The sequence below is a fragment of the Amphiura filiformis genome, chromosome 18 (assembly GCF_039555335.1).
Source record: "Amphiura filiformis chromosome 18, Afil_fr2py, whole genome shotgun sequence".
Lineage (NCBI taxonomy): Eukaryota > Metazoa > Echinodermata > Ophiuroidea > Amphilepidida > Amphiuridae > Amphiura > Amphiura filiformis.
Window position 1 is genome coordinate 39,374,207 of NC_092645.1, and position 1,153,433 is coordinate 40,527,639.

The 1,153,433-nt window shown below is 36.4% G+C and overlaps 9 protein-coding genes, 5 long non-coding RNA genes and 1 pseudogene across 21 annotated transcripts; 8 read left to right on the forward strand and 7 right to left on the reverse strand.

Moving 5' to 3' along the window:
- Nucleotides 1-28,169: 28,169 nt before the first annotated feature.
- LOC140140028 (uncharacterized) lies at nucleotides 28,170-38,788 on the forward strand. The gene is made up of 3 exons (XR_011857200.1): nucleotides 28,170-28,209; nucleotides 38,444-38,490; nucleotides 38,660-38,788. It is a non-coding gene; the product is annotated as an uncharacterized lncRNA (long non-coding RNA).
- A 742-nt stretch (nucleotides 38,789-39,530) lies between these two features.
- LOC140139147 (alcohol dehydrogenase [acceptor]-like) lies at nucleotides 39,531-53,185 on the forward strand. Its single transcript, XM_072160928.1, has 9 exons — nucleotides 39,531-39,539; nucleotides 40,218-40,334; nucleotides 40,540-40,632; nucleotides 46,136-46,195; nucleotides 47,600-47,700; nucleotides 49,024-49,216; nucleotides 51,663-51,715; nucleotides 52,416-52,583; nucleotides 53,050-53,185. Exons 1-9 carry the CDS (start codon nucleotides 39,531-39,533, stop codon nucleotides 53,183-53,185), a joined length of 930 nt encoding a protein of 309 aa, XP_072017029.1.
- Nucleotides 53,186-53,793: 608 nt separating this feature from the next.
- On the reverse strand, nucleotides 53,794-53,912 carry LOC140140176 (small nucleolar RNA U3; annotated as a pseudogene).
- A 3,061-nt stretch (nucleotides 53,913-56,973) lies between these two features.
- On the reverse strand, nucleotides 56,974-57,872 carry LOC140139148 (uncharacterized). Its single transcript, XM_072160929.1, has 2 exons — nucleotides 57,745-57,872; nucleotides 56,974-57,610 (listed from the first exon to the last, which is right to left on the reverse strand). Exons 1-2 carry the CDS (start codon nucleotides 57,870-57,872, stop codon nucleotides 56,974-56,976), a joined length of 765 nt encoding a protein of 254 aa, XP_072017030.1.
- A 9,221-nt stretch (nucleotides 57,873-67,093) lies between these two features.
- Nucleotides 67,094-544,562, forward strand: LOC140138675 (potassium channel subfamily T member 2-like). 8 transcript variants are annotated; one of them, XM_072160421.1, is made up of 33 exons: nucleotides 67,094-67,338; nucleotides 73,983-74,200; nucleotides 383,265-383,344; nucleotides 385,745-385,844; nucleotides 450,870-450,983; nucleotides 453,533-453,568; nucleotides 455,205-455,313; nucleotides 456,668-456,742; nucleotides 458,694-458,777; nucleotides 459,906-460,000; nucleotides 470,686-470,875; nucleotides 472,604-472,768; nucleotides 478,671-478,807; nucleotides 480,498-480,561; nucleotides 495,890-495,998; nucleotides 497,153-497,261; nucleotides 498,067-498,216; nucleotides 498,652-498,920; nucleotides 500,359-500,490; nucleotides 506,548-506,607; nucleotides 511,529-511,835; nucleotides 513,991-514,023; nucleotides 527,499-527,604; nucleotides 528,288-528,460; nucleotides 529,162-529,233; nucleotides 529,980-530,114; nucleotides 531,640-531,751; nucleotides 532,379-532,480; nucleotides 533,079-533,162; nucleotides 534,233-534,361; nucleotides 542,378-542,498; nucleotides 543,068-543,155; nucleotides 543,832-544,562. In XM_072160421.1, exons 2-33 carry the CDS (start codon nucleotides 74,103-74,105, stop codon nucleotides 543,989-543,991), a joined length of 3,798 nt encoding a protein of 1,265 aa, XP_072016522.1. In that variant the 5' UTR covers nucleotides 67,094-67,338; nucleotides 73,983-74,102; the 3' UTR covers nucleotides 543,992-544,562. The 8 variants fall into 8 exon arrangements, with proteins under 8 accessions (XP_072016522.1, XP_072016518.1, XP_072016516.1 ...); XM_072160417.1 differs by lacking the exons at nucleotides 67,094-67,338; nucleotides 73,983-74,200; nucleotides 383,265-383,344; ... (2 more) ...; nucleotides 453,533-453,568; nucleotides 455,205-455,313 and adding an exon at nucleotides 487,447-487,488 and having other exon boundaries at nucleotides 456,672-456,742; XM_072160415.1 differs by lacking the exons at nucleotides 67,094-67,338; nucleotides 73,983-74,200; nucleotides 383,265-383,344; ... (3 more) ...; nucleotides 455,205-455,313; nucleotides 506,548-506,607 and adding exons at nucleotides 487,447-487,488; nucleotides 503,923-503,955 and having other exon boundaries at nucleotides 456,672-456,742; nucleotides 534,233-534,397; nucleotides 543,832-544,561.
- On the reverse strand, nucleotides 122,973-127,360 carry LOC140138674 (E3 ubiquitin-protein ligase TRIM45-like). Its single transcript, XM_072160413.1, has 3 exons — nucleotides 127,257-127,360; nucleotides 126,449-126,731; nucleotides 122,973-125,581 (listed from the first exon to the last, which is right to left on the reverse strand). Exons 2-3 carry the CDS (start codon nucleotides 126,704-126,706, stop codon nucleotides 124,016-124,018), a joined length of 1,824 nt encoding a protein of 607 aa, XP_072016514.1. The 5' UTR covers nucleotides 126,707-126,731; nucleotides 127,257-127,360; the 3' UTR covers nucleotides 122,973-124,015.
- Nucleotides 544,563-629,071: 84,509 nt separating the features above from the next.
- LOC140139468 (uncharacterized) lies at nucleotides 629,072-641,687 on the forward strand. Its single transcript, XR_011857133.1, has 3 exons — nucleotides 629,072-629,119; nucleotides 639,940-640,037; nucleotides 641,117-641,687. It is a non-coding gene; the product is annotated as an uncharacterized lncRNA (long non-coding RNA).
- Nucleotides 641,688-663,640: 21,953 nt separating this feature from the next.
- Nucleotides 663,641-664,672, forward strand: LOC140139469 (uncharacterized). Its single transcript, XR_011857134.1, has 3 exons — nucleotides 663,641-663,765; nucleotides 664,115-664,237; nucleotides 664,589-664,672. It is a non-coding gene; the product is annotated as an uncharacterized lncRNA (long non-coding RNA).
- Nucleotides 664,673-665,870: 1,198 nt separating this feature from the next.
- Nucleotides 665,871-676,202, forward strand: LOC140139610 (uncharacterized). Its single transcript, XM_072161314.1, has 9 exons — nucleotides 665,871-665,883; nucleotides 666,182-666,304; nucleotides 666,650-666,772; nucleotides 667,101-667,223; nucleotides 667,786-667,908; nucleotides 668,552-668,674; nucleotides 671,234-671,404; nucleotides 674,714-674,862; nucleotides 674,986-676,202. Exons 1-9 carry the CDS (start codon nucleotides 665,871-665,873, stop codon nucleotides 675,133-675,135), a joined length of 1,098 nt encoding a protein of 365 aa, XP_072017415.1. The 3' UTR covers nucleotides 675,136-676,202.
- A 37,189-nt stretch (nucleotides 676,203-713,391) lies between these two features.
- LOC140139149 (uncharacterized) lies at nucleotides 713,392-762,861 on the reverse strand. The gene is made up of 11 exons (XM_072160930.1): nucleotides 762,774-762,861; nucleotides 758,844-758,900; nucleotides 755,449-755,817; nucleotides 753,780-753,896; nucleotides 736,027-736,158; nucleotides 733,894-734,014; nucleotides 732,419-732,490; nucleotides 724,684-724,755; nucleotides 724,258-724,329; nucleotides 722,664-722,747; nucleotides 713,392-713,482 (listed from the first exon to the last, which is right to left on the reverse strand). Exons 1-11 carry the CDS (start codon nucleotides 762,859-762,861, stop codon nucleotides 713,392-713,394), a joined length of 1,275 nt encoding a protein of 424 aa, XP_072017031.1.
- A 35,240-nt stretch (nucleotides 762,862-798,101) lies between these two features.
- On the reverse strand, nucleotides 798,102-803,325 carry LOC140139150 (tolloid-like protein 2). Its single transcript, XM_072160931.1, has 4 exons — nucleotides 803,229-803,325; nucleotides 799,403-799,750; nucleotides 799,019-799,075; nucleotides 798,102-798,466 (listed from the first exon to the last, which is right to left on the reverse strand). The coding sequence occupies exons 1-4, from the start codon at nucleotides 803,323-803,325 to the stop codon at nucleotides 798,102-798,104; spliced, it is 867 nt and encodes a 288-aa protein (XP_072017032.1).
- Nucleotides 803,326-841,301: 37,976 nt separating this feature from the next.
- LOC140140004 (uncharacterized) lies at nucleotides 841,302-842,648 on the reverse strand. The gene is made up of 3 exons (XR_011857194.1): nucleotides 842,577-842,648; nucleotides 841,793-841,864; nucleotides 841,302-841,363 (listed from the first exon to the last, which is right to left on the reverse strand). It is a non-coding gene; the product is annotated as an uncharacterized lncRNA (long non-coding RNA).
- Nucleotides 842,649-847,398: 4,750 nt separating this feature from the next.
- LOC140139754 (uncharacterized) lies at nucleotides 847,399-850,726 on the reverse strand. Its single transcript, XR_011857177.1, has 3 exons — nucleotides 850,659-850,726; nucleotides 848,673-848,744; nucleotides 847,399-847,470 (listed from the first exon to the last, which is right to left on the reverse strand). It is a non-coding gene; the product is annotated as an uncharacterized lncRNA (long non-coding RNA).
- Nucleotides 850,727-1,076,098: 225,372 nt separating this feature from the next.
- Nucleotides 1,076,099-1,111,868, forward strand: LOC140139151 (sodium-coupled monocarboxylate transporter 1-like). The gene is made up of 12 exons (XM_072160932.1): nucleotides 1,076,099-1,076,178; nucleotides 1,090,940-1,091,077; nucleotides 1,092,442-1,092,661; nucleotides 1,093,698-1,093,815; nucleotides 1,100,294-1,100,361; nucleotides 1,102,077-1,102,231; nucleotides 1,103,183-1,103,323; nucleotides 1,104,679-1,104,764; nucleotides 1,106,348-1,106,395; nucleotides 1,107,818-1,107,876; nucleotides 1,109,361-1,109,449; nucleotides 1,111,661-1,111,868. Exons 2-12 carry the CDS (start codon nucleotides 1,090,950-1,090,952, stop codon nucleotides 1,111,866-1,111,868), a joined length of 1,320 nt encoding a protein of 439 aa, XP_072017033.1. The 5' UTR covers nucleotides 1,076,099-1,076,178; nucleotides 1,090,940-1,090,949.
- A 3,985-nt stretch (nucleotides 1,111,869-1,115,853) lies between these two features.
- On the forward strand, nucleotides 1,115,854-1,123,032 carry LOC140139471 (sodium-coupled monocarboxylate transporter 1-like). Its single transcript, XM_072161213.1, has 4 exons — nucleotides 1,115,854-1,115,983; nucleotides 1,117,623-1,117,728; nucleotides 1,118,219-1,118,358; nucleotides 1,122,140-1,123,032. Exons 1-4 carry the CDS (start codon nucleotides 1,115,880-1,115,882, stop codon nucleotides 1,122,327-1,122,329), a joined length of 540 nt encoding a protein of 179 aa, XP_072017314.1. The 5' UTR covers nucleotides 1,115,854-1,115,879; the 3' UTR covers nucleotides 1,122,330-1,123,032.
- The last annotated feature ends 30,401 nt before the right edge of the window (nucleotides 1,123,033-1,153,433 follow it).

Below are 1,153,433 nucleotides of genomic sequence, written 5' to 3' on the forward strand. Positions count from 1 at the left end.
GAAAGTGAAAGTACAGTATGGCAGAGTTCAAAGCAGAAGAGTTTCTTGAAACTATAAATTGGGAGAAGTTTGATGAGTTGAAGAAGCCTGATTTATTGGCATTGCCAAACATTATGACTTGAAAGTAAAGCAAGCTACAAGAAAGCAATTAATCAAAAATGCCTTGATTGATGTTTTGGTCGGGGAGGACATTTTTGATGAATCCTATTTGGAAGAGAAACTTGCAGTAGAAACTGAAATTGGTGGGGACTCAGCATTTAAATTGAAAGAGTTGGAAATTCAATCAGAAATGAAGAAAATGGAAATGGAAATGGACCAAAAGAAATTGGAAATAGAAATGGACCAAAAAGAAAAACTGGAAATGATCAAGTTAGAGAATGAAAATAAAGAAAAACAAGAAAGGCTAGACATTGAAAAACAAAAACTAGCAATGGAAGAAAAAGCACGACAAGAAAAGATGGCGCTTGAGCACCACAAATTAGAAACAGAAGAAAAGGAAAAGGTAGCAAAATTGGAACTTGAAAAACAAAAATTGGATATGGAAGAAAAGGAAAAACTAGCTAAGATTCAAATGGAAGCACATTTGAAAGAAAAAGAAATTGAGTTTGAACAAGAGAAGTTAGCAAAACTAGGTGACAAATACTCATCAAGTTTCTCCTCAAAGTCAAAGTCAGGGTTTGATGTTACAAAGTATGTAAAGCTTGTGCCTAAATTCAAAGAGAAAGAAGTTGACGAGTACTTTCAACATTTTGAAAAGGTAGCTACAAATTTGAAATGGCCTCCAGAGCATTGGACCCTACTTTTACAAAGTAGTTTTGTGGGGAAGGCCAGGAGACTTACTCAGCTCTACCAATAGAGAAGTGTAATAATTATGAAGAAGTCAAACAGGCAGTCCTTAAGGCCTATGAACTGGTGCCTGAAGCATACAGACGAAAGTTCAGAGATTCAAGAAAGCAAGCAGATCAAACCCATGTAGAATTTGCTAGAGTAAAAGAACAAATGTTTGACAGGTGGCTTGGTTCAAAAGAAGTCAAAGATGATTTCGGCCAACTTAAGCAATTGGTTCTTATAGAAGAGTTCAAGAAATGTGTCCACGTTGACATTAAAACCCATTTGGATGAAAGCGCTAGCAAAATTAAGACGCTAAACGAAGCGGCGACAATGGCGGACGACTATGGCTTAACTCACAAATTGAATGGGAGTAGATTTGGTCATAACAGAAGTTATTCAAACAGGTTCAGCCATAATCAACCTAGAACAAATCAGGGTGGTACACAAGAAGTGGTAGAGGGACCCCAGGGAGTTCAGGTAACAGAGCAAAATTTGGGACTGAATTTAAAGCCAAAGTAACTTGTACTCATTGTAAGAGACCAGGGCATACGATTGTAAGAGCCCAGTACGTAACAAAATCCCAGTACAATTGTAAGAGCCCAGTGTTATTTCTTAAAAGGCAGACAAGATGCACAAAAACAGCAGCAAACTGCTAGTAATACTGTGGGATGTGCAGTGTCGCTTGAGTCAAAGGAAAAAGTCAGTCAAATCAAGAAACAAGAATTCCCACAAAAGGGAGGTGAGACAGACAAGGTGTGTGAAGAATTTGAACCATTTGTGTTGGAGGGAGTAGTATCACTTGGTGAGAATGGTAGTCCAAAGCCCATCAAGATTGTGCGAGATACGTGTTGTGCACGGTCTATGATTCTGGAAGGAACTTTGCCCTTTAATGAGGATAGTTCAGCAGGTAATGCTTTGATCCAGGGTATTGGGATGGAAATAATTAGTGTACCTCTCCACAAAATTAACTTGAAATCTGACTTAGTTTCTGGTCCTGTAACCATAGGAGTTAGACATGAATTGCCAGTCAAAGGAGTGTCCATGTTGCTAGGAAATAACTTGGCAGGGGGGAAGGTTTTTCCTGACCCAATAGTCACAGATAAGCCCTGTATACAGGATGATAATAGTGAGGAAGAGGAGATATTTCCTGCATGTGCAGTGACACGGGCAATGAGTAAGAGAGCCTCATTAGAAACAATTGAGGACAACCAAATTGATGACTTAGGCTACAATTTGGAAGACACATTTGTGTCACAGTTGAATGAGAAAGAAGATAAACTTCCTTCTCCTGGGGATAAAAATACCCCTCAAAATGACACAGCCTCTGAGCATGAACAAATTGGGGAAACCATGAAAGACCCATTAAGTCATGACAAGCTGATTCTGGAGCAACAAAATGACCCAGAACTCAAAGAGATCAATCAAAGGGCATTGACCCTAGAAGAAGCAGAACAAAATACTGTCTGTTTTTACAAACAAGATGGTGTGCTAATGAGAAAATGGCGCCCCTTGATGTACCTGCCGATGAAGAGTGGAAGGTAGTGCACCAAATTGTGGTACCAAAAGTATACCACACTGAAGTAATTAACATAGCACATGATAGTCCCATGGCAGGGCATTTGGGTGTTAAGAAAACTCATGAAAGAATTCTGAGACATTTCTGGTGGCCCACTCTCAGAAAAGATGTTTCTGAATATTGCAAAACATGTCACATATGCCAAGTAGTAGGGAAGCCAAATCAGAAAATACCTCCTGCTCCATTAAAGCCAATTCCAGCCTTTGATGAACCATTTAGTAGGGTTATTATTGATTGTGTAGGCCCCTACCAAAGACTAAGTCAGGTAATCAATACCTTCTGACAATTATGTGCGCGTCAACACGCTTTCCTGAAGCCATACCCTTGAGAAATATTAAAGCAGTGACAATAGTGAAAGCTTTAACCAAGTTCTTCACATTTGTGGGGCTCCCCAAGTCCATACAGTCAGACCAAGGATCAAACTTTACTTCTGGAGTATTTCAGCAGGTCATGTATCAATTAGGTATAGAACAGTATACCTCAAGTGCTTACCATCCAGAATCACAAGGTGCACTAGAAAGGTTCCACCAAACATTGAAAAACATGATCAGGACATACTGTTTGGAATTTCAGAGGGACTGGGATGAGGGAGTACACTTGTTGTTGTTTGCTGCTAGGGAAGCTGTTCAGGAAACTTTAGGATTTAGTCCTTTTGAGTTAGTGTTTGGACACACAGTGCGCGGGCCCTTAAAGTTGTTGAAAGAAAAGTGGCTCAATGAGAAATCAGATATCAATTTATTGGATTATGTCTCCAATTTTAAGCATAGGCTTAACAGAGTAACTGATATTGCCAAAGAAAACTTGAAACAGGGTCAGGCCAAAATGAAACAATGGGTTGTTAAACATGCCAAAGAGAGAGTGTTCAAACCAGGTGACAAAGTTCTAGTGCTGTTTCCAATTCCAGGACACCCATTACAAGCCAGACATCATGGCCCATGTGAAGTAGAGTCAAAAGTGGGTGAAGTAGATTATATTATCACGACTCCTGGTAGACGCAAGAGCAGGCAGTTATGCCACATAAATATGCTCAAAGAGTATGTTGAAAGAAGTGACAGTGGCATTCCAAAACCTGTGTGTACAGTAAAACATGCTGATAATGTAGACAAACATGCCGATGTAGACAAAATCGCCAATGTAGACAAGAGTAAAGATGACAATTCTGATGTCACATTTGACCAGGATAAAGAGCTGGAGCACAAAGAGTATAATGTAAAATTGAACAATTCTGATGTGCTCACTAATTTGGACTCAAAGTTAGGTCATCTTTCTCAAGATCAACAAAGTCAAATTGCAAATTTGATTCACAAATTTGACAATATATTTCCTGATACGCCAAGTAGAACAAATGCTGCATTTCATGATGTAGATGTTGGTGATACAAAACCAATCAAACAGCATCCTTACAGAGTCAATCCATTGAAAATGGAACATCTCAAAAATGAGATCAATTATATGCTAGACAATGATATCATAGAACCAAGTAGTAGTGAATGGAGTTCACCGTGTATACTTGTTCCCAAGCCTGATGGTTCATACCGATTGGTCGCAGACATGAGAGCTGCAAATGTTCATTCAAAGACAGACTCGTACCCAATTCCAAGAATTGATGATTGCATAGACAAAATTGGGAATGCAAAATTTGTTAGCAAATTTGATCTTTTGAAAGGGTACTGGCAGGTTCCACTCACAGACCGTGCCAAAGAGATTTCTGCTTTTTGTACACCATTTGGTCTTTACCAATACAAAGTTATGCCATTCAGTTTGAAAAACGCCCCAGCAACATTTCAGAGAATGGTGAACCAAATTGTGGCAGACATAGAGGGATGTGAAGCGTATGTAGATGATTTGATTGTTTACAGTCAAACTTGGGAACAACACATGGAACAACTCCATCAATTGTTTGAGAAGCTGTCAGAAGTACAATTGACAGTCAACCTGGTAAAAAGTGAGTTTTGCCATGCCACAGTCACATACTTGGGATATGTTGTAGGTCAAGGTCAGGTGAAACCTATCAAAGCCAAAGTTGAAGCAATTGAGCAATACCCCACACCTGTAAACAAGAAGGCACTCATGAGATTTCTAGGAATGGTTGGCTATTATAGAAAGTTCTGTCCAAACTTTTCAGAGATAGCAAGTCCTTTGACTGATTTGTTGAAGAAAGATGCAAAATTCATTTGGTCAGAACAGTGTGAAAATGCTTTTCACAAAGTCAAATCGATACTCATGAGTTCACCAGTGCTTACTGCGCCTGATTTTCAGAAGCAGTTCAAGTTGACTGTTGATGCCAGTGACATAGGCTGTGGAGGTGTTGTGATGCAAGAGGGTGAAGATCAAATAGATCACCCCATTTGTTACTTTTCAAGGAAATTCAACAAGCACCAGAGAAATTACTCCACAATTGAGAAGGAGTGTCTAGCATTGCTATTAGCATTGCTACATTTTGATGTGTATTTGGGTACCACAGTATACCCTGTGCTTGTTTTCACAGATCACAATCCCCTCACCTTCATCAACAGGATGAAGAACAAAAACCAAAGACTGGTGAGGTGGAGTTTGACCTTGCAAGAGTACAATCTGGACATCAAACATATTAAGGGAAAAGACAATGTAATTGCTGATGCCCTGTCCAGAATTGCATAAAACCTGACAAACAAAAATTTCCTTTAAAAGGGAAGTTGTGTGTGACAAGTAGTCACTGTGTATGATGAGTTAAATACTCAAAGTTGATAATATGTTGAAGTTGATGGAAAAGAAGAAAACATTTAAGAAAGTTTTCATTACATTCGAACTTTCTTCTTTTAAGGGGAGGGTGTGATGTGCCCTGAGTAATTTGATTTAATTTAATTATTTAACTTTGTTTACAAGCTGAAAGTATTTCATGAGATGGGAAACCCCCTTGTATTTTGGAATTCCCCCAAATTATTGTAAACAAAGTCAGATCTATGTTTGGAACTTGGAAATCCCCAGTTCAGTATATTGCACCATAGTCAGAAAAACCCACCAGGAAGTGATGTAATGTGAAAGGTGAATGTATAATTAATCTTGGGAAATCCCAAGATTGCAGCAATGTTGTGAAAATGTGATTGAAGTAATGGTTTATTAATAGATGATGGGTTTTTTGCATGAGGACTGATATAAAAAAAGCTGGAGGCTTTTGTTGGGACTTTACAGAATGCCATGGGAGATTGAGATATTCCACATGTGTGTGATGGTCTTCGTGCTTCAAAAAAGAAGTACATTTTAACCAGTTTATATAGCCAATAATTGAGCTAATTTTAATACAGCAACGAAGAAGACAGCGAGCACACAAAAGTGCTCTTTCTCATCAAAGGATTAAAAGTTCTTCTGTCAAATTGCTGGAGTTTGCTGGGTTTGTGAAGGCCATGCATCTGTCAAAAACAGCGGAGCTGTGTTAAAGAAACCTGTTCCCTGGAAAAAGAGTGATTGGTGAAAGAAACACCATTTTTGGAGAACGCAGCGCAAGGAGATATATTTGAGGAGAAAGCAGCGCAAGGAGATATATTTGTGGAGATAGCAGCGCAAAGGAGATTGGAGGAAGCATCATCATTTTCGTATGAGGATTTTATACGCAAGGATTTATAAATGCAAGTGTACGATGGACTTTGCTGATTTTCGCAGGACAAGTGAATAAGGATATATTACATCAGTCGTCCAGAACATTGCAAGAACTCTAGAATCACCAACAAGAAGACCGCTGGTTAAGTACCCATAGAATAAAACTGATTGTGTGATTTTATTGTAATTGTTGTTAAATATGTACCAAGCATACTGTGTTTTCAATTAAAGACTTAGATTATGTTAGCTTAATCAAACAGTGTATTTGTGTTGTGCATTCGTGTGAGTTCGGGTAAAAGGTGATTTTGGCCTTGAGTCAAGTGGGACTCGTAACAAAGGGTAGATACTCGACTCAAGATGGAAACATGTCAGCGAAATACGACCCTGGTGTATTGTGCCATATCCGGGGCCATATCATTAGTAGCTACTCTAAAGGGTGCAGAATTTTGAACCATTACAGGAATGCAAGGCATCGCTCATCAGGCAAAAAGCTGCAGCAGTCAAGGTGGTTATAAATTTAATACTGATGCTGAATCTTTCGGCAGAAATGGAGTATATGGAAGTGTAAATGAAAACCCGGTCGAGCATCCATGCAGCAGCAAGTCTGATGGCAAAATCTGCGTGTTGGGAAAAGAGTATTGCAAATTGGGAAGGCCAGCCGAGTAAACACCGGCGGAACAACTGATTACGTACGTGGATACTTACTAGGACATGGACAACAATACAGGGTGAGCAAGTTTTAAGTAAGCTTACAATAAAATATAAACATCAACTAGAATTTTGAAACTTCACTACTTGCGGGAATAAATAGGTTCTACGATTGATCAAATTTCAATTTCATGAATGATTAATTAGTTGCAATCATGTGATCTTAACATCTCCTTTTACCATGTTTAACGTTTGCAGGGGATATAAATTTATCACGAATGAAAAAAAATAAATAAACATTAATTAATTAGTATCATGAATAATTCAGATGGTTAGATAGGGAGAATTGGTCGGGTAATTAAACAATTTGGCTAGGGCGGGGCTTTGGAGAAATGGGCGTAGCAAATTGGGAAAGATGGTGTTACTGCCGCTGTGATATTTGTGTATCACAATTTGTGAATATTTATTTAGTCGCAATCATGTGATCATGACATTGTTGTTTTTTGAAAAAAAATAAAATATTGGGCAAATTGTTATGATATATATAATTCATAATGTCAGGTAGGGATATTTTGTCAGGCAGTCAAGTATCGGACATGGTATGTGCATGAGGTCACTCAGACCATATTTTAAGATTTTATTTTGTTTTGTAATTTTAGCGGGGTTAGCAGCTTCAGTTAATGGGGTGCCTTGGAGCCTGGGTTTTACAGAACTGGGCAAGGCAAAATTTAAAGGGGTGCCACCGCCATGGTGACAGGTGTTTACCACAAATTTGTGAATTTGTATGTAACGTAATTAGATGCATTCATGTGATCTACGGGATGCATGTGATCATTTTTTAATTTTTTTTTTTTTTTTTTTATTCATTTTGCTTTTAGATTAAACAGGACAAAAGACAAATAACTTGAGAAAAAATAAACAAAAGATAGAAAGAATAAAAACAACACACACAAATACAAAAACATCTCTTATATCACTAGTACAATACAATATTTTGCATATTTTTAAATTCGTTTAAATACTTTGTTTGTCCGTGGGCACATGAGAAAGACAATAATAATTAATATGTTATATTTATATATAATTACTTTGTTGTTACATTATTTTCTTACACAAAACCTTCCCATTTCATACGAAAGATATTCAATTTATTTATTCTCTGAAATTTGTGAATTTGTATGTAACGTAATTAGATGCATTCATGTGATCTACGGGATGCATGTGATCATGTTAACATCGTTTTCAAGGGGAGAAATTATATATTTTTTACGAATCAATTCAAAATAAGCAAACATCAAAACAAGACAAAAAGAGGGCAAGGTCAATGTGGGGTCATTTGGGGTCAAACGCCATAGTGTCATTGGTTCATGAATTTTGAGGGTGGTGACCACAGGAACGGGACAAAAAATGTCAAAGTCAATTTTTGGTCATCCGGGTTCAAACCCGCATAGATTGTCGCAGGTTCATCAAATTAGGTTCAGGCGACCATCCTAAAGAGGAAACAAATTTTTCAAGGTCAATTTGGGTCATTCAGGGGTCAAACCAGCATGGATTATGGGTAGCGTTTCCAAAAGTGGGATTCGTAATTAAGAAGTTATTGGTATCGGTCATCTAACTCTGGATGTCAAAAAAGTTTGGAAACGGTGCGAGACTGGTAATTATAATTTGCTATGTTTTTCAATGGTAACTTTTTAGCTTGGGTTTTGCATCACTCCTCGTTATGTTTTTACGTTCGGTCAGGGTGAGGCGTAGTTTTTGCCACTTTCTCTTTTTCAATATTTATGGTTAATTTAGATAGATGATAGATATGTATGCAAGATGGGTCCGAATGACAACCAAAGCAAAGCCGGGAGGTGCCATAGTGGTGTTGTAATTATCGAGTTAGGCACCGCAGGTAGCCTAACTTGCTATGTTTCTTGCCGTTTCTTTCTTTTATTATATGACTATTATGCATGAATGCTCTACACAACGGTCACAGGGTTATGAGGATATGAGTTAATTTACTTTTACCAAAGTTGCTTTAAATCCTAGGCTATAGGCAGTATTATATTTGTCCAGCTAAATTATAGTCAGTCTGCTCACTTCAGAATTTTATAATTAGTGGATAAAAATATATCCATTTGGAGCGCCTTCTGCGAATTGGCTGTAAAGGTAATTTGCTTGTTACATTATTAGAAATGAGTTGTGTGGGGCTCTGATACATGGTCAAAGTGACAGTGGTCAATTCAGGTCGGTTTGCACTTCAGAGCAGACTAACTAATGCCGAGAACCAATTTAAACAGTTCAAATAAAAACATCAACTTGAGGAAAAGCTTTTGTGTCAGCTTTCAAGTTGCCTTCTATAAGGGTGTCGGCGGTCCAGGGCAGGGAACTGGGTGTCGTTTCCTAGTAGGAAGAATTCAATCACCAGGGTGCCATGGGGTAGTAAGCCAGGGGTCATCCTACGTTCTCAATTTTTCTCCTAAAAATAAATAATGATAAAATAGAGGAGTTTTCGTAGCCCGCTGCTACCAGGATTGTTTTCTTTAGGCTCAAAGCCTTAACAATGTGCACAATTTGGTATACAAGAGTAAGTCTGAAATGCACATAAGTATAGTACGGGGAAGGGGGTCAGACACGTTCATGGTCAAATATAAATGATAAAACATTGGGGCTTAAGGTTGAGATATTTGAGAAATAGTGCATGAGAAGTTGAACGAAATTATGTCAAATATGAATGTTCCCGGCTTCAGGAAAGTAGGATAAATGTTATGCACTTTTCTAAGGTATTTATATTAAAGGATTGACTCAATAAATGTATGTAAATTTCTCTTGAGAAGTTTTCTCTTGAGAAGTTAGGCCACGTTTGATGGGGATAACTATTTGGCTAGTTAGCATTTGGCTAGTTAAATTCAAAATCAATAGAGGGCGTCCTATTTTGGCTAGTTAAATGTTGGTCACCCAGGCTAGTTAAAATTTTGTCCTTTAGGCTAGTTAAATATTTGTCCCTCAGGCTAGTTAAAATTTTGTCCCTGAGGCTAGTTAAAATTTTGTCGCTCAGGCTAGTTAAATTTTTGTCTCTCAATCTAGTTAAATTTTGGTCTCTCAAGCTAGTTAAATTTTGGTCTCTCAAGCTAGTTAAATTTTGGCCCCCAGGCTAGTTAATTTTGTGTCCATCAATGCCAAAGATTCTCAGGCTAAAATGAGTAAATTATGTAGAGCTCCCAAGATTGAGGAGTTGCACTGCATTTTTATGCCTATACTTCCAATGTCATGGTGTAGACTTGTTTTCTTTGATAAGCGCTAGACTTGTTTCAAGTCTTTGGAAGCAAACCAGCCTCAATTTTAATGGCATAGTCCAATAGCCTCATACAACAGTAATTGCTTAAAATGCAAACTCAAGTTGTGGAGTATGAGTTTCTGTATACCAAAGGACGCTCAGTGCTCAAAGTCTCGAACACTAAAAATAAACCCAAAATGGTCTTAAGTGCATAGTTTGGTAACCTGCATGTAACAAGCATAACTCACAATTTGACCTCAAGTTTTGAGGTAATGAGTTTTACGCCTAAACACATTAAAAGGTCACTAAAAGAACTTACAAACATTATGAATAGAGACATGTGTTCTATAGATGAGCATGTTTGAAATTTTGCAAGCTCTTATCACCCTCGCTAGAAGTAGTACCTCACAGGATTTGTGTTGTTTCAAATTGTTTTTTGTGGATTATTAAAAGTTGAAATCATGGACACAGAAAAGCTAATCCATATTTCAATTTCTTTTGTTTTAGTGGACATAAAGAAAACATAATCTTACTCGTGTTTTTTCTTCATCATCTCCCTCCTCCACCTCTTAGATACTTTTATTAGGCCTAAAGTGATATTGTTTATATTGGCCTACCAAAGTATATAATGCAAATTTGATGAAATTATGCATTTCAGTTTATTACTATAGTATTCGGAGGAGGGTCTCTGAAAGTTCCTACTCCATTTTTTTTTTTTTGAAAACTCAGACAAGAAAAATGTTTTTATTTTTCTTAGCCCAAGTGTGTCTGTACTGTCAGTGTTTTCATAAGCCGTTTAGAGCATTTTTATTTAAAAGGTGTCCCATGAAAGTGTGCTTGTTTCCTCTCTACTCCTTCGGCTTGCCAAAAACTGCTTCCCCCATTATTTTTATTATTAACGGCATTTATAAAGCGCCTTTACTAAAGGACGAAACGCTGTACAAAACAAATCAACCTTAAGAAATACTTAAACAATCAAAACCTTTAATACACACATAGCATTATTTAGCATAAATAAAGAAATAGTTAAAAACATTATACATGTACAAAGCAATGATTTCCATCCTAAAATAAACGGAAAAATAAATACCAAAATGAAAACAGAAATAGTGTACAGAAGTAAAACACTATTATGAAACATAACTGATAATGATATACGCTAAAACCATTAAAAAAATAGAAAAAAAAACAAAAAACACTTAAAAAACCAGGAAAATCAGTTAATTATTGCACAGCCCCTAACATTTTGTGTAAAAGAAATATCATTTAAACTTCTGCAATTTCATGTCTAATTAGTCTATGGTCTAATTGATGTCGGTAATTGACTAACTCCAAAATTTTCTGTTCACCATTACCATGGTTACAGATCCACCATTCAACACAATACCCCTCCACTATCAGAAATTCCTGTCTTGAGACATAATATGACAAGCTGAAATGATAAATATAAACACAGACATCCTTGGGACAAGGGTTTAGCAGCCAGGGCTGTTAAAACAATTAATACCACAAATATATAACACAAATCACATTCATATGAGCTAAGTCAAACATGCTCTGTTCTTTAACCCCAATATACTTGTACAGCAATACAATGACCTTTGAGTCTGTTGGGTACAAAATCCCATACTCTTCAACTTGAGGTCAACTTTGAGCTATATTTAATGAATGGGGGTTAATGAATTTGCCACAGGAGATGAGATCATTTTGACAGACACTGTAACTCCTAGTAATGAATAACTCCCCAAGTCCTCCCTCCTTTTTAGTCCACAAATCCCATCATCATGGTGACAAGACCATGCTGGCCTAGCGCCTCACTGCTCACCTCAGCTTTTGTGTTATCATACTCAATTCTATATGGATGGTACAAAGCAATTTTATAAATGTTCATCTGATTTAATTAGCCTGAGAGACTAAAATTTAACTAGCCCAAGGGACAAAATTTTAACTAGCCTGAGGGACTAAATTTTAACTAGCCTAAGGGAAAAAATTTAACTAGCCTAAGCGAAAAATTTTAACTAGCCTTGGGGACAAAATTTTAACTAGCCTAAGGGAAAATTTTTAACTAGCCTAGGGGACAAAATTTTAACTAGCCTAAGGGAAAAATTTTAACTAGCCTAGGGGACAAAAATTTAACTAGCCTAAGGGACAAAATTTTAACTAGCCTGGGCGACCAACATTTAACTAGCCAAAATAGGACGCCCTCTGTTGATTTTGAATTTAACTAGCCAAATGCTAACTAGCCAAATAACAAATCCCACGTTTGATGGGGGATAACTATTTGGCTAGATAGCATTTGGCTAGTTAAATTCAAAATCAATAGAGGGCGTCCTATTTTGGCTAGTTAAATGTTGGTCGCCCAGGCTAGTTAAAATTTTGCCCTTAGGCTAGTTAAAATTTTGTCCCTTAGGCTAAATGTTGTCGCTTAGGCTAGTTAAAATTTTGTCCCTTAGGCTAGTTAAAAATTTTCCCTTAGGCTAGTTAAATGTTGGTCGGCAAGGCTAGTTAAAATTTTGTCCATCCGGGTAGTTAAATGTTGGTCGGCCAGGCTAGTTAAAATTTTGTCCCTTAGGCTAGTTAAATGTTGGTCGGCCAGGCTAGTTAAAATTTTGTCCCTTAGGCTAGTTAAATGTTGGTCGGCCAGGCTAGTTAAAATTTTGTCCCAGGCTAGTTAAATGTTGGTCGGCAAGGCTAGTTAAAATTTTGTCCCTTAGGCTAGTTAAATGTTGGTCGGCAAGGCTAGTTAAAATGTTGTCCCTTAGGCTAGTTAAATGTTGGTCAGCTAAGCTAGTTAAATTTTGGTCTCTCAAGCTAGTTAAATGTTGGCTCCTTGGGCTAGTTAATTGGTGGCCCTCATTTTTTCTTTCTGGTTCCCTTACTTTCCTAAGGGGATAACTATTTGGCTAGTTAGCATTTGGCTAGTTAAATTCAAAATCAATAGAGGGCGTCCTATTTTGGCTAGTTAAATGTTGGTCACCCAGGCTAGTTAAAATTTTGTCCCTTAGGCTAGTTAAATATTTGTCCCTCAGGCTAGTTAAAAGTTTGTCCCTCAGGCTAGTTAAATTTTTGTCCCATAGGCTAGTTAAAATTTTGTCGCTCAGGCTAGTTAAATTTTTGTCCCTCAAGCTAGTTAAATTTTGGTCTCTCAAGCTAGTTAAATTTTGGTCTCTCAAGCTAGTTAAATTTTGGCCCCCAGGCTAGTTAATTTAGTGTCCATCAATGCCAAAGATTCTCAGGCTAAAATGAGTAAATTATGTAGAGCTCCCAAGATTGAGGAGTTGCACTGCATTTTTATGCCTATACTTCCAATGTCATGGTGTAGACTTGTTTTCTTTGATAAGCGCTAGACTTGTTTCAAGTCTTTGGAAGCAAACCAGCCTCATTTTTAATGGCATAGTTCAATAGCCTCATACAACAGTAATTGCTTAAAATGCAAACTCAAGTTGTGGAGTATGAGTTTCTGTATACCAAAGGACGCTCAGTGCTCAAAGTCTCTAACACTAAAAATAAACCCAAAATGGTCTTAAGTGCATAGTTTGATAACCAGCATGTAACAAGCATAACTCACAATGTGACCTCAAGTTTTGAGGTAATGAGTTTTTACACCTAAACACATTAAAAGGTCACTAAAAGAACTTACAAACATTATGAATAGAGACATGTGTTCTATAGATGAGCATGTTTGAAATTTTGCAAGGTCTTATCACCCCCACTAGAAGTAGGCCTAGTACCTCACAGGATTTGTGTTGTTTCAAATTGTTTTTTTGTGGATTATTGGCAGTGGAAAGTTGAAATCATGCACACAGAAAAGCTAATCCATATTTCAATTTCTTTTGTTTTAGTGGACATATAAAGAAAACATATAATCTTAGGGACCGCTCATTATTTACAGGGGAGGGGGGGGCCGGGAAAAATGTAGGGGGGCTATGTGATTTTCACTTTAACAAACAGGGGGGGTTATGTGATTTTATTTTTCCTGATAGGGGGGGTCAGGTGAAATTTAATATTAAATTATTCACTATGATTATGATATTTACCTCATATTTGGCCATTTTAGCCACAAAAATGTCAATTTTTGCGCACTTTGCGCGAATCTATTCCTGCACCATATTTTGAGTTTAGCTTCAATATGGCAACATTTTTGTGCGCTTCACACGCATTGGTGTCATAAACTTATTCTCTAACCAAAAAACAGCTGCTGGATTCACATAATACTTCAAAATACTTCAAATACTACAACCACCTCATGTCATAAAGAAATATACGCCACTGTTCATCAGCACATTAGCCATATGGCAGGGTGGGAAGTCAGTCCCCTCCCATGATCAGTCGACAGATGTATTGTGACAAAACTTATGATTTGCGTCTTCCTTTTGGTCTATTTTAGACCCTAAATTAACCCCATTTAATATCAAAATGCCAAATTGCAGCGCGCTTCGCGCGCATTTATCTCACAAAAACCATTCTGTGAGTAGATCTGCGAGACGGGCCCTTGTAAATTCTGGTGGGTTTTTTTTCATCTTGAACTTGAACACGAATCTCAAAAATGTTACAATGTATAATTCCATCCATTCTATAATTCATAAATATGAGTGCTAGGGCAGCTCCTCTGATGCTTGGAAACAGCATAAAACTTGTATACTGGCCTTACTGGGACTAAATTAACCAAAAGTTGTGAAAGCCCTATATGCATCATCCTTTAGAATGATTTTAGGCCACATATTGTCCTCAATTTTGTTCATTTTAGCTGGGTTTTTTCACGCGCTTCAAGCGCATTTGTCCAGGTAATGTTCTTTTAGTAGCAGATCAGTGGGACGATTTGGAAATTTTGCCCCCCTCCCCCGGCTCGGTGACTCTGATACATCTCTTTGAATTTTAGCATTGAAATAGCATATTTTCTGGGGACAGAAAAAAACTTGGATTACAATTGTGGGGAGAGGGGTGTCTTCTATACGAAGAGCCAGATATGCAGAGGTGGCATGGCAATCATGTTGCCATGCCCAGGGGCCATCAAAAGGTGAATCCAGCCATGGTATAGGCCTACCAGCAAAATGTATTTCTCGATATGGGGGGGGTTACGTATTTTTTTGGCGGCAATAGGGGGGGGGGGTTATGTAATTTTAGATGCTGCTAATAGGGGGGGGGGGTTGTGTAACTTTATGAACTCAATTTTGAAATCCTCCCGGCCCCCCTCCCCTATAAATAATGAACGGTCCCTTACTCTGTTTCTTCTTCATCATCTCCCTCCTCCACCTCTTAGATACTTTTATTAGGCCTATTAAGTGATATTGTTATTGGCCTACCAAATTATAAAATGCAAATTTGATGAAATTATGCATTTCAGTTTATTACTATAGTATTCGGAGGAGGGGGTCTCTGAAAAAGTTCCTACTCCATTTTTTTTTGAAAACTCAGACAAGAAAAATGTTTTTATTTTTCAAGTAGCCCAAGCGTGTCTGTACTGTTTTCATAAGCTGTTTAGAGTATTTTTATTTAAAAGGTGTCCCATGAAAGTGTGCTAACATTGTTTCCTCTCTACTCCTTCGGCTTGCCAAAAATTGCTTCCCCCATTATTATTATTATTAACGGCATTTATAAAGCACCTTTACTAAAGGACGAAGCGCTGTACAAAACAAATCAACCTTAAGAAATACAAAAACAATCAAAACCTTTAAAATACACACATAGCATTATTTAGCATAAATAAAGAAATAGTTAAAAACATTATACATGTACAAAGCAATGATTTCCATCCTAAAATAAACGGGAAAATAAATACCAAAATGAAAACAGAAATAATGTACAGAAGTAAAACACTATTATGAAACATAACTGATAATGATATAAACTAAAAACCATTTCAAAAATTAGGCAAATACACAAAAACACTTAAAAAACCAGGAAAATCAGTTTGCCACCCCCCCCTTTAAACTCTCCGGGGCTTTAATTATTGCACAGCCCCTAACATTTTGTGTAAAAGAAATATATATATCGTTAAATAATTTATACATCTGCAATTTCATGTCTAATTGACGTCCGTAATTGACTAACTCCAAAATTTTCTGTTCATCGTTACCATGGTTACAGATCCAACATTCAACACAATACCCCTCCACTATCAGAAATCTCCTGTCTTGAGACATAATATGACAAGCTGAAATGATAAATATAAACACAGACATCCTTGGGACAAGGGTTTAGCAGCCAGGGCTGTTAAAACAATTAATACCACAAATATATAGCACAAGTCACATTCATATGAGTACTTCCATGGTCAGGGATGCATGCTCTGTTCTTTAACTTAACCCCAATATACTTGTACAGCATACAATGACCTTTGAGTCTGTTGGGTAAAAAATCCCATACTCTTCAACTTGAGGTCAACTTTGAGCTATATTTAATGAATGGGGATTAATGAATTTGCCACAGGAGATGAGATCATTTTGACAGACACTGTAACTCCTAGTAATGAATAACTCCCCAAGTCCTCCCTCCTTTTTAGTCCGCAAATCCCATCATCATGGTGACAAGACCATGCTGGCTTCACCATGCTCACCTCAGCTTTTGTGTTATCATACTCAATTCTATATGGATGGTACAAAGCAATTTTATAAATGTTCATCTGATTTAACTAGCCTGAGAGACTAAAATTTAACTAGCCCAAGGGACAAAATTTTAACTAGCCTGAGGGACTAAATTTTAACTAGCCTAAGGGAAAAAATTTAACTAGCCTAAGCGAAAAATTTTAACTAGCCTAGGGGACAAAATTTTAACTAGCCTAAGGGAAAATTTTTAACTAGCCTAGGGCACACAATTTTAACTAGCTTAAGGGAAAAATTGTAACTAGCCTAGGGGACAAAATTTTAACTAGCCTAAGGGACAAAATTTTAACTAGCCTGGGCGACCAACATTTAACTAGCCAAAATAGGACGCCCTCTATTGATTTTGAATTTAACTAGCCAAATGCTAACTAGCCAAATAACAAATCCCCTTTCCTAATATCAATGAAACAATAAAACAAATGCAACAGTAATACAAACATACACCTTTGACATGATTTGAGCATTATAAATGTCAAGAAGATTAGAACTTATAGTTTATATTATGTCTTTGTTTTAATTAATGTACCAAATACTGTGAATATTTATATGACATGTTTTGCATTTATATATTATAGAGTTTAGGAGAAGTGACCTTCCTCTGTCTGAGTGGTTTACCTCACAGGGTCAAGGGGCGTCTGGGCCTCCTTGTTTTGGTGGCTGACCACATGATTGATGGGGAATACCCCTTGATTTGAGATGATGGAGACAAAATTTTAACTAGCCTAAGGGGAAATTTTAACTAGCCTAAGGGAAAAATTTTAACTAGCCTATAGGCTATAGGGGACAAAATTTTTACTAGCCTAAGGGGAAAATTTTAACTAGCCTAGGGGACAAAATTTTTACTAGCCTTAGGGGAAAATTTTTAACTAGCCTAGGGGACAAAATTTTAACTAGCCTAAGGGAAAAAATTTAACAAGCCTAAGCAAAAAAATGTAACTAGCCTAAGGGAAAAATTTTAACTAGCCTAAGGGACACAATTTTAACTAGCCTAAGGGACAACATTTTAACTAGCCTGGGCGACCAAAATTTAACTAGCCAAAATAGGACGCCCTCTATTGATTTTGAATTTAACTAGCCAAATGCTAACTAGCCAAATAACAAATCCCCGTTTGATGTATTGGAACGGTACCCTTTTGGTCCGTATTTTATTGGATAAGCTGAAGATAAATCCAATTCTGGATTACAAATAAATGGAGATACTCCTGACAGATATGCCTAGCAAAACTTTTGAGTAAAATGTGCCTTATTTCATCTGGGGGTAATAAAGTTTATTGTATCTACCCAGCAAACACAAAAACGTTTTAAAAACGTTTTAAATAAGTTATATTTTGGCTTTTGGTTTAGGTAAAAACGTTTTAATAACATTAAAATGTCGGGTTATATAAAGGTCATGATAACGTTTTTAAAACGTTTTGTATGAAAACACACTACAGCAATATTTTTTAATGTTTTCAAAAAATGTTATTGAAAACTATTTTTGCAAACATTTTTGCCAAATATTGTGTCAATACTTAAATAACATTATGTTAAAATATTTGAACAGCAAACACAGAAATGTTCTTAAAATGTTTTTTTCAAAACATTTTAATAACATTTAAATTTCGGGTTATATAAAGGTCATGAAAACGTTATTGAAAATATTTTGGCCAAACATTTTTCGCAAAATATTTTTTCAACCCCAAAATAACATTCTGTTTAGAATGTTTTGCATCAAGTTTTCAAGAATGTTTTTGGAATGTTATTAAAACGTTTTATACCCTTTATATAACCCGACATTTAAACGTTTTCTGTAAAACATTTTTGTTTGCTGAGCAGTAGATTATCAAAAAATGTTTTTTAAGGTTATGAAAACGTTTTATACTCTTAATATACCCTTTATATAACCAGACATTTAAACGTTTTCTGACAACCTTTTATAACCTTTTGCGAATGATGTCGAAAAAGTTTTGTGTTTGCTGGGTATACAATAAACATATTTACCCCTGGTGATATAGACTAGTCCAAAGCCAGTGCCTGGACAAATCCAATTGATTGATTTATTGATTGATTGGTTGCCTAGTACTGGCTTTTATGCAATGGCCAGTGATGTGTAGGCTCTATTGTTCGCGGTGACCAATGGGAAGTGGTCAATGACATCCTGGCCCCGCCTAGTTTCTCCAGGATAGGCCATAAGGATATCTGTATTGAAAGGAGTAAGATGTTTCTGAAATTTGGTAATGGAAAAATTTTCCCACCCACCACACCCAATTTGGTTTTTTCATACTCCAGTATTCAATTTTATCGGGGAGCTGATATTGTACGGGATATTGAGGATCACATACCAAAAGTGTATTGAAATATGCGTTTTTAATGGTAGCAAACTGCCAGGAAGAGAGGGCGTTAATTGACCAAGGTAGTGGATTCAATAAGTTCACAAGTCATGAACTTCTTTTGGAGAGGGAGTCCTCATTTGGGTACACAGATCTAGGGGTTCAGGAAATCCCTGAAAAAGGGCTTGGTAGCTTGCCGGTAATACATTTCTGTTAACTTCCTTTTAAGAAGTTGGGCCACACTTTGAGCATGTTTGACATTTCCTGTTCTGTTAGTTACAATAAATTAATTCGGGCTAACTTCTCTGTGAGAAAAGAGGTAGGACCACACTTGCGTGCGTGCAATAGGGCTGGGGAAATTCCCTGGAGGGCCCCGTAGCTTACGAGGAATTAATTTGGGTTAACTTCTCTGCAAAAGAGAAGTTGGGCCACACTTGTGTGTGTGCAGAAGGGTCGAGCACATTTCCTGTGGGGCCCCGTAGCTTACGAGGAATTAATTTGGGTTAACTTCTCTCTGCGAGAAGTTGGGCTACAAGTGTGTGTGCAAAAGGGCTGGCTTAAATTCGTGGTGTGCCCGATATTCATTCATTCATTTATTCATTCATGTAGTCATTTCTTTCATTCATTTATGTATCTTTCAAGGATTTAATTCGGGTTAACTTCTCTCTGTGGGGGCAAAAGGGGTTTGCGGGAAATTTCCTGGAGGGGCACCATGGTCATTCATGTTTCATTCATTTATTCATGCAATCATTCATTTCTTCATTTAATTCATTTATGTACCTTACAAGGAATTAATTTGGGTTAACTTCTCTTTGACAGGGAAATTTAGGCCACACTTGTGTGTGTGCAAATTAAGGGCTCGGGGAAATTCCAAGGAGGGCCCCGTATCTCACAAGGAATTAATTTGGGTTAACTTCTCTGTGAGAAGTTGGGCCACACCTTGTTCTTTAGAGGCCCGTACCTTACGTGTAAGTAATTTAAGCATGGGCTCGGGAAATTCCCGAGAGGGTCCCGTATCTTACGGCCACAAAAATTGAATCTTAAAGCCAATTATATGAAAATAATTTGATCACCATAGGTAATTGCATAAGTGTTTACAAATAGTAGTAATGTGTTACTAATATATTTGAGAAATAGTGCATGAGAAGTTGAACGAAATTATGTCAAATATCCAGATTACTTTCCTGAATGTTCCCGGCTTCAGGAAAGTAGGATAAATGTTATGCACTTTTCTAAGGTATTTATATTAAAGGATTCATTGACTCAATAAATGTATGTAAATTTCTCTTGAGAAGTTTTCTCTTGAGAAGTTAGGCCACGTTTGATGTATTGGAACGGTACCCTTTTTTATGGTCCGTATTTTATTGGATAAGCTGAAGTTAAATCCAATTCTGGATTACAAATAAATGGAGATACTCCTGACAGATATGCCTAGCAAAACTTTTGAGTTAAATGTGCCTTATTTCATCTGGGGGTAAAATGTTATTTAACGGAAACAAAAGAAATATTCTGCAAATTTTGCTGCCAGAAAATTCCGCAAATGTACGGAAATATTTATAACAGTGTACAGCGCAGAGAGGCAAATAATAACACTATATTGTTGTTTTTATTAATTTTGTTTAATTACATTTTTCTTCAGTGCGAACACCAAGCCAATGCATACAAAGCTTTAGATTGTTTCTGGCCACGTGGCAAGGTACGTATTTTTATTATCACTCCATGCTATTATTAATAAATTATTATTATTTTATACCAAGACACAGCCTTTATTATTTTACTAAAACTGACGGGTGGTGGGTTATACCTTATTACACAAAATATCAGTGCTATTTTTCCGGATGAAAATATATATTATCCTGTTTTACTTAAGAAAACATTGCTCACCCACAAATCCTTTACTTGGCCAAACTGGTTATTATAAGGGGTATGTCAATTTTGTTAAAGTCTGTATAATTTATGTATTTTGGAAACATTCAGGGTTTTTTCTGCATGGAATCTGGAGTATAAAGTTCTTTTTTAAGGGAGTGCCATGTACATCCCATTATCATTTCTGTCAAATATCACATATTTTCAAGTCGTACTTTTATTTCTTTTGTCTCACATGTTATAAAAATTAAACAGCAATAATAATTGCTAATCAGAGAAATGTTAAGGTGGTACTACACCCCCTGATAAATTGTTTTACTATTTTTGCATTTTTCTCAAAAAATAAATACACACTGACTGGTAACAAAAGTTATGTGTATTATAGGAGCAAGGAATCCAATTACTTCACTGAAATTTCAGTGATTCAAGACAAGTGGTTCATTATATATGTTAAGAAATGAGCGTACCGCTTGCCTCGAGTCACTGAAATTCCAGTGTAGTAACTGGATTCCTTGCTCCTATAATATACATAACTTGTGTTACCAGTGTGTTATTATTTTTTGAGAAAAATACAAAAATATTCACAAATTTATCAAGGGGTGTAGTACCACCTTAAGTACATGTCATTTCCAAACCATAATGCTGTTCTTTGTTTAGAGTAAACATAGTGCAACCATATGGAGATTTCACTTTTCACGCGCGCCCTTCCCTTTAGGCTAAAACCAAGTTTGTTTTCAGTATTGCCTAAAAACCAAATGTAGGTGCATTATTTTTTGGCTCACATAGACCATGGTCAATCATGCTTTAAACATGGTTAACCATGGTCACAAACCATGGTCACAAACCATGGTTAACCATGAACCATCACGGTACTTTCGCCAGGGCTTGACATCAAAACGCTACACTCTAAACTAAGGGATTGTGATTAGGGAATTAAATCTTACAGATTTAAAATTGAATCTTACAGAAGTTATCGCTGTGATGAATACGGTCACTGATCGTCTCATCAAAATATAATATGTGACCAGCTCCAACAAAACCCGGAACAAGTCGCCAGGCATGTTTTTGAGTTATAGGCCATTAAAAATGACATTCCCATTAAAAAAATCAAATTTTTGGAATTTTTAATTTCATGGTATTTGACCTTGGGACTGAATGGACTTTCAAATCCTTGAAAGTACTTATTAAAAAGAGGTTTATTTAATCGATAACTGAGAGTTTAACTACAGGGTTCAAAAGAAATAACCCCCCCCCCTAAAATTACAAAACATTTCTGTGCATAACTTGACATACATTTAATTGATTTGAAAAAATTTAAAAACCTGTGAATAGAGGAATCTTTTTTGCTACCCTCCCAATTTTCTTCCTTTTGAAAATCATTTTTTGTTGGTCAAAATTATCACATTTTCCAAAAATGATGCTCTCAGAAAAAGTTGCACTTTTCAACATCCTATACATGTAATGTACAAAAATGTTCTCGATATCAACGTGATCAATGTTTTGATTGACCCCTAATTGTTAGTTAATTTTCTTAAATTTTATGTATCCGATTACTCAGTCACCCATGCAATCACATTTCAGTATAAAACAATGATTCATTAACATGAATTTTGACATGAATGGGGTTTTTAGTCGGTGTTTCAAAAATGGTAAAATCACTATAGGAGTAGAAATAATGTTTGTACAGGGTGTATCAAAATGATTGGTACCGAAGACTTCTCATTTTTTGCCGATTTTTTGTGCTATTTTTTGTGCCAGTTTGGGGTTAATTGTTTACATATTTGTAATTATAAAAGTTTTATCTTCTCTAAGAATTTTAGATCATAAAGATAGCATATTCTTAAAAGGGGTTACATGATTCTAAAGGAAAGTAGGTGTTTTACACTTTTCATCATAACGCCGGATCAGTAGCGCACTATTTTCAAAGCTCTATTTTACTGCAAATACCTTGTGAGGATGATATGTTGAAAATCATGGAAATGTTTAATATTTTCCTTGCCTTTTTCTTCATTCATAATATACATAAATGTTATAATCAATATTTATTGCTTGAGAGTAATATTATTGACTTGAATAATTTAGGTGGGGTGAAAGAAGTTTGGGTATCAACACCATCCAGGGCGGTAATTTAAATTGTAATATTGAGATTAATAAGTAGATGGTGTGGCAGAATGGCTATAGACTGTAGACAGTGTAGGTTAGTTTAGACCTGGTAAAAGTTATTGGAATGGCTCCACAGTATTCCATACTTCAGTGTGCATTCATAGTAAAGAATCACTGGTCGACACGAATTTATGGAGAAGTGCAGACAGTTTTTAAGAGCAAGGCGTATAACTTGCAATGCTTCAAAATTTGATATGGGCAGTTACAGAATGGACACATCCCAGGTGTTAAGTTTTGTCAAGATAGGGCTTCACCTCACACTCCCAGAGTCGTAAGGCAGGGACTTCAGGAACTGTCTTTCTAAAAGCATGTGTAAAGCAATTTTATGTTATGTATACTGAGGAGTATGTATGCAATAAATGGTTCAAGCAGTGAACCTATTCATCTTGTGTTGTGAAAATAAAACCATGCTTACGTCGATCTTCGTTTAAATGACAATAGCTCCCAGATGCGTCAACCTATCAACTTCAGATTAATAGATCAATAAGTTAACATATGCCCCTTTCTATTTATAGTACAAAAACTATATTAATTAGCAATTTTATATTTTTGATATATTTTTAAAAATGTCACATAGCCCGGTACCAATCATTTTGATACACCCTGTAGTGTGATGCTTATTTCTTTCGTTGGCTAGAATAGATACAAAATTTACTTGCAAATGGTAGACTGAAACAGTTGCAAAGATCTATAGCAACGGCTCTCTTGAATAAAGGCGTACATGACAAAGAAGAAATGGCCAACAAAGATTGGAGGTTGGAAGTCAGCATCCAACTGCATGCAGCCAACCTCTAGTGGCCACATCATGAGTGTTAAATTTTTATCCAAGAAAGCCATCATTTTAAATCAAAATGCAAGATGCTTCAACTGACCCAATACAGGTAAATGTTCACCCTTTTGGTCAAATTTATGCGTGGGGTGCTCATTTCTCCACCCTGTGATTTTATCATTTTGAAGCAACTGCTGATTAAAAACATCAAAGAAAATTTTACGCCAAAATTAAGTTCAACAAATCTTTGTTTTGCACTGAATGATGGTTGCATGGATGCCTGAAGGATCAGAGACAGAAAGGTGATGAAAAAAACAAGAATTAAATCAACCTTAACATTAATATCGAGAACGTTTTGCACATAATGTGGTAAAGGGCAACTTTTTCTGAAAGCATCATTTTTGGGAAATGTGAAATTTTTGACCAACAAAAAATGATTTTCAAAAAGAAGAAAATTGGGAGGGTGGCAAAAAGATTCCTCTATTCACAGGGGGGTATTTCTTTTGAACCCTGTATGATAATCCCTATTCAATCTTGTGTAAAGCAGGAGACTATTTAACCCATTAATAGCAGACGGCAAAAAGTATCATTTACAAAATTATCCATATCTTGAACAGTATTGATGCTATGTATATAATTTTGGTATCATTTTGAAGCTTCTTGTCCCGTGCTTAGATTTTTATTCAAATCATGAAATGTCAAAACTGCGACTTGTTCCTGGTTTTGTCAGAACGGGTCACATTATACGTAATTTGCCGCTGGCCTTTTAAAATAACTCGGGTAAAAAGAGAGCAAGCTACACCAACTTGACGCGGGAAAACAAGTAAAATACAGACTAGACGGACAAAAAACAACAAATGGCCCATTCTCCGATAAAGCGTCCAAGTTTGGTCTCCGGAATGACAAAATGCCAACCACAAAGAATTCATAACATTCATTCAGAATCGTAAACTATAATAGTTTAAGAACGCAAAACAATGCATGGGTGATTTTTCAGCAATACTTCTTTTTTGAGCAATATTACTTGTACGTATTGGGGTAACGTATCAGTGGTAACGTATCTGTGAAACCCTTTCCCATCTTTATCTTAATCGTGCAAGTGTAATAACTGACCGACTTAATACCCATACTTGATCAGTCATCACCCAATATACTAAAGTCTGGTATGGTATTTGGCTTCATTTATCACAGCGTTTTTTCCGAGGGGAGTAGAATTTAGGTAACGTATCTGTGACGGCATGAACGTAACGTCAGGACTTTTTGCCATTAATAGACCTAATTTTTTTTACTTTGAAACCATTGTGTTATGTTCCATATATATAATATAACTATGAAGCCTGCTTGATCCATCACATATGAGAACAATCATCTAGTTAATTATTTTCACAGATTGTTATCCATTAGAAATATGGTAACGTATCTGTGAACAATATTGGCGACATAGTCTGAAAGACCTGTTGGAAAAATTTAATAATCTGTGTTGTGATGATTTATACTTTATAACTAGGGCATGATACCAGCTAATGAAAAGTACCTATTATCTATTATATGCGCGCATGTTTAGAGAGCAGGGACACATTATACGGACACACACCTTGGCTGGCGACATGGAGGAAAACAATGGACATGCATAATCAGCTTTATTGTTTTATACTTTCTAGGCATGTTGCAACCTCTAGCCTCACACATTTTAAAAAGCAACTCCTAAGTATAAGTTATATTAATAAAAGTCATTTCTTTCTGACGAAAGAAGTCTGAATACGACTTGAAACTATGGGCGACACATATTTGGCATTTTGAACACTTTATCGGAGAATGTGCCAAATATAGGCATAGCAGTAAGTTAAGTTCGATAGCTAAAAATTGCCAATTCAAAGGCCCGCAGAAGTGTTAAACCTGCAAAAACAACAGGGACCAATGGTAAAACAAAAGTGCACAAAAACAAATGATGAAAATCACTGTGCACATAAGGAGACACAATAAACCAAACAACCAATGTAGGCACAAAAACAGGCAAAGTTCGATGGCCAAAAATGGCCAATTCCAGAGCTACAGAAGTGTCATGAAATTAAACAGTACATCACTCTGCAGATAAACCGACAAACAAAGCCAACCAGACAAAAAACAACCGACATTTCGAGCAGATAAACTGCCCTTCTTCAGGGGCAGACAACAAAATATATAATCAGCAAAACATCGGCAACAGCAAAAACTACATGCTGTGAAAACAAATTCAAGTCACAAACTGAAGGCAAGTTCAAATAGAACTCAGTAGCAAACAAGACAACAAGCTCATGAGGAAATAAACTGTGTCTTTACTCAATGAAAGCAATACCGTCTATATTTGTTTGTTTGTTTGTTTAACCCTAACCCGCCTGAGTACTACAAAATACTACTTGATAAATGCGCTGTTCGTGCGTGCATCTCACGAGGTGTGATGACGCACTCGCCCTAAGTGATATATAGGCACGGTTTCGCTGGCCAGCGAAGCCCAAGACCCGTGGCAAAGTGTCGCCGATCCCGTGCTTGGCATGCGAGGGGTCTCGGGTTCGAATCCCACCCAGGGCAAACAACTTCTTTCTTTCTTTTCTCTCTTTATTCCTTCCTTCTTTCCCTTCCCGTCGCCAAAAAGCCCATGGCGCACAGCGTCATGCATCATCCCTATATCTTCGTGTCAAATATTGCCGTGATAGTACGGCGAATCCTCTCGTTTTTCAAAAGCTACGCATGGCGATTTTGTTCGAGATAGGCCGAGCGACTCAGGCTAAGCATACCATTTACACGATATGAGATACCACAGAGCCTGCCGCAGAGTTTCTATTCTACGATTTGCGCATGACCAGTACCACATTATGGTGTTGCCATTATAGAAAATTCGATTTGTTGTCAGGTAAAACGCAGGTTTTGTTTCCAATACACTAACTCGAAATGCAATACACTAATTAGCGGGGCCTTGCTGTTGGCTGTGGATATATTTTACTGCATTTTATAAGTAAAGATTTTGAAATCAAAAGTCAAAATTGTGATATATTCAACTGTTTGAGAAATGAATTATATAAAGGAACCCGTGTAAGATCCAGGTGGTGTATCTATAATACAATGTACATTATCGACACACTATACCACTTTCTTTATCTGCGTCAATAATAGAATATTGCTTTCAATCGAATTGAATACATGTCTCCCTTTTGAGTTTGTACTTTACCACTGAGCGATCTAGCGATCGATTTCTAGCCAATCAGATAGGCCTCCTTTTCTTGCGTCCGGTGAAATACCAATCGCCCGTCGCTCACCAACGGAGTATTAAGTTTATATTTATAATACAGGGTGTCGACACTGTGTGGCTGGTTAGGGTTAAACGGTCGCTCCATGTGGAGACACGCTTGGGTCCTGATGTGGTGTACCTTGCTCTCTTGTATCATTTATTGATCCTTGATGTGTTTTGTGTTCGCGCCCGTTGGATTTACTATTACCCACTTGACGTTTTGCATCCAGAGCCCTTCTTTTCTTGCATGCAGGTATTAGGTGGCTGCAGCTCCAATAATTTCATGTGTTTTACAAGATGTTCATCTGTTGATTATGATTCTTGGGCTCAGGCTGGTTGTACTGGGTGGAGCTGGAAGGAACTGCTGCCATACTTTCTAAAAACAGAAAACTGCAAATGGTACGTGTTTGTATTCTAAGGTGGTTTAACCATGCAATGTATAAATTTACTCAGAACGCTAGTCACTCGAAGGCTATTGTATAAGGCTCGCACAGTGTCAACACCCTATATTATAAATATATTTTTCATACAGCTCCATACTCCGTTGGTGAAATCAATATTCTATTATTGACATAGATAAAGAAAGTTTACATATGCATTGTGATATACACGTGTGATCAAATATTATAAAACAAGCACCTGAGTCTTAGGTGAATGGGCTAAATGTGTTCCTTTATATAATTGTAATTCTCAAAATTAAATATATCACAATTTTAACTTACGATTTAAAAATCGTTACGCCAAAAATGCAGTAAAAAATGTATCCAGAGCAAACAGCAATGGCCGCTAATTAGTGTATTTAATTTCAAGTTAGTGTATTAAAAACAAAACCTGGGTTTTACCTGAAAACAAATCGAATTTCCTTGTAATAGCAACACCATATGGGATACTAGAGCATGCGCAAATCGTAATAATGTGTAGAATAGAACTTGGTGGTATCTCATATGATAGTCGTACTATGCTTAGCCTGAGTCGCTCGGCCTATCTCGAACAAAATCGCCATTCGTAGCTATTGAAAAACGAGAGGATTCGCCGTACTATCACGGCAATTTTTGACACGAAGATATAGGGATGATGACGCTGTGGCCCGCTCAGTCATTTCTGATTTAATTAGACATAGCAGGTTTTTGACAATTGTGTGTGGGTATTAAAATATAACCAGCTAACAGAGTTGCTCAATAACAAAAAAGAAATGTTTTATTCTTATTTTAATTTATCTTTTTCTTAACATGTGAATGCTCTGTCAATAGTCCAAAACTCGTCGGTTCAAAGTTCCACAACACTGGCGGTCCACTGACGATAAAGCATCGAGGAACTCCACTAAGTGACGCTTTTGTTGATGCAGGTACACTCTACACCAATCCGACTAGGCCACTACTGCGGTGTCCCCGACGTAAAACTGCGGTGTCCCAAGGTCGGGGGTTCCACCAATTACTTGTTAGTGTGCTATTCAGAATTGTACACAACCCTGATTTTCAATACACGATCATGAATTGATTGAACAAATTTTAATTCAAAATCTCCCGCACTGGTACATCTGTGGTTCCGTCAATAAAGGGCCAGATACAGTAAACGCTTCTCGGATTGGTGTATATTATAAGTTATAAGTTATAATACCAGTCATAATATTATTGGGTAGACCATGGTTATTTACATGATATATCAAACACGTCAAACCGATTTATAAGAGAGCTATACTGTTATTTTGCATTCTTAAGGGCTGGGGTATGAGCGACCTTGAAGTTCCGGTATCTGGAGAGGGGAAGCAATGAGTTACCCCAAATCACAGCGGCAGGTAGTGACTGGGCCGCCGAGTGCTAATATATATTTATTTTAAATGACGTGAAAAAATATATTTATTTTGGAAGGTTCGTGTTTGTTTTAAATTTTGGGGCGTTTTTCCAAAATTTGATATTTTTGGTCATATTTCAAAAAGCGACATGCCAAAGACAACTCTTTGGGCACATAGTTTGTTATTGTTATTGCAGTTCTTTTCCACATACCTACGTTAACATTCGATTGGGTGATTTACTAATATTATATATTTTATGACTGCAATTTGGCGTTTTCAATGCGTTTTACACGTATCATGAAATTAACGCAAATATCTAGTCACGCTGCTTTTAGAATTTTTACCTGATCGTCGGCTTTTGCAGGCAACAGAATGCAGATTGGCTCACGATAGATGTCGTATTCCTCTATGTGGTTCACTCATTGATAAAATGAGTTTGCGTTCCTTGTAACAACACACACATTGCCGTCTGGAAACCGGGTCTGGTACTGATTTTGGGACAGCCAATAGACTTCAGCGCCGTATCAAATCTCATAAACACCACACGACTGACGACTATGTGTTTATGTTTCCCGCACGAAAGCTTGTGTCTACATCTATTACTATACTTCTTTGGAAACGTTGACCTTTGACCATTCTTTGTATAACGCCCTGATATGACCTTGATATGTTCGCTTGATTGGGTACGTTATAGCATCCATTTCATTCATTGTTAGGACTTTGTCAGTAGATAATACCAAGGGGGTGACACTAACTTCACGGTTGTTCTATTATCAACGCAAACCTATGACAAATCCCGCTGGTTTGCTAGTTAGAAAATGAGGCCAGTTATCGATCGGTTATGAATAAATAATTTCGATCCCTTTTAGGGTTGGCAAATAACGACGCCGTTAGTTTTGCGAACTCTGCCTGTTCAATGCGAGTAGCAAGCTTGAAAGTGCGCCAGCTAGCAGAGCAGGGAGCAATCCGGTGATGGCGCACTAGTATTTCCCATCAGGCACCAGTGATTTGTTTTTACAGAAAGTCTACTAATTTGATAATGGAATAACCTTTCGCAATAGTAATGTCGAAATTAGGAATTGGTGTCAATAATACGACGGTAGTGTATCACTTGAATTTGATACGATATTCAGCCAGCGATTTAGCGATAAAAAAACCTGACCTGAAGCACGTGAGGCGCCATATTCGTTTGTTTTTATTTCCTCGTGTGATAATAAATATCATTCAAACTATAGTTGTCGACCGTGAACGTAGTTTATTACTAGCTTAAGAAGTTTGTTTTTAAAAACAAGTAAATAATCATCACTCACCGTTCTATTTGATCTTGTGGGTTTCCCAACACGTAATAAATTGAAACGCCACTACCGGATTGCTCTCAGGTAGTAAAGCGGGCGCACTTTCAACCTTCGAAGCTTGCCAGATGATGGTGGATGCGATATCGCTATTTTTGACGTCGCCATTGGATTAACACATAATCATGAAATCTTCACAAACAATTCTAAATTTGTTATGTGGTGTCAAAGCAAAATTATCTTACTCTAAAACCGTTGGGGTTCTGCAAAGTACCCCACTGCAAGTATGTTAATTGTCCATTTATAATCGCTAACCGTGTATTGTGAATGGGGCTGTCAGCCCTGTATCTTCGCCAGCCTCGTACGTCCGTGTTGCGTGTCCTATGCCGCCTGAAGCTTGCTATTCACTACCGGTAGTAATATTAATTAAGTGATGTCACTGACGTGCAGCGTTTCTGGAATAGCACTTGCATCGTGCATGTATAATTTGAATGTAGCTTGCTGTATTTAATATGTGCATGCATATTACAGGAGTTTAGGCCCATCGAAAAAACAATTGAATAATTTAGCAGATTATCAGGGGCTGTGAGTAAAATTGGGGTGAGAGGGGTGCGATTTTGGCCTTAAAACGCTTTAAAAGGCTTAGGATAACCAGGGGGGCGGGTACTTGGATTATTTTTCGATGGAGATGTGCGGCCCGAGCTTCCGAACCCATAACCATTTCTAAGGGTCACGATTTTACCGAAAATAGGTAGGCCCCCTTCCCATATCTAAGGATTGTCAGGAAAGTAAGGACCCATATCTAAGGATTTGAGCTTGAAAATAGTAAAAGCAACATGTTTTCTGGCATGTTTTTCACACATAGCACGGAAAATCTAAAAGGGAGACCCATGTCTAAGGATTTTTCGTGGAAAACCTTGTACGTGAGTACCCCGGGTGAGGGGGAGGATAATAGTAAAGGTCCGGAAACGCTTATGATATGGAAATTTTGTTTTGAACAAAAATTCTTTAATCACAATTGACGGTTTCGCCTACCATGGTCAATAATGAGTAAAATATCGGTTTAGTTTAAAAAAAAAGTTTTTTTACTGTAGGCCTACATCTACAAATCTGATGTATTTAATCATTATTTGGGATCCCAATTTGAATGTCCAACAGGGGGTGGTCACAATATTTTTGGCAGGCTGAGAGGGGGAAAGCGATTTATTTATTTATTTATCTATTTATTTATTTATTTATGAATGATAATTATTAAGGCTTGTTCAAGTAACTCACCTCTAACATTTCACGCACTCACTTGCACCGGCTCAACAAATCAATCAATCAGTTAATTTTAATTCACAAACAATGAATATGAATAAAGGCTGGTTCAAAGTGAATATTCGAAGGCGAATATTCGGCTTCGAATACTTTTTGTGACGTCAAAATATATACGGCAACGAATAAAATATGATGACACGCCGAGTTGAACCGGATTAAATATCGCGCAACTGAGGGTCGGTTCATAGTGAATATTCGAAGGCGAATATTCGGCTTCGAATACGTTTTGGGCGTCAAAATATATGCGGCTTCGAATATAAAACTATGAACCGGAGAAAGATATATTTCTACAATTCACAGCGTTGCCATACTGTTAACAAGTATTGCCCGTTGACCAAGGTAAGCAAAATTTAGAGAATTTCCTTAACGAAGTAAATAAAATCATAATAGGTAAACTCCATTGAACTATTGTCATGATTTAATGTCTATATAAATGGGTCTAAATAGGAGCAGTGGCGTAACCAGTGGGGGCCGGGGGGATGCAAGCTGCCCCCCGGAAAAAAACCCTGGAAGAGTCAAAAATTGGGAAGGGAAAAGGGGAAAGAGAGAAAAGAGGAAGGGAAGAAAGGGAAAGAAGAGAAAAAGGGGAAGGGAAAAAAGAAAAAAGAGAAAGAAAGAGGGAAGAGAAAGGGGAAAGAAGAAAAGAAAAAAGAGGGAAGAAAAGAGGGAAGAAAAGGGGGAAGAGAAAAGGGAAAGAAAGAGAGAAGAAGATCTATAGGCCTACTACTTTCATTGTGAAATTTGTACTCTGAAACACTGATATTTTCTAATATGCCAAAAACCAGGAGCTTCATGGCGTTCAGCCCCCTTGACCCCCGCCTGGGCTTTGCCCCCGTTAGACCGACTCCACCCGTTTAACGCTTTTCGGGGCATTTACGACCTGCCTGTAACAGGCGCGGAGGTTGACCCATACCTTCTTGTATGTTTCAACTGCAAAGCAAATCAAGAAATTAATGAGTCAATAGATATAAATAAATAAAAAATAAATAAATAAGTCAATAAATACATAAATAATTAAATGAATATATAAATAAATAAATAAATAAATAAATAAATAAATAAATAAATAAATAAATAAATAAATAAATAAATATAAATAAATAAATAAATATATCAATATCATAAGATATGATTGAAGCGACGACAAATATGACAGCCCTCACAAGTGTTATATATGAGACCACCCACGGTGACCAACCAAATATATATCTGTCGAGTTCAACAAAATTCAACTCCTACAAATATATTTCAGGTGAATACTTTTTCATTGGCTGATATCCACTTGAGATCGGTATCATCAAAGTAGTATTGCTCTCATTTCATGATTCATTGAGCAATCAATTTTGGCATTTGACCGAAATACGCGTCAAAAGATAAAAGGTCTCGTTCCGAACTTGTGTAGGCCTACATTGCTAGGGCCTAAATGTGTTTTAATGCCTGATTCACAAATTATAGAAATAAACAAGAATTTATTTTAAAAGAACACGCAATGATATGGTACCAACGCTCGTGGTTTTGGTTGTTCTGCATAGTTTATGAAGATATTCATTGCAAAGCGCTATATATCCATTCCTACATATTACTTTTGCCCTCTTAATTATTAATTATAATTATGAATTTGACTGATAACAACGCATTACATCTTTATTCCGCCCAAAATAACATCGTTTATAGGTGCCAAAAACGTCAAGAATTCCGCTAGTGCGGAAAAGATGACAAAAATGGGTGAACCTCCATGGCAAATGCATTTTACATCAATAACCAATGATTTACCACCCCCCAGACCCTCACACATCCTCTGCCAGGGACAGATGCATATGGGGACCTAGAACTGGGGCCAAACATTATTTATGTAAAACCGGGGTGGAGGCATAAATCTGAATTTGGAGTTAGACTTTTTTCTGCATCAGTCGATTTAAATGGAGCTACGTTAGTATGGAAACATTCACTTGTACATTTAGGTTATGTTTGTAAGCCTAAATATCATATTATTTGCATAAAACATTACTTACCATCACTACAGCATTGGAATGCTATTGCCTGCCAGGCATTTTCCTTTATTTTCATATCATATAAAAATGGGTATGCTTGTACTGCACTAATAAGGGGCACACCACTAAATCAATGCGCCATTTGTGTAACCCTAATGAGTTCCGGTAAAATACAGAAACTATTTGAGGCTTTAGACTTATTAATCAGAAAGAGTGGCGAATTATAGCTTAAATAAAAGTGGAAAGCCTATACATAAATTTGAGTCACCAAAAAAGTCGCATTTTTATCATTATTGAGAAAATAGGTCCGCGAATTAAAAAATGGCAGAATCGGGTTTGCAGTCTTGAGAGCATGTCAAAACACCAAAAAAAATTACGTCTTTTGGGAAAAAAAAAAATCCATATCTTCAATATGAAAGGGCAAAATGTTCAATTGATCGTCGGCTTTTCCTCCCAGCTACATACACTTTAAGAAAATATCATTAGATTTATAATATTTACTTCGAGGACTGTTATATAATCAATATGTGAAAAATATGTGAAATAATTTGTCATGAAATTTGTATTATATCGTGAATTTCAAAAAATGAAAATTATTTGATATCAGAAAGACATTCTTCGTATTCATAATGTAATTCGATATGTCTGATGTGCTCTCATGTCCCACAAAAATACTGTCGAAACGCTCAAAACGCTCATTCCAGATGCCTTAATTTTCATTGGGTTTTTTTGAAATCATCGTTCGTTGAACGATATTCAGGTGACCTCGAGCCTTTCATATAAATCAATAGTATCTCACTATCAGTTGCGCGATATTTAATCCGGTTCAACTCGGCGTGTCATCATATTTTATTCGTTGCCGTATATATTTTGACGTCACAAAAAGTATTCGGCAACGAATAAAATATGTTGACACGCCGAGTTGAATCGGATTAAATATCGCGCAACTGATAGCGAGATACTATTGATTTATATGAAAGGCTCGAGGTCACCTGAATATCGTTCAACGAACGATGATTTCAAAAATCCCCAATGAAAATAAAGGCATCTGGAATGAGCGTTTTGAGCGTTTCGACAGTATTTTTGTGGGACATGAGAGCACATCAGACATATCGAATTACATTATGAATACGAAGAATGTCTTTCTGATATCAAATAATTTTCATTTTTTGAAATTCACGATATAATACAAATTTCATGACAAATTATTAAAATTTGATATTTTTCACATAATATTGATATATAACAGTCCTCGAAGTAAATATTATAAATCTAATGATATTTTCTTAAAGTGTATGTAGCTGGGAGGAAAAGCCGACGATCAATTGAAAATTTTGCTGTAGTGATGGTAAGTAATGTTTTATGCAAATAATATGATATTTAGGCTTACAAACATAACCTAAATGTACAAGTGAATGTTTCCATACTAACGTAGCTCCATTTAAATCGACTGATGCAGAAAAAAAGTCTAACTCCAAATTCAGATTTATGCCTCCACCCCGGTTTTACATAAATAATGTTTGGCCCCAGTTCTAGGTCCCCATATGCATCTGTCCCTGGCAGAGGATGTGTGAGGGTCTGGGGTGGTAAATCATTGGTTATTGATATAAAATGCATTTGCCATGGAGGTTCACCCATTTTTGTCATCTTTTCCGCACTAGCGGAATTCTTGACGTTTTTGGCACCTATAAACGATGTTATTTTGGGCGGAATAAAGATGTAATGCGTTGTTATCAGTCAAATTCATAATTATAATTAATAATTAAGAGGGCAAAATAAGTAATATGTAGGAATGGATATATAGCGCTTTGCAATGAATATCTTCATAAACTATGCAGAACAACCAAAACCACGAGCGTTGGTACCATATCATTGCGTGTTCTTTTAAAATAAATTCTTGTTTATTTCTATAATTTGTGAATCAGGCATTAAAACACATTTAGGCCCTAGCAATGTAGGCCTACACAAGTTCGGAACGAGACCTTTTATCTTTTGACGCGTATTTCGGTCAAATGCCAAAATGGATTGCTCAATGAATCATGAAATGAGAGCAATACTACTTTGATGATACCGATCTCAAGTGGATATCAGCCAATGAAAAAGTATTCACCTGAAATATATTTGCAGGAGTTGAATTTTGTTGAACTCGACAGATATATATTTGGTTGGTCACCGTGGGTGGTCTCATATATAACACTTGTGAAGGCTGTCATATTTGTCGTCGCTTCAATCATATCTTATGATATTGATATATTTATTTATTTATTTATATTTATTTATTTATTTATTTATTTATTTATTTATTTATTTATTTATTTATTTATTTATTTATTTAATTATTTATTTAATTATTTATTTATTGACTTATTTATTTATTTTTTATTTATTTATATCTATTGACTCATTAATTTCTTGATTTGCTTTGCAGTTGAAACATACAAGAAGGTATGGGTCAACCTCCGCGCCTGTTACAGGCAGGTCGTAAATGCCCCTGAAAAGCGTTAAACGGGTGGAGTCGGTGGGGTCTACTACGGGGGTCCAGGGCAAAGCCCAGGCGGGGGTCAAGGGGCTGAGCGCCATGAAGCTCCTGGTTTTTGGCATATTAGAAAATATCAGTGTTTCAGAGTACAAATTTCACAATGAAAGTAGTAGGCCTATAGATCTTCTTCTCTCTTTCTTTCCTTTTCTCTTCTCCCTTGAGTCCCTTCCCTTTCTCTTCTCCTTCCCCTTTTCTTCCCTCTTTTTCTTTTCTTCTTTTCCCTTTCTTCCCTCTTTCTTTCCCATTTTTCTTTCTCCTTCCCTTTTTCTCTTCTTTCCCTTTCTCTTCCCTTCCCTTTTTTCTCTTTCCCCTTTTCCCTTCCCAATTTTTGACTCTTCCAGGTTTTTTTTTCCGGGGGGCAGCTTGCATCCCCCGGCCCCCACTGGTTACGCCACTGCTCCTATTTAGACCCATTTATATAGACATTAAATCATGACAATAGTTCAATGGAGTTTACCTATTATGATTTTATTTACTTCGTTAATGAAATTCTCTAAATTTTGCTTACCTTGGTCAACGGGCAATACTTGTTAACAGTAGGGCAACGCTGTGAATTGTAGAAATATATCTTTCTCCGGTTCATAGTTTTATATTCGAAGCCGCATATATTTTGACGCCCAAAACGTATTCGAAGCCGAATATTCGCCTTCGAATATTCACTATGAACCGACCTAAATTATATGATATTCAATTTCGATCAATAGACATATCATATCAAACCATCAAACAATGAATAAATGAACTGATCGACCAAGAGCCCCTTTTTCTAAAGAGTGTGAGTGAGTGATTAAACAAAATAAATACATGCATAATTATTTACATAAATAAACAAATAAATAAATAAATAAATAAATAAATAAATAAATAAGAAAAATTTGAACAAATGGTATCGTAGCATTGCATTCACAAAAACAAACATCGCAGACAGGAGGACTCGAACCAACAATCATTGCATCACCAGTCTGTTGCTCTACCACTGTGCTACGACGTCGTCTAGTGGTGATGATCTAGTTTTTAGCCTATACAGTGTTCGTCTGTGACAATGCCGCCTCGTGAAATGAATTTAAAGTTATTTTGATATCAATCTTTTTTTTTTTTCAATAGAGCCGTAACATTTTGTTTAAAGCTCTCAATTTTTATTTTCTTTAGAGCAGAGACAAATATTTCCTTTTTCTACAATTTGAGCCCAAAATAAGAATCTACTTCTTTTATTACTGATTTAATGTTACACGTCTCACAACAGATATTTAGCTGGCATAGTGGTCTTGCACTGTGCTTTTTAACCAGGAGGTACCGAGATCGATTCCCACCTCTGCCTGTAATTTTTTCAAGCCTGGGAAATAATAAGTTTATTTGGCTTCACAACGCTAAATTATTCATGACTTGCCCAACCTGGTGGTGTAAAGTGCTCCCCATAACATATGAATATTAAGCAATAACACAATGGCTAATTTAAATAAGAAAGCGTCACATGCAAATGAGGTATTGCTCTCTCCAGGAATTGCTTCATGATAATACTTGCAGGGATACAATAGTTTAACATGGTGTGTGAGCATGGTGAAAGACTCATTATTGATTAGGCGCGGACATATTAAAGGCACAGGTCCTTTGCGTGTATAGCAGAAAATTATAATAGAATGTGTGAATAGAATGTTTGGAATTTTGCAACTAAAATACTAACTGCATTCTGCATTATGTATTTATTTATTTATTTAGGCCAATGCCTATTTATTTATTTACTGACTTATTTATTTATTTTATTTATTTGGTATATTAGTTAGTAGGCCTAGTTAGTAATATTCCATGATAGGCCTACGTCGGTTTATTATTGATTGTTGATAACTTGACAACTTGATTGATTGATCGATTGATAGTCATTTCACATTATATTCCTAGTTTATAGGCCAATTTGAATAACATCGTACATTATATAAATAGACCTATCAGTATTGATTTATTCTATTCAGCAATATCAAGGATTACTATCAAACTTCTCATAGCTGATTGTCAGTTGGCTCAGTGGTAACGTAGTAGGTTTTACAACACCGAGGTCCCGGGTTCGATTCCCACCTCTGCCTATTTTTTGCAAGGCTGAGAAAAAATGAAATTTCTGGACTGCAAACTTATTTGGCGCGCGATCTGAGCTGGTCCTTTTCTGGTGGCTGTGTCTGTTACAGGCACACTCCCTCTGCATCCAAACCAGGTTCACGCTCATTACACCTCCCTTAAACACTTGAGAACGTTCCTGCAAACTCATTGGTTCTTACCCGTGTGATATGACACGATATCACACGGGTCGGCGCGTGTGCATCAACGCGATAAGCGTGCTCGCTATTGGAACCAATCGGAGGCGCATAGCGACAACGGGACTGATCGATTTTAAGCCCTAGGTAGTTCCTTGTAAAATGTAGGATTTAATTTGATTAAAATTACTTATGATATTTCTATTTGAATTGAAGTGTTTAAGAATGAGAATAAAAGTATTGTTTTTAGCCGCTGTCGTGCATCTATCGTCTCATATAACACGGGCGACATCATTATTTTTGGCGTAATTTACTGAAAATAATGATGTCGCCCGTGTTATATGAGACGACAGATGCACTCCAGTGGCTAAAACCAATACCTTTATTCTCTAAACATAATAGGTGTTGAACTTGGATTTAAGCGAGTGGACGTGAACAGTGGGGACATTGTGAGTATATAACAAAGACATTAATATTTTTCTTTTTACATTAAAAAAACTTTGAATGTAGGCCTACTTAATGAATGTTCAATTCCAAAATCTTAAGCGCAAACACCCTCATACATTACCATAAACCATTGTTATCCGGGATTGTTATGTTGTTGATACTTTCTTTTAGATTGGGTTCGGGGATTTCCCAACGACTATAGATGAGGATGGTAAACGAACAAGCGTAGCACGCACTTACGTCCATCCTGCTATGGGGAGGAGTAACCTCACGGTATTATGTAATGCGATGGTCACTAAGGTAGGAAGAAATTGCAGAGATTGGTTATTTGCTAAATGTAGCTATATAGTCCAGCTGCCAGTGGGTATGACGTTGTTTTGGTGTCAATAGTTTTGTTTTTGATGGATATTGCTTCTCAAGACCACCAACCTCAACAATAAGTTTACTGGACTCTGTCAGCAATGAGCATTTTGAGATATAGCGGGTCAAAGTTCACACAGAGGTCAAAATTCAAACTACTCAAATGCTGTTGAGAAGTTCTCCAAATTATTCTTCTGTCATGACGATCCAGAAAAAGTATAGGCTACTTTTACCTACCTGAGACATTCCCTACTGGAGTTATCAGCAGAAAGGTCAAAGGTCATCATTTGACCTCCACAGAGGTCAAAACCTGAAAAATGCCCCGATTTGTATGAAAATAGTCTCAAATTTTTCATCTTCTATAAACAATTAAAAAACAGAATAGTGTGCCATAGCTAGGATGATTCGTTACTATGGTAACGTGGTGACAAAGGTCAATGTCGATTGTATCATACTATGTTACCATGGTTACCCATATAAGGAAACATAATACACAATACAAACTATTATTTTTCTGCATGGATTTTCTATGATGAACAATTTGAGACTATTTGGGTGACAATCGGAGCATTTTTTAGGTTTTGACCCCTGTGGAGATCAGATCGTGACCTTTGACCTTTTTGCTTATACCTCCAGAAGGGTTTGTCACAGGTAAGTAAAAGTATACTTTTTCTGGATCGGCATGAAAAGAGTATTTAATTTGAGGAACTTTTCAACAGCATTTGAGCAGTTTGAAATTTGACCTCTGTGTGAGCTTTGACCCGCCATATCTCAAAATGCTCAATGCTGACCGAGGTCCAGTAAACTTATTTTTGAAGCTGGTGGTCTTGAGAAGCAATATCCATCAAAAGCAAAACTATGGACACCAAAACAAGCTTCTGTGGCAAAATTGAGTTTGGGAGCCGGACTACTAGATTTGCTTACGTATTGAATTGTGCCTTAGGCGAATCCGCGGCTCCGGGATATTATAGGCCTTCTCTATTTTCCTCTGTATTCAGTTCATCGCTTTAGCTCCACAAACGATCGTCTGTCCTTTAGTTCATCAAACATTCCCATTTTCTTCTTCCTCTTTGTCTCTTCTCTTCCATCCTTTCTTCTATTACGTATCTCATATGGGAGTATGAACTTCAGATGGAATAAGCACATTAGGCCATTCCATTTGAATTTCATTCACCCTCTAAGAAAAATTGGTATATTGATGGGTCCCCTTTCAAATTCTCAGCTTCACGCCCCTACCCAAACCAAACTTGCGTATCCCTTGTGAACTCACGTTGTTCCAAAAATAATTCTTCTGTATGTCTGTATTCCAAGCTTCCTTGACACAGAAGGAAAATAGTAAATTGACACATAATATTTGATTTTTAACCAGGTTAACATTGAAGACAAGAAAGTCGTTGGTGTTTCTTTTCGTACCAAAGATGGCGACAAGTTTGTTAAAGTGAATAAAGAGGCAATCGTCTCAGGGGGCGCTGTCAATTCACCACAGGTAAGTATACTATCTTACCGTAATTTGATGCGTATAAGACGCGGTTTACCCGAGTTTCGAGGCCCACAAAACTAATGACAACGCCACTAAATATCTACCAAAATTATCTAGAATTTCCTTTGGAATGTATGGTGAACAGAAAGTGAGAATCATGAACGCAACGGTCACTGTCATCTAGTTCTTTTTTACATAATTTTGTTGATAGATTCTGATGTTGTCTGGAATTGGTCCTAAGGATCACCTGAGAGAAATTGGGATTGACTGCATCGCTGATCTACCTGTTGGAAAGAACTTACAGGTGACTATTATATACACAGATAAGAGTGAAAATAGAAATATTACAAATGAGCAATCAGTTTGAATAACTACTACCACCTGAAAGGGTAAGATTATAATTACTAGAGTAAGATTTAAGGTTACAGTAACTGTTTACTAGGATTAGCACCCTAATCTTACCAGATCTAGCGTCTTCTTTACGGCACATAAACCCGGACATAAACCAATGTAATCTTGCCACACCTTTTTTGTCGCACATAACCAATGAAATTTTTTCACACCCCATATCTCTTTTATTGCACATAAAGCGATGTAAAACCTGTGTCTCCTTTGCTGCACACAAAGCAATGTAATCTTACTGTCGTACTGTACCATGGGTCTCCTTTGTTGCACACAAAGCAATGTAATCTTACCAAACCCTGGATCTCCTTTGCCACATATAAAGCAATTTAATCTTATCATACCATAGCTGCGTCTTATTTGTTGCACTCAAAGCAATTTAATCTTTTGCTGCACGCAAAGCAATGTAATCTTACCACACCATGGATCTCCTTTGCTGCACACAAAGCAATGTAATCTTACCACACCCTGGGTCTCCTTTGTTGCACACAAAGCATGTAATCGTACCACACCCTGGATCTCCTTTGCTGCAATGTAATCTTACCAAACCCTGGGTCTCCTTTGCTGCACACAAAGCAATGTAATCTTACCACACCCTGGGTCTCCTTTGCTGCACACAAAGCAATGTAATCTTACCACACCATGGATCTCCTTTGCTGCACACAAAGCAATGTAATCTTACCACACCCTGGGTCTCCTTTGTTGCACACAAAGCAATGTAATCTTACCACACCCTGGGTCTCCTTTGCTGCACACAAAGCAATGTAATCTTACCACACCATGGATCTCCTTTGCTGCACACAAAGCAATGTAATCTTACCACACCCTGGGTCTCCTTTGCTGCACACAAAGCAATGTAATCTTACCACACCCTGGGTCTCCTTTGTTGCACACAAAGCAATGTAATCTTACCACACCCTGGATCTCCTTTGTTGCACGTAAAGCAATGTAATCTTACCACACCCTGGGTCTCCTTTGCTGCACATAAAGCAATGTAATCTTACCCCACCCTGGGTCTTCTTTGTTGCACACAAAGCAATGTAATCTTACCACACCCTGGGTCTCCTTTGTTGCACACAATGCAATGTAATCTTACCACACCCTGGTTCTCCTTTGCTGCACACAAAGCAATGTAATCTTACTACACCCTGTGTCTCCTTTGCTGCACACAAAGCAATGTAATCTTACCACACCCTGGATCTCCTTTGTTGCACGTAAAGCAATGTAATCTTACCACACCCTGGGTCTCCTTTGCTGCACACAAAGCAATGTAATCTTACCACACCCTGTGTCTCCTTTGCTGCACACAAAGCAATGTAATCTTACCACACCCTGGATCTCCTTTGCTGCACACAAAGCAATGTAATCTTACCACACCCTGGATCTCCTTTGCTGCACACAAAGCAATGTAATCTTACCACACCCTGGGTCTCCTTTGTTGCACACAAAGCAATGTAATCTTACCCCACCCTGGATCTCCTTTGCTGCATACAAAGCAATGTAATCTTACTACACCCTGGATCTCCTTTGTTGCACACAAAGCAATGTAATCTTACCACACCCTGGGTCTCCTTTGTTGCATACAAAGCAATGTAATCTTACCACACCCTGGGTCTCCTTTGTTGCACACAAAGCAATGTAATCTTACCACACCCTGGGTCTCCTTTGCTGCACATAAAGCAATGTAATCTTACCACACCCTGGGTCTCCTTTGTTGCACGTAAATCAATGTTAGGGGAGTGGGGTAAGTTGAGCCACTTTTTACATTTACTTTCACTACGCTCAAATAAATAAAGCAGGACCCAAATGCAGTGTTACAAATGAAACATATGTATGTTTACTTGGTTATGATACCACAAAATTGTAATCAATATTTTGCACTTTCACACAGTGAGACGCCAAAAATCATTTGCAAATTGGCTCAACTTACCCCAACGGTGGGGTAAGTTGAGCCAGTCGCGGGGGCAAGTTGAGCCACCATAGAAATGCACAGTATATGCCATAGCTGTGAAATTCAATTTTGCCTTTTTTTAATTGCTGTTTTCAGGTATTTATTTCGAAAAATAGTTTGATATAGAAGTAGTTTGATCTAAATATTGCATACGAGTAATTTCTGACAAGATTTTACTTTGAATAAAAAAACTGGGGAAATTTCTGCAGGTTTTTCCTATGCTCAACTTGCCCCATGGCCTGTGGCCCAACTTACCCCATGTGACCCTTTTAGTCAACAACCAAGCCTCCCACCTGACTAAAACTTGTTACAGTTGTAAATAGTTTTCTACAATAGTATTCATATATCACATCCTCAATACCCAGAATGCTATCATTTTAGCCTTTTTCTTTTTGGGTGAAACATGAAAAAAATTGGTTTTTGCCAAAGGTTCAACAAAAGTGCGAAAAATGAACTTTCTAATTCAGCTTTCTTACCCTATGTGCAAGTTATTCCATATTACACTTGAGAAGCCTCTGTTATGTCATATACAAATAAGTGGAACTGCAAAGTAAGATAAGTTTTTACTTTTCTTTCTAGAGGGGGTGGCTCAACTTACCCCCTGGCTCAACTTACCCCACTCTTCCCTACATAATCTTACCATAGTCTGTGTCTCATTTGCTGCATATAAAGCAACGTAATAATATTACCACACCCTAATAAAGCAATGAAATCTTACCACACCCTAATAAAGCAATGAAATCTTACCACACCCTAATAAAGCAATGAAATCTTGCCACACCCTAATAAAGCAATGAAATCTTACCACACCTTGCGTCGCCTATGCTGCGTGTAAAGCAAAGTAATTATTTTGGTACATTTTTAGTCTCTTTTCGTATGTAGTTTAATACCACACGCTGTATATATCTGTTTTGTAATAGTCGTAATGCAACTTTAACATATTCGGGGATTCTCCACCTCAATCTCTATTGCTGCAATGTCTTTCTTTTTTCTATGGTCAAATATAGGATCATTTGAATATAAAAGTCACGGTATCGGTCAAGGAAGGAACTGAAGTTAACACAGATGAATATGTGAGTATATAACAAACGTACCCTTCCAACTCCCCTATATATATTACACAAACGCGAGATATTTTTTTTATCTTTCGACAGCCATGGTGTGTTACTGTCTATGATTTATTAACAAATAATACAATACAAAAGATGGCTGATTTTATGAAATAAAACACCAAAAAGGACAAAACCAAACGAACGCAAGCAACACAAAACAACAATGACACAGACAAAAGGACAAGATTCCCATGTTATTTTCATCAGGTGCAGAATGAGAAAAAAAAAGTTTTTAAAAAAAGAGGAAATGCAAATAAAAACAGATTGGAAGGCAAAGTGACCTCAATCCTCATTAAGGTCAAACGTAAATTTCTTGAAATGTTTGCCCAATTTACCTTTACCTTCGGCAATCCTATATTCTGTACAATATTTTTAATTTCATTCTCACAAAGTTCATAAAAGCTTTTGAAATTACATCTAAGAATATAAAACTTCAAACATAACACAAGAAAGTTGATTACAATTCTGTGCTCAGAGTCATAGACACTCATCCCAAACATTTCTAGTGTTAGAAATTACAATATTATCACCAGTTTTTCTTTCAATAAATTGGGTCAGACTGTTCCACAAGCATTTGATTTTATCACAATCACAAAATAAATGCAACAAGGATTCCTCAGAATTATTACAAAAACCACAAAATGAGGAATCAATGCTACCAATTTTATGGAGGAACTTGTTTGTGCAAATTGCTATGTGAAACACTTTTAAAGTAAAAAGTTGAGTTTCAATACTGCAAGAAAGATTATTATTGTGAACTTCATTCCAATCCGTATCCTGAACCATATTTAAAGCATCAATCCAAAAGCCAGATATTGATATTGAGTAGGCCTAGGTAAGGTGTCAAATTTAGTGCACGCACCTTGCAATGTGCTATTCCAGTTAAAATCCACACTACCCCTGTGGAAGATTTAGGAAGTATCTACCACAGAAGGTATGAATTTCATGGAATAAACACATTAGGCAACTCCATTAGAAACCAATCCTCCCTCTGTGGAAGATACAACTCTCAGAGGGTGTAAGAGCTTAAATAGAGATGCCTAATGTGATCATTTCATTTGAAATTCATACACCCCATGTGGAAGATATTTCCAAAATCTTCCACAGGGGTGGTGTGGATTTTAAATGGAATAGCGCAGTTTTGCTCTTCGCATAATTCTTATTTTGGGGCTTCATTTTGTGACGAACATATAGAATCAGCAATCATCAAAACCTCTCTGATTCCCCATTACCACTTGAGCACTATCCTGGGACACAAGCTCAGCTCTTGTACTGAAGACACAATACACAACTTTTAAAACATTTATAGGCCAGTAGCAGCCATAGAATACTGTTCTGCTGTCTGCCCGGGGGGGGCCACTTACATTACGTGATGGACACCATGCTCATGTATGGACTCTCGAAACGCACCCTAAACGAGTATTACTCAGCGCATGCAAAACATACCCTAAACAAGTATTTTGCCATTTTTTTAACACTAAGAAAGTAAAAATTCAGGTTCAAGTTCTTGTTTAATATAAGTAGTTTGATGTTTCTTAATGTTTTACCCTACGATTTGTTCTGATAGAAGCCAAACATAGCCTATTTCACCCTTTTTTATTTTGCCATTAAACTTTGGTACCCTAAAAAGGCCTAAGCAAGTATTTTGCTTGGAAAAGTATACCCTTTTTCCCGATTTTGGGCGTTTTTGACACCCTAAACAGGTACAGCGCTGTACTTGCCCAATGCTGAAAAACAACCCTTTTTACTTGTTTTTTTTACACGAGCATGGTGTCCACCTTGAAATACAAGTGGCCCCCCGGGGCTGTCTGGGATCCCTGTATAGCCTACCCAAGTTCAATTCAAAATTATGCAACTCTGTTATTAAAGTGTCTTTTCCAATCTGATCCAACTCAGTTGGTCTTCTGGCGATATCAAATAGTCAACATGTGTAACAAAATATGTACTATGACGTGTATGCAAGGAGCCCGAGTTCTCCGGTGCCATTCAAAAAGACTCAAACTCAGGAATTTCAGAGGGATGCTCTGGCCGGACAAAGGGGGCCCGATGCGAGCCAAAATGGATTCTGCGCCGTATTACGCTCCGCTCTATTGGTCACTTGCATTTTCGAGTCCCCCTCCATTCGTAATTTTTGGGAGGCCTCCCCCCCCCCCCCATGCATTTCACACTGTTATGTTTGTTTTTTAACTCAAACGACAAAAGCTTGAAAATTTCAACTTGAAAGGGAAATCTGCTGTCATTTTAAATGGTCATAGGCCTAAATTTGGTTCATTTTCTTGATCAAACATGATGATTTTAGCCAATAAAACATTAATACAATTATCATGCTTTTATTGTTTTAGTTCGCCACAGGGACAAATGCTACAGAAGGTGTAGCGTTAATTAAAACAGGGTTGGAGGAGGTGAGTCCTGTATATTAAAGTATGAGAGCATAAACTGACCTCACACTATACTGTGGCCGCCCCACTCTGGCCCAGCTCAAAGCTAGTAGGTTCTTAGCCGTGTGATATGACACGATAGAACATATTTCAGTGTGTGCGAGTCGACACGATACTCGTAAGCGATATTTGAACCAATCTGAGGTGCATAGCAACAACGGGACTGATCGATTCTTGGCCCCAGGTAATTCCTTGTAAAATGTAGGATTTAATTTGATTACAATTTGGTATAGGCCTACGTATGATTAATGTTTTATTTGAAAATGTTTAAGAATGAGTCGCCTCGTTGTTTTACTTATAGGCCTAACAATGCTGTCGCCCGTGTTATATGAGACGCGTCGACGATAGATGCACGACAGCGGCTAGAAACAATACCTTTATTCTCCAAATGAATGGTGGCTATTTGCCAAACAAATTATACAGTACCGTTACTTACTATTGGTAATGCGTTCCAACACAAACTGGTTCCACTCAGGCCGCAGCAGTTCCCAGTGCGCACTGTTAAAAGAGCGTGGTCAAATTGACCCTGTAAGTAATCAACTATAATTATAATCTTACACCCAAAATTGTGGTCAAATACTGACCCTTTGTGGTTATAATTTACCACAATTTAGGGGTGAGCTGCATGATTATATAGTTGACTATATACTTACAGGACTTCAGCCTGGGTGTACTAGTATGTTGACTACTGCAGCTTGAGTAGGGTCATTGATGTTGGGGCCCATGTATCCATTTCGCTTTGAGTAAATTCTGTTTAGTTTGTTTTGTAAATATTTATACCAGATTTGAGTGGGACCAGAGGTGGCGGCTTCATTAAATTGAGGCCGGTTATTTGATTGAAATTTGATGAATTTTAAATATAGTCAAAGCCCATTGAATCTTGACTTAATAAAATATGATAATTCCTTGTTTAAAATGTTGTTAAAGTGGAACAATTTGATTTGAGAACACTTTGATCAACATTAGAGCATTTTTGAATTTTTTGTACCCCTGTGGACAATGGTGGAGACCAAAATTTGAAATTGGACCTTAATGCCTATAACTCAAGAACTGTAAGATCGGTCAAACTATACTTTTTGTGATGATATGATGCAAATTAGCATTTTTCCCCTATTTCTTTTTTTCTCCCTTTTTGATTATGTTATTGGGGATGTCTTTTAGAGATAGCCTACTTACAACAAAAAAACAATGATGTTCCAATTTTGTCTAGCATAAATATAAATTGACTAGTCTAATTGTCTATTATCGCGGATACTCCTACAGCGTACGAAGGCCTGCGTGATGAGGTTATGAAAAAAAATGTTTTCCTACAATGAAATGATGAGATGATAATTATGATATCACAATTTTTTTATTATTGGTCAACAGTCGGAGGCCCCGGACATCCAAATAGTGCATTTCCTCGGTGAGTTCTACCCATCGGGACCTGTCACATCCGCTCAGTCCGCTCACGTGTACAATGATCCAAAGTAAGTTGTATATACGTCAGTCAGTAACATAACATTTCGTAAATCGAATTTTAAAATTGTTTAAAGTCATAATGTACGATCGTTTTTCAGAATTTACCTTTATTTTTTTCAAAACCGATTTTTTGGCATATTTGTAATACTTACACATGTTCTAACTTAAATCTATGAGCAAACTGTCAAATTCGTCCTATATTTGTAGTAAAACGGGACGATTTTCTGTTGGTCCGACATAAAGTCATAATTTTTTAGATTATGACTTTATGTCGGCCACGATCGCAAACCGTAGTCTCGTACAAAACTAGCTTGGTTACGCTCCCTCCACATGTGGAGGGAGCGTAACCAAACTGGCCGCGTAGGAGACTAACTCTGAGGCCGCACTCGCTGTCCTAATCCAAATCATGTGAGATGTTTCGTGTGATAGAGGTGAAGTTTATGATGTTGTTTCTTTGCAAATTCCCAATGTTTTTCGCGTCCAAATGTATTGGGAACTTTCATAATGATTGCATATTATCATTTTAGAAGAAAAAAAGAAAAATCTAAAAAATTTTACTACCATAACTCGTTTGCTTGCTTGTTTGTTTGTTTGTTTGTTTGTTTGTTTGTTTGTTTGGGACCGTGGAAATAATACAAATGGTAGACACCCATCGATGTCAAGATTAGAGACCTTTATTTATCCGCCCATTGACACGAACGCATCCTTACTTTTGATTGCTTCAAGAGGTGATTATTGTGTCGAACAAAGCAAGCCGAACAAATGGAGGAATGCGTAAACAGCTACCTTCGACTATATTTATAAATACGCATTTATAAATACGCACGTACGCACGTGACCCGTGGTCACGACATACCAAGACCAACAAGCGTGACCAAATCATCATGCCATTGAAAAGGATAGAAACTCTTTTTATTTGATGATAGTTATTACACATGGGGATTCCGAATTTGTAATATGTTATCAAAAACAACATTTTGAAAGTATTTGCCGACGGAAAAATATTTATCGACGGAAACGTTTACAATATAATCACAAAGTTGAACAAAATAGATAATTTTGCTACACAGTCTGGCGTTGTTTAGCCTACCGCCTTTACATTCAAATGTACAGGAAGACCACCGCTATGTAGAAGGTCACTTCGAGACTTACTGTCTACAAGCTGTTATGGCAGCGCGGAGGTGGTCACGTGCGTATTTATAAATACGTATTTATAATATAGTCGAAGCACACTGGTAAAGAAGAAAAACTACTTTCCATTTTCATCTTCTTTCTTGTTCTTTTCCCATTCTGTTTTCTTTAATATGACACTTTCAAAATATTTTGCACAGATTCTTCCCGCTCAAGAACTACGACAATACCAGTGAAGAACGCATGCGCAAAGTAGGATTTTCATTATTTGTATGTTTACTGCATCCAAAGAGTATTGGAGAAGTGAAACTGAGAAGTAAAGATCCTCTGGATCCACCAATCATAAACCCTAACTACTTGGACGACCCGTATGATGTCAAGGCACTCATAGAGGTAAATGAAGAGCTTATTTCCAAAACGTGTTTAAGTCCACAAACCCATGTTGCTGATTTACCAGTGCGATATTGCTTTATATTGTGATGCTGTATGAATTATAATTTCAGTTGGATGCACCATTACAGAGCAAGCAGTGGATGAACGCACATTAGCAATACTGTCTGAGGTCTTTGATTCCCAAATGAGAACAATAGTCTGCATATTATTAACCAACATTGTTGTGGAAAATAATGGCTTGTTGATGGTACACCGCTTTGTTGCTAATGTCAAACTTGTCAAAGTATTATTGTGATTGTAAATGAGAAACTTGTGGTTGTGGACTTAACACGGTTTGGAAATGAGCTCTTCAAATAAAGACCTACTGCTAAATCATCACATACCCCCCCAACCAATTTACTATCATTAGGCCAATATATAGGGCCTGCATTCTGAGCTATTCTGCATGTTTTAATTGGTTAAAGCCATATTATAACATTTTCAAACAAAATAGATTAGATAGATAGATGGATAGATAGAAATCTTTCTTTATTGAGGGTAAAACAGCTTCAGTGACAAGCACTGCTTTCCAAGCAGGCCCTCATACAAAGTACATTATAATATATACAAACATCATAATTAAAATTTACACAAGATGTACAATTAAAAAAACCAAAAAGGTATCAAGTTACTAGAAATACAACAAAAAAGTTATGTGATAATAATGAAATTTAATGAAAATTACAATGTACTCAAGGATAAACTTTTCAAACAGGAGCTTGGTAAACTTTTGATTTGAATTGGCCTATTGAAATATTCTCCAACTCTGCTCTAACTACCGGAGATAAATTATTCCATGCATAGGCTGTTCTCACATGAAATGTACGTAGCCCTGAATTTGATTTAAATTTTGGCACAATCAATGTATTTGTACTATGATTTCTAGTTTGGTGGTTATGGATATCATGTACAAAGTTAAATTGAGAAGATAAGTATGATGGACTTAAGTTCCTTAAGCATTTAAAAATGAGCAATAATAATTGATTATGCCATCTATTATCTAGTTTAAGCCACTGAAGTGTTTCCATCAATTCATTTATTGGTGCTCTAATATCTGCAGAAAGTATTGTTCTGGCCAAATTATTATGAAGAACCTGTAATTTGTTATGAAATTCAATTGAAAAATTTGACCAAACTGTGCTTCCATTTAAAATCCATAGTCAAGGTGAGGAAGAACAAGGGCATTTGATAACATTACAGTGGTATGGAATGGAAGAAAGTGTTTTACACGCCGTATAATACCAGACTTTCTTTTTGAAACATTCTTACACATATAATCAACATGAGCTGACCAGGACAAGTTACAGTCAAATTTAGCATTTCTTTGCCATAAAATGTTAGGAATTTACTACCAGCGCACATGTCGCCAATACGTACCACTCCTTCGGTCATATTGTAGTACGACCCTTTGTTGTGTATATCACCGTCCCGCACGCTGTGTACGTACTGTGTGTTATGAACATCGTGTATGCGTTCGACTAATAATTCCATCGTAATAATAAAGCGCGGATTCCGGCGTTTTATTCAAAATCACGGATTTTGACAAAACTACAGCACCTAGAGTCTTGATTTTTACAGGGTATATTGTTTTAATAAAGTACAATTTAATCGTGTAAAAAAATGAATTTTAAAAAATCAGTGAAGGCGTCTTCCTCAGCAAATGTTATAATATGGCTTTAAGTAGTAGTTTTCTTGTGTGGGTATAAACCGTATCGTATGGGTATAGAGAGGGGTTGTGTTTGACTGGTAGGTTGGTACTACATGGGGGGGGGGGGGTGTGAAGAGGTGTATGCGTAGTGTATAGGGGTGTGATGTTGGATATCCGGGGTGGGGGTGCGTGTGTATTAAAAATGAAAATACAAAACGCTTGCAGTTGCTTAAGGGTATACGATGTATTGTTGGTCGAAGCAGCAGAAAAAATGTAGTTCATAGCATAGTTGCGAATGGTAGTGAGCTTTAGCATTGCTCAATTCATAGAATTCAAATATCACAGATAATACTTTTGTAGGTCCTGTGGTTCTTGAGTTATATGATGTAAAGAGGGCTGAAACAACAACACTTTTGTAAAACGTACATAACTCATTAACAACAATAAATTAAGCAAGTTTTCAAAGTATATGAATTGTAGAATGAACTTTTGCAAAACATCAAAGTGGTTTTTTTCAATAATATATTGATTCAGATAATGAAAATCGATTTTGTTTTGGCTGCTTCGACCAACAATACCTCGTATACCCTTAAGAACATGAAGAAGAAGACTTGCTCAATCTGGTTCAACTAAAATTTCTTTTTGTGCTTGCTGTCTGTCTGTCTGTCTGTGTGGGTGTCTGTCTGTCTCTACCCAACCGTTTTCATTGAAAGAACAGTACATCACACTGGTTATTCTTTGTAACATTGTTTGAAACAGGGAATCCGCTTTGCTAAAAGAGTCACTGAAACTAAGGCCATGGCATCATTTGAGTAAGTACTTATACCTTTGCCTGTTGAACATGTATATATAACAGTTTAAAAATGAAAGATTGGTATCCATCAGTTTCAAAATGATAATTTATGGTCAAGACTGTCACCTCAAAATACAACACAAGGCCCCTCCTAATTAGATTAAAACTTTGTAGGGGTGGTCGCTTATCCTCTTCACCCATTATCAGTGCTCCCTTCATTTTCTCATTTTGTTTATTGTAAAAAACTTGGCAAATGAAGATCACGATTCGTCACTATTTCCGCAAAACTACGAATACCAGATAAATATAAACCGTCCCTATAATTATCAAGTAAGTACAATACGTACATTACGCGATTCGCCGATCTAACGAGGGTACATTCTAGTGACCCTCAAAGGTCAATTTACTACGGGCTCGTAGAATCAACCCGAATTCAGTCGTTCAACATACGCATGGTCATAAGTAGTCTCAGTTAGCAGCTCTCATCGACTTGGTGAGCCCGAAAGTAGTAATATCTTGGTTCAAGTGCTGAACATGAGGGAGGAAAACATGAGAGCTTTGAACAAGGCTACTAATTCGCACTGTATCGCCCTCTATAGTCGATACAAAATGCAACAAAGGGGTGCGTGTGTACGCGGACGGTCTATTTGTCTGTTTGTGATATTTGTCAGCATGCGGTGCCTATTGTGCTCATATCACGTTTCTCTGCATTTTAATAGATGTCAGTTCCATTGCATGAAGATGCCAGATAGTACACATGATGAGTGGTCTGATGAGCATCTGGAGCAGGTTGTCCGACATTATGCCCAAACGGTATACCATCCCACGAGCACATGTAAGATGGGAGCGACCGAAGACAAGACGGCGGTGGTGGACCCTCAGCTTAGGTATATTAACAACTGACTGCGAGTAACACATATTTACTGTGCAGTACATTAAAGCTCCCAGTGTATACATGGATGGGATCGAAGACGTATTATCGCAACATCTTACGTCTTCAGCATTTTGTTCCCTTTCTTACTAAATCTATTATAGCTCTCCGATATGGGATCAAAGACGTATTATCTTCGAGTCTTCAGTATTTTATTCCATTACAAAAGAATCTCTTGTTGATTCAAAAATGTTGATTTGTGTCAAATGTTCTGTAGGACACTTCTTATATAAACCAAATTGATCTTGTATCCCAGCAACGTGTTAGTAGCAAAAGCTGCTGTTGTTAACGGATGGACTTTGTTTTTCTTTTTTTTTTTAGCATAAGACCTAAAACACTTTTATAATGTTGAGAATGATGAGTTTTTTCGATTATTTGTCGTGTCTTGTTTATATATTTTTGTTTTGTTGGTTGTTCAATAGGGTTCTTGGGATCCAAGGTCTTCGAGTTATAGACGCTTCCATCATGCCCAACGTGACATCTGGGAACACCAATGCGCCTGCTATAATGATTGGCGAAAAGGGTGCAGATCTGATCAAGATTGGGCGCCAGGAATAGTGGAATTATTTGGATCGATTGGCATCAAAGACATGACCAGTTTTAAATGATATTTGTCTATTTTTCATAACTTAAATTGTTTCATTGTAAACATTACGGGTCATGATATTCCAAATAGTCCTGTGAAGTTTACTAAAGGGCACTATGATGAAAGACAGAGATAAAACGACTAAATCGCATCTGACGTCAGGGCAAAGGCGCGCAATGATTGGTTGCCGACCTGCCCAGTACGACATTTTCTGTCTAGTTGTCAGAATTTTAGACACGAACCCAGATAACATGGCGATATTGGTCTAATGGTGGCCCAATGTATGTTCCATAATGGCCCAACATTGGTTGCTGATATCGCACCAATATTATTTGCTCATGGGCCCAAGATTGGTCCAAAATTGGGCTTGGGCCAATGTTGGTCCCAGCTTGGCCCAAAACTTGTTACAGACATCACCAACCACCATTGGGCCTATACCTATTTCTTATTGGCAACCAATTGGCTGCCAATGTTTTAACAATATGTAATTTAAGTATTGGGCCAATATTGATGCAATGGCTTACTGCAATTATTGGACGTTATTGGTCCGGGAAAAGACGATTATATGTATCATCTCTTGCCCGCTTCGCGGTAAGAGATGAACACTACGACTCATCACCGTGGTGTTGAATAGCCATCAAGTGTATTTGATAGCATGGTGACACTTACTTTAAAAATTATTTTTAAAAGTATGGTCTTAGAAGAGAAAGTGCCGAAAATTCTTGTGTATTTCCTTAAAAATATATAACCGTGGTGTTAAATAGCGTTTGCCATGCGTTTTATCATCCGTGGTTTTGTTTCCTATTATTTCAACTTAGTATAATATTTAGGATTTAGAGAAGGTCCTCCAAACACTAGTACTCATCACAATAATTTTTTGTTACCAAATTGTTACTCAATTTGTTACCGAAATTGGTGTGATAACCTTTATTGGCTGCCAACATGATGCCAATGTAAAAATTGCCAATTGAAAGCCACGATTGGCCCAATATGGGTCAGCAAAATAATGCCAAGACTGGTCTTATTAATCATGACGAATGTGGCCCGATATTGGGCCAACCCATTGGCAGTTGTTCACAACCAATATATTGTGCTTATATTGGACCAATTTAGGCTGCCACAGTGATGCCAATATGAAGATTACCAATAGAAAGCCAAGATTGGCCCAATATGACCAGCAAAATAATGCCGATGCCAAGATTGGCGTTCGAAAACCAACATTGGGCCAATATTATGCATGTTATCTGGGAAATTGTCTTTTTATCTCTGTCTTGCACGGATTTGCCCTCTTGCTACCAAAACGAGCTTCTCCCTGCAAACGCATGTGCAAAATGTGCATTTTCTTCTCGCGCTTTTCTGTATAGCAACATGCCAGAAGCATTTTGCAACACCTATGCGGTAATTAAGGGCGCACACCACTAAATAATCGCCCCATTGAAATACGTGTAAAAACACATGTTTTCTTTGCTCATTTTGAGGCCTTTTGGGCTCGTTTTAAAATATTTTATGATAACCAGTCGATTGCAAATCGACGAAAGTTTAACATATGTTTCAATGTACATGATGTATGGGGTACCTTCCACCTCGTTTTCCCGCTACGATGCCGATGCCCTCACTGTTTTTGACATGCTCTCAAGACAGCAAACGCGTTTCTGCCATTTTTTAATTCGCGGACCTATTTTCTCCATAATTATAAAATGCGACTTTTTTGGCTACTCAAATTTATGCATAGGCTTCACACTTTTATTTAAGCTATAATTCGCCACTCTTTCTGATTAATTAGTCTAAAGACCAGCCCAAAATACCTCAAAAAGTTTCTGTATTTTACCGGAACTCATTAGGGTTACACAAATGGCGCATTGATTTAGTGGTGTGCTCCCTTAAAGCATGCGTTTGTCAGGCGCACGCACATACAGCACGCACTTAGCGGGTAGAACCTCTTTTTGAGGTGACCGTGCGATCGGCGAATAGTCCGACGTTTTTGTGGGCGTTTTCAATTGCGGCAGCCGTTGCGTGTTCGGCTCTCCGCAGTTTTTTTCGGTTGTCCGCTACATATGGCCTGTTTTCTCATGGTTGGCTTTGTTTGACCAATGCTCTGTTCATTTCACCGACGTGTCGGTGAAATGAGCCATCTCCTGCAACTGAAGACCTAGTGGTAATTTTTATAGCCTCTGCTGCAGAAGACTAACGGAAAATTAGCTGTTGCAATGTAAAAACGCCCACAAGGTGTTAAAATATCATTTTTATGTTGGACATACATGTAAGAATATTACGTTAGACATACATGTACATGTCGGAATAGGCCTATATATATATGACTATCAACATTTGCACTAGTCTTTCTAAAGGCCGTGCAGACGGCGCAGTTTGTGTTTACGGGTAATATTCCGTTACGACAGACGGGTTGACGTGTATTTGGTGGGGGTTTGTGTGTCGTGTCTTTTTTTTACTTGTGTGTCTAGACACACAAGCAAGGTCGTTCAGGGGGTATAGAGGTCATTTTAAAGGTATTGAAAAGGGCACGCAAGCAACCACAAAAAAAAGACACACACGATGAAAAATAAAGACACAAGATGTCTGTCAGGCGTCCGTCACGTGTCCGTGACAGGAAAAGTCACACAAGTCTCACTGACACACAAGTATTTGGGTTTGTATGTCTGTATCGACCAATGGTGTCCGTTTGTCGGCAATGCGTGTGTGTCACGCCGCTCAGCGGCAAGAGGCATGACAGTATGAAATCAGCATTCGGACTTTTCCGCTCAAATCATAGCTTCGTGCTGGCGGAAGACGCCGAGGCCAATTTAAGCCTCTGCACGCTGCGGAAGACGCTGGCTATATATAGCCTAAGCCTGGCCTTAATAAGTTCAAACTAAGTAATAAAAGATGTGGCAGTTATTCTAATGCCAATACCTTTTTTCTAGTTTTTTCTTTAAAGATTGTGTTATTTAGAGCTATTAATTGGCTTGATATAATGTAGGTATATTCATGAGCCTGTCTTTTACAAACTAAAGGCTGCAATATCGTTCCGAAGAACAGAAATTCGCTGCAGACTGAAGTTCCGAAATTCCCCCCTTTCCCCCTCCCCCTATTGTTATGAATTTTTAATTGGGGAATTAGTCATGGGAAGGAAGAGCGAGGTACCAGATTTGGAGTCCCATGGGATGAGGGAATGAACGGGAACGGGAATGACAATCTCGAAATGACCAAGATGAAACAGAAATTAAGTATAAGAATTTATAAGAGTTTACATTATCAGAATAAACTGATCAAAATAATATAATGTACGGTATGTATTAATATAAAATCTTACCAGAGTTACATCACAATAAGTATAATTGAATATGATTCACGTGCAAGACATGATGACATTATAATCGTCATCATGTTACCATTTTTAACTATTCATCGTGAACCCAAGTTCAGTAGGTCTGCATCAGTCGCAGGGCTAGCAAGGAGTCAAGACTTTATTAACGGAGAAAGAAATCCTTGCTTCCCTCAGTGCAATTGATGCACAGAATCTGATATAAAAACGTTCACTTGATGAATGGTTATCATGGCTAATTCTGCACTATGATCAATAATCAATTATTGACTGAATTATCTTCACAACACTATTTACGCCACTAAGTGCAAAAACAGTATGCCTCGCGGTGGAGGCATAAAAACAAAACAATACCTAAGCAACGCTCAATTGCATTATAATAACAAAATATATAGGTTTAATCTCTCACATTCCAAATAAGTTTCATGGGCGTTTCTTTCAACATATCAGACGCTTTTCATACATCTTTTCATAGTATGGCATACAGAAATCAATACATTGTAGGTCATCTTCAGTCAGATCTTCTCTAGATGGTCTTTTGGTAGGTTTCAGGAATTCAGAACTAGTAATGGCCTTGTCTATAAAAGTGAAGTCGGCTAACTGCTGAAGTTTTAAAAGAATACTTCGTGTCTTCCACGTCATGATGACGTCACCACTCGGATCCCAATGTAGCAAGTCATCAGTGTATGGTATATCCATTGAATTACAATAAGCTTTCAAGACTCCGCCAGGATTCATCAGTAAATCATCTGCATCCAAGATGATTGGGTTGGACTCATAGTTTTCTTTGATATACTGATAGAGATCATACATTTCTTTAAAGAAATACCCTGGTGGAAGTTGCGATTCTGTGCTCAACTTGAATGTCTCCAGTGCTGTGTCTGGTTTCATTATTTTATAAACCGCCTTTCTCCAAGATAGGAGAACTTTCAACGGATTTCGAATCAAAAAGGAGTGCTTGTATCCGCGTGGTATCGCATCATACCTCGTTGATAAAGCGTCAGCTTTTGCTTGAACGAAGACAACACTTTTATCACGATACTCTGCTTCCAATTGTTCTTTGCACCACTTATAGCTGCATTTGTCAGCGTCATACCCAACCCCATCTGGTATATTGATTTGCTTTGCTTGTATGAACATATCTCGACTACATTCTACCTGCGAAAATGGAGCTCCAGGCGCGTCAGTGCCATAAATCAGTGCACTTACGTATTATATGGTTCAAACCATATCACAGATTTGAGAACAAAGCTAAGACATTTTGTCAGAACAGTTGATAAAGATCTCGGCGTGGACCAGAGAATGACTTTTGATGATTTCCTTTCGGCACTCGACATGCTTACCGTGGCTGGATATTGATATAGTAATGGTGGATACACTGTAAGAATAGAAAATGTATAGATAAACTATGAAAAATATTAGTTATAATAGATATTATTGGAACAGGTTCATCAGATTTGGTAATTATACAAACTAAGAGTTTTTGATTTGTCAAAACCAATTGAATTGAAGAAAACTTACTTCCTTGCTAACAGTACTTTTTCGAAGCTTGTTGTTGTTACGATGATCCAACAGCTGATCCACGTTCACGTGGTACCTATGCATTGGCTGATCACTCGCACCTGTAAGATTAGTATCTTTGAAATGAACGGTATTGTATTCAATCTATTTTGTTGACATAAACAGGTGATTAGTGCAATCTGCTTGTAGTGCAAGGCGATCTACTCAAAAATTGTATTCGATATGCTATGGTAGTTACTCCGATAATTACGTCACGTCTACAGCGAATTGGGAATAGCTAACTCCGAGAAATTAAGCTTTCAAGTTGGATAAAGTTCTTTTTGGACCACCCTGTTCAATACGATTCATATTACATGATGATAGAATCTGGATTTGATTACTTCAACTCCGTTTAACATGGCACTCTTTACACTAGTTACAACCTTATAAGAAGTACAAAATTGACGTCAAAATATCTTGCCTATTCGCAAAATTATTGATTTTCTAACAGGCTGCAGCACTGTATTTCTATGTTTACAGCTACATTCGAAAGGTCGCATTAGACCCAATGATTCAACAGAGGGGCTGTAACATTTTCACTACAAGCGGATTTTCATGTAGGAGCCATAAAGGAGCTATATTACCCCCAGTGACCCTAATTTGAGTTTAATTCTTGTATAATATTGTATAGTGATTTCATTGAATGATAGTCATACTGCACTAATTAATAAATAATCATAAATTGTGATTATAAATATACAGTGTGTTTGCGTGTTTAGTGTTGAACGAATTCGGTAGCAGTTGATTTTGGCCTGGGTCGTTTTAGTGACCATAACACTTGTAGTATAGACCACTTGACATCTCTGTTTATCAACAAAGGCGAGGGACTCGTCTATCGATATGCTCGAACGAGCCGCTACACTGTTCAATGGCTTTCCTGTACTATATGAAATGTGGCGGGCGATTTAAAATGCACGTGCCCTTAGTAGACTACGATGCGTACGCACACTGCAGGGCAAACAACAATGGAAATTGCCATAATGCGCGCGCATACTGCCGGGCAATGACGTCACATGCCAAGTGGTCTATACTATAGCACATTCACACCAGTTAAACTTAACATGTACACGTACATGTAGGTCTAGGCCTATATCCACATAAAAAGTAATCATAAACACATCATGTATAATTAAAAAAATAACATGATATTATAATATATCAATACATTTTAGATGCGTGTTTTATTAACTTAATTCTTGAAAAGATCACTAGTCCGATACCGTAAAACCTCGTCTACAAGCATATAGAGTGCTTCTGATGAAAGCTAAATTAATCCCGGTGCCATTATGGAGTTTGAGCAAATAAATGACAGATCCAAGTATATACGAACAAGTATTATTGTAAGACCAATATTTTGTATTGGCATATTTACGCTAGTTTTGTATGAACTTAGCTTTCATCAAAAACACTATAGGTCTATATGCTTGTAGACGAGGTTTTACGGTATTTCGTGTACTTTACCTTGCACGATAAATTATTGTCAATAGTGATTTAATATTAAGAGTATTCCTGTCCTGTCCTCAGTGGTCCTGACTGCAGCGATACGTTGTTTTAAAATATACCGTATAGGCTACACAATAATGAATGACTTTGCAGTGTACATTGTTACGAGTCATACTGACTCAAGGTCAGAATCACCTTTTACCCAAATTCACACGAATGCACAACACAAATACACTGTTTGATTTTGAGCTAACAAAATCGAAGTCTTTAATTGAAAGTAAAATATGATTGGTACATATTGATGACAACAAATGCACATACAAAATAATCACACAATCACAATTTTAACTAATAAGTATAGGCCTACTTAACCAACAGTCTTCTTCTTGGTGATTATCTTGTTCATTTACAATGTTCTTGACGGCTGATATACCGGTATACAGGGTGTCCCAGAAAAAATTACCGAGTAAATAAAATTGAACGTAAGTCGAGAAGTAGACATCGGAATCAAAAAAATTAGAATGTAGCGTGTAGCCTATTTTATTGTGCATCACGTACGAAACTTTTATTTGATTCGGTTGATTGGTTGCGAAGAAATTAACGAATACATAATGCGCGCAATAATGCAGTTCATTCCAAGTTTGATCAACAGGCGCTTTTTTCATACTCGCTCACCGCTTCCTAAAGTTTGTGTATCTCATTAAATTTAGTCCACATTATCTATTTAATAATCCGACGGTGTTATGTTATTCATGCTCTCACTGAAGATGAATAACATTTTGTCCGAGAAAACTTTGATTTCTGCAATTGGAAGCTTTCCAACTTTAATTCTTTAGGTTGTGCAAATATGTTATATTTTTAATTTGATAAGAACATTTGAGCCAAGAATGACAATGATCAAGTGCTTACAGTTTACGTGTAATTTTTGATACCATGCAATTCACATTTATTTGCCCGGTAATTTTTTATGGGACACCCTGTATACCTAAGGTGACTTCATCAATGGGTGCTATCTACCTAAGCATTCTAAGTTGACTTCATCAATGAGTGCTATCTACCATGTCTACCTAAGATACCTTCATCTATGCGTGCTATCTACTTAAGATACCTTCATCCATTGGCGTAGCCAGCTGTCTTGGTCGGAGAGGTAGCAAAAAATAAAATATTCGGGAGTAATAAATATAATCCTGGTTGCATCATTTTGATATAAAAATAGTTGATACCAGGGTTTTTTAGAGAGATTGCCGTGTATTTCATCCATGCATGCTATCTACCTGAGCGTTATCTACCTAAGATGACTTCATCAATGAGTGCTACCCAGCAAACACAAAAACGTTTTAAAAACGTTTTAAGTAAGTTATATTTTGGCTTTTGGTTTAGGTAAAAACGTTTTAATAACATTAAAATGTCGGGTTATATAAATGTCATGATAACGTTTTAAAACGTTTTGTATGAAAACACACTACAAAAATATTTTTAAATGTTTTCAAAAAATGTTATTGTAAACTATTTTTGCAAACATTTTTGCCAATATTGTGTCAATTCTTAAATAACATTATGTTAAAATATTTGAACCCAGCAAACACAGGAATGTTCTTAAAATGTTTTTTTCAAAACCTTTTAATAACATTTAAATGTCGGGTTATATAAAGGTCACGAAAACGTTTTTAAAACGTTATTGAAAATATTTTGGGCAAACATTTTTCGCAAAATATTTTTTCAAGCCCAAAATAACATTCTGTTTAGAAAGTTTTGTATCAAGTTTTCAAGAATGTTTTTGGAATGTTATTAAAACGTTTTTATACCCTTTATATAACCCGACATTTAAACGTTTTCTGTAAAATATTTTTGTTTGTTGAGCAGTAGATTATCAAAAATGTTTTTAAGGTTATGAAAACGTTTTATACTCTTAATATACCCTTTATATAACCCGACATTTAAACGTTTTCTGACAACCTTTTATAACCTTTTGCGAATGATGTCGAAAACGTTTTGTGTTTGCTGGGTATCTACCTAAGATGACTTCATCAATAAGTGTTCTTTATCTCAGATGACTTCATCCATTGGCGTAGCCAGCTGTCTTGGTCGGAGAGGGGACAAAAAATAAAATATTCGGGAGTAAAACGAAAAAAAATCCTGGTTGCATCATTTTGATATAAAAATAGTTGATACCAGGGTTTTTTAGAGAGATTGCCGTGTACTTCATCCATGCATGCTATCTACCTGAGCGCTATCTACCTAAGATGACTTCATCAATGAGTGCTATCTACCTAAGATGACTTCATCAATAAGTGTTCTTTATCTCAGATGACTTCATCCATTGGCGTAGCCAGCTGTCTTGGTCGGAGAGGGGACACAAAATAAAATATTCGGGAGTAAAACGAAAAAAAAATCCTGGTTGCATCATTTTGATATAAAAATAGTTGATACCAGGTTTTTTTAGAGAGATTGCCGTGTACTTCATCCATGCATGCTATCTACCTGAGCGCTATCTACCTAAGATGACTTTATCAATGAGTGCTATCTACCTAAGATGACTTCATCAATAAGTGTTCTTTATCTCAGATGACTTCATCCATTGGCGTAGCCAGCTGTCTTGGTCGGAGAGGGGACACAAAATAAAATATTCGGGAGTAAAACGAAAAAACAATCCTGGTTGCATCATTTTGATATAAAAATAGTTGATACCAGGTTTTTTAGAGAGATTGCCGTGTACTTCATCCATGCATGCTATCTACCTGAGCGCTATCTACCTAAGATGACTTTATCAATGAGTGCTATCTACCTAAGATGACTTCATCAATAAGAGTTCTTGATCTCAGATGACTTCATCCATTGGCGTAGCCAGCTGTCTTGGTCGGAGAGGGGACAAAAAATAAAATATTCGGGAGTAAAACGAAAAAATGAAAAAAAATCCTGGTTGCATCATTTTGATATAAAAATAGTTGATACCAGGGTTTTTTAGAGAGATTGCCGTGTACTTCATCCATGCATGCTATCTACCTGAGCGCTATCTACCTAAGATGACTTCATCAATGAGTGCTATCTACCTAAGATGACTTCATCAATAAGTGTTCTTTATCTCAGATGACTTCATCCATTGGCGTAGCCAGCTGTCTTGGTCGGAGAGGGGACAAAAAATAAAATATTCGGGAGTAAAACGAAAAAAAATCCTGGTTGCATCATTTTGATATAAAAATAGTTGATACCAGGGTTTTTTAGAGAGATTTCCGTGTACTTCATCCATGCATGCTATCTACCTGAGCGCTATCTACCTAAGATGACTTCATCAATGAGTGCTATCTACCTAAGATGACTTCATCAATAAGTGTTCTTTATCTCAGATGACTTCATCCATTGGCGTAGCCAGCTGTCTTGGTCGGAGAGGGGACACAAAATAAAATATTCGGGAGTAAAACGAAAAAAAAATCCTGGTTGCATCATTTTGATATAAAAATAGTTGATACCAGGTTTTTTTAGAGAGATTGCCGTGTACTTCATCCATGCATGCTATCTACCTGAGCGCTATATATACCTGAGATGACTTCATCAATGAGTGCTATCTACCTAAGATGATTTCATCAATAAGTGTTCTTTATCTCAGATGACTTCATCCATTGGCGCAGCCAGCTGTCTTGGTCGGCGAGGGGGCAAAAATAAAATATTCGAGATTAAAACGAAAAACAAATCCTAGATTGCATCATTTTGACTCGGTATTATTGGTGGGATATAAACGTAATTTATACCAGGGTTTTTAGAGAGATTGTCGTGTATACAGTCTTTGAGCTTCCAAAAACAGGCTTAATTGTGACAATGTGCGCGCATAGCGAGCAAAATATTTGTATTTTACACTATTTTGGCCCATGATCGGGGGTGCATTTTACGATGGAAAACGGGCACCTTGCCCCTTTTCTTTTCCTTTGCCTTTCCGATTTTATTTCATTTTTTGTCAGAGGGGCACTTTTCTCTTTTAGCCCCCTGCTGGCCACGCTACTGATTTCATTAATGAGCGCTGTCTACCTAAGATGACTTCATCAATGAGTGCTTTCTACCTAAGATGACTTCATCAATGAGGGATATCTACCTAAGATAACTTCATCAATGAGTACGAGTGATATCTACCTAAGATGACTTCATCAATTGGTGCTATCTATACCTAAGATGACTTCATCCAAGGCGTAGCCAGCTGTCTTGGTCAAGGGTAATTAGCAAAAATAAAAAAAACGTTGGGGGAAAAACGATAAAAAAATTCCTGGTTGCATCATTTTGACTCGGTATTATCGGTGGGATATATACAGACTTGACATTTAGTATGGATTTTTCCCCGCAAAATTCAACCATTGGTCTGGAAGGGGTCCTCATAAACTGCACGGGCTAAATATTAATTGGAGTGTGTCGGGAGATGGTGTAAAATAACTGTTTGATAGAAAATGTGCTTTTCATGTGTTTACATTATGGTGCTCATGATGTAGTGAATTTACCTAAAATGGCGAATTTAGGGAGGCTGAATTTGAGCTTTGTGGGGGACACAATTTCGGACTTTGTTGCTTGATTGAGGTTTGAGGTGATATTTCCTAAACTTCGTCAGCAATTGGCATTCGTCATAGCTGAAATACACTTTCAATATACCAATTTTTGGAAAATGGGAGGAGCTTAATAATATGGCTCTTAAAAGTGATACGTAATCGGAAAGTTTGAATGGCCCCCTGGGGTCAAATGTTATAAACTTACGGTACAAAAACAACTGCGCGGATTCCTGGTTGTCCAATGAACTCACGCTCTTTCTTTGTGTACAGTAAGTTTATAATATTTGGCCCCAGGCTTTCCAAACTGGTAGATTACAAGTGTATGAAGTTTCAGTAAATATCACCTCAAACCTCAATAAATTTGATGATGATATCACAATATCTTGCTAAAATTCAGATATTTTACCCCCTCAAAGCTCAAATTTAGTCTCCTTAAATCCGCCATTTTAGGCTAATTCACTACATTATCAGCGCCATAATGTAAACTCATGGTCATGGAAAGCACCTTTTCTATCAAGGAATTATATTACACCATCTCCCGACACATTCCAATAATTATTATGCAGACCCCTTACAGACCAGTCTTGGAATTTTGCGAAAAAATATTCCATACTAAATGTCAAGTCTTTCCATAGGCCTATACCTGTTGTTATTTTTTGGAGTCTGTCATGCATGTCTTTGAGCTTCTAAAACACAATTTATTGTGACAATGTTTGAGCATAGCGCACAAAAAGTTTGTATTTTACACGATTTTTGCCCATGATCGGGTTGAAAAGGGCTTTATTTGAATAATGTGCGCGCGTAGCGAACAACATTTTTGTATTTCACACTTTTTTGACCCATGATCTGGCCACGCGACTGATTCATTAATGAGTGATATCTAGGATGACTTCATTAATGAGTGCTAACTCAAAGATGACTTCATCAATGAGTGCTATCTACCTAAGATGACTTCATCAATGAGTGCTATCTACCTAAGATGACTTCATCAATGAGTGCTATCTACCTAAGATGAATTCATCAATGGGTGCCATCTACCTAACATGACTTCATCAATGGGTGATATCTACCTAAGATGACTTCATAAATTGGTGCTATCTGCCTACGATTGCTTCATCAATGAGTGCTATCTACCCAAGATGACTTCATCAATGAATGCTATCTACCGAAGATGAATTCACCAATGGGTGCTATCTACCTAAGATGACTTCATCAATGGGTGCTATCTGCCTAAGGTGACTTAATGCATGCTATCTACCAAAGATGCCTTCATCAATGTGTGCTATCTACCAAAGATGACGTCAGCATTGGGTGCTATCTACCTAAGATGACTTCGTCAATGAGTGCTATCTAGTACCTAAGATGACCTAAAATAATGGTGTGTCTTTAGTTTTATCAAAGGCAGACCAGGGACCTACTTTTGATTTAATGCCCAAAACTAGACTATATTATAATTCTGCATGTTCTCTGATGATTTAATTAGACACTGTTCTTTCCTACAATTTAATTGAGTTTGTGGTATCATTTATACACAACGGTTTGAAAGACAAAGGTTCATACTTTATGAAAATCATCCATGTAGGGTCAAAGGTCAACTTTCATTACACATTTGACCGTCCCTACATACCTACTTCAGATGACTTCATCAATGAGTGGTATAATACCTAAGATGATTTCATATATTCGTGCTATCTACCTAAGATGACTTCATCTATAAGCCGGTTATCTACCTAAAACGACTGCACAAAATGGGTTTTAATTATATCTAAGATGACTCCATACAGGGGTGTCGTTATATACCTAAGATTACTATCTACCGAAGATGGTGCCAACAATGAGTGCTATCTGCCTAAGATGATTACATCAATGAGTGCTATCTACTTAAGATGATTTCATAAATTAGTGCTAGGTGACTTTATCAATAGGAAGATGCTATCTACCTAAGATGACTTCATCTGTATCATCTTCGCAAAATGATTTGATCGATGGTTGCTATCTACATTATACAGGGTAAGTAACACAAGTGCAATAGAGAAAAGAATCCATTTTTATTTTAGAACCGGGTTAACATTTTAGGTTTTAAAAGATTATATAAATAATATTCATTAGTGACCTTGGGTGGAATTTTTTTTTATAGCGATACCGAATCTTAATGTTTGTCCGAGAGACATCTAAAATTTGGTGTACGCCCTCTATGTAAAGTAGATTTGGAACAAATGCTATGATTTTCTTAACCTCATTGGCCTCATTAAGATGCCTTAATCAATGGGTGTTATCTACCTAAGATGACTTTATCAATGGGTAATAATTATATACCTATCTAAGATGACTTCATCTGTGAGTGTTATCTACCTAAGATGACTTCATCAGTGGATGCTAAGATGACTTCAATGGGTGCTATCTTCCTAAAATGCCTTAATCAATGGGTGCTACCTATACCTACGATAGCTTCATCAGTGTATGCTATCTGAAGATGACTTTGCTATCTACCGAAGATAGTAAAATCCGGGAACAAAGTAATCAAATTAATCGTGTGCCAATTATTTGCCATCCAAACACACTGTGGTAATCTACTGCGGTAGATCTTGTTATCTACCGCGAACAAAGTAACCAAATTATGTAGGCCCTATGTGTCAAAGGCGCTGCCTGATTTTAACGGCGGAGTCGAGTGTAATCATTAATGGATTAAATTGAGCTATATCCTATATTCTGAATAATTCACCCGACCTTGTCCACAACCAACTATTAGAAAATTCAGATCGAAGTGCATAGGAAGATTCTGACTAGTCAAAACTGTTTGCCCTCCTAAAAAACCACTCAAAAACAGTAAAACACCCTACCCTTTAAAGACCAGAGTTTCAGCTAGCCACCTAGCATACTACTTTGCTAGTGCACCTCCTATCAGAATCAAATAATACCATGGTTGGCATTTACTCCTAGATTCAAGTGATTTCCAAGACTAACTTTAAGGTACTTTTTAAATGCCCAGCAAGCAGTGTTGCCGTTTCATTAATCAAAACAAGGTTGACAGTCACCAGCATGCACGCTGTTGCTCCATTGCTCTCACACACAGCACGAGATAATTGAGCGAAGTCATCAATGCGTACAATCTTATGGAGATAGCATAATAATAATTGCACTGGGATTCAGGTATTCATTCCTACAGGATATTTACAGTGGATAATAATCATTGCAATGGACTTGCCATTTGGACTGTGGATTTTATAATAAATTCAAGAAGCGATTTGTAATCGTTTGTGTCTGAAACTCACAGGTATAGTATTTGTGAATGGATTCAGTTGAGTATAACATTCTTCAAGGTCCATGCCCGCATGCCCGAGGCTGAGAATAAGACATACCAACCGGTATATCAGTGTTTTGTGTTATCATTCATGCAACGACACTCATATACAATGGGATAAGCTTATGTGTATAGTATGACTTTTAGCGATTTAAATGGGGGACCGGTTTAAATTCATCTATTCATCATGATTACATGGTAAATGTCCACAGATATTGGGACACATCTATGCGGTGTCTAAGGGGGCTATCATTTTCTTAGGAGGGGGTGGGTCCCAAATAGGCCTATACTGGGGGTCATAAATTTTTGGAAAGAAAAATAGAGGGGTACGTTATAAAATGTTTGATGACCAAACTGTAGGGAGTCACAAGATGACCACAGATCTACAGATAGTGTGTTTATTTTATTCAAAAAGACTGATTCAATACAATTTTAGCCTCTTTAGGGGGTGTGGTGGGTAAGGGGGTTCAAAAATTTTTGTTGCTGAAATAGTGGGGGTCGCAATTTTATTGACGCCAACTTTTTGTAAATTTGGGACCACCCTTTTGAAGAAAATTATAGCCCCCCCCCCCCATTGGCCGCTGCATGGAACCAGACATATCTGTAACATATTTTGTTGGGTGGGGGGGGGGGCAGGAGAAACAGATTTGAAGATATAGATCAAGAATATTATAGAATGCTACTCTCAACAAATCAAATAAACATATTTACTGTCATCCTTTGGGTAAAGAGAAAACATTATATTGGGACTGGTGATACCCAATTAGAATGAACAAAAGCGCATAAGCATTGGTAAAAGGCCGCTGATAATGAAACCTTGAATATAACGAATAATGAATAATGAAATAGTTGCCTCATTATGAGCTAAAAAAATGGGACACTAAACTCAGTATTGAGTTTCAATGGCCTTCTGTCAGACAATAGACCCTGGAAGACAAACACTTTGTCTTTCATCAAAACAATGTAATTCTACCACGTTTCCCTATTAAACATGCATATAAATTTTGTTTAGCTTCAGACCGGTTGTCAAGGAGATGTGTGGCAAATTAATTTGATGGTGTGCACTTTCAATTTTCTCGCTGTCGCACATGATGAAGTGTGCCAGTGTTGTGTCTGAATTAAGATTCATTATTCAAAGGGCTTATTCTAAATAAATTTCTGGGAAGCAATAAAATCAATTTTCAGTTTGGGGGTAGGCTGTCATTTCTTCAGAAAGGCAGGGGGGTCTAAGGATCAGTTAACAAACAAATTAGGCTAGAAACCAGCTAAGTACCTCAGTTTTGTTTTTGAGTCTTTGAGTTTCAAAAAAGGGCTTTACTGGGACGACGGATGGGCAGGTGTACATAGGCGTAGATCCCGGGGGGATGGTCCATACAATCATCCCCCCTAATGTTGACGCCTGATAATGGGTTTCTGACCAAATTAACCTCATATTTGCCCATTTTAGCCCCAAAAGTGCTTTGCGCGCATTTAATCTACTTTTACACCATATTGCATCAGTTTAGCTTCAAAATAGCAAAAATTTTCGCGCGCTTCGCGCACATTTATATCATAAACTAATTCTGTCGCCAAAGGGTGCTGGATTGACTATACTTCAAGATTTTTTTCCAACTTCGTCCCCCCCCCAATGTCAAAAAGAAATCTACGCCACTGCATGTGTAGCATGCAAAAATGTTGTATTTTACACTATATTCGCCCATGATTGGTATGAAAAGGGCTTTACTGTGATAATGTGTGTGTGTAGCATGCAAAAAATTTGTATTTTACAATATTTTGGCCCATGATTGGGGTGAATTTTGATGGAAAGGGGCCTTCCCGATTTTCTCTTTATTTTTTGTCAGAAGGGCGCTTTTTTGTTTAATTTTTGTCAGGGGGGCACTGTGCCCCCTTCCCCTGCTGGCTATGCTACTGGGGGTCAGTTAACAAACAAATTAGGAAACAGCTAAGTACATGTATATCCCCGATATAGCATATGCTCTGTGGTGCCGGCACATTACCATATACTTGCTTACTTGCTTGCTTATGTCGACTTGTCTAGTCGGACTCCGCTGATGGCTCTCCACACAACTCTGTTCTGCATGCAGTTCCTAATGTCTTGTTTCTCTAGTCCCGTATCCTCGATTAGTTGCTTGATGTAGTCCTTCCGTGGTTGTCCTCTTGATCACAGATATTATGTATAATGATGCCTTGTGATAATTTAAGGATAATGATAGGTGGTTGTGAGTTTCCTGGTGCATGCATGCATCACCATTTTTATGCTGCATCAGCATGGGTATACCGGGGCCACAGAGCCAGTGGGAAAAGTTCCAAATTGTACCGCTGACCTACTACTAAAATGACTTACCGGGACATATGCGCAAAAAAAGTTGCAAATTAATTGCTATAATGCTCCAAAATTGTGGCCTAAAATTTTGGCACAGATATAAGTTACAACATTTGGTTAATTTTGTTCAGTATGTCGAGCTGGGAGAAAAGTTGCTCTCCCCTCCGGTTGAAAATGTGGTCTTTTCTCTACTTTTTAATAGTGTTCTGTGTTACAAGTATGCCTACCTTCTACAAACAGTGGATACAGGTTATAATTTTCTTGCCTTTGATGTTGTGATGGTTACCATAAAAATATTGTGTTAAATGATTTAGGCCTATGTTAAAAAAGAATGCATAATGAAAGAGTTTCCTCATCACTTGGCAAAAATATGTGATGGGAAAGTCAACATCCACTTTCATTAGCCTTAAATGCATGATCATCTTCACACAAAGTCAGGAAAAATGCAACACTAATTAATATTTTGTTTTGCTAGGTGAAAGACAGCTTAATACTAATCTTTCAGATATAATATAAAAACTATATGTATGAGGATTATGATCAATCCATTTTTCATCTGGCAAAACAGAATAATATATTTTTAATTTAAAAATATTCTGACATTAGTTCGGCAGTTGGTTCAAGTATAATCCTCCAAACACTGATTTATTATATAACAAAACTGAAGTAGTTTTTGGAGCTGTGCATTAATTATGGACTATTGGAGGGTAAAATGGAGCAAGAATTTGTTGGCAATGAATTTGTTGGCAACAAAATGGAAAAGAATTTGTTGGCAAACCAGGGAGGGGGCAATTAGAACAAGTCAAAGAGGAGAGGCAATTTTGGCACATATTTATGTGGCACCTCCAAAATAAATGCTCTAAAAAGGCTTTTGGAAAACATTAAAATACATGCAAAATTCCTGCTCAATATGCTTGCATTATACAAATTTATAAGGTTAGCAATTTGGTTTTCCAAAAACTTGGCATGTGCAAAAGGAAGGGCAAGGGTGTTTTGGTAGGCATAGGGGGGGGAGGGGCAAGGAATTGTTGGCAAGCCGAGAGGGGAGGGGGAACATTTTTTGGCTCGGTTGGAAATTTTACCATCCCTGGGAGCTCATCAAATTTATTGCAATGCCCTTATACAGGTTTACAGCTGGTGCATTGCATGGAAATTAAAATGATAGAATTTGAGATTTTTTTTTACCATTTGATAAAACATTATTATTACTTTTTATAAAAGCTCTGATTGAAATTGACAGGTCTTATAGGTATTACTACACCTGCCCAATTTTTGCCTATTTTTGCATTTTCTCAGAAATTATAAAGCATTGGTGACAATTAAGAGATTTATATTATAGGGCAAGGACTACAACTACTGCACTGGAAATTTTATTTCAGCACAGACAACAGTTGTGGAGTTACAGTCAAAATGAGGAAAACCAATATTTGATCAATAAATCAATAACTACTTGCCTTGAGTTGCTGAATTTTCAGTGCAGTAATTGTAGTCCTTGCCCCTATAATATACATATCTTACTTATCACCAATGCGCTATAATTGTTAAGAAAAATGCAAAAATAGTCACAAAATTGGCCAGGGGTGTAGTACCCCCTTAAATATATTCATAGCACGATGATAACAAAGAAATTGAGTTGATTGTATCAAGATAAGTATCCAGGTCAGGGCTTGTAGAAGATATCCTGCATTCCCATAATGCATTTCTCCCATTATAATTTTCCGCACTGATTTGCTGTCTAGTGCAACATGGGTTAATGATAGTGACGAAAAGAACTCAATGAATAGAGCACATCCAGATCTTACAAAATATGTTTATTGCTTGACCATAAACCCATTTAGCCAGTCTTTGTTATGATGAAAACAAAGGGATCCTGTACAACGTAATATGAGTGTCATTTGATGTAATGAGGTGATGCTTCATGTTGCAAAGGATTCTGGGAAGGGTCATAAATCTTCTCTAGTCAGGGCTTGTACATCTGAATTATTTTCCACCTGTATAAATGGAAATGGATAAATGAAATTCATCCTCTGCTACACTCAGAATGGCCTATTCCAGTTAAAAGCCATACACCCCATGGAACACCTTCATCTTCCACAGAGGGAGTGTGAATTTCAAATGGGGTTACCTAATTGGGTGACTTCATTTAAAATGTACATCACTTGGGTGGGAGATTAAGGTCATGTCTTCCATAGGGGGTGTATGGATTTCAAAAAGCATAGCCCAATTAATCACCAGCCTAGCTTCCATTGAATTCTGTAAATGCAAATTTACGGATCGTGCCTGTTCAGTCAAAACAATTTTTCTCCAAAATTATAAAATGCGAGTGAAACTGACATATTGCATGCAAAGTTAATATATTTTGCATGAAAACTGGCGTGCCAAATAAAATTATATGTCATATTTTATGATGCATTTAAAAAGATGAATTTTCTCATGTGCATGTTTGCTCATCCTTTACTGTTTGCCATTGTTGCCAGTGCTGCTGTAAACTGAGCAAGTTTGGGTGGCTTTGAAGTCTCTCCGGGCTTTCTACTATATTTAGCAAAGAGCGAGATCTTTTTATCCCATATGCATAGAAACCAATGGTAAAGTCAGTGGTATAGCTAGGGGTTGTGGCACCCAGGGCAAGGATACAAAATGGGGGCTCCCCAAACGAAAATGATTAATTGTTGACCCCAAAAGTTTTTGGCCCAGAGCACTCAAGATTCACAAAATGTGGGGGTGGGGGTAGAAGGTAGAGACCAAATAGTTTCTACAATTTTTAAAATGCATTTGAAACAGATAGCAATATATTGCCAACATAAGACAGTGTAAGCAATACACTCACGGTGCACCCCAATATTGGCCATTTTATTTTAACCCAGCGTCAATTTGGTGCCCCCCATATGTGGCCCTCCTTGCAACGCCACTTGGTAAAGTGGATATTTTGGTGCCTGGCCCGTAACAGGATTTATTTTTTGGCGGGGCTGATAATTTTGAAAAAGTGGACCTTTTTTCAAAATGTGGACCTTTGGACTTGGGGTAGGATTTTGAAAAAGTGGACTTTTTTCCAAAATTTTGACCTTTTTGACCAAAAAGGAAATTTTTTTACTCGTTTAAGCTTGCACATGGGACTTTTGGGTAAAACAAAGGGGACTTTGGGGGCATTTTGGGATGGGGGGTCTGCCACCCTGGTTATGGGCCTGTTTGGTGCTATAATTCATAATACAATGTGAACACCTTAGAGAACTATTGTCTTATTTGCTAATGGTAAAAATAGGTGCCTTCTTCACATAATCATGATGATTAGAAATATGGCAACACTGCTGTCTGCCAACCATCTGTTCATATTTAATGATGATGTGAAATCAAAATGAATTAATTCATGCTATGGACATAGACCCTAGAAAGAAGGGTGTATGCTATGGATGTGGTGCAAATTGCTCTGAACAAATGTTGGCAGATTGGTAAGCTAAATGTCTAAACCAGTTGATAGGCTGGATTTTAATTATGTTGTTTTTCCTTTACCTTGCATCAAGCAAATATAGCTTACAGGTCCGCAACCCGATCGACAGCCTCATCACCCCCCCCATTTTTCTCATTGTTGATTAGTTTTTTGGTATCATATAATAGATCATATTTTTCTCATTACCATCCTGAAATTTGACGTTCCAACTCGATGTATTTCCGAAGAAAAAATAGTCAATTTGTGGTTACCACGTAATCAAAATTTCACACGCCCGGGTGCGCCCCTGGGAATTGTAGGTAGGCTGGAATTTCATTTTGATGAAACCAAGACACTAGCTTGATGAACGTTCCATAAACTTCTACTCAGCAGCTACTGGATGCTGGACACCCCTGATATTTAAGATTTTTAGGCCTTTTTGGTACTTTTTAGCTTATTTTGACCATTTTTGTAAAGTGTTGTCCCCCCCTTGCCACCCGCTTTCCACCTTTTGCCCCACTCTGACAAAATTCCTGACTATGCAACTGACAATATACTGTTAAGTTGAATAAAAGTTGAGCATGGTGGCTTAACAGTTAGAGTGTTTGACTCAAGATTGCAAGGTTGTATATAGGTTCCAGCAGTCCGGCTATTCACCCTTATTTTGGATACATGTGTTTTAAAAATAAAACACCAAAGTTCCAGCAGGTAATTCAATAAAATAGTTGTATCAATTCCGGATGTGTTGTCCATAGAACTTTTACCGATGATGGGTGAATTACAACTTTCTTTTTTACCCCTAATTGCAGCAGTATGTATCTAGAATAGACCATTTATTGATTTTATTTTTATTCTCTCATCTTATTTCAGGAACTAATTCTTTGTGGGACAACGAAAAAAAGAATCGGGAATAGTTTGTGTGGATTGCCAAGGATCTTGCTTGGATTTAATATTTTGGACTAAATCTGTGTTGATAAAGGCGTGGCTGCCATGATGGCGGACGGATACGATATAGTGCCTCCGCTGCCTCCTCGTTATCGATTCAGGGATTTGGTGATGGGAGAATCTGCACCTGAACATGAAGACAGGTAAGACAACACATGCAAAATGAGACCAGGGTTCAATTCACTAAACTTCATGAAGCTTCGTAAGTCTCAAAATCGTTCGTAAACTTTACGAAGCTTTGTAAATCTCGAAATCGTTCGTAACTAACGACGAGTCGTAAGTTCCACTTCTCTAAACGTACTTACGAAGGATACCTTTTGTAAGTAATAGGGATTTAAGTACTACGGGACCCTTCGTAAAGTGACGTCTAGTATTGGGTATTTGTAACTTTACGAACGGGTACTTGAGTTACGAAGGGTTAAAGGTTTAGTGAAATGGATCCCTGATCAGGACCAAAGGTTTTAATTTCACTTTCAAGTCTGTTTGTTGACAGTTTGAAGCTCTATGGCAGAACTGTGCAAGGGGCATATTTTGCATGTGTAGGGGTGGGTGTGTTGCATTAAAAAATGATAGCAAAATGTGTCAAACTAGTGTTTGCAAGAAAAGGTGCCATGACTACCCCTGACAGCTCATTTACCAGAACCCAAGATTTTCCAGGCGTGCTTTATCCCTGGACATCAAAGGGGCTCTTCCCTCTGGACCTCGCTATTGGTGAAGCCTGTTGTAACCGCAGTTGTTGGGCTAGGAATGTATCTGCTTCAGCAGACCTCATTGTACTGCAGGTGTGTTGAATGGCATCACAGAATAGTTTATGATTGACTTGTTCGACTGACTGTAGTGATTTCATGCTTGGCATATGCTAGCGTAACAGCTTATCAATATATTGGCTACATTTAGTCACTTTTCTGGTATACCCAAAATAACTCAAAATATATATATATTATATTGCATTTGGCAGTCAAAGCAAATGTCAGACCTACATTGTGTGTTTTATTTATAGTGCAATTTGCACGCTTCACACTCTGCTGCTACTGGGCAATATTTGTGTAATTGACAGTGTCTTTATGCACTGGTTAACCCTAACCGTACCGTATACTACAAAATACTACTTGATATATGCGCTGTTCGTGCATGCATCCCACGTGGTGTGATGACGCAATCGCCCTAAGTGATATATAGGCCCGGTGGGGTCACTCAACTTGCAATACTGACCACACGATCGTTACCAAAATCGCGGAAAAAGGGGTAATTTTTAGGGCTTGTCCGCGGACAAAATTGTCTGTGAAATTGGAAAAATAGGGATGTTTTATCGCACAAATGTCCACGAAATTGAAAAAAGGGGTTCTTATTATTTTCTCCCAATCCCGTGGATAGCTGGCCAGATAAATAAGGATTAAATTTGGTTTCCTACTTCGTACTCATCCCATGATCAATATTGTTCTCGGTTCGTGCGTAGCCTTATATAGATTCACAGAAATTTTGCAATAGCCAATTTATATGCAAGGGGTACTACATGTACTTGAATTCAGTGATGCCCTGTTAATTACTGAAAAAAACATTCATAAAAGCCTTGTCCTTGAAATGTTGAAATAGGGTCAAAATAGGAAATGTGTCCTCGGAATCTAAAAAATAGGGGTGTTTCAGAGTACCATTTTGTCCTTGTTTTGGAGTAAAAAAGGGGTAAAATGTCATGATTTGTCCTTGAAATCGACTGCGAAAGGGGTAATTTGTACTTGTGGTAGCGGTCCCTCGTGTCCCCCTGCCAGGGAGTGACCCCACCGGGTATATAGGCACGGTTTCGCTGGCCAGCGAAGCCCCAGACCCGTGGCAAGGTGTCGCCGACCGTGTGCTTGGCATGCGAGGGTCTCGGGTTGAATCCCACCCAGAGCAAACAACTTCGTTCCTTCTTTTCTCTCTTTATTCCTCCTTCTTTCCCTTCCTGTCGCCAGAAAGCCCTTAGGCGGTTAGGGTTAGGTTACCACTATCGAAACTCAATATATGCTTCCTTAACCCTAACCGTACCGTATACTACAAAATACTACTTGATATATGCGCTGTTCGTGCATGCATCCCACGTGGTGTGATGACGCAATCGCCCTAAGTGATATATAGGCACGGTCTCGCTGGCCAGCGAAGCCCAAGACCGTGGCAAAGTGTCGCCGACCGAGTGCTTGGCATGCGAGGGGTCTCGGGTTCGAATCCCACCCAGAGCAAACAACTTCTTTCCTTCTTTTCTCTCTTTATTCCTTCCTTCTTTCCCTTCCCGTCGCCAAAAAGCCCCTAGGCGGTTAGGGTTAGGAAGAAGTGGATAATTGATTTTTCAACCACCTGATAATTTCCCTTGTTTTTATTCTTTATTATAAGCTATTATAGCCTTAAAGACCCATTCAGTGATCCCAGCGCAAGTGTAAAAAAATTAAAATTGTTTACAACTTGCTTAAAAGTGAAGGATCATTCAAATTGTCATTTGGTATTTTTGAAATGACAAATTTGGCAAAAAAACAAAGAAAACAGCAGTACTGACGAAGTTGAAGCCCTATTCAAATACATGTAGCTAATTTAGATACATCTAAATTACAGATTCGTGTAAAATGTCTTATTTTGTCTTAAATACACAGCTTTCGGCTGAACCACTCGCAGGCTATGTTAGCACATCTATGACAATGACAAAGGTACCAAAATCTGAACTTTGATGATTTTTACGATCATCCGGATGAGCAAATCACTGAATGGGCCTTTAAACAAAGCTTGAAATGGGCCTTTTAAAAAAAAAAGACATATTGCCACTGCCCATTTCATATGCTGACCCCAGGTTTACCATCTTTTACCATGCAGTGTTGTACATTATATTATAGCCTTGATCAACGGTGACATATTGTCGTTGTAAAGACAATGGGAAATTGATTAAAACCTCTATGAAAACAGTTCTGCATACATGTACTATAAACTGTGAGCAGGGGATGGCGCCAGGTTTTTTTTTCCTGGGGGGGCATTGAGGGGCAAAGTGAATTTCAGGGAGGGGGGACAAAATCAACAAATTTTGCACAAAATTGCTGCCAAAAGGTGAAATTTTCATAATTTTTTGGTTTTCACTGAGGGGGGGGGGGAACGAGAGCAAATGCCCCCCCTGTGGCCCCACCGCTGACTGTGAGATGAAAATTTCTGTTCCCTGCTTACATGGAGGAAAGCCTGGGAGGAAAGCTAACACCAGAAAGATAATAATGATAGATAGAAAGACCAACAAGGGAAAAAATATACCGCTTCCATAAGCTTCTGCATAGATTGGCCTTTATCCACCATAAATCGCCTTAGTGTTTGTGACTCCTTCGTTACCATGGTAACACAAGACTGGACACAAGGCATGAAATGACATATTATAGGATTATGGATGTCCACATCTTCATTCAACCAGCAGTATATAATTGAACCTTGCACAGTGAGGTACCATAGAAACAGAAGATTTCCAGGCCACCATATGTGTTCACCATATTCAGTCCCTTTCATGCTAGCACGTACTGACACACAAGAAAATAAACACAGCCAAATTAAAAAGTCGCCACTAGTTCCATCTTCATTTAATCAGAGTCTGATGAGTTTATGGCAAAATAATTTATATAATAATTTTCTATACACTTTCCTCTGAAGGTTGATACCAAATTTGATATCAAAAGTTTAATCATCGTGAGCATAGGAACTGTTGTTTGGAAATTTGTGCAATTTTAAAAATGACAAATTACGAAATCCAATGCATGGTATCAGCTTATTATGTGGCCCGAAGCAACCCATACAGGAATCATTGTACACTTGCCTGCGCACAATTAAAAGAGCGGAGTATTTGATTTGCATTTTGACATGCATGTGTAAACCTTTAATGACAATGAAATTAGACCTCAGTCTCAGATGCTAGTAGATGTGTAGATGTTGATTAACCTGCCGGCGTATTCAGGCGACGTAATTCTTGACACTCACGCTAGCTCCGCCACATGATACAACTCCCTATGTCATTTTTAAAATTGCACAAATTTCCAAACAATGGTTCCTATGCTCACGATGATTAAACTTTTGATATCAAATTTGGTATCAACCTCCGAAGGAAAGTGTGTAGAAAATTATTATATAAATTATTTTGCCATAAACTCATCAGACTCTGATTAAATGGGGATGGAACTAGTGGCAACTTTTTTATTTGGCTGTGTTTAGAATCTTAGGTTTAACAATTCAGAAGTCAATTATAATCTAAAAGGCATCAGTTAATTGCCATAAAAATGGGTCAATTTGATCCTAAAAGCTCATTTTTCAGACAAATATCAGGAATAACTATTTCAGATAATGGAACCTATCCCCTGGGTGTTGATTTCAATATAGGTGTTAAAGAACGTACACAGATTATAGGAGCTATGTGCTTTTATGATTTTATTCTACTATAAGAAGAGTTAAGGCAGTGGCTGCGGCAGGAATTTTTTTTGGGAGGGCATTGAGGGGGCAAAATGAATTTCAGGTGGGGCAAAATCAACAAATCTTGAGCAAAATTGCTGCAAAAAGTGGACATTTTAAGTAATGTTGTGTTTTTACTGGGGGACAACAGGGGGCAAGAGTTCTGACTGGGGTATTTTTCCCCATGCCCCCATGCCCAATTTTACTTATTCGCAGCTCCAAAAAAAAAAAAACCTTTTACCCGTACGCCGTCAGCTCCCAAAAACCCACCACCTCAAAATTCTGGTGGAACATACCCACCAAAATTTTTAATGTGCCCCCTCGGGACTTCTATACCATTTGGATTGTTTTTTGTCTTTTGCATGGTGTGGTGATATTCTTTATGTAAATTGCACTGCTTAAAGAAGCCGATTAAATATTTACATTGGCTGTCCAGGAGACACGATATATTGTTTTGTTTGTCAGCCAATAATATGGGTAATTAATCAATACTTGATGAGGAGTCATTATGAATTAATTAGCTCACTGCATTATGAAATGTGCATAATTAGTCTCAGAATAGTACATTGATCACAGAGCATGTACTCTGTGACATCTTTTGGTCATTAGTTATTAGCACTATAGTAGTCTAGTTCACTGCTGTTGTTCCCCAAACACCCAGATGCTTTTTTTTTCTAAGGCCACCTTAATTAAATCCTGTGTCTCAAAACTGCCGCACGCGTTAGTAAAATCGTGCTCGTAGTCTTCTTTCAAAATCAAGAAATTCATTTTTTTTTTTATCTTTTTTTTTTTTTTAAACAAAAAGGCGAAAATAAAACTCAAAGTTCGTATTTGATATCAAGTTTTTGATTTTTCGCAAACTTTGGTCACAAAATTAATAAAAGAGAAGAATAATAGTTTGTAGCAGTGACTTTTGTGTCTGCTATTCCAACATTTGCAACATTGGATATTTTTTGCACAAAATGCTTGTCCAAAATCCTGTACTGACACATAAAAAAAAATTAAAATAAAAACAAAATACAGTAAAAAAACACTGCATTCCACATTAGGTTTTCAATTTCTCACAAGCTTTGAGACACAGGGTTTAACACAAATTTTGTTGACCTTTCCCCCACCCCATGGGACAATATTTTAAGGATTACGAAGAAGTAGGTTAGGAAAAAACCCCATCTGGGTGTATGGGGAATAATAGCGGTGAAATAGATTAGGCCCATGAAAGTCAATTCCGAGTTTATCGTCACTTTTTTTTTCCAGGTTGGTGAGATGACTTTTTCATTTTTCATTATTTCAGCAGATTTCATTATTGACCTAAAATATGTGTTGATTTAAAGCAAAATGGAAATAAATGCGACGAAAAAAATTTCACGAAAGGTAGGGACTAGGAAAGTTAGAAAAGAGTCTGGTTTTGCTTCCAAGTTATTAATTTATATGTTTTACAAACAAAAATATATGTTTCCAATTGCTAAAACTGGTGAAAACACTGATAGTTTGAAAATAATGAATTATTTTGTCATTTTTGAAAATTTGACATGGGTATTTTTGGTTTCCAAAAAGTGATGCGGGCGGGGGACGGTAAACTCGGAAATGACTTTCACACGCCTTATAGAAGAGTTTACTATCATCTTGGATATTGGGGGGCATTGACCAACCATGATTGGGGGCACCAGGTCTGATTGGGGCTTGTGCAACGGATTGGCTATGACGCTACGCCACTGTTAGATATAAATCTTGTTTATAAATCCAAAATTGTTATTTTTATTTTTTTTATGTTTTGATATCAGGAAATGAACATCTGTTGACAAATCAGAATCTGTTTAATTTAGTCAATTAAATTTATTCATTTAGTCAATTAAATGGACTCAGTTTTGACAATATAATGCTCCACCATGTGAGGAACCAGTCATTGTCTGTTGCTATGGTTGCTGAACATACATGTCATTATGTGAAAATATTTTTCTTTCCACACGTTTTATTAACAATGTAAGCTAGTTTTTTACCATAATAAACTTTTTAAAGTAAATGACATAAACAGTTTATAAACAATTACATTTTTTCAGTAGATATTTGTATCTCTGTATATCTTTTTTCAGATAAGTATCTGTGAAACTATCTTCAGTAGATAGTAAATTAAAGATAGCATATACTGGCCATGGGGATCTAAGGTCATGTCTTCTATAGGGGTGTGTGGGTTTTTACTGGAATAGCCCATAATGTCTACCGAGGCCGGTCGACTGCATATCCGTCAGTACATGCTTTTCAATACGGAATAAATGCTAACCTCATCGTGACATCATCCAAGCAGCAAAGTTCATTTCCCATTGAAAAAGCGTGTATTGACGGATATGCAGTTTACCGTTCTGTACCATACCAGACACACTTTATTAACCCACATCAACCAACCCCAATCTAATTGACAAAAAGGACAAATAACCTCAGATCAATCACCCTAGTATTATATAAAGCGTTCACAATGTATTATACTAGCCTCGTTAATCTAACTCCAATGCTCATTATTATTACTGATATAATGACATAATTAGCTTCATTATGCAGTAAACTCAATATGAAACATGATCTGATGAAGCCATGGCAAAGCACATATTAACGACATAATAGCTTTATATTACTCCTTATACATAGTGTGGCATATATGTGATCAATCATCAAGCAAAGTCAGTCTGAATTCGGACATATTCAATTTTCAGTTTCTTATAGGATTGTAAACAGCATTTGCAAAGCTACATTTGCAGAAAACCCCATTGAATTTGGACAACCAGTTCAAAAAATATTAGCAGTTAAAAGAGTTTCCAAAACAATAGGAAACAAAAGGAAATACTTCCTTTGTTTGGCTATATTTCAAAATAAATATATCCAACTTTCGACTGATGTTGCTTGATCACATCACATGTAAATCCAACCAACTAAAGGAGACAATTTTGAAAATTGAGTAATTATTTTCTGTATCAAGTTGCCTGGTAACTGAGCATGTATTAATAATTGAAATACTTATTTCCATACCCAGCAAATACAAAACATTTTCGACATTATTGGCAAAAGGTTAGAAAAGGTTGCCAAAAAAATGTCTAAATGTCGGGTTATATAAAGGGTATAAAACATTTTCATAACATTAAAAAAAGCATACTGCAAAATTTTCTAACATAATGCTATTTAAGTTGCCAAAATATACGGAAAAAAAATGTTAGCAAAAATATTTTACAATAACATTTTGACATTTTAAAAAGGTTTTCTTTTTTTCTTCTTTTTTTTACTCCCTGTACTTTGAACTGGTGGAGGGAGAAAAGACATACGGTGCATAATGACCACCAGTTCACAACGATCATGAACAATTACATAACAATCAAAACTTTATTAAGAATGTTGTTATAGTGTGTTTTATTTTTATGACCTTTCTATAACCCAACAATTAATGTTATTAAAGCGTTTTTACCAAACCCAAAAACTCTAAAATGTTATAAAAATGTTTTGTGTTTGCTGGGAACCTACATGTACTTACTTACTAAGTTATATGAGTTTGTAATTTTATAATAAATGCTAATTTTCTTGTGTATTTTGCTGCATTTTGCACCTCATTTTTGCCGGTATCTAAATGTCACATAATGCTGGCTTTATTGGGTCAGTTTGTGTCAAATATATGTAACATAATCAAGGGGTATGAGTCACATGTTGGCAATGTTCAATTAGAAGTTTTTTACATCATTTTCTGACAGTTTATGAATCCTACATTTTGATGTAATCCCCATCAAAATCGGACATCTGGTTACCGAGTTATGAGCAATTTAGCAATGGCTAGAAATAACATAAAACAACAGAATTTGAACACTTTTTTGCCAATATCTCAAAAACAATATGTGACGTATCATGTCAAAAGGAGACACTTTTGGGCAGGTTATCAATTTTGAGGTTTTTACATATCTTAAATATAGAGATATTTTGCTCCACAAGGCCATTTCCCCAATGAAATCGGACATTCCTATAAGCGAAGATATTGAGTTCGTAAGTTATGATATTATAAGATTGGAAATTGAGATATCAGCCTTTAAAAATATTATTGACCCCGTTGAGAGTGAAAAATGTTTCAAAAAATACAAGATGACAGTTATATTCCGGTCTGAAACTATCAGATAATATTTTAAACATTAATAACATCACAAATTCGCAACAAACCCAAATTGTCAAAAATTCACCCACGGGCAGATTTTTGGCTATTTCTCTATTTGCAATCCTGCCCAAAAGTGTCTCCTTTTGACATGATACGTCACATATTAGCAACATCCGACTCATTCCTCGGATCATGTCACATATTCATAATGGTATTTCCTTTGCCGGAGGAGGTTGGTTCGTTTATCTTTCATAACCTTGACTTTTGCTGATATTTTGATAACAGAAATTGTCAGTTTCATTGTAAAGGGTTTCAATATTTTCTTGCTTGGATACTGTAAGTAAAGAGCTGCAAGATGATGACCTGGGGTGGGAGCACGTCATAATTTAAAAAAACCAAGAAAAATGGGAAAGAGTTTGAAACTGAGACAACTATATTGTTCAATGAGCTTTCAACATGACATGTGTCTTTTTCAAATTGATTATATTGATGGCAGTGATGTGGTTTTTGTGACTCTGTGTGACAAAATGATAAATAATACCAAAATAAAAAAAAGATTATATATCATAATATATGATATATTATATCTGAATATCGTATCATATATTCATTGCGGCAAGCCAGCCTAGTATTCATATATATACTTGAGTGGACCATGCCAGGATCCAGCATTAGCATAACAGCTTAAGGCAGCTGTGTACTCTAGACATTGTTTCTTTCGCAAAATTGAGTTTTTTCGATATGTTTGTACTTTATATGTTTTTATAAATACAAGGAATGAAAATCCAGATTTGTAAACTCCAACTGCAATATTTTAAGGATTTTATTTCACTATTCCACTCGTGTTTGAAATTGAAAAGGAAAGAAAATCTTTGTTGTACCAGCGTATCGCGCAATTTGTTAACACACAAATACACTACGCATACGCGACGCTTATCTGCATGCGCGGCGCATCTTATGGAAGCGCCACGGAAGCACTGATTTCACAAAAACCTAGTGGTCAAATGGCTCCGTTTTGGCTGATAAAAATGTGAATTTTTTCAAGTTCTTTCTCCCGATTTAAACATCAAGATATGAATAGATTTCGCCCAAACTTTTCAAGGGGCTGTGGATTTACCCGATGTTTACGTAATGTAAGGTACAAAAACAAAAACTGCCGCATTCTCCTGTGAGATTCGATGAAAGTGCAAAATGTGACCACTTTAAACTTCAACGGCCATTATTTCAATGTTCATTTTCTCTGTAAAATGACGATTTAGGTACACGATAACTCAATAAATACAGCATCTATAGGTAAGCAATAATGCTCATCATAAAAAGCATGATCTACTCAAGAAACGGTTTTCTCATTTTTTTATATTTTGGTCTATTTCCGATTTTAGGCATCATTTTGTGCAAATAGGCGTTTGTGAATTTTAAAAAGTGCGATTTAATGCCTTATATGGTCAATATCTCAAAATATAAGGCCAATATCAAAAAAATTTAAAAAAACGTTTTTGGAATAGAGCCTCAAGATTGAGCTAAAAACAAAATAAAATATTTTGGAAAGAGTGTTTTTTTGTTATGATGTACCTAACAAATATTGCCCAAAACTCACTTTTTTGTGATTTTCTTCATAATTGTTGTTTTTACCCCAAATCTGTATTTATATTAAGATTTATTGATGTCTTGCCTTCATAAAATGTATACTTTTATATGTCTTCTTGTGAATAATCACAAAGTTATTGCACTTTTACTACATGCATGTCTGAGAGTACACAGCCTCCTTAAACAGTAAAGGACACTCAAGTTGTTAATTTAAACAGACATGCCAAGATTTTCTGAATAAAATATTTCCCAGGAGAGGGGGATTGCTTGGATTTTTATCCACTTCTTAATACCTACATGAAGATCATTATAATGGTGCTTTCAGTAAAGGTATTACGAAGTCATAATTTTCCTTACGATGTGAATGATATACTGATGATAGCAGTGGTGTGCGCAGTACATTGAAAGTGGGGGGGGGAGGGCAGGTTGTTCAGTTCCCCCGAATGGAGTCTGATTAGGAGCAAATTTTGATGTTTTTAACGTTTTTCTCCCGAATGACCAACAAAAGTGGGGGCCATGGCCCCCCTGCCCCTCCCCCTTTGCGCACACCACTGGATGATAGAATTGAATTGTTTTATGTGAAAAATTCTGAAAATAATGTATTTACTATTGACATGATTGACTCTTTTTTTTTTGTCATCCAGGCTGGTGGCTTGATGGCATGTGATCTGGTCCGAATACAGGTCATTATGTCAAAAGGGTCATTTAATAGTCCAAACATTTCCTAGCATTACCCCATAGAGGCCCTGCATGCTTTTATCGATTGGCTCTATAAAAAGGATTTGAACCGGTGTCCTTCAACGTAATCATTGTGCAATGCAGTCCATTCAATAAAATGTTGTCATCAACCTATTTGACCAGAATTTGTTATGTGTGTGAGACGAACTGTCGAGGTAGATTGCAATCATAGTTTTGTTGAATGCATTTGAGGAAGTCCGCCATATTTACGGGATGATACATCATATGCACAACCTCTATACCCTAACCTATAAGCCCTAATCATGTGGTATATAGCATGAGTCATCCTATGAGGGGGCACCAGGCCTGATGGGGAAGGGATCGAGGTGTCATAAGCCATTTTTCAGTAATTTTCCTATGAGATTTTCTAAATGTTCAAATATTAAGGGGGTACTACACCCCTCAATAAATTTGTGTCTATTTTTGCATTTTTGTCAAAAATTAATAACACAGTGGTAACAAAAGTTATGTATATTATAGGGGCAAGGAATCCAATTACTACACTGGAATTTCAGTGACCCAAGACAAGCGGTTTGTTATTTATGATAAGAAATAAGGTACCGATACGATGTACCTCGTTTCCTATCATATATACTGAACCGCTTGTCTTGAAACACCAAAATTTCAGTGTAGTAATTGGATTCCTTAATGCCCCAATAATATACATAACTTTTATTACCAGTGTGTTATTATTTTTTGAGAAAAATGCAAAAATAGTCACAAATTTACCACAAGGGTGTAGTAACCCCTTAAGGATATAAGAACATGGACAAAATCCTAGGAAGATCAAGTTTTCAAAATTCCCATTTCTTTTTTCATGTAAAAGTCATAGAAGGTTAACCCACTAATATTTGTACTTTACAAATGATTGACTCAATATATTGATTAAAAAACAAGTTTCAATAACACCATGTCCACTCATTATGAAAGTAATTGTTCCGCATTTTAATTAATTGATTTGTTAAAGGTCATAATTCTGCACAGTGGTGTTCACTGTTTTCATTGCAATGTTAAGCTGTATAATGTTTTGTTTTCATCCTTCAAGTGGGTCCATTTTTTTTCTCGATTTTCAAGTATAAACCTTTGATGATAAATTTAATTATACAAAATAATGACATGAAGCTAGTTTCTAACCCTCAGAACCTAAAAATATTTTTAAAGAATACTTCAAAAAGGATTACAAGTGTTAGCGATGTAATTCACTAGAACCAAAATTATAATTTTATGCAGACTTATGATTAGTACTGTTGAATCAGCAGAAAAAAATGGGGCAGTGGTGTATTCTGCATTGCATTGTAAAATCTTCACAAGCTTTGTGACAGACTTTTTTCCCCTTAGATAATGATCGTTTTCAAGTTGTTGAACACAAGAAAATATACCTTTTGACCATAATTCAAAATCTATTTCACCAACAAAAATTAATTTTACCAGATCACAAGGCATTGCATTATTTAATGAATATTCATTTATTCATAAAAAATCATTACAAACACCCTACAAAGACAACAAAAACAATGTAATACACCAAAAATAGGAAGAATAAGAAAATACAAGACAACTTGGGTGATTTCAAACACAGTGATATTGGCATGTATTTATATTATTTGCTTTTTCTAGAATGAATACTGTGTAGACAATTATTATTCATAAATAATACACTGTTGACGAAGTAAATAACCATCGTTTGTTGTTGTTATTTCTATACCATGGAATACTAGTGTGTATGTTTAGGCAGCTAATAATAATACACTGCTTGTCGTGCGCCAGCTGTTCTCTAGAAAGAAAATTAAAAAGAGAAAAGCTATGAAATAATTTGGCAATTATTTGTATTGATTGTGCTTCATTTTTAATGGGCAATGCTATCTTCAGTAGACAGCATAAAGCTTCTGTAGAGGGTATTGTATATGGTCCAATCAGCATGCGCATATTTTGGGGGGCTTTGGGGGTGCCAGCCCCTTGGGGTAAAAGTAGAGGGCGGCCAAAATGAAGGGGGTGGAAGAAGGGGCGGCAAACAAAGGGGCGGTGGATGAAGAAGGGCTGGCAAAAAGAATTAGTAAAGAAAAAAGGGTGGAAAAATGTTGATAAGTATCAAAAATTGGGAAAAATTGTACTATACATCCAAATGTACATTTCAAACCCCCTAAAACCAACAACCAAAAGAAAATTTCAGAAAAAGAAGATAGCAAGAACTAATTTAATTCACAGACGTATGTTTTTATTTTTGAATTTTACAATAAGCCCATAATATATAATGTTGCACCCTGAGTGCTACAAAATGCTACAGCTTTTGGTCACATATAACACTAATAACCTCTATGTAATACATGTGCAGTTAGATAATGCATATGTATGATTCATAATAGATATATATATAGGCCCTAGTACTTAGTATGCTTTGTTGGAAATTAGCACACATCGTCATCATCCCTATATCTTTGTGTTAAAAATTGCTGTGATAGTACAGGGAATCCTCTCATTTTTTAACAGCTACGCATCACGATTTTGTTCGAGGCTAAGCATACCATGACTATCATATGAGATACCACAGCGTTTCTATATTCTACACATTATTACGATTTGTGCATGCTCTAGTACCCCATATGATGTTTCTATTACAAGAAAAAAATTGTTTTCAGGTAAAACCAGGGTTTTGTTTCCAGTACACTCACTCGAAAAGCAGTACACTAATTAGCGGGGCCTTGCAGCTTGCTGTGGATATCTTTTACTGCATTTTTAACGTTAAAAATTGAAATCCAATGTAAAAATTGAGATATATTTAATTTTGAGAATGACAATTATACTTTATAGGTATAAAGGAACGCGTTTAGCCCATTTAGTTAAGTTCCAGGTGCACGTCCTATAACACAATGCATATGTAACCTTTCTTTATCTGTGTCAATAATAGAATATTGATTTCAACGGAGTATTGAGCTGTATGGAAAAAAATATTTATAATACAGGGTGTTGACACTGTGTAGCATACCTGTTTTTAAAAGTGGATGTGACCATAAATTATACATCGTTCATGAATAATATCTGTTGAGAATTCAAACAAGATGGTATTTTCAGATAAAAAGTAGCATATGATTCAAGGTTTTACACATGTTATCAAAATACCGATTTTCATATTATCAGTCCGGTCCGACTGCCTGATCAGGAAGTACTGCCGAATCAGGCAGCATGTTGCCGAGTTAGGCAACACAGGCTTTGGTAACCCTTCCGAATTCGACAGACTAAGGACTAAATTGTTCATGGTGATTTTATAAAAGATCGGGGGAAATTTTACTTTGACACACATGAGCTACATGTAAGTTGACAATTTTTCACCGGGCGAAAAACAATTCCACCGGGAGAAAAATAATTTAAATAACAAAACAACTTCTAACGGTTTTTTTAAAAATTTGATTTAAATATGCAAATTAACTTTATTTTAGCTAAAATTGATGAAAAATTACTACTAATTGTACATTCATTGATAATTTTATATATTTTACCTACTTCTTTACTCTAAATAAACAAAGAAATAACGGTATATTAAAAGATGCTCTATTTGAAATAGAGCATTGCATTGTGGGATACCATACTGCCTGACTCGGCAACATACTGCCTGATTCGGCAGTACTTCCAGATCAGGCAGTCGTACCGGACTGATTATGTACATATATAAGTAAGATGCAGCAACAATAAATCTTTCTTCACTGCTGGTTTGAGTCCAGTTGATCAGATGTTGACAGTGATCTTGCTATCTTCAGTAGATAGCTAGCAGTCTAATTTTTCTGACATTGGGCTATTCCATTTAAATTCCACACTACCCCTGTGGAAGATTTAGCTAAAGTCTTCCACAGAGGGAGTATGAGTTTCGAAGAGAATAGACAATTAGGTAACTTCCATTTGAAATACTCACTCCAGTTATGAAAGATATAGGTAAAGCCATAATACAAAGGGAGTATGGGTTTCAAATTGATAAACCCTGACCAATTACATTTGAAAAAACATACTCTTCCTGTGGAAGATATTTCCTAAATCTTCCACAGGGGTAGTGTGGATTTCAATTGGAATGGCCCATTAGTATTGTAGATATAATATCCTGCGTGCTAGCCATAGGCTTCAACATAAAAAAGTTTTGAGATATTTTCTCTAAATATCAAGAGCTATCTTAAGAACCACTGAACCAATACTGGGCTTGTTTGTATTCCTTTTATTGTATTTTTCATACTGATTCCAAATATGGTCATGAAAATTTAAAATTCTGAAATTTTTGAATTGGAAAAAAAATAAAACTTGTTGTCTGCAGTCAACACATCGTGTGGAAAGAGTTAATGTTGGTATAACAATAGATAAGACATTATGTATTATGATTTATGAACTCATGTTGATTTATTCACAATGAAGTAATGCCTCTTTCAACAGGTAACAGGTAAACAGTGTTATCAAAATAGCCACACGATGCATGCAGTTTTGATCATGAAATACAAATGAACCAGATTTCAATAAAAAATTTGTCATGTTTTGGAAAAAAGTACTCAAGATTTCTTGATGTACCAAAATCTGAAAGGAAAAATTGGTGATGAGGCTGCTAATGAGAAAATTCTCCTATAGCAATATTTATGCTATCTTCAGAAGACAGCAATTATCTTGCCTACTGAATTTCCAGTTATAGTGATAGTAGATAGTGATATGCATGTAGACAATAGCTTATATGACATACATGTAAGCACAATATTCAGTCAATAATAATTAGCAATGATGAGTATAATAGATACAAATTATTGTTATGTTGTTTTTAGTGATTATACATGTAACAGACTAAGATAACTCATGTTAAAAGCTTACACAGGGGAGCAATTATTATTCAGCTCAAGTATTCTTACTTCCCTAGAGAGGATGTAGTTGTGTTCGGAATATACAATGAGCACCGGTAATAGACCCTAAGTAGCAGACATGTTTAAGCTTCCTGTATCAGTTCTAAGATTTATTCAATAAGGAGGCTGTTCAAATTAAAGGAGTATTTTGTGATCCTAGCATCCTCATTTTTGACATTTTTCACGAAAAAAGTTTATTCCTAAAATTTCAGTTGATTAGGTTTGAGGGGGTGCATTGCACCCCACACACCCCCTGTTTATGGCTCTGCATGTAAATGGATCATCTCTATGTCAACCGGATTACCCTTTAAGTCCTGAACTATGATCAAAATGATCACTACACAAAGTCATTTACTATAATTTTTACTCCAAAAATTGTAACATCTTGTGTTTTTATTGTGATTTTTTTATGAAATATGTTTGATGATTTTCTGTAAAAAACTAATTCAATTTTTGCAGTTGGATAATTTGTCAAAACTCATGTCTAAGGATCTTCTTGGAAAAATCTACCTCCTTGTCAAGGGATTTGTACAAGTCAATAAGTGTGTTTATAGTTTGGTGTATAAAAATTATGTGCGGTCACAAATTGTCTGCAAACTCCTCACTATAAAAATAAACACCAGCCGTGTTGAGACTGCACCGTACATATTCTCGGTCCCAACCGGCTTGTGCTCCTTCGTCATTATATGTTTTGCAAAGAAGGAAGTCAAGCCAGCTGGGACCAAGAGTAGTATAATACATGTGTATATGTGACACGATATGGTCCATGGGGGCCAAAGGTGCGGCGGCAAATTTGAAACTGAGATAAAGGCAAATAGGATGGAGTAAAAAACAAGAAAATACATAAGAAAATACACATCACAAAACCTCATAACTTTAGAACCAAGTATGCTAGACCTTTGATGTTTTCAGTATGATAGTCTGATGTTACTACAAGGCAATAATTATAGTAACTCAATTTTCAAAAATGCCTCCTCTGGCCCCCATGGAGCAGATCGTGTCATATAGAACTTGGCCTGTATGGATTGTTTACTATAAACATGCTAATTGAAAATGCTGTCATGGTTAGCGAGGAAAGAGAGTGTTCTTGTTTACCAAATCAGTGAGTGCTCCTTTAATGCCTGCCAAGACACGCCAACTCTCATATTACAAAATCCCCCAGTTCTTTCATGTGTTACATGCTCAAAGACTGCTTCACAGCCCTGTACACTTTACAAACACCCCCCAGTAAGTTCTTTGGCAAAATCTTCCAGTTCTTTCATGTGTTACATGCTCAAAGGCTGCTTCACAGCCCTGTGCGCTTTGCAAGCACCACTCCAGCTCAAAGAACAGGCACCAGTTCTATTTGCTAGTAAAGTTCTTTGGGGAGGTTTCCATTGGCACCATTGTCTTAAGGGACAAAGCCCACTCACAGAAAATTGTGGTTATGGTTTAGCAAATCAGTGAGTGTCCCTTTAAAGTGCAACACCTACCATTGTGCTGATCCAATATCTAATTTCACACTCTTGCCAGATTGACTGAAAACAAAGATGTAGATGTTAACATGTTTATCTTTGATGTGAACACTGAAATGTTGTATGCTCAAATGGAACTTGCCATTAAAGTTTTGTGGAAAAGCTGCCACCACTGTCTGAGGGAACAAAATTCCAATCACTTTAGAATTTTCCTGGTGACATTAGGAAAATGGTGAGTGCAACTCCTTCCATTGTGTTGCTCCAATATCTAATTTCACACTATTGCCAGACTGACTGAAAGCAAAGATGTAGCTGTAACATGGTTAACTTTGATCTCAACCCTGAAATGTTATATGCCAGTAAAGTTGTGTGTAAAAGTTGCCGCCATGCACTGTCTGATGCTGAGGGAACAAATTCCAATCACTAAGAATTTATTCCTGGTGAAATAAGGAACACGGTGCTCTTGTTTAGCAAATCAGTGAATCCCTTTAAAGTGTAACACCTTCCATTGTGTTGCTTCAATATCCAATTTCACACTTTTGCCAGACTGACTGAAAGCAAAGATGTATAGATGTAACATGGTTATGTTTAATATCAACCCTGGAATGTTATGCTCGAATGGAACCTGCCAGTAAAGTTCTTCAAAGAGGTTGCCGCCACTGTCTTTAAGGGGACAAATCCCAATCACTGAGAACTTTGTCAAGGTTTAGAGCATAGATATTTACCTATGGTTAGAGGGCACCTTGTTTACCAAACCAGTGAATGTCCCCGTAAAGTTCTTTGAGGAGGTTGCCGCCACTGTCTTTAAGGGGACAAATCCCAATCACTGCGAATTTTGTCCAGGTTAGAGAGAGAACAAGGTGCTCTTGTTTAGCAAATCAATTAGAATCCCTTTAATGTACAACACCTGCAATTGTGTTGCCCCAATATATAATTTCACACTCTTGCTAGACTGACTAAAAACAAAGATGTAGATGTTAACATGGTTAACTCTGATCTCAACCCTGAAATGTTATATGCTCAAATGCAACTTGCCAGTAAAGTTGTTTGGGAAAGTTGCCGCTACTGTCTGAGGGAACAATAGGGAACATGGTGTTCTTGTTTACCAAATCAGTGAGTGTCCTTCAAAGTACAACACCTGCGATTGTGTTGCTCCAATACCTAATTTCTTTGATCTCAACCCTGAAATGTTATGTTCAAATGGAACCTGCCAGTAAAGTTATTTGGAAAAGCTGCTGCCACTGTGTTGAGAATTTATTCCTGATGAAATTAGGAAAATGGTGCTCCTTTTTAACAAATCGGTTAGTGTCCCTTTATTATACAACACCTTCCATTGTGTTGCTTCATTATCCAATTTCACACTTTTGCCAGACAGCAAAGATGTAGATGTTAACATGGTTAACTCTGATCTCAACCCTGAAATGTTATGCTCGAATGGAACCTGCCAGTAAAGTTCTTCAAAGAGGTTGCCGCCACTGTCTTTAAGGGGACAAATCCCAATCACTGAGAATTTTGTCAAGGTTAGAGAGAGAACAAGGTGCTCTTGTTTAGCAAATCAGTTAGAATCCCTTTAAAGTACAACACCTGGCATTGTGTTGCCCCAATATCTAATTTCACACTCTAGTCAGACTGCCTAAAAACAAAGAAGTTGTAGACGTGTTAACATGTTTATCTTTGATCTGAACCCAGAAATGTTATATGCTCAAATGGAACTTGCCAGTAAAGTTGTTTGGGAAAGTTACAGCCACTGTCTGGGGGAACAAATTCCAATCACTAAGAATTTATTCCTGGTGAAATAAGGAACATGGCGCTCTTGTTTAGCAAATCGGTTAGAGTCCCTTTAAAGTGCAGCACCTTCCATTGTGTTGCCTCAATATCTAATTTCACACTTTAGCCAGACTGACTAAAAACAAAGATGTAGATGTTAACATGGTTAACTTTGATCTGAACACTGAAGAAGTAGAGAAAAGATTGCTTAAATGGAACTTGCAAAGTTCATTGGAAATGTTGCATTTAAGTGGCGTAGTGTGTGGGTGCATTGCTATCTACCCCTGATAGCACAATATACATGGTACAGTGTGTGTTGCTATATCTACCCCAGATAGCACAGTGTGAGTATGTGTTGCTATCTACCCCTGATAGCACATTATGTATGGTACAGTGAGTGTTGCTATCTACCCCTGATACCACAGTATGTATGGTACTGTGTGTGTTGCTATCTACCCCTGATAGCACAGTATTTATGATACAGTGTGTGTTGCTATATCTACCCCAGATAGCACAGTGTGAGTATGTGTTGCTATCTACCCCTGATAGCACAGTATGCATGGTACAGAGAGTGTTGCTATCTACCCCTGATAGCACAGTATGTATGGTACAATGTGTGTTGCTATCTACCCCTGATACTACAGTATGTATGGTACTATGTGTGTTGCTATCTACCCCTGATAGCACAGTATTTATGATACAGTGTGTGTTGCTATCTACCCCTGATAGTACAATATACATGGTACAGTGTGTATGTGTTGCCATGTATCCCAGATAGAACAGTGTGAGTGTGTGTTGCTATCTACCACAAATAGCATAGTGTGAGTGTGTGTTGCTATCTACCACAAATAGCATAGTGTGAGTGTGTGTTGCTATCTACCCCTGATAGCACAATATGCATGATACAGTGTCTGTTGATATCTACCCCTGATAGCAAAATATGCATGATACAGTGTCTGTTGATATCTACCCCTGATATCACAATATATACATGTTACAGTGTGTGTTGCTATCTAACCCAGATAGCACAGTGTGAGTGTATGTTGCTATCTACCCCTCATAGCATGCATAATATGCATGGGCCATTCATTCATTCATTCATTCTATCTTTATTCTGGTAAGCTCTTTCAATACATAAGATACGATGTGTTGCTACCCCGGTATTGATTCAGTGGTTCTTGAGACAGCTCTTGATATTTTGAGAAAATATCTCAAAACAGAAGCATTTAGAAGGGCATATCTGTGTTGCATATACAGCACTAAAATGTCATCTTTCAGTGTTTCATATATTGTATACTCTTTATTGTCCCAATTTTAGCACTTTGGACAATCAATGCAGAATGACACATAATATTCACTTATCCAGATCTGTCACTTATCCAGCCAATGCGTGGGCCCATAATGGCCAGAAAAAATCTTTGTCCAAAAATGTTGCACGGAACCCTATGTAGCCGGAAAGTGGCCTCTCTACTATTGGTCCCATCATGGCTGGATAAAGAGGTTGGACTGTAAACAATTATTAATACAGAAAATTGTAAATATAGATATTTGTCACAGGAACATCAGTTGCAGTTATTGTATGAGCTAGCAAGCCATGCCATTACAACTGTGTTGATTGATTAAAATACACATTTCAATATCACATGATGTGAGATAGTGTAGCGACTGCTCAGTGCCAGAAGTGGTTAAGTGCAATAGCTGCCATGTGGTGCTGCCAAGTGTAGATGTGTACAATATACTGTGTATAAATTGCCTTTTCACATGGCAGCTATTGTACTTAACCACTTCTAGCACTGAGCAAGCGATAGGATGATATAAACAAGACAATTTGTGGATTGATAAATTGGGTTCTGTAAAAGATGGTATGATGAAATTACTTGTTAAAGGGGCACTGTGTGATTTGTTATCTGGTGTCTGCAACTTTGTATCTGTCAATGTGCCTGGGACTAGAAGTTTGCTTTGAATGATTAAAATGATGCCTCTTGGAGATTCAAATTATAGTAAAGTTGCCACAAAACATAATGTTATTTAGAGATCAAAAAATATGTTTGAAACAACAGCCAAAGCAAAAATATGTACATATAACATTTTGACAATATTTAGAACACATTTTGTTTTGAATAGAACATTTTCCTGATCTTTTAATAACTTGTTATTTAAAATTATTAACTTTTTACAACTTGTTTTGAAAATTATTAAAACAGTTATAAAAAGATATTTTTGTTTGATATGTTGTTGGGTCTTTGGTTTAAAACACATTTATCTACAGTAGAAAGCAATTATTAAGCTATCTGCAGCAGATAGCAACATAATTCATTCTTGATTTCTTCAAAAAAACATATACAATGAGTTGATTTATAAAAGTTTTACTATTTTACAATGTCTTTATTTGAATGGTTGAACTTGATAACAAGTTTTATGTTTACCATTTTCCCAGATAATTTTAAATGGGGTTTTGGAGTCAATATCAAGATGGTAGTTTATCACGATTTTAGTTGCTTGCTCTGCTGTAGATGTGGAACAACGTTAATTATCATTGATTATTTACATTGGGCTGTTACAGTTAAATTCCCTACACCCTCTGTAGAAGACATGACCTTAATCTTCCACACAGGGAATTGGAATTTCAAATGGGGTTACCTGAATGGGTGACTACATATTTGAAATCTACATCCCCTCTGTGGGAGATTAAGTCATGTTGTCCATAGGGGGCGTATGGATTTCAACTGGAATAGCCAAACAAAATATCATCTTTTGTAATAATATAATGTAAAGAAATATTGTTATACCATTCAATCCCAGAGAAGATATCTTACTCTTCCCATAATGCATTTCTCTCATTTCAATTTTCTGTACTGATTTGCTATCTTGTGCAACATGGGTCAATAGTGACGAAATGTGTCTCAATGAACAGAGGACATCCAGATCTGGCAAAAATGTTAATTTCTTGACTATCGATCCATGATTAGCCAGTCTATTCTCAACATGAAAACAACTGGAACATAAGTAGTAGGAGTGTCATTTGATGAAACGAGGTGATGTATCATGTTCCAAAGGATTCTGGGAAGGGTAAGATAGCTTCTCTGATTCAATCCATAGCAGAATGGCAGCAGCATCTGCAAAAATGTGTCTTTAAAACCTAGCAAATATTTACATATCCATATGCCTTTAAACTGTGCTATAACAGAAGAACTTGGAATATTGGAGATACCAAATAATTGCTCCAGTTTTGATTGTAAATTGGTGTTGTGAATTTGATAATGGCTTAAAAGCTTGGAATATTTGCAACATATTTGTTTTATATGTTCCCCAGGCAAATATTAGTATTTGTAATGAAATCATTTTGTAAGAGATGCACCACCACGTCTAGTCATGGTACAGAATATAACTTTAAGGGGAATGGGATGGCAAGAGCCACATTTATCCAGTTTTAGCCATATAACTAAAAAACTACAGTGCACAGTGTCATCGCCCTGATATCTTCATGGCAGAAATCGCCATGGTAGGTTGAATCCACAGCCACGCATGGCCATTTTGTTCCGACCTTTGAGACGCATAATGAGCGGAGGGACATCGGACTAAGGCTACTGACAATAGCCTGGTAATTGAGCTCTCTGTGTGTGAGTGAGCATGTATAAGCCATTGATGAGGTCAAAGGTCATATGCTTTTAGACTGCTTGCATGAGTGAGTGCAGCTAGCCTACGTTGCGCTATAGTTCGGCACATATACAATCAGAATATTTTTGTCAGTTTTTGAGTTCAAGACGCACGCTTCTTTCTCAAGACGCTAGCTATACGACTATCATATCCGTTGAATATATATTCAAGTGCAATTAAGGAACCAAATCTGGCTTCTTTAGACTAAATCAATTACGGGAGATATTCATCATTTTCTACCCTGGTATCCAAAGATTTATTGCCTGAATATCAAATTGTGCATAGCACATTCACGTGTATCGATCCCCGGTATTCATTTCAGTGTCTCTGCTGTACCAAGTAATTATTAGCCAGGCGATGTCGGTGTGCAGTGTACTTCTTAATATTAATGTATTGATCTTTATAGGTAATGAGTCAAGGAAGGCAATAATTGCATTTGGTCTTGTGGTTCTTGAATTGAAGCTAATGTAACGTATTAAAACAAAAGTTTTAGGAGTTTTTTCCTTTCCTGAGAAAAGTCATGCACATGGGGCGAAAATGACATCCCAAACCTTGATATCTCCTTTATAGAACCCATACTATTCCTCTTGTGTGTCAGTTTTAATTGTCTTTTAAGACAATTGAAATAAGATATTTATCGCAAAAACCTATAAGCATGATAAGTCTGTGTGCCTTCTTCGAGGCAGTAATTTAAATATTGTTTTTTATTTTTTCTCTTAATGTATAATGATGATTAGTATATAAAAGCATATATTTTTAAAAAGGAAATGATGCAGGGAATCCAACTAGCATAACAGATTCATGCAAAAATGAGCAGTTTTTGAGAAAATCACAAAATTTTACTGTACTGCCTTGAGGAAGACATACAGACTATCGGTCGCATAATTTCCCCTCCGACCCGCCTGATAGATGAGGATGCGCTTGTTTGAAGTGGTCTATTTGCTGATCTCAATGAGGTTGATGAAGTCACAAAGCAAATGGCAGGATCGTGACCTGATATTGGAGCAGAGTCACTGACTTCATACAGAGGTAAATACATTATACATCCATCACAGAGAAGACACTTCCCATAATGCATTGCTTTCCTTTCAATTTTCTGTACTGATTTGCTATCTATACTTTGTCTCATCTCAAGCGAAGAGTAATGCCATGTTGGATTTTGCAGTTGCAGATTTGAATCCTACACGCTAACCTTATTCTGCCGGGGGTATATACACGCGTAGAAGAGCGATTTGTCCATACGCTGGTGAACTGATACAACCACGCACATCGTCATCATCCCTATATCTTTGTGTCAAAAATTGCCGTGATAGTACAGCGACTCCTCTCGTTTTTCAACAGCTACGCATCGCAATTTGTTCGAGATAGGCCGAGCGACTCAGGCTAAGCATACCATCACTATCATATGAGATACACACAGAGTTTCTATATTCTACACATTACGATTTGTGCATGCTCTAGTACCCCATATGATGTTTCTATTACAAGAAAATCGATTTGTTTTCAGGTAAAACCAGGGTTTTGTTTCCAGTACACTCACTCGAAAAGCAGTACACTAATTAGCGGGGACTTGCAGCTTGCTGTGGATATCTTTTACTGCATTTTAGAAGTAAAGATTTTGAAATCCAATGTTAAAATTGTGATATATTTAATTTTGCGAATTACAATTCTACTTTATAGGTATAAAGGAACACGTTTAGCCCATTCAGTTAAGTTCCAGGTGCAAGCCCTATAACACAATGCATATGTAAACTTTCTTTATCTGTGTCAATAATAGAATATTGATTTCAACGGAGTATTGAGCTGTATGGAAAAAATATTTATAATACAGGGTGTTGACACTGTGCCACGTAAACTTGCAAATTTGAATCTGCTACTGCAAAATCCAACATAGCATGTTACTCTCAACTTGAGACAAGATAGTGATAAATGGTATACCTCAATGAACAGAGCACATATAGAACATGCAAATCTGTCTATTTCAAGACTATCGATCTCTGTACATGGTTTGCCAGTCTATCCTCAATGTCAAGACAATTGGAACATCTAAGTAATAAGAGTGCCATGTCATGAAGTGAGGTGATGTATCATGTTACAAAGGATTATGGGAAGGGGGAGACATCTTCTCTGCATCCACCACATGCTCATGGATCAAAAATATGACACATTAGTATTTACAACTTGAGGCTCCAAGCTGTAAGCTAGCTCATGGGGTCTATGAAGGTTGATCCCATGCAAGATTTGAAAAAATAAAGGGTCCGCTATGCGTGCCACAATATTATTGCATCAAAAGACCCAAAACGTGGTAGAAATGGAATCTCGATACAACACTTGAAAATAACTGTGCAGTTGAAAACAAGCTTTTCCACTTCCACTATGGACTTTATATCTGTCTGAGTAATTAAAATATAGGAGTATACAATCATCAGAAATTGTCACACAAGAAATTTCTTAGGTCATGTGCAAAGGCCATCAATACAATACAATCACTCAATTTTACACTTGATTTAGTTAGAGAATAAACGATAGGAATTTTTATTTTGCCTATCCTCTACCGTGTGATAGACGACAGGCAGGTCCAATATCTTGAGTAGTGGATGCCGGCGCAGCCGGTATCCACTACGATAAAAATATTGGACCTGCCTGTCATGTCGTCTATCATAGGTAGAGGATAGGCAAAATAACAATTCCTATCGTTTATTCTCATTCTTAGTCAGTTAAATATTATTTTAATAACTGTAAACAATTTTTTAAAGCAAAAACTAAGTTACCGTCATAAAAACTCCCCTCATTATAAAATGAACGAAACTTGTTTACAACTTCACATATTCTTTTGCGGCGTATTGCTAGCGGCGTCGCGTATTCCGCACTAGTCACGCATTACAGCGCCAATACATACGCGCACCTACAAGCGTGTAAGGCATTATCAAGACGCATGATGACGTGGGGTGCGTCTACGGCCTGATAAACGGCACCGAAATCTTGCGATTGTCCAATCAAAAAAGTGTCTACGAACTAGACCACTCCCACTGACTAAGAATCTTATACACTAGCCAAACTAACAGGAGTCATTATCTGACTTTGGAAAATATTGATGGTTAAGCAAAATTGCAATATGTCATGAGTCCCAAATGAATGGTATACCATTTTTGATCACCATGATGTAGGCTAGCTCGAGATACTCTAGCTAAAATACAGGTTTACATTTACTATCTTACATTATCTTGCTGTATTTCAGCTAGAGCTCCAAACGACAAGCTTCCTGTTTTTTTGGAGAACAATACTGTTACGTAAGATGAAGAAGAAACCCATTACTCATTATTTCATTGTACTTGCAATTTGCCTCCACACATTACGTAATCAACACAAAGCTTTTGTGAGAATTAGTGAGTGGATAAGAAATTGACAGCGGAGGATACGAAGGACACACCGATTGCTAGTTGTCAATCATGAATTGCTGCAACGTTTTAATATTTTACTGCATGGCATTCCGCAAGCACCAAGACAAATTATGCCGTATTTTTCCAAAGATCATCTCATATGAAGTAAGCTGAATGCGATCTGTACTTTTGTAACATTCCAATCGCTTTTGATCACCTATTATCGGCGAATTTGCTTGAAAACATGTGAGTTCATGTTGTGTAAACATAATAAGCATAGACACAAATGAAATTACGATGCAATACAATGCAATTTGAATGCGCAGCAGATCTATAGAAACAAGGCTGCCCGGTTTTATGCAGAATTAGACCCCGTCTGATGTAGGCTATATGATTGTACCAGAAATCCAAACCATGATTTAGGAAAATGTATTGTGTACATGTAGGCCTATGTCAGTTTTGTGACATCTCTGGTAAATAAACACATGGTTATTCCAATTGAGATTCATACCCTCTATGGAAGACATGAAGTTAATCTCCCATGCAGAGAGTGTGAATCACAAACATTTGAAATCTACACCCAATGGCAGATTAAGGTCATGTCTTCCATAGGGTGTATGGATTTCAACAGGAATAGCACGATGTGATGTAATCATATTGCTCTTTGACCATGCTGAGAAAATATTGCTACAACTGTTTGATATGCTTAGTGTACAAGTAATTATATTGATCATTATATCTAGAAACAACATAATTAATTGATTGTATAATGAGGTCATTTATTAGTTTTAAAGTCTGACCTTGTTTTTATTTGCAAAAAACAGAAAAAAAGAAAGAAAAAAAAACAGAAAATAACTTGTATGCACAATGTGACAAATAAAGTATATTTTGTCCAGAAAATACTCCTGATATTTTGGGCTATTCTGATTGAAATCCATACACCCCCTATGGAAGACATGACCTTAATCTCCCACAAAGGAGTTTATTAGATTTCAAATGGAGTCACCTATTCACGTAACTCCCATTTGAAATTCACATTCCCTGGTTGGGAGGTTAACGTCATATCTTCCATAGGGGGTGTATGGATTTCAACTGGAATAGCCCAAACCGTAACCAACTCCAAGTGATAAAATTATAATGTACAATTATCCAAGTTCATGATACATATAGTGTTCCAGTTATATTAAATAATCATAACCATTTCAGAAATTATACATGTCATTTAGTATATTAAAAAAAAAGTCGGTCAAATAGAAACTCTTTACGTAATTATCAGTGGCGGCACCAGGCATTTTGGGGTGGGGGGGGCATTGGGGGCAAAGTGAATTTCAGGAGGTGTAAAATCAACAAAATTTACGCAAAATTGCCGCAAAAAGTGGACATTTACGTAATTTGGAGGGCTTTGCCTCAAAACTGGGGGGCAAGAAAAATATTTGCCCCCCTAGCGCCACCACTGGTAGTTACTCACTATTTTAACCAAAATAGTTTCATTTGTGGTAGCATGCAAGATACTGTATCGGCTATTATTTTTGGCAAGAGTTTAGTTTTTGCAAATTTTACAAGTAGATGTGCATGACTTGTGCAAATATATTATAACAACACTTTTTGCGAAATTACAGGGAAAATACTCAGACAATTTCCAAAATTATCCCAAAATCACGAAAAATGATATACATGGAAATAACAGTGTATTATATACATGTAGGGGCCCTATATACAGTAACTTTCAACCCTTGAATAAAACGTTTTTGAATTCTGCATATCAAATGGGAAATAGATGGTTGTCAAGGAATGTGCTATCAGTTGCCATGGCACCCAGATTGGCTTGCCATAAGTGGCACTGGCATAAATATTGGGCTGTTCCAGTTAAAATCCATCCACCGTCTATGGAAGTCATGACCTTAATCATCCACACAGGGAGTGTGAATTTCAAATAGGGTTACCTGAATGGGTAACTCCATTTGAAATCTACACCCCCTGTGTGGGAGATTAAGATCATGTCTTCAATAGGGGGAGCGTGGATTTCAACTGGAATTGCCCATTATGAACACTATTCATTGTAAGCAAACAATAATGTAAGCATAGATTAATTGGTTCATTTGTTTATTGATGGATTAATAACTTGATTGGCTGGGTGATTGGATGTGATCAAAAAAGATCATTGTCTTCGAACTAACTATTCCGTTCGAACAAAACATCAGAAATTCTCACGACCGCAAGGTAAACAAATACTCAAGTTTGATCATGGATCTTCAGGGACAGAGTTATGACGCCAGGTTATTTTGTATTGAAATTGGCAGCAGAGGCCTCATTACTGGCGACAATAAGTGCAATATTCAAAACATTTTCACCTCTGTTTCATTGGGTAATAAACCCCACAAAATACTGTGCAAGAAATTTCAAGCCAACCTCAGTAAACGTGCAATACTGGCTTCATATGCAATCTTTTACTCCAAATATGACCAGGACTGGTCAATCTCCTAGGTGCTTTTGTAATCTGTACATATCTTGAAATGTTTATTGTTTTTAATATATTTTGTTTACTGTCTTTCATCCATTTTACTCCTGCAGAGATATGGCAACTGAATTCTTTCTGATGCCATACTCTTGTCTGGATTTGTATGTCTACTTTTCGATCTGTTTTGATGTAATTGTATATAATAAAGATTGAAATGAATAAATTAAATAATTGATTGGTCAAATGGGTCAATATCATTTTCAGTTTACTAATAGATCCGTGGTGGTTAAAACTAGTTTTTATTACCGGTATTTATTTTATTTTGTTTATCAATATTTGTTTACATTTTGCAACCATTACAACTAGATATTATTGCCTCACTACTCCCTATTCCAGAAAAATACTATGAGGTTTCAACTATGTCAATATTGCTTTTTTTTTTGCAAAATCGTACCTGTCAAAAATACCTCATTCAAATTTTAGCTATGATCACTGAATAAGCCTTTAATTGAAAAAAAAGATATGCAATACACAAGCTACACAGGATTTCTTTTTTTTATTGCATTTTCAGCCCTTTTTTTTGACAACTAAAAAAAAAAAAAGGGCAGATCGCGTAGGGCTGTGCAGCGAAGCCAATTTCACATACTATATGCATGTGGATTACAAACCTTTTTGTTTTTTGCCTTCTCTGTCAATATCAGAAAGGAACATACTTTTGCTGGGGACCAGACTGAAGGCTATTATTAAGAATGACTTTGAGCATGGCCGTTTGAAGCTATAATTGAAATCAGTCTCTAAAAGACAATTAATTTTGACATTATAATGTACAGCTGATGACCCATTTGTCTTGCATTGCATTTATATGGACTAGTAGCAATCATCATAATATCACTATGATATTAATGTGAGGCCGGAGCATTGACAAACACTTGTTGGGGCTGATGACATAATGAATTTGACTTTGTGCATGATCATTTAAAGCCGTAATTAAGATCAGTCTCAAAAAGACAATTAATTTTGGCATATAATGTGCAGCCGATGACCCATTTGTGTAGCATTTATATGGATTAGTAGCAATCATCATAATATCACTTATTGAGTTCACTTACTATGATATTAATGTGAGGCTGGAGCATTGACAAACACTTGTAGGGGCTGATGACATAATAAATTTGACTTTGTGCATGATTGTTTAAAGCCGTAATTAAAATCAGTCTCAAAAAGACAATTAATTTTGGCATATAATGTGCAGCCGATGACCCATTTGTCTAACATTTATATGGACTAGTGGCAATCATCATAATATCACTTATTGAGCTCACTTACTGGGATATTAATGTGAGGCTGGAGCATTGACAAACACTTGTAGGGGCTGATGACATAATAAATTTGACTACGGTGCATGATTGTTTAAAGCCGTAATTAAAATCAGTCTCAAAAAGACAATTAATTTTGGCATATAGTGTGCAGCCGATGACCCATTTGTCTAACATTTATGGACTGGTGGCAATCATCATAATATCACTTATTGAGTTCACTTACTATGATATTAATGTGAGGCCGGAGCATTGACAAACACTTGTAGGGGCTGATGACATAATAAATTTGACTTTGTGCATGATTGTTTAAAGCCGTAATTAAAATCAGTCTCAAAAAGACTTAATTTTGGCATATAGTGTGCAGCCGATGACCCATTTGTCTAACATTTATATGGACTGGTGGCAATCATCATAATATCACTTATTGAGTTCACTTACTATGATATATGTGAGGCCGGAGCATTGACAAACACTTGTAGGGGCTGATGGCATAATAAATTTGACTCTGTGCATGATTGTTTAAAGCCGTAATTAAAATCAGTCTCAAAAAGACAATTAATTTTGGCATATAATGTGCAGCCAATGACCCATTTGTCTAACATTTATATGGACTGGTGGCAATCATCATAATATCACTTATTGAGTTCACTTACTATTGTATTAATGTGAGGCTGGAGCATTGACATAATGAGTGATGTCATAATGAATTTGACTTTGTGCATGATCGTTTAAAGCCATAATTTAGATCAGTCTCTAAAAGACAATTAATTTTGGTGTATAATGTGCAGCCGATGACCCATTTGTCTAGCATTTATATGGACTGTACTAGTGGCAATCATCATAATATCCACTTGCACTTGCTTCAATGATATTAATGTGAGGCTGGAGCATTCACAAACACTTGTGGGGCTGATGACATAATAAGTTGGACTTTGAGCAATCGTAATTGAGATCAGTCTCCATAAGACAATTACCGTATTCGTCCGAGTATAGTCCCACCCGTTTTTTAGGTGAAAATTTTTCAAAATTGGAGGGTGGGATTATACTCGAATTTCAAATTTTTTTTAAAGTTAAGTTACTTATTTTTCGGTTTTGGAGTGTCCCCGGACCTATGCTTGGATCAATCATTCATGGTTGACTTTGCATGATTGTTTGTGTTTTTAATATGAAAATTGATTTGTATTCATGCCATAAACTATTAATGATTTCAAAATGCAATAACAAGATCCTAGCATTAGAGCAGTCCATCCATCCTGTAAAAAAAAAGAAGTTTTTTTTACAATTTCTGGAATTTTTCTAAAAATGGGGAGTGGGACTATACTCGAACGTGGGACTATACTCGGACAAATACGGTTATTATGGCATAAAATGTACAGCGGATGACCCGTTTGTCTAGCATTTATAGAATATCACTGCACTTATTTAGTGCCCCCCAATTTTACTCTCCCCAGGGCTCATAATTATTGCACAGCCCTTACCAATTTGTGACCGTACAGCACGAATGAGCCGTAAATGTCCTCAATTGTATTCTGAGTTACAGTGTAAAATGGGCATGAAGGTCGTATTCATAGGTACCTCAATTTGGTGCTACGTGTACCTCATTTAATGAGATACACGTAGCACCAAATTGAAATACCTATGGATATGACCTTCATGCCCATTTTACACTGTAACTCAGAATACAATTGAGGACATTTACGGCTCATTCGTGCTGTACGGTCACATTTAGGTCATTAACTACTAATACTACTATGATATTAATATATCCTGGGCTAAACCTGAATATCATAATATGAGTGACAGTCTTACTAATAATATTACAAAGTGCATCTACACTCTGCAATAAAAACAGATATATAAATTGAGCTGCAAAATGGCATATATATAGACCACTTGGCATGTGACGTCATTGCCCGGCAGTATGCGCGCGCATTATGGCAATTTCCATTGTTCTTTGCCCTGCAGTGTGCGTACGCATCGTAGTTTGCTAAGGGCATGTGCATTTTAAATCACCCGCCACATTTCATACAAGAAAAGCCATTGAACAGTGTAGCGTCTCGTTCGAGCATATCGATATATGAGTCCCTCGCCTTTGTTGATAAACAGTGATGTCAAGTGGTCTATAAGTATAATATTATATAAATCAATGTGTCTTTTTTTAAAAACAAGAATCACTGTGGTTTAATAAACTCTGTCAGGTGCCAAGGACTGTATAAACATGTAAATTATGACTACTTGCATGGAGATTTAATTGCCGGTATAATTGCTGGAAATTTCTCTTAGTGCAGATTGTTTGTATTTTACCAGTAGGTACAGCGTTTCATGCTCTTTCTTTTTTTTCCCCGATTTTGTTAGGGGTGTGTCGCTGAGAATTTGAAAGTGGACCCATAAATATACCAAATTTTCAAGAAATTTGGACCCATTGATATACCAAAATTCAAAATTTTTGGCCAAATTGAACCCATATTGTCTTAGTTTTTACAAATTTTCCCAAATTTTTTATGGACAACTTTGAAATTTTGGCTAGATTGAGGCAAAATTGGGCTATTTTTCGAGAAATTTGAAAATTTTTTGAAAACAGGACCAATTCATATACCAAAATTGGCTTAGAAAAAGGGGTCATTGATGTAACAAAAGGCTGAAAATGCTACCCATATATATTATATTATATTATTATAAATGGTTTATTAAAACAATGTACTCGCAGCAAATAGCTGAATTACAACATCATTTACACATCAAAATATTAACACAAAAATATCACAACAATGGCAAGAAAAAATATATACAACAATTAAATGAGACTACAATATGAGCAACAATGACAAATCAAACTGAAGCGAAACTAAAACCAACCTCAGTACAAACAGCAGAGAGAACTGCAGAAACAACGCAGCACAGAGAATGCAAAATGGCCAAAATTATTTCAACTGTTCATTCCACTTTTTGACCATGTACGGGATAGCACTGTTGGCGTATCTCTGCGTGCGCACTTTCGGCAGCGTCATCATGTTGCTATTGCGGAGAGGAACCTTGACTACTTCGGATCTCAACTTAGGTAGCCAGCTGCGAAATTGTTGAGAGTCATATAGTTTGATAGCAAAATCTAAGCAGATCTTGTCACGTCTGCTTCTGAGATCAGACATTTTACATGTGACGAGGGCGTCTTGGTAAGAAATATAGTTACCACCCAAGACGATTCTGCACGCCCTCTTCTGAATACGCTCCAAAGCCAGGTGTTGTTTCTCAGTAAGCCCGGATGCCAAACGGGCACCGCGTATTCAAGAAGGGGCGCACAAAACCAACGTAGATGGTAACCAAATCCTCAACACTCAGACCAAATCTTTTGAGCCTGGTCAGCATAAACAGCCGGCCACTAGCACGCCCTAGAACGTCTCCAATATGAATGTCCCAACTGAGGTCTTTGGCGACCTTAATGCCCAAAATTTTGATCACATCGGCACTTTTAAGATTTTGATTACATAACCGCAGAGGGGGTAATACCTCGGGATCTTTCATGAAGGAGACGTCCATGTACATGCATTTGGACGGGTTTAACTTCATGTTGTTGTACAGAGCCCAATCGTCAAAATTGTCTAAATCAGTTTGAATAGTACTACCATTTCTGGTATTGATATGCAGCACATCTCTGTATGGTCATTTGTACAAGTACCCCCTGGTTTTTTTTTCTTCTTTGATTGTCGATCCTTTCTTTCCTTTTCTCTGCCCTTCTCTCTTTCATTATCTTTCTTTCTTTTTTCTTTTTCTCTTACTCTCTCCTTTTCTTCATTTTTGTTTCTTTCAGCTACTTTTTCCTCATGCATTTTAATATTCTTATGTTTATAATTCTACACACTCTCTTTACTAAAATTTATCATCATAGGGCACATACAGACTTACCGACATGAGCAATGCTACTGCAGCGATCGCGTAATAACCAATGAGCATGCACCACTGACATATTATTTCGCTTTTTAATTTTTTTTAGTGGCATGTGTAAATCAGGCGAAATAAAATTGTGACCCTTAAAACACAGCTATTTTTTCCAATTTGTCAAAAAACGAGTCAAATGTGCACCAAAATTTGAGCTATTTTGTGTGTGTTTATGGTGCACTGACAAAATACTCATATTGCAATACTAAACATGCAGTTATATAATACCGCGTATGTCATATGTAACTAAATTGAAATTTAATTTAAATTTGAATTAGATAGAAGTGCAGGTATTGTCATAAAAATGTGTGTAAAGCTGTATACAGGGTGTAACAAAATGATTGGTACCCATCAATTTTGATGTTTATTGTTGGCGAGCCAAAAGGCGGGCAAGCAATTTTTGCAAGCTGAGAGAGGGGGCAAGCAATTTTGGCACACATTCATGGGGCGCCTTTTAAATAAAACGCTCTAAAAGGCTTAGGAAAACAGTACAGAAACGCTTAAATATGCAAATTTTCCTGTTCGCTGCGCTCGCAACATGTATCTACAGCATTTAATGTTTGTAAATTGGGATCCCAAAAATTTGGCATGAGCAAGGGGGGGCAAAGAATTTTTGACACAGCCCCTAAATGCTTTTTACTATCCTAGAAACTGAAAATTTAATATTCCCGAGTTCAGACTGATTTTGCTTGATCGCATCACATATTTCATCTATCTGTTTAAATATTAATTGCAATGATAGAATTATATTCAACTGTAACTGAAATGATAGCTTCTTAAATGTCATATGGTGTGATAGGATATTGGTCAATTCCAGGTGAAATCCATACACCCCCTGTTGAAAACATGACATTAATCTTCCACACAGGGGGTGTAAATTTCAAATGGGGTCACCCATTCAAGTAATCCCACTTCACACTCCCTGTGTGGGAGATAAGGTCATGTCTTCCATAGGGGTGTATGTATTTCAACCGGAATAGCTCGGAATCATCATATGAATGAAGACTTGTATTCAATTTCACGCTTTATATTACCAAGTTATAGAGTTTACGCCCAGGGATTCTTTATCTCATTTCCCAGGTATTCTTTATTTATACATTATTCCAACAGTTGCGTCTTAATAATAAAAATAGATTTTGTATCTGCTAAAAGTGACAATTTTATGTCATGTTTAAAATTAGTATACACTTCTGGCTGTTTGAAATTACATTTTTGTAAGTAGTATTGCAGCCTTTATAATACCAGTAGTGTAGCCAGCTGGGGGCCCGGGAGGGGTGTAAGTGTCTGGGGGCATGGGGAAGAGTGCTCCCAGGCAACCTGACAAGAATGAAAGAGAATAGTGCCCCCTGACAAAAAATGAAAGAGAAAAGTGCTCCTCTGACAAATAATGAAAGAGAAAATCAGGAAGGCAAAGGAAAAGAAAAGGGGAAAGGAGCCTGTTTCCCACAAAAATTCACCCTGATCATTAGCAACATGCTTTATCGTCTCAATAAAGCCGTTTTGGAAGCTCAAAGACTGTACATGTACAGACGTTTTTCTAAACAAAATGTGCATTGTACATATCATATCCTGCAGAAAATACCAGGTCAAAATGACGCAACTGGGAAATTTATTTTCATCTTTGCCCTGAAATATTTATGCCCCCCCCCCCGCTCCACACCAAGAAAGCTCCCCTGGAATATACTTTAAAAGGGTTGACTATTAGAATTACAGGTAATTACATATCGATATATGAGTCCCTCGCCTTTGTTGATAAACAGTGATGTCAAGTGGTCTATAAGTATAATATTATATAAATCAATGTGTCTTTTTTTAAAAACAAGAATCACTGTGGTTTAATAAACTCTGTCAGGTGCCAAGGACTGTATAAACATGTAAATTATGACTACTTGCATGGAGATTTAATTGCCGGTATAATTGCTGGAAATTTCTCTTAGTGCAGATTGTTTGTATTTTACCAGTAGGTACAGCGTTTCATGCTCTTTCTTTTTTCCCCGATTTTGTTAGGGGTGTGTCGCTGAGAATTTGAAAGTGGACCCATAAATATACCAAATTTTCAAGAAATTTGGACCCATTGATATACCAAAATTCAAAATTTTTGGCCAAATTGAACCCATATTGTCTTAGTTTTTACAAATTTTCCCAAATTTTTATGGACAACTTTGAAATTTTGGCTAGATTGAGGCAAAATTGGGCTATTTTTCGAGAAATTTGAAAATTTTTTTTATCTTTTCCAATTCATATACCAAAATTGGCTTAGAAAAAGGGGTCATTGATGTAACAAAAGGCTGAAAATGCTACCCATATATATTATATTATATTATTATAAATGGTTTATTAAAACAATGTACTCGCAGCAAATAGCTGAATTACAACATCATTTACACATCAAAATATTAACACAAAAATATCACAAACAATGAAAAAAAAAATATATACAACAATTAAATGAGACTACAATATGAGCAACAATGACAAATCAAACTGAAGCCGAAACTAAAACCAACCTCAGTACAAACAGCAGAGAGAACTGCAGAAACAACGCAGCACAGAGAATGCAAAATGGCCAAAATTATTTCAACTGTTCATTCCACTTTTTGACCATGTGCGGGATAGCACTGTTGGCGTATCTCTGCGCGCACTTTCGGCAGCGTCATCATGTTGCTATTGCGGAGAGGAACCTTGACTACTTCGGATCTCAACTTAGGTAGCCAGCTGCGAAATTGTTGAGAGTCATATAGTTTGATAGCAAAATCTAAGCAGATCTTGTCACGCCTGCTTCTGAGATCAGACATTTTACATGTGACGAGGCGTCTTGGTAAGAAATATAGTTACCACCCAAGACGATTCTGCACGCCCTCTTCTGAATACGCTCCAAAGCCAGGTGTTGTTTCTCAGTAAGCCCCGGATGCCAAACGGGCACCGCAGTATTCAAGAAGGGGCGCACAAAACCAACGTAGATGGTAACCAAATCCTCAACACTCAGACCAAATCTTTTGAGCCTGGTCAGCATAAACAGCCGCCACCACTAGCACGCCCTAGAACGTCTCCAATATGAATGTCCCAACTGAGGTCTTTGGCGACCTTAATGCCCAAAATTTTGATCACATCGGCACTTTTAAGATTTTGATTACATAACCGCAGAGAGGGGTAATACCTGGGATCTTTCATGAAGGAGACGTCCATGTACATGCATTTGGACGGGTTTAACTTCATGTTGTTGTACAGAGCCCAATCGTCAAAATTGTCTAAATCAGTTTGAATAGTACTACCATTTCTGGTATTAATTTGCAGCACATCTCTGTATGGTCATTTGTACAAGTACCCCCCTGGTTTTTTTTTCTTCTTTGATTGTCGATCCTTTCTTTCCTTTTCTCTACCCTTCTCTCTTTCATTATCTTTCTTTCTTTTTTCTTTTTCTCTTACTCTCTCCTTTTCTTCATTTTTGTTTCTTTCAGCTACTTTTTCCTCATGCATTTTAATATTCTTATGTTTATAATTCTACACACTCTCTTTACTAAAATTTATCATCATAGGGCACATACAGACTTACCGACATGAGCAATGCTACTGCAGCGATCGCGTAATAACCAATGAGCATGCACCACTGACATATTATTTCGCTTTTTAATTTTTTTAGTGGCATGTGTAAATCAGGCGAAATAAAATTGTGACCCTTAAAACACAGCTATTTTTTCCAATTTGTCAAAAAACGAGTCAAATGTGCACCAAAATTTGAGCTATTTTGTGTGTGTTTATGGTGCACTGACAAAATACTCATATTGCAATACTAAACATGCAGTTATATAATACCGCGTAAGTCATATGTAACTAAATTGAAATTTAATTTAAATTTGAATTAGATAGAAGTGCAGGTATTGTCATAAAAATGTGTGTAAAGCTGTATACAGGGTGTAACAAAATGATTGGTACCCATCAATTTTGATGTTTATTGTTGGCGAGCCAAAAGGCGGGCAAGCAATTTTTGCAAGCTGAGAGAGGGGGCAAGCAATTTTTGGCACACATTCATGGGGCGCCTTTTAAATAAAACGCTCTAAAAGGCTTAGGAAAACAGTACAGAAACGCTTAAATATGCAAATTTTCCTGTTCGCTGCGCTCGCAACATGTATCTACAGCATTTAATGTTTGTAAATTGGGATCCCAAAAATTTGGCATGAGCAAGGGGGGGGGGGGGCAAAGAATTTTTGACACAGCCCCTAAATGCTTTTTACTATCCTAGAAACTGAAAATTTAATATTCGAGTTCAGACTGATTTTGCTTGATCGCATCACATATTTCTTCATCTATCTGTTTAAATATTAATTGCAATGATAGAATTATATTCAACTGTAACTGAAATGATAGCTTCTTAAATGTCATATGGTGTGATAGGATATTGGTCAATTCAGGTGAAATCCATACACCCCTGTTGAAAACATGACATTAATCTTCCACACAGGGGTGTAAATTTCAAATGGGGTCACCCATTCAAGTAATCCCACTTCACACTCCCTGTGTGGGAGATAAGGTCATGTCTTCCATAGGGGTGTATGTATTTCAACCGGAATAGCTCGGAATCATCATATGAATGAAGACTTGTATTCAATTTCACGCTTTATATTACCAAGTTATAGAGTTTACGCCCAGGATTCTTTATCTCATTCCCAGGTATTCTTTATTTATACATTATTCCAACAGTTGCGTCTTAATAATAAAAATAGATTTTGTATCTGCTAAAAGTGACAATTTTATGTCATGTTTAAAATTAGTATACACTTCTGGCTGTTTGAAATTACAGTTTTGTAAGTAGTATTGCAGCCTTTATAATACCAGTAGTGTAGCCAGCTGGGGGCCCGGGAGGGGGTGTAAGTGTCTGGGGGCATGGGGAAGAGTGCTCCCAGGCAACCTGACAAGAATGAAAGAGAATAGTGCCCCTGACAAAAAATGAAAGAGAAAAGTGCTCCTCTGACAAATAATGAAAGAGAAAATCAGGAAGGCAAAGGAAAAGAAAAGGGGAAAGGAGCCTGTTTCCCACAAAAATTCACCCTGATCATTAGCAACATGCGCACATCGTCTCAATAAAGCCGTTTTTTGGAAGCTCAAAGACTGTACATGTACAGACGTTTTTCTAAACAAAAATGTGCATTGTACATATCATATCCTGCAGAAAATACCAGGTCAAAATGACGCAACTGGGAAATTTATTTTCATCTTTGCCCCTGAAATATTTATGCCCCCCCGCTCCACACCAAGAAAGCTCCCTGGAATATACTTTAAAAGGGTTGACTATTAGAATTACAGGTAATATTTCCATCCCTGATAAAGAGGTGGGTTAAAGGTTTCATACTTTCATACTGTGTTTTCTATCTTATAAGCCTGCCATTAAAACGCTTACGTTTCCAAATTCTGCAGAAAACTTTATGACAAACAAACAAACAAACAAACAAAGCATTCTGATTCAATCAGAGCATTCTGATTCAATCAGACCAATGGTAACAAACAAATAAATACATAAACAAACAAACATAAACAAGAATTTAATGGCAGTAAGGAAGCACATAAAAAAACCAGTGGTGGCACATGGCCGGAAGTCCTTCATCAGAACTCTTTGCCTCCTCCCCATGCCCCCTCTCAGTAAAAACCCCAAATTACAAAATTGTCCACTTTTTACAAGAATTTTGTGCAAAATTTGTTGATTTTCCCCCCAATAAAATTTACTTTGCCCTAAAAAAATTCTGGTGTCACCACTGCAAAGAACCAGAGGCCCCTTCCAGTAAAAACCCAATATTACGAAAATGTCACAATTTTGCACACAATTGCTGATTTTGCCACCCCACCCCGCTGATTCACCCCGCCTGCAGAAAAAATTCTGGTGTCACCACTGCAAAGAATCAAATAAAATCAATGTTGAATCGAGCAAAGGGTTCTTTACACCAAACCTGGCTCCCATTTATAAATAATTCCTAACCAATGCTGTCAAGAACAATATGAACCAACCATGAAATTGAATCAGCAAAGTGGCTATTGCTCTCACCGACAATACGCATGGATTACTGTTAAGAACATGATGACTGAATATTAATGTATTAGGTTCATGCGATCTTTTTAGTACATGCATAAAGGGCCCAGTTCAGTAAATGTTTGACTGCAGCACTTATTCTTAATTATTTTTCACAGTTTGTTCTGTTTATAGTAAGGATGTAAATGTTTCAGCTGTCTTCAGTAGATAGCAATGTGAGCTATATCTTCAGTAGATATGAAAACAAGAACTGTCTTTAAAAAATACAACGCCACAGATGAAGATCATGTTTCATAATAATTTTGCATATTAACCGATACTATCAAGAACTATGAAATTGAATCGGCAAACTGGCCATTGAGTCTCACCGACAACATGCATGGATTACTGTTTAACAACATGATGGCTGAATATTAATGTAATAAGTTCATGCGATCTTTTTAGTGCATGCATCGCTTGACTGTTGCTGTGCATGGTTTAAAGGTCCCGGTTCTGTAAATGTTTGACTGCAGCACTAATTGTTCATTTTATGTTCACTGTTTGTTCTGTTGATACATGTAGTTAAATGTTGTAATAATAAATCTTTTAGCTATATTCAGTCTAAGCGAGCTACCGGTATATCTTTAGTAGCTATGAAAACAAGAACTGTCTGTAAAAAAATACAACGCCACAGAAAAAGATCATGTTTCATAATAATTGTGCATAACCTTCGATACTATCAAGAACTATGAAGAAGGCATGAAATTTTTGTTCACTGTTTGTTCTGTTGATAGTAAATGTTAAATATGTAAGCTGCCTTCAGAAGATAGCAATGCAAGCTAAATTCTTCAAAACAAGAACTGTCTTTAAAAAATACAACACTACAGATGAAGATCATGTTTCATAATAATTTTGCATATTAACCGATACTATCAAGAACTATGAAGATGGCATGAAATTGAATCAGCAAAGTGGCCATTGAGTCTCACCGACAACACGCATGGATTACTGTTAAGAACATGATGACTGAATATTAATGTAATACGTTCATGCGATCTTTTTAGTACATGCATTGCTTGACTGTTGCTGTGCATGGTTTAAAGGTCCCGGTTTTGTAAATGTTTGACTGCAGCACTAATTGTTAATTATTTTTCACAGTTTGTTCTGTTGTTAGTAAGGATATAAATGTGTCAGCTGTCTTCAGTAGATAGCAATGCAAGTTGTATCTTCAGTAGATATGAAAACAAGAACTGTCTTTAAAAAATACAACACCACAGGCGAAGATCATGTTTCATAATAATTTTGCATATTAACCGATACTATCAAGAAGTATGAAATTGAATCGGCAAACTGGCCATTGAGTCTCACCGACAGCACACATGGATTACTGTTTAACAACATGATGGCTGAATATTAATGTAATAAGTTCATGCGATCTTTTTTAGTGCATGCATCACTTGACTGTTGCTGTGCATGGTTTTAAAGGGTCCGGTTCAGTTTATGTTTGACTGCAGCACTAATTGTTCATTTTGTGTTTACCGTATGTTCTGTTGATAGTAAATGCTGTATATATTTCAGCTGTCTTCAGTAGATAGCAATGCAAGCTATATCTTCAGTAGATATGAAAACAAGAACTGTCTTTAAAAAGCACAATACCACAGATGACGATCATGTTTCATAATAATTTTGCATATTAACCGATACTATCAAGAACTATGAAATTGAATCGGCAAAGTGGCTTTTGTGTCTCACCGACAACACACATGGATTACTGTTAAGAACATGATGACTGAATATTAATGTATTAAGTTCATGCGATCTTTTTTAGTACATGCATTGCTTGACTGTTGCTGTGCATGGTTTTAAAGGGCCCGGTTCTGTAAATGTTTGACTGCAGCACTAGTTGTTCATTTTTGTCCACAGTTTGTTCTGTTGATAGTAATGTTGTAGATATTTTAGCTGTCTTCAGTAGATAGCAAATTGTGAGCTATATCTTCAGTAGATATGAAAACAAGAACTGTCTTTAAAAAATACAATGCCACAGATGAAGATCATGTTTCATAATAATTTTGCATATTAACCGATACTATCAAGAACTATGAAATTGAATCAGCAAAGTGGCTATTGCGTCTCACCGACAACACGCATGGCTTACTGTTAACAACATGATGGCTGAATATTAATGCTTGACTGTTGCTATCAATGGTTTAAAGAGAAAAGTTCAGTAAATGTATTAATGTTCTGTGTGCTAATAATGGGCTAGTATTTCAAAACAAACAATTCTTAGGCAGGAATCATTTGTTGTTTGACTTGTGTTTGGAATAGATCAAAAGTTTGAACTTTAATCAAATACAAATTAATGTAATGGTATAGAAAAACTTACAAACTTTATCCAGATTGTCTGCATGTATCTCAGATATCAAGAAGTGGATGACAATCAATAAACTCAAGTTGAATGATCAAAAAACTGAATTCTTTGGTGCTGCATCCCCTCGTGCCATTAACTCCATTTCCAATGTTACGCTTCATTTGAGCAGCTCAGTCATCATCGAGCCCTCCAATTCCATCCGGAATCTGGGAATCATATTTGATCCCACCATGTCTATGCGTGACCACATTACCACCCTCACAAAGTCTGTCAATTTCCATCTTCGTAATCTTTACCGCATCCGTAAATTCATTGACCAGGATACCTGTCACCATGCTGTTCGCTCTCTCATACTGTCCCGACTTGATTATGGCAATGCAATCCTCTATGGTATCACTCAAGGTGAAAGAAATAGACTGCAGAAGCTGCAAAATCGTGCTGTCAGCGCGTTTGATTTTCTCTGTCCCTCGCTCAACTGGTACCTCCGACCTTCTCTTTCAATTGCATTGGCTTCCAATGCAGGACCGAATTCTTTTTAAACTTCTGCTTTATGTTTTCAAGTGCTCTCAGGGCGTGCCCCAATTATCTTTGTGAGCTTCTTTCAGCCTATGCTCCCGGAAGAGAATTGAGATCTTCTTCCGATAAGACCCTGCTTAGTCAGCCTAGGGCACATAGAGGATCTGGTTTAAATACCTTCTCTGTCTCTGGCCCGAGGGAATGGAACAAACTCCCTAAAGCCATCAGGGAGTCTCCATCAATTCCAGTTTTCAGGAAGAAACTGAAAACTCACCTTTTCAGTTAGCTTCTTTCTTGTTCCACTGTGTTTCTTTTTTCCCCATCCTTTCTCTCCTTGTTCAGTGCCTTGATAAATTTTAAAGGCGCTATATAAATACCTTTATGTATGTATGTATGTATGTATGTAAAATCAATTAATTCTTCCTGTTCAATTTCATGTTGTTTGTAATTTATTCATGTAATGATTTATAATGCCGCTTTGGTGGCCCAAATGTATTTGTTCATTATTGAATACAAAATTCGTATATGTACAAAGAACCAAATTAAATCAATGTTGAACTGAACCCTGATTGCTAAATGACACCAAATTAAGTCCATTTGTCAGAATATTTGGCAGCAAGTTTTTAAAAATGCCTTGAAATGATATTAAAACATTTTGTGCAATTTATATACACCATTCATATGTACATAATCCAACATTTAAACATATTCTGGCAACCTTTTCTAACCTTTTGCAAATGTTTTTGAAAATATTTTGCATTTGCTGATGGGATGAAATTGAATCATCTTTGTAGCTATTGCATTTCAATAACAACACTCATAGATTAATAACAACAAGCTGTTATGTCTGAATATTAATGTATTATCATCATAATGATCTTACATTAATACTCACATCGCTTGGCCAATGCTGGGTATGGTTTGAAGCCATAATGAACGATCTTTTTGAAATATAATTGGCTATTTTTTCAAGCCTTTTTTTTTGTTGCCAAAGTGTAATTTGTACATGTCCTAACGTACACCCTAAATCTAAACCTGCAGCCAAATTTGTTGTGTTTGTACGACAATAGATTAATGTCGTATTACAACATTAAGTTCCATTAAACTCCACATCAAAGGTGGCCAAAATAGCCAGTGGGGTTTCTTTCACTTTTATATTGTTATTTCTGCTTAAAGGAGGATTTCGTGATAGCATCCTCTTTTTATAACATAGATATCCACAAAAAAAGCTTACTCCCAAAATTCCAGTTGATTCCGATTTTGCGTTTGGAGTTATGCATGATTATGTGTATTACACTGCTCCATAGGCCGCTGTTAAGTTGTAAGTTTGTTCTGAACAATATTCAAAATTTGACGATATTTTTGCTAAACAAATTAATCTGCAAGAAATTTTTGGTACATAACCCAACAGAATCTGGTCCCAAGTCCAGAGACCTCAGAGATTCCTGATTCGTGGACACTTCATCTGAGGATGTCCTTTTGAGCTCGCCGCACTTGAGCTGGTGTGTACGCAGGTGCTCGGGATCATTTCGGCTGATGGAGTTCATGTCAGCACTGGAATATGCTCTGAGGGAAGCAGGACGGTTGGGGTCCCTTAAAACTGGTTTACCAGAGTCTGGTCCTAAGTCCAGAGACCTCAGAGAATTGATTGATGCCTACCCAAGACATGGAGATATGCAGTTCAAGAAATACTTCCCAAGACACCTTCAAAGAGGCATTATAATGGAGTGCGCATCTGTATAAGGGTGAAATAAGGCTCCGAAGGTGACTGCGCTGGTGCTCTACCAATGAATTACTTCTCTAATATGTAGCCAGAGGTTTCCAGTGGTATAAATATCTCAACTTTTTTTTTTTTGAGAAAAGTGGGGGGATGAGGCTGTGGATCACGAAATGCCTTTTAAATTGGACAGAAAGTCTTCCTGCCAGTTATTACTAAAATTATTTGAGCATTTTGGTTGATTTAAATGTAAAAAAAGAGTTTATGTATGCATTTGTGGGGGCAGCAAAGTAAAACCAAATTTTGTGATGTTTTATGATGTTTTCAAAAACTACTCAGGTTTACAAGACTCCGATATGCTAGTTGGATTCTTTGCATAATTTCTTTTCTAAAAATGTATACTTTTATATACTTATCATCATTACGATCAGAGATATAAAAAACAATATCAAAATTACCGCCTCAAGGAAGGCAAACGGACTATATAATCTATAACTTGTGCCATCTGCCAAGTTTTTTAATTTGGCTACAGTGCATCTGCCATTTCATACTGCTAGAAATTCCCAATCAGAATGACTTCATAAGAGCTCAGCATAACCTCAGAATATGATTACTTACTTAATTTATAAATAGCATTAATGGTCAATGTCGTAATAAAGCAATAAATGTATCCTCTTTAGGAATTGCCATGGCAACATATGTCACTGACTTTGACAAGAATATATTGTAGCTTGTTGAGTAGATTATTTTTGTTAATTCAAACAAATCTAAGTGTGGGATAGAATTGAATTCATGTCATGATTAATTCATGTTATACAAATTGAGATTTTATCTTTATTGTCATCAAAGGTGTCGTGTATTTTATCTTTAACTCGTGATGTGCCAAATTTTGCCAAATGATCTAGGCCTACTCTCTTTAATTATCTGATTGAATATTCAATCAAAAAGATTGATTTTGAAATTGTTTGCCGATTGCAGTTTTGAGACAAATAATTTTCAACTCAACATTCAGTTGAACTGAATTTTCAATCTTTTTTTAATCATTTAAATGGAGTGATTCTTAACCTTTTTTGCGATTGAAGCTAAAAGCAAATCTTTTCTGATTAAATAGTCAGTCAAAACTTTAGGGACAAATACTTTAAAAATTGAAAAAAAAGATTGAAAATATTCCATCAAAGAAAGTTTGAAATCTCATTCCAACCATATGCAATGTATGCCATTTGGCAGTACATCAGAAGTAACACTTGCAGTGGTCAGGCACCAGGAATTTTTTCAGAGGGGGGCATGGGAGGCAAAGTGATTTTTTTTGGGGGGGGAGCAAAATCAATTTAGCACAAAATTGCCGCAAAAAGTGGAAATTTGTGTTATTTGGGTTTTTTTGCCTTAAAAGTAAGAAGGACACTGGGGGAAAGGAATTTTGGGGCAAATATTGCCCCCTTTCCCCCCTAAACCCTAACACTTTCCCTAATCCTAAACTTCATCCTAACCTAACCCTAAACACAACTAACCCCATAACCCAAACCCTAACCCTAAACTCTAACGTTTACCCTAATCTTATCTCTAAACCTAATCCTATCATGCATAAAATGCTGTAAGCCTAACTTTAACCCTCTTTGGACTAAAATGACCCTTTGGACTAAAGGTCTCCAGAGCAGTGGTAGCTCCCAGTCGGAACTCTTTCCCCCTAGATACCTGCGAGTAAAAACTCCAAATTTTCACTTGTTTTTGCCCCCCCCCCCCCATAATATTCACTTTGCCCTCCATAATCACCCACCCACCCTCAACCAAAGGTTTCTGGTGCCACCACTATCAGTGGCGTACCGTGGCCGCCCCAACCCCGGGGGGCTGAAGAAGAAACAATTTTGCCGCCCCTTCCTTAACAGCCCTAAAAGGTTGACCCTACTTTTTTACCCGAGGGGCTGGCGCCCCAAAGCCCCCCCCAAAAAAAAAAATACTGCAGCATGACTATTTCCAGAATGACAAGCAAACATTGTTTGCCTGTTAATGCATACATGTTTTTTGCCACGGTCTCATATCTGATTGCAGACATTTGATTAGAATCTATTCTTACATCTATTGACCAAAGGAAGAATGTAGTTTGCTTGGCCACAATACCAATTATTGATAACAACTTAATTATTTGCTCGTTATTAGTACTTCTGGAAAAGATAACTTAAATTGAAGTTCAATAAGAGAAAAAAAAAGTTGATTAATTCTTCAGATAGAAAAAGAAATTCCAAACTCCTTTGAGTGGTCATTTGGGCTATTTCAGTTGAAATCCATCCACCCCTGTGGAAGACATGACCTTAATCTTCCACACAGGGAGTGTGGATTTCAAATGAGGATTCCTAAATGGGTGACACCATTTGAAATCCACACTCCCTGTGTTGGAGATCAAGGTCATGTCTTCCATATTAGGGGTGTATGGATTTTAACTGGAATAGCCTAATTCGTCAGCTGAGTGAGATAGCAGGAACCGTATTTGTCCAGTTAAAATAAATGCAGCGTATGTCTTAATATTAATATATTGATCTTATAGACAATTAGTCAAGGAAGGCACTGATTACATTTATATTTCTGTAAGTTTTGTGATTCTTGAGTTACAGCAATAATGTGTGATTTGCATAAAGAATAGATTCTTTTCTTCACTGATCACATTATCCCCTTTTAATTTTGAGCCAAACAAATGAGGTATAACGAAGAAAATTGTTATTCATTCCAACGCCTACAATGCGTGTACTACGCTCGCCAATCGTATTACATGTAACTGCACGGAGCATCGCGCTCGACGTGTGTACATACAAGCTGACATCCACGGTACATGTTAGCAAGTACTCGATCGTTGAACTCTGAATAAAAGCGGGTTGACCCGGTTTTAATACAAAAAGTTAAATTTTACTGTTATTAAAGCACTTCAGGCTTAGTCATTTACGTGGTATTTTAATATACCACTGGGCATTATAATTATGCAAAAAGTAAAAATCCGAGTAACATTGAGGGCGTCGCTGTGAAGCAATTCATTATGGCTTTAAGGCCACTATTATATAAAATGAGTTTTGGTCATTTTCCACACTCCTAAGTAAATCACACAGAAATGACACTCCTTAAACCGGATCTCTTTAATAGAACCCATACCATTCTTCTTGTATGTCAGCTTTATTTGTCACAATATTTGAGGCAAACACTGCTAGATCATGCTCCAATCCGGCCCACCTTAACCCTAACATCCGCAGGGCTTTTGGAAAGAAGGAAGGAATAAAGAGAGAAAACAGACAAATTTGTTTGTTCTGGTTGGGATTCTAATCCAAGACCCCTCGTGTGCGGGTGACCAGTAGCCACAGGTCATTTCACTGGCCTGGCCGGGGCGTATGCATGCGCAGTGCACATATCATGTAGTATTTTGTAGTACCTGGGAGTGTTAGGGTAATGGAGTTTTGATAATAATTAATTAAGAAAATGTGTTTTTAAAAGAATTAAAAAAATATGGTCACAGATAGAGTGTTCAGTGCAGTGCAATTTTACATGGTTGAAAATGCTCTTTGGAGGAACACAATGTTTCTCTCCTTATATGACATGCTTGCAACAGTGGTAGAGTGTGCCTTGCCCTGTTAATTTCATTTGTAATAATGTAGAAAGATTGAACCCCACCCATTTTTATTTTTGCCTTTGTTTACATCAACACACCCTATTATACAATCACTTCCCACCCTCATGATTAAGTTAGCATTGTGCCTTGAATGTTGATTTGATTATTATTCATTGTACACACATAAAGATATGATCATTTTGTCATGTTTATAGTCTAGGTGTAGTGTTATAATGTGAGTGATTTCGATTTTGCTAGCCATAAAAAGTCCATGTTTTTGAGATATTTTCTCAAAATATCTAGATCATTGAACTAATAAAATACTTGTTTGTATTCATTTAAGGGGTACTACACCTGGCCAATTTTGTGCCTATTTTTGCATTTTCTCAAAATTATAGTGCATTGGTGACAAGTAAGATATGTATATTATAGGGGCAAGGACTATAACTACATGTACTGCACTGAAAATTCAGCAACTCAAGGCAAATAGTTATTGATTTATTGATCAAATATTGGTTTTCCCTCATTTTTGACTGTAACTCCACAACTGTTGTCTGTGCTGAAATAAAATTTCCAGTGCAGTAGTTGTAGTCCTTGCCCCTATAATATACATATATTACTTGTCACCAATGCGCTATAATTTTTGAGAAAAATACAAAAATAGGCACAAAATTTGCCAGGGGTGTAGTACTCCCTTAAATGAACTTTTTGTGCTGATTCCAAATATTGTCATATTTCAATTTTTTTAACAAAATTTGAAACTTGTCGTCTGCAGTAAACACCCACGTGTGGAGAGTGAAGCTATAATTTGGTTACTTATAATTAAACTTGACATAGATTTTATTGTAAAAACAATAATATGGGTAGGGAAATGCCAGGAGTGGGGGTATTCAGCACAAATTAATGACTATATGGTGATGTGCCTTAAAGGCATTTTTGACCATTTGGTATATCAATGACCCTTTTTTCTAGGCCAATTTTGGTATATGGATGTGTCATTTATTTTCAAAAATTTCCCAAGTTTTTCCAAAAAAATAGCCTAAATATACTTTTGGATAAAATTGTAAAAACTTTGCCAATTTGCATTCACCTTGGCCAAGCATTTTGACTTTTTGTATGGTGATTTGTATTTCTTTTAAAATTGGTACATGGATAGGTCAACTTTCAAATTTTCAACAAGCACATCCCTACCAAACCAAACTTGAGTACCCCACCCCAGAATATCTAAGGTGTGACAGCATGTTCCATAAACAGTTCTTTCATATACAAACTGCAAGTATAGTTGATTTTGTACTCCTATGAAGCTAATATTTTTTTTATTGAAACTAATATTTCTTCCCTTCTTTCTTTTGTTTTTCATGTTGTTTCTCGTCAATGGTCGTCATTGTGCTACACTGAACAGGTAAGCAAGTTCATTTAAATTGTGCTAAATATATATAAGAAACAATTTGTACAAATACTGGCTGTTTTTCGTATAGTTTTTTGATATCATGTGAAGAGTAACATACTTTAGCAGATTCAACCCATCGTGGGACGATTTTTCAACAAATCCAGGCTGCTGGTCAATCATTTGTACCTTGTCTTTAGCGTGATACACATGATAGCCCAGTAGCCAGGATTTGTTTGAAAGACATCCCACAATGGGTTGAATCTGCTATAGTTTGACCAATCTTGAATTGGATATACGATATATTGTTTATACGATATATTGAATTATACGATATATTGATATATTGTTTATACGATATATTGTTTATACATATATTGGATATACGATATATTGAATTGGATATACGATATATTGTTCAACCTTAGCTGCTTCAAATACCATACCATTACGATATATTGTTCAACCTTAGCTGCTTCAAATATATCAATTCTGATATGATACAATGATTGAGGGGGGATCTCCATTTTAGGTCTGTATTCCCAGTTTGAGTTTTGAAAATCATATCGACTAAATGCATGGAAGGAAATGCAAGGGAAATAAGATCTAATTATAAGATCAATCTCTGCTCTGTTTGTGCCGATTTGATTTACCGAAACGCTATTCTAATTATAAGATCATTCTCTGTGGAAGATATTGACTTTGCAATCATCTCTTTCTACAACAAACAACTCCATGCCATCTTGTGACAAAGCAATTCCTCTAGGATTCTTGACCTCAGTGGTAATACATCCTAGGTAATGTCCTTTACTTGTATACCTGAATATACCTGCTGGGTCACCTGCTGGATTGACTACAAAGATCTCCCCTTGTCTACAACACACATAAAAAGTGTTCCATTTCTTGACTTCTGGGGGAGGCTGTACAACCTTGACATTAGAACCAGAATAATCCATTAATTCTAGACTTCCTTTGCCATAGAAAGAACAAACTAGTGTACCTTCAGATGTAGCTGCAAGACATGTTGGTGTGCTTTTTGTTACAAATTTGGAGATGAGAGACCCATCCGCATAATGGATAGATATTGTGTTATTGGTTAACCCTACTATGATTCGATCTTTGGCATCAATAGCAATTGATTGTATACATGACTTCCGATTGAATGTGTCAGTGACAGTTGCAGATGATAAATGGTTGCCCTCACTGGGGTAGAACTGTATCCCTTTAGAGTTTGCTCCACTATCTACAACGTACCTGTTGTCATTAGAAACTGCCACACTCAATATTTTAGTGCAATCATCCATGAAGGAACATTTGACTTGGCCATCTCTTGAAAATACCTTTACACCTTTTTCAAAACTTGTAACAGCAATATCTCCATCTTGATTCAGGGCAATTCCAGAGGGTTTCTTCATACCGCTTAAAGGGAACTGATCAATGAGTCTCCATCTCTCTCTTTGCAACAAATACCCAGTAGGTGGGACAGCCATGGGAAGACTCTCAAATGCCAGATAGCCTAGGGACTCATTTGCTTCTACTGGTTCTGCCAAGAACATCTCATTCAGTTTTGTGGACACTGAGGAATACTTGTAGGTGATCAGGAGGTCTGAATTAGAAGCAGTGAGATCTGATGCCTGCTTTTCAGCTTCTTCCAATTTATCTATTTCTGACTTTAGTACTTTCTTTTTGTTTTCTATATCCTTAACCCTATCTTCATGTATCTTGTCAATGTTGAGTACTACCTTATCGAATACTTGGTTTACCTGGTCTATGTACTGTTGTCTACAATTTTCAACTTCAGTTTTTGTCTGTTTCTTGGAATCATTAAGAGTACCTAATACTACATTAGTGTTCTTGATAGCATCTTGAAACTTCTTCATGATGTCAGCACACTTCTTCATCAACCCATCGATCAAATCCGCTTGCTTCTTGGCTGCTTCTTTTATGGTCACTCTCTTATGTCCAGTTTGGCAAGTGTTCAAACTGACACAGTCCACGCAGACTTGTTTGTCTTCCGTCTCACAGTAGTACCTTACCTGCTCACCATGTACCTCACAGACTCTACCTTCAGTGGTGATTTGACCTGACTGAAGCTCTTTGATGGTGACAATGTGGTGATCTTTGATAAACTCATTGTGGTTGGTAATGCACTGTTGACAAAGTGGTTTCTTACAGTCTATGCAGTGAGCCTCTGCTGTCTTTCCACAGACTTGACATGATGTTTCTTTCCTAGCTTCTGCAGGCTGAAAGGAGAGTGGAATAATGGAAATGTGCTAAGAAATACAAATAGTTTTTTAGGTCATACATAAGCATATTGAAAACTTTTATAAGTTACATTTTCAGAGTCTGAGTCGAGCAAAGATGTAGATTGCGATGCCATCACAGCGTCTTCATTCAGGGTAGGGATTACACTCCTCCGGTCACCTGACCACCTGGTGGGCGGTCAAGTGACAGCAGATTGTCATAGATGGTGGGCAGGTCATCCAGCATCCCTGTTGAGTGCATGTGGGTCTTTGGGTCTTGATCTCTAAGGCTTCTCTGATTTGCCGGTTCCAAAAGTTATCCTCCCTGCCGATCACATCTACATTGTCCAAACTGATGCATGTTATGTTTGTATTTGGATGTATGTTCACTGGCTGTCAGCAAGGCAGAGGCTCTAGTATTTTTCCTTGAACATACATCTTGGCGATCGTGTGCTCTTGATGTCTCACCAACATAAGTGATAGTGCATACCGGGCAACTGATTGTATATAATACAACACCACATTTATTTGAGTCCGGGGTTCTTTCCATAGGATGTACTAGGAACGCCCTTATTGTATTGACCGGCTTATGGATATGCGTTGACCCCGTGGTCACGGAATATGTTGGTTAGCTTTTCCGATAGACCCTTGACATATGGAAGGGGGATATTGATCTTTCTCATTTGGCCTGTAGTGTCTTTAAGATCTTTCTTTTTCTTTGGCTTAGGTGTTTTTAGCATCCAATTCTCATAACCAATCGCCTTCAGCACAGATTTGTTATGGCTTCTTTCTTTCCAATATTAGTCTACATGCTGCTATATGAAAAGTGTTTTCCAATTATGACCTTTCTTCTTTAAAGTTGCTTACCTTCTTGTCCATGGTTTCTTGTAGATTGCGATGTCCTGGAAATCCTCTGATTCCTTCTTTAGGTACAGGTGCTGACTTCTTACAAGCAGGGCAGATCACTTGAGTCTTGTCTTGGCTGTCTTGATGCCATGTCTCCAGACATTCAAAACAGAATCCATGCAGGCATGGTAGGCCTATTGGATCTTTCAACTCTGCCGAGCAGATGTAGCAGGGTAGAATGTCCTTCTTGATCTTCTGAAGAACAGCTGCTTCGGCCATCTAATCTACTGGGCTATCATCTTTGCTGAATATGTAAGAAAGCATACATATTAGGGATATAATTATGACTTCACAATCAGGCCTGTAATCAGGATTTATTTTGGGGGCTGATTTTGAAAAAGTGGACCTTTTTTTCCCCAAAATTTGTACCTTTTTGACCAAAAGGCATAAAAAACCCCAATTTTTGCTCACTACTCTCAAAAATGGAACTTTAGGCATTTTGGGATTTGAAAGGGGGTTAACCCCCCTGGTTACGGGCCTGTTCTCAATCAACTGTTTTAATGTTTTGACCATATCATGATTTTGTCATTAATGACCATGCAGACAACAAAAAAGTCGTGAAACTACATTAGTAAACATTAGTAGGCCTAAAATGTTTGAGTCCAGTGTGTTGTGTTTGCTGGCATAAAGCCTATATATAACACATGTACTGAGGGTCTATACCCATGGGTCTATGGTAAAATCAAGGAAAACGTTTATCAATTCTTTAGTCATACAGGTTTCAATGTTTTCACATCTAAATTGTTTAATATACATTAGATCTACTTACCTCTTATGATCAACAAGTTGCTTGTTTAATCGGTATAAAGAAACTGCAGTAATTGCTTCAATCATGCAATACAATTGTCCCGTTTCGTGTAGCGCTGTAATACACTGCCCTATTCTATAAATAACTTCCTGGATTTTCCAAAAGGTTATGACCCCAGTGGCGCTGCAATACTGATTGTACAACACATATTTTCATGCTTCATTTTTTTTTTTTTTACATGTTCCCATTTGTATATTGTCAAGTTTGCTTCAAAGAAAGTTTAATTTAAAGCCAAGAATTTTCTGCTTTACAAATGCTAAATTCCGCTTTTCTCCGCTTTGTAATTTTATCACATTTCTGACATAATAAAATTTCACAAGAATTGGGTATCATGGCTGCAATGGGAGGTAGGACAGGCGTTGTACGGTAAATCTATGACGGATTTTACTTTATTTTGATGAATTTTGAAGACCCATTTCATTTAGTATTTTATTTATTTCTTTTCAATTGTATTTTTTTCTTTTTCTATGTCATTTTTACTAATTTTTTTTATTTTTTCTCAGAAATCGTTTTCGCTTTACCTCCAATTCATGATTTTTATGGAATTTTTCCTGTATGGAGAATTCTTGGCTTTAGTTTAATTGCATGCAGTCAACAAAAATGCACAAATATATGTTAATATTTTTGAAATCAGTGGAGTTTGTGAAAATATGATCATGCAAATTAAGAATCATAATTTGCTTGCTACAGTACAAATCAGTCCATATGTAAACATTTCAATTAGGCCCAAAAAAATAATGGTTTGTCTCAAAGCTCACAAGTTGTTTGAAAACAAATGCGAAATGCGATTTTGGGGTTTTTTTATTCCCGACTTTTGTCATGGTATTTGGAGAGAAAAATCTGATTTTCACCGAATTTTTCTGGAAAAAGTAAAAAAAAACATTTTTTTGAAATAAAAAAAAATTCCGCATTTGTTTTTTTCCAAATCTCATGATTTTACAAATGCGCGCGCGAGCTTTGAGACAAACCTTTTTTTTTGGCCTTAAATCATTATTTATTGGCTTAGGAAGATTTTCAACATGGGGGACTGAAACTTGACAAAATTTTTGTGGGCCACCCTGGAGTCAGAAAATTTTGCAAAATATAGGTCACACCCATTTCCCCTCTATTTTATCATAATTTTTTGACTTCACCTAGGATTATGGGGGGGGGGTGCTGAAAGGTATTCCAGCCCCCACACCAAAATTATTGAGGGACAGAGCCCCTCCAAGCCCCCCCCCCCCAGTTCCTAAGCCTATGTTATTGTAAGTGAATTAATCAATTTAACTGTTCTCTACTTTAGTTGATAATAGAAATAGAATTGTTTGTAAATAATTGTTAAACAAGCATCAGTTCAGCGTCATTTATGCTGACAAATGTTAATATTCAATTGTTATAACTTTGTGAGGTAAAAAAAATATGTTGCACATTTTTTGAGGTAAATCCTTATCTTTCCTAGACTAGTAGATGGTCTCGAAGGCAGGTCCCGGTTTGAACCTAGTCTAAAGTCTAAGTGATTACAAGTTACACATTACATGCACGCAATTGCCATAAAAAGGACGTCAAATAATTTACTACACTAGACTTGGAGAGTAAATAGTGCATTTCAGACACCAGGACTTGCAGCTACTTGTATAGAATATAAATGTGTCCCTTAATTTCCATATCTACATTCCAGGGGGGTATCCACGGGGGTGCCAAGAGTGCGAGCGCATTCATACCTGGGTTTCTAAAAAACTCGGGGGCACTCAGAATTATACTTGTAAGCATCCATGTGAAAGAAAATGCAGATTTAGGGTGGTTTTGAAAAGCAAAACGAGGATTCGCGCGGATCCGTGATTAGGGTATCAAAACACTCATTTTACTGGAAGAAGGGGTGTTTTTTTAAAGAATGATCCTTGCTTAAAATTACCCAATTAACAGCCATTAGTGGTGACATATTTATCAAGTTATTCGGCACAAAAGAGTGGTTTCCGAGCGATTTTACACACCAGATTAAAAAAAATGGGAGCCAACTTCAAAAGCGCCTTGAATAGCCGATCATCACTGAATGACACCCATACTGACACATGCTACATGTATGTCTATCCTTGTTTAGGGGAAATTTCAAGCCAATTCCTCGCTTAGGGTGTTTTTATTTGAGTAAAATCCTCGTTTCGGGTTAGTTTGCAAAAATTTTGACATCCTCGCTTAGGGTCATTTTTGAAAGTCAATTCACACGGATACAACTTTTATACATGATGGCCTCCTGGTAAATCATCCAAAATTAGTCTATTAGTCTTTTTACTGGTGATATTATCACTGTCCTGGCAAAACCTTGTAACTCAAATAGCTGCTAGGTGTTAAATATGTACAATGTGATATATTGTATTGTACATATTTAACACACAGCAGCTATATTCTCATAAATGTTATTGCTGTATTTGAACTCTTGTGCAGAGATAAACTTACACTAATCACAGGAATAGTGCATGACTGAATACAAATTGAATATGTGACACTGATCTGCTCCATGGGGCCAAACACTGGCGTGTCTAGGATATTTTCTTATGGGGGGCTAAGCTCCTCCACATATTTATTTATGCGGGGAGGGGGCTTAATGGCTTAAATCTCCAAAAACGGCTGATTTTACATGATTTTTAATAAAGTGCAGGGGGCTTCAGCACCCAAAGCCCCCCCCCCCCCGACAGGCCATTGCCAAAGGAGGCATTTTGACAATTGAGTTACAATACAATAATTATTAGTCCCACCTACCTTATACAAATATTAGGCTATACTGAAAACACCAACGGTCTAGCCTACTTTGTTGTAATGTTCTGAAGTTTTATGATTTGTATTTTTGTTACTCCATATTTTTGCCTTTATCTCAATTTTAAATTTGTGGCCTTTGGCCCCATGGACCAGATTGTGTCACATGTGGAAATATGCTGCTAGATCCCAATAAAGATAAATAGCATTTGACATCTTGTTGTTTCAAGAAAAGGACATATACAATGTATTACCATTTACTCTTAAACATATATATAGGGGAGATGGGTCCCCTTAGAGGTTTTCCATCCATCATCTGTATCAATGCATAAATACACTGAAAACGAAAGTTGGGGTGACTAACTAAGGAAAAGTTAGTTAAAACAATGTCAAGTACGACTAACCTGTAACTAATACGGCTGGACTGGACTAAACTATATGTTAGTAGGTCAGGATACACTAGGGACTCAACTATCAAAATACTAGTTCAACCTTGACCTACTAATATAAGAAATTAGTTCAACTAGACCTACTAGAGCTTACTAGGGACTCTACTAATATATTGGGGTGTTCTACTAATGGGCTCTACTATCAAAAACGATGTCAAGTACGACTATTTTTTTTAATAGGGCATTCTGTACTAATATCCGACTAGTTCAGCTGACTGAACTAGGTCTGTGGAACTAGCCCAATTCTAGCCCGGTAGAAGTGGTCAAAGATATGGAAAGATATGTTTTATTGACCTTTTTCCCAACCTTGTATTTTTTAATACCTTACAAACCGTTTTATCATGGTTAGAATTTGAAAAACAGACTTGGCCCCGTTTTTCGAGCCCTGTTTTCTACTACACACGGCATGATGAAGGTTCCACGAATTCGGCAGCCATGGCAGCCTCAACCATGCATGCACAAACCCACGGTCCATGATCATGACATTTGTGTTCCGATTTACAATCTCATTTCAAATTCTAATGGTTTGTAAGTTATTCAAAAACAAGCTTGGGAAAAATGTCAATAAAACATACCTTTCCATTTCTTCGACCATTTCTAACGGGCTAGAATCGGGGCTAAAATGTCCATCTCAAGACGCTAGATGTGCTATGTCTACAGCTGCATGTGTGAAATGTCGTCCGAAGTTAGTAGAGACTAGCTCTACTAGCTTTATTTGTAATAAGAGTCATGTCATGTGATCAAAAGGGCGGTAAATTCAACTTTAGTACAACCCTTGGTACGGTCCACATCCATGATTCGTTCTACCAATTCGTAAAGCCAGAAAAGTTAGTTTGCAGACTTTTGCGGTGCAACTAATTTTCACTTATTAGTAAAGTACCATTTGGCATAGTTCGGCATGTCCGTACTAACAATTTCCCTCGCTGCATGCTGTACTAGCCAAGCATACTAGATGGACGTTTAGTCCGACATTAAAAACTAGTTTACCAGGGGAAACTAGTGGTCCTACTAAACAAAAGCTTAGTTCAGCTTACATAATACGAGTTTTTGTTTTCAGTGTATTCAAGTAAACTTACCAAGTGACCCAAGCTAATTATGGGGCCATCTTGATGAAAACTGATTCATCAACCTGGCCAAGTATAAGGTCAACCATCAAGGCTTAAGGATTAAGGAGATAGTAAGATTGGCCATTTTGCACATTTTTATGACCATATATGGAATCAGCATGAAAAATGCATTAAAATGAGTACAAACAAGCCTAGTATTGGTTCAGTGGTTCTTTAAAAAAAAGGCTTGATATTTTGAGAAAATATCTCAAAACTTGGGACTTTTTATGTTGAAACCTATGGCTAGCATACAGAGTAAAAATTACTCCTTATAACCCATATATTATACACATAGGAGAGATGGGTTGCCCCTTGAGAGGTTCTTCATCCACCGTATGTAACTATGCGTAAATATTCAAATAAACTAGTAAATGACCCAAGCTAATTGTGTGGACTATCTAGATGAAACAGATCCATCATTCTAACCACAGCAGCCACCTAGGCTTGATAATGTGCTGCATCTAAGATTGACCATTTTGCTCCTGTGAAAGCTAAGATGGTCATTAGTCCCGGGCATTTTAAGTCATATCCATGTTTTGCCATAGCACAGTGGACCAATCTGTGTGTAGATTAACTCCATATTTCATTTAACATCCACACTATCCCTGGGAAAAATTTTGGAAATGTCTTCCAAGGGGGGAGTATGAATTTCAAATGGAATGAACACATTAAGCACTCCATTTTAATTTCATACACCCTCTGAGAAAGATTCAAACTGAATCTTCCACTGAATGAAGGTGAATTTCAAATGGAGCTAGCTGCTAAATGTGTTCATTCCATTTGAAATGCATACTCCCTCTGTGGAAGATATTTCCAAAATCTTCCACAGGGGTAGTGTGGATTTTAAATAGAATAGCCCATTTTATCTCTCATGGGCTATGATTACATGAAGATTGAAAATAAAATATGAGCTTATGATATTAGTGCATACAGGGATATAGAGAAAAACATTTATAGATCTCAATAGAAACAATAGCATTTGACATACATTACTCCTTAACCCGCTGTTATACATGTATGAGAGATGGGGCCCCCTTGAGAGGTTCTCTATGCATCCATCATGTGTGACTATGCGTAAATATTCAAATAAACTAGCAAACAACCCAAGCTAATTGTGGGGACCATCTTTATGAAAGCTGATCCTTCAACCTGGCCAAATATACATAAGGTCAGCCATCAAGGCTTGAGGATTAAGGAGCTGGTGAGGTTGACCTTTTTGCTCCTCTGAAAAATACTCTTTGTAGTGGCCATATAGCACAATGGACCAATCATTATTATATATAGTATTAAAGCATTATTTTTGCATTGAATATATACAACCTTATTAGTCCATTAAATAATGCTATTTCCTATGTTTTATTATCTCACAAAAGTAGCCAACCCTAGCCTGTAACTGATTGCTATCTACTGAAGATTGCTCAAATTTTACTATCATCTGAAAAAAAAGACAAATTCAAAATGTGTCATCTGTACTTGTTTTTCATGATGAAGCGATGGTGCTTTGTGATACAAATGTGTATTCTAAATTCAAAATAATACAAGTACTACTATAATTTATGATCCAAAATTCCTGATATTGGCCTCAGCTCAGCGGGCAAGGTTGTCATTTATATACAAAGAGTAGGAAAATGAAATATCTACATGTACTGCATTGTAAAAAACACATCAATTCATGACTAAATGGGTCCTTTTTGTGGACACTGCTTATTGCTATCTACTGAAGATAGCACATTTTGGTATTATCAGAAAATATATGAAGTCAAATCACCTGTTGCTCCTTATGCAATGATGCTCAATACTAATAATATACAGGAGAGCTGGCATTGTTTGTAGTCAAACCCAGTGCCTCCCTATGTCAACCCAATTGAGGCATTCAAGTATATGACAGTGTACTCAATTCCGTAAAACAGGATATTTTTACATGGTTTTTAATTTCACAGTTTTAACAATTTCAAACTGTAAATTTAAGAGCCAGTGAAAATATTTTTGGTGAAAATAGTTTGAATGTATCAAGTCTTTGGAATGGAATAAAAGAAACTTAAACACTACTAAGAATTGCAAAATTTACAAAAATGAATACCACCTTAACATCCCATTTTACTCAGTCAGAGAATACCAATGTAGATGCAGTAAGTTAAGTGGAAATTAGTACCTGCATTGGTTGCTGTTTTTTTTATATAATAAAAGTAAATGTTTTTAAGAGTTACATTGAGCAGAAAATGTAAGCAATGGCAAGATGCCAACAGATGCCACAGGTTGCTGGGTTTTTATATCACAAAAATGAGTGTCTAGAAGAGCTGTTGGGTAGAAATGATTAGGGATGTTATCTGTATGGTTAAAGGACACTGGATTTTGTAACAGGTTAATTTTTAAATATTTAACAGGGCATCTTGAAAGGGTTTAATCTTGAAGAGAGAAAATTATTATCTCCTGTATGTCACTGACATCTCATTTATTCATTATTAGCTATTATTTAGTAAGATCACTGCATCGCCGCTCCGATAAGGTAACATCCCATTTTTTCTCTTTGAATAAGTTCATCAGGGCTGATATAATTAAATAAAATCAGATCATGTTATACAAGTCCAGAATTTCACTCACGCTTTAGACGTTTCATCTTCCGTGCGGAAAATTTCATCAGTAATTTAGCACCGATATAGCTGCTGCACCATCTCTGGTCTTCCTACTCTCATCCCCAGGGTGTGTAGTTTGCAATAACTGATCGTATACATGACTCAAATAATAAGTGCACATATACTGATGACATCTTCCACATGTAAGATGAAATGTTTAAAATGTGAGTAAAATTGTACAACATAATCTTAACCAAAAGCATGGGTATAGCTTGGGGCAAAGGGTGTAGTACGGTGAGGATAGAGGTTACTTACTAGCAGACTCAGCCCTACAAAAAATGAGGCAAAATTGGAGCTAAAGCAGCAGGTTTAGTGACAGTGTAGGTTATCCTATCTTCCTGTGGGATGATTGGGTGGGGGAGAGTGGTGGCAAGGAGCTGGGGGGGGGGGGGCACTCACTATTTACACAAGTTGGCACTGCTATATGCACAATTTGCCTACTTGGGATGCTGTCCATAGCCCAAAGATACTAAAGCAAACTTCTGTTACAGATACGATCCACTGTGTATACAAATACAGGTCTATCTAATAAAAGCTGGTATAAGTTGACATCTATATTAAGTGGGAATAGCCAAGTGGCATTATGTTATTGGGTTTAATGTCTTGAGGTGACGTGCTGAGCATGAAAGTTGGCATGAGTTAGTGAATAGGTAGATTAATGGGATACCTACCTCTCTTTTATGGATTTTTGAGAGTAATTAGATTATATTCATAACTTCATTAATAAATGCGATCCAATTACATTTAGTTATTTGTGACTCCTCGTCACAACTGAGCCCGGAAGTCGCCAATCATCATTTTTGAGATATTCAACCAAAATATTCTGCTTTAAATTAGCTTTAAAATGATGTATATCATGTCTATAGTACTTGACATTTAAGTAGTGAAAAATCAATAAAACAGTCAATAAATCCTTTGTTTCCTATTGTTTATTGTTAAGTTCGATGGAGCATATCTCAATAGTGGCACTGGCGACATCCGGGCTCAGTTGTGGCGAGGAGTCACATTTGTGAAAACGTGAACGCAAATCAAGGTCATTAATATCTCATAATTGACCGCAAAATGCGTAATTGTTGGAAAGTAAATATTAGTAACCTCCGTGAACGCCATAATGTGCGTCGAACAAACTGCGCGTGTGCTGGCTGCCGTATTTGGATTGCGCGCTACCATATTTTCACAGATTGTGATACGCACTTTTGTTATTGGTCGATTTTTGGAAAGGGAAGATGTAAAAATCATCTATTTTTACAAACTATTGAGCAAAATTTGCACACTATAAACTAATATTTCTAAAAATTCTATAATTCTAATATTAAGCTATATGCTTAACAGGATCTACAAAAATACAGAATAAAGCATGTAAATAACTAAAAGGTCTTTCTCCATAGGACTAATTTCCTTAGAGTAACCAGGTCTAAAGTTAGATTTCGTCTAACTTGTTTTGTGCTTACAGACCTAATTATCAAGTCAAAAACTAAATATTTACTTCTAAGAGGCTACTTCCTTGATTGTTTGTGAGTTTTATGTATAGAATAAAGGTATTGTTTTAGCCAGTGTTGTGCATCTTATCGTCTCATATGACACAGGTGACATTATTTTAAGCAGGACAACAACGGGAAGCCAAGTTATTTTATGCCAAAAATAATGGTGTTGCATGTTACATGATACGATAGATGCACAGCGGTGGCTAAAAACAATACCTTTATTCTCATTCTTAAACACTTCAATTCAATTGAAAACGTTATATCTTAAGAATACAGGATTTTAATCAAATTAAATCCTACATTTTACAGGGAATTACTTAGGGCTTAGAATCGATCAGGCCCATTGTATGCATATGCATATTGCGTCGCCGCACACACACTGAACTGTGTTATATTATGTCATATATCCAGTGGCGTAGCCAAGGGGTGCACAGTTTCCCCCCTGTGAGAAGTCTTGCCCTTCCCCTCCCCCCTGGGGGTAATATTTAGCCAATTTTTGACCATCTTCATTAAAGTTTGGTCCCCCTGGAAATTTGTCTCCTCCCCCCACCCCCACCTCTGAAAAAGTCCTGGCTACGCCACTGCATATAACAGGGCTAAGAACCAATAAGATTGCAGGAACTTTCTCAAGTGTTAAGAATTAAGTTCCATGTGTTAGGATGCTACAATTTAAATAGTAGCCTATATCATATGATATTATATGAATTTCTAATGGGGTGACTTCATTTGAAATCTACACCCCCTGTGTAATAGATTAAGGTAATGTCTTCCACAGGGGGTATATGGACTCTAGTCCGACGAGTAGGACCTTTTATTTCTAAGTTACCAGACTATACACTTTTCACACTATGATCACTATCTCACATGGCGCAAGAAAGACGAATCGCGAAAGTCCAGTGACCGCGCCCCAAAATAAAAGGTCCTACAATATTCGGGAGGATAGTGGACTTTTGTGGTTAATCTTTCTTGAGCGATCAGAGTTAGAGTATAGTTGGTAAACTAAGAAAAAAACAGGTCCTACTCGTCGGACTAATGGACTCTCACTTACTTTACATGCGGCATGGCTGCACTGTTAGCAAGGAAGAAACTATAGCCACTTTTCATTAAAATTACTAAACTAAATTCCTTCAGCAAAGTTTACGAACAAGTTGAAAGATAATAGATAAAATTGTTACCCCCTGTTTGTTCTCTCGAAATACAGGAAAATATCTATGGTCTGGTGCTGTATGCTGAGTGTTTCAATAATTATACTATAGCTTACAATGTTAATTCTCTTCACGCGGGTGTCGACTGCAGACGACATGTTTCATAATTTTTTTAAAGTTCAAATATGTCAGAAATGTAAATTTTCATGACCATATTTGGAATCAGTATGAAAGATGCATTAAAATGAGTACAAACAAGCCTAGTATTGGTTCAGTAGTTCTTAAGATCGCTCTTGATATTTTGAGAAAATATTTCAAAACTTGAACTTTTTCCGTTGAAGCGCATGGCTAGCACGCAGAGCATTAAAACAAAGATTTGTTCCTGGTAATGCCTGTTACTTGAATGAGAGATGCACTGCAGAGATACATAACAAACTATATACATGTATGTATGGAACACTACTCTCATATGCTACAGAGACTTACTTTTCCTTGCCTAAATTTAAACTTGTCAACATCAAATTTCACTCCACATGGGATGGAGTGAGCTTGGTGCAAGCCTGTGGGGTATTATCCAGAAGGATAGGAAGAAACTGTTGCTCTGTATGCAGGATCCATAACAGGATCATCTCCAGTGCCATAGTTCAACAGCCCCTACATAACTATCATTGCTCACAAATACAGAGTATGAGTTTTTGTTCCCAAGTCATCCAAAAGTCATATTTTGAATGTACAAAGTTAAAGGGGCATTGTCAGATGTCGCACAAATTGCACCCTCAATTTTGATAAATGTCCAGTTTGTAACATGAATTGTTTGTCAATATAAATCAGAATCTGAAAAAGTTAATGCTTAATTCAGTGTATTTTGTGTAAAAATTATACGAAATCTTTTGTAATAATGTTCTGGATTCGGTCGGTCGGCATGACGTCACTCATGATAGATCGCTTCATCGCCTTGGTTGTTTTTGCTGGGATTTGGCTGTGCATCTTGTGCCGGCTCTCTCTGAAGTGAAGGGGAAGCTTATTGCACTCAATGGGGAAAATCACAGAACATTCCATAAAATAAATACCTCTTGGTGAAACAATTCCAAAAGTTTGATCAGGGGAATTAACTCCCACTAATTGTTTAAGAAAATGCAAATTGATATTTTCTATGTAGGCCTATAGAAAAATGACTGCAACTGAAAGGTCCTGTATAAACAGTCAAGATTTGGTGAGGGTGTCCCCCTGATAGATATGAGATTTGGGCAAGTGCAATAGACGGAACAATCCCGACCAATCGAATCCGGAACTTTATTCCACAACGCATTTAAGCAGATAATGTGGCACTTACAATATGTCTCTTACTTTCAATATTACAGATTTGTGTTTCTTAATTACTGCCCGGTAGGCTCTTTGAGTATTCAATATATCAAAATAAGGCTATATTTTCTCTTTTTTTTTAATAATCTTTCAGAGCCCCTTTAACACTCTCCACGCAGAAGTTGACTGCAGACGACAAGTTTCAAATTTTCTTTAAAAAAATGAAAAGTTTTAGAATTGTTTATTTTCATAACCATATTTGGAATCAGCATGAAAAATGGATTAAAATGAGTACAAACAAACCTAGTATTGGTTCAGTGGTTCTTAATATAGTTCCTGATATTTTGAAAAAAAAATATCACAAAACTGGTATTTTTTATGTTGAAGCCTATGGCTAGCACACAGAGCCCCTTTAAAGAACTGTCAGATGGGGATGTTTGAGTTCCCAATGATGAATGTATGTTTACCAGCCATGGAACACTCACAAGACTAAACATTACAACATGTAAAAGTAACATGAGTGTGGTCTACATGGAACTGCAGACTGGCTAAAATCACATACTTACACTGGAAATGAGATGGGAAAGAAGAGATGTGATGTCATTAGTAAATCACAGCTGGGAAATCAAATTCTCGATCTCTCTCCCTTTCTCTTTCTCCACTCTTTCCATCTCCTTTGCATTAGTTCGCCTCATGTTCGGCAGTGAAGTAGGTGCCTATTTTGATGGTCGCAGTATCAAATCGTACGCGTAAAGTTAATCACACACAGCGGTTTGTCAGTACACTTGCAGAGTAACCTCAAAAAAGCATTGATGTCACTACAAAATTTAATTTAGGTGTAATTTGTTTTGGGTCCAATTATTCTCTATCATGGAAAGTTTTCTATATCTTATAAATATAATGACTGTTTGTACTAGATTTGTGTTTTTTTCATCTCATATTTTCTTTTTGGATAAAAAACTCTTTATTTGCTCCAGTTCTAATTTATAATGCACAGAGACTTCAGATACAAATTGACTTGTCAGACAAAGATGCTGAACTTGCTCCTCTCCCCAGTTCCCCAGTGGCGGCATCAGAATTTTTTCCAGGGGGGGGGGGTCTCTGACTGGGAAAAAATTTCCCCACACCCTCGTGTTGCTGCCACTGCTTCTCTCTTCCCCCTTCTTACAGCACTCTGTTGCTCTTTCTCTTCATGTATCTTATATAAAATCCCCATCCTGTTGTCTGTCTGAGGTAACTTGCCAGGGTAACTTGCAAGCATGAGGGCGAGATGGCAGAGTGGTTAAGCGTTGCGCTGCTGGCTGGGAGATACGATCGACGAGGGTTCGAGCCTTGGGCTTGCCTTAGGTGAAAATTCTCTTCCCTCCCAAAAAGTTCCTATATGGTCGGGAATCCTTCAATTAAGTTCAGTTACATCACAGAATTTAATTGTAGAATTCTTCTCACCTCCATGCACTGCTTAGCATGTGCAGATATAGGTAGTGTATGTGCGACGTCCGTGATTCGGAAGTCATGTAAAGCCGTTGGTCCTGTGTACAAAAAGAGTCAAACCCTGTGCACATTAAGTGTCAGAGCTATTCGAAAAGAGAAGGGGGACCATCCCCGGTTCTGATATCTGCAATCAATCCTAGGTTCCAGGATCGTGCAAAGCATGCGCGTATTGGGGGCTTTGGGGTGCCAGCCCCGGGGTAAAAAGCAGGGGCAGCCAAAATGAAGGGGGCGGAAGAAGAAGGGCAGCAAAACAGGGCGGCAAAAACGAAGGGCGGCAACTATACTATACTATACATCAAAATTTGTTGCTTTTAGGGCGCTTGCATTTAAATTCCTTTTTCTTTTTTTTTTTTTGCTCTTCACTTTTCAAACGACCGAGAAAAAAATTGGGTCAACCTTTTCGGGCTGTTGAGGAAGGGGCAAAATTGAATTTTCTTCAGCCCCCCGGGGTTGGGGCGGCCACGGTACGCCACTGCATAGGTAAAACTGTGCACGTTAAGCCTGTGCGACAATACTCAAATTGAGGTATGCACGTATATAGGAAGAAGAAGAAGAAGAAGAAGAAGCCAACAATCGCTCTGGTTCTATTTTGTAACTCACATCAGATGAAGATTGACTCTCTCTCATTCTCCTCCTCCCACTCTCTTTCTCAATATCTCCCTTTGTCTCTCTATGTGCAAAGCTCTGCATCCTGTTGCCATTCTCATAAGGTTTGACACTATTTTAAAGTGTTGCGATTTGGTAGTTCACTATGGCACGCCACACCGGACAAAAAACAGCGAAACTTAAAAAATGACGTCCAGTTTCAAAAATGACGCCGAGAATGAAAAAAATGACGTCGAGAATGAAATGATAACGTCGAGTTTTAAAATCGACGCTGAGTTCAAAACGATGACGTTGAGATTGCAAAACCAACGCCCAGATTTTTTTTTTTCGGCGTCCAGATTTTTTCGCGTCGAGAAGCGCCCTCTATGGTTTCTGATTGGCCATGTTGACATGGTCCAAATAGCTAGTCATTTTCAATATTTGCAATGGCGGAAATAAAAGCATGTATGGTGAGTGTGGCAAATCTTATGAGTGAGATAGACAGACATGGATTCGAGGTTAATTCCGTGGAAAGACTAGAAAGAATGGTAGAATAGCATTTGTGTAATTAAGTTACGACCTTTCTAGCTGTATAATTGCCGTAGTCAGTTCAATGGAATGGCTCTTATGTCGTGTGAAATTTAAATTGCAGCATAACATGATATACAGGGTGTCCCAGAAATACCCTGGTGAATGAATTTGGACATAAGTCAAGAAATAGGCATCGGAAAAAATGTAAAAAGCGGCACGTTGCTCATTGTATTGTGCATCATATTATTATAATGTACGCAAATTATATTTGATTCGGTTGACTGCTTGCGAAGAAATGAGCGATTACATAATCATATAATGCCAGCATCAATGCAATTCCCGGGGGAAGTGACGCATATGTAGGGCATGCCGTTAAGATCCCCTTTTTCAGCACCGCTGTCACCCAAAGACCTGATTTTTTTATTATCACATGCTCTGTCACCCAAATACTCCTTATTTTTTCTTTCGATCTGTCACCCAAAGACTCTTATACATGTATATCCATTTGAACTGAACGAGTCATCTATCACTGATTTTGTTACTTATTTTGAAATAACAAAGCCATTTGAAGCCATTTAGAACTAGAAATTCAATTTTCGAGGGTCACGTCTGAAGAACCTATTTTAAAAAAGGTCATTCTTACCCAATGCCCCCGACTAATTTAGATTCAAACGGTCCGTCTGTCACCCAATGACTCCATATTTTGTACATTTTGCTCTCACCGAATGCCAAAATGTTTGCTCTCACCCAATGACCCCATATTTTTTATATTTTGCTCTCACCAAATGCCCCTTACTGTGATAGTGTCAGCCCTACACCTATATCCATTTCATATTGAAGCCCCCCCCCCACTTTTTCATACTGCTCACCCCTTCCTTATAAAGATGTGTATCTCATTAAATTGAGTCCTCTCATAATCCAACGGTGTTATGTTAATCTTGCTTTAAGCAGTGGCGGTGGAAGCATTAACATCGGGGCTGGTTGGGGGACGAAAGCATTCCAGTTTTGCTGATGGGACTTTTTGTGCGCGCGAAAATATTTCAATTTCGGACTATTTTAGCCCTAGATGAAGGTGCGTTTTGCTATTTGATGGGTCATCGCGCACGAAGCGCGTACAATTGTGTAATTTTACCCTATTTGGGCCCAAAAGGTGCTAAAAAGGAAGATGCACATGGGAATTATTACTTTGTTTCTTCTATTATGAATTTTAGGGATCGCCTCTTGCAAACATTTAGGGAGGATGCCCCCCGCCGCTTATGATTATAAGAAACTTAACATGAATTCATGAAATTGGATAGCTATAACATTTGACAGCTTCAATTCTTTATCATTATGTTAAACTTTTCAAAGACGAAGAACGACATGAATAAGTGATGAGATTGTAGCGTCTACACTGTAAAATTCATGGAACACTTGACACTACTGTTCTGTCTCTGTTTCTAAGATTAGTTATGAAAAGATGTCTACATAATACTAAAATTTACCTTAAATAGTATCTCCTTTAAGTTGAACACGTGCCATGTGTTAAAAAACCGTTACATTAATGAACGCGTTCAATGTGTTCTGGCCAAATTTATTTGAAGTAACATTTTGTCCGAGAAAACTTTGATTTATGCAACAAACTTATTAAGCAGATTGAACATATTAACATAGTATTTAAAGAACGAAAAGGATTTTACCAAATAAAATAAAAAAACAAAACAAAAAGCAAAAGCCCATTGGCATGTTAACCATTATTATGAAATGTGCTTTAAAATATTGAATTGACATGTACTTTGTTTAAATTTGTATATGATGAAACATTATTTTGATATTGGCAACCTTAATGATAATGATAAGTTTATATTCATTATGAGCGATAATGAGAATGATGCCATCACTGATCTTGCTAATTTCATTCATTCTGCTTAAAAAAACGTTCTTAAACATGTTAAATAATGATAGTTAATCTCTTATGTTCATAATATGTTGTATTCTCTATGTTCGATCCTGTATTTTCATTTAATGTCTAGTTTGACTTATACCTGCTTTGTTTAGGTGATTGTCTATAAAATGCTGATTCTGATTCTGATTCTGAATGAACTTTCTTTCAAACTTGAAATGAAGTGATTGATTCATGCGTTATGTAATCGCTAATTTATTCGCAATCATTCAACCGATTCAAGTAAAATCATCGTATATGGGTTATACGCTGTTTTTTTAAATATTTGGATTCTGATGCATATTTCATGCAACTTAGGTCCAGTTTTTCATTTTTCTGGGACACCCTGTACACTCCCAAGAACCAATTGGTCAAACATGAATTATCACTCAAATTATTGTGTCTTTGTTAACCCATTTTGACCCTACCTGCTACCCATACCTAACATTACATCACTGACCTTGCCCATTTCCTATCCTATCCTTGCAATTTGACCTGATAACCATGGTAACCCACCCCATATACTGCGTACTTTTTCATGTGCTAGGCAGTTCTGCACTGACCTCCACCAAGTCAAGATCATGCTGGATTCAACCATAGATAGTGAAGGAGACACTATCACTTCACTATCTATGATGCAACCACGGACTTATACAAACACGCATAGCAATTACCTGCAATGAAACATGAACAATATACTGCCAATAATCACAGCTGCTATCTTTATCATTGTTGTTTCTTTCAAATATGAATAACAGTAGTAAATAATCAATATATTGCATGGTTTATAATAATTATTGAGATCTAATATAATACAGAAAGATTACAAAACTATAGAGGGCGCTTCTCGGCGCGAATAAATCTGGACGCGAAAAAAAATCTGGACGCGAAAAAAACTCGGCCCGTTACAAACTCGACGTTGGTTTTACAATCTCAACGTCATCGTTTTGAACTCAACGTTGTATTTTAAAACTCGACGTTATTATTTCATTCTCGACGTTATCATTTCATTCTCGACGTTAATTTTTTATTCTCGAAGTTAATTTTTTATTCTCAACGTTAATTTTTTATTCTCGGCGTCATTTTTTAAACTGGACGTCATTTTTTTAAGTCTCGCCGTTTTTTGTCTTGTCTCGCGTGCCATAGTTCACAGCAACCTTGGGAGTCAGCTTTAGCAAAAATTGCATTGCTCAAGTCATAGCGAGCATGTAGAAGAATTCAAATATCACAGATATACTTTTGTAGGTCCTGTGGTTCTTGAGTTATGTTGTAGGAGGGCTGAAACACCTGCAACACTTACATAAACGTATATAACTCATTAACAACGATAAATCAAGCAAGGTTTGAAAGTATATGGTTTGTAGAATGAACTTTTGCAAAACATCAAAGTGTTATTTTTCAATAATATATTGATTTGCATAATGAAAATTGATATTTTTTGGCTGCTTCGACCAACAGTACCTTGTCTACCCTTAAGACACAGATTGGTCCAATTCTAATTTGTAACTCGCAAGGACTTCAGAACACGATAACTTGTCAGCCGGGCTTGTGAGATAACAGACAGATTTGGTAATAATGAACAATGTTCTACTCGGCTTGCCTAGATCTGATTCAATCTTGACAAAGGAAGCAATTTGTTTTAATATTTCTCACCCTGTATCACGTACCCTCTTCTTTACTAGGGTACACAACTATGTTGTGAATAGTCATACACCCCGTTTACACAGAGAGAAGTTGACTTCAATTGCAACATCAAATTCAGATTGCGACTATAAGGATTAGGATTATTTCTTGACGGGGTGTTTACATGGTAGTCAGATTCAAAACAAATTGTGAATTTAACTTGTATGCCATAACTTGCTCATGCTTCGAATAGCCATATGAAGTCGACTTTTAATGACGTGTTCGTTTCCCCTGCAAAAGTTGAGTTCAAAACGTGCAACCCTTGTTTGTAAACACACAAATTAAATCAAGTTCAAAGTCGACTTCAGGCTCTGTGTAAACGAGGTCTTAGCCTTAAATAGTATTAGTAGGGGAGGGGGAGGTAAAACACCTTCATATGGCCATGTGGAAGTCAAAATGATTAAAAAGTGCTCCCCAAAGCAAAATATAGGTCTCCTACAGGAAACAAAGTTGTTAACTTAACCTCTCTCTTTTCCTGTTTCCCCCGTCTCTCTCTCAGTGGCGTGTGCAGCACATTGAAAGTGGGGGGGCCAGCTTGTTCAGTTCCCCCGAATGGAGTCTGATTAGGAGTGTAAACAAGTGGAATGACTGATTTCCCCTGATTCCCCCCGAAAGACCAAAAGTGGGGGGCCGTCCCCCCCCGCCCCCCCCCCCCCCTTTGTGCACGCCACTGCTCTCTCTCCCTCTCTCCCATCTTTCCCGCTTCTCTCTTTTGCTCTCTCTCTCCCCCTCTCTCGCTCTCAGTCGATCTCACATCCGGGCTCACATCACTCCCTGTCTCCTAATGTACCTATAAAACCTACATCCTGTTGTATTGGGTGTGGATAATGTGCGAGTTGCGAGTTGCGAGTGCGAGTTGCGAGTTGTGAGTTGCGAGTGCGAGTTGCGAGATGCGAGTTGCGAGTTCGAGTTGCGAGTTGCGAGATGCGAGTTGAAATTTTGCGAGTTGTGAGTTGAAATTTTGCGAGTTGCTAAGAAGAGTTTCGAGATGATTTGCAAGTGTTGTTCACAATGGGCATTTAATTAAAGACTACATGCAATTGAGTGTATTGACAGTTGCTTTGAAAATATTTCTCCTTATGATACATGTATGATAGGCTGATATCTTTTAAAGTTAAAGTTGCAGGTGAATTTGTGGTGATGTTTTACAAGTACACATGACATCCATTCATAAAAGATAATTTGAAGTGATAACTGTTACTGTAACCCATCTCCGATATTTTGTATAGAGTCGGGTCACTTATCAACATGATCAAAATGAATCTTTAGTTCACATTTTTCTGAGTGTGTTGATATTGTTTCTCCTCTGTTTAAAAAGCTGGACTGCTCTCTTTTATAACAAAACTGGTGAACATTTATATTTTGTCTAATTTTGAGAAGAAAAACTGTTTGGAATTGACATCACCTTAGTCAGTTCAATTAAAGCAATGTTTACAGTAGCACATGCTTGAACTTTTCTATCCTTTTGTCTGGAAAAGTTGATACCCCACTGCATCTCATTATATAATTGAAAATAATCAAACACTATAATGTGGTTGAGCTTGAGGTATGCTTTGAGCAGGGAATCATAGATGATGGTCATATTTTTAACTCTCAACGTAATGTCCAACGTTGTGCATGCAACTAGAGCACATGCAATGAAGGTCTAGTTCCAATAGGGGGTAAAACAATTTCTGTAAAAATTTGACAAATTAGCAACTCGGAAGACCTCGCAAATGTAAACTCACAACTCGCAAATTTCTACTCGCATCTCGCAAATTTCAACTCGCAAATGGCAACTCGCAACTCGCAAATCAACTCGCAACTACCCTTGGCAACTCGCAAATACCAACTCGAACTCGCAAATCAACTCAAGAACTGCCCTTGGCAACTTCGCAAATTTCAACTCGCAACTCGCAGATTTTCAACTCGCATCTCGCAACTCGCAACTCGTACTCGCAACTCGCAACTCGCAAAATACCTTTACCCGTTGTATTCCTGATTTATGGCACCAATTTATAAGGGACTTGGGATGCTGATTGACCTGTCACACAGTTGATAACAATGATTAATGAAAAGACATTTGACTGTAGAGTGGGCGGCAGTCTAGGACCCTGTTTACACAGAGAGAAGACGGCTTTAATTGCAACATCAAATTCAAATTGCAGCTATACTATGAATGGAGCCAAATTTTATACCCCAAAATATATTAGATAAAAGTTGTCATGGACTGAAATTGTGTTTTGAATTATGACCGCAGATTATATGAGCATCAATTAATTCGTTTAGTCGTGTTTACACTGAATTAATTGAAATATTCAATTTTGAATTCGCATACAGGAAAGTCGATTTTCTTTGTTGCCACAAGTAAGTCTAGGACTTACAAATGTATTATGATCCTCCGTCCAAAAAATGGGCACCTTGGCTTGTTTTGTGGCGTTTTCAGAAGCCATCATCAAATATAATAAAGAGATATGTGAACACATGTTATGGTTAACCAAAAAAAAACCCTGAAATTAAATGTAAAAAAACAGAATAGTTTTCCAGAGATAGAAAGGTACGTAAGCTTAGCTTATACCATATACGTCAATCCCGGGGCACACAGGGACACATCTTTTGGCAAAATGACCCATTTTTTGTTCCTTTCAGCCACTTTTTGACAATTCAGTCCGATTGCCCCCCCCCCACGTTTCAAGCTGGATTGGCGCTAATCAGGCCCGTACGCAGGGGGGGGTGCGGGGGGTGCGGAGCACCCCCCCAAATCTGGCAAAGTGTACAAAAGTCCCAAAATTTCAGAATTTGCGGCGTAGCGTAGCAAAAAAATGGGGTTTTTACGCTTTTTGGACAAAAAGGTCCAAATTTGGTCCACTTTTCACAAAATCGCCCCCCCCCCCTTGGAAAAAGGTCCACTTTTTCAAAATCAGCACCCCCCCAAATGAAATCCTGCGTACGGGCCTGGCGCTAATGGCTTACACACTGAGTCACATCAAATAAAACAATCAATGAATGTAAACAAACAGCAACCCTCCCAAACAATCTGGTTGCCATGGGTCAGTTGTTACAAAAAGTATATGCACGGATTCAATAACATATTCATTTACATTAGCGAAAAGTTATAATTAACAATGACTTATTCAAATTCACTTCAAATGATACAAATCATCATTGGAATCACGACTTTTTGAATTAAAAAACTTGACCGGTTTACACTTAACAATATGAAATAAGTTGATCACAACTTTAAAGAAATTGGTTATGACTTTTGCCAAATGTAAACGGGATATGTGACATGATCAAGGGGAATGAGTCACATGTCGACCCTGGTCGAAAATGAGTTTTACACACATTTAGAGCTTTTAGAAACTGAAAACCTCATGTTGATATGACCTTTCTTTGTGAAGTTACGTCAATATTAGCGACATCCGACTCATTTCCCTTGATCGTGTCACATATTAGTTTGACCTTACGATCAAATTGAGTAATGACCCACTAGTAATAAACTAAACCAGGACTAAATGTGCAAAAATTGCAATTTTAAATGGGTAAATTGGCAAAAAAACAGAAAAAAAGGAAAATGCAAATCACAAATTTTGGTTAATATTTCACACTATTTTCACCGGCGTGTTCAGGATCTTTTCCTGCCGGGGGGCTCAGCCCTGTTTCAGATTTATGCGGCCGGCTTAACGGCTAAAATCACCAAAAAACGGCCGATTTTACATGGGGGGGCTTCAGCACCCAAAGCCCTCCCTGGACACGCCACTGATTTTGAGTCCCCTGCCCTGTCCATACATCACAGATTTTGTGGCTGCCACAAACTTTTGTGAATTTAAGTGAGCGTATGAATTCAAGACTTCATTATAAGCAAAAACAGATTTTGCCCAGAGTACTAGTAGTATGTAACTGTTACATACTCAGCTTTAACCATTCTATCAAGAGGCCTGGGCAAAAAGAAGATGTAGCTATGAGGCTTTTAACAAGGCTGAATCAGCTATAATTAGGACCACGATAAAAGTACATCCAGTCACAGATATTGGAGTGTCTGTGATATAAGTCAACAATATAAGCATGCTATGGGCTGCACATTTCAAGGTTTCATGTACATGTCACTCCTAATTATGGCTGTGTCTTCCATATGGGAGGGCGAGTTAGCGCAGCGCTAGTTCCCTCGCTTTGCACCACCGAGGTCCCGGGTTCAAAGCCCGGCGCGGCCCAATGACTCATGTGCACTTGGTTTATCCCGATTCCATGCTCGCTCTCGCAGGTTTTCTCCTGGATCTCCGGTTTCCTCCTGCTTTTGTTTGGCTATCAAAAACTTCCTTCACCCAATGGAATTTGGGGAGCTGCACAGATAATTGGTGGATGTTACAATCTAAGTGCGGATAGGTCTGTGCCTGAGGTTCGGCTGCAACTGGCCTAGATGATGCGATCTGATTGTGATGATTCACCATGGCAGCGAAATTACAGCGCTTTGAATCCTTCAAGATCTAGCTGGAAAAAGGCACTATATAAATCCGAAATTTATTTATTTATTTTATTTATATGGAGGGTGTATAATTGATCTGAAACAGCGCATTATGAAAGTGAACATTGTTACTGAATTTGTAGCAATCAGTGGCCGCGTAAGGGGGGCATTAATATTTTTCTCCCCCCCCCCACCCCACTTTTGAGGCAAAACCCCCCCAAAATTACGTAAATTCCCGTAAATTTTGAAATTCACTTTGCCCCCCATGCCCCCCCCCCGAAAAAATAGCAATATGTTATGTGATGAAATAAAGTGAGTCAGAAGTTCTAAATTCTAGTTTACAGATATGGGTAGAGAGACAGAGAAACCATAAAGCTCCAAAAAGTCCCCTTTCTTGACCCAAAAAGTCCCATTTGCGAGCGTAACGAGCTTTTTTGCTTAACCGCATTCTAACATGAAATCTGGTTCAAGTTGATGCACTTAGTAACGAGTAACATTATGCAGTGGGCTATTCTGGTTGACATGCATACCCCGAAGTTGTGACAATAATATCCCACACAGGGGGTGTAGACTTTAAATGGAGTCACCCATTCAGGTAAGTCCATTTGAAATTCACACTTCCTGTGTGGAAGAAGGGGGTGTATGGATTTTAACTGGAATAGCCCAGTCCTTTGTCAGTCTGCATCCTTTCCATTTACTCAAGGATAAATGTATAAAAGCAATCCCTTGGCAATCTGCTTCTTTTCAAGTTACAAATAGATATTATGATAAAACGGACAGAAAGTGCAATCCACGATGTCATCTAATTTATTTTCTCCTTGGCAACTGGCATTCACAAGTGGCACGATAAACAACAAGTGACATTAAAATCTAACGGTTGAGATCAGAGATGATTTAATTTGGCCAGTGGTCTAGGACTAGGAGGTGTGGGTAGTCTATGGGTCCACTCTCTTACATAATATGTGACGTGTCATGTCAAAAGGAGACACTTTTGGGCAGGATCGTAAATGGAGAAATAGCCAAAAATATGCCTGGAAGCGATTTTTTCACAATTTGGGTTTGTTGCAAATTTGTGATGTTATTAATGTTAAAAATATTGTCTGATAGTTTCAGACCAGAATATACCCGGCATCTTGTATTTTTGAGACATTTTTCAAGGTAATTCCTACTCTCACCATTGTCAATAATATTTTTAAAGGCCGATATCTCAATTTTCAATTTTATAATACCATAACTTACGAACTCAATATCTCCGCTTAGGAATATCCGATTTCATTGGGGAAAACGGCGTTGTGGAGCAAAATATCTCCATATTTAAGATATGTAAAAACCTCAAAATTGGTAACCTGCCCAAAAGTGTCTCCTTTTGACATGACACGTCACATATGTTTACCCAAAGACCAAGAAAGGAGAGACGGGAAAAATATCACATTTTGCCACACATCAGCCCTCCGCTAGGATCAGGCATTTATTTGCCAATTGCAAAAATCCTTTACATGTAAATAATATTAAAGACAACAACAATTCATCGTATATATAAAAAGCAAAATGGCTAAGGCTTCAGCAAGCGTTAAGCATACAAAAGATGCAAAATTGGGAAAATAGAAATATATGGAATACCGGTAAATAAAAGCAACGGAACTGTGTGATGCTACGCAGGCCAATAGCCTTCCAGATGAGGTACCTAAAAGGGGCACATAATATGATTTGAATAGGGTGAATTACGCTATATATTGTAAGGGAAGCTGCTTACAAGCAAAAAATGTTGAGCAAAAGCTGATAGGGTGAGTTACGCTACATATTGTAAGGAAACTGCTTACAAGCAAGGACCTTTAAAAGCAAAACGCTGAAGCCTTAGAAGCATATTTAAATTCAAGATTTGTTCTTTTCCTTTGCTGGAGCCCGCGAGATGTTCCCGAGCATCCTTGTAGCTTTGTAGGAAAATAACCTATATATAGATATAGATATAAAGATAATCATTATTGATTAATTACTATACTTAACAAGCAAGGGCGCCTTATAAGGCTATAATTTGAGTAATTTTTTATATGGAATGTTGAAAATGATCCGCCAACACCCTCTAACACAATAGTATGCATATCATATATATCAAACATTGTATATGCTCATTCCTTTTCTGCCTTTCCTTGGTTGGAACTTGCGAGATATTCAAAAGCGTTCTTGTAGGAGAGATGCCTACGACTTATGCATTTCTAAATAATATTTGTAATTACTCAATTGATTGGCAACATTTGTATCGAAAACAATTGATTTTTATGAAAGCATGAATGTTTTCTTCATGCTGCAATATTTCTTTTACTCCATAAACACAATATATCATTTAAAGACAAAATTTTTATTGATATTTTTGGCTTTACAACCAATTCATATTTTTCCTCAACCGCTTATGGGAGTGGCGGGTGGGAAAATTAAATTTCGATCCTAGTCGGATGAGAGCTGAATGCGTTGTGATATTTGAAAAGAAGACAAAGCCAATCTCTCCAAAAAGGCTTCCTCTCATTGGCTAACGAAAAAACTAGGAGGAATCTGCCATGCGCATGGGCCGCCCACCCATTGTCAAACACGCCGATCGATGACCGCATGACAATGACCGATTGACCTCCTAGTTCATGACCTTAAAAGTCATTTTAATGGCGCGACCATTCTTGGCATGGGTAAACTGGTTTCTTCAAGACGAGCATTCAGAAACATTATTACCCAAAGACCAAGAAAGGAAAGAAGGGAAAAATATCACATTTTGCCACACATCAGCCCTCCGCTAGGATCAGGCATTTATTTGCCAATTGCAAAAATCCTTTACATGTAAATAATATTAAAGACAACAACAATTCATCGTATATATAAAAAGCAAAATGGCTAAGGCTTCAGCAAGCGTTAAACATACAAAAGATGCAAAATTGGGAAAATAGAAATATATGGAATACCGGTAAATAAAAGCAACGGAACTGTGTGATGCTACGCATGGCCAATAGCCTTCCAGATGAGGTACCTAAAAGGGGCACATAATATGATTTGAATAGGGTGAATTACGCTATATATTGTAAGGGAAGCTGCTTACAAGCAAAAAATGTTGAGCAAAAGCTGATAGGGTGAGTTACGCTACATATTGTAAGGGAAACTGCTTACAAGCAAGGACCTTTAAAAGCAAAACGCTGAAGCCTTAGAAGCATATTTAAATTCAAGATTTGTTCTTTTCCTTTGCTGGAGCCTACGAGATGTTCCCGAGCATCCTTGTAGCTTTGTAGGAAAATAACCTATATATAGATATAGATATAAAGATAATCATTATTGATTACTTACTATACTTAACAAGCAAGGGCGCTTTATAAGGCAATAATTTGAGTAATTTTTTATATGGAATGTTGAAAATGATCCGCCATCACCCTCCAAACGAGTTTCTAGTCTGAAACGCTAGAAACTCGCTAACCACCACCCCGCTTTTTTATAATTTAGCACAAATCCCTTGTTTTTAAATATCTGAATTCTCTGACCCTGGAGGATACGCGAAGATGTGCGGATCATTGTTAAAGACTACCAAGGCATTGGCAATTTGTTGCCTCATAACCAAAAGGCCCCTTGGTGTCGGATGGGTGCAATCGTAATCGTAAATTGGCCCATCATCATCAGCATTGTTGAGATCAGGGTGCAACACATCGTTATATCTAACGATGTGTGCGTTCCCTTCCAGCATTTCTCTACATACTTTATGAGCATGCTGGTTCAGATTCTTGGTGCTTGAACCCCTGCCCCCTGTGTTTCTCTAGAGAATAAGCCAGCGAAACAATATATCAGACCAAACGATTCTCGTGAATGGAAGTAGCTGTCTGATTGTCATTAACATTTCTGTAATACTACTCCTTAATTGCCCTAAATTTGCTTTGAATATGTCATTCGTCCCGATATGTAAGATAATTGTGGTTGGGAATTGGTATTGGCCTAGTAGCCATCTTAATCTACTTATGATAAATGAAATTTGCCCCCCAGGTTTGCCATCCCAATAGCATTCCCCACCACCATGCAATTGGGTGTTCTTATTTCCGGCACGTCTAATGATGCTGTCCCCTAGTATCCAAGTGCGCATGGATCGTTCTGTTATGCATGGAAGAGAAAGAGAGAATGAGTGAAACTGAAAATTTATGAGGCTTAAAGCCTCAACCTTACGTTACATATATGTAGAGAGAAGTTCCCACAATTCATGGCGAGTTACCTGTAATAAAATGAAAATAGAATCTTAAAGTTAATCCACATGTTCTATTGTATGTATACTATCCATTGAAAGAAGTTCTCGTCACATCGTCCAGGTGAAGTACGTAGACAAAATTTTTGCTTAATAATTAATATATCGCCAACTGGTATTATTTTAATCCATCCTTTCATCTGGTTAACCTGTGTTGAGAGTTTCATCACTTTTTCCAGGTGAAGTACCTAAAATGAATTGATAATTATTAATACATTTTTTCAGCATGCATTGATTGGGCCTACTTATCATTTTCTGATACCCATTAAATAGTCTTTCCGATCAAATAAAAACCTGTGCGGAATCTATCAACAATTATGCCTAATATAGGATTGATAAGTGGATGACTTCCATCTGCCCATTTCTTTGATTTCCTCTTCTGAAGCCCCACCTAATGCAGCAGAAGTGGCTGCCCCAATTCTAAAGCTATGTGAGCTGAAGTGGCTAGGGGATAATCCTACAAGCTTAATGCCTTTTTTCAACATGCACCAGAATTGATATGATGTTAACGGATCACCCGAAAAAATGAATGAAAAGAGGGCCTTGTCGGATAGGCCTTGCCCTGAGGAATGCCTCTACAGCTTTTACTGGACATAACTGGCAACTTGATGAACTTTCAATTTTCAAACTAACCGATAACCCTCTTTGGTCAGTTTTTGAAAATCTAATTCTAACCTCTAGAACTTTTCGTGCTGTTTGTGAAATGGAAATATCCTCTACTGCTAAAATTCTTGACATGTCGCCTGATTTTTTAAGACTTGTGAATTCCCTACTCTTAAAAACCCAAAAATGCTAAAAGAAAAGCTGCTTTAAATAACAAGACTTCAGATTGTGAATTACAAACAGATGGTAATTTCTCCAACAAATTGCTTAATATCGCTGGTGTTATAGGCAGCCTTGTATCACATTGAGGATTTTGTCGCTTAAACCCTTCCTTCATCTTTTTTATTACAAAACTATCTGTTGGGTCTAGCCACCCATTGACTTTGTGAACAAAAGCTAATGCCGACATTCTTGAATTTATAGTTGCTGGTGACTTTCTTTCTACTACAAGATATGCAATGAATGCCATTAAGTGACTCTGGGGCACTGGCCAACCTTGACCCAATTGAAATTGATCTCTAAATTTTAAAAATGAGTTGACACTTGCTCTGTATGAATCCCATGTTGAAGTTGTCATTGATGCCCTCAGCAATTGCTGGCTTACACGCTCTAAATCTTCCAAAGAAATGTTGGCACCTGAATACCTTCTGCCTCTGCCTCTGGCGCCATCCTCCGAAACGCTCCATCTGAAAGCGTGAGAGCGCATCCGCAATGTCATTTCGTTTGCCTGGAATATGTTTTGCTAAAAGGCAACATTTGACTTTAAACATTGTAATGTAAAAAACGAACCAAAGTCATTATTTTTGGGCACTTTGACGTTTGTTTGTTAATAATCGCCACTACTGATTGATTGTCTGATCTCACCATTATTCGTTTTCCTACTAGCAGATCCCCCCACAAAACTATCGCCACTACTACTGGAAACAATTCCAACCACGCAATCGAATGCTTTTCAACCTGATCTGGCCATTTACTTTGAAACCATTTGCCTCTGAAATAGCCTCCACACCCAATACTTGCGCTGGCATCTGTAAAAAGTTGCAAATCTTCCTCCCCTGACCATATTTGGTCAGGGATTATGGTCATGCCATTGAATCGCTCCAGAAATAAGACCCACATTTTCAAATCCTCTTTTGCCCCTTGATTTAATTCTATTCTACGCCTCGATTTCTGTTCCCCGCATGTCAAATCTATTAATCTCCGAGAAACGCCTTCCAGGGACACTGCCTTACAAACAAATGAAAGGGATCCTATTACGGATTGTAAATCCTTCAACGAGATTTTCGTTGATTTTAAGGCGCTACTGATTTTCACCTGAATGCTTTTTAACTTGTCTTGAGGAATCGCAATGATCTGCTTTATTGAGTCAATCTCCAGTCCTAAATATGTAATTTTTGTTGCTGGGCCTACTGATTTATCTGGCGCCAACGGAACTCCTAAATTTTCGCAAACGTTTTCAAAACATTTTACGAGCTGACCGCATGACTTATATCGCACTCCGTCATGCGGCCCAGTAAGAAAGAAGTCATCCATATAGTGTGTAACTCTATCAGTACCCGCTGCTTTTTTCACCGCCCATTCAATGAAAGTTGAGAATTTTTCAAATAGTGCCGGTGAACATGACGCCCCATTGGCAGAGCTTTATCAACGTAATACTGATCTAAAACCTTCATGCCCAATAATTGAAAATCATCCGGGTGGATTGGTAAAAGCCTAAATGCTGATTGAATATCTGCTTTGGCCATTAATGCCCCCTTTCCTACTCCTGCTACTAATTTAACTGCAACATCAAAACTTGCGTATTTTACCTTACAGATTTTTTGATCAATTCCATCATTTATGGACCCCCCCTCCGAAACGAAAGATGTTGAATAAGTCTGAATTTTCCTGGTTCTGATTTCGGTACTAAACCAATTGGTGAAACTATTAAATTTTCCATCGGGCAAACAGTGAATGGACCTGCAATTCGCTTTGCTTGTATTTCTTTGTTAAGTTTTTCAATTGCCCTATCAGGAAATTGCCTCACTGATGGTAAATTCTGAGCCTCCCTTGCTACCCTCTCCCCTAAAAAATGCAATTTAAATCCATCTGAAAATCCTTCTTTAAGTATTTTTGCTGATGACACATCAGGATATTGGTTTAATAAAGGAACAAGAGATTTTAATTTAATTGGGGATGGATACTTGCAACATGTGCAATTGGTATCTGGACCTGTGATAGCATTGCTGTAATTATTATTACACAATTTACTTGCTCCATTTTTTGCATCGTGTTGCTGAATGATTTTGGTCCCGCAAGCGTGTGCATTTGTGGATATATATGCAGTTTCTTCTGATACATCCTTGCTTGGTGAAATCAAAGCACACGTTGCCCCCTTTTTGTGTGGGTGCGGTTGGACTTGCGGCTGCAAAGTTTCTTCCAACGTATTGCTGGCTTAAACCCGCCTTGACTTGTCCCCTGGCACGAAAATTCGAAAATTACCGCCCGATAATTTGTATATGAATTCACTGCTGAAGAATTAACAGTCTGGTTAGAAAACCTACTACCCGTATCACGGATTGAATGTGGGTACCCCGGCACGGCAACATACACAGCCCATAATTCTGCATCTAAAACTGCCCAAGAACTTATGCGGGTGACTTTGCTGCCTCATTCTATACTGTTGATCATAGCTACGCCACCCCACCCACCAAATCTGGAAGCCGCAGTTCTAATTGTCTGCATATACTTCAATAACTCCTGAGCACGATGAGGGTGTGCTTCTAAAAATACAGAAGTAAAAATGAGGAATGCGTTTGTCCACGCATAAATTGAAGTAATATATTTCTTTGGCTTTGCATTTTTCCATACAATCCTCCCCCTTCACTGATTGATAACGATAGGTCATGATCTTCCTCCACTCGCTTATTTGGGTTACTTTTTTCCAAAAGTATTGCCAGATCTACGTACTCCCCATTAATTATTTTTGTTTTCATTGTCTGTGGAATCCCCGTACCCAATGGACTACATACTGATGTTAAAGGATTGACCCCATATCGAAGCTGGTCACTCAATGATACATTCATATCGACATTTATAGCATTACCATCACACACCGTCGTCATCCCTATATCTTCGTGTTAAAAATTGCCGTGGTAGTAATACGATAAATCCTCACGTTTTTTCAAAAACTACGCATGGTGATTTTGTTCGAGATAGGCCGTCGCGACTCAGGCTATGCATACAATTTGAGATTTTGAGAGCCGCCACACTGTTTCTATTCTATGTTTTACGATTTTCGCATGATCAGTATATGGCTGGTCGTAATCGCCATTAACGCGGAGCTGCTACGGCAGTAGCTTACTTTTCGCTTCATGGAGCTAAATTGACCAATCATGTTAGATCTTTTCATTACGCTGGAGCCAGTTGATGCATCATCGTTCCAGAGAGAGAAAACTCTTGCCAAAATTAATGTTTACTATGTGGATTTTAAATGAATCGAATGTAAATAAACCACCAACAGTTGTACAGGATCAATACCATTGTTTGATTAGTGTATAGTCAATGTTACCTTGCATGCATGTGCCATGTGTGTGGCGTGTTTGTTTGTTTGTCTACTGTGTCAGGCCAGGATCACTGACACCCACGGTACTGATACTGTCATACTATCACGGTGATCATATTGTTGAATGTTGTTGACTTTAAAATAATCATGATGCAGTCATGTCTACAGTAGAATTCACCACGACCTTTGAAGGACTTAAACCCCATTAAAAGCTATTAAACCAAGATAACACTCAATGAAAACAGCTCAACTATGTTACATCAGATCTTCTCTGGTTAAATACACACTGCACTTGTGTCTGTTTTACCTGTGCAATGAACAATGAGCTGGTATTATAGTTTCAGTTGGGTGAATGATTATAAATCGAACGCAAGGTAACAATACTGTCTGGGCTTTTGTTTACGAAATGAGACAATAGTCTGCTTATTGTTAACCAGCGTTCTTGAAAATGAGAAGCGTAATGGTTTGCAGACTTAACACGGTTTAGAAATAATTTGTTCATATTTTTTTGTGTTATCTGTCGTTTACATATCCTTCCTAAAACACAAAAGTACCAATATTTCCAAACCCCTAAATCAGCTAAAAATCTAGGAAATGTTACAAAACTATATTTTCTAGAATTTCAGAGAATACTTTAAATATTGACTGGTTATTTTTTACACAGTGACGTCATATAGGCAATGGCATAATACTTCTAACATACACTAGGTCACGCGTCAATGGTGAGCGCACTGAGTATTGTATATAGGAAAACGGGCAGTACCGTAACTACAGTATGTATGGCCTACTACTAGTATATAAAGTAAATCCGAACTGGTTTGCTGAAGGTCGAATTCGCAGGCCACGCCCAAGCATAAGATGTACAAATCAGCTCCCGGCGATACACTGCAGATCGCAGAATTGTGTGCATGGTTTACCACCACTCTGCCTAGCTATATAGTTGTGTACAATACTGTATGAGTTTCTTGTGAGTGCATGTCCATCTTAATAATAAGTCGGTTCGTACTTTTCATAAATTACTTTTTGAATCATAACTATCGTGACCGAGGATATCTTGCAACCACGTGAAGCTCGTCTGGCAAATTCTTAATGACTAAATTCGCTTCACGTAATGAGTAAGTCGACTTGATTGGTCAGTTTTACCTCCGAGTAATGAAAAACTCTAACATGATTGGTCAATTTGGCTCCACGGAACAAAAAGTCAGCTACGCAGTAGCAGCTCCACGTTGTGGCGGTTGCGGCCTACCATATCAGTATCCCATATGATATTTCTATTGTAAGAAAATTTTATTTGTTGTCACGTAAATCACAGGTTTCGTTTAAATGTACTAACTGGAAATTAAATGTACTAATTAGTGAGGACCGGTATTTTGCTGTGGATATGTTTAACTGCAATTTGCGGGTAAAAATTTGAAATCCTGGGTAAAAATTGTGATCATATTCAACTCTTTGAGAAATAATAATATAAAGGAATGCATGTAGAATCCAGCTGCAATACAATGTACATTATTGACACACTATCACGCTCTTTATCTTCGTCAATAATAGAATAATCGATTTCAATCGAATTGAATGCATGAGTTTGTAGTTGACTACTGAGCGACCTAAGCAATCGATTGCTAGCCAATCAGATAGAACTCCTTTTCTTGCGTTCAGTGAAATACCACTCGCCTGTCGCTCACTACCACTCGCCCGTCGCTCACCAACGGAGTATTAAATTTATATTTATCGTATAGGACGTCGACGGTGTGCATCATTGACTATTGTATTAGTAGCAACATTAGCATTATGAGACATGGCATGTGAATTGATATTTGTACTTGACATTGGTACCGGCATTGGTATAAACGCAGATGGTACTGTTGGAGCATTATTAGCGTTAACCTGCTGCCCCACCTGGCTATTTAAAGCACCATACGCATTACCAGCAATGATTGCATTAGGCCTACTACTACTAGCGTGATTAGCATTATTTATGACATTTGGATTGGCACTCGCGCTTGATAAAGCTACTGCTGAAGTAGCAATACTAGAATTAGCCATAACATTTTGCATTGGTTGATTAATTGTACCATAAGCACTACCATTATTGGGTAAAGTGGCGTTATTGATTGGCCCCTCTTGAACATTCTGCCTTGCTTGATTGATTGTACCAAAAGCATTGCTACTATTGACATTATTGATTGGCCCGTCGATATTTTGCCTATTATTAATCAATGGCCTATTGTCCGTATTCATGGTATTGACATGGCCTATTACTGGCAATGACTGATCAAAATTACCTGCTAATAATTGGTCCGCCATTAGTCTTGGCTGTTCTACAACGGGTATTGGCATGGGTCGTTGTACCGGTACTTGCTGCGCATCTACAGGCACCATCGCTGGTCGTTCTTGTAATGGAATTGGTTCTGGTTGTTGTCCGGCGCCCTGCTGTATTTCTACCACATTTTCCTGTCCATTATCCTGAACCAATTGATTGATTGCTCTCGCCTGGGCCCTAGTTTGCCTTTCTCCTGTCGGAGCTTGCACTCTTCCTGTCTGTACTTCTCTATTAGCTCCCCACCACCACCTCTAGATCCTCTACCTCTCTGATTTCTAGATCCCTACCTCTCTGATTTCTCTTTCCCATGGCGACGCTGACCACGATGTGTGCTAACTTTCAATGTAAACAATTCAGTTCCCACGTACTCACAGCCGGTCGTGCAATGCGAAAGTTCGATGAACCCAATGTTTATCAGACACTCGCTGATACCATAAATCTCACGCCACACAATCACTGACGATAATTTGATGAAAAGTTGGATTTCAATTGACGATAATTTTTTGACGTCAATATTTGTAAAAATTCTCAGTCTATAAATATAAATCCTCACGACACAGTCTTGACGATGATTTATTGAAAAGTTAAAATTCGATTGACGATGATTTTTATGCCTTCAATCATGCAATATTTGGGAAAATCTCATCAATTGTCCGTCCTTGCTGCTAACAAATCTGGTTGAAAATCACGCTGAATTATTATTTTAATTCAGTGTAGCTTGTTGAATAGCCTTGATGAAGCTTACAAGGCTCTGGATACAAATAGATTTTTGCGATAGCAAAATTAAATTTCCGATCCTAGTCGGATGAGAGCTGAATGCGTTGTGATATTTGAAAAGAAGACAAAGCCAATCTCTCCAAAAAAGGCTTCCTCTCATTGGCTAACGAAAAAACTAGGAGGAATCTGCCATGCGAATGGGCCGCCACCCGTTGCCAAACACGCCGATCGATGACCGCATGACAATGACCCGATTGACCTCCTAGTTCATGACCTTAAAAGTCATTTTAATGGGCGCGACCATTCTTGGCATGGGTAAACTGGTTTCTTCAAGACGAGCATTCAGAAACATTATTATGCTGAACTTTTGCAATTTTAACACTAAATTGGGTAAAAATTGGGACAATTCTCGCTATTCGCAATAAGGGCGCCGCCAGCAGTTTGCGATGTAATCGTGATGTATCATGGGAAAAGGTCGACATCCAAGTCCGCGCAATACGAATATTACCATGCTATTACATAGGAACATGTGACAATATTTTTTAGTTTGTCAAAATAAAGGTGTTACACACGAATCGATACTCAATAATACTTAATAATGTGATTTGAAATGTGCACAATTAATTTTTTCTCTATCGATTTGCGTGTAATACCTTTATTTTGACAAACTAAAAATATTGTCACATGGTAATATTCGTATTGCGCGGACTTGGATGTCAACCTTTTCCCATGATACATCACGATTTTCCCATGATACATCACGATTACATCGCAAACCGCTGGCGGCGCCTTATTGCGTAATAGCTAGAATTGTGGCACATTACAACTATTGGTGAATTTTGTCTTGGTGTTTTGAGCTGCGAAGCTGGATTTTTAAGTGGGCCACTTTAACCTGTAATTCGTTAGAGAGGAAGTCCTGCCTGAGCAGTTCTTTTGGGGTGAACCAAACCTGCCTGGTTATCAAATTAATCAGTGACAAGGTTATCTCTGAATTTGACAGGTGCTAATTGATGTTTTAATGTAATTGCATCAATTACATACATTTTGTCAAATTCAGAGAAAACCTTGTCACTGATCAATTTGATAACCAGGCAGGTTTGGTTCACCCCTGAAGAAATGCTCTGGCAGAGCTTCCTCTTTAAGTACTAGTTTCATGTTGAAGTTGTTGTGTTGTGCTCTCTACTATCTATAGAGCAGTATCATAAATCATAGTCACCATGTACCATAGAGCGAGTGCCGGCACGAACCTTGTCATCTGATCCTGAATATACAACTATACCATAAACCTTTAAGCCATTAATTGAGGCCTGCTTCACATGCATCATTAAAAATCATAGTTGCTGTGATACGATCCTCATTTATTATCTAGTGAACATGGTGAACAGCAACAATCCTTGTCATCTGATAGGCAAAATAAAACTTATGACATATATCCCTGTCAAACAGACATGCCTAACAGACTTGAATGGGCTGTTCCATTTAATATCCACACTACCCCTGTGGAAGATTTAGCTGATTTCTTCCACAGAGGGAGTATGAGTTTCGATTAGATTAGACAAATTGGGTAACTTCCATTTGAAATACTCACTCCAGTTGTAGAAGATATAGGTAGCCATAATACAAGGGAGGGGGGCAGTGGTGGATCCAGGAATTTTGAAAAGGGGGGGCACAAACTTAGAACCATCGGCGCGGCAGCGGCGAACGTCGCGCTTGCGCGACGCAGGGGGGTGTCTGAGGGGGTATGTGCCCCCCTCAGAAATGAGAAACTTTTGCAAAATGAAGATCTAATTGAAGCTATTTGGTGGCCCATTTTGGCACTATTATTGTGTAAAATTTTAATTTGAAAAAGCCGAAAATTTGCAAAATGACGGTCCAATTGAAGTCATTTGTCGACAAGCTTTCTCTATTATTGTGTAAATTATTGTTTTAAACATAAAGGGTCAGGTGTCCAAAACAGAAGCGAAATGTTAACTTCATTATGCATACGCAGGGGGTGCCTGAGGGGGTGTGCCCCCCTCATAAGTGAGAGACTTTTACAAAATGAAGACATAATTGAAGCCATTTGGTGGACCATTTTGGCACTATTATTGCCTAAAATTTTAATTTGAAAAAGCCGAAAATTTGCAAAATGACGGTCCAATTGAAGTCATTTGTCCACAAGTTATTGCATTAAACATAAAGGGTCGGGTGTCCAAAACAGAAGCGAAAAAAGGTTAATAACTTCTTTATGCATACATGAGGGTATACCTGAGGGGATGTGCCCCCTCATAAGTGAGAGACTTTTACAAAATGAAGACATAATTGAAGCCATTTGGTGGACCATTTTGGCACTATTATTGCCTAAAATTTTAATTTGAAAAAGCCGAAAATTTGCAAAATGACGGTCCAATTGAAGTCATTTGTCCACAAGTTTTAAATTATTGCATTAAACATAAAGGGTCGGGAACGGGTGTCCAAAACAGAAGCGAAAAAGGTTAACAACTTATTTATGCATACACAGGGGGTGTCTGAGGGATGTGCCCACCTCAAAAGCGAGAAACGTTTGCAAAATGAAGACCTAATTGAAGCCATTTGGTGGACCATTTTGGCACTATTATTGTGTAAAGTTTTAATTTGAAAAAGCCGAAAATTTGTGAAATGACAGCCCAATTGAAGTCATTCGTCGACAATTTTCCACTATTAATGTGTAAATTATTGCTTTAAACATAAAGGGTCTGGTGTCCAAAGCAGAAGTGAAAATGACAACTTCATTATGCATACGTAGAGCGGCTCCTGAGAAGTCGGAAAATTTTGCTAAATGAAGGCCCAGTTGAAACCATTTGATGGAAAATTTTAAGTCATTCGTCAACAAATTTACACTATCGTGTCAATTATTGCTAAAGTGAACTTCAACTTCTTTATGCATACGCAGTCCGGGGTGTCTGAGGAGGACCCCCGAGAAGTTAGAAAATATGTGAAAATGAAGGCACAATTGAAGCCACTCAGTAAATTACTGTAGGCCTAATTATATTGCTTAAACAACATGTTTCAGATCAAAACATATAGTGAACGGATGTTCAAAACAGAAGTGAAAACGGTCACCTGTTTATCTCTCCTCAGACCTCAGAAGTTGGAAAATTTTGCAAAATGAAGGTCCCATTTAAGTCATTTGGTGCATCATTTTTTCCCTTCTTCTCACCTGGTCTTCTCCATTTACTCCTCTTTTCTTTCTCTCATTTTCGAGCTTTCTCTTCTCTCATTTTTTAGCCGTCCAAAAAAGAAGCCTGGTCCAAAAAAGAAGCCTATATATTGACCTCTTTATCCATACGCGGAGGGAGAGTGTCTGAGGGAGGATGCTCCCCCTTAGTATTTGGAAAAAATTAAAAATAAAGGCCAAATTGAAGCCAATTCATGGACCATGAAAGGGGTACGGTCCGGGTGTGCCCCTGCGTGGATCCGCCACTGGCATGGGAGGCCGCTGATGTAAAAATGAAAAGTAAAAGTGAGGGGTTTTATTTGTGTGTTTTTTTCCAACAAAATTGTAAAAAAAAAAAAAAAAAAAATTAGGACCCTCGAAAAGGGGGGGCACGGGCCCGGTGTGCCCATGCCTGGATCCGTGCCTGGAGGGGGGTATGGGTTTCAAAATGATTAACCCTGACCAATTACATTTGAAAAACATACTCCCCCTGTGTGGATTAACTGGAATAGCCCAATGAATATCATATCACGCCTTTTAGAATGTGACTCGATTTTCACTTCACCGGTCACAAGACTAATTTTGTAAGCCATTGGACTATTCCTGTTGAAATCCATACACCCCCTATGGAAGACATGATCTTCATATTTCATGCAGGGAGTGTGAATTTCAAATGGGGTTACCTGAATGGGTGACTCCATTTGAAATTCACCTTCCCTGTGTGGATGAATAAAGGCCCTTTCAGTGATCCCAGCGCAAGTGTAAAAAAATTAAAATTGTTTATAAATTGCTTAAAAATGAAGGATAAGTTATTCAAATGTCATTTGGTATTTTTGAAATGAAAAATTTGGCAAAAAATGAAGAAATCAGCAGTATTGCCAAAGTTGAAGCTCTATTCAGATTCATGTAAATGCCTTATTTTGTCTTAAATACATGGCTTTCAGCTGAACCACCAGTAGGCTATGTTAGCGCATCTATGATAATGACAAAGGTACAAATAAATGTACCCAAATCTGAATTTTGATGATTTTTACGATCGTTTGGATGAGCTTAATCACTGAATGGGTCTTTTAACATGATGATGTTCATATCTTCCATAGAGGTGTATGGATTTTAATGGAATAGTCCGTTGGAGCCATTACCATTATTACCTGTTGCAACATAATTTTCCTTTTGATAAAAAATGCATTGTAAAAACATTAGAAAAGTAGAGATTTTGGCAATGCATTGCCTCCCAATAAGCAATGCAAGTGGAATTGAAGTGCTTGCAGTAAATAGTGAAAATAACCTTCTGCAAAGTATAGGCCTATAATAAGTAGCATGAAACATTTAAACCTCCATTTGAGTTTAATGTAGTCTGTAATGTCAGGAATGTTTTGTATCCTTCTTTGCCTGATACCAGTAAAGCTCAGTAAGTGAATTTGAATTGGTAGGGGGCTTATAGAGATAGCAATGGGTGTGAAATGAAATGTCTCACATAATTTGTCAACAGTAAAGTATGCAAGTCTCACCTAAGATGCTGATTTTAAAGGTGAATAGAGGTTATACTGTGTAACAGCCCCAGTATAGAAACATATCGAGTGAAGACATGTGGCATGCTGACTAGCAGTATTAGCCCCAGCACAAACAAAATGCTTGGACCAAATTGACCATAATTTGCAAAATGTACCTCTTTTATGGCTATTTCAGACCACAATTATCTTGGTTTTGGCCCATTTTAGTATTTATTGCAATTTTCATGTAGTTAGTCCCTCATATGGAGAGGGTCAGTGAGAAGACTGTGCAATTTCGCTCTTTGGAAATTTTGCTGTGTAATACAAATCGTCGTCCGTATTCCATAGTGGCGTATAGTGGGGCGCCGCGAATAAACAACTTTTCGAGAAAATCGGCTTTGAAGAAATGCCAATTTAAAATCGAGTTGTGTAAATCAGACATTCATTATATTTTGTAAATGATGTGAAATTTCTGTAGTAAACTAAATAGATTTTATTGTTATATATTTTTCAAAAGAAATAAATACATACTATTGCTGGCAAACTGACAATAAAACTATCGTCACTATGGAAAAGCGAACAAAACGCAATACCCTAACCTTTATATCGTTAACCGTGACGCCACCTCGGTCGCCGTGTAATCCCTATGGCGTTACTTTTGTCGTTCGTATTCCATAGTGGCGTATAGGTCCGATACGTGTCACGCCACTATGACATACGATGTTTTTCATTTTTGCCGATATTTCATAATTATAAAATGTGTATAAAAAGTGGCGTATGGTCGATACGCCACTATGGAATACAAAAATGTCACTTTGTAGCTATATCGCATACATTTATTTAATTAATTACTAATGAATTAGCTAATTATGACTGATGAGACTTAGAAAAAATGAAAGAGAACATTTTAAAAAACATATGTGCCAATTTAAAAAAAAAATGACCAAAAATCACTATACGCCACTATGGAATACAGCCGATTTAAATAATATACTATTTTAAAGCTTATGGTATATATTTTCTAAACACGAAATAAAACAAAATTGACCGGGGCCGAGTTTACGGCTGATTCGTAGTGTCCAGTCACATATTGTCACAAAAAACTAGACAAAATAGACAATATTGAGAGCTCTTTGTGTTCAATTGCAAGTCAGCATTTTCAATTGCAAACATTAGGCTTCCGTTATGTGGTTTGCAACAGTGTTATTGTCAATGCCTACAAACATTGTTCAATATTGACGTTCCGAATCAAGAAATCATAAATATCCGAGATACTCACAAGACGACAAAAAAGTTGTTTATTTGAGCGAAAAATGGAGCAAAGTTTATCGATTCATGTATTTGTCATGTAATTTATCGACACATGACAGTCTTTCATTGTAACGCAACAGATTGCACCAGACGCCCTCTTTCATTTCTTCTCTCAAACACATGACAGTCTGTTCTTGTAACGCATTAGTTGGCATGCTGTATGCTATCGTAACAGTTTTATTTATTCCGTAACCACTATACCTATCACAGGTATAGAATACAAGATTGCACGCAAAGTCTATAATATGCTTTGCAAGATATTTTCCCTATAAATCGTAATGCATGCCCTATAAGAAAGGTGAAAAATAGCAATTTATATACAAAACGTTATACTCTTCTTTAATGACTCTGTTATCATGTAGAAGATGGGATAAGGCCCGATATATACTTTTTATTCAACATATAATATTTGATGCAGCATTTCTTCAATATATAATCTATTCCCATTATATTTACAGTAATATTTAACATGTAATGAATGTTTGATGATGTAAACTCGATAATATATTCCCACCAGACATTCTGCATCAAATATAATTGATTTTCCATTAACAAAAATTTGTAAGAAAATAAAAATAAACTGAAATAGATAAAAAAAAAACGAATACTTATTTAATTTATATTCTACATCAAAATATTTGGAGTATATACGGCCCTTCAAGCTCTACAACATAATATGTTGTAGCGCTTGAAGGGCCATATACACACATTTATTCTGTTTTTGTTATGGCTGAGAAGTGAAAATCACGTATATAATGCACTTGCCATGTAAAATGCTTTTAATGCCAAGGACACATAATATCATGTTTAAGTCTCGAGCTGTTTCTAAAAGGAGCACTTCAAAAGACACTGCAAAAACCATATTTTTAGTTTCCTCAACAAATTCATGCAATCATTTTTATAAATATCTTTAAGATATTAAAAAAGATGTGCTAAACATGTTTATAGGTGTGTAGTGTGCCCGGGGGTACTCAGTACAAATGGCCATACGGGGACGTGCCGCAAATATGCATGGGTAGCATTTTCAGCCTTTTGGTATATCAATGACCCCTTTTTCAAAGCCTATTTTGGTATATGAATGGGTCCTTTTTTTTTTTTTTTCTTAATTTTTTAGGAAAATAGGCCAATTTTCCCCTAATCTAGCCAAAATTTTCCCAAAATTTTGGAAAAATTTGTAAAAACTAAGACAATTTGGGTTAAATTCGGCCGAAAATTTTGACCTTTGGTATATCAATGGGTCCAAATTTCTTGAAAAATTGGTATATTTATGGGTCCACTTTCAAATTCTCAGCGGCACATCCCTACCAAAACCAAACTTGAGTGCTGGTGAATAGGCTGTATATTTTTTTCGTCTATTGCTAAACATAATTTTTAGAGTGTATTTTATGTGATAATGTCAATACTCCTCTCTTGTCCATGAATGTAAAGCTTTCATTTTGAAGTGATTTTACCTGGGGTTTCTAATAATCCTCTCTACATGGGTATCGACTGCAGACGACAAATTCCAAATTTTCTATAAAAATTCAAAAATGTCAGAATTGTACACTTTCATGACCATATTTGAAATTAACTTGAAAAATGCAATAAAATGAGTACAAACAAGCCCAGTATTGGTTCAGTGGTTCTTGAGATAGCTCTTGATATTTTGAGAAAATATCACAAAAACTTTAATGTTGAAGCCTATGTCTAGCATGCAGACCATAAAAGATGATTGTTGAGCTGTTCCTACTAAAGCTAGTCCATACAGGACCAACGCAATATTTAGTACTATATAATCAACGCCGTCAGGCGTTGGTCCTTATAGATCCGACATATCCTCCCTTGGAAAGTCAAGGGAAATGTCAAACTGACTAACCACGCCTACTGACAGCTACTGACGATATTTAGCCAATCAGATTAGACTTGCCTTCCACCTGCCAACTACTAGCTTCCAGCTTTGGATCTAACACCGCTATTGCGTAATAATATCGATAATCCTGTCCATTCATTCATTCATTCATTCAATTTATCTATGTCCTTTTCAATCGCGATCAATGTTCATCATCCACGTGAATGAGCATTGATCTGATTTTACCTCTTCACAGGGTTACTAAACCGGCGAGGTGGTAGGCAATTGGGCAACTATTGAAGATTTTCCCGGGACTTTTGATAATAGAGGTTATCCACTTCACTCATGTGTGACTTCTAACAAAAGGCACTGGTTCCGTAGTATTCCTCATTCAAACTAATTCAATGCACGACCTCGGAGTTACCTGCATGCCTTTGGCGGGCTATTTTGAAACAGTCATGGTTGCACATGCAGGTACTTCTTTAGAATGTCCTAAACAATGTATAGCAGTCGTTGATAGGACATGCAGCTTATAGAACATGGATAACCTCTATTCCTGTCCCATATAAATCAATGGTTAAGAAGATACTTGGCGATTATTTGACCCGTGATTCGGGCTGAAATGTTCTTTTTTCAAGTTCTTCACTTTGTAGGTTGCGCACATTGTACAGGTGTGTTTTTTGGGAGGGAGGGGTGCCATCGTTTCATTTTATCATTAGGCCTCAGTTATTATTATTTGTTTTACAATAATATAAAAATGGATGACGCCGCTATTTTGCATGCTTCGAATAAACTAGGAATTCAAGAAGTTACCCGCCAACAGACGAATGGAGTTACAAGTTTTTTACATGGACATGGTTTTCCGACAGGATATGGGAAGAGCTTTATTTTCCAGTCAGCGCCAATTTGTGTTAATTTTCTTTAAAATGTCGACATCGCCATAGTCATTTACTTGATTTGTAGTTTAGTCCAATTCCTATTAAAGTGAAGTAGGCCTATTCACTTTCTTTACTAACACAATATTTCAAGAGTTTGTTTCAAAAGGCATTAGTTCAATAGCTGCCTTGTGTAACATTTTGCTGGAATATTTTTACATTCTAAAGTTTAAGTGACATTTAACGATTGGAATGGATATGTTTGCACATATGGCTTATTCTCTTTCAATAATAGATTTGTCCCCCAAAATTGTCAAATCCAATGATTTGAAATTGCTGCCATTGCACTTGATGCCTTTTTCTTCTTCTTCATGCGTGGGAAGTTAAAGAGATTTGCAATTATTTGCCAAAATTGTTATAACTATATATTCTACTACGCCAATGTTATTAGAGTGGCAAGGTTACTGCTACTCAATATTTTCAAATAAAACATCCCACAAAACAGTCTTTGGACTTAATGTCCTTTGGAACTAAACTCTTCATTTAATGATGTTCAAATTGTCTCCATTATTTTAGGACCCTGGAATAAAGCAAAAAAGACCATCGCTTAATTCAATACATTTAATTTATGGGTATAAAAATGGCATTTTTTTGGTGATTTTTGTTCAGTTTTGACCAAAAGAACAAATTTTTATATGGGAAATTTTTTGAAAATTGACATATACATCTTGCAAAGTGTATCAGTTTACTAAGATGGATGTTTGGATCAAAAACGTCAATCATAACATTTTTCTGCGACCTATAATTTTTGACCTATGACCCCTTGGAATTCATAAGTAGGTCTAAAACGGGTGTTTTTAGTGATTTTGGTGTGGGGGTACAAAATATTTTGGTGTATACAAAAAAGGATCCAAAAAGTTTTGAGTCTATAAAAAAAAGTGGATCTAAAAGTTTATGTAGGGGGGGTCAAAAAGTTTTTTGACATACCGAAATCAAAATTTTCCAGCCCCAAGTATTTATGAGCGTTCCTTAGCTCTTTAAGTACTGTATCTCTACCAAATATGGCAAATTAGGCCTATAAACATTTAGATCTCACACCACCAAATCAGAGTCCCATAGAGATATGTGCTAAATTTGCCTTAAGAAAACGTCATTTTTTCTTCACAGGAGCGACTCAGTTTTAAGCGACAGCTATGATGGTTGAAATCAGCCCTTGCCTGATCCCTCTGGCTGGAAACAAATATAGGTTGACCGTCATTATTTTTTACGACTGGCCCTCGAAGTCTACGATGTCTGGAAATTGCCTATTTTACAGGCAAAACCATGCCAGTGTTTCTGTAAAGAAAAGGCTGCTTAAAATCATTAAAAGTTATTTGATCTCGCCCATCTGTGGTACACTTGCAGGAAATAATATTACTAATCATGACCAATCCAAATTTGGCTAAAATTATGCAAATTTCTGCTCATTTTAATGCTTAAATTGAGAATACATGGGTTTTTCTAAGAAGTGAAATTAAGGGCGCACAACGATATAATTCTATTTGGTGGTGTGAAATCTGAATGATCCAACATGTTTCTGATTGTCCTTAATTTCAGACTATTTTAATCTAATTTACTTATTTTTAGCATAATTTGAGCAAGAAGCTGGTTAACAAAAATTTCAAGCAGAATCATTGTGTCTCTGACATGTGCTATCTACTGAAGATAGCATTGTGATTACCAAGTTAAAAGTTCACCAAGACTTAGGCTTTCAGCAATTTACAGTCAAGAGGGACAAGAAGCCAGGCAGACACACAGAAACAAAGAAGAACATGTCCACAATGCCTGAATTATAAGTGTTGAATTATATGGCCTATTAGTGAAATCTTAAGTCTACCCCCCATAAGCTTACCTGATCCATGGGCACATTTTATGAGCTCCAACCCGTGCCCTAGCCCACGAGCCACCATATACTGAAGTCTTCTCCATCTGGTACTGACGATTCACTGCATACCATCATGATTGTAAACATTACATGGGTTACCAGTAGTGGAATCATAAGTTTAGCCTACCCCCCCATCAGACACACACAAACCGTAAGCTTACCTGATCCAGGCGCCTATTTCATGAGTTCCGACCAGTACCCTAGCACCATACTGATGTCTTCTCTATCTGCCACTGAGTCATTGCATGCCATTGCCATTGATGATGTAAGCTTACAAAATATTATGATTGTAAACATTGCATGGGCCTAAGTCACTCTACGAAATGGAATCTTTCACTCAAACACACATTTCGGGTCATAACTCACCTTAGCACTGGTATATTTGTAGCAAATGTTGCAGTTCTCTTCAATTTTAGCCTTTAATTACATAAATTCAGTCAGTGCACTTCTTCGGTGATCCAAACGCGAATTAGGAACAGGGCTAACTTGCTCAATCAAAAGTTGAGACTCACACACACAGCTCCATTCAGATCTCACACCACCAAATCAGAGTCCCATAGAGATATGTGCTAAATTTGCCTTAAGAAAACGTCATTTTTTCTTCACAGGAGCGACTCAGTTTTAAGCGACAGCTATGATGGTTGAAATCAGCCCTTGCCTGATCCCTCTGGCTGGAAAAAATATAGGTTGACCGTCATTATTTTTTACGACTGGCCCTCGAAGTCTACGATGTCTGGAAATTGCCTATTTTACAGGCAAAACCATGCCAGTGTTTCTGTAAAGAAAAGGTTGCTTAAAATCATTAAAAGTTATTTGATCTCGCCCATCTGTGGTACACTTGCAGGAAATAATATTACTAATCATGACCAATCCAAATTTGGCTAAAATTATGCAAATTTCTGCTCATTTTAATGCTTAAATTGAGAATACATGGGTTTTTCTAAGAAGTGAAATTAAGGGCGCACAACGATATAATTCTATTTGGTGGTGTGAAATCTTTAGATTTTGCAGTGTTCCTCTTTTGGACCTCGCCTCCATACAAACAGGCGGCTGCCAAAAATTGAAAACGATGAAAGCAGTGCACTTTTTAAAATTTTGTCTTGCCCATGCCCCTCGGTTAAAAGCGAGAAGACCATGTTGTTTTTTAAAGATTTGATATTGAAATAGTTTAAATCAAAACCCTAAATTCAAATAGTAATCACAGGCCCTTTCATGCCTTTGGGATTAAAGAAATATACTGTGACCGTTCCTTTTTTTTCACATGCATTTGAAATATCAACACATTCAACAGTAGGCCTACTTGCGAGTTGTATCGCCTTTTATTTTATTTTACTCACTCTGTTCCAGTTAGGTGTTAAAGGCTTAATGTACGATTTCTTCAAATTTTTAATTTGTCATTATATATTCAAAATGCTGAAATAATACCAGTAATAGGCCCTAATTATCGAGAATGGCTTCTGTCCATTTTGAACTGAAATAACGAGGTAAACATAGGAGGACATAAAGTCATAAATCTTGAATTATGACTTTATGTAACTTTGCTCTGTTTACCTACAAACACAGCAAATTTGGCTGATTCCATTTAGATGCAAGTTGTGACATGTGTATACATTACAAATATGCCATAAAATCAGGTTTGAAAAAAATTAACCAAATTCATATTATAAGATCGTACATTATGACTTTAATAAATCAAAGTTCAGTTCCAAATAAACGGTGTGTAGAATTGATGTTCTTTTAGCTTTTTTAATGGTATCACGGTTTAGGCCTATCGACAAATGTGACATTAAATAAAAAAAGAAAACAAACCTAGAATCATACAAATGACTTTTTGTTAACACTGATTAGGCCTGCATTATCTCTGCACTGATATAGCAACAAAAAACTTTCATTTAATTCATACCAGCCCGATTTACACTGGTCATGGAAATAGTAGATATCTACTATTTTCATGCACTGGTAAGCGACCTCAAAAGTTTGTATTGCTTTGATTGCATTATCAAAATCAATCGATTGGGATACCAAGTACTTGAGATGACTTGAGAGTCCCAGTTATGTAATAGATGCGGTTGAATGATGGCCCGAATGATGGGCGGGGCTATTTTCCATATTTGGATTCATGACATAACTTATCGACTGGTTTGGTTTTGGTCACTGTTTATTATAATGAGGTATTATAATGAGGTGCACTGCTGGGGGTAGCGATTTGATTTAGAGGACCAACGCCTGGCGGCGTTGATTATGGTGCTAAATATTGCGTTGGTCCTGTATGGACTAACTAAAGCTGAAACATTTTGACTCCCTTCAAATGAAAATTATTATTTTTGGTAATGCATGTATTTTTGCAACTTTTTTTGCTTAAGTTATGCTTATGTTATTTTTTTGCCTTTTGGTATTTTGCACAACGTTAGACAGTATAATAATGGTAGGGACAGTATATTTATTACATACTTATCAAATAAACATAATATTCCTTTAAAAATATACATTCTTTCTCATTTTGTAAGTTGTAAGGTGTAGGTGTAAGTTGGGACATGTGTATATGACAAATATCCCAAAAATTGGGTTTGAAAACAAAAATTAACAAATTTTCATATTATAAGATCATACACTATGTGGCTTTAACTGTGAAAATAACAATCTTGTAAACATTCCCCGTAACACTGTTCAAGCACAAATTTTGCCACTCACACAAGTAGGGAAGTGGTATCACGTACAACTACCCTTGCACTCAAATCACAGCTTTTAGGGTATAACATTGAGCATGCAAATTATTTGGTTACATGCCTGATAGTCAAATTGATTTCCATGATGTTCATCATCAAAGGTACTACAGATATTTCCATAAAAAAGCCCAGACATGAACAAATGTATAGGAGAGGAAATTATTTATGGAGGTTAAACATGGAGCTGAGCGTGATGCAAATTATTTGGTTATAGTAAATTGATTTCCGCAGTATTTCTCTCTAAAGAAAAGAATATATTCGACATTGTGTATCGACTGCTCACAGTGCTCAGTGCCATAAGTGGGTAAGTGCAATAGCTGCCATGTGTAGATGAGTACAATATACTGTGTGTAAATTGCCAAATGTTCACAGGGCAGCTATTAGTAGAAGGTAGGCCCCTACAACATTATAACAAGGTTATCAAAAAATGCATTCAAATACTTCATACTTCTGTGCCTTATATATTGTATTCTATTACCCCCACGACCCATTATTCAAAATCGCGCACTGTGATTTGTTGGAGCAAATCACGTGACAGACCATTAATTAGCGATAAAGTGTCAAGGGCAACGAACTTTATGTTCTTATATCATCACAGCGCACAGCAAAGCGCACAGCACACCTGCTTATGTAGGGGAGAATGGAATGCCAGGGGTGTGTTATTGTATGTGCATACCTGCTTATAGGGGAGAATGGAATGTTAGGTTGTGTTATTGGAATGTGCATACGCTTTGGCTACGTGTAGGCGCTACATGTACACCTTGAGGTAAACAACTTGAAATATTTGGGCAAAAAATGTGATATTTTCTCTTTAAATCGCACTTTTGTGGTAATAGAATAGAAATAAAGGGTGCAGCATTATCCTTTACACGCAAATAATGTGTTCTCGGCAGTCAAAACGTTTACATAATGGGTTCGGCTGCGCCTCACCCATTATTTACGCTTTTACTGCCTCGACACATTATTTTCGTAAATGTAAAGGATCATGCATTACCCTTTATTTCTTAAATTGATTCCCACAATGTGTAGCTCCAAATAATATCTGTGTTCAAAACCAAACATAATGCTTACATGGATTCACACAAAAACCCAGACCTCAATGAATATGTAAGAGAGACAATTGGGAGGGTTGAGAACCAGAAATGAAACCTTTGTGAGTTAACCCTAATATTCATGTAAAAATATACTTACACAAATAAGGTCTTATCTTTTGAACAGTTTTGATAATTTATCACTTCACTATCAACAAAAAACCTTTTTGCCATTTACACAAGTATGAAAGCTAACAAATAACTTTCCTTGCACTCAAAGCACAGCTTTGATTTGAAGGTAGGGTTGGGATTTTCGGGTAATTTTGTGCCCGGGTACCCGTTTATTTTTTGGTAGGTACCTGGGTACCAAATTAAAAAAAAAAAAAAAAAAAAAAAAGGTGTTTTTTCGGTTTTGTAGTGTCCCTGGACCTAGACCTAAATGCTAGGATCATTCATGGTTGACCAAAAAAAAGATGTTTTGTATTTTAATATGAAAATTGATAATTTGTATTCATGTCATAGTCTATTAATGATTTCAAAATGCATTGAATTTGAATGCATTTTGAAATCATTAATAGAGTATGACATGAATAGGCCCAACAAAGTATCAATTTTCATATTAAAAATACAAAACATCTTGAAATTTTTTTTTTTTTTTTTAATTTCGGTATCCGAGCATGGAATTCCTGCCCGGTACTCGGCTACCAGGCGGGACTTGAATTCGGGACTCAGTCCCTACCTTATTTGAAGGTATAACATTGAGCATGTAAATTATTTGGTTAGATAGTCATATAGATTTCCAGAGTGTTCATCTTCAAAGGTACTACACGGATTCACAAAAAAAGTAGTTTCTCAGCCATTATCTCTCTTCAACATATAAAATTTCACTACGGTATGTCGAGTTCAGAAGTAAAACCCTCATAGTATCATGGAATAAATTAGGTTATTGAGGTAGTAACATTTTAAGCATTCAAATTTATACAGTACCTCTTAGTCAAATTGATTTCCACTATATGTTCATCTCTAAATTGGCTACAAAGCAACATACCACAGGGCTGTATGTTTTAGAGAATATACCATTATAACAAGGTTATCCAATTGCATAGACATGAAACATTCATTAACTCTCTCCCATGCTGGTGTTGACTGCAGAAGACAAGTTTAAAACAAAAATTCAAAAATTCAAAAATTTAAAAATTGTAAATTGTAAATTGGCATGACCATATTTGGAATTACCATGAAAAATGCATTAAAATGAGTACAAACAAGCCTAGTATTGGTTCAGTGGTTCTTACGATAGCTCTTGATATTTTGAGAAAATATCTAAAAACTTGGGACTTTTTATGTTGAAGGCTATTGCTTGTAGGCTTACGCAGATCATTAATGATCTAGTTACGTCCCTTGTAGTCAAATAGATTTCATCTCCAAATTTGCCCAATAGAATGTCTATTCAACAGGTTGTCCCTAAAAGCAGACCATAGGGGAGATTGAATGATCAGCAGAGCTGCTCTTTAAAAACAGAACCTACTACAGGGTGTACCAAGACAAGTAGCACGTATCACAATAATTCTTAAGAAACACATTGTTTGAGGCCATTTTCGACACCCTGTAAAGTGCCTCACTTATACCAACTTGCCCTTAAGGTGGCTGTGTACTCTCAGACATGCATGTAGTAAAAGTGCAACAACTTTGTAATTATTCGCGCAAGACATATAAAAGTATACATTTTTATATAGGCAAGACATCAATAAATCTTAATATAAATACAGTTTTGGGGTAAAAACAACAATTATGAAGAAAATCACAAAAAAGTGCGTTTTTGGCAATATTTGTTAGGTACATCATAACAAAAAAACACTCTTTCCAAAATATTTTATTTTGTTTTTAGCTCAATCTTGAGGCTCCATTCCAAAAACGGTTTTTTTATTTTTTTTGATATTGGCCTTAGTTTTTGAGATATTGACCATATAAGGCTTCAAATTGAACTTTTTAGTATTAACAAGCGCCTATTTGCACAAAATGATGCCTAAAATCGGAAATAGACCAAAATATAAAAAAATGAGAAAACCGTTTCTTGAGTCGATCATGCTTTTTACGATGATCATATTTGCTTACCTATAGATGCTGTATTTATTGAGTTATCGTGTACCTAAATCGTCATTTTACCGAGAAAATGAACATTGAAATAATGGCGTTAAAGTTTAAAGTGGTCACATTTTGTCCTTTCATCGAATCTCACAGGAGAATGCGGCAGTTTTCGTTTTTCTACCTTATATTATGTGAACATCGGGTAAATCCACAGCCCGTTGAGAAGTTTGAGCGAAATCCATTCATAACTTGATATTCAAATCGAGGAAAAGAACTTGAAAAAACCCACATTTTATCAGCTAAAAGCGGAGCCATTTGACCACTTGAAATTAGTGTTTCCAAAGGATGCGCCACGCATGCAGATAAGCGTCAGCGTATGCGTAAGCGTATCTGTGCGTTAACAAATTGCGCGACACGTAGCGCGATGCGTTGTTGCGCCGCGTGTCACCCCCCGCTGATACAACAAAGATTTTCTCTCTTTTAAAATTGCAAACACGAATGAACTAGTGAAATAAAATCCATAAACTAGCGCAGTCGGAGTTTATACATCTGGATTTTCTTTCCTTGTATTTATAAAAAACATAACAAAGTAACAAATACCAAAAAAGCTCAATTTTTCGAAAGAAACAACGTCTTGAGTACACAGCCGCGTTAAGTGGAAACCTGCATTTCTTAAATTAAGTGTAATAACTTTTAGTCAAGCCTTATAATGGGTTTGAACTCAAACGTGGGCCTAAACATGGGTTGGGGAGGATTGCCAAACTCTCCAACATTGAAAGAGTACAGTTTTAATACATTTTGATTAGCAAACATTTAATATTTAATGCATGATTGAGAAATTTCTTGAAATATTTTGAGGCTGTACCCTGCAACCTTGATAACTTTAAAGACACATATTTTACTGAACAGGAATCTGGATGATTTGTTCTTTATAGAAAATATTTAGTTTCAATATTTGGAAATGACTTGCTATACACATTTCACTAATGTAATAAACTTGGAAATTAAGTTCCAGAGTTAGATTCTTCCTAAATTATTCTAAGCTAAGCTTGACCTCTATTTAGAGAAAGCTATAGACCTTTATACTCTGTGAAAAACATTGTGCTATTCCAGTTGAAACCCACACACCCTCTATGGAAAACTTGACCTTAATCTCCTTGATGGTGTGTAGATTTCAAATGAAGTCACCCATTCAGGTAACCCCATTTGAAATTCACACTCCCTGTGTGGAATATTACGGTCATGTCTTCCACAGGGGGTGTATGGATTTCAAACGGAATTGCCAATTTTCCCTATAAGACTGCAGGTAAAATGTGTGAGTCGTTTAATGCACAGTTGTCTCCAAGTCGCTGAAATATTGTTTAATTTTAGCACGTGTGAAAACAATTCTGTGCCATGCTGTTTAGCCTGCCTTGAGCAGCATTGTCAATAGTTGGGCATAGATAGGGTTTTCTCGATGTCTCAATTGAATAGGTACCAAGAGATTTTCTGTTAAATATAACGATAATAAATATCGCCTTTCCGGAAAACATGCAACATTTTCATTAAATTTTGTGTACATATTGCAACAATGCCTCTAGTAACACAATGTTCTTTAAATGTTTACATATTTTTTCCAAAATGTTTTGAAGTGATATTGTGTAATGACATTTTGCCAACACTGTGAAACATGAAAATGTTCAAACCTTTTTTGATACCCTTTAAGAATTCAGTGATTTGTTCATCTAGCAGATGGTAAAAGCCATAAAAAAAATCAGATTTTGCACCTTTGTTAGTGGTAACATAGCCTGCCAGTGGTTAAGCTGAAAGCTGTGTATTAAAGACAAAATTAGACATTTTACATGTCTAATTGAGTCTGTAGTTTCTCTAATTTTTTGTTTCAGAAATACTTCACTTTTAGACAATTTATAAACAATTTAAATTTTGTTACAATTTCGCTATGAGAACATAATATAATATATTAATAATAACTGTGGGGGAGGCTTTCTATCCAATTTAAGTCAAAATAATGAGGTGAAACAAAAGAAAAGCCACTTGGAACCTATTTATTATCTTGTTGAACTGTGGAGCTCTACGGTAGATTTATTATCACAATGATAATAATACAAAATTGTTGTTTTCCTACAAACAAACAAAAATATTGCATTACAAATAATACAAATAACAAATATGCCAACAAATCAGGTTTGAAAAAAAATTATATTGCTTCTCTAAAGGGCCCCTCAATTGATGATAACATCTGAACGAAAACACAGGTTACCCAAACTCCCTGTAAAACAAATGCTAAGTAGCCTCACATGTGCCTGGTTCAGAGAAGATATCTTACCCTTCCCAGAATCCTTTGCAACATGATACATCTCCTCATTTAATCAAACAACCCTGCAAACAACACTTATTTGTACAGGTTCTATTTGTGTTCATGTTGAGAATAGACTGGCTAAACATGGGTCGATAACTAAACACAGTGTGCAAGTTCTGGATGTGCTCTGTTCATCAAGCTATTTCCATGAAAGTCACAGAATAAGTAGGAGACATGTGTGGCATTGTATTGCATTTATTAAGATTAGATGCACTGTTGACTATATATTTTTGATATTTTGTTCAAACACGGTATAAATCATTCTGGGACACCTTGTAGTATGTCATTGGTGGTAACAACATTTCCCACCCGTTTAGTTGTGCATGTGCTATACACAAAAATATTACTAGCATTCCAAGTACTTGTCAATGTAAAATTATCCGGGAAAATTATGACACATGAATTTCATCCATGGCGTTGTCTTTTTGTTCTTGTTGTCACTATTGACCCATGTTGTATTGGATAGCAAATCCACACAGGAAATTGAAATGGAAGCATTGCATTGTGGGAAGTGTACAATATCTTCCCTGTGCCTGGTTATCATTGATACTGGTTGATAGATTCGCTGTTGACCATTCCAGAATTCAGCTCACGTACAAGATCAGGGAATCAGTCAATAATTGAATCAAAATTGTGCTTGGTTGAACTTCTCTGTCAGGCTTGATAACCAGTATGGATTTCAGAGCAGCTAGCAGTGCATGGATGGTGTTGCTACGATAATGCTTAACCCACCTTATTGGGCTGATTTCATTTGCCAAACTTAACTTGTCAGCAGGCCCGTAACCAGGGGGGTTGTGGCAGATGCCCCCACCCCAAAATGCCCCAAAAGTCCCCTTGTTTTTACCTAAAAAGTCCCATTTGCGAGTGTAGCAAGCAACAAAATTGGGGCTTTTTATGCCTTTTTGGTCAAAAATGGTCAAAATTTTGGAAAAAAAGTCCACTTTTTCAAAATCAGCTCCCCAGTCCAAAAATATCAAAATTTTGAAAAAAGTCCACTTTTTCAAAATCAGCCCCCCCAAATAAATTCTGGTTACGGGTCTACTTGTTATGAATTTTGCTACGTAAAGGGCCAATGCGCGCGAAGCGTGCAAAATTGTGCAATTTCACCCTATTTTGGCCCAAAACAAGATGTTTTTGGGCTAAAAAGGAATATGCATACCATTTTGGGGGACCCCAAAAATTTTGGGCCCGTGCCCATCTGGCCCAATGGTAAATCCGGCCCTGCATGTTGTTTTTGCAAAAGTGGATTGATTGTGAATGAAGCAAATGAATTTTTTTATGGTGGTAGTGATTTGTTAAAGTCATTCAACCAACAACCGATCCTACTTGGAAAAAGTCCCTCCATGCAAGCTAACAAAATGCATGACTGACTGACTTTAATTGAAAGGTCTGTCCATCCTTAGAACAAGGTTATTGTTTTTTGGGTCACCTTATGGCCACTTAATTGATTGCCCACTTAGTAGAGGAAGTGCTTTCAATAAAGAGGTCATCTGCTTCATTGAGTGATTTTTTCCTAGACTATGTAAAAAGCATACCAACCATTAGGATTTGGGGTGACTTTCAGTCCAACAATTTGGGTTGCTTAGGGACATGTCTCTGACAATCTGAAAATAGACTCATATTCAAAGGCCCATTCGGTGATTTGCACATTGAGAGGATCATAAAAAACATCAAAATTCAGGTTTTGGCACATTTGTTACTGTCATAGATGTGCTAAGATAACCTGCTAGTGGTTCAGCTGAAAGCCGCCTATTAAAGACAATAGAAGACATTTTACATGAATCTGTAATTTCTCTACTTTAGTAGAGAAATTAGCTACATGTATTTGCATGGGGCTTCAACTTTGTCAATACTGCTATTTTCTTTGTTTTTTCCAAATTGTTCATTTCAAAAATACTAATTTGAATGACTTATCCTTCACTTTGATAAACAATGCTGGGATCACTGAATTGCCCTTTTAACAAATTTTTCTAGCAAAATTTAACATGAGGCCCAGAATTTTGGCAAATTTAACACAATTAAAATTAGTTTGGTGATGTTGTGTCAAAATAACCCAATTTTATACCAAAATTGATTTAAAAGAGGGCCATGAAACAGAGGCCTTAAATAACAATATTTGCATTATGCAGGCTCTACCAATAGTGTACATTTGCTGGTATCTGGCTCATTTGGCGCATTGCCACACATATTTCATACCATTAATGGGCTATTCCAGTTGAAATTCATATGCCCCTATGAAAGACATTACCTTAAATCTCGCACACAGGGAGTGTGGGTTTCAGATTGGATTACCTGAATGGGAGATTCCATATGAAATCTATACCCCCTATGTGGGAGATTAAGGCCATGTCTTAGGGGGTGTATGGATTTCAAATTGAATAGCTGAACATGCCAGACTTATGGCAACTGACCAACTTTAGCTTTGAGCTTGTGCAGCAAAGTTATTAATAAAGGTTCTCTAAATAAAAATTTATAAAATTTGATGTAAAATTATTTACTTAGGACACTCTCTTGATCAGACATTTAGAAGAAAAAGACTTTTGAAAAAGGTTTGTTGGCGACAACTTCCTTTAATGGTATTCTTATAATACTACTTCACCAAAAGTTTAGTACTTGACTGAAGGCTGTCTTACCCAAAATCTCGGGACATTGCAAAATTCGACGAAAAAAACACACCCACTTTTATGGGCTTGACTGACCCAGATTGTCCTTTTCGGAATTTTGTTTTAATTTGCCATATACTTAATTAATACGTGCTATCTACCTAAGATGACTTCATCAATGGGTGCTAGGTACCTAAGATGACTTCATCAGTGGGTGCTATCTACCTACGATAACTTCATCAATGAGTGCTATCTACCTAAGGTGACTTCATCAATGGGTGATATATACCTAAGATGACTTCATCAATGAATGCTATCTAAAGATGACTTCATCAATGGGTGCTATCTACCTAAGATGACTTCATCAATTGGTGATATCTACCTAAGATGACTTAATGCATGCTATTACCTAAGATGACTTCATCAATGGGTCTATCTACCTAAGATGACTTCATCAGTGAATGCTATCAACCTAAGATGACTTCATCAGTGAATACTATCTAAGATGACTTCATCAATGGGTGCAATCTACCTAAGATGACTTCATCAATGGGTGCTAATATCTACCTAAAATGAGTTAATCAATGGATGCTACCTACCTAAGATGACTTTATCAGTGAATGCTATCTACCTAAGATGACTTTTTTTCAATTGGTGCTATCTACCTAAAGGCAGTATGCTATCATGCAGAATGTACAGGGAGAGCGTTAAACCCCAATTAAGCCATATTGAGAATCTAAATGCTTTTATATGTAGATAACCAGGATAAGGCACAGAAATGTTACCCAATTACCTAATTGAGGTAGTTACAGTAGATCTCCATGAACAACCCAGCATTCACCGCTTGGATTTACAGTGTAATAAGCTAAAAGCTCTAACGGACTTAAAACAAATCTGTCATTATCACTGACTTGCAATCTGGTTAGCATACTACATCATATCAAGAGGACACTAATTGTCCAATCTGGTAATGGTCAGAAGTAGGACACTTAACCCCCTGAGCACTACCTGCTGAATTAACATTCTCTCTGATTAGGCAATTACATGATATCTTCATTTTAATCACCAATCAGAATGGAGCTTTGCAATAATTCACCCCAATTTTGTGTGTGGTGAAATTATTCTAACAATGTTGCTGATTGGTCCAATTGATAATGAAAAATTCTTTTTGGCCAATAGGCAGGTAGATCTTATGGGGTTAATGCATGGATGTGTGTCTCAAGATGTTAAGTGGTCACTTGCAGATAAATTACTTGCGGGTCTGTACCTGTAGATAGCTCTCCATAAGGCCAGGGAATGGTTTGATGTCCGGCATTTTTAATTGTCCATAATTTTGAATAAAACTGTTGAGGAATCGTTGAGGAACCGCTGTTTTATTATTACGATGGAAATATTAGTCGAACATGTATGCAATGTTCATAACATGCATAACACAGTATGTACACAGCATGCGGAACACACATACACACACATCAGAGGGTCGTACGTTATAACAATCGCTGGAGTCACATGCATGGGCGCTAGTAGTAAATTCAATTTTCTTTGCTTTACCTCACTTGTTCGGCTCAAAATTAAGCGGGGACATATCTGACAGTAAAAGCTAACATTTTATGGAAAATAAATGGGACCCATCACATCGAAACAGACCACCTTGCGGCAGAAATAAAAATGGAAATTTAAATACTAGGATAAACTGCTGCTTTTTAGCTTGAAAATGACACCTTACCTGTTGAAATCAGACAGTAAAAATGTTTTATGAGGCAAAACAAGCTCAGAATTCTTTTTATTTTTTAAATATTTTTGCATCTTATTTCATTGTTATCTGCCAATGAAGCTAGCCGCGAAGTGGTCTGTTTCGATGTGATGGGTCACAAATACTAATCTATTTTTACAGAAATGTTATAATATGGCTTTAATCAAAATTGAAAGTAACGGGAGATTCCTATTTAAAGGTATGCACCGTGTCACACAGTGTTGCTTCCTGTCCAAGATGGCTGATCTAGCTACAGGTACATGCTTGTGGCACTGACCCAAAATAGATAATGGCTGACAAACTGAACTATATATCCTTATTTTGTTGTTACACTTTGGTGTAAGGCCAGTCATCGATATCCCTTCAGGACATTCTATAGCGTTAACAGAACTAAATCCTGAAATTGGAGCTTGAAGGGATTGAATATCTTGTCAAATTTCCAAGATGTTCTGTAAAAGTGGTATTTTTGCATGCATAAATGTTCACATGTTGTCGATTCTGAACTAATTTGCCTGTTTGTTTCTAAGTTTATGATTTTTAGTTTTTTTACAGAGTAATCATATTAGCACATTTTTTTAAATTAGGCCTATTATGGTATCTGCATTGCCTGTGAAAAGAGCTTTTACAGTATGTGCAAAGCAGTTATAAAATTATTGCCCAGAGAATATATCCTATCCTTCCCAGAATCCTTTGCAACATGACGCATCACCTCATTACAGCAAATGACACCCCTATTACTTTGTACATGTTCCCTTTGTCTCATATTGAGAATAGACTGGCTAAACATGGATCGATAGTTTAATAAACATATTTTGCAAGATCTGGATCTGCTGTTCACTGAGGTACTTTTTATGCCTCCACCGGAGGTATTATGTTTCCTGGTTGTCCGTCTGTCCATCCGTCCGTCTGTCCATCTGTCCGTCCGTCCATCCATCCGTCCGTGGTGGAGGGGTGGCAATTGGCGGTCTCCAAATTTCGGCTGGTTTTTGTCGCAAAATATGGTAATTAAGTACCTAATTTGCATAATACCCCAGACTCAATGTTGGCGACACGTATACTCATTTTGGGGTCATCCAAGGTCATCCGAGGTCAAATCGCCATAGATTGTCGCAGGATCATGAAATTTTGTGGGGACGACCACTGAAACAAGACAAAAATGTCAAGGTCAATTTGGGGTCATCTGGGGTCAAATTGCCATAGACTGCTACAGGTTCATGAAATTTGGTGGGAACAGCCACCTTAGTGAAGCAAATAATGTGAATGTCATTTTAAGGTCAAGTCAAATTGTACCGGTTAAAATGATGGGCGTCAAGGTGGAGGCATTGCGGCCGACGCTTTGCGTCGAGAACCGCACAGGTCGAGAACCGCGAAATTCTAGTTGTCACTAAAATCTACCTATGTTGTGCTAAATAGCAAATCAGTACAGAATATTGAAATGGAAGAAATGCATTGTGGGAAAGGTAATATATCTTCTAAAAATTATTGCTGCTGTCAGAAATGGCTGTAAGGCTATAGGTATAAAGATGAGCATGACCATGACAACCACATAGATACGGCAATAAATTAGTTTGTAGGATGCCGCAAAATCTGTGTAACAGATGTAGCAATTAATCAGCGCATTTGTGATGCTATCAAGCCAAATGAGTAATGTGTCGCCAACATTGAGTCTGGGATGTGGGGAAAATTGTTATTCAATTTATTTTTGTATTATATTACACTGTAAAATGTCCGCTAGCACTTTTTAACACTTGAAAATGTTTATTTATGTCTTTAACACATAAAAGTATTGGAGGCGTTGCTTGTGATTAACACTACAACATGTTTACAAGGGTATTTTTTATAACAATTATTAACACTACAATATGCTTATATCAGCAATAGTTGATGCAGTAAGTGAATGTAGTTACCATTCATTTGTGAATTGTATCATTTCCATCATGATTGTAATGTATTTTATTTTCATCACGATTGTAATGTACACTAACATACCCTGCAAAGTCAAGGCTTTATTTAGGTGCTGTATTATGACAAAATCCGATATTTTAATAAAACGACATGTCTCATCGTTTTAGTCATAGGATCTAAATATGTGACACGATCAAAGGGAATGAGTCGGATGTCGGTAATATTGATTTTGAGATATTGGCAAAGAAAGTGTTAAAATTCTTTTGTTTTCTATTGTTTTCAGCAATTGATAAAGTGACATAACTTTGCAAAAAAAAGTTGTATCAACTTGGGGTTTTCAGTTTCTGAAAACTCTAAATGTCCTCTTTAGAAACATATGTAAAACTCATTTTTGACTAGGGTCGACATGTGACTCATTCCCCTTGATCATGTCACATATTAATTGAATGCATACGTGATATTGATAACACTGTACATACATACATTGGGGTTTTTTTCGATGGCATAACACATCAACAGGCCAATCTCAGTGGAATGACACGCATTGGTGCTGGAATTAAATTGCCATTTTCTTCGCCTTACCTTAGGCCTAAAAAAAAATTATTTGATTGGCGTAACCCGACCGACCCTCAAAATAGGCCCGACCCTAGACTTTTTTTCTTATTTTTTTGCAAAAAATGAATAAAAAAATCAAAAAAAGATTAAAATTAAAAAAGAAAAAATTTGTGATTTTCAGCTTAAAATGCGTGTAAAAAAAAAATTAAAAAAAAAAAAATTTCATGTTACGCCAATCAAACTATTTTTTTTAGGCCTTAGTTATGTGGCTGAAAATTAAAAGGGGACATATCTGACTGCAAAAACTAACATTTTGTGGAAAAACAATACAAATCTATTTTTATTGAAATGTTACAATATTGCCCACAAGCATATATGCCTCTAAAGGAGGTTATTGAAAGGCAGGCACCCTCCACTAAAACATTAGATTGATTGGTCTTACCATAATACATGTTTGTACAGCTGCCTGTATTAGTAATATAGTTGCTCAAACTCCAAAAAATGTTTTTGTGAAGGGTGTCTGCCTTTCATCTCTTTCATTAAAACAACCTCATTTAGAGGCATATATGTTACACGATCTGGTCAATGGAGGCCAAAGGAGGCATTTTTGAAAATTGAGTATAATTATTACCTTAAATACAAACATTTGGCTATCATATACTAAAGTGGTCTAGCATACTTGGTTCTAAAGTTATTAAGTTTTGTGATGTCTATTTTCTTATGTATTTTATTGTTTTTAACTCCATAAAGCAGTATTCAGACTTTTTATTGTACGTAAAATATTGTATGTAACATATCTACGTTATTTAATCTATTGCCATTCTATTTCCAGTAATGTTTAAGTTCTAACGAATGTTTGATGACGTAAAATCGATAATATATTTCTGCTAGATATTATATGTAACATATTATCGATTTTTCGTCATGAAACATTCGTTAGAACTTGAACATTACTGGAAATAGAATGTCAATAGATTAAATAACGTAGATATGTTACATACAATATTTTACGTACAATACTCGGAGTCCGTATACGACTTAATGCTTGTAGACAGAATTCAATGGTACCGGTATGGCTTTAATCACTTAGGGGTGGCTCATTATGCTTTTACAACTACCACCCCACTCCCCACCTCATGGACATTATTTGAAAGAGACTTTGAATTTCAATCCTACATGCATTTAACAGTTTTAAACTATTGAATTTTCATTATCTAAATTTGGCTACTACCATTGCTCTTCAAACCCTTTCCACAAGAATGTCGAATGCAGATGACAAGTTCTATATTTTCTTTAAAAATTAAAAATGTCAGAATTGTACATTTACATATTTGGAATCAGCATGAAAAATGCATAAAAATGAGTACAAACAAGCCTAGTATTGGTTCAGTGGGGCTTGAGATAGTTCTTGATATTTTGAGAAAATATCTCAAAACTTTTTTATGTTGAAGCCTATTTTCAGCATGCAGATCATTAAGACCCGGAGGCAGTGATTATAAGCTATGACTTCCTCATTCCAAACACATGCCGAAATGTTAGGTATAGCCATGATTGAGTATCAATGATCTATTCAGGAAGCTGTATGAACTTGCACTAGATGTGGCTGACTTGAAAAGGTTAATGAAAGGGAATTGTGCTAGTGAAATATACCCCAGGAAATATACTTGAAAGTTATAGATTTATGGGTGCTGATAAGGAGAATGTATAGAAGAATTAAACAAGTTAGTGCCCTATAGTAGGAGAGACCTGGGAGTGTTCGCCCTATTTTTCTCTGACTAGACTAGCGATGTCAATTTTAAGGTTAGAAGGGACTTTTTGGGTGGCGATTAAGGAGAATGTAGAAGAATAAAACAAGTTACTAGTAAGGCTCTCTTAGACTCTGTTTACACACAGAGATGTCGACTTCAATTGCGACATCGAATTCAGATTATGACTAAGGATTAGTATAAATTATTCGTTGATGGGGTTTTGTTGATTTGTGGCCGATTTTGCCCGAAAAATGCACTTTTTGGGTGACAAAAATTTTCACATGCCAACTTTGTATACTCATAGAGTCTATAATATACATAAATATGGCCCTTTAAAATGTTAACATATCAGCTGAGGGTACTATTTGATGGATTCAGGTATTTGTTTTGTGATTGACTTAATAATTTGCGCGCCAGAATCATTCAAATATGACATGCCTCGTGACAATTGACATGCCAAAATAAGCCGTTTTCGGCAAAAAAATTGATTTGAAAAATCATAACTCTTGATAGGAAGGTGCTACAGTGATGGTTGACCTACCAGTCTATGCAGTATTTAATTGGCTTTCATTTGATACCTAACTTTGTTCATTTTAACTAAGGGAAAGACTTGCAAAATGTAAAAATGTTTCCCCTACCCCTTAAAATTTGGATGTGTGTAAAAATTCCCGCCATTTATAAAAATCATGATTACAAGAAAACTACAAGAGCTATAGGCTTGAAAAACTAATCAGTTATGCACAGTATAAGTTCCTACTTGGGTATAACATTAATATCTTTCCATTCCTTCTCAATTTTCTTTTCTAATTTTTTTAACAATTTGTGAAATCTGTAAATTACGTAAAATTTGGCATTTGAAAAATCGCAACAAAAAAAATATGAGGCGACATGTTTAAAAACTAATCAGTTATTCCCATGATACAGTACTACAGGGATATAGTACCAAACTTGTGCTAAAATGCATATTTTTTAGTTCTAATTTTTTAACAAATTGATTTCGCCACCCCATTTTTTGAGCAATAAGCAGGAACAATTAGTACCTGTAATATTGCGCAATCATGTGACCTATATTCAATGTGTGTGCACCAATCAGATGTCAGACTTGCACTACAACATGATGTGAGCCTTGCAGAGCCTTTATAAGTGTGCCAGTAGAGTTCAAATATGTTGTGATGATGTTGTCACTTATGGATCTCATATTTTTATTTCCGTCAAAAGCATATGCCTCTATTGTAATGCTCATATCAGGAAAACAATGACAGATTTTGCATTTCTGACTTCAGAAAAACCAATCAGTTATTACCATGATACAGTACTACAGGGATATAGTATCAAACTTGTGCTAAAATGCATATTTTTTGAGTTCTAATTTTTTTTATCAAATTGACTCGCCACCCCATTTTTGAGCAAAATCGGGAACAATTAGTACCTGTAATATTGCGCAATCATGTGACCTATATTCAATGTGTGTGCACCAATCAGATGTCAGACTTGCACTACAACATGATGTGAGCCTTGCAGAGCCTTTATAAGTGTGCCAATAGAGTACAAATATGTTGTGATGATGTTGTCACTTATGGATCTCATGTTTTTATTTCTGTCAAAAGCATATGCCTCTACTGTAATGCTCATATCAGGAAAACAATGACAGATTGTGCATTTCTGACTTCAGAAATGAATTCTGCACAAAATTTCAGTCTAGAAAACATATTTAAAACAATATTTTTTGAAACTTTATATTTTGCCATTTTTGGCAGTCAAACCTGCTTCAAATCTGAAACCGTGTCATATATAGCCATTTTAGTGTCGCTCAAAACAATAAAATACAAAGGAAGTTGAATACTATTATTGATTATATCTCAAAATCAATATTCCCGACATCCGACTCATTTTGCTTAATAGCATCACATTTATGAATGACTGAAAACAATATAAAATAAAAGAATTTTTAAACACTGTTTTTGTCAATATCTCAAATACAAAATTAGCGACATCCGACTCATTCCCCTTGATCATGGCACATATTAATCCTGGGAGCCTACACCAAATTAGTCTATTGTCAAGACTTTATTGAGGGATTACACAGCTTCATTCCGTAAGCTGTATAATCCCTGTCTTGATACTAGGCTAACTCTGAGTAGGCTTAAAGGTAGTACTAAGATTTGAAGATGATGATCATGATGATGAAACGGAAGAGGAGGAGGATATGGTATTTTTTTCTTTACAAAGACAATTTATGAGCACAATGTTTTATGAGCACATTTTGTTCAACTCATTCTCAAGATTTTGCATCACAGATTCATTATTCAGAAATAATAATCCTATAATGTAATTCTGAAAGCTCATAAATCCCAGCAAAATTGTGGAATTATACACTTTTGAATACAAACATTAGTGGATTTCAGAATTATGAAACCTTGAAAATAGGGAAATTTAGGGAAACCGTTGGAAAATAATGATTACTTAAAGGCTCATTTAGTGATCTCAGCAAAAATGTTAAAAAACATTTTGTGTATAAATTGCTTAAAATGAAGGATAAGTCATTAAATTATCATTAGGTATTTTTCAAATGAAAAGTTAAGACAAAAAAGAGAGAGAGAGAGAGAGAGAGAGAGAGAGAGAGAGAGAAAAAGAGGATACAGCAGTACATGTATTGACAAAGTTGAAGCCCCATTCATATCCATATATCGCTAATTTCTCTAACTCTAAAAATTCAAAAAATTTCTGAATTGTAAATTTTCATGCCCATATTTGGAATCAGCTTGCAAAATGCATTAAAATGAGTACAAACATGCCTAGTATTGGTTCAGTGGTTCTTAGGAGAGCTCTTGATATTTTGAGAAAAAATCTCAAAACTTGGACTTTTTTTATGTTGAAGCCTATGGCTATCATGCAGAGCATTAAGTAGAAACATTAAAAATTCATGTAAGATGTCCAATTTTGTCCTTAATACACAGCTTTTGGCTTCACCAGAGCAGGCTATGTTAGCACATCTATGCTGCTAATAAGGGTGCAAATTTTTGATGATTTTTACAATTTTTTAAATGAGCAAATCACTGATATTGGCCTTTAAGGGTACTACACCCCTGGCCAATTTTGTGCCTATTTTGCATTTTTCTCAAAATTTATAGTGCATTGGTGACAAGTAAGATATGTATGTTATAGGGGCAAGGACTACAACTACTGCACTGGAAATTTTATTTCAGCACAGACAACAGCTGTGGAGTTATAACAGTCAAAAATGAGGGAAAACCAATATTTGATTAATAAATCAATAACTATTTGCCTTGAGTTGCTGAATTTTCAGTGTAGTAGTTGTAGTCCTTGCCCCTATAATATACATATCTTATATATATATATATATATATATCAATGCGCTATAATTTTTGAGAAAAATGCAAAAATAGGCCCAAAATTGGCCAGGGGTGTAGTACCCCCTTAAGGTTAGCAACTATTTTAAACTGTTGCGATTTGGTAGTTCACAGCATCTTGCGAATGGTAGCGAGCTTTGCTAAAAATGGCATTGATCAAATTCATAATGAGCGTGTAGAAGAATTCAAATATCACAGATATACTGTACCTCATGTGGTTCTTGAGTTATGTTGTAAAGAGGGCTGAAACAGCAACACCTTTGTAAAACATACATAACTCATTAACAACAATAAATCAAGCAAGTTTTCAAAGTATATGATTTGTAGAATGAACTTTTGCAAAATATAAAAGAGTTGTTTTTTTCAATAATATATTGATTTAGACAATGAAAATCGATTTTTGTTGTTGCTTTGACCAACAAAAGATTGTGTTGCCTTAACAAGCAGTGAAAGAGCTATGCAATTAACTAAAATACTACTATTCTTATAAGTATAGCTCTTATCAGCAAATCTGCATGCGTAATGGCATTGCTTATTTTTGTTTATAGACCAAAATAAACTAAATGTACATACAGTTGCCATAGTATATTGTAACAATAAATGTAGCTTTTAAGAGAAAACGGTATACAGCATGATTGATGTAGCCTTAGAAACGGAGTAGAAAAAACCCCAATACTTTGGTGCTAAGACAATGTATAGGATGTGTCCAAATACTGTATAAGTGGTCATTTTTGCGAGGGTTTATTTTTGCAGATTTTGCGATTGGAGTGTGATCCAAAATTAACACCATGCTAATATGTATAAAGTATTGCAAGTATAGGGCAAGACTAGGTAACTCTTTTTGTAGACTGATTTTGCTATCCAATCATGTGTTACTCCTAATGTACTGCCAAATGGCATGCATTGCATTTGTTCGGAATGCGATTTCAATTTTCAATCTTTTTTTTCAACTGGTAAGGATTTTCCCTAATTCAGGATGGCAAAAGATTGAAAAACAATGAAAATCAATCCTTTCTATTGAAAAATCAATCAAAAAAGATTTGCCCCTAACTTTAATTACTAAAAGTTTGAGAATCACTCCTTTTGATTGAAAAAATGTTGAAAATTCGAATCATCCGACAGAATATACACTCGAAAACAATTTGTCCCTAATTGGGGACAGCAAAAGATTGAAAATTCAATCTTTTTGATTGAATATTCAATTGGGCAATTTAAAGGAGTATTCATGATCCTAGCATCCTCTTTTTATTACATTTTTCAGTAGATACCCACGAAAAAAGCTTATTCCCAAAATTTCAATTGATTCCGATTTTGCGTTTGCGAGTTATGCATGATTATTGTGTATTACATTGCTCCATAGACAATGTGTTGTAATTTCGTTCTGGTATACCAGAACAAAATTCAAATTTCACTGTATCTTTGCTAAACGAATTAACCTGCAAGAAATATTTTGTACATAAACATTATGTAGCTAGAGGTTTCCAGTGATATAAAAATCTCAACTTTTTTGAGAAAAGTGGGGGATGAGGCTGTGGATATGCCCTTTTAAGAGAGTACACTTTCTTTTCTTTCTTTTGTAACATATTATTTCAGTGTTTTTAACATAAACATCTGTATACAATAAAACTATACTTTGTAAATTTTCAATTGGGTTATCTAGACAAATTTAACCATCTATACCCATAGATTGCTATAGCAACCTTTATATCTTTGTCACTATAGGACTATTCCAGTTGAAAACCATAACCCCCTATGGAAGACCTTAATCTTCCACACAGGTGGTGTATGGTTCAAATGGAGTCCCCTATTCAGGTAACTCCATTTAAAATGCACACTCCCTCTGTGGAAGATTAACCCCCTATCTTCCATGGGGTGGGGGTGATTTTAACTGGAATAGCCTATTTGCTCTGCCTGTAGTAAATTAATCAAATTATTGGACAAAATTGTTTATTCAGTGTTCAATAGTTTTATAGCCATAACAAAATGATACATGTTTGTATAGCTTCAGTTTAATTGCATTTCAGCCCATCTGGCATTCAGTCCCAGTGTTATTGCTAGTTTTGCCAAAAATGAAGCCCAAATTGTGTGTCAAATTGGTTTTTTTTAAACTATTGGTTTGTTTGAGAAAGGAAACTGCCAAAAATTCAGGGGCCAGTGTTGAATATATATACCCATTTTTTCATCAATCAATAGGTGATATTTACCTAAGATGACTTCATCAATGGGACTTATCTACTTAAGATGACTTCAGCAATGGGTGTTATCTAACTAAGATGACTTCATCAATAGGTGCTATCTACCTAAGATGACTTTATCAATGGTGCTATCTACATAAGATAACTTCAAAAATGATTGCTATCTACCTAAGATGACTTAATCAATGAGTGCTATCTATACCTAAGATAAATTAATCAATGTATGCTATCCACATAAGATGACTTCATCGATAAGTGATGTCTATGATGACTTCATCAATGGGTGCTATCTACCTAAAGTGACTTGATCAATATATGCTATCTATCTTAGATGATTTCATCAATGTATGCAATCTATATACAGTGACTTCAACAATGAGTGATATCTAGCTAGGATGACTTCACCAATGAATGCTTTCTACTTAAAATAACTTCATCAATAGGTGCTATCTACCTAAGATGACTTCATCAATGGGTGCTATCTACCTAAGATGACTTCCACAATGAGTGTTATCTACCTAAGATGACTTCATCAATGAGTGCTATCTACCTAAGATGACTTCATCAATGGCAGCTATCTACCTAAGATGATTTCATCAATGGCAGCTATCTACCTAAGATGACTTCATCAATGGTGCTATCTACATAAGATAACTTCAAAAATGATTGCTATCTACCTAAGATGACTTAATCAATGAGTGCTATCTATACCTAAGATAACTTAATCAACGTATGCTATCCACATAAGATGACTTCATCGATAAGTGATATCTATGATGACTTCATCAATGGGTGCTATCTACCTAAAGTGACTTGATCAATACATGCTATCTATCTTAGATGATTTCATCAATGTATGCTATCTATATACAGTGACTTCAACAATGAGTGCTATCTAGCTAGGATGACTTCATTAATAAATGCTTTCTACTTAAAATAACTTATAACAATAGGTGCTATCTACCTAAGATGACTTCCACAATGAGTGTTATCTATATACATAAGATGACTTCATCAATGAGTGTTATCTATACATGAATTCTTCATTGGGTGATATCAACCCAAGATAATTTCTGCTATCTATCAATTACTGCTATCTACCTAGACAATTTCATCAATAGGTGCTACCTGTTTACAACCCAACAGTACCAGTCAACCATGCTTAAAATTCATTGAATAAGAAAAACAAGAAAGGGTGATGAAACTCAATTGAAATCAATCAGGAACCATGGAGTTAATTGAATTTGCGGTAATGAGTTAATTCAATAAGTATTTATATCTTGTAATTGAATGGCATTGAACTTGAGCATGCAAAATGCTTTGTGGTTGTGTGAATTTGTGTAAAGGACTATGCAATCAGCATCCTATGGAAGCTGCTGTTCTGAATTTAGCAAAGAAGCCCCATCCAATGTAATATAACGGTCAGTATTATGTGACGTGCGATGTTAAAAGGAGACACTTTTGGGCAGGATTGTAAATGGAGAAATAGCCAAAATTCTGCGCGGGGTGATTTTTTCACAATTTGGGTTTGTTGCGAATTTGTGATGTTATCAATGTTTAAAATACTGCCTGATAGTTTCAGACCGGAATATAACTGGCATCTTGTATTTTTGAGACATTTTCAAGGTAATTCCTACTCTCAACATTGTCAATAATATCTTTAAAGGCCAATATCTCCATGATCTCAATTTTCAATTTTATAATACAATAACTAACAAACTTAATATCTTCACTTAGGAATGTCTCATTTTATTGGGGAAAATGGGGCTGTGGAGCAAAATATCTTTATATTTAAGATATGTAAAAACCTCAAAATTGATAACCTGCCCAAAAGTGTCTCCTTTTGACATGTATTTTTCAATACTAACTGATGCTGTGTTGTTGGTTCTCTGCTGCAATTTATTTGTTTTTCAGAAAATGCTGTAACAAAATCCAAAGTTACTGCTGTTTTTGTCACAGTGTAAAAACACAATGCAAAACATTGAACCATATCTTGGCCTTCATACTTTTCAATTTACCAATTTACTATTTGGTAGTTAACTGTGTCAGCATGGCTACATCAGTTGAACAAAAATTCCAATTTGAGTGCACCACTGCAAATCAGGTCCTCGAAATCTTGTAAGGGCATTTGATATATGTGACACGATCAAGGGAAATGAGTCGGATGTCGCTAATACTGATTTTGAGATATTGGCAAAGAAAGTGTTAAACTTTTGTTTTATATTGTTTTCGGCCATTGATAAAAACACTTAGAGCTTCCTATCTTTCTGTTCCTCCTGGCTATATTTTATCCTACTTTCTCAGGGCGTGATCATATCGGGCCCTTTTGATGTAGGGTAGACTGTCCCACAGTCTCGGTTCGGTCCGGCCTGGATAATGGAACGATAGGCATACATAATAACATAATAGCCTATCAAAATATGCCATAGTCCTTCACCCCCGATTCTAAATACACAGCGCCCAAAACCAATTCCTCTTTCTACACAAATTGATGCCACTACACTAATCACACCTCCTATATTGAACGCTAAATTTCAGTGACCGCTCCCCACGCCGAGACTGTTCCGAAGTGTTAGAGATTTCACTTTCAAAAAATCGTTCAACTAAGCCCGTGATTCTGGTGTCAATTATATGATAGCCCCGCGCCAGTTTCAATTCAAATGATGTGATGCGCTGCGCTGGAGATCGAGTTTGGGACACTTGTAAACAACTGAGCGGTATTGAGCTCATCGATCTGGCACGCGTCACGCGTGTCTGGGGACATGGTATGCGCAAGGCAACAATATGAAGTTCACTGTTCACTGCATAAATAAATCCTATTCATGATGATTTTATTTAGCAAGTTGAAAATATGATGTTTAAGGATGTATTTAAAAAAGACTATGCAAAGAAAGTGTTAACATGAAGGTCTTGTTTGCACGTTTTCTTTTCATAGTTCTACAGTTTCTCAGGGCTATTAACGTGTTTTATCTGTCATGAAAAGGCCGTAAGCTAGTGTTAAAAAATGCGAGAAAATTACTCTAAGTTTAATGAACATTATGCATAAATTTATACACTAAGTATGGTAAAAGATAAAGTTTTTAGGCCTATCTATGTGTCGATCAGCATTTCTTATTTCTTATTTTAGCCAATATATCAGGATACTCAAAGTACTAAAACGATTTATGCAGCCGTATTATGGCCTTTTTTTGGACAATCTCCCTCACTTCAGGGGCTGTGCAATAATTATGAGCTGGGCTATGGGGATTTCCAAATAGCTATATTGCGAGTGCAGCAAGCGGGGATTTCCGTGCTGTTTTCCTAAGGCTTATAGCATTTTGTTTCAAAGACGCCCAGTGCCGCAGACAAGGGGGGGCGGGCGTTACCCGGGTCCGTAAAAAGTGAAGAAAACATACTTTACTATGTGGCAGTAAAAGAAAGATAAGGGACCTCAGGGGCCCGTGAATGGTAAAGAAAAGATACCTTGTAATTAAGGCATATTTTCTTTGCTTTACTATATCTGGGCCACCAAAGGTCTCTTTTCTTGTCCATTAGGCCCAAGGTATCTCTTCTTTGCTTTTTACGTGCCCTCTGAGGTCTCTTGTTTTCTTTTTATGGGTCCCTTAAGGGCTGGGGTATGAACGTTTGGACAGTATTTATTTTGGGACATTAGAGCACATCAGACATATCGAATTGCATTCTGAATCTGAAAAATGTCATTCTGATATCAAATAATTTTGATTTTTGAAATTCGCAATTTAATACACATTTTATGGCAAATCATTAAAAATTGATATTTTTGATATTTAACAGTACTTGAAGTAAACTTTATAAATCTGATGATTTATACTTAAAGTGTATAGGTGGGATGAAAATTTTGACCTTTCGTATTGAAGATATGGTTTTTTTTTCCCAAAACACCAAACAAAAATAAGGTCTTTTTGGGAAAAAATCCATATCTTCAATATGAAAGGTCAAAATTTTCAATTGACCGTCGGCTTTTCCTCCCTGCTACATACACTTTAAGAATAAATCATTAGATTTATATAATTTACTTCGAGGACTGTTATATATCAAAAATTTGAAAAATATCAAATTTTTATAATTTGTCATAAAATTTGTATGGGACAGCAGGTAATATGGGACACCTGTTTTCATTTTAACAAAAAGTAGCTTAGAGAAGGTAAACACTTTAAGTTGATTTGTTAAGTGTGTAGAGACATCAATTGTGCTTCTAGAATGCCGTTTTGGAGTCTGTGTATCAAACTCTTGGAAATCAATGCCAAAAAGAGGGAAATTGCCCAATAAATTATGTCGTTTTTTTGGCCTGATATAAAATCAATGACGTCACATTTTATGATTGTGTATCCAAAAACTCTGGTACTGAGGGGCATTTGTCATTTTTATGATCTTTAGGTGATGGGTTAAGCTTATCAGCAGGTAAAATTCCACTGACAAGTGGCACTTTCCTTTATAAATGATTATTTTCTCTGATTTTCAACTGAATGGGTGCAGGTAATATGGGACACATAGGAAATTGTGTGCATTGTCAATGCGAAAAGCAAAACTATTTAGAAAATTGAATTTTCTTGTAGAAATTTGCATTTAACATTCAAAATCATGTAACAAAAATGTTTTTAGAACATAAGAGTGATTTTCTGAACTTTTGATTTTCACCATAGAGATAACACAGTGTCCCATATTACCTGCACATGCAGGTAATATGGGACACTTGACGATGACGTCATAGCGTCCAAACAAACATAAAAACAAGGTAACATTGCCTGTTTTATTAATCTTAAAGGACAGGTTGTTCATCATAACAATCTCTTGTGGGCATATCTTCTTTAGTTTTTATGCAAATAAGCTAAACGTCCTTAATGGTCCCATATTACCTGCAGGTACCCTATTGTGATTTTCAAAAATGAAAATTATTTGATATCAGAAAGACATGCTTCAGTATTCAGAATGCAATTCGATAGGTCTGAGGTGCTCTCATGTCCCACAGAAAATACTGTCGAAAACGCATAATAAAGCGTTCATTTTAGATCCCTTAACTCTCTTCACGCTGGGTGTCGACTACAGGCGACAAGTTTCAATTATTTTTTTAATTCAAAAATTTCAGAAATGTAAATTTTCATGACCATACTTGGAATCAGCATGAAAAATGCATTAAAATGAGTACAAACACGCCTAGTATTGATCCAGTAGTTCTTAAGATAGCTCTTGATATTTTGAGAAAATATTTCAAAACTTAACTTTTTCCATTGAAGCGCATGGCTAGCACGAAGAGCACTATAAGGTATCTTTCCTTTGCTTACATACTCACTGAGGTCTCTTTTCTTTCCTTTACGGGCCTATGGTATCTTTTCTTTTCTTTTTACGGGCCCACTACGGTCTCTTTTCTTTGCACGGGTCCATTATAAGGTCTGTTTTCTTTGCTCTTCTTACGCGTACGGCTCATAAAAATCAAACAAATTGCGGGCCCGAATATACTTTCTTTCAATGTTTTTGATATTGTTTGTCAAATGTAATTCCAATCCCACTTCCTTCAAATCCTTCGGGAACTGATCCCATATTACATTCAGCACAAAATTCTCAGCAGTAAAAAAACATACCTAAAACCCAGCCTAAAATAAAATATCTTGCATTTCAATTACTCAGGGAAAATTACTCAATTCTTAAAAGTTTCAAATCACTAATAAATGGTAAAGACACTTTATCACTGTCAAACTCGATCAACATTACGCGTTATGTAAATAAACCACTCGACTTGATTTAGTCCTATTGTCCATATGCGTACATGTGCGCGTGCGGTTTGCAAATGTTTGCTCATTATTTATCAAGGGAAGCTTCTTCCAATATTGCCGCGCCGTAAGCTGCATTGATTGGTCGGTAATCGTAGTCGCTTACACCACTGCTTACACAAACGGTGAGGCAGTGAGAACACGGACGTGGTATATAGAAAGATTGCGTGACTCCAAATCCGTAAAAGTGAACTTCCAGCAGTTTGTGGGAGCTGGAAGTCAAATTGCCTACAGACTGGGAGGGTCTGTGTATTGGGTTGATTTTTAATGCTATGTAATCTACATTACCAGTCGTTCTCCACGGACCCGAGGGAGGGTCTAGATGTAGGGATGTGGGGTCGACCCTATATCGAAACCACTTCCCCGTGTAGTGTGAACACAAAGTAAGTGGATTAACAATGTGGGTCGAAACTACCTGGTTGAGGTAGTTTCGACCCTACGAGGTGGGTTAAATTTTGTAATGTGAATGCGATAATGTGGAAAGATCGACTCCACATACCGGAAGTGGCTGTGGTCGTATTCATTGGGAATTTACTTCATGACATTTACATGCTACAATGTCACCGCTACTTGCTTCTCTATGGTGATGGCTTGATGAAATTTGGTATCTATATGCTCCGTGGTAACAGCACTTTACTTGCGGGTCGTTCTAACATCCGGGTATGTGGATGTGCTCCACTTGCGTCATAACCCACTTTCTATGTAGATAGCTTGGTAGTTTGAACGCGAAATCAATGTGGATTCGATGTAGCTAGGTACCAACCCACATTGTGTAATGTGAACACGACCTAAGATTCACTTGGACTTTACCCAATCATATCCATATGCATCTGAGTAGCTAACAATATCTTATAATATTTTGTCTTAGCATTACTTTTAAATCTTTTGTCTTCCGAAAATGTCTTCTAAAAAATGAACCCTTTGCAGTTGCTAGCTGTGCCTTGATGCAAAGCAAATCGTCCCATTGAGACTTAATGATGAGATATTTTGAAAAACAACTTCTTACAAATTGGAGAATTATTCAATTGGCTATTTCAGTTGACATCCATACACCCATGTGGAAGACATGACCTTAATCTAACACACAGGAGGTGTAGATTTAAAATGTAGTCATCCATTTAGGTAACCCCATTTGAAATTCACACTCCCTGTGTGGAAGATTAAGGTCATGTCTTCCATAGTGGGTGTATGGATTTCAACTGGAATAGCCCAATAGAGTAGGATAATTTGTTTTGTTAAGCACCCATTAGGGAATTGGCTGATGATAATTGTATCTACAGTAGCATTGGGAAATAATTGCATTTAGATCGCAAGTATATAGTTGCTGATATCAAGAACAGATTCGATCATGCGTGATTTTATTGGTGATGAAGTCAATTTTTTTGTAGCAAATGATAATAATATTGATAATTTAGTGAAACAATGACAGGAGTTTGTCAAGGCAAACGTATTGCACCTGAGTCTTATATGGATATAAGATGACTTAAATAGTGGGTGCTATCTATCTAAGATGACTTCACCAATGAGTGCTATCTACCTAAGATGACTTCATCAATAGGTGCTATCTACCTAAGATGACTTCATCAGCGGGTGCTATCTACCTAAGATGACTTCATCAGTGGGTGTTATCTACCTAAGATGGTTCCATCAATGAGTACTATCTACCTAAGATGGCTTCACCAATGGGTGCGATCTACCTAAGATGACTTCATCAATGAGTGATGTATACCTAAGATGACTTCATCAATGGGTGCTATCTACTTATCTACTATCTACCTAAGATGACTTGATCAATGGGTGCTATCTACCTAAGATGACTTCATCAATGGGTGCTATCTACCTAAGATGACTTTGTCAATGAGTGTTATCTATCTAAGATTGCTTCATCAATGGATGACTTCATCCATGAATGTTAACTACCCTGGTTAAGATGACTTCATCAATGGGTGCTATCTACCTAAGATCTACCTACCTAAAGGTGCATTAAAAATACTGTTGATTTCCATGTACAAGCACATAAGCCTCTAAATGAGTGTTTTGGTTGCTTTTTGATGAAAGAGACGAAAGGCATGCCACCCTCCACAAAAATATTTTTTGGAGTTTGAGCAACTATATTACTGGTAAAGGTAGCCCTACAAACATGTACTATTGTAAAACCAATCTATTGTAATGTTTTTTGCAGAGGGTGTCTGCCTTTCGTAAAAAACCCACATATTTAGCGGTATGCTTGTAGATGGAATTCTTCGGTGTGCTGTTACTTGTTAGAAAGCTTACAAAAATGACTATAATAATCATAAAACTAAGTTGTCTAATAACATCTATGGAATTGCCATCAATTTTTTTAAAGTGTTTTTTGAATGTTTGTGTATTTTGTGGAACTCTTTGTAAGATGATGCTTCTAAAAAAAACGTGAGTTGAGTAAAACATACAGCAATACTAAATGAAATTTCCATCACTGCCAATAAAAGCTCTAAACTTTACAAAACCATTATGGAAATTGATAAATTTGCTTAGGAGAGGACCATCAATGTTTGGCAGTACAAAAATACTGCTAACATACACAAAACAATAATGTCATTGTTAGATGTACTGGTTTTAACAATAGTAAAGCATAAAATATTGCCATGCACATGTTTGCCTCGGCCCCCATCTGAGTAGCAAGTTGAGTAGCAAGTGATGCACTACACTATATGGACCACAATGGCCTCATTCCAAAGGCATAGTTCAATAACCTCAATTAAACACTTAGAGTGCAAAATTTGACCTTAAGTTGCAAAGTATGAGTTTTTGTACCCAAATTTTAAAGGTCATTCAATGAATGTACAAATGTATTGGGATTAAAGAACTGTGCCCTTATAGATGAGCATGTTGTGGATCCTAGTACTAGTAACACAGGAATATGAATAATTTATATACCATCCATAGATAGATGGATATCAGATGGGGAGATTTTATTATCTATTCAATGCGATTCACATCTGTTTATATTGTATTACTATCACGTTACCAACAGTATTATTGAAGGCTTACTGAATATTAATATTTTTTTATAGCATTCGGGTATCAGCTTACTATATCACATGTAGCTTGTCACTTGCTGATAAAAAATATTCCATATTTTGTAACAATTTTTAACACAATAGTCTCAAAGTATTCGTGACAGAGAAGAAAACAATGGATTGGTCTATTCAAGTTGAAATCATACACCCCCTATGAAAGACATGACCTTAATCTCTCACAGGGGGTGCAGATTTCAAAAATAGAGTCAGCCATTCAGGTAACTCCATTTGAAATTACTCCCTGTGTGGATGATTAAGATAATATTTTCGCCAGCCCATTCGGGGCTGGTATATATTCTGGGATGGGGTCAGTTTGCTCAAGAGATTAACTTTTATTGGTATTGGAATGACTTTTTTTTATATTTCTTGTGGTGGAATTTTTTTTAAATTATCGTAATTCGATTTGTAAGGAAAAGTAAGTATGTTTTGCCGTTTCAGCGAATTAAAACGAGTGAGTATTACCAAAGTTATGTTTGAAGTAATTATGACTTTAAAAGTTCTAGGTATAGGCCTAAATGTAACAATAATAGTTAATATACAGCATCATATGGTCAGCAGAAGAAAATTACATCACCAATTATGTCATTTCAGTGTCCTTGACCTGGGGTCCTTGACCACTGAACAGTGTGATATCATGTTGATAACAGATCTAAGAATCTTCATCATATGGACCATATTGATGTCAAAGTAATTATCTATCCTATCCTGTGTCGTTTTATGGATAAAAATGACTCAAAATGTTATTGATGAAATAGTTATTATTATAAACATCAGTTTTGTCTTTTCAACGGGAAAAATCCAATGCAAAATAAAGTTTTTAGGGCCTAGCTATAATATGGGCATAATTTATGCATGTAGGCCTATAGTATTGAACAATGTACCCATTTGACATGCACTTACAGATAAATAAATTGTCTTGCTTTATTAATTTAATAATTTCTTTATTATAAATCAAATGACTTATGCATGTAGGCCTATAGTATTGAACAATGTACCCCATTTGACATGCACTGATAGATAAATAAATTGTCTTATTTTATTAATTTAATAACTTCTTTATTATAAATAAAATGACACATAACGTAAAAGTGAAGCTACTTTCTCTCTTTTTTATTTGATTCATAAATTTACATTCAACAAAATTATTGAAGAGAAAACACACAAGAGTGAAGATTGCAATGAGTAATCAGTCCTTTATAAATGTGCTTGCCACCATCTATCATATAGTAAACTATACATTGCAAATTAAATGATCAAATTATTTTAAAGTAAAATGTACATGTAAGGTGAGTTTATATCATGTTATATGGTGAATTAACTAAAACCTGCAGTCAGTGCAGTGTAGGCCATAACGTGGTATATCGAAAGCAGACACTTTTGGGCAGGATCGTAAATGGAGAAATAGCCAAAAAATCTGCACGGGGGTGACTTTTTCACGATTTGGGTTTATGATGTTATTAATGTTTTAAAAATATTGTCTGATCGTTTCAGACCGGAATATTAACTGCATGGCATCTTGTATTGTTGAGACATTTTCAAGGTAATTCCTACTCTCAACATTGTCAATAATATTTTTAAAGGCAGCTTATCTATTATTAATATTAAAGGCCCATTCAGTGATTTGCTCATCCGGACGATCGTAAAAATCATCAAAATTTTGGTACCTTTGTTATTACATAGATGTGCAAACATAGCCTGCGAATGGTTCAGCCGAAAGCCGTGTAGGCCTTTTTAAGACAAAATAAGACATTTTACACGAATCTGTATTTTTAGATACTGACAGTATCTAAATTACGAATCTGTATTTTTAGATACTGACAGTATCTAAATTAGCTACATGTATTTGAATGGCGGGGCTTCAACTTCGTCAGTACTGCTGTTTTCTTCGTTTTTTGCCAAAGTTGGCATTTCAAAAATACCAAATGACAATTTGAATGACTCTTTTAAGCAATTTATAAACAATTTTAATTTTTTTACTCTTGCGCTGGAATCACTGAATGGGTCTTTAAGAAATGTGGCGTATCATGTCAAAAACAGACATGTTTTGGGCAGCTTATAAACTTTGAGGCTTTTACATAAAAAGCTATTTTGCTCCACAACGCAGTTTTCCCCAATAAAAATCGGACATTCCTGAGCGAAGATATTGAGTTAAGTAAGTTATGGTATTAAAAATTGGAAATTGAGATATCGTGGGTAAAAAGCTGAAAAGACAAAAAAAAACCAAAAATACCCACCAGAACAGAACAGAACAATTTGGAGAACAATAATGAATTAACAATAATGAACAATAATGAATTAAAGAGTTGACAGGAGATTAGGAGTTAATGTTTGCTGCTGTTTCAGTGTACATGTTCTCATCGTTGATGGTTTGGTGGACTGTCATGTAACATGGATGCAAGCCTAAAAAAGATCCTAAAAATGCCTTTCACATTGACCAAAACTAATTACAAGACCTCTTCTACATTGAGGCTGGCTTTCCCTTTTAAAGGGAATTTTTATTAACTGGAATTTAGAATTGTACATTTCCATGACCATTTGGAATCAAATGACAAATGCGTTAAAATGAGTACAAACAAGCCTAGTATTTATTCAGTGGTTCTTGAGATAGGTCTTGATAATTTGAGAAAATATCTCAAAATGTACACTTTTTATGTTGAGCATATGGTCAGCACAGAAAGCTGGCAAAATGTGGCTTCTGCTATTGTTTTTGCAAACAGATTTCTGCATGTCATATATTTGTATTTGAGAAACATTTTTTATTGAGTTGCTTTTGCTTTGATAAAATCAAAAATGTTATTTGAAATCAATTTTTCTACAAGTGCTAATTTCAACTGCTCAGTGCCAGAAGTGGGTAAGTGCAATAGCTGCCCTGTGAACATTTGGCAATTTACACACAGTATATTGTACTCATCTTCACATGGCAGCTATTGCACTTACCCACTTCTGGCACTGAGCAGTGGATTTTCATATCTCTACTTTGAATCTGATTTGATCTTGGTTTTGGTACAGCTACCGGAAACACACTTTTTTGTTCATCTAACCTACTAAGATTTTGATCTGATCTTGGTTTTTTTGTACATCAAAGAAATACACATGCTTTTTTTTCATGTCTTGTCAATGCCAGTGGCACAAAGACTGGTAATTCCAGAGATACCAACTGCACACATTTTATGGGCTATTGCTGTTGAAAGCCATACACCCTCTATGGAAGACATGATATAATCTTAATTGCCCACACAGAGAGTGTAGATTTCAAATAGAATCACCCATTTCTGGGTAAATTCCTAGCATTATGTTTTGTCTCCTTTCAGACAAACTTAGAAGGGTAAAGAAATCTGCATATTTTCTATACCAAGTGCACATCTCTGCATTTTCTCAAGCTGTTCTTGTTTGGCTTTCAATAATTCACTAATTGGTCTCTGTTCTAAACCACATATACTGGAAGTTCCAATATATACAATCAGTAATGAAGGCCTGGGGTGCTTCCTTGTTGAATTGTGTAGGGACATGCCGTTCAAATGGGCTGTTCCAGTTGAAATCCACCCCTTTGGAAGACATGACCTTAATCTTCCACACAGGGAGTGTGAATTTCAAATGGGATTATCTGAATGGGTGGCTCCATTTGAAATTCATACTCCTTGTGTGGGATATTAAGGTCATGTCTTCCACAGGAGGTATATATGGATTTAAATCTCTAGATTGGAAGTTTTTTGAGACAATCCTTAGATACAGGTCCAATTATTTGAAAAATCTTAAAACTGCGTAAGTTGGTTTTTTTTACAAAAAGTCTTAAGAAATGGGTCGTTTCAAAAATAATCACCTTAAGAAAGCAACAATTTGCTGTTTTTTTTGTTTTGTTTTATTTTTAGTAAAAATTACCCCTAGAAATTAGAGTTTTGAAATCTGGGTGACACATCAAGTTAAGAAATAAGTAATGGGAAAATATGCCAACCATGATAATAATCAGCCCAGTTGTAGAGGAAATTATCTAATTCTGCTCGGATGCAAACAGCATTGGTTCTACAGTGCATGCAGGAGACACTTTATACAATTACTTGTAGAAAGACGCTACAGAAATGGCGATATAATGTCCGTGCTTACGTGCAAAATATGACAATTTCAGAATAGTGATCCGTCACTAAAATTTGTGATATTCAATTTGAAATAAGACATATCTATTTTTGTAATAAACAATTTTAGTGTTATTTTATTGTCTCGCTTAAAAGTCAAGTGCTTGAGTAGAAAAAAAAATTACAAATGTATCATGTTGTGTTTCTGGTTGATATTTTAGAGCAATTTTTGACATTTTTAAGTAAAATAATTGAACAAACCACAAACCACATTTTCTTGGGAATACGATTGTTTGAACTATAAGAAAGGATATTTTGTCAGAAATAGGTTGTTTACTTCAGGCCATAAGGCACAGGGAAAAAAACCCTGTTCTACGGGTGGACCGGGGGGGGGGGTACTCAGCACAAAGGACCATACGGGGACGTGCCGCAAATATGGGTATCATTTTCAACCTTCTGGTATATCAATGACCCCTTTTTCAAAGCCTATTTTGGTATATGAATGGGTCCTTTTTTCAAAATTTTCTCAATTTTTTCGGAAAATAGCCCAATTTTTCCTTAATCTAGCTAAAATTTTCTCAATTTTCCCAAAATTTTGGGAAAATTTGTAAAAACTAAGACAATTTGGGTTAAATTCGGCCGAAAATTTGGACTTTTGGTATATCAATGGGTCCAAATTTCTTGAAAAATTGGTATATTTATGGGTCCACTTTCAAATTCTCAGCGGCACGTCCCTACCAAAACCAAACTTGAGTACCCCGGGGTGGACAGACCTTTCAAGTAGGCTCTTCTGGTGGCTAAAATTACACCAAAATCTGTTTTTTTGCAAGCATATTTTCTAAAAATGTTTAGTGAAATTAATAATTTTGTCCCCAAAATGGCTTAATTTTAAAACTACTGCACCTAAAGTCTTGATAGTTGTGTAGGGTATGTTAGTTTAATAAAGTACATTACAGTCATGGAAAAAAACCAGAATTTTGAACAATATTGAAGGCGTCTTCCAGCAAATGTTACAATTATATGTATATTTTATTTTATATACCACTGAGGGTAGCCACATTGACTGAGAGCACCCGGAGGGGGTTCTCCCTGGCTGAAAGTATACAGGATGTGCCACGGTACTGGGGTACCTTTTCAGCAATTTTGGTATATGGATGGGTCGGTTTCCAGTGAAGACCAATTGGGTGCATTTTGGGCAAAAGTGCCCGATTAGGGCAAATTTGGGTGCTTTATGGGTGCTTTTTGTAAAAAATTGGTATACTGATGGGTGGCAAAAACAGTAAAAAGTAGGTATAGAGAAAGTCAGCATCCGAAAGTCTGTGTGGCACATCCCCCTTAATGTTTTTCGAAGACCCCCCTCCCGGGAGAGAGCCTTGAATGGAGTGTGAATTTCAAATGGGATTACCTGAATGGGTGACTCCATTTGAAAACTACACCCCCTGTTTGGGAGATTTAAGGTTATGTTTTAAACCTGATGCATTGCGAGTTGTATAACCTAGACTCAAGCATACGCCTCTGCAAAATCATGGCATAATATGATAAGACAAATTGCAATAATCGTAATGTTCTTCGACTCATTCATAATAATTATAGTACGCATTGTCACTTCCATTATAAATGATGAAAGACAAAGGTGGAGTTCTGTTAGATGAATCTGAAATTTAATTTAAATCCTATGACATGTGTTCTGCTACAATGACTATGCAGTATTCATTGCTTTTTGTACATTTGCTTCGTTCTCAATTAATGCTCTGCATGCTAGCCATATACTTCAACATAAAAATTTTTGAGATATTGATTCAAAATATCTCAAAAACCACTGAACCAAAACTAGGCTTGTTTGTACTCATTTTTATGCATTTTTCATGCTGATTTCAAATATGGTCATGAAAATTTAGAATTCTGAAATTTTTGAATGTTTAAAATTTTTTTCAACTTGTTGTCTGCAGTCGACACCCGCGTCGAAAGAGTTTATGGATAAAACTGATTCGCCTTTATATATGTATTGCATATAATGTCATAGAAATTTCACTTCCTGTTTCACTGAACTACCCTTTACTCAAAACTTTTAATTTGTTAAAAATAGATGTAAATGCAACACAAAAAGAAACTTCTTCTTCCGCAGCCCTTTCTTTTTTGCCACCCCAGCTTTTTACCCCAGGGGGCTTGCGCCCCCAAAATATACGCATGATATATATTATGCCCGCTGAATTTTGATCTTTGAAAGCACCACCCTTTTGTATCTAAATCCTGTTTTCAGTAAAGTGATTTTGACCTTCAACAATATCGCTGTTTGTGCAGAAGTTTTGAACAGTGAACAATTACTTATTTTTTATAAATTTCATTCTTGTTAATTTAACATAGGTAACCTTTCAATGCACTTGTACTGTTTTCCTAAGTTGCCCAGGAAAATCATTACAAAATGTACAAATATTAGTAAAAAGACCCCTTTCTTCAACAGAAATATGGATATTGTTGTACAATATAAAGACATTAATTGCATACCAGTGGCTAGGACTTCTACACAGCAGGCTTATTGTTGTTTATCAGTTTTTATTGCTCTGGAAGAAATTTGTAGGTCCGAGGGCGGATATACAATTTTGGTCAAAATTGACTAGGATATTAACAAACAAGTCAATTTTTCGCTATTTTGTTGATTTCCAATGATTTTTAATGATTTTAGCTGAAAATCAATTCCATTGGCAAATACATATTATATTACTTGATCACATCTTGGCATTGGCCATTCACACAAAGATAATTGATCCAGTTCAATCTGGACTAAATATATAGTCCAGATAGACCTTGCCCCTGTATCCCTACATTTTGAAAACCGTATGTCCGATTTACTTCAAACAAAAGGCATATTGGTCAGTGTACTTTGATCTACTCTATTAAGCTGTTTAAAACATGCTCAGACCATTTTCTATTTTCCAGAAAATGCCTCCAATACCACATATCTGCATTAGTCCAGATTCTACCCATTATGCGATTAGTTCCTATTTGATTCCGCTATGATTGACTCCATTTCGCATTCAGGATACCGTGTAATGATGCACATTGATGAGTTACTAGCTGTAATAGAACGGGGTCAGATCCGCTGGACTATACTCGGTTGTCATGGCAACGGTTGTATATTGAAAATAACAAGGTGTTTATCTCCAATCAAGGAGAATACTATAGTGAATTATTAATAAATGAGGAAGAGATATTTTTGATAAGAATTTAAAAATAATGGTGAGGTAAGTATGTAAAGGTCAGGCACTATGCAAATGTTGATTATTATGCTTGATACAATTTGTTACATCACCAGGGTATGATAAAAAGAGTCATTGGCAGGCCCGTATGCAGGATTTCATTTGGGGTGCTGATTTTGAAAAAGTGGATTTTTTCTTCCAAGGGGGGGCGGCGATTTTGTGAAAAGTGGACTTTCTTCCCAAAATTTGGACCTTTTTTGTCCAAAAAAGCATAAAAAATATGATTCTGACATTTTGGGACTTTTTGTGTATTTTTCCAAATTTGGGGGCGGGGTGCAACAGGCCTGATCGTCGGTACCTATTAGGCTCTGTAGTGATATACTTGTAGAAAGACGCTAGAGAAATGGCGATATAATGCCTGTGCTTACGTGCAAAATATGACAATTTCAGAATAGTAATCTGTCACTAAAAGACGGATCATATGACTCATTTGTGATATTCAATTTGAAATAAGACATCTATTTTTGTAATAAACAATAATTTTAGTGTTATTTTATTGTCTCGCTTAAAAGTCAAGTGCTTGAGTAGAAAAACAAAATTGCAAATGTATCATGTTGTGTTTCTGGTTGATATTTTAGAGCATTTTTGACATTTTCGAGTAAAATAATTGAACAAACCACAAACCACATTTTCTTGGGAATACGATTGTTTGAACTATAAGAAAGGATATTTTGTCAGAACTAGGTTGTTTACTTCAGGCCATAAGGCAAGGGGAAAAAACCCTATTTAATTCAAATCTTTTAACTGCTTTATATAGTTGCTATAAATCTCATTTATAACTTTCTGACTTCATCATGATTTTGAATATTCGAATGCGGGTATACATAGCGTACATAACCTATGAATAAACAAGTGCACGTAATTCTAACTTGATCAATCAATATTTGCATGATGTTGGGCGTTCAACATGTTTAACATTATGTAGTCCATAGTAGGTGGAATATATACAAAACTTTATAGCATTCTATAAGTTTTAAAGCCCGATGGAGGCAATAGCTAAATTATATATACAAAAGTAATACTATCTCACAATATTATGTACTGCCATGTTCGAGAATAACCTTTGTTGTTAAATTTGGACTTTTGGTATATCAATGGGTCCAAATTTCTTGAAAAATTGGTATATTTATGGGTCCACTTTCAAATTCTCAGCGGCACGTCCCTACCAAAACCAAACTTGAGTACCCCCCCCCCCCCCCCCGGGGTGGACAGACCTTTCAAGTAGGCTCTTCTGGTGGCTGAAATTGCACAAAAATCTGTTTTTTTGCAAACATATTTTCTAAAAATGTTTAGCCAAATTAATAAATTTTATGGCCCCAAAACGGCTTGATTTTAAAACTACTGCACCTAAAGTCTTGATAGTTTTGTAGGGTATGTTAGTTTAATAAAGTACATTACAGTCATGGAAAAAAAACCAGAATTTTGAACAATATTGAAGGCGTCTTCCAGCAAATGTTACAATTATATGTATATTTTATTTTATATACCACTGAGGGTAGCCACATTGACTGAGAGCACCCGGAGGGGGTTCTCCCTGGCTGAAAGTATACAGGATGTGCCACGGTACTGGGGTACCTTTTCAGCAATTTTGGTATATGGATGGGTTGGTTTCCAGTGAAGACCAATTGGGTGCATTTTGGGCAAAAGTGCCCGATTAGGGCAAATTTGGGTGCTTTATGGGTGCTTTTTGTAAAAAATTGGTATACTGATGGGTGGCAAAAACAGTAAAAAGTAGGTATAGAGAAAGTCAGCATCCGAAAGTCTGTGTGGCACATCCCCCTTAATGTTTTTCGAAGACCCCCCTCCCGGGTGAAAGCCTTGAATGGAGTGTGAATTTCAAATGGGATTACCTGAATGGGTGACTCCCTTTGAGATCTACACCCCCTGTTTGGGAAATTCATGGTTATGTTTTAAACCTGATGCATTGCGAGTTGTATAACCTAGACTCAAGCACACGCCTCTGCATAATCATGACATAATACAAGAAGACAAATTGCAATAATCGTAATGTTCTTCGGATCATTCATAATAATTATAGTACGCATTGTCACTTCCATTATAAATGATGAAAGACAAAGGTGGAGTTCTGTTAGATGAATCTGAAATTTAATTTAAATCCTATGACATGTGTTCTGCTACAATGACTATGCAGTATTCATTGCTTTTTGTACATTTGCTTCGTTCTCAATTAATGCTCTGCATGCTAGCCATATACTTCAACATAAAAATTTTTGAGATATTGATTCAAAATATCTCAAAAACCACTGAACCAAAACTAGGCTTGTTTGTACTCATTTTTATGCATTTTTCATGCTGATTTCAAATATGGTCATGAAAATTTAGAATTCTGAAATTTTGAATGTTTAAAATTTTTTTCAACTTGTTGTCTGCAGTCGACACCCGCGTCGAAAGAGTTTATGGATAAAACTGATTCGCCTTTATATATGTATTGCATATAATGTCATAGAAATTTCACTTCCTGTTTCACTGAACTACCCTTTACTCAAAACTTTTAATATGTAAAAATAGATGTAAATGCAACACAAAAAGAAACTTCTTCTTCCGCAGCCCTTTCTTTTTTGCCACCCCAGCTTTTTACCCCGGGGGGCTTGCACCCCCAAAATATGCGCATGATATATATTATGCCCGCTGAATTTTGATCTTTGAAAGCACCACCCTTTTTGTATCTAAATCCTGTTTTCAGTAAAGTGATTTTGACCTTCAACAATATCGCTGTTTGTGCAGAAGTTTTGAACAGTGAACAATTACTTATTTTTTATAAATTTCATTCTTGTTAATTTAACATAGGTAACCTTTCAATGCACTTGTACTGTTTTCCTAAGTTGCCCAGGAAAATCATTACAAAATGTACAAATATTAGTAAAAAGACCCCTTTCTTCAACAGAAATATGGATATTGTTGTACAATATAAAGACATTAATTGCATACCAGTGGCTAGGACTTCTACACAGCAGGCTTATTGTTGTTTATCAGTTTTTATTGCTCTGGAAGAAATTTGTAGGTCCGAGGGCGGATATACAATTTTGGTCAAAATTGACTAGGATATTAACAAACAAGTCAATTTTTCGCTATTTTGTTGATTTCCAATGATTTTTAATGATTTTAGCTGAAAATCAATTCCATTGGCAAATACATATTATATTACTTGATCACATCTTGGCATTGGCCATTCACACAAAGATAATTGATCCAGTTCAATCTGGACTAAATATATAGTCCAGATAGACCTTGCCCCTGTATCCCTACATTTTGAAAACCGTATGTCCGATTTACTTCAAACAAAAGGCATATTGGTCAGTGTACTTTGATCTACTCTATTAAGCTGTTTAAAACATGCTCAGACCATTTTCTATTTTCCAGAAAATGCCTCCAATACCACATATCTGCATTAGTCCAGATTCTACCCATTATGCGATTAGTTCCTATTTGATTCGCTATGATTGACTCCATTTCGCATTCAGGATACCGTGTAATGATGCACATTGATGAGTTACTAGCTGTAATAGAACGGGTCAGATCCGCTGGACTATACTCGGTTGTCATGGCAACGGTTGTATATTGAAAATAACAAGGTGTTTATCTCCAATCAAGGAGAATACTATAGTGAATTATTAATAAATGAGGAAGAGATATTTTTGATAAGAATTTAAAAATAATGGTGAGGTAAGAAGTATGTAAAGGTCAGGCACTATGCAAATGTTGATTATTATGCTTGATACAATTTGTTACATCACCAGGGTATGATAAAAAGAGTCATTGGCAGGCCCGTATGCAGGATTTCATTTGGGGGTGCTGATTTTGAAAAAGTGGATTTTTCTTCCAAGGGGGGGGGCGATTTTGTGAAAAGTGGACTTTCTTCCCAAAAGTTGGACCTTTTTTGTCCAAAAAAGCATAAAAAATAGGATTCTGACATTTTGGGACTTTTTGTGTATTTTTCCAAATTTGGGGGGGGGTGCAACGGGCCTGATCGTCGGTACCTATTAGGCTCTGTAGTGATATAGGACAAAATGTAATAGACATGATGCCATAGGTGGTTTTCGGTTGTATTTTTGCAGGGTATGTTAGCACACCCATTTGCTTTTCAAAATACACAAATACACTGATAGTCTTGGTCAATATGTCCAGGTGATCTTCCCAGCCTCTCTTTAATATCCCAAGACTACCGTATTTCGTCAAATAGTCACCCCCCTCAAATAAATCATGCCCCACCACTTTTTTCAACCAAGATGTTTAAAAAATGCTGATATTTCCATGCTATCTTGTGTAGTAAGCTTACTAAGTTGACCACATGGTCGTATATTAGAGTCACTTTTTGGCAAAAATCTGGATTGGAAACCCAGAAGTGAACCAGAAGTCAGTGTTTCTAGTTCATAGTTTGTCATTTTAGCATGAGTTTACCTAATGCTTTTAACGGGAATTATCGTTCTAAAATTGACCTGAATAAACGCCCCCCCTTGGGAAAATATAACGCCCCCAGGGGCATTTATTTTATGATATACGGTACTCATAATCCAGGGTGGGGGAGAGTGGTGAAGCCACAAGTTGCAATCGAGGAGTGGAATAATCGAGGAGTGCCAAAAAGTGTGAAGAGATCCCCAGCATTTTTTTTATGTGCGACAGCCAGTTAATCTTCCCGGCCAGCAGTGCATACTGCATTTGCACGGTCCGTTTTATAAACTGCGAAGCCGACCTTAAGCTTGATCATGCCCATCGCTAGAGAATATCTCCATCGTTGCCTGACACACACTACCAATAAGTTATACACAAATTGACTTGCTGTACATAGGCGTAGATCCCGGGGGATGGGGGGGGGGGATCCCCGGGGATTTATCCCCCAATATTTTGCCAGGGGGATTGTCCATACAATCATCCCCCCCAATGTTGACGCCTGATAATGGGTTTCTGACCAAATTAACCTCATATTTGCCCATTTTAGCCCCAAAAGTGCAATTTATTTCACTATTACACCATATTTCATCAGTTCAGCTTCAAAATAGCAAAAATTTTCGCGCACTTCGTGCGCATTTGTACAATAAGCTTATTCGTTCACCAAAAGGTGCTGCATTGACTATACTTTAAGAATTTTTTCCAGCTCCATCCCCCCAATGTCAAAAAGAAATCTACGCCACTGTTGCTGTAGCGCAGTGTCGTATCATCATCACTTGCAAAATGAAGACAATCCCATAGGAAAAATGGCCTGTGCCCCACCATCAGACCCAGTGCCCCCCAATCATGGGCGGTGCCCTCCCCCCCCATAATGATTACCCATGCTACACCACTGATGTAGCAAATGTCCTTAAATTTATAGTTGTGGAAAAGTAATATCTTAAATTTGGACTTTTGCTTGTCCCATCTAGTCTTAATTTCCTCTAATGAAAAGAGACTTATAAATAAGGTTAGCAATGACATTTATTAAGAGATATCTAGTGGCAGATGTGATCAATTATTGGAAGAGAGATGAAACACTTGACTTAAATTAAGTCGGCTGCCAAGATTTGTTTGCTCTGCTGGTTTAAGACTGGAGACTCTAGAGAAGGTAGCTTACACTTCCCACAATGCATTTCTTCCCTGTACTGATTTACCATTCAGTGCAACATAGGTTGATGGTAACTTAAAATACATCATTTAAGGTTAGCAACTATTTTAAACTGTTGCAATTTGGTAGTTGAGCGTCTTGCGAATGGTAGTGAGCTTTGGCAAAAATTGTTTTGATAATTTCATAGCGAGTGTGAATTCAAATATCACAGATATACTTTTATAGGTCCTGTGGTTCTTGAGTTATGTTGTAAAGAGTACTGAAATTACAGCACTTTTGTAAAATGTACATAACTCATTAACAACAATAAATCAAGCAAGATTTCAAAGTATATGATTTGTATAATGGTCTTTTGCAAAACATCAAAGTGTTGTTTTTCAATAATATATTGATTTAGATAATGAAAATCAATTTTTTGGCTGCTTCAACCAACAATACTTCATATAAACAGAGCTCATCCAGATCTTGCAATTGAGGTATTTCTTGTCACTATCAACCTATGTTGCACTGAATAGCAAATCACTACAGGGAAGAAATGCATTGTGGGAAGTGTGAGATGTCTTCTCTGGGATGATCCATTTAAAGTTAAGACATTTACGATGGGCGTTTGAAATACAGCGATGGGTTGAGTTTAAATATACTAGGATGGGTAAAGCCTGCAGTGTAAATAATAATTTGCCAACAGTGCTTTGCAAAATTGTCTTCTTTTCAGGATTTGGCATTACACTGTAGTAGTAGTACACAGTGGGTGTAATTTACTGCCAAACTTGGCTTCAGTTTATAGCTCTACTTGCCAAGTGATATCATTTATACCCCGTTTACATTGGGCAAAAGTCGTAATCGAATTAACTAAAGTCATAATTGACTTATTTCGTATCGTGTAAACAGGTACAGTCGTAATTAATCGTAATTCAAAAGTCGTAATTCCAATGATGACTTTTCGAATAAGTCGTCATTAATTACGACTTTTGGCTTATGTAAACAAACACGTTGTTGAATTTGTATTTACCTGCCGTAACAAACAAATTAAATTTTCCTGAATTTGGAATTGAATTCAGCCGATGTAGTGGAACATCCACCAAATAGATTAATCTGCAGCCGTAATTCAAAATGCAGCTTAAGTCGATTATGACTTTTGCCCAATTGGAGTACTAAGGACCAGCGATGTCAGGATTTAAAAAATATATATAAATTGGCCGCTCAATATCGATAAAAATTGATAAATCGACTTTCCTCCCAATTTTCTGATAATTTTCTACATTCATCCATACATGATAACCATCTGCTATTAATCCTCAGGTTTTTTTTTCATTTGTTGCTGTCTTGGAAAGGCTTTCTTCTTGGAACCCCAGTAGTACAATATCATGACATGACCTAGGACAGTTGATCAATTTGAGTCCTTTTTTCCAGATTTTTGATACTTTTTTTTCCATTATCGGCAACTTGCTTATATCAATTTTATTATTGGAGAGTCAATTTATCAGTATTATCGATATATTGACGGTCCTTATATTAGGGATGACCAATGAACCATCAACTTGATTAGAACACTCCCATAGACATGCAGGGAGCTCAACTGTGCACTGCTTGCACATACATTTCTAAATTGATCTCATTCTTTTATTTTTCAATATTTTTCTGTAAAATTTGGGGAAGTTAACTGCCAATTATATTTTGTAACTATCTTGCAAATTACAGCAACATAACTTTTTTTGTTTTTCTGTAAGTGCGAGTCAAAATTGGTCCATCGCCACAGTGCGCTTAATTGCCAGTGGCTGAGTTTAGCACTGCTCAAGAATGGCACAAAATATTCAAATCAGTAAGATCAGGTGAAAAACGTGGCCTACTGAGCTGTAATTTGGCAGAGTTGCCAGTAATACCTCTATCATACCCTCTGTAAAAAGGTTAAAAAATTGAACAAGTAGATCTCGAGTTACAAATTAAATCACCAGCTTCCCTTTGGAATTTTTATATTCCTTTCAAATCATGTTAAGAAGACACCTTTCTGAACATAAATGTGAAGTTTCGTGCTCATTCGATGTATTGTTCACCTGATCTTAACCCTAAACGTTTTCTTATATTTAGGCCTAAAAAGTATAACATCTACAACTTGCTGCTGGCTATACCTTGTTTAGGACTTTCAAAAGAAGTACCTGAATGTGCAACCATAACTGTTTCAAAATAGCCCGCGATAGTCATGCAGGTAAATCCGAGGTCAAACATTGAATTGGTTTGAACAAAGATACTCATAATGTATTGAGTGCTACCATGGAAGAAAGAGATAAGAAGGAACCACAACGAACGCATTCACTTTGTCCACTCCCTTTACCGACATTTAGTTGACATTGTTATTCATGAGGATTTACTTTGATCAATACCCTGCGTTAAATAGGTGATTGGTATTGTATTCCATGTATTTGCATGTCTTCTGGAGCGTGTGTGAAGGATGATTTGAACTAATGACCTTCCGTGCAAGCACCCTATAGGATTTTCTTTGGTGACGTGATCATCGGTCATTGATGGCCTACATCTTTTCTTCCATTTTGCCCAATTTTTCCGAACTTTGATGACTTTTTTCTCAGAGTTGGCAGTCTTTGGCACTGAAACGAGTTAGCTAGTTACAATTATACACATATAAACTATTAAATTAAACAGGTTTTATGTACCGGACTCAACAGGAACATTGTGCATTATTTAAGAACATTTTACATCTATTTTTCATCGAAAAAGTCACCAAAATCTTACCTTATTTGCTAAAGATGAAACTCAGCAAAAAACGGCCGATTTTGATTACCTTTTCGATGTTTTATAGGACATTTTCTACACAACACGATCAAGAAAACAGTTTGACTGTAGATCCCAAAACAAAGCTACTATACATGTTCAGAGCATCAGTGAAATTCCATAATCTTACTTCTGGGTAGCGTTTGTTTGTTCGTGGATGGGTTTGTTATACATTTTTCCAGTAATGATTTTGCCAAGCATCGATCGCGGTAAATGGATCATACATGAAAGTAAGTACCATTGATAGCTTTTCTTTTCATGCGTCAATAGATAAGCGGATTAAAACTTGGCCAATCGAAGTCGTTGTGGTTCCTTCTCATCTCTTTCTTCCATGGTGCTACTTTGGTTTGAATGAGGAATACACATGTATTGAGTGCTACTTTGGTTTGAATGAGAAATACTAAGTATGTGCAATGCCAAGGACAGAAAAGCAAGCAAGCCAAACTATCTGACTCTTATCCAAGAACTGGGTGAACAGTTTGATAATGTGCAATATGTGACCATTGAAGTTGGATCTCTTGGTCATACAATCCAAAGTGACTTCCATGCTAGTCTGAAGTATCTGTGTAATGCCAATGTCTCCAAGCAGTCTCTGAGAGTCATCATGCAAGATGTTTGCAAAACCGCCATCACCTGCTCGCAGTCAATGTTCAGTAGGCGCAAGTTGTCTGTCTGGTCTTCTCCACCTCTCTCCTTCTATTCCCATGGCAAGTTTACCTCTCGGGTTTACAACCCTCCATAATCATGTGTGCCTGATGGCTCCCAGAGACTAGTTGCTTCATCCAACTGACTTGATTCAAATGTGACTTTTCCAATGTTGTATACTTGTATTTATTTATGATGTGCAATACGACCATGATTTTATGCATTTGCTTTGTTATGCAGTTATAGGAGTGTGTGCATGTAAGTGTGTAGATTTGTGTTGTGAATGAGTGTAGTCAGGAGCAGGAGTGTGTAAGTGTTTAGTTGAGGTGTATGTGCAAGGGAGTAGATGAAGCATTAGTGGGTTGAGTATGTAAGTGTGGGTATAGGTGTGTTTGGGTAGATGCTGAAGAATGAGTTTTCACCATTGGTTTTGGGAATTTATTAACCTTTTGCTTTCTTAAATTTTATAGTTACCTTGCCTTGCCCCCTGCTGGACAGGGTAAGCAAGTTGTCCTAGGTTTAATATCTCTGTTGTGTAATTAATATTTTTATTCTTGTGTATTTCATGTATTTTTTGATGTTTCGCAAATGTTAATAAATGCGGTTTGATATATAATGGAATACACATGAGCATGATGAGGATAATCTCTATTGTTGTGAATGAGTCAATGACCTTCAAAACTAAAGATTTTGTTTACATACACCTACAAATTGGTCATATTAAACCCAATAACATTGAAATTCTTGGTTGTGAAAAAAAGTTCACCTACTTAGTGCAATTTTGATTTTGTGCCATATCGGCTATCTTGGATGATTTTTGGCAAATGTCCTCTAAATGCATGATTTCAATGCCTTGGTTTGAAAAAATAAGTTATGCCAGTGACTAGTTAAGTGCCATTTCATAAGAAACCCTTTGATACTTTCACAATATGCTTGTTTCATGTTTGCAAATATGTTAAAATAAAGAAATATATAAAGGTAAATATATGCTTATGCCAATTTTGCTCCCAACTGCTATTTTTGGACCTTGTCATTTTATTTCGTTCCAATGACCGGTCAGAATGGGAAACTTTGATAATTCATAATTCGAAAAGTTTTTGACCGATTTTGACCATTTAACCACCAAAATACTTCTGTTGATTAGTTCTACTCAGAAAACAATCTTTTGTAGCAATAGGGTCAACATGAAATTTTGATGGTTATCCCTACTTATATAGAGCACACTAATTGAAAATCCTTTTAGAAACAGTAACTGATGTGTAATTGCTCCAGCAGGTAATACAAATTGTCAATATATAGTTAAATTAATCCTTGATTTATTAGTTCCACAACATAACCACCTGCCTGACACCTGTTCTTATAATTCGTCGGCTGTATTCCATAGTGGCGTATAGTGATTTGTGGTCATTTTTTTTGAAAATTGGCACATATGTTTTTAATGATGTTCTCTTTCATTTTTCTAAGTCTCATCAGTCATAATTAGCTAATTAATTAGTAATTAATTAATTAAATGTGGCGTATAGTTACAAAGTGACATTTTTGTATTCCATAGTGGCGTATCGACCATACGCCACTTTTTATACACATTTTATAATTATGAAATATCGGCAAAATGAAAAACATCGTATGTCATAGTGGCGACAGCGATCGGACCTATACGCCACTATGGAATACTGAACGACGAAAAGTAACGCCATAGGGATTACACGGCGACCGAGGTGGCGTCACGGTTAACGTAAGGTTAGGGTATTGCGTTTTGTTCGCTTTTCCATAGTGACGTATAGTTTTATTGTCAGTTTGCCAGCAATAGTATGTATTTATTTCTTTTGAAAATATATAACAATAAAATCTATTTAGTTTACTACAGAAATTTCACATCATTTACAAAATATAATGAATGTCTGATTTACACAACTCGATTTTAAATTGGCATTTCTTCAAACCCGATTTTCTCGAAAAGTTGTTTATTCGCGGCGCCCACTATACGCCACTATGGAATACGGACGACGATATATCCCATAATTAACTAAATGCCTAGAGCAATGTCACAAGTATTAATATATATTTGCGTTCAGCCCCCTCCATCAGTGCCATCGGTTCATCTTAGGCCGTCGGTAGACGACGGGCCTTGGCTAAAAAAAAATTGGGGGTCAATTGTGTTTATATAGTGAAGAAACAAAGAACTTGTTGCTCAAATACTTCAAATCTTGGATATGACTCTTCCTTTATGGCTGTATACATTAGCGCATAGAAGGTTATTGATATATAAACTTAAAAAATGCCGTGAAAATTTTGTGGAAAATTTTGCCCCACTTTTTAGATTTTCGAGGACCGCACTGGCCAAAAAAAATTGGGGTCAACAATTCACAACGTCCCTCGGCAAAAATATTTTTTGTTGGTACATTTACAAGTTGTGCCCCCGGTTCCAAAATCCTGGCTACGCCACTGTTTGCATTCACATCATAGGGCGTATGCCTGGTAGAACTTGGTCGATGCAAGTTGCTAGGAGTAGAGGTAGGCACAGCCAGAAGTAGTGGCAGTGTGAAAGATGGTCAGCACAATCTCTGCGCACGGTTCCAAATATTTATCAAAGGAATTCATCTTGTGTTATCAGAATTACAATTTGATAGCATTTCAAAAATATCTTGTGACCTTTCGATTCATTTTATTTATGGTTGAAGTCCCTAGATAATTGCATTAACTTCACACTTTGCTTCACACATTGGTAATGTAATAGTGAATGTTAACACTTGAATCTTTATTCTTTTGTTTCTTTCATATCCTTGATGACGTGCTGTCTGTAATGTTGTATGTTGGTGACATGCTGTCTTTTGAATAATTCAGGTAAGCGATTATTATATCTTGTTAAGTCAAGTGTGAATATAAGAGTGTGAAGATAATTTTCTGTCTGAATAATTTAGCAGACCATAATGTCAGTAATACTTGGGTGATGAAGCGTATACAGGCTGTATCAAAAAGATGGTTAACTTGAGGTAATGTCAGTAATACTTGGGTGATGAAGCGTATACAGGGTATATCAAAAAGATGGTTAACTTGAGGTAATGTCAGTGATACCTGGGTGATGAAGCATACATGCTGAATCAAAAAGATGGTTAACTTGAGGTAATGTCATCAAGGTAGATTGGCGCATGTGGTTGTCTTTTATAGTGCCTTGGTGCCTTTATAAATTCTTGACCTGTATCACTTCTCATAGGCTATTGTTTGCTTTAGCAATTTTATTTTTAAAAAAAGAAAAGAAAAAGATGGTACCTAATGATGAAGTCATCTAAGGTATAGATAGCCATTATTGATGAAGTCATCTTAGGTAGATAGCACTCATTGATGAAGTCATTCTATTGGTGAAGTCATTTTAGGTACATATCAATCATTGACAAAGTCATATTAAGTCATCTTAGGTAGATAGAACTCATTGATGAAGTCATCTTATATCACCTGCACTCATTGACAAAGTCATCTTTGGTAGATACCACTCATTGATGAAGTCATCTTAGGTAGTTAGCACTCACTGATGAAGTCATCTTAGGTAGATAGCACTCATTGATGAAGTCATCTTAGGTAGTCATCTTAGGTAGAGAACAGCTATTAGTGAAGTCATCTTAGGTAGATAGCAATCATTGATGAAGTCATCTTATAAGTAGATAGCACCAACTAATCAAGTTGTCTTAAGCAGATATCACTCATTGATGAATTCATCTTATGGTAAATAGCACTAATTGAGCCTGAAGGATAATAGGCGCTACTAACATAAAAACACATACTTTTTATGTGCAATTGTCAATTTTTCATCATTTTTGTTACAATTCTCCTAATTTTTCTGTCCCCCTGGATGGAAAATAGTATATTGTTAACCCAATTTTTTTTTTTCAACAACGCCTTCCGCCTACCGACGGCCTTACATGAACCGACGCCCATGACGAGCGGGCTACGCCACTGCCAACTGATGAAGTTATCTTAGGTAGATAGCACCTACTGATGAAGTCATAGCATTCATTAACAAATATGTAGCAAAACAACTATATACCAAATAGTTTAAAATGCTTTTATACTATTGGCATTTATTTTACTTTTAGGAGCATGGTTCACATTATGAATGCCACACACACAGTCATATTGAATTTTGAACATAATACTGTAATGCACACTACAACATGCATAATGCAGAAATGCCAGTGAAACCCTAGACATACCTGCCTGCCTTGTGTGGGGATTCAAAACCCCTGATGCAAATTGCAAGTTGTGGTAAATTTTGACCTGGTATAATTGCCCCAGCAACATGATTATACTCAATGGCCCAAACAAATCTCAAATGTATCCCTGATAAATTTTGCACCTGGGTGGAGGGGGTACTCAAGTAAAATGTTGGTAGGAAGTGCTGCCAAGATTTCAAAAATGCAGGCTCTGAACGGGAGTTTGAGGACAAAAAAATGGGTCTCCGGAACTAAGACGGGGCTTTGTTCGATGTCCTTTGGCAAAAATTTCCAAAATTTTCTCAGAAATAAGTGCTTGGAGCTCAAATTGGGCTATTCCATTTAAAATCCACACTACCCTGTGGAAGATTTTTGAAATATCTTCCACGGAGGGATAATGTTTTTCAAATGTAACTGGTCAATGTTAATCATTTTGAAACCCATACTCCCTCTGTACTATGGCTTTACCTATATCTTCCACAACTGGTATGAGTATTCCAAATGGAAGTTACCCAATTGTCTATTATATTCAAAACTCATACTCCCTCTGTGGTAGACTTTAGCTAGCTAAATCTTCCACAGGGGGAGGGGATTTTAAATGGAATAGCCCAATTTTGTGTATTTGGATGAAAATTTAGCCAAAAGGCTTTGAGAACTTCAAATGGGGGTTTCTGTAACAGCATAAAAAATTAATGTGCTTGATAAAAGGGGTCTTAAGGGTGGCACTTACCCGTAGTGCAACTTATACAGCGTACCCGCAAGGTTTTTACACATATCAATTCAGATCAGGTGCTTGATTCCTGAACTTGCTCTACTATAATAGCGGTGTATTCATTTTTACTATTAATTTTCATGGTTTTAACTTTACTGAACAGTTTGTGGTATCTTTATGAGTGGTTTAAAACAGTTACACATTAAAACTTGGCGATCAAAAATAATTTTGCAGGTTTTAAAATTTGCAGATTTTAAATTAAAAGCAAAAAGTGCAAAAATAAAAACCTTTAAAAAATGTCCCACTATGCAGTATAATGCCAATTGACTTCCGCACCTCAAAGAATGATCTGATTACTGATATAGCCTCATTCTTATTCTACATAGTGTGCTTCTTTTCCCTCATGGTTCTTGTAGTGTAGCCTCTTCTCTCTGGAGTACTTGATGACCTCTGGGTATGAATTTGAATGAGGCCTTCAAAGGCATAAAAGACAGTTATACTACATATCATGGTCAGCCGAAGAGAATCGTTTATTTTATAAAAACAAGAATAACCTAAAAACAATCATCATAAGGACACTTCAGTCATTAATAATTTCATCATCTTATTTTAAAGCTACATTTGTTATGATAGCACCCACTGATTAAATCATCTAGGTACCAGTGATAGAGTCATCTTAGGTAGATAGCACACATTGATGAAGTCATCTTAGGTAGATAGCACTCATTGATGAAGTCATCTTAGGTAGAGAGCACTCACCGATGAAGTCATCTTAAATAGATAGCACTCATTGATGAAGTCATCTTAGGTAGATAGCATTCATTGATGAAGTCATCTTAGGTAGAGAGCACTCACCGATGAAGTAATCGTAGGTAGATAGCACTCATTGATGAAGTCATTTTAGGTAGATAGCACTCACCGATGAAGTAATCTTAGGTATATAGCACTCATTGATAAGTCATCTTAGGTAGATAGCACTCACCGATGAAGTCATCTTAGGTAGATAGCACTCACTGATGAAGTCATCTTAGGTAGATAGCACCCATGATGAAATCATCTAGGTAAGACCCATGATAGAGTCATCTCGGGTAGATTGCAGCCATTGATGAAGAAATTTGGCAAGTTTGAAAATGACGTATGCAGCCCTTTGCATTTAAACTCTTCAAATTATCTTTGCTTGCTTGTCATCTTTTTTTCCTTCTTTTCCTCCATTCATTCTTACTCTTTCCCTTTGGTGTCTAACTTATAGTTTGTTTGCTCTTGCTTCTCATTATGCACTAGCTACTCTTATCACTTTTTCTGTATCATATTGTATCGTCTCGCTCTATTACTTTTTGCTTTTTCACATCTTTGGTATACACTCTAATTTCACACTATTCATTTTTCTAGATAGCATCCCTACTCATTTATTTTTGACCTGAAACTGTTTGTTTTGATGAGATATACTGTTTATTTTGATTTGGTATATTATCACAGTCTTATCAAAATGAATAGTTTCTGTTTTATTCTACACAAGTAACTATTCAAATTGACAAGATCTCCAACTCATTATTTGCCCATTTTATTTAAAGATTCTGTTAAGGTAGAAACATCGGCTACGGTGTCATGCACAGATTTGGTTTAAAATGATACAGGATGTGTAGTTGGGTGAGAAAAACTTGCCTGCCAAGTTTTAATTTTTGCCAACAAAGCGTTTTTGAGTTATGCCATTTTTTATCATTCGAAAACCCCATTGACTTTGTACATAAAGTGGTTTTGACACTAAGCCTCGTTCACTAAAATTGGTAAAAGTTTGAAAATGGATACTATGTTTAAATATTATTTTTTTTTTTTCTATCACATTTATAGAACTGCTTTTTGGATCTTTTTATTACAAAAATGTTACCAAATAATATTAGTGACTTTTTTCCAATATATTGGTCAGTAAAGGGGATATTTGAAGGTAATGTTAGTACTTGCTCAAATTTTCTTGATTTGATCTAGAAACACTGAATGACCCAATTTCATAATTATTGTCTGAGCTAACCATAGAGCCAATTTTAACAAACAAGGTGTCATATGAAAGGTTATTAAATTTAGAAACTTTTCTCGCCAGCTTTTTTAAATAAAGTGTTTCTATTTTAAGTTATGGGTGTTTTTAGATTTCCCTAATTTAAAAATAGAAAAAATGATTTTTCTCAAAAAATAAACACTTTATCAAAAAAATCTGGCGAGAGAATTTAGATATTAAGCTTATTAACCACCCCACAAACTATGGAAACCATATCACATTCCCTCTAGGCTAGCAATAATTATTTGTAGAAAAAAATTTCAAAAAATAAAGAAAAAACATAAGAATTGTTTAAATTTTCATGAAACATTAAAAATCAGTGGAGTAAAGACTTATCTTCAATTGGTTATATATTTGAAATGGATACATAATTCTGATTTGAAATAGTGGCTATTTTCCTGCATGGGCCTATTATCTCTCTGACATGACATAAACTGCTCCAAAAAAGAAACTTACCAGGTAAGAAATTTGTCTGTCAAATTCAAACGACAAATTGTGTTACACTAAATGGGATATGAGTGGAAGCAGTGTTAATTTACGCTAATTTTGACACCTCATTTGTTGCAAACGGATGAGTATTTTTGAAGTTATGCTTATTTAACCGAACCTATCCACTGGAATGAAAGTTGCACTCATACCACTTGAGATGGTTGGCAGTATACAGGTGTAATCAGTGCTCTCCTCTTCTTCTTTGCATGACTAACTTTCCTATTGCTTCTTGTGAGGATGAAGAATGATCAAAGTTCAATGAGAACTTTCAAATTTGATAGTAGGCTTGTTCAAATGAGCATAACTTCAAAAGTTTTGATCTGTTTTGCGACAAATGAGGTGTCAAACTCCGCGTAAATGTACACCGCTTCCACTCATATGCTATTCAGTATAATACGATTTGTCGTTTGAACTTGACAGACGAATTTCTTACCTGGTAAGTTACTTTTTGGGACCAGTTTACTATTCAAATTTTATTTTTTAAACGAGAACCTATTCATTTTTAAAATGGCAAGGCAATCTTATATATTTTGATGAGTTTCTTGTCATTTTGATGAGAATATCCGATTCATGTTGAAGATAAATCTGGTTTTTTTAAAGAAAAATATATGTTAGACACCCTATATTCCCATCTGAACAATTTCTCTTGTTAAATTTGTCAAGTTTCTATTCAAAAGTGAGTAGATCGTTTTAAGAGTGCAATATTTGATTTTCTGCAAAGGTGTCATAACCTAATTAAACCGCTTCACTAGTTTCTTCCTGACTCCTAATAGTCATCTTTGTTTCATTGTGGTTTGTTTGTTTGTTTGTTTGTTATAATTTTTTTGTTGGATAAAATTGTAAAAAAAGTGTCACGAGAAGTGACTCGTTTTGCCGGATTGCATCTTGTATCTTGGGGGATTGTCAGAGAAGAAACCTTACCCTTCCCAGAATCCTTTGCAACATGATGTATCACCTCATTACAGCAGGTGGCACTTCCATTAATTTGTACAGGTTCCTTTGTTTTCATGTTCAGAAATAACTGGCTAAACATGGATCGATATAAATAAACATATTTTGCAAGATCTGGATGTGCTCTGTTCATTGATGTACTTTTTGTCACTATCGGCCCATGTTGCACCAGATAGCAAATCAGTACAGGAAATTGAAATGGAGAAATGCATCATGGGAAGTGTAAGATGTCTTCTCTAGGGGATAGTGCTAACAAATTAAGTTGCTCTCTGACATTTCAACAAATTTTACAAATTTATGATAAAAATATAGACTACATGAGCCCAAATACTCTCATTTTCTCTGGCTTAGTCCAGTAACCTCCATCAAGCAGTCATAACTCAACAGGTGACCTCACATTGTGGGTATGAGTTTTTGTACCCAATACATTCAAAGGTCAATCTATAAGTGTGGAAACATATTGGGTTTAAAGAAATGTGCACTTAGAGATTGGCATGTTTGAAATTAGTGATAACTTTATCCCTCGATATTTTACGTAATCTATTACATTTGTGGTAGACTTGCAGGATTAAACGCTGCCAATCATGACCAATCCAAATTTCAGTCAAAGACATGCACATTTCTCCTCTTAATGCTTGCATGCTAGCCTTAGCTATTGACATAAAAAGTTTTTAGGTATTTTCTCAAAATATCAAGAGTTTACCTAGTACATCAAGAGCCTCTGAACCAAAACTAGGCTTGTTTGTACTCATTTTAATGCATTTTTCATGCTGATTCCAAATATGATCATGCAAATGTAAAATTCTAAAAATTTTGAATTTTGAAAAAAAAAGAAACTTGTCATGTGCAGTCGATGCCTGCGTGAAGAGACTGAATCTAGGTTTTCTATTTGGTGGTGTGGAATCTACATACAGAGTACACTTGCAAGGCAATACCTTAATTGCTCCCCTATGTTAGTAATACTGGCACTGCCTTTGCTCAGGGATAACCCCATTGATGTAGCTGTATGAACAGGCAATTAAGTGACATAAAATCTTTCAATTGATTGCCCGATTAAGAGACTATATTGCTTGAATGCATAGCAGATGTTTTGTTTGACGTGGATGTGATGTAAAAAGTAAGTCAAGAAAAAGGTTATTCCCTGTTTTCTATCCTTAGGAGGTTATTCTAGAATAGTTGGATGGCACGACACATTTTATTACTTTCTTCCACGTCTTACATGTTTTAAGGCATGAAAGTGGAAGCGGCATGCAAGTAAGAACCAGACCCGGATCCCAATAGCATACTAGGTGAAAGCGGGGATAAAATGGGGACATCACAAAGTCATCATGCTGACCCACTCTATAATTAGGAAAGTGTTTTACTTGTGTAGATGCTGAGAATGATACAAAATTTTGATACCCTCGTCCAGGTACGGCTGGACAGTGGAAAACATATGCAGGAAATGGTATTTTACAACATTTCTTTTATAGCTTCAGTTTTTCAGAAATTTCATGACATTTTCAGGAAAATTGGAACAAAAAGTTTACGGTCGGGGCTGCTGAGACGGTAGGTCAGACAAGGACAAGCAAACAACTTCTTTTTTTATGGAATTGCAGATTTTTTTTTTGCCTCATGGCAACTCAAACAAGCGCCGACTTTCTGTTCATGAAGTGTTTAATGCCGCCTGTCCCAGTAACACAAATATGTTGGCAATAGATTTTAATCTTCTCCCCATCACTCCTACTGACATTTGTCGGACATTAATCGGACATCAGTCTGCTATATGTGTCCTGTGTGTGTCATTCTGTAGAGTCAAAATTAAAAACAATGTTTGCCTATAGTGCTCATGTCCAAGTGGTTTGTGGTCAGGGTTTTCTTTAAGCTTTTTCCTGAAGGGGTAAAAAAAAACCCATGTCTAAATTTTTTTTACCCTTTCATGATGTTTGACATACATGGAAAGAGCATTTGAGGGGGTAAAGTGGGTAGACGAAGGGGTAAAAACCCCACTGTTAAGCATAAAGAAAACCCTGTTTGTGGTCTCTAAGAAGAGGCTAATACTTTAACATAACCGGGAAAGCTTCTTTGCTTGTTAGAAAAATCGCAACCACTCTTTTGTTTGTTCCGAGAATCAAAACAAGCTCGACATTTTATTGTGATGCAATCCTCAAATTTGATTGAGCAAGAATGGACTACAACCGGTCAGTTAGACTGACCTGTTGGAGCAGCATGGCACACTGGTTTAAGGTCTTTGCATGGCTCGAAAAAGTGGGAAATTTGGGAAGCTCATTCCCAGGAAATGTTGGTGTTTGGAGGGAAATTCTGGTATTTGGAGGGAAATTGTGTATAAAAACATGCTATAAATTGAGGGAAATTTAGCTAGCTTCCCGGGAAATTAACATTTTTTCGAGCCCTGGGTCTTTGCCTTTGGTGCAAGAGGTCCTGGGTTCGATTCCCCACATGACCAACAAAACAATCTTATCCACTCTCCCCATAGCTCATCTGGTAAAGGCGGGGCAGATGGCCCATGATAAAAGACATCATTACAGTCGGTTACAAATCAGGGTAACAAGCCTGACTGTTTGGCTACAATTGACTATCCTATCAAAATTACCCAGACGAGCTAACTATGGCGACCGCTTCGTTCACCAAGTCACTTGTGCCTGGCCAAAGATTCAGCAGTGTTATCTCCTAGATTTCAGCTGTTAATGCCTAGATATGCTCGACATAAAAAAAAGTAGGAGGGGTCCGGGAGGGGGAAGGCTCTCAATTGAGTTATGCATCTAAAAAGTCACTTAAACCATGATGTGTTACGTTAAATCTGCTGGTGATTTTTGACACAACATAGTTTGTTATATGAATTTTATTCACTGTTGTTTAAAAATTCCACAGCTTGGTTCATATTTGAACTAAATTTTAAACATTTATTTAGAGGTTAATGACTGCGCATCAGTTGTTTTGAGGTTATTGTGAAATATCTGCGCCCCTCGGGATATTCCGAGGTCCAAAGCACAATGTTTAGATATTTCACAATACCCAAATATAACTGATGCAAAGTCATTAACCTCATTCATAACCGCTCACTTTTCACTTTTTAAATTCAATTTACGTCACATTTTCCTCTTTTAATTTGAAAACAGAACACAATTTTAACTTTATCTATCGTTTTCCCTGTAAAAAATCTAATAGCCCATTAAGGAAATACCTCTAGCGACCAAATACGGCGGCCAGCGTCCGCGTAAATTGTTCGAACGCAACTCGGTCATTGTACTCGGTCATTGTAGAGCGTACTTTTAGCTACGTCACGAGACACGGTCATTATACTTTTTCAATGACCTGCATTTGCGTCCGCATATTTAAAAGTTATTATCTGTGATTGGATCGCACTTGCTGCGTATATTAATGAGGTTATGAATGTGTGTCAAGGATACACATCAAGCTCATAGTAAAGAGTGTTGTGTACAAAGTTTTAAACAGCATTTTCACAGTGTATGATAAGGTGGTTAGATTTTGTTCATATTTGTGTCAGTGCTTGTTTGGGGTTTGCTTCGGGTATTTTATGCAATTTTGACTTCTTTAACGTTGTCTTTTCCCACGAATGTTACTTATAGTTTTAGTGATATTTGAGTGTGTTATAACTGGAGCAAAGCTAAATGGATTAAATGAATCAAAAAGAGTATTTGTTTACATTGATTGCTGCTTAATATACCATAATGTGTTCTCTGATGCATGTTTTATCAAATTAGGTTGTTAATGTTGTTATTCTTAATGAGGAGGCTTCAAACATAAATGTTGTCTCAATACACTTTTAAAACAGGCAAATATAGCAGTTTGCTTTATGCTTGATTGGAATTTTTTCAAGAATTCAGCATTCATATTTTGTTGTTTGTGAGGCTTCTAACAGGTATAAGTGATAACATGTTGAAGTTAAATAATATTTATTTTATGTTTGCATTTCAAATTCTGGGTGGGCTTATAGAATGTCAGGTATTGGTATCACGTTTTGTTTTCTGCATATCGAAGTGTCAAAATATGTTAAAATTATTCTGTTGAATAATTTTCTGATGATCAAAAACCTTATTAGGATTGACAAACACCTTATAAGGATTGAATGCATATACCTATACTCCTAACATACACTGTTCCCAACTGGAAATAATAGAATTACGTGACTGCATGGTGCCTGGCAGATATACCAATACATTATTTTCTATAATACAATTGGGCTAATCCATACCCATGACCTTAATCAAAGATCTTATACTATGAGATAAGACACTCCGTACAATTAACGTGCAAACGGCCTATACCGATGTGAGGACAGCAAATGTGACTCTCGTGCTAGTCTCCCACACAACCAGCTAATTATGTGGTCCTGACACTCGTCGGTCATAACCGCCAGGACCACATAATTAACAAATTGTGCAAGAGGCCAGCACGAGAGTCACATTTTCTGTCCTCCGGAGTGTCGCGTGCTTGCCTTAATCTCCCACACAGGGAGTGTGAATATCAAATGGGGTTACCTTAATGGGTGACTCCATTTGAAATCTATACCCCCTGTGTGGGAGATTATGGTAATGTCTTCCATAGGGGGTGTATGGATTTCAGATGGAAGAGCGCATTCATTGCAGGCAGTATGTCATCAGATCAGATTGTATCAATTCATTGAAGAATTGTGACCCATTTTCACAAAACCTGGAATATGTCAAAAATTTTACTTAGTGAGATTTTTATGTAACTGTAAGATTAGAAAATAAGCTTCATTTTAAATTAACTCTATTCTTGGTTCCATTTCATTTCATTTTATTCGCCAGCAAACATTTAAAAAATGCCACTTGATGATGACACCTTTGGAATTCAACCAGAAGCTGACCGTGACCTCTCTAGTGGTGCCACAGAATTCATCCACGCATAATAGATATAATTAAACCAAGGTCATAGGTTAAGCTCATTTCTTGAGAATTGCTAAATGGTTTGTTCACCTGGCAGTATCATTCGAGGCTCACTTGAGGATCACTCCGATATCATAATCTCCTAAATTTCTTGGGGATAAATTAGTGACAAACTTAGGAATTGGAACCCTGAAGACAGTTCACACGATGGATTTACCCAAGTTTTTGCTCGATAATCACATGTTCATTTATACAGGTACAAAATGGCCTTTATAGTCCCCCATCATTGATTGTTAGTTAGAACATGCAGAATGAGCAGGAAAGTAGAGTAGTCTAGGTTCTGTCCTTCCGATAGTCACAAACCTCTTCAAGTGTAGGAATGTTTATAAAAGTTATTGACAGGGGTGTCATAGCAGTATATATCATGGCATGTTGATATAGGGACCTGCAAAATTGATTAAATTTTTGTCTGGTAATGCATTACAGTCTTTGGTTATATACAGCATCAAAAGGTAATGAACAACTAAACTGAGTAACTTTATTTTGAGCTGCTTGAAGCTTTGTATTCATGGATTATTGAAAACCCCATACCAGGAGGCAATAGAGTAGTCAAAGAGAAAAAATACCAGAGCTGCATCAGGAGGGCGTAACCAGACCTGACCTTCCGGGGGCAAGATTGAAAAATTTCCCAATTCTTGACCAAAAGTCATGAGCGGCTTGCCTTGGCTGCTAAACGGGTGGGGTCCAGGGGCCCACCTTAGGGGCCCTGGTGGGGTCCAGGGGCAAACCCCCGGCGAGGGTCAAGGGGACGGAGCCCACTGAAGCTCCTGGTTTTTGGCATAAAAAAAAAAAAAAAATCAGTGTTTCAGAGTACAAATTTCAAATTCCCTTTTCTCTTCTTTCCCTTTTCTCTTCTCCCTTCCCCTTTTTCCCCTCTTTTTTCTTTTCTTTCCCCTTTCTCTTCTTCCCTCTTTTTTCCCCTTTTTTCTCTTCTCCTTCCCCTTTTTTCTTCCCTCTTTTTCTCTCCTTCCCCCCTTTTCCCCTTCCCAATTTTTTGGTCTTCTTCCCAGTTTTTTGTGTTCGGGGGGGCAGCTTGCCCCCCCGGCCACCCCACTGGTTACGCCACTGTCAGACAGGACTGTCTTTGTTTTTTGATCAAAGTAATGCGCCTGTCTGTCTCAAAATCGAGTTTACCTTTTTGATGGCATCTATTGCCATATACTTTACTCAAGAAGTCTAGCTTTGAATTTGCTCACCAATAGCTTCACATTCAAGGCTATAATTCCAAAGTTATCAAAATTGAGTAGAAATCGATGAAGCATGATGCAGTGTAAAAGCAGTGGCAGCGCCAGAATTTTTTTCCGGGGGGCATGAGGGGGCAAAGAGAATTTCAGTGGGGGGGGCAAAATTAACAAATTTTGTGCAAAAAGGTGAAATTTTCGTAACTTTGGCTGGGGGGGGCATTTGCCCCTCATGCCCCCTTGTGGTGCCGCCACTGTGTAAAAGCACTAAGTTTGGAAATAAACACATGTGTAAACATTACGAATAGGTTAAAAATCTTTTTACCAACTTCATCTAGAAAGGTGATACATTATAACTTAAACTGGTAGGCATATATTATAAAGTACACATTTTGTCATTTACAGCATCTTTAGGAATCATACTAAAGTTGTTTTCTTTAAACTTCCGTGGTCGTGCCTGTGCGTATCGTGTACACGAGCGTAAACACAAAAGCAATAAACAATCACGCTGATTGGCTGATCAATGCACTTGACAACAAGCCGGCTGACCCATTGGTCTTCGGCGCGGCGCGTAGTAGGCGACCTTGTCACTTCTACGCGATCGCAATTCACCAGCGCATACCCGGACCACGGAAGTTTAAAGAAAACAACTTTACTGTACTTTTCAAAGAATATCTGGCAAAATGAAATTGGAATATTCCAGGTGAAATCCATACACCCCCTGTGGAACACCTAACCTTAATATCCTACACAGGGGATGCAGATTTCAATTGGAGTCACCCTATCAGGTAGCCCCATTTGAATTTCACACTCCCTGTGTGGAAGATTAAGGTCATGTCTTCCATAGGGGGTGTATGGATTTCAACTGCATGCAACAGCCCATTGGAAAGCTGGGTCACATACAAACGTTCCATCTTACAGCTTAATACAACTAAAAAAAGTATTATGTGTGCGCTCAAAGGAAGAGTAGAAGAGCAAGAAAACACACACAGGCAGCACGGTTGTTTGATGTATATAGAATTGGCTTCATTATTAATTAAATGCAAACTATAGATGGCGCTATTGATCCTAAACCATGTTTCTTTATTTGCAAGGGGTAGGTGATTAATACTGCCATTAAAACAGCTGGAATAGGTGAAACAATCAACAAGGAAATTTTATAAACATATTTCATGAAACAATAAAAGGAATTATCTGTATTAAAAGCTTGAAATAGTAATTTCCAGTAACTAAATAGCGCCACCAATTTTGTCATTAATAGATACATTTTATATCCAAAAAAGCTATACAAATGCTATAAAAGTGAATAATTTTGTAAAAGAGGGGAAATCAAAGCTGGGAATGACTTAAAAGCATCTGCGTACATTAGCATGATATCAGATTTTTTTAAAATCTAAAATTTGGTTATACATGATGTTTTGTTTGAAAAACTAATAAATGATCCCATCAAACAATCGTGGCAGGTAGATATTCCATTTCTATATGAATTAAAAATGGGCATGTTTTCTCTGACAACACTTTGTATACTGTAAGAACCTTTTCAGTTTTGTAAAAACAATATTTATAGAATTGTTAGCAGCAGCAACTTCAATTTTGAATTCTGTGGTGTGAATACAAGGTGTTTTCATAAATGTGACACGATCAAGGGGAATGAGTCGAATGTCGCTAACATTGATTTTGAGATATTGGCAAAGAAAGTGTTAAAATGCTTTTGTTTTCTATTGTTTTCAGTGATTGATAAAGTGACATAACTTCACAAAGAAAAGTCGTATTAACTTGGGGTTTTCAGTTTCTGAAAGCTCTCAATATCCTCTTTTGAAACATATGTAAAACTCATTTTCGACCAGTGTCGACATGTGACTCATTCCCTTTGATCATGTCACAAATTAAGTTTTCTCTGCTGCAGTTCTATAAAAGCCATCAGCATCTAATAATATGGATAAATATATATATATGTACTGATTTCCAGAACTTTAATAAAATTTTTAATATAAGCAGGTTTCTGGTATGATCTGGAAATGAATATTAGATATTACACTTGCAAAGACATCGCACAAATATATAGGTCACAGATACATCACACGATACTACACAGATTGTTCAGTGAATGAGGATTCTATCAATAGTCATCTTAGGCTATTTAAATAAAGGCACTTAATTTAATTCCCACATGACCAGATGGGCGCTGACATTATAGCCTGTAGACAGGAAGTCTAGAAACATGACCTCTGGCACAGCAGGTTGTTTCCCTGTGTTTTTCAATTGGAAACACATATTAACTTGTTTTTTTCAGTTGATAAAACTTCCAAAATTTAGTTCTTAAATACAGAACCCCCAAATGTGTAATCAATAAGCCTATTACATTTGTAGTCATTTTGATGATATTTGTCTGAAAAGTTCTTATCTGTTAGCATTGTAGCATCTACTGATCACTTGGTGGTCTTGTTATGGTGGTGCCCATGGGTCATGTGGGCATTAAATTAATTGCCTTTTATTAAATAGTCCGACTAGGATGACTGATCAATTGGTAGAAAGTGTTTTTTATCCTTCATTTTACGATTCTAACAAATCATTTCACTTAAGGGATCTAAAATGAGCGTTTATTGCGTTTCGACAGTATTTTTGTGGGACATGAGAGCACCTCAGACCTATCGAATTGCATTCTGAATACGAAGCATGTCTTTCTGATATCAAATAATTTTCATTTTTTGAAAATCACAATATAATACAAATTTTATGTCAAATTATAAAATTTGATATTTTTCAATTTTTGATATATAACAGTCCTCGAAGTAAATTATATAAATCTAATGTTATATTCTTAAAGTGTATGTAGGAGGAAAAGTTAGCGGTCAATTGAAAATTTTGACCTTTCATATTGAAGATATGGATTTTTTCCCAAAAAGACCTAATTTTTTTGGGTGTTTTGGGAAAAAAATTCCATATCTTCAATACGAAAGGTCAAAATTTTCAATTGATCGTCGGCTTTTCATCCCACCTACATACACTTTAAGTATAAATCATCAGATTTCTAAAGTTTACTTCAAGTACTGTTAAATATCAAAAATATCAATTTTTAATGATTTGCCATAAAATGTGTATTAAATTGCGAATTTCAAAAAATCAAAATTAATTGATATCAGAATGACATTCTTCGTATTCAGAATGCAATTCGATATGTCTGATGTGCTCTGATGTCCCAAAATAAATACTGTCCAAACGTTCATACCCCAGCCCTTAATTTGCTTACTCATTTTCAGTCAAAATCAATCAAATTTTGCTCAAAAAAACAGCTGATTTTAATGCATTTTTACAGATTACAGAAGCGCAAAATCTGGGTCACTTCAGTCTTGCCTGCAGAACAGGAGCTTTTTTCCGTCGCCTTATGAACATCAGCTGCTAATTGGTGATCAACATTACAAGTCTGAACAAACACGTTATTATCATATTGAATTACAACCCATGTTATACATGTACAAACAAGTTATAGTTTAGATTGAAATGAAATCTGATATTTTTACCTCGTATCATATCAAAATTATATGAAATTAACGCACTTTTTGAGACATACGATCCAGCAGTTGATCATAAAATGGGCTGTTTAGTTTGAAAACTAACCCCCCTGTGGAAGGAGTGTTATTTGATGCAATGAGGTGATGCCACATGTTGCAAAGGATTCTGGGAAGGGTAAATTATCTTCTTTGAGAGTGGACGTTGCTACAAATTTGACATTTATCTGACATTTTAGTTTCCATTTGGTCATCCTTTCAACATCAGACAAACAAGCTGGCTAGTTATATTGGGCTATTCCATTTAAAATCCACACTACCCCTGTGGAAGATTTAGCTAGTCTTCTTCAGAGGGAGTATAAGTTTTGAATAGAATAGAGAATTTTTTGAAATACTCATTCATTTGTTGACGATATAGACGAATCCCATTTCATGCATTCCTACACCTCAATGGCAGCCATAGCTGGGTCCCCGTAGTGTATATCCCACCTAAAACATGAAATGATGCGTCCTTGGCGGGGATTTTAAACTGCATTTCATCACCCGTGTTACACATAGACAATAGAATGATGAAAGTTTACAACACAATACAGCATGACATCGATTTTTAAGCGACTTTAATCCACCCAATTGGGCAGTCACAACACTTGGCTCGTGGGATTTGTCATATTAAGCCATATTACGGGGAATATGGGTTTCAAAATGATTAACCATGACCAATTACACAGGGGTAGTGTGGATTTTAAATGGAATGGCCCATTGTTCCTATTCTATTCCTCTTAATGTGCTATTCCAGTTGAAATCCATACACTCCTTATGGAAGACATGACCTTATTCTTCCACATAGGGAGTGTGAATTTCTAACGGAGTTTATAACAGAATGGGTGACTCCATTTGAAACCTACACCCCCTGTGTGGGAGATTAAGGTCATGACTTCCATAGGGGTGTATGAATTTTAACTGGAATAGCCCAACATGTAAATTCAATTGCTTTTCTAGACCATGTAATTTTATATCCATTGAAACGAAATAATTGTGTTTCTATTACAATATATTAATATCTGTTTGTATGAGAAAAAATGCTTTCTACTGATGATAGCAGTTGCAGTCTTACTGTGTTATTTTGATGTAGACCTACATATAAATATGACATGCATATCAAGTTAACTTCAGGCCTTGCCATTTTAAAGGCGAGTGGTTAATCACTCGCTAGTATGATGCTAGGCGAGTGGTCGAATTTTCACAAATATCACTCACTTGGGTATAATCAAGTAAAAGTTTTGGTCTTGAAATGGTATCTATGTATTTATGTTGAAATGTGCTCAAAGCGCACTAAAATTTTTGACTTTCTCCGCTTGGAGGGGGCACAAAATCGATTAAATGCTGAATTGGTTGATTCGATGGTAGATTTTGTGAGATTCACGGCGAGTGATATTAATTGTCTATGGCGAGTAGAAAATCGCTCGCTAGAAATTGAGTTTGAGCGAGCGGTGGCGAGCGAGAGCGATCGCTCGCCTCAAACGGCAAGGCCTGTAACTTGGAACTAAATCCAGGCCAGTGGCGTGCGCAAAGGGGGGGGGGGGCAGGGAGCCATGGCACCCCACTTTTGTTGGTCATTCGGGGGATTCAGGGAAAAAACATCAAAATTTGCTCCTACACTCCATTTGGGGGAACTGAACAACCTGGCCCCCCACTTTCAATGTGCTGCGCACGCCACTGATTCAGGCTGCAGATATTAACCAATAAACTGCTATAATTGGAGACTGAATAAAATGGCAACAACAAAAGTTGGCAAAGTCACCAAGACCAGAAATTGTTGCCCTTTCAAAAAACATCTAGAAACACCAGATCAATCAAGATTTCCTTGTAGGAAGGAATTGAAATATTTCTGAGCGGGTACATGTATAAGCTTTAAGGATTAGAAACAAAACCTTTTCTAATTGAATTGAATTTGACTTAGTTGCTTCCAAACTGCATTCATTTGCTAGTATAAACAGTCAGATGAATTAATTTCTGTTTTTCATGTGTTTCCAGCGTCCGCTGAATAAACATTGAAGTTGATTTCAAATTTGGCTATTATATTTGAAATCCTTATAGCCCCTTATGGAAGACATGACCTTAATCTCCCACACAGGGAGTGTAAATTTAAAATGGAGTTACCTGCAGGCATGTAGCCAGGATTTATTGGGGGGGTGCTGATTTTGAAAAATTTGGACTGGGGTAGATTTGGACATTTTTGGACCAAAAAGGCAAAAAGGCTACGCTCGCAAATGGGACTTTGGGTAAAAAAAGGGGGGTGGATGCATTGCACCCCCGTACCCCCTGGCTATGGGCCTGGTTACCTGAATGACTGGTTCCATTTGAAATTCACACTCCCTGTGTGGAAGATTAAGGACATGTCTTCCATAGGGGGGTATGGATTTCAACTGGTAAAACTGGTCAAATAGGTAATTTCTCTGAAGATCACACCAGTTTCTTTCAGTAACTGACTCAAAACAATTATGTTTCATCCTCATTGGCAATTGAATCTGAGGTTAAAAGGTCTTAGAATAACAAAAATATATAATGCAAGATGGTGTTGAAAACAAATTTAAAATGCATGAATTGGGAGTGTTAAATAACCCTAGGACTTGATTACCAACATCTAAGTCCACCTTTGCCTGTTATTTTACTTGTGTGGGGTCACATTTTAGTTGTAATCACACCTATATATCACACTGGTTATTCAACTTGGAGAGGTGGTGAAATTTGATAGAAAAAAGACAACCTGCTAGAGCAAGAGAATGGAGGTTGAAGCAGAATGAGTCATGTGTCGTTCACGGTTGTTTGATGTGATCATTTATTAAATTTTCTAACAAAACATATAATGTTCAATTCTAGACCCGGACAATACCAACAAATTTTACACTAATATGTACAGGTATTTCCAGCTCTTTTTAACATAGATTTTTGTTTCTTTTCCAACTTCATTCATCTTTATCTGCTTTTTTGAGTTATTTTGTTATTTTCTAAACTGTATATTTGGGCGCAAATTGAGGGGGCTATTTACATATATTTTAAATTTAATTTAGCCAAATAATTCCTAACATTTCATGATAAAAAGTCTTTTGAAACTTTCGTTGTTATTTGTTACTCTTTTTCTGATGTTTGAATCCCATAAGGCCAAAAAAAAAAATTGTTGTGTTGCCCTCAACCGTCCGGTCCTAAATCCTGAAAAATCAGGGTTGCAATTTTTTTTTTTTTTTTTTTTTTTTTGAATGATGATTTTTACAGATTTGTTCAAAAAATCAATGTTTTTCACTTAAAATTAATATTATATTGAAAGACTAGTCTTTAATTGATGTCTAGCAGGTATCCAGAAGTCAAAATTGACAAATGTCCCCTAATTGAAGAAGCATTATTTAATATTTGAGGGGATTTTTTAAAATCTGAAGGTTAAGAAATCCGACCGCCCGACCCAACTTTCCCATTTTTCCACTTAAGGGCAACACAACAATTTTTTTTTTTGCCTTATACCAGTGTCTACAACTTGTAAAGACGAAAACACGATTTCAGATAAATAGCGCCATCAGTGTTCAATTTTTCTTTTAAATGACGTAGTTTTACATGCTATCAAACAACCATGCGTTAACTTGGTTTCAAGTTCAAACCTGAAGAATATGTTTAATTCTTTTTAGTTGCTTGAAGTGATCATTTATTGAGGTTTCTAACAAAATTATATAATGTTCAATTCGAGACCTGGACAATACCAACAGCAGCTATCACACTTAATTATTCATCTTTTCCTGCTTTTTTGTGATAATTTTTATTCTATAAACTGTACATTTATGTTCAAATTGAGGGTGCTATTTATGTTTCAATTTAAATTAGCCAAATAAAATGAGTTATTTCTTACATTTCATGATAAAAAGTTTTTTTGAAAATTTCCTTGCCATTTGTTAGTCTTTTTTATGTTCTGACCTAAATTGATAACAAGACCTAATCACAATCATTAAACAATATCTTCTATCATTCCAAGATATGCTATTACTTTAGATAGACTTAATGTCTCTAACCTAATTCGCTAAAGAGATTCAAGAGACAAGGCCAAGAATAAATAAGAATTAAGGGATCTGGAATGAGCGTTTGAGCGTTTCGACAGTATTTTTGTGGGACATGAGAGCACATCAGACATATCGAATTGCATTCTGAATACGAAGAATGTCTTTCTGATATCAAATAATTTTCATTTTTGATATAATACAAATTTTATGACAAATTATTAAAATTTGATATTTTTCATATTTTTGATATATAACAGTCCTCAAGTAAATTTTATAAATCTAATGATATATTCTTAAAGTGTATGTAGCTGGGAGGAAAAGCCGACGATCAATTGAAAATTTTGACCTTTCATATTGAAGATATGGATTTTCCCCAAAAAGACCTAATATTTTTTGGTGTTTGGGGAAAAAAAATCCATATGTTCAATACGAAAGGTCAAAATTTTCAATTGATCGTCGGCTTTTCATCCCATCTACATACACTTCAAGTATAAATCATCAGATTTATAAAGTTTACTTCGAGTACTGTTAAATATCAAAAATATCAATTTTTAATGATTTGCCATAAAATGTGTATTACATTGCGAATTAAAAAAAATCAAAATTAATTGATATCAGAAGGACATTCTTCGTATTCCGAATGCAATTCGATATGTCTGATGTGCTCTAGACTAATGTCCCACAATAAATACTGTCCAAACGTTCATACCCCATCACTCTAACCTAATTCGCTAAATAGATTCAAGAGACAAGGCCAAGAATAAATAAGAATTAAGGGTTGCCTCAGGACGTCAATTAAAATCAAAACAACATGAAAATCAACTTTTTCTGTAAAACTGGCTACCAGTGAGGTAAAATTGGAACTATTTGGCGGAAACAAAAATTACCCCGTGCCAAAATTGGCTAGAAAAAGGGGTTCATTTAATTGCCTAAATGCATGAAATGTGTGTGGCACATCCTTGTATGGTCAATTGTACTAATTACCCTAGACAAATTCCAATCAGCCGTCTACATTTCGCATACTGTGTATGCTTCGTAGTGACGACTGATTATCTTACAGCCAATATCATGACGGACTTCTGAAAACTATTCAATGTGACTTTGGTTGTGCGCCGTGCGCGACTGACTAGCGGCGCCGTGTACCGCGTCGCTGTGACAAGATCGTGCTCTGAACTTCTAAAAACAACAAACTCGGTCAAAAGGTCAATTTGGACACACTGCGCATGCTCTATGCCACAGGAATCCTGTTGCAAAATCCGTCACTTTTTTTCCACGTAGTTTTCTCAGTCGTCAATCCAGACGGTTGACGACTGAGGGCAGCAGTCTACTAATTACCCCCCCCCCCCACACACATACTCCCCTGTTTGTAAATACCTCCAAACGAGGACCTCGACTTAACAAGGATCAAACCGAGGACTCACACACCCGGTTGTAATCGACACACCGTGGACCTCACACAGACACACCAGACAACTTACTATGACCCGTCCTATACCCCCTATGGGGGACCTATCTTATATGCTATCTTAAATGCATATTTGCATCATTTACGTCATCCTGGTCATAGTAACAAACCGAGGACGTCCTCGTTTGGAGGTGTGTCCTCGTTGTATGGTGTGTATCCATATGTAGGTCCTCATTTGGAGGCACTTAGAAATACACACACCCACCCCTGTGTGATCACTGGATCTTTGGGAGGGCGGGTTAGTGTAGTGGTCTTCTCACTCGCTTCTCACCACTGTGGCCGGGGTTCAATTCCCTGTGGCGCCACATGTGAGTTTGTTTGCCAATCCATGCTCGTCCTCGCAGGTTTTTCTCTGGGTGCCCCGGTTTTCCTCCTGCATCTAAAATCGGACCTTTTCCCATATCCCTGTCCCATCATATCCGGATGGTGTCCCTTAAATTTAGTAGCCTCTGAGCACTGTTGTGATTAGCCTGGCTTCGGCCGAATGTTATAAATAAAAAATAAAAAATCTGTTTCTTGTATAAATTGACCTGTCTTACTTCTTATGCTGTATAATAAGCTGCAAAGATAAACTGATGTTAACTGGGATAAAAGGACTTAAAGGCACAAAGATTCAAATCAAAGAAAGAAGCGTTCAATTTTGTACACTGACCCAAGGGCTGTATTATATGTAATTGATGGATTTGCTTTTCGTTGCAGGGGATTGACTTGTGTCATGTTATACTATAAGCTATACAAAGAAAAAGAGGGAAAATGGAAATGTCACGGTTTAAGTGATTTCTCTTTTTTTTTGCCTTAATCAATATGAATGATATTCTTGTTGATAAATATAGGCCAGAGGATGATTTAAGGAAGCCCCATCATGCAATGCGAAAGTGTTATCACTAGAGTTTCAACTGTCACTTTACTTTTCAAATCCCATTGAACTCTGTGCAAAAGATGTTGTTTTAGAATTGTGCGTGTGTCATTATTACTTGGTCGATTTCAGAACAAAAGTGATGTGTGTTTAAAGCATAATTCACACCTTCTGTATAGATAACATAAAATGTGAAATCGATCAGCATCTTCACAGCGTTTATTATGTAAATATGCCCGGGTAAATATGACTGTACAAATTCAAATTTAACCATGTACTTCTATGCAGCATAGCAAAGCAACTGTGTCATGTTACTCACACTGCTCGCCTGCTGCACAGTAAAGCCAGTGGGGTGGTGGGTAGTGCTTAAATCATCCTCTGAATATAAGCCATCCAACAAAAGCATGTGACCTATCACAAAATGAGTGTAAAGTCGCAAGTTGGTAGTTTCGAGTCATGCTGGCTACTGAGTTGATGTTCTATGTTGAGTTCAGTGGCGGCAGCAGGAATTTTTTCGGGGCATGGGGGGGGGGGCAAAGTGAATTTCGGGGGCAAAATAAACAAATTTTATGCAAAATTGCAGCAAAAAGTGGAAATGTACATAATTTTGGGTTTTTGCCTCAAAAGTGAGGGGGGGGCAAACAGGGGGGGCAAGAAATATATTGGGGGAATGCCTCCTTGCCCCCTCAGTAGTGCCGCCACTGGTTGATTGCGAATCTGTACAAGCCAGTAGTGTGTAGACATACCGTAAACGTTCGCCTAATGGCGCTATGGAGTGCATGGAAATGAGAGAGCGCCATCCCTGTAAAAGCCGACTATTATCACTGATCATTAAGGGTAATGTAGTTAAAGGGTGAAACCTATCGACACATACAATTATGAACAAGATCGAACAAACTTGTTCATGATAATGCAGTAATCATTCACCTGATACGTTGTGGCCCAGTGAGCAGAGCATTAGACTATAGTGCGAGGATAAAGAGAACTTGTGGAGAAGATTGATGGTTCGAATCTCATGCAGTAATTTCTGACAGATTATGATGTCTGTCAATGTTTTTTTTATGATTTGAGGAAATTTTATTCTCTATTTTATCTTTAGCATTGTTTATTTAATTTTATTATTTTATCTTGTATGTGTCTTTTTTCATGCTTTGTTTTTATCGTTTCATTTTAATCAAATGTTGTAATGAACCTATTTGATTGTATAAGCATTTGTTATGTGTGTGAGATTTAACTGTCGTGGTGCGACAAGTCTTTCAATTCACGCGAGTGTCCTTGCCTATGCATCAGTGGTCATAAGAGGTGTATCATTTTATTCGAAAGGGGGGGGTCCCAAATATACGGGGGTCATAAAGTCTTGGAAAGAATAATAGAAGGGGGTCATAAAATGTTTTATGACCAAAATGTAGGGAGTCACACGATGACCACAGAAAGTGTGTTATTTTATTCAAAAAGACCGATTTCAATACAATTTTGGGGTTTGGGATCATAAAATTTTTGTTGCCGAAATAGGGGTTGCGCAATTTTATTGACGCATACATTTTGTAAATTTGGGACCCCCCTTCCGAAAAAAATGATACTCCTCTAAGATGATTCAAAAGATAACCTCTGCCCCAATAATCCCTTTGCTATATTTGTTTGAAACTGTTCCACGGAGGATGTATCATAATAGGCTCAGTCTTTAAATGATATAAATACAATTTGAATGAGTGAACGAACAAAATCATACAACGTCCAACTGAATAGAAGCATGGTTGCATCTACCGCGACAGTTTGTCTCACACACATAACAAAATGCACTACGATCAAATAGGTTGATGACAACATTTGATTGAATGGACTGCACTGCGCCATGATTACGGGAAGAAACCGGTTCAAATCCTTTGTTTGGAGCCAATCGATAAACGCAAGGCCTCTATAGCTATCATTGAATACTGGCTAGGATTCCACAACACAATGAGAACATGTTATAAGGCGCTCTGAAAGGCACACAATACCCCAATGGCTTTCCATATTATGTGCACTCAACAACTATTCAGTATCGAAGCCCGTATCGAAGTTACGTAATGTTACTATGTCAACGGGATCACGCTGGCTTAAGTAATGAACCACGATCGAAACAATCAGTACACAAAAAAGGCATACCAAAATAGCGTGATCGTAATGATCGCCATACAAACAGTGCTTGGTTCCGATACCATCATGGAGTTACGTAACTACTTCGTGGTCTGATAGTTATATGATCAATGGTCTGATCTACTTGGGTTCGATCCTTTTAATAAAAGAAAAATAGCTGATCATTTATAATGCATAAATGAATAAAGTAATGTAGTTAAACAATTTGAAACATTGAGGCCGTTCTATTTTTCAAAGGTCATTTAAAGCCATATTACAACATTTTCAAACAAAATAGATTAGCATTTCTTTGCCATAAAATGTTAGCTTTTACTGTCAGATATATCCCCGAACAACTACGGCAAAACAAAGACAATTGGAATTTATTACCAGCGCACATGTCGCCAATACGTACCACTCCTTCGGTCATGGTGTGGTACGACCCTTTGTTGTGTATATCACCGTCCCATACGCCGTGTACGTACTGTGTGTTATGAAAATCGTGTATGCGTTCGACTAATAATCCCATCGTAATAATAAAGCGCCGGTTCCGTCGTTTTATTCAAAATATCGGATTATGACAAAACTACAGCACCTAGAGTCTTGATTTTTGCAGGGTATATTGGTTTAATAAAGTACAATTTAATCGTGTAAAAAAGTAATTTTAAAAATTCAGTGAGGGCGTCTTCCTCAGCAAATGTTATAATATGGCTTTAACTGTTAAATATAGTGGAATATATCACGCATTGATAGGTAGCAGGTCGAGCAAATTTTGTCAGCGGTTTTTGTTGCCGTTTGTTCGCAGTACCTATTTATCTAAAAAAAATAAGAAAATTAAAATGAAATTAAAAAAAATTCACAATATTCATTCGTAAAATGGGGACAAAATCCAAAAAAATTTCTTGACCCTTCTTCACATAAAAGTGGGAGCAGACATCAAGATTCGAACAAGTACCATTCACCATTCAAGGCGCACCCTCTACCGACTGAGCTAACGGGTCAGACAATAGCAGGGTGTAATTTTCAACTGAAGAATATTAAAAAAATATGAAGAAATTACAATGTTATAAAAAGATTTACCAAAATGAGTTGGGTATAACGTATGAATCGATTTACAAATTAAGTCAAATGGCACTTTGAGAAAGAATACCTGAAGAAAACCCAAAACATCTGCTGCTCTAGCAACTAACCTAGTGACCTAAAGTATTGGGTCATGTCACGATATTTTTTCTGAGGCATTATGTCCAGGTTGCTCAATTTAACATACACGTATCCTTAATGCTGTTGAGATTTTACAAGGATGGCGCTCTCACATTTCTAAGAATCCAAAAGCGCCATTAGGCGAACGTTTACGGTACTATTGGCTTGAACAGGTGCATGTGAAACAAAGAACATCAACGCAGCAGCCAGGACGCCTCGAAACTACCAACTTGCGATTTTACGTTAATTTCGTGTCACATATATGAATCGCAGAAGTCAGAGCTATATACTTCTGCCTAAAGCTTCACAACTTTCTAATATAAGAACAAAGCCCATGAAACTGCCTTTTAAAGTGTTACCCAAGGGCTATTGTATGCCTTAACCACTCTGATCCTTGGATTTGTTTTCCAGTATATAAGATTGACCTCTTTCTTACATTGCCAGAATCTGCAACATTAGACTAAAATTAACTGGGTAAAATGGACATGCTATGGTCGATGACTTCTCTTTTCATGCTTAAATCAATATGAATAAGTTTGTTATTGATAAAAAACTAGCCAACAAACAACATCAGCTGTAGGATCATCGCAACAACAGCAAACTTTGAAAAAGTCACTGGTTCACTGACAAGACTGAGCAAAAAAACCATCTTTAACAAACAACAAGCTTTGAATATGAGAAGTCAGAGCTATACGCTGACAAAGTTATGTAATAAACAGAATAACTACAAAGCAATAGGTGAAAACAATTTTTGAACGTAACAGCACACTGCACTCTTACGTTCGATACCTCTGCATTGAACCATATCATGCTGATCACTCGCACCTGTAAGATATCTTTAAAAAGAGCAGTATTGTATTCAATCTATGATTGCAGACATACACAGGTGATGACTGCCACCTTCTTGTAGTGCAGCATGATATATGTTCAAAATTGTTTTCACCAACATGTATTTCTATGGTTTTATTATGTCACTTCGCCAGCGTATACTTCTGGCTTAAGCTTGTCAAAGAGCAAAGTCTGCCTTTGAATTCCGATTTATACTATAGAAAGTCCTTGTGTATAACTGTAAAAAATTCAACACTTTTATCTTTGACTTTCCAACTAGCAAAAAAACAGCATCAGCTGTAGGATCATCACAACAACAGCAAACTTAGACAAAGTCAGTGGTTCACTGACAAAACTAGTGAGTAAGAAAATAGTCAATTTCTTCAATTGGTTTTGGTAAATCAGAACTCTTTATCAAACAACAAGCTTTGAATATGAGAAGTCAGAGTTATACTTCTGGCTAAAGCTTGTGAAAGAGCAAAGCCTGCCTTTGAATTCAAATTTATACTATAGAAATTGAAAGTAAAAGATAAAAGTGTTGAATTTTTTACACTTATACCCAAGGGCTATGATATTGTATGCCTTAAACTGATCCTTGGATTTGTATAGGATTGACCTGTGTCTTACATTTTGGCCAGAATCTGCAACATTAAGGGGTGGGGTATGAACGTTTGGACAGTATTTATTGTGGGACATTAGAGCACATCAGACATATCGAATTGCATTCTGAATACTGAAGAATGTCCTTCTGATATCAAATAATTTTGATTTTTGAAATTCGCAATGTAATACACATTGTATGGCAAATGATTAAAAATTGACATTTTTGATATTTAACAGTACTCGAAGTAAACTTTATAAATCTGATGATTTATATTTAAAGTGTATGTAGGTGGGATGAAAAGCCGACGATCAATTGAAAATTTTGACCTTTCGTATTGAAGATATGGATTTTTTTCCCAAAACACCAAAAAAAGATGCATATCTTCAATATGAAAGGTCAAAATTTTCAATTGATCGTCAGCTTTTCCTCCCAGCTACATACACTTTAGAGAATATATATATATTAGATTTATAAAATTTACTTCGAGGACTGTTATATATCAAAAATGTGAAAAATATCAAATTTTAATAATTTGTCATAAAATTTGTATTATATCGTGAATTTCAAAAATTGAAAATTATTTGATATCAGAAAGACATTCTTCAGATTCAGAATGCAATTCGATATGTCTGATGTGCTCTCATGTCCCACAAAAAAATACTATCGAAATGCTCAAACGCGTATTCCAGATCCCTTAACTGGGTGAAAGAAGAAAACTGACCTGCCCGATCTAAGTGACTCTTCATTTCATGCTTAAATCAATATGAATGAGATTCTTGTTGATAAAAACCTAGCCAACATATTAACAACAAGCTTTGAATATGAGAGTCAGAACTATTACTTCTGGCTAAAGGTTCCGCCAGTAGAACAGGGTTTCTTTTTTTCGTCAGCCTCACTGTAAAATATACCATTTTGAAACACAGAATACATGCAACATAACATCAAAATGGTTGCATAGTGCAGTGTTACCACAGGTGCTGATTTGATTTTTGATTGATCTTTGTATTTTTGTCCTGTTATAATAGAGTGTAAGATCAATTACACAAATATGATCACAAGGGTACAATTTTGGAAAATTTGCTTTAGTTTGTGTATTGGATATTACCTATTCATTACATTTCTTGACACAACTATTGTGATATTTACATCGCACGTGATATTTACATCGCACGTTATACTCAGGCGATACACTCTTTTCATGTGCATTCACCTCCGGGAGGGGGTGTCACTCAACAGTTTCGAACTTGAGGTCTAAGGAACTGATCGGCCGGCCAAAAGCGGGGTCTAGGGAACTGTTCGGCTGGTCAAAAAGGGGGGTTTTGGGAGTGCTGCAATCACTGTTTGTAAACAACCAACCAGTGTTGCCACTATTAAAAGGAGCCCAAAATTCACCTTATTCCTAATACTATGGGGGAAGAAATTGATGGAAAATTCCCTTTGAAGCTTTTGGGCTCGCAAAAGTAGCTTTTGGGCTTGAAATAGTAGGACAGAAAACACGCAGATCAAGATGCTTAATGAGAGTGGAGAGCGGTGATCTGAGAATCTATGGAATGGCTAGAAAAATTTCGGGGCTTATAGAGCGGCAATCAATGAATTCAGAGGGTCTAAGGAATGGCTAGCGGCTCTTAAAAAGGGGGTCGTCACCGCGGCACATACCCGTATAGCTGGGAAATGTGAGTGCCCTCCCCGGGATTCACCTGTATAGGAAGGACCTTGTGCACAGAAAATAGGATGTCTTCAAGAGACCTTGGGATTCACTTAGCATCAGTTTTCAAGTCATTTGTCAACATTTCTGACTTTGGCTTGAGTGGATCAGATCAGGTCATATATACAGGGTGTCCCAATAAAAACAGAAACCTCATTGCGCCCTCCTTTTCTGCTATTTCTGAAAAGTTGATCAAATGCATTTTGGTATGTAAAGAAACCTTAAATCGTTAGCTTTAATAAACCAAGACAATTAATTCAATCAGCTCTTGAAGTAGCCAAACCTCCTCTGTGGACAGAGTGAAAAACTGGTTCCTTTTATTTAAAAGAGCATATCTTCAAAAGTTGTGAGCCGATTGAATTATTTCTTTCAGTTTATTAGCGCTAACGAATCAAGGTTTCTTTACATACCAAAATATATTTGATTAGCTTTTCAGAAATGGGAGAAAAAGAGGATGCAGTGAGGGTTCTGTTTTTATTTGGACTCCCTGTATGATGTTAAAGTAGAACAAATGCATGTGAAGAATAAAAAATTGTGTAATTTTCAAGCTAAGATGGTCGAATATGATGTTAACTTGCTAAAAAAACGTGCTCATTCATGTTCATGTTTGTTTGACACCATTAATGCTGATAAAAAGCCTTTGTTGAACCCATATACAATGCAAAGAAAACCATTCAGATATATATTTGCCAGATCATTTGGTAATTCTGTACACTAAAAGGTCTAATATAGTAGATGTAGATGCGAGCAGTAAGTGTCAAATCATGAAACTTTGATGAGGTAATTTGGAATTGATAACATTGCCGGGTAACTTGAGGAGGACTATTGGATATGACTACAGGGCATGTAGATCTCAACACTTTATGTATTAGACATGCAAGATATTGTACTATTATCGGGACTATTATGTTCCAATGGGTTTAATATTGAATTGATTTTATTGAGATAACTGTTCTTTCTGTTCCTTTTTCATTCATTTGTTTCTTTCTTATTTCTTATTCCCCAACCCACTCGTCCTTATTCTTCTTAGTTCTTCCTCCTGTTGCGTTTCCTGCTGCTCCTCCTTATTCTTAATTCTTTCTCCTTCTTTATTAATACACTCCCTGAATTTCATATAAGGTTGTGTGTCTTAAACTCGACACTCAAAAAAGGTGGCGATGTTATACATTTTGCCAAAGTCGACTCAAATTAAATGATGATATCTCTGTCAAGTAAGAAGTTATTGTCATGCCTGTGGTCTCATTTTATTGTTAAATAAAATGCAATTTCAACAATGTAAAAAAGAAATACTTTGGCTTTTTTAATACTGACACTGTGCTTCATAGAATTCAGAATGGGCAGGGTGGCGGAGGTGGGGGATGTGACTGGAGGTGGGGGATGTGGTACACACAAACTCTATGGGATCGATATATTTAGTGCATAATCTGCTTCTGTAAAGGCTGTAAATTGGATTTGGACTCTATTTAGCATCTAAAAGACTCATGACCTTACAAATAAACAATTCTACTAATTGTTTTTAATCATTTATGATTGGTTTAGTCTAGAAAATACAAACTTTTCCATACAAAACTACCCGTTGTCATATTAAACACTGTAGTAAGTAATGCAGATGTCTTCAAAATCTAAAAGTTACTGTAAAATTTTAATTACTTATCCTATCATAGTCAAAGTATAGATTTTCTGAAGGGAAATTTGATGAGGAATCTAAATATGGACTTATTTTTTCTGTATGGATTAGGGGCAAAATGTTTCAGTTCAAAATATGTTGAATTGTAAAAAATCTAGCATACTTTGGGACACCCTATATTCCGAGATTACCAAACAGCTGTGATTTTGGTTTCTTCCAAAGTCAGTTGGCTCTCCATATCGTCTAACCAAATGAATGTTGTTTACTTCCAGTTATTCCACCCTATATAACTTGTAGGTCACCCTGTATAATGAGTTGAATAGTGTATATTTGAATTGCTTATGCCTTCAGCTTTCCAAAAATGTATACTTTTGCTAGTTTAGGGTTGATGATTGATGATTGTCGAGATAATCTAATTAGAAACTCGATTGGTGGAAAAATTCATAATATTTGTCATGTAACGCTACGGGTGGCGAGTTCAGGACACACGACCATAATCTATATATCATTAAACCATTGCCGTGACGTCACTCTATTCAATTTACTGTTGATTATTATCTACGAATCAACACTTTTCTGAACGAATCAATCGGTTAAGTGTGGATTCGTAAAAGTACGAATCCACCGAATCTACCGGGATTGAACCCGGTCGCACGCTGCGTGAGAGGTGTCAATGCTGACCACTACACTATTGCTACCTTGTCGATGATTCACGTAACAATGCTTAGTTAAGTCTGCCATTGACGTATCGTAGTAAAATCATGGAATACTAGTATTTTGTTTTTTGAACACAAATCATGAAAGGTTTGTCTTTACCATGTTTATTACACTGAATTTGGCAGTGAATGCTTTATTGAATTCACCAATTAATTTAATTTACAAAAAAACCAAAAAAAAAACCCACGGAATCGAACCCGCAACATGATAAAAGAATACATTTACATAGGTCTAACACAGAAAATCTAAACATCCAGCGCCTTAGCCCGTTAGACCACGGAGGAATTCGATGAATCAACAAGTGGTTTTAAAGGTGTTAAAATAACAAGTGAGGTAATATAAATCGATTTAATGCCGCATTAGTGCATGTTCTTAATATATACAAATATAATGCTGGAAGTGAATGAAATATTTTAAATGAAGACTAAATATTATTAGAAGTGCTTTTAAAAAGTAAATTACAAACATATACAATGAATACAATATATATATATACAATGAATATGCCTAAATTTAAAAAATGCATAAAAGAAATAATAATAATTTTCAATAGATAAATAATAGATCAATAAATAAATATATGAATAAAAGCTTATTATGAAAAGATGAATAAATAAATAGTTAAATAAATATATAGATAAATGAATAAAAAAGAATGAAAGAAAGAAAGAGAGAAGGAAAGAAAGAAAGAAAGAAAGAAAGAAGGAAAGAAAGAAGGAAAGAAAGTGAAAAAGAAAGAAACAAAGAAAAAAAGAAAGAAAGAAAGAAAGAAAGAAAGAAAGAAAGAAAGAAAAAATAAGTAATAAAAAATGTTTCCACTCTCTGCGTAGTCATGCAATAAACATTCATGCAATAAATGAAATAATGATAATAATTTCAAATAATTAAATAATAGATCAATAAATAAAAAATAAATAAAAAAATATATGAAAAGATGAATAAATAAATAATTAAATTAATGAGAAAAATGAATATATAAAGAAAGAAAGAAAGAGAGAATAAATTTTAAAAAGAGAAAGAAAGAAAGAAAGAAAGAAAGAAAGAAAGAAAGAAAGAAAGAAAGAAAGAAAGAAAGAAAGAAAGAGAGAGAGAGAGAGAGAGAGAGAGAGAGAGAGAGAGAGAGAGAGAGAGAGAGAGAGAGAGAGAGAGAGAGAGAGAGAGAGAGAGAGAGAGAGAGAGAGAGAGAAAGAAAGAAAGAAAAAAGAAAGAAAGAAAGAAAGAAAGAAAGAAAGAAAGAAAGAAAGAAAGAAAGAAAGAAAGAAAGAAAGAAAGAAAGAAAGAAAGAAAGAAAGAAAGAAAGAAAGAAAGAAAGAAAGAAAGAAAGAAAGAAAGAAAGAAAAAGAAAGAAAGAAAAAAGAGAAAGAAAAAAAAGAATGTATCCACTCTCTGGGCCTAGTCATGCAATAAATATTCATGCAATAAATGAAATAATAATAATAATTTCAAATAAATAAATAATAGATCAATAAATAAAAAAAATATATGAAAAGATGAATAATTAAATAAATGAGAAAAATTAATATATAAAGAAAGAAAGAGAGAATAAATAAATTTAAAAAAAGAAAGAAAGTAAGAAAGAAAGAAATAAAAAATAAATAATGTATCCACTCTCTGGACCTAGTGATGCAATAAATATTCATACAGTAAATGAAATAATAATAATAATTTCAAATAAATAAAATAATAATAGATCAATAAAAAAATAAGTGAATAAAAAATAATGAAAAGTTGAATAAATAAATACTTAAATAAATGAAGAAAGAGAGAAAGAAAGAAAGAAAGAGAGAAAGAAAGAAAGAAAGAAAGAAAGAAAAAAAAAAGAAAGAAAGAAAGAAATTGAAATAAATAAATAAATAATTAAAAAAATGTATCCACTCTCTGGGCCTATTTATATTTGGGGCAATGGTTTAAGTCAGAGAATACACTCGAAAGTATTGATTCGTAGATCCCAATCCACTCGATATCGCTCGTGGATTCGGATCTACGAATCAATACTTTCTCGTGTATTCTCCTTAACATAATCTATATACCTACACTAAAACATTAATTAAGTGTTAATCATGAAACTTTGATGAGGTTGTTGGCAATTGTTAAGATTGCCGCGTAACATGAGGAGGACAATTAAATGTGACTCCAGGACATGCAGATATGAACACTTAACCCTAACCGCCTATGGGCTTTTTGGCGACGGGAAGGGAAAGAAGGAAGGAATAAAGAGAGAAAACAAAGAAAGAAGTTGTTTGCTCTGGGTGGGATTCAAACCCGAGACCCCTCGCATGCCAAGCACTGGGTTGGCGACACTTTACCACGGGTCTTGGGCTTCGCTGGCCAGCAAAAACGTGCCTATATATCACTTAGGGCGATTGCGTCATCACACCATGTGGGATGCATGCACGAACAGCGCATATATCAAATAGTATTTTGTGGTACACAGTCCTGTTAGGGTTAAGGGAAGGGGTATGAACGTTTGGACAGTATTTATTGTGGGACATTAGAGCACATCAGATATATCGAATTGCATTCTGAATACAAAGAATGTGCTTCTGATATCAAATAATTTTGATTTTTTTGAAATTGACATTGACATTTTATGGCGAATCATTAAAATTGATATTTTGATATTTAACAGTACTAAAGTAAACTTTATAAATCTGATGATTTATACTTAAAGTGTATGTAGGTGGGATGAAAAGCCGACGATCAATTGGACATTTTGACCTTTTGTATTGAAGATATGGATTTTTTTTCCCAAAACACCAAAAAAAATTAGGTCTTTGATGAGGTTGTTGGCAATTGTTAAGATCATAAAATCTGTCAAAAAATCCATATCTTCAATATGAAAGGTCAAAATTTTCAATTGATCGTCGGCTTTTCCTCCCAGCTACATACACTTTAAGAATATATCATTAGATTTATAAAATCTACTTCGAGTACTGTTAAATATCAAAAATTTGAAAAATATCAAATTTTTATAATTTGTCATAAAATTTGTATTATATCGTGAATTTCAAAAAATTAAAATTATTTTATATCAGAAAGACATGCCTCGCATTCAGAACGTCTGAGGTGCTCTCATGTCCCATAAAAAATACTGTCGAAACGCTCAAAACGCTCATTCCAGATCCCTTAAGCTACTTTAGACATGTAAGAAACTGTACAGTTATGTTCTAATGGGTTCATCTTGAATTGATTTTATTAAGATTGACATTCTCTTCTCTCCTCTCCTCTCCTCTCCTCTCCTCTCCTCTCCTCCTCCTCCTCTCCTCTCCTCTCCCTCCCTCCCCTCCCTCCCTCCCTCCCTCCCCTCCCTCCCCTCCCTTCCTTCCTTCCTTTCTTCTTTCTTATTCCTATTCTAGTCTCCAACTCCCTTTCCCCATCCTCCTCCTTCTTTATTCTTCTTACTTCTTTAATATCTTCTCCTCCTTCTTTTTAATTTCAAATATTAACACTGCAATAAATCTCATAGCCAATATACCTGCACTCAAATGCCTAATAGCAGATGGAGTGAGGAGCATAAAGTGTCAAATTGTGAAACTTTGATGAGGTATTTGAGAATTGATATGGTTGCCAGGTAACATGAGGAGGACTTTTGGATGTGACTACAGGGCATGTAGATCTGCTACACCACTAGCAAACACACACATGTATTATGCATTCAGTGTTTCTACTATAGACAGTAGCGTATCAGATAGTAAAATTATCAGCTTTTACTGGGGGTGGGTACCGACGGCTTAAAGTGCCCTCCGAAGCACTAAGCTGAAGTGCCTTGCTCAAAAGGACACTAAGAGCCAGCCGAGCTCAGGCGGACCTCGGATTGAACCCTCGACCCTTGGATTCACAGTCCAATGCCTTAACCGCTAGGCCACGCTCCCCTCTACTAAATTTGCCGGCTGTTCATTGGTGATGTTCAGATTGCACTCTGTACGTACAACTCTCTACAGATATTAAGACATGTGTAAGAACTGTACTATATGTTCCAATTCTTATTACAAACTATTTACTTTAAGATTAATGTTTTCCAAATACAAGTTCATACATGCTAGGGACAAACAGTTTCCACAAGTTTAAACTGACTTTCAGCACAATCAATTTAATTTTAAACCTTGGATTTTCGATATGGGACACACATCTTCATCAGAAGAAGTCCTGTCGTGATAGACTATTGCTCTTTTGTTGACCATTAGTGACTTCTGAATTATTTGAATTCAGTTCATATGAATGATGTCAGAAGTCATCTTTAAAATGTCAATGTTTTGAATTATGACACATTATGGCTGACTACATCTCTGCTCATCTTAATCAGCAAACTATGGGCGTAGGTTTATATGTTCAGGTAAATAAGTTTCTGTAAGAGTCTTATTGAATTAAAGTGATAGATAGTTGCTATTTTTGGAGACAAATTATGGGTGTGTTCTTTTTAATCAGTTGCCATGGTAACATGGTATTTGTGACTCTAAAGTCAAGTACACTGATTTTATCAACGCTCCTTGAATGATGTACCACATTGGGCTGTTACTGTTAAAATACATACACCCTATGGAAGTCATGACAGTGAGAGTGTGCGAATTTCAACTGAGATGACCTGAATGTGTATTCATAAATGCAAGTCTACGATACACACACAGTCTACTTCTCAATTATCTCTTCAAGTATATAGATTTCACATCACCAAATAATGTCTCTTGGGGGCTCTCGTCCTGATCTGTGATGTTTTTACATTTCGGTAAAAGTTACCCACCTATAAATCAATCAAAAACAAAAAACATTATGCTGAATTTGGGAAAAATTTGTGCCAGATAATAAATGTAGGCTTGAATCTAAGCATCTGCCAAGATTGGGAAAGATTGTGGGCTTTTATTCACATTTTTCATGTATTTCTCAAACCGGCTGCTTCTAGGTAAAATCACAAGTGCTTCTATTTTGAAAATTAGGTGAAAAAATTGTATTGTATATGTGGCCCAGTAGCTCAAAAATTCAAATTGGTCACCAATATATCTCATTCAGTTTGTTTACTTGTTTGTTTGTCTGTCAGGAAAACATCACTTTGAAAAATTGAGTCGCTTCGTAAGGTAGGTAGGCATTTGAATAGAGGTCATTTTGTACACAAATTATAGGGAAATTTATTACTATTGTGCACCCTATAAATCCACCAGCATGACCAGTGTCAACCCAGTCTTATGGTCAGCGTGTGTTTACTAGTTCTGCTGCAGCTGAACTCTGATGATTATGATGATTATGATGATGATGATGATGATGATGATGATGATGATGATGATGATACATAGGGGTGTATGGATTTCAACTGGAATACTCCATTATGGGTGGCCGTTATTCTTAGAGATAATCATAGGTGTGTTCTTCTTACTGAATGATGGGTTTGTCATTAGTTACCATGGTAACAGGCAACTTGTGACTCTGGGTGGATGGGTAAGTTTGACGCAAGATGATGATTCATGGTCACGTCCCACACTGAAATTCAATTCATAGTTGAGTCGTTAGCTAGCATTGGCTAATTAGTTGTTGACCAATCATATTAATTGTTACTTATTGTACTGATGATAGGGCTTAGACTATTGGTTGTAAAGGCAATCGCACATTGATAGCAAAATGAAATTAGAGTGTGAAGATTTTAATAATACAGGATTCATAATTTTTGAAAATGTGAAACTTAAAAAAGAATGAAGGTGCTGTTGATCTGTTAATTTTATAGAGATACTTATGTGGGAGATGGGTTGCCAAGAATTTTGCTCTTAATTAAAAAAAAAGACAACCTGAGGTCCCAGGTTCAAGCCCCGTCGCGGCCCAAGGTCTCATGTGCACTTGGTTATCCCGCTTCCATGCTCGCTCTCGCAGGTTTTCTCTGGGATCTCCGGTTTCCTCCTGCTTCAAAAAAATCGGTGATTAGTTGTTTGGTTAACAAAAACTTCCTTCACCCAATGGAATTTGGGGAGCTGCACATATAAAATGGTGGATGTTACAATCTAAGTGCGGATAGGTTTGCACTATTCCAACTGCACAATGCCTAGTTGATGCGATCTGATTGTGATGATTCACCATGGCAGCGAAAATGATCTGTGGTAAGGCGCAATATAAATACCGAAATATTTTTTTTTTATTTTTTTCCGAAGTTTTGGCGAAGAATAAAATAAGTAAAATTTGACAGAAATTGTACATCATATAACTTTAAAGTAATAAGATAAAGGAAACGAGTGGGTACCAATCATTTTGGTATATCCTGCAGTTGAGATGTTTGTGTAAGCTCAGTAATGAAATAAAGTTTGATGAATCACCAGGAATTGTTATTAAAAACTGAGTAATCATTTATGTTGACATTTAAATGTAATGCCTTAAGTGGTTTATGAGATATTCGTTTTTATGTATTGATCTGTGTATAATCTTGAGCATTTTTAGGTCGCCAAAGGAAAAAGACCTTATGGCATCACACCAAGTGTATCGGGGTGTTTGTCAGTCAGTGTGTGTGTCTGTCAACAATTTTTATGTCAGGATTTTGGTTAAAATTTGGTCTCATGTGAACAGTTCAAATCCTATTGCAACCATTATTATGTTATCTCATAGTCTTTCTTCCTATGCTTTGTACAGCATGCACATATTTGAGGGGGGCTTTGGGGGCGTGAGCCCCCCGGGGTAAAAGCAGGGGCCGCCAGCCAAACGAAGGCAAAAAGAACTTCACTTTTTCAAACCACCGAAAAAAAATTGGGTCAACCTTTTCGAGCTGCTGAGGAAGGGGCGGCAAAATGGAATTTTTTTCAGCCCCCCGGGGTAGGAGCGGCCACGGTACACCACTGTACAGTGTTATAATCAATACTTGGACTCAACACTTGGACTGTGTTGGATTAGCTCACTCTTTTGACAATGTTGACCAAAAACAAAATCAAGCTATATTCCCGGCCCCCAACTCAACACAAAAGTTGACAACCATGAGAGTTACCAAATTTGTGTGGAAAAGGGGTTATTTTTTACCAGTAGCAAGGACAGCGAAATTGGCAAAATATGGGGTATTTTATTTGCACTGTCCATGAAACTTGACAGTGAAATCAGCAAAATAGGGGTATTTAATTTGCACTGTCTGCGAAATTTAGATAAAAGGGGTACTTGAGAAAATCCAGAAATTTTATGTCAATATTTTATAGTGTCATTGATAATTGGTGTTTGAAATTCTAATCATTGAAAAGGGGTGTTTGAAAACCCCCCAAAAGGGGTTGTTTTGGGCCAAATTTTGTCCTTGATTTTGCATGAAAAGGGGGGTAAATTTGATAAAAAAAATCATTGCAAAGGAAGCCTTCGAAAGATTTGATAACTCTCATGATTGTCAACTTTCGTGTTGAGTTGAGGGGCCGGGGCTATATTTTAAAAGAATAAAACATGTAATGTAGTGTTCACGACACCATAACACAAAGTAATGTTCATTTTTATCTGTTTCTTTTTTTCTCTTTCATATTGTTGCTGGTATCTTTGCTGCTGCTCTTACTGACTCAGGTACGTACATTTGAATTGACATGATGAGCCCAAAAGCCAGAACTTTTTCAGAGGGGGCAAAGGGGGTGAGGGGGAAAGACAACTTTCAAGGGGGGGAAGGTTGATGAAAATTGTCAAAAATGGGCTATAAAATTATAAATAAATTATCAGGGGTGGCTAGCATTCCACAGGGGAGGGCAAGAGGGGAGGCAAAACTTCTCACAGGGGGAAGCTGCCCCCCTTTGCCTCCTTTCCCCTTGGCTACGCCACTGTCTGAGGTTACTCAAGTATGATCGTGTACACGTACGTGGTCAAATTAGTTCTCAACAACACCCCATAAACAGGTTTCACCATATAGCAAATATACCCCCTAACTCATATAATGTAAACAAAATGTTGCTCCTAAGCAAGTTTATGGCTAAAATATGTCCCCTTTTGGACTCAATTTACATTTGACTAAATCCATGTCAAATTGGAGTGAATCCATGTCAAATTTGATTAAATCCATGTCAAATCATCATCTGACTAAATCCATGTTAGATCTGACTAAATCCATGTCAAATTTGACTAAATCCACATCAAATTTGACTAAACCCATGTTAAATTTGACAAAAACCATGTCAAATTTGACTAAATCTATGTCCAATTTGAATAAATCAATGTCAAATTTGACTAAATCCATGTCAAATTTGACTAAATCTATGTCAAATTTGACTAAATCCATGTCAAATTTGACTAAATCCATGTCAAATTTGACTAAATCCATGTCAAATTTGACTAAATCCATGTCAAATTTGACTGAATCCATGTCAAATTTGACACTATTTGCACTGTATTGTAGTATGTGACTTCCGGTGTCACCCACTAAATCGTCACCTGAACTGTGTCTACTGCGAACGTCATTGTGTATTCAACACTATTAATTAACCACCTCAAAAGGTGGTTGACGGTTGACAGTGTGGTTCACTCGCATCACCCCGCATCACACTTCACCAGATCTGTTTCCACTGGGGCCGTTTCTACATATTCCTCGCATCACCCCAAATTACCTCTCATTCACCGTCAACCATTTGCTCAGTAAAAACACGCTGAATGATAAAAAAAGCCTAAACTCATTTACAAAACTCTAAAATAGAGAGTGGAACAATCAAGACATGTAAAGTGGAGTGGAAAGCGCATTTATATTAATCACAGTGGCGATTAAATTTATTAGGCTTTTCTAGATGAAATACATCCCCCTATGGAAGACATGACCTTAATCCTCCACACACAGGGTGTAGATTTCAAATGGAGTCGCCCATTTAAAGCCTTAATGTACGATTATCGTCAAATTTTGATTTTGTTATTCTTTATTCAAAATGTTGAAATAATATTAGTAATAACTGACGAGAAGGGTTGCTGTCCATTTTAGGTTGAAATAACAAGGTAAAGTGAAAGAAACCCCATGTTATTTTGGCCATTTAACACATAGTTCTATGGGAGGACATATTATCATAATTTTAGAAATTATGATAATATGTCGAACTTTGCTCTGTTGACCTACAAAGACAACAAATTTGGCCGATTCCATTTAGGTGCAAGTTGGGACATGTGTAAACATTACAAATATGAAAAAAAATCAGGTTGGAAAAAAAATACCAATTTCATATTATAAGATCGTACATTAAGGCTTTAAGGTTGTAGACACGGGGCACTACTGTTAACTCTGGTTAATAGAACATGGGATACGGTGATGAGTAGTATTATTGGTTTATGAACCACCTCTAACTCAATTACCTCCTTTTTGTTTTACGCTCACCTAAAAGACCCCTTTATTAAGAAATGTGATCAATTCCTGATTCCTGAAGCTTTTGACGAATGACCTCGTTTTTTCTTGAAAATTCATAAAATCTCATCTTGGTTTTTTTTTTTTCAAATGTTTCAACAAATTTCAAATGTTATGGATTTTTCTGAAAATTTGAATCAAATATCTTTACACCTTTATATTGGGATACAACAATTCCCCCGTTTCACGGGCAGACTCATTTTTTTAAAACACATTTAGCAAGGACTCACAGAAAGACCCGCCTTTTGTGGCTTTCTCACCAACATATTAAAAATCAGGTTTGAAAAAAATTAACCAATTTCATATTATAAGATCGTACATTATGGCTTTAAGTAACCATATTTGAAATTCACATTCCCTGTGTGTTTGATTAAGGACATGTCTTCCATGGGGTGTATGGATTTCAACTGGAATAGTCCAATGCCTGACACCTGTTAGAGGAAGAGCGGTAATGATGTTGCTCATCTCCTCCAGGAAGATGGCTAATGGCTTTTTGACTTGATTTAATGTTTGGATTAGGAACAAGCACCTGGTCCTGATCTAGGTTCTGAATTGGCATCTAAATGACCAAAATGCGGTCTGCGGAAGTGTTCTCTTTGTGAAGAATTTAGATGCTAAAGCCAATCAGGGATATCCCTAAGCCAATAAATGCCACTCTGAGTTAAGCCCACTGACATAATGCATTTAATGCTAAAGAGGTTAATAACTGCGCATCAGTTATTTGGAGGGCATTGTGAAAAATCTAAACATTTTGCCTTTGGAATTGAGGAATATACAGAGGAATATTCCGAGGTCCAAAGGAAATGTTTTCACCATCCCCGATATATTACCGATGCAAAGTTATTAACGTCATTGATCATAACCTTGACTTTCATTTTCCTCAAAAGTTTGTAAAAAATTTTTTTTTTCATTTTCCCTTTCCAAAAATGGAACAGGCTAAAACAGGATGACCAATAACAAAAGTGTGTATAACAGTCTGTGCAAATACGGCAACTGAGTGCTCGCGCAGTTTGTTTGATGCACAGCTCGCGCAGGGTATTTATGATGGAACAATTGCGGTCAATTGTGAGATATTAATGACCTTGAGTTAATTGCATCCACATTTTTACAAATAATAAAATATGATTGGATCACATGCATCATGTATATTCATAATGTTATGAATTAGCTATGGACACCCTACTTCAAAAATTACAGGTACAATTTTGAAATATGACCAGCAGTACATATTTCTGTACTATTTCCTTTATTTTGACCAGTTATATTTGCCTATGATATTCCCAACCTATTAGGCTATTCCAGTTGAAATCCACACTCCCCCTGTGGAAGATTTTGGAAATACCATCCACAGTGGGAGTAAGTTTTTCAATTATAATTGGTCAGAGTTAATCATTTTGAAACCTATACTCCCCCTGTATTATGGCTTTACCTAAATCTTCCACAACTGGAGTGAGTATTTCAAATGGATGTTACCCAATTGTCGATTCTATTAGAAACTCATACTCCCTCTGTGGCATACTTTAGCTAAATCTTCCACGGGGGTAGTGTGGATTTTAAATGGAATAGCCCATTAGGCCAAACTCTTGACTAGCTGGCCTTCTGATTAAGTGGGTGTTCCTTCCCACCCCAACCCTACCTGCAATGCACAAAGCCCTGCCTATACACACACCCATACACCACCTTTTAGATTGCACCTTTGTCTCACATCTGTATTATTATGTTTATTTTCTGTACATCCACATGTATATAGACGACGGTCTACTCATCAGGAGTGAGTATAATTATGAGATTTATCAATTATGGAATGCTAAAAAGTATGGGTGCCTTGGTCTATTTTGGTAGGGTTAAAATCAGAATGCATTTTGATACTTTAGGGATTGACTTATATACCGTACATATAGATTCCAAATAACCCAATACCAAGTTTCTGTGATCAGTTCCATTTTATATTTCAATTTCAATTCAATTCAATTCAAGAAACATTTATTTCACAATATTCAAGTTTTTTTTTAGATTTTGAAGCTTTTGGTTAAAGTTTCCTCCAAATAACCGCAAAATTAGCTCCAAATTTCTGAGCACATATTTCTGATAAAGTTTTGGAAATTGTTGCCAAAAAGGGGACTGAACAAAGTCCCATTTTCGTTCCAGAGACCCCATTTTAATTTTTATGGCCTCAAAATCTGGTCCAGAACCTGATTTTTTGAAATTGTGGTGTCACTTATACCAAGCTAGTTTTAGCCATTAATTAATAAACCTTTTAAAAGTGCCATCTTTCTTCTAATCCCATGCTTTTTACGAGTTATGAATTTTCAAAATGTAGTTAACTGGTGTTTTCCCCATTATTTCAATTTCAAAATGTCCATCTTAGACATGAGTGGATCAGATCATTTGTACCTGCTACCACGAAACAAGTAAGTTGGTTGTTTCAAAATGCCCTGCCTACTAATGGACCATTCACAAAAGACATACTACTGGCTTGTACACAGTGGCGTAGCATGGGTCATCACATTGGGGGAGTACCGACCATGATTGGGGGGCACCAGATCTGATTTGGGGGCACAAGCCATTTTTCGGCAATTTTCCTATGGGATTTTTAAAATTTCAGATCAATTGGGGGGCACATGCCCCCTGTGCCCCTATGACACTACGCCACTGCTTGTACAGGTGCACAGCAAACAAAGAACATCAACTCAGTAGCCAGGATGTCGCGAAACTACCAACTTTATACTCATTTCGTTGTAGCAGGTCACATATATAAACTGAGCTCAAAAAGAAACTTATAATTTTTACAACTTGTGAATCACAAGGTCATATCTTAAAATACTGTCAATCAAAATGAACCAAAATTACACACAGGATTACCTTAATACTCTACTCAAAACATATGTCAGTAACCAAGCAGTTGTCCAACTGACACAACAGCAAAATGCACTGTCATGGGACAGCTTCCTGGACTTCCTTCACTTTCACAGCCCAACATTTGGTACCCATGACAAAAAATCTGTGAGAATGCACACAAGATCCTTGCACAGATGATAAAACTGTGCTGCTTTCTGCTTTTCATACACTTTTTTCATGAAACAGGGCTGGGCTGTGAATGTGGTCCAGGAAGCTGTCCCATGTCAGTGTATTTTGCTGTTGTGTCAGTTGGATAACTGCTTGGTTACTGACATGTGTTAAGAGTAGAGTATTGAAGTAAATCTGTGTGTAATTTTGGTTCAATTTGATGGACAGGATTTCAAGATATGACCTTGTGAAAAATTATAAGTTTCTTTTTGAGCTCAGTTTATATATGATGTGTTAAGATCCAAGAATCTATATGTCAGGTGTACAATGAGCTGAAATGGGAATTTGAAGGATTATAAAAGAAAAGCATGTATTTTGCATGTATGTCTGTCACTTACAAATGGGAAAGAATCTGGGGAAGAACATAGGTATTATGAGCATGGAGAGTTGAATCTTGGTATTGTCTAGTACCCCATTAGACTAATAGGGAAATGCTGTAACAAGTAAATTCCTATGGAAACTTTTTTTTTCTTCTTGGACATGTGGATGGTAATAGTGTTGTGGAAACTGTTTGTGTTCTAAAGGCTATTATTTAAGGTTTGTTATTCATCTGATAAGTAAATTGTATTTAGGCCCTGCCTAGACTTTCTGAAAAAAATACTTATGTAATATTATTCTACAAAATAATAAGATGTTTCTTGTGCATGCATTATATTTCTCTTTCCACAATAAAAGGGTTTTCATGGTGTGTTTACTGATTGCCTTTGGTTAGAGCATTTTGACTGCTCAGTGCCAGAAGTGGGCAAGTGCAATAGCTGCCCTGTGAACATTTTGCAATTTACACACAGTGTATTGTATACTCAACTATACATGGCAGCTACACACGGCAGATATTGCACTTACTCACTTTTGGCACTGAGCAGTCGATTAATTGATGGCATAATTTTGTCTGTATATTTTGTTTAATTCTTTTGTTTTGACAATTTGTGTAACATACACAATCTGGTACATTTTCAGCAGATACTTACGTAAAATACCAGCCCAGATTGTATTAAAGTGTATTCCTTGTGCAAAGCACTCACATGTCAAGTGTGTGCCCCGGAACTTGCGCAAAATAATATGCGCAGAGTAATGCGCTGGACGGTTAGTAGTACGCTTAATTTGTTGTTTTACTTTATATTGTAAATATTGGGTTTGTGGAAGAAGGCCCTAGCTGTCTTCAATAGCTGCCTATAGGCTACATTTAACAATTTCTGCATTGTACACATCTGACATCTGACAGCTGGCAGCTATTGCATTTATTTTAAAGATTGTGCACATCATATTAATGCTCTGTGTGCTAGCCGTAGGCTTCAACATAAAAAGTCCAAGTTTTGAGATATTTTCTCAAAATATCAAGAGCTATCTTAAGAACCACTGAACCAATACTAGGCTTGTTTGTACTCATTTTAATGCATTTTTCATGTTGATTTCACATATGTTCATGAACATTTACAATTCTGACATTTTGAATTGAAAAAAAAAATCAAAACTTATCGCTTTGCAGTCGACACCGCGCCCACTTCAATGATTAATGATGCAATTTATTTCACAGATTTGTGTTTTGATTTAATTTTGAAAATTACAGAGGAAATTATTCTATATATTTACCCTGCTCCTCCATAAAATTGTCACTTCTAACAACGTAAGTATCATGTGTATGGAGACAATCAGTATAATAGAATTGGTTTTGGAAAGAGAATCTGTTCAACCTTTGGTGTAAATGACAAAGGCAAATTATATGACAGATATTTGATACCTCAATTTACAGATGAAAAGTAGTTCACAGTTTACCTTTGATTATCTACACAGTATGTGTGAAATGGAAAAATGTACTGCACAGTAGCGGCACCAGAATTTTTTTTCGGGGCATTTGGGGCAAGTGAATTTCAAATTGACCAATTTTGTGCAAAATTGCTGCAAAAAGTTGGAAATTTACATAATTTGGGGTTTGGGGCTCAAAGGGGGGTGGCATTTGTCCTCCCCCCTCCTGTAGCACCACCACTGATACTGCATAAGGGTGATACAATAGACCTTTTGAGATCAACATCGGTAATGTGTATGGTTTTCATCTGGAGTAGCCCATAACTTGATCCAGATCTCATCATATGAAACCATCTTGTAAGGTTTGATCAGCTCGTAATAGGCGGGAAATGTTAGGCTTTTACTACTATGCCGAAAAGTAGACCCACGTTAAGAGTGCTATTAGTTGACCTGTCGGAGATCAGCATCGGTAAAGTGTATGGTTTTCAACTGGAATAGCCCATAACTTGATCCAGATCTCATCATATGAAACCACCTTGTAAGGTTTGATCAGCTCGTAATAGGCGGGAATTGTTTGGCTTTTACCACTATGCCGAAAAGTAGACCCACGTTAAGAGTGCTATTAGTTGGCCCAGAGGATGATTTAAGCACTTCCCACCACGCCACTGTGTTGACTTGCGGTTAGCACAGCTGTGTGAGTGAACATGACAACACTGCTCGCACATTGCATTGACGGCCATGGTTAAATTTGAATTTGGACTGATATATTTACAATAAAAACGCATTCACAATGCTGGTCGATTTCACATTTTATGTTACCTACAGAAGGTGTGAATTATCCTTCATGCATACATCACTTTAGATCTGAAATCGACTAAGTAATAATGACACACTCTGAAATAATGAAACTCTGGTGATAACACGTTTGCAGTGCATGATGGGGCTTCCTTAAATCATCCTCTGTAGTTGGCCTGTCTGGTCTTTATTTTGTGTGTTGAACAAAGTAGACAAAGTATAGGACTTGTATTAATAATTTCTGATGCTTCTGGCGTGATGTCACAAGAAAATTCTCAAAATTGAATATTTTGATATTAATCTGTGATGTTATAAGGCCCGCCGATTACGAGCTGATCAAAGTATAAAGCCTGGTATATTATATTATATATACCTCATGTATTGGTGATCTCCACTGTGATTTATAAACACATCATTATATTATGTTATCGGTGACATTTATTATGTATGCAATATGATATTGTGATTTAATGTGTCAAAGAGGACTTGTAACGAGCAGGGACTGTGAAAAGTTCTCTGTATAATATAGGGTGGATGTGTGGGATGGATACAGGGTGGTCCATAAACATGTGGCTAACAGAAAGTTATATGGATACAATATTTTGAAGTTTCTTCTACAGGTAGGTAGCATGTTTTTCAATATAGACTAAAACATACATAAACTTCATGAAATGCTGCCAATCATTTAACCATAAACATGATAAAGCAATATGCTATCTTCAATGGATACAGGTACCAAGGAACGTAGTTTTGGCATATCTTATTATCTGTAACATAATGTGGTATTGAATTTTATCATGGTAGTGTGATGTATATTCTTCCTCACAAAAACATTTTTGTTGGTTTTGAAAGTGTTTTACCGAGGAGGGGCTGTATGTTGACAAGTTGTTTGTGCTATCTTCAGTAGATAGCAAGTGAGCTATCTTCAATATAAAATTAATTCGCTATCTTCAGTAGATAGCAAGTGAGCTATCTTAAATATAAAATAAATGTGCTATCTTCAGTAGATAGTAAGTGAGCTATCTTAAATATAAATTAAATATGCTATCTTTAGTAGATAGTAAGTGAGCTATCTTCAATATAAAATAAATGTGCTATCTTCAGAAGATAGCAAGTGAGCTATCTTAAATATAAAATAAATGTGCTATCTTCAGTAGATAGTAAGTGAGCTATCTTCAATATAAAATAAACATGCTATCTTCAGTAGATAGTAAGTGAGCTGCCTTCAATATAAAATAAATTTACTATCTTCAGTAGATAGCAAGTGAGCTATCTTCAATATAAAATAAACACACTATCTTCAGTAGATAGCAAGTGAGCTATCTTAAATATAAATTAAATGTGCTATCTTTAGTAAATAGCAAGTGAGCTATCTTCAATATAAAATTAATGCGCTATCTTCAGTAGATAGTAATTGAGCTATCTTAAATATAAATTAAATGTGCTATCTTTAGTAGATAGCAAGTGAGCTATCTTCAATATAAAATAAATGCACTATCTTCAGTATATAGCAACTTGAGCTATCTTCAATATAAATATCCTTAGTAGATAGCAAGTGAGCTATCTTCAACAGAAAGTAAAGGAGCTATCTTGAGTAGATAGCAAGTATAGTAAAATCTGAGAACAAACATGGAGGATACAATAACCTGAGTTTGGAGTAAATTAATTTAAAAAAATGGATTTTGCACACAGAGTAATAGTAGATTTTATTATGAACTCTCATTTTTTATACTTTTTCATTTTTCAAAGGAAAATCATATTATTTTGCTCTATCTGTTCTTATTTGCACCAACAATGATAAACTACTTTTCAAACTATATACGTGATCCATTACATATAGAATAACAGTAATAATCCCTTGTTAATGTTTTTCTGAGAAATCAAAACACACCATAAATTTGAGCTCTCTGCAATCCTCTTATGACAACATGCATTACATACAAACCACATTACAAATAGCTACTTTACTTTTATTTCTCAGCTGAGAATTGTGAGTTATAAATTGATATGTATTGTACACTTATACAAAATTACATTTTCTATCAATGCCCAATGTTATTTTTACATATCTGTTAATGGATTAGACTACATATAAGTGGTAACGGGCTATTCCAGTTGAAATCCGTACACCCCCTATGGAAGACATGACCTTAATCTCCCACAGGGAGTCTGAATATCAAATTTGTTTACCTGAATGGGTACATTTGAAATCTACACCCCCTGTGGAGGAGATTCAGGTCATGTCTTCCATAAGGGGTGTATGGATTTCTACTGCAATAACCTTATGTTTGCATGGTTAATTCTTCATGCTCACTGGGGGGGGTAGCAAGACAACTTTCAATGGAGGCAAATTGACCAAATTTTTGCAGTATTGTTAATAAAGTTAACAGTCTGGCTGCTCCTACATCTTGTTTTCTTGTAAAATATTGTGAAATTGATTTCCATCTTAGAAGTGTGACTAAAGTTAATCTTCTCATTAAATGAGGTACACGTAGCACCAAATTGAAATACCTATGAATATGACCTTCATGCCCATTTTACACTGTAACTCAGAATACAATTGAGGACATTTACGGCTCATTCGTGGTGTACGGTCACATATGATTCTTGCAATTTGCCGACAAACACACATGTTTGAATACATTTGCCGACAGTCAAATTGTTTTCAAGACAACAGTCAATCTTTGCCGACAAAATTGTGTATTGGGGGTGTCACCCCCCCATACCCCCTCCACTCTAGCGGTGGCCCTGCTCTTGATCAAAAGTTTGGTAAAAAAAAAAGACAATCTGTCACCGTCGTTGTCTGACACACATTACCAATAGCTTAAAGCTGAAAGGAGTTTTTTTTACAATTTCCCCCCAAAAGTTAGGAAAATTAATGTGCTATCTTCAGAAGATAGATAGTGAGCTATCTTTAATATAAAAATTAATGTGCTACCGTAAAACCCGTCTACAAGCATATATAGTGTTTTTATGAAAGCTAAATTAATTGAAGCAAGCGTAAATATACCAATACAATAGATTGGTCTTAAAATAATACTTGTTTGTATATGCTTGGATCCGTAATTTATTTGCTCAAACTCCATAATGGCGCCTGGATAAATGTAGCTTTCATCAGAAGTACTCTATATGCTTGTAGACGGGGTTTTACGGTATCTTCAGTAGATAGCAAGTGAGATATATATCCTCAATTCTCGCTATTCGCAATAAGGCGCCGCCAGCAGATTTGCGATGTAATCGTGATGTATCATGGGAAAATCGTGATGTATCATGTCGACATCAAGTGATGAATATTACCATGCTATTACATAGGAACACGTGACAATATTTTTTAGTTTGTCAATATAACGGTATTACACGCAGATCGATAGAGAAAAAATTAATTGTGCACATTTCAAATCACATTATTAAGTATTATTGAGTATCGATTCGCGTGTAACACCTTTATTTTGACAAACTAAAAAATATTGTCACGTGTTCCTATGTAATAGCATGGTAATATTCAGATTATGCGGACTTGGATGTCGACCTTTTCCCATGATACATCACGATTACATCGCAAACCGCTGGCGGCGCCTTATTGCGTAATAGCGAGAATTAGGATTCAATCATGTTTCACCGTTGTTAGCTTAAATTTGAAAGGAATTACAATTTCCCCCAAAAAAGCAGGAACTTTTCGTCAAAAAACTGAAGATATAAAAGAAATGTTGTAAACTAGTCGTGTCGTGATATGGACAAGCAATTGAATATATGAATACAAAAGCCACCTAAGTCCATACTTTGGCCAAATTGAGTTAAGCATGGGAAATTGTTGCTATACATAGGCCTGTTATATGCATGAAAGAACAACTCAAATTCATCCTCTGTGTCTATTGGGCATGTGAAAAATAGCATGTATGAAAGAATCACCCAATTCCATGATTTGAGTCTTGTAACACATTGATTGAAATCCAGTATGTATAAAAGTCCACTTGTAACACATTCATTGCTGGAGAATGACTTTTGAACAAAAAATGGGTTTAATAAAGGAAAGTGTGTGGTTTATATTACATGGCAGAATGCTTATCAACATTATACATACCTGTGTGCTTTATTTTGTATTATCTTACTAGTGGTAATCTCATTCTAACATTGTTGTCTTTGTATATGATTCAAAAAACCACCTAAGTCCAAAATTTAAAATGAACCCCACGAAGTCCCTGAAATGCTAATCGTCATACCTAATACAGGTTAATCCACTCATTTGCACGTAAAACTTATCATATTGACCAGGTAAATCTAACTGAAGGAATTAAAATGATACACAGGTTTTTCTTTCAAAATAACTTCGCATGGACTTAGGTGGCTTTTGTATTCATGTATTCAATTAACAAGTCATTTTTTGCCTTAACCCCATGAGAACTACCTGCCGATTGGCTGAAAAGAAGTTTCATTATCAACTGGACCAATCATCAACATTGTTAGAATAATTTCACCATGCAAAAAAAATGGGGTTAATTATTTGCAAAGCTCCATTCTGTCTGATTGGTGATTAAAGTGAAGATATCATGTAATTGACCAATCAGAGGCAATGTTAGATCGGCAGGTAGTGCTCAGGGGGTTAACATATATAGATACGGGCTTGAATCAAGGCTATTTTTTTGGTTGTGTAAAAAATTGAATACCTGAGTGGAAGAAGGGCCCAACTCCATCAAAACTGTTTTTGAGATATTAAGAAAATAATATTTGGAAAAGTTTTATAGACAGAATGTTTTCATCTTCAGGGGACCTTTAATACATGAACATACAATATTACATACATTCAAAATTATGTATAATGTTTCCATGGCAACGGTACAGGTCTTAATACGAGATGGAGTTGGGGCCCTTTTTCCACTAATATACTGCAAGTGCCAGTTCCGTAAGCAGATGTGTTATAAATAGCTACAGAAATTTGGTAATTATCCATTAATTGCGCAAGTAGAAGCATGTAATATGTTAGGAAAAAATTATTGTAGTGAAAAGCAGATTTCATGGATGGACAAAATTCCTCTTTAACCCAATATTTGTGGAAGAAGGGCCCAACTCCATGGAGTTGGGCCTTGAAAACTCATGATTAAGTGTACGTGGAAGACTATTTAGAGAGTGGATTTTGGCTCAACTTTCACACACAAGGAAGAACAGTCTGCTGGCAATAAATGCTGGGTCTAACTCATTTTTGTAAAAAAATTGGAGTTGGGCCCTTCTTCCACTCAGGTATTCAATTGTGAAATACATTTCCATCAATAAATTGACCCTTGATTGATCAGCAAAAGTAATCTTTTAGAAGTATTGAAGGTTAAAATTCATTTTCTGATCTCGTTTGCTTGTTTACGTCAAATATGATTTCATGGAATATGATTTGCAAGGATAATAAATTGACATTAAAAGGTTGGATTTGATTGTACCTGACTGAAATAGATGAAGAAACAGAAATTTTGTGCAGTCAATTTTTTTATAGCAAAAACAAAATCTTTACAAAGTGTTCGTAATTGATAAGATGTATTTTCTGCTTATAACTTGGTTTCTTGTTTATGTCAAATATCATGAATATTGTGATTATGAAATACAATTTGCATCACTGATGAGTTGTGACATTTGAAATGTTGGATATGATTGTACCAGGCACTGAAAAGATGAAAAAAAATTCTGCAACCAAGCAAAACAGGTCATATATGTGTATTTCACTGCCATTTTTACTCAGTGAACAAAAAAAGAGAAGGAAAAAGAATCATATATTAGGTAAAAAATTGCATGTCATTTTTTCCACATCATAAAATTGACATTTCTGAAGTCTATTTTCTTTGAAACTTGAATGGAATAGAAATTGAGGATCCATGAGATCAGACAATGTTTTTAAAAGCTTTTGAAAGTAATAATTTTATTTTAATGAAATATTTATTATATTATTGTAAGTCATCTTTAAAAATGCAAAATTGAAGAGCGATGATCTTGCTTAAATATATTACCTTTGACATTTAAAGTAATTGTGTTATTTATTAAAGGAGTATTTCATGATCATATATGTGACATGATCAAGGGAATGAGTCACATGTTGACCCTAGTCTAAAATTAGTTTTACACAAGTTTCTAAAGAAGACATTTAGAGCTTTCAGAAAATGAAAACCCCATATTGATACGACTTTTCTTTGCGAAGTTACATCAATTTATCCAGCGTTAAAAACAATATAAAACAAAAGAATTTGAACACTTTCTTTGCCAATATCTCAAAATCAATATTAGCGACATCCGACTCATTTCCCTTGATCGTGTCACATATAGCATCCTCTTTTTATGACATTTTCAGTAGATATCCACGAAAAAAGCTTATTCCCAAAATTTCAGTTGATTCCGATTTTGCATTTGCGATTTATCATGGTTATGCATGATTATGTGTATAACACTGCTCCATAGACAATTTCGTTCTGGTATACCAGAACAAAATTCAAATTTCACGATATTTTTGCTAAACGAATTAATCTGCAAGAAATTTTTTGTACATAAACATTATGTAGCTAGAGGTTTCCAGTGATATAAAAATCTCAACTTTTTTTGAGAAAAGTGGGGGGGGATGATGCTGTGGATCACGAAATGCCCTTTTAAGACATTGTTTTATATATTTTGATTAGGTTTTGTCACTTTCCACTTGAGAATTTAAAGATATAAATTGGTGTCCGCAGTAGTAATGCTGGTTTCATACCATGAATGCCACTTTGCCGCTCTGATGACGATTTTGATGTCAGTATGCAATCAAGCCAGCAACACCAGCAACAAACCGATATGTGACCATCCAGCACAACTGAGCCCTGAAGTCGCCAGTCATCATTTTTGAGATATTCAACCAAAATATTCTGCTTGAAATTAGCTTTAAAATGATGTATATCATGTCTATAGTACTTGACATTTAAGTAGTGAAAATCAATAAAACAGTCAATAAATCCTTTGTTTCCTATTGTTTATTGTTAAGTTCAATGGAGCATATCTCAATAGTGGCACTGGCGACATCCGGGCTCAGTTGTGGAGGATGGACACATATATCGATCACTCCACCAGTTTGCCCAAAAGCAGTAAATTGCTTGGATTTGAATTCAAGTCAACTGAGGAGTGTTGCCGCTCGTGACGTATGACACAGGCAGTCCCGTACGCAGGAATTTTGTTTTTGGGGTGCTGATTTTGAAAAAGTGGACCTTTTTTCCGGGCAATTTTGTGAAAAGTGGATTTTTCCTCAAAAATTTGGACCTTTTTTGACCAAAAAGGTGTAAAAAACCCAATTGTCATATTTTGGGACTTTTTGTATACTTTTGCACATTTGGGGGGTGCGTCTGGGCCTGGACACAAAATATGATTTTTGGCCAATAAGCACTGAGCGGCATCCCCCTTGATGATACTCCTAAGACAGCACCTGGGGGAACATGCCCCCCTTTCCCCCTGTTCTGCTACATGGGTTTTACACCGACCTCTATCCATCCCCCAATGTCATAAAAGATATTTCACACTACCTTTTCTTTTCTTTTTCTTCATTGCAGCAACTGTAGCACAATCAAGGGGAATGAGTCGGATGTCGCTAACATTGATTTTGAGATATTGGCAAAGAAAGTGTTAAAATTCTTTTGTTTTCTATTGTTTTCAGGGATTGATAAAGTGATGTAACTTCGCAAAGAAAAGTTGTATCGACTTGGGGGTTTCAGTTTCTGAAAGCTCTAAATGTCCGCTTTAGAAATATATGTAAAACTCATATTCGACCAAGGTCGACATGTGACTCATTCCCCTTGATCATGTCACATTTTTGCTACTGCATTTATCACAAGGCACACCTCACACTAAAGTCAATCTATATACCTGCCATAAGGAGTGAATATTGTTATCAGACAGCTATCACTCTATAATATAGTTTCAGTCGATAGAATCATGTATTTATACAAGCACCTGTGATTTGACAACATTTCCTCTATTACCAATCATTGCTTCCGGCTAAACAGCACTTGTATCTGTCTGGTATTAGTTACACATTCTACATTTCCTTATTTCTCCATTGTTGCTTCCGGCTAGACATCATTTGAACAAGGAAAGTATATGTGGTGTGATCAAGCAAAATCAGTCTGAAGTCAGGCATATTCAATTTTCAGTTTTCTATATGATTGCATCAACCATTTGTAAAGCTACATTTTACAGAAAACCCCATTGAAATTGAACATTTATTCCAAAGATATGAACAGTTGAAGTGCTTTCAAAACAAAAGGCAACAAAACAATGTATTTCCTTTGTTTGGCTATATCTGAAAATTAATATTTCCAACTTCCTACTGATTTTGCTTGATCACATCACATATGTACACCTGCCACAAAAAGTAATCACTGAGTTTTATCACTGAGCTGCCATTGTTCATAAGTTATGCAAAAAAAAAAACTAAACATTTTGTTACAGAAAATGTCTTTTCTGTTCATGCAAAATTTTTACCTTAGCCAAATGGCATTTGAATTTTCAAACTTTTTTTTCAATCAAAAGGAGTGATTTCCAATCTTTTGGCGATTAAAGTTAGGGGCAAATCTTTTTTGCTTGAATTTTTAGTAGAAAGGATTGATTTTCATTGTTTTCAATCTTTTACCATCCCGAATTAGGGACAAATCCTTTCCAGTTGAAAAAAAGATTGAAAATATTCACAGTTTAATCTCATTCCAAACATATGCAACACATGCCATTTGGCAGTACATTAGGAGTAACACATGATTGGATATTGAAATCAGTCTACATAAAGAGTTAGAGTTAAACCAAAAAACCATTTCAATCTATTTTTCAATCTATTTAGATTGATTCCTATCATCAATTGTTAAAAGATTGAAATATTTCAATCAGCCAATTTAAATGAGAATCATCCACCATTCCCATGGGATTTACTGGCCGTTACAGGGATGACAAGTTAGAATACCGTGTGCTCACTGCTCATCCAGAGGATGATTTAAGCACTACCCAACATTCTACGGTGTTAAGTTGCGGTTAGCTGTGTGAGTGAACATGATACCACTACTTGCCCACTGCATAGACGTGCTGCATGTGCATGGTTAAATTTGAATTTGGACAGATATATTTACAATAAAAACACATTTAAAATGTTGGTCGATTTCACATTTTTGTCTCGCCTGAAAAGGCAGGAGACTATATAATCACTTTTCCGTATGTATGTGTGTAGGGGTGTAGGGGTGGGGGTGTGTATGTGACAAATTTAGTTAAAGTTTTGGTTAAAGTTTGCTTTCCGCCTATTTTCTCGGAGACTATGAGTCGCACGTTCCTCAAACTTGGTAGGTGGGTGCATCTTGACCCGAGACAGAACCGGTTCATATTGTTTAGTGGGTCAAGGTCACTGAGGTCATCTAGGGGTCATCTGAGGTCAAATTAGTAAAAACTGTCGTATGGCCATGAAACTTGGTGGGTCCAGTCAACATTTTAAGCCAAATTTTTGGAAGGTCATTTCAAGGTCACCAGAGGTCATCTGAGGTCAAATTAGTAAAACTGTCGTATGGGCATGAAACTTGGTGGGTACAGTCAACATTTAAAGCCAAATTTTTGGAAGGTCATTTCGAGGTCACCAGGGGTCATCTGAGGTCAAATTAGTAAAAAGTGTCGGATAGGCATGAAACTTGGTGGGTACAGTCAACATTTGAAGCCAAATTTTTGGAAGGTCATTTCGAGGTCACAGGGGTCATCTGAGCTCAAATTAGTAAATACTGTTGGATGGGCATGAAACTTGGTGGGTCTAGTCAACATTTGAAGCCAAATTTGTGGAAGGTCATTTCGATGTCACCAGGGGTCATTTGAGGTCAAATTAGTAAAAACAGTCGTATGGGCATGAAACTTGGTGGGTACCGTCAACATTTAAAGCCAAATTTTTGGAAGGTCATTTCAAGGTCATCTGAGGTCAAATTAGTAAAAACTGTCGGATGGGCATGAAACTTGGTGGGTGCAGTCAACATTTGAAGCCACATTTTTGGAAGGTCATTTTGGGGTCACCAGAGGTCATCTGAGGTCAAATTAGTAAAAACTGTCGTATGGGCATGAAACTTGGTGGGTACAGTCAACATATGAAGCCAAATTTTTGGAAGGTCATTTCAGTGTCACCAGGGGTCATCTGAGGTCAAATTAGTAAAAACTGTCGGATAGGCATGAAACTTGGTGGGTCCAGTCAACATTTAGAGCCACATTTTTGGAAGGTCATTTCAGGATCACCAGGGGTCATCTGAGGTCAAATTAGTAAAAACTTGCATGGGCATGACACTTGGTGGGTACAGTCACCATCAGCCAGATAATCGTGCCCAGCCGATAACCGCCAAATTCATTTACCGCTACCAAAAGTAATTGAAAAAGCAGGCGGTCGCAAAAGCAGGCGAGACTCGTGGTTCGAGAACCGCCTTGTATGTTATCTACAGGTGTGAATTATCCTTTATGCATACATCACTTTTGTTCTGAAACCGACCAAGTAATAATGACACACACACAATTTTAGAACAACATCTTTTGCACAGAATTCAATGGGATTTGAGTAAAGTGGCAGTTGAAACTCGAGTGATAACACTTTTGCAGTGCATGATGGGGCTTCCTTAAATCATCCTCTGCTGTTCATCCAGCATGAATTTGATTACTAGAAGTTTGATTCCATTCTACTCTATTATTTTTCAGGGATTCAATATAACGCTAATCTTCTAAATTAATTAAGCATAAATAAATAGCCATATAAACATAAAGTAAGCCCTTATGTCTTATAAGCTCTATAAATAAAAAATAGGCTAAATAAAAAAATAAAAAAGATTTGTCTCACGAGACCACATGATTTTTATGCAGACTTTTGTATCTTGTCACATGTCACATCTTGAGGTAAACTTTTTTCATTAATAACAAAAATGGCATTGATTATGACATTTAATTTGCCTTAAAATTTCGAAAAAAAATTCACGATGTTTCAAATATCAGTTGTAATGATTAATAAGCATAGGCGTAGATCCAGGGGGGATGGGGGATAACTCCCCCCAATATTGCCAGGGGGATACTCCATACAATCATTCCCCCAATGTTGATGCCTGAATATGGGTTTCTGACCAAATTAACCTCATAGTTGCCCATTTTAGCCCCAAAAGTGCATATTTGCATGTGTATTTATTCCACTTTTGCGCCATATTTCATCAGTTTAGCTTCAAAATATTTCGCGCACTTTGGGCGCATTTGCACCATAAACTAATCCTGTTGTCAAAAGGTGCTGAATTCACTATACTTCCAAGATTTTGTCCAACACACTCCCCACAATGTCAAATAGAACACCACTGTTAATAAGCAGAAAGCAGCCATAAATTCATAACATATTTTGAAGCTTAAAACATGCATATCGCTGCAGGTGCAATTTGCATAAGATATTGACTCATGTGTGAATAGTTGTCCTGACACATTTAAATGTGTCAAATCTGTCACTGTGATATATATATCTTGTAACATTTTGAATTGCCGGTATATTTGATGTGATCAAACAAAATGAGTCAGATGTCGGGAATATTGCTGTTGAGATATAGCCAATAATGAAATGCAACTTCCTTTTTATTTTACTGTTCTGAGTAACTATAAAATGGCCATATCTGTGGAATAGTAAGTCTAATTATGATGGGTTTTTTAGCAAAATAATGCTCTGAGAATGGCTATGTATTGAAAACTGAATTTTGATTTTGATTGACATCAGACTCATTTAGCTTGATAGCATCACATACCTGACTCTGTGATAGTGTCTGTAGGTCTTGAAACAAATTCATCAGGTTTGGTAATGAACGAATAAATAGAGTTTTTCTTTTGTCAAAACCAATTTGAAGAAAACTTACTAGTTTTTCTTGTTGACAGTTTCGTCAGTTAGCAACTGACTTTATCAAAGCTTGGTGTTGTTGTGATGATCCAACAGCTGACGACTGGCGGGAAGTTATGTCACTTCCGGTGTTAGTCTTGCTGGCAGTCTTCAGAAGTGGATCATACACGTGTATGAGAGCCATTTTAAGAACTCGGCATAAGCGATCACGTAGCCAGGGCTAATCATATTATCAACTGGGGGGAGTCCAAAATCTTAGAGAGAGAGAGTGATAGGAAAGCCAGATGGATTAAAGAATCAATACAGATCAGAAAGAGGGGCGAGGAGTAATGAACAGAGACGAGGGGTCTACCATCTTAGTCAATGTATGATCCACTTCTGAAGACTGCCAGCAAGACTAACACCGAAGTGACATAACTTCCCGCCAGTCGTCAGCTGTTGGATCATCACAACAACACCAAGCTTTGATAAAGTCAGTTGCTAACTGACGAAACTGTCAGCAAGAAAAACTAGTAAGTTTTCTTCAAATTGGTTTTGACAAAAGAAAAACTCTATTTATTAGTGCCTGTAGGTGTTATGTGCAGATTATCGTTATTATCAATTTCTGAATGTCATGATTGGTATAGTTTATAATTGTGACCCAACGCTGATGCATGAGGCACATGTTGGGTGAAATGTGACAACCAGACTTAAAAATAGGCAAGATTAAAAAATAAGCTCATCAAACATTTTTTTCTGGGGGAAGGTCAGTTGGTTAACTTACAAGGAAAATAATAATATATTTTCACAAATTGCATAATTAACTTTCAGAAGTCAAAGTTTGAAGAATCTGACCCTTGGGTATATTGAGGTCATTTTGCAAATTATTTTGTTTCACTTAAGATTTTCCATTTTTTTACAAACCACAAAAGCCTCTTAAAATGGTATTCAGGTGTACAGAAGTTTTTTCAAGCCCTAGATTTGTATGCACATAAGAGTTATACCGGGTCTAAAGTTAGACCTGGTCTAAGTGGAATTTATGTTCCATCAGGAATGGTCTTATTTCCTTCCTAGAGAGTAGCTAGCAAATTCTAAAGATTTAAATGCAAAGTTCAAAAATAATACAAAACAACCTCAGCAAAAGTTAAGGAAAATGTCCTTTCTCCTGGGACTAAATTCCACTTAGACTGTGCATACGAACCCTAGGGTCCAGCATCCGAGAGCTGCGCTTCTCGTGGGGGACACATTTAACACACTGCATAATCTACTTATTTACCCATGTAAGACTAGATACAGTAAAAGTCAAGTAAGCAAGTTTGGGTGCAGTGCTGTTTAGAAAGGAAATGATGAAGTGTAACAGAATCCCTCCAAGCAAGATGAATTTGCAATTTTACACCCCTGCTTTGAAAGTTATATAAATATTAAAAGTATTTCCTTCAGGTATCATAACAATATTTTAATGCTTATCTTGCAGAAACCCACATGTTATTGATCTTGCAGAAACCCACATGTTATTGATGTATCATTTATCCTACATATGTTAACAACGAATCAATGAACATGAACATTGTGATACCCAATTGTGGGTCAATTTGTTTCTTCTAAAGGAAATTAACAATTCTGCCTCCAGAAGATAGCTATGTCAAATATGACATGATGGAAATTTGAAAAAAAAATATTGCATTTAGTGAATATGTTTATATTACTTCACAAAACATTCTTGAGGTATCTGGCAAGGCACATGTTTGGAAAATGGTGATTAGCTTCATACTGTGCTATCAACTGATGATAGTAATGCATTTGGATATGTTTATAAAATATGTAAATACATGTAAAGTAATATGGTATCTACCCAAGATAGCAGTATAGTCGGTGTGTTAGCATGTAAAATACTGTGCTATCTACTGAAGATAGCAAATATTGTGTTATCGAATATTATATGACTCACACAAAGATTCTTGTCATTTGATTGGTCAATTACTATTGATTATTTTAGCTATGTTAAGAAAAAGACTATTGCACTCCGTGCCCCTGCAATAGTCAATTTTCCATTGCACTAATGCAAAGCTACCATGGCAACTCGTGACCACCTTGACTCGCCAATTATAGGTGTGGGTGCTGCTTCGAAAATAAATATAAAGCTTATTATATTTTTTTAATTTGTTTTCCTGGTGATTTATAAAATTAAATGGAAGTTAAGGAATATAAATGAGTTATATAAAACAAATATTGAATGCTTTTATTTGTTCAATGGATGAATTTGGTGAAATATGAACTGTTCCATTCAATGAGGAAAAGCCTCGTTGAATGCAACAGTCCATATTTCAACTCATAAAAATAATATTCTTACCATTGAACTCATAAACATTCAATATTTGTATACTATTTAAGATAGTAATATAGTTGGATTTGTTAACACATAGGTCTAAATACAATGCTTTCTACTGAAGATAGCAATATATATATATGCATGGTTGGGCTTGTTAAGACGTAAAAATACTGTGCTATCTACTGAAGATAGCAATACAGTAGGCTTGTTACCATACAAATACTGTGCTATCTACTGAAGGTAGCAATATAGTTTGGCTTGTTAACATGTAAAAATACTGTGCTATCTACTGAAGATAGCAATTTGTTGGGCATGTTAACATGTAAGTACTGTGCTATCTACTGAAGATAGCAATACCATGAATACAGTTAGGTTTTATCAGTGGAATATGTTTCTTTTAGAATCTACCGTTTTAATTTTTCCATGACTAGCTTGCAGACACCCACTTTATAATATTAATGTGCCATTTATCAAATAGGTTTCCTTGTTGTCTAATATGAAAGTAATAGTAGACATTGGGGTTATCGTCATAGTAACAGTACACCAGTAATTATGACAAAAATCAATTTCATTAATGTTGAATGTTATCGCTAATGACTTCAAAAGGAATGACCCAGAAATTATGGTTATAAGATTGTGGCTTTAAAGTGGCATTTTTATGATAATTTTTTCAGTATTGATTTCTTTTCTTCTATTCATTTTTATTTGCTGTTAGACTTCAAAAAACCCACAAAAAATCTTTGATCTACAGGTGAACAGATCTTAAATCACCAAAATATGTGACCTGCTCTGACGAAACCCTCCATAAGTCGCACTCGGCCATTTCAAGATACGGCGAGTCAAAGTTGGAAAAGGGGTAAAAAACCTTGCAGATTTTGTTTTTCAATTTTATTATTTTTTGATTCCTTAATATGTTTACTTTAACCTACCATTGAAAACAAAATATTCTTTTTACGCCTAAAGCACCCAACTGTAGCATTTTCTGAGCCAAACCAAGTCCTTAAACATGTCATTTTACAACTTTAAAGCCATTTTTCTTGCATTTATGCTTTCTTAATGTGTCGCTTCCCCTTCGCCCGAAACCGACCGTTATATAAAGGGTCTCGCTCTACGCTGAACTTTATTCAGAATGAGGACCACATGTCTCAGAAACATTATTTTGGTATCAAATGAAAGCTGATGACCTATACTAAATGAGGACGTCAAAAATTATATTTTCAAACTTTGTGGCTTATCTCTGGTTTTGTGGGAGCGGGTCACATATGTGTAAGTATTTCTACCACTTTTGGCCAAAAGGGCTGATTTTACATGCATACAGCAAATTAGAAAAAAAAAACAATATTGAAAATCTGGTTTGGTCGGGTCAAAATATTTCATTGCCTTACGATACACAATACAGAAAAAACATCAAAGAACACCCATATTGTGTAGGCCCCTAAGTCACACTGTGATTAATCCTATCAGACGTGCTATATGGTTAGTCTTTCAGTATCAGACTGGTGCACTACGGCAGTCCAGGAAATATGGCTTGTTGGGACAGGCCCCAAAGAGTGACCGGCTGATCATCCTACACTGTGTGGATACCAAATTGGCTCAAATCCACTCATTTAAATTACTTGTTTTTCTCTCCAAATTGGGCTCTTTTCCTTCAGTGTTATTCCCGATTAAATTTTTAATCCTTTTAGCATGTATCCAAACCCTTGAGAGCCACAACGGCCCATGGGGAAATCTTTTGATGCTCCTATGGCCAATCAGCTATTCCAGTTGAAATACATAACCCCTGTGGAAGACATGATCTTAATTTCTACACAGTACACAGGGAGTGTGAATTTCAAATGGGGTTACTTAAATGAGTAACTCCAATTGAAATCAACACCCTCTGTGTGGAAGATTAAGGTCATGTCTACCATAGGGGGTGTATGGATTTCAACTGGAATAGTCCATTTCGATTACTGTAAAAGTGGTAATTTTCATGAGGGTTTTATTTTCGCGAATTTTCGATTAGAGCTCCAACCATGAAAATAACACCTCGCGAATATATCCAATAATGTATTACAAGTATAGGAAAGGACTGGGCAACCGCAAAAATAACATTCGCGGAAATGTGTCTCTCACTCCTAATCGCGAAAATAACTGTACGTGAAAATTACCACTTATACAGTATGCTCTCTGTTCCTAGGGCAGAAATTACAATGCAACAACCTTCATTTTCTCTTACAAATTAACGTGTGTAATTAAGGTTACCAATACAAAATGTAGGTCAGAATTGGATGCTTCTCTGTAAGTGTTTTGTTTGTTTTATATCATATCTCCACTCAGCACCTGTATCACTATCATTTTGTAATTCAACCATCAACTTGTTCACTATCTAGTACATTGGGCTTTTCATATTGAAATCCATGGAAGACATGACCTTAAAAGCCATGATGTGTGATTTGCTCCACAGCGACCCCCTCAATTTCTTTTGCATGATTGTAAATCTGAATGGTGTACTTAAAAAACCATATGAGTCTGAAGTGCTTTAATGTACGATCTTATAATATGAAATTGGTTAATTTTTTTCAAACGTGATTTTTTTGCATATTTGTAATGTTTACACATGTCCCAACTTGCACCTAAATGGAATCGGCCAAATTTGTTGTCTTTGTAGGTCAACAGAGCAAAGTTCGACATATTATCATAATTCAAAAAATTATGATAATATGTCCTCCCATAGAACTGTGTGTTAAATGGCCAAAATAACCAGTGGGGTTTCTTTCACCATACCTTGTTATTTCAACTTAAAATGGACAGCAACCCTTCCCGGCAGTTATTATTAATATTATTTTAACATTTTGAATAAAGAATAACAAAATTAAAATTTGATGGAAATCGTACATTAAGGCTTTAAGTCTGAAGTACAGGTACTTTAATTACAGTAAAATTTATGTTTTCATACTAAATCCGGAGATCTCTGGTCGATCGAGTGGCTAACACTTCATGTGCATATGTGACCCCTCGGCACAACCGAGCCCGGATGTTGCCAGTGCCACTATTGAGATATGCTCCATCGAACTTAACAATAAACAATAGGAAACAAAGGATTTATTGACTGTTTTATTGATTTTTCACTACTTAAATGTCAAGTACTATAGACATGATATACATCATTTTAAAGCTAATTTCAAGCAGAATATTTTGGTTGAATATCTCAAAAATGATGATTGGCGACTTCAGGGCTCAGTTGTGCTGAGGGGTCACATATGAGGCTATCGATTAGGTCACCCATCTTTAAATTGAGCTACCTGAATGGGTGACTCCATTTGAAATTCACCCCCCCTTTATGTGTGAGTTAAGGTCATGTCTTCCATCTTCCATATGGATTCCAACTGGAATATCCTATTGGCAGTAGAAACATACTGTTTGACTAAATTTAGCAGATCACGTTGTAATGTGCAAAATGTACAGTGCACCTTTAAATGAACGACCCAGAAAAACCAATAAAAGTGTTCTTAATATAGCTAGATGTATAAAGTAATGATTAGTGTACCCTTTAATTTCCTTCTTTATTGATCTATACCACACAGCATAACATTATTAGTTTTGTTATTTTGAAGTTGAATCAAATACTGGAATAAAAAAATGCAACTCACTCTGCTACAACCAGGCTTCCGGACTTTCATCAAATATCTATCTTTTTGTGCAGCAGAGTTCATGTTCTGCATGTTAGCCACAGGATTCAACATAAAAAGTCCAGGTTTTGAGATATTTTTTCACAAAAAATCCAGAACTATCTCAAGAATTACTGAATCAATACTAGGCTTGTTTGTACTCATTTTAATGCATTTTTCATGCTGCTTCCAAATATGGTCATGAAAATGTAATATTTTGAAATTTTTGAATTTTTTTTTTAACTTGTCGTCTGCAGTCGACACCCACGTGGAGAGTGTTAATTACATCAACCACAGATCAAATAATTTAGATACAATAGAGTAAACTCATTTGCATATTCTGCAAATATTTGCAATATTTTGTCAACGTTTTCGTCCCCCATTTGTAATTTTTTTAGTGCTGTAATCGATTGTCGTAAGTATCGATAGTCGGAAAATATATAGACTTCCGACATGTCGAAACACTCAATGTCAGTATCGATACACAAACGACATGGCACACATGCTTAGATTATCTCAAATCAGGTCTCAAATTACCGTCAACTACTCAAATGACCGGCTCCCATGCATGATCCATGTAGTTTTAGCTGTTAGGCTTCAATACACTTGTTGTTAACTTGTTTCTGGAACTTACTGATAATAAAATTGGTAAACTCAAATCCGTGTTTCAAACTGCGTGAGTATCGATAATAGTATCGACATGTCGGATGTTTGCCTCCCGACATATCGATACCCAGAAAGCTTATCGATTACAGCACTAAATTTTTTGTCCCATTGTGGTGGGGACAGTCAAGGGAATCAAGACCCCCACACTTTTAAATACTGCTGATGCCATTTGTTGGAAAGGACCGAAAACTACTAACAATGCCAATCTTAAATTGAAAAAAAAATACCCTCCATAATCAATTCAATTCATGAAAATCCTCCGGATAAGAACCAAAACATTAATTTTATGCAGCCTTATATTATTAAGAATTTGACTCCCCAATTAATGAACTGTTAAGCGGCGCTTCAGACTCGAGTATTGTACGTACAATATTGTATGTACAATATATCGTTATTTAATCTATTGTTATTCTATTTCAGTAATGTTTAAGTTCTAACGAATGTTTGATGACGAAAAAATCGATAATATGTTACATGTAATATCTAGTAGAAATATATTATCGATTTTACGTCATCAAACATTCGTTAGAACTTAAACATTACTGGAAATAGAATGGCAATAGATTAAACAACGTAGATATGTTGCATACAATATTGTACGTACAATAAAAAGTCTGAATACTGCTTTACATATACAGTAAGCCAAAAAATTAAGGTACCAGTTGTGTTCACCCCTGTATATCCTAAATAAAGACAAATGTGTCAAAATTAAAACAAGCAGCTAATACCTGTCCTCATTAGCTCTGATTTAAGACCTCATTTGTTGAAATTGGTTGAGAATTAAAGAAACGGTGATCTAAAACCTAATGAGGAAACGAAATCAAAAGTTGCACTTTTGTGTTCTAATCAATGAAAGCAGGACGCTAGTTTTAACGTGCTAATCAATGGAAGCGCGGCGCTAGTTTTCTTGTTCACGAACACTTTGTGTACAAATCAATAGGGCATGCAATGAAGGAAACTGCAACTTTTACATTGGTATCTTCCTTGGGTTTTGGGATCGCCGTGTCTTTATTTCTTGAACAATTTCAACGAATGAGGTCTTAAATTCGAGCTAAAAGATGCAGCTATTAGCTACTGGTTACAATTATGCCATATCTGTCTTTGTGTAGGATATACAAGGGATGAACATAACTGGTACCTTAATTTTTTGGCTTACTGTATATTACACATGTCTTTTCCTCAAGATCTGAAATGAAAAATATCGATTTCAAATTGTCAATTTGCTGCAGCAGCCGCTCAACTCGATAAAATAATCATATCAACACTTGCTTTGAAAAAAAAGAAAATGTAAAGTTCACACAAATTTTACTCTATTTCTGGAAATTTCCGCAAGTCGGAAACCTCTTTGGTATGATGTTGCAGATGACTTGTAGTTCCCATGGCGATATGGGTGGCAATTGTTGCAGTATAGACAAATATTGTACTGTAACTTCCTGTGTGTAATGTGAGCCTTCTATCAGACACTCTTCTGATGGGATTGGGCTGTTCCAGTTAAAATCCATACACCCCCTATGGAAGATATGACCTTAATCTTCCACATAGGGAGTGTGAATTTCAAATGGGGTTACCTGAATGGGTGACTTCATTTGAAATCTACATCCCCTGTTTGGGAGATTAAGGTAATATTTTCCATGGGGGTTATGGATTTCAACTGGAATAGCCCATTTTTTTTCAACTTTTCATCTATTGCAGGGATGAAAAATTGAGATGATTCTCTTGATATTTGTAAAGCAATAAATCTTTTTTATGTTATTACTATTTCTGCCAAGTCTTCATCCTGCTCCAATCAATCATGAATGCATGGTGTGTCAATTGTGAATGTATGGTGTGTATACAGCATGCATGCACAAACACACACAAGATTAAGACATTTCTGACATGATCAAATTAACAATGACTTGCTTGTCATGTAAATTCAATTTGCATTTTCAATTTTATCTGTATATTTTTTGACAATTTCTCCCACACCCTCTGAACGTCACCTCCCCCTTGACCCAGGGCTTCCCTCTGGAAAACATCCTGGCTATGCCACTGAGTAACATATTGTAGCATAGACATGAGCAGGGGTGTAGCAAAGAGCCTCGGGCCCATGGACAAGGAGCAGTTTTATTTTTATGTTTTTTGACAATTTTTGTCCAATTTCTGCCCCACCCTCTGAAAGTCACCTCCCCCTTGACCCCCTTTGGCTCCCTTCTGAAAAAAAATCCTGGCAATATGCTAGGCTGAGTAATGTATTGTAGCATGGGCATGAGCAGGGGTGTAGCAAGAGCGTGGGGGAGGGGGGGGGGGGGGCATGGACAAGGAGCAGTGCAGGGCTCTTTTAATATCTCCATCAGCCCTAGCTTTTGCATGGGGCAACTGAACCCTTGGCTCGACTTTGTCTACCCTGTCCACCTGATTTATTAGATACAAATGAAAATTTGAACAAATATTTAAAAAAAACAGTGCATCTAACCGGATTTGAATCGGCGACCTTCATAATAAATGACAGACTAACCAACTGAGCTGCAGAGGCACGCTGAAGAAGAGCGAAATATTTAAATCAGTTGGTTTTAGGTTGAATGATGTTTGTGATGATCACATTCCTAGCAAAAGGTATCAGAACTGCATATTTATAACAAATATGCAGAGTCAAATAGGGATAAATATGCAGTTTTGATGCCTACCACAAGCTCAGTGGCATAGCGTCATAGGGGCACGGGGGCACGTCCCCCCAATCGATCTCAAATTTGAAGAAATCTCATGGGAAAATTGCCGAAAAACGGCTTGTCAGACCCGGTGCCCCCCAATCATGGTCGGTGCCCCCAATGTGATGACCCACGCTACGCCACTGCAGGAGGTGATGAACATCATTCGAACCTATAGATTGAAATCTTCCGTTCTTCTGCATCATGCCTATATTGCTCCATTGTTTAGAACATCGTGCTATAGTATTATGAAGGTTGATGGTTCAAATCCGGCCAGATGCACTGTTTTTGGGTGTTTGTTTTTCTTAACATATATGTGTACTGGCTGCTTTGGGTAAAGATTAAAATGTGTTCATCCTATCAACCCAGAGAAGTAAGCATTATAATTTCATCAAAAATTGAACTTGTTCAACGAATTACTCATGTTTGATTAATGACATATGATGCTTTGTTAACATTTGATCCTCAAAGCACTCAGAACTACCCAAATATATTTGTTTAGATAGAGGAAACAGAAATAATAGTAATAACTATCTATTTACATATAAGAAGTTAAAACCACAAAGAATATTTATACAAGTGTGGGAGGGGTTGGCAATCCTTTTTTCTGTATCCATACATCAGCCCACTCACCACAATTTCTCCAGGGATGCTTACTAGTATCTTACTAGAATTAGAGAAATGTTATTTATTTATTTATTTATTACTCCATTTTGCAACTGATGAGTGTGAATGGGTTAGATCAGTCTGAAAATGTTTTTTTGTTTGCTGGGCTGCGCACAAGAAAGAATTGTTATGTTTTATTTAGGCCAGGGGGTTCTTGATTCAGGCCATCCAACCCTCTAAGTACCTCCTCATGCAAATGTTTTTGTCTGTTGTTGTTGAATTTTAAATTGAATGAGATGAATGAATGAAGAATATAGGAAGTGATATCTTCAGTTGAATGCACATAATTGAGCTGTCTTCAGTAGATAGCAAGTGAGATATCTTCAGTAGATAGCAATTGAGCTATCTTCAGTAGATAGCAATTGAGCTATCTTCAGTAGATAGCAATTGAGCTATCTTCAGTAGATAGCAAGTGAGTTATCTTCAGTAGATAGCAATTGAGCTATCTTCAGTAGATAGCAAGTGAGTTATCTTCAGTAGATAGCAATTGAGCTATCTTCAGTAGATAGCAAGTGAGCTATCTTCAGTAGATAGCAATTGAGCTATCTTCAGTAGATAGCAATTGAGCTATCTTCAGTAGATAGCAATTGAGCTATCTTCAGTAGATAGCAGTAGAGTAGATATCAAGTGAGCTATCTTCAGTAGATAGCAAGTGAGCTATCTTCAGTAGATAGCAAGTGAGTTATCTTCAGTAGATAGCAAGTGAGCTATTTTCAGTAGATAGCAATTGAGCTATCTTCAGTAGATAGCAAGTGAGTTATCTTCAGTAGATAGCAAGTGAGCTATCTTCAGTAGATAGCAATTGAGCTATCTTCAGTAGATAGCAATTGAGCTATCTTCAGTAGATAGCAAGTGAGCTATCTTCAGTAGATAGCAATTGAGCTATCTTCAGTGGATAGCAATTGAGCTATCTTCAGTAGATAGCAAGTGAGCTATCTTCAGTAGATAGCAAGTGAGTTATCTTCAGTAGATAGCAAGTGAGCTATTTTCAGTAGATAGCAATTGAGCTATCTTCAGTAGATAGCAAGTGAGTTATCTTCAGTAGATAGCAAGTGAGCTATCTTCAGTAGATAGCAATTGAGCTATCTTCAGTAGATAGCAATTGAGCTATCTTCAGTAGATAGCAAGTGAGCTATCTTCAGTAGATAGCAAGTGAGCTATCTTCAGTAGATAGCAAGTGAGCTATCTTCAGTAGAAAGTAAATCACCTATCTTCACTAGATAGCAAGTGAGCTATCTTCAGTATAATTCTCTTCATCTACTTCATCTACTTCCTCCCTTCCTCCCCCTCCACCCAAAAAAGCCTTGATGGAGTTAGGGTTAAGCAATTTCATGCACAATTGCACAAAAAATTGCAGTTATGAAAATAGAATTGATTCAACTCATGAATAATTGATATTGTAATCATTCAATCATGGCATTTTTAGAAGCTAATTGGAGAAGTGGAAGATAAATTACACAATTATCGTTAATTTGACATCTGCCCATTAGTATTTATGGATTTCTGTTGCAATTAGACATTAAAGGGGCATTTCGTGATCCACAGCCTCATCCCCCACTTTTCTCCAAAAAAAGTTGAGATTTTTATATCACTGGATACCTATGGCTACATAATGTTTATGTACAAAATATTTCTTGCAGATTAATTCTTTTGCAAAGATATCGTGAAATTTGAATTTCGTTCTGGTGCACCAGAACGAAATTACAACGCATTGTCTATGAAGCAGTGGAATACACATAATTATGCATAACTCGCAAACGCAAAATCGGAATCAACTGAAATTTTGGGAATAGGCTTTTTTCGTGGATATGTACTGAAAAATGTCATAAAAAGAGGATGCTAGGATCACGTAAACACTCCTTTAAGCGTAATGAACATGAGGGGGGCCGGCCAAGATTGACTGAATTTTGACGTCGTCATTGGTTTTATAATAATAATTTATAATTAACAATTATAATAATAATTAATAATTATAATAATTCCAAGAGTGTATGCATGTTATCAAGTACTATTTTATCAGTCTAAATCTGTTGAGGTTCGACAGTGAACCTCATTGTAAGTACTGTTTTTTGAATTTTTTGTATGAATAATTCACGATATGTTATGATATATACTAAAATTCCACCCCCCACGTGTACCAAGGAATGCGTGGTGCAGCGATGGCGTCTTCGCCTGCCATGCATAGGGTCCCGAGATTGATTCCCACTCCCGGCTATAATAATAATTTTTTTCTTCACATTCATTTTGAATCCAAAATTATTTATTTTCATGTGAATATGTATACACGGTAAATCCTGTAAGTTTCTTCCACTCTGTAGACTTAGAAACGGTTGTTTGATTCCGTTGACTATTTGCGATCGAAATTTACACAACACCAATGACAGAAATCATCAATAAAAATCGAATCAAGGACTTGTTTTCACTCGACCGTGAGTCGCATCATCAACCGGAAGTGACGTGACACGGACCGACAGAATATAGCAATAACATACAGTTTGGGTATACCATGGCCGCTCCTACACGGGGGGGGCTGTAGAAAAGGTACATTTTGCTGCCCTCTTCATCAACAGCCTGAAAAAGATGACCCATTTTTTCCCAGGGCGCTCAATAATCTATAAAAAAAAAGGGGGGGGAGTTGGGTTGGGTTGAGGATCAAAATTGTTTTAAACAGTTGTTTTTTTTATTAGCAACTATTATGACATTCACAATATTATATAACTATAAAAAAAACCTCCCCTTCTAGCTGCGGCCTTACTGGTGAAAAATCAAAATTTTGAGTCAAGTATCATTTATTTCATTATTTTTTAACCATTTATGTAGCTGGGATGAAAAGCTGTCTATCATGTGGAAATTTTGACCTTTTGTATTGTAAGGTATAGATGAGGTGACCTCAATGTTTATCAACATAGGAAAGGGACTGGTATATAGATATGCTTGAGTGAACCCCATGTAACCACTAAACTGTTCAATAGCCTTATTGTGATGTGGCACGAGTTTTAGAAACACGAGCCCTGAACAAAATATGATGCACGCCGCATGCATACTGCCAGGCAAAAACAATGGAAATTGCGATGATGCGTGCGCATACTGCCAGGCATTGACGTCAGAAGTCAACCCATCTATAGAGTTTTTTCCCAAAACACCAAAAAATGTAGGTCTTTTTGGGAAAAAATGTATATCTTCAACATGAAAGGTCAACATTTTCAATTGATCATTGGCTTTTCATCCCTGCCTCATACACTTTAAGTACGTATCATTAAATTTATAAAGTTTACTTTGAGGACTGTTAAATATCAAAAATATCAAATTTTAATAATTTCCCATACAATTTGTATTAGGCCTATATTGCAAATTTCAAAAAAATCTAATTTATTTGATATCATCATGCAGGGCATTCCTTGTATTCAGAATGCAATTTGATATGTCTGATGTGCTCTCAGGTCCCACAAAAAATACTGCAAACGTTGCTATCCGATTCCTTAACCTCTAAACAAATACTTCACTACAATATGAAATCAGTGCTTGTATAATGTAAACACTCACTTGCTAAAATGCAAGGGAATTTCCCTTTCTGATGGGTATGTTATAAAGTTTCACCATTGGGCTATTCCAGTTGCAATCCATACACCCCCATATGGAATACATGACCTTCATCTTCCACACAGGGGGTGTAGAATTTCAAACAGGTGACTTTATTATTTGAGATCTATACCCCTGTGAGATATTAAGGCAATTTCTTCCATAGGGGGTGTATGGATTTTTACTGGAAGAGCATGAATTGTAATACTCATGTGCGATGTAAAAGTGGCTTGGGAAAGGTTGCTTGAACTGTTTATCTTCTCTGTGTCCTTGAATTCTTGAATGAACTCTCACGTTTTAAAATACAAGGGATTTTCCCTTTCTGCTTGGTAATATAATAAAGTGCCATCATCATGTCACCAACCCTGCAATTATCACATTCATCTATGATTAAGACCTGAATGTAGTAGCATGATTGTGTGGAGAAAATGTCATAGCATTAGGCCAGAGAAGATGTCTTGCACTTCCCACAATGCATTTCAATTTGCTGTACAGTTGATTAGCTATCTAGTGGAACATGTGTCGATAGTGTCAAGATGTACCTCAATGAACAGAGCCCCTCCAGATCTTGCAAAGTATGTTTATTACTTTACTATCAACCCATGTTTAGCCAGTCTACTTTCAACATGAAACAATAAAGGGAATCTGTATACAGTAATGACCCGGAGTAATGAGGATAGACAAATCCAATTTCACACATTCCTACACCTCAATGGCAGCCATAGCCATAAAATGAAGAAACACGATTCGCGAAACACACAAAAAAAGGGTGTTTTTTCAAACCATGTGTTCGTAAAATTGAAAAAAAAAGGGTATTTTCATCGAGCAGCCTACGCATTTCTGCCAGAAAAGGGTATATTAGAAATATCGTTCACGTTTTAGCGATAATAGGGGTATTGTCGAAGGGCAAATAATTCATGAAATCGCTAAAAAAAGGGTGTTTTTCCCTAAAAACTTCGCGAAATGAGATGCAAAAGGGGGTGTTTTTAAAGTTCACCGACAAGCATGAATACCTGCGGATGCACGGAGTGCGGGGGCCGGGTTACCAACACAATACAATTCAACATCGATTTTTAAGCTGATTTAATCCACCCAATACAAGGATTTAGGGTTTCTCTACCGGAAGTCAATTTCCGGTATAGAGAAACCCTAAATCTGTGTATTGGGCAGTAACAACACCAATTATGTGCAGACGGGACCCAGTCATGAATTCTGACCATCACTTGGCTCGTTGGATTCATCTATAATAATGAGTGATGTATGATGTTGGAGAGAATTCTTGGAAGGGTATATGTATATCTTCTCTGATCCATATAGTATATAGTGTTTAGACTTTTTACTGAAGATTACTTCAGATCTCAACTCGGCATTGAAAAACATCCTCACTGCTCTATACGTCATCCAGCCAAAGTGTTGACTTGGATTTTGCTGACGATTTTGCTCTGCTGCATGGATTCCACTCTAAATTATTTTTTTAAAGCGCAGTGATTTATAGTGCGCTACGCACAGGCACAATGCCTAGACGTTGATCCACAAGCCTCAGCACACTTTACAGATTGTCGCTGACCACTACGGCCCACATCATTCCATAAACCATTTAACAACAATTCAGGGACTTTGCTGCTTCAAGAGCGCACACCCTAGACATTCCACAAATAACCTTCGCAACCAGGATCAGCTCCCCGAGTTTCGTACGAGTTACAACGAGACAATTAGCTGAGTAAGTTCCTTGCCCAGTGGAATTTCAAGTTGACTCAATTTTTCCACAAGAGCGTAATAGGCACTGCCAGTGTTCGAACCCGCAACCTCTCGCACCATAGTCGAACGCCTTATCGATTCAGCTTACTTGACTGCCTATCCCCCAGGCACAGACCCAGCTGACCAGTACACAGCAGCAGCATCACAAGATCTTGAGAGGGGCAATGCGATCAAGGTTGTCACAAAATTTCAGCCCCATGCAATCGCGGGTCAAATAATCAAAAAGTTGCCTGATTTTGCTCTTATATATAGTCATTGGTTTCTATGGGACAGGAAACTAGCGGAACCCGAGGGAACCAATGTTGAAAAGTGAAAAATCGCCCAATTTGTTTTTCTTAACCATTGGTTTCTATGGGAAAGGAAATTGTCAAGTCGAGGGGGATATCTTCAAAAGTTGCCTAATTGGGCTACCTAATTGTGGCTTTGGCAACTCTGAACATGCCAGGGTGGGGTTGTGGCACTTGACATGGATGGAAATAGTGGTTGAAATGAAAGGAGGAAGGTTTTTGTGCTTGGGACTCAAAAAATATTTAAAAAATAATTTTCTTGTTTTTTCCTTGGAGTTTTTGACCACCAGAACAATGACTATCTACACTTTGCACAAAAATTGAATTATATAAGAAGTGCTCAATCAATCATGATTATCTGCACAATATTGTATGCAAGGGACTTTCCCAGTCTTTTCCCTATCTGATTAATATGCGCATATGTAATCAAGTGCTATCATGGTCATTAGCGCCAATCCAGCTTGAAATGTGTGGGGGGGGAACACCCGGTCAAAATGTTTAAAAAGTGACTGAAAAGAACAAAAAATGGGTCATTTTGTCGAAAGGTGTGGGGGACACATAGTACACGTCCCCCTGTCCCCCCGGGATTGACGCCCATGATCATGGTAGTTGTACAACATATAGATTTCATCGGGGGGAAGGATATTTTTGACCGGGGGAAGGAGGTTTTGGAATGGGCGACTGGGAAAAACGTATGTGCACACACGTCCAGTCTGTGAATTTCTAAATGCGATCTCCGTGTACAATGTGTATACTTTATAAGCTTTTATACAACATCAGTGTACATCTGGTGCAAAAATTCAAAATTCAAATGCTTCGTTCTTGAAATGGGCTATTCCATTTCAAATCCACACTACCCCTGTGGAAGATTTAACTAAAGTCTGCGGCAGAGGGAGTATCAATTTTGAATAGAATAGACAATTGGGTAACTTTCATTTGTAATACTCACTCAAGTTGTGGAAGATACAGGTAAAGCTATAATACAGGGGGAGTATGGGTTTCAAAATGATTACCTCAGAGCAATTACATTTGAAAAACATACTCCCCCTGTGGAAGATATTTCCAAAATCTTCCACATGGGGTAGTGTGGATTTCAACTGGAATAGCCCAATGTCTTAAAAGGGCATTTTCTGATCCACAGCCTCATCCCCCCTCCCTTTTCTCAAAAAAAGTTGAGATTTTTATACCACTGGAAACCTCTGGCTACATAATGTTTATGTACAAAAAAAATTCTTGCAGATTACTTCATTTAGCAAAAATATCGTCAAATTTGAATTACGTTCTGGTACATCAGAACAAAATTACAACACTAGCCTATGGAGTAGTGTAATACACATCAACTGAAATTTTGGCAATATGCTTTTTTCGTTGATATCTACTGAAAAATGTCATAAAAAGAGGATTGATCACAAAATACTCATTAAATCATCAACATTATCATCATAATTATCATCATCATGATCATCATGTTATCATTGTCATTGTTTTCATCTCCATTGTTTTAAATTCAACTGATACTAATATAATCATCCTCAGTTAATCATCATCGTCATTAATATTCATGATCATCATGCATATTCATGATCATCATTCATATTCACAATCATCATGTATATTCATGATCAACATCATTCATATTCATAATCATTATCATAATCATCATCATCATCATCATCATCATCATCATCATCATCATCATCATCACATCATCATCATCATCATCACTTCATCTTCATCATCACTTCATCTTCATCATCATTATGTTATCATTGTCATTGTTATCATCACCAATATTTTAAGATTGACTATAATACTAATACAGTCATCCTCAAATTCATCATCATCAGCATTATCATCATCATTATATTCATCATCATCATTCATAATCATCATTCCAGACCTGGAAAATGCAATTGAGTAATTAACAATTAGAGCTGGTTCCAATTCACGGCCGGCTGCGAAGCGACCATCATTCATGACCGGCTGTGAAGCGGCCATCAAGCCACACAGTATGTCACAGGCTTTACTTTCATCAGAAAACTACCACATCATCTAAACTCAGGGGACACAAAGAAGCTTATTGGACAATTTGTGGAGACAGCCGAGATAATCTTGTCTGATGTATATATCAAACATTACCATTGGAGATCTGATGACTATATCAGTATGGTCATCCGTGATTTCACTGGAATGGTTCACATGTATACTCAAGGAAGAACAGGTGATTAATTGTGTTTTCAACTGATTGAGTGTCCCAAGTTAAAGAAGAAATAAAACAAACAAAACTCATTGAATCTATATTAATTCAGATTAGGTGGATGCCAAAATTTGACAATTTGTGGAGACAGCCAAGATAATTTTGTCTGATGCATATATCAAACATTCCCATTGGAGATCTGATGACTTACTACAGTATGGCCATCCGGGATTTCACTGGAATGGTTCACATCTATACTCCTTGAATCTACATTGATTCAGATTAGGTGGATGCCAGAATTTGACGGTTTGTGGAGACAGCCGTGATAATCTTTTCTGATGCATATATCAAACATTACCATTGAAGGTCTGATGACTTACATCAGTATGGTCATCCGGGATTTCACTGGAATGGTTCACATGTATACTCATTGAATCTACATTGATTCAGATTAGGTGAATGCCAAAATTTGACGGTTTGTGGAGACAGCCGTGATAATCTTTTCTGATGCATATATCAAACATTAGGCCTACCATTGAAGGTCTGATGACTTACATCAGCATGGCCATACGGGATTTCACTGGAATGGTTCACTTGTCCTCATTGAATCTACATTGATTCAGATTAGGTGGATATATTTGCTGTTAGGGCTGTGCAATAATTATGAGCCACCAGGGGGTAAAGTTTCCAAACGGAGTGCCAAAAAATGCTTGCCCCCCTCTTGGCCTGCCAAAATTGCTCCCCCATTCTCGGCCTGTCCAAAAATCTTGGCTCAATCCCCTCCCCTTTGCACATGCCAAATTTTTTGGATCCCAAATTGCAAAGCTTAAATCGGTCTAGATATTATATTACAAGCACTGCATTGGGCAGGAACATTTGCATAATTATATTGTGTTGCCCCCTATCAAAATACCCTGGCGCCACCCCTGTTGATATTGGGCATGAAATGTAAAGTTATATTCAATTACAAGTTGATGTAGTTTTGGTTCACTCGGGTACAGACAGAACCATCCATCACTGACTAAAATGTTAAATGTTATCCATATTAGGGGGCTGTTGGTCTTATCACTTTCAGACCATGTTAGTATCTAGAATATTCCTAGAAAATCTCTATTCTGTAATGATTTTTAAAGGATTTGCAGGTTATGTAGAAGATTGATAGAGCTTTTATGTTTTCAAAATGATAAGCAACTTAACAGGCTCATTCAGTGATCTCAGCAAAAGTGTAAAAAAAACCAATAAACAATTGGGTATAAATGCTTAAAAGTGAAGGATAAGTCAATGACTTATCCTTCACTTTTAAGCATTTATACCCAATTTTTTATTGCCAATAGATATTTTTGCAATGAACAATTTGCCAAAAAACAAGAAATTAAATACATGAATGGCTTTCAGCTTAACCACAACTTAAGGTTTTACCGTCGTCAGCCGATTCGACTTGACTATTGCGCCTGTTTTCAACGCGTGCGTACTCAGCGTCGTGCTCGGCGTTATGCTATGGACATCGCAGAGAACGATGCGTGTTGTGCGTGTCAATGCTATTTTTGCGCACATGCGATAACTAGGGCCACAAAATAAAGAAAACAATGTTTACTGAGCGAAAAAAAGTGGTCGCTTCTAATATTACGGAAAAATTAAATACAACATAATATAAACCAAATCTCATTGCCAGCGTGCTTCCACTGATAACGGACCTGGACCCCTCCCCCAAAGTAGGCCTACTACAGTAGGGTCCAATATATGGTATGAAGTTATAGGCCTACCCAACAAACACAGAATCATGTTTTTTTTTAAACATTAGGCTTAAACGAAAGTGTTGATTAAATTGGTTAATTCTTTTAAATAATATTTTGGCCTAAATTAACCACTATATTATATGCCGTTAAAGGTTATATGTTTGTAGAACGTTTCATAATGAAACGCACTACAACAACATTAAAAATATGTTGTGAAAATGTTATTGTAGACATATATTATTTTGGCAACATTGTTCCAACTTAGAATATGTTTTTGATTGTTCATTTGATTGTTATTTTGAATTTTTTTAAAGTTTATAATCCAACATTTAAATGTTTAAAGCAGTTTTTTTTAAAGTTTATAATCCAACATTTAAATGTTTAAAGCATTTTGTGTTATTGGGTGAAGACCTAGGCTACTACATGCACTGAATTGCATGCATGGGATACAGACAACACCATCAAAACTATTTAGTTTAAAAAATGTGTCATACATTTACAAAAAAAATGATATCATAATTGGCCAAACGTTTTTCTACAGCTAGGAAACCCAATGTTTAACTTTGCTTTAATTGAACTGCAACAATTGATGATATGAATCCACCTTGAGATAATTAGGCCTACGTTTAGTTTTTGTGACCAAAAACGTTTTCCTCTCGATAAACGGCACTAAGCATGCTAAGTAGAACTGCTTATAATAATCGTAGGTCTATAGTCAAACACTTTCGCCAATGGTGTCAAACGCTTCGTTTTAACCATGCTTTAACATGTTTCATAAATCCTCTTTTAGGTCATTCGAGTCAGGTGAACATGGTGAAAGCTGAAAATTCCTCACTTTATGTAACTTGATAACTCTTTGGTCCAATTTCTTTGCAGAATGGGAGTCTTTCTTACACCCGTTTATGACCAAAATACACCAAATTAGAATTAGGCTAAGTATTGTAAGGCTTCATTAAGTCTTTCATAGTCGACATCATTATAATTGTTTCTATTATGGACACTTCTTAGGAAACTTTTTTTGCAGTGAAAACTTTCCTGCGTAAACAGATAATTCCTTTGTTGTGGCCATATGCGCATACCTAACGCTGATCCGGCATTAGATCGCGCTTGTATGCCAGCGCCTTTGGTACGCACTCAAAATATCCATGTACGCAATTGACTACGCATGATGTCGCAGAAAAAATGCATTTTTGACCAATTTTGGTCAATTTCGCGAAAATGAGGTCCGTACCCCAATTTTTTTTGTGCGATTTTACAGAGCTTTTTCTTTTTCATAACATATATAAAATTAAAAAATTTCGTCTCGACAATTTTTTATACAACTAAAAGGTGGTATATTTTAGGCAAATTGCTGATTTTGCCATTGAAGTGTACAGAGATTTTTGGAAATGTACACCTCTTTTAAAACGGCTGTAGCTCAAAAGTGAGGTCCGCACCCCTGTTTTTTTTTTCCTGATTTATTATCTACACATATTAACGTACAAAATATGTCAATTTAAAAAAATTTGGTCGATAGGTTTAGTAACGACGGTAAAACCTTAAACACTAGCAGGCTATGTTAGTGACTTTCCCGTTAGCAGGCTATGTTAGCATGCTACTAAGAAAGGTGCAAAAAAAAACCCCACCAGAATTTTCATGATTTTTATAATTTTCCGAATGAGCAAATTGCTGGATAGGCCTTTAACAAGCAAATCAATGATCAACATCCTTGTACTAATAACTGCTGTCATTATCTTCAGACAATCATATAGATATCCTGTATATAATGATGGGGTAAATGACGACCATCTGGAAAATGACAAGATAGATTCATTATTAACCTGAATAGCTAGGCAGCCTTGACTCTAGAGAAGATATTGCACACTTCCCATAATGCATTGCTTCCATTTTAATATTCTGTACTGATTTGCTATCTAGTGCAACAAGGGTTGATAGTGACAAAAATATACCTCAATGAACAGCGCACATCCAGAGCTTTGAAATTATGTTTATTTCATGAAAATCATCCCATGTTTAGCCAGTCTATTCTGAACTTGATAACAAATGGAACCCGTGCAAAGTAGTAGAAATGTGTCATTGGATGACATGAGGTGATGCATCATGTTGCAAAGGATTCTGGGAATGGTAAGATATGTTCTCTGTCTTGACTCATCCTCAGTAGTGCAACATAATGGCAATGTGTGTGTTATTGATTGTTTATGTTACAACAATTTCAGACTTTTTCTTGTATTTAGTTATGCTAATATAAAATTTTCTACACATTACACAAACTCCATGCAAAATAAAACTCTCTTTGAATATTTTTTTGTTTTGCAAGCTTATAAGAACATGAAAATTGTAAAAATATATGTTGTGTGAAAATTGTCACTTATGTAATACTGTAATGCATACAGTGACCCCAACCTCATTCCTGCCTGTCTTGTGGATTAAAGTCTACCAGTATCTTTTTATCTTTTTAATGATTTCAACATGTTCACTTTTCTCACATTTCATGTTGTTTCAATTTGCTTCATAGGTGATTTGCAGGTTGAATTGAATTCATATTTATGTATTTATTTGCTTTTGTGTTATCCCGGACTTGTTAGCATAAAAGGGTGCCACGATTACTTGATGTGATCATTTATTAACGTTTCTAACAAAACATTACATAATTTTCAATTCTAGACCTTTACAATACCAACAGTAATCACACCAATATACACATATATTTTAACTAATACACATGTCACTTGTATGACCCACCCCATGACCCCCGGGGGTGGTGAGTCACTTTACAAAGGTGCGTCAGATTTAACTATACCATGACCCACATGTGCGTCTAAACAATGACGGACATTTGCCGACAATGACTGAGCCTCTGGTCAAAATTGTGACGCACATGTTAAGGCTTATGACTGTCCTCATGACGCAAATTTGACTCACCATTTAGGTATTTTGACTGACACTGATGCACCTAACCATTGACGCACCTAGGTAAACTGACTGACACTGACGCACCCCTCGGGGTATGTTGTAACGCACATATTGAGTAAATGACCGTACCCTGCGTCACTAATTGGTTGGTAAATGACCCAACCATGACGCACATCCCCCGGGGGTCCTAGGGTGGGTCATACAAGTGACATGTGTATAAGATTTTTTCCCTTATCAATTTTTTGTATTTTTCTGCCCTTTTGTGGTATTTTTTTATCTTGTAACCTGTATATTTTGTGTGCAAATTGAGGGCGCTATTCAGATGTTCATTGTCAGTTTTCAAATTTGCTTAAAATGAATGCATTTCTACATGCCATCAAACAACTGGTGCATAGAAATGTGTGAAAATATCTATACTGTGTAATATTGTGTTATTACAGTTCATGTTTCAATCAGACTGCAAAAAGAAATTTACAGTCTATGCTTCAATGCAGTGTTAATTGTAGATACAGCCATATCAGCACAGACTTCTCTGATGAATAATTACAGTGATTCAATGTGGCAACAGGAAGTTGACTGGAGTAGAGCACACCGCTTACAGGGAAACCAGTGACATCTTCCTATTGTAAGCTGACCAGAGGATGATTTAAGGAAGCCCCATCATGCACTGCAAACGTGTTATCACCAGAGTTTCAACTGCCACTTTACTTTTCAAATCCCATTGAACTCTGTGCAAAAGATGTTGTTTAAGAATTGTGCGTGTGTCATTATTAGTTGGTCGATTTCAGATCTAAAGTGATGTATGCATGAAGGATAATTCACACCTTCTGTAGGTAACATAAAATGTGAAATCGACCAGCATTGTGAATGCGTTTTTATTGTAAATATATCAGTCCAAATCCAAATTTAACCATGGCCGTCAATGCTATGTGCGAGCAGTCGTGTCATGTTCACTCACACAGCTGTGCTAACCGCAAGTCAACACAGTGGCGTGGTGGGAAGTGCTTAAATCATCCTCTGTAAGCTGACTGAGCCACATTCAATAGACTGCATACATGTGTCACTGGTGTGGTTTTGTAAAGGGGGTGTAGTTTTGTTTATGATGTACATTTTGGCATATTTAAGTTTGTATATTCATATGGATATTGTAGGAAACTTTTAGACACATCTCAAAAAACTTCAACTGATCCAGGGATCTTGTTGCTTTGTCAAAATTTTTGTTAACATGAGCAACATTAAAAAAAGCCCTGCTCTATGGACCCAACCAACCCAGATTTTGTGTTTTGGGGATTTTTCTTTTTTAGTTGTATGGAATTAAAATGATTGATTGTGACAGAAATTTGTGGACATTTTTATCAAAATATGTTTGCAAAGCTTTGTTAATTTTTTTTTCAGATTTCAACCTTTTGGTGTTTTTAGGGTCATTTTGCCTCTTCCAGTAAATAAAAATCCTAACCCACTGACCTTACTTGTCAAGTCTGTCTGCCTGTAAAATAATTTGTTTATCTCTTATTTGTCTCTTATGGTCTTTTTAGTACACTTTGACATTGTTTTGTGATTGTGAAAGACTGAATGTTATGTTAATACTTGTAATAATCATGCTGGAAAGCTCTAGAAACACTGCATGCTTTACTACATGCATTAATTCACTGGTTGTTTCATCAGTGGTGTGAGAGTAGATGAGAGACGATGCATTTAATCACAAGAGGGCAGCATTACTTGTCGTAATGTAAAGCTGGGGGTGTAGGAATCCTATTCCATTTAATGGCATACCCTCATATGAAAAATATCACTTGATTTATCTCTCTGTACCTTCATATTGAAATACTGATATTGTAAATTAATGTTTGTTGTTATTTGTGGTTAGAGATGTAGAACTTGTTCAATTTGGAGTGGTGACTCAGGTCCACTCAGTAATTTGCCTGACTAAAATGTATTTTTTGGCATATAAACAGGATAAATGGTTAATCTGATGGCAACATACTTCACACTTCATCATCTAGTTTTTGCTGAAAGGTCACAATGTAATGAAATATTTACTGCTGATAGCACACTACTTCATTAACTATCTACCACTGATAGCACACTACTTAATTCATCAACTATCTACTTCTGATAGTACACTACTTCATCAACTATCTACTATTGATAGCACACTACTTCATCAACTATCTATAGGGTGCACAACTTATAAGTTCCCCCCTATATATTTTTTTAAATAAATCGAAAACTATTTGACAAAATGCAAACCTGTAAAATGAGATGGGTAGCCTTATTTGTTTTACACATGTGGACCAAATTTTAGCATCACACGTCATTGCGATCAGTCACAATGGTTCATTATGTTAAAAAAGGAGACCGTTTTAAACAGTGTTAAAAGTTGCATCTGAGTCCATAGGACTTAATTCTCAAACAATACAGTAGGCCAGGGATATTCATGTGTTTGTAAAAGAAAACTGAATCTTTGGTATTCTTCTTCTTCTTCTTGAAAAGCAAAGCAGGTGTTTTATTCTTTTCTTTTTAATGATAAATGTCTGAGATGGAAGGGATATGTACTGCAGTGAGAATAGACCACATCGCCAGTAGTTCATCACATGTGAAAAGTCACATTTTAATAATGCCGCGTTTGTCCGAATTTCTTCGCGGTAAAGCAATAGGTTTGCTGGATGAAAATGTACCGGTGAAAGAAATTGCTCGTCGTATGGGAGTTGCGCCTAATGCAATTCGAAAAGTGAGAACAAAATTTCAGTTGGGACCATGTTCAAAATGAAAAGACAACACTGCAAGAGCTAACCCGAGCAATCCAACATGTATGGAACAACATGGACCAGCAACGGGTCCNGANTTTAATAAACAGCATGCGGCGACGTTGCAATGCACTTGTCAACAGTGCAGGAGGACACATCCCCTGCTAAACATTACAAACACATGAACAGGCCTAACATACTGTATTGTTTGACAATTGACTCCTATGGACTCAGGTGCAACTTTTAAAACTCCCTCGTCTTGTACATAATGAACCATTGTGGCCAAACGCAATGATGTGTGACACTACTAAATTGGCCCAGATTTGTAAAACAAATGAGGTTACTCATAACTTTTTACAATTTTACATTTCGTTAAATAATTTTCGATTTATTTTAAAAAGCATTAGGGGGAACTTATAAGTTGTGCACTGTATACTACTGATAGCACACTACTTCATCAATTATCTACTTCTGATAACACACTATTTCATCAACTATCTACTACTGATAGCACACTACTTCATCAACTATCTACTACTGATAGCACACTACTTCATCAACTATCTACTTCTGATAGCACACTATTTCATCAACTATCTACTTCTGATAGTACACTACTTCATCAACTATCTACTACTGATAGCACACTACTTTATCAACTATCTAGCCTACTACTGATAGCACACTACTTCATCAACTATCTACTACTGATAGCACACTACTTCATCAACTATCTACTTCTGATAGCACACTATTTCATCAACTATCTAGGCCTACTTCTGATAGTACACTACTTCTTCAACTATCTACTACTGATAGCACACTACTTCATCAACTATCTACTACTGATAGCACACTACTTCATCAACTATCTACTACTGATAGCACACTACTTCATCAACTATCTACTTCTGATAGCACACTATTTCATCAACTATCTACTTCTGATAGTACACTACTTCATCAACTATCTACTACTGATAGCACACTACTTTATCAACTATCTAGCCTACTATACTGATAGCACACTATTTCATCAACTATCTACTTCTGATAGCACACTACTTCATCAACTATCTACTACTGATAGCACACTACTTCATCAACTATCTACTTCTGATAGTACACTATTTCATCAACTATCTACTACTGATAGCACACTACTTCATCAACTATCTACTTCTGATAGCACACTATTTCATCAACTATCTAGGCCTACTTCTGATAGTACACTACTTCTTCAACTATATACTACTGATAGCACACTACTTCATCAACTATCTACTACTGATAGCACACTACTTCATCAGCTATCTACTACTGATAGCACACTACTTCATCAACTATCTACTTCTGATAGCACACTATTTCATCAACTATCTACTTCTGATAGTACACTACTTCATCAACTATCTACTACTGATAGCACACTACTTTATCAACTATCTAACCTACTACTGATAGCACACTATTTCATCAACTATCTACTTCTGATAGCACACTACTTCATCAACTATCTACTACTGATAGCACACTACTTCATCAACTATCTACTTCTGATAGTACACTATTTCATCAACTATCTACTAGTGATAGCACACTACTTCATCAACTATCTACTACTGATAGCACACTACTTCATCAACTATCTACTACTGATAACACACTACTTCATCAACTATCTACTTCTGATAGCACACTATTTCATCAACTATCTACTTCTGATAGTACACTACTTCATCAACTATCTACTACTGATAGCACACTACTTTATCAACTATCTAACCTACTACTGATAGCACACTATTTCATCAACTATCTACTTCTGATAGCACACTACTTCATCAACTATCTACTACTGATAGCACACTACTTCATCAACTATCTACTTCTGATAGTACACTATTTCATCAACTATCTACTAGTGATAGCACACTACTTCATCAACTATCTACTACTGATAGCACACTACTTCATCAACTATCTACTTCTGATAGCTCACTACTTCATCAACTATCTACTACCGTAAAATGGGGTAACTTCGGTCAGCGGGGTAACTTTGGCCGGTCAAATATATTTTTCTAAATGGTCATATTTTCGTACAGCAATATTGTTTTTAGTTATATTTGGTGTCAAATTGTTAAGAAATATATTTTGAAGAAATAATAGTCGCTCATGTCCAATTTCCTCGAAATTTATAAAAAAATCAGGATTTTTGACCAAAAATGAGATTTTTTAAACATTTTTTACAGAAAAAATAAAAATCGATGTTTGTGAGCAAGGGTGTGTGCTTGATTAATTTTGCAATGGGTCAAATGCCACAAAAACAAAAACTTGCCCATTTACGGCGAAGATCAATTTTTTCTATTTTTTTTTCTTCATACTCTGACCAAAGTTGCCCCAAATGCGGGGTAACTTTGGTCAGGCTATTTTTATCCCCAGGGCACCCTTACAAAATTATTAAAACATCTTTTTCAACTTCAAGGTGTAGAAGGGAACCCTAATGTCATAAAAAAGAGATAATTAGAAATATAATTGGCTTTGTTTGGAAGCAGTGGTTTAAAAACTCTGAAAAGTGCCCAAAGTTACCCCATTTTACGGTACTGATAGCACACTACTTCATCAACTATCTACTACTGATAGCACACTACTTTATCAACTATCTACTTCTGATAGTACACTACTTCATCAACTATCTACTACTGATAGCACACTACTTCATCAACTATCTACTACTGATAGCTTACTACTTCATCAACTATCTAGCCTACTACTGATAGCACACTATTTCATCAACTATCTACTTCTGATAGCACACTACTTCATCAACTATCTACTATTGATAGCACACTACTTCATCAACTATCTACTACTGATAGCACACTACTTCATCAACTATCTACTACTGATAACACACTACTTCATCAACTATCTACTTCTGATAGCACACTATTTCATCAACTATCTACTACTGATAGCACACTACTTCATCAGCTATCTACTACTGATACTACTTCAACTACTACTTCAACTGTCTAATGCTGATTGCTCATTACTTAGTCAACTATTTACTACTGATAGCACACTACTTCAACTATCTACTGCTGATAGTGCGCTACTTCATCAGATATCTACTACTGATAAAACACTACTTCAACTATATACTGTTGATAGCATGCTACTTCATCAGCTATCTACTACTGATAGCTATTTCATCGACTGCTGGTACTACTGCAACTATCTAATACTAATACTGATAGTGCACTACTTCATCAACTATCTACTACTGATAGCTCAATAAAGTATTTACTGCTGATCACATTACTACTTCACTTTTAATGGTTTTATGATGTTTGACAAATGTTGTATTCTGATCGTTTAGAAGTGCCATTTAAAATCCATAAAATTTTGAAGTGCAGAGCATAATTTAATGTAATAAATGGTGTTTTTACTATGGCAACAGATTGCCTGTGGCAGTAGAGATGTTGAGGGCAGTATTGTACTTGGCCATTAGAGCAGTTTATCCATGTCTGTGCTCACTACCGTAGTTATGATTTATAACATCATTGTGTTTATAGCATTGACTGGTGCATGTATAATGATCGTGCTGATCATTCAACAGTGTGGAAAAGTTCTGAAAATTTCCTTATTTTATGGTTGGTTTCATTTAACATGTTAATTTCTCTGCAGTGCAGTGCAGTATACAATAAAAATTGAACTAACCTCCTAGATATATACCTTGATCATGGGAAGGGTAGGCTTGTATTTCAAGGTGTATATCACCTGCTTACCAATAAATGGGTTAAAAGAGTATTTTTTTCTCGGTCGGGCACGTTACACGATATAGAACCAAATTTGTTCAAGATTTTGATCAACCATCAGTGTGTGGTCATTCCTTACTATTTATGAAGACAATTGACTATTGTTAATATTGTGATAACATAATTATGATGAATCTTTGCATGTAATAATATTGACCAATAAAAATTCTGATTAATTAGTTAAAAGGGCATTTCGTGATCCACAGCATCATCCCTCACTTTTCTCAAAAAAGTTGAGATTTTTATACCACTGGAAACCTATGGCTACATAATGTTTATGTACAAAACATTTCTTGCAGATTAATTCATTTAACAAAAATGTTGTGAAATTTGATTTACGTTCTGGTACACCAGAACAAAATTAGAACACATTGTCTATGAAGCAGTGTAGGCCTAATACACATAATCATGCATAACACGCAAACGCACAATTTGAATGAACTGAAATTTTAAGCTTTTTTCATAGATATCTATTGAAAAATGTCATAACAAGAGGATACTAGGATCATGAAATACTTGTACTCCTTTAATACTTTATTAATTACTAGCATCAAAGCACCATCGACAGTTGATCCAAATATTAAAATTTGTTTGAGGGTTTTTGAAATAATACAACTCTAAATTTGGATGCTTAAGGGATCTAGAATGAGCGTTTTGAGCGTTTCGACAGTATTTTTTGTGGGACATTAGAGCACATCAGACATATCGAATTGCATTCTGAATACGAAGAATGTCTTTCTGATATCAAATAATTTTCTTTTTTGAAATTCACGATATAAGACAAATTTTATGACAAATTATTAACATTTGATATTTTTAACATTTTTGATATAATAAGTCCTCGAAGTAAGTTTTATAAATCTAATGATATATTCTTAAAGTGCATGTAGCTGGGAGGAAAAGCCGACGACCAATTGAAAATTTTGACCTTTCATATTGAAGATATGGATTTTTTTCCCAAAGACCTAATTTTTTTTTGGTTTTTGGGGGATAAAATACATATCTTCAATACGAAAAGTCAAAATTTTCAATTGATCTTCGGCTTTTCATCCCATCTACATACACTTTAAGTATAAATCATCAGATTTATAAAATTTACGAGTACTGTTAAATATCAAAAATATCAATTTTTAATTATTTGCCATAAAATGTGTATTACATTGCAAATTTAAAAAAATCAAAATTATTTGATATCAGAAGGACATTCTTCGTATTCAGAATGCAATTCGATATGTCTGATGTGCTCTAATGTCCCACAATAAATACTGTCCAAACATTCATACCCCTTCCCTTAACATGCTAAAGAATAAACACCTGTTATACCCTAGCTTTTAAACACCTTCTTGAGACCTGTCATACGGAACACCTTTACACAACTTTACCATTCAAGAACACAGTAAAACAATTACTCAAATACATTTTGTGTTCAATTTCAAGTTTTAAAGTAACAGCGGTGTACTGAATCAAATAAAAGCACTCATTTGTGTCAATAAGAGTAGTGGAAAGCGGTGGAATTTCTATTATTAAAATTTACTAGTGTTACACGTTGTGGCACTACTCTAAAAGCAATATACATGACAACATCACTGCATACAGCTCTTCAAATACAGGCCAAAGTGAAATCTTTATCCAAATCTCAGGGTGTCACAAATATGAATGATTTATGTGACAGTTTTACACTTTTACAAGTTTTTCATCATCATCAGGATAACTTTACCTGTCCTTTGGTATAGACGAATCCAACAAGCCAAGTCATGGTCAGGATTTGGTCGGCCATTATTGGGACCCAACAGCACCAAACTGGTGTTGTGACTGCCCATTTGGGTGGATTAAAGCCGCTTAAAATTTGATGTTAGATTCTTTTGTGTTGTAAACTGTCATCATTCTTTTGTCTATGTGTAACACGGGGGATAGAATGCAGTTTAAAATACCCTTCAAGGCCACATCATTTCACATTTTAGGTGAGATAGCTGGGTCCCCGTCGCTGCTATGGCTGCCATTGAGGTGTAGGAATGCGTGAAATTGGATTTGTCTATATCTCTGCCCACTCGCCCATTCAGGTAACCTCATTTGAAATTCACACTCCCTGTATGAGAGATAAAGTCATGTCTTCCATAGGGAGTGTGTGGAGTTCAACTGGAATAGCCCAATGCTGTATTTTGTTTAAGAGATTGCCTTCTTCCCAAACAAACAGACTAAAATCTCAATATGTACTGGATTATATTTCCAAATTGGACTGGATTATATTTCCAAATCTTATTGGCTTGATATTTTCATAGCAAGTGCCTAAGATGTCACAAAACAGAAAAAAACCTTAGTTTACCTACTCCAGTTGAAGACATAAATAAAATCAATGTAGATTATGGCGTCAATGTGCCTGTCTCAGTCAGTTAACTTTCTCATCAGATGAAATTGCATTTGAAGACATATCCATTTGATGTGGTTCACTGACATTTTCCCTCTGATTAGAAGAATTATTCCTTTCTTATAACCTTTTTTTCACTGTAGAAAAGTATACAAGATTCATTAATTGTCCTTTTAAAGCATTATTGTGCTTTTCCTCTTTTTTTCTCTGTCTCTTTTTGAATTGAACATCTGTCTCATGACAATTAGTGGGTTTTTAGTGGGTTCGCCACCGGACAAGTTTAGAACTGTCAAGCTTTCGTCAGGAGTAGTTCTGACTTCTTCAGGACAAAGTACCTAAGAATAGGTATGTCACAGTGGCTGCACAATAATTCTGCTACACTGTGCATGCAAGCATAACAGTGAATTGAAAAGGGCGCGCTTCAAATTTGGCCAATTTTAGAAAACATCCATGTCGATAAATGAATTTCTTCATATGCTTCATTTATCCAAATTGTTTAAATTTTTAATATATGATGTGTGAAGCCTTTCCGAGGCTAACATCGGTTCCTCCAAATTAAAAATTGTTTTGTTCAAGAGATACTGCCTGTTTTTATGGATTTTTGAAGACCGCTCATAAATCAGTAAATATAGGGCTATTGAAGTAAAGGAACTACCACCATTTAGCTGAAATACTAATCTTTCTTAGCATGTAAATTAATTCCGTCGACAACAAATGAAACACTTCCCTAAAACCAGTTGAAGCAAAACATTAATCAATGTTTTTTTTAGGGAGTAATTTTCCAAACCACAATAGCTGTGTCCAAGGCCATAGTATTTTTGTATACGCGGTACAGTAAAATTGCTGTTCACTTTACCGATTGTCCTCCCACGTTAATCCAGATGACAAAATGTTAATTTAAAGTCTCATTGCAACTGAATTTTAATTTTTACTTTTCGGACTTGGCTTTGAGTAATGGTGACACATACCATGTTTACAGTAAAATGAAAATTATATTCTAGACACCGTCAAAATGTCAAACTTTTATTTTTTTTTTGTATTGTTTTTAAATAATTAACTGCAGTTCATTTATTCAACCTCATAACAGGATCATACTTAAAAACATTATGATGAATGAACAGACGTTCATTAAATATTGAAAAAACCTAAAATTACTCATGCCTAATTTGCATAATAATAGCATAAATACATAATTAGCTGTAATCGCCTAATTTGCATAATTAATTACTTTTTGTGTATTTTTTGTTATCAATTGAAAGAACGTTGTATACATATGTGTGCAAAAAAAACCGCACCTTTATATCATGTACGGTTTTCTATTGGCATCAATTTTGCATATTAATTTGCTGAACTTAGTCATTTTTTGAGATATAATTTGTCTGCAGATTGGCGAAATTGCTAAAATAGTATATTTGGTTAATTTATTATGATTATTCAATGATAGATTTTTTAATTTTGTTTTCTGTAACGAAGTCAGGAAAGATAGGCATTTAACATGTGATATTTAAATTAACGCTGCTTTTTCAAGCAAGCGTCCAAATATACCTTCAAAATCTCGAAATGTGCCAATTTTGTCATTACAGCCATTTGTGGCAGGATTTCATTCCATCTACGAGCATCTTTAAATTGACACTACATCACAATGCATTGACCGATTTCAATTCTGTTTTTTGATTTTTGATGCTTTAATAAAGCTCAATAATGTAGGAACATTAAATAACGTGTTTCTGCTGCGATTATTTTTGAGGTGATATGCCTACTAAGAATGAGACATGTAGGCCGCCCCTTGCCTACTGATGGCTCTGAAAAGAGCCTTTCACTGAAGACTGCCCCTTGTCAACAAGCAGATCTCGCCTATCTGCTAATTTTAAAGGTGTTGGTGGCTCTGAAAAGAGCTGTCCACTGGAGACTGCCCATTGTCTACAGAAATCTGCTCATTTTCTGTCTCATGTCTGACTGAAAGTATGTCACTGCCCATCAAGATTTGAGCCTCCTTAGGCCAGCAGCTACCTCAAATCAATTTGTTTTCAGACTTTTAACATCTAAAAAAGTTGTTATAGACACCAAAACTTCAGTTTTTTCTATGTGTAATTCTCCTCACCATTAGAAAGCGGCGCTGGATTGACCTTTTTGGGGCCCTGGGCTACGTCAAATTTTGGAGACCTCAAACTCAGTGTGAGTAAGTGACCCAAGTTTTGGTAGATCCTTCCTTTAATTATTCTGTGTAAGTTAATCCTAACCCTAACCCTAATCCTAACCCTAACCCTAAGCCTAATCATAACCCAAATCCTAACCCTAACCCTAATCCTAACCCTAATACCCAAGTTTTGGTGTATGTTTAGTTTTGGCACTTCCCTGACAAGACCAACAATGGCAGCTAATGGCGGCAGAAGCATTCAAATTTAGAGGGAGACAACCATATTTTGTTCAAATTTTACTGGGACATTTGCTTGCAAAGTGTGAGAAAAATCTTAGCCCATAATAGGTTGCATGAAGTTGCATTCTGCTATAGGCCTATAAAGAGCCAGTGCATGTGAAGCATGCAAAATGTTGCAATTTTACCCTATTTGGGCCAAAAATATGGTGTTTTCAGTCTAAAAAGGAATGGAGCAAACTGTAACTTTTAAACCCAATTTTTGGGGCCCTGGGTCCGGAACCTTCTGGCCCAATGGTAAACCCGGCTCTGTTAGAATGCAGAATTCATAGAATGTTGGTGTGCCAAATTAAGTATATTATTTTGTTGCAAAAGTGGCTCAATTGTGGCAAAAATAGTCTATCATTTACATAATCTTTCACTGAACCGGAATCACAACATATGGCCTCAGCATGAAAACTGTTCTGCAAAACAAATAAATTTCTAGTTGCTTGTTTCTTCTGCGTAAATCATTGGGCCCATGCAACCGATAAGTGCGATGTTTGCAGAGATGTTAGCTCAGTCTTATCACCTGCCCTACATCCTAGTGTGTTGTTTGGATTGAATAGTGGACTGAAACTGGCCTCCCTAATCAAAATTGACATTGATGTCCAGCAGTGGTCAGTCAACCTACATTTACTGGCTTGGGTTGTATGGATCAAACAATTGACAGGATTATTTTTGCATAATGGACGTGACTGAATCAAAATGTAGTGAGCTATTGCAGCATTATGGTGCTTCTGGCAGGCAAATACTTTACTAACTCTCTCCGCCCAGGTGTAGACTGTAGAAGAAGTTCCAAAATTTCTTTGAAAATTCCAAAATTTCAAAATTCTACATTTTCATGACCATATTTGGAATCGGCATGAAAAATGCATTAAAATGAGTACAAACGAGCCTAGTATTGGTTCAGTGGTTCTTACGATAGCTCTTGGTATTTAGAGAAAATGAAACTGATAATAAGTGAAATGTTTGCAGAGACGTTAGCTCAGTCAATCACCCGCCCTATATCATATTTCTAGTGTGTTATTTGGACTGAATAATGGACTGAAATTGGCCTCTATAATCAAAATTGTCATTAATGTCCGGCAGTGGTCAGTCAACCTACATTTACTGGCTTGGGTTGTATGGATCAAACAATTGACAGGATTATTTTTGCATACACCGGGACATGGTACATGAATGCCTGAAATCATTATAACTTCCATTTTATGTGATTTGTTCCAAATGTAGTGAACTTTTCCAGCATTATGGTATTATTTTAAAATAAAATAATTTTATAAAGCAAGGAACCCTGTCTATGTCTAATGCGTGGGTAAGGCTCATCTTTGCCAATTTTACAATAAGACTGATCAGTTCTTTTTAAATCTTTGATTTGTTGTTGATATATAGTCCATGTTTATTTTATGGACATGTCTATTTCCAAACCCTTAAAATCACAAATTTAAAAACAAGCCAGGTATTTCAAAATTGGCAAAACGCAAAAAATTACACTGCAAGAATTACTACTTTTAATAGTAAACATATCAAACTAGGCCCTCTATCAATTTCAATTTCCATTTCCAGTTCAGAGATAGAGGGTGTGAAGTCAACACATATCATGAAACCAGTCAAGATCACTATTGTTTTAAAATCAGACTGATTGATTGATTGCAACCTATTAGGCTACTCAACATGCTGAAGTGAACTCAAGTGTTTCTTAGTGCTATTGAATGTATGCAATAACCACTCACTCATATAGCATTAAGGTTGGTCTGAACCCTGGAATTATGAAAACTTTCGGGCCTCATAACTGCTAAATTATTAGTCTAAAGAATATAAAAGTATACATTTTTAGAATGGAAATGACTTGATGAATTCATCTGTGAGGTCCAATTTGGGCCAAAATGCTCATTTTGGAGAAAATCCCAAAAAGCGGGTTTTTGGCCCAAATTTTAGTTCGTGCAAGCGTAACAAAAAAATTGTTTGGACAAAAAAAATTGTTAGTAATTTTTAAAAACTAGATAAAAATATCTAGGGACTGTTTTTCATTTTTTTGAATTTTGACCAACTTCACCAAAAATATTTGAAATTTGGGTGAAAATCAGGCTTTTTTATGATTTTTTTTAAAATTTTGCATTTTTGACCATTTTTTGTTCACATTTCTCAAAGTTGGTCAAAATTCAAAAAAAAAAAAAAAAAAAAATAGATATTTTTATCTACTTTTTGAAAATTAATAAAAAAAAATTTTTGGCCAAACAATTTTTTTGTTACGTTAGTACTAAAAAATTTAAAAAAACCCGCTTTGGGGGATTTTCTCCAAAATGAGCATTTTGGCCCAAATTTGACCTCACAGATGAATTCATCAAGTCATTTCCATTCTAAAATGTATACTTTTATATTCTTTAGACTAATAATTTAGCAGTTATGAGGCCCGAAAGTTTTCATAATTCCAGGGTTCAGACCAACCTTAAGTATGGTAAATCTTCCTCCTAGCAATTGGGTGTCCAGGGAGGAATTTCCTATGACAAAATGGCAACAAGGATTATTAAAGCTTGGGTGTGGCAATTGCTTTTGTTTGTTTGTTTGTTTTATTTAACTTCTTTACCCTGGGACCATAGAAGCTCATAGACCCTTTATAGGATGCCGGGACACTGAATCAGTTGATTTCTTCATTGAGGCCCCTTTGCTCATTGACCCATTTCCAGAGGGTGTGGCCTTCCTAGAGGGCGTTTTTCACTCTCTTCAGCAGGAATGATGACACATTGATGTGGTGGAAGGGGTGTAGCCCAAATGTACATTATGAAATATGATTTATAACTGGAAACCAGGTGCATTTCAAGTATATTTGCATGATAAATAATAAAAGAATAATATGTATGTGTGCAGAAAGCAAACCACATAATCAGCTATACAGGTGAATGAACTCAGTGCATTACGTTAATAAATCATGATAGGAACGTCTCTTTGCATGCAAAACCTGATAGATATTTGGACAATATCAAACTCAAAGTTCATTGCCATTGGCTGATTTTATTGGACTATATTATTTCAAATCTATAGACAGGTATACAGCTGCTTCGTTTAAGATTAAGATTTAAGGTGGTGAAAAATGACCGTTCTCACAAAATGAGCAGGAAGTTACCAGGAAAGAAATGGAGATATGGTTTATTGAGCATGCTATAGAAAACAATATAAAACAAAAGAATTCTTCATTGAAACATTGGCATTTGAACACCAATTTAGGGAGCAATGCTGCTATATACTTCACCATAGAAGATCTCACTTGTATTTAATTAATTTGAGAATTGATTACTCTATCAAGATTGATGATGACAGCCGGCAATTTATACAGGATATCGTACAGAGTTGATGCAAGGTATATTTACTCACAATTGGGTATATGTTTATTAGCCCCTGGTAGGGGTAAAAACATTTTCCACCCTGATGTGGCAGTGACATCAGTGCACATTTCATTGGGTGCAGCTACAAATCGCTAGTGTTGTCTCAAACACTGGCATAAACACGCACACAAATAAAGACACCACATAGATGCGCACACTAAACAGCTGCCTCAACGCTTTGACGTCACTGCCACATCAGGGTGGAAAATGCTTTAGTCACCATGGTGGTTTATATGTCAATGTGTATACAGTGGCAAAGCCACAGTCATAAAGGAGCAAGGGGCAGAATCCATCAGTGCATCTCTTTGGTATCAGGGTAGCACTGGTTATGTGCTCAAAGTATGACAATCCAACTCATAGACCACCGCTCAAACCACCGCTCATCACGCTGCGCGCTCGCCGTTGGGGCATCACGGTCAGAGTGAACGGAGCCAGTTCTAGTATCAGGGTTTTATTTAAAATGGTGCATCACAAGTATTTTAGGCAGCACAGTGGCCTATCATTTAGGGGATTCGACTCATGATCGCAAGGTTGTGGGTTCGAGTCCTGTCAGGGCCAGTGTTGTCCCACTCCACTCAGGTGTGCAATGGGGAGCTGTTAGAGGTAGTCATACCGGTGCTGTTGTTGTTGGTAGTCACATATGGTGTGATATATCATAGTGGCAGCAGGATAAATGTAAAGCGCTTGGAATATATTGAAAAGGCGCTCTATAAATGCCAACATTTTAATGATTTATTTTCAAGCCCTAAAACAATCCTGAGCCTCAAATCCATTATGACTTAACCCGATAATTTAGAGCTACGGGGAGGGTTTTGACTTGCCATGCTTGTAAAATGCATTCGAGATCATATAATGGTTAATATCATTCATTAATAGCATTGTTTACAATGGTATAATTTATTGATGAAATATCTTTTTTATCATGCCAAAATCTACTTAAATTGTTCAATTATGTTTAGCTGTGATCTCCTACAAATTTCAATTTCTTGCACAACTGTAAAAGTAGAGATTTTCACTCTATGTTTATTTTCGCGTTCCAAGTTGCTACGGCAAAAATAGCAGCTCACAAATATATTCCTTTTGTGTATAGGTCAATGTAAGAAAGCTTAGAATTAGAAATTTAAAAACAATTCAAAATTTGCAAAGTGCACAAAATTAATCATGCAAAAATGTCTGCTTTCACAGTATCTCTAATATCGTATTGACCGACATCATTAACCTCATGAGAACTACCTGCCGATTGGCCAAAATGAATATTGTGACTAGTTTTGAACCAATCAAGGAGGGTATTAATAAGATCATCTGCAAATGCAAGTTTGACCATAAATAGTTTAACGCCTGATCATAATTGGCTATTGAAATGAGCATTTCAAGTTATCAACCAATCAGAAATGCTGTTAGATGACCAGTAGTGTCCAGGGGATTAAAGAACCCATTACTAGACTCTAAATGCCCAAGGACCACTTTTCTGTACAGTCTTATTACATCAACGACTGACCCAAATACAGGTGTGTATTCTATTGAACCTAACAGCTGCTTTGCCTTTTGCCTCTAGAGCCTTTGCTATTAAATCATCACGAAAAGTTGAGATACAACGCAATACCGTAAAATTCCGTCTACAAGCATATATATGCCTCTAAACGAGGTTTTTTTGACACAAGAGACAAGAGGCAGACACTCTCAACAAAAACGTTATTTGGAGTTTGAACAACTATATTACTGATAAAGGCGGCTGTACAAACATGTATATTTGTAAGACCAATCTATTGCAATGTTTTTGAGAAGGGTATTGGCCTTTCATATCTTTCGTTAAAAAAACCTCGTTTAGAGGCATATATCATGCTTCTAGACGGAATTCTACGGTATAACCAAAGCCTGCTTTGTACATTTATTTTATATTCCTAATTGTGTCAACATCAAGCCTGTTTGCATATCATTATATAAGTCTGTTTGAAATCTACACTCCTTGTGTGGGACATTAAGGTCATATGTGACCGTACAACGAATAGAGCCGTAAATGTCCTCAATTGTATTCAGTTACAGTGTAAAATGGGCATGAAGGTCATATTCATAGGTATTTCAATTTGGTGCTACGTGTATCTCATTAAATGAGGTACACGTAGCACCAAATTGAGGTACCTATGAATACGACTCTCATGCCCATTTTACACTGTAACTCGGAATACAATTGAGGACATTTACGGCTCATTCGTGCTGTACGGTCACATATCATCCATGGGTCATATCATCCATGGGTCATATCATCCATGGGTCATATCATCCATGGGGGGGCATGTGGATTTCAAATTTAAAAAAGCCCAATTATATTTTCATGTCAAACTCAAATTATTTTTAAAAAAATAGATGTGAACTTGTTGCCAAATGTTATTTTCCTCAGCATCTAATCACAGCAGCTGAAAGGAGTATCCCATCATGCATTGCAGTATATCTGCATGCTCCATAGGAAATGTATACAAAATAGAAACAAGAGCCGCTTAGATATTGAGAGCTATGGATAGTTTCACAATACTTCAGGGGCCATAATTTTTCAAACAAAAGTCTAAGCTCCAGTGATTTAAAGGGGCATTTCGTGATCCACAGCCTCATCCCCCCACTTTTCCCAAAAAAAGTTGAGATTTTTACACCACTGGATACCTCTGGCTACATAATGTTTATGTACCAAATATTTCTTGCAGATTAATTCGTTTAGCAAAAAATATCGCTAAATTTGAATTTCGTTCTGGTGCACCAGAACGAAATTACAACTACATTGTCTATGGAGCAGTGTAATCATGCATAACTCGCAAACGCAAAATCGGAATCAACTGAAATTTTGGAAATAGGCTTTTTTCATGGATATCTACTGAAAAATGTCATAAAAAGAGGATGCTAGGATCACGAAATCCTCTTTTAAGCGAGTAATTGTAAGTAAGTTGAAGTGAGAGATTTTGTGTACATTTTCTATGACACATTTAGTTCTGTTATGATACCGCAAAGCATGACGGAATACTCCCTTTAGCTGCTGTGGCATCTAATCATGCTAATGTTGTATGTTGACCAACATCCTTCAAGAACCCATTGCCTGACTCTTAGCTGCCCGAGGACCATATTTATTCCTCAATACATCCCTGCTCAATATTACTTTATTCCCATCATGTGTATTCTGTGAAAGCTAACAGCTGCATTGCCCCTAGAATATTTGCAGTTAAATTGTCTTGAAAAGTTCAGATGTAAACTTGATAAATAAAAAAGGCTGCCTTGTGTAATTTTGTATATTCCCTGATATGATTTTATGCATAAAAATACCTTTGCAATGCAATATAGAATAAGTTACTAAGGCACCAGAAACAAATTGGTTCGATCTTTGGATCGACTGTCGATGCTGCTTTGATGCTTGACATTAATGAACTATCAACTAATTAATCAGAATTGATAGTAATTTTTTATTGGTCAATATTATTACATGTACATATTCATATTTAATCACAATTAATAGTAGTCTATTAATTGATTTTATAAATAATAAAGATCGACCAAGCATTGATGGTCGATTGAAAGATCAAACTAATTTGGTACTATTGCCTAAACAGTGAATGCAGTATTGAAAGTTGATTTCCATTTAAAAACCAATTACACTAATATAAACTAAAACTATAGTAATATCGCTATTGATCACAAAATACATGATAAGGCAGCTGCTGGCATGTATCACCTGCACGCGTCACCTTATGCCACAATTTTTACGTGCTCGTAATTATCACATTCCTAAATGTACATGCATTTCATATTTAAAATCAAACTGATGTTGAGAATCAGCAACTATTTAACGAGGAATATGACATCAATATAAGCTTATTGAAAAACTAATCCAGTCCAGTAAGAATACAAATTAATATAATGATTGAATTCTAACATCATTACTTAGTGAGATAGATTGCCAGCTAGTGGTTTTATTGATTTGTTCCATCCAGGGCAATGAGAAATAAACTATGGATTACCCTTGCAGGTCAGGAAAAGGAAACAACGTTGCTACATTGAATGTAAAATTACTAGATTTAGAGAATGCTTGCATGCTCTCTGACTTTGTTGTGTCAAAATGGTTGGGAAGCATATGTTTAAAACCGTATATCTGCCGCTGGTATTAGTGTTGATGAAGTAGCTATATACTATACTGACAGGGGTATTTACAAAGTATTTACTGCTAATAGGGGATTTGACAAAGCAGCTATGTACTGCTGATGATGGTTGATAGTTATATACTGCTGATGGGGGTATTAATGAAGTAGTTATCTACTGCTGATAACGGAGTGGATGAAGTATGTATCTACTGCTGATAAGGGGATTAATGAAGTAACTAGTGCTGATATGGGAGTGGAGGAAGTAGTTATGTACTGCTGATGAGGGTAATAATGAAGTAGCTATCTACTACTGATAAGGGAGTGGATGAAGTAGGTATCTACTGCTGATAAGGGTATTATGAAGTAGCTATCTACTGCTGATAAGAGTGTGGGTGAAGTAGCTATCAACTGTTGATGGGGCTATTAATGAAGCAGCTATATACTGCTGATACGGGAGTGGATGATGTAGTTATCTACTACTGATAAGGGTATATTAATGAAGTAGCTATCTACTGATAAGGGGGTGGGTGAAGTAGTTATCTACTGCTGATAAGTGTAATAATGAAGTAACTATCTAGTGCTGATAAGGGTGGGTGTGGATGAAGTAGCTATCTACTGCTGATAAGGTTTTAATGAAATAGCTATACTGCTGATGAGGGTATTAATGAAGTAGACATCTACTGCTGATGAGGGTGTGAGTGAAGTAGCCATCTTCTGCTGATAGAGGTGTTGATGAAGTACTTATATATTGCTGATGGATGTTGATGAAGTTGCTGTCTACTGCTGATACGGATTTTGATGAAGTAGTTGGTATGAACTGCTAATAGGGATGTTGATGAAGTTTATATGCTGCTGTTAGGGGTGTTGATGAAATAGCTGTATACTGCTGATAAGGATGTTTATAATATAGCTATATGTATAAGTGATGATAGGGGTGCTAGTGAAGTTTAATATGTACTGCTGATAAAGGTGTAGTTGATAAAGTAGCTATAGTGCTGTTGATAGAGTTGTTCTGCTGATAGAGTTGTGGATGAAGTAGCTATCTGCTACTGATAAGAGTGTTGATGAACTACCAATCTGCTGCAAAACAAACAAACAACATGAATAAACAAAACAAAAACATAAAATAATTATGTTGCTCTTATTCACTGTCAGTCGAAAGCTAACCATGCTTAAATAATTAACCATAATAAATTAAATTGATATATTACTTATAGCCATCCATGTTTTCAAAGAAAGCCAATAAACTAATCAACTTTAACCCCCAACTAGAGGTCAGATGTTTATTAAGTTTGCAGAAGCAACTCTATTGTATAATTCAGTATAATTCAGTTAACCTGCAATTAACTTCTGCATGAGGGATTTTGATTGTGCCAATCTAAGTCCACTCTTCCCTGCCATAAGTAATACAGCATCCCATACATCTAGTGTTGCCAGTTCCATACTGCAATGAGCGGTACCATTTAATATCTCATTGCGGATTCAGCAGTCAGACGTGTGCAATACTCAATGGCACAAACATCTCTCTACTAGAGTCGTCATATACAGCGGAAAGATGCTACACGATTTGGACAGAACAAAATGCACATTTGCAAGTGGCTAAAATCAGCATGATGCATTGACTTTGAAGTAGATGTGTAATATCTAATATGAACTTGGAATGAGAGGTACGACTTGTGTAAGGATGACTGCATGAATTTCACGCTTCATAGAGACATACAGCAACACTTATATAATAATAACAAAACTGCTAAGTTATTTGAATTGATCGAAGCACCTGCTTGACTTAAACTGCATTATACAACATTGGGAGATGTGCTGTGTGTGACACAGGCTGAGAATATGCCTATGGGATGTTTTCATCAGGAACCATCCATGGACAATTTAAATGTTCATCAGAAACACTGACAGAGTAGTTACTGTTGTTACTGAAGTTACTGAATAATCAACATACAGGAATACAGCGAAGGTGCAGCTGACATGCCTTCAATTGACAATAAAGTAATCTAATGAATTAATAGGAGACTTGATGAATGAAATGAGACGTGTTGCTATTGAATAAAGAATTAGCAACAACTAGCAACAAAGACTGTGGTATCCAGTTACCTTGCAAGGATAAATATGATTTAAACGTGGATAAACAGGTTTCAATAAAACCTTGAGTTTATTATTTGAAAGTGATGAATTATGTGAGACTCGCAGGTAAATAGACACAGGCTGTTGTATCAAGTTGGCAATAAATGTGGTCCATCATATTGATATTAGACGTGGCCTAGACCTACTTTCCAAGACTATAGGATTTGTATAATTTCAGACTATGGTATTGGTAATACACAAAGAGTGAAGTTACATATAAGACTAAATGATGTTCATTGTACAATATTGAGTGAAGTGTCAATGTAAAACAAAACCTAACAACGAAGGACATCTATCTATAAGACCAAGTGAGGTTCACCGTACACTATTGCAAAAGACTGGGTCATTAATTAAAAGCACACAACAAAACGATGTTGCAGCGCTGCATGTGGTGAACGTGGAAACCATCAAGATTGATTACTATCAAGATTGCTCCTGAACATTAGCAGTTGAATAACAGAACATTGTCATCATAATATAGGGATGAAAGAGGATAATGTATAAGGGGTTATTAATGGCAAGCTGCATGTGATGGATCATACAGACATTGCAATTTGAAGTCGGGTTTCAAATTTGTGATACTTGTAACGTAAGGATTGCTTCAAAGACATTTGATAAGAAATTGTCTAGTCCAAGGATATCTGATAAGGACTTGTCTACTTAGGTGACACTGCTCTTATTATCTTAGTAGATAGCAGTGGTATCGCCCTAATCAGTGTGTGAATATTTTTGTTACTTTGTTCTTCATCATCTACTGTCTTATAAGGAGGCTGAGAGCTTATTGATTTTATAGATCAATAGTCCAGATGCAAACATTTTTGAATGAGTTGAACAATTTGAAATACAATTATCATTAAAGGTAGAAGATAAACCTGAGTGGCTTTAACATACTGGCATCAACAGCTTTATTCTTCACAGTAGGCTGATTATTTGCTATCTTCAGTAGATAGCTGTTGAGACACTAATACTAACTACCCTTTATTTGCTTTCTTTGGTAGATAGCTATTAAGGAGACACTACATAATACTCACTACCCTCTATTTGCTTTCTTCGGTAGATAGCTATTGGCAATAATCCAAAAGACTTATAATCTGATGATTGGTTATCTTCAGTAGATAACAATTGGTGAAATTTCAAAGTAATCATCAACTCTTACACTTGGCCATTGTCAGTTAACAGACATTGAAGATAACACTTCATCCAATAACTTGCTTCTTCAGAAGATAAGAGCTCTTCTGCATAACATTACCCTGATTCGTTTCACATGCATCTGTGTTAACTAATCCTACTACTTGAGATAAATTATCATCAAGCATCAACCAGCCTCCATTTAATGTTCACCCATTTCAATATTATTCAACGCTATACTGTGACATTCACCACATATCTGACTTCTTATGAGCCATAAAATTTCAAGATACTTGAGTATAACTACCTACTTCTACAATTTAGCACACATTATTGCCAATGCCATTGGGATTGATGGGTATGTAAACGAGTTCACAGTATCTGTTAAGCGAGCCAGTAATTACATCAACACCAGCCGTAGTTGCTCAAATTAATTCTGCATGTGTTGATTTCACTTAGCGTTAATACTACAGCATATCTTATTGAGGTGGTTCTCTGGTAATGCTACATTGGAGAACATGTGATTTCCCCCCATAGTGCTCAACTTAGAACCACACAAATATTGTAACTTCTACTGTGAACACACATTATAACTAGAACAAAGTTCTATGCACACAGAGCAACAATAACTATTCAATATAGATGCTTTAAATGCACCATATCTCTACCATCTTCTTCATGTAGTTAACTTTCACATTAAGTTAAAAAGAAATACTCTACCCGACACATATTTGTGCAGAATTTGAGGTTACCTCGTGAACTGTATTTTAAGAGACCTCTGATTTTCATATATAACTCTGAACTACAAAGTGCAATGTACATTTCACGCTAAAATGCTTGTGCAAGCAACAGCGGAATTATAGATTGTATCAAGATTTCTCTTATATAAAGAAGTAGAACACCAACCTTAAGAAATGCAGTGATGGAAATGGGTTAATGTCCTAGTCTTTCAATAGAACTACAAAGAAGAAAAAGGTCTTTCTACATTTCTTTCAGCGTCTTTGAAGAGATCTGTTTTTATCATCAGATTAATCATGACAAAGTTTCTTTCATCGCAATAGATACTTGTGACTTGAGTTTGATATATTGAGACGACGATGTCTGAAAGGATATATAGTGCCTAAATTGATATGCTTTCGAGTTGGCTATATAAATATGATACCATGAAGACTGTGATCTGTATTGGTTTTGCATTTTGCCAACTTATATGATGATAATTATGACTTAAAAGTACATGTACATGTAAACCATCTTTCATTCACTAATGGACAGTCTTGATGATGCATACAACTATTAACATCTAATGGCAGCCTTGACTTGGTGTACTTGAAGACTTAACTTGCATCAGTGCCAGATCATTTATATTTAGCTTTATAGCGATATAAATCACCAAGCTCTTGTCTTAAAATTGACACTTAATTTCTTGTCATTACAACAAGGATTTAGCATGTATTAACAGTGCACAGTTTTGAATCGGCATCAAATTGTGTGAAATTGATCTGTATCGCATATGATAATAACTAAGCTATGGTAAGCTTTATATCTAACTATGAAAAGTGTTTTTTTTTTCAATAACCCAACGGACAGTATCACAGTGATCTATCGCATCATGTTGACAGCTCGGCAAGATTGATTAATCACTATTTAATGATCTGCGTGACAACAATCTATTCCTATAAGCCAAAGCAAAATATCTTCATTTTTATATGAAAAAGAAAGGAAATCTTCCGAATTCACCAGGTACGCGTAATCGCTGAGAATCTCCCAGGGTGTTTCCATGGTGACCTGGCTTAACTGTACCCACAAGCAGGTGATAGATTGTAAGAGGCGATCCATTATTGGTATTATTTTACTTGCAAAGATGATAAATGACTTATAGTCAACGCAACAGAGCTGTGCTTTATCTATTTGATTTAACTCGCTGTACGCTGTCCTTCATAAGTTATTGATTGACGCATGGGAGACAAAAATAAATACAAGGATAGATTTACGGATACTTCAAGTGTTGTGTGAGTTATTATTGGAAGCATGTTATGTATAGACAAAAACTGATGCAGCAGACTTAATGCAAGGACTGAATCCAAGCATAACATAATTTGTGTTCAGTGCAAAGAATTAAAGCGGAAACGGACTTATATGTATTGGCTAAAGATAGATGAATATTGTTCTTTTGGCTGACAGGCCTTTGAGACTAAGGGTCATGTGATATTTACATCAAAGTGCTACAGATCACATCGGTTGATATTCACATCAAAGCTACAGATCACACAATGATGGATGTGTATACTTAAACCAAATTTTACGAGAGATGGATAAATGTTATCTTGCAGTGACATTAACAGTCTAAAAGATGAGATATTTGTGTGTGTGTTGAGTAACATGATGCAGTAGAGAATTATTCATCTATATTTCTCGTAAAAAGCTGTCAGATACTATTGACTCGGATATGATTCCTAGCCAGATTGTCTTATGATATCGCCATATGTATATAAGATATAACAAAATTATGAACCTTTGAAATATCTCGCTAGGCTATAATTTATGTGACATGCTGTAACCTATACAGCTAGTGAGGCCATTTCTCATCGGTTTGTATTTTATCATGAGTAAGAACATACTCTGTATTCTATCTGCACAACATAGTGGATGAACTCAGGGGACTCTTTATGACAAGATCTTCCCAATTTTCCGTGCGGTGTATAAATTATTCTTCACGCTATAAGACACAGCTTGATGAAAACATGATTAAGTTGAAGTTTGCACGCAAGGAATGATTTATGTGTGAAAAGAATGGTGCAGAATTTCACAAGTAAGAGCTCTGTTGATTCTGAAATCAAGTATTCCTCAAGTCATGGAAATTGGATCATAAGGTGTAATTACAATGTGTATAATAAGCTTCAGTTACTAAATCAGCTAAGCTTGATTTTGAATTAAATGTCAATGACTTGTGTTGACAGTGGATTACATGTGACTTAAAAACACCATTTTTAGGATTGACTTTCCTAGTTTGAGCTGTGAGCTGTAGGTTTTAACTAGTGCTTGATAACCTGTCAGTGTTAAGCCAGAAACACTTCAACGTGTGTCAGTATACGCAGGTGTATGTTATCTATTACTTAGCATAACCATTCACTATGTATGCACTGAATCCATCAATGCCTGCAGGTATTTAGCTACGGACCAAATAAACGTGGACGACAAGCAGACGCATGCAGAGTAAATCTGTGAAAACAAGTAGCGAGACCAATAAACCGTAGCCTAACTCAATTAGTAGGCAAAGTTCATTTGCTTGCCCTGAGGCATAAGCTATTACTTATACACATACTATATAGGAGCTTGAATCAGTACTGTGTAAGGCATACACTGTACCTTAGATGTGGATGAAATTGACTTGGAGTCAAGTTTGTGTCAGCCTCAAGGTTATATTATATAACTCATTTGTATCAGCGCATTTGATATTTTGATGATACATACATTGTTCTGATCTTCATATCAGGAGATTTAAAATTGTCTTAGGGCAATGTAATGTACCTTGATTGCTGTACAGTCAGGTTTTACTCTCTAACATCACAGTGAGCATATTTGACATTTGTGCAAAAAGTAAATTGTCACTGCGTTAACTGCATCGTAAACTTTGGAATTTAACTTAATTACTTCAAGCAGATTCTGTACTGTTGTCAAATACAGTGTGTACAATTGAAGGATATATAATCTTTTTAAATCATTCTGAAGTGTTTGTGCTGAATGTTTGGTGTTCCTCAAGGATCAATTTTGGGTCCAACTGAATAGCAGATGCCTGGAAATTTAGTTCACTCTGATTTCCTCAGTGTGACACAAACTTACTGCAAAAGGACAATTTGATACTACTTAAGTAGAATTTATTATTGGTAGCAGCTACGAGTGCTTTCATAATGCCGTCCAAAAGTCGTTCTTCAACCCCTACTCCATCTATGGGTGGTGGGGATGCTAGGTACACTCTTATGTCTCCTTCTCCTAGGGCTACTACACCTGTGCCACCATTGTCACCAGTCAATGCAGGCGATTTGTATAGACTGAAAAGGAAGTCCACAGCAGCCGAGTAAGTATGGAAACCTATTTACTGGTGAACTTGTAATTTTGTAAAAAAAATTGGAATTACTTTTTAATGTTAGTGAATTGGTATACAACATGAATAAGTGTGTGCATAACATGAGGAGTATTCTGAAGTTAACCCAATTGTTGCAATATGAGACTAAAATGTAAAAGAAATATACTAAAAGATATTTTCCAGATCTATTTTTTAAGTATGAAGAATTTTTTATATTTTGTTGGTATAGTTTATATAAGTGAGAAAGAGAGATGGAAAGAGAGAGGGAGAGATCCAAACAAACAAGCAATTGGATTTAGAAAATGAGTTTAAAGTTACACAAAATATTCATTTAGGGAAGAAGCAATTAAGGTTTTACCGTCGTCAGCCGATTCGACTTGACTATTGCGCCTGTTTTCAAAGCGTCGTGACGCAGCGTCGTGTTCGGCGTTACGTTGCAGACATCGCAGAGAACGATGCGTGTTGTGCGTGTCAATGCTATTTTTGCGCACCGGAGATAACTAAGGACAAAAAATAAAGAAAACAATGTTTAAAAAAAAAAAAAAAAGTGGTCGCTTCTAATATATTAAATACAACATGTACAAACCAAATCTTGCCAGCGTGCTTCCAGTAATAACGGACCTGGACCCCCTCCCCAAAGTAGGCCTCGACAGTAGGTCATAGTATGAAGTTATAGGCCTACCAAACAAACACAGAATCAGTTTTTTTTAACATTAGGCCTAAACGAGTGTTGGTTAAATTGGTTAATTCGTTAAATAATAATATTTTGGCCTAAATGTTGGGTAAGCACTATGGTATATTTAGGCCTATTAAAGGTTGTACGTTTGTAGAACGTTTCATAATGAAACACGCTACAACAAAATTAAAAACATGTGAAAATGTTATTGTAGACATATATTATTTTGGCAACAGTGTTCCAACTCAGAATAATTATGTTTTGCAGCAAGTCTTCAATGTTTTTGATTGTTATTTTTAAAATGTTTTAAAAGTTTATAATCCACCAATTAAATGTTTAAAGCATTTTGTGTTATTGGGTAAAGACCAACTACGTGCACTGAATTCATAATGCATGCGATATAGACAACACCATCAAAACTATTCAGTTTCAAAAAAAATGTGTCATACATTTACAAAAATGATATTATAATTGGCCAAACGTTTTTCTACAGCTATAGGCAACCCAGTGTTTAACTTTGCTTCAATTGAACTGCAACAATTGATGATATGAATCCACCTCGAGATAATTCCGTAGGCCTATAGTCTTTGTGACCAAAAAGATTTCCTCTCGGTAAACGGCACTAAGCATGCTAAGTAGGCCAATGCCTATAATAATTGTAGGCCTATTATAGTCAAACACTTCCGCCCATGGTGTCAAACGCTTCGCTTTAACATGTTTAATAAATCCTCTTTTTGGTCATTCGAGTCAGGTGAACATAAAGCTGAAAATAACTCACTTTGTGTAACTTGATAACTCTTTTTGGCCCAATATCCTTGCAGAATGGGAGTCTTTCTTACACCCGTTTGTGACCAAAATACACCAAATTAGAATTAGGCTAAGAATTTTTTAATATTCTTAGCCTTAATAATCGACATCATTATAATTGTTCCTAATTATGGACACTTCTTTAGCCTTCTTAGGTAACTGTTTTTTACAGTGAAAAATTTCCTGCGTAAACAGACAGTTCCTTTTTTATGGCCATATCGTAAATGAGCGCTGATCCGGCATCAGATCGCGCTTCATACCAGCGTTAGGGACGCACCAAAATATCCACGTCACGCAATTAACTACGCATGGTGTCGCAGAAAAAATGCATTTTGACCTATTTTGGTCAATTTACGCTGAAAACTAGGTCCGGTACCCCCAATTTTTTTTGCGCGATTTTACAGAGCTTTTTCTTTTCATAACATATATAAAATTAAAAAATTTTGTCTCGACAATTTTTTTATACAAGCATAAAAGGTGATATATTTTGGGCAAATTGCTGATTTTGCCATTGAAGTGTACAGAGATTTTTGGAAATGTACACCTCTTTTAAAACGACTGTAGCTTAAAAGTGAGGTCCGGCACCCCCTGTTTTTTTTCCTGATTTATTATCTACACATATTAATGTACAAAATATGTCAATTTAAAAAAATTTCGTCGATAGGTTTAGTAACGACGGTAAAACCTTAATTGTCAGAGAGCTGAAAGAACAGCGTGGGACTTCAAGCTAATAAGTGCCTTCTTTAAAAATATTTTATGGTGTGCATAAAATATCAGATTTTTTCCTGATCTTTCAAGTTTTCTGTGATATTTTAGGGTCATTTAGCCTCTTTCAGTCAAAAAGCCAGACTGATTGATCCTACTTGGAAAGTCTGTCTGCATGTAGCCAGACTTTATTTTTATTGCCTAATGGCTAATTATATTCAACATTGCCTTCCTCATTATTATTGATATTGTCATCATCATCATTATTGTCAGCATTGTTTTCATCTTGTTATTCACCAAGTGGGGTGTACAATATTTTGAATGAGTTATTATTAGAATATCTTGTTTTTATCTTGGTCTGAATCTGTGAGCTCTTTGAAGTATTTCATAGTTCATTTCAGACTTTTATAAAGCTGTAGACCACCTTTTTGTTGTTTTTTAAATTGAAAAGTGATTTAAAAAATAGAGAAAAATAATGACAAACCATCATTTTTTCCTGATACACATTTAATATAAAATACTTGAAAATTCTGATGGAGTTATATTGATCTTCCTGGCTATAAGATTTTTTTTGTTCAACTGCACACAGTGAAGCAGAAATTCTGAGAAAGACATATTGACAGGGAAAATTGTACTATGCTACTGCTGTCGGATAATTCTTTCAAAGTGCTAAAAACCTTTAATATTTATGGGATATTTGTTTATTTGTGAGCCATTAACAACTCAAGATAATTTTTTGCACAATGTTACCAAATTTCAAAGGTTAATTTCTTCAAGTTAAAATGCCTGTTTTATATTGATTAAATAGTTTTCGCTCACCTGGAACATTTTTGCTAGGCCGACTGGTGTCTTCAGCAGATTGTTGTTGTATATTCAATAAGAACATTTTGCTAAGAGTAGTTGGTTAAAAAATGACGACTGAAAAAGAATTGAAAATAAAAATGTGGAGTTTTGGTTTTTAGTAAACAAATTTGCAGTCCTAATGCCAATGTCCATCCATAATAAGGTTAACTTAAGTCTGAAACAGTGCTAGTACTGGAAGATGTTTATGTCTGTACCCTAAATTCTGGTCAATTTTGTCTTGTATCCTGGGTCACATTTTACCCCAGTAGGTGCGTATCCATCTAAACCTGTACTCTGATTAACACCAATAAGAAGCCTACTATTAGCCAAACCATAACAGTTTATCCTTAAAAGTAAAGAGTCACACCGTGTGAGTGTGTTTCTTAATACAAGCAGGGCTGGATTTACCATAGGGCCAGATGGGCCAGGGCCCCAAAATTTTTGGGGCCCCCAAATTGCCCTGTACAGTTTGAATCTCCCATTTCAGCCTGAAAAACACCATGTTTTTGGCCAAAATAGCCTACAAAAGTTTCAAATTTATAGCAAAATCAGCTTCAATTCGGGCTAAAATAGTCTAAAATTGAATTTTTTTTTGCCCACTCCGTGCGCAAATGTCCTAGTAAATTCTAAAAACTTGGACACTTGAGTGCGCATGCCTTCCTCACGGTGCTTTGGAGCCTCCAAATTTTGGCCTGGCCCAGGGCCCCCAAGAAGGTAAATCCGGCCCTGAATACAAGCACGTAGTATGTGTCTCACATGTACTCATCATATACCTGTTTACTTCATCAGCACTGTGGTGCTCAGCTGTGCTTGTATAAGCTACTCTTTATAAAATTGCAATGTTAAGATACCCTTATAATTTAATTGGGACAGACTTAAAGTACTAAGGGTGAAAGAATAGAAGTAGATTAAAACAATTATGTCTAGGTTTTTGTTTATTGACTATTGTTGCAAACCTGTGGTTATGCCTTGCTTAACCAGCATTTAAAATTTGGAGGAAGCAAGGGGAAACCAGCATGTCATAGGGGCAAAATCAGAGTATTTGCGATGGAGAGATGAGATGGCTATCTACTGCTGATATTGGTGATGATGAAGTAGCTATCTACTGCTGATAGGGGTGTTGATGAAATAGTTATCTACTGTTGATAGAGGTGTTGATGAAGTAGCTATCTGCTGCCAATAGGGGTGTTGATGAAGTAGTTATCTACTGTGGATAGGAGTGTTGATGAAGTAGCTATCTACTTCTGATAGGGGGGTTTATGAAGTGGATATGAAGTGGATATGTTCTGCTGATGTTCTGCTGATAGTAGTGTTGATGGAGTAGCATGTAGTACTGTTGATAGGGTGTTGATGAAATAGCTATATAATGTTGATAAGGTGTTCTGCTGATAACGGTGTGGAAGACATAGTTCTCTTGCAGATAATGATATTAAAGGAAGCCAGTAAACTGATAAGCTTTGACCTCCATTATTTGTTTAGATGTTTATTAATTTTGCAGAGGTGAATCTATCATATAATTCAGTTAACCTGCAATTAACTTCTGCATGAGGGATTTTGTTTGTGCCAATCTAAGGACACTCTTCCCTGCCATAAGCAATACAGCATCCCATACATCTAGTGTTGCCAGTTCGATACTGCAATGAGCGGTACCATTTAATATCTCATTGCGGATTCAGCAGTCAGACGTGTGCAATACTCAATGGCACAAACATCTCTCTACTAGATTCTCCATATACAGCTGAAAGATGCTACACGATTTGGACAGAACAAAATGCACATTTCCAAGTGGCTAAAATCAGCATGATGGATTGAATTTGAAGTAGAACGGGTAATCTAATATGAATTTGGAATAAGGCTGTGAGAAGTACGACTTGTGTAAGAATGGCTGCATGAATTTCCTGCTTCATAGAGATATTAAGCACTTATATAATAATAACAAAACTGCTGTGAGTTATTCGAATGTATCTAAGCACCTGCTTGTCTTAAACTGCATTATACAATATTGAGAGGTGTGTTGTGTCTGACACAGGCTGAGAATATGCCTATGGGATGTTTTTATCAGGAACCGTCCATGGACACTTTAAATGTTCATCAGAAACACTGACAGAGTAGTTACTGTTGTGAATAATCAACATACGGGAATACTGCAAAGGTGCAACTGACATGCCTCCAATTGAAGATAAAGTAATCTAATGAATTAATGGGAGACTTGATGAATGAAATGAGACGGGTTACTATTGAATAAAGAATATGCAACAACTAGCAACAAGGACTGTGGTATCCAGTTACCTTGCATGGATAAATGTGATTTAAACGTGGATAAACAGGTTTCAATAAAACCTTGGGTTTATTAATTGAAAGTGATGAATTATGTGAGACTCGCAGGTAAATAGACACAGGCTGTTGTATCAAATTGACAATAAATGTGGTCCATCATATTGATATTAGACGTGGCCTAGACCTACTTTCCAAGACTATAGGATTTGTATAATTTCAGACTGTGGTATTGGTAATATACAAAGAGTGGAGTTACATAAAAGACTAAATTATGTTCATTGTACAATATTGACTGAACTGTCAATTAAAAACAAAACCTAACAACCAAGGACATCTATAAGACCAATTGAAGTTCACCGAACAATATTGCAAAGACTGGAGCATTAATTAAGAATGCACAACAAAACGATGTTGTATATTGCTGTATGTGGTAAACTTGGAAACCATCAAGATTGATTACTATCAAGATTACTACTGAACATTAGCAGTGGTATAAAAGAACATTGTCATCATAATATAATGTATAAGGGGTTAATAATGGCAAACTGCATGTGATGGATTATACAGACATTGCAATTTGAAGTCGGGTTTCAAATTTGTGATATTTGTAATGTAAGGATTGCTTCAAAGACATTTGATAAGGAATTGTCTAGTCCAGGGACATGTGATAAGGACTTGTTTACTTTGGTAACAGTGCTCTTACTTTCATCATTAGATATCAGTGGTATCGCCCTAATCAGTGTGTGAATATTTTTGTTACTTTGTTCTTCATCATCTACTGTCTTATAAGGAGGCTGAGAATTGATTGATTTTATAGATCAACAGTCCAGATGCAAGCATTTTTGAAAGAGATGAACAATTTGAAATACAATTATCATTAAAGGTAAAAGATTAAACTGAGTGGCTTTAACATACTGGCATCAACAGCTTTATTCTGCACAGTAGGCTGATTATTTGCTATCTTCAGTAGACAGCTGTCGAAGAGACACTAAATACTCACTACCCTCTACTTGCTTTCTTCAGTAGATAGCTATTGGCAATAATCCAGAAGACTTATACTCTGATGATTGGTTATCTTCAGTAGATAGCAATTGAGGATATTTCAAAGTAATCATCAACTCATATATTGGTTATTGTTAGTTGACAGTCATTGAAGATACATTTCATCTAATATCTTGCTATTTGCAGAAGATATATCTCTTCAGAAATAACAAAGAACTTGCATAACATTAACCTAATTCATTTCGTATGCATCTGTGGTAATAATTCTACTACTTCAGATAAATTATTATCAAGCATCAACCAGCCTCCATATAATGTTCACCCATTTCAATATTATTCAACGCTATACTGTGACATTCACCACATAACTGACTTCTTATGAGCCATAACATTTCAAGATACTGAGTATAATTACCTACTTCGTGTTATTATGAAGTCAATTTAGCACACATTATTCACTTAGTGTTAATACTACAACATATCTTATTGAGGTGGTTCTCTGGCAATGCTACAAATTGGAAGAAAATGTGATTTTACCCTCAATGTGCCCAACTTTGAATTGAACCACAGAAGTATTATAACTTCTACTGTGAACACACATCATAACTAGAACAAAGTTCTAAGCACATAGAGCAAAAATAACGATTTTGAAGATGCTTTAAGTGCACCCTATCACCACCATCTGCTTCATGAAATTAACTTTTACATTTAGTTAAAAAGAAACACTCTACCCGACATAGATTTGAGCAGAATTTGAGGTTACCTTGTGAACTATATTTGAAGAGACCTCTGATATTCATATATAACTCTGAACTACAAAGTGCAATGTACGTTTCATGCTAGGATGCTTGTGCAAGCAACAGCAGATTTATAGATTATATCAAGATTTCTCTTATATAAAGAAGTAGAACACCAACCTTAAGAAATGAAGTGACGGAAATAGGTTAATGTCCTAGTCTTTCAATAGAACTACAAAGAAGAAAAGGTCTTTATACATTTCTTTACGCATCTTTGAAGATACCTGTTTTTATCATCAGATTAATCACGACAAACTTTCTTTCGTCGCAATAGATACTTGTGACTTGAATTTGATATATTGAGACAACAATGTCTGAAACGATATATAGTGCCTAAATTAACATGCTTTCAAGTCTGCTATATAAATATGATACCATGAAGACTGTGAACTGTATTGGTTTTGCATTTTGCCAACTTATATGATGATAATGATGACTTAAAAGTACACATACAAACCATCTTTCATTCACTAATGGACAATCTTGATGATGCATACAGCTATTAACATCTAATGGCGGTATTGACTTGGTGTACTTGAAGACTTAACTTGCATCAGTGTGAACTAATTTATAACCAGCTTTATAGCTATATAAATTACCAAGCTATCGTCTTAAGATTGACACTTAATTTCTTGTCATTACAACGAAGATTTAGCATGTATTAACTATGCACAATTTTGAATCGGCATCAAACTGTGTGGAATTAATCTGTATCACACGTATGATAATAACTAAGCTATAGTAAGCTTACCTAACTATAAAAAGTGTGTTTTTTGTCAATAACCCAAGGGACGGTATCACAGTGATCTATCGCATTACATTGACAGCTCGGCAAGATTGATTAATCACTTTTTAATGATCTGCCTGACAACTATCTATTCCTATAAGCCCAAGCAAATATCTTCATTTTTATTTGAAAAAGAAAGGAAATCTTCCGAATTCACCAGGTACGTGTAATCGCTGAGGATCTCCCAGGGTGTTTCCATGGTGACCTGGCTTAACTCTACCCACAAGCAGGTGATAGATTATAAGAGGCGATCTATTATTGCAATTTACTTGCAAAGATGATAAATTACTTATAGTCAACGCAACAGAGCTGTGCTTTATCTATTTGATTTAACTCGCTGTACGCTGTCCTTCATAAGTTATTGATTGGCGCATGGGAGACAACAATAAATACAAGGATAGACCTACGGATACTTCAAGTGTTGTGTGAGTTATTATTGGAAGTAGGTTATGTATATACAACAACTGATGCACCAGACTTAATGCAAGGACTGAATCCAAGCATAACGTAATTTGTGTTTGGAGGCAAAGAATTACTGCGGAAACGGACTTATATGTATTGGGTAAAGATAGATGAATATTGTTCTTTTGGCTGACAGGCCTTTGAGACTAAGGGTCATGTGATATTCACATCAAAGTGCTATGGATTACGTTGGTTGATATTCACATCAAAGCTACGGATCATACTATGATGGATGTGTATACTTAAACCAAATTTTACGAGAGGTGGATAAATGTTATCTTGCAGTGACATTAACTATCTAAAAGATGAGATATTTGCATGTGTGTTAAGTAACCTGATGCAGTAGAGAATTATTCATCTATATTTCTCGTAAAAAGCTGTCAGATACTATTGACTCGGACATGATTCATAGCCAGATTGTCTTATGATATCGCCATCTGTATATGAGATATAACAAAATTATGAACCTCTGAAATACCTCGCTAGGCAGAGGCTTTAATTCATGTGAAATGCTGTAACCTATATACAGCTAGTGAGACCATTGCTTGTCGGTTTGTATTTTATCATGAGTAAAGTACTTTGTATTCTATCTGCGCAACATAGTGGATGAACTCGGGGGACTCTTTATGACAAGATCTTCCCAGTTTTCCGTGCGGTGTATAAATTATATTCTTCACGCTATTAGACAAAGCTTGATGAAAACATGATTTAAGTTGAAGTTTGCACGCAAGGAATGATTTATGCGTGAAAAGAATGGTGCAGAATTTCACAAGTAAGAGCACTGTTGATTTTGAACTCAAGTATTCCTCAAGTCTTGACAATTGGATCATAAGGTGTAATTACAATGTTTATAATAAGCTTCAGTTACTAAATCAGCTAAGCTTGATTTTGAATTAAATGTCAATGACTTGTGTTGACAGTGGATTACATGTGACTTAAAAACACCGTTTTTAGGATTGACTTTCCTAGTTTGAGCTGTGAGCTATACTGCCTCGTATCCTGTCAGTGTTAAGCCAGAAACACTTCAACTGCAACCTGTGTCAGTATACACAGGTGTATGTTATCTATTACTTAGCATAACCATTCACTATGTATGCACTGGATCCATCAATGCCTGCAGGTATTTAGCTACGGACCAAATAAATGTGGACAACTAGCAGACACATAGAGAGAGTGAATCTGTGAAAATAAGTAGCGAGAGCAGTAAGCCATAGCCTAACTCAATTATAAGGCAAAGTTCAGTTGCTTGCCCTAGGGCACACAAAAAGCTATTACTTATACACATACTATACGAGCTTCATATACTGTACCTTAGATGTGGATGAAATTGACTTGGAGTCAAATTCGTGTTAGCCTCGAGGTTATATTATATAACTCATTTGTATCAGCGCATTTGATGTTTTGATGATACATACATTGTTCTGATCTTCATATCAGGAGATTTATAATTGTCTTAAGGCATGGTAATGTACCTTGATTACTGTAGAGTCATACCTGGATTACTGTAGAGTCAACTTTTACTCTGTAACAGTATTGACATCACAGTGAGCATATTTGATATTTGTGGAAAAAGTAAATTGTCACTGCGCTAACTGCATCGTAAACTTTGGAATTCAACTTAATTGCTTTGTCTTCAAGCAGACTCTGTACTGTTGTCAAATACAGTGTGTATAATTGAAGGATATATAATCTTTAATCATTCTGAAGTTGTGTTTGTGCTTAATGTTTGGTGTTCCTCAAGGATCAATTTTGGGTCCAACTGAATAGCAGTTGCATGGAAATTTATTTCACTCTGATTTTCTCAGTGTGACACAAACTTACTGCAAAAGGACAAATTTGATACTACTTAAGTAGAATTTATTATTGGTAGCAGCTAAGAGTGCTTTCATAATGCCGTCCAAAAGTCGTTCTTCAACCCCTACTCCATCTATGGGTGGTGGGGATGCTAGGTATACTCTTATGTCACCATCTCCTAGGGCTACTACACCTGTGCCACCATTGTCACCAGTCAATGCAGGGGATTTGTATAGACTGAAAAGGAAGTCCACAGCAGCTGAGTAAGTATGGAAACCTATTTACTGGTGAACTTGTAATTTTGTAAAAAAATTTGGAATTACTTTTTAATGTTAGTGAATTGGTATACAACATGAATAAGTGTGTGCATAACATGAGGAGTATTCTGAAGTTAACCCAATTGTTGCAATATGAGACTAAAATGTAAAAGAAATATACTAAAAGATATTTTCCAGATCTATTTTTTAAGTATGAAGAATTTTTTATATTTTGTTGGTATAGTTTATATAAAGAGTGAGAAAGAGAGATGGAAAGAGAGAGGGAGAGATCCAAACAAACAAGCAATTGGATTTAGAAAATGAGTTTAAAGTTACACAAAATATGCATTTAGGGAAGAAGCAATTAATTGTCAGAGAGCTGAAAAAAACAGCGTGGGACTTCAAGCTAATAAGTGCCTTCTTTAAAAAACATTTTATGGTGTGCATAAAATATCAGATTTTTTCCTGATCTTTCAAGTTTTCTGTGATATTTTAGGGTCATTTAGCCTCTTTCAGTCAAAAAGCCAGACTGATTGATCCTACTTGGAAAGTCTGTCTGCATGTAGCCAGACTTTATTTTTATTGCCTAATGGCTAATTATATTCAACATTGCCTTCCTCATTATTATTGATATTGTCATCATCATCATTATTGTCAGCATTGTTTTCATCTTGTTATTCACCAAGTGGGGTGTACAATATTTTGAATGAGTTATTATTAGAATATCTTGTTTTTATCTTGGTCTGAATCTGTGAGCTCTTTGAAGTATTTCATAGTTCATTTCAGACTTTTATAAAGCTGTAGACCACCTTTTTGTTGTTTTTTAAATTGAAAAGTGATTTAAAAATAGAGAAAAATAATGACAAACCATCATTTTTTCCTGATACACATTTAATATAAAATACTTGAAAATTCTGATGGAGTTATATTGATCTTCCTGGCTATAAGATTTGTTTTGTTCAACTGCACACAGTGAAGCAGAAATTATGAGAAAGACATATTGACAGGGAAAATTGTACTATGCTACTGCTGTCGGATAATTCTTTCAAAGTGCTAAAAACCTTTAATATTTATGGGATATTTGTTTATTTGTGAGCCATTAACAACTCAAGATAATTTTTTGCACAATGTTACCAAATTTCAAAGGTTAATTTCTTCAAGTTAAAATGCCTGTTTTATATTGATTAAATAGTTTTCGCTCACCTGGAACATTTTTGCTAGGCCGACTGGTGTCTTCAGCAGATTGTTGTTGTATATTCAATAAGAACATTTTGCTAAGAGTAGTTGGTTAAAAAATGACGACTGAAAAAGAATTGAAAATAAAAAATGTAGAGGTTTTGATGAGGTAGCTATCTACTGCTGATGTGGGTGTTGATGAAGTAGCTATCTACTGCTGATAGGGGTGTTGATGAAGTAGTTATCTACTATTGATAGTGGTGTTGATGAAGTTACTATCTACTGCTGACATGGGTGTTGATGAAGTAGCTATCTACTTCTGATAGGGGTGTTGGTGAAGTATCTGTCTATTGCATATACTTCTGCTGATAGGGGATGTTGATGAAGTAGTTATATACTGCTGAAAGGGTTGTTGATGAAGTAATTGTTTACTGCTGATCGGGGTTGATGAAGTAGCTATACGTATTGTACTGCCAATAGAGCTATCTACTGGTAATAAGCTGTTGATGAAGTAACTCTGTATTGTTGAAAAGGTTGTTAATGAAGAAGTGTAATATGTATTGCTGATAGGGCTGTTGGTGAAGTAGCTAGCTATTGCTAATTGACAAAGTAGATTAATATGTAGGCATACTTCTGATCACTGATAGGGATTGTGATGAAGTAGCTATATGATGCTAATAAGGTGTTCTGCTGATAAGGGTATGGATGAAGTAGCTATTTTCAGCAGATACAGGGATTTATGAAGTTATTAACTGTTAGTAGAGGTGTCGTGAAGTAGTTAGTTTAGTTTAGTTTAGTTTAGTTTAATACCTTTATTGCACAAAATATCAAAAAGCGGTGTGTGGTGCAAAAGGACATCCCTGAACAGGCACGCAGGCCCACTGGATGGGGTCCCTTATACACACACCAAAATAAAAGAAATACAATTACGCAGTACATAATTATAAACACATTTTTTTAAAACACTATAAAATACATTAAAAATACAATATAATACTAAAATTGAGTTGCCAAGTATAGTGTAAAGATATCGCATAATTCAATAAACATTAGTGAAATTGCAAAAAGTAGGTAAGCTGATAAGTTCACAATTTGCAAATGTTCCCCCCGTACAAATCCAAGAACACCTTGGCACAAAGATCCCCTACACACCCCAATGATGCTCCGCACCACACCGTAGCCCCATATCAAATTGACTGATCAACTCTCACACTCCTCATCCGATTCCTGCTGGAACTTGAGTTATCTACTGCTGATATGGGTATGGATGAAGTACCAATCTACTGCAACACAAACAAATAAACAAAACAGAACAGAAACATCAAACAATTATATGTTATTATGGTCAGTCTGGATTATGGAGTTAACCATGCTTATTACAAATTAAATTGATATATTACTTACCTAAATGTGTATTCAAAGAAAGCCAATAAACTGATCAACTTTGACCCCCAACTAGAGGTCAGATGTTTATTAAGTTTGCAGAAGCAAATCTATTGTATAATTCAGTTAACCTGCAATTAACTTCTGCATGAGGGATTTTGATTGTGCCAATCTAAGGTCACTTTTCCCTGCCATAAGCAATACAGCATCCCATACATCTAGTGTTGCCAGTTCCATACTGCAATGAGCGGTACCATTTAATATCTCATTGCGGATTCAGCAGTCAGACGTGTGCAATACTCAATGGCACAAACATCTCTCTACTAGACTCTTCATATACAGCGGAAAGATGCTACACGATTTGGACAGAACAAAATGCACATTTGCAAGTGGCTAAAACCGGCATGATGCATTGAATTTCAAGTAGATGTGTAACTTAATATGAAATTGGAATGAGGCTGTAAGAGGGACGGGTAACTGTAAGGATGACTGCATGAATTTCACGCTTCATAGAAACATCCAGCAACACTTATATAATAATAACAAAACTGCTCCGAGTTATTCGAATATATCTACAGCACCTGCTTGATTTAAACTGCATTATACAACATTGGGAGATATATTGTGTCTGACACAGGCTGAGAATATGCCTGTGGGATATTTTCACCAGGAACCGTCCATGGACACTTTAAATGTTCATCAGAAACGCTGACAGAGTAGTTACTGTTGTGAATAATCAACATACGGGAATACTGCAAAGGTGCAACTGACATGCCTTCAATTGACAATAAAGTGATTTAATGAATGAATAGGAGACTTGATGAATGAAGGGAGACGTGCTGTTGATAAATAATAAATTGGTGACAACTAGCAACAAAGATTGTGGTATTCAGTTGCCTTGCAAGGATAAATATGATTTAAATGTGGATAAATAGGTTTCAATAAAACCTTGAGTTCATTAATTGAAAGTGATGAATTATGTGAGACTCGCAGGTAAATAGACACAAGCTGCTGTATCAAGTTGACTATAAATGTGGTCCATCATATTGACATTAGACGTGGCCTAGCCCTACTTTCCAAGACTCTAGGATTTGTATTATTTCAGACTGTGGTATTGGTATTGGCAATATACAAAGAGTGAAGTTACATAAGACTAAATGATGTTCATTGTACAATATTGAGTGAAGTGACAATTATAAACCAAACCTAACAACCAAGGATATCTATAAGACCAAGTGAGGTTCACCATACAATATTGCAAAAGACTGGAACATTAATTAAAAACCCACAACAAAACGATGCTGTATCGCTGCATGCGGTGAACTTGGAAACCATCAAGATTGATTGCTGTCAAGATTACTACTGAACATTGTCATCATAATATAGGGATGAAAGAGGATAATGTATAAGGGGTTATTAATGGCAAGCTGTATGTGATGGATCATACAGACATCGCAATTTGAAGTCGGGTTTCAAATTTGTGATATTTGTAACGTAAGGATTGCTTCAAAGACATTTGATAAGAGATTGTCTAGTCCAAGGAAATCTGATAAGGACCTGTCTACTTAGGTGATACTGCTCTTGCTATCTTCAGTAGATAGCAGTGGTATCGCCCTCAGTGCGTGAATATTTTTGTTACTTTGTTCTTCATCATCTATACTGTCTTATAAGATAGATAAATAGATATTTTATTTTCCATGCCAATACATACATAATATTACACACATTTCATTGGTTAACATGTCACTAATTAGGCATGGCGGAGCTGTCCAAAAGGCCAAAGGAGGCCAGAGGTGGACAACACCTTCCATCTTACATTACATTACATTACACCTATGTTAAACCAAAGTACGAGAGAACACAAGGACAGAACACATAAAATTATGCCGACAAACAATTGAAGTTACCATCAGGCTGAGAATTGATTGATTTATAGATCAACAGTCCAAATGCAAGCATTTTTGAAAGAGACAAACAATTTGAAATACAATTATCATTAAAGGTAGAAGAAGAAACTGAGCAGCTTTAAAGTACTAATATCTGATACTGACATCAACAGCTTTACTCTGCACAGTAGGCTGATTATTTGCTATCTTCAGTAGATAGCTGTCGAAGAGACACTAAATACTCACTACCCTCTATTTGCTCTCTTCAGCAGATAGCTTTTGGCAATAATCAAAGAGACGTACAATCTGGTGATTTGCTATCTTCAGTAGATAACAATTGGTGAAATTTCATCAACTCATATATTTGGCTATTGTCAGTTGACAGACATTGAAGATAACACTTCATCTAATAACTTGCTATCTTCAGAAGATATAGAACTCTTCTGCATAACATTACCCTGATTCATTTCATGCATCTGTGTTAACTAATGCTACTACTTGAGATAAATTATCATCAAGCATCAACCAGCCTCCATGTAATGTTCATCCATTTCAATATTATTCAACGCTATACTGTGACATTCACCGCATAACTGACTTCTTATGAGCCATAAAATTTCAAGATAGTTGAGTATAACTACCTACTTCGTATTATTATGAAGGCAATTTAGCACACATTATTGCCAATGCCACTGGGATTGATGGGTATGTAAACAAGATAACGGTATCTGTTAAACGAGCCAGTAATTACATCAACACCAGCCGTGGTTGCTCAAATTAATTCTGCATGTGTTGACTTCACTTAGCGGTAATACTACAGCATATCTTATTCAGGTGGTTCTCTGGTAATGCTACATTGGAGAACATGTGATTTTACTCCAAATGTACCCAACTTTGAATTGAACCAGAGAAGAATTGTAACTTCCACTGTGAACACACATTATAACTAGAACAAAGTTCTAGGCACACATAACAAAAATAAAGATTCTGAAGATGCTTTAAGTGCACCATATCTCCACCAACATCTTCATGAAGTTAACTTTAACATTTAGTTAAAAAGAAACATACCCGACATAGATTTGTGCAGAATTTGAGGTTATCTCGTGAACTATATTTTAAAGAGACCTCTGTTTTTCACATATAACTACAAAGTGCAATGTACATTTCATGCTAGGATGCTTGTGCAAGCAACAGCAGAATTATAGATTTTATCAAGATTTCTCTTATATAAAGAAGTAGAACACCAACCTTAAGAAATGCAGTGATGGAAATGGGTTAATGTCCTAGTCTTTCAATAGAACTCCAAAGAAGAAAAGGTCTTTCTACATTTCTTTAAGCATCTTTGAAGAGACCTGTTTTTATCATCAGATTAATCACAACAAAGTTTCATTCATTACAATAGATACTTGTGACTTGAGTTTGATATATTGAGATGACGAAGTCTGAAAGGATATATAGTGCCTAGATATGCTTTCGAGTTGGCTATATAAATATGATACCATGAAGACTGTGATCTGTATTGGTTTTGCATTTTGCCAACTGATATGATGATAATGATGACTTAAAAGTACATGTACTTACAAACCATCTTTCATTCACTAATGGACCATCTTAATGATGCATACAACTATTAACATCTAATTGACTTGGTGTACTTGAAGACTAAAACTTGTATCAGTGTCAGATAATTGATATCCAGCTTTCTAGCTTATTTAAATCACCCAAGTTGTCATATATATTAACCTTGCCATCTTAAAATTTACACTAATGTCTTGTCAATTACAATGAGGATTTAGCATGTATTAACAGTGCACAGTTTTGAATCGGCATCAAATTGTGTGGAATTGATCTGTAAAGCGCATTATGATGACCACTAAGAGCCTACTAAGCTATAGTAAGCTTACCTAACTATATTGTACTATAGGAAAGTGCATTTTATCACTATCGCATCACATTTACAACTCGGCAAAAGTGATTAACCACTTTTTAATGATCTGCCTGACAACTATCTATTCTTACAAGCCCAAGCAAAATATCTTCATTTTTATATGAAAAAGAAAGGAAATCTTCCGAATTCACCAGGTACGTGTAATCGCTGAGGATCTCCCAGGGTGTTTCCATGGTGACTTGGCTTAACTCTACCCACAAGCAGGTGATAGATTGTAAGAGGCGATCTATTATTGGTATTTACTTGCAAAGATGATAAATTACTTATAGTCAACGCAACAGTTGTGCATTATCTATTTGATTTAACTAGCTGTATACACTGTCCTTCATAAGTTATTGATTTACGCATGAGAGACAACGATAAATTCAAGGATAAACTTACGGATACTTCAAATGTTGTGCGCGTTATTATTAGAAGCATGTTATGTATAGACAAAAACTGATGCAGCAGACTTAATGCAAGGACTGAATCCAAGCATAACGTAATTTGTGATTGGTGCAAAGAATATTGCGGAAACGGACTTATATATAGATTACTGTAGAGTCAGGTTTTACTCTGTAACAGTGTATACATCATCACAGTCATGACAATAAGCATATTTTAGATTAGTTGAAAAAGTAAATTGTCACTGCATTAACTCGTCTTCAACTTTGGAATCAACTTCAACTTAATTGCATTGTCTTAAAGCAGACTACGTACTGTTGTCAAATACAGTTTGTATAATTGAAGGATATATAATCTTCAACCGACATTCTGAAGTTGTGTTTGTGTTGGATGCTTGGTGTTCCTCAAGGATCAATTTTGGGTCCAGTCAAATAGTAAATGCCTGGGAAATAAGTTCACTCTGATTTTCTCAGTGTGGCACAAACTTACTGCAAAAGGACAAATTTGATACTACTTAAGTAGAATTTATAATTGGTAGCAGCTACAGTGCTTTCATAATGCCGTCCAAAAGTCGTTCTTCAACCCCTACTCCATCTATGGGTGGTGGGGATGCTAGGTATACTCTTATGTCTCCATCTCCTAGGGCTACTACACCTGTGCCACCATTGTCACCAGTCAATGCAGGGGATTTATATAGAATGAAAAGGAAGTCTACAGCAGCAGAGTAAGTTATTGGAAACATATCTTATCATTTCAGGTTATTAAAAGAAGTTTATTTCTAGTTCTTATTATGTTGTAAGAAATTTTTGAGTAAGCTTCAAATTTTAATGAATTGGTTTACAATATAAATAAGTGCATAACATGCATAGTATGTTGCAACATGAGATATAGGAGAAATACACTGAAATAAAAGTTAGTTTTTTCCAGATCTATTCTTAAATTGAAGAATTAAATTGCTCTTTTGATATAGCTTGTTAGAGAGAGGAAAGAGAGATGGGGAGAGACATACAGACAGAGATTCAAACAAACGAGCATCAAAATGAGTTCAAAGTTACACAGGTATTCATTTTAATATTGAAGAAGCAATTATTCATCAGAGAGCTAAATGAAAAACAAGGGACTCAAAGCTAATGATAACCTTGACTCCTACAACCTCAATGTACAGTTTTTAGTCTCTGGTATTATTTTATTTTGTGCACACAAATGATTTATTATTGTGGATGTTCAATACCAGATGAGTAAGGCGGCGACAAAAAAACCCTGATATATTAAATGAGCCTGATTTACCCAGATTTTGGTTTTGGGGTTGTTTTTAGCTGCATACAAGTAATAACAGCCTGTTTTTGATCAAAGTGGATTAATTTTGACTGAATTTTCGTCAAAGGTTTTAAAGTTTTCTGTGATTTTGTAGGATTATTTTTGTAGGATGTGTTTAAAAACACTTCCAGAAAAAAACAATGCACACTTATTGTTCCTACTTAGAAAGTCTATTTGCCTGTAGGGATCACACCACTAAATCAAGTTCCTATTCTTTTATGTGTTAAAAGGTACCCAAGAAATCGTCATTTTCTCATGGTTATAACGTCATCGTTCATTCAAAACACCATTTTTCTAAAAGTTTATGATATATTCTACCCTAGAACCAGCATTTTTTTGGTAGTTGAGCGGCTCGATTTTTCGCAGTGGTGCATTGAACATGATGTAAACCATACCAAAGCCTACATCTCAGCGCCCCTATGCTGTGACGTCATTTGGTGCATGGAATCAAAAAACCTTCCTAAAATGTCAGAATTGTAATATTTTTTATTATTTTATGCTTGGATGATAAGAAAAACATCCACAGAGTACAACTATCACCAAAAAATGGGCACATCAGCCTTCATTTCAAACTTTTTTTTCCATTAAAATACACCTGGTGTGGTTAGCGAATTAAACACTGGTTCTTATTTCTTCAGTCAGACAGGGTTGGACCCGATTTAGTGGTGTGATCTCTGTAGATCAAGGTTTTTTATTTCCATCACTTAATGCCTAATTATATTCATATTCAGAGTGGTTAGATAGGCAAAATAATAAGCATGCAAAATGAAGCAGACAATATAGTCGGCGTCTATGTTGCCTTCATCCTCATTATTGATATTGTCATTATCGTTTTCACCAAACTGTCAAATGAGACTCTTTGCTTCTTTGTAAGATTATATTAGGCTGGCATGTAAGCATCATTATTGGATCTTGTAAACTGGTGTGCTATCAGGGATCTAGAGGAAGGGATAAGCATCCTAGTCTGCTGCCCTCATTCGAAATATGTATCCTAGGTCTAGACAATAGGCGGATTAGCGGCCATTTTGTCTTCGACATGATTTTATTCACGTGTCCTTATACTTTAGTACACAAATATATAAGTTAACAGGTTTACAATATTAAAATTATATTTTGAATATGCAATATATTTTGTAGTAAATCGATCAAATGACGGTGATTGTTCAGGTATTATATGCTTGATAAACTGTCTGACCAGCTAGTATTCTCCTCCGCCGTCAGTGTGATTCCAGACACTCCACGTACCATGTTGCGAAGGTGGAGGAGACTAAAGCTGTATTGACGAACAAGCATGCGTTAAAAAATATGTAGCCTAGGTCGAACAATAGCGTGACGTAGTTTCCGGCATTGTTCCTATGCACTTTCACCCTCCTGGTGCTATGTTTTGTTTGTGCTTTTCCCTGACTGCTCATATCCATAAGTACCAGACTTGAGTCCTGTTTATCAGGGACAGTCTGTGTAGCTCAGTAGTTAGAGCACTCACCCTGCAAGCAAGAGGTCTGGGTATAAGTCCCCGCACAGGCAGGTATGTACGGAGCTTTTACTCTGGTTTATCTGCCTATGCAGGTTATGTTTCCACTTGTAGTTTCATGTTTAATTGTACTAGTGTGTGATGTGTGATTCTTCTTGCCAAATGAGCTCTATAATATTTGGAATAGGCCATTATCAGAATGTCTTGTATCTTTATCTGAGTGAGTAATTTTTGAAAGAATTTTTTTTTAAATTTGAGACATCAAAATGCTATGAACCATCCTTGTTGTTTGTAAAATTTGAATGGTGGTTAAAATCCAATGGGAAAAAAAACCCCATCATTTTGTTTTCTTGATACACAGCATGCATATAAAACGTTTCAACTTTCACTTGGAATTAATTGATCTTCCTGGCTATAATATTCATTTTGCTCAACTGCACACAGTGAAGCAGAAATTATGAGAAAACATATTGACAAGGAGAACTCCAAGTGCTCTGCCTCTGCTGTGTCATATTTCCTTCAAAGTGAGAAATGCCTTGAATATTTATGGGGTATTTGTTTCTTGTGAGCCATTTACACTCAAGATAATTTTGTGCAATCACGCATAATACAATATGGTTCAAAAACAATGTTACCCAATTTCAAAGGGTAATTTCTGAATGTTCAAAAGTCTGTTTTAGGTTGTTGTTGCATAGTCTTAAAGAACACTGTTCTTCTAAGAGTAAGTTGTACAAAAATAACTGAAAAAGAATTGAAATTAAAAATGTGGAGTGAGTTTTAGGTAAACAAAATTTGCAGTTCTGCTCAAATGTCCAAAGTAAGACTAACTTTAGTCTGAAAAAGTGCTAGTGCAGGAAAATGATGATGTCCGTACCAAAAGTTCTGATCATCGTTGTCTGGTTATTTCCTGACAGGGTGTGTGTGTGGGCCACAATTTTGTCTAGTTGGTGTGTATCCATCTTAATTGTACTCTGATTAGTACCAATGAGAAGCCTACTATTAGTCAAGCCTGGGGGGGGGGGCACTTCAATATGAAATGGATATAGGTGTAGGGCTGGCACTTTTTCGCAGTAAGGGGCATTCGGTGAGAGCAAAATGTAAAAAATATGGGGTCATTGGGTGAGAGCATGATTTTTGGCATTCGGTGAGAGCAAAATGTAAAACATATGGGGTCATTGGGAGAACATGACCTTTGGAACCTTTGGGTGAGAGCTGAAATAGCGTCAAAAAACCTCGAAAATCGAATTTTTAGTTCAAAAAGGCTTCAAATTTCTTTGTTTTTTCAAAAATAGGTAACAAAATCAGTGATAAATGAAAGTTGCTGTTCAAATGGAAAAATAAGGGTCTTTGGGTGACAGATCAAATGGAAAAAATAAGGGGTCTTTGGGTGACAGAACATGTGTTCGTAAAAAATATGGGGTCTTTGGGTGAGAGCGACGCTGAAAAGGGGGGTCTTAACAGCCCTACATACGCGTCACCTCCAAAGTGGGAGTGCCCCCCGGGTCAAACCATAACAGTTCATCTCTACATGAAAGAGTTGCACTTTGTGAGTGTATTACTTAACACAAGCACGTAGTATGTGTCTCACATGTACTCATCATATGCCGGTATATTTCATCATTACTGTGGTGCTCAGCTGTGCTTGTATAAACTACTCTATATAAATGTGCTATGTTATGATAACCATATAATTTAATTGGGACAGACTTAAAGTACACTGGGTAAAAGAATAGAAGTAGGTTAAAATAAATGTTTCTGGGTTTTTTACTTTTTCTTTTTTTCTTCCATACTTTTTTATTATTATAGATTGATGTTAACCCGGGGTTATGCCGCTTTGTATACTCTGTAAAATCCTGTTTAAAAAAAGAAGCAAGGTTCCCACATGAAAATACCACCTTGCATTAAACAGCTATCGTTTAACCCCATGAATACTTGCATATTGAGCCAATCAGCAACATGGTAAGAATGTTGGTAGGACTGAAGGAGATTGAGTAAAAGTATTTGGAAGCTGTATTTTAATTGGTCACTTAGAAGGACATGTCACATAATTAACCAATCAGAGATGCTGTAAGAAAGGTAATAGCTCTCATGGGTTTAATTGTTTAATAATTCGTCGCTCCCAAGACATAGTAGCGTATCATCCATTTTTGACAAAATGAGATACGATCAGTTTCATAATCTATGTATAAAGCTCTACATTCTGACAAACTTTCAAGACATGCATGTCATTAATTAATAAAGTATTATCACTAATTAGGTTTGGCGTATCTCACTCAATGGAATTATTGTGTACAACATTCCCCTTGTTTTGGACAACATAGTGGCGTATCAATGACATACGCCACTATGTCGCAAATATGTGACATACACCACTATTTTGGTATATCGCGGCTGTGTGGCCAATATGGATATGAATTCAACTATTATTCGACATACTGGCGTATCACGTGTCGTATGTCAATTTTGAATGGCGAATAATTTTTCAAAAAATTTGACATACTGGCGTATAAGTTTAATGACTAATTACAATTAATTGGTGAATGACAACAATGTATTTTATACATTAAGTGTAACTTAAATATTTACATTTTCATATCCAATTTAGAAAAGGGGACATTTTAATCGAGACAATGTATGACAAACGGTTAAAAGTTGCAGAAACTTCAGATGCAATTATCTCAAAATGGCCATTTTCGTGATACGCCACTATGTCTTGGGGGCGACGATTTATGTGTTAACAGGATTTTAAAGACTTGTTCATTAACCAATTTTAGTGCAACATTTACACACATTTGTCTCTTTGTTAGGTGATTAAGGTTATTAATTATTTGAAACTGTTGTGATTTGGTAGTTCACAGCATCTTACGAATGGTAGTGAGCTTTGGCAAAAATTGCATTGCTCAATTCATAGCGAACGTGTAGAAGAATTAAAATATCACAGATATACTTTTATAGGTGTTGTGGTTCTTGAGTTACGTTGTAAAGAGGGCTGAAACAACAACACTTTTGTAAAACGTACATAACTAATTAACAACAATAAATTAAGCAAGTTTGCAAAGTATACGATTTGTAGATTGAACTTTTGCAAAACATCAAGGTGTTAATTTTCAATAATATATTGATCTACAATCAAGTGCAAATTTGCTGGGACACTTTCATAGTACAATGACCCTCCCCGCACCCCTTATTCAATGTTGTATACCAAACGCCTCATTTTTAAATGGCCTATATTTTTCCTCCAACATTGGTTGGTGGGGGAGGGAGGGGATTCGAAATAGGTTGGAAACTTTAGAAATATAATATCACATGGTGAACTTCACATGACCGGTTTTATTGAACAGAGGGCGCGAAATATGAACAAGTGTCCCAGGGAAATTTGCACTTGATTGTATTGAAGAAGACAAAAAATAATCTATTACTTTCAGTAAAATTACCATAACTAGCAAACGCGTTGCTCGATTGACATGATTTTTTCACTAATTTAAAACAAATAACATTGTGCATTTTTGGTTACTTTAATTGTAATTTGTTGTCAAACTAAATATTTTTAGGTATCAAAACGCTGTAATATATGCATTATTTAAGGCATATCTCACACATGATTGCTATTATAAGCGCATTGTCTCAAAATTCACTTTTAAAACAATTTAAAACTAATCAAAATTAAATCATATTGGAAATATAGAGTACAATCGGTTAAAAATACCTACTGAAATAACAAAAAAATCATAAAACAAAACAATTGTTTCCCTTTAGTTCATTGGTAAATGTAAATGTAAATTGGCAACATAAAGGAAAAAAGAAAGAAAGAAAGAAAGAAAGAAAGAAAGAAAGACAAAAGAAAGAAAGAAAGAAAGACAAAAGAAAGAAAGAAAGAAAGAAAGAATAAAAAGAAAGAAAAAAAAAGGATTACATGGATTCGAACTCGAGATCTCGGGGTAGAAGCAAAGTCAGTAACTATATGCCACCGGAGACTGATGAAAATTGTACTCGATTTCAGTGTATTTAATCCTATCATTGCAATGCTACTGTATTGTGTTATTGAGCTTCGATCTAATGAATTCATTCATTAAAACTCATGTTTTGGTCGTATTCAGCATTTATCTAACGTATATTTTGAATATACACGGTCACATTATACATACCTTCCTAACTTTGATATGTTTATTGGTAATTATTCCCCCATTTAAGCCAAATGAGCACGGTCTACCATAATGTTAAATAAATATATATTACTTTTTAAGTTATATTCTTCTGGTAGACCGTTATTGCGTCATTAATTCTTGTTATCCTTGGTATAAATAAATTCGTATGAATAACAACAGCTCAACCATGGTATAGTGGTTTGCTTACTGCCTTGTGATCATGCGGGCTACGGTTCGAAGCTAATTGTCGCCGATATGTTTCCTTTTAAATCCTGCTCTTTATCTCTTTTTTTATTTTGAATACCAATAATAAGCATATTTAAAATGTGTAATTGTATATAATTGTATAATACACTTTTTGGCATGGCATTGTTAAGTTGAATTAGCGTGTCTGTGATGGGTAGTTGAAGGCCTATATTAAAGAGTTTAACGTGCATTCCGATAATAGCATTTGCAATAGGGTAATGAGTTTGAAAGATCAATGGTGAGACAAACATCATGATTCTGTTCTATTTATTTCAATATTTTCTTCAATTTCTAATTTGGTTTGCTTTTATTATGTTTGTAAATTCTTCCAAAGGAGAATTTATATGTCCACTCTAATATAAGCAATCAATGTGTCAAATATTCCTTGAAAAATGCATGCATTGCAGGGTTTGATATTCAAAAAAATGTTTATTTTAATAATTTTTAAAAAAATTGGCTAATCATGTAATGCATAATGAAATTATCTTGACATCACTGAAAAAATTATGAAAATCGAGCAACGCGTTCGAGAGTTATGGCGATTTTATTGATATTAATAGATTATTTTTCGCATCCCCTATACAATCAAGTGCAAATTTGCTGGGACACTTTCATAGTACAATGACCCTCCCCGCACCTTATTCAATGTTGTATACCAAACGCCTCATTTTTAAATGGCCTATATTTTTCCTCCAACATTGGTTGGTGGGGGAGGGAGGGGATTCGAAATAGGTTGGAAACTTTAGAAATATAATATCACATGGTGAACTTCACATGACCGGTTTTATTGAACAGAGGGCGCGAAATATGAACAAGTGTCCCAGGGAAATTTGCACTTGATTGTATTGAAGAAGACAAAAATAATCTATTACTTTCAGTAAAATTACCATAACTAGTAAAACGCGTTGCTTTCGATTGACATGATTTTTTCACTAATTTAAAACAAATAACATTGTGCATTTTTGGTTACTTTAATTGTAATTTGTTGTCAAACTAAATATTTTAGGTATCAAAACGCTGTAATATATGCATTATTTAAGGCATATCTCACACATGATTGCTATTATAAGCGCATTGTCTCAAAATTCACTTTTAAAACAATTTAAAACTAATCAAAATTAAATCATATTGGAAATATAGAGTACAATCGGTTAAAAATACCTACTGAAATAACAAAAAAAAATCATAAAACAAAACAATTGTTTCCCTTTAGTTCATTGGTAAATGTAAATGTAAATTGGCAACATAAAGGGAAAAAGAAAGAAAGAAAGAAAGAAAGAAAGAAAGAAAGAAAGAAAGAAAGAAAGAAAGAAAGAAAGAAAGAAAGAAAGAAAGAAAGAAAGAAAGAAAGACAAAAGAAAGACAAAAGAAAGAAAGAAAGAAAGAATAAAAAAGAAAGAAAAAAAAAAGGATTACATGGATTCGAACTCGAGATCTCGGGGGCGAGAAGCAAAGTCAGTAACTATATGCCACCGGGAGACTGATGAAAATTGTACTCGATTTCAGTGTATTTAATCCTATCATTGCAATGCTACTGTATTGTGTTATTGAGCTTCGATCTAATGAATTCATTCATTAAAACTCATGTTTTGGTCTTATTTAGCATTTATCTAACGTATATTTTGAATATACACGGTCACATTATACATACCTTCCTAACTTTGATATGTTTCTTGGTAATTATTCCCCCATTTAAGCCAAATGAGCACGGTCTACCATAATGTTAAATAAATATATATTACTTTTTAAGTTATATTCTTCTGGTAGACCGTTATTGCGTCATTAATTCTTGTTATCCTTGGTATAAATAAATTCGTATGCATAACAACAGCTCAACCATGGTATAGTGGTTTGCTTACTGCCTTGTGATCATGCGGGCTACGGTTCGAAGCTAATTGTCGCCGATATGTTTCCTTTTAAATCCTGCTCTTTATCTCTTTTTTATTTTTGAATACCAATAATAAGCATATTTAAAATGTGTAATTGTATATAATTGTATAATACACTTTTTGGCATGGCATTGTTAAGTTGAATTAGCGTGTCTGTGATGGGTAGTTGAAGGCCTATATTAAAGAGTTTAACGTGCATTCCGATAATAGCATTTGCAATAGGGTAATGAGTTTGAAAGATCAATGGTGAGACAAACATCATGATTCTGTTCTATTTATTTCTATATTTTCTCAATTTCTAATTTGGTTTGCTTTTATTATGTTTGTAAATTCTTCCAAAGGAGAATTTATATGTCCACTCTAATATAAGCAATCAATGTGTCAAATATTCCTTGAAAAATGCATGCATTGCAGGGTTTGATATTCAAAAAAATGTTTATTTTAATAATTTTAAAAAAAATTGGCTAATCATGTAATGCATAATGAAATTATCTTGACATCACTGAAAAAATTATGAAAATCGAGCAACGCGTTCGAGAGTTATGGCGATTTTATTGATATTAATAGATTATTTTTTCGCATCCCCTATACAATCAAGTGCAAATTTGCTGGGACACTTTCATAGTACAATGACCCTCCCCGCACCCCTTATTCAATGTTGTATACCAAACGCCTCATTTTTAAATGGCCTATATTTTTCCTCCAACATTGGTTGGTGGGGGAGGGAGGGGATTCGAAATAGGTTGGAAACTTTAGAAATATAATATCACATGGTGAACTTCACATGACCGGTTTTATTGAACAGAGGGCGCGAAATATGAACAAGTGTCCCAGGGAAATTTGCACTTGATTGTATTGAAGAAGACAAAAATAATCTATTACTTTCAGTAAAATTACCATAACTAGCAAACGCGTTGCTTTCGATTGACATGATTTTTTCACTAATTTAAAACAAATAACATTGTGCATTTTTGGTTACTTTAATTGTAATTTGTTGTCAAACTAAATATTTTAGGTATCAAAACGCTGTAATATATGCATTATTTAAGGCATATCTCACACATGATTGCTATTATAAGCGCATTGTCTCAAAATTCACTTTTAAAACAATTTAAAACTAATCAAAATTAAATCATATTGGAAATATAGAGTACAATCGGTTAAAAATACCTACTGAAATAACAAAAAAAATCATAAAACAAAACAATTGTTTCCCTTTAGTTCATTGGTAAATGTAAATGTAAATTGGCAACATAAAGGAAAAAAAAAGAAAGAAAGAAAGAAAGAAAGAAAGAAAGAAAGAAAGAAAGAAAGAAAGAAAGAAAGAAAAGAAAGAAAGAAAGAAAGAAAGAAAGAAAGAAAGACAAAAGAAAGACAAAAGAAAGAAAGAAAGAAAGAAAGAATAAAAAAGAAAGAAAAAAAAAGGATTACATGGATTCGAACTCGAGATCTCGGGGGCGAGAAGCAAAGTCAGTAACTATATGCCACCGGGAGACTGATGAAAATTGTACTCGATTTCAGTGTATTTAATCCTATCATTGCAATGCTACTGTATTGTGTTATTGAGCTTCGATCTAATGAATTCATTCATTAAAACTCATGTTTTGGTCGTATTCAGCATTTATCTAACGTATATTTTGAATATACACGGTCACATTATACATACCTTCCTAACTTTGATATGTTTATTGGTAATTATTCCCCCATTTAAGCCAAATGAGCACGGTCTACCATAATGTTAAATAAATATATATTACTTTTTAAGTTATATTCTTCTGGTAGACCGTTATAAGCGTCATTAATTCTTGTTATCCTTGGTATAAATAAATTCAGTATGAATAACAACAGCTCAACCATGGTATAGTGGTTTGCTTACTGCCTTGTGATCATGCGGCTACGGTTCGAAGCTAATTGTCGCCGATATGTTTCCTTTTAAATCCTGCTCTTTATCTCTTTTTTATTTTTGAATACCAATAATAAGCATATTTAAAATGTGTAATTGTATATAATTGTATAATACACTTTTTGGCATGGCATTGTTAAGTTGAATTAGCGTGTCTGTGATGGGTAGTTGAAGGCCTATATTAAAGAGTTTAACGTGCATTCCGATAATAGCATTTGCAATAGGGTAATGAGTTTGAAAGATCAATGGTGAGACAAACATCATGATTCTGTTCTATTTATTTCTATATTTTCTCAATTTCTAATTTGGTTTGCTTTTATTATGTTTGTAAATTCTTCCAAAGGAGAATTTATATGTCCACTCTAATATAAGCAATCAATGTGTCAAATATTCCTTGAAAAATGCATGCATTGCAGGGTTTGATATTCAAAAAAATGTTTATTTTAATAATTTTTAAAAAATTGGCTAATCATGTAATGCATAATGAAATTATCTTGACATCACTGAAAAAATTATGAAAATCGAGCAACGCGTTCGAGAGTTATGGCGATTTTATTGATATTAATAGATTATTTTTTCGCATCCCCTGTACAATCAAGTGCAAATTTGCTGGGTCACTTTCATAGTACAATGACCCTCCCCGCACACCTTATTCAATGTTGTATACCAAACGCCTCATTTTTAAATGGCCTATATTTTTCCTCCAACATTGGTTGGTGGGGAGGAGGGATTCAAATAGGTTGGAAACTTTAGAAATATAATATCACATGGTGAACTTCACATGACCGGTTTTATTGAACAGAGGGCGCGAAATATGAACAAGTGTCCCAGGGAAATTTGCACTTGATTGTATTGAAGAAGACAAAAATAATCTATTACTTTCAGTAAAATTACCATAACTAGCAAACGCGTTGCTCGATTGACATGATTTTTTCACTAATTTAAAACAAATAACATTGTGCATTTTTGGTTACTTTAATTGTAATTTGTTGTCAAACTAAAATATTTTTAGGTATCAAAACGCTGTAATATATGCATTATTTAAGGCATATCTCACACATGATTGCTATTATAAGCGCATTGTCTCAAAATTCACTTTTAAAACAATTTAAAACTAATCAAAATTAAATCATATTGGAAATATAGAGTACAATCGGTTAAAAATACCTACTGAAATAACAAAAAAAATCATAAAACAAAACAATTGTTTCCCTTTAGTTCATTGGTAAATGTAAATGTAAATTGGCAACATAAAGGAAAAAAGAAAGAAAGAAAGAAAGAAAGAAAGAAAGAAAGAAAGAAAGAAAGAAAGAAAGAAAGAAAGAAAGAAAGAAAGAAAGAAAGAAAGAAAGAAAGAAAGACAAAAGAAAGAAAAAAGAAAGAAAGAAAGAAAGAAAGAATAAAAAAGAAAGAAAAAAAAGGATTACATGGATTCGAACTCGAGATCTCGGGGCGAGAAGCAAAGTCAGTAACTATATGCCACCGGAGACTGATGAAATTGTACTCGATTTCAGTGTATTTAATCCTATCATTGCAATGCTACTGTATTGTGTTATTGAGCTTCGATCTAATGAATTCATTCATTAAAACTCATGTTTTGGCAGTATTCTGCATTTATCTACCGTATATTTTGCATATACACGGTCACATTATACATACCTTCCTAACTTTGCTATGTTTATTGGTAATTATTCCCCCATTTAAGCCAAATGAGCACGGTCTACCATAATGTTAAATAAATATATATTACTTTTTAAGTTATATTCTTCTGGTAGACCGTTATTGCGTCATTAATTCTTGTTATCCTTGGTATAAATAAATTCGCATGAATAATAACAGCTCAACCATGGTATAGTGGTTTGCTTACTGCCCTGTGATCATGAGGGCTATGGTTCGAAGCTCATTGTCGCCGATATGTTTCCTTTTAAATCCTGCTCTTTATCTCTTTTTTATTTTTGAATACCAATAATAAGCATATTTAAAATGTGTAATTGTATATAATTGTATAATACACTTTTTGGCATGGCATTGTTAAGTTGAATTAGCGTGTCTGTGATGGGTAGTTGAAGGCCTATATTAAAGAGTTTAACGTGCATTCCGATAATAGCATTTGCAATAGGGTAATGAGTTTGAAAGATCAATGGTGAGACAAACATCATGATTCTGTTCTATTTATTTCTATATTTTCTCAATTTCTAATTTGGTTTGCTTTTATTATGTTTGTAAATTCTTCCAAAGGAGAATTTATATGTCCACTCTAATATAAGCAATCAATGTGTCAAATATTCCTTGAAAAATGCATGCATTGCAGGGTTTGATATTCAAAAAAATGTTTATTTTAATAATTTTAAAAAAAATTGGCTAATCATGTAATGCATAATGAAATTATCTTGACATCACTGAAAAAATTATGAAAATCGAGCAACGCGTTCGAGAGTTATGGCGATTTTATTGATATTAATAGATTATTTTTTCGCATCCCCTATACAATCAAGTGCAAATTTGCTGGGACACTTTCATAGTACAATGACCCCCCGCACCCTTATTCAATGTTGTATACCAAACGCCTCATTTTTAAATGGCCTATATTTTTCCTCCAACATTGATTGGTGGGGAGGGTGGGGATTCGAAATAGGTTGGAAACTTTAGAAATATAATATCACATGGTGAACTTCACATGACCGGTTTTATTGAACAGAGGGCGCGAAATATGAACAAGTGTCCCAGGGAAATTTGCACTTGATTGTATTGAAGAAGACAAAAATAATCTATTACTTTCAGTAAAATTACCATAACTAGCAAACGCGTTGCTCGATTGACATGATTTTTTCACTAATTTAAAACAAATAACATTGTGCATTTTTTGGTTACTTTAATTGTAATTTGTTGTCAAACTAAATATTTTTAGGTATCAAAACGCTGTAATATATGCATTATTTAAGGCATATCTCACACATGATTGCTATTATAAGCGCATTGTCTCAAAATTCACTTTTAAAACAATTTAAAACTAATCAAAATTAAATCATATTGGAAATATAGAGTACAATCGGTTAAAAATACCTACTGAAATAACAAAAAAATCATAAAACAAAACAATTGTTTCCCTTTAGTTCATTGGTAAATGTAAATGTAAATTGGCAACATAAAGGAAAAAGAAAGAAAGAAAGAAAGAAAGAAAGAAAGAAAGAAAGAAAGAAAGAAAGAAAGAAAGAAAGAAAGAAAGAAAGAAAGAAAGAAAGAAAGAAAGAAAGAAAGAAAGACAAAAGAAAGAAAGAAAGAAAGAAAGAATAAAAAGAAAGAAAAAAAAAAAGGATTACATGGATTCGAACTCTAGATCTCGGGGGCGAGAAGCAAAGTCAGTAACTATATGCCACCGGGAGACTGATGAAAATTGTACTCGATTTCAGTGTATTTAATCCTATCATTGCAATGCTACTGTATTGTGTTATTGAGCTTCGATCTAATGAATTCATTCATTAAAACTCATGTTTTGGTCAGTATTCAGCATTTATCTAACGTATATTTTGAATATACACGGTCACATTATACATACCTTCCTAACTTTGATATGTTTATTGGTAATTATTCCCCCATTTAAGCCAAATGAGCACGGTCTACCATAATGTTAAATAAATATATATTACTTTTTAAGTTATATTCTTCTGGTAGACCGTTATTGCGTCATTAATTCTTGTTATCCTTGGTATAAATAAATTCGTATGAATAACAACAGCTCAACCATGGTATAGTGGTTTGCTTCTGCCTTGTGATCATGCGGGCTACGGTTCGAAGCTAATTGTCGCCGATATGTTTCCTTTTAAATCCTGCTCTTTATCTCTTTTTTATTTTTGAATACCAATAATAAGCATATTTAAAATGTGTAATTGTATATAATTGTATAATACACTTTTTGGCATGGCATTGTTAAGTTGAATTAGCGTGTCTGTGATGGGTAGTTGAAGGCCTATATTAAAGAGTTTAACGTGCATTCCGATAATAGCATTTGCAATAGGGTAATGAGTTTGAAAGATCAATGGTGAGACAAACATCATGATTCTGTTCTATTTATTTCTATATTTTCTCAATTTCTAATTTGGTTTGCTTTTATTATGTTTGTAAATTCTTCCAAAGGAGAATTTATATGTCCACTCTAATATAAGCAATCAATGTGTCAAATATTCCTTGAAAAATGCATGCATTGCAGGGTTTGATATTCAAAAAAATGTTTATTTTAATAATTTTTAAAAAATTGGCTAATCATGTAATGCATAATGAAATTATCTTGACATCACTGAAAAATTATGAAAATCGAGCAAGCGTTCGAGAGTTATGGCGATTTTATTGATATTAATAGATTATTTTTTCGCATCCCCTATACAATCAAGTGCAAATTTGCTGGGACACTTTCATAGTACAATGACCCTCCCCGCACCCCTTATTCAATGTTGTATACCAAACGCCTCATTTTTAAATGGCCTATATTTTTCCTCCAACATTGGTTGGTGGGGGAGGGAGGGGATTCGAAATAGGTTGGAAACTTTAGAAATATAATATCACATGGTGAACTTCACATGACCGGTTTTATTGAACAGAGGGCGCGAAATATGAACAAGTGTCCCAGGGAAATTTGCACTTGATTGTAGATAATGAAAATCGATTTTTAGGTTGCTTCGACCAACAATACCTCGTCTACCCTTAAAATGCATGTGACTTGAATTCCCATAGGTCAGCAACACTTGGTCCGAATTGTTGATGCTTGAATAAAGTTGCGCAAAGGCAATGTTTTTATAATAATAATAATAATAATAAAGAAACATTTATGAAGCGCTTAAAACAAAAGTCGCTAAGCGCTTTACAAAGCATGCCCATGATTACAAAATTATACAACAAATTACAAGTACAACAAATATGATATACCGGTAGCGATTTACAAAGCATATATAGGCCCTTAATACAAAATTACATATCAAAATAACATAAACTATAGAAAGCATCAAACATGATATAGTGATTTACAAAGCATACAAAATTACATATCAAATAACATCAAAACTACAGCAAGCATGATAAGCACACCAAAACTATATAAAGAAGGTAATATTGAAACAAAATTATAGCAATATTAAAAACGGGCAATCACTATCATCATAAAATCAATGTACATGAATAAGCTTTGGTATTCACGGTTGTTTGATGTGATCATTTATCAATGTTTCTAACAAAATATTACATACTGGTAATTTTCAATTCTAGACCTTTACAATACCAACAGCTACCCCCCTAAACTATTTTTAACTTAAATTTCCATTTTCTTATCAATCTTTTTCTGCCTTTTGTGGTAATTTTTATTCTATAAACTGTATATTTGTGTGTATATACATATATTTTAAATTGAGGGCACTATTTACTTATGTTATTGGGCTAAATTAAATAAAAAATATAAGTAAGTTATTCCTTGTAAAAATGCAAACAAGATTTAAGATATTAAAATAGTGCCATCAGTGTTCAACTTTTCTTAAAAATGAATACAGTCCTACATCCCATCAAACAACCATGTATTTTGTTCATTTTGGTTTTACCAAAACATATGTGATGCGATCAATCAAAATGAGTCTGATGTCAATCAAATTAAAAATTCAGCTTTCAATTTAATTACATGAGCCATTCTGAGATCTTCATTTTGTTGAAAACCCCATCATAATTATACTTTTAAGTCTAATTATGACGTTAAAACGTTAACGTTCAAACGTTCCTGAGATATGGCCATTTTAGAGTTGCTCAGAACAATAAAATACAAAGGAAGTTGAATTCTAATATTGGATATATATCTCAAAATCAATATTCCCGACGTCCGACTCATTTTGCTTGATCACATCACATATAGATCACTTTGTATGCAACATAATTTGTATGCTGCATAATTATAACTGTTCCTATATCATACAGCATGTTTATAGTGAATATACCGCATTTTGAGTATACCGTATGTATACGACAATCCTTGTATATATAGAAATTATACCGCAATGTACCACACATCTGCTCCCACTATAAGCACGCTCATAGACATAACCCAGATAATCAACTATTATAATTGCCTGGAGCAGATAAAATTGATCTTTAACACCAAACTGAGTGATGTTTGAGTACATTATATTATTGCGAGGTTCAAGGTCAAAGCTTATGATTATAATGACAAATTAATTATTAATGTATTTATTACCTACTAGTAGTAAACAAAATATTGCTGTGAATTTGATTAATTTTGATACCATTTGTCATTCTTTCAACAACACATGCATGCCTGTAACCAGGGGAGCTGAGCCAAAGGCCTAAAAAGTCTATATCTAAAATAGCATGGCCGGGCCGCCTAATTTCTTTCTGCAATCATAATGGGCCGCGGCCGCAATATATCACTAACCGCATAGGCCGAGGCACGGGCTCATTATTGTCAGGGTTAGGGTCTAATAGGGTTAGGGTCTTATGGTTAGGGTTAGGGGTTAAGGTTATGGTTATGGTTATGGTTATGGTTAGGGTTTAGGGTTTTGGGTTAGGTTAGTGTTAGGGTAAGGGTTAGGGATTAGGGTTAGGTTTATATTCGTATTTATTGGTACTAATTATACTAGTATTAGTATATTGTAGATGCACTTTATTCCGTAATCAATAAGTATCATAAACAAACACCTTTCTGGCACAACGAATCATAGCACAGTCGTGTAAGCATTAGACTACGGGTACATAGATTGTGGGTTCGAACCCCAGCCAGGTAAACCATTCTATGTATTTCTTTTTGATTTTATCAAGTAAGAGGAAATAATAATAGTAATAAACTCGTGTTATATCTAGCCTCATAGGCCTATAATTACATGTATGTACTATGTGTTATCGCATTGCAGCCCATTATGGTTGCAGAAAGAAATTACGCGACCGGGCCCGGGAAACACACACTAGCGCATAATATCATGATCATGTTTTATAATACTGAACAAATTGTAAAATCCCAATGTCGTGTGTTTTAATATAAGTAGATTTTAAAGTTCAAATTATAGAGCTATAAGTCCAGTTGATATTGATAGTTTTTTCTCTCATCTCAATTCACCGTACTAGTCGGACATCTAAATCGATCGTTTCGAGGTGAACTGGTTCAGTGTTCTCTGTGCTCGAAACCACGATAATAAATGATCACAACATAAAGTCAATTGGTTACAAACCATGCGTGAATAAGTTACTAAAGTATGACGTATGGCGCAATCGATACCATTGATAGCTAACTTATACACGGATTGATTTTCTCTACCAGTTAAATGCTACCTAGCTGGTCAACGACCTAACGGTGTTTTTAAAATGTAAGATATTTTCCCTAATATTAAAACTAATATAATGAATGCAGCAATTAATATTGCCTATTGTTTTAATACACTCAAAGTGTATGACGGATAATGTATCGTGCAAATGCATTCGTCAAGATAATTGCACTTGCCATGGAGTTATTGCATTTAGCTCTCGAGCCTATCGGCTCTCGAGCTAAATGCAATAACTCCACGGCGCGTGCGATTATCTTGACGAATGCATTGCACTCAGTTCATTATCCTTATCAGAATTGCTATCCACTGCTGATAGCATTATTATACTATAAAATCTTTCTACTACTGATAGTATTATTGCACCATAAATGCTTTGTACCACTGATAGCATTATTAATAAATTTGACCAAAACTAATATCTGATTGCATAAATTGGCCTAAAACTTCTATCTACTTCTGAGAGTATTATTTTACCGCAAAGTTTGATCTTTATAGCAGTATTTTGCCAAACATAATTCTATCTACATCATAAATATTATCTACTGCTGACAGTATTATGTTACCAGATGTTCTAGATTAAAAAATAAATAAATACCTATTCCCCTTGTCGCATTTATGCACAAGAAATTCTGTGTGTGTATTTGCACTACATTTAAGAAAAGAGTAGAAGCTTAAAAGTTGCCAGAAATAGTGTTAAGAAGAATCTCATGTATGCATAATTGTCCTAGTTTGCTTGCCACATCCTGTCTTTGGTGCTGATGTAAGGGACATTTATCCTTACTTATATACAATGAAAACACTGATGTAAATCAGATAATACTTGCTTAGTTGCTGTCACTCTCTCTGTGCAGGTGTCAAATGCAGACGACAAGTTTCATTTTTTTTATTTCAAAAATTTCAAAATTGTACATTGTCATGCCCATATTTGGAATCAGCATGTAAAAATGTGACTCCTCGCCACAACTGAGCCCGGATGTCGCCAATCATCATTTTTGAGATATTCAACCAAAATATTCTGCTTGAAATTAGCTTTAAAATGATGTATATCATGTCTATAGTACTTGACATTTAAGTAGTGAAAAATCAATAAAACAGTCAATAAATCCTTTCTTTCCTATTGTTTATTGTTAAGTTCGATGGAGCATATCTCAATAGTGGCACTGGTGACATCCGGGCTCAGTTGTGGCGAGGAGTCACATATGTGTCAAAAAATACAAGATGCCAGTTATATTGCGGTCTAAAACTATCTGACAATATTTTTAACATTAATAACATCACAGGCAGATTTTTGGCTATTTCTCCATTTATGATCCTGCCCAAAAGTGTCTCCTTTTGACATGACACATCACATATTAGGCTGGCACATGTAAGCATCATTATTTGATCTTGTAAACTGGTGTGCTATGTTTTGTTTGTGCTTTTCCCTGACTGCTCATATTCATAAGTACTAGACTTGAGTCCTGTTTATCAGTCTGTGTAGCTCAGTAGTTAGAGCACTCACCCCGCAAGCAAGAGGTCTGGGTATAAGTCCCTACACAGGCAGGTATGTACAGAGCTTTTACTCTGGTTTATCTGCCTATGCAAGTTATGTTTCCACTTGTAGTTTCATGATTAATTGTGCTAGTGTGTGATGTGTGATTCTTCTTGCCAAATGAGCTCTATAATATTTGGAATAGGCCATTATCAGAATGTCTTGTATCTTTATCTGAGTGAGTAATTTTGGAAAGAATTTTTTTTTTAATTTGAGACATCAAAATGCTATGAAACATCCTTGTTGTTTGTCAAATTTGAATGGTGGTTAAAATCAACAACAAAAAAGAAGAGAAAACCATCATTTTGTTTTCTTGATACACATCATGCATATAAAACGTTTCAAATTTCACTTGGAATTATATTGATCTTCCTGGCTATAATATTCATTTTGCTCAACTGCACACAGTGAAGCAGAAATTATGAGAAAACATATTGACAAGGAGAACTCCAAGTGCTCTGCCTCTGCTGTGTCATATTTCCTTCAAAGTGAGAAATGCCTTGAATATTTATGGGGTATTTGTTTCTTGTGATAATTTTGTGCAATCATGCAAAATACAATATGGTTCAAAAACAATGTTACCCAATTTCAAAGGGTAATTTCTGAATGTTCAAAAGTCTGTTTTAGGTTGTTGTTGCATAGTCTTAAAGAACACTGTTCTTCTAAGAGTAAGTTGTACAAAAATAACTGAAAAAGAATTGAAATTAAAATGTGGAGTGAGTTTTAGGTAAACAAAATTTGCATTTCTGCTCAAATGTCCAAAGTAAGACTAACTTTAGTCTGAAAAAGTGCTAGTGCAGGAAAATGTTGATGTCCGTACCAAAAGTTCTGATCAGCTTTGTCTGGTTATTTCCTGACGGGGTGTGTGTGGGCCACAATTTTGTCTAGTTGGTGTGTATCCATCTTAATTGTACTCTGATTAGTACCAATAAGAGGCCTACTATTATTCAAACCCCGGGGGCACTTCAATATGAAATGGATATAGGTGTAGGGCTGGCACTTTCGCAGTAAGGGGCATTCGGTGAGACCAAAATGTAAAAAATATGGGGTCATTGGGTGAGAGCATGATTTTTGGCATTCGGTGAGAGCAAAATGTAAAACATATGGGGTCATTGGGAGAACATGACCTTTGGAACCTTTGGGTGAGAGCTGAAACAGCGTCAAAAAACCTCGAAAATCGAATTTTTAGTTCAAAAAGGCTTCAAATTGTTTTTTCAAAAATAGGTAACAAAATCAGTGATAAATGAAAGTTGCTGTTCAAATGGAAAAATAAGGGTCTTTGGGTGACAGATCAAATGGAAAAAAACCCCAGATCAAATGGAAAAAATAAGGGGTCTTTGGGTGACAGAACATGTGTTCGTAAAAAATATGGGGTCTTTGGGTGAGAGCGACGCTGAAAAAGGGGGTCTTAACAGCCCTACATACGCGTCACCTCCAAAGTGGGAGTGCCCCCGGGGTCAAACCATAACAGTTCATCTCTACATGAAAGAGTTGCACTTTGTGAGTGTATTACTTAATACAAGCACGTAGTATGTGTCTCACATGTACTCATAATATGCCAGTATTTTTCATCAGTACTGTGGTGCTCAGCTGTGCTTGTATAAACTACTCTATATAAATGTGCTATGTTATGATAACCATTTAATTTAATTGGGACATGACTTAAAGTACACTGGGTGAAAGAATAGAAGTAGGTTTTTTACTTTTCTGTTTTTCTTCCATACTTTTTTATTATTATAAATGGATGTTAACCTGGGGTTATGCCGCTTTGTATACTCTGTAAAATCCTGTTTAAAAAAAGAAGCAAGGTTCCCACATGAAAATACGACCTTGCATTAAACAGCTATAGTTTAACCCCATGAATACTTGCATATTGAGCCAATCAGCAACATGGTACGAATGTTGGTAGGACTGAAGAGGATTGAGTAAAAGTATTTGGAAGCTGTATTTTAATTGGTCACTCAGAAGGACATGTCACATGATTAACCAATCAGAGATGCTGTAAGAAAGATAATAGTTCTCATGGGTTTAATTGTTTAATAATTCGTCGCTCCCAAGACATAGTGGCGTATCATCCATTTTTGACAAAATGAGATACGATCAGTTTCATAATCTATGTATAAAGCTCTACATTCTGACAAACTTTCAAGACATGCATGTCATTAATTAATAAAGTATTATCACTAATTAGGTTTGGCGTATCTCACTCAATGGAATTATTGTGTACAACATTCCCCTTGTTTTGGACAACATAGTGGCGTATCAGTGACATACGCCACTATGTCGCAAATATACACCACTATTTTGGTATATCGCGGCTGTGTGGCCAATATGGATATGAATTCAACTATTATTCGACATACTGGCGTATCACGTGTCGTATGTCAATTTTTATACATTAAGTGTAACTTAAATATTTACATTTTCATATCCAATTAAGAAAAGGGGACATTTTAATCGAGGCAATGTATGACAAACGGTTAAAAGTTGCCGAAACTTCAGATGCAATTATCTCAAAATGGCCATTTTCGTGATACGCCACTATGTCTTGGGGGCGACGATTTATGTGTTAACAGGAATTTAAAGACTTGTTCATTAACCAATTTTAGTGCAACATTTACACACATTTGTCTCTTTGTTAGGTGATTAAGGTTATTAATTATTTCAAACTGTTGTGATTTGGTAGTTCACAGCATCTTATGAATGGTAGTGAGCTTTGGCAAAAACTGCATTGCTCAATTCATAGCGAGCGTGTAGAAGAATTAAAATATCACAGATATCGCTCATTCTACAAAATCCGGTGCCAATCCACTAAAAAAATAGAAAAAATAAAAGTTGTTCAAAAAAACCTGCTTTTTGTGTTTTTTAAAAGTAAATGTATCACTACTTTCAGATGTAAAAAATTGCCAACACCACTTGCATATTTTTCTTTCAGGATGTCATGATGTTTTTTAACATTAAAACTCAATTTAATGTTAGCTACGTTACCGACTATAAAATGGGCTGTTTTTACTCAATCCAAGGTCATAAAAAGCAAATTAAAGATCACTTGAGTGAAATGTAAAACAGATTTCACCATTTCATAGAAGTTTTGAAGATGCATAAATGAGTGTGTAACGTAGCTCACAGTAACGTAGTTAGTGGTTTTTAATGTTTTTAATGTGATTTGCGTAACGTTAGAACGTTATGTCGGTTAATTCTAATATAAATGGGGTTCGACCACTGGTAGCTTTCACATATTATTAGGAAGTACATGTAATACAAGTGCATACTATAGAATTCTGGTAACGTAGTTCACCAATCTTAACATGGTCGGTCGAAATTTCAATGTTTACAACATTTCTATGCCAAAAATGCTACAGCATCACGATTTTTACTGTGATTTTTAAAAACCTATGAGTGTTTCCTTTCAAAAACCGCAAATTACATTGATACCTCTGTTTTACTTCTTTCCAATAACGTGTGTTAAAAAGGGTAACGTAGCTCACAGCGTTTTGGTGGAAAGTGCAATTTATTTTAGAATTACACAAAGACATTTTAATCACCAAAAAATAATGTTGATAAACAATATGATGGTGCGTTATCTAATTAAAAACAACAAATATGTAAAGAAATCGCATTTATTCAAAGAAAATATTTAGGGTTAGATGTGACACTTGAGCTGTGGAAACGCATTTTTAGCGATTTTTGAGCCTTTGCAAGGGTTAATCAGGCTGAAGAAAGCATTTAAAGTATGGAAAACTATATATGTCCGTGTAGATCTCGTTGAGTTCTACCAGAAAAACAACATATTTGATGCCCTAAATGCTCGACAAAGTTTTTGTGGACCAAAGAATGGAAAAAAGGCTATTGGCACCGGATTTTGTAGAATGAGCGATATACTTTTATAGGTGTTGTGGTTCTTGAGTTACGTTGTAAAGAGGGCTGAAACAACAACTGTTGTGATTTGGTAGTTCACAGCATCTTACGAATGGTAGTGAGCTTTGGCAAAAACTGCATTGCTCAATTCATAGCGAGCGTGTAGAAGAATTAAAATATCACAGATATACTTTTATAGGTACTGCGGTTCTTGAGTTGCGTTGTAAAGAGGGCTGAAACAACAACACTTTTGTAAAACGTACATAACTAATTAACAACAATAAATTAAGCAAGTTTGCAAAGTATACGATTTGTAGATTGAACTTTTGCAAAACATCAAGGTGTTAATTTTCATTCATAACCTCATTAATAAACGCGATGCGTGCGATCCAATCATATCTTATTATTTGTAAAACGCTTAACGCAAATCGAGGTCATTAATATCTCACAATTGACCGCAAAATGCGTAATTGTTCCAATGTCGCACACAATTGACTTCTCGTGCGCGCCGTACAAAGCGTCCAACAAACTGCGCGAGCGCTGGCTGCCGATTTGGATTGCGCTACCATATTTGCACAGATTCTGATACGCATGTTTTGTTATTGGTCGTCTTGTTTTAGCCTGATCGATTTTGGGAAAGGGAAGATGTAAAAATAGTTTATTTTTACAAACTTTTGAGGAACATTTTGTGTTATTTTGTAAAGTTAAGAGATCAAAGTGACGAAGTTATGAATGAGGTTAATAACTTTGCATCGGTAATATATCGGGCATTGTGAAAAATCTAAACATTTTGCTTTGGACCTCGGAATATCCCTCGGGGCTACGCCCCTCGGGATATTCCTCGGTTCCAAAGGCAAAATGTTTAGATTTTTCACAATGCCCTCCAAATAACCGATGCGCAGTTATTAACCTCTAAATAATATATTGATCTAGATAATGAAAATCGATTTTTAGGTTGCTTCGACCAACAATACCTTGTCTACCATTAAAATGCATGTGACTTGAATTCCCATAGGAATTGTAGGTGCTTGAATAAAGTTGCACAAAGGCAATGTTTTTGAATAAGCATTGGTATTCACGGTTGTTTGATGTGATCATTTATCAATGTTTCTAACAAAATATTACATACCAGTAATTTTCAATTCTAGACCTTTACAATACCAACAGCTACCCCCCTAAACTATTTTTAACTTAAATTTCCATTTTCTTATCAATCTTTTTCTGCCTTTTGTGGTAATTTTTATTCTATAAACTGTATATTTGTGTGTATATACATATATTTTAAATTGAGGGCACTATTTACTTATGTTATTGGGCTAAATTAAATAAAAAATATAAGTAAGTTATTCTTTTCATTTCAGTAGTTTGAAAATTTCTTTGCTATATGTTACTCATTTTTATGACGTACGTTTTAATGCCATTATACAAGTATCTTCCCCATGTAAAAATGCAAACAAGATTTAAGATAAATAGCGCCGTCAGTGTTCAACTTTTCTTAAAAATGAATACAGTCCTACATGCCATCAAACTACTTAAATATATTTTGTTCATTTTGGTTTTACCAAAGTATATAGATCATAATAATAATAATATTAATAATAGCAACAAGGCACATATCCACTCAATTAAGAGCGCTCAAGGCACTAAAACAACAACAAAAACTGAACAATAGACAAAGAAAACTGGAAGTAAATTAAGGAAAATAACTTTAAGAATTACAGAATGTCTCTGACATAAGATGAGTTTTTAAGAACTTTTTAAACACAGTAACATTTTTAGCAGTTCTTATATAAATAGGCAGTTCATTCCATAGATGTGGAGCTGCGATTGCAAATGTTCTGTCACCCATGTGCGGTTGGATTTTGTTTCTTGAAGAAGTTGCATGTTTCCAGATCGAAGCATACGGGTGGGAACATAATGCAGCATAATTATAATTGTTCCTATATCATAGACATAACCCAGATAATCAACTATTATAATTGCCTGGAGCAGATAATATTGATCTTTTAACACCAAACTGTCTGATGTTTGAGTACATTATATTATCGCAAGGTTCAAGGTCAAAGCTTATGATTATAATGAAAAAATTAATAATTAATGTATTTATTACCTACTAGTAGTAAACAAAATATTGCTGTGAATTTGAATGATTCATTTTGATACCATTTGTCATTCTTTCAACAACACATGCATGCCTGTAACCAGGGGAGCTGAGCCAAAGGCCTAAAAAGTCCCATTTGCGAGCATAGCGAGAGTGAAAAAAATAGGCTTTTTATGCCTTTTTGGTCAAAAAAGGTCCAAATTTTGAACAAAAAGTCCACTTTTTCAAAATCCACCTCACCTAGTCCAAAAAGGTCTAAATTTTGAAAAAGAAGTCCACTTTTTCAAAATCAGCCCCACACATTGCTTCTGAATTATTGTTAAATTATCTTGAACTGCATGGAAGTAGTATATATCAAAGCTGGTCTTTATCACAAGTTATTCCATTGTATTATGCTTATAAATGTATTTAGGCCTATACATTATGCTGTTTGAGGTACAAGACCAATGGACAACAAATATATTAACTGCTTGATATATATAGAGGCCTATGGGGCATCAGTATAAATGAATAGGGTCCATGCTGGAAATATATGGGTTTCATCTTTGGGCCTCTGGTTTAACAATGGCCCCCCTTTTCTAGGTCAATTTTGATATAAATTTATCAATGGGTGATTTTTGTTGTCAACTATCATGCATTCAGCATTAGTCTCACATATTTTCATGCATTGAGCCACTTTCATACACCAAGATAGTAAAATCTTATGCATCATCAAAATATAGGTTGAGAAAAATTGTTTGTCCCTACCCCCCACACATACACTTTTTAGATTATTGAGTGCCATGGCGAAACAAATCAGGGGTGAACTATTAACAATTTTAGTAAGCAATCAATATTTCCACCACAGTACGCCCAGTATGACAATATCTCATGCAATCAGTGGCTTAGCCAAGGGGGTGCAAGGGTGAGGCAGCTGCATGCCCCCCCCTGTGAAAAGTCTTGCCCCCCCCTGTGGGATGGTGACCGCCCGACATTTAAGACTTTTTGTGTTTCTGACCAAATTTAATATGGCAAAATTTGTTGTGCGCTTCGCAGCGCATTTGTAACATTAACTGATTTTGTCGCCAAAAGGTGCCCCCCTTAAAATTTGTCTTGCCCCCCCTCTAAAAAAGTGCTGGCTACGCCACTGCATGTAATTCCAAAAAGTTGACAATCCTGCCCATAGATATATGAAATGGCAAGTCGAAGCTGCACATGTTTAAACTACATTTATACTGCCACAAGAAAACATAATGAATATAATTTGTTTTCTCTAATAAGTACTGCTTTGTTCTTGCAGGCCTATCTCATTAATATCACCATGAGGGTGAAAGTGTAATGTTAAGCTGCAGCATTAAATGACATGATTGATAAAACATAGTACAAGTAATACAATACCAACTTTTAATGTGAGTGAGGTTGATAACCGACTGGTTTTTGGCAGGCTGGGAGGCTGGGTTATAAAAACTACTCCAGGTTTGCTTTGACAAATTGCTTGGAATTGACTAAACTTTATATTGTGAAGTGTTGAGTAGTTTTACTTGATAAGCAGCTCTCCTGATTTATTTATCATCTTGTTGTGATCTTTGAAAATGCAAGCTATTTCTTATAGTATTATTAAACCTGACAAGTTGTCTACTGCTGACAGCATTAGTGAATCAAAATGTCACTTGCCAGGAGAAGCATTATATTATCTGATATCAATAAAAAAATAAATAAATAAATACTATATAGGCCTATATGATAGCATTATCACATTAGAAATACTATCTTGCTGATATAGCATTATCACATTAGAAATTCTGTCTACTGTTGATAGCATGATTGCATCAGAAATGCTATCTACTGCTGATAGCATTATTACATTGGAAATGCTATCTACCGTTGATAGCATTATTACACTAGAAATGATATCTACTGCTGATAGCAATATTAGGCCGTATAAAATTAATGTTTTGGTTCTCGTCCCCTCCTCCTCAATTTCTGGGATTTGTCAGATTTTTTTGATTTTTAGATTTTTCAATTATTTTAGACTTTGGAATGATTTATGAATTTTTCATACATATAAATAAGTTTATTAGAGAACAAGGACCACTTCCAAGTCTTTTTGTGGTACTCTAGGGGGTTTATACCACAGAATCTCACATTTGAAAAAAAAAAAAAAAGTGCCTCATCGTTTCCTCGAGCACTGTTGGAAAAGACCGAAAACTACAGACAATGCTGATTTTACACGGAAAAAAACAAACAAAAAAACACCTCCTCCCTCATCAATTCATGAAAATCCTCTGACGAGAACCAAAATATTAATTTTATACGGCCTTACAGCCTGTCTCAAAAAAAGTTGTGCAAGTGAAAAGCGCCCTCTTTGGGAATTAGAAAATACCGTTGTGACATGATGCTTAGGTCAACGTCATGGGCGTAGTCTTAGCTCTCAAACACCGTTTATTCTGTTCAATTTGCTTGTTTTAATCTCGAGATATGCTTAGTTAACGACGAAAGGGTAAAATCACAATTGTGCCACTTTTAATAGGGAAGAGAGCTTTGCATGTAAATCAGCGATAGCATCAAGTTTATCAACAGTTCCTTCGTAAAATCAAAAGAATGCACCAATCACACAATACAATTATTTTTACTATTTTATCATGATGCAGGAATAATGATTCTCTTTTTCCACAGAAAGGATAAATAAATATTTCACATTCTGCTGTAAAATTAAATACATGTGCACGTCAATGATTTTATCATGGTAAATACTGTTCTCTTAGTCACTCAAGACATGTTAAAATACAAACAAATATTGCACACTGAGGTCCGTATGCATAAAAGAGTTAGATAGGGTCTAAATGTATAGGTCTAACTGGAATTAAGTTCCACCAGGAATGGTCCTTTACTCTTCCTTCCTTCCTTCCTAGAGTAGCTAGCAAATTCTAAGGTTTTAATGCAACGTTCAAAAATAATACAAAATAACTTAAGCAAATGTAAAGGAAAATGTCCTTTCTCATGGTACTAAATTCCACTTAGATCGGGTCTAACTTTAGACCCGGTCTAACTCTTTCGTGCATTCGGACCTTATACGTTTATATTACTTGTTGGGAGAGAAATTAGACAAAATAATGCAAGGGCGCTGATGTTGATGCGAATAATGCGTCTAATGCACGAGCCCCAAAGGGAGAGTGCATTAGAGCTATATCATTGATTTTACATGTACAGCTCTCTTCCCTATTAAAAGTGGCACAATTGTGATTTTACCTTTTCGTTGTTAAATAAATATATCTCGAGATTGCAACAAGTAAATTGAACAGAACAAACGGCATTTCAGAGCTAAGACTGTGTCCTTGACGTTGATATAAGCATAATGTCACAAAAGTATTTTCTAATTGCCACAGAGGGCGCTTTTTACTTGCACAATTTTTTTGAGACAGGCTGTACATTGGAAATGTTATCTACTGTTGATAGCATTATTACATCAGAAATGCTATCTACCGTTGATAGCATTATTACACTAGAAATGCTATCTACTGCTGATAGCATTATTACACCAAAGATGTTATCTACTACTGATGACATTATTTTGTCACAAATGCTATCTACTGATGATAGCAATAATGCACCAAAATGTTTTCTACTGCTGAAAGCATTATTTCGCCAGAAATGCTATCTTTTCCTGATAGCATTATTACATTAAGAGAGATGGTATCTACTATTCTTAGTCAGTGGGACTGGTCTAGTGTGTAGACACATACTCTGATTGAACAATCGCATGATTTCGGATGCCGGCATCCACTACTCAAAATATTGGACTTGCCTGTCGTCTATCACACAGTAGATGACAGTAAAAACAAAAATTCCTATTGTTTATTCCCTAACTGATGGCAATATTCTATCACAAATGCTATCTACTGCTGATAGCAATATTACTCCAGAAATGTTATTTACTGCTGAAAGCATTATTGGACTATTAATGCTTTGTACTACTGATAGCATTATTAATAGATTTAACCAAAACTGATATCTACTGCTCATTGCATAAATTGACCTAAAACTTCTATCTACTGCTAAGAGTATTATTTTACCGCAAAGTTTGATCTTTATAGCAGTATTTTACCAAACAAAATTCTATCTTTAATCACACCATAAATATTATCTACTGCTGAAAGTATTATGTTACCAGATGTTCTAGATTAAAAATAAATAAATACCTATTCCCCTTGTCGGATTTATTATGATTTATTTGGTTTCCTGTGTATTTGCACTACATTTAAGAAAAGAGTAGAAGCTTAAAAGTTGCCAGAAATAGTGTTAAGAAGAATCTCATGTATGCATAATTGTCCTAGTTTGCTTGCCACATCCTGTCTTTGATGCTGATGTTAGGGACATTTATCCTTACTTATATACAATGAAAACACTGATGTAAATCAGGTAATACTTGCTTAGTTGCTGTCACTCTCTCCGTGCAGGTGTCAAATGCAGACGACAAGTTTCATTTTTTTTATTTCAAAAATTTCAAAATTGTACATTGTCATGCCCATATTTGGAATCAGCATGAAAAATGCATTAAAATGAGTACAAACTAGCAAAGTATTGGTTCAGTGGTTCTTGGGATAGCTATTGATTTTTTGAGAAAATATCTCAAAACTTTTTTATGTTAATTCCTATAGTATGAAGAGCATTATCCACTTCCTGCCCTGTGTTGTACTGATATCTTCATTATGTTGATCTAGCAAACAGGTCTTGTTATTGCAAAAAGCTAGGTTTTTTCCAAGTTTTCTGTTCTTGATGACATTCTCATCCAATAAAAGCATAAACATTATGGCTTGTATGCTACTAAAAGGTACTCCACACTTCCTTGCCATTCTGATAATTGTAAATTTAAACTTATGATCTCAACACGAAATTAAGACGTACCTCAAATTTTCGGTCACAACTTTGACCTTCATCTGGAGACTGGCAACCCAAGTTTGGGATCAGTGACATTTTGGACACTTGACCCCAAAACCGTCGTACCTCTGGGTAACTTAGTGCCCCGTCGCGGTTGAGAGATGGTTGGTTGACTCTGATGTAAATTGACTCCTTCACACCCTGACGCTAGATAATTTGAAAGGGGTGTGAATTTACATCAGAGTCAACCAACCATCTCTCAACCGCGACGGGGGCCAATACAAGTTACCCAGAGTGTACGACCGGGTTTTGGGGTCAAGTGTCCAAAATGTCACTGATCCCAAACTTGGGTTGCTAGTCTCCAGATGAAGGTCAAAGTTGTGACCGAAAATTTGAGGTACGCCTTAATTTTGTGTTGAGATCATAAGTTTAAATTTACAATTGTGAAGTCTACCAACACAGATGAACTTTCATGCTAACATATTCTGATGTTGATAACCTTTAGATTTGGATTTTCTGGTGCAGATAAGATAAAATATTGGCAAATTTCCATGGCGGTTATATTGTTCAGTTGTTCCAGTCAACCTGTTTCCTGACAGACCTGCAAAGAAAAACTCCGAAAAAGAAAATACCTCATTCAGCACGCACAATGCGAGTTTATTCACTCAATTTATACCCATTTAACAAAATCGCCTTGCACTTTGTGTGCGCAGTATAATCAGGTTCTGTAAGTGCATAGCCCCTTCAGGTTGATATTTCTGGCTACACTTAAATCACACAGACTGTGATGCGTGATGTTTGCTTGATTGTGATAGGCTTTTAATCTCTACAGACTATCATGACTAGTCACGTCTTGTAGAAGTAAAAGTGAGAGTCGTGACTAATTACAACATTTGCAATCAGAAAGTAAGGTGCTCACATGGGCATTTTCAGTTGATCTTCCACGTAGGGAGTGTCAATTTTAAATGGGGTTACCCAGGGCAGGATTGACCTTTTTGGGGGCCCTGGTCCAGGCCAAAATTTGGAGGCCCCCAAACGCACCGTGAAGAAGGCATGTGCACTGAGAGGCCAAGGTTTGCTTTAGGTATAAGATCAACAGTGTCGGTGGAAGCATTACAATTTAGAGGGAGACGAGGGTAGAATTTACTATGACATTTACGCACGAAGTAGGCCAAAAAATTCAGTTCTAGACTATTTTAGCCCAAATTGAAGCTGACTTTTACTATATTTTTTAACCTATTTTGGCCCAAAACATGGTGTTTTTTTCGGCTAAAATGCAGCACAGGGCACTTTTGGGGGCCCCCTAAATTTTTGGCGGGCCGTTCAGAAATTTACCCCCCCCCCGGCTCATAGCCCAAAATCTAGCTTTTATTTTGCCTGCTAGACAGTAGACCAGACAGTGTTGTAGAGAGTTGGGATAACGTAAATGAGAAATGGCAGAGTGCTGCTATTCTAAGCATAAAATAACAGACAGCGAAAACAGTGATAGTCTCTTAACCAGATAGGTCAACACGGCATACATGTATGAGAGAGGAAATGGGCTATTCCAGTTGAAATACACACTACCCCTGTGGAAGATTTTGGAAATATGTTCCACAGGGGGAGTACGTTTTTCAAATGTAAGTGGTCAGGGTTAATCATTTAGAAATGCATACTCCCCCTGTATGATGGCTTTACCTGTACATTTCACAACTGGAGTGAGTATATTTCAAATGGAAGCTATCCAATTGTCGGTTCTATTCAACGCTTATACACCCTCCGTGGAAGACTTTAGCTAAATCTTCCACAAGGGTAGTGTGGATTTTAAATGGAATAGCCCAATACTTGCCAATAGGCTATTCCAGTTAAAATATGCACCACCTATGGAAGACATGACATTAATCTCCTACACAGGGAGTGTTAATTTCAAATAAGCACAAATCCTGGAAAAGGTTACCTATAGGTGACTCCATTTGAAATATACACCCCCTGTGTGGCAGATGAAGGTTATGTCTTCTATAAGGCTGAGTTCACATAGAAGTATACGGTATTCGCTATACGAAATACGCTCATTCTATCAGGCTGAGTCATATAGGAGTACATGTATACTATGTGAACTCAGCCTGATCGAATGAGCGTATTTCGTATAGCGAATAGTGAGTATGTCAGTTTACCCATTTTCTTCGTTTTATCAAATGCTTGTAACTTTACTTCTTGAGGTCACATTGCATTCAATGAGGTGTCATAATGTGCAGATAGTTCTATTAAAAAATAATTTACCCACATATGGTTTAGGTTTTTAAAATTAGGACGGTATACGCAGCACTAAAATCGAACACGCACGATTCCCACTATACTATACTATACGTAGGTATACGGCCTTTTCTTATGTGACCCGGTGCTATGAAATTACCTTGCTCGATTTAAGCTATACGCTGCACCTGCAAAAGCGTGCAACGATACCGAATAGTATACTTCTATGCGATCGTAGCCTTATGTGACCCGGTACTATGAAATTGCCTTGTTTCGATTTAAGCTATACTGGCGTGCACCTGCAAAAGCGTGCACCGTATACCGAATAGTATACTTCTATGTGATCGCAGCCTAAGGGGTGTATGGATTTAAACGGGAATAGTCCATCAGAGGATGTACTTAGCAATCTGCATTGACGAAAGTGTTTCATGAGCAATGTGCAGTATTGATTTAAAGGTTCTCAGTTGTCCAGAATTGCTTTTAGCAGGGATGAGATTCTTCCTCAGATTAGAGGAATTCCTCCTTTTTGATTTTTTCTTCTCTGTACAAAAGTATAGGAGAGACTACACTTTCCTCCTCTTTTTGGTGCTTTTCGTCTTTTTTGATTGAACCTCCGTCTCATGCCGGTTTTAGTGGAAAAACATTAAACATGTGAGACAGTTGATAATGACAAGTTGAAGATTCTTTTCTAAATTTAATTTCAATGAAAACACCCACTCATACAATTGGGTCAACTTGGTATACATATCAAAACTCATTATATACCGTCCAATTTTCAAAATGAAAAAAAACCAACATGTTAATGCACATGTTATCCATAAACTAGGCCTACATCTAATTACATTCCTACCTTGTCTATTATAAACACACAACCTGATATTTGAAATGATAAGTATGTTGAAAGCAAAATTATACTTGATGTATATGAATATACATCATGATATGAATGTATGTCATTATTTAAATGTGCGCGTAATGGTTTGTGATCCATATTATGAAAAGATTATATTGAAAAGTGAGTGCTTTTGTCGATAAGAGTCTCAGTTTAAAGGTACTGAAAAATTTGAAAGATTAATACATTGAATTGCTCAAATTAAATCAAAATTAAATACCTTAACCAATCACAAAATACATTAGAATTTATAAATTTACATGAATTTTGGTCTTTTGGTCTGAATAAGTATAAAAAAAGATGCACTGTCATTTTTATTTTCTTCAAGTTTGTGCAGGTTGTATTTTTAGTTAGAAAAAAATTGCCCCTCCAGCCCCAGGGAAGCTAGTGTTCACTCAAGAGCCCATTTATTCATTAGATGCTATAGGATCCACAACTGATAAGTACCTCCCTAACACTTTTTGAAATAAATCAAAAAAATATTTTACCAAAAGCATTTGGGGGGAATTTATAAGTTGTAGATCCTAAAGCAGTCTATAATAACGAATTGATTAATTCGAATTAAACAATTCATCGAGTGGCCATGGGCAGCGCCATTAGACATGTTACAAGACTACCAAGTGACAGGTGATGGACCGTACCCACACAATTGAATAGGCACTTTTTTGATAATTTTCATCAAGGTTACTCAAAACTTACCTAGCTAATTTATTATACATCAGGGGTCTCTGGCTTTTTAATATGTTATGAAAAACTTAATTTTAAAAATATCTACCGACGGAAATAAAAATCCATCGACGGATAGTCTTGTTATGCTCTCACAAACTTAGAAAAAAATCTGAAAAATCCAAAATTTTGGTCTAAAACATGCCCAAGGTTACTGCTGTCCCATTCAAAAGTACAGGAAGACCACCTACAGCGTTGAGGTCAGCTTTCTAGATTTCCTGTCTTCTGGCTGTAATGGCTACTACCCAGTGCTAACATCAATGAATTGTTTAATTCGAATTAATCAATTCGATATTATAGACTGTAAAGTATAGCGATATTGTCATATTCAGTTCAATTTCAAACTATAAAGATGTGACAGCAAACATTTATTCATAACTAGGCTTAAATCTAATTCCATTCCAATGTGAGTGAAAGGACATTCTTATCTTGTCTATCGTAACAAACACATTACCGGATATTGGAAATGACAAGCATGTTTGTGTTTATATGTGTGCGTGATGGTTTGCTGATCCACATCGTGATAACCAATATGACGATGATGCGACTCTGAGTGTCTTTGTCAATAAGAGTCTCGGTTTAAAGGCACAGTAAAAAATTGAGTTCCATATTTTGATACCTTATCGAGTGTTACAAATCAAGACACATAACACGCTCAATCTGAGGCTATTGATGGATGTGTTGATGCTACGCTTTATTCCATACTGTACGCATATTGTTATAGAGGGCCATACAGCGGGCTGTATGCATATTGTAATGTACAAATAGTAGCCTGGGTTCAGAACAGTAACCTTAGATCATGCAATGTCTATCAAGACAGACTCAATGCTGACTTCAACATTAATTCTCAGGGCCGTAGCAAGGTTGAAAAATGTGGGACGGCCATCAAAATGTGGGGTGGCCAAAATACAAATATACAGCGAAATTAGAATAAAGCTATCAAGAAAAACATAATAAATTTGTCAAAAAGTGATGCAGCCATGGCCTACCAATTTGGCGCAAAATTGCCGCAAAAGGTTGAAATGTTCTTATTTTGGGTTTTTTCTAAGGAGCAACAGGGGGTGGCTAGTGTGTGGGCTTGGGGCATATGCCCCCCCCCCCATGGTGCCACCACTGCCTGTTAGGTAATAGGTCTACATGTTATTGTGATTCTGATGTCTTAAAGTGTCACAAAAAGTGGACCAGTCTGACAAGTGTAACATTAAAATGTTCCAAATCATTAAACATGTATAATGTGAATAGAAAGCAAAATTAAACTTCTATGCTACTCATATCGATACACTCACTGGAGCACTTTCACCTGCTCAATGGCATCTTCAGTGTATGATATTGCTCTGGAGATTTGTTGTTGCTAATGATGTGTATTATGCGGCTGCATGGCTATGGATAGTTTGCCACAAGAGTCTCAGTTTAAAGGTACTGAAAAAAAAAGATTCAACAGATGAGATATACTCTATTTTGCTATACCTCCAGTCAGCGGCGCTTGCTTTGAAGTTTAGTGTGTGTTAACTCGACCAAGGTTTTAGCTAGCCCAAGTTAAGTGCAGGCTAATTTTTACTATCCAATCGGAGTGCTGGCTTGGAGCACAATCTTTTTATAGAACGCGAGGTATAAGGGAATAGGCTTTAGGGGTATCACCCCTAGAAGTTTTTTGCAGTGGCAGTGCCAGGAATTTATTTCGGGGCAAAGTGAATTTCAGGGGGCAAAATCAGCAAATTTTTGCAAAATTTCCTCAAAAGTGGAAATTTTCGTAAATAAAATAAAAAAAATAAAATTTTTGGTCTTTTTAAAATAAAAAAAACCCATAATTATGCTAAATGCTGGTCACACCCAACCGGCGCCGACTGGCATAGCTACAACCCTGAACTCAACATTTAAATGTTTTCTGTCAAACATTTAAGGGATCTGGATGGAATGAGCGTTTCGACAGTATTTTTTGTAGGACATGAGAGCGCATAAGACATATCGAATTGCATTCTGAATACGAATAATGTCTTTCTGATATCAAATAATTTTCATTTTTTGAAATTCACGATATAATACAAATTTTATGACAAATTATTAAAATGTGTTATTTTTCACATTTTTGATATATAACAGTCCTCAAAGTAAATTTTATAAATCTAATGATATATTAGCTGGGAGAAAAAGCCGATGGGGTGCTCTCATCTCCCACAAAAAATACTGTCCAAACGTTTATACCCCATCCCTTAAAGGCACTGAATAAAAAAAAGATTTGAGAGATAAGGTGTGTGACGATATATTGTAAATTAAGTTTGGTAGTTTTTAAATCTATAAAGGGCATTGAGGAATCTGAGATTCACAATGCGCTATATAAATACTGTTTTTTTTAAATTATTATTATTATACAGACATATACATAATGATGAACTACTTTTGTACAAGAAACGATTACGTTGACTGAATTTGTTAAACCTTACTGGGCATCACCCCTAAAAAACAAGTTTTGTTGGGTCTTCTTTAAATGAAAAAAATCATATGCTAAAAAAATATTTAAAAAAAAATTGTGTTCTGGTCTGCTAGCATCAATCTTGGTTACAACCAACTGGCGCCGACTGGCATAGCTACAACCCTGAACTCAACATTTAAATGTTTCTGTCAAACATTTAACATTTTGTATTTGCTGAGTAGTCATTAAATTTACTCGTGCAAAATTGGGACATTGCGGAAACCGTGATTACTGTGTGTGACGTATTCAAGAGCGACCGGTAGTCTAGCTCAGCTGTGTATACATACTCATACATAATGATGAATTAGTTTCGCACAAGAAACGATTACGTTGACTGAATTTGCTAAGCCTTGCAGAGTAAAGGAGCCTCTCTAGTTTGGAATTTAAAGCATCAATCACGGTAGTGGATGTATGAAATTCACACAATTCTGATATTCACATGATTTTATTGTACTTTGATGTAATAATAAAGAGAGATTTAATATAGCGCCCAACGCAAATAGCCTCTGGGCGCTTTACAAAACATAAAACCTAGGGAACAAAAATTTTAAAAACAATATTTAGCCTAACTTAAGGGATCTGGAATGAGCGTTTTTGAGCATTTCGACAGTATTTTTTGTGGGACATGAGACCACATCAGACATATTGAATTGCATTCTGAATACGAAGAATATCTTTCTGATATCAAATAATTTTCATTTTTTGAAATTCACGATATAATACCAATTTTATGACAAATTATTAAAATTTGATATTTGTCACATTTTTTGATACCGTATATAACAATCCTCGAAGTAAATTTTATAAATCTAATGACATATTCTTAAAGTGTATAAAGCTGGGAGGAAAAATGACGATCAATTGAAAATTTTGACCTTTCATATTGAAGATATGGATTTTTTTCCCAAAAGACCTAATTTTTTTTGGTGTTTTGGGAAAAAAATCCATATCTTCAATACGAAAGGTCAAAATTTTCAATTGATCGTCGGCTTTTCATCCCACCTACATACACTTTAAGTATAAATCATCAGATTTATAAAGTTTACTTGAAAGTACTGTTAAATATCAAAATATCAATTTGTAATCATTTGCCATAAAATGTGTATTACATTGCGAATTTCAAAAAATCAAAATTATTTGATATCAGAAGGACATTCTTCAGATTCAGAATGCAATTTGATATGTCTGATGTGCTCTAATGTCCCACAATAAATACTGTCCAAACGCTCATACCCCACCCCTTAAACATTACACATACACAAATATATGTACACTAATATAATGGGCTATTCTATTTAAAATCCAAGCTACCCCTGTGAAATATTTTGGAAATCTCTTCCACAGAAAGAGTATGAATTTCAAATGGAACGAGCACATTAGGCAGCTCCATTTAAAACTCACTCTACCTCTGTGGAAGATTCAAGTTGAATCTTACTCAGAGGGTGTATGAAAATCAAATGGAGCTGCCTAATGTGTTAATTCCACTTGGAATTCATACTCCCTCTGTAGAGGATATTTCCAGAATCTTCCACAGGGGTAGTGTGGATTTCAAATGGAACAGCCCAATGTGAAAGGAAAACAAGCCAGTAGTAACCAAACTCTTGGTTCTGTAATTTTAGATAAATAAAACAAAATCAATAAATTTAGTCGGTCCAAATCGGAGATGTTTAATTTACCAGAATCCTGGAATTGGGCTATTCCGTCTAAAATCCACACTACCCCTGTGGACAATTTTAGAAATATCTTACACAGGGGTTGTATGTTTTTCAAATGTAATTAGTCAAGATTTTGTGGTTATTTTAAGCCAAAATAATGAGATAAAATGAAAGAAAACCCATTTACTATCTTGGCAACTTAGCTACGGTGTTCTGGTGAATCTAATGTCTTAATCTAATGTCTTATTTTAATCATAAAACATTGATCAAGTTTGAATTAATGTCTTAAAATGACATTAATTCAAACTTAATCAATTGTCCTTAGGCATAATGAATTTGGCTGAATCCAATTAGGTGTAAGTTGGGAGGTGTAAACATTTCGCCCACAAATCGTGTTTGAAAAAAACAAAAAAAAACAAAATCAATTGAAAAGATTATGGCTGCAACTCTTATATCTTTGTTACGAGACTAACCTTAGTGTTCTCATCTGCCCCCTGCAGTTTATATATCTTACTGCATTAAGTTATTAACCATATTTTGTGTTTTATATTTTTTCAGAGTGCGTGTGGAATTCTTTGTCAATGAGCAGTCCTTCAAGCAGAGATTACAACTCTATTTTATAAAGAATCAAAGATCAAGTAAGTTTCTTCAAATAAATGCCCCCGGGGGCGTTACATTTTCCCAAAGGGGGGCGTTTATTCAAGGTCAATTTTAGAACGATAATTCCCGTTAAAATCATTAGGTAAACTTAAACCTCACGCTAAAATGACGAACTATGAACTAGAAACACTGACTTCTGGTTCACTTCCGGGTTTCCAATCCAGATTTTCGCCAATTATTGATGCTATTATCGACCATGTGGACAACTTGGTAAGCTTACTACAAAAGATAGCATGGAAATATCGGCATTTTTGTAACATCATGGTTGAAAAAAGTGGTGGGGGCGTTTATTTGAGGGGGGGCGACTATTTGACGAAATATGGTATGTGTTTTCATTTTTGTGTACAACGAGAATCTGCAGTATTGAAAAAGTATATTATCCAAAAAATTTTTAGCATTTGTTCAGAAAAGTCCTGAAATGAAGAGTGAATTTTCTGCTCTTAAATGTTCAATTTATGTATAATTATCAAGGCTTTAAGGGGTACTACACCCCTGTGGTAAATTTGTGACTATTTTTGCATTTTTCTCAAAAATTAATAACACACTGGTAACAAAAGTTATGTATATTATTGGGGCAAGGAATCCAATTACTACACTGAAATTTCAGTGAATCAAGACAAGCGGTTCAGTAAATATGATAGGAAATGAGGTACCTCATTTTCTATCCCAAGTATCGAACCGCTTGTCTTGGGTCACTGAAATTTCAGTGTAGTAATTGGATTCCTTGCCCCTATAAGGCCCTTCGCAATTGATTATTAGTTTCCTGTTACAGATTTTGAAAAAGGGACGAGGTGACTTTTAAATATTAATTATCTTTTATTTTCTTTATTTAGTTTGAACTATTACAAGCAACTATTGACTCGTTTTGACTAGAGCAGGCATTTAATTATTTCACAACAATATTTGATTTAGGCCTAAGTGAAGGTGGAGTTGTACTCTTTGTTCATTCATCATTATTGTCAGAAAATGGCAAGTAGAAGTAGTTGAATGTTATTTTAAAGGAGAAAATTAGAAATAAAAATAAAATAATTAATTATTTTGAGATTTTCAATTTTGGACGCGGGCGGTAAACAGGAAACTAATAATCAAGTGCGAAGGGCCTAATATACATAACTTTTGTTACCAGGGTGTTATTAGTTTTTGAGAATAATGCAAAAATAGTCACAAATTTATTGAGGGTGTAGTACCCCCTTAACAGCAATATCATGGTTAACAAATATATTTGCTGGATTTCTAAAAAATTAAATGAGGTAAAGTGTTTCTAGTACAGAAAACATAATTGTGTGGGTTATAAATAATTTGTTTATGCCAAACAAAACAAAAATGTGCGTCATATTCCATATCTTTTCATCTCCTCTCTTTCTGCCACTCATCACCTGTCTTTTTCACTCCTTGTCTTCATGTTCTTCCTTTTCCTATAGTTGTAAATGTGATACTTTCAAAAGAAAAAAAAACAGGCTAATGGCACCCTTGCCTTTATTGAAAACATTAAATCGATGCAAAGGCATATATGCTCATACAGCACAGGTGAAAAACCAGTATGACACAAGTGAATGGAAATCAACTGTGGATAAGAAAGAATCACACCAGCAAGACAAGCCCTGATGTATTATTCACGACAGAATTCCCTCTCAGTTCCGCACCAGATGATGCGGAGGTCAAGTGGCGATACAATCCTCATCCCAGCGGGCCCATCCTTCGAGACTACTAGTGTTTGCACTGTAGTATTATCTTACATTGTGTAATCAATGGCCGCACATTTTTGCTTTTCTGGTTACCTGTATGGATATTCCTGCCATGGTGGAATGGGCTATTCCATTTAAAATCCACACTAGCCCTGTGGAGGATTTTGGAAATATCTCCCACAGAGGGAGTATGTTTTTCAAATGTAACTGGCCAAGATTAACTTTTTGAAACCCATATTTGCCACATATTATGGCTCTACCCATATCTTTCACAACTGGAGTGAGTATTTCAAATGGAAGTTACCCAATTGTCAATATTCTATTTAAAACTCATACTCCCTCTGTGGAAGACTGCCGCTAAATCTTCCGCAGGGGTAGTGTGGATTTTAAATGGAATAGCCCTATGGAATTGGTTTGGAAGGTTAGGGGTGGATTTTGGTAGGGTATTTGACATTGATACAAGAAAGAAGAAAAATATGGGACAGATCTGGTCCAATCAGGCTAAAATGAGCAATAATGAACTGAGATAAAGGCACAAAAAGTGAGGAGGAAAAAAAAGAATATAAGAAAATGGACATATAAAAGGTTCATACCTTGGCAATCAAGTAAACCTGTCACTACCAGTATTTTCAAGCCCTCCTGAAGAAAATGGCATCCCCCTTATATCATGTATGTTTTTTGTTTCTTCCATAGGTTTACGAATCCGTCTTTTCAACTTTATCATCAAGCTTACGTCATGTTTTTTCTATATAATCAGAGTACTCACAGATGATAGTCCAAATATAGACTCCAGGTAAGCCAATAAGATATCATAAATGAAATCAAATATTCTGTCTGTCCGTGCCATGTCACTTCCGGTTGAATTTGAAGTGATCAACATTGATATTTAGCCTCCTTCACAGCCGGTTTCTGTTGTTCATAACAAAGTATGAGCCACATGAAGCTTGGGCATAAGACTAGAAGTATAGCCCGGATGTTGGACCGACAGAATAGTTCATCTTATGAACACTCAGTGGCATGTGGGGACTTCTCACAAGGGGAAGCTGCCCCATCCTCCCTTTAGCTATACCACTGAATACTTCAAACTTTGCTTCAAACCTTGGGAGGTTCTTTTCAAATAAAGAAAACATACCGTAACCCTAACCGTACCGTGTACTACAAAATACTACTTGATATGTGCGCTGTTCGTGCATGCATCCCACGTGGTGTGATGACGCAATCGCCCTAAGTGATATATAGGCACGGTTTTGCTGGCCAGCGAAGCCCAAGACCTGTGGCATGGTGTTGCCGACCGTGTGCTTGGCATGCGAGGGGTCTCGGGTTCGAATCCCACCCAGAGCAAACAACTTCTTTCTTTCTTTTCTCTCTTTATTCCTTCCTTCTTTCCCTACCCGTCGCCAAAAAGCCCTTAGGCTGTTAGGGTTAATGGGCCCATAAAAGCAAAGAAAAGAAACCTCAGGGGCCGTAAAAAGGGGAGCACTGACGTTCATTTTACCCCAGGGCCCGTAATGACTCTTGGCGGCACTAATTTTAAGCCAAACTAAAGTCTAATGAAGTAAAATGAAAGAACATTCACTTACTATCTTAGCTGCATGATTGTGGTGTTCAATGAGGGATAATATGACTATAATTCCAACTTGCTCTGTTGTCCTGAAAACACATTGAATATGGCTGAATCCATTAAGATGTAAGCTAGGACACATGTATTTGCATTACAAATATGCAAAACAAATCAAGTTTGAACAAAATTAACCAATTTCATTTTAAAAGATTTAATGGTTTCTTAATGATAAAAAGATACAGCTCATTATCTGTGAGTATGATCATTAAGGTTCTTGATAGTATTATCATGTCTCTTTCTAGACTAGACAACATGAAACTAGGCCTATAGGTTAATTGGTACATAGACCAATAACTTACTGGATGGCATGCATGTTTGTCTACAACTGATGAGACAGACTAGCCAGACATTACTTGCAACTTGATCAGGAAATCACACCAACTGTTCCATTAACCTCATGAGAACTGCCTGCCGATTGGCCAAGATGAATATTGTGTCTAATTTTGAATCAATCAAGGAGGGTATTAATAAGATCATCTGCAAATGCAAGTTTAAAGCCTAGTCATAATTGGCAATTGAAATAAGCATTTGAAGTTATCAACCAATCAGAAATGCTGTTAGATGACCAGTAGTGTCCAAGGGGTTAAAAGAGATTTACGTCATGTAGCCGATACGCAATTACTGAAAGTAGCCACACAGTTACTGAAAGTGATTTTAGATGGTTTTTTGTGGCGCCCTCTATGGAGGCGCGCCACAATATAGGCATGAATTTGTGAAAAGCTTCTAATTTCACTCTTGCTAGATTGACTTCACAATTGTTTTGCTAAAATCATGCCCAGCTCAGAAATAAAACCACAATTTGCTTGGATTTTATTTTATTATTGTTTTCTGATATGCACGGGATAAAATGGTGAGCGTATATTCTTTGTTTAAAATACAAAATTAGGATTTATAAAACACCAAATAAATCCTGACCTTTGTATGCGTTCAACCAGTTTACCGTGTGCCTTAGAACCCGATAGACGGGGATATTTGACCATACACTAGGATCCACAACATGCTCATCTATCATGGGAACAGTTCTTAAACCCTAATACATTTGTACATTCATCCTTTGAAAATTTGGATACACAAACTCATACTCGGCAACTTGAGGTCAAATTTTGCACTATGATTATGTAATTGAGGTTATTGGGCTGTGCCATTGGGATGAGACTCTTGTGGTCCATAGTGATAAGATCAATTAACGAGGCCTCTGAAACTGATGGCTTTTGTTTGCTAATTATACCATAGAATCTATATAGCGGTTATTGCCAAAGTTGCAATATGGTGGCACAATTGGGCGGCAAACTGTATGCAATCAACACGTCATATTAATTATACATGTTCTACATTGTTGTATTTTAAAACACTGAAGACCAAAATTGACTAGCTACTACCTCCATGATTGGATTAAGTAAATAACTAAATCCTGTTATCTACCCAGCAATGTTTGCTTATCTTAATAATTGTAACAAACTGTAGTGTACTAAATGGTATAAGACAGAAAAGGCAAACAGACAGAAATTTAGAGTTTTAAATTAGAGAGTTGGCAGGAAGTTGTAAGAGTTAAATTGTTATGCATTTGGATATGATTGGTGTAAGCGCGAAAATGTTGAATGTCAGATCAAAGTCATCCGAGGTGAATTAAGTAATGTCAATCACAAATTACAGGTCATTTGAGGTGGACTAAGTTTATATTTGGATTGTCAGAAGACCTTCCCCAATCAAACACATTTCTCTTGCATTTGATCATCTTCTACTCTTCCCTAGAAAAATCATTATAATACCAAATCTACACACCATGGAATTCACCATATCACGTCCAAGTTCACATTTGGCGCCACATTCCTTTTTTAAAGGAATTTTTATTTTGTATTAACAACATGGAAAACTATTGTCTGGAACTTAAAAGACAAGGTAAATGCTGCGTCGGCACATTAAGTAAAAGTTATAAATGGGGTTCCACGTAAAGTATTGATATGTGCAGTATGATCATTAGGCCTATATGGCCTAACGCTGTGGATGTAAGTCCTTGAACATGACAAAGTCAACAAAAACATCTCTTCATCAGTGATGGAGCTCTTGTCTGAATCAAAATAAACAATTAACCAAACAATAAAAAAAAGTAACAAGTAAATAAAGCAAAACAACATATAAATCATGATTGTTGACTATAAACTTTTTTGATGGGAAGCATCTTGGTCAGGGCAGGCCATTAGCTGCTGCAGTAGGGTACACTGCAAAAACGTTGGTGTTAAAAGTAACACAGAGGGTGTTGATTTTAACACTGGGGTGGTGTTCTGAGAGGTCCACACTTTTTGGTGTTAATGAAACACTGCCAAGTGTTATTTTGACACTACGAAGTGTTATTTTGGTACTGTATCCTGGTGTTAATTTTATCCTTTTTCCGGTGTTAATTTCCTATTCAACACCGCTGGGTGTTGATTTGATCCTTTTGCCTGAATTTTCTATATTCAACACCACTGTGGTGTAAATTTAACACCACCGGGTGTTGATGGAACATATTTAACACTGCAACGGTGTTCTGAGAGGTCCACACTCTTTGGTGTAGAAGTGACACTGGTACGGGTGTTGAAATTATCATCTTCAATCATTGTTAACATCTTAATCAATGAGCGTGAATTGTTTCTTTTGCTTCTGGTGGTTTACACCCAAATAATAGATCACTTAGATCTACAAGAAAGTCCATGTATGGCAAGCCACATCATTCATAAATGCGAGTTTTGCCCGCTATACTGGTCGAGGAGCCCGCTATACTGGTCGAGGAGCACGCTATACTGGTCGAGGAGCACGCTATACTGGTCGAGGAGCACGCTATACTGGTCGAGGAGCACGCTATACTGGTCGAGCAAGCACGCTATACTGGTCGAGCAGCACGCTATACTGGTCGAGCAGCACGCTATACTGGTCGAAGTTTCACCACGCCGAACGGCGAAGTTTCACTACGCTTGAACGGCGAAGTTTCACCACGCTTGAACGGCGAAGTTTTCCACGCTTGAACGGCGAAGTTTTTCTGACGTCGATCTAAAATATTCACGTAGTATAATAATAATAGCCTACACGTATTATAATAATGTTTAAAAATATTTTGCAATATGAAGGCAATATCGTGTTTTACAACCCACTGTTTTTGGCTCCAAAGTTGGACTCACTAGCTTACTGAAAATTGGTCGCTCTATGAAAAATGACAGGCCCTACATTTATATATCAGGTTTTGCCCTTTGAAAATGTGACTGAAGTTCTGTTTAATGTGTAAAAATGGAAAATAAATTGGAAATATCACAAATGAAATTAAAAGAAAATTGTGCTGTGTTTTAATTTAAAGGTTCTTCTTTTCTTTTTCGTATTATGCCTATAAATTAACATAAAAATGTTGCCGCTCTTTTCTAGTTACCGGTATTCCTCTTATCATTCTTGACCAGATAGCTCGTGATTTTTATTTATGTGGCCCTTTAAGTATTTCTTTATTTTGGTTTCATGTGTAGGCCTATATAACATCATATAATATCATCATATACATTTCACTTTTTTATGATTTTTCATTATTTTATTTTTAATTCTTAATTGTGGGCATCCTCTCTGATGTGGTCTAAATGTTTATTACACAATAAAAAGTGCTTGTCAGGAATGTGCTTTGAATTATTGAAGGAAAACACATTTTTGGGAAAACTGGATTTTTCTTTTTTGAAAAGAAAAATAGACTCTTTTAATTTTTGGATTAAAAGAAATAGGCGTAATAGGCATACATAAAAAAAAAGGTAAAGGTAAAGGAGTCGATCCTGTATAAACAGCGATCGGAGTGCCCATCTCTCTTTCATTGGCGATTGGGCCAGACTCCTCCATGTAATCTTGCTATAGGGGATCGCTACACCTCCTCTACAGCGAGTCTGTTATACTTTTCCAGCATTTAAGAATGCCGGTACCCATATAAACACCTGGGTGGAGAGGAGTAATCGAGATAAAGTGCCTTACTCAAGGGCACAACACGATGGCGTCGACGGGGCTCGAACCCGCAACCTTGCGATTATGAGTCAGTGCCCGTTCCGCTAGGCCACCGTGCTCTCTACATATAGGCCTATTATGGGTAGGCCCTGCACATTAGGATCGGTCGGTGGAGTAGGCCCTACAAGTAGCCTACAACCAAACATTGTTTGTGGTCTTTGAATGCGGCTTTCCTTGTAATGCTGCAGTACTATCCGGGGAAACAAAGTAGGAAAATATATGAGACTAAAACCCATTGAGACTAAAACCATGGGCGGCACATCCCCGCATACATGTGAGTACCCGAGGGGGGGGGGGTGTTTCAAGGGCAAAAGAGTGCGCACGAAAAATGAACAAATTTCAGAGCATACCGGTTGACACTTAACCCGATCTTCAATAAATAACATTAATAAATAACCTGACTGATTGAATTTGCAACTAACATTGATTTAGGGGTTCATTCATAGGATTTGGGCATGATCGCTTAAACACTCGTATAAATCACGATCATGCCCGAAATCCTATGAATGAACCCTGTTCATACAACATTCTGAACATTGTTCAAGTAGCAATACAAATAATACGTGTGCCCGGCGCCACCCTTAGGGCCTATCATTTTTCCGTTTACGTACGGTATAGAGCGACCAATTTTCAGTAAACTAGGGAGTCCAACTTTGGCGCCAAAAACAGTGGGTTGTTACAATATTGCAGACAAGTTTTCCAAAATTGTTATTAAACATTATTATAATCCTACATGTAGTATTTTTGTGAACTATAAGTATTTTAGATCGACGTCAGAAAACTTCGCCGCTGCTCGGGCGTTGGAAACTTCGCCGTTCAGGCGTAGGAAACTTCGCCGTTCAAGCGTAGGAAACTTCGCCGTTCAAGGCGTAGGAAACTTCGCCGTTCGGGCGTGGTGAAAACTCGACCAGTATAGCGTGCTGCTCGACCAGTATAGCGTGCTGCTCGACCAGTATAGCGTGCTCCTCGACCAGTATAGCGGGCTCCTCGACCAGTATAGCGGGCTCCTCGACCAGTATAGCGGGCAAAACTCGCATTTATGAATGATGTGGCTTGCCATATCCATGTATTGCACATTTAAGATTTTGTATTGACACCACATGGTGTTAATCTAACAATCTAACACCGTAAATTAACACCAGAAGCTTCAGCACCAGCTCGGTGTTGCATATTCAACACCGGAGGTTTTGCAGTGTAATTGTCCCAATTGGCTATTCCATTCAAAATCCACACTCCCTTTGTGAACGATTTTGGAAATATCTTCCACAGAGGGAGTATGAATTTCAAATGGAAATAACACATTAGCAAGCATCTCCATTTGAAACTCACTTTCCCTCTGTAGAAGACCGGGGTAGAAGATTCAGGTTGAATCTTTCTCAGAGGGTGTATGAAATTCAAATGAAGCTGCCTAATGTGCTCATTCCATTTGAAATTCATACTCCTCCTGTGGCAGATATTTCCAAAATGTTCCACAGGGATAATGTGGATTTTAAATGGAACAGCCCAATACAAGCAAATATGCAGTGTTTTGTATAAAAAAAGAGGTGCAAGCAGGAAAGACGACTTCATATTATTAAAGTCAACTGTGTTTCATAAATAAAGCCACATGCAAAGCTATCTGTGATAAAAATTAATTTTCCATGCATATGTTCTGTAAACATTAAACTGATATTAGAGCACAATGCATAAAATTGTCATGATATGAAAACTAACTTGATGGTGTTGAAGCACTTGTCATTGAGAATCTGTAAAATATTAAAACACTGGAGTGGGTTTGCATTAGCTAGATTAGTATGAGTTACCTATGTCCCAGTTATCTATAAGTGGTGTGTCTTTGCTTGTAGTTTTTGTAATATATCCGCCACACCAAGGAGCACTTTAAATTAATACCAGAGATAGCAATTTCAAAGGACTGAAAAAAGAAACTAAATCAATGGCAAATAGACTAAAAGGTATGGAAGTCGAACATTAACTCTCCCCACATGGGTGTCGACTGCAGACAGCAAGTTTCAAATTTTCAAAAATTTTGAATTGGACATTTTCATGACCATATTTGGAATCGGCATGAAAAATGCATTAAAATGAGTACAAACAAGCCTAGTATTGGTTTAGTGGTTTTGGAGATAGCTCTTGATATTTTGAGAAAATATCTTAAAACTTGTGGACTTTATATGTTGAATTATGGCTAGCATGCAGAGCATTAAGGAAATAAGATAGACACTTGTGTTCCATTTAAAGATTTCCTTGAATCATGTAACATTTACTTAAAGGCAGAATCAGCGATTTAACTAAGTCCGAAATTTAAAAAAATTATCATAATGCATTTGTGTAAAGAGAATGGGTGCCTGTGGTGTAGCATTATAGGTGCATCATAGGTGCATGGGGGCACATCCCCCATCAATGTGTCCAGCAATGTGGAATAACATAAAATGATATGAAGAAGTTGCACATCAAGATGACGAATTATATTTTTGTGTTCCATTTAAAGTTCTGTGTCGCATCATGTACCATTTACACCACCATATCAAGTGATACGTAGCATTATTGATTAGAGTAAACTACACTACAAGATTCCTATTTGGGGCTGCCTGATGCAGGTACACCATCGCCAGGGGAGTACCAGTGTAGTACCAGCGCAGTACCACTGCTGGCAGGTTCTGTGCAGTATCCAGTATCAGCATTCATACTGTGTAGGTACTCTATAATAGTCCGGTAATGGCGATGGTGTACAGGCCTTGCCGTCTAGATTTTAAAGGCGAGTGGTTAATCACTCGCTATTATGATTTTAGGCGAGTGGCTGAATTTTCACAAATATCACTTACTTGGGTATAATCAAGTAGAGCTTCGGTCTTAAAATGGTATTTATGTTGAAATGCACACGAAGCGCGCTAAGATCTTTGACTTTCTACGCTTGGAGGGGGACACAGAATCGATTAAATGCTGAAATGGCTGATTCTATGGTTGATTTTGGGAGATTTGCAGTGAGTAATATTTAGTGTAGGCATACATGGCGAGTGGAAAATCGCTCACTAGAAATCGAGTTTGGGCGAGCGGTGGCGAGCGAGAGCGATCGCTCGCCTCAAACGGCAAGGCCTGGTGTACCTATAGTGTACCTGTGCAGGCAGCCACAATAGGAATCTTGTTGTGTACTTTGAATTAGAGCTTGATCAGTCAGTTATATAGGTTTAGGTAAAAAGATACTCACAGGAAACAAAAAGTCACACATTTAGGTGAAGAAATAGGCACATCACATATCCTGTTCTAAAAGGAGTTATTTATTGGATCATATGTCGTTCTCTGAGGTGTGGCTCTCCAATATCTCTGCTAGCTAGGTGATAACAGCATTGAATTTTGAATGAGTGTTGGGAATTCAGTGCATCTGCACTAAGTTTTCAAACATGCTTATCTGTCAAGACTGATCAGTTATTTAATGTATATTTGTACATTCATAGCACAACCTTTGAAAAACTCATCCCCACAATTTGAAGTTATATTTGGAGCTGTGAGTGTTAAGGGGGTACTACACCCCTGCCCAATTTTGTGCCTATTTTTGCATTTTTCTCAAAGAGTATATAGCGCATTGGTGACAAGTAAGATATGTATATTATAGGGGCAAGGACTACAACTACTGCACTGGAAATTTTATTTCAGCACAGACAACAGTTGTGGAGTTACAGTAAAAATGAGGAAAACCAATATTTGATCAATAAATCAATAACTACTTAACTTGAGTTGCTGAATAATATACATATCTTACTTGTCACCAATGCGCTATAATTTTTGAGAAAAATGCAAAAATATGCACAAAATTGGCCAGGGGTGTAGTACCCCCTTAAATGGAGGTCAATAGTTGGGTTTAGTTTTATACAGGAGTGAATGTCATGTGATTGAGATTGTGAGGGGAATGGCAATGAATTTAGTTTTAAAGCCACATTCAGAGCCTGGGTTTCAGAGATCTGTGTCTTCTATCATAGTACAGAGTACACTTCCCACAATGCATTTCTCCCATTTCAATTTTCTATACGTATTTGCTATCTAGTGCAACATGGGTCGATAGTGACATAAAGTACCTCAGTGAACAGGGCACATCCAGATCTTGCAAAATATGTTTTATTTCTTGACTATCGAGCTACGTTTAGCCAGTCTATTCTGAAAATGAAAACAAAGTAAACCTGTACAAAGTAATGGGAGTGTCATTTGCTGAAATGATGTTATATGTGTCATGTTGCAAAGGATTCTGGGAAGGATGAGATGTCATCTCTGATTTTAGTGTATTTAAATGTTTACTACCGGTACTGTAGTAACCAACCTTCCAAAATGAATAGATCACAAACTGCATTTTCATGTCAACAGAGCCAAATAATAAAATTTGCAAGTTCCCTGTCCCGGGGACAGGAAACTCTGCACGAGCAAGGAAGTTCTACTCAGAAACCATGCTTAACGTTAGTGTACTAGAAAACAGCGCTAATGATAGGCCATGATGGAATAAACCTACTTGACCTATTTTGCAAAAACCACAAGTTGCTATCATCAAATTGACTTGCACTCATTGATTCTTTCGTAAAGCAGTTAGGTCTATCTTTTTTCAGAAGTTCCAATTCTTCATTACTATACCTACTTGTAACTGTGTTGCTATTGTTTATTATACCCCGGGGTGGGGGTATTCAGTACAAATGACCATACGGGGACGTGCACGCAAATATGGGTAGCATTTTCAGCCTTTTGGTATATCAATGACCCCTCTTTCAAAGCCTATTTTGGTATATGAATGGGTCTTTTTTTCAAAATTTTCTCAATTTTTTTGGAAAATAGCCCAATTTTTCCTTAATCTAGCCAAAATTGTCAATTGGGAAAATTTGTAAAAACTAAGACAATTTGGGTAATTCGGCCGAAATTTTTGACTTTTGGTATATCAATGGTTCCAAATTTCTTGAAAAATTGGTATATTTATAGGTCCACTTTCAAATTCTCAGTGGCACGTCCCTACCAAAACCAAACTTGAATACCCCCAGGATTATACCCCACTCTAGCAACCCCTGTCCATAATTGGTGGCCCCCTACATTTTAACCAGACTGGATGCATTTCCCCTATCCACTGACTGACTGACAAAAGTGGGCATCATGTACACAGGGACTGCCTTTTGAAAATTAGATAAAATTCCCTTTAAAAGGGAAAGCCAGCCTCAATGTAGAAGAGGTCTTGTAATTAGTTTTGGTCAATGTGAAAGGCATTTTTAGGATCACGCTTACATCTACATGACAGTCCACCAAACCATCAACGATGAGAACATGCACACTGAAACAGCAGAAAACATTAATTCCTAATCTCATGTCAACTCTTTTAATTCATTACATGTACTCCAAATTGTTCTGGTCTGTTTGTTTTGTTGTTGTTGTTGTTGTTGTTGTCGTTGGTTTTTTTTTTTTGTCTTTTCAGAATTTTACCCACGATATCTCAATTTCCAATTTTGTAATACCAGAACTTACGAACTCAATATCTTCGCTTAGGAATGTCCGATTTCACTGCTTTCGATATATACACTGCGGTTTGAGTTAACTTACATGTACATTTTATTTTAAAATAACTTAATTAATTCGCAATGTATAGTTTAAGCCTACTATATTATAATAGATAGTGGCCAGCACATTTATAAAGGACTGGTTACTCACTACAATCTTCACTCTTAAACTGTGTTTTTCTGAATGTGCTGATCATGTTGATTTGCTAGTCGGAAACTCCTGCGAAGCTATGGACATGGCATCTTACATACTCCATTCTATAACAGTCTGCCTAGTGCCTTGTGTGTTTTCTCTTCAATCATTTTGTTGAATGTAATTTTATGAATCAAATAGTTATGTGTCATTTTATTTATAATAAAGAAGTTATTAAATTAATAAAGTAAGACAATTTATTTATCTATAAGTGCATGTCAAATGGGGTACATTGTTCAATACTATATGCATAAATTATGCCCATATTATAGCTAGGCCCTAAAAACTTTATTTTGCATCGGATTTTTCCCGTTGAAAAGACAAAACTGATGTTTATGATAGCAACCATTTCATCAATAACATTTTGAGTCATTTTTATCCATAAAACGACACAGGATATGATAGATAACTACTTTCACATCAATATGGTCCATATGATCACAGATTGTTGAGAATCTGTGATATGATCCGAGGATATGATGAAGATTTTGATTCTATAGATCTGTTATCAACATGATATCACGCTGTTCAGTGGTCAAGGAGTAAGGACCCCGGTCAAGGACACTGATATGACATCATAGGTGATGTCAGATTTTCTTCTGCTGACCATATGATGCTATATATATTAACTATTATTGTTACATTTAGGCCTTTAAACTTTTAAAGTCATAATTAATTAGTTCAAACATAACTTTGGTAATGCTCACTCGTTTTCATTCGTTAAAACGGCAAAACATACTTACTTTTCCTAACAAATCGAATTAAAATATTTTTAAAAAATTTAACCACAAAAAGTAAAAAAAAAAAATCATTCCAATACCACTAAAATATAATCTCTTGAGTAAACTGACCCCAAACCTGAAACAGGTACCAGCCCCGAATGGGCTGGCGAAAAGAGCTGTAGAATGCTCTTCTGGTCTCTTCTAGAAGAGCTGTAGAATGCTCTTCTGGTCTCTTCAAGAAGAGCTTTAGAAGAGCTGTTTGCACCTGTGGCCATTAAAGCATAAAGAACTTAACGAGTCATCTAGAGGAGCTATAAACTGCTCTTGCAAATGCAACTTAAGAAGAGCTGTAGAGGAGTGATTGCTCTCACTCCTCTCAAACGGCAGTCCCTGTGTACATTTCCCCCAACTAATTGCATTATTTCCTTTGATGTTGTGCATTTTCCTGCAACTGAACAAGTGGGGTCAATATATTTCTCTCCCCCCACATAAAAACCCAAAACTTTTGTCCACTTTTTGTGACAATTTTACAAAAAATTGGTTGATTTTCCCCCCTAAAATTCACTTTTACCTCCAAATGCCCTCCCCCGTAAAAAAAAATCCACAGCAACTGAATGCCACAAGTGGGAGGGGGGGGGCTGGTTTGTGCCCCTTTTCATACGCTAATATTGCTTCCATCATATGAAGTTACAATCGCCTATCAAGTTTTGTTTTTGAAAAAAATGTAAGACTTGAGATTATTAAAATGATATACTAAAGTTGACTAAACCTATTTCAATCAAATTAAAAAGGTCAGGTTCAGACTCAAATTACACATAACCTTTCTGTTATTAGAGAGAAAAATGCTTTTTAACTGCGCAGTTCTTAATAATTGAAAAAAGTATGTAAGTAGAGATGTAAACCGAGAGCTGCAAATAATTTGATTTGTGGGTTAAATTTCAGAAATTATGTACTAAATTAAAAGCGATATTGATGAATAAATCATACCAAAATAACATACTCTGTGGCAAAAAAGTACTGCAATAACTACCAATGAGCATACTCAATGCTATTGCAGCTGCAGAACCACTATGGCAAAACATATAATTGTCAAGTAATACGCAAGACAAAGTCCACTTCAACTAATCCTAATTTCAGTGGCTGTACCAAAATGAAATGTTTTTGTTGTTTGTTGTTGTTGTTGTTGTTGTTGTTGTTGTTGTTGTTGTTGTTGTTGTTGTTGTTGTTGTTGTTGTTGTTGTTGTTGTTGTTGTTGTTGTTGTTGTTGTTGTTGTTGTTGTTGTTGTTGTTGTTGTTGTTGTTGTTGTTGTTGTTGTTGTTGTTGTTGTTGTTGTTGTTGTTGTTGTTGTTGTTGTTGTTGTTGTTGTTGTTGTTGTTGTTGTTGTTGTTGTTGTTGTTGTTGTTGTTGTTGTTGTTGTTGTTGTTGCTGCTGCTGCTGCAACTCATCTTTTGGAGCACATGCAACCCCAGTGTTCAGTTCTTCACTTGCAGAGTCAGCACTACATTAAAGGAAGGAAGTAAGGGGGGAGGGGAAGCAAATGTCAGGGGATAGGGACAAAACCTGAAAATTACTGTAAAGCTAATATTTTTGTCCCCAAAATGGTAGAATAATTCAGTGAGTTTTTGGTTTGATGGGATGGGGTGGTGGTGAATAAAGTCCCGGGAAAAAAGTACCTCATTTTCAACAGAACTCCATTTGAATGAACATGAGTGGAGTAGGATGGTGTTGTGATTATTTTGGTTTGATGGGATGGGGTGGTGGTGAATAAAGTCCCGGGATTATTTTGGTTTGATGGGATGGGGTGGTGGTGAATAAAGTCCCGGGAAAAAAGTACCTCATTTTCAACAGAACTCCATTTGAATGAACATGAGTGGAGTAGGATGGTGTTGTGATTATTTTGCAAGGAGTATGTTACATAACTAGATCACAGTATATTGACTTGTCTTGTGTAAACTGTGCTTCAAAGCTTTCTTGTGAAGAAAAACAAAATGAAGTGAATTCAAAATGCCTGTAGAAATAGGTCAAAATTGAAATAATTAATAAAATATAATGTTGTTGTGATAGTCTCCTCTCTGCATAGGGACATGATAGTATCAATCAATAGATGGCTTGGGGATAGTGTGCTTTCACTTTTAGACTATGAGTGGCAATCAAGAAATAAAAACAGTGCGAATGTGCGATGTTTGTTGTTTTGCCTTCACCGCGAGGCACACTGCATGCAATGTCCGTCCGTCTGTCCATCCTCATAGGCGGATTTACTTCCGATTTTCATTATAGGTAGGCCATTAGTCAGAAAGTTTGGCTACTTTTTTGGGTCTAATTTGCATATTTGTTATTATGATAATGAGCTATTTTGCATATTTTGCACTGACATTAGCCCTCAGTCTGTACGGATGCTGTATCTCTTAAATGGTGGATAGGTGGATTGACTTCAGATATTCCAGGATATTTAGGCCACAATTAGAAACTTTGCATACAGTTTTAGTCAAATTTGCATATTTTTGTATGATAATGAGCTAATTTGCATATTTTATTTTGTTTGAAAAAAAAAATCAAACATTTTTTCTTTATGTTATTTATCAAAAATTGTTTATTATGAATATTTTACAACAACGTGCATCATCGTGGAGGCATTGTCGCAACACTTTGCATAGAGAACCACGCTTTTAGCCTCTTTAATATGAAGCCATCTCTAAACATCTTCTATATCTGTGTTGTTCCCAGTGGTAAAGTACGATGTCACATTATCCTCACTGACATCTTTATTTTTTTGTTTTCCTATCATTGCTTTATACATTGTAAGTGCTATTTAATACTTCTTGAACATTATCTAAAGATGTTGGCATTTCAACATTCACCAAAATACTCTCCTATTCAAAACAACAAGTCGGTCTTTGGGCTGTTCCAATTGAAATCCATACACCCCCTATGGAAGACATGCCCTTAATCTCCCACACAGGGAGTGTGAATTTCAAATGGAGTTACCTGAATGAGTGACTCCATTTGAAATCTACACCCCCTGTGTGGGAGATTAAGGTCTTCCATAAGGGGAGTATGGATTTTAAATGGAATAGCCCATTGCCAGGATGGTTGCATTTTTTTCTAAGCACCAATACTATGCTCATCTATCAGGACACAGTTCGTTAACCCCAATATGCTTATGCATGTATAGAATGACCTGTGAATGGGTTGGGGACAAAAACTCATACTCCACAACTTGAGGTCAATTTGTGAGCTTTGATATTTGAATGGAGGTTGTTGAATTATGCCATTGGGATGAGGCTATTGTTACTGATAATGGATTGTCTAGACAGGTAACATATATATTCCACTGATAGATTACTAACCCAACTGGTGGGTGAGTAACTATTTTAAACTGTTGCGATTTGGTAGTTCACAGCATCTTGTGAATGTTAGTGAGCATTGGCAAAATTGCATTGATCATTTCAAGTGTGTAGAAGAATTCAAATATCACAGTTATACTTTTGTGGGTCCTGTGGTTCTTGAGTTATGTTGTAAAGAAGGCTGAAACAATGACACTTTTGTAAAATGTACATAACTCATTAACAACAATAAATCAAGCACGTTTTCAAAGTGTATGATTTGTAGAATGAACTTTTGCAAAACACCAAAGTGTTATTTTTTCAATAATATATTGATTTAGGTAATGAAAATTGATTTTTTTGACTGCTTCAACCAACAATACATTATCTACCCTTAAAGAGAGAATTATATAATATGACCATTTTGCAGGGAAGCAATACGTTTCTTCACAAAGGAAAAATATAGGAGCGAGATTGCAATAGTGTGTACGGGATGAAATCAAAACTCGACCGGCAGTTGACCGCTAGTTCCGCCCAGTTCCGTCTGTTACTATTGTTCTAAACAATGGCAGGAACCATCGGTCAACTGCCGGTCGAGTTTTGATTTCATCCCTAAGCCTGTTTCTAGTTGTTTCTAGTTATTTTAAGAGTTTGAAAATTCTAAACCTAACCCTAAACCCTAACTCTAACAATATACCCTAACCCTAACCCTAAGCCCTATAACCCTTAACCCTAATTAAAAAGTGTGTAAAAATGAACTGAGGTTCTTCCCTGCATATGACAACTATAATACCTCATAGAGAAAGTGATGTACACAGATTTTTCTGTAAAGAAGAAGAAATGCCTCATTATTCATGTGCAAATTGAGCAGTCTAGTTAGCTCAATCGATAATACTTTAGACTTTGGTGCGACAGATTGCAAATGGCTATACATATGCAGAAACAAAGCTTATTGCTTTTTTCAAAAAGCTTTTAAAGCCAGCCTGATTCAAAGCGCTGATTTTTTCACCCAATACTGGATTGGACTATTCCAGTTGAAACTCCAGATTTCCCACATTTGAATTTCAAATGGTCAGGGTTACCTAAATGGATGATTCCATTTGAAATCTACATCCTCTGTGTGGGAGATAAGGCCAAATTTTCTATTGGTGTTTATGGATCACAACTGGAATAGCCTATTTGTGAGGTACTAGTTGGGCAAATCTTTGACAATACCCGTAAGCGCTGTCAATGCATCAAGTTGGGTAATTTGTGTACTAAATACACACTAAAAACTATGGGGTTATATTTTCCGTGGTCATTTTGAATTGACCACGATTGGGGTTGTTTTGACCCTTCAAGGGGGTTGTACTGTTTTAATTTGACCACATTCACGAGGTCATTTTAGCCACGACGAACGTGGTCAAAAACTTAGTGGTCATTTTGCCGATACCGTCGCGCATTGATATCAGTTTCAATCTTCCGCTTTGAAAATCTCAATTCATAAATGAGTTTAAACATGAGCTGCAATTAATGTTTGTTGATTAAAAATAAAACTAATTTTTTGACCGGGTTACCCAATTTGTCAACTTTATAATGACTTGCATTTCGAACTATTTGCACACACGGTGTGCATCGGCTCAATGGTCACATCAGCGCCATATTTGTTCTGATTGTGCAGCTCAGCGGATTGTCGTGTGTGCTTGTCTGCATGATGGAATATGAAAAGTTAGTTGAAAAGTGAGACTGCAAGGATGCATAGACCCTTGTCTATGCACACAGATTCATTCCAATATCATGCTGTCGTGGCTGGTGTCTTGGCTGCAGTTGTTATAAGCTTATATCATGTAAGCTTATAATACGTGAACTGTCATAGGCGATGACTGACTGTGTGTGAGTGTGATACACAGATGCATTTTGCAGTTTGCTGTTTATGTAATGCTTTCTCTGTGCAGAAACACACTTATGTCCTGGTGGGACCAGCATGACCATAGGCCTACTAAAAAAATCCAAACAACCCCTAAATGTGGTTATTGAGTAACCTATAAAACAACCCTTTCAAATGGGTCATTTCATTTGACCCCGAAATGAGGTCATTAAGTAACCCAATAAGGCAACCCTTTTGAAGGGGTCATTTCATTTGACCCCGAAATGTGGTAATATTTTGACCCCAATGGGGTTACTATTTGACCCAAATACGTAGTCATTGCATTGACCCGACCAATGGGGTCAAAATGACCCCGTTAGTGGTATGGTGTTTAGTTGATAACTATGCTGGGGTCAAAAATGACCCCGTTTGGGTCATTTTTTGACCCCGTAGTTTTAAGTGTGTAGGTTTGATGTCTGCCTGTAACTAATGTTACTGTGTGTCTAGACTAGACTCTCAAATGCAATTATAGTGGGTCCTCAGTAGCGGGTTATAAAGGGACTGAATTAGAGCCTTAAAGCCATATTGTAACATTTCCATAAAAAATAGATTAGTATTTCTTTTCCATAAAATGTTAGCTTTTACTGTCAGATATGACCCCTTTTAAATTTGAGCTGAACAACTGAGGTAAAGCAAAGAAAATTGGAATTTACTACCAGTCCCAATATTGCCAATGCATGTCACTCTGTCGGGAATGCTACGGCACGATCCTTTGATGTGTGTATACCGCACAACATGTACGTACTGTGACTCTGTGTTATGAATATTGTGTACGCGTTAGACTAATGTGTCCATCGTAATAATTAAACAATGGTTCCTGCGTTTTATTCAAAATCTCAGATTTTGACAAAACTACAGCACCTAAAGTCTTGATTATTGGAGGGTATGTAAGTTTAATAATGTACATTACAATCGTAAAAAACAGAATTTAGAAAATATTATTGGGCATCCTCCTCAGGAAATGTTACATTTGCAAATGTTACATGATGGACAACAGAATCAACTATGAATAAGACATTTATTGCCATAATTTTTGGTGAAGATTGTGCAAGATTCTGGTTTAACAAATTCATCAGGATCGGTATAGAGTAAACTCAGTAAACAAGGTTTTTTGTATCTAAACGAGAAAATGCACCTCATTGTGTATAATATATGTGTTAGCAAACACTGCCTGGAGATATATGTAGTGTCAATTGCCAGTAGCAATCACACATCAAGTGTTGACAAAGGCAACAGTATTTGATGAAACGTACACAATTAAGTGCATTTTCTGGATCAGATACAACAAACCTTGTTTACAGTGCAAGATTCTAATTTATCCCTGCCTTATATCCTTGCAAGATGTCGTTTTGGTTTTTATTTTAGCTCAAAGGCTTATATATAAGTATTGCTCTGCGTGCTAGCCATAGGCTTCAACATAAAAAGTCCAAGTTTTGAGATATTTTCTTTAAATATCCAGACCTTTGTCAAGAACCACTGAACCAATGCTAGGCTTGTTTGTACTCATTTTAATGCATTTATCATGCTGATTCCAAATATGCTCATGAAAATATACAATTCTGAAATTTTTGAATTTTTGAAGAAAGTTTTTAACTTGTCTTCTGCAGTCAACACCCGCTTGGAGAGGAATAAATATGATACATTTCAAGGGGTAGTGCAAGAGGACCCATATGCAATAGCTGCCAGGTACCAAATGTGTAGATGTGTGCAATATAGAATACAGAAATTAAGAAATAGCCATAGGGCAGCTATTACCCATCCATTTATCTCATTCTGGACATTATGGTCAAGTCATCTTGATGAGGAGTAAGCCATCAACTATATGAAGAAGAGCTCTGTTTCAAAAGCCCTTACATCCACTTGCGTTTGCATTTTGCGTGAATGACGCATGCTTTTGTGAATTTACGCGTGCGTAAGTTGGAACTTTATTGACTCGCGCAGCAACAAAAACCGAATAATTCCCGCCTATTAAGAGCTGATCATAGTATAGTAGCATGGAACATTCTTTACCTATTAAAATCAAAGGGAACTGTTTTTGGGTCACTATTTTTGAAAAAATCATTTTAATTAACAAAAGGTGTAGCTTCGGAAATGCTCAAAAAATTCATAATTAGAAAAGTAAATGAGATATTTCAATTTTTCTTTTTGATTTTGAAAGCATTAGTCAAGTTACATAAAGTAGTGCAAACAAATGGGCTCAAATTTGATTGCAAAGGTGGTTTCTAGAAAAGGAGTAAATTTATTTTGTTGCAAAAGCTCTTACATCCACAGAAGGCGCAATATAAAAGATATAATAAAATAATTGAGAAGGCTTGAAAATTGTACCAAACCTATTCTTTTAGTTTCTATTCATAAACATTTTATCCAAACACAAATTGAATCAAATCGAACCAGTAATACTTGCACAATTAAAAAAAGCTGTTTTTCTCAAAAAGTCCTCAAAAATGGATGTAAGGGTTTTTGCAACAAAGCTCTTCATATAATGAAAACTATGGTCTTTGGATCTATTTGAAAGCCTCTTTGGTCTACTGAGAATTCTTATTTTCCTCTTTTACTTAAGGGATGGGGTATGAACCTTTGGACAGTATTTATTGTAGGACATTAGAGCACATCAGACATATCGAATTGCATTCTGAATACGAAGAATGTCCTTCTGATATCAAATAATTGTGATTTTTTGAAATTCGCAATGTAATACACATTTTATGGCAAATCATTAAAAATTGATATGTTTGATATTTAACAGTACTTGAAGTAAACTTTATAAATCTGATAATATGTACTTAAAGTGTATGTAGGTGGGATGAAAAAGCCGACGATCAATTGAAAATTTTGACCTTTTCATTATTAAAGATATGGATTTTTTTCCCAAAACACAAAAAAAAATAGGTCTTTTTGGGAAAAAAATCCATATCTTCAATATAAAAGGTCCAAATTTTCAATTGATCGTCGGCTTTCCTCCCAGCTGCATACACTTTAAGAATATATCATTAGATTTATAAAATTTACTTCGAGGACTGTTATATATCAAAATGTGAAAAATATTAAATTTTAATAATTTGTCATAAAATTTGTATTATATCGTGAATTTAAAAAAATGAAAATTATTTGATATCAGAAGGACATTCTTCGTATTCAGAATGCAATTCGATAGGTCTGATGCGCTCTCATGTCCCACAAAAAATACTGTCCAAACGCTCATTCCAGATCCCTTAACACACTACTTGCTTGCTTTTATTGCCTTTAGTGCTTCACAATATTTTTAAAAATCTTAAGTATGTCTGGCTTAGACTTTAAAGGAATTATATGGCTGGTTTTTATGCTATACTTCTTAGGCAAAGCATTATAAGGCTGCTGTATTATGTAGTTCTTAGGCTCGCTAATGCAGAGCTGTTAACCTTTTGGAATTGCTTGGCGTAAAACACTGTCGAACAATGGCGTAACAGGACGGAATTATTGTTTGCCGACTACAATTGTTCATTTTAACCCATTGGCTGGGGCATTAGAGAATCTAAAAAGTAGTGGGTGGGGTGTAGGGACAACAATTTATTTTGACGATGTGTGAGATTTTGTCAGATTTTACAACCTTGGTGTGACATTTACTACCTTGGCGTGACATTTTACTACCTTGGCGTGAGAGCATGAGAAAGTGGTGAAAAAAACATAATTATTTACTAGGTTTTACTACCACATATTGAATGCACCATTACTTTCCCACATGCAGACTTTGCTCCCTCACACTAAGATCCTGGGTATGCTACTGCAGAGGTTCTTCTTCTTCCTTATTAGTGCCTCCCTCATATGTATGAGTATTATCGCACTGCGCAGCCTGTGACGTTCTAACGTGCACACTGCATTAATGTCAGAAATACATGTATACGGGACCGATGGCTTAGAGTGTCCTCAGAAGCACTAAGCAAGTAGAGTGAAGTACCTTGCTCAAGGGCACAAAGAGCCAGCTGAGCTCAAGTGGACCTCAGATTTCAAACCCTAGTTGTATGACAGGTGTGATATCTGTGTTGTGACATATACGCTATTTTTTTTTTTCTGACTGTAGCAGGTTAATTTCTGATCCCCTTGTGTGAATGAACATAAATACTCCGATATATTCGCCAAGAACCTTCCCTGTGTAGACAAAAACAAGACCTGAAATATGAGAGTTTTATTTGCTTCTTTCCTGTTTCTATTTAAGGCAATGAAACTCTTCGTGAGTGTCTGAATCTCAGGGAAGATACCTTACAATTCCTACAGTGCACTGCTTCCATTTCAATTAATGCTCGGTACTAATTTGCTATCCATTTCAACTCGGGTCGATAAAAGGTACCTCAACAGTAGCATGGTGGAGCAGTATAGTAGTATGGGCTCAGCCATTCGAGTTTGAGCCCCAGTGGTGCCATCGTGTTGTGCACTAGGGCAAGGTGCTTTACTTTACTTGCCTCTCTACCCAGGGGTGAAATGGGAAGCTGTTATGAATATTGTCCATTGAGCACTGCCCAAAGGTATGAGCATGCATTGTATGGCAGCTGACATATTCTTATGACAGCAGAGTAAATGTAAAGCGCTTTGATACATGTGAAAGGCACTGTATAAATACCAATTAACATTTGTTTTTATTTATTCAATGAACAGAGTACATCCATATCTTGTGAAATAAATTTTATTTCATGACTATCAGCCCATCAGCCAGTCTATTCTCAAAATGAAAACAAATGGAATCTGTACAAGGTAATGGGAGTCAGTAGCGTAGCCAGCGGGGGGGGGCAAAGGAAAGAAAAGGGCAAGGAGCCCTTTTCTAGCAAAATTCAGGGCCAAAATAGTGTAAAATACAAAATGTTTCTGCGCTCACAAGCGCACATTTATAACAATAAAGCCCTTTTTAAGCAGATAATGGTGAAAATAGTGTAAAATACCATTTTTTTGGCGCTACGCACGCACATCATCCCAATAAGGCCCTTTTCGGGAAGCTCGAAGACATACAGTGTCTATGTATTGTATGATGCAACTGCAATTTTTTTCGTCTGTGCCCCAAAAATTTTATTTTGCCCCCCCTGAAAAAGAAAGCTGGCTACGCCCCTGATGGGAGTGCTATTTGATGAAATGAGGTGATATATCATGTTGCAAAGGATTCTGGGAAGGGTTAGATATCTTCTGTCTGAATCTGATACTTAATGTATAAATCCACAAATAGTCTCGTTGGACTTTCTGTTCAAAGACGAAATAGATGATATGATTTTTTGACATAAAAAACATCATCATGAAATTAGGTCAGCAAATAGGATTTGATGTATCAAATTAAATGTGTTGTGGACAAGTTAGGAAAAAGTGTATTATTTGCACAAATGTAATGCCCAATTTCCCATTATATTTCTTTACCAGGATAATGTGATACGTGTTTTGTCTTGTGCATATGGGGGCTATTCCAGTTGAAATCCATACACCCCCTATGAAAGACGCAACCTTAATCTTTCACATAATGAGTAGAAATTTCAAATGTGGATCCCTGAATGGGTAACTCCTTTTGAATTCTACACCCCCTGTGTATGAGATTAAGATCATGTCTTCCATAGGGGGGCTATGGATTTCAACTGGAATAGCCCATCATAGCTATTGTGTTTACAATGAAAATGCATTGTCAATGTAAATGCTATGTTTTGCTATAAGCACGGTAAGCTGCACTGAAATTGAATGATTAGTTTCCGAGATGAGAGATGTTATAGGATCTCAAAATCAATTTTCAGGACATCCGATTCATTCTCCTCCAAATAAGAGGTGTACTAAATTTCTGCAAAATGTAGGTCAGGCATGTTGGAAAGCAACTTCCCTAATTTTTCTGATGATCACATAATTTGTTATTTATTCTTTCTTTACGTGTAATACAAAACAAATAAACTTAAAAGAAGAAATTCTGTGGAAAGTGGGGCAAATTGAATCAGGAGTAATCAAGGACGTTTGCCAAGATTTATTTAGGGTTGCCTGATTTTTAAAAAAATTACCTTTTTAGGACCTTTCCCCAAAATTTGTGGATTTTTTGAGTCCAAGAAAGTATAAAGAAGCAAATTTTGATATTTTTTGACTGAAAAAGCATAAAAAATGGCCTTTTCCCCCATCTGGCAAAGTGGACATTTTGTGGCCTTTGTTTTTTCCAGAATGTTTCTGTCTTTTCAAGTTTTTTCAGAACATTTATGTTTTTTACAGAACATTTCTGGGGTTTTTACAGACTTTTATGGTTTTAAAATGGTGAAACATTTTTTAAACCAGATTTAAATGGCCATCTGTAAGAAACCCAGGAAATTGCTTGATGTTTTTTTGTTTTGTTTTTTGTTTTATGGAATGTTTCTGTTCCAGCATCTCATTTCAACTTCACTGATGTATGTAGAGCATGACCTTCACCACATAAAACTTGGAAGGCTATTAGTATAACAAAAGGTAGTTCCCAGACCTGTAGAGTATGGAAGTTGATTATCTGAATAATAAACATGACGAAGAGCATGCTACATCCTTTCCTTGTTGTAAAAAAAATGGCAAATTGACTTTCCAATGAACAAACAGAAACTGTAAAAAAAGATAGCAATGTAAACAATGTAAGCCCATTGTTATCTACTAAAGAAAGCACTGTAAGTTCACTGCTATCTACAAAAGGTAGCATTGTAAGTTAACTGCTAGCTACTGAAGATGGCAAAGTAAGCTTATTACTATCTACTGAAGATAGCAGTGTATAAGCACATTGCTATCTACTGAAGATAGCAATGTAAGCTCATTGCTATCTACTGAAGATAGCAATGTAAGCTTGTTGCTATCTACTAAAGATAGAATGTAAGCTCATTGCTATCTACTGAAGATAGCAATGTAAGCTTATTGGTATTTACCAAAGATAACACTGTAAGTTAACTGTTATATACTAAAGATAGCAATGTAAAAATAATCTGGCATTTTAAAGTCTAGGTTAAATTTCATACTATGTATGTAATATACAGTGGATTTGCAACCATGTTATGAGCAAAATCTCTGTATATTTCACTGAGTGAAAATTGCACCCTGTGTAAGGCCCAAAGCCACCTGCAGGATGTCAAATTATATAAGACCTGTAATCTTCTCAGATTTGTAATCAAATTAATTAAGAACCCAACTCTGCATTAGCTATTAGTGTATACACAGGCGGCGAATGACATGATCGAGCCGGCAAACGCCCGGCCGTATGGCATTTTCCATATACTTGGTTAGTTTTGTGGGGTTATTATTTATTAACATAGGCCTATTTGTTTGTGATATTTCAAACGTTTTAAAATTTCAAAATAATCCCATTCAATTACACGGTTGACGATGAAAATGTACTGAATTTAGAGAATGCATGGCGACCACCACCTGTGTATACATGACAATTTTTATGGGCTATTCCAATTGAAATCCATACACCCCCTATGGGTGACATCCCCTTAAATTCTCTCCATGCGAGTATCGACTACGGACAACAAGTTTCACATTTTCTTTAAAAGTGCAAAAAATTCAGAATTATACATTTTCATGTTGAATCAGCATGACAAATGGATTAGGCAAAAAAAAAGGTTTGTCTCAAAGCTCGCGCGCGCATTTGTAAAATCACACGATTTGACAAAAAAGAAATGCAGAATTTTTTTTATTTCAAAAAAAATTTTTATAGTTTTTCCAGAAAAATTGGCGAAAATCAGACTTTTTTCTCAAAATACCATGAAAAAAAAGTCGGGAATAAAAAAAAAAAAAAAAAAAAATCGCATTTCGCATTTGTTTTTCAAATTTCTTGTTAGCTTTGAGTCAAACCGTTTTTTTTTTTTTTGCCTTACACATGTACATACAAACCTTAGTATGAGTTAAGTGGTTCTTGAGATAGCTCTTGATATTTTGAGAAAATAACTTGGATCTTTTATGTTAAAGCCTATGGATAGCAGGCAGAGCATTAATCTTCTACAAAGGGGTGTGGATTTCAAGTGGGGCTACCTGAATAGGTGACTCCATTATAAATCTACACCTCGTGCATGTGAGATTTAGGTTATGTCATCCACAGGTGGTGTATGGATTTCAACTAGAATAGCCCAGTCACTAACCCATAGTCGGTTTCTTAACCTTTCTAGATCAGTATAAGCAATGCTTCTGTCAAATCAATTTAAAATTCACTCATCCTTATATTGTATATCACAAATGTTATTAAACTAGTATATCAAACTAGTTTATTGCTCCAGATATGTGTATTAGCATCATCAGATCCATCTGGTTGCTAATATAGCGTGGTATTTACTCAGGGCATAAGAGGCCCAGCTCCCTTTGATCATGATGATCCGCAACAAATTGTGCATACATACACCTGAGTGTTGCATAAATTTCTGATCAGTATTAATTGACTTCTATACTGGACCGCTGGAGTTTTTGCCATAGCTCTTAACTAGAGCTGTGTATCATAGTATTATTTCCCATGACATTCTTGGCTTAATGCTTTACATGCCACCATAGGCTTTAACATGAAAAGGCTCAAGTTTTGAGATTTTTCTCAAAATATATCAAGAGCTATCTCAAGAACCACCGAACCAGGGCTTGTTTGTACTCATTTAAAGGCATTTTTCATGCTGATTCCAAATATGGTCATTCAAATGTATGATTCAGAATTTTTTAAATTTTTTAAAGAAAATTTGGAACTTGTCTGCAATGGACACCCACATGGAAAGGGATAAATACTAGAACGTTGTTTGATTTATAGCAGTAAACTGATTAGCCTATATATGAAACCATTTTTTTCATCAAATTGCACAATCTTATCTGTACTAACATATTGCTTTTCAAAAACATTGAAATAAAACAGGTGCAATGCTAAATTCTATTCTAAAAAAGCGGGATTGTGCGCTTTGAGTGAATAGTTTACAAAACATTTGTGCCATTGTTTTATTGGGAACACCTGTTGTATGTGGTATATCATATTAAAATGAAAAGCATCTCTTCATTACAATAGTGAAGCATATGCTGACCATGATTCAATGATATTAAAATAATAGTGAGTATGAATAGGATGCATAACTGGTAATGCACTGCTTTCAGCAGTAGATAGCAGGGCTGTTGCAAGTGCCATAATGCTATCAGCAGCAGATATATAATATCTTTGATGAAATAATGCTATCAGCAGTAAATGCCATTTTTGGTGAAATAATGCTATCAGCAGTAGATAGCATTTTTGTCAAAATAATTTTATCAGCAGCATATAGCATTTCTGGTGTAATAATGCTATTAGACATATACTATATTTCAATTGCTATCAGCGAGGGACAACATAATGGTGCAATAATGCTGGCACATTACATAAATAGTATACACAAATGTACCAGCAATTCTGTGTCGTTTTTTGACAAACACAGATTTTGTTCCTTTGACATTTTACCTTTTTTAATTAATTCTATATTATTCACTGCTGAAAGTATAATAACTCATAACTAATAAACCATACACATTTATATAGCCTAATCATGTCCCAATCATGATCTAAAAGCCATCTGGATACTTATGTTCTGCCACATAGCTGTAAATGTACCTTAAGGGCTGGGGTATGAACGTTTGGACAGTATTTATTGTGGGACATTAGAGCACATCAGACATATCGAATAGCATTCTGAATACGAAGAATGTCATTCTGATATCAAATAATTTTGATTTTTTGAAATTCGCAATTTAATACACATTTTATGGCAAATCATTAAAAATTGATATTTTGATATTTAACAGTACTTGAAGTAAACTTTATAAATCTGATGATTTATACTTAAAGTGTATGTAGGTGGGATGAAAAGCCGACGATCAATTGAAAATTTTGACCTTTAAGTATTGAAGATATGGATTTTTTCCCCAAAACACCAAAAAAATTAGGTCTTTTGGGAAAAAAATCCATATCTTCAATATGAAAGGTCAAAATTTGCAATTGACCGTCGCCTTTTCCTCCCTGCTACATACACTTTCAGAATATGTCATTAGATTTATATAATTTAGAGGACTGTTATATATCAAAAATTTGAAAAATATCAAATTTTTATAATTTGTCATAAAATTTGTATTATATTGTGATTTTCAAAAATGAAAATTATTTGATATCAGAAAGACATGCTTCAGTATTCAGAATGCAATTGATAGGTCTGAGGTGCTCTCATGTCCCACAAAAATACTGTCGAAACATAATAAACGCTCATTTTAGATCCCTTAAAGGGACAGACACAGCTTTTCTGTAAACATGTTTTGCCTCATGACCCCATATGTAGATCAATAATAGCCGTATATGACGATAAAAACTCAATAGTTTTCAGTAAAGCAGCCCCTGAAACTCTCTCGCTGTAAATACAGCTGTTTTACCCCCATATATTAAGCATAGTTTCCAGAATTTTAATTGCTGCAATTATTATTTTTCCCACAAGTAAAAAAATTCCAATTCAAGCAAACAATGTTTTTAAGAATGTTTTTAAATCATTTTTCAAAATTTGTCAAGCAGAACATTTATGTTTAGTCATGATATAAAAAAAGAAGTAATTAAAAAACCCATTTATTTGCAACATTTGGTACAGATTTTTATTTGTGAACAACACAATATCATAACTTGCAAAGTTTTGCAGCAATGTGAGTTTGTTTTTAAATGTTTTTTTTAAAAATATTGTATATATATAATCCAACAATGTTTTCTGACAACCTTTATGCACTCTATTGAAAAAGGTTACAAAAATGTTGTGTTGACTGGGTAGTTCAAATAAAGTTTTCTTCCGTTGTAAATATGAGAAATGTGGAAATTGCGGAAAGTAAATGTTTGCACGAAGTATAACAAATGTTGCATTGTCCTTTAACACATGTAATCTATCAGCATGTTATCCATCAGAGCCGCTTAGATGCCTACTAATCAGGGAAAATGGATACGTTGGGAATAGAGACGAGACGAGAAGGATGGGCAGGTATTGTGAGCTTTGATTAAGAAAATAATAGATTACATGGGAAACTTACTAGACACAATACTTATAGGCTGTGATATACCATGAAGCTATTCCAGCTTAACTTGCTCTATGCGGGTGTTGACTGCAGATGACAAGTTTCAATATTATTTTAACAAATTTCAGAATTGCAAATTTTCATGACCGTATTTGGATTCAGTATGAACAATATATGCATTAAAATGAGCACAAACAAGCCTAGTTTTAGTTCAGTGGTTCTTAAGATAGCTCTTGATATTTTGAGAAAATATCTCAAAACTTGGACTTTTTATGTTGAAGCCTATGGTTAGCAGACAGAGCATTGACACACCTAATATACCAAACTGTTAGCCATCTGAGCTGGTTAGATGTCTGTTAATCAGGAAATGGATACAGTGGGAATAGAGGCGAGACTTGAAGGTTGGCCATTTAGGTATTTCCAGCTTTGATTTGGCAAGCATTAGATTACATGGGAAACTTACTAGACACAAAACTTAAACAGGCTGTGATATCATGAAGCTATTCTATTCTCTGTCAAAGCGGTGTCGACTGCAGGCGATAAGTTTCATTTTTTTTTTTAATTCAAAAATTCAGAATAAATTGTAAATCTTTGTGACCATATTTGGAATCAGCATGACAAATGCATTAAAATGAGTACAAACAAGCCTTGGTTCAGTGGTTCTTGAGAAAGCTCTTGATATTTTGAGAACATAGGTTAATTATCTCAAAACTTGGACTTTCATTTTGAAGCCTACTCTCTAAATGTAAAAGAGTGAAAAACTCACTCCCGAAAAGAGTGATTCACTTATAAGACCACTCAAAAAGGAGTGAAATGTGTTTTTTAACGTTAAAACCACTCAAAAAAGAGTGAAAACCACTCTTTAAGAGTGAATTTTAACTCTTTCAAGGAGTTAAATGAAGGACAACTCTATGGCTAGCATGCAGAGTATGTAAGAGTACAGTCATTAAAATCGTTTCTGATGCAATCCATATGGCAAAAGTATATACTTTTCCTGGTATTGGATTATGTAATCTTTCCTTGTATAAACAATGTGTTCCATGGAAGTAATGGGACTTGTCTGATCTAAATGGTCAATGTTCTCAAGGGAAGGGGTATGAACGTTTGGACAGTATTTATTGTGGGACATTAGAGCACATCAGACATATCGAATTGCATTCTGAATACGAAGAATGTCCTTCTGATATCAAATAATTTTGATTTTTGAAATTCGCAATGTAATACACATTTTATGGCAAATCATTAAAAATTGATATTTTTGATATTTAACAGTACTTGAAGTAAACTTTATAAATCTGATGATTTATACTTAAAGTGTATGTAGGTGGGATGAAAAGCCGACGATCAATTGAAAATTTTGACCTTTCGTTTTAAAGATATGGATTTTTTTTCCAAAACACAAAAAAAAAATCCATATCTTTAATATGAAATATGAAATATATCACATATGAATAGAATTTGTGCATGATATAACTCGGTTCACCCAAGAATACAACATGCACCATATTGGGTCATCATGCATGGTGTCCTATCCAATATTACCATATAATGACACCATTTTTCTCAGCGTTTCACAACATCAAGTGATGCTTGACATCTTGAAATACAAGTACATCTATTTTCACTCCTCCCTACGCCATACATAAATTATCCTGGCCAAATTTCCCTAATATGAAATTAAAAAAATAAGTAAATCAAATGGGCAAGATGGATTTTATACATAAGATGCTTCAGTTTTTACACACAAAAATATTTCCTTGAAAACCCCTCACTCGGCTATTTCAAAAAGGTAACCTGAGGCTTCCCTAGAATTGGCATTTAAATTTTCTTATATTATCAGCATTCTAGAAAGACTTGCAGTTTGATGGCGAAAAGAAGAGTGATCTATTTTAGAACCGTTCATGATATTGCACAATAACAGCAAAGTGGAACATATTTTTTATGGTTGATTGCAGTCAATTGCTCGGCAATGCATAACAAAAAATGCCGCAGGAGGTTCACTCATACTCTTACCTTAATGGAGTCTATCATATAAATTTCTTATCATTTTTGCACAGTCGGTGTTCTCTGAATTAAATTTTTTTAATGGGAATCTAAAATGTTCAAGTCTCATGTTGGTTGTTTTGATTTGAAATAACCATGCTATTCGGAGGAATTTGATGAGTTATTATATGAAGCTTTTAGTTACATGTATGAAAATCATCTTGTGCAGCAGTTTAATAAAATGTTGGTAAAAACTTAAATTTAAAATTAGTTTTTTAGTGAAAAGTGAAATAAGGGACATTTTTTAGAGAATTCAGGTAATAATAGAATAAATATAGATTCTGACAGATTTGTGGTGTTTTTTGCATGTTTGTTTGTTTTTTGCCTTTCTCAAATAATCAAGTGTTACCGTGTGAGGAAGAAGAAATTTGATGAAGTCCCACACAGAAACCATGTCACTATTGCTTCATTTGATTCATTAATTATATTCTATGATGCATTGCAGATGAGATGCCGCCATACGAAGGATTAATGTATTATGTACGTCAGAAAATATAACAAGAGATAACGAAGATGTATGACATTAATATTATTTGCTTACATTGCACTAGAATGCGAAGGTCAATTAAGTTATATATAATAGAAAGTGCAGACATAGCTCCACCCAGGAAGATGATATTCATGAAAGGCCTACAGAGTTACGGTGCATTGCTCTTTATTGCTGACCCAAAGTTTTTTGTGAATTTTTTACTGTAAAAATAGGATTAGGCCCAGTGGCGGTGCCAGGAATTTTTTTTTTCAGGGGGGGGGGGGCATTGAGGGGGCAAAGTGAATTTCAGGGGGGAACAATCAAAAAATTTTGTGCAAAATTGCCGTAAAATGTATACATTTTCGCAATTTTGGATTTTTACTGGGTGGGGCAACAGGGGGAAAGAGTTCTGACTGGGGGCATTTTTCCCCATGCCCCCCTTGTGGCGCTGCCACTGATTAGGCCCAAAAATGTTTTAGTGCACTTCTGACCAACCTAAAAATTGGAAACTCAATATTTGAATTTTCATCTGTGATACATCATTTGCAAAATGTTTGTAATCGGTACTGCATAATAAAGTTTGATATAATTATTCCAAGCCAAATAAAGCTTACCAGTCTGTAACACAGGGGTGTAGCCAGCTTTCTTTGTCAGTGGGGACAAAATAACAAAATTGGGGGCACTGACGAAATTTTTTTATTTTGACCCGGTATTATCAGTGAGAGCTAATTTCAACTTATGTTTGATATTTTTCTCTTTTGAGCACTTAAAAGAAATTTAACCTATGGTTTATAAATTTCTTTGAGCCTCGTCCTTGTCTTGTTCCGTAGCTGTACTATTTGGCTTTGTTTTTGTTTTTTAAATATTTTTTGTTTGATTTTGTTTCTACCCCTATAGGGAAGGCATTTTACAGGCCTATTTGGCCTTCCAGCCTTCTCCTCCATAACATGTCTGTTAATTGTTGTAATTAAGTTATTTTTCTGATTTTGATGTATTTTGATATTTTAATAATGTCTGATTTTGATGTATGTAATTATGTATTTATTTGATATGGAAATAAATGATGAATGAATGAATAATACAAATACATTTTTTTAGAGAAACTGTAGGCCTACATGTAAAGTCTTTGAGCTTCCAAGATATGCTTTATTGGAACAATGTACATGCGTAGCGTGCACACATTTTGCATTTTACATAATTTATGCCCATGATCGGGGTGAAAGGGCTTTATTTTGACAATGTGCGCTTAGCGTGCCAAAATTTGGTATTTTACACTGTTTTGGCCTATGATCAGGGTGAATTTTGGTGGAAAATGGGGGCTTACCCTTTTTCTTTTCCATTGCCTTCCCCATTTCTCTTTCAATTTTGTCGGGGGGGGGGGGGGGGTACTCTGGATATGCTACAGCTGTAACACATTTTTAGAGGAGATGCTTTTTTAACACATGTATAAAGTATAAGAATAAATGTGTTATTAAAAATGTATTTTAATACATTTTAAGTGTTAAAACACTTTAAGGGATTTGGAATGAAGCGTTTTGACAGTATTTTTGTGGGACATGAGAGCACATCAGACATATCGAATTGCATTCTAAATCTGAAGAATGTCTTTCTGATATCAAATAATTTTCATTTTTGAAATTCACGATATAATACAAATTTTATGACAAATTATTAAAATTTGATATTTTTCACATTTTGATATATAACAGTCCTCGAAGTAAATTTTATAAATCTAATGATATATTCTTAAAGTGTATGTAGCTGGGAGGAAAAGCTGGCGATCACTTGAAAATTTTAACCTTTCATATTGAAGATATAGATTTTTTCCCAAAAAGACCTTATTTTATTTGGTGTTTTGGGAAAAAAATCCATATCTTCAATACGAAAGGTCAAAATTTTCAATTGATCGTCGGCTTTTCATCCCACCTACATACACTTTAAGTATAAATCATCAAATTTATAAAATTTACTTCGTAGTACTGTTAAAATCAAAAATATCAATTTTTAATCATTTGCCATAAAATGTGTATTAAATTGCGCATTTCAAAAAATCAAAATTATTTGATATCAGAAGGACATTCATCGTATTCAGAATGCAATTCGATATGTCTGATGTGCTCTAATGTCCCACAATAAATACTGTCCAAACGTTCATACCCCATCCCTTAAGGGGTACTACACCCTGTGGTAAATTTGTGACTATTTTTGCATTTTCTCAAAAATAATAACACACTGGTAACAAAAGTTATGTATATTATTGGGGCAAGGAATCCAATTACTACACTGAAATTTCAGTGACTCAAGACAAGCGGTTCAGTATATATGATAGGAAATGAGGTACATCCTAGCGGTACCTCATTTCTTATCATAAACAATGAACCGCTTGTCTTGGATCACTGAAATTCCATTGTAGTAACTGGAATCCTTGCCCCTATAATATACTTAACTTTTGTTACCAGTGTGTTATTAGTTTTTGAGAAAAATGCAAAAATAGACACAAATTTATCGAGGGGTGTAGTACCCCCTTACGGGCGGCATCATTTTCATCATCAACATCATATACATGATCATTCAATTAATCGTGTTGTATCTCCATTCAATGTATTAATCATCAGACATGCCAAATTGCACGAGTTCACCTATCCTTTTCATGAAACCCATTCATCCTTTATATTACCTCACTCGTTATTGCTTTCCAGTTTATATTTAGTATACTTTGATTATAATGACTTGGCTTTGAGAGATAAGAGTCTACCGTTACCATGGAAACCTGACAGGTGTGCTTTATTGTGAGATTGTCATCAATAACTTAGAAGAGATTTTAAAAGAGCAGCTAAAGCTTTAAAGAACAGCGTATTTTTCATCATCATCATCGTTGTTGTTGTCATCATCATCATCTTCATTGTCATCATCATAAAATCATCATCATCAACATCATCTTTGTCAACATCATCATCATCATCCAATTAGTTGTGTTGTAACAATGTATTTAATCATATCTGACATGCACAATTGTGGCACGCTCTGACAAAACCAGGAACAAGTTGCCTTTTTGACATTTCATGATTTGAATAAAAATGTAAGCAATTAACAATAAGCTTTAAAATGATACCAAAATTATATAAATATCATCAATACTTTTCAAGATATAGATAATTTTGTAAATGATACCTTGATATTTTTGCCAAATTGCTATTCTGAGTAATGGGCCTATCAGTTTCCTGCTTTACACAGGATTGAATAGGGATATCATAGTTCAACTGTTATTTATTGATTAAATTAACCTCTTTTTTTTAATAAGTACTTTCAAGGATTTGAAAGTGCACTTAGTCCCACAGTTAAATACCATGAAATTAAGAATTCCAAAATATGATCTTTGTATTATGGGACTGTCATCTTTAATGCTCTGCGTGCTAGCCATGCGCTTCAACGGAAAAAGTTGAAGTTTTGAAATATTTTCTCAAAATATCAAGAGCTATCTTAAAAACTACTGAACCAATACTAGGCTTGTTTGTACTCATTTTAATGCATTTTTCATGCTGATTCCAAATATGGTCATGAAAATATACATTTCTGAAATTTTTGAATTTGGAAAAAAAAATTGAAACATGTTGTCTGCAACTTGTTCCAGGTTTTGTTGGAGCTGGTCACAATTGCACATTAGTTTACCTATTTTTTCTTAAAACTCATTCATCTCCCATCATAATTCACTCTTTATTGCTTTCCAATATATTTAGTATAATTATTTTGATTAATAACTGCTTGGCTTTGAGAGATAAGAGTCTATCGTTCCCATGGAAACCTGACAGGTGTGCTTTATTGTGAGATTGTTATCAATAACTGGAAAGAGATTAAGGAAGCAGCAAGCTAAAGCTTTTAAACAAATTGTCTAATTTTGATCACAGGTTTCCTAGGATACAGGTTTTTAAAGAAAGAGTGTTTTGTACTTTATTTGTTAGAATCACTTTGACTAATGGATTTTGTAAATAACATGTTAAGATAAAAAAAATCCATTACCCACTACAAAGGCAAATGGAATAAATAAGTTTATGGTAAGGTAGTTAGAATTAATCTTTGATCAACATTTCAGTCACAAATATTTACAAAGAACATCTATAAATGCTGGTATTGACAGTGGCATAGCTTGGGTCATCACATTTGGGGGAGCGACCATGATTGGGGGGGGCATCGGGTCTGATGGGGGAACAAGCCATTTTTCGGCAATTTTCCTTTGGGATTTTTTTAATTTTGGATTGATTGGGGGGGCATGTGCCCCCTTGCCCTATGATGCTACGCCACTTTTCAAAATTGCGTCACATGAGAGTGGTTTTGAATAGATATATACGGGCGTTCCTACGGGCGTATGATATGTATGTTTAGAAATCACATCCTCTCTATTATGTAAATTATCCTGTTCGGGGTGGGCGTAAAATTATGAATTGTAAAGATGGGAAACTACACGCAAATAACAGGACCAAGCACTTCAAAATACTCTTCAGAACATCATTTTCTATAACTTACAAAGCACATGCAAATAGATTCAAATAGCTTGTTCTTCAGTTCTTACTGATTTTAGTTCCATCAACATCTTTTGTTTGTAATTCAGTTTTAGTGTCTTAAGGGATCTGGAATGAGCGTTTTTAGCGTTTCGACAGTATTTTTGTGGGACATGAGAGCACCTCAGGCGTATCGAATTGCATTCTGAATCTGAAGCATGTCTTTCTGATATCAAATAATTTTCATTTTTGAAATTCACGATATAATACAAATTTTATGACAAATTATTAAAATTTGATATTTTTCAAATTTTTGATATATAACAGTCCTCGAAGTAAATTTTATAAATCTAATGATATATTCTTAAAGTGTATGTAGCTGGGAGGAAAAGCCTACGATCAATTCAAAATTTTGACCATTCATATTGAAGATATGGATTTTTTTCCCAAAAAGACCTAATTTTTTTTTGGTGTTTTGGTAATAAAATCCATATCTTCAATATGAAAGGTCAAAATTTTCAATTGATAGTCGGCTTTTCATCCCACCTACATACACTTAAAGTATAAATCATCAGATTTATAAAGTTTACTTCAAGTACTGTTAAATATCAAAAATATCAATTTTTAATGATTTGCCATAAAATGTGTATTACATTGCTAATTTCAAAAATCAAAATTATTTGATATCAGAAGGACATTCTTCGTATTCAGAATGCAATTCGATATGTCTGATATGCTCTAATGTAAAGCCAAGAAAATCGCGGAATTCGGAGGTAAAGCGGAAAACACATTTCTGAGAAAAAAATAAAAAAAATAATCAAAAATGACCTAGAAAAAGGAAAAAAATACAATTGAAAAGAAATAAATAAAATACTAAATGAAATGGGTCTTCAAAATTCATCAAAATAAAGTAAAATCTGTCATAAATTAACCGTACAACGCCCCATTGCAGCCATGATACCCAATTCCCAACTTTGCAAATCGCAATGATCGTCACAAGATTCTTGTGAAATTTTATTATGTCAGAAATGTGCTAAAATTACAAAGCGGAGAAAAGCGGAATTTAGCATTTGTAAAGCAGAAAATTCTTGGCTTTACTCTAATGTCCCACAATAAAATACTGCCCAAACGTTCATACCCCTTCCCTTAAAGAAATCACTTTTGTTTGAAGTGTAAGGTGACCTTTTGTGCCCAGTATAGACTAGACCAAAAACAATAACATTGCTTTCCACTGTGGTTGAACTGCAGAAAGGATATTCAAAGTGTGTATTTTTAAGATGAATCCCCTCTAGCATGTCTGGCATCAGAAAAAATAATAATAGAATATTGCTCTCTTTTGCTATAGTACACACTTCAAAAAGAATATTTTTGAAAAATTTAGTGTTTTGAGATGTGACCTTTTCAGTGTATTGAAAATGTATCCCTTGTTGCATTGAAATGTCAGTAACTAAAAATCCATACATTGCTCAAAGTCTAGAAAGAAACAACAAAGTATTTCAATGGTGTTCTAGTTTGTAAAAAAAAACCTGGGGTAGAATCTCTAGTTTAGTGTAAAACTAGAGACTTGAGCATTAAAGATTGCGCTATTCTATTTAAAATCCACACTACCCCTGTGGACGATTTAGCTAATAAGGTTAAAGGTATTCCACAGAGGGAGTGTGAGTTGTGAACACAATAGACAGTTGGGTACTGTAAAAGCTTGTGGTTTATGCATGAGTATGGGGCAATTCTGTATAAAAATAAAAGTTTGGGGGATTTTACACCTCCCAAGAAAAATAATGCATTAAAGGATGGATATAACACCCCTTTATATCAAGCTTTAGGATCTCCTTTATAGAACCCCATACATTCCTCTTGTGTGGCAGCTTTGTTTGTTTCCATGAGTGCAAACACCACTGGGTCATGCTAGGGGCGTCGCTAGACCAATATGATTTGGGGGGTGTAGAGCATGTTTTGCCGACGGAAATCAATTTTGCAGCCCCTTCCTCAACAGCCCGAAAAGGTTGACCCAATTTTTTTTTCTCGGTGGTTTGAAAAAGTGAAGAGCAAAAAAAAAAAAAAGGATTATAAGCGCTAGCGCCCTAAAAGCCCTAAAACGTAGCAGCCAAAAAAAAAAAAAATTTCGACGATTTTCTATTAACGAGTAACTACTATCACATTAACAATAGCTATATTAGGTATCTTACGTAACAACAGCACAATTTTGTAACACATTAATATTTTAGATGACTCTTGCAATTTGCCGACAATCACACATATAGCTTTTACTACATTTGCCAACAATCACATGGTTTTGACGACAACTGTCAATTTTTGGAGACAAAATTGTGTATTGGGGTGTCACTCCCCATACCCCCCCCCTCTAGCGACGGCCCTGGGTCATGCTCCCCACTGACCCATCCCCCGCTGATAACCTCAACTGATGAAGCCAGAAAGAAAAAAACACCATTTGAAGGAAAAAGTTTTAATAGTGAACTTTTTTGTAACTTAATTACAAGATAACATAACCGGTCGTCAAAAGCTCAGAAAGTGAGTACAAAACATTGGCTTTGTCTAACAACAAATCCCCAATCATTTGTAAATTTGTTTGCATATTTTGATTAAAATATTGAAAGAACAAGAGATACAGACCGATAATGATAAAATATAAATATTCTAATGCTCAGATAATAGATCAGTTTGGACAAGCAGCATTTAAAAGGTAGAAGTCTCATTTAAGACAGACCATCACAATATGCTAATTAGGGTCAGGGGTTACAGGGTTAGGGTTAGAGTTAGGGTTTTTAACCCCTGACCCTAATTAGCATATTGCGATACTTTGTCTCAAATGAGACATTTACCATTTAAAAATGACTTCAGACTGTACTATCTTACATAAGTTGTAATATCTTGGCTATCAATTATTAGAAGTCAAAACAATTTTGTGCTATGGTATATCAAATACCATGCCACACCCTTTTATATTACTTGAATACTATAAATAACTCTCATAGATTGTTATCACTTGTACATTTGCTAATAGAAGAAGTACCGTATTGGTCCGAGTATAGTCCCACCCGTTTTTTATGTGAAATTTTTTCACAATTGGGGGGTGGGATTATACTCGAATTTCAACAAAAAAAAAAAAAAAAAATTTTTTAAGTTTTTTTTTGGTTTTGAGTAATCCCTGGACCTGAGACCTAGATGCTAGGATCATTCATGGTTGACCTAAAAAAAAAAAAAAAAAATTCAATGCATTTTGAAATCATTAATAGAGTATGACTTGAATACAAATTATCAATTTTCATATTAAAAATACAAAATATCTTGAATTTTTTTTTTTAGGTCAACCATGAATGATCCTAGCATCTAGGTCTAGGTCCAGGACACTCCAAAAAAAAAAACTTAAAAAAAAAAAAAATTTTTTTTTTTTTTGCAATTCTGAAATTTTTGAAAAAATGGGGGTGGGATTATACTCGAGCATGGGACTATACTCGGACGAATACGGTAATAAAAATTTCAATGTGAAAATATAAAATGATGAGAGCAATGATGGATCGGTGTATATTAGCAAAACCAATTTTCATGTGGATATTGAGTTTTGCAAATGCATTTGATGACATATTGCTATTAGAAAGATGTGTGGAACATCCAAGATAATAGGGCCCGTAATAGGGGTAGGCCCTACACAAAGTTTCGACTCTGACTCAGACAAGTTGCAGACTCGGATTTTGTAAGATTATGAAATGAATATACTCTAGATACAATAGTAATACCCAAAATAGTAATAAAAATAATGAAAAAATTACCACGAACATTTCCAAAGTGTTATACCTGATGGACATGTCACATACATTGTTAAAATTTTGCATCAATAGTAGCTTTGGATTTTGTTCCATTTGTGAAAAAAAAATCTTTCTTGTTGTTTCTTCAATTTTAAACATTGTCTTTTAATGTAGTGTCAAGAAAGAGCGCTTGTTGCACGATTTGGCTCACAGCACTCCTATTGCGATAACACACATATAGAATTTATTCAAGAGTATTTCCTGTGTGCTATGTCAATTTGTATAGGAAGCCAAAACATGCCGATGCATGAAAACGGAGAATCCCTTTTAGCATCTGGATGGGAAAATGCAATAAAAATAAAAGAGGAGGAAAAATGTATTCCGCTTTGGAATATAAAATCTTCACAAACTTTGAGACGTATTATTTTTTTATTCCATCAGGATACGCAATACGATCTAGTAAGGTAAGCTGACAATATTATTTATAAAGCCTACCCAGTCGCACTGCAGTTTTTAGCGGGATCCCGCAAATGGGGCGTACCTCATCCCATTTTTTCACACTTCTGTAAGTAGCAATTAGCACCTCTTGAGATTTCCGATAAAATCGATGGTCACTAATAGTAGTGGCACCAGTCGCGGTACACCGCAGTACGACGGACTTCTGCACTAGTGCACATTGAATAAACAATGTGCATTGTTTACGCTGGTTTAAATCATGGGTCAATATAACTATAAACATCTAGGGAGTGTGTGTGAATGTGTGATAATGGATGAATATAACTGTTTACTGTTACAGTATTAACCAGCTATTGTTGATGGTATCGGTAGCTAGTGATTTTTTGCTTTACGGGCGAGGCGGCACTAGTAGGCCCTATTTTAGTAGGCCCTAACTGGCGGCACTAAACGAAAATCGAAGTGGCAAATGCAATGCAGATTATTATAATATTATTGACTTGTGGCTGCCAAATCCGATGTGTGAACTGCCAAATCCCATGTAATTGATTTAATCTGGCAATTAGGATAGAGTTGTAAACACGGCTGCCAAATCCGATGTGTGAACTGCCAAATCCCATGCAATTGATTTAATCTCGCAATTAGGATAGAGTTGTAAACACGGTCCCGTCCCGGTCAATCGAGAACAATTCACACACTTTAGTGGTAAGCAGAATTAACAGATTATCTCATTATTCTATTGAATGCTCAAACAATGTTAATTGGGCGGCGATTCAATCAGGAGGTGTATCGGCAAACAGATCATGACAACCTACGAAATGGAAAATTTGAATTTGAAATACTGTACATTGTCACAAACGTCAGGACTATACTTATTTTTATTAATGAAGCTTGGTTGATCATATACATGAAATTGATACGACTCGATTAAAAAAGTAAGACTTTGAAGCATGGTTTAGATCGCCCAATGTTTTCATTTATCATGTAAAGGGCGAAACCCCGACTCTGTGCGAAGCGTTTTTCAAATATACTATTAAAATTTTTAATAAGTACATTTTAGGAGTTTAAGCTCATATAAAAATTATATAAAAAGCAGCTTTTTTCTTACTTGGGAAGATTTATTATAATGGACTATGCCTTTCAGCATAACTTCTGATTCTGATATCGTAGAAAAAAAAATATGCAGGGAATGCTTGCACCTCCTTTCTAGAAATAACGTGAAACTGGGAAAGATGGCCAATTCGCTTGACGTGCAGTGGGGTGTATGAAAACACGAGGCGATAGTGCAGATATTTTAATGCGGAAAAGTGGATTGCCGTCATGCCGTGTATTGCATGCGACGAGCGACTGATGTTTTCAGGACAGTTATCTAAAGTTTTCGCGGTATAGAAACAGTTCTATAACCCATGTAACATTACCATGAGGAATGTTATAATTATGTTACTATTAGGCTCATTTATTGGTGTGTTGAAATCGAAAACCTTTCTAGGTTATACCCAGGGTCTATGGTTAAACCATTTTACCAATTTACCAGCGATTTTAAAATGAGTCCTATTTCCAGAATGGCTCCCAATCGGCTTTGAAAAAGCTATAATCCAAAAGCTTCAACCACGCCAGGCCATTTCCCCTACCAGTTATATGTTAATTAACAATATAAACATGCTTTAAGATAAGAGTCTCAAATCAGTGACTTTAGGTAGGCCTATGTAAATAGATCGGTGCTGGAAGCTTACCGCGGTAGGCTTCGTATTGAGTTGATGCGGTGGTGTTTATTGATCAGTCTCACACTTTTCGGTGATAAAACAGATTAGCTGATAACAACTAATTGTGTCGGCGGCCTGCGGTATAAAAAACAATAGATGCGGCGCGTCCGTTCTCCTGCAGGAAACCTTATAAATAATATTGTCAGCTTACCTAAGTCAAATGTATTTTGTGAGAATCGATTTTGTGGTGATAAAAAAGCTACAGGTTCTTTTCTTATCTATTGTGTCACTGATACTACATGTTGTATAACACATGCAGAATTTATACAGAATTTATTCAAGAGGATTCCTGTATACTGTAGAGGAAGCCGAAACATGTCGTGAAAAAAAGACTTCCTTTCTTGCATTATGCAAGAAAGGAAGTCTTTAATAGCTGTTTATGTGTAATAGGCACTCTCTTGGTTTTGTCAAGCAAAAAGGAAATATGTGACATTAAGAGACACTTTTGGGCAGGTTATCAGTTTTGAGTGTTTTACATATCTTAAATATAGAGATATTTTACTCTACAACGCCGTTGTCCTCGATGAAATGGGACATTCCTAAGCGAAGATAATGAGTTCATAAATTATATGGTATTATGAAATTGGAAATCTAGATATCGGCCTTTAAAAATATTATTGACAATGTTGTGAGTAGGAATGACCTATAAAAATGTCTGAAAAAATTCAAGATGCCAGTTATATTCCAGTCTGAAACTATCAGACAATATTGTAAACATTTATTAACATCACAACTTTGCAACAAACCCAAATTGTAAAAAATCACTCCTGGACAGATTTTTTGTTATTTCTCCATTTATGATCCTGCCTAAAAGCGTCTCCTTTCAATATACCACATCACATATGAGGTGAAAATCAATTTTGAGTTCAGTAAAAAAAAATGTTTTTGTTTTCAGCAGACAGATACTTCAGCTTTTGAAATGTGAGGAACAAATAATTCAATACTGATATGGATATTGAACAATTTTGTTATGCAGTGTACTTTTTTCAATTTCACGGGATCACATCACATCTTTATTACTTCCGCTGCTAATATTATGAAAATGCCTATGGAGGATTGAAAGTTCCAATAATTTTTTTCTTCAGAAATAAAAGAAATGTGTATTATGCATCAGCTACATGCATGGTTGAAACCTATTTTGAAAAGTTGATCCCAGCTTGTTGTGAAGAATTCATAACTTGCCACAAGTAGCGGCAGCATGATGTAATGTTGGTGGGGCGGGTATTTTTACGACAACTATTTGGCTATTTACCCATTCCCGTCCCCCAGGTCCCCTTTCCTCATCAAACCAAAAATCATTGAAAATTTTACTATTTTGAGTAAATATTGCCAGTTTCACTCAAATTGTCATACCCATGCACCAGGGCTCGAAATTCAGGGAGGCCACCGAGGCATTGCCTGCCCTTTTTCAGTTAGGGCCTTGGTGCCCCAGATCTTTGTCAACTTCAAGGCATTCTTCGTCACTTGCTGGCCATGCATGGTGCCCTTTGTCTTTGCCCAGTGGCCTGCCAATCAAAGCCTGCCATTCACGACTTATAATTTCTGGTTTTGCCACTGAGCACAAAGCCTTTTTTCAACACTAACCAACAAGTCTTTGACAAGAAGCTAGATTACCATATAAATTGAGGCCATGATCACAGTGTGATATGCTACAGAATGTCATAAATAAATAATATCCAAAGATTATTTGTTGTCAGTTTTGTCACTCTTTTGAGTTCTGTTCCAATTCAAATAAATCTTCACTTCATCAAATATTGAAATATTTATTGGTAGCTATTGGCTATTTGGTTATAGTGTTGATAATAGGTGTAGCTCATATAATGGGCCCATATGGGTCTCAAATAATTCTAATTATAGGACTTTAATTTATTGATTGTTTCTCAATTGTGCCAATATACTTATTTATTACTTTCTCAACCTCTTTTTCTCTCTGTTTTATGTACTTCTGGTATAGATGAGTTGACTTCTGACATCAATGCCTGGCAGTATGCGCACGCATCATCACAATTTCCATTGTTTTTTGCCTGGCAGTATGCTCGCGCATCATATTTTGTTCAGGGCTCATGTTTTTAAAACTCCCACCACATCACAACAAGGCTATTGAACAGTGTAGTGGTTGCATGGGGTTTACTGAAGCATATCGATATACCAGTCCCTTGCCTTTGTTGATAAACATTGAGGTCAACTCATCTATATTATATCTGGATGTTAAGGGGTAAGGAGCTCTCAAGTGGTGTAACCAGAGGGGAGGCAGGGAAGGGAAGGGGGTCCTATGCAGGGTTTACTTTAATGCACAAAACATGTGTATTTACGCGTTCACACACTTTACGTACCCCTTCAAATGTAAAGTGAAATGTCCACAGCGTACAAAATCTCCAAAACGTACGCATTCATATATTTAATGATTTGATACAGAAAAACACCATATTTTCATCTGGTCATGATAGACAACGAAATTATACCCTTTTTATAATATTACAAGAATGAACTATGGGATTATGGCTGTGGCTAGTGGCGGTACGAGTCGGTAGTAATAAATTGTATTTAGTAGCGAAAATGTTTGGTCCGCATTTGTGGCATATAAACAGCTATAGAAATCAGCCATTAGTCTGAATATTCTGTGCTTGCGAAGAATATTTTAAAGCAAGTATAAATAAACAATTTGAATAAAGTAAATATAGTGCTGGGAATAAGAATTTCAAATATTTTAATGGATGTTTTCTTGTTTATTCTGCACTAATTTTGTTTACAAGATGAATCTTACTGATATTTTGGACTTATAAACAGCACTCACTTTTTGAAGGGTCATAATTCTTAACATGATTGATTTAGAACAATGACATTAATATGAACTTCAGTAGCGTATTTAGCCCTTTTTGAACGGGCGCGCGCCCCCCGGTACAAAAAAAAAAAAAAAAAAGGAGAGAGAGAGGGAAGGAGGGAGGGGAGAGAGAGAAAGAGGAGAGATCGAACTAGGGGAATGGGACATTAATTTGCAGGCTTCAAAATAGAAGTCAATTTGGGCCTTATGCGACTAGATAGCCCTATGCTAGCCTATATTTTGTGATAGGGGGCCTTACTTTCCGAGCACGCTGGCAAAGTTGAGACTGAGCACATTCATAGGCCTATGGCATAAATTGTTTGGGCCGGGGGGGGGGGCGGGCAAGTATAATATTTTGAGCATTTTTGAGCAGTTAATAGTTGTATACCGTTCAAGCGCGGATTCAGGGGGGCCGAGAGGAAAGGAGAAAAATTGAGGAAAGGAGAAAAATTGCACGCATAAGTAGGCCCATGCCAAAACCGCAATCGGGTCAATCTATATATAATATAGGCTTATATAGGTCTGTGATTATTTTAGGCATTGCTTGAAGGCGGTCCTCTGCCCAAAAGCATGTGAAAAGTACGCCGATAGGGCCCGTCACATTTTGTCACCAAAGTCAATAGGCCTAAGACGGACTCCACGCTGACTTCAAGTCAAATCGATCCATGCATGCTTTAATTGCGAATCTCAAGTCTTAGGCCTAAAATGTAACATTTAAAATTTTACAATTTGAGTTCGGGCCCTTTTTTGTTTTTGATAAAAGTGTAAAAATGATGGACCAAATGGTTTCAATTGGACCTTCATTTTCCAAATTTCAAAACTTCTCAGGGGAACATCCCTCAAGACACCCCTCTCGTATATAAACAACTGCCCGTTTTTCGCTTCTGTATTTAATACCCAGCACTTGATGTTTAAACCAAATAGCCTACAATAACAGTGAAAAAAAAGTGGTTTCAATTAGCCTGTCATTTCGCAAATTTGATATTTTCGGCTTTTTCAAACTAAAAATTTTACACAATAATATTGCCAAAATGGTCCATCAAATGGCATCAATTAGGTCTTCATTTTGCAAAAGTTTCTCACTTAAATAGTCCACCAAATGGCTTCAATTGGGTATTTATTTTCCAAAAGTTTCTTTCTCAAACTTTTTAACCCCGGAATTTTACACAATAGGCCTATAAATAGTGCAAAAATAGTCCACCGAATGGCTTCAATTAGGTCTTCATTTTGCCAAATTTTCTCACTTCTGAGGGGGCACATCCCCCTCAGACACCCCCTGCATGTGCAACTTTATGGGCACATAATTATAAACCAACAATTCATACAATTTGTATAAGTCTAATCTTGTCCACAAATGGCTTCAATTGGGCCGTCTTTTCGCAAATTTTAGACTTTTTGAAACTCAAATTTTACACAATAATGACAAAATGGTCCACCAAATGGCTTCAATTAGGTCTTCATTTTGTAAAGTTTCTCACTTCTGAGGGGGGCACATCCCCTCAGACACCCCCCTGCTTCATGCCATATGAGAGTTTAAAAGATCTATTTTGCTCGGCCCCGGTCTAATTCCTGGATACTGGCGCCTGAACTTGCTAAGTATTCTGTTAGCTTCAGTGTGATAGGCATACATGGTGTAAAATTAATTCAAAATCATCAAATTTTGCAATTTGAAAAGTTGCAAATTCAATGCGACTTCACTTTGCTTGCCTGAAGTGCATGAGTGGCCATCCAGGGCCATCAGAGCCGGTGCGGTGCTCGCCGCACCACTTTTCAGAAAAATACCTTTTTTTTTTTTCAAAACTCTCTTTGACAAATGTTTGTGCCTGTAAGTAGAATGGCTCCTAAAGCGTATAGAATCACAAAAGTGTGACAGTCCCTTCAAACCCTGCTGGGGTCAACCCCCCAGGCCCGCATCAGCTGCCTCAACACTAAGTTTTACCTTCCAGGGGGCCTGTGACTGTCAAGTGTGTGTCATTGATCAGCAAGAACCTGCACAGACCACTGTCTTTTCAATCCAGAGAGCATTATGCAAAACGGATCATTCTACACAGTAAGTCACATTACCAAATTTGCAAACTTTTTACAATATCGTTAAAATCTGGACAATTTGGAATTGTTTGTACACATAAACTGCAGCTAAAGTTTGTTCAGCTAATAATTGGCAATTTTTTTACTGCGCATGTCAATAAAGTCCCAAGTTACGCTTATGTAAATTCACATACACGCACACCAGTCACACATTACACTGTCAATGTTCTTAATCAACCAAGTTAAGAATTATGCATGCTCAAAAAGTATAGACTTCCTTCCTGTGCGGTATTATGAAAAGGTTTGGTGATGAGCGTGAAGCGTGTATGAAGGATATTATGAGTTTTCAACTTCATTTAATAATCAATATTTCTTCCTAGGGCTGATGCTAAAGCGGCTTTCGGTAGTGGCAGTTTGCAAACCAGTCAACAACCTGTCAAATGCATGGGTTTTTGTCTCTCTTGCCCTTTCTCTTACTTTTTAAAGGAACAAGGGAAGGACATTTATTAATATATCCTTCTCTCATTCTTCATGCACTTTCTCTTCTTTCTCTGTCTGTGTTTGTATATTTTTCACTTCGCTCTTTCTCATTTGTACTCTTTACTCATGCTCTCTCTTGATCTCTCCTCTGCCACTTTCCCTTCCTCCCTCCCTTTCTCACCCCTCCCCTCCCTCATCATTCTCTCTTTCTCACATATGTACACAGTGGCATAGCAAGGAGTTTTCCAGATTTTCAGAGGGGGTAAAGGGAGGAAAGAGGGGCAAGCAACTTTCAAGGGGTGGTTATTATATGAAAATTGTCAAAATGGGCTAAAAACCACAAAATAGGCATTGCAATTTAAAGATTTTTAGAAATCTTTTAAGATGCTGGCCGTCCTGATATTTAAAAATATCAGGATGGCCAGAGGGGGAGGGGAAAGACTTCTCAAATGGGGGGGGGGGGGCTGTCCTGTTCGACCCACCTTGCCTATGCGAAAAAGGCATGGTTGAACTATGGTTAACCATGGTCAACCATGGTTCAACCATGGGTTTTGACCATGGTCAAACCATGGTCAACCATGCTTTGAAAAATGGCACCACGGCCAGAGACCATGGTCAACCATGGTTAACCTTTTGACCATGGTCTATCTAAAGTGACCATGGTCAACCATGGTTAAAACTTAGCATGTTTGACCATGGTTGAACCATTGTCAACCATAGTTCAACAACCAGGGTTTTGACCATGGTCAACCATGTTTTTGACCATGGTCAACCATGTTTTTGACCATGGTCAACCATGTTTTTGACCATGGTCAACCATGTTTTTGACCATGGTCAACCATGTTTTTGAAAAATGGCACCACGGCCAGAGACCGTGGTCAACCATGGTCTATCTAAAGTGACCATGGTCAACCATGGTCAAAAATTTGCATGTTTGACCATGGTTAAGAAACAATAGCAATCAAGGAAGAAAGGAAAATTATGGGGTAAATATTTAACAGAATAAACTGCATAATCATATTATTTAGATTTATTCTGTTAAAAATCTTATTTTAACTTATCAAATTACTAGTTTTTATATTCTATGGTGTCAAATATTTATTCACAACGTTGTAAATACGCATTAAATACGATTAATAACAACAGAGGGTGCTTTTCTCATTCACTACCCAGAGTCAACCATGGTCAGGTGAGGTGATGACCATGGCTGACAATGCTCAGCCATGCTAAAGCATGGTCGACCATGGTATACTTAAAAGTGACCATGGTCAACCATGGTCAGGTGAGGTGATGACCATGGCTGACCATGCTCAGCCATGCTAAAGCATGGTTGACCATGGTATACTTGAAGTAACCATGGTCAACCATGGTCAGGTGAGGTGATGACCATGGCTGACCATGCTCACACATGCTAAAGCATGGTTGACCATGGTATACTTGAAGTGACCATGGTCAGGTGAGGTGATGACCATGGCTGACCATGCTCACCCATGCTAAAGCATGATTGACCATGGTATACTTGAAGTGACCATGGTCAACCATGGTCAAGTGAGGTGATGAACATGGCTGACCATGCTCACCCATGATAAAGCATGGTTGACCATGGTATACTTAAAAGTGACCATGGTCAACCATGGTCAAGTGAGGTGAAGACCATTGCTGACCATGCTCGGCCATGCTAAAGCATGGTCGACCATGGTATACCATGGTGACCATGGCAACCATGGTTGACCATGGTCAAGCCACCATGGCTGATCATCGCTGACCATAGTTAACCATGGTCAACCATGTTTTGACCATGGTTGACCATGGTTGACCATGCTAGCACGGTTGACATTTCGCCTAGGTGGCTATGCCACTGCACAAATATATAAACACTGATAAATGCTGATAGAAATGCAAACCATGAGTTTTGCAGACATGTCGTTGCTGGCAACACATCTTTGAATGCATCATAAGCTTCAACACAAGTATATACCGCTTCAAGACATGAACATACCCTAAACCGCTACTGTAGATGTCTAAGATGCAAAGGGTCGACAGCTGGTGATCCTGTGGATGTACACTTCTTTTCTGAAAAATAGAAGTGTATTATTTTATACACTGGATACTCAAGTTTAACATAAAAACAACATAAGTGATTAAAGTGTGTCATGCAAATCCACAGGGATATTCTGCAGGCAAGAAAAACTAAGTACAAAATGTTTATAAGCATAAATATAAGTTCAGAAAAACATACTAGTGCCTTTTTCTTTACAGAAAAAAGGTAACTTTTAATAGGTGAACATGGAAAATTTCTGTCAACGTTTTGTCAACTGTTCTGACAAAAGTTGACAGAAATATTGCAAATTCATAGGGGTATAATTACCACATCTACTTACCTGAAAATACTACCCTACGTGTTTAATGGAGCATTTAAAAAATGTTCTCATCATAACATGAGCTTATTGAAGAGAATCCCAGCATCATATGGTGAAGATATCATTTCAACCAGATTGGTTTTATTTTGAGCCATATTTCTGGTTAATTTAACTGCATCAGATGTACATCTTGTATGCGTAAAGGGCAATGAGGTATAAGACCATAAGATTTGTAAAGGTTTTCATGCATACGATATTACACAAGAGTAGTGTTATTTCAATGCATTGGAATAGGAATTTAATTGAATTTGATTTTGGACATTTTTCAATTCAATTCAGTGAATTGAATCGAAATGTTTGTTTTTTTCATTTCAATTCAATGCATTGAATCAAAATTATTTCATTCTTTCATTTCAATTCAATGCATTGAACCGAAATGTGTTTTTTGTTCATTTCAATTCAATTATTCATTGAATCGAAAATGCATGCAACATGTATTTTGATTCTGCCATTTCACCTGTATTGTCAGCTTATCAGTTAGAATAAACTTTCTCCCTGAAATGCTTTTAGCCAAATGCCCGTTAAAATGTATCAGTGTTGGTAATAAGAATTGAATTTGAATTTGAATTGAATTCAAATGTTGTGAATTGGAATTGAAATTGGTTAGCAGTTAATTTCAATGCAATTGAATTGAAATTAAATCAAAATGATTTAAACCAGAGAAGAATTGAATTGAAATTGCATCAAAATGATTTTAGAAAATAAGAATTGAATCAGAATTCATTTTCTGAATCGAAATAACACTACACAAGAGAGAGGACTGCTAAAATAAACATGCAGTTGTCCTCCTCCTTTGGGCTATTCCAGGTGAAATCCGTACACCCCATATGGCTAAAGTTAGAATTTTTTTGATTGACTTAAAAGGCAAAGCAAGCAGCAAAGAACAAAGGGTTCAGATAGCAACGTTTGCACATTATTTTTGTGGGACATGAGCATACATTAGGCACACCAAATTGTATTTTGAATAAGAGAAATGTCTTTCTGATGTCAAATAATTTTGATTTGTTTGAAATTCATAAAATACATAAGAAAGTATACATTTTTGATAATTTGCATTATGAAATGAAACATATTTAAATTGTGCTATCTACTGAAGATTGCATAGTGTGCGATATTTGAATAGTGCTATCTACTACTGAAGATAGCATTGTGTACCACATTTGAATAGTGCTATCTACTGAAGATAGCATTGTGTACCACATTTGAATTGTGATATCTTCTGAAGATAGCATTGTGTACCATATTTGAATAGTGCTATCTACTGAAGATAGCATTGTGTACCACATTTGAATTGTGATATCTTCTGAAGATAGCATTGGGTACCATATTTGAATTGTGCTATCTACTGAAGATAGCATTGTGCACCATATTTGAATTGTGCTATCTACTGAAGATAGCTTCTTCTACTGATGATATTAGTATACACCATATTTAAATGTATGTTCTACCTAAGATAGAATTTTGCACCATAATTAAACTGCAATATTGAGGATAGCATTATGCACTTTATTTAAATTATGCTATCTACTGAAGATAGAATTATATGCACCATATTGAGATTGTGATATCTACTGAAGATAGGATTATGTATTGCACTGCATTTGAATCATGGTAGCTATTGAAGAAAATTATGTACCATATTTAAATGCACTATACTAGCATTGTGTACCATATTTAAATTGTGCTTTCTACTGAAGATAGCATTCTGTACCACATTTTAATTGTGCTATCTACATCAGTATATAGTATACATAATATTTAATATTGTGCTGTTTATTTAAGATATCATAATACTATCTACTGAAGATATTAGTATGCACCATATTTAAATGCACTATCTAGTAGATAGTATCTACTGAAGATAGAATTATATACCATAATTAACTGCTATACTGAGGATAGCATTATGCACCACATTTAAATGCTACTATCTACTGAAGAAAGCATTATTTGCCAAATTCAAATCTTCTGAATATAGGATTATGCACCATAATTAAAATTGTAAAATCTACTGAAGCCCTGTTTACTGAATATAGGATTATGCACCATTAACATTGTGCTATCTTCTGAAGCCCTCTTAGTATGTTTCTCCCATATATAAATGAAATTCAAGATCTACCCATTAACATATAATATGAGCTCAGGGTCTTGCTGTAAGTAAGAAATGCAAGACACAGGTTATGTATACAGTAATTTAACACTAATGGAAGTGAATAGTAATGGTGTCAGGTTGAATTTAATGGTGATGAAATGGTTGATGGGAATTGGTGATAGATAGTACTTTTGTATTAAAGTTATTTGCAGTCATAAGTGTTTCTGCACACAAAGTATTCATAATAATGGGCAATGACAGAATTAGATATTCATTTTATCTGTCTTTTTAATATGATTTCAATACAGGAAAAGTATAAAGAGCCTTTCAGTTGGTTTTCACAGGGCCGTGTGGTAAACTTGAGATTTGTCATGTCCACCACCACATTTCTTATGTTAGAAATTTTGAAAGTATTTGAGGGATAATCGTTGTTAGTTAGTTGTGAAAAATACCAAAAATGTAGCAGTAATGTATTGCAACATAATCATGGTAATGGTTTGTATGCATGGTGTTTTCTTATTTTTATTGCATTTTTGACATATTTTACGTATATGACCAGTGCATGGTTACAGTAAATCTATAGTACATCCTTTACAATAGTACTTGTATGTACAAGTTACCGCACAAATCTTGTACCAACGGCCAACTAACATTACCGTACATCTGAAATGTCTCTGAGGTTACACTTGCAAAGCCTGTCCAACAGTGTGATCATAGTGAACCTACTTGTTGCTTCTGCTTTGATAACTCTTGGGACTGAGAAGAGTTCTGAATGTCCTGTGCATATCCAATGACAGATGAAGAGGCTGCTACTTCTGGTAACACAACACACAATTTATCCTTGTGTGTTTATAGTGCAAATATCTTGCGCCAATATCCTTCTGTTGAGAAGGATATCGTTGCACAGTACATACCCATTACGGCGCTTGTTTATAGCGAGCAAGTTTTCGGACAATTTCTGACTGGACAGAATTTATATGTCAAAGTCCCATACATCTGCTCACACTATAAACATGCGAAGTGTCACAGGCATTACACTGATTAGAATAGGGTATAAATTATTAATTTGAACCCATATCAATTCCTTAGAGATTCTTAATCCTCTCATAAATATTTAAGATTTTTGAATTTTTAAATTTTGTTGACCATCTATTCTTCCTAATCCATATTCAGTTCTGACTTCTAATTAGCTAAATTGCAAAATAGTAAGTGGTGGCCATTTGTGAAAGGCATCGCAGAGCACTTAGACTGTAATCTTAGAGTAAAAAGTTCTAGAAACAGTCCTAGAATTTCACCAAAGGATCAGAGACAATGAACTCTGGCAATGAACAATATTGGCTTTCAAGACTGCAAGGCTTAACAACAACAGCAACAAACTGTTTCCTGTATACTCCCTATTCCAGAAAAATACAGCAGTTATTCCAGAAAAATACAGCAGTTATTCCAGAAAAATACAGCAGTTAGTTCTGTTTTTTTCTGGAATAGGGAGTACATCTTGCATCTTGGTCTTTGGAACACCTACAGGAAACAAACAAGTTATTTATTCAGCTCATTGGTGCATTTTCATTCCTGTTCAGGATTTTATGGTAAAATAAATCGCAACAAATATTCCCGTTCCCATATCTAATTATTATGTTATACAACATACCTTCAAAACTATGTTCTTTATTCCACATATAATATGTGACCCCTCAGCACAACTGAGCCCTTAAGTCGCCAATCATCATTTTAGAGATATTCAACCAAAATGCTTGAAATTAGCTTTAAAATGATGTATATCATGTCTATAGTACTTGACATTTAAGTAGTCAATAAATCCTTTGTTTCCTATTGTTTTTTCGATGGAGCATATCTCAATAGTGGCACTGGCGACATCCGGGCTCAGTTGTGGAGGATGGTCACATATGAGAAAGGGATGCATTTTAATTTCTTTGCAGGATTTTATTCCCACATCTCTTTAGGTACATATGTCAAAGCACTTTGGTTGCTAATTATTCTATCCTCAGGTATACAGCAAACTATCTATATCACACATATAATTGGGAAGATGCTTGCACATGTTTATAAACATGGGATGTTGCAGAAAATGCAATAAATATTTCATGTTCAATCACATACATCTACCGTTGTATCTTATTTTGAGTTCTTCATTCTAGTTGAGCCAGTATATTCTCCAGAGCATTACTCTGAAGTTGCCGGCCTGTCTTCTGATCAGTTAATGTGCTGCATGTATTGTTAGCCATCTTCAATATAAAACATCCAAGTTTTGAGATATTTTCTCAAAATATCAATAGAACCACTGAACCAATACTAGGCTTGTTTGTACTCATTTTAATGCATTTTTCATGCTGATTCCAAATATGGTCATGAAAATTAACAATTATGAAATTTTTGAATAATTTAAAAAAAACTTGTCATCTGCAGTCATCCTGCGTGGAGAGTTAGGTTTTCTTACATGGAAGAAAACCAATTTCCTTTCGTATTTGAATTAATCGTCACACTATTCCACAGAGGTTGTATCAACTCAATTTATTGCACGACTGAGATAGCACTGGCATTCTTGCTGGGACTCTAACATGAATTTAATAATGTCACACATGTCGGCGAAATCTTTTGAGACCAAAATTAAGTGAGTATTATTATGCCCTACAGGGAGGTTTGTCTTCATGTTCCCTAAACTAAATTTAAGTGCCATGTTTAATAAAAAGTATTGCAAGATTGAAACATAAATGGAACAGTAATTATTGGGAAAATGTATGAATGAATGAATGAATGAATCAATCAATCAATGAATCGATCGGTCGATCGATCGATCGATCGATCAATCGATCAATCAATCAATCAATCAATTGATCAATCAATCAATAATTATTCAATCAATCAATTAGTTTACAGCAATCAATTAGTTATTAATTGATTTGGTTGAATAACGAATGCACATAAGAACTGAAAAACAAGCAAACAAACGAATAAATCCCTGCCACTGATGATAATAACTAAATTCCAAAGGTTACACAAATCATTTGTATTTGTAAATATTTAAAGTTATTTCTGGAGCAACCTGCCGTCAGCGAAGGTTATAAGATTTATTTATCATATTAGCTTGCATCAGGATGTTGATTCTGACTCAATTAATTTATATTCTGCATGACCTTTTGCAAGGGATTGCACTTTGCATCTATCAGATAATGCAATGCATTTCTTTCTCTATCTCTTGTTTTTGCTTTCTCCCTGGTACTCTAGACTCTCCCTCAGTGGTGTAGCCAGGGAGCCAGCTGCCCCTTTCTGAGATCTTGCCACCCTCTTGCCCCCCTGTTTGATGCTGGCCATCCTGGTACTTTAATATTTTTAGTCCATTTTTGTAGCAAATTTTTGACAATTTTCGTTAAACTTTCCCGCTCTTCAAAAAAGAGCCCTGGCTACGCCACTACTTTCCCTCAGTTTCTCTTAATCTCTCTTAATCATCTCTTTCTGTCATCAATCTCTCTCTCTCTTTTCCTCTCTTTTCTGTCTGCTGTTGGCCTCTTGTTCTTTCAAAGTGGCATAGCAAATTGATTGCAAAATGTAGAAAATCCCATAGGAAAATTGCCAAAAAATAGCTTGTGTCCCCCTCCACACACTAAAAACTACGGGGTTATATTTTCCGTGGTCATTTTGAATTGACCACGTTTGGGGTTGTTTTGACCCTTCAAGGGGGTTGTACTGTTTTAATTTGACCACATTCACGAGGTCATTTCAGCCACGACGGGCGTGGTCAAAAACTTAGTGGTCATTTTGCCGATACCGTCGCGCATTGATATCAGTTTCAATCTTCCGCTTTGAAAATCTCAATTCATAAATGAGTTTAAACATGAGCTGCAATTAATGTTTGTTGATTAATAAATAAAACTAATTTTTTGACCGAAGTTACCCAATTTGTCAACTTTATAATGACTTGCATTTGAACTATTTGCACACACGGTGTGCATCGGCTCAATGGTCACATCAGCGCCATATTTGTTCTGATTGTGCAGCTCAGCGGATTGTCGTGTGTGCTTGTCTGCATGATGGAATATGAAAAGTTAGTTGAAAAGTGAGACTGCAAGGATGCATAGACCCTTGTCTATGCACGCAGATTCATTCCAATTTCATGTTGTCGTGGCTGGTGTCTTGGCTGCAGTTGTTATAAGCTTATATCATGTAAGCTTATAATATAGGCCTACGTGAACTGCCATAGGCGATGACTGACTGTGTGTGAGTGTGATACACAGATGCATTTTGCAGTTTATGTAATGCTTTCTCTGTGCAGAAACACACTTATGTCCTGGTGGGACCAGCATGACCATATAGGCCTACTAAAAAAATCCAAACAACCCCTAAATGTGGTTATTGAGTAACCCTATAAAACAACCCTTTCAAATGGGTCATTTCATTTGACCCCGAAATGAGGTCATTAAGTAACCCAATAAGGCAACCCTTTTGAAGGGTCATTTCATTTGACCCGAAATGTGGTAATATTTTGACCCCAATGGGGTTACTATTTGACCCAAATACGTAGTCATTGCAATGACCCCGACCAATGGGGTCAAAATGACCCCGTTAGTGGTATGGTGTTTAGTTGATAACTATGCTGGGGTCAAAAATGACCCCGTTTGGGTCATTTTTTGACCTCGTAGTTTTAAGTGTGCATCAGACCTGGTTCCCCCATCATGGTCGGTGCCCCCCCCCAATATGATGACCCATGCTATGCCACTGCTTTCCCCCTTTCTCATTTAAAACATCTCCCATGTTACAACACGTAGTATCTTATTTAACAAAAAAACGCAATGTGTTTTGAAAATTGAATCCCTCAATATTTGCATCATTATTTGTATTATTTGATAACAATCAATATCATTATTTGATTTTGAAGCAAGCAAATATTTAGTGTAGAGTGATATTGCAATGAGGTAGCCATAATAGGAAGAGTTTATTACAGGCTCTGTGCTGCCTTGTGATATTAATTATTGTTATTGATAATTCTTGTGATATTTTAAGAATTCTTAAGGGGGTACTACACCCTTCGATAAATTTGTGACTATTTTTGCAATTTTCTCAAAAACTAATAACACACTGGTAACAAAAGTTATGTGTATTATAGGGGCAAGGAATCCAGTTACTACACTGGAATTTCAGTCAGTAACCCAAGACAAGTGGTTCGTTATTTATGATAAGAAATGAGGTACCGCTAGGATGTACCTCATTTCCTATCATATATACTGAACAGCTTGTCTTGAGTCACTGAAATTTCAGTGTAGTAATTGGATTCCTTGCCCCAATATTATACATAACTTTTGTTACCAGTGTGTTTTTAGTTTTTGAGAAAAATATAAAAATAGTCACAAATCTACCACAGGGGTGTAGTACCCCCTTAACGCCATTTTCAGATTTTTGAGTTAAGGCCATCACCATCTATCTGCCTTATAGCTTTTATTACACCCTGCTTTAAACATTTCAATTTAATTTGACCAATTCTGCATAGATTTTGTGCCCCATTCAAAGTAATGAAGTCAAAATTTCTGTGCGCATTGCGCGCTTTTCAGCATTAATACTCATTTAAAAGATCAATTTAAGACCAAAATTCACTGAACTTAACATGTTTATAACCAAAATTACTTAGTGGTATTTATGCAAATTTAGCACGCTCTGTGTGTAATTGTTTCAAGAATGGGGGAGGGCATTATTTATCCTTTGGCCCGGGTGCCACAACCCCTAGCTACGCCACTGTTAATTTATTTTTGAAACTATACAAAAGTAGCACATATTTTCTTTATATTTAATGACTCATTATTTGTCTATGTCTCTAAATCAAGAAAAATGCATATAAATTGCTTTTTGCATCTGAACGCTTTGTCGGCAAGCTTTTTAATCCACTTTTTGTGCCATATTCACTGTGTTAAGTGACCTTCACTAATAAGCCTTTTTTGAAGGTATTACTTTACAAAATATCTCACTTTTAGACATACACAGAAGCAGGGTCTTAGCTAGAAATTGAGGTTTGCCTGTCATTTGAGTAAATATGCCTGTCCTAATTTGACCTTTAAAACATTTTCCAGGCCTCTACAACCCATCGGGGGTTCAAAAAGTTCAAATATGTCGTGCTATGGCCTTGTTTTGCAAAGCTGGTCTACTAAAAAGGTCAACAGGCTTTGTCAATACCTACAATTATAATGCAGCATTTGTCAAAGGCATTAATTTTGCCCGTACCAGGAGCAAACTTGGCTATACAATCAACGAAAAAAGTCCTTGGAATGCTTGGCACACTCTGTCGAAATTCCGTGCAGAATTTCTTATGTTCATGGATATGACCTATATTGTGTTTGGGAAGAAACATGACATCTACAACAATGATTTACCCTTCCCCTCGCCCCATCAAGCAATGTTGGAACACATTGGGGAACCGCTGAAGACATTGGCATTTCTCAACATTGCACGGGGGAGAGGGGGTGACAGTTTTCCGTTATTTAGACGCAAGCGTTCCAAGACTTTTTTCGTTGATTGTAGCTAAGACACTGCACAGAAGGCAGCCATTTTATATTGTGATTTGCATCTCAGATCTTCATTTTGTCAAAGTAAGACAGTCTGGTCCCAATTTATTCTCATTTCAAGCTCTACATTATCATAATGCATGGAATTGGTACTCTGTGACACTGTGAACCAGTGCACTGTGGTATATATTAGCTTCATTTAGTTAAGGCTGTATAGTGAGTAGATGGGAAATTTAAGTCTTCAGAGTTAGTTTAGTATTTCATATACCAATATTGACTGTGGTAAAATAGATTGGGTTAAATTTCTTTATACTGTAAGGAGTGATGCAGAAACTGCTTTATATATCTTTTTGTATTGATATCATATCATATACCACCAATTCAGAAATGCACTCAATCCTTGTTTAAATTCTGAATATTTTATTATTTAAGTGCTTTATTAATTTCTGAATTAATTTTGTTTACTATATTGCTTGTTACTATTGGAAACTAATATTTGTTCTCAATTTAAGTGGTTTGATTGAATTATTAAAAGAAGGGAGGAAGAAAGGAAGGAAGGGAGGAGAAAGAGAGGAAGGGAGGAAAGAAGTGGAAGAAATGAAGAAAGAAGAATGTTAAGAAGAAAGATATATGTTTTGATAAAAGTGTACTAAGCTATTTAAAGCAATTAAAAATGTGCTTATCTTCATTTGATTTTATGTAGAATACTGGTAACTATTTCGGTTATCAGAGCTTGGCTCTTAGCTCAAAAACTATTAAGACTCATCATCATTTAATATCCATCAAAGGCATTTAACGACTTGGGGTAAAAAGTATAATCTTTTCAGAAAATAGAGGTTATCCATGTTCTATAAGCTGCATATCCTATCAGTGACTGCTATACCTTGTTTAGGACTTCCAGAAGTCTTGCATTGAATTGGTTGGAATGAGGAATACTACGGGAACCAGCACCTTTTGTTAGAAGTCACACTTGAATAAAGTGGATAAGAAATAATGTTCAGGTCTTTCTTATTGTACAAAAAGTAAGGTTCAATTTCACTCCTTTTATGATTCACTCAATAGATTTTTTTTATTTGTAATTAGATATTTCCAGTACAATACTCCATGATATTTCAGCACAAAGATGGATTATTTTTATATAGCAGGTGCTTTTCTTCAGTATTTATAATTTCAATAATAATTACAGGTCAGATCAGAGCATTACTAAATTGAGATATATCGTCAACACATGCTCCTAATGCACAGAAACCCTTCCTAAAATTATTACTAGTATTATTTCAGCATTTTGAGTATAGAATAACAAATTTAATAGATCATCCCACACTGCTAATTGTTTTATTTTAACCCTATATAAAAGAAGCATCAGATCAATGCTATAATGCTCCATAGTTTATATACAGGCTAAATGTTAAATTATGTCTAACAATAAAGATGTTCTCAAAAAGAATTCATAATTACATCCACTTCCCCTACATGTAGAAGGAAACATGTCCTAACATTGACAACACATCGAACCAAAGCACATCTACCTCTTTGCAAGTCTTCATGCACTTTCACAAACCATCTATATTATATTATTGATGGCTTCTCAAATTGAAAACGCCCTGGGAGAAATGTGTAAAAATACTGCTCTCTGAATAAGAAAATGAGAAACGTATGAGTATGGTTTGTCAGTTTTGGCAAAGGATGTTTGAAAATATGAATATTAATATTTTGGGTTGAAAGAGGTTTGGGGGTAGGTGAGAAATGCAGATGAATGGGCCCAATGACAATAATGAGGCGGAGGAGAATGAGGGTGCAGGGAAGAAGAGGATGAGGAAGAAGGAGATGGTTATGATGATAATAAATAAATGACTGATGCAGTGAGGAGGAGGAGGAAGAGGAGGAGGAAAAGGAAGAAGATGGTTGTGATAATGAGAGATTGATTGGTCATCCCAGGTTAAGTAAGAATTAAAGACCCATTCAGTGATCCCTGCGGAAGGGTAAAAAAATAAAATTGTTCATAAATTGCTTAAAAGTGAAGGATAAGTCATTCAAATTATCATTTGGTATTTTTGAAATGAAAAATTTGGCGGAAGGGTAAAAAAAAAAAATTGTTCATAAATTGCCTAAAAGTGAAGGATAATTCATTCAAGTTATCATTTGGTATTTTTGAAATTCAAAATTTTGCAAAAAACAAAAAAACAGCAGTATTGACGAAGTTGAAGCCCCATTCAAATACATTTAGCGAATTTATATACGGTTGGTATATAAATTACAGATGCATATGTAAATGCCTTATTTGGTCTTAAATACACAGCTTTCGGCTGAACCACTAGCAGGCTATGTTAACACATTTATGATAATGACAACGGTACCAAAATCTAAATTTTGATGATTTTTACGATCGTCCGGAAAAGAAAGAAAGAAAGAAAGAAAGAAAGAAAGAAAGAAAGAAAGAAAGAAAGAAAGAAAGAAAGAAAGAAAGAAAGAAAGAAAGAAAGAAAGAAAGAAAGAAAGAAAGAAAGAAAGAAAGAAAGACAGACAGACAGACAGACAGACAGACAGACAGACAGACAGACAGACAGAAAGAAAGAAAGAAAGAAGAAAGAAATGATGATGAGGATGATAATTATGGGTATGATTATTATTATGAAGATGACTCAAATTAAAACCTGTTGCCATAGAAACACTTCAAGCATTGATTAGTATTCATTCAAACAATATAACCTATTTCTGCACCGCTTTTTTATTGAGAAGTTATTTTCAAATTGTAAAATTAAATATCATTATGCACTCAGAAGTGACATAGTAATACAGTGATTCAAATCTAAAATCTGGGTCAAATTTTAAATGCATCAATCAATTTACAAAGTCATTTGAAAATTAGGTGCAATTAAATTGAAGTGAGTGTCACACAAGTGTGTGTTATTTTGTTGATGAAGCAATTTATGATTTTCAAATTAATTAAAACCGAAGACAAATCTAATAAATAAGGTACAAAAAGAAAGCTGCTACATGTATATAGCTTTCAATTTTTGTGCAGTAACTATTTAGAAAATCTTTTTGAAATACAAAATAGCAATTGTGTTTATTTGTGGAAACTTGTGTTTAAATGATAGTTGTTTTAACCATGAAACATATTATCAACAAGCAAGCAAAGAAACAAATAAGCCTTCAAAACCTAAAGCATATCCTCCACAACTTCTCCTGTAGAAGATTTAGCTAAAGTCATCCACAGAGGGAGTATGAATTTTGAATAGAATGGGTAACTTGTATTTGAAATACTCACTCCAGTTGTGGAAGATATAGGGAAAGCTGTAATACAGAGGGGGTATGGATTTTAAAATGATTTATTCTGACCAATTACATTTGAAAAACATACTCCCCCTTATGGGAGATATTTCCAAAATCTTCCACGTGGGTAGTGTGGATTTTAAATGGAATAGCCCATTTCCAGTACAATACTCCATGATATTTCAGCACAAAGAGATGGATTATTTTTTTAGAGCAGGTGCTTTAAAAAAAATTATAACTAGACTTAGCTGTGGTCTAAGACCACGAACACAGCCGTGTTTTGACGCCTTAATGACCTTTGACCTCAAAATAAATAAAACGCCCATAGGCATTAGCTAATGTCAATGTATGGGTGCAAGTGGCACCACTTTGCTATGTTATTTGTGGCAGAAAGGGGCATTTTGAAGGTTTTTCGTCTCAGACCGGAAGTGACCCCTTAATGACCTTTGACCCCAAATGAAAAAATACCACATGTACAATAGGTAAACACAATTCACATGTGAATATACTATCACCCTCTAATGTTTTTCTTAGCAAATAAAAAAAATTGAAGGTTTTTTGTTTTATACCGGAAGTGGCCCCTTAATGACCTTTGATTCCAAATTTGTGAGGACCCCATAGACACTGGGTAATAACAATGCATGTGTGCAAGTGGCGTCACTGTCACACGTAATTTGTGGGAGAAGAAGCATTTTAAATGAATTTCGTTTTATACCGGAAGTAGCCCCTTAATGACCTTTAACCCTAAATAAAAAAATACCACATATGCACAGAGTAACTACAAATTATTTGTAAACATACCGTTACTGTCCTATGTTTTTCTTAGCAAATAAAAATGTTTGAAGGTTTTTCGTTTTATACCGGAAGTGACCCCTTAATGACCTTTGATCCCAAATCTGTGAGGACCCCATAGACACTGGATAATAACAATGCATGTGTGCTAGTGGTGTCACTCTCCAACGTAATCTGTGAGAGAAGAAGCATTTTGAGTTGAAATCACGTTTTTGCCCCCTATGACCCCTGCTTGACCTTTGACCCCACAAGTTTCATATGACATGTAGGGGCATGGTCAATGATGGTTGTGACCAAGTTAGGTCAAAATCGGTACAAGCATGTAAGTGCTAGAGCAAATGTAGTGGTCGGCAGAAGAAAGAAGAAAGAAAGAAAGAAAGAAGAAAGAACCTGTAAGAAAAAAAGACACAGCCGTGACTAACGTCACGGCTGTGTAATACAGGTCAGACTTATTAGACATATCATGTTGTTTTATTAGCCATATAGGTGGAAGTTAAAAGGCAAGTAATGGTCCAAACTTTGCTTTGAATGTTTTTTTTGTTGGAACAACTATCTTTATAAAAAAGGAAAATGAAAGAGCATTAAGATACTGTAAAAGTGGTAACTGCGAGTGTAATTGTTTACGCTTTGCTGATTTCAAACTACTTTGCTTGCTTTTAAGTTAATGATGTTGAGGTTTCGTAAATAGACTTATACGTAAAGGAACATGTTCATGCATTTTTTATTTTCATGGTAACTGTTAATGCAAAGGGCACGAAAATGAATGTTACAGTATGACTTATTTAGCCTTGTAGGAGGAATTTGACTTGGAAATTTATTTGAAAAAAGGAAAATAACAGTGTATTCTGCATTGTATTTTGAATCATCCACAACTTTGAAACATCATATTTTTTTAGCCCTTACAGGAGAAAGAGAAAACTGAAACAGAAAAAGCAGAAAGAGGAATCTGAATAAAATGCAAGCAATACTACAGTGGTTAAGGTTTTTGACACGCAGAAGTGAATCTAATTTAGTTTGTAATATAAGATGGTGCCTGCGAGCAATACAAATAAGCAATGCTACATTTGCATAGGTAGCTGTCTTAATTTATGATAAATTACTGATTCCTGCCTTAAGTCCGATTCAGACTCCGCATCGCAGTGCGATGCGATGCTCTGATGATATAAAATTGAAATCTGAGCCAGGTTTTTACGAGCTTGGCGGTGAAAATTCTCATCGCGCGGTGGAAATTTTGGTCTGTGATGTAGTTGGATTTTGTTCCCCTTTTTTGCATCGTGCTGCGATATCGCAGTCATGGACACTTGTGATTGGCTGCTAGAAAGTTTAAGGTTGGCAGAATGACCATAAAAGAAGATGCAGACCCCGCCTGCTTTTCAAAAATGTACATTTTAATTTCATCGCGCCTAGCTGCGGTGTTTTAAAAGCATCGAGTCTGAATCAGGCTTTATGCAGGTACTACTCCCAATTGGGGAAAAATCAAAAATGAGCACTTTATCACTTTTTTGGGGGAATTAGAAAAGATATAAAAAGATTATAGTACTTCTGGAGAATCAAATTGACAATCGTATTCCCAGCGCCAATTGGAGATATAAATTTTAATGAGAATTGATTTGAAATTTAACTTGGTACTCTAGGTCCATAAACATGAGTAGGATGTTAATCTTTCCCTGGAGTCCTTTTTAGAGGGCTGTGTTTTCAGAATTCTAGGAAGTCCCAGCAGTAATTGGAGATATAAAATTTTAATGGGAATTATTCATGATGCTCAGTTTCGGGCAAATGGAGAAATTATGAAGAATATCTCTAAAGGCTTTGTTGTGTATGTTTTGTATTGAAATTGTTAGTTTATATAATGAGATGCCTTTGTAATGGCTTATTGGGCTATTCCATTTAAAATCCACATTCCCCTATGGAAGATTTAGGTAAATACTCTGACAGAGGGAGTATAAGTTTTGAATAGACAATTGGGTAGCTTTCATTTGAAAAACTTACTCAAATTGTGAAAGATATAGGTAAAGCCATAATACAGGGGGAGTATGGGTTTCAAAATGAATAACTTTGACCAATTACATTTGAATAACATACTCCCTCTGTTTACGGTATTTCCAAAATCTTCCACAGGGGTAGTGTGGATTGTAATTGAATAGCACATTACACTGTGAAAATGCTGTGTAAAAGTTTAAACAACATTGTTTAAGGTTAGCAACTATTTTAAACTGTTCCGATTTGGTAGTTCACAGCATTTTGTAAATGGTAGTGAGCTTTGGCAAAACCACTTGCATTGATCTTTTCATAGCGTGTGTGTAGAAGAATTCAAATATCGCAGATATATTTTTGTAGGTCCTGTGGTTATTGAGATATGTTGTTAAGAAGGCTGAAACAACAACACTTTTGTATAATGTACATAACTCGTTAACAACAATAAATCAAGCAAGTTTTCAAAGTATATGATTTGTAGAATGAAATTTTGCAAAACATCCAAGTGTTATTTTTCAATAATATAATTATTGATGCAGATAATGAAAATCGCTTAACAGGTCTGAAATGCCACAAAGGTATGACTCCCTGAGTGGTGTCAAATGAAAGTGAAAAAGTAATAAAAATAATGACCTCACCGGGGGGTTCACTCCTCATAAGACTCGATCAATATTCCTATTTTGGGTCTATATCTCAAAATCCCAAGAAAGTATGACACCCCAGGTGACAATGGTATACCACAATATACTGCTGAGCCCTATGATTCAGCTATGGTGTGGTAACCACTAGCCTATAGTTTACCTTGGTCATTTCAAATGCACCTGGAGATTGCTGCAGGCATTTGGCACAAAGGAGTAATCTAATGTCCATTTGTAATTTCAGATAATGCCCTCAGCAGTACAAATTGCAATTGTGCCATTCCATTTAAAATCCACAATCCCCTGTGGAAGATTCTAAATTCTTCCACAGAGGGAGTATGAGTCTCAAATAGAATAGACAATTGGGTAACTTCCATTTGAAATACTCACTCCACTTGTGGAAGATATAGGTAATACAGAGGGAGTATGACTTTCAAAATGAATAACCCTGACCAATTACATACGAAAAACATACTCCCCCTGTGGAAGATATTTCCAAAATCTTCCACAGGGGGTTGTGGATGTTAAATGGAACAGCCAATTACTACATTTGCCTTAGTACACAATCCTTTGAGGATTAGTGTTAGGGAATTCTAATCATCCAAGAAAATGTCATCCTAGGAAATTTCATCCAAGGCTCTAAGAAAAATATAATTATGTTTTGCCCTGCTTGGCTGTTTTCCATGAAATCTCACCGAAAATCCCCCTACAGACAGTGCTTGAAAAGTTTTTGCTTTGGGAAGAAAGATATTTTGGTTAGTTACTATAATAATATAAGGAGACTTCTTGGTGTAGATTTTTCATCCAGTATAGTTACGTACTTACGTTATCAGGTGCAGCATAGCGAAAGTTGCTATAAAGTACAAAAAAGGCCTAAAAATGTTACGGGCAGAGGAGGCTTAAAGGCATTCCTACAATGCACTATGATTGGGAAATTTGATCAATATAACCTAATTTTAAAGGCAAAGTCCCCATTGCCACACACACAAAATGGTAATTTTAAAACTGCAGCCAACAAGCTAATAGTTGAGACTTAGGACTGATATTTGATTTTCTTACAGGAAACATTCATATTGTCCCACTGCATTAATTTTATTCCTAAGTCTCGATGTTATGAATGTTAAATAATAGGATGAAAACACCAGATATTTGCACACAATTCCAATGCAAGGCATGATCAACTGTACCACATGTGTACAAAAGCCAGACATACAAGGTCAGAAACCCCATTGGGTTGTGGGAATGTCTTTAAACATCCTCTGGTTACGGGGGTGGGGGACTTTTCATAGGAGGCAGCTTCCCCTTGCTCCCCTTGGCTATACCAGTGGTGAGCCCCCCTTTTTTTGAACTTGGATACTGTTTGTGCATAATTATAACATTCCCAACACATCTAGCTAGTGCTTTCTTCACCAGGTACAAAACATCACCAGCTTCAGCTTTAGCACTAGATTATTAGTTGTATACATGCAAGAATAGAAGCTCTCAGACATAACTATAATGTTAGCATTTTTTGTCTTTGCATTTTGTATTTTTCAGCAGATTTTGTAATTTTTCGTCCAGTATCCCTCCACATCATGACCTCAACAGTCCAGATGAATCACAAGACATAATCAACTTTACCACAGAAGCAACACTAACAACAGAATTAAGGTAAGCAGACCCCATAGAAGATATCTTCCCAGAATCCTTTGCAACATGATACATCACCTCATTTCATCAAATGACACTCCCATTATACTTTGTACAGATTTACTTTGCTTTCATTTTGATAATAGACTGGCTAAATATGGGTTGATAGGCATATTTTGCAAGATATGGATGTGCCCTGTTGATTGCGGAACATTGTGTTACTATCGACCCATGTTGCACTAGATAGCAAATTAGTGCAGAAAATTTAAATGGGGAAATGCATTATGGGAAGTGTAGGATATCTTCTTGAGCAGACCCCTATAGCAAGGATTGTGGGAAACAGCCCAGTAGTCTGAAGGATCATTAGTCCAAAAAAGGGTTTGATTAGGGTTAGGGCATTTTAGTTAGGGTTTAGGGCATTTTAGGTAGGGTTTAGGGCATTTAGTTAAGGTTTAGGGCATTTTAGTTGGGGTTTAGGGCATTTTAGTTAGGGTTTAGGGCATTTTAGTTAAGGTTTAGGGCATTTAGTTAGGGTTTAGGGCATTTTAGTTGGGGTTTAGGGCATTTTAGTTGGGGTTTAGGGCATTTTAGTTAGGGTTTAGGGCATTTTAGTTAGTGTTTAGAGATTTTAGTTAGGGTTTAGGGCATTTTAGTTGGGGTTTAGGGCGTTTTAGTTAGGGTTTAGGGCATTTTAGTTAAGGTTTAGGGCATTTAGTTAGGGTTTAGGGCATTTTAGTTGGGGTTTAGGGCATTTTAGTTGGGGTTTAGGGCATTTTAGTTAGGGTTTAGGGCATTTTAGTTAGGGTTTGGGGCATTTAGTTAGGGTTTAGGGCATTTTAGTTGGGGTTTAGGGCATTTTAGTTAGGGTTTAGGGCATTTTAGTTAAGGTTTAGGGCATTTTAGTTAGGGTTTAGGGCATGTTAGTTAGGGTTTAGGGCATTTTAGTTAGGGTTTAGGGTATTTTAGGTTAGGGTTAGGGATAAGCTTAGGGTTGGGGTTAGCATTAGGGTTATTGTTAGGGATAGGGTTAGGGTTAGGCTAAGGTTAGGGTCAGGATTAGAGTCTTGGAGTTATGTTCAGAGTTATGGTTAGGTTAATGGTTAGGATAAGGGTTTCGGATATCGGTTGGGGTGAAGTTTATGGTTAGGTAAGGATTATTGGGGTTTGGGACTAAAATAATGAAAGGAAAATGGGGTTCATGATGAAAATCATCAACTTTTCTAATAATACAGTGTTTTCAAATATTATGCTGGTAGTTGATTCTATTCATGAACATATAAATTACTATTAACCTTTAAAAATTTGCATAAACCACTTCTTTACTTTTCAAACATTTGGTCACAATCAGTTTCTTAAAGGCATTTTTATAGGGTGCTTTTGATCTCAACACCTGCTTGCATGTAAAGTACAGTAAGCCAAAGAATTAAGATACCAGTTGTGTTCACCCTTGTATATCCTAAATAAAGACAAATAATGTCAAAATTAAAACAAGCAGCCAAAACCTGTACTCTTTAGCTCTGATTTAAGACCTTATTTGTTAAAATTGGTTGAGAATTAAAGAAACGGTAAAACCGAATGAAGAAACAAAATCAAAAGTTGCACTTTTGTGTTCTAACTTCTAATCAATGAAAGCACAAGATTTTCCTTTCGCTTTGCCCGTAAAACATTATTTTAATGTGCTAATCAATGGAAGCATAACGCTAGTTCTCTTGTTTGCAAACACTTTGTGTACAAATCAATAAGCCATGCGATGGAGCAATTAAACTGCAACTATTAAATTGGCATCTTCCTTGGGTTTTTAGATCATCGTGTTTTTATTTCTTGAACAATTTCAACAAATGAGGTCTTAAATTCGAGCTAACAGATGGAGCTATTGGCTGCTGGTTTCAATTATGATATATCTGTCTTTGTCTAGGATATACAGGGGGTGAACATAACTGGTACCTTAATTGATTTTCTGATTTGGTGAATTGCTGATAGTGTCTTTATTGTTGAATAATTATGTTCACTGCGCAAATAACTTCATCAGGATTGTCAATGATATATTAAGTTCAAAATTGTTAGAACAAATTAATACAATTTTGATCTTACATAGCCTACCTCAATCAATGATAGTTTCATGCTAACACTTAACACCTTTTCAAATTGAATGACCAATCCCTGCACCTCGATGGCTGCTACCTGCTGGAGCTGACGTTTGTGGCGCTGTTTGTTTTAGGACTCGGTCATATATGTGCGGAAGAAAGTAGTTCCCTTTGTCTCTGTTGAGTGTTGGATAAGGAAGAGGTGGGATTAGTCATTCAATTCGAGAAAGTGCTAAAATTAGGCATATTTCCACCACTTGGATATTTAGGGACTTTTAGTATGTCATTCTAGGGACATTATAGAAATGCATTGTGGTAAAAAAAATTCTGTTGCAATTTGTTTGAGGTCAACCATTACTTTGCCTGGACTATAAGTGTTAGCACGAAACTGTCATTGATCGAGGTATGTAACATCAAAATTGGATTTTGTACTGAGAATTTTAAACTTAAAATTATGTTCACTGTTTTTTTTCTCTTCTCTCGCAGCAAAGTAACACCAGATGAAGAACTTGACATAAGATGGTAAGTAATAACTAAATGAAACAAAAATTAATTTTGAATAGACCAGAAGAGTTAAATAAATTGTAGGCATTTATACAGAGCTTTTCACATGTATCAAGGCCCTTTACATTTACTCCGCTGTCATTAAAATATGTCGCCTGCCATATAATGCCCATGGCATGCTCATAGTATGAACATGCCATGGGTATGAGTCATACCTTTGGGCAGCACTCAATGGACAATATTTATAACAGCTTCCCATTTCACCCTTGGATAGAGAGAGGCAAGTGAGGTAAAGTGCATTGCCCAAGTACACAACACGATGGCACCGTCGGGCTCAAAATCGCAATCCTCCAATTGCAATGCAAAGCCTGTGCTTTTCCACCACCGTGCCCCCATTAGAGTTAAGATGCAGTAATATATAAGAGCTGTCATAATAGGCTATTATATTTGATCGAAGTAGGGCTAAGAAATTGTTTGATTGGCATAACCATAACATACAAAGCAAATTAGGTCAGGTTTTATTTTAATTAATTTGTTTTGGTAAAAGATAACCAAATCTGATCTGTTTTTGAATACTAAAAGACTGTGATACACACAGGATAGCATGAACATAGAAATTCAAAACATAGTAAAGGGAGGGGCAATGGCGTATCAGAGTCAGTTGTGTGTGGGTGACAAATTGAACCAGTATAAAAGGGCAGTTCTGGTTGATTTTTGCCTGGTAGATGATGCTGGGCAGCCAGTTCGGAGGGGGGAGGAGACCCCCCCCAATATACTACTTTGTAGAGGTACCTAGAGAATATAAAAGTACAGACAGAAAGCAGAGGGGCATCGAGTAAGTGGAAAAAATGGGAGGACGGGTTAGTGCAGTGGTCTTCTCACTCACTTCTAACCACTGCAGCCCGGGATCTATTCCCCACATTGCCTTGTGTAAGTTTGGTTGCCGATCCATGCTCGTCCTCGCAGCTTTTGCGTACTCCTGCATCTAAAATCACGGCTGTTTGATGTATATAGAATTGGCTTCATTATTAACTAAATGCAAACTATAGATGGCGCTATTTATCCTAAATCATATTTCTTTATTTGCGAGGGTTAGGTGATTAATACCGCCATTAAAACAGATGGAATAGGTGAAACAAGCAACAAGGAAATTTTATAAACATATTTTATTAAACAATAAAAGGAATTATTTGTATTAAAAGCTTGAAAGGGTAATTTCCAGTAACTAAATAGCGCCACCAATTTTGGCATTAATAAATACATTTTATGTCCGAAAAAGCTTTAAAAAATACTATAAAAGTGAATAATTTTGTAAAAGAGGGGAAATTAAAGTTGAGAACGACTCAAAAGCATCTGTATACATTAGCACGATATCACCTTTCGCTGTTTAAGCCTAAAATTTGGTTGTACATGATGTTTTGTTTGAAAATCTAATAAATGATCCCATCAAACAACCATGAAATCGGACCTCTTCCCATATCCCTGTCCTGTCATATTCGGTTGGCATCCCTTGAATTTAGCTGAGCACTATGGGCTTTGCCTGGCTTCAGCCGAATGTTATAAATAAATGTTGAAAACAAGATAACAGAAAATAACAAGTTATGAATACTAATGAATACTAGTAATTGGTTGGTATTTCTACGACTGTTTACAGGTGTCGATTATGGTGGGTACAGAGACCAGACTGGCTGTGGGCCATACAACTCACACTTGCACTTCTCAGCCTGTCACAAAAATTTTTGTTATTATATTTACAATACAAGGTATGTCTTGATAATAATAATAATTAAACTAACCAGGCTCATAGCCAAGAATTTTTTTGTGGGTGGGGTGGGGTGGGGTGGTTGAGGAATTTCCAAAATGTAGACCTTTTTCTCAAAAAGAAATTTGCTCATATGCCTAATTTTTTCTAATTTGATCCTTCTAGTGTACCGTACATTTTCACATTTCCCCCTGAAAAGTGGACCACACCTTGGCTACAAGCCAGATGTACCGGGTGTCCCAAAAGTCCCTTAACATTGTGAATTTGCCATAACTTGCGTTGGGTTAATAGTGTTGTTACAAAAATTGCACAGTATGTAGATAATTCTTTTAGAAATGTTATGATACCAAACATGCCTATGTGGTCATGACCCTTTGGCATGAAATTAATGGATATCTACCGTACCGTAAAACCCACTTTTGTAAACGCAAAATAAGTCTCGTCATTTGAGACGTGAACACGATATAACGTGTTATCATTTTAAAATCTGTTTTGTTTAATTTGGTATCAGAATAATTCTAAAAGATCTATCTATATGAATATGTTCTCCATTTTGGTATGAAGTAGGAAATATTTGAGATATGGCCAATTCACAATGTTAAGTTACTTTTGGGACACGCTGTACAAGCACAAGTCTACTTCTGATTGCAGAAATGTACAGCAGAATTTTCTTGGGTTAAATGTTTCAATCTTCTTCGCTAAATGAAACTCGATATAGTTCAAGCTTAATATTTATTTAGATCTAACTGAATTCACAAAGTAAGACACAAACTATCGGCTTTTACCTTCAGATATTCTCCCTTTTCTTTTCTTTTTGAGCCAAACAAATGGGGTTACAACGATTGAACGAATACTGAATTACCTTAATAGGAGTGTAGATTTCAAATGGAGTCACCCATTTAGGAAACCCCATTTGAAAGTCACTACTTTTGTGGATGATTAAGGACATGTCTTCAATAAGGAGTGTATATCCCATTGCAGAATCCAGTCTGCCCTCAACATCATGTTAGGGTTGGGATTAGAGGGCACACTATATTTAGCAATTACACTTTATATGTGACACGATCTGGTCCATGGGGGCCAAAGGAGGCATTTTTGAAAATTGAGTTACTGTAATTAGTACATTATACATACAATAGGCTATCATTTACTGAAAACACCAAAGGTCTAGCATACTTGGTTCTAAAGTTAATATGAAGTTTTTTGATGCCTATTTTCTTATTGTTTTTTTTCTCCACATTTTTTTACCTTTATATCAGTTTCAAATTTCCCGCCTTTGGCCCCCATGGACCAGATTGTGTCACATATTTAATAAGGTTTCACATTAATATTCATATTTTTCATTTTTCCAACAGGGCAACATTTATCAACAGATTGTCAACAAACATTTCTTCATGGAGATGCTCACTTCCTTCCCATTTTTATTGACCGTAAGTTGAAAGTGAAATTTCACACAATAATGTTTTTTATAATGTGCAATTCATAAGCTTCCAGATACCGTATTTGTCAAATAAACGCCCGGGCGTTACATTTTCCCAAGGGGGGGGAGGTTTATTCAAGGTCAATTTTAGAATGATAATTCCTGTTAAAATCATTAGGTAAACTTCTCACGCTAAAATGACGAACTATGAACTAGAAACACTGAATTCTGGTTCACTTCCAGGTTTCCAATCCAGATTTTCGCCAAAAACTGACGCTATTATCGCCCATATGGGCAACTTGGTAAGGTTACTACACAAGATAGCATGGAAATATCGGCATTTTTGAAACATCTTGGTTGAAAAATTGGTGGGGGAGGCGTTTATTTGAGGGGGCGACTATTTGACGAAATACGGTATATCAACTTATATGCAATAGGAACATATTTGTGTAGTGTTATTTTCACTCAAGCTGTTTTACTAAAATTAAAAATTGAAAGCTTTAACCCGACTCAGACCCTAAACCTAACTCTGACTTTTTAAAAAAGGGTAAAAAAGAGCAAGAAAAACGTTAAGAGTCCCACGTTACATCGCATGGTAAAAAGTGGAAAGAAACTGAACAAAAAGGTGTTGTTCAACGATGTTTTAATATAAAATAATAATTCACTGCGTTTCAGTAAAAGTACTTTATCAAAGTTACTGCATAATACATTCAGTTCAGTTCAGTTTTATTTTCATCAAATTCCAACCATACATATAATTACAATATAAAAAGGCTTTTACAAATATCGGATAATATAATGGTGAAAATGATGAGGATGCCACTGAAACACAGGATGTGTTGTTTTGGTACCTTTTACAAAATTCAGTATTAAATAATAAAGAGATAAATATAGAAGGATAATAAATACATTTATGAAGATATGTGCATTGTGGTTAGGTATAAACTTACTAGCACAAGAGCTATATTTCAATGGTAAATAACATTGTATTATTTGGTGTAGTCAAATACTAGATTCCTAGTATAATTAATAATACTTTACCTGTTTTAAAGTCAAATTTGACCACAAATTACGTCATGTGACTCAAATTGACATCATTCAGAGGGGTAAAAGTTGTACCCTGGCTCGAAATACCGGGCATTCATCCCAGTAAAATCCAGGGACTGCCTTGAGGAGAGTGAGGGCAATTGTTCTCTACTGCTCTCCTTAAATCTGATATAGGAGGGTGATTTTTAGCTCTTCTTAGTTGACCATTCTCTCTTTACATAATGCTCTAAACAGTTCTCCTTGAAGGCTCCGGAAGAGCAAATTGCAAAAGAGAGTCCATGAAAATCAGTTTAGTAGCGAGCCGATTTGGAAATGTTGCCCCCTGGCCCTGGTACTCCCCTGGAGATGAGTGTCTTTTTACTGCTGCAAAAACATTTTACATGTCGAGTCAGAGTATTTGAATTGCTGAACCATTCAATAATTTCATGCAGCAGAAAATGTTTTGAAAGCACTTAAGAGAGCGGTATCGCAGAATAAAAGTGTAAAAATAGAAGTACTAAGTGCAAACTATTTTGGGCACCCTTTTAATAATTATATATTTGAGGAACAACAAGATTTTTCTTGATAAAGATGTAACTTTTTCTAAATATGGATACTCATAACAATATATTCTTTAAGTGATGCATATTACATTGTTACATTTCGTGCTGTAAGTTAGTGCTAATGCACATTCAATTTACTTGTTAAATTTTGTGCTAAAAGGTTTTTTAAAGAAGAATATATGTACAGATTGTTCACTGTAGTTTCACACTTTGTTGCAATTAATTTGCAGATATATTATGTGTTACATTGTGAATGTTTCCTCTGCTGAGAATAAGCTAGAAAGCCGGTTTTATGATTTTTATTTATTTATAAATTCTCTCTAGCTTCAAATACATAATCAATAATTAGATTTGGTGGTTTTTGTTTTTCAGATTTTCTGGAGACCTCTTCGTCAATTCTTCATCCCTGTTTTCCTAAACTGTTGGCTGGCCAAGCAGTTACTTGAAAACTTATTTGTAAGTAGAAACACCAAAATTGGGCTATTCCATTTAAAATCCACACCACCCCTGTGGAAGATTTTGGAAATATCCACTACAGGGGGAGTATGAATTTCAAATGGAATGAACATATTAGCAGCTCCATTTGAAACACACCCTCCCTCAGTGGAAGATTCAGGTTGAATCTTTTACAGAGGGTGTATGAAATTCAAATGGAGCTGCCTAATCGATTCATTTCATTTGAAATTATACATCCCCCATGAAACATATTTCCAAAATCTTCCACAGGGGGAGTGTGGCTTTTAAATGGAATAGCCCAATACCAAAAACTGGGACCCAAAAAAATTAGGTCCCAGCAAATACGATTTTTTTTAATGCTATAAATGTGCTATAAACATGTGTGAGGGTTCATGTTATAGAATGTGTTTTTGAAAGATTGTTACTGGAACCAGTTTTGGCTTCTTTGCTAACTTCCAAGGATAAAAATATCCAAGTTGAAAATCAGAAACACAATGTATATGGGGTTTAACCAATAGTATCCTTTTTAAATCATCAAATTTACTTATGTTGTTTTGGAAATACCACAATTTCCAAAAAATTCATGATACTAATTTTTGTACACGGATGATTAACTGTTCATGCCCACACACACATGCACCCCCACACACGACTAACTCAAATAACAAGAAATCACTGAAACAGGACTGATATAACTTCTGCAATCTTCTTTTAATGTTTAAAACAAACCTGCTTTCAGATGCATACAAATGTACTGGAGAACTTATTAAAAATTTATCAATGATATGCTGTATTCATTCCACAAAGCTTCCTTGCCCTAATAAGCGCCCATCCACGATTTTGAACTTGCACAGTGTGATACTATTAACCTTCCATCCTAAATGTGTGGTTAAGCTTATAACACACTCCATGTTGGGAGTACATCCCTTACTACAAATGTATGAGCACCAGAAAATCCCTCTTTTCCACTGAAGTCACCAATATAAGAACACATTAAAATAATGAATGATTAGTTTTAGGAAATATTTACATACTAAATTATGAGAATAATGCAAAATTGCTTACTAAAGCACTCTGGGCGCTATATACGGTATAGCCTATATGATATATGTTTTTTTCTTCTTACAGAATGACTTGCATCGAGTGATGCAGAAACCCCACTCAGCCTTACAACAACGCCTCATGATTTTAGTGGCAACAATATTGTGTCTTATTTTTACATGGTAAGTAAACCACACCCACTCATAACAGAAGAGCTTTCATTGATGGATCAACAACTTCCAGAGGAGCTGTGGTGGCGCTGGGGGGCATTGGGGGACATTCAACCAATCTTGGACTTTTCCCTAAGTAAACCACACCCATTCATAACAAAATAGCTTCTTTGGTGGAGCCACAACATTTAAAGGAGCTGGTGGTAGTGGTGGTGGGGGATTGGAGGACAATTTGACTACATTTTTAACTTCATTTCAATGATTTTATCGGTATCTGGGTGCCAGGTTGAGCTTGCCATTTTTATTAACATCTTTTCGATTAAGGTACCATTTTTGAAACCATAAATGAGAGATATACTCTCATATCGCGCCTGGCATTGTTACTTGTTTTTTGTACCCGGTGATAAACAACTTGAAATATATTAAAGTGCCCCCAATCTATACTGTTGGATAGAAATAGTAACATTTGTTTGTTATCTGTGCATGCATGTATGTAATTTTGCTGTTGCTGTGTCTGTGAATGCATGCTTTAGTGTCGATGTTGTAATAAGTTTTTGCTAAGTCATGATTTATAGGACATGAAGAGGCTGGGTCAGCTGCATTTCTATATTTCTCCTGCATGACCAACATGCAGACAGGTCTAGGTCTTAAACAACCTCATCTGTCAGGAGGCTCAGGACACAGTTCTTTAACCCCTATAGGCTTGTGTTCATGTACATTACATATTCTTCTTGCTGCAGCCCCCACAGGTACACTGTCGCCCGGTGGGGTCACTCCCATTGTGGCCTGTACACCATCCGCGATAATGAAAACGCGCGTAAAAAGGGTAGCCAGGTGGGTAAGCGCCAGAACGCTAGCGTTTAGGGTGTCAAAAACATGAAATATTGGAAAAAAGGGTAGCAAAATTGCAATTGTTAATACGCTGAAATGAAATTTAGGGTATGAAATTTGATGCAAGGAATAAAATCCCTGTTTAGGGTGTGAAAACACCTGTTTAGGGTATTGTTTTAGCCAAGGGTTAAATCCTTGTTTAGGGTGCTTTTCAAAATTTGATTATCGCGGATGGTGTACAGGCCACAATGGGAGTGACCACCCTGGGACTGTCGCCCAGCTACTTCCTTGGTACTCTAGAGTACCTGTGTATGTACTCTACAGTACACACATCAGAATCACATGCATGTACAGTATGCACACTGGTACTGGACTGGTGCTACACTGGTACTCTGGAGTAACCACAGAGTAGCTGGGCAGCATTTTGTACCTCTGGAGTTGGCAGCAATAGGAATCTGGTAGTGATACTAAGAAAATTACATTTTAAGTACACAAACTCATACACCACAACTTGAGGTTATTGTATGGAGGCCATTGAACTGTACACTTTGAAATGAGAGTATTTAAAGTATGTCAGAGTCCACCATCTCTGGTCTACTTCTATTGCTTCAACTCAAGTACTTCAAAAGGAACTACATCTGACATGATGAGCAGATGTTGTGTTGTCATGGGAACCATCGTAAGTTAACACTTCTGACCGAATTTCATGATCTAAATTGTTTTTTAAGTACACTAAGTAAAGAGGCAGATTAGGGAGTGAACGTTATTTACGACAGGGAGGGTAATGGGCATTTTGAGGGGGGAATCCGAAATTTTTTTGGGGTCTTGAGGGGGGAACGCGAATTTTTTTGTTGAACCAGGAGGGGGGAATGTTAAGTTTTAAATGGAGAAATTCGGGAAAACAAGGGGGGAATCCGGAAATTTTGAGCGGACGCAAGGGAGGAACACGAAATTTTTGTCGATATTTTTCCAAAACGCCCATTACCCCCTGCCGTAAATAACGATCGGTCCCTTATTACTTGAAACTTCTAACCTAATTTTACAAACATCTTATATATATATATATATATATATATATATATATATACAGAAAAAAGTGATCTTATAACATCTTATAAAATACAGAAAAAACATGAGTAATGCTTGCCATGGACTGATGTTTATCATCTTCCTTAAGCTTCAGTGGCTTAAATTGTGGCCTACATTTTCCTATGTCTTATGGGATATTTGAATTCAATTACATTTTGAAGAGAAGTGACTGCTTTCCTGGACAGATTTTGCAGATGCAATAATATAGACCATATTATATTTATAGTCGAAAGCCTTAAAATCACCTGTCTCTTTAGTTACTTCAATGAAAATTGAAATTTACAATCTAGGGTATGTTACAAATCCCAAATAATAGTTTGCACAACTTCAGCTTGTATATAGTAGTCAAGTATGATGGCTATACTATGTTTGGCTTATAATTGGCAAAAACTGTTTAGTTTTTTGTTACTGCCCACGTCAATATTCATTAGTCCCAATTTACACTCGCGTAAATTTTAATCCGCACGCACCAGTAACGGATTATGCAAAGCGCATCTAGCGTAGTTGCGCCCAAATGCGTGCATGGCATTCTAAGGCCTCGTATCCATAGGCTGTTCCCTTGTGGCGTGTGCCCTTGTTCCGTGTTTACTTTTTCCCATGTGACCTGCCACACAGACAACGAACCGTAGCAGCCACTAAGCAAAACAAAGGTTCGTTGTCTGTGTGGCAGGTCACATGGGAAAAAGTAAACACGGAACAAGGGCACACGCCACAAGGGAACAGCCTATGCAGGCGCGTATCCAGGGGAAGGGCGAAGGGGGCGCGCGCCCCCCGGGTAAAAAAAAAAGGAGAGGGAGAGAAAGGAAAGGGGAAAGAGGGGAAGAGAGAAGGAGAAAGAGAGAGAGAGGGGAGAGAGAGAGGGAGAGAAAGAGAGAAGTGGGAAACATCGTGAAGGCTATGATTACTTTTCAGCATAGGGCCTAAATAGTAGACCACTGCGTGTGATTTTATAGAAGATTGTATCAAAACACTAGGGCCGAGTAGGCTTATTATTATGCGTAATAATGCAGGCCCAGAATGATTGGGGGCGGAAAAAAAAAAAAAAGAGAGGAGAGGAAAGGAAAGGAAGGAGAAGAGAAGAGAAGAGAAGAGAAAGAAATGAGAAAGAGAAGGAAAGAAGAGAAAAGGTTAAATTGCACGTGAGTAGGCACATGCCTAAAAAAAGCAAAGTCGGGTCGATCGGAAGTATATAGGCCTAATAGGCCTATAATAGGCCTGTAATTATTTAGGCATTGCTTGAAGGCGAGTTCTCGGCTCAAAAGCATGTGAAAATTAGTAGGCCTACTACGGGCCCACCGATATGCAGGGCCCGTCTTATAGGCCTAAAGTGTCAGTGGACCAGTGTAACATTTAAAATTTTGCACATTGAGTTCGGGCCCTTTTTTGTTGTTGAAAGCAATAATATAAATAGTGTAAAAATGATGCACCAAAATGGCTTAAATTCGACCTTCATTTTGCAAAATTTCCCAACTCCTGAGGGGGACCCCCCCCCCCCGCGTATGGCGCTCAGTGGCCGTTTTCGCTACTGTATTAGACGCGTGTATGTTTTAGGTAATAACTCAATTAGGCCTACAGTAAAAGTAAATAATGTAACTTTCTCTAACTCAAATTGTACACAATAATATTGTCAAAAATCGCCCACCAAATGGCTTCAATTGGGCCTTTATTTTGCAAAATTTCGGGCAAAATTTATAAAGCAATAATCATTTTATACAATAACAGTGAAAACTTGACCATGAATTGGGCCCTCATTTCACAAATTTTCGACTTTTTCAAACTAAAATTTTACTTAAGAATAGTGCCATGGTCCACCAAATGGCTTCAATTAGGGCTTCATTTTGTAAAAGTTTCTCACTTCTGAGGGGGGCACATCCCCCCTCAGACACCCCCCTGCGTCGCGCACGCGCTCCGGGATGTCCGCTTCGGCCATACATTGTATTTTTCAAATATCTACTTTGCGCCCCCCGGTCTACTAATTCCTGGATACGCGCCTGCTATGGATACGAGGCCTAATGATTCTATATCAATCCATGATGTTATAAGCCAAACAAAGTTTACTGGATGATTTGAATGAACTGATTTTAATATCCACCAAAACAGAAGGGATGTGATCTTGATGAAATGCTCTTAAATTTGTAGTCGTTCTTAACCTAAGTGCAACAATGAAAAATCTCTCAAATATTTTCCACTATTCAGAAATTACCTTAGTTGTATTTATGAGCAAAATTATATTTACAACAGTATACAAGTGTTATTGAAAGACCAAATTATTGGCCAATTGACCTAGATATTTAAACAGCGATTTACATGCACAGGTCCTTTGATCTCCAGTCTTAACCTCTGCCAGAACAATCTCTGCCCTGGTCTATCTTGTGGCCATTTGAGGTACTCCTTCCTGCACAGAAGTTGTCTGAGCCTCATTGTCAATCTGACCTCTGGGATGTCTTCCAATAACACTAAAACTAAGACATCCATATCATCATCAAGTAGCCTCATCTGGGCCATCTGCATCTCTGTGTCACACCAGTTACTTTCGACAAAGCTTGGGGATAAAACCAGAATGGTTTTACGACTCTGTTGAATGCTATCACAGATATTGTCTATTATGGCATGTCCTGGCATAAAGTCTCTACTCTTGATACACAGTTGTATTGGTTCAGGGTCATTTTCTAAGTTGGGTTGCAGGTCATTCATGACCCAGGCTTCATCAGCTGCAGATTGTTCATTGTAGGCAACATAAGCATGGTAGTCTAATTGCAGCTCCTCAAGATCATCATTGTGGTCAGGTTGTGGGTGACAATGTCTGTAGATTAGGAAGAGTTTGTATTTGATGTGCCAACGATAATGAACCAGGAGAAAAGTTATCATACAAAGAAGCAAAAAGGATGATATACCAACACCAATGTACAAAGCTGTGTCTGGTATGCAGTCTAAGTCGATGGAAGTAATACTGGTTCCTTCCAAGGATTCTGGAGTTGCACAACTATATTGCCCCAATGGATATAACATAACAGTCGTATCAGATAGAATCCATTTTCTGAATGGTTCTATGTCACAACTGCACTGGAATGGGTTATTACCTAAATGCAGCGTAGTTAAATGGGAACTATGTGTTTTAGAAAGTAACCACTGTGGGATGATAGTAATTTGATTATTATCTGCTGCAATTTCCTCTAGGAAGCATAAATATTGAAGTGCTGAGAGAGATGTAAGCTCATTTTCAGCTAAACTCAGATACTTAAGCTGTGGATATGCTTTAACAAATTCATCCTCTATGGTTGAGATCTTGTTGAGGCTCAAATCCAAAATTTCAAGTGTGGTCGCATTGAGAAAGAGAATAAGTTTCACAGATGTAATTTCGTTGTTTCCTAGGTTCATTGTGTGTAGAATAGGGATGTTAATGCGAACATTATATTCATGCTCTAGACTCATATATTGCAAACATCCTGATATGTCAAGCTCTAGTAGCTTTGTGCAATTTTGAAGACCTAGAGCTGCAGGAAAGGCAATTATGTTAGCTGTTTCTAATCTTACTTTTTGCAAATTTGGATATAAAGTACAGAGCGGTGTAGCAAAGTAAAGTTGCCCATAACTGACATGTATTAGAAATGTCTGAAGTGATGGTAGTGGATGTTCAGGTTTAAATGTGATATCCACATGAGTAAACCCACTCCTTGTAAGACTTAATTCTTTGAGATGTTGAAGAGAGTCTAACCATTTTGTAGAATTTCTGTCATATATTTTTCTGTTTTGTAACTTTAAATAAGTTAATGAAGCTGCTACAGCATCAAATGCGTCCATTGGAATGTCACCGGAGATACTGTTCTCACTTAGGTCAAGATACTGAAGAGTTGCAGGCTTCCTGAATACCTCCAAAGCGTTTGAAGGTACCTTAGTTAGAGTATTGAACTGTAAATGGAGTTTCTGCAAAGAGTTCAGATTGTGAAATGCATTCTCAGCAATGAAGTTGATGCTATTTCTTTCAAGATTTAATATCAGTAGATTGGGTAGCCACTTGAACGCATAATCTTCCAGTCTTTGTAAACTTAATACATGCAGTTCAAAATATGAGAGGGATGTGTTCCACTTTTGAAGAATCTGAAAGGAGGACTCATCTACACTCGGTAGATAAAACTTTCCTGAATATATCTCTGAAAATGTAAGTTCAATGAGTGGACACTGCAGGTATTCCAGTTCAGGAAAGGCTCCAAATTCAATTACTAGAGACTCAAGATTGATAAGTGGAGCAAAAACTGCCTTTTCAAAAGTGAAAAAATAATTGTATTCTGGCCATAAAAAAATACAAATTAATCTTTTTAAAGGTAGCTTAGCTAGCGGATGTAAAGTGTTATTCTTTATGGTAGTTACAAGTGGAAGTGTTATTAAGTGTAGAGTTGTCAAATTTGTCAGATTCTGGAAACCATTTAAGTCAATACCTCTCAGATATACATCCATGTGCATAAGAACAAGATCTGTAAGTGAGTTAAGTACTGCTAATGCTTTGCTTGGTATAACTGAAAACCTATTGAAACTCAAATCCAGGTACAGCAGGCTTGATAAGTCTATGAAAATTCTCTCCGGTAAGGTAACCAGCTCATTGTCGTTCAAGTGCAATCGCTTAAGAGAAAAAAGTCCTCTGAATACTGTAGACGATATGTGAGATATCTTACAATAGTGAAGCGAGAGTATTCTCAGCTCTGTCAACTTTATAAAGGGTTCACCTGTTATATTCTGCAAGAAGTTGTAGTTTAAATTCAATAGCTTGGTGAGATTCCGATCCAATACTGGGATATCAGTGAGACTTCTGTTGCTGCAATCTAAGTTGACTAATCCAAATGTTTTGCAGGCTAAACTTCCATCTGGGTATTTTGGAGGTTCAGTTTGTGATGCAAATGTGACAATGCTGTATAACAATAGAATGATGGATGCATACGAGATGATATGTGTATACGTTGCCATCTTGAAAGTGAATGTGAAGAAACAAGTATGGGCATCAGTTTTAAACCATGGTTATTTGCTAAAAGGGTGTAAAATATTTTCTTTGGATGACAAGAACAATCAATGCCAATAGGAAACAGGAACTTCTTACTTCAAGACAATTGAATGTGATAGGTGCTATATTTGGTTTACGTTATGATGTTCAGTGGTGTTTAATCTTCAAAGTTTCAAATCAGTGTTTTCACATGACAAGTGCAAATACCACCATTGTAATTATGATTTTCTCAGTTTCATTTTGAATGCAAAGTACCAAATTTGTTAGTTTCAAACAGTGATGATAGTTTAAAGTTTCAAGCCGACAAAATGCACTTCCAGGGTGTATGCCAGTGATACATCCAATGATTTGTTAAGATTTTATCTGCGCATCTGTGAATTATTTAAATAATTGCCTTTAGTATACAATCCATAGTGTTACTTTGCAAAAAAAAATGTATTGTATTAGCTTTTATGGGTTTTTTTAACATCTTTAAATAATATACTCTTTATAAAGAGAATACAATTTTCTTTCAAATTAGTTTCAATCCTTTTGTTTATGATGGATGCTTATTTGGTTAGATAAGCTGTTTAATATCTCATATTAGCTTTTACTTTTCAGGTCTTTTATGTCAAACAATTTGTATGTCAAATTGTAGAACAGTTTCAGTAAATGTTTGATTTATTACTTTCAAATCTTTTGTTGTAGTTCAGATGTTTACTTGAGCCCGGTTTTGACGTAGGGAGAAAAGAAGTACAAATGGTTTAGTTTATTCTGCCATTTCTGGATCATTGTTTGATGCATCAAAGGATTTGCTTATAGGGAGTTCTTACTTTTGTTTCCTTCATTTTTATATCAAATGTTACAGTTACAATTCCAATATGGTGTGGCTCACTGGCATTCAACATAAATTCTCATGTTTTAGAGAATGTAGCTAAGGCTGAATTGGTTTAAAATGTCTTTTACATTGCTTTCATCTTAACTGGATAGAAAGTGTACCTAATATTAGAATGTCCCCGCATGTCACATGTTATCAGTTTGCTTCCTTTGCTCAATGGGTTATTTCACAAAGGCATACTTTTCAAAGCATAATAATGTGTAGTACAATTTCAATTTCAGATGTGTGATATTTTTTGTTATATTGAATCAACATTGTGAAATTGAAATACAGGCAAAGTACTGCACAGTAATATACATAAGAAAATCATTGTATATAAAAGTTTGTAACTTTGCAACCAAGTTATGATATTTATTCAAGGCTTTTGGCAATAGCATACAGTTTAGTTAATCATTGTGAATGTTGATGATAATTACTAAATTTTCAAATTGGGCTCATTCTAGTTTTATACATACACCCCCTATGAAAGACATACCTTTATCTCCCACACAGGGGGTGTAGATTTCAAATGGAGTCACTCATTCAGGTAACCCCATTTGAAATTCACACTCCCTGTGTTGGAAGATTAAAGTCATATCTTCCATAGGGGGTGTATGGATCTTAATTGGAATAGCTCATTGCCTCCTTTGACCTACTTAATTTTTAAGTACTGTTGTTGTATATGTATGGTTGATTAACCAGTTTATATATTTACCTGTTTTTCTTTCCAGTATTATAATTGGTTTCTATGGTGGAATGCATGCTGATTGTACTAGCAACATTGGTGTACTGTATTGTCTGCTAATTGGTGTCTATATGGTGAATGATATGGTGTTGCACTTGCACTTTAACCATGCAATCATGCACACTACTGCCTTTCTGGCAAGGGGCCGTGTAACAGGTGAAATTGCCCAACGTTGTAAAACATTACCAAAATAGTATAAAGTTACTCAAAGTTTCACAAACTTGCTTAAAATGTTCTTAAAATTGCTTAAATTTATTAAGTTTCATGAAGTTGCTTTTAAACATTTTCTCAAAATTTCATCAAGTTACTAAAAGTTTCACAAAGTTGTTTAACATGTTGTTTAAAATTGCCTGAAGTTGCTGAATACATGCTCAAAGGTTTTCAAAATTACTCAAAATTGCTCCACTCTGTGCACAACTGCACAAAGCCAGCATGGATGCACCCGGGGGATGCACTGATGTGGCCAGGCAATGTAAGGTAGCTTTTGGTTATTTTACGTAACATTATGAAATGTTGTGAAATGTCAGACATTTTTGGACAATTTCCCTCTTACAGAACTCCTGATTGGTCAATTACATCATATAATCATCTGATTGGCTCAATGCATGATGTAGCCCTCTTTGTAATCAATCATAGTAGTTCTTAGATGCAGATGATTTGGTGGGTAGTGCTCATGTACTTTAACTTGCATAGCATTATTTTAGTGTGTCCTAGATTAGTTCTTGTAGCTTCCTTTAGACAGTGAATCAATTATTTGATCATAAAAGACACATGCCATTTCACCTAATTACTGCCTATACATTCTGCTAACAAGTGCCCCTCCCTCAGACCGCCCTGCATGGATTTTTAGTCCCTTGTCAAGAATTGGAGAAGGGGGCAATAGAAATGCTAGGCATTTGTTTGTCAGAATGTCCCTTTCTTGTCAGCAAGATTTCTCTTGATCCCTGCAAACCCGCTCCAAAAGATTGATTTATTAGGAAAAATGTGTTTAATGAGTATCAAAATCCGGGGTGGGGGGGGGGGGTGTTACTTGAATTATTTTTCAACGGGGGTGTGTAGCTCGAGCTTCTGAACCCTTACCCATTTCCAAGGATAATTTTACCGAAAATAGAGACCCATATCTAAGGATTTTCAGGAAATAAGGACCCATTATCTAAGGATAAGGAGCTTGAAAATAGTAAAAGCAACATATTTTTCACACATAGCACAGAAAATGTAAAAAGGAGACCCATGTGTAAGGATTTTTTTTTCTTTAAAACGTAGACCCATGTCTAAGAATTTTTCGTGGAAAACCTACCCATTGGAGCGACAGTCCCGTATGCCTTTACTATGTGAGTACCCCTCCTGGTATCAAAATATAAATTACACACTACTTAAATTCACAAGCAAGTTGAAGAACATGCACACTGTCTGTGGCACTCTGCCCCCTGTCCATGTCCCTGCCCATGGCCCTGCCCATTGCCCTGCCTCCTGCCCCTGCTCCTCTCCCAATATTCACTACTCTATTAGTTTATTTGAAGCTGTGAGTTTGCAATGTTGATTTGTTTTGCTTTAATTTGCTCATTTGCTGTGCATTTGCTATGTTGTTTATTGTTTTAATTTGTAGTATTTTTGCCCATTTACTGTAAGTTTGCTGTGTTGATTTTTTTGTTGGAGTTTGTAGCATTGTTCCCATTTTCTCTTTGAATTAATTAAAATCATTATGTATCATATCATGCTGGACATAGCCACTTTGGGTGGTGAAAATTATGTGAAAATGAACATAGACAATTCTGGCTCTAAACCCTCATTATGCCAGATTGCCCGATTGTATTGACCATAAAAAACAATAGTTAGGGAGCGATCATTATTTACGACGAGGGGGGGAATGGGCATTTTGAGGGGGGAACCCAAAATTTTGTTGGGTCTTGAGGGGGAATGCAAAATATTTTGTTGAACCTGGAGAGGGGATTGTTAAGTTTTAAATGGAGAAATTTGGGAAAACAAGGGGGGAATCGAAATTTTTGAGTGGACGCGAGGGAGGAACGCAAATTTTTTTGTTGATATCTTTTCTAAAATGCCCATTCTCCCCTGCCTGCCATAAATAACGATCGGTCCCTTACACTTTAGTCCATATTTCATGTATTTTCTCAGATTTTTGATAATAAATTTTACGTGGTATGTTTTTTTCCTATCCATTACAGTATGTGTGGTGTAGAGCATCTGGAGAGGGCTGACTCTAAAGAAGACCATTTTGATCTATTTGAAGCCATGTATTTTACTGTTGTGACATTCTCAACCGTGGGCTATGGTGATCTCAAAGTAGAGATCTGGCCATCGAGACTATTCATTATGATTATGATAGGCGTGGCACTCAAACAAGTCCCTTTACAGGTAAGGATACTTTGATCTCTTTGAAGCCATGTACATATGTTTTTTTATATAAAATGCTAGAGTGAACAATGGCCCATGGCCCAAGGAGTGACACAATTAGAGAACTTATATAGGCACCTAGGCACTATAAAAGACAACCACATGTGCCAATCAGTGGTTCACAGCAGCTTAGAAACAACAAGAGTGATTGGGGTACAGTAACTAAGGCAATAGAAACAAATTAGTTCGATCTTTCGATCGACCATCGATGCTTGGTCGATCCTTATTATTTATGAAATCAATTAATTGACTATTGTTAATTGTGATAACATATGAATCTTACTAAGTTTTGGTATTGTGCAATATAAATTTAGCATTAATTCTCATTAATTAGTTGTTAGTTCTTTAATAACAAGCATCGAAGCAGCATCGACGGTCGATCCAAAGATCGAACTAATTTGTTTCTGGTGCCTAAGCATCAGACACATGAAATGAGATGCTTATGCACTCTGCTCTTGAAGGATGGTGCGCCGTTGTCAATTACGTCTCCAACTACTCCATCTGGTAGGCTATTCCAAATGTGAACTGCAGTGTGGATGAAGGTCCTGCCAGTAGATATGGTTCTAGAAGCTGGTACTGTGAGAGCATGGCAAGGCATGGACAAGCTGGAGCAGGTAGCTTTTCTGACTACAAATGGCTTTAGTAGCAGTGCCTTCAGATCTGGTGGGCACAAGCTGGTGTGCATTTTGTAGAGGACTGTTGCTGCAGCAACTTGATGTTTTTGATGGAGAGATGTGATGTTCAGCTCTGTAATCGCTTCCTCTTTGCTCACACCTATGATTCGAAGGGCCTTCGTCTGGATAGATTCTAATAATCCTAGAGTGGTGGCGCTGGCACTCATCCAAGACAGTGACATTCTCAACTGTGGGTTATGGTGACCTCAAAGTAGAGATCAGGCCATCTAGTAGACTTTTGCGTAAACATGACAGCATGCAACCTCATCCATGATTTGTTAGACAATGGATGAATTATATAGGCAAGAATTGTCATTCCATATTGAGCACAGTGACTTGCTCGTTTGTGAGGTACAAGGAGCACAAGGAGGTATTGATCATTGCATGTAGGTCTATCAAAATACAGATTTTGTCCCTGACTTCCATTGTAGCACTAGTTTCTAGTGATATTTTAACTAAAGCTTTAGTGGTGAGATTCATCTAATTGTGGCTAGCAAATAGTAGAATAGCCAGGGGGGCAGGGGGGAGTTGCACCACTGTAAGAACTTTTGTACTTTTTAGCCCATTTTTGACCATTTTTGTCACAATTTGCTCCCTTGAAAGTTGACTTGCCTCCCCCTGAAAAAGTCCTGCTGGCTAAGCTACTATTGGGCAAGGCATGACTGACGTACAGCTACCCTACATGTATTTTGCTGACAATTTTAGAACAGTATCTTTAAACTTAGATTGTCCCCATCGACTGCAGACAAGCATTTTCAAATTTTCTTTAAAACATTTCAGAATTGTAAATTTTTATGACCATATTTGGAATAAGCATGGAAAATGCATTAAAACTAGTACAAACAAGCTTAGTATTGGTTCAGTAGTTCTTAAGATAGGTCTTGATATTTTGGGACTTTTTATGTCACGTATGTTGAAACCTATGGCTAGCATGCAGAGCATTAAATGCCCAGCTCCCACTTGACGTTTGTCTCATCCACCAATATTCTATATTTTTCCCCCTTTATCCATCTAGTTGGAAGGTCTGGCTTATATTACCATCATGAGGAAGAAACAAGGTGGCACTTATAGCCGACACAGGGCACAGACAGAGAAGCATGTAGTTGTATGCACTACCACCATGCAGTATGATCTCTTCACTGATTTCCTGAATGAGTTTTATGCGCATCAACATTTACAGGTAAGGAAATAAAATTCCTTTAAAAAGGAATGGGGCGCCAATGGGAGCTTTGATGTGATGTGCTGGCGCCCCCAAAACAAAATCCACACTCAATATCTTCTGCAGGGGGAGTATGAATTTCAAAAAGAATTTACGCATTGGCAGCTCCATTTGAAACTCACTCTCCCTCAGAGGAAGATTCAGCTTGAATCTTTCTCAGAGGATGTACACCAGGCACAAAAGAAACTCGTCAGTTATATTCATCCTTGCTGTTCAATAACTTGATAATTTTGGATTATTCTGAAATATACATTTTGTTAATTGGACTTTGCTTTCTCATTTGACACCCTGTTCGTAAAAAGAACGAACAAGAATTGACCAAGATATGCGCCTCCAAAGCCTCAAACCCCAAAATCAAAAGTTGCATTTTCAACGATTTTCAATGGGAACGCATCGTTGTATTGCACACAAGCACCACGGGCCAATCAATAAAGCACACAGTGTAACAGGCACAATTGAATCGTTAAAATTGCAACTTTTCATTTTGGGGCTTGAGAGTTTGGAGTCACATATCTTGGTCAATTCTTGCTCAATGTTCACGAACAGGGTGTCAAATGAGAAAGAAAAGTCCAATTAACAAAATGTATATTTCAGAATAATCCAAAATTATCAAGTTATTGAACAGCAAGGATGAATATAACTGACAGTTTCTTTTTGTGCCTGGTGTATATGAAATTCAAATGGATCTGCCTAATGTGTTCATTCCATTTGTAATTCATGCTCCCCCTGTGGAAGATATTTCCAAAATCTTCCACAGGGGTAGTGTGGATTTTAAATGGAACAGCCCATTGTCCTTATCAGATCAACCTTAATCTGAAAACTTTGTAAAAAAAAAAGTGTTTTTTTTTTGGTTTTACTGTAAAAAGAATACCACCCCTAATTTTGGAATTCCAGAAAAAGTTTTTTTTTTCAAACTTTTTGACATCCTAAAAAGTTTTTAAATCAGTTTCTTCACAATTACAAACTGTTTTAACCCTAACAGTAATAGCACATTGTCCTTATCAGATCAACCCTAATCTGAAAACTTTGTAAAAAAAAAGTGGTTTTTTTTGGTTTTACTGTAAAAAAGAATACCACCCCTAATTTTGGAATTCCAGAAAAAGGTTTTTTTTTCAAACTTTTTACAAACTGTTTTAACCCTAAGAGTAATAGATACCACAAAATACCACGATGAAAACCACTGCGCATGCGTGAATCCCAGGTTCTGCGATTATGCAATCACCCTAAGTGTTATATTGCTCACGGAATCACTGCCCGGGGCAGCATAAGTACTTTCCTGAAAAAAAGAGGAAAATCCTGGCCAATGATAAGCCCTGGATAACAGATCATGTAAAACAGTTAATTGTTGAGCGTCAAAAGGCATTTCAATCAGGTAATGTTAGTGAATGGCGTAAGCTTAGAAATCTAGTTAAAAGAGAGGTTGAAAAAGCCAAAATCTCATATCATGCCAACAGAGCTAGACACTTACAGAAAGCAGAACCACGTAAATGGTATCAAGAACTGAAAAAAATTACCAACTCTACGAAAAAGGATCTCAAATTAAACATCCCCGGTATTGATGACAAGGATGGCGTGAGGCAAGGCTAATTCCATCAATGATATGTTTGCCAATGTGTCTGCTCATGTCCCTCCTCTTGATTTCAACGAGCTGCCTGCCTATCTGCCTTCCAAAGAGCCTCCTCCTCATCTTTACCCATGGGTAGTGTACAATGAACTCAAGAAAATAAATCCCAACAAATCTAGTGGTGGAGGCCCGACAAAATTAAACAAAGAATTTGCTTACGAGATCAGTGTCCCTTTTACGGACATCCTTAATTGCTCATTCAAAGAAGGCACAGTTCCAAGCCAATGTAATAAAGCCATCGTCGTTCCTGTTCCTAAACAGAGTCCTGCTAGTCTTGATAAACTGCGTCCGGTCTCGTTGACATCTATCTTTGCTAAGATTGCTGAAGGCTTCATTTCAGGCTGGGTACTTGATGATATCAGTGATATTATTGACAAAAAACAATTTGGTAATGTTCCTGGTGTGTCTACTAGTCATTACATTCTTAATTTACTCCACTATCTTCATGTAGGTGCTGAAAAGAGTCACAATGTTGGGACGGTAGTATTGACTGATTTTTCAAAGGCATTTGACCTTGTGAACCACACTGTGCTCATAAATAAGATCATTCAAATGGGTGTGCGCAGAAATATTATTCCCTGGATTTGTGACTTTCTTCATCACCGCCAGCAGTGTGTGAGGTATAACAGTGATCTTTCCAATTATGTCTTCCTAATGGTGGTGTGCCTCAAGGCACAAAATTTGGTCCCATTGGCTTCCAAATCATCATCAATAATGCTGCCATGGGTGCCCAGTCGCAAGACTGGAAGTAGGTGGATGACCTCACTTTTGCTGAAAACAGGAAGATTGGGGAGAAGGGGGATTACAGGGTGACTTGAATGATTTTTCAGAATGGGCTAGAATCAATCAACTCAAGTTAAATCCATCCAAGTGCCAGGCACTGGAAATATGTTTCAATAAGTCTGCCCCACTGCATGCTGACTTAATGATTGGTTCTAAGAAGCTGTCCTATGTCAACAAAGCTAAAGTTCTTGGTGTCTACCTACAAAATGATCTTAAGTGGGAGTCACAAATTGAAAACATGACTAAGAAAGCCAACCAAAGGCTTTTTATGTTGAGATCTCTTAAAAATTTGGCTTTGACCGTGAAGAGCTTTTGACAGTCTTCAAAAGTTATGTTAGACCAGTTGTTGAATATGGGGATGCAGTGTGGCATTCTGGTTTATCTATAAAGCAAACAAATGAGCTGGAAAGAATACAAAAGAGAGCTTGTAAGACCATAGTGGGCTTCAATAATTACAAATCATATTGTGATGCATTAAATACATGTGGGCTTAATTCTTTGCAAGAAAGAAGGGAGGATCACTGCCTTAAATTTGCCAAAAGCCTTGGTGACAATGAAAGAACAAATCATTTATTGCCGCCCACCAGATTTGCCATCCATGGTAGAAACTTGAGAAATAGCAAAAATATTTCTCAATTGGCTTCAAAAACAAACCGTTTTCAGCAAAGCCCTGTGCCTTATTTTGTGAATCTTTTGAATGCTAACTAAAAGGTGCTTTTTTCTGGCCGCTTTCACTTAAATTGCTCCTGTTTCCTTGGCTTTTGAGTAATAATTTTGGTTTTATTTAAAATTTTTCCTTTTAAGTTTGTTTTCAGGATATATATTTTTTTCCTTGTATTTAATGTGTATTTCTAAGTGTTTAGCAGTTTTAAAGTGCAATATATATTCATGTTCCAGAGAGGCTGATGGGAAGTGAGTGTAATGTTTCTGTGCATGTGAGTATGTTGGGGTGTGTGTATTTTAGGAGTGCCCATGTATTGTTGCTTCAATGATTGTGAGAGTAATTTTGTATGTTGCTCTTTGCCTGTAAGTAGTAAGTGCTTGAGTTATATAAATGAGTGAGTGAGGATTTCTAATTTGGGTTTTTTTGCATGAATAATTTTAAATAAGTTTGGTGTGTTGTGGCAATATCAGTGCTTGATTCTTGTGCAATATTTTTTTAAATATTTACTTTATTATTAAATGTTTTTTCTATTCCTGTTGTATTTTGATTTTAAAAGCATGTATTGATTTTGTACCTTTTATACCATGTAAAAAAATACGTAATTTGGCCTTAGGGCCACGAGGTTATTTTTTTTAAATAAAAATTGAAAATTGAATTGAAGCGTAACATGTGTAGCTACCAGTACGTGATTGTGTGCTTGGCATGCGGGGGATCTAAGGTTCGAATCCTGGGGGTGCCAAGTGACTTCTTTCTTCATCTTCTCTCCTTTTTCGTTTCTTCTTTAACTCCTGATAGCAAAAAGCAGGGTTGGGTGTTAGGGTTAGAAAACATAAGCAAAGTGGTATACAGTAGGGAAATCTCCCAATTCATAGCTTTTTGGGCTATTTGTTAGGCTAATTAGGCTCTATGACCTTCAAAAATAATTTTACAAAAATCAAACAATATTTTTTTTCAGGCCTATGTGATGTAATCAAACAAATAGGCTCTTCCAGTTGAAATCTATACACCCCCTATGGAAGACATTGCCTTAATCTCACACACAGGGAGTGTGAATTTCAAATGGGGTTACATGAATGGGTAACTCCATTAGAAATCTACACCCCTTTTCAGGTCATGACTTCCATAGGGGGTGTATGGATTTCAACTGGAATAGCCAGTGTCAGCCACATTTGACTTTGACTTTTTAGCTATTGAAATGCAAATTTGGATGGAATTTTTATCAGCTCAGTTGGCAGGTAAATGATTAATCTATAGACACATGATAGTCTTTGATTCAAGTTCAGAATTGCGGTTAATTTGGTTAAGTATACCAGGAGGAGTATAAAAGGTTAATTTTCAACAACAGAAGAGATGTAGAAAAGAAACAGAAAAGTGGACAATTATTAACAAAAACAAGGACTTAAAGGAGGATTTCGTGATCCTAGCATCCTCTTTTTATGACATTTTTCAGTAGATATCCATGAAAAAAGCTTATTTCCAAAATTTCAGTTTATTCCGATTTTATGCTTATGCGAGTTATGCATGATTATGTGTATTACACTGCTCCATAGACAATGTGTTGTAATTTCGCTCTGGTGCACCAGAACGAAATTCAAATTTGGCGATATTTTTGCTAAACGAATTATCTGCAAGAAATATTTGGTACATAAACATTATGTAGCCAGATGTTTCCAGTGGTGTAAAAATCTCAACTTTTTTTGGGAAAAGTGGGAGGATGAGGCTGTGGATCACGAAATGCCCCTTTAACATCCAAAGGGGAAATGTTGTTACTACAAAAATGTACTTATTTTTGTGACTTTTGTTGAAAAATTGGTTGTTAAAGAAATCCTTTTTTCAGAAATGTTTCCCTTAGCATGTGCAAGCAATAATTAGACAAGTAATGGGACGTGGGGACAAGCAACTAAATATCCTTGCTTTATACTGTTAGAAAAAAGGATAGAACCTAAAAAGGTTCTTGAGCTCTCCTGTATGTAGAACTTTAACTGATTCTATGATGAACCAAAATGGTTCTGGAGAGGGTAGGAAGAACCATTTGGGTTCTTTTAATTTTCAAGAACCCATTTCTGTTGTGTCTTCTACATACAGAACAGCCAAGAACCCTTTTTGTGTAACTGATATAGAAGCTAGTATGATTAGATAGGCGACAGGCAGGTCCAATATTTTTATCGTAGTGGATACCGCCGCGCCGGCATCCACTACTCAAAATATTGGACCTGCCTGTCAAATCTATCACACGGTAGAGGATAGGCAAAATAAAAATTCCTATCGTTTATTCTCTAACTAATAGGCCTGGGCGATACATTGAAATACGATGAGTAACTATTTGTTTTCATGGCATTCGAAAAGACTGCATTAAAATCGCTGAAATTGATCAAGTTATATAGCCAAAAAATGGTACATTTTCTCTCATTATATGACATTTTTGATGTAATAGTACCAAAATTCATACGCACGGCTTCGGTTTTTAGTAAATAGTCGCCCTATCATATTGTAACTTTCAGCTTCGAGGGGGCACTGTCATTTTAAGGTGTTTACGGTTCAGTGTGTTAAAACAAGAAAAGTCTCCGGTCAACCTATGTTGAATTTTTGATCATTTGGCATCTAAATCATATAGTTTCACCTGATATTGGTGGCATTGAACTGTGAGAGTTCTGAATATGAGAAAATTCCACCCGAAATTAGGCATTTTCCCATTGAAACCTGTGTAATACATAATTAGTGGTATTTAACCTACACAAGCAAAACTTGTTCCTTTCAAATGACTCATTTGTTTGTATGTTTGTTCGTTTCAGGATTATTTTGTAGTGTTACTATCACCATGCGAATTGGATAACAACATGACGGCATTAATGCAAGTGCCTATGTGGGCTCAGAGAGTTATCTATATACAAGGGTCTGCTCTTAAAGACCAGGATCTCATTAGGTGCAGGTATAGTGTCTAAACAGATGTTATTAACAGAGGGTATAGTAGTGTAGATGGGACTTTTTCAGAAGGCAAGAGGGGGGCAAATTTTAATAAAAAATATCAAAAATGTAATAACGAATACATAAAAGGCCCAACATTTTTTGGGTGGTGAGTATCTCACAAGGGGCAAGACATCTAACAGGGGGAGCTGCCCCCTGGCCATGTCACTGGGAGGGTGATTTGCAGGATAAAAGTTCCAAAGGGGCGAGATTGTAAAATATTTTTAAAAGGTTGCAAAATAGTGCTGATCCACTACCAAAAATTACTTTACCGGGACAAACCCACACAAATTGGACAAATTTGAGTTTAAATGGGCTATAAGGAAGAGGTACATTCAAAAAATTGGTCAATTTTGTTCCGATATTTCGTGAAGTGAAATTTGAAGGAGAAAATCTGTGCCCAAAGTTATAGTGGGATTTTCAGTGACTTTTCAGTGTTCTAACTGAGGTGGAACTGGTGAAAATTCCAAATTTAGGGAGAGGTAAATGCCTTCATGCCCCCAACCCTGTGGCACTGTCTCTATGAATAATGTTTTGAGCATTGATATTGACAATAACAATGCTCAAAACATTATTTGTGATCGTGGATGATAAATTGATGCTGTGTGTCTTCGATTGGATAAGTGCATTTTGATTGCAAATGTCCTTCAAAAGCAATATGATTAATTTCAATTTTTATCTTTAAAGTGATAAACAACAATTACATTTCAAAAATATTTAAATTATTGCAATGAAATCGTTTTAGTCCATGAAATGAAATTAATTTCATTGATATTATGTATTAGAACTAGTGGTCAAGTGATCTTGTATATTTGGTTGTCCTTTCATTGTAATTTTGATTTGATTTTATGATTTTAATGATTAATAATGAATACCAAAACTCTGAACTAAATCAAAAAAGGCAATTGCTCCTGTAGATTATGAAGATTAACATTCAACCTTGACAAAATGGGCTATTCCAGTTGAAATCCATCCACCCCCTATGAAAGACATGACCTTAATCTTCCACACAGCATGTGTGAATTTGAAATAAGGTTACCTGAATGGGTGACTCCATTTGAAATCGTACACCCCCTGTGTGGGATATTAAAGTCATGTCTTCCATAGGCGGTGTATGGGTTCTACTGGAACAGCCCAATTTTGTTAATTATTTTTTCATGTTCGTTCCGTTGTTGTTCTATGGGGAGCCCGTAGGACTAGTTTACTATTTGGATACCCATCTGCTGTATTCTTTTGTCTTTGTATGTTGTTATTTGTAATGGTAGAGAACTGAAATAGATAAATAAACAAATGTTTTAATGATACTCAATTCACTATCCATCAACAGGCAAGTATTTATAAGGCTATTTAACAGTGTAGTGGTTGTATGCAGTTCGCTCAAGCATATCGATATACCAGTCCCTTACCTTCGTTGATAAACATTGAGGTCAACTCATCTATACAAGCAATACAAAGAAAGAAAGAAACAAATCTTTCATATTAATAACTATTATTTGAAGAATTATTGACTTTCATGTACATTCAAAGCAAATGCAGCCTACACCTAATTCTGGTAAAACGGGACAAATAGTTTGTTGATAAACTACCCAAACCAGTAATGTATACAATACTTCTTAAAATGGTGTGTTTTCATTGGTTTTATTTTTGCTGTTCAGAATGGATGATGCAGAAGCATGCTTTATTTTATCACCAAGGAATGTCATGGATAGATCAGAAGCCGTGAGTAATTTTCCGAAAATTTCTTCGTAAAGTGTCCTCTTTTTGTCTGTTTTTGTGATAGGTATATGGTAATCACTAAGTTGACATTATACTTTAGTCACTAATCTGACCAATCAGATGGATTGTTATATGCTAGTTTGTAAATAACGATCCATTTGATTGGTAAGAAATCAATGGCTTGTTTGTGACAACTGTTTTATATGTTCAGCGTCACACATTTTTGTGAACCTTGTGCTACATTGGAATGCTTGTGTAATGAATTGCAGGTGTATATGTTTTTTGTTTTGTTGTCTAAATCAGTTGAACTTATTTTTTTTATTAAGGTTTAAAATACTTATTTGATCTTTTAAAACTGTTATCAACTAGTTCCGTTAAAATTTAATTTTGTTATCGTTTACTCAAAATACTGAAATAATAATAGTAATAACTGTCAGGAAAATTTCTGTCCATCCCGAAATAACAAGGTAAAGTGAAAGAAGCCAAACTGGCTATTTTGGCCATTTAACATTATTTCTATGGAGGACTCTAAATATGACATTTTATCAAAATTACTCTGTTGACCCAACAAACACAACAAATTAAACTGATTCCATTTAGGTGTAAGTTAGGACATACATGTGTAAACATTACAAATATGTCAAAAAATCAGGTTTGAAAAACAAATTAGCCAATTTCATATCATAACAATCATACGAAATGGCTGGTGTTTCGATTTTGTCAATTGCCATCGGACTATTCCAGTTGAAATCCATACACCCTATGGGATGGAATGTCCTTAACTCTCTCCACGCGGGTGTCGACTGCAGACGACAAGCTTCAAATTTTCTTTTAAGAATTCAAATATTTCAGAAATGTACATTTTCATGACCATATTTGAAATCAGTATGAAAAATGCATTAAAATGAGTACAAACAAGCCTAGTATTGGTTCAGTGGTTCTTAAGATATCTCTTGATATGTTGAAGAAAAAAATCTCTCAAAACTTGGGCTTTTTGTGTTGAAGGCTATACATGCACCCATATAGGTAACTGCATGGTAATCCCATTTCAAGTTGTTGCTTATAGGGTTGTGGCCTATACTCGCCCTCAAAATGATACGAGGCAGCCTTTAGATATTTTGCATCTGCAATTCTTCTTCACGTTCAAGCTGTCATTAATCTCCACAACCAAGTCACAGTTCAATCCCTTCCATGCACACATGTTGTAAAATCAATTAGTGGTTATGATGTGTGCATAGCAATGTCAAAGGTCATACAAATTAGAAAGGCCCTGAGCTTTTTTTGCCAGGCTGTTTGTAGGACAGATTCAGCAGCTGCAAGGTTATTTTTTCCCCAGTTATTTAAAAAAATAAATGTGCAATTTTGTATAAAAAAAAAGAGAAATATATCAGGTTTATGTTTTTTCTTGTTTATTTTTTATCGTCAAATCCCATTTTTAAAGCATGTCTATAATAATAAACTTGTTTCTTTAATTAATAACCTTTGAGCAAGTTCTTTTCCATAGATGAAAAAATATAGAGACCATTCACCAACAGGCAAAGTCCCCAGGGCAAAGTCCCTGTGTGCTGTATGCTGAGAATTCTTGCATATTCATGAGGGCTGATCATTCTATAATGTGTGTCTAACACATCAACACACACCGTTTGTGGTTATCATGGATCTATATTAGGCTTTACAGTGTGCAAAATAATTAAGGTACCAGTTATGTTCACCCCTGTATATCCTAAACAAAGACAGATGTGTCATAATTGGAACCAGCAGCCAATAGCTGCATCTTTTAGCTCGGATTTAAGACCTCATCCATGTAATTGTTAAGAAGACCTCTTCCGTTGAAAGACACAATGATCCAAAAACACAGGAAGATGCAAATTCAAAAGTTGTATGCTCTCACAAAGCACACAAAGCATTCTCAAACAAGAGAACTAGCACTGTGCTTTCCAGTGATTAGCACATTAAAACTAGCATAGTGCTTTCATTGATTAGAACATAAAAGTGCAACTTTTGACTTTGTTCCTTCCTTACATTTAAGATCACCGTTTCTTTAATACTCGGCAAATTTCAACAAATGAGGCCTTAAATCGGGTCTAAAGCGTACCAGTATTGGCTGCTTGTTTTATTTTGACATATTTGTATTTATTGAGGATATACAGGACTGAAGATAACTGGTACCTTAATTCTTTTGCACACTGTATTGTCAGCTCTATGGTACCTATGTACATTGATGTGATAGATGTCAAAACTGTGCTTTGACAAAATATGCAATTGCAGGCACAGGATGGGTGTACTGTTTTTGTGCACATGCTTCATGGAATGATTGGCACAAACAGATGATGCTGGACTTTGCCTGTTTGTGAATGGTCTATATATTTATTTGTCTATGTTCTTTACACTGAGTGAATGGACATATTATTTGCACCTTCTGATACTGACCAAGTACAGCAGGAGACTAAATAACTTACCCATAATACACCTGTAATTGGTCTTGTTTTATGAGCACTTATTGATCTTGATCCAAATTTGGCATGGCACAGTGAGCACTCTTCATATTGCACAAAATGTCCATGTTTTCTATCCTTCCAGGGAGTTCAATTAGAAGTGTTTCTGATTTTTAAAAACCTGACTTTTGTTATTTAATAGGAAAACAATATTAATACAAAATTCAATATTTTGGTTTATCCTTGATAAATGAATTTAAGAATACATAGAAATATATTTATGAAAGGACATTATACACAAGTAATATTTTAAGGCACAAAGTCCTAAGAAAAAATGTGAATTGGTTGTATAGTTGGCCAATTTAAATTAAACTATTTATAGCTAATTCATGTAAATTGGGAATGATCCAAAAGTGGATTGGAGGCATTATTATTATCATTATTATGCACTTGCTGATTTCATCAAATGTACCAAAACATATTCCAGTTCTTGGTTTGAAATAAAACCCACAATCTCAATAAGTAATATCCAAATATCTTGATTTCAAACAAAGTGAGGTTATAAGAATATAGTTTTATTTGTTCTTAGCATAGATTACTTTAAAAAGTATCGACTATAAAAACAATTGATTTTTATGCGGGTGCGCCATCAGATATCACATTACCGGTGCAGCCGGTCAGTAATGTGAAAACTCATACCCGGTGCAGCCAGTCACTGTGTGAAATTGGTCAAGCTTTCCTCAGATGTGGCTCTGATGAAGTCAGATGAAGTCAGAGCCACATCTGACGAAAGCTTGACCAATTTCACACACTGACTGGCTGCACCAGTACTGTAGTTTTTTCACATTGACCGCTGCAACCGTAATGTGATATCCGACGGCGCACCCGAATAAAAATCAATTGTAATGGAATCCCGTTGTGAAAGCCTATCTACTTACTTTTGAAACAAACAACAAAGCTTAAAACTGTGCAGTTAAAACACTCTATTATTTATTTTATTTATTGATTTCCCTGTTGTTTTCCATAAAGTGTAGAGACAATAAACTTTTGGGAGTAATTAGCACATGTAATTAGAGCATACAAGTGCAGTATATGTGAATCCTTTAGGAGTTGAGTGTGACTGTATAAGATGATGAAGCTTGTGTATATGCTATCCAGAGATTGTCATATCCCAGAGCAGATATATTACACTTCCCACAATGCATTTCTTCAATTTCAATATACTGATTTGCTATCTAGTGCAACATGGGTCTATAGTGACAAAAAATACCTTATAAACAGAGCACATCAAGATCTTGCAATATATGTTTTTTTCTTGACTATCGACCCATGTTTAGCCAACCTATTCTCAACATGAGAACAAATGGAACCTGTACAGAGTGTTATTTGATGTAATGAGGTGATGCATTGTGTCACAAAGGATTCTAGGAAGGGTACGATATCGGTGGAAGCTCTATAGTCCGACGGTTCTTTATTCCGACGGTTCTTTAGTCCGAAGGTTCTTTAATCCGACGGATCTTTATTACGAAGGTTCTTTATTCCGACGGTTTTTATTTCAAGGTTCTATAGTCCGAATTTAAAAGAGGTTCCTAATCCGAATATTAAAAGAGGATCTTTAATCCGAATTTTAAAAAACGGTTCTCTAGTCCGAATATGAAAATAGGCTCTATAGTCCGAATTTAAAAAAGGTTCTATAGTCCGAATACAGAAATAGGTCCTCTAATCCGAATTTGAAAAAGGTTCTCTATTCAAATTGCAAACGGTTCTATAGTCCAAACGGATACCGTGTTCTTTAGTCCGAATTGGTAAACGGGTTCTATAATCCGAATTTTATTTTTATCATTTGTTTCAGTGTCAAATCATCAATTGTTAAATACAAATCCGCTGCTGTTCAACATGGTTGGTTTCTCTGGATTTTTTCCGTAGCGTTCACCTTTATCCTGGTGATATTTTCTTAATTTTTATCCTTTTTCATTCCATTATAATATTATATACTAGTAATACTCTACGATGTATTCGGGCATTGCCGAGTTCAAATTTTCATAGCGCCATCCAGCCATGTAAATGCTGCGGCTTTTTCATTTAAACAAATTTTAGTCATTTAAACAAATTAGTTTACAGAATAGTTTTATCTTGCGATTTGGGGGGAGGGGAGGTGCCCGGGGTGTGAAATGTTTCAATGTACGGGTAGTCTTAAATCATCATCATTTTCGACCCGTTCTCTACCCTGAAAACACGTTTCTGGCTATTTTTCAATACGAGGGCCTACTTTATTCAAAAATTGTGTTATGCAACTTTTTGGGCGATCCAAGTTCATGTGTAGGTCTCAAATATTTATTTAAGCTATAACATGCCTCTCTTTTTTTTCACAGAAAGGCCAAAATATCTTTTGTTTTTACTGGAATCCATCTACATTACATCGTGATTTGGTGGTGTACGCCCTTTTGGCAGTAGAGTCATCTCGTTTACCATATAAACTCTGCTTTAGTCTTATTTAGCAAGAGGTTATGTTAATGTTTTAAAAATTCGGACTATAGAACCTTTTTACTGATTCGGGCTAAAGAACACGGTATCCGCTTTCGGACTATAGAACCGCTTTTGCAATTTCGGACTAGAGAACCCTTTTTTGAATTCGGATTATAGAGCATATTTCTATCTTCGGACTATTGCACCCTTTTTAGCATTCGGACTATAGAGCCTATTTCTATATTCGGACTATAGAACCCTTTTTTAAAATTCGGACTATAGAGACTATTTTCATATTCGGACTAGAGAACCGTTTTTAAAATTCGGACTATAGAACGTTCGAAATGAAGAACCGTCGGAATAAAGAACCTCTTTTCAATTTTTTTTCGGACTAAAGAACCTCTTTTAAAATTCGGACTAGCGAATGCAATGAACACATGTTCGGACTAGCGAACCTTCGGACTAAAGGACTTTCGGATTATAGAACCTTCGGATTATAGAGCAGTCCCCACGATATCTTCTATGGTCATACTCGACTTCAAAGTGCATCACTCTACAGCACTTCTATCATGATTGTGTTGTCCATAAGAATACATTTTGGCTTATTATGATGATGTGCATTTAAAGGAATATGCAGTATGTGTACTAAAATACATGTGTGGATAAAGATCCAACAAAGGGTTTTTCCTCACATGGATGTTTAAGGCTACAAATTCTGACAAATGCATTTGGGTCATTTAAAACTGAGATTTAATAAAAGTATAAACGTGGGTTGGTATTCCTTGAAGACTAACTTTAAGCCTAGACTAAGGCCAAAATGTTTGTCTATTAAACAATTGCAAAATAGTTATAGCTCTTTTTTCTGGTAACTAAAAAACAGGCCAGTGCATATGGCTGTGCACTAGAATCACTTTCACATAATTATGCATGCAAGTTGAAGAGACAAAGCTTTTTTTTTTGCCAAAAACAAAGCGTAGTGCAATTTGTATTTTATGTGACTGACATGTGCTTTTGTATACACAAGCGTAAGTTAGGACTTTATTAATGTGCATAGTAACAAAACCGAACTATTTTTACCTACAAAGAATTGAACAGAGTATATAGTAGTATATTGTGTATATATGATCATTCACCACAATGGGCTGTAATGTCGGCAGAGCTTGTTTTGAAATATGGCCCATTAAATACAATAGAAAACAAAGGATTTCACAACTCTTTTACTGAGTTTTTCTACCTTGCAAACAAGCAACGGGGACATGTAATATATCCCTGTTTATAAGCTTATTTTGAGGAGAATTTGCCTGTCCAATATTTCAAAAAGTGGTGGATGGTCACATTATGGTCTTGGACACCCTCTCACCCAACAAGAATCCAATACTCGGTTGTGGGACTGGGAATAAAGCATTACACCTCATGATAATAGTCTTATAGTAGTACTGGCTTAAAGAGGAAGCCCCACCAGAGTAGTTCTTCTGGGGTGAACCAAACCTGCCTGGTTATTAAATCAATCAGTGACAAGGGTATTTCTGAATTTGACAGGTGCTAATTGAGGTTTTAATGTAATTGAGGTATTTAATGCATCGATGAGCACCTGTTAAATTTAAAGATAACCTTGTCACTGATTAATTTGATAACCAGGCAGGTTTGGTTCACCCGAGAAGAACTGCAATAACAGGGCTTCATTAGTCCTTCACATGAATACCTCTTATTGGGCTATTCAGTTGAACCACACACCTATGGAAGACATGACTCAATCTCCCACACAGGGGGTGCAGATTTCAATTGTAGTCACACACTCAGGTAACTCCATTTGCAATTCACACTCCCTATGTGGATGGTTAAAGTCATGTCTTCCAAAAAGGGTGTAAGGATTTCATCTGGAATAGCCTATTATGTATAATTGTATAGAATTAGTTTGTACTCTTGTGAAAATTTGCATCTTTTCTGTTTTTATTTTTTTTTCTCCCGGTGCTGTCGTAATAATCAGGCATACACTAGTAACGTTGGGCAAAGAATCAGGAACAAAATTGTAAGCCCATCCATATACCCAAGTCCCTCCACGGTTCCCTTGACCTCCATATTCTCATGCACTATCAAGCTGACTCTGGGAATGAGGCTGCGTTCCCCATTGAGAGATGAGTTAGTTTGTTAGGGTATTGATATTATGGTTTAGGGAACCGTGCGCTTGGGACATGAGATTGTGGAGGTTTTATTTGGCACTATAATCACGTTGCATGCGCATTTTGTGCACTGTCGTAATCTTTCTGCGGATCTGCATTTTTGAGATTTAAAAAAAATGTTTAAGTGTAACCGTCACCTTAATGACAATGGTGATCTATCAACTATAGCATAGTTATGATTTTGGTATATAAATGGCTTTTGTTTTGGGGACAGTTTGTCCATTATTTGGTTTGGTTTAATTTTGTTTGGCATGAGGATAAATAACCCTTTTAAAATATGATTGAACTAAATTTTGTTGATTAATGAGCCCAGGATTCTCCCTGTGGATCTGGAGAGGGGTTCTGAGGGGCACAGGCCCCACCTCCACCCCTAAAACTTTTACATTGCATTTTTATTATACATTGGGCTACTAACAATCAGTTCCCAACTCTGATCCGAGCATTTTACAATCTCACTGTAATTTCAGTCGTTTGGTGATTTCAAGCAAATGTGGAAACAAACTATCTATGGTTGACACCATGTTTTGTGTGCACTCACTCTCAGAAAAAAAAGTTCTAAAACCTGTCCTCTGTATGAAACCTTTAATGGTTCTATAATAAACCAAAAGGTTCTATAAAGGCCCCAAATGGTTCTGCAACAGATTGAGTAACCCTGTTTAAGAACCTAAAAGGGTTCATTTAGTTTCAAGAACTTTTTTCTTGCGGTTCCATCTAGAGGATAAAAAGAGTTCTTTAAGGACCTTTTAGAACCTTTTTGAGAGTGATGTATATAGACTTTTATAAAGAGCATCAAGGGCATATTACCCATCAACCAAATCCCAAAAATAGAACATAACATTTGAAGATCTAAGATACTGCAATGGTAAAATTTGAACAAATTATTCTTGTCAAGCGTAAAACACATGATTTCAGGTATGGAAACTTAAAATATTTCAGTTTCCTGAAGGCTAGAGTATAATAGGTGCCCAACACAAAAGCCAAAATGAAATAATTGCAGAAATTTATATCAACAGAAGCCAAAATTGCAGATCCCTTTATCATTCAGTGTACCCTTTGATCTTTTTCATGTGACCCTGCTAGAAATATGCACAGAATGCACAGCTTAGGCTCTTTTTTACTGTGACAAAAGTAAAGAATGTGTAAAAGAATATGAGAAGTGTTGATATTGGGGTCAAACTGTTTTGTGGAAATAAAGACTTTATGAATCTCAGGCAAAATGATATTTGAAAAGTAACACCTTGAAAACACACAACATACTTTGAGATATCTCAACAACTGTAGACTGATGCAATTTTTTTTCCATAATTTACTGCAAACATTGTTATAAGAATGACCCCAGACTCAACACAATTTAAAATACTATTTATTTTGAATTTTGTATCTTGTAGACTACTGATTTCTCATAGTAGCATTAGTGTATTCAAGGTATTCAACAGGTTTCTTTTTAATGGATTTTCATATTTTAATCTACATTGGCAACATCAGGGCTGGTAGTAAATTCCAATTTTCTTTACTTTTTCTCAGTTGTTCGGCTCAAAATGAAGAGGGACATGTCTGACAGTAAAAGCTAACATTTTATGGAAAAGAAATCCCAATCTATTTTTTATGAAAATGTTACAATATGGCTTTAAAGATAGAATAAGGTTTTTTTTAATTATCCCCAGACACTGAAATAACGCAAAGAACCTCAATATGATTAGAATATTATTCAAATTTGGGGAACTGTCAATATGTTTTCATTTCTCCTTTATATTTCAAGACTCAAATTTTATGACATAGTGTCAAATTATTTTAATCAGATATCAAACATGACATATAGGGAGTGGTGGGTGGGATAAAAATTTCTCCGCCCGTTCTTGCTGATAAACTGACAGAGAATGACCCTAGCCAACAAAATGGCCGCCGATGGCCCAGAGCAAGGACGCCTGTGATTGGCCTTCGTGACACCAAACGAGCCACCCAATTGGCTCCCCCATGAAAACATTTTGTGACATCACGAGGGCGAACCTATTTCAGCCGTATGGATCATTTTGTGTTTCATTTGACGAGCAAATTAAACTGCATTACCCTATATGTTTAATGCTATAGCAAATTGGACTGTTACACATGCATGGAGACAAAAGAGTATCATGCATTTTATCATTTGGCAAAGGCTAGAATTATATAATTGCCCAGATTTACAGACAAATTACAAAATTAAAGGAAATATTTAATGTTTACTTGTTGTAATCAGGATTTTGGGACTTTTCCAGTGTGTGCAAATTGTGAGTGTTGACTGATGTTTTGCGAACAAGACACACATGTATAATATGCAGATTTACAGACTATAAAGTGCATGAAAAGATTTACAGAAGTAGTTGCAATGAAAAACCCTATCCCCACATTATTTTTGTACTTTTCTATACAATTTTGCATTGTTTTGCATTGACTGATTAAACCCTTTCCTATAATAAAAACCAGTAATAAAGTATTTAGCATCTGATGATCCTGTCAATCAAATTCTTCATGACCTGTGATTGGTTAGTATTATGAAACTAACAAAGGTACCACCCTAGTTACAGGATGCTAACCAATCACAATCACAGCCTGTGTTGGAGTTTGATTGGCAGTATTAACAAAATGTAATTTTGAAAATTTGCTTAATTCTAGAAACACTTCAATGTTTGACACACCTTCCTTGCCTGAAAAATATTAACCCCTCTGAATTTATGCATTTTTGATTCAATATTGATGAAGAAACGTAATTTGTTTGTAATTTATTGATTCTTTCCACCAAGTATTAGATATAATTTAGATTTTAGAGTTACATAACATATAAATAAAAACATTTTGTAGGTAGAATTCAGAAAAGGTGCATATTTCTACAAGATCTATCTGTGTTTAAGATGTATTTGTTGCAGGAGCGTAACCAGCGGTGTGGTGTGGGGCAGAGTGCCCTGCGGGAAAAATATTTTCAGGTGAAACCAGGACAGAAATAATGACCAGTCAAAATGAATAGGTAAATTTTCACGGGAAAATTTTCTGGACACGTGACGCCCATGGGCGCAGACATATTAGCATTATGGAATGTGACCCCGAGTACAGTGGGTGTTCTATCAATGTATTTGAATAGGAAGAATTCCTCCTTTGATGCAAATAAGCAACTTATCGCAATAATATTATGGTAAGATTTTCCGTAGATAAATATTTTTTTCCGTTGGTAGATATTTTTGAAATTACGTTTTGATGATATTGTGAAGAAGTTAAGATTGCATGATATTCAATAAATTTGCAATGTACAAATTTCTATCAAAACTGCAGCCAAGAATACTATTCCAATTCAAAATTACTAAGACTTGAATAGCGAGGTCACCGGGGTCAGAGATCAGACTCGAGGTTACACTCACATTGATATGCATTGGTCACGTGTCCAGAAAATTTTCCCGTGAAAATATACCCATTAATGTTGACTGATGACATTTTATGTAAAATCAGCCCCTTTTTTACCCTGTTTCTCTTCCAACCAAGATAAACTTCTCAATTGGGCATTGAAATCGAGACTACCCCTGTTGATGTTGGAACTATTTTCCACAGGGGGAGTATGAATTGCAAGTGGAATTAGTACATTAAGTAAATCTATTTGAAAATCTGCACCATCGCTCTGTAGAAGATTCAGGTTGAATCTTTCTCAGAGGGTGTATGAAATTCAAATGGAGTTGCCTAATATGTTCATTCCATTTGAAATCCGTATTTCCCCTGTGCACACGGTTGTTTGATGTATATAGAATTGGCTTCATTATTAACTAAATGCAAACTATAGATGGCGCTATTTATCCTAAATCATGTTTACGTTTCTTTATTTGCAAGATTAATACTGCCATTAAAACAGCTTAATATGTAAAACAAGTAACGCGGAAATTTTAAAAACATATTTTATCAAACAATAAAAGGAATCATTTGCATTAAAAGCTTGAAAGAGTAATTTCCAGTAACTAAATAGCGCCACCAATTTTGTCATTAATAGATACATTTTATATCCGAAAAAGCTATAAAAATGCTATAAAAGTGAATAATTTTGTAAAAGAGGGGAAATTAAAGTTGAGAATGACTCAAAAGCATCTGTATACATTAGTATGATATCACATTTAAATCTGGTTGTACATGATGTTTTGTTTGAAAAACTTATAAATGGTCCCTTCAAACAACTGTGTGCAAGATATTTCCAAAATCTTCCACAGGGGTATGTGGATTTTAAATGGAATCACCCATTACCGTCGGAAATACCAAGCTGGTTATGTTCCTGCAATATGTAGTGTATAAACCATTCAACCCAACATAATAAATTATGCTGTTCCAGTAAAAATAAATCCCTACACGCCCTATGGAAGGCATAACCTTAATCTTCCACACAGGTAGCATGAATTTCAAATGCGTTTTCTTGAATGGGTGACTCCATTTGAAATCTGCACCCCCTGTGTGAGAGATTAAGGGTATGTCTTCCATGGGGGTGTATGGATTTCAATGGGATAGCCCATTATGGCGGGTGTTACAACATACCGTGTTGTTTTGTGGTTATCTTGCGTCTCAGACCTGTGCTCAAGTGGGAAATGGTGTTCACTCTATATTTGATATTGATTTGAGCTAGTATGGGTCTGGTGAACATGTTAGTAAATGCCAATTAAAATATAAACATGCCCAAAGAGGTCCACTAGGGGTCACAGGTGGGTATACCATAACCCCCTTCTGAGCCCCAGTGGTTCGTTTGGGCACATTTATATTTTAATTGGAATTTACTCACATGTTTACCCATAGACAGTAGACCCATAGAAGCTTAAATCAATATCGAATATAAAGTGAACACCATGTCTCATTTGAGCACAGGTCAGAGACGGACTAAACATTTCTTCATGTGTTGGTTACAACATCTGTACACAGAAATGTTGTATACTAAGTTGTCATTGTGGTTTCTACAGTCAGACAAAAACTATTTGTTGATTTTGTTTATTTGTGAAACTATTTACTATACATTTCAACATATTGAGTTCAGGTGCAAAAGCACCTTATACTTCTTGAATTAAGACACCAACATCTGGTGATCATTCTATCTCTTCTGTCTAAAATTCACACATGGAAATATATGCCTTTGCCTATGTGTGCATAGCATTTTCATTTCTCATATCAAGGCCTGAGGCCCCAAGTGCCTTGTTGTGACTGGAAGGGAATGAAGGAAAGAGAGAAAATGAAAAAAATAAAGAAGTTGTTTGTTTTGGTCAGAATTCAAACCCGGGACCCCTCACATACCAAGCACTAGGTTGGTGACTGGTAGGCATGGGTGTTCTGCTGGCCCGGCCGATGAAACTGTGAATCACTTCAGTGGGATTTATGCATGTGGAGTGCATATATCATGTAGTATTTTGTAGTACAAGGGAGTGTTACAGTTACGGAATATTTGGCCATCATTAACAGATGATGCTGGACTTTGCCAATTGGTACACTGTCTGTTTATTAGTAGTCTATGGGTACAACATAACAACTCCAAGCCAAATCATTTTTAACAAAGTTATCACATTTCTTAGCGGCATACTTTTTAGTACCTCTTCTACATGTTCTTCATTATTCACACATATCACACACAAGTAATATACTCCTATGTTGTTTTGTAATTGTCTGTGTTATAAATGTAGTACGCCAATCCTAAGTAGGGGCCTAAGCAAAGTGCTATTTCAGTATCTGCTTTCATATACCATTACATTTCTGAAGCACAGTTTTGCAAACCTATTTTGTAACTCCATAATTTTCATCACAGAATTCCAAATTTATTTATGTAATATGTTGACATAATATAATTGGTTTTGGTGTTTTTGGCTTTGGCTTACTCACTTCATAATATATTAGTGTGTTTGTGTAGGGTGGCTTTGTTTGTGTGAGCATGTTTTGTTACTATTTTGTTATCCAAAAAAGGCAACACTATGATATAAACTGCTCTATTTAAGTTACTTTTGATTCCGCAATAGCAATGTGAGCAACTCCATCTACAGCAACAGCAATAACAACAGCAGTATCCACATCAACAGCAGCTGTATACAACAGCATCAGTAACTGCAACAATAACTATAGCAATAGTAATAACAACAGCCTGTATAATCACAGTGCAGCTGCAGCAACAACCATAGCAATAGCAACAACATTGACAAGGATATAGAAAAGTATCCACTCAGCAACAGAAATGATAACCACAACCAATCCTGTATTCCTTATTTTATAAATAGCAATTTATGAATTCACCATGGGGTACAAGGGCACAGCCATTACACAATTGTATCAGCAAAAAGTACATAGATAAGCATTCACTCCATACAAATGAATAGGAAAACCAGATGTCGGTATTCATGAATTTTCACAAAAATGACTACTGCAAAAAATCTGAAGATTGGGGGATCCTGTAACTTTTATGTTATGACAAACTAATTTGAGAGAAAAGTTTTCAAAAGCGTTATAAGTTATCGAGCGCCATTCGTTTTTAATGGTTTTTATTCGGTAAAACACACCCAATTTTGAGTCAAATGCCTTACCATTGAAAAGTACAGGAAGACCACCCACTGACTCCAGACATACTGGTGCCCAGCAATAATGGCAACCTCCAGTTCTCTCTATCAAGAATTTATAAATTGCTATTTATAAATAAGGTATAGTGGACTGACAACAGCAGCAACAATAGCAAAAGCATAATGCAGTAATAACAGCAACAGTAATGTCATTAAGGATGTTGATATAATGCAGTTTTATTCTCTCAATTGTGGTATCAACCAATAGCAGCCATTTTGAATGTTGTCCAATAGTTCAGAATGTACTGTAGCTGAAATTGAAGTTTGTCAATTTTGCTCTAAATTATTTTTATCTCCATTATTTATTATTTGGTGGTATTAATTCCTGCTGAATTTGTTATTCATGTAGTGACAAAATGTTTCAATTTTGCATGATGCATATTATCTTCTAGAAAGAAAGCTTTGAAAAATGCAAGTAAATCGATGTTGTTTTTGATCCAATTTGCAATGTACTATTATATCTCTATTATTTTGCATAACATTTGTGATTGAAAATTGCAATTTTGCATGCATTTTACATTGCATTTTATATCATTATGCATTTTTCATTTACTATTCATGTGTTAAGATTTTGTATTCATAGTTATTTTGATTTCTGTAGAAATTAGTTAACAAATATTCCTTGCAATGATAAATTTATTTATTTTGAAGCCAGGAATAAAACAAATAATATAATTTGATGTAATATAATTTGATAGATTACTAAAATCAGTGCATAAACTCAAATTGGTATACACTTTTTATTTTGCAGTAAATTTGACAAAGAATTACCGTTAAATTTTTCAAAAATTATTTGCAGTATTTCTGTTTTGCACCTTGTTTTAACATTATTTCTTTAATGCAGCAATTTAAATATTTATAGTACTTTTTATATTTTAATCAATTTATTTTTTCTTAATTTAGCAAACACTTTTATCACAGTATCTGCAGTAGATTCTCAACACTTAGGGATGGCTTAAAACTCACCCGCCGGTTGCCCGCCAGTTCTGTCCGGTTGGAGCCACTTGAAAGCACTTCAACTGCACTCTAAATTGATTTAAAATAAATCCTTAAGGATTGCAATTAGGGACCAATCAATTTTAGATTTAGAATTAATCTTATAGATTTGAATTTGAATTTTTTTAAATTTAATTTTAAATTCTAAAGATTTAATTTTAAATCTATAAGATTTAATTTTAAATCTAATACTTGATTGGTCCCTAATCACAATCCTTTAGGATTTATTTTAAATCCTTGAAATTTAGAGTGTGCCATCAACTGCCGGTTAACTTGTGGTTGACCTTTGAAGCCGCCCTTATAACTTGGGTGCAGTCTGATGTTCTTAAAGTCTGTAGTCTGATGTTTTTCCATGCAGATCCAAAGTGACACCACTGCAGGGCAAATTAATTGCTGATGCTTACTTGTGTTGCAACCACAAAATACATGAAACACATCAGACCATATTTGGCTTTTGCTGTTACAAATAGGGATGTTTCCTTCAGGCATATATACTTGACGCTCTGGTGAGATCTGATATTCCGGATATATCAAATCTTATTGACTTCTCAGAATAACACACCTTCAACCTTAAGAAAGCAGACTGCCTCCAATCGCTGTCCCAAAACATGGCAATCATGTAGATTTACACATAATATTATGTTTCTTTCTTGTCCAATCTCTAATACAGGACCAACAAACAATACTTAGAACATGGGCTGTAAAGGACTTTGCTCCTAGGGTACCACTCTATGTCCAGATCCTGAAGCCAGAAAATAGGTTCCATGTTGCTTTTGCAGGTAATGGTTTTTGCATGTGGTGTATGATTGTATGTGTTGTGTACTGTCCTATATGGACCAGCAACTTTTAAGTGAGTGCCAGTTGTAGGTACTCTGTGTTGCCACCCACTCTTGCTCTGCTATGGTTGATGCACCATTGCGTACAATTTTGTGCCATTTATGGATTTAGGGGTAGATTACCATTTGAAAATATGTGGTGTTACATTGGTCCATATTCAGGTGACACTTTTGAACTAAAGTTGCATTATAGCCACATAGCAACAGCATGTTCAAGATCACTTTGTAACTAACTATATTACCTTTGATATTATAGAGCTGTTTGGCTGCTTTCTGTTTTAAGTAACCTGTTGGCCCTATTATGCCAACTCCCATCATGCTATTTTTTCCTGATACATTTACTCATGATCAAAATAATAGTTCATTTAACATAATAGCATATGATGTCATTTCGGTCCATTTTATGCGACACTTTTCTGTCTAATGTTGCATTTGGAACCACAATAAGTGAAAACTCACTTTAGAACTAAATACAGGGTAATCTACATGGGACTAAATCTGCAACAGTGTGGTACTTCCAAAATCCAAATTAGTATAGACTCTAGTATGCTTTGACTTTGACAATAGTGCAGATTGTAGTCGGTGTGTAACTAACTGTGTGAGTGTTGCAACATAATGTAAGATCAGCTGTTTTGCATGATGTATATCATGCAATGCCTAATGGAAGTGCATCTTATGCATTGCATTGCAACACAGTGCAAATTTCAGTTGGACTAAATTTGTGAGTGTTGCAACATATATGAGATCAGTACATCATGCAATAACTAATGGATGTGCACCTTATGCGTTGCGTTGCAAGATGCAGTATAAATCAAGTTTGGATCATGGAGAGCATACTGTAGGCTAGATATTGGCTGTTCCAGTTGAAATCCATACACCCCTATGGTAAACATGACCTTAATTTAACATCCCACACTTCCATTAGTGGTGTATGGATTTCAACTGGAATAGCCCATTGATGCAGAGTAATGAGGATCTTATCTCCTGTATGGCACTTTCCATAATTCTCCCTATAAGATGTAATAACTGTAATTGAGTCCTTTCTTGTTTTTATTTTGGCTAACCACCATTGTACCTTCTTTTTCTTTTGTCTACAGATCATGTTGTTTGTGAAGATGAGTTTAAATATGCCTTACTTGCCAATAACTGCCTATGCCCAGCCACGTCCACATTTGTAACACTCTTAATCCATACGTCAAGGGGACAGTAAGTATTAAAGAATTAATTATTGTAATAAAGTGTCATGTCTTCCATAGAGAGTGTATTGAGTTCAATAGCCCACATGTAAATACCAGAGGGAATGGGGAGTGTCTTCACAATTGAATATATGAATACAAAAGCCACCTAAGTCCATACTTTGGCCAAATTGAGTTAAGCATGGGAAATTGTTGCTATACATAGGCCTGTCATATGCATGAAAGAACAACTCAAATTCATTCTCTGTGTCTATTGGGCATGTGAAAAATAGCATGTATGAAAGAATCACCCAATTCCATGATTTGAGTCTTGTAACACATTGATTGAAATCCAGTATGTATAAAAGTCCACTTGTAACACATACATTGCTAGAGAATGACTTTTGAACAAAAAATGGGTTTAATAAAGGAAAGTGTGTGGTTTATATTACATGGCAGAATGCTTATCAACATTATACATACCTGTGTGCTTTATTTTGTATTATCTTACTAGTGGTAATCTCATTCTAACATTGTTGTCTTTGTATATGATTCAAAAACCACCTAAGTCCAAAATTTAAAATGAACCCCACGAAGTCCCTGAAATGCTAATCGTCATACCTAATACAGGTTAATCCACTCATTTGCACGTAAAACTTACCATATTGACCAGGTAAATCTAACTGAAGGAATTAAAATGATACACAGGTTTTTCTCTCAAAATAACTTCGCATGGACTTAGGTGGCTTTTGTATTCATGTATTCAATTGCATGTCTCTCAACCGTCTTCATAGCATAAATAGTGACTGTTCCCTTTTTTCATTGCATTTGACCAGGGAAGGAGCAGATTCACATTCTCTGTGGCAGAGGCTGTATGGCAAGTGTTCAGGGAATGAGGTCTATCATATCATCCTAAGAGATAGCAGATTCTTTGGGGAATTTGAAGGAAAAAGCTTCACTTATGCTTCATTCCACGCCCATAAAAAGTAAGTTGTTTGCTATGGGAATACTAAAGTGTAATTTTGATGTCAATTACATCTTAATGTTATTGTACCAAGATGCAATCAACATACTGTGTCATGTCTGTTATCTGATACAACAATGTATTCACCACAGGAGGTACAAGGTGAACGTTTCATAATCGAAAGTGGTACATTTAACAAACTACACAATATCTGACAATACCAGATATGGTGTTTCATTATGCAGTATTCGAAAGGTAGAGGAAGGTGCACACCTACAGCTCAACCCCGGGCCTCGGCAGTCAGATACTAATCTTTAGTTCTTTTTTTTCTTATACCAGAAATGGTGGTTTATTATGTGGTATTCAAAAGGTAGATGAAGGTGCCTAGGCCTTATCAACATTGGCCCCTGATACACCAAATAAAAGAGTCAATACTAATCTTGTTTTCTTATACCAGATATGGTGTTTCATTATGCGGTATTCGAAAGGTAGAGGAAGGCGCCCACATACAGCTCAACCCTGGCCCCCGACACATCATGAGAGAGTCGGATACGTGCTTCTATATGAACATCACAAAAGAAGAGAATTCCGTCATCCTGAAACACAGCAACGAGGAAAGAGAAAGAGAGAAAACTGCGGTAGAAATAGCCAAAACAGTCATTAATTACACTCCGGAGGACGAGAAAGTTGAGCAATCAAAATTGGAAACTGCCATTGCTGGTGTCGGTGAGTATTGCTGGTATTATGTTTTAATGTGACTGACCCTGATTGGTGTATCTTAATAATGTGTATCTATCTTTTCTGTTTTGTATTTCCTGTTGTTGCTGTGCTATACAAAACAGCATTTATTAATGGTAGGTATACAAAACATACTGTTATTATCAGTTTGAATGTCAATCAAGTCTTATTTCCGGGAGTTTATTTTGACCTAATTTTATCAGTCTTTGTGTCAGTCCATGCATTTTGGTTATAAATTTGTAGAAAAAATAAGTGTTGGGTTTGCTGGTCTACACTTTTATGATTTGGTAGCACTATATTTTTCATTTCACATGTATCAAAGGGCTTTACATTTTATTCTGCTGTCATTAGAATATGTCAGCTGCCATACAATGCCCAAGGCATGCTCATCTTTTTGGGCAGAGCTCAATGGACAATATTCATAACAGCTCCCCATTTCACCTCTAGGTAGAGAAAGACAAGTGAGGTACCTTCCCTCACTGACCAGGGCTCAAACTCACAACCCTTTGATTGCGGGGTAGAGCCCGTACCGCTGCGCCACAGTGCCCCCAAAGAATTTCTCTTTTCACTAAGCACCTTATCTAACAGTGCTTGATTGTTCAAGTAGACAAGATAAGGGCAAAAGAATAGGAGCAATATCTATCAATTTTTCACTAAAACAACTGATACCCACACTCATTGTACAAGATCTAGCTCAACACAATTTCCATGTCTTTAGAGTCAGTGGTCTTGCTTCCAACTTCTTCTTTTACTGGAATTCTTTACCTATTCACATCAGGTTCATTACCAAGAATAATTCCTTCAAATCTCATGTAAAAACTCATTTATCCACAACTTCAATGAACCAGGATATGGCTGATTATATTTAACTTATCTTATTTTAATCCCCTTTTTTGTGGCTCTGTTTTCATCACCTTTATGGGAGCATGGTGGCCGGGCAGAACAGGCTCTTACTCATAATCGTAAGGTTGCGGGTTCGAGCCCCCAGGGACACCATCGTGTTGTGCCCTCGAGTAAGGCACTTTATCTCAATTACTCCTCTCCACCCAGGTGTATAAATGGGTACCGGCATTCTTAAATGCTGGGAAGGTAATAGACTTGCTGTGGTGGAGGTGTAGCGATCCCCCAATAGCAACCTTACATGGAGGAGTCTGGCCCAATTGCCCATGAAAGAGACATGGGCACTCCAATTACTGTTTATATGCAGGATCGCCTCCTTATCTTGTTTGTTGCTTGTGGGATGATGCTTTATTGCTTATTTGATCTCGCTTATTCTTAAGTACTGCTGCCGAATAAAAAATAAATAAATAAAATGATACTTGTGTCTTGTTAGGGCTGTGAATGAATGTGGGTTGCATGGTGATAACACACTTTCTTTTTTCCTTCCTCACCAATTCTCCTATGGTGTATATACATGTCTATTCAGGCACGGTAGCACTGGAACTGCATCATTTTGCAGGTGGTGGAAAGACTCCCACAGCATCTGCGGCAGGCACCCCCGTACCATCCCCTGAATGCAGACAAAAATATATGCCTCCATTAGGCCGAGAGGCTGCAGGTAATATACATAGAGAAAATAGTTGGTCAAATTTGATTTTTTTTTTGTAGATGTAAATGGTTATTTCAGATTAGTCCATTGTTAATTGAGTATTTTTTTGAAAATTGTCTTTTGAAATATTAAGTAGTCAGAAATATCCTTAATAATTATGTAAGCATTTGAGGACTTCTTTGAGACACGATGGGCTATTCAGCATCGAAGTGGTTACGTAATTCTCTTGGTTACCGGATCACGCTACTTTGGTATGCCTTCGAGTGCCATATACTTTATGTGGTGATCATTTCGATCGTGGTTCATTACTCTAGCGCGTGATCCCGTTGACATAGTAACATTACGTAACTTCGATACTGAATACTGCTTAAAATCCATATATACTCCATATGTAAGACACTACCTTAATCTCCCACAGGGAGTGTAGATTTCAAATGGAGTTAACTATTCTGGTAACTCCATTTGAATTTCACACTCCCTGTGTGATAGATTAAGGTTAGGTCTTGATCTTCCACAGAGGGTGTATGGATTTCAGCTGGAATAGCCCAGTATAAATGACAACTAGTGAAAAAAAAATTTAGTGACCATACAGGATTTGACCCTGGACTAATTAGACTGATAAAACTGAATTCAGCCGAAGACTAACCCCATGTGCATTACTGCCTTTCCTGTGGGGCTCTTCTATATGTGACCGTACATGACGAATGAGCCATAAATTCCTCTCCGGTCAATTTTGTTTTATTTCGTATTTAGAAAATATATATATATCATAAGCTTTAAAATGGTATATCATTTGACTTCAAACGATATCCAGAAGCGGGGTTATGGATTGTTGAACTTTGCTCCTTCAACAAAATTGTTACGCCAACTTCAGGTACCGATGAATATAACCTTCATGCACATTTTATATTTAGGACATTTACGGCTCATTCGTGCTGTACGGTCACATATTGGAACTCCATTAGTTGCGAATCTTTACTTTGAAAGTCAGGGGTGCTCAGCTCTGCTTGGCTTTTGTCCCTTATGTTGGGGTGGAAACAGGCTGTAACTAGGCATGACTGAGTTTATTCAACACATTATATACCACCATACATGGCTCATAGGTGGCATACCTGATTGTACAACATAGAAAACATGCTTAAGAGCTCATCAAATAAAAGATTACAAATTCAAGATGGTCATTTTTCCATCACTGACTGTCATTTATATGTGTAGCAAAGAAGTTTAAGATATCATCTGTGTGTAAAGTTATGTGATATTTTGTTGAGATATGTTGTTGCTTTTAATCCCAGAGAAGATATCTTACACTTCCCACAATGCATTTCTCCCATTTCAATTTTCTGTACTGATTTGCTATCTAGTGCAACATGGGTTGATAATGACAGAAAGTACCTCAATGAACAGAGCACATCCAGATCTTGCAAAATATGTTTATTTCTTGACCCAGTGGTTTAGCCAGTCTATTCTCAGCATGAAAACAAAGGAAACCTGTACAAAGTAATAATAGAGTGTCATTTGATGTAATGAGGTAATGCATCACGTTGCAAATGATTCTGGGAAGGGTTAGATATCTTCTCTGTTTTAAACCAGTCCCTGCAAAAATAAAACTTGTTTCATGTTTTTGGTGATAATTTGATATTGCTATTGAAATTTATCATGTTTATTAACATTTGTATTGTATGGCACAGCATATTCACATTAGACAATTTGCAAAAACAACAAAATGCACAGCAAGCCAAATTCAGCATTGAAAAATTATAGTAGATTTTACTTAGTTAAAGATTTTGAATCAGATTTGCACACACAGTTCAATTAAATCTACTTTTTTCTTGCACAAGCTTGTTTAAAATATAAATATGGTTTTATTGGACTACATCTCATTGAAAAAGAAGAAAAACTTAGCTGTTTTTCGTTAAGCTATTAGAGCCAGCTCACAGACTGTGACACATATATTATGTTGTGTACAAGTTTAGCTTTTGATTGTGACTTCATTTAGTAAAACGGGGATAAAGTTGTCCTTATTTTTCTTGATGGAGTCACAATTATATTTAGCACTGTTACCAAATATGATGTATGGGGTGTCCCAAAAGTAAGTGGACCCATGTTTTTGGTTATAACTCTAGTAAAAATCAGCAGAGCAGCTTGTAATATAGTTTTTTAAAACTGAAATTAGGAAATGATGGTAAATCTGATTCTTTTAATATGCATGGCAAAATTGTATACCCTTCTAGCTAACACAATACCATTAGTCCAAATTTTGTAAAAAAATGCATGTTGCAAAGTTCAAGCTTAGCAAGCCCGCTATAATTTGATTGCATTATGTCAAGTTCTTAGAAACTCAGTGTTGACTTATTGGTCTTGTCTATCTGAAAAATTGTCAAGCTTATATTATTGCTCTGCATGCTAGCCATGCGTTTCAACGGAAAAAGTTCAAGTTTTGAAATATTTTCTCAAAATATCAAGAGCTATCTTAAGAACTACTGAACCAATAATAGGCTTGTTTGTACTCATTTTAATGCATTTTTCATGCTGATTCCAAATATGGTCATGAAAATTTACATTTCTGAAATTTTTGAATTAAAAAAAAATGTTTGAAACATGTCGTCTGCAGTCGACACCCGCGTGAAGAGAGTTAATAATGCTTATTGCATTCACTCATTGAAAAGCAATAAAACTTGTTTGAGCTCCTAAATAAAGCACTTACTCTGAAACACCTGATCTGTTTACTTGTTTACAAACAAAAATGTTTGTAACCATCATCAGGTACTATAGGCATGAACTTATTTATTTGAAATGTCTGTAGCTAATTAACTCTCTTCACGCGGGTGTCGACTGCAGACGGCAATTTTTTTTTAAAATTCAAAATTCAAAAATTTCAGAAATGTAAATTTTTATGACCATATTTGGAATCAGCATGAAAAATGCATTAAAATGAGTACAAACAAGCCTAGTATTGGTTCAGTAGTTCGTAAGATAGCTCTTGATATTTTGAGAAAATATTTCAAAACTTGACCTTTTTCCGTGGAAGTGCATGGCTAGCACGCAGAGCATTAAGGAACACTTACTGCTCACTTTGGCTACCATTTTTTGAGGTATAGCCATCCACATGAACAATTTATACAGCAATGAGTATTTTATAATACCATTATTTATGAAATGTGATCATTTTATTCAAATAATAACCTGTATAATGCAAGTGTTTTTGATTCTAAAAACAAAAAACCAAGTCTGCTTCAATTAAAATTTAATTAAAGTAAATAATCATTACGTTATTTCCACATAAATAGTACACTTGCTTGTGCTTTACATACCTGCATTAAATATTGAGATCCATGATTACTTACTGGAGTTATTGCCAAAAATATGTGTCCACTTACATTTGAGCCTCCCTGTAGCATTACTAAATAGGCATCCCATTGTTTTTGTCTGCACACTTTTAAGAGAAACGAGTCCTACATGTACGCCTGAGTGAATGTAAGCTCACACATCAACTAAATAATTTCTATTCAAAATAAAATGGCTGACCACACGGGAGACTAGATTCGCAATAATGCATATCTATATGTGTACTTATGTGATCCACATTAAGTATTCTGTCGGTTGGCATGACATCTCTCATGATAGATCGGTGCATCCCATTGGTCGTTTTGCCGAGATTTAGCTGTTCCATCTTGCTCCGTCAGACACAAAGGGGACACTTAACACTGGCGTGTCCACGATCTTTTCCTGCGGGAGGCTCAGCCCCTCTTTCAGAGTTATGTGGGGGGCTTAATGGCTAAAATGATAAAATCGCCCAAAAAAACAGCTGATTTTACATGATTTTTAACAAAGTGCGGGCGGCTTCAGCACCCAAAGCCCCCCGGACACGCCACTGCTTACCGGTGCACTCATATGCCATAAAAAAATACCTTGTGATGAAAATTCCAAAAGTTCGATTTCTTATCAGGGGAATAAACTCCCAATAAATACTAAAAGAAAAGCAAATTGGTGTTTTCTATGCGGAGAAAATTAACTGGAACTGAAAGACCCTGTACAAACCAATAGGGATTTCGCGAGGGTGTCCCCTTTGACAGTTGTGAGAAATAGGTAAGTGCACTGGATGGAACAACCCCGACCGAGAGAATACCAACTGAAGGGCACTGTGATCCGCATCTGAGAAATGATCACTCATGGGCACACTTCTTGGAAGTGCATTACAGTGTGCAATGGGTGTGTAGGGTTCTCATGTCGCAATATCATCTGCGCATAGAAGAGAAGTCCACTTTGATCCGTATCTCAGAAACCGCATTAATGCAGATCTGGCCTTCCCGTGTGGAGCCCTTATATTATTACTCAACCATGGAATGCAGCATCTGTTCCACTTCTATATAATTTTACAATTTGTTTTTATAATCTGCAATTTTCAAAGACAAAACTATATATATAACCCATGCAGATGCAAAGATTATATGACTCCTCATCTCTGTGCATTATGATTTGTTTATATAATTATTACATATATATTTATAGAATGAGTGAATTAAAGACAGGATTACCACTATTTCAAGTCATATGTGAAGTTCAAAATGAGCAGTTTTCAAGGCACAAAGAATCCAAAGATCATTGTAAATGGGTTTAACTGAATGGATGACACCATTTGAAATCTACACTCTCTGTGCGGGAGATTAAGGTCATGTCTTCCAGGGGGTGTATGGATGCTGCATGATGTAATGACCTTTTTTCCAAGGTAGCCCAAAGATCTAGAACAGTTTCACAATCAAGAGTAGCCTTCTTGTCATGTGGCACCGGGCAGTGCTGATCTTTCCCCCAATAAAAACAAAAAATGTGTCAATTTTACGGAAATTTCATAATCTTTGACCATGAAATTCACTTTGCGCCTCATGCCCAAAAACATTTGGTGCCACAACTGGCACCAGGGTGTGGAAGGTAATCCTGTCTTTAATATGCAAGGGATGAATATATTATTCTGATTCCAATTTGTGTGCCCATCGTTACCATGGTTACCCATTGTTTGAATTTGATTGGCTTGTTTGTGTGCGACTTTTTTTTGTTACAGAATTTGGAACGCATGACAATGGTAATTTTTATTTTTTCAGAATGGCTACCATTTAGATACATATTTAGCAGTTAATACATTGGTGTATATTTTACTAACATTTTGTGTTTCTAGAACATTTAGAACATGTAGTTTTCATTATCATGTTATACATCGTCATTGGGCAGGAAAAACCTTCTATGTGCTTTTGGCCCCTCAACATGTTTAAAACAAAACTGCCAACAACAGGAGGTTTTACTTTAAACATGTTCAGGGGCCAATGACACATAGGAGGCTTTTCCTGCCCAATGACAACATTGTATATTTTTATTATCCATTATATGATACAAGTAGTTTTCTGCAATGTGGAACGTTGAAATAGCGTGTGCATTTTACATGTTTTAGAAAATGTTAGTTGATAATTGCCAAAAGAAAACAGTGCCTAATTTCTAGCAGTTTCATGTTTTAGAGAATATTATTTTGCTTTAGACAAGGAATCATAACGGGCTATTCCAGTTAAAATCCCTACACCCCCTGTGGAAGACATGACCTTAATCTGCCACAGAGGGGGTGTGGATTTTAACTGGAATTGCCCAATTTTGCCCTTTCACAATCATGATGTGCAAGTGAATTATTCAAGTTTAATTTGAAATATACATAGTTTTTTTGTCTGTATTTTACTAACAATACTTTAACTCACATTTAAATGGTGTAGATGAGTACAGGGTTTGCACTACATAATATTTTGCACTTGTTTAAAAAAAAATGCTTATGTTCACTTTAAAATCAAATAAGGGGTTTAAGGGTTTGCACAGCTAAAATTTCCACCCTTACTGCTCATGTTGGGGTCAATGTATCGTTTTAAATCAATTATCATTTTTGCACGATTATGATATTTTTTGCTTCTATCCATACACCTATCCATCATATCGTTGAATCCATCTCCTCCTGTCATGGTGATCCATATGTTGCTGTTTGTGCGTATATTGCACCGCTATATGCTGCTTGCGCATCACACCGCCCTCGTGCAGACGACGATGAGTACAACGCAAACTATGTGCCTCTCATAGAGCACGAAAGTGATGATCAAGGTATAGTAACCTGGGTTAGCCTCTTGCACTAACCAGGGTTAGCTCTAGTGACTAATACACTAATAAACTAGGGTTAAGCAGAGTATCATGCATGCATCAATCAGGAGGCAGGGGTGAGGTTTTCAAGTTGCCCCCAGCATCAAAATACTGGACAAAATTTACAAAAATATAAATGAACTGTGGTAAGCATCATCTTTGTGTCAAGTTGTTTAGGCGAACATTACAAGCAAATCTCACATTTTGAATGTACTTTATATATCTTTGTCCTGCCAAAGTTATTTTGTGTGTTGCTCAGTAGTGCAACTTAGCCATTCCCCCTGCCCCAACTCCAGAATTTGTGCTCGATATTGTCATGTGTGATACACTGCATTGGTTCCCTGCTTCTTTGAATTTACCCGAAGACTGACATTGGGTAATTCCAAGTGAAATCTATACACCTCTTATTGAAGGCATGATCTTAATCTCCCATACAGGGGGTGTAGATTTCAGATGGAGTCATCCATTCAGGTAACCCCATTCATTAGAATTTCCCTCTGCATGTGTGGAATAAGGTCAGGTCTTCCATAAGGGGTGTATGGATTTCTCCTCCATGGCTTCCTGGTGCTACAACTGCTACAAGTGCCTATGGTCAGTAGGAGGTTGAGAAAGACAAAAGTTGCAGGGGACCAGCCTTTATGAGGGGATATGAGGGGATGTACTTTAACTCCAGTCCAACAGCCAGTAGCCAGGGAAGATGTCTTACACTTTCCACAATGCATTTCTTCCATTTGGATAATCTGCACTGATCTGCTCCTGGGGATATGCTATTCAGTGCAACATGGAATAATATTGACAAAAGGTACCTCATTGAACAGAGCACATCAAGAGCTTGCAAAATGTGTTTTTTTCATGCCGATCAACCTATGTTTTGCCAGTCTATTCACAACATAAAAACAGGCAGAACATGTGTACAAAGAAATAGGAGTGTTATTTGCATGATAAAATGAGATGTTGTATCATGTTGCAAAGGGTTCTGGGAAGTGTAAACTATCTTCTCTGGCTTGTAACTTTGCTGTCAGGCTGGGGAAATTACATGCCAGACAGGCTGGTAGAAATTTGCTTGATTTGCTTGATAAGACTCTGGTATGTTAGCACAGATCCTGGATTTTAAGGATCTGTGATGTAAATTAATAGGTTCAAACTCCGGTCAGGCTGATAACTTTTATTGATTACCGGCCCTACTGGCTTGGGCAAAGACAGTTTTGGTACACCCCTGCATGGGGACTGGAAGGCATGGACCAATTTGGTAATTTTCTTTGCAAGTAAAAAATAAAAACTATGTCATCAACATAGTCATGCATTTTCAATGCCACAGCATATTCTTGAATCTGCCTCTTGCAATGTGGGTACAACACCACTACACATACTTTGGAATATGCAAAGTTGCATTAAGAATGCGGGCTGGTGTTGATGACATAGGCCTACACTTTTGCCCTGAGAGGTACACTGCTGCCCAACTACTATGTGGCTATACTCTAGATACAATGCAGCAATAGTAGTGTATGTACTGTATGTGTGATTACAATGTGTGTACTTTTAGAGTGCCTACATAGGTACTCTAAGGTACCAACCAAGGAAGTAACTGTGTGGCAGTGTACTTCAGGAGACAGCAATAAGAATCCGGTCTTGTAGGTTTGGCTTCATATGCAAAAGGTATGAGAATAAACCAAAATGGTCGATTATGAAGCTTCATGACTAAAGATTTTATGTCCAGTGGTGTTCTTGTAATTATATTAACTTTTCATCAATCACAGATTTAATCAATGTATTGATGTTTAATTCATTTCATAATACAACATTTTGAGGGGCTAGTGTAAGAATGCTCTGTTTGCAAATAGCTGCCAGGTAGCATATGTGTACAATATAGAATAGAGAAATTGTCAAATGTCTATAGGGCAGCTATTGCAGTAAGTGCTTTCTTAGGGCTTGCCCCTTGATAATTATACATCAGTCAATTGATTTCAGTTTGTTTCATATCATCATGGGCCTTTCCCTTTAAAGTTTATATATCCCCTATGGAGGACATGACATTAATCCCCCACACAGGGAGTGTGAATTTCAAATGGGATTACCTGAATGGGTGACTTCGTTTGAAATCTACACCTGTGTGGGAGATTCCCCTATGTCCTCTATAGGGGTGATATGCCCAATGCCAACATTTGCTATTGTGTTAAAACACCTTGAGTCATGTGTTGCACTTATGATTATTAGAACCACCCAAAATATGTATGAATAGTATACTAGCACCCTGTATGTTCCAACATGATTCAATGGTTTTTTTTTTCATTATTATTATTTTTCAAGTTCTTTTATTAAGATCTGCATTTGTTTGATATTTAGTTCCACATTTAAATCAAAAAGTAACAATATTTAGCTTGCTGTGTTTTTGCCATAATATGCTAAATCTTACTTATTCATAAAATCATCGATGTGAACATATGATGTTATTTCAATTGAAATTAATATATCTAATTAAGTAAACAAATGTGGTACATTTTATTAGTGATCAAGAAATCTTTAGGCCTATTAAGTTTTGATTTTCAAACAGTAATTGAAAAACCTCTTATTGTATTAAATAAGTTAATTTTAGCATCATGGCAGCTTCTGCAGTGCAAAAACATTCTAGGATCAAAGTTACCAAAGTAAAGGGAGGGGGGGGGGGTGTTAGCAAATAAGATTAAAGAATTCCTCTAACTTTTTGCAGTAACAAATTGCTTGTGCAACAGCAAAAAGACATATCGCTCATTCTACAAAATCGGGTGCCAATCCACTGTAAAAATTGAAAAAATAAAAGTTATTCAAAAAGACCTGCTTTTTGTGTTTTTTAAGAGTAAATGTATCACTACTTTCAGATGTAAAAGATTGCCAACACCACTTGTATATTTTTCTTTCAGGAAGTCATGATGTTTTTTAACACTAGAACTCAATGTAATGTGAGCTACGTTACCGGCTACAAAATGGGCTGGTTTTACTTAATCCAAGGTCATAAAAAGCAAACGAAAGATCACTTGAGTGAAATGTAACACCAATTTCACCATTTCATAGAAGTTTTAAAGATGCGTAAATGAGTGCGTAACATAGCTCACAGTAACGTAGTTCACGGGTTTTTAATGTTTTTGATGTGATTGGCAAACGTTAGAACGTTATGCCGGTTAATTCTAATATAAATGGGGTTCGATCACTGGTACCTATCACATATTATTAGGAAGTACTTGTTATACAAGTGCATACTATGGAATTCTGGTAACGTAGCTCACCAGTCTTAACATGGTCGGTCAAAATTTCAATGTTTACAAAATTTCTATGCCAAAAATGCTACAGCATCACGATTTTTACTGTGATTTTTAAAAACCTATGAGTGTTTCCTTTCAAAAGCCGCAAACTACGTTGATCTGTTTTACGTCTTTCCAATAACGTGTGTTTAAAAGGGGTAACATAGCTCGCAGCGTTTTTGGTGGAAAGTGCAATTTATTTTAGAATTACACAAAGACGTTTTAATCACTAAAAAATAATGTTGATAAACAATATGTTGGCACGTTATCTAATTAAAAAACAACAAATATGTAAAGATTTTGCATTTATTCAAAGAAAATATTAAGGGTCAGATTTGACACTTGAGCAGTGGAAACGCATTTTTAGCGATTTTTGAGCCTTTGCCAGGGTTAATCAGGCTGAAGAAAGCATTTAAAGTATGGAAAACTATATATGTTCGTGTAGATCTCGTTGAGTTCTACCAGAAAAACAACATATTTGATGCCCTAAATGCTCGACAAAGTGTTTGTGGACCAAAGAATGGAAAAAGGGCTATTGGCACCCGATTTTGTAGAATGAGCGATATATGTGCTCATTTCTTTAAGTTTTTTCCATTTGCCTTTTCACAGGCCCCTTTTCTGTTAATTTTGACCCCCCCCCCCAGAACACGGGGTAACACACTCCCTTGCGCCTGTTGTGGGCAGCCCTGGTGATATACATTCATTTTATATGCTCATAACTCCACTATCTGAAATAGTGGAGTTATGAGCATAAAATTATGTCCATAAAAGACAGATCTTTGCCTCATGAATGCATCTTATTTGATCACTAAATTTGGGACACAAATGAGACAATGAAGTGAAGATGACAACACATACACTTGTGACCATTCCAATGAAATATGACAAGTATCAATGTATTCCAAAAAGAGTCATAATTACTTCAAAAGAGTAAAATTTCACTCCAAAAGAGTGAAATGTCTACTCTTTAAAGTATGACAACTCTTTTGGAGTGGTCCTTTATTGAAGAAAAAAGTTTACTCTTTTGGAGAGAAATTGATTCTTTTGGCATGTGTCAACTCTTTTGAATGACTTTCACTCTTTTTGGAGTGCATAAATACTCTTTTTACGTCAAGAGAGTATATGACTATGAACCTGTTGAAAAACCAGTCAGCTTAGGGCTATTATATAAAAGGCAATATACCCATGTGACATAAATGGGTGTTGACATTACTGCTTCTAAACAGGAAGTCTGGAAAGGTGACTTTGGACACAGTGGGTGGCCTTCCTGTACATTTCAATGTAAAGGGCACACTTGACCATATTTTGTGACAAAAGTTGTTGTTTTTTGCAACATTGTAGTGTTACTGAAAATTTTTCATTGATATATTTCTTCTTGATATATATTCTATTTGTTTGAAAATTTCCTGTTTGTTTGTGTATTAATATACATCACCTGATAAATTGGTGGTCTTGATATAGCAATGATGGCAGCCCCTGTACGTCACATGGGGATTTTATATATTCCCTTTTATAAAATAGCCCAAGCTGACTGTAGAATACCATCAATATGCAAATGTGATTGATTGTTCCTATTTGAAATGTCATCATTTTCATTTTCTTCCTCTTAGCTGGTCTCACATTGGACACAGCAGCAGCGTCTAGTGCATCAGGTGTCGACAGAAACCACCTCATGCCGCCAGCCGGAGATGACGGTCTCCAAGGACAACGGGATGGTGGGGACGGACAAGGAGCAGATGATGCCCCGCCTATGCCTCGAGGGCGTGAGGGAAGGAGAGCGTCCATCATGCCTGTTCTCGAGATGATGTCATCAGATCCTGAAGATGAGCAGCTGAAGGATGAGAAATTGTTACATGCACAGAAACAGGTTGATATCGAAGGGGAAGAAGATGTCTTATTATGGGACGAGGAAGACCCGTAAGTACGGGGGTTAAAGGTCGAGGGTCACAGGTCGTAGTCATGTCATGATATTATGTTTTTTTCAATAATGTTGACATATTTGCATGGATGTATTCGCTTCCATTTGGACCATTGTTTTATGTAATTTTGTGATCTATCATGTGACCTATCATGTGATCACCATTTTGTTCATTTTCTGACAATTTTGTAATTCTTTCTGCAAAATATACTTGCTTCAATTTCCTGATCTGTTGAGTAGAGTAGCAGTTGTTTCTCTTTATCAACATTATTCATAGTTCAAGGGTTTAGGGCCAGAAAGCCTAGCTGTAATAGCTGCCGTATATAAATTTTGACAATCATCTGCAGTCTATATTGTATACCTGTTAAAATGTGACACCTGGCAGCTATTGCAGAGAGGGCCTTCTGGCTCTAAACCCTCAAGTTTGTTCTTGAGTGTTGTAATATTGCAGATTTCAGGTATAAACCCTACGAATTCCATGCTTTTCGAGATTAATCCAACATACCTTCCCTTAACAAAACAGACTTCTCTTTTTAAGTAAAAGAGAACTTGAGCCACTTGCACGAACCCTGTCCCTTAAAATGTGCAGTGCTATTTATTCTACAATTAAACTTCAGTTAAAAACTGCATTACTTGTTAAGAAAGGGAGTAGTCCCAGTAATGCAAGTGTTTTTATTGGACTGTTTCATTTGAATTCCATACACCCTCTATGGAAGACATGACTTTTACTTTCCACACAGGGAGTGCAAGTTTCAAATGGGGTTACCTGAATGGTTGACTCTATTTGAAATCTACACTCCCTTCCCTATGTGGGAGATTATGGTCATGTTTTCCCTAGTGAGTGTATGGATTTCAGCTGGAATAGTAATTCCACACTGAGATGTTGATACAAGTGTATTGAAAAAGCATCAACATAGCAAATGCATTGATTTTGTGTAATTTCTGGTGCAACAATTAATATGCAGGTTTTTGTCTACCTAATTACTACACAAAAAAGGAAACAATCTATTTTTCTGTCAAATTATTACTAAAATATTGGACAATAATTATGTGCAACATAAATGCATCCACCGTCAAGGAAACTGAATCAGTTCTAATACAACTTGTATAACCTAACGTTTATCAATTATTCCAAACTGGTGACATTTTTCACTGACATTATTTTCCTTAATAATTTGTGAGATTGATCATTAATAAGAGACTTCTTATTTAAAATTTGATAATTTTATTATATACATTTTCTAAGTTGAAGTTGTGCTTTACTTCTGAGGGCTATTCCAGTTAAAATTCATAACCCACTATGGTAGATACAACTTTAATCTTCCACACAGGGAGTGGAGTCAATGGAGTCAGGTAACCCCATTTGAAATTCACACTCCCTGTGTGGAGGATTAAGGGCATGTCTTCCATAGGGGTGTATGGATTTCAACTGGAATAGCCTATTATCACTACTCTTTCCTCATCTAATTTGATTATGTTTACCGTCACTGTCCAAATCCTTTGACATAATGATACTATCATTTTTAATTGCACAACAGTACGATTCCGATTGAACCTGAATTTTATTGAATACTTATAAAAGCAATTTCATGTTTGACCAAAAATGTGATAAAAATGAGATTATATAGACATATTGGTACCTTGTAGTCCATCTTAATTTAATTAAATTTAATAATTTGTCTCAAAGCCCTATTCCTGCTGGATTGAGTAAAATTATTTCTTTTTTGTTTTTCTTAAACAAAATCCATCATACTCACTTCTGACATTGTCAGATGTAAAAATATACCAAGTTGTAAATCTCAATAAAACTATGCATCTTGAACACAGTGAAACCATGCATAGGCAGGTGTATTCCCCGAAGTATTCTTTTTAAAAGAGCTTGTCCCATAGTTTGATAAAAAAATTCAAGTAAAAAAACCCCTGAAAACACATCATTCTGCATTAGGTTTTCAACTTGGGAAGGGCTTTGAGACAAACTATTTTAAATTAAGATAGCCTAATAAGGGTTTGGACAGTCAGTTCAGTAGTGTTGTGCATAAACCTATAATTATTTAATCTTTTATCTATCTTTCCCTTACTCTACCTTCATGCCACTCATGTGCATGTTTGATGTTTGATGTTATCTCTTAATTATTGCTGTGTGATGTAATACAGGGCAACCTTGCTCATATGGGACGAGGAAGACCAGTAAGTATATGAAAGCTCCTACAAATTGTATCAAAATTATTGGAACTGGCTACTTGGCATTTTTGCAGAATATTTTCACTATGTCGTCTACCAGTTTAGGCTCATTTTGATATATGAAAATATATTATTAGTTGTATCTCCTCTTGGAATTTTACGCCATGGTTTTAAAGGAAGCAAGATTTTGATTGGGAGCACCATTGCAATAAATATTTTGAGCAGTGAAGCTATAATTCAACTTGAGTTCATTACGTTTTGTTACCTGGAGAGATTTGATCATGTCCCACCTCCTTTTTCAACCAAATTGACGGTAATAAGTCTTGTAGTGAGGGATCAACATTTAACCACAACTTGCCTCAGGCAAAACTCACTTCCTGGGAACCAAATACCACACAAGGTCATTTTTATGTAACTCATTTGTGTTATATACTGCCTCTAGCTATTATGACATCCTTGTGATCTGGTCAAGTCATTGACAGATACGAACCTCAGGAGGGAATTCAATTTTTGATCAATTCTCGCCAGGAAGTGAAACGTAATATGTGTGAGTAAAACTAGGAATACGTCAAACTCCATTTGAATGACAATAGCTCCCAGATGCAATAACCTATTGGATTCAGATTATCAGATCACTAAGTTCGCATATGCCACTTTCTATAGCACAAAAAATACAATTTTTAGCGATTATATAAATTGTTTTTTAACATTTTTTAAAAATGTCACATATTCCGGTTCCAATCATTTTGATACAGTTTGCATACCCTTGGTACCTGGGACTAAAATATCAGAGGGACAGAAAACTAGAGTGTAGAAAAAAGTGTGAAAAGGATAACTGAGAATTCCCACTCTTGGTTCAGAATTTGTATGAAAAGATGATATTTGTACCATCATTTCGAGTTTGCTAAAATAGTGTCAAATATTTTTTCAGATGGACAAAGATGGAAAGACGGCTTTCAAACTGGGGGCAAAATTTGATAAAAAAATTTCAAAATTTGCACAAAAAGGTTTTAAAATCTAAAATAACAAGGCAGCCAGCATCACAAATGGGAATAATCCTTAGCTATCTAAAAAGTGTAAATAAAGATAACTCTTAGTTTTCTATGCCTCTAGGTATCCCCGCTACAAACCAGTGCAATTACCTCACTTGCACAGAGTCCATGGTCTGATATTTCATATCGTAGAATAACTATTTATTAGTTAAGACTAATAATGAGCTATTCCAGTTGAAATCACACACCCCCTGTGGAAGACATGACCATAATTTTACACACAGGGAGTGTGAATTTCAAACGGGGTTACCTAAATGGGTGACTCCATTTGAAATATATGCACCCCCTGTGTAGGAGATTAAGGTCATGTCTTCCACAGGGGGTGTGTGGATTTCAACTAGAACAGTCCGCAATGATGAATATAACTAATTCACAATTTGCACAATTCACTTAAAAATGACTTCTAAAGTAAATATTAACAAGAAGTTTGTGAGTTTGCCAACTTGTATTAATAAATTTAATTGTATTATTTTTTTTGCAAAAAAAAGGTAATATGAGTTTGCAAATCTAGATTTATATATATAACACATAAATTAATCCATTGAGTGAAAATTATATTTTGTCTAAATATTATAATCAAAGCCAGAGATAAAGACACTATGTACTTGTCATGATGATTGAAATTTCTGAACACAGCAATTTAACAGTGTGCACTATTGTTGTTTTTCACTTTCAAGCATAAAAACCATCTCAAAAGTTGGGTACTAGTTATAGAAAACTTTCTTTGCTGTTGGCACCATGTCAATAATGCCTAGAAAAGTTGCTTTTTGCCTTGTAAAAGTACCGACATTATCAGCCATTTTCAGTGATTCCTTTTTTCCATAAGGCACCAGATGAATCCTAAGCCCCTTTTACATGCTACTCACCAATCACGGGCTGTGGTTGTAGTTGATCGTCAGATGCAAACTAGTTTCTTTGTCTCTGACTTTTATTATTGAAGTTTATGTTTTTACAGCATTTTAGCACCCCTAATTTTGTAACGTAAATTTTTTGATAAGAAACTACAATTTATTACACAGACACAGCATGGACCAATTGCCACTGTTGTAGAACAGGTGTTTATAGTGTAGGCGATAAAAAACCCCGTTTTACGGCCGATTTTGCGTTTTTTTTGAGATTTTTTTTAGTTTTGCTAAAATCATGTCAAATCAGATAAAATATTTGCCAGATTTTTCAAGTTTGCCAAGATTTTTAAGGTTATTTTAGCCGCCAGAAAAAACGAAAAAACTAAACAAAAATCCCGACCGACTGACCGGCCTACTTAAGAAGTACGGCTCGTAGAACATGTTTTTTGTTTTTTCGTTACTTTACACCTATACTCACACTGGGCACATATTGTATATGCATGTACTGACTTCAATTAAGCATAAACACAATAATATCAAATATGAAAAAAAAAAAAACTGACAAAACTTGTTAATGTAGTAGTCTCATTGTGATGTGACAAATTTCTTCACAAAATAATACAGGTGCGTGAGTAAGGAAGTTTTAACTCCAGAGCACAAAGTAAAATCTGCTGAGAGGTAACACACATTACAAACACTTTGATTCCATCTTTAATTCACATCTTCTTCACAGTGTGTTTCTGCCAGAAGGAGGGGGTACTCAAGTTTGGGTAGTTTGGGTAGGAATATGCTGCAGAGAATTTAAACCCCTGGACACTACTGGTCATCTAACAGCATTTCTGATTGGTTGATAACTTGAAATGCTCATTTCAATTGCCAATTATGCATGACTATGGTTTAAACTATTTATGGTGAAACTTGCATTTGCAGATAATCTTATTAATACCCTCCTTGATTGGTCCAAAATTAGACATAATATTATTTTGGCCAATTGGCAGTTCTCATAGGGTTAAAAATGGACTGATATACAAATTTTCCAAGAAATTTGGACCTATAGCTATACCAAAAGTCAAAATTGTTAGCCAAAGTTTTTACAACTTTTCCCAAAATTTGTTGCAAATTTTGAACATTTTGGCAAGAGTTAGACAAATAAAGTTTAACACAGTGCAACAAGTTAAACTCAATTTACCCTTGCTGAGAAATGGACCAATCCATGTTATTGTTTACCGGGTCAGATGTCAATCATTGTCATGCAGATAAATTTGTATTGTTTGGCTCGACCGGGAACCAATGGGATTTACGCCTTCAGCGGGTTTCGGGCGTGATTAGGTGGTTATTTATTCACTGTTGGTTTTGTATTGGACACGACAACAACAAAAATCTTTGGCTACCGATTCTTAGAAATCAACAGCAAACTCATAAGGCATAAACAACTGACTGATTGATGATAAAAAATCAAGCTTTGGGAAGCTGAAAATGTGCACGTTACTGCATCAATAACAAGGACACGCTGATTTTTCTACCTTGTTTCTGCTTACTGCACAACAATATAATCAGGATTCAGGTGCCGAATTTAATGCTGCGCTATGTATAATTGGTGGCGAGTTCGGCGCTGGCATGCAGTGCTAAAACTTGGATGTAAAAAATATTGATACATGTAGTAATCTTAACATTTTGTGCACGTTTTGTGAGCTAGGCGAAGTCCGTATTCTATACAATCGTCGTGGAAAAGTACGGTAGACGAATCCCACTGAACAGCACAACATGCACGCAAAGCAGTCATCTTCAAGACTTCATGAAATTTGTGGTTGAGTAATTTCTGATTAGACGGAGAAATATCCGGGTGAGAATAAATTTATTTAATTTATGTATAATGCGGGAGTCGAAATTGTATTTAAATGCATCTAAATAATATTTAATGGTGTTTTCTTGTACACGAAAAGTGCTCCAAAACTTTGCAATTCCTGTGGCTTTACGCATTTAATATTAATGTTTGTTTACCAAGTGTGGTTCTATGAATAATTCATGAGGTGTAATTGTTATGTAGGGGCAGGGTTTTACAATGCACATGTAGCCATTATCCAAATAAGGCAAGGCGTAATAAAAGACACGCTCATTATGACGTCAGGGTCCTTGAGAATTTGACATGGGCGTATCAATCGATATCCCGATTGGCAAACAATGACTTCCCATTGCAAATCAATGGCGAATTTTTCCGGTGTCATCGTATACATTTGAGCCATAGTTTTTACCCGGCGAATTTGGACAAATTTTACCAAAGTTACAGCAATTGTCGAATCAGTTTGGCAGCTCGAAATTCGGGATGGCAAAATTTAAGCAAATTAAACTATCGCTTTTGATTGCGCCGGTTCATTTAAGTAGGTTTTTTTTTTTTCAGCATCGGATATGTTTTTAGGGTAAAGTTGACAGTCGTATTTTAATTTGGTGCCGAATTCAGTTCAAGCAGTGCCAAGAAATATTGTCAGTTTTCTTGAAATTAATGTGGTTTTCATTCAAGGGATCCTTTATAGTTAAAACTCAAAAAATGTTGGGATCATTTGGCTTACGAATTTACGTATTAAAAGCTGGAAAATCATAAGTAGAGAATTTACAGATGGTCAATTTTATGTTCCTACTTGTAAATAACAAGATCAATAAAAATAGAATAACAAAAGGGAAGATGTAAGACGATGATAATGTCGGTCAACGATTACGTGTTTGGGTTGGGAAATCCCTAATAATGATAATAGTTTTAAGTAGCAAAATATACGGTGTACAGATGATAATATTTAACGCCACTTGTAGCAAAATAGTTCACAAAGGCAATTTATTTAGCCATAAAAATCTGGAAAAATCCTTGTGCAATTTCCTCTCCCTCGTTCGTCAAAATGGGGTAAAGACAGCCCGTCACCCCCTGGCGAATTTAAGACATAGGCGTTTGTGGTAAAATTTTAGACAATTTCTAGGTGTGATTTCACCTTTTTATGTTAATGCAAGCATATTTTAGGTGATAATTGTTAGTATAACATTAGCAGGCCAGGTTTTGTGGCTTATTGAAAGGAAGGGTATCATGAGTATATTTACCCTTGGATATTTACCTTCATAATGGACGATTATGTCTAAGCTTACTCTGCATAAAACGTATATAATTTACATGACAGAGTCGGTAATGCATTAGTTTTGTTTGTTTGGTTGAATTTGGTTTGACTGTGGCATAATGCCTTACTTAAAAAGTAACCTAGTTTCATCCATAAAGTGGTCATATAGTGTAGGTCTAATTTTAGTCACGGGTTGTAGACAAAATGTATCGAAAAACAAGGATAGCCCCGGGGATAGCCCGATATGTCCCTAGGCGAGAATTGTTATTGAATACTTGGATTTTGGATTTGGATTGGAAATTTGATTGGACTGGAATTGTAATGTTCTTTTCTTTGGATTTGGATTGAAGTTGGATTTAAAATTGATTGGGAATTAAAAATTGAAAAAAAAAATAAATAAATAAATAAATAAAAAATAAATAAATAAATAAATAAAAAAAAAAATAAATAAAAAAAAAAAAAAAAAAAATATATGCAATGCTCTTAGGATTGAATTTGGATTGAAAATTGGTTTTTGGATTTGGATTGGAAATTTGATTGGACTGGAATTGTAATGTTCTTTTCTTTGGCTTTGGATTGAAGTTGGATTTAAAATTGGATGTGGATTGAAAATTGGAATAAATAAATAAATAAATAACATTGCAACGCTCTTTTCTTTGCATTGAATTTGGATTGAATTTTGGATTGGAAATTGGATTGGACTGGAATTGTAATATTCTTTTCTTTGGATTTGGATTGAATTTGGATTTAAAATTGGATTAAAAAATAAATAAATAAATAAATAATTGCAATGCTCTTTTCTTTGGATTGAATTTGGATTTGGATTGAAAATTGGATGTGGATTGAAAATGGAAAAAAAAAAATAAATAAATAAATAAATAATTGCAATGCTCTTTCCTTTGGATTGGATTTGGATTGAAAATTGGATTTGGATTGAAAAAAAAAAAAAAAATAATAATAATAATAATAATGAAAGACCAGGGTTTATCATGTGTGTTATGGTCTGTGTGAGGATTTTGATCATAGTTGCATACCTTTTTAACCTTGCATCCCTTGTTAGGCTTTGATCACAGGCTCAACGGGAATGTGGACGAGCTCTTGAGTCTTTATAGAACTTGATGGTATTAGTAATGTGAAGTTCAGAAGTTCAACGGTAGATTTTAGATCATAAAACTTGGTGAAGAAGGATCTTGGATAGTTTAATAATCTTGTGGTAAATCTCAGGTCAAATATTTGGATGGTGATTTAAGGAGGGGTAGTTATGAGTGCCGCAAATACATTGGTCATCGCCCTGTTGGCCACAAGGGGGTCAATTTAAAGTAAAGTAAAATAAATTGGATGGTCATGAAACCAATATAAAGATATCTAATTAGGAAAAATCGTTAAGCAGGGTCAAAGAACTAATTAATGTAGAGAAGGATTTCATGAAAAACGGGGGAAAAAATTCTTGAGGTCAAGTAAGTAAAAGCCGGATTGTGTGAAAATTGGGAAAATGTGTTCCTCATCCCTTGCATTTGTGATACAATGACAAGGATATATGTGTGTCAAAGCATTTTTATTGTGGATTAAGGGTAATTAAGGCAAAGATTGCTTCAGTTTCTGGAATTAGTAATTAGTAAATGTCATATTCTGAAAGGGTTAAATTTGTATGAGAGTACGTAGATCGCACAAATAATTTGTCATGCTTATCCACATAACACGATGGTTCATAAAAATGGTCAGGAAAGAAATTAATACAAATTAAATATTCATCTGCTGTCTCCTGATAACTTGTGTTGGATCACAAACAAAATCGAGGAGGTTTATTCAAGTTACACAGGGTAATTAGTATAGATGTGCTGGCAGGTTGGTTCCCATTTCTTTCTTTTTCTTTCTTTTATTTACATTGCAGGCGATACCAATGACACTTTGATGCTGGTGGTAAGAAACAAGCCTGGCCTGTATGTACATGTACACCTGGACACCCATATAATTGCTAGTGACTACTAGACTTTGTGTGAGGCGACAGTAGACTTTGACATGCACAGCGAAGCATATTGAAAATTTTGTGTCATCTGCGATACTGAACTTACGCACGAGCAATACAAGGGAGAGCATGCATCTTTTACACAAATTGTACTGTCAGAAGTCTATTGAACCAAATAAGTTCTGAAGTTCGAGTCCAGCTAACGAAAAAGTTAATACTTTAGGGCTTCTCTTGGTGTATATAATAGCATCGTTTGATCAACCACAGTTGAACTTTGCATGGGAAATTTTAATTTGAGCATTCCTTCGATGTCGAGTAGTGGAAATTTGGAAGATGGGTTGTGCATGATTTAGCAATGACCGGCGCTTTGGTAAGGCAACTCAGGAACAAAGGGTTGCATGTACATCGAGAGTGCTGAAATAGAATAAAATAAAGCAAGACATCAGGCAGAATGCTGTTAGCCACATTGGTCCAATATTTCTGACGCAAAATGGAATTAAACAACCCAATCACTGGGTTCTGTATGTGCGGTTGTGCGTAAGTGTACTGGCCAGTGCAAGGTGCCCTACTCGGATCACAAGGTCTATTTTCACTACACAACAGAATAACTCGATTCTGCCCGAGATAGACGAAAAGATTTTTCAATTGGTAACTAAAAGTATGAAAGAAAGTTAACCATTGTGATGTTGATGATCAAAAAGATCAAATCAACATCTTCATATATTTGAAGAAAGAAGAATTAACTTAAAGAGTCGTAAGTTCATCCAACTTCGCATTGGTAGTGGACAACATATACAAAAATTTTGTACAATTTAGCAGAGTTGACCGAAAACTTTAGGGGACAACATGGGAAATTTCCATTGGACAAATGAATCTCATGGGACTTGGAATATCACTAATATCTGGATGTTAAAAAAATTGATTACATTGTAAGTAAAATTGTACAAGAAACAATTTATACAGTGGTGAGCCCTCTGATATTATATTGATGTGCTTTGCGTTACGTAATAGTATGACTATACGAGGGTAGAAGTGGTTGAGTACATCACGTCAGGTGCGGTTTATATCTCAACAACACATATATTCTGTTGCACATTTGAAATTAATAACATTTAGTCAATCGTGCTTGTATTTGTTTGATTAAGTCTGTGTTAAAGGGAAGTAGGAATCAACTCCAGGTTGGCATGGGGTAGCTAGACTCTGGGGCCAAGTACTATGCCCTCATTTTTTCTAGTTTTTTGTGAGGTTGCTGAGCCGGCTAGTTATCGCGTTGATTTCTTTCAATATCCTATTGTGACGATACAATGTATCTTGCAGCATATAGAGCCAGCATAATTTAGTAGTGTTATTGTGGAGAATTATATGGATTACAGTCAATATCCAGCAAAGAAATTATAGTGCTGTTTTATGCTAATCAGCAATTAGTGGCACAGAGCCAAACTGTGATTTATATTTCAATGTGCCAACAATAAAATCCTTCATTGAGGTTCCATTTAGTTATCAGTAGCATTGTCAAACATAGGCAGATATATCACCATGTAGTTTCTGGTTTTCAAACAGACGCTCTCAAATGCGCTAGTCAACTTTTAAATATGTGCCTCATTCCATTGTGTATCATCCAGGAGCGATAGAGGAGGTTTAGGTAATGATATCCGTGCAGCAAAGTGAACAAACAAGTTTAAGGGGGAAGGGGAATTAACCAAGTTCCTTATAAAATAAGTCCCTTGTGTGGGGTTTTGAATTATCTTTTCTGTATTTATTTATTATGATATATGTATATGTCATAGAATGCTAACATTAAGACTTGATCCTTGTAACTTCAGGTAGACCACCTGTTGAAGAGTCTCAGGAATTCCACTTGGGAGCGTGGGATATGTATGCACCAGTACCATAATTTATTGTTGAGTTTCCAGCCATGATATTTGATGAATAATCCACGGGTTCGGGGTCAACGCTCAGAATTTAGCCTCGGTGGCGGCCACCAGAGTGCAAGTTTGGATCACATTTGGTTTTGCTAAAGCGAGATTTTCTGCGCCTTTGGTCGTTGTTTCGCTAGAGTCTTGGGTTGGGTAATTAGCTCGATTAGATAATCTCCTATTATATATTTGGCAATTATATGGCTGAGAATTTGTTTGTTTGTTTGTTTGTTTATTTGTTGTAGGTACTGAAAGTGCGGGTCTTAAACAAAAGTCAATAAATGGTTGTCGTGTCTGATTGCCAACATGCATGCAAATTTTGCGTCCGAGTGTTTTCAATTTCTCTGTCTTGGGGTAATAAAGTTTAACACAGTGCAACAAGTTAAACTCAATTTACCCTTGCTGAGAAATGGACCAATCCATGTTATTGTTTACCGGGTCAGATGTCAATCATTGTCATGCAGATAAATTTGTATTGTTTGGCTCGACCGGGAACCAATGGGATTTGCCGCCTTCAGCGGGTTTCGAGGCGTGATTAGGTGGTTATTTATTCACTGTTGGTTTTGTATTGGACACGACAACAACAAAAATCTTCCCACCCACCGCGCCCTGTGTGGACATGTGAGAAGGAAGTAAAATATAATTATGTGTGACAGTAATGAGATAATGACCTGTATAAATACAGATATATTTTATCTACTACATGGTAGTGTGTTAAATAATAGCTAATTAAAGCATTTAACTGTCTGTAAGTTTAAAAGAAAAATCAAGAATTATGGTCCCTGTAGATAAGGAGGGAGGAATAAAGAGTTGACGCCTTGATCATTAAAATTACATGTGACTTGCAATTAATTTCCCTTTCTCAGATCTTCATATTTACAATGTACACTGTTTAATTAGATCATGTGTTCAATATGTTGCTACATAAAATTTATATAATTGTTCTGTATCAAACTTTTTAGAATGATAGTTCAAGAGGGAAAGTAAATCGTCAAAACTATATATATGTACAGGAATTGACAATCGTATTGTTACATGCAGGCACAGGTCGGTGTCATCAAAAACAGTAAAGTAGTCTTTTATAAGGTCAAAGACTTCACACAGTAAACAAAAGAAAATAATGCTGGGTTTTGAATTATCTTTTCTGTATTTAATTATTATGATATATGTATATGTCATAGAATGCTAACATTAAGACTTGATCCTTGTAACTTCAGGTAGACCACCTGTTGAAGAGTCTCAGGAATTCCACTTGGGAGCGTGGGATATGTATGCACCAGTACCATAATTTATTGTTGAGTTTCCAGCCATGATATTTGATGAATAATCCACGGGTTCGGGGTCAAACGCTCAGAATTTAGCCTCGGGGTGGCGGCCACCAGAGTGCAAGTTTGGATCACATTTGGTTTTGCTAAACGAGATTTTCTGCGCCTTTGGTCGTTGTTTCGCTAGAGTCTTGGGTTGGGTAATTCGCTCGATTAGAGAATCTCCTATTATATATTTGGCAATTATACTGCTGAGAATTTGTTTGTTTGTTTGTTTGTTTATTTGTTGTAGGTACTGGTGCGGGTCTTAAACAAAAGTCAATAAATGGTTGTCGTGTCTGATTGCCAACATGCATGCAAATTTTGCGTCCGAGTGTTTTCAATTTCTCTGTCTTGGGGTAAATTGGGAAAATTACCCATCTAAAGACCCAAATTAGCCAAAAAAAAGGGGTCAATAATTAATTAACATATCAAATGGTCAAAAATGCTACCCATGATTGCGGCACATTCCCATATGGTGATTTGTAGTGAGTACCCCCCAGGTATGAGACCACGGTTGTTTGATGTGATCATTTATTAATGTTTCTAACAAAACAATACATAATTCTCAATTCTAGACCTTTACAATAGCAATAGCTATCGAACTAATATACACATTATATTCTTAGCTATTTTTAACTTTGATTTTCCTTTCTTTATCAAATTTGTCATCTTTTTCTGCCTTTTTGTGGTAGTATTTGTTCCATAAAATGTATATTTGTGCATAAATTGAGGGCGCTATTTACACATATTTTAAATTTAATAAATTTAATAAATTTAAAAATAATATGAGTTGTTCCTTTCATTTCATGATATAAAGAAGTTAAAAAAATTCCTTTGCTATAAAAGTATGTTACTTATTTTTATCTTTTAATTGCATTATACAACTGTCTATACCTTGTAAAGATGCAAATAAGATTTAAGATAAACAGCACCATCAGTGTTCAACTTTGCTTAAAAATTGATACAGTTTTACATGCCATCAAACAACCGTGAGACAGTGTCTTGGCCAACCTTTATATTAATGATTTTACCACATTACATAATTTAATTTACAACTCTCATAATTGCCACAAACACTTACATCATCATTTAGTGCAAAGACATGGGTAATTATTTAGGTGGTATTTCCAATCTCATCATGCATGTGCAGGCCTCACAGAATTTTAAAATGTTCACTTCCCCGTAGGGCAAGTCCACTTAAAAATCCACTTGCGTGACTTGATATGTTACTTGCCCTGCTCTTTGCACATATTTTTGCACCTTATGCAGTTACAATACAATAGTCACCAGACAATGCGTAGCATGCAGTGCATTTCTTGTTGAGGGGTGCCTTATAGGTCATATATGTACATCCATATCAAAACGATGCACTTGTCGGCTGCTCTATGTGTCTCAGTTCACATAATAGCTAAAAATATAAACCAGACTCATATCAAGTGGAGATCACTTTAAATAATCCCCAAGTCACATGGTTAAGGAATGTTCTTTGTATTCCTAAACCATGTGACTTGGAGATGATTTGAAGTGCCTCCACTCGAGATGATTCTGATATTTATTCCTAGCTATATCATGTGAAATGAGACACATGTAGCAGCCGACAAGTGCATCATTTTGATATGGATATAGGCATCAGTTTGCATAAGTTTAATCATATCTGTCATTTTAATTCTAGTTGCCCGCCAAGCTGACAAGTCACTGTTTTTGGTTGCCCAATATCAAATTTTGGTTGTCCCTCACAGTGCAATTACAGTGAGGCCTGTACATGTGCAGCTATTGTTTTTAACCCCCTTGGACACTACTGATCATCTAACAACATTAATAATTGGTTGCTAATTGAAATGCTCATTTCAATTGGCAATTATGACTAGGCTTTAACCTTCTTATGGTCAAACTTGCATTTGCAGATGATCTTATTAATACCCTCATTGATTGGTTCAAAATTGGACACAATCTTCATTTTGGCCAATCGGCAGGTAGTTCTCATGGGTTAAGTTTTGGTGAAGTGTTGATCTCCTGGTGACTTGTACCTTTGGTGTAACATTGGGCTATTCTAGTTAAAATACACACACCCCCTATGGAAGATGTGATCTTAATCTCCTGGAGTTTGAATTTCAAATGGGCTTGACCTAAATGGGTCGACTCCATTTGAAATCTATACACCCCATGTGTGGGAGATTATTAATGTATTCCATAGGGGGTGTATGGATTTCAACTGGAATAGCCCATTGGCAGATGACTCTCCACATGTTCAAAGAAGATAATAATATATATTAGGAAACATTTTAATGCCCGTCATCTCTGTTCATCTATTTTGTATCATTACATTATATACTAATATAACATGGATTTGCATGTCCTGCATGATGCATGGAATGATGATAATCGGGAAATGAAATGACATATGCGGTGGACATATATAATTAATATTGACATAATAAACCACCTTGTTTTATATTTTTGTAATCTTAAAAGAAAACTGCGGAACTTAGAAAGATATAGTACAACATTAAATTGTTATCCAAGTGTTGCATCTCACTGATGGATTTAGTGTGGTCTTTGTAAAAATTCTTTTTGGGGGCCCAGGGTTTTAAGTATTTTATATGTTCAGTCGCGTATCAGAGTCACTTGTTCGAGAGGACTTTTTCGCATAAAGTGCGAAAAGTTTTCACTTACATTGTATATACTATTTTAGCCCAAAACTAAGGCACAGTTTTGTGTTTGACAGGCCAATTTTCAATTTTGCACTATTTTGCTCAAAATTAAGGTGAAATTTTGTGCTTAACAGGCCAATTTTTAATTTTACACTATTTGATTATGTTGGAATTCTAGGCATGGCCAAGGTCGCTTGTCTGCGATGAACCCCTGTCGCTTATACCAAGTGTCCCGATTATCTAACTGTTAATTTTAAATACAGGGATCATTACAATTATTTACTGCTGTATACGGGGGAATAATGCAATCGATATTGCCTAGTGGCCATTTCGGGCTATGTCATATGTCACACTCTGCAACTCACCTCTACAGCTTTGTGTGTTCCTTTTCTAAGTTGAAATTTTTGAATGCACCATCAATTTTTGTGTCAATTTTAGAGCCTTTGGTAAATGTGGTATCAAATTAGAGCTAACAAGATCGATGCACAGGATTGTGTCAATCAAATCATCGAAATATAAGCAGCGTCAGATTTACGACCGGTAACATAAGTGAGGACTTTCTTTTGGCGTTGTGTTTAGTTTGACATGATTGATGTTATCAGTTGTTCTTACAAAATAATATTATTTTTCTTCTTCATTTTTCCAGATGGATCAAGGGCAATCCACCCATAATTCCTTACATTGGCTACATGCCGGCGCCGTGCCACCTCTTGTCCAAACCTAAAGATATATGTTGCCTTGAATTAGATAAGGTGAGTAACAGAGGGAGGGAGAGGGCTTGATAGCACAGCACCATGCCACAACTTGTCCAAACCTAAAGATATATGTTGCCTTGAATTAGATAAGGTGAGTAACAGAGGGAGGGAAAGGGCTTGATAGCACAGCACCATGCCACAACTTGTCCAAACCTAAATATATATGTTGCCTTGAATTAGATAAGGTGAGTAACAGAGGGAGGGAAAGGGCTTGATAGCACAGCACCAGGCCACAACTTGTCCAAACCTAAATATATTATGTTGCCTTGAATTAGATAAGGTGAGTAACAGAGAGAGGTAGAGTGCTTGATAGCACAGCACCATGCCACCTCTTGTCCAAAAATACAGATATATGTTGCCTTGAATTTAAGTGAGTTACAGAGGGAGGAAGAGGACTTGATAGCACAGCACCAACTAAAGATATATTGCCTTGAACTTAAAAGTGAGTTACAGAGGGAGGGAAAAGGCTTGATAGCACAGCACCATGCCACCTCATGCCCACACCTAACCCAAATTGAGCATGGCTCTTTTGTTTTGGAAAATAATACTGACAACATGACAAAACCCAAGTGAAAAAACCCAAGCAGTTGTTTTTGGGAGGGATGGGACAATGTGGATTCACTCATTTAATTCATTGGTAGCTATAAGACCCAAATTGTTTGTACTTTTTTATCACCCAGAAATGTGACCATTGTAAATGGACACATGCTGCAGAGTACAACTGGCCAAATAACAACATCATTGTTGCGGCCGAGTCAGCTGCGCTTGGGATGGTGAATTTTATCGTACCACTCAGACAGCACTGGAGACCCAAGCATACATTAAAACCTATCATTATTCTTCTTGAGGAAAAGTAAGTACATAATTTGTATAGATAGTGCACTCGAGTGAATAACTTTCTGAAACTTTGTTATCAAATATCTGTCCAAAAACTTATAGATGTCCATTTTAATTAATAATCATATATTGGTTAACTAATTAATGATTATGTTATAACTTAACTGATTTAATAAAGTATAAAAACTTACTGAACCCACAGGGGGCCACTTAAGTATGATAGTGTACACATGTGTGGCCAATTTTTTTTAAACACCCCCTAAACGAGTTTTACCCTACCAGCAAATTTAGCCCCTTGAAAAGTTAAATTAAAATAGAATTTACCCCCAAATGAGTTTTTGGCTAGTAAAAATGATAAAATGTACCCTTTTGGACTCATAATACTAAAAATTTGAAAAGGTACCATAAACAAGTTGTTCAGTTTCAGAAAACTACCCTTATCTTGAAAATCTGTGTTTTTTAGACCCTAAATACATCACAAGTGTAACTTGCCTTGCCTAAAAAACACCCCTTTTTACTTGTTTTTTTTTTGGTCCCCAGGACTGAACCTGATAAATAATAACACATATTTTTAAAGTTATCTTATTATCGCAATAAACACATTTTTCACATTTGCATGAAAAAAATTACCTAAACTTGCATTAATTTTTGTATTTTGTGCCTTGTAAAGATACTTTATATATGATATGATATGATATGATACTTTTCTTGTTTCAGACCTGGTACAGCATTTTTAGAGTGTATCAGACCTTTTCCTATGGTATACTACATGATGGGCACAGTAGAGAAGTAAGTTAGGAACTGAAATGTGCTATTCCTTTTAGATTCTACACTATCCCTGTGTAAGATTCTGGAAATATATTATACATCGGGAGTATGAATTTCAAATGAAATGAACCCATTAGGCAGCTCTATTTGAAACTCACCCTCCCTCTGTGGAATATTCAGGTTGAATCTTTCTCAGAGGGTGTATGAAATTCAAAGGGAGCTGCCTAATTCCATTTGAAATTCATACTGCCCCTGTAAAAGATATTTCCAAAATCTTACACAGGGGTAGTTTGGATTTTAAATTGAATATTCTAATCTTGAAAGCTTTGAACAAGTTCATTTGAAATTTTAGATTCAACTGTGAAAAAACAGTAGTTCTTTTTGCACAATTCTAAGAAAAATGAAGACTTTAGACTCACATTTTGGTGACTTTTTTTGTGTTACACAAGTGGTTTCATCAGACTCTCAACCCACAACATTAGACTGCTTCCTTTTATAGACTACATCTTCCTGGATATTTATAACTGGTTTTTGGAATTTAATAAAAGACATTTTTTGTTATGTTGCCCAAAAGAGATTGGGTCAAAAATTTTGTTTTTTTGGCATTTTCTCCAAAACTAAGCATTTTTACCAAAATTGTACGCAACATAGCAAAGTGAGTTGCAAATTTTTAGTTCTAGTATTAGATTTAATTTACAAAATGTTTTGAACTACTGAATGAATAATCTACACCAAGTTACTCATCTTATTTTGTTGCTCTGTTTCAGCCTGGATGACTTACTGCGGGCAGGAATCCTTCAGGCAGATACTGTGGTCATTGTAGATAAAGAAAGCTCCAAATTAGCAGAGGAAGATTATATGGCTGATGCCAACCAAATAGTAGCAGTACAAACTTTATTTAAGTAAGTTGAACTAAGGATGAAGTTGAACTTAAGGTCACTCTTAAGTGGGATATTTTAGACATTGTTTTGTACTGTATCTAAAAGTAATGATGATACATAGATGTATACATTTTTAGAAAGGAAATGATGCAATGAATTAATCAGATATCTCTCAACATGAGCAACAGAGTGCCAAATTTGATTTTCCATGCCAATTTTTTCGTCTCATTAAACAACAAAAATTGACAGGTACTTGTGTATTCTTAAATTTCTAAATCAATGAAAACTGCATATTTATGTTCTACTCGCTGTAGAAGTGATGATGTAACAGTATTAAGGTGGTATTGGATGCATTTTCTAGAAATAAGGAAATGCTTTGAGCATGTTTTATACAGATTAATTGAGTAGGGTAAAGTACACTGATCAATATGCCTTTTGTTTGAAGCAAATCGGACATACGGTTTCTATACTACATCAAATTATATTTTCTTTGTATCTTATTGTTTTTATCAATAATCAATATAGTTAATGAGCTAAAAAAGACTGTAAAGGCTCATTAATATGTAATTTTGCCAATATTTTGCTAAAAATCAATGCATAAATGTTCATGGTACTTTTATTTTGCATACTTTTGCCCTGAAACTTGGTCAAAGTGTTTCTAATATGTTCTAATGTATTATATAGTGAAGCCGCCCCTCATTTGCATATTTGCATAATTAATGAGCTAATTTGCATAAATGCTAATTAATTATGCAAATTAGGGCGGCTAGCTCATTAATTATGCATAAATTATCTGGAAGTCATTAGGAACACTTTGACCAAGTTTGAAACCAATATTCTGTTAAATAAAAATGTTATGAACATTTATGCATTCGATTTTAGCAAAATATTGGCAAAAATTACATATTAATGAGCACTTTCAAGTCATATTAGCTCATTAACTGTATTGATTATTGATAAAAAACAATACAATACAAAGACATTTAAAATGTATGTATTATGAAAACCGTATGTCCGATTAGCTTCAAACAAAAGGCATATGGATCAGTGTTCTCTGCCCTACTCAATTAATATGTTTAAACCATAAATAGAGCACTTCCAAAATGGGTCCAGAACCACCTCTACCATAACAATAGATTTTGGAATATATCGCACTGCACTAGTACTTTCACCTGATACCTCTGCATTGAACCATAGATTTTATAGTATGGATAAAGATCTGGATCATAATTCTATAGAATATTCATATGATGCTAATCACTTGCACCTTTAAGATGAGTATCTTTGAAAAGAGCTGTATTGTATTCAATCTATGATTGCAGACATACATAGGTAATGAGAGCAACCTGCTTGTAGTGCAGGGCGATATATTCAAAAAGTAGGCCTATGAATTGTTTTTTGAAAAATATGATCAAAAGCCACACAATTTTCTTATTAACTTTATATTTAATCTGATATATTTGGCTATATCTTAAATTAAAAAAAAATGATGGGTAATCTTGTATTCATAGTATAATTTCAATTTTTTTTAAAATTTCAATTGCAGATTATTTCCCCATGTGAATATCATCACAGAATTAACACATCCATCCAACATGAGATTCATGCAGTTTAGAGCCAAAGATTCATATGCACAAAAAATGGCAGAGAAACAGAAGGTAAGTACAATAGGTAGCTATAGGCCCTGGACCTAACCATAGCCATAGCATATATACATCCATTGAGCATGAGACGCCATGAGATTTATACAGCGAAGAACCAAAGATTCATATGCACAAAAAATGGCAGAGAAACAGAAGGTAGGTGTAGATAGACCCTGACCTTAAAGCCTTATTGTAACATTTGCTGAAGAAGATGCCGTCAATGTTTTTCAAAATTCTGATTTTTACACGATTGCAATGTACTTCATTAAAGTAACATAACCTGCAAAAATTAAGGCCTTAATCTGAGATTTTGAGATTTTGAATAAAACAATGGAGTACATTGAATGGAATACATTGAATAAAACAGCGGAGTACATTGTTTAATTATTATTATCACAATATTAGTCAAACATAGGAATGTTGATATATAATTGGATCGGTTGAGCCCATATTTATTGGTCGAGCTATGAGTTTTAAAATATTTGACGCGACGTAGTCGAGTCCAATATTTTACAACTCATAGCGAGACCAATAAATATTGGGTGTAAAGCATCCAATTTTATCATTATTATGTGTTGGATCCAATATTTTCACACACTTGGATCCATCAAAACATAATAATACATTATTCAACTCTTTCAGATCGAGACGTCCAAAGGGTCCAATATTGCCTATATGTTCCGGTTGCCTTTCTCAGCAGGAAATGTCTTCAGTGCCAGCATGCTGGATACACTATTATACCAGGTAAGATCTATATCTTTGCCTATTAGTGGCCTGGGAGCTTGCCCCCATGTGAGAAGTTTGGCCCTGAAAGACCCCCCCCCCTGCCCCCGATGCTGGCGACCATGATATTTAAGATTTTTCTACCTTTTTTTAAATTCTTTTTAGCCCATTTTTGATAATTTGTGTCAAATTTTTGCCCCACTTGAAAGTTGCCATGCTCCCCCTCTGGCCCCCTTATATTAGTACCAAAAAAAAAGATTGTCAGACTGTAGAATTTGGTCATTTTGGGGTTGTTTACTACATTTTTTTGGGGGGGGGGCAAATCACGATATTTCCACTCTGCCACGAAAATTGTAATTTTTGTTTATATCGTGGTCATTTTGAGGGGAGGGGGATGGGCAAATCATGACATTTCCACTCTGCCACAAAAATTGTAATTTTTGATTTTCTGATATTTTACCCTGATTATATTTGGTCTTATCATTTGCAATGTATGTTAACTAGCCCATCCATGCTCTACACAAAAATCTGATTTTTGATGAATTTCTTGATTTATCAGATCACTAATATCACCTTTAAGTATTTTAATGTTTGTATATTTTTTGTATTTTTTTTCCAGTCCTTTGTGAAAGACTACATGATCGGTGCCATGCGATTATTATTAGGCATTGACCAAGCTCCAGGTTCAGGATATTTATGTGAGGTAAGTCACAATGATTTCATATGGGAAATGAAATAATAATATGTTGCCTGTGTCTCAGCATAAAAACATTTACTGCTGTAATATTGGCAGTCAAATTAGCTCAATCGATAAGGCGTTCGACTATGGTGCAAGAGGTTGTGGTTTCAAACTCCGATGGTGGTTAGTACGCTCTCGTGTAACAAATTGAGTTAGCTTGAATTTCCCTTGGACAAGGAACTTCCTGCTAATTGTCTCATTGTAACCAGTACAAAACTCGGGGAGCTGATCCTGGCTGCAAAGGTCTATTGTGGAATGTCTAGGGTGCGCGCTTCTTAGCTGCAAATTCCTGTGTTGTTGTTTAATGGTTTATGGAATGATGTGGGGCCGTAGTGGTCAGTGACAACCTGTAAAGTGTGCTGAGGCTTGTGGATCAACTTCTAGGCATTGCCCCTGTGTAAAACACACTTTAAATTACTGCCCATAGTTCCCAGAAATTTTTTTTAAGAGGCACAGAATAAAAATCAAGACCTGACAATTTTTTCTAAGATCTTACCATTTTTTCTGTGGCTCTGAAAATTTTCTGGGAACACCATCACTCTTAAATGTAAGTCTGTCAAAAATACACAAATCCCGGACACAAATACATAAGCTAAATATGCAATGGTGCCAAGGCAAAGTCAGCATGCTAATTTTTGCCCATGAAAGAGCATCACTGAGTCAAACCCAGGAGCTTCCAACTTGCTTCCAAGGGCACTGTCCCCTGGGTTTAATTGCTAGTGCTTTGAATCATCCCCAGGTAAAGGTGCTCTATGATCGAAGTGTTGGTTAATGTAATGTCTGACCTGCTATCACATGTTCAAGCCAGAAGTATGTTTGCAAGTCCTTTGTGAATGGGAGCGCAATGGGCCATTCACAAAGGATAAACTACTGACTTATACAGTTGCAGGGCAAACAAAGAACCCCCGGCAAAGAACATCAACTCAGTAGCCAGGATGTCTTGAAAACTACCAACTCATTTCGTGGTAGCAGGTCACATATAATCACTATAAATGTGTTACTAACCATAATCTTCACACATTTTCCTACCGCAGTTAAGAATAACAGCGGAAGACATGTGGATTCGCACCTACGGACGTCTCTACCAGAAGCTGTGTTCAACAACACACGAGATTCCAATCGGTGTATTCCGAACACAGAGTCAGCCCGATAACAAATCAGAGGTGGGGATGTCACGAAATGATTCTTCCTACTGCATGGTGTGTGCTTCGACTGCTTTTCTTTTCTCTCATTGCACTCTTTATTTTTTTTCCAAACTGATAATAGACCACTTGACAAGTGACGTCATTGCCAGGCAATATGCGCGCAAATTACGGCAATTTCAATTGTTCTATGCCCTGCAGTGTGTACGCATCATAGTTTGCTCAGGGCACATGCATTTTAAATTGCCCACCACATTTGTTATAGTACAAGAAAGCCATTGAACAGTGTAGCGGTTCATTCAAGCATATCGATATACCAGTCCCTTGCCTTTGTTGATAAACAATGATGTCAAGTGGTCTATAGAATCAGTGGCAGTACAAGTGTTTTTTTTTCCACAGGGGAGGGGGATTGAGGGATGGAGGCAAGCAAAACATTTGCCTACAATTTTGAAATTTTGAATAGGGGCTTTATGATAGTACCAGCACGAGTGTTGTTTTTTTTTATGGGAGAGGTGGGAGGGAGGGGATGGAGGCAATCAAATCATTTGCCTACAATTTTGAATTTTTTCACATTTTCCTAATTTATATTTTGCCTGGGTTTTTTTTTTATATGAGGGGGTATTCCAGAAGCACCTCCCTACCAATAACAACTGTGAGATGCCACCTGGGCATTTCACCTCAGTTAGTAGGCACATAATGATCATACTTTAACAAGCTAATCCAGTTGAAATCCATCACCCCTAGATGGTAGACATAACCTTAATTTTCCACACATAGAGTGTAAATTTCAAATGGGGTTACCTGAATGGGTGAATCCATTTGAACACTACACTCCCCTGTGTGGGATATTAAGGATATGTCCTCCATAGGGGGTGTATGGATTTCAACTAGAATAACCCATCACACATTTAACCTGTACCCTGAACTTTGACTTTCTGCGGCTCTCGTGATCTCTTTTAGCTATTTGTCCATACATAGCAGAAAATAACATCGGCACAAGTTGTAAAACAGATAAATGTTGCACTGTTTCACCTAAAAGCACTTATTAAAATAAATTGATTGATCATGGTATAAGCAAAACTAATCCATAACCATACATTGTAGATAGTTCAAACTATACTTTTTCGGAATCCTTATGGCTGAAGGAACACATAAGTATGGTTTTTATCCAAGTCTGAGCAATTTTGAAATTGACTCCTATGTAAAAGTTCAATTACTTTTTCCCACCAAAGAAGAGCACAGTTGAAATGTCTCCATATCTTATAATGATCAGTGCCATAAGTACTATATCTCTGCCAAATACAGCCAAACACAGCTAATTTAACATGATTTGCACAATGGTTATGGTTTTCTATTGGACTATTGCAGTCAAAATCCATACACCCTCTATGGAAGACAAGATCTAAATTTTCCCCACAAGGAGTGTGAATTTCGAATGGATTACCTGAATGAATGGCTCTATTTGAAATAGACACTCCCTGTGTGGGAGATTAAGGTCATGTCTTCCATAGGGGGTGTATGGGTTTTAACTGGAATAGTGCATTAATGACTCTTTTCAGAGCCACCATCTCTTTAGTAGATAAGGGAAGGGACTAGTTTATTAATTATTCACATTATTGGGCAGTTAAGTTAGCTCATTCAATAAGGCATTCGACTATGGTGCAAGAAGTTTTGGGTTTGAACCTTGGTGGTGGTTTAGTACGCTCTTGTGGAAAAATTAAGTTAGCTTGAAATTCTGCATGACAAGGAACTTTTGGGTTTTTACATGGGCCAAGAGTTCTGACTGGGGCCCTTTGCCTCCCCCACCCATGCCCCTGTGGCACTGCCACTTCACATACTAGAGTTTAAACTTAGGGACAGCCCTATTAAGTATAATTTAATTTAAGTTGATATAATTTTATATGTACATCATATTTTTTATAGATATTTGTTATGTGAATAACATATTTTATAGACATTTTTTTGTACAATAATTATTTGTAAGTACAGATTTGTCTTAAAGTCATGCTGTTGTAAGTTTTAAAGTCATATTGTAACATTTCCATAAAAAATAGATTAGTATTTCTTTTCCATAAAATGTTAGCTTTTACCGTCAGATATGTCCCCTTTTAGTTTTGAGCCGAACAAGTGAGGGTAAGCAAAGAATATTGGAATTTACTACCAGCGCCGATATCGCCAGTGCATGTTACTCTGTCAGTCGTGCTATGGCACGATCCTTAGATGTGTGTATGACCGTCCCGTACAACATGTACGTACTGTGTTATGAACATCGTGTACACGTTCGACTAATACTTCTATCGTAATAATTAAACGATGGTTCTTGCGCTTTATTTGAAATCTCGGATTTTGACAAAACTACAGCACCCAAATAAAATATTGTGGGGTCCTCCTCAGCAAAGCAAATGTTACAATATGGCTTTTAATTGGTAGTGTTTATTTTGATCTATTGTGAATTGAGCACATTTCTTGCTGTAAATATTGTTGTCAGTCATTTTCAGTGGATCAAATTGTGTTTTTATACAGTCATTTCATCTCTTTTGGTTATTTTGTTGTCTGCATCACATACTCACGGTTGTTTGATGGGATCATTTATTAGATTTTCAAACAAAACATCATGTATAACCAAATTTTAGGCTTAAACAGCTAAAAGTGATATCGTGCTAATGTATACAGATGCTTTTGAGTCGTTCTCAACTTTAATTTCCCCTCTTTTACAAAATTGTTCACTTTAATTGTATTTTTAAAGCTTTTTTGGATATCAAATGTATCTATTAATGGCAAAATTGGTGGCGCTATTTAGTTACTGGAAATTACCCTTTCAAGCTTTTAATACAAATATTTCCTTTTATTGTTTGATAAAATATGTTTATAAAATTTCCTTGTTGCCTGTTTCACCTATTCCAGCTGTTTTAATGGCAGTATCAATCACCTAACCCTTGCAAATAAAGAAATATGATTTAGGATAAATAGCGACATCTATAGTTTGCATTTAGTTAATAATGAAGCCAATTCTATATACATCAAACAGCCGTGTACTGTTGTATCTCAAAAGCTGCTTTGTGTGATTTATATTATCATCGTTGTATTTCATCACAGCAGCTGAAGAGAGTATCCCATTATGCTTTGCGGTACCATAATAGAACTGAATGTGCCATAGAAAATGTACACAAAATCCCTCACTTCAACTTTAAATAACACGTTTAAATCAGGGAAGCTTAGACTTTTGTTTGCAAAAATATGACCTACAAAGTATTGTGAAACTATCCATAGCTCTCAATATCTAAGCGGCTCTTGTTTATATTTTGTATACATTTGCTATGGGGCATGCAGATATACTGCAATGCATGATGGGATACTCCTTTCAGCTGCTGTGGTATTTCATATTGTTATTTACATTTCAGCATGCTTTAATCTTTCTCTCATGAATGGACATGAGGTTGTAACATTGTGATAATACCTCAAAATTAATTTAAAAAAGTTTATTTTATACTGTATGTCATCGCAGTTCAACAATGATAAAACAAACCAAAAAAGGCAGCCTTTTGAGATACGACAGTATGTTAAGCAGGCAACAATTTATTATTCATTGAAAGCAATATTGTAAGATTTCTAAAAACATTAAATTTTTCCTGTATGTTAAATGTTAGTTTTCACTAGTATCAGATATGTGACCTGCTCTGTCGAAACCCGCCATAAGTCGCACTCAGTCATTTCGAGATACAGTGAGTCAAAGTTGGGAAAGGGGTGAAAAACCTTGCAAATTTTGTTTTTCAGTTTTTATTATTTTTTTGATTCCTTAATATGTTTATTTTAACCTACCATTGAAAATAAAATATTCTTTTATGTCTAAAGCACCCAAATCTAGCATTTTCTGAGCCAAACCAAGTCCTTTAACATGTCATTTTACAACTTTAAAGCCATTTTTCTTGCATTTGCCTTTTCTTTTTTGTGTTGCTTCCCCCCCCCCCTTCACTTTTAAAGACCGTAGAATGAGGACCACATGTCCCAGAAACATAATTTTGGTATTAAATGAAAGCTGAAGACCTATACTAAATAATGACATCAAAAACTCAATTTTCAAAATTAGTGACTTATGTCTGGTTTTGTGGGAGCAGGTCACATATTAGACTATGCCATAGTCGAATTTTATTAAAAATATGTTATTATTAGTCATGATGAACCCATTTCGTTGAACTCAAAATTATACTGATGTTTATTAAAATTAAAGTATTCAATAGTAAAATGGTCATAAAGAGTTAAAAATATCAGACGATTAGTGACAATAAAAGTAATTGAATGCAACATTATCTTGCATAATTATAACGGCTCACTTTAATACTGAACAATTCTGATTTTGGAATCTACCAGTTTATTGATAGCAAACCCCGAAATTTCGACTTTGAACTTTGAATTGTAAGCAGAACTTTACCCCCTGGACTTTGCTCTCTAAAAACACACTGTCAAGCATACTTGTTTATCAGTCCATTAACCACAAGTACTAAGCATGGACGCGCTAGATGTTTGATGAGAGATTAACTTTCGAGTCAACACAAAAGCGCCGCAAATACCACAGACAGTTGTTTACGGTGTAGTTAATGGTAATGGCGCGGGCCCAGACGATTTAAACCATAGTGAGGTATGGGCGACCAATCACAAGGCAGATCCATTTAAAGATGCATTACATCATGGACAATTTTAGTTAGGCCAGAAATTGGCCTAACTCTCCATAGAGTCCCGTGTTAAAAATCTTAACCGCAAGGCAATGTCAGTAGTCCACTTGGGAAGCTAACAAACAGAGGGAGTAGGATGACTGATCAGATGTGAAAATCTATCAATTGTGCACACATTAATTAAATCAGAGTTTTAAGCTTTAAAATACAATATCCAGAGTATGCACAATGGGCAAGTGGACTACGGGGTAGTCTAGTCACATATGTGCGATATAAATTTTGAGCCATACTAATGACAAATATCAACGAAAAATCTCTTTCATCCAGTACCCAGCAAACGTGAAATGAATTTTAAATGTTTTAAACATGTTATGAATGCATTTCGGTTGCAGTCAAATCATTTTAATATCATTTAAATCTCAGGTTATAAAGGTTATATTATAAGTTATGTGCAAACTTGTAGCATGTACTCAACATTTTGAATGGTTAGACTTATGCCAAGTCTATGAATTTTGTGACTTCAATTGTAAGAAAACATGCATTAGGCCTATTGCATGTTTCAGCCATATGCAAGTTTTACTTATATTTCAATCATTACAATCTCTGATTTTGTCACAAATGCAGAACCTAAAACCTTGATTTTTCACAGGGTATTAAAGTTCAAAATTAAAGTACAATATAATGGTGTACAAATTTGAATTTTGAACAAAATTGAGGGCATACAGGGTGTCTCAATAATTATTGTTACCCATTGGTTTTGGTGTTTATTGAAAAGTCGCTTCTACCAAATACAACATAGGAGTCTCTTGGAATGGCAAGAATTTATAAACATCTCCAAAAAAGTAACTAACCCCTCTTAAATAATAACCATTATTCAAAAACGGATGATTGTATTACAAATCTGTAAAATGCGTTGTTATTGGAAGCAGAATTTATTTCTGCACATTTTGACACCTCATTTGTAGCAATTGACTAAATATTGATGTCACAGCGTACATTTAAATCAATGTAGCCCAAGATTTGAAAGTTGCAGTAAATTCTATTGATTTTGCATTCAGTGTAATGGAAGGAAATCTGTGTAATGAATGATATCTGAGTGTTTTTGTATTGTAAAAATTTGTATGTAAGTGCATCTTTCAAATCTGGACCTCACTACATTAAATATTGACCGGTGTTTTATTGTTTTTTGGGTTATCTATCAAATGAGGTGTCAAAATGCGCAGAAATAAATTCTGCTTCCAACACATTTTACAGATTTGTAATACAATAGCCCCTTTTTGAATAATGGCCATTGTTTAAGGGGGGTTAGTTACTGTTTTTGAGATGTTTAGTTTATAACCTTTATCACATTATAATCTAAGAAAAATTGGTGGATCTTATGTTGCATTTTGATGAGGTAGTCTTGTCTATAATCACTGAAAGCTGATGGGTACCAATCATTTTGATTCAGCCTGTGCTCCTGAGCATGTGTTGCATTATTGGTAAAAGTAAAAAAAAAAAGATTTGATAAAATTTATACTCAAATTTGTGATGTGGGCATGCAAGCAAGATGAGTTATTTATGGTAAAATGAGGATGGTTTAGTACAGGAAGGTCCTATAGCTGCCCTATAGACTTTTGCATTTCATATTGTATACATTTAAGAAACCTTTTCACCTGGCAGCTATTGCAGATGAGGGCCCTCTTGTCCTAGCCTATCAATGTGTGTATGATTGTGATTTTGATCATGTTACACATCTACACTACATACCTGTGTCCCCTCTGGCACTGGAATATAAACTTGAAAATTCCCTATATTTTGGTATGGAAAAAATAAGGACTTTTGGAATTGATAGAAGAAAAAAGCCCTTTTACCCATTGAAAAACATGCCAAGTTATCACAAACATCTCTGGAAAATAAAGGTATGGAAAAAATGAAAATAAGCACTTCTGTAAAATTTATACTCCTGTACCTGGTACTGACAGCCCGCCGGTACATCGCGACCCATTGGTACATTTCATCACATGCCAGTACAAGAATCCTCTGATTAATGGTATGTTAAAAACTGATTGACTTCAATTTGGCTCACTTTAGCATTTTACATGCATTGTGTGCAATCTTCTGGAAGTGGGTCAGTTAGTCGGCTTGGGAATTTTGGACAACAGCCTTTCTAAAAGTGTTGAATTCTTTAGGCCGTTGCCGGTTACATTTAAAATTTGGCTATTCCGATTGAAATTCATACATATCCCCTATACGCTGGCGAAGTTACGTAATAATCGGATTAACTACCATAACAATAGGTCAAAACAATTTTTGAATATACCGCGCTGCACTGATACGTTCACGCGGTACCTCTGCATTGAACCATATCATGCTGATCACATGCACCTGTAAGATTAGTATATTTGAAAAGACCAGTATTGTATTCAATCTATGATTGCAGACATACACAGGTGATGAGTGTAACCTGCTTGTAGTGCAGCGCGATATGTTCAAAATTGTTTTGACCTATTGCTATGGTAGTTAATCTGATTAATTGCGTAACTTCGCCAGCATATAGAAGACATGACCTTAATCTTCCATACAGGGAGTGTAGATTTCAAATGGAGTCGCCCATTCAAGTAACCCTATTTGAAATTCACACTACCTGTGTTATGTCTTCCATTAGGGGTGTATGGATTTCAACTGGAATAGTCCATTTTGTGCCATCCTGATAGAGCAATCTGCACTAACCCCGGCTTTTTCCCATAAATAACTTGTTGATCACATCGTTCTGAACGAAATCGTTTCACCTACAGAGCTATAAGTTTAAAATCACTCCAGTGTTAGATTTGGCTACAAACCTTACTTCTTATTCAATGAATTTTCCTCAACAGTAATTTTATGAAGAAGACACTTAAAAATTGTAAGTTTGGTGAAATTTACATATCAATCTTTTGAATAACATTGATTAACATGGTATTTAACTTACAGCTCTGTATGTGAAGCAATTTTGTTTTGAAAATGGTTGTAAACTTACAGCTCTGTATGTGATGTGTCCAATGAATTCATCTTGACGTTCTTATGAGGATATAAAACCTTTGGCATGAAACCTGAACTTCTGGGGATCAGGTGTCAATTTGAACCATTTTATGTGACAGATTTGAACACTTCATACATAATTTACCCAAATTCACTCTGTGTCTACAACGCAACATGGTGGCCCTCTTGGATGCTCAGGGAAGGTGAATTTCAAAACTGCTCCTGAAGGGTAATCATTTCAAATGTTTATGAAGATAGTAATTGTAGGCTGGCATTATGGGTAGATGTGGCAGAAAAAGCGTGCCAGGTCAAAATAGAATTATTCCTAAAAACTTTTTTGTGATATTTTTAAAATGTTTAATTTCAGTTGTCAGTAACTATAGAAGAAGACGACAGCTCATCGTTAGGGGCAACGGAGGAAAGGAAGGAGATAGCAGGCATTGTACGGCAAAAGATGAAGAGATTAGACTTGCCAGAGGAAGAATATGGTAAGATGATGAAATTCACCATAGGCGTAGATTCCAAGGGATGGGGGGTTTGATATGTGCAATATTTGAGAATACAAGCAATGTTATGCAACTGTGAATGTTTTTGGCCAAAGTAACCTCATATTTTAAAATAATTTTAAGCCTTAAGAATTGGAAAATTTTTGCACTTGCTTCATGCACAATTGTCCCAGTTTAACATCGAATTTGACAATTTGAGCTCAAATGGCAAATGTTCATGTGCATCACACGTATTTGTTCCAGGAGAGTAACGATTCTGTGAGCTCCAGATGCTCCATTCACTCGTACTCTGTTTCACAAATTTTACACCAAGCTCCATCCTCCCATGTCAAACAGAAATCAAAACTACTGAAAACAACCCTAAACGTATCCCTAACTTTGGGACTAACGGTCCCTTTTATTTTTTGACCAGCAAACCTTAGAACTGTAGAAAAATCCCTGTCATATCGGTAAAAAAGTGCGACTGAGAGATCTCTTAGCATAAATGTTATTTCCTAGTAGTGTGACAAATACTATATTTCAATATTTTGTCATTGTTTGTACCATTACAGATAGTGAAGTAAGCGACAAACGGAACAAGATATCCTATGTTTTGATAAACCCAGCGTTTGATATGAAACTAGAAATGGATGATGTCATGTAAGTATTAATCCCATGGGCCTTAATGTCTCTCTTGCAATTCCCCCGGCAATGCCTCTGATTGGTTGTCTTACAATGCCTATGATTGGTTGATTATGTGATGTAATAATCTGATTAACCAATCAAAATAGAGCTTCTAGATCTCTTCACAATTTAAAGCTTAGTGCCCTTCAGTGCTATTAAACACTTAAGAAAGGTCCTACAATCCTATTGGTTCTTAGCCATATGATATGACATGATATCACACACTTTAGCATGTGCATGTCGACGTGATACTCATACGTGCTATTTGAACCAATCAGAGATGCATAGCAACAACAGGACTGATCGATTCTAAGCTGTAGGTAATTCCTTGTAAAATGTAGTATTTAATTTCATTAATATTTGGAATACTTACGATTAATATATTTGTTTGAATTGAAGTGTTTAAGAATGAGAATAAAGGTATTGTTTTTAGCCGCTGTCGTGCAACTATTGTCTCAGATAACAAGCGACATCATTATTTTGGGCGTAAAGCAACTTGTTTTACTTGAAATAATGATGTCGCCCGGCCCGTGTTATATGAGAAGATAGATGCACAACAATGGCTAAAAACAGTACCTTTATTCTCTAATTCTTACCATATCTCTGATTGTATGGATTTCAACTAGAATTGAACTGTTCCTTTCTGATACAGCTTCATCATCAGACCAGCCGGAGGGCCAAAGACTCCATCCCCCATGCCACCAAGGCGTAAGTTTAGCAGCAGACGAAGACGTCCCAGTGCTGATCCACCTAGGGGTGAACCACGCGCTGAACCGCAAGGTAGCAATGCAACTGCAGATGCCAGGTTATAGCACTGGCTCTTACATCAGCAGGTGACAATTTCCCAGTGCCGATCCACCTGGGGGTGAACCACATGCTGAACAGTAAGGCAGCAATATAACCGCCGATGCAAGGTTATAGCAGGCTTTTACCGCATCAGTCGAAGGCATCTCAGTGCCAGTCCACCCAGGGGTGAACCACACGCTGAACAGTAAGGCACCAATATAACCGCAGATGCAAGGTTATAGCACTGACTTTTACCGCAGCAGTCGAAGACGTCCCAGTGCCAGTCCACCCAGGGGTGAACCATGTGTTGAACAGTAAGGCAGCAATCCAACCGCAGATGCAAGGTTATAGCACTGGCTCTTACAGCAGTAGGCGACAATGTTCCAGTGCCGATCCACCCAGGGCAATGCAACCGCATATGCAAGGTTATGAAATTGTCAAACACTTTTTTATTAATAGTTGACAGAGACATTCTACCATCAGATTACAAAGATTGATATTGGAGATTGGAGATGCATTGTGGGATCATTTTGGTACAGCTGAACTTTGACCTATCGGGAAAATTGCTTTAATTATTCATATCATTGATTATTGGAATAATGTTGTCATTCAAAATATTTAAAATGATTAATTTGTGAGATTGCAATATTTTTGTTTTGTTTAAATTTGAATAAAGCAATATTTTGTAATCACAAATAAAGCAATTTTCCTGAAAAGTCAGAATTCAGATTGTCCAAAATAATGTATTAGAAAATTAATGTTGATATCACTTATTCAATTTGTTTGGCCAGGTTGGAAAAAAAAAGAGAATTGTGGAAGACATTACATTATCGCTGCCTTAAACAAACTCTGCATTTTCACATCACAATTTGAGTGCCCTGGAGGTTTTATAATGTCACTGAGGTCACCACAGAAACAGGTTGACATATAGCCAGAGGCAGTATGGATTGGTCAATGAGTTATGTAAATTAACCTTGTGCAGTCATTTATGGCTCATAGAAAGTGACATTCACCTGATGACTTTGGTCATCAAATGTTGACAGTCTCAACATGGAGTATGCTTGACTAGATCAGTATATTGTCAATTTGGCTGAAAAAGGCAGACACCCACTATACAATCCATGAACTTCGGGTTGTGATCATTTTGATTATGGTTCTGAACACAGCATGAACCAGTTGACTTGGCAACGATTGATTTTAATATAACAATAAGGTGAGGCTTTTACATGTTATATGATATTGATCCATAATTAAAGAGTTAAAGTTCAACACTACATTATTTTTCGCTCACCTTGAATGTTTTTGCTAGATCGACTAGCATCTTCAGCAGGTGGTAATGCGTGATGTCTTGTTTACAATGAGGATAGTCCTCTTTGATGATGTCATATAATGTTATGTTGTTTCGTCCCCTTCCAGGTGAACGATAAATAGCATAGTATTGAAGTTAAACTCTTTCATTCGAGGGTTAAGAGCCAGAAAAACTCACAAGATTCCTTTGTGAGTTACGGCTTTCTGGTTATCAACCCTCAAATGTGATGAGATCAAGCAAAATGAGTCTGATGTCGATCAAAATCAAAATTCAGTTTTCAATTGCATTATATGAGTCATTCTCAGAGCTTTATTTTGCTGAAAACCCCATCATAATTAGACTTATGGTTCCAGAGATATGGCCATTTTAGTGTTGCTCAGAACAATAAAAAAGAAAGGAAGTTGATCTCAAAATCAATATTCCCGACATCCGACACAATTTGCTTGATAGCATCACAAATTATTTTATCTACTACTACGTATGAATATCCATTTAAAGATATTGATCCAGTGTACCAAATCTGAATATTGTACATGTATCTATATTAATCACACGTTTTCTGGTTCTCGAATGTAAGTTCATATGTGCTGATGACAAATAATAATATTCCAACAGTTTCAGCACACAAATTCACTAACCTTATTGAATTATATTTTTAAATTTAGGAAATACATCATAATATATAATCAGACCTATGAGAGGAGGAGGTGTAGGTCTCATAGTACCCAGGATGGAGGTTCCTGGGTTTTGATTGGGTTACCATGTTTAAGAGACGGGTGACAAAAATTGGCCTAAACAAAAAAAAGCTGAAAATGACGGGCACTATTTTTGTGCAATTTGAAAGGAACCATCATTTTTGTGACATGTAATTTTCGCAAAATTGATATATTTTTTTAGATGCATATATGAAAAGAAATTACTTGCAAGCATGAAAAAATCGTGAATCTGTCTCGAATTTGCAAAATTTCGATGCTGCGAATATTTTATCCTTTATAGTAAATTGTAGAATGCAATTTGTATGCCAACACACTTTCTATGATGACCGTGATTTGATATGCTAAAAAGGATTTTGTTATAAGCAGCATAATGGTACATGCATGGGCCTTGAGTCTAAAATTGTGACTTTCATACCCATCTTGAATCCTACACTGCAAAAAGTGTGTCTAGCATGGAGACATGTCTTCAGAAGACATGTCTTAATTTAGCGTCTTTGTGTAAGTCACATATCATAACCACATATCTTGTGGTTAGTCATGACTTTATGCAAATGAGTCATGTCTAGTTTAGAGACATAGGAAATTGCGATAAGACATGACTCGAAGCATTAGTGACTTGTTAGAAGTCACTTATTCAATAATGTGTCTTTAATTAGGACATGAAGTAAGACATGTCCCATTCTGATCCTATAATTAAGACATGACTTAAGGCTAGCTACATACATGTACTTTGTTGATGTCTTGTAGCTAGTCATGTCTTGGATAAGGACATAGCTCAAAGTCCTGTCTTTCCACAAGCCATGTCTCCATGCAAGACATGACTTGCATAAGGACATGGCTAAAAAGTGGCTTCAAAGTCGCATCTTAAAATAGTGTTCTCAGGTAAGACACAATTTTTGCAGTGTATTTAAAGTTTTTGGCTGTTCCTACCTTAATCGCTTACACATGGGAACCGAACCAAAACCCAAGAGGATCCCCATCCCCATCTTCATTGGATAGACTTACTCATTGTGAATTGTACTATTTGTCCCACTTATGGTCAACACTATATTTTATTTTCATATTTTATAAGTCACAAACCAGGCAATGGATGTGCATGGCTTGCACCCACTGCTTGGAACTTGTTCAGGTGAAGGATTTGATGTATATAAGCCAAAATCACAAACAATTTTTTAATTTTTAAAAAGATTTTAAACAATTTTTAAAAGTGGTCGACAATTCCTATTTGGTGCTATAATATTAAGTTACAAGCTATGTTGGGAAGATGTATCACAAGTTTAGAGATTATGGATACACTTGGATCATGCATAATTTTTTAATCCTGCATATATATATATATGCTTGTGCATTAGGATTATCTTTAAATGCATTTGGTACAAGAATTCAGTAGTGTATGTCGGGATGTATAAGGTCGGGAAATAATTTGTTATCATACTCAGTGGGCCAAACATTTGGGCCTCGGTTATAGAAATGGGTTCCATTTTTGACAAAAATTTGTATTAATATGGATCCCATTTTTGGTGAAAATTGATATAAATAATTATAGGCTCAAACACAGTGTTTTTCATGCAAAAAGGAACGCATAGGACTTTCTTTTTTCTTCTATTATGATTTTTAGGGAGATGTCCTGCTTCCCCACCTATGCTGAAGTATGTAATTTAGTTTCATGGTAATTTCTGAATAAATCAACATGCTCATCTGCCAGTACACAGTTCTTTAACCCCAATATGTTTGTATATTCACATAATGACCTTTGACTGTATTGAAGACAAAAACGATGACTTGAGGTCAACATTTTTATGATAGTTAATGGAGTGGTTAGGAACAGTGCCCTTTCATAGGAGGTCTAAGGAACTTTGCCATTAGAGATGAGGCTATTATGGCTCAGTGTATGTGATGTTTTGCTATTTATAATGTACACTGACCTTTGTTGATATTTTACTGCACAAAGTTAGTTTGTCTTTACATTTTTGCTTTTGTATCTTGCTATTTTGTGTATATAATTGAAAGAAACCAAACTATAAATAAATTTAAATGATTTTATATGCAGATTTATGAATAATATTGATTGATTTATGATGTACTACAGTGCAATTATTAACAAATGTCAGGTTTGTATGTAAAACTTGTATCATTGTGAATTGGTGAAGAAACTATCATAAATCAATTTCACAGTTATATAGGGTTATTCCAGTTGAAATCCATACACCCCATACAGTGTTCGAAATATGCCTCAAAAAGTTACAGTCCAGCCGGGCTTGACCTTAAAAGTTACCGGCCAGCCGGGGCGGCAACTAGATGCCAGTCAGAAAAGTTACCGCCAGGCCAAAAAGTTACAGGCCAATGGCCGGCTGACCGGCCCTATTTCGAACGCTGACCCCATATGGAAGACATGACCTTCCACTCAGGGGGTGTAGATGTCAAATGGAATCACCCATTCAGGTAAACACCATTTGAAATTCACACTCCCTGTGTGGAAGATTAAAGTCATTTTGTCCGTAATGTGTGCATGGATTTCAACTGGAATTGCCCAATTTGTATTGTTTCCTGTCCACCTAATCATGATTGTCGCAAAAAAGTATGTGGCAAAAAGTGCCTGCGAAATGCATGCTATTTATTGTGTGGATATTTTGTGGACAAAGCTAGAGGAAGGTTCAGACAATGCGTTCCTCTCAAGACATTGTCAAATCTAAAAAATAACAACAGATATGGTGCCCTCTTGCCCTAAAGCAGGGGCCTTAACCAGTGAATTAGCTAGCCACCTGTCCGCCTGTCATTTTGGACCGACAGTTTGTCCTGACAGTCTGTCCTGAGACAGGTAAAATTAATGCTGGTGACATGTGCTAAATGCTAAAAGTCATGTTCTAATAAGTTCAAAACAAGACCAGACAAATAAATCAAGGCTATATCTTGAACTTACTGAACCCCCAGAAGGGTTAGAGGTCTGGTTTATGTTTTAAGTATCAAAATTTGGACAGGCAGCTTTCGTGAAAATGACAGGCACTTGTTAAATCCTATCCTGGTCCATAACTAAATTCCTTAAAGTGGCACTTTAACTGTTTAAAATGTAGAGAATTCTAAAGTACTACTGTATCCATGAGAGTGAAGGGGGTTGACTAATGGGTGGACTAATACTCTAAACCCTCAATATTAATGAATACAATTAAATCTTGCCAAACATTTGTCATTCAAATCATGAAGTATGTTATAGTGAACTTGTTATTCCTCCGCATATTGATTATTCATCAAAAATGTCATGATCTTATACTTGGGTACATGGAATTTAATAAGAGGGTTGTGGAGTGCAAAATTGTATGAAAATGCTTTTCAACTACGAAATAAAGGGTAATGCAGTGTCATAACACCCAAATTAAGTGTCAGAGGCAGTAAAACATAAATATTATGTGAGGCGCAACGGAACCTATTATTTAAACTTTTTTTACTGCCGAAGACACATTATTTGGGTTTATAAAGGATAATACTGCACCCTTTATTTCTATTCTATCACCACAGAATAGTGTGATTTCAATAGAAGATACCACTTTTTTGCCCAAATATTTTAAATTGTTTACTTGAATGGAGAACGCGTACATGTCAGTGACACCAAGTATCGCGGAAATATTGAATGTGTCTCCAAGCGTAATGCTATGCGTAGAATGCGTTATGATGCTTGACCCATTGTTGTAAAGTGTGCTGAGGCTTGTGGATCAACGTCTAGGTGTTGGGCCTGTGCGTAGCGCACTATAAATCACTGCGGTTTTTTTCTTCTTCTTTTTTTTGCAGAGGTGTTTCAATAAATCATAGTGCATGATTTTGAATAATGGGTTGTGAGGGTAATAGAATTCAGAATAAAGTGTGGCATTGATGCTATATCATCTGCACATCACAATTAATTGTCACACAATATTGCAGTCCTCTCTATAGTAATGAGTGCAATTTAGTTTAAAATGTGTACTTTTTCTTCCGAGTTCATCCAATATTTTTTGTCACCAGAATATGGACCATCTTAACGAGTACACAAGCTTGGAAGACGATCATTGTTTTACAATATCAGAATACTTGTTTTCCTATCCAAACAAACATGCCCCACATAATGTTTTTCAATTTTTACAAATGTTGTACATAATTTTGGCAGTTGCATGATTATGGGATATTTAAGCCAATGTCAAGCTTACATGATTTCAAAGATATTTTTGCACCTTGTTTTGTACTGATCTATTCAGCGCTTTCTGCACCACGTATATATATATTTATAATTATACATACCATATGCTGTAAAATATGATTATTTGTATCATGTTTATAGTTTGTGTTCATTTTGTGCTAAATATTGTGGTTTGGGTTTAATTAATGTTTTTTGGATGCCAAAATTTGTTGGAAATTGTCATCATCATAAAGTTTTTGTGTGTTGTCATTTTAAACAAAATTAATATTCATTTTAAAGATACAAACACACGATGGACTATTCCGGTTGAAATCTGTACACCTCCAATGGAAGACATGACCCTAATCGCCCACACAGGGAGTGTAGATCTCAAATGGAGTTGCCCATTCAGTAACCCCATTTGAAATTTACACTTCCTCTGTGGGAGATTAAGGTTATGTCTTCAATAGGGGGTGTATGGATTTCAATTGGATTAGCCACATATGATTTACTTGTCACATTTTGTAATTTTTAACCAAATATTTTTATTCAAACTGTGTACATTTCAATCGAATTTAATGTAAATGCCAATTGGTATTTATATATCTTTTATTATTTCAAAATTAGGTATACCAACACGTTCTTGGGAGGAACGGGCCACAAATGTGGTGCGATCAAGCAAAATCAGTCGAAAGTCAGGCATATTCAATTTTCATTTTTTAACATGATTGTATACAGCATTTGTAAAGCAACATTTTGCAGAAAATTGCATTGAAATTGAACATTGAGTTCCAACGATATGAACAGTAAAGTGTTTCAAAAATATTATGCAACAAAATAAATTATTGTGTTTGTTTGGCTATATCTGAAAATCAATATATTCAACTGATTTTGCTTGATCACATCACAAATGATTAAAATTATTTATACTGTATTGACTATTGAACCTTTTGCACAGTTGTTTCCCAATGAAGCCAATTTTGGCTCATTAATATGAGTTACGTCATCGCATTTTCCAATACACGATTCCTCACAACATATGAGTCTCTGATCTGCGTCTGAATCGGTACGATGCAAAGCTTCCGAATTCTGCTCTACGGAGGCACATCGAATGTTTATTTCTTGACGGCATGTGGTCCGTTATTCCTAAAACGATGCTTGTAAATCTTCATTTTCGGACCCACTTACTGTCACCATGGTTATCAGCTCCTAATAGTGATAAATCTGAGTAATAATTCAGACGCAGATCAGAGACTCAAGTGTTGTGAGGAATCGTGTATTGGCAAATGCGATGACGTAACTCATACATATTAATGAGATGTTAATATCTACAACAGTTGCAGGGAGAACCTCATTTTGGGAGCAAGATGGTAGATCTGTGCAAAGAGTCAATACAGGGTATTTTAGCTGAATTCATTTTTTTTGTTGTGATTTTAACTGTTTGTGCATTCAAGATGAAATCCATACACCCACTATGATAGACTTGACCTTAATCTCCCACACAGGGGGTGTAAATTTTAAATGGAGTTACCCATTCGGGTAGCCCATTAAAACTCACACTCCCTGTATGGAAGATTATAGCCTAGTCATCTGTTCCATAAGGGGTGTATGCATTTCAGCTGGAATTAATCATTTTGTGTGATTTGTGGTTTCAAATAATAGCATATGTGTCAAAAATGTTTTTGCCAGCTCCTTAATTCCAACTTCTGAAATTAACCGCAAAATTAACTTTAAAATAAGCATGTGGCGAAAATTTCTTGCTAAACAGTACACAGTGCTCATTACTGGGATAACACAAGGTAGAGTAAAGCTGGAACTATTTTAAACTTTTTTTAATATACTACAATGTATTCTATTGTCTTGATCAAGCTATTGTTATGTTACAAAGATAAATGTGAGATGAATTTTTGACAATAAATTGTGAGTCTGCTGGCCACACTAACTGAAAATAATTAGAACATAGTCAGTCTCATCTCTATAGTGGGCATACAAGCTTAACAATATTTTTCTCGTCCTGATTTTTTTCTGGGAACGCCGGTACCACGATACCGTGGATTCCGTAGCCCTGGTTTCTATGTTGATTTTGCATGTGGAATATCATAAAAACTGGCTAAATATGTGACCTCGCTTCGATATAGGAGAGTGGTTTTGAATAGATCTACGTCCGTCCGATACCTACGTTTGGAAATCATAATCTCTCTAATATGTTTGTGGAGTTCGGTGTGTAAAATTGTGAAATATTAGGAGTGTGATATGCAGGAAAGAGGCCTAATCGAAATCATCACATACCGACTTGTTTCCTAATCAATATTGCCACGATGAAATATTGGTGTATGCCATTTAATTATAATAAATGACATTGTGATAAGTCAATTCATAGTTTCCTGTTACACAATTTTTCATGACTGTGTAGGTGACCATTTCATTTTTCATTATTCATTATTTTATACCATTTCATTATTGCATCTGTTACAGGTGTAAACCACTAACTACCCGTGTCTGCCCATGTATACATGTGATAAACCACAGTTTGTAGTTTACAGATGTAGTTTACAACCACATGAAGGTGATTGTATAACTATTATCAAAAGTTTCACAATATTTTTACGGGATGAGATCAGAGCAGATCAAAAGTGTGGGACAAAGAATTGAGTAGGTATTCATTATTAATTCATTATTAACCACATACCATTCTCCTACTGCAAAGAAAATCCCTGAAGATCAACAGAAAGAGATTTATGATATATTTAAAACCACAATTATGTATTGGTATGTTAAAGTTGGTTAAAATAAACATTTTATTCAAAATAATGAAATATTTGTCAGCAATTGGTTTTGAGCGGAGTAGGGTAACGGGAAACAAGGAATCGACTGTCATTGGCCTAAGTGCAAACACTTAAGGTGGCAATTTTCAAAAGCAATCACTTTAGGAGGCAATTTTCCTGGAATTAATTAGTCATTATCGTTCCATTATAGCCGATACTGCCATATCTAAATCGATTTATGTTCTTTCCGAGGGCAATAATGAATTTTTTATTAATAAATAAAATAAATAAACTGCGTGATCAAAACAGAAACCGGGCAGGTAGCAATGGTTCAAGCAGGTGGTGAATGACGTGCATTCTCTAAATTCAGTAAATTTCCATCGTCAACCGTGTAATTGAATGGGATTATTTTGAATTTTTAAAACGCTTGAAATATCACAAACAAATAGGCCTATGTTAATAAATAATATACACAGAAACTAAAACCGTTGGGGTTCGATAATGAACCCCACAAAACTAACCGAGTATATGGAAAATGCCATACGGCCGGGCGGTTTCACAAGTTGCCGGCTCTATCATGCCACTCGCCGCCTGGGTTCAAGTTGTTGTCATGTGTGTGTCTGGATTACAGATGAATATACCACTTGCATTTGACCATCATATTACTCGTGTCTCCGTGTCCGAATGACCTATGAATATTCCGATTTACATGCAATCGTAGTTTGATCAATCCACACAGTTATTTAATACTAAAGATTTATATCAAAATCTGCAGATTTTTCTGTAAATGGATAAACGCGATATTATTGGAATGGAATTGGACGTTTCTTTCTTTTTGGCCATCATCGTTGCAGGTAAGTTTACATATTTTACTCACTTTTTCATTCTCAGACAATGTAGAAATCAAAATGTTTTAGCTGATAACGGATCAAAAAATGCTGTTTAATAGCATCCAAGCAAATACAAAATGCTGTTTAATAGCATCCAAGCAAATACAAAATGCTGTTTAATAGCATCCAAGCAAATACAAAATGCTGTTTAATAGCATCCAAGCAAATACAAAATGCTGTTTAATAGCATCCAAGCAAAATCAATATAATTAATCTTTTCCGTGAGCACGTCCCCGTCCCCGTCCCTTGTCTTGTCTTTTGCTTATGTTTGGTAAAGTTGCCTTTTATTTTTTGTGCTAATTTCCTTTGATTTTAGGGAAAGGCTAACTTTCAGGCCTTTTTGGTCTTCCAGCCTTTTCCTCCATATGTATCGTGTTTGTATATTTTTCGATGTAATGTAATGTAATGATTTTATGGAAATAAAATATGAATGAATGAATGAATGAATAAAAAATGCTGTTTAATAGCATCCAAGCAAATACAAAATGCTGTTTAATAGCATCCAAGCAAATACAAAATGCTGTTTAATAGCATCCAAGCAAATACAAAATGCTGTTTAATGGCATCCAAGCAAATACAAAATGCTGTAATAGCATCCAAGCAAATACAAAATGCTGTAATAGCATCCAAGTAAATACAAAATGCTGTTTAATAGCATCCAAGCAAATACAAAATGCTGTTTAATAGCATCCAGGCAAATACAAAATGCTGTTTAATAGCATCCAGGCAAATACAAAATGCTGTTTAATAGCATCCAAGTAAATACAAAATGCTGTTTAATAGCATCCAGGCAAATACAAAATGCTGTTTAATAGCATCCAGGCAAATACAAAATGCTGTTTAATAGCATCCAAGCAAAAACAAAATGTTTTACAGAAAACGTTTAAATGTTGAGAAAGGCATAAAACTTTTTCATAACATTTAAAACACTTGCTAAAAAACCGGGCTACAAAATATTTGAACGTAATGTTATTTTAGTGTTGACAAAATATGTTACAAACATAATTGGCCCAAAAGCATTTTACAATAACATTTTGATAACAATGTAAAAACATTTTACCAAAACCATAACATGTTTTTAACACTTTTATAACGTTTTTAAAACATGTTTGTGGTTGCTGGAATGTTTTGTATGAGTTTGCATGCTGCAAATATTAAAGGCAAGATTTGATTATGCAAGATTTGTCACTAGCAAAACAAACAAGTCATGACAAAACAAAAAGCAACAGATTCCCAATGCATCGATCCCAAATGAGGAAGGCATGTGCACTCAAGTGGCTAAGTTTTTGTTTACAAAATAATGGGTCTACTACATAAAATCGACAAGTGGAGGCAGAAGCATACAATTTAGAGGTAGACGAGCATATTTTGTACCGATTTTACTAGGACATTTGTGTGCGAAAACATTTCAGACAATTTTAGCCCAAAATAAAGGTGAATTTTGCCATATAAAGGGCCAGTGCGCAAAGCGCGCAACATTTTGAAATTGTACTATATTTTTGTCAGCGGCTATTTTAACCTGCCTCCTGGCACGTTTGTGCAGTGAGATTGAAATTCCGTGCAGTGAGAATTAAATTAAATATGTCTATGCAGTTCGACAAACTCAATAGGGGTGCTTTAAATTAAGCATCTATACCGTATGGTCAATTTCAGGTAACAATAAGATAATTTTTCGGGCTGCGCGCACTTAACATGTTATCGCCCCCTTTCCTCGTGTTTCTCGAAAACTTAAATTTTCAAAGGGCCTCATGCAAGTTTGCGAACCACTAGTATCGTCAGCTGCCACCCTTTGCTCACGACAGTGTTAACAAACTAAACAAGGTCTTGTAGCTTTTATTTGCCAATGTGCGTGCTATGTGGTGGGTTGCAGCAACTAATACGGTCCGAAATGAGTCACAAAAACATGAAAAATGTGTGAATTTTAAAAATATCCCAAACTCTAGAATGGTTGGGTCCCCCTTAGGTATATCCGACCTAAAATGTGAAATGATGTGGCCTTGGCGGGGAGATTAAACTGCATTTCATCACCCGCGTAGACATGTAGACAAAAGAATGATAAAAGTTTACAATACAATTCTACATCGATTTTTAAGCGGATTTAATCCACCCAATTGGGCAGTAAAACACCAGTTCAATTCACTCTACGAAATGCTCTTCAGAAAAAGCTGTCAGCTATAAAAACCAAACAAGTATTATAAATGACTTTGTATACATCTTAAAAGAAACATTTCTAAATTGGACTAATTTTAACAAAGGGTAAAAAGCCACTCAGGAAAGAATTTTTAAACTTTGGCGCCTTTTTACTCTCAGAGATTTTAATTTACAGCCTTTAGCGCAGCGGGTAAATTAAAAGAACCAATGGATGAAATGAAGTATGAAATGCCATAAATAAATAAATAAATAAATAAATAAATAAATAAATAAATAAATAAATAAATAAATAAATAAATAAATAAATAAATAAATAAATAAATAAATAAATAAATAAATAAATAAATAAATAAATAAATAAATAAATAAATAAATAAATAAATATGCAAGGATATATAAATGCAGGTGCACAATGGACTTCGCATATTTTCGCAGGACAAGTGAATAAGGATATACATAAGCTGTCCAGAACATTGCAAGAACTGTATGATCACCAAAAAGAAGACTGCTGGTTAACTACTGATTACTTAAAACTGTGATTGTGTGATTCTTTTGTATGTGCATTTGTTGTAATTGTACCCGGGGGGGGGGGGGTCACTCCCATTGAGGCCTGTACACCATCCGCGATAATCAACTCTTGAAAAGCACCCTAAACAAGGATTTAACCCTTGGCTAAAATGACAACCTAAACAGGGATTTGATTCCTAACATCAAATTTCATACCCTAAATTGCATTTCCGCGTATTTAGCAATTGCAATTTTGCTACCCTTTTTTCCAATTTTTCATGTTTTTGACACCCTAAACGCGATACGCGCGTATCGTGCCTACCAATGAAAAACTACCCTTTTTACACGTTTTCATTATCGCGGATGGTGTACAGGCCACAATGGGAGTGACCCCCCGGGAATTGTACCAATCATATTTTACTTTCAATTAAAGACTTTGTTAGCTTAATCAAACAGTGTATTTGTGTTGTGTATTCGTGTGAATTAGGGTAAAAGGTGAATTTGGCCTTGAGTCAGTACGACTCGTTACATAGATTTTATTAAATTAAATCGCACCGTATCGTGTCTTAAAACCATAGCAACCGCCAAAATTATAAAAATTGCTCGTCATTAAGGGAAGGTAATGCATTTCTAGCTTAATAATACAAGTACTGCAACATCATACTTAAAATAAAGGATAATATAGGGAGCCGTATTCCGCAGACGTAGGTGTATTTCTAGAGTAAGCTGCTCGGGTAGCGGTTAAAGCCACTTCATGTTGTTACGTGCCGCTTAATGACTCAAGGCCAAAAACACCTTTTCACAAATTCACTTCAGAATGCACAACAAAACACACTGATTAATTATGTTAACAATATCTAAGTCTTGAATTGAAAATAAAATATGATTGGTACAATACATGACAACTAATGCACATACAAAATAATCACACACTCACAATTTTAACTACTCAGTACTTAACCAGCAGTCTTTTTTAGGTGATCATAGAGTTCTTGCAATGTTCTGGAAGACTGATGTATATATCCTGATTCAGTGTCCTGCGAAAATCACTGCTCAGCGAAGTCCACTGTACACTTGCATTTATAATCCCATGCGTATAAAATCCTCGCTCAGAAATGGTGCTGCTTTCGCCACACTTAACTCCTTGCGCAGTTCTCCAAGAACTACACGCCCGTTCTCTATCGCCAAAATGGTGCTGTTTTCACCTTTCCACACAATTTCTTCTGGAAGCAGGACTGCGTTGCAGTTGTCTCCCTGATTCCACTTATATTAACAGATGTGTTGTTTCATAAATCAGACTTCAGCAAGTCGACAGAAGAATACAATTTCCTTTCTTGGAAGAGGTACGCACTTTAAACTAGATCTTCTCCAACAACACTGGCAGGTAGTAGTACATTGACTATTTCAGAAACATAAAATATTTCTGGTTCGCAATTTCCTTTCTTTGAAGGAATTGGATTGTAAGCGCATTATCTAGCTCAGAACAACATTCAACTGTACTGAATTGTGTTTACATTTGCTTATATGCCAAGCACGGATGACGACGAGGAAGTCCCTCGAAGGCGCTCCCGGGAAGCGAAATAAAGTAGTGTTGAAGTTTAATTTAATTCCTTTCATTTTTATGTTTGCTGAGATATTTTGTAAAATGAGTTTTATAATATTAAATATTAGGAGCAAAATTGAGTACGCAAGCTTTGTCATTAGCAACACAAACAGTTAAGATCAGACAAAGCAACATATTCCCAACACAATTTCCATTAGGGATTAGGCTTAAAACGGGTCAAAAGAAATCCCCTCAAAGGCATCTTATTGGGGGTGGTGTAACAATTGCGGATTCTTACAATTTACGAATTTTTGGTGGTTTGCATTACTCAAGTCAAATTGGAAACGTACAACTCTGTAAATTAGGATTATTTTATCAGAAAAGCTGTACATAGCAATTTAGGTTCAAGAAAGCGAATTTTTGTGCGTGTTGATTTACATAGCTTTGTATCAACGCCATTTCCATTTGATTTAATCTCATTGACATTTAAAAAGTTTAAAGTGAGCACGAAATTATGATTTCGTTAAAAAACTGCCTCTAACAAATCACCATAATTGATTTAGTTTTAATAGAAATCTTACGGCGAAAAGAGACAAATAAGTAATACAATTATTGAAATTGAATTTCAAACAAATTTATGAGATATGTAAGAAAATTGCAACCTAGCCCTGACTTTGAAATGTTGATAAAACAAACACCAATACAACCACAAAATGTTGAAACTACATTCTGTTCAAGCACGTTCTTTTGGTGGTAGGAAATAGCCACGCCTAAGTTTATGAGATAGTTATGCAGATATTGAGAAATACAACTCAATGTAAAACAAATAAAGTCTGCACAAAAAGTAACTCAGCTGTTATAAATGGGTCCCTAGCTTCAGAACTAATAATTGTTGTCACATTATTTTAACATACACAGAAGGATGATTTTTTTACGCGCATTTTGATACCCCATTCGTCAAATGTCGTTCAATATTAACAACACAGTAGTGCTTTTACAGAAAAATACCCGAATTTAAAAGTTGCAGTTTACAGCGATCAATGGTTATAATGCCAGCACTGTAAACACATAATGCCTGCCATTAGAGACCTTGCGGAATGAAGTTACTTTAACTTTAACTTTAACGTCTAGAGGATTATAGAGGATTATGTATTCAAAACCACTCTGCCATTAAAGCCGCTTGAAGTTAAAGTTAACGCGAGAATCTATAGTGTGCCGTAAATTATGATGAAATACGTCATACTTTAGAACAATAGTTTGCCTATTTCCTCATAGACTACATAATTACCACTTATGTATTATCTAGTTAATAGACCAATTATTGGAAATCTAATTTGGTTTGGGTAAAAAACATGCTACATGTTGCTGAAAATTACTGATTGAATTAAATCAAAATAAATTTTGTTCCAAACGTCACACTTGATATATAATTTTGTGTGTGCTCATGACGTACACCAAATCAGCTTGCGGAACCAAGTTTTGGCTTGACTTCAACGCCAAGGGGATTAAGTTCCCGTAAAATGGTCTGGTTTTACTTGAGCCAGCAGTGTACGATACTTCTGGAAGAGTAAAGCAGGTGCATAACATTTTTATATATAACATGTCATAGGTGGTGCCTGGTAAGAGAGAGAGAGAGAGAGAGAGAGAGAGAGGGGGTAGGGAGGAGGAGAGGGAGGGCATTGGAAGTGGACAGGGACGTGCTTTGCTGGTAGCCAAGGGGCGGGGGGCTCCCCCGTGGGACATCTTCTCTTCCTTCTTGACCCTTCCCTTTTGGATGCTGGCCGCCGTGATATTTTACGCTTTTAGGCCTTTTTTCTGCCATTTTAAGCCCATTTTGTAAAAACGTTTCCCTTTGAGAATCGGCCCACGCCCTCCTAACAGAAAAACCCTGACAAAATCACTGGGGAGGGGGAAACAGGAGTGCGAGTGGGTAATTATAGGAGGGTCAAGTTTGAGAGAGCGAGTACAGATAGAGGGGAGAATGAAGGGGAAATATGGAGAAGGAGGGGAAGGGGAGAGAGATTCAGAAGGAGGGAAAGAAATAAAGAATATGTATTTCATTAGGCTTTGCGAAGTAAATTGGAATATGGAATTGACAAAGCTGACGAGCCTTTATTAAATAATATATATATATAGGCCTATAACTATCGTAAGAATATTAATTGAAACGTATAGTATAGGGCCTAGCTAGTTTCAAAATAATATGATAAGGAGATTAACGCTGGGTCCCGACATAATCCATGTTGAGTGGTATCGCGAGTTCATTCATGTTTACTCAAACGAAGCTCTTAAGGTAGAGTCTTTTGTCTTGAAGTGGGACTAATAACCATTTGACTAAACAAAAGAGAGACATTTGGATGTAGTTGGTAACAAGCTCTTACACATGCCCTTCTTTTGAACGCACATTGATACACATGTCCCGAGTTTAAGCAACAAGACGCTGTTGGTACAGAAACCAATCTGACGTTCGCGTTGAAGTGAATTTGAGCAAGAAATCCAATCAATATGTTTGAAGTTGCCGTTAAAGTTCCAGTAACTTCATTCCGCAAACTCTCTAATCTTCGCGCTTACTTCAAATCAATACAAATAACTGCAACTTTTAAATTCGGGTATATTTCTTTCAAAACACTGCTGTATTGTTAATATTGAACAGAATTAGACCAATTTGGTATCAAAATGCGCGTAAATAAATCATCCTTCTGTGTATGTTAAAATAATGTGAAAACAATTATTAGTTCTGAATCTATAGGCGTATTTATAACAGCTGAGTTACTTTTTGTGCAGACTTTAGATTAGTAAATTTCAACTCAATGTAAAACAAATAGATTAGTCAATTTTGCGGTGCATAAAATGTGTCTTCGTCAGATCGGGTCTCGGGCTCTGGTGGTTGTTAGAAAAAACACACCCTTTTTTACATATTTACAAAATGACCTCAAGTGACCCCTAGATGAACTTGGACCTCACACTTGTTGCATGACATATTTCAATGTATCCAAGTGTCATTGTTTTTGTCAATGTCATTGTGTCATGTGTACTTCGATCTGCATGTTCCCTACAAATTTAAGTGCTTTACATTTGCTGATGAAACTGCTAAACCATGATTTCGCAATATTATGTGATGTATTTAATATAATATGCATTTTATTGGGTTCTAATTAATATTTTCTTCATTTACAGCTCATCTGGCTGTGGTGCAGAGCCAACTTTGTGTTCTGGAAAAAAGACCAGATCCATCAAGAGGCGGTGCCTTGAGATGGTCTCTACCATTTGCAGAACTATGTCTTTGTCAAGGCGTGCTTTCACCGATACGTAGCAAAACATGTCGGAGAAAGGATGTCAAATTTGAAGAAGGTGATCTGTGGTTTTTCGATGATCCACATCCACTCACCATGCGTCATAACTGGGAAAAAGATATACTTGATGACCTCTTGGATCGCACTACATATTGTAGTAAGAAACTTCGTATACTCGACAATTTCAAAATAAATTCTCAATAAAGCTGCAAAAATAATAGATAAAAATAAGACTATGAAAGTGTTAACATTGTTCGCTTTATGCAAATTCAAGAAAAATGAAGATGTTAAACTCACATTTTTAGTGACGTTTCACCACTACACTAATGGTTTCTTCAGACTGGCAACTCATCACATCTGACCGCGTCCTTTTATAGGTAACAAGAACCGCTATAGAGGGCGCGATGAGTTGGTCAAAGATGTTGTTGAGTGAGTAGGCCCCCTCGTCCTTGTTTAGAGTGTCTTTTTCTTTTCGGCGTATCCAGGTGGCGACTTTCAGCCACCCAGTGGTCTTTTCTTTTCTGTACCCCACCTCGGAAAATGTACCTCGGATTTATGGTAGTCCCCCCTCCCCCCCAAAAGGACGGTACCCCGCTTCGCCCTATAGTGGACTTTACAGGTTCCATAGGTTATAATGTGGCCAAATCTCTTGCTGATATTTTGAGCACTATTGTTGGCCAATCTTAGCACCACGTTCTAAACTCTAAAAGTCTTGCGGAAGATCTGAAAGATGTTACCTTTGAGGAAGATGAGATTCTTTTAAGACTCGCACGATGTGGTGGCGCTTTTTACCAGTACTCCCATTAATCGCACTCTTCATATACTCAGAGAAAGACTTATCGAGGACAAAGATCTCAAAAACAGAACCCTCCTCACTACTGATGACATTATAGAACTTACTCAATTTTGTCTCGCTACGGTTGCGTACTTCAGCTACTCCGGTCAGATTTATCGCCAATGTTTCGGCATGGCCATAGGTAGCCCCCTCAGCCCCTTGCTTGTAATATCTTTATGGAGTGGCTCGAGCAGAAAGCTAGATAATAACACTGCACTTAGCCACTCATCAGGAAGACAGTCCATTTCTTGAATGGCCTTGTGCACAATAAACCTTACGTTTGTCAAGTAATTTCTATCAGCATAATGTCCATAACATTTATTTGCTTTTAAGCAAATATTAAAATATTTGGAACACCGGCTTGCTTGTCGTAGCACGAACCGCAGTTGCCCGCTGGAAAAAGTCATTTCAGACTTCAGTATTATTATAATGCGCATTACTGACAATATTATACTGACAATATTACCAAAACCGTATCACTATTACTAGTATAATTTGTTCAATACTGACAATATTATACTGACAATATTACCAAAACCGTATCACTATTACTACTATAATTTGTTCAAGAGCGTAGTGCGTCACTTTACACCAAAATGTGATAATTCTGTCCAAACATTGACTTTTAAAGGGCAGATCTTTTGCAAAAACAAGTTCATATCATTGGCAAGCTAATATTATGAAGACAATGAAAATGACTCCTTTTTTGAGAAAATAACAGTTTAAAATTGATATTCCGCAAAAACCAACTTAAGCGGTGATTTCTTTCGAACGAGACAGATTTGACCTAGAAAAAAGTTGACGTCATGAAATGATATGTGCCTGCTTTGAGAAAAGGGATTGTAAACGCTCTCAATGCACAGAACGTATACTGTTGTTGTCCTCAGAAAAAAGTCTAATCAAGTGTTACAAATTTAATGGTTTTTAAACATATGGATAAAATCAGCCGCTTCTTTTTTTTTATATATTAGTAAATTGTGATAATACTATTCCTATGTATATCAAGTTTTTGAGAAATATTTGGACTAAACAATAAAAAATATTTTAGACCAATTTCACCATTGCAATTTTAGAATTTGTATTTATTATGCAAATAAACAATTTCAATGCCCTTTTGTTCGAACCTTCCCGATTTCTCGTGGAACAAGGTCGCATATTATACACATGACTGAATGTCAAAAGAGCTCATACCCAGAGCTCATGTGTATATAACGATTAAGCTTCATTTACTGTGACGTCACCAGTCTCTTGCCATGGAAATCAATTTTGCTTTGAGCCGGGAAGGACCTTAACATGGTATACGAGGCAGAATTTACAAATGCAATTTCTCTTTTTTCAGGAGAAATACGAATAAAAAATTGCAACGAGTGTCAACTTGTAATGTAATAAATTGTATTATTCTCTTCGAATGGAGATTGTTTTTGCAATAGATCTGCCCTTTAATGGTCCATTTCGAAAATGTTTCTTATTACATACAGAGTGTACTTTGGGTATTGATAACTGTGACGCAAATGCGGTTTGCACCAACATCCCCGTTGGTTCCTTCACATGCGCATGTAATGCCGGTTACAATGGCGATGGAGTAACATGCGCAGGTTAGTCTATTTTGAGCCATATCATAACACTATTTATTTCAAATCATTGTCACCTATACGCGAGTCAAAATAATTTTTGGCGCAATTTAAACGAATTTGTCTCAGTACCAATATATTTGTGATGTGATCAAACAAAAATGATACATTATGTTGCGAAGCAAAGGCAATATATTCAAGCATTTAAGTTTTAATTGTGTCATATTTCAAATTACAAGAAACAGTTTAACTTTTCTTTGGATCATAACTCAAAATATGTGTTTTAACTAATACACTATGACTTAATTCATACTTTTTGTACAGATAGTAATGAATGTACTTTGAGTACTGATAACTGTGACGCAAATGCTGCCTGCACGAATACCATTGGTTCCTTTACATGCGCATGTAATACCGGTTATAGTGGCAATGGAGTAACATGCACAGGTTAGTCTATGTTTTACGATATCGTCATTTCATATAAAGTCTGCACAAAAAGTAACGCAGCTGTTATAAATACGCCTGTGGCTTCAGAACTAACAATTGTTTTCACAATATTTCAACATAGACAGAAGGATGCATTTTGATACCCAATTTGTCCAATGTTGTACAATATTGACAACACAGTAGTGCTTTTAAAGAAAGATACCAGAATTCAAAAGTTGCGATTTACAGCGATCAATGGTTATTACGCAAGCATTGTGTCACGTAAAACACACCATTATCTTCCGCGCTGACTTCAAATCAATGCAAATAGCTGCAACTTTTCAATTCGGATATGTTTCTTTCAAAACACTGCTGTGATGTTAATATTGAATGAAATTGGACGAATGGGGTATAAAAATGCACGGCAATAAATTGCCCTTCTGTCTATACTAAAATATTGTGAAAACAATTAATAGTTCTGAAGCTATAGGCCTATTTATAACAGACTAGCGGGAAACCCGCGCTTCGCGCGGGTCCCCGCTAGATGAGACGGTAAATGTGAGCTTTCACTATAACAGGAAGAAATACTGAACAGGTATATTTTATTTATATAAATCTGTCTCTTTATTACATTTCCCTTTTACCTTCTTTTTTTATTTGCTGCTTTTTTATTTAATTCTGTTCTCATTATTTTAGCTTCTTTTTTTTTCTTACATTTCCTGATTAGTTTCTTTGTTTCGTTCCCGTTTCATTTATAGTTACTTTAACCCGTTGGCCTATTACTCGTACCTCTTTTGTCATTTAAATTTCATTTTTCTTCATAGTACCGCTTCATGTTGTTTATACAACACACATCTTTTTCCCGTATTTATTACATCCTCTCATAGCGTGTATGCGGAAGTGTTCATCCGTTATCATAATCCCGTGACCCGTCCATGTACCTTTTTGTCCTTAATTTTTTATTTATTTTTTCTTCTTTCTGTATTATCATGTCCACTGGTCTCTGGCTCGCAAGTCGCGTGGCTCTGCGCCGTTTACGCGCGCATTGGCGTAGTGCGCATTACGCACGCGGCGCTGACGCGCTGCCTGCCAGCTGCAGTTTTTCATAACAAAAACCCCGTTTTTACCCATATTTTCACTGTTTTTGCAGCCAATTCTTGACCGATTTCAACCAAATTAATAACAGGACATTCCCGTATATTCCCCGATCTCCCGTACGAATTTGGCAACATTTGGATCGAAACTGACGGAGCCTTTTCACTTTCATACATGCATAGTCACAACATTCCCCTATTTATAGTAAGATGCGTTACTTTTTGTGCAGTCTTTATTTATTTTGAATATTTGTCACCTTTACGCGAGTCAAAATACTTTTTGGAATTAGTTTTTAAAACAAATGATGTGATCAATCAAACTGATACATTATGTTATCATACAAAGCCAATTTATTCAAGCGTTATTGCCTTTTAATGGTTCTTGTAGTACTACCGTAGGCTCCTTCACATTTGCATGTAATGTCGGTAACAATGGAGATGGAGTTACATGCACAGGTTAGCTTATTTTGTGCCACCATTGTATTTATTTCAAATAATTGTCAACTATTCGCGAGTCACCTTTTGGAAACGGTGCAATCCTGTCGAAATTTTCTAGTATGATTGATTAAAGATGACTTCAAAGCAAATTCATTTTAGTACCAATAGTTGTGATTTGATCAATCATAAAATCAACATTATGTTGCCAAGGAAAATCAATTTAAACGTTTTCAAGCGTTATTGAGTTTTGTTTATATCATGTTTCAGAGTACATGAAATATTTTAACTTTTCTTTTGATTTTACCTCAAAATCAGTGTTTAACCTAACCTAAAACATAAATTATTTCATTTATTTTTGTATTTGTTAAAGACATTAATGAATGTACTTCGAGTACTGATAACTGTGACTCAAATGCTGCCTGCACCAATACCGTTGATTCCTTCACATGTACATGTAATGCCGGTTACAGTGGAGATGGAGTAACATGCACAGGTTAGTCTATTTTATGTTCCATGTATAAACTATTCAATTTATTTTTTACTAATTTTCCCCTATGCGCGAGTCAAACTACTCTTTTTGGAAATGGTGCATTTCTGTCAAAATTGTCTAGTATGATTGTTTAATTTGACTTTCAAAACAAATTCGTTTTAGTACCAATAGTTGCGATTTGATCAATCAAAAATTATACATTTTATTGCCAAGGAAAGCCAATTTAAATGTATTTAAGCGTTATTGAGTATTAATTACATCATGTTTCAGTGAACGTAAAATATTTTAACTTTTCTTTTGATCATCTTTCAAAATCTGCGTTTAACCTAAAACATAAATTATTTCATTATTTTTGCATTTTGTTACAGACATTAATGAATGTACTTCGAGTAATGATAACTGTGACGCAAATGCTGCCTGCACCAATACCGTTGGTTCCTTCACCTGTACATGTAATGGCGGTTACAGTGGAGATGGAGTAACATGCACAGGTTAGTCTATTTTATGTTCCATGTATAAACTATTCAATTTATTTCTTAATAATTTCCCCCCTATGCGCGAGTCGAACTAATCTTTTTGGAAATGGTGCATTCCTGTCAAAATTGTCTAGTATGATTGTTTTATTTGACTTTCAAAACAAATTCGTTTTAGTACCAATATATAGTTGATCCATCAAAAAGTATACATTATATTGCCAAGGAAAGCCAATTTAAATGTATTTAAACGTTATTGAGTATTAATTATATCATGTTTCAGTTGAACGTAAAATATTTTAACTTTTCTTTTGATCATCCTTCAAAATCTGTGTTTAACCTAAAACATAAATTATTTCATTATTATTTTTTGTATTTTGTTACAGACATTAATGAATGTACTTCGAGTACTGATAACTGTGACGCAAATGCTGCCTGCACCAATACCGTTGATTCCTTCACATGTACATGTAATGCCGGTTACAGTGGAGATGGAGTAACATGCACAGGTTAGTCTATTTTATGTTCCATGTATAAACTATTCAATTTATTTTTTACTAATTTTCCCCTATGCGCGAGTCAACCTACTCTTTTTGGAAATGGTGCATTTCTGTCAAAATTGTCTAGTATGATTGTTTAATTTGACTTTCAAAACAAATTCGTTTTAGTACCAATAGTTGCGATTTGATCAATCAAAAATTATACATTTTATTGCCAAGGAAAGCCAATTTAAATGTATTTAAGCGTTATTGAGTATTAAGTACATCATGTTTCAGTGAACGTAAAATATTTTAACTTTTCTTTTCATCATCTTTCAAAATCTGCGTTTAACCTAAAACATAAATTATTTCATTATTTTTGCATTTTGTTACAGACATTAATGAATGTACTTCGAGTACTGATAACTGTGACGCAAATGCTGCCTGCACCAATACCGTTGGTTCCCTCACATGTACATGTAATGCCGGTTACAGTGGAGATGGAGTAACATGCACAGGTTAGTCTATTTTATGTTCCATGTAACTATTCAATTTATTTTTTAATAATTTTCCCCTATGCGCGAGTCAAACTACTCATTTTGGATATGGTGCATTCCTATCAAAATTGTCTAATATGATTGTTTTAAATTGACTTTCAAAGCAAATTCGTTTTTAGTACCAATATAATAGTTGTGATTTGATCAATCAAAAATTATACATTAAGTTACCAAGAAAAGCCAATTTAAAAGTATTTAAGCGTTATTGAGTTTTAATTACACCATGCTTCAGAGAACATAAAATATTTTAACTTTTTTTTCTTTTGATCATCCCTCAAAATTTGTGTTTAACCTAATACATATGACTTATTTCATTATTTTTGTATTAATTTGTTACAGACATTAATGAGTGTAATTCGAGTACTGATAACTGTGACGCAAATGCTGCCTGCACCAATACCGTTGGTTCCTTCTCATGTACATGTAATGCCGGTTACAGTGGAGATGGAGTAACATGCACAGGTTAGTCCATTTTATGTTCCATGTATGAACTATTCAATTTGTTTTTTACTAATTTTCCCCTATGGGCGAGTCAATCTACTCTTTTTGGAAATGGTACATACCTGTCAAAATTGTCTAGTATGATTGTTTAATTTGACTTTCAAAACAAATTCGTTTTAGTACCAATATATAGTTGTGATTTGAGCCATCAAAAATTATACATTATATTGCCAAGGAAAGCCAATTTAAATGCACTTAAACGTTATTCAGTATTAATTATATCATGTTTCAGAGAACGTAAAATATTTTAACTTTTCTTTTGATCATCCTTCAAAATCTGTGTTTAACCTAAAACATAAATTATTTCATTATTATTTTTTGTATTTTGTTACAGACATTAATGAATGTACTTCGAGTACTGATAACTGTGACGCAAATGCTGCCTGCACCAATACCGTTGGTTCCTTCACATGTACATGTAATGCCGGTTACAGTGGAGATGGAGTAACATGCACAGGTTAGTCTATTTTTATGTTCCATGTATAAACTATTCAATTTATTTTTTTACTAATTTTCCCCTATGCGCGAGTCAAACTACTCTTTTTGGAAATGGTGCATTTCTGTCAAAATTGTCTAGTATGATTGTTTAATTTGACTTTCAAAACAAATTCGTTTTAGTACCAATAGTTGCGATTTGATCAATCAAAAATTATACATTTTATTGCCAAGGAAAGCCAATTTAAATGTATTTAAGCGTTATTGAGTATTAATTACATCATGTTTCAGAGAACGTAAAATATTTTAACTTTTCTTTTGATCATCTTTCAAAATCTGCGTTTAACCTAAAACATAAATTATTTCATTATTTTTGCATTTTGTTACAGACATTAATGAATGTACTTCGAGTACTGATAACTGTGACGCAACTGCTGCCTGCACCAATACCGTTGGTTCCTTCACATGTGCATGTAATGCCGGTTACAGTGGAGATGGAGTAACATGCACAGGTTAGTCTATTTTATGTTCCATGTATAAACTATTCAATTTATTTCTTAATAATTTCCCCCCTATGCGCGAGTCAAACTAATCTTTTTGGAAATGGTGCATTCCTGTCAAAATTGTCTAGTATGATTGTTTTAATTTGACTTTCAAAACAAATTCGTTTTAGTACCAATAGTTGCGATTTGATCAATCAAAAATTATACATTATATTGCCAAGGAAAGCCCATTTAAAAGTATTTAAGCTTTATTGAGTTTTACTTACGCCATGCTTCAGAGAACATAAAATATTTTAACTTTATTTTCTTTTGATCATCCCTCAAAATTTGTGTTTAACCTAATACATATGACTTATTTCATTTATTTTTGTATTTGTTACAGACATTAATGAGTGTACTTTGAGTACTGATAATTGTGACGCAAATGCTGCCTGCACCAATACCGTTGGTTCCTTCACATGCGCATGTAATGCCGGCTACTTTGGAGATGGAGTAACATGTGCAGGTTTGTCTATGTTTTGCGATATCGTCCTTTTATATATTTATTTCGAATAATTGTCACCTATACGCGAGTTAGTTATTGAGTTCAAATTGTTTCATGTTTTATATTAATACTATGCACAGGTTAGTCTATTTTGTGCCATATCACCATTCCATACGCGAGTCAAACTTTTTGGAAATGGTGCATTCCTAAATAAATTTTCGACTATGATTGCCTTTAAAATTTTTAAACAAATTCGTTTCAGTACAAATATTTGTGATGTGATCAATCAAGCAAGATGAATTATGTTGCCAAGGAAATCCAATTTAAGTCTATTCAAATGTTAGCGAGTTCTAATATATATATTTTTTTATAGTACAATAACCATTAGCTTTTCTTTTGGTCATACCTCAAAATCCTCAAAATACAGATACTGATGAATGTTTTTTGAATATTGATAACTGTGACGCAAATGCTGGTTGCACCAATACCGATGGTTCATTCACATGTGCATGTAACGCCGGTTACAATGGAGATGGCGTAACATGCACAGGTTAGTATATTAGATCAATAAAAAATGATACATACATAATGTCGGCAACCAGAACCAATTTATTCAAGCGTTATTGAGTTCTAATTGTGTCATGTTTTATATTAATAATATGCAGAGTTTAGTCTATGTTGTGCCATATCACCATTTTATTTTAGTAATTGTCACCTCTACGTGAGTCATACTACTTTTTGAAAATTGTGCATTCCTATACAAATTTTGTACTATGATTGCTTTTAAGATTTCTAAACAAATTCGTTTCAATGCCAATATTTGCGATGTGATCAATCAAGCAAGATGAATTATGTTGCCAAGGAAATCCAATTTAAGTCTATTCAAATGTTATTGAGTTCTAATTGTATCATTTTTTATATTACAAGAACCGTTTTGACTTTTCTTTTGATCATACCTCAAAATCCTCAAAATACAGTTACTGATGAATGTTCTTTGAATACTGATAACTGTGACGCAAATTCTGGTTGCACCAATACCGTTGGTTCCTTCACATGTGCATGTAATATTGAATATATGAATACAAAACCCACCCAAGTTCATACATTGGCCAAATTGAGTTAAGCATGGGAAATTTTTGCTATACATAGGCCTGTCATATGTATGAAAGAACAACTCAAATTCATCCTCTGTGTCTATTGAGCATGTGAAAAATAGCACGTATGAAAGAAGCAACCAAGTCCAGAATTTGAGTCTTGTAACACATGGATTGAAATCCAGTATGTATAAAAGTCCACTTGTAACACATTCATTGCTGGAGAGTGACTTTTGAAAACAAAAATGGGTTTAATCAAGGACAGTGTGTGGTTTATATTACATGACAGTATACTTATCAACATTATACATACCTGTGTGCTTTATTTTGTATTATCTTACTAGTGGAAATCTCATTCCAACATTGTTGTCTTTGTATATGATTCAAAAAACCACCCAAGTCCAGCATTTAAAATGAAATGCTAATCGTCATACCTAATAAAGTTTAACCCACTGATTTGCACGTAAAACCTACCTACTAGGTAAATCTAATTGAAGGAATGAAAATGATACACAGGTTTTATTCTCAAAATCACTTCCCATGGACTTGGGTGGGTTTTGAATTTACGTATTCAATTCTATATTTATTGCGAATAACTGTCACCTATACACGAGTCACACTACTTTTTGGAAATGGTACATTATTGAACGTTTCTACTATGATTGGCCCAAGTCAAATCAAAGTATGTGATCAATCAAAATGGTTTATTATGTTATCATAAAAAGACAATTTATTCAAGCGTTATTTTGTTGGGTAATATAGCAACCATTCTATTTATTTTCAATATATGTCAAACTAATTTTTTGGAAATAATGTGCATTCCTATCAAAAGTTTCTACTTCGATTGCTTTAAGTTTTCGAAACAAATTCGCTTCGATGATACATTATGTTTAGGAGGCTGAGCGTATTTATTCAATCGTTATTGAGTTTTAATTATGACATGTTTCAGAGTACAAGAAATATTTTAACTTTATTTTTGATCATACCTCAAAATCTGTATTTTATAAATGTGATGACTTATTTTATACAATTTTGTACAGATGTTGATGAATGTACTTCGGGTACTGATAATTGTGACGCAATTACTACCTGCTTCAATACCATTGGTTCCTTCTTATGTGTATGCAATGCATCCAACAGTGGATATGGAATAACGTGCACAGGTATTTCGTAACATATCGCCATTCTATTTTTGTTTACAAATAATTATTGTCCTCTATATGCAAGTCAACTTTTTGGAAATGGCGCATTCTTATCGAAATTTTCTATTATAATGCTTTATAGTTGACTTTCAAAGTAAATTCGTTTGAGTAGCAATAGTTGTAATGTGATCAATGATTAGGCAATTTATTCAAGCTTTATTGCGCTTTAATCGTATCATTTTCTAGAATACAGTGACCATTGTAATGTTATTGTCAAAAAACAATTCTCTTTTACGTGTTGCATTGCATTCTGTCGGTCCGTGTCACGTCACTTCCGGTTGATGATGCGACTCACGGTCGAGTGAAAACAAGTCCTTGATTCGATTTTTGTTGATGATTTCTGTCATTGGTGTTGTGTAAATTTCGATCGCAAATAGTCAATGGAATCAAACAACCGTTTCTAAGTCTACAGAGTGGAAGATACCGTGTATACTGACAAACTTAAAATTAAATTCCATGGTCGAGTGCTTTTTTTCCGGAATTGAATGTCACTCCAACAACATCGCTATGTAGCCTCCTTCACAGCCGGTTTCTATCGTTCATAACAAACCGTGAGTCACATGCAGTTTGGGCCCGGATGTTGGACCGACAAAATACCGTTGGTTAATACACGCTGTGATGCTTAGCACCTTTAACAGTTTGAAATAGAAAAGAAAGGGGATATACTCATAATGTAACATTTGTATCTATAGTGAACGTGAACAAGATATCTATCTCAAATTTGCCGCTTCTATCTTTTGGAAATCTATCAAGCACTACACAGTGTCATCGCCCGCGGAGGTCCACTGTTGTTTATTAGTGACCGCGTTCAGCGTTTGCGTTTTGCCAAATAAATATAAATGATTGGATCGCATGTATCGCGTATATTAATGAGGTTATGAATTGAATTTAGTTTATTATTGTAACCAATGTTTCTATTTTAATTCCAGTTTGCATCGATTATCTTGGAATGGAAAATGATGACATACCAGATGTGAATATTTTGGCTTCATCAGAGTATGGCTCCAACCTAGCCAGAAAGGGAAGGCTGAATGATCCCGGTTTATGGAATTCGGATCCGAATCAGGAAGAACCAATTTGGATACAAGCTGATATAGGTAACCACACAGCACAATGTAGAATTGGCGGCATTTTATAACCAAATTTATTTTAAGCATCAGTTGCATAGACTCCCGATAAAATAAATGAAAAACAAAAATGTGAAAATGTATAAATGGTTCAAATCATCAGGGGTACTAATCATCAAACAACTGTCTTAAACATGAAACGATAATTTATTTAGGAGAGATGGCCCTTCACCTTTGCACCCCAAGTAAACATCTCAGAAAAAGTAACTGACCCCGTTAATTAATTACCATTATTCAAAAACGGGTGATTTTACAAATCTGTAAAATGCGTTGGAAGCAGAAGTCATTTCTGCACATTTTGACACCTCATTTGTAGCAATTGACTAAATATTGACGTCACAGCGTACATTTAAATCAATGTAGCCCAAGATTTGAAAGTTGCAGTAAATTCTATTGATTTTGCATTCAGTGTAATGGAAGGAAATCTGTGTAATGATATCTGAGTGCTTTTGTATTGTACAAATTTGTATGTAAGTGCAACTTTCAAATCTGGACCTCACTACATTAAATTGACCGGTGTTTTATTGTTTTCTGGGCTATCGTATCAAATGAGATGTCAAAATGCGCAGAAATAAATTCTGCTTCCACAGCATTTTACAGATTTGCAATATAATAGTCCCTTTTTGAATAATGGCCATTATTTAAGGGGGGTTAGTTACTTTTTTTTAGATGTTTACTTAATAACCAAATCAACCTTGCTCAAAACGCAAGATGCTCACCGTGATCCCCAGAATAAAATACACATTTGCCGTATTGGATTCACTCAAATGTTACCAAAATGTTTTAAAAAGTGCTCAAAGGCACATCTCTTGTCGTTAGGATTAAAGAAAATATAGTTTAACCTAGCTGCGATGTACTATTCTTGAGAGATATATAGCTTATAAAATTTCTTTTATAATTAGGTTACCAGACCTATGTATTAGGTGTTATAACGCAGGGTGGTGGTCCGAATAATAATAACTGGGTGACATCATTCAAAGTGTCAACATTCGTGCAAGCTGGTGCCAACGTGGTGTTTGTTGAAGATCAAAATGGAGACCCGGCTGTAAGTAGATAGTAAACATCGTCTAATAAACCCCTCAACCATCATGCAGTTATTGTTAACTACATGTATGCACACAACACAGGGGCACTCACAATAGGCAATTGACCCGTACTGGTAGCGCTGTGTTGTAGATAAAGGAGATGCACTTGTTAGCGTCATATATCAAAAAGTATAAAAGCTATGATTTTAGTACTTGCTCTATGTTTCAATTACTTATTCTTTTCAAAATATCTGAATTTTTAACCTGGTACAAGCTTTAAAAACGGAGACCATACATGTGTATGAGAAAGGAAACCTTTATCTTATCCAAACTCCCGTGTTAATCCAATGCACATTTTGCTTCACCGGGCCGCCCTGACTTGGTCGCATTTGGAAGATGGGTGCCACAAAACCGTAATAGGTACAAATTAAGCACTTTCTGTCAATCAATATGGTTTATTCTCTACATGTCAATCTTTAAATTATTAGAATAGTCCTTATAACAACGGGGACCGCCTTGATAAGTAAATGGTAGCAAACCAGTAAAAATACCCCAAAACTAAGTGGAGCTCGGAATGTCAATAGCATCATTATCGATTGGATTAGTCGACCGTAGCGGACAATTCGATCGCTCATTGGATTAATATTATCACGTGGTAAGAAATTTGCATTGGACAATAGATTACTATAATGGTTTAGCTAGTACTGCATATTTCGGTTTAATCTTCACTAAGCGGGTTTATGGCTGAAAAGGTAACGGTGAATTTGCCGTGGACAAAAGTGCACTATGCAAAAGTTTGGAAATATTTTTCAAGCATCAAAATCCTAGATTATTTGTGACATGTTCATGACGTGTTGCATATCAATAGATCTATTTTATCTACTTTAGCTAGTTTTTTAGCTTTTTAGCTACTTTATTCACCTTTACAATGACACCACATTTGAAACAACCACCTTTCCCACGCCAAATACACGTCTGTGAATGAGAGGGGTCTCATACCGAATGTACCAAAGTTACCATTATTCTGTGCAGCAAGCTGCAATCCCATATTTTCACAATCTGGGACTTAATGCAATTCTCAAAGATGACAACGCTCGCCCCCAACAGAGCCAGGTAGTTAACGACTACTTACACCAGAATATAGGAGTGGAGAGAATAAAATGGCCTGCCATCAGCCCATCAGACCTCAACCCGATTGAACACTCGTGAGACCAGCTTGGTCGTACTGTACGTGCCAGAGTAGCCGATGCAATCACATTAAATGACAAATTCTGGTTAAAGAATGGAATGCCATTCACAGCAACGTGTGACCAGGTTGGTGAGCAGCATGCATGGGAGGAGGTGCCTGGCTGCGCTTGCTGTGTATGGTTTTCCACCCGCTATTGAGGTTAGTGACTAGTGTTGTTTGAGCACAGAATAATGGTCAATTTGGCACATTCTGTTTGAGACCCCATCGCGAAAAAGGTGTTTGGTTTAAATGTGATGTCATTGTAAAGTGATAAAATGTAGCTATCCATTGATATGAAACATGATATGAACATGTCATAAATAATCTGAGATATAGATGCTTGAAAACAGACAACCATATCTCTGTGAAGTAGTTTTGTTACTGACTCATAACATTATCTCTCGATCCTACAGATATTTCAGGGCAACGTGGACAAGAACACCGAGGTGACCACAACATTTTCTGAACCAGTGTATGTCCGGATTGTACGCATCACCTGTCTGACTAAAGGTGGTTACTATTACATGCTGAGATTCGAAATATTAGGATGTAAAATTCAATAGATATATAACTCAACGCGAAAGAATGAGGCGGATGCTGTCGGTAAATGTAAATTAATGAAAATGCGGTAGACATGGTAGATGACAACATTATATATTCGTGGTGGGTGTGAGATCAATGTTCTGTTTTGGTTAGAACACAAATCTAGAAATCTCCTATTTCATGGTGTGATCGCAAGTTCCTGATTTTATTAGGTAGATTTATTGCTGCCTCAACTATGATTAAATCTAGACACCAGTTTATTTTGAAGTTGAACGGGTACCCGTGATATGGAAAATTAGTTTTACTAAGATTAAGCCAAATCGGACGAAGTTTAATTGAATGACCTCTCTTATATTTTTACGTGTTCCCCTTAAATACGTATATAAAATATTCCACCCACAACATTGAATTCTTTCATATTGGACATTATTTTATCCACTTTTATTTTCAAACTTCAAATAATTTTACTTTGTGTAGCAAATATAATTTTGAATTTCCAAATCATTATCCAAATAAATACAATGTTTTAGGACAGACTTGTTGCAGTCTAAAAAGTGTTTTTATTGTTATTATCAGTATTGTAACATGGTAAACTTGGAACAAATCTTTACGGGTGTATCACACCAAATCAAATTAATTTTTATTCTAAAAAAAACCCATGCATTCTAAAAGTAAGCATTAAAATGAGCAGAAATTTGCATAATTTTGGCTAAATTTGGATTGGTCATGATTAGTAATATTAAATCCTACAAGTGTACCACAGATGGCAGATATCAAGAAACTTTTAATGATTTTAAGCAGCATTTCTATAAAGACTTTTCAATGATGTGCGCCCTTATGTTTGCTCATGCATGATTGTCGAATTCAGCACCGTACGTGGAAGAGCTGGCGTTTGAACTTGAAAATCAGCGTACTATGAAAGCCGGTTAGATTTCATGATGGAATTTGAATGTCTGTGATTCTGTGATACTAGTAATGTGAGTAATTATGATTGGGGGGGTGCATAAGGCCTGTATGTTCAGTAGTTTTAAGCTTATATAGATTTCATGTGCATAGGCCTGTATCACGGTTCAGTAGTTAAGCTTATAGATTTCATGCACGTGAAAATGGTACCCGGGAATATCCGGGCAGTTTATATCAGACGGGCATTGACAGAAATCTTGTCCCTGTAGGGCCGGCCATGTTTCGTACCTGTTCCAGGAGTTGACCAAGTCCAAAGAGCTGGGAGGGTGAGGATTTGAGCCAAGGTCGGGAGCCAAGGCAAAAGCCGTGAGTTTACAGCACTGAATTGCCTGGTTAGCTGTGGTTGGGACTATTAGCCGGAGTTTTACTGACAAATATTGCCCCGTCGGTCGGGGACTTGGCCAAGAGTTAGCCGGGGAGTTTAACATTTTTGAAATTTAGCCCCGGCATAAGCCCCCCCCCTCACCCTGGGGCGGGGGGGGGCGGCTTATGCCGGGGAATTGACAGGTGAATAATAGCCACATTATAGCTGCATAATGAGTTAATCTGCTAAATACGCACAATTTCACGGCTTTACATGACACGTAATGGTCCGCGTCAATTGAACTTCTGTACGTAGGAAGCTGCCATCATTAAAAAAACAGTGATTTAACTCAAAATCATGGCTGTAATTTTGCAATGGAAACTCAACCCACAAAAACAATTTCAAGTTTGGGCTCCTTTTTCCTATTAATTTTTTCTCTATAAAAGTATCGGCCACAGTCAGTGTACGTGTACTGGAACTTGTGACTGATGATTGATTCCTGCTAAAAAAAACCTATTTCACTTCTCTATTAAGACTGCATACTGTACATACTGTACATGTATGAAGGGAAAATCAAAACACATTCATAATAATAATGGTGAATTTGTCTAGCTTAACATTTCAATAGAGTCTGAACTAATCAGTTCATTGATATGCATAAGCTTGTACTACAATAAACTGCATTCTTCACATGAATAACCCTCTTGGCCATATATGTACAAATACACACCCATCTCACACATAGTAATGACAAATATTATATTGCAAAACATATTTATTATGCATTTTTGCTTTCATTTCATTTTTTTTTAAATGGATAATGATTCCTGAATTCAAAATCATATTTGCGACACACTCTGTATTTTTATAAAAGTTTTATAGAAAGGTGGACTTAATTTGATCCAAAATGAAAGTACTCTCTGTTTCACCAAGTTTGATATAAAATTGGATCGATTGAGCCCATATTTATTGGTCGAGCTATGAGTTTTAAAATATTGGACGAGACGTAGTCGAGTCCAATATTTTAAAACTCATGGCGAGACCAATAAATATTGGGCGTAAAGCATCCAATTTTATTATCATATGTTTTGGATCAAATATTTTCACACACTTGGACTCATCAAAACATAATAATAAGCATAATCGGACAAAGTTTGAAAATTGAACCCTCCGTCCGTAATGACATTTGACCTCGGTTGACCTTCATTTTATTTCGCACATATATTTCCCTGGTATCAAGGATTGCTTGCACCAAGTTTTAATAAGCCCAATCGAAAGTTTAAATTTAACCCCTAAATGACCTTGTATTTCGCACATATATTCCCCTCCCATCGACGATTCAACCCACTAAGTTTGAGTCAAATCGGATGAAGTTTAAAATATTGACCTTTGACCTCGGATGACCTTTAAAAATGCCTAGTCAACATGCCTTTCCCGTTACCAAATCCATATCCGAAATATAAGATCGATGCGTCAAAGCGTGGCGAAACGCATAGCCGGACAGACAGACACACAGGCACACATACTTCGCTCATTACTAGTATTTTAAAAGTACTAGGGCTCCTGTAGATGTGAGGGCAATATAGCTGTACGTGAGAGCACCACCGGGATGATAGCGATGCTGTTTGACCCCAATGACCCCATATGACTTCTGACCCTAGATGACCTTGGCTTGATGACATTTGACCTTTGATGACCTCAGTTTTATTTGATACATCCGTTTGAAATTTAGAAATCATTTTCAGCTATGAATGCTGGGAAGACATTGCGGTGCTCACAGGAGTTGTGAAATCGTCCCGTTCCCGGCTTATTGAGAATTCTTTATACCATGTTTAAGCCCAATTGGGCGTACTTTAACGTTTAATGTTCCCCTCATACGAATGATTTCTTCCATCAAGATTAAGTCCGATCGGGGAAGTTTTAATTTAGCCCCTAGATGACCTATCACCTCAGGTTACCTCAAGTTCATTCTTTCATCCACCTATCAAGTTTAAGCCCAATCAGACAAAGTTTGAAATTCAGAAATAATTTGCAGCAATGAATTCTGGGTAAACATTACAGTGCATTTCAAATGGGCCAGTAGATCTTGATAAAAACATGTTTTTATAAGCTGTCCAGAGTTGCCCAGTACACATCATTTTATCAGCTAGCTGGTTTATTTCAGTCTTATCTTCTTGGGTATTTTACCCCTAGATGACCTTTGACCTCGGTTGACCTCAATTTTTTTCTCTCATATATTCCCCTCGTAACAAGGATTCAACCCACCACGTTTGGACCCGATCGAGCAAAGTTTGACATTTTGACCTTTGACCTCGGATGACCTTTCAAACCTCCAGATCAACATGTTTTCCTGATGCCGATCTATATCCGAAATGTGGGAGCACAGGCAGCATGATAGCAATAATGTTTGAGCCCTGATGACCTCTTTCTGACTTTTTGCCATGTTCTCGTCATATCGAGGGTTCTTTTTACCACATTTGAGCCCAATCGAACATACTTTAACCTTTGACCCCTATGACCTCGGGTGACCTCGGTTTGATTTTGTTTATGCTCCCGTGATATGGACATTTACTTTCACCAAGTTTAAGCCCAATCGGGCAAAGTTTAAATTTAGCCCCTATATGACCGTTGACCTAGATTATATTTCGCACACGTGTTCCCCTCGTATTAAGGATCCATCCCACCAAATTTGAAATTTTGACCTTTGACCTCCGATGATGTTTAAACCCACCTGGTCAACATGCATTTCCCGGTACCAATCAATATCAGAAATATCGCATCGATGCGGCGAAGCGCGGCGGAACACATAGCCGGACACAAATACAGAGACCGCTCATTATTTTAGTAGTATAGATAGATAAATTATGGACATTTTTGATTACTGAGATATTATTATGACTAATTTTGATATTATTATGCCTAATTATGATAGTTTGGATATCATTAAGGATATTGTGGATATTTAAAATAATTGGGATAATTATTATCATGACTAACTAGGATATCATTGTGGCGAATTAGGATCATTTTAATGTTTAGATAATTTGGATTTTATTAAGGCTAATTTGGATATTTTAAATAATTTGGATATCATTAGGGCTAATTAGGATATTTCAGATAATTTGGATATTTTAGATCATTTTGATATAATTGCGGCTAATAAGGATAATTTGGATATTTCAGATAATTTTGTCATTATTAAGGATATTTTAGAGAATTAGGATATTATAGCTAATTTTCATATTATTGTGGCTAATTAGGATACTTTTGATACCTTAGATTATTTAAGGCATATTATTGAAGTGTATAAGATAATATTTGGAACAAAATGTTTAAATTTATTCATCAGTTTCTTGAAATAGTTTTAGATACACAATCTATGTGGCATATCCAGGTGAGACATTCGTTTATTTAGGGACCATTCACAAACACTTGTAAGGGGGGTGGGGGCTGATGCAAAAAAAAAAATCATCGCGAACATTTTCAGCCCCCCCCCCCTTTACAGACCTTAAAAATTTCAGGGCCCCCTTTTTGACATGAAAATTTTGGGTCAACCCCATAGAAAAGCATTATAAACTATTTTTCCAGGAAAAGTTGTGGTCATTTGGAGGGTCAAAAATTTTCAGGGCCCCCCTTTTTGCATCAGCCCCCTAACAAGTGTTTGTGAACGGTCCCTTAGTACACCAAGGAGTTTAGTTTGATACGCTCTTTCTAAAGTCGTATGATCTAGTAAGGTCTTGATTCATCGATGTCATTTTGAGTGTGTCATTTAATGTGGATATTATTAAGAATATTATGGATTTTTTAGATAATTAGGATATTGTTATGGCTAATTTGGATATTATTGTGCCTAATTAGACTAATTTTGATATTTTAGATCATTCGGATAACTGGGATATTATTATGCCTAATTTTGATATTATTGTGTCTAATTAGGTTAATTTTGATATTTTAGATCATTTGGATAACTGGGATATTATTATGGCTAATTTGGATATTATTGTGTCTAATTAGGCTAATTTTGACATTTTAGATCATTTGGATAACTGGGATATTATTATGCCTAATTTTGATATTATTGTGTCTAATTAGGTTAATTTTGATATTTTAGATCATTTGGATAACTGGGATATTATTATGCCTAATTTGGATATTATTGTGTCTAATTAGACTAATTTTGATATTTTAGATCATTTGGATAACTGGGATATTATTATGGCTAATTTGGATATTATTGTGTCTAATTAGGCTAATTTTGATATTTTAGATCATTTGGATAACTGGGATATTATTATGGCTAATTTGGATATTATTGTGTCTAATTAGGTTAATTTTGATATTTTAGATCATTTGGATAACTGGGATATTATTATGGCTAATTTGGATATTATTGTGTCTAATTAGACTAATTTTGATATTTTAGATCATTTGGATAACTGGGATATTATTGTGCCTAATTTGGATATTATTTTGCCTAATTAGAATAATTTTGATATTTTACATAATTTGGATAGTCTAGCTAATTTGGATATTTCAAATATAATAATTTGCATATTATTTGTATATTATTATGAATGTTTTAGATAATTTGGAAATTATTATCATGTCTAATTTGGTATGTTATTGTTATTTAATTGTTTTTTTTTCTGTAATTGATTCATCACAATATCAATTATATCACAATTATATGTATTTTACTCTCACAACTGTTACAAATTTAAGATATACTCCGGAGCCAACTCCCATATTTTGGAAGCAAGTGACGTGTTGAGTTGGCCTATATAGATATCTCCCATGTATTATGGGTAATAGGCGATAGGCCTAATTTCCGGGTGGTCAACTAAATCAATCCTTTGCATTAATTGTCTGTAAAAATGTATTGCCTGTAAAGGTGAAAGGTCATACAGTACAGTTCCATTTACAAATTTATTTGAAGAAGCACTTCCATTGACGACTGTAGTATGCATTATTAATTATGGCCTATACAGGGATACGGTAGTCTATAAAGTGTATTGTACAGATAAGCTTACATCGTTTCCATTTTTTCGGGACCTCAATGTGGCAATCATGTTTATGGGAGAAAGATTTATATGATCATAATGATGGCTTTGATACATGTATGTCTTTAAATGACCTGTATTTTATGTATATGTAAAGGTGAAAGGTCATCCAGTACATTCTCCTATGCTTTATACGCTGGCGAAGTTACGTAATAATCGGATTAACTGCCATAGCAATAGGTGAAAACAATTTTTGAATAAACCGCGCTGCACTGATACGTTCACGTGGTACCTCTGCATTGAACCATATCATGCTGATCACTTGCACCTGTAAGATTAGTATCTTTGAAAAGACCAGTATTGTATTCAATCTATGATTGCAGACATACACAGGTGATGAGTGTAACCTGTTTGTAGTGCAGTGCAATATGTTCAAAATTGTTTTCACCTATTGTTATGGTAATTAATCCGATTAATTACGTAACTTCGCCAGCGTATATTAAGCAGAAAACAATATAGACAATGTGTTGTATTATATATATGCACTTTTGGACTTTCCGCACACGGGCAGGGATCTATAGGGAGGGAAAAGCATCCTAGTCTGCTGCCCTCATTCGAAATATGTATCCTAGGTCTAGACAATAGGAGGATTAGCGGCCATTTGGTCTTCGACATGATTTTATTCACGTGTCCTTATACTTTAGTACACAAATATATAAGTTAACAGGTTTACAATATTAAAATTATATTTTGAATATGCAATATATTCTGTAGTAAATCGATCAAATGACGGTGATTGTTCAGGTATTATATGCTTGATAAAATTAAACTGTCTGACCAGCTAGTATTCTCCTCATGTGATTCCAGACACTTCAAGTACCGTGTTGCGAAGGTGGAGGAGACTAAAGCTGTATTGACGAACACGCATGCGTTAAAAAATATGTAGCCTAGGTCGAACAATAGCGTGACGTAGTTTCCGGCATTGTTCCTATGCACTTTCACCCTCCTGACACGGGTACCTGTCATCGATTTTTTGTAGTTATTTTTTTTTAATCCTCGCATTATCTGCTTTAACATGACATGACTCACGTGACGGTTAGTCTTACGGACACGGAGTTATCATAGGGAATCGAAGAACTAATTTCCTTATGTTTTATGCAGTAATTTCAAACAAAACTATATGCCAAAATAAGTGTCGCAGACTGTTGATATTTAACCCAGAAGCTTCTTGGCCTTCGCCCCTGAACCCCACCAGGGCCCCGGCAGTAAACACGTGCTTCGTGTCAAGACGCTCGCCGTGCGGTACTTTCTTTTATTTTGAGGGAACGTCTCCAAATTCTCACGTTAATTTTAACGTGTACGCAACGGGCCACGTTGAAGTTAATGGATTTCCCTTTACCTTACCATTAAACATGGCTAACTTCAAACCACACGTCACTACCCGTTTTCCTATTTGGTTTGCCGAGAGGAGTAATTTATGACACATTTCGAACAGTGGCGTAACCAGTGGGGGGGGGGGAGACAAGCTGCCCCCCAGCTTGCCCCCCCGACACAAAAAAACTGGGAAGAAGAGCAAAAAATTGGGAAGGGGAAAAGGGGGAAGGAGAGAAAAAGAGGGAAGAAAGAAGGGGAAGGAGAAGAGAAAAAGGGGAAAAAGAGGAAGAAGAGAAAGGGAAAGAAGAAAAGAAAAAGAGGGAAGAAAAAAGGGGAAGGGAGAAGAGAAAAGGGGAAGGGAGAAGAGAAAAGGGAAAGAAAGAGGGAAGAAGATCTATACTACTTTCATTGTGAAATTTTGTACTCTGAACACTGGATTTTTAGCTTCTAATATGCCAAAAACCATTCAAAGTATAGACCTCTGGAAAAGGCAACCGTTACTACTAGTTTCACAGGATACCCTCACTTACGATCATCGAGTATACCGATCATCAGAAGGATAATTTGTCATGGTTTCAACTTAACACAAATGCATATACATGTATATACATTCTGTGGTGTCAAAATCGTGACAAACCTAGCCATTCCAGCACAGCCTCTACTCCCTACTCCAAAAGTAGTCGAAAGATATATACGCCCCCACTATTTATAGTGGTTGAGCACTTTCGACCACTTTTGGAGTAGAGGCTGTGCTGGAATGGCTAGGTTTGTCATGATTTTGACACCACAGAATGTATATACATTTTTTTTTTTTTTTATCGTGCCATAAAAACCCAAAATCTGAGGAATGAGCAAGCAATTTAAGGTTCTTTTAGAGCTGAAATGATCAAAATCAAGGGGTTTCAGCGCTTTGTTTTCATAAATTCATGGGTCTCTGGGAGCTGTGCTGTCCAAAAATAGGACTCTTTCTGGGGAGGCATCATTGGCGGAACTAGGGTTGGTAGCGCTCGGGGCAAGAAACAAAATTGGCGCCACTACCCCCACCCATGAATATCTTAGACGCCAGGGGTTGTGGCGTCCGGGGTTAAGGATACATAATCCCCCCATTCTTGAAACCGCGCGCAAAATTTAGGACAAATAAAGCTTACCACTAATTAATTTTGGTTACTAGAAGTTGAATATCGGTCTTAAAATGTTCTTTCAATTGATTTTGTGTTGAAATGGGCGCGAAGCACGCGAAAATTTTGAGTTTCATCGCTTGGAGGGGCGCAGAATCGATGCTGTGGCCCCCGTAGTTACGCCACTGGGAGGCATACCCGGCCGTATGGTCATTTCTGTTATACCCCCCCCATTTTGATACTTGTTTTTATTGAATGTGACACATATCTTTGATGATTCACACATGAAATGATATTAACACCATAATTTGAGTGTTTTTTATTTGTACTTTTTAAAAGCAATATACCGACAAGAAAGGTTTGACTAGTCCACGCTTTAGAACCACTCAATGTTTACTACTGCTTCCGGAGCATTCAAGAAGCTCAACGAGTATGTCAAGTGCCCCGTAGTGTAAGGTGTCTGTTCTTATGCAAACTTTCAACTCAAGCAGCTTCCATTACGATAAGGCAAGAGAAACAAAATGCGTTTGTCGGATTGTCCGCCACTTTTTCTGGGGTATGGTGGGTCATTTCAGTTGAAAAACCTTTAAGGGGGTACTACACCCCTGCCCAATTGTGTGCCTATTTTTGCATTTTTCTCAAAAATTATAGAGCATTGATGACAAGTAAGATATGTATATTATAGGGGCAAGGACTACAACTACTGCACTGAAAATTTTATTTCAGCACAGACAACAGTTGTGGAATTACAGTCAAAAATGAGGGAAAACCAATATTTGAAAAATAAATCAATAACTACTTGCCTTGAGTTCCTGAATTTTCAGTGCAGTGGTTGTAGTCCTTGCCCCTATAATATACATATCTTACTTGTCACCAATGCACTATAATTTTTGAGAAAAATGCAAAAATAGGCACAAATTGGCCAGGGGTGTAGTACCCCCTTAATACAAATCATTGCCCAAAGTTACACATTTTAACTATATTGGCATTAAGTACAATTGCCATATGATGTGTGTTGTACTGTACTCTTGTCTCGCTTCAGTCATTGTCTGTGTTATAATTCAAAATGTCAACAACAAAAATGAGAGACAAAAAAAACCCCAAAAAACAAAACAAAAAACAACAACAACTAGTGGGAAATGGTGGTCATAGACCACAAACCTAGCTGGGGCATGTTGGTGTTTTGGAGGCATCTGACCCTTGCAAGATGTTCCAAAAATGTTCCCCTGGTCATGAGGTTTGTTATCACCGAGTTCGAGCCCCATACGAGTTACAGATGTACAGATAATACGATTCTAAGATTTGACCCTAGATGACCTTTGACCTGACCCATGCATGATGTTCCTTAATGTACCCCTGGTCTTGATGTTTGTTGTCACCAAGTTTGAGCCCTGTAGGCCTACTTCTTACAGATGTCCAGAAAATGAAATTCTAAGATTTGTTTGACCCCAGATAACCTTTGACCTGACCCCTGCATAGTGTTCCAAAATGTTTTCTTGATCATTAAGTTTGTTGTCACTGAGTTTGAGCCCCGTACCCCATGCAGATGTCCAGAAAATGCATTTTGAAAATTTGACCTCTGCATGACCTTTGACCTGACTCCTACAAAATGTTCCCCTGGTCATAAAATTCGTTGTCACCGAGTTTGAGCTCCATACCCCTTACAGATATCCATATAATGCAATTGTAAGGTTTTACCCCCTTAATGACCTTTGACCCCAATTATGTTAACAATTTATAGACACTGGGTTAAGCCGATGCACATGTGCAAGTGACGTCATTGTGCTATGTAATATGTGGCAGAAGAAGCATTTTGAAGGTGCTTGGTTATATACCAGAAATGCCCCTTTAATGACCTTTAACCCCAATTCTGTTTACAAGCTATGGGCACTGGGTATAGCCAGGGGCGGCGCCACAGGGGGGGCAGGGGGGCAATTGCCCCCCCTATGATTTCCAAAAAAAGAGGTAAAAGGAAGGAAAAAGAGAAAGAAAAGAGGAGAGAGAAAAGGGAGGGGAGAGAAAGGGAGGAGGGAGAAGAAGAAAAGGAGCCATTCCCCTTCCTGGCCATAAACTCCCCCTTCGGACATCTTGCCCCTTGTGGAATGCTGACCTACGCGGTTTTAAAGTTGTTGGTATTTATATTTTGGGCCCATTTTCGGCAAATTTCCCCCCATAAAAGTTACATGGTCTCTCTTGCCTTTTCTCCCAAATATTTTGGAAAAATCCTGGCTACATCACTGTCCTGACGCGACAACACACGCAAGTCGTGTGTCACCAGTGCCAGCAATTAGGCCTAATCATTATAAATAAGTTTACTTTCAGTCCGATATCACACATTTTAACAGGCTTTCATCACATTGTATGTCCAAAACCTATACCGTACTAGCACGCCTCTCTCAGATTGTGTATTATGAACCAATATAAATAAGCAATTGGCTTCATTACGGCCAGGAGAGTAGCCAGGATTCATTGGGGGCTGATTTTGAAAAGGTGGACCTGTTTTGGACTTTTTCCTAAAGAACCCAATTTTTTGCCCTTTTCTGACTGAAAAAGCATAAAAAACCTGCTTTTATCTTTTCGCTCGGTACGCTCTCAAGTTGGACTTTTTCGCGCGACTTTATTTAACTTTTCCACCATATTTCACCAGTTTTATCTTCAATGCAAATTTTCGCGCACTTCGTGCACATTTGTAACCGTTTCTGTTGCCAATGTTGCATCAAATGGCTTCATTTGTGCTTTCATTTTGAAAATGTTCCAAATTCTGACCACCCTCAGACACCCCCCTGCGTCGCGCAAGCGCGACGGGCAGCGGTGTCGCGCCGCATAACAAATTTCATAAAACTTTTGCCCCCCCTATCAAAATACCCTGGCGCCGCCCTGGGTACCGCCGATGCATATGTGTAAGTGACATCATTGTGCTTTGTAATATGTGGCAGAAGAAGCATTTTGAAGGTATTTGGTTATATACCAGAAATGTCCCTTTAATGACCTTTGACCCCAATTTTGTTTACACCCTATGAGCACTGGATATAGCCGATATATATGTCCAAGTTACGTAACTGCAGGGTGTAACGTGTAGGAGTAGAAGCATTTTGAAATGTGTTGCCAGAAAGAAAGAAGAATCGGATAGCATTACAATACCTAGCTGAGGGGTGGAAACCCCTCCAGCTAGGTAAAAACAGAGACCTAGCATGGGGGGGTCAGCTGGGTAAGAATCGGATAGAAAAACAGTACCTAGCTCTTGATGTAGAATGGTACATTATAATGGGTGGGGGTCAAAATAGTTATAGTTTTGTACCTAATATGAGTGAGGGGGTCTCAAAAGTTTTGCGTTCACGAAGAGGGTATTTCTGAACACTCCCTTATGAGTGATACGATACCAAGATGACTGGACATGCTGGATGTGGATTGAACCAGGAGCTCATTAGCTCCTGTCCAGGCATACTTTTAAATAATGCCTGCAGGTGAACAACTTCAAAGGGAAAGAGGAAGGTGACGGGTAAATCGGGATAAAGCTGTCCCGACTCCGCTCCTGACAGGCACAAACTTGCCCTTTATCACGAGCTTTCCACGACTCGGCATGTTACTTGAGGTAAAACCTACAGGGCCTACCCCTTTACTCTAGCTAAATACCCAGCATCTGAACACACCCCAGTGTGAACATCCCTTCACGCCACATTCCTTCTGTCATACCAAGAAAAGTAAATCACTTGATTTACACAGATTCATAACCTTACCATTTTAGAAACAATTGTAACAGCTGCTCTGTCAGGTATTACTTGCAACTATAAAGAATACATGACTTGTACTGAAAACAAAATCCACTCCAGCTTTAAAGCAGCTATGTCAATAAAAATCTCTGTAAAATCATACTAGGTTCAAGGTAACCAAATTTGCCCTCATACTTATTGTCATAAAAAACACACACCTATAAACAATTTCTAAAACTGACTTCCAGTACAAAAATTCAACTAATATTGGAATTTTCGATGTGTTCAAGACCATCGGCTGAGGTTTAAACCCGGGGGGGTCACTTCCATTGTGGCCTGTACACCATCCGCGATAATAAAAACGCGTAAAAAGGGTAGTTTTTCGTGGGTAGGCACGATACGCGCGTATCGTGTTTAGGGTGTCAAAAACATGAAAAATTGGGAAAAAGGTGGCAAAATTGCAATTGCTAATAGTAAATACGCGGAAATGAAATTTAGGGTATGAAATTTGATGCAAGGAATAAAATCCCTGTTTAGGGTGTGAAAACAGGTGTGTTTACCTGTTTAGGGTATCGTTTTAGCCAAGGGTGCTTTTCAAAAGTTGATTATCGCGGATGGTGTACAGGCCACAATGGGAGTGACCCCCACGTGTTTAAATCTATTATAGCGAGGCGTTCGGCCTTTAGTTATTCGGCCTCGCTTGGCTTTGCCGAGCCTTCCCAGCCAAGGTCCTTCTTGAAGGACCAGGGGCTGTGCAATAATTATGAGCGGGACTGGAGGTAAAATTTCCAAATGGCTTGCCAAACATCGCTTGCTCCCCTGTCAACCCGCCAAAAATCGCTTGCCCCCCTCTAGGCCTGCCAAAAAATCTTGTCCCCCCTGCCGCGCATGCCAAATTTTTGAGATCCCAATTTACAAAGCTTAATGGTCTAGATACATGTTGCGAGCGCAGCAAGCAGGAAAATTTGCACATTAATAAGCGTTTCCATACTGTTTTCCTAAGCCTTTTAGAGCGTTTTTTTTTAAAGGGGCCTCATGAATGTGTGCCAAAACTCGCTTGCCTCCCTTTCGCGGCTTGCCAAAAATTGCTTGCTCCCCCTTTTGGCTCGTCAAAAATTTCTTGCCCCCACCCCCCAATTTTACCCTCCCCAGGGCTCACAATTATTCCACAGCCCCCTATGTATCACATATCTTCATCAGATGATGATGAAGATGTCTGTGTCACACATTGCATTTTTGTGCTGAAAGTCAGTTTAATCTTTAGAAATCACCAGCATATTCGATCATAAAACACTATGAAATACCACTACAAACAAAAGGCACATCGTCGTTGGCCTGGTCAACTGGCAGGTTTATGCAGGAACTAAATACCAACAATTACTAAATGTTTATACTAGGATTTGGGCAAGTAACCTTGTCCTTACATATCACTTCTAGATGGTCAGGACCTTGGCGAGTTTGACAATTTTATTATCATGGATTATGTTATGCTATAAAATGCTAAAGCTTGTGTAACATTTTATGAATAAATCCAGATGTGCTGGTACCTCTTTAATACTATTACTACTTTACTAGCAACATTTTTTTCTCTACTGAGTAGGCCTATATATTTACTCAAACCAAACTCCTACCAGACTCAGATTCAATTTGACCTATTATTATATTCCTCTATACTCATGACCAAAAGTTTTGTATACCACTTGATCTTTGTCTCCCTTGGGGACCAGTGGTTTGGTGTAGTAAATATACATGTACCCATTATGATAAAAACTGTTGTTAGTACTTTAGTATTGAATTGTTGATTAGGTGAAGAATTGTGCGTTTGATTTGTATAGTTGTGAGTTTCTAGGAAGTGGTGTTTTTGTGGTCATGAGTATAGTGTGACCTCCAGTTACAAAGTGCAAGTTTTTTGAACCCAAATTGTCAGTGTCACTAGGTTATTCAATGAATATACAAATATATTGGGGTTCAGGAACTGTGCCCTGATAGATGAGCAACAACCTTTCAATTCCCACTGAGCTTAGCCCTTCCAAAATCATATTAGCCATCAATCCTCTCATACACACATTCCCTGGGCTTGGAGGAAGAACAGATGATTAATTGCGTTTTTAACTGATTAAGTGCCCTAGGTTAAATAAGAAATTAAACGAACAAACTAACAAACACATTCATTCCTTAGGAAAAACAATGCTTCCACAAGGCCAAACCATATCTACACTAGTCAAATAATTCTTGCATAGCATCAAGTCAGGGTTTCATACTCAAAGGGTAACAAAAAGAACATGTGCAATTTCACTTTGTTGCCAGCGGAAGAAACCGGAAGATTACAATGATTTGTTTTCAACGGAAGAACAAACCGAACGATTACAATACCTAGCTGGGGTGTAAACCCCCAGCTAAAAAAAAAATCGTCTTTTTTTATTAAAATTTTAAAATAAGGATCTGTCGGTCAAAGACAACCAGTTTTTTCTTGGCCTTATCTGTATAAGGGTAACCATGTGTGATGTGCAACAGGTTTCCATTGAGTAGTCTTAAGCAAAAAAAAATCATGGGCATTCCCAAAATTCGCTACTGGTTGCTATGCAAATCATGCCATAAACATGGCATGTTGATGCCATGAACATGGCAAGACATTCTGATTCTTTTGTTTTGTATATGGCATGAAAAATTAATGGGCATGGAAGTAGAGAAAATTTGACATTGACCATGATTCATGCCATGAGTTACCCATGAATAAGGAATTTATGGGCATGAAAGTAGAGAGAATTTGACATTGACCGCGATTCATGCCCATGAGTTACCCATGAACATGCCCTGAACATGCCAAGGCTCTGACTACACGCATGACAAAAAAAAGCATGCAAGGGCATGAATATTCATGGGTGAGCATGAACAACCCATCAAAATTTCCCAAATTCATGAAAATTCATGCCCGTTGCTAGGGAAAATAGGGCATGTTCTTGGCATGTTCATGGCAAGATCTTGGCATGTTCATGGGCATGACTCATGCCTAAATGTTTGCCTGGAGGCAAAACTGTGATAACTACGATTGTGATAATTATAATAACTATTTCAATACCAAATTGATTAATTCGCATTAAACAATTGAATACATGAATACAAAAGCCACCCAAGTCCATGGGAAGTTATTTTGAGAGAAAAACCTGTGTATCATTTTAATTCCTTCAGTTAGATTTACCTGGTCAATATGGTAAGTTTTACGTGCAAATGAGTGGATTAACCTGTATTAGGTATGACGATTAGCATTTCAGGGACTTCGTGGGGTTCATTTTAACTTTTGGACTTGGGTGGTTTTTTGAATCATATACAAAGACAACAATTTTAGAATGAGATTACCACTAGTAAGATAATACAAAATAAAGCGCACATGTATGTATAATGTTGATAAGCATTATGCCATGTAATAAAAACCACACACTTTCCTTTATTAAACCCATTTTTGTTTCAAAAGTCACTCTCTAGCAATGAATGTGTTACAAGTGGACTTTTATACATACTGGATTTTAATCAATGTGTTACAAGACTCAAATCATGGAATTGGGTGATTCTTTCATACATGCTATTTTTCACATGCTCAATAGACACAGAGGATGAATTTGAGTTGTTCTTTCATACATATGACAGGTCTATGTATAGCAACACTTTCCCATGCTTAACTCAATTTGGCTTAAGTATGGACTTGGGTGGCTTTTGTATTCATATATTCAATTTATTAATACCGGCACTAGTTAACAGGAAATCGGGAGAGGTGACCTGTACGATGTGGACTGTTTTGCTTTACTTTTGAATGGGAACGCAGTAAGCTTGACCATTATTATTAGACCAAAATGTGTGATTTTCGACGAAGTTTATGAGTGTATAAGAAGACTTCCGTCGATGGAGACCCTCATTACAAAATAAATAAGCAAGATAGGTTTTGTATAACGTTCATAAAAATTCTGAAAACAAGGCTATTCTAAAAATCGTGTGTATGTGAGGTATCACTTGTCACTTGGTGGTATTGTAACATGTATAATGGCAGCGCTATGGGCACTTCCAGTCACGAATTGTTTAATTCAAATTTATTAATTCGATATTACTAACTGATTATTATAATAACTCGTATATAACTCATAAATGAGTTTGTCTCAAATTGATTAGTACCAACATCATTGCTCTTTAATAGTTCCCCAAAAAATCTTACATAACCATTAACAACATTAGCATGATAAGAAGAACAATATATGGCTCCTAACTTAAAGGAGTATTTTGTGATCCTAGCATCCTCTTTTATGACATTTTTCAGTATATATCCAGGAAAGAAGCTTACTCCCAAAATTTCAGTTGATTCGGATTTTGCATTTGCGAGTTTAATAGGCATGATCATGTGTATGACCCTGCTCCGTAGGCTACTTTTGTAATTTCGTTCTGGTGTACCAGAACGTAATTCAACGATTTGCTAAACGAATTAATCTGCAAGAAATATTTTGTACATTATATAGACAGAGGTTGCCAGTGGAATAAAAAAAATATTTTTTTAAAAAGAAAAGTGGGGGGGGAGGGGGTGAGGCTGTGGATCACGAAATGCCCTTTTAACAAGATCTATGTTGATTGTTATAAGCTTTAGAAAGCATTTGGCATAGAACTTATGCTAATATTAGACTGTCATTAAAATATTATGGCATGTTCAGATATTAATTAATTTGAGACAGATCTTATCAGTACATAATGAGTAATGGTGCAATATTATATTGAGTGCAATATTATATTGAGTGCAATATGAGATTTTGATTAAAAAATTTATGTTATAATTATTGTTATTAATATGTTTCCTGAATTATCCATTTGTTCGTAATCTACATCTCATTTATGATCATTTTTCGTTTACAATATGGGCAGATTATGCGTATTTACCACCTGTAAATATGCAAATTAGACTTAAACATAGCGCCCTCAATGTTCTAATTTAGTTAAGAACGGCACACAATTGTATATGACCAAACAGCGGAAAGTATAAACCTCTTAAAGTTAGAAAGGTATACAAAACAAAGGAAGTCTCTTTGATGCAAATTGTCAATAATCTTATGATTTCAGTATTCTTGTAGGAAGCTTGTACGTAACCATTAAAACTTCTTGCTACTGTTTAAATGATATGCTGATAATTATAGACATCTCTTGCAAAAGAAAATAATATGTGATTGTACATGAAATAACCCAATATCATATTCATCTATAGTTACTGGATCATAATTACTGGATCATAATTTATTATTGGATTATCAACATTAATGTCTGAAAGTATAAGAATCTTTGCAAGACTTATGAATGTCTACTCTGCATCATCTAGACTTTCTTGTATATTGTATATTTGTATATTGTATATTTTATTAGAAATCACTTAGCAGCCAACGGCTGAATTGCATGACATTTACATTAAAAATAGCATTATGAAAAATACATACATTTATAATTAAAACACTCAAACATTAAAAAACATACAAATAAATAAGAACACATTCCCAGCAAACACAAAAAACGTTTTAAAAACGTTTTAAATAAGTTATATTTGGGCTTTTGGTTTAGGTAAAAACGTTTTAATAACATTAAAATGTCGGGTTATATAAAGGTCATGATAACATTTTAAAACGTTTTGTATGAAAACACACTACTACAATATTTTTAATGTTTTCAAAAATGTTATTGTAAACTATTTTTGCAAACATTTTTGCCAAATATTGTGTCAATACTTAAATAACATTATGTTAAAATATTTGAACCCAGCAAACACAGAAATGTTCTTAAAATGTTTTTTTCCAATCCTTTTAATAACATTTAAATGTCGGGTTATATAAAGGTCATGAAAACGTTTTTAAAACGTTATTGAAAATATTTTGGGCAAACATTTTTCGCAAATATTTTTTTTTTTTAAAATAACATTCTGTTTAGAATGATTTGTACCAAGTTTTCAAAAATGTTTTTGGAATGTTATTAAAACGTTTTTATACCCTTTATATAACCCGACATTTAAACGTTTTCTGTAAAACATTTGTGTTTGCTGAGCAGTAGATTATCAAAAAATGTTTTTAAGGTTATGAAAACGTTTTATACTCTTAATATACCCTTTATATAACCCGACATTTAAACGTTTTCTGACAACCTTTTATAACCTTTTGCGAATGATGTCGAAAACGTTTTGTGTTTGCTGGGTTATAATTGCACTTGACTGGATTTGTTTCCTTCTAAAGCGTTCATTAGAAATTGAAATTTTACAGACAATAATAAATATTGATTAGGGTAATACTAATAATTATAACATTCTAAGCCACTGTCAGAAATCTTCACCATACCTACAGCTTTTGGAAACGACGTAAACAAATCTGATGGATTTGGTGATAATAAAACGTGCCTATCAAATATCAAAATAGAATTTACGCTTTTGTTTTACGGATACACTGATGCATGTTATAATGCTTTAAAAGCAGATTTAAAAAAAACAAAACATGCGCAAATCAAATAACTTGAACCTTATTACTGTAAATTCATTGTCGATAAATTTGCAAGAATCTTAAATTCTAAAGTATTATTATATATTTTGTAAACAGAAGCAAAAACTTTTGTCACAAAATGATAGAATACATATTTATTAATCACAAGACAATGTAATAAAGAGTAAAAATATTCCCCGAAAATTACAAAAAGTCATTTCTTTGCATAACTTGACATACATTTTGTTGATTTGAAAAAAATCTGTGAATAGAATCTTCTTTCTCTACAATATAATAAAGGCTTAAATAAAAACCTTCCTAAGGGGACTATCATTTTCTTCGGAAGGGGGTCCAAAATATACTAGGGAGTCATAAATGTTTGGAATGAAAAATAGGAGGTTCATAAAATGTTTGATGACCAAAATGTAGGATACAGATAGTGTGTTTATTGTATTCAAAAAGACTGATTTCAATACAATTTTAGCCAGTTTAGGGGGAAAGGTGTAGCGGTGGTGGTGGGGGGAGGGGTCATACATTTTTTGTTGCCGCAATTTTATTGACGCCGACTTTTTGTAAATTTGGGACCCCCCTTCCGAAGAAAATGTCCTAAGTTGTCCTATTTCCAAAAACAATTTTGTTGGTCAAAATAAGTCACATTTTCCAAAAATGATGCTTTCAGAAAAAGATGCACTTTCCCTCAGTCCCCCGTGCAATCTTCATTCTGTACAAAATAAAGATTCGTTGAAATGAATTTTGACATAATTGAGCTTTTCTTTGAAGTTTTTAATCAGCAGTTGCTTCACAATGATAAAATGACTAGGGAGTTTAAAACGTTTTGTATGAAAACACACTACAACAATATTTTTAAATGTTTTCAAAAATGTTATTGTAAACTATTTTTGCAAACATTTTTGCCAAATATTGTGTCAATACTTAAATAACATTATGTTAAAATATTTGAACCCAGCAAACACAGAAATGTTCTTAAAATGTGTTTTTCAAAACCTTTTAATAACATTTAAATGTCGGGTTATATAAAGGTCATGAAAACGTTTTTAAAACGTTATTGAAAATATTTTGGGCAAACATTTTTCGCAAAATATTTTTCAACCCCAAAATAACATTCTGTTTAGAATGTTTTGTATCAAGTTTTCAATAATGTTTTTGGAATGTTATTAAAACGTTTTTATACCCTTTATATAACCCGACATTTAAACGTTTTTTGTAAAACATTTTTGTTTGCTGAGCAGTAGATTATCAAAAAACGATTTTTAAGGTTATGAAAACGTTTTATACTCTTGATATACCCTTTATATAACCCGACATTTAAACGTTTTCTGACAACCTTTTATAACCTTTTGCGAATGATGTCGAAAACGTTTTGTGTTTGCTGGGTAAACGGTGGTTAAAACTGGGTCTAATGTGAGCAGTCGTGGTATACAATACACACAAACAAATATTACCCAAGTACAAAAGTACAGGAGATCATAACTGGTGCTTAATCGTTTCCCCAGCATAATACAAGTAAAGTAGGTAAATAAAGGGGTTGCGCATCTTGCACAAGAACAAATAAACATAATGGGGGGAGGATTGCTCGCTACAAGATGAAACTGAATATAATTAATAAGAAAGAAAGCACAGTTTACCAACCCAAAAACCCAAAGTGTTACAATTAAACAAGACAACAAATAAACACAAATCCCAACCGGCACACAACCCAACTTGAAAAAAGGCAAGGGAATATGTTGGCATGGGATTCGAACCCACGCCCTTCCGATTACCAGATTGACGCTCTATCCATTAAGCTACCAGCTCCCACTGATAAACGGTGTTTAAAACTGGGTCTAATGTGAGCACTCGACAAGCACAGGATGCTTAATCGTTTCCCCCAGCATAATACAAGTAAACTAGGTAATGTAATGGGGCTACGCATCCTGCACAAGAACAAATACTCGCATTGGGGAACGATTGCTCGATACAAGAGGAAACTGAATATAACTGGTAAGAATGAAAGAACAGTTTACCAACCCAAAGTGTTACAATTAAACAAGACATCAAAATAATAAAAGCCCGGCTTCAGATTGAGCATGGAAATAGTAGATGAGAAGGAATCACAACGAAATAGATCGCCTGTGACTAATCCCGCTTATCTATTCTTCATTACAAAGGACGAGGACTCAACAAATTCCCTTTTGAGGACACTCATATTGCCGCCATCAGCGTGATTTGGTAGCATAACTGGAAATTCATAGCGATAAATCTTTGCGCACAAACAAATTTTGAACCGGTTGTTGTGACCTTAGTTGATGAAGCGCACTTTAAACGTTCATTTAGACTGGATTTTTTAAACATTTGCAACGGATTTCTGCATTTTCAGATGCAGAGAAGTCAAAACAATACAAATATTGAGAAATTTAATCAAAATACGTTGTATTTTCGACTAAAGACACTTTAAAAAAAGTTTTACATGTTGTAAGGATATTCGTATTTTCGCTGACCCCAAATTTAATTAAAATGTAACGGTATAAAACAAGTTGTTCCGATTGTTTCCGAAAAATGGGAACAGATTCTATCATAAGACAAACGGAAAATCAATTCTATCAAATTGCCTTCACATGTGCCCCAGACCGCCCACATAGGTAAATTTGCCCTAAATGTTTCAAATATATGACTTTCTACTTCCGATTTTGGTAATACATCCTTCCCACAAGGCATTATTTTTGGCTATGTTATCCCATCTGTCCCATAATGCATTCATATTTCCCGCCCTTTCCTGCTCACAAGGCCGCATTTAGTCCATAAGCATTGGTCGCCTGACTGCAGCTTTAGAATTGAAAATGTCATGTCATAGAAATGTTACGTCACCGATGACCATCGTGTTGGGATATAATCCGAGGATTATGATATAACTATAGCGGTTGACGTGTATAGAAACGTCAATGTACATGTCGGCAATGTGTTTGGAACTTTGATGATGGTTAGTTGTGATTCCTTCTCATCTACTATTTCCATGGATTGAGCTAGGTGCCACATGGAAAGGACATTAACGACACAATGTTTTTCTTAAGTCCTTATTATGTGTATGAACAGAAAAGTTAAGGTAAACGCGTATCTTAGGGTGGGTTGGGAGAATATAGGGGTGATCATTCAAAATGGTCGCCAAAATCGCATATTTTCATTAAAACAGCTTAAAGCAAGTTGTAAAACACTTAATAATTAAGATATGGCTTCTGGAGCTCTAAACAATACATTTGACTTAAAATTAGGTTGTATGCATGTTTCAAATTCAAAATGGCCGCCAAATAGTATATTTTCATGAAAATCGATCCGAACAGCCCTTTTTAACGCCTAATTAGCCAAATCGGCATTGGAAGTTTGCAATGCATTGTGGCACAGTTTTTGCAGTTTTGGGACACTTTGTCCTTTGACCTATTGGGAAAATTTTGAAATATTGGTTTTTGTACGTACAAAATATCATCCAAAATGTTTTGCAATAATTGAAACAAATGTAAAAAATGTTATTACTTTATAAATTAATTATTTATGTATTTTTAATGATAACGTTATGACAATAATAAGTAAATTAATAATAATTACGTCAATTTCCCCGATATGTCAGAGGTCAAAGTGTCCCAAAACTGCTCTCAAAAACCGGAAGTTAGAATGGCGATTGGGCTTATATCATAAATAATCTATAGAAAGAAACATTTAGGGTTACCACATGATCACTTGTCCTCAAATTATGTCATTCACATATTGCAAATTTAAAATGGCGCCAAATGAGGCCCAAAATGGCCGCCATGTGTTTTTTCGCACAAAAACGGGTTACAGCGACATAAAAGGGCATTAAAAACATTAAACATTCTAAATAATCAATGGAAAATGGCTTTGAGGGTTACAAACATTTATCCCCAAATTATGCTGTTAACATGTTTCAATGATTATGAGGTCCAAAATAGCCGCCGACCAACAAAAAGTCGCGTCGCTATAAGCAAATACGAAATACAAAATAAGCACTGAAATTTGTTTCCATCTTACTGATTATAATTATTTTAAAAATGTGAGCATCAAGCGGCAAGTTCGCGTAAATGCTGACAAACCAATTTTGATTAATTCGGGGTATACTGAATTCAGTAACCCCCCACCCCCCAAAAAAACCCCAACCTACATGGTCATACAAGGGCCAAAAACAACCTCCAAATTCACTGAAAAGCATGTCAAATTATTTGTCTGGACCTAAATGTAACATATTTGTGTGATGGACATATAGTTGCCAAATTATGAGGCTCAACAGGTCCAAGGTCAATTTGTATGTTGTACAGGGGTGAACAATTTAAGTTGCTCCGATTTTCGTAAAAATGAGTGCAAACTGTTCCTCAAGTTAAAGGTATTCAGCGAAAGAATAGTTTTTACTATCTACGATATGAAGTTCAGAAGATAGATGCCAATTGCCATTGAATTCTTTGGAATCCTACATATCTTTTAACTCTTTGCTGTATAACATGCTAACTAGATCGCAGATGTCTAGTTCTTTTTCTGAAACCTCTAAGCTAGACGAAGAATTTGCCTCTTACTTTTGATTTGCCATTGAATCGACCTTAGACTTTTTGAGCCCCATAACCTCTTAGCTATAACAGGTCGTACACGTACAAACATTACATTTCTGGGATACGTGGGGCCAGACGAAGAATTTGGCATATTTGAAAGTGTTATTGGAATCAAATTAATTTTTGCTCCCTATACGTGGCGTCGCTAGAGGGGGGGGGGATATGGGAAACACCCCACAATACACAATTTTTGTCGGCAAAAATTGACTGTTGTCGTCAAAACCATGTGATTGTCGGCAAATGTAGTGAAAGGTGTGTGATTGTCGGCAAACTGCAAGAGTCATATGAAAGATTAATGTGCTACGAAATTGTGCTGTTGTTGTTAGGTAATAAGCTTATTGTTAATGTTATAGTAGTTACTAATTTTAAAAAAATTGTCGAAAAAATGTTGACCGTTACAATTCACAAAATATTTCCGTCGGCAAAACATGCTGCACACCCTCCGAATCATATTGGTCTAGCGACGCCCCTGGGTCGGGTCTTCTAGAGGATCACGGTCTCAAAAAACTGCCTGGCAGACAACAGATTCGAGTTCAACATACCAAATTAACAATCGGGTCTAACAGTTCACAAAGAGCTTTACAAGGAACAGTGTCAGACTTACACCACGTTGTTGAAAGATGCAAAGACGTCGTACCACCGAAAGGAAATTGAGAACGCGGATCAAAAGGATCTCTTCCGTGTCATTGACAAGTTATCTGTTCCGAAAAATGAGATTATGTTTCCTTCGCATAAGTCTCCTGGTGAACTTGCAAATCGTTTCTCGGACTTCTTCCATCAGAAAATTGAAAGTCTTCGCCAGCGCCTTGATAGTTCTCCTGCAACATACTTCGTGGATGATCTCGCTGTTCCTTACTCAACTTCTTTTAAGTCGTTCAGTGAAGTATCTGAAGATGACTTGTTAAAAGTTATCCGTTCGTCAACTGTTACATCGTGCAAACTAGATCCACTCCCCGCGTGCATCTTCAAAGATTGTGTTGATACTTTATTACCTGTGCTGACACAGATTGTGAATAAGTCCATAACATCTGGTGACTTTCCGTCTGCTCTCAAGCATGCTAATGTGATCCCTCTTCTGAAGAAAGCGAAACTTGACCCTGAAACTCTTGCAAATTATCGCCCGATTTCCAACTTGCCATATCTCGGTAAACTCATTGAGCGTGTGGTCATTAACCAAGTGCAGTCTTATCTGACCACCAACGGACTTCATACCAGAGCTCAGAGTGCGTATCGTCCCCACCACAGTACAGAAACCGCGTTGCTTTCTGTCATAAACGAAGTGTTATGTGCGTTAGACGAACGCAAAGAAGCTCTTCTGGTGTTGCTGGATTTTTCTAGTGCATTTGACACTATTGACCATGCTATTTTACATCGTCGTTTGTCGTCTAGATATGGAATTACGGGCAAAGCCTTAGAGTGGTTTAAGTCGTACTTAACGGAACGCACTCAGTCTGTCGTCATCGGCGATTCTCCTTCAAATAGAGCCAATCTCAAGTGGGGAGTCCCACAGGGCTCTGTAGCCGGACCCATGTTGTTCTCACTCTACAGTGCCCCACTTCAGGATGTCATCACTAGTCATGGAGTTGGCACAATTGTGTATGCTGACGACACCCAGCTGTTCCTTACTTTTGATAATAAAAATAGGGATGAAGCCTTACATCGTATTGAGAAATGCATCGAGGATGTTAAACGCTGGGCAGTGGAAAATAAACTTGTTCTTAATGACGCTAAAACAGAGCTTGTCCACTTTACCTCGCGATTCTCTACGTATTCCCTTCCACCTCCGCGTATCACCATTGGTGACTCAGAGATTGTCGCTTCTTCATCCGCTAGGAATCTCGGTGTCAAAGTTGATCACAATATGTCCATGAGTGACCACATCTCCAGCGTATGCCAGAGTGCTCATGCTGCTCTCCGCCGAATTGGACAAATTCGTCCTTTCTTGAACTCTGCAACTTGTGCTAGGCTTGTGCACGCCCTCGTAACGTCTCGCCTTGATTCTTGCAACTCCATTCTGTTTGGCTTACCATTGCACGAGATCAACAGGCTCCAGCGAGTGCAAAACACTGCCGCTAGACTTGTTGCCAGGATATCGCGTCATGAACACATCACTCCTGTTCTCAAAACACTCCATTGGCTCCCTATACATGAAAGGACAATATACAAACTGCTTCTCCTCACCTATAAGGCTGTTCACGGCATGTCGCCTGTTTACATCGCTGAAAACATCTTGCTTTACAAGCCTAGTTACAATACCCGGTCGTCATCCAAACTGCTTCTAGATTATACTGGCAAGTCATCCACCAAATACTATGGTGATAGAGCCTTCGCTACTGCTGCTCCCACCCTTTGGAACAATCTGCCTTTCACTGTTCGCTCTTCACCAACTGTGACAGTCTTCAAGACGCGGCTAAAAACTCATTTATTTTCTGTGAAATACCTGCAAGTTTAATTCATGTGTTTTTTGGGTGAAATTTAGTCGATGCTGGCCATCTTGACTCTGACTTTTTATCTGTTTTTAGCTTGTTTTTAAAAAAATTTTTTTTTTATTATGTTCTTACTTGCATGACTTATGTATATATTGGTCTTAGTTGAATCATTTTCTTACGATCCGTGACCATTCATAGCATACCTTTGTTTCTCTGTGGATTTGACTAGATGGACATATTCTAAGAAAAAATAGCTCCTATGTCCCTCCCAAAAATGGCGGGAAAATCTATTTATAGCTCATTTTTCAAAATGGCCGCCGGTGACATTTTGAAAAACATGAATATCTATATACCATGTTCTGGATAGGCTATAATGACAAATAATATGCCGTTTTCCACTATCTTTGGCATGCCCAACCTTTTAAGATAAAATTCAAAGTGTTGAGAGGTTATCTTGACCCCTAAATCCAAGATGGCCGCCAGTTCCATATTGAAAAACATGAAAATCGATATATCATGATGTGGATAGGCTATAATAACAAACAATGTGTCGTTGTCAACAATATTTGGCATGCAAAACCGTTTAAGATCATATTCAAAGAGTTTGGGGTCACATTGACCCCTAAATCCAAGATGGCCGCCAGCGCCATATTGACAAAAACATGAAAATCTATATACCATGAAGTGGATAGGCTATACTGACAAACAATGTGTCGTTTTCCACTATTTTTGGCATGCCAAATCTTTTTTTGTAATATTCAAAGTGTTTGGGGGTCATTGAACCCTAAGTCCAAGATGGCCGCCAGCGCCATATTGAAAAACATAAAATCGATATATCATGAAGTGGATTGACTATAATAACCAACAATATGTCGTTTTCAACTATTTTTGGCATGCAAAACCATTTAAGATCATATTCAAAGAGTTTGGCATGTTTGGGGTTACCTTGACCTCTAAATCCAAGATGGCCGCCAGCACCATATTGACAAAAACATGAAGTGGATAGGCTATATACTGACAAATGTTCCACTATTTTTGGCATGCCAAACCTTTTCATGTCGTATTCAAAGTGTTTGGTGGGGGGGGGGGGCATCTTGACCCCTAAATTCAAGATGACTGTCTAAGCCATGCCGACAAACATAAACATAGATATTTAAGATGTGACACACATGAGGCCAATACTTATTTTTACTCAATTACTTATACTATAGATTTTGAAAGTGTTACTTTTGAAAGTGAGACTGATAAACTCGTATGCATGCTGAAAGATCATTGCCCTGTAAAAGACAGTTTAGAAAAAGTACAGAAATGGGAGAACAATAAGGACAAATTTTTACAATGGAAGGGCCTTGATAAATTTCAACATGTCAATACAACAGTGGAATGGGATAAAGGACCTAAGGGTTATCATATGCATGCTACTTGTTGTACCACGATGTCTAAAACACACGCTCACTGCCAAGCCACAAAACGCAAGCACAAATCTGAGAAATAAAAAAAAGGCTGAGATGTCCGGTCAGCAATCATCTTTCTCAGGACCTCCTCCCAAGAAACTTCGTTCAAGTATAGGTGCTCTGCATGATAAAGCATTGTGCGTCCATAAAAGTCTGGTAGCCGGGACAAAAGTCTGGTAACCGGGACAAAAACACTTTTGTTACTTTTGACACAAGATGCATGCAAAAGGTTCAAGGCATACACTATCTACATTGCAGATGAGGATACAAGAGAGCGGTTAGATATGTTAATACCGTCAATCCCAGACGGACACACAGCATTTGGCTTGGAAATCAGATACCACCGTCATTGCTGGCGTCAATATGTCAGCAATCAAGCGAGAGATAATCTCAGTGAAAATGCTTAATTCTTTCAACATACCCAACAAGTCGTATTTAAAGATCGTGAAATACGCACCCTTGAAGGACTGCTCCAAGATTACATTCGCATTACTTCAAACTACGGGCACTTTTCCCAAGTAAGGTCCAGCTACCTCAAGGAACTTCTGATCAAAGAATTTGGAAAAGACATAGGATTTCACGTACGTATTCAGAAGAAACTTAGTGAGCTTGTGTATGATACAAGAGCTGCCGGTACATACATCGAGGCCGCGCTGTTATCACTGGGAGTAACGGATGACCAGTTGGTCAACAATGTCGCAACACGACTCAGAGAACAGGCACGTTTCCTTGGCCCCCGTATATACATGAGGTGGAGCAAGCTGAAAACTTAAGAGCTCCTACTAAAGTTCATTACTGAGGCTGGTTGAAAAAACACAGGTCTAACTGATATGACAACCCAAAGGTCCGATCAAGTGCGTCAATCTTAGGGAAAGATCGTTATTTACGACAGGGGGAATGGGGGAACCCGAATTTTTTATTTGATCTTGAGGTGGAAACGCAAAATTGCTTGTTGAACCAGGAGGGGTATTGTTAAGTTTAAAAGGGGAAATCTGACAATTTTGAGTGGACGCGAGGGGGAAAAGCAAATTTTCAAATTCCGCCCTTGTTTTCACGAATTTCTCTATTTAAAACTTAACAATCCCCCTCCTGGTTCAACAAAAATTCCGACCCCCACCCACGATTAAAAAAAAATCGGGCTCCCCCTTCAAAATGCCAACACCTGTCGTAAATAACGATCAATTGATCAGACCTTTGGGTTGTCATCAGCTGAACCTGTGTTAGGTTTTTTCAACCAGGTAATGAGCTTTAGTAGGAGCTCACTAAAGTTTTCATCTTGCTCCGACTAATGCATGTACGGGGGCCAAGGAATAGTGGTTCTTTTGATGACCTGTTCTCTGAGTCGTGTTGCGACATTGTTGACCAACTGGTCATCCGTTACTCCCAGTGATAACAGCGCGGCCTCGATGTATGTACCGGCAGCTCTTGTATACACACGCTCACTAACATTCTTCTGAATACGTTCGTGAAATCCTATGACTTTTCCAAATTCTTTGATCAGAAGTTCCTTGAGGTAGCTGGACCTTACTTGGGAAAAGTGCCCGTAGTTTGAAGTAATGCGAATGTAATACGACTTGTTGGATATGTTGAAAGAACAAAGCTTGAGCCTCCCGAAGGTTAACATGCTGTAGATGCTCTGCATTTTCACTAAGATTATCCATCGCTTGATTGTTGACATATTGACGCCAGCAATGACGGTGGTATCTGATTTCCAAGCCAAATGCTGTTTGCCTGTCTGGGATTGACGGTATTAACATATCTAACCCTTCTCTTGTATCCTCATCTGCAATGTAGATAGTGTGTGCCTTGAACTTTTTCCATGCATCTTGTGTCAAAAGTAACAAAAGTGTTTTTGTCCCGGTTACCATACTTTTGTGGACGCACAATGCCTTATCATGCAGAACACCTATACTTGAACGAAGTTTCTTGGGAGGAGGTCCTGAGAAAGATGATTGCTGACCGGACATCCCAGCCTTTTTTTTTTTTTTTTTTTTTTTTTTTTTTGATTTCTCAGATTTGTACTTGCGTTTTGTGGCTTGGCAGTGAGCGTGTGTGTTAGACATCGTGGTACAACAAGTAGCATGCATATGATAACCCTTAGGTCCTCTTGGTTGCTCTGTAGCTCTTCAGTGTCTGTTCTGTTCTCCATCACATGCTCTTAACGTGCAACTTTCCTGAAAGAACAAAGGTAACACTTTCAAAATCTATAGTATAAGTAATTGAGTAAAAATAAGTATTGGCCTCATGTGTGTCACATCTTAAATATCGATGTTCATGTTTTCCGACATGGCTTAGACAGTCATCTTGGATTTAGGGGTCAAGATGCCCCCCCCCCCAAACACTTTGAATACGACATGAAAAGGCTTGGCATGCCAAAAATAGTTGAATATTTGTCAGTATAGCCTATCCACTTCATGTTTTTGTCAATATGGTGCTGGCGGCCATCTTGGATTTAGGAGTTAAGGTGACCCCAAACTCTTTGAATATGATCTTAAATAGTTTTGCATGCCAAAAATAGTTAAAACGACACATTGTTGGTTATTATAGTCAATCCACTTCATGATATATCGATTTTCATGTTTTTCAATATGGCGCTGGCGGCCATCTTGGATTTAGGGTTCAAGATGACCCCAAACACTTTGAATATGACAAAAAAAGATTTGGCATGCCAAAAATAGTGGAAAACGACACATTGTTTGTCAGTATAGCCTATCCACTTCATGGTATATAGATTTTCATGTTTTTGTCAATATGGCGCTGGCGGCCATCTTGGATTTAGGGTCAATGTGACCCCAAACTCTTTGAATATAATCTTAAACGGTTTTGCATGCCAAATATAGTTGAAAACGACACTGTTTGCTATTATAGCCTATCCACTTCATGATATATCGATTTTCATGTTTTTAAATATGGAACTGGCGGCCATCTTGGATTTAGGGGTCAAGATAACCTCTCAACACTTTGAATTTTATCTTAAAAGGTTGGGCACGCCAAAGATAGTGGAAAACGGCATATTATTTGTCATTATAGCCTATCCAGAACATGTTATATAGATATTCATGTTTTTCAAAATGTCACCGGCGGCCATTTTGAAAAATGAGCTATAAATAGATTTTCCGCCATTTTTGGGAGGGACATAGGAGCTATTTTTTCTTAGAATATGTCCATCTAGTCAAATCCACAGAGAAACAAAGGTATGCTATGAATGGTCACAGATCGTAAGAAAATGATTCAACTATCTTGCGTATTTTATCACTTTTGTCTTGGATAAATTTCTGTAGTGTAAGATTTTAAAAATGCTCTCTGTGTATTTTATATATCTATTTTGCTGTTGTAGAGTAAGAGTTAACTGTAAAGCGCACTGAGACCTTGTTACTTGCGCTCTATAAATGCCTTTTTATTATTATTATTAACAAAAAATAAGCTGGTTGCCAATTTTTACACAAACTTACCGGTTGTAACGCGATTTTTCCAAAATAGAACCAGTCCACAAATCACTCGGAAATAAACACAGGGTTGGCAATTGGTTTAACGCTTCATCATCCACTTGCCGCTGCGGCAAGAAGCATGACGTATCAGCCAATGACAAGCCTAGATTCTGGTGTGGTGTCTTTAATGCGCGTGCGTCACGCCGCTCAGCGGCAAGCGGCATGACAGTATGAAACCAGCAGGCTTTTTATTTTACTGCTTTCTTTAGAGAAAAGCAATTATCTGAAATTCCAGTCCAGAGCACATCTGCCTAAAATAAGATTTGTATTTTACTATTGTTAAACAAGAGATAAAAGCTTAGTTAGGGTATTTCTTTATAGTGGAAAGCAAATGCAAGTTTGCCTTATATTTTTCGAAATTAAGTCTAGTTCAAAGCCAATTGCAGGTAACTTTTAATTAAATATCGATTTTAATTAAATATCGATTTTGCCATTAAGTGCTGGAACGCAATATTGTTTTTCGTTTTGTCACCAGAATTGTTCGGCTCAAAATTACAAGGGCATATATCTGATGGTGAAAACCAAAATTTTGTGTAAAACAAATAAAAATCATTTTTAAATGGAAATCTAACATTATTGTTTGAAGGCGAGTAGCAGTCTTAGTCATTTAACTAAAGCACTGAAGTGTACTTCTTGATACATTGGTCTTGCCAGATACTACTGGTCAAGGAAGCCATTCCCTGTATTTAATCTTCCTTAGGTGTTGAGGTTCTTGAGTTAAGGCCAAAATATATATAAAAAAAAAACCTATTTTTCGGCGCTTTCTCCCTCCCCATAAATCATAGTACAGTAGTACAGGGGGCGGAAAGGATACAACATTATATCAAGTCTTGGTGTATTTTTTATATAACCCACACCAATCCTCCTGTGTGTCAGCTTTATATGTTTCATAATTTCAGTGTAAGCACCGCCATGTCATCCTCTCAGGTGATTCACCTGTAGATCGCCATTGCGTGAAACATGGTGTAGTGAAATGAAATAAAATATGTGTTTATATTTATTTACTTTTAAAAAGTTTGTTATTACGCTCCTGTTTTGCATGTATAATAGTTGAGAACTTTCTGACTATCTCCGATAGACAGACTGACTCTGAGATAGACTTGGGCTGTTTTGACACTGTGGAAGGTATATTCGTTCACATTCTCAACAGATGGTAGTCCCTCCAAATCATTTCATCGTGTCGTCTGACGATTTCCTTTTAGGCATGACACTCAGAGTAACGACTAACTATACTGGAGGGTATGTTCTTTGAATTTTTTTATACATTGATATATATTTTTGAAATTTTACTTTTTTAACCAAAATACATGTTGGGTTGACAACTGATACCCTTTTGAACAGAAGAGAAGAGAAGATTTTCAAAAGGGTTGCCAATCGTCAACCAAACGAGTTTTCGAGATCAGTGGCGTAGCGACGGGGGGAGGGGGCACGTGCCCTGGGTGCCACACTTAAGGTGCTGCGCCGATTGACCAATTCAGCATCGATTTTACGCCCCTCCTAGCGATGAAAGTCAAAATTTTCGCATTTGAGCACAAAATCATTTCAAAGATCAATTTATGACCGATATTCAACTTCATTATAACCAAAATTAATGAGTGATAAGCCCTATTTGTGCAAATTTTTCCTTAGCCCTGGGCGCCACAACCCCTTGTTACACCACTGTTCTAGAAAAGGCGTATCCACGGATTTCGAGAGCCTGGGAGTGTTTCAAAATCTTCAGTGAATTTATAATAAACGATTTTGTTTTTGACCAATCAATACGATCGTATTTATCAACGTAGGAAGTAAAAATATATATCTTAATTTTTTGTCAGTGCGTGATATAACGACGGAGACAAGCATTTCAGTCTCTAACCGTGTCAATGTAAGGATCAGTAGAATTATTTTTATTGTCTGTTATCTGTAAACACATGTCTGATTTTATGACAACGACTTGGTAGTCGGTAAGTAGCAAATATGTCTAATAAAATATCATTTTACGATCAGGTTTTGGTTTTATGATTGCACATTTGAAGTGATTTATATGTTTAGTTTTTATTCGTCTAGGATAGAAGCCCATGGATTGTAGAAAAATGCGGAGGCAGCAATAATTTTGATATCAGGAACTCTAAAATTATACATGTTACTTCTCGTACTCTACCTATACACCTCCAAATCCTTTCAAGTGTTCTTGCAGATAGGATGCACTGGAGTAATTAAAAATTTTGTGAGCACGACAAAATGGACGGAAATTTAACTCTTTCCTCAACTCTCCAAAAAAATTAGGAAGATTCTCGTTAACTACAGACTTGACATTTAATATGGAATATTTTTTCGCAAAATTCCAAGACTGGTCTGGAAGGGGTCTGCATAAACCGCACGGGTTAAATATATGAATATATGAATACAAAAGCCACCTAAGTCCATACTTTGGCCAAATTGAGTTAAGCATGGGAAATTGTTGCTATACATAGGCCTGTCATATGTATGAAAGAACAACTCAAATTCATTCTCTGTGTCTATTAAGCATGTGAAAAATAGCATGTATGAAAGAATCACCCAATTCCATGATTTGAGTCTTGTAACACATTGATTGAAATCCATTATGTATAAAAGTCCACTTGTAACACATTCATTGCTAGAGAGTGACTTTTGAACAAAAAATGGGTTTAATAAAGGAAAGTGTGTGGTTTATATTACATGGCAGAATGCTTATCAATATTATACATACCTGTGTGCTTTATTTTGTATTATCTTACTAGTGGTAATCTCATTCTAACATTGTTGTCTTTGTATATGATTCAAAAAACCACCTAAGTCCAAAATTTAAAATGAACCCCCACGAAGTCCCTGAAATGCTAATCGTCATACCTAATACAGGTTAATCCACTCATTTGCACGTAAAACTTACCATATTAGAGAGATTGCGATTTTCCAAACGTAGACGTAGGACGTACGTTTTTACGTACGTTAACACGTACGTTTTTACGTAGCTATGTATTGCAGTGAGGCCACATACTTTACCAACGCTCGTGTTGTGACGCTATGTCCTATAGTCAGTCATCTGGTGATTTGTTTTGCATGAAATCAGCCCGGGGTAGTCGGTGGGGTCAGGGATCAATAAAGGGATCTTAATCCTCTCTACGTCATACATAAATTCGCCCAGTCTCATTTCTGCTACATACAGAATACAGAAGTCCAGCGCACTAATCCACTGGACCACATGACAGTTCGGTAGCCATATTGAATTTTAAACATATAGGCTATAGGCAACTCCAACATTGATCGGGTATAGACCACTTGACATGTGACGTCATTGCCCGGCAGTATGCGCGCGAATTATGACAATTTCCATTGTTCTTTGCCCTGCAGTGTGCGTGCGCATTGTAGTTTGCTCAGAGCACGTGCATTTCAAATCGCCCACCATATTTCATATAGTACAAGAAAGCCATTGAACAGTGTAGCGGTTTGTTTGAGCATATCGACAGACGAGTCCCTCGCCTTTGTTGATAAACAGTGATTTCATATTAGCATAATGACAGTACTCATCAGTTAATAGCCACTTGGTGAATAGATGGGCATTATCAGCTGTCAAAGAGATGTCTTATGCAGCTGCCAATCACGATAGAGGCTTGAAAACATTTTTGTTATAAACCCAAAACACAGCCCAAAAGTGATATAAGGACAAAACTGTGCATGTTGGTACTTGATTGTTTGGATTCTTATTATGTTGAAAATCCCTTGTAGTAGTATTTTTTATGTGTAGTGTATATTGTTTATAAATTATACAGCTTTTCAATGTTGGGCATTAATGCTCTGTTGCACTGTTTTCATCAACCTATTTTATCGTAGTGCATTTCTTATGTGTGTGAGCCGAAATGTCGTGGTAGCTGGCAATCATGCTTTTGTTGAACTGTACTCCGCCATAACTACGGTGAAGGACACCGATTCAAATCCTTTGTTTAGAGCCAATCAATAAAAGAATGCAGGGCCTCTATAAGTTAACAAGTGACGTAATAATCGCAATAGATGAATACAATGTTTGAATAGATCGCCCAACCATGCCAACACAAGCAGATTGCACTAATCACCTGTGTATGTCTGCAAACATAGATTGAATACAATACAGCTCTTTTCAAAAATACTAATCTTATAGGTGCGAGTGAACTGTTGCCTTGCCAGAGGTCTATACTTTGAATTTGTGTGTAAATAAATAAATAAATAAATAAAAATAAATAAATAAATAAATAAATAAATAAATAAATAAATAAATAAATAAATAAATAAATAAATAAATAAATAAATAAATAAACGATCAGGAATTGTGCATATTTGAACGTGTTCCTAATGTTCCTAAAATATCTGAGCCAAACTTTCCTGGCCCTCCCCACCCAACTTTCGACCTGCAAAAAATGCTTGCCCCCCCTTTGACCTGCCAACCAATCTTTGGACCCCACGCCCCCTATAATACGTCACCACCTCGGGGATACACAAAGTTATTGCACCACCCTCAGCTGTACAAAAAACACATGATATTTTGACTATAACATTCGTAGAGAAACACTCGTTCTCTACGTTTCCTTTACCTAGACTCGAGGTAAAATCAGCCTATTTCCACGTGGAACCATGGTGGAACGTACGTTTTAATGCTACGTTGAGTCCAAAATGTCAAATCGCAAGGTAATTTTTTATACGCAAAGTATCACACACATTTCAATAGACAATCTCTGCGTATGAATATTGCGTTTAAATTTAGTCCATTTTAACACATCGCTGTACCTTTATTATAATGATTTGTTACAAACAAAAAGGATCATAATAATAATTAGACTTTCCTTCGTATGTTCATTATCCTTGACTGTCTTTAACATTTTGTGAAATGGACAAATTTTGTGCATTTTCAACGATGTATCTACGTCGATTTCGCACGTGGAATATCTTCAAAAATAGCTAAATACGTGACCTCGCTTCGATACAGGAGAGTGGTTTTGAATAGATCAACGTACGTCCGATGTCTACGTTTGGAAATCGCAACCTCTCTATTGACCAGGTAAATCTAACTGAAGGAATTAAAATGATACACAGGTTTTTCTCTCAAAATCACTTCCTATGGACTTAGGTGGCTTTTGTATTCATGTATTCATATATTAATTGGGGTGTGTCGGGAGATGGTGTAAAATAATTGTTTGACAGAAAATGTGCTTTCTATTAGTTTATATTATGGCGCTCATAATGTAGTGAATTAGCCTAAAAATGGCGGATTTAATGGATCTGGAATGAGCGTTTTGAGCGTTTCGACAGTATTTTTTGTGGGACATGAGAGCACATCAGACATATCGAATTGCATTCTGAATACAAAGAATGTCTTTCTGATATCAAATAATTTTCATTTTCTGAAATTCACGATATAATACAAATTTTATGACAAATTATTAAAATTCGATATTTTTCACATTTTTGATACAGTCATGGACAAAAGTGCAGATTTCTTACCATCAATAACCCATATGCCATGCAAAATGGATCACGGGTGTCTGCCAAGGTCTTAGGTACAATTCCATATCACACAATACCTAATGTAGGACAATGGCTCCTTATGCCTGACCAATGAACCATCGGGCATCCTTTTTGCAGTTAATTTTGCGATATGATTCATAAGGTTACACTGGCTGTTGCATTACGGTGTGAAGAAACCAGCTTTATTTTGTTGAACCTGTCTGTTGTATACGATATTTCTGATCATGGTGTACGAGTTGAGCGCAGATTTATACGCCGGCGTCATCGACTTACGTAATTTCAGCTACAAACAGAAGGATATAGGTGCCGCTTTAGGAATTATATAAGGTGCAGTCTCTAAAATTTTGAAGAGACATTGGGAGACCGGAACTACTACACCTAGACCAAGGTCAGGTCGGCCCCGAAAGACAACCGCCAGGGAAGACCGATCTCTCCTGAGACTTTGAAGCAATGGCCGCACGAAGTCTGCATCTCGGCTACGAACAGAATGGCTGAGGTCCATAAAAGCGCCTGATACCAGGAAACTTGTGAACAATAGTCTGGTTAGTGCAGGTTTTCGCCCAAGACGACCAATAAGAAAGCCGATACTTCTGCTTGATCAAACAAATAATATGAACAAAAGTACTCAAACGCAGTAAAATGGTTTTACACGAACTTATTGCACAAATTGGAATGATGCATATCATATTGAATGGAAAAATAAATCATAATCATGAATTCATGTACATAACGGGGTGCCAAATTTAGTGCAAAGGAGGACAAAATGCAAAAATTTGCAAAGACCAATTGAAACAAGGGCATTCACACTGAAATTAGGAATCCCGTTCTGCTACACATAAGCAATACCTTGCACAAAATATGATTCAAACTAAACTTCAAACACATTTGATTTAACCATGGGTTAAAGATATCATAATTGATTAGATTAACTATGATTGATCAAACAAATAAAATGAACGCAGTGGTACACAATATCATTGCACAAATATATGATTCAAATAAATCATAAGCAATAATTTATGTACCATCGGCATGCGCGCTTGCTTTGGTCACAGAGACATAGGGATTTGACAGTAGGCCACTGACGTAATGTGATCTTCAGTGAAGAGCGATTCAAGGTCCGAAGACAGGTTGGTCAAGCCCTGCTTGAGGATTGTATCCTTCCTAGAGTCCAAGAAGATGGTGGTGGAATCACAATATGGGGAGCATTTCACAGTAGGTCGAAATCACAACTCTACATGCTAGAAGGACACATGAACCAGGACCACTACCTGTATGTTCTTGATACAGTTATGCTTTCGGGAACAATTTCGTGATCCAAGATGACAACACCACGGCGCACAGAACCATACGCACGATGGAATTCCTTGAAAATGAGAATGTAGAACACCTGGACTGGTCGGCTTTGAGCCCGGATATGAACCCTATAGAGAGCTTATGGGCAGAAGTATCCCGCAGGATAGGTAACATGGACAACCAACCAATCAACCTGCAGGAACTTAGACACGCCCTCATTGCTTGCTAGCGAGATATTCCACAAGGGTCCTTGGCAAACCTGGACGAGGGAATATCACGTCGCCTAAATGACCTTGAGCTGGCAAGGGCGGACACACCAAATATTGAGATGTGTTTTCTCAAGCAAGAGACTTATCTGTACAAATCTCAGTTAAATTTTAACTTTTTGTTTCAGCAATAAAATTTGCTAGTGTCTTTAATCTCATTTTGTGATACAAATAGATCGCCAAAAAGTGTTGCGATTGTGTGATCCTTCCATTGTAATGCGCTTCTTTAGGTTATTCTTTGTTTAATTGACAAACTGTGTGATATAAACATCAAAGTACGTTCATATCTTTCAATTAAATTCAACTGAGCACTACTCCAGAACAATAAATCTGTTCCTAATAATGATTGAAAACTGCATTTGATACAAAAATAAAAATATTCCAAACTTTTGTCTATGACTGTAACAGTCCTGGAAGTAAATTTTTATAAATCTAATGACATATTCTTAAACTGTATGTAGCTGGGAGGAAAAGCCGACGATCAATTGAAAATTTTGACCTTTCATATTGAAGATATGGGTTTTTTCCCAAAAAGACCTAATTTTTTTGGTGTTTTGGGAAAAAATCCATATCTTCAATACGAAAGGTCAAAATTTCAATTGATCGTTCGCTTTTCATCCCACTTACATACACTTTAAGTATAAATCATCAGATTTATAAAGTTTACTTCGAGTACTGTTAAATATCAATTTTTAATCATTTGCCATAAAATGTGTATTACATTGCGAATTTCAAAATATCAAAATTATTTGATATCAGAAGGACATTCTTCGTATTCAGAATGCAATTCGATATGTCTGATATGCTCTAATGTCCCACAATAAATACTGTCCAAACGTTCATACCCCACTCCTTAAGGAGACTAAATTTGATTTTTGTGGGGGTAAAATTTCTGAATTTGAGCAACATCATTCTGATATTATCAAATTTGTTGAGCTTTGAGGCGATTTTACTGAACTTAAATACCAATAAGTCTTCGTCAGAACTGAAATGCACTTGTAATCTACCAGTTTTGAAAGTGGGAGGAGCTTTAAAAAAATATGGTTCTTAAAAGTGGTACACACTCAGAAAGTTTGAATGGTCCCCTGGGACCAAATGTAATAAACTTACATAAACAACGTAATAAACAACGTGAGTTCTTCGGACAACCAGGAATCCGAGCAGTTGTTTTGTACCGTAAGTTTATAACATTTATATCCAGGGGGGCCATTCAAACTTTCTGAGTACGTACCAATTTTAAGAGCCATATGTTTAAGCTCCTCCCATGTTCAAAAAATTGGTACATTACAAGTGTATTTCAGCTATGAATGCCAACTGCTGACGAAGTTTAAGAAATATCACCTCAAACCCCTATAAAATTGATAATAACAGCACCATAAAGAGCACCATAATGTAAACTTATGGAAAGCACATTTTCTAACAAACAACTATTTTACATCATCTCCTGACACACCCAAATTAATATTTAACCCGTGCGGTTTATGCAGACCAGTCTTTAAATTTTCCGAAAAGATTTTTTCAACGAAACGAGTGTTTTATACGGAACAATGATCGCGTACAACGTTTTATCTGTATTTTTTTGTCAGGATTTTGCTTACTACTTTTAAAGCTGTAAATTGCGTTAGATAAAGGCCTTTGAACTTTTTTTTTCTTTTTTTTTTTAAATCAAATTAATTAATTAATTTCTTTTTTTTTTTGCAAACAGATTAAAAACTCTAGGGTCTGCCTAATTTTAGGGTCGGTCGGGTTACGCAAATCAAACAATTTTCTTTTTGTGGCCTTAGTCTATATAATACCTCACCATCGTCTATCTAGTCAAAATCACCCTCTTGTGACGGAGCGCCAGTATTGTAGATTCTGCCCGTGCGAAATTAACATGTGAGCAACGTAGAAAATGCACAAAATTTGTCCGCTTTACAATATAAGAGACATTTAAGGATATTGAACATACGAAGGATCCATTTTGTTACCTAGTCACTACAATAAAGCAACAGTGAGGTGTGAAAATTTGAATTCATTTATACACCGAAGATGCAAGTTTTCAGGCTTTTGACTGAATTCAGGCTTTTTTGAAGTCCAGATTTACGTAATTTCTTTTATTTTCAGTCCCTTTTAGGCTTATTCAGGCTTTATGCCAAAGGTGTAATTGCATCCCTGCTACGCTCGGCTCATACTGTCGGTCGTATCACTGACGTATTTGCAAAATACGCATTTCGAGCAAATCGAAATTGAAAATTTAGCGATTTTCATTTGCTGAATAATCTTGATTAAAACATTATTGTCATTTAAAACATGGTTAAAAGTAATGCAAGTGAACTAATATGTGACGTTTCATGTCAAAAGGAGACACTTTTGGGCAGGTTATGAATTTTGAGATTTTTACATATCTTAAATATAGAGATATTTTGCTCCACAACGCTGTTTTCCCCAATGAAATCGGACATTCCTAAGCGAAGAAATTGTGTTCATAAATTATGGTATTATAAAATTGGAAATTGATATGTCGGCCTTTAAAAATATTATTGACAATGTTGAGAGTAGGAATTAACTTGAAAAATGTCTCAAAAAATATAAGATGCTAGTTATATTCCGGTCTGAAACTATCAGACAAAATTTTTAACTTTAATAACATCACAAATTCGCAACAAACCTAAATTGGGGAAAAATCGCCCACCGGCAGATTTTTGGCTATTTCTCCATTTACGATCCTGCCCAAAAGTGTCTCCTTCTGACATGACACGTCACATATTTTCAATGTCACGCGGTTCATGCATTGTGACTAATTATTCCAACGAAAAAGTATAATTTTGAAAATAAAGTCATGGTATATGCATGTAGTGGTCCTTAACCCAGGAACTATATACGAAAGGGGGTTGTACCACCCTCCTAAGATTTTTTATCCATCCTAAAAAACCGCACGCATTTAAGCTCAACCGACCTAAGCTAATCTTTTACGCGTTGTATGTAATAAAATAATAATAAAATTTGCATACAAATTAAAAAGGTGTTTCTAGATGTTTTTATGATATTTTTCATTCTTGCATTTTTGCGCCTTCAAAATAGGAAGGCCATTTTACGACGGGTTTGAATGAAATTAGATTAATTTTTTATTTTTTATTATTTTTATTTTTGACGCACCGCCACTTTTTAGGTCAAAATATCCCATTTTTGGTGTTATCAGGTTTTTTCCCCAAAAATGAAGCATTTTATTTAAAAAAATCTGCTCTCATACTTTTTTTTTTTTTTGCTGCTTTTTAACTTTCATTAAAAAAATTACATCTCTAGCATCTACGGCTCTATTTTGAAACCCGACACCTAAAATCCAAGATGGCTGCCAATTAAATATGCAAATAAGAATTCTTTTTTGCATTTTTCTGATTTTTTTGGTCTCAAGTGTCTTTGCACGAAGTATGAAGTTCCTAGAATGTTTAGTTTAAAAAAATGATTTTTGGTGCACTTCCTCCTACCTTAAACCAAAACTTGTGAGTATAGATGAGGTGACCTATGATGTCACATATTTACATTCAGACCGCCCTCTGTTGTTTCAAAGCAGGCAAAATAACACAGGAGTGTCTATGACAGACCACATACATCTCTTTAAAACTCAACTTTTAAAAACCTTTGAAGTTTTGTGTGATATTATGTATATAGCTTGATGCATTTATAAACAAGATTGATACCATTTTTTGTATTATTTGCTTTGAAACCAAAGTTAATGAATAAAAATCAACTTCTTCCATGTAAACTATAGTGTTTTTTGCCTGACAGTTTTGATCACAGACCAACAGAGGGCGTATCAAATGTAAACACATGTCACCTCATCTATATTCTAAGATCCTTGAGTGTGAGAATCATTAAAATTCAAATTCAAGCGGGGGAAAAAAAAAAAAAGGTACATTAATATATTTCCGGTGAATGCTGCTGCTGTCACTCATTTCAAGGGTTAAATGAAAAACTATTCTGTCGGTCGGACATCCGGGCTATCTCTAGTCTCGGGCCCAAACTGCATGTGGCTCACGGTTTGTTATGAACAACAGAAACCGGCTGTGAAGGAGGCTACATAGCGATGTTGTTGGAGTGACTTTCAATTTCGGAAAAACAACACTCGACCATGGAATTTAATTTTAAGTTTGTCAGTATATAAACGGTAAATCAAGTAAGTTTCTTCCACTCTGAAGATTTAGAAACGGTTGTTTGATTCCGTTTCCACTGACTATTTGCGATCGAAATTTACATAACACCAATGACAGAAATCATCAACAAAAATCGAATCAGGGCCGGGACTTGTTTTCACTCGAACATCATCAACCGGAAGTGACGTGACACGGACCGACAGAATAAACCATCATGTGTGGGGTCATAATAAGTGAGTTTTTATTTGCAAGTCTTTACTACGGAAGTCGGCCACCTTAGCCCTACCATGCTTGCAGCCTTAATGTTTTTAAGCTCCATTTAAAAAAAAAAAAACCTTGCAAAACCACTAAGGCACTATTGTTCTCACTTTTAGCAGTTTAAAATACCGTTTGTATAGTTCTTAATATTAGCACTATAGTAGAGAGGCTGAGTTAGCATAGACCTTTAAGCATAATCATTTGAAACGACACATTATTAGAACCATGAACAAGAATGAGACAACACACTAAAAACTGTATAAATTCGCTCTATAACGTTGTTTGGTAATCGTTTGCAGATATCGGATCACTCAAATATACATTGGATATGGCGTAATAACATCACTGACGTTAACATCAAATCGCCTACAAATCTAAGGAAAACAATGGATTGCACAGTTGTTCGTATTTTAAGCTGTTTAGCTTTACTTATATTCCTACCACTGCCAGCCACTGACGCGTGTGCTTCAAGTTCTCAAAGTAGTGAGTTTGTTGGGTCTTCTTTTTGGGGCAAGAGCTTATTTGATTCATACGGTATAGGGCATGACTTGAGTCCGACAGAAAACTCTTGTTCAAAACAACATATTTTGGTAAGTGATAAAAACAGATTTCTCGTTGTTGGAGCTGAATCTGAATGTACTCTAACGATAAAAACTGGATATCGTTCTTGGTTTATTATCGATATACAAAACATAGAAGCAAGTTACAATTATTCCATGTTTTTTGTGGAACAATTTGACCAGGAAGATACAACTTCTTTAACAAATATAATATCTTTCCCCTTCCATTCCTGTAGAGCCACGCTAGTAGGAACATCCCTAGTGTTTCATTTCACAATGATGTATATCGAATTTAGCATTATTTCTCATAGTGCCAGTGATACAATTGGTACTCAACAAGGCAATTGCAGTCTTAGTGAGCTTCAGAGAGTCGAACGGCTTCATCCGAGGAATTCCTTCATCCAAGAGTTAACCTTCAAGTTTATAGATACAACTATTCGAATGTTAATGTACAAGTATGAAATCAGATGCCCGAGTAATTGCACTTGTTCTTTGGATCACAAGATCTGGTTAACAGAATGCACAGGGGAAAGATACAGTGCTTTGCTTATGTGTGATCCAAACATAGCCGGTTTATCTTTATTATAATCATGAAATAAATACCATCAAGCCAGAATCATTTTGGTGTTTTAAATCCTTACAGAAGTTGGAAATGAACAACAATGAAATTGAAGTTTTGCCTCAACATATTTTTCATGGTCTAAAGAAGTTGAGGTTCCTAAATTTAGCACACAATAAGCTTACCACGTTGCATAAAAATATCTTTGTAGATCAGGTAAAATTAAATTATTTATTAACATATGGTAATAAACTAATATCACTACCAGATATATCAACTGGAAATCTAAGATTATTAAATCTGGGTGATAACAATCTTCTTACCTTACCATCAGGTGTATTTGATGACTTAACAAACCTAACAGATCTTATTCTTGGATCTAACGAACTTGTTACTTTACCAAGTAATATTTTTAATAATCTTGTTCGATTAGAGTTTCTTGACTTGTCTTACAACTATTTGACTCAATTGCCGAAATTGAACATTTTAACGCTGCAGCTGTTATGGGTAGACGGAATAGACTGACCTCACTGACAGCCGGAACGTTCAGTCATGGTGTCGACATTTACGTCCTCACATTCACGTATAACAACCTTATTGATATATCAGAGGGATTTTTCAATACAACTATTGATCTTGTATTTCTATATTTGGAACAAAATAATCTTACTGTATTACCATTGCTTTTATTTTGGAATCTTGGGCGACTAAGGAATCTCACTTTAAACTCTAATCAGATAGCACATTTACCAGATCATATTTTTGACGACCTTGATAATTTACTTTTCTTGAACCTGTCTGATAATAAACTAACATCGTTGCCAATATTAAATTTAGTAAATTTGAAAGAGTTTCATGTAACTGACAACAACATATTATCAATCTCCAGTGATACTTTCAACATGACTATTAATCTTGAAGTTTTACATTTGAAACACAATGATATCACTGTGTTATCCGTGACGGCATTTAGGAACCTCGGACGATTAAGAGTTCTTACTATAAATTCTAATAAGATAGCGGATTTGTTAGATAATACATTTGACGAACTTGACAATTTATATTTCCTGAACTTGTCCGACAATAAATTAACAGAGTTACCAATACTGACAACAGTAGAACTGGGATCATTTTCTGCATATAGTAACAACATATTGTCGATCCCTAGCGGTCTATTTAACGAGACATCAAAACTTATTTCCGTGAATCTTGGAATCAATAATCTGGATAATTTACCATCAGATATGTTTAGTCAGCTGACGCAGCTACAGCAAATACATTTACATAACAATCAAATTACATCTTTACCTGTAGTCATTTTCCAAAATCTGGTGAATCTACTCGGTCTCAACTTGCGTGAAAATTTCTTAGTAGAACTACCCAGTTTAATTTTTTCTTCAAACGAACACTTATTATATCTACAAATTGACGAAAACGATATGACAAGTTTTCCGAATACCTCAGCTTTGACAAACATCCAATATGTGTCTGCTCACAGAAATAGAATTTCTTTTTTGGAAACCGATGATTTTGCTTCATTGAAATTGAGAGTGCTGGATATCTCAAACAATATGTTATCTCTGATACCCGCTAATATCTTTCATCATAGATACGAGATGAGGATTCTTGACATGAAATATAATACTATTACTATTCTAGATAACGAAACATTTCGTGATCTTACCGCGTTACAGCGACTAGATATTCAGGACAATGAGTTAAGTGATTTACCGCTGGGGATATTTGATTCACTACAAAGTCTAATTGAACTTAATCTCGGTTGGAACCAGTTAATAGAATTACCCAATGCAATTTTTCAAGCTATGGTAGTCTTAGACGTTTTATTTCTAAATAATAATCACATAGAAATATTACAAACAGATATATTCTTATCAACAACGGCTCTAACAATCCTCTCACTTTCACACAATAAACTATCCGTACTCCTTGGTGGTATTTTTGACACACTTGTCAAATTAGAATCTATCGAACTGAACCGGAATTTTTTAAAAGAATATAATATTGGTATTTTTGACTCACTCCAAAATATAGAACTTGTCTCATTATCAGGTAATAATATTGAAAACCTGTCTGAGTACATGTTTCATGAAACAAATGAGCTTCGTATTCTATTTCTGTGTTGCAATAAACTAAGTATTCTACCAATGGATATCTTTACACCTTTAGTTTCTCTAGAATCCTTGTCCTTGGAGAACAACGTTTTAATCATGTTGCCTCCTTTGTGTCAATGCATCAACTTGATACAATTGAGACTTCAAAATAACGTCCTATTAGAATCAAGTTTTGACAGTTTGCAAAGTTTCGAAAACTTAAAAATGCTGCAATTACAATATAATAGTATTAGACTGCTTCCTACTGGAGCATTTCAAGGTTTTTATGGTCTTAATATTCTTTACCTGAATTCAAACAATATTTCTAAGATTGAGAAAGGTGTTTTCAAACACTTAAGCAGGCTGTTATTCCTCGAAATGTCCGATAATAATATTTCCGAACTTGATAATGATACTTTTATTGGATTGAAACTTCTCGATGTATTGGATCTTCAAAATAACAAACTAACCCAGTTTGAAGTCAATATGATTTTACAGAATGCAGGATATTTCAGTTTTCTAAATGTATCAAATAATCGTATTCAAAATGTATTCAATCATATTGGCTCGCAGACTTGGCATCATAACGTCACTTTTGACTTAAGCGGTAATCCACTTAAGTCATTAACAATAAAGTCATTTTCTGGTTTGAATAACATGACGATTTTTGTTGACGAATACGCCCCGTGTTGTTTTATGAATAAAAATCTTTCGTGCCTTTCAAGAAATGCCCGGCCTCCGTACTTGACATGCAAACGCATGCTTCCAAATATAATGTTACAAGTGACGATGTGGATTGTTGGATTAGTTGCGGTTGGATTTAATATGTGCGTCATTAAACAAAGATTTGTTACAGAAGATGATGAAAACACTCAAAATACACTGATATTAAATCTTTCCTTTTCGGATCTTATAATGGGAATTGATATGGTTATCTTAACCTCCGTAGATTTGTATTACGCTGATTACTTTCCGAGTTTTTCAGCAATATGGACTAACGGTTCTCTCTGCAAGGCAGCTGCGGTTTTGTCCACACTTTCAAGTGAGGGGTCTGTATTTTTGGTTTTACTAATAGGTATCGATAGATATCTTGGAGTCAGATATCCGATGGGTATCAATCATGGAATAGGTTATACCAATATGAAGATTTGTTTATCTATTTGTTGGTTGGTCGCATTATTGCTTTCTTTTGGATCGATTTTATTAGAAATATATGTTCCAAGAGGTTATGATATTTCAGAAGTTTGTGTCGGTCTACCGATAGTTAAACGGGTAGCTGTCGTACAAAAAACAGACTCTGTTTCATTTACAAGGCACGTGTACTCATTGCAGTACAGAAGGTATGAAAAAAAGTATGTGAACGACATGTATGAAGGTGTATACTGGGAATGGGGTCTCAACAGCCATGCATTTACTGAAACCATTATTTACAAAGTTTCTGAAATTTCAGGACATGTATTGGCCAGTTATTTATCAATTATCATGTTTATTGGACTCAACCTGATATGCTTTTTGGCAATAGTTATATTCTATATTTTAATATTTCAAAGAGCACGTAGGTCTAGCTCTATTATCCAAAGCACTGCAAAGAATAAAGAATTGAGGATGGTTTATAAAATGTCTGTAGTGGTTTTGACGGATTTCTTCTGCTGGGTACCACTTGCCTTTGTTTGCTTGCTTGTACAGTGTGGTGCGTTTACTGTTGGGCCAGAAATGTATGCTTGGGCGGTTGGTTTGATACTTCCAATCAATTCAGCTATAAATCCGTTTCTTTATACATTGGCAGTGACATTAGCCGACTGACTCGAAGAGTAAAATAGGTCGAAGATATTATTAATGCACACTGTTTGGATAAAACGACGTATGATGATGACAAGCAAATATACACAATTTTCAAGAAATCTGATACATCAAAAGTGCTTTCAAGACTTAAACGGTGCAACAAACTGAAACTCTATGATTAAAAAACAGAACTTCTCTCAAAGTAACGTAATGAATACATTTAATATTTGCATTTGCACTAGAGACTTGTGTCATATCACAAGGTAACGTAATGAATACATTTAATATTTGGCTTTGCACTACAGACTTGTGTCATATCACAAGGTAACGTAATGAATACATTTAATATTTGCCTTTGCACTAGAGACTTGTGTCATATCACAAGGTAACGTAATGAATACATTTAATATTTGGCTTTGCGCTAGAGACTTGTGTCATATCACAAGGTAACGTAATGAATACATTTTTTATTTGGCTTTGCACTAGAGACTTGTGTGAAATCACAAGGTAACGTAATGAATACATTTAATATTTGGCTTTGCACTAGAGACTTGTGTCATATCACAAGGTAACGTAATGAATACATTTAATATTTGGATTTGCACTAGAGACTTGTGTCATATCACAAGGTAACGTAATGAATACATTTAATATTTGGCTTTGCACTAGAGACTTGTGTCATATCACAAGGTAACGTAATGAATACATTTAATATTTGGCTTTGCACTAGAGACTTGTGTCATATCACAAGGTAACGTAATGAATACATTTAATATTTGGCTTTGCGCTAGAGACTTGTGTCATATCACAAGGTAACGTAATGAATACATTTAATATTTGGCTTTGCACTAGAGACTTGTGTCATATCACAAGGTAACGTAATGAATACATTTAATATTTGGCTTTGCACTAGAGACTTGTGTCATATCACAAGGTAACGTAATGAATACATTTAATATTTGGCTTTGCACTAGAGACTTGTGTGAAATCACAAGGTAACGTAATGAATACATTTAATATTTGGCTTTGCACTAGAGACTTGTGTCATATCACAAGGTAACGTAATGAATACATTTAATATTTGGCTTTGCACTAGAGACTTGTGATAAATCACAGGGTAACGTAATGAATACATTTAATATTTGGCTTTGCACTAGAGACTTGTGTCATATCACAACTTAGGTAACGTAATGAATACATTTAATATTTGGCTTTGCACTAGAGACTTGTGTCATATCACAAGGTAACGTATTGAATACATTTAATATTTGGCTTTGCACTAGAGACTTGTGTCAAATCACAAGGTAACGTAATGAATACATTTAATATTTGGATTTGCACTAGAGACTTGTGTCAAATCACAAGGTAACGTAATGAATACATTTAATATTTGGCTTTGCACTAGAGACTTGTGTCATATCACAAGGTAACGTAATGAATACATTTAATATTTGGCTTTGCACTAGAGACTTGTGTCATATCACAAGGTAACGTAATGAATACATTTAATATTTGGATTTGCGCTAGAGACTTGTGTGAAATCACAGGGTAACGTAATAATAACATTTAATATTTGGCTTTGCGCTAGAGACTTGTGTCATATCACAACTTAGGTAACGTAATGAATACATTTAATATTTGGATTTGCACTAGAGACTTGTGTCAAATCACAAGGTAACGTAATGAATACATTTAATATTTGGCTTTGCACTAGAGACTTGTGTCAAATCACAAGGTAACGTAATGAATACATTTAATATTTGGCTTTGCACTAGAGACTTGTGTCATATCACAAGGTAACGTAATGAATACATTTAATATTTGGCTTTGCACTAGAGACTTGTGTGAAATCACAAGGTAACGTAATGAATACATTTAATATTTGGCTTTGCACTAGAGACTTGTGACAAATCATAAGGTAACGTAATGAATACCTCTAATATTTGGCTTTGCACTAGAGATCTGTGACAAATCACAAGGTAACGTAATGAATACATTTAATATTTGGCTTTGCACTAGAGATTTGTGACAAATCACAAGGTAACGTAATGAATACATTTGATATTTGGCTTTGCCCTAGAGACTTGTGTGAAATCACAAGGTAACGTAATGAATACATTTAATATTTGGATTTGCACTAGAGACTTGTGTCATATCATAAGGTAACGTAATGAATACCTCTAATATTTGGATTTGCACTAGAGACTTGTGACAAATCATAAGGTAACGTAATGAATACCTCTAATATTTGGCTTTGCACTAGAGATCTGTGACAAATCACAAGGTAACGTAATGAATACATTTAATATTTGGCTTTGCACTAGAGACTTGTGTCATATCACAAGGTAACGTAATGAATACATTTAATATTTGGCTTTGCACTAGAGACTTGTGACAAATCATAAGGTAACGTAATGAATACATTTAATATTTGGATTTGCACTAGAGACTTGTGTCATATCACAAGGTAACGTAATGAATACATTTAATATTTGGCTTTGCACTAGAGACTTGTGACAAATCATAAGGTAACGTAATGAATACCTCTAATATTTGGCTTTGCACTAGAGATCTGTGACAAATCACAAGGTAACGTAATGAATACATTTAATATTTGGCTTTGCACTAGAGATTTGTGACAAATCACAAGGTAACGTAATGAATACATTTGATATTTGGCTTTGCCCTAGAGACTTGTGTGAAATCACAAGGTAACGTAATGAATACATTTAATATTTGGCTTTGCGCTAGAGACTTGTGTCATATCACAAGGTAACGTAATGAATACATTTAATATTTGGCTTTGCACTAGAGTCGTGTGATAAATCACAGGGTAACGTAATGAATACATTTAATATTTGGCTTTGCACTAGAGACTTGTGTCAAATCACAAGGTAACGTAATGAATACATTTAATATTTGGCTTTGCACTAGAGACTTGTGTCATATCACAAGGTAACGTAATGAATACATTTAATATTTGGCTTTGCACTAGAGACTTGTGTCAAATCACAAGGTAACGTAATGAATACATTTAATATTTGGCTTTGCACTAGAGACTTGTGTCATATCACAAGGTAACGTAATGAATACATTTAATATTTGGCTTTGCACTAGAGACTTGTGTCAAATCACAAGGTAACGTAATGAATACATTTAATATTTGGCTTTGCACTAGAGACTTGTGTCATATCACAAGGTAACGTAATGAATACATTTAATATTTGGCTTTGCACTAGAGACTTGTGTCAAATCACAAGGTAACGTAATGAATACATTTAATATTTGGCTTTGCACTAGAGACTTGTGTCATATCACAAGGTAACGTAATGAATACATTTAATATTTGGCTTTGCACTAGAGACTTGTGTCATATCACAAGGTAACGTAATGAATACATTTAATATTTGGCTTTGCACTAGAGACTTGTGTCAAATCACAAGGTAACGTAATGAATACATTTAATATTTGGCTTTGCACTAGAGACTTGTGTGAAATCACAAGGTAACGTAATGAATACATTTAATATTTGGCTTTGCACTAGAGACTTGTGTCATATCACAAGGTAACGTAATGAATACATTTAATATTTGGCTTTGCACTAGAGACTTGTGTCATATCACAAGGTAACGTAATGAATACATTTAATATTTGGCTTTGCACTAGAGACTTGTGTCAAATCACAAGGTAACGTAATGAATACATTTAATATTTGGCTTTGCACTAGAGACTTGTGTGAAATCACAAGGTAACGTAATGAATACATTTAATATTTGGCTTTGCACTAGAGACTTGTGTGAAATCACAAGGTAACGTAATGAATACATTTGATATTTGGATTTGCACTAGAGACTTGTGTGAAATCACAAGGTAACGTAATGAATACATTTAATATTTGGCTTTGCACTAGAGACTTGTGTCAAATCACAAGGTAACGAAATGAATACATTTAATATTTGGCTTTGCACTAGAGACTTGTGACAAATCACAAGGTAACGTAATAAACACATTTAATATTTGGCTTTGCACTAGAGACTTGTGTCAAATCATAAGGTAACGTAATGAATACATTTAATATTTGGCTTTGCACTAGAGTCGTGTGATAAATCACAAGGTAACGTAATGAATACATTTAATATTTGGCTTTGCACTAGAGATTTGTGACAAATCACAAGGTAACGTAATGAATACATTTAGTATTTGGCTTTGACTTGTGACAATAAATTTTGTGGTATTTTCAAATAAGTTTTCAAGCTTTTAGTGATTTCTTAAGGGCTGGGGTATGAACGTGTGGACAGTATTTATTTTGGGATATTAGAGCACATCAGACATATCGAATTGCATTCTGAATACAAAGAATGTCATTCTGATATCAAATAATTTTGATTTTTTGAAATTCGCAATTTAATACACATTTTATGGCAAATCATTAAAAATCGATATTTTTGATATTTAACAGTACTTGAAGTAAACTTTATAAATCTGATGATTTATACTTAAAGTGTATGTAGGTGGGATGAAAAGCCGACGATCAATTGAAAATTTTGACCTTTCGTATTGAAGATATGGATTTTTCCCCAAAACACCCAAAAAAATAGGTCTTTTGGGAAAAAATCCATATCTTCAATATGAAAGGTCAACATTTTCAATTGACCGTCGGCTTTTCCTCCCTGCTACATACACTTTAAGAATATATCATTAGATTTATATAATTTACTTTGAGGACTGTTATATACCAAAAATTTGAAAAATATCAATTTTTATAATTTGTCATAAAATTTGTATTATATTGTGATTTTCAAAAATGAAAATTATTTGATATCAGAAAGACATGCTTCGTATTCAGAATGCAATTCGATAGGTCCGAGGTGCTCTCATGTCCCACAAAAATACTGTCGAAACGCAATAAACGCTCATTTTAGATCCCTTAACATCATTTAGTTTTGATGTTTTTGAAAAACAAAATATCCTGACCGAACCTACTGTTCTGCCACCCCCCCCCAAAAAAAACCCCAATAGATCAATGTTTTGCTGTGGTATTTTCAAATATGTTTTCTAGCTGTTGGTGATTTCTTAGCATAATAATCCTTTTAAGAACAAAATATCCTGACGAACCTACTGTTCTGTTTTTTCATCGCATAATTCCTTAATGAGCTTGCTTTAGAGCTTTTGAGTTGGATCTTTTTTAACTCTTCGTAGACTTTCTGATCTTGAAGTAAAACCGAGGCTTTTTCTTCGTAATCTGAACTGTCAATTACCATAGTTGCTCTACCTTTATCCGCAGGATCACATATTCTAATTTTCATTCAAATTGGACAAACTTTTGAATTTTACCCCTTTTAGCCCCACAACAGACCCCTCCCACATGTTTAAACCAAATCTGATTATAACCCTATATGCATGTAATGCTAGAGCCCTTTTGGCATTATTCTGATGATCACATCACTTAGTATATAGCAAATAGTAAATTTTAAGGTGATTTTCAGTAATCAACCCTATTTGACAACTGCATGACCTTGAACTCAAAATAGACACCAGCTAATTTCAATGCATATTGTGTCAGTCGTTTCTCTGTACCATGTTATATCCATTGCCAGAGAATGCAGCTTTAATTTCATGAGAGGAATATGAATCAAATACTGGACTCACCAACGATTTTTTCAGTAACGTTGCGACCCGTTCACCGGTGTCGTGTGACAGACCCCTCTCATGATGAAATCGTAGTACTGTATATGAATATTAATGAACTCTACGTCATACCATGGTCATACATTCGACTCGTACAGATCATGAATGATGGTATTAGATCTAGCTCGTCACCACAGTAAAATTAATAACACACACGGCGGTTGAATTTTATACCACAGTATTATAGAAAAGTGTACTTTTGTTCCAGTTTCTAACCAGTCATTTCGGAATTCAAGCATTTTAAACAACAGTAAGTGTACATTTCGTCCAGTTTCTTACCAGTTATTTCATGAGGTCAATGAATTATGGTAGTGTAAGCTTACCAATATTAATACCAAAAGCTGTGATAGTTTCTGCACTGTACATACTGTACAACTCTGTACAGTGTGAGTATGTGCGCGAGTATAACAACTTGAGCAAGTCACAATATTTTCTCAAGTTGATTTATCCTTTCTATAAATAGCGATGTATACAGAAAAAATATACACAACCACGTTCTCCGAGTACTGTACATGTATACTACATCTATAATTTAACTCTAGTCCGGGACTCTAGCGGGGTACACCCATCGTATGTGTACATGGACCTAATCCATGGGTTCCTACAAGGCCGATGACTGGACCGATGACACACATTCGATGGGTGTATCGTATAATATGTTCGCTTTTGACAATTGGCTCCCTAGTCCTAGCCCGATGTACTCACACGTCCGTCACTACGATTTCCACCAGGGGTAACGGGGGTGAATGACCCCCTAAATTTAAAAAATATTAATTTTTCACCCTCTATATTGGGAATATGTGCAAGCTCGGGGGTGAAAACTGACCCTCTAGCTACTTTTGGACCTTACTCCTACCCCTGACTACACTGCAAAATATTTTTCACCCCCAAGATTTAATTTACACCCCATGTATTTGGATTTTCTGCAAGCTCTGGAGTGAAAAACACAGGAAAACAACCCCCGACTTTTGGGCCTTAATGCTGTACCCCTGATTTCCACTGTCCTTCTCCGCACGAAGGTCTGAGACTCCTGAGCATATCTGGTCCAGGGTACACATAAAATACCACGTTTTCTCATAAATACCACTTCCTACCATTCCTCACGTGAAGATGAGACTTAAACAAAACATATTTGGTGCATGTTCGTAAATTTTGAGCACATTTGAGGATGGAAAATGTTTTGAATTCTTTCTATAAATAGATGCCGTCAGTGTGACATCATCACCGCGACGTGAGTTCACGGTGCCCCGTTTTTACGTACGTAGGGCATTCATGGCCCTAGTGAGGAAGGAATAGGGCCATGATGTTTCGGGCTACCCTAGTCCATACATTCGATAATAGCGGGGACTCTAGTCGTCTCTACAAATATGTCAATGACAGCAAGAACATGATGAAGTCTAACTTGGAATTTGCACATCATCTTGATCTTGATACTGCACAACAGTCCTAGAGGAGTAAAGCGGTTAGGTTGATATGTGCATGTATATGGCAAGTATATTGCACAATAGAACAGAAAAACCTGGTTTTTCATAGATAAACCTGGTTTTTCGATCGAAAAACCTGGTTTTTCGGTGAAAAACCTGGGTCTTCGGCCGAGAAACCTGGTTTTTCGCCGATAAACTTGGTTTTCACTGATAAACCTGGTTTTCAAACGAAAAACCAGGTTTTTGAATCGATTGTCATAGTTTTTTGAAAAACCTGGTTTCTCGGTCGATAAACCTGGTTTATCAAAAACTATGACAATCGAATTTGAAAAACCTGGTTTTTCGATTGAAAAACCAGGTTTATCAAAAAAAATATGACAATCGATTTGAAAAACCAAGTTTATCGGCGAAAAACCAGGTTTATCGGTCGATAAACCTGGTTTATCAAAAACTATGACAATCAAATTTGAAAAACCTGGTTTTTCGATTGAAAAACCAGGTTTATCAATAAAAACTATGACAATCGAATTGAAAAACCAAGTTTATCAGTGAAAAACCAGGTTTCTCGGCCGATAAACCTGCTCTCTCACAAACTATGACAATCAAATTGAAAAACCTGGTTTTCGATTGAAAACCAGGTTTATCAAATCGAAAAACCAAGTTTATCGATTGGATTGTCATAGTTTTTGATAAACCTGGTTTATCAGGCGAAAAACCAAGTTTATCAAAAACTCTGACAATCGAATTGATAAACCTGGTTTTTCGATTTGAAAAACCTTGTTTTTCGATCGAAAAACCAGGTTTTTCGATTGAAAAACCAGGTTTATCAACGAAAAACCAGGTTTTTCTGTTCTATTGTGCAATATACTTGCCATACATGTATGCAAATTTTAGTCTATAGATTTCTTGTAGATGTTGGGTTATGTTGGTTTTAAATTGTGTGGGATCTATTATGTTTAAGGGGTACTACACCCTAGCCAATTTTTGCTTATTTTTGTGTTTTTCTCAAAAATCATAGTGCATTGGTGACAAGTAAGATATAGGGCCTAGATATGTATATTATAGAGACAAGGACTATAACTACTGCACTGAAAATTCAGCAACTCAAGGCAAGTAGTTATTGATTTATTGATCAAATATTGGTTTTCCCTAATTTTTGACTGTAACTCCACAACTGCTGTCTGTGCTGAAATAAAATTTCCAGTGTAGCAGTTGTAGTCCTTGCCCCTATAATATACATCTTACTTGTCACCAATGCTCTATAATTTTTGAGAAAAATGTAAAAATAGGCACAAAATTGGGCAGGGGTGTAGTACCCCCTTATCCAAATGATTTGATCGAGTAATTTATCAACTACATGTATCCACGACAACACAATACTATATAGGGACTGTGCAATAATTATGTCTACACCCAGGGTGATGTCTACACCCTGGGCCCTTAATTACTTAGTAACTCGGGGTCTGAAACAGTAACTTGGACCCCGAGATAGTAACTTCGACTTTAAGTAACTTCGGGCCCCGACTTAGTAACTCTGGGTCTGAGATAGTAACTTGGGGCCTCGACTTAGTAACTCGGGGTCCGAGATAGTAACTCAGGGCCTCGTCTTATTAACTTCGGGGTCAAAGATTGTAACTTCGGGCCTCGACTTAGTAACTTCGGGTCTGAGATAGTAACACGGACCCCGAGATAGTAACCCGGGGTCCGAGATAGTAACTCGGGCCTCGCTTATTACTTCGGGTCTGAGATAGTAACTTGGGGCCTCAACTTAGTAACTTGGTATCTGAGATAGTAACACGGACCCCAAGATAGTAACTCGGGGTCTGAGATAGTAATCCGGGCCCCCGACTTTATAACTCAGGGTCCGGGATAGTAACTCAGGGTCCGATATAGTAAGTCGGGCCCCGACTTAGTAACTCGGAGTCCGAGATAGTAATTCGGGGCCCCAAGATACTAATTGGGGATCCGAGATAGTAGCTCAGGGTCCCGAGATACTAATTCAGGGTCTGATATAGTAACTCGGGCCCGACTTAAGAACACGGGGCCCTTAGATAGTAACTCAGGGTTCCGACTTAATATCTTGGGGTCAGAGATATAATAACTCGGGGTCCGAGATAGTAACACGGACAACGAGATAGTAACTCGGGGTCCCCAACTTAGTAACTTGGGGCCCCAACTTAGTAACTCGGGTACTGAGATAGTAACTCGGGGCTTCAACTTAGTAACTCGGGGTCTGAGATAGTAACACGGACAACGAGATAGTAACTTCGGGTCGAGTTACTAACTTGAGGCCCTAACTTAGTAACTTAGGGCCCAACTTAGTAACTCAGGGTCCGAAATAGTAACTCGGGCCCCGACTTAGTAACTCGGGGTCCGAGATAGTAACCGGGGCCTCAACTTAGTAACTCGGGGTCTGAGATAGTAACACGGACAACGAGATAGTAACTCGGGGTCTGAGTTAGTAACTTGGGGGCCCCAACTTAGTAACTTGGGGCCCCAACTTAGTAACTCTTAGTAACTCGGGTACCGAGATAGTAACTCGGGGCTTCAACTTAGTAACTCGGGGTCTGAGATAGTAACACGGACAACGAGATAGTAACTCGGTCCGAGTTACTAACTTGGGGCCCTAACTTAGTAACTTAGGGCCCTAACTTAGTAACTCGGGGTCGAAATAGTAACTCGGGCCCCGACTTAGTAAGTCGGGGTTTGAGAGAGTAAACCGGGGCCTCGACTTAGTAACTTCGGGGTCCGAGATAGTAACTTCGGGGCCTCGACTTATTAACTTCGGGTCTGAGATAGTAACACGCACCCCGAGATTGTAACTCGGGGCAACGAATTTGTAATTGGGGGTTAGAGATAGTAACTCGGGGCCTCAACTTAGTAACTTGGGGTCTGAGATAGTAACACGGCCCCCGACATAGTAACCTGGGGTCCGAGATAGTAACTCAGGCGTCGACTTAGTAACTCGGGTCTGAGATAATAACACGGACCCGGAGATTGTAACTTCGGGGTCCAAGATAGTAACTCGGGGCCCCGGCGTAGTAACTGGCGGTCCGAGATAGTAACTCGGGGCCTCGACTTAGTAACTCGGGGTCCGAGATAGTAACAGGGCCTCAACTTAGTAACTTGGTATCTGAGATAGTAACACAGACCGAGATAGTAACTCGGGGTCCGAGATATAATTCGGGCCCCGACTTTATAACTCAGGGTCCGGGATAGTACAGTAACTCAGGGTCAGAGATAGTAAGTCGGGGCCCGACTTAGTAACTCGGAGTCGAGATAATAACTTGGGACCCCGAGATACTAATTGGGGGTCCGAGATAGTAGCTCAGGGTCCCGAGATACTAATTCAGGGTCTGATATAGTAACTCGGGCCCCAACTTAGTAACACGGGCCCTTAGATAGTAACTCGGGGTTCCGACTTAATAACTTGGGGTCAGAGATATAATAACACGGGGTCCGAGATACTAACTCGGGGCCTCAACTTAGTAACTCGGGGTCTGAGATAGTAACACGGACCACGAGATAGTAACGCAGGGTCCGAGTTAGTAACTTGGGGCCCCAACTTAGTAACTCGGGTACCGAGACAGTAACTCGGGGCCTCGACTTAGTAACTCGGAGTCTGAGATAGTAACACTGACCCCGAGATAGTAACTCTGGGTCCGAGATAGTAGCTTGGGGCTTCGACTTAGTAACTCGGGTCTGAGATAGTAACACTGACCCCGAGATAGTAACTCGGGGTCTGAGATAGTAACTTCGGGCCCTGACTTATTAACTTCGGGGTCCGAGATAGTAACTCGGGGCCCGACTTATTAACTCGGGGTCCGAGATAGTAATTCAGGCCCCCGACTTTATAACTCAGGGTCCGGGATAGTACGGTAACTCAGGGTCAGAGATTGTAAGTCGGGGCCCGACTTAGTAACTCGGAGTCCGAGATAATAACTTGGGACCCGAGATACTAATTGGGGTCCGAGATAGTAGCTCAGGGTCCCGAGATACTAATTCAGGGTCTGATATAGTAACTCGGGCCCCAACTTAGTAACACGGGCCCTTAGATAGTAACTCGGGTTACGACTTAATAACTTGGGGTCAGAGATATAATAACACGGGGTCCGAGATACTAACTCGGGGCCTCAACTTAATAACTTCGGGGTCTGAGATAGTAACACTGACCCGAGATAGTAACTTCGGGTCGAGATAGTAACTTCGGGGCTTCGACTTAGTAACATGGGCCTGAGATAGTATCACGCTCCCCGAGATAGTAACTCGGGGTCTGAGATAGTAACTCGGGCCCTGACTTATTAACTTGGGGTCCGAGATAGTAACTCGGGCCCGACTTATTAACTTCGGGTCGAGATATAACTTGGGGCCTCGACTTAATAACTTAGGGTCTGAAACAGTAACACGGACCCGAGATAGTAACTCGGGGTCTGAGATAGTAATTCAGGACCCCAATTAGTATCTCGGGGCCCCAAGTTACTATCTCGGACTCCGAGTTACTAAGTCGGGGCCGAGGTACTATCTCGGACCCCGAGTTCCTATCTTGGGTCTGTGTTACTATCTCAGATACCAAGTTACTAAGTTGAGGCCCCGAGTTACTATCTCTAACCCCTAATTACAGTTACTACGTCGGGGCCCCGAGTTACTATCTTGGACCCCAAGTTACAATCTCAGGGTCCGTGTTATTATTTCAGACCCGAGTTACTAAGTCGAGGCCTGAGTTACTATCTCGGACCCTAGGTTACTACCTTGGGGTCCGTGTTACTATCTCAGACCCCAAGTTACTAAGTTGAGGCCCCGAGTTACTATCTCTAACCCCTAATTACTAAGTCGGGGCCCCGAGTTACTATCTCAGACCCCGAGTTACAATCTCTGGGTGCGTGTTACTATCTCAGACCCGAGTTAATAAGTCGAGGCCCCGAAGTTACTATCACGGACCCCGAAGTTACTAAGTCGAGGCCCCAGTTACTATCTCAGACCCGAGTTACTAAGTCGGGGTCGAAGTTACTATCTCAGACCCCAAGTTACTAAGTCGAGGCCCCCAATTACTATCTCGGACCCCGAAGTTACTACTCGCACCCGAGTTACTAAGTCGGGGCCCTGAATTACTATCTCAGACCCGAGTTACTATCTCGGGGTCCGTGTTACTGTTTCAGACCCGAGTTATTAAGTCGAGGCCCCAAGTTACTATCTCGGACCCCGAGTTACTATCTCGGGGAGAGTGTTACTATCTCAGACCCAAGTTACTAAGTCGAAGCCCTGAGTTACAGTCGGGCCCTGAGTTACTATCTCGGACACACAAGTTTTAAGGTGTATTTTGGACGAAAAGAATTCCCCGTTTCATCTCTACATAATCATATGACCTATTTTTTCGCGATTGCACGAACAAGTATACGTAATTCGTGGCAACACTGATTAGTGTATATTTCTATGCTGGGTTTTTTTTTTGAGCCACTCTCGCCTAGGCGGAAGTACCTATACACCCCACGCAAGTCAATTGAAGCCGTACAATTTATCGCTAATTTACGACCATAAAATTTAGACACTTCTCTTGTCTGTATTAGCATCAACTCTCTCATGTCACGTTTTCATGTCAGAAATTAACATAACTCCCGAAACCGAAAACAGAAATTATCTTCGTTCAACTTTTCAGTAGGCAACAAAAGACTAGAATAAACACTCTAGTGTATGCCACAACTTTATCATGCTCACAAGTGAAACAGGACATTGAAGTTCATGATTCCCATTGTGCTACATGTGTATACCACACTCTCATGTGTACAACAATATTATCACTATAGATGATTTCCATTGTGCTATACAACATTCCCATGTATACTACAACTTTTATCACAGGTGGAACAGAGTACTATAGATGATTTCCACTGTGCTATACAACACTCCCATGTATACTACAACTTTGTCACAGGTGGAACGGAGCATTATAGATGATTTCCATTGTGCTATACAACACTCCCATGTATACTACAACTTTATCACAGGTGGAACTGAACACTATAGATGATTTCCATTGTGTTAGACAACACTCCCATGTATACTACAACTTTATCACAGGTGGAACAGAGTACTATTGATGATTTCCACTGTGCTATACAACATTCCCATGTATACTAGGCTACAACTTTATCACAGGTGGAACAGAGTACTATAGATGATTTCCATTGTGCTATACAACACTCCCATGTATACTACAACTATATCACAGGTGGAACTGAACACTATAGATCATTTCCATTGAGCTATACAACACTCCCATGTATACTACAACTTTATCACAGGTGGAACAGAGTACTATTGATGATTTCCACTGTGCTATACAACATTCCCATGTATACTACAACTTTATCACAGGTGGAACAGAGCACAAAGATGATTTCCATTGAGCTATACAACACTCCCATGTATACTACAACTTTATCACAGGTGGAACAGAGGACTATAGATGATTTCCAATGTGCTATACAACACTCCCATGTATACTACAACTATATCACAGGTGGAACTGAACACTATAGATCATTTCCATTGTGCTATACAACACTCCCATGTATACTACAACTTTATCACAGGTGGAACAGAGTACTATTGATGATTTCCAATGTGCTATACAACACTCCCATGTATACTACAACTTTATCATGGGTGGAACAGAGCACAAAGATGATTTCCATTGAGCTATACAACACACCCATGTATACTACAACTTTATCATGGGTGGAACAGAGTACAAAGATGATTTCCATTGAGCTATACAACACACCCATGTATACTACAACTTTATCATGGGTGGAACAGAGCACATAGATGATTTCCATTGAGCTATACAACACTCCCATGTATACTACAACTTTATCATGGGTGGAACAGTGGACTATAGATGATTTCCAATGTGCTATACAACACTCCCATGTATACTACAACTTTATCATGGGTGGAACAGAGCACAAAGATGATTTCCATTGAGCTATACAACACACCCATGTATACTACAACTTTATCATGGGTGGAACAGAGTACAAAGATGATTTCCATTGAGCTATACAACACACCCATGTATACTACAACTTTATCATGGGTGGAACAGAGCACATAGATGATTTCCATTGAGCTATACAACACTCCCATGTATACTACAACTTTATCATGGGTGGAACAGTGTACTATAGATGATTTCCATTCAGCTATACAACACTCCCATGTATACTACAACTTTATCATGGGTGGAACAGAGGACTATAGATGATTTCCAATGTGCTATACAACACTCCCATGTATACTACAACTTTATCATGGGTGGAACAGAGCACAAAGATGATTTCCATTGAGCTATACAACACACCCATGTATACTACAACTTTATCATGGGTGGAACAGAGTACAAAGATGATTTCCATTGAGCTATACAACACACCCATGTATACTACAACTTTATCATGGGTGGAACAGAGCACATAGATGATTTCCATTGAGCTATACAACACTCCCATGTATACTACAACTTTATCATGGGTGGAACAGAGTACTATAGATGATTTCCATTCAGCTATACAACACTCCCATGTATACTACAACTTTATCATGGGTGGAACAGAGTACAAAGATGATTTCCATTGAGCTATACAACACTCCCATGTATACTACTACTTTATCATGGGTGGAACAGAGCACAAAGATGATTTCCATTGAGCTATACAACACTCCCATGTATACTACAACTTTATCATGGGTGGAACAGAGTACTGTAGATGATTTCCATTGAGCTATACAACACTCCCATGTATAATACAACTTTATCATGGGTGGAACAGAGCACAAAGATGATTTCCATTGAGCTATACAACACTCCCATGTATACTACAACTTTATCATGGGTGGAACAGAGTACAAAGATGATTTCCATTGAGCTATACAACACTCCCATGTATACTACTACTTTATCATGGGTGGAACAGAGCACAAAGATGATTTCCATTGAGCTATACAACACTCCCATGTATAATACAACTTTATCATGGGTGGAACAGAGCACAAAGATGATTTCCATTGAGCTATACAACACTCCCATGTATGCTACAACTTTATCATGGGTGGAACAGAGTACTATAGATGATTTCCATTGAGCTATACAACACACCCATGTATACTACAACTTTATCATGGGTGGAACAGAGCACAAAGATGATTTCCATTGAGCTATACAACACTCCCATGTATGCTACAACTTTATCACAGGTGGAACTGAGTACTATAGATGATTTCCATTGTGCTATACAACACTCCCATGTATACTACAACTATATCACAGGTGGAACTGAACACTATAGATCATTTCCATTGTGTTAGACAACACTCCCATGTATACTACAACTTTATCACAGGTGGAACAGAGCACAAAGATGATTTCCATTGAGCTATACAACACTCCCATGTATAATACAACTTTATCATGGGTGGAACAGAGCACAAAGATGATTTCCATTGAGCTATACAACACTCCCATGTATGCTACAACTTTATCATGGGTGGAACAGAGTACTATAGATGATTTCCATTGAGCTATACAACACACCCATGTATACTACAACTTTATCATGGGTGGAACAGAGCACAAAGATGATTTCCATTGAGCTATACAACACTCCCATGTATGCTACAACTTTATCACAGGTGGAACTGAGTACTATAGATGATTTCCATTGTGCTATACAACACTCCCATGTATACTACAACTTTATCACAGGTGGAACTGAACACTATAGATGATTTCCATTGTGTTAGACAACACTCCCATGTATACTACAACTTTATCACAGGTGGAACAGAGTACTATTGATGATTTCCACTGTGCTATACAACATTCCCATGTATACTACAACTTTATCACACGTGGAACAGAGGACTATAGATGATTTCCAATGTGCTATACAACACACCCATGTATACTACAACCTTATCATGGGTGGAACAGAGCACAAAGATGATTTCCATTGAGCTATACAACACTCCCATGTATACTACAACTTTATCATGGGTGGAACAGAGTACAAAGATGATTTCCATTGAGCTATACAACACTCCCATGTATACTACAACTTTATCATGGGTGGAACAGAGCAAAAAGATGATTTCCATTGAGCTATACAACACTCCCATGTATACTACAACTTTATCATGGGTGGAACAGAGTACTGTAGATGATTTCCATTGAGCTATACAACACTCCCATGTATAATACAACTTTATCATGGGTGGAACAGAGCACAAAGATGATTTCCAATGAGCTATACAACACTCCCATGTATACTACAACTTTATCATGGGTGGAACAGGACACTATCTATTGTGCTATAATGTAAATTATTTGTAGTGTCCTGTCCCTCCTGTGACAAAGTTGTGGTATACAAGGGAATGTTGTATAGCACAATTAAAATTATGTCCCTTCCCACCCGTGACAAAGTTGTGGTATACAAGGGAATGTTGTATTGTTTAAATCAAATCATCTTTACTATCCTATCCCACCTGTGACAAAGTTGCGGTATTCATGGGTATCTTGTAAAGCACAATTTTAATCTTCTATATTTTACCCACATGTAACATTTATGTTTTTGTGTTTTATATTTTAAAGAATGGTGCAAACTTCATGAAGTAAATGAACATGTGAAGCCATTGGCTGCGAGTTTGGGTGTCAGGGCATCTGATGTTTTGCAATTGATCTTCCTAGAGGTGAGTTAAGGTTTACACTATATGTTTTGGGCAGAATTTTCGGCCGAATGTTAAATAAGTTTAGCTTAGATTTGCAAGTTTCATAAAATGAAAATTTGCAATTATTTCTTGATATTTCTTGATTTGTTTTTTAATATATCTAAGCAATAGTTTTGCCATTTTAACCCTCCCAAAAAAAACATCATGCAAATGGGGTGGAAATATCAATCATTGGGATTTCCTTAATAAAACCAATACCATTCCTCATGTGTGTCAGCTTTACTTGTCTCAATATTCGAATGCAAATGCTGCTAGTTCATGCTACCTTCTAACTCGCCTTATGAAAGACGTATATAGAACATATTGACCATTTTAGGTGGCATTTTGTCTTTATTTGTATTTTCAGATAGCTAACTCAAATACTACACCTTACAGATACAATAGCTAGCTATGTCAAATCCATTATGTTCATTTAACTTAAATCAGCAAAGAAAAGTGTTTAAATGGGATTTTGTGAATTTGCATAAGTCAAAAAGCTGTATTGAAAAATCACATCCTGTACGATAATTTTAAAGCAATTCTGTGCACAACACCATAGTTAAGTTTGCCACCTTAAATATCTACCGTATATAATTTTTAAAAATTCTGTGACTTATTTATAATTATATTACTCTTACGACCCATTATTCAAAATCGCGCACTGTGATTTGTTAAAACACGTCACATGAGAGCCCATTATTCTGCAATAATGGGTCAAGCGCGTAACACACTCTACGCACAGCATTACGCTGTGCAATATTTCGATATACGCTCCACCTTGAAGTAAACAACTGAAAATATTTGTGCCAAAAAATGATATTTTCTCTTTAAATTGCACTATTTTCTGGTAATAGAATAGAAATAAAGGGTGCAGCATTATCCTTTACACGCAAATAATGTGTCCTTGGCAGTAAAAACGTTTAAATAATGGGTGAGGACACATTATTTTGGTGTAAAGGATAATGCATTACCCTTTATTTCTTAAATAAAAGGAAGGTCTGAAAATGTTGTGTTAATTATTATTAATATTCATGTTATTCTCATTAATAACTTTTCTGCAGGCACTAGCACTGTCTAAGGAGTAAGGATTCCTTCAATAGTTTGCAGATTGAAGCAGCCTTTTAACAGGCAACAACACAAAGAACAAGAGAGTATAGAGAATCAAGAATGCAGCAAATAAGAACTGCCCTGAAGTCTTTGGATGTCATTATTGGAACTTAATAACAATCCATTGCCATAGTCCATTTGGGACAAGATCAAGGCACAAACCACCAGATAGTAGATGCCATGGTCCTTGAAACCAATTGATATTTGATGTAGTTGCTAATTTATAATAGATTACAGGGATACAATGTATATGATATGTGCAGCCACTGTCATCTGTGTATCAAATATAACACAGAGGTTGCATACTGGATTGCAGAGCTGGATTGATGGAATCATCGCCAACTGTTAGCATAGCAGGAGATAAGCTATGTGTATGATAATTTGATGCGCCAATAGAAAACTCTATCTCCTCATCATTTAGCTTCCAGAGATTTTATGGTCATCCAGTGTTTTATTCAGTGATGCTAGATGAGGCTGTTTTCATGGAGTTTGGATAAGATACATTAAAATATCTGTATAACTGAATGTCATCACCGTAACATATAGAGAGGTTTCTTGATTGACAAATGTATAATATTATGGTGAATGACATACATGTAACAGGGCCAATCATGGATCCTTGTGACAGGCTTTGTCGTCTAGATTTTAAAGGGGAGTGGGTACTCACTCTCTAGTATGATGCTAGGCGAGTGGTCAAATCATTCTCTAGCATGATTGCTAGGAGAGCTGTTAACATTGTATTTGAACACAGATATTGGAACATCTGTGATTTGAAGTGATGATTTTTATGTGAGCTGGCTATCTGGTGAATATAACTGGTATTACCATATAGTCACATAACAGTAAAAAAATTAATTCTTAAGGTTGGTCTTAACCCTCAGGGAATTATGGGCCTCATAACTGCTAAATTTTTGGTCTTTTAAAATGACAAAGACTTGATGAATTCATATGCGAGGTCAAATTTGGGCAAAAATGCTCAGTTATGGAGAAAATTAAAAACAATTTTACCCAAATTTTCATGGGCATTGTACCAAAAAATTCTTTACAAAATTAATTTTTTTAAAACTATTTTTTATTCATTTTTTAAAATTTTGACCAACTTTGAGAAATTTTTACCAAAACTGGTTGAAAAATGCTCAATTTTGCGGAAAAAAAAACATGAAAAAAAGCCTGATTTTTCGCTCAATTTTCATTTTTTTTTGGTGAAGTTGATCAAAATTTTAAAAAGTAAATGGTCCTAGATATCTATACGCTGGCGAAGTTACGTAATAATCGGATTAACTACCATAGCAATATGTACAAACAATTTGTGATTATATCGCGCTGCACTACTACGTTCATGCGGTACCTCTGCATTGAACCATAGATGTCAAAGAAATGCTAATCACTTGCACCTGTAAGATTAGTCTCTTTGAAAAGAGCGGTATTGTATTCAATCTACTATATGATTGACGACAGGTGATGAGTGCAACCTGCTTGTAGTGCAGCGGTATATTCAAAATTGTTTGCACCTATTGCTATGGTAGTTAATCCGATTAATTACGTAATTTCGCCAGCGATATCTAGTTTTTTAAAATAAAAATTTTTACTGAAGAATGTTTTTTGTTGTTGCCAAAAATAATTTGGGTAAAAAATTGGTTTGAATGTAAAGGTTTCTTGATCAATTTTCATGAACACAGCAATGAAATTCAGACATGGAACTTTCATAACTTTCAGCTAACTCCAATTAGGCTGGAATTAGCAAAGTCAAACACTGAAAGGGATGCAAATTATTATAATTATATTCTCACAGTACAGGGTGTCCCAGAAAACATCTCCAGAAATAGACAATATCATCAAAATATTTTAAAAGCAGTGGGTAGCTCATTGTGCACATTATACACAAATTTTATTTTAATTCGGTTGGCTGGATGCAAAGAAATGAGTGATTGATCACACAATGCACACATCAACAACTCATTCCAAGTTTGATTAACAGGCACTTTTGTCACACTTGCTCACCCCTTCGTAAAGTTTGTGTATCTCATTCAATTCAGTCCTCTGATCTATTTTATACGATGGTATTATGTTAATCATGCTTGCACTGAAGGTGAAAAACGTGAGTGAATATAACATTTGATCTGCCTTTACTTTGATACACAGTGCCTGAATTGTAAGAAACTTAACATGGATTGCAGAAATTGGATAGCTATACAATTAACAGATTTAATTCTTTACATAATATGTTAAACTTTCAAAAACCCAAGAAATACATGATTAAGCTTAGAGCTTCTAATTTTTATACTGTGCTATATTATGTTTAATGTTTTAATTTTTTAAGTTAAAACTTTGCATTCATGGCAATATTTGAAGCAACATTTTGTCCAAGAAAAATTAGATTTTTGCAAGCTTTCCAGCTTTAATTCTTTGTGTTGTGCAATATGTTATATTGCAACTTTCCAAAGAACATGTGAGCCAAGAATGACAATGATCAAGTGCTTGTACATCTTTACGTGTAATTTTTTTTATTATGCAACATTATGTTCAAATTTTAAAAGATTTACATTTTACATAGCCATTTCTTGGAAAATTCCAAAACATTAATTATTGTGTGAGAAAACTTTTTTGTCAGCTGGAATTCTTTATACAATAATTCTTTATGCAATAATTATATTAATATTAACGAAAAAATATATTTACAAGTACCAAGCACCATTTTAGATTCAAGCTTTAATATCACACAGTATTTTCACATTTTAACAAAAGTTTATTACATGTTTAGCAAAACACAGATTGTGTAAGAAGAATAAAAAAGAATTTCACCAAACAAAACACAAAGTCAATTGATAAGCATTAGTGTGCATTGTGTTGAATGATCTTTCTTTCAAACTTAATGAAATGAATTGAGATGTATTTTATGTAATCGCTCATATCTTTGCAATCAGTCAACCGATTCAAGTGTGTAAGATGCAGAATAAGAGGGGCTACATGCTGTTTTTTATGTTTTGGATTTGGATGCTTATTTGTCAGCTTATGTCAAAATTCATTCACCTTGTAATCTTTTTCTGGAACACCCTGTATATTAATTTAATTTGCTAGGTAACAGTAAGGAACTTCTTTAAAAGTTAAAAGCAAATTTCAATCTGCATAATTAATTAGAGCTGATTTTGACTTGTCCAAAAAATTAGTCATAATTGAAAATTATGCAGATTGAAATTAGCAAAAAGTTAAATGTAATGTGTTTCTGGATAGCCCTTACAGCTACCCACATTGCAACATTATAACATTTCCATTAGAGATAGAATTTAACTTCTTTTCCACAAAATGTTAGTTTTCACTGTCAGATATGTCCTCTTTTAAATTTGGCCTGAGCAAATGATGCAATAAAAAGAAAATCACTGTATAATAGCAGCACATAAGCCGCCAATGTGAGCCACTCCTTCAAATGTGACTGGTGTCAGTCCCGCACGCCTTGTATGGAGAGTATTGTGAACATTGTGTGTTAAGTTTTGAATTTAAACATGAGGTTGTTCTCCTCAGCAAATGTTACAATATGACCTGATTTAAAAAAAAAAATTGTCAAATCAGCAGTTTTAGGTAAAAAATCCCTTAAGATGGGTAGGGGTTTCAGATTGCCATCAGCACACCCCTGTTAAAATTTAATTTGAGCCCCCTCCCCCAACATTTTTTGTTTCAAATGAATGAGCATCAAGTCAGAGTGAGAATCTTGGATAAATCTGCCATATATGATTAAAAGTAAGTTTTATTCAAAGTGTCATATTAAGGGGAGTGTGTATTCTCAGAAATGCATTAATTAAAAGTGCTGTAACTTTAAATTAAACAAAATTTAATGCAAGTATATATTTTTGTTATGCAAAAGTATTTTTTTGAAGAAACTTCAAAAAGCACATTGTTTTGCCTTAAATTATTTGGAACACACTGTACCCAAATTTGGATTTCATGAGTTTTTTTTTGTAATTAGACACTCCATTCATGGAACGGTTTTTCATGATTTGGATATTAGTCTTATTTTTGAATTTTTGAATTTTCGTCTTATTTGGTCAATAATTCAAAATAAGGCCTAAGCGAGTCTAGGTTACAAAAAACCACAAAATCCAAATTTTGGATTTTTCCTTCCTATCTCTAAAAAAAAAAAAAGTGTGTTCCAAACAATTTTAGGCAAAATCATGAGGTTTTTTCTTATTTTCTTCAAAATTGTTCTTTTCACCCCAAATTTGTATTTATATTTAGATAATTTCCTTTCCAAAAATGTATACTTTTATCTTGGATTAGTAACTTTTGGGCCATTCCATTTAAAATCCACACCACCCCTGTGGAAGATTTAGCTAAAGTCTTTCAAAGAGGGAGTATGAGTTTTGAATAGAATAAACCATTGGGTAACTTCATTTGAAATACTCACTCCAGCTGTGGAAGATATAGGTAAAGCCATAATACAGAGGGGAGTATGGGTTTCAAAATGATAAACCCTGACCAGTTACATTTGAAAAACATACTTCCCTGTGGATTTCAACTGGAATACTAGCCCATTATGCATTTCTGAGAATGCACAGTCCCTTTAAATATAATAAATTAAATGAAAATATAAATCATAGTCAATTGAAAACATACCAGTTACATTAAATATCATTTATAGAAAAATAAAGTTATCTATTACTTGACTGAGTTTGTGTACCAAACCAAATTTGATTGATGGGAACAAAGAAAAATATTGTTAGTAAATTGCATGTGTATGTATATTGTGACATGCATAAAAACAGATGGTTGAGTGGTTCTAATAATTGAATACATGAATACAAAAGCCACCTAAGTCCATGCGAAGTTATTTTGAGAGAAAAACCCGTGTATCATTTTAATTCCTTCAGTTAGATTTACCTGGTCAATATGGTAAGTTTTACGTGCAAATGAGTGGATTAACCTGTATTAGGTATGACGATTAGCATTTCAGGGACTTCGTGGGGTTCATTTTAAATTTTGGACTTAGGTGGTTTTTGAATCATATACAAAGACAACAATGTTAGAATGAGATTACCACTAGTAAGATAATACAAAATAAAGCACACAGGTATGTATAATGTTGATAAGCATTCTGCCATGTAATATAAACCACACACTTTCCTTTATTAAACCCATTTTTTTGTTCAAAAGTCATTCTCTAGCAATGAATGTGTTACAAGTGGACATTTATACATACTGGATTTCAATCAATGTGTTACAAGACTCAAATCATGGAATTGGGTGATTCTTTCATACATGCTATTTTTCACATGCCCAATAGACACAGAGAATGAATTTGAGTTGTTCTTTCATGCATATGACAGGCCTATGTATAGCAACAATTTCCCATGCTTAACTCAATTTGGCCAAAGTATGGACTTAGGTGGTTTTTGTATTCATATATTCAATTGCACAAGTACATGATTGCTATTATTGTATGTAAACGAGAAATTACGTAACTTTTAGTATTTCAATTTTAAGTGTTCTATTATGATGCTATAATAATAAACAGTTCAAGAGAGAAATTAAACATTAGCCAGTGTAATTATTGAATGTTTTACTGTCTCCTACCAGGTATCATGACTATCATCAGGGTTATAAATATATTCACCAGTGTTGCAATATGTCGGCAAAATTCATGACATATTTTTTTTTTTTGAAAAAGGCACAAAAATCATGGAAAAGTTCAGGGAGGAGACTGGATGTGATATGTCTATTTTTGACATCACTATTGGGTCACTATCATGAAATCTTCACAAATAATTAATTCTAAATCATAAAATGTGTTATGTGTTTGCTAAATCAAAATGTGACATGATCTGGTCCATGGGGGCCAAAGTCGGCAAATTTGAAATTGAGATAAAAGCAAAAATACGGAGTAAAAAGCAATAAAATACATAAGAAAATACACATCACAAAACCTCATAACTTTAGAACCAAGTATGCTAGACCTTTGGTGTTTTCAGTATATGAGAGCCAAATGATACTACAATGTAATAATTAGAGTAACTCAATTTTCAAAAATGCCTCCTTTGGCCCCCATGGAGCAGATCGTGTCAAAAATTATGTTATTCCAAAACCACTTTCAGCATTGTAGTTTCGTAAGGCTTGTACTTTCATAATGCATGTCCTGTACTGCCTTGAAAAGTCATGAATTTTGGTTTAAATTACAAACATTTCATAAATAAATGTGGAATGTATTGTTAATTGAAATTCAAAGAGAAAGTGACCATCCAAACTTGTTAAAGACAGGCATTCAAGAAGGAAGCAATATATCAGATCAATAATGGGTGTTTGGAGGCCAATGGAAGTACTATGACTGCCACAAACAAAATTGATGGATACAAATGAAAACCCAGCCCATCCCCAACATGCCATTAAACCTAGAATCCGTACCCTAAAAACCCAACCTGAATTACCTTAAACCCCAAACAGTACCCTTAAACCCAACAAACACGTACCCTTAAAGCCTAACTACTTGTACCCTTAAACCCTAACACGTACCCTTAACCTCCAAAACGCAGTACTAACCTTAAACCCCAACACTTACCTTTAAACCCAAACATGTAGGCCTACCTTTAAAATTCCCAACAAGTTAGCCCTAACCTTTAAACCCAAACCCAACCTACCTGTACCCTTCCTTAACCCCCAACATGTAGGCCCTGGTCCCCAAACTATATGTACCTATATGTCCAACAAGTCAGACCTACCCTTTAAACCCAAACCCAACCTGTAGGCCTACCCTTAAACCCCAACACGTAGGTACCATTATTCCCCAAACTTCACCTTTAAACCCCAACACGTAGGCCAAGGCCTATCCTTAAACCCAACCTGAACTGCCTTGAACCCCAACCAGTCCCTGAAACCCAACATACAAACATGTACCCTTAAAGCCCAACCGCATGTACCCTTAAACCCCGACACGTACCCTTAACCCCCAAACGTAGGCATACCCTTAAAGCCCAACATTTACCCTTAAACCCCAACATGTACGTGTACCTTAAAAACTCCCACAAGTCAGACCTGCCCTTTAAACCCAAACCCAACCTGTAGGCCTACCCTTCCCTAAACCCCAACATGTAGGCCCTTGTCCCCAAACTGTAGACCTATACGTGCCCTAAATCCCCAACCTGTACCTGTAGCTGTAAACCACAACATCAACACATGCCCTTAAACCCCATGACATCTACGAAACTCCAACATGTACCCTTTAAACTCCAAACCAACCCCCTGAAACCCATGTAGGGCCGCGTACCTTTAAAATGTCCCCATCCATTACCTGACACACAATGACAGGCCAGATCATTTTGGAATTTGGAAACCGCATAGGCTTAATTCTGTGGCATAGTTTAAAAAACACTGAAATATTGTCTAAAACGTGACAACAGCGAGCAGGAAATTGTGCATACTATTTGCCACCGTTTTCCTATTGTTTTTCTGTGCCTTTTATGAAGTATAATATTGCAAGATGCCCAAAACACACGTGCCTCCTATTTTTCTGTAGGCCAATGCTCTTTAGCCTGGCTTCAACATTTTGTTTGAGCTTGGTCATATCAAGACCCAAGCGTGTCTCGCACAGAACGACCATTTAAACAAACAAACGAAAGTAGGCCTAAATATTATACCACCTATGGCTAGAATTTTCTTTGGATGTAGGGGATCCAAATTTACAAAAAGTGAGCGTCAATGAAATTGCGACCCCCCCCTCACCGATACACCTACTTACCCCTACGCTAAAATTTTATTGAAATCAGTCTTTTGAATAAATTAAACACACTATCTGTGGTCATTTGTGACTCTCTATATTTTGGTCATCAATTTGTTTTTCTTTAAAACCTCCCCGCCCCCTCCGTATAATTGGGACCCACCCCTTTCCGAAGAAAATGAGAGCCCCTAAGCCCTAAACACAGATCCCATGCAAGTATCAATCCGGAGCAGACGCCAGTACCAATCTGTTAAATACAGCCTTGGATACCTTCATCAAATGAACGGGTTATTTTCTCCTAACATTATGCAAATACGAAAATACCAACATGCAAATTAACCTCAATGCACACCGAGTGTATATAAGTACTATCACCATGATATCATAGTATACTACGACTCTGTCACGGTCAAAACGTGATGAACCACTGGTTTTTCATGGCAACGGGATCATCGCGCAGCACCGGGTCTTCATCAGACTGCGCAGAGACTTGACTGATGGTTTGGTCACGTGATGGTAATCGGCGAGGAAGTAGTTTCACGGTGGGGTCCCAGGCGTGTGATAGCAGGAAACGGAGGCCCCCCTTCTTGTTGAGTGCTGGCTGCTCAGCTCTTTCCCGGATGGATTCTTTCACTCCCCTCTCAAACCACCTCTCCTCCTTGTCGAAGATACCGTGAAACCCCACCGTGAAACTACTTCCTCGCCGATTACCATCACGTGACCAAACCATCAGTCAAGTCTCTGCGCAGTCTGATGAAGACCCGGTGAACGGGTAGCAACGTTACTGAAAAAATCGTTGGTGAGTCCAGTATTTGATTCATATATTTGTCTATTTTATACTACTGGATGACTCAAAACATTCATAATCTTCATGAGAGGAACATAGTGTTCAATCATATTATATATCTCTGGTATTTTGTTACCATTTCAGTCAGAAATCTGTCAAGTTAACGTAAAGAGAATCGCGCGTTATCGAGAATTGGGTAGGCCCCATAGTTTCTATTTCTTGATATTAAAGCCATATTATAACATTTGCTGAGAAGAACGCCCTGTTTTTTACACGTTTGTAATGTGCTTTAGTCAACAAAGATGCTCTGCAAAATCAAGACTTTAGGTGCTGTAGTTTTGTCAAAATCCGAGATTTTGAATAAAACGATGGAACCGTCGTTTTATTATTACGATGGAAATATTTGTCGAACACGCATGCGATATTCATAACATGCATACCACAGTACGTACACGGCGTGCAGCGCACACATACACACACATCAGAGGGTCGTACCGTATTACAACCGCTGGAGTAACATGCATTGGCGCTAGTAGTAAATTCCAATTTTCTTTGCTTTACTTCACTTGTTCGGCTCAAAATTAATAGAGGACACAACTGACAGTAAAAGCTAACATTTTATGGAAAATAAATACTAATCTATTTTTGCAGAAATGTTATTATATGGCTTTAAGTCGTATTTTGCTTACAGGGAAATGAATAATCAATAGTATTACCATATAGACGAATCTAATTTCACGCATTCCTACACCTCAATGGCAGCCATAGCCACGACGGGGACCCAGCTATCTCACCTAAAATGTGAAATGATGCGGCCTTAAAGGGTATTTTAAACTGCATTCTATCACCCGTGTTACACGTAGACAAAAGAATGATGTCAGTTTACAACACAAAAGAATCTAACATCGAATTTTAAGCGGCTTTAATCCACCCAATTGGGCAGTCACAACACCAGTTGGGTGCTGCGAGGACTCAAAAATGGCCTACCAAATCCTGACCATGACTTGGCTCGTGGGATTCGTCTATAATCTTCATGGTTGAATTATTTGACTGTAAGCAATTATAATACAAGTAAAGCACGGACCATATGCTGTACCACTTGCACTGATTTCCAATTAGCCAATTCGATCATATGCAATTTTCCAATTCGGTCATATGCAATTAACCTTACTCTGGTACGTGCACACTACCACGGAGAATATGACTGCAGACTGTTTCACCATATATGGTCGTGTTTAAGACCCGTTTTAAAAGAAGAGGAACTCGAAAAAACCACATCGAAATGTACAGCGTCAGCTATCGGAAATTTGAACACCACCGACCTTGTAAATATAGAACTTTGAACTGGTAATATTATAGTTCCAAGTTATGAAATTGCAATGTACGTGCGTTTTCACTACCGCTCAGGTTTGTTTAAAGGTTGACAAGCAATCATAATTAAAGGGCAAGTTTGTCTCAGCGTCCTGCATTTCAAAGCATTCTTTTTCATTTTCTTCTCCGCCTTCCTGTCGTTATTTTCGTCTCCATTCTCCTTATGCTTGCGCTACGTGAACAATGCGGTATAGGTGAATACCCAACCCTGGGGATGTTTCAAACCGGGGGTGCTCAAATTTGAGTAGGGATGTATGGCTGGGGCTCCGAAAATTAACCAAAATGGCCGAAAATGCCCCCCGAGTCTAAATTAAATCGCTGAAAATGCACCCCGAATCTGCCGTACATCCCCAACCCACATTTCCACAATGACCCCCCCCCCTGTTCCCACTCATTAGTGCCGTTGGCCTACCGACTGGTGATGGGCTTTGATACCGTACCGTTACCCTATAAGGGCGTGGATCTTGCGATACACCTATTTTAAGCCAAAATACTTCTTGTCCATCCAACTAAATCCATGATTTAAAATGTTTCTTGTAAATGTCGCCGATTCATTCTTAGGAATGGCACAATGCGATGAAATTGTAGTCGCCCCTGCCCCTTAGCAGGCCCGCCGATGAGGGTCGGGATCATTGGTAGCTATTGGTGACTTTCCCTATTGAATTCGAGCACATGTACGTATGGGAGCTTTAGGACCCGAGAGCTCAGAGAGCTATACTGCCCCACAATGACAAAATGAGTTAACTGACATTTTGGCGAAAATAATTTTTTATGTTTTTGAATTCTGGGCAACGTGTTACATAATTGTGACACGATCAAGGCAAATGAGTCGGATGTCGCTAATATTGATTTTGAGATATTGGCAAATTCTTTTGTTTTTATTGTTTTCAGCGATTGATAAATTGACGTAACTTCACAAAGAAAAGTCTCATCAACATGGGGTTTTCAGTTTCTGAAAGCTCTAAATGTCTTCCTTAGAAACATGTGTAAAACTCATTTTAGACCAGGGCCGACATGTGACTCATTCCCTTGATCATGTCACAATTATGTTGAGCTAAAACATTTGTTTGTAAAATATCTCAAGAGCTAGATATCAGCATGTCAAAATATGTTAATTACATTGATAATTGAACAATGCTTGAGCAATTCACACTTTGGTCTCTAACTCAAAACAGCGAAATTGCAGTTAATGTGTTTTGTCGTGGTCGGACAGTATACTCATTTGACGTGTATTCAATATATCTAATAGAGTATGAATATCCGATATATCCGGTTGTTATTGTGTCATAATTATGCAGCACCGGGGAGTTGTGCGGTGGTTCCTCCGTTTTGGCTACCTTTGTAGCGTTTGCATCCATATATGGTTATGAGAATGAATTTAGGTGGAAACTAATCACACCGCCGTACCCTTTAGGGCTGTGCAATAATTATCCGTGGGAGGGGGGGATGCTTGCCCATTCTCGTCCCGCTAAAACAACATTGCCCCAATAGGTCTGCCAGAAATCGCTTGCCTCTTCTCGGCCTGCCAAAGAATCAGTGCCCCCATCTGCACATGCCAAATTGTTGGGAACCCAATTGGCGATCCTTAAATCGTCTAGTTTCCCTACTGTTTTCCTGAATGAGTGCCAACAATCTCTTGCCCCTTTTTTTTGACGTGCCAAAATCTCTTGCCCCTCCTTTCGTCCTGCAATTTTCACACTCTTTCTTTCACTGACATATAAATATTGCACAGCCCCTAATACAGTTTCCCTGCATGAATGTGGTATGCCTATAGTGACTTGAGCAAGCGCTAATATATTATTCATCACGCATGCGTATGGGAGGTCGTAGGCAAAAACATCGACTGTAGGTGAATATAATTTGGTATTAATCACAATCAATAAACGGACCCTGGGATTTTGAAGGCATAAATATTGGGTGCGATTATGATTTTTAACAGTTTGTGGAATTTCAGGAGAACTATCTAGAGTGGAGGTTGCTGATTGGTATTAGTAGATGAGCATTATAGCAGGTGGGTACATACGAACAACCACTTATACTTTTTCTTTAGATATTATTTGTTAACTAAAATCACGCATGACTTTGTTAAACTATATTATATGTTATTTAATGCACTTTTTCATATATGTGACGTGTCATGTCAAAAGGAGACACTTTTGGGCAGGATCGTAAATGGAGAAATAATAAAAAATATGCCCGAGGGTAAATTTTTCACAAATTGGCGTTTGTTGCGAATTTGTGATGTTATTAATGTTTGAAATATTGTCTGATAGTTTCAGACCGGAATATAACTGGCATTTTGTATTTTTAGAGACATTTTTCAAGGTAATTCCTACTCCCAACATTGTCAATAATATTTTTAATGGCCGATATCTCAATTTCCAAGTTTATAATACCATAACTTACGAATTCAATATCTTCGCTTAGGAATGTCCGATTTCATTGGGGAAAACGGTGTTGTGGAGCAAAACATCTCTTTATTTAAGATATGTAAAACCTCAAAATTGATAACCTGCCCAAAAGTGTCTCCTTTTGACATGAAACGTCACATATTAGTTCACTTGCATTACTTTTAACCATGTTTTAAATGACAATAATGTTTTAATCAAGATTATTCAGCAAATGAAAATCGCTAAATTTTCAAATTCGATTTGCTCGAAATGCGTATTTTGCAAATACGTCAGTGATACGACCGACAGTATGAGCCGAGCGTAGCAGGGATGCAATTGCACCTTTGGCATAAAGCCTGAAAAATAGCCCAGAATGGCCCTAAAAGGGACTGAAAATAAAAGAAATTACGTAAATCTGGACTTCAAAAAAGCCTGAATTCAGTCAAAAGCCTGAAAACTTGCCGTAATCAGTTCGGGAAAGTTTGAGAAACGTCGTGAAGTTTGCATGTTTTCAGCAGCAAATTGTTATACATAATTATGGGTGAACGATTTACATTAGGTTCATTACTTTTTATTTTATTGTAATGTTTTAAGCATCTACAATCCGCGAAAAAATGGTGGCACACTTGCTCAAAAATTTTAAATGTGTGCTATACCAATACTATGAAGGCGAGTGAAATACATACATTAAATATCCAGTATGATCAAGGCGCCACCACCTCCCTCTTTCAATGTTGGAGGGTCTCATGTACATGTTGACAACATGTCTTTGTCAACATTGAGTTGGGCTCAGTGGAGGCAGAGATCGAGTTTCACTAAAAGACAGCCAAAGTGAGCTAACATTTTTTTCCATGATCAGTGAGCCATATTCTGCATCTGGTTTCTGTTTTGCGTCCGGGTTTGCGCTACAACTCTAGCATGCAATATCTTATTAACTTCATGTTTCATACAAAATTATGGAAGGCCTAGTGGGCTTTATGATCATTTGTCGCTTTATCATGGTTATAGTGGTTGCTTGATTGATTAAAGAATTTTGGTTTGGTAAAAGCAGTTTCCCGCCGATTGCTTCTAACTGAAAGTGATCGAATAAAAGATTTCAACTACATTTTATGATAAATGAAGTTAATCGTATCTGACACTGGCACATACCAATACCTAGGCCAACTTTGCGTATATACCAATATAAAACGCATCAACAGAGAAAAAAGACGAATAGCTAAAGAATGGGGTGTGGGAGAATTAGGAATATGAGAGGAAAAATTGTAGGACTACGCAGGGTCACGTGACTCTAACCCGTGTGTGAAAAATGTTCAGTTACACCTGATCCACCACATGTATAGATTTTCTAACCACTCGACCACACAGAAATGCACTGTGGTTGAACAAAACATTGATGGTGGTAGGGATGGTAATGAGGATGACGATGAGAACGTAGATTGGTCATCTCGAAAAGGGAAGACATAATAGCGGGATTTAAAATGTACTTTTCTACTTGAATACTTGATTACGTAATGACATTAGCATAAAGCACAATAGCACAAGGACACTGTCTGTTTTATGGTGAAAGTAGTGGAGAAAGGAACTAGGCAAATTGAGGTATTGTTATATAATTCCAAATATCTAAAGAATAAAAGAGTGTAATCTGGCGCGGTTTTGTGATTTTGTAGACCGATAAAACACGGTTGACGCTATTCTCTTTCTAGACCTATACCATTTTTTATTAAAGATAAAGGATCGTGTTGAATATTTCTAATTTTGAGTAGGCTTATTCACCCATTGTCCTTTGCATAACAAGAGATGCTACTGGTTCGATTAGGTAACTACTGTTTTCAAAAAGTCCTGTTTATGTACTCGGAGTAGCACCCCATTCTTCATTCAGGGGTTCTTGATTGAATAAGATATTTAAATTTAGCTTTGTTTTGATGAAAGTTTCTCAGGCTGTAAGAAGACTGCAAGGACATCCTTTAAATATTTCTGTCGTACAAGTTTATGCACCAACATCAGATGCATCAGAGAGCGAGATGACAGACCTCTATGAGATGGTACAAGGAGTTATGGATAGCATACCTAGAAGAGACTTACTCATCGTACTGGGGGATTGGAATGCTACGATTGGCAAAATGAAGGAGAAAACTAGGTGTATAGGCCAATATGGACTTGGGATCAGAAATGAACGCGGAGACGAGACTGGAGGAATTTTGTGAAGCTAATAACCTAGACATTGGGAACACATTATTTCAGCAGCATCCACGGAGACTATAGACTTGGATGAGCCCAGGAAATAGAACAAGAAAGCAGATCGATTACATCATGGTCAGGAAGAGGTGGAGAACATCACTCCAAAATGTCAGGACACGACCAGGCGCTGACTGTTGTAGTGACCATCTTGTAGCCAAAGTGAAACTAAAACCGAAAGCTAAGAGAGACAATGCTCCACCTACCAGGTATGATGTTGACAACATTCCCACTCAATATTCAGTACATGTGAAGAACGAATACGAGTTACTGAAAGTTAATGAAGAGGAACAGACCCCAAATGAATTGTGGGAAGACATGAAAGAAGCAGTCCTGAGCACAGCAAAGAAGTACATCCCAGAAAGAAGAAACGGAAACAGCCGTGGATCTCTCAGCAGACCTTAAACCTAGCTGATGAACGAAAGAGAGCAAAGGCAGATGAAGGAAAGGAATAATGGTCACGCTTAAACAAAGAGGTCTCCAAAAGTGTTAAAGAGGACAAAAGAAACTACATCGAAAGGAAGTGTGTGGAAATGGAAAGATGTAAGGGTGACTCAAAAATAGCTTTTGGTATTGCCAAAGAACTTACTAAGAAGTGGACCCACAGGATGGATGTTATAAATGATGAGAAAGGTAACACTCTTACCGAAAGTGAAGACATCAAGAGGCTGTTTGAGGCACAAGATGATGGGGGGGGTAAAGGTGGAATGAAGTTTGGCGGTACAAGAATTACTAACCTGAGGTACGCCGAGGATACCACTCTTATTTGTAGAGCTGATTGATCTTTTGAAGCGCATCAAAGAGGCAAGCGAAGAAAAACACCTTCTCCTGAACACAACGAAGACAAAAATAATGGTTGTAGACAGAGAGCGGAAAAGTGATGAGTTTGTGATAGATGGACAGCAGATTGAGGAGGTGAAGCAATTTGAATATCTGGGTTCAATGATTAACAACAGTGGGGACAGCACAACTGAAATTAAGTGAAGACTGGCTATTGCAAGGACAACTGTGCAGAGCATGTCAAGCATATGGAAAAGCAGAAGCATATCCATTGACCTCAAGGTACGGCTACTTCGTGCAACTGTGTTTTCCATTGCCACTTACGGATGCGAGTCTTGGGCTATGACCACGAATGATAGGAAAAGATTAGTAGATGCTTTTGAGATGTGGTGTTACAGGAGGCTTCTACAAGTGATATGGAAAGACAGGAGAACAAATTCCTGGATCCTCGAAAAGATTGGTACAAGTGTAACCATCAGAAACGGCATAATGGAGAGAAAGCTGAAGAACTTTGCCCATATTGTCAGGAAACATGGAGGTGTAGAAAAACAAATTTCGCAAGAGGCTATGGAAGGCCGATGAAGAAGAGGACGTCCACCAACATCTTGGACTAATGACGTGAAGCTGGTTTCTAGCCAAGGAATGCAAGGTGCAACGCACTTGGCATCAGATCGAGTCAGACGGCGTACTCTTGTGAAGACCACAGCAGCGCTACACAGCGCCACCTGACAGAGAGAGATTTTGTGCACTTTAAATCAAGCATACCATCGACGCATCCGCACATTTCTATTTTCATTGTCAAAATTTCTATTGTACTGTCTCTCATACCATATTAATCATCATATTTGTTTTTGTTTCATTTTGGAGATTATTTTAATTCATGTTTCTACGCGGTGTGCTTGTCTCTCACGATTTTCGTACCATTTTTGTTTGGTCTGTTCTTGATGAAATTCAAAGAAATTTCCTTACTGCATATGTTGATGTATACATTTCTTCATTTACAATTATCATGTATATAGTTGTTATTATTGTAAATAAATGCTACATGAGTCACGCCTGAATGGAGCTACATAATAGTTGAGTGAAATTATTGACCGCCCCTCGTATATATAAGTAGCCTAAGTCGACTAAATTGGAACGAAATCGAGAAGAAATTTTACACGCGCAATGGTAATTATGGAATGCGACAGCGTATGTGTATATGTAATAATAAACATGCGATTACAATTAATTCTAATAAAACGACTGAAAAACAAGTTTTGCTTGAAGCCGTGGCGTAATCTCTTGCTAATTATAATGAGTTCTAAACAGTAAATTTTAAAAAAACATTAATGGTGTCACCGTTTTTCTAAAATTATTTGCCATCCAGGTGTTCAGATATTTTTGGGACACACTGTATGAAATATACACTGTTTGCAGTTCCAGTAGGGGGTCTTGGTAGGCACTAAATAACCATATGTGTCATGTAACATTCTAAAATGATTTTCCCGCAAATTTGACTTCGAAATGTGTATCTAGGATCTATTTAAAACAACTTTGTGCAAATGTCCCTTTAAACGATTGGAATTGTGTGAATGAAAATGGAAAGGTTTAGGTGTCATGGTTAAGTGTTTGTGACTGGATCACATCCTCCAATTATGACATAGTATAACCTAGTACAGGAAACAATTTATGGTAATGGTTAGGGTTTATAAAACTTTTATTTGGTTTTAGCACTAATGACCCTTCGGACTATTCTCATATAACCGCCGAGGGATTCATGCGAGTTTGCCACCCTGATTTATAGTGGTAAAGCAAGTAATATCTCTGTTGCAACAATCCAGGTCTTTAGAAAGTATAAGAAACTTCTGGTGATCACGTTAACGGGTTTTCTTTTCAGTTTTCCTCGCACAAATTAGTTTTATTTCCTGAAGGCCCTATCTGTTAGACGGGCCTTAAAAATCTTATTGAAATTACAGTGCTGAATAGAACGGTAAAGATTATTTTCTTCAGTTTAAATTATGATATCGCTCAGAAGGTGTGGTCTGGAGTGTAAGGGGGGTGTTGTGATGTGATGTGTGTGTGGGATGGGGTGCATTTGTGCGATAAGGTTTATTAAGCACCATTATTATGGATGCAGTTATATTTCAATTTTATGAAGTGGTTTATATGATATTGTAAAATGCCTCTGATTATTCGTGCAACCCCAATGCCACTCACCCTGCTTATTATTTGCTCATACTTCCCTGGTTTGACACGGCAATTAGATAATTCCCAGGCGGCATAGGAAGCGCAACACGTGACGTACGAGGCTGGCGAAGATACAGGGCTGACAGCCCCATTCAAAATACACGGTTAGCAATTACAAATGGAAAATTAACATACTTGCAGTGTGGTACACGGTCGTACCCCGACGGTTTTAGAGTAAGATAATTTTCCTTTGACACCACATAACAAATTTAGAATTGTTTATGAAGATTTCATGATCATGTGTTAATCCAATGGCAACCTCAAAATTGGCGATATCGCTTCCACCACCGCCTGATAATCCCATTTGAAATCTGTCATACCTCTGTAGAAGATATAAGGAAAGTCTTCCACAATGGAAGTATGTTATCCAAAATGGAATTTGCTAGGGTTGATTATTTTAAAACCCACACTCCCCCTGTATGTATGGCTTTACTTATATATATTTCAAATGGAAGTTACACAATTGTCTATTCTATTTGAAATATGTACTGTGGAAGACTTCAGCTAAATCTTTTCCATGGGGAGTGTGTATTTTGAATGGAATACCGGTAGTCCATTTCTTGATATCAGCCCCTGAAGTGAGTTCTAAATAATAGCATCTTGCTTCTAGTCAAAGATCTTATACAATGAGATAAGACACTCCGTACAATTAATGTGCAAACGACCTATACCGATGTGAGGACAGAAAATGTGACTCTCGTGCTAGTCTCCCACACAACCAGCTAATTATGTGGTCCTAACACTCGTTGTTCATAACCGCCAGGGCCACATTATTGAAGGGGTGGGTGTAATAAAGTCCTAACCCACCTAAAACACATGTTATTTGTTTCGCGATAAGTTATTTTTTTGACCAAGTACATGAGAATTTCCATAAGTAAAGTATACAAGCATAAAGTATAGGCTTTCATCAACAGACTAACTGTTTTGTTGAAATCATTCGTACAATTTTTACACACAAAACGGTCACTTGTAAATTAGTGGGTTAGGACCTTTTTGCCCTAAGAATTCCACACTACTACTTATGAGATGGATATTTCTTTGAAAAAGATATCGAATCTAGTCGTTGTTGATGTAAGAAACACATTCTCAATGATTCCAGATCAAAATTGTTGTTCATAGGAAATCTAGGACCCCAGGTTTAAAGTCGGTAGCAATACAGTGCTAACCCACATTTCTTTTTTGAAGAAAAACAGGGAACATTACATAGCTGTAATCATGCCAATAAGTTCATATTGGTGCAAAAATTACACATTATTTTGATAATACAATATAATTATTACTTTTTTTTAAATAAAAATTGATAAAGTAGTTGTCCAATCTATGTTTTAACTGCAACTGATTTGAAACCAGTAACAAGTGCACCGAAAAAAAGGGGGGAGGGTTAGGACTATATTACACCCACCCCTTCAATTAACCGGTTGTGCAGGAGACCAGCACGAGAGTCACATTTTCTGTCCTTCGGAGTGTCGCGTGCTTGTTCTAGTCTTGCTGAATGCATTACATTGTAAGAACACGTGGTAAAATCGTAACCAGCCCGAATTATCAGGTGAACCACAAAATAATTGTTGGTTAAAATTTTTTATGTCCAAATTAACCTTTGATAACGTGTGTTTAAAAATTTAAACTTTTTGGTTAAAGTTTTGTGGTTCACCTGATAATCCGTATTGGCTAATCAATTTAACATGTTTTCTAAGAGTGTAATAAACAATTTTATTTTGTGTATTTGAAGTTCAACCAAAATTAGTTTATGTATATGTCTTTACTCAAGTTTTTGCTCTGCAGATTTTATTCCAAAATGGCCTGCGATGATAAGACTATATTTATGACTGAAATGGAGATAATGGAGCATGATTTAAGCAGAGAAGGAGGAGGTTAGTTATACTTAAGATAAAATTCACAGATAAGAATGATTCCCAATGTTTATGTTGATGCCATAAGTAGTAATTAGAGTCAATATAGAGATTCCGAGACTTTATTTTCTCTCGTCATCTACATGTATAATGGTGTTAAATAATGTTTTCGAGTTCGGTGTAAAAATATTTGTTCGTGTTTATCGGTCGGTGGATGGAGGATATAAATAAGGTTAAAAAGTCTCAACATGTTCACCTTTTTCGAGACTTTGTTAGGATGAACATGTCAGTAAATATGGGTAGGAACGATAAATCTGTCTACGGTGGAGATGTAACTTGTAACGACAAGTGGAAAAAAGCCACAACTTCGGTGAATAGAACGACGTCTAAATCGTTCAAGACATAATTAACAGCGACGTTACGATTATAAATGAACTCTTCCGTCCGGTGTGGTCGATCCGAACGTATCAATTAATTGAGCTACTGCACATCATCACGTACAGTATGTGATGAACGTAGATTGAACGATTACGGCAAACGTTTCTAAAGAGACGTACGCTTCCAATTAGCATGATCGTTCCGAATGTATCAATTATTGAGCGACTGTACGTTTACAATATGTGGAGAGCGTAGATTGTCGTTACGACTAAAATTGAGCGATCACGTCGAACGTTTCATACGAGCACATTATAAAATAGTCAGTCTCAGTGGGAAATGGTGGCCACTTTATATTTGATATTGATTTCAGCTTGTATGGGTCAGGTGAACATGTTAGCGAACGCCCATTAAAATATAAATAAAGGGGGTAATGGTGTAAGAATTCAATTTCTTACTCTCGATGCAAAGGTAAAACGGAGAAATTGTGTGCATTTTCTTCGTTGTCCGCACATTTTTTTTGTAGGTGCAGAATATTAAATACTAGTTAAATAAGCGATATCGCTCCGTCATAGGAGAATGATTTGAGTAATTAGACGGGCGTACGTTCACGGCGTATGGAAATCGCAACCTCTCTTGATCATACCTCAGTATTCGATTTTCACAGCTTTCAACGAGTTACTTAATTTAGCGCCTATTTAACGCTTGTAATAAATGTGATGCGATCAAGCAAAATCAGTCGGAACTTGGAAATATTAAATTTTCAGTTTCTTATAGGATAGTAAAAACCTTTACAAAGCTGCAATTTGCAGACAATTCCATTGAAATTGAACAACCAGTTCCAAAGATATGAACAACTAATGAGTTGAAATAACAGGAGACAAAAGGAAATATTAAGTTTGTTTGGCTATATCTCAAAATCAATATTTCCGAGTTCCGACTGATTTTGCTTGATCGCATCACAAATGTGTAAAGAAAAAAACCCATGTTATTTCAATTTTATGGTTCCAAAACACTGGCTACCATGCAACTGCTGCATTTTTCAATATCAACAGTATTTTACTGCTTTTGTGCATATTACAGTATCAGATGCTCATACAACTAATTCGAATGGCATCATTTGCACGTGCAAGAAACTGCGTTGGAGCATGATTATTGTTCTCATGATAATTGTTATAAGCAATATTCTGACTGGCATTGGATTGTACGTTAACATGCGGCACCAACGACAATGTCCACAACAAAAAGGTAATTATAATGCAATAAAGGAAACAAATAATCCAACAAAAGAAACTTACGAGTTAATGGGTCAGGTTATACTCTAACGTGTAGCGGGTGATGTTCCGATGCGACCGACGCAGCGGCTACATGTAATGGTATGCAAGCGTCTTTCGTAGCGGCTACAATTTGCCTCCGCGTCTTCCGCTACAGAAAACGGGAAGAAGAACAAAGCACTGAACAACGCTAACCACTTGAGCGGGAAATCAGAAAGCGTCGAAATGGTGAACAAAGCTAATCAAGGCCAAACACGCTGTGGAGAACTAATAACGTGAAATAGCCCGCAAAGATGTTGAACTGTAACTTCATTTCAGAACCAATCTGTGTGATGTGATCAATTAAACATGATGCCAAGAAAAGCCAATAATTTATGTATTCAAGCGTTATTGAGTTCTAATTGTATAATATGTTTCAGAGTACAAGAATCATTTTCTTTTGATCATACCTTAAAATCTGTGTCGAAATTTTATAGTATGACTTTCAAAGCAAATTCGTTTTAGTACCAATAGTTATGATTTGATCAATCAAAAATGATACATTATGTTGCCATGAAAGCCAATTTAAATTTATTCAAGCGCTATTGAATTTTAATTGCTAGCATATCATGTTTCAGAGTACTTGAAATATTTAAACTCTTCTTTTAATCATACTTCACAATATGTGTTTTACCTAATCCATATGACTTATTTCATACATTTTTGCACAGACATCAATGAATGTAATTCGAGTACTACCAACTGTGACGCAAATGCTGCTTGCACTAATACAGTTGGTTCCTTCACATGCTCATGTAATGCCGGTTACAGTGGAGATGGACTTACATGCACAGGTTAGTCTATTTTGTGCCATATCACAATTCTATATATTTCAAGTAAATGTCACCTTTTGGAAATGGTGCAATCCTGTCTAGCATGATTGATTCAAATTTACTTTCAAAGCAAATTCGTTTAAGTACCAATAGTTTTGATTTGATTGCTCAAAAATGATACATTATATTGTTAATGAAAGCTAATTTTAATTAAGGTTTTAATTATCATGTTTCATTGTACATGTTGATAACTGCGACGCAAATGTTAAGGATTGTTCCTTAACATGTGCATGTAATGTCGGTTACAGTGGAGATGGAGTAACATGCACAGGTTAGCTTATTTTGTGCCATATCACCATTCTATTCGCATAATTGTTACTTATACGCCAGTCAAACTACTTTTAGGAAATGGTGCATTTCTGTCGAAATTTTCTAGTATTATTGATTTAATTTGACTTTCAAAGCAAATTCGTTTTAATACCAATAGTAGGGATTTGATAAATCAAAAATGATATATTATCTTGCCAAGGAAAGCCAATTTAAATTCATTCAAGCGTTATTGAGTTTTAATTATCATGTTTAAGAGTACATGAAAATTAATGTTTAAACTTTTTTAGTATACCACAAAACAGGTATTTTACCTAATACATATGACTTATTTCATATATTTATGTACAGATATAAATGAATGTACATTGAGTACTGATAACTGTGACGCAAATGCTGCTTGCACCAATACCGATGGTTCCTTCTCATGTGCATGTACTGCCGGTTACAGTGGAGATGGAATAACATGCACAGGTTAGTCTATTTGTGCCATATCACCATTCTATTTATTCCAAATAAATGTCACCTGTACGCAAGTCAAACTACTTTTTAGAATTGGTGCATTCCTGTCGAAATTTTCTAGTATGATCGATTTAATTTGACTTTAAAAGCAAATTCGTTTTAGTATCAATAGTTGTGATTTGTTCAATCAAAAATGATACATTATGTTGCCAGAGAAAGCCAATTTATTTATTCAAGTGTTGTAATGTTTTAACTATATCATGTTTCAGAGAACATGAAATATTTAAACTTTTCTTTTGATCATACCTCAAAGTATGTGTTTAATTAATACATATGACTTATTTTATACCTTTTTGTATAGATATTAATGAATGTTGTTTGAGTACTGATTACTGTGATGCAAATGCTTCTTGCACCAATACCGATGGTTCCTTCACATGTGTATGTAATGCCGGTTACAGTGGAGATGGAATAACATGCTCAGGTTAGTCTATTTGTCCCATATCACCATTCTATTTATTCCAAATAAATGTCACCTGTACGCAAGTCAAATTACTTTTAGTAATGGTGCATTTCTGTCGAAATTTATAGTTTGATTGATTTAATTTGACTTTTAAAGAAAATCAGTTTTAATACTAATAGTAGTGATTTGATATTAAATTAAAAATGATACATTATCTTGCCAAGGGAAGCCAATTTAAATTCATTCAAGCGTTATTGAGTTTTAAATATCATGTTTCAGAGAACATGAAATATTTTTAGTTTTCTTTATTATACCTCAAAATCTGTGTTTTACCTATCATACATATGACTTATTTTAAATATTTATGTACAGATATTAATGAATGTACTTTGAGTACTGATAACTGTGACGCAACTGCTGCTTGCACCAATACCGTTGGTTCCTTCACATGTGTATGTAATGATGGTTACAATGGAGATGGAATAACATGCGCAGGTTAGTCGATTTTGTACCATATCACCAGTCTATTTATTTCGCCTAATTGTCACCTATACGCGAGTCAAACTACTATTTGGAAATGGTGCATTCTTGTCGAAGTTTTGAAATATTATTGATTTTAAATGACTTTCAAAGCAAGTTCATTTTAGTACCAATAGTTGTAATTTGATATATCAAAATAGATACAGTATGTTGCCAAGGAAAGCCAATTTAAATTCATTCAAGCATTATTGAGTTTTAATTATCATGTTTTAGGGTACGTGAAATATGTTTTTTGGTTATAGCTCAAAATCTGTATTTTACCAAATACATATGACTTATTTCATATGTACAGATATAAATTTCAAAGCAAATTCGTTTAAGTACCAATAGTTGAAATTTGATATATCAAAAATGATACAGTATGTTGCCGGGAAGGCCAATTTAAATTCATTGAAGCGTTATTGAGTTTTAATTATTAAGTTTTAGGGTACAATAAATAACTTAACTTTTTTTTAATTATATATAAAAATCTGTGAATTACCAAATACATATGACTTATTTCATATATTTATGTACAGATATAAATGAATGTACTTCGGGCACTGATAACTGTGACGCAACCGCTGCTTGCACCAATACCGTTGGTTCCTTCACATGTGTATGTAATGCCGGTTACAGTGGAGATGGAATAACATGCACAGGTTTGTCTATTTTTGCCATATCACCATTCTATTTATTTCGCATAATTGTCACCTATACGGCAGACAACCTACTTTTTGGAAATGGTGCATTTCTTTCGAAATTTTCTAGTATGATTGATTTAATTTGACTTTCAAAGCAAATTAATTTAAGTACCAATAGTATTGATTTGGGAAGTCAATTTAAATTCATTCAAGCGTCATGAGTTTTAATTACTATATTTTAGAGTACATGAAATATTTAAACTTTTTTTTGTTCCTCAAAATCGGTGTTTTACCCAATACATAATATAACTTATTTCATATATTTATGTTCAGATATTAATGAATGTACTTCGAGTACTGATAACTGTGACGCAACTGCTGCGTGCACCAATACGGTTGGTTCCTTCACATGTGCATGTAATGCCGGTTACAGTGGGGATGGAATAACATGCACAGGTTAGTCTATCACCATTCTATTTTATTCCAAAAAGATGTCACCTATACGCGAGTCAAACTACTTTATGATGCATTCCTGTCGACATATTCTAGTATGATTGATTTAATTTGACTTTCAAAGCAAATTTGTTTTAGTAGGCCTATCATTAGTTGTGATTTGATCAATCAAACATGATACATTATGTTGCCAGGGAAAGCCAATTTAAATTTATTCAAGTGTTATTATGTTTTAGTTATATCATGTTTCAGAGAACATGAAATACTTAAACTCTTCTTTTGATCATACCTCAAAGTATGTGTTTAATTAATACATATGACTTAATTTATACCGTACCTTTTTATACAGATATTAATGAATGTAGTTCGAGTCCCGATAACTGTGACGCAAATGCTGCTTGCGACAATACGGTTGGTTCCTTTACATGTGGATGTAATGCCGGTTACAATGGAGATGGAATAACATGCACAGGTTAGTATATTTTGTGCCATATCACCATTCTTTAATTATATTGCAAGTAAATGTCACCCATACGCGAGTCAAACTACTATTTGGAAATGGTGCATTTCTGTGGAAATTTTGTAGTATGATTGATTTTAAATGACTTTCAAAGCAAATTCGTTTTAGTACCAATAGTTGTAATTTGATATATCAAAAATGATACCTTATGTTGTCAAGGAAAGCCAATTTAAATTCATTCAAAGCATCATTGAGTTATCATATTTCAGAGTATACGAATATTTTAACTTTTTTATTATACCTCAAAATCTGTGTTGTACCAAATACATATGACTTATTTCATATATTTATGTACAGATATTAATGAATGTACTTCGAGTACAGATAACTGTGACGCAACTGCTGCTTGCACCAATACGGTTGGGTCCTTCACATGTGCATGTAATGCTGGTTACAATGGAGATGGAATAACATGCACAGGTTAGTCTATTTTGTGCCATATAACCATTCGATTTATGGCAAATTTCACCTATCTGCAAGTCAAACTACTCTTTGGAAATGATTGTAGTATGAATGATTTAAGATGACTTTCAAAGCAAATTCGTTTTAGTACCAATAGTTGAAATTTGATATATCAAAAATTATACAGTATGTTGCCAAGGAAAGCCAGTTTAAATTCAATCAAGTGTTATTGAGTTTTAATTATTATGTTTTAGGGTACATGAAATAACTTCACTTTTTTTTAATTATATCTCAAAATCTGTGTTTTACCAAATACATATGACTTATTTCATATGTTTATGTACAGATATAAATGAATGTATTTCGAGTCCTGATAACTGCGACGCAAATGCTGCTTGCACTAATACGGTTGGTTCCTTCACATGTGTATGTAATGCCGGTTACAGTGGAGATGGAGTAACATGCACAGGTTAGTCTATTTTGTGCCATATCACCATTATTGCAAGTAAATGTCACCCATACGCGAGTCAAACTACTATTTGGAAATGGTGCATTTCTGTGGAAATTTTGTAGTATGATTGATTTTAAATGATTTTCAAAGCAAATTCGTTTTAGTACCAATAGTTGTAATTTGATATGTCAAAAATGATACCGTTTGTTGTCAAGGAAAGCCAATTTAAATTCATTCGAGCGTTATTGAGCTATAATTATCATGTTTCAGAGTATACGAATATTTTAACTTTTTTTATACCTCAAAATCTGTGTTTTACCAAATACATATGACTTATAAATTTTATTTACAGATATTAATGAATGAAATTCGAGTACAGATAACTGTGACGCAACTACTGCTTGCACCAATACCGTTGGTTCCTTCTCATGTGTATGTAATGCCGGTTACAGTGGAGATGGAGTACTGATTTTTATTAAGTTTTCAGAGTACATACAATATTTTAACTTTTCTTTTGATCATACCTCAAAATCTTCGTTTTACCTAATACATATGACTTATTTGATACATATTTGTACAGATATTAATGAATGTACTTCGAGTACTGACAACTGCGACGCAAATGCTGCCTGCACAAATACCGTTGGTTCCTTTACATGTGCATGTAATGCCGGCTACAGTGGAGATGGAGCAACATGCACAGGTTAGTCTATGTTTTCAGATATTGTCATTTATATTGATTTCGAATAGTCACCTATACGCGAGTCAAACTACTTTTTGGAAATGGTACATTCCTATTGAAAGTTTCTACTTTGATAGTTTTCAAAACAAACGACGTGATCAATCAAAAACGATACATTATGTTATCATAGCCAATTTATCAAGCGTAATTATTGAGTTTATATTGTGTCATGTTTCAGAGTACATGAAATATTTTAAGTTTTCCTTTTTTAGTTTCTACAGTAAAATCCATGATTTTTCATTTCCCTCTTGTAATATTATTACAAGCTACTTTTTACTTGTTGGTTATGTTGAAATAGTTATTTCCTTTTATATTTAGAAGAAAATTCGAGGAAAATCACATGTTCGTAGAATTTTTAGCCGAAGATCAATTTGTACATTATGGTTTCCAAAGAAAGCCAATTTAAATTTATGCAGATATTTTCTATTTTGATTTATTTAAGTTGACATTCAAAGCAAATTCGTTTTAGTACCAATAGTTGTGGTTTGATTAATCAAAAATGATACAGAGTACATGAATTATCTTAACTTTCCTTTTGATGAATACCTTCAAAATCTATGTTTTACCTAATGCATATGAGTTATTTCATACAATGTTTTTATAGATATAAATGAATGTACTTCGAGTACCGACAACTGTGACACAAATACTACTTGCACCAATACCGTTGGTTCCTTCATATGTGCATGTAATTCCAGTTACAGTGCATATGGAGTAACATGCACAGGTTATCTACTTTGTATCATATCACCATTCTATTTATTTCAAATAATTGTCACCTATACGCTAGTCAGCCTACCTTTTGGAAATTATGCATTTGAATATCCAAATGAGAACATGTTTTTATTCATTAATCAATTTATATTTATTTATTTCTTCTTTAACCCGAGACAAGCAATCGGTGATTCGGTGGGGCCAGGATTTGTTTCAATATCAATAATATTTTAGTTCAATAATATTTAAATGATAAGTTGCATAGTGGATGCACTGATGGGTAATACAGTACACATCGTCAACACCGGGTCAATAATAACTTAACTTAACTTAACTTAACTAACATAATTTATAATGCGCCTTTTCCTGTGGCTACAAAGCGCAACAAGCATATTAAAAAGAACAGCAAACATGATCAAATACAGAAAACAACATTATGGAAAAAGATATGTCTTGAGCATAGTTTTGAATGATTCAAGAGTAGCAGCATTTCTGATATGAACCGGTAAGGTGTTCCACAAACGTGGAGCTGCCACTGAAAAAGCTCTATCCCCAGCACCCTTCTTAGAACGAGGCACAAGGAAGGAAATACTATCTGCCGAGCGGGTCTTCATTGCGCTCTGGGATGATCTTTTCACAGTGAGGCAGTTAGTTAAGTACTGGGGAGAGAGCTCATTCAGAGATTTAAACACATAAAGCAGCGTCTTGTATACAATCCTCTCACTGACAGGGAGCCAATGAAGTTGGTTCAAGAGAGGGGTAACATGCTCAAATTTTGGTTTGAGACATATTAAACGTGCACACTTATTTTGCAACTTCTGCAAACGATTTAGATCTTTCTTTGATATACCATTAAGTAACACATTAAACAATAAACCAATAGAAATACGCCCTGCAGCGAATCACGTGGAAATGCAAACGCACCATCAAGCGCTAGTCAATCTAGCTCAAACTATAAGGCGTTCGAATATAGTGCAAGAAAGTTGCGGGTTCGAACCCTGGCGGTGGCTAGTATGCTCTCGTGGAAAAATTGAGTTAGCTTGAAATTCCCCTGGACAAGGAACCTACTGCTAATTGTCTCATTGTAACTCGTACAAAACTCGGGAAGCTGATCCAGGTTGTGATGGTCATTTATGGAAAGTCCCAGTGTTGATTTTGTTTATGGAATGACATGGGCCGTAGTGGTCAGCGACAACCTGTAAAGTGTGCTGAGGCTTGTGGATTAACGTCACGTCTAGGTATTGTACCTGTGTGTAGCGCACTATAAATCGCGGCGCTTTTTTGTTTATAACATCAAGCGCCCGTTTACAAATGTATTGTTATAAATGCCTTTCACTTGGCACAACAGGTAATATTGGTGTAAACGGTGCGTTGTATTATAGCTTATGCTTTGGCTGTATGATATTATAGCAGTTGAAGTTGTTGTGGGTCCTGAAGGTACTTCCATATACCAGCATGGGCCATGTACTTGTCAATAGACCATTTTTAGATTAGCCTCTATACCCATTTATTGTATCCTATCACCCAATGAACTCCCTATTTATTTCCTGCTACCCAATAAATCATTCATATTTCGTCTTTAAATCAGCTATACCTAATGACGCCCAGTTTCATGTAGCTCCTATAATGTCTACTTCAACTTCGAATTTACAATTAACATAATTTCAACTTTACCAAGTGACAATTGCAGTCTGCTACCCAATGATTCCACATTTCGCCTCCTTATTACCCCACCCTCATTTTTGCAATCCATTGTTTTATTTGAAACTTTAAAAACTAATTTGATTTCTCTATTATGAAATGTTCATGCATTTTCAATTAACTTGGCCAATTGGGGGCAAGACCTGTAGAGAAGTTTGATACATAGCCTTTGTTTCAATATAGGGCACCTAAATTCGTGTTATTTGATAGTTTCCATTGTACCATGGTTCTAGTTTATCGTTTTCGCGTGTTTTTTGTGTGCCTATTTATTTCCCTAGGTGCCAAATTCCGTCCCTTTGTCCGGAAAGAGGAAAAGTAGAAAATAGCTTCCGGTAGCTAGATAGGTGGAGTCATGTCGAAGTGCGTTAGAGCTATCATTAGACCGCTGCCCTCAGTCTTCAACCGTCTGGATTGACGACTGAGAAAACTACGTGGAACAGGATTCCTGTGGCATAGAGCATGCGCAGTTGTGTCCAAATTGAGCTTTTGACCGAGTTTGTTGTTTTTAGAAGTTCAGAGCGCGATCTTGTCACAGCGGCGCGGTACTGCGACGCGGTACATGGGTCGCATTGAATAGTTTTCAGAAGTCGGTCATGATATGGCCTGTAAGATAATCAGTCGTCACTACGAAGCATACACAGTACATGCGAAGTGTATACGGCTGATTGGAATTAGTCTAGAGCTATCATCCTGTAAGAATTATTGAACACTAATATCAAACCTGAATATTTCCATGTCAAATTTACATTGCAAATGAATTATAATTTGAATATAATGGAATTACATAGTATTGTATTTAACTCGAGGTCTATTAGAATATTCATCCAAGCTTATTTATTCTTGTAAAAATGTTTCTGTTTCATTATTCCAGTTTGCATCGATTATCTGGGATTAGAAAATGGTGAAATACCAGATGAAAATATTCAGGCATCATCAGAGCATAGCTCTAGCCACGCAGCCACAAGGGGAAGGCTGAATAATCGTGGTTCATGGCATGCGGATTACTCCCAGACAGGACCAGTTTGGATACAAGCTGATATAGGTAATCATATTGCTCTGTGTAGAAATGGTAACATTTTATAACCAAATATTTGAAGCTTCATTTGCATAGACTCCCGCTAAATAAATGAATAACCAAAATGAGAGCATACATAAATGGTTCAAATTATCAGGGCTACTAATAATGAAACAACTGTCTCAAACGTGAAACGTCACGTTTGCACCCAATGTACTACTGTGTACTCTCAGACATGCATGTGGTAAAAATGCCATAACTTCTTAATTAATTATTCATGCAAGATATATGAGAGTACACAGTTTTTTAAAGGCAAGACGTCAATGATTCTAAAAATAAATATACATTTTAGTAAAAACAACAATTTTGGCAACTCTTTTTTGGTACATCATAACAAAAAAATACTTTCCAATTTATTTTTTGAGATTGACCTTATGATGCACAAAATGAACTTTTAATGCATATACGTCAATATGCACAAACTGATGCATAAAATCGAAAATAGACCAAAAAGGAAGAAAGAAAAAAATGTAAATAAATGAGACATCTGTTTCTAGAGCCGATTTTGCTTTTTACAATAAGGATAATTGCTTACCTGTAGATGCTGTATATTTTATTGAGTTGTCATGTACCTAAATCGTCATTGTACGGAGAAAATTAACATTGAAATAATGGTCACATTTCGCACTTTGCACTTTGATCGAAGCTCACAGGATAATACAGGATAATACTCTCGTTTTTTTCTCCCTCACATTGCATAAACCCTGGGTATAGTAAGTATACAGCCCCTTGAGAAGTTTGACCGCAATTCATTCAATCCAATCCATAATTTGTGAGATTCTTGTGAGATCAGTGCTTCAATAGGTTGCGCCGCCATGCAGATAAGCGTCGCGTATGCATAGCGTTTCTGCGCGTTAACAAGTCTCGCAACTTGTTGTTATGCGTGTGTGCCCCGCTGTTTCAACAAATTTTCCTTTTAATTGAGAACACGAGTGAATTAGTGAAATGAAGCCATCAAAAATACAGTTGGGGTTTACAAATCTGGATTTTTTTAATTGATAAAAACAAACATTTCAAAGTACATATACATATCGAAAAAAAACCCCGCAATTCCTCGAAAGAAACAACGTCTAGAGTGCACAGCCGCGTTAACCAAACCAACCTCAAAATACATCATTCATGGTGTTCACCATGTGTTTCCAAAATAAAATACAAATTTGCCACAGGAGTCTCTCTAAGGTTACACATAGTCTCAAAAATGCTCAGAGGTACAGCTCTTATCATAGGAATAAGGGTATTATTGTTTGACATAGCTGTGATCTTGAGCTGCAAGCGAAAAGGAAAAAGAAAGGTCAATAACTTAAAGGGTATATATATTGCTCGGACAACATCATATAGGGTACACAACTTATAAGTTCCCCCTAATGCTTTTTGAAACAAATCGAAAACTATTTAACGAAATGTAAAACTGTAAAAAGTTTTGAGTAACCTTATTTGTTTTACTAATCTGGACTAATTTGTAGTGTCACACATCATTGCGTTCGGTCACAATGGTTCTTTATGTAAAAAAAGAGGCAGTTTGAAAAGTTGCACCTTAGTCCATAGGAGTCAATATTCAAACAATACAGTATGTCAGGTCTGTTCATGTTTTTGTAATGGAAATAAAACTGAAAGTCTAGATGTTCAGTAGGGAATGTGTCCTCCTACACTGTTAACAAGTACATTCAAACGTCGGCGCATGCTGTTTATTAAAGTCTGGATCCGTTGCTGGTTTCAGCCAAATTCACTATTGACATGTCCTGACGAACAGACGTGACACGTCCACGAGGTGCTGTCGGGGCTGTCGGCTGATTTTTCACTTCTCCTGTCACCTGAAATTTTGTTATCGCATTGGGCGCAACTCCCATACGACGAGCAATTTCTTTCACTGGTACATTTTCATCCAGCAAACCTATTGGTCGACCGCGAAGGAAATCGGGCAAACGTGTCATTTTTAAAATTACTTTTCACATGTGATGATCTACTGGCGATGTATGGTCTATTCTCACCACAGTACATATCCCGCCCAACTCAGCCATTTATCGTTAAAGAGAAAAGAATTAAACACCTGCTTTGCTTTTAAAAAAGAAGAAAAACAAAGATTAAGTTTTCTTTAACAAACACATGATTATTCCTGGCCTACTGTCTTGTTTTAGAGTTGCCTCCTATGGACTCAGATGCAACTTTTAACACTGTTAAAAACGGTCTCTTTTGTTTACATAATGACCCATTCTGACCAAACGCAATGACGTGTGACGCTATAATTTGGACCAAATGTGTAAAACAAATATTGCTATTCATACCATTTTCCACATTTGCATTTCGTTAAATATTTTTTCGAGTTATTTAAAAAAGTATTTAGGGGGAACTTATAAGTTGTGGACCCTATATCATTGGCAAGCTAATATTATGAGGACAATGAAAATGACTCCTTTTTTGAGAAAATAAGTCGTTTAAAATTGATATTCCACAAAAAACAACTGTAAGCGGTGAGTTCCTTCGAACGAGACATATTTGACATAGAAATTACAGTAATGTCATGAAATGAATATTGCCAGCTTTGAGAGAATGGACTGTCAACACTCTAAATGCACAGAACGTATGCTGTTTTGGTTATCAGAAAAAAACTCTGAATCAAGTATTACAATTTTAATGGTTTTTACACATATGGATCAAATCAGGCCGCTTCTTTATTATATATTAGTAAATTGTGATATTACAATTCATATGTATATCAAATTGATGAGAAATATTTGGATTAAAAAATAAAAAAAATATTTCAGATCAATGTTACCGTACGAGCTTAGAATTTGAGCGTGACATATCAATATTGTATTTATTATGCAAATAAACAATTTCAGTGACCCGGGAGCTAGCCTTTTGTTGTCCATTCCCAATTTCTCGTGATGAAGGTCGCGCATTATATACATGAATGAACATCAAAAGAGCTCTCTGAGGGCTCATGTGTTATGTACTGCTCGTGCACATATAGTGTCCTACACAGCCAATTTGGTTACGCGTAACCAAACCGGCTCGGAGGAGACTACTCTTCATGTAATGTACGTCATCAATCTGCTGCATTGGAAATCAATATCGCCTCGAACGCTGAAAAGGGCCGTACGAGCCAGCATTTTACCAACAAGTTTTGTCTTTTTTCAGGAGAAATACAAATAAACAAAATTACAACGAGTGTCAACTTGTAATATAATATTTTCTCTATTCGAATGGAGTTAAACTTGTTTTTGCAATAGATATGCCCTTTAACGATACTTTCTCAATTATTTCTTGTATCAATAGGTAGCCAGACCTATGTATCTGGTGTTATAACACAGTTGGATGGAGGAGAGTCTAGAGGCGCTGACTGGATGACATCGTTCAAAGTGTCAACATTCTTGGCTACAGGTGCTGACGAAGTATTTGTTGAAGATCAAAATGGAAACGCAATTGTAAGTACTGACTAGCTTTAGTTAGTAAACATTGTCTAGTATTATGCACGTGGACATGCAGCCCATCCAATTGTTATGATGTACTTTTTCTTGCTCACTGAAATTACATTCTCTCTCCTACAGATATTTCCGGGCAACGTTGACTCCACCACCGAGGTGACCACAACTTTTCCTGAACCAGTATATGCCAGTATTGTGCGCATCAATTGTCTGACCATATTTAGACACTTTTGCGCACTGAGATTTGAAATATTAGGGTGTAAAAAAGACTAGATAATTATGTAACTCAACGCGACAGAATGAAGCGGATGTCGGCAAATGTAAATAAAAATGCGATAGACGACAACATTATATTCGTGGCGGGTGTGATATCATGGAACTATTGCATCTGTACATATCTTTCATAACTTATATTTTTATTTTGTAAAAATTGACCGAAAATTGTGCTTTAGTTAATCTTGAAGTGTATTACTTCCAAACATATTCCAGTATCAACAAAATGCATAATTGTACCTCTTTCTGTTGAGAGTTAGGTGTATTGCCTTACAGCGGCCTTTGTTCGTGTTAATTTTAATTATTTAGTCTGCTAAGGACCCGGTGCTCAATTTCGCCGATTACCCCATCGGCGTGCTCGGAACCCAAGCCGCAGATCCAATATGCTGAGAAATAAATACTGCCCGATAAAAATCCATGTTCAGTCACCCGTTCATCGGCTTCATCGGACCAACTCCTGCATTTCTCGCAACGGGCTTATAACACTTGACAGCAATACCCTGAATGAATGACGGGAATGTTTACGTGATAACATTAACCCGATCTCTGCTACCAATCCCATATTGTACACATATCAAAATTTAGTGCATACTTTACTCGTATTGTAGGTTGATCAAAATGTCTGTAGTTCGAAAAAAAAATGCAATTTGTTCAACAAAACTAATCATTAGCCGGCACAGATTGTTTCCTTTCATTTTAGACTGTATAAATATGAGAATAATACAATATAGTTGTTAAATTGATCAATTTATTTTTATTTCATATTTATCCATAGCAGCCCGATCATATACCCAACATAATATTCAAAAAGCATACAGATATAATAAGTATACAAAAGCAAATAAAGCATAAACATAATATAAGCACAATTAAATAGAGATGAAGTAATTTAACGATTAAAATGTTAAGAACAAACCATTAGAAAAGAAGCAACAATGTTGGAAACTCAAAATTTAATTAATGTCACAAAATTATGAGCAAATATATTATGCCTAGCACAAATACACATCTATGTCAAAAGCAAACTTTCACATCTCACATCCGCAAGTACAAAACATAACACCCCAACAAACTATAATACTCAAAAATCGGGCAGTAAGAAAAACATCGCCTGATGAAAGAAATTACTCCTATAAGAGGAATGATAATACTTGTAATATAAATAATTTGAAGCAAAAACTTTCCAATGTGATTTGGCATGCTGAACTGGATAATGAAGATGTAAATGATAGTTACAATAAGTTTGTACATATTTTCAATAATTTATGATGAATGTGTGACAAAATGCAAGAGTAATAATAAAAAAGAACCAAAATTTCCATGGATAAGTAGAGGTCTCCTCAAAAGTATAAATACTAAGAATAATATGTTATAAGAGGTACATGTATATACAAAAGCCATGTGATGAAACGCTTGAGTCATTCAAAACATATAAAAATTGGTTAAACACGTTAATACGAAAATAAAAAAAGAGAGTATTATACAGCGTGATACTGGTAATCTAACGGTGTTTTTATTAGTGATAATCATCATGATCATATCAGAAATTGATATCAAATGAGAGATCATATTTTTCTCAATAACATTGAAATTAGGAGTTCCAAATCGGTGTATTTCCGAAGATATCATCAAAAAATCAAATTAGTCTCAAACATGGTATACCACAGTTAAGACTAATTCGACAGTTTTTTGATGATTTCTTCGGAGATATACCGATTTGGAACGCCTAATTGCAATATGTAAATGAGACAAATATGAGCTTTTACCTGATACCAAAATCTGAATTTTGATTGGGTAAAGTGGGGGATGAGGCTGTCAATCAGGTTATCCACCATTTATGTTGGCTGTACAGTTTATTAGTGTGATAGGTGTTGGTAATATTCAAGTTCAGAATTGAACATTATATCGAGGGCTTAGAGCAAGAACTAGCTATGTCCATTTGTTTTCTCAATTGAATACCTGAGTTGAAGAAAGGCCCAACTCCAATTTTTTACAAAAATGAGTTAGACCCAGCATTTTATTGCCAGCAGACTGTTCTTCCTTCTGTGTGAAAGATGAGCCAAAATTTACTCTCTAAATAGTCTTCCACGTACACTTAATCATGGTTTTCATAAAAGAAAGGCCCAACTCCATGGACTTGGGCCCTTCTTCCACTAATATTGGATTAAAGAGGAATTTTGTACATCCATGAAATCTGCTTTTCACTACAATAAACTTTCTTGCTAACATATTTACATGCTTCTACTTGTGCAAATAATGGATAATTACCTAATTTCTGTAGCTATTTATAACACGTCTGCTTACGGAACTGGCACTTGCAGTATATTAGTGGAAGAAGGGCCCAACTCCAGCTCGTATTAAGACCTGTACCGTTGCCATGGAAACATCATAATAAATTTCGAATGTATGTAATACTGTATGTTCATGTATTAAATGTCCCTGAATATGAAAACATTCTGTCTATAAAACTTGTCCAAATATTAAGTGTTTTCTTAATATCTCAAAAACAGTTTTGATGGAGTTTAGCCCTTCTTCCACTCAGGTATTCAATTACATGTTACTCATTTCGGTAACAAATGGACGATTAATTCTAGCCTCCATAAGAAAATGTTGATCGAGTCCCTGAATGAGCAATAAGATTGCAAAAGATACGAGTATGTTACAGGTTACAGCAGGTTGTGATGGTCTAGTGGTTGACGCCGTGGTTTGAAGTGCGAGAGGTTGAAGGTTCGAATCCTACAGCATTTCGATTTTTTTTCTCTCTTGTTCTGTTAGGCCTATGGTGTATCATCACAGAAAAGCATACGACCGGCGTTGGCTCATAGTTGCATAACCATTTTGGTGATCGTGACATGCATTTTTTCTAATTTTTTAGGCTACTTCGCGCACAATAAACATTCATTTTCTCCACAATAATTGGACTTTTACACGTTACTGTTTGCCTTATATTCATGTTTCATATCTTATCAATGGGCTCAATATGGAAATGAAGGGAGAAACGACTCGTGTATTCCATTTTTTTGATGTTTTCTGAAAAACTGTATTTGCCACCTGATTTTCAACATTACGTTACGTAACAGCAGAGGTCACGCCGGTAAAAATTACCGGAAGTGAGCTAAGTTGCTGTCGTACTGTATTTGAAGTGGTTTCCATTGATAGTCTATTGATCATAACCAACGCGCGAGCAAAATGACAATAGAACTGTATATTTGAATTGACAATGCCTCATTTCAAATGTTTAGTTTTAGTTTTGGTTTTGGTCACGTGGTTTCCTATTGTCCTGCCTAACCACTTGAATCATAAGATATCGAACTCATTGTTTCTACCTTTTGTTTAAAACCGAACATTTGTGTCAGTCAGTTTTGGTTTTGGTTTCAGTTTCTTATAAGTGGTGTGAATCGTAAAATTATTTGATTTGAAGTTACCTACTCTAAGTATACTAGAGTAGGTATACTAGACAAGCCAATGATTTCCACGTTAAAATGTCGAATACCAAATTGGCTGATAATATAATTAGTATTCAAGGAGCCCTTTATTGGAACTCACTTCCCCAGTCTATCAAATCTTGTAGTTCAGTACCATCTTTCAAATCCAACTCTAAAAAAATCCTCATCAGCACATATGTACAACACTGATTAGCCTACACCTGCAGTTGTTGTTTTTTGGTGTTTTTTTTCCTCTTCTCATTTGTCAGGATCAATTTTTATAAAATTAATTCAGTATATATTTTCCACATCAAATCGGACCCGTTTGTCTGTCTGTTTGTATTGTTCCAGTCTTTAGTTATTATTATTATTGTTATTTTGTTATATTAAAAATATGCTATTTGATAAATTTTGTCAGCTCGCTTGGCCTTGTATGCAGACTATCACTTTTGCATTTAATTGTTTTTTGCTCTGCAGAACTATACACCATTTACCATGTTAATTTATCATTGCATTAAATATCTTGGTGTAGATTTAATTCACAAAATATTACATTAAATAGTTACCTGCTATGTAAGTTATAACTTAGCTTATTATTTAGACTCGTTGCAAGTGCACGTGCAATCATGTGCTTATGCTTTCACCCGGGCTAAATACACTTTTGTTATTATTGTACCGTAATACTTATGCCATGCCTGAACTGTTTTATATTATATTGGGATTTTACAACCCCTTTACACCTACTGTGTAGGTTTGGTTGTTATTTTCACCATCATTACTCATTGATTTATAATTGAAAGCTTAGCTCTTGTGATAATAAGTTTAATATACCTAACCCACAAGGCATATGTCTTGCTATTGTATTTATTATTATTCTAAAATTTTGTTTATCATAATTATCTAATACACTAACTTTTGTAAAGGGTGCCACAACAACACGCTCTGCGTTCAGTGGCATCCTCATCATTTTCACCATATTATACGATGTTTGTAAAAGCTTTTTATATTGTAATTATTAAATGGATGGAATTTGATGAAATAAAACTGAACTGAACTGAACTGAACTATACAAAAGAAATGTTTAAATTTCGCAGTGCAATATTCACGAGGAGAGAAATCGAGCATGGTAATCTACATTGAAAGAAGTGGTTTACAAAACCGAATAAGCCTAGGCTAATTCACCTGTGAAAAAATATAGACCATCGAAATATTTGCATTCGACATTACAAAAGGGGCCACTATTGTAATAGTATAGAGGTACTATAAACAAAATCGATTCATGTCCTTAATCCCATGTACCAGAATCGACGGAAGGCCATTATATGACCTCTAATAACCTAATGACTTTTACTGAAGCAATTTTTACTGCAAAAGTAGAAGATAGAGGGGAGAAGAGATTGAGTGGTGTGTGTGTGTGTGTGTGTGTGGGGGGGGGGGGGGGTTGGCGGGCAAGGGGGATATGGGCCGGGAGAGGGAGAAACAGATGAGAGAGAACATTGGAAGTGAAAGAGAAGGGGGAGGAGAGCTCGAGATGAAGATATCGAATGTAGGGGAGGAGGAGGGGGAAAGGGATAATTTAGGGAAGAGGTGGTTATATAGGGAGGGGAGCCCCTCTTAAAGAGGTATGGGTTGTGCTTCCCGGGGATAATAAACTAATTCATTATCAAATCATATCCATGCATCGTTTATGTTTCATACAAACAAACAAATCCCCCACCCCGCCCCATCCTTCAGTATACGCGCATGTATATGATTTCTAGGCCTAGAACTCGTGAGTGTAATATGCCACCTACCTTCGACAGAGAGCATCAACTGTCGTCCGCGGGATAGATTTCCGATATCAATCATGATAATAATTATGTTAGCACAATAGGCTATTGTATACTTCTGGTTATATACCCTATACTGTATCCTCCCAGCATAATAGTGTTATGATTGCAGACCAGATCAGCTCTACTTTTTAATCCCTTGATTTTTGGTTTCTGAACAAAAGAGAAACCAAAACTAAAGATTTGAAATGAGAGAATCCCTCATTTCAAATATCAACTCCATCCCCCCAATGTCAAAAAGAAATCTACGCCACTGAGCAGAGTAATTTACTGCGTGATGTCATGGCTGCAGCTGCAAATATTAATATAAATAAACGCAATAGAGGGGTCAATTGGAATGACAAGGGAACATTGGCTATCCTCAAAATTTGGAGAGACACGGAAAGTATTTCTGGGATAAAAAACTAAAACTATATATTTGAAATGAGGCAATGCCTCATTTCAAATATATAGTTTTAGTTTTGGTTTTGGTTTTGGTCACGTGGTTTCCTATTGTCCTGCCTAACCACTTGAATCATAAGATATCGAACTCATTGTTTCTACCTTTTGTTTAAAACCGAACATTTGTGTCAGTCAGTTTTGGTTTTGGTTTCAGTTTCTTATAAGTGGTGTGGATCGTAAAATTATTTGATTTGAAGTTACCTACTCTTAGTATACAAAAGAAATGTTTAAATTTCGCAGTGCAATATTCACGAGCAGAGAAGTCGAACAAAGCAGTCTACATTTGAAAGCATTGATTTAGTTTGAAAGCATTGACTTGAGACTACGAATTAGCCTAAGCTGATTTCACTGTGAAAATATATAGACCATCGAAATATTTCCACAGACATTACAATAGGCACTTGACAGATTATGACTTCAGTGTTATAAACACTATTATACACAACTCTATTTATGTGCATGTCGCATGACGGAAGATCAATATCATAGAAAGCTGGTTTAAACCATGGAGGTATATAAATAAATGGAGAATGATCGCCAGAATTCTAATCTCTTAAGTGGAGATTATCCCGTTACCTCTATTCAATGAGTCACCAAACTTGAATTGACCAGCCACTTCAGCCAAGCTATTGATCTCCACGATGGTTATGAGCCTCTACCATGGTTCATTGATTGTCACTCCCAAAATTTCCTCATAGGAATTGACCCTACATTGACCCGTACCGGAAGCCTTGTAAAAGAGACTGTATAATGACGTCAGCTAGTCAATCAGATGTTCAAAGTCACCAGTTTTGATAGCTTATAGTTTCAATGTATGATTGTGCGAAAACCCGAAGAAATTTGGATGTTCTGTTCTCAAGTTATGAAACTGTTTTCTACACTAGTTGTGCCGTAACTTGACAAATATACTTAGTTTTCATGTTCATTATTAAGCTTTTAAGGGGGTCTGAGGGAGTTCAAATATAGTGCAAATGAAAGCGAAACGTTTTTACCTTCCGATTGTGAAAAGATTATGTTGGGCCAATTTGGGCCATTTGAGTTACGAGCGAGCAAAATTTACCGGAAGTACTTCGGAATTCAAGCAAAAGTGATGATCAGACAATCTTTTCTAGAGAGAATTTATAGGCCCTATACGGAATGTATAGGCCCTACATACTTTGTTTAAACAGTTTCTCATAGTTTAGTGTATGATAACCGTGATTTGGGTTGAAGCTTCGGGTCAAATTGATTGAGTGCCATGACGGATATGTCATATTATTGCTTTTTAAACTTTTAAATCTGTATTGTCATGAAATCGTATAGGCCGCCTAAATCATCATCATTAAACTTTTTTATAATAAATAATTATCAGTATTTAGGCCTAAATGATTATATTAATATTATTAGGGGCTATCATTTTCTTTGGAGGAGGGTTCCAAATATACGGGGGGGTCATAACTTTTGGGAAAAAAAGTCATAATTCAATTTTTCATGACCAAAATGTAGGAAGTCACAAGATGACAACAGACAAGGTGTTTCTTTTATCAAAAAGACTGATTTCTTGATGCAATTTAACTGAGACTAGTATACCTAAACCTAGGTATAGGCCTACTAGTCTCAGAATTTAAGCACTCAATTTTTGGCGAAAATGAGATTTTGATATCAAAATTTTATGAAACATGAGCACTTTCCAATAAGTATAAACTTCATTTTACCCCATTGAAATCAATGGCCAGTGAAACAGACTTCACAATGTAATCAGCTTAGCATAATCAATATAAACCTGAAAATGCCCATTCAACAATAATTGGTCATAACCAACGTAGTACAAAAAGAGGCTTGGCTGGATCATTCTCCATTTATTTATATACCTCCATGTTTAAACTAACTTTTATTCAATTTATTTATTGGAGAATAGAGAGAGAGAGAGATAGAAGAGATCGCCAGGGAAAGAGGGTATGTGTGTGTGAGGGGGAGGGGGTAAGGGTAAGGGAGAAAGAGAAACAGAGGGGAGATAGCATTGGAAGTGGGAAGGGAAGGAGGGGAGAGGGGGCTCAAGAGTGGAGTGGAATAATAGGGAAGAGTCGATATCGAGTGTGGGGAGGGGGAGGAAGGAGGTTATATATAGGTGGCGGAGGGAACATAGGTAAGAGGTATGGGTTGTGCTTTCCGGGGAATAATCTAATTCATAATCAAATCATCTACAACATCATGCATCGTTTATATTTCAGACAAATAAACAAAACAAAACAAAACACCCCCACCCCCACCCCTCAATATATGCACATGATGTCTATGCATAACTTATCAAACTCGGGTGTAATTTTATGGTGTCATGGAAGTGTGCCACATACGGCAGAGAGCATCAAAAGTCGTCCGCGTTGATAGATATCGATAATGAAAATGTTAGCACAATAGGCTATTATATACGTATGGTTATAGGCCATTATACTTTTGATTATATATACCCTCTTGTGTCCTCCCAGCACAATAGTGTTATGATTGCATACCAGTTCATCTCCACATTTTAATCCCTTGATTTTTGGTTTTTGGTTTCTGAACAATAGAGAAACCAAAACTATATATTTGAAATGAGGGACTAAATGTTTAGTTTTAGTTTTGGTTTTGGTTTTGGTCACGTGGTTTCCTATTGTCCTGCCTAACCACTTGAATCATAAGATATCGAACTCATTGTTCCTACCTTTTGTTTAAAACCGAACATTTGTGTCAGTCAGTTTCGGTTTTGGTTTCAGTTTCTTATAAGGGGTGTGAATCGTAAAATTATTTGATTTGAAGTTACCTACTCTAAGTATACAAAAGAAATGTTTAAATTTCGCAGTGCAATATTCACGAGGAGAGAAATCGAGCATGGTAATCTACATTGAAAGACGTGGTTTACAAAACCGAATAAGCCTAGGCTAATTCACCTGTGAAAAAATAATAGACATCGAAATATTTGCATTCGACATTACAAAAGGGGCCACTATTGTAATTGTATAGGTGCTATAAACAAAATCGATTCATGTCCTTAATCCCATGTACCAGAATCGATGGAAGGCCATTATATGACCTCTAATAACCTAATGACTTTTACTGCAAAAGTAGAAGATAGAGGGTAGAAGAGATTGTGTGTGTGTGTGTGTGGGGGGGAGGTTGGAGGGCAGGGGATATGGGCCGGGAGAGAGAGAAACAGATGGGAGAGAGCATTGGAAGGGAAAGAGAAGGGGAGGAGAGCTCGAGATGAAGGTATCGAATGTAGGGGAGGAGGAGGGGGAAAGGGGTAATTTAGGGAAGAGGTGGTTATATAGGGAGGGAGCCCCTCTTAAAGAGGTATGGGTTGTGCTTCCGGGGATAATAAACTAATTCATAATCAAATCATCTCCATGCATCGTTTATGTTTCATACAAACAAACAAATCCCCCACCCCGCCCCATCCTTCAATATACGCGCATGTATATGATTTCTAGGCCTAGAACTCGTGAGTGTAATATGCCACCTACCTTCGACAGAGAGCATCAACTGTCGTCCGCGGGATAGATTTCCGATATCAATCATGATAATAATTATGTTAGCACAATAGGCTATTGTATACTTCTGGTTATATACCCTATACTGTGGGTCTTTTTATCTTTTCAGTTTCCGTAAGTCTTTTGTTCAGATACGAAAACGCAAGGGATTCAGTAAGTTACTGTAATCTAACTTCATTGTTAACTCTGAATAGAGAAGATGTAGTACCAATCAGCTTATTTCAATACAGGTGATTACTTATGTCAATAAAACCGCGAGAAAAGATTATGTTAACACCAGTGTTTTTAATGGCCTAGCGCCCTCTCTCTTTAACATTGGTAAATTGATCTACATTAATTTCACAAAATGCATGCCAATCCGAATAACAAAATCCACTTTTTTCTGTAAAAACGTTGCAAATAAGCCCTAAAATCACAAAAGGTCCGCTTATGAGCCTGTCGAACCCCAAAGCACTTGTGCATGGCCACAGTGTTGCCCTTCCATCAATGTCTATCTCCCTATTTTGTTCCTCCTGCCCCTCCCCCCATGATCAGTCTCCCCACTCCTCCCCAGTCCCTACTCACTCCTCTCGAGTTCTTCTCTTTCTAGTCTTTCAGTCTCTCCTCTCCTCTCTTTCTTCCGCACCCTCCCACTCTCACTTGTTCAGTCTCAAGTATTTCCTCCTCCTCCTCCCTCCTCCCTCCCTCCTCCTCCCTCCCTCCCTCCCTCCTCCCTCCCTCCCTCCCTCCCTCCCTCCCTCCCTCCCTCCCTCCCTCTCTCCCTCTCCATCCCTTGCGAAATTTATCAGTATGATCCATGACTGAAAATAAGCTCTGCAAAAATATAAACATTTAAAATAAACCCGAGCCTTGCATATAGACCCAACCAATTATCAGATTAGCTTACCATTGGTACGAATGAATAGAATACATTATCCTTGCTCCAATGCAATTCCTTTGTATTGCATTTCAATATAAAACATGATTACCAACTCACCACTTGTACGCGCCTCATTGGGAGATATTTGACTATTTTAGACGCTCGTTTCATCGTCAATATGAAAAACTTTTGCTTATAACTTGGCAATATGGTTAGTATATATTTCAATGCAAGACAATTTTGACGAGGCACTTACGTCTAGGCGTAAGTGCATATACACTCAGGCACAAAAAGAAACTCGTCAGTTATATTCATCCTTGCTGTTCAATAACTTGATAATTTTGGATTATTCTGAAATATACATTTTGTTAATTGACTTTGCTTTCTCATTTGACACCCTGTTCGTGAAAACGAACAGGAATTGATAATATATGCGCCTCCAAAGCCTCAAACCCCAAAATCAAAAGTTGCATTTTCAACGATTTTCAATGGGAACGCATCGTTGTATTGCACACAAGCACCACGGGCCAATCAATAAAGCACACAGTGTAACAGGCACAATTGAATCGTTAAAAATGCAACTTTTCATTTTGGGGTTTGAGAGTTTGGAGGCGCATATCTTGGTCAATACTTGCTCAATGTTCACGAACAGGGTGTCAAATGAGAAAGAAAAGTCCAATTAACAAAATGTATATTTCAGAATAATCCAAAATTATCAAGTTATTGAACAGCAAGGATGAATATAACTGACGAGTTTCTTTTTTGTGCCTGGTGTACACCAAACACAAGTCAATTGAAGCCGTACAATTTCCCGCGAATTTAGGACCGTAAAATTTAGACTCTTCTTTTGTCTAGATTAGCACCCAACCGCACATCTCGAGGTTTTATGTAAAAAATCAATATAACTTACCAAAACGAAAACTGAAATTCACGAGCTTCAAATTTTCAGTAACTAACAAAAGTCTAGAATAAAAGATTGGTCATACCTGGGAGACTACCACTTCAGAATAACAATGACTTACAAAAACTATTACGGATTCGGAAACAGAAACTGAAAAGATAAAACGACGGTGTGACCTCCCAGCATAATAGTGTTATGATTGCAGACCAGATCAGCTCTACTTTTTAATCCCTTGATTTTTGGTTTCTGAACAAAAGAGAAACCAAAACTAAAGATTTGAAATGAGGGAATGGAGCGGGGCTATCATAATTGATGCCACAGTCACGTTACATAGGGTCATATTTTTTATGTTGGGCACCAAATGCGTTGCATGTGTATTTTTCAAGCGAATCACATGCTTTTACAGGTTTGGTACTATAACTTCAAAAGTTTACATTAGAACCCAATTAAAGTATATATTCTGAGAGCATATACTCGGATGATTTCAGAAACGAAACAATGGGAGACATTATACAGGGTGGCCCATAAAATATACAGGGTGTAACAAGCAAAATAAGGATGAAAATATTAATTCAGTTAGGGGTGTCACCCCCCGACGTACATCGATAATGTAAAAATTTGACAAATGTTTAAAATAGCTAACTTAATTGCCCACCCAGTGATATGGAACTTATGGCGGTCAAGTAATTCAAAATGTAGATACAGGGTTGTCAAAAATCTATCTATATTTATATAAATTTCTTCAAAACGCACCTTATTGGGCACTGGAAATGCATATTTTCATGATTGAGGTATGTAACTAGATGTAAAATAAGCTCAACAATCCAGTTTTGAAAGTTAAAAGAGAATCCGACAAAGCGTTTTTGTAAAAATTGACTTTTTGGACCAAAATTGAGTGTGAGGGCGCTCTTTCAGATTTGTCGCAAACCTTCTATGTTTGACTAGTTTTTAGTTTACTTAAGTAAAGAGGATCACAACCAAGGTCTGCTTACGAAATTTGAGCCTTTTATCATGTTTTGTTTGCCCGTAGCACCCTTTTGAATGTTCCCTACATTAAATCCCTATTCAAATGCATAGAGGTCAATGAACTTTATTAGTGTAGCAACAAGTAATTAGTAAATTTTAATTGTCTAATTAACAAATACTGAGGCAATGAATGCTAAACATGATATCATTTAGCCGAGATCAAGTACAGACACAAGTAGAAAATAGAAATCCATCAATAATGTTTATTGAAGATCATGTGGCGGAGGATCACCATTGTACAGCATTGTGATCCTCCACCACATGATCCTCCACCACATGAGCCACCCCTGACTAATTAGACTTAACGAGTTACAGTAATTAGTACAAATGAAAATCATACATTTTTGTTTCAGAAATTGAAAGGCCAATGTCTAAGGAACAAAATAGTACTAGACAAGCTCATAATAAACATCAAATAAATAAACGACATGTATGTAAACATGTCTTGATGAGTAAGAATGCAACAGAGCCACCCTTTTTAGGGGCCCAGTATAAAAAACATGACCTTAGCCCATTAATTATTTTTCTTGTTTCTTTTTATGGCTAATTTACTCTGCGTACTAAGCAAGGTTTTTTTTACGCGTGGCCTCCACGCTCAAACAGGCAGCATCATTTTTATGTGTTAAACAGTAGCCTCTTGTCTTGGACAGTAGAATCGTCGGATGACGTAGTTGGACGTTTGGATCTACAATGCTGGTTTAAAGTCTTGAAACAATTTCAACATTGTACGGTAAAATTGCTGTTTTGTCCTTTTCACATAGTGACGTATTTGCGCAGCTGTTTCACATAGTGACCTATGATTTTTTTGGCAGAATAAGTTAATATGTTCTGCTAGTGATAAGTGAGTTTCATTGAAAATACGGTATTTGCATTACTTTTAATCAGGTTTTACTCGACAAGTTTTAATCAAGATTATGTAGCAAATGAAAATCGCTAAAATTTCAAATTCGATTTTCTCGAAATGCGTGTTTTGCAAATACGTCAGTATGTGATACGGCCGACGAATTATATCGATATAATGCATATTACTGGGCTCAGTGCCTACATCAAGTTAGGGAAGTTACCCAGTTGATTAGTCCATAGGTAGGGGGCAACTCATATTATCATGCTTTATTATAGTGATTGTAATACAGACATTTAGTGATTCACACGTGAAATGAGACAATTAATGCTAAACATTTTTCACACCATAATTTGAGTGTATTTTATTTTGACTAGTAATTTTGGCCAAGCATTAGAACAACTCAATGTTTAGTGCTTCTAGAGCTTTCAAGAAGCTCAACGAGTGTGTCAAATGCCCCATAACCTAGTAAGGCATCTGCTATTTGCACCCTGCGCCCCGGAGGACCTGCCGGTATATCAATGACCCCTTTTCCTAGGCCAATTTCGGTATATGGAATGGTCCTTTTTCAAAAATTTTGGAAAATAGCACAAGTGTCTAGCCAAAATGTTTGAAAGTTTTCCAAAATTTGGGGGAAAATTGTAAAAACTAAGACAATTAAGGTCAAAATGGGCCGAAAATAGGTCTCAAATTGGTATATTGATTATCAAATTCTCAGCGGCACACCCCTACCAAAACCAAACTTAAGTACTCCCCCGGACCCTGCGCCTATAATGTGTCTGTAACTCTCAACCCATCAGCTTCCATTAAGATAGGGCTAGACAAAATTGTGTTTGTCCATCTCTTTTTCTGGGGTAGGGTGGGCCCTGTAAGTCCGGAAACCTTTAACCCTAACCCGCCTGAATACTACAAAATACTACTTGGTATATGCGCTGTTCGTGCATGCATCCCACGTGGTGTGATGACGCAATCGCCCTAAGTGATATATAGGCACGGTTTCGCTGGCCAGCGAAGCCCAAGACCCGTGGCAAAGTGTCGCCGACCGAGTGCTTGGCATGCGAGGGGTCTCGGGTTCGAATCCCACCCAGAGCAAACAACTTCTTTCCTTCTTTTCTCTCTTTATTCTTTCCTTCTTTCCCTACCAAACGCCAAAAAGCCCTCCGGGGGTTAGGGTTAATAAAAGTCATGGCTAAAACTTACAGAGTCTAACGTGGGATACTGTACTCATGTATCGCTTTAGTCATTGTCATAATTCAGGATGTCAAAAAAGGAGACTAAACAACTTTTGTAAAATAAAGGTCTGTCGGTCAAAACAACCATTTTTTTCCTGGCCTTATCTGAATGAGCACCCATGGGTGCTATTCGACAGGTTTCCATTGAGTAGTCTTAAGCCTGGCAAAGGCAAAATTGTGGTAACTACGAATATAATATTTATAATAACTATTATCAGTCAGTAATACCAAGTTGATTAATTCGTATTAAACAATTCATTGACACAAACACTGTATGGTGGCGACCATTGCGTCTTGTAGAAAAGAAATTGGGCAAGGTGACCTATGTAATGTGGATGATCTTCCTGCACTTTTAAAAGGGAACGCAGTAACCTTGACCGTTATTATTAGACCAACATTTGTGATTTTCGCCCACGTTTATGAGACTCAGTCGGTTACAAGAATTCCGTCGATGGAGTCCCTTATTGCATTAGCTAGACTTGTGTGTGGGGGGGGTGTGTGTGTGTGTGTGGGGGGGGTGTATATGTGGGTGCAGGGTGTGTATAGGGTTCAGGGTTGGGGTGATTTACATGTCTTAATATGTCACTCGGCTGAACTATATAAGTTCTATTAACAACATTTGTTTGGTAAGTTGCCATTCATGTAATATTTTGAATATTTATATGTGTGGGGTGAGATCAATCGCTGTTTGTCAGGAAAATAGACTGAAAATGTCGAAAATAGTTACTTTTCCACATGTAGCAGCTTGTGTAACAATATTAAGGGGTAGGGGAAATATAAACCATCATAACTCAACTTTAACTCATGATAATGAATTCATTTTGGAATTAATATGTAGCTAATTGATTGTTCAAACGTGTTAGTATTATTTTAAAGCAAAGCAAACATTAATTGTCAGGTAGATAGCCATAAAATGTGAGAAAAGGTTACTTTTCTATGTATAACCATGTCAAATATGGCATTATTAAGGGTAGGGGAAATAAAAACCACCATAACTCAACCTTTACTCATAATTATGAATTCATTTTGGTATCAACATGATTGTAGCTAATTGATTGCTCTAACTTTCCAGTATTATTTTTAAAAGATGATAAAAATGTTAATTTTCCAATGTGTAACAGCGTAAAATTTGACAATATTAAAGGTTAGGGGACGTACAAACCAACGTAACTCGACATTTATTCATTATAATTCATTCATTTTGGCATTAATATATAGCTATTTGGTTGTTGTAATCTTTTAAAGCAAAATAACCATTAATTGTTAGCGGGAAAGACATAAAATGTTAACAAATGTCAATTGTTCATGTGTAGTACCGTAAAATATGACAATATTAAGGTGTAGGGGACATTCAAATCACCAAAACTCAAGTTTTACTGATGAACATGAATTCATTTTGGTATCAATATGTAGCTATTTGATAGTTCTAACTTTCTAGTATTGTTTTAAAAGCAATTAAGCCATTAGTTGCCCGGTAGATAGACATAAAATGTATGAAAATGTTAATATTCAATGTCTAACAGCGTAAAATATGACAATATTAAGGGTAAGGGACATACAAATCACCAAAACACAGGTTTCACTGACGAAAATGAATTCCATTTTGGTATCAATATGTAGCTATTTGATTGTTCTCATTTTCTGGCATTATTTTAAAAGCAATTAAACCATTAGTTGTCAGGTAGTTAAACATACAATATGAGAAAAATGTTGTTATTCCATGTCTAACAGCGTAAAAGTTGAGTTATGGCAGTTACAAATTTCCCCTACCCCTTAATATTGTCATTTTACGCTGTTAGACATAGAAAATTTACCTTTTCCTCACAGTTTCTGTATATCTGCCTGACAAATAATGGTCGCTTTGCTTTAAAATAATACTAGAAAGCTAGACCAATAACTTGGATATATTTTGATACCAAGATGAATTCAATTTCATGAGTAAAAGTTGAGTTATGAGAGTTTAGATTTCCCCTACCCCGTAATATTGTCATCTTCACGCTGTTAAGACATAGAAAAGTTACCTTTTCCTCACAGTTTCTGTATATCTGTCTGACAACTAATGGTTGCTTTGCTTTAAGATGATACTAGAAAGTTAGAACAATCACTTAGATACATTTTGATACCAAGATGAATTCATTTTCATGAGTAAAAGTTGAGTTATGGCAGTTTATATTTCCCCTACCCCTTAATATTGTCATATTTACGCCTTACACATAAATATTCAAAATATTACATCAATGGAAACTTAACGGATTTTGTAAATGGAAGTTGGTGCAGTGTAGTGACATATTCATGTACACATACATTCATCCCCTCACCCCCCACACATACCCTATATACACCCAGCACCCCACACACACCTCGTCCGACAGACACCCCAACGAACTCATACATATTATAATGATTGGAACTGTTACAATAATCTTTCCCTTGATATGCTTAACATTAAAAACAAAATAAAACATTAAAATTTAAATTAAAAAATTAAAAATGGAAACTGAATCAATTTTGAAAATATAAAGTGGTATAGTTGTGAGATTTGAGGCCAATGTCAAACTTTACACATATGGTTTAAAAAAATCAGATTACCACTCATTTATGGACTATATACTTCCAAATATGCTCAAATGAAAGCTGTTTTTGTTTAAAAATAATACTAGAAAGTTGGGAAATTCATTTAGCTACATATTGATACCAAAATGAATTCGAAATCACGAGTAAAAGTTGAGTTCTTGGAGTTTATATCTCCCCTACCCCTTAATTTTGTCCTATTTTTTGTGATTTTATGCGATTATACGTCCATACATAAATTGACCTGTTAAAAAACTTTGCCTGTTCAATGAGAGTATAGCGCGCCCCAATACATCTGGGCACAAACCGGGCGAAAACGGTGGAAGCTCTATAGTCCGACGGTTCTTTATTCCGACGGTTCTTTAGTCCGAAGGTTCTTTAATCCGACGGTTCTTTATTACGAAGGTTCTTTATTCCGACGGTTCTTTATTTCGAAGGTTCTATAGTTCGAATTTAAAAAAGGTTCCCTAATCCGAATATCAAAAGAGGTTCTTTAATCCGAATTTTAAAAACGGTTCTCTAGTCCGAATATGAAAATAGGCTCTATAGTCCGAATTTAAAAAAAGGTTCTCTAGTCCGAATATAGAAATAGGTTCTCTAATCCGAATTTGAAAAAAAGGTTCTCTAGTTCGAAATTGCAAAACGGTTCTATAGTCCGAAACGGATACCGTGCTCTTTAGTCCGAATTGGTAAACGGGTTCTATAGTCCGAATTTTATTTTTATCATTTGTTTCAGTGTCAAATCATCAATTGTTAAATACAAATCCGCTGCTGTTCAACATGGTTGGTTTCATTGGATATTTTCCGTAGCGTACATTGACATTCACCTTTATTCTGGTGATATTTCCTTCATGTTTATCCGTTTTTTATTCCATTATAATATACTAGTAAAACTCTACGATGTATTCGGGCATTGTCGAGTCCCGGTGTCGAGTTCAAATTTTCATAGCGCCATCCCGCCATGTAAATGCTGCGGCTTTTTCATTTAAACAAATTTTAGTCATTTAAACAAATTAGTTTACATAATAGTTAAAGTATAGTTTTATCTTGCGATGGGGGAGGGGGCCGTCCCCGGGGTGTAAAATGTTTCAATGTACGGGTAGTCTTGTGATTAAATCATCATCATTTTTGACCCGTTCTCTACCCTGAAAACCCGTTTCTGGCCATATTTCAATCCGAGGGCCTACTTTATTCAAAAATTGTGTTATGCAACTTTTTGGGCGATCCAAGTTCATGTGTAGGACTCAAGTATTTAAAAGATTTTTATTTTTACATCGTGATTTGGTGGTGTACGCCCTTTTAGCAGTAGAGTCATCTCGTTTACCATAAACTCTGCTTTAGTCTTATCTAGCTAGAGGTTATGTTAATGTTTTAAAAATTCGGACTATAGAACCTTTTTACTGATTCGGACTAAAGAACACGGTATCCGTTTCGGACTATAGAACCGTTTTGCAATTTCGGACTATAGAACCCTTTTTTGAATTCGGATTATAGAGCCTATTTCTATATTCGGACTATAGAACCCTTTTTAAAATTCGGACTATAGAGCCTATTTCTATATTGGGACTATAGAACCCTTTTTTAAATTCGGACTATAGAGACTATTTTCATATTCGGACTAGAGAACCGTTTTTAAAATTCGGACTATAGAACCTTTGAAATAAAGAACCGTCGGAATAAAGAACCCCTTTTCAAGTTTTTTTCGGACTAGAGAACCTCTTTTAAAATTCGGACTAGCGAATGCTATGAACACGTGTTCGGACTAGCGAACCTTCGGACTAAAGGACTTTCGGATTATAGAACCTTCGGATTATAGAGCAGTCCCCGCGAAAACGACCCAGTTTAATGAAATGGTGGACGGGTATTCCCATCAGGCACCAGTGATTTGTTTTTTCAAAGAAAGTCTACTAATTTGATATGAAATGACATTTTGCAATAGCAAAGTCAAAATTAGGACTTCAGGTCAATAATATGAAGGAAATACGTGACAGAGGCAAGGTGTGAAACACAAGTAGTATTTGAAGTTAAAATAACCTTTGATACCCGACCTGACCTTCCATAGCTTTCCATCATGGCGCCTTATTCGTCTTTATGTATTTCTATTATGCTCTCAAGTAAAATAAAATACCAATTTGCACTAAGCAGACAGAATGTTACTTGGCTCCCAGCATGATTTATTGATTTTATACGGAGGTAAAGAAATACACAGTTGCCTGCAAGCCGTGCACTATACTCCAAATACTTACGGTAAATCTGAATAATGGTCACATGTTGACATATCATGTGTTCGGGAAATCACGTGGCAACATTTTAAGATTTCAGACTTGTTTACTAGTTAAATTGTCATTTGTATTATTGATTATTTATCTTTGTTAATTAATATATCTGTTAAATGCTGATAAATCGTGGTTGGCTGCCCATATTATATGTTAAATTCAATGTTTTATGAATATAATTCTACCACGCAGAGGGGCTCACATAGCATAATTTCACACTACACGATTTAGCTAGATTTGGAGCTCTGCACTTCAAATTCACGTCAATTTCAAAGTTTATACACTTAATATATGTAATATAATTCTTATTTTTTGTCATAACAAACTGGAACACGAAATATACTAGCTTATTACCTATACAGAAAGGGGATTTATACACATTCACTCAGCAATTTGACATGCCTGGCGCATCAAGACATTCTCTGTCTGGATAACATGACTGTCGCCCTCAATACGTCTGGGCACAAATTTAAATAACAATACGCTATTTACATATGAATGCGGCCTCATGCTAATTTCTAGTGACGCTTCCAGGTATTGTTCTATGCTATTACCATTATACAGTACTATAGACATGCAGACATGGCAGTCTTGATGTATAATCATTCAGCAAGCGCATTCAATTTATTTGAATGAAGCACCTAAATTCAGTAGGGTGACAACGAACTGTACATCAACGGCTAATGTGTGCCTTTTGTGCTTACGGCTACTCAATCACACCCTTGAGTGGTATGACAACAAAAGGTACTTTTCGTTATAGTAGGCGCTTTCACGCGACTTTCGTTTGATCACTTATCGACAGTAGTCAGCTAGGTAAAGCGTTAATACACTGTCGGGTCAGCTTACCGATTTAATGGCGGAAGCCCTTTGTCCCAAACAAAGGTACTTTTCGATGAATAGCTTGTCAGATTTCAAATCGGTGTTTGGAGGATGATTTGAACTTATAATCTTCCGTGCAAGCACCCTATATGTGGCCTATACATATCTAAATGCTCAAGTAGCTATATAGGGTAGGGGGAAAGTCGCATGATAATACAATAAAACAGGTGATAGGTATGAATATTGCACTCTTCAATAAAAATCGGCTCTTACCTTCAAGAATGGGGGTAATTTCCGCTAAACCCCAGCTAGATAACATATCATAACACAAGTCTGCCATGTTTTCAACTCGGCTGGAGGCGGGTCGACAACGCAACGTTGCATACGATAGAAATCAACGCGGAGTAACCCCTCATCTGTCACTGTGTGCAACGTGGCAGTTAACACAGCGTTGAGCTAGATTTCCACTCTGCTTTACTCAACATGATTTTTACGGCTTTGCTCGGGCGAGGGGTTATACGGAAATTCGTGATTTGCACTTTGTTGACTAAATCTTTGCTCAACTTACTACTCAAAACGCTTTACTCCCAGCACTGAGTAAAATAATTTTAGAGTGTAGATGCAGAGTGATTTAAAGGTGACAAAACTTGAGTGTTTCATTATGTTTTAACACTCAAGAATAGCACTACGCTACGTTTACCAACTTCAGCATGCCAAACATGAGAAGTTCATTGCATCACACAATGACACAATAATTGCACTCTTCAATAAAAATCAGCTCTTACCTTCAAGAATGGGGGAACAGGCGCACCGCTAAGTTACCGCTAAATGGATAACGCTATCTTACCGTTATCTTACCGTTTAACCTGCTGTTTCCACAGACAGGTTTTTGCCGTTGTCGTGTTCATACCGTTTAATCTGAATGACAAACATGTTTTAAAAGTGTATTTTGTCTTACTTTTTACGGTAGTATGGCCAAAATCTTGCATCGTAGGCCTATAATTAATGCTAGAATGAATTGTTTAATGGTTGATTATTGCTAAATAATCATTTATCTTTTTTTTATATTTTGCAAATCAACAGAAAAATTTTACATTTTACACAGTTGTTCACTATTTTGTAGCATTTACAAATTTCCGGGAGCAAACCCCGAATTCCGTGAGTTTTTCTGTTTTTCCGTATCACAGAGAAATTGTGGCTTTACATAATAGTTTGGACTTGTTATGTTGCCCAGGCTGTTATTAACGTTTTTGTCATGTTGATTAACAGCCATTTTGTTTGATTTTGCTCAATAATCGGCAAGTTACCGCTAAGGTCTGTTTCCACAGAAAATCTACCCGCTTCGTCAACGGCAAAAAACGAGGTTTCCGTTGGCGATGAAAAGGCGTTGCAAAAGGCGTTGGAGGCTGTTTCCACAGGAGTGATTAACGGTTCCATACCGTTTCCAAAACGGTATTTGGCTCTGTAGAAATACGCTCACTGTGTACAACGTGGCAGTTAACGCAGCGTTGAGCTAGATTTCCAATCTGCTTTACTCAACATGATTTTTACGGCTTTGCTCGGGCGAGGGGTTATACGGAAATTCGTGATTTGCACTTTGTTGACTAAATCTTTGCTCAACTTACTACTCAAAACGCTTTACTCCCAGCACTGAGTAAAATAATTTTAGAGTGTGGATGCAGAGTGCATGGTTTAAAGGTGACAAATCTTGAGTGTTTCATTATGTTTTAACACTCAAGAATAGGAGGCTACATTGGTAGCGTGGTGTGCACTAGCTCTTATGCAGGGAAATATCTATTGATTGAACATAATTTAACTTCTGTTTACACTGAGCGAACAGGTATACACAAATTTGAACCCATGTATGTCCTCTCTGCGTGAAGATGACAAAGAACTTTTGCTCAAATTCTAAATTAATTGTATCTTCAGTGATTTTTCCAGATGAACCAACATGCAGAAAACAATATTAGACCACGTTTAACTATTAGACCTGGTGGTGGTTAGCCTATCACTTTTACTAAATTTATGTTGGCAGTTTCTGTAATTTACTGGTACTTTTGGAAAGTATAGATTTTGTACGGATTTAAGTGGTAGTACGTCCTGGATTCAACTTGCTTCACAAACATGACAAATACATAAATGGCTGTGTGCGTCCAGGAAAGCATTATATCGCTAAAAGTTGTTTTTAATTTGGTAGCAGATCTGAAAAATTATGTGGCACGAGTCTACAGGAGCGTCAGGGGCGTAACAAGAGCATCGGAGGCCTATGGACAAGGAGCAGTGTGAGGCCTTTTTAACATCTCCTTTATCAGCTCTATCCCTAACCACTTCATTTCCGCTTTTACTTTGCCCGGCACAGTGTCATCGCCCCGATATCTTCATGGCAGAAATCGCCATGGTAGATTTAATCCACCGCCACGCATAGCCATTTTATATCGACCTGTTTAATAGTTTTGTGTTGCATCATGGGCCGAAGGACTTCTGACTAAGGCTACTGACAATAGCCCCGATTAGCCCGGTTACTGTCCTCGCTGTGTGTTAGTCGAGCATAGTACACCATAGGTCATATGGTTTTAGACTACCTTCACGATTGGCCTATACACTGCGCTATAATATAATTCGGCATATATAAATCAAAATTATTGTCAGTTTTTGACTCAAGACGCAAGCTAGTATCTCAAAGCGCAAACTAACGACTATCATATCTGTTGAAAATATATATTCAAGTGCAAGGAACCACATCTGGTTTCTTTATACGAAATCATTTACGGGAGATATTCATCATTTTCAAACCCGGTATCCAAAGATTTATCGTCTGAATATCAATCGTGCATAGCACATCCACGTGTATAGATCCCGTGTATTCATTTCAGTGTCTCTTGCTGTATAGTGTAATTATTAACCGGGCGATGTCGGTGTGCCCGGGCTCATGGACTTTGTCCACCCTATCCACCTGCTTGCTACGCCCCTGGTCCACATCAGCGTATGTACATTAGTTAAGATCACAAATATACATTCTCCATTTCTATTATTTCACGAAGGAACAAATACACGGCTATCAAACCTTTCTATATCCCGATTCAAATCATACCATGCAAGCAGCAATAAGATTTTTAAATTGTGAAACGGTATATGGACATAATGTTATGAACAGTAATGAAATTAGTACCTTAAAATTGGTTCTACTGCTGACAAACTCCATCCCATCAGCAGACACTGCACCTCCGCCTACGCCAAGATGACATGAAATTTTAATAAGTCGTCGAATTAAACTTACTCCACGTGTTGAATTTACTACGTGATTTGAAAATACAACGTGGCGATTAAAATATTTTACTTCTTTACATTGACCATTTTTTTACTCTGGCAAGGAGTTGTGTCAAATATCGTTTAGTCTTTTACTCGTTGAGTAAATGATTGGATCAGAATACCCAGATCAAAATCGGACATATTTGTCAAAGATACGGCGAATATTCTGTTGCCCCGTCATTTTGATAGTAGAAAAGGTTGTATTTTCTATTTTTTTTTTTCATTTAGTTGCGAAGAAGAGCGCAAATAGAAATTTGCGAAATATGAACATTTAGTCCAATATTGACAATAGTTAAAATGCTTGCCTTCTTTGTCCCTATTGGTGGAAAATGTAGACAAAAAATACAGCTTGATTTTTACTATGTTGTAGTGTTCATGTATTGCCCAAAACTGTATTTAAATGATTTATATCACAGTCAATTGGTCCTTCAAAAACAAAGGGTCACATGCTAATTTCAGTGTCACGTTTTGGGTTTGATATTTCTTGCGCGATGATTCGTCCGCTTCGGAATCCCGGCAATCGATCGGCCGTAAGACAATTACTTTATACCTACTAAGTATCTCGATATTCATTGCTAATAGCTGTAATACAGGTAGTACAAAAGACGTCTTACAGCGCTTTCTCCATCTATTTAAAACTACGTGGCTGAATTAGTGTCATGTACCTCATGTAGTACTATTAGTCCATTCCCTGAAGCTGATCCCGCGTGCATGAAAGGTCCCTAAGGTACTCTTTAAATTTGTTGAGTATATCATGGGACCTTACCAAAAAGTGAGGTTAGACTTTACGCAATCCGGCTATAACACTGCTAGAGGTCATGGACTTTATACAGGGGTCAAACAAGAAACTTACCTTTATCATGTTTAAAAGTGTACCAATCTATTCTTCTAGTCATAAGAATTCAGAAAATGTATAGTTTATCCTATCTACGAGATAAGATGCACCGTTCTTGAGTTATTAAATAAAGTCAAAGGCCAAATGTTGACCTCCACAGGGGTCAACAACGTAAAAATACTCCGATTTTGACAAGAGATGTCAAAATGTTCGTTTTAATAGAACAATTATAAGAAATCGTTACCTAGGAAAACGTGGCAAAACAGGTCAACATATTTCCGTAAGTTAACAGTACAAAATATGTTGGCCTATTTTGCCGCGTTACCTAGGGAAAGAAATATTCTAGATATGGCAAACTATTTTTTATTTTATTTTTTCTATCAAAACAAATTGTTCGACACCTCTATCCGTTAAAACCAGAGTATTATTACGTTGTTGACTCATGTGGAGATTAACATTGACCTTTGACCTTTTTGTAATAAATCAAGAACGGCGTAAGTTGACCCCTTTACAAAGTTCAATGACTTCTAGCAGTGTTATTGCCGGGTTACGCAAAGTCTAACCTCATTTTTGGGAAGGTCTTACAGACTTGACATTTAATATGGAATACTTTTTCGCAAAATTCCAAGACTGGTCCGGTAGAGGTCTGCATAAACGGCACGGGCTAAATATTAATTGGGGTGTGTCGGGAGATGTTGTAAACTAATTGTTTGACAGGAAATGTGCTTTCCATTTAGTTTATAATGGCGCTCATAATGTAGTAAATTTGCCTAAAATGGCGGATTTAAGGAGACTGAATTTGAATTTTGTGGGGGTAAATTTTCTGAATTTGAATAACATTATTCTGATATTATCAAATTTATTGAGGTTTGAGGCAATTTTATTGAACCTAAATATCAATAAGTGTTCGTCTGAACTGAAATGCACCGGTGACCTACCAGTTTTGAAAGTGGGAGGAGCTTTGAAAAATATGGCTCTATAAAGTGGTATGCACTCAGAAAATTTTAATGGTCCCCTGAGGTCAAATGTTATAAACTTACTGTACACAAAGAAACAGTGTGAGTTCATTAGACAACCAGGAATCCGCACAGTTGTTTTTGTACCGTAAGTTTATAACATTTGACCTCAGGGAGCCATTCAAACTTTCTGAGTACGTACAGCTTTTAAGAGCCCTATTTTTAAGCTCCTCCCCTGCTCAAAAACTTGGTACATTGTAAGTGTATTTTAGCTGTGATGAATGCCAGTTGCTGACGAAGTTTAAGAAATATCACCTCAAACCGCTATAAATTTGATAATAACAGAACCATATTGCATAAAGTTCGAAATTGTGTCCCCCACAAAGCTCAAATTTAGCCTTCCTTAAACCGCCATTTTAGGCAAATTCGTTACATTATGAGCACCATAATGTAAACATGTCGAAAGCACATTTTCTATCAAACAATTATTTGACACCATCTCCCGACACACCCCAATTAATATTTAGCCCTTACGGTCTGATGCAGACTCCGTCCAGACCAGTCTTGGAACTTTGCGAAAAATATTCCATATTAAATGTCAAGTCTGTATAAGAACAAGTTAGAGCTTCTTTCATGCACACGGGATCATCCTCAGGGAATGGACAATTATATCGGTATTTAATGCATAATTATTGCTGGGCTCATCAAGTTAGGGAGGAAGTTACCCAGTTGATTAGTACCATCGGTGAGGGTCTACTCATATTATCATGCTTTACCGTAAAAATCGATAGTTAGTATAATGTGCTTACTATCAGCAAGCGCTTTTAAAACATAAAGTGCCCATCCAAAAAGATGTAAAGGGTTTTGCGCAAAGCATCGATACGCATAGTTACAAACAAGTAAACCTGCAAATGTGTGTCTCAACCCCATTAGCTTAGTTTGTAAAGGACCAGACTTCGGTACAATTTCATATTTTGAAAAGCGCTCGATAGTAAGCACATATGCTAACTATCGAGTGTTTACGGTATTATAATGATTGTGATACAGATCTTCAGTGATTCACACATGAAATGAGACAATAAGTACTAAACATTTTTGACACCATAATGTGACTGTATTTTATTTTGACTAGTAATTTTGGCCAAGCTTTAGAACAACTCAATTATTGTTTAGTGCTTTTAGAGCATTCTAGAAGCTCAACGAGTATGTCAAATGTCCCATGGCCTAGTTAGACATCTGCTATTACACATTCATAATATCTCAAATTTGCACCCTGCACCATGGAGGACTTGCCGCAAACATGGGTAGCATTTTCAGTCATTTGGTATATTTGACCCCTTTTTTCGGTATATGGATGGGTGCTTTTTCAGAAAATAGCACAATTTTCCACCAATCTAGTCAAATGTATGATATTTTGCCAAAATGTTTTTGGGAAATTGTAAGAACTAAGACAATTTAGGTTAAATTGGGCCGAACATTTTGACTTTTGGTATATCGAAAGGTCTCAAATTGGTATTGATGGGTTCACTTTCAAATTCTCAGCAGCACACCCCTACCAATACCAAATTTGAGTACTCTCCGGGCCCTACACCTATAATGTGTCTATAACTGTCAACCCATCAGCTTCTATTATGATAGGGCAAGAACAATTGTGTTTGACCACCACTTTTTCAGTTGCAGGGTGGGTCAAAACTATGGCCAAAACTTGCAGAGTCTAACTAACTTGCCATAGAGTGTGTGAATTGGGATACTGTACTCATGTATCTCTTTAGTCATTGTCCTAATTCAGGATGTAAAAAAGGAGAAAAAAGAACTTTTGTAATTTTCAAATAAAGGACTGTCGGTCAAAACAACCATTTTTGCTTGGCCTTATCCGAAAGGGTAGCCATGGGTGGTATTCGACAGGTTTCCATTGAGCAGTCTAAAGCTAGGCAGAGGCAAAATTGTGGTAACTACGATTATGATAATTGTAATAACTATTATCAGTCAGTAATACCAAATTGATTAATTCGTATTTACAATTCATTGATATCAGTTCTGGATGGTGGCGGCCATTACTTCTTAGACAGCAAGTCGCAAATTTAGACCTTTACGACGTGACGGTCTTTCTGTAGTTTGCGAATATAAACGCAGTAAGCATCGCCGTTTTATTAGACCAAAAATGATTTTCGCCCAAGCTTATGGATGTCTAACCAGACTTCCGTCGACGGAGTCCCTTATTGCATAACAATAAGCTATTTAAGATTTGAGTAACTTTCATGAAAATTTCAACAAAAAACGACTATTCTTAAAATTGTGTGTGTGTAGGCGTTCATGTCACATGTTTAATTGCGGCGCCCATTACCACTTCCCGAATTGTTTAATTCGAATTAATTAATTCGATATTACTTTATTGATGATTATGATAATAATCATACTTAGGGTTGCCTCAAATTGATTAGTACTAATATTATTACTCTTAGTTCCCAAATAAATATCTTACTTAACCATTAACAAAATTAACATGATTGGAAGAACAAAAACGAAACAAGATATGTTTGATATAACCTTTAGAAAACAAAATTTTGACATTTAAGTTATGCTAATGTTAAATTATCTGCAAAATATTAAGGCCGGTTCAGATATTAATTAATTTCAGACAGATATTATTACCATCTGTAAATAATAAGTTTGGTGTAATATTATATTGAGTGCAATATAATATATAATTATTTTCGAGTAAATATTACTTAAAATAAATATTAAAAAACAGAATATACTCTACTTTATTTAATAGGAATATTTGAAAGTGTTTATTTACTTTAGTCTTTTATGAATGTGCCATTTTACATAGAATGTATACATATCTGAGTACACCGCTGAATATATGCCATTTTACATAGAATTTATACTTATCTGAGTAACACCGCTGTTTGGTTGTAACAATAATTTGAAAGGAAAACAATATTTAAATTTAGTTTTAGTATTGGGCAATGATAATATTTATCAACTTTATGTTACCTGATATTTTCGCGTTATTTATGATGCTATATTTTCTCCATTTATATTTACTTATCTATTAATCACATATTATTTATTTACTTAATTCAGATTAAGGAGGCTGCGGTATTGATGTTGATGAAGACATTTATGTTGTTATTGTTATTCACTTGTTTCGTGATTTACCAACTTCGTCCGTGTTATTCCTCTTATTTATATTTCCTTTACTATAATTATAGGCAGTTTATAAGTCTTTACATGTAATATCCGTAAATATGCAAATTAGGCTTTAAATAAACATAAATAAGTATAAACCTCTTGCAGTCGTGTGAATTTCAAGATAAAGTTATAAAGATATCCAAAGCAAAGGAAGTCTCTTTGATGCAAATTGTCAATAATCTTATGATCCAGAGGGTTCTATTTCAGCATTCTTGCAGGATGTATGTACGTAACCATTCAACTTTTTGCTACTGTTTAAATGATTTGCTGATACAGACATCTCTTGCAAAAAGTAAAAAATAAAAAAATAAAAAAAGAGTGTACATGAAATAACCCAATAGACATTTTCATACCGAAGTTTTCCGAACTGATGACCCAGTTTTTTAAAAACGGGTCATCCTACGCAGTTCTTGGGCGCGCACTTAAGCCAGTTGTACGTTGCGTCAATGTCTATTTACGTGTTTATGTGTATTTACGCGGGCGTGTAAAGACGCTCGCGTCCATGTGATTATTTTGCGAACATTTCCGATGCCGATTCACACGATATGAAAAGGTCTATATCGTATGCTTCTAGTTACTGGATCATAATTACTGGATCATAATTTATTATTGGATTCTCAAAATTAACGCCTGAAAGTATATAAATCGTTGTAAGGCTTTCTGTTATGAATGTAAACTGTACATAATCTAGACTTTCTTTGTTTCCTTTAGAATTTTTTTGCATACAATATGTAGCCGTACACCACGAACGAGCCTTTAAGTCGGCAAATTGTATTCTGAGTTACAGTGTAAATTGTTTCAATCCGCCGCCGGGGCAGGGGCGTTTATTCTTCCGTTAATCGCCCCCAAAGTGGAGGGAATAATTTTACTCCTTTGGGGAAGAATTTTGCATTTTAAAAAAGAATAAAAAGAGAGGGGAAAACAGAAGAAAGTCAACAGGATTCAAGGAAAATAAAATTAACTAATTTGGGGGGGGGGGGAAATGTATAACTGGAACATGTATTATTATGTTTTATGGTATTTTTGGAATGAAATTGATGGTCACTGGCTGGCAGTGACTGCTCTACAGGGTGGGTGAATTCATCAAGTGTCATTTAGGGAAGAATTATAATGGGTACATATAACATTAGCATGTTTATGTAGTGGTCCCTTGGCTTTTACCTATTCCCATCCCAAAAATAATTATTTGAGGGAAACCATGGACTTAATCATAAAACAGGGAAAAGTTGGGTCAGTAATTCTTCCCTGCCTGGGCAATAGTGACTAGTCATACTATAGGTATAATAATGCACAGTTTGCACACTAAGATTAAGGGAGCTCTGCTTTTGCATATTTCATACAAAATTTGGACATCTGCATATCTAGGGAATCATTAGGGATTCTAAGGGAAGAACCATCAGTTAGTTAACAGCTCTATTGTCCAAGTTTATCTTCCCTTTTAAACCTCAGCTTCAGATCCAAATTCTTGATTATTCTTCCCTAGATGCAATAGTTCAGTGGCATTCTTCAAACACTGCAACAGAAGAATTTTAATTCTAAGGCTTTATAAATCGGGGGCTTGCGAGTCACCACATATAAAATAGCTGAAGACGCAAAAACCAGATAGCAAAAAGCTCAAAACACCTAGCAAAAAGCTGCAATTTGGGAAGATCCTATACTTTTATACAGAGCAAGTGTACTGGTACAAAAAAAAGCTGAAAATCAAAACAAAAAAAGCTAAACTATCACACCCCTGTAAATAATAAATCACAGCTAGCTCTGAAAATAATAAAGAGCCTAGAGGTGTTTACCAGCCTGTGTTGATATTTTTAGGGAAGACAGAATAGAACAACTCACAACACACCTATGTTCAGTCAGGGAAGGGAGGGAACAAAAAAATAAGGGAAAGTACATGTAGATAGCACCCGGGGGGGGGGGAGGCACTCGAATATGAAAGTGACATACCTGTGCCCACCAGCGTATGAAACTAGGGGTCTATCCGTGTGGAAATTATCAGAAAAAAGGGGGTCATTCGGTGTTGGCAATGTAAAAAATGGAGTAATTTTGTATGGGAGCGCCTAAAATTTCACATCATTGACAATCTAAAATAGCCTTTTACCCAATTTTACAGTACAGCATAGACAAAACTCATTTATTTTGCTCAAAATGTGTGTGAAGTGCGCCGAAATTTCAATTTTGAGGACTAATTGTTCAAGAAAGGGGGTCATTGGGTGTAAGATTTGCCAAAAATAACGGGGTCTTCTCATGTGCTCATGACGTATGTCATTATATGGGAGTGCCCCCCCCCCCGGAGATAGCAACCAACCTAACATTTTCCCTTTTTGGTCCATTTTTTGGGTTTTCAGTTGGGGAAGAATCTGGGGACGGATGTGACACCGCGCGGTAGGGTGAGGGAATAATTTCAATTTTCTGGAAGAATAGACACCCCCGCACGAAGGTCATATTCATAGGTACCTCGATTTGGTGCGACATGTATCTCATTTTGATAGCGCCAGTCAAACACCTTTTAAACCAATCAATAATTCTATTACTGAAGAGGATAATAAGCTTATACCTATGTCCATAGAATTCTTAAATCATGTAAATAGCTCTAGTCTTTGTTTGCTTTGGCTAAATCCTGTTCAAGTGGTGTGTTACAAAGCATTGTATTTTGTCTAGGTATGTACAACCAGAAATTAACAATGAGAGGACATTCCTGAACCTCGTTGACTTGGGGATAATTTGAAATGACCGCCAATTATGACTGTTTGATATTTATTACCAGCAATGTGGAAAAAGAGACACATGTAGAACCGAAAAAAGGTATGATTTTGTTGAAGGAGCCGAGTTAAACAAACCATAACTGAATATGTTTGAAGTCAAATGATATACCATTTTTAAAACCTTATGATATATATTTTCTAAACAAGAAATAAAACAAAATTGACCGGGCCGACTTTACGGCTCATTTGTGGTGTACGGTCACATATTATACAAATTTACTACTAACATAACATTCTAAGCCACTGTCAGAAATCTCCACCAAACCTGTCAGAATGTTAAGGATATTTCACGATACATGTGCCATCATGTATGTAAAAATATTTGCCACAATATAAATAACCCGACATTTAAATCTTATTAAAACGTTTTGACCACCAAAACATGTTTATATCCCATTTATAACGTTTTAAAAACGTTTTGTGTGTTTGCTGGGTTATTTCCATTTCCACGCATACACTACATCGGCAAAGTTGTTCTTGAAGAATTATGACAGTGGCTGCAGTTTAAATGATTGTTTATAAAAGATATACAATGCCATATTTACATATTATACAAGCTGTTGCAAAATGATTGGTACATATCAGTTTTGTTGTCTAATGAAAAACCTTCATATTCACAATTCAACATTAGATCCTCCTTAAATGACTACAATTTATAATTTTATGACCAATTAGGTGGATGCTATGCTGCATTTTGATGCGGTAGTATTGCCCCTGCTCACTAAATATTTATCTTGATGTGGCAGTATTTGCCATGCTCACTGAAAATTGATGGGTACCAATTATTTTGATACACCCTGTGTATAAAAGAACAAAGCTTATTTAAATGATTAACTCTGAGTACATAATTATCAATGATTATATAGATGTAAATGAGTATAGTATCTTGCAGTTCCTTGAACAAATTCATCAGGACTGTTCATAGTATAATTGTTAGCTGTAAGTTCATACGACTAGTCCACTAAATTTCCCCTGACGTTTCGAAAACTGTCAGTTTTCTTTTTCAATGCTATAATTGCTTTGCAACCGAGTTGCCAGTTGATTTTCTTTCAGTTAATAGATCGTCAAATACGTGACTTAAGTTGTATTGCCCCTCGTCTCTGTTGGTGTTGCCCCACTTCAACATAGTGATTGCTTTCTGTATACATCTTTTGCTCTCTTTGCTCACGATTTGAACTGACGGTTTTCGAAACGTCAGTTGAAATTTATTAGACTAGTCGTAAAAACTTACAGCTAACACGTATCTTACAGTTATTTCAATTCATTAGATATCTCATTACTTACTTACTCATCCACTTCATCCCTTGCGGGACATAAGGTCACAATGATATCTCATTGGAAATGCAAAAAAACTCAGTCACGATGAACAAACAAGCCTAGTAATTTCATTTGAATTTTTTAAACATCATAAACATTTCGTATTTCTATTGGCCGCATTTATTGCCAAGTTCTTTGCATTGAAAACGAAAACAAAAGACCACTTTAGTCTGAAATTATTAAAATCTTTGAAAGAATTTATCTGTCATAAATGCAAACTTCTCTGCATCAGCTAGATTTTTCATTATAAAGTGTTTGGTCTCTAATGTAGACCTACTATGCAAATATTGAATATGACACACTAATACATATAATGAAAGACAAAGATAAAAAGACTAGTTTGCGTCTGACGTCACTGTCAATCAAATTCTCTACGATCCTTGATTGGCTAATAGCGTGTATAAGGAAGGTCGATTCATCTGGCTGGTGCCGATCGGAGAAAAGGAATAGCATTGAATGGCTAAAATTACGTACTCTTACAAGGCAAAAAGCAACTTTTCATTGTGAACATGGTGCCTTCGGTTATTAAAGTTTCCTACTATTAAGACCTAACTTTTGAGATGGTTTGTATGTTTGATGGTGCAAAATTAACAATAAGGCACCCGGTTTTACTGCCGTGTTCAGTAACTCATATCATCACGACACTTGTAAACAAACCGTGCTCGGAGTTTGATTGACATATGACGTCAGACGCAAACTAGTCTTTTTATCTTTGTCTTTCATTATAGCATTGTCAGAAATCTTCAGCATGCCTGTTGCATGTGCTATCAATGTATGTAAACAGAGAAAGGTCCGGTTAGGGTTAAGTGATTGAGCAATCGCAGAAATGTGCCAACAAATGACCTTTATATTTGAAATTGATCAGAATATGAATATCTGCGAGCATGCAGGGAATCATATTTGAGTGGCACTGGGTGTAAATATTTGGAATTGTGGACCTTCTTTCCATTTCCATATAAAAACTACACAAGCAATGTTGTTCTGAAGAATTGTGACATGGCTGTAGTTTTAATATGATTGTTCTTTTTTTCTATAAAGTATATACAATACCATATTATGAATACAAGCTGTATTAAAATGATAGATACCCTTCAGCTTTGTCGTCTAATAAAACGCCTGCTTCCTCCAAATTCAATATTAAATCCTCTTAAAATGCCTACAATTATTCATAGTTGTATGACCTTTTATTACATGAATCTACAAATTAGGTGGATGTTATGCATTTTGATAGGGTAGAATGCTCACTGGATATTGATGGGTACCAATCATTTTGATACACCCTGTACATAAAATAACAACGCTTATTTAAATGATTAATTCTGAGTACATAATTGTAAATGATTATATAGATCTATCCTGTCAGAATGTTCAGCATATTTCCCGATGCATGTGCCATCATGTATGTAAAAACATGAAGACCCGGGAGCACTTTGCGAAATTATGAAATTTATCACAATCTTATTTGGATGGCCCCTGGGTGTAAATATTTGGAATTGGGACCTTCCTAGCAAACACAACACATTTTACAGAAACCGTTTAAATGTCCGGTTATATAAAGGGTATATATAAAATATATAAAAACGTTTTAATAACATTCAAAAACATTTGTGAAAACTTGTTACAAAGTACCATTTTTTTATAAACATTTTAAAGATTTTATTGTGGTTTGTTTTTCATATAAAGTTTTTAAAAACGTTTCATGACCTTTATATAACCCGATTTTTAAATCTTATTAAAACGTTTTGACCAAAGCCGAACATGTTTATATCCTGTTTATAACGTTTTAAAAACGTTTTTGTATTCGCTGGGTTATTTCCGTTTCCACACATTTGTTCTTGAAGAATTACCACAATGGCTGTAGCTTATATGATTGTTTATAAAAGATATACAATGCCATAATCACACATTATACAAGCTGTAACAAAATTACTGGTACCCATCAGTTTTGTTTTCTAATGAAAAACCTTCATAATCACAATTCAACATTATATGCCTAAAATTACTACAATTTATAATTTCATGACAAATTCGGTGGATGCTACGCAGCCGTTTTGGTGGCAGAAATTGCCACACTCACTGGATATTGATAGGTACCGATCATTTTGATACACCCTGTACATAAAATAACAAAGTTTATTTAAATGATTAATTCTGAGTACATAATTATAAATGATTATATAAAGTCTGCACAAAAAGAAACTCAGCTGTTATAAACACGACTATAGCTTCAGAACTAATAATTGTTTTCAAAATATTTTAACATAGAGGGAAGGATGAATTATTTACACGCATTTTGATACCACATTTGTCAAATGATGTTCAATATTAACAACACAGCAGTGTTTTTAAAGAAAAATACCCGATTTTAAAAGTTGCAGTTTACAGCGATCAATGGTTATTATGCCAGCACGGTAGCACGTAAAGACCGCCATTATCTTCACGCTCACTTCAAAATCAATACAAATAGCTGCAACTTTTATATTCGGCTATTTTTCTTCCAAAACACCGCTGCATTGTTAATATTGAACAAAATTGGACAAATTAGGTATCAAAGTGCGCGTAAATAAACCATCCTTCTTTTTATGTTGAAATAATGTGAAAACATTCTTAGTTCCGAAGCTATAGGCGTGTTTACAACAGCTGAGTTTCTTTTTGTGCAGAAGGAATTTATATGTTATAACATGGAAAAGTTTAATAAATGAATATAGTATCTTACAGTTCCTGAACAAATTCATCAGGATTGTTCATAGTAGAATTTTAGATTGTAAGTTCATACGACGTTTCAAAAACTGTCAGTTTTCTTTTTCAATGCTATGATCGCTTTGCAACCGATTTGCCAGTTGAGTTTCTCTCAGTTAATAGATAGTCAAAAACGACTTTTAAAACTTAAAAGTTGTATTGCCCCTCGTATCTGTTTATGGTGTTGCCCCACATCAACATGGTAATTGCTTCCTTTATCAAGCTTTTGCTCTCATTGCCCACGATTTGAACTGACAGTTTTCGAAACGTCAGTTGAAATTTATTGGACTAGTCGTATGAATATACAACTACTGTCTGTTCAATTAGCTTAGATTCTTGTATTTTTAAGATATTTGAAAAAATATCAAATTGTGGTCAAAGTCATCAAAGAAAAGTGTTAGCACAGCCTTAGCCAACGTGATTTACACTTTTCAAAATCCAAAGTTCAATTTAAATCCCCATTTCTTTTCAATTTTGCCTCATTTTAGGCAGTTACTTGGGTCCACCAAAAGGGTTCGCGACCTTTTCGCAAATCGGGTGGGACGGTCCATTCTCAACTTAGGGCATAGACACTATCGAATTTAGCAAAAAAATCTGTCCTGCCATTTCAATTGTTGTATACCGTTGAATTCCGGTTATTGGATAGGGTCTATAGGTGATATGATGGTCTACCGATTTTTGTTGTACGAAATTAGGAGAGGTGAGGTGTCCGCGATTACGTTTTATGCATAACATTATTCCGAGCTTTATTTTTTCCTAAACAATGACATTAAAATTATGGATTTCGTTCTTATTTCAACTGATTTTATGGATACAATGTAAATTGAGTTTTTTTATTAACACCATTCTTTCCCAAGAATATAAGCATTTGCTTGACATTTTCAGATAGGCCTACACTTTACAAGAATTGTTTTCTGTAACCTAAGTCATTGTTTTGAATAATATTTTCGTGCATGTACAAAGGTTCTTTTGTTTCCAATTCTTCTTCTCATAGTTTGTATTCAACAAACAAAACGAAATAACAGATTGAAAATAAATGTGTAGGGCTCACACCTTCTCAGACCCATCCACACAATAAATAAAAATTAAAAAAATAAAAATAAATAAATAAATAAATAAATAAATAAATAAATAAATAAATAAATAAATAAATAAATAAATAAATAAATAAATAAGCAAGGAATGTATTTATATAAGCTGGGCCTATTCTGAAAATCACATTATTATAATAACGTAGGGGCCTAATGTTTCAACAGTGGGGCTTAGGCCTATAGCTATTTTGCTGGACAATACTTCCTGATGCGGATGATCGAATAAATACTATCTCAGCGCATCTAATTATTATGACAACCGTCCCTATTGCACTAAATGGATTGATTCAAAAAAGTTTATGGTACCCGACGTTATACGGCTTGTTATAAAAATGTCGCGGGAAAAGACCAAATTTGAAAAGAAATGGGATTTCAAATTGAACTTTGGATTTTGAAAAGTATAAATCACGTTGGGTCTAAGGCTGCGCTAACACTCTTCTTTGATGACTTTGACCACAAGTTTTTATTTTTTCAAATATCTTAAAAATACAAGAATCTAAGCTAATTGAACAGACAGTAACAAGTATCTTACAGTTATTTTAATTCATTTGATATATCATTACTAACTTACTCATCCTTTCATGCCATGCAGGACATAAGGCCACAATGATATCTCATTGGAAAAAAAAATGCCTAGTAATCTTATTTTTTAACATCATAAACATTCGTATTCATTTATTGCAAAGTTCTTTGTATTAACAACAAAACAAAATTTTGACCTGATAGTATTAAAACCTTTGAAAGAAATTATCTGTAATTGAAATGTTTCGTCAATAATGTATTATGCAAAGTTGAAAAGGATACACTAACACATACCATTCTAAATCACTGTCAGAAATCTTCAGCATTCCTGAAGCATGTGTTATTTATGTAAACAGAGAAAGGCACAGGTAGGGTGGTGTGGTTGAGAACTCTCAGAAATGTGCGCACTAATGACCTTACAATTTATTTAAAATTTATCAGAATGTAAACATTTTCAAGCATGTAAACTATCAAATTTGAGTGGCCCTGGGTGTATATTTGGACCTTATTTCCATTTCCACACTACACAAGCAAGTCTGTTCTGAAGAATTGTGACAATGGCTGAATGTTTTTTTGAGATTGTTTATAAATTAAGCATCTCAAAAGAAGTAACTAACCCCCCTTATATAATGGCATTCAAAAAGGGGATATTGTATTACAAATCTGTAAAATGCGTTGGAAGCAGAATTTGTTTCTGCGCATTTTGACACCACATTTGATACGGTAGCCCAGAAAATAATAAAACACCGGCCAATTTAAGGGATGGGGTATGAACGTTTGGACAGTATATATTGTGGAAGAGCACATCAGACATATCGAATTGCATTCTGAATATGAAGACTGCCCTTCTGATATCAAATAATTTTGATTTTTTGAAATTCTCAATGTAATACCCATTTTATGGCAAATGATTAAAAATTACTATTTTGATATTTAACAGGTTACTCGAAGAAAACTTTATAAATTTGATCATTTATACTTAAAGTGTATGTAGGTGGGGTGAAATGCCGACGATCAATTGAAAAATGTTGACCTTTCGTATTGAAGATATGGATTTTTTCCCAAAACACCAAAAAAATTAGGTTTTTGGGAAAAATATCCATATCTTCAATATGAAAGGTCAAAATTTTCAATTGATCGTCGGCTTTTCCTCCCAGCTACACACACTTTAAGAATATGTCATTAGATATATAAAATTAACTTCGAGGACTTTTATATATCAAAAATATGAAAAATATCAAATTTTAATAATTTGTCATAAAATTTGTATTATATCATGAATTTCAAAAAATGAAAATTATTTGATATCAGAAAGACATGCTTCGTATTCAGAATGCACTTCGATATGCCTGATGTGCTCTTATGTCCCACAAAAAATACTGTCGAATCGCTCAAAACGCTCATTCCAGACCCCTTAAATGCAGTAGTGAGGTCCAGCTTTGAAGGTTGCACTTACATACAAATTTTTACAATACAAAAACACTCAGATATCATTACACAGATTTCTTTCCATTACACTGAATAAAAAATCAATACAATTTACTGCAACTTTCAAATCTTGGGTTACATTGATTTAAATGTACGCTGTGACGTCAATATTTTATAGTTGCTGCAAATGAGGTGTCAAAATGTGCAAAAATAAATTCTGCTTCCAACGCATTTTACAGATTTGTAATACAATGATTACACACATTATACAAGCTGTATTGAAATGATTGGTACCCATCAGCTTCCATATTCAACATTAGATCCTTTTTAAATGACTACAATTTATAGTTGTATGACTTTTTGTTACATAAATCTACATTAGGATGCTGTTATGCTGCGTTTGGATGTGGTAGTCGTAGCCACGCTTACTGGATATTGTTGGGTACCAATCAGTTTGATACACCCTGTACATAAAATAACAAAGCTAATCAAAATAGTTAATTCTGAGTACATAATTATCAGTGATTATATAGAAGCAATATTTTAAAGTAATTTATAATTATGTTATAACATGAAAGTTTAATAATTGAATCATTTCAGTTCATGTGATATCTCAATGAAAATGCAAACATCTCAATCGTAATGAACAAGCATGTCAAGTATTAAACATCATAAATATTCACATTCCTATCACCCACATTTATTGCAAAGTTCTATGTATTGAAAATGGAAACAAAAGACAACTTTGACTTGAAATTATTAGATTAAATTGATTAAATTTATCTATCATGAATGCAAAGTTGTGTGCATCAGCTAGTTTGTTATTATACAGTGTGATAAGAAGTTGAAATATTTTGACAATAATGTATTATGCAAAATATTGAATAGGATAATCAATAAATGTTGGTGATTTAACGCGTGCTATCCCTAGCACCATTATACTATATAAACATTATTCCGCTGCCATTAGGATCATTTCCTCTTCACCAAATCCACAACTCAGTGATACCCAGGTATTTTTAGCCGACTTAGATTGTGATTACCCCAACAGCTCCCAATTTTACACCTGGGTGGAGTGCAGCAATTGGGTATTAAGCCGTCTTGCCCAAGGACGCAACACACTGTCCGTGGTGGGATAGAACCCGCAACCTTTCGATTATGAAGCTCGCGCTCTAACCATTAGGTCCCGTGCTTCCCATAAACTACAAGCTCTACATTGCTTGAAATTAAAATATATGATTTAATTATTCAAAGTGAAAGGTTATAAATGTTCGGATGCTTTATGTGGTCAGTAAAGTATTTTATATAAATGTAAAAATCTCAATTATGATGAGCAAACACGTCTTGTAATCTTAGTTATCTTTTGTTAAACATCGGTAACATTCATTTTCCTTTTATTGCAAAATATATTGAAAACGAAAAGAAATGACAACTATGCATTACTATTGTTGTATAGATAGTAATTTGCAAAGTGCCTTATATCTTATAAAGCTCATTCATCCTTATAAAAATCGGGTACTGTTCGTTATTCCGAAGGTTCGTTTTTCTGAAGGGTCAATGCTCCGAAGGCTCGTTACTCCAAAGGGCTATTACTTTGCAATAAGGCTCGTTATTCCGAAGTATCATTACTTATAATTTACGGTAATTAGGATCATTATTCTGAAGGACCGTTATTCCGAAATTCGGAGTAATGCCCCGTCCGAGTAACGAGCCTTTGAATTAATGAACCTTCGGAATTACGAGCTTTATTTTACATTCGGAGTAATGATCCTCATGAATAATGAAGCTTCGGAATAACGACCCTCCGAACAACGGTTCTTCGGAATACCGACACGCCCCGTAAAAACCACCCTCACAATCAGACTTAAAATGAATATCAACATCATCGTATAAGCCGCATGGATTACGATTTAGTCATATTAGAAAATACCCTATTCTCAAATACACACTTTGCTTTAGAATGCAATGGTAAAACATGCAATCTATTGCATTAGAATCTAAAGTCTGCACAAAAAGTAACCCAGCTGTTATAAATACGCCTATAGCTTCAGAACTAATAATGGTTTTCACAATATTTCAACATAGAAATAAGGGTAATTTATTTATGCGTATTTTGATACCTCATTTGTCAAATGTTGTTCAATATTAACAACACATTAGTGCTTTTAAAGAAATATACCCGAATTTAAAAGTTGCAGTTTATACCGATCAATGGTTACTAAGCCACATTGTGGCACGTAAACCCTCCATTATCTACGCACTGACTTCAAATCAATACAAATAGCTGCAACCTTTAAATTCGGGCATTTTTCTTTCAAAACACTGCTGTGATGTTAATATTGAACAACATTTGACAAATGAGGTATCAAATGCGCATAAATAAATTACCCTTCTTTCTATGTTAAAATATTGTGAAAACAATTATTAGTTCTGAAGCTATAGGCGTATTTATAACAGCTGTGTTACTTTTTTTTCAGACTTTATATTATTGTTGTTTATAAAATGATATGCAATTACCATGTTACAAACATACATTAGTTTACTTAATCTTTAGTCTTTTATTTAATCAACCAAAATAACAAAGGCTGTCAAATGATTAATTCTAAGCAGGCTATATATGATTATATGAAAATATAAAAAATATAAAAAATACATTTCTCAACCAATTTTTGTCATCAAAGTATAACTTTGTGGCACTAATATACAAGGATAACACCGCCAAATTCGGGAAAATTGGTCAAAAACCATGGGAGAAGTACCAAATCAACCAGAAAAATTTAAAACTCAGAATAATTTTGTTTTGAAAACGAGGAAATTAAATGATGGTCAATCACTGTTTATGTATAAATAAACATTTCGTTTTGTTGCACCCGATATTTACATGACCAAAATAAGTGGGAATTCTAAAAATCCAGAATTATTTTGCTGGGACTTGTAGCTTCTATTACGAATCAGTTATTATTATTTTTGAATGGCATTTATAAGGACAAAGCGCTATACAAATACACGTATCCTTAAGGGATCGGATAGCAACGTTTACACAGTATATTGTGTGGGACATGAGACCACATCAGACACATCAAACTGCAATCTGAATACGAGGAATGTCCTTCATATATAAAATAATTAACAACAAAAATAACAACAACAACAACAACAACAACAACAAAAGCACATATCTTAAGTCTTTTTGGGAAAAAAATGTATATCTTCAATACAGTACGAAGTGTCACAAATGTCAAATGATGGACGGCCTTTCCTCCCGGCTACATACACTCTTTAAGTACATATCATTAGATTTAGAAATTTTACTTCGAGGACTGATACATATACAAAATATAAAAAATATCAATTTTTAATGATATGCCATAAAATTTGTATTATATCGCGAATTAAAAAAAATCGTTTCTCCTATTCAGAATGCAATTTGATGTGTCTGATGTGCTCTCATGTCCCACAAAAATACTGTGCAAGCGTTGCTATCCGATCCCTTAAAAGCGTACGTAACTTAAGAAACAAAACACGAAATCAAAATTTACGACGCTGACATGATTCGATGGTTTGAGCTCACCTAATGTTCATTTACGCGCCAACTAACGTCGCTATTAGATTATTGCTTATGTGCGTCCGAACAAAGACTCTGTTGTTTAAACAATTTCAAGTCAGGAAAGACCACCTGGTCATAATAGAGAGATTGCGATGTTCCAAACGCAGCACGTGGTACGTACGTTTTCACGTACGTTTTAACGTACGTTAATACGGTGTTAAATATTGCTAGTCTCGGTTCCAAACTGGATTGTGCTCATTTGTCACGAAGGAGAACAAGTCGGCTGGAATAAAGACTATAATACCGTAGAATTCCGTCTAGAAGCATATATGCCTCTAAACGATGGTTTTTTTAACGAAAGATATGAAAGGCTAATACCCTTCTCAAAAACATTGCAATATATTTGTCTTACAAATATACATGTTTGTACAGCCGCCTTTATCAGTAATATAGTTGTTCAAACTCCAAATAACGTTTTTGCTTAGAGTGTCTGCCTCTTGTCTCTTATGTCAAAAAAACCTCGTTTAGAGGCATATATATGCTTGTAGACGGAATTTTACGGTATTTGATCTAATCTAATCTAGGTCGATAGAACTGCAGGCTACAAGGTCTGTGCCTAATTCAATCAGGCCGCTTTTGATTTTGACTACAATTTTGACTTAACATGCTGATTAAACTTCTTTTTTTGTGCTCCCCAAATATTATAGTTGCCCAAAAACATATATTTTGGTAGATTAAAGATCACTACATCCATATATCATGACTTTACTTTCAAAATGAGACTTTTTCGTCCTGAAAATTGGGCGCGTTGCATGAAATTCGACATGAGGTAAAATGAGCATATTTCAACGTAGCATCTGTGTTTTATACTACGTTGGAATCCAAAATGGGAATCGTAATGTCATTTTTTGTACGCAAAGTATCACACACATTTCAATGGGTAATCTCTGCTTATGCATATTGCGTTTAAATTAGTCAATTTTTAACACATCGGTGTATCTTTATTATAATGTCAGTACTCTATATTCAGAATATTGCAGATTACGCAACAAGGTTCAGAGAGCCGTAAAAAAAGCTAAGGCTAACCACTTTCAGGATAAAATTGACGAGAATAAATCTAGCCCCAAAAAACTTTGGAAACAGTTTAAGACCTTGGGCTATAGCTCCAAAAGTAAAGACCAGTCCAAAGTAGTTCTGAATATTGATGGTAATCTCTGCTTTAACTCTAGTACAGTTGCAAACTATATCAATTCATTTTACACAACCGTGGCAAGTGCTTTAGTCAAAAAATTACCACCTTCCCTTGGCAAGTTTGATTGAAATCAAAGACTGTTCAATCTTATTATGAGAAAATGGGAGTTGCAAACAAAGGGTTTAAGCTTTGTCCAGTCTCCTCTGATTTTATCCTCAAAGAACTCCATTCTTTAAAGCCAAATAAAAGTACTGGCCTTGATGAGATCCCAGCCAGATTTTTGAAGGATGGTGCAACAGGTTTAAAAGATATTGTGAACTTATCAATAACAACTAATACAGTTCCTGAAGAATTGAAATCCGCCCGTATTCGGCCACTTTTCAAGAAAAATAGTAGGTCTGAAGTGGGTAATTATAGACCCGTCAGTATTCTTTGTATAACATCGAAAATTCTTGAAAAAGCTGTTTTTGTTCAAATTGATTCCTACTTACGGGAAAATAATATTCTTTATGGACATCAATCTGGTTTCAGGAACTCATTGTCAACAGATACATGGCAACTACACTGGACTAGTCTTATTGGATCTCCAGAAGGCATTCGACACTGTCGACCATGACATTCTATGTGGAAAACTTGGGGCCATGGGTATTGACTCGGTGGAATGGTTTAGATCATATTTGAGCGGTCGAAAGCAGATTGTCCACGTGAACAAGGTGGATTCTGACCCCTTCCAATCTCTTGTGGAGTTCCACAGGGCAGTATCCTAGGGCCACTCCTTTTATTGTGCTATATAAATGACATGGCCGTCAGTGTCGAGTGCAAACTCCTGCTTTATCCAGATGACAGTGCTCGGCTAGTTTCAGACAAAGATCCAAAGTGTATTGCTGATAAATTAAGTAAAGAGTTAGAGACTTGTCGTCAATGGCTTGTTGATAACAAACTTTCCTTACATCTTGGAAAGACTGAGAGTATAATTTTTGGTTCAAAAAGAAAGGTGAAACAAGTTGAAGATTTTTCAGTTACATGCAATAGTAAACAAATTAAGCCTACTAATTCAGCTAAGTATTTAGGGGTAACCCTTGACGATTCGTTATCTGGGGAAGAAATTGCCCGAGATATTCTTAAAAAATCTGGCGCTAGACTGGCTTTCTTGTATAGGCATGCTCATTTTTTGAATGAAAAGTACCGTAAAACTCTGAGCACTGCGCTGATTTTATGTCACTATGACTATGCATGTTCTTCATGAGTTTTCAGCTTTGTCTGTACATTACAAGAAAAGGTTACAGACAATGCAAAACAGAGTGGTAAGATTTATTTTAAACTTAGGTCCTCGCTCTCATATTGGACAGAGAGAGCGGCATAGAGTTGGATTTCTCTCAGTGAAAGATAGGGTGATTCAAATGAAAATGTTTAAAAATTTTTTCAGGGTACCGCCCCAGATTATCTTAATTCCAATTTTACCCGTATTTCGTCCATTCACAAATATAGTACCAGGGGTAGCTCAGTCAATTTCATTGTCTCCAAAGTCAAAGGCCAAGCATACAATACTTTTTATTTCACTGCTATTCACCATTGGAATTTGTTACCCAAATCAATCAAAGAAATTGGGAATTTGCCGCAATTCAAACGTACTGTCAAGAAGCACCTTTCCGAACAGGCTTGGCTAGCTGAGCGTGATATTATGCATCACGAAAATTATTAGGCCCTTTTTTGCTCGTTTGTTTTTCGTCTTTGTTATGTTTTGCTCGTCCTCCTGCCTTAATCATTGCTGCTGCTGCTTTATTGTTTTTTGCCTTACAAGGACCCCAATGGAATTAAGCTCTCTTCGGAAGGCTTTTTGGGCTATCCTTGGTACTCATTGGTATTTATTCCATTGTCACCTCGTGAAATAGTTTATTCTGATACCCTGAATTACATACATGTACAGTAGATTTTAAAGTATTTTATCCATAATGTGTAATCTATTGTATTTTCTTTTTTGTTTGCAATTTTGATGTATATTGAGTGCTAAATAAAATGAAATGAAAAGAAATGAAAGATTTGTTACAAACAAAAAGAATCATAATATTAATTGGACTTTCCTTCGTATGTTCATTATCTTTGACTGTTTTTAACATATTGTGTGCATTTTGCGTATCTACGTCGATTTCACACGTGGAATATCTTCAAGAATAGCTAAATACGTGATCTCGCTTCGATACAGGAGAGTGGTTTTGAATAGATCAAAGTACGTCCGATGCCTACTTTTGGAAATCGCAATGTCTCTAATAGTCCAGTATATACGGGGGTTTAACGTGCATCCCCAGGACTCTACCAATCCAACGTTGTTAGCTTCTCTTTATGGTCCAAAATATGTCAAACTATACTTTATCTGTATCCTTGAACATGTTGAAAAGAGAGGATTTAATTTCTTATTGTCTTTAGACAAACTTTGAAATTTGACCTCTGAATTGTCTTTAGATCTTGAATATGGCCTGAGCGCCGTAAATAACTTTTGGTAACATCTTGAATGTGTTATAGGCCCATAAAAAGAAGCTTAAAAGGTTGGTTTGGTATAGTCTTGGGGGATACACATTAAACCACCGTACAAATAACTCTTAAATGTCCGTGTAGTCTAACGCTGCTACAAACCATGGTTTCAACATGAAGAAAGAACACAATATAGTATTCGGAGCAAAAAGACGAGGCAATGAAACTAGATTTTTGGTTAGATTTCACAAGTGATTAGGAAAACAATACCGTAAAAACTCGATAGTTAGCATATGTGCTTAGGCCCTACTATCGAGCGCTTTTAAAATATGCAAACATGAAGAGCCCCATCCACAAAAGTGTTAAGGGTTTTGAGCAAATCATCGATACACATAGTTATATACGACCAAGTAAACCTGCAAATGTGTGTCTCCAACCTATTAGCTCAGTTGGGAAAGTGCCGGACTGTGGTAAAATTTCATGTTTTCAAAAGCGCTCGATAGTAAGCACATATGCTAATTATCGAGTTTTTACGGTATGTGGCCTAATGCTGCTTGTTATATCTACCAAATATATGCTCAGCTCCGAAGTGCTGAAACATAAAAGTTGAGGAGGACGATAGCTTTTCATGATAAAAATTAATACTTTGTTACCCAGATATTGATATCTGGCTATTTTTGTGTAAATTCACACTTCTTCGGACAGATAGCTATACAAAATAAGCAATCAATATACTTCTAGTTTTTGAAAATTAACAATATTATATTGAACAAGTATTTTGTTTATGCTGTCCAGAAATGGGCCAGAATCATGCCGCTTGTTTAAGATGTTCTCAAAACTTTGCAAAATGTAATAAATCCTGACGTCATACAGTTGGATTCGTCACAGTGTTTCATTCTAAATATGTGTACTTTTATATACGCAGTCCTTAAAACAACAATAATAATTCGTAGCTTATAAAATAGTTTCTGATGTGTTAGGGATATTTTGACGACCTGATTGCGGGGTCGGTGGGGCCTGAGGTGAGGTGAGATGCGGGTTCGGTGGGACCTGGGGTGCCTTTTTGTTCATTGATTTTCGTAAATTACCAATTAACGGCGCGATAGTGTACAAATACGGATTAAGAGATGAATTTATAGGGAGAATAAATACCACTGACCACGTATACGCCTCTTGTGGAATCACGGCGGCCCCCGTCTGAGAGAGGATGCCCATAATTATCACCGGCATCCAACATAGAAAATCCGTACCAACTATCGCTGCCATTCTGATAGCAATTTTGATATCATCCTGTTGTGACTGATTTTTCATAACTTTTTTACTTTGAACTTTCACTTTGATAAACATGGCAACATAACATACAAATATTACTAAGAAACAGAATAGGTTGATGCCTAAGAAAATTGCGATTGAATAATACCAAGCAGGTATAAATTGGTCTGGAACGGAAAGATCAAAGGTTCGCCCAGAATCAGGATCACCAACGTCGCTTGATTGGATGCTATAACTTGACGGTCGGGTAATCAACGGAAGGCCGATACAGACATCTGATAGATCATAAAAATCAGACTCGGGTCCCGCTTGCAAAGTAGGAGCTAAACCTAATACGAAGGCTATTACCCATATTACTACTACGGCTACTTTAGTTGACATGCCACTGAACTTGAATTTACCAAAGGGAAATACAATGCAAATAAATCTGTCAATTGATATAAATGCTATGAAGAAAACAGAAGCTTCACTCGAGAGAAGGGATAAAAAACTGGCGAGTTTACATACATTGGACGAGCGCCATTGGGTTGAATTTTCGAAATATTTGTCTCCATAATACAAATCAACAGACGCCAAAATAAGCATGTAAATTCCCATTTGGCAATCTGAAACTGCCAAATTGCCAATTAAGAAAGATTGTTTAGCTTGGAGGGCAGACCTTGTCTTTTCCCTAACTCTCATGGCAACGACGAATACGTTACCAATAATGGCACTAATTCCGAGAACCCAAATGAAGACACGGAGGACATTGTTCTGCATGAGACTTCCGCACGGCTTGAAAAGTGGAGGTTGCTGTTCCAGGATGACACATTCTTCCAAGCTGTCAAAGTGACAGCAAAGGGACCGATCATCAACGTACCTGTTAAGAATCGAAAAGACGAAATTCGAAATAATTTCCAAAACCCTTAGTTTAGCTGTGACAATTTATAGACCCTATTTTAAGTTCGTGTTCCTATTTAATCAAATGAAAGACTTTGAAAGCTTTTTTAAAAGCTTAAAAGCTTTCAAAAATATGATCAAACTTTGATTTATCACATTTTTATAAAATACATTTAAACCGTCAAATAATTAGTAAGCAAAGTGCAACAAAGCAATGTATATAGTAACCATTTTATGCGCTCTAACTCACCCACTAAAGCAATTATTGGGAAAGAAAGCAACTTACAGGTTCTTCAAACTGCTCAGACCGCTGAATCCTCCCTTGTCAACCTTTACTGGGGTATCCGTTCGGCTTCCTCGTGTCAAGACTCTAAAATATCATACCAGTTGAGAATATACACGTTTAGTTGGTATTGAACAGAGTAACTATCATTTCACCGTATTAAACACAACAAAAAAAGAGAGAATAATGCACTAACTTTAAAATACTGATATCAATCGTTGTCAATGTTCAATTTTTCAGTAAATTGTCATAACATGAAAAGGTATAAATTTACGACGGAATACTTAAAGTGAGGACTTTCTGTGTATTTAGGTCGCAAAATAAGGTTTCGTATATAATTGTGCAGGGTCCTTAATCATATTCAATTAAGTAAAATGTTGTTTGTTGTCGATCTCCATTCTAATATTAATGAACATGTTATTGTTATTATGACTATTACTGCTTTGATATAATAAGCAAAGCGATCTAGCATTTTTTTATGTTGAGCATATCTAGGCATTAACAGCTGAAATCTTGGAGATAGCGCTGACGAAACTTCGGCCAGACACAAGTGACCTGGTGAACGAAGGGGGTCGCCGTAGATAGCTGGTCGGGGAATTTTTACAGGACAGTTTGAAATATTTACACTTACAATATTTCAAGTTTAGTAGTCTCAAGAAAGGCATTGGTTTGGATCGTAGAAATTGGCACATCCGACAAGTATCTGAAATCAGTTTTTGGTGAATGTTAGTTTTACTCTCTATTGTTTGCTGTATGGAATATAGGCCTAGTTATATATTAGAAATATTTGCAACACAAACTAAGGTTTATACAGGGTTATATACAATAATACAATCAATTGTGGACAAGGTATTTAATAATATGAAAGAGGGGCGCTCACACGGGGGGGAGGGGTTACTCGAATTACATTTCTCAAATCAGGACCCATGTTTGATTTTGTTTACCAAAAAAATTGCCGATTTGACAGTTTTCATAGTTGGCGTGGACATGTCATATAGTTATGAGGCACGAAAGCTGAATGCACAGTAGTAATGCGTGCCTAAAAGGTATGCGTATGTGTTAGTGCAGCTTGCAGTCGAATATGGCGAGTATTTTGGTGAAGTTGACTGTAATTATACGCAATCTATAACCGTTTTTATCGGACAGTATTTTCAAAAGACAGCATTTTTGTAAAGTTTATTATATTCTGTACCGTATTTTAAAAATGTTTTATGTTTGCTGGGATATGTCATAGTTATGATGCACGAAAGCTGGTTGCGTAGTGCTTCAACGGTATGCGTATGCCTTAGTGCAGCTTGCAGTCGAATATGGCGAGTATTTTAGTGTTACTTAGTTTCAATGATTTTAGTGGGTTTTTCTAATTAATCTGAACTGGAATGATTTTACTTTGACGACTTGATATAGGATATTGGCTCTTAATGATAGCGCTCCAAATTTGAACTTCCCTGAATTAAGTAGGCATGTTTCGTTGGATTTGAAACAGAATGGCAGACAATGGACAACGATATTTTAAAACTTAAAGTTCCCATCATCTTCTTCAAACTGTGGTAAAGATTTACATTGTTATTAATATGCTGATAAAAAGACCATGACTTACAATACAATCAACTGAGGTAAACCTCGAAAAGTATGACTTGCTAGCCTTGAAATGTTGTTGAATGAAAGATCTCTGTAAAAATAACAAACGTTAGATCACTGGTTGAACATCACGTTACCTTAGTTAAGTATGTACTCAATGTATACTAATTCATGCACTCGAGTTTAATAAGTATTTTAATTATTGTAATCATTCAAGAATCATTTAAATAGGACAATGTCGTGAGAGCTGCTTTTGAGTTATAAGCCGCTATATATATAAATTCATTAGTCCTACGTTCTTTTTTAAATTAAATTACAAGTGCGTTCAAAACTTGGCATTCGCATCAATCAAAAAACACTTTATCATGATGCAAATCTACAAAAAAAAATCGACGTAATTGTCCCTGTTTTGCAAGAGCGGGTCATAAAATATCTTGTCACTTACAACCACGTCAGATTGGTAAGACCGTCAAATGCATCTTGTTCGAGATGATCAATACTGTTCCTTTCTAAGGACCTGTCAACAAGAAAATTCCGTTCAATAGTTTTAATACATCGAAACGATCTTGTTGGGAAAAGGTAGAGAGCGTTGCGTCGGAGGGTTGGCGCAGTGTTGAATGAAAATATATTATACCACCTTTACAAAAGTACTGAACTTACTCACTTCAATTATGAGCTCCGAACAGGGGCGTAGCCCAGGGTGGAGACAGGGGGGGGCGGAAAATGTCAGGGATACAATAGGACGGCCAAGAGTAAAGTGCCCTTAAAATGACTAAAAATGGGACAAAAAATGACAAATGGGGACTGCTCCCTCACACTACAATCCTGACTACGCTACTGGCTCCGAACCAGAGATTCTCTGCTATTTTATGTGAGCGTCGACTCGCTGTTGATGAGCTTTTCTGGCTTGGAGAGTGGGCGCCGGGCATCCTGCTGGACGTCGTCCCTTCAACGCAGTGACGCAAGGCCCGTTCCTCTGGGTTTATTTAACTCACGGTGGTATATTTGCTGAGGTAGTCTGCTTTGGGCATTCTGGGGTCATGGCCAAACCATTCAAGCCAGCGCGATGTTTGGACACAGCATTCTATAATAATCCTTGTCATGTTGAGCTGGTTTTGTAAACTGGCCTCAAAAAGAAACTTATTATTTTTCACAAGGCCATATCTTAAAATCCTGTCCATAAAAATGAACCAAAATTGCACACAGGATTACTGCAATACTCTATTCTAAACATTGGTCAGTAACCAAACAGTTGTTCAGTTGACACAACAGCAAAATGCACTGATATGGAACAGCTTCCTGGACCACATTCACAGCCCAATAATTGGCACCCAACACAAGAAGTCTGTGAGTAAGCGGAATAGTGTGGAACAAGACTTGTTTCTTGAAGAAGGTGTGTGAAAAGCAGAAGCAGCCTCATTCCACACTATTTCACTTACTCTTTGGAAATAATCACCTGTGTAAGGATCGTGTACGCATTCTCACAGATTTATTTTGCTGGGTGCCAATTAATCGCCTGTGAATGTGGTCCAGGAAGCTGTTCCGTGTCAGTGCATTTTGCTGTTGTGTCAGTTGGCCAACTGCTTGGTTACTGACATGTGTTTAGAGTAGAGTATTGAAGTAATCCTGTGTGTAATTTTTGTTCATTTTTATGGACAGGATTTTAAGATATGACCTTGTGAAAAATTATGCTTTTTCAGGGCATTATAAACACCTCAAAAGAAATAAGTCCCCCTCTGAACATGTCGTCATAACATCGTAAGGTTTCGTACGGTACCAACAAAACTAACTTTGAAATAATTATATGACTGTTTACTAAGTGCTGTGTGAAAATGAGAGATTTCCATGACTTCAGGGCTGAATGAGCCTAAATTGAAGACAAAAACTGCCCTTTTCAAAAGTCACAAAGTAGGCCTATGCTTGTCACAAAAGTTGATTCATGGCTTGTTACTAATGGAAAACCCAATGTGTTTGAGTGCAGTTTAAAATCCTCACCAAGTGAACATTTACTGTAATGTGTATCGATTCTTGATCATTCAGCCATGCAAATCCCCTTGGTGCAGAGTTCAGCACAGTGAGTTGTAAGATGGCCAGTTCCATTCCTTGTCCCAATACGCCTTGCAGTTAACAAGCATAGGCCTACTTTGTGACTTTTGAAAAGGGCAGTTTTTGCCTTCAATTTAGGCTCATTCAGCCCTGAAGTCATGGAAATCTCTCATTTTCACACAGCACTTAGTAAACAGTCATATGATTATTTCAAAGTTAGTTTTGTTGGTACAAAACGAAACCTTACGATGTTATGACGACATGTTCAGAGGGGGACTTATTTCTTTTGAGGTGTTTATATATCTCATCATTTTTCATCTTATCCATCAGTGATGTTTTTTGAATGTCATTAAAACGTTTTTATAACCTTTATATAACCCGACATTTAAACGTTTTCTGTCAAACGTTTTGTGTTTACCGGGAAAGGGCAATGGGTAAAGCCTGTTTCGCCTTTGATATCTTCCTCCACGGAAGGGACTTTGCTTCATAGGAACGAAAGCTGCTGGATTTTGTCAATTGGGACATCGTTGAGGATGACATCCTGTTGGTAATTTTGCATTCGTGCATGCTCTGTCAAACTTATCTGTGGCGATCTAAAGATTGTCAAATGCAACATCAAGAAGGGTGGTGTCTTCGTCATACGGAATGTTTTGACCTGGAAGCGAGCATTGAGAATCATGTTGCGTCAGCAATACATATCTTATCATGATGCACTCCAAGTATGCTCCCTAGACTCGTTGGTTACCAGAAGGCAACAAATATGTCTTGACTTCGCTAAAAGATTACTTGAAGACCCAACCTTCCGCGACTGGTTACCCACAGATAGGCATTCTGCCCAAACTTGCGCGGAGCTCACAAACTTACAACCCAAACTTGGAAAACCAAAAGATACAGGGTGTCCAAAAAAAAAAGAGGCCCCTCGTTGCGCCCTCTTTTTCTCCTATTTCTGAAAAGTTGATTAAATATATTTTGGTATGTAAAGAAACCTTTAATCGTTAGCTTTAATAAACCAAAACAATTATTTCAATCGGCTCACAACTTTTGAAGATATGCTCTTTTGAATAAAAGTACCCGTTTTTCACTCTGTCCACGGATAGCAAACAGAGTGATTGGGATGGCTCATGCTGTGGAGTGGCCTGCACGATCACCAGACCTCAAACCACTTTTTTTTTCCTTTGTGGCAAAATCTAAGATCTTTGCAAACGTATTACTGAATGCATTCGCAAGTATCCGGCGCAAAAGGATGGTACGCAACGCAATTGATGCAATGAGGACCAGGGCTGAAACCTGTATTCGCCAAGGAGGCAACCAGGTAGAGGGCAGAGCAGCACAGTAAACTCAGTTCAGAAGAAGCAAAGAAAAAACCAAACAGCCTTTTAGGGCTACCTTATATCCTAAAAAGAGAAATGACTTATGTTGTAAATAAAAAAGAAATCAAGAAACAACAAAAAAGTAAGAAAGTAAGAAACATAATAAAACAAAAAGGCATAAATAACCAAGCAAAAATAAGTAATTGCAAGTAAAGCAAAAGAAGTCCCATTCGGCATTCATTTTACCCACAAATTAATGACACTATTAACAAAATCCATTGCCCATAAACCCACTGGTGAAGCCCATTCCATAAATAAAGTTATTTTATAAAGTTATCATTGAGGAATGTTTGATATTCATGCATGGTATGTGTACTCCTTTTCAATCTTTGAAGTAGCCAAACCTTCTCCGTGGACAGAGTGAAAAACGGGTACATTTCTTTAAAATAGCATATCTTCAAAAGTTGTGAACCGATTGATAAAATTGTTTTGGTTTATTAAAGCTAACGACTCAAGGCTTTTTTACATACCAAAATATATTTGATAGGAGAAAAAGAGTGCGCAATGAGGGGCCTTTTTTTTTTGGGACACCCTGTACTATAATAGTGCAATACCTTACTTACCGTCGTTTTATCTTTTCAGTTTCTGTTTCCGTATCCGTAATAGTTTTTGTAAGTTATTGTTATTCTGAAGTGGTAGTCTCCCAGGTATGACCAATCTTTTATTCTAGCCTTTTGTTAGTTACTGAAAATTTGAAGCTCGTGAATTTCAGTTTTCGTTTTGGTAAGTTATATTGATTTTTACATAAAACCTTGAGATGTGCGGTTGGGTGCCAATCTAGACAAAAGAAGAGTCTAAATTTTACGGTCCTAAATTCGCGGTAAATTGTACGGCTTCAATTGACTTGTGTTTGGTGTATATGTACTTACGCCTAGACGTAAGTGGATCGTAAAAAGTCTTGCATTGAAATATATACTGACCATGTTGCCAAGTTATAAGCAATGAGTCTTTCATATTGGCGATGAAAGGAGCGTCTAAAATAGTCAAATATCTCCCAATGTGGCGCGTACAAGTGGTGATTTGGTAATCATGTTTTATATTGAAATGCAATACAAAAGAATATGCATTGGAGCAAAGATAATGTATTCTATTCATGGCAAGCTAATCTGATAATTGGTTGGGCCTATATGCAAGACTCCGGTTTATTTTAAATGTTTATTTTTGCAGAGCTTATTTTCAGTCATGGATCATACTGATAAATTTCGCGAGGGGAGGGAGGGAGGAGGAGATACTAAGTTGAGACTGAACAAGCGAGAGTGGAAGGGGGTGAGGAAGAGAGAAGAGGGAGAGACGGAAAGGCTAGAAAGAGAAAGCTCGAGAGGAGAGAGTAGGGACCGGGGAGGGAGTGGGGAGCCTGATCATGGGGGGGCAGGAGGAAGCAAAATAGGGAGATAGACATTGATACGAGGGAAGGGCGACACTCTGGCCCTGCACAAGTGCAATGGGGCGCGACAGGCTCATAAGCGGATCTTTTGTGATTGAAGGGCTTATTTTCAACGTTTTTACAGAAAAAAGTGGACCTTTTCATTCGGATTTGCATTTTGTCATAATAATGTGAATCAATTTATCACTGTCAAACACGAGAGGGCGCTAGACCATTAAAACAGCGGTCGTACACCGGTGTTCATTTATCTCCAGCCTTTATGGGCTTTATTGACACAGGCAATTACCTCTATTGAAATAAGCTGATTGGTACTTCAGAGTTAACAATGAAGTCAGATTACAGTAAACTTACTGAATCCCTTGCGTTTTCGTATCTGAACAATAGAGTTACGGAAACTGAAAAGATAAAAAGACCCTTAATAAGACTGCTGAACTCTTCTTAACTGCAATATTTACCATGTTTAGTGCCAATGTTTTCATACTTGATGTGCATTTTTAGCAATTTAACCATGTGTCGCTTTTGTTTTCAATGCCTGTTTTGCCTCTTTTATATATTTTCAACGTGCAATAGTATTTGAACTTCTGATCTTATAGTATGCTTTGATAAGTTTTATTGGTCTTGTTGCTCTGGAGCGAGTGAACATTAGGTTAGGGATTTGGTGCTTTTTCCATCTCCTCTTCTCTCACCCCTTTCGGCTCATCTTGACTCGGCTCACTCAACTCGAATCCATCTTGTTACTGTTATTTATTTTGAATAATGTATTTCTTAATGTGCAATATTGAACATATATGTTTCGGATTGTTCTATCCATTTGTTTATCATATTTATTGGTTATTAGTCTGAATAATTTAATCCTTGGGGTAAGACCACCCCCTTTCCACCTTTTTTTCCCAGGTATTGTTGTCCGCACTTTCAGCTGCGGACTTTGCTTACCGTGGGTTCTAGTTGCGGGAGGAGGTCTCGCCCCTTGGTTTGATTATATTATGTGCTTTATGTGATAATTTTGACATTTTAGTATATGTTATGCATTTTTTTACCGATTGTAAATTTCACTTCAATTCAGCTTTTAGCTTCTACCGTGTCTTTTAATAAACCATGAATGAATGAATGAATGACATTGCCCACCCTTTTTTTACAGAGAAATAATGGTTTCTACGGGTACGTGTATACGGCATACGGAATGTTGTTTATTTGGACATTGCCCACCCTGACCACTGCATCTAACTGTCGTAGGTCTTTCATCACCAACTCCTACAGGTTGAAAAAGGTAGGTGATAGAAGATATCCTTGTCTGACCCTTACTCTGACTTTGTGTTTGACAATCATAGCACAAGTTATCTGTTACTACATCGTTTCAATGAGGTTGACTATTTGCAATAATACTCCTAGTCATCCCAGACATTTCCATGAAGCCTCACGCCAGATGGTATCAACGGCTGCTTTTTGTTGACAAACAAAATTCCATTGGATGGGGACACGTCTTTCTCTGTATTTGAAGTTCTTCTGGCGGGAAGGACAAATGATGTCCTGTATTCTATATAGGATCAACCTGCATGCAGAACATTTTGTCTGGGATAGCGAACAATGTGACGACTCTGTAGTTGGCTCGATCTAGCTTGTCATTCTTCTGGAACACAGTGCGAAAAGACCGCACTCCAATCGCCTAATATTCCCCCTGTTTACAAGCAGTATTTATGATCTTTAACAACATCTGCTAAGTTGGAATAGGGTTGAGTATTTTAGCTGCTATTTTATCCAAATCGCATAATTTGGGCCCAAAGAGGATAAAGGTAGGTAGGGCAAGGTAAGGACCTCCCAGCCGGCATAAACGAGGAGGCATAGGGATTGAGCCGGAAGCAGAGAAGCAATTATTAGTTATTTAGAGGTCAAATAAAAATTAGGGTGAAAAAGAAAGAGGGAAGACATGCAAGGGACATGCATGAGTGCACACCACTCCACGCCATACATGAATTCTCCCAGTCACATTTCCCCAATATGAAATTAAAAAAAAGTAAAATTTTAATTTCACTTTTTTGACAGAAGTTTAACAGAGGCGGGGTTCGAACTCACGGCGTACCGATTTGGATATTCTACGAGCCTAGCGCCTTGGACCGCTCGGCCACTTGTCTCGTTGTTATCCATCTGAAACTTATTTGAAGATATAATCGCAACTTCAACATAGGCCTACCACGTGGCAAGCAAAGGCAGAAAATGTACCATATTTTGGAATTTTATTTGCCTAAAAACATTAATGTGTATTATAATAGAGCTACAATTATTTATATTGTTGAATTCTTAAGCGCATACAGACAAAATACGAGGGTACTATGATACACATAAATCGATTTTGATTTCGGCCACGTGCTCTGCAGTACATCGCGTCGGTTGCGAGGCATGGCCAGTCAGTCTACCATTTTTCTTGTATACACGTTCGATGTTTTTATCAATTATTTAAAAAATCCATATTAGACCTCAATTTTTTTTCAGGAAATAAAAGATTAGATTACCATAAAAAGAAACAGTAACCTTTGGTGGGGTCTAATGTAATTTTTACATAGAATTTTCAACGTTTTTTTCTGTCCTTATTCTTGCTCAATTAAAAAAATATTTTGGCCTATATAAAATTGAAATAAAATTCTCTGCCTCTTAAACGACATCAAATGTGCCACAATTTGGTATCACGAATCGTTATATATGATGTGCAGTAAATATTCATATATTCTTTTATACATAGGATGCTTCAATTAAAACACAAAAATATTTCATTGAAAACCCTCTCACTCGGCTATTTAAATAAGGTAACCACGCTTCCCTAGAATGTGCAATAAATTAGCATTAAAAGTTTTCTTATTTTAGCAGCATTCTAGAAACTCTTGCCGTTTGACGAATAGAGGAGTAGCATGAGTGCAATATACAGAGGTTAACAGGAAGCTACACTATAAACCACTTGACATGTGGCGTCATTGCCAGGCAGTATGCGTGCGAATTATGGTAATTTCCATTGTTCTTTGCCCCGCAGTGTGCGTACGCATCGTAGTTTGCTCAGGGCACGTGAATTTCAAATCACCCACCTCTCATTTTAGGCGAGAAAAGGCGAGGTGGGGCGAGACAAGGTGATGTAGTCTATTAGCAAAGTCCAGAAAAGTCGAAAGGCGAGGTATCGTGAGATTTAGCTCACCCAGATTGGGTACAGACTCTGGGTCTGCAAGATACGTAGCATCCACTTTAAAATAGCCCTATTGTTATATTGTTGAATATGTTGGTCATGAACTTTGTAGCAGGTTACTCTAATCCACGTGAAATCAATTGTAATGCTATATTTATATATTTAGTAATGAAATTAAATACTAAGCCCGATCTTTTTATGGCTTTATACTCACAGTGTATGTAATTCAAATAGCCCTTTGAATAAACCTGGTTCAACAGCACTGATGTTGCCACCTGTAAGTGTCCTGTAAAAACGCGATGTATGCTTTATTATATCATATACTCATTAAGTCCTAGATAAAATAACTCAAATTTGCGGTTTTTGTGTGAAGAATCCATTCATGGATATTACAGTCATGGGAACAGTTTGGAATCCTTCCTTTTGGGGGGCACTCTGCTTTTTAAAAAAGACACTACGATATTTTGACAGTGACCTTTTTCAAGTGTCTTGAGTACTGGTACACGGTGATAATTAAGGTTATATTGACAAATAAGGGGTCTTAAAGTGACAGGGCAAAAAAAAAAAAAAAAAAAAGGGGGGGGGGATCCTGCATCGATATATGCTAAAAGAGGTCCCTTTTTGTGACACGTCTTTATCAGACAAAGTAGTTACGAGGATGACCTGAACAAAGACGAGGTCTTAAATGACATATTTTGAACAAATATGCCATATTTTATGAAAAAGTACAAACATGTTTTGCAGCAGATTGTTTAAAAACATCCAGGGTACTTCCTTGTATAACTCATCGCCACAAACCATAGCATGCGAATACCCATTATTTCTCAAGTAGGCGGCGGTTGAGTTCAGAGTTGGGTCATTGTCATTGGTTAGTGGTCGAATATTGAAGCCTCAGGATGAAATTACTATTAACCTTGTCAACGCGATTATGTCGCTCTAAGCTAGTATGGATGTCCATCCTCGCAGCATAGACGTATCTTAAGTAGGCGGTGGTTGAGTGCGGATTAGGGTCATTGGTCAATGGTCAATGGTCAAATGTTGAAGCCTCAAATAGGATGAAATTGCTATTAACCTTGTCAACGCGATATATGTCGCTCTAAGCTAGTATGGGTATCCATCTTCGCAGCATAGATGTATCTAAAGTAGGCGGTGGTTGAGTTGTGTCATGCGTCATTGGTCAAATATTGAAGCATCAAATAGGATGAAATTTCTATTAATTAGAACCCTCAACGTAATATGTTATTTGTAGTGGTTGAAGCCAAATGTGATGCAGAGGTCAACAGGGTTTGTTGTGGTCAAAGATCAAGCAGAGGTCACCGGTTCAAATGACCTTCCTTGGTTACTATAATGGGTCAGAAAAACCACCTAATTTAGAGCAATACATTGTTCCTAATGGTTGAGCGGCACCAGGAATTTTTTTTTTGGGGGGGGGAAGTGAATTTCAGGGCGAAAAATCAAACAATTTTGAGCAAAATTGCCGCAAAAAGTGGTAATTTTCGTAATTTTGGGTTTTACTGGGCCAAGAAAATATTGGGGGCGGGGGGGGGGGCAAATGACAAATGCCCCCTTGCCCTCTGTAGTGCCGCCACTGGTCAAAGGTCATGCAAATAATTCAGATCATCGAATGCACGTGAAATTCGTGGCTCTTGAGAAACATCAGCTCCAGTTGATATCTAAATCTATACTCACAGCGTGTTGGTCGTTTTAGCCATATTATTGATAGTGTCCATACTCCAGCCTTCACTGCAATCTATCTTCAGATTACGTCCTTGATAGGCACACTTACATTCCTCAGGACATCTTTTAATATCTGCGCAAAGAGTCAAAATGGTTGTAATGTAGAAGTATCGATATATCGTGAGTATGAGTATATTAAATCCGTTCTGTCTCTGGGTGATTAGTAGAAGTGTATTTTTTGTAATAATGCTTGTGAATATTCTAAGATAAAGATATATGCAGAAATATATGGCGATAAGCCATAACCTAAATATATTAGGAATCATTTTAACAGTATTGGGCTTAATTCTTTATAATCGCGATTTTTGAAGTGTCTAACTGTGGTTAAAAATATTCTCAAACGTTCATGCATCGAGTAGCTTTGTGTAAGATAGTTTTTAATTATCTCAATGGATAACATTCATAGAGTGATAGTGATCTAGATTTACAAAAATATAAATATTATAACAGGTTTGAAACAGGCAAACAATAAAAGAAGTACAAGATCTAACCCAATGCAAGTACGGATATCATATATCATTTAATGAAGTAATCTACCCTTTCCCCCCACCCTTTCTGTATAGACGGTTAATGCAAACAATTTCTCTTATCAATCACGTCTGTACTTATGAAGACAAATCAGTCTATTGACCTCCGATTGCAGTTGGAAGTGTTTGTATTGACCGTCTATGCAGAAAGGGTGGGATAATATATTACTTCATATCTGTACTTTTGAAAGTAGAATTTGGTTAGGTCTTATATATCCCTTATATTGTTTTTGACAATGTGGTTATTATCTGACCTTTTTCTGAATTGGTGGAGGCCTTAATATAAATAGTCTGAAGTGAACTGACGTGAGTGTAAGTAAAACAGAAAACACTGCCCGGACGTTGAACGTAATATTTACACCCAATGCAGTACCATATTACAGAAACAAAGCGCATAAACTACATTTATGTGCAATATTTACTTACATAATGAACATTAAACCAAATTGGGTTAAAAATGGATAATAAAAGAAATAACCACTCTACCAGGATTCAAACCTGCGAATCCCGTGTGACAGCCACAAAACATTCCACTCCAATTCCAATCTTTTACGTATATATCATAAAATATTGTAGCCGTGCGAGAAAAAGAGTGAAAACCAGACTTTTTACTGGGGTGCGCTATCATACCCTTTTGTCATTATTTGGCATAGTTTCGTGTGTGCTAGAATACTTGTTTCATACAGCTATTTTGATTATATTTCCGTTGCACCCGGTGATTTCATTCGCAGTGAAATCTATGACCCAACTCGCTGTGTATTTTGATATGTCAATCAGACGGTAATTACAGTCACACCCCAACCGAGCCCCTGTTGTGTTTGGCATATTCAAACAAAGAAATGTTTTGAATACGTTGGATACGTGGGTGTGGCCTGCTTTGTATTTTCCCTTATTTTCTATACTTATTTCATATACAGCTTTCACGTCTCAATAACGGCGAAATTCTGTGTAGAGAAAATCTGCTTGACTGATACTATAATGAAAGACAAAGATAAAAAGACTAGTTTGCGTCTGACGTCATCTGTCAATCAAACTCCGAGCACGGTTTGTTTACAAGTGTCATGATAATATGAGTTGCTGAACACGGCGGTAAAACCGGGCGCCTTATTGTTAATTTCGCACCATCAAACATACAAACCATCTCAAAAGTTAGGTCTTAATAGTAGGAAACTTTTTTAACCGAAGACACCATGTCCACAATGCCTAGAAAAGTTGCTTTTTGCCCCGCTTTTTGCCTTGCAAGAGTACGTAATTTTAGCCATTCACTGCTATTCCTTTTCTCCGATCAGCACCAGCCAGATGAATAGACCTTCCTTATACGCGCTATTAGCCAATCAAGGATCGTAGAGAATTTGATTGACAGTGACGTCAGACGCAAACTAGTCTTTTTATTTTTGTCTTTAATTATATCGGTTGGTGCCTGATATATTGAATGGCCCAACACGTCAAAAGTAATAACAAACGTCCATATCGCTACAAAGACATCTCCCAATGATTGACTTGTTCCATGTTTTCCCTAGGGATCGTTAAACACCCCACATATAACGTATGTACATACCGCACCGTGTTTCATCATCTCCTCCATCACATCCTAATCGTCCATCACATACTTCCTCCATCGTCACACACTTTAAGATGTCCTCACCAGATACTTTGGCACACAGATAGGACCCAGGGCAGTCGGTATAAGCTGGAATTAATTATTTACATGACCAGGATGGTGAAACTTCATAAGGACAATGTCGGGACGATGAGTCACAACAAAATGGAGACAATGGGTAGACGAAAAGAACCCACACTGTGTCCATACGTCCATATATACGTCCAGACCATACGTCTCTTATCTGGGGTTAAGGCGCCTTATCTTGGGTTTAGATGTCTTATCTGAGGTTTACGACCCTTATCTGGGGTTAACGACCCGTATCTAGAGTTTGGGCACCTTATGTGGGGTTTAGATGCCTTATCTTAGGTTTATGTTCCTCATTTAGGGTTAAAGCGCCTTATTTGGGGGTTGGACTGCTTTATCGGCGGTCTACGTCCCTTATCTGGGGTTACGGCGCATTATCTGGGGTTTAGATGCCTTATCTGGGTTTAGACTGCGATATGCTAAGGTTAAGGCATCTTAGCCACAGGTAAGGAACGTAAACCCAGGATAAGGCCGTCTAAACCACAGGTAAGGCGCCTTATCCCTAGATATGGGATGTAAACCCAAGATAAGGCAGTTTAAACCCCATATAAGGGACATGAACCCCAGATAAGGCGGAAATGACACATTTATGCTTCTGCTTTCATTCAAAAATCACATTTACGCTCTACCAAATGGGGGCCATCTTGGATTTCTGGGCAAAAATTATTCTGTAACGTCAAATTAATGTCAGATTCGGATTTCTTGGGGTCGACTTACCGAAAAAAGTGTCTTTGTACACGATTTTAGGTAATCTGGTTCCAAACTTATTTTTTTCAAGATGGCGCCGGCGGCCACCATCTTGGATTTCTGGGTAAATATGAGTTCGTAATGTCAAAGTAATGTCAAATTTGAAATCCTTGTGGTCGACTGAGCCAAAAAAAGTGTCTTTGTACACGATTTAATGTCCTCTTGTTCAAAACTAAATTTTTCAAGATGGTGCCGCCCACCATCTTGGATTTTTGGGTGAGAATGATGCCGTAATGTTAAACTAATGTCAGAATCGGAATCCTTGTACTCGACATATCCGAAAAAGTGTCTTTGTGCATGATTATAGGTGCTCTGGCTCAAAACTTAAATTTTCAAAATGGTGGTGGCGGCCATTTTGGATTTTGGCCTCTGGCGAAAAATGCCGGGAGTCGTGTCAATCGTCAAACCTTACTAGCCAGAGAGTGGTCACCAAAGTGAACTTTTTCGCCTTACTATGATGGTTTATAAGAGAATCGTTTTTGTTAGAAACCTTTCCCTATAGTCGTGTTCACACAGTCGGACTTAAATCACTTATTACCGGTCTTAAATTACGTCGGTAATAGTATCGGATATAAGTGGCAGTGTGAATTAGCGTCGGATATAACTATATCCGACGTAATGTGCTTTAAATCCGACAATTTGTTCGCACAGTCGGACTTCAATTACGTCGGTAATAGTATCGGATATAAGTGGCAGTGTGAATGAGCGTCGGATATAAAAACAATTACTATATCCGACGCCGGGATCCGACGTAATGTGCTTTAAATCCGAAAATTTAAGGCTGAAGATGACCAGGGTTAAGAGCTGTTAAGACCGATCGAAACGTTACGTCCGGTAATAGTAATTACATGTGGACATGCAGCACTATTGGCCTGTTGGATATAACTGTGAGTATATCACTCGCGCAAAATTCATAGGGTCATAGGCGTACATCTCGGTGGGATGGGGGGATAAATCCCCAATATTTTGCCAGGGGGGATGGTCCATACAATCATCCCCCCAAATGTTGACGCCTGATAAAGGGGTTTCTGACCAAATTAACCTCATATTTGCCAATTTTTCCCCCAAAAGTGCAAATTTTCGCGAGCTTTGCGCGCATTCATTCTACTTTTACACCATTATTTCATCAGTTTAGCTTCAAAATAGCAAAATTTTTGCGCGCTTCGCGCACAATTGAACCCAAAGCTTATTCTGTCGCCAAAAGGTGCTGGATTGACTATACTTGAATTTTTTCCAACTCCACCCCCCCAATGTCAAAAAGAAATCTACCCACTGAGCAGAATAATTTACTGCGTGATGTCATCATGGCTGCAGCAGCAAATATTAATATAAATAAACGCAATAGAGGGGTCAATTGGAATGACAAGGGAACATTGGCTATCCTCAAAATTTGGAGAGACACGGAAAGTATTTCTGGGATAAAAAAAGCTTTGGGAGGAGATAGCCACGCTATTACATGACAAGGGGGGATTCCCCATACGGTCGGGGGAGCAGATACATGCTAAGATAAAGGCACTGAAAAACTCTCCATCGCACCCTCCATGTTCGGGTAAAAAGTTCAGGCGCAGGAGCAATTGAACATCCTTATTGGGACATTTATTAAGCCATAAGCATGATAACAGAAAGGCATGTACCGGTAATTGGATTTTATAAGATGATTAGGGGGGTCCCAAATATACGGAAAGAAAAATAGTGGGTGTCATACAATATTTTTGATGACCAAAATGTAGGGAGTCACAACACAACATGACTACAGATAGTGTGTTTATTTTATTCCAAAAGACTGATGCCTGTTGGGGGGGGTGCAAACGGTGGGGGGGGTCATAAAATCTTTGCTGACGAAATAGGGGAGGTCGCAATTTTATTGAAGCCGACTTTTTTGTAAATTTGGGACCCCCCCCAAGAAAAAAATAGCATGATGATGGGATTCATTGTTATTTTTTTATTTTTTTCATTTTTTCAAAGATGTCCATCATGTAGGGCCTACATGTATAAAATGCGATATAGAGATAAGTCTACTGTAAAATGCGACTACTTTGTCAAACTAAAATAACAATAATAATAATAACAATAACAATAACAATAATAATAACAATAACAATAATAATAATAATAATAATGATAATAATAGAACCTACATAAATACAAAATTGGTCTGAATTTTGGAACTTTTGAATTTGCATTTTTCTTACATGACATACCTACCGCGTTGTCTGTAATTTTTTCTTAAGAGGGCGTTTATTGAAAGTGAATTTTCAGTGAAAAATTTAAAATCGGGTTAAATTTTCTGATGATGCCCATGCAGAAAGGAGGGATTTATGACCGGTAATAGGCTTATCGGACATAACACGTCGGACATACGCTGGCGAAGTTACGCAATTTCTTCTTCTTCTTCCTCATAAGTGCCTCCCTCATATGTATGAGTATTGTCGCACTGCGTACAGACAAGCTGTACTTATTTTTTACTCTGGAACCTAGAGTAGATGAGTGTATTTTGAAGTACAGTCAACATGACCGGGATGATCCCCTGCTCTTTTCGAATAGCCTGTGACGTTCTTTAACGTGCACACTACATTAATGTGAGAAAATATGCATGTACACGGGACCGACAGCTTAAAGTGCCCTCCGAAGCACTAAGCAAGTAGAGTGAAGTGTCTTGCTCAAGGACACAAAGAGCCGGACCTGGGATTCGAACCCTTGACCCTTGGGTTCACAGTCCTATGCCTTAACCGCTAGGCCACGCTCTCCTATTTATCGGATTAATTACCATAGCAATAGGTGAAAACAATTTTGAACATATAGATTGAATACAATAGTGGTCTTTTCAAAGATACTAATTTACAGGTGCAGGTAATCATCATGATTCACCTATTGCTATGGTAGTTAATCCGATTATTACGTAACTTCGACAGCGTATCGCGCTATTGCCGACAAATGTGGACGCGCTGAGGGATTAGCGGAAATATTTAATTCGATCGGACATAGGCCTAGATAAAATATTACCGGTAATAAGTGCATGTGTGAACACAGCTTATGCCATCATTTTAGACTTTTCCAAGGCCCTTGACTGAGTCCCAACGAGTTGTCGTGGACGGTGAAGCGTCGGAATGCCAGATGTTCTATCTGGAGTACCCATTTCACACCTTCATTGATGATATATCATATTCACCTCATCATCCATTCGCCTATTCGCTACAGAACCTGAAACACTGCCACCCAAAGTTAAAAAATGGTTTACGTCTCACTTGTCAGGCCCCATCTGGAATATTGCTCCCATCATCAAACTACCATCAAGCAGGTTGAAGCCATCCAGAAGAGTGCTGTCTGCCAGATATGCGCGGAATATGTGTACCAGCATACTGAGAGTGTAAAAGCATTCCTCCAGAACCTGCAATGGGCCTGACTTCAATTCAGAATGGAAATCAGCCATCAATATCATGTTGTACAAGATAAGTAACAACATCATCGTCATTGACCTGTACCTAAACCAGATGGTAAACACTAGACTTAAATCTTACCATCCAGCCAGATGCAAACTTCTCACCACTCGCTCCACCAAATAAATCTACAAATTCTCAATCATCATCATGCTCTCCCTCCAGACGTCATCATAGCGCCATCATTGGACGTCTTCAGGGCTCAGGCATCTGCTTGCTAACACCTTAGCTTCACGTCCAGAAGTGGACTTTCCTGAGTATCAGTGTAGATGTAAATGTAGATGTAGATGTGTAGCACACTAAGTATTAAATATACTGAGTTTTGAGCATATCGTTTACGACAGTATGTGTACCGCAACTGGTGCCGTTTATAGTGAATCCGCACAATTTACCGCACATAATATTCTCCCAAGTGTTGAATGATCTACGTTGAAATATGCTGATTTTACCTCATGTCTAGGTAAAGGAAACATCGTAGAGAATGAGTGTTTCCCTACGAATGTTATAATCAAAATATCATGTGTTTTTTGCACAGGTGGGTGGTGGGGCAATAATTTTGTGCATCATTGGGTGGTGAATTATTATAGGTGGAACAGATTTGCTGGCAGGTCAAAAAGGGAGGAGGGTAAGTATTCTTTGGCAGTGCCCCCCAAATATTTTTCTTTCCCCTTTTGCCCCCCACTTTTGAAGCAAAAAACAACAACAAAAAACGTAAATTTCCACCTTTTGCGGCAACTTTGCGCACCATATTCCAGGAAAAAAATTCTGGTGTTCCCACTATTTTACATAGAACCCCGATAAAGATTACGGTGCTGTTTTGTTTTTATGGTAATCTAATCTTCCATTTTCTTAAATTATCTTGGGTTCTATGCGAAAATCTTGAATAAAAGGGGGAAACCCAACGTCTCTATACCCCGGGGACTATTAGGCCTACAATGATGGCAATATAGATGAGTTGATCTCAATGTTTATCACAAAGGCAAGGGATCGGTATACTTTTATGCTTGAGTGAACCCCATACAACCACTAACACTGTTCAATAGTCTTATTGTGATGTGGCGGGAGTTTTAAAAACACGAGCCCTGAACATATATGATGCGCGCGCATACTGCCAGGCAAAAAACAATGGAAATTGTGATGATGCGTACGCATACTGCCAGGCATTGACGTCAGAAGTCAACTCATCGATTCATCATTCCGTACGTATCGTAAGCCATAGCTATCAGATTCGAGTGGGCTCAGTCGACCGGGAAATTTCTCGGTCGTCCGGTTAAAATGCGAGTGACTGGCTGTTTTAACCAATCAGCGCAAATAACTCACTCGTTCTTATTTTATTCCACTCGAACGACATACTCACTAAATCGGACCGCCCATTTTCAGCCTATGTTTCATTCGACCGGGATAAGAGACGTGGCCTGACCACGTGATTAGCCCGGTCGTAGAGTACAGAATGTACTGGTTCCCGATACGACCGGGCTGCTAGTTCTGTTTACCATTTACCAGACAAAGAAATATACACATTCCTCATATGAATGCATAGACCATGTGCGTATACTAAGTGACCATTGAGCACTGCTTGCAGTAAAGCGTTCATACAAGGCATGATTAAATTTTAATATCAAAAAATAACACAGAGGATGTCCGACAATTAGGCAAAAGCAGTATTTTGAATGTTATGCATTACAACATTATTTTACTTGGATTACCAATATCGAATTCATGTCATAAACTGCGTATTTGAGTTCAAATTGCATTGCATAATACATGTAGTAGTCTGTTACTATGTTATTTTACCAAACACATTCTAGGTATCGTGGTTGTTATTATATGAACGACTAAAATGTAAAAGTATGGAGTAGATAGGAAACTTTTGTTGCTACTAAACTCCTCAACAAAAGTTTGGAAAGTTTTTTCAAGCATCTGTATCTCAAATTATTTGTGACATATCCATATCCTGTTGCATATCAATGGATAGCTACAATACTCCCCTTTACAATGACATCCCCATTTGAAACAATAACATTTTTCACGGCTGAGTACACGCCTTGTGAATGTAGTGGGGTTTCAAAAAGAATTTGCCAAATTTACCACTATTCTGTGCAGCAAGCTGCAATCCCATAACTAAACAATCTGGGACCTAATGCAATCCTCCAATATGACACCGCTCGCCCCACATAGCCACGGTAGTCAACGACTACCTACAGAATACGGGAGTAATCAAAATGGCCTGCCATCAGGCCAGACCCGGGGGCCAGACCTCAACCCGATTGAACACTAATGTGGGACCAGCTTGATCGTGCTGTGCGTGCCAGAGAAGCCCAAATGCAACCATATTGAATGACCTGCGACGAATCCTTGTTGAAGAATGGAATTCCATCCCACAGTAACGTGTAACCAGGTCGGTGAGCAGCATGAGGAGAAGGTGCCTGACTATTGTGGCTGCCTGTGGTTTTTCCACCCGCTATTGAGGTTAGTGGCAAGCTTTGTTCGAGCACAGAATAATGGTCAATTTGGCAAATTCTGTTTGAGACCCCACTACATTCACAAAGCGTGTACTCAGCCGTGAAAAATGATATTGTTTCAAATGGGGTGTCATTGAAAAGGGGAGTATTGTAGCTATCCAGTGATATGCAACACGATATGAATATGTCACAAATAATTGGAGATACATATGCTTGAAAAAACTTTCCAAACTTTTGTTGAGGAGTTTATATTAAATACACTGCTCCCGCTTCAGTATAGCGGTCTATGGGCATACCGGACACCACCTTTTGACCTGGCAGAAGTAGCCGAGATAATTGGACAATAAATCTTCACTCATGCCTTGAACTTTGAGAATCTCATGTCCACACCTCAGTAATACTACACTGAGCACAGGTGGTTGAAATTGGAATACCATCAGGGGATTTTCCTGCTAGCTGAGCTGAGATGTATTCCAAATGCCGTTATTTTATGTATTTTCGTTTAACAACTTTATTCAAGTTTTACTTTAACATAATTATTTCAGTGTAGTAGGTAAGCACTTTCTATGAATAAAATTCTCTTGTTCTATGTATTATAAACGTTTGAGTCAAATCATGTTTTGATTAGTAATTTTGATAATAATTATATTGTCATGAACTTGTGAATAGATTAAACCAATTCAGGAAAAGTATGATAAATCAGGGCCTTCAATTAGGCTGCCCACTCGAAATGGAATGTTCAGTAAATCAACCGGCTTACATTTCACTCGACCGGGTTTTACACAAGACGAATCTCTATGTCGGCGCTTGCTGGCATGTATTTGGTACGAGTAGTCTAATCAGCCAATCAGATCCGGTCGCGAAGTTTGCGAATTCATGATTGACACACATGTGGTCACCTGAATCCCGCTCGTTAGCTAAAGTTTACAGCACCACTTAGAATGTACATGCGACGTCGACCGGGATATAAAATCTGATTGGCTACATAAACCCACTCGTACCGAATTCACGTATTGCTTGCAGTGCAAACACATGGGCCAGTTCTTGAAGCTTGTCTAGGGTGAAGCCTCTCAGACTTCAAACGGGCTACCTGGGGGTACCTCAATGAATATTATATCTTATGGATTCCCCCCCCCTTAATTTATATATAATAATTATGACTAACACTAAATTTGTGAAATTAAATATATGCCTTTCTTAAATTAAATATATGCCTTTCTTAAATTAAATATATGCCTTTCTTTTCAAAGTTAAAAAAAATAATAAAAAGAAAAATTAAAGTGACTAAACTGATTGGCACATAATTTATCTTACGCCCAATGGGCTGAGTAGCCTATAACCAAAATCATGAAACTGGCCCTTTCTCGTATTTTATAGGTAAGCATACCAGTTTTGAAGGCCACGCCTAGTATCACGGAAAATTACACGCATTATATTAAGATGACATGATGGCAAATGAAGCGCTGCATTGCCGTACCTGTACATGCTCTACTACCTTTCAGTCGTGCTAGTATTTTTGAGCTGTGTATACATGGAAAAGGCTATACACTTGGAATATTAATATTCTTATAATGCTGTTCAAATTATATAAATAGGCCCTCTCAGCCTGCAGCACCCTGTAATTTCATCCATCTATGTGTTGCATTCGACGTGTCTTATATAATTTTAAAATAACAATCTCACATTAATAAAGCAACAGTGTTTAGACAATTATCCCTGATATGCCTTTTAAAAATAACACAAATAACATACAATGGGCAATCCCGCAAATATATTCACGTACACATTTTAATTCTGAGCTAGCCCGTTTATTGCTGTAGAGTTGTAAACATTTCCCAGAACATTACTAGCGTGGCTACTAACGGTTATACCAGATAGCCAACAACATTATCATACTCTTTCCACGTGGCTCTTTCACAACCTCCACGCTCTGTGGGCGATTCAAAAGTCCGGTCGCATGGAAAGTCACCGACTCGATAATCTTGACCGAATGGAAAACATTACGACCGAGTGGGATCATTTCGTGATTGGTTAAGACGCTCGGTGGTGCGGATTTAGCCCGGTCGACCAAGAAAAATCCCACTCGACCGGGCCCACTCGAATACTGATAGGCATGGCCAACGATACGTACGGACCGTACCGTGCATGCACAGATCACAGACAGTGACGCAATCAACCAATCAGCAGTTGGCAAATCGTTAACCCAATGACGTCATCACTGCATTTTCATTGATGAAATTCAGAATCGTTCAAAAACACGAGTTTTTAATTGCAAATATTTATTTTTTGTAACTGTAAATGTCACTGCCTATCTCAAATTAACATTGTGTATTATCGTAGCGTTGAATGCACTGAAGCTTGTGAGGCGGATCCCTTGCAAATTTGGCGGATCTTTTGTTTTTTGTGACATTAAAAATCCATCTTTCGCATGGCCGCTGTGTGGGGGCGCGTGTGTGGGAACGGGGTTCAGCTATGCACGCGCTGCATGCATAAACACTAGTACTGCTGACTGCGTGTACCAATCGTAGCAGGGTGTAAAATATACAACAAAGTCAGTGTTTAATCTCAAATACGTTATTGGGTAAATATAAGCATTTGAATAATTTAACAATAATTTGAATCGGAAAAATAAATGAACATAAAAGTTAATGAGTGATTTTACAACATATTTGACTGTTGGATAAATATGGGTGCTGCAGCTTTCGAGCTAAGGCAATATGGCGCATTACTTTGAAGTTGGTAATGGGTAAATTACACTGTGCATTGCTCGGACCAATGTACCATACACGATGCAGACAAAAGCGATATGTATTGTGCGCAGCGCAGTACACGTATTGTTGTATTTCTACTCTATACCATGAAGCAATTCCTGGAGAGGGCAATCCCTCATTTGCATGTGACGCTTTCTTATTTAAATTAGCCATTGTGTTATTGCTTAATATTCATATGTTATGGGGAGCACTTTACACCACCAGGTTGGGCAAGTCATGAATAATTTAGCGTTGTGAAGCCAAATAAACTTATTATTTCCCAGGCTTGAAAAAAAATTACAGGCAGAGGTGGGAATCGATCTCGGTACCTCCCGGTTAAAAACCACAGTGCAAAACCACTAAGCCAGCTAAATATCTGTTGTGATACGTGTAACATTAAATCAGTAATAAAAGAAGTAGATTGTTATTTTGGGCTCAAATTGTAGAAAAGGGGAAATATTTGTCTCTGCTCTAAAGAAAATAAAAATTGAGGTCTTTAAACAAAATGTTACGGCTCTATTGAAAAAAAAAGAATGATATCAAAATAACTTTAAATTCATTTCACGAGGCGGCATTGTCACAGACGAACACTGTATAGGCTAAAAACTAGATCCTCACCACCAGACGACGTCGTAGCACAGTGGTAGAGCATCAGACTGGTGATGCAAAGATTGTTGGTTCGAGTCCTCCTGTCAGCAATGTTTGTTTTTGTGAATGCTACGATACCATTTGTTCAAATTTTTCTTATTTATTTCTTTCTTTCTTTCTTTCTTTCTTTCTTTCTTTATTTATTTGTTTATTTGTTTATTTATGTAAATAATTATGCATGTATTTATTTTGTTTAATCACTCACTCACACTCTTTAGAAAAAAGGGCTCTTGGTCGATCAGTTCATTTATTCATTGTTTGATGGTTTGATATGATATGTCTATTGATCGAAATTGAATATCATATAATTTATTCATATTCATCGTTTGTGAATTGATTGATTAATTAACTGATTGATTGATATGTAGAGCCGGTGCAAGTGAGTGCGTGAAATGTTAGAGGTGAGTTACTTGAACAAGCCTTAATAATTATAATAAATAAATAAATAAATAAATAAATAAATAAATAAATAAATAAATCGCTTTCCCCTCTCAGCCTGCCAAAAATATTGTGACCACCCCCTGTTGGACATTCAAATTATTGGGATCCCAAATAATGATTAAATACATCAGATTTGTAGATGTAGGCCTACAGTTAAAAAACTTTTTTTAAAACTAAACCGATATTTTACTCATTATTGACCATGGTAGGCGAAACCGTCAATAGTGATTAAAGAATTTTTGTTCAAAATAAAATTTCCATATCATCAGCGTTTCCGGACCTTTACTATTATCCTCTCCCTCCCCAGGAAGGGGTACTCACGTACAAGGTTTTCCACGAAAAATCCTTAGACATGGGTCTCCTTTTAGATTTTCCGTGCTATGTCTTTTACTATTTTCAAGCTCAAATCCTTAGATATGGGTGCTTACTTTCCTGACAATCCTTAGATATGGGTAGGGGGCCTACCTATTTTCGGTAAAATCGTGACCCTTAGAAATGGTTATGGGTTCGGAAGCTCGGGCCGCACATCTCCGTCGAAAAATAATCCAAGTACCCGCCCCCCTGGTTATCCTAAGCCTTTTAAAGCGTTTTAAGGTCCAAATCGCACCCCTCTCACCCCAATTTTACCCGCCTCAGGACTCATAATTATTCACAGCCCCTGATAATCTCCTAAATTATTCAATTGTTTTTTTTTGGTCGCCTAAACTCCTGTAATATGCATGCACATATTAAATACAGCACCCCGGGATACAGCAAGCTACATTCAAATTATACATGCACGATGCAAGTGCTATTCCAGAAACGCTGCACATCAGTGACATCACTTAATTAATATTACTACCGGTAGTGAGTAGCAAGCTTCGAAGGTTGAAAGTGCGCCCGCTTTACTACCTGAGAGCAATCCGGTAGTGGCGCTTCACTTTATTACGTGTTGGGAAATCCACAAGATTAAATAAAACGGTGAGTGATGATTATTTACTTGTTTTTAAAAACAAACTTCTTAGGCCAGTAATACACTACGTTCACGGCCGACAACTATAGTTTGAATGATATTTATTATCACACGAGGAAATAAAACAAACGAATATGGCGCCTCACGTGCTTCAGGTCAGGTCAGTGGTCAAAGGTTTTTTTATCGCTAAATCGCCGGCTGAATATCGTATCAAATTCAAGTGATACACTACCGTCGTATTATTGACACCAATTCCTAATTTCGACATTACTATTGCGAAAGGTTATTCCATTATCAAATTATTAGACTTTCTGTAAAAAACAAATCACTGGTGCCTGATGGGAAATACTAGTGCGCCATCACCGGATTGCTCCCTGCTCTGCTAGCTGGCGCACTTTCAAGCTTGCTACTCGCATTGAACAGGCAGAGTTCGCAAAACTAACGGCGTCGTTATTTGCCAACCCTAAAAGGGATCGAAATTAATTATTCATAACCGATCGATAAGTGGCCTCATTTTCTAACTAGCAAACCAGCGGGATTTGTCATAGGTTTGCGTTGATAATAGAACAACCGTGAAGTTAGTGTCACCCCCTTGTCTATACCCGACTAATGTTACAAGTGCAAGTGATTTCTTTGACATCTATGGTTCAATGCATTGGTACCGCATGAACGTTGTAGTGCGGGCGATATTGTCAAAATTGTATTCATCTATTGCTATGGTATTTAATCCGATTAACTACGTCACTTCGCCAGCGTATGCCGATAAATGTTGGAGTTGCTTATAGCCTATATGTTTAAAATTCAATTTGCTACTAATAACTAAATAAGTCATGTGGTCCAATGGATTTAGCGCGCTGGACTTGAGTATTCTGTATGTAGCCGTGGGTTCGAGACCCACCTGTGCCGAACTGAAATGGGACTGGGCGAATTAATGTATGACGTAGGGAGGAGTGACCCCGGGCTGATTGTATGCAAAACTATGGAGCTATTAAGAATGGAGAGGCAATAGATTATGTAACGCAACTTGTGCCGATTTGAAATCTGACAAGCTATTCATCGAAAGGTACCTTTTGTTTGGGACAAAGGGCGTCCACCATTAAATCGGTAAGCTGACCCGACAGTGTATTAACGCTTTACCTAGCAGACTACTGTCAATAAGTGATCAAACGAAAGTCGTGTGAAATCGCTTACTATAACGAAAAGTACCTTTTGTTGTCATACCACTCAAGGGTGTAATTGAGTAGCCGTAAGCTCAAAAGGCACACATTAGCCGCCGATGCAGTTCGTTGTGACCCCACTGACTGTAGGTGCTTCATTTAAATAAATTGAATGCGCTTGCTGAATGATTCAGATCAAGGCTGCCATGTCTGCATGTCTATTACTGTATAATGGTAATTCGCTACTTGCACGGTTCCGCCATTATGCACTATGTGCAGGGAGAGCCTCGAACTGGCAGCATACATGAAAGGAAGAATTATGTAACCTTACACAGAACGTTATGACTAGTTCAATTCCCATTCATGTATGCTGCCAGTTCGAGGCTCTCCCGCACATAGTGCATAATGGCGGAACCGTGCAAGTAGCGAATCGCTACGTATACATGTAACATATAATAAGTATACCAGTATAGGCCTATATAAAAGTTGTTTCACAAATTGACATTTTATTTTATTTTAAGAAGGAGAATGCCATAAACAGTGGCGTACTGAAGGGGGGCAGCTCTTTTGTGAGAGGTCTTGGGAGGGGATGAGGGAGGAAGAGGTGGAGGAGGGGACATGAAGAATGAGAGGGGGGGCTAGAAGAAGAGAGAAAGAGGGACACAAAGTATGAGGGGATGGAGAAGGGAAGGGAGATAAGAAGAGGGAGTGATACTTTAGCAAGGAAAGAATAAGTACAGAGAAAGGAAAAGAAAGGAATGATAAATAAATGTAGGCTTTATAATAATTATTATAGAAACTAAACACAGCCCCCCCCACACACACATAGGCCTAACACTAACAGCACTACATACTGCAGTTACTGTCCGTTTTCCTATACACAATACACAGTGCTCTCACCATTGACGCGTGACCCCTACAAATGATCTACGTTGGAAGAATGGGCACTTGGCTAGTTAACATCACTGTGTGAAAAATAACCAGCCAATATGTTAGGTATTCTCCAAACTTCTAGCAAATATATTTCTCTAACATGACCTAAAATTACAGCTAGGTTAGATGTTCAGAAATAGTCGCACTTTTGTAAAATATGAGTGAGGGCAAGGCATAGCTAGCCAACTCCCCGTGTTAATTGAATGGAGATTTGACCGAAAATATTGGTATCGGACCGCTCACTTCTGAAGGATGCCACAAAAAACGGTACAAGCTACATTTTAACTATTCTCTGGCAATCATCATGATGATTTTCTTATATAGTATGCCGAAATTGGGTACTGTAGGTGATTGACAAATGGTCGCACTTTTCTGATAAATAAGTGACAGTGAACATGAAATATCAGCGCCCATAAACCCAAGTTAGTAGCTAGTTAGTGGAGGCCGTCACGGGACTGATTATTGATTATTGAAGTGCCTTATTAATAGATACGCACGATTTAGGGCAAGAAAAACAAACCGGGATACTTTTGGAGACATCATCATCATCATCATCATCATCATCATCATCATCATCATCATCATCCAACCCATTCTCAATCTTATTTTGTACATATGATACAAATGGTCAAAGCAGTTAAAATGTATATATGATACAAATTAGACCATGCGCAAGAATGGATGCGCAGTAGTCAAGGATCATCATCATCATCATCATCATCATCAAATTATACGGCAGTAAATAGCGCCCTCTGTTGATCAAAATTCACTTTAGTAAGTACTTTTTAAGAGAGTTAATTAATATTTGAGTTAATAAGTAACACTATAAAATGTAAAAAGCAGAATTTTGTTAATTTAAAAACTGAAATGAGGTATGGGGCTGGCTGGGGGTGGCTACGGGGCGTTAGCTCAAGGACAATATTGTTCAAGGTTGCGCCGCAGGCCTATAAAGAAACAATGTTGCTCCCAATACAATAGCAAACAAGCTTAAACTGTAAATTAGCCACCGATAGAGGGCAGGGCCTGAAGAATGAGGGAAATTACGGGTAAAAATGTAAAATAAGTAGAAAGTGTGAAATGGGTGACGGACTGTCTCTAAGTATGGATATGGGTGACGGGCTGTCGATAACAGAATCTCATTTTCGCTATCGACAGCCCGTCACCTAGTAGAGACAGCTCGTCACCCTTAAGGTTATCCTAATCCCTAATCCTAACCCTAACCCTAACCCTGACCCACTAACCCTAACCCTAACCCTAACCTAACCCTAACCCTAACCCTAACCCTAACCCTAACCCTAACCCTAACCCTAACCCTAACCCTAACCCTAACCCTAACCCTAACCCTAACCCCTAACCCTAACCCTAACCCTAACCCACTCCCCCCCTAACCCTAACCCTAACCCTAACCCTAACCCTAACCCTAACCCTAACCCTAACCCTAACCCTAACACTAACACTAACCCCTAACCCTAACCCTAACCCCCTAACCCTAACCCTAACCCTAACCCACTAATCCTAACCCTAATCCACTATCCCTAACCCTAACCTTAATGTAACATTGACCAACAGTAACCTTAATGTATAAAATTGGCCAACAGCACCATTAATGTAACACAGAGGGCGCTAATTACTGCCGTGCTAAATATACAAAATAAGCATCATCATCACTTCAGTGAAATGCGCAGAAGTCGGATTTTTCTTAAAATGTAATATATTTACATTTTAATCTTTCTATTGCGCATACCTTAAAATGTATCATATAAACAAAATTAGGTGTTCACGATTTGTAACATATATACAATTTAGCTAGAGAATGTCTTGCATCATCATCATCATCATCATCATCATCGACATCATCATCATCATCACTTTCTACATTTTTCTAAACAACATAGGGCCTACCGTTTTAATAAGATTTTTTTCTTGAAATGCATGTAACTATAATTATTGATTTGAGCGTGATGAAATAAAACATCACGATTTTCATCACAAAACAAAGTAATAGGCCTACAAAAGAAATAAATTTTTCAAGAGTGATTGAATAAAACATCACGATTTTCATCACGGAACAAAGTAATACATAAGACATTGTTTGTTTGATTGCAATCAACCGCGACAGTTCGTCTCACACACATAACAATGCACTGCGATCAAATAGGTTGATGACAACATTTGATTGAATGGATTGCACTGCGCCATGATTACGTGCACCGGTTCAAATCCTTTGTTTGGAGCCAATCAATAATTTCACGTACACCCTCTATGCAAATTAGGGTTTACACACGCTGCAGCTGGGGTAATCGACCGAAGCTTGTTGCCGTTAGTGATCGAATGCATGAGCTTATTTGCTTTACTGAATCGATTTACTGGATTAATTTCCTGTTAACTGGGTTTAATGCCACAAAGGTCGAATCGCCTTTGCCATGGACCATGACTGCATCATGATAGGAAGCCATTCGATGATGTCAATGCCTTTATGCGTTACGTATTTAAAACGCCCAGTCAGATGTATTTTACACTTGAAATAGGAAGTAGGTACGCATGAATTTTGACATTAGGGGGATGGGGTTGTAAAAAATTCTTAAATCCAGAACCTTTTGGCGACAAAATAAATTTATGGTACAAATGCGCGCGAAGTGGGGCCATGGCCAAAATTTGGAGGGCTCCAGACTCACTGTCAGGAAGGCATATACCAAGTGGCTTAGTTTAATTTGATTTACGTGGCGAAAGCATAACAATTTAGAGGGAGCCGAACGTATTTTGTTTTCGATTTTACTATGACATTTGCGGGTGAAGCACGGAACAAAATTCAGTCTGTTTTAGCCCAAAATGAAGGTGAATTTGCTATATACTGAGCCAGAGCGTGCTTCGCGCGGGGAAAATTTTACCCTATTTTGGCCCAAAACATGGTGTTTAGGTCTAAAAAGGAAGATGTACAAGGCAATATTGGGGCCCCACATTTTTGGGGCCTATAATATTTGACCTTTGGAGCTCATGTACCCATGAATAGCTATTGAGAAACGAATGGCCCTTTGTATTAATATTTGGGCCCCCGGGAACTCTTGATCTTGGATATCTGGGCCAAAATTGGCAAAATTCATATCTAAGGAGAAAGAATTTTAGGCCTAAGTGTATCACGGTCCACATACGGGGTCCTTTGTAGTTTTAGAGCCAGCTTTGATGATACCCTTATATCTAACATTGGGGGCCCTGGGCCCATACTAGATTACCTATTTGAGTATTTGAGTATTTTGAGAATGTATAATGCTCTAGGTACCAATTCGTAGTCCTGATTCTATAAAAATTGTATTCCCAAGTATTAAATTTAGGCCCCTGGGGCCCTTGACCTTTGACCTCTTGCTGGGGCCAAAACGGGCAAAATGAAACTTTTCAAAACTCATCAATGCTGGCATAAATAGAATGTACAGCACGGGCATATAATTATATAACCTTTTCAGTACTATTCTATAGCTACCCACCGCACATTTGAACCTTGCAGAAAACAATTAAAGCAATAAAAAAAAATGAAAAAAAAAAAGCAAGGGGCCCTTTGGCCAAAATAACAGGGGGTCCTTGTCAGCAACTGCTGACTTGCTGACAGCTTAAATCCGCCACTGCGTATTAACGTACGTAAAAACGTACGGTCTACGTCTACGTTTGGAAAATCCCAATCTCTCTAATGTTTTAACATTACATTAATGTTTTTACGGCCACACAGGGGTTAAATATTAAAATATTTGACCCCTGTGTGGCCGTAAAAACAGCTTTGACCTTTTTGAATATAAATCAAGAACGGTATGTCGCAGCTAGGTCAAACGTTTTGAATCCTTGCAATGAGCGGAATAATTAGGTATGCTTTGACCAGAACTTTGAAATTTGACCTCTGTGTTGACCTTTGATCTTGACTATATCCGGAGTGCCGGTGAATTAATTTTGGTAACATACTAACATGTTGAATGTGTTATAGGACCAAAAAAGGAAGCTAAAAAGTTTGTTTGGTAGAGTCCTGAGGGATGTACATTAAATCCCCGTATATACTGTACTAAACAGGGTTTCAGCCTCTCTCTGGGGGAAATGTGCAAACTTGTTCAACAAACCACATCGCTTTTCATCTGCCTGGTTCACATAGCAATCTACAAAGCGGTCACATTCTGCTTCAAGCGTCACACAAAATCCAGATCCACAATTGTATTCGTATTCATCTTTACACACATCTGTAAAAGAAACAACAGGTTTACTTTACTCAATCCGTGACGCGAATGCTTATGTCACGTTGGCAGAAACCTGACAACGACAACATATCTATGATATCGGTACGCACATTATAATAAAAAATAATATAAAAATAACCTCAAGCTGTGTCAACTTATTTTACGTCAACAAATCAAGCAATCAAACTTTATCGCACCGAGTGTATGCGTTTCACGAGTATTTGGGAAAGCGAGTAAAAAAAATCCCAACAACTTTTAAGTTGTTGGGGTTAAAAACCATAATGCCTGCATACTGTTTTTTTTTAAATTCCTGGTGTGACACTTAGGGATACAAAAAAGTATTCTGGTGTAAGACTGTCGATTTTAACAGGCCTGAACTTGGCCCGTGAGCATGTTTGAGGTTAACTTTACAAACTAATATAGCTCGCCAATGAAAGATTTTTCCCAACTGTACATTTATATGATATTTTGGAGTTTAAGCTACACATCTACTCCAAGTAGAAAACATCCATCAAATAATATTAAAATGCTTAGGAAATTCATTTTCGGGCCAAATATCGGCCAAAATCCACATACTTCCAATTATTAAAATGCTGATAAATGTAGTATCTCACTAGGATAGTTGAAATTTATTTTAAATTGATTTCCGACTCCCTTGCAAAGTTTGATGAAGCTTTGAGATTTAACTAGTAAGTCGTTATTAGGCTATGCTACCCCAAATGGCTAAAAGTTACTCAAACTTTAGAAAATTCTAATAGAATCATATTCTCTGCAATTTTTGTCGTTTATGAGTTAAAAGTGACATTAAAATGCATCTGAACCATCGCGTTTTTACACTAAATATCCTCAATTTAGACATTACTCCACCCAGTCTTCATTTAAAATGACCCACTAATACGAAGAAGGCACTTGATAGATATTGTAAATTAAGGACAAAAAGAACTACAGGGTGTCCCAGAATGATCTATACCGTGTTTGAAAAAAATATTAAAAATATATATAGCCAACATCTAATTGTGATCGGTGCAATACAATGGCACACCTGTCATCTACTTTGTGATTTTCATGGAAATAGATAGATTAAGTGAAATATTTTAATATGACTTCAGATATTTAGGTTAAAAACATACTTTTCATATGACTTTTACCACAATTTTTACCCAAAAATGTCATTATTACAGAGAATATAATAAGGTGACACGACATATCACTAGTGTTGCGTGACAAATAATTAAAAAAATTTTGGAGGGGGGGGGGGTCTTGTCTCCGATATTTGTCCCTAAAACAAATTTCTTACGCGTTTCAATATTTTTGATGACTGATATCTATTTGGAGTAAATATTTCAGTACTTCAATGCAAATCAATTACTATTTTCTCAATTTTGGGTCGTTTTCAGGAATTTTGGGTCATATGTTAAATTGGTCAATGAAGTGTCACCAGCAAACAATTACAATGCACTATATACTTTGGTCCATCTAATGATCTTTGGCCGCAATGCATGTTTACATGCATTGCAGCCTACTCATATATCAATAGGTGCATTAAACTACTTACCATCAGCATCAGAAACTGGTATCTGTTCCAATTCAAGTCGATATCCCAACTGATTACCCGTGTTATCAGTCTTCAACGCAAACCACATGCTGGACATTGATGAAGTGATCGTCCGTACTTTCAGCACACCAGTCAGTTCTACTATTTCGTTCTCTCCTGCCACGTCACCATTACCAACAGTCAAGAAATCAAATCCTTTTTCCAATTCAAATTGTTTCACTCGAGCGATGATTAACGTTTCGTAACTTTTCTTGTCGGCAAATATTATCCAAGTACAATCGAGACGGGGTGGGTATGGATTTGGGTACCCGGGAGATGTCAAGTTGTGTGAGTTGTCGAGGAGAATAAATTGTTCCTCACAAGTAGGGTCTACATGAAGAATGTAAATAAGAATTGCAAGACAGTTTAAGAAAACATTGCGATAGTTTGAAAAGTTCCATTTGCAGATATACCAATGAAAATTTTCTATCAGTGTAGCGTCATGTCATTTAGAAACACTATGATAAGATTACGTAGCAAGTTAAAAGTGGATAAAAACCACATCACTGATTTTTTCCCTTGTAATATTGGTCTTAGGCAAGGTTGTATGCTAAGTCCATCTTTCTTTTCGATTTTTATATCGATATTTCATGAAATGCTTGAAAATAGAGGTGGAAAAGGTATCAATATTGGAAATGGTGTGAACGAAATCAAATCCTTATTTTTTGCCGATGATATTGTACTTATTGCTGATACGGTTTATGACCTACAACGGCATATAAATATTCTCGCCCGTTTTTGTGATGAATGGGGTTTGGATGTAAATATCGCAAAAACCAAAGTGCTTATTTTTAGACGGGGTGGCAGAATTGCGCAGCGTGAAAGATGGTTTTTAAGGGAAATCGCATTGAAATAACAAATACTTATAAATATCTTGGTTTAGATTTAACACCAGGAAATACATGGGGAAAAGCAACACGCACTTTGTCGGACCAAGCTAGTAAAGCTATGGCGCAGTTGCGTTTAATTTCAAAAAAGGTGGGTGCTTTGCACATGCGGCACTTTTTTAAAGTTTTTGATTCAACTGTCGCTCCCATTCTCATGTATGGTTCTGAAATTTGGGGCTTTGGAGAATATCATCTTATTGAAAGAGTCCAAACAAAAGCGTGTAAGTTTTTCCTTGGTGTAAATTCATCAACTCCAAATTGTGCAGCTCTGGGTGAGTGTGGTAGATCATCTTTATACACTCGTCAAATAATCAGATTTATAAAATATTGGCTGAGGATTTTGCGACTTCCCGATCATAGATATCCAAGAATTGCATATAAGATGCTACTTAGACTTGATGAAAATGGTAAAACAACTTGGGCAAGCACTGTTAAAGATATTCTATTCTCGTATGGCTTTGGCTATGCATGGCTTGCACAAAATATAGGTAATGAAATCGAATTCTTAAACTCGTTTAGCCAAAGAGTTTCTGACATCTCTCATCAAGACTGGGTGGCAGAGGTTTCATCAAACGGTCGTCTTATTCTATATCGGGAATTTAAGAACATGCGCATTTCTGAACACTATCTTGATGTATTTAATGATAATCGTTTCATAACTGCCGTGGCAAGATTACGATGTTCTAGTCATTGCCTTCGAGTCGAGACAGGACGGAGAGAAAATTTGCCTTATGATGAACGTGTTTGTTTTTTATGCGACGAAGAAGAAGTTGAAGATGAATTGCACTTTCTCCTAAAATGTAGCTTCTTCGATGATCTTAGAGCAAAATATTTCCCCTCCTGTTTGGACTCGAGGCCAACAAAGGCAAATTTCATTCGTTTTATGACTTCATCAAATGAACACACTTTAAAAGAACTTGCTTCATACTGCCATTATGCACTGCTTACCAGATATAGTATTGAAAAAAAATGACTGACTTTGTTTGTATGTGTTTCTAAAATTGGTAAATATTGTAATCATTGATTTTATAGATGTGAAAAGGGCCGGTGGCCTATATTTACAATGAAATAAAACTCTCCATTTGGGGAGGCTGAACTGAACTGAAATTACGTAGCAAGACGCAGAATGTGGAACCATTTTCGATAGAAAATGTCAGCCTGCTTATTCAATAACAATATATAAATAGCCGGCATACTTATTCAATGGCAATGAACTGATCTCTAACAATCCATTTAATAATCTTAAATTGTATAATGCTCTTATGATGAAGGGAACCATTCGAATGATCATATTATAATGTCACTGATGTAGTTGGTGTTTATTGTCACGTCACATAAAGCTCATAATAATAACATCTAGAATGCTGATCTTAATGGTAAGGCTAATAAAGGTTCAAACCTGGGCTTTAACACAGGTAATGATAATAAGTACAAAGTGCGCTAGTCTGATGGTCCGAATTTACAATAAGGTGCACTGGTTCGAATGTCATAATGGTCGCCATTTTTTTTACTAAGGTTATATATATATATGCTATTTTTAATTAAAGTTTGAAGGGATATTCTGGTGGGGAAACCCCAACAATTTAGTTGCATCAAATGTCAGAGGCACACTGACTGTAGCTACATTTCGGGTTCGGACAGTCCTGGTAGTAAGCAGGCGTGGCAGGAGGGTGGGGTGGGAGAGGAAGGGGGGAGGGCTCCTCAGCAATCTGGTGTCCTCATGCCTTAAGGAACATATTAAAACAGTGGTATGAGAATCACATAAATAACAATGTACAGTTGGGAGGGTGAGGATTAAAATTTTAAAACTGGAATTAAGGCCAGCTCAGAATAACACAATGAATGAAAAAACTTAACCCCCAAACAAAAATTTCAAACCCTAAACCTCTTAACCGCCCTAGTGAAAAATTAATCTTAATTTTGGGCCAAAATAGTGAGATAGAGATTCCATAGTTCTAGTCCAATAAAAACAGCACTTGGTGTGGACGTGTCGAAATCTGTCAGCACTGATGTTGTTGTGACGAACTTCTGTATACAACTCGTTGTTGCTTAGCAACGCGGTTGTCAGTTCGATTCTTCTTCAGGAGATTGTCAAACCCCGGGTGCTGGGGTACAAATTTTATCACCAAAATGAGCGCAAAGGATGTATCTATGATTAGTATAGATTTTTGGGCGTAAACGCGTGCGTTTTTTATGATGACGGATAAAAAATCCCCCACTTCGTAGTTCTTGGGTTTATTATCTTCTCTAGGTCATTCAATCTTTACAAAATATGTTATTTTTAGATATACAAAGTAATAAACACAACATTTATGATGCACTGCTGGATAGCTCATGGTAGAACGCTGGTCTCACAAACCAGAGAATACCTGATCGAATCCCGCTTCAACCCAATTTTCTTTGCTCCCGTCTTCATTTACTATTATTATCTGGTCAGTTTCTCTGATGTGAATAAAGCCTTTTACTCACCGTAGCAGTTGAATGATTCCTGGATGATCTCGAGACCATTTTCGCAAACAGCATAATCTAGTCAAAGATACAGATACCGATTCATAAGAAATTTTCAATAACCGAAAAAAACAACTAGAAAACATTCTATATACATTAATTTGATACATACCGCTTTAGAGGCCGGTTTACTTTAATGTGCCGTTTAAAAGTGGTTAGCATGTATTAAATCTTAGTGTGTAACGAAATTTTTAGGTAGCCGCTACTACGGCTGACTTGAAATCTAACTTTCTTTCTTCTTAGTTTTCACCACTTCACTGCACCATCAATGCTGAGGCCGAGTTTGATATAAAATTAGATGGATTGAGCATGATACACAAAGATATTGGTCAAGATGTGAGCTTTAAGAGATATCTTTTAAACTCACAGCCAGACCAATATTTCTGTGTATCCTACGACAGGATTCATTTGATTTTGTCATTATTATGCTTTGAGAATCTTCCATCCCATACCTTATACACATTTTTGAATGAATGAATGAATGAATGAATCTTTATTTCCATAATAAAAAACAACAAAATACAAAGAAATTCAACATCGAAAAAATAAAATAAAACAAGACAATTGTGGAAGAGATGATCGAAAGGCCAATAAGGCCAGCATTGACCATCCCCTTACAGAACTAAATTAATACAACAACAAACAAACATAGTATATTAAGCCTATCACACAAGAACAAAAACGGGCTCCAAGAACTAGTTATAAAATGAGATTAGCTGTGTTTTATATTTGTTTCGAAAATGTTTTATTGAGTTTGCTACTTTAAGTTTATCGTTCAGGGAATTCCATAACAGTGGACCGGTAGTCCTGATTAAATATTCAGTGAACACTTTCTTGTTTCTTGTTTGATTATACTTATTACTGTTTCTTGTGTGATAGCTATGAATATCGGATCGTTTTAAAAAGAAACTGTCAAATGATCATGGTAGTTGTTTAATAGAATATTTATACATGTATACACCTAGTTCTAGTTTGAATATATCAAAAACATTGAGCATATTGAATTTATGAAATAGTGGTCCAGAATGGCTTCGATAATGGCTATTCGAAACGGTTCTCATGGCCCATTTTTGGAGCAAATGTATTTGATCAAGATATGTTTTACATGCATTCCCCCATGTAAGTATACAATAATTGATATAAGGCAAGACAAGCGTACAATAAAGCGTGTGCAACACACGCCCAGGTATAAAAAATTTCAACTTGTTTCGTGAAATTGTTTTTGAGATTCCGTTGATATGGTTTTTCAATGTAAGATTTTCATCGATAATAACACCTAAACATTTGGTTTCAGTTACCCTTTGCAAGTTTGTACCATCCAAAGTAATATCTCAGTTTTCTTGTGAATTATTTATCGAAGTCATTCTAGGGGTACCCATAATCATGGAATTAGTTTTACTAGCATTTACAGAAAGTTTGTTTGCTTTAAACCATTTACTCACTTCGGATAACTCTTTATTTATCAATGACATTTGATTAGCAATGTCATTACTTGAGTATAGAATTGTCGTATCATCAACAAACAATACAAAGTCTAATATAGTCGAGGTATTCGCTATATCATTTATGTACAAAATAAATAGTAAAGGACCTAATATTGGGCCTTGAGGGACTCCGCAAATTACACTTTTATGTTTAGAATTTTTATTATTGAAATTCACATATTGTTTTCTATCACTTAAATAGCTCTTGAACCAGTCGTACACAATTCCTCTGAATCCAAAATGTTCTAATTTATGAAGTAGAATGCTATGGTCAATAGTGTCGAAAGCTTTTCTGTTTCCGGAGCCAATATCTCTCAGAAATGTTGTCCAACATACCTGAAGTTGATGGTGGGGCAAAATGTCTGACATTGGTTTTCAGGGGGGTCAAAATGTACAAAAAATGTACAATGGAGTTTTGCATGGGTAATATCTCAGCTAAATATATTCTAATAGGCTCAATATTGGATAAGAGTAATGTTACCAAAGGAGCTCTGACTGGCCAAAATATGGACTATAAAATTATTTTGACTTTTGGAGTTCTGACCCCCCGAAGTTGGTCCTGGATGGACAAAGTTTAATTTTGAGGGCCCTATTTCTATTGAAGTAAAGGAGTTACAAGTTTTCTGACGCCAGATGTGAATTCTACACAAAAAAGTACTCCAGGATACATATTTTTCAAAGTTGGACCTCCAAACATCGTCTTTCGTGTTGCGACACATTTTTTACGCTGAACACCCTATATTTCAAATTGAAAACGAAATAGAGTATGAAGCTCAAATTTTCAGGATTTTACTTTCTCATCAATATCAAACACAACACAGAAAAAAACAATTATCATTTTCATCAATGGGTGACTTCGTATCACCAAATCCTTGACGTTTCAATTCAGCTTTAGTTGCAACAAATGTGAGGTTAGACTCGGCAAACGCAGATTCAGTACGTAGATCTATTGCTTTACCTTTTTTTTTAAGTGCCTATATAGGCAATTCCTCTTGATTTTTCAAAGATCCTGTCTTTTATGCTGTCCCGTCTTCACGTTGGATCTCGGCCATCGGCGTAGAATTTTGTCAGTACGCTAGCAAGTTTTGTTTGCTGAACTCTTCGAAGTTAGTATTCTCTCCTTTTGACTTTTACTCTCGAAAAATCGCGACGGCCGACTCAGTACTTCTCCGCGTTGCAGTACTGTCTTTACTGTTAATGCATTCTTGAAGCTGTTCCACATTAATGGTTTTAAATTGTGATTTCCAGTGTTCGAAGCCATCATGACATTTGACCCACGCTAATACGATTACATTTTGTAACCGTTAGTGGAGTTGCTAAACGGTGTTACGATATATCTACACGCTACGGTGATCGTGGATTGTAAGCTGATGCAGAGATCACCGATATCGGGTGAAGTTGGTGGCTAATTTGAGTTTGACATGTTTCACGGCGTTTAAGACTCCAGCGGTTTCCAGATATCCAGAATAATTGTTTTTTTGATGTGTATAAAGTATAGGATGGAAGATTCACAAAGCACAATAATGGCCAAACTTGGTCAAAAGCATCACTCTCCAAGATGACACATAATTTGTGACCGGTTCCAGATCATAGGGTTATAGGAATCAAAAACGTGGTTTCCTCTAAAAATGCTACTCCTTCACAAATTTCATAAGACAGATCTGGGCCTTGCACACATGAACTTCGCTGGTGCACAAAAGCTTAACTCCGATTTAGGATCAAAGGTCATTTAAAGGTCACTTCCGGTTATTTAAGCTTCAAAATGCTACTTCTCACACAAATGTAGTACAGAATTGGAACGAGCACATTGACCTTAGCTTGTGCCCCAAAGTCAAAATCCGATTTGGGATTCATTCACAAAATACCACTTCTCGCACAAAGCAAGAAGTAGAGCTGAGACTTGCACACATGCATTGACCTCAGCTGGTGCACAAAAGGTTAACCCCAGTTAGGGGTCAAAGGTCATTTAAGGGTAATTGCCAGTCATTTACCAAATACCTTTAAGGATTCATACCACTAAATCCGCCTGTGAAGCGGTTATCGGCAAACGTTTATCACGTCAATTGGGCGCTTTTAATTTTAGGAGCATGAGCTATAAATCAAATGTTTAAAACAAGGGCTCCCGCATATTTGTCACCAACTTTTGGATTTGGCGCTCAATTGGGCGCTTTTCTATTTTAAGTACTATGAGCATGAGATGTATATCAAATGAAAGCTTATAGCAAGGGCTTCCACATGGTGGTCACCAAGTTTTCGTTTGTGGCCGCGGAAGGGCGTCACGGGCATAAATATTCGTGTTTGGTAAAACACAGCTGTGCCATCTAGTTCTTATTATATTTATTAATGCTTAATACCAAAAATACTGGCTTTTTATTGTTCCTTACCTCCATCTACATCATTAACTAACAATGAGAATCCTCTCGCTGTGATACTACCGTCTGTTGTGAATTCAAATAGTAAACCTTCATTAATGGGTGATATGATACGTAGATCATTTCCACGAGAACCAGTATAAGTGAGACCCCTTGGATTGCTGATAGTTCCAACATACAAAAAGTCATATCTATCCTCAAGTCGGAAGGTCTTGAATTCCACATGAACCCTCCGCATCGCTGAAGGTGTTACTGTCCACTGACATTCGATATTGTTCTGATAATAACTACCACGGCTATATCCATAAAAGCCAGGAGATTGCATTGTAACAGAGTCGGTCACTGATAACTGAGTTTCCTCGTCGGGACAATCTGTGTGCCAAATTATAAATGAACACATGTTATGGTTACTTTATTACAAATTTAAATATGGAGAAGGAAACCTTAATATTATCCAAGGCATTTGCACAGTGATTGTCATAAACACTTTATAAGGTAGTGAATAATTATGTTAAATTAATAATGGGTCAGGTCAGTTAATTGTGGGTCAGGAGATCCCATCATCTGCTACTTGTAACCTGTAACCAGTGCTACCTGTTCAGGGTCGAGCCGTCGCGACGGCGACTAAACCGTCACACTCACAAGTTTTCCTGGAGGAAATCAATGATGTGGAGGGTGGCTGGACACCCTAGTGAAATTAAAAATAAGATTCACCTACAAAGGGCGTATGAGCTCACAGGGGAGCCATCGGCCATCCAGCACCTCCTTTGACTGACCAGCAAGGTCGAAGAAGTGGTCACTGACATTTTCTGCATTCTGGCAGGCAGAGGATCCTGTTTTTTAGGACAACGGCCGGCAGAACCTTGGCATGTATATGATATTGCTGGAAAGTAAGTAAGTAACGTAAGTCTCACCAACATACATCTGTAGCAAGCATGGTGAGTATGCCACAACCTCCAAGTAATTATGACGGCACAAATAAGGACAAGGCCCTCAGTCCCCAGCAGCTTTCAAGCCTCCAACCACGGGAGCGGTAGGAAAAGTGAGAGAGCAGAGGGTGCTAAGAATATCTGGGTTAGGACATGCTCCCTTCTGAGTAATGATCGATTGTGCGAACTAGAGAATGAACTAGACAACATAAAATGGAATATCATAGGACTCGGCGAGGTAAGGCAATCTTCAACGCGGGTATCATTATACTACAGGGGTACAGAGAAGGGTGGCGCTAGTAAAGAAGGATTCATCATAAGGAAACACCTCACAGCTAATGTCTTAAGCTATAAGAGCACATCTGATAGAATGGCACAGATGATCATCAAGTTATCAAACCAACAGAAACTGAGAATCGTTCATATATATATGCCAACCACAAGCCATAAAGATGACGCAGTTGATGAACTATAAATCAATGGCCTTCTCAACCAAGATAAAGCAAGCCATACTGGGAGATTGTAATGCCAAGATGGGAATCCAGAGAGCTGGAGAGTAGGTAGTTAGCAAATTGGCATTGGCGTAAGGAATGACCGAGGAGATAAACTCTTAGACTTTGCTGTCAACAAAGGATTTAGAATCATGAACACATTCTTTAAGAAGAAAGCCTCTCGGAAGTCCAAATGGCCCAACCAAGAACGAAATTGACTTCATCCTCTCAGACAAGCAATATATTGTTACAGATGTATCTGTTCTCAACAAATTCAACACAGGCAGTGACCACAGATTAGTAAGAACTAAGATTCGCATTAACATGAAACAGCAAAGACACAAACAAGAAGACAGCAAATTTAAACCAAGACAACCTACATCAACATTCACCAGAGAGTTCCAGTTAGCCCTACAGAACAAGTTTGATGCACTGGAAGATACAATGAAGGAATGTGATCTTACAGAAAAATCCAAAGCCATACCAGAAACAATCAATAGCTGTGTCAGGGAAGTAGCTGGAAAGGAAGTGAAAAAAGAAGGAAGACAAACTCTCAGAAACCACTCTAAAGCTTCTGAAGAAGAGGAGGGAAATGAAACAGCAAACCAACATTCAGAAAATAGAGTTTTGAAGGCAGAACTAAGAGAACACAATGTCAAAAAGATACAGCAAACCTTGGAAGCAGGCAGAAGCTACAAAAGACAAAACAAGCATTACACTTGGGAGATCACAGATGGTTGCCCTGCAAGATGAGGATGGGGAAGTAATAACAGACCGGGATGGAATTGTATCCAGAGTTGAACATTTTTACCAGGACCTCTAAAGCAGCAAGATCCCAGTAGAAGGCCCACATTTAGTCTCAACCAGCGATCCCAATATACCACCCATCAACGCAGATGAAGTAAGATCTGCCCTTAAGGATATGAAGAAAGAAAAAGCACCAGGAGAGGATGACATACTGACTGATGTGTTCAGGGCCGTTCCGACCATTAGGCCAGGTAAGGCGGTCGCCTAGGGCGGCAAACGCAGAGGGGCGCAAAAAACGACTAAAAAAGGCGAAAAAGAAAAAGCGGGAATGGAGAAAAAAAGAGGAGAAAAAATGAGGGCGGATAAAAAGAAAAAATGGAAGAAAATAAAAAGGGGTCGGAAAAAGAAACAGAAAACAGGGCGGAAAAGGAAAAGGGGACTTGAGAAAAAGAAAAGAAACGGGCAGAGAAAAGGAAAGAAGACACGGGGCGGAGAAAAAGAAAGAAGAAACGGGCGGAGAAAAAGAAAGAGGAAACGGGCGGAGAAAAAGAAGATGAAAATGGGCGGTGAAAAACAGAAAGAAAAACAAGAAAAAATAGAAGAGAGGAGAAAAGAAACAGAAAACACCAAGTGTCGAAGAAGAATAAAAAAGTGGGTGATGAAAATACAGAAAAGAGGGAAAACAATAGGCATAGATCCCGGGGTAAATTCCAAGAACCAAGAACCATGGGGTGGTCCATACAATCATCCCCCTCCCCCAATGTTGACGACTGTATGTGGCTTTCTGACAAATCAACCTCATTTGGCCATTTTTGTCCAAAAAGTGTAATTTTTTTCGCGCTTCGCGCGAATTTATTCCATTTGTGCACCACATTTCAATAGTTTAGCTTCAAAAGGGCAAAATTTTTCGCGTGCTTCGCGCGCATTTGTACCACTAACTTAGTATGTCACCAAAGCCGCTGATTTCAATGTACTTTAAAAAAAAATAAATTCCCAACCCCATCCCTCCAAAAAAATCACAAAAGGAATTTTAAGCCGCTGAGGAAAACGATCGTGGGCAGTTCAGTTCAGCTCAGTTTTATTTCATCAAATTCCATCCATTAAATAATTGCAATATAAAAAAGCTTTTACAAACATCGTATAATATGTTGAAAATGATGAGGATGCCACTGAACGCAGAGCGTGCTGTTGTGGCACCCTTTACAAAAGTTAGTATTAAATAATTATGATAAACAAAATTTTAGAAGAATAATAAATACAATAGCAAAATATATGCCTTGTGGGTTAGGTATATTAAACTTATTATCACAAGAGCTAAGCTTTCAATTATAAATCAATGAGTAATGATGGTGAAAATGTGAGCAACAAAATTAACATTCAACGGGGGTTCGACAGGGAGATACCATGTCACCAAAACTTTTCAACGCAGCTCTGAAAGCCATCATACAAAAGCTTGACTGGGAAAAGAAAGGGATCAACATCAATGGGGAGAGGATAAGCCACCTGAGATTTGCAGATGATATTATAAGCTTTGCAGAAAACTCTGATGATCTGGAGTCTATGCTGCAAGCCCTCAACAATGGAAGTAACCAAGTGGGGCTGAAAATCAACATGAGCAAGACCAAAAGTATGTTCAACAGATTTGTCATCAAGAAGCAAATCTACATTCACCAAACAGCACTATAAGAAGTAGAAAAATATGTGTACTTGAGTCCAGTTGTCAAAATGAGCTACAACCACTTTGACGAAGCTAGAAGAAGCAGGATGGGGTGCTTTTTGAAACTTGAATGAAGTGATGTAGAGTAATATGCCACTATGTCTTAAACCAGTGTGTCTTCCCAGCCAAGATATGTGGCTCAGAAACTTGGGCCATGGCTCAGAGAATGGAGACCCAAACATTAACCAAGTGATTTGCACTGCGATTGTCATTAAAACTTTCATAGGTACTAGGTAGTGTGTAATTATGTTAAATTAACGTGGGCACGACGTTGCGTCTTTCTAGGAATTGAGTTTTTTGGTATATGTACACTTTGCATTTTTTAAAAATAAATACAAGCAAAGAAAATCCTGATTTGTACACCCCAACTACATTTTTGATAGACTTTATATTAGACAAATTCACTCAACTTTTACAAGTTCTTTCGTCCGATTTTTAAAGTATTCTGCTATGAATGACGCAGGCCTATCACATGTAAATTATGTATATACGTGGCTAGTGAAATTAAACAGGTTATAATGGAATGTGTATAAAGCCTTGCACTCACCTTGGCAGTTGATTAATTCCTGGATAATCTCGAGACCATTTTGGCAAAGGGCATAATCTAGTCAAAGAATGTCATAAATATTTGATCATAAAATTCCGAAATAGAAGTCATTCTATTAATTTAACAATATGCCGTTTAAACAAGTAAGCATTTATTAGATCTATGTATTCTGTGTTTGTAACGAAATCTTTCGTAATTGTATTTATTAGTGCTTAATACCAAAAATCCTGGTTCTGAGGCACTGATGTTTATTCTGATTGCAATTAGTAGAATTAAATTAAAGGTATAAACATTTTCTTAACTAAGTTAAGCTCTAAAAGTAACTCAGATTTCTAATCGCTCTATTTTGTTTCTTACCTCTATCTTCTACATCAGCTACTAATAATTGGAATCGTATCTCTGTGATACTGAGGTCTGTTGTGAATTCAAATAGTAACCCTTCATTAATGGGGGATATGATACGTGGAGACTCAAAATAGTAATAGCCGGTATAACTAAGAGCCCTTGGATTGTTGACAGTTCCAACATACAAAAAGTCATATCCAGGCTCAGCTCTGAAGTTATATAACTGTACACGAACCCTCCGCATCGCTGATGGTTTTACTGTCCACTGACATCCACTATTATGATAATTATTAAGATAGCTAGGAGATTGTATGGTAACAAAGTCGTTCACAGATAAATGAGTTTCCTCGTCGGGACAATCTGTGTCAAAATTTAAATTAACAAATGTTATTGTGATATTATATTATTACAAATTTAAATAACGAGACGGAGACCCACACTTAGGCACCAGAAACAAATTGGTTCGATCTTTGGATCGACCGTCGATTCTGCTTCGATGCTTGTTATTAATGAATTATCATCTAATTAATTTGAATTAACGCTAAATTTATATTGGTCAATATCATTACAGGCACAAATTACTATTTAATCACAATTAAAAATAGTAAACTGATTGATTTCATGAATAATAAGGATCGACCAAGCATCGATGGTCGATCGAAAGATCGAACTAATTTGTTCCTATCACCTTAATCAAGTAATTTACACAGTGATTGTCATTAACACTTTAGTAGGTAGTGTATAGTTATGTTAAATTAACGTTACTGTATACTCAAGACGTTGGGTCTTTCTGGGAATTGGGATTTTTGATATCTGTATTTGTATTTGTATTTTTTTGTATAAATACAAGCAAAGAAAATCTTGATTTGTAAACCCCAACTGCATTTTTGATGGATTTTATTTTACACGATTTCACTCAACTTGTGCAAGTTCTTTCGTCCGATGTAAACACTGTACATACGTGGCCAGTGAAATTAAACAGGTTATTTCTCTTGGCAGAATAGTGGAGTTTGTTAGGCCTTGTATTCATATGCTGTTCCCTTGTGGCGTGTGCCCTTGTTCCGATTGTCATATTTTTGTTAAATTAACGTGGCTGTATACTCAGACGACATTGTTTCTTTTTAATAATTGAGCTTTTGGATATGTACGTTGTAATGTTTTGTTTTATAAATACAACCAAAGAAAATCTTGATTTGTAAACCCCAACTGTATTTTATTTTACCTTATTTTACGCGCCTTTAACAAGTTCATTCGTCCGATTCTTTAAGTTTTAAATGACGCAGGCCTATTACATGTTAACTATTTACATACGCGTCCAGTGAAATTAAACAGGTTACTTCTCTTAACAGCATAGTGAAGTTTGTTAAGATACTCAATATAGGCTACATGAACCCTAACAGTACCAGGTAACTAAATACTACTTGATATATGCACTGCGCGTGCGTGCATCCCAGGTGACGTGATGACTCAAGCACCCTTAGTGATATATATGCAGGCTTCCGCTGGCCAGGCCAGCGGAGACGTGTGGCTAAGTGCAGCCAGCCTAGTGCCTGGCATACGAGGGGTCTCGGGTTCGATTCACACCTTCTTTCTTTGTTTTCTCTCTCTATACCTATATCTATATTCAAAAAGCCCTTACTTGGCAATAATGGAAAGGGTATAAAGCATTTCACTCACCGTTGCAGTTGATTGATTCTTGAATGATCTCGAGACCATTTTGGCAAAGGGCATAATCTAGTCAAAGACAGAGATACATATTTTATAAGAAATTTCAAAGTCAGGAAAAACGATATCAGATTAATTAACAACTAACTGCACAAGAGGTTGAACTTTATGTGTCGTTTAAAGAACTGCGTAAGCATTTATTAGATCTATCTACTCCGTGTTTGTAACGAAATCCTTCTTATTATATTTATTAGTGCTCAATACCAAAACTTTTGTTCTAGTGATACTGATGTTTATTGTGATTGAACTTTCTTCATCAAGGTAAGCTCTGTAAATAACACTGATTTCTAATCTTACCTCCATCTTCTACATCAGTTACTAATAATGAGAATCCTTGATCTCTACCGTCTGTTGTGAAATTAAATAGTAAACCGTCATTAATGGGGGATATGATACGTGGGGTATTACCAATATAGCCAGTATAACTTAGAACTCCTGGAGTGCTGATAGTTCCAACATACAGAAAGTCACGTCCAGCTTGAAGTTGGAAGTCCAGGAATTGCACAACAACCCGTCGCATCGCTGATGGTGTTACTGTCCACTCACATCCGATATTGTTCTGATAATAATTAGGATAGCCAGGAGATCGTATTATTTCGGAGTCGTTCACAGATAACTGAATTTCCTCGTCGGGACAACCTGTGTCAAATGATAAATTAACACATATTATGGTTACTTAATTACAAATTTAAATATCGAGAAGGAAACCCAAACATTAACCAATGCATTTGCACTGTGATTGTCAGTACTTTATTTGGTAGTGTATAATTATGGTAAATTAATAAGGCGTTTAATGACCGCAAGACCATTTATTTCTGCTCTGTTGACTGTATGTGTTTTATAGGCATTGCTGAAATTGAAACAAATAAATACAATTAGTAACTATTATGCTGCTATCAAAACAGACCACAAAGTCAAGCTGTAACCATGAAATGACTTCTGATGACCTTGAAATTACCATGACAAAATTGTCTATTCGTGAAGCATTCATGCACAAAGTTTCATAACAATCCATAACACTAACAAAATAACCTTTGATTGACCTCTGGTGACCTTGACATGACCTCGATCATATATTGAATCAAATCAACACCACATATATTCCAACTGAACAAATTTTCGAGTTTTAGCACTCTTGACTCCACAATAGACCCTCCCTCCATTTAAAGACAGACACTCAGTCGTTTCAAATTATGAGTATTAGGATTGGTTTTGGTTTTTGCTATGTGGTTTCCTATTATCCTGCCTTAGCTCTTGACTGACGTAATTACCGATATCTTTGTCTGTACTCTTTATTAGAAACATAAAACTTGTATATAGAAAGTAGTTTAGCTGTTCATTTCAGTTTGTTATTTAATCGGATGACCGCAAAATCAATTGCTCAAAGTATACAAAAGAAGTGTTTAAATTACGCAGTGCAATGTTCACGAGCATAGAAATCGAACAAGTCAATCTACATTTGAAAGCGTCGTGAAGATGTTCGAATATATCCTTGGATTATGTTCCTGTGAAGAATATAAACCATCGAAATATTTCCTCCCGAGATAAAAAAAGAAGAAGAAAAGAATCTAATTCATATGCATATCGCATACGGGATATTCGATTGAAGCTCTATGACTTCCGATAATTTTTATAATTAGTTGACTTTTATTCACGTTATTTATTGCACGAAAAAAATGAGAAAAGGGGAGGGAGAGGGAATGTGTGGGTGGGTGGGGGATGGGGGTTAGGGAGAGACAAAGAGAAACAGAGGGGAGAGAGTGGATTAGAAGAGTAAGGAAGGAGACGGGAGAGCTTGAGAGGGGAGTGGAGTAGGGTGTAGGGGAGGGAAGAGTACAGTGTAGGGGAGAGGTGAGGCAGAGAAGAAGGAGACATTGGGGAGAGTAGGAGAGGGAATGGGAAGACGAGGTAATATAGGTGAGGGGATAGGGGAGCCTAGGTGAGATGTATGTGACAAGAAACTAATTTATAAATTTTTATGTTGGTTATGAATGCAGCCGTCACCGTGAACGCGTGTGATTGATATCCGATCCATACATTTTTTTTCCAAAATAACAAAATACCTATATTCTTTATTCCTGCCTTCTTCATTCTTCCCTTCCAGTCGCCAAAAAGCCCTTACTTGGCAATAACGGAAAGGGTATAAAGCATTTCACTCACCGTTGCAGTTGATTGATTCTTGAATGATCTCGAGACCATTTTGGCAAAGGGCATAATCTAGTCAAAGACAGAGATACATATTTTATAAGAAATTTCAAAGTCAGGAAAAACGATATCAGATTAATTAACAACTAACTGCACAAGAGGTTGAACTTTATGTGTCGTTTAAAGGAGTATTTCGTGATCCTAGCATCCTCTTTTTATGACATTTTTCAGTACATATCCACGAAAAAAGCATATTCCCAAAATTTCAGTTGATTCCGATTTTGCGTTTGCGAGTTATGCATGATTATGAGTATTACACTGCTCCATAGACAATCATTGTAATTTCGTTCTGGTGCACCAGAACGAAATTCAAATTTCGCGATATCTTTGCTAAACGAATTAACCTGCAAGAAATATTTTGTACATAAACTTTATGTAGCCAGAGTATTCCAGTGATATAAAAATCTCAACTTTTTTTGAGAAAAGTGGGGGGATGAGGCTGTGGATCACGAAATGCCCTTTTAAAGAACTGCGTAAGCATTTATTAGATCTATCTACTCCGTGTTTGTAACGAAATCCTTCTTATTATATTTATTAGTGCTCAATACCAAAACTTCTGTTCTAGTGATACTGATGTTTATTGTGATTGAACTTTCTTCATCAAGGTAAGCTCTGTAAATAACACTGATTTCTAATCTTACCTCCATCTTCTACATCAGTTACTAATAATGAGAATCCTTGATCTGTACCGTCTGTTGTGAAAATAAATAGTAAACCGTCATTAATGGGGGATATGATACGTGAGGTATTACCAATATAGCCAGTATAACTTAGAACTCCTGGAGTGCTGATAGTTCCAACATACAGAAAGTCACGTCCAGCTCGAAGTTGGAAGTCCAGGAATTGCACAACAACCCGTCGCATCGCTGATGGTGTTACTGTCCACTCACATCCGATATTGTTCTGATAATAATTAGGATAGCCAGGAGATTGTATGGTTACGGAGTCGTTCACAGATAACTGAGTTTCCTCGTCGGGACAATCTGTGTCAAATTAGAAATTAACACATATTATGGTTACTTTATTACAAATTTAAATATCGAGAAGGAAACCCAAACATTAACCGATGCATTTGCACTGTGATTGTCAGTACTTTATTAGGTAGTGTATAATTATGGTAAATTAATAAGGCGTTTAATGAACGCAAGACCATTTATTTTTGCTGTGTTAACTGTATGTGTTTTATAGGTATTGCTGAAATTAAAACAAATAAATACAATTAGTAACTATTATGCTGCTATCAAAACAGACCACAAAGTCAAGCTGTAACCATGAAATGACTTCTCATGACCTTGAAATTACCATGACAAAATTGTCTATTCGTGAAGCATTCATGCACAAAGTTTCATAACAATCCATAACACTAACAAAATAACCTTTGATTGACCTCTGGTGACCTTGACATGACCTCGATCATATATTGAATCAAATCAACACCACATATATTCCAACTGAACAAATTTTCGAGTTTTAGCACTCTTGACTCCACAATAGACTCTCCTTCCATTTAAAGACAGACACTCGGTGGTTTCAAATTATGAGCATTAGGATTGGTTTTGGTTTTTGCTATGCGGTTTCCTATTATCCTGCCTAAGCTCTTGACTGATGTTACAGATATCTTTGTCTGTTGTTATGTGCACCCCAAAATATTCCATAATATTCATTAAAAGTTATATGTTTTGTCATCAAACATTAATTTTCACTTGTTTTGATATTTATCTCCATTTGTTTGTGCATGGAATATTCTAGAAGGTCAATGATTAAAGTGATCAAGAAATTCATATATCTAATAATGTGGAAAAAGTTCTAGCAACAATTAGATCATACTCTAATGGTCATGATTACTTGATTATGACAGTAGTAAAGTGCTGGCACTGTGCCAAAAATCAGTGTACAGTGTCTGATTGGTTTTTGTTGAGGTAATGTGCTATTTTTAGAACTATGTGTACAGAGTAATTTATCTGATTGGCTTGTGGTGATTTCATGCACTATTTTGGGAATTGAGGTAATGTAATATGCCATGCTGTAATTTATGCAGATTATTCTAGAATCACTAGAAATAGTATAAAAGCCTGGCGGTTGAATGATTGGGAGGCAGCAGTCTTGAGGTGTAAGAGGAAACTCTGTGAAACTTATGTTAGCCAGTATTACTTCGGTTCGCGGTTCTTGTGTGCGTGTGTTGGAGAGAATTCTTTACGCCAAAGGCGGTAGTGAAAGCCAATAGTGCTTTATTGTTTGTCGACTCAAAGAAGTGACAGACTGAAGTATCTCCATCACCGAACTGTGATATTTTGCTGGACTAGCATAGAGTGTTATCTGTCTGTCAAGTGGAGCAGAAAGCTTGCTCAAGAGATCTCCGAGAGAGGAGCTTAACGTCAGCATAGTAGACCATTTGGAGAACACTAGCAGAGTAGCTAGGATAGTGGAAGTATAGTCATCAGAACTTTGGACTGAGATTGTGGTAGATAGGATCGCGGACATTGCCGGATCTTGGATCAAGAACTGATACCATCAACGGAATCTCATCAGAAAGCCAGCCAATCAAGATCTCCAGGCTTAGCTAAGTAACCATAGCATAAAGAAAGAGTTATTGTAAATTAAGTAATTGTTGTAGCATTGTATAAGGATTGATTGATAGCCATACTGCACTAATTAATAAATAATCATAAGTGATTTAAGTAATAGACAGTGTGTTTGAGTGTTTGGTGTTGCGTGAACCCGAAGCAGGTGATTTTGGCCTGGGTCATTTTGGTGACCATAACAAATTGGGGGCTCGTCCGGGAATTGAAAATTGGGAAACACACTGTAACGGAGACAGTTCATATTGATTTACTAAGTCGCAAAGAGAAAGTACAGTATGGCATTCAATGCAGAGGAGTTTCTTGAAAGTATAACTTGGGAGAAGTTTAAGGATTTGAGGAAGCCTGATTTGGTGGAACTTGCCAAATATTACAAGTTGAAAGTAAAGCAGGGTACTAAGAAGCAGGAAATCAAAAATGCATTAATTGATGTTTTGGTACAGGAGGAGATTTTTGATGAATCCAAATTGCAAGAGAAAGGGGAAGTTGAAATTGAAATCAGTGGGGCTGTTAAATTGAAAGAGCTAGAAATTCAGTTAGAACTAAAGAAAATGGAAATGGAACAAAAGAAAATAGAAATGGATCAAAAAGAAAAACTGGAAATGATCAAGTTAGAGAATGAAAAACAAGAAAAGATAGCTCTTGAACATCTAAAACTAGCGCTCGAACAACAAAAATCGGCTTTGGAAGAAAAGGAAAAAATGACAAAATTGGAAATGGAAGAAAAAGTGCGCCTGGAAAATATGGCAAATGAACAGGCACTTGAGCAACAAAAATTGGCTATGGAAGAAAAAGAGAAACAAATGAAGCTGCAAATAGAAGCAAATTTAAAAGAACAAGAAATCAAGGAAAAATACAAGTTTGAACAAGAGAAATTAGAAAAACTTGGGGAAAAATATTCATCAAATTTCTCCTCTAAGTCAGGCTTTGATGTCACAAAATATGTCAAGCTTGTGCCAAAGTTTGAAGAAATTGATGTAGACAAGTACTTTGAGCACTTTGAAAAGATTGCCACAAATTTGAATTGGCCTAAAGAGCATTGGACATCGCCTTTACAAAGTAGTTTTGTGGGGAAGGCCAGGGAGATTTACTCATCTCTGTCACTAGAAAAGTGCAGTGACTATAAAGAAGTCAAACAGGCAGTCCTAAAGGCCTACGAGCTGGTGCCTGAAGCCTATAGACAGAAATTTAGAGGGGCAAGAAAGCAAGCAGATCAAACTCATGTTGAATTTGCTAGAGATAAAGAGCAAATGTTTGATATGTGGCTTGGCTCAAAAGAGATCAAAGATGATTTTGGCCAACTTAGGGAGTTAGTCCTCACAGAAGAATTCAAGAGATGTGTCTATGCTGACTTTAAAACTCATTTGGATGAGAGTGCAAGCAAAATAAAAACTCTTCATGAGGCAGCAACAATCGCAGATGACTATGGGTTAACACATAAGTTGAATTCAGGCAAATTCAGTCATAACAGAAGTTTTGGAAACATGCCTAACCAACCCAAAACAAATCAAGGTGGTACCCAGGCTACTTCACAGCAAAGTGCAAGTAGTAAAGGGACCTCAGGGGGTTCAAATAGTAAACCAAAAGGTAGGCCTGACTGGAAACCCAAAGTAACTTCGATGACCCAGTGTTATTCGTTAAAAAACAGAGAATCACAAAGGCAGCAGCCATCTACTAATAATACTCTAGGTTGTGCAGTGTCACTTGGGTCACAAAAGCCAGTTGTCAGTCAGATCAAGAAACAAGAATTCCCACAAAAGGGAAGTAATGAAGACAAAGTTTCTGAAGAATTTGAACCTTTTGTGTCAGAGGGATTGGTATCACTTGATGATAAGAGTAGGCCACAGCCCATAAAGATCGTGCGAGATACGTGCTGTGCGCGGTCTGTGATCTTGCAAGGAACTTTACCCTTTAATGAGGATAGTTCAGTCGGAAATGCGTTAATCCAGGGTATTGGAATGGAAATATTCAATGTACCACTCCACAAAATGAACTTGTTCTGTGACTTGGTTTCTGGTCCTGTGACCATAGGAGTTAGGGAGGAATTGCCAGTGAAAGGAGTTTCCATGTTGTTGGGAAATGATTTAGCAGGGGGAAAGGTTTTTCCTGACCCAATTGTCACAGATAAGCCCTCTTTGCAGGAAGGTGATACTCAGGAAGATGAGATATTTCCTGCATGTGCAGTTACACGGGCAATGAGTAAAAAGGCTGCCTTAGAAGCAGATGAGGACTTAGGCTACAATTTGGAAGACACATTTGTGTCAAAGTTGAGTGAGGAAGAAGACAAACCTCTTTCTCAGGGGCATAAAGAGACCCTAAGGATAATGATACAGCTTCTGATGAGCAATTTGGGGAAACTATTAAAGACCCATTAAGTCATGACAAGCTGGTTCTGGAGCAGCAAAATGATTCAGAACTCAAGGATATTAATCAGAGGGCATTGACCCTAGAAGAAGCAGAAAAAGATTCAGTATGTTTTTACAAACAGGGTGGTGTACTTATGAGAAAGTGGCGCTCACCTGATGCGCCTGCCGATGAAGAATGGAAGGTGGTGCATCAAATTGTGGTATCAAAAATCTACCACAATGAAGTTATCAACATAGCTCATGATAGTCCTATGGCAGGGCATTTAGGAGTTAAGAAAAAGAATTTGAGACATTTCTGGTGGCCTACACTTAGGAAAGATGTGTCGGAAGACTGCAGGTCATGCCACACATGTCAGATGGTGGGCAAACCAAATCAGACAATTCCTGCAGCACCACTAAAACCGATTCCGGCCTTTGATGAACCATTTAGTAGGGTCATTATAGACTGTGTTGGGCCCCTACCAAAAACCAAATCAGGTAATCAGTACCTGTTGACAATCATGTGTGCATCAACGCGCTTTCCTGAAGCCATACCCTTAACCATAGTAAAGGCTCTAACAAAGTTATTCACACTTGTAGGACTCCCCAAGTCCAATTTCACTTCTGGTTTATTCCAAGAAATCATGTATCAGTTGGGCATAGAGCAATACACATCAAGTGCATACCATCCGGAGACGCAAGGTGCTCTAGAGAGATTTCATCAGACACTCAAAAACATGATTAGGACTTATTGTTTGGAATTTCAGAAGGACTGGGATGAGGGTGTCCATCTGTTATTGTTTGCTGCCAGGGAGGGTGTTCAGGAAACCCTAGGATTTAGTCCATTTGAGCTGCTTTTTGGACATACAGTGCGTGGCCCTATTTGAAGTTACTGAAAGAGAAGTGGCTTGATGAGAAATCAGACATAAATCTCTTGGATTATGTGTCAAACTTTAAGCATAGGCTTAAACGAGCAACTGAAATTGCTAAAGAAAATCTAAAGCAGGGCCAAGCTAAAATGAAGCAATGGTATGACAAAAAGGCCAAAACTAGAGAATTCAAACCAGGAGAAAAAGTTCTTGTACTTTTTCCAATTCCAGGGCACCCATTACAGGCTAGATATTCAGGCCCATATGTAGTAGAGTCAAAGGTGGGTGAAGTGGATTATATCATTAAGACTCCTGGTAGACGCAAGAGTAGACAGTTGTGCCATATAAATATGCTGAAAGAGTATATTGAAAGAAATGTCACTGATGGTTCCAAACCAGTCTGTTCAGTTACAAATGCTGAAGTAAACATGAGTAAAGATGTCAACTCGGACATCAGGAGTGATCAGAGTGATGATGTAACACACAAAGAGTACAATGTAAAGTTAGAAAACTCTGATGTGCTTGGAAAATTAGATGAAAAGTTAGGGCATCTTTTGGAGGATCAACAAGAGCAAATTGGAAAGTTGATCAAAGATTTTGAAAGTATCTTTCCTGATACTCCAAGCAGAACGAATGCTGCATTCCATGATATAGATATTGGAGACACGAAACCAATTAAACAGCATCCATATAGAGTGAATCCATTGAAAATGGAGTATCTGAAGAAAGAGATTCAATATATGTTAGACAATGATATCATTGCACCAAGTGACAGTGAATGGAGTTCACCATGTTTCCTAGTTCCCAAACCAGATGGTTCATACAGGCTCCTTGGATAAATGCCACATGCCACAGGTTCCTTGGATAAATGCCACCATGAAAAGAAATATCAGGAAAAAACGCAAGCTTTATGACAAGGCTAGAAAAACTGGTGATTTTGAACTCTGGGACAGATTTAAACAATCAAGACGCAAAATTGACAGACAAATGAGGACACTGCATCGGGAACATGTCCATAGTATTGGTGAATGTCTTGAAACTGATAACACCAAACCCTTCTGGAATTATATAAAATCCCTCCGTAGGGATGTTTTTGGCGTTTCCCCCCTAAATTTGACGGGTCGTATAGCATCTAGTGCCAAAGAGAAGGCAGAGACCCTAAACAAGCAATTTTGCTCGGTCTTCACTAGAAGACCTTTCTTCTATTCCAAATCTTGGAGTTAGTGCTGTACCAGATATGCCAAAAATCACGATCACTACATTTGGAGTTGAAAAACTGCTCAAGAACCTGAAAATCAATAAAGCGTCAGGTCCTGACAACATTCCAGCTAGGATATTAAAGGAATGTGCTTCAAGTGTGGCACCCATTCTTCAGAAAATTTACCAAAATCCATCTCTTCAGGGGTTTTACCCCAGGACTGGCTGAATGCTACCGTCTCGCCAATTTTCAAAAAAGGCGATAGGTCACTCCCAAGTAATTATCGTCCGGTATCCCTGACATGTATTGCCTGTAAACAATTAGAACACATAATCCATAGCAATATCATGAACCATCTGGAAAAGTACTCTCTGCTGTGCGATAGACAACATGGGTTTCGAAGTGGTAGATCCTGCGAAACTCAGCTTGCTGGGTTGGTAAACGATGTTGCTGAGATCCTTGATAACCGTGGCCGTGCTGATCTATGCATAATGGATTTCAGTAAAGCGTTTGATATGGTTCCGCATCAACGACTCCTCACAAAATTAGACCACCTTGGAATAAGAGGAGATACCAAATCTTGGATTGAGGGCTTCCTGACAAAACGCCAGCAAAGTGTCGTCATTGATGGACAGGCATCCCCAAGTTCACCTGTAATTTCCGGAGTACCCCAGGGGACTGTCCTTGGTCCCCTGTTGTTCCTAGCCTATATTAATGATATCCCGGAGGGAGTAACATCTGAAGTGAGACTCTTCGCAGATGATCTGATTTTGTACAGAGCTATCAATTCTCCTGAGGACTGTGATATTTTACAAAAAGACATCAACTCTCTTTGTACCTGGGAAGAAACTTGGCAGATGAAGTTCAATATATCCAAATGTTTCATCATGCACGTGACACATCAAAGAAGTTTCATTCCACACCAGTATCGCATGGGAACTTCTACTCTCCAAACTGTAGATCACCATCCCTACTTGGGGTCGAGATATCCAGCAACTTATCTTGGGCTAAACACATAAATCAGACTGTTAACAAAGCAAACAGCATTCTGGGCTTACTGAAAAGAAACCTTTGGAACTGTTCCCCTCGCACTAAAGAGATTGCTTATAAAACCCTGGTGAGACCGAGACTAGAATATTGCAGCCCAATCTGGGATCCGTACCAGAAAATTCATCAGGAAAATTTAGAAAAAGTCCAGAGGAGGGCAGTTAGATTTGTAAAGAGCGACTACAGACGCACCAGCAGTGTCACGGACATGCTTCATGATCTGAAATGGGACACTCTTCAAGACAGAAGGAAAAGGCTCGCCTCATAACTATATACAAAGAAACTCACAAGTTCACACCATCTAACATCAGTCATCACCTGACCAAGAACACTACAGCCAGACGCACTACTCGTCAAACTCATGAACTTAACTATAACGTCATACGCCCCAACAAAGACTGCTATAAATTCTCACTTTATCCCACGGTTGTTTGATGTATATAGAATTGGCTTCATTATTAACTAAATGCAAACTATAGATGGCGCTATTTATCCTAAATCATATTTCTTTATTTGCAAGGGGTAGGTGATTAATACTGCCATTAAAACAGCTGGAATAGGTGAAACAAGCAACAAGGAAATATAATAAACATATTTTATCAAACAATAAAAAGAATTATTTGAATTAAAAGCTTGAAAGAGCAATTTCCAGTAAGTAAATAGCGCCACCAATTTTGTCATTAATAGATACATTTTATACCCGAAAAAGCTATAAAAATGCTATAAAAGTGAATAATTTTGTAAAAGAGGGGAAAATAAAGTAGAGAATGACTCAATAGCATCTGTATACATTAGCATGATATCACATTTAGCTGTTTAAGCGTAAAATTTGGTTGTACATGATGTTTTGTTTGAAAAACTAATAAATGATCCCATCAAACAACCGTGATCCACGGACAATACCAAAATGGAACTCACTGCCACCTACCACCAAAATAGCTCCTGATGTGGCCTCTTTCAAGAACTTGATCGGCGGTAAGGAAATTGAAATTGAGAAGAAAATTTAATAAGTTATCAGCGAATCGATGCATGATCTGTACGCTGATAGCCACACCAGGCGTTTTGTGCAGTAGCAGACAAGACAAGACAAGGCTCGTGGCAGACATGAGATCTGCAAATTTGCATTCAAAGACGGATTCGTACCCTATTCCAAGAATTGATGATTGCATTAACAAAATCGGTAATGCAAAATTTGTGAGTAAGTTTGATCTTTTAAAAGGGTACTGGCAGGTCCCACTCACAGACCGTGTCAAAGAGATTTCTGCATTCTGTACACCATTTGGTCTTTTCGGCTTGAAAAATGCGCCAGCAACTTTTCAAAGAATAGTAAATCAAGTCGTAGCTGACATAGATGGTTGTGAGGCGTATGTTGATGACTTGATTGTTTACAGTCAAACATGGGAACAACACATGGGGCAACTCCGTCATTTGTTTCAGAAATTGTCTGAAACAAATTTGACAGTAAATTTGGTGAAAAGTGAGTTTTGTCATGCCACAGTCACATACCTGGGACATGTGGTAGGTCAAGGTCAGGTCAAACCCATCCAAGCCACGGTTGAGGCAATTGAGCAATACCCCACGCCTAAAACCAAAAGAGAACTCATGAGATTTTTGGGTATGGTTGGATATTACAGAAAGTCCTGTCCAAACTTTTCGGACATAGCATCACCTCTGACTGATTTGTTGAAAAAGAATGCCAAATTCATATGGACAGAGCAATGTGAGAATGCATTTCACAAGATCAAGTCAATTCTAATGAGTTCACCTGTGCTGTCAGCATCTGATTTTCAGAAGCAGTTTGAACTGGCAGTTGATGCTAGTGATGTAGGCTGTGGTGGTGTTCTCATGCAAGAGGGTGAAGAGCAAATTGATCACCCTATATGCTATTACTCAAAGAAGTTTAACAAGCACCAAAGAAATTACTCCACAATTGAAAAGGAGTGTCTTGCATTGCTTTTGGCATTGCAACATTTTGATGTATATTTGTGCATCACAGTATGCCCTGTGCTTGTCTTCACAGATCATAATCCACTCACATTCATCCACAGGATGAAGAACAAAAATCAAAGATTGGTGAGATGGAATTTGACACTACAAGAATCCAACCTGGACATCAAACATATCAAAGGAAAAGAGAATGTTATGGCAGATGCCTTGTCCAGAGTTGAATAAGGGTCACTCCATATCAAATCAAGGAGGCGCCCCACCTGACCCCCTCAGATTTGCTTTATATTTTAGTAATATGTTGTACCTGTAAAAATATTAAAAACCTGCAAATTTGAGGTCTGTAGCTCTTACGGATTTTCTGTGGCAGCCATTTAAAGTTGGAGTAGGGGGGTCTAAATTTGGACCCAAAAGTTGCCCTTTAAATAAATTTCATCTTTGGGCGTTTGTGCCTTCTTAATAAAAAGAAAGAGAGGTCTGAAACTTTGCATACACACTAACTGCATGCCCAATTTGTCAAAAAATAAAAAATAAAAAAATTCTGTAATTGCGCGTTGTGTCACGGGCTCATTAAATATGCAAGAAAAAATGTAATGTTTTGTAAACTGGCAAGTTTAGCCCCCTAAATTCACATTTTTGTCAGATTAATTATTTTTGTTGTCACCGATGCTATATATAGGATAAATACAATGCATAACCAAAAAATTGGGGTCACAACTCATTTACATTTCGAACAGCGCCCTCACGAAGATGGAATTTATTGCACATTCAACATTTTCAGGGGGCCCAAAGTCGATGTGGTCCACCTTCAAAGTTTATAAAACATCACTTTTATATAACTACAAGTCTTAAATTACAACTTTGCTAAGTCCCAGTAATTGTATAGGTTGACTTCATATAAAATGACAAGCCCAAAGTTAACCATTTTCTTATGATTGCATATAGTGCAAAAAGGGTGCAAATGTGCCGAATTCGGAAGGTTGAAAGTCAAATTGACCCCAATATTGAAAATAAAATGGAAATAAAAGTAAATAGGGCCAATAACTATGCATCTAGTCATTTATTTTCAATATTGTGGCCATTTTGACTTTTAAACCTTCCGAATTCGGCACATTTGCAGTACATGCAATCATAAGAAAACGGTCAACTTTAGGCTTGTCGTTTTATATGAAGTCAATCTATAAAAATAATGGGATTGAGCAAAGTTGCAATTTAAGACTAGTAGTCATATAAAAGTGATGTTTTATAAATTTTGAAGGTTGACCACATCGACTTTGGGCCCCATGAAAATGTTGAATTTGCAATAAATTTCATCTTCGTGAGGGCGCTGTTCGAAATGTAAATGAGTTGTGACCCCAATTTTTGGGTATGCATTGTATTTATCCTATATATAGCATCGGTGACAACAAAAAATAATTAATCTGACAAAAAATGTGAATTTAGGGGGGCTAAACTTACCAGTTTACAAAACATCTTCGTGAGGGCGCTGCACTCCTACTTTAAATGGCTACCATAGAAAATCTGTATATATTGAAAACGAAATGGAAATACAAGTAAATAGGGCCAATAACTACTCATCTAATCATTTATTTTTAATATTGTGGCCAATTTGACTTTCAAGCCTTCGAATTCGGCACATTTGCACTACATGCAATCATAAGAAAATGGTCAACTTTGGGCTTGTCATTTTATATGAAGTCAACCTATACAATTACTGGGACTTAGCAAAGTTGTAATTTAAGACTAGTAGTTATATAAAAGTGATGTTTTATAAATTTTGAAGGTGGACCACATCGACTTTGGGCCCCTGAAAATGTTGAATTTGCAATAAATTTCATCTTCGTGAGGGCGCTGTTCGAAATGTAAATGAGTTGTGACCCCAATTTTTTTTTTATTCTTTGTATTTATCCTATATATAGCATCGGTGAAAACAAAAAATAATTAATCTGACAAAAATGTGAATTTAGGGGGCTAAACTTGCCAGTTTACAAAACATTACATTTTTCTTGCATATTTAATGACCCCGTGACACAACGCGCAATTACAGAATTTTTTATTTTTATTTTTGACAAATTGGGCATGCAGTTAGTGTGTATGCAAAGTTTTAGACCTCTCTTTCTTTTTATAAAGAAGGCACAGACTCCCAAAGATGAAATTTATTTAAGGGGTAACTTTTGGGTCCAAATTTAGACCTCCCTACTCCAACTTTAAATGCCTGCCACAGAAAATCCGTAAGAGCTACAGACCTCAAATTTGCAGGTTTTAATATTTTTACAGGTACAACATATGACTAAAATATAAAGCAAATCTGAGGGGGTCAGGTGGGGCGCCTCCTTGATTTGATATGGAGTGACCCATAAGACAAACAAAATTTACTTTAAAAAGGCACATGAGTGACAAGTAGTCACTGTATATGTACATAGAGTGAAAAGTAAACATGTAAGTTTATGAAGATTATGTCTTACGTGAATGAAAGTAAAGAAAGTTTTCTTTGCATTCAAACTTTCTTCTTTTAAGGGGGAGGGTGTTATGTGCACCCCAAAATATTCCATAATATTCATTAAAAGTTATATGTTTTGTCATCAAACATTAATTTTCACTTGTTTTGATATTTATCTCCATTTGTTTGTGCATGGAATATTCTAGAAGGTTAATGATTAAAGTGATCAAGAAATTCATATATCTAATAATGTGGAGAAAGTTCTAGCAACAATTAGATCATACTCTAATGGTCATGATTACTTGATTATGACAGTAGTAAAGTGCTGGCACCGTGCCAAAAATCAGTGTACAGTGTCTGATTGGTTTGTGTTGAGGTAATGTGCTATTTTTAGAGCTATGTGTACAGAGTAATTTATCTGATTGGCTTGTGGTGATTTCATGCACTATTTTGGGAATTGAGGTAATGTAATATGCCATGCTGTAATTTATGCAGATTATTCTAGAATCACAAGAAATAGTATAAAAGCCTGGCGGTTGAATGATTGGGAGGCAGCAGTCTTGAGGTGTAAGAGGAAACTCTGTGAAACTTATGTTAGCCAGTATTGGTACAAAGTTACCATTGAAGTCTTCAAACTTCGGTTCGCGGTTCGCGGTTCTTGTGTGCGTGTGTTGGAGAGACAGACTGAAGTATCTCCATCACCGAACTGTGATATTTTGCTGGACTAGCATAGAGTGTTATCTGTCTGTCAAGTGGAGCAGAAAGCTTGCTCAAGAGATCTCCGAAAGAGGAGCTTAACGTCAACATAGAAGACCATTTGGAGAACACTAGCAGAGTAGCTAGGGTAGTGGAAGTATAGTCATCAGAACTTTGGACTGAGATTGTGGTAGATAGGATCGCGGACATTTGGATCAAGAACTGAGACCATCAACGGAATCTCATCAGAAAGCCAGCCAATCAAGATCTCCAGGCTTAGCTAAGTAACCATAGCATAAAGAAAGAGTTATTGTAAATTAAGTAATTGTTGTAACATTGTATAAGGATTGATTGATAGCCATACTAATTAATAAATAATCATAAGTGATTTAAGTAATAAACAGTGTGTTTGAGTGTTTGGTGTTGCGTGAACCCGAAGCAGGTGATTTTGGCCTGGGTCATTTTGGTGACCATAACACTGTACTCTTTATTAGAAACATAAAACTTGTATATAGAAAGTAGTTTAGCTGTTCATTTCAGTTTGTTATAATTATAATCGGATGACCGCAAAATCAATCGCTCAAAGTATACAAAAGAAGTGTTTAAATTACGCAATGTTCACGAGCATAGAAATCGAACAAGTCAATCTACATTATTGAAGGCGTCGTGGAGATGTTCGAATATATCCTTGGATTATGTTCCTGTGAAGAATATAGACCATCAAAATATTTCCTCCCGAGATAAAAAAAAAAGAAGAAAAGAATCTAATTCATATGAATATCGCATACGGGATAATCGATTGAAGCTATATGACTTCCGATATAATTAGTTGACTTTATTTATTCACGTTATTTATTGCACGATAAAAATGAGAAAAGGGGAGGGAGAGGGAATGTGTGGGGTGTGTGGGTGGGTGGGGGGGGTGGGGGTTAGAGAGAGAGACAAAGAGAAACAGAGGGGAGAGAGTGGATTAGAAGAGTAAGGAAGGAGACGGGAGAGCTTGAGAGGGAGTGGAGTAGGGTGTGGGGAGGGAAGAGTACAGTGTGGGGGGGAGAGGTGAGGCAGAGAAGAAGGAGACATTGGGGAGAGTAGGAGAGGGAATGGGAAGATGAGGTAATATAGGTGAGGGGATAGTGGAGCCTAGGTGAGATGTATGTGACAAAAAGCTAATTTATATATTTTTATGTTGGTTATGAATGCAGCCGTCACCGTGCACGCGTGTGATTGATATCCGATCCATACAATTTATTTTTTTTCTTCAAAATAACAAAAGGACGATATGTAGCCGATAATTCGCTGTCGAAGTGTTGATGTAAGAGGATTAATTACCATAGCAATAGATCGCCCTGCACTACTACACTAGATGATGAAGTTGAATAATGAAGTTGAAAAAGAGAGATATCTATTCAACAAGGGAGATTACGAGTCATTGGAAAAAGAGTCGATTGGGAGGAGGAGATGAGAAGTATGAATACAAATAGCAGTTGGTGGTTATTTGCTACTAAGATGTATGAGGCCGTTGAAGAAAACATACCCAAGACCGAACAAAGACAAAGTAAGCCAGAGAAAAAGAGAAGCCCATTATGGACGAATGAAGATGCGATGAGTAAGGTTTAGAAAAAAATACCATGCATGGCAGCGGTACCTAGCTACAAGGCAGGGCAAAGACTACCAAGATTATTGTACAGCGAGAAATGCAGCAACAAATGAAGTTAGGAAAGCTAAGAGATCATATGAAAGAAAACTCGCTGAGGAGATCAAAATAAATCCGAAAAGCTTGTGGAAGTATGTCCGCTCCAAGACCCATGTTAACCACGGGATAAGTGATTTGGAGAAAGAAGATGGAACATTTGCGCACAATGATGAAGAGAAAGCTGAATAGTTGAACAAGTTTTTTTTTGCTTTTGTGTTCACCAGAGAGATGGATGAAGACATCCCAGAACCTGAGATGAAACATGATATGCTGAAGGATATTACAGTTTCAGAGGAGGAGGTAAAGAAAAAGTTGGATAAATTAAAACCAAATAAATCACCAGGTCCTGACGGATTTCACCCAAGGGTGCTTAAGGAGGTCACAGACGCAATTACAAAACCGCTGACCATCATCTTCAACAAATCAATAAAATAATTCTGCTCCAGCAACCCCTACAACATGATTTCCTAACAATAGTAACCGAAATGATAACCTGATTTTTATTCCTTTTTATTTGAAACCAACCGCTTTCATCCCAATGCAGTACGATTTTGCACCCCTCTCACTGCAATAGCTTTACATTTCTTAATCTTTCTTTTCTTACTATGCTAATGTTACATTATTGTTTTAAAGAAAAAATGTACCCACACGGTTACATTTTAGCCCCGTGGTGGCACTTCAATATGAAATGGATATAGGTGTAGGGCTGTGCAGTATGGGGCATCCGGTGAGAGCAAGGGTCATTGCAAGGGTGAGAGCATGATTTTTGGCACTTGGTGAGATCAAAATGTACAAAATATGGGGTCTTTGGGCGAGAGAGATCCGTTTGGATCTAAATTAAAGGGGGGAGATGGAAAGATATGGGACTAAGTCTTTGGGTGACAGATCTAAAGGGAAAATATGGGGTCTTTGGGTGACACAGCATGTGCTGATAATGGGGTCTTTTGGTGACAGCGATGGTGAAAGGGGGGAGGTCTTAACAGCCCTACATACGCGTCACCTCCAAAGTGGAAGTGTCCCCTCCCGCCGAATTTCAGCGCATCATATCAAAGCTCCCATTGGGCGCCCCATTCCTTTATAAAGGAATTTGTATTACTGGTAGATTTTATAATTGAAGTGAGTAATAATATAATCATGTCATTATAATATGTTGCATTCAATAATATAAGCCTAAGTATATTTTAATTTTACTGTCACTAATAAAATTATATAAACTTTTGTATAACCATTTACCAGTATTCTGGTGTAATAAATATCAGTATAATTTCGAGTTCAAGTGAATGCGTTCATCATGATTAATAACATATTTTATTTATTAACTGTGGCATAGTCTACTTTCGGTGTTATGATTGCCGATAAGATCTGCTTCTGATTTTTGGTTTCTGAACAAAAGATAAACTAAAACCGAGAACTTGAAACGAGGGACTAGCTAAACGTTACTGTTGAGGAGTACAAAAGGCAATAATTTCACTATTGTTAATGTAAATCCATGTTTTTCTTTTTGCTTACTCATTGGTGAAATATGTTTGACAAATGAAAAAAGTACATACTTGACATTTAATATGGAATGCGTTTTTTAAATATTTGATAACACCTGGACAATATGTTTTCACCTGTGGTAAGGGAGTGTTCATTAATACTTTGGTAGGGGGGGGGGGCTGGTCTTCCTCAAATTTTTCCCTCGAAAACTTTTTTGAGGGAGGCAAATGTTTGAAACATTCCCGGTGGGACAATTGCACATGAAATACAAGCACAAGGACATTTTCATTTTATACTTAATTTAGATTTGTCCTAAATCAGGGTGTTTATCTGATTTTACATGGACAAATGAAATAGAGGATTTATTTGGAGGTTCATAGGCACATCAGCATAATTTGGATCCGTGGCTATTATAATAGTACAAATGCGCACGAACCTCGCAAACAATTAGGCCATTTTGAAGCTCGAATGGTCAAATATTGTTAAAATTGGAAATAATTTATGCAAAAAGCTAAAATGGTCAAATATGAGATACATTTGGTAATGCAAATGTACAAAGATATCAGTTTTGGCCACCAAAGACCGTGGCACCTGGGCCTGTGCCCACTTTGCCCTATGGTAAATCTACCCATGGGCCAATGTGTACAAAATAATTTTGCAATGAGAAATATAGTAAACTGAAGTGTGCAGTTTACGTGCAAAGAAATCCAATTTCTTTGAAATATTTTCTTGATTTAGTTGTATTTTGATCAGATTGGTACATAATCATGTTTGTAGCCTACTTTGAAGAGATATAAAATTCTATGATAAAAAGTGCCAGTATTTCTTAGACCAACCCAGATGTTGAATGTTGCTGATCATCTTTAATGTTATATTAATTAATATATGTGTACACTAAAGTGCCATCATTTTTTCAAACAAAAGCACTGAAAACCCAAACTTGCCCATGTCAAAAATAATATAGAGGGTCGCAATTTTGGGTTTTAAAGCGGAAAACTATTTTGGCCCTCCTCCCTTTTTACCAGCCCCCCCACCAAAGTATTTCTGAACACTCCCTAAGTCAAGCATAGTATTGTCTGCTCCGGTGAGATTTAAAAGCTAATAAGGATATCCGTAGGCACAATCCTTTCAATGTATATAGCTCCTTTTTGCTCCGTCAATGAATGTATGTTACATCCTCTATCAACATCAATATCTTAAATATGGTTTGACAAATCTCTGTGAAACTTTAACCAGCGGTTCCTGAAATGATGCTGCGCCAAACAAATTATCCTAATTAGCCATAATAATATCCAAATTATCTAAAATATCCAAATATCTGAAATATCCAAATTATCCTAATTATGCCTAATAATATCCAAATGATATAAAATATACAAATTATCCTAATTAGCCTTAATAATATCCTAATGATCTAAAATATACAAATTATCTTAATTAGCCTTAATAATATATAATAATATATACAAATTATCCTAATTAGCCTTAATAATATCCAAATAATCTAAAATATCCAAATTATCCTAATTAGCCTTAAGGGCTGGGGTATGAGCGACCTTGAAGTACCGGTATCTGGAGAGGGGAAGCAATGAGTTACCCCAAATCACAGCGGCAGGTAGTGACTGGGCCGCCGAGTGCTAATATATATTTATTTTGGAAGGTTCGTGTTTGTTTTAAATTTTGGGGCGTTTTTCCTAAATTTGATATTTTTGGTTATATTTCAAAAAAGCGACATGCCAAAGACAACTCTTTGGGCACATAGTTTGTTATTGTTATTGCAGTTCTTTTCCACATACCTACGTTAACATTCGATTGGGGGATTTACTAATATTATATATTTTATGACTGCAATTTGGCGTTTTCAATGCGTTTTACACGTATCATGAAATTAACGCAAATATCTAGTCACGCTGCTTTTAGAATTTTTACCTGATCGTCGGCTTTTGCAGGCAACAGAATGCAGATCGGCACACGATAGATGTCGTATTCCTCTATGTGGTTCACTTATTGGTAAAATGAGTTTGTATTCCTTGTAACAACACACACATTGCCGTCTGGTAACCGGGTCTGGTACTGATATTGGGACAGCCATAGACTTCAGCGCCGTATCAAATCTCATAAAACCACACGACTGACTACTGTCTGTTCAATTAGCTTAGATTCTTGAATTTTTAAGATATTTGAAAAAATAAATAATTGTGGCCAAAGTCATCAAAGAAAAGTGTTAGCACAGCCTTAGACCTAATGTGGTTTATACTTTTCAAATTCCAAAGTTCAATTTAAAACCCCATTTCTTTTCAATTTTGCCTCATTTTAGGCAGTTACTTGGGTCCACCATAAGGGTTCGCGACCTTTTTACAAATCGAGTGGGACGGTCCATTCTCAACTTAGGGCATAGACCCTATCCAATTTGGCAAAACAATCTGTCCACCAATCTGTCCTGCCATTCCAATTGTTATATCGTTCCGGTTATTGGATAGGTTCTATAGGTGATGATGGTCCACCAGTTTTTGTTACACGAAACTATAATTATGGCGCGATTACGTTTTATGCATAACATTATTCTGAGCATTATTTTTTCCTAAATAATGACATTAAAATTATGGATTTCGTTCTTATTTCAACTGGTTTACAATGTAACTTGAGTTTTGTTTAATACCATCATTCCTTCCCAAGAATATCAGCTTTCGCTTGACATTTTCAGATACAGTGACTTTACAAGAATTGTTTTCTGTAACCTGATTGTTTTAAATAATATTTTCTGATGCAAAAATTCTTGTTTCAAAATGTCCTTCTCATACAAAAACAAACAAACCCGGAATAACAAATTGAAAATAAATGTGTAATTTTATAGTAGGCCTATAGGCCTATACCTTCTCAGAACAATACACACTTAACGATTTGCGCCGGTTAGAAACTTGAAAAAAAATCTTTAAAATTTCATCAATGTATATAAAAGTGGTACCAACCGTATTGTACTTGCTAATTTAAGACTCGGTTGAAACAAAATTAAGGATCGAAAGCATTTTAGTGTCCAAAATGGCTTTATTATCGTCAAAGTTCTGTTGAAATCGGCACCCTTGCGAAGGGTTCAGAATTCGAATCGGGAACGAAAATATCCGATCTTTGCGATCAAAAACATAAAATTACAACTTTAAACATACTATTGGCAAAAGACATTATTACCAAACAATACAGAATAGAAAATTTGACATCATTTTCTCAAAATATTGAAAAAATTTGCTCACCAGACATCGAAAAAGTACGCAATCCAATTCCCGTTCAAACGCGTGGGAAACTGAAAGTGCGATAATCGTGACTACGACTGACGACTATGTGTTTATGTTTCCCGCACGAAAGCTTGTGTCTACATCTATTACTATACTTCTTTGGAAACGTTGACCTTTGACCATTATTTGTATAACGCCCTGATATGACCTTGATATGTTCGCTTGATTGGGTACGTTATAACGTCGGTTTATTATTGATTGTTGATAACTTGACAACTTGATTAATTGATCGATTGATAGTCATTTCACATTATATTCCTAGTTTATAGGCCAATTTGAATAGCATCGTAAATATAAATAGACCTATCAGTATTGATTTATTCTATTCAGCAATATCAAGGATTACTATCAAACTTCTCATAGCTAATTGTCAGTTGGCTCAGTGGTAACGCAGTAGGTTTTACAACACGGAGGTCCCGGGTTCGATTCCCACCTCTGCCTATTTTTTTGCAAAGCTGAGAAAAAAAAAGAAATTTCTGGACTGCAAACTTATTTGGCGCGCGATCTGAGCTGGTCCTTTTCTGGTGGCTGTGTCTGTTACAGGCACACTCCCTCTGCATCCAAACCAGGTTCACGCTCATTAGACCTCCCTTAATTATATCCTAATTTTTAAAATATCCAAATTATCCTAATTAGCCTTAATAATATCCTAATTATCTAAAATATCCAAATTATCCTAAATTAGGCATAATAATATCCAAATTATCTAAAACATTCAAATTATCTAAAATATCCAAATATCTGAAATACCCAAATTATCCTAATTAGCCCTAATAATATCCAAATTATCTAAAACATACAAATTATCCTAATTAGCCTTAATAATATCCTAATGATCTAAAATATATAAATTATCCTAATTAGCCTTAATAATATCCTAATTATCTAAAATATTCAAATTATCCTAATTAGCCTTAATAATATCCTAATTTTCTAAAATATCCAAATTATCCTAATTAGCCTAAATAATATCCTAATTATCTAAAATATCCAAATTATCCTAAATTAGCCATAATAATATCCAAATTATCTAAAACATTCAAATTATCTAAAATATCCAAATATCGGAAATACCCAAATTATCCTAATTAGCCCTAATAATATCCAAATTATCTAAAATATACAAATTATCCTAATTAGCCATAATAATATCCTAATGATCTCAAATATATAAATTATCCTAATTAGCCTTAATAATATCCTAATTATCTAAAATATTTAAATTATCCTAATTAGCAATAATAATATCCTAATAACAAAGTCAAACATAAGAATAATTAAAAAAGAATAAAAATATATTTCTTTTGTTTTTAATTGTATTATGAGGAAAATTATTAGAATTGAAAATAAGCATCTAAAAAAGTCATTCTTATGTTTGACTTTGTTTTATTAGGATATATAAATATATTTCTTTTGTTTTACATTGTATTATGAGGAAAATTATTAGAATTGAAAATAAGCATCTAAAAAAGTTATTCTTATGTTTGACTTTGTTTTATTAGGATCTGTAAATATATTTCTTTTGTTTTTCATTATATTATGAGAATTGAAAATGAGCATCTAGAAAAAAAGTCATTCTTATGTTTGACTTTGTTTTATTAGGATCTGTAAATCCATTTCTTTTGTTTTTTATTGTATTATGAGGAAAATTATGAGAATTGAAAATAAGCATCTAGAAAAAAAAAAAGTAATTCTTATGTTTGACTTTGTTTTATTAGGATCTGTAAATATATTTCTTTTGTTTTTCATTATATTATGAGGAAAATTATGAGAATTGAAAATAAGCATCTAGAAAAAAGTCATTCTTATGTTTGACTTTGTTTTATTAGGATATGTAAATATATTTCTTTTGTTTTTCATTGTATTATGAGGAAAATTATGAGAATTGAAAATAAGCATCTAGAAAAAAGTCATTCTTATGTTTGACTTTGTTTTATTAGAAAATGTAAATATATTTCTTTTGTTTTTCATTGTATTATGAGGAAAATTATGAGAATTTAGATTTACAACTCATTATAAAACAAAGTCAAACATACGAATAACTTCTTTCTAGATGCTTATTTTCAATTCTCACAATTTTCCTCATAATACAATGAAAAACAAAAGCAATAGCTTAACAAACCCTAATAAAACAAAGTCAAACATAAGAATAATTAAAAAAGAATAAAAAATATTTCTTTTGTTTTTCATTGTATTATGAGAAAAATTATGAGAATTGAAAATAAGCATCTAGAAAAAAAGTTATTGTTATGTTTGACTTTATTTTATTAGGATTTGTAAATATATTTTTTTTGTTTTTAATTGTATTATGAGGAAAATTATTAGAATTGAAAATAAGCATCTAAAAAGTCATCCTTATGTTTGACTTTGTTTTATTAGGATCTGTAAATATATTTCTTTTGTTTTTCATTATATTATGAGGAAAATTATGAGAATTGAAAATGAGCACCTAGAAAAAGTTATTCTTACGTTTGACTTTATTTTATTAGGGTATGTAATCTATTTCTTTTGTTTTACATTGTATTATGAGGAAAATTATTAGAATTGAAAATAAGCATCTAAAAAGTCATTCTTATGTTTGACTTTGTTTTATTAGGATCTGTAAATATATTTCTTTTGTTTTTCATTATATTATGAGGAAAATTATGAGAATTGAAAATGAGCATCTAGAAAAAAGTCATTCTTATGTTTGACTTTGTTTTATTAGGATCTGTAAATATATTTCTTTTGTTTTTCATTATATTATGAGGAAAATTATGAGAATTGAAAATAAGCATCTAGAAAAAAGTCATTCTTATGTTTGACTTTGTTTTATTAGGATCTGTAAATCCATTTTCTTTTGTTTTTTATTGTATTATGAGGACAATTATGAGAATTGAAAATAAGCATCTAGAAAAAGTCATTCTTATGTTTGACTTTGTTTTATTAGGATATGTAAATATATTTCTTTTGTTTTTCATTGTATTATGAGGAAAATTATGAGAATTGAAAATAAGCATCTAGAAAAAAAGTCATTCTTATGTTTGACTTTGTTTTATTAGAAAATGTAAATATATTTCTTTTGTTTTTCATTGTATTATGAGGAAAATTATGAGAATTTAGATTTTTCAACCCCTTATAAAACAAAGTCAAACATACGAATAACTTCTTTCTAGATGCTTATTTTCAATTCTCACAATTTTCCTCATAATACAATGAAAAACAAAAGCAATAGCTTAACAAACCCTAATAAAACAAAGTCAAACATAAGAATAATTAAAAAAGAATAAAAAATATTTCTTTTGTTTTTCATTGTATTATGAGAAAAATTATGAGAATTGAAAATAAGCATCTAGAAAAAAGTTATTGTTATGTTTGACTTTATTTTATTAGGATTTGTAAATATATTTTTTTCGTTTTTAATTGTATTATGAGGAAAATTATTAGAATTGAAAATAAGCATCTGAAAAAGTCATCCTTATGTTTGACTTTGTTTTATTAGGATCTGTAAATATATTTCTTTTGTTTTTCATTATATTATGAGGAAAATTATGAGAATTGAAAATGAGCATCTAGAAAAAAGTCATTCTTATGTTTGACTTTGTTTTATTAGGATCTGTAAATATATTTCTTTTGTTTTTCATTATATTATGAGGAAAATTATGAGAATTGAAAATGAGCATCTAGAAAAAAGTCATTCTTATGTTTGACTTTGTTTTATTAGGATCTGTAAATCCATTTCTTTTGTTTTTTATTGTATTATGAGGACAATTATGAGAATTGAAAATAAGTATCTAGAAAAAAAAAGTCATTCTTATGTTTGACTTTGTTTTATTAGGATATGTAAATATATTTCTTTTGTTTTTCATTGTATTATGAGGAAAATTATGAGAATTGAAAATAAGCATCTAGAAAAAAAGTCATTCTTATGTTTGACTTTGTTTTATTAGAAAATGTAAATATATTTCTTTTGTTTTTCATTGTATTATGAGGAAAATTATGAGAATTTAGATTTACAACCCCTTACAAAACAAAGTCAAACATACAAATAACTTCTTTCTAGATGCTTATTTTCAATTCACACAATTTTCCACATAAAAAAATGAAAAACAAAAGCAATAGCTTTACAAACCCTAATAAAACAAAGTCAAACATGAGAATAACTGAAAAAGAATAAAAAATATTTCTTTTGTTTTTCATTGTATTATGAGAAAAATTATGAGAATTGAAAATAAGCATCTAGAAAAAAGTTATTGTTATGTTTGACTTTATTTTATTATGATTTGTAAATATATTTCTTTTGTTTTTAATTGTATTATGAGGAAAGTTATTAGAATTGAAAATAAGCATCTAAAAAGTCATCCTTATGTTTGACTTTGTTTTATTAGGATCTGTAAATATATTTCTTTTCTTTTTCATTATATTATGAGGAAAATTATGAGAATTGAAAATGAGCATTTAGAAAAAGTTATTCTTATGTTTGACTTTATTTTATTAGGGAGGGTATGTAAATCTATTTCTTTTGTTTTACATTGTATTATGAGGAAAATTATTAGAATTGAAAATAAGCATCTAAAAAGTCATTCTTATGTTTGACTTTGTTTTATTAGGATCTGTAAATATATTTCTTTTGTTTTTCATTATATTATGAGGAAAATTATGAGAATTGAAAATAAGCTTCTAGAAAAAAGTCATTCTTATGTTTGACTTTGTTTGATTAGGATCTGTAAATCCATTTCTTTGTTTTTTTTATTGTATTATGAGGAAAATTATGAGAATTAAAAATAAGTATCTAGAAAAAAAGTCATTCTTATGTTTGAATTTGTTTTATTAGGGTTTGAAAATCTATTTCTTTTGTTTTACATTGTATTATGAGGAAAATGATAAGAATTGAAAATAAGCATCTAAAAAGTCATTCTTATGTTTGACTTTGTTTTATTAGGATCTGTAAATATATTTCTTTTGTTTTTCATTGTATTGTGAGGAAAATTATGAGAATTGAAAATAAGCATCTAGAAAAAAGTCATTCTTATGTTTGACTTTGTTTTATTAGGATATGTAAATCCATTTCTTTTGTTTTTTATTGTATTATGAGGAAAATTATGAGAATGGAAAAAAAGCATTGAAAAGAAGCATCTAGAAATTCTTATGTTTGACTTTGTTTTATTAGGGTTTGTAAATCTAAAAAATTTAATAACAAATTTATTGAAAAGTAAGAATATTTATATTAAGTTTTGTATTTTGTCTTTTACTTTATCCCGCATTATACGGTATATTGTTTAGTGTCTCAAATGAGTATGAGGTATTAGGGTTTCTTTTCAAAACATGTCCGGTTTTTTTCCGACCCTAAATCGTGCCGTATCTACTAATTAGCCTTAATAATATCCTAATTATCTAAAATATCAAGATTATCCTAATTATCCTAGATAATATCCTAGTTATATAAAATATCCAAATATCAAAAATATTAAAAACATATCCTAATTACCCTTAATAGTATCCTAATTCTCTGAAATATTCAAATTATCTGAAATATCCCGAATATCCTAATTAGCTAATTTGCCGTAATAATTTCCAAATTATCTAAAATATCCAAATATATGAAATATATAAATATCCATAATAGCCTTGATAATATCCAAATTATCTAAAATATCCAAATATCTAAAATATCAATAGGTGCAACTATTATCCAAATTATCCATAATATCCTTTAATAATATCCAAATATCTTAAATATCTGAATAGCTTAATAGCTAAAGGTAATTACATTTTGTCAGGATAATTTAGATAGTTACAATCCCGCTCCTTAAGGGCTGGGGTATGAACGTTTGGACAGTATTTATTTTGGGACATTAGAGCACATCAGACATATCGAATTGAATTCTGAATACGAAGAATGTCATTCTGATATCAAATAATTTTGATTTTTGAAATTCGCAATTTAATACACATTTTATGGCAAATCATTAAAATTGATATTTTTGATATTTAACAGTACTTGAAGTAAACTTTATAAATCTGATGATTTATACTTAAAGTGTATGTAGGTGGGATGAAAAGCCGACGATCAATTGAAAATTTTGACCTTTCGTATTGAAGATATGGATTTTTTCCCAAAACACCAAAAAAAATTAGGTCTTTTTGGAAAAAAATCCATATCTTCAATATGAAAGGTCAAAATTTTCAATTGACCGTCGGCTTTTCCACCCTGCTACACACACTTTAAGAATATATCATTAGATTAATATAATTTACTTCGAGGACTGTTATATATCAAAAATTTGAAAAATATCAAATTTTTATAATTTGTCATCAAATTTATATTATATTGTGATTTTTAAAAATGAAAATTATTTGATATCAGAAAGACATGCTTCGTATTCAGAATGCGATTCGATAGGTCTGAGGTGCTCTCATGTCCTACAAAAAATACTGTCGAAACGCAATAAACGCTCATTTTGGATCCCTTAATCGCAGGCATTCACATTATAAACTATTTACGACCCAATACACACATATTGTACATGGAAAACACCGTGACAATACGTAGTTTACATACAGCTACAGGACCAGTGAAATTAAACAGGTTATTCCTCTTTGCAACATGTTGGATCTTGTTAACTGGTAATATATGGAATGTGTATAAAGCCTTTCACTCACCGTAGCAGTAGATTGATTCCTGAATAATCTCGAGAAAAGTTTGGCAATGGCCATAATCTAGTCAAAGACAGAGATACATATTTCATAGGAAATTACAAAAACCACTAACAGCACAAGAGGTTGAGCTTTATGCCTTTAAATTGTGGGATAGGCTTTTACGACGGGAATTCATAACAATTAGTGGGTTTTTTAGCGGGTTCGCCGTCGGACAAGTTTAGTGTTGTTTAAGAAGTGTGTAAGCATTTATTAGATCTGTATATTCCGTGATTGTTTCTTGTTTATTCCATTCCTTCTTACTGTATTTATTAATGAAATACCAAACATCATGGTTCTGTGGCACTGATGTTTATTGTGATTGAACTTAGTAGAATTAAGTTAAAGATACAAAATCTTTTAAAATTATTAATTTAGACTTCAACACTATCTTTGTTTACACTAATTTCTAATCTTACCTCCATCTTCTACATCAATTACTAATAATCGGAATCCTTGCACTGTGACACTGCTGTCGGTTGTGAATTCAAATAGTAAACCCTCATTAATGGGGGATATGATACGTGTCGTATCATCAACCGAGCCAGTATAACTAAGAGCCCTTGAATTGTTGATAGTTCCAACATACAAAAAGTCAAAATTAAATTCAAGTTGGAAGTCCAGGAATTGCACTTGAACCCGCCGCATCGCTGATGGTGTTACTGTCCACTCACATCCGATATTGTTCTGATAATAATTAGGATAGCCAGGAGATTGTATGGTAACGGAGTCGTTTAAAGATAACTGAGTTTGCTCGTCGGGACAACCTATGTCAAATTATAAATTAACACATGTTATGGTTATAATATTACAAATTTAAATACTGAGAAGAAAACACAAACATTAACCTAGGCATTTACACGGTGATTGTTATTAACACTTATACAAGGTAGTTTATAATTATGTAAAATTAACGTGGCTGTATATTCACACACGAATGGAAATACCCATCCGATCGTCTTGCTTTTTAATATGTATGTACTTTGTAATATTTGTTTTTAATAATACAATAATACAAGCAAATTAGCAAAAATATTCATGTTGTTTCTTTCTAGGAATTGAGCTTTTTAATATGTATGTATTTTGTAATGTGTGTTTTTAATAATACAATAATACAAGCAAATTAGCAAAGATATTCCTGATTTTGTAAATTCTAACTGTGATTTAAGTTATGAATGAAGTAGGCCTGTCAAATGTAATTTACATTTTGTATGTACATTCGTAGCCAGTGAAATTATACAGGATTTCTTTTCTCTTTGCAACATTGTGGCGTTTGTTAACTTGCAATATATGGAATGTGTATAAAGCCTTTCACTCACCGTAGCAGTTGATTGATTCCTGGATGATCTCGAGACCATTTTGGCAAAGGGCATAATCTAGGAAAAGTCAGAGATACATATTTAACAAGAAAATTCAAAAATAAAAGTCATTATATTAATTTAACAATGCGCCGTTTAAAGAAGTGTGTAAGCATTTATTAGATCTATATATTCCGTGTTTATAATGAAATCCTTCTCATTGTATTTATTAGTGCTTAATACCAAAAATCCTGGTTCTGTAACACTGCTGTTTATTCTGATTGCAGTTAGTAGATTTAAGTTACAGAGAGAAAACTTTGTGTATATTTATTAGATCTAAATATTCTTAATTAAGGTAATCGCCATAAATAACACTGATTTATAATCGATATATTTGTTTCTTACCTCCATCTTCTACATCAGTTACTAATAATGAGAATCCTTTATCTGTGTCATTGCTGTCTGTTGTGAATTCAAATAGTAAACTTTCATTAATGGGAGATGTGATACGTGTATTATTACCAATAGAGGTAGTATATCTAAGAGTCCTTGGATTGATGATAGTTCCAACATACAAAAAGTCATATCCAGACTCAAGTTGAAGGTCCAGGAATTCCACATGAACCCTGCGCATCGCTGATGGTGTTACTGTCCACTGACATTCGATACTGTTCTGATAATCATTAGGATAGCCAGGAGATTGGATGGTAACGGAGTCGTTCACAGATAACTGAGTTTCATATTGCGGACAATCTGTGTCAAATTATAAAGTAACACATGTTATGGTTATATTATTACAAATTTAAATAAGGAGAATTATTACAAATTTAAATAAGGAGAAGGAAAACCAAATATTAATCGAGGCATGTGTCTGTGATTGTAAAGACTTTATTAGGTAGTGTATAATTATTTTAAGTTATCGTGGCTGTGCACTCACGACATTGTTTCTTTCTAGGAATTTAATTGAGCTTTTTTGATATATATGTACCTTGTTATGGTTTTTTTTAGAAAGCGACCACTTTTTCGAAGGACGAGGGACCTTCGAATTTGAAGGGCGGCTACGACGACGGAGTTAAAGAAGCGATCGCAGATGCCTCGGTAGCCGCCGCTTTTTCTTCATTAACGGGATATCGAGATATCGGAGACACCTCGAGTTAGAACGAATGGATAGACGAACGCCATTTCAGAAACGACGCGAGCGACGACGACGTGTACAGAACGTTAAAGTTGAACCCGGGGATCTGCTGGTACAGATGATCGAGTAGTGCTCGGTCTAGACTCGAGTGTTCTGCGATCATACAGAATACGTATCCACAGATTGAAAAGATGATCTGGACATCGTCGCGTAAAATTTACGCCAGTTTATGACAGTTCGTCTGTGACCAACTAAATACATTTGCTTCCCTGGTCGAATCGAACTATGGTCTCCGAGAAAATTGAAAAGAACGGAAGTGCGAGACACTAGCGCTTGCTATAGAGAACATCGAGAAAAAAACCCCTCGCGGCGGATTCGATCGATCACTTGCCACTCATTAATTTGTCGGGCTTCCGATATTTCGTCATATTTCGACACGACAGACGCACCGGTGATTTCATTACGGCATTTTTAAACCGCTTTCGCGTTTCGCGCCCATCGTTGCACAACAAGCGTCCGTTATTTTTGTCAAATCATGGAAATAGTAGATGGTGAAATTAATGTCGGAACATTTTGAGTTGTTAATATTCACAACTCATTCTACGTAACGTAAGCGCATATTTTCCGTTCAACGATATTTACTTACGATCGAACGAAGAACAGCACGCTGTAAAGCATGAGGTGATATTTTTTACGGAAATTTCGATGACCCTTTTAACGTTTGTCCGGAGGCATAGGATCTAGGTCCGAAAAGTCGTCGCCATTTAAAGGCGATCCCGTTGACCTTTCTGAATCCGTTGAGGGCGCATCGAACGACACACACGAACGTTTCATGAGGGTTGCTAAATAAGAAGTCCGCGTCTTTAACCGTAAATTTCGTTGAATGTCATTAAGCAACGCAATTAAACAATAAAACAAATTCGTCGAGAAAAAGCTCTCCATAGTAACATGTAACAATGCAGAATGTTGATTGGGATGAGGCCCTTTTCAGGAAATTCTTGGTCACAAAATAATATATAACAATATATTTATGAAAACAAAAAATGAGTTTTGTCTATTTTGTACTGTAAAATTGGGTAAAAAGCTATTTTTGATTGTTAATGATGTGAAATTTTGGGCGCTCCCATACAAAATCACCCCATTTTTGACATTGCCAACACCGAATGACCCCATTTTTTCTGAAAATGTCTACACTGATAGACCCCTAGTTTCGTACGCTGGTGGGCACAGGTACGTCACTTTCATATTCGAGTGCATCCCCCGGGGGCAATCTTTACTGTGGTTGTATTTCTTAATATATTCTCCGGAGTTCAATTTACATTATACATTATATGAAAGAAAATAGAAATAAATCATATTATTACATCTTCATCATAGTTCGTCAACTCATGTTTTATCAGCGTGTCTGACGACTATAGACTCCGTTATACACACATATTAGTTGTCTTATTGCTTGCTTGTTTCCTCTTTACTTCGGGTCCGTATCACTAGTTCATATTCAAAGGGAAAGTTAAGTATCCCACATGGCCCAAACATTGGTTTAAAATCGAAACTTTGAAAAAAAACCCAATACATGTATTATTGGTACCCAATAGAGCAAGTTACAAATTACAACTTCCTTAAAAAAGATATGGATCACAAACATTAACAAGACAAGATATACAATTGTACATTTGAAAAAAAATCTCCCATTTGCTACTAATAACCTACACACAGTTCATTAGGCATGCAAATACCGGAAGCGTTTCACAGATTAACGGTTGGAAAGGAAATAGTTCAAACAAGAAGGTACCACAACCACGGAGCCCCCGAAGTGACATGAAATAAAATAAAAAATAGCTATCTCGGGGTCCGAGATAGTAACTCGGGGCCCCGACTTAGTAACTCGGGGTCCGAGATAGAAACTCGGGATACAACAGATCATACTTCACAACGTGATGAAGTTATATATACCAATGTATTATAATTTATATAGGTTTTCCCGGCCAATTCTTCCTGCGCATCGGGCAAACTCGGTTAAAATTACTGATCTTATATATAGGGGGCGCATACAGTATTATACGCGAAAGAGTAAGTACATGAGGTGAAAATCTCCTAATTCTGTTGCATCTTAAATGGAATATCCCATTCTCCGCCATGGGTATAATTCAGTAGATCTGGCGTACCGACCGATTGTTTTTTTGTTTTTTTTAATAAAGGGGGAAAAATGGGAAATGCGCACATTTTTACAGCATTTCTGCTCATTTAGCACTATTTTGTAGAATTCAGCACCAATTTTCTGTTTCTTGGTAGATTTATGTGTAAGGGCGATTTTAACAGTTTGATCAGAATTTGAAACAATTTTGTAACATTTGTGATTTTTCAGAATTGTAGTGATCGGTCACATTTTAGCAAGAATTGTAGTGATCGGTTACGATTTAGCATCATTGTATGCAATTAACAGCAATGTTTTACTATTATACTGCGATTAACAGCAATTTGGTCAATTTTGGGCGATTACGAGTTTACCCCTTGTGACATTGGACCTGTCAGCGGGACGACTTCGCAATTAAGCATCCCCTTTTTAAATTTCGGTCGGTACGCAAGTGAGTCCACCTACTGAATTACATATTATACTGATGGCGGAGAATGAATTCTCTGAAATATTCCATTAAAGATTGTGGGCGCTGTTAACCAGTTTTAAAAACGTCTTTGAGCACACAGCAAAAAAAGGATGAAAAGCTCCTCAAATATCGAGAAAAATAAAACTCGTAGGGAAATGTGTTAAATTCGTGAGATCACAAGGCTCATTGTGATGGGTTTGATTTTCCGCCATGTGCATGATTTTTCCTGGGTGAGGTGAATAGCAAGAACTTTCGCTTTGGCCTATTAGTTGTCATAACTCAATATTATGGAAATATACATGTACTAATGGCTTCTTTGACTCATTTCATATAGGATCAATGTATTACTTTAAAGAAATAAACCGTATTATTAAACAAAATGATCAAATCTGAAAAATAAGGTCTGAAGGCTCCGACATGACTTAAAATACTAATCGAATGCATGTACTGATTAAAATTCGTGTGTTAATTTCTTGTTAGATAAACATCTTACCTTCTTGTCCGCAAATTTTTTGAGGAAACAGAAAGCACAGAAAACCGACAAAGAACATACACCAAATAAATGGGCGCAGTCCTACGTCAGCAGCCATATTCTATTGTAACTTTTACTCTGCAGAAACCAAGTGCAGACGAAACTCAACCTTGTCTAAAGTCTCAATAATTTGAGAACGTTATATGCAGATGTCACTTAAGTTCAAAGAAATAGAGGCTCACCAACATATGTGTTTAAATCACGTAAAGATAATCATCAATAGACGCATATACACTACATAGTCAGTGAACTGTGTTACGAGTCGTACTTGACTCAAGGCCCAAATCACCTTTTACCCGAACTCACACGAATGCACAACACAAATACACTGTTTGATTAAAGGAGTATTTCGTGATCCTAGCATCCTCTTTTTATGTCATTTTTCAGTATAGATATCCACGAAAAAAGCTTATTCCCAAAATTTCAGTTGATTCCAATTTTGCGTTTGCAAGTTATGAGCTGTTATGCATGATTATGTGTATTACACTGCTCCATAGACAATGTGTTGTAATTTCGTTCTGGTGCACCAGAACGAAATTCAAATTTCACGATATCTTTGCTAAACGAATTAATCTGCAAGAAATTTTTGTACATAAACATTATGTTTTATATCAATTTTAAATTTAGCCTGAATCCGTAAATATGGTACCTCTCGCCCTTTTTTAGGTCAAGGCTATTTTTACCATTATGCAGCGAACCATTGTTGAAGCTATTTCACATACATGTACAAAACATTCTAGAGAAAGAATGAGAACATATAGTGTTGAAATATCTTTTGTTGATTTCGAATGATAATGTCATGAAGTCGTAAATTTTAAGGTCAAATTCCTAAAACCAAAACAAAACATTGCGATGCAGATAATTCCCGAATTACGCAATTTCATCATCACATCAGTGTCTTTATTATTTGCTTGAAACCTTTCCCAAACGTTCGTGCTATTTATGCATAAAACGGCTAATCTATCTTTAAAAAACGCGTCTTTTTTAGTAAACAAAAGGCTAAAGATGGCATTATGAGATTTATCTTTTATCATTACACTCCTCCGCTGAACTGCCACAGTGGCCGAGTGGTAAAGCGCTAGACGCGTAATCGAAGGAAGTTTAGAATCGCTGGTTCGAGTCCCAACGAAGTCTGTGGAAATTTTTTTTTCTTCAAAATTCATGATCGCATTCGGAAATGAGTCACTTGTCGGTAAATCATGTATCGTATCCTTAAGATAACAAAATCTAAGTCTTTAATTGAAAGCAAAATATGATTGGTACATGTACATATAACAACAATTGCATTCACAATATAATCACACAATTACAGTTTTAAATTAATCAGTACTTAGACAGCAGTCTTCTTGTTGGTGATTATAAAGTTCTTGCAATGTTCTGGTCTGCTGATGTCCACTGTATACTTGCGTTTATAAATATCCTTGCGAATAAAATCCTCACGTGTTGCTTTCCCCAAATATTTATCTCCTTGCGCTGAATTCTCCAAACACTTATCTCTTTTAATTGCGCTGCTTTATCCAAATGCTTTTCTCCTTGCGCTGCTTTCTCCAAAATGGTGCTTCTTTCACCTATCACTCTTTCTCCAAGAAACAGGCTTATTTAACACTGCTCCACTGTATTTGACAGATGTGTTGTTTTATACTAAACCAGACTCCAGCAATTCGACAGAAGAACTTTAATCCTTTGATGAGTAGGAGCAATTTCGTGTACACATAAATCGCCTTCGTTGCTGTATTAAAATAGCTCAATTATTGGCTATGTAAATTGGTTAAAATGTACTTCTTTTTTGAAGCACGAAGACCAACACGCACATGTGGAGTTTTACAGTCCTCCATGACATATTGTGAAACCAAACTCCAATTCTTCCCCTTTTATACACACAATCTATTAATAGACATTATGTCACATTTACTTCCTGGGGAATTTCCAAAATTATATCCATTTTACAATCTGTTATCAGGGATGGTGCAACTATGCACTGAAATTGAGTAATATGGAAAATCCCCTATGATATTAATAACTCTGATGCAGTTTGTTTATAGCATTTAAAGTTTTTCTCCTAAAACATGTCGTAACACACAAACTCTTGCATGATTACTTCCAAGGTGTTTCCCCTTGTCTCACACTTCTCATGACATACTTTTAGCTTGTAAACAAAGTTAAATAATTAAATTAAATTACTGAGGCACATCACAACTGTGTTTCCTATTTTGTAGCGCAACCCAAGAGGTTTCCTCAAATTGCGATTTCCCATCCACACACTGGTCATGGACGCTGCAAAATTAATACTTATTCATATAAAAAATTGCTCATTTCTAAAACAAATTATTATTTACCTACAAACAAAGTACCCTATCTTAAAAGTTTGACTTAAAAGTCATATTAAGATGAGCAAATGTTCCAATTTTGGACCTGCATAATACTGTTGTATCAGTGTAGGAGGGCAGTGGCGGCACCAGGATTTTTTTGGGGGGGAGTGAATTTGGACATTCCTTATTAGACAGATGATTTTTGCTCTACTAAATATTTTTAAATGTTAAGTAGAGTACAAGTATTATACTCTAGGCTCTATGAGGGAGTTCGTGGCCATCTCTCTTTTACTTAGTCAACCATGATTTTATTGTTGTGCAAGTCAAGGGTTTCAGAAAAACTTGGGTGATTGATCTGAATTTGCCTAACTTTTTCTATAGAGGGCGTTTTTCAAAATGGCCGCCAAAATTATTAGTTTTGACAATATCTCAGTTTCTGGAGTGCGTAGAGACATGATTTTGGTGTCTATACCTATGTTTTTACTACCAAGGAATCCAATAAGACCAGTTGTTTAGTCACTGGCACTTCCTTTGAGGCAGCCATCTTCAATTTCAAAATGGCCGCCAAGAATTAACATTGTTATTTGTAACATAGTTATTTATAAGCAAAGAGCATAGTTTTGGTGGCTATACTTTTGTTTGTAAGGTCTTATAGTGTCCAATGGGAGCATTTAGAATATCTTATTCATTAAGTTTAACATCTGCATGACTTCGTCCATGCTTAAAATGCATTTTATATGGTATAATACTATTCACATCAGACCTAAGCTCACATGACTATTAACCTGACAGTTTCGTCTGGTCGACAGAGTTTCTCAGGAGCCTCCAAAACTGTCATTATTAGGCATTACGCAGTTAAACTTAGGTTGTGATTGAAAGAAACCCGAACCAATTTACCATTTGATTTGTAAGGAACTTGATTATCTTCAATAATAGCCCGGAATAATAGTTCATATATTGTCTACCAGGTTAGTTGTGGAGATTTCTACAGCTATCTGTCTTCTGACACTTGCAGAATACACTGCATTTTACCATTGCCTCACGGCAAGGATAGGTTACACGAGCACATTTGCCGCAATGACACACCACACTCCAACATGGCTCAAATGATCTCCATGATGTCGAAGGAAGAAGGTTTCCATTCTCATGTAGAAAACCATAGTCTAGTGGATCTAGATCTGCTGTTTGGACGTTGAGTTGCGTATCCAGAACATGCATGGTGGCATATGCATTGCACGGTAGATGTGAGGTTCCAAACCTTTAGATGTTGGTGGCAGACTCTGGTGTGAAGCTGACTTTGAGAAGTGAAACTGATGCGCTCTGAGTTGCAGAAAATTACTGGACTTGTTTCCAGCATCTATGACTTGCACCAAGTACTGTTCTGCCTGCTGGATAGAAGAAGGACCTAGTGGAGTCGTTGCGCCAAATCCTTGCAAGTAAACCACAGGATTGGCCTTGAGGGCTGCTTTATTTGTGCCTATTTTACTGGTGATGTCACATCCTGTGAGGCTATGTAGCGCAGGAAGCACTGTGCATATCTGAGGGCACAATCTTGCATACAGAATGTGGAGAGGTACAAAACGGGTAGTGTTGCCTCTCCTGCTCTTACCAACAGTTCGTGAGGACCCTCGTGAAGAAAGGTAGCCATATAAAACAGCATGACAACTGTTACATCATGTTTTGTGACCAGCTCGGACACAATCTAGGATATGCATGGGTATACGGAGATCTGTCTCTTCAACTCGAGACTGCAGGTGCTGCATGTTATATTCTGTTCCATTATGGATCTTTATGGACTTCCATTTGCCACTGTCAATGCATAGCTGGCTAAGAACAGTTGGCTCTTTATGCATTTCCATGGACCGCAAGAATGCATACAGTCACCTGTGTTTCCAGCAGCAGAGTATTTTGGCCTGACGACCAGAACGTTGATATGTCCTTTGGAATTGGTGTAGATAGCTCAATTGAGCTCAGTACCACTGGAGTTGCGCGTCATCTCCTCAACCTCTCTGTGTCTTTCACCGATGGGTCGTCATGATAAATGTCAAAGATATAATCACATCTGTCATTGTGATGATACAGAGAGGTAGTAATCATGGTAATAGTCAACAGGCTTGAAGGTTTCCTCTAATTCCCGAACAAGTTGGCTCTTTTCTGGTTTGGTCATTAAACCGTCACCACGAAACAGCAATGGGGAAGGTACATATGTCAGAAGATCATCAGTGCCAAGACCTCTATCTCTATAGCCACTTCGAGGGATTTGTCATATTCATGTCTGCGATGACTTTCTGAACTGTTCTCTTGGGGTTTTCGTTGATTGAGGCCATTGTTTTGAGGTTCCCTATGTGAAAAGTGTCTCTCAGTTTTACAGATTTCTTGATTATCCTTTCACTGTGGAAAGCCTGGTATATGTTCTCCCCCTTTTCAGACGCATTTAGTACATCGTTTCTGATTTCTGATGTCATCACCTGCTTGGTGACGAAGTTGTGGAGCTCTGTGGAGCACTCTGCAGAGAACGGTGACCCTCTCTTTTCAATGAAATTCATCATCTCTTGAACGTGTCCTTCTTGTTTGACAGTGACTAAAGATGAGTTCACAACATTGGTTATATATCAATGAACTTCATCATCTCTTGAACGTGTCCTTCTTGTTTTTGATAGTGACTAAAGATGATGGTGCCATGACTCCCGTCGACACCAGTACTGTTTCTGCTTGGAATGTCCAATGACACCATCGCTGCAATGTGATGAAATGTTGATGGTCTGCTCCGACTTCTGATCCAACTGCTGAGAAGCGCCCGGGTTTGTCCTTAATTGAGAAGGAATGTCCATCTGAAAAGTGACTATAAACGGTTGGGGCTGTTTCAGGTAGGTTTCTTGCATCCTGTAGATACACTGTACCCCATCGTAGGTAATTAGTGGAATCCCAAGCAGCAAACAGCTTCAGGACTTGACTTTGCTTGACTTGATAGTTGAATGGATTCCATCGTTGATTAGGGCTCTTTTGACTTTAACCTGAATTATAATAAGGGCGATACAAGTGGCGAGTTCACAACATTGGTTAAATATGATATATAGTGCATAGAACTTCAACACAGATCATCAATGATCTAGTAAAACTATTTTCAGGGTAAAAGTTGGGAACCTGATGGTATAGCTGTGGTACTGTTTTAGAGTTGTATCTCTTTGACATTAAAAGGCAAATTGCTTGTTTACACTATTCTTGCTGGAAAGTTGACATTAAAGCATGATTGAAGCCACTCAAAAATATGACCATGATGTGTAAAATGAACAATTTTGAAATTCAAGAAGGATTACGTGTGCTGACCAGTTTATCTTGTGATGTCTCTTGGCACATGCTATACTTGGTCTTGTTATATGAAACAGCTTCAGAAAATGTAAAAAAGAAAATGTCGGTTCAAATAACAAGTCGATTTCACAAGTTCACAACCTTGAAGTTTTTTGATAAGGACAATTTCGTGATGGCCATTTTGAAATTCAGGATGGCTGTCCACCCCTACTGCGTCCAAGTCTAACATAGTAGTATTTTGGGCTTCCTTGACCCTGAACACATATGTTTAGACACCAACGTCCGGTCTCTATGAACATCTAGAGCTGAGATGAAGTCAAAATTAGTCAATTTGGCGGCCATTTTGAAAAGCGCCCTCATTAGAAATTTCATTAATATTCTAAGTAGTTTCTGCGGGTTCCTAGACCCTGAAAACATATGCATAGACACCAAAATCATATCTCTATGAGCATCTGGAGCTAAGATATACTCAAATGTAGTAAATTTGGCGGTCATTTTGAAAAGCGCCTCTACAGAAAAAGTTAGGCATATTGAGATTGATCACCCAAGTTTTCTGAAAGCCCTTGACATATACAACAATAAAATAATGGTTGATTGAGTAAAAGAGAGATGGCCACGAACTCCACCATAGAGCCAGGAGTATTAATCGGTGTTTTCTTTTAAAAAAGAAAACAACGATTAATACTTGTACTGCAGTAGTTTGACCCCATTTTTGGACATAAAAAACACACCAAAATTATTTGACCATTCGTTATTAGGCCGACTTTCACTCGACCTTCTGCATCGACCACGTGTTCTGGAGTTTTGACACGATTTTTGGACATTCGAAAATGTTGCCCCACCAAAAAAAAAAAAACCCCATTATTTTGGACATTCGTTATAAGGCCCACCTTTACTCTTAAACTTTTTTTTGCATTAATCACGTGTCCTGGATTAATTGACATAATTTTTTTTGGACATTAAAAATGTTGACAAAAACATCAAATTATTTGAACATTTGTTATTAGGCCGACCATTTTCGATCGACCACGTGTTTTGGAGTAATTTGATACCACTTTTTGAGATCCGAAAATTTTGACCCTCAACCCCCCCCAAAAAAAGGAAGAAACAAATAAAAAACATTTTTCTGCACTGAGTAATTTGACACCAATTTTTCAATTTTTTAACATTTAAAAGTTTTGACCCCAAAAATTATTGCGTCCAGCAATTGAGTCAGCCTATAACTTTAATTGCTACCATTTGTTTTTGAACAGGTTGTACATTTAGTTATTTATTTATTAATATCGTGTTACCTAATTTCTACCAGGGTGGTCTGATACTGCTGGTCATAGGAAGTTTGACTTTTAACTATGTTTTTAAGTTAGATATAGTGGTACGTACACCACAAAAATAGTAGGGCACTGGGGTAAAGTTATTGAATCAGCCGAATCTAACCATCCACAATATGTAGAGGTTGATGATTTATCTCTTCTAAAGACTGCTACGGAAATTAAGTGATACGTGCAAAATAATAACATTTCACTGGGCTCAACTAGGAACTTTTAAAGGAATGAGTGTTATGAAAAAGTTAATGGGTCATAATTATTTCATTCAACAATTGTGTTTTTAAATGCGAATTTGTCTACTTTCTGCGATTTACTACAAATCTTTGGGAGCTGACGGCGTACCGGTAAAGGGTGGTCTTTTGGAGTTGCAAACTAGTATAAGGGGTTCTTTTGGAGATACGAATAATCAAAATCAAGGGTATTTCTTGGTTTTCTGGTTAAAAATCACCTAAAAAAACCCCAGAAATGAAGAATGAACAATTTATGGATCTTTTAGTGCTGAAATTATCAAAATCAATGGTCTTCGGAGCTCTATTTTGGCAAATTTATGGGGTCTTTCCACAAAGCAGCGAAATCCATAAAGAAAAAGGGGGGGGGGGGTCTTTCAGGGGTACATACGCGTATAATCACTTGTGATAAGTGCCCCCCCCCCCTCGGCTCCTCGACTTCCAGGAATAACGGTATCGCTGCACCCTGTCTGTTTATAGTGGCGGTATAGTAATGCTGTAATAACCATCGATTTCGAAGGATTTTAATACCGTACATTATGTGCGACAATATACGTTATAGGTCTGATTATAGTGTCGTCCCATAACGTTTAATGTATACGGTAACGGATTGGCTGGCTCACTATAAACACGCTCATAGAGCTTATTTATAGTGAGCCAGCTTATCCGTTATTTAGCGTATAGACGAATCCAATTTCCTACTCCTCAGTGGCAGCCATGGCTGGGTCCCCGCTGTGTATATCTCACCTGAAATGTAAAATGATGCGTCCTTGGCGGGAATTTTAAATTGCATTCCATCACCCGTGTTACACGTAGACAAAAGGATGATGAACGTTTACAGCACAATACAATATAACATCGATTTTTTAAGCGGGTTTAATCTACCCAATTGGGCAGTCACAACACCAGCTTGGTGCGCCGGGGTCCCAGCAATGGCCGACCAAACCCTGACCATGACTTGGCTCCTTGGATTCGTCTATTAAAGTACTGCGAAATCAATGGATATTGCTGTGTAATCTGTCCGTATACGCACTTAATGTGGCGACCCATAGTCAAGTCCGTACAACCAAAGCCGACATTTGCTTGAATGGATAGGGTGGTTTGATATTGAGGGGGCTGTTTAGTTTTTGTAATGCATTTCTCAGACGATGGTGGCCTACGCCATTTTCATACGGCAACATAAACATGTGACGGCACGTTGAACGCAGTATTTTTTTATATATGGCCGAGAAATTTGAGTTGATAAATCTTGACTCTCAGTGGAGTGGTGTTGGTCAGATTGTAGATGGTTTCCTTTGGAATCCGATCCACACGCTTGATGTTTAACATGACGCTGTAGCAAGATGTTGCAAAGGCATTGATCTTGTTTTCCATGTCCTTGGTGATTACCCATGACTCGCACCCGTACAGAAAGACAGTAATACAAATTGTCTCAAACAGCTTGATTTTTGTTTCGATTGGCAGGGATGGGCTTCTCCAAAGGTGTTCCAGTTTTAAGAAAGCTGCCCAGGCTAGTGCTGTTCTGCAGCAGATTTGCTGCTGCAGTTGCAGTCCTAGTAAGCTGCGAATGGGCCCGGGATATAACACGATTCCAACAGGGCAATATCCAGGTCATTCAGCATCCTAGCAGGACACCTGCTTGACCGACGTGGGTAGGTATAAATTTCTGCGTCAATTCCAGAAGTTGAATTCTTTAGAAGGTAGTCAACCAGAATAATGAACAGGAATGGTGCCAACACATCATTCTGAAGCACTCCAGTTGCTACTTGGAAAGGCTCTGAGATACTTTCAGCTACCATAACGGCACTATTGCAGTCCTTGTAGAGCACCTGGACGGCATTTACCACAACCTTATGTATTCCATAATGCCACAGCACTGAAAACATGACGGACCTGTTGATGGAGTTGAAGGCTTTTTTGAAGTCCACAAAAGTGACTGTTCAGGGATGTTGGTACTCCTTGAAGCCTTCCATGATCCTCCTCAAAATGTGTATTTGCTGAGCACAGCTGCGACCTCATCTAAAGCCAGCCTGGTTGCTTCTCAGTAAAGGATCAATGTGAGGCCGGATCCTGTTTAAAAGGATCTTGTTGTACACTTTTGCGGCAATGGACATAAGCGAAATACCACGGTAGTTTGTCATGAGAGAAAGAGAGAGAGAGAGGTCGCCTTTCTTTGGTAGAGGAATGATTACATTTGTGACCCATTGACGTGGCGGTGTCAGCGTTGAGAATACTTCCAGAATTCGATAATCATATCAATCATACTATCCCCTCCTTTCTGAAGTGCTTCAGCAGTTATAGCAAAGTCCAATGCTGCTGCCTTGTTGGTCTTCATGGCTGCTATTGCTTCGACTACTTCTTCACGAGTTGGGGGCTCGGTGATGATAGGAAGTTCTTCAACAGCTGGTGCAGGAAGTTTTGAAGCTGCTGTGCCACTGTCGTTGTTAAGGAGTGAGCTAAGACATTCCTTCCATTCCTCAAGCAGTTCGTGGTCACTGGCTGGGGCTGTTTCATCCCTCTTTTTTTTTACTTTCAACCCTTTCCTTGAGTTCTTCCCAGAAAGCGAATGTATGATTTTCCCGGTGGTGGTGTAATTCCCCATCTCGTTGGCCAGCTTCAGGTCTTCCGTCTGCTTATTGAGGGTAGCAAGCTCGTCAGATTTATAAGAGTTGTTAAGGCTGGTGTTCAAATTCCTCCATAAATTTACTCTAACACTCTTCTAACCAACTAACCTCCATGGTTCAGAGGTATAGTGTAGAATACAAAGGTTGCAGGTGCACATCCGGCCTCTAACAAAAGATTTACTAACTCATTACACCTTGTGAGCAAACATAGAATAAAATAGAAGCCGGCCACCTCTCCCAAAACTTTGCGTGAAAAAGTCATACTTTTATTGAAAATTAATGTTATGCACTCTAAAATTATTTTACTCAACTTGAGTAAAATCTTACTCCTTTTGATAGTAAAAAGGTCACAGCTCATTTCTTGAGTAAACTTGACTCAACGAAGGTTGAGTAGCAACTTTACTCTGCCTTTGAGTAAACAGTTTATAAACAGTTTACTCAGTAAAACAGTAAATACATGACTCAACATTTTTTGAGTTAACTTTTACTCAACATAACTCAACAGTTGAGCTGTGACCTTTTTTACTCAACAGGGTGGTAAAACCTTACTCAATCCACAAGGAGTAATATTTTGCTCTGTATTTGTGTTAACGTTTGCTCAACTGTTGAGCAGCATGTATTTGACTCAATTGATATTGAGCAGACTGTTTGCCCAAATGTTTAGTCAAAATGTTTATTCATCATAAAGCTGCAGGTAAATCCTTCCCTGTTGAGTAAAATGTCGTTCTGGAACCTCTGCTCCGGATATTTTGACTTTATATTCCTCACACTTCAAAAGAATGCAATCAAGATTCATGCAATTGTGGTGTTGTTACCATTTAATTCACATAAAATAACACAACATCTACAAGAACATAATATATTTTTGTCTTCGTTTGGTTCTCTGATTTGTCGAAGAATCCAAGTGATACCACTTTATATGGTATGGATCCAAAAGTGACATGTTCAAAAATCAGAAGTCCTTTAATATCACTGTCACAATATGGTTATTGTCAAGGGTACAAAGTTAAATTGCTCCAAAACTGTCTTACAAATGGCTACAAATTCTTCATCTATATCAGAATTAAACTACTCAAGAAAGGTTTATCTGCAATATTAAGTTACCAGAATATGGAGTGACAAAGATCAATATTCAGTGGCGTACCGTGGCCGCCCCAACCCCGGGGGCTGAAGAAGAAAAAATTTTGCCGCCCCTTCCTTAACAGCCCGAAAAGGTTGACCCAATTTTTTTCACGGTCGTTTGAAAAAGTGAAGAGCAAAAAAAAAAGGATTTTATGGCACTTACGCCCTAAAAGCAACCTTTTTTCAAAATTTTGTACGCTTTTTCAATTTTTTTAGCCCTTTTTTCTATGCTAATTCGTTTTGCCGCCCCTTCGTTTTTGCCGCCCCTGTTTTTGGCGCCCCTTCTTCTTCCGCCGCCCCTTCGTTTTTGCCGCCCCCTACTTTGACCCCGGGGGGCTGGCGCCCCCAAAGCCCCCCCCAAATACGCGCATGATATTAGCCATTTGCTCTTATGTGAAATTTAGATCACAAAGTACACATAAACCAGAGATCAGCGATAATGCAAACTTTTAAAAAACAATTTGCATCATTTTCTATGTAAATCAGAGCAATTTTATTTTTTGACCTTTGTACAATTTGGTTATTTACTTTTCACCTAAGTATACATTTGATAATGTTCATAATGTCCTTTACATCACACATACCAGGTACTCCACTTGGTTCATTTCCCCTCAGATCCCAGGTAGTCCAACTTGAGTGTCTATACACCAATCCGAGAAGCGTTTACTGTATTTGGCCCTCTATTGACGGCAACACAGATGTACCAGAGCGGGAGATTTAATTCGCAATTCAATACTCATGATTGTGTATTGAATATCACTGTTGTGTACAATTCCCGGGTACAATTCTGTATAGCACACAATAAATAATGGATGGAACCCCCGACCTCGGGACACCGCAGTTTTACATCGGGGACACCGCAGTAATGGCGAAGTCGGATAGGTGTATAGTTGCAAACAACGCACTGAATGGTCTATTGTTCTATTGTGTCCGATTTGAGCGCTGACACATTGGAAAATGTTGCCAATCAATATTCATGAGAGTGTACATTCAACGTCCAATTTTCGAAGGTGTAAAATACATCTGACTGGGCGTTTTAAATACGTAACGCATAAAGGCATTGACATCATCGAATGGCTGCCTATAGTGCTGTGTTTAGTTTCTATAATAATTATTATAAGGCCCAAATTTATTTGTCATTCCTTTCTTTTCCTTTCTCTGTACTTATTATTTCCTTGCTAAAGTATCACTCCCTCTTCTTATCACCCTTCCCTTCTCCATCCCCTCTTACTTTTTGTCCCCTCTCATTCCTATCATTTTCCTTACCTTTCTATTTATTTACATCTATTTATTTATTTCTCTTCATTTCTTCCTCTTTCTCTCTTCCTCCAGTCCCCCTCTCATTATTCATATCCCCTCCTCCACCTCTACCTCCCTCATCCCCTCCCAAGACCTCTCACAGAAGAGCTCCCCCTTCAGTACCCCTTGACATGCACTGTTTATGACATTCTCCTTCTTAAAATAATAATGTCAATTTGTGAAACAACTTTTATATAGGCCTATACCGGTATACTTATTATATGTTACATGTATACGTAGCTATTACCAAGGGGGTGACACTAAATTCACGGTTGTTCTATTAACAACGCAAAACCTATAAAAAATTCCGCTGGTTTACTTGCTAGAAAGTGAGACCAGTTATCGATCCTTATGAATAATTCATGTTCGACCCTTGGATCATGTTAATTGATATTGGCAAATAACAACGTTGTTAGTTTTGCAAACTTTGCCTGTTCAATGAGAGTATAGCGCGCCCCCAATACATCTGGGCACAAACCAGGCGAAAACGATCCAGTTTAATGAAATGGCGGACGGGTATTCTCATCAGGCACCAGTGATATGTTTTTTCAAAGAAAGTCTACTAATTTGATATGAAATGACATTTTGCAATAGCAAAGTCAAAATTAGGACTTTAGGGCAATAATATGAAGGAAATACGTGACAGAGGCAAGGTGTGAAACACAAGTAGTATTTGAAGTTAAAATAACCTTTGATACCCGACCTGACCTTCCATAGCTTTCCATCATGGCGCCTTATTCGTCTTTATGTATTTCTATTATGCTCTCAAGTAAAATAAAATACCAATCTGCACTAAGCAGACAGAATGTTACTTGGTTCCCAGCATGAATTATTGATTTTATACGGAGGTAAAGAAATACACAGTTGCCTGCAAGCCGTGCACTATACTCCAAATACTTACGGTAAATCTGAATAATGGTCACATGTTGACATATCATGTGTTCGGGAAATCACGTGGCAACATTTTAAGATTTCAGACTTGTTTACTAGTTAAATTGTCATTTGTATTATTGATTATTTATCTTTGTTAATTAATATATCTTTTAAATGCTGATAAATCGTGGTTGGCTGCCCATATTATATGTTAAATTCAATTTTTTATGAATATAATTCTACCACGCAGAGGGGCTCACATAGCATAATTTCACACTACACGATTTAGCTAGATTTGGAGCTCTGCACTTCAAATTCACGTCAATTTCAAAGTTTATACACTTAATATATGTAATATAATACTTATTTTTTGTTATAACAAACTGGATCACGAAATATACTAGCTTATTACCTATACAGAAAGGGGATTTATACACATTCACTCAGCAATTTGACATGCCTGGCGCATCAAGACATTCTCTGTCTGGATAACATGACTGTCGCTCTCAATACGTCTGGGCACAAATTTAAATAACAATACGCTATTTACATATGAATGCGGCCTCATGCTAATTTCTAGTGACGCTTCCAGGTATTGTTCTATGCTATTACCATTATACAGTACTATAGACATGCAGACATGGCAGCCTTGATGTATAATCATTCAGCAAGCGCATTCAATTTATTTGAATGAAGCACCTAAATTCAGTAGGGTGACAACGAACTGTACATCAGCGGCTAATGTGTGCCTTTTGTGCTTACGGCTACTCAATCACACCCTTGAGTGGTATGACAACAAAAGGTACTTTTCGTTATAGTAGGCGCTTTCACGCGACTTTCGTTTGATCACTTATTGACAGTAGTCAGCTAGGTAAAGCGTTAATACACTGTCGGGTCAGCTTACCGATTTAATGGCGGAAGCCCTTTGTCCCAAACAAAGGTACTTTTCGATGAATAGCTTGTCAGATTTCAAATCGGTGTTTGGAGGATGATTTGAACTTATAATCTTCCGTGCAAGCACCCTATATGTGGCCTATACATATCTAAATGCTCAAGTAGCTATATAGGGTAGGGGAAAGTCGCATGATAATACAATAAAACAGGTGATAGGTATGAATATTGCACTCTTCAATAAAAATCGGCTCTTACCTTCAAGAATGGGGGTAATTTCCGCTAAACCCCAGCTAGATAACATATCATAACACAAGTCTGCCATGTTTTCAACTCGGCTGGAGGCGGGTCGACAACGCAACGTTGCATACGATAGAAATCAACGCGGAGTAACCCCTCACCTGTCACTGTGTGCAACGTGGCAGTTAACGCAGCGTTGAGCTAGATTTCCACTCTGCTTTACTCAACATGATTTTTACGGCTTTTCTCGGGCGAGGGGTTATACGGAAATTCGTGATTTGCACTTTGTTGACTAAATCTTTGCTCAACTTACTACTCAAAACTACGGAAGTAACTAAGGGCCACGTGAGTTCGCTTTGTAACGCAAGAAGTCAGGATCTTGTGATCACAAATCCCGACTTCTTGTGTTCCTGACTTAGCCAGTTTGAAATAAAGAGATAGTAAAGATATCAAAATAAAGAAATAGTTAAGACAACTCAGGATCTCAAGAACTCATGAAATTTGTTCAATTTTCACGGCGTTAGTATTTCAAATGTAAGCCCATCCACTTTAGTTATCTCGAGATCCTATTTTCTTGACTTAAAGTCAGGACCTCGTGAACTCAAGCCACGCTTTAGTTCCTGACTTCCTGACTTCAAGTCAGGAACACAGGATCACGAGATCCTGACTTCATGACTTTAAAGTCAGGAACTCGTGAACTCAAGCCGCGCTTGAGTTCTTGAGTTCCTGAGTTCATGACTTTAAAGTCGGGAACTCGTGAACACAAGCCGCGCTTGAGATCCTGACTTCACGACTTTAAAGTCAGGAACTCGTGAACACAAGCCGCGCTTGTGTTCACGACTTCCTGACTTTGAACTCAGGAAGTCACGAATACAAGCGCGGCTTGTGTTCGTGACTTCCTGACTTTGCCTGGACTTTAGCACGTGTGTTGCTAGCGCCATCATTTGATATTATATGGATGCATTTAGGCTCTCTCAGCTGGTAGGTGACACCGAACTAAACTTGTCATATACTCGAATGGGGGGATCTAGCAACTATAGTGGATTGATATCAAATATTTTGTAATAAAATTAGCACAAACAATACACAAAATAGACACATTTACCGACATACTTGCCCGGTATTTTGATTTAAAGAATGAACGAAAAACTTGAACGAAAGTGATCCAGAAATGATCGTTTGCAATATCGAATATCACCCAACTCTTTTGTTGGTGTGATGGTGTATCTAGTTTATCAGGTGATAATGATGATGATGATGATGATGATGATGTTAATGATCACAGTGATGATGATGATGATGATGATGATGTTGTTGTTGCTGATGATGTTGATGTTGTTGATGATGATGATTGATGATGATGATGATGATGATGATGATGATGATGATAATGGATAATACTGATGTATTCTTGCTTTTTGTAATTTGATGAGTGAAAATAATAAATGAAGGAATGAATGAATGATGATGTCAGATAATTACTATGATCGTGGTGGTAGTGATGAGGGATTTCAGTAATTTTAACAATGCAATCTTCGCTCCCTCCCCCCCCCTCCTGCACCCACCAGCGGCGTAGCTGGGATTTTTTCCAGGGGGCCAAGCCTATATGGGGCGGGGGCAAGCAATATGAAACGCTAATGTTTGCCAATAATGTTTAATGCTTTTAATATTTGAACAAAGAGCACGTGTCATCTACCCTGCTCACCTATGATTTTGCATACACATTTAATATACTATCATTTGTTACGAGCCAAAAAAAGACATCATTTCCAAAGACACAGTTCAGTAACCTCGAGGCCTCCATTCAACAAGAAAGTTAACCTGACGTTGTGGAGTATGATGTGTTATATCCAATGCCTTTCGAGGTCAATTTATGAGTGCACAAACATTGTAAGGTCAACCCGACTATGTCTTTATATTTCGAACAGCATGTAACATATTTTCTTCAAGGCCAACCCGACTTTTAAGAGGTCAAATTTGTCCATGTTAAAAATAGAATATAAATACATGTAGGTAATGCCAGTCATGTTTATTTCTCTTTATCGTTTTCACCATCATCGAGTTATCATCATTATCATCATCATCATCATTATTATCGTCGTCGTCGTCGTCGTCGTCGTCGTCGTCGCCATCATCATCATCATTACCTGATTATTAGACACTCCACCAGTCCTCAGAGAAAATTAATTTATAAATATTTAAAATCATGTTTTATTACAACGTTTCTAATTGCAATTACAAACATAACCGCTAAATTAACAATGATTAAGCTGAAATGAAAAAAAAATAGAATAAATAAATAATTGTTCTCATCTAAGTGGTATCCGAGTATATGACAAGTTTCGGTGTCACCTACCAGCTGAGAGAGCCTAAATGCATACATATAATATCAAATGATGGCGCTAGCAACACACGTGCTGAAGTCAGGAACTCACGAACTCAAGCCGTGCTTGTGTTCTTGTGTTCGTGACTTCCTGAGTTCAAAGTCAGGAAGTCGTGAACTCAAGCGGCGCTTGAGTTCGTGTGTTCCTGAGTTCAAAGTCAGGAAGTCGTGAACTCAAGCGCGGCTTGTGTTCACGAGTTCCTGACTTTAAAGTCGTGAAGTCAGGATCTCAAGCGCGGTTTGTGTTCACGAGTTCCTGACTTTAAGGTCATGAAGTCAGGAACTCAAGAACTCAAGCGCGGCTTGAGTTCACGAGTTCCTGACTTTAAAGTCATGAAGTCAGGATCTCGTGATCCTGTGTTCCTGACTTGAAGTCAGGAAGTCAGGAACTCAAGCATGGCTTGAGTTCACGAGTTCCTGACTTTAAGTCAAGAAAATAGGATCTCGAGATAACTAACGTGGATGGGCTTACAATTAAAATACCAACGCCGTAAAAATTGAACAGATTTCATGAGTTCTTGAGATCCTGAGTTGTCTTAACCATTTCTTTATTTTGATATCTTTACTTTCTCTTTATTTCAAACTGGCTAAGTCAGGAACACCACAAGTCGGGATTTGTGATCACAAGATCCTGACTTCTTACGTTACAAAGCGAACCCACATGGCCCTTAGTTACTTCCGTACAAAACGCTTTACTCCCAGCACTGAGTAAAATAATTTTAGAGTGTAGATGCAGAGTGATTTAAAGGTGACAAAACTTGAGTGTTTCATTATGTTTTAACACTCAAGAATAGCACTACGCTACGTTTACCAACTTCAGCATGCCAAACATGAGAAGTTCATTGCATCACACAATGACACAATAATTGCACTCTTCAATAAAAATCAGCTCTTACCTTCAAGAATGGGGGAACAGGCGCACCGCTAAGTTACCGCTAAATGGATAACGCTATCTTACCGTTATCTTACCGTTTAACCTGCTGTTTCCACAGACAGGTTTTTGCCGTTGTCGTGTTCATACCGTTTAATCTGAATGACAAACATGTTTTAAAAGTGTATTTTGTCTTACTTTTTACGGTAGTATGGCCAAAATCTTGCATCGTAGGCCTATAATTAATGCTAGAATGAATTGTTTAATGGTTGATTATTGCTAAATAATCATTTATCTTTTCTTTTTTTTTTTGCAAATCAACAGAAAAATTTTACATTTTACACAGTTGTTCACTATTTTGTAGCATTTACAAATTTCCGTGAGCAAACCCCGAATTCCGTGAGTTTTTCTGTTTTTCCGTATCACAGAGAAATTGTGGCTTTACATAATAGTTTGGACTTGTTATGTTGCCCAGGCTGTTATTAACGTTTTTGTCATGTTGATTAACAGCCATTTTGTTTGATTTTGCTCAATAATCGGCAAGTTACCGCTAAGGTCTGTTTCCACAGAAAATCTACCCGCTTCGTCAACGGCAAAAAACGAGGTTTCCGTTGGCGATGAAAAGGCGTTGCAAAAAGGCGTTGGAGGCTGTTTCCACAGGAGTGATTAACGGTTCCATACCGTTTCCAAAACGGTATTTGGCTCTGTAGAAATACGCTCACTGTGTACAACGTGGCAGTTAACGCAGCGTTGAGCTAGATTTCCAATCTGCTTTACTCAACATGATTTTTACGGCTTTGCTCGGGCGAGGGGTTATACGGAAATTCGTGATTTGCACTTTGTTGACTAAATCTTTGCTCAACTTACTACTCAAAACGCTTTACTCCCAGCACTGAGTAAAATAATTTTTAGAGTGTGGATGCAGAGTGGTTTAAAGGTGACAAATCTTGAGTGTTTCATTATGTTTTAACACTCAAGAATAGGAGGCTACATTGGTAGCGTGGTGTGCACTAGCTCTTATGCAGGGAAATATCTATTGATTGAACATAATTTAACTTTTGTTTACACTGAGCGAACAGGTATACACAAATTTGAACCCATGTATGTCCTCTCTGCGTGAAGATGACAAAGAACTTTTGCTCAAATTCTAAATTAATTGTATCTTCAGTGATTTTCCAGATGAACCAACATGCAGAAAACAATATTAGACCACGTTTAACTATTAGACCTGGTGGTGGTTAGCCTATCACTTTTACTAAATTTATGTTGGCAGTTTCTGTAATTTACTGGTACTTTTGGAAAGTATAGATTTTGTACGGATTTAAGTGGTAGTACGTCCTGGATTCAACGTGCTTCACAAACATGACAAATACATAAATGGCTGTGTGCGTCCAGGAAAGCATTATATCGCTAAAAGTTGTTTTTAATTTGGTAGCAGATCTGAAAAATTATTTGGCACGAGTCTACAGGAGCGTCAGGGGCGTAACAAGAGCATCGGAGGCCTATGGACAAGGAGCAGTGTGAGGCCTTTTTAACATCTCCTTTATCAGCTCTATCCCTAACCACTTCATTTCCGCTTTTACTTTGCCCGGCACAGTGTCATCGCCCCGATATCTTCATGGCAGAAATCGCCATGGTAGGTTTAATCCACCGCCACGCATAGCCATTTTATATCGACCTGTTTAATAGTTTTGTGTTGCATCATGGGCCGAAGGACTTCTGACTAAGGCTACTGACAATAGCCCCGATTAGCCCGGTTACTGTCCTCGCTGTGTGTTAGTCGAGCATAGTACACCATAGGTCATATGGTTTTAGACTACCTTCACGATTGGCCTATACACTGCGCTATAATATAATTCGGCATATATAAATCAAAATTATTGTCAGTTTTTGACTCAAGACGCAAGCTAGTATCTCAAAGCGCAAACTAACGACTATCATATCTGTTGAAAATTAAACTTACTCCACGTGTTGAATTTACTACGTGATTTGAAAATACAACGTGGCGATTAAAATATTTTACTTCTTTACATTGACCATTTTTTTACTCTGGCAAGGAGTTGTGTCAAATATCGTTTAGTCTTTTACTCGTTGAGTAAATGATTGGATCAGAATACCCAGATCAAAATCGGACATATTTGTCAAAGATACGGCGAATATTCTGTTGCCCCGTCATTTTGATAGTAGAAAAGGTTGTATTTTCTATTTTTTTAATCAAATAGTTGCGAAGAAGAGCGCAAATAGAAATTTGCGAAATATGAACATTTAGTCCAATATTGACAATAGTTAAAATGCTTGCCTTCTTTGTCCCTATTGGTGGAAAATGTAGACAAAAAATACAGCTTGATTTTTACTATGTTGTAGTGTTCATGTATTGCCCAAAACTGTATTTAAATGATTTATATCACAGTCAATTGGTCCTTCAAAAACAAAGGGTCACATGCTAATTTCAGTGTCACGTTTTGGGTTTGATATTTCTTGCGCGATGATTCGTCCGCTTCGGAATCCCGGCAATCGATCGGCCGTAAGACAATTACTTTATACCTACTAAGTATCTCGATATTCATTGCCAATAGCTGTAATACAGGTAGTACAAAAGACGTCTTACAGCGCTTTCTCCATCTATTTAAAACTACGTGGCTGAATTAGTGTCATGTACCTCATGTAGTACTGTTAGTCCATTCCCTGAGGCTGATCCCGCGTGCATGAAAGGTCCCTAAGGTACTCTTTAAATTTGTTGAGTATATCATGGGACCTTACCAAAAAGTGAGGTTAGACTTTACGCAATCCGGCTATAACACTGCTAGAGGTCATGGACTTTATACAGGGGTCAAACAAGAAACTTACCTTTATCATGTTTAAAAGTGTACCAATGTATTCTTCTAGTCATAAGAATTCAGAAAATGTATAGTTTATCCTATCTACGAGATAAGATGCACCGTTCTTGAGTTATTAAATAAGGTCAAAGGCCAAATGTTGACCTCCACAGGGTCAACAACGTAAAATACTCCGATTTTGACAAGAGATGTCAAAATGTTCGTTTTAATAGAACAATTATAAGAAATCGTTACCTAGGAAAACGTGGCAAAACAGGTCAACATATTTCCGTAAGTTAACAGTACAAAATATGTTGGCCTATTTTGCCGCGTTACCTAGGGAAAGAAATATTCTAGATATGGCAAACTATTTTTTATTTTATTTTTTCTATCAAAACAAATTGTTCGACACCTCTATCCGTTAAAACCAGAGTATTATTACGTTGTTGACTCATGTGGAGATTAACATTGACCTTTGACCTTTTTGTAATAAATCAAGAACGGCGTAAGTTGACCCCTTTACAAAGTTCAATGACTTCTAGCAGTGTTATTGCCGGGTTACGCAAAGTCTAACCTCATTTTTGGGAAGGTCTTATAAGAACAAGTTAGAGCTTCTTTCATGCACACGGGATCATCCTCAGGGAATGGACAATTATATCGGTATTTAATTATTGCTGGGCTCATCAAGTTAGGGAGGAAGTTACCCAGTTGATTAGTACCATCGGTAGGGGTCTACTCATATTATCATGCTTTTCCGTAAAAATCGATAGTTAGTATAATGTGCTTACTATCAGCAAGCGCTTTTAAAACATAAAGTGCCCATCCAAAAAGATGTAAAGGGTTTTGCGCAAAGCATCGATACGCATAGTTACAAACAAGTAAACCTGCAAATGTGTGTCTCAACCCCATTAGCTTAGTTTGTAAAGGACCAGACTTCGGTACAATTTCATATTTTGAAAAGCGCTCGATAGTAAGCACATATGCTAACTATCGAGTGTTTACGGTATTATAATGATTGTGATACAGATCTTCAGTGATTCACACATGAAATGAGACAATAAGTACTAAACATTTTTGACACCATAATGTGACTGTATTTTATTTTGACTAGTAATTTTGGCCAAGCTTTAGAACAACTCAATTATTGTTTAGTGCATTTAGAGCATTCAAGAAGCTCAACGAGTATGTCAAATGTCCCATGGCCTAGTTAGACATCTGCTATTACACATTCATAATATCTCAAATTTGCACCCTGCACCATGGAGGACTTGCCGCAAACATGGGTAGCATTTTCAGTCATTTGGTATATTTGACCCCTTTTTCGGTATATGGATGGGTGCTTTTTCAGAAAATAGCACAATTTTCCACCAATCTAGTCAAATGTATGATATTTTGCCAAAATGTTTTTGGGAAATTGTAAGAACTAAGACAATTTAGGTTAAATTGGGCCGAACATTTTGACTTTTGGTATATCGAAAGGTCTCAAATTGGTATTGATGGGTTCACTTTCAAATTCTCAGCAGCACACCCTACCAATACCAAATTTGAGTACTCTCCGGGCCCTACGCCTATAATGTGTCTATAACTGTCAACCCATCAGCTTCTATTATGATAGGGCAAGAACAATTGTGTTTGACCACCACTTTTTCAGTTGCAGGGTGGGTCAAAACTATGGCCAAAACTTGCAGTCTAACTAACTTGCCATAGAGTGTGTGAATTGGGATACTGTACTCATGTATCTCTTTAGTCATTGTCCTAATTCAGGAAAAAAAAAGGAGAAAAAAGAACTTTTGTAATTTTCAAATAAAGGACTGTCGGTCAAAACAACCATTTTTTCTTGGCCTTATCCGAAAGGGTAGCCATGGGTGGTATTCGACAGGTTTCCATTGAGCAGTCTAAAGCTAGGCAGAGGCAAAATTGTGGTAACTACGATTATGATAATTGTAATAACTATTATCAGTCAGTAATACCAAATTGATTAATTCGTATTTACAATTCATTGATATCAGTTCTGGATGGTGGCGGCCATTACTTCTTAGACAGCAAGTCGCAAATTTAGACCTTTACGACGTGACGGTCTTTCTGTAGTTTGCGAATATAAACGCAGTAAGCGTCGCCGTTTTATTAGACCAAAAATGATTTTCGCCCAAGCTTATGGATGTCTAACCAGACTTCCGTCGACGGAGTCCCTTATTGCATAACAATAAGCTATTTAAGATTTGAGTAACTTTCATGAAAATTTCAACAAAAACGACTATTCTTAAAATTGTGTCTGTGTAGGCGTTCATGTCACATGTTTAATGGCGGCGCCCATTACCACTTCCCGAATTGTTTAATTCGAATTAATTAATTCGATATTACTTTATTGATGATTATGATAATAATCATACTTAGGGTTGCCTCAAATTGATTAGTACTACTATTATTACTCTTAGTTCCCAAATAAATATCTTACTTAACCATTAACAAAATTAACATGATTGGAAGAACAAAAACGTAACAAGATATGTTTGATATAACCTTTAGAAAACAAAATTTTGACATTTAAGTTATGCTAATGTTAAATTATCTGCAAAATATTAAGGCCGGTTCAGATATTAATTAATTTCAGACAGATATTATTACCATCTGTAAATAATAAGTTTGGTGTAATATTATATTGAGTGCAATATAATATATAATTATTTTCGAGTAAATATTACTTAAAATAAATATTAAAAAAACAGAATATACTCTACTTTATTTAATAGGAATATTTGAAAGTGTTTATTTACTTTAGTCTTTTATGAATGTGCCATTTTACATAGAATGTATACATATCTGAGTACACCGCTGAATATATGCCATTTTACATAGAATTTATACTTATCTGAGTAACACCGCTGTTTGGTTGTAACAATATTTTAAAAGAAAAACAATATTTAAATTTAGTTTTAGTATTGGGCAATGATAATATTTATCAACTTTATGTTACCTGATATTTTCGCGTTATTTATGATGCTATATTTTCTCCATTTATATTTACTTATCTATTAATTATTTATTTACTTAATTCAGATTAAGGAGGCTGCGGTATTGATGTTGATGAAGACATTTATGTTATTGTTATTCACTTGTTTCGTGATTTACCTATAATTATAGGCAGTTTATAAGTCTTTACATGTAATATCCGTAAATATGCAAATTAAGCTTTAAATAAACAGCTCCCTCATTGTTCTCCTTTAGTTAAGAACGACATACAGTCCGATGGGACCAAACAGCGGAAAGTATAAACCTCTTGCAGTCTTGTGAATTTCAAGATAAAGCTATAAAGATATCCAAAGCAAAGGAAGTCTCTTTGATGCAAATTGTCAATACTCTTATGAATGATCCAGAGGGTTCTATATCAGCATTCTTGCAGGATGTATGTACGTAACCATTCAACTTTTTGCTACTGTTTAAATGATTTGCTGATACAGACATCTCTTGCAAAAAAAAAAATTTAAAAAAAATTTAAAAAACAGTGTGAGAGTGTACATGAAATAACCCAATAGACCTTTTCATACCGAAGTTTTACGAACTGATGACCCAGTTTTTAAAACAGGTCATCATACGCAGTTCTTGGGCGCGTACTTACGCCAGTTGTACGTTGCTTCAATGTCTATTTACGTGTTTATGTGCATTTATGCGGGCGTGTAAAGACGCTCGCGTCCATGTGATAATTTTGCGAACATTTCCGATGCCGATTCACACGATATGAAAAGGTCTATATCGTATGCTGGATCATAATTACTGGATCATAATTTATTATTGGATTCTCAAAATTAACGCCTGAAAGTATATAAATCGTTGCAAGGCTTTCTGTTATGAATGTCAACTCTACATAATTTAGACTTTCTTTGTTTCCTTTAGAATTTTTTTGCATACAATATGTGGCCGTACACCACGAACGAGCCTTTAAGTCGGCAAATTGTATTCTGAGTTAAAGTGTAAAATGTGCACGAAGGTCTTATTCATAGGTACCTCAAGTTGGTGCGACATGTATCTCATTTTGATAGCGCCAGTCAAACACCTTTTAAACCAATCAATAATCCTATTACTGAAGAGGATAATAAGCTTCTACCTATGTCCATAGAATTCTTAAATCATGTAAATAGCTCTAGTCTTTGTTTGCTTTGGCTAAATCCTGTTCAAGTGGTGTGTTACAAAGCATTGTATTTTGTCTAGGTATGTATAACCAAAAATTAACTTGGGGATAATTTGAAATGACCGCCAATTATGACTGTTTGACATTTATTACCAGCAATGTGGAAGAAGAGACACAAGAAAAACCGAAAAAAGGTATGATTTTGTTGATGGAGCAGAGTTTAACAAACCATAACCCCGCTTCTGGATATCGTTTGAAGTCAAATGATATACCATTTTTAAAACCTTATGATATATATTTTCTAAACACGAAATAAAACAAAATTGACCGGGCCGACTTTACGGCTCATTTGTGGTGTACGGTCACATATTATATAAATTTACTACTAACATAACATTCTAAGCCACTGTCAGAAATCTCCACCAAACCTGTCAGAATGTTAAGGATATTTCACGATACATGTGCCATCATGTATGTAAAAATATTTGCCACAATATAAATAACCCGACATTTAAATCTTATTAAAACGTTTTGACCACCAAAACATGTTTATATCCCATTTATAACGTTTTAAAACGTTTTGTGTGTTTGCTGGGTTATTTCCATTTCCACACATACACTACATCGGCAAAGTTGTTCTTGAAGAATTATGACAGTGGCTGCAGTTTAAATGATTGTTTATAAAAGATATACAATGCCATATTTACATATTATACAAGCTGTTGCAAAATGATTGGTACATATCAGTTTTGTTGTCTAATGAAAAACCGTCATATTCACAATTCAACATTAGATCCTCCTTAAGGGGGTACTACACCCCTGCCCAATTTTGCGCCTATTTTTGCATTTTTCTCAAAAATTTTAGCGCATTGGTGGCAAGTAAGATATCTATATTATTGGGGCAAAGACAACAACTACTGCACTGGAAATTTTATTTCAGCACAGACAACAGTTGTAGAGTTACAGTCAAAAATGAGGGAAAACCAGTATTTGATCAATAAATCAATAACTACTTGCCTTGAGTTGCTGAATTTTCAGTGCAGTAGTTGTAGTCTTTGCCTATATAATATACATATCTTACTTGTCACCCATACGTTATAAATTTTGAGAACAATGCAAAAATACGCACAAAATTGGCAGGGGTGTAGTATCCCCTTAAATAACTACAATTTATAATTTTATGACCAATTAGGTGGATGCTATGCTGCATTTTGATGCGATAGTATTGGCCTTGCTCACTAAATATTGATCTTGATGTGGCAGTATATGCCATGCTCACTGAATATTGATGGGTACCAATTATTTTGATACACCCTGTGTATAAAAGAACAAAGCTTATTTAAATGATTAACTCTGAGTACATAATTATCAATGATTATATAGATGTAATTGAGTATAGTATCTTGCAGTTCCTTGAACAAATTCATCAGGACTGTTCATAGTATAATTGTTAGTTGTAAGTTCATCATGTTCATACGACTAGTCCAATAAATTTCCCTTGACGTTTCGAAAACTGTCAGTTTTCTTTTTCAATGCTATAATTGCTTTGCAACCGAGATGCCAGTTGTTTTTCTCTCAGTTAATAGATCGTCAAATACGTGACTTAAGTTGTTTTGCCCCTCGTCTCTGTTCATGGTGTTGCCCCACTTCAACATAGTGATTGCTTTCTGTATACATATTTTGCTCTCTTTGCTCACGATTTGAACTGACGGTTTTCGAAACGTCAGTTGAATTATTAGACTAGTCGTATGAACTTACAACTAACAAGTATCTTACAGTTATTTCAATTCATTTGATATTTCATTACTTACTTACTCATCCTCTTCATCCCATGCGGGACATAAGTTCTGTTCATCAGATTTTTCATTATAATATCATTAGAAATTGAAATGTTTATACAATAATGTATTATGTACTGAATAGGATACACTAAGACATACCATTCTAAATCACTATCAGAAATCTTCAGCATTTCTGATGCATGTGATTATAATGTATGTAAACAGATAAAAGTCTGGTTAGGGTGTTGTGGTTGACCACTCTCACAAAGTTACCTACTAATGACCCTTATATTTGAAATTGATCAGAAACTGAACTTTGCGAGCATGCAGACAATCATATTTGAGTGGCCCTGAGTGTAAATATTTGGAATTTGGACCTATTTCCGTAATATAAAGTATATACAATAGCATATTATGCATACAAGCTGTATCAAAATGATTGGAACCATTCAGCTTTGTTGTCTAAAGAAACGACTGCTTCTTCCAAATTCAACATTAGATCATCTTAAAAATGGCTACAATTCATAGTTGTATGACCTTAATACATAAATCTACAAATTAGGTGGATGTGACAATCTTAGCCATGCTCACTGGATATTGATGGGTACCATTCATTTTGATACACCCTGTGCATAAAATAACAAAGCTTATTTAAATGATTAATTCTGAGTACATAATTATGAATGATTATATAGATGTAACATTTTAAAAGTAATTTATATGTTATAACATGGAAAAGTTCAATAAATGAATTATAGTAGCTTACAGTTCCTTGAAAAAAATCATCAGTGAAGTATCAGTGTAGTATCCCCTTAAATAACTACAATTTATAATTTTATGACCAATTAGGTGGATGCTATGCTGCATTTTGATGCGATAGTATTGGCCTTGCTCACTATATTGATCTTGATGTGGCAGTAGCTGCCATGCTCACTGAATATTGATGGGTACCAATTATTTTGATACACCCCGTGTATAAAAGAACAAAGCTTATTTAAATGATTAACTCTGAGTACATAATTATCAATGATTATATAGATGTAATTGAGTATAGTATCTTGCAGTTCCTTGAACAAATTCATCAGGACTGTTCATAGTATAATTGTTAGCTGTAAGTTCATCATGTTCATAAGACTAGTCCAATAAACTTCCCTTGACGTTTCGAAAACTGTCAGTTTTCTTTTTCAATGCTATAATTGCTTTGCAACCGAGATGCCAGTTGTTTTTCTCTCAGTTAATAGATCGTCAAATACGTGACTTAAGTTGTATTGCCCCTCGTCTCTGTTCATGGCGTTGCCCCACTTCAACATAGTGATTGCTTTCTGTATACATATTTTGCTCTCTTTGCTCACGATTTGAACTGACGGTTTTCGAAACGTCAGTTGAATTATTAGACTAGTCGTATGAACTTACAACTAACAAGTATCTTACAGTTATTTCAATTCATTTGATATTTCATTACTTACTTACTCATCCTCTTCATCCCATGCGGGACATAAGTTCTGTTCATCAGATTTTCATTATAATATCATTAGAAATTGAAATGTTTATACAATAATGTATTATGTACTGAATAGGATACACTAAGACATACCATTCTAAATCACTATCAGAAATCTTCAGCATTTCTGATGCATGTGATTATAATGTATGTAAACAGATGTATGCAGATAAAAGTCCGGTTAGGGTGTTGTGGTTGACCACTCTCACAAAGTTACCTACTAATGACCCTTATATTTGAAATTGATCAGAATGTGAACTTTGCGAGCATGCAGACAATCAACATTCAACTCATCTACTTCATCCCATTAGGCCACAAAGATATTTCATCGGAAATGCAAAAATCTTAGCCATAATGAACAAACATACCTAGTTATTTTATTTGTTTAATTTTTTTAAACATATACACATTGACAACATTTATTGCAAAGTTCTATGCATTGAAAATGATAACAAAAGACAACTTTGGCCTGAAAGTATTAAAATCTTTGCAAGAATTTATCTGTCATGAATGCAACGCTTTTTGCATAGGCAAAATTTTCATTAGAAATTGAAATGTTTCGACAATAATGTATTATGCAGTTGAAAAGGATACACTAATACATACCATTTTAAATCTTCAGCATTCCTGATGCATGTGTTATGCATGTAAACAGAGAAAGGCCCGGGCGTGGTGGTGTGGTTGAGAACTCTCAGAAATGTGCGCACTAATGACCTTATAATTTATTTAAAATTTATCAGAATGTGAACATTTTCAAGCATGTAAGCTATCAAATTTGAGTGGCCCTGGGTGTAAATTTGGACCTTAATTCCATTTCCACACTACACAAGCAAGTCTGTTCTGAAGAATTGTGACAATGGTTGAATGTTTTATGAGATTGTTTATAAATTATATACAATGATTACACACATTATACAAGCTGTATTGAAATGATTGGTACACATCAGCTTTCATATTCAACATTGACTACAATTTATAGTTTTATGACTTTTTGTTACATAAATCTACATTAGGATAATGTTATGCTGCGTTTGGATGTGGTAGTCGTATCCACGCTTACTAGATAATGATGGGTACCAATCATTTTGATACACCCTGTACATAAAATAACAAAGGTTATCACATTATTAATTCCGAGTACATAATTATCAGTGATTATATAGAAGCAATATTTTAAAGTAATTCATAATTATGTTATAACATGAAAGTTCAATAATTGAATCATTTCAGGTCATTTGATATCTCATTGAAAATGCAAACATCTCAATCGTAATGAACAAGCATGTCAAGTATTAAACATCATAAATATTCACATTCCTATCACCCACATTTATTGCAAAGTTCTATGTATTGCAAATGGAAACAAAAGACAACTTTGACTTGAAATTATTAAATTAAATTGATTAAATTTATCTATCATGAATGCAAAGTTGTGTGCATCAGCTAGATTTGTTATTATACAGTGTGATAAGAAGTTGAAATATTTTGACAATAATGTATTATGCAAATATTGAATAGGATAATCAATAAATGTTGGTGATTTAACGCGTGCTATCCCTAGTACCATTATACTATATAAACATTATTCCGCTGCCATTAGGATCATTTCCTCTTCACCAAATCCACAACTCAGTGATACCCAGGTATTTTTAGCCGACTTAGATTGTGATTACCCCAACAGCTCCCAATTTTACACCTGGGTGGAGTGCAGCAATTGGGTATTAAGCCGTCTTGCCCAAGGACGCAACACACTGTCCGTGGTGGGATAGAAGACCCGCAACCTTTCGATTATGAAGCTCGCGCTCTAACCATTAGGTCCCGTGCTTCCCATAAACTACAAGCTCTACATTGCTTGAAATTAAAATATATGATTTAATTATTCAAAGTGAAAGGTTATAAATGTTCGGATGCTTTATGTGGTCAGTAAAGTATTTTATATAAATGTAAAAATCTCAATTATGATGAGCAAACACGTCTTGTAATCTTAGTTATCTTTTGTTAAACATCGGTAACATTCATTTTCCTTTTATTGCAAAATATATTGAAAACGAAAAGAAATGACAACTATGCATTACTATTGTTGTATAGATAGTAATTTGCAAAGTGCCTTATATCTTATAAAGCTCATTCATCCTTATAAAAATCGGGTACTGTTCGTTATTCCGAAGGTTCGTTTTTCTGAAGGGTCAATGCTCCGAAGGCTCGTTACTCCAAAGGGCTATTACTTTGCAATAAGGCTCGTTATTCCGAAGTATCATTACTTATAATTTACGGTAAGGATCATTATTCTGAAGGACCGTTATTCCGAAATTCGGAGTAATGCCCGGTCCGAGTAACGAGCCTTTGAATTAATGAACCTTCGGAATTACGAGCTTTATTTTACATTCGGAGTAATGATCCTCATGAATAATGAAGCTTCGGAATAACGACCCTCCGAACAACGGTTCTTCGGAATACCGACACGCCCCGTAAAAACCACCCTCACAATCAGACTTAAAATGAATATCAACATCATCGTATAAGCCGCATGGATTACGATTTAGTCATATTAGAAAATACCCTATTCTCAAATACACACTTTGCTTTAGAATGCAATGGTAAAACATGCAATCTATTGCATTAGAATCTAAAGTCTGCACAAAAAGTAACCCAGCTGTTATAAATACGCCTATAGCTTCAGAACTAATAATGGTTTTCACAATATTTCAACATAGAAATAAGGGTAATTTATTTATGCGTATTTTGATACCTCATTTGTCAAATGTTGTTCAATATTAACAACACATTAGTGCTTTTAAAGAAATATACCCGAATTTAAAAGTTGCAGTTTATACCGATCAATGGTTACTAAGCCACATTGTGGCACGTAAACCCTCCATTATCTACGCACTGACTTCAAATCAATACAAATAGCTGCAACCTTTAAATTCGGGCATTTTTCTTTCAAAACACTGCTGTGATGTTAATATTGAACAACATTTGACAAATGAGGTATCAAAATGCGCATAAATAAATTACCCTTCTTTCTATGTTAAAATATTGTGAAAACAATTATTAGTTCTGAAGCTATAGGCGTATTTATAACAGCTGTGTTACTTTTTGTGCAGACTTTATATTATTGTTGTTTATAAAATGATATGCAATTACCATGTTACAAACATACATTAGTTTACTTAATCTTTAGTCTTTTATTTAATCAACCAAAATAACAATGGCTGTCAAATGATTAATTCTAAGCAGGCTATATATGATTATATGAAAATATAAAAAATATAAAAAATACATTTCTCAACCAATTTTTGTCATCAAAGTATAACTTTGTGGCACTAATATACAAGGATAACACCGCCAAATTCGGGAAAATTGGTCAAAAACCATGGGAGAAGTAGCAAATCAACCATAACAATTTAAAACTCAGAATAATTTTGTTTTGAAAACGAGGAAATTAAATGATGGTCAATCACTGTTTATGTATAAATAAACATTTCGTTTTGTTGCACCCGATATTTACATGACCAAAATAAGTGGGAATTCTAAAAATCCAGAATTATTTTGCTGGGACTTGTAGCTTCTATTACGAATCAGTTATTATTATTTTTGAATGGCATTTATAAGGACAAAGCGCTATACAAATACACGTATCCTTAAGGGATCGGATAGCAACGTTTACACAGTATATTGTGTGGGACATGAGACCACATCAGACACATCAAACTGCAATCTGAATACGAGGAATGTCCTTCATATATAAAATAATTAACAACAAAAATAACAACAACAACAACAACAACAACAACAACAACAACAAAAGCAAATATCTTAAGTCTTTTTGGGAAAAAAATGTATATCTTCAATACAGTACGAAGTGTCACAAATGTCAAATGATGGACGGCCTTTCCTCCCGGCTACATACACTCTTTAAGTACATATCATTAGATTTAGAAATTTCACTTCGAGGACTGATACATATACAAAATATAAAAATATCAATTTTAATGATATGCCATAAAATTTGTATTATATCGCGAATTAAAAAAAATCGTTTTTGATATCTCCTATTCAGAATGCAATTTGATGTGTCTGATGTGCTCTCATGTCCCACAAAAAATACTGTGCAAGCGTTGCTATCCGATCCCTTAAAAGCGTACGTAACTTAAGAAACAAAACACGAAATCAAAATTTACGACGCTGACATGATTCGATGGTTTGAGCTCACCTAATGTTCATTTACGCGCCAACTAACGTCGCTATTAGATTATTGCTTATGTGCGTCCGAACAAAGACTCTGTTGTTTAAACAATTTCAAGTCAGGAAAGACCACCTGGTCATAATAGAGAGATTGCGATGTTCCAAACGCAGCACGTGGAACGTACGTTTTCACGTACGTTTTAACGTACGTTAATACGGTGTTAAATATTGCTAGTCTCGGTTCCAAACTGGATTGTGCTCATTTGTCACGAAGGAGAACAAGTCGGCTGGAATAAAGACTATAATACCGTAGAATTCCGTCTAGAAGCATATATGCCTCTAAACGATGGTTTTTTTAACGAAAGATATGAAAGGCTAATACCCTTCTCAAAAACATTGCAATAGATTTGTCTTACAAATATACATGTTTGTACAGCCGCCTTTATCAGTAATATAGTTGTTCAAACTCCAAATAACGTTTTTGCTTAGAGTGTCTGCCTCTTGTCTCTTATGTCAAAAAAACCTCGTTTAGAGGCATATATATGCTTGTAGACGAAATTTTACGGTATTTGATCTAATCTAATCTAGGTCGATAGAACTGCAGGCTACAAGGTCTGTGCCTAATTCAATCAGGCCGCTTTTGATTTTGACTACAATTTTGACTTAACATGCTGATTAAACTTCTTTTTTGTGCTCCCCAAATATTATAGTTGCCCAAAAACATATATTTTGGTAGATTAAAGATCACTACATCCATATATCATGACTTTACTTTCAAAATGAGACTTTTCGTCCTGAAAATTGGGCGCGTTGCATGAAATTCGACATGAGGTAAAATGAGCATATTTCAACGTAGCATCTGTGTTTTATACTACGTTGGAATCCAAAATGGGAATCGTAATGTCATTTTTTGTACGCAAAGTATCACACACATTTCAATGGGTAATCTCTGCTTATGCATATTGCGTTTAAATTAGTCAATTTTTAACACATCGGTGTATCTTTATTATAATGTCAGTACTCTATATTCAGAATATTGCAGATTACGCAACAAGGTTCAGAGAGCCGTAAAAAAAGCTAAGGCTAACCACTTTCAGGATAAAATTGACGAGAATAAATCTAGCCCCAAAAAACTTTGGAAACAGTTTAAGACCTTGGGCTATAGCTCCAAAAGTAAAGACCAGTCCAAAGTAGTTCTGAATATTGATGGTAATCTCTGCTTTAACTCTAGTACAGTTGCAAACTATATCAATTCATTTTACACAACCGTGGCAAGTGCTTTAGTCAAAAAATTACCACCTTCCCTTGGCAAGTTTGATATGAAATCAAAGACTGTTCAATCTTATTATGAGAAAATGGGAGTTGCAAACAAAGGGTTTAAGCTTTGTCCAGTCTCCTCTGATTTTATCCTCAAAGAACTCCATTCTTTAAAGCCAAATAAAAGTACTGGCCTTGATGAGATCCCAGCCAGATTTTTGAAGGATGGTGCAACAGGTTTAAAAGATATTGTGAATTTATCAATAACAACTAATACAGTTCCTGAAGAATTGAAATCCGCCCGTATTCGGCCACTTTTCAAGAAAAATAGTAGGTCTGAAGTGGGTAATTATAGACCCGTCAGTATTCTTTGTATAACATCGAAAATTCTTGAAAAAGCTGTTTTTGTTCAAATTGATTCCTACTTACGGGAAAATAATATTCTTTATGGACATCAATCTGGTTTCAGGAACTCATTGTCAACAGATACATGGCAACTACACTGGACTAGTCTTATTGGATCTCCAGAAGGCATTCGACACTGTCGACCATGACATTCTATGTGGAAAACTTGGGGCCATGGGTATTGACTCGGTGGAATGGTTTAGATCATATTTGAGCGGTCGAAAGCAGATTGTCCACGTGAACAAGGTGGATTCTGACCCCTTCCAATCTCTTGTGGAGTTCCACAGGGCAGTATCCTATGGCCACTCCTTTTATTGTGCTATATAAATGACATGGCCGTCAGTGTCGAGTGCAAACTCCTGCTTTATCCAGATGACAGTGCTCGGCTAGTTTCAGACAAAGATCCAAAGTGTATTGCTGATAAATTAAGTAAAGAGTTAGAGACTTGTCGTCAATGGCTTGTTGGTAACAAACTTTCCTTACATCTTGGAAAGACTGAGAGTATAATTTTTGGTTCAAAAAGAAAGGTGAAACAAGTTGAAGATTTTTCAGTTACATGCAATAGTAAACAAATTAAGCCTACTAATTCAGCTAAGTATTTAGGGGTAACCCTTGACGATTCGTTATCTGGGGAAGAAATTGCCCGTGATATTCTTAAAAAATCTGGCGCTAGACTGGCTTTCTTGTATAGGCATGCTCATTTTTTGAATGAAAAGTACCGTAAAACTCTGAGCACTGCGCTGATTTTATGTCACTATGACTATGCATGTTCTTCATGGTTTTCAGCTTTGTCTGTACATTACAAGAAAAGGTTACAGACAATGCAAAACAGAGTGGTAAGATTTATTTTAAACTTAGGTCCTCGCTCTCATATTGGACAGAGAGAGCGGCATAGAGTTGGATTTCTCTCAGTGAAAGATAGGGTGATTCAAATGAAAATGTTTAAAAAAATTTTCAGGGTACCGCCCCAGATTATCTTAATTCCAATTTTACCCGTATTTCGTCCATTCACAAATATAGTACCAGGGGTAGCTCAGTCAATTTCATTGTCTCCAAAGTCAAAGGCCAAGCATACAATACTTTTTATTTCACTGCTATTCACCATTGGAATTTGTTACCCAAATCAATCAAAGAAATTGGGAATTTGCCGCAATTCAAACGTACTGTCAAGAAGCACCTTTCCGAACAGGCTTGGCTAGCTGAGCGTGATATTATGCATCACGAAAATTATTAGGCCCTTTTTTGCTCGTTTGTTTTTCGTCTTTGTTATGTTTTGCTCGTCCTCCTGCCTTAATCATTGCTGCTGCTGCTTTATTGTTTTTTGCCTTTTTTCCCCAATGGAATTAAGCTCTCTTCGGAAGGCTTTTTGGGCTATCCTTGGTACTCATTGGTATTTATTCCATTGTCACCTCGTGAAATAGTTTATTCTGGTACCCTGAATTACATACATGTACAGTAGATTTTAAAGTATTTTATCCATAATGTGTAATCTATTGTATTTTCTTTTTGTTTGCAATTTTTGATGTATATTGAGTGCTAAATAAAATGAAATGAAAAGAAATGAAAGATTTGTTACAAACAAAAAGAATCATAATATTAATTGGACTTTCCTTCGTATGTTCATTATCTTTGACTGTTTTTAACATATGGGGTGCAATTTGCGTATCTACGTCGATTTCACACGTGGAATATCTTCAAGAATAGCTAAATACGTGATCTCGCTTCGATACAGGAGAGTGGTTTTGAATAGATCAAAGTACGTCCGATGCCTACTTTTGGAAATCGCAATGTCTCTAATAGTCCAGTATATACGGGGGTTTAACGTGCATCCCCAGGACTCTACCAATCCAACGTTGTTAGCTTCTCTTTATGGTCCAAAATATGTCAAACTATACTTTATCTGTATCCTTGAACATGTTGAAAAGAGAGGATTTAATTTCTTATTGTCTTTAGACAAACTTTGAAATTTGACCTCTGAATTGTCTTTAGATCTTGAATATGGCCTGAGCGCCGTGAATAACTTTTGGTAACATCTTGAATGTGTTATAGGCCCATAAAAAGAAGCTTAAAAGGTTGGTTTGGTATAGTCTTGGGGGATACACATTAAACCACCGTACAAATAACTCTTAAATGTCCGTGTAGTCTAACGCTGCTACAAACCACGCGATCGGGTATATTGGTTTCAACATGAAGAAAGAACACAATATAGTATTCGGAGCAAAAAGACGAGGCAATGAAACTAGATTTTTGGTTAGATTTCACAAGTGATTAGGAAAACAATACCGTAAAAACTCGATAGTTAGCATATGTGCTTACTATCGAGCGCTTTTAAAATATGCAAACATGAAGAGCCCCATCCACAAAAGTGTTAAGGGTTTTGAGCAAATCATCGATACACATAGTTATATACGACCAAGTAAACCTGCAAATGTGTGTCTCCAACCTATTAGCTCAGTTGGGAAAGTGCCGGACTGTGGTAAAATTTCATGTTTTCAAAAGCGCTCGATAGTAAGCACATATGCTAATTATCGAGTTTTTACGGTATGTGGCCTAATGCTGCTTGTTATATCTACCAAATATATGCTCAGCTCCGAAGTGCTGAAACATAAAAGTTGAGGAGGACGTTAGCTTTTCATGATAAAAATTAATACTTTGTTACCCAGATATTGATATCTGGCTATTTTTGTGTAAATTCACACTTCTTCGGACAGATAGCTATACAAAATAAGCAATCAATATACTTCTAGTTTTTGAAAATTAACAATATTATATTGAACAAGTATTTTGTTTATGCTGTCCAGAAATGGGCCAGAATCATGCCGCTTGTTTAAGATGTTCTCAAAACTTTGCAAAATGTAATAAATCCTGACGTCATACAGTTGGATTCGTCACAGTGTTTCATTCTAAATAGGTGTACTTTTATATACGCAGTCCTTAAAACAATAGTAATAATTTGGTAGCTTATAAAATAGTTTCTGATGTGTTAGGGGTATTTTGACTACCTGATTGCGGGGTCGGTGGGGCCTGGGGTGAGGTGAGATGCGGGGTCGGAGGGACCTGGGGTGCCTTTTTGTTTATTGATTTTCGTAAATTACCAATTAACGGCGCGATAGTGTACAAATACGGATTAAGAGATGAATTTATAGGGAGAATAAATACCACTGACCACGTATACGCCTGTTGTGGAATCACAGCGGCCCCCGTCTGAGAGAGGATGCCCATAATAATCACCGGCATCCAACATAGAAAATCCGTACCAACTATCGCTGCCATTCTGATAGCAATTTTAATATCATCCCGTTGTGTCTGATTTCGCCGAACTTTTTTACTTTGAACTTTCACATTGATAAACATGGCAACATAACAGACAAATATCACCAAGAAACAGACTAGGTTGATACCTAAGAAAATTGCGATGGAATAATGCCAAGCAGGTTTAAATTGGTCTGGAACGGGAATATCAAATGTTCGCCCAGAATCGTCGTTTGATTGGATGCTGTAACTTGACGGTCGGGTAATCAACGGAAGGCCGATACAGACATCCGATAGATCGTAAAAATCAGACTCGGGTCCCGCTTGTAAAGTAGGGGCTAAACCTAATATGAAGGCTATTACCCATATTATTACTACGGCTACTTTAGTTGACATACCACGGAACTTGAATTTACTAAAGGGAAATACAATGCAAATAAATCTGTCAATTGATATCAATGCTATGAAGAAAACAGAAGCTTCACTTGAGAGAAGGGATAAAAAACTGGCGAGTTTACATAAATCGGACGAACGCCATTCGTCTGAATATATAAAATATTCTTCCCCATAATACAAATCAACAGACGCCAAAATGAGCATGTATATTCCCATTTGGCAATCTGAAACTGCCAAATTGACAATTAAGAAAGACTGCTTAGCTTGGAGGGCAGACGTTGTCTTTTCCTTAACTCTCATGGCAACGACGAATACGTTACCAATAATGGCACTAATTCCGAGAACCCAAATGGAGACACGGAGGAAAGCGTTCTGCATGAGACTTCCGCACGTTTTGAAAAGTGGAGGTTGCTGGTCCAGGATGACACATTCTTTAAAGCTGTTAAAATGGTCAAAGTGACAGCATAGGAGCCGATCATCAACGTACCTGTTAAGAATCGAAATGACTAAATTAGAATTACTTTCCTAAGCTCGTAGTTTAGCTGCGACAATATGTGCGTGTTCCTATTTAAGCTTTCAAAAATATGATAAATCAAAAAGTAGAATTTAAAAATTCTACTTTGATTGATCACATTTTTATAAAATACATTTAAACAGTCAAATAATAAAAGCAAAGTGCAGCAAAGCAATGCAGTGACCATTTGATGGGTTTAGCTTACCCTCTATATGAATTATGTGGATAAGGCCATAGATTTCTTTCAATAGTTTCTTAAAGTGATATTGGCAAAATAAGTATAGAAAAATATAACCAACTTACAGGTTCTTCAAACTACTCAGACCGAGAAATCCTCCCTTGTCAACCTTTACTGGGGTATCCGTTCGGCTCCCTCGTATCAAAACTCTAAAATATCATAACAGTTGAGAATAAACACGTTTAGTTGGTATTGAACTGAGTAACTATTATTTCACCGTATTAAACACAACACAACACAAAAAGAAAGAATAATACACCAACTTTAAAATACTGGTATCAATCGTTGTCAATTTTCGATTTTTCAGTATCAAAGAAGTTGTCATTAAAGGTTTAAATTTACGACGGAATACATAAGTGAGGAATTTCTGTGTGTGTTGTGCTTACTTCGCAAAATTTACAAAATAAGGTTTCGCTTATGATTTTACATGGTCCTTTATCATATTCAATTAAGTAAAATATTGTTTGTTGTCGAGTCTCCATTTCTAATATTAAATGAAAATGTTATTTTTATTATGACTATTACTGCTTAAATACAATAAGCAAAGTGATCTAAGCATTCCATACGTTTACACTTACAAAATCTCAAGTGTAGTAGTCTCCAGAAAGGCATTGGTTTGGATGATAGAAATTGGTACATCCGACAAGAATCTGAAATCAGTTTTTTTTGCTGAACGTTAGTTTTACTTTCTATTGTTTGGAGTTATAATATTAGAAGTATTGAAGAACAAAATAAGCTTACGATTTATATTCATATCGTGTTGCATATCACTGGATAGCCACAATACTCCCATTTACAATGACACCCCATTTGAAACAATAACATTTTTCACGGCTGAGTACAATGAATGGAGTGGGGTCTCAAAAAGAATTTGCCAGGGAAAATTTGTGGTCAATTTTTCAGCCCCCCTTAGGAGGGTCAAAACTTTAAGGGCCCCCATTTTGCATCAGACCCCCAAACAAGTGTTTATTGAACGGGCCCTAATACGACAAGAGGTTTCACATGGGGGAAGCTGCCTCCCTTTGCCCCACGGCTACGCCACTGCTCTACAAGAACAAAGACTGTTATCATCATAGAGTTAACAGTCCCTATGTATAATTAATTCAAATGATTTTAGTATTTCTTAAAATTAATCTGAACTGGAATCATTTTACTTTGAAGAGTTGATATTAAAGGATATTGACACTTAATGAGAGCGCTCAAGAATTCTACTGCCTTGAAGTAGGCCTGTTTCGTTGGATTTGAAAAACAATGGCAGACAATGGATAATGATATTTTAAAACTCATGTTCCCATCATCTTTCTCAAACTGTGTTAAAGATTTACATTTTATTGATATGTTGATTGAAAGACCATGACTTACAATTGTTTCAACAGAGGTAAACCCCGAAAGGCGTGACTTACTAGCCTTGAAATGCTGTTGCCTGAAAGATCTCTGCAAAAAGTATGTAAAAATAACAAACGTAAGATCGCTGAATGAACATCAGTCTACATTAGGCCCAACATTTTTTATCATCATAGAGTTAACAGTCCCTATGGAAGTGAATCTATCAAATGCACACAATAGGAAGATGTGCGAATACCAAGATCTAGTATCTGACTGGGAGAGCAGAGGATGGTCTAATCTACGTACTACTTTCCAATAGAAGTAGGAGCTGATAGACGCATTGTAGGCGCTGGAAAGATATATCAATTCCTTTGCTTTACCTCATTTGTTTGACCCGAAATTAAAGGAGGACAATCTGATCAGTGAAAGCTAACTTTTTAATATGAATCAATTCTTTATGCAAATGAAACATTATTGCTTTAAGCCATCAAAGTCTAGTACCAAGTCCAGCGACCTCAGAGCACACTAATCTAGGCAGAGATATACCGCATAAGGCAAATTGTCCCTACTTAGTGATCTTTACAGAGTGATGTACAAGGAGTGCTTCAGAAAGTAAAAAAACGGCAGCGCTGGTGACAGCGCTGGTGTACAATTTCTCTATTTCTGATATTTAAAACTATTACAATTAACATGCTGAAATGATGTATAATTAATTCAAATGATTTTAGTATTTCTTAAAATTAATCTGAACTGGAATCATTTTACTTTGAAGAGTTGATATTAAAGGATATTGACACTTAATGAGAGCGCTCAAGAATTCTACTGCCTTGAAGTAGGCCTGTTTCGTTGGATTTGAAAAACAATGGCAGACAATGGATAATGATATTTTAAAACTCATGTTCCCATCATCTTTCTCAAACTGTGTTAAAGATTTACATTTTTATTGATATGTTGATTGAAAGACCATGACTTACAATTGTTTCAACAGAGGTAAACCCCGAAAGGCGTGACTTACTAGCCTTGAAATGCTGTTGCCTGAAAGATTTCTGCAAAAAGTATGTAAAAATAACAAACGTAAGATCGCTGAATGAACATCAGTCTACATTAGGCCCAACATTTTTGGGTCCTATATCGCTATAGGTGCCCGGAGAGGTACCGATGGGACTTTTTATCGTACCCTGAACATTTTTACAGTGCATTCATTTTTCATTTAAATGAAAAACCTTAACACTATGCAAATGTTAATTATTATGCTTGATACAATGTATTACATCTCAAGGGAGTGATGTTAAGAGTCATCGGTACCTAACCGGGCACCGATAGTTCTATAGGACCAAATTGGATGTGGTGCCTTAGTTAATGTACTCAAAGTTACTAACTCGTACACTCGTGTTTAATGATTAAACAAATTATTTTACTATCGTCATTCAAGAATTATTCAAACATATTAAACCAGATAAAGAAAAATAAGGACAATGTCGCCATAGCTGTTTTTGAGTTATGAGCCGATTTTTGATAAAATCATTAGGTCCAACGTTCTTTTTTGTTTAAATAACCAAATGCGTTCAAAACTTGGCATTCGCATCGATCAAAATAAACTTTATCATGATGAAAATCATTTGTTCTACGTCATTGTCCTTGTTTTGCAAGATCGGGTTATAACATATCGGGCCGCTTACAACAATATCAGATTGGTAAGACCGTCAAATGCATCTTGTTCGAGATGATCAATACTGTTCCCATCTAAGAACCTGTCAACAAGAAAATTCCGATATCTAGTTTTATATATTCGAAACCACCTTGTAAAAAGCGTTGCATTAGAGGGTTGGCGCAGTGTTGAATGAAAATATCACCTCTACAAAATACTTAACTTACTCAGTTTACTTATGAGCTCCAAACCAGAGCTTTTCTGCTGTCGTGCATGTCGTATGTGAGCGTCGTCTCCATACCTGACTGCTATTGATGAGCTTTTCTGGCTCGGAGACTGGGCGCCGGGCATCCTGCTGGACTTCGTCCCTTCAACGCAGTGGAGGACGGTCCGTTCCTCTGGGTTTATTTAACGCATGGTTGTTTATTTGCTGTGGTAGTCTAATTTGGGCATTCTGAGGTCATGGGCAAACAATTTAGGACAGCGCGATGTTCGGACATAGCATTATGTAACAATCCTGGTCGTGTTGTGTTGGTTTTGTAAATATCTCCTAATTTTTCATCTTATCCAACAGTAATACACCCAATGGAGCGTAGACACCTCATCTTGACAACTTTAACGTTTTGTTTGTAAGTGCTGTAAAGGTCCAGAAAGCTGCCCCATATGATGCTATTAGTAGGGTAGGTGCCTTGTAGAACGTGATTTTCAGTGATCTTGAGAAATTGTGGAGTGAACTGATTGATTTGTTGAGTCTAACAAAGGCTCATGTGGCAAGCCTGTTTCGCCTTTGACATCCATCTCCACGAAAGGGGCATTGCTTCACAGGAACGAAAGCTGCCGGACATTGCCAATTGGGACATCGTTGATCATGATATCCTTTGAGTCGTCTGTTATATATAATTGTGCATTCGTGCATGCTCTATCTAGCTTATCTGTGACGATCTAAAGCTGGCCAAATACAATTAAGAAGGTTGGTGTCTTCGGCATGCGCAATGTTATTTACCTGGACATTGTCTACCCTTACCACTGAGAAATGATGGTTTCTTCGGGTGGTTTATACCGCGTGCGGAATGTTGCTTATTTGGACATTGTCCACCCTGACCCGTGCATCTAACCGTCGTAGGTCTTTCATCACAAACTCTAACAGGTGACCCTTAACCTGACTCTAAATCACTATGAGATTTTGCGATCGACAATCATAGCACAAGTTGTCTGTTGCTACATCGTTTCAATAATGTATACTATTTTTAATATACTCCTATTGATCCTAGACATTTCCATACAGAATCACGCCAGATGGTATCAATTGCTGCTTTTAAAGTTGAGAAACACAATTCAACTGGACAGGGACACGTCTTTCTCTGGTATTTTTTCCAGGATTTACCTAGAAATAAACATTGCATCTGACGTTCTTCTGATTCCATGCCGGGCCGGTCAAATACCGTATAATAAAAAAGATGACTAAAGGGATTCTGTCCAAAACTTTCGTAAATGTGGCATTTGAATACCACAGTAACTGTTTTTAAAGTAGCAAGTAAAACATGGTTAAATGTTATTCAAAATTTAAGCTCGTGCCAAAATGCTTCTACGGACGGGGCTGCAACGAGGGATGGAGGAATATCATTCCATAGCTTGATGGTAGAAAGAACGAGTACTGGAAATCTAGAACTCTTGCACGCGGTTGGACGAACTTATGAATGTGGCCTCTCAGTGAGTCAATGTTCCTGCCACTTCTGATGGTAAGGTAGTCAGCAGCTGGAATATCCACAATGGATGCTACAATTTTGTAACACATCACCACCTGTGATCTCATCCTCCGTTGGTGTAGTGTATCCCACTGCAGTGACTGAAGCATGTCAGTGACGCTACTGGTACGGCGTTAATCACTAGTTACAAATCGTGCTGCCCGTCTCTGTACAGCTTCTAGACTCTGAAGCTGAATGCTGAATACTCAAGAATTGGGCGGACACAGCTCTCGTAGAACTTGGTCTTAATGTCAGGAGGATATTTGCTGACATTTCGCCGCAGGAAACCAAGTGTCTGGTTTGCCTTTTTGGTCATGGTGTTGATGTGAGCATTCCAGGATAAGCCAGAGCTGATGATTACTCCCAGGTATTTGGAATTGGTTGTTAAGGCTAGATGTTGGCCATGTAGTGAATGAGTGGTGTGAATGGGAGATCGCTTGTTGGTAATACGCAGGACTTCACATTTATCATGATTGAATGACATACCCCACTGCTTTTTCCATGTCTGGAGACAGTTTAAATCTTCTTGTAACAATCTGGCATCGTCGGGACCTTTGATGACTCGGCAAAGCAAAGGGTCATCTGCAAATAAGCGCGTGGTTGATGTGACACACTCTGGCAAGTCGTTGATAAAAATCAGAAAAAGCAAGAACAAAGAGTGTTATCATCATAGAGCTGACAGTTCCTATGGAAGAGAATCTATCAAATGCAAACACCCGGGTGCAAACACTAGAAAGATGTGCGAATACGACGATCTACTGTAGTACCTAAGAAGCACTATCGGGCATACCTAAAGGAAAGAAGAAGGCTATAACTGATACAGCAGCCAATATTGCAGTCAGAGCGAGCTACGACATATGGCCATATGCAGAAGCTTAACGGCAATCATTCAAAATGGAGCTACTAACAACAACATCAATATGCTCTGAGAGAAGTGGGATGGCTTAGTGCTCACAGAACCAGGTTAACATGGTTAAGCCATCAAAGTCTGTTCCCAAGTCCAGCGACCTCAGAGCACACCAATCTAGGCAGAGATATACCGCATAAGGTGAACGGTCCCTACTTAGTGATCTTCACAGAGTGATGTACAAGGAGTGCTTCAGAGCGTAAAACCGGCCCGAAGGTGACAGCGCTGGTGTGTAATTTCTCTATTTCTGATATTTAAAACTATTACAATTAACATGCTGAAATGATGTATAATTAATTCAAATGATTTTAGTATTTTTTTAAATTAATCTGAACTGGAATCATTTTACTTTGAAGAGTTGATATTAAAGGATATTGACACTTAATGAGAGCGCTCAAGAATTCTACTGCCTTGAAGTAGGCCTGTTTCGTTGGATTTGAAAAACAATGGCAGACAATGGATAATGATATTTTAAAACTCATGTTCCCATCATCTTTCTCAAACTGTGTTAAAGATTTACATTTTTATTGATATGTTGATTGAAAGACCATGACTTACAATTGTTTCAACAGAGGTAAACCCCGAAAGGCGTGACTTACTAGCCTTGAAATGTTGTTGCCTGAAAGATCTCTGCAAAAAATATGTAAAATTAACAAACGTAAGATCGCTGGATGAACATTAGTCTACATTAGGTCCAACAGTTTTTGGGGTCCTATAGCGCTATAAGTGCCCGAAGAGGTACCGATGGGACTTTTTATCGTACCCTGAACATTTTTACAGTGCATTCGTTTTTCATTTGAATGAAAAACAATAACACTATGCAAATGTTAATTATTATGCTTGATACAATGTATTACATATCAATTCTTTATGCAAATCAAACATTATTGCTTTAAGCCATCAAAGTCTGTTCCCAAGTCCAGATACCTCAGAGCACTGTAATCTAGACTGAGACATTCCGCATAAGGTGAATGGTCCCTACTTAGTGATCTTCACAGAGTGATGTACAAGGAGTGCTTCAGAGCGTAAAACCGGCCCGAAGGTGACAGCGTTGGTGTGTAATTTCTCTATTTCTGATATTTAAAACTATTACAATTAACATGCTGAAATGATGTATAATTAATTCAAATGATTTTAGTATTTTTTAAATTAATCTGAACTGGAATCATTTTACTTTGAAGAGTTGATATTAAAGGATATTGACTCTTAATGATAGCGCTCAAGAATTGAACTGCCCGGAAGTAGACCTGTTCCGTTGGATTTGAAAAACAATGGCAGACATTGGATAATGATGCTTTTAAACTCATCATCTTTCTCAAACTTTGTTAAAGATTTACATTTTTATTGATATGTTGATTGAAAGACCATAACTGACAATTCATTCAACTGAGGTAAACCCCAAAAGGCGTGACTTGCTAGCCTTGAAATGTTGCTGCCTGAAAGAGACCTACAAGAATTAAAGTATGTAAAAATAACAAACGTAAGATCGCTGGATGAATACCACTCTACCTTAGTGTACTCAATGTATACTAATTCATACACTAGTGTTAAATAATTATTTTAATTATTATCATCATATCAAGAATCATTTAAATATACTATTACCAGATGAAGCAAAATAAGGACAATGTCGCCATAGCTGTTTTCGAGTTGTGAGCCGATTTATGTTGAAATCATTGGGCCATACGTTCTTTTTTGTTTAAATAACCAATGCGTTCAAAACTTGGCATTCGCATCAATCAAAAAACACCTTATCATGATAAAAATCATTTTTCTCTACGTCATTGTCCTTATTTTGGAAGATCTGGTCATAACAATATCGGGCCACTTACAACCATGTCAGATTGGTCAGACCGTCAAATGCATCTTGTTCGAGATGATTAATACTGTTCCCTTCTAAAGACCTGTCAACAAGAAAATTGCATTATCTAGTTTTAATGCATTCAAAATCATCATTAATAATCTAATTGGGGAAAGGTAGAGAGCGTTGGAGAATTGACGCAGTGTTGAATGAAAATAATCATCTTTACAGAAGTACTTAACATACTCAATTCAATTATGAGCTCCGAACCAGAGCTTCTCTGCTATCGTATATGAGCGTCGTCTGCATAACTGACTGCTGTTGGTAAGCTATTCTGTTTCGCATAATAGGCGCCGGGCATCCTGCTGGACTTCATCCCTTCCTCTGGGTTTATTTAACTCATGGTGGTAAATTTGCTGAGGTAGTCTGCTTTGGGCATTCTGGGGTCATGACCAAACTATTTAAGACAGCATGATATTTGAAAACAGCATTCTGTAATAATCTTATGTTGAGCTGGTTTTATATATAGGCCTATCTCCGCATTTTTCATCTTATCCACCACTGATACACCCAATATAGAGCGTAGACACCTCATCTCGACAACTTTAAATTGCTGTTTGTATAAAGTGCTGTACGAGTCCAGCAAGCTATCCAATATGCTGCTATTAGTAGGGTAAATGCCTTGTAGATCTTGATTTTTAGTGATCTTGAGTAAATTGTGGTTTGACCAGATTGAGTATTATGCAGCATACGGAATGTTGTTTATTTGGACAGCCCATCCTGACCACTGCATGTAACTGTCGTATGTCTTTCATCACAAAATCTAACAGGATGAATAGGGCAGGTAAAAGAAGATATCCTTGTTTGACTCTTACTCTGACTCTAAACAACTTTGAGATTTTGCGATTAACAATCATAGCACAAGTTGTCTGTTGCTACATCGTTTTAATGAGGTCGACTATATGCTCCTATTGATCTCCTATTGATAAAGGGGGAAGCACAGTAAGCCAAAAAATTAAGGTACCAGTTATGTTCACTTACTGTATATCCTCAACAAAGACAAATATGTCATAATTGGAAACAGCAGCCAATAGCTGCATCTTTTAGCTCAAATTTAAGACCTCAGTCGTTGAAAATGTTCAAGAAATAAAGACACGGCGATCCCAAAACCCAAGTAAGATACCAATTTAAAAGTAGCAGTTTGCTGCATTGCATGCCCTATTGATTTGTACACAAATCGTTCGTGAACAAGAGAACCAGCGCTGCGCTTCCATTGATTAGCACGTTAAAACTAGAGTCGTGCTTTCATTGATTAGAACACAAAAGTGCAACTTTTGATTTCGTTTCTTCATTACGTTTTAGATAATCGTTTCTTTAATTCTTAAGCAATCGCAACGAATAAGGTCTTAAATTAGAGCTTTAGAATACAGGTATTGACTGCTTGTTTTAATTTGTCTTTATTTAGGATATACAGGGGTGAACATAACTGGTACCCTATTTCTTTGGCTTACTGTATTACGGGATTGGAGTGCGGTCTTATCGCACCTGTGTTCAAGAAGAGAGATAAGCTAGATCGAACAACTGCAGAGTCATCATATTTTATCATTTTGCTCGATTAAGATACTAGCTGGTGTATCATCAATTAGTGTACTTGTTAATTTAAGCTTCCTGGCTATTCCTACTCTTTAGTTATCAATTTGTTGTATGTTTATGAGTATAATTATTAGATCGCTAGTATCATAGGGTCTACTATTAATTTCTTTTATTATTGTTTCTACCAGATTCAGCCTGATGAAGAACATTTAAAATCTCGTCCGAAAATGTGCAATGAACTGTTTGATTAGGTATATTAAAGAACTGCAACGTTCGAGTGTATATTGCCCATTTCTTCCGTCTACATAATTTTTGTATTAAATATATACGCACTAATGTGTAGGAAACTGAACCAATTTCTTTCGCTATATATTAATATATATTAAATTAAATCAGCAAAATCTTGGTATGGTTTTATACTCACAGTGTATGTAATGCAAATAGCCCTTTGAATAAACCAGGTTCAACAGCACTGATGCGGCCACCGGTAAGTGTCCTGTAATAAATGCGGTGCATGCAGTAAACTTTATTATATCATATACTAAGAGACCAAGAGATTTGCGATTTGTTTTGTGAGTCAAGGAAAAGTTTGGGATCACTTTTTTGAGGGGGGGGACACTCTGTTTTTTTCTAAGGAAGACACTCTGATATTTTGACGGTGATCTATTCAATGTCTCGAGTACTGGTACACGGGGATTTTTAAAGGTTATATTCATTGACAAATAAAGGGGTCTTAAAGTGTCACGGCAAAAGGAGGTACCCTGCATCGATAAGTGCTAAGAGGGGTCCTTTTTGGTGACATGTCATGAGAAAAAGATGTCTTTATCAGATAAAGTATTAACGAAGATGTCAGAATTGAGCAAAAATGAGGTCTTAAATGAGATATTTTGAAAAAAAGGTACAAAAACAAGATGTTTTGAAGCAGATTAAAAAAACCACATCAGGGGTATTTCCTTTGAACTCGTCATCACAAACCATACCATGCGAATACCCATTCCTTCTCAAGATTTATTTTACATGTTTTGGGAAATTATTGAGTAAAATACGTTGCCAGCAAGATTATGGCAAGAAGATGGAAAGGTTATTCACAGGTCATCTAGGGTCAATCGTCCGAATTAACTTGTAACAAAGAGTCATTGTTTTAAAAGTAATATGTTGTTTGTAGCAGTTTGTAGACAAACGTGATCCATAGGTCAGCAGGGTTTGTTGTGGTCAAAGGTCAAGCAGAGGTCACCGGTTCAAATTACATCCTTTGGTTACTATAATGGATCAGAAAACCACCTGATACACTGTTGATACATACATAATGGTTGAGGTCAAAAGTCACGCAATAGTCATCGAAGTCATAAGCAAGCACTTGAAATTCGTGGCTCTTGAGCAACAGCACTCTAGATGGCATCTACATTTATACTCACAGCGTGTTGGTTGTTTTAGCCATATTTTTGATAGTGTCCATGCTCCAGCCTTTACTGCAATCTATCTGCAGATTACTTCCTTGATAGGCACACTTACATTCCTCAGGACATCTTTTAATATCTGCGCAAATAGTCAAAAGGTTTGGAATGTTGAAGTATCTATATATCGTGAGAATAAGTATATTAAATCCGTTTTGTCTCTGGGTGATTAATGTATAGAAGATATGTATTTTTTTAACATTGCTTGTGAATATTCTAATGAAATATATGCCGATAAGCCATAACCTAAATATATTAGCATTCATTCGCACGCTGTATATTAACAATACTGGGCTTAGGTCATTATAATTGCGAGTTTGGAAGTGTCTAACTATGCTTTAAAGAGTTCTCAAACATTTGCAGGTTTGAAACGGGCGACTAATAAAAGAAAACCACATTGTCAAAACAATTATAAGAGAAGTATAATATACAACGCAATGCAAGTACATATATTATATTTCATTTAATGAAGTAATATACACTTTTCACCACCCTTTCTGCACGGTCAATACAAACACTTCCACCTGCAATCGGAAGTCTTAGAACCTGAGAATCCTGCGTGACAGGCAAAAAACTTTCCACTGGACTATCTTGCTTATAGTCAAACACCCAACATAACGTTTGTACATACCACATCGTTGTTCATCATCTTCTCCAGGACATCCTATCTGTCCATCACACACTTCATCCATCGTCACACACTTTAAGATGTCCACACCAGGTACTTCGTCGCACAGATAGGATCCAGGACAGGTGATATAAGCTGCAAATAATTATTTACATGACCAGGAGGGTGAAAGTTCATAAAGACAATGTCGGGACGATGGTTCATAACAATATGGAGACAATGGGTAAGCGAAAGGATCTCACATAGTGTTTCTAGATTGAAACAGCCATTGTCGTTTATCCCTCTTCTTGATCATATTAATGTTGATCGATTTAATTTAATCATTGGGAATGGTGCACATGTTAAAAATTTAAGTTAAGGTACGTACTATAACATGCATATTATAAAATTCTAACAAAGTTAAATAAACTAAGTTTTTACAAATCTTTGGGTACATTACACCATCCTCAATGTGTTTACAACAGTATGATTAGCAATATACATTACAAAAATCATAATACTTCAAGAGATGAGAAAAGAAATCTATACATCAAGGAACATTGATCAAAGCACAAAGGTAAAAATACAACAAAGTTATTCATCAATATTCAACCCAAGGGATGATTCGGAACTGCTGAATCCAGAATCCTTCTTTGGTGAGGCGAGAGGAAGGGTCAGAGAGTTTGTGGGAAGCTTTTATACTTGATATGGAAAGATCATTGATGCTGTGATTTCAACTCTTGCAATAAGCCCAATCGGCATTGGAAGATTGCAATGCATTGTAGGACAGTTTTTGCAGTTTTAGGACACTTTGTCCTTTGACCTTTCAGAAAATTCAGAAATATTGGGTTTTTGTACGTACAAAATATAATCTAAAATGTTTTACAATATTTAAAACAAATATAAAAAATATTAGTTTTTTATAAATTAATTATTTGGTATTTTTAATGATCAAAATTGTGACAATAATAAGAAAATTAATAATAATTACGTCAATTTTCCCGATATGTCAGAGGTCAAAGTGTCCCAAAACTGCTCTCAAAAACCGGAAGTTAGAATGGCGATTGGGCTAATTACCCCTCTTGGGTTGAAAGTTGATGAATATGTTTGTTGTCTTCTTACCTGTAATCAATGTTTGTTGATTTACTTGTTTGATTTTTTTTCTTAACATCTCTTGTAGTAGTGTAAGATTTTTGTAATGTACAAGGTGTATGAAAATAAAGTATTCATTTTGAAAAATGCCAATAAATTAAAAAAAAGTATGAGGCATTTGGTAATTTAGTTCATAGCTGTACCAATATCTTTTTCCCCCACAACTGTAAAATCACTGACGTGTGACCATTAATAAGGACTCAGTGGCTATTTTTGTGAGACGTGTAAAAATGCAGTTGCTTGAAGTCAATTAAAATAACATGAAAATCACATTTTCTTTACAGTCGTGTGATTTTGAGTTACACCCGGCGTAAACTTACGCTAACATTGATCAAAATTCCACAAACATTTTCCCTACCCCTACCGCGTGTCCACACCTACGCCGACTAGTTCCACCAAGTATTCACTTTTGGTCGGCGTAAACATTGGCTACCACTTCCGGTGTTTATGTGACCTTTATCAACCACGCGATATGTAATTTCTTAGTTCCGACCAACAAAAGGTCAAACTTACTCCGGGTGCCAGGCGTAATCTGCGTTTACATTGCAACTTACGCCTGGCGGAAGTTACACCCAACTCGAGTAAATCGTCGGACGTACGCTTGGCGGAACTTTCACTGACCATCGTTCACACCGCACCTACTCCTGGCAGCACCTACCGCTACTCCTAGTTCCGCCGGGCGTACGTCCGACAATGTGAACACGACTTCGTTTGAAGCGCCATGCTGATTGGCCCCTAAGATCTCCTGATCTTACACAGCTGGAATTCTTCTTATAGGGTTATCTGAAATCAAAGGTTTTCATAAGTCCTCCTGCAGACCTTGATGAATTCCAGAGAAACATAATTGTACAAGTTGACATCCCCAGGCAGGACGTTTCTCATAAGACGTGGTATGAATGCCATGTTGAGGAGAGATGACATCTGCTTTCAGAGGAATGGTGGTCATGCCCTGGTGGCCATGTGGAAGACTAAGGCTGTCAATTACTGTAAAGAAAGTGGGTGAACATGTTATGTTTATGTTGCTTTGATTTCAATTGACTTCGCGCAACTGCATTTTTACTCGTCTCGCAAAAATTGCCATTGAGTCCAATGAAGAATTATTGTCACTCGCCAGTGATGTTAGAGTTAGGGGGTTTAGCTGTCGACTATAAGTGCATGTTGACCAAATACCTCATACTATTTAATCTAGTGTCATTTTTCAAACTCTCTACATTATTTTGATACAACCCAAAGTCATTAATTTTCTTTATAGTGGGAGCAGATCTGTGGTACTTTAGCGTATAAATTCTGTAAATTGTCCGGAACTGCCAACTATACACATCAGTCGTATAACGAGTGTGTACCGTACATCAATATCATATATTCATCAGTTTATCAACAGAAGGATATTCGGCGAGATATTTGCACTATAAACAAACGAGGATAAATTATTGTGACGTACCGTCGTTTTATCTTTTCTGTTTCGGTTTCAGTTTTCGGTTTAGATCTCATTGTTATTTTGAAGTGTTAGCATGGTACTTGTGAACAATCCTTTTATTCTAGTCTTTTGTTGACTACAGAAAAGTTGAACGAAGATAAGTTCTGTTTCGGTTTCGGGAGTTACGTTAATTTCTGACATGAAAAACGTGAGATGAGATGGTTGATGCTAATCTAGACAAAAGAAGTGTCTAAAATTTACGGTCGCAAATTCGCGATAAATTGTACGGCTTCAATTGACTTGCGTTTGGCCCAGCGTAGAAATATACATTAATATACATTAATCGCTAGTAATCAGTGTTGCCAAGAATTAGGTATAGGGGGCTTACTTGTTCGCGTAATCGCGCAAAAATCGGTCATATGTGACGTGTCATGTCAAAAGGAGACACTTTTGGGCAGGATCGTAAATGGAGAAATAGCCAAAAATCTGCTGGTGGGTGATTTTTTCACAATTTGGGTTTGTTGCTGGAATGGAAAAGACCGGAATGTAACTGGCATCTTGTATTTTTTGAGACATTTTTCAAGTTAATTCCCACTCTCAACATTGTCAATAATGTCAGTAATATCTCAATTTCCAATTTTATAATACCATAAGTTCCGAACTCAATATCTTTGCTTAGGAATGTCCAAATTCATTTTGGAAAACGGCGTTGTGGAGCAAAATATCTCTATATTTAAGATATGTAAAAACCTCAAAATTCATAACCTGCCCAAAAGTGTCTCCTTTTGACATGACACGTCACATATGATTATGTAGAGATGAAACGGGGAATTATTTTCGTCCCAAATACACCCTAAAATTTGGTAATATGCAACACCAAAGAAGTGCGTTGAATTGAAACTAATTGGATTTCTTTCACTGGAATTGGTAATCTGATAATTGCTTCAGGCAAAATTGCCTGACTCAAATCTATTTTAAATGTATATTATTTTTCATTTATTGACCAGGTTAAACAAGAAATGAGGAGAGGAGAGGAGAGGAGAGGAGAGGAGTGAAGAGGAGAGGAGAGGAGAGGAGAGGAGAGGAGAGGAGGGGAGAGGAGGAGGAGAGGGAGAGGAGAGGAGAGGAGAGGAGAGGAGGAGAGGAGAGGAGAGGAGAGGAGAGGAGAGGAGAGGGTTGATGCTAATATTTGTATTATATCACGAATTTCAAATAATGAAAATTATTTGAAATCAGAGTAACATTCCTCGTATTCAGAATTCAATTCGACATGTCCCACAAAAATACTGTACAAACGTTCATACGAGAGTCTTTAAAGAGATTTGCAATTAATTTTTAAAGATAACCAAAAAAAAAACCCAATAACAAACAAAAACAAAAACAAAACAAAACAAAACAAAGCAAAACAAAACAAAACATACACAAAAAAAACCCCGTTATAACTATTCTAGTAGTCAAATATTATTAGATTGGCAAGGTTACTGCTACTCTTATATATCTTCAAATGAATTTTACACAAAGCAGTCTTTGGAGTTAGCGCCTTTGGAACCAAACTCCTCCAATCAAGCTATTTCAATGAAAGTAACATAATCATGATAATAAGCAGGTGACATGTGTACAATGGCATTTCACGTATTAGATACACTGTTGAGTTTATATTTTAAATATTTTTTTTAAACACTGTATAGATCATTCTGGGACATTCTATAAACACGCTTTATTGCTTATTCGCCACTTGCACGGTTCCGCCATTATGCACTATGTGCGGGGAGAGCCTCGAACTGGCAGCATACATGAATGGGAATTGAACCAGTCATATAACATTCTGTGTAAGGTTACGCAATTCTTCCTTTCATGTATGCTGCCAGTTCGAGGCTCTCCCCGCATATAGTGCATAATGGCGGAACCGTGCAAGTGGCGAATCGTACTGTTGTAGAGTACACTGAGGATGATATAATTTTTTGAAAGCTTTGTGAAAACCTGTAGCTTCTTTAACTTTGAGATCCAGGCCACCATTAAGGCTCTTTGCTGTTGGCAGCGCGTTTGTTTTTCACGTAAATATTATTATTATCCTTCAACAACTTTTGATTGAATGAAAATGTGTTTGGCTGTCACTAACAACGATAGAGCGTTGCGTGCTTTCGCGATTACGCAATAGACAATGAAAATACGCGGTAATTGCGTAGCAGTCTCGCCTGTCGCATTTCATGGAACAAGCGGCCCTCATTATCGGATGAGGCGGAGACTTTGACTGGTGGTACGCGCTCTGTCTTATCTTACTCCTCTGTGGGTTTGATCATGACAGTACCCGGGGGTTACTCCCATTGTGGCCTGTACACCATCCGCGATAATAAAAACGCGTAAAAAGGGTAGTTTTTTGTGGGAAGGCACGATACGCGCGTATCGTGTTTAGGGTGTTAAAAACATGAAAAATGATCTTCTCTGGCTGTGCACATGTGTCTGTTTTATATGTGCGGTATCGCAATGAGCTGCTATAATACAGCTTCAGTTGGGTAACCGATTATAAAGGAAACGCAAGGAAACAATGGTATGAGGACCTTTGTTCACGAAATGAGACAATGGCCTGCTTTTTGTTAACCTGCATTCTTGAAAATGAGCAACATAATGATTGTTGACTTAACACGGTTTGGAAATAATTTCTTCATATTTTTGGTGTTATCTGTCGTTTACATATTCTTCCTAAAACACAAAAGTGCGACTATTTCCAAACACCTAAATTAGCTAAAAATTTAGGACATGTTACAAAACTATATTTTCTAGATTTTCATAGAATACTTTAAATGTAGCTTGAACCGTTTTTTTTGTGGCATCCTTCAGAACGGAGCGGTCCGTTACCAATATAGCTCAATATTTTCGGTCAAATCTCCATTCAATTAACACGGGGAGTTGGCTAGCTATGAGCTAGCTATGCCTTGCCCTCACTCATATTCTACGAAAGTGCGACTATTTCTGAACATCTAACCTAGCTGTAATTTTAGGTCATGTTAGAGAAATATATTTGCTAGAAGTTTGGAGAATACTTTAAATATTGGCCGTTTTTTTTTCACACAGTGATGTTAACTAGGCAAATGCAATATACTTCAAACATACACTATTTGTAAAGGTCGCGCGTCAATGGCGAGAGCACTGTGTATTGTGTATAGGAAAACGGACAGTAACTGCAGTATGTAAGAAACTATAAACGCGATAATAAACCAATGCGAATGGGGTTTAAACCTCCGTGTGTGAAATGTGCAAACTTGTTTAACTAACCACATCGGTTTTCGTCTGCCCGGTTCATATAGCAGTCTACAAAGCCGTCACATTCTGCTCCAGGCGTCAAACAAAATCCAGATCCGCAATCGTATTCATCTTGACCGCATACATCTGTAAAAGAAACGACAGGTTTACTTTAATGCCTTTTCTTCCAGCGAGTCCGTGTCACGAATATATGTGTCACGTTGCAGAAGCCTGGCAAAGAGAGCATATCTATGATATCGGTATGCACATTATAAAACAAGCTCAAGCTGTGTCAACAAATCAAGCATTGTACGAATTTCTATTTCGTACTTTATCATGTGTAAACTCAGACTGGAAAACTGATTATAGGGTGTACTACCCGCTACATGAAGGGTACGATGGGGATAAGTGGGACACTTAAGGATATTATTAGATATACACTAAGCCAAAAAAGAAACTTATAATTTTTCACAAGGTCATATCTTAAAATCTTGTCTATCAAAATTAACTAAAATTACACACAGGATTGCCTCAATACTCTACTCAAAACACATGTCAGCAACCAATCAGTTGGCCAACTGACACAACCGCAAAATGCACTGATATGGAACAACTTCCTGGACCACATTCACAGCCCTATTGGCACCCAGCAAAAGAAATCTGTGAGAATGATCTTGAATCACAGGTCACAGCCAACAATTTAAACAACATTAAGTTAAAAACATTAAAGAGAGTCAAAACAAACTTACCAGGATCATCATGTCACATGTCCAAACAAATAATGAAGTCCTTTAGTAACGGAAAGCATGGGGCAATCTTCCCCAGGATATCATCAGGAACTTGGTTGGAAGCATGAGAAGCAGGTGCACAGCATGCTTGCAAGCGTACGGTGGACATACCCGTTACTAAAGGACTTCATTATTTGCTTGGACATGTGACATGATGATCCTGGTAAGTTTGTGACCTGTGATTCAAGATGCCGTTCTCACAGATTTCGTTTGCTGGGTGCCAATAGGGCTGTGAATGTGGTCCTGGAAGCTGTTCCATATCACTGTATTTTGCTATTGTGTCAGTTGGACAACTGCTTGGTTATTGACATGTGTTTAGAGTGGAGTATTGAGGCAATCATGTGTGTCATTTTGGTTAATTTTGATGGACAGGATTTTAAGATACGACCTTGTGAAAAATTATAAGTTTCTTTTTTGGCTTAGTGTATAACTCATGTAAGTGAATAAAGGTTGGACTTCTGTTTTTTTAATTCAAGTATAATCCTAGGACAATGTCTGGTGTTATTTTGGGGGCGATATTCCAATTCAGTACAGAAGGGCGGGCTAATTATGTAATGACTCAACTGTCCCACTTACTCCCAACACTTTGGGGTAAGTGGGACACATTCTGGGGTGGGTAAATTTGACACATATATTTGTGATATTATTACATTAAAAGAACATATTTCACAGCAATGCATATTTATACTGTAGCATTTGGGCATTATTAACATAATTATACCAAAAAATAGTAATGCTATACTATCATTATGTTTATTAATTTGATCTGAATACACGAGGTAGATTTTTTTCGTGGTTTTTAGTGACAAACCCCAAAAAAACCCACGATTTGCGATTTTCAGCCACAAAATCAATAATCAAGTCATTCAATAGGCGTGTTCAGTATTAATTTAAATTTTGAGCTTGTTGGCGGCATTACATGCTATTTAACATAGTAATTTTGTTATTTTTTGTATCAAAAATTGATTTCAAGAACCACTGTCCCACCTACCTCAAGTGGATTGGGTAAGTGGGACACCATACTAAATAGGCCCTAATTCATGATTTTCTGCTACCAGGCTTGTAAAACCATTTTTTTATGGTAAATGAAATATATTATCTCCATTATTTGTCCATAATTCTCAGCAAAAATTTTCAAATATTTGGTAATAAATAAGTATAATTCCTCAAAGTTGGCCACCACATCAAGGTAGTGTTGGTCTCAAGCATCTCCCGCAGCTCAAATACCAAATAAACTCCAATATTGAGAGGTGAAATCATAACATACATATTTGCATTGGGGTAAGTCACCATTCGGCATCGTATTGGTGGATTTAGTGCTGCAATGAAGATGTAGTATAGTAAGTGTCCCACTTACCCCACTGTCCCACTTACTCCATCTTACCCTAGCTACCAACATGCCACTTACATGTGTAGGAGTATACTCGATTTTTGCTGGACGATAAACAATGCACTCAGCATGCACTGCACTGCACTGAGCAGTAGGAGAAACTTCGGATAATGACAACTGACCCTGGAATTTGTTCAATTATTTCCACTTAATATTAATCTTTCATCAGAAGAATTGTTCAGAATTATTTCTGTGTTTTTTCAGCAAAAATTTACGATTTTAATGATGAAATTGTGTTTGAGAGGCAAGTTTTGCTGTCTCGGAGCATGACCGTGCATTGAAACAGTGCAGAAAACTGTGCTTGCTTGTCCTCCACCACGCTTGACTGACTTCAGCATATGTCACTTAGCTTGACCTATTGACCTACCGTGCAACCTATAGTAGGGGGTGTATTATTTTGCAAAATGTATAGAAATATTTTTCTTCCCCCTTCAAAATATGTGGTTATATATACAAAAAATTACTGCAGCAATGAAAAAATAATTATCAATTGCTAATCCCCCAGCACATACCCTCTGAAAATATTTGGTTATAAAAAGGTTGCCGAATTCGGTATTTTGTCAGTGTTTGCTATGATAAGGGTCTGAATCGTAAGTCAAGGAAACTGGTCACTTGACAAAAATGTGTAGGCAGATGTACGGGGGGGTTAGAATATTTTTGAACCAAAACTTTATTTTTGGTGTTTATATGTAGTCACATATTTTGAAGGGGGGATCTCAAAATTTTTGGGTTAATTACCCCCTACCTATAGTATAAAAGAAAAGCGAGTCAAAAAACCAACCTTTCATGGACCATTTTACCCCTGGCAGTTTTTGCACTCAAATATTGCCCAAGGCTTGATGTAAGAGGTGTCACTAGGTCAGTGTAAATATAAAGATCAAAACGTTGGGGGATATTCAGGATAGTCTTTACACGCAATACTGTCCACTCTCTATTGTTATGGATAGTCACCGTGGAATCGATCAATACATTTTAATATCAACAGAGTTTTGAATTACAACTTTTTAATTTAAAATTCATTTTCTTGGTCAAATAAAAAACCATTCATTTGCTCAGTGGCAGATAAAGTCGTAATGCTTGCATACTGTTTTTGGTAAATCCTGGTGTGAAACTTAGGCATGATATTTAGTCAGAAAGTCAGAAAGTGTTGTCAGAAAGTTCGCCTCCATTTCACCATTTTTTCCATTCAGACTGCCAAAATGTCAACGCCAGTGTACTTGTAATTCGAATACAATAAGCAGAAATAATCGATATTTCAATTGCGGCATACAGAATCCATAAATCCAATATGTTTTTGTGCAAGGAGCTTTGTAAAAACATGTAGAGACAATATATTACGTAACGTATAGTTCCTTTGATGCCGATTTGATTTGCCGACAGGTTATGCCTAGGTTATTCATAAAAGTGGTACTATTGTTTCGGACAAAAGGCTTCGGCCATTACAATGGTTCGCTGCATAATGCTAAGAACAGCCTTGACCTAAAACAGGTCGAGAGGTGCCATATTTACGGATTCAGGCTAAATTCAAAATTGGTATAAAACATTTGGTTTTTGATCGATTACAAAAATTCATTTTGTCATTAAAAGAAATTTGTCTGGCGTGAATTACACTACAGTTTTTATTCCTAGGGCTCTTTGATTTCTTCAAATATTTTTTTATAATAATAGAGTGAATCCTCTGGCCCTCTATAATTACGCACAAATGATCGCCTCCCCTTAAGGCTGTCATATGTGTACATGTACAGTGATAATCGCCATCCCAGCAAACACAAAACGTTTTCGACATCATTCGCAAAAGGTTATAAAAGGTTGTCAGAAAACGTTTAAATGTCGAGTTATATAAAGGGTATATAAAGAGTATAAAACGGTTTGATAACCTTAAAAAACATTTTTTGATAATCTACTGCTCAGCAAACAAAAATGTTTTACAGAAAACGTTTAAATGTCGGGTTATATAAAGGGTATAAAAACGTTTTGATAACATTCCAAAAAACATTCTTGAAAACTTGATACAAAACATTCTAAACAGAATGTTATTTTGGGGTTGATAAAATATAACGAAAAATGTTTGCCCAAAATATTTGCAATAACGTTTTGAAAACCTTTTCATGACCTTTATATAACCCGACATTTAAATGTTATTAAAATGTTTTGAAAAAAAAAAACATTTTAAGAACGTTTCTGTGTTTGCTGGGTTCAAATATTTTAACATAATGTTATTTAAGTATTGACAAAATATTTGGCAAAAATGTTTGCAAAAATTGTTTACAATAACATTTTTTGAAAATATTTAAAAATATTGTTGTAGTGTGTTTTCATACAAAACGTTTTAAAACGTTATCATGACCTTTATATAACCTGACATTTTAATGTTATTAAAACGTTTTTACCTAAACCAAAAGCCAAAATATAACTTATTTAAAACGTTTTTAAAACGTTTTTGTGTTTGCTGGGACGTCTATACATAATTTTTTGAAACAGTCATGGTTGCACATGCAGGTACTTTTGAAAATCCTAAACAATGTATAGCAGTCGCTGATAGGATATGCAGCTTATAGAACACGGATAACCTCTATTATGTGATACGGCAAATCACTAGTGCTGCATGACATATAATTACACATTTCTGGGGTCTTTTCTACGACAATTAGCCCTAAAATAAATTTATTATAATAAAAACGTTTCAATTATTTTGATAACTGTTTGGAGGAAATATTTGACTCAAATATTGGGTGATTTTTTGGAATTTTGGGTCATATTTTACATTGCTCAATGATGATGGACTCATGTCAGAAATGAAGAAACTACACTAAATACTATGGTCAATCTAACAATATTCTGGCTCCAATGCATCTGCAGCCCACTTGTATATATTTAAATAGAAGATTACGGTTATCAACAGGTGCATTAAACTACCTACCTCCAACATCAGCAACTGGTATCTGTTCCAATTCAAGTCGATATCCCAACTGATTACCCGTGTTATCGGTCTTCAACGTAAACCACATGATGGCCAATGATGAAGTGATCGCCCGTACTATCGGCACACCAGTCAGTTCTACTATTTCGTTCTCTCCTGGCTCTTGACCGTTACCAACAGTCAAGGAATCAAATCCTTTTTCCAATTCAAAGATTTTCACTCGAGCGACGATTAACGATTCGTAACGATTCGTGAATGCTTCCCGGGTGAATATTCCCCAAGTACAATCGAGACGGGGTGGGTATGGATATGGGTACCCGGGAGATGTCAAGTTGTATAAGTTGTCGAAGGCAATAATTTGTTGCCCACAGGTAGGGTCTACATGAAGAATGTAAATAAGAATTGCAAAACAGGTTAAGAAATATTTAGTAGTTCCATTTGCAGATATACCAATAAATCATATTACCGGTTTCTATCAGTGTAGCGTCATGTCGTTTAGAAACAATTTGATAACGTGGACTGTGGAAGTACAGACAGACAGTCAAATCTAAAACACCAAAATAAAATCTTTCAAAATAATTTTTATGGATAAAAATTTTACCAACACTATTTCTCTTTTTTTCAGGCGAAATACTAATAAAAAATTGCAACGAATGTCAACTTGTAATGTAATAATTATTCTCTTCAAATGGAGTTAAACTTGTTTTGCAATAGATATGCCCTTTAAATGAAGAATTTGAAAGGGCAGCCATTCCAAGGTAATTTGAAAAGGGACCAATTCATGCTCGTCCAAGGCAAAATACATGCATGCTATCATCAAAAATGTTGCTAAAATTGCATTTTGGTTACATTTTTCTTTGCATATTAAACTTGAATGATTTTTATACCTAATATTTATTTTAGGACCCCACTTTTATTCATTGATTTTTACTCTTTTATTGAATTTATTATTAATTTTATATTTATTATTTCTTTATGTGTATTATATTTTACTTATTTACTTTTTAATTGTTTAGTAACGTATTTAAATATTCAAGAAGTACATTATAAATTATGTGTAAATTTTAACTGTGGGCCTGATAATTAACCCGGGTAATAAACAAACAGCATGGGAAAGTGGAACCGCGAACCGCAGTATGCACACATTCTTTAAAATACAAGAAAACAACGTCACGCAAACATCTCAAGTTTAGCAAAATTAAAAACATAACAAGAAATACAAAACTAAATAATGATTCAAAATGTTTTTATAAATAAATTGAGAAGAAGTCGTACTGTCGTTTAACAAAAGAACAGGTTTCTACAAAGGAAACAAGTACTAAAAAGAAACAAAATTATAGTCCGTGTCTCCGTGACATCGACAAGTGATTATCGCTCCGTGTGGCTGAAAATGATTCATAACGCCTTACGCGCAAACCATGATTTAGGGGTTCATTCATATATTTTCATGTCTAAACGATTGTTTATGCCCGGCATAAACAATCGTTTAGTCATGAAAATATATGAATGAACCCCTTTCATACATACGCAACATTCTGCTTGCTGTTATTTTCCTCCACAACAAAAAATAACATCATTTTAGACTAAAAACTACCAGTTCCTTATCATTGTTATCATTTTTTAAAAGAAAAAAAAGAAAGGAAAACGTTTACTTGCTCAGTCAATCATGTTTGGACGCGCGCGAATATCGCGTACATCACTCGCGCTTTGCGTAAATAGTTCGCGAGCATAGGCGCGTAAATATCCTACTCGCGAGCGTCCATCAGTTCTCGCGCGGCTTGTTTATGACCGGATAGCCGGGCATAAACGTTGTTTATGCCCGCCTATCGAGTACGCATGCTGTTATATAGCGCGTATGTATGAACAATCAATTAATCAAAATCTAGGTACGAGCGAGTACGTGGCCGATTACGCGGCCGATTACGCGTTCGGTGAGCTGTTTACCGCTGCCGGTCAATGACCCAATTGGCTGTGGTTGTACACCGGAGCTGACTTCGGTGTTACTCTTGGCATGCCTGGATTGGCTCGTGGCTGGCAGCTATCAGATGTACTTCAGAGTAGCCTTCTTAAGAGTACCTTTGGAGTAGCTCCGATATGGCGTATCTAGAAGTTGGTACTACATATAGTGTAGCACCGGAGTTGGCTTCTAGACAGACAATGGATGGAGTAACAGCGAAGTAGCTTCAGAGTAGCTTCGGGGCAGGTGTTGCCGCGAAGGTAATCTGCCGCGGTGGTAAACCGTGCATGAGAATCTGGATGTGTATGTAGTGTATTTTCTTTTATATTTTGCTAGTTGTGTTGCAACTCAAGTCTCTCTATGTTTTGTATATTGTCTGGGTACGAACTTAATAACATAAATATGCTGGGGGGTATTGTCATTGATTATACAATGATGAAATAAGCAAAAATAATGTAATCTGAGCGAATTTGTATAAAAATATTTTAGTGTCTTGAAACCGGTGTTGTATAATATTAAACAGAATGCGCAAGCTCATTGGCATGTAATCATTTATCAAGAGATGTATGCGCGAACCATTTTTTTCTCTTTCGCAATAGCTCGGAAATCGCAATTAGGCCATTTTAAAGCCGACATTTGGTGCGTGTACGTGCTGTGTTTCAGGCTAGGACATCACGCGGTCCTTGTTGAAACTCTAACGCTATTCCAAAATTATTCATAGTTGGAACGCAGAAATAACAAGTTGTTGGGTCTACAAATATCTTCCAGCGCGGAGATCTACTTCAAGTTCAAGTTCAAAATCATTGTCGATCTTCAAGTTCCACGTGTCTTCAAGTATATTTTTTGTATCATGTTATTAATTTACTTTCATCTTGATATTACATGTCAACGATGCATGGTCTATAATTATGTCAAATTTTTGTTTTGTTATCAATTATTGTATGTTCTTTAAAATTGACTGGAGCCAATTATTTAAGGGGGAGCGTAAGGGGGAGCGAATTTATTCTTGCACCATATTTCAACAGTTTAGCTTCAAACTTCAAAATTGTTTGTACCATAAACTTATTCTTTCTCCAAAAGGTGCTGGATTCACTATACTTCAAGACATTTTTTTCAAATAATATTTAAAAATGCCACCTGAGAAGTAAGAAACTTTTGCAAAATGAAGACCCAATTGAAGCAATTTGGTGGATCATTTTGGCACTATTAATGTGTAAAATTTTAGTTTAAAAAAGCCGAATATTTGTGAAATGAGCAGTCCACGAAGTCTTTCGTGGACGCTAAGTTTTCCCTATTATGGTATAGTCCTACATATTATGTTAAACATAAATTGGCAAATGTCGAAAGCACAAGTGAAAGTGGCCATTTGTTTATCAACTACGCACTGACGCAGGGTGATGATCCCCCTTAGAACTTGGACAATTTTGCAAAATGAAGACCTAATTGAAGCGATTTGGTGGACCATTTTGGCATTATTACTGTGTAAAATTTAAGTTTGAACAGTTGAAAAGCCGAAAATTGTGAAATGACGGTCCATAAAGCCTTTCGATGTCACATTTTCCCCCATTAGACCTATAAATTGTGTTAAACATATGGCCTAAATTGGCAAATGTCGAAAGCAGAAGCGAAAATGGTCACTTACTACGCCCCCTGAGAGTGAAAATTTTGCAAAATTAAAGTCCAATTGAAGACATGTTTGGTGCATCATTTAAATATAAAAAAGGACCCGAACCCAATTTGCAATATTTCAAACTGACACTATACAATTTTAGAGACTCGCAATCAAAATGTGATGGGCCCTATAGATATCGGGAGTATGTCGTAAATGCCAAAAGCCGAGAATAAATGCACAATATCGGGTGTTTCTCTATATTCAAATCTTGCAATATCTGAACGCGTACGTTTTCAAGATTTTGTACGCATTGGACTTTGGGATTTGAAGGAGTCAGAAAAGTGCCTGAACGCGTAAATACGCGTGTTTTGTGCGTTAAAGTAAACCCTGCTCTCAGAACTTTGAGATCACATCTCCTGATGTTTTGTTTAGGTTGTTGACCATGACAGCGAACATGTGACGTGTCATGTCAAAAGGAGACACTTTTGGACAGGATCGTAAATGGAGAAACAGCCAAAAATCTGCCCGGGTGATTTTTTTCAAAATTTGAGTTTCTTGCGAATTTGTGATGTTATTGTTTAGAATATTGTCTGATAATTTCAGACCGGAATATAACTGGTATCTTGCTTTTGTCGAGACATTTTTCTGGGCATTCCTACTCTCAACATTGTCGATTTCATTTCATTTAAGCTCTGTGCTTCGCCTGAATGGTATAGATAAATAAATGATATGCAGCAAATAGTGAATTTCAAGGTGATTTTCAATAATCAAACTTGACCCTGCAATGACCTTGAACTTACAGTATGTAATGACACCGTAGATACTAGCAAATGTCATGCATATGTGGTAGTCTCATCTCTGTACTACCCCCTAATTGACCTTTAACCCTACATCTGTCAGGACATACTGCAGTTACTGTCCGTTTTCCTATACACAATACACAGTGCTCTTTCCCATTGACGCGTGACCTCTACAAATAGCCCTACGTTAAAGTATGGGGATATGACTAGTTAACGTCGGTGTGTGAAAAATAACCGGCCAATATTAAAAGTACTCTTCTAAAGTTCTAGAAAATATAGTTTTTAACATGTCCTAAATTTTAGCTAATTTAGATGTTTGGAAATATTCGTACTTTGGTGTTTTAGTTAATGTTATAGGTAATAGTACATTGCCTAGTTAACGTCGCTGTGTGAAAAATAACCGGCCAATATTAAAAGTACTCTTCTAAAATTCTAGACAATATAGTAACATGTCCTAAATTTTAGCTAATTTAGGTGTTTGGAGAGGGTCGCACTTTTGTGTTTTAGGAAGGATATGTAAACGACAGATAACACCAAAAATATGAAGAAATTATTTCCAAACCGTGTTAAGTCAACAATCATTATGTTGCTCATTTTCAAGAATGCTGGTTTACAAAAAGCACGCCATTGTCTCATTTCGTGAACAAAGGTACACATACCATTGTTTCCTTTCGTTTCCTTTATAATCGGTTACCCAACTGAAGCTATAATACCAGCTTTATTGCGATATCGCACATGAAAACAGACACTTGTGCACAACCAGAGAAGATCCGATTTAATCAGTTGAGCTGTTTCAATGAGTGTTATCTTGGTTTAATAGCTTTTAATGGGGTTAAGTCCTGCAAAGGTCGAGATGAATTCTACTGTAGACATGACTGCATCATGAACCAACAGGCCCCGGTCGTAGCCAATGCCAATGATTACGACTCATTACTGCACAATGCAATCCGTAGGAGCAGAAGGATTTTGTTAAAAATGTAATTTAAGCTAAAATTACTTATTTTTGGCTACATAGTTTATCTGGCCTAAATAAAGTCCATTCGATCTCGCCATTTTCCTCATGATTTTTGTAATCGAGAGAAGTAATAAGAGAAAGCACTACTGTCGAATGGCCGAACTTAATTATGTGATTTAGAGGTTCTTTGCTATAAATGACGCAGGCATATCATATGTAAACTATGTACATATTTGACATGTTAAATCAAACAGGTTAAAATCTCTTAGAAACAGTGGAGTTTGTCATCTGGCAATATATCGAATGTGTATAAAGCCTTTCACTCACCAAGGCAGTTGATTGATTCCTGGATGATCTCGAAACCATTTTGGCAAAGGGCATAATCTAGTCAAAGACATAAATACATATTTCATTAGAAATTTCAAAAACTGAAAAGTCTGTTATCAATTTAACAAATAACTGCAATAGTGCCGTTTTAAGAAGTGTGTAAGCATTTATTAAATATATATTTCCGTATTTGTAACGAAATCCTTCTTATTGTATTTATTATTGCTTTTTACCACAAAAAAATCTATGTATATGTTCTTTATCAAGGCAAGCTTTGTAATATATAACACTGATTTCTAATCACTTTATTTGTTTCTTACCTCCATCTTCTACACCAGTTACTAATAATGAGAATCCCCGAGCTGCGAAAGGAACGACGGTGTTTGCAGTGAATTCAAATAGTAAACCTTCATTAACGGGGGATACGATACGTGCGTTATTACCAATAGAGTATGTATAACCAAGAACCCTTGGATTGCTGATAGTTCCAACATACAAAAAGTCATATCCAGGCACAAGTAGGAAGTTCTGGAACTCCACATGAACCCTGCGCATCGCCGATGGTGTTACTGTCCACTTACATCCGGTGTTCTGATAATGATTAGGATAGCCAGGAGATTGTATGGTAATAGAAACGTTCACAGATAACTGAGTTTCCTCGTCGGGACAATCTATATTTATATCAAATTATAAATGAACACATGTTATTGCAAACTTGTTGACAAATTTAAATAACGAGATCATTAATGTAATTTACATTTAGTATGTACATTCGTGGCCAGTGGAATTTATCAGGTTATTTCTCTTGACAACATAGTGGAGTTCACAGATAACTGAATTTCCTCATCGGGACAATCTGTGTCATATTATAAAGTAACACATGCCATGGTTATATTATTACAATCCTAAATACGGAGAAGAAAACCCAAACATTAAGGTTATATAGGCTTATATATTGGTTTGATTAGTCTAAAAAATATTTTTCATTTTTTTTGCTAGGCGATATGAGCATGGATCACGTGAAATAAAAAAATCAATGAAAACAAATCATGAAAGTGTCCTTTTTCACCTATTTGTCTTAAAGTTGACGGGTTGTTAGGGACGCTTGTTAGCGATGTAAGTAGTCTCATCGATAAACACATTTACAGTATTAGACTCGCTACCAGTCCTATATACGACGTGCCTATGTAGGCCTATATTTAGGACGAACACACGCCAATTTGTAATAAATAAAAAGTACACAGGTCGGACATTTGAGAACAATTCTTCACAATTTTGTATATAAAATCGGTACACATCTCATTGTGCTACCTAATCAAAACTCTATTCAAACAAAATCAAGGATCGAATGCCTTTTAGTGTCCAAACAGGAAAAATTACCGTCAAAGTTTTGTCAAATTCTGCACCCTTGCCAATGCTTTGGATGTGCTCTGAATAAAAGACACTATTGCCAAATAATATAGAACAGAACATTTGACGTCAACTTGACAAAATATTGACGAAAATGTGTTCCATAAAAATGTTGTAAGTGCGCAAAACAATTCCTATTCAAATATAGATATTGAACTGAACAGAACACAAGGCAATGTAATTTGTTCTAGTCCCATTCAGCTTGGGGCTCCTTCGTATTTTAGAACAAGCCGCCGCGCCAACTGGCTGGAACCAGCCAAGACAAACCAACCAACTCGACCTAGTGCTAACTCGGTCCCAAACGCACAGCCCTCCCTATATAAAACTTAAAAGCCAGAAAAAGATAAAAACTAGGCCAATAAAAATAATTTATTATAATAGTTCGTGACTGGCAATCCTGACAAATATTTGCGTAATTACTATAGGGAATAGTGGCGTAGACATGACATTTTTGAGACGGGGGTGGCAGGGCAACTGTCAAGGGGAGGGGGATAATCAAAAATGGGTTAAAAGGCACACAAAACTGGCTTACTAATCTTAAATTTCAGGGCGGTCATCATCTGAACAAGACTGGGGGGGGGGGGAGCTGAAGTTCTACCGACCAGAATTGCCCTATGAATCTTCTTTTTAGCCTAGTATTCAGACTAAAACACTGCCAATATACCGTAGAAACTAAAACACTTAGCTTCGTGTAGAATATTTTTTCAGTTTTGCCTATTGACAACTGACCCCCCTTGTAGACGCACTATAATAGACTAAACAGTATATGGTCACCAGGTCACTTTAGTGCTAAAGGGTCTCAGGCTACTACATAATTATGCCATGTGGCTGGACTCCTGTGCAATACCGGGGGTGGTAATTATCTGTCCGGTGGGAGGAGGGAATGGAAAAATGACCAGCCAAAATCCTTCCCCTTGGCTTGCCAGAAATTGCACGGCCTGCTAAAAATTGCTTGCCCCTATATGCCCTCCTTCTTGGACTGTCAAAATCTTTGCACCCCATGTAAATTCCAAATTGTTAGGAACACGTGCAATTTGTAAACCTAAAACTAAAACGGCTGCCTTTATACGACCAACAAAATCAATAAAATCTCAATGGCACTGTAAGTTTTATCTCCAATACTATGATGGTACGAACCGTGATCTGGTCTGCGAATATTTGAGCAGGTGCGGTAGAATTGATCACCGTTGTGCACCGTCGTCGGTTGTATGCCAGTACTTACACGCGTAACATAAGCGTATCGTGCGTGGCCGCTCCAACCCCGGGGGCTATAAGAAAATGTAAATTTTGCCGCCCCTTGCAGCAACAGCCCGAGGTTGACCCAAATCTAAAAAGCCTGGGGCGGAGGGAAGCTGGAGCAAAAAATTATTTAAAGAACTAGAGGTGTTACCCCTCCCCACACCTCAATTACCCCTACCACTTCGAGCTGTGGCCCTGTTGGCGACCAAAATTAAGGAATACCTAGTAGTTACATATTTTATTATATCATATTTTATGATATGTTGTTTTAAATTTGTATATATGTATTATTGCAGGGCCCCGGGTAAGACCAGCGGTTAGCTGATTCGGGCCTACCCTTAATAAAGATTATAAGTAATAATAATAATAATAATACATTAGTTTCACTGAAATCATCCGCCCTTTTTAATTAATTATTTTTTCTCCCACCCATTCTGTCCCGCCTTTTTGTCATTAATAATTCCTGTTGACACCCCTTCATCTTCCGCCACCCCTTCTTTTTTGCCCCTCAAAATACGCGCATGCGTAACATGAGAGTATGTGGCCCCGGATATGGATACGGGCTTGAATAGGTTTGGATATAAATGCGAGCGTAGCGAGCAGGAAATTTAGTTTATTAGAACGTTTCTGTACTTTTCAACTGTTGTCCTAAAGCCTTTTCAGAGCGTTTAATAAAAAGATATCCATATGATGATATGAATGTCTTGCCCCCCAAAAAAAAAAAAAAAAAAAAAATCTCTTGGCACCACTTTGGACCTATTATACCAAAATTGTTTCTCCCTCTTTTGCTCTGCAACCCCCCCCCGCCCGAGCACAGCCGAGAGACAGACGAGACAAAGACTATGGACGAAGACAACGATCACTCTCACTCATACAAAACAAACAAAAGGACAGGAGACAAACATGAAAAAAAAATCATAGCACAAAAGAGTTGGGGGCAGCATGCACCATTGGGCAAATGTGAAACGATTTTTGGAAGGGGCAGATATATTTGGCAAATCAAAAGAGGACACGACTTTTTTGACACCCATCATTTATGGGCTCCTTTTAAACAGTATGAAAAATATCCTAGTACTCACTACACTCGTATTTATCTATCTAGACCATTTTGGGTTTGCAAATTAATTGGGTTCTCTGAAAACAAAGTAAATGGGAGCGTCATTTGTTGAGGGGATGTATCATATTGCAAAGGATACTGATCGAGAAAGGTGGTATTTTCTGTGTTTTAAGTTGCAAAATAGGACCAGGGATTTGTTTGCAGGCGGAGAGGGTGGGGGCAAGGGTTTTGGCATGCCAAGGGGGGCGGGATGCAAGTATTTTTTGCCAGGCCATTCCCGAGGGCCATATTATTATTTCACTACCCATCTGCCCATTATGGAGTGAAATAATTAACTTGGTGATGAGAGGGGGGGGGGGGTGAAAAATTCAATTCAGTCCTTACAGGGAATGTTAAGCATTTAATTATGTAGGCCCTATACTCTCAAACTTCAAATATACTCTCAAACAGCCCATATGGTCCTATCATGGTCGCCCCTTCCCTATCCCTGCAACATATAGGATAACTCACGAGCCGCGGTTTGTCCGTGGCCCTATTTCAGATTGATACACTATTGTCATGATTGTACGCGTGAGTTCATTCTTTTCTGCATAGCTGTTTCCATTATCAACTTACGCCCCTCTGGAATCAAACCTTGAAAACCAATTGTATTTAACCTTAACGTAAAATTAAAGAAGAGCCACATTCCAGGTCTGGACTTTCTGTTGCGATCATTACTAATTTGACTGCTCAGCGCCATTAGCTCCAATGGTATAATCATGATGTAATGAACAAAACACTAAAGGCCTCATGTGTTTTGAGTAAAAACCTTAACATTGCTCCAAACATAATATTAAAATCATTAAAACATGTTTCAAAAGTGAGAGCAAGAAGTTAATTAGTATTAAAACCTACGCTGTCGAAACTGTAAGTCAGTATATTAAGGGGGCACTACACCCCTGCCCAATTTTGTGTCTATTTTTGCATTTTTCTCAAAAATTATTGCACATTGGTGACAAGTAAGATATGCTTATTATAGGGGCAAGGACTACAACTACTGTACTGAAAATTCAGCAACTCAAAGCAAGTAGTTATTGATTTATTGATCAAATATTCCCGGCAAATATTGGGTTTCCCTCATTTTTGACTGTAACTCCACAACTGTTGTCTGTGCTGAAATAAAATTTCCAGTACAGTAGTTGTAGTCCTTGCCCCTATAATATACATATCTTACTTGTCCCTAATGCGCTATAATTTTTGAGAAAATGCAAAATGGACAAAAATTGGGCAAGGTGTAGTACCCTATAAACATATTAAACACCATTGATAGTCTCCCCACCAGCATTTATTTTAGGGTGTAGATTTTGAAAATCGTGAGGGATTTTTTCCGAAAAGACCTAAAACTTACAAGTCTTTTGGGAAATTTCATGCATATCTTCAATACCAAAGGTCAAAATTTTCATATAATGGACGGCTTTTCCTCCCAGCAACATACACTAAACTTTCAAATATATTGTTATGTGCTTAAAAGTACATATCAATAGATTTATAAAGTTTACTTTGAGGACTGTTCAATATCAGAAATATCAATTTTTAATAATTTACCATAGTATTGTATCGCTAATTCCAAAAAATCTAAATCATAAGTTGATATTTTGTATTCAGAATGCAATTTGGTGTACTCTCATGTTGCACAGAAATACTGTGCAAAGGTGATGGTTGAATTACTTGACTTGTTTGTTCCTTATATTTCCATATTCTGACAATCGTTTATTTCAAAAGTGACACTAATGCTACAGTTAATCATTGTCTTCGAATAAAAAAAACACATTTGTCAATTCCGTTTTCTTAACCAAAACTAGTGTCAATTATTGACAAATTGTGAATATCCAAATATTTTAGCCACGGCTTCAGCAATACTATATTTATTTATTTATTTATTTATTTATTTATTTATTTATTTATTTATTTATTTATTTATTTATTTATTGTAATTGCTTGATTGCTTGCTTGATTGATTGGTTGATCGATTGATTGATTAATTGATTGATTGATTGAATGATTGATTTTGGACAAATCAAGCATTTTGTAGTTTACACAGTTCCATTAGCATGATTTAATAGTGCCATTATATTTTAAAAACTTCATTATAGAGCTTTTTAGGGCAGATGTTCTCATTTCTTAAACTGTTCTATTTTTAATCAATTTGTATTTTTATTTGCTGATGATGAATGGACCTACTTATGCCTGGTAGGGTAGGCTTACAGTTACACATGTACTCAGTACGGTAATCTAATGTTTATTCACTACATGTATTTATACTGTGAATTTTACACGTTTCACGTCTACAGGATCATACATTGTACAAATATCTAAAAGATTATATTAGTTAAGGTCCAAAAAAAAGAACTAGTAAAATTATGTATCAGTCTGAGGTAGTCGGTAAAAATAAAGACAAACATCTTACAATTAATTACAAAAGACGCATAAGTTTGGCCTGGTTACTCTGTGAAGTTGGATAGATCATCATCACACGTATCATACTGAGTGCAGCGCAGAGCCTGTGATTATTTGCCCAACAAAAAGATGACAGGGTATCAGCTACCACGATAAAGGGCATTGCCATTTTTTTCCTTAGCTAAGTTTGGTCCGTATTATTTCAATGGGAACCTAGGTGCCATTGGTACCAGAATTGCGAAAATTGCGGTGTGCGTTGCGGCAAGCTTGATACACTAAGGCCAACAACAAGTTGTATTGGCGTATTATACATAGGCTTAGGAACAGGGGGCTTGCGGGGGCTCAGCCCCCTCAAAAATTTTGGTGCAGGGGCTGGAATACCTTTCACCCCCCCCCCCCGAATCCCAGGTGAAGTTAAAAATTATGATAAAATAGTAGGAAAGTGGGTGTTTCGAGACTAACACCCAGGGCAACCCCATGGTGGCCCACCAAAATGTTTTCCGATCAGCCCCCCATATTAAAAAATCTTCCTAAGCCAATGTTATATTTAAAAAAAAAAAAAAAAAACGGGCAATTTGGGGGAGGCACGCCCTATCTGAAATGACCGGAATGTGCCTATGCCATGCTAAAAGTAAGGTGCTTTCAGGTAAAATGTACATAATATTATGAGGTCATTCAGTATACAATCTGAATAAAAGAACTTCAACAGAAGGGGACCACATGGGGGTAATAAACTGTAAAAGGAGGGTCATCAGGTACAAGATCGCCAAAAGAGGAGCATAGAGTAGGGCCTACATATAAAGTGCCAAACTGCGAAAACACAACTTTGAGTTTGAAGCAACTGGATGATTGATCTGTGGTGATTTGAGAAATCCCATTATTTCACGAGGAAAACACAAAAGATATTCACTTGTCATATTTAATAACTCTTTGTCACCGAAAAGATTAATTCGCCATAAAAAGTGATCCTATTAAATTTAGTCGTTACAAATGACATTTTATTATTCAAGATAAAAATGAGGAAACAATGTATAGCATTTCAAATTAATTTTCCTCATATTGTAAATATATTCATATAACCGCCCCCCCACTCCTTCATAGTCCGTGCTACAGAATATAGCTCAGTAGTTCTAGGGTTAATTGTGTATAGCAGAAGTGATTGAATTGAGTTGAATCATATGAACCATCTGGCCGGTGTTCTTAAGATAGGCAAATTTAAACATTGGGGCATTTGAAGTTGAAATAAATATCATATTATTTATCCGCTAATGTCAACTAAGTGAAAGAAAAACTTGAAAACCTTTGCTTTTGTCCTGATATCTTTGACGATAAGCATGAGATTTCTTTTTACGCGGTACAAACATGATATACGAAATTGGCAAAAAGTGGCGCAACTCGGGTGATTGAGTAAGATCGGACATAGCGTTTGAACGGAAACTACGAAATTCTGAAAAGCAAAAATGCAATTGTCATTGGCGTACGCAGGGGGGTGTTACGTGTGTGAAAACCCCCCCTTGGATCTGTCCAAAAAATAAAATGGGGAAAAAGAAAAGGCAAAGAAAGAGAGGGGAGAGAGAGACGGGAGAGGAGAGGGGGAAGATGAGCAAGGCATATGGGACATATTATCACAGTAATATCATAAGCCTATAGATGACTTAACAACCCCCACACAAATTATCTCACCCCTATAGGCCTACCCGGAATTGACCGGCAACATATAAATGTAAATGTGTTTATTGTTTATACATGTCAACACCCCCTATCATCACACCCCTGGCAACGGACATACGTAAAATTGTTAATTGCCACGGATATACATGTTTACACCCCCTCCCCTCACACACACCCCACACTCCTATCCCTAACAACGTAGGCTTAAAATTTTGTCAACCCCATCATCACACTTACAAAACTGCATCTCTTACACCGCATCATGCGCCATGTTATCAGCTGAAAATCGTTTGGTGCAAGCTTATGTATTTCAGATGATTTATACTTTGTTAGCTAAATGTAATCGCTTTTCAAAAGAATGTGTTAAAATAAAGCATATTTAGACAGTATTTTGAATTGAAATAGTGTAAAAATTATGCACCAAATGGCTTCAATTGGACCTTCATTTTGCAAATTTCTCAGTGAGGAGGAAACGAAAGGCTTCATATCCCCACTCAGACACCCCCCTGTATAGTGGATAAACAAGTGGCCATTTTGGCTTCTGCTTTCGACATTTACCAATTTGTGTTTAACACAATTTATAGGCCTACAATTAAAGGGAAAACTTGTTCACGAAAGGCTTCAAACATTTTCGTCTTTTTTCAGACTAAAATTTTACACGCTAATAGTGCCAAAATGGTCCACCAAATCGCTTCAATTAGGTCTTTATTTTACAAAAGTTTCTTAATTCTGGGGCACATCCCCCCTCAGACACCCCCTGGCGTCGCGCAAGCGCGACGCGATGTCTGCTATGCGGCCTTTTTTTTATCACACCCCCCTTGAAAAATTCCTGCGTACGCTACTGGCAATTGTTAATCATGAAAGTCGGGTTTACGAAATGCCAGCTTTATGCGCGAAAATGCCAAACGTGGCCTAACTCGTTTTCTGAACGATTTATTTTTTTGAGCATAACGTTTGAGCCCAAACTAGTAGAGAAACCATGTAAAGCCGGTTTTTCGGTTAGCCCGAGCTACTGATTCCACTGCATATGACATTGTTGCCATGATCTCTTATTTTCGCAAAATTCTTATACTTCGGGAACGGTGTGATCTATCGTCAAAATTCAAAAGGCAGGCCCATAATATGACAGCTTATTTTCCTCAACCACGCCAGTTATTTAGTTATGTTTAGTTGTATTTATATGATCGAGAAAGCAATGGATTTGCACATGTTTTTCCACAAATAGAAATAAGTGTTTTTAATTACATTGTCATAATTGACTAATGCCAAACTCGAGCAAGTTAAGTTAAATAGCAAACAATGTCAGATTTGACACAGACACATATTAAGAGACCTTGTGTATAAAAATCAAAGATGTGGTGGCAGACTTCAAAAAATCGATTTTCTTTATACATTGCACATGGTTAGACATTGAGTCAACATGTATAAATTTGGTTAAAATTTTACCTCTTCATCTATGGTTACCATGGTAACGGCAAAAATATGAATTGACCCAATTTTCACTATTTTTACCCTTTTCACAACTGGAAAAATGCTTAAATATTAGGTCATATTTCTGTATGAAGAACGTGAATTAAAATAATCTTCTCCCATACAATGAAGTATCCATCCTTGTCCTTTCCAAAAATGAAGTAAACAAAACAATTAATTATTTCAATATGGTAGATACCATTTTGTAAAATAGGGTGTTTTTCATTAATTTAATTATGAAAAAATGATCTTTTTAAAATGACGTAACCTCCAAAGTGGTGCTTTTTTAAATTATTTTTGCAGGGTAGGTAGATAAGGTATTGGTCTACATATCTATAGAAAAAAAAGTTCTGGTAATTGTTTTACTGAAGAGCAGTGTTGCCAGAAACTTTGAACTTTTTAGGATTGTTGACATGATAAGGTAGTGTGGAAAAATATGGATTTTGAGCATTTACTTTCACTGAAAATCCTGATTAGGGTTGATAATGTACCAACTCTATTTTCACAAAGTTAGAATTATACCGGAGTGCTATAAACGTGTTTTGGCTTTGATCATGTCAAATTTTCAACATTAAAATGTCGGGTATGATAAAAGCCATGGAAACTTTTTTCAAACGTTTGATAATAAAAAACACTACAAAATTACAAAATTTAAAACAATGGTCGTGGCAAACACTTTAACAAATAATTTTGTCACTCACACTTATTTTTTTTTCTGAATCATATCTTATTAAACCTTTTTATACCCTTTATCGATTAGTTACCTGGGGAACTCGACATTTGAAGTGACATATACGGGGGGGGGGGGCATTCGAATATAAAAGAGACGTACCTAGGGGTCTATCAGTGCAGAAATTTTTAGAAAAAGGAGGTCATTCGGTGTTGGCAATATCAAAAACGGGGTGATTGTGTATGGGTGCGCCCAAAATTTCACATCATTAACAATCAAAAATAGCTTTTTACCCAATTTTACAGTACAAAATAGACAAATCTCATTATTTTTTCAAAATGCGCCGAAATTTAAATATTGAAGACTAACTATTATTGTTCAAAATGGAGGTTATTCAGTGTAGGCTACTGAAAGAACGGGTCATTGGGTGTAGGATTTGCCAAAAATAACGGGGTCATTTCATGGGCACATGACGTATGTCAATATATGAGAGTGCCCCCCCCACCCCCCGTGGAACGATATGTACATGTATCTCAAGAGGCCCTAAGTTTTCTGAAGTCGAATATACCTGATGACCCCCCCCCACACACACACACTTTTAGGTTAGGCTACCCAATGACCTCCTTTTTCTTAGAATTTCATAATCAAAAAAACCATAAAAAATAATGCAGAAATTCTTTTATTTTAGCAAATTGTATTGTAAAATGTGCAAATATAAAAGAAAAAAATGATAATTTATTTCCGATATTTTCTACTTGATGACCATGCCCAATTACAACGCAATATCTAATATTAACGCATCGGGCACATGCTGGGAGGTTCCTTCTTTTTGAGGGAGCACCAGCACACACATTATGTGTACGTGCCCCCGTATCCATGTGCGCAATAAATGTGTTTCCTTGTACCAAAAGACCAACTAGATCACACCACTCCATCAAATTCAACCACATCGGGGGGGGGTATGGGGTTGAGTATCCACTGAAAAATAAAGAGAAAATTGCCCTCTGAAAAAAATGGTGAAAAAATTGGGAAGGCAAATGAAAAGAAAAGGGTCAACATTGGTCAAGGAGCCCCTTTCCCACCAAAATGCAACCGATCATTTTGTTGTCTTTTCCCAACATTTTTATTTTCAGACACCCCACAACTATTTTGGGGTTTTGCCTCAAAACTGGGGGGTGGGGAAAAACTGGGGGAAGGGCAAGAAAAATGCCCCGTTGGACTCGACTGTAATCGACGCTCAATAATTAGTTACCTGGGGAACTCAACATTTGAAGTGACAGATACCGGACATGAAAGTAACGTACCTGTGCCCACCAGCGTATGAAACTAGGGGTCTATCAGTGTAGAAATTTTCTAATTTTGAGGACTAACAATAATATTATTGTTCAAAAAGGGGGTATTCAGTGTAGGCTACTGAAAAAACGGGGTCATTGGGTGTAGATTTCCAATAACGGGGTCATTCCATGAGCACATGACGTATGTCAATATTATGGGAGTGCCCCCCCGGACATATATGTACATGTATCTCAAGAGGCCCCCAGTTTTCTGAAGTCGAACATACCCGATGACCCCCCCCCCCCTCCACACACACACCCACGCACACCCTTTTTGGTTTGGCTAGCCAATGACCTTCTTTTTCTTAGAATTTCATAATTAAATAACTATAAAAAATAATGCAGAAATTCTCTTATTTTAGCAAATTGTATTGTAGTTCTTATTGTAAAATGCGCAAATTTAAAAGGAAAAAATGCTAATTTATTTTCGATATTTTCTACTTGATGACCATGCCCAATGACAACGCAATATCTAATATTAACGCATCGGGCACATGCTGGGAGGTTCCTTCTTTTTGAGGGAGCGCCAGCACACATATTAGGTGTACGTGCCCCCATATCAATGTGCGCAATTCCTTGTACCAAAATACCAACTAGATCACACCACTCCATCAAATTCAACCACATCAGGGGGGGGGGCATGGTGTTGAGTATCCACTGACCAAATAAGTACAGAGAAAATTGCCCTCTGAAAAAAATGATGAAAAAATTGGGAAGGCAAATGAAAAGAAAAGGGTCAAGGAGCCCCTTTCCCACCAAAATGCAACCGATCATTTTTTTTTGTCTTTTCTCCCAACATTTTTATTTTCAGACACCCCACAACTATTTTTGGGTTTTGCCTAAAAACTGGGGGGTGGGGAAAACTGGGGGAGGGGCAAGAAAAATGCCCCCGTTGTCCACCTCCCCCCTAGCGCCGCCACTGCAGAGAAGGCTTGAGATAAAATTGGACTCGACTGTAATCGACGCTCAATAATTAGTTACCTGGGGAACTCAACATTTGAAGTGACAGATACCGGGGGGAACTCGAGCATGAAAGTAACGTACCTGTGCCCACCAGCGTATGAAACTAGGGGTCTATCAGTGCAGAAAGTTTCAGAAAAAGAGGGTCATTCGGTGTTGGCAATGTCAAAAATGGAGTGATTTTGTATCGGAGGGCCCATTTGTTAAGAATTAGTGTTTGGAAGGATCCGATTATAGTAATATGGCTAAACCTTGTGGTTGACATAATGAGTGTGAATAATTTAATTTTTGCCCTATAAAAGTCGTGATTAAGCATTCGTGCAGCAAGTTTCAAGAAAAATATTGTATATATTTCACTTTTGCCATTCACAAATATTATACTACCGGTAATTATCACTCACCATAGGTACGAAAAAGAAGACAATGTCGTTGATGATTTAGAACATTGTCACATGATGATTTTACTTAAACCCAATGTTCCAATAAAATTACTATTTATGTTAATCCTTTTTAATTTGCCAAATGAACCATAGCTAAATCCTAATCTTTTAGGTAGTTCTAACATGTCTGACTTGCAATAAAAATCAAATCTTAGTACTTTTACAATTTTAGGGAAAATGGGCCAAAACATGCAATTGTGCATGTTTTCTTACAATAGTAAATCACTGAAACTCTAGGCTCTATGAGGGAGTTCGTGGCCATCTCTCTTTTACTTAGTCAACCATGATTTTATTGTTGTGCAAGTCAAGGGGTTTCAGAAAAACTTGGGTGATTGATCTGAATTTGCCTAACTTTTTCTATAGAGGGCGTTTTTCAAAATGGCCGCCAAAATTATTAGTTTTGACAATATCTCAGTTTCTGGAGTGCGTAGAGACATGATTTTGGTGTCTATACCTATGTTTTTACTACCAAGGAATCCAATAAGACCAGTTGTTTAGTCACTGGCACTTCCTTTGAGGCAGCCATCTTCAATTTCAAAATGGCCGCCAAGAATTAACATTGTTATTTGTAACATAGTTATTTATAAGCAAAGAGCATAGTTTTGGTGGCTATACTTTTGTTTGTAAGGTCTTATAGTGTCCAATGGGAGCATTTAGAATATCTTATTCATTAAGTTTAACATCTGCATGACTTCGTCCATGCTTAAAATGCATTTTATATGGTATAATACTATTCACATCAGACCTAAGCTCACATGACTATTAACCTGACAGTTTCGTCTGGTCGACAGAGTTTCTCAGGAGCCTCCAAAACTGTCATTATTAGGCATTACGCAGTTAAACTTAGGTTGTGATTGAAAGAAACCCGAACCAATTTACCATTTGATTTGTAAGGAACTTGATTATCTTCAATAATAGCCCGGAATAATAGTTCATATATTGTCTACCAGGTTAGTTGTGGAGATTTCTACAGCTATCTGTCTTCTGACACTTGCAGAATACACTGCATTTTACCATTGCCTCACGGCAAGGATAGGTTACACGAGCACATTTGCCGCAATGACACACCACACTCCAACATGGCTCAAATGATCTCCATGATGTCGAAGGAAGAAGGTTTCCATTCTCATGTAGAAAACCATAGTCTAGTGGATCTAGATCTGCTGTTTGGACGTTGAGTTGCGTATCCAGAACATGCTTGGTGGCATATGCATTGCACGGTAGATGTGAGGTTCCAAACCTTTAGATGTTGGTGGCAGACTCTGGTGTGAAGCTGACTTTGAGAAGTGAAACTGATGCGCTCTGAGTTGCAGAAAATTACTGGACTTGTTTCCAGCATCTATGACTTGCACCAAGTACTGTTCTGCCTGCTGGATAGAAGAAGGACCTAGTGGAGTCGTTGCGCCAAATCCTTGCAAGTAAACCACAGGATTGGCCTTGAGGGCTGCTTTATTTGTGCCTATTTTACTGGTGATGTCACATCCTGTGAGGCTATGTAGCGCAGGAAGCACTGTGCATATCTGAGGGCACAATCTTGCATACAGAATGTGGAGAGGTACAAAACGGGTAGTGTTGCCTCTCCCTGCTCTTACCAACAGTTCGTGAGGACCCTCGTGAAGAAAGGTAGCCATATAAAACAGCATGACAACTGTTACATCATGTTTTGTGACCAGCTCGGACACAATCTAGGATATGCATGGGTATACGGAGATCTGTCTCTTCAACTCGAGACTGCAGGTGCTGCATGTTATATTCTGTTCCATTATGGATCTTTATGCACTTCCATTTGCCACTGTCAATGCATAGCTGGCTAAGACCAGTTGGCTCTTTATGCATTTCCATGGACCGCAAGAATGCATACAGTCACCTGTGTTTCCAGCAGCAGAGTATTTTGTCCTGACGACCAGAACGTTGATATGTCCTTTGGAATTGGTGTAGATAGCTCAATTGAGCTCAGTACCACTGGAGTTGCGCGTCATCTCCTCAACCTCTCTGTGTCTTTCACCGATGGGTCGTCATGATAAATGTCAAAGATATAATCACATCTGTCATTGTGATGATACAGAGAGGTAGTAATCATGGTAATAGTCAACAGGCTTGAAGGTTTCCTCTAATTCCCGAACAAGTTGGCTCTTTTCTGGTTTGGTCATTAAACCGTCACCACGAAACAGCAATGGGGAAGGTACATATGTCAGAAGATCATCAGTGCCAAGACCTCTATCTCTATAGCCACTTCGAGGGATTTGTCATATTCATGTCTGCGATGACTTTCTGAACTGTTCTCTTGGGGTTTTCGTTGATTGAGGCCATTGTTTTGAGGTTCCCTATGTGAAAAGTGTCTCTCAGTTTTACAGATTTCTTGATTATCCTTTCACTGTGGAAAGCCTGGTATATGTTCTCCCCCTTTTCAGACGCATTTAGTACATCGTTTCTGATTTCTGATGTCATCACCTGCTTGGTGACGAAGTTGTGGAGCTCTGTGGAGCACTCTGCAGAGAACGGCGACCCTCTCTTTTCAATGAAATTCATCATCTCTTGAACGTGTCCTTCTTGTTTGACAGTGACTAAAGATGAGTTCACAACATTGGTTATATATCAATGAACTTCATCATCTCTTGAACGTGTCCTTCTTGTTTTTGATAGTGACTAAAGATGATGGTGCCATGCCTCCGAGGTACTCCCGTCGACACCAGTACTGTTTCTGCTTGGAATGTCCAATGACACCATCGCTGCAATGTGATGAAAGGTTGATGGTCTGCTCCGACTTCTGATCCAACTGCTGAGAAGCGCCCGGGTTTGTCCTTAATTGAGAAGGAATGTCCATCTGAAAAGTGACTATAAACGGTTGGGGCTGTTTCAGGTAGGTTTCTTGCATCCTGTAGATACACTGTACCCCATCGTAGGTAATTAGTGGAATCCCAAGCAGCAAACAGCTTCAGGACTTGACTTTGCTTGACTTGATAGTTGAATGGATTCCATCGTTGATTAGGGCTCTTTTGACTTTAACCTGAATTATAATAAGGGCGATACAAGTGGCGAGTTCACAACATTGGTTATATATGATATATAGTGCATAGAACTTCAACACAGATCATCAATGATCTAGTAAAACTATTTTCAGGGTAAAAGTTGGGAACCTGATGGTATAGCTGTGGTACTGTTTTAGAGTTGTATCTCTTTGACATTAAAAGGCAAATTGCTTGTTTACACTATTCTTGCTGGAAAGTTGACATTAAAGCATGATTGAAGCCACTCAAAAATATGACCATGATGTGTAAAATGAACAATTTTGAAATTCAAGAAGGATTACGTGTGCTGACCAGTTTATCTTGTGATGTCTCTTGGCACATGCTATACTTGGTCTTGTTATATGAAACAGCTTCAGAAAATGTAAAAAGAAAATGTCGGTTCAAATAACAAGTCGATTTCACAAGTTCACAACCTTGAAGTTTTTTTGATAAGGACAATTTCGTGATGGCCATTTTGAAATTCAGGATGGCTGTCCACCCCCTACTGCGTCCAAGTCTAACATAGTAGTATTTTGGGCTTCCTTGACCCTGAACACATATGTTTAGACACCAACGTCCGGTCTCTATGAACATCTAGAGCTGAGATGAAGTCAAAATTAGTCAATTTGGCGGCCATTTTGAAAAGCGCCCTCATTAGAGATTTCATTAATATTCTAAGTAGTTTCTGCGGGTTCCTAGACCCTGAAAACATATGCATAGACACCAAAATCATATCTCTATGAGCATCTGGAGCTAAGATATACTCAAATGTAGTAAATTTGGCGGTCATTTTGAAAAGCGCCCTCTACAGAAAAAGTTAGGCATATTGAGATTGATCACCCAAGTTTTTCTGAAAGCCCTTGACATATACAACAATAAAATAATGGTTGATTGAGTAAAAGAGAGATGGCCACGAACTCCACCATAGAGCCAGGAGTATGATAAAATTCTATGACTTGACACAGTCTATTTATTTATTACCATTCTCTGCACCACGCAAACGGATAAAAAAGTACAAGTTATAAACATCATGTTGTGCAGATCAGATCAAATAAACCAAAAAGAGATCCCCTAGGATCAGCAACGGTCTAGGAGAAGAAAATGCATAATGAGCTATTAATTATAGCCTAGTAATGATATTAACCAGCTAATGAGTAAATCTATTCAACCTCGTGCAGTTTGTATCACTATTTTATTTTAATGCATGAGTGGCAAATAATGTACTTATGGTGCTGAATAGATTTTCAACAGATTCTCAACAAATCTGACAGTAAAGCGCTCCACAGACTCCGAGTATTAGACGTACAATATTGTATGTAACATATCTACGTTATTTAATCTATTTCCAGTAATGTTTAAGTTCTAACGAATGTTTGATGACGAAAAATCGATAATATGTTACATATAATATCTAGTAGAAATATATTATCGATTTTACGTCATCAAACATTCGTTAGACTTAAACATTACTGGAAATAGAATGGCAATAGATTAATCAACGTAGATATGTTACTAGACTACCCCGTAGTCCACTTGCCCATTGTGCATACTCTGGATATTGTATTTAAGCTTAAAACTCTGATTTAATTAATGTGTGCACAATTGATAGATTTTCACATCTGATCAGTCACCCTACTCCCTCTGTTTGTTAGCTTCCCAAGTGGACTACTGACATTGCCTTGCGGTTAAGATTTTTAACACGGGACTCTATGGAGAGTTAGGCCAATTTCTGGCCTAACTAAAATTGAACATGATGTAATGCATCTTTAAATGGATCTGCCTTGTGATTGGTCGCCCATACCTCGCTATGGTTTAAATCGTCTGGGCCCGCCCCATTACCATTAACTACACCGTAAACAACTGTCTGTGGTATTTGCGGCGCTTTACGTACAATAAAAAGTCTGAATACTGCTTTAAAGTTTCACACATCCACAATAGACATATAGAAGCCTTCCAGTTATTGACAACCCATTGTATTCACTTCTCAGAAAGTAAAGTGTGTATATTTAACTAACTACAGCCACTTAAAACTTGCACAGAAAATATTTTGGTCAAAAATTCAACATGGGCATATACTTTGAAATGATATAAAAAATGGAACTCCTTTAGAATACCCTAGTTTGTAAATTTTGGGTTGCTTATTAACTGAAACCAAAGTACTTTAAAAAAAATACAACTTTCAAATAAAAAGTAAACTATATGCCCTATACATTTATAACAAAAATTGCCTGTTAGGAAATGAAAAATAAAATATGATCTGATCTAATCCAATTGATCCTAATCAGTTGGCCTCAAAGCATAATGTCAAAAAATGTGGCATTAAGTCAATGAATGTCCGACTCTATGGAGATGACTCAGATGAGCAATAATGTACAATTTATGTTTATCCATGGTGATTTTTTGATATATCCATCCAAGGACATAGCTATTATTGTTATAAAGAAAGTCAAAAGAGTGTAAAAAAACACACAAATTGAACAAGTGGCTGACACAGGGTATTTGCTTTTCTACTGAAAACCATATTACTGATTGTGTTCAATTATTGAATGATAGGCTGATGTCGATAGTGTATAGGCTCCATTTCTATACTTAGCTATATCATGGGCAATGGATTTTTGTATGTCTTAAGGGAGGTGTAATGAGCGTGAACCTGGTTTGGATACAGAGGGAGTGTGCCTGTAACAGACACAGCCACCAGAAAAGGACCAGCTCAGATCGCGCGCCAAATAAGTTTGCAGTCCAGAAATTTCATTTTTTTCTCAGCCTTGCAAAAAATAGGCAGAGGTGGGAATCCAACCCGGGACCTCGGTGTTGTAAAACCTACTGCGTTACCACTGAGCCAACTGACAATCAGCTATGAGAAGTTTGATAGTAATCCTTGATATTGCTGAATAGAATAAATCAATACTGATAGGTATATTTATCTAATGTACGATGTTATTCAAATTGGCCTATAAACTAGGAATATAATGTGAAATGACTATCAATCGATCAACCAATCAAGTTGTCAAGTTATCAACAATCAATAATAAACCGACGTAGGCCTATCATGGAATATTACTAACTAGGCCTACTAACTAATATACCAAATAAATAAAATAAATAAATAAGTCAGTAAATAAATAAATAGGCATAGGCCTAAATAAATAAATAAATACATAATGCAGAATGCAGTTAGTATTTTAGTTGCAAAATTCCAAACATTCTATTCACACATTCTATTATAATTTTCTGCTATACACGCAAAGGACCTGTGCCTTTAATATGTCCGCGCCTAATCAATAATGAGTCTTTCACCATGCTCACACACCATGTTACACTATTGTATCCCTGCAAGTATTATCTACTGACCAAGTCCTAACACCTCAATGAAATGGATGCTATAACGTACCCAATCAAGCGAACATATCAAGGTCATATCAGGGCGTTATACAAAGAATGGTCAAAGGTCAACGTTTCCAAAGAAGTATAGTAATAGATGTAGACACAAGCTTTCGTGCGGGAAACATAAACACATAGTCGTCAGTCGTGTGGTTTTTATGAGATTTGATACGGCGCTGAAGTCTATTGGCTGTCCCAAAATCAGTACCAGACCCGCAATCCCCGAAAAATGTCCTTGAAACGCTTTAGGCATCTTGAATGAAATCAAAAGTGTATTTTTAATGTGGGTAAAAATGTTCAATATTTGGAATTAGAAGAAAGCTGGGCCATCAATTAACACTTTTCCTCCCCCCCCCATTATTCAATGTTGCGACACTTTAGAGACACGCTGAACACATTTGCACGTTTCAACATTGCACGGGGGAGTTGGGGGACTTATTTTCCCCTAAAGACGCTTTAACGTTTCAAGACATATTTCGGGGATTGTCTGAGGCAATCGCTAAAATTAACATGTGATTTTAAACTTTTGGCTGTAACTTTAAAACTACTTGATAGAATTACTCCAAATTTTCAATGAATATTAGTTAATGCATAAGCTATGATGTGGATATAAAATAAAACAACTAATTGTATCAATTTTGACTATATCGCCCTGCACTACAAGCAGGTTGCACCCATCACCTGTGTATGTCTACAATCATAGATTGAATACAATAGCGCTCTTTTCAAACATACTAATCTTACAGATGTGAGTTATCAGCATGATATAGTTCAATGCATAGGTATCACGTGAACGCTGCAGTGCAGGGCAATATAGTCAAAAATCGACCCTTTTCACCTTTTTCAGACCAACGCCCTCCCCCAAAGCAAAAAACAAAACGAAACGAACCAATAAAAAAATCGCATTAGTACGCTCATGAAGTAGGCCTACTCATGCAGAGATATCTTTAAAATTGATCATTTTAGTTGCTTGAAATGGTAAAGTGCGATTGTAAATCGTCCCATTGAATCACATAGTGATTTGACGGTTTACCATAGTCTAATACTGAATATTAATACAAGGAGTTTCTTTAATTTAGAAATGGTAAACCGTTGACAAAATTCATAATTTAGGACGATTTGGTGTCAACTTTTATTTGTAAAGTGTTTTGTTTGAAAGCTTGTTAAAAACTACATCTAATTTTACTATTTACCGTTTTGTTAGCTCTAACATTATTTACATTTTACTGATTTTAGCAAATGTAAATCGTCTGTCGAGGTTTACCATTTTCATAATCACGAGAATGCAATGGGCACCCATATATCACGGAATCCCGTAATTATTTCCATATGACAGCGTGGTGTAATGAACAGTACTTCAAACGGTGAAACGAAAGGCTAGTGGTTCGAGCCCCAACAGTTTCAATTTTTTTTTTTTTTTTTTTGTGTGTGACTTATTCAAACCAGTAAACTAATCTTATGTATTCATGACAATTGACATTGTGAAACACGAAAATAAGTTTTAAAACCCTAATTTATCTATGGCATGATAAATGATTTTGTTTTCAATTGTAATAAAAACACAAACAGATCCGGACATCTTTAAAGGTTATGAATATGGGCAATTGACAATTGCAAGATAAACTATTCTTCTATATTCATGACAATTGACATTGTGAAACACGAAAATAAGTTTTAAAACCCTAATTTATCTATGGCATGATAATTGATTTTGTTTTCAATTGTAATAAAAACACAAATAGATCCGGACATCTTTAAAGGTCATGAATATGGGCACTATAGCAATTGTAAGATAACCCCCCCCCCCACACACACACACACACACACCCCCACACACACGTTCAAGTTTCATACGTTTCATAAGTATTTACTTATAGAGTGCTTGCACATAAGGTCATTAGTTCAAATCATCTCCTCTATAGGCACGCTCCAGAAGATATGCAAATGGATGGAGTACAAAAGAATTATTTGAGCACTACCTAAATAAAAGATGAGTTGTTTTATTTTGTGCCCACACCATAGCCTATCTATTAATAAATATAGTCATGGAAATTTTTTCACGCGGTACCTATGCATTGAACTATATCATGGTCGTTTTTTTACTATATTGCCCTGCACTGCAGCGTTCACGCGATACCTATGCATTGAACTATATCATGCTGATCACTCACATCTGTAAGATTAGTATGTTTGAAAAGAGCGCTATTGTGCTCAATCTATGATTGTAGACATACACAGGTGATGGGTGCAACCTGCTTGTAGTGCAGGGCGATATAGTCAAACTTGATACAATTAGTTGTTTTATTTTATACCCACATCGTAGCTTATGCACTAACTAATATTCATTGAAAATTTGGAGTGATTCTATCAAGTAGTTTTAAAGTTATAGCCAAAAGATTAAAATCAGATGTTAATTTTAGCGATTGCCTCAGACAATCCCCGAAAAATGTCCTTGAAACGCTTTAGGCATCTTGAATGAAATCAAAAGTGTATTTTTAATGTGGGTAAAAATGTTCAATATTTGGAATTAGAAGAAAGCTGGGCCATCAATTAACACTTTTCCTCCCCCCATTATTCAATGTTGCGACACTTTAGAGACACGCTGAACACATTTGCACGTTTCAACATTGCACGGGGGAGTTGGGGGACTTATTTTCCCCTAAAGACGCTTTAACGTTTCAAGACAAATTTCGGGGATTGCGGTTTCCAGACGGCAATGTGTGTGTTGTTACAAGGAATGCAAACTCATTTTATCAATGAGTGAACCACATAGAGGAATACGACATCTATCGTGAGCCAATCTGCATTCTGTTGCCTGCAAAAGCCGACGATCAGGTAAAAATTCTAAAAGCAGCGTGACTAGATATTTGCGTTAATTTCATGATACGTGTAAAACGCATTGAAAACGCCAAATTGCAGTCATAAAATATATAATATTAGTAAATCACCCAATCGAATGTTAACGTAGGTATGTGGAAAAGAACTGCAATAACAATAACAAACTATGTGCCCAAAGAGTTGTCTTTGGCATGTCGCTTTTTTGAAATATGACCAAAAATATCAAATTTTGGAAAAACGCCCCAAAATTTAAAACAAACACGGACCTTCCAAAATAAATATATATTAGCACTCGACGGCTGTAAGAGCCCAATACGTAACAAAATCCCAGTACGTATCAATTTGATACGTATTGGGCTCAACCTCTTCTACCTAGAACAAAAAGTGGCAAAAAATAATTCATCCCGCCCAATACGTAACAAAACTAAAATTTGATTAAAATTACTTTATTCATACTCCCTCCCTCTGTAGTGGTTTTTGTTACGTATTGGGCTCTATACATTTTTTGTTACGTATTGGGCTCCGGTTGTTTTTCAAGCAAATTATGGATATTATGTGCATGTGTTTTTATAGAAGTACTTTATATTGACCCAGTAACTCATTTTGAGTCTTTCTAGAACAAAATATTTGACAGTGTTTTATCTCTAGACTTGGAATTTATTTGTTACGTATTGGCCTCTGGTTATTTTAAAAGGACATTATCATGATTAAATGCATGTTTTTGTTATAGAATTACTTTATATTGACTCAGTAAATCCTTTTGAGTCATTTTGAGTCTTTCTAGAAAAAAAAAATTTGACAGTGTTTTTTTCTCTAGACTTAGAATTTTTTTTGTTACGTATTAGGCTCTGGTTATTTTTAAAGCAAATTATGGGTTTTAGGTGCATGTTTTTGTTATAGAATTACTTTATATTGACTCAGTAAATCCTTTTGAGTCATTTTGATTCTTTCTAGAAAAAAAAAATTTGACAGTGTTTTTTCTCTTGACTTAGAATTTTTTTTTGTTACGTATTGGGCTCTGGTTATTTTTAAAGCAAATTATGGGTTTCAGGTGCATGTTTTTGTTATAGAATTACTTTATATTGACTCAGTAAATCCTTTTGAGTCATTTTGATTCTTTCTAGAAAAAAAAATTTGACAGTGTTTTTTCTCTAGACTTAGAATTTTTTTGTTACGTATTGGGCTCTGGTTATTTTTAAAGCAAATTATGGGTTTTAGGTGCATGTTTTTGTTATAGAATTACTTTATATTGACTCAGTAAATCCTTTTGAGTCATTTTGAGTCTTTCTAGAAAATAATTTTTTACAGTGTTTTTTCTCTAGACAGAATTTTTTTGTTACGTATTGGTCTCTGGTTATTGTGGTGATTAGTTGCATTTTTTGTTTGCTATAAACTTACTTTATATTCACCCGGTAACTCATTTTGAGTCATTTTGAATAATTCTAGAACAAAGCTGATTATGGTTATTAGATGCATGTTTTTGTTATAGAATTACTTTATATTGACTCAGTAACTCATTTTGAGTCATTTTGAGTCTTCTAGAAAAAAATTGGACAGTGTTTTTTCTTTAGACATAGAATTTTTCTTGTTACGTATTGGGCTCTGGTTATTTTTAAAGCAAATTATGGTTATTAGTGCGTGTTTTTGTTATAGAATTACTTTATATTGACCCAGTAACTCATTTTGAGTCATTTGTGACTCTTTCTAGAGGCTTTGGTATATGGAAATGACTTGACCTCCGGTTAATATTTATCGAAGAAAGAAAACAATTCGAGTGGGTCTAGATTTTGTTACGTATTAAGCCTATACTATTGAGTATTTTAGAACAAAAATTTGTCAGTGTTTTTCGGCTGGATTTTTTTTGTTACGTATTGGGCTCTATACATTTTTTATGTGTTTTGGAGGTTACACTGTCGGAAAAGCTCTTTTATCCGGATTTTTTTCGCATATTTGGACATGACCTGACCTCCAGTTAATATTTATCGAACAAAGAAAAAAATTCGAGTGGGTCTAATTTTTTGTTACGTATTGGGCTCCATACATTTTTGATGTGTTTTGGAGGTTACACTGTCGGAAAAGCTCTTTTATCCGGATTTTTTCGCATATATGGAAATGACTTGACCTCCGGTAAAATAGTTATCGAAGAAAGAAAACAATTCGAGTGGGTCTAATTTTTTGTTACGTATTGGGCTCTTTACATTTTTTATGTGTTTTGGAGGTTACACTGTCGGAAAAGCTCTTTTATCCGGATTTTTTCGCATATATGGACATGACCTGACCTCCATTTAATATTTATCGAAGAAAGAAAAAATTCGAGTGGATCTAATTTTTTGTTACGTATTGGGCTCTATACATTCTTTATGCGTTACACGGTCGGTAAAGCTCTTTTATCCGGATTTTTCGCATAATATGGACATGACCTGACCTCCAGTTAATATTTATCGAACAAAGAAAAAAAATTCGAGTGGGTCTAATTTTTTTGTTACGTATTGGGCTCTTTACATTTTTTATGTGTTTTGGAGGTTACACTGTCGGAAAAGCTCTTTTATCCGGATTTTTTCGCATATATGGACATGACCTGACCTCCAGTTAATATTTATCGAAGAAAGAAAAAAAAATTCGAGTGGGTCTAATTTTTTGTTACGTATTGGGCTCTTTACATTTTTTATGCGTTTTGGAGGTTACACTGTCGGAAAAGCTCTTTTATCCGGATTTTTTCGAATATATGGACATGACCTGACCTCCAGTTAATATTTATCGAAGAAAGAAAAAATTCGAGTGGGTCTAATTTTTTGTTACGTATTGGGCTCTATACATTCTTTATGCGTTACACGGTCGGTAAAGCTCTTTTATCCGGATTTTTCGCATCATATGGACATGACCTGACCTCCAGTTAATATTTATCGAACAAAGAAAAAAATTCGAGTGGGTCTAATTTTTTGTTACGTATTGGGCTCCATACATTTTTTATGTGTTTTGGAGGTTACACTGTCGGAAAAGCTCTTTTATCCGGATTTTTTCGCATATATGGAAATGACTTGACCTCCGGTTAATATTTATCGAAGAAAGAAAACAATTCGAGTGGGTCTAATTTTTTTTTGTTACGTATTGGGCTCTATACATTTTTTATGTGTTTTGGAGGTTACACTGTCGGTAAAGCTCTTTTATCCGGATTTTTTCGCATATATGGACATGAGCTGACCTCCAGTTAATATTTATCAAAGAAAGAAAAAAAATTCGAGTGGGTCTAATTTTTGTTACGTATTGGGCTCTATACATTCTTTATGCGTTACACGGTCGGTAAAGCTCTTTTATCCGGATTTTTTCGCATATATGGACATGACCTGACCTCCAGTTAATATTTATCGAAGAAAGAAAAAAATTCGAGTGGGTCTAATTTTTTTTTGTTACGTATTGGGCTCTATACATTTTTATGCATTTTGGAGGTTACACTGTCGGAAAAGCTCTTTTATCCGGATTTTTTCGCATATATGGACATGACTTGACCTCCAGTTAATATTTATCGAAGAAAAAAAAAAAAAAAATCGAGTGGGTCTAATTTTTTGTTACGTATTGGGCTCTATACATTTTTTATGCATTTTGGAGGTTACACAGTCGGAAAAGATCTTAAATCCAGATTTTTACACATATATGGACATGACTTGACCCCCGGTTAATATTTATCGAAGAAAAAAAAAAAAAATTCGAGTGGGTCTAATTTTTTTGTTACGTATTGGGCTCTTTACATTTTTTATGCGTTACACGGTCGGTAAAGCTCTTTTATCCGGATTTTTCGCATCATATGGACATGACCTGACCTCCAGTTAATATTTATCGAACAAAGAAAAAAATTCGAGTGGGTCTAATTTTTTGTTACGTATTGGGCTCCATACATTTTTTATGTGTTTTGGAGGTTACACTGTCGGAAAAGCTCTTTTATCCGGATTTTTTCGCATATATGGAAATGACTTGACCTCCGGTTAATATTTATCGAAGAAAGAAAACAATTCGAGTGGGTCTAAATTTTTGTTACGTATTGGGCTCTATACATTTTTTATGTGTTTTGGAGGTTACACTGTCGGTAAAGCTCTTTTATCCGGATTTTTTCGCATATATGGAAATGAGCTGACCTCCAGTTAATATTTATCAAAGAAAGAAAAAAATTCGAGTGGGTCTAATTTTTTGTTACGTATTGGGCTCTATACATTCTTTATGCGTTACACGGTCGGTAAAGCTCTTTTATCCGGATTTTTCGCATATATGGACATGACCTGACCTCCAGTTCATATTTATCGAAGAAAGAAAAAAATTCGAGTGGGTCTAATTTTTTGTTACGTATTGGGCTCTATACATTTTTTATGCATTTTGGAGGTTACACTGTCGGAAAAGCTCTTTTATCCGGATTTTTTCGCATATATGGACATGACTTGACCTCCAGTTAATATTTATCGAAGAAAGAAAAAAAAAATCGAGTGGGTCTAATTTTTTGTTACGTATTGGGCTCTATACATTTTTTATGCATTTTGGAGGTTACACTGTCGGAAAAGCTCTTTTATCCGGATTTTTTCGCATATATGGACATGACCTGACCTCCAGTTAATATTTATCGAAGAAAGAAAAAAAATTCGAGTGGGTCTAATTTTTTGTTACGTATTGGGCTCTTTACATTTTTTATTCGTTTTGGAGGTTACACTGTTGGAAAAGCTCTTTTATCGGGATTTTTTCGCATATATGGACATGACATGTCCTCCAGTTAATATTTATCGAAGAAAAAAAAAATTCGAGTGGGTCTAATTTTTTGTAACGTATTAGGCTCTATACATTTTGTATGCGTTTTGGAGGTTACACTGTCGGAAAAGCTCTTTTATCCGGATTTTGTCGCATATATGGACATGACCTCATTCACCTCCGGTTAATATTTATCGAAGAAAAAAAAAAAAAATTCAAGGGGTCTAATTGTTTTGTTACGTTATACGTTTTGACTCCGACACTCTCAGAAAAGTTCTTCAATCCGGATTTTTTTGCATAAATGGAGTTGACCTGACTTACGGTTAATCCCGGTTAATACCTATCGAAGAAAGAAAAAAGTGGAGAGTGTCTAATTGTTACGGTTTGCGTTTTGGCTCCGACACTGTAGAAAAAGTTCTTTTTTCCGTGACATTTATCGAAAAAAAAAAAAAAATCGAGTTAGGATTTATTTTAAAATTTGTACAGATATAGAAACTAAATGGTTTTTTTAATTAAAATTGTTTTGAAAGACTAGTCTTAATTGATAATCTAACAAATATCCAGTAGTAAAATTGACAATGTCCCTAATGGATGAACCAGTATTTAATACTTGTTTGAATTTTTAAAATCTGAAGTTTAAAAAAAAATCGACTGGACCGACCGGCCCATTCTTCCCATTTTGAACATAGAATAGCTTGTTATTTAGAGGGCGAATGCGTACGGGATGATAGTGTGCTGGGATGAAAGTGTGCGGGCCGCGTGGAAATATACGTGGTGAAAGTGTGCGAGGTGAAGTGTCCAGTATTATCCCATACTTACAATTTATTATGAATCGGATATTCATATTGGTATCGGTACCTTGCGAAAAAGTTATATTCGATCATCGATTTTATTACACAAGATAATAATTATCTAGCTCTGTTCAGTAAGCCAATGGGCGAATATCGTAATTATACGAAAAATATGTCCAATATACGATATTTGTTAATGTCACTGATATAATATGATATCAAGCTATTTAAACGTGTGTGCAAATCCTATTGGGAAATTATGAAAAATTATAAATTATTATCCTGGTGGGCCAGAAAAGGTGTTATTTTAATGCTTACATTCTTAAGAGGTTGACCGTGTGTTGTATTCTTTCTTTTTAATTTTTAAAATTGTTTTATTACTATTATTTTCCTCTCAAAACTTGCCCCTTCTCTAGATCGTGGCCCCATTTACCCCCATTTTTTATTTTACTGAGAAATGTGCTCAATTTTACTTTAAAATGAGTATATATGGCCGTTGCCATGGAAACTGCCTTCACTTTGAATGCTCATAATAGCTTAAACTTAAAGCTTGTATATCAATAATATAAAGTTTAATACAAACTTTTGTAATGCAAGAAACTGCTCAAGATTATAAAAGAGGCTCCATCACTAAAACACGCATTAGTGCCTACTTTTAATTTCAAGAGTTCATAGGTCAAAAACCAGAGGTCTCAGAAAAATGTTTGTATTGACTTTTGATCCAAATATCCATCGCAACTTGATATAATTTCCATTTTGCAAACATTTACCATGTATAAATTACATTTTTGGGACAAAGCTGCAAAAAAAACCAAAAAATCAAATGTCTTGAATGAACACAAAAAAAAGTGAAGTTACTACCCCCCATGCATATCCGCTGACCCCTTTTTATTGCTTTAACCTAAAATTTCAAAAATAATTAGTCAATTTTTTTTCAAGTTGCTAATATCGCCAAAAATGACTAAATTGGTCTATATTTTTGTTAGCTCATTCCAAAAAGACAATACTTTGGTGAAACCGACACCAAATGATAAACATTTTCACTCCCCACAAACACTTTTGTGGGTCAACCCAGGTGGTGGCCGCATTGCATTCTCTAAATTCAGTAAATTTTCATCGTCAACCGTGTAATTGAATGGGATTATTTTGAAATTTTAAAACGCTTGAAATATCACAAACAAATAGGCCTATGTTGATAAATAATATAAATACAAGCTAAAACCGTTGGGGTTCGATAATGAACCCCACAAAACTAACTGAGTATATTGGAAAATGCCATACGGCCGGGCGGTTTCACAAGTTGCCGGCTCGATCATGTCATCCGCCGCCTGGGTCAACCAGGAATCAAATTTAGAAGAAGAGAATCCATTTTCTGGAATCCGTCACCCCCCCCCTCTGGCCTCCTGTTATGCACCTGGTGCGCCTAACTTTATAGGCCATATGCCTTTAACCATTATTAGTTTTCTAAATCACAGCAGAATGTCAATTTTCCGGGGGAAGGGCTTTCCACTGAGGCTCTGGACCCCTGTCGATGTCTTTGGGCACGCCCATGATATTCTTGCAGCAATTTCATGTTCAAAGGGAAGCAAGAAACGTCATTCCCTCCATAATAATTTCCAACTTGTTTTTATACTTTTGTAGGCCTACATCGCGGCATCACATGATCAGGTGTACAGTGACTTGTTAACTCTAAAAAGTAAATCTATGATTTTAGTGCTGTAACATTCTGACTGGATAATGTGAGAACCAGTACAAGTGTCAACCGAAAGCATTCGATAAAGACAAATCAAAAACAAAAAAGACCAAGGACTTGTTTTTAGTTAGGAGAGGAGAACATCAATATTTTTTACCTGATTGGTGGGGAACCTGAAAGGGGGTACGTAAAAAATCGTGGAAAAATATGGAAATCCTCCATCCCCCTTGCTGGCGTAATTAAATAATGACCGCTCCCTAAATACTGCAAAAATCTGAAATGTGTGAAAATCATAGATTTTCTATTATGTTGTCCTGCAATCACACCAAATTTGTCTGAAAGTTTGGCACATGTGTAAACATACAACAAATTTGCAAAAAAGGTTTTAAAGGGTGTACTACACTCATTGCATTTTTTTTTGCATTTTGTGAAGAAATGAGAAAAACAATTGGACAAAGTGGTATGCAAAATGAAGGGGTAAATCTTCTCGTTCTATTGGTGGCATCGGTATCAATATAACTTGCATGCTTTTAAAGGTAGAAGCCAAAAGGTGGTACATCACTGGTGTTTTAAATTCACTTCATTTTGGAAAGCTTACTATCATCGGATTTCGTTAAAATTTTGGATATGTGTTGCTAACACATTAGGGAAATAATGTTGATATGTAAAATGGGAATAAGCGGTTCCTGATTTCTTTTATGACTTCATGAACTTGGTGCTCCACACCTATCAAAAAACAAACTGGTTAAAATGCTTCTATTTTCAATTTTGAGCTATACTTTTTAACTTGCGACATTATTTCACTGAAACTTAATTAAGCCATAGGTAACAGGTTACCACAACCACACTACAGCAATGTTGAAAAAAATTGTATTTCTTGTCACCTATACCACCATATTAGGTAGTTTTTCGTAAGCTTCACTTTTGTGATTTTGGTAACTATTTTATATTTATGTGTCCAATCCATCTCAACTAGGCAATCTAAATTGTACTCACCATTTACATCCCAAGGTATTTTAGTATATCCACCTCACACCTTTTCAATATTATATCCAGTAAAAGACAAAATATCAAAATTGATGCCTCATTATGATATCACAGACTATCACAAGTTTTCAAAATGGATGCCTAAATTTGACCTGAACCAAGTGACCTATAACCTGACCTATGATGACATATAGCCTTTTTAAATCTCTTTTCTTAATAACACATTATAGAAGGTATATAGTATTAAATTGACTATGCATCCATTGTGGAAAAGTTTATTTAATTTATTCAGTGTTATTTAGCATGCATTGCTGAATAAGTTTTCTATAGATAGTATAACAAAGAATTTAATGTATTCTATTCATGTACTCTACTTAAAGAGAATAAATTATGTACTTCATAAATTTGCAACAAAAAAAGAAGAGGGATACTGATCAAAATCATGGTATTATACCCCCTTCAGCAGAATCCATATTACCTTCCCTGAGTCCTCGACCATACCCGTCCTGAGGGCCAGGTCGATTCGCACCCAAAACAATTCGGTCCCACGCCAATTCGGCCACAAACCATTTTGAGCACATGCGATTTCTGTTCCAAACAAAATCGGTCGTTTACCAATAAACTGTATATGGTTTTTTAGTATAAACGTTACGTTCATCATTAAACAGAGAAAATTAAAAGATATATCATGAAAGAGGACGCCCCAAAAGGACAGAAACATGCCGGAAACTAGGAAGGAATGAATATATGCTAGTATGGTGCCCAGTCATTCCTTTTTGATTGCGGTGACGTAATTATGCGGGCTGCCGCTAGAAGGGGGTGGGGGTGGGGTGGTATTATATGGGGTGAGACACCCTCCTCCAATTCTTAATGTTGTCGGTAAAAGTGACGGTTGTCGGCAAAACATATAGGATTGTCGGCAGATTACAAAAGCCAATGTGCGGAAGTTGTTGTTATACAATATTGTTATTGTAAAAGTAGTTAATAATGAAAAAAAAAATATTGAGGAAAAATTTTGATTATCCCCCACACACACACACACACACCCCACCCACCCACACCTGTTAGATTCTTGAGAGCAATAAAGAAAAAATAAATTTGGGATCTACAATTCACAATTGTATTAGACAGACCAAAATATTTCCGTCGGCAAAATATGCCGTATACCCCCCCCCCCATGCGATTGGTCTAACGACGCCCCTGCTTACTTTGCTAGATGGCTATGTGAAGTTATTGCTATCTATTCACGATAGCTGCTGGCTCTATGAAGTCATTGTTATCTACTGAAGTTAGGTAATGTATATGTGATGTCATTATTATCTACTGAAGATAGCTGATGGCTATGATAAGTCATTAATATCTACTGAATGTAGCTGATGACTATTAAAGTCATTGCTATCTACTGAAGATAGCTGATGACTATGTGAAGTCATTGCTATCTACTGATGTTAGCTGATGGCTCTCTGAAATCATTGCTATCTACTGAATATAGCTGATGTCTAAGTTAAGTCTTTGATATCTACTGATGTTAGCTGATGGCTCTGTGGAGTTATTGCTATCTACTTAGAAAAGCTGACGGCTATGTAAACTCATTGATATATACTTAAGACACTGATGGCTATGGGAAGTCAGTGCTATGAAATGAAGATAGTTGACTGCTCTGTGAAGTCATTACTATCTACCATGTCTACTGAAGATAACCGATATGGCAATGTGAAGTCAGTGCTATCAAATAAATATCTGCGAAATCATTACTATCTAACTAGTGAAGATAGCTGTTGGCTATATAAAGTCAGTGCTATCTGCTGAAGATAGCCAGTGATATCTACTGAAGATAGCCGATTGCCCTGAGAAGTCATTTCAAACTACTAAAAATAGCTGCTTGTTCTGCGAAGTCTTTGCTATCTACAGAGGTTACCTGATGGCTGTGTCAATTCATTTCATTACCGAAGATAGCTGATAGTTCTGTGAAGTCATTGCTATATCTGGTGAAGATAGCTGATTACTGTGTGAAGCTATCTACTAAAGATAGCTGATGGCTATGTGATGTCATTGCTATCTACTGAGGTTAGCTGATGGCTATGTGAAGTTATTGCTAATTATTCAAGATATGGCTCTATGAAGTCATTGTTATTTGAAGTTATTATTATCTACTGAAGATAGTTGATGTCTAATATGGAGTAATTGCCAGCTACTAAAGAAAGCCGATGGCTATTATGAAGTCATTGCTATCTACTAAAGATAGCTGGTTGCTCTGTGAGGTCATTGTTATTTACTGAGGTTAGCTGATGGCTATGTGAATTCATTAATATCTACTAAAGATAGCTGATGACTATGTGAAGTCATTTCTATCTACTGAAGATAGCTTATGGATATATGTGATGTCAGTGCTACCTACTGATATTAGCGGATGGCTATGTGAAGTCTTTACTATCTGCTGAAGATAGCTAATGGCTATGTAAAGTTAATGCTATATATATACCGGGGTTAGCTGATGGCTCTGTGAAGTTATTCTCACCTATAAAGGGAAACAGGACATTTCGCATCCCTACCATTTCACCCCTACATGCTGAACTGCTGAATATAGTGCTCACACACCACGTATCTACTAAAGGGAAACAGGACACTTCGCCTACCTGACATTTCGCCCCCTATATGCTGAACTGCTAAATACAATCCCAACCCACCGAATTAGTTATGGTTAGGGTTTAGGGTTTGGACTTAGGGTAATGGTTTAGGGTTTAGGATATTCGGGTTGGGTTAAGGTTTTCAGAGCGTAAGGGTAAGGGCGCTGCTTGTGGTTAGGGTTTTGGTTTGGGACTTGGGTTAAGATTTACAGTTATAGGGCTTAGGGTTAGGGTTAAAGGTTAGGGTGAGGGTTACGGCCCTATATCAATTGTCAACTTGATACAGTATTTGCCAATCTAGAAATGGTCATATAAAGTCATTGTTATCTATTGATATATATGCTGATGGCTATGTAAAGTCATATTTATTTACTGAGGTTGCTGATGGCTATGTGAAGTAATTGCTATCTACTGAAGATAGCTGATGGTTATGTAAAGACAGTGCTATCAAATGATAGCAGATTGTTATGTGAAGTCATTGCTATCTACTGAAGATTATAATTCATATTTTATTTCATTGTGGCATTTTCCCAGGGGGCGTTGAACCTCTTTGATATACGAGGGCCATTCAAAAAGTTCTACCTCCACTCTTATAACTTCTGTCCTGTATAAAACGATAGCTTCTTCAAGCTTAGCATAATTGTACATCTAAATGTTACCTACACTGTTTTTTATACATTTTCCATATTTTTGTAGGTGAACTCATAACGAAAGTAAGATTTCATATGCCGGAAACGATAAAAAGTCGTAAACATTTAAATGAAAATAATGTGTGTATTCCTCTTAGGAGATTAGATCGATATACAAGTGTTATGATTAGGTTAAAAAAAGTTGTTGTGTTGCCATCCGCGGCCGGGTCAAAATCGCGAAAATAATTATGGGCCCGGTTTATTTTGGGTTAAAAAAACAAATTAACAAAATTAAAAAAAATTAAATAAGTAAACTAAGAGTTAATTGTGAAGGGCCTTGATATTATTTACTTCAATAAAATATTCAACATCGGGTAGAAAATACAGCCGATATTATGCATTTGCCTCTCTTCACTCATGTTACTGTGAAATAGTATAGGTATCAAATGGTTGAGTTGGTTAAAACAATCCGGCCGGCTGTACCACCAGATTTTAGGCTTGGGAGGGCAAGACAACAATTTAGTTTTTTTGGCCTAATATGCTAGCATATTATAACTGAAACAACATCAAATGTGTACCCAAACATCAACAATACCAGTTATAAAAATGTATCTTATGTTTAAAAACATATCCCAACATCCAATTCTTTTCGGTAAATCCCATAAGCCTTTGCGAGTACACCTGAGATGTCGTTACTTGACGTCACGTCGACTTATATACAATATCGCAGTAACGATGTTTGCTAAACGATGTTCGGATCGGCCTGACGCGTACTGAAGTCAAATGACGACATATCAGGTGTAATCGCAAAGGCTTATGGGTTCACCGAAAAGATCAATTACACGAAATAGACACTGAAGTAATAATTTAGAAAGATTGAAAAAATACGTGCGTGTCCGATTACCCTCCGCACCACACCCTAAATCAGCACCAATGGAGTATCGCCCTGGGGCAGAGTGGCAAGTTCCCCTCTCCTGCTCAGTCGACAGAAATGTGAAAAAAATACAGTTTGCTATTTTTTCCTTTTGGTTTATTTTAGACTTAAAATTAACCCCATTTTGGGCCATGTCAATGTCCTGTTTTCTAAAAGGACTGTACGCTAAACATTAAATTGGCCTCATGTGCTTTTCATATTTGTCAACAATGTAGGCCTAAATATTATACCCAAATTTTCACAAAATACAGTCCGAAATTGAATCAAGCGCCGATAAAATTTCGGAAGCGGTGGTCTCACAGGGCTGTCATTTTTTCTTCTAAAGGGGTGGGTCATTATGTCCGACCAGAGTCCATTTTGTTTACGGCCGCCCTGTCTCTCTCCGTTTTCTCTTTTTCTCATTCCCCCTCTTCTTTATACGTTAACCATCACGTCCTTTCTTTGTTTAGGCCTATATCTCTACGTTTTCTTTCCTTTTATTCGTTCTTCTATGCAATTTATTCCCGCGTTTCATCACAGTCCACCGGCTTTCTTTTAGACCCTTCTACACTCGGATCCGTGGATAATGACTGGTAATGAAGACTATGTAACATTATTAATCAGTTCAATGTTTGGTTACTGGTTACTGGGTTTTCGATTACAATTTGTTTTTATTAAAAGAAATAATAGTGTCTGTCAATCATTACACTACAATTTGTATTTCTAGGGCTGTTTGATTTCTTCAAATAAAGTAAATCCCCTGGCCCTCTATAATTACGCACAAAAGATCAGTGTGTAATCATTGACATTGATTTGTGGAGAAAGAAGAATGGATTTTTGGCACGGAGTAGGCCTATTTTAGAAGCGGAATTTGAAACTGGGGCGGGTTAATGGGGTTACAGAACTTTTTGTTCATAGGTCGTATGTAATTATGTATCATTCCATTATCCAAAGACGGAACCGAACCAAGATTGTGGGACAGCCCAGGACACTCTGTGTGGGACTGAACACATCTCACACAACACTCATCTCAAAGTTTGTTCGGTGCATCATGCAGTTATTGTTGCCTACATGTATGTACACAACACAGGGGCAATCACAATAGACAATTGACCCCTACTGGTAGCGCTGTGTTGTAGATATAGGAGATGAACTAGTTAGCGTCATATATCAAAAAGTATAAAAGCTATGATTTAGTACTTGCTCTATGTTTCAATTACTTATTCTTTTCAAAATGTCTGAATTTTCGACCCGGTACATGCTTCAATAACGAGGGACCATACATTTGTATGAGAAAGAAATCCTACCATCTATATCCAAACTCCCATGTTATTCCAATGCACATTTTGCTTCACCGGACAGCCCTGGCTTGGTCGCATTTGGAAGAGGGGTGTCACGAAACCGTAATAGGTACAAACTTAGTACTTTCTGTCAATCAAGTATGGTTTATTCTCTACATGTCAATCTTTAAATCATTAGCATAGTCCTTATAATAACGGGGGACCACCTTGATGAGTAAATTACAGCAAACCATTGCAAAATACCCCAAAACTCGGTCAGTGGAGCTCCGCCCGTACATGTCAATAGCGTCATTATCGATTGGATTAGTCGACCGTAGCGGTCTTGGATTTATATTATCACGTGGTAATACATTTGCATTGGACAATCGATTACTATAATGGTTTAGTACTGCATATCTCGGTTTAATCTTCACTAAGCGGGTTTATGGTTGGAAAGGTCACGGTGAATTTGTCGTGGACATAACTGCACTATGGTTTTAACAAGCGATTTGTTACACGGGTATTGCTTCAGCTGGCTTCGCCGCTAAAAATATCAGAATAAAACCATTTTTTTACATTAACACCTACAAATGGAATAATTTTTGTCTATGATTAATATTAATGGGATATCAAATGAAGTCGAACCATGAAACCAAAAAATCCTATAAACCCCATTTTTTGACATGCAAACCTCCAAACGCATAACATAACACAATCTGTGAACTTGTACTCCTAGGGCCTAGGGGAAAGTTAGCCCATATTTGCAAGACTATCCTTGCCTTCAAGGTAAAACAAACATACTCATGTTACCCTCGGGCCATGGGCTGGCCTGGTGTCAGATCTTACCCAGGAAAGATGACATTCCAATATGCGCCTTTAAAAGAAATAGTCGGTACTTCCTGTTTCTTCAATAAATAAATATTAATTAGAGATCAAATCAAGTAACTCCTTGCGAAAAAAATCCGGATAAAAGAACTTTTCCGACAGGGTAACCTCCAAAACGCATAAAGTAACAAAAAATTAGACCCCCACTCGATTTTTTTTTCTTTCTTCTATAAATATTAACTGGAGGTCAGGTCATGTCCATATATGCGAAAAAATCCGGATAAAAGAGCTTTTCCGACAGTGTTACCTCAAAACGCATAAAAATATACAGAGCCCAATACGTAACAAAAAATTAGACCCACTCGAATTTTTTTCTTTCTTCGATAAATATTAACCGGAGATAAAGTCATGTCCATATATGAGAAAAAATCCGGATAAAAGAGCTTTTCCGACAGTGTAACCTCTAAAACGCATAAAAAAAGTATACTGCCCAATACGTAACAAAAAATTAGAAGCACTCGAATTTTTTTCTTTCTTCGATAAAATATTAACCGGAGGTCAAGTCATGTCCATATATGAAAAAAAATCCGGATAAAAGAGCTTTTCCGACAGTGTTACCTCAAAAACGCATAAAAAATATACAGAGCCCAATACGTAACAAAAAATTAGACCCACTCGAATTTTTTTCTTTCTTCGATAAATATTAACCGGAGATAAAGTCATGTCCATATATGAGAAAAATCCGGATAAAAGAGCTTTTCCGACAGTGTAACCTCCAAAACGCATACAAAAATGTATAGAGCCCAATACGTAACAAAAAATTAGACCCACTCGAATTTTTTTCTTTCTTCGATAAATATTAACCGGATGTCAAGTCATGTCCATATATGAGAAAAAATCCGGATAAAAGAGCTTTTCCGACAGTGTAACCTCCAAAACGCATAACGTAACAAAAAATTAGACCCACTCGAATTTTTTTCTTTCTTCGATAAATATTAACTGGAGGTCAGGTCCTGTCCATATATGCGAAAAAATCCGGATAAAAGAGCTTTATCGACAGTGTTACCTCAAAAACGCATAAAAAATATACAGAGCCCAATACGTAACAAAAAATTAGACCCACTCGATTTTTTTTCTTTCTTCGATAAATATTAAGTGGAGGTCAGGTCATGTCCATATATGCGAAAAAATCCGGATAAAAGAGTTTTTCCGACAGTGTTACCTCAAAAACGCATAAAATATATACAGAGCCCAATACGTAACAAAAAATTAGACCCACTCGAATTTTTTTCTTTCTTCGATAAATATTAACTGGAGGTCAAGTCATGTCCATATATGCGAAAAAATCCGGATAAAAGAGCTTTTCCGACAGTGTAACCTCCAAAACGCATAAAAAATGTAAAGAGCCCAATACGTAACAAAAAATTAGACCCACTCGAATTTTTTTTCTTTTTTCGATAAAAATTAACCGAAGGTCAAGTCATTTCCATATATGTGAAAAATCCGGATAAAAGAGCTTTTCCGACAGTGTAACCTCCAAAACACATAAAAAATGTAAAGAGCCCAATACGTAACAAAAAATTAGACCCACTCGAATTTTTTTCTTTGTTCGATAAATATTAACTGGAGGTCAGGTCATGTCCATATATGCGAAAAATCCGGATAAAAGAGCTTTACCGACCGTGTAACGCATAAAGAATGTATAGAGCCCAATACGTAACAAAAAATTAGACCCACTCGAATTTTTTTTCTTTCTTCGATAAATATTAAATGGAGGTCAGGTCATGTCCATATATGCGAAAAAAATCCGGATTAAAGAGCTTTTCCGACAGTGTAACCTCCAAAACGCATAAAAAATGTAAAGAGCCCAATACGTAACAAAAAATTAGACCCACTCGAATTTTTTCTTTCTTCGATAAATATTAACTGGAGGTCAGCTCATGTCCATATATGCGAAAAAATCCGGATAAAAGAGCTTTACCGACAGTGTAACCTCCAAAACACATAAAAATGTATAGAGCCCAATACGTAACAAAAATTAGACCCACTCGAATTGTTTTCTTTCTTCGATAAATATTAACCGGAGGTCAAGTCATTTCCATATATGCAAAAAATCCGGATAAAAGAGCTTTTCCGACAGTGTAACCTCCAAAACACATAAAAAATGTAAAGAGCCCAATACGTAACAAAAAAATAAGACCCACTCGAATTTTTTCTTTGTTCGATAAATATTAACTGGAGGTCAGGTCATGTCCATATATGCGAAAAATCCGGATAAAAGAGCTTTACCGACCGTGTAACGCATAAAGAATGTATAGAGCCCAATACGTAACAAAAAATTAGACCCACTCGAATTTTTTTTTTCTTTCTTCGATAAATATTAAATGGAGGTCAGGTCATGTCCATATATGCAAAAAATTCGGATTAAAGAGCTTTTCCGACAGTGTAACCTTCAAAACGCATAAAAAATGTAAAGAGCCCAATACGTAACAAAAATTAGACCCACTCGAATTTTTTTTTCTTTCTTCGATAAATATTAACTGGAGGTCAAGTCATGTCCATATATGCGAAAAAATCCGGATAAAAGAGCTTTTCCGACAGGTTAACCTCCAAAACGCATAAAAAATGTATAGAGCCCAATACGTAACAAAAAAAAAACCCAGCCGAAAAACACTGACAAATATTTTGTTCTAAAAATACTCAAAATGACTCTAGAAAGAGTCACAAATGACTCAAAATGAGTTATTGGGTCAATATAAAGTAATTCTATAACATAAACACGCACTAATAACAATAATTTGCTTTAAAAATAACCAGAGGCCAATACGTAACAAGAAAAATGTCTAAAGAAAAAACACTGTTAAATATTTTTTTTTCTAGAAGACTCAAAATTACTCAAAATGAGTTACTGAGTCAATATAAAGTAATTCTATAACAAAAACATGCACCTAATAACCATAATCAGCTTTGTTCTAGAATTATTCAAAATGACTCAAAATGAGTTACCGGGTCAATATAAAGTAAGTTTATAGCAAACAAAAAATGCAGCTAATCACCACAATAACCAGAGACCAATACGTAACAAAAAAATTCTGTCTAGAGAAAAAACACTGTAAAAAATAATTTTCTAGAAAGACTCAAAATGACTCAAAAGGATTTACTGAGTCAATATAAAGTAATTCTATAACAAAAACATGCACCTAAAACCCATAATTTGCTTTAAAAATAACCAGAGCCCAATACGTAACAAAAAATTCTAAGTCTAGAGAAAAAACACTGTCAAATTTTTTTTTCTAGAAAGAATCAAAATGACTCAAAAGGATTTACTGAGTCAATATAAAGTAATTATATAACAAAAACATGCACCTAAAACCCATGATTTGCTTAAAAAATATCCAGAGCCCAATACGTAACAAAAATATTCTAAGTCTAGAGAAAAACACTGTCAAAATTTTTTTCTAGAAAGACTCAAAATGACTCAAAAGGATTTACTGAGTCAATATAAAGTAATTCTATAACAAAAACATGCATTTAATCATGATAATGTCCTTTTAAAATAACCAGAGGCCAATACGTAACAAATAAATTCCAAGTCTAGAGATAAAACACTGTCAAATATTTTGTTCTAGAAAGACTCAAAATGAGTTACTGGGTCAATATAAAGTACTTCTATAAAAACACATGCACATAATATCCATAATTTGCTTGAAAAACAACCGGAGCCCAATACGTAACAAAAAAATGTATAGAGCCCAATACGTAACAAAAACCACTACAGAGGGAGGGAGTATGAATAAAGTAATTTTAATCAAATTTTAGTTTTGTTACGTATTGGGCGGGATGAATTATTTTTTGCCACTTTTTGTTCTAGGTAGAAGAGGTTGAGCCCAATACGTATCAAATTGATACGTACTGGGATTTTGTTACGTATTGGGCTCTTACAGATGGCCCAGTCACTACCTGCCGCTGTGATTTGGGGTAACTCATTGCTTCCCCTCTCCAGATACCGGAACTTCAAGGTCGCTCATACCCCAGCCCTTAAGGGATATGATATTAATAGTTTAGCGACGTTTTCACGTATTTTCTGTGTTAGCCGAGAGTACGTCAGTCATATCGAATTGCATTCTGAATACGAAGAATGTCCTTCTGATATCAAATAATTTTAACTTTTTGAAATTTGCGATAGGCCTATACATAAATACAAATTTTACTATAACAAATTATTAAAATTGGATATTTTTTATATTTAACAGTCCTCGAAGTAAGCTTTATAAATCTAATGATAGGCCTTATGTACTTAACGTGTATGTAGCTGGGATGAAAAGCCGACGATCAATTGAAAATATTGACATTTCGTAAGTTGAAGATATACATTCCAAAAAGACCTATTTTGTTTTGGTGTTTTAGAGAAAAAAAATCCATATCTTCAATACGAAAGGTCAAATTTTTCAATCGATCGTCGGCTTTGCATATCAGCTATACATTTTATTATATATCACTAGATTTATAAAGTTTACTTCGACTGCTAAATATCAAAAGGTGCAAAGCAGGCGTGCAACTATGAAGCAATCCTATCCCACTACTTGAATGGTATATTTTTGTTATTATACTAATGTTTCGGGAAATATGGTGATGTCAACGGTGAATCAGAATCGTGTATTAATTTAAAACTTAGAAAAGATAAGTCTTCATTCTATCTATTTTTAGAGTTTCATGAAGATTCTAATATTTTTTATTTGTTGAACATTTGGAGTACGTTATGGTTCATTTCAGCGGGGATGGTGTATACGCTTAATATCTAAATTATCTTGCCAGCTTTTTTTTTTAAGATAAAGTGTTTGATGTATTAGAAAAAATAATTTTTATTTTTTTTTAATTTAGGGAAATTTGGAAACACCAGAAACTTAAAATAGAGACTCTTGATGAAAAAAGCTGGCGAGAAAATGTATAAATTTGATTGTTACCTTTCTTATGACACTTTGTTTGTTGAAATTGGAACTTGATGGCCTGTATAGCTTCAAAAAATTCTAGAATTTAGGAAATTTAGTGTTTTGAGAAAATTGAAAAAAGGACTAACATTGCAATTAAATATCGCCTTTGTTAAGACTAATATCTTGAAAAAAAAAAGAAATGATCTGTTTTCATAAATTAAGCTAATTTGACGAACTTTTCAACATGTCAAAAACACTCTGTCCCGGCTCTGTGCATGACACCGTAACCACTTAAAGGATGATTTCGCGATCCTATCATCCTCTTTTTATGCCCTTTTCAGTAGTATCCACCAAAAAAGCTTATTCCCAAAATTTCAGTTGATTCCGATTTTGCGTTTGCGAGTTTAATATGCATGATATGGGCTAATCCAGTTGAAATCAATACACCTCCTATGGAAGACATGTTCTTAATCACCCACACAGGGAGTGTAGATCTCAAATGGAGTCCATGTGTAATACACATCTCCGTAGGCCACTGTTTTAATTTCGTTCTGATATACCAGAACGAAAATTCAAATTTGACGATACTTGTGCTATTAAAACGAATAATCTGCAAGAATTTTTTGGTATATAAACATTATATTGCCTGAGGTTTCCAGTAGTATAATCTCAACTGTTTTTCAGAAAAGTGGGGGGATGAGGATGTGGATCACGTAATGCCCTTTTAAGTCCAACATGTTAACCTGATAGTGATGATATGAATTATAGCAAATGGTATTTTTTTTATAGAGAAACGTTTCATTACTTGGTCAGGATATTGAAAGGAACGTAGGCCTAATAGAGGTTTTGTATGCAACAAGCATCAGCAACCTTAATTATATTAATAATAATGAGCCGCGTCTAATTTTTACATAAAAGCATTTAAGTATGTTTCGATATTGGTAAATGAGAGAGGGCAGAGTTGTGAAAAACAAAATTAAATATTGTATTGGGTGAGCTGCAAGCCCTCGACTCCGCCCATTGTGATTCACCCCGGGAATCACCCATTTACTCCGTGAAACACGCCGGGAAAAGTAGAACAAAGGACACACAATGCATCCGAAAAATAACGTGAAACACTGAACGGAAGGCCGTGATTTCTGTCTTGATTTATCCATTGAAACCGTGTAACACGGACAGGTTACATAGCGTATTTCACGGTTGGGCTTGACAAAAACGTGAAAAGATTCCGAAGTTGCGGGTGTGTTGCTAAGGAAAATCTATTGTTGTGCGGGGCAAATCAGGACGTGAATCACGCTGTGTCCCGGTAAAATTTTTAACTGGGTAGATCCTCTACCTACATCTCTAATTAAGGACAACATTTATATTTTCGTGCCATATATTGCTGACATTGTCAACAAATCGCTTCGTTCGTCCTCTTATTAAAAAAAACCTACTTTGGATAAAGAAATCTTCAAAAACTACCGACCTATATTCAATCTCAAATTTCTTGGAAAGACAATTGAAAGAATTGTTTCTAACAGAATTTCAAACCATATCAATAAATTTTCCCTATCAGATCCCTATCAATCAGCTTAAAAACACTACCACGGAACAGAAACTGCTCTTCTTCGAGTTAATAATGACATTCTCACATCACTTGACAATGGCCAAATCACAGCTTTGATTCTTCTCGATTTAAGTGCTGCATTTGACACTGTTGACCCCCGTGTTGACCATAATATTCTTCTTTCCCGTCTTCACTATTATCTTGGCATTCAAGATCTTGACTGGTGTAAATCATATCTTACAAATAGGCCGCAATATGTTCACATTGGCAATGCTACTTCTCATTCTACCATTTTTGATTATTCTGTGCCTCAAGGCTCTGTACTTGGACCTCAGTGGTTTACCATTTACACCTACCCTGTACGGGATATCATTCTTCGCCATCAATTGAATTATCATGTTTATGCGGACGACACGCAACTTTATTTATCATTTGAATCTGCAATTGCTTCTCTTGAAATTTGTATCAGTGAAATCCGTAATTGGATGAAATCAAACTTCTTGAAGTTAAATGATGATAAAACAGAATTTCTTCTGTTCGGATCCCACCAACAGCTCTCTAAAATCAACATTGAAAATGTTTGCATCGATGACTCTGCAATTGCCTTATCTTCCAAAGCACGCAATTTAGGTGCATTTTTTGACACTCACATGACCATGCAACCTCATATCTCTAATGTCATTCGCTGTTCAGCGCTTCAACTACGTAACATCAGCCGGATCCGCAAATACCTAAGTCGCGATGCTACTGAACAAATTATTCACTCATTCATCTCTTCTCGTTTGGATAACAACAATGCACTTCATTATGGATTACCAACAAACCAACTCTATCGCCTTCAGAAAATTCAAAACACTGCCGATCGAATTCTTACTTTCACCAGAAAATATTGTCATATCACGCCAATCCTAAAGGAACTGCATTGGCTTCCTGTCACACAAAGAATTGTTTTTAAACTTACGTTGATTGTATATAAATGTATTAATGATATTGCTCCGCTATATTTATCTGAACTCCTTTTACATTATGTTCCCACCCGTACGCTTCGATCTGGAAACATGCAACTTCTTCAAGAAAGAAAATCCAACCGCACATGGGGTGACAGATCATTTGCAATCGCAGCTCCACGTCTATGGAATGAACTGCCTATTTGTATTAGAACTGCTAAAAATGTAACTGTGTTTAAAAAGTTGTTAAAAACTCATCTTATGTCAGAGACATTCTGTAATTCTTAAGTTATGTTTCTTAATTTAGTTCCAGTTTTCTTTGTCTTGTTAGTTTTTTGTTTGTTTGTTTTGTTTTAGTGCCTTGAGCGCTCTTAAGGGGGTACTACACCCCTGTGGTAACTTTGTGACTATTTCTGTATTTTTCTCAAAAAATAATAACACACTGGTAACAAAAGTTATGTATATTATTGGGGCAAGGAATCCAATTACTACACTGAAATTTCAGTGATTCAAGATAAGCGGTTTGTTATTTATGATAAGAAATGAGGTACATCCTATCGGTACCTTATTTCTTATCATAAATAACGAACCGCTTGTCTTGGGTCACTGAAATTCCAGTGTAGTAATTGGATTCCTTGCCCTATAATATACATAAATTTTGTTACCACTGTGTTATTAGTTTTTGAGAAAAATGCAAAAATAGACACAAATTTATCGAGCGGTGTAGTACCCCTTAATTGAGTGGATATGTGCTTGTCGCTATTATTATTATTATTATTAGTATTATTATTATTATTATTATTATTATTATTATTATTATTATTATTACGAGTATGCATTTTACCAAGTTAGCAATAGGTAATTGCTTCATTTTGCATATGCATGACTTTATTTATTATACTCAAAATCGGATTTTATTATACATGTTATAAGGAAGTTGTTTACGTGCATTAGGCTCCTTCACAGCCGGTTTCTGTCGTGTATGTTTGCGAGTGAGTCACAATCAGACTGGGTTGCCAGGGACTACAGGACAAAATACCTGTTTCTGACTATAACTATTAGCAAGGTCTGAATTTGGCACCCTGCTACCAGCTATACTGATAACGGTTAATTGGAAATCTGAAAATAAACATTTATTTTGTAAACAGATGATACTCTGTGATTATTTATGGATGGAAACTTAGAAAATTGCTGTTAATGGAATAATTGATATATTAAACATACATTTTGTTTTGTCAACGGTAAAAATCCATTCACAAATAAGGTTTTTAGGAACCATTTGACATTAAATATTTTGAACAATTGCTCTATGAAAAATGATATAAATGCACCCCTGCTGATCCAGGCTACTGATAAGCTGTCAACAAATGACCACTAATTCAACAATTATAATGAGCAATTATCTGACCAGACAGGAACCAAGCTGGGTATAAGGTGCCCAGGCACCTGCACTGTTAACTAGGGTTAGTTTATACCATCACTAATTAATGTTGGGAGTGACACTAGTTGGGGGGGGGGGGGTGTTAAATACCAATAATTGGGGGTAGATAGTTGCTTTTTTTAAAATACATTTTGGTAGATCATTATAATACCAAATCTAATCACCATGGAATTCACCATATCCCGTCCAGCTCACATTGGGCGCCACATTCCTTTTTTAAAGGAATTTTTATTTAAAATACATTTTGGTAGAGCAACTGGGCAGTTAGTAGTAACAATTATAATCAACACATTCAGAAAATAAAGATTGAATTGAGCCAGGGAACCCCTGAGATTGAGTAATCAGTCTTTTGATTATAATTGTTAAAGGTCATCTGAGCCTGAGGTGGAATAAGTATATATTGTTGGATTGTCAGAATGTTCAAAGTCATGTCATAAAACGTAATCACAAAGTCGTCTGAATATAGATTGTTGGATTGATGCGAAACTTGGTGGATGTGATTTCCATTGCTCCCTGTACAAGTATAAATTAAGTATAAATTAAATGTAGACCTATTTAACACACATTTTTCAATTTAGTATATAGTATGTCATTGGTTTTATTCGTGGTAAGAACATTTCCAATCCGGTTAGTTGTGCATGTGCTACACACAAAAATTTACTAGCATTCCAAGTACTTGTCAATGTAAAATTATGAAACATGAATTTCATCCATGGTGTTGTCTTTTTAAAGACATTTCTTGTTTAAATATAAACACAGCTAGGAAAATCCTGATTTGTTTAAACACAATTTCTCGACTTTGACCAAATGTCACCCGACTTTTACAAGTTATTTCGTCCAATTTTTCAAGTTTTGAATGACGCAGGCCTATCACATGTAAACTATGCTCATAGTTACGTGGCCAGTGAAATTAAACAGTTTATTTTTTCTCTTGGCAACATAGTGGAGTTTGTTAACTGATAATATATGGAATGTATATAAAGCCTTTCACTCACCGTAGCAGTTGATTGATTCCTGGATGATCTCGAGACCATTTTGGCAAAGGGCATAATCTAGTCAAAGACAGAGATACATATTTGATAAGAAAATTCTAAAATAGAAAGTCATTATATTAATCTAACAATGTGCCGTTTAAAGAAGTGTGTAAGCATTTATTAGATCTATATATTCAGTGTTTCTAATGAAATCCTTCATTGAATTTATTAATGCTTAATACCAAACGTCCTGATTATGTGGCACTAATGTTTATTCTGATTGCACTTAGTAGAATTAAATTAAAGAAATAAAAATTTTATGTATATTTTTGAAACTAAGGTAAGATCTATAAATAACAAAGATGCAAATACTTTGTGTAAACTTTCTTAACTAAGTTAAGCTCTATAAATAACACCGATTTCTATTCGCTCTATTTGTTTCTTACCTCCATCTTCTACATCAGTTACTAATAATGAGAATCCTTGCGCTGTTACACTGCGGTCTGTTGTGAATTCAAATAGTAAACCTTCATTAATGGGGGATATTATACGTGCGTTATTACCAATCGAGCCAGTATAACTAAGAGTCCTTGGATTGCTGATAGTTCCAACATACAAAACGTCATTTCCAGGTTGCAGTTGGAAGTCCAGGAATTCCACATAAACCCTGCGCATCGCTGATGGTGTTACTGTCCACTGACATTCGATATTGTTCTGGTAATATTTAGGATAGCCAGGAGATTGGATGGTAACAGAGTTGTTCACAGATAACTGAGTTTCCTCGTCGGGACAATCTAAATTTATATCAAATTATAAATGAACACATGTTATTGCAATCTTATTGACAAATTTAAATAACGAGATCATTAATGTAATTTACATTTAGTATGTACATTCGTGGCCAGTGGAATTAATCAGGTTATTTCTATTGACAACATAGTGGAGTTTGTTAACTTGAAATATCTGGAATGTGTATAAAGCCAAAATATTTCTCATGATTTTCATAATCAAGGGAAGTATGTAGTACGAAAAGGTACTACATTTACCGTCGAATGGCCGCACTTAATAAGAGATTTAGAATCTCAGGTTCAAGTTGAAAGTCCAGGAATTACACATCGGGACAATATGTGTCATATTATAAAGTAACACATGCAATGGTTATATTATTACAATCCTAAATACGGAGAAGAAAACCCAAACATTAACCAAGGCATTTGCACAGTGTTGTTAACACTTAATTAAGTAGTGTATAATAACGTTAAATTAACGTGGCTGTGCGCTCCACGACTTTCTAGGAATTGAACTTTTTTGATGTACTTTGTAAATAAGAGGCAAAGATCATCCTGTATAATACAAGTATTGATAATCCTGATTTGTAAACACCAACTGCATTTTTGAGTTTCCTCGTCGGGACAATATGTGTGTCAAATTATAAATTAACACATGTTACGGTTATATTATTACAAATTTAAGTAAGGAGAATTATTACAAATTTAAATAAGGAGACGGAAAACCAAATATGAATGAGGTAGGCCTGTCAAATGTAATTTAAATTTTGTATGTACATTCGTAGCCAGTGAAATTATACAGGATTTTTTTCTCTTGGCAACATAGTGGGCTTTGTTAACTGCCAATGTATGGAATGTGTATAAAGACTCACTCACCGTAGCAGTTGATTGATTCCTGGATGATCTCGAGACCATTTTGGCAAATTGCATAATCTAGGAAATGTCAGAGATACATATTTAACAAGAAAATTTAAAAATAAAAGTCATTATATTAATTTAACAACGCGCCGTTTAAGAAGTGTGTGAGCATTTATTAGATCTATATATTCCGTGTTTGTAACGAAATCCGTCTCATTGTATTTAATATACACCAGGCACAAAAAGAAACTCGTCAGTTATAGTCATCCTTGCTGTTCAACAACCTGATAATTTTGGATTATTCTGAAATATGCATTTTGTTGATTGGACTTTGCCTTTCTCATTTGACACCGTATTCGTGAAAATCGAGCAAGAATTGACCAAGATATGCGCCTCCGAACCCTCAAACCCTAAAATCAAAAGTTGCAATTTTAAAGATTTAATTGTGCCTGTTACACTGTGTGCTTTATTGATTGGCCCGTGGTGCTTGTGTACAATACAACGGCGCGTTCCCATTGAAAATAATTGAAATTGCAACTTTTGATTTTGGGGTTTGACGGTTTGGAAACGCATATCTTGGTCAATCCAGGTTCACGAACATGGTGTCAAATGAGAAAGCAAAGTCCAATTAACAAAATGTATATTTCAGAATAATCCAAAATTATCTGGTTGTTGAATAGCAAGGATGACTATAACTGACGAGTTTCTTTTTGTGCCTGGTGTAGTTCTTAATACCAAAAATCCTGGTTCTGTAACACTGCTGTTTATTCTGATTGCAGTTAGTAGAATTAAGTTAAAGATAGAAAACTTTGTGTATATTTTGTTAATTAAGGTAATCTCAATAAATAACATATATCTATAATCGATATATTTGTTTCTTACCTCCATCTTCTACATCAGTTACTAATAATGAGAATCCTTGATCTGTGGCAGAATCGTCTGTTGTGAATTCAAATAGTAAACCTTCATTAATGGGGGATATTATACGTGCGTTATTACCAATCGAGCCAGTATAACTAAGAGTCCCTGGATTGCTGATAGTTCCAACATACAAAAAGTCATATCCATCCCCAAGTTGGAAGTCCAGGATTAGCACATGAACCCTCCGCATCGCTGATGGTGTTACTGTCCACTGACATTCGATATTGTTCTGATAATCATTAGGATAGCCAGGAGATTGTATGGTAACAGAGTTGTTCGCAGATAACTGAGTTTCCACGTCGGGACAATCTGTGTGTCAAATTATAAATTAACACATGTTATGGTTATAATATTACAAATTTAAATACTGAGAATAAAACACAAACATTAACCTAGGCATTTACACGGTGATTGTTATTAACACTTAAGCTGAATTTATACTCGATCGCCGAGCGATGCGATTAATCGCTTTTGAAAAAGCGATTTGCAATCGCCGAATTTTGCGATGCATCGCCCGTCGCTTTTGCATTTATACTTATCACGGCGATAGCGATTGCAGACGACAATTAAAATATTCTAAATGCCACAAAATACATTTCTAAAACATGAGTTGCTGTCAATAATTATTGCTTTGAATTAATTTATCACCAAAAGTTAAAAATCGAGAAAGGTAAACTAATTAGCAAAATAATAGATCCAGTTGGTTGTATATGATTGGTTGACGCATTCACGTGTCAAGCGATATCGCTGGGAAGTTGAGATTTCTTCAACTTGCAAAAGCGACGTCGTTTTTGCCTCCGCGATTTGAATCGATTGATCGGCTTGACGCTCTGGAAATGTAAGTAAACATTGAGCATGCGTGAAAATCGCTTTTCTGCAAAAGCGATCGAGTATAAATTCAGCTTTATACTTGGTAGTTTATAATTATGTAAAATTAGCGTGGCTGTACATTCACGATGTTGTTGTTTCTAGGAATTGAGCTTTTTAATATGTATACAATACAATAATACAAGCAAATTAACAAAGATATTCCTGATTTGTAAATTCTAAATGTGATTTAAGTTTAATGAGGTAGGCCTGTCAAATGTAATTTAAATTTTGTATGTACATTCGTAGCCAGTGAAATTATGCAGGATTTTTTTCTCTTGGCAACATAGTGGGGTTTGTTAACTGGCAATATATGGAATATGTATAAAGCTTTTCACTCACCGTAGCAGATGATCGATTCGTCGATGATCTCGAGAGGAGTTTGGCAAAGGGCATAATCTAGTCAAAGACAGAGATACATATTGAATAAGAAAATTCTAAAATAAAAAAGTCATATTAATTTAACAATGTGCCGCTTAAAGAAATGTGCGAGCATTTATTAGATTTATATATTGTGTTTGTAACGAAATCCTTCATATTGTATTTATTAATGCTTAATACTAAAAATCCTGGTTCTCTGGCACTGATGTTTATTCTTATTGCAGTTAGTAGATTTAAATTAAAGATATAAACATTTTATGCATATTTTCGAAACTAAGGTAAGATCTATAAATAACAAAGATGCAAACACTTTCTTTGTAAACTTTCTTCTACGTCAAGCTCTATAAATAACACCGATTTCTAATTTGTTTCTTACCTCCATCTTCTACATCAGTTACTAACAATGAGAATCCTTCAGATGTTTATTCTGACTGCAGTTTGTAGAATTAAGTTAAAGATATAAAAGCTCTGTGTGTATATATTCTTAACTAAGGTAAGCTCTACAAATAACACTGATTTCTAATCGCTCTATTTGTTTCTTACCTCCATCTTCTACATCAGTTACTAATAATGAGAATCCTTGATATGTGAAACGATCGTCTGTTGTGAATTCAAATAGTAAACTTTCATTAACGGGGGATATGATACGTAGATCATTTCCACGAGAATCAGTATTATAAGTAAGAACCCTTGGATTGCTGATAGTTCCAATATACAAAAAGTCATATACAGACGCAAGTTGAAGGTCCAGGAATTCCACATAAACCCTGCGCATCGCTGATGGTATTACTGTCCACTGACATCCGATACTGTTCTGATAATGATTAGGATAGCCAGGAGATTGGAAGGTAACGGAGTCGTTCACAGATAACTGAGTTTCCTCGTCGGGACAATCTAAATTTGTGTCAAATTATAAATGAACACATGTTATTGTATTGTGGGATAGGCTTTTACGACGGGAATTCATAACAATTAGTGGGTTTTTAGCGGGTTCGCCGTCGGACAAGTTTAGAACCGTCAAGCTTTCGTCAGGAGTAGCTCTGACTTCTTCAGGACAAAGTACCTAAGAATGAGACATGTAGACCGCCCCTTGTCTACTGATGACTCTGAAAAGAGTCGTTTACTGAAGACTGCCCCTTGTCAACAGAGAACAAGCAGATCTCGCCTATCTGCTAATATAAAGGTTTTGGTGGCTCTGAAAAGAAGACTACCCCTTATCTACAGAGAACTAATAGATCTCGCCTATCTGCTGAGCCGCTAATCTTATCACATCGTATCTGGCGCTCTCTATTTTCAAACAACCAATCACAGAACCGCTAATCTGTACCACTTCCGCAATTAAGTGATATAAACGCTCATCGTGCATAAGAATGACTTTTTTCTAGATGCTTATTTTCAATTCTCATAATTTTCCTCATAATACAATGAACAACAAAAGAAATATATTTACAGATCCTAATAAAACAAAGTCAAACATAAGAATGACTTTTTTCTAGATGCATATTTTCAATTCTCATAATTTTCCTCATAATACAATAAAAAACAAAAGAAATATATTACAGATCCTTATAAAACAAAGTCAAACATAAGAATGACTTTTTTCTAGATGCTTATTTTCAATTCTCATAATTTTCCTCATAATACAATGAAAAACAACAAAATGTATTTTTCATATCCTAATAAAACAAAGTCAAACATAAGAGTGACTTTTTTTCTAGATGCTTATTTTCAATTCTCATAATTTTCCTCATAATACAATGTAAAACAAACGAAATAGATTTTCAAACCCTAATAAAACAAAGTCAAACATAAGAATAACTTTTTCTAGATGCTCATTTTCAATTCTAATAATTTTCCTCATAATACAATTAAAAACAAAAGAAATATATTTACAAATCCTAATAAAATAAAGTCAAACATAACATTAACTTTTTTCTAGATGCTTATTTTCAATTCTCATATTTTTCTCATAATACAATGAACAACAAAAGAAATATTTTTTATTCTTTTTTAATTATTCTTATGTTTGACTTTGTTTTATTAGGGTTTGTAAAGTTATTGCTTTTGTTTTTCATTATATTATGAGAAATTATAATAATTAAAAATAAACATCTAGAAAGAAGTTATTCGTATGGTTGACTTTGTTTTATAAGGGGTTTGTAAATCTAAATTCTCATAATTTTCCTCATAGTACAATGAACAACAAAAGAAATATATTTACATTTTCTAATAAAACAAAGTCAAACATAAGAATGACTTTTTTCTAGATGCTTATTTTCAATTCTCATAATTTTCCTCATAATACAATGAAAACAAAAGAAATATATTTTACATATCCTAATAAAACAAAGTCAAACATAAGAATGACTTTTTTCTAGATACTTATTTTCAATTCTCATAATTTTCCTCATAATACAATAAAAAACAAAAGAAATGGATTTACAGATCCTAATAAAACAAAGTCAACCATAAGAATGACTTTTTTCTAGATGCTTATTTTCAATTCTCATAATTTTCCTTATAATATAATGTAAAACAAAAGAAATATATTTACTGATCCTAATAAAACAAAGTCAAACATAAGAATGACTTTTTCCTAGATGCTTATTTTGAATTCTCATAATTTTCCTCATAATACAATGAAAAACAAAAGAAATATATTTACATATCCCAATAAAACAAAGTCAAACATAAGAATGACTTTTTTCTAGATGCTTATTTTCAATTCTCATAATTTTCCTCATAATACAATGAAAAACAAAAGAAATATATTTATATATAAAGTCAAACATAAGAATGACTTTTTTCTAGATACTTATTTTCAATTCTCATAATTTTCCTCATAATACAATAAAAAACAAAAGAAATGGATTTACAGATCCTAATAAAACAAAGTCAACCATAAGAATGACTTTTTTCTAGATGCTTATTTTCAATTCTCATAATTTTCCTTATAATATAATGTAAAACAAAAGAAATATATTTACTGATCCTAATAAAACAAAGTCAAACATAAGAATGACTTTTTCCTAGATGCTTATTTTGAATTCTCATAATTTTCCTCATAATACAATGAAAAACAAAAGAAATATATTTACATATCCCAATAAAACAAAGTCAAACATAAGAATGACTTTTTTTTTAAATGCTTATTTTCAATTCTAATAAGTTTCCTCATAATACAATTAAAAACAAAAGAAATATATTTGTATTCTTTTTTAATTATTCTTATGTTTGACTTTGTTTTATTAGGGTTTGTAATGCTAATGCTTTTGTTTTTCATTGTATTATGAGGAAAAATATTAGAAATGAAAACCTCATGCTAAATTCCCCCTAAATCGTGACATAGCTGCATTCTCATACTTAAAAAAACGAAAAACATCCCTATTTCAAATAACACCCTGGCATCTGGCGATTATTTTTATATTTTCAATGCAGCATCTAAGCATCCACCTATTCATACCTTATAAAGAAAACATTCTTTACATATTCTGTTTATAAGTAACGCTGGTTTCAAAACTTGACTTGGTGAAAATTGGCCTAAAATGGAAATTTGTGTGTTACCATGGCAAAGGGGATATTTTTCCGAAATTTATCCCATGTGTGTTAGTTTGAGGTCAAGGTCGATTAAATATGAAATTATAAAGAAAATTTATTTTTGACCGTGGCAAACCTATAGTCGAAAATAACAGACAGTTCCTCTTAAGGGAAGGGGTATGAACGTTTGGACAGTATTTATTGTGGGACATTAGAGCACATCAGACATATCGAATTGCATTCTGAATACGAAGAATGTCCTTCTGATATTAAATAACTTTGATTTTTTGAAATTCGCAATGTAATACACATTTTATGGCAAATCATTAAAAATAGATATTTTTGATATTTAACAGTACTCAAAGTAAACTTTATAAATCTGATGATTTATACTTAAAGTGTATGTAGGTGGGATGAAAAGCTGACATTCAAGCGAAAATTTTGACCTTTCGTATTGTAGATATGGACTTTTTCCCCAAAACACCAAAAAAAAAAGGTCTTTTGGGAAAAATCCATATCTTCAATATAAAAGGTCAAAATTTTCAATTGATCGTCGGCTTTTCCTCCCAGCTACACACACTTTAAGAATAGATTCATTGAAATAAATTTACTTCGATGACTATTATATATCAAAATTTGAAAAATATCAAATTTTAATAATTGGTCATAAAATTTGTATTATATCGTGAATTTCAAAAATTAAAATTATTTGATATCAGAAAGACATGCTTCGTATTCAGAATGCAATTCGGTACGTCTGAGGTGCTCTCATGTCCCACAAAAAATACTGTCGAAACGCCATAAACGCTCATTCTAGATCCCTTAAAGGGCATTTCGTGATCCACAGCCTCATCCCCCACTTTTCTCAAAAAAAGTTGAGATTTTTATATCACTGGAAACCTCTGGCTACATAATGTTTATGTACAAAATATTTCTTGCAGATTAATTCGTTTTGCAAAGATATCGTGAAATTTGAATTTCGTTCTGGTGCACCATTTTACAACGCATTGTCTATGGAGCAGTGTGATACACATAATCATGCATAACTCGCAAACGCAAAATCGGAATCAACTGAAATTTTGGGAATAGGCTTTTTTCGTGGATATGTACTGAAAAATGTCATAAAAAGAGGATGCTAGGATCACGAAATCCTCCTTTAAATACGGAGAAGGAAAACCCAAACATTAACCAAGACATTAGCACTGCACTGTTAACACTTTATTAGGTAGTGGTATGATTAAGTTAAAATAACGTGGATGTGCGCTCCACGACGTTGTTTCTTTGTAGGAATTGAACTTTGTTGATATGTATGTACTTTGGAATGTTCATTTTTAAATAATAAGAGGCAAAGATAATCCTGTATAATACAAGCAAGATTTGTAAACCCCAACTGCATTTTTTATTTATTTTATTTCGTCATTTCACTCGATTTTTACCAGTTTATTCGTGCCATTTAAGTTATGATTGAAGCAGGCCTATAAAACGTGATTTACATTTTGTACATTCATGGCCAGTGGAAATAAACAGGTTTATTTCTCTTAGCAACATTGTGGACTTTGTTAACTGGTAATATATATGGAATGTGTATTAAGCCTTTCACTCACCGTAGCAGTTGATTGATTCCTGCATGATCTCGAGACCATTTTGACAAAGGGCATAATCTAGGAAAAGTCAGAGAAACATATTTAACAAGAAAATTCCAAAATAGAAAAGTCATATTAATTTAACAATGTGCCGCTTAAAGAAATGTGCGAGCATTTATTAGATTTATATATTGTGTTTGTAACGAAATCCTTCTCATTGTATTTATTGGTGCTTTTAATAAAATACCTTTTAATAAAATACCAAAAATTCTGGTTCTGTAACACTACTGTTTATTCTAATTGCAGTTAGTAGAATTAAGTTAAAGATAGAAAACTTTGTGTATATTTTGTTAATTAAGGTAATCTCCATAAATAACACTTATTTATAATCGATATATTTGTTTCTTACCTCCATCTTCTACATCAGTTATTAATAATGAGAATCCTTGATCAGTGATAAAATCGTCTGTTGTGAATTCAAATAGTAAACCCTCATTAATGGGGGATAATATACGTGCGTTATTACCAATCGAGTCAGTATAAGTAAGAACCCTTGGATTGCTGATAGTTCCAACATACAAAACGTCATATCTATACGCAAGTTGACGGTCCAGGAATTCCACATAAACCCTGCGCATCGCTGATGGTATTACTGTCCACTGACATCCGATACTGTTCTGATAATCATTAGGATAGCCAGGAGATTGGATGGTAACGGAGTCGTTCACAGATAACTGAGTTTCCTCGTCGGGACAATCTGTGTCAAATTATAAACTAACACCTGTTATGGTTATATTATTACAAATTTAAGAAAGGAGAATTATTACAAATTTAAATAAGGAGAAGGAAAACCAAATATGAATGAGGTAGGCCTGTCAAATGTAATTTAAATTTTGTATGTACATTCGTAGCCAGTGAAATTATACAGGATTTTTTTTTTCTCTTGGCAACATAGTGGGGTTTGTTAACTGGCAATATATGGAATGTGTATAAAGACTTTCACTCACCGTAGCAGTTGACTGATTCCTGGATGATCTCGAGACCATTTTGGCAAAGGGCATAATCTAGGAAAAGTCAGAGATACATATTTAACAAGAAAATTCAAAAATAAAAGTCATTATATTAATTTAACAATGCGCCGTTTAAAGAAGTGTGTAAGTTTTTATTAGATCTATATATTCCGTGCTTGTAACGAAATCCTTCTCATTGTATTTATTAGTGCTTAATACCAAAAATCCTGGTTCTGTAACACTGCTGTTTATTCTGATTGCAGTTAGTAGAATTAAGTTAAAGATAGAAAACTTTGTGTATATTTTCTTTATTAAGGTAATCTCCATAAATAACACTGATTTATAATCGCTTTATTTGTTTCTTACCTCCATCTTCTACATCAGTTACTAATAATGAGAATCCTTGATCTGTGAAACGATCGTCTGTTGTGAATTCAAATAGTAAACTTTCATTAACGGGGGATAATATACGTGCGTTATTACCAATCGAGTCAGTATAAGTAAGAACCCTTGGATTGCTGATAGTTCCAACATACAAAACGTCATATCTATTCGCAAGTTGACGGTCCAGGAATTCCACATAAACCCTGCGCATCGCTGATGGTATTACTGTCCACTGACATCCGATACTGTTCTGATAATCATTAGGATAGCCAGGAGATTGGATGGTAACGGAGTCGTTCACAGATAACTGAGTTTCCTCGTCGGGACAATCTGTGTCAAATTATAAACTAACACCTGTTATTGTTATATTATTACAAATTTAAGAAAGGAGAATTATTACAAATTTAAATAAGGAGAAGGAAAACCAAATATGAATGAGGTAGGCCTTTCAAATGTAATTTAAATTTTGTATGTACATTCGTAGCCAGTGAAATTATACAGGATTTTTTTTCTCTTGGCAACATAGTGGGGTTTGTTAACTGGCAATATATGGAATGTATATAAAGACTTTCACTCACCGTAGCAGTTGACTGATTCCTGGATGATCTCGAGACCATTTTGGCAAAGGGCATAATCTAGGAAAAGTCAGAGATACATATTTAACAAGAAAATTCAAAATAAAAGTCATTATATTAATTTAACAATGCGCCGTTTAAAGAAGTGTGTAAGTTTTTATTAGATCTATATATTCCGTGCTTGTAACGAAATCCTTCTCATTGTATTTATTAGTGCTTAATACCAAAAATCCTGGTTCTGTAACACTGCTGTTTATTCTGATTGCAGTTAGTAGAATTAAGTTAAAGATAGAAAACTTTGTGTATATTTTCTTAATTAAGGTAATCTCCATAAATAACACTGATTTATAATCGATATATTTGTTTCTTACCTCCATCTTCTACATCAGTTACTAATAATGAGAATCCTTGATCTGTGAAACGATCGTCTGTTGTGAATTCAAATAGTAAACTTTCATTAACGGGGGATATGATACGTAGATCATTTCCACGAGAACCACGAGAACCAGTATAAGTAAGAACCCTTGGATTGTTGATAGTTCCAATATACAAAAAGTCATATACAGACGCAAGTTGAAGGTCCAGGAATTCCACATAAACCCTGCGCATCGCTGATGGCATTACTGTCCACTGACATCCGATACTGTTCTGATGATCATTAGGATAGCCAGGAGATTGGATGGTAACGGAGTCGTTCACAGATAACTGAGTTTCCTCGTCGGGACAATCTGTGTCAAATTATAAACTAACACCTGTTATGGTTATATTATTACAAATTTAAGAAAGGAGAATTATTACAAATTTAAATAAGGAGAAGGAAAACCAAATATGAATGAGGTAGGCCTGTCAAATGTAATTTAAATTTTGTATGTACATTCGTAGCCAGTGAAATTATACAGGATTTTTTTTTATCTTGGCAACATAGTGGGGTTTGTTAACTGGCAATATATGGAATGTGTATAAAGACTTTCACTCACCGTAGCAGTTGACTGATTCCTGGATGATCTCGAGACCATTTTGGCAAAGGGCATAATCTAGGAAAAGTCAGAGATACATATTTAACAAGAAAATTCAAAAATAAAAGTCATTATATTAATTTAACAATGCGCCGTTTAAAGAAGTGTTTAAGTTTTTATTAGATCTATATATTCCGTGCTTGTAACGAAATCCTTCTCATTGTATTTATTAGTGCTTAATACCAAAAATCCTGGTTCTGTAACACTGCTGTTTATTCTGATTGCAGTTAGTAGAATTAAGTTAAAGATAGAAAACTTTGTGTATATTTTCTTAATTAAGGTAATCTCCATAAATAACACTGATTTATAATCGCTTTATTTGTTTCTTACCTCCATCTTCTACATCAGTTACTAATAATGAGAATCCTTGATCTGTGAAACGATCGTCTGTTGTGAATTCAAATAGTAAACTTTCATTAACGGGGGATATGATACGTAGATCATTTCCACGAGAACCAGTATAAGTAAGAACCCTTGGATTGTTGATAGTTCCAATATACAAAAAGTCATATACAGACGCAAGTTGAAGGTCCAAGAATTCCACATAAACCCTGCGCATCGCTGATGGTATTACTGTCCACTGACATCCGATACTGTTCTGATAATCATTAGGATAGCCAGGAGATTGGATGGTAACGGAGTCGTTCACAGATAACTGAGTTTCCTCGTCGGGACAATCTGTGTCAAATTATAAACTAACACCTGTTATGGTTATATTATTACAAATTTAAGAAAGGAGAATTATTACAAATTTAAATAAGGAGAAAGAAAACCAAATATGAATGAGGTAGGCCTGTCAAATGTAATTTAAATTTTGTATGTACATTCGTAGCCAGTGAAATTATACAGGATTTTTTTTTCTCTTGGCAACATAGTGGGGTTTGTTAACTGGCAATATATGGAATGTGTATAAAGACTTTCACTCACCGTAGCAGTTGACTGATTCCTGGATGATCTCGAGACCATTTTGGCAAAGGTCATAATCTAGGAAAAGTCAGAGATACATATTTAACAAGAAAATTCAAAAATAAAAGTCATTATATTAATTTAACAATGCGCCGTTTAAAGAAGTGTGTAAGTTTTTATTAGATCTATATATTCCGTGCTTGTAACGAAATCCTTCTCATTGTATTTATTAGTGCTTAATACCAAAAATCCTGGTTCTGTAACACTGCTGTTTATTCTGATTGCAGTTAGTAGAATTAAGTTAAAGATAGAAAACTTTGTGTATATTTTCTTAATTAAGGTAATCTCCATAAATAACACTGATTTATAATCGCTTTATTTGTTTCTTACCTCCATCTTCTACATCAGTTACTAATAATGAGAATCCTTGATCAGTGATAAAATCGTCAGTTGTGAATTCAAATAGTAAACCCTCATTAATGGGGGATAATATACGTGCGTTATTACCAATCGAGTCAGTATAAGTAAGAACCCTTGGATTGCTGATAGTTCCAACATACAAAACGTCATATCTATACGCAAGTTGACGGTCCAGGAATTCCACATAAACCCTGCGCATCGCTGATGGTATTACTGTCCACTGACATCCGATACTGTTCTGATAATCATTAGGATAGCCAGGAGATTGGATGGTAACGGAGTCGTTCACAGATAACTGAGTTTCCTCGTCGGGACAATCTGTGTCAAATTATAAACTAACATACCGTAAACGTTCGCCTAATGGCGCTTTTGGATTCTTAGAAATGTGAGAGCGCCATCCTTGTAAAATCTCAACAGCATTAAGGATACGTGTATGTTAAATTGAGCAACCTGGACATAATGCCTCAGAAAAAAATATCGTGACATGACCCAATACTTTAGGTCACTAGGTTAGTTGCTAGAGCAGCAAATGTTTTGGGGTTTCTTCAGGTATTCTTTCTCAAAGTGCCATTGGACTTAATTTGTAAATCGATTCATACGTTATAGACTCATTTTGGTAAATCTTTTTATAACATTGTAATTTCTTCATATTTTTTTTAATATTCTTCAGTTCAAAATTACACCCTTCTATTGTCTGACACGTTAGCTCAGTCGGTAGAGGGTGCGCCTTGAATGGTGAATGGTACTTGTTCGAATCTTGATTTCTGCCCCCACTTTTATGTGAAGAAGGGTCAAGAAATGTTTTTGGATTTTGTCCCCATTTTACGAACGAATATTGTGATTTTTTTTTTATTTTTATTTTTTTTTTTTAGATAAATAGGCACTGCGAACAAACGGCAACAAATCCGCTGACAATATTTGCTCCACCTGCTACCTATCAATGCGTGATATATTCCACTACATTTAACAGTTAAATGACCTTTGAAAAATAGAACGGCCTCAATGTTTCAAATTGTGTAACTACATTACTTTATTCTATTCATTTATGCATTATGAATGATCAGCTATTTTTTCTTTTCTTAAAATGATCGAATCCAAGTAGATCAGACCATTGATCATATAACTATCAGACCACGAAGTAGTTACGTAACTCCGTGATGGTATCGGATCGGAACCAAGCACTGTTTGTATGGAGATCATTACGATCACGCTATTTTGGTATGCCTTTTTTGTGTACTGATTGTTTCGACCGTGGTTCATTACTTAAGCGCGTGATCCCGTTGACATAGTAACATTACGTAACTTCAATACCGGGCTTCGATACTGAATAGTTGTTGAGTGCACATAATATGGAAAGCCATTGGGGTATTGTGTGCCTTCCAAAGCGCCTTATAACATGTTCTCATTGTGTTGTGGAATCCTAGCCAGTATTCAATGATAGCTATAGAGGCCTTGCGTTTATCGATTGGCTCCAAACAAAGGATTTGAACCGGTTTCTTCCCCGTAATCATGGCGCAGTGCAGTCCATTCAATCAAATGTTGTCATCAACCTATTTGATCGTAGTGCATTTTGTTATGTGTGTGAGACGAACTGTCGCGGTAGATGCAATCATGCTTTTGTTGAATGCATTTGAGTAGTCCGCCATATGTACGGGATGATACGTCATATGCACAGCCTCTATTTTGTTCGTTCACTCATTCAAATTTTATTTATATCATTTGAAGACTGAGCCTATTATGATACATCCTCCGTGGAACAGTTTCAAACAAATATAGCTATCGATTATTGGGGCAGAGGTTATCTTTTGAATCCTCTTAGAGGGCTATCATTTTTTTTTTTTTTTTTTCCCAAATTTACAAAAAGTCTGCGTCAATAAAATTGCGCAACCCCTATTTCGGCAACAAAAATTTTATGATCCCAAACCCCAAAATTGTATTGAAATCCGTCTTTTTGAATAAAATAACACACTTTCTGTGGTCATCGTGTGACTCCCTACATTTTGGTCATAAAACATTTTATGGCCCCCTCCTATTATTCTTTCCAAGATATATTTGGGACCCCCCCTTTTCGAATAAAATGATATACCTCTTATGACCACTGATGCATAGGCAAGGACACTCGCGCGAATTGAAAGACTTGTCGCACGCGACAGTTCGTCTCACACACATAACAGATGCCTATACAATCAAATAGGTTCATTACAACATTTGATTGAATGGATTGAGTTACTCTAAAATGAAACGATAAAATCAAAAAATCATGAAAAAAGACACATACAAGATAAAATAATAAAATTATATAAACAATGTTAAAGATAAAATCAAGAGAATAGAGAATAAAATTTCCTCAAATCAGAAAAAAAACATTGACAGACATCATAATCTGTCAGAAATTACTGCATGAGATTCGAACCATCAATCTTCTCCACAAGTTCTCTTTATCCTCGCACTATAGTCTAATGCTCTGCTCACTGGGCCACAACGTATCAGGTGAATGATTACCGCATTATCATGAACAAGTTTGTTCGATCTTGTTCATAATTGTATGTGTCGATAGGTTTCACCCTTTAACTACACGTACCCTTAATGATCAGTGATAAAAGTCGGCTTTTACAGGGATGGCGCTCTCTCATTTCCATGAACTCCATAGCGCCATTAGGCGAACGTTTACGGTATGTTATTGTTATATTATTATAAATTTGAATAACGACACGGAGACCCTAACATTAACCAAGTCTTTTTAACACATGTCAACACATACATAGATGACAGCCAGTGACCATCCAGGATTTGAACCTGGGACCTTCGGATCACCGGACCGATGCTCTACCAACTGAGCTAATGAGTCAGATGGAGAAGAGCACTGATGTTATTATCTATAGGCCTTCAGTTCACTGGCTGTCATTTATGTATGTGTTGACTTGTGTTAAAAACCTTTCTCATATTTAATTTACCACATAGTTTGACTTTATTTCTCCGTCATTAACCAAGTCATTTACACTGTGATTGCCATTAGCACTTTAGTAGTTAGTGAATAATTATGTTAAATTAACGTTACTGTACACTCACGACGTTGTTTCTTTCTAGGAATTGAGCTTTTTAATATGTGCGTACTTTTCAATGTTTTTGTTTTAATATTGATACAAGCAAAGAAAATCATGATTTGTAAACCCCAACTGCATTTTAGATGGATTTTATTTAGTTAGTTTCATCATTTCAATTTTATTCATAAAAACAGATATATTGAAAAGAATACATTTAAGGCCAGACAGGAGGGTTGAGAAGGTACATGACCAGGCTCAAACATCCGCAGGCATATCTAAACAACAGGACAATACAACATATAAATGCAGTTTATAAAGGAATACAACAATAATATTATATTATAAATTAGAAATAATATTGAATAAAAAAAGTTGACAGGGACCCGCCCTGAAACAATTGCACAAAACGATAAAATATGGTCTAAAAGACGGCATTTTTGATTGAAATCGACCAGTCATGGTCATATTTTGAGTAAAAATTTGAGTAAGAACATAAGATTGCACGTTGACTGAGAGATTTTGAACATTTATCAAAGACCCGTTTCATTGGTTTTTGGCTTTTTGAAACTAAGGGGAAAATGGAACTCAGGTTACATTTGTTGGAGCTTGTGATGAGGCCTCTACTGCCTATTTCAATATAAAATAACTTTGCGTCATAACCCTGTTCTTGCAAATCAGCGATTAAACCGGCCCCGGAAACCGGCATATTTATTTTGTTTGTAGTCATGGGTTTTGTGGATGTTCTGCTCGAAAGGAATGCTGAGCTCAATAACGATGATGGATTTAGAGCTTTCGTTAACGAGAACCAGATCTGGTCTTTGCTGCGTGGGAAGAATATCAGGAGGGATTGTGGTACCAGCTATTTTAGTGGCACCATCTAAGTCACAGTAGAATTTCCAGGACTGGTCACTGATATCTTTGAGAGTATCCATGATTATGCGGAGAAGAGAGTTATGACGCCAAGTATACCGACCTTGATCAAGCATGATTTTACCGTGAGTGGTTAAGGACATGATGGAGGGTCTCATGATTATCACACAAGTTACATTTGGTATTTAACTTTTTTAGTGGGAAGGGTGTCAAGGAATTTCACTCGACTTTTACAGGTTCGTACGTCCGATTTGTCAAGTTTTGAATTACGCAGGCCTATCACATAGTGGAGTTTGTTAACTGGAAATAATGGAATGTGTATAAAGCCTTTTAGTGTAGTCACCAGAGGGGGTTCCCATGCACCGAGTGCTTTTTTTTCTAACTTACATTTTTGTAATCCTGAAGGTGTCTAGTAAATGAATTTTGATGTTCCCAAAATTAAATATTGTCCCATGGGGTTCATTTGGCGGCCATCTTGGATTCCGACAAAATTCAATTAAATTGACATAACTGTTGAACTAGACATATGAGGAAGACAAATTACCCCATTTTTCGGGATAATGTGGACATGAGCAATCAATTAAAAGGTTTATTTTCATGATTTAAACATGTTGGATACATTAAAATGCAAAATATTATGTCCCATGGCGTTCATTTGGCGGCCATCTTGGATTCTGACAAAATTCAATTAAATTGACATAACTTTTGAACTAGACATCATAGGAAGACAAATAACCCATTTTTCGGGATAATGTGGACATGAGCAATCAATAAAAAGGGTTATTTTCATGTTGGATACATTAAAATGCAAAATATTACTACAAATAGTATCTTCAAGGCATACTCGTCTATATATAATAGGAGCTCTTTTTTGTACATTGAGAAGGATATTTTGATGTTATTGATTTATTTACTATTTTCTCTTCTAGGTGCATGACTTAACTTATTATTAGCTAGAACTGGTGTTAGTGAACTAAAAATCGTAGCATAGTAATAGTGAAGTGGTGGATGATAAAGGTACCGAGTCAGACTCACTGCAGAAACGTCCACCTGTAAATTGTATTTTACATGTGAGTGGTATTGAGCATCTAGATTATACGCCGCTCAGTAAAGTAAGGGGCTCCGCCACTGACAAGCTGGCTCAGCTACATGACATTTGCGACAAAAGACACGTTGAAACCCTTGACTCACCCTATCGCATGGATGATGTCTGTAATCACATTCCGGAGAGTCTTGCTGGTGCATATTTATATAGAAACAATTGGATCATCGAGGCTGCTACCAAAACTTTACTGAAAATCAATATCGTTTGAAATTTAGTGCAGGAACTAATGAATCGTCAACATCACAATCCTCTCGTAACCGTAAATTACAATTATCAACTGTCATGCGACTGTTCCCTCCAGAATGTATCTTTTGTGAAAGACTGGAAATGAAAGTGTCTGGAAAGACTGAGAGATGCATCAAATTCCCAGCATTCAATGACAAAGACGGAGCATTTAAGGAGCCTAATTGGAAACAGATTGAGCCTCGGGCACTAGAACTAGGACTACTTCGTCTACATAGCATGGTGCAAGGTGAGGACCTGTTTGCAAGAGAGGCGAATTTCCACTTTTCCTGTCGCGATTCTTTCAACACGAAGTACCCAACTTACCTGCGTGATGAAGCGAAAGCGACAATTGAAACAGAGCAGGGTCGTAAAGCTGCTGCACATCTGCTGGCATTCACTGTTGTCCTTGATTTCATTCAAGACCGAGTTGCTGGGCAGAAGGAGGTTATGTTACTTACATCGCTGAGTCTTCTGTACAATCATACAAGAGTTTGAAAGAAGTGGCTTCCCCAATCCAGAGTACAGAAGTGACAAGCTGAAGGTCCGACTTGAGAACCATGATATTCATGACTCGATCACCTTTGCCAAGTTTTATCCGGGTGACAAAGGCTATATCACCTACAACCTGGTCTACGGCGCCATCATCTCTGTCGCAGACGCGGTGACTTATTCATATAAGCTGGGGTTCAAAGATAAGTATAAGGATGTGGCCCTGTTTCTTCTACCAAACTACCAAAGCACATGCTGCACTAGTATCGGGCACCTCTATGGAAGCAAACAACTCACCACTATATCTTCAGTAAGCTGGGTCACTGTGAGACATGCAACTTCGCCTTAGGAACTACAGACAGTGATGGCCAATGCTCTTGATAAGATTTCCCCATAATACTCCGCAGATCATTACCAGCAAGGGAAACGACGTGTTTCATCTTGTATGGGACAATCTAAACAAAATAATGACGAATATCCATGGCTAGAATGTTGTGAACAGCACTGGTGTGATAATTATACAAGATGTGAAACCCGGGTTTGATACCACTAACCACGATCGAACTCTCCCTCTCTATGCGCTCCCTGTTCACATCTGTGGAAGCTATTGAGAGAAGCAACCTGTCCCAGGGTTTGGTGGCTGATCTCATTACCAGTGGCTGCCTACGTAGTGTATTGACAGGGAAGGCATATACAAAAGCACTGTTCTGCCTCTAAACAGTCGGTGAAGCCGGTGAAGCGCTTGTTAATTGAGCGATTCATTGAGGAGGAGAACGTTGAGGTCACCAACCCCAAGACCTTGCTGAATCTTGTACAGACATGTACTCCTCGTGAGACCCTCGACCTCGCTTTACAGGACCCCTCCACTTTTACCATGCTTGTGAAGTATGTCCCATATAAAGAGAAGAACATACTCCTGACCCACTTGGATGGTGAAGGGGTGATGGATAGGGGTGAAATAGTCGATAGTTGACTTTCTTTGGGGTTTCACACCGGTAGCTGAGAGGAAGCCACCAAACCCTGGGACAGGCTGATTTTCCCTACTGCTTCCCGTGTAAATGACCAGACACGATATTCTTTGAGATGCATGTTGAGTACATTTCGCTATTTATCATGGGCGGAGTGAACACGGTTCCCTCAGGACTGGGCCCGACTTGACAGATATGAACAGAAGCCATGGTCTCGGGTATATCTACGCTCGTCTAGAGAGGGAGAGTCCGATCCTGGTTAGTAATGGTATCAAACCCGGGTTTCACATCTTGTATCATTATCCCACCAGTGCTGTTCACCACGTTGGGCCCATAAATATTTGTCATTGTTGTGTTTAGATTGTCCCATTCGAGATGAAACACATCCTTTCCCTCGCCGGTAATGATCTGCGGAGTAAGGGATGTGGAAACCTCATCAAGATCCTTGGCCAGCACTGTCTCAAGTTCCAAGGCGAAGTTATGTCTCAGTGTCACAGTTATATCCAGCTTATAGAATAGTGGCGAGTTGTTTGCTTCTGTAGAGGTGCCGGATGAGCAGTATGTGCAATGTGCTTTGGTAGTTTCCAGTCACCGCGTCTGCGACAGAGATGCTGCCGCTGTAGACCAGGTTGTTGGTGATATACCCTTTGTCACCTAGATGAAATTTGGCATAGGCGATCGAGTCATGGATAATGTGGTTCTCAAGTAGGACCTTCAGCTTCTCATTCGCCTCTCTTGCAAAGAGGTCCTCACCTAGCACCCATGTAGACGATGTAGTCCTAGTTCTAGTGCCCGAGGCTCAATCTGTTTCCAAGTAGGCTCCTTAAATGCTCCGTATTTGTCCTTGAATACCGTCTCTCAGTCTTTCCAGACACTTTAATTTCTAAAAAACTAAACTCTAAAAGATACATTCTGGAGGAACAGTCGCATGACAGTTGATAATTGTAATGTACGGTTACGAGAGGATTGTGATGCTGACGATTCATTAGTTCCTGCACTACATTTCAAACGATATTGATTTTCAGTAAAGTTTTGGTAGCAGCCTCGATGATATCCAATTGTTTCTATATAAATCTGCACCAGCAAGACTCTCCGGAATGTGATTACAGACATCATCCATGCGATAGGGTGAGTCAAGGGTTCAATGTGTCTTTTGTCGCAAATGTCATGTAGCTGAGCCAGCTTGTCAGTGGCGGAGCCCCTTACTTTACTGAGCGGTGTATAATCTAGATGCTCAATACCACTCACATGTAAAATTCAATTTACAGGTGGACGTTTCTGCAGTGAGTCTGACTCGGTACCTTTATCACCCTTGCGTTTTGGCATGATTATCCACCACTTCACTATTACTATGCTACGATTTTAGTTCACTAACACCAGTTCTAGCTAATAATAAGTTAAGTCATGCACCTAGAAGAGAAAATAGTAAATAAATCAATAACATCAAAATATCCTTCTCAGTGTACCAAAAAGAGCTCCTATTATACAGACGAGTATGCCTTGAAGATACTATTTTTAGTAATATTTTGCATTTTAATGTATCCAACATGTTTAAATCATGAAAATAAACCTTTAATTGATTGCTCATGTCCACATTATCCCGAAAAATGGGGTCATTTGTCTTCCTATGATGTCTAGTTCAAAAGTTATGTCAATTTCATTGAATTTTGTCAGAATCCAAGATGGCCGCCAAATGAACGGCATGGGACATAATATTTTGCATTTTAATGTATCCAACATGTTTAAATCATGAAAATAAACCTTTTAATTGATTGCTCATGTCCACATTATCCCGAAAAATGGGGTAATTTGTTTTCCTATGATGTCTAGTTCAAAAGTTATGTCAATTTAATTGAATTTTGTCGGAATCCAAGATGGCCGCCAAATGAACCCCATGGGACAATATTTAATTTTGGGAACATCAAAATTCATTTACTAGACACCTTCAGGATTACAAAATGTAAGTTAGAAAAAAAAAAGCACTCGGTGCATGGGAACCCCCTCTGGGGACTACACTATCTCACTCACCGTAGCAGTTGGTTGATTCCTGGATGATCTCGAAACCATTTTGGCAAAGGGCATAATCTAGTCAAAGACAGAGATACATATTTAATAGGAAAATTCAAAAATAAAAGTCATTATATTAATTTAACAATGTGCCGTTTAAAGAAATGTGTAAGCATTTATTAGATCAATATATTCCGTGTTTGTAACGAAATCCTTCTCATTGTATTTATTAGTGCTTATACCAAAAATCCTGATCTGTAGCAATGCTGTTTATTCTGATTGCAGTCAGTAGAATTAAGTTAAAGATCGAAAACTTTGTTTATATTTTGTTAATTAAGGGAAGGGGTATGAACGTATGGACAGTATTTATTGTGGGACATTAGAGCATATCAGACATATCGAATTGCATTCTGAATACGAAGAATGTCATTCTGATATCAAATAATTTTGATTTTTGAAATTCGCAATGTAATACACATTTTATGGCAAATCATTAAAAATTGATATTTTTGATATTTAACAGTACTCGAAGTAAACTTTATAAATCTGCTGATTTATACTTAACTTGTATGTAGGTGGGATGAAAAAGCCGACGATCAATTGAAAATTTTGACCTTTCGTATTGAAGATATGGATTTTTCCCAAAACACCAAAAAATTAGGTCTTTTGGGAAAAAATCCATATCTTCAATATGAAAGGTCAAAATTTTCAATTGATCGTCGGCTTTTCCTCCAGCTACATACACTTTAAGAATATATCATAAGATTTATAAAATTTACTTCGAGGACTGTTATATATCAAAAATTTGAAAAATATCAAATTTGTATAATTTGTCATAAATTTTGTTTTATATCGTGATTTTCAAAAATTAAAATTATTTGATATCAGAAAGACATGCTTCGTATTCAGAATGCAATTCGATACGTCTGAAGTGCTCTCATGTTCCATAAAAATACTGTCGAAACGCTCAAAACGCTCATTCCAGATCCCTTAAGGTAATCTCCATAAATGACACTGATTTATAATCGCTTTATTTGTTTCTTACCTCCATCTTCTACATCAGTCACTAATAATGAGAATCCTTGATCTGTGCCAAAAACGTTTGTTGTAAATTCAAATAGTAAAGCTTCATTAATGGGGGATATGATACGTGTGCTATTACCAATCGAGCCAGTATAAGTAAGAACCCTTGGATTGCTGATAGTTCCAACATACAAAAAGTCATATCCAGACTCAAGTTGAAGGTCCAGGAATTCCACACGAACCCTCCGCTTCGTTGATGGTGTTACTGTCCACAAACATTCGATATTGTTCTGATAATCATTAGGATAGCCAGGAGATTGGATGGTAACGGAATCGTTTACAGATAACCGAGTTTCATATTGCGGACATTCTGTGTCAAATTATAAATTAACACATGTTATGGTTTTATTATTACAAATTTAAATAAGGAGAATTAATACAAATTTAAATCAGGAGAAAGAAAACCAAATATTAATCGAGGCATATGTCTGTGATTGTAAACACTTTATTAGATAGTGTATACCGGGAGGGGGACTCAACTTTGGAAGTGACGGTATGCGCCTGTCAATAGGCCCCCTCTTTTGAAGTCGACTATACCCGATGACCCCCTTTTTATAAAGTCATACCCGATGACCCCCCTTTTTTTAGTTGCGGCTACCCAATGACCCCCTTTTTTTGGTTGCGGCTACTCAATGACCCCCTTCATCAAAATGCAACAAAATAATGCCGAAACTCAAATTTTGCTCCCATTTTTTCAAAATTATGCCGAAACTGTCAATAATTTGCTGCATTTTTCCAAAATTTTCTACCGATGACCCTTTTTTTTAAAAATCTTATACTGAATGACCCCTTTTTTCAAAACATTATACCCAATGACCCTCTTTTTATTTTGTTTGTACCCAATGACCCCCTTTTAAAAAAAATAACGCTTTGTTACCGAAAGGCCCCTACTTCGCGACACCGGTTGGCACATACCCGTCACTTCTAAAGTTGAGTGCCCCCCCGGGTTTTAGTATAATTATTCTATTACCCCCACAAAAGTGGTATATTTGAGTGGTGTGGAGATATCATATTAACTACTGCGTTGCAGTGTTATTGGTTGGGTAAAAACCAATAAGTGGCATACCATTAGCAAGCTTGGACTTTAAGCTTTTAGAAAAACAAGTTTAATATTTAATTATGTAAATTTTATGCAAATTAGCTCATGAATAATTAATGAGCTCATAGCCAAATATGACCAAAAAATTATTTTCATTTATAATTTTGAAGTGTATGAGTACATCAATGTGGCATTTTTATGCAGTTTTAAATACACTGCCGTGTTTCTACATAATAATAAAAAGAAATCCGAGTTACTTTGGACCAGATTTATCAAGTTTATGGGCATTTTTGGGCTATTTCTAGGGCAAAATGTGGCCTAAAAATGGTCAAAATATGCAGATTTCCAACGTTTTAAACCATTTTATGATGTGTTAATGGTAGTTATATTAGGAAAAAAGGTGTTTTGTTGATAGAGAAGTGATAGATGATCAAAACTGTTCCAAAGACATTATTTGTGTAAATAATTTTTTACATGCATATTAAGCCATTTCGTGCCATATGACACGAAATTGATAGGGGGTAATAGAATAGGGTTAAGTTAACGTGGCTGTGCGCTCACGAAATTTTTTCTTTCTAGGAATTTAATTGAATCTATAATGAGGTGTCACCGGGTTTGCAAGAGATAATAATACCAAATCTAAACACCATGAAATTCACCACATCACGACCAAGCTCACATTGGGCGCCCCATTCCTTTTTTAAGGGATTTTTATTCGATATACTAGTATTATGTACTTTGTTACAGCAACCCAGCACTTATTGCTTCATTACAGTTTTCTGTTGTTTCTATAAGTAATTCATGAAGAAAACGGACACTTGTAAAGATATTGCAAAAACGTGATCAAAATGATTATGACAAACATGAATACTAAAATTGGCCCGTGCAGATATCAGAAATATTTTGTCGATTTGGCATGTTAAGATAAAATAGGTATATGTTTTTATAGGAAAATAATATTTCTGAATTTAGACTAGGAAGGTCTGATGGTTCTCTTCATTAGCACACTGAACTTGGCAGGCTATGGGATCTGTGGGCAGACACACCGGGTACCATTTCATTCATTCATGGTTTATTAAAAGACACGGTAGCAGCTAAAAGCTGAATTGCTGTGAAATTTACAATCATTAAAAAACAACAAAAAGCATGACATAGATTTAAATATCAGAAAATATCACTTAGACGGGTAGGCCTACTACACCCCCCGATAAACCCGTGTCCACTCTCGCATCCCTCCCAAAAACCAACAACACAGTGGTAACAAAAGTCATGCACATCACAGGGGCAAGGAATCCAACCACCACACCGGAATCTCAGTGACCCAAGACAAGCGGTCCGTTATTCATGATAAGAAATAAGGTACCGATAGGATGTACCCCGTTTCCCATCATATACACTGAACCGCCCGTCCCGAGCCACCGAAACCCCAGTGCAGCAATTGGACTTCCCGCCCCCAACAACATACACAACCCCCACCACCAGTGTGCTACTACTTTCTGAGACAAATGCAAAAATAGTCACAAATTAACCACAGGGGTGCAGTACCCCCTTAAAGTACACAAAATAAACCAAGGGGCGAAACCTCATCCTGTAACCAGAACCCACAGAAAGAGAGGTCCGCAGCTAAAAGTGGGGTCAACTGGACCTGGGAAAATGGTGGAAAGGAGGCGGTTTCACCCCAAGGATAAAATTATTCAAATAGTAATGACCAATAAATATGATATTGCACGTGAAGAAATACATTATTCAAAATAAATAACAGTAAAAAGAATTAGTCGTGTTGGGGCGAGTCATCATGATCCCAGAGGGGTGAGAGAGAAAGAGATGGAAAAGCACCAAACCCCTAATGAGGGCATGACCACTCGCTCCAAAGCAACTACACCAATAAAACATATCAAAGCATACAAGAAGATCAAAAGTTTAAATACTATTGCACGTATGGAATATATATAAAAGATGTGTTACCGAGTAGAATATTTGGTAGGGGGAAATGATGATGATCATCTGACCGTGGGGGCTTCTAGATGCAAAATACACGATGATGAATAACGATGAACTTGGAGACATAAACACGAAGAAGAAGAACTGCGAGATGAAATGTGTTTTTGTTGATCAACAATTTATTTATTATAACGACGAGTCCAAGCATAGCATTTGATGGAGATGCATACAAAAATAAATGGATGGAGGTGGTGGTGTGGTCAAGCAAGGATGCTGGCATGATGGAGACCAGTGCTTGACTGACAAACATGTGGGATGCCTAGGGTTTTATACCAGGTCAAGAACAAAGGATAGCTTTATGCTAATTACATGAAAATTACAATCTCTACTACAAATTTAATTATACCAAAAACATACAATAACCATAGGCACTGAGTGGCATTGACCTTGTTAAAGAGATGGGGAAAGTGGGAGGTACCTATGCAAATGAGAGCAAATATCAGGCAGAAATTGGAAAGGTCAACTCACATTACATAATCAGTTACCATGGGCAAGAAAAATATGGGATGGCACATGTTATAAAGCATGATCATAATAAAGTGAGAAGTAAACAAACTTGACTGAACTTGGAATATTGAACTGATGCATTGAGGAAAGAAAAACAAATAATTTGTAAAACAAGGTAACTTCTGAAAAAGTTTTGATGGGAAACTCATCAGGTTGGAAATTACAAATTGACACAATGATGGAATTAAACATAAACATAAAACACATTCGGACAATTTGGACAATCAATAGTTTTTAGTTTGGTAAACAATTAACAGATCAACAGTTTGTTGTGATCTTCAAGTCCAAAACGAAAACAACATTTGTCGCTTCAAACACATTATGAGGAAGTATACCATAATAAGAAAACACATTAAATATATAACTTAAGATCAGGTGGTGACCTTAATAACAAGTTTCTAAATAAGAAATGTTGTCAATTTGTAAAACATTTTAAGTTCTACAATAAACATGTCTTTAAAAATGACATATCCAAACAACAAAACTAATAAATAAACTTTCAAGATATCAAAACAAAACGATGCATAATCAAATTCTGCTGATTGCTATTAATTAAATAAATTGGTTGTGTACAAGTGAGATCAATATTTTCAATGACCCTCAACCAAAAACAATCATAAAACAAGGCTCATTTTGGTGAGACCTAAACAGAACAGATTTCAGCCAAACAAAATAATATTTTCATGATCAATACACAGATCAAAACAAGTCCTATCGTTGGACAAAATCAAAACAAAGATGCATAAACCGCAATCTTAAAACAAAATCCCTTATATCGGGCAAGATAAAAAGATCTAAAACATATCATAAACATAGGCATTAAAATTTGTCTTTGCAATCAATCATGGAAAATTAAGTAACTTCAATTAAGAGACATGGTATACATGAGCACTTACGTTAAAATTCCTATGCGAGCCTATTTTGTCTTACTCTACAAATAATATCTTAAAACTACAATATTTATATAAAAAGTTAATGGGGTGGTATTCTCATACCGGTTACAGATGTAACACAGGCATTGTAAACAAAAGCGATACATGGTTAAATTGTTGAAATGCACATCAGGTATGAAAACATCACTATAAAAATGGTTGGTACATATTGCAGTTAAGAGTTCAGCAGTCTGGTTAGGTAAGGTATTGCACTATCATAGTATCGTTTGGTTTTCCAAGTTTGGGTTGTAAGTTTGTGAGCTCCACGCAAGTTTCTGCCATGGGCAGAACGCCTATCAGTAGGTAACCAGGAAGGTTGGGTCTTCAAGTAATTTTTTGGCAAAGTCAAGACATATTTGATGCCTTCTTGTAGCCAACGAGTCTAGGGAGCATACTTGGAGTGCATCATGATAAGATATGTATTGTTGACGCAACATGATTCTCAGTGCCCGCTTCTGGACTCTTTCTAAAGCAGCGGATTGAACATTTGTGAGACTGCTATGCCACACAGGGACCGAGTACTCTAGCAGTGGTCTGATGAAGCCAACGTAAATGGTGATCAGATCTTGCAGGGGCAAGTTGAACCGCTTAAGAGTAGTTAACATGAACAATCTACCTGCAGCACGTTTTATGACACTGTTGATATGAATGTCCCACTTTAAGTCACTGCTGATCTGAACACCCGATACCTTGACAACGTCAACCTCTGCTAATTGCTGATTGCATAATAATAGCGGAGAAGGTGTGACTGGTGATTTAGAAAAACCAACCATCATCGACATGCACTTGGTTGCATTGAGTGACATATTATTGCTCTCAGACCATTGGTCAAAGTTATTAAGATGCTCTTGGAGATGACTTCGCTGGTTCAGCCTACATTTCTCCACTAGTGTGATATCATCTACATATTTCAGTGCAGAAATTTGCTGAACATTGGAGATGGCAGCATCATTGTTTAACACTAAGAATGAACCTGGGCCAACCAAGGTACCTTGTGGAACACCCCCTTTCAGGGTTCTCCAACTAGAAGTGATAGACTGGTAACGCACACACTGAGACCTATTGCTAAGAAAATCGCACAACCATGGAATGATTTCAGGCCTGGTACCCATATCAAGGAGCTTGGGGATGATGATGTTGTGATCAACCCGATCAAATGCTTTACTAAAATCAGTTACCACTACTCTACATGTACTCTTAGGTTTATCAGTATGCTCATACAACTCGTTGAGCAGTTTCACAAGATAATGGGATGTAGATCTGCCCTTTCTATTACCGAATTGGTTCACATCAATGCGAGGCTCAATGTCTTCCATGACCCAATTCATGATGAAAAATTCAGCTACTTTAGAGAAGTGATCAGTGAGTGAAATGGGTCGTAGTTTGTCCCAAGTAGGGCGAGTAGTTTTAGGTATCGGCACTACAATCGCCTTCTTCCATTGGCGAGGTACAACTCCTTCCTGATAGGAAGTATTCAAGATTTCAGTAAGTGGAGAGCTCAATTCGTACGCGAATTCGCTGATAAGTTTAGCTGGAATACCATCCGGACCACTCGCTTTTTAGAGCTTATCTGTTTGAGTTTGTTATACACATTCCACACTGGAACTACAGGGGGATTGACCATAGTTGGTCTAAAACTAGGCAAATCACACATCTCCAGAGGGCAAAGGTCTTCACTGACATGCTTTGTTGGGGTTCAGTGTCTGTGTTGTATGGTCGTCTGTGATCAAATATCTCTTGTGACAGCTACCTGCTGAGCAGTGAGCAATGATGACAGTTACACATGTTCCATAATCTGTTTATGTTCCTAGATAGTGGTCTGTGGTGGTCTGTTATCAAATATGTGTTGGACGCAGGGGGTGTCTGAGGTGAGAAACTTTTACAAAATAAAGACCTAATTGAAGCCATTTACATTTACATTGTCATCGGTAGATGCAGTCTTTATATTCTATCCATTGTTAGATGGAGTCTTTATATTTTCTCTATCGTTAGATAGTGCATTCCCTGTTAAGGGAACTTTGGTTTATATGCGCAACTGGCTTTCGAAGTAATTGTTTGGGAGGCTCGGTCGGGTAATTACTCCGAGCGAAAAAGTTGACCATAAATCAATAAATATTAGTTGGCTGATTCCAATGAATTTTCTAATAATTTTCCTCATAATACAATTAAAAACAGAAGAAATATATTTACAAATCCTAATAAAATAAAGTCAAACATAACATTAACTTTTTTTCTAGATGCTTATTTTCAATTCTCATAATTTTTCTCAAAATACAATGAAAAACAAAAGAAATTTTTTTTATTCTTTTGTTATTATTCTTATGTTTGACTTTGTTTCATTAGGGTTTGTAAAGTTTTTGCTTTTGTTTTTCATTATATTATGAGGGAAATTGTGAGAATTAAAAATAATCATCTAGAAAGAAGTTATTCGTATGTTTGACTTTGTTTTATAAGGGGTTTGTAAATCTAAATTCTCATAATTTTCCTCATAGTACAATGAACAACAAAAGAAATATATGTACATTTTCTAATAAAACAAAGTCAAACATAAGAATGACTTTTTTCTAGATGCTTATTTTCAATTCCCATCATTTTCCTCATAATACAATGAACAACAAAAGAAATATATTTTTCATATCCTCATAAATCAAAGTCAAACATAAGAGTGACTTCTTTTCTAGATGCTTATTTTCAATTCTCATAATTTTCCTCATAATACAATGAAAAACAAAAGAAAAATATTTACATATCCTAATAAAACATAGTCAAACATAAGAATGACTTTTTTCTAGATACTTATTTTCAATTCTCATAATTTTCCTCATAATATAATGTAAAACAAAAGAAATATATTTACAGATCCTAATAAAACAAAGTCAAACATAAGAGTGACTTTTTTTCCTAGATGATTATTTTCAATTCTCATAATTTTCCTCATAATACAATGTAAAACAAAAGAAATATATTTACATATCCCGATAAGGCCAAGTAAAAATAAAAACATGTTTCTCGTCCGGGTTTTTAAAAATTTGGAGAATGAGGGCCTTTTTATTTTTTATTTTTTATTGGAAAATGACGCTAAATACTAAATATGCTAAATATTTGGCACCATATTTCGGGTATTTGACATACAGATTGATATCTGAGAAAAAGGAGGAGGCCCTTTTTATTTTATTGTTTTGAGAGGTAAACACAGTCAAACATAAGAATGACTTTTTAAAATGCTTATTTTCAATTCTAATAATTTTCCTCATAATACAATTAAAAACAAAAGAAATATATTTTTATTCTTTTTTAATTATTCTTATCTTTGACTTTGTTTTATAAGGGTTTGTAATGCTATTGCTTTTGTTTTTCATTGTATTATGAGGAAAAATATTAGAAATGAAAACCTCATACTAAATTCCCCCTAAATCGTGACATAGCTGGGTTTTCATACTTAAAAAAACGAAAATCATCCCTATTTCAAATAACACTCTGGCATCTGGCGATTATTTTTATATTTTCAATGCAGCATCTAAGCATCCACCTATTCATACCTTATAAAGAAAACATTCTTTACATATTCTGTTTATAAGTAACGCTGGTTTCAAAACTTGACTTGGTGAAAATTGGCCTAAAATGGAAATTTGTGTGTTACCATGGCAAAGGGGATATTTTTCCGAAATTTATCCCATGTGTGTTAGTTTGAGGTCAAGGTCGATTAAATATGAAAGTATAAAGAAAATGTATTTTTGACCGTGGCAAACCTATAGTCGAAAATAACAGACAGTTCCTCTTAAGGGAAGGGGTATGAACGTTTGGACAGTATTTATTGTGGGACATTAGAGCACATCAGACATATCGAATTGCATTCTGAATACGAAGAATGTCCTTCTGATATTAAATAACTTTGATTTCGCAATGTAATACACATTTTATGGCAAATCATTAAAAATAGATATTTTTGATATTTAACAGTACTCGAAGTACACTTTATAAATCTGATGATTTATACTTAAAGTGTATGTAGGTGGGTGAAAAGCTGACATTCAAGTGAAAATTTTGACCTTTCGTATTGTAGATATGGATTTTTCCCCCAAAACACCAAAAAAAAGGGTCTTTTTGGGAAAAAATCCATATCTTCAATATAATAGGTCAAAATTTTCAATTGATCGTCGGCTTTTCCTCCCAGCTACATACACTTTAAGAATAGATTTATAAAATTTACTTCGATGACTATTATATATCAAAAATTTGAAAAATATCAAATTTTAATAATTGGTCATAAAATTTGTATTATATCGTGAATTTCAAAAAATTAAAATTATTTGATATCAGAAAGACATGCTTCGTATTCAGAATGCAATTCGGTACGTCTGAGGTGCTCTCATGTCCCACAAAAAATACTGTCGAAACGCCATAAACGCTCATTCTAGATCCCTTAAAGGGGCATTTCGTGATCCACAGCCTCATCCCCCCACTTTTCTCAAAAAAAAGTTGAGATTTTTATATCACTGGAAACCTCTGGCTGCATAATGTTTATGTACAAAATATTTCTTGCAGATTAATTCGTTTTGCAAAGATATCGTGAAATTTGAATTTCGTTCTGGTGCACCAGAACGAAATTACAACGCATTGTCTATGGAGCAGTGTGATACACATAATCATGCATAACTCGCAAACGCAAAATCGGAATCAACTGAAATTTTGGGAATAGGCTTTTTTCGTGGATATGTACTGAAAAATGTCATAAAAAGAGGATGCTAGGATCACGAAATCCTCCTTAAAATACGGAGAAGGAAACCCAAACATTAACCAAGGCATTAGCACTGCACTCTTAACACTTTATTAGGTAGTGGTATGATTAAGTTAAAATAACGTGGATGTGCGTTCCACGACGTTGTTTCTTTGTAGGAATTGAACTTTTTTGATATGTACGTACTTTGTAATGTTCATTTTTAAATAATAAGAGGCAAAGATAATCCTGTATAATACAAGCAAGATTTGTAAACCCCAACTGCATTTTTTATTTATTTTATTTCGTCATTTCACTCGATTTTTACCAGTTTATTCGTGCCATTTAAGTTATGATTGACGCAGGCCTATCAAACGTGATTTACATTTTGTACATTCATGGCCAGTGGAAATAAACAGGTTTATTTCTCTTAGCAACATTGTGGACTTTGTTAACTGGTAATATATATGGAATGTGTATTAAGCCTTTCACTCACCGTAGCAGTTGATTGATTCCGGCATGATCTCGAGACCATTTTGACAAAGGGCATAATCTAGGAAAAGTCAGAGAAACATATTTAACAAGAAAATTCCAAAATAGAAAAGTCATATTAATTTATCAATGTGCCGCTTAAAGAAATGTGCGAGCATTTATTAGATTTATATAATTGTGTTTGTAACGAAATCCTTCTCATTGTATTTATTAGTGCTTTTAATAAAATACCTTTTAATAAAATACCAAAAATTCTGGTTCTGTAACACTGCTGTTTATTCTGATTGCAGTTAGTAGAATTAAGTTAAAGATAGAAAACTTTGTGTATATTTTGTTAATTAAGGTAATCTCCATAAATAACACTGATTTATAATCGCTCTATTTGTTTCTTACCTCCATCTTCTACATCAGTTACTAATAATGAGAATCCTTGCTCTATGCCACTGCCATCTGTTGTGAATTCAAATAGTAAACCCTCATTAATGGGGGATAATATACGTGCGTTATTACCAATCGAGCCAGTATAAGTAAGAACCCTTGGATTGCTGATAGTTCCAACATACAAAAAGTCATATCCAGACTCAAGTTGAAGGTCCAGGAATTCCACACGAACCCTCCGCTTCGTTGATGGTGTTACTGTCCACAAACATTCGATATTGTTCTGATAATCATTAGGATAGCCAGGAGATTGGATGGTAACGGAATCGTTTACAGATAACCGAGTTTCATATTGCGGACATTCTGTGTCAAATTATAAATTAACACATGTTATGGTTATATTATTACAAATTTAAATAAGGAGAATTATTACAAATTTAAATAAGGAGAAAGAAAACCAAATATTAATCGAGGCATATGTCTGTGATTGTAAACACTTTATTAGGTAGTGTATACCGAGGGGGGTGGGCACTCAACTTTGGAAGTGACGGTATGTGCCTGTCAATATGCCCCCTCTTTTGAAGTCGACTATACCCGATGACCCCCGTTTTTTTAAAGCCATACCCGATAACCCCCTTTTTTTTAGTTGCGGCTACCCAATGACCCGCTTTTTTTGGTTGCGGCTACTCAATGACCCCCTTTTTTCTAGATTTTCTAGAAGAGCATCATCAAAATGCAACAAAATAATGCCGAAACTTTCAAATTTTGCTCCATTTTTTCAAAATTATGCCGAAACTTTCAAAATTTTGCTCCATTTTTTCAAAATTTTCTACCCGATTACCCTTTTTTTGAAATCTTATACTCAATGACCTCCTTTTTTCAAAATATTATACCCAATGACCCCCTTTTTATTTTGTTTGTACCCAATGACCCTTTTTTTAAAATAACGCTTTGTTACCGATAGGCCCCTACTTTGCGACACCGGTAGGCACATACCCGTCACTTCTAAAGTTGAGTGCCTCCCCCCACGTGGCTGTGCGCTCACGACATTTTTTCTTTCTAGGAATTTAATTGAGCTTTTTGTACCGGGGCCAGCAAAGCTGGCCGCGGTACTTATTAGTTGGATATAAAAAATTGCTGTTTCTAGGCTATGTATGAAACAGAAATTCATGAAGAAAGCACGTACCTGAATCAAGTTGTTTTTATGATGTTTTATGCTTGTAATGTGTAAACATATAACTTGTGGTTGAACGGATATCAGAAATATTGTGTTGATTTTGCATGGTAAGGTAAAATAGGTATATGTTTTAGGAAAATAATTTTTCTGAATCTAGACTAGGAAGTTTTGCTGGTTCTCTTCACTAGAACACTTATCTTGGCAGGCTATGGGATCATGTGGGCAGACACACCGGGTACCATACATGCTTTGTGTGAGTTCAGTATCTCAGTGTGTTGTATGGTATGTGATCCAATATCTCTGGTGAGAGCTACCTGCTGAGTTATGATGACATATTTAATTTACACATCTTACTCTATTCATGTTCCTAGTGGTCTGTCTGTGGTGGTCTGTTATCTTAATAGGCCTATGTGTTGGATAATTTTCAACTACATGTAACATGTTTGACCATGCAACATGCAGTAAACATGGTAAAAGTTGAATCCCTCACATCGAAGACCTGTAGGCCTATTAATAAATAAGCAAGATCACTGAATATTGGAAATATGTACATTTCCTGGTAACACGATGATGACCAAAAGCTATTGATGCACACATCACCTTCAAATATTTGGGTCTATTTTTATGATGACAAATATGTCACAACTAGAATGAAGCTTAGGGCATAGGTCCTAAGTAAGGCCGTATAAAATTAATGTTTTGGTTCTCGTCCAGAGGATTTTCATGAATTGATGAGGGAGGGAGGTGTTTTTTTTTTTTTTTTTTTTTCAATGTAAAATTAGCATTGTCAGTAGTTTTCGGTCTTCTCCAACAGTGCTCGAGGAAACGATGAGGCCCTTTTTTTTTTTTTTTTTTCAAATGTGAGATTCTGAGGGATAAACGCCCTAGAGTACCACAAAAAGACTTGGAAGTGATGCTTGTTCTCTAATAAACTTATTCATATGTATGAAGATTTCATAAATCATTCCAAAGTCTAAAAAATTGAAAAATCTAAAAAAAAAAAAATCTGACAAATCCCAGAAATTGAGGAGGGAGGGACGAGAACCAAAATATTAATTTTACACGGCCTAATGATTGAATTTTGTTACTTAGAATATTGGCTATCTTTTAGAATACCCTACCACTTTTTACATTCACAGTGTGGCTTTAAAGGTGCTATTTTTGGGTTCAGTTTTCAAAAAATAATATTTCTCGAAATTTTGCTTGTTACTTTGTATGCTTAAATTCTCAAAAACAAAAAGAGCTATGAATGAATTAATCTATACTATAGGCCCTAAGGTGCGAACGTCGGTTGTTTTTTAGGCCACAAGACCATTTAGCAATCCATGTATGTGGGGTATATGTGTAGGGGTGTTTGTACCCTAACAGTATCTGCTTCCTACTCACGCCATCCAAACCTGGTGATAATAATATTTGAGTAGGAGGACATGTGAATTAGCGTCAACTAATCCTTTTCACCAATAGGCCCTACCACCAATCAACCAGTACTTCCCACCATCCAAAATCTCCCTATTTTGCCAGCCAACAATATCACATAATTATCAGAGATTACCCCATATGTTTAATTGCAAGCATCCAACCAAGGCCAATCAATTAGATGTACATCCTTGAATCACAATTGTCATTTTAAAACCATGTCTCGCCTGTCAAATATTACACATTACAAGCATCTTTCAGAAGGATTATTTAATCATCACATGAAATCATTCCTGTCCCGGTACATCCCTTTTTAAAGGGTTTTTTATTCGATATACATGTACTTTGTTACAGCAACCCAGCACTTATCGCTTCACTACTGTTTTCTGTTGTTTCTATAAGTAATTCATGAAGAAAACGGAAACTTGTAAAAATATTGCAAAAACGTGATCAAAATGATTATGACAAACATGAATACTAAAATTGGCCCGTGCAGAAATATTTTGTCGATTTTGCATGTTAAGATAAAATAGGTATATGCTTTAGGAAAATAATATTTCTGAATTTAGACTAGGAAGTTTTGCTGGTTCTCTTCATTAGCACACTGAACTTGGCAGGCTATGGGATCTGTGGGCAGACACACCGGGTACCATACATGCTTTGTTAGAGTTCAGTATCTGTGTTGTATGGTCTGTAATCCAATATCTCTTGTGACAGCTACCTGCTGAGCAGTGAGCAATGATGACAGTTACACATGTTCCATAACCTGTTCATGTTCCGAGATAGTGGTCTGTGGTGGTTTGTTTTCAAATATGTGTTGGATAATTTTCAACTACATGTAACCATGGCAACATTTTTGACCATGCAACATGCAGTAAACATGGTAAAAGTTGCGGTTACACGTCGCTAGTCATAAGGGTCGCTAGTCATAAGGTTCTTAAGTCATAAGGGTCGCTAGTCATAACGTGTAGTTTCCTATACCATGAGTTCGCTAGTCATAAATAAAACAAAGGGTTCGCTAGTCATAAGAAAAAGGGTTCCTTAGTCATAAGGTCCGCTAGTCATAATAGGAAAAAAGGTTCGCTAGTCATAATAGAAAAAGAGGACCGCTAGTTATAATAGAAAAAAGGCTCGCTAGTCATAATAGAAAAAAAAGGACCGCTAGTCATAATAGAAAAAAAGGCTCGCTAGTCATAATAGAAAAAGAGGACCGCTAGTCATAATGCAAAAAGAGGTTCGCTAGTCATAATAAAAAAAGGACCGCTAGTCATAATGAAAAAAATCACGGCCGCTAGTCATAATATAACAAAAGGACCGCCAGTCATAATAGAGAAACACGTTCGCTAGTCATAATATAAATTTAGGACCGCTAGTCATAATAAAAAAAAAGAGGACCGCTAGTCATAATAAAAAAAGGACCGCTAACCATAATACAATAGAAGGTTCACTAGTCATAATAAAAAATTATCGCTTGTCATGAAAGAGAAAAGGGTCTGCTAAGCCAGAGAATTAGAACTAGAGCTGTTTGATGATCTCTGCATGCTCTTTGACCTCAACTATTATAAAAATATTATTATTCTCAATTAGGTAGCATTTTTATTTTGTAAAAACAATTTGATAACATTAAATGTCGGGTTATACAAAGGTCATGTCAAATATTTGTATGAAAACTCACTACAACAATATTTTTTAAATGATTATTAAATGTTATTGTAAATATTTTGTCAACACTTGAATAAAATTATGTTAGAATATTTGCAGTAATCAAAAATATTTTTGAATGTTATGAAAACGTTTTATACCCTTTATATAATCCGACAGTTAAACGTTTTCCGGTCACCTTTTTCGGGGTCATCCGAGGTCACCCAGGGGTAATCTGAGGTCAAATTACTAAAAACTGTCGTATGGGCATGAAACTTGGTGGGTACAGTCAATATTTAAAGTCAAATTTTTGGAAGGTCATTTCGGGGTCAATCGAGGTCATACAGGGGTCATCTGAGACCAGATTACTTGGTACAGTCAACATTTAAAGCCAAATTTTTTGACGGTCATGCGGGGTTATCCAGGGGTCATCTGAGGTCAACTTACTAAAAACTGTTGTATGGACATGAAACTTGGTACAGTCAACATTTAGAGACACATTTTTAGGTCATTTTAGGTCATCCGGGGTTATCCATGGGTCATATGTCGTATGGACATGAAACTTGGTCAGTCAACATTTAGAGTCAGATTTTTAGAAGGTCATTTAGAGGTCATCTTAGGCTATCCAGGGGTCACCTGAGGTCAAATTACTAAAAACTGTTGTATGCGCATGAAACTTGGTGGGCACAGTCAACATTTAATGCCAAATTTTGCCAAGGTCATTTTGGGGTCATGCGGGTTTATCCAGGGGTCGTCTGAGATCAAATTACTAAAAACTGCCGTATGGCACGAAATTTGGTGGGTACAGTCAATATTATTTTAATAGTCATTTTTGGATGGTCATTTCGTGGTCATCCGAGGTCATATGTGCTCATATATCTAAAATTTGTCGTATGGACACGAAACTTGGTGGGTACAGTCAATATTTAAAGTCAATTTTTGGAAGGTCATTCGGGTGGTCATTCGGAGTCTTCCGAGGTCACCCAGGGGTCATCTGAGGTCAAAAAGTGTCGAATGTGAATGAAACTTGGTGGGGACAATCAACATTTAGAGTCAAATTTTGGGAATTTCATTCTGCGGTCATCCGGGGTCACCCAGGGGTCATCTGAGGTCAAATTACTAAAAACTGTCATAGGGGAATAAAACTTTGTGGGTACAGGCAACATTTAGAGCCAAATTTTTGAAATGTCATTTCGGGTCATTTTGGGTCACCCAGGGGTCATATGAGGTCAAATTACTAAAAACTGTTGTATGATCACAAAACTTGGTGGGTATAGTTAACACGTAGAGTCAAACTTTTAGAAGGTCATTTTGGAGTCAGCTGGGGTTACCTGATGTCAAATTACTACAAACTGTCGTATGGGCATTTAGAGCCAAATTTTTAGAAATTCATTTTGGGTTCAGCCGGGGTCAGCCAGGGGTCATCTGAGGTCAAATCTAAAAACATTCGTATTGGAATGAAACCTGTAAGTACAGTCAGCATTTAAAGTCAAATTTTTGGATGGTCATTTCGGGGTCATCCGGGGTCACCCAGGGTTTATCTGATGTAAATTACTCAAAATTGTCGTATGGGCATGAAACTTGGTGGGTACAGTCAACATTTAGAGTGAAATTTTTGGAAGGTCATTTCAGAGTCATCTAAAAATCCGCCTTGTTTTTTAATGAAATCGGTCAAAAAAATTTCTGCACAGGGTCATTCCTATACAGTTGAATGGACATGAAAAGAGTGTATTGCACGAGTATTACGTGTGATGTAAATTTCGTGTTAGTTGAGGCTAGAAATGTAATGAATCAAAGAATGACCACGGACTCCATAGTGGTCCAGAATTCAAACCCCTCAAATGACGCAATTAATTGCTGTCTTCTGAAGATAGCAATACTAATTGCACTGACCTAAGTGGGCACCAAAATAATGATCACTGACCACAAAGTGACCATGCAAGAATGTTCCTTACCAAATGACTCAAAATCCCAGAATAACCACCGGCTCAGCAGTGGTCTAGAATAAAATATAAAAACCCCACATGATTAGTTGGCCTATATACTAGTAGCTAGTAATAATAAATTAAATAATAATTGTCTTCAGTTGATAACAAAATTATATAAATACGGTAATTACTCATGTTCCAGTATTAGATTTAATATTTACAAAATAAAATACATTTTATAATCAATGTCTTCAAAATAGTATAGTAAAAAGGAAATGGCTTCAGTTTACAATAATGTAGGCCTATGATATTGATTACTATCTTTTGTAGATAGCAAACAGAAATTACATAATTACTGTTGGTTCATGATATCTGGGGGTATGGGTGGATAATTCTGACCCCAAAACTTACCCCCAAAAGTTATCACTGGTCCTAAAATCATGCACCCTGACACCCAGAGGACCCTAAATTACCCCTCTCTACAAAGCGACCGCAATTGGCTTGTTTTCAAAGTGACTTAAAAATGATACATGACGCCAGTGATTCTCACTGGCAACAAAGTTACATCAAAATGTCCCGTTAACTGAAAATGACCACTTCCTTACCCCCAAATGACCGCCGACCCCAATTCCAAGAAAGACCGACTCCATAGTGGCCCACAATGAATTCAGGTCCTAAAATTACACGATTTAATACCGTACTGTCCCGCATTATTTGCAACGCCTCATTTCCATTGCCGCTCGCGGATTAGGATTCTGGAACATTGATTTTAAGGGGTACTACACCCCTCGATAAATTTGTGTCTATTTTTGCATTTTCTCAAAACTAATAACACACTGGTAACAAAAGTTATGTATATTATAGGGGCAAGGAATCCAGTTACTACACTGGAAATTCAGTGACCCCAAGACAAGCGGTTCGTTATTTATGATAAGAAATAAGGTACCGCTAGGATGTACCTCATTTCCTATCATATTTACTGAACCGCTTGTCTTGAGTCACTGAAATTTCAGTGTAGTAATTGGATTCCTTGCCCCAATAATATACATAACTTTTGTTACCAGTGTGTTATTATTTTTTGAGAAAAAGGCAAAAATAGTCAAAATTTACCACAGGGTGTAGTACCCCTTAAGGAATCGGATTGCATCGCAGTATTTTCATGGTAGGCCTACCTGAGAGCACATTGAAACATTGATACTTTGTATAATTATCTTTTTTTAAATGTATTAATATTTATCAGCCCTCGAAGTAAACTTTATAAATCTAATGATATGTACTCAAAGTGTAAGCATCTAGCTAGAAGAAAAGGCGTCATCATTTGAAAATGTTGACCTTTCGTAATGAAGATAATAGATTTTTTGCCATAAGACTAACTTCGGGACTGTTAAATATCCATTTTTAATAACTTGCCATAAAATTTGTATTATATCGCGAATTTCAAAAATCTAAATAATTTGTTATCAGAAGAACATTCCGCGTATTCAGAATGCATTTCACTCTGATGCCATACGGCCGAGCGGTTTTGCCGGCTCTCTCCGACCATCAGGCCGGGCCATCATGCAGCTCGCCGCCTGATAGCTATGATATTCAACGTAAATAGCGCCCTCTGTTGTCTGCAACTGGAGCAATTTCTAAAAAATATTCAAATTAGGGACCGTTCACAAACATTTGTTAGGGGAGCAGGGCTGTCAACTTTTTGGAATTGCTTGGCGTGAGACACTAGTGGCAGACCTAGAGCAGTAAAAAACGCCGCGCTGGCGCAGGGGGTGTCTGAGGAGGGATGTGCCCCTGAGACGTATTAAGAAACTTTTGCAAAATGAAAACCTAATTGAAGCGATTTAGTAGGCCATTTTGGCACTATTAATAGTGTGTAAAATTTTAGTTTGTAAAAGTGGTAAATTTGTGTTGGACCATGAAGCCTTTTGTGGACAAGTTTTCCCTATTTGTAGGCCTATATATTGTGTCAAACATGCATTCATTGTCAAATGTCGAAAGTAAAAACAAAAATGGGCGCTTGTTTTTTCACTATATGCGAGGGGGTGTCTGAGAGGGACGTCCCCACCTGAGAAGTTGGAAAATTTTGCAAAATGAAGACCTAATTGAAGCGATTTGGTACGTGGACCATTCTGGCATTATTTATTTTTAGTATGTAAACTTTTAGTTTGAAAAAGCTTATGAAAATAAGGATCCATGAAGCCTTTCGTGGACAAGTTTTCCCTATTATCGTAGGCCTATATATTGTCTTAAACATACATCCTCCAATGGCAAATGGCGAAAGTAGAAACGAAATGGGCACTTGCTTATTCACTTACGCAGGGGGTCTGAGGGATGGTGTCCCCCCGGATTCGTCCACCCTCAGAAGTTGAAAAATTTTGCAAAATGAAGACCTAACTGAAGCGATTTGGTGGACAATTTTGGCACTAATAGTGTGTAAAATTTTAGTTTGAAAAAGCCGAAAATTTATGAAATGACGATACATAAAGCCTTTCGTGGACAAGTTTTCCCTTTTATTGTAGGGCCTATATATTGTGTTACACATTATATACATTGGCAAATGTCGCAAATGTCGAAAGTTGAAACAAAAATTGCTACTTGTTTGGCCCCCTTTACAGACCTCAAAAATTTCAGCCCCCCCTTGTTCCCAGAAAAATTGTCATTTTTTCAGGCCCCTCCCTTAGTAGGGTCAAAAAATTTCGGGGCCACCCTTTTTGCATCAGCCCCCCCCCACAAGTGTTTGTGAACGGTCCCTTAATTCATGTTATATTAAGATATGTGCCTTAAAATAAAGTTTTAAAACGTTAATACTAGTATTTTTATTGGTTGAAAACCGAAGTGAGGTATGGGGCTGGCTGGGTGCTACGGTATGTTAAAAAAAAGGACCACTAAGGTGACGAAAAAAGAAAACCTGTTCTACGGGCGGACGGACCTTTCAAGTAGGGTCGGTCGGTCGGGCTATTTTTTGTTCTTTTTTTGGGGGAAATGACCCACAAAATCACCAAAATATGATAATATTTGCAATTTGGGAAAATAAAAACAAGAGCACCAATGGCGCTGTGGCTCTGCGCTTTTTGGTGACAGTGAAAGTAATTGTTCTTGGAGTCGATTGTGCAATGTGACAGATCACATTCAATGGGTACATCTGGTTGGTTGGTAGCTATCTCATTTGCAGAGCATACAAGAATACATCAATCAATTTAGGGAATTACTATTTAGCGACATGGATCGAATCTGGTGGAATTGGATAGAAATTGGTCCAAATGGACCGAAACTGATCAAAACGTATCAAAATACATAAGCCCTTAGATTATTAATACACAGATTGGAATTTTTCATGCCTGTGCCTTCTAAGCGTACTCGAATTCAGCTGACGCCGGTACAGCGTACAGACCTGGCAACATCGCTTATCTTACGCGCGAAGTTTCTTTTGTATACGCTCGCTCTGTTTGCGCTATTTTTGAGTTTGCTCACGCGGTACCTGACTTAGCGTCGATCCCCTGAGGCAACATGCCATGTTTCCGCGGTATGCATAAGTCAATGTCAAGAATAGTGTTGTCTGAATAAGGTTTTGGCTATAATTAATTAGTGACTGTACCCACCAAGTTTAATACCTATACGACAGTTTATACTAATTGGATCTCAGTTGACCCCAGGTGACCCTGAAATGGCCTTCCAAAACTTTGGCTCTAAATAGTGACTGTACCCACCAGGTTTCATGCCTATCCAACAGTTTTAACTCATTTGACCTCAGATAACCCCTGGTGACCCCAAAATGACCTTCCAAAAATGTGACTGCAAATGTTGACTGCATCCACCAAGTTTCATGCCCGTCCAAATGTTTTTACTAATTTGACCTCAGATGACCCCTGGTGACCCGAAATTACCTTCCACAAATTTGACTCCAAATGTTGACTGTACTCACACAGTTTCACACCCATATGACAGCTGTTACTAAATTGACCTCAGATGACCCATGGTGACCCTGGAATGACCTTCCAAACATTTGGCTCTAAATGTTGACTGTACCTACCATGTTTCATGCCCATATAACAGTTTTACTAAACTTAAATAACCCTGGATAACCTCAGGTGACCCTGAAATGACCTTCCCAAAATTTAACTCTAAATGTTGACTGTACCCACCAAGTTTAATGCTCATCCGACAGTTTTTACTAATTTGACCTCAAATGACCCCTAGTGACCCCAAAATGACCTTCCAAAAATTTGACTGCAAATGTTGACTGTACCCACCAAGTGTCATGCCCATCCGACAGTTGTTAATAATTTGACCTCAAATGACCCCTGGTGACCCCAAAATGACCTTCCAAAAATTTGAATCCAAATGTTGACGGTATCACCATGTTTCATGCCCATACAACAGTTTTTACTAATTTGACCTCAGATGACCCCTGGTGACCCCAAAATGACCTTCCCAAAATTTGGCTATAAATGTTGACTGTATCCACAAAGTGTCATGCCCGTTCAAAAGTTTTTACTAATTTGACCTTAGATGACCCCTGGTGATCCGAAATGACCTTCCACAAATTTTACTCCAAATGTTGACTGTACGAGGGCTGTCGAGTGCAGATCCGTCGGAACACGCTTTTCAATACAGAATTAATGCTAACCTCATCGTGACATCATCCAAGCAGCGAAGTTCATTTCCCATGTTGAAAAAGTGTTATCCGACGGATCTGCAGACGACCATTCTGGTACCCACCAAGTTTCATGCCCATAAGACAATTGTTACTAATTTGACCTCAGATGGCCCATGGTGACCCTGAAATTACCTTCCAAAAATTAGACTGTAATGTCTAAAAAATGTTGACTGTACTTAACAAGTTTCAAGCACGTATAACAGTTTTTACTAATTTGACCTCAAATGACCCCTGGATGACCTCAGGTGACCCTGGAATGACCTCCCAAAAATTGGGCTCTAAATGGTGACTGTACCCACCAAATGTCATGCCCATCCGACAGTTTTTACTAATTTGTCCTCAGATGACCCCCTGGTGACCCTGAAATGGCTTTGTTGACTGTATACACCAAGTTTCATGCCCTTTTGACAGTTTCTACTAATTTGACCTCAGATCACCCCTGGTGATCCCTTAATGACCTTCCCCAAATTTGGCTCTAAATGTTGACTGTACCCACCAAGTTTCATGCCCATACGACAGTTTTTACTAATTTGACCTCAAATGATCCCTGGTGACCCCGAAATGACCTTCCCAAAATTTGGCTTTAAATGTTGACTGCACCCACCAAGTTCCATGCCCATACAACAGTTTTTACTAATTTGACATCAAATGACCCATGGTGACCCGGAAATGACCTTTCCAAAATTTGGCTCTAACTGTACGGGCAAGTTTCATGCCCATACGACAGTTTTTACTAATTTGACCTCAGATGACCCCTGGTGACCCTAAAATGACCTTCCAAACATTTGACTCCAAATGTTGACTGTAGCTACCAAGTTTCATGCCCATCCGACAGTTTTACTAATTTGACCTCAGATGACCCCTGGTGACCCCAAAATGACTTTCCAAAATTTGACTCCAAATGTTGACTGTATCCACCAAGTTTCATGTCCATCCGACAGTTTTTACTAACTTGACCTCAGATGACCTCTGGTGACCCCGAAATGACCTTCACAAAATTTGGCTATAAATGTTGACAGTACCCACCAAGTTTCATACCCATACGATAGTTTTTACTAATTTGACCTCAGATGACCCCTGGTGACCCTGAATTGACCTTCCAAAATTTTACTCCAAATGTTGACTGTACCCACCCCAGTTTCATGCCCATACGACAGTTGTTACTAATTTCCGGAAGCAATCGGGTCAAATTATTATTTTTTTTGTAACTTTTTTCTGATTGGGGATTTTTTTAAAAGTGATTCCCCCCCCCGCACCCCCACCCCGGGCTGTCATTGATTGCCTGACATTCCTTTTGATTTCTCTCAAAAACTTAGCTCATGATTAATATTACACAGCATAGAGTAAAACATTAAACTTGGCAACTTTCAATCAACATGATCATTGATTTCTGAAACCACTAATTTCAGTCACATTTTAATTCAATAATTATTTTTATTTCAACTTTTCTATTTCTGCCACCCCCCTTATGAATTATTCATTCATAACTGTGATGACCTTGGGACCGTCCAATTAGAATCAACATGATCAATCAATGCGCCGTACGGTCATGACCCTTGTGTGGTGAAACCAAAATAAACAGTTAAAAATGGCGAGATTGGTCGGCACAGTGGATGTAACATCGACCAAATAAACCGTGGTCTTGAATTTCTTAAGAAGTCCTGGCCTAAAAACTATGTTGTTTTTCAGGAGAAAACATATTAATCTTTGATATTCTGAAGTATGAAATTGTTGGGCAAAGTGGAACATCATTTATTTAGACTGTTTTTGCTATAGAAAAATACGAAAATTTTTCAATTTTGCGAAGAGGGGTAAATCCCATTGAAAATATAATTTTTCCTCAGAATCATGTCCACAATATGGTTTAATTTACTGTTTTTAACTATATTCTAACAAAAATCTACAAATTGAAGAGCGTGATGAAATACGAACAGCTTGCATGACTTTTCGGTCCGTGTTCAGATAACAGGTGCACTTGACTTGCCAAAGAAAAATAGTGCAATCCGTCTATTTCTGTCATCTTCTCACAACTTAAATTATACAGACCAAAATAATCTCTAGCACACACAGGGAACCAAGCAAAGAGATTGAAATTGCTCGTTTCTCATGACGATTTCGGACTTCTCTTTCATAAAATAACTACTTTCCCCACCTCATTTCAACTCAATATGGAGTGCAATCGATTGAAAAATAACTTTTAGAAAGTTAGAACTCAATTTTAAAAGCACATATCGCACACAGAAATAACCTTAGCATAAAAAAGCACCATCGGAAGTGACCGAAAAATGAAGCAAAATACACCGTCCACTTAGCGCGATCACGATGGCTCGTCAAGCAACCTTGGAGTCAAAAAAGTGTTCATGAAATTGTCGGAATTTGGGTCGGTATTCATTTGTACAGGAAATTTTTTTTCCCAATTTCGAAAAACGGCTTGTGCCCCCCAATCAGACCCGGTGCCCCAATCATGGTCGGTGCAACCCCCCCCCCCCAATGTGATGACCCACGCTACGCCACTGGAGAGGAGAGGAGAGGAGGGGGAGAGGAGAGGAGTCTACCTAGCCTACCCCTCTCCCTTTCCCTTTCCTATCCTACACCCATATAACCCATGGCGATATCTCGCTCTCTAGTTCTTACTTTTTATTAAGGCTCCTTTTTTTATTATGACTAACGGTCCTTTTTTTTATGACTAGCGGTCCTAAATTTATATTATGACTAGCGAACGTGTTTCTCTATTATGACTGGCGGTCCTTTTGTTATATTATGACTAGCGGCCGTGAATTTTTTCATTATGACTAGCGGTCCTTTTTTTGATTATGACTAGCGAACCTCTTTTTGCATTATGACTAGCGGTACTCTTTTTCTATTATGACTAGCGACCTTTTTTTCTATTATGACTAGCGGTCCTCTTTTTGTATTATGACTAGCGAACCTTTTTTTCTATTATGACTAGCGGTCCTTTTTTTATATTATGATTATTGACCCTTATGACTAGCGGTCCTTTTTTATATTATGGTTAGTGAACCTTATGACTGACGACCCTTATGACTAGCGACACTTATGACTAACGACCCTTATGACTAGTGACCATTATGACTAGCGGGTGTTCACCAAAGTTGCATCCCTCACATCAAAGACCTATGTTAATAAATAAACAAGATCACTGAATATAGGAAATATTATAGGCCTGTGTACATTTCCTGGTAACACGATGGTGATCAAAAGCTATTGATGCACACATCAACTTCAAATATTTGGGTCTATTTTTATGATGACACAAATATCACAATGAAGTATTAGGGCATACCTAATGATTGGATTTTGTTGATACGAATAGTATCCATGGTATCAGTAAACATTCACTTCCTGGCTTTATAAAGGTACTATTTTGGGATTCAGTATGTGTAGGCCTGTAGGCCTATTGGTAACTTTCAAAAAATAATATTTCTCGAAATTTTGCTTGTTACTTTGTATGCTTAAATCCTCAAAAAACAAAAAGAGCTATGAATCAATCTATACTATAAGGTGCGAACGTCGGTTGTTTTTGTAGGCCCAAGACTACTTAGCAATCGGTTGCAAGTGGTGTGTATGTGCAGGGGTGTTTGTACCCTAACAGTGTCTGCTTCCACCTCATGCCATCCAAACCTGGTGATAATATTATTTGAGTAGGGTGACAACAAGTGAGTGGAAATATTTGAGGTCAAATGTCATCTAGGGGTCAAATGAGGTCATTGTTGATTTAGATTGCTCCTTTGTAAAAGTAAAATTCAGTGTCAAACATTACCTAGTGGTAATAATCTCTGTGTAAGGGAGCATCAGGTGAATGATAATGTTTTGAGGTCATAGGTCACCTAGGGGTGAAAATTGTTCGTATTGGGCTTTAAGTTGGTGAACATAAACCTGAGGAGTAACAACGTAAAGAGCAAAGAGTATTGGAATGGAACTGATGTAAGGAATCCAACTGAGTCATCAGCATCTGGGAAAAAGTGCCTGCTTTTGAGGTTTGAACCAACTGAATCCTTGCACTTCAAATAATTTTAAAAAGAAATATGTTATTCATTGTGAACAACCATGTCCCAGCTCATCCCTTTTTAAAGGGATTTTTATTTCTTCATTAACAGGATATCGAGATATCGGAGAGCGACGACGATGTCGACGACGACGTGTACAGAACGATAAAGTTGAATCCGGGGACCTGCTGGTACGGTACAGATGAGTAGTGCTCGGTCTAGACTCGATTGTTCTGCGATTAAGCGCAACTTATCATCTAGAAGCTTTCCATCATGCCCAGAATCGCCAAAGGAAGTCCAAGCAGACCTTTTCTAAGGCCTGCTTTGACAGTTACATCACTGAATGTCGAAGGATTCTCTATCGCCAAGCAAAACATCATCAGCGGATTGTGCAACAATCTCCAGTGTGATGTCCTGTGCCTACAGGAAACCCATAGAGGAGCAACCAACCACCGCCCAACCATACCAGGTATGGTCCTTGCCGTTGAGAGACCACATCGTCAATACGGGAGTGCGATATTTGTGAAAGAAGGTATTGTGATTGAAGCCACTATGATGTCTGATGACAACATCATTGAAGTCCTCACTGTTGAGCTCAGTAATGTAACAATAACATCAGTCTACAAGCCACCAGCAGAAGACTTCAAGCTCCCTCTCTTCACTTCTAACACCAAGCCATGTATCTTCATCGGCGATTTTAACAGCCACAGCACTCAATGGGGTTACAAAGAAACCAACAACGATGGAGCTGCAGTTGAGGAATGGATAGACAAACACCAGCTGAGCCTTATTCATGATTCCAAACTTCCTCCTTCGTTCCATAGTGCCCGTTGAAAGAGAGGATACAACCATGATCTAGCTATTGTCACCAGCAACATCTCTGACATGTGTAAGAAGATTGTATTGGATCCAGTTCCCCAAACACAACACCGGCCAATTGGTATAAACGTTAACACCGTAATCTCACCAAACATAGTGCCTTTTCAGCGACGCTTCAATTACAAGAAAGCAGACTGGAACGGATTCACAAAAGAGCTAGACCAGAAGGTGAAGAGAATTACTCCAACTCCAGACAACTATGACACCTTTGCCCAACTAGTTTCCAAGACTGCTCGTAGACATGTACCAAGAGGCTGCAGGGTGGAATACCAAGAGTATGTAACCATGTTTGAAGCTGACCCTTTCGCCGAGGAAACAACAGCAAAGGGTGCGACAGTTATGGAATCCATCTCCAATGAGCGTAATAAGACCTGGCATACCCTCATAGAATCAGCAGACATGACCCTCAACAGCAAGAAGGCATGGTCCACCATCCGCAAACTTCAAGGTGACCCTACAACAGCCCCACAGCAGCACAAAGTCACACCCAACCAGGTTGCCCACCAACTGCTCCTGAATGGAAGATGTGGCAAGAAACATAAGACCAAATTAGACCGCAAGAAATACAGCGGAGATCCCGGCTACACCAAGCCCTTTACTATGCAGGAGCTGGAAGCAGGAATCCCCAAACTCCAACCAGGGAAAGCAATTGGCTTTGACAACATCGCAACTGAGCAGCTGAAGAACTTTGGTCCAGAGGCAAAGAAATGGCTCTTAATCTTAAAGCTCTACAATACCTGTTGTCGCAGCCGCAAGATCTGGAAGAAGTCTCACATCATCGGTCTGCTGAAGCCAGGGAAAGATCCATCCATCCCAAAGAGTTATCGACCAATATCGCTTCTCAGCCATACCTACAAGCTATTCGAACGCCTCCTGCTCAACAGACTGGCACCTGTGGTAGACGAGCAACTCATCCCAGAACAAGCAGGTGTCCGTCCTGGCAAATCAACAACAAGCCAAGTTCTCAACCTTACCCAGCACATCGAGGATGGATTTGAGGAAGGATTGGTAACCGGAGTTGTTTTCGTCGACCTCTCAGCAGCTTATGATACCGTCAATCATAGATGTCTCCTCGGCAAAATCCTGGAGCTAACCAAAGATATCCACCTGACGGAGCTCATCGAATGCATGCTTGACAACAACAGGATGTTCTTTGTTCAGCTTGGAGACAAGAAGAGCCGGTGGCGAAGACTCAGGAATGGACTACCCCAAGGCAGTGTTCTCGCACCTCTCCTGTTCAATATATACACCAATGATCAACCAAGAAGTGACGACACCCAACGCTTCATATATATATATGCAGACGATCTTGGCATCAGTGCACAACACTCCGACTTTACTGTTGTGGAACAGAGACTCTCCAAAGCCCTGGATGAGCTCACGCCATACTATGAGGAAAACTACCTCCGTGCCAACCCATCCAAGACACAGGTGTATGCTTTCCACCTCCGCAACCGTGAAGCTAAACGTCAACTGAAGGTGACCTGGTCTGGAACCACACTAGAGCACTGTGAAACACCCGTATATCTGGGAGTCACTCTCGACCGTACACTCTCATACAAGAGCCACATTGAGAAGACAAGGAGCAAAGTTTGTTCACGAAACAACATTTTGAACAAGCTCACTGGATCCAGATGGGGAGCCCGACCAGACACTCTCAGATCAACAGCCTTGGCCTTATGCTACTCTAGTGCTGAATATGCCTGCCCAGTGTGGGGAAGATCAAACCATGCCAAGAAGGTGGACCCAGCACTCAACTCATGCTGTCGACTTATCACTGGATGCCTCCGATCAACACCAACGGAGAGTCTCTACACCTTACCTGCTATTAATAGCCCCTCCAGATATACGCCGACAAGTGACCAGCATGCAAGAGCGTGAGCGTCAGACCACTGATATGAAGCAACCCATGTTCAACCAGACTGCTGCACCCAAACGCCTTAGATCTAGAGGAAGCTTCCAAAGCAAAGTTCATCCTCTTGGGACAGTCTCCAAGGAAGCGGAAAGACTCACCCTGTGGAAAGAGAGATCTCCCAATTCACCAGCTATGGGACTGCGACCCAGTGAGCAGCTACCACCTGGAGCTGATTCCACATGGCCTGAGTGGCGGTGTCTCAACAGACTTAGATCAGGGGTCGGAAGGTGCGAGGTCGCTTTGCAGAAATGGGGATACCTACCAGAAGGACAAAACGCTACCTGTGAGTGTGGAACGGTTCCACAGACTATGGAACACTTGTTGGTCTGTCCACAGATGGGGCAAAATTGCACACATGAGGACCTAGCTGAATTCAACGATTCTGCTCGTCACTGCGTCAGCTATTGGCTCGGGCGCATTTGACCCTGCGCTTGGACACGCTAAGAAGAAGATCCAGAACGTATCCACAGATTGAAAAGATGCTGGACATCGTCGCGCAAAATTTACGCCAGTTTATGACAGTTCGTCCGTGACCAACTAAACACATTTGCTTCCCTGGTCGAATCGAACTATAGTCTCCGAGAAATTTTAAAGGAACGGAAGTGCGCGACGCTATCGCTTGCTATAGAGAACATCGAGAAAAAAAACCGCGAAAGATCGCCAACAACTGCCGCTCAATATTGATATCCTACTAGATTGTTCCGCAGGGCTATAAAGAACCACAAACCACGAAATTTGGATATGCAACTATTGCCCCACAGGGCTTCAAAGTACCACAAACCACGAAATATGGATATCCAACAAGCTTAAACTATAAATTAGCTCCCGATAGAGGGCAGGGCTTGATGAGGGAAATTAAAACCACAAACCACGAAAGATCACCGATAACCGCCGCTTAATAGGGATATCCCACTAGATTGCCCCGCAGGGCTACAAAGAACCACAAACCGCGAAATGTGGATATCCAACTAGATTGCCCGCAGGCCTATCGATTAAAAAGAACCACAAAACCGCGAAATATGGATACCCAACAAATTAAGACCACAAACCGCGAAAGATCAACAACAACTGCCGCTCAATATTGATATCCAACCATATTGCCTCGCAGGGCTATAACGAACCACAAACCGCGAAATTTGGATATCCAACTAGATTGTCCCGCAGGGCTACAAAGAATCACACACCACGAAATATGGATATCCAACAAGCTTAAACTATAAATTAGCTCCCGATAGAGGGCAAGGCTTGATAAGGGAAATTAAAATCACAAACCGCGAAAGATCGCCGACAACCGTTGCTTAATAGGGATTTCCAACTAGATTGCCCCGCAGGACTACAAAGAACCACAAACCGTGAAATTTGGATATCCAAGCAGATTGCCCGCAGGCCTATCTATTATAAAGAACCACAAACCGCGAAATTTGGATATGCAACAATTGCCCCACAGGGCTTCAAAGAACCACAAACCACGAAATATGGATATCCAACAAGCTTTGAGAAAAATGCAAAAATAGGCACAAAATTGGCCAGGGGTGTAGTACCCCCTTAAACTATAAATTAGCTCCCGATTTAGAGCAGGGCTTGATGAGGGAAATTAAAACCACAAACCACAAAAGATCTCCGATAACCAACGCTTAATAGGATTGCCCCGCAGGGCTACAAAGAACCAAAAACCGCAAAATTTGGATATCTAACTAGATTGCCTGCAGGCATATCGATTATAAAGAACCACAAACCGCGAAATATGGATATCCAACAAATTAAGACCACAAATCGCGAAAGATCAACAACAACTGCCTCTCAATATTGATATCCAACTAGATTGCCCCGCAGGGCTATAAAGAACTACAAACCGCGAAATTTGGATCTGCAACTAGATTGCCCCACAGGGTTACAAAGAACCTTAAACCACGAAATATGGATATCCAACAAGCTTAAACTATAAATTAGCTCCCGGTAGATGGCAAGGCTGGATGAAAACCACAAACCACGAAAGATCGCAAAGAACCACAAACCGCGAAATTCAGATAGCTGTCTCTATCTTCCTCCCACTCTCACTTGTTCAGTATCAAGTATCCCCCCTTCTCTTTGCAAAATCTATCAGTATGATCATGATCCAGTCATGTCTACAGTAGAATTCACCACGACCTTTGCAGGACTTAAACCCCATTAAAAGCTATTAAACCAAGATAACACTCATTGAAAACAGCTCAACTATGTTACATCAGATCTTCTCTGGTTAAATCCACACACATATGTTTCTGTTTTACCTGTGCAATGAGCAATGAGCTGGTTATAGTTTCAGTTGGAAATGAGAAACTTAATGGCTGTGGATCGTAACACGGTTTGGAAATAATTTCTTCATATTTTTTGGTGTTATCTGTCGGTTACATAAATTCGTTATGAACACGGCAAAGTGCCGAATACGCAAAATTGCTGTTCTGAGTAAACGGCGTTTGAAAATCTTGGTACCATTCCATTGGTCCTTCTAAAAATTTAGAACATTCGTGAGCACTCATTTGAAATGTATATTATTGAAGTGAATGTACACGAAATATTTGCAATAATTGCACGTTCTAAATCAATCTATATATCAGTAAAAACACGTTTTAATAACTATTCGGCTTTATGCTGTACCCAAAATGTCTCTACCACTGCGCGGAGAGAGGTCGAATACGCATTCAACTACGTGTAAACCATAGCACGCATTCATGATTTGGGGCTTTTGTGTAGAAATTACTGGTTCTCTTAAGGCTATGTAGACTTAACTTGCTATATAAGTTATAAATAGTCATCCCTGTAATATATTGGCAATATTGGCCTATATTTTGCGAATAATTTTCCGCGATTTTCCAATTTCACGGGGGTGCACTCACATTATTAAACCACAGCAATATCATGCGGGGAAGTTTTGTACTTATTTTGGTATCACTGGATAGAAGATACTTACAGCTATACGTTGGTATCAAATATATCAGTATAGGACATGTAATATAGAAAATACAATACTATAGATCAACATGATTTGTACAGCTAAGTATACGATTTGTCTTACTGCCGAATTCATTTATCGCACTTTAGGCGCGATTCGTCCAAATCAAAATTTCAATAACTATGTCGGTGAGTAAGATTTACCATTAATTTTTGGTGGAAATAAAAGATAACCTGAAACATAATCATAAGCATACAAAAAATCAAAACGATATCCTTCCTAAAACATCAAAGTGCGAATATATCCAAACACCTAAATTAGCTAAAAATTTAGGACATGTTACAAAACTATATTTTCTAGAATTTCAGAAGAGTACTTTTAATATTGGCCGGTTATTTTTCACACAGCGACATTAACTAGGCAATGACTTATTACCTATAACATACACTAAAACACAAAAGTGCGAGTATTTCCAAACATCTAAATTAGCTAAAAATTTAGCACATGTTACAAAATTATATTTTCTAGAATTTCAGAAGAGCACTTTTAATATTGGCCGGTTATTTTTCACACGGCGACGTTAACTAGGCAATAGCCTATACTTCTAACATACACTATTTGTAGAGGTTACGCGACAATGGTAAGAGCACTGTGTATTGTGTATAGGAAAACGGACAGTAACTGCAGTATGTCCATGACTGAAAATAAGCTCTGCAAAAATAAATATTTAAAGTAAACCCGAGTCTTGCATTTTGGCCCATCCAATTATCAGATTAGCTTGCCATTGTTACGAATCAATAGAATAAATTATCTTTGCTCCAATGCAATTCTATTGTATTGCTCTCTCTGTGTCAGGTGGCGCTGTGTAGCGCTGCTGTGGTCTTCACAAGAGTACGCCATCTCACTCGATCTGATGCCAAGTGCGTTGCACCTTGCATTCCTTGGTTAGAAACCAGCTTCACGTCATTAGTCCAAGATGTTGGTGGACGTCCTCTTCCTCGTTTGCCTTCCATAGCCCCTTGCAAAATCTGTTTTTCTACACCTCCATGTTTCCTGACAATATGGCCAAAGTACTTCAGCTTTCTCTCCATTGTGCCGCTTCTGATGGTTAGACTTGTACCGATCTTGTCGAGGATCCAGGAATTTGTTCTCCTGTCTTTCCATGTCACTCGTAGAAGCCTCCTGTAACACCACATGTCAACAGCATCTACTCTTTTCCTATCATTCTTGGTTATAGCCCAAGACTTTCATCCATAAGTGGCAATGGAAAACACAGTTGCACGAAGTAGGCGTACCTTGAGGTCAATGGATAGGCTTCTGTTTTTCCTTATGCTTGACATGCCCTGTACAGTTGTCCTTGCAATAGCCAGTATTCTCTTAATTTCAGTTGTGCTGTCACCACTGTTGTTAATCATTGAATCCAGATATGCAAATTGCTTCACCTCCTCATTCTGCTGTCCATCTATCACAAACTCATCACTTTTCCGCTCTCTGTCTACAACCATTATTTTTGTCTTCTTTGTGTTCAGGAGAAGGTGTTTTTCTTCGTTGGACTCTTTGATGCGCTTCAAAAGATCAATCAGCTCTACTCTGCTGCTACAAATAAGAGTGGTATCATCGGCGTACTTCAGGTGAGTAATTCTTGTACCGCCAAACTTCACTCCACCTTCAAACCCCTCCAAAGCTGTTCTCATTATGTCTTCAGAGTAGATGTTAAATAGGTTTGGTGATAGCACACATCCCTGTCGTAAGCCTCTTCCAATCTTGAACCAATCTGTGTCCCCACTAGATGTTCTGACTGTCGATGCTTGGTCTTCATATAAGCAGCTGATCAGATCCACAAGATGACTTGGGAAACCCATCTTTTTCATAGTTTCCTACATCTGAGGGTGGCTAACACAGTAAAAAGCTTTACTGTAATCTATGAAGCACATGTAAAGTGGAAGTATATGCTCTCTGCATTTCTCAATCACATTCCTGATATTTTCCTGATACGAAATCATGCCTGCTCATCAGATATTTCTTGCTCCATTTTGTTCTTCATTCTTTTGATGATGATCTTCAGAAGCACTTTACTTGCATGACAAATCAAGCTGATGGTCCGGTGATTGGCACATTCTTTCAAATTCTTTGGCAGTGGAATAAATACTGCCCTGCACCAGTCTCTCGGCCATTTCTTCTTTTTTCAGATGATACCACATAGACGCCACATTAGGTCTATCCCTTCTTTTCCAGTTGGCTTCCACAACTCAGAAGCTACATTATCAATGGCAGGTGACTTAGCATTTTTCATTTGTTCCATGGCAAGCTCAACTTCGGATCTCAATAGAGGTTCTTCCTCACTCGTTTCACACTGTACATACACCATGTCATCTTGTGCCTCAAACAGCTGGGAACTGTCCATCCATCCTGGGGGTCCACTTCTTAGTAAGTTCTTTGGCAATACCAAAAGCTTTTTTTGAGTCACCCTTACATCTTCCATTTCCATACACTTCCTTTCGTGCCCATTCTTCCTTTCCTCCATCTGCCTTTGCTCTCTTCCTGTCGCCAGCTAGATTTAAGGTCTGCTTAGAGATCCACGGCTGTTTCCGTTTCTTCTTTCTGGGGATGTACTTCTTTGCTGTGCTCTGGACTGCTTCTTTCATGTCTTCCCACAATGCATTTGGGGTCTGCTCCTCTTCATTAACTTTCAGTAACTCGTCAAACCTGTTCTTCACATCTACTGAATATTGAGTGGGAATGTTGTCAACATCATACCTGGTAGGTGGTGCATTGTCTCTCTTAGCTTTCAGTTTTAGTTTCACTTTGGCTACAAGTAGCTGATGGTCACTACCACAGTTTTGGAGTGATGTTCTCCACCTCTTCCTGACCATGATGTAATCGACCTGGTTTCTTGTTCTATCTCCTGGGCTCATCCAAGTCCACAGTCTCCGTGGATGATGCTGAAATAACGTGTTCCCAATGACTAGGTTATTAGCTTCACAAAATTCCTCCAGTCTGTCTCCACGTTCATTTCTGATCTCAAGTCCATATTGGCCTATACACCCAGTTTTCTCCTTCATTTTGCCAATATTAGCATTCCAATCCCCCAGTACGATGAGTAAGTCTCTTCTAGGTATACTATCCATAACTCCATCTCATAGAAGTCTGTCATCTCGCTCTCTGATGCATCTGATGTCGGTGCACTTGTATGATAGAAATATTTAAATGATGTCCTTGCAGTCTTACAGTCACCACTCTCTCATGTATTGGATTATATCCCAAAACACACTTGGCTGTGGTTCTTTCTATTATGAAACCCACACCTCCTCGTTTCCTTCCAGTATCTTTTCCAGAATAGATGAACATACTTCCATCATCTGTAGTGAACCTCCATTGTCCAAGCCACCACAACTCTGTTACTCCTAGGATCTTAATATTGTTTGCAACCATTTCCTTCTCCACAACTTCAATCTTTCTACCTGACATACTGCGTACATTCCATGTAGCAATATTTATTGGCTTCCTTAAAGGGGTGCTGTTCCTTTCCTTCCTGGGACCGTCAAGAACAGGACTTCCTGTAGCAGGCTTTAATCCTGATCTGTCATCACCAACAAGTGTACTCTGAGCAGCATCTCTCTCTTCCCCAGTAGCCATTAACGTATCTTCCGGCCTGCGGGTCGCACCTTCAGATACCCTCGTTTTCTATTGATTTCGTACTCTCATGTTTACATTCGAGGCCAACTAGTACGGTGGGTGGCCAAGTCCTTCCGTACCAACAGTAGAGGGCCATTCCTGAGTTATACTAGCCTCCTCTTTACACAAACCATCTCCATGGATGCCAGATGTGAGCTTTGTGTAATTTTGTTTTGTCGTTGACCATACCGTTGTTTTGTCGTTGACCATACAAGTGCACCAACATCAGATGCATCAGAGAGCGAGATGACAGACTTCTATGAGATGGAGTTATGGATAGTATACCTAGAAGAGACTTACTCATCGTACTGGGGGATTGGAATGCTAATATTGGCAAAATGAAGGAGAAAACTGGGTGTATAGGCCAATATGGACTTGGGATCAGAAATGAACGTGGAGACAGACTGGAGGAATTTTGTGAAGCTAATAACCTAGTGTGACAAGTAGTCACTGTGTATGATGAGTTAAATACTCAAAGTTGATAACATGTTGAAGTTGATGTAAAAGAAGAAAACATTTAAGAAAGTTTTCATTACATTCGAACTTTCTTCTTTTAAGGGGAGGTGTGATGTGCCCTGAGTAATTTGATTTAATTTAATTATTTAACTTTGTTTACAAGCTGAAAGTATTTCATGAGATGGGAACCCCCCTTGTACGTGCAAGACAATGGTGTGGAAAGTCATTTTGGTATTTTGGTATCTATGTTTGGAACTTGGAAATCCCCAGTTCAGTATATTGCACCATAGTCAGAAAACCCCCCAGGAAGTGATGTAATGTGAAAGGTGAATGTGTATAATTAATATTGGGAAATCCCAAGATTGCAGTAATGTTGTGAAAATGTGATTGAAGTAATGGTTTATTAATAGATGATGGGTTTTTTTGCATGAGTACTGATATAAAAAGCTGGAGGATTTTGTTGGGACTTTACAGAATGTCATGGGAGATAGAAAACTCCACATGTGTGTGATGGTCTTCGTGCTTCAGAAAAAAGAAGTACATTTTAACCAGTTTATATAGCCAATAATTGAGCTAATTTTAATACAGCAACGAAGAGGACAGCGAGCACACAAAAGTGCTCTTCCTCATCAAAGGATTAAAAGTTCTTCTGTCAAATTGCTGGAGTTTGCTGGGTTTGTGAAGGCCACGCATCTGTCAAAAAACAGCGGAGCTGTGTTAAAGAAACCTGTTCCCTGGAAAAAGAGTGATTGGTGAAAGAAACACCATTTATGGAGAAAGCAGCGCAAGGAGATATATTTGTGGAGAAAGCAGCGCAAGGAGATATTTGTGGAGATAGCAGCGCAAAGGAGATTGGAGGAAGCATCATCATATTCGTATGAGGATTTTATACGCAAGGATTTATAAATGCAAGTGTACTATGGACTTCGCTGATTTTCGCAGGACAAGTGAATAAGGATATATTACATCAGTCGTCCAGAACATTGCAAGAACTCTAGAATCACCAACAAGAAGACCGCTGGTTAAGTACCGATATAATAAAACTGATTGTGTGATTTTATTGTAATTGTTGTTATATGTACCAAGCATACTTTGTTTTCAATTAAAGACTTAGATTTTGTTAGCTTAAAATCAAACAGTGTATTTGTGTTGTGCATTCGTGTGAGTTCGGGTAAAAGGTGATTTTGGCCTTGAGTCGGTACGACTCGTAACACTAGTCATTGGAAACACGTTATTTCAGCATCATCCACGGAGACTGTGGACTTGGATGAGCCCAGGAGATAGAACAAGAAACCAGATCGATTACATCATGGTCAGGAAGAGGTGGAGAACATCACTCCAAAATGTCAGGACACGACCAGGCGCTGACTGTGGTAGTGACCATCAGCTACTTGTAGCCAAAGTGAAACTAAAACTGAAAGCTAAGAGAGACAATGCACCACCTACCAGGTATGATGTTGACAACATTCCCACTCAATATTCAGTAGATGTGAAGAACAGGTTTGACGAGTTACTGAAAGTTAATGAAGAGGAGCAGACCCCAAATGAATTGTGGGAAGACATGAAAGAAGCAGTCTAGAGCACAGCAAAGAAGTACATCCCCAGAAAGAAGAAACGGAAACAGCCGTGGATCTCTAAGCAGACCTTAAATCTAGCTGGTGACAGGAAGAGAGCAAAGGCAGATGGAGGAAAGGAAGAATGGTCACGAAAGGAAGTGTATGGAAATGGAAAGATGTAAGGGTGACTCAAAAAAAGCTTTTGGTATTGCCAAAGAACTTACTAAGAAGTGGACCCCCAGGATGGATGTTATAAATGATGAGAAAGGTAACACTCTTACCGAAAGTGAAGACATCAAAAGGAGATGTGTTCAGTATAGTTCCCAGCTGTTTGAGGCACAAGATGACAAGGTGTATGTACAGTGTGAAACGAGTTAGGAAGAACCTCTATTGAGATCCGAAGTTGAGCTTGCCATGGAACAAATGAAAAATGCTAAGTCACCTGGCATTGATAATGTAGCTTCTGAGTTGTGGAAGGCAACTGGAAAAGAAGGGATAGACCTAATGTGGCGTCTATGTGGTATCATCTGAAAAAAGAAGAAATGGCCGAGAGACTGGTGCAGGGCAGTATTTATTCCACTGCCAAAGCATTTGAAAGAGTGTGCCAATCACCGGACCATCAGCCTGATTTGTCATGCAAGTAAAGTGCTTCTGAAGATCATCATCAAAAGAATGAAGAACAAAATGGAGCAAGAAATATCTGATGAGCAGGCATGATTTCGTATCAGGAAAATATCAGGAATGTGATTGAGAAATGCAGAGAGCATATACTTCCACTTTACATGTGCTTCATAGATTACAGTAAAGCTTTTTACTCTGTTAGCCACCCTCAGATGTAGGAAACTATGAAAAAGATGGGTTTCCCAAGTCATCTTGTGGATCTGATCAGCTGCTTATATGAAGACCAAGCATCGACAGTCAGAACAAGTAGTGGGTACACAGATTGGTTCAAGATTGGAAGAGGCTTACGACAGGGATGTGTGCTATCACCAAACCTATTTAACATCTACTCTGAAGACATAATGAGAACAGCTTTGGAGGGGTTTGAAGGTGGAGTGAAGTTTGGCGGTACAAGAATTACTAACCTGAGGTACGCCGATGATACCACTCTTATTTGTAGCAGCAGAGTAGAGCTGATTGATCTTTTGAAGCGCATCAAAGAGGCCAACGAAGAAAAACACCTTCTCCTGAACACAAAGAAGACAACAATAATGGTTGTAGACAGAGAGCGGAAAAGTGATGAGTTTGTGATAGATGGACAGCAGAATGAGGAGGTGAAGCAATTTGCATATCTGGGTTCAATGATAAACAACAGTAGTGACAGCACAACTGAAATTAAGAGAATACTGGCTATTGCAAGGACAACTGTACAGTGCATGTCAAGCATATGGAAAAACAGAAGCCTATCCATTGACCTCAAGGTACGCCTACTTCGTGCAACTGTGTTTTCCATTGCCACTTATAACCAAGAATGATAGGAAAAGAGTAGATGCTGTTGACATGTGGTGTTACAGGAGGCTTCTACGAGTGACATGGAAAGACAGGAGAACAAATTCCTGGATCCTCGACAAGATTGGTACAAGTCTAACCATCAGAAGCGGCACAATGGAGAGAAAGCTGAAGTACTTTGGCCATATTGTCAAGAAACATGGAGGTGTAGAAAAACAGATTTTGCAAGGGGCTATGGAAGGCAAACGAGGAAGAGGACGTCCACCAACATCTTGGACTAATGACGTGAAGCTGGTTTCTAACCAAGGAATGCAAGGTGCAACGCACTTGGCATCAGATCGAGTGAGATGGCGTACTCTTGTGAAGACCACAGCAGCGCTACACAGCGCCACCTGACACAGAGAGAGAGAGCAATACAATAGAATTGCATTGGAGCAAAGATAATTTATTCTATCCATTCGTAACAATGGCAAGCTAATCTGATAATTGGATGGGCCAAAATGCAAGACTCGGGTTTATTTTAAATGTTTATTTTTGCAGAGCTTATTTTCAGTCATGGACATACTGCAGTTACTGTCCGTTTTCCTATACACAATACACAGTGCTCTTACCATTGTCACGTAGCCTCTACAAATAGTGTATGTTAGAAGTATAGGCTATTGCCTAGTTAACGTCGCTGTGTGAAAAATAACCAGCCAATATTAAAAGTACTCTTCTGAAATTCTAGAAAATATAATTTTGTAACATGTGTTAAATTTTTAGCTAATTTAGATGTTTGGAAATACTCGCACTTTTGTGTTTTAGTGTATGTTATAGGTAATAAGTCATTGCCTAGTTAATGTCGCTGTGTGAAAAATAACCGGCCAATATTAAAAGTACTCTTCTGAAATTCTAGAAACATGTCCTAAATTTTTAGCTAATTTAGGTGTTTGGATATATTCGCACTTTGATGTTTTAGGAAGGATATCGTTATGAATTCGGTAGAGTGACGAATCAAGAATTTTGAGCAAATTGAGTTTTTGTATGCTTATGATTATGTTTCAGGTTATGTTTTATTTCCACCAAAAATTAATGGTAAATCTTACTCACCGACATAGTTATTGAAATTTTGATTTGGACGATTCGCGCCTAAAGTGCGATAAATGAATTCGGCAGTAAGACAAATCGTATACTTAGCTGTACAAATCATGTTGATCTATAGTATTGTGTTTTCTATATTACATGTCCTATACTGATATATTTGATACCAACGTATAGCTGTAAGTATCTTCTATCCAGTGATACCAAAATAAGTACAAAACTTCCCCGCATGATATTGCTGTGGTTTAATAATGTGAGTGCACCCCCGTGAAATTTGGAAAATCCCGGAAAATTATACGCAAAATATAGGCCAATATTGCCAATATATTACAGAGATGACTATTTATAACTTATATAGCAAGTTAAGTCTACATAGCCTTAGGAGAACCAGTAATTTCTACACAAAAGCCCCAAATCATGAATGCGTGCTATGGTTTACACGTAGTTAAATGCGTATTCGACCTCTCTCAATTGTATTTAACCTTAAGATAATTAAATGTATTGAAATACTTTGTTAAAATCCATACCCCATCCAATCCATTACGCCATTAATCGTAAGAAATCTAATTAGCTATGCATTTCGACAGGTTGATTCATTACATATCTTTGTTAAGAGTAAAATTGTAATCACTTGCTGAGCGCGTGTTACTTTATGTTTAACGTATTTTGCCGACTTGGAAGTAAACCATGATGCAGTCATGTCTACAGTAGAATTCAACTCGACCTTTGCAGGACTTAAACCCCATTAAAAGCTATTAAACCAAGATAACACTCATTGAAAACAGCTCAACTGATTAAATCATATCTTCTCTGGTTAAATACACACAACATATGTGTCTGCTTAGCAATGAGCTGGGATTATCCTTTCAGTTGGGTGAACGATTATAAAGCGAGCGCTAGAGAACAATTCTGTGTGGTCTTTGTTTACGAAATAAGACAATACGTGCTTATTGTTAACCAGCGTTCTTGAAAATGAGAAACATGGTGGTTTGCAAACTTAACACGGTTTGGAATTAATTTCTTTAAATTTTTTGGTGTTATCTGTCGTTTACATATCCTTCCTAAAACACCAAAGTACGCATATTTCCAAACATCTAAATTAGCTAAAAATTTAGGACATGTTACAAAACTATATTTTCTAGAACTTTAGAAGAGTACTTTTAATATTGGCCAGTTATTTTTCACACAGCGACGTTAACTAGGCATATTCCCATACTTTTAACGTAGGCTATTTGTAGAGGTCACGCGTCGGGGGGAAAGAGCACTGTGTATTGTGTATAGGAAAACGGACAGTAACTGCAGTATGCAACATGTAGATGTTTGATTCCGTTGATTGAAGCGAGGTAGGGATAACCCTTGTGTAAGTTACTGGCGTATTTTTACATGCTTTACTAAGGTAAAGGGGTGTTCCGACCCTCTATGGATTTATATACAAAATCTCTTTTCAACTGTTAGTCCAATAGTATTAGCGTAAATGGGTCTAAATGGAGGAATAAATTCATAACAAGCTGAAATGAATTGTCAGTAAAGCTTCAGAAGAAGAGAGTAAATACACACTAAAAGTCCAGCATCATTCAGCATCCGTGGGCCCGCCTTTCGAATTTCAGAATCAAGATCATATGATTGTTTGGTAAAGTAGGGGTAAGACTTGATACTTTGATACGTTTATGATTTTATTGGATTGATTCCATGAGAAACTTTATTTTCAGACACCTTTGTGGCATTTTCGTCATAGCTGTTGCAAAAATGTTTAAGTTGAAAATGTCGGCCATCTTGGATCCACAAAGAGCATTTTTTGGCACTCATGATGTGTTGTTTTTCACACCTTTTACATCTTTCCTGAAAATATCAGCTTGATATCACTTAACACCAGGTAGGGACTATAAACTATGTAACGGCGGCTAATTTGATCACAAAACTTTGGGGAAAATTCGTTTTGAGTCATAAAATATATTAATATTATATTTCAAAATCACCTGATATGATTATTTTATTTGTTCAAAGGTTTGGAAAACTTGCTGTGAGTCATAAAATATAAAAATATTATAGTTCAAAAATAATCTGAATCTTAATTTTATTACTCTCGTTTTGCACAAAAACGTTGGAAAAAACATGTTGTGAGTCATGTATTCATATATAGTTCAACCGACCTGACCTGAATTTGATTATGCCTATTGTGTTTATTCACAAAAGATTGGGAAAAACATGTCGTCAGTTCAGTCTGAAATAGTTAAGATTATTATGTTGAAAACGTTGTCTAGTTTAATGAACTGCTGCTTGTTTTACCAACGAAGTCAAAGACAGAAATAAGTTTTGAAGGGTTAAAATATTACCTCGTTGTGCGAAATGAAACACAGCTCAATCCTAGCTTGTCATTAGTTGGACCTAACTGGCAGTAAAATTCCAATGTAATATTTGGACAACGTTTGGAACAAAAAACATTATTTAGTGTGTTACAATCTTTCAGTCCATTTACCCATCCACGCTTCCGCCGCCTATGCGGAGAATGGATTCTATGAAGAATTCCATTAAAGATTGTGGGTGCTGTTGACCAGTTATAAAACGTTCTTCGAGCACACAACAGATAAGCCAAATTTAAGCCAAATTTCCAAATCTGGAAAAATATGATCTGAATGCTCTGAGAGGCTTTAAAATACTAATCGAATGAATTTACCGATTTAAATTCGAATGTCAATTGCTTGTTAAATTAAAATCCTTACCTTCTTGTCCGCAAATTCCTTGAGGAAACAGAAAGCACAGAAAGCCTACAAAGAGCATGCACCAAATAAATGGGCGCAGTCCTTCGTTGGCAGACATCCTCTTTTGTAACCTTGTCTCTAAAGTGATTTTAAAAGTACAAACGAAACTCAACCTTTGTCTAAAGCCTCAATAATTTCAGAACGTTATGCATATGCAATTAAGTTCAAAGAAATACCGATATGCGTAGTATTAAGAGGCACATGAACCTACGTGTTCAATGAAGACAATCATCAATGAAGATATATACACACTGCATATTCAGTATACTCTGTGTTTCGTGGCGCAATCAAAAAGGTTTACTAAGCTTGGGATTTCCCATCCACACACTAATCATGCATAAACACTTATTTATATCAAACATTCCTAAATAAAAAAAAAATTACTTCTCAATTCATGACAAATAAAGTGCCCTAAATTTTTCTCACCCTCCTATTATTTAAATTTCTATAGATTTGTCATGATCAGGGGCGTAGCCAGCCTTTTAGGTAAATTTTCGTCCCCATTTGTAAATTTCTTGTCCCAATTGTCATTGATAGATATTTGACTCCGTGGAATGGATGGAAAATGAGATAGTTTCGTAAAATTCATTTATTTCAAAAACGGAGCTGTCAATTGTCAAAATTAAAAAGGTATGTGATTTAATTATGTTTGGTTTATGCGTTAAGGGCTGGGGTATTAGCAAACTTGAAGTTCAGGTAACTGGAGAGGGGAAGCAACGATCACAGCGGCAGGTAGTGACTGGCCGCCGAGTGCGAATATGTATTTATATCGGAAGATTCATGTTTGTTTTAAATTTTGGGACGTTTTTCCAAAATTTGCCAAAGACAAATCATTGTGCACATACTTTGTTACCATTCGCTTTGGTGATTTACTAACATTATATATTTTGTGACTGCAATTTATCGTTTTCAATGCGTTTCAAGCTTACCATGAAATTAACGCTGATATCTGGAAATGCTCCTTTCCGATCGTCGGCTTTTGCAGGCAATAGAATGAAGATTGGCTCAGGATGAATGTTATATTCCTCTATGTGGGTCTCTCTACGATATGATTGCTTTGAATTCATTGTAACAATATGCTATACTAATATGGATAGGCCCTACGTTGGTTGGCCATTATCAATCATGTGCTGTGATTCGCACCTGCTTGAGATATCTCTTTGTATAATGCCCCACCTATCAGCAAGCCGGCCAATGACTGACCTTGTTATAGGCTTAATTGGACACTCTTAAAAATGCTGCCATATTTTTTGGTGGGCTAGAAACTGCTGGTCTTAGGTGGGCAACCATCGTGTCAAGTCTTACCCCTACTTTACCAAACAATCCCATGAATTTGAGACAGAAAACAGGCTACAGATGCTTAAGGGGTCGAGCTGTCTTGTTTCAAATATCTCCGAAATGAGAGAAATTTGCCATGTTTGCTGTGAATTTTTGCCTAGCAATATTGATCATAGGTTCAAAATTGATGGTGCATATCAATGACCAAACTCTCTAGTTTTATATTTGAGCCTGATCACTTGTGTAAGGTCTTAGGAAATTATGTAAATAGGCGTGTATATTTGATGTTACATTATTGCTCACGCACTTTCTAGTGGCAACGAAGATTTCATGAATTGACTTTGCATCAATTTCGCCAGAAGTTCGCCTTAATATGTTGGACACTCTATATAAATAATTATGGTACTTACTTTCAACTTGAGGGTAAGGCATGTGCCTTAATTGGTATCGTTTGTGCACACAATTCATCATAATTTTGCAAGCTTGGAAACGCCTATTTCTTATTGCAATTTTGTCCATCAAAATTTAAAAAATGTCCCACTTTTTTAACGAAAAAGACTTCTACACCCATTCCGTTAGCGAAGAAACCCAAATTTGTGTGTATTTAGTACATGCATCCTATTCAAAACGTCCACTTTAGTGCTGAGTTTTGCCTTTATATGTCATATCTACAGAATTGATGTTATGGAATTTTTTAGCATAAATTCATTGATTTTACTATTTTACAAGCGTTGCACAGTGGCTACTATGTTTCTTCCGATTGGTGTCTTGAATTAGTATAAATCTACATTTTCCTGGTGAAAGTCCATTGCAATACTTCATAACTAAAACATGTGTCACTCTGAGCAGCTCTGGATTAGGCCCCACGACAGGGTATTAATTCCGATTTCGGAGTCCGATATTGGAGTTATCGGAATTGCAATATTTATTTGGAACAATCCGCAGTTAGTTGAAATTAGTCGGAACAATTTGGAGTTATCAAAATTAATCGGAACAATCCGGAGTTATCGAAATTAGTCGGAACAATCCGGAGTTACCGGAATTAGTCGGAACAATCCGGAGTTACCGGAATTAGTCGGAACAATCCGGAGTTACCGGAATTAGTCGGAACAATCCGGAGTTACCAGAATTAGTCGGAACAATCCGGAGTTATCAGAATATGTCGGAACAATCCGTAGTTATCGGAATTAGTCGGAATAATCCGGAATTAGTCGGATTAATTTGGAGTTATCGGAACAATCCGGACTTAATGGAGTTAGTCGGAACAATGCGGAGTTCGAGGAATTAGTTGGAACAACCCGGAGTTATCAGAATTAGTCGGAACAAGATAGAGTTATCGGAATAGTTTGGAACAATTTGGATTGAATTGTAGAAATTAGCCAAAACAATATGTAGGCCTAGTTGAATTAGCCAAAACAAATCCAGATTTTTGGATTTAGAACAATAAAAATTAGAAGGAAACCTTTCTCTATCCCATTTTTTATATGGCATGAAAATTTCCAACATAAAATCTTTCCTTAAAAAGGCAATTCGATCTCATTATTATGTTATCTATAGGCCTATTACAAGCTAGTTGCTATATGTAGTGACCAGAATTCCAGGGTCTGTGCTGTGGCATATAGGCCCCACGACAGGGTATTAATTCCGATTTCGGAGTCCGATATTGGAGTTATCGGAATTATTCCGAGTTATCGATATTATTTGGAACAATCCGCAGTTAGTTGGAACAATCCGGAGTTATCAAAATTAGTCGGAACAATCCGGAGTTACTGGAATTAGTCGGAACAATCCGGAGTTACTGGAATTAGTCGGAACAATCCGGAGTTACCAGAATTAGTCGGAACAATCTGGAGTTATCAGAATTTGTCGGAACAATCCTGAGTTATCGGAATTTGTCGGAACAATCTGTAGTTATCGGAATTAATCGGAATAATCCGGAATTAGTCGGAATAATCCGGAGTTATCAGAACAATCCGGAACAATACGGAGTTATAGGAATTAGTTGGAACAATCCGGAGTTATCAGAATTAGTCAGGACAAGATAGAGATATCGGAATAGTTTGGAACAATTTGGATTGAATTGTAGGAAATTAGCCAAAACAATATGTAGGCTTGGTTGTAAATAGCCAGAACAAATCCAGATTTTTCGATTTAGAACAATAAATATTAGAAGGGGACCTTTCTCTATCCCATTTTTTGTATGGCATGAAAATTTCCAACATAAAATCTTTCCTTGAAAAGGCAATTCGATCTCATTATTATGTTATCTATAGGCCTATTACAAGCTAGTTGCTACATGTAGTGGCCATGATTCCTGGGTCTGTGCTGTGGCATATGGCTGACCTAAAAATGATGAAACTCCCAATGGGGGTAGGCGTGTGCCTCTCACCATGGCCATGCTCTCACAGAACAGTAGTAGAGACTTCAGCTTCATGATCTACATTTAACCACACAGAGCACTGACCCTTCTATTACTGATCTTTGCTAGAGCATTATTGTCAGCCTGCTATGCTAATTACCCAAGTCATTTTGTGTAAGTTTGAGAACAAAGTACAAAATATGGTTCAAGCATGCATTTAGACATATTTATTCACCAATATTTGTACAAGAACAAATGATAATGATACAAATGAAAGGGAATAATCCCAAATAATTAGGAATATTACGTAACTGATGCATGCTTGAACCACTTTTTGTTCTATACACTGTATAGGCTGATATCACACATTATTACTTTAAGTTTATATAATTATAGCCACAGGTAGGCCTACTACAAACACATTTTTAGGCCTTCTTGAATTTGGTGAAACTGTGTTTAAAACCATAGGCTTAGGAACCGGGGGCGTGGGGGCCTCAGCCCCCCCAATAATTTTGGGGTGGGGCCGGAAAAACTTTTAGCCCCCCCCCCCCCCCATAATCATAGGAAAAGTTAAAAATGGTGATAAAATAGAAGGTAATGGGTGTTTGTGACCTATATTTTGCAAAATTTTCTGACTCCCAGGGCGAACCCACTCTCCCGGCCCACTCTAACACCCTCCAAAGTGGCCCACCAAAATGTTTTCAATTTTCAGCCCCCCCATGTTAAAAATCTTCCTAAGGCAATGAAAACTGAATATAGAATTGCAGCTAATTACATGTAAAAATTTTTTTTGAATATTATCAATTTCTTATTTTTTAATATATTAAGTTAATTTTCACTCGTAATTTTGCAATCTCTGAATGCACTCTGTCATGTGAGATTACAAAGTTATTGCCACCCGAGTGCGCTTGTTCATGTAATGTACATGTACTGAATGTGTTTTTAATGTTTCATGTTTACATGTATAATTCACCATCAATGAGATGAGCTGAGCATGCAATCTTAAGCATCACTGAGTTTAATGATTTAAAGAGTTCATAAAGTTTGCATTTTAGGCAGAGAATTATTATAAGATCCTAAAAATAAGGATCTTTGTTATTATCAATTAAACTTCTAATCATTAGGGCTAAAAAATGTTTATTTCCTGGTATGGCCTAAAACCAACTTTCACTAAAAATGCAGCAAACTTTTCCACAATATTAAAATGTATTGTATGGAGAAGTTAATTTCCTCAAATCCCAAAATTTCCCTGGAATGAGCTTCCTGAATTCCACATGTTCTGCATTAAGTGATTGATGAATCTGAATGGATGTGGGATATGAACAGCCCCAATTAATTAGGAAAATGAGTCAGTGAAGTTGAACATTTCTTGATTAAATTTAATTGAAATAATTTTGAGGTAATTATTTCACATTTGACATATATTTAATTTTTACTGGACTTGGCTTTTTCAGAGTCTGTCTCAAATCCTTTTGTGTCCAAGTCCGAGCCGAGTCTGTGAGTTCGACAAAACATGTTTGCCAAATTAATAGCTTCAGAGGAATATGATAAATGCCAGGAAATAAAATTAACTGCAACAGGTCCAGCATACCCCCTGGGGGTGGGGTATGGTCACCCAAAGACCCTTAGGGGCTGTGCAATAATTATGAGCCGGGGGGATAAAATTTCCAAACTGCTCGCCAAAAATCGCTTGCCACCCCCTCTCGGCCCGCCAAAATCGCCCCCCTCTCGGCCCGCCAAATCTTTGCCCCTCCTTGCACATGCCAAATTTTGGGGATTCCAATTTGCAAACTTTAAATCTATACATGTTGCGAGCACAGCGAGCAGAAAATTTGCATATTTAAGCGTTTCTGTACGATTTTCCTTTTTAAAGCGTTTTATTTAAAAGGCGCCCCAAGAATGTGTGCCAAAAATCGCTTGCCCCCCTCTCGGCTTACCAAAATTCCTCCCCCCCTTTCGGCTCCCCAAAAATTCTTGCCCCCCCCAATTTTACCCTCCCCAGGGCTCATAATTATTGCACAGCCCCTGATATATTCCCATTTGATCAGCAACGAGTGTTCATGGTCATCTATCACTGCTTTTGTTATATACTTCTTTTGAAATAACAAAGCCATTTATAGAACTAGAAAATCGATTTTCGAGGCTTTTTCTGGCTCTCACCCAAAGACTCTATTTTAAAAAGAGGTCATATTCTCACCCAACGCCCAACTAATTTAGATCCAAATGGTTCGTCGCTCACCCAATGACCCTATATTTTATACATTTTGCTCTCACCAAATGCCAAAAATCAGGCTCTCACCCAGTTACTCCATATTGTTTTATATTTTGCTCTCACCGAATGCCCTTACTGTGAAAGTGCCAGCCCTACACCTATATCCAATTCATATTGAAGCCCCCCCATGGGAGCATACCCCAGCTCTACTGCTCTTCAAATGTTCTGAGAGAATCATTTGGGGTTCAGTTTGAGTTGGGGTGAGGCTAAGGTTTGGCATAATAGTACAGGATCTTCACTTCAGAGGCGGGGGAGGGGGGGGGGGGCACATCAAAAACTTTTGGTGGGTATGCTCCCCCGGAATTTTGAGGTGGTGGGTCTTTGGGAGCTGACGGCGTACCGGTAAAGGGGGTCTTTCGGAGCTGCGAACCGGGCTGTGAACAAGTAAAATGGGGTCTTTTGGAGCTGCGAAAAGTCAAAATCAAGAGTCTTTCTTGGCTTTTTGGTTGAAAATCGCCTGAAAAAACAAGAAATATGAGGAATGAGCAATTTTGGGGTCTTTTAGAGCTGAAATTATCAAAATCAAGGGTCTTTCGGAGCTTTATTTTGGTCAAATATAGGGGGGCTTTCGGAGCTGCGAAACCCAAAAAGGGGGTCTTTCCGGGGGAGCCTCCCCGTTTGGTCCTTTGTGTTGAGTGCCCCCCCCCCCTTCAGACTTCAGTGTAGCTAGGCCTCAAATAATAAAAGCCTAGGGTTCATGTGGTCTCGTACTCAGATTTGCAACTGATTAGGCCCCACTCTATCACAAACAGCTTCTTATTAAATATTGCTTCCCCATTATCCTTTTAAAATTATTATTCTTTCCCCTTTATAACTCATTGTTTACACAATATTCAATGATTGGATAGCTTATGGACTTTTAAAACACTATTAAAGACTCTTGAACAAGATTCCTGATAGGAATTGAAATATTTCTGAGTGAGTAGTATCATTTTAATTGGATCTGAAACAGAACCTTTATCAATCAAATGGACTATTAAAGACTGTAACTAGTGCACCTTATAGCAGTGTACACACACATTCCATCATCATGTTACCATGTTAACCTCTGGCCCCTAGCTCGCCCTATTTGATCTTTTGTAGTTAAAAGTGGGAAGTTTGAACTGGTTGTGTACTTGTTAGCCATACTACACAGTATACATGGTATACACATTATTTACACATGCACTGTAAATAGTAAATTTATAATAAATTATCTGATGAAGTAAATACAAAATTCTGGTACAAAATCTATAAAGAACATGGTATTGTGGTTATAATTATTTGACTTTGAAATACCCTGCTTCTGGCTTTGCTTCTAAAATATATGTTTAGAGCCCAAAAAACGAGTGTATACATACATAAAGTATGAGTAATTCCTAAGTGTTGTTGTTGTTCCTGATTTTCCTGTCATTGTTTTTGGTCATGCTATATCAGTTCGGGGGCACTCGTAATAACCGGACGTCTCTGATTTCAAAGACGGGTCAGTGATTTCACATACGGGGTCTGTGATATCACATACGTCGAGCTTTGTTGACAGCTCGGCGCTCGATGCAGCACGTCGGAACGAAGCTGAGTGTATTACAATAAGCTTTCCTATATGTTTAGCAAATATCTACCTGTGCAAAAATTATATCTAGGCCTATCTGTGCAAATTCTGACAAATGGTCCCAGAACACACTTAGATTGCAATGGCTAAAATCAAATGTTTTGAAGTAAAAAAAATCCTAATTTTACTATCCAATTCATGAATTGGATAGTAAAATTAGAGCTAATTAGCAGGCACTCAACATGCTCAACTAGCTACAACCCTGATACGGCCTATACACAAAATTATTCCCACTGCGCTGGCACGTTCATCAAAATTACTTATATTGTTTGCGACTGGGTTTTGAAAGTAGGGAGTATGTGATTTATGAGACGTCTCTGAAATATGATACTGTTATGTGACATGACGCTTCAAGAGTATTTGATATCAGAGACGTCTTTGAATTAGCAGTGCCCCCGAACTGGTATAGGCCTAGGCTTATCAGTGCGTATTGGGCAATAATATTTCTTGTCTCACACTGTTGTCTGCTGACCAACATATTCAATTGAATAAGTATTAAAAGCCTTTCATCCTCAATTTCTTATAACCGGTAGCTTCAAATTTCTTTGCAAATGTTTTAATTACAGTATTTATAAGAATGCAGGAAGGGTCACTTATATTGAGCAGTTTTTGAATTGGTATTACCACTGGCGCCATCTCTTCAAAAGTAACAAAAGAGATTTTAAGAAATGTATACATGGTATGAAAAAACAGATTCAACATAACAATTTGGAAAATTATTTACACATGCTATAGGAATAGCTTGTAATAATGTGTAAATTTGGATAAAAAGTCCCCAAAATGGGCTAAAGATCATTGTCTTGAGACATCAGGAAAACACAACACCAAAGCAATGATTAGACTCCGCATTGCCCTCACGATCATGAGGACCATTTATTAATTGCTATTTATGACCATTCAACAATTTTATATTCATATACATAAATATAACTGAGATAAATAATACATTTTAGAAAATGCCATTCATCCAAAACAGGTATAGGTATAAGTAAATTTATCATGTGAGTGATGTTTGTCTGTGACAAAGAAGTTACAAAAAGGCAAAACATTAGTTCACTGTAATACCGGATAAAAACATTACCCTTCCCATCTATATAACTTTAATGTTAAATATCTATTAAGATGCATTTCAGGGGGGCTTTTTTTTTGGGGGGTAAAGTCCACTTTTTACATCAAAGCCAACTTTCACACAAAACCAGGTCTACATTTCCAAAAATCCAAATACCTGGATGCCATTAATTATATTGCTGCCCACCCAGTAAATTATTTTCCCTAATTTGAGTGCAAAAATAAATTAAATTGCCAACCCAGTAAATTATCCTTATACCTCCCTGCAATCCCCATGCATAAAATGCCTACAATTTCAATTTCGCTTTTTAGAAAAAATTAAAGACATCAAGACAACAATGTTATATATAGTGGAATCAGTAACATCTTGGATAACAGAAAAACTTTCCTTGATTTCTTTACTAGTTCAGGCTCAAACACTATTCTCAATTAACTTAAAATCCAGAAAACAAGTTAATTGGGCCACTTTTGACCGTTTCTTTTTTTTAACGTCTTTCTTCCATGGTACAATCCATCTGCGAACAAATTAACTTCTATTTAGGCCTAAATGTCACCATTGTCATAGCTGTATAATATGGAATGTCACAACTTCATGCATCTTGATCCACATAGTATATCAGATATGGCATATTTTGAATTACACGGCCCTGTGGTGAACCTGGCTAGGGGTCAAAGGCTAATAGCATTTTCAGAGCTAGGGTATACATGGTATACATGTGCAAATACTGGGGTATATTATTAATGAAAAGTAAATTTCCTTTTTCATGTGATGAAAGAAATAACTTTTGAAAATATAACATGTATGCCTAATCCCTACAAAAAGTAGTAGCTAGTGGGAAAAAAGAACATCTGTAAGTATATTGCCAGTCATTGACTGACAATTAATACAGTTCTAACTTACACAAAAATTGCACTGTGTTTATCTAATATTGGGAGTTTTACTATTGATGATAAATCAAATAGCACAGACAATCTGAAGAAAATGATATTAGACTAGATTTGAATTAGTACATGTACTGTTTTTGTATTCATGAATTTCATATTATGTCTTACGTAGTTATGTGTAGGTCAAGAGTAAATAATATGTTTTTTTTTTTTTTTTCTTGGCCAAGTTTTTAACTTGTTGTTGACCCCCATTTTTCAACTGCCTCTCATCAAATGATCCCCGGGAATTGATCCCTTCAATCAATTCATTTCGCGTCCACTCCTCAATTTCTGGGATCAGTCCATATTTTTTTCCTCAATTTACATATTTAATTTTAAGGTTAGGCCTAATGTTGATAAACAAGTTAAATTTTCACCATGAATCACTTGCAAGTATTTTTGTAGAACTCTAAAAGAGTCTAACCCTTCATAATCTTAAATATAAAAAGGGCCTCGTCATTTTCCTGTTAGATACTGAAAACTGCTAGCACTGTCAATATCACATGGAAACTGCAGTAGCCTATTTGTTTTCATTTAGCAAAAAAAAAATAAATGTTGGGACGTGAAACAAATTTTCAATTTATGTGGCCTCACCAAACACCCCCCCCAATTTCTGATAATCTAAAAAAGTATTTTTCTTCAAATATTTCCTCCTAAAACTTTCCATGGCTTTTTGAAAAAAAAAATCCAAACTTCAGTAACTTAAAATGTTTCCCATGACTCACACCCCATTTTTGGCCATCTCACGCTAATTACTCCATCTTTTGGTGTCAAGTATCTCATTGAGACCCCTAGTTTCAAACTGGTGTCTGTGCACATCCCCATATCTTCCAAACTGTTTTGATTAAAATAAACAACAAAAATCAAAAAAAAAAAAAAAAAAAAAAAAAAAACCAACAACGAAACCTGTCAAATCCTTCCATGTTCACCATGTATCATATAAATGTGTTATTTTAAAAAGGCTTATTCATAAAAAGTTGTTTCTTAAATTTCCTCTATGATTACATTCTTGCTAAACTCTCTCCTACCCCTCGGCCTCATACATCCCTCCAACCACCAGCCTATGCACCCCTGTCAATGCATACATGTATGGGCTAATTATCATTATCCCCAAAGTATTCTTGGGCTCTATCATCTTCCATGACACAGCATGGGCACATTATCATTTTTACTGTAGTGGGGTAGTGGGGGTGATTTATGTTTGTATATGTCTGTGCAAGTACCTGTTCATATGTTGGTGAGGATAATCAAATCCACAGCCTATTCCCCACATCAAAATGTAGATTTTTGTTTGCATCAGTAGAAAATTCATTATTATCATTGACCATTTTATGAATGGGCTATTCCAGAAAATAAGCGCACACCCCCTATAGAGGAGTTCGGATATCCGGACTTTTTCTATCCATCCAAGCTCCGGAAATCCGAACTTTTCAAACAGAGGAGTTCGGATATCCAGACTTTTTCTGTCCATCCAAGCTCCGGAAATCCGGACTTTTCAAACATTTTCCCTCGATAGGGCCGCGCTCGACCTATAGAGGAGTTTGGATATCCAGACTTTTTCTGTCCATCCAAGCTCCGGAAATCCGGACTTTTCAAACATTTTCCCTCCATAGTGCCGCGCTCAACCTATAGAGGAGTTCGAATATCCAGTCTTTTTCTCAGTGCATACAAGCTCCGGAAATCCGGACTTTTCAGACATTTTCCCCTCATAGTCATACACTCGACCTATAGAGGAGTTCGGATATCCAGACTTTTTCTATCCATCCAAGCTTCGGAAATGAAAACATTTTTAAAATGAGATTTGTTGTCTCGTTTTCACTGGAATCAACCATATACTAGTACATGTAGTAGGCCTACAGGTAATTATAAGTTGCATTCAGGTGTCACCTATAATAGGCCTACTATTGGATGGCTGCATGCAGGGGTAGCTATCGGGAGCCCGGTATGGGGGTGAGGCAGACTTGTACCCGAGTCCAGCTTGTCCGAGTCCGAGCCGAGCCGAGTCCATTTGTATCCAAGTCCTAGCCAAAATTCGAGTCCGGACTCGAGTCCAAGTCCGGGGGTGCCGAGTCCGAGCCAAGTCCGAGTCCAACAAAAATAAGACCCGCGTCCGGACTCGAGTCGGGCTCGAGTCCGGACTCGGTCAGAGTCCATGCCCGGAGGTGGGGGGGTCATTCAACTTGAATGTGACATGTATCTGCCTACTGGCATTGCTTAGTAGGGATTTGTATAAGAAAGGGTCATTGGGTATAACAAAATGAAAAAGGGTAATTGGATTTTTGTATAAAATTTTGTATAACAAAAAAAAAAAATGGGTCATTATTTCCAAAAATGGAGCAAAATTTTATATTTTGTTTCTAATTTGAAAATTTACAATACAAATTTGCTAAAAAAAAAAAGACAATTTCAAAGTTTCCGCATAATTTTATGGCATTTTGATGATAAAATGAGAAAAAGAAGGTCATTGGTCAAAGGTCACTCACTACACCACACCACACATCACTCTCCTTAAAAGGGCATTTCGTGATCCACAGCATCATCCCCCACTTTTCTCAAAAAAGTTGAGATTTTTATACCACTGGAAACCTCTGGCTACATAATGTTTATGTACAAAATATTTCTTGCAGATTAATTCGTTTTGCAAAGATATCGCGAAATTTGAATTTCGTTCTGGTGCACCAGAACGAAATTACAACGCATTGTCTATGGAGCAGTGTAATACACATAATCATGCATAACTCGGAAACGCAATATCGGAATCAACTGAAATTTTGGAAATTTTCTTTTTTCGTGGATATGTACTGAAAAATGTCATAAAAAGAGGATGCTAGGATCACGAAATACTCCTTTAAGTCCGATGTATACTCCACTTCGCCACTTCGCGAGAAGCTGTGATGAAAAAATTAATTCGCAGCTTCGCGCGAAGGCATTCATGTACTACTTCATCAAAATATCGCCGAGTATCGCGAAGAATTGTTGCCCGCTCTGTGCTTTCATATAGAAACTTCGCTGGCCTACCCCCCAAAAGTTGAACCAAATCCAACTCTCCGCGAAGCGAAGAAACCTGCTCCGCGAAGAAAATTCCTTCGCGGAAGTCGTAAAATTTCAGCTCAAATTACTTCGCGGTCTGCGAAATCGCGGTCGCGAAATGGAGTATACATCGGACTTTATACACACCCACCCTACCAAACACCACCCACCCCACACAGTTGACATTTCAAAGACTCAACCCAGGTCAACCAACCAACCATACACATGGTACACACAATACATACACAAGACCACACCCATGAGCAGGTGTATGTAACTCCTGGAGGTAAAAACTACATCAGACCACCTGTATCAAACAGCAGTCATGTGGGGGTATTTGTGTGTGTGTGTGTGCCACACTACATGTAACTCAGGACTAGAGATGTGTCACTAGGCTGTGTGAAGCATACCCCAAGCATACGTGTAAATGAATTGCAATCTATTCAAATACATTTTAGAGGGAGGCTCCCTATTTTTGTAACCATTTTTGTCCATTTTGACACCCACATTTGGCAACCTCCATATTTCTGGCAAATTTTGTGCCCTTGAAGTTGCATGTCATTTTGAAAACCTCCCTAATTTTTGTTTGAATCCTCCCTATTTTCTGGATGTTAATGTTGGCATTTCTGCATCATCATCGTCATCATCTTTATCATCATCATCATCATCATCATCATAATCATACTAACAGAAATTCACCTTTAATTCTAAACATCTTTTCAAAATTGTCCCACACAAATGTGCTGAGCGTAGTGAGCACACACAAACCATGGAGGTATATAAATGCACAAACTACAGACACCATAGCCCCAGCTGTCATGGATGAGTAGACCTACCAATTTACTGAGTGGGAGCTGAGATGTAGGTCCAGTGTGCATGTTTCTCTCTTAAATTTTAATGGATTGGAAAGTTGCATGAAAGAACTCTCAGATATTATTTATAGTCCAAATATTTAATTAAATTATACATTTAATTAATTGTCAATAATTTCATTAATAAATTAATGATAACAATAATAATTATGATTCTGCTATTAGTGACAGATAAATCTAATTTTGTGGATATGTAGGATATATGACAGATCACAGATTTGACAACCCCCAATTAATTTGGAAAATGTTCAAATAAGTAAAGTCAACAAATTTGACATCTATTTTGACATTTCACATTTTACATGGACTGGACTCGGAACGGACTTGGCTTCGAGTCCTTTTGTGTCCGAGTCCGAGCCGAGCTGAGTCATTTCGTGTCCGAGTCGAGCCAAGTCCGAGTCCAACAAAAGTGGACTCGTGTCCGAGTCCGGACTCGAACGATACATCACTGGGGTGAGGGGAAGGGAAGGAAATTAGGAGAAAGAAAAGGCGAGGGAAAAATGAGGGACATGAGAGACAAAGAGAGAGGGGGAAGAAAGAGAAAGAGAAAAAAATTTGAAAACCCTCGCACCTGCCCCTGGCTGCATGTGTCCAGTTATTGTCGTGGTTGTTGTTTTGTACATTTTGTTGTTGTTTCTTAATTTTGTATTATTGTTTAGTTGAGTGTTTTCCATGACAACTGTGTGTGTGGCGGGGTTCGGTAGTTATTATCTGTATTGTAAAAAGGAGTCTGGCCACAGCATTAGGCTATTATATTTGAATTCCACACCCCTTATGACAGTGGAGAACTTTGGAACTCCACTGAACCATCATAGATCTAACTAATAATTGTATCCAAAATGCTGGAAAATGTTTGTACAGGATCTTCAGGGCTTCAAGCGGCCCTACGTATTTTTAAGATTTCCCCATTTTCCCCTAAATACTTTTTAAAGGCTCTATTCCTATTTTTACCCAGATTAAAAATATTTTTTTGCTAAAGGATTTTGCTATTGAGCATAAATAAATGCCTTTTGGGCACCATTTCGCACTCCAAATACATCAAATCCCAACAGTGATGTATCGTTCGAGTCTGGACTTGGACTCGAGTCCGGACTCGAGTCCGCTTGTTGTTGGACTCGGGCTGTCAAATCTGTGATCGGTTATATATGGTCATTTTCACAGTAAAGGGTGTAACTTTTGATTTTTAGGGTCAAAATTTCAAACCACTTAAATATGTTTCTGTTTACTGAAATCATGCATAGAAGCAACTTAAATTCCAGTAAAATAATGTTTCAAGGCTTAAATCTTTTGGTTTATAATGAAAAATTTGACATTTCCATACTATTTTGGTTAAAATCTAAGAAAAAAATATATTAAAATTAAGAAAAAATGCATTTTACATAAGCTCAGAAAATTATGAAATGAAAGCTGGAATACATGTGAAATTCCATTCCAAAGTAAGTCAACAGATATAAGTTAAATTTTATCCCATGTTTTGCTATGTTTGTAATTGCAGTTTTGAAAATCTTTAACATCAAGTGTCATTTACAATGGAAATTTCCCAACCTTAAACATATTTTTTAAGTTTTAATTGGGTTCCTAAAATAATTTGAATGTCTAACTTCATGTACAAATACTACTTGATAAAAGGAACCTCCCAGCCAAGTTTCATAGAAATTGGAGTTATTTTTTAGAATTGGCAATTCAAGCGATTTGTGTTTCGGAGGCTTCAGTTAACAACACAAGTGATCATAAAAGTAAAATATTTGGCTAACTACTACAAGTTGACATGAAAAATAGGTAAAAAATATCACAATTACCAATTTTCATGCTTTGCTTTTAAGTATTGAATTTCAGTTGTGACAAAAAGTAAATTATCACAGCAAGTAATGATTTTTTGTTTCGGAGGCTTCATGTTAACAATGGTGAAACATTGCAGAAGTAGTTTTTAAAAAAAATAGAACACTGTTGGGATCATCTAAGCTGTCATGTTCTTGTGTGTATTGAATCAATAATTCTATGCCGCAGATGTAGATTTATCACACTTAAATTTTTTTCACCCATATTTGTTAAGTATGGTGTTAACTTGCATGTGAAGCTTCCGAAACAGGCTTTCTTGGGTATCAGTTTATTTTTCAAACATTAACCATAATATCAACACTTTTTTTTAATTTATGACATTCTGCACATATCAAGTAACAATTACAATGCAGATATCAGTATGAAACACACCAATTTAGATGGGCAAAGATGATAATAAATCTTATTGTTGTTTCGGAGACTTCATTTGTTTCGGAGGCTTCAAGTGTTAACGGAAAGTTTGTATTGGGTCCCATTTTCAAACGGTGATGTATATCTCCACTGTTTAAAAACAAGTGAATTGAGGATCTACTTTGCTATATTTTGATAAATAGATTGGATGAGCTCTTTTATTTATATTTGCACAAACTAGCCGAACAGTTTGTTTCGGAGGCTTCAAAAGAGTTAACGGAAAATCGCCTCTATGAAGTCAAGATTTTATAAAAAATTTAAAAGCTTGCAAATCGGCTAATTTTTGTTACCTATTTCAAGTTAAGTAATCAACTGTTATGAATCAAGAAGAAATGAAGAAATAACAAAGAATTATGAACCAAAGCTATACCTACAAAGTTTGTTAACATTATTGTTAACGGAAAATGAAGCCTCCGAAACGACAAATATCAAAGTCCGGTTCTCAAAAATACAGAGCTGTTCACAATTAAAACTAATGTGGCAGTTTTTACTGAGCATATGATTACACTTTCAGCATAAGAAAAATTATCCATGAACTAACTGACGAAAACACAGGGCTTTACAAAATGTTACTATTTTTTAGTAAATCAAAAGGCCATATTTAATATGGACATTTTAGCCTGCCAAAACTGAACGCAGTAACTCCCAAAGATGATTATGCTACCCAAGGTAGCTGCTAATTAGATGACTTATGTGGCCAAAAATTGTGGAATTCTGTATTATGCTATGTGAAAGTGAAGACCTGAGCGCAAGAATACTGTACGTCCAAAAATGATATATCGATCAATATTATAGATATATATTGAAATGATATACAAAATGATTCTTCTTGCCTATACGTATATACCCATGTACCTGAGAAGTATCAGTATTATGGCTTTTTTGGTTTCCAAATTATCTTATTTAAAAAAGTTTAAACGATCATATCTCAAGATGCCAATATGGACTTACCGTCTTCTTGCACTCAGGTCTTCAAGTGTAGACATGAATTAAAGAAGTGTTGTTTGAATTTTCAAGCCAATCCTCTGCAAGTTATTTTAAGGGACTGTGCATGATTATGTGTACTATAGGGGGTGATTCTTAAATGGTCTGTTAAAAATTGCTTGCTCCTCCCTTTCATTATGCCAAAAAATCCTTACTGCCCTTTTTGACATGCTGAAAAATCTTTGCCACATCCCTTTGACATGCCAAAAATCTTTGCCCTTTCTTTACACATGTTAGAGTTTGGGGAACCCCAATTTAAAACCTGAAATTATCTTTAATCATGTGATGTGAGTGCATCAAAAAGAACATTTTGCATATTTGAACATTTCATAACATGTTTTTACACCTTTTTAAGGTTTAATATCGAAATAGTGCCAAATATCTGTGCCAAAAATCGCTTGCCTCCCCCTTTAGCCTGCCAAATAATCCCCCCCCCCTTTGGCCTGCCAAACAATCTTTGCCCCCCTCCTCCTTATTCACCATCCTAGGGGTATACATAATTATTGAATCACCCCTAAATGCAAGTGCACTGTGCACATATTTTGGGCATAAAAGGTGAAAACTGCACGTCTGTGAAGAAATCGTACCATCCTGTCAATTAAAGGTGGGTAACCTGATTAATCTCATCCCCCACTTTACCTCATCAAAATGCTGATTTTGGTATCAGATATGAAAGCTCATATTTTCTCATAAACATATTGGAATTTGGCGTTCCAAATCGGTATATTTCCAAAGATATCATCAAAAAACTGCAGAATTAGGCAGTTTTTTGATGATATCTTCGGAAATATACCGAGTTGGAACTTCTAACTTCAATATGTTTATGAGAAAAAATAGGACCTTTCACTTGAAATCAATATATTACATGATCATGATGATTATCATTAATAAAAACACTGTAGACTACCAATATCACGCTGTATAAATGTCGGTAATTCCATTAGGAAATAGTCACATTTACAAAAAACATTTACATGTTCTTTTGCATGAGTGCTTGAAAGGGATGACATTTTATGTTACACATAAGTTTTAAAGAATTTGATTTTCCAAATATATCAGGTCACCTTCCTTTAATTGTCAGGTCAATCAGGAGATATTGGTCAAATCAATACTTTGATGTAAACACATCATAGCAAACATGACAAAAGTAGCCCTAAACTTTATTGTGGAAGACCTAATATTTCTAGCAAAATGACGCGTTTGAATAACACCCCCCATTTTTCTCGCCAATTCACCTGTGAAAAGTTTTTTTTTCTTTTTTTTTTTTTTTATTCCCTGTGCTTGGAACTAATGGAGGGAGAAAAGACATACATCATGAGCCATCAGTCCCCAACGATCATGAACAATAATTACATAATCAAAAAATTCTTTTTGAGCAACAGGTACAAAGAGAGTAAGGCTAGCTTCAGACTCCGTATTGTACGTACATACTGCAGTTACTGTCCGTTTTCCTATACACAATACACAGTGCTCTCACCATTGACGCGTGACCCCTACAAATGATGTATGTTGGGAGAATGGACACTTGCCTAGTTAACATCACTGTGTGAAAAATAACCAGCCAATATTTTATTTATTCTCCAAAACTTCTAGCAAATATATTTCTCTAACATGACCTAAAATTACAGCTAGGTTAGATGTTCAGAAATGGTCGCACTTTTGTAAAATATGAGTGAGGGCAAGGCATAGCTAGCCAACTCCCCGTGTTATTTGAATGGAGATTTGACCAAAAATATTGGTATCGGACCGCTCACTTCTGAAAAAAAAAAAAAAAAAACCGGTAAAAGCTTAAAGCTACATTTAAATTATTCTAAATAGGTTCTAGAAAATAAAGTTTTGTAACATGTCCTAAATTTTTAGCTAATTTAGGTGTTTGGAGAGGGTCGTACTTTTGTGTTTTAGGAAGGACATGTAAACGACAGATAACACTAAAAATATGAAGAAATTATTTCTAAACCGTGTTAAGTCATTATTATGCTTTGAGAATCTTCCATCCTATACTTTATACACATTTTAAAAACCAATTATTCTGGATATTGGCGACCAATTTCACCTGAACACGGACGTCTCTGCATCAGCTTGCAGTCCACGATCACCATACATGTAGCGTATAGATATATCATAACACCGTTTAGCGGCCCCAATTTTAGGCGGTTACAGAATGTAATCGAGAAAATTAAAATTTTGACCAAAAATCACATTTTTGACCAAAAATCATATTTTTCACAAAAATCTCATTTTTGACCAAAAATCACATTTTGACAAAAATCACATTTTGACCAAAAATCACATTTTGACCAAAAATCACATTTTGGACCAAAAATCACATTTTTTGACCAAAAATCACATTTTCACAAAAAATCACATTTTTCACCAAAAATATCATTTTTCACCAAAAATCACATTTTTTACCAAAAATCACATTTTTAACCAAAAATCACATTTTCACCAAAAATCACATTTTTCACCAAAAAACAGATTCTCAAAGCATAATAATGATAAAATTGAATGGATCCTTTCGCACGATACAAAGATATTGGTCTCGCTGTGAGTTTAAAGATATCGTGCTCGGCTATCGCCTCGCACGATATCTTTTAAAACTCACAGCTCGACCAATATCTTTGTGTATCATGCTCAATCCATCCAATTTTATATCAAAAATCATTATGTTGCTCATTTTCAAGAATGCTGGTTTACAAAAAGCACGACATTGTCTGATTTCGTGAACAAAGCCACACATAACATTGTTTCCTTTCGTTTCCTTTATAATCGGTTACCCAACTGAAGCTATGAATACCAGCTTTATTGCGATGTCGCACATGAAAACAGTCACTTGTGCACAACCAGAGAAGATCCGATTTAATCAGTTGAGCTGTTTCAATGAGTGTTATCTTGGTTTAATAGCTTTTAATGGGGTTAAGTCCTGCAAAGGTCGAGATGAATTCTACTGTAGACATGACTGCATCATGACAATATTGTATGTACAATACTTTTCGTGACGTCAAAAAGTATTACGCGTGCAATAAATATACGTGCCACGACGAGTTGAATCAGATTAAAGTCATAATGTACGATCTTTTTTCAGAATTTACCTTTATTTTTTTCAAAACCGATTTTTTGGCATATTTGTAATACTTACACATGTTCTAACTTAAATCTATGAGCAAACTGTCAAATTCGTCCTATTTGTAGTAAAACGGGACGATTTTCTGTTGGTCCGACATAAAGTCATAATTTTTAGATTATGACTTTATGTCGGCCACGATCGCAAACCGTAGTCTCGTACAAAACTAGCTTGGTTACCCTCCCTCCACATGTGGAGGGAGCGTAACCAAACTGGCCGCGTAGGAGACTAACTCTGAGGCCGCACTCGCTGTCCTAATCCAAATAGTGCGAGATGTTTCGAGTGATAGAGGTGAAGATTATGATGTTGTTTCTTTGCAAATTCCCAGTGTTTTCGCGTCCAAATGTATTGGGAACTTTCATAATGATTGTATATTATCATTTTAGAAGAAAAAAAGAAAAATTTAAAAAGATCGTACATTAAGGCTTTAAATAACGCGCTATAACCCTGACGGTTCATTGTTTGCTAAATCCAAGCGAGGTCACCAGAAAATCTATGCAAGAGAAATTTCTACTGATGCTGATGAAAAATCCTAGAGTGCGTTTGGAGGTTTTTCTGCACTTTACCAGTAGCCCTAATAAATTCATAAAACAATAAAAATCAAATAGAGATTTAGGGCAAATGTTTTACTCACTGCTCATCTGATCCACTTTCCCAGGAACTAAATACCGATACTCCTTAGTTTTTCCCTGACTTTCCAGACATAATTATGAGTAAACATCAAATTTAATGTTTACAAAACAATCAAATATATATACATTCTTTTGCATTTTGTACATAAATATTGATATCAATAATGTAGGCCTACAAACATTAAAAAAGGGGCCTAAGAGTATGTCTATTTTTAATCATATACTAATTCCGCCATGCCCAAACATATCTTATTATGAAATCGTGTAATGGAACCCAAATTCCAATCAAAAATAAAAACAAATTTGTTATCAAATACACTAGGCCTATACATTGTATTATAGGAATTTAATAGATGGTTCATTTTAATAAATAAATAGATTAACACGGGTAATGGACAAGAAATATTTGGCAATACCGGATTTACCAGAGAGCCAGTGGATAAAGAAATTAATCAAAATTAAAACAAATTAAATGAGAAAATGAAAGTAAGGACATTTGGCAGCATTCAACCTGTTCAATGTGATTTATGCCTATTTTTAATAAAATTCCGAAATCTGACGTATCAACGTTGTATCGTGCACAAATTATGATTCGAGACTATTTCATTTGACACGGTTGTATGGATTTCAAAAGATCGGTCCCCCGGATCGGTCCTATAATAGATATCGATTAGAGAATTATATTTCAGAAATATTATTCGAAGGATTGAAACTCTTTCAACTCTGAAATATATATTTCAAGTAATCTCGTTTCACACTTTGGCTTCCAATAAAGCCACGAAGGGGCGGTAATGTTAATATACGAGTTCAGTCAAATATTGGTGCAAATATACGATTTCGGTCAACTATTTGGCTATCCTTTGCCCAAAATTATGAAATGTTTATTTGTAACAACAACTCTTAGGAGTGTTTTCGAGTAATTTTAGCGAAATAATGAGGTTAAATAAAATAAAACCCACTTACAATTTTGGACGCTTAACTGTGGTGTTCTAGGGAATTAAAATATCACAATTAACATGTTTAATTCAAAATCGTTGTCCTACAAGCACATGTTCAGATTGTGTGAACATTACAAATACAAACAATAAGGTTGAAAAATAAATAGCCATTTAAAATGATTTTAAAAGATCGTCTATTTTGTAGCTTTATGACACTGAATAGGCCAAATATCTGCCTCTGACGAAAAAAAAAAGTTTTCCATGCTGATTTGTTTTTGTAACAAGTACCGTATGTCATTTCAAAAAGAAAAAAAAAGGCGGATATTACTTTTTAAAAACTCAACGCATTACTATTAATACGCCTATAATTAATGAATGAAAAAGTATAGAAGGCATTGCATCCGGTTCAGATGAGGGGGGAGGGGCACAAGCCGTTTTCGGCAGTTTTCCTATGGGATTTTCTAATATTTCAGATCATGGGGGGGGGGGGGCTTCCGTGCCCCTAACGCTACGGTTACTGCATTAACACGTTTATGGATGTATTGTGATGATCATAAGTAGGCCTATCATAAAATGCCTCAACGATATCAATATGTAAAAAGGTGTTGCAAATTCATAACACAGCGTGTTATAATGTAACGAATGCTATGCCAAAACTTTAAAAATTAACAAAAATATCAGAATCAATAAAATCAGAACCAGAATAAATACAAAGGCCTACAAATAATACTTTTAAACTTTCTAAATCAATATATGACTAAATATCAGTATAAATGAATCTCTAAATCAATTAATCAATCAGTTATCAATCAATCAATCAATCAATAAATAAATAAATGAATAAATAAATAAATAAATAAATAAATAAATAAATAAATAAATAAATAAATAAATAAATAGGCCTAAATAGGCCTAAATAGATAAATCTATAAATAAATAAATAAGATCTGAATGTGCCATTTATATTATTATTACAATTTTAATATTATTAATATTAGTATTAATACGACGTATTATCAACTTTAAAAAGGTGCCCATTGATTATATAATAATTCAAGTACAGTTGAATCATGGTAGGTATTATGATACCTACCATGGTCGAATACAAGAAGACATTAAAAGATGTTCATCATTCCGTGCACTCACTAAATTTAGAACTCTTAGAAATTTGGCAACTCCGTATCAATTAAGCAACCAATGATTGTAGCAAAATATATATTTTCCCGGTACATACTATTTATTGCACGTGTAATACTTTTTGACGTCACGAAAAGTATTGTACATACAATATTGTACGTACAATACGGAGTCTGAAGCGCGCTTAAGACGAGGCAAAGACTATGGACGAAGACAACGAACACTCACACTCATACAAAACATACAAAAGGACAGAAGACAAACAAGAAAAGCGATTCATATTCTACTCACACACTTAAAAAATCTAGCCATGATATATACATATACATAATATAATATAAAAGTTACTTGAAAAAAAAAAACACAATCAAATTTTATCGATGTCGAAAGAAAACTAGATTGCCATTTTCTCAGCAATTTTGTACTCAATGTTGAATTTAAGCTTAACAAAATTGCGGAAATTCTGAAGAGAAGGAGCCACCTGTTGAAATTTGCATCTATGAATATAAAATTTAAGAAAGAGAAATAAAAGTTAATGCAAGTACTATGAGGAGAAACGTCCTTAGTAACTTCAAATAATCTCTCAAATGTGGAAAAGGTTTGATTCTCGTTAGTGATATCATTGATGAAAACCAAGAGATTATCCCAAAGAGGAGTGATAATAGTACATTCACAAAATAAATGCACAAGGGTTTCGGTGGACCTGTCACAAAAGAAGCAATTGGGAGATGTAATTCTGCCTATCTTATGCAGGAATTCATTTGTACAAATAGCCCTATGGAATATTTTGAAGTAAAAGATTTGATTTTAGTATCCATAGAACATTTGAAATTGTTGGCATGAATATCGGACCAATTAATGTCGTCCTCAGCTACATCACAGGAATCTGTCCCAAAGTTTTCAGCATGATCAGCTTTACTACAAGATATTAGAACAGAGTAGCAATGACTAGTTGCCTTGTCAGCTTTGATCAGGCCCTCAACAATTTCATCAAATATATTCACATCAACGGCATTAGGAGGATTGTAGAACCAGTCAAGATGGATACCATTCATAAGGGAATTATACTTTCTCCTATGTTTGATGGGAATATTAAACTCGATCACAAGATCCTCAAATGTCTTAACAAAATTATAGCCCCGATCCAGATCAGCAACCGTATAAATACCCTCATCAATCCATTCAGGATAACAAAAGAAGTTCCTGCGTTTTAGACGAATATCTTTATTCCACCACAGCAGATCCTGTAAGTGATAATCACCAAGGCCCATATTGTGCTTAATTTGATCCCTGTAAATATACCAAGTCCTGATGGTTCCAGAGAGCTGGCAGTTTTTCAAAGAGGAAAGAACGGCCTTAGGGGTATTTGCTCTCCACAAGAGAGATGTATTTTCATGGAATGAGAATGCTTAGTTCAATACATTTCCAAGCAGAGACATAACCAGGATCAAGCAATAGTTTTGCCCAAAAAAGTTTTTGAGCTTGTGAAAAAGCTTCAATGTCTACCATTCTCAAACCAGCTTCCTCATAGTCATTATAAAACAAGTTACGCTTGACACGATCATTCCCTCCTTTCCAGATAAATTTAAAAAATAAAGTGTTGACTTTCTTAAAGAAAAGCTTGGGAATGGAAATACATAAAACAGAAAATACGAAGTAGTTGGGGAAGCAAGAGTGTTTTAATAACAGTTACTTTTACCAATCAAAGACAAATTTCCCATTCTCCAGCAATTCAAAATCAGTTCGAGTTGGTGAAGCTTGGGAACAAAGTTGAGCTCATAAAGTGCATTTGTATTCAGAGAAAAGTTAATACCAAGACTTTTAAAAGTGTTTGACTTCCAAAGCAAACCATTGTCCTTAAAGGGTCTAAAATCACTGCCTTTATAAAGAGTACCAACATGAATAGCCTCTGATTTAGTCAAATTAATTTTGCATCCCGAGATAAACAGGGTCTCAAAGGAAAGCAGGTCACCCTGAAGAAAACAAGTGGTATCATCAGCCACCATACTTCACCTGTGAAAAGTTGATGAGTGCATGAAAACCTGTATGGTATTTTGAGGGCAATGAATGTGACACACGACCAACACAACACCAGCACGCGACTGGGCTATATAAATACTATCAATATTTCCCAATGGGACATTTACTCTAGGTCAAGACACTGGCTGGATATTAGTGCAGAGTAGGTTAGATATGAAAATGGAAAGTTAGAACAAATGACTATACACCTGATTCGTGAACTGTGTCTTTTTGAAAGACTCTTCCTGTTTATCCTTCATCTCTATTTGATTTTCAGTGTATATGCAAGTAGATGATGTATATGTATCACAGACGTTATACATTTATAAAAACTTAACGTTACGTTTTCTATTGGTCAACATAGGCGTAGATCCCGGGTGGTATCCCCCCCCCCCCCCCATTTTTGCCAGGGGAGCTTACTTATTTGTGTCTTCTATACTATTCATCATATACCCCTGCATAACGAAATTCAACAATATTCAATATCCAAAGCAATATCCTCACTACAATAGGTCCCAAAACAGAAATCCCCCACCCCACATAATCGCAAATTGACACGAAAGCTTCATTCCCATTTATTTCATCCAAAACGGTCCTGTCATACACCTTCCCCAATCAAACACATTTCTCTTGCATTTGATCATTTTCTACTCTTCCCTAGAAAAATCATTATAATACCAAATTTACACACCATGGAATTCACCATATCACGTCCAAGCACTATTCATCATATACCCCTGCATAACGAAATTCAACAATATTCAATATCAAAAGCAATATCCTCACTACAATAGGTCCCAAAAACAGAAATCCCCAACCCCACATAATCGCAAATTGACAAGAAAGCTTAATTCCCATTTATTTCATCCAAAACGGTCCTGTCATATACCTTCCCCAATCAAACACATTTCTCTTGCATTTGATAACTCTTCCCTAGAAATATCATTATAATACCAAATCTACACACCATGGAATTCACCATATGACGTCCAAGCTCACATTGGGCGCCCCATTCCTTTTTTAAAGGAATTTTTATTATATTCCACAACTGACTATAACTGAACTCATTGACTGACTCATTGACTGGAAAGTAATTGTAGATTTGAAAATAGCTATGAAGTTAAGAAATGTAAATCACTGTAAACATTGACTATATAGACAACATGCTCCTACTTTTTAAATTGATAAATATGATATTTACAAAAGCTATACAAAAATACTTGACACCGAGTTGAAATTTAAAAAGGACATTTCAATTAAAATTTATGCAATTTTGGATTCACTATGTATTTGACACCAAGGAATACCAATAAGACAGCGTTCAAACTTTGACTTTCATTTGGCGGACATATGTGTGAAAAAAATTATTTAGGGGTAAAAACAATAAAAAATTCTTGATTGTTTATATGTTTCCAGGATAAAATATCATCTAGTTTCAGATTTTGGCACTTAAAATTCCCTATTTTTTTTATTTTTCGAGGAAAAAAAATCAATTTTTGTCCGATTTTGGCCTAAAATTGCCGTTTTGGGGTGACAACAATTTTGACTTGCTAATTTCCTGTGAGTGTATGAACATGAACACTATCAAATAGTGCCTAATTTTCTATGCTAATTGGGCAACAACGGTACAATTTTGATATTAAAAGCATTGAAAGGGATCCATATATTTCTATATTTTCGTAGCAGGAGTAGAAACTCAAAGGTTACGGTAGACTTCTCTGTAGTCCACTTGCCCATTTTGCATACCGGTACTCTGGCTATTACATTTAAGCATAAAACGCTGATTTGTATTAATTTGTTTGTGTGCAATTGATAGATTTTAACATATCTGATATTTTCAGTCCCCGTACTCCCTCTGTTTGCTAGCTTCCCAAGTGGGATTTTTTACTCAGGCTTTCGCGATCAATTTAAATTGGTAGATTCCAAGATCAGAATTGTTCAATATTAAGTGAGCAATTCTAATTATGCAAGATTATGTTGCATTCAATATAACTTTTATTGTCACTAACCATCTAATTATATTATAAACTCTTTATGACCATTTTACTATTGAACAATTTAATTTTAATAAACATCAGTATAATTTTTAGTTCAACGGAATGCGTTCATCATGTTTAATAATAACATTTTTTTAACATCAAAATTCGACTATGGCATAGTCTAAGGTTCGGGTGACAATTGATTTGGAAAAAAGTATAATATTCACCTCATTTTCGATTTGAAAAGGCCATATCTCCACAATGGTATAAGCTATAGGGATGTTTTAAGTATCATTTTGCTCAGTATTTCAATAGCTAAATGGTGATGTAACAAATAAGTAAGCTAGATTTACAGAAAAGAAAATAACTTGCAGTATGCTACCCCACCCTAAGAATTGTGAGGGCATGAAAAATTAATGGATTTTGTTAAAAATAAGTCCTTCAAAACTGGGAGGTATAAGGCTAAACAAAGAATATGTTGCTCTTACCAATATCTTTCTCTAGAGCAACATGTTTTTGTTTAGTCCTAAATATCTCCATTTTGAAGGACTTATTTTTTAACAGCAAATTTTACAGCTCAAATTTGAGGATTTGGGGCAGAAATGTGCCTGTACAGTGCTATTTGGAAAATTTTCAAGTTGATAATTATGCATTTTTTATGTTAGATTCAATTTCTACACAAAATTTCACCCTAAAAAATGTTCCTTTAAGTAGGATATCTTTCACTGAAGTTTCCACCACTCTGTCTGATCTGCCAAACGTAAGTCAAAGCTTGAACGCTGTCATAAGTTGTCAGAGAGATTGGAGAATAAAATAAGGATATGATGTCACAGAAGTCAAAATGTGACACGATCTGGTCCATAGGGGCCAAAGGCGGCAAATTTGAAACTGAGATAAAGGTAAAAATATGGAGTAAAGAACAATAACATGCATAAGAAAATAAACATCAAAAATCGTCATAACTTTAGAACCGAATATGCTAGACCTTTGGTGTTTTCAGTAAATGATAGAGTACTGTATGTACGAGGGTCATTCAAAAAGTTCTACCTGTTGGGTCATAACTTTTGTTTTGTTAAAGGTAGCTACTTGAACATTTGCATACATATAGTTCGTAATGTCACCCACAGGTGGTGAAAAATACGTCAAAATCATTTTCAGATTTTTGTAGGTGACCTGAAAAACACAGTAAGATATGGTTCACCGGAAATGGTCAAAATATGTACAATATTTTGCGGGGTCAAAGGTACTCTCCTGCACATTTTAAATAATTGCCAAAATATGCTGGACAGGTATCTATGGAGACACAACAACCTCATCCGTATTTTTCTTTCCACATTTCAACAGTCGGAGGCATTTCGTAATTCTCATATTAAAATCTATGCCGATCTGGAAAATTATACCATAGGAGGGGGGACCATACCACCCAATATCATTCTACGTCTCAAAAACCGGACATTGTGTTATACTGGCCTTCTGACAAGCGAGTCATTCTCTTTGAGTTGTCGGTACCATTTGAACCAAACATCAGTAAAGCTCATTACACCAAACTTGATCGCTATTCTTCCCTGGTTGCCGACATCACTAACGCCGGGTACTGTTGCTCACTAGTTGCTGTTGAAGTAGGCTCAAGAGGCTTCATTGACGCCGACAACAAGAATAGTCTGACTCGTCTGTCAAAAGATCTCAATCTTCCCACAAAGTATTCTGATCTCAAGACCCAGTTGATTAAATCGGCGCTAATGTCATCTTATTCCATTTTCATCGCCAGATATGAAACATCTTGGAATGTAAATGAAATTATTTAACTTTTTCCTCCCGCCATGAGTATTTCCAACTTTGTTTATTTATTTAAATGTTTGTATTTTTGTCCTGCCTTGCCTGCAACCGGAATGGGTTGCAGTAGATCTGGGCTTTATATGTGTTTTTCTTTATGTTGAATAAAGATGATTTATATATATAAGGCGTCTCAAGTACAGTGTGTTGAAGATCCCATTATTATTTCATTTGGTCATGATATACTGTAAAAACTGTATAAAACACAAGAATAATCATACAATTATATGTACTAGTTAAAAGGTTGCCACAAACTGAAAATGATGGACATTAATATGCACAAAACTAATAGAACTAGTGGCAAATGGTGGTCATAGACCACAAACCTAGCTGAGACCTGTTGGTGTTGTGGAGGTATCTGACCCCTGCAAAATGGTCCAAAAATGTTCCCCTGGTCATGAGGTTTGTTGTCACCGAGTTTGAGCCCCGTACCCTTACAGATGTCCAGAAAATTAATTTCTAAGATTTGACCTCGGCATGACCTTTGCCCTGACCCCTGCAAAATGTTCTCCTGGTCATGAGATTTGTTGTCACTGAGTTTGAGCCCCATACCCCTTACAGATATCAAGAAAATAAAATTATAAGATTTTACCCCAGATAACCTTCGACCTGACCCCTGCAAAGTGTTCCATAATGTTTCCCTGATCATTAAGTTTGTTGTCACAAAGTTTGAGCCCAGTACCCCTTACAGATGTCTAGGAAATGCATTTTCTAAAATTTGACCTCTGCATGACCTTTGACCTGACCCCTGCAAAATGTTCCCCTGGTCATGAGATTTGTTGTCACCGATTTTGAGCCCCATATATAATAAATCATGCTGTAAAATGGTGGCATTGTGTCGCTTTCCTCGGAATAAAATACCACCTTAGATCACAAAGGGAATTAAATTTACTGTTTTGACTGAAAATGTGTTATAGTAGCTTTAACTTTTGTATTTTATCTAATAGCGCAGTTAGAAAACTCATACTGTAGAGATGGACACTATGCTGAAGCTGATTATCATCACCTGAGATGTTACAAGATATCCCTCCACAAATTGGAATTCTGGGTAATTTCTGTCCATCAAAATTGTACCTTTTCAGTCACAGATGATGTTTTGGACTGTAAGGTGTATATTCATTCAAAATTTATATTGTTACTAATATGATTTGTTTGTATAAGAGGGAAGTTCGTACATTGGCTGCACGCATGTTTTCAAGTTCAATATCCAAAGATGCATCACCGTTTCCCGTGTACCATATCTTACTGTGTTTTTCAGTTCACTTACAAAAATCTGAAAATGATCTTGACATAATTTTGTCACCACCTGCAGAAGATATTACGTAGATATGTTTGCAAATTTTTAAGTAGCTACTTTTTAACAAAACAAAAGTTATGACCCAACGGGTAGAACTTATTGAATGACCCTCGTATTATGTAATAATTACAGTAAATCAATTTTCAAAAATGCCTCTTTTGGCCCCCATGGACCAGATCTGAAAATGGTCTTGACATAATTTTTTCACCACCTGTAGAAGACATTACGTACTATATGTTTGCAAATTTTTAAGTAGCTACTTTTTAACAAAACAAAAGTTATGACCCAACGGGTAGAACTTATTGAATGACCCTCGTATTATGTAATAATTACAGTAAATCAATTGTCAAAAATGCCTCCTTTGGCCCTCATGGACCAGATCGTGTCACAAATTACATGTATTTCACAGAAGTCAAAATGACTTCCCAGAATTGCATTTCTGTATCTGCGGTAGATAGCAAATACTTTCCATGTTGTTTCCGAATGTGCTACCAGGTAGAACAACACCCTGCCCCATGTATGTATTTGTGAGTATAAAATATACAATGGTGTCAGATAGGGCCTACCCATCTCAGGGTGAGACTTTCATCCTGTACCTATATGTCAATCGATCAATGAATGGAGAGTGCTATCTTGGGTAGATAGCAAGTTCACTTCACTTGTAGGCCTATTATATAGGAGTCTACAAATGTCACCAAAACTTGCAGGTTCACTACCTTCCTTTTTTACCATTACAAGCACTTGACCTTAGAGTAGTCTATACTAGGCCCAGTGGTAATGGAGATGTAGCCGTGTAGCAATATACTAAAATGTCACAGTACAAATACATTAAAAACAATATTGAACACAATTCAATAAACAGACACATTATGGAGGAAAATGCTGGAAGGTGTATGGCAGCTCTTCCTTAGATATTATAAGTTACCAAACAATGAAACTTGAAACCTAAATAAAAATGCAAGACAACAACCAATTTGAGACAATGATGATGCTCAATGAGGACAAATTAACTGTGTTTTATATTCATTAACCGTAACATGAGACAATGGTGCTCATATTATCAGGACAAATTAATACATATACAAGTGAATACAAATTTAAAAGTGAGAGTAGATCTACTCTCACTGCCCAGATGCATGTGAACTCCTCTCCTCTCAGTACTGATCATAATCAAAACAAATAGTTTGGGTTTGGGTGGTGAGTAACATATGGATCCACATGGATAAATCTTCACATGGATCCACTATCCATATAGCAAGTGCCCTAAATTTTAGGGCCCAGGGCCCAGAAAAGTTAAATCTAGCCATGTCTACACAAAATGTACATATGCTACACTCTGTGTAGATTGTGACAGTCTCCACACTGCAGTTCACACTTTATGCCATGCACCCATACATTTATACATGTCGCATTCACACTCTGATACAGAAAAAACCCAGCAAACTGGAAAAACATTTCAAGAATTTTCCTTTGTGGTGAATTTCAAGTTATCATGTTTAATATCATTATTATAGCTTTTATTCATCATTTTAATATTCCCCATCCCAAAAATACACTCTCCTGCATGCACAAGTGCACACATGAAGAACTACATGTCAATGTTTGTGTGAGCATAGCTCTCCGCCACATGCTTATGCATCGGAGTCAAATGAATATATCGACACTCTCAGAACATTGGATAAAAAATGAATGGGCAGAAAACAGTTGGTTAAAAAATGCCCAACAATGGTTAAGATTCTTGAAGTTGGGCAAAATACAGTTTAATACATGGTTGGTCAAACCTGTCAATATAGTATTTACACAATGTTGGTTAAAAGTTAACCAACCTTGGTAAAAACATCCTTTTCCGCCAATAAAGTTGGGCAAAGTATGGTTTTGCCCAACCATGGTCACATGGTGTTCCTTTGCGAACTGTGATTGGTCATTGTGTTGGGCAAAAATGCATTTCAGAAAACAAGATGGCCGATATGAGTGGCTTGCTGCAAAGCTGTGGATCGGGGTCTTCAAGATCTGTTGGAGACATTTGAAGGTAGGAAATTATATTATAAAGTATATTAAGCTTAAGCTTACCGGTTGTGGTGGTAGCTGTCGTCGATAAAGCATCGTAAGTCTTGCTCACAGTCTGGCCTCGCACACACTTAAACTAAGTGTTATACCCGATAAAATGTTTATAATATAATTTCCTACCTTCAAATGTCTCCAATTGGTTAAAATATGAACAATGAAATGAACTTCCCATTCATAGTGTTTAACCAACTATTGGTTATATTTTGCCCATTTTGCCCAACATGCTTTGCCCAACTGGTTGGTTACCGTAATGTTAACCAATAGTTGGTCAATGTTTTTAACCAACCTGTGGTTATATTGTTATCCAACCCAGGTTGGTTAACAATATAACCAACTGTTGGGCTGTTCACCTGTAAATACATGGTTGGTTAAATTTTTAACCAATGTTCTGAGAGTTCCTTTACCGCCATGTTTACAGATAGGCCTATTTATGATTTACAGAAGCTAATAGGTAAAGTATTAATAAAACTTGGATATAGTTGTCCAGATGTGCATGAATGATATTATTAATCATATTAAGCTAACAGACAATAAAGGATGTGTGGATGTGCATGAAATGAACATGATGAAAGGCTCTTTATTTGGAAAATTGACAAAACAATTAAATTGGATGAAATTGCTAAATGTATGTTGAAATTATTATTTGCGCAGTCTGTGTGTCAATACACATGCAGACATAGTTTTTTTCACATGATGATTTTCACATCCCAATATATGGCTCGATTCACTAAGACCACAACAAATCTCTTTTTGTACTTGATGAATTTTCATGTCATATTCTTTCAATCTTCCATTCAAGCCTTCCATCAATCTTTGTATACCTGTACCATAAGACTACTATACTTGCTTGGCCATCTGCAAATAGTACATCATCCAATTACTCTTGTGTTCTCCCCATCCTATTTACTCTACATATCATCTATCATCAATAATGCAAAAGAGATCAGTTACAGTCATCGGTTACAGTAGACACCCTTGACACACTCCTCTCCCATCTACTTGGATTTGAAACTCCTCTGCCACTTGTCCCATGTATTGTTAGATTATTTAAAATATTCTGCCACTTCAGTCAACATGGCCAACTCCAATCCCCCTCAGAATGTCAGGCAATGGTTGTCTAAGACTGCATGTCTCAAAGTTTACAAAGGAACCCTACCAAAATTGCTTCCTCGACCTACTGGGGTTTTCCAAGCTTTTCCAATACAAGTTTTTTAGCCTTTTACAAAAAATGTTGACTTTTATCACTTGGAGGGTGCAGAATCGATGCATATGCCCCTTCCCCCCTTGTCCCTTCACATGCCCCCTCCCCCAATAGATCCAATCTTGAATAGGAATTTGGGATTAATCCAATCCGGATCAATTATTTAAAAAAGTTTTTCTGCCACTTCAGTCAACATGGCCAACTCCAATCCCCCTCAGAATGTCAGGCAATGGTTGTCTAAGACTGCATGTCTCAAAGTTTACAAAGGAACCCTACCAAAATTGCTTCCTCGACCTACTGGGGTTTTCCAAGCTTTTCCAATACAAGTTTTTTAGCCTTTTACAAAAATGTTGACTTTTATCACTTGGAGGGTGCAGAATCGATGCATATGCCCCTTCCCCCCTTCCCCCCTTGTCCCTTCACATGCCCCTCCCCAATAGATCCAATCTTGAATAGGAATTTGGTTCATGATTAATCCAATCCGGATCAATATGAGGATTAGAAAAAAAAGTTTTGCAGCCAGAGACACAGTATACATACTAGTAGATGTAAGCCGTACTTGTAAACATGTGCAAAGTCCCATTGTAGACATAATACTCCTCATGACAGGTTTTTGAAAAATATCAATATCAGACAAAACACTTAAAAAGTTATTTGTTTTTTCAGGTTTTTTATGTTTGAGTGGTTGGGTGTACCTTAATTTTTGTTGGTGTCCCCGTATGGGGGGGCAGGTGATAGCGCACATGTGTGTGTACTGTTTGTATATATTGTGGTGTGTGAGGTTGGGGTATGTGAGTTTGTTGATGGGGTGTCGTAAGTTGATGGGTTGTGCAGGGTAGGGGTGTGTAATATATGTAAGTCGATATTCCATTGAATTAGACCTATCAATGCATTATTTCAGTGTAACCGTAACCTTGGGGGAATAATACAGAACATGAAATGCTTTATCTAATTGGTAAGACATGGTTGGGTGTGTCATTTTGAGTGCCCGGGTGTTTTTGTGTACACCGGTGATATATATGACATGTAAGCTTGAATTTTTAATCACATTAAGGGATGGGGTATGAACGTTTGGACAGTATTTATTTTGGGACATCAGAGCACATCAGACATATCAATTGCATTCTGAATACGAAGAATGTCCTTCTGATATCAAATAATTTTGATTTTTGAAATTCGCAATTTAATACACATTTTATGGCAAATCATTAAAATTGATATTTTTGATATTTAACAGTACTTGAAGTAAACTTTATAAATCTGATGATTTATACTTAAAGTGTATGTAGGTGGGATGAAAAGCCGGCGATCAATTGAAAATTTTGACCTTTCGTATTGAAGATATGGATTTTTTCCCAAAACACCAAAAAAAATTAGGTCTTTTTGGGAAAAAATCCATATCTTCAATATGAAAGGTCAAAATTTTCAATTGACCGTCGGCTTTTCCTCCCTGCTACATACACTTTAAGAATATATCATTAGATTTATATAATTTACTTCGAGGACTGTTATATATCAAAATTTGAAAAATATCAAATTTTTATAATTTGTCATAAAATTTGTATTATATTGTGATTTTCAAAAATGAAAATTATTTGATATCAGAAAGACATGCTTCGTATTCAGAATGCAATTCGATAGGTCCGAGGTGCTCTCATGTCCCACAAAAATACTGTCGAAACGCAATAAACGCTCATTTTAGATCCCTTAAACATACAGAGATAATTGATAAAAAGTGTGCCATTTTTTTCAGAAATAAAAGATATCGGTACTTTAAATGATGTTTGTGTGTGTGGAGTGGGGGTTGTCAACTTGTCTGTTGGGGTGACGGGTGGGATGGATGTGTGTGTGTGGGGGGGGCTGAGGTGCGATGGTGTTGGGGTGACAAGTGGGAGGAGGTGAGTGTTTTGGGCCCATGTCTCTGGGTATGTTTAGGGGTGCATGATGTCCCTGTGATGGTTTGTTTAAATTGCCTGAACTCATTGAGATTTTGAATTATATGGACTTATTTGGAATATTTGGGAATTAATATGGACTTTTAGGGACTTACGGGATATATTAGGAGTTATTTGGAATTAGTTTGAATAATACGGACTTACAGGGATTTACCGGGCTTATTTGGAGTTACTCAGAATTAGAGGGATACTTGGGTATTAAGTGGACTTATATGGACTTACTGGACTTATTAGGAGTTATTTGGAATTAGTTCGGAATAATATGGACTTATAGGGACTTACCGGACTTATTTGGAGTTACTCGGAATTACAGGAATATTTGGAAATAATATGGACTTATAGGGACTTACCGGACTTATTCGGAATTAGTTGGGAATAATATGGACTTACAGGGAACATTTAGGAATTACTGGAATAATGGGAATTACACCCTGTCATGGGGCCTGCATATATGGCTGACCTAATGATGAAACTCCCAATGGGGGTAGACGTGTGCCTCAGAACAGTAGTACTTAGAGACTTCAGCTTCATGATCTACATTTTAAACCACACAGAGCACCGACCCTTTTTTGAGCTTTGGGGTTTAGTTTGTGCTGGTTGAGGATAAGCTTTGGCATAACAGGATCTTCACTTCAGACTTCAATGTAGATAGGCCTCAAATAATAAAAGCCTAGGGTTCATGTGGTCTCATACTCAGATTTGCAACTGACTAGGCCCCACTGTATCACAAACGCTGCAGTGTAACAGCTTCTTACCATGCAGCTCCATGCTTATTGCTTCTCCATTATCCATTTTAAATAAAATTATTCTTCTTTCCCCTTTATAACTCATTGTTTACACAATATTCAATGATTAGATAGCTTATGGACTTTTAAAAACACTATTAAAGACTGTTAATATAATAACTAGTGCACCTTTAATGGCAGTGTACACACATTCCATTATCATGTTACCATGTTAACCTCTGGCCCCTAGCTCGCCCTATTTGATCTTTTGTAGTTAAAAGTGGGAAATTTGAACTGGCTGTGTACTTGCTAGTATTTACATGTTAGCCATACTACACAGCATAAACATTATTTACACATGCACTGTAAAATTATTTTACAGTGCATACTAAAATTTATAATAAATTATCTGATGAAGTAAATACAAAATCCTGGTACAAAATCTATATAAAGAACATGGTATGGTGGTTATAATTATTTGATTTTGAAATACACTGCTTCTGGCTTTGCTTAAAAATATATGTTTAGAGCCCAAAAACAAGTTTATACTGTTTGACACGCAAAAGTAGTATAGTGATGAAATTCCTAAGTGTTGTTGTTGTTCCTGATTTTCCTGTCATTGTTTTTGGACATGCTATAGTATACAGCTATTACAATGGTGACATTTACGCATAATAGAAGTTAATTTGTTCGCAGATGGATTGTACCATGGAAGAAAGACACCCAAAGACATTAAAAAAAAGAAACTGCCAAAAGTGGCCCATTATTAACTTGTTTTCTGGATTTAAAGTTAATTGAGAATAGTGTAGTTGAGTCTGAACTAGTAATGAAATCAAGGAAAATTTTTCTGTTATCCAAGATGTTACTGATTCCACTGTATATAACATTGTTGTCTTGATCTCTTTTATTTTTTTTTTTTAAAAAGCGAAATTGAAATTGTAGGCCTTTTATATGCATGGGGATTGCAGGGAGGTATAAGGATAATTTACTGGGTTGGCAATTTAATCTATTTTTGCCCTCAAATTAGGGAAAATAATTTACTGGGTGGGCAGTAATAATTAATGGCATCCAGGTGTTTGGATTTTTGGAAATGTAGACCTGGTTTTGTGTCAAAGTTGCGGTTCTTACATTATGCAGACTGGCAGACTGGGGCAGACTGGCAGACTGGGGCAGACTGGCAGACTGGGTTAGAATATGAGACTAGTATCAAAATATACCATTTGGTATACTAGTGGTAGTAATGTCAGGTTAGAACTACCCCTATAAATGGTGGACAAAATTATCAAGGTCATGTCAGGGTCATACAGGCTCAAATTGCCACAGATTGTTGCAGGTTCATAAAAATTGGTGTGAAGGAAAGCGAGAACAAGCTACAACAAATGTCTGACGTAAAATCGATATATGTTACGTATAATATCTGGTAAAAATATATTATCGTTTTTATGTCATCAAACATTCGTTAGAACTTAAGGTGCTGTGCAATAATTATGAGGCCTGGGTGAGGGTAAAATTCAGGGGGGAAATTTTTGGCAAGCCGAAAGGGGGGGGGGAAGCAATTTTTGGCAAGCCAAGAGGGGGGCAAGCGATTTTTGGCACACATTCATGGGGCGCCTTTTGAATAAAACGTGCTAAAAAGACTTAGGAAAACAGTACGGTACTGAAACGCTTTAATATGCAAATTTTCCTGCTCGCTGCGCTCGCAACATTTATCAAGACCATTTAAGGTTTGTAAATTGGGATGTGCAAGGGAGGGGAGGCAAAGAATTGTTGGCGGGCCGAGAGGGGGGGGGCAAGCAATTTTTGGCGAGCCGTTTCGAAATTTACCCCCCCCCCCCAACACACACACACACACTGGGGGGCTCATAATTATTGCACAGCCCCTAAACATTTAAATACTGAAAATAGAATGGGAATAGATTTAAAAAAATACAGTAGATATGTTACATCAAATATTTTACATCGAATAAAAAGTCTGTAGGGTGATAGGGTCACTAACACTATTAAGATTTGACAACCACTTTCCATCCTATTTATCATAAATCTAGGCCACCACACACTATGGACCACAATGACCCCATCCCAATGGCATAGCCCAATAACCTGAATTAAACAATCATAGTGCAAAATTTGACCTGAAGTTGCAGAGTATGAGTTTTTATCCCCATATTTTGAAAGGTCATTCAATGAATGTACAAATGTATTGGGGTTAAAGAATTGTGCCCCTGATAGATGAGCATGTTGTGGATCCTAGTGACACTATTATCCATTATAATACTAGGAACACAAGAGGATGAATTCCTAGCATGAGGGTCAACCCAATATATTGCTCAATACAATAGGGGTATTTTGTTAAATAATTGAATTGAATTGAATACATACAATTATTAAGTATGCCATTGGGATGTACCTGTTTACACAGCAACTGTTGCAAAAAATTAGTTTTATAATGATGGAAAGTATTTCATGAACATGCAACAATCCAGTCTGCCAGTCTGCCACAGTCTGCCAGTCTGCCAGTCTGCATAATGTAAGAACCGTGAAAGTTGGCTTTGATGTAAAAAGTGGACTTTACCCCCCCCCACCCTATGCATCTTATAGGCCTATATACGTCGTATATATAGATATTTAACATATTCATGTTACAAAAATTATATATCGTATCGTATTCACTTTGGACATTTAAAAATCTTACACTAATTATCACTCACCATTACTCATATAGAGAAAAGTTATATAGATGGGAAGGGTAATGTTTTTATCCGGTATTTTACAGTGAAATAATGTTTTGCCTTTTACTCTGTAACTTCTTTGTCACAGACAAATATCACTCATATGATAAATATAATTTTGCCTGTTTTGGATGAATGGCATTTTCTAAAATGTATTGAAATTATTTGATAAGAATATGAAAATGTGTTAATATATAAATAAAACTATTTCTAAAATGTATACATAAATTATTGCAAAACCAAGTATTTGTCCAGGTATTTACTACTAATTTCAATATTTGCAAGTATTTCCCAGTATCAGAGATGCTGCCTTTCCTTCTCATGTCTGAATTCCTTCTTTTATTAAGTCAAAATGTCCGTACTTTTAATTATCTTTAGCTCATTTTTGAGACTTTTTATCCAAATTTACACATTGTTACAAGCTATTCCTATAGCATGCACTCTCAGAAAAAAGGTGCTAATTAGAACCTTTTTGTCCTGTATGTAGAACCCTAAGCAGTAATAAGGTTCTAAAAGAACCTTAAAACTAGGTACTAAAATCCATTGGGTGTCAATTGGGTTCTTTCAACTTCTTTGTAGAACCAAAAAAGGTTCTGTAGCCAAGAAAAGGGTTCTTTGTAGAACCTTAAGCTTGAGGAACCCTTAAGGAATCTTAAAGAAAGAACCCTCAAAGGGTTCTTAGTAGAACAGAAAAAAAAGTTTTTTTATCCAAGAAAATTATTTTTTAGTACCAAAAAGGGTTAACACTACGTTTTACTTTTCTTAACTTTGTGACGAGTCCCAGTGAATGAATGAATTATTTAGAATATCCCCAGGCCTATTTAAATCTTTAAGGTTCTTTATAGAACCTATTTAAATCTTTAAGGTTCTTTATAGAACGTTTTAAGGTTCTTGTTAGAAGCTTAGTACTGCTTAGGGTTCTACATACAGGACAAAAAGATTCTAAGTAGCACCTGTTTTTTTCTGAGAGTGTGTGTAAATAATTTTTTGTTATGTTGAATCTTTGTTTTCCATATACCATGTATACATTTCCTAAAAGCTCTTTTGTTACTTTTGACGAGATGGTGCCGGTGGTAATACTAATTCAAAAACTGCTCAATATAAGTAGTTATAAGTGACCCTTCCTGCATTCTTATAAATACTGTAATTAAAACATAAAAAAATATGAAGCTACCGGTATTGAGGATGAAAGGCTTTTTTAAAATACTTATTCAATTGAATATGTCGGTCAGCAGACAACAGTGTGAGACAAGAAATATTATTGCCCAATACGCACTGTATACAATATGGAATGTCATAACTTCATGCATCTTGATCTACATACTATATACATGTAGTAGATATAAATAGCGTTTGAATTACGCGGCCCTGTGGTGAACCTGGCTAGGGGTCAAAGGCTAATAGCATTTTCAGAGCTAGTGTAACCATATACCATGGTAACATGTGTAAATACTGGGGTATATTATAAATGAAATGTAAATTTCCTTTTTCATGTGATGAAAGAAATAACGTTTGAAAATATAACATGTATGCCTATAATCCCTACAAAAAATATTGGGCAAAAGAACATCTGTAAGTATATTGCACTGTGTTTTTCTAATATTGGGAGTTTTACTATTGATGATAAATCAAATGGCACAGACAATCTGAAGAAAATAATATTAGACTAGACTTGAATTAGTACTGTTTTGTATTCATGAATTTCATATAGGTCTTACTTAGTTATGTGTAGGTCAAGAGTAAATAATATATGTTGTTGCTCTTCTGGGCCAATTTTTAACTTGTTGTTGACCACCATTTTTCAACTGCCTCTCATCAAATGATCCCGGGAATTGATCCCTTCAATCAATTAATTTCGCGTCCGCTCCTCAATTTCTGGGATCAGTCCATATTTTTTCCCTCTATTATCATATTTAATTTTAAGGTTAGGCCTAATGTTGATAAACAAGTTAAATTTTCACCATGAATCACTTGCAAGTATTTTTGTAGAACTTTAAAAGAGTCTAACCCTTGGCCTTCATAATCTTAAATATAAAAATAAGGGCCTCATCATTTTCCTGTTAGATACTGAAAACTGCTAGCACTGTCAATATCACATGGAAACTGCAGTATTTTTTTTTTTTCATTTAGCAAAAAAATAAATAAATGTTGGGACATGAAACAAATTGTCAAATTATGTGGCCTCACCAAAGACCTAGCTCATTTTGATAAAATGTTTCCCGTGACTCTCACACCCCCTCCTAAACCTGTCAAATCCTTCCATTTGTTCACCATGTATCCCAATGTGTTATTTTAAAAGGCTTATTTCTAGCTCTATGATTACATTCTTGTTAAACTTCTCCTCCTACCCCCTCATACAGCCCTCCAACCACCACCCTATGCAGATGCACCCATGTCAATGCATATGGGCTTATCCCCAAAGTATTCTTGGGCGGAGTCATCTTCCACAGCATGGGCACATTATCATTTTTACTGTAGTGGGGTACTGGGGGTGATTTATGTTTGTATGTCTGTGCAAATGCCTGTTCATATATTGGTGAGGATGATCAAATCCACAGCCTATTCCCCACATCAAAATGTAGATTTTTGTTTGCATCAGTAGAAAAATTATTATCATTGACCCTATGAATGCTATGTGAAAGTGAAGACCTGAGCGCAAGTAGACTGTAAGTACAAAAATGATATATCGATCAATATTATAGACATTTACTTGGTTGATATACAAAATGATTCTTCTTGCCTATACCCATGTACCTGAGAAGTATCAATGTAAAGCAGTATTCAGACTTTTTTATTGTACGTACAATATTGTATGCAACATATCTACGTTGTTTAATCTATTGCCATTCTATTTCCAGTAATGTTTAAGTTCTAACGAATGTTTGATGACGTAAAATCGATAATATATTTCTACTAGATATTACATGTAACATATTATCGATTTTTCGTCATCAAACATTCGTTAGAACTTAAACATTACTGGAAATAGAATGGCAATAGATGAAATAACGTAGATATGTTGCATACAATATTGTACGTACAATACTCGGAGTCTGTGGAGCGCTTCATGGCTTTTTTGCGGTTTCCAAATTAGCGTATTTAAAAAAGTTTAAGCAATCATATCTCAAGTTTAACTTTTCTTATTTCTAACCAACTTGAAATTGCTTACCGAGAGGAAGCTTTCTTCCAGTATTCTCTTGGACGTCTTCAGCCCCAATATCTCAAGATGCCAATAGGCCTATGAAGTAAAGATGTGTTGTTTGAATTGGAATGTGCATGATGAGTGATTCTTAATGTTCTGTTAAAAATTGCTTGCTCCTCCCTTTCATTATACCAAAAAATCCTTACTGCCCTTTTTAACATGCTGACAATTTTTTGCCACGCCCCTGCCAAAAAATCGTTGCCCTTTGTTTACACATGTTAGATTTTGGGGAACCCCAATTTAAAACCTGAAATTATCATGTGATGTGAGTGCATCAAAAAGAACATTTTGCATATTTGAGCATTTCATGATATGTTTTACACGGCTTTTTAGGGTTTAATATCGAAATGGTGCCAAATATCTGTGCCAAAAATCGCTCGCCTCACCTTTTAGCCTGCCACTTTTCACCATTCTATGGGTATACATAATTATTGAACCACCCCTAAATGCAAGTGCACTGTGCACATTATTTTGGGCATAAAAGGTGAAAACCGCACGTCTATGAAGAAATCGTACCATCCTGTAAATTAAAGGTGGGTAACCTGATTGACAATCTCATCCCCCACTTTAGGCCAATGAAAGTCAATTCCGAGTTTATCGTCACTTTTTTTTTCCAGGTTGGTGAGGTGACTTTTTCATTTTTCATTTTTCATTATTTCATCAGATTTCATTATTGACCTAAAATGCATGTTGATTTAAACGGGTAAGGACTAGAAAAGTTAGAAAAGAGCCTGGTTTTGCTTCCAAGTTATGAATATATGTTTTACAAACAAAAATATATGTTTCCAATTGCTAAAACTGGTGAAAACACTGATACTTTGAAAATAATGAATTATTTTGGCATTTTTGAAAATTTGACGCGGGTGTTTTTCCAAAAAGTGACGCGGGCGGGGGACGATAAACTCGGAATCGACTTTCACGCGCCTTACCTCATCAAAATGCTGATTTTGGTATCAGATCTAGATGAAAGCTCATATTTTCTCATAAACTTATAGGAATTTGGCGTTCCAAATTGGTATATTTCGAAGAATCGTCAAAAACTGCAGAATTAGTCTCAAATATGGTATACCACATTTGAGACTAATTAGGCAGTTTTTTGATGATATCTTCGGAAATACACTGAGTTGGAACTTCTAACTTTAATATGCTTATGTGGAAAATAGGGCCTTTCACTTGAAATCAATATATTACATGATCATGATGATTATCATTTAAAATAAAAACACTGTAGACTACCAATATCACGCTGTATAAATGTCAGTAATTCCATTAGGAATTAGTCACATTTACAAAAAACATTTACATGTTCCTTTTGCATGAGTGCTTGAAGGGATGACATTTTATGTTATACATAAGTTTTTGATTAGAATTTTTATATATTTAAATATAGGCCTATCAGGTCACCTTCCTTTAATTGTCAGGTCAATCAGGAGATATTGGTCAAATCAATACTTTGATGTAAACACATCATAGCAAACATGACAAACTTTATTGTGGAAGACCTAAATATTTCCATCAAAATGACGCGTTTGAATAACACCCCCCCCCCATTTTCCTCGCCAATTCATCTGTGAACATTTGATGAGTGCATAAAAACCTGTATGGTATTTTGAGGGCAGTGAATGTGACACACGACCAGCACACGACTGGGCTATATAAATACTATCAATATTTCCCAATGGGACATTTACTCTAGGTCAAGACACTGGCTTGATTTTTATATTCCACAACTGACTAAACTGAACTCATTGACTGACTCATTGTCTGGAAAGTAATTGTAGTATAGATTTGAAAATAGCTATGAAGTTAAGAAATGTAAATCAGTGTAAACATTGACTATATAGACAACATGCTCCTACTTTTCAAATTGATAAATATGATATTTACAAACGCTATATTACAAAAATACTAAACACCGAGCTGAAATTTAAAAAGGACATTTCAATCAAAATTGATGCAATTTTGGATTCACTACAGCTATATTTGACCACCAAGGAAATACCAATAAGACAGCGTTCAAACTTTGACTTACATTTGGCGGACAAATGTGTGAAAAAAATGGGTGAAAACAATAATTCTTGATTGTTTGTATGTTTCCAAAGATAAAATAGCATCTAGTTTCAGATTTTGGCACTTAAACCTCCCTATTTTTTTAAATATTTTTGAGGAAAAAAAAATCAATTTTTTGTCCGATTTTGGCCGAAAATTGCCGTTTTAGATTGACAAAAATTTTGACTTGCTAATTTCCTGTGAGTGTATGAACATGAACACTATCAAATAGTGCCTAATTTTTTTTTATGCTAATTGGGTAACAACGGTACAATTTTAAAAGCATTGAATGGGATCCATATATTTCTATATTTTCGTAGCAGGAGTAGAAACTCAAAGGTTCGGGTGACAATTGATTTGGAAAAAAGTATGATATTCGCCTCATTTTCTATTTGAAAAGGCCATATCTCCACAATGGTATGAGCTATAGGGATGTTTTAAGTGTCATTTTGCTCAGTATATTTTTCAATAGCTAAATGGTGATATAACATTTAAGTAAGCTAGATTTACAGAAAAGAAAATAACTTGCAGTATGCTACCCCAACCCTAAGAATTGTGAGGGCATAAAAAAATTAATGGATTTTTGCTACCAAAACTTGCAGTTCACTAGACCTTCCTTTAAAATCATTACACCCACTTGACCTTAGAGTAGTCTATACTGTGTATGTATAGGCCTAGTGGTAATGGAAATGTAGCTGTGTAGCAATATACTAAAATTTCACATTACAATACATTAAACACAATATTGAACACAATTCAATAAACAGACACATTATGGAGGAAAATGCTGGAAGGTGTATGGCAGCTCTTCCGTTGATATTATAAGTTACCAAACAATGAAATTTGAAACCTAAATAAAAATGCAAGACAACAACCAATTTGAGACAATGATGATGCTCAATGAGGACAAATTAACTGACTTTTATATTCAATAACCATAACTTAACATGAGACAATGGTGCTCAATCAGGACAAATTAATTCTATTTTCAATACATATTACAAGTGAATCATTCCCCTTGCTCGTGTCAGATTATGTCAAATAATGCGTCTGCTGGCCCCATGGATAACACTGTTCTGTTTGTGCGTGCACAACCTATAGATAAGAAGTTTTATGGGGCAGAAAAGATCTATTTGCTATAGTAATTTTATATTAGCCTGACACCTCTTGCATATTGAGATAGGTAGGATATAATGTGATCAGATGGGCACAAGGATCCTCTCAGTAATAAGTGCTATCCCTTCATGCATTGCAGTGGATCTAAAAAACTGAAAATAACTAATAAGAGCACTCAGATATTGGGGCATGTGGATAGCTTCTGAAAATTTATTTAAAGCATTGAGCTTCTGTATTAAGGTGGCTGTGTACTCTCAGACATGCATGGAGTAAAAGTGCTATAACTTTGTAATTATTCACGCAAGACATATAAAAGTATACATTTTTTTTATAAAGGCAGGACATCAATGAATATCAAAATAAATACAGATTTGGTGTAAAAAAGGTACATCATAAAAAAAAACACTCTTCCCAAACATTTTTGTTTTGTTTTTTCTACAGTATTCCAAAAACTGTTTTTTTAGTTTTTTGATATTGTCCTTATTTTTTTTCTAAGTAAACACTATCCACTTGAAGTATGCATGTCTATTATAATGCTGCAATTTAATCTTTGTAAAGAAAATCTGATGTTGAAACAAAACGAGTTTATATGTTTCCTCATTCCTTTCTCAACAACACAATCATGTGTTCATCACGTCTTGTTTGTACTCTATGATATTGAAACTGAAGAGATTATTCATCATTCCTCCTAAATTGATCAAGTAAAAATCCATTGAAATGTTTGTGAAATGGGCAAAGCAGTGCACATTGCGAATATATAGAATCATGACCATGCCCATATGTAGCCCAGCTTGCTTGCGTAATGTTCCCAGTAAACACAAAAACGTTTTAAAAACGTTTTAAATGAGTTATATTTTGGCTTTTGGTTTAGGTAAAAACGTTTTAATAACATTAAAATGTCGGGTTATATAAAGGTCATGATAACGTTTTAAAACGTTTTGTATGAAAACACACTGCAACAATATTTTTTAAATGTTTTCAAAAAATGTTATTGTAAACTATTTTTGCAAACATTTTTGCCAAATGTTGTGTCAATACTTAAATAACATTATGTTAAAATATTTGTACCCAGCAAACACAGAAATGTTCTTAAAATGTTTTTTTCAAAACCTTTTGATAACATTTAAATGTCGGGTTATATAAAGGTCATGAAAACGTTTTAAAAACGTTATTGAAAATGTTTTGGGCAAACATTTTTCGCAAAATATTTTTTAAACCCCAAAATAACATTCTGTTTAGAATGTTTTGTATCAAGTTCTCAAGAATGTTTTTGGAATGTTATTAAAACGTTTTTATACCCTTTATATAACCCGACATTTAAATGTTTTCTGTAAAACATTTTGTTTGCTGAGCAGTAGATTATCAAAAATGTTTTTAATGTTATGAAAACGTTTTATACTCTTAATATACCCTTTATATAACCCGACATTTAAACGTTTTCTGACAACCTTTTATAACCTTTTGCGAATGATGTCGAAAACGTTTTGTGTTTGCTGGGTTATGCCTTATTTGGCAGGTTAATTCGCTGTTCCCATCAACAATGTAATCCATTCTCCTCTGTCTTCAGCTGTTCACTTTAACCATAGACCCTGCTTTAACTCCACAAGCGACGGTCTGTCCTTCATCAGGCATTTCCATTTTTGCGTGTTCTTTGTTTCTTAATTTCTTCCCTCCTTCCGCTATTCCATCTATTCCAGTCCAATTCTTCTTTCTGATTGTATATAAATCTTATATGTCTTCTGTCTTTCCAAAGTACTGTTTTCTCCACACCCATATTTCGCAAGCTTCCAGTTTCATCACATGTATCCTCTTTCTGCAGTGTCCATGTCTCAGCTCCATGTCAGGCCACACTCCAAACTACTGCCTTACTACAACTCGTATCTGTTTATGTCCTTCTTGTAAGCTTTGGAAAGCAGAGCTCTAGTACGACTCTTCCCATGCTGAGTTTATTGCTTTTTCTGCTGTCCATTTATGGTGATGCTTAAAATTTGGCCCACATCATGTCTCCACTACTTTGAACTTCTTTACATGAATTTTCATGTCATATTCTTTCAATCTTCCATTCAAGCCTTCCATCAATCTTTGTAGACCTGTACCATACTTGCTTGGCCATCTACAAATCGCTCATCATCCAATAACTCTCCTCCAAAACTACACACTCTTGTGTTCTCCCCATCCTATTTACTCTACATTATCATCTATCATCAATTAATAATATAATGCAGAAGAGATCAGGTACAGTCCTGGGTTATAGTAGACACCCTTGACACACTCCTCTCCCATCTACTTGGGTTTGAAACTCCTCTGCCACTTGTCCCATGTATTGTTAGGTTATTTAAAATATTCAGCCACTTCAGTCAAACATGGCCGACTCCAATCCCCTTCAGAATGTCAGACAATGACTTACAGCTTCAGTTCACCCTGTCTAAGACTGCATGTCTAACTATTTGCTAACACAGGGTAGAAAAATAAAAACATGCTGAAGTATCAATCTCATTCATGCCCTTTTCCATACAGGAATGATATTTAACAAAGGCACCATTAATTAAGATAAATCTTCAATTTAAAATTGGTCACTGACGGACAAAATAAGTTTCACAGACGGACATTTTAATTTCAGGGGGTCTATTTTAAAGATGACTAATCTCTTGATGCTCAATCTTTGCAAAGAAACAAACATTAAGTGGTTGAACATATGTAAAGCAAAAGATGCATTCAGTTCACTTTCATTGATACTTTATTCACTACTGAAAATGGTGCTTGGTGTCAGGAATATTGGTCCCCAGCCATTTTGAGAGACTTTCAGGGGGGTCTATTTTAAAGATGTACAATCTCTTGATGCTCAATCTTTGCAAAGCTACTAACACTAACTATAGTTAAACATATATATAAAGCAACAGATGCATTTCGTTCACTTTCATTGTTGCTTGATTCACTACTGAAAATGATACGTTAATCTATTGAGAACTGTGAATTACCTTCAATATTGGTACACAGTCATTTTGGGGCAATTTTAGGGGGTCTATTTTAAAGATGAACAATTATTTGATGCTCAAATTTAAACACACATGGTTAACACAAATATAGTAAAACCAAGTTAGAGTTCTTTTGATGTTTTATTTGTAAGCTGTCGAAATATAGGCCATTGTACTAAAATTTGTGATGAAATGTCCGTCCGTGACAAAAATTCTGTCCGTCCGTGACAAAAATGGACATTTGTTGTCATAACTAAGAAAGAGTTGCAAGATAATTTTTCTATGGCAATGTGCAGTTACTGGAGCTGCTTCAACTAAGGGGTAAAAAAATAACAATTTTAAAAGTTGCTACTCTGGTTAGCATTTGTGTCCGTCCGTGACACCCAAAAGTGTCCGTCCGTGACAAAATTTGTCACATTCTCCTGCAAAAGATGAAGCGTGTTTCCAATATCTGTGTATCAGGTAATCAAACCATGTATCTTGGCTATTATTTGTCCTGGAAAGTATTGGTAAGTATTGATAGTTTAGATAGAAATGACAAAAGAGTACTAAAAAGTAGGGGAACCTATTTCTATCTCGTCCGTCCGTGACGCAAACATTTCTTTTGTTCTATTTTTAGTAACCATGGTAACAAATCATACCTGCCAATTTTTTAAAATTTTCAATAGGGCTAATGATACTCTTCATCATAAAACATAAAACAATGAAGTAAATGTCAGCAGTTGTTTTTACCAGGCTGCTTTTCTATCAATTTTGAAAATGTCTGTGCTCATGGGTATTATAAATGCATTAATCATGACAGGTTTTTGGAAAATATCAATATCGGACAAAACACTCGGAAAGTGTTTTTTATGTTTGAGTGGTTGGGTGTACCTTAAGTTTTGTTGGTGTCCCCGTATGTGTGCAATGAATGTGTGCGTATGTTAATGTTGGGTGTGAGGGGGCGGGCGGGTGTAGCGCACATGTGTACTGTTTGTATATTTTGTGGTGTGTGAGGTTGGGGTATGTGAGTTTGTTGATGGAGTGTCGTAAGTTGATGGGTTGTGCAGGGTAGGTGTACGATATCCCATTGAATTAGACCTATCAATGCATTATTTCAGTGTAACCGTAACCCGTAACCTCCTTGGGGGAATAATACAGAACATGAAATGCTTTATGCATGGCTGGGTGTGTCATTTTGGGTGCCCAGATGTTTTGTGTACAGGGTTGTGCGCGTGCACCCCTATATGACATGTCAGCTTGAATTTTTAATCACAATAAACATACAGAGATAATTGATAAAAAAGTGTGCCATTTTTCAGAAATAAAAGATACTTTAAATGATGTTTGTGTGTGTGGAGTGGGTGTTGGGTTGTCAACTTGTCTGTTGGGGGTGTGGGTGGATGGATGTATGTGTGTGTGTGTGTGTGGGGGGGGGGTGAGGTGCGACCGGTGTTGGGGTGACAAGTGGGGGAGGTGAGTGTTTTGGGCCCCATGTCCCTGGGTATGTTTAGGGGTGCATGATGTCCCTGTGATGGTTTGTTTAAATTGCCTAAACTCATTGGGATTCAAAATTTTGAATTAGGCCTATAAGGACTTATTTGGAATATTTGGGAATTAACATGAACTTTTAGGGACTTACGGGATATATTAGGAGTTCAATTGGAATTAGTTTGAATAATACGGACTTATTACAGGGATTTACCGGACTTATTTGGAGTTACTCAGAATTAGAGGGATACTTGGGAATTAAATGGACTTATATGGACTTACTGGACTTATTAGGAGTTATTTGGAATTAGTTCGGAATAATATGGACTTATAAGGACTTAACGGACTTATTTGGAGTTACTCGGAATTACAGGAATATTTGGGAATAATATGGACTTATGGGGACTTACCGGACTTATTCGGAATTAGTTGGGAATAATATGGACTTACAGGGAACATTTAGGAATTACTGGAATAATGGGAATTACACCCTGTCATGGGGCCTTGGATTCAGTGTCGATATATTTATCATCATTTCAGGGGGTCTCAATGTAGGTTGTCAATATGCGCTTAATGTATAAAACCGAACTTAGTCTCTGGCCGCGATACTGCCCAGATCATTTTTCTACTGCCAAAATATGTTCTAAAAGCCTTATAAACATTGATCGCTTCGGCTAACGACTAAAATTTACAGGGACCGGCTTATTCTATACACTGTTCAATAGCGTTATTGTGATCTGGAGCTAGCGTTTTTTCATAAATATCGCTTTCAGCCTCTATTGGACTATAAACCATTCGATAAAGTAGGCTGGGCATACATCGGAAAAACGACAACCAATTTTCTATATTCCAACATGTATAATTATTTTTAGAGTAATTTAGTGATGAGTTATTAGTAGAATTTAGTGTCGAGTTATTAGTAGAATTAGAGTTAGATCAGAATGGGGTATTTGGGGGTAGCCGGGGTAGGGGTGTGTTTGAAGTCGACGGAGTGTGGATTTATTGATGTGGGTGCTGTAGGGGGTGTGTGGGATGTGCGTGTGTGAGTATTAAGGGTTGCGAGGTGGAATGTGTGCATAGGTGAGGAGTTGGAAGTCAGAATTAGGATTCAGAGAGTCAGGGGTTAGATAAGGTTTGGGGCTAGGTTTAGGATTAGGATTAAAACTTAGGTTACAGGTTAAGGCGACGTTTAGGGTCATGGTTGGGGTTAGGTTTAGGATATATTTGTGTCTTATCATTAATTGTGAACAAAAAGAAAGAAAGAAAAACAATAAAAATATACATTTCAGCATATACCTTCATATTACATAAATGTTTCATTCAGTTAAACATTTTACCTCAATCACCCTAAGAAAATAAAACCATAAGGCAAGGGCAAAAATTAGGAAAATGTACATTTTTCGGCAGGCATAATGTGTACAATATTTCAAAACCAAATTGTTTTTGTACAGGACAACGGATCAATTTTTAATATGCCACAAATGGCCATATTAAAAAATAAGCGCACCCTAAAACAAGCAACCCGCCCTACACACCATCACATGTTACGCCACACTATAGGCCTACATGCTCAGAGAATGCTGCAGTATTTTAAAACGTAGTTTAAAAACTCTGCAAAGTAAATCACAACTCGCCAATACTATATTCCACAAATATGGACATTAGTGTATTCGGATCACTGAGGTGTGTCCAATTTAGACATTGTCTCATTTCAAATATTTAGTTTTAGTTTTAGTTTTGGTTTTGGTCACGTGGTTTCCTATTGTCCTGCCTAACCACTTGAATCATAAGATATCGAACTCATTGTTTCTACCTTTTGTTTAAAACCGAACATTTGTGTCAGTCAGTTTCGGTTTTGGTTTCAGTTTCTTATAAGTGGTGTGAGTCGTAAAATTATTTGATTTGAAGTTAAACTTCTCTAAGTATACAAAAGAAATGTTTAAATTTCGCAGTGCAATATTCACGAGGAGAGAAATCGAGCATGGTAATCTACATTGAAAGACGTGGTTTACAAAACCGAATAAGCCTTGGCTAATTCACCTGTGAAAAAATATAGACCATCGAAATATTTGCATTCGACATTACAAAAGGGGCCACTATTGTAATTGTATAGGTGCTATAAACAAAATCGATTCGTGTCCTTAATCCCATGTACCAGAATCGATGGAAGGCCATTATATGACCTCTAATAACCTAATGACTTTTACTGAAGCATTTTTTACTGCAAAAAGTAGAAGTCAGAGGGGAAAAGAGAGTGTTGTGTGTGTGTGGTGGTGGTGGTGGTGGTGGTGGTGGTGGGGGGGTTGGAAGGCAAGGGGATATGGGCCGGGAGAGAGAAACAGATCAGAGAGAGCATTGGAAATGAAAGAGAAGGGGAGGAGAGCTCGAGATGAAGATATCGAATGTAGGGGAGGAGGAGGGGAAAGGGGTAATTTAGGGAAGAGGTGGTTATATAGGGAGGGGAGCTCCCTCTTAAAGAGGTATGGGTTGTGCTTCCCGGGGATAATAAACTAATTCATAATCAAATCATCTCCATGCATCGTTTATGTTTCATACAAACAAACAAATCCCCCACCGCCCCATCCTTCAATATACGCGCATGTATATGATTTCTAGGCCTAGAACTCGTGAGTGTAATATGCCACCTACCTTCGACAGAGAGCATCAACTGTCGTCCGCGGGATAGATTTCCGATATCAATCATGATAATAATTATGTTAGCACAATAGGCTATTGTATACTTCTGGTTATATACCCTATACTGTGTCCTCCTAGCATAATAGTGTTATGATTGCAGACCAGATCAGCTCTACTTTTTAATCCCTTGATTTTTGGTTTCTGAACAAAAGAGAAACCAAAACTAAATATTTGAAATGAGGGACTGGAACTGATTTCTATAAAGCTTAACAATATCATTATTGTTATACCTTTACGGTTAAGCTCGGTTGGTTTATTCAGGGATGAGACATGGGACAGCTTTAAGGTGATAGAGGCACAGGTGTGTAGTTCGATTCCAAAACCACTAACTACCATTCATACCTATCACCTGTTTTTATCTGTATTATCATTCGAATTGCCCGTGGTACCTTATACGATGTCAATATTTTATATTGATGATGAGGTTGACATGAGTGACATTATATTGTATTATATTGTACTGTTGCTTTAGACTTGACCAAGTCTTTTGACATGATTAGAACAGTAAAATTAATTTGCAGAGAAAATTCATGATGTAGGCTGTATAGGCCTATGCCTAAATTACTAAGTTATAAGAGGTGTGCGACATAATTATTATCATTATCATTATCAAGATATCATAGGCCTATTATTTTGTATTTAACATAGGCCCTACTTTACAGTTAACATGGTACTTTATGAAGTAGTGTTAATGAATCATCAAAAATTCAAAATTAAATTCATGTAGGCCTATATACCAAAATTATTAACTTCAAAATCTTTCAAACAGGACATAAAAGGTATAATTTACGAGAACACTATATATTTTGGTGCCACACTCTACATGCATGTAATCTAAGACCAATTGTAGGATATTGAGTTTGGATCTATGATTTGGTCAGTTTCTTGTGAGTACACAATTTTTGGTCCTACATGTATGTAATCTAACTGTATGGAAAATGGTGCCAGGTACAATGCTAGCCATTTACATGTAAACATTAAAGAAACCACCATGAGTTAATATCAGCACATTTAAATTTATTGCAAGCTGGATTTGACCAGGGATATGAGACAACACAACGGGGGGGGGGATAAAGCAATTATTGAATAGGCATATATTGTATGCTTTCCCACATGTGACTTATAGAACTAAAGCCTTGGGCCAAGGCTACTATAATTGCTTTAAGCAGTGCATTATGTAAAGCCACAAAATTTATTATTCAAGGTCTGACCGTCTGTTAATGACCTGGCAACAGACACGCCCACGGTAAAAATAGTTGTAGCTTGTAAACATGGTAAAAGATACTGTTTATCGCAAAAAACATTAAAAAATGATACTTTAAGGTATTGTTTTGTTAATTTTTGTATGGCACATCATACATACACATGTGCTGAGGTCAAAAAGGTAACAATTTTGTTTTTGACCCCTGACTCACCTGTCATTCAAAACAACCCCTTAAATGTGCCCGGGAAATATGCAAACCAATTTTTGGCAGACCAGTGGGAGGGGCCATTTTTGACAGGCCGTTTGGACATGTTACCAGCGGGGTAGGTGCTAATTATTGCACAGCCCCTGATTCCATAGATTATCTATGCTGATTCACTCTACTAAACCAGCTCAAAAACCTTAATAACACACAATGTCCGACTCTTTTCCGGGATAACTGCAATTTGATACATTTTGGGCGACTTTCCATCTTCCACTGGTGACCGTAGGCCTGTCAGCGGGACGACTTATGTACCACCACTATTTTTTAAATTTTGGTCAGTCCGTTACTGAGTTGACCCTACTGAATTATACTAATTGCAGAGAAAGGATTCATTTAAGCGTGATTTCATTAAAGATTGTTGGTACTGTTGACCATTTTTGTTCAAAGGTCTTTGTTTTTGCGTGGGGGGAAATAGCGAAAACGTTTCGGCCTACTATCTGTTATAGCGCAATAACCGCAATACATATGGAAAAAATAATATCAATGGGTTATACCCTGCATAAATAAACGGTATTATTAAAGCTAAATACCCAAAACTGGGAAGCCATGACCTGAAGGAGCTTGAAGGCTCCGAAAAAATACTAATCCAATGAATTTACCGATGGAAATTTGCATATCAATTACTTCTTAGATTAAATACCTTACCTTCTTGTCCGCAAATTCCGTGAGGAAACAGAAAGCACAGAAAACCTACAAAGAATATGTACCAAATAAATGGGCGCTGTCCTCCGTCGGCAGCCATCTCCTATTAGGCCTATAACTTGTTCTCTGCGGAGTTCAAGTGCAGACGAAACTCTACCGTTACCTGAATTCCAGTATGCCAATTAAGTTCAAAAAATACAGAAATGAGTAGTATTAAGAGCCTCGTGGATCTACGTGTTTAAATCCTGTGAAGACAGTTATCAATGAACAAAATATACACACTGCATGCATATTCAGTGTAATGTGTTTTCAACTTTGTGACGCGATTCAAAAGGTTCCCTAACCTTTATTTCCAATCATGCTTCAAAATAAACACCTATTCATACCAAAAATTCCTAAATTACACTGCTTAATACAATTGAGTGCGGCAACATCTTCTGATTCAATTTCCAAATATAGGGATTTCAGGAAAAGTGAATATTCCAATATATATTCCAAAAATTATTCATGAAAATGAGACAAAACATCGGAGAAAATGCAAGTTAAAGTTTACATAGAATACGCATTATTTTTATAGGTCGTGGAGGAAAACTATTTACCATCTTTTGCTCTAATAATTATTAGTAATATTTATATCTTTTCTGTTATTAAGTTAACTCTGGCATCTGTTAATTTCTTTGCTTATGATACAATGCAAAATGCCACATTATTAAAATGTCGGAATTGTTCAATTGAGCAATTGAGATTTTAGGCATAGCGTGATTTCGGCATTAGCAGTGGCTGCACCGTCATGTGGGGTAGGGGATCATGTTGTTTGCAACATGGAATGGACATTAAGTGCAAAATTAAAACAACATTTCATTGGGCTCAACTATGAAGTTTATGGGTCATCATAATTAGTTCTTTCATCAATGGTTTTTAACCTCGAATTTGTCTTACTTTCTGCAATTTACTAAAATTCACAAACACCACAGTTAGATAAGAGAGACCTGGTTATTTAATTTGGCACATGGTCATGTGCGTGATAGGTAATAATTTGGAAGCCTAAAAAGTTAAATTGAAAAAGTAAATCATTAATTATTTTGGAACTACATTTTGTCCTAAATTTTAATACAAAGATTGCTTCATTGCCCTTGCAGAAACAACCTTTGCACAGAATCAAACCGTCATGTCAAAATCTATCATATCAAACAATAGTACCGGTGCTTGTATTTTCACATGATTTAAAGATTCAAATCTGATGTTGAATATCGTTAACGCCATAATGTAAAATCCCAGCAAACACAAAAATGTTCTTAAAATGTTTATTCAAAACGTTTTAATAACATTTAAATGACGGGTTATATAAACGTCATGAAAGCGATTTTTTAAACGTTATTGTAAAATATTTTAGGCTAACATTTTTGCAAAATATTGTGTCAAAACTTAAATAACATTTTGTTGAGAGTATTTTGCATCAACTTTTCAAAAATGTTTTTTAGATGTTATTAAAACCATTATTATATACCCTTTATATAACCCAACATTTTAACGTTTTTTTGGTAAAACGTTTTGTGTTTGCTGGGATTTGATGAAGAGGAGGTCCTTAATTTTTCTCTACATTCTGTTTTTTTCACACGCGTGTAATGTACTTTGAAGAATTAAATTATACACGCATAAACACGGATGTATCATATTCGTGGAGGCGCAATGGATTACATAACGCATTGTAACTTTGTGCCGATTTGAAAATCCGCCAAGCTATTCATCGAGAGGTACCTTTTGTTCAAAACAAAAGAGTTCCGCCATTAAATCGGTAACTAACCTGACAGCGTATTAACGCTTTACCAGGCAGGCTACTGTCAATAAGTGATCAAAAGAATGTCATGTGAAAGCGCCCACTTGACTGAGAGGTACCTATTGTCCTGATTAAACCCAAGGGTGTGACTGAGTGTTCGCCAGCACACAAATTCACACTATACCGTCGAAGTACAATTATTTACGACCCATCTTTATTTAGGCACCTCATTTAAATCAATTCAATAGAGTTATTGATCGATTACCGTAACAACGTGCCATAGCTGCTATGTACTAGTATCAGGAAAGTTCTCTGCTAGTATGTAGGTCTATCTGTGTCACTATATTAAATCCTTCGCAGTAGGCCTATATTATGTTGTTATCATGGTTATAGGCCTGTTCAATGAAGCTGTCAAATGGGTTTCTTAATATCACGAATATCCATTTTAAAGGCAATTGAGGTAGTGAAGGAGGAGTCGAGGGGTGAAAAGTGGAGAAGCGGATGTGTGATCGTGATTGTAGGGAGGGGAGGAAGACAAAAAGAAAAAGAAAGGAAGATGGGGAGAAGGAGAGAGAGGGGGAGACGGAGAGCGATGGCGTATAGAACGGGGGGGGGGGGGGATAAATCCCCCGAATATTTTGCCAGGGGGATTGTCCATACAATCACCCCACCCCCACCCCATGTTGACGCCTGTGTGTGGGTTTCTGTCGAAATCAACCTCATATTTGGCCATGTTAGCCACAGAATGCCAATTTTTTAGTGCTTCGCGCGAATTTATTCCACTTTTGTCCCATATTTCAACAGTTTAGTTTCAATAGGCATGTGGTAACATTTTTCGCGCGCCACTGCTAAAGTGTAGGAATAAGTGCAGAGAAAGGAAAAGAAAGTGATGAATAAAGAAAATAATTATTATTATAGAAATTAAGCATATAACAGCACTAGGCAGCCATTCAATGATACCAAAACCTTTATGCGTTACGTAATTAAAACATCCAGTAAGATGTATTTCACACCTGCCAAACACAAGTCACCCAATTTCGAAAACTGGACGTTGAAAGTACACTCTCATGAATATTGATTGGCAACATTTTCCAATTATGTCAGCGCTCTAATCGGAAACAATAGAACAAAAGACCCTGCAGAGCGTTGCGCATAAAGACCTATGTGCAGGAATGAAGTAGCCAGTTCGTCCATTGTATACCTGATTTGTTATAGGTTCAAGACGAAAACGGAACATCTGATATATCATAATACTAATCACAGAGTGTCCGTCCGTCCGTCGCGTTTGCGTTGGCGCGCGGTTTGCGCTCTCGCGGTGTACTATCGCGTGCTCGCGGTGCGTTATCGCGGAGTATCAACGGGATTGTGCGCGGAGTACAGTTCGCGCATCGGAAAGCATTACAGTGTGATAACATGTGCATCTCATCGGACCAATAGGCCTATTTTCAACACATATTTCAATACGGAACACGTGCATATAATTATAGGCCTATGTGTTTTCAGATTATGGGTAGGCCTACCGAACTACCAAAGTAAGCATCACAGCTAGAAAACAAACCGAGTTGATATAGGGCAGGTATATGGGTAACGGGTGTTGGGTAATTAGAAATAGGCCTATCACGAGAACCGCCCGACCCGAGAACCGCGAAATCTAGTTAACTATAATAATGAAAAATACAAAATACCAATGTATCATTCTGTGGAAAAAGAATAGAATCGAATTTTGTAAGAAAGTGTACATTGTTGCTTTTAGAGTGAATGTCCAAAAATGGTGTCTAATTACTCCAGGATATGTGATCGATGCAAATTTCGCCCTATTAACGAATGTCTAAAAATGTCCAAATGTGGTGTCAAGTTACTCCAGAACACGTGATCGGCGAAAAATGTAGAGAGAAATTATAACAAATGTCATTTTATGCAGGAAACTGTTTTTAGAGCAAAATTCACCCTAATTCACCCTAAAGGAATGTCCACTTTTTGAAAAGTTTTGACCAAAGTTTATGAATGTCCACAAATGGTGCCAAATTACTCCAAGACGCGGTTTTCAGACCAAAATTGTCTTTTTCACAAAATGGTTTTTAGAGCGAAATTCACCATAATTCACCATAATAAAGATTGCCAAAAATGTTTTTGAATGTGTAGCAATTGTCTTAAATTACTCTTACTAGCGGGATACCCGCGCTTTGCGCGGGTCCCCGCTAGATGAGTAAATGGGAGCGTTCACTATAACAGGAAGAATTACTGAACATCTAGAATCATGGAAAAGATACATTTTATCTTACTATAATCCCGTGACCCGTCCATGTACCTGTTTGTCCTTTAATTTTTATTTATTTTTCCTCCTTTCTGTATTATCATGTCAACTGGTCTCTGGCTCCCAAGTCGCGTGGCTCTGCGCCGTTTACGTGCGCAATGACGTAGTGCGCATTACGCTCGCGCGCCGACGCGCTGCCTGCCAGCTGCAGTGACTCGCAGGCTGGCAACTGATTTTCATAACAAAAACCCCGTTTTTACCCATATTTTCACTGTTTTTGCAGCCAATTCTTGACCGATTTCAACCAAATAAAGTCCAGTCCATTTCCCGTATATTCATAAAGTCCAGTCCATTTCCCGTATATTTATTGATCTCCCGTATGAATTTGGCGACATTTGGATCGAAAATGACGTAGCCTTTTTACAACTGCCACATACACACACACCCCTACACACATACAACATTCCCCTATTTATAATAAGACTAGCTGGATACCCGCGCTTCGCGCGGGTCCCCGCTAGTGAGTAGGCCTAAATGGGAGCGTTCGCTATAACAGGAAGAATTACTGAACAGGTAGTATCATTGAAAAGGTACATTTTATTTATATAAATCTGTCTCTTCTTACATTTCCTTTCTTTTTCCCATGTTATTTATTATTTAACCCCATTCCCATTATTTTCTTAATCTGTTATTTTTTACATTTCCCTTTTAGCTTCTCTTTTTTTTTATTTGCTGCTTGCGATTTCCCGTTTCCATGTTTTTTATTTAATTCTGTTTCATTTAGTTACTTTAACCCGTTGGCCTATTACTCGTACCTCTTTTGTCATTTTAATTTCCATTTTCTTTATAGTACCGATTCATGTTATTTATACAACACACATTTTTCCCCGTATTTATTACGTCCTCTCATAGCGTGTATGCGAACCCGTCCAAGGCGTCCATGTACCTTTTTGTCTTTTATTTTATATTTATTTTTCCTTCTTGCTATATTATCATGTCCACTTTCTATATTATCATATCCACTGGTCTCTGGCTCGCAAGTCGCGTGGCTCTGCGCCGTTTACTCGCGCATTGGCGTAGTGCTAATTACGCACGCGGCGCTGACGCGCTGCCTACCAGCTGCAGTTTTTCATAACAAAAACCCCGTTTTTACCCATATTTTCACTGTTTTTGCAGCCAATTCTTGACCGATTTCAACCAAATAAAGTCCAGGCAATTTCCCGTATATTCCTCGATCTCCCGTATGAATTTGGCGACTTTTGGATCGAAACTGACGGAGCCTTTTACATAAACCACATACATACATACACACATACAACATTAGCCTATTTATAGTACTAGCGGGACACCCGCGCTACGCGCGGGTCCCCGCTAGGTGAGTAAATGGGAGCGTTCACTAAAACGGGAGGAATTACTGAACAGGTAGAATAATTGAAAAGGTAAATTTCATTTATCTGAGTCTGACCCTCGTTAAGCCTAAGTTTCCATTTTAGTTTCTTTCTTTCTTTTTAGTTTCTTCTACATGGGCCAATTTTGTTCCATTTTTTAAAAACATTTTGCTGCTAAGCTTGCAAATTTCCGTTACCATGTTTTTTATTTACTCAATCCCGTTCCCATTATTTTCTAAATCTGCCCTTTCTTACATTTCCCTGTTGACTTCATTTTTTATTTGCTGCTTAGCTTGTGATTTCCCGTTTTCATGTTATTTATTTAGTTCTGTCCTCAGTTTAATAGCCTTTTTGATTTAAATCATCTAATTTTATTAGATTTTATTATTCTTTCCTTCTTTAGCCTATTTTATTCCCGTTTTCATTTTCTTACTGTGACTAACTATAGGCTAACCCACATACTCGTAGGCCTACCTGTTTGTCCTCATTTTGTTTTCTTTTTTTAATTACAGTAGGCCTACCTCTTCATGTTGTTTGTACTTTTTAACACACATCTTTTCCCCGTATTTATTACGCCTACGGTCGTTCACCCGTATTATCATTCATTGCGCGACTCTGCGTCGTTTACGCGCGACATGGCGTAGTGCTGCGTTACCCGCGCGCTATCGCTGCGCTACGCGAGCGGCTTGGCATTAGATACGCCCGTACGACTCGCACGGGCTAGCTTGACAACTGACTCCCTTTTTTGTTTACCCAGCATAGCAACGTACCACATTTTCACTGATTTTGAGGCCAATTCTTGACCGTTTTCAACCAAATAAAGTTTAAACACGTTCCCGTATATTCATCGATCTCTCGTATGAATTTGGCGACATTTGGATCGAAACTGATACCCGCGCTTCGCGCGGGTCCCCGCTAGATGGGAGCGTTCACCATAACAGGAATAATTAGGCCTACTGAACAGGTAGAATCATTGAAAAGGTACATTTTATTTTTCTAAACCTGTCTCTTCTTACACTTTCTTTTTAGTTTCTTTTGCTTAGCTTGTGATTTTCCGTTTCCATGTTATTTATTTAACCTCGTTCCCATTATTTTCTAAATCTGTTCTTTCTTACTTTTCCCTTTAGCTTCTTTGTTTATTTGCTGCTTGTGATTTGCCGTTTCCATGTTTTTTATTTAATTCTGTTCTCATTATTTTAGCTCCTTTTTTCTTACATTTCCTGATTAGTTTCTTTCCTTCTTTGTTTCGTTCCCGTTTCATTTAGTTACTTTAACCCGTTGGCCTATTACTCGTACTTTTTTGTCCTCATTTTAATTTTAATTTTCTTTATAGTACCGCTTCATGTTGTTTATACAACAAACATCTTTTTCCCGTATTTATTACGTCTCATAGCGTGTCTGCGGGCGTGTTTACCCGTTATCATAATCCCGTGACCCGTCCATGTACCTTTTTGTCCTTTATTTTTCCTTCTTTCCGTATTATCATGTCCACTGGTCTCTGGCTCGCAGTCGCGTGGCTCTGCGCCGTTTACGCGCCCATTGGCGTAGTGCGCGTTACGCACGCGACCCCGACGCGCTGCCGGCCAGCTGCAGTGACGCGTAGGCCAACAACCGATTTTCATAACAAAAACCCCGTTTTTACCCATATTTTCACTGTTTTTGGAGCCAATTCTTGACCGTTTTCAACCAAATAAAGTTTAAACACGTTCCCGTATATTCCTCGATCTCCCGTATGAATTTGGCGACATTTGGATCGAAACTGACGGAGCCTTTATACAGGATACACAGATAGATAGATAGATACAACATTCCCCTATTTATAGTAAGATGATTGCATGAGATCAATGAATCTCAATGCAGAAAAGTGAGTTTTATAGAGATGTTCAATGGAGTAACTTCACCATGTGTATTTATTCCAATGTCAAAAATATTTTGCAAAATATCCAACTACGAACTATACATGTATCTGAATTTCATTCTGAATAACAATCTATAAATAACTTGTATTGCTTTCAGTAATATTAACACGAATAAATGATTGTTACAGCATTTTCGCCATAATGATCAAACGACCTGTGCAGGTTGCAGCCTGTACCTTACAGGTAGGCACAAAAGACGGTCCCGAAACTTGTCAATGGAAATAGGAATTAAATATTGTTGAGATATAATTTGTGGCATGTTTGGTTATTGGTAGTACTTTACCCATTAATATACGTCTAGCCCTGTTCTTTTGTTCCATTATCCATTGTTTTGTTGTTGTTGTTTGTTCAAAATCTGACCAACTGTCGATTATATCAAGTAATGTGGACAGGTCAAATAATCTTGGTCAGGTGAAGATAATATTGGTCAGGTCAAGGTAATCTTGACCAGGTCAAGGTAATCTTGGTCAGGTCAAGGTAATCTTGGTCAGGTCAAGGTAATCTTGGTCAGGTCAAGGAAGTCTTGGTCAGGTCAAGATAATCTTGGCCAGCTCAAGGTAATCTTGGTCAGGTCAAGATAATCTTGGCCAGGTGAAGGTAATCTTGATTAGGTCAAGGTAATCTTGGTCAGGTCAAGGTCATCTTGGTCAGGTCAAGATAATCTTGGTCAGGTCAAGGTAATCTTGGTCTGGTCAAGATAATCTTGGTCAGGTCAAGATAATCTTGGACAGGTGAAGATAATCTTGACCAGCTCTAGGTCAAGGTAATCTTGACCAGGTGAAGATAATCTTGGTCAGCTCAAGGTAATGTTGGTCAGGTCAAGGTAATCTTGGTCAGGTGAAGGTAATCTTGGTCAGGTCAAGATAATCTTGGTCAGGTCAAGATAATCTTGGTCTGGTCAAGATAATCTTGGTCAGGTCAAGATAATCTTGACCAGGTCAAGATAATCTTGACCAGGTCAAGGTAATCTTGGTCATGTCAAGGTAATATTGGTCAGGTCAAGATAATCTTGGCCAGGTGAAGATAATCTTGGTCAGGTCAAGATAATCTTGGCCAGGTGAAGATAATCTTGGTCAGGTCAAGGTAATCTTGGTCAGGTCAAGATAATCTTAATGGTCAGGTCAAGATAATCTTGGTTAGGTCAAGATAATCTTGGTCAGGTCAAGGTAATCCTGGTCAGGTCAAGATAATCTTGGTCAGGTCAAGATAATATTGGCCAGGTGAAGATAATCTTGACCAGGTCAAGATAATCTTGGTCAGGTCAAGGTAATCTTGGTCAGGTCAAGGTAATCTTGGTCAGGTCAAAGTAATCTTGGTCAGGTCAAGGTAATCTTGGTCAGGTCAAGGTAATCTTGGTCAGGTCACGATAATCTTGGTCAGGTCAGGATAATATTGGACAGGTTAATAAAATGCAGGCAAGTTCGATCATGGGGGGGGGGGAATATAAAATTTGTTTCACTGAAATACAAGTTTAAAAAAATGTCAAAGCTCACCTTTTAAATTAAACGGATTTATAGTTTTTTTGTTTTTCCGTTTTCAATGCTTGTGTTTGTTTATTCTATTTTGGTGTTTTTTACCAGTCTGAACTTTTAAAATCTTTTTTTTTGTACTATAAGGACCCCTTTGGAAATACGTTTTTAAGCTTAAAGGGCTATCCTTGGCATGATTTTCTGGATAATGTATGTAAAATATTTGTATGTTTATAATATTATGTATTTTACCTGTAAGCAATACATGTTCGTATTTAGAAACACTGTCTGGCCTTATTATGACGTTTTGAGCACATCAACAAACTTATAGTGCATCAAGTCATTCATATTCACCCTTTAGCACACTTCGTAGCGATCGCTAGGTGTTTTGGATTCGCTTCGTAGCGATGATTTATCTGTTCAGCCTATTAGGTTAGGGTCAGGGTCAGGGTTAGGATTAGGGTTCATTATTGATCGGAGATTATATACGTATTCATTGGAATCAATCTACCTATGCCCGCCCTTACCCAAAAACGTTCAACGGTCCATACAAATTAGCTTCTATGCAAGAACCCCCGGGATACTATATCTAGCCGCGGTACTCCCCAGACAGGGTCTAATTCTGCATAAAACCGGGCAACGTTATTTCTATAGATCTGCTGCGCATTCAAATTGCATTGTATTGCATCGTAATTTCATTTGTGTCTATGCTAATTATGTTTACACAACATGAACTCACGTGTTTTCAAGCAAATTCGCCGATAGGCCTAATAGGTGATCAAAAGCGATCGGAATGATACAAAAGTACAGATCGCATTCAGCTTACTTCATATGAGATGATCTTTGGAAAAATACGGCATAATTTGTCTTGGTGTTTGCGGAATGCCATGCAGTAAAATATTAATACGTTGCGGCAATTCATGATTGACAACTAACAATCGGCGTGTCCTTCGTATCCTCCACTGTCAATTTCTTATCCACTCACTAATCCTCACAAAAGCTTTGTGTTAATTACGCAATGTGTGGAGGCAAATTGCAATAAGTACAATGAAATAATGAGTAGGGCGGGCTCCGAGGCGGGTTTTTTCTTCATCTTACGTAACAGTATTGTTCTCCAAAAAAACCCGGAAGCTTGTCGTTTGGAGCTCTAGCTGAAATACAGCAAGATAATGTAAGATAGTAAATGTAAACCTGTATTTTAGCTAGAGTATCTCGAGCTAGTACTCCCGGGGCAACTTTAACAATAATTTTGAAAAGGCTTAGGAAACCTATTACATGGGTTTTCAAAGCTTGAGTTCAGAGGGGCGTAAGGGGCTGTGCAAGAATGAGCCCTGGGGTGGGTAAAATTGTGGGTAATTAATTGTTGATAAGCCGATGGGGGGGGGGGGCAATTTGGCAAGATGAAAAGGCGGGGAGGGGCAATTTTATTTTGGCACACATTATGGGGTAAGTAACCGGGGCAACATTTAAATAAATCGCTCTATGAAAAGGCTTAGGAAAACGGCATGCTTAATGTTAAGGGAGGGTTACATGGGGGGGCGCAAGCAGTTTTCGGCAGGTCAAGAAGGGGGAAAGCAATTTTTGGCACACATTTCCAAAGCATCTTTTAAATAACACGCTCTAAAAGGGCTTAGGAAAACGCTGCAGAAAAGTAAAAATTTTTCAAAAGCTCGCATCATTTATCTAGACTATTTAAATTGTGAAAATTGGGAACCGAAAAATTTGGCATGTGCAAGGGGGGGGGGGGCAAAGATTTGTTGACAGGCCGAGAGGAGGGCAAGCAATTATTGACAGGCCGAGAGGGGTGCAAGCCGTTTTTCGGCAATTCAGGGATTTTCTAAAGTTTCAAATCGACCTGGGGGTAAAAATAAGGCCCACACAGGGAAAGGTACGTATTCAATACGTATCACAAGGCTCATTGTAATGGGTTTTATTTTTCCCCATGTACATGATTTTTTTTTTTGCGAGGGGGAAATAGCGAAAACTTTCGTGTTGGCTAATTATTTGTCATAAATCAATAACAGCAATATGGAAAAATACCAGCGGCCTCCTTTACTCACTTCCCATAAAATCAATGTGTTACCCTGCAGAAATAAACTATATTATTTAAGAAAAATAACCAAAACTCGGTTTTATTTCCCCCCATGTACATGATTTTTCCGACGCGAAGGGGATATAGCGAAAACTTTTCGTTTTGGCCACTTATTTGTCAAAAGTTAATAACAGCAATATCAAAAAATACCAGCGGCCTCCTTGACTCATTTCCTATAAAATCAATTTATTTCCCTGAAGAAATAACCCATATTATTTCAGCAAAATAACCAAAATTGGAAAACTATGACTTGAATGCTCCGACACGTATTAAAAATACTATAGCTAAAATAATAATTTCTCGATCATGAGAGTATGAATGTACTGCGTGCACTGCGTAATGTCGCAAGTTTAGTGGAATGATACAATAGCGCGATCGATTGTGCACGCACAGGAAATGCAGCGCTACCCAAAGCGTGTGTGGTAGGCGCTGTACGCCGACGCAATTGTCATTGCGTGCCTATTGGGCTTTCACGATCGAGAAACTATTATTTTAGCTATAATCGAATAAATTTACCGATTGAAATTCGTATGATAAATGTTTGTTGTTTGCTAGATTAAACAACTTACCTTCTTGTCCGCAAACTCCTCGGGGAAACAGAAAGCACAGAAATCCGGCAAAGAACATGCACCAAATAAATGGGCGCAGTCCTTCGTCGGCAGCCATCTTCTATCGGGAAATTAAGTGCAGATGAAACTCAAGCTCATCCACTCGTTATGCAGATGCAAATTTAGTCCAAAGGAATATACGTAGCATTATTAAAGATGCTCGTGGACCTAGGTGTTCAACAACTCCTGTGAAGAAAATCAAAATGTACGTACTGTGTTTAAAAATAAATTGTTTCAGTCATACAGGGAAGTTATAGAGCTTTGTAGTTTAAGCGTTGAACCATAACATACCATCATTATATTTCATATAACTATCCATCATTATATTTAAACTACCAGTTTGGATTATACCCAAACAAAGTTATAGGCCTACATGACATGAAAAAAGTAAATTACACCTGTACGGAAGGAAAAATAGAAATAAGCGAATAACAGAAATGCAATCAATAATACAACTAATTATTGCGGTCTGTAAATTAATTATCTTATTTCAAGGAGAGGAAAATAACTTATCGAAGAAGAGGAAAATTACTAATTTGAATAATATGCATAGTTATCGCTTTGCTTTCCATCAATTAATTCTCTTCTTTGAAGAAGAGGAAAATAATTAAGGAGGCTGTGTACTCTCAGACATGCATGTAGTAAAAGTGCAATAACTTTGTAATTATTCGCGCAAGACATATAAAAGTATACATTTTTTGAAACGCGTCACGTGAGAGCCCATTATTCTGCAATTATGGGTCAAGCGCCGTAACACATTCTACGCACAGCATTACGCTTGGTTACGCGTGCAATATTTCCGCGATACGCGCTGTCACTTACGCGTGAGCGCTCCACCTTGAAGTAAACAACTTAGAATATTTGTGCCAAAAAATGACATTTTCTCTTTAAATATTGCACTATTTTCTGGTAATAGAATAGAAATAAAGGGTGCACCATTATCCTTTACACGCAAATAATGTGTCCTCGGCAGTAAAAAACGCTGCGCCTCACCCATTATTTACGTTTTTACTGCCTCGGACACATTATTTGGGTGTAAAGGATAATGCATTACCCTTTATTTCTTAAAATACAGAATTTTGGGTAAAAACAACAATTATGAAGAAAATCACAAAAAAGTGAGTTTTTGGCAATATTTGTTAGGTACATCATAACAAAAAAACACTCTTTCCAAAATATTTTATTTTGTTTTTAGCTCAATCTTGAGGCTCCATTCCAAAAACGGTTTTCTTATTTTTTTGATATTGGCCTTCTTTTTTGAGATATTGACCATATAAGGCATCAAATTGAACTTTTTAAAATTCACAAACGCCTATTTGCACAAAATGATAGACCAAAAATAGACCAAAATATAAAAAATGAGAAAACCGTTTCTGGAGTCGATCATGCTTTTTGCGATGATCATATTTGCTTACCTATAGATGCTGTATTTATTGAGTTATCGTGTACCTAAATCGTCATTTTACCGAGAAAATGAACATTGAAATCATGGCCGTTGAAGTTTAAAGTGGTCACATTTTGCACTTTCATCGAATCTCGCATGAGAATGTGGCAGTTTTTATTTTTCTACCTTACATTACATAAACATCGGTTAAATCCACGGCCCCTTGAGAAGTTTGAGCGAAATCCATTTATAACTTGATATTTAAATCGGGGGAAAGAACTTGAAAAACCCCACATTTTATCCCTAGACTGGCAGATGAAATTCAACCCTGCCAAGTGCTCTCTAATCCGGATTAACTTACGTAACGCATAAAGGTTTTGGCATCATTGGATGGCTGCCTAGTGCTGTTATATGCTTAATTTCTATAATAATAATTATTTTCATTATTCATCACTTTCTTTTCCTTGCTTTGCACTTATTCTTTTTTATTCCTACACTTTAGCAGTGGCGCGCGAAAAATGTTACCACATGCCTATTGAAACTAAACTGTTGAAATATGGGACAAAAGTGGAATAAATTCGCGCGAAGCACTGAAAAATTGGCATTTTGTGTCTAACATGGCCAAATATGAGGTTGATTTCGACAGAAACCCACACACAGGCGTCAACATGGGGTGGGGTGGGGGTGATTGTATGGACAATCCCCCTGGCACAATATTCGGGGATTTATCCCCCCATCGCTCTCCGTCTCCCTCTCTCTCCTTCTCCCCATCTTCCTTTCTTTTTCTTTTGTCTTCCTCCCTCCCTACAATCACGATCACACATCCGCTTCTCCACTTTTCACCCCTCGACTCCTCCTTCACTACCTCAATTGCCTCTTCTGGCCTTTAAAATGGATATTCGTGATATTAAGAAACCCATTTGACTTCATTGAACCATGGAAGAAAGAGATAAGAAGGAACCACAACGACTTCGATCGGCCAAGTTTTAATCCGCTTATCTATTGACGCGTGAAAAGAAAAGTTATCAAAGGTACTTCCTTTCATGTATCGTCCATTTACCGCGATCGCTGCTCGGCGAAATCATTACTGAAAAAAACTATAACAAACCCATCCACGAACAACAAACACTACCGGAAGTAAGATTTTATAATTTCCATGATGCTTTGAGCATGCATAGTAGCTTAATTTCGGGGTTTACAATCAAACTGATTTCTCGATCGTGTTGTGTAGAAAATGTACTTTAAAACATTGAAAAGTTCATAAACATCGGCCGTTTTTTGCTGAGTTTCATCTTGATCAAGTAAGGTAAGATTTTGGTGACTTCATTGCGTAAATTTTCGATGAAAAATAGATGTAATGTTCTTAAATAATTCAAAATGTTCCGGTTGAGTCCGGTACATGAAACCTGATGAATTTAATAGCTTACATGTGTATAATCGTAACTAGCTAACTAGTTTCAGTGCCAAAGACTGCCAACTCTGAGAAAAAAGTCATCAAAGTTCGGGAAAATTGGGCGTAGAGATGAAGGCACTACAAATATTACTGTATCCAAATGCTTGTTAAATTACTCGCGCATGCTCCAGCCGCTTGACCAATCACAGTCGACTCAGCGAGTTTCTGCCGATGTTTGCCGAATGACCAGCCGAACTTTTAATCTTCGTGTGTTCGGCACGGGGTTCGTAGAAAGGTCTTTGAGGGTTGAATAATGTTTTGAATCTGACAACTTTCTACTCCCATTTATACAAAATGGCAATCTACACGAAGTTTTTTAAACCTTGAAAATCGGTGAAGGGATAAGGAAAATAATGACATTTTTCAGGGCACATGTTTTTGATCAACGGAATTTTTAGGCAAGTTGACAATATTCTGAAACATTTTGATGTATAAATTTCATCGCAAGATTCATAATTTCTAGGACTTTTTCGATGAATACTTTGATTTTTTGCATCATCGGAAAACTACACAGTATAACACTGTGCTAGTTTTAACGTGTTACATTTTCGATTTTTGTGTTACATTTAGGCCAAAGTTGGACCAAATTTGAGTAATATTTCGGATTTTCCGTTTCTACTGCACGGAAGATCATAAGGCCGAATAAAAATAAAACATGTTTCTCGTCCCCTTCCGCTTCCTTTTTTGAGGCCGCTTCAAATTTATTTTCAGTTTTTTAAAATTCAGTCAAAACTTTTGAAGAAAGATGTCTTGGAAGTTGAGATGTTTTCTATAGCCTTGCTAATATGCAAGAAACAATTCTGGATGGTTCTGTGATCACTAGCGGGGGCGTACCTACCAGAACAATAAAAAAAAAAGGGCCTCAAGCCCATCTTCCTCCTTTTTTAAACCCGGACGAGAAACATGTTTTTAGTTTTACTCGGCCAAATCATCCTCCAGACACGCTCCAGATAATATGCAAATGAATGGAGTACAATACCAATCACCTGTTTAACTGGTATTGATCAAAGTAATTCTTTGTACTCCATGCATTAGCATATCTTATGGAGCGTGTCTGGAGGATGATTTGATTCACGGCGGGAAGTGCAGGGCAGCATGAGTGAACACGGGTCACTGAATTAGCATAAAGGTCACACAAAACAGCTTCCGCGCAAGCGTGGTAACCTCACAGTGAAAAGTTTGACCTTACAAAGCTGTCGAGTATTTAGATACAGCAGTATAGTGTGTAAGTTCGTAGTGGAAGGGCGTCATCATGTTGTCAAGTCAAACCTTCCCAGCATGCAACAAGAGTGTTTTTTTTCGGAAAATTACGCTGTCGCCGAATCGATTCGATCACGGACGAAATTACCGAAAATGACCGATGATCATGTCACCAGAGAAAATCATTTAGTGCGCTTGCACGAAAGGTCATTAGTTCAAATCATCATCTAGACACACTCCAGGAGACATGCAAATGCATGGAGTACAATACCAAACTAATGGATATTGATCAAAGTAAATCCTCATGAATAACAATGTGAATTAAATGTCGGTAAAGGGAGTGAACAAAGTGAATGCGTTCGTTGTGGTTTCTTCTTATCTCTCTTTTCCATGATTGAACAGGCCTATAACCATGATAGCAACATAATATAGGCCTACTGCGAAGGAGTTAAGTAGTAGATAAAGGGTGAGAAACAGACCATTACCATAGATAATCGGTGTCTTGTTGAGGTATGGGTGAGCATGTTAGTCGCTCGGAAGGCGAGACCCCGAAGGTATGGTAATGGTCTGTTTTGAACCGTTTATCTTACATATACGGCGAGCCAAAATAAACGAATAAAAGACAAAATGGAAAAGCTGATGTATATTATCTTGTAAAAGTTTAGGGGTTTTCCCAAAATAAAAACACCCGCAACAGTGTAATATTCTTTCCAGGTGTCCTGCGTTCGAGTCTATCTAGTGACAAATGCAAGTGATTTAATCAAATCAATACAGAATTGATTTAGTTGATTTTACGGGAGATTCTATTCAATTCACTTGTGGTCCTATCCCACTCGAGAGCCTTACAATAATGAATATGTAAATAGTTCAAAGGTCAAATTACCATAAAGGAATTCTTTTAACACCATAGAATATATATTTATCCTTAATATGCTTATAGAATAAATATCCTGAACCAAATCACCGCATATTCCTGGGTTCCTCGACCTATTTTGGTTGGGGTTAGGCCGCGGATTGTTGTAGGTTTCCTACATCTAGTCAAGGGGTGACACTAAAATCACGGTTGTTCTATTAAACACCCAAAGCAATGACAAATCCCACTGGTTTGCTTGGTAGAAAATGAGTCCAGTTATTGATCGGTTATGAATATTCATGTTCGACCCCTTGATCATGTTAATTACGGTTGACAAAAAAAGCCGCCATTCAGTATGCAAACTTTGTCTGTTCAATGCGAGTACCAAGCTTGAAAGTGCGCCCGCTATAAGAGCTGAGACCACTGACCTCTGCACCCGTAATGGCGGACTGGTATTTCCATCAGGCACCAGAGATATGTTTTTTATTGAAAGTCTGCTAATTTGAGAAGGAAATGACTTTTTACAATAGCAATGTCGAAATTAGGACTTGCTGTCAATAATGCGATGGAAATTCGGGAAGGTATGAAATACAAGTAGTATTTCAAGTCAAAATCTTTTACACCACATCTGACCAGGGAAGTGAGACAGATGGAAGCCGGTCAAAGAGTACATCAAAGTGAGTATCAGACTTACCGCGATGCTAAACCAAAGATGTGCATTGTGCAGGTGGGAGGGGAACAATTGAGCCAACGTGTAGCATGTCGAAAATCAAAGTTACCGCTTAAAAATTAATTACCAGTACGAAGACATGCGCTAAGTCCCGACAATGGGCTATGTTATATTACCGCAGAGCGTGACTAGTATTATCAACCCAAAAAGATTTCATAAAATCCCTCAGAATGCTATCATTTTCATTTATACAATTTTATTAAAGCTATTTAATTATGTGAAAAGCTACCAATTAAATGTATATGTTAAGTTCACTCTCAGATAGCAGTGACAAAACAGAAAATGAAATGAAATAAAATTTATTTTACGCAGAATGCATAAAGATAATACCCGACTCTAGAACATTCTCGTCAACAGCAATTTTGGGGTGGCCTGGGCCCACAAATAGATGCGAGATTATTTTTACAATGTAATTTATGTGTCAAATGCGCATATTAATTTATAGCGATAATTGGCGGTTTAAACGTAAATGACTGATTTTCAATATTTTAATTTTTACAGAAATCTGTAAGCATATGGTCGAATACGATTATTTTTGTTTGATTTCTGTAATTATGGACTATAAATTTAATGTCACTGTTACTTTTTCTCGAATAAAGCGACATATTTGAAAATTAGTCAAGAAAATCACAATTTTTGTCCATAATAATAAACCTGTAAATAAACAAACTGGCAATAAGGGCGGTATAGCTGATCCACTTCAAAGGCACGCTGACTGCTTGGGTCGTACCTTCTAAATAATTCAATAGATGTTGGATTGACCACTTTCCATCTGTCTCACTTCCCTGATCTGACCGATCAGAAATGAAGACCACTTCATCCCTAATTCATAGGTCTATCAAGAGCTGTAGGCATTCTTGTATTGTTTGTGATATTTGTACAATGTGTGAAATAAAATACGTTTTTAACAAATATTATGTGTGAACTTGATGATCTGTCTGATTGTTTTACTCTTTCTGATGTTTTAATAAATTTATAATTAAATTAAAAGACAACAAAATATTGTTAATTCCGCCGTAAATGATCGTTTTAAAATGGTATTCATTTACTTGCCCCTCTCCCCCTGAGAAAAATATCCTTCCGAAACGCCACCACTTTTCTGATTTTCGCGACACTATATACACGTAGTAAACGCCCAAAACACGATACGATTCAATCGGATGATTTTTAACGTCATGATAACATGCATATTCATGATCGATAAATGATATATTATTCATAAGTAGTGTTTATTTCCGCATTTTAAATAAGAGATCAAGCACTTATTATGCATTCAGAACTGGTAAGACTGATTTACGTTGAAGTGTTCTGATTGGTCCGCAATGTTAATATGAATATTTATCTCGAAATGTCAATATGAATATTAAGTAGATATCATGAATACGTAATGAAGTTCGGTCGTCTTTCATCTTTGTCAGGTCGAAGTATATAGTGATTGTGAAGAGTTCGATCGGGAAAAGTGGTGGCGCTATATTAATGATTAATCAAACCAGCAGGGACACGATACGATGATTCGATCTTTATTGAATATTTTTTTATGATATTATCTGATTACTTGTAACAGAAATCAATCTGACGTTCGCGTTGAAGTGAAGTTGAGCAAGAAATCGAATCGATATTTTTGAAGTTGCCGTTAAAGTTCCAGTAACTTCATTCCGCAAGCTCTATAATATAATGACATTCCCTCATTTCAAATCTTTAGCTTTGGTTTCTCTTTTGTTCAGAAACCAAAAATCAAGGGATTAAAAAGTAGAGCTGATCTGGTCTGCAATCATAACACTATTTATGCTGGGAGGACACAGTATAGGGTATATAACCAGAAGGAAACATAGCCTATTGTGCTAACATAATTATTATCATGATTGATATCGGAAATCTATCCCGCGGACGACAGTTGATGCTCTCTGTCGAAGCATGGTCGAAGATAGGTGGCATATTACACTCAAGAGTTCTAGGCCTAGAAATCATATACATGCGCGTATATGGGGCGGCGTGGGGGATTTGTTTTTGTATGAAACATAAACGATGCATGGAGATGATTTGATTATGAATTAGTTTATTATCCCCGGGAAGCACAACCCATACCTCTTTAACAGGGGCTCCCCTCCTATATAACCACCTCTTCCCTAAATTACCCCTTTCCCCTCCTCCTCCCCTACATTCGATATCTTCATCTCGAGCTCTCCTCCCCTTCTCTTTCACTTCCAATGCTCTCTCCCATCTGTTTCTCTCTCTCCCGGCCCATATCCCCCTTTCCCTCCAACCCACCCCCCCCACACACACACACACCACACAATCTATCTTCTACTTTTTGCAGTAAAAATTGCTTCAGTAAAAGTCATTAGGTTATTAGAGGTCATATAATGGCCTTCCATATCGATTCTGGTACATGGGATTAAGGACATGAATCGATTTTGTTTATAGCACCTATACAATAACAATTGTGGCCCTTTTGTAATGTCGAATGCAAATATTTCGATGGTCTATATTTTTTCACAGGTGAATTAGCCTAGGCTTATTCGGTTTTGTAAACCACGTCTTTCAATGTAGATTACCATGCTCGATTTCTCTCCTCGTGAATATTGCACTGCGAAATTTAAACATTTCTTTTGTATACTTAGAGTAGGTAACTTCAAATCAAATAATTTTACGATCCACACCACTTGTAAGAAACTAAAACCAAAACCGAAACTGACTGACACAAATGTTCGGTTTTAAACAAAAGGTAGAAACAATGAGTTCGATATCTTATGATTCAAGTGGTTAGGCAGGACAATAGGAAACCACGTGACCAAAACCAAAACCAAAACTAAAACTAAACATTTGAAATGAGGCACTGTGATACTCGATTATATATCTTTGGGAATTAACATTTCTTTTCAAAAGCAGACCAATGGTGTTTGCTTGAAATGAATCTGATATAATTCAATATTATTCAATATTATTGGAATTGAATTCTACATGCAGCCAGGGACGGCCACGCTGGCACCATCCATAGCTTCAAGCTGCTTCAGTCGGCGGAGCTCTGCACTAAAAAAAAAAAAAAGGCACGTAAATGTCACATTTTATAAACTTAATACATTTAATATATCACCCCCATTGTTGTATAAAGAAATCGTGTACAAAATATACCAGCTTATACCTATATACAGAACGGTGATTTATGCATCAATTAAACATGCCTGTACACTTCCACTGGATATACTCAAAACATATTTAGTGGTTAAAGATTTTCATAATCATATCAAAATGGCACATGTGCTGTCTCCATGTTTTATTTGACTAGCAAGAATTTGACAGCAACAACCCAGGGGTAACAACAGTATAGGCCTACAATATAGCATACCATGTGCACACATTACAATTGATCAAAATACACGAAGCGATGTATGGCCTTGCAATTCCTTGAGCGTGCTCATAGATTTGGGGATATACTCAAAACATATTTACCATTCTGATTTAATTCATAAATACTTTGATGGGGTTGACATTTTTGGAGTCAAAACTTTTTGACTCCCACCCTCCAGAAAACCTGACACTTCCAAGAGCTTAAAAACAACTTACTCAAGATTTTTAATGCTTAATACTTGTTTATCAGGGGTGCAGTCAGCTTTCTTGGTCAGGGGGCAAACTATAAATTTCGGGGCAAATACGAAAAACAAAATACCGGTTGCATCATTTTGACCCGGTATTATCGATGAGATACATACATATATCCTTTTCTTATAAAGACTGTAAAACAACACGTAAAGTATTCCAGGTATCAAAAAGGCTTTATTATAAAATGGGTTAATTTTACACTAGTTTTTGGCCACGATCTGGGTAAAAAGGGCTTTATTGGTACAATATGCAAAAATTTTGTATGATCCTGTTCTTTTAGAATGTTCTTTTTCCCTAGGCAACGTAGGCCTATTTATATTCAAAGTATTGAAAACTTTATGTGCACTCACCACTCACTCCTATTTCCTCCGCTATGTTGTTTAAAGCGATTGTTCTCTTTTTCTTATCATGGTAAGCTGAGTGTCCCACGTTCCAAAGAACTTCGTGTTCCTCGTACAAGTCGAGGAATTTTTGGGCCATAGATGTTGCTTTGGCCATGTTTTATTTGACTAGCAAGAATTTGACAGCAACAACCCAGGGGTAACAACAGCATTCGCCACTTGCACGGTTCCGCCATTATGCACTATGTGCGGGGAGAGCCTCGAACTGGCAGCATACATGAATGGGAATTGAACCAGTCATATAACATTCTGTGTAAGGTTACGTAATTCTTCCTTTCATGTATGCTGCCAGTTCGAGGCTCTCCCGCATATAGTGCATAATGGCGGAACCGTGCAAGTGGCGAATAGGCCTACAATGTAGCATACCATGTGCACACATTACAATGTTGGTGAATCAAGTTGGTCCCTACATTTTCCCAAATGAATGCAGCAACCAGCTCGTGTTCACTCAGCTGATTGGCTGAAGGAGTTAGATTGCATGCAACAACCTTGAAAGTAGAGCATGTCCAGGGATCTACACGAAGGGATCAGCATCCTAGACTGCTGCCCTCATTCGGAATATGTATCCTAGGTCTAGACAATAGGCGGATTAGCGGCCATTTTGTCTTCGACATGATTTTATTCACGTGTCCAATATATAAGTTAATAGGTTTACAATATTAAAATTATATTTTGAATATACAATATATTCTGTAGTATGACGGTGATTGTTCAGGTATTATATGCTTGATAAAATTAAACTGTCTGACCAGATAGTATTCTCCTCCGCCGTCAGTGTGATTCCAGACACTCCACGTACCGTGTTGCGAAGGTGGAGGACACTAAAGCTGTATTGACGAACACGCATGCGTTAAAAAATATGTAGCCTAGGTCGAACAATAGCGTGACGTAGTTTCCGCTATTGTTCCTATGCACTTTCAACCTCCTGGCATGTCTCTACCTTTTGCCTGTTGCTCGGGGGATTAATTCGCCTGATGCTTGGGGGATTAATTCCTTGCAAATCCAAAATACACGAGCAATCTTTTTCCAAGGTCTGTGCAACAGGCAATTGCTTGGAAAATTTCCTCGTGTATGTCGGCCTTAAGGCCGGCTTACACGATGCTTACACGATGTGATATTTCAAAATAGTGTAGTATGGTATGTCAAGAAAACAGCTCCCGTAGGATTAGAGTGCTAAAATTGATTTTTTTGCAGTTCTGGGTTCTAAAGGGTCCAAACTATCAGAAATTGATGGGGTTCAAATTTTCCCGACCCCCTCCCTCTTTCTGGGGGGTCATCCATTTTGGGACCCCCCAAAGCGGCATTTTAGCCAGTTAACAACCAATTTTCGTAAAAGTTATTTCGTAGGTTTTGAAATATTCTGAGTTGATTTAATACACTTTTTATGTTGCTTGAAATTTTCTGTGAAATTCGTGAGCGCCTTGTCGCTGGCCCGTAATGGTTGGGGTCCAGGGGCTCAAAAAGCCTAAAAAGCTGGTCATCAGAAAAAAACAAGTTTTTTTGAAATGTTTTCCTACCCACCCACAAACCTTACTGCATGTATTCAACCCACCCAAGCCCAACTAACCTTTAACATAACCCAAAACCCTTGCCCTTATCCCCAAAAGGGAATTAGGGTAGAAATTGATTTCACCTGAAAATGACAGAAAATCTGCCCTATGTTTAATGTTTTTAAATGCATTGCATGAATGTGTTTATAACATTTTAATTACTTTAAATTTGCCTCATTTCAATTTTCATGGAAATTGGTATTTTTATTGCTAACAAAATAAAGAGAAACCTTTCACATAATTTTGGAAATTTGAAAAAATTTCTAAAATTCTGGAAATACAAACAAAAGTACATTTAAGTGCAAAAGCTTTTTCTTCTGGGTAAGAACTTTTTCTTACATGCAACAGCATTTTTATTGCAGGGTAGAAATTTGATAAATAGGTCATCATATACAAAATGCATGCATGGACCTATTTATCAAATTTCTAACCTGCAAGAAAAAGGCTGTTGCATGCAAGAAAAAAATTCTTACCCAGAAGAAAAAAGCTTATGCACTTAAATGTATTTTTTTTTTGTATTTTCAGAATTTTAATTTTTTTTTAATTTTCAAAATTATGTGAAAGGTTTCTCCTTCCTATAATAAGCCATAAAAATATTTTGATGAAATGAAGCTAAATAAAGTAATTGAAACTGTATATATTCATGCATTTAATAATACTAAACATGCTGTATGTAGGTCCAATTTTGGGGTGAAATCAAATTGCCAATTTCACCCCTAATTCTCTTTTGGGGGTTGGGCAAGCCAAGGGTGTTTAGGCTTGGTTGGGTTTGTAATTTATAGTAAGGTTTGTGAGATGGGTATGGCAAGTATATTGCACAATAGAACAGAAAAACCTGGTTTTTCGTCGATAAACCTGGTTTTTCGATCGAAAAACCAGGTTTTTCAAATCGATTGTCAGAGTTTTTTGATAAACTTGGTTTTTCGGCTGATAAACCAGGTTTATCAAAAACTATGACAATCCAATCGATAAACATGGTTTTTTGATTTGATAAACCTGGTTTTTCAGTCGAAAAACCAGGTTTTTCGAATTTGATTGTCATAGTTTTTGAGAAACCAGGTTTATCGGCCGAGAAACCTGGTTTTCACTGATAAACTTGGTTTTTCAATTCGATTGTCATAGTTTTTATTGATAAACCTGGTTTTTCAATCAAAAAACCAGGTTTTTCGAATTCGATTGTCATAGTTTTTGAAAAACCAGGTTTATCGACCGAGAAACCTGGTTTTTCGCCGATAAACTTGGTTTTCAATTCGATTGTCATAGTTTTTTGATAAACCTGGTTTTCAATCTAAAAACCAGGTTTTTCGAATTTGATTGTCATAGTTTTTGATAAACCAAGTTTATCGACCGAGAAACCTGGTTTTCGCCGATAAACTTGGTTTTCAATTCGATTGTCATAGTTTTTTGATAAACCTGGTTTTAGATTGAAAACCAGGTTTTTCAAATTCGATTGTCATAGTTTTTGAAAACCAGGTTTATCGACCGAGAAACCTAGTTTTTCGCCGATTATCTTGGTTTTTCAATTCGATTGTCATAGTTTTTTGATAGACCTGGTTTTTCAATCGAAAAACCAGGTTTTTCGAATTCGATTGTCATAGTTTTTGAAAAACCAGGTTTATCGACCGAGAAACCTGGTTTTTCGCCGATAAACTTGGTTTTTCAAATCGATTGTCATAGTTTTTTGATAAACCTGGTTTTCAATCGAAAAACCAGGTTTTTCGAATTCGATTGTCATAGTTTTTGATAAACCAGGTTTATCGACCGATAAACCTGGTTTTTCGCCGATAAACTTGGTTTTTCAAATCGATTGTCATATTTTTTTTGATAAACCTGGTTTTTCAAATTCGATTGTCCTAGTTTTTGATAAAGCAGGTTTATCGACCGAGAAACCAGGTTTTTCGAAAACTATGACAATCGATTCAAAAACCTGGTTTTTCGTTTGAAAACCAGGTTTATCAGTGAAAACCAAGTTTATCGGCGAAAACCAGGTTTCTCGGCCGAGAAACCTGGTTTTTCGCCGATAAACTTGGTTTTTCAAATCGATTGTCATAGTTTTTTTGATAAACCTGGTTTTTCAATCGAAAAACCAGGTTTTTCGAATTCGATTGTCATAGTTTTTGATAAACCAGGTTTATCGACCGATAAACCTGGTTTTTCGCCGATAAACTTGGTTTTTCAAATCGATTGTCATATTTTTTTTGATAAACCTGGTTTTCAAATTCGATTGTCATAGTTTTGATAAACCAGGTTTATCGACCGAGAAACCAGGTTTTTCGAAAAACTATGACAATCGAATTCAAAAAACCTGGTTTTTCGTTTGAAAAACCAGGTTTATCAGTGAAAAACCAAGTTTATCGGCGAAAAACCAGGTTTCTCGGCCGAAAAACCTGGTTTTTCACCGAAAAACCAGGTTTCTCGATCGAAAAACCAGGTTTCTCGATCGAAAAACCAGGTTTCTCGATCGAAAAACCAGGTTTATCTACGAAAAACCAGGTTTTTCTGTTCTATTGTGCAATATACTTGCCATAGATGGGTTAGAGTTTGTGTAAGGCCAGGAAAAACATGTTATTAAAATTTTTGCTATAATTACTTGTCCATGTCGGAAATGAATCCCACAAGATAATTCTGAAGATGATGAAGTCCAACACTCAACTCTTGTTCATTGTTGTATTGTAGAGCATAAAATGTACTTTTTTAGTAGCGTATTTTACACATTATTCTTATCATACAATGCATTCTTCATGCACATTAGTCCCCCCCCCCCGCATGAGGGCCCCCTCCCACATACCCGAAGAGGGGGTGTCAAAAATTTCATGAATCATTGTTTTTATATTGTGCATTATATATAACAATTTCAGCCATGTAGGCCATGTTATTAGGCAAAGAAAAACCTTTGAAGAATGCCTCTCATGTACAAAAGTATAGGAAACTGAACACTTAAAACCACTTTTTTTAGGATGAAGGAAGCATTTTTTCAAAAACGTCTGAAACAGGCCAAGAATTACTGTAACATAGATGCATTTTTATGCCCCCTCGACCCCCCGCAGGGGGTCTGCCTCCTCGACCCACATGGATAACATTTCAGAAGTGCCTGATTTCAATCTTTAAAAAGTCTAAAATCCATGAGCTTTTTAGGCTTTTTGAGCCCCTGGACCCCAACCATTAAGGGCCAGCGACAAGGCGCTCACGAATTTCACAGAAAATTTCAAGCAACATAGTTTAAGTTCCCAGACAGGAAATATTTTTCCTATGCCCTGAGGTCCAGTTCGTATCCTATGCTGTGATCTCAAGGGCAATCTCCATGAACGTAATCCACAGATGGTAGAGACCTTTGAAGAAGTCCAATCCTGATACTCAAGAAATGTCAAGCCACTGGAAGATGAAAACGACATTGGCAAGTTCGCTCAGTTCTTGATCCAGAATCTTCACCAGGTAGAGAGTGTTCTTGTCATCATTATAGAACCTTATCCAGTATTTCTTCGCTGATGATCTCCTTAACTATGCTTGTCTGATGCCAGCCCATCTTGCTCAAATGAATGCTCTAGAAAAAGATGACCCAGAAACATGGAATGCACTGAAGTCTGGTGAATTTGTAGTGACAAGATCAGAGGATACCCTTCACCCATCTCTTCACTGATCAAGCCCTCGAGCAGGAAATCAAGAAGCTAAAGGGACATGGTGGAATGGTTGGACTCCGTAGAGATGAAAATTTTATGACCCTCCCCACCACCAATACACCTTACCCCTAAACAGGCTAAAATTGTATTGGTTTGAATAAAATAAACACACTATCTGTGGTCATCTTGTAACTCCCTACATTTTGGTCATTAAAAATGTATGCCCCCTTTTTTTCTTTCCAAAAATTTATGACCCCCCATTTGGGACCCCCCTCCGAAGAAAATGATAGTCCCCTAAATATATTCAGTATACTTGAACAGATACAAAAAAGTTTCAAACATTATTAATATTTGTTAACAAATGTTAGAAATAGGTTCAAAAATAGGTTAAGGGGCCAACACTGAGGTGACCCCCCCCCCCCGAAAGCGAGGGAGGGGTGTGAAAATTTGAACCCCGTCATTTTATGACAGTTTGGTCCATATAGAAGTCAAAAGACCAAAAAAAATCAATTTTAGCAAACAAATCCTACGGGAATACATACCATACCGCACTAAAAAGGCGACATGTCAAAGACAAATCTTTTTGCACATACTTTGTTATCGCTAATACAAATCTTTTCTGCATACCTACGTTACAATTTGTTTTGGTGATTTAGTAATATTATAAATTTTGTGACTGCATTTTGGCGTTTTCGATGCGATTTTAGGCTTACCGGGATTTAACGTTGATATCTGGTCCTCCTGCTTTTATAATTTTACTTTGATCGCCGGCTTTTGTAAATAACAGAATGTAGATTGGCTCTGAATAAGTATCGTAGTCCTCTCGGTGGGTTTTTTCATGATATAATCAGTTTGCATTCCATGTAACAATCCAAAATTTACCTCTGAATTCGGGGTTCAAGACTGAATTCGGAATAGCCGTAGACTCAAAAAAGTGCACGAGTGGCGACTATGGTTTTATACTTCCCGCATTGATGATTGCGTCTACGTCTAACAATATACTTCTTTGTATATGTTGACTGTATCAATGTATAAGCCGGTATACAAAGAATTGGTTGCATGTCAATGCCCTTTTGGTTAGTATGACTTCAGAGATAGACCCTTTGTGCGCCTTTCTATTATGCAGAATCTTTACCCGCAGACACGTGCCCGTGGCATGTGCCAATATTTCGTAACGTTAGAGGTTAATATATTTCTTTGACATCGAAGATGTGTAGTTCTATGGCCAAGCGGTCTAAGGCGTTGTGATTTCTACCTTGCTGGTCTGAGCGTCGCTTGTTCGAGACCGTGCTTCTATCATTTTTCTTATCCTGCTTTATTTTCTCCAGCGTAAGGCCTAGAAAAACTAATTTATAATTTATTTTTGTATTATTTATTTATTTATTTATTTATTTATTTATTTATTTATTTATTTATTTATTTATTTATTTATTTATTTATTTATTTATTTATCGATTGGTTATTTGATGATTGAGTGAGCAGATTTATCGTTTGCTACTTTAGTTGTGGGACTTCTATTTGATTTTGAATGACATCGTACATTTTTTCCGTTAAAGCATTATCAGGAATTAATATCACAGGTGTTAGTACAGATAGGAAGTTGGTTCAGTGGTACTATCCGTTGATTCAGAACCGAAAGGCGCCGGGTTCGATTCCCACCTATGCCTAATTTTTTAAGACTTGGAAAATTACTGCAGTAAGTTTATTTGGCGCGCGAACTCAGTTATTCATTTTCTGATGGCTATGCCTCTTACAGACACCCTCCCTCTGGAATCCAAACCATGATTCGCTCCTTACACCTCCCTTAAGAGAGGTTTGCAACTATAAACACTCAAGTAGGACTACCTGGGATCTGAGGGGAAAGGAACCAAGTGGAGTACCTGGTATCTGTAAATGACATTATGAACATTATCAAATGTATACTTAGGTGAAAAGTAAAATAACCAAATTGTACAAAGGTCAAGAAATAAAATTGCTCTGATTTACATAGAAAATGATGCAAATTGTTTTGTAAAAGTTTGCATTATCGCTGATGTCTGGTTTATGTGTACTTTGTGATCTAAATTTCACATAAGAGCCAATGGCTAATATTGATCTTTGTCACTCCATATTCTGGTAACTTAATATTGCAGATAAACCTTTCTTGAGTAGTTTAATTCTGATATAGATGAAGAATTTGTAGCCATTTGTAAGACAGTTTTGGAGCAATTTAATTTTGTACCCTTGACAATAACCATATTGTGACAGTGATATTAAAGGACTTCTGATTTTTGAACATTTCACTTTTGGATCCATACCATATAAAGTGGTATCACTTGGATTCTTCGACAAATCAGAGAACCAAACGAAGACAAAAATGTATTATGTTCTTGTAGATGTTGTGTTATTTAATGTGAATTAAATGGTAACAACACCCCAATTGCATGAATCTTGATTGCATTCTTTTGAAGTGTGAACAGAGGTTCCAGAACGACATTTTACTCAACAGGGAAGGAGTAACCTGCAGCTATATGATGAATAAACATTTTGACTAAATCAGTTGAGTCAACTTCATGTTGCTCAATATTTGGGCAAACAGTCTGCTCAATATCAGTTGAGTCAAATACATGTTGCTCAACAGTTGAGCAAAACGTTAACAGAAATACAGAGCAAAATATTACTCCTTGTGGATTGAGTAAGGTTTTACCACCCTGTTGAGTAAAAAAGGTCACAGCCCAACTGTTGAATTATGTTGAGTAAAAGTCAACTCAAAAAATGTTGAGTCATGTATTTACTCTTTTACTGAGTAAACTGTTTACTCAAAGGCAGAGTAAAGTTGCTACTCAACCTTAGTTGAGTCAAGTTTACTCAAGAAATGAGCTGTGACCTTTTTACTATCAAAAGGAGTAAGATTTTACTCAAATTGAGTAAAATAATTTTAGAGTGCATAACATTAATTTTCAATAAAAGTATGACTTTTTCACGCAAAGTTTTGGAGAGGTGGCCGGCTTCTATTTTATTCTATGTTTGCTCACAAGGTGTAATGAGTTAGTAAATCTTTTGTTAGAGGCCGGATTTGCACCTGCAACCTTTGTATTCTACACTATACCATGGAGGTTAGTTGGTTAGAAGAGTGTTAGAGTAATTTTATGGAGGAATTTGAGCACCACAACCTTGGCGGAAATTCGTTGCCACACCTGCACGTTCTGGTGTTAAAACTACGCAATCGGAGCCAAATATGTGATACTTTTGCATTATTTTGTATAATAGTTGCAAATGTACATTCAGCTTACACTTGCCCCTTCCCACCCCACCCCCATATTTTTCAATGTTGGGAGACTGTAATGTAGAAATGATGACGATTTTGTCCAAATCAACATTGCAATAGGGGAGCGGGGAAGGATGTTGGCCAATTAACGCTCAGGTGTGGCAACATTTTCCGCCAAGGTTGCAGCATTAACAACTCTTATAAATCTGACGAGCTTGCTACCCTCAATAAGCAGATGGAAGACCTGAAGCTGGCCAACGAGATGCGGAATTACACCACTACCGGGAAATCGTACATTCGCTTTCTGGGAAGAACTCAAGGAAAGGGTTGAAAGTCAAAAAGAGGGATGAAACAGCCCCAGCCAGTGACCATGAACTGCTTGAGGAATGGAATGAATATCTTAGCTCACTCCTTAACAACGACAGTGGCACAGCAGCTTCAAAACTTCCTGCACCACTATGAAGTAGTCGAAGCAATAGCAGCCATGAAGACCAACAAGGCAGCAACATTGGACTTTGCTATAACTGCTGAAGCACTTCAGAAAGGAGGGGATAGTATGATTAATATGATTATCGAAATCTGTATGGAAGTATTCTCAACGCTGACACCGCCACGTCAATGGGTCACAAATGTAATCATTCCTCTACCAAAGAAAGGCGACCCCACTCTCTCTCTCTCACTCACTCTCTTTCTCTAATGACAAACTACCGTGGTATTTCGCGTATGTGTATGTGCCGCAAAAGTGTACAATAAGATCCTTTTAAACAGGATCCGACCTCACATTGATCCTTTGGCTGGCTTTAGATGAGGTCGCAGCTGTGCTCAGCAAATACACATTTTGAGGAGGATCATGGAAGGCTTCAAGGAGTACCAACATCCCTTAACAGTCACTTTTGTGGACTTCAAAAAAGCCTTCAACTCCATCAACAGGTCCGTCATGTTTTCAGTGCTGTGGCATTATACATAATACATAAGGTTGTGGTAAATGCCATCCAGGTGCTTTACAATGACTGCAATAGTGCCGTTATGGTAGCTGAAAGTATCTCAGAGCCATTCCAAGTAGCAACTGGAGTGCTTCAGAATGATGTGTTGGCACCATTCCTGTTCATTATTCTGGTTGACTACCTTCTAAAGAAATCCACTTCTGGAATTGACGCTGAAATTTATACCTACCCACGTCGGTCAAGCAGGTGTCCTGCTAGGATGCTGTATGACCTGGATTTTGCTGATGATATTGCCCTGTTGGAATCGTGTTATATCCCGGGCCCAGTCGCAGCTTACTAGGACTGCAACTGCAGCAGCAGATCTGCTGCAGAACAGCACTAACCTGGGCAGCTTTCTTAAAACTGGAACACCTTTGGAAAAGCCCATCCCTGCCAATCGAAACAAAAATCAAGCTGTTTGAGACAACTTGTATTACTGTCTTTCTGTACGGATGCGAGTCATGGGTAATTACCAAGGACATGGAAAACAAGATCAATGCCTTTGCAACATCTTGCTACAGAGTCATGTTAAATATCAAGCGTGTGGATCGGATTCCAAATGAAACCATCTACAATCTGACCAACACCACTCCACTGAGAGTCAAGATTTATCAACTCAAATTTCTTGGCCATATATAAAAAATACTGCCGTCACATGTTTATGTTGCCGTATGAAAATGACGTAGGCCACCATCATCTGAGAAATGCATTACAAAAACTAAACAGCCCCCTCAATATCAAACCACCCTATCCATTCAAGCGAATGTCGGCTTTGGTTGTACGGACTTGACTATGGGTCGCCACATTAAGTGCGTATACGGACATATTACACTGCAATATCCATTGATTTCGCAGTACTTATAGACGAATCCAAGGAGCCAAGTCATGGTCAGGATTTGGTCGGCCATTGCTGGGACCCCGGCGCACCAAGCTGGTGTTGTGACTGCCCAATTGGGTAGATTAAACCCGCTTAAAAATCGATGTTATATTGTATTGTGCTGTAAACGTTCATCATCCTTTTGTCTACGTATAACACGGGTGATGGAATACAGTTTAAAATTAAGGACGCATCATTTCACATTTCAGGTTAGATATACACAGCGGGGACCCAGTCATGGCTGCCACTGAGGTGTAGGAATGCGTGAAATTGGATTCGTCTATACGCTAAATAACGGATAAGCTGGCTGACTATAAATAAGCTCTATGAGCTTGTTTATAGTGAGCCAGCCTATCCGTTAGCGTATACATTAAACGTTATGGGACGACACTATAATCAGACCTATAACGTATATATATTGTCGCACATAATGTACGGAATTAAAATCCTTCGAAATCGATGTACGTTATTGCAGCACTACTATACCGCCACTATAAACAGACAGGGTGCAGCGATACCGTTATTCCTGGAAGTCGAGGAGCCGGGGGCACTTATTACAAGTGATTATACGCGTGTGTGCCCCTGAAAGACTCCCCCCTTTCTTTATGGATTTCGCAGCTTTGTGGAAAGACCCCATAGAGCCAAAATAGAGCTCCGAAGACCATTGATTTTGATAATTTCAGCACTAAAAGACCCACAAATTGTTCATTCCTCATTTCTGTTTTTTAGGTGATTTAAGTTAACAATGCGTTACATAATCTATTGCCTCTCCATCTTTAATAGCTCCATGCGTCTAGCCCTCTTCTTTTGTTCCATTATCTATTGTATTTCTTTTGTTAAAAGTCTGGTCAACTGTCGATTATATCAAGTAATATGGACAGGTCAAGATAATCTTGGTCAGGTCAAGATAATCTTGGTCAGGTCAAGATAATCCTGGTCAGGTCAAGATAATCTTGGTCAGGTCAATAAATTTTGAACAAGAAAAGTACATGTTCGCATTTAGAAACACTGGCAACATTATTGGACTTTTTGGACATTTCAACAAACTTAAATTGCATCACAGTACATTATGAAGTGACCAAACTATAGAGGGCTCTAATTTGAATTTATTTTGCAAGATCAGCATAAATTATTATGCAAGTTTATGCATATTATATTTAAATGAAGGTGGTAAACAATGAGACCAAAAACACCTCTACTGAATAATGCAAATTAGTTTGTATTATGTCTCATACCTTAAGCCTGCATAATTAGGACGAGGGTGTCAATCTACCTTTGTCCCCCCTCTCCCAACAACGCAGATTCCGACAAATTAGGTTACAAAACAAGAGCCTTGTGGTCTTACATCAGTTCAACCAAGGATATTTTGTGCACCTAAACTGCAGTACATTACAGGCCACAAGATTAGATCATGGAATAATTGGTAGGAAACGGCACTATCTCATTAGCATGAGCTGCACTGTTATTTAAATAGCGTATTGTTATTTAAATTTGGCCTCAGCTCATATAGATGACGCTAATCATGGCATGCAGACGGAGCCTAGCTGTTCGAACCAACGCACTGAATGGTCTATTGTTCTATTGTGTCCGATTTGAGCGCTGACATATTGGAAAATGTTGCCAATCAATATTCATGAGAGTGTACATTCAACGTCCAATTTTCGAAATTGGGTGACTTGTGCTTGGCAGGTGTAAAATACATCTGACTGGGCGTTTTAAATACGTAACGCATAAAGGCATTGACATCATCGAATGGCTGCCTATAGTGCTGTTAGCGTTAGGCCTATGTGGGGGGGGGGCTGTGTTTAGTTTCTATAATAATTATTATAAGGCCTACATTTTGTCATTCCTTTTTCTTTTCTCTGTACTTATTCTTTCTTTGAAGTACCGGTATCACTCCCTCTTCTTATCTCCCTTCCCTTCTCCATCCCCTCTTACTTTTTGTCCCCTCTCATTCCTATCATTTTTCTTACCTTACCTTTCTATTTATTTACTTCTATTTATTTATTTCTCTTCATTTCTTCCTCTTTCTCTCTTTCACCCCCTCTCGTTCTTCATATCCCCTCTTTCACCTCTTCCTCCCTCATCCCTTCCCAAGACCTCTCACAGAAGAGCTGCCCCCTTCAGTACGCCACTGTTTATGTCATTCTCCTTCTTAAAATGAAATAAAATGTCAATTTGTGAAACAACTTTTATATAGGCCTATACCGGTATACTTATTATTTGTTACATGTATACGTATAGTTATGGCATTATACAGTACTATAGACATAAATGGCAGCCTTGAATGCTTGATGTGTAATCATTCAGCAAGCGCATTCAATTTATTTAAATGAAGCACCTGAAGTCAGTGGGGTGATCACGAACTGTAGGGCTACTCAGCGGCTAATGTGTGCTTTTTGTGCTTACGGCTACTCAATCACATCCTTGTGTGTTATTATAACAAAAGGTACTTTTCGTTCCAGACGTCGCTTTCACGCGCCTTTCGTTTGATCACTTATTGACAGTAGCCTGCTAGGTAAAGCGTTAATACACTGTCGGGTCAGCTTACCGATTTAATGGCGGAAGCCCTTTGTCCCAAACAAAAGGTACCTTTCGATGAATAGCTTGTCAGATTTCAAATCGGCACAAGGTTTCAATGCGTTACGTAATCTATTTCTTCTCCATCTATTTAATAGCTCCATGATGAGCACGCTCAAGGAATTACAAGGCCATACATTGCTTCGTGTATTTTGCTCAATTGCTTAGCTTCATGGTCAGTGAGCACATAATCTCACCTGTTAAGTAATGGGCCTTGCAATGGAAATTGCCTCGTGTACGCCCACCATTAAGCTATCTTAGAACTGTCACTTCAATTGTTATACCGTTCCGGTTGGTTTATACACTCTTTATTATAATATCAGCATGATCGTATGTTGGGTAGGGTAAATGCATTATATTAGCATACCGGACCAATTAAGCTTAGATTCATTTGCACCAACTTCAGCATGCCAAACATGAGAAGTTCACACAATGACACAATGCACTCTTCAATAAAAATCAGCTCTTACTTTCAAGAATGGGGGAAATTTCCGCTAAACCCCAGCTAGATAACAGATCATAATTAATACAAGTCTGCCATGCTTTCGACAACGCAACGTTGCATACGATTGAAATCAACGCGGAGTAACTCCTCACCTATCACCACGTGCAACGCGGCAGTTAACGCAGCGTTGAGCTAGACTTCCAATCTGCTTTACTCAACATGATTTTTACGGCTTTGCTCGAGCGAGGGGTTTTACGGAAATTCGTGATTTGCACTTTGTTGACTAAATCTTTGCTCAACTTACTACTCAAAACGCTTTACTTCCAGCACTGAGTAAAATAATTTTTAGAGTGTGGATGCAGAGTGATTTAAAGGTGACAAAACTTGAGTGTTTCATTATGTTTTAACACTCAAGAATAGCACTACGCTACGTTCACCAACTTCAGCATGCCAAACATGAGAAGTTCAATGCATCACACAATGACACAATAATTGCACTCTTCAATAAAAATCAGCTCTTACCTTCAAGAATGGGGGAAATTTCCGCTAAACCCCAGCACGGGGGTGACACTAAATTCACGGTTATTCTATCAAGCACGCAAACCTATGACAAATCCCGCTGGTTTGCTTGGTAGAAAATGAGTCCAGTTATCGATCGGTTATGAATATATTATGTTCGACCCCTTGATCATGTTAATTACGGTTGACAAAAAAAACCGCCATTCAGTTTTGCGAACTTTGTCTGTTCAATGCGAGTACCAAGCTTGAAAGTGCGTCCTCTATGAGAGCTGAGACCACTGACCTCCTGACCTCGTTTGTTTTTGTTTCCTCGTGTGATGATAAATATCATTCAATCTATAGTTATCGGACGTACACGTTGTTTATTACCGCCCTAAGCAGTTTGTTTTTAAAAACAAGTAAATAATCATTACTCGCCATTCTATTTGATCTTGTGCATTTCCCAAATCACGTAATAAATTGAAACGCCCTCAACTGAGCTGAGGCCACTGATTATATAATCACCCGAGTGTTTTAATTTTGATTTATACACTACCGCGTGTGAGCCGGTTAGTAATATTAATGAAGTGACACACTGATGCACGGCGTTTATAGCACTTGTAGGCTACATTGCACTGATATGTCACTTGCTGAATTACGTGTATAGGCCTACTAGAAGAATTTAGGTCTATCAAAAGAATGATTGAATGATTTTGGAGTTTATCAAGGGCTGCATGTAATAATTCTGGGGAGGAGAAGGGGATTTTTGCACACATTTATGGTAGGCCTACGCGTATTAAATAAAACGCTCCGAAAAGGCTTAGGATAACAGTACGCGTCCGGAAACGCTTAAATATGCAAATTGTCTTTTGAACAAAACCAAATTCTTCGCCTGTTTAATAGGCCTATGGTCAATAATCGGTCAAGTTTGTTCAAAATAATATATTTCTTTACGGTAAGCCTATAGGAGGGCCTATCCACCAATCTCATGAATCTATTTAATTTAAGGTTTGCGGGATCCCAATAATTTGGATGTACAAGGAGGGATGGGGGTGTCACAATTTTATTTGCAGATAAGCGATTTGGCAGATAATGCCTTTTTGAAATTTTATCACCGGGGACCCATAATGAGCCCCCGGGGGTAAAATTTCCGAACGGCCCGCCAAAAATCGCCCCCCTAAAAAAAAAAAAAAAATCGGTTGCACCCCCCTCTCGGTCCGCCAAAAATTTTAGCGACCCCCTTGCACATGCCAAATTTTGGGATCCATTTGCAAACATTATACCGGTATCATGCGGTATGGCTTGTTGTGTTGCGAGCGCAGCGAGCACGAAACTTTGCATATTAAAGCGTTTCCGTATACTGTTTTCCGAAGCCTTTTTAGAGCGTTTTATTTAAAACGCACCCCAAGGTGTGTGCCAAAATCGCTTCCCCTCTCGGGTGGCCAAAATTGCTTGCCCCCCCCCCCCCTTGTGGCTCGCCAAAAAATTCTTGCCCCCCCCCCAATTTTACCCTATAATTATTGCACAGCCCCTAATGATTTCAAAAGAGAAATAGGCCTACAACAATTTTATGAAAACAAAACAAAAACATTAAGAGAAGGGAATTGAGTGGTTGATTGATTTACTGACCACATATTATTTCACACAATATTATTTTGTAAGATGGATGATCACTGAATCTGTCATTATGGTAAAATAGACAGTGGTGACGGACTGACGGTAGATTTCTTGGCATTGGTGGGTGAATTAATTTTTCTGAAATAAATGCTAGCAATAAATTGCCATTTTGAAGTTAAAGTGAGACAGGTGTCAAGAGAAATCAAAAAATCATCATTATAATTATCAATGTGTTTTTCATTATTAGACACATTAACATAATGCACTTTTGATAATACATTAAACAAAATTTTAAAAGTTATGCATATCGGATAAAAAGATTTAAAAACAACGTTTTTTTTTATTTTCAAACGCGTTTTTTAATTTTTTTACCATATTTCGACCTGAGATAAAATGTAGCTCCAAAAGTATACCCACCATAATAGGCCTTAAACTTTGCATATATTGTCTTTAGACTATTTTCTACTGCATGCACCTATACAATCAAATTGATCTATCTGGGACATTTATAAACTATTTGGTCAAATTTACAAAATTGAAATAATTTAAATAATATTGTTCATGATATAATTAATTGGGTTGTTTTGTCATCAGAATGAGATTAATTTTAATTGAGCGAGTGATGAAGTGAGTATAAATGTTAGTGATTAAATAATAAATAAAATAATAAATAAATAAATAAATAAATAAATAAATAAATAAATAAATAAATAAATAATAAATAAATAATAAATTATAGTATAGACAAGTTATTGTAATATATTTTTTTCCAATAGAGGCGTAACATTCTGTTTCAAAATATTTATTTAAATTTATTTGATTATTTTCTAACTTAAATATTTTCTTTAGAGCAAAGACAAATATTTTTCCTTTTCTAGTAGAGCTTTCTCCAATTTGAGCCCTAAATAAAACTATGCTTCTTTTATTATTGATTTAATTTCACGATTTATTCCATTGAGCAATATCAAGGATTAAAATCACACGTCTCACATCAGGTAGTTACTTGGCTTAGCGGTCGTACGCTGTGCCTTTCAACCGAGAGGTACCGAGATCGATTCCCGCCTCTGCCTACTATTTTGTTCAAGACTGGAAAGAATGAAGCTTATTTGACTTTAGACCACTTAATTATTCATGACTTACCCTACGCGGTGGTGTAAAGTGCTACCGGTAAACATGAATATGAATTTATAACACAATGGCTAATTTAAATAAGAATGCGGCCTCATGCTAATTAGGGAGTGCCTCTTCCTATCAATTATTCCATGACCCCAGCTAGATAACATATCATAATACAAGTCTGCCATGCTTTCAACTCGGCTGGTGGTGGGTCGACAACGCAACGTTGCATACGATTGAAATCAACGCGGAGTAACTCCTCACCTGTCACTGTGTGCAACGTGGCAGTTAACGCAGCGTTGAGCTAGATTTCAAATCTGCTTTACTCAACATTACGGCTTTGCTCAACACGCTTTAGGCCTACTCCCAGTACTGAGTAAAATAATTTTTAGAGTGTGGATGCAGAGTGCCGGGGCAGAGTGGTTTAAAGGTGACAAATCTTGAGTGTTTCATCATTGTTTTAACACTCAAGAATAGGAGGCTACATTGGTAGCGTGGTGTGCACTACATGTAGCTCTTATGCAGGGAAATATCTATTGATTGAACATAATTTAACTTTTGTTTACACTGAGCCAACAGGTATACACAAATAATTTTAAACACAATTTGAACCCATGTATGTCCTCTCTGCGTGAAGATGACAAAGAACTTTTGCTCAAATTCTAAATTAATCGTATCTTCAGTGATTTTCCAGATGAACCAACATGCAGAAAACAATATTAGACCACGTTAAACTATTAGACCTGGTGGTGGTCACTTTTACTAAATTTATGTTGGCAGTTTCTGTAATTTACTGGTACTTTTGGAAAGTATAGATTTTGTACGGATTTAGGTGGTAGTACGTCCTGGATTCAACTTGATCACAAAAATGACAAATAGGGCCTACATACAGCTATGTCACGATTTAGGGGAAATTTAGTATGAGGTTTTCATTTCTAATATTTTTCCTCATAATACAATTAAAAACAAAAGAAATATATTTTTATTCTTTTTTAATTATTCTTATGTTTGACTTTGTTTTATTGGGGTTTGTAATGCTATTGCTTTTGTTTTTCATTGTATTATGAGGAAAATTATTAGAATTGAAAATAAGCATCTACAAAAGTCATTCTTATGTTTGACTTTGTTTTATTAGGATATATAAATATATTTCTTTTGTTTTTCATTGTATTATGAGGAAAATTATGAGAATTGAAAATAAGCATCTAGAAAAAAGTCATTCTTATGTTTGACTTTGTTTTATTAGGGTTTGAAAATCTATTTCTTTTGTTTTTCATTGTATTATGAGGAAAATTATGAGAATTAAAAATAAGCATCGAGAAAAAAGTCATTCTTATGTTTGACTTTGTTTTATTAGGATCTGTAAATCCATTTCTTTTGTTTTTCATTATATTATGAGGAAAATTATGAGAATTGAAAATAAGCATCTAGAAAAAAGTCATTCTTATGTTTGACTTTTGTTTTATTAGGATCTGTAAATATATTTCTTTTGTTTTTCATTGTATTATGAGGAAAATTATGAGAATTGAAAATAAGCATCTAGAAAAAAGTCATTCTTATGTTTGACTTTGTTTTATTAGGATCTGTAAATCCATTTCTTTTGTTTTTTTTTTGTATTATGAGGAAAACTATGAGAATTGAAAATAATCATCTAGAAAAAAGTCATTCTTATGTTTGACTTTGTTTTATTAGGGTTTGAAAATCTATTTCTTTTGTTTTTTATTGTATTATGAGGAAAATTATGAGAATTGAAAATAAGCATCGAGAAAAAAGTCATTCTTATGTTTGACGTTTTTTTATTAGGATCTGTAAATCCATTTCTTTTGTTTTTTTATTGTATTATGAGGAAAATTATGAGAATTGAAAATAAGCATCTAGGAAAAAAAGTCATTCTTATGTTTAACTTTGTTTTATTAGGATATGTAAATATATTTCTTTTGTTTTTCATTGTATTATGAGGAAAATTATGAGAATTGAAAATAGGCATCTAGAAAAAAGTCATTCTTATGTTTGACTTTGTTTTATTAGAAAATGTAAATATATTTCTTTTGTTGTTCATTGTACTATGAGGAAAATTATGAGAATTTAGATTTACAAACCCCTTAGAAAACAAAGTCAAACATACGAATAACTTCTTTCTAGATTATTATTTTCAGTTCTCACAATTGTCCTCACAATACAATGAAAAACAAAAGCAATAACTTTACAAACCCTAATAAAACAAAGTCAAACATAAGAATAATTAAAAAAATAATATAAAATATTTCTTTCTTTTATAAAAAATTATTAGAATTGAAAATAAGCATCTAAAAAAGTCATCGTTGTGTTTGACTTTGTTTTATTAGGATATGTAAATATATTTCTTTTGTTTTTCATTGTATTATGAGGACAATTATGAGAATTGAAAATGAGCATCTAGAAAAAGTTATTCTTATTTTTGACTTTGTTTTAAATCTATTTCTTTTGTTTTACATCGTATTATGAGGAAAATTATTAGAATTGAAAATAAGCATCTAGAAAGTCATTCTTATGTTTGACTTTGTTTTATAAGGATCTGTAATATATTTCTTTTGTTTTTTATTGTATTCCCAGATAACACACGGACGTCGGTCCGACGTCGGATATAAGGAGCTAGCAAAGTCGACCGGACGTCGGGATTCGTGTCGGGTGCTCATCGGGGGTGCATCCTGCCGTCGACAAGTAAAAGACGTTGTTCCAACGCTGGGCCGTCGTTTTGCCTACTGTCATGCCGATTTTATTCCGATGTTTAAAAAGGGTTGTCCCGACGTGGGACCAACTTTTTCATGTCGACTTGAAAAGGACGTCGTTCCGACTTAGGGGACAATGTTTTGCCGGCTATACGGACCTTACTTATGCCGACGAGAAAAGTACGTTGGATTGTTTTAGGGCCAACTCTTTGCCTACGTTAGTGCCGATGGTATACCAACATAAAAAGTACGTTGGTTTTACTTACACTTTTTGCCACTGCTGATTGTATACGACATGATGGTCCGACTTCGTAAAGTACGGCAACGGAAGTTGTGAAGGCATCGTAGTGAGGAGAATCCTAGTTGTAAACACATAAAACCATGACGTAGTCATACACCGACCATGATAAAGTAAAGTACAGTACATCATGTAGTAAATGTATGACCCCGTGGTTAAACATGTTTCTGTTGACCGTTTTCTTTCACAAACATCAGTAAACGTCTGTGCCTACCTGTTTCGAGATTTTAAAAAGATCTAATATAGCAATAGGCCTACATTAGGCCCTAACTGGTTAAACATGGGTGAATTTGATGTATATAGTTTAATAGGTTTACACGTTAAAAATTCAAATTGGAAGACAAATATTTAGAAAATACTTACTTGAACCTGCATAGGCCTAAGCTAGATCCTTCTACTTCTACGCAAGTGCTTGTCAAAGCCTGCTCGGCAACTAGACAACACTTATCTCCTCATCACTCTTCAATGAATACGAGCAGCAATCATATAAACAGTATAATGTACAGCCAAAAAGATATAATATTATCCATAACTTCCAAAAAATATTAACGATATAGCGATTGTCTCTTTGTGCCATTTGAATTTCAACTGCCACTGCTGTATGTAATTCTACAGCGTGCATTGGCTGTACATGTTTACGGCAACGGAGGCCAAAAGTTCACTTCCAACACTGGGCAACAGGGGTTAAGAGCAGTTCAAATGTTATAACGGTTTTGTATAGTCTCATCACCCGTGAGCTGCCTACTCATTTCAAAACAAACATCGTCATGATAATAGCTAGCCTATGACTGGGTCATCATTTCAACTCTAAAATCGAGATTATAATATTGCTAGTAGGCCTAGGCATGTGCCTATTTTTTTTTTGGGGGAATCTTTTTGTTTTGCGTTAGTCATTTACACAGGTTATTATTATTATGACGTGAGTTTTAAAATTGTTCAACACATTTAGTATATCACTTTCGACCAGGTAAATGTAGGCCTACAGAACAGGTATAAAGATGAGCCATTGCCGGGGGGGGGGGGGGGCTATGAATTAAGTAATTAATAGGCCTACCCCATTCCAGGCAAAGAAATTTTTAACCCAATTTTGCAATTTAAATTATGCAAATAAAGATCGTCCTATACGTATATAGGCCTATACGGTTCACTGTCGTTGGACCAACGTTTTACCGACTACCCATAAAAGACGTCGTTACTCGACCGTAGGTCCGACTTTTTTCCGACTATGCATGAAAGACGCCGGCTGACTGTTGTTGGCCCGACGTCCTTCCAACTATCTGAAGAAGACGTCGTTACATTGCCGTAGGCCCGACGCCGTTCCGTAGAAGCAAGTGCGACTCCGACGTGTTCCCACCATGTCCAACCCATTGCCAACGTAGGCCCGACGTATCGGTGTTTACTGGGTTATGAGGAAAATTATGAGAATGGAAAATAAGCATTGAAAAGAAGAATCTAGAAAATCTTATGTTTGACTTTGTTTTATTAGGGTTTGTAAATCTAAAAAAAATTATGAGAATTACAAATTTATTGAAAAGTTAGAATCTTTATATTAAGTTTCGTATTTTGTCTTTTACTTTATCCCGCATTATACGGTATATTTATTTATTTATTTATTTATTTATTTATTTATTGGAACATACACTTTTGTTTAGTGTCTCAAATGAGTATGAGGTATTATAGGGTTTGTTTTCAAAACATGTCCGGTTTTTTTCCGACCCTAAATCGTGCCGTATGCCCGTACAAAAGGTGTATCTGCTTTTTTTCTGTTTTTTTTTAAAGGTTTCTTGGTGATTACGCCCTCTGTTATTTTCTTCACGGACTACAAGCTTTATTTAGCAGTTAAATCGACGGCATGCACGCGACGATTGAGGAAGTCAGATATTTTATCATGAAAATTTTGTAATTAAAACATAGAATTTAGACTGTAAGTATGAATTTCTGTGTTAACTAATCTGTCTTGAGTTATTTGGATATAGTGTTAGAAAGCAATGGAAAGAGTTACATGTTCTTTGTGCCTGTACAATTATGTCAAGCATGGCCATCATGGCCAGGCAAAATTTGCATTGCAATGATGAATGATTACATACATCGAATGTACATGTATGGAGCCGGTATATAAACCATCTCCATACAAACAAGGTAATATGAAAGTTCTCCAGAGAGTCCGAACAAAATGTGTAAACGTAAATACAGTCAGATTGTCATCTTATTTTTCTACATCTTACCGCATTCCTTCCCACACAAATGTTGATTTAAGAGGGTCACACGAGTGTTGGAAAGCCACCTGCACTAGACGTTCGCCTTTCGTATCTCTTTCCTTGTTGGAAAGGTATAACGTTGAGGAGATAGGAACATGTACAGAAGATCCGAGACCTACTCTGCCATGTTTGGCTGAGTAACGGTAGGCCTACATGAACACGGTTTTTTGTGCCTATGTAAATTAGTCATTGTGTAAAGCTGTGTTTATACCCAGACTGAATATTGTCGCTAACTACACAAGTTATGTGTGCAATTTTAGAGAATGTTGACCGACAGAGGGTATCAATATAGGTTTACGTGTCGCTTTTGAAAAACAGCGAATCATGCGCATGCTCAGCAGGCAAATACTACGGCGATTTATTACACTGACCATGCGTGCGATTCAGGTTTCTCCAAAAGCGATTGAGTATAAATGCATCTTTAGAAATGACCGGCGATTGTGTGTTCTCAAGTGGGTTTTATCATGTTAATAAGTGACCGCGATCAAGCATTGAAATGCTGTCATTTTTTGTACTGGATCGTTCAAGCATCTCCAACAAATTTTTCAATGTAAGTGCCTCTGGCCCTAGTAGAAGTAAAAACGGATACTATGGCCAGAGTTCTAGGGCTAACCTGCACTATGGATGTAAAATTTTACGGAGTCTAATGAGTTAAAAGACGATGAAAATCTCACCATCTCTCAACAAACACCTTCGTAAATTGTTTATTTATGTCAGCATGTTGACTTCCCATCATGCATCATATTGACCTTGTGCTGTTCATAACTTTGTGGCGCTAGCCTTCGTGGCTATTTGTCACGAACTACAATAGGGCCAGAGCCAAAAATGGTCATCACTCAACCTAAAATTTAGAAATTGTTACAGAAGTGAATTTCTCCTCAGGTTTAATAGACCACTTACCAAAGATTATGAATCGGCAAAAAAAAAGTAAAATTTGCCCGTCGATTTTGGAATACAAGCAATAAAATACACACGTAGCGCCCTCTCGGTGTGGCGGGACGGAATTGTTAAATTTGATGTTACTGCATATTTTAAAAAGATAGGATTTTTTTGTTGATGGTATTATAAAGGTCTTCTGTAGACAATTTCAGCACTAAAAAAAATGTCAGTGGACTTTGCAAAAATAAAGAAATAAATTCAAATATGTGTAAAATTCCGTCCCGCCACATTTTGAGGTGGATTTTTTTATGTTCCGAAAGGGACGAAAAAAAACACAATTAGTCAAAACTTTCCAAAATATCAACTATTATGGTAATAAACATTCCTGAGTACATAAAAATTGAATTCATCAACTTTGCTAGGCTCAAAACCATTTTAACTTCTTCTATTTCAGGCCTTTTGTGGTAGGATGCCAGCAATAATGCTATTTTCAGGGTCTTTGGTGTAAAACACGGCGCCGCCACATTTTGAGATGATTTTTTTAAGTTCAGGAATCTATGAAAAATTTCTTTCTCAGTCAATATTTTGCAATAATTTTTCATTGGAAGTGAAAGAAAAAACAATTTTGTCAGTTTATAGTGAATCAATTGCTTTTTTTCTTGATTTTGACATGGTGGACAAAATTCTGTCCCGCCACATTCCGTCCCGCCACATTGACATGATTTAAAAAAATTAATGAACGTACTATAAAGAAGGGGGTGAATTTCATAATTCCTCCCATAACAAAAGAAGGATAGTTGAAGTTAATACCAATGTTAAAAACAAATGTTTTATCCCAGTACTTTTGATAAAAATTCAACAAATGTACTGTGTTCACAAATACATGAAGTTTATCATTCCGCCCCGCCACATCAATGAATTTGTGTTACCGTGGCAACGTGTTGATTCTTAGGACTATTTTTCTTGTGTGTGAATGTAGTCTGTAACTTACTTATTTATATTAAGAACATAAAGAATCCATAAAATAAACAGGCACAGAGCTACAATTTAAAAGGCCTATCAAAATTCCGTCCCGCCACAAACGGGAATTTTGGCTCTGGCCCAATATCATTACACGCAGTAGCGCTATGTCTCATTTATATTCAGTTGCAATATTTTAAACATGACAGGTTGTTTCTATGAAATAATATATTTTTGTCTACAATACATGTTTAATTTTATTCCTTTTAGTGACTGCACTTATATGATAAATGTATGTAGATCTAGTTCTCTTAGTCGTATTGATATTATGGGTTCTTACGCTCATTTGTGGGTTAGCCTCTTTCGCGTCGTTTAATTCGTTTATATTGGCTACCCGGACTTGGCTAGCGGGATTTCTGAACTGTTAATAACGACTGCGACTCAAGAATAAAAGTTCACAGGTCATTGTAGTTCCGGCGTAAAAATCATGTGCGAATAACGTAAACATGGCTTCTTGAGCTAGTTAATCTGTGTTTGTCGGGATTTCTTTTCATTTTTTCTCCCGTTTACTTAACGCATACTTACTACCAAATGATTAAGACTGCTCCCTAATATGTTGTGACAACATTAAAGCAAAACGAATGAGTGTAAGTATTGTCTGAGGTTAGATATTAGTGAGGTAAGCATATCAAAACAACCAATTCAAAACTCGTATTCATGTATTTTTAATGTACATGCGTGTGTGAGTAAGGATTGTGAAAAGCCGTAACTCACACATACGATGGGTGTATGCAATGATTAAGCCTGCGCTGCGGAACGTCTCTGGTCTCTGTGCATGGTACTATCTATGTCTGTCTGTCTGTCTGTCTGGTTCCATAACAAGCGGCTACGGGACGACAGGTAACCTTGTCAATCAAACACTCAAGCTATTGTTCTTTCTCTGAGCTTCTCCGTGCCTGTGACCGTTATCCACTCAATTACATCGATCAGAAGTCGGGGCACGATGCATTGATACAATAAATAATAACAGAAAAACGAAAGAAAACAGAAACACTGTCACTGAAATACATCATCATGATCATAGGCCTAGATCTATTTAAGTTGAAAAAGTAAAATATTACAGGTCTATAATGAAATGAATTGTGTATAATAGAAAAACGGTATATAGACAAAATAAAATACATGTAACTTTTTTGTAAGCCAATTATAATTACGTAATGAAAAAAGGAAATATAGGAATGAATTGAGAAAGAAAGTAAATATTTCGAATGAATAAAGAAATATGAAGAAAAAATGTATAAGGAAAGGATCAGGAGGAAAGGAATACTATGAAATCAAGAAAGAAATAAAAATCATAAGGAGAAAAGAAATTTTTCTATGACTCGGTCATCCATTCATCTGACCGTCGGACGGAGCCTCACGGAGGTCAACATCAGTTGCTACTTCCGGTCAGATGACCCAATTTCCCGCTACCAACCAAAACATCAGTCGGCATTGAAGACCAGTGGATGCTGGTCGCAGGCCACCAACCTCCACAATGTAAGTCGTGAGAACTTTGTTAAATTTGTACTTTCTTGATGAGAAAAGAAATATATTTTTGAAGAAATAGACAGAAAGACGACAAGAACAGAAATAGAAAATGGGTGTTTCCACAGTAATGAGACTCCTTTTGGTTATTTTGCCCTAATCTTTTTTTCCTATTTACTTTCAGATTTTAATTATGGCCATTGTTAATCTTCATGAGTAAGGAGATAGCGAGCAAAAATCAATATCCTACCTCAATTTTGAAAAATTTGTCCATGTAAACCCTATGGGGAAAATAAGTAACGGTTGTAACATATTTGTTGTATTGACAGTTCTTGACGCACAAGAGGACGAAATATGAATAAAAGACTGAGTGTTGAAAAATTGACTATGTATGGTCTTTGGTTTAATTTTCTTAGGTTAGCGCCATTGATTGCTTCATAATAAACCAGGTGCAGGCACTGTTTGATCCATACCATGGCTAGGAGATGGGTTACAAATGTCGTAACGGTTGTAACGCACGCCAATGTTACAACCGTTATAATTTTAGACAAAATGTCATGAAACTAAAAAATTGAACAATATTTCATTTTTTTTTTCATATTATCCAAGGTGTCATAATAAAGTTGGTAATGAAAATTATGAAATACTCACTTCTATGTAAATATATAGTTCAGGAGATCTCTTGACGCACAAAAATGGCATATTTTTGTGCGTCAATGGTTGACGCACATGTCAAAATGACATATAACTTACAAATGAACCAAATAATCACAGTAAGGTTTTGTCTTAACATTGTCATAGTTCCTCTTATTATAACAAACCTGGATAAAACGATGAAATATCATTCATTGTTAATGTTTCATAACATTTAATGTTGTAACGGTTGTAACATTTTAACGGTTGTAACATTGACGACATTGCAACCTTATGACTTTGTACCCACATCCTAACCCTGATGATATGGATCACAGAGTACGTACACTTGGTTTGTATTGAAGGAATCAATAATGTTAACCTAGGAAAACCATAGCACAGGCCATACAGGTCAACTTTTCAAAATACAACCTTTTATCTGTTGTGCGTCAAAAGTCACATGTTACAACCGTTATTGTGTTACAACCGTTATTTTTCCCCATAGGGTTTATGTGGACAAAATTATCAAAATGTAGGTAAGGCATTGAATTTTTGCTTGCTATCTCCTTACGTATAAAGATTAACAATGGCCTAAATTAAACTATGAAAATAAATAAGGAACAAAAATTAGGGCAATAAAACCTAGGGGGTCTCATTACTGTGGAAACACCCAAATCTAAATTAAAATAAAGAAAAATAATTAAAGAATTACATTTGTACTAGTGGAATGCAAATGAAAAAGGAAGAAAAAAACATTTAAATTAAAGTAAACAAATAAGGCATATGCGTACAAAGAAATGAATAGGGCCTAAAGAGAAAAAGATAAAAGCAAATTAAAGAGAAGAAAATAAGACGAATTAAATCATGAAAAATCAAATATTAAGAATGACAAGAACTACATATTTTGATGAGAAGAATAAAGAAAATGAAAGAGAGAAAGAAGAAAATTAAGTGTGGGCCTAACAAAAAGAAAAAAAAAAAAAAAAATCAAATGATGAGAAATTAAGTAAAGAAAGAACAATTCACAATCAGAATATTTTTTATTATTAATATTTAGCGGATATTGGATTAGATTGATCCTGATAGTGGTCAACAAATTTACTGCGTGACAACAATAGCTGACCGGAAGGTTACCTGTCGTCCCGTAGCCGCTTGTGTTCCGTACAGTAGGTAGGCCTACAATGTATGCCAGGTGAATTCAAATTTGCCATCAAACTGCATCATTTTATATATCAAATTAAAGCCCTTGAGTAAAGAAAGCCAAAACTGAAAACCTTTTTTTCATAGCACTTTCCGTAGCAAAGTTACATCAAAGATTGACTTTCATCAAAAAGATTCTGCTACTGCTAGCAAAATTCCCCCCAAAAGCATTTCGGTGGTGTTTCTAGATCTTAGTCTCATGTTGATAGCAGCTTTTTTAATGGAACTACCATCAAAATCCCTCTAAAATTCCATACATGTGCGAGTGACTTACTTATCACGATAAAAAAATCATGGTTAAGTGAAGTATAGATAACATAAAATTATGTTTTAGGTTTCCTTGACCGGCCAGTTCTTTTATATTTCTATGGTAAATATATATGTATTGTGTACTAGGCGAATTTGGCTAACTAGCAAATGTGTTAAGGTTTGCCTGGCATACCTAGTTGGTAAGCAGTATGAATAATTCCGTGTGAACATGTGAATTGAGACGTCAGAGCAGGTCAAAGTACTATGTTAGCTCTTTTAAACTAATAATTAGTTGAGGGACATAACTAAGGCTACTCACAATAGCCGGGTAATCGATCTTGGTTGTGCGTGATTAAGCTTGTATACCCCATTGAGGTCAATGGTCATCGACTTTTATACTGCCTACAGTGAGTGCAGCTGTACTACACGCTGCACGCTGTAGTCCATAACAGGACCAACGCAATATAAAATGGTCAAATTTTGAGTTCAAAGCGCACGGCCAATTTTCAAAGCGCATTCTAGCGACTATCATATCTGTTCAACACGTATTTCCAAGTTTATGAGACCAAATCTGGTTTCTTGAGAAAAAAATCATGACGGGAGATATTCATCATTTTCTAACCCGGTACCAGAAGATTTTCGTCTGATATCAAAATCGTGCATAGCAATTCACGTGTATCGATCCCGTGTATTCATTTTAGTGTCCCTTCTGCACCAAATAATTATTAGCCAGGCGGTGTCGGTGTGCGTCCCGTATCCTACTATCACTCAAACAAGGAAATCTCTTTACGTATTCACTCACCTTGCGATCCTACATCATCAGTTGAAATAAACATTTTAGTTTACAAAAACAACTTAGTCATTCCTCAAAACTACGATTTCAAAAGAATGCACGAGTCGAGTTCAGTTGACCAAAATGGTAGCTCCTGCCTCCTGGTCACCTCAGATATGACGTCAGTATCAAGCTGCTTATTAAATATTCATGAAACCGACCATGTGGTCACAATCGGTGGATCGGATTGGTTGGAATTAATGCCACATGCTTGACCTTACAGGGGTCAGAGATATGCATATTCATTATTGAATGGCTGCTAGTGCTAGCTAAACAGCGATGCGGATATAGTATTCATCACCGGGACTGAGAAATGCGACATTTTCAATGTTTGTACCAAGGAATTTCAGACACGGAGACTTCTACAAATTTGTTCATTGGTAACCAAAGGGTTGGGGATCGCATTTTTAACTGAATGTTTCGGAATTGAGGTCGGCAAAAAAGTGCACCATTTCGAGGACTGTAATTGGTGTAGATGTCACATTTTGAACAGTGAGCGATAAGTGACCAATTTGGCTTTCAGCACAAGTGTTTGGCCTTACTCTATAGGCTCTGTACTCTCAGTCTATATTACATCCCAAGACTTGCGTAATCAATACGTACAATGATGTACGGAAACACATTTTTGTGCACAAAATTTTTAGGCCGATAACAAAATGTATATTTTGTACAGTTGTACAGCTTATCGTTTCTACCCTATGACGTGTAATTTTAAGTTACCTGTTATCAAAGTATCTGCAAAAAACTGGTCATCGTAAGCATTTTTGATGCAGAAAACTAAGGATATTCACGCAGGGACAGGCCGAAAACCTTACCTCGATCGTAAAATCCAGCTGATGCATGTCATAAATAATTCATTAAATTCATAAATTCAGTGATTGTGTCCATGTATTGCAGGGCTGTCAACTCTCACGCATTGGCCCTGAGTCTCATGCATTGGGTCACTTTCTCACGGTCTCACGCCAAGGTAGTATAATCTCACGCCTAGGTAGTAAACAGCGCTGTGGCTCAAATAATCATGGTACAAAATGAACATTGGATTCGGCAAATCCCGGTATGCCTCTGTCTCACGCCAAGTTGACAGCCCCGATGTATTGTTCCTGCACCTGCGAAAGCAGTTGTCAAGCTGAATTTATACTCGATCGTTGGATTACCATGTGAATTCACCTCTCGAAAACCTCTACGAGGTTGTTAAGCATCGATCACGCTGACTGGCTTAGCAATAGTCAAAGTAGTTTCGTAAACCAATCAGGTTAGACATACTTTAATGGCGGGGTCACATAGGTGTCACATTATTTAATACAGAAAAAAGGCTGTCGCGTTTTAGCAACCAATCACAAAATGGGTTATATAGCGCCCGTCAGAAATTTTGCACATGGCCATGCATTTTGAGTTGGGCCGGTAATGTGTTACATGTTTTCGCGAGATGAAAATTGCATGTTTTTTCGTTTAGGTTTAGATATATGAATATATTTCACATTATTATACCCAACATATATTTTTAAAAAGGATACATTTTCTGGCTGCAAATGAACCAAGGAATCCAAAAATGCACTTTAAAATGACACAGCGTGTAACACTAAGGAGTTATGAAACTGAAAATACCAAATATTTTCGGGAAAAAATGTAAAATTTGACAAATTAAAAAAGAAAGTTAGCTTCACCCCACATATTTAAAAGTTCCATATTTGAATTCCTCTCAGTCGGAGCTTTAAATATATATAACATCATAGGGTTCAATAAAATTAAAATGATTTTGCGCCAGCCTCTTTCAAGGCATATTTTCCCGTTGACTTCAATGTGTAACCTCAATGGAAAATAAAAATGCAAAATTGCTTCTCAAAGCAAATTAAATTACCTGGAATATGATTGTATGGTGTTATGCAGTTTTAAAGTGAATTGTAAAAATGTGAAAAAAGAAATGGACTTCTTGCATCATATGACCCCTGGGGGATCACTTTTATTAAATTTGCTCCTCCTGATCCTCCTCCTCCTGATCCTCCTCCACCCCGCACATTATGCTAATTAGATGCAAATTATTCAAATGTTAATAACTTTTTACAACTTTTTTAAGGTTTACTGTATTGGTCTCATCACAAGCTTTAATTTGACACCAAATTTAACTACATAGGCTGCATATTAACTGAGAAAATTAAAAAGATGAACCCTAAAATGCCGCGCGCATATCATCTCCACCTATTTACTGGCCCAACTCAAAAGGCATGGCCACATATGTGTCCATGACGTCATGCCCCAGTGCCATGACTGCCCACGAGGCTTCGCTTTTCTGCAAAAGCGAGCGAGTGGTATAAAGTCAGTTTCACACCTGTGATTTATGAAGTGCATCCACAGTGCATTTGACAGTTAAATGTGAAATTTGCGATTCTCAGCAACTGGGTTCCATGAAATTGATGATTGATTATGTAAGTTATTCTGCAGGATCGGTAATAATTAACATTTGTTTTATTTTGTGAGTAGTGCAAGTTGAAGTTAGTGAGTTTGTGGTTTTATGTTATGTGCAAGAGTGTTTTCAGGAAGCGTAAATTGGCAGGCTGTCATGCTAAACTGTCCACCTTATACATGTATAGGCCTATATTAGTTTTGCGATTAGCTGGACACATCACACGTGAAGTGTGATGTGTCCAGACTGGATATACATAGATCACCACATGAATTCGCCTCTCGAAAACCTCTATGTCTACGAGGTTGTTAAGCATCGAGCACGCTGACTGGCTTAGCAATTATCAAAGTAGTTTTGTAAACCAATCCGGTTAAAGACATACTTTACTGGCGGAGTCACATGGAGGTCACATATACATAGATGTACATTGTAGTTGTAGTAACTACAAATTTAGAACGTTTGCGGACTTGTTCTCAAGTTGTAGATACTCCCGTAGGGTGCCTCCAGGGTTTTATTTTAGCAAGTTTGCATAGTATAATTAAAAATACTCACTTTCGAAACATGTACAGTACATGTGGATTTATGAGGCTTTGATTTTCTGCAAAAGCGAGCGAGTGGTATAAAGTCAGTTTCACACCTGATCATGTTTTTTTGAGGTGGGCACCCAAAAAAGGTGGAGCTGTCACATTTTCCAAAAAAAATTGTCTTCTTCTTCATATATTTTTGCTAAAATCCATCATGAAGAAATGGTTTTGGTCTTAATTAAGCTAATTAGCCAGGGGTGGAGCCAGTAGAGGAGGAGCTGGTAGAGGAGGAGCTCTGTGTAAATCCAATGAGAAGTTGGTATTCAATAATAAAATTTATGCACTTTGTTGCCTAGTAGAAGTAAAAATGCAATTTGCATAATTTTAATCTTATTTTTTTTAACTTTCTATAACTATAATTGCCTACCTGTATCTTTCTAACATAAAGTAATTTTGTACAAGAAACTTTCCCAGGAAGGCAGTCATTCCAAAAGAAATTGTTTTGTATGTTAGGATTAACTTGCAAACATACATAATGCAGATCTGAAATTCTGCAAAGCAGCAAAACTTCTTATTTAATCCTGTTGATGACTATGATATCATACATCCGGGGGCACTCCAACTTTGGAGGTGATGCGTATGTAGGGCTGTTAAGACCCCGAACACATGCTCTGTCACCGAAGACCCCTATTTTTCTATTTGATCTGTCACCCAAAGACCCTTACAAGTTCAATTTGAACAGAAACTTTAATTTATCACTGATTTTTTTACTTATGTTGAAAAAACAAAGAAATTTGAAGCCATTTAGAACTAAAAATTCTATTTTCGAGGTTTCTGTGGCACTGTTTTGGCTCTCACCGAAGATTCCATTTAAAAAAAGGTCATGTTCTCACCCAATGACCCCATATTTTTTACATTTTGCTCTCACCGAATGCCAAAAATCATGTTCTCACCCATGACCCCATATTTTTTACATTTTGCTCTCACCGAATGCCCCTTAGTGCGAAAGTGCCAGCCCTACACCTATATCCATTTCAAATTGAATTAATTTCACAAAATTTAGCGCTGTTTTTTGAATGGAGCATTTTAACACTTGCGCAACTTGAGCACCGTCAGATCTGCCAACATTTGAATCTTGAAAAAAGGGAGATTTCCTGTTGCAATCAGGGAGATTTGTCAAAATGTGTACATCTTAATAGATGAAGCCATTTCCTTTTCAGGGAGATGACCAAAAATTAAGGGTTCTGAAGGTTTAAAAGTAGGGGGTCTCCTGCGAAAAAAGGGAGAGTTGGGAACCATATTATTTCTGAAAGCTTTTGATGTGGGGAATGCAAGAATGGAGTCTATTTTGATACAAGGGTAAGGCATTTTTAAAATAGGACCACTTGATCTTTGGTAATTAAAAATTTTTTTCCCTCTTTAACTTCATATTTCTTAGGACTACCCCTACATCCGAAATAACTGCTTTTTTGGATTCCTCATGAAATTTCCTCTAAGAATATGTATACGTTGCATACATGTACATTGTATAGTAGCATGTACAGGTACCGGTACTGAAATAATTAATTCTAAACAAAAAATGTGCGATTTCCCAAAAATATGCAATGTCCGGCAAAAATAGGAAAGTCAGTATGCATGGCACTAGACTAATTCCAGTACCGGTATACTGAGTTACAGGGCTCTATATTGACATCTGTTCCACAAATAAGAAACATCACAATATGTGGGCTCATTTCAATACGAAAAGGTCAATTGCCATAAAATGTGTATTACATTGCAAATGTCAAAAAATCAAAATTATTTGATATCAGACGGACATTCTTCATATTCAGAATGCAATTTGATATGTCTGATGTGCTCCAATGTCCCACAATAAATACTGTCCAAACGTTCATACCCCATCCCTTAACTATTTCTTAATTTAAATTGTAAAGAAATAGTTAAGAAAAAGTCAAGAAAATGTCTGAATCTGAACTAAATCTTGACAAATGAACTTCGTAGTGTTCTGTGTATACTCTCAGTCATCTGGGAAATTACCCTCAACATCAGTGCCCAGGGGGGTCACTCCCATTGTGGCCTGTACACCATCCGCGATAATCAACTTTTGAAAAGCATTCTAAACATGGATATAACCCTTGGCTAAAACGATACCCTAAACAGGTAACACGCGCCTGTTTTCACAACCTAAACAGGGATTTTATTCCTTGCATCAAATTTCATACCCTAAATATTTTATTTCCGCGTATTAGCAATTGCAATTTTGCTACCCTTTTTTCCAATTTTTGATGTTTTTGACACCCTAAACATGATACGCGCGTATCGTGCCTACCCACAAAAAACTACCCTTTTTACTTGTTTTTACATGTTGCATACATGTACATTGTATAGTAGCATGTACAGGTACCGGTACTGAAATAATTAATTCTAAACAAAAATGTGCGATTTCCCAAAAATATGCAATGTCCGGCAAAAATAGGAAAGTCAGTATGCATGGCACTAGACTAATTCCAGTACCGGTATACTGAGTTACAGGGCTCTATATTGACATCTGTTCCACAAATAAGAAACATCACAATATGTGGGCTCATTTCAATACGAAAGGTCAATTGCCATAAAATGTGTATTACATTGCAAATGTCAAAAAATCAAAATTATTTAATATCAGACGGACATTCTTCATATTCAGAATGCAATTTGATATGTCTGATGTGCTCCAATGTCCCACAATAAATACTGTCCAAACGTTCATACCCCATCCCTTAACTATTTCTTAATTTAAATTGTAAAGAAATAGTTAAGAAAAAGTCAAGAAAATGTCTGAATCTGAACTAAATCTTGACAAATGAACTTCGTAGTGTTCTGTGTATACTCTCAGTCATCTGGGAAATTACCCTCAACATCAGTGCCCAGGGGGGTCACTCCCATTGTGGCCTGTACACCATCCGCGATAATCAACTTTTGAAAAGCACCCTAAACATGGATTTAACCCTTGGCTAAAACGATACCCTAAACAGGTAACACGCGCCTGTTTTCACAACCTAAACAGGGATTTTATTCCTTGCATCAAATTTCATACCCTAAATATTTTATTTCCGCAGATTAGCAATTGCAATTTTGCTACCTTTTTTTCCAATTTTTCATGTTTTTGACACCCTAAACATGATACGCGCGTATCGTGCCTACCCACAAAAAACTACCCTTTTTACTTGTTTTTATTATTGCGGATGATGTACAGGTCACAATGGGAGTGACCCCCCCCCCCTGGGCGTCAGTGATAACATCTAACCAAAAAGTGAGTTTTAATCACAACTTATTGTTTACAAATTACCAGGGCTCGAAATACGAAGAGTTCTCGCTTCTAAAACCCTCCAAAATAAGCGAGGACCCTCAACTTTCATCTTAAGGGTTCCTAGGACCCACAACAAATATTTGAGCACTGAGCAGGCACAGTGCATTATGTACTCCTTTTGTTGTTCCATACTTATTTTAGCCAAAAAACATCCCAATTTCACCAAGACTTCATTAATTTAACCCAGGGACTGTCTTTTGGAATTTGTAGGAGATCATTAAATAGCTCTTCTGGAACCTTCAAGGAGAGCTGTTTAGAGCATTTACAATGGAATGTAGGAGAAAATGCTCAACTACATGTACACATTGTAAGGAGAGCTAAAAATCACTCTCTTATATCAGATTTAAGGAGAGCAGTATAGAGTGATTGCTCTCATACTCCTTAAAAGGCAGTCCCTATACATGTATATCTATACCTGGTGTGAAATAATTGTTTAAAACATGAAAGTTCTGGTGAAGTTGTTTACATTTTGTAACCTGTTCTAAACAATAATACAAATTGTAATTAAAACCAGGAAAAAGTGTCATGTTATTTTTGGACCCTTGAAGGGGTAGGGGTCCAAAAGACCCCTTTGATTTTTTTTCTTATTTCGAATTAAGCCTGCCAATTACCATCATATTTTGTGGTAAACTTGCAGTTTTTTAATATTTTATGTTGCAAAATATAAACACATGGATGGACTGGACTGACCCTGACCTGGAGCTTTATGGCAAAACAAACTTTTTAGGCTTTAGTTCAACAATATATAATATTTTATGTGGCAAAATATAAACACACACACAAAAAGTAAACCCACGGACTGGACTGACCCTGACCTGGAGCTTTAAGGGCAATTTACTAACTTTTAGGCTTTAGTTCAACAAAGACACCTATTAAAATTGGGCTACTAAATAGCTGGCATATGGCAACCCTGGAGTTTGATAGGAATGTACTTCCTTCTAAGTTGCTGAATAAAACTGACAATAAGATTACATGGTTGATCCAGTTTCATGGTTGAACCTATCCAAATGATTCCATGAGATCAATCTACAGACTTCCACAAACCACCTACAATAGTATACAAATGTAGGCCTACAATGCTTGACAGGTGAGTCATTTCATGGACTGGAAGCTCAACAAAGAGACATGTAGTGTACATTGGGCTGTTCAATTTAAAATCCACACTACCCCCTGTGGAAGATTTTAGAAATATATCACTATAGGGGAGTATGAATTTCAAATGGAATTAGCACATGAACCATCTACATGTATTTGAAACTCATGCCCCTCCCTCTGTGGGAGATTCAGGTTGAATATTTCTCATTGTTCATTCTATTTGAAATTTATATGTCCCCTGTGGAACATTTACAAAATCTTCCACAGGGGTAGGCTTCCACAGGGGTAGTGTTAATTTCAAATTGAATAGCCATTTACAATGTACATGTAGAGAGTATAATTGGCTGTAGATATGAATCAAAACTTCTTTTTTTTTTGCAAAAATATTATTGCAAAAATATTATTTGTTCATAAAATATGTACCATGAAAGGCAGGAGTAGTACTAAAAATAGAAATCTGTTCATAAAAAATTTAAGAAAACAAATTGCTTGCCAACTTCTATTCCATGAGACCATTGTTTTTCTTTTTCATTTGGGAATAATTTAAGAACTATTATTTTGGATGAAACATTCCAAACAATGTAATTAGGTGTATAGGTCATTCCATGCCAACTCAGCAAGGGGTGTACACCATACTTTATGGATTTTTATTCTCTCAGTTTGGGTATGGATAGATATCAACAGGAAATGAAAAACCTGAAAATTTGAGCCTCTAACTCGCGTTTCAAGAAAATTTTGCAGAAATTGTGATTTTGTTACTCCTTTTGTGTTCCCACAGACTCATTAAAATGGACAACTCGGATGTATACCCACTTGGTACATGGGACTACATTGTATTCTCAGTATTCTTGGCAGTTAGTGCAGGAACTGGACTCTACCATGGGTTTGCTAAAGGGGGACAACAGACAACACAGAGGTAAGTGTTTCCTGGGGGACAAGGGGTGGAGGAGATCCATGGGGATAAGGGGTAGAGGAGCTTGGGGGTTCTTTAGCAGTTAGTGCAGGGACTAGACTCGACCATGGGTTTGCTAAAGGGGGACAACAAACAACACAAAGTTAAGAAGTATCCATGTGTTTCCTGGCAGACAAGGGGTGGAGAAGATGGGGATAAGGGGTAGAGGAGGGTTTTTTTTAGCAGGTAGTGCAGGAACAGGACTCTACCATGGGTGTGCTAGGGGCACAACAAACAACACAAAGTTAAGTGTTTCCTGGAGGACAAAGGGTAGAGGAAGGGGAAAGGGGTCGAGGAGGGAGTTGTTGGCAGTTAGTGCAGGAACTGGACTATACCATAGGTGTGCTAAAGGGGGACAACAAACAACACATCTAAGAAGTAAGTAGTGTTTCCTGGGGGACAAGGGGTGGTGGAGATGGGATAGGCAAGGGAGGGGGTCTTGGCAATATGTATAGGTACTAGACTCCACCATGGGTTTGCTAAAGGGGCCGACAACAAACAACACAAGAGGGGCTGAAGAGATGGGGATAAGTTGTCGAGGAGGGGGTTCTTGGCTGTATATTTGCATGGGTGGTTAATAATATCACATTCTGCTTGTTGTATAATCACTTGTAGGGGCGTGGGTTGGAATAATGGAACGAATATGCTACATGTAGTAATGACCTTTTTCAATTTTCATTGGGCTATTCAAGTTGAAATCCATATAACTCCTTAATCATCCACACAGGGAATGTAAATTTCAAATGGTGTTACCTGAATAGGCGACTTTTTAAAATCAACACCACCTGTAGTCCTGTGTGGAAGATTAAGGTCATGTCTTCCATGGGGAATGTAAATTTCAAATGGTGTTACCTGAATAGGCGACTTTTTAAAATCAACACCACCTGCTGTAGTCCTGTGTGGAAGATTAAGGTCATGTCTTCCATGGGGAATGTAAATTTCAAATGGTGTTACCTGAATAGGCGACTTTTTAAAATCAACACCACCTGTAGTCCTGTGTGGAAGATTAAGGTCATGTCTTCCATGGGGAATGTGAATTTCAAATGGTGTTACCTGAATAGGTGACTTTTTAAAATCAACACCACCTGTAGTCCTGTGTGGAAGATTAAGGTCATGTCTTCCATGGGAAATGTGAATTTCAATTACATGAATAGGTGACTTTTTAAAATCTACACCTCCTGTGTGAGATTAAGGTCATGCCTTCCATGGGGTGTATGGATTTCAATTGGAATAGCCCATTTTGTCATTTACTTGCTCGATCCTACCAGCAGAGATTTGTACTATGATGTTAATATTTTTCACTTCCAATTTTTTTTTTTACGATTTAGCTTCCTCCTAGCAGACAGAAGTGTATTCAGTCTTCCGGTAGCAATGACGCTCCTCGCATCCTTCATCTCGCCCATCACGTTGCTTGGTATCCCAGCCGAGATCTACACATATGGTGGCCTATACTTGGACTTCTTATTCAGCCAGTGTTTACTCTACCCATCTATTGTATTCATATTTGTTCCAGTATTCTATGGGTTGAAGATCACAAGTGCATATGAGGTGAGGTATTTAAAAGCAATATTCGGCTGTTCCATTAAAAATTCACACTACCCCTAGTGGAAGATTTTGGAAATATCTTCTGTATGAATTTCAATTGGAATTAGCACATTAACCAAAATCAGCCATCATTTATATGTACTTTGTTAAAATAAATCATAGACAGTAACACCATGGCTGTTGAAAGAAAAACTTATTTGAAACTCACCCTCCCTCTGTGGAAGATTCAGGTTGCATCTTTCTCAGAGGGTGTATGCAATTCAAATGGAGGTGATTAGGCATGTTCATAAAATGTTGAAATTTAATGATTGTTTTCATTGAAAAGAGAACCATTTAACTGAAAAAAATGAGGGGGTGGGATACTAAAAAAGGTATGGGGATGTGCTGCTCCAATGGGTTGCTCTCTTGCAAAAAGATTCTTAGACATGGGTCCATATCAGGGATGTAAGTTTTCTGTATTTTTACAGAATTCTGTAATTTTGTAGTCCAGATTTACGCAATTTCTTTTATTTTCAGCCCATTTTGGGCTTTTTAGCCCGAATTTACGCGTTTTTTTCCGTATTTTCCGTATTTTTTCTTCAGGGTTACTTACATCCCTGCCATATTTTTTGCTGGAAAATCCTTAGACATTGGTCCATTTTTGAGCTTGATGAGTAAATCTTGATCTTGAAAATGGGTCTATATTTCAAAATAAAATCCTTGGAGAAAATCCTTAGAAATGGGTACCTTTCCACGGTAAAATGGCCCTTGGAAATGGGTAAGGGTTTCAAGTCTGGAGCCTCACACCCCCATCCAAACAATATCAAAGTAACACCCCCACCCTCACCACCCCAGGGGGTCAATCATGTCTGTAGGCCAACAATTGCCAATGATATGAGCAAAATGTTGTGTCCCAGCATTATCAATGCTTCCTATGTATTCACATGTGTGTATGTATTTTATGGCTTGATTTTAAGGGGGGTGTTAATGAGCTCATCACCAAACATAAGGCTTTATTTGTACCATAAATTATCTTTGTGTACATATCTTTTCTTTTCAGTATTTGGACCAAAGGTTTGATGTTGTGATCCGTATAATTGGAGCCAGCATCTTCATATTTCAGACATCATTTTACATTGCTATTGTGGCCTACTCACCGGCACTTGCAATTGAAGCAGGTAAATATGACCCATTCCCACAAAACCTGGAACAAGTCCCCAGACATGTTTGTGAGTTACACATAGGCTTCTAGAGGTGACATTCCCATAAAAAATTCAAATTTTGAAATTCTTAATTTCATCTTAATGGTATTTGACTGTGGAATTAGTTGGACTTCCAAATCCTTGAAAGTACTGATTAAAAAAGAGGATTATTTTCAATAATTAATGGTTGAATTAGAATAATCCCTATTCAATCTAGTGTAAAAAGCAGAAACTAATTGGCCCTTATCAGAATAGCATATAATCAAGGTATCATTTATAAAATTATCGATATCTTGAAAAGTATTACTGCTGTTTGTATAATTTTGGTATCATGTGAAAGCTTTAAAAAAATCATGAAATCTCAAAAAAGACTTGCTTGTTCCTGGTTTTGTCAGAGTGGGTCACAAATAAGTTTGCCTTTTTGTTATGATTTTCATGTTGATGTTGTCATTTTCTGACATTTCATATCGCCATCTGCACCACATGTATATTGTCATCTGAAAAGGCTGCCTTGTGTGATTTTTTTAAAATTACCATCAAATTGGGGTGTGATGCACTGTAAAATTAGCTTTGAATGTTAATTTTGAGGTATTATCACAATATTACAATAGGCATTTTTGGGTAATATACATTTGTAGTACCGGGTACCCGACACATTTTTCGGGTGGGTAGACGAAAAAATGAAAAAAAAAATTGAATACAAATTCAATGCATTTTGAAATCATTAATAGAGAATGGTCACATGAACACAAATTATCACTTTGTATATTAAAACACTAACAATTTTTTTTTTTTTTTTTGGTAGATCAACTATGAATAATCCTAGCATTTAGCTCTAAGGTCCAGAGACATTCCAAACCTGAAAAAATAAATAAATGCCTGCCTTATTACAATCTCATGTCCATTCATGAAAAATAGAAGCATGCTGAAATATAAAATAACAATATGATGAAATACAGCAATAGTTTTGAGCTGCAACAGCATGTGACGCAGACAACAAATATTATCCTGGTAATGCGGTCTATACACAATCAATATCATAGACCCTAGATATCTGCCATTGTGCACTGTACACAGGCACATTAATAGTTATTTTCATTTTATTGTTCAGCCACCAAGAAAATCAAACTAGATTAGATCTCTTCAATAATATTGAAGAGAAATATTATTTTGTATTCAATCCTGCATCTACATGTAGGGACCCCAATATTGATCAATCAAATTGATCGTGTATGGGCTGCATAACACAAAAGCATGAAAGTGCGTGCCAGAATTTAGTTATTGTGATTTTGATATATGTGATGCGATCAAGTAAAATCAGTCGGAACTCGGAAATATTGATTTTGTGATATAGCCAAATAAAGGAAATATTTCCTTTTGTTTCTTCTTGTTTTGGAAACTCTTTTATTGCTCATATCTTTAGAACTGGTTGTTCAATTTCAATGGGGTTTTCTGCAAAATCCAGCTTTGTAAATGTTTTTTACTATCCTGTAAGAAACTGAAAATTTATTATTGCCGAGTTCCGACTGATTTTGCTTGATCGCATCACATATATCTGTAAATTACACACTTATACCATGTACCGGTATATGGTCAATTCCAGCGAAAGCTGGACAAAATTCTCTCTATGTTAACTTTCCACTTTAAAATGTCATTAATAAAGGAAATCACGTTATTGATGGAGCATATCATGTCACGTCCAATGTGCTCTCTTTGTGCATATAGGCCTTTACTAGCAAGTCATTACCAGGGGACAAGTTATGATGGCTTAAATGAATTGGCATTACCCATGAATTCAAAGATAAAGCACCATATATGTCATTGAATGTCCTTCAATCAAAATGAAATTATTACCGTTAGAAAGACGTTTGCATGATCTCTCATCATATGTAAAACGATTGAATTCCACTTAAGTTTGTGGACTCTAGAGGCCATTAAGTCAATTTGGCTAATAATTTTGTTACCCAGCGTATCAAAAATAAAATGATCGTTCTGAAAAATGTTAAGTGAATATGCCATAAATGACTATATCATGAAATGAAGTTTCGTTCTATAATTCTGAGGTCCAAGTGATTATTTTATGCAAATACGTTTTACCAGCCCTCGAATTAAGGATCTGAAGGGGCACGGCAACTTTTTTAGGGCAAGTTGATAATTGCCATGGATTTTCACTGAAAAGGCAAGGCAGCACGGCAATTTGTAATATATCAAAAGGGCATCAAGGCAACTGTTGAAAATTTGAGAAGGGCACCAAGGCAATTTTTCAAAAGCGAATAGATGCATTGCCGTCAGCTGAATTCGACACCAAAGTAAAATTCGACTCTCAACTTTACACTAAAACTAAAATGATTGCTTAAAAAACCTGCTTTAAAAATAAGCAATCAATCAAATATCAACAGTTTAATTTACTTAAATTTTTGCGATCCCTAGTTCTGAGCTGCAAAACTGACTCGAAACAGCGATGAAACAGCTGTAACTTTGGTAATAATATTGATCAAATTCGCCGGGATAAAAACTATTTCGTGCAAAAAATATCTAGAGATGGGCTTACATGTAAAAGATAAGACGATACCGGAAGGGTATCGCCATCGGTTTGCAATGGGAAGTCAATGTTTTTGCTAATCGATAGATTAATTGATTTGCCCAGCGCTCAGATTTTGTTCATGACACGAGGTCGAGGAAGCTTAGCTGTTTAGTTACTAACAGCGTTTCTGATTGGTCGATAGTACGCTGAAGGTGTTTCTCTGACCAATCGAGAAAATGAAGAGAAACCAGATAATGTATAAAAGCCGATGTGATTGGCTGAATATATAAGCTTACGGAATACGTAGGGGTAATGAATATTAAGTCACAACAAACTATTGTGTATAGGCTAGTTTAATTGGTAGCTGGGTTACGATGCTCAAAATAGCGATCGTGTTCAATATTTTCGATCTAATTTTCCACAATTTTTTGCGGGATTTAACCAGTACTTGTTAATGATTTTATAATGAAGGGGCAGGGCTGGCGGCTAGGGCACCCACGGCAACTTCATTTAGGGCACGACAAGTGACTGCCGTCGGTAAAGGACATATTTTGAGGGCATTGCGGCAATGGGGGTGGGCACCCACGGCAATATGCCGTCGGTGCCGTGGGTTAATTTGAGGGCTGCGTTTTACCCATAAAATTCCATAAAATCAAATTTGGCGTTACCCACGTATCAACTGTTACCCACGAGTCCAGCAAATATAATTGCCATAACTTAAATTAACATTTAATGACTTTGGACACTGAATTTAGTTTGACAAGCACTTAAAATTGTAAATCGTAAAAATACGTTCACCGCTTTAAAAAAAATCTATGACGGTTTAAACTTTTGTTACCCACGAATCCCGAATAGATGCTAACCTTGAAAAACAAGGAGATTGTTTATTTTAAGTTTAAATCAGCACATATTCAAGCCATGGGTATATATGCTATAATTTGTACAGTACTTACAGTTTATGCACCTAAGAAACGCAAACCCCAAACGGTACTATAGTACTTATAGCTTTACCCACTAATTGGCGTTACCCACTTAATCCAAGGATTTACTCGTAAATTATATGTTTCTTATGCATCTTAACATTTTGAAAACATGCGAAAAAGGGGCCAACGCAGTCCTGTTTAATAGCATCCTCTTGAAGGTATACTGCAGCTGTATCATGAAGTTTTGATTGATTATCCTAAATTACCATTTTTTGGGTAAATGCAATTGGTTAGAGAAACGGGAATCATTGAAACACAATGGGGGGAATAACCGCATGATGGTTTCCAACTTTCTGTAATATTTTCTATTTTGCCGCTTACCAATACATACCTTCAAATATGTGTTACCCAGGAACATTTTGGTTGGCCACGAATCCCCACTTAAATTATAGTTAACAATGTATTGATAGTGTTTTAGTTCATAGGAACTGTCAAACACGAGTTAATAGAATATTGCTGCATGAAAATATGGAATGATTTTACTAAAATAATAATATAAAACTGTTTGCTCTGTCTATTTGAATTTGGCAACTTCATTATTCTCAAAATTTTATACCCAAAATGCCATAATGATCCATTCTAAATTTTCCATGTAGTCTGTATTTTGATTAAAATTTGATTTAGTGCCATTGCAGCCTGAATTATTGACATACGGAAAAGTGTTTTTTTTTTTTATTTAAAAATAAAATTGAATTGCTATTTTCCAGACGTTGTTACCCACGAATCCATCCGAGATCCTCATCCTGCGACGAGATACAAAATCTAACTTTATATTTATATGAAGCATTTATTCTAATCTTTCAAAATAATACAGTAATGTTAAATGACAGCCATCTTGGAAAGAGTTCGAAGAACTGACACAATCTTAACTGTACACCTGGTTCCTTCTTAAAATTTGTAATAACCAAAATATTTCTTTGTAGATATATGTAATAAAATTCTATTTTACGTTCAAAGTCTTCACCGATTTCTAGTGTATATGAGTCACACATAAAATATTGAAAGATATTAAAGAAAGTGACATTTTATGGCGTACAACAGGTGAAAAAGGCTTGAATTCGTGGGTAACATGCATATGCGCATATAACACTTTATTTGGTCTAGCAAGAAAAGTTATTTTTCAATCCGATGGGACTTCCACCTGATGATTCACTAGATATGATCGTCTCATTTGATAAGTCTAGAATTGAAAAGGAAAACATTTTCAAAATGGCCCCCAGAGAGAATTTTGTCCCGCTTTGGCTGGAATTGACCATATACTTACCTGTGGTTCATTAGATATTATGCTAAAAATAGTTTTGTCTCAGAAACAAGGATGCATTGCTATGTGAAATGAAAATACTGCTTAGGCTAATGTACCTTCTTTTTTGTTCCCCTTCTTCCCCCTTGAAGGAGCTCCGGTGCTCCCCCCCCCCCCTTGATGAGAGCACTTGATGGTGCTCTGACAACTTCAAATCAGGGAAACCAGCAAAAACTTGTGTACCATTTTCATGTTACTGAGAGTTTTTTTGTATTTTTGTAGACTCGTTTTGTTTTTTATATGTTGCTTTTTCCCCTGATAATGTGAATGTGAAGGTCTAGAGGAACTGGTCACTTCATTAATGTACTCAAAATGATGTTCTGCAAGATTCAAGCATAAGGATGGTTCGTACAGTAATTGCCTGTGTGCTCTTGATGTTGCCTTCATTTTGCAAATGTACATATGCAAAATCCATACAAAATGGCCTAAAACTCAATGATTTGGGGTTACTGCCAAGCACACAGAAGTTTGATTCTTGTGTCCATGCTTTCTCTGATTTTTGCACAGGCAACTGTTAATTTTAGTTGTCTTAAGTTGTATTTAATTGTAACACATTGGGTCTGTTAACCCCATGAGAACTACCTACCAATTGGCCAAAATGAATATTGTGTCCAATTTTGAACCAATCAAGGAGGGTATTAATAATATTCGCCGTAACTTTGGAAGGAAAAGGGGGAATTCGATCAGGTTTTTGCTAGTAAATTAACTTGAACTCGGAAACACAATGACGCAATCGAAGACCATGTGACCCGATGCAAAAGGGCACTAATACCATCCATTTCGATGCAGGTCACCCGGGCCGGGGGGCACTCAACTTTGGAGGTGACGCGTATGTAGGGCTGTTAAGACCCCTTTTTCAGCATCGCTGTCACCCAAAGACCCCATATTTTTTACGACCACATGCTCGCTCCGCGCTCTGTCACCCGAAGACCCCCTATTTTTCCATTTGATCTGTCACCCAAAGACCCTTACAATTTCAATTTGAACAGCAACTTCCATTTATCACTGATTTTGTTACTTATTTTGAAAAAATAAAGAAATTTGAAGCCATTTAGAACTAGAAATTTGATTTTCGAGGTTTTTGTGGCGCTATTTTGGTTCTCACCAAAGATTCCATTTAAAAAAAGGTCATGTTCTCACCCAATGACCCCATATTTTTTACATTTTGCTCTCACCGAATGCCAAAAATCATGCTCTCACCCAATGACCCCATATTTTTTACATGTTGCTCTCACCGAATGCCCCTTAGTGCTAAAGCGCCAGCCCTACACCTATATCCATTTCAAATTGAAGTGCCCCCCCCCCCGGGACCTAGGGGGGTCGGCTTAAATTTCATTTTAAAATAGATGATCGATATTGTCGCATAACGATCATAAACATCAAAGGCCGTGTTTGAGGGACTGCACTGATTAAATCCATTCAAGTGATGACTCGCGTTGAATAGCGTAATCGGCTTAACCCTATTGAGAGGATTAGGATTTTTCTGTGGAATCTCCTTCCATTAGTAGCTCGATGGTTGAACTATCCATTTCTCTTAATTGTTATGTTTACATTCAGTTTCCACAGTGTTTGTGTTTGTTCTGGTTCACGATGCATGATTCCCTGTTTACAAGTTTATCAAATTATTCTTTGTTATCTTTTCTGCAGTGACTAATTTTGACTTGTGGAAAACTATTTTAATCACTGGCTTGGTATGCACACTCTATACTACATTGGTAAGTCAACACAGAGATCTTCTATTGGACTGTTGCACAGTAGGTCATCAATAGGGCAAACAATACCATGGAATTTCCATGACTATACTGACATTTGCTGAAGTCAGTCAAGTGTGCTGAATGACAAAAAAAACAACACACATGAGCAAGCACAGTTTTCTGTACATAGTTTTCAATGTACAGTCATGCTGTAGGCCTACAGCTACATGAAAACTTTTCTTTGAAAGTACAATTTCACCATTACAATTGTGAGTTTTTGCTGAAAAAATAGAGAAACAATGTTTGGATAATTTCTCTGGTGAAAATATTAATTGGATATAATTGAACATTTTCAGGGCCAGAATGTTATGAACCTGAGTTTCCCCTATTGCCCATTTTAATGCACAGTGCATTTGTGGTCCTCCAGCAAAATCACATATACATCGGAACAATATTTTGACCTTGCAGGCTGTGCAAGCACTCTATGAACAAGAATTTAAAATTCAGTATTTCCACAGATTTCTGTGGTTTTTTTAAAAAATTTCCTCTGTGGATTTCTGCATTTTTCAATCTTGGATCCACATTTTTATCTAATAAAGTTTATAGTCCACCAATGCAATGAATAGGATGGAAATGTGTAAGTTAGGATAGAATTTGTCCATCCAATTTTACGATCATGACAGGCCAGTTTTAAGCTTACGTTCTTGTGGCCTACATATTATGGCATGGTAAGGCCAAAAAAAAAAAGGTTTGTCTCAAAGCTCACGAGAAATTTAAAACAAATGCGAAATGCGATTTTTAAATTTTTTATTCCTGACTTTTTTCATCGATTATTTCCGCATTTGTTTTTTGTCAAATCGTGGGATTTTACAAACGCACGTGCAAGCTTTGAGACGAACCTTTTTTTTTTTTGGCCTAATTTCTGTATTTTGGTCACTTATCTTTGAAAAAAGATGAGGGGGGGGCATTTAATAAAATTTGGGCTTTTATAGAGTAAATATGTGACCAGCTCCAACAAAACCCGGAACAAGTCGCCAGAAATTGTTTTGAGTTATAGGCCTTTAAAGATGACATTCCCTTTAAAAAAATCCAATTCTTAATTTAGTGGTATTTTACTCTATTTGGGACTAAGAGGATATTCAAATCCTTGAAAGTACTTATTAAAAAGAGGTTTATTTAAGTAAATAAATAACAGTTGAACTATGATAATCCCTATACAATCCTGTGTAAGGTGGGAAACAAATTGGCCCATTACTCAGAATAGCAATTTGGCAAAAATATCAAGATTATGCATATCTTGAAAAGTATTGATGCTATATATAATTTTGGTATCATTTTAAAGCATATTGTCTAGTGCTTACATTGATATTCAAATCATGGAATGTCAAAAATGCAACTTGTTCCTGGTTTTGTCAGAGTGGGTCACATAATCAGGGTTGCCAAAAGATTTCAGCCCGAATCGCGGGTCAAATAATCGAAAAGTCGCCCAATTTTTCTCTTTACCATTGGTTTCTATGGGGCAGGAAACTAGCGGAAGTCGCGGGAGCTCATGTTGAAAGGTTGCCCAATTTTTTTCTTACCCAGGGGTTTCTATGGGACCGGAAATTGTCAAAAGTCGCGGGGAAAATCTTCAAAAGTCGCCCAATTGGGCTACCAAATCGCGGGTTTGGCAACCCTGCACATAATGGTACTTATATACTGCATCCCTGAATGATGATTTTTCTTCTTTGATACAGGGTGGCATGAAAGCGGTAATCTGGACAGACGTCATAATGTTCTGTGTCATGTTTGCGACCACCCTGATGGTTATCATAATGGGAACAATAAAAGCAGGAGGTTTTGCCTATGTCTGGGAATTCAACCATGAAGAAGATAGACTGGACATTTTCTAGTAGGTTTATAGTTCTGTCTAAATCTATGATGCTATACCAGTGGTGTGTCCAGGGGGGCTTTGGGGGCTGAAGGCTGAAGCCCCTGCACTTTGTTAAAAATCATGTAAAATCAGCCGTTTTTTGGCAATTTTAGCCATCAAGCCCCCCGCATAACTCTGAAAGCCCCTCTGAGCCCCCCGCAGGAACAGATCCTGGACACGCCGGTGTATACAGTTGAGTTTATATTTAATTGCTTTTGCAGAAAAGCGATTCTCATGCATACTCAGTGTTTACTTCTGTGTTCAGAGCATCAAACTGCTCAATCGATAGAAACCACGGATGAGGCAAAAATTACATTGTATGTCGTTTTTGTGAGTTGAAAAATTTGAAGAATTTAAAACTCCTGGTGGTTGTCGCTTGTCACGTAAATGCATCAACCAATCATTTCCTACCAACTAGATCTATTATTTTGCAAATTAATTTACCTTTCTTAACTTTCTCAACTTTCTTGACTTTTGGTGATGAATTAATTGAAAGCTGTAATTATTGACAACACTGGAAGTTCTAAAAATGTATTTTGTGGCCTTTTGAATATTTTAATTGTCGTCTGTAATCGTGATTGGCGTGATAAGTATAAATGCAAAAGCGAGGAGCGATGCATCGCAAAATTTGGTTATTGCCCATCACTTTTCTAAAGCAGTGCATTGCAGCGCTCTGTGATCGAGTTTATGAATTAAGCTTTGGTGAAACACTCTAAGATTTTATCATCTCCACTTAACCATAAAAAATTCAAAAGGTTTCTCATGTCTACAGTAAATTTTTAGTCTTTCAGAATATACCAAAATGAATTAATGTGGGGGAGGGTAGGGGGAGGGATATGAAGTTATTTTGAACTTGTGATTGTTGTTTTAGATAATCCTACCAGTCACCTGCAAATGATTAATAGTCTTTTTACTGTTTTCTTGTTGCAGTTTTCCAAAAGATCTAACCGCTCGTATGTCCTTCCCGTCATTGGTCATTGGAGGTTGGCTAAACTCGCTGCCTCTATGGGCAGTTGGTCAAACTGCCGTCCAAAGGATCCTATCAGCTCGCAGTATGACAGATGCTAAAGTGTAAGTACAATGTACCTGTTATTGTGACTAGGTAATGTATGCTAGGAGCACCCTATGCACACACCCACACCTGTTTGTAAATACGTTCAAATGAGGACCTCAACTTAACGAGGATATAACCGAGGACTCACACACCTGTTTTTAATCGACACACCATGAACCTCACACAGACACACCAGACAACTTACTATCCAACTGCGACCCATCCTATACCTCCTATGGGGACCTATATTATGCTATCTTATATGCATATTTCCATCATTTACATCATCCTGGTCATAGTTTCAAACCGAGGACATCCTTGTTTGGAGGTGTGTCCTCGTTTTATGGTGTGTATCCATCTATGTAGGTCCTTGTTTGGAGGCATTTACAAATGCTGATGCACCCTCACACACACCCCTGTCTGTGTTTGCCTCCAAACGTGGACATTGTGTTTTGCTATCTAACCGAGGACGTGTGTATGATGTTTTCATCGCCTAACCGTGGACTAAAATGGCGGATTTTTTGTGTGTATAATCTGAAAGCGGAATTTTAGCCATCACCCTCTGCGGACGGTAGTTTTCATACGTGTGGTCCTCGGTTTCAGGGAAATAGCGTTTAAAGCATCTAGCATGCATTTGAGGTCTTTTGCAGCAGTTTGAGACCGAGGACAGTCCTCGGTTGGAAGTAGGTCCACAGTTTAGGGTGAAAAATCTTGTGTGTGTCCTTGTTTGTCGCACACCTTGCATTGTGTAGTGTTTCAGTCAGCGACATGTGACCAGTGTTTTTAAGCATGCAAGGGGGGACAAAATGACCGTTCCACAAAAACGAACTCGCACTGAGAAATGCATTATCAACCAAATGAGGTTGCTGTGCGTGACCCATCTTGGGTCCATGGTTAGGTATATATAACTGGCATAGTTCTGGAAAGTGGGGATGGCCCAGGTTAGAAGGTGTTCCCCGGTTGACTTACAAATAGGCCCTGGAAATGGGATGATCATGAGCTCATGCATGCTTGACGTTTTCGGTTCAAATTATTGAGAGAGTGCAGAGGTTGTGTTTGTAGCTAACTGATATCCTGCAGACCTTTTATGCCACTTTGTGTATATTCTTCTGCCATTTTTGTGTATACATATGATTTTTGAAATATGATATGATACAACAACTGTTTTTTTTAATTCTTATGGTTTGCACTGTGCTGTGCATCAAGCTTATTTGATCCAAACACAGAGGTGATAAACAATCATGCTGATTGGCTGATCAGCTGATCACCGGCCAAGACAACAAGACGGTTGACCCATTGGCCTCTACTACATGATCAATCACTCCACAGAAGCAATCACAAATTTGCTTTCGATTTGTTTTTCAATTTGCAGATCTATATGGCTGAATCTGCCGTTCTCAGTACTCATCACATTTTTAGCTGCTTTTGAAGGATTAGTTATATATGCTTTCTATTATGGTAAGTTATTAATAAGTGCAACAAGATGTAGGGTTACATGATCGGCACCAAATGGGACAAATATTGACCTGCTTTTTGTGTGATAGCCAGTGGCGTAGCTAGAGGTAATGTCGCCCAGGGCTAAGGATACATAATGGGGCCCCAAAGATACAAGATGGCGCCCCTACCCCCCAATTTTTGAAACAATTGCGTGCACAAAAATTTGCACAAATAAGGCCTATACCTCTAATAAATTTTATAATAAAGTTGATTATCGGTCTTAAATTGATCTTTGAAAATTTTGGCTTTCATCGCTTTGATGGGCGCAGAATCAATGCTGAATTGGGTCATTTTGGTACCCTCCAAAGGTGGTGCTCAGGGCATGTGTCCCCCTCCTCCCCTCGCTACGCCACTGGTGATAGCTTTTGCTCAACTATGTATAGACGAATCTCACGAGCCAAGTCATGGTCAGGATTTGGTCGGCCATGACTGGGTCCTCGCTGCACCAACAGGTGTTGTGACTGCCCAATTGGGTGGCTTAAAAATCGATGTTATATTGTATTGTGTTGTAAACTTTCATCATTCTTTGTCTACGTGTAGCATGGGTGATGGAATGCAGTTTAGAATTCCCGCCAAGGCCGAATCATTTCACATTTTGGGTGTATTGTAGCAGACGGGGACCCAATTATGGCTGCCAGTGAGGTGTATATAGGAATGCGTGAAATGAGATTCGTCTATAGGGTTGATTTTATATGTAGTGTCATTTTGGAACATGGTCGTGCTAAAGGTGCTATACAGGAAGGTGTGTAGATTCTCCCCTCCTGTGGGTTGAGAATTCTTTTAGAAAATTCTGGGTGATTAGAAATGTTCAACAGAGGTGCGTGCTGTCCTAGCATGTGCTGTGATGTAGAGCAAATAATTTTTTTTTAATCCCCAAAAATTAGTGCTGTATTTTTCTGGAATAGGGAATAGAGACAAACTGAGTATTAAGCTTCTGTAAAAGTGGTAATTTTCACTTTTGTAATTTTTCGCGCTGGGTCAATTTTGAATTACTTTGCTCGTTTGTTAATTTCAGTTTTGAGTTTTCTTACATGGACCTCTACGTAAAAGAACTTATTCATGTGTTCTAATATTCACGGTAGCTATATGTTGAGTATGAAAAGCGTAACAGTATACATTATAGAACATTGTAATGTTCTTATGAAAAATGTTCTTGGGAACTTATGAGCTCTTATGGAAAAACTCTGAGCAAATGTCTGCAATTTCCTGTGAGTTATGTAGACCTTTGTGTTAACATTACTATGACTTCAACATGTTGAGGTAGCTGTTTCACCTGCAAACTGGTGTCACTGCCACACAGAAATGGTTTGGGGTGTTTTAAGCTTCTCTGTCTAGAAAAAGAATCTTTGGATGCACTAATATGTACATCAAAACAAAATGACAAGTGCAGCATTTCTTGTGACAGTTTTGGTAATTAATTGCATTTTACAAGTCATCCCAATTTATTTTAATATTTTCATGGATCTGCAATTCTACGATCCCACCATTTTCTAAGCCCTGATCATGCTTATCGTAACCATACCAATTCTCTCTATTCATTGCAGGAGGCCCCATACCAAGTGTGCCTGTAGTAAATTCAACAGTGGAACCTGGTAAGAACTATATTGGGCTATATTCCAGTTGATATCCATACACCCCCTATGGAAGACATGACCTGAATCTCCCACATAGGGAGTGAGAATTTCAAATGGGGTTACTCATTCCGGTAGTCCCATTTGAACCATTCAGGTAGTCCCATTCACACCTTTGAGCGATTAAGGTCATGTCTTCCATAGAGGGTGTATGGATTTCAATTGGAATAGCCCAGTAGACCATTTATATTGGCCAATATCTCAAATTGAGAAAACTGAACTCATCATATATTAGCTCTCAAGCTTTTCTGTGACATGGTTTACCAAAGGGAAGGGATAGGGGGCACACCGACATCGCCTGGCTAGTGCAGCAGAGACACTAAAATGAATACACGGGATCGATACATGTGAATTGCTATGCACGATTTTGATATCAGATGAAAATCTTCGGATAGAGGGTTACAAAATGATGAATATCTCCCGTAAATGATTTCGTCTCAAGAAACCAGATCTGGTCTCATACACTTGAAAATATGTGTTGAACAGATATGATAGTCGTTAGTTTTGCGCTTTGAGAAGCGGCCGTGAGTCTTGAACTCAAAATCTGACCAAAATCGCTAATTTTATATTGCGTTGGCCCTGGACTACAGCGCGCAGGCTATAATCTGCACTCACTACTCTAGTGTAGGCAGTATGACCATTGACCGCAATGTCGTATACAAGCTTACTCACACAGCGAAAAAATCAATTACCCGGCTATTGTCAGTAGCCTTAGTCAGGTCACTTGGCTAATTATATGCGTCTCATAAGGTCGGAATAAAATGACCTTTCGTGGCTGTGGATTCAACCTACCATGGCGATTTCTACCATGGAGATATCGGGGCGATGACACTGTGGGGGGTTGGTGGCTACCATCCCTTCTTAATTTTACAAAATAAATTTATATATATTTCTCTTTCCATTCGTACAAAAATTACTACCACTGTGCTTACAATCGGGTTCAAAACTGCTGTGACACTTGCACAGTTCAACAATCTTTTCTGCTCCGGTCCTCTTTAGTATTTGTTGTATATAAAATGCCACACTTTTGAAATGTGCTACATGTTTGCTTACAGTTTCTGTCAAAGAAGAACGTCACTTGTTTACATTTTGAAAGCGTGCACAGTGTAAACACGGAAGTGGGGTTCTGAGTGTGTCCAAAATTCAAATATCCAACAAACAATATTTTGGTGACGCACTGAATCGGACTATTGGCTGATTCAATTGTCTGGCAATCATAATCTCATTGGCCGATTACGCGTCAAAATGTTGGTCAGCGCAAACAAAGTTCCGCGTATGTCGCTCATTAACAGGGCGCTCGTGTCAATCTGAGCAAGGGACTGTTGTTCTTCTCTGAAACCCAAGTGTAAGCATGTCATTAATGTTGTTCAAATTTTCTTGCAGTAACCTCATTCATTCTTGAAGAAGGCAGATCACCACCAAATCTAACATCTTCTGATCAGGTGAGCATCAGATTTGCTCTTGTAATGTTATGTTACCAAATATGGGAACACCTGATAATGTTCATGAGTACTATCCACTGAAGAGACTGCAATAACTTGCAGATTTTATAGTACTACAATTAACTCAATCAATTCAATTTCAATTCAATTCAAAGTATAGTTTATTTAGCCAGTAAGGTGCTTTATTGCATGACTGTAGAGTTCAAGACAAGCAGTGTCAATTGCTGTTCTTGTGGACAAATTCTACTAATGTTACTTCTCAAGAATACTAAAAAGTTCTACTGTTTAATTGTTCACTAAAACTTAGGAATATTTGGAACTGTTCGCTATCAGTTCGGAGCAACCATATCTTTTCATTGCATATAGATACCGTATTTGCTTTATTAATAGCCCTGGGGGAGGGGTAGAGGTACGTATTTAATAGTAAAATTGTTACGTAAGCTTAACTGATGGGCCAAAATATCACTTCCAGGTTTCAAATGGAGACCAATGTAGATAGTGTTCATTCCCTGTGATGTATTGGTAGTACGGAACATTATCACTGCAAAATAATGTTTGTTAACTAGTTCAGTGCTTTTTCAAAAATGGTTCTTTAAATGAAAATTTGACTATAATTTGGTATTATATACTTCATTAATATATTCTTGTTCATTGATTGGTTAAAAGTGGATCACATGACCAAAAATAGTTCTACCATCAGTACTCCTATCCGTAAATAGTACCTCTAAGCCGTAAATAGTATTTGCAATGTCCCGGATGAGCCGTAAATGTACCTCCAAGCCGTAAATAGTACTTTTGACCATGCCTTCCGCGTGCACGCATTTGATGCGACAGAACAGTTCACGCATACGCGAAACTACCATAGCGTGATTTCGGCGCTGCTGTAATTAGTTAGCCCGATTTTAGCCTATTCGATTGTTTTGAAGGGTAAAATATAGGTTGTGCTTAAATTGGTCGTGCTGTTCACTCAGGATAGAAGCTGGAGAGTCAAAACGTCAAATAATTTCCTTTTAACCAATCAATGAACAAACAACATATTAATGAAGTATATAAAACAAATATATACTGCCTTTATTCGAAGTTCTGGTTAAAACTATGGTCCCTCGTTGAGATCAATTAATACTATTTTCCTTCGGGGCTGCGCCCTTCAGGAAAATAGTACTATTGATCTCACCTCGGGCCCATAGTTTTAACCAGAACCTCTCATGGCAGTATATATTTGTATATTATAGACTAAGTGGAAGTTGAGGTTACTATTCATAATACTGTGAATAAACGTGATGCGTGTAATCCAATCAGATTTTATAACAACGGATATGCGGTCATAACTTCTTATTAATAAGATTTGTCTTATTAATAAGAAGTGCTTATTAGATGGGGCATTTAATGGAGCATATACGGTCCATAATCATAGTCAATTTGAAAATAAAATGAAGAGATAGTAATAACGTTTGCTTATTTCGCCTCTGTGATTTATATTTCAGATCCTGATTTATTTTATAAGCCAACAGTTTGGTAATATACCTGGTTACCAGGGACTATTTATAGCATGTATATTTGCAGGGACACTAAGGTATGTTGTAGAAACGTTAGAGATCACAGCAGCTGTAGTAAATATCCCATCATGCATTGCAGTGTATCTGCTTGCTCCAAAGCAGATGTATTCAAAAAGTAAACAAGCGCTGCTTAAATATTGCTAGCTATGGATAGATTCGCAATCTTTAGGGGTGATATTTTTTCAAACAAAAACTTATACCCCTATTAAGGTTAAATACAATTGATTTTCAAGGCTTGATTCCAGAGGGGCGTAAGTTAATAATGGAAACAGCCATGCAGAAAAGAATGAACTCATGCGTACAATAGTGTATCAATCTGAACTAGGGCCACGGACAAACCGCGGCTCGTGTCATCCTATAGGCCCTATGTTGCAGGGATAGGGAGGGGGCGAACACGAACACGTACCAAAGTTTTCCAGCTCAAAACTATAGTATTTAATATTATAGTCGAACGTGAGACCGGCGCGCTAACCGATTGAGCCACTGGGGGATACATGAAATTGATCGATCTCAAACTGACTATTATGGAATAGTGCATAACAGGCTCTTATGATAAACAAGCTCATTACCGCTGTAAAAACCTCATTTTTTTGCAAAAGTAGCTTAAATTTGGAGTGAAATTCAAATGGTAAAGTAAGCGACACACATTTGAGAAATAATGTAGGCAGTTAGAAATCAAAATTAACGTTCCACAATCCAGATATCGATAATGTAACATAACAGTGTTTTGTGGTACAAGATTCTTGAAAATTGTTCCCAAAAACGGGCTAATAAAATTTAATCGGTACTGTATTTGGTTCTTCCCCATGGCAACATTATTTCTTTGGTCGATTTGTAGTACAATACAAAAAAGGAGAAAACAATCATTCGGTGTGGTTTTATACTGAGCGAACATTTGAAAAAAACTGCATGGAACGCGTTTTTGATCGTGTGAACATGGTGCGTAAAAATGATTTAAACGAAGGATTTTCAAACGGATTCTAAAAATTTGTATAAACACACATAAATAATGTCGATACATCCATGCACCAACATTTGACTCACTGCGATATTTGATTGCTGAGAAAACGCGGTTTTAGAGAACAACTTTATACGTCTTTTATACGTTTTTTTATACGTTTCTTCGTGTAACCTTAAGCAAGTAATTGAAAGTTGATGTGAGGGATTTTGTGTACATTTTCTATGGCAAGTGCAATTCCAGTATGGTACCACAATGTATAATAGGATGGACATTTCACCTGTTGTGGTTAGAGATTAAATGTGCTATTCCATTTGAAAAACACACCCCTTAGGACAATTTTGGAATTCCAGATCCCCAACAATTTTCATCCAAAAGCAGTTGAAATGGTGAAAAATCCAAAGTTTTGACGCAGCAAAGGCGGTGTCATGGTAATATGTACTTTTGTTTAGCCCAATAGTTGTGTACTAAAGACCAATCTTTTTGATCAGGTGTCTGTTTGGCATCCCAAAATTTTGCTTTGAGATATTTTGTTTCGCATGCACCCATAAACTTTTTTCCATCCCAAGTTAATGAACAATACTGTGACATGATCAGGTGAAATGAGTCTAATATTTGAAATATTTAATTTTATTTTTTTTGCATCAGTTACTATTAATAGTAATACTGATCCTTCCAAAATGCTGTTTTGATGCAAATTCTCGTTACCAAGTTATATGCAATTTATCAGTTGCTGAAAACAAAAAGAAATTCAAGATTCAAAAATTTCAGAATTGTACATTTTCATGACCATATTTGGAATCAGCATGAAAAATGCTTTACAATAAGGACAAACAGTAGTAGTATTGGTTCAGTGGTTCTTGAGATAGCTCATGATTTTTTTGAAAAAAATATCTCAAGACTTGGACTTTTTATGTTGAAGCCTATGGAACTGAAAGATGCTGTAATTGTGGTTTTAGTTATTTTTCTTTTTATATATCACTACCTCCAGTCAGTGGCACTAACTTTGAAGTTCAGCATGTGCTATGTTGGTTTAGCGTTGCTTCTTGCATGTACATATGCACCACTTTGATTGCACATGTAAAAGTATGAACACGCACCAAGTAACATGCTGAAGTTTAAAGCTAGTGGCGTTGACTGGAGGTAGCTAAATAGACTATTGTATGAACAGGTTGTTTTGATGCATTAATTTTTACCACTGCTTATTTTTTTTTAAATAAAAAAGGTTAATTCTTGAATATCAACTTTCTCAATTTATTTTATTGGACAGTACTGTATCATCTGGTATCAATGCGTTAACAGCTGTGATGCTAGTTGACATCATCAAACCATTCAGGCAGTGGAGGCAACAAAAATCCACACATAACAACACATCAACAAGCAACGAGTCTAAAGACACATTGATAACCAAGTGTTTATGTAAGTATTCATTTAATTTTGTCTACCAGTGGTTAGCAGGTAGGGCTGTTGTCGAGTAGAATTTTCATTGTCGACAATCATCAAATTACAAGATCCGACGTCGACAAGTTGTCGACAAAGCAATATATCAATAAAGTAAAAAATTTAAGCTCAGAGACCATGTTATTCGTTCTTTATCTATACATCAAAATATTACCATACACCCTATATACACAGCATCAGAATATTAGAATTGTAAGGAATGGAAAGATGATCTGCACCACTTACGAATGAAAATAGAAGTCTGATGCACAGTTATTCATGGTAAATAATGGCGATGTTAAGCTTATCTATAATATTTTTAAGGACTATTTTTTTAGTCACACTTGGTCCATGCTAGTCGACAATCAGGAAAATTGCATATTGTCGACAACAGCCTTGTCAATAACAGCCCCATGGACAAAAAAAATAACAAGCAATCAAAGTCTCAGCATCACCTGATAATGAGGCCGATTGTTCCATGAAATGCGACAGGCAAACCTGCTACGCACTTAAATGTGTATTTTTATGGTCTATCGCGTAATCACGAAGACACGCAATGCTCTATCGCAAGCAACACTGGCATGATCGTAGACACGGCACAATCAAACAATCGACCCCATGAATATGCGAGAATTCACAGCATACAATGCACGGAGACTTTGACAGTTGATACATGGTCTGTAGTAGTTTGTGAACAGCCCTATTATATTAGCAGGAGGAGCATGTTGAGGGATTAGTGCAAGCAATTCACATCTGCAATAGCTGCCAGATGTCAGATGTGTACAATATGGAATGCAGAAATTGTTCAATATCTATAGGGCAGCTATTGCAGACAGCCTTATTGCACTTACACCTGAATGTAAGAAATAGCTGCCAGGTATCATGTATAATATAAAATGCAGAAATTGTTAAATGTATATATTCAGCTATTGCAGATAAGGCCTTCTTGCAATAAACCTTGGAATGTTTCTTTGCATATGTTGCATAATTTGGCAAGTTGTGTAAAGCTATCATGTCTCAAGTTGAGAGTCAAGTCATGTGGTAGTTTCAAAAGTGCACGCTAACCTAATCATGCGGGGTGTATACACATTGTGTAGAAGGGTGCATTGTCCATACACTTGCGACACAACCGCGTAAATGCACTAATGGCACTAGTGTCTGACCGATCAGATCGGTTCCGAATCGGGCCAATTGTTAGGAGAGACATACAGTTACTTCCATAAATTTTCTCGTGATCCTAATCGACCTAATAAGTTTTGACTCCTAATACCAATAACGATATTTTACTAGGTATGCGAGTACTACGCTTGTGAACTATCGGGAGGAACATCGGTAGATGGGAATTATCATTATGATATGCACCGGCAATTTCTATTGTTATGATAAGCACTTAACGACCCTCTTATCTTAATACCTCAAATGTATTAGCAAACTAAATTCAACCGCAACGCAACATGATTGATAGCCCAAATAAAGGATGTGAATCAATAACACATTTTCCTCGAAATTGTTTTAGCAAACATTGAAATTTAGCATTATTATTATAAGTTCATCAAAAATGATAGGCCAAACTAAATTCATTCATGCTGTAAATCCACCCCTTTACTTGGATTTCGCCGAATTAATTAATATAAATTTGGTATAAGGGGAAAATATTTTGGTTTACTCTATAAATACTAAAGACTCAAACTATGATCGATCCTTCTGGTAGACGAATAATAATGACGATTATGATACATTACTGATTAGGCTTGTAGTAAAATAAAAATAAAAAGTTGGGCGACAAATAACAAAACAACAAACTTTTAATATTTCTAAGGGGTTCATTCATGTCCAACAATATACCTGTAATAATAAAATGGAACATGTTCGAAAGTATAAACTGTAGCTATATGAAGTTTTGAAGTAATACCTACAATGGAAATTCATCTGTGCTGTAGAAATAATTTGTATATATTAAACCTTTGATCTCAACACAAAATTTTGTGTACCTTGAATTTTCTGTCTTCAAAGTTGCTTGACCGAAAATTCAAGGATGATTCAGTGAAAATAATGATAATAATAATAATAATAATAAATAATTGGTATAAAATATAACAAATGGATTCAGGCCTATTATAGGCCTAATAATTTATTGTATAAGTCCTAATCATGTTGTCTGGGATGGCTGGGGATCAGTGATCACCAATTACCAAGTTAATACATGAGCATAAGTACTTATATTGATTGCTTAAGTAGGCCTATCATGTGAAGTGGCCGGTGAAGTGGAGATCGTTGAAATCCGGCCATACAATTTGTTTGCGGTTTTCTGATCTATTGGAAGCCTATCGTTGGATGAGTCTCTTCCATGCAGTGTACTGTGCATTTAACTCACGATAAAAGAAGGCAAACAACACAGTATTAAATGCTATAAGGTTAATCGTGTTCCAGAGAATATTCGTAGAACTAACTGTACGCCCGTCCTTAGCTTATTGGTGATCAGCATCGGCAGATCTTTCCTTCACCTGCTGATGTAATGCACCGATGATCACCCAGTATCATAAAAGTAATTGTTGAAGCTTAACAAGTATTCATTTATTGGTACATTTCTTTGAATTTTGAAAATTGGACTAGTTAAATCAAGCAAAATTTGGCGAAAGAAAAAACAAGTTTGTAGGCTATAAACCTATTACATGTATCACTTCCCTGCATGTATCATACCGTGACTCATGCACACAGCTGAGATAATCAGGTAATTTCCCGCATGTATCATGTGTATAATCAGGGAAGTGCCACTATAGGCACTTCCCTGGTATAATACTACGTATGACCAACAGACAAACATGATGTACATGCATGTACAACTGCAGTTCTTACTTCCGGGTTAACATGTGCGTGTCAGATTGGAGAGAGCTACGTGCCGTGTGCAAAACTCATACTGACACAAGGATTTTGTATGAACGTAAACACAATATTAAATGGGGGTGATCGAATGATTCGACGTCCTAGGACATTAGGGGGAAAAGGTAAATTGAACTTAAAATAATCATGGTTAAATTAAGTATTTTAAATGAATACGGGAATGTGTTTTTTATGCTCAGTGCATATATAATCATGGTAATACTTGTTTATAATATTGGGGAATTAGTAATCGGTGATGAGATTGGCTGATCAAAGAGAAAATTGATCGGCTGATTCAGATAAGGACCTGATCGGTCAGACACTAAATGGCACTCTAAACAGCTCTCAATATGACACAAGACACAGTATAGTAATGTGGCCTAGACCTCCCGCAAAAAGTTCAGACAGAGACTAAGGTTTTACTGTGACTGTGCACTCCAAGAATAACATTAATTAAAAGTGTTGCAACTTCTTAAACATTCATGCAAGATAGATAAAAGTATACTTTTTTGGAAAGGAAATTAGAATCTAAATAAAAACACAGATTTGGTGCAATAACAATTTTGGAGAAAATCATAAAAAAACAAAATAAATTTTTTGGAACACGCTATAGAAAAAAGGACAAATCCAAAATGTTGGTTGTTCCAGGCTGCCAGGCAGGGAATTCTGCTAGGGGATTCCTTAAATCTTTCAAAGTGGAGTGAAACATTCATATCACATTGGCAACATCTGTACTACCGTAGCACATGTGCTTACTATCGAGCGCTTTTAAAACATGCAAACATGACGAGCCCCATCTACAAAAGTATAAAGGGTTATGAGCAAATCATAGATACATATAGTTATATACGAACAAGTAAACCTGCAAATGTGACACGATCTGGTCCATGGGGGGCCCCATATTAGCTCAGATGGTAAAGTTCATGTTTTCAAAAGCGCTCGATAGTAAGCACATATGCTAACTATTGAGTTTTTACGGTATTTTATGGTAAATATCAACACTAAAAAATGACATGAATGAATTATAATAGCAGGAAAAGAAATGATACCTAGACTAATTATACAAGATACCTATAAGTAACTCATTTTGTTACACTTTTCTCTCATGATTTCAGCATTATTTTTTTTTTGGTGTAGTAGCCATTGGTTTAGCCTTCTTAGCCTCCAAGATGGGCACCCTGATATCCATGGCCAATAGTATATTTGGTGCTTTAGGTGGACCTCTGGTGGCTGCATTTCTACTTGGCATGTTCTGGCCAAGGGCTAATGCAAGGTAGGTGGTAATTATTGGTACTCTTTAACAGATGTATCAGTGTGTTTCCACTGGGGAAGAGGTTGATGGGTGATGTGGGGTGATGGGAGTGGTGATGCGAGATAAAATGTATCATCAGGTCACTGTGATCCAGAGTGATGACCTCACCATTTTCGAGGCGTGGACGTCATCTGTGCATCATATTCTTTTAAATATTGTACTCATTTTGGTACTTAATTTGAAGACACACTGTGATACGCAGATTTTTATTGTACCACTCAGAAGGCTGATATAAATAATAATCATATCGTCGGGTGCATTACATAGTGACGGATGTTGATTTTTGTCATTTTCATGAAAATTGGCCAATGTATTTTAAATAGTGAGTAGTATAATATTACCAAGATTTGAAGCTCAAGTTTGCATAATTAATTAGTTAATTAATTATGCAAATGACGGATGTTGATAGATTACATTACCCGACGTTTTACATAGTGACGTATGTAAACATCCGTCACTATGTAAAACGCTGTTTACTCGGAAAAACAACTAAATTGTATGGCGTATCTGTCACATCCGTCACTATGTAAAAACATTATTTTTCAATTTGAACGTACGTAATTCAATATTGTTCATTGAAACCTACATGAGTTCTTTACGGATGTTGATAACTGGGTATAAACCAAAAACGTCTACGTCGAGCAGATATTCAATGGATCATTATTTCAGTAAAATATCACTTTTAATAAATTTTTAATGGTTCGAGTTGATTCGACAATTATTTAGAGACATTATTTCAAAGCTTTACAATATAAAGGGATGATTAAGTAATAAAAAATGAAAATATGATCCTTTTTAATGAGTAGGTTATTGAAAATATGTTCAGAGGCGTTTAGAGGCGGCTCCAAATTGACAGATAATACAGTGTAAATTGGTAAAAACTGAATACAATCATTGGCGTTTTGTAAAAAGAAGTTACAGCTTGTGTGATTAGCTATATCATGAGAGTGAGAACTAGTAAGATCAGGAGTAAATACTCAAATACAATATGCCATGTGTCGTGGGCACTCGTGACGAGTCGGTTTTATCATGAAAAAGCGTTTAATAATAAGCGCATCGACGGATGCTTCAAGTCCTTCCTTGATCCGACTTTTATGCGCAAGACATAGTGACGGATGTGTGACGTATGTCCATAGATCAACACGAGAGACCAGATTAGCGTGCGAGATATTGGCGCAAGACATAGTGACGGATGTGTGACGGATGTTAGGGTGCAACGTTTTTACATACTGACATATAACTTTGTAATCATTTTACTGATTTAATAGCGAATAATTCTTCATGTGATAGATGTTTCAAGATACTTTAGATACTAGTTTTTTAAAATACAGCAGGTTTTGGAGGATTTTACTTGTTAGTGTTCTGCTATGGTTGATCACAAATCGGCGTACTCTTTGATCGTGTCTAAATCAAAAACTTTTTTTCTGGCGAAGTTTAACATCCGTCACTATGTAATACACCCGACGATATATATGTGTTATTGTCCCCTTAATATACATGTATTAGTTGTCACCCATTCCTGTTCAAAAATTGACTTAGAACATGAAAATAAATGTTACGAGAGGATTAATTTAATTCTTTATCTTCAACTGTTTTACAGAGGAACGCTAGTAGGAGTTATATGTGGATCAGTACTTGGTCTATGGATTAGCATTGGTGCAATAGTAAACAAGGACAATATAGAAGATTCCTTAGGATTATATAAGGTAGGTTGAGGGAAATTGACAACATTTTTTGGCCTCACAACAATGTATTGTGTGCACAGTGTGTTGCATGCATGGTGTAGATGTGTTGTTTCTATTGATAGACAGCAACTCTAGATAACTAAGAAAGCCTTACGAAGTGCGGATTATTTTCATTTAGGTCCTGCTATGTAAATTCTTTACGGATATCAGAAGTGGGTCACTTCCTGCAGGACGGTAACCTGACAGTACTGGGACAGTCGCGTTCTGATCATGGTGTATTACAGGATGGAGTGAATATATTCTTAGAGTACAACAAGCATTCTTCTTCTTCTTCCTATATACATGCTATATCTCAGTTTAACTATGCACGATATTGGAACATGCGATTGATTGCAGATATCAGAACCGGGTATGGTCCCCCCCATTCTCTTTTTGAATAGCAGTGATGTACACAGGACCAACAGCTTTATAATAGAGATGTTATAATTTCTCTCCATTCCTCCCTACACAGTTATCCTTCATGTGGTATGCTACATTTACTATCATGGCAACCATTGTCGTGGCGATACCCTGCAGTGAAATCTACAGAATTTTTCATCCGGAAGAGCAGGAGAGGACGATAGATCCACTACTTCTGGCTACATTCCTTAGGTAGGTTTGGGTTCAATTAATGGGCGACAACAGAGAATATATCTTACACTTCCCATAATGCATTTCTTCCCCGTACTGATTTATTATTCAATGCAACATGGGTTGATAGTGACAATACGTTCCTCAATTGCAAGATCTGGACGAGCTCTGTTAATTGAGGTTTTGGTCACTATTGATCCATGTTACACTAAAGAGCAAATCAGTACAGAAAATAAAACTGGAAGAAATGCATTGTGGGAAGGCCAAGATATCTTCGTGGGGTGACTACATCCACTGTGGTAAGGCTTGTAATGTCCATAGGTGACACATTTCTAAAAAACTGGAACATGTATAGCAAACCTGATTTTGAGATTGAGGACTTAAAAAATTTGTTAAAATTTTGATATTGCAATTTTTAGAGTCATTGGTCATTGGTTGTAAAAGAATTTCAGAAAACAAGGATTATTTAATCAATAATTGATTTGTTGCTTAAGAAGTCATGTTGGCTCAAGTATTATATATGACGTAGAATATGTGATGTAATATGTCTTCGTTATTTAATCTATTCCCATTCTATTTCCAGTAATGTTTTTAGTTCTAACAAATGTTTGATGGTGTAAAACCGATAATATGTTATGTAGAATGTCTGGTGGAATATATTATTTGTTAGAAGTTTTCAATACATTACTGGAAATAGAACAGGCAGGTAAATTGAGATCTTTTCAACTGTGTGGGCAACAACAATGGAGCTGCCCGCCTAGTTGCACAAAATTTTACTTGTTATTTACCTCCCTGAAATAGAATGGGAATAGATTCAGTTCAGTTCAGTTCAGTTGTAAGGTATCTTCTTGGGGTGACTACATCCTTTGTGGTAGATTATGTGACAAAGATATGTTACATCAAATATTCTACATCCACTAAAAAGTCTGTAGCAGCCTATAGACTCAAGTACATGTGGTAGGGCATTATAGACTTCAGTGCCAGGGTTTTCTTTAAGCATTTTGCTGAAGGGGTATTTTCAAATTTGTTTGACCCTTTCAATTGTGAATTTTTCCTCTGAACTAGTCAAAAACATTGCCCAAGGGGTATTTTTATAATATTACTTTTGAAAACATTTTAAGGTTACACGAAGAAACGTATAAGCAACGTATAAAAGACGTATAAAGTTGTTCTCTAAAACCGCGTTTTCTCAGCAATCAAATATCGCAGCGAATCAAATGTTGGTGCATGGACGTATCTTAACATTATTTTTGTGTCTTTATACAAATTTTTAGAATCCGTTTGAAAATCCTTTGTTTAAATCATTTTTACGCACCGTGTTCACAAGATCAAAAACACGTTCCATGCAGTTTTTTTCAAATATTCGCTCTGTATAAAACTACGCCGAGTGATTGTTTTCTCCTTTTTTGTATTGAACTACAAATCGACCAAAGAAATAATGTTGCCATGGGGAAGAACCAAAAACAGTACCGATTAAATTTTATTAGCCCGTTTTTGGGAACAATTTTCGAGAATCTTGTACCACAAAACGCTGTTATGTTACATTATCGATATCTGGATTGTGGAACATTAATTTTGATTTCTAACTGCCTACATTATTTCTCAAAAGTATGTCGATTCCTTTCCCATTTGAATTTCACTCCAAATTTAAGCTACTTTTGCAAAAATCGAGGTTTTTCGCCATCGATACCTCCGACATTTACAGCGGTGATGAAATTGTTTATCATAAGAGCCTGGTATGCACTATTCCATAATAGTCAGTTTGAGATCAATCGATTTCACAGATCACTCAGTAGCTCAATCGGTTAGCGCTGGGCTTACGTTCGACTATATAATACTATAGTTTTGAGCTGGAAAACTTTGGTACGTGTTCGAGTCCCTATGTGGTCCATTCCATCTATTTTATTTTATTTTTCTCTCACTTTTTTCTTTTTTCTTGTTCGTTTCGTTCTTTCTGACTGCAGCGATTGATTGTTTTTGCCGGTTTTTTTCATTATATAATTCAGGAATTTTTAGGCTATACTAGTCTAGGCGCGGCCTATGAATATATTTTTACAAATTAGATTAACAAAATATTGGTTGTTGGTTTTGTTACTGTTGTTGTAGTTATTGTTGTAGGCCTATATATTGCATAATCAGGGTATAAATAGGCATTCTAGGGCTATTATAGCCTATAGAAGCATTGATTTATTTCACGACAGATATCATCCAGGATAATTTTAAAAATTGAAAATTTAGAAAATCCAAAGGAAAATTGCCGAAAATGGCTGCCCACAATCACCACCCCCACCCCCATATCAGCCCATATGGTCCTACCATGGTCGCCCCTTCCCTATCCCTGCAACATATAGGATGACTCACGAGCCGCGGTTTGTCCGTGTTCTAGTTCAGATTGATACACTATTGTACGCGTGAGTTCATTCTTTTCTGCATGGCTGTTTCCATTATTAACTTCCGCCCCTCTGGAATCAAGCCTTGAAAATCAATTGCATTTAACCTTAAACAATATGTGTGCTTTTGGAGCCATAGGCGTAGATCCGGAGGGGTGGAGGGGGGATCTCCCCAATATTTTGCCAGTGGGATGGTCCATACAATCGTTCCCCAATGTTGACGCCTGCATGTGGGTTTCTGACCAAATTAACCTCATATTTGGCCATGCATTTTAGCCACAAAAGTGCACATTTTTTCGCGCGAATTTATTCCACTTTTGCACCATATTTCAACAGTTTAGCTTCTGGATTCACTATACTTCAAGAGCATTTTCACCCCCGAGTAAAAAAGAAATATACGCCACTGTTTGGAGCAGTGGCGGATCTAGAGCAGTCAGAAGGGGTGGGGGCAATTTTAGAAAAAAATATATTTAAAAATGCCCCCTGAGAAGTAAGAAACTTAAATTTGCAAAATGAAGACCTAATTGAAGCAATTTGGTGGATCATTTTGGCACTATTAATGTTAGTTTTTCGTGGACGGCAAGTTTTCCCTATTTATGGTAGGTCTATAACTTGTGTTAAACATAAATTGGCAAATGTCGAAAGCAGAAGTGAAAGTGGCCATTTGTTTATCAACTCACGCAGGGTGGTGTCCCCCCCCCTTAGAACTTTTGAAAAATTTTGCAAAATGAAGACCTAATTGAAGCGATTTGGTGGACCATTTTGGCACTATTAGTGTGTAAAATTTAAGTTTGAACAGTTGAAAAGCCGAAAATTGTGAAATGACGGTCCATAAAGCCTTTTGTTGTCACGTTTTCCCCATTAGACCTATAAATTGTGTTAAACATGGGACCTATATTGGCAAATGTCTAAAGCAGAAGCGAAAATGGTCACTTGTTTATCCGCTACGCATGGGGGTTTCTGAGGGGGATGTTCCCCCTGGGTGGGAAAATTTTGCAAAATTAAAGTCCAATTGAAGACATATTTGGTGCATCATTTAAACAGAAAAAGGACCCGAACCCACTTTACAAGATTTCAAACTGACACTATACAATTTTAGAGACTCGCAATCACTAAAACATCCATGGATCGATGCTGACAAAATGTGATGGGCCCTACATATCGGGCAATATCTGAACGCGTACGTTTTCAAGATTTTGTACGCATTGGACTTTGGGACTATGGACTTGAAGGAGTATAGAAAAAAGCCTGAACGCAAATACGCGTGTTTTGTGCGTTAAAGTAAACCCTGTTCACTGCATTAATCTAGGGTGCTAATTACATTGACTATGGTAGTATATTATTTTGGAATATGGGGTAGCAATTTCACATGAATTAAAAGATACATTGATACACTGATTTTTGTCTTGCAGACCTAAAATAGTTCGAAAAGACCATAACAGTATGAACATGACACGTTTTGAGCAACTGGACGACGAGTCGGCCGTGGATAAAGGAGGCGAGTCTCATCACCTAGCAACGGATTCCTCCATCAGTAATGAAGCCATTGAATTGGAAGGTGATGAAGGAATGAACTTGAACCAAAGGAAGAAAGGGATCTAGAGAGATGGGACAGGTGAGGAGATGAAGAGATGGACTCGAGACCAAATGAAGAACAAGGAGAGGTAGAGAAGCTGTGGCGATGAAGGGATGCACCTCGGAGGGATTAGACAGGCAAGATGGTTTAATAGCAGGGCTCAAAGAATTTGCTTTTTTATGGAGGTATTTGATCAGTTTTCGCATGAAAAATTGCCCCTTCCCATTGAGTGTCGCTCATTTTATTGCACTAGTAAGAAATGTGTGTGTGAATCGTCCCATATTCTTTGAGCCCTGATGCATAGGTAGTAATCTGTTTGAAAGTTGAATGGACAAGTTTTGGGTGTACAATGTACATGAAGATTTCATGCAAAAACCGTTACAAATGGCCTGCTTTAAAAATTGTACGGTAAATTTGTGAAATAATGATCAAAAGAAGAGCATATTTTCCTATTATTTCCTACATTTGTGACCCGTTATAACTGCAAATTTTTCAAATTGAGGAAAATGGTTATCGACATAAAGATGACAATGGTGTTGGCCTATGTGATATTAACACCCCAGGCTCATATCTTACTTGTCCATTCAACTTATAACTTGTCACTGCAGATGATGTAATGTCATTTGTTTATGTGAGTGGCGCCTTCTGTTGTTATGTGGCAGTCTAATGGTATGATGATGTACACAAAACACAAAATCTTGAATTTAGTTCACTTTGAAAATTAATAGTTCATTTCTGTTGTGATAAAATACAGATTTAGTCCACAAAAAAGTAAAAATGTTAAGCTGATTATCTAAAGAGGCAAACACAGAATAGGAAAATTTTGGAAAATTTTGGAAAATAGGAAAACGTTCCAAGTATAAATAGATGTCACATCATCCCATGGATTAATAAACTACAGTCGATTCACTAACTGGCAAAGTTCCAGCATCATCTGTTAATGAGGGCCGAGTGTTCCATGAAGTGCAATAGGCAAAATTGGTACGCCCACAACCGCATATTTTTTGCTCTTTTGAGCATAAAGGGGAAGGCACACAACTTTCTGTAGCGTAAATGTGAAGGCACATTCTAGACATGGTTAATAGAATGATCAACCCTCATGAATATGCAAGAATTCTCATTGAATACAAAGCACAGGGACTTTGCCGGTTGGTGAGCTATCTGTACCTCATCTATGCATTATCCATATTATTTTGAAGTATATGAAGTACGATAATGCTGCATAACATGAATATATTTGGCATGATGTGGAGGACACTTAACTGCTGTGCAGAATCAGCTTAAAAGTGGGGTCCATATGCAAACTAGTGTGTAGCACTAATTTAGGGTCCATTGCATGGGACCTCATGTGTTGCAGTATAATGGGGGTCTATTGCAACCTCATGTGTAGCAGAAATTGGGTTCCATTTGCGGTATATCCTTTAATTTGTGTAAGAAAGCCGAAACAAAGCCTAATCCTAACCCTAATCTTGACTGTAATCCTAACCCTAACCCTAAATCCTAGCCCTAATCCTAATCCTATTATTATTTTGTGCTCTCTTACACAAAGGATAAACCCCAAATTTGTGACCTTATATGTGGCACAGTAAGTGGGATCCATTTGTGATCTAATGTGGCAAAGTAAGTGGTGTCTGTTTGCAAACTTATGCGTAACAGTAACTGTACTCTCAATCAGTCACAGGTCCTAAAGTTTGTTTGGCCTATAATTGGCGAATATTATTCGGGTTTTGTTACTGCACACGTAAATAAAGTCCCTACTTATGCTCACATAAATTCATATAAGCGTGCGCCAGTCATGCATTATGCAACGCACAACTAGCGTAAGTGTTGCGCCAAACTGTGTGCATGCCATTATGTATCAATGCACGATGTTACAAATCTCAATTTTCTCTCCAATTATAAGTCGAACAAACTTTAGACACAGTACTTTTTGGTGATAATCAACTCAATTAGAATATTAAGCAGTTTATTCGTACCACATTTTGCAAACAGACCTAGAAAGTCAACCTGCAACATTTTAGTTTTTGTATTCACATGACAATGCAATAATTTCTTTGATATATTTGTAATAACCTTGAAATCATGAATTTTGAAGGCACAAGGGCACAATTCAACTCAATTCCACTATAGCCACCCCGATGCATTCACATCAAGAAAATCTAATAATAAAGCAATTTACCTGGTGTGAACAAGTTCTTTGCATATAATGCAATGTGGAGTATACTTTTGTATGACCTTCCATATGACTGTAATCTCCCACACTGGGAGTGCGAATTTCAAATTGGTTTACCCGATTTGAAATCTGGGTAATTCCAAGCAACATCATTCCGCAACGCGAAGTTTGCACATGAATTCTTTTTAATACAGCAGCCAATTTGGTAGGTGAATAGTATAATGGGAAGTGGAACTATTTTGGGTAAGTGAAAGATTAAGGTGGGAAAAACGTTTCCAAACGACCCTAATTTGCATATGCAAACTTCGCGTTGCGGAATGATGCTTGGAATTGCCCATCTATACCCCTTGTGTATGAGATTAAGAGGTATATGGATTTCAACTGGAATAGCCCACTGGGCAATCAGTAGACTGTAGCCAGTTTCACTAGAGGCAAACAATTTGACCATTTGAGATTTTTTTTAAATGACATTTACGATTCCTACCTCATAGCATCTCTAAACTGTGCTGTTAAAATACAAGTGTACTGTTAAAAAATTGCAATGTATGGTGCCCAACAAGATTGTACATTGGGCTGTTCCATTTAAAATCCACACTCCCTATGTGGAAGATTTTGGAAATATCTTCCACAGGGGAAGTATGAGTTTTGAATTGATTAAATACTTCACTCCAGTTGTGGAGTAATATAGGTAAAATCATAATACAGGGGGAGTATGGGTTTCAAAATGATTAGCCCTGACCAATTACAGTTGACTCCCATACTCCCAAACATATCCTTAATCTTCCACAGAGGGGTGTGGATTTTAAATGGAATAATCCATTTGAAGTGTGCTCTTACAAAATGCAATTTGTTGCCCAAAGAGTACCAATATAATGCTGCTGTGTGTATTCCTTATGGAGGAAAAAATAGCGTACTTCTGGATTATTTCTTTGAACTTTGATTTCAAGCAGAGAAGATATCTTACGCTTCCCATAATGCATTTCTTTCATTTCAATTTTCTATACTGATTTGCTGTCTAGTGCAATATGGGTCTTTTTAGTGACAAGAAGTACCCAAAGTAACAGCACGTCTAGCTAGATCTTGCAAACTATGTTTATATCTGCACGGACTATCGACCCATGTTTAGCCATTCTCTTCTCAACATGAAAGTAACAGGATTGTCATTTGATAGTAATGTGGTGATGCATCATGTTGCAAAGGATTATGGGAAGGGGAAAATATCTTCTCTGGATTTTGAGTGTGTGCTTGTTTAATTTGTGTTCTGTATGTAAAGCGCTACGCAAATATTTGTAACATTTCAAGCACAGAAAAAATATTGCTCCATTTTGGGGTTGTGCCAAGATAAATGGCGAAGGTACGCTGTTTTAGTTTCCATATGTGACAAACCGAGGTTAATGCCGAGTTTGGTTCTCTTTGGTTCTTGGTGAACCCTGGCTGCAGTCCATTGAAGTGCCAATGAAGGCTGACCCACAAGATTCATTCAGTTTGTGCTCTTGTGCCCGATGCCGATTGTATGCTACAACAGATTTCAGATTTGATAAGTTATGGGCTGTTCCAGTTGAAATCCATACACCCCGATGGAAAATATGACCTTTATCTTCCACACAGGGAGTGTGAATTTCAAATGGGGTTACCTGAATGCGTGACTCCATTGAAATCTGCATCCCATGTTGGAGATTAAGGTCATCATGTCTTCCATATAGGGGTCTATGAATTTCAAATGATATAGCCCATTTGACAAACTGTGTGTGCGTGCATATTTATGTTATGATCAGTAGATAGCAGATTTACTGTACTCTGTGTTGTCATGAGTATGGAGTGGCTGTAAAATGCACAAATAATGCAAATTTTTGATACTGGTTCTTTCAATTTGGATGGGTCCAAGGCTACTGTCCAAAGATGCAGATATAGGGTAATGCAATTCAGTATCGCATTGGATAATACAGTTTGCATGCACAATTCAAATTCTCTGCATTGCAGTCATCAAGAGCGTGTTTGTTGCACCGTAAATGACAGCTTGCTGGTCTCCTAGCATAATGATGATCATTATGCCAGACAGTGCATTATTTTTTGAATTGGAATTCTGATATCTTGCTTCCATCAAGATAATTTAGTGAGGTGCGTCATGTCCAAATGTGTATCAGCCCTTGTCTGCTTCCTTGGTCAGTGTCAAGTCTTGAAAAGTTCAAAATTGCAAGAAACCAGGTTATAAACATCCAGTGACTGTAAATATGCTTCTCAAAGAAGCAGTCCTTGTTAACCAGAATAAATGTATGTTATATCAATCATATATAGCAGCTACAATGAGTTAATTCATTAATTAATGAGTTTTGAATAATGCTCTGCATGCTACCCATAGGCTTCAGCATAAAAAGGCCAAGTTTCAAGATGTTTTCTCAAAATATCAAGATAGAGTTAATCACTGAACCAATACTATGCCTGTTTATACTCATTTTAATTAGTACAAACAAGCATTTTAATGCTAATTCCAAATATGTTCATGAATGAAAATTTACAATTACATATAGTTATAATTGAGTAAGTCTATAATTGTTAATCATGTTTTGAAGTTGAAATTGGTATTGAAATTGTTTAAGTTCTATATTTTACCTACACTGTGACTGTGTGATAAAACCTCAGGGATAACCTTTGTAATTATAATATTCCAGTTGCTAGAAAACATGGCATAATAATCACTGTTACTTATTATTATTGTTTTTCACTTCCTCAACATAATAATAGAATACGACTTAGTGTAGACTTGCTGAATCCCCAGTGATACTTCTCCCTGTAAAAACACATTATTTAACTATACCTATTTTAGTATTATAATATATTTAGTTCAGCTGAATCCCAAATGATACCACTACCTCTAAATTAACAGAGGCTATTCCGTTATATAGTGGAATGTTGTATTATTTTATACAGGGTTCGCAGGTTTTTGCCGCAGGTGGAAAAACCGTGGTTTTAACCGCTTGGCAAAAACGGTTTTTGCCAGTAATTTCCTGAGTGTAACAAGTCCAGATTTTGTAACATATTAAGAAATTAATTAAAGGCATGCGTTTTCATTGCTCAAGTGCATTTAACCGAAATGTGGCATATATCAAATTCAAAACTTATTCATTTTAAGGACTTGATGAGACAAAAAATATGTTGAATGATTTATTTAAAGATTTGTGTTAACTGTTTATGAGCTTTCTGTCTTACTTTTAAATATTTGAGTGACTGTAAGTGAGTTTTTGCCAGTTTTTGCCACCCTTGCCGGCAAAAAAACAGGTTTTTGCCGGCAAAAACCAACCCTGATTTTATAGTATTCATAGAACTGGTTATTTGTAGTTCAACCAAACTAGTGTGAAATTTGAAGCTAATTGTCTGTGAAAGTGGTATTTTATGTACTATTATTGGTTGCATTTCATTACCAAATTGTCCTTATTTTTAATTTGGATAATTTCAAGTGTTGTACTGAGACTTACTAAACTATTTTTTTTCCATTTTTGATTCTGCACAATCATGAGTATCACACTTTAGTTTGAGAGGTGGAAACATTAATGAATTAATTTGCATCAAAGTTTTTACAGCATAAAAACTTTCATGACTTTCTTTTTACCAATTACTAATTTTGGTGGCACAAATTTTTGTTGAATTGATATACACTACCTTGAAGAAAAAGTAAAGCCGTGCTGCCTTGAAATTGATGATAATTTTTTACCAAATAATCATTTTAGGTGGCATGAATTTTTTGTGGAATTGATGCCATTTCCTTGAAGAAAATTAAATATGAAATTGTCAGATTTCAATTTTGCAATTGGTGCTATACCTTTAGGTTTTACAAAACATTAATTAATGCAGTCAATTTTTTGTTAACAGTATCTGGGATAATTCTTATTTTTAGGGCGATAGAAGTAGTATGTTCGTGTAATTTAACAACTCATACTTGTAGTCCATGAAAATGTATGCGATGAAATCAGTTTGTATAATCATTCTGAGTTAACATAATATGTACCAAGTTCTGCATCCCATAAAAACTGAAACAATTTCACATACTATTGTAATTTGCGACATGTAGATTTTTTCCGCACAGTGAAATGTAATGCATGTTTGTCATCCATTGAGACAGATTAGCCAGCTCGCTCCCATGTGTTGCACTGCAAATTCTCGCATGTACATTTCAGTAGTGGTCATCCACATGACTCGCCCGGACCTTGTAGAGGGTGAAAAAGAAAATATACAAAATTACAAGTTTAGCTCTGGTTTGTAACATAACACTGACCCTGGGGTTTGGCATTAAAGTGTGAGTATACATTATCTTAACTAATTAGTAAGTCGCGTGGCTAAGATTAGTGAGTGGATATAAATAGAAAGGATCGCCTGGATGAATATGGGTATTGTGGACGTGCTTAGGCCTATAGTATTTTAATAACTTTGGGGAGGGGGAGGGGACACCCAAAAGACTTGGACAAGTCTAAGGATGACAATGATCAAGTGCTTTCAGCTTTATATGTGTGATTTTTGATACCATGCAACATTAATGTTGAAGTTTTAAAAAAAAAATTAACTTTGCATTAGAATTTCTTTGAAATATTCCAAAAACATTAATTTGTGTAAGAAATTTTTTAAGCCAGCGGGAATTCTTTATGCAAAATTCTTTAATCAACATTTATATCAACATTAACGGAAACAGATATTTACAAGTAAGGAGCATCGTCTTACATGCAAGCTTTCATTTTCAACATGCAGGTTTTCCAATTTGAACAAAACCTATTCAAATGTTTTGCAAGAAACGAAAAGGATTTCACCGAACAAAATGTGAAGCCCATGACATTGTGTTGAATGATCTTTCTTTCAAACTTGGAATGAAGTGAATTGACGCATGCGTTATGTAATCGCTCATTTCTTTGCAATCAGTCAACCGATTCCAGTCAAATTAGCGTAGAATAAAATGGGCTACACGATGAATTTTAAATTTTGGATTCTGATGTCTATTTCTCGACTTCCGTTCAAATGTATTTGCCCGTTAATTTTTTCTGGGACACCCTGTACACTGTAGGAACTTGAAACAGAATGTCCTTCTGCTCCTTCTGCAACAGAAAGAGCAGCATCAATGAATTTGTATTATAAGGGTCTTGTAATTCGGTCCAAGCCTTATCTTTAAATCTACATGTTTGTGTAAAAGCATCTGATTGCACATGAGCTTTTGTGAAATGTGGTATAGTAACAGCCACTTTCTCTTGTTCTCATCATGCACTAAGATACTCAAGCTTCAGTGCTCTCTTGTAAATATCCTTATATCCATATCAAAAGTAACTTTTACAGGACCAGGGTTGGCGGGACATGATTCAGCTGGTATAGGTTTTCTAGCACTGTAATTATAGTGTAGGCCATTCAAGTACTGGATGATTTACTGTGGATAAGGTGTGAATACTGTAAATTGGACACTCTGGACTCATCTTGTGAGTTTATATTATGTGAGTTTATATTATATGCATGCCTCACTGGAATTTGTTGCTTGAAGGATTGGTTCCTTCCCTGTCTTTCTTGGAAAGTGGACCCTCAGTTTTGATCTCAGATGAACCTACATTCTGGTCTATATCTAATATTAACAGGTTGTTCATCTGACTGTTGACAACCAGTTGGTCTAGAGCACCGCAGTGGCGTATAAATAACCACATAGGTTGTGCTTGTCATATATCCTCTTATCACGACAACCTGGAAGTTTGCACTTCAAACATATCTTCCAAACTTGGATGTACGCCTGCATTTGCCTTCTAAAATTTGAATCCTGTGTTGCTTTTGCACCATCTGTTGAAGCGCAGGCTAATTAATAGAATCAATATAGTGGACCTAAAATATCACTTGGTGATTAGATTGTTCAGTTTTTCTAAGCCTTGTTGACAAAAGTTGACATTTCCATAAATTCTGATAGCCTTTGGCATGTGACAAGCCATGCACGTACGGTGCACACCGACACCGCCTGGCTAATAATTATTTGGTGGAGCAGAGACAATAAAATGAATACACGGGATCGATACACGTGAATTGCTATGCACGATTTTGATATCAGGCGAAAATCTTGAATACTGGGTTAGAAATTGATGAATGTCTCCCGCAAATGAATTTTTCTCAAGAAACCAGATGTGGTCTCATACACTTGAAAATACGTGTTAAACAGATATGATAGTCGCTAGAATGCGCTTTGAAAATTGGCCGTGCGCTTTGAACTCAAAATCTGACAATTTTATATTGCGTTGGTCCTGTATGGACTTATTGGACTACAGCGTGTAGTACAGCTGCACTCACTGTAGGCAGTATAAAGTCGATGACCATTGACCTCAATGGGGTATACAAGCTTATTCACGCACAACCAAGATCGATTACCAGGCTATTGTGAGTAGCCTTAGTTATGTCCCTCGACTAATTATTAGTTTTAAAGAGCTTTAAAGGTTTGAACCAAATGGCTAATCGTGGCTGTGGATTCAACCTACCATGGCGATTCCTGCCATGAAGATATAGGGTCGGTGACACTGTGCGGTGTTACATCTTATAACAAGATAGAGCTCACTCCCATAAACCTGAATCCATTCTCTATATATTTCACTCATGTCCTTAGTCAATTTATGCATGAGTGATGCAAGATTTGCTCATGATTGATGATTTGATATACAGCCTGTCTCAAAAAAAATTGTGCAAGTGAAAAGCGCCCTCTGTGGCAATTAGAAAATATAATGACATAATGCTTGCATCACCGTCAAGGACACAGTCTTAGCTCTCAAATACCGTTCGTTCTGTTCAATTTGCTCTTTTTAATCTCGAGATATGTTTAGTTAACAACGAAAGGGTAAAATCACAATTGTGCCACTTTTACTAGGGAATAGGGCTGGTACATGTAAATCAATGATAGCTGATGTTGATGCGTCTAATGCACTCCCCTTTAGCATTAGACACATCAACACCAGCGAGTGCATTATTTTGTCTAATTTCATTAATTTGTTTAATTTCATGAACTTGTCAAAGTTCATTAACCAATAAGTGTGCAATATTTGTTTGTCTTTTAACATGTCTTGAATGACAAATGAGAACAGTATACCATGGTAAAATCATTGACATGCAGATGTATTTAATTTTACAGCAGAATGTGAAATATTTATTTATCGTTTAATTTGCCGTAAGTGGAAAAAGAGAACCGTTATACCTTTATCATGATAAAACATTAAAAACAATTATGTATTGTTGTGTAATTGATGTATTCTTTTGATTTCACGAAGGAACTCTTGATAAACTTGATGCTATCATTGATTTATATGTACAGCCCTCTTCCCTAGTAAAAGTGGCACAATTGTGATTTTACCCTTTCGTTGTTAAGTAAGCATATCTCAAGATTAAAACAAGCAAATTGAACAGACTAAACGGCATTTGAGAGCTAAGTCTATGCCCTTGACGTCAATGTAAGCATTATGTCACGACAGTATTTTCTTATTGTCACAGAGGGCGCTTTTCACTTGCACAATTTTTTTTGAGACAGGCTGTAGTATTTAGATCAGGCCTTCTCAAGTAGTTTTTTTTTTTTGAAGTGCCACTTCTGGAAATTTAGTGATCATTAAGTGCCACTCTTGCGAGGGAGCGTAGCAACCTCGCTCCTACATGTACGGATGGGGTTCAGGGCCTGCCTTAGGGCCCCTGGTGGGATCCAGGGGTGAAGCTGGAGCAGGGGTCCACCCACGTAAGCTCCTGGATTTTACTGGTATTCTTTTAGGCTCTGAGCATGTAATTTTTTTACCCTTTTTATACGTTTTTTTTTTTTTTGGGGGGGGGTTAAATTAGTACAAAATTATGTAAGAAAATGGTAGCTTGAATGAAAATATTAATAAAATGGGAATAACTTGCCTACCTGAACTTTAGCGGCTGATGTCATATGATTACATGTTACTGTTTGCTTGAAATATGATTGAAGTTCCATTTGTGCTGTAAGACCCTCAAACCTCCTGACCTTTCTCATACACACCATGCAAACACTGTTTGAATCTTTAATGTTGATGTCACCAAGGGCACGATCAAGTCTTTGGATAATTTCACAGGATTTCTTCAATCCATGCCGAAATGAAAGTGTTGCGTGCCGAGGTTCGGGGCTACAACGACAAAAGGGTGATGACCAGAATAACACAAATTGGTTTACGATGGGGTTTCATGGTTTATTTCAGGAACAGTTTTATTATTCATCTTAATCACTAACACATGCGGGATTCCATCGATCTTTCTCTTCTACTTGATCCTGCCTAATCGGGGGAGAACCCAACAAGAAAAATCGGAAGAACCCGCTATGGCTGGGAGGGGGCGCATGACCATACATCTCCACAAAAGCATGGACGAATTTCTGTCTAAAACTTTGTTGCATATCATGCACCATTTCCATGGTGGTCGGTTTCTCGATTGTGGTAGTACTAAGCTGCTTGATCAATGATCCGACTGGAATTTCGACTTCTTTCATTGGAGTCAGCGGCTGTACTTTCCAAATTGTAAAAAGAAGGTCTGAACCAGTGCATGAAGAGATATGTTATCCATATAACACTAATTTTCATTTTACATTATTTTTAGTAATTTTCGACACAAAAACCCCCGATACAGAATGTAATGAAATCATCACAGTGACAAAGTCTAGAGTTAAAACTCGTACCATATGGTATTATGGTCTTAGAGCCAGTAAACATCATAAATATTCATTTTTACTTTCCTTATATAGATTGATTGACATGACACACAGGCGGGCGAACAAGTAACCGGTATCCAATCAGAACACGGATTTCAGTCAATGTTGACGTCACATGCATAAATTAATGACTGAATTATGTCAATTTATACAAGGCTCTCGTCTCGCCCTATACGGGCTCGTAGGTTCAATCCGAGTTCCGTCGTTCAACTTACGCGTGATTATAGGTAGCTGCAGTCTGGCCCTCATGGGCTTGGTGAGCCCAAAAGTAGGGATAGGATTCAAGTGCTGCATGAGGGAGGAAATTACAGGGCCTTGAACAAGGCTACCTTCCATATTGATCGAGGAAGGCTGCATGAGTGGCAGAGAACGTATGTGCTGAGGCTGATTCAAGAGAGCGGCGCAGATGGCCTGTTCCTCATCCTTGATTCTGAGGAGCATCTTATATGTACTGTTCCACCGAGTGTCAACACTCTGGATAAGATTCCGCTCCTTCATACCAAGCAGTTTCTACTTCTGGTGCAGCAGGTCTAGTTGTTTTGGCGTTTTAAAGTGTCTGACGAGAATCTTACACCTGCCAATAACGTGTGCGAGCTTGTCAACTTTCAGCAGCTTTCCTACTGACAACTGAAGCGTATGTCCAATGCAGGGACCCATGGCAGTTTGAGTGTGTCCACCACCACTTTCTTTATGTTGCTGCCATTGTCAGTGGTACACCACATGGTCAAAGATCCGCCAGTCCATTAAGAACTGTTTCAGATCTGCTGCAATGTTTACATGGGTATGTATGTCCCCCTTGAGTTCTGATGTCTGCAGCACATCATTCTTCAAGTTTAAGTCCTGTGCAATAAAATGGACAGTTAGTGATGCATAAGACTTAGCATGACATCCAGTCAAGTGATCAGATGTAATGGCCACATAATCAGCTTCCTTCAGTAGTTGCGTTTGAATGCTTTGCCGAACCTCGCAGTATTTCTGTGGAATCATCTTGGTTGACAGAGTCTTTCTGCTTGGGATTTTGAAATGTATGATGGCAAAAGTCTTGAAAAGACTTGTCCTCAACCGTGTGTAAGGGTTGATGTCCAACACAAATAAACCGGGTCAGGGCGTCATTGCAAGTCAGGTACCGTGGGCTAAATTTAGCCCATGGCTTAGCTCATGGCTTAGCTCATTGCATGGAAAGCCTCCGCTAGTCCCAGCTGACCTGGCGGACGTGTCACTACTGTTTTCTTATTCTACAGCATCCAGTTGTTTGCTTGCCTCATGGTGATCTTTAGCGATATGTCCTCTCAGGTTGGTTGTATTCCCGCTGTATGGCAATATTTTGCGACATAACTTGCACCAGGACTCGAACCTGGCACCTGCGGTGTTACACCGATGCTCTACCAACTGAGTTAATGGCAGGTTATGATTCTTAAAGGTGATTATTATTAAGTGTTTACATAATTTGCCTTTTCATTTATTATTATTTAAACAATTTATTAATTGATTCACATTATTCGAACTTTAACCTATATTATATGATTTCTTGTCTCCTTCCTTTGTTTATATTTTCTTTGTATTAATTTTACATAATTATTTATTTATTTCTGTTTTTAGTTGTATAATTGTTTATTTTATTTTTTTGCTTAAGCGATGGGGTGTGAACGTTTGGACAGTATTTATTGTGGGACATTAGAGCACATCAGACATCGAATTACATTCTGAATACGCAGAATGTCTTTCTGATATCAAATAATTTTGATTTTTTTAAATTCGCAATGTAATGCACTTTTTATGGCAAATGATTAAAAATTGATATTTTTGATATTTAACAGTACTCGAAGTAAACTTTATAAATCTGATGATTTATACTTGAGGTGTATATAGGTGGGATGAAGTTCGACGATCAATGGAAAATTTTGACCTTTCAGTATTGAAGATATGGATTTTTTTTCCCAAACACCAAAAAAAAATTAGGTCTTTTTGGGAAAAAAATCCATATCTTCAATATGAAAGGTCAAAATTTTCAATTGATCGTTGGCTTTTCCTCCCACCTACATAGACTTTAAGAATATATCATTAGATTTATAAAATTTACTTCGAGGACTGTTAATATCAAAAATGTGAAAAAATTTGTATTATATCGTAAATTTCAAAAAATGAAAATTATTTGATATCAGAAAGACATGCTTCGTATTCAGAACGCAATTCGATATGTCTAATGTCCCACAAAAATACTGTCGAAATGCTCAAAACGCTCATTCCAGATATTTTAATCACAATAAATGTTCATGCACAGAAAGCTGAGATCTCAACAGTAATGCCCTTGCCTATTAATGCAGATGTTGGGATTGACCACCAATTGAAAATCACATAGGCATGGCATTCAAACTTTCAGATTAATGATTAACACACCACTAATCATTTGTTACCAAACTCAATCCAAAAATGTCCTATACAAAACTAACATTCACACACATAGTTATAACAACATTTTTGTTACTCTGTCCTTTGACTAATAGCTGTAGTCATATGATAAACCCATTTTTACATGAAAAACAATAAAACATAGTCCTTTTTTTTCCTTTCTTTGGATTTACCTATTATTAACATAATGTAGGACATAACAATCCAAAGAAGCAACATCATACAACTACTTGCAGTTACATTAACCCCTAAAATATACAGGGAAATACAAAGGGCCATATTTTAGTGGTACAAATAAATAGGTAATATTGCTTCTTTTTTACACTAATCATGATTCGTTATGACTACTGCATAACTGTGATAAGGCCAAAAAAAATAAAGGTTTGTCTCAAAGCTCACGAGTGGTTTGAAAACAAATGCGAAATGCTATTTTTTTTTTATTCACGACTTTTTTCATGGCGTTTGGAGAAAAAAATCTGATTTTCGCCGAATTTTTCTGGAAAAACTATAAAAAAAAAAAAAAAATTTGAAAAAAAAAAATTCTGCATTTTTTTCCAAATCTCACGATTTTACAAAATGCATGAGCTTTGAGACAAACCTTTTTTTTTGCCTAACCAGAAATAGCTATTTTAAAGAAATTTCAATATGTCACTTCAAGCTGATTATGTTTCACATGATCTTTACATTTCACATACGGACGTATCATACTTATTTACTTATTAACTGTTTCAAACTATTCCCCGACGTAAATACCAAACATTTGAACGAGATGAATGCGCACTACTACATAACAGTTCGTTCAGTTTTCGTTCAGTTTTCGTTCACTTTTCATTAGACCTGCTTATTTCTTTCACCAAACAAACGCTTCTACTTCTCTTCATCAATTTTCGACTTCTTTGTTACCTCTACGTGGTCCTCATCGAGGTCTTCCCACTTGCGCTTAGAAAATATCTGACTGCTTCTTACCCCCTTCGTCTCCTCAACGATAATGCCAAACCTTGCGTCACATAGTTTCTGGAAGAAGGGCACAGCATTACAGGCTGTATTTTTTTGTGCTTTGCCGTTCTTCTTTGGTGGTGTGAACAGCCTTCCTTAATTGAACCACTTCACTGGCCAAAATTTGACCACGATTTCCCTTCTTTGACCCTTCATATTCCAGCATTTTCTTTATCTTAACCCCCTCGCTTTATATAAACTCATCAACATCATTCAGGACTGCGTTTGCGACTTCGCGTACCCTTATCTCAGGGGGCATCAAGCAGAATTTCTGCGTCACTAGGTAATCCATAATGATTGCCACGTTCTTGACTGCCATTTCATCTATTTCTCATTTTCTTCCATGACTTGAAACGCTTGTTCAAGAGCAAACAAAATGCCTGACAAGCCCAATTGCCCAATGGCCTTTGCAATTATCACCCCTCTTCTCTGCTCATCATTTTCAAATTCTTTCCTCATATCCATGTACTTATCATGCTCTGTTCCAAAAACTTTCCATGCATCATCGCTTAAACTATAAACGGCTGGTGGTAGATTCTTCAACTCCTCGTCGTCCTGGCCATGGGCCGCTATGAGTATTTCATAAATACTTTGGAATGAAGGCATGTCTTCTCTCATTGGTACTTCCAAATCTTCGAACTTGTAATTCGCCTGTAACAATGATACGGTATGTTCCATTTTTCTATTTCAACATTAACTCTGACATTAACTACTATACCCACCGTTTGGAAAAAAATTCTTTTAGGCATTGTACCAGGGCTTGTGCTATTCGTCGCCACCAGTGGTGTAGCCAATGGGGCGGGGTAGGGGCCACAGTGTCCTCCGGGTGAAATTAAAAGTCACCAAAAAATTATTGTAATTAGTGCTGCACATGATGAAACTTGGTTGATTGTGCCCCCTTCCTGTGTCAGGTAGCATGACTTGTTCTTTAAGGCTTCTGAGACTGACGATTGCCGAAGTTTGTATGGGCATTTCACCTCAAGAAGGCGAAAACCACAACAGTCACAATCCACATATCTGTCTGGTGTGGCAGCCAGCCATGGCTTGCTGCGGCAGACAACCAGCCCACAATCACTAATCTGCAGCTTAGTGTGGTGGCTGTTGCTCATGGCTCCTTCTCATGTCCCCATTTCAAGGCTGGAATTCCGGGTGGAACTGACATGTAGCCCATATTTTCACCGACCAGTCTACTATAGGATCTGTTGTTTCCTGGAGTGTGAACAATTGTTTTGCCCTGCTTGCTGTTACACGCCCAGCACGATGCTCAAGCCAGGCAGGGTTATCTGCTTGGTCTACAGAAACTTGATGCAGCACCCTTTGCTCATCCTCCCCGTACTCTCTAGCTACATTTGTAGCAATTTCTTTAGCTTTCTTTGCCAGTTGCTTCTCATCTAGGTCCTGGTAGGTGACATCAAACAAACTGGTGAGTGGATCTGGCACACGAACATCTGCTTCATCCTCCTCTGATGCCGAGTCTGTTTGATCCATGTCAGAGCTGTTTTCTCTCTCTCACGCATGGCAAACATGGCAGACCCGTCTGCAAATTCTTTCAACTCTTTGAAATCAGCTTGAGTTATTTTCTGCCCCTGGTTGACCTCTTCTAACATGCGCCTCTTTGGTGGTAGATCCGGGTTATTAGTCTTCGGTCTCAAGAAATTAATCTCTGCGAGACGTTTAGCTGTTACCTGCAAACAAGATAAATAAAAAGAGAGAAATTATATATGCAAGTACATGTACACGGTCAGTTCACAAAAGACAAGGCGGCTATGGAACCACTAGTGCATGCCGCCTGCATTCGTTGTTGAACGAAGACGCTAGCTTTCCTTATTGTAACACCTTTGTGGTTTTGTGGTAAACGTGGTTGACAACATCTGGAATGCCCACTTTGGTCCAATATGTCTACTCTGCTTCAAAAATGTAGCCAAATGGCCGTAGCCAATCTAAAAACAGAAGAATATAACTTCAAAAGTATTCAAGATATCCAAAAATGGGTCTGTTGCTGAGTCATTGTGTCCTGCATTGGCATGCAGGAACAATTGACATGAAAACAATCAAGACAGGTGCATATATTTACAGTGCTGATTTTGAAACCTTGTATCAAGATCATGAACTATTTCTCTTGTTAACGTACTGTACAAACATGTATAATTATAAATCCCTCAGCTGCAATTACATTGAAAGGAGAATTATATGCCACTATAGAAAAGGGCTAAATATCCTTATCACCAGTCATCCAAACTGTTTTAAAACTCAACCATTAATTACCAGATCAGTAATTTTTTGTTCTCTAATGTTGTATCCAAAAGTCCATCACGTCATCTGTCAACGAAGTGGTATTTTGAAAGTTGTCACTACATCTTCTGTGATCCCCTTTGCAATACCTTGAAGTAGCAATGTATTTTGTTTTACTTGTGCCTTTATAGACACTAGTAATGTCATGACGTCATGTAGGCCTACTGAATATAAGAAGATATATATGTGGAAGTGTTCCTTTTCTGGATGTCATTTCCTTTCGATTCTCCTTTTCTACTTTTTACTGGCCATGGTGCGACACAGTTCATTACATGTCTACATCATGATAATTTTAGGGTCGGCTCTCTTTACTGGAAGTCTGCACTTCACTGGCTACAAGGGTAGACTAGGCAAGTTATTAGAGGACATCCCCTTAATTCCTTGCCATTCCTCCACACTTCTTATAGGGCTCTGGCATTGGATGCCTTGAAGGCGAGATGATCAGCACTACTCCCTATTCCAGAAAAATACAGCACTAATTTTTTTGGATATATTTTTTAGATAAAATATTATCAAGTTCTGCCAAATTACTCATAGCTCAATCCTAATCCTTTAATTAGTCCTAACTGGCAATAAAAGAAAAAAATCACTATTTCACTAATTTCTTGAAAAAAGAGCCAAAACATGCATTTTTGGCATATTTTCTGACAATCGAGTCACAAAAATCAAAGACTTGGAACAAGTCTAAGCATTCCAAATATTGAGTATATGCCGAAATTTTGCTATAATTTTCACTTTTTTGTGTTTCTTTAATTAAATGATTGGTTATCAGAATAAAACAAGTCTTTTCCAAAAATTAGACTGCATAAACTGAAATGGGCTTGATTGTCACAGCATACGAAAAACACCCTAAAACGCATGTTTTTGGCCCTTATTTCCAAAAATTGACCAAATATTAAAATTGTACTTTTATTGCCAGTTAGGACTAACTAAAGGATTAGGATTTAGCTATGTTTTATTTGGCAAAACAGGATAATATTTTTTTAATCCCAAAAAATTAGTGCTGTATTTTTCTGGAATAGGGAGTAGAAGGGTTGCATATCCTGTTTGTATATACATGTAGCAGCCAAGCATTTACAAGTACCGCATTCATGAAATTGTAAAAATATGCATTACAGTTCAGGGTATACGCCTAATGGATGTGGCAGGTTGGCTTAGGAATCCCTTCAGTTAATTTCCCCAGCAGCAGCTTTTTGCAGCCTCTAAGTTGTAGATTATTACTAATAAATAATGAATAAATGCCGAACTTGATTGTATCTCATTCTCTTGGAGAATTTGATACCAATCTTATGTACTGTCATTTCATTGTTCTCATCAAGTGATAAATGTATCAATATCTTTCTTACTGATTTCTTGTAATATATCACTATAACTGTATCTGTGTCAGATTCAAGTAATTGTCACTGCCCAAATCTTTTGCAAACATGTTGGTGTTATTCTCCATGGTGTGTCACCTTCTCTATTCTGAACAACACTATTCTTATCCAGAACAAATCTTTCTAGTCCAAAAGGCTGACGACCTGTGTACTTTTAGGGTGTAGAAGTTTGTAGTGGTCTATTTATAGCATTACAACTATACATCATTTCTCCTGCATGTCCTCTGTGTATAACTGCGTTACCAGTGAGCGCGTAACACATGTAATGCCTAGAACCTGTTTCTCGAAGACCGGTGTTCTTTCTTTAGTTACGATGCTACCGATTCACTCTTTACTCTCAAATAGGGTATTATTCTGACCAATTCAATGTAATTTCAATGTAACCCAAACAATGTTCATACCTTCATTTTTTTGTCCTTGTTCCACCTCGTTCCTCATCTATGCCTTTCTGCACAATTAAAGATGCATTTTAGACAGAGATGTAGTTGGACTGCTGACATTGTTTTATTTTTTGGCGACTTGGTAAATTGAATGGCTGCTGGTAATTTTACCACCAGTTTTTCTGTAAGTTCTGTGTTGTCTATGCTGTCATTCTCTGGCAGGAGTGTGGCATCTGTGTTTAAAAAGTGTTATCACAGGTACGTATTTCTCATCTTGATTTAACAGGACTTCACACCTAGGCATCTTCAGGATGCAGTGACACTTTGATTGCATCTAGTGCAGTACTCCTGATCTTTGACGGATGTTTTGCATTGTGGGCAGGCATATTATAATGAATGACTTCAACTACTGCTTCGATGATGCCTTCTTCTGCATATTGGCCAATCGCAAACTCTCCTGTTGCTGCTGCTGGTGGTGGGGAAAATGTCATCAGTGTGTGCTGTTAAGGAAAGAAAATAACAAGTTACAGTTGTCATCGTACAAGGTCAAGGACATTCATTTCCAGTGTAGCTTTCTCAGTTTGGTATCTACACTGGAATTAGCCTTCAAAAAAGAAGAACCAGGAGCACAGTTTCTGGTATGGAACGATTGCGAGATAGTGTGCATTGCTGGGGTTAATTCTAGGATACATTGATCACTTGGTAGTATTGAGGGCTGTAGTATACAGCTCATGGTATTTAAACTTTTTTTTTGATTTGGGAAATAGTTAGCAGAAAAGGTATAATGTACTCTTACTTTTTAGGTGACATTCCAATATATACTCATGGAAAATGGAACCAAATCACCTCCTTTGTTATGGCTATATCCCAAAATCAATATTTCTTATCCAGTCATTTTCTTGAACAAAATTGCATTTATTGCATGCAAATTATTACTCAAATCTATATAATGTTATTACCATTTCTGCAAATAGCAGGTACATGGCCACATTGTGTGCAATGCGGTGCACTCCCTCTTCTTTCGGTAACTGTTGTAAAATAAAAGCCTGCCAAGTCTTGACATCTGTTAGTGCTGTGTCAGATGTGATGCTCTTTAAAGCAGCTATAATACCTGGTATAGCACCATATGCCTTTTTCTTCAGGGAGTCCAGTACTTTGCTGACTTCACATGCCTGCTGATTGAAGGGTATGGCAACTACCCTTGATGCCTCCTTTGTCCTGTAATTATAATTTTGATCAGAGATTAAAAGTCAATTCACCCTATGGTTATTTTTTTTATGTGGGATCCAAATGCAAATTATTACGCAAATATATAATGTTCTTACCATTTCTGCAAATAGCAGGTGCATGGCTACATTGTGTGCAATGCGGTACACTCCCTCTTCTTTCGGTAGCTGCTGTATAATAAAAGCCTGCTAAGTCTTAAGTTACATCCCTTTGTGCCGATGCAGATATGATGCTTTTTGATACATCTATTAGAGTTGGTATTGCACCATATGCCTTCCTTTTCAAGCGGTCAAGTTTTTTATTCACCTTGCAGGCCTGTTGGTTGAAGGGTATAGCAACCACCCTTGATGCTGCCTTTGTCCTGTAATTATAATTTTGATCAGAGATTAAAAGTCAATTCACCCTAACCCTATGATCATGTACGATTTTTAACTTAATAGGATCCAATTGTGTTACTGTTGTATTTTAGGAAATTTGGCTCCTTTTACAATTTAAGTCTATGCCTTCTCTTTCCAACCATGCATGTTTACTTTTTTTTTTTCTTTCATTGCAATTGCTGTTTTGAAATCTTTTGCCAGTTATCATTTTGTTTAAATTTAGGCAATTTAGCTGTATAATTGAGTTACATGTAGGCCCACTCTAAGGCAATAACTTTGTTCACACATGTTTTATTTTTGTGCTGCCTATCTTTTGCACTGTTGATACATCCTGTGTGCATAAGTTATGTCATAGAGTGTTTCACTCATTTTTTTCCTACAAATGTTTCTGGTTTAATTAATGTGTATCTTGTATCTAAATTTATATTATTATTATTATTATTATTTTATGTACTTTAATATAATCAGGAAAGAAGAACACATTGTGCTTGGACTGTTTAGTCTATTTCTTCTTTCCTAGATTGTCATTTAAGTTGCTTTTAATGTTTTTTCATGTTTGTAATTTATGGCAATTGAAATAAATATTATTATTATTATTATTATTATATGGAAATAAGAGAACTTATTCTCTTATTTCCATGTTCCAACAACTTGTCTTGCAGTTTGTATCTCTTCCTCTTTTCAGTTTGTCTGGACTGACATCGCTGGTGAAGTAAATACACGGTGGGCAATCATACTATGAGGGAATTCCTCACAACCGTTCCACCACATCAGCGGATCAGTTGTTTTTTTAGGAGAAGTCATACTCTTAAACCTGTCCAACTCGCTGCGCTGATCGATGTTATTATTCTCTTCAGGAAAGAGAAATCCCACTCAGGATTTGTTACTCATCCTGGATCGCTTTGGCTGGTTGTCATTCACCTCTTGCTCGTGTGATGATGACAGGTCAAATGGATTAAGCTTTCTGTGCCTCATTTGAGTTGTCATGGTGCAAAGATCGCCTTTTTATATGTAGCATGCTTTGCATTGATTGCAGCTGGGCATTTCACACTATCACACATTTTGTTTTGCCTTTTTCATGTCTTCCCATTCACAATCAGCTGTCCTTCACAAACATTATTATTATACCAGAGGTATACACTATACCGCTTCCTTCTCTGTCTTTTAGATGTTCTTAAAATTCCACATTTCCTGTGCACACTTGTAAGCTGGCAACTTTGTGCAACACTTCAGTTGTGAATTTCTGTGGTAAGCTGAGACATTCTCTGGTGTCTTTCCAAACAATCTCACTTCCTACTGTCCATCTTTACACACTGTTACGCTCCTCTCCACAATATCAGAATGCAATCCTAACTTATCAAATCTAAAGTCATCATTTTCTCATATCGAAGGATCTAAAGCAACTTACCATCATGTGTCTAGTTTGGTTGTGGACCTCTGAATTCTCCCAACAGTTCCGGATAGTTTTCATCAAGTGTGGTGAATCGCAAACAAAATAAATCTTGCATTTTGGGCAGACTGGGTTGCATTGGTACAATAATGTAGTGGCTCCCCTGGATTGATATCTGGGGTTTTGCTAATTGTGTAAATCATTCTATTGCTGGTGAAGTGATTCTAAGTGGAATTTAGTCTCAGGAGAAAGGACATTTTCCTTTAATTACATTTGTTTAAGTTATTTTTTATTATTTTTGAACATGACGGGCCTGGGCAGATGATTGTACCTGTACAGGATGTTGTGGCGGCAAATGCGAGCGCACATAACTAGATAGGGGATGTGCATGTGAAAGCGTATGGCGAGGCTGAGGAGATGGCACAGGACGAGACCCTGGAGTTGGCAGTACGTCTAATCTTACTACTGGAAGCTGTGATGACTCCATAGCGGATCTCACATGTACTGTGGGTGTGGGAGCTATAAATGAAAAATAAAACAAAATAATGTCAGAAATTGGTGATATTTTCGGCACAGAATATTAGAGGTATCTTTCATGTTACGCAATAACTTGTAAACATATTGTATGAAAGCGTACAAATTTGCACAATTTTCAGCTTGCTAAGCTTGCAACAGCACATCATCTAAGGTAAGGCCAAAAAAAAAAGGTTTGTCTCAAAGCTTGCGCGCGCGTTTGTAAAATCGCACAATTTGACAAAAAAGAAATGCTATAAAAAAAAAAAAATTTAGTTTTTTCCAGAAAAATCGGTGAAAATCAGACTTTTTCTCAAAATGCCATGAAAAAAGTCGGGAATAAAAAAAAAAAATTGCATTTCGTATTTGTTTTTAAATTTCTCGTGAGCTTTGAGACAAACCTTTTTTTTTGTTTTGGCCTAAGCAAAATTTGGCATGTTGCATTCAAATCTTTAGAATTTACTAGCTACTATTGGAAGGAAATAATAGTAAAGCACCATTCCTGATGGAACTAAATTGCACTTAGACCAGGTCTAACTTTAGACCCGGTCTAACTCTTTTTGTGCATACGGACCTAAGGCTCTAATGAATTTCCTCTAGGAGCTTAACACCTTCCCACACACACCAGCTCAATCGTCTACTTTTTATAATATTATATATTTACAGATAACGCTTCCATCATTGACGGTGCATTCATAATGGGCATTTGACATAAAAACATCATAATTAATCATTTTTTTTATGTTAAAAAAAAAATACCAGTGTTTTTTTATTAGACGTTGCCTCAGAAACAACTGCTTGCTGCAACAACCTCCACTGATTAATAGGTCCTTCATCTTGTAATGCCAATTCCTGCATGGGCTGAGGGACGTCACATCCTCTCATTTTTGCTGTAACATTAGGTAGATTACAGTGCACATGCTCTTCTTATTTCTTAAACGCATGAATGTGTTGTCATTAGCCAATTTAAGTCCACTGCGATTCTGTTTTATCACCAATTCTTCATGTGGTGGTCATGGCCAGCTGTAATTTTTTTAACAAGTTTGCTTGCGGTTTCTTCATTAACATATTTCCTTATTTTTCTGTTTAGTTTGAAGATGCTAAACCCCGCCACATCGCAAGGCATTGTCCTCAGAAATGCTTAGTTGAGGGTGCTCTAACTATAATGAATATCTCAGCATTCATGCTCCCTAGGTTGACAAACCTCATCAGATGACCGGTTCTCTGGTTAAACATAAGTCCCAACTTAACCTTCCTAAATAATGTATGTAGCTAGACGATAGCTGTAATACTGCAGTAAGGTGCATTCTGCCGTTTGCTTATGCGGCGTTCTGCTTATGTAGTGTTCCATGGATCCATCCTAGATCTCCACATGGGAATAATAGAGGATATACTATGGGATCACAGTTTGATGACGTATACGATATGCGATGATAATTGTTTTGGGGATGTACAACAATATCTCTTTCAAATGGTGGTGCTCCTTCATCACCAACAAGTACTGCAGCCACTTCTTCATGCTGCCTTTGATCTTTACCACGTCTGAAGAACATTGTGACAGTTCGGGGTTCCGTACCTTCAGCATTTGCATTCTGGATTCGCTACTGTTCAATTGCGTGCATATTTTGATAGGAGGGGTTGAACCTGTCCTAGATCATGTAATTATGTAACCCCAACTTGGTGAGATCAATTGAAGTCTCACCAAGACGAACCAGGTCATCTGGGCTCTCCAGGATGATATGCTTACCATCGGTGAGGTTACAGTGGATCTTCCCATTAGAGGTGTTTACACGCTGGACACCAGGAACACTCTTGACGTAAGCGAAAAGCTTTGCTCGCAGAGCTGTCAGGTCGTCATTCAGGTAGACTGTACCTTTATACTGGGTTACTTCCTTTAACTTTTTTCTGTTCTTCATAAGTGTATCTCTGGCATGACGCGAGACAAACCTGCACAAAACTGGTTGAGGATGTGTTCCCCCTGGCTTGCCAACACGATGCGCAACTGAAATATCTCCTCTTTTTATCTCAACATCCACTGATTGGGCAACCTTGATGACTTCTTTGATGATGTTCTCCTCATCTACAATATTTGGGTCTATACCTGATATACGAATGTTCTCTCTCCTAGTGTATTGTTCCATACGGTCATTATCATATATTTAGCCAATAATGCCATTTTTGTTGCATTTTGGCCAGCCTCTTATTTTCATTCACCATTGATGCATTGATGACTGCTTTTGTTGATTCCTTGACTGTAGTAGTCACCACAGCAGAGATTACTGGTAGCAATTGCTTCAGAACATTTGCCACAATGTCTTCTGTTGTACCAGTTCGGGGGCACTGCTAATTCAAAGACGTCTCTGATATCAAAGACTCTTCAGTGCCGAGTCACCTGACAGTATCATAATTCAAAGACGTCTCATAAATCACATACTCCCTAGTCTCAAAACCCAGCCATAAACGATATTGTGAACGTGAACTGGCTTAACGGGAATAATTTTAAGAGTAGGCCTAATCAGCATGATCACAGGGTTGTAGCTAGCCCGAAGTGCCTGCTAGCTCCTGCACTATCCAATTTATTAATTAAATCGCGGGCTCGGGATACACTCTTTCTAGTGAACGTGAGAAATCGGAGAATGTAAAAAAATGTTGCTCTTTTTCATAATTGAGCTTAAATGCTGCAGAATAACTTTGCTCCCTCGACGACATTTTGCAGACTTTCAATTCTCCGGACACATCAAAACTGTTTATTGGTTATTTTCGAGCATATATTTTTTACAGATTTCCAACTGAGCATGAATTTTAGTTTTAGGCTTAGGGAAACTGGGGTAATTGTGGCCCCTTTTGCATTTTTACCATGTAATTCTTTAAGTATGAACTGAGAAGTAAAATTTCTGCATGAGTGGATAGAGGCAATGGGTACCTATAAGATGTGAGATAAATATAATTGGAAAATATATTGCAATTTGCATAATGATTAACATGTTTTAGGGGGCACAATTACCCCAAGCGGGGTAATTGTGGCCCCTGAACAAAATAAAGAATTTAAAGAGTATTGTGAATCCAGTTCTTCCTGATAACTATTAATAACATGTTTTACAGTCATTGCGATAATTCTAGGCCATTTGGACTGGTTTAGTTACCAGAAAAGGGCATTTTAAGGCATTTTGTAAAATACTTGTTATTATGCTAATTTTTGCATGCCGAAACTGCGGCCGGATCTGACTGTTCATTATACTTCCTTGTTTTGACCCTAAAACATACTAAATATATCTTTTTTTTTTTTTTCAATAATGACCCCAAATGGCTCATTTGATTAACATATAACAGATTAATGACCAAAATAGCTTTTTAGGGGGTCAGATGCAAGTAATTTGCTTAAGACATAAGTACCACCCCTATGAATAAAAAGTGGACTTGCCACTTTTTAGAGCCATTTGCGATGTCGCTCCGCTAATTAGACCCCCCTCATAAAAATTGTAATGCTATTTGAATATTTTTTCACCAAACTGTAACATAAAGACCACTCTTTCATACAATACAAAGTTAAGTCACCTAGACCAATGCTTAGTATAAAGACACCCTGATAAAGACAAAGGGGCCACAATTACCCGGGGCCACAATTACCCCAGTCTCCGCCTATATTTAACACTCGTGCTCAATAATTCCTTCAATTCAGCCTAAGTTTAGGCTTTTCTGTTTTGCTTGAGGGGGATGTGCTATAATAGGCCTATAGTCATTATATCTATGAAAGATAGGCCTATAATTCATACCATCTAGTACGTCACAGGTCAATAGTCAACAACCTGGTCAGTCAGCCTGATGATGCGTCTTGGATGAGACGCGATACTGTCGCTATCAAAAATAGTAAGTCCAGATGAACAGATTTAATATTCATTTTATTATGTTTATCTACAAAAATGGATGACTGAGAATATTCACAAATCTATAATTCCTAACAAATTTCCTGCGGACCTGACTTCTGCATGGGTATGAACCTGCTCAATTAGGCCTATATGGATAAATGCAAGTTAGCTTTTTCTTTTTTGACGGAGAAGGGTGCCTGAGGAGGATGTGCTCCCTCAGAAGTTGGAGAATTATTTTCAAAAAGTTATGAAAGGCACAATAAGGTCATTTGGTGTAAAAGTTTACACTTATTATTCGTATTATTTTGGGCATAACAGATTTCAACGGACCCGACTTGTGAGGGGAATATTATCCTCAAACTAAAAGCCAATTGGTGCATCATTTTGCATTAGGCCCCTATTATTAACTTATTTTTCCGACCATCATGATTAAGCATAGCCTTTAGGCCATATAACCATGTCATGATAATGCATAATATGTATTTTAGAATGGATTTCCAGTGGATGCGACTTCCCGTCACAAATTTCAAGCATGAACATAATTATGATGCGCAATGACTCAGAACGTAGGCCTACTCTTCCTCGTTTCTTCTTTCTTGTTTTCTTCCTTGTTTTCTTTCCACTTTTCCCCTTTCGTTTGCCTAAAATCCCCGGATATTGAAATGAGCCTGGTGGCTGTGGCAAAACAAAATTTTCAACCCAGTTTTGCTAATATTTTGTCCTGATTTTTGTAACATTTTCGTTTCGGTATTATTGGCAGTTATTTTATATATGTTTTCAGTTGTCGGGTTATTTCTTTCAATTTTTGGGAAATCAGACCGAAAAAGTAGACCTTTTCTTTTCCTCCCTTTTCCGCCTTCAATTTTTGTAGGGGCACTATACTGCCCCACTGGCTATGCCCAGGCCCGCACGCAGAGTGGGCCGTGCGGTGAGGCAAAAGTCCTCAAAAAATCCTAATTTACTGACCGTAGTGAGCAAAAAAATATTTTTTATGCTTTTTAGTCAAAAAAAGGTCCAAAGTTTGTGATGAAGGTCCACTTTTTACAAAATCGCCCCCTGAAAAAAAAAAAAAAAAAAAAAGAAACACTTTTTCAAAATCAGCACCCCGCCAAAAAACCGGCCTGGCTATCCCACTGCTCTATCACTCCCCTTCCTCTCCCTCCCTTTCCCTTCTCTCTTCTCTCTCTGTCACCCTCTTTTTGTTTAAGACCGGGGCTGCAGGCCCCAAAGCCCCACTCCCTGGGCAGTGGGCACGCGCCTGGTTTACCGTAATTTGTTGATCTATTTTGAGCCACCTAATCATAACATAACCCTACCCCTATCAATAAAATACAAGTGTCCATATTTCTCCGAATTCACGAGGTTAGGCCTGGACGTTTCCGTATAGGGGCCTACCATTTTTCAATTCTTTTTTGAATATATTTTTGAAAAGTTGCGCCACAATGCGTGCCAAAATCGCTCCCTCCCCTCGTTGACTGGCCAAAATTCATTGTTCCTCCTTTTTTGCCTTGCCAAAATATTCACTCCCCATGACTTGGGATTTTTGTTACTTCATAACGTTGGATATGGCTCGATTTTGCCAATCTAAGTGTTTCTGGGACCATTTGTCAGAATTTGCACAGATAGATATGATGTTTGCACAGGCAGATATTTGCTAAACATAGGAAAGCATATTCGATACAGTCACCTTCTTTCCGATATGCTGCATCTAGCCCCAAACTGTAAAAAAAGCATGGCGTATGTGATATCACAGACCCCGTATGTGAAATCACTGACCCGTCTTTGATATCAGAGACGTCTTTGAATTAGCAGTGCCCCCGAACTGGTACTGGCTGCACTACCACCACTTTTACCACCTTTTCTTTTCTGGGAAGTATTTTGAGATCCTGATGCAGATGGTTTAGGCAAGAATTTTTCAATTGCCTCATTCACGATATCCTCCCAAGTTAGGTAACTTGACTTCCTCATTATTGCTATCTGCGCTAGCTGGGCCTTCCATCCCTTGTAACTCCAAAATTGAGCTGTCTAAATCAGATCTAAATCTTTTAAGACCTGACTGTCTTACAGGGGTAGATGCTAGGTTAGCACGCTTCTGGTTACCATCCATACTAATACACTTGAACTTGTACTTGGACTTGAGAGCTGAACTTGACACGTCTGCTCTCTATGCTACCAACGACACTCATAACATACAAACAAAGTGGCCAGAATTAACTTTTACTTGGGGATAATATAAGTTTCCAAATATTTATTCTACAGATGTATGTTGCACTAATTTAACTTTGAATAAATTTCACAATAGTTGAATACTCCAAAGCGCTATTTTCCTCACTGACACATGTAGTTCTTTTGCTAAAATTAACTATGGTTCCTCGATCTCACCAAACCAAGCTATCACATCTTGTGATATCTTTAATCACACCTGTAACACTGACAGACTACCAGGACATGCGTAACCAAATCAGGATGGAATCAAGGCATTGTGTTTGTAACTTAGCAAAAATTGCACCATTATACATTATTAAATAGCTATTGGACTTATAATTTCACAGGCAGTGCTGACGCCAAGTCTTAAATTTAGTGAGGGTTGATGCGTCAAAGTTAAAAGACATTTAGAGAAGTTAAAATGTTACAGCATCATGTTAATCAAGACATGTTCTTAATTATCTTATCATATGTGATATCATACTCATGAACCAATAGAACTTCCTGAAGTTTCCAACCCCCTTGTCCATACAGCTCCCCCAGCCATGTAATTGATTCACTAGAGTGAATGAGAGGAATAATATTCCCCTCACTCTCAAACTCTTGTCTTTACGTCTATGCATTGTCTCCTTACACTAGGAACCCTCAAAGGCGAGAAAGTACCCATTTTGGGCTAGAAATGGCGAGGCGAGGTGAGAAAGGGCCAGGAAAGGTGAGGTAGCCTATTATAAAAGGCGAGGAATGGCGAGTTTGAGATAACTGAATTAAGTCTTGCTCAGATCCTTGGCAAGTTTAGCAAGGAAATGCAAGGGAAGGCGAGGTACATATAGGAGTTTGATTCCCGGACTCTTTGTTGGAAATCCAGACTTTTAGTGTGCAAAGGTGAAAAACAATTACTTGTGCGATTTATGTGAATTACTCATCAAAGTAGAACTGAATCATTCAGGTGGTTAGTTTTGCTGTTTTGACATATCTTGTAACATTGTAATGTTGATGCAGAAACAGTTATAAAAACCTTTTTCTTTCTTTAGCGCTTAAATTTCTCTTCTGAATCAAGGACTCTGCCAATGACATGTCAAGTCTTTTCAGTTTCTTATCATTATTTTGCTTCAGTAATTGATAATATCATTCTGGATCTTTGACTTTATCCTGCAAGTTGTTGGTTTCTGATTTCTTATTCCATGTTTTGGATGACTTAGAAGATGATGATTTGGTAGGTTTCTTCAGAACCTTTTTATTAGTCGATTTTGTCCCTTTTCCATTTGTCTGAATATTTGATCTTCCAAGGTAGTCCATAGGACACTCATATCAGCAGAGTTCAGGGACACGGTCATGACGGTCTAAACCACTTTTTGTTGACTTGAGAGGGATGCAAACAAGATTGTCAAAGTTGCAGGCACTGGGACACTTGTATCCACCAAGTTCAGGGATATACGGTCAAAGCCACGAACACAAATACAGGTTTCAATTGACCATTGTATGAAACGGCCAGCTTTACAGCCTCTCCCATGTCATACCTGCCAACTACTCCGATTTTGGCGGAGTTACTCCGATTTCGAGTTTTAAATCGCCAAAAATCGGAGTACTCCGATTTTCTGAAGGTTTTTTTTTTTTTTTTTTTTTTTATTTCTTTTCCAAAGTTTTTGACTTTGGAAAACCACTGAACCTATTCTGAAGTGATAAGATCATTCACAAGTAATTAGAAAAAAAAAATTATGAAAAAATTACAGTTTGTTATCCTTAATATACAAACCACTAACTAATGTTTACCTCTTCATCTAGCACATATTATAAATGCATGGAAAACCAATGCATGTATAATAATGTGATAGATGAAGAGGTAAACATTAGTTAGTGGTTTCCATATTAAGGATAACAAACTGTAATTTTTTTGTAATTTTTTTCCAATTTTTTTCAAATTAACTGTGAATGATCCTAGCACTTCAGAATAGGTCCAGTGGTTTTCCAAAGTCGCCGAAAACTTTAAGCGGCCCCTGCACTTCGCCGTCAGAGGCGATACTACTGGCGCTTCGCCCTACGTTCGCCATGTACTCTGTTTTCTAGGTTTTCAATGTTGGCAGGTATGCCATGTTATTCAGTGCATTTATAGTGTTCCATGTATCAAGTCTATTCTGTTTCTGGTCAACAGCATTTCTCACTGATAGTAGTATGTGTTTGGAGTATGCCAAAGGCCTCATCTTGATACCAAGTGCAAAGAAAAAGTACCTGGCATCATGACGATACACGTCTGCACTGTACAGTTTGTTGAACAGTGTACGGACAGATTCTCCCGATTCTCAGCCTTCTTGCTTTCTGCTGTTGCAGCAAACGCATCAAACCTCCAAAGGATGTGTGGATTTTTTTCGCACAAACTCTTGCCCCTCGTCTGTTCCTTCAACTTGTACAAGCCCAGTTAGGGGGCTTATGTAGAGTAGTACTGATGGAGTTGGTAGTATGTCGCTGGCATAATCTAGCTCACTGCAGGCATACTGCATTTGCTCTGTCCATGCTTCTTCATTGTTTACAGGCTTCTCCCGCCTAGGTTTCTATTCTAAAAGGATGTATGGGTTTTTTCGCACAAACTCTTGCCCTTCGTCTGTTCCTTCAACTTGTACAAGCCCAGTTAGGGGGCTTATGTAGAGTAGTACTGATGGAGTTGGTAGTATGTCGCTGGCATAATCTAGCTCACTGCAGGCATACTGCATTTGCTTTGTCCATGCTTCTTCATTGTTTACAGGCTTCTCCCGCCTAGGTTTCTGCCTGAATGCTTCCACCTGTCCATCTGACAAAGACTTCCATTCTGTACCAATACAGAGCATCTAATCTCATGCAGACACAATCCTGTTCAAGTCTTCACATGGGTTATGAAATCAGTATTTGAATTATGCATTTGAATTGTATTGATACATAAATTTACATGACTATCGTGTATATTACTTTTGACTATTGACTTCTTAACAAAGTCAATCGGGTCTCTTAGGCTACAAAGCCTGATAGAATGAAGTCAATTCCCTACACAATCACAAATTACATACTCATCTATGAATGCAACAATTGATATGGAAATTTATATTTAAAAGATATCATTGCATATTACCGTTGACCTATCAAATCCAGCTATATACATGCATGTATTTTTATAATAATAATTGGATATTATAGCAAAAGAGTAAGTTTGGCTAAGTTGGAAGTGATAATTTAATGCTTTCCAAATAATCCCATGCA

What these genes read in the sequence shown, in the direction of transcription:
- LOC140139147 (XM_072160928.1), top strand. An exon ending in CACGTGTACAATGATCCAAA is followed by an intron (nt 47,701 to 49,023) that starts GTAAGTTGTATA and finishes TATTTTGCACAG; the next exon opens with ATTCTTCCCGCTCAAGAACT. An exon ending in GTGGTGGACCCTCAGCTTAG is followed by an intron (nt 52,584 to 53,049) that starts GTATATTAACAA and finishes GTTGTTCAATAG; the next exon opens with GGTTCTTGGGATCCAAGGTC.
- LOC140139148 (XM_072160929.1), bottom strand. Translation starts at nt 57,872, where the DNA reads ATGTCGAGTGCCGAAAGGAAATCATCAAAAGTCATTCTCTGGTCCACG. An exon ending in TGGTTTGAACCATATAATAC is followed by an intron (nt 57,611 to 57,744) that starts GTAAGTGCACTG and finishes TGACAAATGCAG; the next exon opens with CTATAAGTGGTGCAAAGAAC.
- LOC140138675 (XM_072160421.1), top strand. Translation starts at nt 74,103, where the DNA reads ATGATGGCGGACGGATACGATATAGTGCCTCCGCTGCCTCCTCGTTAT. An exon ending in GAAGAACTTGACATAAGATG is followed by an intron (nt 453,569 to 455,204) that starts GTAAGTAATAAC and finishes GACTGTTTACAG; the next exon opens with GTGTCGATTATGGTGGGTAC. An exon ending in GCAGTACAAACTTTATTTAA is followed by an intron (nt 530,115 to 531,639) that starts GTAAGTTGAACT and finishes TTTCAATTGCAG; the next exon opens with ATTATTTCCCCATGTGAATA.
- LOC140138674 (XM_072160413.1), bottom strand. Translation starts at nt 126,706, where the DNA reads ATGGCCGAAGCAGCTGTTCTTCAGAAGATCAAGAAGGACATTCTACCC. An exon ending in AAGAAACCATGGACAAGAAG is followed by an intron (nt 125,582 to 126,448) that starts GTAAGCAACTTT and finishes CTCTCCTTTCAG; the next exon opens with CCTGCAGAAGCTAGGAAAGA.
- LOC140139610 (XM_072161314.1), top strand. An exon ending in TTGGATACAAGCTGATATAG is followed by an intron (nt 671,405 to 674,713) that starts GTAATCATATTG and finishes TTGTATCAATAG; the next exon opens with GTAGCCAGACCTATGTATCT. An exon ending in ATCAAAATGGAAACGCAATT is followed by an intron (nt 674,863 to 674,985) that starts GTAAGTACTGAC and finishes TCTCTCCTACAG; the next exon opens with ATATTTCCGGGCAACGTTGA.
- LOC140139149 (XM_072160930.1), bottom strand. Translation starts at nt 762,861, where the DNA reads ATGATCTACGTATCATATCACCCATTAATGAAGGTTTACTATTTGAAT. An exon ending in GCTAAAACGACCAACACGCT is followed by an intron (nt 732,491 to 733,893) that starts GTGAGTATAGAT and finishes GCGTTTTTACAG; the next exon opens with GACACTTACAGGTGGCAACA. An exon ending in CTGAGCAGTTTGAAGAACCT is followed by an intron (nt 713,483 to 722,663) that starts GTAAGTTGCTTT and finishes TTTTATGTACAG; the next exon opens with GGTGTATCAAACTGATTGGT.
- LOC140139150 (XM_072160931.1), bottom strand. Translation starts at nt 803,325, where the DNA reads ATGGCTGCTGACGTAGGACTGCGCCCATTTATTTGGTGTATGTTCTTT. An exon ending in AAAAATTTGCGGACAAGAAG is followed by an intron (nt 799,751 to 803,228) that starts GTAAGATGTTTA and finishes AATTTGACACAG; the next exon opens with ATTGTCCGCAATATGAAACT. An exon ending in GGAATCAATCAACTGCTACG is followed by an intron (nt 798,467 to 799,018) that starts GTGAGTGAAAGG and finishes AATTTGACATAG; the next exon opens with GTTGTCCCGACGAGCAAACT.
- LOC140139151 (XM_072160932.1), top strand. Translation starts at nt 1,090,950, where the DNA reads ATGGACAACTCGGATGTATACCCACTTGGTACATGGGACTACATTGTA. An exon ending in AGTATGACAGATGCTAAAGT is followed by an intron (nt 1,103,324 to 1,104,678) that starts GTAAGTACAATG and finishes TTCAATTTGCAG; the next exon opens with ATCTATATGGCTGAATCTGC. An exon ending in ATATTTGCAGGGACACTAAG is followed by an intron (nt 1,109,450 to 1,111,660) that starts GTATGTTGTAGA and finishes TTTATTGGACAG; the next exon opens with TACTGTATCATCTGGTATCA.
- LOC140139471 (XM_072161213.1), top strand. Translation starts at nt 1,115,880, where the DNA reads ATGGGCACCCTGATATCCATGGCCAATAGTATATTTGGTGCTTTAGGT. An exon ending in ATTCCTTAGGATTATATAAG is followed by an intron (nt 1,117,729 to 1,118,218) that starts GTAGGTTGAGGG and finishes CTCCCTACACAG; the next exon opens with TTATCCTTCATGTGGTATGC. An exon ending in CTTCTGGCTACATTCCTTAG is followed by an intron (nt 1,118,359 to 1,122,139) that starts GTAGGTTTGGGT and finishes TTTGTCTTGCAG; the next exon opens with ACCTAAAATAGTTCGAAAAG.